The 1112322-nt window shown below is 37.2% G+C and overlaps 3 protein-coding genes and 3 long non-coding RNA genes across 10 annotated transcripts; 3 read left to right on the top strand and 3 right to left on the bottom strand.

Moving 5' to 3' along the window:
• Window positions 1-35209: 35209 nt before the first annotated feature.
• LOC138925488 (uncharacterized) lies at window positions 35210-47619 on the bottom strand. The gene is made up of 2 exons (XR_011441725.1): window positions 47387-47619; window positions 35210-37293 (listed from the first exon to the last, which is right to left on the bottom strand). It is a non-coding gene; the product is annotated as an uncharacterized lncRNA (long non-coding RNA).
• A 118-nt stretch (window positions 47620-47737) lies between these two features.
• FHIP2A (FHF complex subunit HOOK interacting protein 2A) lies at window positions 47738-82531 on the top strand. The gene is made up of 17 exons (XM_023638806.2): window positions 47738-48137; window positions 54888-54966; window positions 58092-58261; window positions 60375-60479; window positions 61190-61312; window positions 66783-67058; window positions 67239-67435; window positions 68519-68633; window positions 69183-69259; window positions 69357-69549; window positions 69751-69920; window positions 70291-70434; window positions 71301-71391; window positions 73999-74142; window positions 78562-78702; window positions 79051-79154; window positions 79246-82531. The coding sequence occupies exons 1-17, from the start codon at window positions 48093-48095 to the stop codon at window positions 79349-79351; spliced, it is 2280 nt and encodes a 759-aa protein (XP_023494574.1). The 5' UTR covers window positions 47738-48092; the 3' UTR covers window positions 79352-82531.
• A 59484-nt stretch (window positions 82532-142015) lies between these two features.
• On the top strand, window positions 142016-177550 carry TRUB1 (TruB pseudouridine synthase family member 1). 2 transcript variants are annotated; one of them, XM_023638805.2, is made up of 9 exons: window positions 142016-142544; window positions 146207-146305; window positions 152112-152167; window positions 159762-159843; window positions 169852-169924; window positions 171739-171878; window positions 173074-173123; window positions 173918-173974; window positions 174717-177550. In XM_023638805.2, exons 1-9 carry the CDS (start codon window positions 142259-142261, stop codon window positions 174741-174743), a joined length of 870 nt encoding a protein of 289 aa, XP_023494573.1. In that variant the 5' UTR covers window positions 142016-142258; the 3' UTR covers window positions 174744-177550. The 2 variants fall into 2 exon arrangements, with proteins under 2 accessions (XP_023494573.1, XP_001495177.1); XM_001495127.6 differs by lacking the exon at window positions 173074-173123.
• A 67222-nt stretch (window positions 177551-244772) lies between these two features.
• Window positions 244773-274820, bottom strand: LOC138923195 (uncharacterized). The gene is made up of 4 exons (XR_011436478.1): window positions 273789-274820; window positions 270603-270663; window positions 250829-250945; window positions 244773-245175 (listed from the first exon to the last, which is right to left on the bottom strand). It is a non-coding gene; the product is annotated as an uncharacterized lncRNA (long non-coding RNA).
• A 166-nt stretch (window positions 274821-274986) lies between these two features.
• On the top strand, window positions 274987-1015089 carry ATRNL1 (attractin like 1). Of its 4 annotated transcripts, none has more exons than XM_070260536.1 (29): window positions 274988-275907; window positions 305789-305872; window positions 307050-307163; window positions 311697-311825; window positions 313465-313673; window positions 333779-333953; window positions 338501-338588; window positions 343408-343663; window positions 378384-378567; window positions 408974-409128; window positions 430886-430970; window positions 432227-432435; window positions 433449-433567; window positions 437201-437333; window positions 441327-441508; window positions 450238-450451; window positions 451262-451450; window positions 459907-460125; window positions 485186-485323; window positions 503011-503104; window positions 526251-526303; window positions 547071-547165; window positions 561220-561298; window positions 562971-563128; window positions 614122-614183; window positions 638446-638524; window positions 801652-801759; window positions 917605-917719; window positions 928841-928959. In XM_070260536.1, the coding sequence occupies exons 1-29, from the start codon at window positions 275615-275617 to the stop codon at window positions 928855-928857; spliced, it is 4035 nt and encodes a 1344-aa protein (XP_070116637.1). In that variant the 5' UTR covers window positions 274988-275614; the 3' UTR covers window positions 928858-928959. The 4 variants fall into 4 exon arrangements, with proteins under 4 accessions (XP_070116658.1, XP_070116637.1, XP_070116647.1 ...); XM_005602549.4 differs by lacking the exon at window positions 928841-928959 and adding an exon at window positions 1010741-1015089 and having other exon boundaries at window positions 274990-275907; XM_070260546.1 differs by lacking the exons at window positions 917605-917719; window positions 928841-928959 and adding an exon at window positions 1010741-1015089.
• On the bottom strand, window positions 604243-618520 carry LOC111773108 (uncharacterized). Its single transcript, XR_002807300.2, has 3 exons — window positions 618441-618520; window positions 617896-618247; window positions 604243-604437 (listed from the first exon to the last, which is right to left on the bottom strand). It is a non-coding gene; the product is annotated as an uncharacterized lncRNA (long non-coding RNA).
• Window positions 1015090-1112322: the final 97233 nt, after the last annotated feature.

The raw sequence follows: 1112322 nt of genomic DNA, 5'->3' as shown, positions 1-1112322 counted from the left end.
GTCAGAAAATAAAGGACAGTCTATTGGTTGAAATTATAAAGGAGAGTTTATATAGACTAAAGGGAAGAAACATATTTCAGTTCGTGTTTGAAAAAAGATGGTCCAATTTGACGCTTGCCAAAAAATTCTTTCAACTTCTAATGGAAGGAAACTTAGTGTATATTATTAGTGTTTTCTTTTCTTTATTGATCTATTAAATGATTGAATATGGATTTTTCCTCCCACCACTTTTCAATTGCTGACTCATGATCACTTCTCATTCTGAACCTTAACTTCTCATGAGTAGCATAAGAGTAATTCTGCTTTCTGCATAAATTCAAATTTTGAAAAAAGGCAGACTGAGCTACTCAATAATTTTTCAGCAAATACGTTTATAATGCCTACCGTGTAATAGGCAATGAGGAAGGTATGGCAAACAAGTTAGATAAGGTTGCTCTCCTCATAACAAGGATATTCTCGTAGAGAAGTCAGACAATATATAAGATGTAGAAGCTAACACTGAGACTTTTCATTAAGTCAGGCCACTACAGGGGGCTAAAATGATCCCAGGTGAGTAGCATGCATCGCTCCAAAGAGAAGCAAAGAAAAATTCTATTTTGATAAAGTCATTACCAATTTAAACCGTCCAGATTCTATGTATCAAAATAAGGTCATAATCAAAGATTACCAAATACATGAGGAAACAAGCCACTCTGAGGGAGAGTTGGCAGAAACAACAAATAGCAGATATACACCATAAGTACATCAGACATTATAATTCCCAGATAACAAATATAAAATAAGAAATATATAAAGTAATAAAAGATACATATCACAAAAATGATCCAGCAAGAGACTATCAAAAATGACCATGTAAATTTCAAAAAGAACCAAATAGTGATCTAAAATATTAACTGCTAAAATTTTTAAAAATTCAAGGGATAGGCAAACCAGAAAATTAGTTGGAACCAAAGAAAGAATTAGTGAAATGGAAGGTAGCTATTTAAAATTACTAAGACTACAGCTCTGAAACATTAGGAGATGGATAATACGAAAGAGAGGTTAAGATACATGGAGGATAGGATGAGAGGGCCTAATGTTTAAATAATGGGCGTCCTAAGAGAGAACAGAAAATGAGGAGGGGAGAGAACATTTGAAGAAATAATAGCTGAGAAATTTTTCACAGAAAGACATAAATTCATAGATAAAGCAAATGCAACATATATCAAGCAGGATAAATAAAAAGAAATCCAGACCTAGACACATTGTATTGAAACGGAAAAACACTAAAGACAAAGAGATCTAAAAAGCAGTCAAAGAGAAAAGATGTAGCTTATGAAGAAATAACAGACTGACAACAGGCTTCTTCAAGGGAATGATGAAAGCCAGAAGACAAATGAATTCTGGTTAGACTGTAACCAATTAAAATTGTGTAAACAGCAAAAGTATCTCTCAAAAATGAGGGCAAAATAGGGGCCAGCCCAGTGGCGCAGCAGTAAAATTCGTACATTTCTCTTGGGCAGCCTGGGCTTCACAAGTTCGGATCCCGGGTGCAGACATGGCACCGCTTGTCAAGCCATACTGTGGTGGGCATCCCACATATAAAGTAGAGGAAGATGGGCATGGATGTTAGCTCAGGGCCAGTCTTCCTCAGCAAAAAGGGGAGGATTGGCAATAGATGTTAGCTCAGGGCTAATCTTGCTCAAAAAAAAAAATTGTAAAAAAAAAAATGAGGGCAAAATAAAGATATTTTAAGATAAACAAATATTGAGTTTACCACTACAGGAATTTCTACGTTATCTGGATATAAATATACATAATATGTAAGTATATTTATACAGGGGACAATGGTCCCTATTAAAAGGTGTGAAATGGAAGAAAGAATAAGGGAAAAATTTTTGTTTACATGTAGACAAATCTAATTAAATATTGACGCATATGAAATGATAAATTAGGAGAAAATTGGTTCTTTGAAAAGATTAATAAAATAGATAACCTTTAGTGAAGTTGATTAAGGAAAAAAGAGAAGACAGAAAGTAACCAAATTAGAAATAGCAAGAGACACTTAATTACAGATAGAGCAGATGTTTAAAAGAGGCTGTGGACTGGAATTCTGCTTCTCGCCATGGTGACATAATAAGAATTGGACTTGCCTTCCCACATCAAACAACTGAAAAACTGAATAAAATACACAAAGCAATTATTTTTAGGGATTGGATATAGGCAACTCGGGACAGTGACTCTTTAAAAAAGAAAATCAAATAAGGTAAGTGCTATGAATGTCCTTGCTTCTGACTGGATATTTCCAGACCACAGGTGGTGGGAGGAAAAAAACAGAGCTCAGAGACAGACATCACAGTCCTGGGAGGCTGAGGTGGCTGGAAGTTGTGGGACAGAGTACCTAGCTGTGAGGTGGAAGAAACGATGTAGAGAAAGAGCTCCAGGAATCTGCACAAGAGTCCTCTTGAGACTTCCCTGAGGACTAGGCTACACATGTATAGGAAGAATATCCACAAGGGTAGGTAAAATGAAGAAAAAGTTGAGAGCTGGATGTTATGTAGGGCTCACACAGGGCTAAGAGACACTTGAGTTCTGGCCAGGCACAGTGGAGATCCATTGGTGATAATCTAACGCGTTCAGCGGAGACCTTATAGGAGTCACACCTTAACAGGAAGGCTAAAATACTGATGGAGTAAAAGGTACACTCCACGCACCCTAGGAAAGTTTACAACAGGCCTTGAAGGGATCAAATTGATCTGTAATTAACTTAATTGCCTGTAGAAGGGATAAAAACAATCTTAAAGGAAGACAACAAAATCCAGCACTCCACCAAATAATGGTTACAATGTTCAGCATCCAGTCAAAATTACTAAACATGTCAAGAAGCAGGAGCATGTAACTCACAACTCAAAGAAAAATCAGCCATTAAAACAGACTTAGGGGAGCCAGCCCTGATGGCCTAGTGGTTAAGGTTTGGTGTTGTCACTGCTTTGGTGCCCTGGTTTGCTTCCCGGTCACAGAACCACACCACCCATCTGTCAGTTGCCATGCTGTAGTGGCAGCTCAGATAGAAGAACAAGAAGGACTTATAACTAGGATATACAGCTATGCACTGGGGCTTTGGGGAGGGAAAAAAAAGGAAGATTGGCAACGGATGTTAGCTCAGGGTGAATCCTTCCCTGCAAAATAAATTAAATTAAATAATTTTTTAAAAAGATAATAAGCGAATACTACAAGAAACTTTTCAGACTTAGAATGACAGAGATAATGGAATAACACACAAGGATGTTAAAATATCTATATTAACTATATTTAAGTATTTAAAGGAAGACATGAAGATAGGAGGAAAGTGAAAAACTGAAGAACAAATGAACCAAATTGAAGTTTTAGAAATGAAAATACAATATCTTGAGCAAACATTTAAGTGGAATAAATAGTATATTAGACTTCAAAAGAAAAGATCAGAGAACATGACATAGTCAATAAAATCTATTCAAAGTGACATACAGAGAAAAAAACATTGAAAAAATCATAAACAGAGTTTCAGTGACTAATGGGACAATAATAGTCTAACATACGTATTTTTGAATCCTAGAAGGAGGAGGAGCAGAAAATGCTCCAAATTTGAGGACAACAATAAAATAAAAATAGGGGCCTGCTTGGAGCTGGTTCAGTGGTGTAGTCAAATTTGTGCCCTCCACATTGGCGGCCTAGGGTTGGCTAGTTTGGCTCCTGGGCACAGACCTATGCACTGCTTATCAAATCATGCTCTGGCAGGCGTCCCACATATAAAATAGAGGAAGTTGGGCACAGATGTTAGCTCAGGGCCAACCTTCCTCAGCAAAAAAAAGAGGAGGATTGATGGCGGATGTTAGCTCAGGGCTAATCTTCCTCAAAATAAATAAATTAATTAATTAATTAATATCAAAATAAAATTTAAAAAATAAAACAAAAATAAATTCCAAAGAACTCAATGATTCCCAAGCAGGAAAAATATACATCCACATACAAAACAAAATACACCCAGACATATTATAAACAAATTGCTGAAAACCAGTGATAAAGAGAAAATCATAAAAGCTGCTAGAGCAAAAAGATGAATTACACACAGAGCAACAAAGATAAGGAGAGAAGTCTTCTTAATAGAAATAAGGAATCAAAACTTCAATGGAAATGCTGTATAAAGTGCTGAAAGAAAAAACTGTCAAACTAGAATTCTATATCCTGCAAAAGTATTCTTCAATAACATTAAAAACTTTTTTCAACAAACAAAAGCTGAGAAAATGTATCATCAGCACACTTGTACTAAAAGAATGTTAAAGAAAGTTCTTCAGGAGAAAAGAAAATGATACCAAACAGAATAAACAGAACCAGACTCAGATATGACCCAGGTTTTGGAACTATCAGACAAGTATGTTAAAATAATTGTAAATCTGGATCTGGTGGAAAAGAAGGACAACCTGTATGAAGGGATGGGGAATTTTAGCAAAAAGATGGATGCAATAAGAAAAGTCAAATGGTGGGGCCAGACCAGTGGTGTAGTGGTTAAGTTCGCATGCTCCACTTTGGTGGCCTGGGGTTCACAGGTTTGGATCCTGGGCATGGACCTACACACCACTCATCAAGCCATGCTGTGGTGGCGTCCCAAATACAAAATAGAGGAAGATTGGCACAGATGTTAGCTCAGGACCAATCTTCCTCAGCAAAAAAAAAAAAAAAAAAAGGAAAAGAAAAGAACAGAAAGGTCAGGGGCTGGCCCAGTGGCTGAGTGGTTAAGTTCCTGTGCTCCGCTTCAGCAGCCCAGGGTTTCACTGGTTCGGATCCTGGGTGTGGACGTGGCACTGCTCATCAGGCCACACTAAGGCAGCGTCCCACATGCCACAACTAGAAGGACCCACAATAGGGGCTGGCCTGGTGGTGCAGTGGTTAAGTTCACACGTTTTGCTTCTTGGCAGCCCAGGGTTCGCCGGTTCGGATCCCGGGTGCGGATATGGCACCACTTGGCAAAAGCCATGCTGTGGTAGGTGTCCCACATATAAAGTAGAGGAAGATGGTCATGGATGTTAGCTCAGGGCCAGTCTTCCTCAGCAAAAAGAGGAGAATTGGCAGTAGTTAGCTCAGGGCTAATCTTATTCAAAAAAAAAAAAAAAGAAGGACCCACAACTAAAAAAATATACAACTATGTACTGGAGGGATTTGGGGAGAAAAAGCAAAAAAAAAAAAAAGAATTGGCAACAGTTGTTAGCTCAGGTGCCAATCTAAAAAAAAAAAAAAAGAAAAGAAAGGTCAAATGGAAATGCTAGATATACCTATATCTGAGATGAGAATTCCTTCAATGAACTCATCAGTAGACTGGACACATCTGAAGAAAGAATTGGCAAATCTGAAGATAAGTAAAACAAGATATGATATAGTCACGTTGAAATATTTTACGTTTAGGATAATGACGTACTGCAGCTATATCCAATGTGGTTGAATCATAGAAACATAATGTTGTTAACACAAGCCAAGCTAGAAAATAGATCATTTAGAGATACATACTTGAATGGTAAATGATTTCTTTAAAGCAAGAGAATTCTTTAAACCACACCACAACTCAAAGATGTAGCAGTCTCTGGTGTGGTCACAGCTGACTGGATGGAGTGAGGCCCTGACCAAGCCTGGGCCAATCCAGTTCTCTCTCTAGACAATTTGGATTGGGATGGAGGACATATATTTGTCATTGTTGGGTCTTTGATCTAGGAAGCGAGTTTCCATGGACTGAATTTTGTCATCCCAAGATTAATGTTAAACTCCTACCCCTCAATGTGATAGTATTTGGAAATGAGACGTTTGGAAGATAATTGGGTTTAGATGCGGTCACAAGGGTGGGATGGTCGTGGTAAGATTAGTGCCCTCATAAGAAGAGACACCAGAGAGCTTGCTCACTCTCTCTCTCCCTCCCCGCCCCCCACCATGTGAGGACACGGCAAAAAGACATCAGCCAGGATGAGAGTTCTCAGCAGAAACCGACCAGGCTGGCAGCTTGATCTTGGACGTCTGATTTCCAAAACAGGGAGAAAATAAATTTCTGTTGTTTGAGGCACTCAGTCTATGATATTTTGTTATGGCAGGCTGAGCTGACTAAGACAGACAACTCTGTGAATACACTAAAAGCCGTTGACCTGTACATTTTCAATGGGTGAATTGTATGGTTTGTGAATAAAGCTGTTTTAAAAAGTGAACAATAAATCATCATAAGCCCTGAGCTCAATTCCAGTCCCAAATTTGCTGGCTGGGAGACCTTAGGCAAGTCATTTGACTTCCGAACTTCATGATTGAGAGCCTAGAACCTTTAAATCCTGGCTCCCTCAGTTGCTCCTCCTGCATCCTTAGGAACAGACCCTATAAACTTCAAGTTTCCTCATCTGAAAAAGCTTCCTCTCTGGAATCTTTTATGGATTAAATGAGATAATGAATATTAAATATAGTACCATAATCTGGCATATGGTAAATAATCACAAAAATCAGCTATTATTTGCTGGGTTCAAACACACATAATAAAAATAATATCCGCCTCACAGATTATTGCGGACTGCAAGTGCGATAATGTACATGAAAGAGCTTTCTAATATAGACCATTGAACAAATGGTAATTGTTTACTTGGCTAATAATGGATAAATTTTGGGGACCCTACTCCTCTATATCCTCATTAGAGTCCTACTTTTCACCTAAGGAGCTTCTGAACTAAAGCATGAAGACACCAACCTAAGTGTCCACCACTCCCATTCTGAAACGTGTGTTCAGTCCATGTCAGCCTCCTGCATGTGCCCACATCTAAGAAATGTAAGCGATCTCACACTTAGCCATTTGGAGGCGGAGCATTGATATCATTTGGAGCACTTGCTATCAGTCAGCTTCTTGGGAATTATGTGCTGAATGGTTTCTATTCTATCCTTTAGTAAATAGTAAATGCTTTATATATTATTATGTGGAGGCCCTAACATCATGAAACTGTTAGTTTGAAGCAGATGCTTAGAGGCTGGTTAGGCAGAATGCCGGAAAAGCTACATAGAAGTTGGCAGTAACTCGGGAAAATGGAGAAAAATTGGACCAAAAAAGGAGAGACAAAGGCAAAACAGAGGAATGAGTAATTGAATCCAGATCCAGGTCAGAATATGAAACTTGAAGGGTCTCTAATTTAGACACGAGGGCCCATGGCAGGTTTGGGTAGAGTAGGGTGGAGATGTTAAATATTTTAGATGTAGGCTTTGTCATGAAAGGAAATCAGTACAAGGGAATCAAGGCAGAAGTAAGAACAAATTCTAGTCCAAACGGGAGTCAGGCAAAAAAGTACTACCTGCCCAAAGGCACCCATCCGCTCCAGGAACCAGTGCCCTGAAAAAAGAAAAGAAAAGAAAGAAACAGGGTATTCAAGCAGCCTGAGAAGAAGGCATCTGGATGTTCAACCGAACACATGAAGGATGGGGAGTGGCTACTGGTTAATTCTAATCATCAAGGATTATTCATCTGCTGCTGGCTGGTGTCTTCTTGTTTCCAGGAGAGAGGTGAAGCGCCCAAACAATACATAACTGGATGCTCGTTCCAAAAACCATACACAGGCCAGGAAGGGCACATTAGCCACAGGAAGTTCTCACCGTTCTGCTTCATTTATGATAAATCTACAGGATTCATGATGAATACTATGGGAGGATTGAAGACACATATTTTACACACATATTGAAGACACACATTTTACAAACTCTCTCAGTCATTATTTAGATATGTTAAATAACACCAAAAGGAACCTACAGCCTGATAATGGCACTGCCGCTTACATTATTGAACTGTTTCCTCTGTCTCCACACTGAGTGTAGGGAATTCTTAACTGACATGAAGAAAAATGACCCTGCTTATAGTTTGTGACTAAACTCCAAATCTGATGTTTATAATGTCCCCAAAAATGGCCCTGATCACTGAAACTCATCATTATATGTTACAAAAATTAAAACAAAACCTTCTAATATAAGTAATATCCCTCATATACAGGGAGAAAGCTCTCGTTAACAGGGTCAAAGCAATGTCAACTTCTGATGAGAAGATTGTGTTGATGTTATGATTTGATTGCAGAGTCAAGCCAGTGGAGTACAAAAGTAAATAGCACCTTAAAGGAGTATAAAGCTCCAGTGTGCATAACCTGGCATAGATAATCTTTATGCCACACAATTGCAAAGCCTAAAATTATATATTATTAATAGGATGTAAGGCCACACAGCTCAGAGTGCTGAAGAGTGTTTCAAAAGACCTAGGAATTGTCCTAAGTATGAGACGGCAGGCAACAAATCCGTAACTGGTGTAGGTAAAATCGTTACTGATACCTTACGTAATTTTTCTTTCAGCAATTTAAAGATGTCATTCCATCATCTTTTTCCATAGTTTCTGTTGAAAAGACCGCAATTAATCTTACTGTTTTTCCTTTGAAGGTAAAATGTCTTTTTTTCCTGTCTATTTTTAAGATTTGTTTTTATCTTTGGTTTCATCAGTTTGGCTATGACATGCCCATGTCATGTGCGATTTTCTTTTATTTTACCCAGCTCGGGGTTCAGTAGTATTTTTTTTTTTTTTTAAAGATTGGCACCTGAGCTAACATCTATTGCCAATCTTCTTCTTTTTTTCTTCTTCTTCTTCTTCTCCCCAAAGCCCCCCAGTACATAGTTGTATATTCTGGTTGTAGGTCCTTCTGGCTGTGTTATGTGGGACACCACCCCAACATGGCTTGATGAGTGGTGCCATGTCCACACCCAGGATCCGAACTGGCAAAACTCTGGGCCACCAAAGCAGAGCACATGAACTTAACCACTCTGCCCTGGGCCAGCCCCAGTAGTCTTTTTTTTTAGATCTTTGGGTTAATGTTTTTGCAAATTTCTTCTGCTCCTATTCTCTATTCTCTCTCTCTCAAGTAATAAACTAAGGTAGAATGTTTTTAGACCATTTATGTTCCACGTCTCTTATGCTCTGTTCTTTTTCTTCTATAATTTTTCCTCTATATATTTCAGTTTGAATAATTTCTGTTGACCTGTCCTCAAATTCACTAACTCTGTCTTTTCTGTGTCCTGTCTATTAAACTCATCCAAAGTGTTTTTAACTTCAGATAGTATAATTTTCATTTCTAGAATATGCATTTAATTCTTTTTATAGACTCTAATTCTCTGTTGGACTTCTTTATCTTGTCATCCATTTTTCCATATTTTCTTTAACTTATTAATGATAGTTATATTTAAAGTCTTTATTGGTTAACTGTAATATATAATTATCTGTGGCTTTGCTTATACTGTCTGTCTTTTTCTCTTGATTTTTGGCCACATTTTCTTGCCTCTTCACGCAGTTTATAATTTTGATTGATGCCATACATCGTATACAAGAATCCAGAGCCTGCAGATGATGTCATCTTCCATCATGTAGGCAGATCACCTCAACCCAAACAGGTATATCTCTTTGTCCCTATTCCTCAGGTGTGGGCTTCCTGGCTTTTGATCGAGAGCCTGCTGGGTCTGTCTCTTTAGCTCTTCAGAGTCAGTTCTGCTGTTTGGGGTTTTGAGTTTAGTTTTTTGCCCTCTGACCCCATGCAGTTTCAACATTTAGCAAATGTCTTGAGGGAGTAACTGGCTATTTATTTGTGGCAGGCCCTCTCCCTAAGTACTAGGAAACTGAGAGATTTCACTTTGCCTTTTAGAAGCTTCTAGCTAAGTCCCCTAGCATCCTGTACCACCCAAGAATGAGCAAATGCTCCTTTGTGTTAGGTTCTATACTAGTTTACAATCTGTCAAGTCAGCCCCACACAACCACCAAAAGCTTCATTTGTTTCTCTTTTCCCTACAGGGTCCCTCTTCCTTGGCCAAGCCTGATTCTTAGTCCTTACCCAGAATTGGCAAACATCCCCAGGGAAGAAAATGGCCAGAGATTATCAACTCACACAGAAAGCGCTCTTCCCTCTCTGGGATTTTCGTTCATATAGTCTTATTGTTTCCACAGCTCTCTGATGTCTTTCAAACTATGAATTTTGTAACATCCCTTTTCCCCTAGATGTTGCAGCAAGAGCATTGGCCTGCCAGGACCTACCATGCTCTACCTAGAAGCAGAAGTCAGAAATTGGCCTGTAATATTTTTTCAAAAGTTATTTGTCAAAATTGAGACCTCGTACATGTTATCCCTTGATCTGTCGGGATAGGCAGATTGTCTTCAGTAATCTTTCCACTACAGTCTTGCTTTCTGTTCCTACTACAACACTGATACTAAATAATTAAGGTCACCTTTGGTTGTTACTATCTTTCCAAACTTGTTAGTCTTTACTTCTTCCAACCATTCTTCCCCTTCCCCCTCCCATTCACCACCCAGACACACACACATTCATAAAAACATACACATACCATATTTCAACAACACTATTTGTAGTTCCTTCAAATAACTCATGATGTTTCCTCTGCCTGGAATGCTTCCTTATTTTCATAGCTAACTCTTCTTCATCTTTCCAGAGTCTTCACCTCTTATTAGACACTTTCTTTGTCCCCACTCATTCCTTTCTTCTCTAATCCCATTCATTGTTCTGTAATCCTGTTAGAGTCCCATGTTGTGTTGAAACGATCTGTTTACCAATTTGATTCTTGCCTCCGCAACACCCCCCATCACACAATATAGGTTAAGAGCAGAAATTTTGCCTCATTGGTCTTTTTGTCTCCAGCACCCAGTACAACGCTTGGTATTAATGTTGGTTGGTCTGTAGTCTTTCCAGCGTGCCATGCTGCATTTTGTTCCAGGATGACTAGATAATAGCAGGACCATTAGAAGCCTCATCTCCGGGGCTGATTGACATTGATTTTTTTAAGGTACATTTCCTGAGGTCTCACTAGAGCCAAAATATGAAGAAAGTAATAATTCTTCCTGGACTAAAGTGGAATCACCAATGATTCATTCTTTCCTCAATCAATAATACTAGCTGACACGGACATGACTCATACTAGTTGCCAAACACTTTACATATATCACTTTGTTTCATCTTTACAGCCACCTTTGAGGTAGATACTATTGATACTCCCACTTTACCGAGGAGGAAACTAAAGCACAGAGAGGTTAAATTAGCGACAAGCTACAACCTGGACATAGGTCATCTGGTTCCAGGGACATGAAATTAACCACTATACTATACTGTACGTCTTCTTGCCTTCCTTGTCCTTTCTTTTAAATGTTTAATTATATAAGTAGTACGTCAATACATGCACATTGTGAAAAAATCAGAAACAAAACAAAAGCCCATTTTAATCCAACTTCCACCCAAGTCCAACTTTCTTCCCCAGAAGCAATCACTGCTATTTGATGGGTATCCCTCTAGACCTTTCTCCTTTGTTTACATATATACATACATTCTGTGTGTGTGTGTACATATACACAGAGAAATATTTTCCCACAGATTGCTGTTTTCATTGAACAATTTGTCTTAAAGATATTTCCATATCAATATACATAGATCTATTCTATTTTTTTAATGTTGCATGGTATGGATATATTCCATAATATGGATGCATTATAGTTCAGTTAACCATTTCTCCTTTGTTGGTCATTTATGTTGTTTCTGATTTCACTGTTACAAACAATGCCGCATTGAATATCCTTGAATGTGTCTCTTGAATATCCGTGAAAGATTATCTGCAAATATATGTCTAGGAAAGACACTTATAAATAAAATTGCTGGGGAGGAAGGTTGTGTTGATTTTTTTTTTTAACACTGACTCACAAGCTGCCCTCCGGTGAGGCTGTGACTTTCATTCTTTGTCATTCACAGATAAAAAGGTTGAAGCTGCTGTGTTTCCAGGAAATCAATTCTGTACATAAGCACTCTCACACTCTAACACATGAGGGAAAGCCAAGGTCTTCCCTCTTCACCACTTCATCTTAAGAGAGAGGAATTTAGATATAAATTGGAGAACAAACAGAGTCCTTAAGAACACACAATGGGATTCCCCCAAAAAGGAGGTGGCAGGCAGAGCGAAGTGAAACCTTCCGTGGGAAAAAATGAAGTGGGTCAAATCTTTCTTTCTCCTCTTGAGTATTTCTTTCCTATATTTTGTGACCTGTAGTAAGGCCAGGCCTAATGAGGGTCTCTTTGCTCCTGACAGGTCACAATGGATAGGGCAGGATTCAGGGTTAGGGAGCATACAGTGAGCAGTGCAGGAAAATTCTGCTCTAATCCATTAAGGAAGATGAGAGCAAGAGACCAGAGAGGGTGGGGACTGAAGATTTAGCTAGACGTAGTATCTGATTGCCTGGAGGGTCCCTTGTCATACAACCCTCATAACTCCAGAAAAGTCCCAGTAGTAATGGCTAATGGTTTTTGTAAGTGGCATCAAAACCACTTTTCATGAGATGCAACCAACAAGTATTTGAATAAAGTTTGGTGCAAGTACTAGTGTTATTTTATATAGGTTATTTATAATGTTATTTATATATCCTATTTATAATGTTGCTTTATATGTTATTTATAATGTTATTTTAAATTTTATGTTACTTGAATGTACTCAGTATAGTAAGCTGATGTTACTCTCTGATACCCTACCCCTGATCCTCTAACTGATCCTCTAACGATAAACAAGCTGCATTTCTAACATAAGATTGAAGTCGCAGAACTCTCTGTTATCGAGCTAAATGACCACATTTATAAGCACATAACTAGAGCATTATTAGCATCACAGCCTAACCTATTAAATTGCCAAAATCCAAATATGTTCTTTCCATATGCGTCTGATTAGGGAAAAACAAAAGGCATTTATGGCCTAATAGTTTTATGGGTGCTTTTCCCTCTTATCCTATTTGGGTTACCAGAAATATTTCAATTCCTACCAGCAATTCTAGCTCTTTGTCTTGTTAGTGCATATTTAGTAATTCAAAGCGTAAATACTAGGGATGTTTTATTTAGACTCCCCATCTATGGAACTAGAAGTGAGAATAGCTTGAGTTTTAATATGGCCACCTTCGAGAAACAGGTCTTTATTTAGGAACTCTGGAAGGCTAAAAATTAAATTAAATTAAATTAAATATAAAAGTAGTTGTCCCCCTCACCTCCCAAAAAGGTGCCATTTATTTAACAAATACTCTGTTCCAGGCCTTATGCTAAGAACTTTTAAATACTTTTCTTCTTTTTTTTTTAAAGATTGGCACCTGAGCTAAGAACTGTTGCCAACCTTCTTCTTTTTTTTTTCTTTTCTGCTTTTTCTCCCCAAATCTCCCCAGTACATAGTTGTGTATTTTTAGTTGTGGATCTTTCTAGTTGTGGCATGTGGGATGCCGCCTCAGCGTGGCCTGATGAGTGGCGCCATGTCCGTGCCCAGGATCCGAACTGGTGAAACCCCGGGCTGCAGAAGCAGAGCGCGCGAACTTAACCACTCGGCCACGGGGCCGGCCCCATGAATTTTTATTTTATTTTATTTTATTTTTTTTTTAAGATTGGCACCTGAGCTAACAACTGTTGCCAATCTTTTTTTTTATTTTCCTGCTTTATCTCCCCCAACACCCCTCGGTACATAGTTGTAAATCCTAGTTGCAGATCCTTCTAGTTGTGGCATGCGGGATGCCGCCTCAACGTGGCCTGATGAGCTGTGCCATGTCCGCACCCAGGATCCGAATCGGTGAAACCCTGGGCCGCCACAGCGGAGCGCGAGAACTTAACCACTGGGCCACGGGGCCGGCCACCAGCCCCATGAACTTTTAAATACTTTTTTCACTATTTATTCCTAGAAGGTAAGTCCTTATTTACAGATTCAGTCAACCAGGAAATAAACAGGGGTCTGAGAGAAAGAGCAATGAAAAGTAGATTTAAATTTATTTGAAAATTAAAGCAACAGAAGGAGCCAACCACAAAAAGAACAAGGAAAAGATCATTTCAGACAGGTGGTCCATCTACAAAAGCTCTATGGGGGGAAAGAAATCTTGTCATGTTCGAGGACTGGAAAGCCAACCACTCTGGGCTGGAGCAGAACAAAAATCAACTTGAATGATCACACTTCAAGTTGAACAGATAAGCAGGGACCAGATCAAAAACAGGAGATTTTATTTTTAAACTAAACGTCAACAAAGACCATTTAAGGATTTTCAATAGAGAAATACTGTGATCTGATGTACATTTTATGAGCACATTTTGCTGCTACATAGAGAAAGATTAGAGCGGAGGAAGAATTGAAGTTTAGAGATTAGTTTGGAAGCTGTTACAGTAATTGAGGTAGGAGATGATGGCAGCTCAAAATGTGATGGTAATAGAAATGGAGAATAAAAATCAGAGGCAGAAGATATTTTGGAGGTAGAATTGACAGGATTTGCTGCTGGATTAGACGTGAGAAAGGACAGGGAGGAACCATGGATGACGTGGAGGTTTTTTGGCTTCAGTAATCAAGCAGTCGGTGGTTGCATTTATTGAAATGGAGACTGTCAGGATGGAGAGGATAAGGAAGGGAAAGATTTGTGGAATTAAATCTGAACTTTGTTTTGGCCATGAGTTTGAGATATCTGTGAGACATCCAGAACAAGTTTAATAAGTGGTTTGATGTTTGATGTTTGAGTTCAGATCTTAGAGGGGAGGTCTGGGCTGCAGACACAAATCTGAAATCAATCAGCATAATGGTAGTATTTAAATACGTGGAAACTAGTAGGGTTATTTTTGAATCTGGTATACAAAAGGAAGAAAAGGAGGCCCAGGACTGACTCCCGAGGAGAGCTAACATGTAGTGGTGGGATAGAAGAGGAGCCAGCAAAGGAGAAGAGGATAGAGGAGCTAAGATGGGAGGAACACAAGGAGAAAGTGGTATTGAGTAAACAAGAACAAAGGGAGTTCTGTGAAGGGAAAAATCGTCACCTATATTCAGCAGTGTGAGAGTAAACGTTTAACAAATGGCTCTGGGGGCAGGGGATGGAGGCTGATTTGTAGCATTTGCTGATTTCCATAATGCAAATATTCTCACCATGGCTAATTTCAAGCTATCAACGTGTCTTCACTGAACTTGGAGTTGCAAAAAGATGCACACAGTTAGTGGTCAAGTACCAGTACTATCGGGCTCCAGGACAACACTGCTGCCGAGAGGGCACGTGAAATGAAAACAGGAAAATAAGCACTGAATTGGACAACATGTCGGTCAATTAGTGACCTTAGTGAGAGTCATTTTTGGACTATGGGGGCAGAAGCCAGATTGAAGTGGGTAGAGGACTGCAGTAAAGGTAAGAAAGGAAAGACAATGCACAACTTTCCTAAAGACATGGCTGGTAGCTTCAGGGACGAGAAGAGTCAAGATAAAACAAGAAAAAAAGCCTTAATGAGATGAAGATGTTTGCCCTAAGATGCATCAAATAAGTATAAATGGCAAGAATAAGATTTGAACCCAGGTTTGTTTGACCCCAAAGCTTATGCCTTATTAACAGTTTCCCAGACCACAGAGAAAAAAATTTTGTAAGCTAGCTAAACATAGAATTATAGGTGATTATTCTTTTTATGCTTTTCTGTATTTTCCAATTTTTTTCATTAAGAGAATAAAAAAGAGAATAAATTGCTTTCATATTCATAAAAATATTTATGAAAATATAATAGAGTTTATATTTGCAGAGTTAACTATTGGGATGCAGCGAAGTATGTGAAAACCATTAGCTAATCAATTTCTACATAAAGAGCAGATGACCAGACAGTGCCACCTAGTGCTAAGTTTACTTCTCAGAGAACTATTTAAACCTTCATTCCATTTTACAGCTTGTAAATCAACACACATTAAAATATCTGTGAACTAAAATACCTAAAGGTGCTACCTTCAAAACTCGTGATCTCATAGCTTCTAATTCTTATGTGGTTTCACGACGTTGGATACGGGAAGGGACTGTGTCCTACATTTTGTGTAGTGCTAAGTACATTGTCACAGCTCAAAATATAATGAATAATGGTAGGAACATGAGAGAGCAAAGTAAATTTTCCGTAAAAAATCTAAGGCTCAGGGCCGACCCAGTGGTGCAGCTGTTAAGTTTGCACATTCTGCTTCGGTGGCCCGGGGTTCAGACATGGCACCACTTGGCAAGCCATGCTGTGGTAGGCGTCCCACATATAAAGTAGAGGAAGATGGGCACGGATATAAGCTCAGGACCAGTCTTCCTCAGCTAAAAAGAGGAGGATTGGCAGCAGATGTTAGCTCAGGGCTAACCTTCCTCAAAAACAACCCCCCCCCCCCAAAAAAAACCTGAAGGCTCTTGCATTAAAATTCAAAAAAAATTATAATTATTCTCCTCTGGAATGAAGTATGTAATAATGAAATAAGCTACTTAGGGACTTCATTGGATTTCATGGGGAAGGTTTTCCTTTGTCTTTGTTAAGAAGACAGACCCCTGTGATAAGAACAAGCATTCTTGGGAGAATGGGGGTGTGGTAGGGGACATGGGTATAGATGCAATAGGTAATTGAGGCTCCTTTTTTATATAAGTCTATATTATATCATTCATGTGTAAATATAATCATAAGGTTATGGCTGTATTTTTGGATTAAAGTATTAAACTATTATAATGATAATAGTTTTGAATGAATACAAAAATCTCATACTAATGGAAATAGTTTTTTAAGAGCATCAATATAATTATTTCTTTCTCTTCTTAATACTTACATTTAACACAATTACATTCAGTTTTTCTTGTAGAAAAAAGATTTATTTCTATTTTAAAAAAGAGACCAAAAAGTACATTATTTACAGGTAATTCGTCTATTGGAAAATCCAAGAATATTTATAGTAACATTACTAGAACTATAGAGTATGGTCTAAAAGAAAAATAAACATTCAAAGATCAGCAGCTATCTTACACATCAGAAGTATTCTGTTAGAAAATATAAGGGAAAAAGATCCTATTTACAGTATAATGAAAAAGTACAAAATTCCCAAAACATCCTTAGAAGTATAAAAGGCATTATAGCCCACTAGAATTGGACCACATGTGGGTTAGAATCTGTTTGATGGTGGGTTGTGGGAAAGATGAGGACTAAATTATATTTAGTTTTGTGCACCTTCAAAATTTATCTTTCTTTTGTGATAACCTTATTTACATAATTTTAAAAATAGCATTATTCATAGATGGACAAATAATACAGTATTAAACTTGGATTTGTCGAGCAGTTCCAGTGAAATTACTTGATCAGACTGCCACCTATAGGTGGCAAGAAAAGCAGAGTGGTGCTAAAATGTGTTTATTACATACCATGAATCAGGCATTGTAGTAAGAAAAAAGTGAGTTGGCCAGATAAAATACACAACCCTCACTTAAATTTGATTTCAGTTAACAACCAATAGTTTTGTAGTATAAGTATGTCCCAATTATTGCATATGACATACTTATACTAAAAATTATTCATTGTCTGAAATTCAAATTGAACTGGGTATCCTATACTTTTATTTGCTAAATCTGGCAACCCTTAAATATGGAGATAATAAGGTTGACCACATTCTGCTTATTAAAACCTTTCAATGGTCTCTCACTGGCCCCGGGGATGGTAGCAGTGTCTTAATATGGCAGATAATATTCATGTCTCTAGCCCCATCGTGCTCCTCCCTGCCTTAGCACCAGCTTCCCGTCGACATCAAAATCTTTCTTTTGCTTAGGCTGTTCACTTGGCCTGGAATATAGAGGTTCCTGGTTTGTCTGTCTTTTAACATTGTTTAGATAATTTTATTTTATAGTCACATCTTACCTCTGGACTTATTAAGTGAATGTCAAAATTATAATAGCAGATTACAATTAAATAATACATTACTTCAAGGAGATAACAACTAGCGAGAATACATAAATTACATAAAAACATTACCTTGGAAAGACCTTAAGTTGTATGTGTGTGTGTGGGAGTGTGTGTGTGTATCTGGCTGTATAATTTGCGGGCTCCATGAAATGTGAAAGTGTGGAACTTCTTGTTCAAAAAATCATTGAGAATTTCAAGATGGTAACAACACAGCATTAACTTAACCGTGGGACTGTTTTAAGAGCAGGTCACATTCTTTTTATACACATTTTTCCCCCCAACTGAATTGATTTAGAATTGAAATTTCTCTAAAGGAAGCTTCTCTTTGTTTAAACTAGAAGTATATGAGTGACTTAAAATTCATGATGTCTTGAGACCTTGCTAAGTGGACCAACTAAACAATCAAGAAGAAAATAAAGCTTGTAAGAATGTGAACTTCGCAGCCAATTCAAGGCCTGGCTTGGTGGCTGCTTGGGGGGCTCATGGTTGGCCTCAGGGATCCAAAAACTTCCTGTAAGTATACTCAAAATTGCGTGTGTGTATGTGTGTGTGTGTGTTTGCATGTGCATTTTTCAGGGGAGAGCTTTCACCTTATTCTCAAAGGGATCAATAACCTAAAAAGGCTTATGGACCAATGTTCTATAAAATTATTTTATTTTGACTTTCTTTTCTGGCCAGTCATGCTCTGCTTAAAGAAGCCTCTGCTAGTAACTGGTTTAAAAACTTTAAATACAAGGAACTGTGCAGATTTTTAAAACTACTTTTATTTCAAAATATAGAAGAGAAAAGAAATATGAAAAGAGAAATATACGGAGTGAACAAGTACATCAGGATCCTAGTCAGAGAAATGAAATCTGAAAGGATCTAGAGTAAACCCTCACATCCTTCCTGCTACCATCAGAAAACTTGAGAGACAGTAAAACTGATTGTTAATTGCAATATTTCTTATGTAGCAATACATAACATTTATTGAACACATATCATGTGTCAGGCACTGTCCCAATAATCATTTACAATTATTAATTCATTCAATTCTCTTAAGAACTCTATAATCCCCCTTGTAGAAATGAGGAATCAGAACAAGAGAGGTTAAGAAACTTGCCCAAGGACATACAGTGAATGATGCAGCCAAGTTTTGAATTGGCCGCAAAGTCAATATTCTTATAAGCTTGATTTTCTTCTTCATTATTTAACAGATCCACTTAACAAGATACCAACACTTCATAGAATTTTCACTTAATAGGTATCAAGATTAAAATAGGAAACTGAAAATTTATCCTTCCAGAAAACTTTTTTCACTTGGCTTCCAGGACACCACTCCTTTGTGGGTCTCCTCCGACCTCCTACAGGCTGCTCCTTCTCGTCTTTTTGTGGGATAATCTTCTCCCTGTTAGGCTTCAAACCCCTTCTTCTCTCCATCTATATACACTCCTTAGGCAAACTAATGCAGTCCCATTAAGTCCATTGACTTAACTGCTGTCCATATGTTGATGATTTTCAAATTTCTATTTCCAGTTTGGAATGCTCCCTTCAACTCCAGACTCATCCATTCAGCTGCCTTCTCAAAATCTACATTTGAGAGTCTAATCAACATCTCAGAGGAAACAGGGCCAAAATGGACTCCTGATTCCCCTCCTTCAAGACTCCCACAGGCTTCCCCATCTCAGCAAATGGCAATCCCATGCTTCTGACACTAACCACGAAAAACCTGGGCAGCATCTTTGTCTCTTCTCCCTCCCTCATACTCCATATCAAATCTGTCGGCAAAAGAGGTCAACTCAACCTTCCAAATACGTCCAGAAGAATATATAGCCCAAATCCATCTACTTCCTTAACCCAATCCACTAAGATTTCTCTCACCTGAATTATGGCGAAAGTGTCTGTGATGGGGATAAGACTCTCAGATCTCCCACTGCAGAAGGATAATCGACTGGTAGCTCCAGCAGCTGCACTCTGAAATCCATCACCATGATCACGATGAGGCCACACTTCCCAAGGACTGCTTCCAGCTAATGACAGCACAGCAGGAACACTGGGGCAGGGCCATTCCTGGGAGATGGGGGACTTCTCTGACCGGTGACTTTGGCTCAAGGACTCTCCATTGGCCTTGCCAAACTTTCACAGAAGTGCTCTGCAGTTTCAGACTCTTCCATTTAACCTTCTCCTACTGCCCTTCCCCTGGGTCAGAACTACACTGCAGTCTGAAGACTTTCAAACCCTATTCTGGCACCCTTTCCATTTTCCCCCACCGGTGTTCCTTTCAATAAATCTCTTACACATCTAATCCCTACTTGGCTTATCAGATGACCCAGACTAACGCAGTCTTCTAATTGGTCTTCCTGCTCCCACAATCATGCTCTTACAATCTCTTCATACAGTAGCCAGAAGTGATCACATTAAAACCAAGCTGATTACCTCGGTCTACAGGCTCTGTGAGATCTGGCCCTTCCTTCCCCACTTATCTTGTCTCCTCTTTGCTAACTCTTCTACAGCCACACAAGTCTCCTGTCTATCTCTTGACACATTAGGTATGGTTTGCTTGCCTTCGCCTTGTCTTTTCCTCTGAAATGCTTTTGCCCCAGACGTATACATATCTTGAACCCTCTCCTCATTCAGCTCTGTCACTTTCTATCCCCTTATCCTGCTTTATTTTTTCTTCATAGCATGTAATCACCATTTGACATATTATGTATCTATTTTGTTTATTTACTTATCGACTCTCTTCCCCCACTACAACCCAAGTGCCATGAAAACAGAGACTTTGTATGTATTATTCACTCCCAGGTCCCCAACACAAACAAAAGTACTCACATAATAAGTACTCACAAAGTAAATACTCACACCATAAGTACTCAATAATTGTTGTTGCATGAATGAATGAATTCTTACTAAAAATCATGTATAGGGTCATAAAAATCAAAGGAATTTACAACCATAAGTTTGATTAGGAACAGCTGAGTTTTCTGAAGAATGAGGACACAACTAGGAAAATTAGTACCATCAGTAATTATGAAATAGTTTATTATCTCAAGCAAGCTCAAGTCACAGATAATTAGGTGGATTATAACCAGGAAAGCTCTAAAATGTCAAGGGAATGAAAACTGTCTTACTGTGACTCTCGAAAGAATGTGATACTAAGGAATAGTTGGCAAATCTATTTTTTCAAGCAAAGTGAGACAAAAAATACAGAAAAACATGCAAGAATATCCTTAATGCTGGAAATACATGATGGCAAATTAACTAACTGACTGTAATGAGGAGTAATTGGAAATATATCTGAATTTTTGTGAGATTTAATGAAATTGGAGCCTTGAACACAGTTGAGATTAAGTTTTTTAAAATCCGTGTTCTAGTGAAACTCAAAACAACCTTTCTACTTTCCCTCCTACTTTTCTAGCTATATACTTAAGGCAGGGAAAAAAAACAAAATTAAAATATTGTATAATTAATCACATTTTTAAAAACTGGGACCCAAGTGATAAGTCTAAAGGTCACACAAAATTTCTCTGACATAACGGTTATATGCATACAAACGTCAGACTCTATGGCATGGAAATAGAAGCCACAAAATGCCTTTTTGGCAATATGCCCTTCTGTGAATGTTACATTTAGAGACAATAGACAGAAATGCGGGCACTAGATCCTGTCGGTGATTCACTGCACAGGAAGGTCAGAATTATTGAAGTATTTAAGTGGTATAACTAATACCGGGTACTCTATATCATTCTTGTCAAGTGGTTAAAAGAAGACAAGTAGAAATTACATTTCTCATTTTAGCACTAAGCTATTATACAAACTTGAATTAATTCTCTCAATCCTTCCAGAAATTGTGGCAAGAAGATATAAGCATGCTTTAGAAATGCTTCCGTATTTACTATGTGGCAAGGACAAAGAAAATATTTACCTTACTGAGTCTTATTCTGCATTCATGAGGAAACCTGGCCCAGTTTTTATTTTATTTTGCTTATTTTGAAGAAGCAGAACTGTGATCCATTAAACGTTTTTAGATGGTTATTAACACCTCCTGGGGGCATGTGTCCCAGTACAAAAGAAGTCCAAGATACACCAGAATATAGTATGACCTAACACGTTGAGCACCAGGAGCCTTATGTTCTCATTTTAAACTGACCACTAACTAGCTTGTGACTTTGGGTAAGTCACCAAAAATTCTCAGTGTTATGTATCTATTGCTTCTTCACAAATTATCCCAAATTTAGTGGCTGAAAACAATAAACACGTATTATCTTCCACTTTCTGTAGGTTAGGGATTCAGGAGTGGCTTAACTGGTTCTGGCTCAGGGATTCTCATGAGATCACGATCAAGACGTCAGCTAGAGCTGCAGGTTCGCCTAGAGCTGGAGGATCTGTTCTAAGCTTACTCACGTGGCTATTGGCGAGAGACTTCAGTTCTTCACCTTGTGGGCTTCTCCAGAGGCTTGCTCATGATAATGGCCACTGGCTTCCCCCAAAGTCAGTGATGCAAGAGCGAGAGCCAACTAGCCAGGAGCTGCAATGTCCTTTACGTCCTAATCTCAGAAGCAACCATCACTTCTGCTGCATTCTACTACTCACATAAACTAACCCTGGTATGCTGTGGGAGGGCACTACACAAGGGCATGAATATCAAAAGGTGGGGATCATTGGGGAACATCTTGGAGGCTGGCTATCACGCTCTCTGACCTCAGTTTCCTCATCTATAGAGTGAGGTCTTTTAACTAGATGATCTTTATGGTTAGTGACCTCTTCTTTCCCCAATGCCTACTGAATGCCACCTCCAGACTTGTTTTTCACTCTTGCATAGAAATCCCTACTCCTTTTACCTTTAAGCCATATGGCTATACCAACGTCCACCTCTCCATATTGTTGTCATTTATAAGCTTTCTGGTCACTGCCCCAACATCACTATGACTTGGCACCTGGCTTATAGTTGTCCTTCTCACTCCAAGTCCTGCCATCATTCTAAGACTTCCATGTCCTCATGGGTGACCCATCCTTCACCATGGCTTTTCAGTTCCTTAACCTCCTCATCTCTAATGCCCTTCTCATCTACTCCATCTCAGAACTCATTCCACAACAACAGCCTGGATTTGTCCTCACCAAAACTTCAGCTTTCTAAACAATCAATTCAATCATCTCATTTGCTGAAACTTCCTATTTTTCCAATTCTCTAATCAACTAGTCCCAAGATGGGTCCCCAGACCTGGTTGGAACTTCCAGGAAACTGTCCCATCTACTTTCTCCGTATCAGATCTCTCTTGTCTTCATTTCCACTTCAAATTAGATTTTAAAGTCCATCACTTGAACCACTCCCTGGATAGATTCCTCACCTCCTTTGTCTCATAGTCTCTCTTTCACATCTGCCTGGAAAAGCCTTAGTTCTGATTGATTTCAACTGACAATTTTGTACCTTGTCTATCACCTGGGTACTGAAAGCTGCTGGAGAAAATCACATAACAGTATAGACTAGATACATGGTCACTACATTCACACTGGCTTCCACAGTTGTTCACCAGTTCCATAGTCAATGTTTCCCTGGTCAGCTCTCTCTCTTTCCAGTCTCCACAGAGGCTGTTTCAAATATTCTCCACTCTCCTCAAAACTCCGAATCCCCCGCACACACACATTCACCTCTCCCATCATCCTCCTTTGCCCGTTTACTTTCCAAAGAAAACAGAATCCACTAGTTGAGGACTCTTTATGTCCTCACCCATTCTTTCCTCCTTTCCTCTTGTTACAATGAAAGAGGAGTTTCACTTCTGACATGACTCCTCCACCTGTGCTTAAAATTTCATTCCCTCTTGCCTTCTCGGAAACTGACATTTTCTAATCTGATGCAATCTCACTTCCTCCTTCCTGTCTTCCCTGAAGTAGACCCTTTCTTATTCTATTCTGTTGACTTTCTCCTTTGTCTAAAACTATGCTGTCTAGTACAGTAGCCATTAGCCACAAGTGGCTACTGAGCACTTGCAATACATAGTCCTAACTGATAAATCCTCACCAGGTTTCAAAGACTTAATATTTTAAAAAAGAATGTAAATTATCTCATTAATCACTCTTTATATTGATTACCTGTTAAATGTATGGCTTTCTGCGGGGTGTTGGGTGGGGCAGGATAGTTAGATTGTCCTCTAATTCCTACATATTCTATCCTGTGATCTGGCATTATGAAGTTATCTGGTCTACTTTATCTGAATGATACAACACATTCTCCTCCATATGTATTCAAGGTAAATTTCTCACACAGTTGAACTCATTATTAAAAATTCTACCTTTGTGAAGTGAAAGAAACTAGTTATCTGCTATTTTAATATTAACTGTGTTCATAAAGTAGGTAATTGCCTAATGACTATTTTTTTATCCAAGGAAGTTAAATGTGACTATTTTCTCCTCTATCTCCTTTATCTAATAATATACTATCATACACTATACTATATAAAGTATGTAGTATCATATATGATGTATAGTATTTTTATGTGAGATTAATAATGCTACTTATGGTATTATTAATAATGTTATTCAGTTTGAACATAGGGCTTTTTTGGACTTTAGCCCAGTGAAACCCATTCTGGACCTCTGACCTCCAGAACTATAAGATAATAAACTTTTGTTGTTTTAAACCACTAAGTTTGTGGTAATTTGTTACAGCAGCAATGGGAAACTAATATACCAGTTTTAGACTCTGAAGTCTTTTGACAGTTGTTACCTATTTGTTAATTTGTACATGATGTCTATTGCTGAATAGAAATAGTTAATTTCGATACAGTAAAATTCCTCAATCTTTCTTTTTATGGTTTGCCTTTTGGGGTCTTATTTAAGAAAATCTTCCCGCTCTATAGTCTCCTACATTTTCTTTGATTATTGAAACTATAGAGGTTTACCTTTCCTGTTTATGTCTTTAAACCATTTGGTATTTGTTTTTATATAAGTTGTGATGGAAAGATTTAGCATAAATTTTTTCCTTATAGCAATACAGAATTTTCCAATAGCAGTCTGCCTTGCTACATTGGTTTATTATAACTGTGATATTATAACTCCATTATAACTGTGCCATTTTATTGCCTTGGCTTTACAGTTGGATTTTTTAAAAATTGAGGTGAAATTCACATTACATAAAATTAACCATTTTAGAGTGAACAGTTCAGTGGAGTTTAGTGCATTCACAGTCTTATGCAACCACTACCTTTATCTAGTTCCATAAATTTACATTTGGTTTTAATAGCTAGTAGAATATATTCAACTCTGCCTCAGTTTTCTCATCATTAAACAAAGACAACAATATAACCTACCTCATACAGTGGTTATTAATATTTTTTAAAACTAGCATATATTAAGTGCTTAGACTAGTGCTTGGCACTAGCCATTACAATATCATTATATCATATTATTGTATTATGGTCAAAAAACACAGTCCAGGATGACATTATTCTCCTTTGCTGGCATCTCTGCCTCTTCCCTGACTCTGTATCTTGGAGTAGCTCTAGGCTCATTTCTTGAACCTCTTCTCTTCCCTATCTACATTCATCCCCTTGGTGATCACACCCAGGCTCATGTATTTCAATTGTCATGTAAGTCCTGACTACTCTCTAATTTATACTTCCAGCCCTGACCTTCCCACTGACCTCTAGAGTGTAAGATCCCATGGCAGTTGGTCTTAATGGAGATAGTACTACCGTATCCTAGCAGGTGTTTTGGAAATTAGTGGAGGACTACGGCATTCAAGGAATACTACTAGACATCCTGCAATATACAGGATATTCCCATAAAAGAAAGAATTCTCTTGTCCTGTAGAACTTTTGAATATCTGGCTGGGTATTTGTGTAGGTGAAAAACCTATTTACCATTAGCTGAGTATTTAATACATAATAAAATTTCTGAGAATGTACTAGTTTGTAAATTAAGGGAAAGTGGTACATTATTTTGTTTGGAACACTACCAACAGTTGCTCATCACATTGGTGAATCACATTATTCTTGACAACATCACTTGTTATTTGCATTACTAGTATAACACACCTGAATAGATTTATAGCTGTCACCTTCATGCTGCTTCCACATATAGATATAAACATCTATTTCATCATGTCCTCTATTGTAACTGAGTCTCTGCATTTATGTGTTAAAACACACATAATCCTATTAAGTTGCGTCCAAATCCACCCTCCTAAACTCCACGTTGTGGTCTGGGTCTAGGTCTTTGCAAACTAGTTTCTGTTTTGCAGGTAACTCTATTCAGTTCTGCCAGCAGGGGGTGCTAGAGGGAGGGTATGAGGCAGAAGAAGGGATGTGGAATTGCCTCTTCCTGTTGTGGGCAGTGCCTGTCATTGCTATCTCAGCAACAGCACTTCCGTCTAGCAGCAAGCAGTTGGCTCCAGTCTTTAGCTTCTTTTGACACTTTCAAAATTAGCCTTAAGGTGCCCCCTGTGTGGTATCAGTATCAGCAGGTCAGCACCTCTTTCTCAAGGGTCTAAGCCCCAGCTCTAAGGGCCCCTCTTCCAAGCCTCTAGTTTTTGAAAACACCAACCTCTTCCCTTTGTTCCTTTGCCAGGTTATTTTCTCTGGGCCTCAATGTTTGCCCCATGTAGCACATTTCTTATATTAAATTCTCTCTGCTGAAATGACTGGTATGGTTTTTGTTTTCCTGACTGCATTCTAACAAATTCAGTACTTAGTGCCAGAGCGGTTCCAGGAAATAGACCCTCAAAGATGGGATTTGGGATTATTTGGAGATGTCCTTAGCTTTGAAAGCAGTGCTGAGCTCTTTGCTAATAGGAAATGGGAATCTAGCTATCTGTGACCATGTGGGCATCATGATTAACTAAAGTATCACCTGTAGTTGATTGTGAAGAAGTGTCTACTGAAACAAGTGGCCTTGAGGACGAAGTGGCTGTCACACTGGACAGCTATGGTAAAAATAAAGAGTATAAGAAGTGTGGGGTCATTGGCTACTTCTGACTAGACTGGAGAGCTTACAGAAAGAAAACAACAAGATCAATGTTTTAAACTTTCATCTCAAGTCATAGACAAAGAACTAGAGAGCATCTATGGTGGCCCCAAGATAACTAACAATTTGTTATAGCTGCACGGTCAAACACACTGAAAATTATACCCCAAATTTAGTTGTCTGGGTAGCAGAATGGTAAGTTGAATTCACAGACTTGCCATGTCTCTTATGTTAAAATTAAGACATTGACGACAAGGAGTGGACCTGAGACTCTGATGGGGACTTCTGATGGAATTGAACAAAGATGAGAATTTTGAACTGCCAAGTCTCTCTGTGCCTCTGTTGACAGCACAAACAGCTTGCTATCCTTTGCTGAGGAGACTAGATTTGCTTAAAGATCCTGTGTAATCTCACCTAGGTAAGTTACCTTGCAAAGAAATACCATCCTTCTCAAGATCCACTGTGACCACCCCTGAATGACTTTAGACTCATAACTAGGGTCAGATCTCAGCATACTCCAAGGAGAGGAGTGTAAAGTTTGATCCAGAAGGACATAGCTTGTGTTCTGAAAGAATTTCCAGATTTTTCTAATACATAGAAAGACAAAAACCTGCAGGGTATGTTGGAGATGGATTTGAAGAGTGTTACTCCAAGGAGGAAAGAACACAGAATTGGATCATGGTAAATGTACTAATATGAATGCCCTTAAAGAGATTCTGGATTTAATGTGTGAACTAGAACAGCTGGACGTGGCTCTGACAGTTTGCTTGGTTGGTTGAATGAACTTTGGACCAAATATTCCATAATGATGACATGTTAGAGTATCCTTTGTACCCAAAGACCAAAGAAGAAAAGAATGAGAAGCCCATTTATGATTTGCAACATACATACCCAACCTCCATTACATCTTTCAGGAAGGCTAAGAGAGCACTTTGTTTACTAGGCCATGAGAAATGCATTAGTGAAGGGAGCATTAGCATCCTTGAAAAGCTCTACGGTGCTGGGATGACAGTGGGAGAAGCTACCATTGAGATGGCTCTCTGATTTCAACGGAAGTGATGGGATCCTGCAGTGACAAAGGCCAAGTAGCGGTACTTAACCACCAGAAAAAGGGTAGGAAAAATTATGTATTGGTGGCAGAAATTACTGCCATGTAACCAGAATGTCTTGATCTGGCAAACTATAAATGATGATGCACCTAGAAATTAAATGGATGGAAAGCCTACTAAAACATCACTTGATGAATATGACAGTAAAAACTCTAAGTCTGGTGGCTAAAAACCTGAATCAACTCACACTAACAGACAGTCTTAGCTTCTTACCAAGTTTCTAGCCTTTGGGAAGTTCAGGGACCCAGGGCCTCTTGACTGATGGGGAAGCCAGGCCCCCTTGAGGAAAGATCCTACAACAATGCCACAAGAATACACTGTAAATATTTCTCCAAGTCTTCCCTCAAAGGGGCCTGTGAACATTTTCTAAGGTGACTGACTGTATACTGGGGAAAGAACAATACCCAGGTCTTGCCTGAGGACCTAAGATTCATAATGCTACAGAATCTTACAGACTTGCCATGTCTGTCAATCAGTCAAAGTGGTGGCTTATGGTCTTATGGTATTCATGGAATAAATGATATTTGGTGCAAAATCATCCATATACCCATCCTGAGGTTATTTCCCCAGTTTCTGAACTTATAATTGGATTAGACATACTTGGCAATAGGTCAAATGGCTGCAGCGGCTCCTGGTTATGTGGAATAAAGGCTGTTACAGTATGAAGGGCCAAGTGGAAGCCCTTGGAAAGTTTTCTTCCTATCGAAACAGTAAATCAAAAGCAATACTGCATCCCTGGGGATAACTGCAGAGATTCCTTCAAAAATCAAAGGTGAGGAAAATAAACGATTGGTGATTACTATTTTATTCCCATTTATTTCACTGGCCTATAAAGAAGGCAAATAGATTTTGGGAAATGACTGAATAATCGTGTAATAATCAGGTGGTAACTCAAACCGCAGCTGCTACTCTACAGTGTTCTCTTTATTCCAGCAAATCAACACAGTTCCAGCCCCCAGCATGCAGCTCTTGCTCTGGCAAGTACTTTCTTCTCTATTATCAATTTGCAAGGGGCACTAGAAGGAATTTGGTTTCACGGGATTTTATTGTAGGGCTATGTCAACTCTCCTGCTCTCAGCTTTAATCTTGTGTGCAGAAATTTTGATCATCTTGACAGTCCACAGATCATCCTGATCATCTGCTGCATTCTGCTGATTTGACCTAATAAGCAGGAAGTAGCACGTACCTTAAATACCTTATTAAGGCACAAGTGAGTCAGAGTGTTGAAGAAAACCCCCATGAATATTCAAAGGCCTCATATCTCAGTTAAATTTCTAGAGATTCAGTGGTCTGGAGCATGTCAGGATATCCCCTCCAAAGTGAAAGACAAGTTATTGTGCCTTGTATTATATACCACTAAAAAGAAGGCACAATGATTTTGGGGCCTCTTTGGATTTGGGGAGATAACATGTACTCCACATTATATGCTACTCCAACCTGTTTTCCCAGTTATCCATAAGGCTATTGGTTCTGAGTGAAGACAGAGAAAATGAAGGCTCTGCAGTAGGTCCAGGATATAATGTAGACTGCTTTGTCCCTTGGGCCTTATGACTCAACATATCCAATGATACTCAAAGTGTTTGTAGCATATTGGGATGCTGTGTGGAGTCTCTGGAAGCCCTAACTAAAGAATCAACAGGGCTTTGGAGCAGTCATGCTATCTTCTACTGATAATTCGTATTTTGAGAAAAACGTCTTGGATTACTACTGGGCCTGAGTATGGGATGTCAAGTGATCATGCAACCTGCTTAATGTTTAGGGCCTTAGAGACCAAAGCGTTTTAGTCAGTTTTGGCTGCTGTAATACAGTACCACAAACTGGGTGGCTTGCAAGCAATGGAAATTTATTTTGCACAGTTCTGGAGGCTGGGAGATCCAAGATGAAGGTGCTAGCGGATTCGTTATCTGGTGAGAGCCTGCTTCCTGATTCATAGACAGCCATCTTCTCACTGGGTCCCCAAGTGGTAGAAGAAGGGGAAGGGAGATCTCTGGGGTCTCTTTTATAAGGGCACTAAACCCAATCATGAGGCTCCACCCTAATGGAGCCTAATCATTTGACCTAATCATTTCCCAAAGGCCTCACTCCCGAATACCATCACATAGGAGGTTAGGTTTCAACATATGAATTTTGAGGGGATACAAACATTTAATCTATAGCAAGCAGGGCGACAATATTGTTGACAAGGAGGCTGGAGAAAACGTCTGTGGCTGGACCTCTTCGAATGGGCACAGAGTGTGAAGAAATGGTGTCCCGTGTGAATGTTCATCAGAGAGGGTCTACTGCTCAGGAGTGTTCAGTAATCAAGTGAACAAGATGAAGCATTGGTGGAGATCTTTCAGCCTCTTTACCTAGCTACCCCAGTGTTTCCTCAGTGGGTCATTTACAAAGTGGCCATGGTGGCAGGAATGGACACTATGCATGGGCTCAATAACGGGTACTTTGTCTCACCAAAGCTTATCTGGCTGCCACCACTGCTGAGCAACTAACTGGTAACAGCAAAAACCAAGGTTGAGGCCTTGATATGAAACCTTGGTAGTAGGTTGATAACACTGAACCCCGGCCATCACGAAGGGAGCATCAACTTGTCCCCATTGATATAGATTCATATTCTGAATACGGATTTGCCTCCCCTATCTGCAATGCTTGTACTGGCACCACCATCTTCAGAATTATAGTATGTCTTATTTTCATCATGCTATGCCATTTAATCTTGCTCTAACCAACGAATGACTTTTATAGCAAAAGAAGCATGGCAATGGGTTCATGCTCATGGAACATACTGGCCTTACCATGTAATCCAATATCCAGAAGCAGTTGGCCTGATAGAATGGTGCAATGGCTTACTGAAGATTCGGTTACAGCACCAGTTTGAATATGACACCCTGTCAAAAGAAAGCTCAGAGACAAAAGCATTTAGGAAAGAAAACTAGTTTGCTGAAAGGGTTTGCAAAGGAGATCTTTAGAGACAACATTAACAAAAAGTACAGGGCCGGCCCCATGGCCGAGTGGTTAAGTTCTCGTGCTCCGCTATGGCGGCCCAGGGTTCTGCTGGTTCGGATCCTGGGCGTGGACATGGCACCGCTCGTCAGGCCATGTTGAGGCGGCGTCCCATGTGTCACAACTAGGAAGACCCACAGCTAAAATATACAACTATGTACTAGGGGGATTTGGGGAGACAAAGCAGAAAGGAAAAAAAAGAAAAAAGAAGATGGCAACAGTTGTTAGCTCAGGTGCCAATCTTTAAGGAAAAAAAAAGAAGATTGACAACAGTTGTTAGCTCAAGGTGCCAATCTTTTTTTAAAGATTTTATTTTATTTTATTTTATTTTTCATTTTTCTCCCCAAAGCCCCCTGGTACATAGTTGTGTATTCTTCGTTGTGGGTTCTTCCAGTTGTGGCATGTGGGATGCTGCCTCAGCGTGGTCTGATGAGCAGTGCCATGTCCGCGCCCAGGATTCGAACTAACGAAACACTGGGCCGCCTGCAGCGGAGCGCGCGAACTTAACCACTCGGCCACGGGGCCAGCCCCTCAAGGTGCCAATCTTTAAAAAAAAAAAAGTACAATAGGTATTTTTTTAACCCTACAAAGTTACCAATGTTACTGAGTTTATAGTTCATTTGTACATGATGAAAAAATAGCAATTTTCTCACATTATCATCACATCCACAAAGACCATGACATTTTTTCTGACATTACCACTGCAAAAGTCAAGGATAAAGTTGGTTGTTTTTGCTAGGAAATGAGAAATTTCTAGAAAAATAATTAAAGTTTCATTTATTGGGGAGACCAGAACATTGTGGAGAGATTTTTGTTTGTTTATCGTAGAGTATAAAGTATTTTTTCCCTATATTGTCTTACCTTCTAACAACCATTCTCTAACAAAAAGAACCAAGGTAGAATATTTGATTCCAAGCCTAAGACAAGGAGAGAACACGATGAGCCGGGAACATCTTGCCCAGAAAGCAAGAAAATGCTCAAAGAACGATGATGACATGTTAAAAAGACACAGAAACCAGCTGGGGAGCTTCCACTGAGCATCAAATAATAATTTTAAAAAAGAAAAGGAAAAAATAATAGTAATGGATTAAATAGGAAATTATGAGTCCATAGTGATACAACTAAATGGAAAGTTTGATGAACAGGATATCTACATCCATGAGAAGAGTAATTCAACAGTGGAGAAGTCTGGCAGACACCACTTTAACCAAGAGATCAGAGTGAACATTGTTGGTAACGGAATAAATTATCGGTTGGTAACGGAATAAATAAAAACGGAATAAATACATGCCCCCTGATGGGATATATGGGAAGAAAACATCACTCTGTGATATTCCTTCCAGGAATGCATACCTGAATCTAATCATGAGGAAATATCAGAAACTCAAATTGAGGGCCATCCTACAAATAAATGGCCTGTAATCTTTAAAAGTGTCAAGTCATGAAAGTCAAGAAAAGACCAAGGAACCGTTATAGACTGAAGGAGTCTAAAGAGCCATGACAATAAATATACCATGTGATTCTGAACTGGATCCTTTTACTATAAAGGATATTACTGAGACAATTGGTAAAATTTGAAATGGAGTCTGTGGATTAGACGATAGTAATGTATTAGTTTCAATGTCCAGACTGCTAATTATTGTATTAGGTTGAATGGTGCCCCCCATACCCCCCACCACCAAATGCGTATGTCCTAATTCCTACCTGTGAATGTGACTGTATTTGGAAAAACGGTCTTTACAGATGTAATTAAGTTAAGGATCTTGAGATGAGATCATCCTGGATTATCTGGATGAGCTCTAAATCCAATGACAAGTGTCCTTAAAAGAGACACACAGAGGAGAAATATACGGACAGAGAAAGAGAAGACAAAAAGAGGAGAAGGCCGTGCAAAGATGGAGGCGGAAATTGGAGCGATGCAGCCACAAACCAAGGAATGCCTGGAGCCACCAGCAGCTGGAAGAGGCAAGGAAGGCTTCTCCCCTGGAGTGTCCGGAGGAGGAGCACAGCTCTGCTGACACCTGGATTTCAGACTTCTGGCCTCCAGACTATGAGAGAGAAAATTTCTGCCATTTTAAGCAATTAAGTTTGTGGTAATTTGTTATGACAGCCCTAGGAAACTAATGCAGTTGTATTGTAGTTATGCTGAAGAATGTTCTCGTTTGTACACACTAAAGTATTTAGGAGTGATTGGCATCACGTCAGCAACCTATTCTCAAATAGTTCAGTTTCTTTGAATTGTACTTGTACCTTTATTATAATTTTGAGATTGTTTCAAAATTTAAAAAATGTTAAAATAAAAAACTTACTAGAGCAGTTGCTAGCAAGATGGTAACTCTTAAGAATACCTCAAGAGATGCCTTGGTGATGGCAAAGATTCTGAAAGATACGGGAATTACAGGGTAAAAATAAGAAAGCGTCATCAAACAAATGTTGGAGTTTGCCTTCAACATGTGCCTACAATTCTGGATGACGCAAAAATTTATTCAAGCTCTCCTGAGAAACCTACTCTTGAGGCAGATACGAGGCTAGCAAGCCAGCATTGCAAAGGCCCATCTCTCCCCCAAGATGTTCTTTACTAGATAATACTTTTGGTAGGCAATTCTCTGTGGCGTTTCAACATATCTTGGACTACCTTTTCAAGGATGTTTGTATAGCATAGTTTCTCTCTCTGGGTCAGAGGGCAGATTTGTTTCCTGACCAGGATAGCAGAGATAGAACCCCTCCCCACCCACCCACCCCGAGACATTACAAGATAGCAAAGTTTCCCCTCCCCAGGAAAGATTGCTAATAATTCAGGATAAGAAAGATAAACTCTCTCTCCAGAGAGAAGGATGGGCAGGTTTTCTAGTTGTCCCCTCATAAGATTGAGGGATTCCTACGCTTAGTGTTTCTCAGCCATGACACAAACTTGTGTGTATGGCATCTACCTGGGCCTGCTCCATATTGCCTTCAGTGGTACTTAGGAGGCAAAGGGAACCGATGTACATATGAGGCTTATGCTCCTGCTGTGAACGGAGTAACAAACTTTGTAAATCCAAGCGTACTTATTTCCTTCTCAGCCAAATCTATGGAAGTATGATAAGCAAACCCATCAGCTTTCCATCACACCTGTCAAGTCAGTTCCTGCAACAATTGAAGTTCAAAATGCTCTGATTAATCTGCAAATACAGGGACCCAAAATATGCTCATCACCACCACATGGCTTCATGACAGAATGCAATGATGAGTGAAACGCTTTTGAAAGAGAAAGCAAGATGTTGATCACTATAATACCATGTAAAAAAATATGGTCTAGCCTTGATGCATCTCAGGGTAATGAAATGGAGCATTCTAGATCTTCTCAAGTTGCATCTTAGAAAACTTAAATGAAAAGGCAAAAATCTATGACACTGGTTTTATAGAGTATGAGTGGAAAAAACAGAAGGACTATAGGGGAAGGAAAAATAACACTTCCCTAGATACCATTTTGTATAGGTCTATATCAGCCAGGATTCATCAGTGATCCAGAACCTTTAAGATCACACACACACACACACACACACACGCACACACACACACAGATTTACTGCAGAGATTTGACCTTATGCAGTAGAAAGAACTATAAAACAGTCTCTGTAATGGGGTCTTCCTATCTGATGCTAGAGCTTGAAGTCTGCAGGGCTGGCAGTTGAGAAGGATGTCAGTTGGTGGAGAGTAGCGAGGACAAGCTGGAACCCATGAGCATGAACTAGAACTTAGGAAGATTGACTGGAATCTGCATCAATCTCGCACTGTCTCCAACTTTAATGATGTGGGTATCCTGCTGGAGAAGCTGGTACCCTGTGCCATAGAGATAAAGGCACATCTGGATGAGGAGTCAGAAGCTGAAGGAAGATCCAGGGGAAGGTGGAGCAGCTTCAGCCTGGCTGCTGCCCCACACTAAGAAGGTGAGCCAGCAGATAAACAACGCTGTGCATGAGCTACAAAAGCACTGGAGACCCTTCCCTAACCTTCCAAGCATAAAAAAATCACGTGGCTGCTGTACTACTTTTGCCTCCAAATCTCACCCTAAAATGTCTCTTGGGGCACCCTCTAACTGAAAACATACAGGGAAGGGAATTATGGGAGATGTAGTTCAGCCTAACCAAATAGATACATTACAAAGCCTTCCCAGTCGATTACCTGTCAACTTGGCACACACACACCTCCTTAAATCACACTTAATTTCCAAATGAAGAAAACAGAAAAGTCAAGCTTCTATCTAACACAGTACAACTATCCCATATCCAACTAAAAACACACTAACCATTTTCCTAAAAGAGGCTATGAAATCTCTTTTTTGTCTTTGGGTGATGTTCATTCTTCTTTGAGCTAATTCATACTCTCCCTTTGATATACTGTAATTTAAATATTGAGATGATAGGGGAATCAGAGAGGGGAGAAAACAAGTTTTTGGTTAATATACCTATAAACATTCACATAAAAATAAAGAAGAATTACTCATAACTGCTTTAGCCCTCATTTCTGGCACTGGTCACATGATCATAACTCGGATATACCACTTTCTACTACTCATTCTTTATTTGCCTTGCCCTCAGCAAGCACCTCAGCTGGCTGTGTTTCCTTTGGTGACCCAAACCTTTATTCCAGAAGAGTCTGGGCCATTAGCAGTACAGCCTGAATTGGGTAATTGTAGTTTTCCATTGACTCTAATCATAGGGCCTGGAAGCATGACTAAGAGGCTCCCCAGGGGATATCCTGAATTCTAGACATACTCCTCTTTACCCTCACTGAGTAGTAGTAACCCAACTTTCCTTCTATAGTCAGGATAAATCACCCCAGCCAGTTCAGAATTCCCCTTCTTTCCTTATTAATTCACTGGCATGAGAAGCCCAAAGTGGTCAGGTTGCAATTTCAACTTCCAGGCCAATAGAATCATTATTGTGTCTCCTTTTTGGAAACATTTCTCTTTTTACAATGAAGACTTTTAAACCAGCAGAGTCTAAAGTTATGCAGATGAAAAGCAAATTTTGCTAGTGAGTGGAGCCACTCCCATTTCTACCCTTAATTCCAGACCCATAAATCACGGCTAAGGGAGAAACAGTACCAAATATTGGTTGCCGAGTTAGAGCATATACTGCATCTTGGAACACATCGCCTCAGCATTGCATGATGCTGCCACCTCGCTGGCTCTGTAACTGAGTTTTAAAAATGCCATACCACTGTTCTATCAGGACAGCTGCTTCAGCATGATGGGAAACATGGGAAGCCCAGGGAATTCCATGAGCATGGAACCACTGCCACATTTCATTTGCTCTGGAATGAGCTCCTTGATTAGAAGCAATGCTGTATGGAATACAATGACAGTAACTGGATTTTTAAGTCCATAAATGGTGGTTTGGGCTGAAGCGTTGAGGGAAGAAAGGCAAATCCATATCTGGAGTAAGTGTCCATTACAGTGAGAACAAAGTGCTGACTGTTCCACGATGAAAGAAGTGCAGTGGAATCAAGCTGCACATGAAGCTGGCTGATGCCCCTAGGGAATGGTTCTATATCAGGTGCACAATGTTGGTTTCTGCTATTCGCAGGTTGGACACTCAGCAGTGGCTTTGCCAATATTGGTCTTGGTGAGTAGAAGTCCATGTTTCTTATCCTGTGTTTAACTTCCCAGCCTTGCTGAGATGGCCACTTTGTTTGTGAGCCTGTTAGGCAATGATAGGAGTGATTGGGGAAGCAGGCTGACTGATGTCCACAAAATGAGTCATCCTACCCAGCTGACCAAAATTCTCCTCTACAGAGGTTGCCCTCTGAAGAGCACTCACATGAGATACAAGTATCTTTTTGTTCTGTTTCCATTCTGAGAGAGTTATTCAGATACTTCTTTCTCAGATCTCCTTATCACCAGTTTCCCAGCCATGTTCTTTCTAAGTTCCTGACCATACAGCCAAACCATTAACCATACCCCAGGAATCAGTATAGACCCATATCACTGGCCATTTCTGAAAGTCAGGCAAAACAAACAACTAGTTGCACTCTTCTAGGTTCAGCCCTTTGGGAGGCTTTCCCTTCTCCACTGTTCTTCAGGGTCCTCTTGGAGTGGGGTTGTAGTGCTATAGCTGCCCACTTTCAGGTGGTACCAGAATATCATGCAAAACTATCTGGAAAGCAAACCAGAATTTTTTTCTTTCTCAGCCAACTGGTCAAAAAGAACTCCTCATGAGGCCATAAGTGGTAATTCGGGGGAAAAAATAATGTTGCAGGAGTAGGGCCATGAGCATCTGGGGCACTTCCTCATGCGTCTTTCTTGTGTCTTCAGGATCTTCTTGAGCCCAGCCTTGTATATACCACTTCCATTTGATAACGGAGAGTTGCTGTACATGCCCAATTTAATGGCTGACTTTATGGGTTATACCACACACCCAGTTCACGAAGCACAGCTCAGGTCTCATGGTAACCTGGTGGTCCATTGTCAAGCATTCAGTCTCTAGTAAGGTCTGGTAGCAAGCAAGAAGCTGCTTAAAAAAGAAAAAAAAAAAAAGCATGGTTAGATATAGAGTTTCACATGGCTTTGCTCCAAAATCCTGAGAGTCTGTCCTGCAATTGATGTATAGCCTGCCAAATGCACCATAGAGCATCCCTATCTGCCTCTGACATTTCAGATACCACTGAATCTTCTGGGTTACATGGCCCAAGTGGCAAAGCAGTTTATACTGCAACCTAGAACTCTTATAAAACCTTCTCTTGTTTTGGGCGCCACTCAAAACTGGAAGCTTTTTGGGTCACTTGGTAAATGGGTCAGAGTAGCATGCAAAAATGAGGTATAGATTGCCTCCAAATTCCAAAGAGGCCTACTAGGTATTGTACCTCTTTCTTAGTGGTAGCAGGGGGCCAGATGTATACAACTTGTCCTTCACCTGGTAGATATATTTTGACATGCCCCAGACCACTGAACCCCTAGAAGTGTTACCAAGGTGGCAAGCCCCTAAATTTTTAGGGGATTTATTTCCCACCTTCTGGCATATATGTATCTCAACAGCATGTATAGACTTGTTACTTCCTGCTCAGCATTCAGCATGTGTCATTAATGTATTAGACCAGCACGATGTCATGTGGAATGGAAGGGTGATCAAAACCTCTATACTAGATCATGGCATAGAGGTGGAGAGGTGATATCTCCCTTAGCTGGGATTGTGAAGGTGTATTGCTGGCCTTGCCTGCTAAAAGCTGACTGTATTTGATGATATTTACAAAAGGTCAGCAAACCATGGCCCAAAGGCCAAATCTGGCCTGACACATGTTTTTGTAAATAAAGTTTTATTGGAACACAGCCATATCCATTCATTTACATATTGTCTGCAGATGCTTTTGCACTGCAATGGCAGAGTTGAGTGGTTGTGACAGAGATATAGACCACAAATCTTAAAATATTCACCATTTGCCCATTTACAGAAGAGTTTGCTGATCCTTGGCATTTACTAACAGGATATAAAGGAAAAGAAGTTTGCCCTCTTAATAGCTGTGAACCAGCTGCAAGAGGATTTGTTGATTTGCTCCAGCCGTGAAAGCACATCTGGAACAACAGGTGCAATTGGAGTCACCACCTGATTAAGTTCACAATAATCCACTATGGTCACCCAAGATATATCTGTCTTCTGCAAGGCTAAATAGGCAAGTCGAATTGAGATGTGGTAGGAACCACCATCCCTACATCTTTTCAATCCTTAATGAGCACTAATCTCGGCAATCCTTCCATAAATACCATATTGCCTTATTATTTTCATAAATAGAGGCAATTCTAGTGGCTTCCACTTAGCCTTTCCTGCCATAACAGCACTCACTCCATGAGTCAGGATCAATGTGGGGATTTAGCCAGTTGCTGAGTATGTCTATTCCAGTTATGCATTACCGAACTTGGCAAATAACCACAGAGTAGAGCCCTGTACCTACTGGGACCACTATGAAAATAACCTGATCCAAAACTGCATCGATCACCTGACTTTGATTTCCTAAGGCCCTATTCTGACTGTTGGACTACAACATTTTGGGTTTCTAAGAATTAGTGTCAGTTCAGAGATAGTATCTAGTAATCCCTAAAAAAGTCTGACCCTTTCTCTTTCCCCAGTACACAGCCACCCTGGAAAATGACTACATGTCCCTTGTATAAGACTATAAAAAAGATTAACAGTAAAATATTTGGCAGTATGGCATGGTCCTTTCTCAAGGGAACCTGGTTTCTCTGTTTTGGTGATTCAAGTCAGACTTCTTTTCACTACACCTAGAGTAAGAGATCAAGTAAGACTTTAGTAGGAATACGCATTTATTTCAATTCTAGGGACACCATAATTAACTAGCCAATGCTAAAGATCTCTGCAGGTTAGGCTATTCTAATTATTGCTCTGACTCTGTCATCCACTATAGTAACTATGTCCACCTTGACTCTGGTAATTAAATGCTGTCACTTGGCCCCTGCCATCCTAGGATCCCATGATCTCCATTTAATTTAGGGATCTCACTTCAATGGTAGCAGTTCCCAACTGCAATTACTAGCCTAAAGAAGAGTCGTCACAGACTCTTCAAGGATGCTGGGCCTCCCGTCATGAGTTTATTTCTCAATGCTTTGGTGAAGACAGTATCCTGTGGAACCCCTTTGGGGACAAAGTGGGATGGTGGGTGAGTGGGTCTCACATGATAAATGCACTAATATTCCAATTTCCTTAACTCTTACTATTTCCTAAATACCTTCCTCCGCAGCATATGAAAGAAGTTCTGGCATTTCTACTTCATTTAAGGGAAATCACGTTTGTGATAATTCGTGAAGCTGTACACATTTGAATTTTCTGTGTTTGTTATACTTCCATTAACATTTTTACATCAAGAAAAGGGGGAGCCTTGGGGCCAGCCTCCGTGGCTGAGTGGTTAAGTTTGTGTGCTCTGCTTTGGCTGCCCAGGGTTTCACCGGTTCGGATCCTGGGCGCGGACATGGCACTGCTCATTGGGTCACACTGAGGCGGCATCCCACATGCCACAACTAGAAGGATCCACAACTAAAAAAATATACAACTATGTACTAGGGGGATTTGGGGAGATAAAAGCAGGAAAAAAAAAGAAAAGGGGGACCCTTGGATTTGATAGCATTGAGAATTCCTGCTCTGCATGTTTGACTCCTGGCCACCTCCCCAGCTGCATATTCAACTCTTTTTTTCTCCTCAATCACGCACCTACTCCAGCCACACTGGCCTGCCAAAGTCTTTCCTACTGTAAGCCGTTTGCACTTGTTCTGTCAGAAATGCTCTTCTTTCTCTTATTTGCATAGCTAACCCTTGGGTCGTTCATATGGCACCCCATCAGAGATGAATTCCTTGGCCACTTTGTTTAAAATAAGACTTCTCCAAATCATCTTCTATCCCCTTATTCTAGCTTATTCTCTTCACAGCACTTATCACAACTTGAACTTTTATTGTATATTTGTTTGTTACGGTCTTTCCCATTAGGACACACCTTTGTGTGTGTGTACGTGTGTGTGTGTGTTTGTATGTGAGATGCTCAATAAATAGTTGGTTAACGAATGAATATTAAATCTTTGGAATTTCCGCAAGCTTTCTTTGTGGCTTGGTATATAACCAAATTTTGTGAATGTTCTATGTATGCTTGAAAATATGATTTCTTTGATGGGTATAAATCTCTACATAACATTTAGCTTGAGTTTATTAATCATGTTATTCAAATATCCTATATCTTTGCTTATTTTTATAGCTTGACTTATCTGTTTAAATTAGGGGAGAATTAACATCTCCACATACAGTAGCTTATTTACCTCTTTCTCTCTGTCAGTTATTGCTTTCTACATTTTGCATCTATACTATGTATTTTGAGGCTATATCAAGTATGTTTATGAACATAAACATTGTCTTCTTGATCTATTATTATTATTATTATTTTAAAGATTGGCCCTGAGCTGATATCTATTGCCAATCTTCTTTTCTTCCCCTTCTTCTCCCCAAAGCCCCCCAGGACATAGTTGTATATTCTAGTTGTAGGTCCTACTAGTTCTGTGTGGGATGCCACCTCAGCATGGCTTGATGAGTGGTGCTAGGTCTGTGCCTAGGATGTGAACTGGGGAAACCCTGGGCCGCCAAAGCAGAGTGCACGAACGTAACCACTCGGCCACAGGGCCGGCCTCTGGATCGATTATTATTTTCCCAATGTGTTACACCTGTCTTTCTCTCTGGCAATGTTTCCCTCTTCAGTTCTATTTTGTCTACTGTAATTGTTGCCCCGGTTTGGCTTTGACTCATATTTCCCTGGTATATCTTTTTCTATTTCTTCATTATAGTCTTTCTCTTCCCTTTTGTTTTAAGTGTGCCTTTTCTAGAAAATATGGTACTAGATATTTTAAAAAATTCAATCTACGCATCTCTGGCTTTTAATTGGTGAGTTTAGCTCATTTAAATTTATTATAATTAACAGAAAGACCTATTTTACATGCTTTTTTATATATATATTTTCTTCTTCCCTACATTCCATTAGGACTGAGCAAAATTGTTTTTGGACTGAAAGTTATACTTTGTATTTTTATTTTTCTGGTAGTTACTCAGAATTAAACATTACGTTTCCAATCTTTCTTTCCCAACCACCAGGTGTGGTTATGTAAGTTCAGGCCAATGAAATGTAACCAGAAGTGTGGAACTTTCAGAAAGGATTTGTTAAAAGGAAGGAGGTAACTCTTTTTCCCCCTTGCTTCCTCCTGCTACTGCCCCAAAAATTGGTAACTGAAGCCCCAGTACCTTTGTGGGATCATGAAGTGATCTAGAGTATTGCAGTGCTGGATGGCATGCAGAAAGTTAAGAGACATTATCATGGAGCCACCATACTAGTCCTGATATCCTACCAGAAAAACTTCTTTTACTCAAAAGAGAAATAAGCTTCTTGACGTCACCATTGTTTGGAACTTTTTGCCATATGCAGCTGGACCTAACGGGCACTGCTCCTTTCCAGGAATTGATTCCTTCATTATAATTTCCTAGCCTGTGAGGTGATGGTGTATTTTCCTTAGTCTATATCCAATTTGTGGCACTTGGCCTTCCCCTCTAGGCTTCTTCCACTCTAACTCCCCGACACAGGGAGTTTCCTCAAAAGTAGAGCCTGGGACAGACTTGACTGTAAGAAATTTACTTGCGATAAGGAAGCAGGGAGAATCAGAAGTGAAGGAGAAGCAGCATAAAAGGGCTACTGAGGTCATCCACTGGGACTTCCTGAGAAGAGTTTGGAACACTTCCTAGAAGTGTTCTGTTCTGTTGCTTCCCGCCAGAAAGACTGGACACTAGAGTATTTCTCCACCAGATTCCATCCCCCACTGGATAAGAGTTGTCCCCATGGGTTCTTACTCCATCATGCTTTTGGAAAGAGCAGGCTCTCCCTCAGAGAATTTTCAGTAGCAGAAATTCTAAAGAGAGTAACATGAGACAGGTGAGAAGCTGTCACCATGAGGTGAGTCTGAACTTGCACAGAACTGCCCATTGACATCAGAAGTAAGCCAAGGGAATGTGACAGTAGACACTAGACGCATTTGCTATACTCACCAAGGAGTTTTCACAGTTTTTATCTAAGGTTCTGAAATCAATCTGTCTCCCTCTCATTTCTGTGGCACCTGTAGGGTTGAGTTCAGGAGATGAAGCCCGTAGCCTATGCTATTTCACCATTTCTTGAACCAGCCTCCCACTTTTGAAACTTGCTTCTCCCGGAACTTCTTCACAATGTGTTTTCCTATCTCTTTGACTGCTCTTTTTCAGTAAGTTTCTCTTCCATATCCCAATCCTTAAATGCAGGGAATCCTCAAATTTGTATCCATTCTGTCTTTTTTCCTTCACTATACCATCTCACTGAACTATCTCATTTATCCCAGTACTCCACTTTACCACCTTTAAGAGATGACCCTCAAGTTTTTATTTCCAGCCCAGATCTCTCTCCTGACTTCATAATCCAAATTGATCACCTCATACTCCATAACCTCACATAGATGTTATCATACAGGTAATCAAACCTATTTTAAAAAACCCATCTCATTATCTTTGTTCATTTCCATGCTCCCTCAGTTAATGGCATCGTCACCTAACTGCGTCCAAGCTGGAAACTCCAGCAACATCTTTGACTTCTTCTTCTTTACTCTTTATATTTAATCACCTGCAAAATTTGCTTGCTCTTACCTCATCTTTCAAGCCTATCATCTCCTTCCTATTCCCACAGGTATTAACCCGTATAACCTCTTGTCTGAACTTTTAAAAAAGCACCCAAAATGATTTCTTGCCTCTAGTTTCTCTCCTTGCCAAACTTTGGTCATATCGGTTACACCAGCATATGGTTTAGTCAAAAAGTTTTACAAGGTTTGTTATGAAAGGCCCTGTCCTTCCTCCAACACTGCCAATTTCCTGCTCCACAGAGGCAACCTCTTTCAACACTTGAGTGAACTCTTTTATTACTTACTTCCCTTTTTTTTTTTGAGGAAGATTGGCCCTGAGCTAACATCCGTGCCCATCCTCCTCTGCTTTATATGTGGGATGCCTACTACAGCATGGTTGGCCAAGCAGTGCCATGTCCGCACCTGGGATCCGAACTGGCGAACCCCGAGCCACCGAAGCGGAACGTGTGCACTCAACTGCTGTGCCACCAGGCCGGCCCCCTTAATGTGTCTTCCTGATGTTTCTGTTTTAAGCAATATCTGATGCTTCCTCACTATACGTAATGATGTAGCTTTCACACACACATACACCCCCACCACACATTCATCCTTTCATCTTCCCAATATAGCAGCAATACCATAATTTTAATTAGACGTGTTTACATTATTATGGTTATGTAAACACTATTTACAGTTGAGCCATGTATATATACTACGATTACTTGTTCCTGCACAATATTTTATTTTCTTGGTGTTAATAATGATCTAGATTTTTTTTCTTTCCTTGGTTTTCTTTGTATTTATCACTAATTCAACATCAAGTTCTCTTCCTGTATCGTCAGTCTGCTCAAACACATAGATATTCCACGTATCTGTTTCATCTTCTTGAAGGTATCTCTTCTGACCTGCTCCAATTCGGACTAGTCAGTTGCTATCCCAGCTTGATGCTGTTGAAAAGTGTAATGCTGTTGTAATTAGGGTTCTTGGCATGAATTTGTTTTCTTTTCTTTTTTCTCTCATTGGAAGATTTGTTGGAGCATTCTTTGAACCCAGTGTTTTGAAATTTCACAATAATGTCTGCAAGAGTGAGTCTTTTTCATTCATTGTGCTGGTATTTAATGGACCCTCTCAGTTTGGGAACTTACATCTTTCAGATTTATAAAATTATACTGAATTAACTGTTCAATTATTTCCACCCTCTATTCTCGCCAATTATTCAGATGTTGGATCTACTGGACTGACCCTCTAAATAAAAAATTTCCCCCCATTTTTCATCCCTATATAATTTTTGATCTAGTCTTTGGGAAAACTTTTCAAGTTTATTTTCTACCCTTTTTATGTTGTTTTTACATTTCTGTTATCATATTCTTGATTTCTAAGAGTCCCTTTTTTGTTCTCTAAATGCTGCTTCTTAAAAATAGCATACCATTCTTATTCTATAGATGCAGTATCTTCTTTAATCTCTCTGAGGATACTAATGATTGTATTTTGTTTTGTCTTCCTGTCTCTCCCTATCTAGTCAATGCAATCAAGTCTGTTTCTTCCAAGTTTCTTTTTCGTCCTGTTTTTTCGTTGGGCCTCTATCTTTAATATTCCAAGCTTTCCTCAAATTGTTGATGACCCCAGGCCGTCTGATCCTACTTAAGAGAGGTGCATTAAAAAACTGATTGAAGCTCTGAGCACGCGGACAGAACTTGTCAACTGGGGACTGCCCTGTGGAGTTGTCTGGGTTCCCTCCACAGGAGGTTAGATCTTTTCTCTTGAACTAATCAGATTCTCCAGGGAGGACCCTTCCTTTCTTCTACCTACAGGGATCAGCCTGATGCCTATACTTGGGGCCTAGAGGAAGATAAGGGTTGGGGACATGTGTCTCAACATGCACAAGGTTTATTTTCACTTTCTCCCCACCTCTGCACCCCAGTATGGAATCCTTGCCCTTTCTGGGAACAAATCTCCAATCTTACACCAGGGTGGGAAAGGGGCAGTCAGTCAATCTTGTGGAGTGGCGATGGGTCTCTCCAATTCTCAACCAACTTCCAATCCATCCTGCTATTTTCGGCCCAACTTTTACCTCTGCTTGCAGAGGTACTTAAAGCTACCCATCCTGAACCATTGAGAAGCTCTGTGAAAGCATTAATATATCACTTTGGTTCTTGGTTTTCTTAATCGTTGCCCTAGGATTCAGCTGTCTTAGGTCAGCCATATCAGTTACTCCTCTACAGCTCTTTCCAATTCTCAAAATTTTGTTGTTATCTCCTCTCTTAATTTATCTGTACTTCTTGTATTTTTTGAGTTTGTACTTTGAAAAATCTCTTAACTGTACTTTTAGTGGCGTTTCGGGAGGGAATGTTGCTAAATTCAATCCATATATTTAACCAGAAGTCTGCCAAATTTTGAAAGTAGGTATTATCTAACTATTTTTTCTTTCTTCAACTCCATCCCAATTGAGTTCCAGTTTTTTTGATTTTGGGGTTTTTTTTTTTTGGTACAGAAGATTGGCCCTGAGCTAACTAAAATCTGTGTCAATCTTCCTCTATTTTGTATGCGGGACACCACCCCAGAATGGCTTGATGAGCATTGTGTAGGTCTGTGCCTGGGATCTGAACCTGCAAACCCCAGGCCGCCAAAGTGGAGTGTGCCAACTTAACCACCACGCCACTGGGCCAGCCCCTTGAGTTTCAGTTTTAATGGATTTTTCCATGTTCTTGCTTTTTAAACTTTATTCAGAAAGGAATTTAACAAATTCATTCATCCTGAAGTGTAAGGAACGATAGAGTTTAATGTATTATCTCTCCCAAGGGTATTTTAATTTTAGCAGGGCCTAAATTTCTTATTTGGCTTAAGCCAAAGGAATAAAGAAATAAAGTTCCAACTGAGGAATTTCAGGCAGCCATACCTCAGTGTTTTGGAGGCCAAGGGAGAACTTTGTTATGCTTTCTTAAATCCCATTTTGTTGAAGTGGGTCCAACTCTGCCCATGCCTAAGGCTGGTGATAATGTTGGTGTCACTACAGGCATTCTAGGATGAGAATAAAAAGGGAGAATATCTGCTCAACTACAATTCTAGTCCAACTTGTATGTCTTGGAACCTAGATATCAAATAGATGAATCATCAACCTAAATATTGATATTAATCTAGAGCAAAACATGTATTTTATTCTGTTTATAGTAAGTATACAAAGACAGGCATCATCAAGTGCAAACGACTCGAAGTAAGCCTGTTTTAAACAGACCTCCTCATACAATTAATGGTTGTACGGTATCATGAAAACACAAAATACCATATCAATGTATGACAATTAGGTCAGGAAAATAATTATAGTTAATAATATGACCAACCCTCTTAAACTGTGTAAATAATAATGATAATAATAAACATCATGTACTCTTGGTTGAAGCTGACACAGTTAACTAGAATTTGGTAAGCAGCACATTTCAATTTTTAGCAGACAACAGAGGATGCCTCCAGCATTCTGGGGGTAGTACACAGAGAATTAAGGTCAGTATCACCTGCTGCTATGCAAGGATAGAGGCAACAAAAACAGGGCAGAAAAGAATACAAAACTAGTTAAAGTTTCTTCCTTAAATCTTGATTCCTGGTCTATTATTTTGTTGACTACTACTATTACTGATAACAATAATAATAACAAATGCCTATGTGTTGCTTACTATGGACTGGGCACAAAGTGCTTTACATATATTTATAAATTCCCACCCAATCTCATGAGGTAGGTGCTATTCTCCCCCATTTTAGAGATGAGAAAACTGAAGCACAAAGAGATTAAACAATTTACCACCGTGAGCGGCAGAGCTGGGATTTCAACCTAGTTTACCCAGCTCTAGAGACTGGCTCTTAACACCGCTTCGCACTGTTGCTATCTTTGCTGCCCTTTTCTGTTCAACTAATTACAAATACATATTTTCACCACTGGTTGTGCAAAACTTACTTCACCTTCATCTTATCAGGAACTTAATGATCCTCTTGATAAAATGCCAATGCTTGTAAAAACAACCACAAAGGTCTCCAGGATATGAACATTTTCATCGTTTGTATCAATCCAACCTAAAATTTACCAGCCGGAATCGTGGAACTGTGTTTCTTCTAGCCCTGAGGAGTACACAGGCGTTTGAGGAAGCCTCCAGGCAAGCGCTTACATTGTATCTCCACGTATCCGTCCTGCGCATTTAGCGGAATCCCTTCGGATTCTTTCCCTCACTAATGTTTTCCGGTATCACCTGATAAGTGAATCGAAAACGCTATGCTGAAGGCCCCACACCTAACACCTAACAAATCGTCAACCGAACCATCTTACCATTTGTCCATTTAGGGCTTCCTGTTCTAACGCTGACTAACTAATAATAATAATGAAATACATTTTAGGGTTGGCAAAGCCATTTCACGAGTATTAGTTGATTTGTTCTATTTCTTACCATTTAAACCGACAGCCCATTTTTGCCTTAGGAACTGTGTGTTTCTTCTTACCAGTCTTCACATCTGCCCTTACAAGACGGATCTCAATATTGTACACACACATGGCCACGTTTCCCTACAAAAGCAGCACGTTACTGCCGCTGGAGAAACCAGGCTGGGAGAATGGCTGGATTTGACAGACGTGCGAACGCCCGGGTCCGAGGCGCGCGGCCGCCGGGGGAGGGCGGCGGCTGCACTCGGCCCGGCTCCCGGCCCGCCTCCCGCCCCGGCCCCGCGGCCTCGCGCGCCCCTCCCGCCCCGCGCCGCCCGCCCGCTCGCTCTGCCCGCCGCAGGGCAGGCCTGGCCGGGCCTCCCCGGGCCGCGGTGGCGCCCCCTGCAGGCGGCGGCGGGCAGAGCGGGCGGAAGGAACCCGAGCCGGGCTGCCACCGTGTCCCAGCCGGAGCCGCCGCCGGAGCGTCGCGGGGCCCCGAGGCCGCGCCGGACGCCCTCCTCGCCGCCCGCCGCGTCCCAGCGCCCGGTCGCGCCGCCCGCGCAGCCCCGAAGCGGCCGGGCCGGGCCTGCCCGCCTCGGCCCTCTGCTCGTCCCCCGCGGCCCGCACCGGCCTTCACTCTGGAGCGGCCCCGGCAGCCGCAGCAGGGGCGGCGGCGGCGGATCGAGGAGCTCTCCAGGTCGTCCCGGGAGAAGCTGCTGCAGTCCCGGGACAGGATGTTCTCCAAGTTCACCTCCATCCTGCAGCACGCCGTGGAGGCGGTAAGGCCGCGCGGGCTGCGGGCGCACGACAGGCCGGGGATGGCGGCGGCCTAGGCTCCCCGTCGGCCCCGGGAGAGCCGGGCGGCCGCGGGCGGAGGGGCGAGGCCCGGGGCGAGCGCTGCGGGGCGCTGCGGGCTCGGCGGGCTCCGCCCTGAGCGGGCCCCCTCCTCTCCTTCCTGCCCCGGGCCGCCGTGGATCCCTGTCCTGCCCAGGAGGGTGGGCGGCGGGGCCCCGGGAGCACCGGCCCTCCGGCGGGGGTCGGGGTCGCCTGACTTCTCTGATGGGGACCGGGGAGTCGGGGAGCGCCTGGCGGGGCCCCAGTGAGCTCCGCGGACTCCCTGACCGTTAACCTCTCCTCTAGGAGAAGGTGTCAGCTTCGAGCAAGACAAAAGAAACGGCCTGACGCGCTCGGGCTGGGGTTTTGTTTTGTGTGGGGAGGGTGGGGTGGGCAGGAAGGTGGGCTGCGGCCGAGGGGCGACTCTGCCAGCCCACCCTGTGTCCTAAGCGTGTTCGCTTTTGCTGTCGCAGGCCTTGCGGCCAGCCTCCGCTGGACCTTTCTGATCGATGTGCAGTGGGAGAGTGGAGGGTCTGATCGAGTCTGGTTTAGCCCGCTTGCAAGCCCAACAGACCATATGCTTCCTTTCTTGTCTTCTCTTCCTGGACGCTCCTCGTTTCCCCTGCAATTGTACTCCCTGGGAGGGTTTAGACACCGGCGTGGAGGCGTTATTCGGATACCCTAACACTGATGCAAGAGGAGTAACTCTAAAGAAAGTGTCTTGCTGCTGTTTTAATACTAAGACTTATAGTTGCTTGACTTTGGTGGTTTTAGTTTATTCTGGGAGAATTGCCCAAATTGAAGCATGCATCCTGTGAAGAAACTGTTACTTGGCTGCTTTTTATAAATGTCATTCGCTGTGTTCAGATTGCGTGATTAGCACATTAAAATCCAGGCAACTTAAAAAAAAAAAGTCAATTACAACACAACAGTTTTTATGGTCAGGTAAAAATAAAGTGGGTTTTTGAAATTCAGTCATGAAGACAAAACTTTAGACCAGTTGTTATTTTAAGTGGTATGTGGGAAATGTTTAAAAATCATTTTAGCTCTAGACAAGTTCTTGGGAAAACGTATGTATCAAATCAGGAAAGAGGGTTTTCATGAATGAAGACCAGAATTTCACGAGGGAGACGACAGTTCTAGACTTTAAGACAACTTTTAATTTTCCTTTCTTGCTCATCCACAATCCACAGCATTTTTATATTTAGAGAATTTAAAATTTATGAAAACAGTGACATTTACATATTATATTATTCTTTCGCTTAAAATACCAAGAATCATTTAATTTTAACATTGAATATAGCTTAATATTGAGATAATTGGGAGTAAAAAATTTACTACATTATTAATATCCTTTACCTATCAGGTTGTTGTTTATAGAAATAAGTACTTAAAAAAAGAAAGATGGCTTTCACACTCTTCCAGTAAAGACTCATTTTTGTCCCAAGGCCTGTGTTTTCTGTCCTCATTATCTTTTTGTAATTGTATATGTTAGCATCTACCAAATTATCCATGTAAATTGTCTGACTATGGCTCCATAATATCCAGGTTCTCTACTTTGCTAAGGTTAGTGAGAAAAAGTTGAGTGGATTATATTCACCTGGTCCTAGTAATGAATGCATTGTATTTAGAAAAGTCATGCTTTTATTTGCTTGGAGTTAATGTTTTCAGCATGATACCTTGCAGTTTACCTTGATAGGAGGTTCCATTTCCTGAGAAATTTTTGGAGTACTACCCTTTTTCTTTTGTTTTAACACTCTCTCTTGGGAACGAAGTCATATGTAATGATAAACAAGCCATCTTTGTGGAATTTGGAGAGTTTTTTCCCCTAGCCCAAGACTGGTTTCCATTTATTTCAGTTCTATTTATTAATTTGCTTGACATTTTCTTCAATAAACTCTTCTTACCATTCCTCATTTCATTTCATTAGCTTTTCTCTGTACACCTTTTAATTTGTATGCCCAATTAGTGTCTTCTGATACAGTATTGCAATTAACGTAATTAGCAGGATTATGCAGAAATGGGAGATAACTCTGTTGTCAGATGCTGACATGACCTTTTTCAGTTGTGTCATTGTATGAGTCTGTGATGTTTTCTCAACCATTTTGGTATTATTACTTTCTGGTTTCTTCATTAATTGGATCAGCCTTCAAATGGTTTTTTAAGGTTGACCAGGTAAACATATTCACTGAAATGAGATTTGCATGTAGAGTTTTCCATATTATTTAATTAATGGTTTCTCCTCACTTCCTGTTAACTAGTTACAAGGAAAAAAATATAACAGATATTTTCAAAGATTAGTATTTGAAAATGTGTTATTAAGCTGATAGGCTGCATTTTGAGTTTAGGAGAGAAATTGATCAAAAATGAAATTTTGTAATTTGTGTAATTCTTCCCTCGGTATAGAAATGATTGGCCAGTAAGGGTTATGCATTGAATCTGTTCTGTTATCCAGTTGCCACATGCCACAAGTCTGAAATCAAGCTCTCTTGTAGTTAGTTCTGAGGTTGGACTGGATCATTTTAGCGCAACGTCAGCAAAGGGCAAATAAAACAGTTTCTGTTTGGTACAATCAATATTTGTTGAGGACCTCTTCTGTGCTAGGTGACCTGCCAGAGGCTGGTTCCTTCTAAATTCCAACCCCTTCCATCTTTTGAGGCCACGTTTATTCCAAGAGGATAGGACAGTGTCAAGGAAGAAAGTTTTATTTATTTTAACTAATTAATTCAATGGAAGTCATCTTTCAGAATTTGAATGTTTTCTTTTCAAATTATAGTTAAGAGTTAATGATGATTGTTGGGACCAGCAATCCTTTTAAAAACCACTCTGCCGTAGGAATTAAAACCTCAAATCAAACATATATAGTATTTTCTTAAGTGTATTCTTGTCCAGCAAGTGATCTCTAACTTCAGTCTTTAGTCATTCGACAGGTGCTTTATGAGCCCACCATGAAAGCGCAGCGCAGTGTGAGGGAAACAAGGTGCACCGGGGTCCTTTTTCACGATGCTTACAGTCTAATTTGGGAGGTAAAAGAGATACACTGGTTAAAGGATAATCAATGCACAAGAGTGTGGCCTAGCCCTAGAGCCATACAGAACAGGGTTTTCCAGTCCTTCCCCATCCCTTCCTTCTACACTGGACAAGTTACTGAATCTTTGTGCATTTCAGTTTCCTCATTGTAAAATAGAAATAAGCATAGCTGTCTCCTAGAATTATTGTGAAAATTAAAATGGGATAATGTACATGAAGTGCTTACTGCAGTGCCTGGCACACAGTAAGTGCTTAATAAATGTTAACTGATATTATTATTATTTGGATGATTGTTCAGCCAGTGAGTTCTGTGGGAGGAAGGGAGCAAGCACTTAGGGCTGGAGTCATTGGAGAAGGCTGTCTGGAGGAAGTGAGACTTGAGCTGGACTTCGGAGAGGCAGAGAAGATAGGAAGGGCATAGGAAAGTTGGGGGGAGCAAGAAGCATTTTAAAAGATGCAGGCGTGGAATCTTCACGATACATGTGAGAGAGTAAGCAGATGTGGCTTTTAGGACACTAGTTCTTGTCTGAATTATCAGTGTAGGTCCTTCTTTGTGGTAGGCATTTTGGAGAAAGAAAGTCTGGGTTTCTAGTTAGAAGCGATGTTTCCTTTCGAAGGCAATTAACAGGCTTTGGGTCTTATTAGGAGTTTGTTTGGGAAAAATAGGAGTTTGTTATGAGAATTTAACAGCATATATTAAGTGTAAACTTTGGAGCACTGTGCCTGGCTCATAAGTAACTGCTCGTTAAATTGCAGCAACTGCTGTGTCATTCATTTATCTGCTCAATAAATATTATCGAATGCTTATTGTATGCCCTCAGTGAGTTGGAAACCTGGGGTTCAGTGATAAGAAAGATGACACAATCTCAGCTCTTGTAGAGTTTACAATCTAGTGGAGGAGACAGATAATTAAACAATTACAAACGTGGGATAAGGGCTAAGAGAGCTAGTGAGCAGACTGATGGAGGGTGCCGCTAGCAGGTGTGGAAACGACTACACCCTAGGCAGGAAGTCTGGCAACGTTTCCCAGAGAAAGCAGTGTCTAAGTTAGGCATTCATGTCAATGTTTAGTTGAGATAGTGATTGCATGAATTTTCAAAGATTTAATCTCTGTATTGTAAAAAGTTAACTCAAATTAGAATTGCCCCTTGCTGATTCACACATCTTTTTTCTTACCCACAGCATAAATGTTTTTATGCAAATGATAAAGCAGGTAATTTCCATATTAGAATCAGTAATGAAAAAAGCAAGTTTACTGGGAAGTTTTTCATAAATAAGGAAATTTATTCATGTTTGAACAAGATTGTTACTAAACTAAGTTATTAGCAATTTAGAACTGTTTCACCATCTAATTAAATAGGTTTCTTATTTAAATCAAACTCCTGGGAGAAAGATATTTACAAGTAAGTAATACCATCCTGCTTTGAATTTGACTGTAGCAGCAAAGGTCCTGACACAAATCCTGTAAGACCTCTGATTTAGTGACTTTCCTTGGAAATAGAGTTAAATCCCATGGGTCAAATAATCTGGAGCAAGGATGCAGTAATTCTTTATATGCCCAGGGGATTCCCTGGGAAAAATTTAACAAATCACAACATTTATACTTAAGAAACTAGGTACATTTCTTGAAATTCCAAATTTCTTTTGGGTTTGTCCCAATTTTTTTTTTTTTTTTTTTTAAGATTTTATTTTTTCCTTTTTCTCCCCAAAGCCCCCCCGGTACATAGTTGTGTATTCTTCGTTGTGGGTTCTTCTAGTTGTGGCATGTGGGACGCTGTCTCAGCGTGGTCTGATGAGCAGTGCCGTGTCCACGCCCAGGATTCGAACCAACGAAACACTGGGCCGCCTGCAGCGGAGCGCGCCAACTTAACCACTCGGCTACCGGGGCAGCCCCTGTCCCAATTGGTTTTTTTCCTTCTTCTTCTCCCCAAAGTCCCCCAGTACATAGTTGTACATTCCAGTTGTGAGTGCCTCTGGTTCTGCTATGTGAGACACTGCCCCAGCACAGCCCGATGAGCGGTGCCATGCTCACGCCCAGGATCTGAACCAGTGAAACCCCGGGCTGAGGAAGCAGAGTGCACAAACCCGACCGCTCGGCCCCGTCCGGCCCCCCAATTGTTAATACATTTAACTATATAAGGCTGGAGTCTGAAAAATCAGGTCCAAAACACAAGAGAAATTTTATGTTTTGAAATAGATTCTAAAAACAAGTTGCTGATTAAAACCGTTTTTTTTTTTTAATTTAAAAATTTCAGGAAGATTATTTTCCCAACTTAACACCTTCATTCTTATTTTTCTTTCTGATTTTTTCCTCGGTTTCCTACAAGTAATTTCTCTCCCCATGTTCTCCTTGAAGCATAGTAATCCCAAAGGTTTTAACTCCTTTGTTAAAGGTCTTAAAGTCTTTTAAAACATTTCATAGCGTTCTATTTGAAAATGAGATGAATGCTTATATTGTCTTAATCCAATATTATTCAGTGGTGCAAATAGGAAGTGTAGCTGGGCTGGCATTAAGAGGTTGATGGTTTCTGAACATTTTTCTGGTCCATTTTTTTCTAACAACATTTCATCTTCTGGATTGAAACACTTAGCATGTCTGTGACCAGCATTTACAATTTGCCCAATAGTTTGGAAATTGTTTTGGCATGGTGTCGAACTTTGAGTTGTCTGCTGGGGTCACCAAGAAATCACAGTGGAACAAGCAGCAGTACCGGATAACATGACCTCTTAGGTCATCTGTTTAGATGAAGTACGTGAAAATGGAAGATTACTCTGCCATATTTTCGGTTCCCAGAATAGAAACCTGTTTGTTCTTGAGTAAGCTGGGTCAACTCTGCACTTTCTGACCAAAATTTATTGCCCATATGAGGACTGGGGGAGTGTTCTCTCTCACTCTTTTTAAGGAAAAGAAAACGTTCTAGAAGGTGCATCCAAGTCTTTCTCTATCCATTTCACACACATTTGAAATACTTGTAGGTTTGCTATGAGATGGTAGAAGGGATGTAATTTTGGTCTTAAAGCTTCTGAAGTAATTTCAAAGCTAAAAGGTAAAACATTTTTGACTTTGTGGAATTTAAAGTGGTAGTGTCTTGTTCATGTGGTTATTTTGCTGAAAAATGCATTGCCTAGTCCAGGCTTAAAAAGGAAAAGATTTACATGTGTATGTCACTGAAAGTAGGGAAAATTTTCATCTGGTGACGGGGTTGACTTTGGTATATCTTTTAGTAGTGGTGATGTGTAACTAATTACACAGCAGTTTTTTACTGTTTTGCATTTCAAAGTCCTAGGTACAAAGATCCCTGGTTATCGATAATTTCATTTCACTGATATTTTAGTAATAGAATATATATCTTTTTTCATTTAACACTGTTACTTTTGAAGCCATATATAGTTCCTAGGTTCAGTGGAGGAAAAAACCTCCTAATACCGTAGTTTAGTAATAATGTTGATAAATGTGTTTTTCCTCTTTCTTAATAAGTCATTTATACTTTCTTGGATTTGAGTCATTTTGTTTCTCTTTGATATCTGACATATAGAATCAAATTCAAGCTCACCCTTATTTTTATGCTGCTTTTGCATCATTATTAGACAAATACAGAGTTAGACTTTACGGGAAATGTTTTAATACCATTTTCATAATTGTTGTGGTCTTTTTGTCTGTGTAGCTCGCACCTTCTCTTCCTTTACAAGAAGATTTTGTTTATCACTGGAAGGCAATTACCCATTATTACATAGAGACTTCAGGTAAGAAACAATGCTAATATTAATTAAACAGAAAATTTGTGAACTACTAAAATATTTCAAATTAATTTTCAAAGTTATTTTATATTTAAATTTATAAACAATTTATTTTACTTTTAATTGCTCTTTTAGATTCATTCAAAAATATATCTGTTGAGGGGCTGGCCCAGTGGCATAGCAGTTAAGTTGACACACTCTGCTTCAGCGGCCTGGGGTTTGCAGGTTTGGATCCCAGGCTCGGACCTAGCATCACTCATCAAGCCACGCTGTGGAGGCATCCCACATAAAGTGGAGGGAGATTAGCATGGGTGTTAGCTCAGGGACAATCTTCCTCAAGCAAAAAGAGGAAGATTGGCAACAGATGTTAGCTCAGGGCCAGTCTTCCTCGGGGAAAAAAAAAATCTGTTGAGTACCTACGATGTGTAGGTGTTTTTCTAGGCACTGGGAGATAGAACAATCAAACAGACAAAATCCCGGTCCTAAACAGAGCTTAGGTATTGATTGGGGGAAGCAAACAATAAATAGACAGCTCCATATAGTGTGTCAGATGGTAAGTGTTAAGGAGAAAATGAAGCAGGCTAACGGGGTTAGAAGTGTGTGCCCTGGGAGTTGGGGGGCACTTGGCTATTTCAGTTTAGAGAAAGCCTCATTGTGCGGGGTGACTTCTGAGCTGAAATCTGAAGGAGGGAAGAAGCAAGCCTGAGGGGTATCTGGGAGAAAAGTCCCAGGGAGAGGACCGATTGTACACACCCTGAGGATGGAGCATGCAGCATGCTTGGCATTGTCTAGGAACTGCAGGGGAGCCAGTGTGGCTGGAGCAAAGTGAAGGAGGAGAAAGGTGGGAGGAGGCATCAGACAGGTGGGGCGGGGGCTGGGGTGGTGGGGGAGATTCACACAGGACCTTGTGAGCCGTTGTAAGGGCTTTGGCCTTTGGGTAAACTAAAGTGGGAAGCCATTAGAGGGTTTGGAGCTGAGGCATAACAATCTGTTTTAAAGAGACCACTTTGGCTTCTGTGAAAAAATTAGATTGAAGGTATGCAGAGGTGAAGGTGGTAGAGCAGTTAGGGGACTATTGCAATGATCTGAGAGAAGGTGGTGGTTTAGACCAGGGTGGAGGTGGTAAGAAGGGATTGTATCCTGGGTATATTTTGAAGGAAGGTCTGTTGATGGATTGGATATTGGATAGGAAAGAATAAGAGGCAAGGATAACTCCAAAGTTTTGGGCTTAGACAGTTGGAAAACTGGAAGGGCCACTTGCTGAGAATGGGGAGACTGCAGGAGGAGCAGGTTTGTAGAGCAGTTTGGACATGTTAAGTTTGAGATGTCCATTAAATATCCAATTGGATACGTCAAGTAGACAGCTGGAAATAGGAATCTGGAATTCAGGGTAGAGGTCTAAACTAGACGTGTGAAATTGAGAGTCATCAGCAGGTAAGTAGGATTTAAAGCCACGAGACTGGATGAAATTATCTAGGAAGTCAGGACAGATGGAAAAGAGGAGGTGTTCAGGAACTGAGCCCTTGGGCGCAAGGCTTAGAGGTTGGGAAGAGGAGAAACATAGCAAAGGAAACTGCTTTTGCCAGTGAGGTGGAAGACAGCCAAGAGAGATGGTGTGCTAGAAGCTAGAAGAGGAGAGAGGGATTAATTGTGTCAAATGATGCTGATGTCAAGTTAATGAAGACTAAGAATGGGTCATTGGATTTAGCCACAAGGAGCTCATTAGCGGTCTTGATAAGAACTGTTTTAGTGGCAAGGAAGAGAGAGAAGACCTGATTGGAGTAAGTTTAAAAGGAAATGGACAGAGAACATGTATAGAATATGTGTATATACTGCTCCTATGAGGAGTGTTAGTGTAGAGGGGAGCTGAGAAATGGAGCAACAGCCAGAGGGAGATGTGGTGTTGAGAGGATTTTTAAATGTTTTTTAGAGTTGGAAGATACTGCAATTTATAATTTGATGGAAATGATCATCAAATACGTAGCATACCAGGATTGTGTTGTACAAACTATAGAAGTACTAAGTAAGTGACAATAGAGACATAAGTAAGAATTGGCATTCCCTAATATGTTTTGTATTGAAACATTCTATAAAACTTCCCTTTTTTGTGTGTGGGTGTGAGGAAGATTGGCCCTGAGCTAACATCTGTTGCCAATCTTCCTCTTTTTTCCTGAGGAAGATTGTCACTGAGCTAACATCTGTGCCAGTCTTCCTCTATTTTATGTGGGACGCTACCACAGCATGGCTTGACGAGTGATACTAGGTCCATGCCCAGGATCCAAACCCATGAACCCCAGGCTGCCGAAGCAGAGCACTTGAACTTAACCACTATACCACCGGGCCAGCCCTAAAACTTTACATTTTATTTAGAGTAATTTAACCCTTGTTCAATAAAGATAGGTTGATAAAACCGTGTCATTTTTGAGTCTTAAATGTGATATGTAAAAAGTATCAATGAATGTTTATTTTCAAATATCAATGATATTTTATAAGAATTCTCCTGAGAAGCAGCCTTTACTTTGGGAGTAGCTATCTGTTAATGAGAGGAGCTGTTGGAAAGTTTTAATAGAGGGTTTTTCTTTGGGTTCCTCATGTTTTCAAGGATGGAGATGAATTAGGGGCGTTGAGTGTCTGGCTTCCCAGCATTACAAAGCAACACAGTTGCGATCAGAAACAGAACCTGTCCTTCCACACACCCTACGTTGTTCAGCTTAATGTTCAAGCCAATCTGTTTCTATAGAAAGAGACTTAAAATTCAGATCTTCTGAACTGGCTAATTGAAAAAATTATTTTAATTATAACTGCATACTTAATTCTGATGTGACATGTATTTTTTCTGATCATGTTCCTATTTCCTGTATAAATAGCTCTTATTTCTGAAATATTATGCATGAATATTAGCTTATAGAATATCTTTCAGAATATTGATTGTTTTTGAATAAGAATATGACAAAAAGCTTCATCTAAATTTTAGCAAAGATAATTATACTTATGTGTATGATCCTCGCTTAACTGTATAGTTCAGATTTTTCTCAATTTGAGTAGGAATAGGGAAATAGAGTATTTTAGGTGCAAATGTGCAGTTTAAAAAGGTTTGAATATTTGTTTGATGAATGTTTTTTATTGTTTAGATGATAAGGCCCCAGTGACAGATACAAACATTCCATCTCATCTGGATCAGATGTTAGATATATTGGTACAAGAAGAAAATGAACGAGAATCTGGAGAGACGGGGCCATGTATGGAATATTTGCTTCATCACAAGATCTTGGAAACGTTATATACCTTAGGGAAAGCTGACGTAAGTTCCTAATCCACATCATGTTCGTGGGCATGTAATACGTGCATTCATGTCTGAGAGATAAAGAAGATCCCAAGTACTAAATTTAATTATAGAGGTACATATTAAGCATGGCAGGATTCAAGTCAGTATTGTGAAAAAAAAGAAAATTGTGTGGCCTATATGAATATGACTTTCTAGAGAGATAGCAAAACTCCCAGATGCTCTAGATGGCAACTGATACTCAGGCTGCTTAGAATGACAGTGTAAACATTTATGAAAATAAGCTCAAGGATGTGCACTCAGAATCAAAGGAAAGGAGAAGGACCCCATGCAAATTGGGTTACAAAAATAGGAATTGTTTTTCATAATCCTGAAAGAGAATGTTACTAGTTGTTCTGACGTTAACTCTGCTGATGAGTGGAGCCGATTCAAATTTTAAGGCCTAATGAATCTTGAGAAAACTTTGCAAAGCTGATATAACGATATAAGTAATATTCTGTACCACAAAACTTTCAAATTACTTATCAAGACAAGTTTCAAATCATGTGATGGTGGGAGGGCAGGGGAGGAACTTTGGGTTCAGGTTCAGAGGCCTGGCTTTGTCGCTAATCTTCTGTGACCTCCAGCAAGTCTTCTTGGTTAATCTTTTTCCTCTTTAAAAATGATGAGGTGATCGCTAAGGGCCTCCCCAACTCTAAAAACCTATGGTCTGTTCTGTGAATTTCTCTAATGTATGTGAAAATCATGCTAAAAAAACCTCAAACTAATAGACATGTTTAAACACCAAATAGAATTATGAATAGTAGTATTAGAGACAGTTTCCTTTTAACTAAGTCTATAACACTCCAACTCATTTTTAAGTTAAGTTTGTTCAATTTATATTTTCTAGGCAACACATCTGTTCCTTAATGTCTTGCAATTCGTTTCCCTCTTCCCTTTTTCTTTTTTTTTTGGTGAGGATGATTGTCCATGAGCTAACATGTGTGCCAGGCTTCCTCTTTTTGTATGTGGGATGCCACCACACCATGACTTGATGAGTGGTGTGTAGGTCTGTGCCCAGGATCCAAACCTGCGAATCCTGGGCTGCTGTAGCAGAGTGCGCAAGCTTAACCACTACACCAGTGGGCCGACCCTCCTCCTCCCTTCTTTTTCCTGTCCTTTGAAGAGAGGGATTGTGCAACAATAAATTGAATAAATATTAATTGATTTTTGAGCAAATGTTAGTAGTTGTATTACTAGTAAATTTATTTTGACGTTGGTGATTGTAAATATTGTTTTATCTGAATAATTCAAGGTATTTGCTCTCTTAAAAAATATTATTGTGCTTAAGATTATAGTTTATACTATTTCCCGATAATGTATCTATGATGATCCTTTGGAAATACTTATTTTGTGACTGTATTTTAAATGTGAAGCAGTATAAGCAGGTTAATTATAGAACATAGAACTTTGTTAATTCATACTCTCTTAATCCACAGCATGAGTAATCATTGGGTTTACCTACTTTTCAGCAAATATTTAAAACAACTGGCCTGTTATAAAAACTTCTTTATGACATATTCATTGCCTATAGTAATCATAATGTAGGTAATTTTACAACTAATTTAAAACAGCATTGTTAGAATAAATCATAGCAGTTTATACATAGGATTCTTTTGTTTACATATATATGTTAGAAGGCTTTATTTACTGCTGCATACCTGTGCTGGAAAGTTATTGATTACCTGTCATTAGTGTAAGTAACAAGATTCTGCCTTTGCTTTGGCCAGGAAGTGAACTGTAATAGTTTCATGTTACCCTCGCATTTAGAATATAAACAGGTTGGTTGATGTTGCCTGAACTAAACTCTCATCTCCACAGCATATTATCACCATGCTGTCTGTAATTACATCAGCCTATGGTCCCATACGCTGTATTACAGTCCCCGGTGTAATTTTATTTCTAGAATACCAGTCATTAATATTTGATTGAGAATTTTATTCTGACAAAATCATTAACTGGCTAAGTGCATTGATTTTTGAGGGGGGAATACATTCACGTATATTGTCTCTCCTGTTTTTCAAGCTTATGAGTAAGTGTGTTCGCATTGTCTGTTCTCTTCTTGTTTGCTTTCCCGTTTTCCTCTGCCCAGTGTCCTCCCGGAATGAAACAGCAGGTGTTGGTATTCTATACCAAACTTCTGGGAAGAATCCGGCAGCCGCTACTTCCACATATTAATGTGCACAGGCCAGTGCAGGTATTTTGTTCCCCTTACATAAAACTGTTTGGTTTGATTTCTTTTAGATAGAAATAATTTTATATGATTTTTCTAAAAGTAAAAATAATAAAGGAAGTTATTCTGAAAATAACATGCAAATTGGCTTTATGCATGATGTATTAAATGCTATTTCGTGTCTTTATATTTATCTTTTAAAATTTTATACATTAATTTTTTTCTTTGGCTTATCTCTGTGACATCTCAAGGAGAGTTTACTATATACCTCATTAATTTTTTTAGGGTAATGTATTCAAAAAACTTATCGCTAGTAAATTTTTGTGTGTGTGTGAGGAAGATTAGTCCTGAGCTAACATCTGTTGCTAACCTTCCTCTTTTTTGGCTTGAGGAAGATTAGTCCTGAGCTAACATCTGTGCCAGGCTTCCTCTATTTTGTATGTGGGTCCCTGTCTCAGCACTATTGATGAGTGGCGTAGCTCCACACCTGGGATCTGAACCCATGAACCTGGGCTACCTAAGCAGCGCGTGCTGAACTTAACCCCTGTGCCTCGGGCCTGGCCCCCTAGTACATTTATTTTGCTGTAGGTGTTTGTAAATATTATTCCCTCCAAAAAATGCAAACTATTTGCATTATTTGAAAATTTTAAATATCCTTAAGGTAAATGGATGGGTATTTACATACTTGTAAAAAGTAACCTAAGTTTAAAAATTTGTCTTAAATTTTTTGACAGAAGTTAATTCGACTGTGTGGTGAAGTCCTTGCAACACCAACAGAAAATGAGGAAATTCAGTTTCTCTGTATCGTGTGTGCAAAGCTGAAGCAAGATCCCTACTTGGTTAATTTTTTTCTGGAGGTATGGTACACTTTTTGTCAACTTTTAAATTATGCTTGTATTGAAATTATTATGGAATTGAATTCTAGTATTATGGATAATATTAGAAGGAATTACATTTTGTGGATATCAGCTTGTTTTACTTCCTAGAATTATTTTCATTAAGATGACTGTTTTAGTTTAACTTGAAATTTGAGAAAAATGATTTTCAAAGAATCTAGTTGAGCCAGGCTTATGGGAACAGTGCAGGACTGGACAGACACCCAGCCACGGCTGGGAATGCGCACAGCGTGCAGGGGGTGTCAGGGACGGAGGAGTCACGGGGCTTCGGGAGCCCCCATGATGTCAGGGAAGCGCGCCCTAGCTTGGGCCCTGGGTGATCAGCTGGGTCAGGACGGTGTGTGCCGATTTGGGCAAGATGTGAAAAGTCAGGAGTCTCCTCTCCAGCCTGGGATAGCTGTTGGGATTGTTCTGCTATTTTGTACTGGCCCTAGTCACCAAATCATATAGTTTACTTAAATCAGTCAATATTTTGGATTTTACTTCCAGTTTTAAATTAGAAAATAATTTTTGTGTCCTTCCTGCTTTCCTTCACTTCCTTTTTTTTTTCAGCAGTGAAGTCATTCAGGAATATATTTGGAAAAATAATTATGTTGTTTTTTTTATTTTAGTTTTTAAAAACATCTTCTTTTTTTCTTTTTAGATTGAGGTATAAGTTACATACAGTACAATTCACTCTGTTTGGTCTGTAGTTCTGTGAGTTTGACAAACATGTACAGTCATATAACCACTACCACATTTAAAATATACAGCAGTTGCATGGCCCTTTGTGGTTGTCCTCTCGCCACCCTCAGCCCCTAGCAATCACTGATCTGTTTCTGTCCCAAGTTTTCTTTTTTCCAGAAAGTCGTATAAGTCTAATCAGCCTTTTAAGTCTGGCTTTGATGACTTAGCCTAATGCATGTGAGGCTCACCCCTGAGCTTGGTTCTTTATGTTGTCAAGCAGTGTTCTGTTGTGTGGACGGACCGCCGTTGTTGATCCGCTCGCCAGGGGACGGACTTGGGAGCTGCTTCCAGTTTTTGGCAATTATGAATTCAGCACAGATTTTTGTGTGAATTTAGGTTTTCATTTCGTTTGGGTAAATACCTAAGAGTGGGATTGCTGTGTCACGTGGTAAGTGTGTATTTGTTTTCATGAGAAACTGCCGCACTGTTTTCCCACGTGGGTTTATCATTTTGTGCCCATCAGCCATGTGTGAGAGTTCCCACTGTTCCATGTCCTTGTCAGAGTGGGTGTGGTCACATTTCTTTTGTTTTCCTTTTAAAAATTTTAGCCATTCTAATAGGTGGGTTTGTTTTCTATTTCACTTTACCGAATAAGTAATTTAGGATCCTATTCTGCATTCTTACTAAAGGCAGGTAAGGAACCAAGCTGCAAAATTGTATGAATTTGAGTTTCTAGGGAGTGTTAGGACGATGAATGCCTTTTTGTGACGTCGGGCATATTTTGAAAGTGTGCTTCAAAGTGACTGGAACAGCCTTATGATTTCAGATTTTTTTTTCTGTGAAAGATTCGCTCTGAGCTAACATCTGTTGCCGACCTTCCTCTCTTTTTTTTCCTTTTCTTTTCTCCTCAGGGCCCCAGTACATAGCTATATATTCTAGTTGTAGGTCCTTCTAGTTCTGCTACGTGAGCTGCTGCCACAGCATGGCTACCAGCAGACAGGTGGGTGGTTCCACACCCAGGAACCAAACCCAGGCTGCCAAAGCAGAGCGCGCCGCTACACCAAAGGGCTGGCCCCAACGGTCCTTTTTGGTTTTTGTTTGTTTGTTTTAAACATTGGCACCTGAGCTAACATCTCTTGCCAGTCTTCTTTTTCTTCTTCTTCTCCCCAAAGCCCTCCAGTACATAGTTGTATATTCTAGTTGTGAGTGCCTCTGGTTGTGCCATGTGGGACGCCCCCTCAGCATAGCCTGATGAGTGGTGCCATGTCTGTGCCCAGGATCCAAACCGGTGAAACTCTGGGCCACTGAAGCAGAGCACGTGAACTTAACCACTTGGCCACGGGTCCGGCCGGAGTTTTTGATGTAACTATGTCATATATCTCAGTTTGGCTAAGTATGAGATTTTTCTCCTCAAAGTTCATTTTTACTAAGGTTTTCTTAGGTAACTTAGTTACTTTAGATGCATGGATTTTTTTCAAAGCTTAAGGTTTAAGGAATTTTTCCCAGAATCTCTGACACTCGTTTCAGAAGTACACAGCCATAGATCAGAAGCAGAGAAAATTTGCAGACTTAAATATGTTGATGGTGAGATGCACTTTATTTATCTGTCTTCCGAGAAACATTTACATTTAGACCTCAATACAAAGAACATCCTTCAGATTTGGTGTCGTATCTGCTATAAGGCAGCATTTTTATAGCATAGACTTCTCCACAGCCTGAGGTGGTAGGTGTTTTCATTTTCTGAACTGATAGGACAATTCATATGGCTTTAATATCAGTTATTACAGTCTCCCTGGCATTAGAGTTGCTTATGTGCATTTTATTTTCTCCTGCTGCTCAATAAACTCCTTGAGGACAAAGACTGTGTATCATTAATCTTTGGGTCCCCACAGCTTCTCTAGTATCTAACACAATGCATAATAACTGCTTAATTAACGCATTGAATAAATGAATCTTTAGAGAAACGCAGCTTTATTACTTGTAGGTAGAGACAGTAACAAAATTACTTTGCAGTTCTCAGGCAGATGTCACCTGAAATCTGATCTCTGTTCATTTATATCAGCCAATATATGTGTCTACTGTGGGTTAAGTGTATGTGGTAGATGTGTTAGAAAACATTGTTTGCCCTAAAGGAATTTCTAGTCTGGTGATGAGGGGAAGACGAACCTTCAGATACTGTAATCCAAAGTCCAGTAAGGTGAGCATCATAAGAAAGATACAAAGTTAATGCGCTTAAGTGTTCGTGGGATAAAGAGATTATATCTGCTCTAGGTCATCAGGAAAGACTTCGTGGAAGAGATTGTCTTTGAAATGGGCCTCGCTAGGTGTTTAGATAAGGATGGGTGCATATAAGTAAAGGAATGAAGGTGTAAAAGTTTGCAGTGTGTTCAGGAAACTATGTAATTAGGATGTGTGGTAAGCAAGGGCCTGGACATATAGACTAGGAATTGGCAAAGGCTTTGAATGGCAAGAAGAGGAATCTGTGCTGACTTGTAGTTGTTGGGGAGCCATTGAAGATTTTTGAGCAGGGATATTACATGATGGTATCTCTACTTTAAGAAGTTAAATTGGTGGCAGTATCTTGTACGGTGAATTCCTTTCAGAGGAGAGAGAAAAGCAGGGACACTAACTAGGAAGCTGATGGGGTAACCCAGACAGGAAGTGAAAAGGACTAGACCTAAGTTGGAATTAGGCCAATATATTCAGGAGACTCTGGAGGTGGACTGCACAGTCCTGTGCAGGATGCAGGAGAAAGGGTGATGAATCCTTGAATTCCTGAACCAACAAGACTGCCGCTAACAGAAAGAAGGAAGCCTGAGGGAGCTTATTTTTGGGGAAGATGGTAATTTTGCTTCTGGATGCTTTGAGTCATCATATCCTGATGGAGATAATTAGCAGGTATTTGGTATTGCAAATGTGCAATTTGGGAGAGGAGTCTGGGTTTAAGAGACTCGAGGGTTATGTCTGTAAATGTGCTGTGGGTACCAATGATGACCCTAAAGAAGAAAGGAAACAGTTTCAATAAGAACAAAAGTGCCAGATGAAGGCAGCAGTTCCTGATCATCTCGGGAGCGTTTTAAAAAATGCAGATTCCTTGGCTCCTCTTCCAGATATTCTCATTCAGAGGGTCTGGGTGGGACCCAGGAATCTGCATTTTTATCAAGCTGCACAGAAGACCATGGTGCCGACAGTCTTGAGTCACATTTTGAGAAACACTGGTTTAAGGAGTGAGTGCTGTTCTAAGGTTGCTCTTCCTTTTCCCGTTCTTATCTGAGAGCCCACTCCCAGTAATGGTTGTTAGTATTTCAGATGGAATAAAATATTTTACATTCATGAAGACTATGATATGTAATTGATTTTATAGGAAATTGAGAAGTTGTTTGGAGTATTCATTTAGGTCCGTAGAGTTGTTTTCTTTTAATATATGTGCTATGAGTTCAATTTCTCAAGAAGATTGGTCTAAACTATACTTTTAACAGTAAGGAAAGTGATCTATAATTACTATAACTTTGGAAGTGGAACCTTGAATTCGTTCAGCATTTAATGCACTTGTGTATGATGGGCAAAGCACTGTAATAGGCCCTTCCAAAGAGCTGGTTTATAATGAATTGTAACTTGTTTGTGTGATTTGATTTTTGCTCATATGTTCAAATGGAAAGCAAGATACTTTTGCATTGAAACCAATAATTTGCTTCAGTTAAGATTCTCTTTGTGTTTGGCTGTGTGTATGGTAGGGGCAGGGGCCAACATTTCAAGCAAATTTTACTTTTATCCTCAAAAACAGTAATAAAAATGTCCTCAGAGGGGCCAGCCCAAAGGCCGAGTGGTTAAATTCATGCACTTCACTTTGGTGGCCCAGGGTGTCTGCGGCCCAGGGTTTCGCCAGTTCAAATCCTGGGTGTGGACATGGCACTGCTCGTTAAGCCATGCTGGGGCGGCATCCCACATGCCACAACTAGAAGGACCCACAACTGAAAATACACAACTTTGTACCTGGGGACTTTGAGGAGAAAAAGGAAAAAAAAAACTTAAAAAAAAAACTGTCCTCAGGGTATTGAGTCTTTTTTATAGAGCAGAAGTACAAGGAAAAAACTTAAAAAAATCATCTTAGAAAACTGATCTTAGAAGGATCAACATTGAGGCTATACATTTTTAGTTTCCCAGTGATGAGAAAACAATTAACTGCAATTGAAACTTCCTGAAGCTTTTTCCCCACTAATATCAGTTGTTTTTCTGTAGTAGTTAAATATCACTAATATTGTTCATTGCTTATGGTCAGTGTAAAACATTTTGTAGATAGTGTGAAGAGTGTCACAAATGCCTATGCAATTTTTAAAAATATCTAGGGGCTGGGCGTGTGGCATACTGGTTAAGTCCAGTATGCTCTGCTTTGGCAGCCCAGGTTTATGGGTTTGGATCCCGGTCACGGACCTATACCACTTGTCAAGCTACGCTGTGGCAGTGATCCACATACTAAATAGAGGAAGATTGGCACATATGTTAGCTCAGGGCTAATCTTCCTCAAGCAAAAAAAGAGGAAGATTGTCAATAGATGTTAGCTCAGAGTGAATCTTCCTCACCAAAAAAAAAAAAGATCTAAAACACAGTTTGTTAAAGTCTGAGTATTTTCCTTTGTCATAACACTTTTATCTCTTGCTACATCAGCTAGACATTGAATGTTAATTATAGAAAGACCCATTAAAATATGACTTCTGTTTTAAAAGGCTTTTGATGTGAATCTTACAAAACGTGTCTTCCTTTTCAGAATAAGTTGAAATCGTTGGCTTCCAAAGGAGCACCAAATGTAATTTCAGAAGACACGTTGAAAGGTCAAGATTCCTTGTCCACAGATACAGGACAGTCCTGTCAGCCAGAGGAACTGTCAGGTGCTGCTGGGATGGAGCAGACAGAGTTAGCAGATGATGATCTGTCCTCCAGCTTGGATAATCTCACTGTCACTTCACTGCCAGAGGCCGCAGTCGTTCGTCCAAACCAGGATTACAACCTAGTGAATTCTTTGTTAAATCTTACTAGAAGTCCTGTGAGTCATCTTTACTTTTTTCCACTAACATGATCACAGTTATATGCGTTTAGAATAGAAAAAAGAAATCTATTTTTATTTTAGTGTATAACATTAAATCCTCTAAAGTTAAAATTTTCCACACAAGCTGACGTGTATCTAATTCCAGAATTGAAGGAGTGTGTGCTTTTTCCACCTCAGGATGGCCGGATAGCTGTGAAAGCCTGTGAGGGCTTGATGTTATTAGTAAGCTTGCCGGAGCCTGCGGCTGCCAAGTGCCTCACACAGAGCACTTGCTTGTGCGAACTGCTGACGGACAGACTTGCCTCCCTGTACAAGGCCCTACCTCAGTCCGTGGATCCCTTAGACATTGAAACCGTGGAAGCTGTTAACTGGGGGTAAGAACCCTCATTTGTGTTTTCCCATAGAAGTGACTTCTTATACCTGTACTTTTTCATCTGTTTCTATTTTGCAATGATAGAAATCTTTAGTTTTGAAGTCATTATATGGGATTACTTTTCAGGGCTTGTTTTAAGTTTATCAATCAGGAATGAATTGCAATGATCCAGCCTGTTACGTAGTTAAGCTACTTTTCCTTTGTCTAATATAGTGATCAACTAAGACATTAATTACATTAAAACCAATAACTTTATCTAATTTTTTTTTAAAACAACAAAAGCCCTGTAAGAAGGAATCTCCTTTTTTATAAATATGTTCTGCAGCCCCTAGGGCAGTCTCATGTTTCATGGCCTGCTTGTATGGAATCTCTATTCCTACCTCATTCTTTTACCCCTCCTACCCATCTTTTAGGGCTTCCTGCTTAATTCTTGTAGGAAAATATGATTATTGCAGAACTTTTATAAATTATTAAAGAGAAAAAAGCAGCATAAATAAGATTATCCGTAATCCCACCACCTTTAAGCAGTTTAATATTTTGACATAATAACCTGGTGTTATTTTTGGATATTTTTAACCCTCCTTTGCTTGTTACTTGTTTCTTTCCATCCTATATTCTGTCCACATCTGTAGGGCAGACCCACTTGTTAACTTTACTACTATGTTGTATTTGAAGGCAGGAAGAGAAGCAGGCCAGTCATTTCTTTTTGCAGTTTCTCCTTTACTTTCCTTTTCTTCCATCCCAGCAGCCGAGAACCTCTGAGTTTTCATTCCTGTTACTTGGACAAATTTCTGGCGGAAGTATGAGGAGCTGTCTAAATGGTTTTTCTCCAGCAGCTCCATTCTGCTTTAGTCTCTCTCTTCCCATTTAATGAGCCAAAAGTATTTACAACTTTTATTTAAGAGGTTTTTTCTTATCTTGGCTTTCTTGTATAAAACTCTCTTCCGATTGTCATCCAGCATTGCCTGTGTAAATACATCACACTGTGTGAGTTCCTTCACAGGCCTTCATTTTTCCATATGTGCTGAATTCTGCTGTTGCTTTTGGATGACTTTGGACTGAGCATTTCTTCCGTGTCCTACAGCTTGGACTCATATAGTCATAAAGAAGATGCTTCAGCATTTCCAGGAAAACGAGCCTTAATTTCATTTCTTTCCTGGTTTGATTATTGTGATCAACTCATAAAGGAAGCACAAAAGGTTTGAATATTTTTGTTGTTTATTGGTAATTAGAAAATGTAAATTCCGTCAAGTGAAATTCGAATCCTTAGTTTATATCCCCAAATATATCTTAATTGTCTTAGGATAGTGGTTAGTAAAATAAATAAAACCAAATAAACAAAGAAACTTGTATACATATGCTTGTTTGTGTTTATGTGTGTATTACAACTTTGGAATAAATCACAGTTCAAGTTCTGCCCTTAGATTTCGTTAAGTGTTATAGTAGAAAGCTACACAAGGTAGCATTGGCCTCCCTCCATTTCTTCTCTTTGGGGAGATGTTAATACTATAAGGTGATTGAGATAATATTTTTGTCCTGTTTGTCTTGTTCTTGGAAATTTAGATAAAATGTAAAAGACCCAATAACTAAGATCTAATCTAGGTTTGTACGCCATCAACAAGATGGTCAATAGGCAAGTTTGCTTTTCCACATTAATTCAGATGGAGAGTACAAACTGATTTATTGATGTTAGAAATTAACCTCTCTTTTCCATTTAAAAAAATAATGATGCTCCCATGATATTCTAGACTGCTGCTGTTGCTCTTGCCAAAGCTGTTCACGAAAGATTTTTTATTGGTGTTATGGAACCTCAGTTAATGCAAACGTGAGTAGCCTCTTTCCTTAAAAAACAAAAACCCCCCCACACAGATTGCTGTGTTCCTGTTATTTTTGCCCACTAATTGCTTGTGTGTTACGCTCAGTTCTGAGTTGGGGATCCTGACGTCGACTGCTCTGCTTCATCGCGTGGTTCGGCAAGTCACCTCTGATGTTTTGCTTCAAGAAATGGTGTTTTTCATCCTTGGAGAACAGAGGGAACCAGAAACTCTGGCAGAAATTAGCAGACACCCTTTAAGGCACAGGTTAATTGAACATTGTGATCACATATCTGATGAGGTAAGCTATATAATGATTTGGAATTGGAGTTAGAGTCTTTGAAATACTGATTTTAATTTACTTGTGATGTTTTGAAAACATCCTCTTTTTTTTTTTTTTTTTTATGTGGCTTTAAAAATTTAAAGCATGACTTACAGGATGGAACAAGAATAATTTCTTTGAAGTTATTTTTCACTTGGCCTGTATCATTTTTGGTTTCAGATAAGCATAATGACATTAAGGATGTTTGAACATCTTTTACAAAAACCCAACGAGCACATTCTTTACAACTTGGTCCTAAGAAATCTTGAAGAAAGAAATTATACAGAATATAAACCTGTGTGCCCAGAAGATAAAGATGTGGTGGAGAATGGACTCATAGCAGGAGCAGTGTAAGTTTCCATCCAGCTCTGTGAGTTTAGCATTTCATATAGAATCCAATTTTCCATCTCCTCTTCTTTCTTTCCCTAATTCATTAAAAAATATCTGTAATAGTTTTGAAGTTTTTTAAAAATAAAATTTAGTTGCCTTGTTATCACCATCCTTTAAATTACAAGTGATGGTATCTATTCATTAAACCTAAAATATATTAGAGTTTGTTGTTAGTAAAAAGTGTTAATTTCTCTATAAAATATAAAAACATTATTCTTTAATTCTTTTATCAGAAGAATTATGTAATGTTTTCTAAGAACATAGAGAATCTTTTGGTTTAGAAAATATAATAAAGTATTGTTTTTTTATACATCGTTAAATTAAACTTAGAGATCTGGAAGAAGATCCATTATTTACTGACATTTCACCAGATAACACTTTGTCAAACCAAGAGTGGCTTGGTTCCTCACCTCCTGCTACTCCAGACCACCCCAAAAATGATGGGAAAACGGAAGTCCATAAAATTGTAAATACGTAAGTGGCTGTATAAATTTGACTTACATCTTTTTTACTTGTTTTTATAACGTATGATAGCTCTGCTTTTAGATTTTTACAGCAATATGTTATGAACCCAGTCTTCCTTTCTTTAAAGATTATGTCGGCTTTTTGTCATGTTTATGTAGCAAGTGACAGCCTAGGGGGCAACAATCCAGCGGAAGAGAAAGGCTTTACTTAATATAGAAATAAACGAGTAATAGTGGTTAAATAAATCTTCAAAGTTCCCTACTTTTTAAAAATACAAATAATTTAAAGTAATTCCCAATTGTAACAATGTTGAGAATTTCCAGTTTGACAGATTGCACTCGTTAGGCATGCAGTCACGTGTGCAAAGCATGGGCTACTACTTTTTGTTAATTTGTGTTTTTATGTTTTTTTAAAAAGGGCCCTTTCTGTGGCTGTTTTCTTCATTTTCTTCCTTTGTAATGCTGTCACTGATGTGCCTGGTTCTGGCAGGCGACTTTGGAGAAAATTGCATGTGGCTCAGATACAAAATCTTAAGTTCAATTACTTAAAAGCCAGTTTCCTGAAATTAACAGATATCATGGCAGTCTGTCCTTGTGCTGCAATGCGCAAAGGAAAAAGTTGTCTTAGGCTTACTTGTACGTTAAGTGGAATGAGTTATTTTCAAATAAAACTTTAAAATAATGAAATAGTATTTAATCAGGGAATTGTAAGACTGATTCAAGGTAAGTACTTAAGAACATACAATTTTATTTTTCAAGTTTCCATTTGCATTAATACTTGGCTAAACTGAAAATATCACTAGATATTTTAATACATGTAAAGATATTGAATTGTGAGAGTATTTATGTTATCAATTATGGCTTTTTTCATTTCAGTTTCCTCTGTCTGGTACCGGATGAGGCAAAATCATCCTACCATGTTGAGGGCACTGGATATGACACCTACCTCCGAGATGCTCATAGGCAGGTAGGTGAAGTAACTAATTTTGTGAAATGAAATCTACTAAGAATGCACACACTCTCCTTGTCTCATTGCCCAGTCGTTTCTCCAGAGGTTTCCCTTTCTACTCAAGACCTGGACTGCACTCTCACTACTTGAACTTTCTACGCATGGCCTCACTGACTGTGTGTCTCTTTCTCAGGATTTCTTTGTGCTCGCTCTTCCTCTCTCCCGCTCTCCCTCTTTCTTCCCTTTCTCTCTGTCCTTGAAATTATATCTCCCCCAAATCCTTTCCCTTACTAATCCAAAAAATTTAATTTTTAAATTAAATTTTAGAGATTTATTAAATCTACATTTAATTAGAATTAAAACTAATTCTAAAATTAAATTAGATTTTTAAATGATTCTACCCACCACCTACCCTTGCTCCCAATCTGCAGGCCCTGTCCTTTGCTCTCCACCACTGTTGGTGCACACACATCCGTCTGCAAGTGCCGCCTCTCCTGTCACACTCACTCCCGCGTCCCCTGCATTCCAGCTTTCTACCTCACTGAAACTGCTTCCTCAAAGGGCTCCTCCTAGTTCCTAAATTAAATGGCCTTCTCTCAGTCTTCTTTCCCCTCGGGAGCATTTTACAGTTTACAAAATTCCAAATTTTAAAATGTTTCAAGTCAGAAAAATATACATTTAATTTCATTTAAAGCCTTTGGATTGAAGTATGCTATTATATATAATTAATTTGCATATGCCTATAGTCAATTCATCATGCTTTAAGCCTGAATTCAAGTCCATGTTACTACCTGAATAACTAGGGTAATGGGTAGCAAGTACTTTCATGTAACAATAAAGGCCGTACCAATCTCTGTAGTACCAATTGGATTTTTAGAGCGTTTTTATTCTTTCTGTAAAGTTTCTTTTCCATTTTCTGGTTACAAATGCAGTTATGATGGTTTCAGAAACATTAGAAAACAGACAAAAAGGATGGAAAAGTTTTAAATTATTACTTTCTAGGTCAGAATTTCAGAAGTGTTAATGTAAAAATGCTTTATTAAATATTGAGATGTGGTTTTATAAAGAAAATTGTCTACTAAAAGCCAAATAGTTTAAAGCTCACTATATATTGAAGTTGGCTTTTTAGTCTTTTAAAATATGTCTTTCTTTTAAAAGTTGAAGTTAGTGCTTCACTGTGAGAGTATGTTTTCTTTTAATTTCAGGTGATTGTCAAACTAGAGAGGTCAAAGTAATTTTGCTTTATTCAATAAGGAGAATCTGAAAAGGGAAAGAATGTGAAAGGAAACTGTGCTCTAAGTTTCTTTTGTTTAAATTCAAGTAAATTACATATAGGGGAAGACTTTTAAAATTTATTTTCATTGTATGAGGTATTCTTGTGCTTATTAAAAATCCATATTGTTGGGGCCGGCCCCATGGCACAGTGGTTAAATTTGGCGCATTCTGCTTCAGTCGCCCAGGTTTGCGGGTTCGGTTTCCGGGTGTGGACTTACACCACTCGTCAGCCACACTGTGACGGCATCCCACATGTAAAGTAGAGGAAGATTGGTACAGATGTTAGCTCAGGACTAACCTTCCTCAGCAAATTAAATTAAATTAAAAATTAATAAAATAAAAAAAATCCATGTTGTTTATCCCATTGATAAACTCTGTGGAGTAAAGGACCAGTTTCTTATTATTTATGGTCTGTTACAGACCAACACTTTTGTAAAGTATGATAAAAATGAATTACTAGAAAAATGAAAAGAAAAAACACAAAATACAAACCCTGATTATTTTATTAGATTCAACAGACATTAAATTTACTCAGTTAAATTACAGTAGAAGTTTCTAAATGCTTACTCTCAGTTTTGTACTCATCTCGTTGCAATGGTAGTGGTTTGCAGACCCCACCTTGAGCAGCAGCGCTTTATGCTATCATAAATGCCTGGTATAAATACATTATAGGAAAGTCAGGCTCACCCTCTCAGATAATGTGCATCTCTTCATCTATTATATGTAACATCTTAGAATAGATTTGAAAATGTGGCTAGGACTGACTTTTTTTTTAGCCCTGAGCTAACATCTGTTGCCAATCTTCCTCTTTTTTCCTGAGGAAGATTAGCCCTGAGCTAATATCTGTGCCAGTCTTCCTCTTATTTTGTATGTGGGATGCTACCACAGCATGGCTGACGAGTTGTGTAGGTCTGCACCTGGGATCCGAATCCCTGAACCCGGGCCACCAAAGTGGAGTGCACTGAACTTAACCACTATGCCACAGGGCCGGCCCCCTTACTTTGGTTTTTAAATATTTTCCAAATCTGAGATGAAAATAAGTAAAGGGTTAAATTCCTCTAAAGGACAGAGCATAAGCACAATAGTTAAGGGGGTACTTTGGTAAAGTTAAAATATGCCTATTCTTCCGCCAACATGTATTGATACTGGGAATTGTAATCCTACCTCTTGCCTCTGGTTAGGGTGTTATCTGAGTCATCTCTTCTCTTCCGTGGCACCTCCCATGGCACAGAAGCAGACGCTCAGCATTTGAATGGATTTTTATATGCCTATTTGAGGAAATCGTTTCTGTTTAATCCCAGTTTGCTTGTGGTCAGTTCCTCTTTAATGATCCAAGTGCTTTTTCCCTAGTTCCGGGACTACTGTGCTATCTGCTTAAGATGGGAGTGGCCTGGGTCTCCAAAAGCATTGGAAAAGTGCAATTTAGAAGCAGCTTTCTTTGAAGGTCATTTTTTGAAAGTTTTGTTTGACAGAATGGGAAGAATTCTTGATCAGGTAATAAGTTTTGAAATATTAGTTTTCATGATATTTTGTTACCATTCACCATGGGTTCATCTCAAGTCTTCATTTAGATCTTCAAGAAAGTAGTTTTATTGTTTTCTTAGTTTTTCCACTAGGTGATTTTTTTCATAAAGCTTAATTGCCAGTAACTGGTGGGTTTCCGATGCATTCATTATGTTGAAAGCCTTTCTTTGGCCTGATGGCTGTTAGAGAATTGTACATTTTGCTTCTCATTATCGGCCATTGTCTTAATATCCTTCACACATTTTGGAGGTGATGAGGGTGCCTTCCTGTTTGGCTGACTTAGAAGGCCCTTTAGTTGTACAGTTACGCAGATACAGACAGAGTCAGCCTTGTAAGGCTCACTTCAGAAGACCTTCAATGTCAATTCACATTGAATCTTGAACACACTGGTCTCATTAAAATTACAGAACACTATTAGATGAGCCCACTTCTTCAGACAAAGAACTTGTGAATGATACTCATTTTCATAAGGGGGGGTGAAATTAAAAAGGTAAATTTATTCCAAGGTGGATAAAAATCACCATCAGCTGGTACGTGGCTACGTATGTCTCGCTGACTGTCAGGAGAAATGAATTTGGGCTGATAGAATCCCTGCCTCCCTCTCTCCTGGACAATAATGATAGAGCTTTGAGATGCCTTATACGTGGGATATACGCTGGAAATAGAACAGCCGGCATAATACTTGCCTCAACATAGAAACTGAGTTAACCAATTCGGAATCAATTTAAAATTGTATATTAAAGTACTTGTTCTTTTTTGACATTTTAGTTCAATATTTATGTGAGCATAGGGAGTTATAAAAGAACTTTACTCTGTGAGCAGACTGTCTTCAATAACCAAAAAGCCAAAAAAATGATAATTTAAGAAGTATTTCACTAAGTTAGACCTCAGTCAGGACTGTTTCTGATAGTAATCAATAAAGAGATTAAATCCTCTTTTTCTTTTAATTTTTTAATAGCATGTGCTGTACTTCTAGTGCTTAGTTGTTTGTTTTCTACTTAACAACCAAAGCATTTAATCCAGCTGGTGTAGGCAGTATGCTGTATACATCGTGGCTGCGTGGACCTCCTGGGTACTGGAGTTCATCCGGCTATTGTTTTTTGTGCTGGTTTGCTAGGCTTAGTCTGGATCTCATTCAGCTAACACACAAAAGACATTAACAATCAGTATTAAGTCGGTTTAGAAATTTTGACCAAAAGCACTAAAAAAGAATCTAAATTTTAAAAGGTAGTTTCTGAATTGAATTGAAAAATCCTCTCTGAATCTTCATCACATGTGATCATTTTTTCCTTTAGTTTGTAGAGCACTGACGTGAAGGAATACCTGGGAGACAGAATATCCTGAAATGCTTAGAATTCTTTCTATTTCACCAGGTAGCGCTTCACAGTGCAGAGCTGGTTCATACACAATATCTCAGTCATTCTTCCTGTAACCCTGAATGACAGGCGAGGCAGATTTCTAGTATTATTTTCTAGATGAAGAGTCCTTAGTTTCAGTTAATGTGACGTACAGCTAGTACGCTGGGGAGCCTGGCCTCAAGCCTTTTGTCTTTAAAACTCTTGATTTTCCAAGCCTTTTTTGGTAAGAACGTTATATAGTCAGATCTCAAAGATAATCATGAGTCCTGAAGTGCTAAGCGGGCTTGGTTTAGTTTCATTTTTCTTTTCTAAATGTTTTTCCTGAGGATGATGTTTGCTTATATTTTCTTAGTGTATACTACTAATAGGGGCAGGGTAGCCAGGCTGGGATTGAACACTTACTATGGATAATTAATAAGGTAGTTAGTATCTGCATATATGATTGAGAAGTTATAACATCAAGTATTATGACTTGTGTTGTCACAATGTTAATTTAAAAAAATTCCTTACAACACATTTAGTGTTGTTTGAAACTGTGGTGATCTTTTAAAAAATAATACTATGTTAAGTCCATAGCAGAATGTAAAGAATACGAGGAAAAACGTAGAGAGACCCAAGTTCATGTCCCTCCCCTGACAGTGACGAGTTTGACCATGGGCAACCAACTGAATCACTTGTCACATTTTCTTATTGTTAAAGTGAAGTTGATGTTACTTGCCCTAACCTCCTACTTAGATGTGCTCATAAGAATTAAATGAAAAAAGCAATCTAAAATACTTCAAAAAATATACACTCTTGTTAAATGCAGGTATTATTAGAAATTTCAGAGACTGTCAAGTTGAGATTTTTAAAAGTTCAACTGAAATCTTATTTTGACTATTTGCGTGTTTGGCCTTTAGTAGAAGGGCTGAGACTGAGTTTGCTAGTGACGTCATTATGCTTTTAAGTCAGAGTTTCTTGTCCTAAATTTCAGATCTTGTATTTAGTGTGAGCTTAGTAGAAAAGGGGCCAAGTCCATTTGACGTGTGAGGAGAGTCTGATTAGCTTTCATTTCAGGTGTATACTGTATAAAGTACAAAATAAAGGGATCAAAATAATAGATACAAACCCTCGCTATTAACAACCCCCAAAAAGGCCAACTTGTTTTAAGGTTATTACCAATATGAAGCAGAGAGCATTTCAGAGTGTAGTGGAACAATTTCTGTCTAGCTGAAATTTATTTTTGTTTTCACAGTGTTAAAAAATAATCTGCTTCAGCCTTGAATTTCTTAAACAACCAAAGACATAAATTCTTGTTGAAATAAAGCTAAAAACCAAAGTAACACCATATAGAGAAAATACAAAGTTTCAGTGGCGCTATATCCTTGTTTAGAGCCAAAGTTTGATTTGTTTGTTTAAGTACCTGTAAACTTGCTTAAATGGTGGAATTGAGTGACCTAAAAATCTGAACTACCTGAAATGAAGTCATATACAGTGGTGTCCTTAAGTATTTTTTAAGTTTCTAAATTTTAAGTGGTGTTTTTAAGTTTTTAAGAATGCATTTTTTACCAAATACATTCTTAAAGATTTTTTAAAATGCTTCCTTTGTGCCTAAAATACAGTTTTATGTGAATTCATTCTTTGTTATGAATTGAGTCTTCATGTTATCAAGTAGGAGAATATGCTCTTCAAACTATCCTTTAAGAGGAAGAGTATCTCCTTTCATTTATCTTGCTTAAGGCTAGATTTTGGATATGACTGACTTAGAGATAGTTTTTCTTCTTTGAGAAAATCTGTGTTCATTAATCTAGTGGTAAGTGAAAAAGACTAAAATTGGACTTGTAACGCAGGATTGAGTTTTTGCTCATGTAAACAATATCTTTGATGTCTTCTGGCACATGCTCAAGCATTTGTTGTCCTCTGAATGCCAAATACCCACTTCTTAATTGGTATTCATTATGATCAAGGCTTTAAAAGCTGCTCAGTGAATGAGAGTGAAACATTCAGATTCCGTGCTTAATACTAACTGGGTCCTGAATCACTTTTCCCTTCCCTGTGCCGTGCCTGTGTTTCTCGCTCGTCCAGGCACTCCGGTTCTTTTCAGCCTTCTCACTGAAGTCGGTTTTGTTTGAGCCATTCACTTTCCTCTGGCTGCTTAGAAGAAAAGTGGAAGGGATGAGAGATTCTGTTGAAAGTTCTAGGCGTAATAATTGCAGCTCTTTGTATAGTATGCCTTTCGCTTTGATTTTGATGTACTCTGTAAAGCACCTCCAAGCTGCTTTCCATGAAGAATAAACATTAAAAATAAAAAACTAGAATCCAAGTAAAATTGTGATGCCACTACAAAAAAATGTATGAGGAACTGTACACGGATGTGCAATTGTTTCAGGAGAGTTAATGCTCCTGCAGTAAATGAGATGATCCCTGTATGAAATTACCATTTTGAATCTTCCCATTCACTTTGAGGCCCCTGGTAGTCATTTCTACCCCCAAGGACTTTCATTCTGTTGACAAGGTTCTGTGATGTGTTTGACTTTATTTTGTTGTAAACATGCTTTTGCTCATTGGCAGTAGTTGAATAATCTAAGAGATGAGGAATATCATTTCTAAGATTAGAGTACTATGTTTAAAAATGATTTTAAAAAATATCTTCTATCTTTGGTCTTATACTGAATGTGTCCTCTGTTGTCTCTAATTAATATTACATATGACACTTTGGTGGTTTTTTTATGACCTCTTGAATGATTTCATTAATTAAAACAAGCTGCATAGAACAGAGACATTCTGATTATGTTATGTATTTATTTTTTTCTGTATGTTTATATGCATGCTTTTTTTTAAGTTTTAGTGCTATGCTATACCATTCACTTTGACTAAGATGGTGAGAGCTAATATAGTTAGAGATATTTTCATTGTAGAAGAGCATATGGAGGGAGGAATAAGATGGTAGATTTTCCTTTCCTGAAAAGACAGATTGAAATGGTAAATTAAGTGTTCAGGCGTGTACATTATAAATAATGTTGAATGTCTTCTTGTTTTTACCTCTCCATAGCCGTATGATGTAAATTTACAGGTAACCTCAGTGTTATCTAGACTTTCTCTCTTCCCTCATCCGCACGTACATGAGTACCTTTTGGATCCTTACGTGAACCTTGCTTCTGGCTGTAGATCTCTCTTCTCTGTCATCGTCAGGGTGAGTTACCAGTTTCGTTATATTCTCTAGAATTGATAAACCTGTCCGACTAACATCTCAATATCATTGTATGCAGTTAGTGTCACATAATGAAAAATATTATATATTTACTGTTTAGAAGTAATTATTGTACTACAGAATGTAGAGAAAAAAGAAAAATTCATCCTTTCAAATGACATATGTAACTTTTATATTTTGAGGAATAGATATGAGTCCTTAGTTGAAGATGGTTATGTGAGTAGTGAAAGGTAACATTATTCCTTAGTGATAGGAAATGGAATATTGTTTTTATCCTGAAAATCCCTGTTGCTGGTTTCAGGATCTGAGTTCCTTTTGTCTCTAATGCAGGTTGTTGGAGACCTTATGGTTCGAATCCAGCGTATTCAGGACTTTACTCCCAAGCTTCTTTTAGTCAGGAAGCGATTACTTGGTTTGGAACCTGAAGGCCCTATGTAAGTCAGTGTTTTGCATATTTTTAATCTAAAAATTTTGCCAAAACTTGATGATCTGCTAATATCTTGAATTGATTTCTTCCCTTGCCAGTATTGACCACATCACATTGCTAGAGGGTGTGATCGTTCTAGAAGAGTTCTGTAAGGAGCTGGCCGCAATTGCATTTGTGAAATACCACGCTTCCTCCACACCGTAAATAGCATCTTTCAAGTAACTAAGGAAACAGAACTATTGTGTACATTTCATCAAAAAAGGCTCAGTTCACCTAGCCAAGAGAAGAGGAAAAGCCTTTTCAAATGAAGCATTGCTGTAAACTGGACAGAACCATCGAGAACCCATTGAGTGGACACTTAGTAAAATGTTGTATAATGTTGTTTTCATTGGCTTTATTATAATGGTTCTAAATATAAAATTGCACGTCCTTGGATCCAGGATACAATCAAAGGAACTTCAGGAAATAAGCATTTCTAATGCGTGTGTGAAAAGCTGCAAAATTTCTGATGTCATGACTTTGATATTTCTGTTATTTTAATACCCTTCTAGGTAGCAAGGCATTTTGACATTCTCTGGGACTCAAATGCTTATATTCTTTTGGATTAATAAGTAGCAAAAAAACCTAATTTTATAACTTTTTAAGAGTAGAATTCTTATTGAACAAAATATGAAAAAAACTGTAAATGAGAAAAAACTATAATTCAGGAACCATCAAATGAGTTGAGATAATAATAGGAGATAAAAATGTGTAGAGCACCATTAACTTTCTTCAGCTTTTCTAAGAACAACAATTTAATATGATAAAGAAATTCTTGATTAATATAATATATATATATTTTTAGAGAAAAGTTCTTTTACTCTTTTGTGCACATAGCCATGTTAGTGATTGATTTTCATGTATGAGTCCCAGTTTATTTAAACTGTGTCATTTTTGCAATATTGAATTTGTGCTCATCATTGGTAGTGCTTGCTAAAATAGTATTTTTTAAGCTAATTAACATGTATTGCGTTGAGAACCTTTTTTTTCTCTCTCTCTCTCTCCCTCTCTGAAAATTGCTTTATAATTTGATTTTCTTACTGAAATGTGTGGTAGTGTCTAGGTGGCAAATTGACTGATAACTCTTAGGCAGCAATCAAAATGCCAATGGCCCCCTTAATGTTTACATTTTGTTTTTCATTTTGTTCAGTCTTTTGTTTTCAGTGATTCTAAAGAGATTTAAAAAACAAACAAATGAACCAGTCTGTCCTGTTTACATGTTAAAGCATTTGGGTAAGTTGGGGATCTGTGCGGTAGGGTATGTGTGCAGGAACGTGTGGAGGTCGTTCCGCGGAGCTGCGCTGTGCACAGCTTGCTTGTACTGGATTTACGAATGGCGTTTGCTAATCCACTTTCTGTTCTTCCTTTCAGTGATGCTTGTCACTCAAATATTGCTTTTAAGCTATCTTCTCTCTCTTTTCTTTTTAGTTGAAATATTAAGCAGCAGCACTTTGCTACTTTCTTCTTCATCTTTTCCTTTACCGTCTTTGGGGGAGCAGATTATCAAACTTTCCAGCTGGAAAGGAGCTGTCACTGCCCCTTCGAAGAAGTCATTCATGTAGCATGTTGGCGTATACACGGCGTGTGGCGGGCGCAGAGAAGCACGTTTTACACCTACTGCTAATTTTGTCGTGTTAGTTTCTCTGATTTATTTTATAGTTAGTTTTTGCTATTTATTAAGGACAAAATATCAAAAGATTATGAATATTCTCGGCTCTAGAATGCTTACCACTGTTAAAACAACAACAAAAAGGCTAAATTTCTAATTTAATGCAAATCCTTTGTTAGATCATTCTAAGAAATTTCTTAAGCAAAACGATGAAAAAGCAAAAATGGGAGATACTTGGTGCATGATTTTCTTTAAGTGATTTTTAATGATGGGAAAGCATTGTTCAGTTTGCTGTATTTATTGCAAGGAACACTGCAACATCTCCATTTTTAGATGTAGTTGTAGTCTACTTTGATGTAGATGTATTTAAAATAAGGCATTAAGAGGTATTAGATATCTCTTAATGTTGTCGTAGTGTTCAATAGATGTAATAGCAATGATGTTACCTCTCAAACCAAATACTATTTTATCCTTGATTTCACAGTGGGACCTTATAGCTAATCCATGAAACCAAGCTCAGAAAAGCTTTAACTCGTATATATTTGTGTGCATATGCTGCTTCTTAAAACATAATTATTTTCCTAAGTTATTGTAATGTCTTTGATTTGTAATCAGCTAAAGCTTAAGGTATGATTTGTTTTCTGCTAGGTTTCTTTCTGTTTGGTGTTTAGTTCAGACCCAGAGCCAGCACAAGTTCTCACAGGGAGCTGGATTTGTTAGCGACACGTTGTACTACGTTACTAGTCTTTTACTGTCTTTCGGAAGCTGAATATTTCTGTTGCTCAGTACTTGCAAAACAGTGGCTAAAATTCACTGTGTTGGGTGAAAAGCACCACGTTAACCACTGATTGCCATAGCAAATTCCGAACTGAATTTTAGCCTTGGCTCACATTGGTATAAATAGGTATGCACATTTTTAAAAAACTTTCTAACAGTCTTTGGGTTTATTTTTAGTAATGAGCCACGTTCTTTACTTGATAGAACTCAGATTTGTCCTTAGCCAGTTATCATTGTAGTACTCACATTATAACTCTGTGATGTTCTCATAATATCTCTCTCTGTGCAATATGGAAGCTATGAGTGGATTCATAGCCGTTTGGTTTAATTGTACATTATTGTATGTGTACATGTGTATATATGTGTGTATATATATATAAGGACCAAAATCCTTAGCTTGCTTACACTGTTGCTAGTGTAAAGATTGTTACACTTAATTTTACAGGGCACAAGTTATAGATTACTTCATAATTCGTGGTAACATGTTTCAATAAATTATTGCATAAATATATAATTACCATTTAATTATGAAGTTCATAGGTATTGACAGAAGTTACAGTGAAGTGCTAAAACCACAAATTATATGGTAATTATATTTTGGGTTGTACAATTAATCAAAATATGCATGTCATTGTGACACGATGTGTTAAAACATGATAGATAATCATATTTCTGAGCCCTGTAAAATAGTATTACTGTACTACCCTGTTTTGCCTCCTGCCTTGTTTACATTAAACAAAGGATATTTGGTAAATTTTGCTATTGAACATTGTGTAGGTTGCTGACAGTGTTACCAAGGTCTGGAATTCTTGGGCCATCTGTGAAGAAGCTCTTCAGATGGCAATTGTGTACCTACTCTCTCTTTGAAGGAGGTTGTGATCCAGTTCAACTTTTTGTGCTAACGATGCATGCAGGACTAAGAGGGATAATCTAAAAATAAATAATGTAATTTAAACAAATGTCTTCTTATATTTTTGTAGAATTCTAATTGGAAACATTATATTCACTGATAAGTTAAAACAATTCCTAACACAAAAGGATATGACAAACAACAACCAATGGGTCACTATAGCATTGATTCCAGCTAGAGAACAAGAAAGAATATATCAGAATATTTGTAGAGAGGGAATGTATAGCTTTAAAAAATCCTCCTGGTGAACCTCATATATATTCTCCACCCCACTCCTTAATAATCACTTCCCTAAAGGAAGTAATGTTTACACAGTTCTTAGAAAAACAATTCATTATAAGTATTATTTCTTAATAACATATGTAAAAGTTTTCTCTTATAACTGACATTTAAAACAATTAGACTCTAGGCTTATTCCATTCACTTGAGTATTTGCTGGTGCTTTAACTGGGAATTGAAAGAAACGTGATACACAGCACAAACAGAAAGAGACAAATCTAGTTGTTAATCCCACCTACCCATGATTCTTTTCAGCCAATGTTATTCAGATAGTTTTAGAAGGAAATAAAGAGGATAACAGGTCGAGAGGATGTAGGGAGGCAAGGTTTAGGCTCTGAAGAGTTGAAATTACCCTCCTTGCCTTGAGCTCCTTCAAAAGAAAATTGTATTTTAGGAATGCGTAATCAGATCCCCAGTCCAAGAACCTGATTCAGACTGCTGTTAATTAAGAATTTTGCAGTGTTTCATCTGGAAAACTAGTTATCTCAAGAGAATTTAAAGAATGAATGTAAAATTGTTAAGGTTGAATTTTGTTAGAGTAACTCTCAAAGCCATACCTCTTTCTCAAAAAAAAGAAAAAAAGCGAAAAAACTGCATGACAGTTTGATGCTGAAGGATCCATGGAAAAAATGGGACAGGCTTTAGTTGGTCCTAAGCCAATTAGGAAAGTTGTTGCCTGTGGGCGTAGCTCATAGGAGGCTGGTTGTTAACTTTGCTTGACTATACCCCACTCTCCGCATCAAGGAGATCCACGTCAGCCTGCTTCATGTACACTCATTACTTTAATGGTTGACTGTTGTGTGCATTGAGGTGCTTTTTGGTAGTATAATAGCATTTCTAAAAATGTATCAGAAATATGACACTTCTATGTCACCTAAAAACAAAACAATAATTTGGTTTATTCAGCAAATATTTATTGAGAACTTTCTATGAATCAGGTTTTATGGTGCTAGGAAAACAAAGCAGCAGCAGCACATTCTGCCCTTGAGAAGTCAGTCTTGGTGAGAGTTCAGTGTGCTCGCACAAATAAATTGCCATACGTCTTAGTGAACGCTGTTAGAGAAACCGTTCCCAGCTGTCGTGAGAGCACAGGGAGAAGGAAGTAGTGTTGCAGATCGGCTAAAGGAAAAGTCTCAAACTCAAGTCTTGAGTGAGTCATGTTCTTACTTGTGAATTTAGGTATGCCAGATATTCTGAGAAGTCGTAACCATAACGTCAACTCAGCAAGAAATGGGAAACTGTTCCGTATCCTATTGTATTTACCATGATTAACTGATTCCTTTCACTTCTTCATTTTGAGATTGGTATAAAGCACCAGGCCAAACATTTGTGCTTTGGGGCCCGTATTTTCTCAGTTGATGGATAGTAATTAACTGTTCTGATTTAAATTATCTTTTTCTAGAACTATAGAGAGAAGGCAAAAAATCAATTGAAATATTAAAACCAAAAGATTTAAGTAGGCTTAAAAAGTGACCTGAACATTTAGGGTAAGATTTGGTTTAGTAAAATATTTGCAGAACGAAACCATTCTCTTTCCTTTAATTCAGTGCTCCCTTGACCACATTCTTTATTCTCGCCTGGGTTTGGGCCATAAGGTGGCTGTATATCCAGTTAAGAGAGAACCAACCGGGGTTGATGGAGACAGGAGAGGTGGATTCAAAGCCACAGGCTGGGTGTGTGTGAGGAGTTGGAATGTGTGAACCCCCTCCACTGATTTCTCATCCCATAGCTCCCATCCATTCCTGAAATTCAAGCCTGAGATCAGGCTAGAATGCAGGTGGACAGGCCAGGGTTCACAGCTGCCAGGGAGCAAGGTGAAAACACCTAACTTTTGTTTCCTTCCTACTCTCAGTCTTCTTGAGGTAGCCTCAAGGAATTTACGTGCTTTGCCAAGGGTGAGTCTGAGGAATTAAAGGAAATTCACTGTGCTTTATAGTTTTATATTACGTTCTTACTCTTCCATCTAGTTAGTCACTATATCAAGGAATCAACAGGGAGTCTCTTTACAAAAATGACATTAAGGTAATAATTCTCTTGACTGAGTAACCAAATTCTGACATGAAAGTAGGACCTGGTAGGACTGTCAGGAATTCCAACACTACCATGGTTACTTTGCACTCATTTGAGGAGGTGAGGGTGAGAAGGAAGACATCCTTTCAGTTTTGTAGCCGTTAGTTTCATAATGGTACCCATGTTGTTGTGTGCATTCATTTGCATGGCTATCGCTCTATTAATTCTTAACAAAATGTTTAATTCCAATGATGGGCTAGAGGCTTCAGGAATAATACTCAGTTTAGAGGATCCAAACAAGCCAAGAAAACATCTTGAGTCTAACAGACCACTCTCTTTCAAAACACATTTTTAGGTTGAGAACGATAACCAGAATTGCAAACTTGAGGAGGTAGATGTGGTTCAGAAAAAAAAAGTAAGTGACATGCCTAGCCTGTGAGACTAGGAGGGAAGACAAAGCAAAAGCGGCTCCAAGACTCTCACAGCCTCAGGGCTGTAATTTATGAGGAAGGAATCATAAAATCGATTTCACTGTAATGCAGAAAGATGAGATGACACACAAATTCACCGAAGTCTGGATAAAGTTATATTTCAAAGCCTTGAAGATGAGATTCATCTATGTAATAACACGAGAAATGTATTCCTCATCCTCTCACAAGTAGAATAGCATGTAGGGTTTTAATTGATTAGACTTCCCAAGAGAACCATGGACTGAAGATTTCTAGAGGCAAACAAGTTAGCCAGTCCTTAAACATTATTCTTCCATGTTTAAAATATGCTTTTCTTCTTAAATCTCTTTATCCTGTTGCCCTTATCAACAATGTAGCAAGTCACAGAGCATTTTATGGTTCTGTAATCTTTGTTGGCTGCTTCAATTATTTGAGTATCCTGTGATATTTATTTCCATTCTGTGGAAACGACTAGAAAATAGATCATCTTTTTCTTAAGTTGCATTGGTGATGGGCTCCAACAGAATGGAAATTGAGAAGAAAATGTCTACTTTTAGGGTATGAATATTACTCCAGTAGTCCATGTACCTTGGACTCCTTGACAATAAACAGGTTCCATTTTATAAAGACCTAAATTTTCCATGAAATGATCCAATGTGATACAGCTTCAAGCAAACCTTTCCCAGAAAATACTGTTGGCAAGAGCACATGTCACTTACTGGAATTCGAGTTCAAAACCACATCCTAAAAATAATAAAAGCTGTAAGTGCAAATGTGCATAACAATCTCTGGGTGCTTTTCTTTAGAATCTGACATTGAAATAAAAATAACTTTGCACGGTTCTTAATGGTTGAAGTTTTTCATGCATAGCATATAATAGAATTGATATTAATTGAGTTCTGAGTATTTCAAAGAAAAAGCTGATGTATATCTTGCCAAGTAGTGTTGCTCACTTATTATCACTTTTATTTCAATAGAAAAAAAAGACTAAGGAAGTGTAATTAATTTGACACAGATAATTCTGGGCTGAGCACTTCAATATCAGCACCATTTTAAGGCTGTTATGACAAGTTCTGTGTCCTCTGTACTTTCTGATACAAAACTATTGTATTTTGGTCCTTCCTCCAGTGAGCTGTGTGATCAATCACTCAGCTAATACCATGAACTCTTTAGAACAGAAATCCTCACTATCAGCCTTTTTTTGTGAGACAGATGTTGGGTAGTTGTAAATGCCGAGTTTTTCTACTGATTCCTGGGTTATTTTTAGAAAGACTTTGCAAGTTTCTCAGACCCTGCATTACATTTTTTATCTGCAAACTGTTAGAAATCCCCACATCACCCTGGAAACTGATCCCTGCCTTTTAGAATGATTTAAAAAAGAAGGTTTACAGGAGTAGTTAAGCTGCCTCATACCTCTATTCATCAGACCACTAACAGCAAGAGATACTCCATTTATACAAAAGTCAGGGCTCTGCTCTCCTGGCAGGACTTTCCAAAATGATCCTGCTTGGAGTGGAAGCAACTTTCTAGCTAGATAAATAAGACACCATAATGGAGTGCTGTGTTCATAAAATGTTGAGGTCAGGTTCAAAATGGATTCTATTGTGCAGGATTATAGTAACATCATCCATGATGATCAGCCAATATTTACTACAACCCTGTCTGGCTATGGCAAAGGGAAGGGGAACTTATCTTCCAGAAGTTTGCTTTGTGAAGTAGAAGAGGTGAGGCAAGTTCTGTGCAGGTGATTAAGCTACTGTCCTTCAGTTCCAAATCCACTCTTCTGTAGTACGATGCTGGGCTAGGATTCCACAAACTAGATTTCTCTTTTACTACCTGGCTTTCTGCTAGGTTTTGTCAATAAGGGGTTTAGAGGGAGAAGGGGAAACAGGAGGAGGGGGAAGGCACTTCTTTCTTTGAGTTTGCTTGCTGTTCCTGGCACACGACCTCAGCAATGATTCGCAGCAGTGGGCTTCCACCTCTGTGTTCTTTAAGCTCTCCCAGAACCAGCCTCATCAGGCCTCCCAGAGGCAGCAGCAGCAGTGGCATGCCAGCACCCCCTCTCAGAGGCCTGGGCCCCAGCTTTCCAGGGCCCTCCCTCTAAGCTTCTAGGTCTGTAACCCAGGCTGGCCCTGTCCCTTTGTTCTCTCAGCCCTAGGGGTAGCTGCTTCCTAGGTTGTTATTTCTGGTGATCTCAATAAATACCCTTCTTCCTCATTCAGCCCTCTGACATTGGTGTAACCAGTTCCTATATTAAATTCCCTCTGCTGAAATCACTATGACTTAGTTCCTATTTTCCTGACAGGATGCATCTCAATGGCAGCATAGGCCACTGTTAAGCCCAGCCTCAGGAGGACAGCCACCACAGAACATTTCAAGGATGCTGGTGCTTCCCTCATTAATATAATTAATATATATAAATGTAACATAACTTCTTAATAACTTAGTGAAGACATTGTCATCTGGACCCTGTCAGGAGATATGGTTGGGGATTCATGCCCCACATAAATCCACATTCCTATCTCCTTCAGTCTTTGGATTTCCTACATGACACCAGGAAGTTCTGGTATCTCAACTCATTGAATATAGGCCACCAATGAGTATACATTTCATTAAATCAACCAAGAAAATCGCCATAGCCCTTCCCAGCTGAGTGAGCTAACATGTTAAATCCAGACTCAGGTAAGTTCACCCAAGTCATTACGATTGTCCTGATTTAATGTTCTCTTAGCTTCCTTTGACTCCATTCCCACAATAAAGTTATTCCCCACCTCCATCCATCCTCTCCTCTTTGGAAGCAGGTCACAACGCGTAGCCCACATTAAGAATTGGGCAGTTACATTCTGTGTTCAAGAAGGTAGACTGTCTACATAAATTTGGAATTCTCCAAGGAAAATTTGTGTCCCCCTCCCCCATTTATTTATTTATTTAATCATTTATATCGATATTGACTCATGGATATTTTATACTTTGGGTTATAATCCGATACTGCTTCATCGATATTGTAGCTCAAATTGTTCCAGCTTTGGCCATAGGGAGCTCTTTTAGTTGGCTCCTGTGTCCCTTTGACATGCCCTCATCAATATGGGGGTTTCCGGTTGTTTGTCTGTCTTCGAGCACTTCCTTGCTTTCTGGCCCTGCAAGATGTTCAGAAGCATCTTGTGTATCTTCTGCCCCAGTCCTCAAATCAGCAGTTTCTTCAGGGAGCATCAGGGCCATTTTAAAAATTGAGTTCCACAGCAATGCATTGACTCGGCATGCTGCTTTGGGTCCAAATAGCCTAAGAAAGACTTGGACTAAATGTTTGGTATTTAGAAAGCCCTTCCACCCTCAGCATTCTTAAGACAGGCTAGAGGACATTGATAGACTAACAGAACTATTCAGAATGGGTGACAGAGTGGGAAGAGCAGTAGAACTTATTCAGAGACGAGTGTCTGTGTTAACAAAGGAAAACCTCCACAGTCACTGATATTATTAGTTTGAACGTGGCCACACAAAAGATTTCAATTTTAGACTTTTTATATTTCCAAAGGAATCATATACTGACAGAATTGGAAGAAGTTATTCAAAACACAGCTCTTCACCGTGTCCCATTATCTGTGGTGCACTATGAATGATTACTTTTTCCAAATCCTGTAATTAGCTTGTAACTAAAACAATTATATTGCATTATATCTTTTGTGTTAAAAATATCACCTTGCTAATCATAAGCATTTACAATCAACTGCAGTTTTTACAACCTGATTTTGGCATTTCTTCATTTTAAAATTACTAGGAGACTCAAAAAGTGGAGATGACCACGGCCGAGGCCCTGGTATATAGATTTTCCTTTCTTCTGACAGAACTGGTTTGCTTAAATATGTACAGATGAGAACACAATTACTGTAAAATAGAAAAACCCATATCAGTTTTGTATACTCCTGTTTGCTCTGTAAAGGGCAGCTTTTATGTATCTTAAGCTGTATCTTGAAAGCTTTCCTGTCTCGGAAGCTCGCCTGCATTAAACATGAGGCACTGATAAGCGCTGTTGCCACGGGCAATGCAGGCAGCTCTTTGCAGCTCAGGATGGTCTCCGCTTTGTGGGAAGGGCGCCGGGCTGGGGAGGGCTCTGGGCCGGGCGCCGGCTGTGTGCGCCGTGGGAAGGAAGACTGGTGTGGATTCTGACTGCAGACCAATCTCATTTTGATGTTTTTCTTCACTTAAACAATTGATTGTTCTCCTTGACATCCTGTGGGGAGTATGTGACACGCTGTGAGGACAAGCCTTGGCTTGGATCTGTGAGCGAAGATAAAACTCTTCTAATGGAGAAGAGAAGAAACAGGAAGAAAGGATGTAGGCCAGGGAAGAAAGGAACATGAAAAGATCCAGAAGAAAGGAAGGAGCTGCAGGAGGATGCAGAGGAGACCCCAGTGCCCCATCCTCCCAGCTGACCAGTGTTCCGCCTCAGTTCCTCCCACCTCCCATGGTTTCTTTACTGTCTGCCTGGTTCCCCAGCCCTGAATCCTCTTCCTCTCTCTACCTTCTGTTTCTCCCTCCCTATACCCTCACCTCACTCCCAGCCTTTTCTTCACCAGCAGCATAGGTTTGGTAACATCCCAGGCTCTGGGACCATGCCTGTCCTCAAGGAGAACAGAAGGTCCCCTAGGAGCCCTGTGGACTCAGCTTGCCGGTCCGTTTATCTCTGGTCCTGCTCTGATATTTGGCACTGGGTCTAGTAACTAAGGATTCGAGTTGTTCTTGTGGCTTGTTCCTGTGATCAGCTCTCCCCATTCCCCCCGACCTGCTACTGCAGTCCAGGCTCTATCACTGCCCAGCTGTGAGGCTTCAGGCACCTCACACCACCTCTCTGAACCTCAGTTTCCTCATATGTAAAATGGGAGTGGTACCATCTCCCTCAGAGGGTTGTTGTAAGGACTCAACGAGGGAATCATGTCATAGGCCCTGGATGAATAGTGGCCCCTCTACTGCTTCTCACAATCCGCTGAGATTCCCAGGCCGATGGCAGCATGACTGGTGAAATGGGCCTTGGCAGAAGCCTTCTGGACCAGCTCCCCAGGTGGTTCTGATGTACAACAAAGTTTTCTTCACAGAGATCAGTCTCTCCCCGCACACCAACCCCAGGACCCAGGAGTATGGCCTGTTGTCCCCGTCCAGCCTGGTCACTTGCTCTCCTCACCTGTCCCTGACTCCTGCTCCATAATGTACCTACCTACCTTGGACTTCTGCCCCCACACAAAGCAAAGAGCTAAACCAAATCTTCTAAAGAGTCTGTTTTCTAAATATTTATACTTTCCTTCCTTCCCATACCCTATAACTATCGACATTTTTGTTTTGCTATAAAGTTAGAGGAATAATTCTAGCTCAGCTCAGCATTCCCAGTGTCCATAAGCAACTCTGCAGCTTTAATCTGCAACTGTTACTCCCGAAAATTAAGAACCAGTCTTTGGAGGCCGGGCCCGTGGCCGAGTGGTTAGGTTTGTGCGCTCTGCTTCAGCGGCCCAGGGTTTCGCCGGTTCAGATCCTGGGCGCGGACATGGCCTCACTAGGCCATGTTGAGGTGGCGTCCCACATGCCACAACTAGAGGGACCCACAACTAAAATATACAACTATGTACTGGGGGCATTTGGGGAGAAAAAGCAGGAAAAAAAAGAACCTGTCTGGAAAGTTTGTCCCAAGTTAATGGTTCCAAGTCGGTTGCTGACATGTCAGGAAGGGGCAAACTAACTCGAGGGAGCTTTCCAAGGGCAGGCCCATGCCCGGCCAGCCATTGGCTGAAAGGGATGCTGGCTGTTATTGGAGGCACTGCCAAGCAAGGTTCAGGGCAGCCTTTGCACCTACGTGTAGGGAAACAGTCAATGAGAATGAAGGGTGAACCCAGGCCTGGCTAAACAATACCAAGTGTTGCCACTGGAGGGCCATGTCTGCAAACAGTCTCTCTCGCCACCAGGAATACAGTGGCCAGGGCACGAGTTCCAGCGTGAGCTTCCCAATTCACCCAATTAGTAGGGCATTTGGAGATCATGAAGCTCCTTCTGAAATTCTGAGAACTATGGATATATTAAGCTTTAAACAACAAAATAACTGAACGTAGAATTTTGAATTCAATCAGATATACTAGGTCCATGGTTCTTAATTCTGGCTGAAGATTTGAACTATCTAACAAGGTGTAAAAGCTATAGCTGTCCAGACCCCACAAAAGACCAAGTAAATTGGAATCTCTGGAAGATGGAGTAGTGGTATTTGCATATTTTTAAAGCTCCCGAGTAATTCTAATGTTCACTCTTTAAGATTCTAGTTGAGACATTGGTAGTAGATATCAAGGAAAAGTTTATAGGAACGAAATTTAATTTTAGAAACTTCTGTCTATTATGTTTTCTCCTGAAAACTGGGCAATTACAATGGATATCTGACTTAAAGGCAGAACTGCTTAGCCCAGCTCGGGAAGGGAGCAGTGCTTGAGAACGTCTGCATGAAGCCATCTTGCCTCTGGAAGTGCATGTTCAATAACACCCCTAGAGAGCTAACGAGCTGTGAAGAGTGATGTGCAAATTTGTTTATCAGATTAAAATAGCTAGGATTCTGAGAAAATTGAGGACAGAGGAGCTTAATTATTTTATTTTATTTTTTTATTGAGGTCACGTTGGTTTACAGTATTATATAAACCAGGTGTACATCATTATATTTCAACTTCTCTATAGACTGCGTCGTGTTCACCACCAAAAGTCTAGTTGCCATCCGTCACTGCACACATGTTCCGCTTTACTCCTTGCACCCTCCGCCTGCCCCCTTCCCCTCTGGTAACCACCAATCTGGCCTCCACATCTGTGTGTTTATCTTCCATACATGAGTGAAGTCACATGGTAATTGTCTTTCTCCATCTGACTTATTTCACTTAGTATGATACTCTCAAGGTCCATTCATGTTGTCACAAATGGCAAGATTTTGTATTTTTTTTGGCTGAGTAGTATTCCATTATATATATGTGTAGCACATCTTCTTTATCCATTCATCCATTGATGGGCACTTAGGTTGCTTCCAAGTCTTAGCTATTGTGAATGATGCTGCAATGAACATAGGGGTACAGAGGTCTTTTTGAATTAGTGTTTTCCTGTTCTAAGAATAAATACTCAGAAGTAGAATAGCTGGATCATATGATATTCCTATTTTTAATTTTTTAAAGAGAAGTGGGAAGAAAATTTACACTGGCTTTTCTTCCCATTATATATGATTTTTCTTGAAAAATCAGAAAGTATTTAAAAATGAAATGAAATCATCCATAAACCCTCTATCACTATTGGCATTTTTATGTATTTCCAGTATTTTTTGCAAATATTTAAAAAATTTTTGAGGTCCACATAATTTTTTTAAATCTTTTTTCACCTTAATCTTAGAATATGAACATTTTTTCAAGCTTTAACAAATTCTTTAGAAGCATTGTGAATGGCTGCCTAGACTCACACCATATGGATACACTTCAAATCACACAACTAAAGTGAAACGCAAGAGCGTCTGTTTTACGCCTGCACCTCACAGTAGACCTTGTTTTTATGCTTCTACCAGAAAATAGCTGCATGCTGTTGTTAGGTTTAAATAGTCTTTTTCCAAGACGCCTGGAGACACAGGCTGGGATCTTTTGGACCCAATTACAAATTCCCAGGAAAGGGACTTATTGATTTGGCTTGGGTTGGGTGTCCTCACCTAGTCCAACCAACTGTGGCTGGGAATAGGGGGAGTGGGGGTGAGATGATACTGTTATGGAAGCTGTTGGGAGCCCACTTCTACAAGCTTGTGGATGGATGCTGGGGTCAGGACAGCTCCTAGGAAAGGGAAGCCTGGGCAGGTGGCAAATGGGAGTCCTCCACAATCCGTCCTTCCTTAACTCTCTCTTGGCTTTTGCATATGAGACACTATGTTAGGAGCTGTGTGGGAATCAAAGGACTGTCCTCAAAGGAACTTAGAATCCAAATAAGGAAATATAACATACATGAAATGAGAAATTAAATAACAGTAACATCTCTGTTTTTTATTGAGCAGATATTACGTGCCAGGTTCTCTACATATATCATTTCACCTACTCTTCAGAATCATGCTACCAGCAAGGTACAAATGTTCCAAATCTACAGGCCGAGAAAGGTAAAGTAACAGTTACTTATTAAAGGTAGACCAGAATTTGAACTCAGGCAGCCACAGCCTTCACTATTTCCACAATGCCAGGTGATCTCAGGTAGCCCATGATTATATAATGACCTGGTCACTGTGTAGGAGCAGACAACTGAAGGACTCTCATAAAATTGGGCATCGTCTTAAAGTGTCTCAAAGAAACCCAGCAAGACCTTTAATCTCCGTTTTATCTCCTTTCCCTGGGCTTGGCTTAGCTGAGCCCCAGAATCAGGTTAGACAAGAGAACTGATCTCATCTACAAAATGCAGCTATATCGGAGCCAGGCTCAAGTACAGTGAGTAAATCCATACGACCCGCTAACCTGCTAACACACACGCGCGCACACACATTCTCTCTCTCTCTCACTCGGGTATTAACATTTTTCTAGAAAGATGATGATACAGGAAACATTGCCTCTGAAATAATACATTTTGTAGTGGCTCCCAAATATTTCTGTGCATACTCCCTACCTCAGAATCGCCAGAGGCACTTGCCTAAAACACAGATACTGGGCCCCCTCACAAGATTTGTTGAGTCTCTGGAGAGGAGCCTCCCCTTCCCCCAATATCAACAGACCGTTGATCACCAGCCTTATAAGGAGCGGTGGGCATGCTGAACCGCGGGGTTTTGGTTTTTCAGAGTAAAGTTTTTCTTTTTTTTAACAGTTTTCTTAAGATGTAGTTCACATACTATACAATCCACTCGTTTAAAGTGTCCAGTTCAATGGCTTTCAGTATATTCTGCTGTGTTTCCATCTCCACAGTCAGTTCTAGAACATTTTTATTATGCCAATAAAGAAACCCCAATTCCCTTAGCCGTCACCCCAATTCCCTACTCCAACTCCTAGCCCTAGGCAACCACAAATCTGCTTTCTGTCTTTATAGATTCGTCTATTCGGGACATTTCGTATAAATGGAATCATACAATATGCGGTTGCAGAGCGAAGTTCGCAAGTTCAAGGCAAGAGCAGATTTGCCACAGGCAGCAGAAGAAAGTCTTCCCCACCTAAGCCGAGGCGACTCCCCTTGAAATAAGCGTGGAATACAGATTTAAAGATCGGCTTGAAGGAGGCCAATGGTCAGTCTTCCCTGGACCCCTGCAGGTCCAGCCCTGGATTACACCAAGCAGTCCCCAAGGGTCCTTTGAGCCTTGAACATCTGAGGGAAAAGCTCCCATCCACTGTTTCTGCGGCCTGTCTGGACAACTGAATCGCCTGAGGGGCTTGGTAAAAACACAGATCCCTGGGCCTCTTCCCTGGCATTCGAACTGGCTTCCATGGGGCCCTGATATTTGCATTTTAAAGAATATCTCTGGTGATTCTATATGTACGTAGACAGACATTCAGGAACTCTTATAAAAGGCTCTGTTGCAGAGACAAGACAAAAGCATCCTTTGCTCATACTTTTTCCTGTCAACCCATCTTCCTTTCTTTGCAGTAGCTGCAACAGGGACTTGCTCCTGTACAAGGCCATCTCAATTATTATGTGGAAATTCCAGTCTTACAGAGACCAGGGGAAACTTTCAAGTATAAAAATAACAGAAATCTCTGGAAACAATTGCAAACTGCTGAGCTGCTGGACATTACTGCCTTGCTGGAGGGTGGCTTGGGGACTTCAAACAGTCACTGTGCCTGAACCACTATGGGCGTTTAGTGAGGTGAACGGGCCTGAAGCTTCTCCTCAGCCGCCCAGCTCCCCTTTCTGGGCCTGAAATTCATTGAGCGGAAATGCTTCCCTTAGCTGCGTCCCTTTTTATGCCTTTGATTTACAGAAGCTTCCCAACAAATACATGTGAGTTGATTACTGAGTCACAAACTCTTGGGGAGCGTTCCAAAAGCCTTCAAGGGTAAGGAAGATGAATTGGAACAATATTTGTGAAACAATCCCAGTTGTTTGTCTACCATTTTTCCAGAGGCTGAGACACTGACTGTATCTGGCTCCTTACCATCACCCTATGAGGTAGACAGGGCTTTTAAAGCTACTTTTGCAGATTAAGAGAGGAGACTCCGAGAGGTTAGGAGATGTGCCCAAGATTACTCAGCTGGCCAGTGGTAGCCTCGTCCTGGGCCTTTGTCCCAGATTACCAAGCCCCTGGGCTTACCATGTTGCCTCCCTGCTATAAATATTTTAGAGAAGGCTGCCAGGATGTAAGAAACTTCAGAGATTTTTGTCCCAGATGTTTAGCCATGGAGACTGGGTTTACAGAGCCGCTAATTCGGTCTGACAGTGCCTCGTCATCTGCAGAGCCTCAGCAGGAAGCAGGAGGATGGCTAGCCCAGTGGTTCTGCCAAAATGCCCATTCTGGGGCCTCTCGGAGCTCTGCTAGACATACGAGCACAAGTATACACGCACACACACAGAGACACAGATACACACAGACACATCACACGTACACAGACAGACAGGCAGACACACGCACATACACACGCACACAGTCCTGGAAAAACCAAACATGACCTAGTGTATTTGCAGGTTTATTTGTAAGCACAGGTGGCCAATCCATTTCCAAGACAGTCAAGACCTAGTCATTAAATCATACTCCTGAGTGTGTGTGTGTAATTTGCTTGTTTATTTGTTTATTATGGCTTTGGTTTAACTAGGCTGCTCACGGTTCTTCCTGTTTGGCCTGACCGTGAGCCGCGAGCTAGGGCTTGCTGACCCGAATCGGCACTGTGTGCTGCTGTGTGCACATGTCCGCTCACCCGTGAAGAGAAGAGAGGCTCAAGGGCTTTTTCCGAGCAGCCTCAGCTGGGCAGCAACTGCTTCCCTCCTGGGAGCCAGAGAAGCTGCAGCAACAACCTCAGGAAGGCACCTCTCAGCAAAGGATGAGCAGATCCCAGCCCCTGGCATTTCTGTTCTTTTCACAGCACAGGAGGTGCTCACATGGTTGGAGGGCCTCCTACGTGCTATGCTCTTTGCTCGTGTTATTTCCTTCTTACTTCATAACAGCCCCAACCAACATGGCACATACGCCATCTTACACATGAGGACACAGGCTCAGAGAGAGGAGACAGACACTAAATAAGTCCCTACTGGTGCAGTGAGAACTACAAAGGACATGCCAGGAGGCGCTGTAGTATTGTTTGGAAGGAAGATTTGTCCAAGTGCCAGAGAACGCCTCCTGAGCAAGTCATATTTAAGCCACATCCAGAAGGATGACTAAGGGTTAGCGAAGGTGTGAGGTGGGGACAGGGCAGGGAAGAGCAGTCTGGGAGCAGGACTAGGGAGTGTGAAAGGCTGGTAACACTGTGGAGCATTGGAGGTGCTTAAAGAAGGCCAGTGTGATGCAGATAGATGACAAAGTATGGAGGAGAGTTGAGAGATTGGAAAGAGGAGCAGGAGCCAGACTGGGGAATACCTTGGAAGCTAAAGATTCTGGATCATTTTGTGATATTAAAGGGTTAAACAGTTTTTGTAGATGATATCTGGACCTTATTTAACATTCTTCCCATGGGGAAATATTCAAAGTTTCACGAGATCAATTTTCCAAGGGACTTTTGGAACTCAACCAATCAACTGATAAGATGTAGAGTGGCTCTACCAATTGTGTTAGTTCCTGTCTTTTCCTGTCTATGAGTCTTATCTTCTTATCTACAATATAATTCCTTGACTTCAAAGATGTCATGCTTTTTAGAAAATCCTCCCCACAGCACACCCCCCCACAGCCCTAATTATTTACTATTAAACAATTTTTGATTATGTCTCTATTTGAGAGTGAAAAAATAAGGCATCTGATGGGTCTGTACTGGATGAAAATAGATGCAATATTCCACCTCAGCTTAACATACTACACGATAGATTTTCCTATACTACAGGTGAAATCATGCTTCCCTCAGGAAGGGTATTATTAGATAGTAAAGAGACTGGTTTCTGTCCTCCACACACAAAGATTCCTGATTACAGTTGCATCCTGTACAGAGTAATATGTCCATTTCACTGTGTAATATGACAAGAATGGATTAATGCCCTGCCCCATCATTACACTTGCAGTGGGGGTTGAATTGGGGTACTTTAGGTTGCAAGTGTCAGATGCTCAACTTGAATTAGCTTAGGAACAAGGCTGACTTATGGAAAGATTCATGGTGGGATGAGGAGGGCCAAGGAGGTGGAATCTGAATAAAGACAGTATCTCCCACATGGTTAGAATGAGCCCTTCTCAGAAGAAAGCAGATATTCTCTGGACAAAAACTTATTGTCAACTATAAGCGTCTACTGTTTAAACCTTGAGGCTTGCTCTATATTCTATCAGAAGAACACAGTGTGGTAGAAAGAGCATGACTTTTTGGGGTCAGGTAAAACTGAGTTTGAACTAATTTGCAATTTACTCATGCCGAGACCTTACCAAATAACTTAAACTCTCTGAACTTGTTTTTCTTCAGCTGAAAAAATGACTATTTAAGGATTTAATGAGAGTGTGTATAAAAGAACATAGCGCAGTGCCAGAGACCTACTAAGTGCTTAATAAATGTTAGCCCCACTCCTCTCTCTCTTCATTAGGGAATGAGGATTAACCCTCTATATTAAATGACCCAATATGTGTAAAGTACTAGGACACTACCTGATGCATAGCAAGAGCTCAATAAATGTGAGCTGCAATTAGCATCATTTGATGATTGTTTCCGTTTCTCTATAAGAATACTCCTAAATGAATCCAGTGGCTTCCCATACTGCCTGTCTTCCTGGGGGAAATGGACATGAAAAGATGTGGACCTTTTTTCTCTATCCTCTTTTCATCTTAATCCTAGGAATTGTTCTTGCTCTGCAGTAGCCGACAGACTTTGGACACTTAGTCAATGTTAATTAATGATGTTGGTGTTGATGTGCCAGCTCTTTGATGCCAAAAATTTTTACGCCAACAAAGCCAAGGTAGAATTAAGCACCTGTGTGGCCATCTTGTCTCGGACGCAATCACTATTTGCTTTGTTCATATTCCCCACGCCATTCATGCCACTTAATTAGTCCAGTTTAGTTGCCTTTACACTGATTGTATTGATGCAACTTCGGAAGCCCCTTCAGGAATTAATCTTTCCTTATTTTTTTTTTCTGTAGCTGTGAATATTGCAAGACTCAGTCTCTCCCTCAGCTAGGGACCGAATAGAATCTGTGGTAAAGAGAGTGCAGAGAAAGCACCAGGTTTTGCTACCGAGGTGCATTAGGTATCTCAGGGTTTTACTTATCCTTATAGTTTACCTGTGTTTATTGGTCATCAAAGAAAACCTTCCTAAGAACATAAAAGAATGACATGGAGATGGTTCCATGAGAGGGGCTTCTCAGGTTGAAGCCCACAATCTTTTTGACGGCAGTGGCATTGTATAAAGCATCTTAGTGCCTTGATCCAATAAAAATAATAACAACAGCAAAACAGGAAGAGCAGCCAATGCTTATTAAGTGCTTCTGGACGCTAGGCATTATTCCAAGCACTTGACATATTATAAATAATTGAATTTTCAGAACAACTCTATAAGACAGTTACTATTATTATCCCCACTTTACAGACTAGGAAACTGAAATGCAAACAGGTTGATCAAGTAACTCGCCGAGGGCCACCGGGTTATTATGTGGTGGTGACGACTCTCCAACATCAGCAGTACACTTTAGAGTCCATGAGAGTAGATGCTCAGTAAATACTTATTGACCAATTATTTTTACTCTTTTTTTTTTTTTAAAGATTTGCACTTGAGCTAACAACTGTTGCCAATCTTTTTTTTTAAAAATTCTTCTCCACAAAGCCCCCCAGTACATAGCTGTATATTCTAGTTGTAGGTCCTTCTGATTGTGCTATGTGGGACGCCACCTCAGCATGGCTTGATGAGCGGTGCCATGTCTGCGCCCAGGATCCGAAACAGCGACACCCTGGGCCGCCAAAGTGGAGCACACAGACTTAACCACTGAGCCACGGGGCCAGCCTCTAGTTTTACTTTTAATTTGTTTTTATCTATAGAGTGTCCTTTAAACTTTTCTCAGACAAAAAGACAAGAAACCTTTATAGAATGTCTTTAGTGGACCAAATATGGCAGTAGGTGTTATCACAGGCTTTCTCTCATTTAGTTTTCGAATAACCCTGGAAAGTAGATGCCATCTATTTTACAGAGGAGTACCACGAGGATCAGAGAAGTAAAGAATTTTCTTAAGATTCTACAGCTAGTAAGGAGGGGAGATGGGATTTGAATCTTCATAAATCTGTCCGACCCAAAGACCATAATTCCATGCATTTCCTATAGCTGCCAGCTTTGCACCACATATGGAAACCATTGAGTCATTTTCCGTAAATTTTCCACAGCACTGTCCTTTTGAGGTATATTTACCAGATTAAATAGATACTTTTATATATGTGCACATTTCCAAAATCACTATGCTATGTGAATTCCATCCAAAAGATCCAGAAGTACCTCCATGCTAGAAAAGCAACTCTTTTTCAAGATGGATCACAATTGTAGCCATAAATAACAATACCAATAATTGCAATGTTTTACATTTTTACATTATAATTGCATTAAATGATTTAATTTAATTGCATTAAATGAAATGCTTGAAACAATACCAATCATACTTATGTGAGGAAACCTCCATAAAAAGCCCCAAAGCACAGAGTTCACAGAGCTTCCAAGTTGGTGAACATATCTATGTACCAGAAGGGTGGTGCACACCAACTCCACAGATACAGAAGCTCCTGCACTCAGGACCCTTCCAGACCTTGCCCTATGTATGTCTTCATCTGGCTCTTCATCTGTATCTTTTTATATAATAAGCCGGTCAGTGTAAGTGTGTGTCTCCCCAAGTTCTGTGAGCCATTCTAGAAAATTGTCAGACACAAGGAGGGAGTCATGGGAACCCCGATTTATTAGCCAATTTGTCAGAAGTACAGGTGACAACCTGGAACTTGGTGATTGTTGTCTGAAGGGGGGCAGTCTTATGGGACTGAGCTCTTAGTCTGTGGGATCTGATATTAACTCCAGAACTGCATTGCACTGTAGGACACCCAGCTGGTGTCACAGAATAACTTTGTGTAGAAACCTACATATTTGGTGTCAGAAGTATTGTGAGTGTGGTAGTAGGGTGCAAGGAAAGGAAAACAGTGTGTTTTCCCTATAGAGGTGTTAAATCTGATGTTCTGAGGAAATGCCCCTAAATCAATGAATTCTTGCTTTTCTAGTCTAAATTGCCATCCTCTTCATCAATCACCCTCCATATTCATTCCCTCTACCAGCACATTTTTCCAGGTCACCACAGGTGAAATCTCTAGCAACTGAACTGCCACTTATGTAATAGACTGCCTGTGCCCCACTTATCAAAGAGGATGATGTTTTCTTTGCCTCCCGGGTGACTGTTTTCTCAGACCACTCTCATTCGCACTTGTGTTAGTCCAGGTCCTCTAAGAAGCATATGCCAAAATAGGATCAGACATGCGAGTATTTATTAAGGGAAACATCTACAAAGGAAAATGAGGAGAGAATCAAGGGAAGCCGAAAGAGCCATCAGGCCACACTGAAGGGCTGACCGCGGTTGAAGGAGAGCAGGAAGGAAAGAGGTTGAGTAAAAGAATCTAAGACTGCAGTGGAGTTCTAAAGAAGTTTGACAAGGTCAATGGAATGCCCTTGAGCCAGAGTTGCCCATCAGAGGAGTCCCATGACTCCCAGGATTGAGCCTGCCTTGCTATTCCTGCCACACTCAGTCTTTGGCTGGAAGCAGCCAGCGCATGGGAAGTATGGCCTTGGCATGAAGACACTGCAGATTGGGCAACCACACTTCCCACAGCCAAAGAGGAGAAAGGCACATTTTCATGTCTGCATACCCACCTATGACATATTATTACCAAAACAAAATTAAAATGGAAACCTCTCTAGTCTTTAGGCATAATGACAAATTTATAGGAAACATAAGAGACAAAGGAACATGTCAAATGACATCACAAGGGCACAATCAGCAAAATTCAAACTGCAAGAAAATCCATAGGACCAATGATTCCATTTTTTGGTTCTAATTATCTTTAGCTGCATAATAAATCATCTCAAAACTTGTTGCCATAAAACTACAATTTATTGTTGTCTCTCATGGTTCTGTAGGTTAACAGCTGTTCGGGCACTTCTCAATTGGGGTCTCTCGTGAGGATGCAGATGGTGGCTGAGGCTGGAACCCTCTCAGCAGGACTGGACATTTAACATAGCTTACTCACATGACTGTCACTTAATGCCAGCTTTGGCCTGAAATCTTAGCTAGGCCTATAGGCTAGAATGCTTACACATGGCTTGTCTATGTGGCTTGGGCTTTTCATAGAATTTTCACGGTGGTCAGTTTCCATGAGACAAGGGAAGGTGTAAGGTTTATCATGATTTCGTTCTGGAAGTCCTAGAATGACATGTGCCACATTCTATTTGTCAAACAAGTCACTGAAGCCAGCCCAGACTCAGTCTCATAATATAAGGAGCAGCATGCACAAATAGGAAGGGAAGAAATTGATGGTAACTGTCTTTGGATACTATCTACCACTTTCTTCTACCCCAAAAATTATAAGAAAACGTGAAACAGAGGTGGAATATATAACTCAAAAAAGACTAAAGACGTATTAATCAGTTGCAATGTTTAGATCTTGTTTGGATCCCAATTAAAACCAAAGAACTTTTAAAACAGCTCGTTTGTGAACATTTCACTTCCTTTACCTGGGGACTCTCTCAGGGAAAAAGAAAAGGAGTCAGGCGATCCAGTCTAATGTCCTTGTCAACATGACAAGCAGACCTCCAGATGAAGAGACCAATGATATACACTAGGCAGAGGGTCTTTATCTATGGAATGTTCTTAATGGCATATCTCTGGTTAAGCATTGCTTATAGCAAATAAACCCAGAACCCATGGATTTATGAGGCTTCCTGGACAATGTCATATAAGCTGAAAATGGAGATGTTTCATACTACAAACACTCCCCGGGGTGATAATCTTTATACTAAACTTTGAGATTCTGTCCTCTTTAGTCTAGAGATTGTGTGTTTATTCCAGAAAGGAAGGACTCAGGGAAGCTGCCCTTGATGTCCTAGATCTTTCCATACTTTGTCTGAGTCTCTTGATTGCCTGTATTCTTGAAATTATTTGTGGAGTTTGATATTGGGTAAAATCTTTGGTTGTGTGAGTCTAACTTGAAAATCCACTGCTTTGTGATTATATACATATTAAACATAGAGATATCTATCTATATTATATATATATGGTTATATATATAATATATATATGACTAGATATTTAATACTATAAGGAATTACTGTAGGGTTTTTTGATTTGATAGTGGTATTGTTATTATTCTTTAAATATATGCATACAGAAATGTTTACAGATAAAACTATTTGATGTCTGGGATCTACTTCAAAATTATCCAAAGTGTGAAAAGGAGAATGGGAGTATAGAAGACATAAGATGGACTATGACAGTCATTGAAACTGGGTAATGAGTTCACAGAGGTTCATTATACTATTCTCTCCAGTGTCATATGCAGAATATAATAAATTTAAATTTTTCTACAATAAAGAGATTTTTAAAACACTAAAAATAAAATTTAAAACAGATAATAAGATACCTGAAATACCACGAGTGACTATGTTTTATATAAAGTATTCTAAAAATCATATATGAAAATATAAGCCTTCCTACAAAAAAAGAGCATAAATTGTGAACAAAAAGTTGATAGACGAAAAAACCAAAATTTTAATAAAAATTTACTTTTCAACCCTCCCTCAGTGAAATACAAATCAGTATAGCAATATACTGTTAATTCTTTCTACTAAATTGGCAAAGAGCAGTAAAAATTATTGAAAGAAAGTGTTTCAGAGGGTGTGGCAAAATGGACATCTGCATGTACTACAGGTGGTAGCCTACATTTTAAAATCTTTCTGGAGACTATTTTTGTAGCATGTTTATCAAAAGTCTTAAAACTGCCCTACTGCTTGATCCAGAAAGTCAACTTCTGTGAATCTATCCTAAGACAATAAACCTAGATATGTGGAAACATTTAAGTACAAATACGTGCAATCAGTCATTGCTTATAGTAATATTTAAAAAAATAAAGTAATACTATTAATTATAATAAAATAAGATAAAAAGGAAAGCAAGAAGATAGGCAGGTAGGAATGAACAAAAAGGAGGAGGATGGGAGACCTGAATATCCAACAATAGAAAAAGTTAAAGAAGTTGTATTACATGCGGATATAAATACCCACAGTATTATGCAGCCATTAAATGAGACTCTATGATGACAAGGAAAGATGTCCATGACAATCAATTAGGTGAAGAAAGCAAAGGGTACTCCCAGCCTTCTTATTTGTGTTTATTTGTATAGATCTACAGAAGCGCAGAAAACGGACTAAAAGGATAAGCACTAAACATTATTGGTGATTATACGATGGGGAGGAGGTGGCTTATGGATGAGTTTCATTTTCTTCTTTTTATGCATCTACATTTCCTAAATGTTCTGTATTACTTTTATAAAATTAAAAAAAAATTCTTTGTTGAATTAACAATCCACTTCTAGAAATCTTTCCGAAGAAAATAACCAGAAGTGTGCTCAGAGATTGGTCAGGATGGTCACTGCAGCATCATTTACAACAGTGGAAATAATCCAATTATCCCACAAAAGAGAAGGATTAAAGAAATTACGGTATTGAGAATACAAACATTTCTCATATTCCTGGGGAAACGCTGAGTGTTCTGTAATCATGCTAACAAGTACCACTATAACACAGTTTTAAAGCCTTTCTATGATCAACGCGACTCCCTTGAGTGAACACACTTTGACAGACCAACCAATAAGTGACAGTTCTTACTCCCAAAGTCAGCCAATGAGGAACGGGTTAGTCCAATAGACATGTTTCTCAATGCCAACCAATCAACAGCAGTCTCACTAGAGTGATCACGTTTCTAGAGTTGATGTCAGCCTACTTATTCCCCTGAAAATTTGCTGCTCCCTGAACTCCAAACTTCCCAAAAACCCTATATAAAATCATCAGTCTGTTCTGCTCGGGAGGTTGTGGCTGAGCAGCGTGTCTCTCCCATACTGTGGCAAGCAGTCAGTTCACCTTTGCTGTACCGTGTTCTGTGTGTGTGTGTCCTTTACCATAGAAAGTAACAAATTCAGCTGTGTATGTGTGTGTGCACGTGCATGTCTGTGTCTGTGTATACACACACTGAGGGAGCGCAGATACACACATATATACAACCATGTTATGGACTATAATGCGTTCATTAAAAATTTTATTTTCAAAGACTGTATAATGACAAGTAAAACTGTTTAAAATATATTAGATGAAAAAGCTGAATACAATATTGTATGATCCTAATCAGAGAGACAGAGAGAGGGAGGGAGAAAGGCAGTGAGAGAGAGACAGACAGACAGAAACTGGAAAGAAAATACACCAAAATGTTAAAAAGTGATTACATCTGGATTGAGAGACTGTGGGTGATTTTATCTTTTTTATTTTTTCTTTTATGTTCCAAAAAAATCTATTATGACCATTTATCATTTTTATAATGAGAGGGGAAGACTGTTTCTAAAAAAAAAACTTTGTGTAGCATTATAGCGCTAAACCTTTTATGTAATTTTAAGTACCACCTGAAAAGTTTAGGACCTCCTTGTGGTCCTTCTTATAGATTCTCTCACTGATGCGGTAGGCCATGATATGAATCCAGAGCCCTACATTCCACAGAGATTTATTGTGCGCCTCTATGCACCACCCACCACATTAGGCACTCAGGTACTAAGAGAGTAGTCCCACTTTAGTGATGTAACACTTCCCTGAAAACCGTGTGGAAAACGACATTTTCATAAATTGCACCAAGTGTCTGAAATTGTGCTTTCCTCTTCAACCATGTTCATCTGCTTATTGCTTATGGGGACCATCGATGCAGAAAGTAAAGACAAGAAGCGAAGTACAGGTGTTTTTGTTAGGCATGACTGTGAATAATGATCTATGAAATGTAAAACAAACAAAAAAATGAGAAAAACTTAGACTGGGTGTTAGAGAGTAGAAAATAAATGTTAATTTCTCCTACTATCTTTTTCTTTGTTTAGCAGAGAGAGAGAGTGCTAGCTGATTCTTTTCTTAATAAAAATTGTGTCAGTGCCCTAATTGCATTTAATTAAGCCATATTTCTAGTGCTGAGAATGTAGAAAGACACACCGGAGCCCGCTGGTCTCCATTTCCTAATTCATGCAAGCAGCTCTTAAACGGGGAAGAAATGATGATTGACTATTGTGAACAAGCACAATAGTTAATCTCGTATGAATAGGCAGTAGGAGGGGAATGTGTTTGTCTTGGGTTTGTTAGAAAGGTTTTCACGATCAAACCCTCAAAGAGGGTTTTCCCCATATTCTGCCTACTGACAATGCATCACTGATAGTTTGACTTAATGAGGTTCTTAGATTTAATAAAATAGAAAAAGGCAGTGAACCATTTCCCAAAACGACTTGAAAGAAATATCTGGCAAAAGTAATTGAGATTCTGAGATTACTGGTACAAAGAACTCTATCAATTTCTTCCACACCAGATGATGCCCACTTTCTCTATGCTTCCTGCTGATTTTAGAGTTTACCCCGGTTGCTGCCTGGGTGGCAGCAACTCCACTTAATAGGGGCCATTCTTCATAAACTATGAGGTGCTAGGAAATTAATCAAAATTTTCAGTGGGTAAGCAGTAAATGGAGAGTCGGTACAGTCCTTAATAACATACCCTACCATTGCAAAATCTGCTGGAGTTTACATAGTGCTGTCATAGACCGTCAACACGTTCCATTCCCATTTTAATTCTGTGAGTTGGGGACCATTAACCTGACATTACAGCAGAGAAGACCAAGGCTCAGAATACTTAAGTGAGTTGCCCAAGGTCCCAGAGTGAGCAAGTGCTAGAATTCAGACCCAGGTCTGGTGCTTGACCCAGTCTATCTGAACTACCACACTTAAAGGAGCAGAAAGGAACATTGAGATCTGAGATCTGAGGACCTGAAATCCTGCACCCCGCCTCTTGTTAGCAGGTGACGTGAGGCACATCAACGAACCTCTCTGAACCATTGTTTTCTCATTTGAAAAACAGGGATAATCATGCCAGTTACCAATTTATTATTTTCTCTCGGCTCCAAATCCACTCTTCATTGCCATGCTTTGTGATACTGCAGCTCCCAGAAGACGAGACTGCCACCTGGCCGTTTAGGTCTCCTTATGCCACTGAGCCAATAAGCAGGTAAAGACATTGCTCTACTGGCTAGAATGATCAATCCCAATCACCAAGGGGAAACTGAGTTGCTGCTTCACAATGGGGGCAAGAAGGACTATGTCTGGAACACAGAGGATTCCTGAGAGTTTCTCTTAATAGTTTCGTGCTCAATAGTAAAGGTTAATAGAAAACTATAGATTCAAATAAACAAAAAGCAGGATGATTGAGGACTCAGATCCTTTGGGAATGAATGTTTGGGTCATTTCGCCAGGTGAAGAACCTTCACCATATGAGGAGCTGCCTGAGGCTAAAGTAACTACTGAATGGGCTCTGGAAGAAGGAAGTCATAGATGATCGACTACGGCCTCATCACAAAAAAAAAGACCTAATAGTTTTGCATGTTTTCTCTTTGCTTGTTATATGTATATATTTATTTGTATATGATAAACATGCTCTCTCTCTCCTTCCCATTATTATTTTATATATCAATTGTTGGAGGCTAACTTCACAATTTAGTCTTTAGGGTAGCAGAATATTCGCTGGGTCTGTGGCTGATCTTGAGAGTTATTAACAAGGCTGGTACTGAATACAATGACCGTTAGACCTGTGAGTCTCCTCTCTTTGAGAAAAGGGTGAACACTTCCTCACTTTAATGAAGGAAAGCTGTCTTGTTAGGAGAAAACATAGAGGTGTTTGTTTTTGTATAGGCATTCAAATGTCTGTAAAAGGGTGCATACGGAAGAGAAGGAACCAAAGGGGTGGACTGTGCCAGTTATCAATGTATTGCTTCTCAGTTCCTTTTGTTGCCCTGCTTTGTGATACTGGAGCTGGGCCCTATAAATATTTCTCCTTTGCCAGCTAGTCCGATGTAAAGCTTTGTCAGTAGAGAGTGCTGTATAGGGACACTGCAGGTGGAAGGGACTTTCTTCCCCCTGGTTCCAGTATCAGTCTTTGCTTCTTGCTCCTAGGGCATGGCTGCCAGTGGCATTCATACAGGACAATCAGGGGCACTCATACTCCTGCAAGTTCTTCTGGCACTCTGGTGAGAGCCCTATGGTTTCTGGCTCACCAGCTTCAGCCCACCAGCTGGCAACCAGCTCTGACCTGGAGCAGCTCAGCTGACTTCTCCACCATCCAGTGGGCCACAGGCACACCCTCCAATGAGGTCTGAATCCCAGCCTACTTTCCAACTTTGCTCTTTTCTTGGATATTAACCTGTAGGTTATTCTTCAGAGTTCTCTTTTATCTCCTCCTAGTTGCTAATTCCCTATTACCAGTTAATAATCCTTTATATTACATTTTTCATGTTTAAATTTCTGCTGGTATTTCTAACTCCTCACTGGACCCTGACTGATACAATAACGATACTGCTTTTGAGTATTTCACAGGGTTATTATGGTGCTCAAATAAGTTAATGTACTTGAAAACATTTTGAAATTTATAGAGTTTGATAAATTATTGCATTATTGTTTTCTCAATGAATCATCCTCTTGAGATACATGCTATTTTTGTCCCCTCATGCAATGATTCTGGGCTTGGTCATAAGATTTGCTTTGGCCAATGGGACACCTTCACATGTGATACAAAAGAAGCTTGATAAGTGTTTGTATAGTGGGGTCTGCCCTTGGCACACTGCCGTGAGACTGCCATGTGAAGATGCATACTCCAGGCTCCCTGAGGATGGACAGCCATATGGAGAGCTCAGCCCAACTCCAACTTGATGTGGCCGTGGAATGCAGATGCATGGGTGAGCCTAAGCAAGACCCACCCACAGAAGACTCCCCCATCAAACCCACAGAATCATGAAAATAAAAGACCATTGATGTTTTAAGACGCTAAGTATAACTGAGATAATGACTGAAAAAAAATATGTTAAAATATTGGTAAAAACTTTTTCTGTGATAAGTGACAGAAACCTACCTCCAGCTTGTGTATGTAAAAGGAGAAATTATTGGTTTGCATAGTGGAAAAGTCTAGGAGTTGATTAGCACAGCTACATCCAGGTGTTCCAATGACATCATCAAGACTTAGCAGTCTGACTTTCTCCATTTATTGACCTACTTTCCTTCATTCTCACGCAAGCTTCTTCCACATGGTGGTAAGATGGATTCCAGTAGCTCTTATATCTTCACAGTTCCAACTTTCAACAATTACCACAAAAATCCTGGGCCTTAGATCACCTGCCCATCCCTGAACCAAACACTGGCCAAGGGCATGAAAAATGCTGATTGGCAAGGCCTGAATCACATGTTACACCCTGGAACTTTGGTTTGGCCAGGCCCACCCAATACACAGGCACTGAGAATGTTGCCCCAAAGAAACTCAAGGGGATATGACTGGGAGAAAGGATTCCATTACAGGTATCAGTGATATTATTATCGATAAAACATTACCTTGTACTTTGGTTCATTAAGGATACATTATTTTGGTCCTCCTTAGTCAGGAATCATTTGAATACCAAGAATATAAATACTCTTAACTTAAGGAAAGAGTGGAGTTTATTGGAAGTATATAGGAGAATCTTGTGGAACCTAAGAGCAGGCAATGTAGCTAGGTCTCATGAAGAACTGGATCTAAGAACTAGAAAGTCATAAAAACTCAAGGCCTCTTCTCACCTTTCTCTTTCCCCCTCTCACAATTACATGGTCTTTCATCTCTGTTTTCCACTGATAATTTTTAACTGTCTCATTTCTATGGGGAACTTATTTCGTGAGACTTCTCTGAGGCTGACTCAACTTCCTGCCACAGGGACAGGCACACTTGCCAGACTAGCCAATCAGAGTATGGCATCTCCTTGGCTACAGTGATTGGATCCAGTTTGGTCATGTGACCCAAGCTAGGTCAATCAGAGTCCTCCCAACCTCTCTACCACAGTTGTCCTGAGTTCTTATTCCTCAGGGGGCCCCTCAGTTAAATAGATGTCTCTTGGAACTCTGTGGCCATCACGGCTGATACATGGAAGAGAGCTTGTTCGAGCCATGAGGAGAGAAAAACAGTGTAATGACATAATCTGAATTCTCAGAGCTACCATTACCTGCAGCCTTGGACCTTTTAATTATTTGAGCCCTGGGCTAGTGCTTCAGGCTTGGGAAACGTCTCAGAGTCTACCTAACTTTGCTCAGCTGCCCTAATGTTGTAATGTTCCTCTTGGGAGCCAAAATTCCCAAAGGGAAGAGAAATTATAAGGAATGATTGCGGAGGAGTTGATTTTATGTCCCCAAAAAATGTGGAAATATTTCTTTAAAGAGACCTTGCTAACTAAAAAGAACTCTAATTTGAAAATCCCTTTTACATTCTGGCTGTATTAGTTTTCTATTGCTGCTATAAACAAACCACAAACTTAGTGGCTTGAAACAACATAAATTTATTGTCCTACAGTTTCGAGGTCAGAAGTCACCAATGGTCAGCAGGGGACATTCCTTCTGGCTCCGGGGGAGAATCTGCTTCTTTGCGTTTTCCAGTTACTAAAAGCCATGGGCATTCCTTGGCTCTTGGCCCCCTTTCAGAAATGTCATCACTGTAACCTCTGCTTTCATCATCATATCTCATTTTTTGACTTTCCTCTTATCAGGACCCTTATGATTACATTGAGCCCACCCAGATAATCCATAATAATCTCCCCATCTCAAACTCCTTAATCAGGTCTGCAAAATCTCTTTGCCGTGTAAGGTAACAAATTCACACGGTTCGGGGATTAGGACTTGGCGAGCTTTAGGGTGGACATCATTGTTTTAGCCCGCCATTGAACCAGTGAGCTCCTTCATTTTTTTTTAAAACCCGTGTTGCCCAAATAATATTATAATAACAGCAATGAAAAATTTGAAGTCACTCATTTAAAAGAAATGCTTTTATAAGCAAAAATATCTCTAACTCAGATGTTTGTTATTCTGCTTTATCCTGGGTGGGGAAGGACACTGGGATTTCAAGCATATTTGCTTCCTCTGTAGAACGGATACTGCTCATACTTTTCTTAAAATATGCTCATTTTAATTTTTACACTACCCTCCGGGCAGCGGGGGAAAGTAAAATAAAGACAGGAACAGAAAAAGATAGACGGATTTGAGCAAGATGCAGAAAAGAAGGTGGACAAAAATTCAGAAGCAGCTTCTTAGCACTGCTTCAGAAAGGGAGAGAAAAAGGAAAAAAGCCAAAACATACCAAAAATATTTGCCATTCTCATAAAATTGAACTTGAGTGAGAGGAAAGTATAAACTCTGACTTGGAGGATGCTGAGGGCCGGGGAAAGCTTTTTTCATTTGACCACATTTCAAAATAATACAAAGCAAGTGAGTATCTCTTAGAGTAAATGGCAAAGGGGATTGATTTTTAAATTACTTTTAAATCATAAAATCCCGTGGTTGTACAGCATTTTGGGTAGTCATCCGGTATACCAGGAACTTTGTTGGAGAAAAAAATCCAGGAAGACGTTTAATGAGAAATGCTAATAAATGCATGTCTCTGTTGTAGTGAACCTGTCTATTCTCCTTAGTAATTGAGTTTTCATCTTAGAAAAGGATTATTTATGAAAGGTGAGCATTTGAAAAGTCTGCCCCGAAAGTCTAGCAAAAAATATGACATTGTATAAGTTTGATAAAACCAGATGTAAAGAGACGGCAGGCTGAGAGTGGACTTCAGGAGTTTCTGCAACTTTGATGACTGGAAGCTTTAAGAAGGACCAATTTATTTCTCTAAGCTGGTTGTGTTCTTCTCAAAAGGGAGAGACTTGAATTAAATGAACATTCTCCATATTTATAGCAGTGTTCTTTCTTCCTTAATGGAAATTCAATCACTTCTGGATGAATTACCTGAAAATCAATTTGCCCAAATGCCAGTTTACAGAAATTCAATTCACCCAATGACAATTTACCAAATGAACAAGTCTCCAAATTGGTCAAACTTACTGATTTATCAAAAAAATTGTTTTGTAAAATTGTTTCAGTATTGTTTCTTACTTTGCCAAAATTAGAGAGCATCCTAAACAAATGAGAAGTAGATTATGCAATTCTGCCATGTATTAAATGCTAGAATGTTTATTTCTAACCAGAAAAAAATGTATACATAGACTCAGTAGGAGTTTGCAGAAAGACTCCGTGTGTAAAAGGAAAATTATTCAACTGAGTGGAAAGAATGCCTGGAAGGGGGTTAGCATAACGTACTGTGTGATTAATACTTCAAACTTGTTACCTTCACCATAAACATGAAATTGTAAAGAAGGAATTTTAAAAAGGTTTAAAAATACTAAAAAGGTTAAATCAAGAAATGAACCATGTGACAAGAATGATCACATCATATAATAAATTCGAGCTATGAAGAGCCAAACTAACAAACATTGATTTGTTCCTCGAAAAAATGGAGAAAGTATCTTAAAAGTGCTAAAATATTAGAAAGACAGAAAATTATACTTCTAAAAAATGACATTAAAAAGAATTAGAAATCAGTATAAACGTAAAAATTCCTAAATGAAACGTTAAGGTGTCAGAGTTGATTTTTTTCCCCTGCTTTTTCTCCCCAAATCCCCCCAGTACATAGTTGTGTATATGTGTGTATATATATATATATATATATACACATATATATATTTTTTAGTTGTGGGTCCTCCTAGTTGTGGCATGTAGGACGCCGCCTCAATGTGGCCTGATGAGCGGTGCCATGTCCGCGCCCAGGATCCAACCCAGCAAAGCCCTGGGCCGCCGAAGAGAAGCATGCAAACGTAACCACGTGGCCACAGGGCCGGCCCCATAGAGTTGATTTTTGATATTAAATATATTCCTAGAAGACTAAACCGCTCTCTAATCCAGAGTGGTTGACTATCTGGCCTTTCTCTAACACACTGCTGTGGAGACACAACAGAGCCAGTCAAATAAAGCTTCACAGGAGACTTCCAAAACTGTCACAACTATCCCATTCAGTTTGAGATGCTGCAAAACTGGGCTGGTAATATTTGCTATGTATTACTCTAAACATTATAAATAATGTTTAAAAACAAGGTTTTGGTTAACGGGTAAACTTATTGAATAGGTCACCTTTCAGTCAGACCACGTGACTCACGTGATTGAAATCCCCCAACGGCTCCTCACTGCCTCAGAAAAATCCAAACTCGGACCCCAGTTTCCCAGGTCTCCCACAGAACAACACCCGCCTACTTCTCTGTTCTCATCTGACATTCACTCAGGCATGCTGGCTCCTTTATGATCTAAAAATTCCACTTCTACTTTTTCTGGCTTCAAGATCTTTGCTCTTGATAGGCCCTCTGCTTGAAAGACCCTTCCTTCATTTCTTATGACTGTCTCCTCATCTTTCAGGTTACAGCAAAAATGTCACCTCCTCATGGAGGCCCTCCATGATCACCCTACATAAAGCTTCCTTCCTCAGTTAATCTCCAATTATCCTATTCATTTCTTTAAAAAAAAAACAACCCTGGACAGCTAATCTTCGACAAAGGAGCAGAGGGCCTACAATGGAGAAAAGAAAGTCTCTTCAACAAATGGTGCTGGGAAAACTGGACAGCCACATGCAAAAGATTGAAAATCGACCATTCTTTTTCACCACACACCAAAATGAACTCAAAATGGATCAAAGACCTAAAGATTAGGCCTGAAACAATAAGTCTTCTGGAAGAGAATATAGGCCGTACACTCTTTGACATCAGTTTCAAAAGAATCTTTTTGGACACTATAACTCCTCAGTTGAGGGAAACAATAGAAAGAATAAACAAATGGGACTTCATCAGACTAAAGAGCTTCTTCAAGGCAAGGGAAAACAGGATTGAAACAAAAAAACAGCTCACTAATTGGGAAAAAATATTTACAAGCCACTTATCCAACAAAGGCTTAATATCCATAATATACAAAGAACTCACACTGCTTAACAACAAAAAAACAAACAACCCGATCAAAAAATGGGCAGAGGACATGAACAGACATTTCTCAAAAGAAGATATGAATATGGCCAATAGACACATGAAAAGATGTTCATCATCGCTAATCATCAGGGAAATGCAAATCAAAACTACACTAAGATATCACCTTACACCCGTTAGATTGGCAAAAACATCCAAAACCAAGAGCGACAAATGTTGGAGAGGTTGTGGAGAAAAAGGAACCCTCATACACTGTTGGTGGGAATGCAAACTGGTACAGCCACTATGGAAAACAGTATGGAGATTTCTCAAAAAGTTAAAAATAGAAATACCCTATGACCCAGCCATCCCATTACTGGGTATCTAGCCTAAGAACCTGAAATCAGAAATCTCAAGAGTCCGTTGCACCCCTATGTTCATCACAGCATTATTTACAATAGCCAAGACGTGGAACCAACCTACATGCCCAGAAACTGATGACTGGATAAAGAAGATGTGGTATATATACACAATGGAATACTACTCAGCCATAAAAAAGGACCAAATTGTTCCATTCGCATCAACATGGATGGACCTTGAGGGTATTATGTTAAGCGAAATAAGCCAGACAGAGAAAGACGAACTCTATATGACCCCACTTATAGTTGGAAGTTAACATATAGACATGGAGAACCGATCAGTGGTTACCAGGGAAAAGGGGGGGGGGGGAGGGCACAAAGGGGGAAGTGGTGTACCCACAACATGACTAACAAAAATGTACAACTGAAATCTCACAAGGTTGTAATCTATCATAACATTAACAACAACAACAACAAAAAACCCTATTACTATTGGAAATTATTGGGTTTGTTTGTGTCTTTGCTTGCTTATTATCCATCTTCCTCACTAGAATGTAAGCTCTGTGAGAATTAAAGGTATACTTTAAACTTAACACTTTTCCTGACACACAGTGGGTATAGTGTAAATATTTGTTGACTAAATAAAAGGATAAATACATTTATATTTGAGAACAGACTGCTTTTCTATTTTAAAAAATAACTTGGGGGCCGGCCTGGTGGCGTAGTGTTTAAGTTTGCATGCTCTGCTTCAGCAGCACGGGGTTCCCCTGGTCAGATCCCAGGTGTAGACCTACGCACCACTTATCGAGCCATGCTGTGGCAGGCGTCCCACATATAAAATAGAGGAAGATTGGCACAGATGTTAGCTCAGGGACAATCTTCCTCAAGCAAAAAGAGGAAGACTAGGGGGGCTGGCCCACTGGGGCAGCGGTTAAGTGTGCACGTTCCACTTTGGCGGCCCAGGTTCTCAGGTTCGGATCCCGGGTGTGGACATGGCACCACTTGGCAAGCCATGCTGTGGTAGGTGTCCCACATATAAAGTAGAGGAAGATGGGCACAGATGTTAGCTCAGGGCCAGTCTTCCTCAGCAAAAAGAGGAGGATTGGCAGCAGTTAGCTCAGGGCTAATCTTCCTCAAAAAACAAAACAAAACAAAAACAAAAAGAGGAAGACTGGGATCGGCCCCATGTCTGAGTAGTTAAGTTCGTGCAGTCTGCTTCAGCGGGCCAGGGTTTCGCCAGTTCGGATCCTGGGCACGGACATGGCGCCACTCATCAAGCCATGCTGGGGTTGCGCCCCAGATGACACAACTAGAAGGACCCACAACTAAAAATACACAACTATGTACCAGGGGGCTTTGGGAGAAAAAGGAAAAATAAAATCTTTAAAAAAAAAAAAGAGAACGAGGAAGACTGGCAAGAGATTTTAGCTCAGGGCCAATCTTCACCAAAAAAAAAAAAAAAAAAATCGCTTGACTGAGTCTTGTAGTACTGTAAAAATAGAACAAAAAAGTTCTTTTGGAATGGACACTTGCAAGACAATGAATGGACCCAATGAATGGAAGATTCCCCTTCCACTTGAGGAACATTTCTCCGCCTAATGGAAGAGTGCTTGACTTCCGAATGCACTGACCACGGGGATTTGGAAGCATCTGTAACAGGCTGTCTATGAAGAACTCATGTAAGAATGACTCGTCTTGTAAGAGCTGTCACTGAAGACAAAGCCGTGAAAGTGTAGGCGCATGGATCAGCATAAATCAGCCAAGGGCCCTCTGGGAAGTGTGTCTGCCTGGATGTATCAAGACCTTCTCTGGGAGGCTTGGATCCAAAGCATACTTTAAAGACAACAATATTAAGCCCTGGAATTGCTTCCGAGGAAGAGATGAAAGGAGTCCCATTACTTCTGCAACCTGAGCGCCCCAGGCAACCTTCCTGACTCTTTTCACTTCCCAGTGAACTCCTGTTATTGAAGAAAAGCTAATTGGAAGTCAGAAGGAGGTTAAAGTTCCCCCAAAGACAGAATTTCAAACAGAAAATTGGGGAAAGTTTTGCAAGCTTGACAATAAGAAGGGTTTTGATAGCTATTAAGGTGACCTCAAGTTCACCTTCAAGCAAAATTTTGAGGAAAACTGGTGTAAGCCTCAATCTATTTTTACTCAATGAACTGAAAGAAAAAGGGAAAGAAGCTAGGCTTTATGTTGTCTGTTCTGGGCAAATCAATAACGAGTCTGCTCTTTTTTGAAGGCTTGTGTGGGATTAATGATCTTCAAATCCCAAGTTCAGAATTCAAAATATATGTGTATGTAATTATTGCAAATCTCATTCAGAAGCACTAGTTTGAAATAAAAGATTCAACGAAAATGCATGTGGAATGCTGACTACAAATTATCATACATATTATCATCATCTATTCAAATATTTATCTTTTCTGGGGACTATATGCCCTCGGGGATTGGTAATGAGATATTGAGCCTCTTGCCATTAATATTCGGTCTCAAATTGAGCCCAGCTTTATGGGGAAAGAAAACATGGTTGTCATCCCCGTTTTCACTGGCTGCTCGTTATAAAGAGGTAGGAGGATACGGTCAGAATTGGCTCTAGGGGAAAACTGCAAAGTGAGGTTGGTTTTCACTCTCTTTTACTGTCATTTGTCTCTCATTTCCTTGGGGTCTTCCTATTATCCCTCCACATTCCTGATGGCTTGTGATGTACCATCCCAACAATGCAGCTCCAGGCCTGGGACCTCGACCTTCCTTCCCTCTGATCCATCCGAATATACTCTCTCTGCTCTTCTGAAAGCAAAGAAACTGAAGAAAAACAAAATCTCTTTAGTGTGGCTGTCACAGTGTCCCTCAAAACCTTGGAAATGAAGTTATCTTTTCGGAGTTAAACCATAAACGAATTCCTAATGGATCAGAGCAGAGATTAGTAAAGACCTTAATGGGACCAAATGGTTCCCAAGGCAGTAAGAATGGACATTAATCAGATTGAAAATAGTAATATGTATCTAAATAATGAGGACAGGGGAGAGTTTGGTCAGCCAAGGAGGTAGAAATCACTTGTCAGAGACACGACTAGCAGTGTGCTGATCACAGATGGGGGCCTTGCTAATTGCCTTCTTATTGTAGTCCCACGTGGATGCCACCAAATGTCCAAATTGTAAAACTCCTGCCTCCCTCATACCTCTAGCTTATTCCATTCTTTCCAAACAAGTGTCTGATAACTTGATTTCCCAGAAAGCTTGCCTACATGGAAAAAATGCAATGACCAGGCTAACAGAAACACTCAGCAAGTCTAATGAATATTTTTCATATTAAATATTATAAGCAGGTTCCCTGAATATATGACAGTGTGGGGTGAGCTACACAGGTGCATCACCTCTGGAACCCCATGAAGTTTCTGAGGCTATTAAGCTAGTATGGAAAAAGTGCCCTAATAGGACCTCTGTGGTCCACTGTGGGTGGCAGGCAGAAAAATTCTAAAGACACATGTCACATGGTCTGTAATTAAAAGAAATGCAAATTGCACACTGTTATGGGTTGAATTGTGTTCCCTAAAAAGATATGTTGAAGACCTAGCCATCCAGTACCTCAAAATATGATCTTATTTGGAGATAGGGTCATTGCAGATGTAATTACTTAAGTTAAAATGAGGTCATATTGGAGTAGGGCTGGCCCTTAATCCAACACGACTAGTGTTATCATAAGAAGAGGCAAATTTGGACACAGAGACACAGAGGGAAGACCAGTATGTAAAGATGCAGGCAAGATTGGAGTGATGCTGTCACAAGCCAATGAACACTTGCGGCTATCAGAAGCTGGAAGAGGCAAAAAAGGATCCTCACTGGCAGGCCCTGGGGCCGAGGGGTCAAGTTCGCATGCTCCACTTCGGCAGCCCAGGGTTTCACTGGTTCAGATCCTGGGTGCGGACATGGTACTGCTTATCAGGCCGCACTGAGGCAGCGTCCCACATAGCACAACCAGAGACACTCATAACTAGAATATCCAACTATGTACTGGGGGGCTTTGGGGAGACGAAGAAGGAAAAAAAAAAAAAGAAGATTGGCAACAGATGTTAGCGCAGGTGCCTATCTTCAAAAAAACGAAGGAAAAAAAAAAGGATCCTCACCTAGAGACTTTGGGGAGAACATGGCCCTGCTGACACCTTGATTTCAGACTTCTGGCCTTCAGAACTGTGAGAGAAGTTTCCTTTGTGTAAAGCCACCCAGCTTGTAGTAACTTGTTATGGCAGCCCTAGGAAATAATACACATGCTATTTTAAGAAGAGAGAGCACCCAATAGCTTCATGAGCCCGTGGTGTATGAAGGAAGCATTCCAGGAGGAAATAGCCTGTCAGACCTAGGGCTGGGTTTGAGGACAAGAAGGACAAGAGGGCTTGAGATGGAGAAGTTGGTGAAGTGCCCTCTTAGAAGTAAAATCTCAAAGCACAGAACTCATCTGGGCTTCCATTGACCATAACCTAATGGAAGAAGGGAACCAGGCATTGGAACTTTAAAAGTTCTTAATGTCTGTTTTCCTTTTGTGATTAGCAGTAAAATCCTTAAGGGCTACAGATGTAGCAAGAAAGAGGAGATGGGCGGGGCTGTGGCCTTGATGAATTAGGTCACTGGAAAGACTATTGCACCCTGTAGGCTGGTTTGAGGGAGAAGAATTCCAAAGGAAAGAGATCATGGATAGGAAGAGAAAACTGGGTGTTGGTAGCACAGTATCCCCCTTGGCCAGCTTCCTTAGAGGGGGATCCTGGAAAACTGCTCAGGAATCGACACTTCATTGGCCTCATAGGCAATCTTTTCCTCACTTCCCAAGTCTTACGCAGGCCTATAAATTATATAACTATTCCCTTCATTTCTCAACCCAGAAATCCAGGCATCATCCTCGATTGTTCCCTTTCCTTCACTCTCTCCTTCCCTGTGTCAGGAAATCCCAGAGAGATCATCTCCAAATACATTTCCATTACTCGTCTTCTGTCCTTTGCTCACCATCTCCACAACCCCACCTTAACCCAATTTTGCACCATCATTTGCCTGGACACCACAACACCCTTCTAATCGGTCTCCTCACTTCCACTCTTCTTCCTCTAATCCATTCTTCACGAAACATTAAACATGATAGTAAAGCAAAAATCTGATTGTATAACTCCCCTGCTTAAAAGCATCCATTTCACTGAGAATAAAACCCCAACTTTTCACCACGGCTTCAAAGTATTTTTCTATTGTATTCCATCTCTCTCTCTACTGTTCTCTTGGTCCTAGCTGCACTGTTCTTCCTTCCGTTTCTCTACCCTGAACTCTTCCCCATCACAAGGCCTTTGCACACATAGTTTCTTTTAGCTGGAATGTTCTACCCACAGCAGCACGGCTACCTACTCCCTATCCTCAGTTTCAGCTTAAATGACTCCTTGGAGAGGACTTCCTTAGTGACCACCCATGTCTATTCATCTTTATCGCAGCACCTCATTTGTTCCTCCAGAGTGGGTGTTATAACTTTCAATTACTTGATGTCTCTCTCTCTCTCTTCTTTGTCTTTCTCAAAAATGTAAGCTTCATAAAATTAGGGACCATGATTGTCTTGTTCACCACTGCAACCCCAGCATCTAGCACAGAATTATAGTAGATGCTCAATAAATATTGTTTGAATGACTAAATATCAGTGTAGCCACAGTCCAACAAGGCCCCAGCACTGGATATTGTGGGGATGGTTAGAACCATTGCTGGGAAGAGGATTTTTAAAAAATGTGCTTGTGATAGTTAATTTCATGTGTCAGCTTGACTGGATCAGGGGCTGCCTAGATATCTGGTTAAATATTATTTCTGGGTGTGTCTGTGAGGGTGTTTTTGGATAAGAACAGCATTTGAATTGATGGCCTGAGTAAAGGAGATGGCCCTCCCCAAGGTAGCTGGTCGTCATCTAATCTGTTGATCTGATACAACAAAAGTCAGAAGAAGGAGGAATTTGTCCCTTTCTTCTGCCTCATTGCTTGAGCTGGGCTTTCTCTTCTCGCCTTCTCCTGCCCTGGGACTGGAATTTACATCATCAGCTCCCCTGGTTCTCGAGCCTTCAGCCTCCGACTGAATGACATCTTTGGCTTTCCTGGGTCTTCAACTTGCAGATGGCAGATTGTGGGACTTCTCAGCCTCCATAATTGCATGAGCCAATTTCTCATAGTAAATTTCCTTTTATATCCTATCGCTTCTGTTTCTCTGGAGGACCCAAGGCTAATACAGTGCATGATGGATAGTTCCACTCAGTATGCTGGTAGCTGTGTTTGCAATCCAAAATGTTGGGAAAAAAATATTATACTTAAATATGTTCACTGTGGCGTTATTTATAACAGCAAAAATGTTAATCTCTTGATTACAAGTGGAGAAAAGGGCATATTTATTAACAGTTACCATACGGAACTTTAGAAACTATCAAAGAAGATATATAGAAGCAAATCTCAATGTGATCTTTATCTGCGATATTAATCTGTCAAATAAAAGGTCATGTTTTGTGGGGTTTTTTTTTTATTTTTTGTATTTGTAGCTTCATCAAATGACAAATTTATCTTTGCTTAATAACAATGTTGTACATCAATCCTTATGAAACCTAAAGAGTGGACGTATCTTTCACAAAAGATACAAGTGGATTCAGAAGTTTTCAGAAGGATATTAGTGGCCCAAAGGCATTGCAATTGCCCTATAAGGGGGAGAACCCAGTGGCTCTTTCTAAGATGGCCTAAAGCAAGGGTTCTCAAAGTGTGGTCCCCAGACCAGCATAAACAGTAAATTCTGAGGCCCCATCTAGACCTACTAAATCAGAAACTCTGGGGAACAGAGGTCAGCGATCTGGGTTTTAACCCTCCATCTAAGTCATGCTGATGCATGTTAAATTTCGAGAACCACTGGTTAAGCAACAGCCCAATTACCAGTTCTGTGTTTACTGAGATCTACCAAAGGAACAAAGTTCTGTTCCTACTCTTCTTGAGCAAAGAAGGAGCCAGTTACCCTGTGGATCCTGGATAAGGAGAACTGCTCCATGCGCTGTTGTCCATGTAGAGCGTGCCCCAAATCCTGCCAGGAGTGGTGAGATTCTTACCCCTTAAACCACTTCTCTGGCCAAGGATCCTCTCCTTTCTTCCCCACTGGGTCTGGGGAGGATGAGTCAGCTTGATCTGTGAATCTGTGTCTCTGGATAAAAGGCCACTTATTTAGAGGGAAAAGCTGCTTTTAGCACCTCCTCTGGAACTAGAAAACTAGTTCTTAATCTAATATGTTCCTCACATTAGTACTTGGGTTAGATTGAACAAATCTAGAGTTCCCCAGAGCTCAAGCAGAGACTCAACACTCTCCGGTTACACTTTGTAACAAAGGAGGGCACAGAGACTCCACCGAAGTCTCTGAGGTTACACAGTTTGTAAGTGACAGAACTCAGACCAGCTGCTTCTAACTCAGTGCTTTCGTGGCTCTAGTCAATTCAGTTCCCCTTCTATTTCCAGACTTACTCAACATCTCAGGGCTTGTGGAAACGTCTATGGAGTAGGGCCTTGGGAGCAGGGCCACTGTGAGTACTCATGAAGTTTTGTACTGACCAAAAAAGCCCTGCTGAGGAGCAATGGGCAGAGCGCACCCTGAGCCAAGCCCCGACACCTGGCCCAGGGCTGCACCTGCCAGAAGGAGAGACCCTTTTACAAATTTGGAGGCCCTGGTGGGGACTCTAAATACAGATGTCTGAGCCACATCTTAGACCAATCAGAACAAAACCTCTGGGAATGGGGACTGCCTTTCACATATATAGTTTTTAAAGCTCATCAGGTGATTTTAATGTGCAGCCAGAGCCGAGAACCACTGTTCGAAATGATTTCCAAGCTTTCTTTACCACACTATAATTTAAGTGTCAAATCTTGACCTTGTCATCAAAGGCAAGAGACACTGGAGATTTACTCAATAATTCAAGTTAATATAATCTAGTCATCTCCACAAAAAAGCATTGGTTGATGAAGTTGAATTCTTATCCAAACTTGTCTAAGCCATCAAGGCAATAGTGTATTTGAAACGATGTTAAAAGCAAAGTGTGTTTTAAGGGTAAAGCTATTTCTATTTCTATATCTAAAGACTGACTACTAAAAACTGAAAAATTAAGTCTGTGGTTGTACAAAGCAATGAGATTTTGGGGTAGGTAGGGATTTTTTCTCCTTCTCCTGGTTTTCCAGCCTTGGCTCATAAATAGGAACTTCCAGGCTCTTGGAAATATTAGATAGAAGCCTCTGCCTTCCTTATTTTCCTGGCTCCTTCTCGTGGTGGGATTTCTAGAAAACTATTGTGTTATTGGCATCTGTCTTTTCTCAACTAGCCTTTCCAAGGATACACACATTCTTCACTTCAGATGACAAGAATAGGGCAAGCCCTACCCTGCAGAGAGCCATCTCTCGATGTTTATCTCCGGAAAGAACAGAAAGTCTGACTTTGTCATAGGTTCAAGCAGCTTATTCTAGTCCAGCTTTACTAGCAATAAATTTCGTATTTTGATCTTCATTTGACTTCAGGGTCTATTTCTGAACCGATCCAGCAAAATGATAGGACTAATTAGCCCCCTCGAACTCTAACAATTTGATCGACATGACCAAAATGACTAGTTTGACTGGCTTGTCCGTTGTGTTTTGACTCAAGCCATGCTGCAAAGTGGTGCTGCAAAGGCTTCGCTGCCTCTCTACTACTTCAGCTTTCTGTCAAACCAATTGGTTTTGGCTAAGAGAAGAGACGGCTGGATTAGGGGAGGCTGGGAGGTATTGGTCATCCTCACTGTACTTCCTTGTTGATGAGCTGAGGCGGATTAATTCAGCAGAATGCTGCTTTTGTTGGGTTTCGTAATGATTCTAGGCTAAACGCATGCACCCAGCCTGAGCTGATTTGTAGCTGTCATGAATTGACATAATTAGTTTGTTGTTGTTGTTGTTCGGCATGGAGTCGTCAGGACTGGTAAAGCGAAGATTATATAGAAGTCTTCATAACCTTTACAGTCTGATTTTCACTATTATTCTTGCTCTCCTGGAAAGAAATAGTTGCTATCATTCTTTAAAAAGGGCTGGGATGCAGACCTTCTAGGTTTATTGACTCGAACAACTAATTTAATCTTTTTTGTACTGAGATGTTTCCAATGGTAAAATAAACTTTTACTGGAAGAGTAATCTTATAATCATTGCTACCTTGGGAATTGGATTACAGTAGCTGCATAGCTAGTAAGTATTAACGCAACTTTGTGCCCAAAATCCATAAGATGAGAATTTTAAAACAATGTGTAATAAACTTAGATGATCTAGGTACAGAAATACATTGAATTAAAAGTATTACCTGGATTCTAGAAACCACAAATTGATATTTAAAATAACGGTTCACTTTTCTTCTGAATAATCTTGTCTGATTATAATGTTTCTAATGGTGTAGGCTCAAGTTCGATTCTTATAATGAAACTCAATTTCTCAGCTTTTGAATTCTGAGGACATCGCTCTGAAGAAAACTGGATGTTTTAAGCCACAATAATTGATTAAAAGAAACTTCTGGGAAGAGACTGTATTGATACAAATTATGTAGTCAAAGATTTAGGTAAATTTATAGGCAAAAGACTCTTTAATGTCCTCAGCCTACATGATTAATAATTTAGAGCCAGATTTAGGGGCACTCCACACAGAAAGAATTACATTATCCAATTTCTGTTATGTTATCCTGAAGTGTAAGCAGCAAACTCGTTAAAAATTAATGAAGTAATCAGACAAATTCTATGACTGTGCGTGAGCTTCTCATTAATGTTTCACTAGACAGCATTAAGAAAGACTAAATAGACTGCACTAGATTTAGAAGTAATAAATGGACTTCAAAAGCAAAGCAACTTAATGACCTTCCAGTAAACATAAAGACTTGAAACAGAAAGGATAAAGGATTTTAGAAACCTATCAGCTGCACATTTTGGCTGCATCTATAATGGAAAATGTGAAATAGATTATGATCAATTACCTGCTTAATTTGATGAATCAAGGGGCTGGGTTTAAATATTACTTTGGAGCCTGAAATTACCGATTGGACATCAATAGGTTAAAGTGCCTACTTCTCCCTTCACTGAGTACTATTTGACTAGAGCGTGGTTTCTCAACAGCAACACTGTTGACATCTTGGCCTGGATAATTCTTTGTTGTAGGGCGCTGTCCTGTGCATCTCAGGGTGTTTATCATCATCCCTGGCCTCCCTCCACTAGATACGAGCAACATCGCCCAGTTGTGACAACCAAAAATGACTCCAGACATTGCCAAATGTCCCCTGACATTTGTACCCTTGTTACACAGAGGCAGAGAACTCCAAGAATACAAATAGCACATTTCCAGTCAGAGTGGGAGGTTCTGCACGGCATTAAATGAAAGGATTAACTTGTAATTATTTGGTCAATTTGGATTTCGCAGACAATTAAACTGGTTAATTCAGATCAAAATTTCTTCTTCTGGATTTGACTTAGGATTGGGATCTACATTAATTCAATTAGTGGACTAACTGCTAGGCATATTTTTTATTTTGACTTTAGGTTGCAGGTTCAGAAATCCCTCAAGTGCAATGATCAGGGCTAAATGCAGATGGAGCCGCACTCATCAGCGTGATTATATTTCTCAGGCCTTGTTGTGCACACACACATACACACACGTACCCCTCCAGGAATTCTTCCCACTGGTTTCTGGTGACCCGGTTCTTCCTCTGGTATCTGCACCACCCCTTCTCTACCCCTACCTCCGCCTAAGCTCGTCTGTTCCAGACTGATTTACCAGAGAGCTTGATAATTAAAAGTATGAGCTTTAGAGCCGGACAAAACTGTTTGCTTCTGACTCTATGATTTATCAATGCCCTCATCATGTGAAAAAGTGGGATCAGTCATGATAACACTTGTTGTTGTGACAACTGTACGAATGGGTTGGGAGGTTAATGCTTCTACCAATAACAGAGACCCAACTACAATGCTAAAATAGGTCAGGGTTAATTTGTCACGTAGAATTCTGATGGAGGCCACCCTGAGCTAGAGTGGATGCTCCAGGAATTGACCAGGAACCAAGGCACTTCCTATATTTCTGCTTTGCAATTTTCAGTGAGTGGTGTCCATCCTCAAAGTTAAAACATGGCTGTTGTATCTCAGGACATGATTTCCTCACTCCTGGCAGTTAGAAGGGAAAGCCAAAAGAGCAAAGGAACTTTTTCAAAAGTGCTTCTTGATGACTTTTTATTTTCATTGGCCACACATCTGAGAAAGGCTAGGCAATGTGGTTTTTAAGACAAGTACAGTTGCCCCCAGTGACATAGCAGTTTTGTTAGTGAGAAAGAACGAATATTGGATAGACACTAGAAGTCTTTGTCACTTTGAGACTGCCCCCCTGCCTCCATTGGATCATAAGAATCCAAGAACTTACTTGACTCTAGGAAAATAAGGAGGGCCCTGATTGGATGATTACTGCCATCTTTCCTGATGCTTCTTCAATGATCAACATGTTCTTCTACCAGGCACCAGTGTTTTCAGTGGGACTCACAGAAATTCATTGGCCAGAGGATGCTCTCTAGGCCACAGTGATAGAGGTTCAGCCTCCATAGAGGCCTCCTTGCTGGCATTCTATCAGATGACTGTGTCACCTCCAGAGTGCTGGGTGGAGTGGATCACACACCTCCTAGAACTTGCCACCATGCCCTTCCACCCTAGTTAGTCTCAAGGAATTTAACTCTCCCATTTGGGTTCATTTGTCTCTCCCTGAATCCCCAGAAATAGCCTGTCCCCAATCCAGGACAATCTAGGTCTAAAACTCCAATGGGCCTAGGTTTTGAGAATTCAGGTCAAATGCTTCTTAGAGCTAAGGAAATTCAAATCTTCAACATACAAGGCTGGCTTGCTTTATTTGGGGCAAAAGAGAAAGGGATACATAAAATAAAGCACACAAGCAATGCTATTGGGGGAAAAAAATAAGGGAAAATTTTACATTGACCAGTTAATGTCTTTAGCAGTTTAAGTGGAATGTCCAACAAAAATGAATTTTCATCTATGTGGGAGAAATGCAAATTATTCGATGATTCTTTGAATTTTAGAATAATGGTGATTTTTTTGCTCCTTTTCCCAATGCCATTGTAATGCTAAAAGTCTAACCCTTAATGAGTACTGACATTATGCATCCAAAGGGAGCTTTCCTTTTATTTTTCCACAACTATAGAAATAGAGATCTGTGTCCATGTGTTAATGTTTAATGATTCATTGTCTGATCTCAGGCTTGTATTTTGCCCTTTTGAAAGAAAATGCTATTTAAGTGATGAGTGAGGTATCATGGAATTTCCTAAGTATGCGCTACTCAGGAGAACAGTGGTAAATCACTGTGTTCTGTAAAACAGAGTAGGTGTGGCAGACACAGACATTTAAATACCCAATAGTCATTCTCCCCACTGCCCTGCCATCTCCTTTCTTCCTTGGTAGCAGAGCCCTGATTTTGGTCAAGTATTTACCTTCCCACATACTCCGCCCCAGGAGGGAATGGCTGATTCATCACCCTAACCCAATTGTTGTAATCCCATTACTCTTGCTAATGATTGGTTTAAGCATGGACACGTGATGCCCAATGAGTCAGCTGGGGGGTTTCTTCCCTGAAGGGACTCAAAGGAGAACTTGCCCATTCCAATGTTTGGATGTTGTAATGCAAAGGCCTTATGCGGCCATCTTTTGACCGGAAAGAAAGATATGGTTGATATATTATGAATGGCATAGCAGAAAGACAGAAGGTACCTAGGCCTTGATGACAACCCTGAGCTTCTGAACCTACTCTGAATCACCCTTGGTTTGTAGGATAAAATTTACTGTTTGAGCTACTTATGGTTAGGTATTTTGTTATTTGCATCCAAAAGTATCTTAACTGTTAAATGACATAAGAGGCTTTATGGTGGAAGAAGAGATTGTTAGCTGTCTGTACAATATCTATTGTCCATTTTTTTCTTGTTAACAGAAGCCTGATTATATTCTTAGTAGCAACTGACCACATTTCCCAGCTTCCCTTGAAGCTAGGGCTCAACTGAGAAGTAAACAGAAATTGATGGGAGTGTCTTCTGGGATTGCTCCCTAAAAGGCACTAACTTAGCCAAGATGCTCTCTCTTTTCCCCTTCCCTCTCTTCCCTCCTTTTTCTTGCCTGGAATATAGATGTAAAGCCTGGTACTCCAACAGCTGTGTTTGACTGTGAATAGATTTAAGGATGGAAGCCACACATAAAAGATGGTAGAGCAGAAAGAAAGAAGGAGCTTCAGTCTCTGGTTGACCATGGAACCACTAGGCTAGCACCAGACTATCTGTCTCTGGATTGTTTTCGTGTTTAAGCCACTATTATTTGGGATTACTAACATATGCAATGAAACCTAATCCTGATGGTTGCAGCTGCTAAATGGCATTAAAAGTGATACTTTGGAGAAGAAATTGAGATAGAAGCAGAAGTCTTCTTTCCTAGAAGACAGATTTTTTCAAATTTAAAAATTGCCGTTGAGTTATTTTGAAAAAGCAAAGAGCTACTCAAATTGTATTTAATAGTTCTATTTTGTAATACAATGATCCTAAAAAATGATTATCTTTTGAAACTGCTTGAGAAGGCAAGGAATAGAAATGATTATAATACTTATTACTATGTTTCTGTGACTGCCCAGAAAGGAGTCCAAAAGTGGATTACCAAATTCATTCAGTCTGCAGATATTTATTAAGCACATAAAACATTAGTGGCCCTGTGTTAGGCAATGTGTGTGGTTTGTGTGTGTTTGAGAGAGAGAGAGAGAAAGAATCAGATATAGACCCCATATTCATAGAACAAAATGAATGTTTACTGGCAGAAAAGAATATTAAAAAGATAAGGCCAATTTTGTAAAAAACAAAAATTAAAAATACAAATAATTGCCTAAAGAATGGAAAGAAATAAGCCAAAATGTTAAAAGTTCTATCTCATGGAGTTATTATTTTCTTTATATTTTTTCATGTTTCCTATAAAGAACATGCAGTTTTTAGTCAGAAAATAAAAACTTTATAAAAAAAATTTTATTGCTAAAAAATGTAATTGTTACAGTCAAGGAATTTGGAGCCAAAGTCCTCCACCCATTGTGTCCTGGGAATTCTCAGCTTTCTGCATTTCTCTTCCATAACTGCTTAAAATTCTTCAGTTGATCATAGTGGCTTTAGTGGAAGATTTTGAACCTATTAAAATGCAGATCCAATGCAAGGTCAGTAATTCTTAATCAGGAATGCACATGGGCTTTTAAAAAATAAAAATTCTTGTTCCCATTCCAAGCGGTTCTGATTCACTAAGTCTGGAATAGAACCAAACCATGTGCCTCTTTACTTCTTGTGTGATTCTGCTGTGCACCGTGAGTTGAGAACCGTTGCTTTAGGTTGTTATCAGTTACGGGAACCTTAGTATAAATGAGGATCTAGGGGGCTGGCCCCATGGCCGAGTGGTTACGTTCGCGCGCTCCGCTGCATGCGGCCCAGTGTTTCGTTGGTTCGAATCCTGGGCGTGGACATGGCACTGCTCATCAAGCCATGCTGAGGCAGCGTCCCACATGCCACAACTAGAAGGACCCACAAGGAAGAATACACAACTATGTACTGGGGGGCTTTGGGGAGAAAAAGGAAAAAAATAAAATCTTAAAAAAAAAATGAGGATCCAAAGAAAAGTTTGACAGGGAATGAGGGGACATACAAGGGCAGTCACACCTAAAATTGAAGGGATGTGAGGCAGTCAGCATTGGAGAGAAGCGCAAAAGCTTACAACTTCACCATTCTCCCAGGGCCTTGCCTCGAGATTACAAAGGACCAAAATGTTTGAAAACATACCCTTTACGGCATCGCAGCTTTCTGGGACAATGGAAGAGCCAGGCCTATGTCTCAGAGAGGGAGAATGCAATGAAGAGAAGGAGAGACATAGTTTGAATCTTCTGGTGAACAACGTGAATTCATCTTGAAAGTGTCTCATTTTTGAAGGCTTAAATCGGGACCGAAAAGTCAGGAAAGGATCACTGCAGACACATCCAGGGGGTGGGACCTGAGTGTCTCCAGATACTGTTAAAAATTTGGGATATGATGCTAAACATAGGACACTGCTTCTTGAGGCGATTTAAGAGACCCAGCTGGGGCTCGTCACAGTTTCAATACAGAGCCAAATTCTGCTCCACGGTTTTCATAAATGGCTCTCACTCTGCATGGTGTGTGTACATGCCAGGATAGGTCCTAATCTCCATCTTTGTTTATCACTGACAGAGGAAGATAACTACAGGAATCATTTTTCTCTCTCGTATCTTGCCAGAACAAAAGATCCATCATCGGCCCTAAATAACCAGTTGTTTATATCGGTGATTTCTTGAAAACTCTACATTGCATTGTGTTACAGTAATTTCTTCCTCAATTCTTAATTAGGGTATTACTACTTGAAAAATGAGCATATTTTTATTGCAAGTAGAATGATAATAAATCTTATCAATTTAAAACAGGAATCAAAGCCCCACTGAGTTCGGAGGAAATCAAAGGACTGTAAAATGTACTTCCTCCATTTTCTCCTGGGCGGTCTGATTCTTCCAACATCAAGCTCTGCCTGCTATCTTGTCAGAATGGGCTGAACTATGCAGATATTCCAGACGAGACGCTACATCGTACATTACTAATTATACACATAGAATTCTGGTGCTTACACATGCTTAATGCATCGAAGGGGGAAAAACCTTACCTTTTTGTTTATCAGCTTTTAGGACTTATCCTTTGGGATTTAGTTTGGAAAGATTTATCCAACTGAAGAATTAATGTTTTAAAAATTATGTTAAGGGAAACTAAAGAACTTCCTAAACTCAACATGATGAAAATAAGAATTCCTTGTAGGAATGGAGGCTTGTTCCTTAGTGCCCTGGTAAGACTACAGATTTTCCTTTACTCATCTCTAGAAATAAAAGAGAATTACTTCAAGAAAAGCGGCCATTATCAATTCTATCCAGAGAAGTAATTACCATATTAAATATTCTCACAGCATACAGCATTGTAGTATTGCTGATAGGTGAATATTTTACGTTAGCCTCAGTAAAAACTAAAATCTCTCTCTTGATGGAAGTACCAAGTTAAGTACTTAAAACAATCATAGAAAAGCTTTTTTTGTAAGTGCAATAGAAGAGCATCATGTTATATCCTTCGAGGGAATATGAAAATGGTGATTCTTTCTTCGGAAGAACACAACGTAGTTTCTCCAATGGCAAGTCTTGTCTACAAAAGAAGAGTGCAGAAAAGGCTGTAGTCTTAAAATGCATCATTGAACACCAATACCCAGTTACAGGTTTTATGACTGTAATCACAAAAGGCTGAAGACCAAGATCATTTCCTATCACAGCTGCGGCCAGTTAACAACCTTTTAGGACCGTGTTCCAAGAACACACACCAAAATAATTGACGTCATCTGCAAAGAGAAATAATACTCTGCAGTCTCCACCAGCAATCCTGAACTGCCGCAGGTTATAAATCACCTCACTTAGCCTACACTGCCACTTCTGCCTGCGAAGCAAGCTCTGCCCTGCTAGACCGACCTTCTGAATAACGCTACCCAACTTCAGTTACACATTAGAAACCACTGACACGGTTTCTTTTCATTTGTTCATAAAAAACTGCTAGGTGTGTCTCTTTTTGAAACTAGGGATAATTTCTAGATCATCAAGATGATCAAGTTATATAAATCTCCCCCCGTTAAATAGATGTGTCCCAAAGTCACTCAACCTCATGCTCTTCATGCCTAGCATAATGCTGGGCACAGGGCTCACTGAGGACCCACTGACTGATAGATTGGTCAATGGCTGCAGTGTGGATTAGCCAGAGAGGGTGTCCAATGCTGAATGCAAGACAGTGACCCTTCTTTGAACCCTCACTGGCAGTTAACCAAGGAATTTATGTCTCATCCCTTCCAATTTCTGCAAGTTATAATGAAGCACTTTCTGAAATTCATTAAGGGGAGAAAAACCTTGATTTACTACCGCTGGCATTGCTTTCTTTATTTGCTTCTTCTCTTCCTTCCTTCTTTGTACTCATCTCCTCTTCCCTTTCCTTTCTATTTACACCCATAAGCATTCATTGACGAGTACTGAGCTAGGAGCCAGGGCACATGCAAAGAAAGACATATGTTTCTCCCCTGCTCAAAGGAGCTCCCCATTTAGTGAGCTACCATTTATAATAATGATAGCTCCATTTATTGTGCATTTACTTCATTCCAGGTACCTTTGATACTTTTTTGGATTTGATCTTCATAACAATCTTGAGAGGAAATCATTTGATCACCCCATTTTACAGACAGGAAGAAAGCTCAGAGTGGTAAATTAACTTGCCAAAGGTCACACAGCTAGTAAATGACATATCTGGAATCCAAACTTGAGTCTGTTTGGATCCCAAACCAATGTTTATTCCACAATAATATTTTGTTCCTAGAAAGGAAAAGCTGAGCTCAGGGTTGGGGAATGTTTACTAGTGTACTAACAAGGGATCTTTCCTATTCTGAGGAAAGATTTCTCTGAAAACATTTGCATCTCAGCTTGATTACAATTCATAAAGGCACACATTTAAAGCACAGAAGGATATAAAGCACAAAAGGCTATGTTTTAGGTCAGTGCTACTTAAAGCCTGATCTACAGACTGGCACCAGTAGGTGAACTATGTGTTATCAGTTGATATTATCAGTATCAAGAGTAACAATTTAGGAACTTTTATAGTAATTTTTTTTGATTTTTTATTGCAGTAATAGTGGTTTAGAGCATTATCTAAATTTCAGGTGTACATTGTTATATATTTCGATTTCTGTTTAGATTACAACTTGTTCACCACCCAGAGACTAACTACAATCCATCACCACACACATGTGCCTAATCACCCTTTTGTTCTCCTCCCTCCCTACTACCCCTCTGGTAACCACTTTTTTAGCAATTTGACAGAGTAATAATAATAATATAACAATAATGTATAATAATAAACAATGTGGCATATTTTGGGATTCTTTTTTTAAAGATTTTATTTTTTTCCTTTTTCTCCCCCAACCCCCCCCAGTACACAGTTGTATATTCTTAGTTGTGGGTTCTTCTAGTTGTGGCATATGGGATGCCGCCTCAGCATGGCTTGATGAGCGGTGCCGTGTCCGTGCCCAGAATCTGAACTGGCAAAACCCCGGGCCGCCACAGTGGAGCACACGAACCTAACCACTTGGCCACAGGGCCCGCCCCTGGGATTTTTTAAATTTAATTTTTCTACTGGTTTATTTTCATTGTATTTTACAAAAGTATCAGTCCACATAGACTGAGCATTTTAAAAACCTGGTATTTCATACACAGTTTGAAAAGCCCTGGTTTAGTTCAATGTGAATATAAATATGTAAAATTTAAACCATGGTAACAAGCTGTCAATATGATTTTCCAGAAACACCACTAGGACGACCAAAATAGATCTTTTCTCTTTCCTGCCCTGATAAACTGCTAACTGCTGACTGGGCCTGTTACTATGGGAGTGGGAGCCGTGGGCCACTGGAGGGAGCACATCGACCCCAGAGCTCCTGAGCACGGGGCCCAGAACTAAAGGAGTTTTCAGGAGGTGCTTGACGAAAGGCAAATGGAACAACTAGGACCAGTGACCCGTGAGGTAAAAGTCTCCTCCAAGTTTTAATTCATATTTCCTGGTGAAAAAAAGAATTAAGTGTGGACATATGGGTGAACCTTCCAGTAATTTTGATCATGGGACCTAGCGACAGACATTGAAGATGCTTTGAAGTGGTGCCATTTACACACTATGTGGGTGGAGAGTTGTGTTCTTTACGCGACCTTGGTGGACTATTTCAAGGATTAATCCAAGGCTGTAGGACAATCTGAGGGCTCTTCTGAGGGGAGAATGTAGACATACCATTTGGTACTTGGAAGCGACATCCTGGACAATTTATGTACCCAGGAATCAGAATTGGCTTATTCATGACTTCTCAGGGAAGTCATGCATTTAAAGAGAAGGTTATTAGAACTGGTGATAAAATGCCACTGCTGGCAGAAAATGGCATTTTATGAAAGCTTTTAAAAGAAATCTTTCCCCGCACCCCGAATGATAATATATTTAAGATTTCAATTGCATGTGTCATTTCCTTATTTTCAGAGCTGTGTCCTGGCCGTGAAAACAGCTTCTGCTTAGAGTGACACCTTAACTGAAGTTGATAGGGTTGATTTTCTGCTGCTTGGTTGGTGACAAGCATGAATCCTTCATGGAAAAATCTGAGGAATCGAGTTGCGTGGCTGGCCCTGCCCCCGGAGACCAGCCGTGAGAGCACAAGACGGCTCTTTTATCTGTGACTAAAGAAGCTAACGGGATGACTCAGAGGCCCAGGGAAAACATGCTCTAGGGATTTCTCCCTTCAGATCCCTAAAATGGGAGGAAGATTAATGGCTGGCAAAGTCACACTGCAGATTATAATTCTCTTCAGGCAGGTTACAAAGGTGAACTGACAAACTCTGAGGTGGGGGAGATGAGCAAGGGGGAGGGCTGGAGAGCTGCTTTCAAAGTCATTTATCAGAAAAGAAAGCATCTCTTCACAAAATGACACCATGTCTAAAAATTCTTGTCTGGCCTCCCAATCTGTCATATGCTGGGGTGTGAACTAACTGTGCCTTCATAGTAATCAGAAAACAGAATTTGTGCACATGAAATATGTAAATATTAGATACATATGTTTAATAAAGCAAGCTGGCTTGTTTTAAACTCTGAAATGAATCAAGGCTGAAATTTCATATATGGATTTGCTCGTTCATTTGATGAATTACACAGACTGGCAGCTTTATGAATACCATAAGTACCCCAGCTTTCTGATAAAATATTGAATATTCATTTTGTAATATAGATAACCAGATCTCAATATTATTCTAAAAACTGTATATATAGTAGAGAGAGCAAATGTTCCCCCTGGAATAGTTACTTATTATCAAAGATAAATTTGTTGGGTGTGATGGGGTTCAGGACATGCTACCCAAAAATACAGCACCTTAGCATATTGAATATCTTAAGCTGAAGGAATTTGAGAAAACGGCAGAAGCAAGAACTTCACTCTGACCTCCCCACCTTGTTCTTCTTCCCTGAAAGCAAGAGATAAACGTCTCTTGTGAAAGTTCCCCACCTGTACCAGGACGAAGGCAGACATTTGTATCAGCGGAGATGGGGAATTTGGGGCTGAGAAATCTGTACGAACACATCTTGTTAAACTCACCCTTATCTTTCTAGTTACTTCTTCACCATTTACTACCCCTAGTCCAACCCTTTGTCTTGTCAATTCTTCACAAATTTATTGTTTCTTTGTCTAAAAGGCATAAAAGCTTTCTGCCCTGGTCACTTCTTCAGATCTTCATTGTCTTGTGAAGGCTCTCATGTATATGTAAAAATTCAATAAAATTTGTAGGCTTTTTTCTAGTTAATCTGTCTTCATCAGTTTAATTTTCAAATTCAGCCAGAAACCCTAAGAGGATGGAGAAAAACTTTTTCTCCTCCTACAGGTGAGATATAAGCTTTAGCAGGATAAGCTAAAATAAGTCAATTCAACCATTGACTGAGGTGTCATGGTCAATTCACAAACCGGATATGAACTTTAGGTTCCCATGTTACAGTTTAAGAAACAGATCAAGGCCCAGCAACACTGAGTATGATCTTAGTTGAACTAAGAGAGAATTGTTTTCTTTCCCTTCAGAAATTCTGTGAAGTAGAAGTAAATTTTATTTCTGGGGAGAATGACCAAGGTATTCATGGTTAACTAGTACTTGTGCAAAGTAGGAGACTAGAATAGAAAAAAAGAAAAAAATAACATTTATTGCAGACGTAAGATGTGGGTGCAGGTCAGAACTTATTCTGAGCTTCCTATTATAAAGTTAATAGAGTAAGAAATGTATAATATATGTAATTCAATGTTAAACAGTAAAAAGTAATTTTAGGATCTCATACTCAAGCTTTGCTTTTTCTGAAACGTTTTTCCATACCTAAGGCAACCACAAGAATCAAGAAATTTTGGCAGCCAAATCATACCTGCATAATCAAGAAACTTATGCAGATATGCTTTGGCTCCAAAAATGAGAACATATTTTTTATTATCTAACTTGGCCAAAACACTCAGATGTGTTTTTAATTGTGCAGTAGATAACAAATCATAGATTAGCAGGAATGTATCCAAACCTTCTCCAGGCCAAAAAAGAGAAATCGATCTTACATTTAAAAACCTGTAAAATATTTAAAGGGAATATCATGATTTTCTAAATTCAATTAAGTGGTAATAGGAAAGGTTGAAGCCTTCAGGAGTTTTGGGATAACAAATGACAGGCGGGTAAAACCTCCTTCCTCTGCTGGCCCTTAGGCATACTCCAGGCTAAATAAGAGGCTTTTCATTCAACCTGGTAATGAGAAACATCCATCACCTCTGTCTCTGAGTCCAGCCTTAAACCCTTCAAGTGGAGGATATTATTAAACGTTTAAAGAAAACCGAAGTCACAGAACTGCCATTTCCCCAGCTTACAATAGCATAGATTAATCAGTGAAGACAATTTGTACGTTATCTTTGGAGTGTGCATATAGAATGGTTTTAAATATTCCAAATCCTCAGAGCCTCTTTAAAGACTGATATTGATAACGTTTTCCCCAAGCTGTTTATAAATGACTTTATTTACAGCAATGGTCAATATCAAAGTTATTTCATATGCCTATCACAGAGCAAGTGCAGAATAAACATTTGTTGTACGAATAAGTGAAGGTTAAATAACATAAAAACAATCAGATCTACTGTGTTACTTTGGCAGCATTAAAGATAACATTCGACCAATCCCAGATAGTCTGTTCTAATTGTGTTAGTAATTTACCTAATATATATCATCAGATCTATTTAGTTTACATTAAACTATAAATATTTATCACATTAATGCCATTTAATAAAAATTTAATATTTATAATTGTATATATTGGTTTAATTTGAGAATTTATTAACTGTCCTTAATGTACCTTGATAGCATTGGGTACATTATAGGGGAATCAATTATTCCTTTGAATAAATATTCTGAGAGCTCAGGAGTAATTACAGGGATCTCTTTATGAAACTAAAAAGCAAAAAATGCCAAATACTCTTATTTTATACATTGTAAAATATCTGTATCATCCCAGATCTTTCTGCATCATGTCCCCTCTTTTCCCTACATCTTTGCGCTTTAAATTTTTCACATTTGTTTAACCTGAATTCCTACATTGGGAGAGGGAGGGCATACCGCTTCTTTTTGCTTATTCCTGTGAAAATGTGCTTTTTTGACAGAGAGGTCATGTGATCCAGCTAATGCGTTGGCAGGTGAACTAGCTGTTACTGCCAAATGAGTCAGATGAGATGAGAACATTAATTTATTTGAATGGATATGAGTTGACAATGCCATAAAGCGGTATTGGTATAGCTTAATGGAACAAACTGTCAGGAAAATGTAGGTCAGGTATGGTGTGATTTGGCAAACATCAGAATGTTTCCATGTTCACAAGTGTCTCCCTTTCCTAATCTGGACTGTTGTCTCTTGGATTCCTCTGCTAAAATGCAAATACCCCTAGAGAAATGAACCTTAAACTATTATCAAGTGTTAATAGTAGATTGAAATTGCTAATATTCAAATGTTTTGACCTATACAAGTGGTAGTTTTATTTGATTCAATATCATACCTTCGTAGGGATAGTTCATCAGATTGCCTGGTTATTGAACTGGAGAGAGAGGACAAGAAATCTTTGAGACAGGGAAAGATTTGGAGGATGATGTAATGCCTAGAGTCAGCCATGTTTTCAGGACCTAATAATACCTCCCTCATTCTAGACATAATAATTCTATTATTGCTTCCAAGGTTACATTAGCTGTTCTGGTGGCTATTTTATATTCATATAAACTTTACGTTGCACTCATGAAAGGCTCAATCGAGACTGAAATCCCGCAATCTTTTTCATTTAGGTTGATTCTAAACCATGTTTTCTATGACTTGCCTTTGAAAATTGTTTTTTTAGCACCTATATTCTAGGATTTAATGTTCATCTTTGTAAAAATTTATTTAAATTGGGCTTAGCTCTCTAGCCTATCCACACCGGTTAGTGGTTACTGAGTACTGGTTAACATTATGGACTTTGGAGTCAGGAAACCTGGATTCTACTAAATCCAACTGCCACTTATTAGCTAGCTTCAACAAGCTGCTTAATCTTTTTGAATCTCAATTTCCTCATCTTTACATGGCAATAATACTTCTCAGGTTGTTAGATAAGTTACATGTGGGTTCGATAAATTATTGTGCTCATTCTGCACATTCCAAAGAAAAGACTAATCCTTGGCTGGCTTCTTGGAGATAACCTCTGAGCCCTTGGCATATCCTGCCTGATAAGAATGTTTTAGTATGCCTCAGGCCTTGGGCTACACTACAGTTAGACAACATAGTTTATGCTAACAAGACGACTTATGGTGAACACCTGTTTTTGTATGCCTGCGGTCCTGGGCCACATGGTATCAGTTTGACTTCTGGGGGCTGGAGACTAAGTAGTTAAAGTCTAGTAAAAGTGTAATAAAGACCCCCAATAAAAACCCTGGATACTAAGGCTCAGGTGAGCTTCCCTGATTGGCAACACTTTACACACATTGTCACATTTCATTGCTGGGAGAACTGAGTACTTTGTCCTTGTAATTCCACTAAGAGGATAACTGGAAGCTTGCACTTGGTTTCTCCTGGTGCCTTCATCCTGTGTATCTTTTCCTTTTGCTTATTTTAATCTGTATCCTTCTGCTGTAATTAACTATAACCACGAGTATTATAGCTTTTCTGAATTCTGAGTCCTGCTAGCGAGTCCAGTCTAAGGTTGGTCTTGGGGACCCTGACACATCCACTTATTCTGTGCTAGCTATATGCCCTTGGTCAAATATCTAACCTCATTTAGTTTCATTTTCCTCATCTATAAATAGGGATAATAATAATATTATAGCTACCATATAGTGAAGTTCTGGTGCCCAGCCTACACTTGATTTTCTCCACATACATAACTTGAGAGTGACTATAGAAATTCCAGGAAAATGTAAAGTGCCAGCACATGGCATATACATATTCAACAAAAGTCAGTTCCTTCAAGTAATCTGTTTCACAAGTTCTCATATCTCCACCCCCCCCCACCCCCCGCCCCCAAGATATAATTTCTGGACTAGGAGATCTAACCTCAATTAGTACAGAGATGTCCTCTTTCAATCTTTTCCCTCCCCATGGACATCATTCTCCCCTTAACAATTGTTTACTCTTCCCATTTGCATCCAAAAATCATTCTTCTTGATGGAGAAGTCAGGCAAAGTAGGAGCTTTGCTTGGGCTTTGTCATCTTATTGGCCTCAAGCAGTAAATCAGTCTCCTTCTTGATCTTCTTTAAAAGTTTATTTTTGTTTTCTTTTAATGTCTCTAGGATATTTTTTTTCTTTCTATTCCCAGATCATTTGGCTTTAGTTTTTCTGGCCTTACTCCTACATGTTTGTGATACTTTCTAGTATCTTTTATTATCTATCCTTCCTTAAAAAAAAAATACTTTGCTTAATTAAAAATTTTATTTTATTGCTACTATTTTTTCCTAATTACAAAAGAAATGTATGGTCAAAATTAAAACATTAAAAATATTTATACCTTAGAAAGTGAAATTTTGTTAGAAGTCCACCTCTAAAGAAACCACAATATATTTTATTTAGATACCTTAGTTCACAGCAGGGTTCTGTACGCAACCAATCACTGGTTTCTTTATTTTTATTTTTCTCGAGGAAGATTAGGCCTGAGCTAACATCTGCTGCCAATCCTCCTCTTTTTGCTAAGGAAGACTGACCCTGAGCTAACATCCGTGCCCATCTTCCTCTACCTTATATGTGGGACACCTACCACAGCATAGCATGCTAAGCGGCGCCATGTCCGCACCCGGGATCCAAACTGGCGAACCTCGGCCACCAAAGCAGAGCATGCCCACTTAACTGCTGTGCCACTGGGCCAGACCCCTGGTTTCTTTAATTATCTTCCACATTAGGATAATTTTCTTTCCTATTAGGATAATTCACAATGGCATAGACAGATTTTTTTGAGAGTTTTCCAGGTTTCTCAAATTTCATACAATGAGACATGCCCATCTTTTCTCTAAACTTTTAAAAAATATGCCTTTCTCAAGTCCATGGTATAGATTTGAGCACCCCCAGCTTTCTCTTCTTTGTTATCAGAACATCTTTCTGTGCTTCAGTTTTAAAATGAAGGACTTGGACTATACGGGCTCTAAGTTCTCATCAAGCACGATTTTCTATGATTCTACCATCTATAGGAAGTTGCATAGACGAGCAACAACTGGAGAATCCTCTGTAAAGAATAGTTTTTGCAGGCATACACGCCTATGGCAAGGATCAGAGAAGTGACCCAGGAATGCAGCCATGGGGGAGCCAGGGACAGATCTGAAATAAAACTGGAAAGTCTTGTTGATTTTTAAGTCTTGTTAATTAACAACCCTTGGAGGCACATGGGTAGTTGAGGGTAGCATAGAAGCTGGTCTAGAAAGTTGGAGTCTTGTTCTATAGCATTAGGTAATCTTATTCTCTCTTTCCCTCAGTCCCATGCTTACAAAATGGAGACAAAAGCATTTGAGGCCACACAAGGTAAGCGACACTTGGAATATACAACTATTATTTTACGTGTTCAGCACTTTTCTGGGAACTGGCAGTAACTCTCCTCTATCTACAGGGTTTCTGCTATGGCTGCCAAGTTTATTCATTCATTTATTCAAGAACTACTTATTGAGTGCTATATCTGACACTATTCCAGGCCCTGGAGGTAACAGCATTGAATAAAACATATAAAAACTCCTCATGGAGCTCACCTTCTGACGGAGGAAATTAAACAAAATAAGTAAATATTTGGTATGTCAGATGAAACGTGCTATGGGGAAAACATCAGGCAGGGACGTGAGTGGGGAAAGTGCTGCGGCTGAGGAATAACGTGAGCAAAGCACTGTATTCTGCAGGTGGCCAGCACCGACTTACTTCATCCAGGATATTTTTGGAATTGGATCAAAACAGGATGGTGTCAACTGAGAATGTGGAATGAGACGTAGAAAAAAAAGCCTGTTAGAAGCAAAAAAGAAGAATGAAGAACACACAAGAGCATAGCATAAAAGGAGGATGTGGGGAGAGAGGGAGAGAAGAGAGAATGAGAGAGGAGAGAGAATGAGGGAGAACGTCCCCGGTTCTACATAATATTTCAGGATACTTCTCATAAATCCTTTCATCCTTCTAAACTGGTATAAATCATTTTCTGTCACACCTAACCAAAGAATCCTAACTCATACATGCATTTAGTAAAATAACCTGTAAATTCAAGGCTCGCCCAATGTGGGAGATGTTGGTTACCTCAGAAAAGCAGAGCTTGGCGCTCCTGATGCCAAGAATACAGATTTGATAGCAGAGTAGAATTCATTTAGCTGTTCCCTGGCATCTGAGAAATAAAATGTGCAAGAAATATCCATTTCTTTGTTTTCTTTAAATCAAATTAACTCTGATTCTGCACTGGGCTTGTGGAAAATTCCAATGGAAGCAGTATTTTTCACCCCTAGTTCTGCCCTTCCTCCACCCCAGAGTCACAACAGAACTAGGGAAGCTTGCTGATGTCTAGACAATTGGGAAAAGGCTCTCTAATCTCCAAGTCATCATTGTTCAAGCCTGCTTTAAACTTTCTCTCAAACTTCCTGGTCCTCTGCTTCTATGTCAAGAAGAGAGCATAGAAATCTTGGTGAGGCTAAAGGATGCTTTGCTCCCTATGGTACAGCCATCCCTTCTGAGTCAGACCACCTTCCTGGAAAAGGGAAAATCTTGGAGTAGGCTCAGATAGCTACTAATCATGCCAGCTGCCTATCCTTCAGTTTCTTTCTTCTTTTTCTCAAAATAATTCTCTTCACTTCTGGCCTCCAACACAGCCACACGCAGAATCTTTTTAGTTAGGTTAGGGTTTTACAATAGGCTACCAGAGTAAGTAACTTCCTTCTAAGAATTTCAGCTTTCCATCCTACAAAAACTCCCCCAGGCAAAGATTTTTTGTTTTTCGCTTTTTTTGTGGTAAAATGTACATAATATAAAACTTCCCATTTTAACCATTTTTAAGTGTACAGTTCTGTGGCATTAGGTACATTCACACTGTTGTGCACCCCAAAGCTTACTGAGAGTCTTGTGATCTGACTGAAATGGGGAAGGGTGAAAATACAGGAAGAGATAAATACTGTGTTTAAAACAGTTGTTCTTTCGTGCGTTTGTTGAGTGAATAGGAGCAAGTTCACATGGGGTCCCGTAACGTGATTTTGAGCAGCAGTGGCATCATTAGGACGACGAGGAGAGAGGGTGGCTGCAAGGAAACTTGGGGAAACGATGAAGACAAACTTTGTTTCACAAAACTCATAATGCCCTTTAATGTATTTGCAGCAGAAGTAAAATGAAGAATTTTTCTCCACTCTGCCTTGTGCTAGGATCAGAAGAATGTTCCTGAATTTTGTTGGGGAGTGAATAACTTCTAAAGAGAAGGTCTCACATCAAAAGTAAAGTTTAATTTTATTAATTGCAATAATGCCTTTTGACATTTAAGCAATATGTTACTGAGGGATGCAATTCACAGAAGAGTTAGTATTAAAAATCTTATAATTATTAAGAATTACATGTGAGCTGTGGGGGTGAAGGGGTGGACAGGGGTACATGAAGGGAATCAAAACAAGCCTAAGTGATTCAGCAATGACTTGACCCAGACGTTTCTTTTGGGAATTTGAAGAACTCGGATCCATTTATTCATTCCCAAATATTTATTTAAGCGCCTAGTATGTATGAGGCATTGGGATACAGCAGCGGCAAATAGGTTCCTCCCTCTAATAGAGCTTACATTCTGATGTATTTTAATTTTGAACCATGAATCCAAGAGTATAGTAAATTGAAAGAAGCAGTGAATCAAGAGAGCCTTGGTTCTTCACAAGCTGCCACAAAAGTCAGCATTTTAAGGTTTCTATTCTTGGATGCTGGGTTCTCTTAGTTCTGGAAGGGGAGCGGGCAGGTGGGATGTGAAAAGACTTCCCGCCGAAATATACACAGACTTGGTGTTCGGATTCGGCAGTTTATGACTGTAACTCCAAATCACACCACACCGAACTAACCCTCTAACAAGCTTTTAGGATTAAAGGAGGAAAACTCCATCAGATCCCTCAGACGGCACAGCCATCTCTGCCTTCACGGGAAGACCATGAACTACAATTCCCACAAGCCCTTGCGACCCCGCCCGGACCTCCGTCGGCATAGCTTTTAAACCCATGTGGGAAAGATGGGGGGGAGGGCATGTCGGACGCGCTCTTTGCTGCGTCATTAGCGTGCGACTCCAGGCTACAAAACAGGTCTGGGCCACAAAAGCATGGCAGCTGCTGAGGCGGCCGTGGTGTCGTCGTCATCTTTAAAAACAGACTCAGCCCCAGTCCCTGAAACTGCAGGAACCGCCGCAGCAACGGCCGCCACTTCGCCAGCGACGGCTGCAGCCGCGGCGGTTGCGGCCGCTGCCAGGACCGGATCGGAAGCCAGGGTCTCCAAGGCCGCTTTGGCTACTAAGCTGCTGTCTCTGAGCGGCGTGTTCGCCGTGCACAAGCCCAAAGGGCCCACCTCAGCCGAGCTGCTGAATCGGCTGAAGGAGAAGCTGCTGGCAGGTACGGCAGCCCGGGTTGGGACCAGGCCGAGGCGGCCGCCGCGAGAGCAGAAGCCGCGGAGAGGGCGCTGGGCTTTTTTGCGCGCTCAGGGTTCAAGAGATGAAGGCAGGGACAGGGATAAGGAGCGCTGAATTGGCTCTGCACAGAAATCCGGAGCATCTCGGGCTTGGACTTGCCCTGACGTGAACTCTGTAGCTTAGTTGGCAGTTGTCGTTCTCAAGGGTGAAAAAAAAAAACACCTCAAAACAGAAAACCCATACATACACAAATAAACCTCTCCCTTCGGGCCTGCAGACCCATTTTCTCTAATCTGATCCCTCAGGGGCCTTTTGTTCGGTTCCCATGGATGAACCCCTCCTGAAGGAAGCAATAGCTCTCTGCCCTCAAAGTTGCATTCTTTAAAATAGGTTGATAGTGGACATATTACTTAATTAACCAAGACTTAACGCAGTGGTTTCCACGTAGTGGGCATAAGAATTACTTCGAGTCCCTTGTACAAATGCAGATTCCTAATCCCTGTCCTCCTAGAGATTGTGATTCTGAGGGTCTGGGGTATTTTTTAGGAAACTGCATTTTTAAACTGTTGCTCCAGGTGATTCTGGTGTAAGTAGTCTATGGACCACATTTTGAGGAACAGTAGATGTAACTTGGGCACTTCTCTAAGAGCATTCTTTTTGTTTGTTTGGTTCTTCATATACACTGGGAGAATATTAGAAGAGTCTGAACGGTCTCTCAGTTCATCAGCCCAGTAGATGATTTCAGACAGTGTCCTCAAACAACCTTAAATTTGTTGGGTGTCTAAGCCAAATCTGTGCTAGCCTGCAGAGGCAGGGAGAGGAAAGATACTGTCCCTTCTCTTAACCGAGCTCATAGCACAGTAATTTCAGCAGACTTGGGTGATAAAACTATTTAGCTAGTTGTTCAAGGCCCTCCAGAGTTTGGCCTTGGCCTGTCTTTCCGTTAAACCAGTATGGGGACTTTCTTCTTAACATTGTTTAGTGTCCCCTGGCAAACTTTACACTTTTTTTTTTCTTAAATGCAAATCAAATTATTCTGATTGGAATGTGTTAATTAAAACTGACACAGATTCAGATGTTTATTGGAAATAGGTACAGTCTTGCAGATGTTTAATTCCGGTGTTATACTCATTCTTTTGTTTCACTTTCCTTATACTTTATCACCTATAAGGATGGGTCCTATGGGCATGTTGAAGGGAAGGAATCAAGGGCCCCTGATGCAAGGGCAAGCTTTGTAGTGTCATCGTAGAGTTTTTTCCTTCATAGAATTGCTGTCGTTCAGCTTGATTTGTTAGCTAAACTATGGCTTTTTTGATCCTCAAGGTAATGATTACCATTCTTTCTCTCAGACAGGTTTCTGATAGGATCAAAGCTGTATCCTGGCCTTCTGGTTAGTCTGCCTCCAAGAACCGAAGTTTCTTATAAAACTTGGTTAAAACTCTCAGGGCTGTTGCTGGGCCATCTTCTGGAAGCCCCTCCCTCAGATGTAGACCTTTTCTTTACTCTCCATTTCTTATGTTGCTTGTGATTGGCCTGTTCTGTTTTTACGTTAGCTAGACCAGGGCTTCTCAAATGCCATTCTGATGGCTGTCAGAATCACCTGGGAAGGTTCTTAAAGATACAAGTTTCGAGGCACCGCATTCTAATGCCAGCCACGTGTGACAACCGCTGATTTAGGCCACAGTCAATGGTCATGGCCTCTATCAACATTCCTTTTATTGATTCATGTCATACTAAAATCCCTGCTCTTTGTTTGGATCTTTCAGGGCCCAAAGCATATCAGAATTTTGTAGCTAGAAAAGCCTTAATAAATATTCATCCGTGAGTGGTTACCAGTGGGGTGAACCAAATTCCAATATAATAGAGTTACCAGTATGTCTTCAGACTTGAAGGAGGTAAATTTGGACACAAAGGAACACAGTAGATTTATGGGCCTTCATACTCCAAAGAGTATCAAGTAGAAAAATACAGAGTTCCCCACAAGGTTTCTGTACATTCATGGATGAGAGATCCATAATGGGTTGCAAGTGAAAGGCAAAGAGTTGGAAGCCTAGGCCTGGGCTTACGGGTGTATGTCAAAGCAGACAGCCATGCTCTTCCAAGTGCGGTGATGTCATAATGAGAGAGTGGCACGAGGACTCTGTAGCAGATGCCATGCTTCTGTCTCAGTAGGGTGGAGATTATGCCGTGAGGCTAAGCAACACAGCACATCCTTTTGGCCATTTAATGTGGCTGCTCCAGTATGGCTTTGCTTCCTCCGTTTCCTTTCTCTGTCCTGTCTTTTCGTGTTCTTTCTCTCTTTTTCTCTCTTCTTGATGCCAGTGGTTATAAGGAAGGTTTGATGGGTTTGGAGGAGTATGGCTGAAGACAGTTGTTCCTGCTCCTCTCCTTTTTCATTTGAAGTTCAATAGCCAATATTCTCTCAATGTATTGTTATATATAATAATAATATCAACTTATAGTGCTTTGTAATTTCCAAAGAACTTTCAGATAACATTATTTCAGTTTATCTTTACAATAGGAATGTGAGATAGGCCAAGCTGGCATCCTCTTTTATTTATTTATTTTTGAGGAAGATCAGCCCTGAGCTAACATGTGTTGCCAATCCTCCTCTTTTTGCTGAGGAAGACTGGCCCTGAGCTAACATCCGTGCTTATCTTCCTCTACTTTATACGTGGGACACCTACCACAGCATGGCATGCCAAGTGGTACCATGTCCGCACCTGGGATCTGAACTGGTGAACCCCAGGCTGCCGAAGCAGAACATGCGCACTTAACTGCTGCACCACCAGGCTGCCCCCAATCCTCTTTTTTTTTAAATCTAAATGCTTCAGAGGTTAAGAGGCAACTTAACTATTACCTACTTCCCACATGACCTTTGTTGAGATTAGCTTCTTTAAGGAATTGAGAGTTTTGCTTCAGAGAAGAGAACAACGGATAAAGATAGTTTGGGAACTTGGCGTCATTAGAAGTAGCCTTGTATGAGGTGTACTCCCAACATAGCAGAGGTGCCAGCAAAGAATGCCAGGAAGTAAAAGAGATTTAGAGGTGAAATTGAGGACTTTTAAAACTAGCTACCTATATAAAAACTAACTTCTTTTTTTTTTTTGCTGAGGAAAATTCACCTGAGCTAACATCTATTGCCAATCTTCCTCCTTTTGTGTGTGAGCTGCTGCCACAGCATGGCCACTGACAGACGAGTGGTTTAGGTCCATGCTCAGAACCAAACCCAGGCCGCCAAAGCGGAGCATGCTGAACTTAACCACTAGGCCACTGGGACTGGCCCCAAACTAACTTCTTTTCATCATTCTCTAACAGCCCACTACTATCAGGAATTTACTAGATTTTTGTGGGTTAGCCTGGATATTTACCCACTTTTTAAAAATGTTTTTTTCCTTAGAAAATGAATTCTAGTTTCTAGACAACTAATTTTGGAATACTATTTCTTTGTGATTTAGGGAATGTCTGTACATTTTAAAATCTGTTCTCTGCTAGTAATGTTGTTATAATCTTAACATGTTAAATTTGTATGATACTTTTTATTTGTTTTGAATACTCCACTCTCTCACCCCCACCCCAGTATTTATGGAGATCCTCCTTCATTTGTCTTGGTAATTATCTTTCTCATCCCAATTATTCTTACAGAAGCTGGAATGCCTTCTTCAGAATGGACCAAGCGGAAAAAGCAGACTTTGAAAATTGGGCACGGAGGGACTTTAGACAGCGCAGCCCGAGGAGTTCTGGGTAAGAGAGATGAATGGAAGTTTAATTTAACTGTCACTTAATATCAGAAAGAAATATTGATTGAGAACAGATAAGATGAACTAAAGCCATGCCGTTTTCAGTCTACTTTGGAATATTTCAGATCTACTGGATTTATAGTGCCATCTTCTAAAGAAGCCCTTAAATGGTACAAGGTATACAAAGCTAGTAGAAATAGCCATTTTTATGTTGTGGATGGGACTTTGAGAAAGGGTTTGTACCTGTGCAGAAAACAGTTAATATAGCAGGCCTGAAATTGCTGTCTTTAGAAAGGTCTGCCTGCAAGGTTTACCCTTGGCTGGCATCTGGGCACTTGGTTTTGGGGAGTGCTCCCACCCTTTTGTATCTGATAAGGATGGTTTGCTGTGGCTCGGCTGTTTGTGTGAACACTGTGGTTTATGCTGGAAACCTGCAGGATTACCAGTCAATCACAGAGTTCTTTGCCATTGGTCCCAGAAGTGGCTTCATGATTCTTACCAGTTCAGCCCTCCTCGAGTTGAAGCCTATTTGTCATAACCGTTCTGTTCTATGGTTTTCCAGGGCACAGCACCATAAATACGAGAAGAGACAGGGTAAGGTCTTCTTATTTATGAATGGACCAATTGTATTCATTTCTGGTGGTGGTTGCTGTTTGGTATGCAGAAAGTACAGGTAGTGACATTCAAGGCAGTGAGTAAATAAATTTATTTTTTAGCCTAAACCTAAGGGATCTTGTTGAAGCTTCCATTTTAGAATTATGAAGGATGGCATTTGGCTGAGATTTGTATAAAGGAAGAAATTGTGTTGGAAATAATTTTCCATTTGGAGGCTTAATTTATATGGGATCACACAGGGACTTTTATGATGATATAGTATCTTCATGTGTCAAATTTATTAATTTTTCTTCTAATGCCTGTGGTTTCTGCTGAGGAATAAAGCATATGTATATATATATGTATTGAGTCACAGGGTAAGGGAGATTTGTGGTCTAAGTTAGCAGTTCTGGAGACTGTTAAGAGAAGTTGATGTTTATTGTTTGGTGAAATAAGGACTGGGCTCTACTTGTCATGAATTTGTGTACTAGCTGCTTTATTTACAGAGAACACACACCCTGGGCAAACCGTAAAAGCTCTCTGAATCTGAGTTTCAGTATCTCTTAAAAAGGGATAACATCTACCATAACTCTGGTTTCTTGAAATATCTTGTGGAATATCTATAATATACAGATATTTACTGTACCTGGTGAAGTGCTTTATAAAGGTCTTTTTTTTTTTTTACAAAACTGGACCTGTGTGAAAAAATACACTTTTACTTTCAACATTTTAGATTTTTTTTGTAATATTAATGGTACAGATTTAAGAATTTAGCTGAAAATTTAATATATAATCTGAAATTCATATTTATAATTCTATTAACCTATGTTAAATATAAATATTATAAATTATTTAAAATATAATTTAAATATTAAATAACTTATGAAAGATACATATATATATATAACCTATATAATTCTGTAAAGAGGGCTTGCAGAATTCTCAGAAATCCTGCAATAGTCAGAATAATAGCCCCCTAAAGATGCCCACATCCTAATCTCCAGAACCTGTGAATGTTAGGTTATGTCACAATGGGGAATTAACGTTGCATAGAGAATTAATGTTGCTAATCAGCTGACTTGAAGATAAAGAGATTATTATCCTGGAATATCCAGGGGGACCCAGTGTAATCACAGGGGTCTTTAAAGGTGGAAGAAGAGGCAGAAGAGAGGAAGCAGAGGTTGGAGTGATATGATTGCTGGCATTGAATAAGGAAGGGGGTAGGTCACGAGCCAGGAAATGTGAGCAGCCTCTAGAAGCTGGAGAAGGCAAGGAAGCTCGAGCTCCCTAAGAAGGCTCTAGAGAAAGATTCTCCCCTAGGACCTCCAGAAAAGAATGCAGGCATGCTGACACCTTGATTTTTAGCCTAGTAAAACCCATCTTAGACTTCTGACCTCCAGAACTATAAGATAATAGGTTGTCTTGTTTTATATCACCAAATTGGTAATTTGTTACAGTAGCAATAGGAAACTAATACACCCATTTATTATAAATCACATAAAATGGAAACTAAGTTTCTATATACCACTTTAAAACTTGCTATTTTTTAACTTTAGAGGTTATAAAATCACAGTGAAAAAATTTAGAAAATACTAAAAACCATAAAGTTGAAAATAAAAATTATCCATTTTCCACCTTCTAGCAATAATCACTGTTAACATTTTTGTTATATTTTCTCCTAGCTTTTTATCCATGCAGATTTTTAAAGTTGAGCTGTTCTATATGTACATTTGTATCCTGTTTTTTCTTTTACTTAACCTTATAACATAAGCTTTTTTCCATGTTAATTAAAAAAGCTATTTGTAAACAGGATTTTTATCTTTCTTTTTAAAACTTTATTGAGGAATAATTGACAAATATAATTGTATATATTTAAAGTGTTGAAATCATATCAAGTATCTTCTCCGACCACAATGGTATGAAACTAGAAATCAATTACAGGAGGAAAGCTGGAAAATAACACAAAATGTGGACATTAACATACTTCTGAACAACCAGTGAGTCAAAGAAGAAATCAAAAGAGAAATCAAAGATAACTTGAGACAAACGAAAATGGAAACACAACCTACCAAAACTTATGGGATGCAGCAAAAGCAGCTCTAACAGGGAAGTCAATATTATTTTTAATGGCAACATAATGTGCTGTCATATGGGTGAAATAGCATTTATTTAACCATTTCCTTTTTTGAGGTCATTGAGGTTGTTATCAGAGTTTTGTTAGTAGGACTGATTTTGTGAGCAGCATCTTTATGAATAAAACTTTTTCTTCATTTTAGATTATTAAGATAGCTTCTTACAGGTGGAAAGATACAGATCTTTTAAGATGATTGCAAGGGTGTTATAGAATTAGATAAATGGCACTAGAAACTTCCAATTGCAAAAAGCTTTGGAATGACATGTGTAATAGCCTTGTCTGTCCTAAAGTGGCTCTCATCATAAATAAAGCCTGTCTTTTTGATTTGAGACTAGAATACTAGGACATTTGAATAGGTTTGGAGATAGTGGGTTTCTTACAGAGAAACATGTGAGCACAGAAAATTTGGAAGATAGAGGAAGGGAGTAGTAATTGTGAGGCAGTGCTTGGGAAACCCTGTTATTCATTCATTCTCCTAATTCTCCACACTTTTTCAAACTGTTGTGTCTTTGTGCATGCTTTTCTTTTCAGGTAAACTGGTTGTCTCTGTCTCATTTAGTTGTGGAAATCCTACTGATCTTTCCAGACTTGGCTGAGATGCTGTCTCCTCCATGTGAAGCCTGCCCACTTGCTCTTTTATATTGCTAATGTAAAACTTCCTCCTAGTCTTTGTTTTTGTTAACTCACTGAGGGCTTAACTATATAATAAGTACTGAATAAAATTTTGAGTGATTGAATAGGAGAACGCTAGGAAAAAATTCTGTCCCGTAAACTGTCCCTTGAATGAAAAGCTGCTTGTTGGCTGGGTCTCAACACTGGTTGGCTTTCCTCCGTACCACTTCTGTCTTAGTCTTCCTAAAATTCTACTTTCACTAGCTACCTAACTTCCACGGGCCTCGGTTTTGGGTAGCTCTAGGATGCCTTCTGGTTTTGAATTCTGTCATTCTGGATCACTGAATTAGCAGAGAAATCATCATCAGTTTGGCATTTCAACCGTGATAAAGTCAAAACATGTCAGCCTGCACTTGAGACACCCTGCACTTTGGTTGAAAAACCCACCGTGCTTATCCTTTATCTGAGAATTTGTGCAGTTCGTTCCTTGTTTAGAACGTGGTTCTCTCTTCTCTGTGTGTTAAATCCTGTACATCCTCTAAGGCCTAACTCAAACTCTGAAGTGCTTGACTGAAGCATTCTCTGGCTCTTTAGCCTTTTAGAAAGCTCCCTCCCCAGACCTCCTACAGCAACTATTCTCTCTGTGTTCATTTTCACACTTAGTCATATACCATGATGTTGTTATTTAGCGTTATTCATTCCTTAATTCAGGCAGCATTTTTTGAGCACTTGCAGTTACCCTTGTCTGTATTTTATTTTCCCCATGAGATTATAAGCTCTTTCAAAGTCAGGAAATGTGCTGTTCCATTGAAAGTGTCTTTTGGGGACTGTGTACCTAGTAGCTGCTCAAGAAATTAATATTGAGAATTTAATATTTAATTATATTTTATTAATTTAAATTATATAAATATATGAATTATTATAAAGTAATATAATTTCATATATAAAGCATATAAATTATTCTATATTTTATTAATTTAATATTTAATTAATATTGAGAAATTAATATTGAGAATTTGTGAGTAGAATAAAATTGCTTTGAATCTTTGTTGTTTTTATACTAAGTTTTTGCCTTGGCAGCAGGAGCTATCATTTGAAAAGTACTCTGCTCAACAGAGGAAACTGAAGGCAGGCAATTTATCTTAGTCCTTGAACCAGTAGGAATCTATCATAGAAACTTAGTGGAGGTTTGGGATAGACTTTTGAGGGAGTTGGGATTTGAGCTGGGTTTTGAAGGATGGGCTTTGAATACTTTACTAAGGAGTTGGTACTGTAGGCATTGGGACCCTATTGAGGGTTGTCGGGGGGCTTTGTAGTGTGCAATATAGATTTTCAGAGATGGTGATGAAATGGTAGGAATTTCACAGCTGTAGAACAGTCAGGTTACAGTGGTTTAGGCCGATTTAGGCTGGTGGCAGTGGGAAGAAAGCCTAGATGAGTAAGGGGGCAGGGAGGATGAAAAGGAAGGGAGTCTGCTGGTAGATAGTCTGGGCTGAATTTTAACTCCATCATATACCAGTTATGAGATGCTAGGCAAAGTTCTTAGTCTCTATATGAGACTAGCCTCCGTTTCCTCATAATTGTGTTACCTTTTGGGGTTGTTAGAAGGATTAATTGAGATAATGAATGGAAAGCATTTAGAGTAGAATTTGATACATGGTAAACTCAGTGAATGATATCTGCTTAAACATTGATGAGAATTCTTCTAGCTTGCCAATTGTTTCTCCTTGTAATTCTGAATTGTGGTGGTTATATTGTGTTCTTTCACAAAATTATATCCAATGATGAGAAATACTTCAATTCTTATGAAAATTTGCTTGCTATTAAGTGAAGAAATGATTAAATCCTCTCATCCTCGCCTGGTGAAATGTGTTGTCATATGAGTAATGTTTAAATTGAGGAGACAGGTGGGCCATCGTTGTACTTTATTTGTGGTCTGTGTGAACATACGTTCTCCAGGCTCTCATTTTACCCCGTATTCTTTTTTCTGTTGGGTTGATTTGTTATGTTTCTTTTTTCTTGATTGTATACTGCTGAGCACTAATCATCTTTAAATGGTTCATTAGCTATGATGATGGCTTTAGCTTTGTTTAATAATGAACTCTGTCAAAAGACTTTATCATACCATGCTTAATTGTACCATGTCTTTTTCACTGATGCCCATATAAAATTTCAGTGAGTCCTTTGAGATTTTTCTAAAACTTTATTATCTAACTGTCTAGGTTGAGGTTTCTATCATGTTTAACGCTTTGAGAAGGGAACAAGTCTCTTCCCCATCTCCTCTTCAGAATTTCTTAGTTGCATGACAAGTTCAACTAATTGGAGTAATAGGAGCCCTCAAATTGTGCTAAATACATGCTCTTTACAACTTTACATGCCATATGCCAGGAAATTACAACCAAAATATATGGATATTTAAGAATTAGTTTTCAGAATAGAAGGTCATAATATTTCTTTCTTTGATTTGTAGTGGTTGGAATTGGAAGGGGAACAAAAATCTTGACCAGTATGTTGTCAGGGTCCAAGGTAAGAATGCTGGAAAATACTGGCATAGTTCTGTCTGTCTTTTTTCTTGAATGTTTTTCTTAATGGCCTATGTGTTGAGTTTTATCAATTAAAAAATAAACTGTAAATTATTTGAGTGTCAATTCCAAGTATTAATCACAATGTCTACAGTCGTGATATCTGTGATTCAGAATATTGAGACTGTAAATTGGAAATTCTTAATTGAAAAACAAATTTGACTTATAGAAGCAAAAACAATGCAGTGCCCATAATTTAAAGACAATATATTTAGTTTTTTTGTATAGTTGTATTTCTTAGATGAAAGGGAACTTATGGATCTTAAATTCTACCTGCAGATTTTTTTTTAAATCTTGAAATTTTTATAGAAACAATAGTGTTTTGTAAACCTTGTACTTTTCAACAAAGATGTGCTTTGTTCAGCAGTTAAAAAATGTTTACTAAAGAAAAGAATGGGGCTTCTTTAAGACGGTAAGTTATGTCGTTCCTCTATTAGAGTAGCCTTGACTAAATCCAAGAGCGTTTTTTGAGGCACTTGCTAGGAGGGGGAGGGGTTGTGCAGAGGCAGGAGAGGCACTTAGCCTGTGGACGGAGTCCTCCTCGAAGCTGCAGGCTGGAAGGAGCCTTGAAACAGAAATCAGGATGTCAAAGTGGTTAACCTCTCTGGGCCTCTCAATTTTTCCTTAGGAAAAATGATTTGACCTCTCTAGGGTCTCTTTCAGCTCTGACAGCGATAATATTATCTGTATTCTAATTAGCCACTGGTTGCTAGTTATAATAGCTGGGGTTAGGGGCCAGTGAAAATGCCTGTGGAAGGAAGGTTAATATGCCGCTAGGTAGAGAAGAATTTCAGCAAGTTCCTGAACTAAACATTTTGTTTTAAAACCCTTGATCTAAGTGGGATATAAATAGTTGGTAGAGTGATTTTGTGTAAATTGTTGCTTAGGGAAAAACAGTGTGGTCAAAGACCATTTTAAAAAATTTCCAGTTCATTGCAGACTGATGACTTTTGTAAATTATAATTAAAATGTTATGGCAACATCAAATTACTACATAAGTTTCTAAACACCTTCATTTTCTGAACTTATCTCGTCCTTGGACCACACTTTGAGTGGCAGTGATCTAAGTAAGGTTTTCTTAAAATAAAAAGCCCTGGAGAGTATATTGCCTTTGACATTTCATTTTAGTTATCAACTGGCATAAAAGTCTGTGTCTTTCATATGGAAAGGATCATAATGCTTTAGATGAATGGAAAAATTTCAACTTGGCATTCTCTGCAATGTTCAAAATATTGGTGTTGAGAAATCACAGAATATAAAAATTGTGTTAGAATTGGAGGAGTGTGACTGTTTTATGGTGAATTTGTATGTTGTGCTTAAATACTGACACACAGAGTTTGGAATCTGTTTCTCATGTAGGTATTTGCCAGTTATTTAATACTTGTTTCTAAATTCCAAAATATAAACAGTGGTTGCTTTGATACAGGATTATGGATGACTTTTATTTTCTTTTTTCACATTATTTGGTATTTTCCAAAATCTTTGTAACAAACAAGTCATTTTCATAATAACAAAAAAGATGTTTTACATTAAGATATTTGTTTGTGTTTTTTTCCCCAAGATAGAATGTGTTGAGTTCATTGGAATATTCATTGTCCACCCCCCCCCACCCCAAACCACAAATACATGCAGCACCCTATATGTTATTGAAAGGTGTTACATGTGAATTCCAGGCGTATTTCCAGAAATGTGATGACTGGAAATGTAAATACATCATTGGCTCTGGTTTAAGCTTTATTTATCACAAGTCATTTTGGTATTCATCTAGGAAAGCTGAATGTTGTACAGTGAAATCACTGATCTTCAGATGGCTGTCACTTAAGTAGAAAATCCTAGGTGCATTTTATTATAGAAATCTAGTTCTTGGGTGCTTCCCATTTCAAAAATAGGCATTATTATCTTCTTAGTTGTTTGTATTTCTTATACTTTTAATTTTAAGTTAAAATTAAAATATATGTATTTGTTGAAAAATTAAATCATCTAAATTTTACCTTTAAGTATGTTGAAGGTTACACATCTCTCAAAAGTAGTTAAAAACTGTTAATTTAAAGATTTTGTTTTTAGCACTGGAAGGAATCTTAGAGATCCTCTTATCCAGTGGCTTTCAAAATTTTTGGCTAAGACCCATAGTAAGAAATTCATTTTACATCATGACCCTATATACACATATGTATAAAAAGCCAAAAATTTTTTCAGTAACTTTAATCCTATGTACAATGTGCTCTTGATATTTTTCCTGCTATTTCATTAAAAAAAATTGGTGCCTGCAGCCTTCTAACTGGGCACAGACCTACTGCTTGATCTAGTATCTAATCTTTTTTCACTTCCTACTTTTACAGATGAATTTTTATTTTCATCACAGTTCTACTAGAAGAATTAGACAGTGGTAGATATTTGATGTTTATGTTACAGCCATATCACAATACACCCTTCCCTCACCATTCAGTCCTAATTGAAGACATTGCTAATTGAACACAGCCTAACAGACTCTTTTCTGCTGAAGTGAGAAACATCCTTAGAATCCTGTTCAACCTAGTGCCACTTCACACAACCCCTATCAATTAATGGGTGGAGTGCTGAGCTTTTTTAGTAAAATCTTCTGGCCATTAGATTATTTTGCTTGCATTTTATGAAGACAAGAGACTCCACAGACCACTCAACTCCTTTCTTGCATTCCTTCTTATTCAGATCAGAGTAAGATTTAAGAAGAGTCCTCCTTGTCTTCATTAGCTTCCTCTCCTGTCTTATAGTAAGCTTTGCTCTGCCAACGATCATATTTCTCTTGAGTCATTTTTGTTCACTGCATTCTCTTTTGGGATTACATGCATAAGGTGTATAAAAAGCATCTAGGTTTTCTGTATAGTGCCTTATATAGAGAAATTGCTCAATGAATGTTATTATTACTATTCCCAAGTATTTCACCTAGCCACAGATCTCTCTCTCCTGAGTTCCAGGCCTGTTGAATCTCTCTAACTACATGTCCCATAGATACCTGACATTTATTTTGTCCAAGCAAGTCTTGCTGGAAATCTTGAATACAGTTAGTTTCGTTCCTCTCTGTGATTTCTGGTGGCCTAGGTAAAACATGGCACTCATCAGGAAGAGGAAGCATGCCAGTTCTTTAAGGGAGAGAGGAACTTGCTCTGGGCATTAAAGTCAGAAGGAAATTTCATACAGTGAGGGATATTGAATGACAGATAGATGGTGGTTCTCAAAAATAGTTTCACAACAGATGTAGAAGTGCATCTACGTCAAATATAACTTAGGTAAAATGATTCTGAGAGAGGTTAGGCTGCTATGTCCCTTTGGCCTACCTTGATCTAAGTATGAAATGTTGATTACCTAGAAGAAGGCCATGGATGCATGGTCCCTCTAGAATCTTCCCTAAATTATACTTTCTTTGAGCTAATCATTCAGCAGAAGCCAGATAGCAGACGTACCTTGAAGTGACAGACTTTGACGAGGTTTTCGAGTATTATCTTTCTCTATTGCTGATTAAAACTGATTACTTATATATGCTTTAGAAACCAGATGAGCAGATGGAAGGGTCAGTGTTCTATTATGAAATCACTGATGCCATATAAAGACTCTAGTTAGCATTTTCTAGATATAAGTCTGCTCCCATTTCTATGTAGAAATAAACCATAGTAGTACCTGCAGGCAAAGCCAGCATTTCCTCAGAAAGCAGCTTTGTATCATCTCCAACAGTTACACAAGTGTTATCGTTGGGGTATACAAACTCTTCCACCCTAAATGTGTTCAAAGGACTGTAATTTCTTACAAGTTTACAAGGAACATTTTTAGGTTAACCAGTCAATGTCGACTCTGAAGTGTGACTTGAATAATGCTCCTGTGAAACTTAGCCAGCTCGCTAAGATTTGAGCATTTCTAATCCATTTTCTCTAGAGGTTAGTCCAGTTTGTACTTTTTCTTTACACTCTATTAATATTCGGACATTTCATAAGTGCTATATTGAAAATTTTGAAGGGCTTACACTTACGAACTGTAAAGAGCTGTTCCTTTTTAATGAAGACATTCAAAGCCACGTGTTTTCAGTTTGGCAGGTTTTTAAAAAAAATGTTCTTCCTCATTGTAAATAATATCCCCTGTGAAACTTTGAATCACAAGCTTTCAAAATCAAACTTCAGCAAAAGTAGTTGCCTAGTTGAGATAGAAATGATTCTGTACACTTTCTGTGATACAGTCCTTTTCCTTTCTCCTGAAGAGTACAGAAGCCGATTTACTTTTAAAATTGTCTCGTATCTGCTGTGGGGTTCAGGGAGCTTGAAGATGAGTAGAGAGTAGAGTAGTATTAATATCAGTGAGAAACTATGAATCCCAGAGAGCACACAGTTCTCTGGAAACTTCTTTAAAAATTCTACGAGACCTCCATTTGTGGTGTTGTAGTGGAATTATGTTGTAATGAATACAGTAATAGAATTCACAACTCCTAGAATGCATCCTGGAGAATAAACAACTCTAAAACCTGTCTCTGTGTAGAATTTAGGCCAGTGAAAAATAGATTAGACCTTATAAGATAAAATGGTAGGTCATGGATATACATCCCATGTTTTTTTCCTTCTGTCCATCATGTCTTGGTGCTGAGGCTTTGTTTCAGCTGGAAGCTGAACTGTCTGGGTGGAGTTTTCTAAGTAGTTTGTGAGTCATTGAACAGAACTGAAAGATAATTATTGCTAGATGCCAAGAAAAAGGAAAGCTAGAAAACAGCTATGATTTAGATCAGCAGTTCACGAAGTGTGACCCAGAGATTCCTGAGGCTTTTTCAAGTGATCTGTTGAAGTCAAAACTATTTTAATAGTTTTGCCTTTTTTACTTGCTGTCGCACAAGTAAATAGCAGAGTTTTTCAGCGGTTACCTGATGAGTAATGATATCGTCGTCCTAATGGCTAATGAAGTGTGCATGTGTATTAGTGTTTAAAATATTTGTTCAGTTTTAATTTCTAATACAGTAAATATTGACAGAGCCCATATTAAAAAATTTTTGCCTCAGGGTTTCTCAATAACCTTCAGGTGTATAGGGGTTCAGAAACCACAGTGTTTGAGAACTGCTTGTTTAGGTATTATTTCCCCTAAAAAGAATGCAACATGTATGACTGCAAAACCTGAATGATTTGAAATTTACCAGATATTATCTGGATGTCCAAACTATGGTGAATTGTGAACAATTGCACACATAGGAACTTTTCTATCAACAACTTTTTATTAAGCTGCTACTGTGTTTCCATTTAGTAAGAAACGCAATAGAATAACAATGCAAAATTCAAGCTAACAGTTTATAATTTGGGAAGATAAGGGTTGGCATATTTCCAGTGTACTTAGAAAACAGTGCACATCGGTAGGTGATCATGTGCCAAGCAGTATGGCATGAGAGCTCAGTAAGATCAACTACTGGGAACAGACGTTATTGTCTATTTTCTCCATGACACTCATTCCCTTCTGCAGGTTGTCTTTATTAATGTCTTAGCCTGTTACACCATAATCTTCTAGAGGCAGGGGACCCTTTAGTATATGTCTTTGTATCTCTCACAAGCACATCGGAGAATACTTTGTATATTCATAGTCCCTGAGAAGCATGATTGAATGAGTGAACATACTAGTGAATGAATGAAGAGATGATGTGGGTTTGATATACGCCTGATTCTTTTTATGTAAGAAACTTGTATTGAGCACTTGCTTTTAGTGATCTGGGAGAGTGGGTGTTTGGGAGTTGGGGTGGATTAACAGGGCAGCTTTGAAAGATGAACGGGGTTTAATCCTTAGAGAAGAGAGGGAGCTCAAGGCCGAGGAAGTGCCATGTGCCAAGGTGTAGGATACTCGGAGTCCAGAGACTAAATGAGCACTGCATGTTTGGAAAGCATGTTAAGGTTCCTGGTTAAAACTTGTTACATAGCAGAATAGCGCTAATACATTCAAGTATTATAGATAATCCAGTATACCTCATTGCATTGTGTTCTTATGCAAGTAAATAGATTATTAAGGCACGAATCAGAGACCGCATTTTGTCGCTTCTTACTGTTCCTTGTGGAAACTCACTGTAACCAGACGAGTCACTCTAACCACTGTTATTGTGGGCCATTCTGTCTCTTTTTTTTTTTAAACAGCTACGATCATAGTTCTGTTTTCTGTTGCTTACCAGGGCCAAGTCCTGCTGTTCTAAACTCTGCTTCTTCTCATGAGGTACTATTGTTACCTGGATTTTAGGATAAGGAAACGAGGGTCCAGCAGGAAAGACTACCTTAGCCTACTTCGCTGACTGTGTGGGGTCTGTGCTCTGGCCGCTGGCCCTGCTGTACTTCTCCCCGTGGTGCGCTGAATCAGGGTTGATGGTTCCAAAATATAGATGCAGGAGTGAGGCGTTTCAGGTGATAAGCCTGAATGTTTAGTTACAAGAAACTAATTTTTGTCAATACTAATGAAATTTTAAAAAAATTAAGTGCATTGGAACATTCCCTTCTATATTGTATTTATAAAAAAAATAATTCTCAGCTATGTAATAGAAGATGAATTCCTCAAAGGGCACTTAGGCTGATATAAAATGTCTGCTTGTTTATGAGAATTTGAAGTTTTAAGATTTTTCTCATTTTTTTCTCTGGTCCCTTCACTAGTTTAAGAAGCTTGTCATTAATCAACTTAACTTTCTGCTTTTTGAGCTTTCTCTTTAAAAACTTGCTCACATAACTACAGATTATCTTCAGTGGGAATTATATTCCTTGCATTTTTCTTGCCGTTTTGTGTAATGCTCCAAATAAAATTTGAATTTGACCAAAAGAGAGGAAGGAGTATAAAGAATGTGTAATGCAGGTCTGCCCTGAGATGAGGAGTAAAACGGCCCTCAGTTGCCTAGGAGTGATTTAATTCTTCACTTGTGAATAATGAGCAGTTCTTAGAAGTGACTTTTTTTCCTTCCAGAGAGCTTAAGAAGTAGCGATTTCTCTTTACTAAGAAAACGCATGTAATAGTTACGTACACTACTTCTGCTATACTAGTTTTGCTCGTTTCCTAAATATTTAGCTTTTGTTTAAATACATGATCAAGTTACTAAGCTTAGTCGTAGTATTTCATATAAGAAGTAATAGATTATTTTAAAGTTCATTTTAATTGTGTCTGTGGTAACATCGTTGAGTCTTGTGATGACTGTATGGGGGTTTACTGTACCATTCTCTCTGCTCTTAGGTATATTTGACAATTTTCCTTGAAAATCAAAACTGCCCAGTGTAAGACTGGTTTTAGAAATTTGTTTGCAATAAGAGTATGTCTGTGAGCCATAATGATCAATACAAGCAGGCTTTTCTTTGTCATGCTGGCTGGGGTGGGAAGTTTGTGAGGGTTCCTCAGCTGACACATGTGCTTCCCACAAATTGGAAATTCACTAACAAAACAATTGCAATCTATTATTTTTGCCTTTACTTTGTACCAAGTTGGTAGTATTAGTAAGAATCTCTGTAAACTTCAAGACGCTCATCACAGTTTTTCTCCACCTTATGGCCTCTTTTTCTCCCTTATTTCTCTTCCTCTAGAGGTATGTTGCCATTGGAGAGCTGGGGAAAGCTACCGACACACTAGATTCTACAGGGAAAGTAACAGAAGAAAAACCATACGGTATGAAGTTCATCTAATGTAGTCCTCTTTTTTAATATTTAGAGAAAGTTTCTGTGAATTTGGAATTTTAAAATAAATCTCCTACCTGATATTACCAGTGATTTTAGTTTTTAGTAGATTTCTTTTGGTTAATAAAATTGGAGATTGTGGTTATCATATTCTTGCTTATTTGGTATGTTTGTTAATAAAAATTTATTATAATATCTTCTTTTCCTATAATCTTTGTGTGTGTGTTTGTATGTGTGAGGAAGGTTGGCCCTGAGCTAACATCTGTGCCAGTCTTCTTCTGTTTTTTGTATGTGGGATGCCGCCACAGCATGGCTTGGTGAGTGATGTGTAGGTCCACACCTGGGATCCGAGCCTGCAAACCCTGGGCCACTGAAGCGGAGTGCATGTACTTAACCACTACACCACCAGGCTGGCCCCAATAATCAGTTTTTTTTAGTGTTCAGAATTCTTCCAAAATAATTCCCTTGCCAAAAAAATGTTTATAGCTAGGATTTAGCACATTTTTTCTAGTAAATGAGAAAGCAGAGACTCTCCTGTTAGATTTTACCTGTCTTGCCATTGTTTGTGTGTTTATTTATTTACTTTACAATTACTTCTTAGCTGTTGAAATAAATGTGCCAGGTTTAGTACTTTAAAACTAATCATGTTCCTGTGCTTTGGAGTATATAAAAAGATGTGACTGAGGGAAAACTACTTCTCTGGAAGTAAAGGAGAACTCACTGGGGCCCACCTTAATTTTTCTACCATTCATTCTTTCACTACTTTAAGAGAGGATGGATAAAAGAAATGGTTTCCTAGCAACTCTCACAGTGCTCATGCTATTTATAATGCAGCTGTTGCAGTTTCGTACAGTCACTTCACCTACATTATTTTGTCATCAATTGTGAATTATTTGTAGGCTTTCTGGGGTTTTTATGCCTGTGTTTAATGTTATGCCTTCTTAATTTAGCTATAGACAGTCCAGCGTCTGGCTTGCCCATGCTTTTGTGTTGAGTGGCCTTAATGTGTATTACATATGGCCCCAGTGCTGAGACCAACCTTTCCTTTGTCCATAGCAGCCTCACTTGTCCTGTTAACATTTATATGTAGCCTAGTATCTTCCTTGATTAATCAAGCAACATAATCAAAAGAAAAAAATCACTGATTTATTTTGAGTCTTCTTAAAAATAGACGTTGAATTATCCTTAAAATTATTATTATTAGGAAATAATAGCAGACCATCACTTAATTGAAACCCAGCCATAATCTTCAACCGGAGGCTTTGAAGATTAAAGAAGTCTAGGGCAATAGGAGGATATCTGAGATTTCCAGAGCAGACTAAAGTATACATCAGTACATGTGTAATTAGAAGAATGGTGAGGAGGTGGAATTGGTGAGACTTGCTGATTGGATGGGATAGTGAGGGAGAGGAAGTTGTCAACTGTGACCTCGGTTTCCGGCTATTAAAACTGGTTACATGATGGTGCGATTCACTGAGTAGGGGATTCTAGATGAAAGTACTTAAACATCCCCTTCCTTCCTGCCCTTAAGCATTTTAGAATTTTAAAAAACTCTACTTTGTATTGTGTAATTTGTAACCTTATTTACTTACCTTAAAGAAAGCTTAATTTGTTCAAGTCAACTCATTATAATGTTGAAATAAGTCATGGAGAAACTAAGTAACTTTCTTCAGGCCCTGGAAAGGAGAGCTCCCTACAGTTTATTCAACAGCATTTGTAGTCCCAGAAAATGAGAGCTCAGAGAATTTTACTAATTGACATGATTTTTCTATGTGATTTTGGTGAATCAGCAAGTGTTTATCATCTGTTTAAGCTGCTACAGCAGGTACTAAGGGGGAGATAAATTAAGTATAAGACCTAGCCTGTGTCTTAAAGGAACTTCTGTCTAATGGAGAACTAGAACCTATGTTTTCAAACCTCTGAGACCTAATACTGAGACCTATAACCAGTATTTGGTAATGCCTTCTTTACTATCCTGAAATATAATTCAGAGGTACTCTCCTCTACCTACTCTCCATCAATCAAATTACATTTTTTTTTTTTTGATGAAGATTAGCCCTGAGCTAACTGCTGCCAATCCTCCTCTTTTTGCTGAGGAAGACTGGCCCTGAGCTAACATTCATGCCCATCTTCCTCTACTTTATATGTGGGACGCCTACCACAGCATGGCTTTTGCCAAGCGGTGCCATGTCCGCACTGGGGATCTGAACTGGTGAACCCCGGGCCACCGAGAAGCAGAACATGTGAACTTAACCACTGTGCCACTGGGCCGGCCCCCAAATTAAAATTTTGAAAAAATTGACATAATACAGTTAATGGAATATAGAGAAGAAATAAAAGTAATTTATAATAAAATAGACACATCAATATGTAAATGCATACATATTACTACACAAAAGTCTTAATGAAGTAGTCAAATATGTATACGTAACGGATACTTACGCATAAATCACTGCAAGTGCCACAAGTCAGATGCAGACTGACATAGCTGTGTTGTATTGATGACTCAGTACTAGAAAATTCAGTATATGTAAAACTGTACAAAATATGCTTTGTGTTTAAATGGAAAATGGAGTTAAGTTTTAGCCTCAGGTAATTATAAACAGACTTTTCAACCCACAAGAATATCTGGCAGACATGGAAACATCATGTAGTATGTAGGACAGTTCTTCATTGTGCCACACAATCCTGCACGTCACAGGACAGCAGGCATCCCTGGTCCTCACCTATTCAGTGCTGCTGATGTCACCACCCCACCCAATCATTATAACAATCAAAAATGCACCTCTTGGGCCAGCCCTGATGGCCTAGTAGTTAAAGTTCAGCACATTCCACTTCGGTGGCCCTCGTTCAATTCCCAGGTGTGGAACCACACCACCTGTCTGTCAGTAGCTGTGCTGTGGTGGCAGCTCACACAGAAGAACTAGAAGGACTTAGAACTAGAATATGCAACTATGTACTGGGGCTTTGGGGAGGGGGGAAAAAAAGGAAGGAAGATTGGCAACAGATGTTAGCTCAGCATGAATCTTGTGCAGCAAAAAAAAAAAAAAAAATGCAGTTCTTAATTGACCTGTTGAGAACAACTGACGTTTGGACAAAGTAAATTAGGCAGTAGGCAATAAATGACAAATGAATGCTCTTAAGTCATTTTGTCCTATCTAGACAAATTCTATTTTTAGCCATTGTTTTGGATAGCTCAGAAGAATAAAAAGATGAGTCTCTAGCTCAGTAGACTCAAAGTTCAAACCATATTAATAGGGACTCTATCCTATTCTCTGTCCTAACACCTTCTGTTATTCCTAAATAGCCTTTTTCACCATTTATAAATATATATTTGCTTTTCCTTAATCTCTAAGCTATGGGGCTGAGACCGTGTCTCTTGGTTCTTGGGGTCTAGAACAATGTGTGGCATATAGAATAAAACATTTAGTTTATGAATAAATAAGGCAGATGATAGAGGCATTCACAAAGAAGATGACTGCAGGTAAGTCACAGGAAGGCAAAGCATCTTACCTTCTGCTGCTCTTTTCTCATCCACAGCTCGGTATTCAGTCCCAGGTGCAGTTGCTGGTGTCTCTGAGGACACTTGGCACTTGGCTTCATCGTGCTCATCTGTTCTCAGTGAGCATAGGACACAAGGGCTGTGGCTTCCCAGGTTGTCTTGGATGTGGGCCAAGCTTCTGGGAAGGCCTAACTGCTCCTGTGATGGGAGCAGTTTTTCTATCCCTCCTGTGACGTTTTTACTGGGAGGCAAGAAATGTAAAAGGAAGGTGGTATCTCATGCTAATCCTCTGTTCTAAACACCACCACCCCTTAATCCCAGAATAGGATGTTACCAAGGTCTTCCCAAATGGAAGTAGCTAATGTTTATCTAATGGGAGCGGCTCCTCCTGTGTTGTGGTTTGGCTGCCCACACTTCCTGGAGGAAGCTGAAAAGCTGAATGGGGTCTCAAGTTGTGATTTAAACAAATAGGGCACACACTATAGTAGGGCTGGTGTGTAGCTGAGTATCAATCATCTTACGGTGCCTTTTGTTTGTATTAAACTTTTTAATTATAAAGCGTTACACAAATAAAAGTGAACAAAATAAAAATTTACAGCTTAATGAACTATCACAACAAACATCCATGCAGCTACCAGTTGAGTCAAGAAAAGTTCCAAAACCCGCTTCATGCCCTGTCCCACTTGCCACACCATCTCTCTTTTCCAAAGATAACTACTATCCTAACTTCTAATAGTATAGTGATAATTATACAAGTGTAATACAGTTTTGCCTATTTTGGACTTCTTTATTGCTGTGTAGTGTGCCACTATATATATAGTGTATATATAATGTGGAGAGATGTATGTGTAGATATGTGTGATAATGTGTTTGTGTATACGTATGTACACGCACACTCTTTCTGTCAACAGACATTTGGGTTGACTCCAGTTTGGGGCTGTATAAATAAAGCTGCTATGTGTATTTTATACCTATCTTTCTTGGTAGACATGTACAATAATTTCTTTTGGATATACCCAAGTGGAATTGCTGGGTCATAGGGTAAGTGTATATTTTATCGTACTGGAAATTGACAAACAGTTTTTAAAGTGGTTGTATAACTTTGCATTGACACCAGCAATATGTGATTTCCACCTGTTCCACATCCTTGGTAACACGTGGTACGAACAGTGTTTTTAATTTTGGCTATTCTGGTCAGTGTGTAGTAGTATTTCATTGTGGTTTTAATTTGATTACTAATGAGATTCAGCACTTTATCATATGTTTTTTGGCTCCTTAGCTATGGTCTTTGTGTGTTGTCTAGGTCTCTTGCTCATTTTTTTTTTGTTTTGTTTTCCCTTTCCCTATGGAGTCTCCCCTTTTTTTGTGTGTGAGGAAGATTGGCCCTGAGCTAACATCTGTTGCCAGCCTTCCTCTTTTTGCTTGAGAAAGATTGTTACTGAGCTAACATCTCTATTGATCTTCCTCTGTTTTATGTGTGATGCCGCCACAGCGTGGCTTGATGAGCGGTACTAAGCCCACGCCTGGGATCCGAACCTGCGAACCCTGGGCCGCTGAAGCGGAGCGCACAAACAACTACTGCGCCACTGGGCCAGCCCCTCACTTTTTCTTTTTTAATTGATTTTGTGTGAGTTCTTTATGTACTCTGGATGTGTGCTCTTCTTTTGAGTATAGATGTTACAGATATTTTCTCCCTCTCTGTCTCTTAATTGTGTCTTTTGGAAAACAGAAGTTCTGAGTTTTTATTTAGTTTATCAAGTCTTTTCCTTTATGGTTAGTTATTTTGGTATCCTATTTAAGAAAACTTTTCCTACTCCAAAAGCATGACGATATTTTCTTGTATTCTGGAAGCTTTATTTCTTTGCCGTTCACATTATATCTGCACTCCATTGTTTCATTTCTCCATGTATATCTGGTTGGCCCAGCACATTTCCCCACTGTATTGCCTCCGTGGTTGCAGATCAGGCGCCATATAGGCACGAGTTTGTTTGGAATCCATTTTGTTTCGTTGGTCTGTTTGTCTGTCCTTGTGCTAACACCAAACTGTGTTAATTATCATAGTTTTAGAATAAGTCTTGATAGCTGAAAGAGCAAGCATTTCTACCTTATCTACAAGCAAGTAAATCTACCTTATAGATTTTTTCTATAGGTTTTTTATAGCTTTCTTATCAAAGTAAGGAAGTTTTCTTCTATTCCTAATTTGCTGGGTTTTTTGTTGTTTCCTTTTTGGAGAAAGATTAGCCCTGGGCTAAAATCTGTGCCCATCTTCCTCTACTTAAATGTGGGACACCTGCCACAGCATGGCTTGATAAGCGGCACATAGATCCATGCCTGGGATTCAGACCAGCGACACCCGGGCCGCCAAAGTGGAGCGCGTGAACTTAACCTCTATGCAACCGGGCTGGCCCCTGCTGTTTTGTTTTGTTTTTTTTTAAATCATGAGCAGACATTGAATTTTATCAAAATATTTTTTTCTGTGTCTATTGATTTTGCTCCTCGTTCAAATATTAAACTAAATTTACGTTTCGGGAAAAGCCCAACTTCATTGTGATGTGTTATCCTTTGCATAAATTGTTGGGTTTAGTTTGCAAATATTTAGTTTAGGATTTTTGCATCATTGTCTATGAGTGAGAATACCCTGTATTTTTCCTTTCTCTTAGTGTTCTTGATTGGTTTTGATATCAAGGCTATACTGACCTCATAAAATGGGTTGGGGAGTATTCTCCTTTTTTTCTATTCTCTGAATTTGTGTCATTGGCATTATTTCTTTTTCTAATGTTTGGTAGCATTTACTGGTAGACATCTAGTTCTGGAGTTTTCTTTGTTAGGAAGCTCTTTAATCATGGATTGGATTTCTTTGCTACCTATCAACCTTAATATTTTTTATTTCTTGTGTCATTCTAGATAATTTTCTCCTAGGCATTTGTCCATTTTATCTAAAATTCCAAACTTATTGGTGTAAAGTTGTTCATAATATTCCTTTAAGACCTTTCTTTTTACTTTGAAATAATACCAAACTTAGAGAAAAGTTGCAAAAATTGAACCATATTTCTGTAGTTTTCAGTGTACAGATCTTTCACTTCTTTTGTATCGAAATCCCTAGGTACGTCATATTTTTTGATGCTATTATAAATTGGATTTTTAAAATTTTCATTTGATAGTTGATTACTAGTATATAGAAATGAAGTTTATTTTTTTTATTGGTTGTATGTCTTTCAAGCTTGCTAAGCTCACTTATTAATTCTAGTTGCTTTCGTATAGATTTCTCGTTAGGATGAGTCTAGCGTAGACTTTCTTCCAGGTCTGTATTAGCCCTACTCCTAGAGCATGGCTTTTCTGTGGTCCTATCAAATGCCCGGGTATTCAGAAAAGTTTCTGCCTTCTGGATGGCTAGAATTCAGACATCTTCCAGCCTTGTAGGAGCTTTGGTAGTTCTTTGGTTAATTTGGTGTAGATGCACTGTATGTATGAGCAGCTTGGAATTTAGCCACGTCTCAAGTGGACCCCTATAGACATCTTTCTCTCTCAAATTCTGGCTGCTGCCACTTCCCCCAGTTCTAATCTGTTCAGTGAGATCACGGTGCCTAATTTGGGATTCCCCTCCCTGCACCACAGTGCAGAAATCACCCCCCAGCCAAAGCAAAGTGATTGAGGGCCTTGCCCTGTTTCTTGCCCTTCTCTCAGGGATTACAGTCCTTTCAAAAACGAAGTTTATTAATTTTTTCCAATTAAATATATGGTGGAAGGGCTTTTCCAGTAATAGTTACTCTGTCGTGGTCGAATATTGTTTTTAAGTCCATGATCTTTTTTAACTCCATAGTTCTGTTAAGTACCAACTATCATGTGATAAGTTCACTGGAAGAGCCAGTAAATTTTTAGCAAATGATTTGTAACGTGATCTTGTATATACTAATTTTATGAGAATGACTTTAAAAAATTAATTTCAAATGAATACTGTCACATTGATGATTTGTTAATTTACTAAACAAAGAATAATTACCCAAGTCCTACGGCACTTGTATCATACCCATCTTTTACCAAATGTACTTCTTTTGGCTAGTTATTGGATATACTTGCTTTAGAGATTTTATTCTCCATTTCTTTTTAAATCCTTTGGAGATAGAGTCTTTATTTTTGTATCATAGGGACAATTATTATTATTTGGATTGGACTAATATCATGTTTTAGATGTAGCCAGCATCCTTCACTACATACTCATGTGGTGAATATAATAAATACTATATTCATTTTTATTGTAAAATAACTTGCTGCATAGGCTTTCTGTCTGGTGATTCAAACATTAGATGAATGATTGGCCTAGGTGACTTTTTTCTTTTTGCTGAGAAAGATTAGCCCTGAGCTAACATCTGTTGCCAATCTGCCTCTCTCTTTTTTTTTTCTTGAGGAAGATTAGCCCTGAGCTAACATCTGTGCCAATCTTCCTCCACTTTATATATGGGTCACTGCCACAGCATGGCTGAAGAGAGGTAGGTCCATGCCTAGGATCTGAACCCATGAACCCAGGCTGCTGAAGCAGAGCACACTGAACTTGACCACTGTGCCACAGGGCCTGCCCTGGCCTAGACGACTTTTAAATGCCCTTTTGACTTTGAGATTCTGTTATTCCTCAGCAAATTAAATTCAGCAAGAATGTCTTGAGTGCCGTCGTAATTGTGTGCATTAAATAAGAAGAAAAGCTATCTTTGCTGTTAAGGAGCTTAGAATTTCATTGGTGAGATAATGCCTGCGTATATATAGTAAGTAACAGTTCAAAATTGTGTGTGATTAATTGCAGAATGAACAGCACAACCACAAATGCCTGAGACTTTAAGTCAAAAAGAGAGAGAGTGGCAGAAGTAGAATAAGAAAGAGCACATCTCTGTCTTTGTAAGGGAATATCAGTAAAAGAGAAGCAGGACAAAGGAGTACACACAGGCAGGAATGTCAGTAAGAGACCAGCCAGCAGAAGTCGAAAGCTGTTTGGTCTTATTTGAAAAACGTGTTGCTAAGTTATGAGCTATTGCAATTTTATCAACAATGGCATTTCTCTCAGCGATCACCAGGGTGGTGGTAGCATCGGCTGTCTAGATGTGGAAGTTTTGCATAAATAAAGTACCACCAGTAATTATGTTTAATGTCGCAGTAGAGGAAAAACTTTTCATGGAAAAATCCTCATGCGTATCATGAGCTACATCTGTTTGAAAAACTGTATGAACAGAGGAGCCATCTGAGATCTGCCTTTTTGGAGCTGCTAGGTGTTGAAGTAATTCTTCTGAGTTCTGTAGCTCTTCTCTGAGTCTAGTAGATTCTGGTCTTTGTGGTTAGCTTGTGAGGATCAAGGTCACACTGAGGTTAAGACTGTCTTCTGTGTTGATAGGGAAATCTGGATACAGTATTCCATGCTGTCGTTTAGTCTTTTTTGTGGTGTTAGAGTAGTAATTCAAAGCATATTAATTAGTTTTTGTTTAATATTATTCAAATAAAACCAAATGTAACATGTATATACCAGAATAAAAAGTTTAAATTTCCTACGAAGTGAAAGAGCACTGTAATTTCTTTCCACTGACTGTGACCCAAATAAGTTATAGAATATTTGTGTAATTTAGTTTATTATTGAATATGCAATATGTATAAAGAGTCATCTGTAAGTATGAAAATCCCAAATACTGCATTTCAGTGTGTTGCGGTTTACAGTTGTTAAATTTATAACTGTACTTTAATATCACGTCACTTTGTTTGAAAGAATATCAAACAAAAGCTGAAAACATGGCTAAGTGACAGGTATTGAAAGCTGTATTTACCTTTGCTATGTGTATGCTCTTTTTGCACTGGCTTATTTTTGAGGCAAAAGTCAGACTCCTGACTGAGGATGTTCACTTAAAAGAACAGAGAAATTCCAGAGCAGTGAGGCAGGGAGGGAGACAGAGCAATACGACTTTACTTGGGGGCGAAGTTGCATGTGAGTATGGAAAATTTATACCATACTACAGAGCAGTTTTGAAATCTATCAGGTAAAATTTGAAATGTGGTTAATACTTGATAATCTTCAACCATATCAAGTTATTTACAATATTTAATGCCGGGAGAAACTTAGAAAAGAACTTATAGGTATTTTTCTACTTACTTTCTGATCACCTCATTTTTGACCCCTGCAGGACTATTTCTTATAGCTGATGCAACCTTTTTCTCAGGTCTTCTAAAGGCCATAGTAAGCGCCAATTAAATGCATACGAGATGATTGGATCGTTTTTATTAGAGGAAAAATGGAAGCAAACGAGATTTAGTCTTAATATTAGGCAATATAAGACTTTTTCCCACTTTTATCTCATTAATGTATGTTTTATTCATCTCAACAAGGTAGAGTTGGCCTACAAAACACACTATAGTATATGCTTTCTTGGAAAAATTTTTAAATGAATTTTCAGAGCTTTTGGTGCTGTGAAAATAGCACTTGTACTTTTGTGGTTGTTTTAGTTTTGCTTTTTTCATTTTTGGCAGATAAAATAACACAAGAAGATATTGAAGGCATTCTACAGAAATTTACTGGGAATATAATGCAAGTACCTCCCCTGTAAGTTCAATTATTGAATTTGAATAAATGTTTAATTCATTTTTCAATGAGTAACATCACTTTAATGAAAAAAAAGGGCTTGCTTTTATATATGGTAAGGCACATTTTAAATCTGATACAGCAGATGATCTGGTAAAGGTGAGCCTGATGTAGACAGAATGAAGAGCTCTGATACCCTCTAAGAGCTGGCAGGATGTGGTCTCTGTCCCTGGATTTTGCCGCAGCCTGACGTCTATGCTATCCCAGTGTTTATCAGTTTTTCTGATTCCATCTACAGACATCAGGGCAGTTCTGGAGTGCAGAGATGTCACTTTTACCAGAATTGGTGTGAAGGGACCCCCGCAGTCTGGTATGGGTGTCAGAGCTGTGACTCAGAGTCCAACTAGTACTTCCTTTCAGGTGTTGGGACCATTCCTTTGGGGCCCAGAATCTTATGCTTTACAGTTTTCTGCAACAAATGACAAGATGAAAGTTATAACTTATTAAAAGTATAACGATAGTGACTTACCACTTAATCATATTTTTTGTGCACATTACCATTTTAAGCCAATCACTTTTTTTTTTTTTTTTTTTTAAGATTTTATTTTTTCCTTTTTCTCCCCAAAGCCCCCCGGTACATAGTTGTGTATTCTTCGTTGTGGGTTCTTCTAGTTGTGGCATGTGGGACGCTGCCTCAGCGTGGTCTGATGAGCAGTGCCATGTCCGCGCCCAGGATTCGAACTAACGAAACACTGGGCCGCCTGCAGCGGAGCACGCGAACTTAACCACTCGGCCACGGGGCCAGCCCCCACTTTTTTTTTTTAAAGAGAGTTTATTTATTATTATTTTGAGTGTGTGTGTGAGAGGAAGATTAGCCCTGAGCTAACATCGGTGTCAGTCATCCTCTACTTTGTATGTGGGATGCCTTCACAGTGTGGCTGATGAGTGGAGTAGGTCCGCACACGGGATCCGAACCTGGGAACCCCGGCCGCTGAAGCAGAGCACGTGGAACTTTAATGGCTCCGCCATGGGCTGGCCTCCTCGATTCTTTTTTTTTTAAATGGCTGAATGGCCATGAGGTGTATCAGGATAAGTTACTGACAATTCTTTTAGAATTTGGTATTTATTTTGTGTTTAAAAATCTCAGTTTTTTTCAAGAACACTGAAATATCCACAGGGAAATCTTTCTTCATAATTTTGCCTCAGATGTAAAGATTTAAAAGTTTTAGCAGGATATAAGTAAACATTATTTTGGATCATTATTGTTGAGATAAATTTTTTGATATTCATAAAAAATAGAAAACATATTTACATTTATTTATAAGAACCATTTTAGAATTTTCTTCTCTGTCATTGTTCCAAGGATTTTGTGATCTAATAAAATTTTATCACACAAAGCTAAGATCTGTTAAATAGATTATTTGTTTACTAGAAACATTTTGGTAACTTTTATATGAAAAATAAATATTATTGTAATGGAAATTGTTTCAAGGAAATACAGCTGAGATCATTGCGACCAGAGGCCTTGTGCCCTTAACCCGGAACAAGGACTGGTGAAGACATGAGTAGACCATCTCTAGGAAAATGGTTAAAGAATAACATTGATGACATTGCTCATTGGATGCCAGATTGAGCTATATTAGCCTCAAAGATGTTTAGGAACTCTCTCCCTCACACCATTGTAGAGTAGATTAGAAGGATTTTCAATTTAAAGGGCCCCTTGTCATCCTTTCTTTCCATGCTATAATCTGGAATTATTCTCTCTCATTCTCTCTCAATCTGTCTTAATTCTTCCTCCCTCTTTCTCTCCTCCTCTCCCTGTCTTATCTTGCAAGCTATTCTGCGTTAAAGAAGGATGGCCAGAGACTGTCGACTTTGATGAAGAGAGGGGCAGCAGTGGAAGCAAAACCTGCCCGGCCGGTGACGGTGTACAGTCTCTCCCTGCGAAAGTTCCAGCCGCCGTTTTTCACATTGGGTAAGGTGCAGAGGTTTGAGGTCATTTGTATTTGCGTGTACCTTTATTTTGTATTTAGCTACTTTTGTGTAATTTTAATGGATCCCTAGGATATTGGAGATTTTTAAAAATTTAAATTTAAAGAGGGTTAGGATTTAATAACTTTTTGATAGCATTTAATGAGAATACCTATAGCTACATGGAGGCTCAGAAATGCCTTTCTAAATGGGCTAAATTTTTCATATATTGTATTATATTATCTTACTATAAAGTTAGAATAACATACTTTAGATCTCCACGGAGAAGAGTAGGTAAGGAATATGTGTTTTCAGAATTTTGTATTTTCTATTTGATTATCCATGGATATTTGCTCCCCATTTTGGCTAGTACCTAGTAGTTTACATTTAGTTTTAAAATTCACTTTAATTTGTCTATTTAAAACAAAGCATTTTTAGTTTTTGGACAAGAAATTCCAAGAGTGGAGTGATTCCTCCCCTCCCTTCTTTGTTGTCTACAAGTTACTGCTGAAGATCATGAAAACGTGGAAATAATGGATAAGGTAGAAATGTATTATTGGACATGGGGTAAATTTTAATTCAGGTTATCAATTCAAATTTATCTATAATCCAGGTTTGAAATAAATTTAAAAAACAAAAAGTTTGTTTCTATTGTTTGTACATTTTTTGATCACCTAATTGCAGACAGCAGTGGCTGAAGCCTCGGGCATGTGAGAGCTGTGAGGAATCAGAAGCTGTAGTTCTAACCTCTTGGGCTCCCTTAAATTGACCCTGCTGCTGAATTCACAGTGTATACCAAATAGGATTCCTTTTAGAAATAATTTCCCAAAACCTTTTTTCCTGAACTGTATTGCTTTGGCATATTATTTAATGTGTATTAAGTTCCTGTAGAATGTGGGTTTTATACAACTGAAAAAAGAAGTCACTCCTTTTCTTTAGTTTCCTCATTCTAAAATGTTTGACAAATAATGAGAAAAACACACTAAAAAATATTTTGCTCCACTCCATGAAAAGGCAGCAGCTGGGTTGGCACAGTAGATATTATCTGTGAAAGTAAGAAAAACTCAAATTTTTCTGATTGCGTATTTTGTTCACTGGAGATTGTAATAGGCCAAGAGTTGTTTTTTCACCAAAGTCAAATATAGTGCAAGAATGTTAGCACACCTGCATTTGGTCCTAGTGCTCGTTTTTTATCTCAGCAGTGACCTCCAACCTGGAGCTGAAGGAAAAAAAAGAATTAAATCCCCAGGTAGTTTTGATTAATTCCCTCAAATGGCTTTATTGTATGATAAGACTAGAAATAGCTGGAATGTAGTCCTTTTGTGTGGAAATGTAGTGCTTTTCAGGATGTCTGTGGATGAATAAAAATGATCCAGAGCCTTGCTGTTAACCAATAAACTTGTATTTTACTGTGATAGAAGATGTTTAGATAAGCATTCAGTTCTGGGACGTTGTGTAGTTTTAGTTATTTTATAATTTCTTCAGGAATATTTCTAAGAGAACATTTAAATATGCTGAGCTCTCCATGTAGTATATCACTCTAAATATAATTCCTGTCCCTGAAAAGGGTTTTTTTTGTTTGTTTGTTAGACTTTTTGAATGTACAAATCTGAAAATATTTTTAAAATCTATAGCCCATGATAGCAAAGCTGAGATGTCTAACCATTTAAAACCTATTAAATGAACAAGGCAAACAAATCTGAGAATATTTTTAAAAATCTACAGCTCATGATAGCAAACCTGAGATTTCTAACTATTTAAAACCTATTATGTGAACAAGGCTGAAGTATTAAAGTGGTAGGACTTGCCAGTTAATGTAAAATGTGTTCCTGAGTTTCTGCTGTTTGCTTTCTCCACACTCTGACTTTTCAATCTCACAAACACATATGCTACTGGATGAATAATTTATGCTTTAGTGCATAAATATTTTATCACTTGATTGTTTGCATAGTGCATTTTTACATTTGTTTAGGGGCATCATTTCTGTGTAAAGTGGATTTCATAGGAGGTTAGCAATTTACCATGTCACTGTTAACATTCCAGATGTTGAATGTGGAGGAGGTTTTTATATCAGAAGCTTGGTCAGTGACATTGGCAAAGGTAAGCATAAAGATGAATTATGAATTATCATTTAGAGAGTAATATTCCTTTTTGATGGGAAGAGGGAATTTTCTGTTTTTCATATCTCTGAGTACTGGCCTTAGGAATTGTATTCTTGCTGCCTTCAGCCTTAGAAGCATTGTAGGTTTATGGCATATAATTATCAGCATCAGCAGCTGCAGTGAAATGCTTGTAATGGCAGAAAAGAGAAAGAGAGGAACACGAGATGAAGATGGGAATAATGAATGTAAGGACCAACATTTTTTCAAGTACAAAATATTTTAACTCAAATTAGGGATAAGTAAAAAAGATTTATCCTTCTAAAAGTTATTTTCGTGATACAAGTCAGTTTTTTAAAAACTGGAAAGCCATAGTGTCACAAACAGCCGGAAAGCTGCAGTCTGGCTCCGCCATTTGCTGGCAGTGGACGGGTCATATTACCTCATCTGCAAAGAGAGAGTAATAGTTACCTCTTGGGGTTGCTTTATGAGTTAAATAAGAAAATGTGTGCAAGTTCCTTGTAGACTTTAAAGCAGTTTATAAGGTGAGTTATTAAATATTATTTTACTACCTACTCATTTCTTAATCTCAAGGCTCTTGGTTGTGATTTTGGATTATTACAATTTTACGTAGGGGTGTTTTTGAGAGGTTTGAATTGAGTTCTGTCATTTGGAAAACTGCAGACTGTGAAATACTGAATCATTTATCTTGTGGATCTTCTTTTCACCTTTTGTTGCTGTAGAACTCTCTTCCTGTGCCAATGTATTAGAGCTGACCCGGACCAAACAGGGGCCGTTTACGCTAGAAGAGCATGCCCTTCCTGAAGACAAATGGACAATTGATGACATCGCACAGTCTCTTGAGCATTGCTCATCTCTTCTCCCAGCAGAGCTGGCACTTAAAAAATCAAAACCTGAGGAGTCTAGCGAACAAGTTTTGAGCTGTGAATTTATAACTCTAAATGAGACAAAGGGAGAAGATGATGTAATTAAGACATTTTAAGATTGGCTGGGGATTGTCATCGTCTCCTGGTTGACATTTGAATCCTGTGTGCGGAATGACAAGCTATATGCAAAAGATGAACTATTCCCTTTTTTTGTGCATGAAGAAAAATGTCCTTCATTTACAGTTTCTATAGTGTACGATTTATCTGCTACGCATTATAAATAGCCTTGCAGTTATTCAGTTCTTTCTTGTACTGTGGGATATTCTTTTAGGATGTCATTGTGTTAGATTGGATTCAGGAAAATCAACTTTCTGATTTTAATCTCGCTTCAAAGTCTTTTCCTGTGAAAAAGTTGACCACGTTTTCTAATCAAAGAAAAAAAAATGATGTACATGTTTCTTTGATGTCACAAAAGTGAATGTAAATTAGTGTTTCTTTGATTTCATTTTAGCTTCTTGGTGGCTTTGTTGTACTAAATTTTTTAACTATGTTTGAAAAGACCATTATTTAACTCTTACATTTTGGAGAATTTATGATTATTAGAACATTTCTTTGATAAGACTGCACTTACTTGGTAATAGTTGTATTTGTTTAGATCTTGGAAACTAATAAAGTTTTATAGTAAATGTGGGGAAATGAACCAAATTATTGCTGCTACCACTAACAGGATGTAAATAGAAGACTCTATGTTAATTAAATTCCCTCTCTTCTACCGTTAGTGCAGAGGACAGCTCCTATGGCTCATATTTTGGCCGCTGTGAGATCTTTCCCCTTGTAATTTCATCAACACGATTGACCACTCTGTACCAAGTTACTAAATATCCTGATTTCTAAAAATCAAACTAAAGAATGTGTCTTCACTTAAAAATTTCTTTTCTATATTCTTTAGTATTTATTTATGCCTCTTTATAGGGCATTAATCCCCATGACATTGTTTTTTTAGTTTGCTCTTGCAAGTGGTATTTATAGACGTTGAGATAGATGCCCTGCATTTCCAGTTAATCTCTTCTGCTCTAAATATTTAAATACAGTTATTCTCAAACGTTTTCATTCAAATAGCCTGCTGAAAGTTCCCTATCCCTCTTTACTGTAATTTTGAAAACATAGTCACATTACAAAATAGTTAATTTCATATGTAGTAAGTGCTTCATATGTTTGTTATGGGAAAGCGATCTATTATGCAACCAGTCTGTAGAAATGTTCAAGTCCTTCTTCATTTATTCAAATAAATATAGTGTCAGAGGAAGAATCATTAAAAATTTCATAAAATAGGAGTTTTTAGATTTTTATTGGTTGCCTTTTTTTTAAAGATGGTTTTCTGCTTGTAATCTCAACTGTTTTATTTATTTATTTTTTGCTTTTTCTCCCCAAATCCCCCCAGTACATAGTTGTGTCTTTTAGTTTTGGGTCCTTCTAGTTGTGGCATGTGGGACGCCGCTTCAGCATGGCCTGATGAGTGGTGCTGTGTCTGCGCCCAGGATCCGAACCAGCGAAACCGTGGGCTGCTGAAGCCAAGGCCACAAACTTAACCACTAAGCCACAGGGTCGGCCCCCCAAAAATTTTAAATGTGGAAACTAAAGTGGTCTTATTTGTGGTTAACCTAATATAAACTCAATATAAAAAGCTATATACTTCCAGTAGAGCATCTTCAGCATGTTGGCAACATGTTTTAAATGAAAATATTAAAACTATTTCTTAGTATGACACAGAAAATTATAAGGAAAAGAGCTTGATACCATGATGCACTAAATAAAAACCAAACACACAAAGTTGTAAATTGAAAGTTTACATTTTATATATTCATATCTAGTGCCCTGCAGTTTGTGTCAACCAGGGGTGGCAGTGGCTGCCTCTGTCTGTTGTAATGGCACAGGGTACGGTATGTCTTTGTTCACTGCCAGGTAAGGTCCAAATAGAGTAATGTTTACACTTTAGAAAACAACTGGGGCATTTCTGCTCTCTTTCTCAACTTAAAAGTTGACATGTATAGTTTACTAATGGAGAAGAGTAAAGATTATTTGGAAAGACAAGTGACTTTAAAATGGTAACAAATCTTTCTCTTTTATATTGAAAACATTGAAGAAAATTTTGCCAAGTGGAAAAACTTCCCATAATCCTCACTATCCTGATGCAGGGACTTCAAAACTTTAATTTTCTATTACTATTTTCCCTTCTTTGTTCACATAATTGCAGTCTTAAGACACCTATAGTTTTTAATTGACTTTTTAAAATTTCATATTATCTGGCTTGTTTGTATTTAGTTTTGATAATCATTTTAATCTTATCACTTCATATTCAGTTTATTTAAACAATTTCTCTATTGATGAATACTTATTTTCAGTTTTATTAGGATAAATTCCTAGGAGTGGGATTATTAAGTGAAATAATATGAACAATTTTATGGTTCTTAATATGTTTGCCTTACTGCTTTCCCAAAGAGTTGTAACATTTTAAAGTGTCACCATTTGAGTATATCAGTCACTAGAAGTTTACAGCTTTGGGTGGGGGTTTTATATGTTGTTGTTGCTAATTTAGTTAAGTATATGAGTTCAAAATTGCTCTAATTTGCTTTTGTGTGACTTTTCCATATACTTTGTTCATTTATATAAATAAATGTCTTAATGGTTTATACATTTGTATGAGTTATGTATGCAGTAAATACTTGGTAGAAGTATTTTTATGGCCTTTTTAATTTTAATTTAATTTTTGATTTTTCCTAACTAAATTTGCTAACTAATTTTAATAATTCTTCCCCTTTTATAGTTGTCAGATTTATGAGTCTGAATAATTTTTTTTTAACTTTACAATATTATTCTTAACTCTCATAAGCAGCTGAAACTGATCAAGATGCTCTGAAAAGTTCGACTCATCCATAAAACAGAGTAGTTTTTTCCTGAGAGTCTAGTATTTAAGTGCCAACTGTTTTTTTTATTTTAATCAAAATATCTTAAAAATGTCTGTGCCTTATGTATTTCTAGGCCTAAAGCTTCGTAACATAATAGAGTTGTTTTACTTGTAAGAAAAACATGTATTAGAAATTCCTGAAAATGTTTCAACCTGGAACATGCCAAATTACTTCATTTTGACACTTTAACTTTTTATATTTCTGAAAAATATTAACTTCAAAGTCAGCAAAAGTGGTCATCGAATTATTTTATTTATGATTTTAAAATCCATGAGCGTTAAAATAATACAAATTTGCCCTCTGCTAATTCAAATTTATAAAATTTGAATAAGGGCTAAACTCACATTTTCCTATACTGAGTAGATCTTTTCTTCTTAAATACTTGAGTTATTATAAGCTACTGATCCATTATCAGAAATAATTCATTGTAGGAGAAAAGAGTGCTTTATATCAGGTCTTCAGTACATTTTATACCTCTTGGACCAGTTTGAAATTTGTGTCAGATTTACAATGGGCATTTAGAGGTTCAATTAGATGGTGAATTGTTCTGTTTCAAAGGAAGAAAGTAATTTATCTTATTTCATGGTGTATATAATAGAAAAAATGTAATTCAAAAGCACTCTAAAATGTTGAAACATTTAAATGGAGGAACATAATAGATAAAAACTTTATGGATTGAAATGAGTATAATAGCCTTGTAGTTAAATCTAAACAGAAGGCTTATCTTGAAACTATTTCTTTAAGGTATGTGTGGGCAGTTCTAGTTTGGCCTAGTCATTCATTAAATATCATTTGTTAAACACTTAGTACATCGCTCTTCAATCAGTAATGCTTCCTATTTTCGACTTGAGTTAAATTCTCTCTATGAACAGGAATATTTCAGATTGCTGTTATAAACGGTGATATCAGTAGGAAAGTTGAAGTCGGAAATTAATATTTTGCTCTTATCCATAACCCTTAAAATATAGCATGTTAAGGTTGTCTCTAGTAATCTATTATTAATTTTTTTATCTAGGCAAATCACTTAATATTTTGGGCCTGAGTTTTCTTATTTTTAAAACAAAAGGAATGGCCTAGTCTGTCTCTAAGAACTTTTCCAGCATTAAAATAGCAGGCTTCTAAGTGTAGGTAATTTGTATTTATTATGTTCAGAAATTCATTCTTTATGAACCCGAATTTTCATGTTGTTCATCAGTTCCAGAAAATTCTTACCATTTATCTCGTTGAATATTGCCTATCTTTCATCTAGTAGTCCTATTAGAGTTATGTCTTACCTTCTCATTTTATTCTATGTGTCTAATTACTCTTTCATATTTTCCATCTCTTTGTCCCTCTGTGCTGCATCTGGGGAAATTTTCTTTGAATCTCTTTTCCAGATAATGAATTCCTTCTGCTATTTTAATTTACTGTTTCACTACCTATATATTTATTTCATTGATTATTGTGTTTTTACAAAATTTCTAGAACATCAACTCTTTTTTCGAAATCCCACTTTTTTTGTGTGTTGTCTTATTCTTTAATCAGATTTTAGTTTGTACATAGAATATATACATGTTTATAGATATAACTTTTACTGATATTTAATATCTATACAGGAAATTACACGTATCATCAATGTATAGCCTGATGAATTTTCACAAAGCAAACACATGTATAACCAGCAGCCAAATCAGGAAAATACTAGCCTGCCAGAAGCCCTCCAGAAGTTCTCTCCAGCCACTAGCCACCCACCCCCAACCCCACCACCAAGGCTAACCACTTCTAACATTATACATTATTAATTTTGTCTGCTTTTGTGCTTTATATAAATAGACGCATACAGTATATACTCTCTTACTTTTGCTCAAAATTTCATTTGTGAGATTCTTCCATATTGTTGCCCATGGTTGTAGGCTATTCAATCTCATTATTGTTTAGTATTCTATTGTGTGAATACCACCATTTATCCATTCTACTGAATGATGGGCACTTTATTACCTTCAAATTTTGAGTATTTTTTAGTATTCCATTATAGCTTACTCATTATACCTCGCTATTGGCTTGTTAGTTATACCTCTTTTAAAAATGTTCTTAGTGTTTGCTGTAGGATTTATGATATATGTGCCTAATTTATCACAGATTGCCTTCATTGTACCACCTCATGTATAATGAAAAACCTTACAATAGTATATTTCCATTTCTTATTCCCTATCTTTTGTTCAGTTTTCAAACATTTTACTTTTACATGTGTTATAAACCCTCTAATATATTGGGTGTTTTTTTGTTGCTCTTTGTTTTTACTTTATTGCTTTAGACCAGAGGTCAGCAAACTATTTCTGTAAAAGGCTAGATAGTAAATATTTTTGGCTTTGCAGACCACATGGTTTCTCTTGCAACTACTCACTTCTGCTGTTGTCACATGAAAGCAGCATAGACAGCACACAGAAATGAATGGATGTGTTTATGTTCCAATAAAACTGTACTTGCCCTCATGCTGGAGCTTGCTGACCCCTGCTTTAGTCTGTCAGTTATCTTCTAAAGAGATTAAAAATCACAAAAAATATCTTTTATTTTTATCTATATCCTGGTGGTCTTCATTTTTTATGTAGATCCAAATTTCTATCTGGTATCATACTCCTTCTGCCTGAATAACTTCCTTTAATGTTTCTTGTAGCACAGGTCTGAGAGCAATGAATTCTCTCAGCTTTTGTCTGAAAAGTGTTTATTTCACCTTCATTTCTGAAAGCTATTTTTGTTGGGTATATAAGTCTGAGTTGGTTAACTTTTTTCATTCAGCACTTGAATGATGTCATTCAGTTATCTTCTGGGTTGCATAGTTTCTCTAGCTGACTTCAAAGTTATCTTTAGTTTTCAGCAGTTTGATGTATCTAAATGTGCTTTTCTTTGTATTTATCCTTTTGGGGGCCTCTGAATTTCTTGCACTTTCAGTTTGTTTCATCAATTTTGGAAAATTCCCAGCCATTATCTTTTCAAATATTCTACTCCATGCTCTCTCTTTTCTCCTGTTGGGACTCAAATTATTGTGATGTTCAACCATTTGATATTGGCTCACAGCTCTTGGATGCTCTGCTCTTTTTTGTGTGTGTGTGTAAATTTCAGTTTGGTTAATTTCTATTGACCTATCTTCAAGTTCATTTATTCTTTCCTCAGCCATGTCCAGTGTGCTGAGACAGCTGTAAAGAAACTCTTAATCTCCAATATCATGTTTTTTAATTCTAGCATTTTCATTTAATTATTTTTTCTGGTTTCCATCTTTCTACTGAAACTCCCTATCTGTTCGTGCATGTTGTCTACCTTTTCCACTAGGCCCATTAACATATTAAAGTTATTTTAAAGTCTTTGATAGTTCTAACATCTGGGTCATATCTGAGTCTAGTTCTGTTGATTACTTTGTCACATACAGTCTTTTTTTGTACTTGTGTGTGTGTTTCATATTTCTTGACTGAATGCTAAATATGGTGTGTAAAATAGACTGAGATAAATAGTATTTGCATCCAGACATGGGCACACATCTCCTGTGCAGCCATTAGTGGGGGGAATTGGGGCAGTCTAGTCAGTAGTTGAAACAGGTTTGAGTTTGTTGTTGTTATGTTTCCCATCAGTGTGCCAGACTTCAAATCGCTGTGGGTGTAGGCTGCTGCTTACTTTGTGCTTAGTGGGGGCATGGATTGCAGACGGATTTTTCTCAGTGTTTCCATGCTCAGATTCAGCGAGACCTTGACACCTACGCCACAGAAGGAATCTAAGCCATGCTTTTTCAACTCTCTCAGCAGTAAGCTGTTGTTGCATGTTACTCACTGAGGTTCAAGAGGGCTGTTTCTTGGTTCTCTCACTCCAGCCTCAGTCTCAGGCAGGCGCTGTGCTCCTGGACTTCAGGGTGGAGTTTCTCAGCAGTTTGGCTCCTTCCCCAGTGGTAGCAGATCTCTGCTTTGTATCAGTGCAGCATCCTAGGCCAAGTTGATTCTCTATCCCTCCTCCAGTGGCAGGCAGCTTTTGCTTCTATCCTTCCACCAAAGGCAGTGGATCTTTGCTTGAGTTTCTTCTCCCCCACAGTAGCTTATGGCTTCTGCTTCATGTAAGAGAAGCTTCCATGTAGCAGGTGGGTTTCATGCCTTTGTGTCATCCACAGGGTCCCTCTCAGGTCTCCTGCCCTGCCCCCAATCTTTCTCGTGAGCACCTCGTGGAGACCTACGGAAAAGAACTAGGAAGTGACTTCCTTTGTGTCTGGGGCTCCTAGAATTTCTAAACTGACACTCTTGGCCTTTATGAATTCATTACAATTTCAGTTGTTTTTATCTTATCCGCTTTTATAATGACTGCCTCTTCCTTCCGTACTGTGCCAAAAGTGAAACAAGTCATGTTTCCTCTCTCTCCTCAGAGGAGCTTGTCACTCATTTGAGTTCATTTTACCTCGCAACCTCAGCTCTTTAATGGGCTCAAAAAGTTATCCAGCTTTCTCTTGCTGTTAGGATGGTACTGACATTCTCTTGAAGCTTTCTACGTCCTAAGTGGAATCAGAACCTTAAAGAATGCTTTCATATTTTTTCCAGCATTTATAGTTGCAAGTGTTTTCAGGTTATTTTCTCCACTGTTTTTGCTGGAAATGGAACTTTACACATCTGAAGAGTAGTTAAACTTAACTGACTTGCAACACCATAACATTGTAATTAGTCTTATAACCTTCAAAAATAATCTGTCGATCCATTGACTAATGGCAAAGCATTTAATAAATTAGCATTCATGTGTTCAGGGAGCTTCAAAATTATTTGACTTTTAATTCTTCTATTAGAAGTGAGAAAATTAGGGCATAGAAAAGAAAAGTAACTTTCCCTGACTCCACATTAATACATTAGTAAGAACAGGTCTCAGAGGCCAGATATCTTAAGTCATTAATAATCTTTTGGCTCATAGAATTGGCTATATAATCTAAAGATGATGACTAGGTGATTTTATTCCATACAATTTAAATATGTCAACTGTCAAATATTCACAAGTGCCTTTGCGTGGGGAAACAATGTATAGTACACAAAAGAAGTCTTGAAGACATAGTCCAGGCTTGTAAGAAATTTCCCTTACTTCAGATGGGAACTCAAGAAATGTACATATAAAAAGATAAGTAATGGTACAAGACAATACATAAGAATCAGTGAGTGGTATAACCAAAAAGTGCTTGTCATGTTTCAGGGAGCAGTAATTAATTTCTGCAAACATCTGTTGAGCTCCTACTGAGAACAGAGGAGGGAGAACACAAGATGTCCAGTGATTAGGATGGGGGCATTGAGGAAGAGGGCCTTGAGCAATAGATAATGTTCAAAGAGTTAAGAGAGGAGAGTAGTTCAGGAGGGGAGAACAGTTCCAGCAACAATGGCAGTGTACAAGACGTAGTCGGTCAGGAAAGAGGAGGATGGCCTGGATGGAGAAGACTGTTTTGTGTTAGCATGTGTTTGGAAAGGCAGATTGGAGTTACATCGTTTGGAGCCTTGAAAGCCAGAATTGGGTAAAGCTTTAGAGGAGGGCCTGGTTTAACATGAAAGCTTTATTTTATTTATTTATTTATTTAAAGATTTAATTTTTTCCTTTTTCTCCCAAAAGCCCCCCAGTACATAGTTGTATATTCTTCGTTGTGGATCCTTCTAGTTGTGGCATGTGGGATGCTGCCTCAGCGTGGTTTGATGAGCAGTGCCATGTCAGTGCCCAGGATTCGAACCAACGAAACACTGGGCCACCTGCAGTGGAGCGCATGAACTTAACCACTCGGCCACGGGGCCAGCCCCGGAAGCTTTATTTTAAGGAGATTAATCTGGCAGTGATGTGTGGCAAGAATTGAAGAGATAGAAACAGGAGGCAGAGAGCACAGTTAGAACTGAGTCTGGTGCAGTATTAGGATCGAGGTAATAAAAAACTCCAAACTAGAGTATTACCAGATAATGGATGTTTGGATGGACAGTTTAAATGAAAATTGATGGTATTTGGTGATTTATTAGATAGTTGAGGGCCAGGGAATTGGAGGAAAAAGTGATTAGCAATTGTCATCAAATAATTTTTCTTGAAGGGTATGAATCTGAATTTTTGTAGAAGAGTAGCATTTTCTTGGGTGTTGGTTAGCTGGGGAGTTGCCTATGGTAACGATGACCACCGTGCTTGTTTCTCTTTTAACAGCCATGAGTTCCTCCTTGATGGAAGAGTGAGCCTCCCGGGAAGAACCGTGCCTTTTCACTTCTCTCCAAAGTGTCACATAGAGTGGGTTTGCTGAATTTAATCTATCGTTAGGGATTCCCAATTATTATTTGAAATATGAAATCATGCCCGTGGTCGAGAGCATGGGCTCTGGAGCTCTAGGTTTTCCAAGCACTACTGCTTATCAGCAGCTATTAACCTTAGGCAAGTTAATTAAGTTTTCTGAGCCCTATTTTCCTCATTTTGTAAAGTGGGGATATTAATAGTGTCTACTTCATAAAATTGTGAAGTCTAAATTAGGTCATTCAGGTAAAGTGTTTAGCATTATTCTTAGAATTCAGTAAATAGTAAACACAAGCAAATGTTATATACCTGATTTATATGTAAGAGAAGGATAAATCTGAAAATCTCACGGTTTAAGGATTCAAAGTTTACATTCCAAAGATGCTTTATAAGATATTGTTTTGGTAGGAAAAATTGAGTTGAAACAAAGAATTTCCTAAGAGCAAAGATTATTAAACAGTGCCATAGGCTATTGATGCAAGTAGAAAAAGTCTTTAGAGAATGTAGTTGTTCACCTTTTGTATATTGTGTGCTAAGTAGATATATATATCCACACACACACACATGCCATTAAAGTTAGTAAACCCATTTCATTTACATCATTTCATCTGAGCCTCCCGCAAGCCTGTGAAGTGGCAAGGATCAATCTTTATTTGTTATTTCGGTGAAGAAGCTGAAGTGGTGCTGAGTACTAGGGGACTCGCCAAGGCTTCCATAGCCAGAGTGGCCGAGCTGGGTCTCTGTCCTCTTCTGATTCCAAAATGCTGTTTACAGTACATCTGGAGAAAAGTGATCTGAAGCACAGATGTTTAGTGGGAGGAATGAAACACATGCTGTAGTGCCAAAAAATAACTGGGAATAAAAGCAGAAAACAAGACATTTGTTTCTGTTACAATATGACAGAAAATAAGGCTCTTGTGGTTTGGGATTGAGCATTCAGAGAAGAAGTGGGGAGCCATTTAATTTGGGTGAGAGGACTCCTGGAACACTGCATCTGGTTCTGGGCTGCTCATTACTGGGCTTATGGAAACCAGCTGGACGAGGTTCAAAGAAAAGCTCCAAAATGATTAAGGGCCTGATGGCACTGATTAATAAGGAAAGATTAAAAGAATTAAATATGTATAGCTCAGCTAAGCAAAGACTGAGGAAAAACAAGCTAAATGTGTACAAATATCTGAAATGTCTAAACATTAAAAAGGGAGATTAATTAGTTAGCATGATACACGGGGGTATAATATGCTGTAATAGGATGACAATTTAAGCTGAGCACAAGGAAAAATTTCCTGATCATCTATTAAGTCTGTGGCATAGCCTTTCCCTAGAGAAACAATAGAGATCTCAAGCCTTGTGACTCCCAAACTTTCCTGGGAATTAGGTATTAGATGATGTTAGAGAATTATTATTAATTTGGTTAGGTGTGATAATGGCATTGTGGTTATATAAGAAAATGTCATTTTTGGAGTTGCTCTGAAATAAAGGTAGATCAACATGATGTGAGAGATTTGCTTAAAAATACACAGCAAGGAAAGTAGGGAGGAAGGATGGAAGGGAGGGAAAGAAAGCGAAAAAAGAGAGAGAAGGAAGGAAGAGAGGGAGGAAGAAAAAGAATGAAAGAAAAGGGGAGATGAAGCAAGTGGAGCAAAATGTTGATAACATTGAATCTGAAGGAAGATAATATTGAGTTCCTTTTATTCTTCTCTTTACTTTTATATATAAATAAATAAAATAATTATATATATAAATTAAGTAAAAAAGTTAAATAACATTTTCTTGAACAAAATGCAGTAGCGCCTTAATCCCTGGCCTCCCTGGGTAGTAAAGCCTTCCTGCCATCAGGCAGACTTCTGGTTGACCAGGGCTGCCAATGGGAGGGATAAATGCCTCCCTTCACCATCTTACTTTGGCGATGCAGAATGGCCTAGGCTGAAGGACTCTTTAAAACTGTAGATAGAAATCCAAGAAAATCCTGAGAATTGTAGGCCTCTAATGGTAGCTTCAGGACATAGAATTTCTAAGGGGAAAGAGCAGAGAGAGCAGCGTTGTTGGCCCATGAACAGCTGACCTCTCCTTTTCTCCTGTCCCTTGTTCATGGTAAAATACTGGCCACTGAGCTGAGATCCACGTGCCCTCACAATGACCCAAACCTTTTCTCTTGAATGAAGAAACACTTTCCCCTTATTTGTTGAGTTTGAAAAGCAAAAAGAGGGGTAATTCAATAAAGTAAAGTGAAAAATTTCAAAACCCAGCCAACACCTATGAGGCTGAAGTTAAAAAAAAAGATTTTTAGGCACCATCTTCTCTCCTTTAGCCTCACCTCACCTTCCTGCGAGTGAATGTTTAGCGCAGGAGGATTAGGGAGCATTTGGAATGTATGCCCTAACTGTGATCTTTTGTTGGTTAGAGGAATAAATATTTTATCTGAATTTCACTGATGGCAATCAAGCATGAACACAGACCCAGTATTTGAGGACCTGTCATGTCTGAATTTCTCCAGAGTGCACAACTAGGCCAGCAAATGGCAGTTGGAGTGAGGCTGATTCCAGCTCAGTGTAAGGATGGGCCTTGTAACCATTGGAGCTGTCTGGAAATGAAGCAGAGGCTGAATGGTGGTCAAGCTTGGTTGAGTCTATCAGAAACAGACATCCTTTCTCCAGCCTCAGACTCACTGTCTTAGCTCAGGCCCTTATCGTCTCTTACTTAGGCTCTTGCAGTAGCCATAATTAGGCTTCCTTGCCTCTAGTTTTTCCTTCTGCCGTCATCCTCCACCTTGCCTCCAGAGTGGCTGTTCTGAAACACAGCTGGTCCTGTCATTCCTCTGTTTAAATTCTTAGCACTTCCAAAATAAAGCATGACAAGGACCATATCTTATTTTTGACTATATCCCCGGTGGTTCGCACCTTGCCTAGCATATAGACATTCTCCAATCAAGATTTGATTGAATCCATGCAACCTCAATGCTTCCCACTCTTCCAGCTGCCTCTCTGTGCCTTTGTACTTACATAACCTCTGCCCAGAGGAGCTTTTTTCCCTTGTCCACCCAGCAGTTTTTCAAGACTCAAAGTTTGTAGTAATGAAGTCTTTTTTGACAGCCCAGTCAGAATTAATCCATCATCTCAGTTGCCATGGCACCTCATATATACATTCATTATCATACTTAGCACCTCATTTTAATCATACACTTACTTTTCCTCCCCATCAGACTATGGGCTCTTTGAGAGCAAATACCATGTTTTCACCTTCATTTCTTCAGTGCCTTGCACATTCTAGGCACTCAGTATAATCAGATAAACCTTGGCAGCCGTGATGTTCCTACTATGAGAAGACTATCTTTCCATAGCTCAACAAAGTTTAAGTGAGTGAATAAAGTAAGATGGTCTTCATCCAACACATTTTTGCTGACTGTGTACTTTCCATCTGGGCAGCTTTCCTGTGCATGGTTCAAGGAGAGCGTAGAACACAGACCAGAGATGTAACTGATCTTTAAGTTAACCTTTGGCCTGTCGCTGGTCCTTGAACAGGGAAACATTTCCCCCTGTTCCTATGCTTTGGGGACGGGAAGATGAGTAATGCAGTGATACATGCTGGAAATATTTATTCCCCTACCCTAAGCTGCCTCTCAACTTTAAGAAGCTATGAAAGAAACAAGATAATACATAACTTATTCTAATTTGTGGTAGCGTTGTTTATTTGTTTCCTTTTTAAGGAAGAGGTGGAATTGGATCGTTTGTTTGGTTTCTCATTCAATAAGAAGCATCTTAATATAACTAGTCTGGACATCTGTCCCATTTTCAAAAATTACAAGTTTCGATCATTGCTAAATTGTACAGATCCCAATCTGTCTGCTCTGCATACATTTGCATTTATAAAAGCAGACGCAGACTAAAAGTCTTTCTAATGCAATCCCCTAAATGTGTGAAGTATTAGATTGCTTTCCCCCATTGGTTTATGCATTGCTAAGGGCTTAAAAGGATCATTGATTTGAATTATTTAATGTGTACGGCAGGTTGAGTTTCCTTTTTTTTTTTTAAAGAACCTTTGGGGACATTGCTTTAGTTTTTTTTTTTTTAATGTTAAATCTCATTTTTCTTTGAAAATAAGAAGTTAAAGCTATATTCACATAAGCTCTCAAAGTGCCAGATTTTCATTGTGTTTTTAAACCATCTAGGAAATGTTTGATTCTAATGAAACGTTACTGCTGAAAATTGGCATGAAATTGCTGGGCTGGAAATATAGTTATAACCACATATTATTCTAATGTATTATTTTTTAGTTTTTGGAGCTGATGCAGATGAAATAAAAGAGAGAGAGAGAGAGCCTAATTATAATAAAAAGCCATCCTGGATTTTTGTTGTTGTTGAAATTTAAGCCTGTTTGGACTCAAATTCAGTAAGCACAGTCCTGGACTTTAAATGTTGTACATTTTTGCTGTGTAATTTAAATCTTAGCTCCTATTGTTTTTTGATGGTTTACTCTTTCCCTGTGGAAAGGCAGTTGTGCTGTGTCGGCACAATTTGTGATGGTAACATCTGGGTGAATGGATTTATTTTAGTTTGTGTTGTGTCCAGAAAGCTTGCCAAAAATGGAGCCTTGTTTGTGATGTCTAGCGTGGCTTCCTATAACAAAGCAGTCTTATTTAATCCATTTGCCAGGACACTGCATAAATAAAAAATGGAAGTCCCATCCACATAAAGCAATCATGTGACGTAAAAAGTTTAGGTGGGGAATTAATAGGGTGGCTATATAGTTCATGATCTAAACGCTGACACTTTTGAGAGTGAAAGGGGAGGGCTAAAATAATTAAGACATTAATTCATCTACAACAGGTATAAACTGGGAGCATCCAGGACACCAGATGCCATTGTCACCCTAACTAGGAAGCTTGCCACTACCATTAAAGGTCTTCTCTTCCATGGTGTACAGCAAATTCTTCTGGGAATTCTGGGAAGTCATTGATGTAGCTCTGTGTCAAGGAGCGATATGGTAGGAATTCTAATATATCAGACAGTACAACACTTCCCTGGCTTTGTAGCAGGTAAAATCATGTTAAGACAGAAGACAAAGCAACCGGGACTTGACAAAAGGGCAGACATTGTCTAATAATAAACCTGCAATAACTGATGGTAAATTTATGTTATTGGCTAAACATCTTTCTTAACAAATCAGGTAAATTTAGCATGTGGGAAGGCACAGAAATTGATAGCCTACAGGAAAGCTGTGGCTTTGATTCCAGAGTCAGAAATATAGCCAAGTATGTCAGCAAATGAAATGTTTTCATTGTTATATGCCACGAGATGCAGCTACTGTCCTATTTTCACTTACAGTAATTCCTTCTGAAGTAATATACCTTAAGAATAGCTGCAGCTTCTCAAATCCATAAGAGGAGTATATGCTGCTTGCCACACTTTCCTTTTTCCTGAAGGTCTCTTTGAGGTCTTTCAAGAATGCAATTCAATTCAGCAAATATTAGGGCACCGAGTGAGTGTTGGGTGCCCCTAAGATACAAAGAGATGAGTGAGCCCCTGCCCTCAGGGCACTTTTCTATAACACAAGAAAATAAAATGAATAAATAATAGTACTATACTACATAGGTAGGTGCCATTAAAAAGGTATATACGTTAAAGCTTGGTAGTATGTATTAAGGCTATTTACATCATTGGTCTATAATTTTCTGCATGTTGAAAATATCTTAAAATTTATAAAAATGTTCAGGGGCCAGCCTGGCGGCTCAGCAGTTAAGTTCGCACATTCCACTTCGGCAGCCCAGGGTTGGCTGGTTCAGATCCCAGGTGCAGACCTAGGCACCACTTCTCAGCCCATGCTGTGGCAGGCGTCACATATATAAAGTAGAGGAAGATGGGCACAAATACTAGCTCAGGGCCAGTCTTTCTCAGCAAAAAGAGGAGGCTTGACAGCAGATGTTAGCTCAGGGCTAATCTTCCTCAAAAAAAAGAAAACAATTTAAAGAAAAATGTTAAAAGGGATCTGTATCTGTATCTACATAGTACCATGAGAGTTTAGAGAACTGGAAAATTACACCTAGTTGTAAGGATCTGTGATGGCTTTATCTACCCTTTTCTGCAACATTCCATTCACATTAACTGTAACTTGGCTTCCCTAAAAACTCTCTCATGAAAAGAGTTTTCTTTCTTCCACACCTACTCAGTGGTAGGCAGCAAAACACACATTTTTGGGGTCCTCAGAACATTCCCTGTTGTTTGCCCTTGACAGTTTTTTTTCCTGAGGAAGATTCACCCTTAGCTAACATCTATGCCAATCTTCCTCTATTTTTCAGTATGTAGGCTGCCAGCACAGCATGGCCACTAAGATAGCAGTATAGGTCTGCACCCTGGAACCAAACCCGGGCCACTGAAGGGGAGTGCACTGAACTTAACCACTAGGCCACAGGGGCTGGCCCTCCTTAAGTCTTTCATGGGAGGTTTACTCTGTCTTTCTCTCTTAACCTTGCCTGTCTCATGGACATTGAGTTTTGACTCCAAGCCTGCCTTCCTCCTCAGCCCATCCCTTGCCAAGAAAATCTGGTGTGTGCTCACTGCTCATCTTCACACTGCACAACTCCAATCCAAGCCACACACAGCTCTTGATTAGATTTCTGCAGTGGGTACTTTCTCTCCTGCATGAGTCTGTTCTCTGCACAATTGGCAATTGAGACTAGGGGGAGAAGCAGGTGTGGAATTCCAGGGGCAATTAATAGTCTGTTGTGCATATGCTGGTTTGAGAAGTGCTAGATATTCAAGAGTTGGCGGTTAGATAAGTCTCAAAAGAGAGATGGGAGCTGAAGTGCTGAGATTCTTCAGTGTATGGCAGGTGTTTAGAACCATGGGACAGGATGAGATCATCATCCTAGGGAAAGTGTAGATGGAGAAGCTAAATGGCTTCTGAGTCCTTAGTCATTCCAAATCAGGCTGACATAGTAGGAGGAAAGCCCAGGGAGAATAGAATCCTGAGAATCAAGGGACAAACTATTTCAAGAAGGAGGGACTGCTCAGTGCTACTGAGGGAAATAGTAAGACCAGAACAGAGAGGTGATCATTGGACCTGGAGAACTTGAGTTTGTTGATAATCTTGAAAAAAGTAGGTTCAGAAACTGCTTGAAATTATTTTCAAGATTGGTTGGGTGTGTACATTATCCCAGGCCAAAGGATCAGAAAAACAATATATACTTATTGAGCAGTTCCTGCATGCCAGGCACGATATGACCCCCATTTAAGTCTCACAGTAACCATCTAAGGTAAGTACTGTAATCCCTGTCTTACAGATGATGACATTGAAGCACAGATAAATTAAGTAGTTTCCCATTGGCCTTAAATTACACATTAGACCAGATGGACTTCATAGGTATATATAGAACATTCTATCTAAAAACTGCAGAATACACATTGTTTTCAAATGCACATAGAACATTCCCAAGGAGTGATCACATATTAGGCAACAAAACAAGTCTCAATAAACTTAAGAAGATTGAAATAATACCAAGAATCTTTTCTGATGACAAATGTATGAAACTAGAATAAACTCCAGAAAGAAAATCAGAGAAGCCATAAAAAAGTGGAGATTAAACAAAATGCTACTGAACAATGATTAGGTCAATGAAGAAATCAAAGGAGAAATAAAAAAGTACCTGGACACTAATGAAAATGAAAATATAACATGCCAAAATCTATGGGATACAGCAAAAGTGATTCTAAGAGGGAAGTTTATAGCAATTCAGGCCTACCTCAACAAACAAGAAAAATCCCAAATAAATAATCTAACAGAGCACCTAAAGGAATTGGAAAAAGAAGAACAAACAAAGCCCCAAATCAGCAGAAGGAACGAAATAATAAAAATCAGAGCAGAAATAAACAAAATGGGGACTGAAAAAAACAATAGAAAAAAATCAATGAAACCAAGAGCTGGTTCTTTGAAATGGTAAACAAAATTGACAAACTTTTAGCTAGACTCACCAAGAAAAAACAAGAGAAGCCTCAATAAATAAAATCAGAAATGAAAGAGGAGAAATTACCACAGGTACCTCAGAAATACAAAAGGTTATAAGAGAGTACTATGAAAAGCTATACACCAACAAATTGGATACTCTAGAAGAAAAGGATAAATTCTTAGAATCACACAACCTTCCAAAACTGAATCAAGAAGTAGAGGATTTGAATAGACCAATCACCAGTAAGGAGATGGAAATAGCAATCAAAAACCTCCCAAAAAATAAAAGTCCAGGATAGACAGCTTCCTTGGTGAATTCTACCAAACATTCAAAGAAGACTTAATACCTATCCTTCTCAAACTCTTCCAAAAAATTGAAGAGGAGGGGAGGCTTCCTAACTCATTCTACCAAGCCAATATTATCCTGATACCAAAACCAGACAAGGACAACACAAAAAAAGAAAATTACAGGCCAATATCACTGACGAACATCAATACAAAAATTCTCAACAAAATACTAGCAAATCAAATACAACAATATGTTAAAAAGATCATACATCATGATAAGTGAGATTTATTCCAGGGATGCAATGATAGCTCAACATCTGCAAATCAATCACTATGATACACCACATTAACAAAATGAAGAATAAAAATCACATGATCATCTCAATAGATGCAGAGAAAGCATTTGACAAGACACAACATCCATTTATGATAAAAGCTCTAAATAAAATGGGTATAGAAGGAAAATACCTCAACAAAATAAAGGCCGAATATGACAAACCCACAGCTAATATCATTCTCAATGGAGAAAAACTGAAAACTATCCCTCTAAGAACAGGAACCATGCAAGGATGCCCACTTTCACTCTAATTTAACACAGTACTGGAAGTCCTAGCCAGAGCAATCAGGCAAGAAAAAGAAATAAAAGAGATCCAAATTGAAAAAGAAGAAGTGAAACTGTTATTATTTGCAGACAACATGACTTTATATATAGAAAACCCTAAAGAATCCACTAAAAAACTTTTAGAAATAATAAGCAAATACAGTTAAGTCACAGGATACAAAATCAACATACAAAAATCAGTTGCATTTCTATACATTAACAATGGAGTAGCAGAAAGAGAAATTAAGAATACTATCCCATTTGAAATTGCAACAAAAAGAATAACATACCTAGGAATAAACTTAAGCGAAGAGGTGAAAGATCTGTACACTGAAAACTATAAAACGTTGTTGAAAGAAATCAAAGAAGACACAAGGAAATGGGAAGATGTTCTGTGCTCTTGGATTGGAAGAATTAACGTAACATAAATGTCCATACTTCTAAAGCAAATAGATTCAATGTAATCCCTATCAAAATTCCAACAACATTTTTCACAGAAATAGAACAAAGAATCCTAAAATTTATGTGGAACAACAAAAGACCCTGAATAGCCAAAGGATTCCTGAGGAAAAAGAACAAATTTGGAGGTGTCACACTCCCTGATTTCAAAATATACTACAAAGCTATAGTAACCAAAACAGCATGGCACTGGCACAAAAACAGACACACAGATCAATGGAACAGAATCGAGAGGGCAGAAATAAACCTACACATTTATGGACAGCAAATATTTGATGAGGGAGCCAAGAGCATACAATGGAGAAAAGAAAGTCTCTTCAATAAACGGCGTCGGGAAAACTGGACAGCCATGTGCAAAAGAATGAAAGTAGATCATTATCTTACACCATACACAAAAATCAACTCAAAACGGATTAAAGACTTGAATGTAAGAACTGAAACCATGAAACTTCTAGAAGAAAATGTAGGCAGTACACTCTTTGATATTAGTCTTAGCAGCATTTTTTCACATACCACGTCTGACCCAGCAAGGGAAAAAATAGGAAGAGAAAAAATGGGACTACATCAAACTAAAATGCTTCTGCATAGCAAAGGAAACCATCAACAAAACGAAAAGACAACCTAACAATTGGGAGAAGATGTTTGCAAACCACATATCAGATAAGGGGTTAATGTCCAAAATATACAAAGAACTCATACATCTCAACAACAAAAAACCAACAACCCAATTAAAAAATGGGCAAAATATCTGAACAGAGATTTCTCTGGAGAAAATATATGGATGACCAACAGGCACATGAAAAGATGTTCAACATCATTAACTATCGGGGAAGTGAAAATCAAAACTACAATGAGATATCATCTCACTCCATTCAGAATACCTATAATTAACAATACAGGAAACAATAAGTGTTGGAGAGGATGTGGAGAGAACGGAACTCTCATACACTGCTGGTGGGAGTGTGATCTGGTGCAGCCACTATGGAAAACATATGGAGTTTCCTCAGAAAATTAAGAATAGATCTACCATATGATCCAGCTATTCCACTGCTGGGTACTATCCAAAGAACTTGAAAACACAAGTGCATGAAGATACATGCACCCCTATGTTCATCGCAGCATTATTCACAATAGCCAAGACTTGGAAGCAACCTAGGTACCCAGGAAGGGACGAATGGATAAAGAAGATGTGGTATTTATACACAATGGAATACTATTCAGCCATAAGAAATGATGAAATCGGGCCATTTGTGACAATATGGAACTTGAGGGTATTATGCTAAATGAAATAAGTCAGAGGGAGAAAGTAAAATATTGTGTGATCTCACTCATAAGTAGAAGATTAAAACAATGACAAACAAACACATAGCAACAGAGAGTGGATTAGTGGTTACCAGAGGGGAAGGCGGAAGGGAGGAGGGTGAAAGAGGTGATTAGGCACATGTGTGTGGTGATGGATTGTAATTAGTCTTTGGGTGGTGAACATGATGTAATCTACACAGAAGTTGAAATATATTACAATGTACACCTGAAAATTATATAATATTATAATCCAATGTTACTGCCACAAAAAACAAATTAAATAGTTTCCCTAAGGTTACACCAGCTGATTAGTGCAGAACTAGGATTTGAACCCAGGCAATCTGACCTCGGAACCCAAGTTCTTAATTACTAGACTGATGCTCACAGAAGACTGTGACATGTGACAAAAAAAAAGAGAGAGAGACCCCTCTAGATTAGAGAATTAGGAGTTGTTTACACAGAAGTAAAAATTAAAACTAATATTGGGTGAGGTCAGTGGGGGGAGAAAAGGTATGCATGTGGAAGAGAGACCCACCAGCAGAGGAGATGGTGAGCTGATCGCTGGCTGGGGATTAAATCCTTAAAAATACCTACAGATAGAGCCAGGTTTCTTAGACTCTCTGAAAAACTCGCCTTCCCTTTGATGAGTATGAGAACTTCTTGTCATTCCTCAATGTTATTTATAATCCAAATCATATTAAATATTGTGACTGAAATCAAAGCAATGGGAGGGACACAATGCCACTTTGTTTTCAAACTCTGCGCTCACTCTCAGATTCTCATATGTGTCTATACACAGACTAACAACACACACACATGAGTGTTGCTGATGTGGCAAGTGGGCAGAGAAAGTTGAACAGAATGAGCCGTGAACGAGAGGGTTAATCAGAGATAGAGAAGAATGGGGACAGGACTTCATCGTGAAACCAGGAGGCGAGATGTCTTGACCAAGAAGAGAGTGGCCAGAACTGCTGGACAGAGCAGGGCAGGGTTCCTTTGAGGGCTGCGAGGGCCTGGGTTACCTTAATAATACTGCCTATGCAGCAGTGTTAGCAAGTGAGTATTGTTACAAGCAGAAAATTTGGCGAGGGAACATATTTTCAGTCCTATAGTGGACGATAGAATAACAACAAACCTAAACTCCAAAATCCATATTCTCGCTTTCCTGAGAGAAGTGATTGGAATTGCGGGTAACCTTGACGGAGGAAGGAAGGAAGCTCCACTGAGGCTGGGCTCGTTTTCAGCTGTCAGCGGAAAAACACAATTCCGCACCAGTCTCCACCAAACCTCTCAGGCTTGGCTAGTAGTTGTTTTCCAACTTGTTTCTGTTACCTTTGAATTCCAAACATTTTTCCATCCGTTCTTTTCCGCTGTGCCAGCACTGACCAAGCTAAGTGGGAGAGTTTGCGCTATCAAGACGCCACAATTACTCACTGTGTCACTGTACGTGCAGATGGGGAATGTACACAGCTCCTGCAGCCCGTGCACCAGAGAGTGCTTTTGAAGGGATGTGAGAAGAGCCACGTTAAGTTGATCTTGCCTTAAAGTAATGGACAAAAAGAGGCAGCTGACCCTCCGCTAGTACCGGATAGTAACGATATAATAAATCACTTTTTTTCTGTGTCAGTTTCCTACCTTGCCCTAATTTCATAGATGAAATCACATGTGTAGAGCCGACTTTGCAATTTAGCTCTGAAGTCCGGAACAGCTACACAGGAGAGCACCGTGCCTTTTTATATACTTATTCCCTGATGTGTTAAATCACCCAGAAAGCTGGAGGAAAATGCTCCCCTGCCTGAGCAGGTGCAAGAAAGTTGCCGTCTGAAGGATATTCCAACATTTTACAGTTGAAAGGATGTGGAGGGTCTAGGAGTATTAATAATAACTATTATTATCTTTTTATTTTTAACCTCAGATGCAGGGAGTTAAGTTAATTATACTCTTCACTTCGTGGGGCACATTTTCACTGTCATATCTTGCAGTCCCTGCTCTTGTTTCAGGTATCTATTTCCCATTCCTGTTCTCTCACTGACCGCTCCCCTTACCCCCATATGTAATTGTTCCAATATATTGGGTGTGTATTTACTTATTTTTATGTGTTCTTACAAATTGTGTAAACTGTGTTACCAGTCTACATATTGGTATTGTTATATGTATCTTTCTTTTTTTTCACTCAACTGGGTTTTTAAGATTTACCCTTGTTGCTGTGTGTACATCTAGTCTATTGATTCGAATTGCTGTAGAATTCTCCATGATTCTTATCTCTTCATTGGGTGCTGAATATATGCCAAGTTCAGTATTCAGCACTTTAAGTGCACGGTCTCGTTTGATCTTAGCAACAACCCAGAAGCAGGTACCGTAATTTTGGCAGAAGTCCCAAACTGAGTGGAACAAGTCAGAATTCTGATAGGGGAGTCAACAGAATGATGTACTGACGTGCCGAGAACCAAGTAGGATTTGTTCAGCATACTCAGGGGCTGCTGCTCCAGCAGCTGCTTCCTGCTTCATTTCTTGCAGATCTCTACTGCTGATTTTAGCTCAACTGACTTTCTTTCTTCCCTCTGGCAGTCATTTTTCCTTTGGGGCAAAAAACGAATGACTCTTTGGAATCACCTAGTACCCAAAGACAAAGGGGCTACAAGAAGGGATTGGGCATCCATGTCCATTCTCTCGGAAGAATGATTTTTTTGGAAGCCAACGGTGGCCTTAGTGCCTCTTGAATATTGTGTGCTCAGCCCAGGCCCAACTTTTGTGGTTCCAATAGGAAATTAGAGAAACTCTGAGCTTGAGAGCGAGATCCACATCTTCAGTGGCCCAACCAACTGGGTAAAGGGATAATTGCCAGTCATCTCAGTTGCCACCTTTTCTCAGGTGGGATGGAGAGATGCAGGATGTGTCACTGAGCATTGCCTAACTAAAGCTGCGCAAGAGGCTGGTAGCTCTGACTGTGGATCCTAAACATGCAAAAATTGATGGCCTCTTTATGCAGAATGCGAACCCTTGAATGGATATAGCTAAAGCATTGGCCTTTATGTCTCTATTCCTACATGAATCTGGTAGAATACATCTACTCTTTAAAAATTTTCTTTGTCAATAATTACACTTATAACACCATATCCAGTGTAGCTACCAAATCATACTCCATCAAAATGCTTCAAAACCCAATATAGGGAGATTTTTAGCCATGTGTGACAAGAGAGAGCTTACTTCAGTGTTGAAATTCTTCAGAGAAGCATCTGATTATGTTTTCTCAGATCTTATTTTTTTTTTCTCAAGCTTTCACTTCTATCTTACCATTCATTTTGGAAGTAGTGCCTTTAAGTAAGATTTTTCAACAATCGAGAATCTTTGGAATCTTCTCTAGTTCCTTTCTTATTCCTGCAAAAAATATGTTCGGTATAAGCTGATATTGTTTCTTTCAAATTATTCATTTCTCTAACTCAGGATTTAAAGCATATGTCTAATTTTTATTGACTAGTCTTTACTTCTTGTCATCAAGCTTCTGGTCTCTTACTACCTTGTAGGTCTAATGGCTATTCTGATAAAGAGCTTCTAACAGATTCTTTTTCCAATATGTCTTATCTTTTGACTGCATTCCAGTAACAAAGTTCTGTTTTGATCCTTCATAATATTCTACAGAGCCCACTGACCACTTCTTTCTGGCTGAAAGCAATGCCTAAGTATAGTACAATAAGATAATGTGTACCCAATATGGACATAGCAAAAATTAGAAGGAAAGGGGCTCCTCTTTCTAAGGGGTCTGGTGGGACCTAGGCTCCAAAAGGTCCTGAGGTGAAATGACATAGTATAGTCTGTGCCCATGAAGCACGGAGGAGTGATGGAAGAGACATGCCTGATGATGCTTGATCCACACTGTGGTGGAGGAGCCCCTGGCTGTAGGAACTCAGAGCTGCCCGGTCCAGCCCAGGGGTCAGGGAAGGCTTTCTGTAGGGAGCACCCTCTGAGCCGCCATTGATGGGGAAACTCGAGGTCACCTCTTCGGGCTCCCTAGGGCTGCTTTTTCCACATCCATTAATTGGCATTGGAATTTAACCACCTTCAGGGACCCACAGTCTGTCAGATCCTCTTCTCTGCAAAGCAGTCACATCAACATTGAACCAGGATCCTTGGAAAGGGCTGTCACTATCTCCTATTCAGAAACTGGTTCACTGGAAGGACCCATGGGCTACTCAGTCCATCCTGACAGTTTTCATAAGAAGCCTTCCGACTCCAGGGGCCCGTGGACTTTTCTGTCGTTGCCAGGTCTCCTTTTCTCTTTCTCTTTCTTAGAATCAGAGTTTGGAGTGCACACGTGCTAGCAACTCATCCTCTTCTTGCAAGGCAAGACACAGGGGCCCTTCCTGTCAGGAAGAAGAGAGCAGAGGGAAAGTTCATCTTCTTCCTGTGGCAGATAGACTCTCTGACAGCCTGGACGGATTTGACACCCGTCTTGGCAATCAGCCCAACAGGGAAGCCATAAACACCTTCCTCCCTTCCTTCCTTCATTCCTTCCTTTCTACCTTCCTTCCTCCTATTTTTCCTTCTTTCCTTCTTTCTGGGCTCTGTATCTTCAGAGCCCATTCTGATTATGCTGTGATGTCTGCCTCTCCCTCTTCTCTGTTGGAAATGGAAAGACATGGAAGCCACTTACCTTTTACTGAAGGAAGTAAAGGAACTAAAAATGGATAGTAAAAATGAAAGCGTAAATTAGGTAGTATACTAACAGCATCAAAAAGGTACCTAATCCGGTTAAAAACTGACGGAGAAAAAAGAGGGAAGAGAAAAACAAAACAATAACCAAAACGACCTATTATTAGAAAAACAACATCAAAGAAAATAGAAGTTATTTATACTCATGTATATTTGCATGGAATCAAATTTATAGTGTGATCTTATCTGATCTTTTCTGAGTAAACAGAGCTGTGAGTAGAATTAAAAGGAGATTCAAAAAAATGTAAAACCATGGCAGGTGCTGTGCCTGCCTGGAATGGTTGCCCATCTCCTCCAAACTATGAAGAGTTTAAGGCTCAACTTTAATATGATCAAGATACTGTGAAAACAGAATGAGAGAAAAAGCAAGCAGGCAGTTCATTGGCAGAGCACTCAGGATTTCTTACTACTCACTTTCCAAAATCACAACTGTCTTAGATGAAAAAGAAAAAAGTCGCTCTGAAAAAGAGAAGCTTGGTGCTATAAGAGGTTTAAAATGTACTCCTGGACCATCTCCACCCTCCTGAATTCTTCCCAGCGCTGTACAGTAAAAAATCCCAATCCCAAGAAATGCTAAATCGAATTTCTGTAATGAAAGATACAAAATATGAAAATGTATTATGAAGCAACAGTAACTAAATCTGAACTGGTACAGGAATAAACCAACAGATCCAGGAGGCAGACATCAAGTTCAGGAATAGACTCAAATGCGTAAAGTAATTTAATATAAAATAAAGGTAACATGGTGAACCTGGGGGGAAATTGATTACGCAATAATTGGTATTGGGATAATTGACTAGTTACTGGGAATGAAAGAAGCTTATTCCTGACCTCATGTCTTAGACTAGATAAATTGGAGATGGATAAAAGATTTCTGTGTATGCTAAATACATTGAAAAAATTACTTTTAAAGAATGTCTGCTGGAACAAGCCATGCCACTAGTCAAATAAAGATGCAGAACTGTAAAATAGACCCAGTTTTTCAAGGAATTTTTATTTTAAAAATGATTTTATTTTTAATAAATTCTGCCTTGACTCCCTGAAGGAGCGTTAATATGGAAGTTGGCTTGTCAAATGATGAACTTAATTTTCCCACTCAATGTAGAAACCTCTCACATTTAAAAACTAAGTGGACTAATCCTTCTGCCCTGTGAAAACTAAACCCACACCTGAAGCATCAGAAGATTAGTAGTTCTTTGCAGAGGGTCATAGTTAAAATTGAGCTGATTCTGATGTATGTTAACACCAAGCAAAATTAGCAGAGTGAGACTACTTGGAGACTTTTAGGATTAAATTTGTTTATTGAACAAACAGATGCAGTTTATCTTGGGAATTTTTAGCATATCAAAATGATCGTGGCTTACCCTAGTGAAAGAATACATTTTGTTTATGTTAACTATTTTCTTCAACAGACTGGTTTTACTTGCTTAAAAAGATATAGAAACACACAAATTTAAAAATTATATTAAAATTCAGTCCTAAATGTCAGGGTACAGAACTACATCCTAACACCAGCCATGCACATAGCGTTTGTATTTTTGTGTTTCAAAAATTACTAATAAGAGGGCTGGCCTGGTGGCACAGAAGTTAGGTTTGTGCACTCTGCTTAGACGGCCCCGGGTTCACTGGTTTGGATCCTGGATGCAGACCTACGCACAGCCTATCGAGTCATGTTGTGACAGGCACCCCATGGATAAAGTAGAGGAAGAGGGGCATGGATGTTGGCTCAGGACCAATCTTCCTCAGCAAAAAGAGGAGGATTGGTGGCAGTTGTTAGCTCAGGACTAATCTTCCTCAAAAAAAAATTGCTAATAAGAATTTGGTAATGATTTCTTGGCTATGACCCCCAAAACACAGCCAACAAAAGAAAAAAGAAGACAAATTGGACTTCATGAAAATTTTAAAAATTTGTGCAATCAAAAGACATCAACGTAATAAAAAGTCAATCCACAGAATGGGAGAAAATATTTGCAAATCGTATATCTAACAAGGGATTCATATCCAGAATATATAGAGAATTCCTAAAACTCAACAACAAAAAAATAATTCAAAAATGGGCAAAGGACTTGAATAGAGACTTCTTCAAAAAAATATGCAAATGACCAATAAGCACACGAAAAGACACTCAACATCACTAAGCATTAGAGAAACGAAAATCAAAACTACAATGAGCCACCATCTCATACCCATCAGGAGACATGCTAGAAAACACACACACACCAGAAAATAACAAGTGTAGGTGAGGATATGGAGACAGTGGATCCCTTGTGCACTATTCATGTAAATATAAAATGGTACAGCTGCTGTGGAAAATGGTATGGTGGTTCCTCAAAAAATTAGAAATAGAGCTACCACAAGATGCAGCAATTCTTCGTGTAGGTATATACTCATAAGAATTGAAAACAGAGTCTTGAAGAGATATCTGCATACCCATGTCCTTGGCAGCATTATTCTCAATAGCTAAAACGTGGAAGCAGTCCAAGCATCCATCCACAGAGGAACAGATAAGCAGAATCTGGTTATACATACAGTGGAATATTATTTAGCCTTAAAAAGTAAAGAAATTCTGACATATGCTACCACATGGGTGAATCTTGAAGACTTAATGGTAAGTGAAAAAAGCCGGGCACAAAAGACAAATACTGTATTATTCTACTTATTTGAGGAACTTAGAGTCATCAAAAATCTTAATAGAATCATACTCAATGGACAAAAGCTGAAAGCCATCCCTCTGAGGACAGGAACAAGACAAGGGTGCCCACTTTCACCACTCCTATTCAACATAGTTCTGGAGGTGCTGGCCAGAGCAATTCGGCAGGAAAAAGAAATAAAAGGAATCCAAATAGGTAACGAAGAAGTAAAACTCTCGTTGTTTGCAGACGACATGATCTTATACATAGAAAACCCCAAAGAATCCACAGAAAAACTATTAGAAATAATCAACAACTACAGCAAAGTAGCAGGGTATAAAATTAACGTGCATAAATCAGTAGCATTTCTATACACTAACAATAAACTAACAGAAAAAGAACCCAAGCACTCTATCCCATTCACAATCGCAACGAAAAGAATAAAATACCTTGGGATAAACTTAACCAAGGAAGTGAAGGATCTATACAATGAAAACTACAAGACTCTCTTGAAAGAAATAGGCGATGACATAAAGAGATGGAAAGACATCCCTTGCACATGGATTGGAAGAATAAACATAGTTAAAATGTCCATACTACCTAAAGCAATATACAGATTCAATGCTATCCCAATCAGAATCCCAAGAACATTCTTCACAGAAATTGAACAAACAATCCTAAAATTCATATGGGGCAACAAAAGACCGCGAATTGCTAAAGCAATCCTGAGCAAGAAAAACAAAGCCGGCGGAATCACAATCCCCGATTTCAAAACATACTACAAAGCTACAGTGATCAAAACAGCATGGTACTGGTACAAAAACAGGTCCACAGATCAATGGAACAGAATTGAAAGCCCAGAGATAAAACCACACATCTATGGACAGCTAATCTTCGACAAAGGAGCAGAGGGCCTACAATGGAGAAAAGAAAGTCTCTTCAACAAATGGTGCTGGGAAAACTGGACAGCCACATGCAAAAGATTGAAAATTGACCATTCTTTTTCACCACACACCAAAATAAACTCAAAATGGATCAAAGACCTAAAGATTAGGCCTGAGACAATAAGTCTTTTGGAAGAGAATATAGGCAGTACACTCTTTGACATCAGTTTCAAAAGAATCTTTTCGGACACTGTAACTCCTCAGTTGAGGGAAACAATAGAAAGAATAAACAAATGGGACTTCATCAGACTAAAGAGCTTCTTCAAGGCAAGGGAAAACAGGATTGAAACAAAAAAACAGCTCACTAATTGGGAAAAAATATTTACAAGCCACTTATCCGACAAAGGGTTAATCTCCATAATATACAAAGAACTCACACTACTTAACAACAAAAAAACAAACAACCCGATCAAAAAATGGGCAGAGGACATGAACAGACATTTCTCAAAAGAAGATATGAATATGGCCAATAGACACATGAAAAGATGTTCATCATCGCTAATCATCAGGGAAATGCAAATCAAAACTACACTAAGATATCACCTTACCCCCGTTAGATTGGCAAAAACATCCAAAACCAAGAACGACAAATGTTGGAGAGGTTGTGGAGAAAGAGGAACCCTCATACACTGTTGGTGGGAATGCAAACTGGTACAGCCACTATGGAAAACAGTATGGAGATTTCTCAAAAAGTTAAAAATAGAAATACCCTATGACCCAGCCATCCCATTACTGGGTATCTATCCTAAGAACCTGATATCAGATATCTCAAGAGTCCGTTGCACCCCTATGTTCATTGCAGCATTATTTACAATAGCCAAGACGTGGAACCAGCCTACATGCCCAGAAACTAATGATTGGATAAAGAAGATGTGGTATATATACACAATGGAACACTACTCAGCCATAAAAAAAGACGAAATTGGCCCATTCACAACAATGTGGATGGACCTCGAGGGTATTATGTTAAGCGAAATAAGTCAGTCAGAGAAAGACGAACTCTATATGACTCCACTCATAGGTGGAAATTAGTATATTGAGAAGGAGATCTGATTGGTGGTTACCAGGGAAAAGGGGGGGTGGGGGGAGGGTACGGAGGGGGAAGTGGTGTACCCACAACATGACTAACAAAAATGTACAACTGAAATCTCACAAGGTTGTAATCTATCATAACGTTAATAAAAAAAAAAAAAAAAAAAATCTTAATAGAGACAGAAAGTGGAACGGTGGTCTCCAGGGGCTGAGGGGAGGGGAGAATGGGGAATTGCTGTTTCATGGGTACAGAGTTTCAGTTTTACAAGATGAAGGGTTATAGAGATGGATTGCACACCACTATCGGTGCATTTAATACCACTGAACTGTACACTTAGAAATGGTTCAGATAGGGCCGGCCCTGTGGCTGAGTGGTTAAGTTCGTGCGCTCTGCTTCAGTGGCCCAGGGTTTTGCCGGTTCAAATCCTGGGAGCGGACATGGCACCCCTCATCAGGCCATGCTGAACGGCATCTCACATGCCACAACTAGAAGGACTCACAGCTAAAAAATACACAACTATGTACTGGGGGGCTTTGGGAGAAAAAGGAAAAATAAAATCTTAAAAAAACATGGTTCAGATAGTAAATTTTATGTTATGTGTATTTTACCACAATAAAAAAATTGGAAAAAAATTACTATAAGAAAAATATCAATAGTTCCACAATCAACCATCAATTACCTGAGGGAAGATTAACATGGTTAAAGACTCAAAATAGCATAACAAAATATATCCAAAAGGGCAGAATAAAGAGTAGTAAATTAGGACATTGGGGCACAGGCAAAATGAGGGCTGGGAAATGAATAAAACAAAAGATAAGACAAATACACAAAATACAACACATTAATAGCTGACATTTGCTGAGCTCTTACAATGTACCTGTTCTGAGGTAACTCATTTAATCCTCACAGCATCCCTCTGAGGTGTCACCATTATCATCCCTATTTTGCAGATGAGGAACAGACCCACAGAGGCTGAGCAAATGGCCCAGTTTCATAGCTAACATGTGGTGGAGGCAGGATTTGAACCTGTGCATTGACTCCAGAGCCCGTGTTCTCAGTCACTGCGCTAAGTGAATATGTGTGCTGTCAACATTGGCAGAAGTGTGCCCCAAATCTGACTCTGTGTCTTCCAGTGGCCAAAACATCAAGTACAATCGGACCTCACTTTAATGAAAAAAGGAAAAGCCCAAGGCAGAGAAATACAGTGTCATGATGAACATACTCTCCTAGTGTGTGTTTGTATATGGTAAAACCTCACTCGTTTTCCAGGCGGCCCATGCATTTGTGCTCAAATGTCTTACAGAATAAAAACGGCTAGAGTTAAGGTATAGTTTCTATACCTGAGGTTAGGACTGAGTTTTGTTTTGTTTTTTTCCCCAGCAGACTTTATTTTTTAGAACAGTTTCAGATTGACTGAAAAACTGAGAAGACAGTACAGAATTTCCATACACCCCAGACCCAATGTCTGCAATTATTAACACCTTACATTAGTATGGTATCCTTGTTACAATTAATGAACCAATACTGATACATTATTATTAACTGAAGCCCATCCTTTATTCAGGTTTCCTTAGTTTTTACCTAATGTCCTTTTTCCGTTCCAGGAACCCATCCAAGATACCACAGTACGTTTGGGTTTCATGCCTCTTTAGGCTCCTCTTAGCTAGGACTGAGTTTTAACCTGGTTTATGCAGAGTCTGAGGACATTAGCCTAGTTTCCGTGCAGCATTACAGCTTAATATTTTCAAGCGCTTAGACAAACAGCCTAATGTTATGATGGCTCATAACAGTGTTTGCAGGTAGTAAACATCTCTGTTTTCTGTTGCAGCTGAAAGAACTGATGCTCAGCCTCCTGCCAGATGACTAATTAGGTAGGCTCGAGCGTTTTTCCAGGGAAAGCATATTTCACGGGATTTCTTAAGCTGCAGACTCATATGCAATAATCGTCCAATTACAAGACTTATGTTCACATTTCAGCCACTCCGTTTTCACTGACTATATCTCCAACTTTGAAAAGTAAAGCTTTAATCACTCGGAAAATTTAATGTGACTGTAATTTTTTTTCACCATTGGTTTCCCCTCCATCAACTTTTTCGCCTTTGTCTATTTGTCTATAAACATGCTCAGGGTTCTCCCAGACTTTAAAAATTAAAGGAAAAAGTTTTTTGCAATCTATTACTGGATTGGATTATTGGAATGGATTCCATTATTCCATTCATTGCTGGAATTCTTGAAAGCCTGGCCTATATCGTTTTCCTACTTCTTCCCCAGGCTTTTATTCCTTAATCCAGGATAATCAATCCTCCTTCCTCACTGCTTGAATCTTCTCTCTGCGGGTGACTGATAAGTCCCAAGGACAGTGACCTTTTCTCGGTTCTTCTTACGCTCTTGGAGCATTTGACTGTGTTGGTCATTCCCTTCTTTAAAGTGTTTTTTATGGCATGAAATGATTGTGGTGTTCTTTTCTGTCTCCAACCATGCCATTATCTTTTTAGCTTCCCTTCCTCCTCCCATCCCCTCAAGGTCCTTGTTTCCCAGAATCAGCCTCATTTCTTTGACTTCTCTAAGCCGTCTCTTCCACACACTTGTATTTATTACATTATTACATCTATGTCAATAACTCTGATCTTTCTCTTAAGCCTCAGTCTCCCACTTCTAAATGTCCTTAGACATTTTCAGTTGAATATCTCTCTAACATATTTAACCTACTAAAAATCTAGCATAATCTTTCCCACCAAACCGGTTCCTCTTAAGCTTTTCCTGTTTCCTTTTAGTGCTACCACACTTCTCCCAAGTGCCCAGACTTGAAACCTTGAATTTTTTCACAACTGTCTCTTGTCTCCCATAATCAATCAGCAAATGTTGTCAATTATTCCTTGACAATATCTTTCTGTATTTCCTTCCCTGCTATTATAATTCATTCATTCATTCAGCAAATATTTATTGAGTGCTTACTATATGCCAAGTATTCTGCTAACACTTTTTAAATTTTGTTTTCCTCTCTGTCCCCTGCCAGTTTCAATAGTGCTGCAGGTATATATTCAGAATATTCTATTCTAATTTTGTCATGTCCATGCTTAGAAACATTTAGCGGCTGCTCTTTGCCTACTGCAAAACATGGAGTACTCTATAGAGTGCTAGGGATTCAGTGGAGCTCCTTAAAGGCACCAAAGGATGCGAGTGTAACGGGAGGAAGCACTTCAGCCAGAGCAGCTCTATTCCCATTTTACAATAATTTTTATTAAAAAGCTAAAAAGTTTTTCTTTGAAAACTGTTCTTTTAGTCTTAGCCTGACACTCAATGCCCTTTTCAATCAAACCCTAAATGAGTTTCCAGCCTAATATGCCACTAACCAACTACAGACAACTCATTTTTAACCAAACTAGGCTACTAGTTATCACCAGTGGAAATCAAGTACACCACCCCTCCCAGCCTTTGCTCGCGTCATTACCTTTTCCTGGAACATCCTGCACTCGTCTTCCCGTGGCAAATTCTATACCTAATTTCTGAAAGCTAGCTCAAATTTCAAGAAAAGCTTTTCTTCTGAAAGTCTATGAACTTTGTTTCACGAATCTTTTTGGCACTTTTATTACAATACTTACTTGATTTAGTTATTTGTATTCCTGCCTTATATGACCTTATATGCCCCCAAGGAGTTTTGCATAGACTTGATATCCATCAAGCAATGGAGAGACATTTGTTGAATGGACAAATCTGTTTTCCTACGGTCTTGTCATGAAGGGGTCTGTATGAGATCCTGTGAAGAAGAAAAAAGACAAAATCACAGTCTTTTGTGTGTATTCATGTAAAAGAGAACAAGAGAAATAAAAAGAAGAACCATGAAAAGGAGGGGCAAATAAGACTAATATGCAGAAAAGCAAACTTTCTTACTCATTCGATAGCATCCAAGAAGGTAAAAGGGTGTGTAATAATCCTCCACTTTGTATTTAGTTCACTCTTTTTGCACTTTAATTTTGATGAATTCACATTAACTCAGTAAATCTTCCAGTATCCCTGGACACAAGAAGGGATGCTATGTCCATCACACAGATGGGACACATCAGTGACCTCAACAAGGGCACATGGCACAGACATAGCGCACAAACTGCCAGGTGCTGGTTAGAGCATTCCAATTCCCAGCTTGTGACTCTTCATCTTTTGTCACTCTCCCTAAAGTTGTGATCTTTTCTTGTGTGTAGGAAAATCATGTTTGTTTCCCACTATCCTTAGGATCATAATAGCCCTTTAAAGTCCCCTTTATACTTTCAATAACATCAACAGTCATTGTTCTTTGAGCACTGACTGAGTATATATCATTATGTACACACACAGCTCCCACTTTAACACAGAAAATCCACAGCGCTAGTATTCTCAGCAGATCCCACCAAGGACCCAGCTGAAGCAGGTGGTGTGAATAGCTAAGCACTAACTGCCATGTCAATCTTGAGTACTCCGGGGATGCAAATGATTCCTTTAATCACTTTTTGCTGGCTTGTCTAGTGTGCTCTGGAGGAGTGGCTATTGCATCCGTATTATATCCATATAATGTTGGACTGTGATCATTACTTGGCTTTTTCCAAGCAGAACTTACAGTTGATGACAAGCTGTTGCTGAGAAGTGAATATTTTTCTGAATTTAGTTCTGCATGGAAACAGCTGACCAATTTTCGCTGCTGTAATGTGGCTTTTTTGCTCTTGGCTGACTTTGAGTAATAGTTTCACTTCTGCAGAAAGGAAATTTTATTTGAAGTTCATTCACAGATTTGGTTCAACAAACTGGACTGGAGGTCTCAGAAAATCTCTTTGAAGCCTCCAATAATAGAGTTTCTCATCTGTTATTGCTGGAACACTTCGTGCTTCACAGCCAAGCGTGTGGAGAGTTTTGTTGTTCACTGTGTTCTATGTTTGCCGTTATGACCTGCTTTTTCAACTTGGGATACAAGTAGAATAAACTCTCTCTTATTTTTCTAATAAATTGCTTGAATTCCCACTTTACCTCATCAGCAGGAAGTCCAATATTTTCTGGAGAACTTCTTTTTCTCAATCCAGGAACTTACTTGATCTATAAGGTATTTTCAGTCTCATTTCTAAACATCCCTTGCCAGGCCAGGTTCCTGCTCAGGCTCTAGCAGTGCCCCATGTTTAAGTTATAAAGTACAGCAGGAATGATATCAAAATATTTCAAAGTTGGTATGGCATGGCCATTGAATAATCAGCCAGAAACAACTGGTAGAGCTGCAGAGAGTATCCACTGGTTATCAGACTTGAGTAACAGTCCTTTTTAGTTCCCATACCCCACGGTCAGCCTTTTCCCCCGAAAGAACCCCCACTGTGCCGAACTGGCTGAATCTAGAGGAGCTTCCAGCCTGGCCCACAGGCTGCCCCAGGACTAGCCCCCCTGCAGAGCTGTGGGCGAGCTGGGTCACCAGCCTTGACACCCTTTTCTTCAAGTTATTTTATTTCAGGGAGTTTTAAAATTTTATCAACTACAGGGATTATTTAGAATCTTGAGGAGCAGAGGAGGAGTTCCTTTCCTTCCAGAAGGCCCCTGTGTTAGCCTCCTAGGCTGCCATAACAAAGCACTACAAACTGGATGGCTTAAAGCAACTGACATTTATTCTCTCACAGTTCTGGAGGCTAGAAGTCCAAAATCAAGGTGTTGGCAGGGCTGTGCTCCCTCTGAAATCTTTGGAGGAGAGTCCTTCCTTGCTTCGTCCTAGCTTCTGGTGGTTTGCTGGCAATCTTTGGCCTTCCTTGGCTGGCAGCACTTCAATCTCTGCTTCCATCATCTCACAATATTCTCCCCTCGTGTGTCTGTGTCTCTGCGTCTCTCCTCCACTCTTATAAAGACACCACTTATGTTGTATTAAGGGCCCGCTCTACTCCAGTATGACTTCGTTTTAACTAATTACATCTGCAATAATCCTATTTCCAAATAAGTTTACGTCCTGAGGTACTGCGAGTCAAGACTTCAACACATCTTTCGGGGGGACACAATTAAACCCGTAACACCCCTGTACTCTTTTACAGATAAGTACACCTCCCCTTCCCAAAGTTCTTGATAGGTGAAATTGACTCTTGTATCAAGAGGCAAAATACCACGTTATGTAACCTTAACCTAGAATAAGAGGTTCCTACTTGACTGCATTTTTGTAAGCCATAGAACCACCTGGGAAACTCAGTATCAAGGTGAAGATCTTCTCCAAGGAGTCTTTCTGTTACTGCCTGTGCAAAGAATTTCTCTTGGGAGAAAACAAAGTAAACTTTACCCCACTGTATATCATATTAGACTACTCTGACCAAAGAAATTAGTTACATAAAGGAGAGGACTTTGCACTCCCATATCAAATAAGAGCTTTTCTGTCCTGATAGAATCTAGGAAAATTGTCAGAACTCTTGTTTTTAATTAAGAAAATTAACATTCAGAGAAGAGAAGTGGCTATCACTCAAATAATAAGTGACAGAACTCTGATTAAGAATCTTCCCATCTTCATAGCTCTGACAACAATACCAAGCTGAATTCCATCCATCTTTCAAAACTTGGCTGAGGACCTTCAACTCTGAAGACAGTATTTTTTGCCTTCCGTTGATGGACCATTGATCCAAGAAAGTGAGGTTAGAATGAGATCATAAAAGGCTTGAATGAGAGTCAGAGGAGCTTAGATCTTATTTAGCAGGGAATGAAGACTTTCTTAAAAAGAAAAATGACACAATCAGGACTGAACTTTTGGAAGATTAATCTGTAAAGTATATCCGTGTGTGACAGAGGGGACTCAGGGACCAATTAGGAAATCACTAGGAAAGTCCAGGAGAGAGGAAATGCAGAACGAGGCAAGGACATTGGCGGAAATCAAAGAGGGTTCTAAGATTTGAGCCTTTAGAAGATAGTACTTCTTTAAAAAAGGGAATACAAAAGGGTCTGATCTGGTGATTTCAACACCAGAGACAGAGCATGATGCCCTGGTTAGGTGTTCTAAAGGTGATGTCCCAGTGAAAAGATATGCCTTTTAAAATGAGCAGATGGAGATTCTAAGTTTGGTCTTTCTTTAGAATACAAATCCAGTAGCACGTGTCCTAATGGCACATACACCCTTGTTGATGTGCTGGTACCTCTTCATTCACTGAATAGCAGTTCACCAAGTGCCATATACCTGTTTTAGGAACTGGGGATACAAAAATGACTGATACCATCCCAGTTCTCAAAGTTGAGTAAACAATCTCATGACCTAAGGGCTGACAGAGATAAACAGAGGGAGCTATGGAGATGGATAGAAGGTGCTGGTGGAAACCAGAGAGGCTTCCGGGGAGGTGACCCTGAAGAGCATTGTAAAGGAGGATTCAGAGCTGTGTCAGAGGAAAACTGGATGAGGGTTTTCCATACTAAGGTCATAGCAAGAATAAAAGTAGAGAGGGAGAAGGTATGGATACCTGGGAAATGCAAGTGGGCCAATAAAGTTTCAGCACAGAGGATAGGGAGTAAGGGAAGGCCAAAGATAGAGACTGTGGACCACAATGAGAACAAAAAACTGCTCACTCCTCAGTCAGAGTGAGGAAGTGGGAGACAGGGAAGGAGGTGAGGGGATCAAAAACAGAATTTCCATCTTAGAGAGCATAGTTACGATTCACGCTTGTAGGAAGCATCAAAGACCATTCTCCTTCAGCCACCTCCATTTAAAGATAAATAAATAAAGCCGGGAAAGCTTAAATGGTTTTCTCAAGATCACACAGATAAGCTAAGACTAAAGCTCCCAGGCCAATGTTCTTCCTATTGAGTTGTCCTGTCCCCTAAGAGAGGAAAACTAAGACTCAGAAAGGGAGAGTGATGAGCTCAAGTCACCCAGCCCATGAGCAGCAATGTCAAGGCTTTGGATTCTTAGGCTGGTGCTCTTTCCTCCACTCCATAGATCACCACTATAGGCTGAATGTGTCCCCCAAAATTCATATATTGAAACCTGATCCCCAATGTAATGGCATTAGGAGATGGGGCCTTTGGGAGGTAATAATGTCATGAGGGCAGAACCCTCGAGAATGGATTAGTGCCCTTATAAAAGGGGCCTCAGAGAGCTCCCTCATCCCTTTTTTGATGTGAGGACACAGCAAGAAGACAGTCATCTATGAATCAGGAAGCAAGCTCTTATCAGACACAGAATCTGCAGGCAACTTCATCTTAGACTTCTTAGCCTCCAGAACTGTGAGAAATAAATTTCTGTTGTTTGTAGGCCAGCTAGACTACGGTATTCTGTTATAGCAGCATGAACAGACTAACACAATCATGGAGGTGAAGCAGCTCTGAGAAATCACGAGAACAAAGCCTGTGATGTGACTGACAGGAGGCCAAGATAGAGGTGGTGAAAAATGAAGAGCATGACAAACTATGAGCCCAGGGTGTGGAGAAAAAAAGATTAAGGGGATGTTGGAAGTCCTCCAGAATAGCAACAGAGAAAAAAGACCATGAGCCAGGGTCTAGAACCATCCAGGAAGATGAGACCTTTCTAGAGGTTCTAGAGGTAGAAGATAATGGGGATCGGGTGGAAAGTGCAGACAATGAGGACTACCCAATAGCGGTCGTTATTGCAAAACAGAGGTGGGAGGAGAGCCTGGAAGGAGTAGTCGAGAGCCAGGTCCCCTAAGGTCTCCTGGTCTCCCAAGGAAGTTTTGACAAAGTGGTCGTAGAGAGGGTTAGAGATCGCAGTGAGGGAAAAGTGGAATTCCTCAGGACACAGAGTGGGAGATGGGAATTTCTAACCAGGGTAGTGTAGCGAAAGATGCTGCTGAGCCAAAAAGGAAGGAGAACGTGTTGAGGGAGGCAGAATTCCAGGAGCCACTGGATTCCTGTGCTTATGGTCAGTGTGACACGATTAAGCACTTACTACGGGCCAGGCGCTGGGCTAAGTGCCTAAGATGCTTGTCTGTTAACCCTCACCAGAGCCCTCTGAGGCAGATACAGTTATCCTCATTTTACAGATGAGGAAACGGAGGCACAGAGAGGTAAGTAACTTAACCAATGTCACATAGCTCACAAGTGGTAAAGCCAGGATTGAACTCAGTCTGACTCCAGAGTGCATGATTAACTACTCTCCTTTGCCTTCTCTACAAAAGGGGTCAGCACAAGCACTGAGGCAATAGCAACCATCTGCCCCAAAGTTATGTTAAGTTTCTGTAAAACTCGTTCTCTTCGGACTTGAAAAAGATCACGTGGGTTTGCATCCCATCTCTGCCATTAGTAGCTTAGTGATTTAGGACAGAGTACTCAACCTTACTGAGCCGACCTTTGCATTTTATAGAGATGCTGTCATAAAAGTAATAATCAAGGTACCAATTTTGGAATCCAGAGTGTTCCTATTAAAACATAAATCACATCCTGTCCTTGCTCTACTCAAAACCATCCAGTAGCTTCTCAACTCAGAGTAAAAAACTGGTCCTTACCATGGCCTGTCTGGTCTTTGACCTCACCAGTTGCTCTTGGCTCCCTCCCTTACTCCGTCCAGTCACACTTGGGTCTCATGCTGTTCCTTGAATACACCGGGCATGCTCTCTTTGCCTGGGACACTTCCCCCGAGATGTCTCGGTTCCTTCTCTCCCTCCATCAGTTCACTGATCAAATGTTTCAGTGAAGTCCTCTCTCCCATATGTAAAATTGTACTCTCTCTTGCCACTTCTCACTGCTCCAGTTATCTATTGCTGTGTAACAAATCTCCCCCAAAACTTACTAGGTTAGGACACCAATAAACATTTTATTTCTCATGGTCTCTGAGAGTCAGGAATTCTGGAAGGGCCCAGTGGGAGGTTCTGGCTTCTGGATCTCTCATGGGGTTGTAGTCAGGTGGTGGCTGGAACTGGAACAATGCAGGGTTCAAGTACCTGGGGCTGGCTGCATCTCTCTCTCTTCACACAGTCTCAGGGTCCCTCCATGTGGCCTGTTTGAACTACCTCATAGCATGGTGGCCTCAGGGCAGTGGGCTGTTTATATGGTGACTGAGGCTTTATGGGTGAGCATTCTAGTAAGTAAAGTGGGAGCTGCATTGTCTTGTATGATCTAGCTTTGGGAATTCACATAGCATCACTGCCACGTATTCTATTGGTTGAAAAGTCACAAAATCCCATCCAATTTCAAGGGGAGGAGACAAAGAACATATCTCTTAAATGGAGAAGGGTCAAAGCCGCATCGTAACGAGCGCCGGTGGGATGGGCGACATTGTTGCTGCCGTGTATGAACAATTCCACCTGCCACACTCCTTTACATCCTCCTTGCCTCACATGCTGTTTAACTGACTTATTTATTTTCTACGTTGTCTGTCTTCCTACAATAAAATGTCAGCCTGTTTTGTTCACCGCTGCATTCCCAGAGCCTAGAACAGAGCCAGGCACATAATATTCAATAAATACTTGTTGAGGGCCAGCCCCATGGCCCAGTGGTTAAGGCTGCGCGCTCCACTTGGGTGGCCCAGGGTTCCACTGGTTCAGATCCTGGGCACAGACATGGCACCGGTCATTAGGCCATGCTGAGGCGGCATCCCACATGCCACAACCAGAGACACTCACAACTAGAAAATACCACTACGTACTGGAGGGCTTTGGGAAAAGAAGAAGAAGAAAAAAGAAAAAAAGGAAGAAGATCGGCAACAGATGTTAGCTCAGGTACCAATCTTTAAAAATAAATAATAAATAAATAAATAAATACTTGTTGAATGAATAAATTATGGCTTTTAATCTTAACTATAGATCTCTGAGTTAGATATTAATATAACCATTTTACAGATGAGGAACGTGAGGCTCAGGAAGGCTTGGTAAGTTATGCCAAATGGAAGAGCTGGAATTCAAATGCATGTCTTGCTTTTTTTGCTATTCCTGGCTGCTCCTCACCCAGCTGCACCTCTTTGGGCTCCCCTCCACGCTCTACCACCACCCCTGCAGAGAGACGCAACTGCCACAATCTACTAGCGGACCAAAATTCAATTTTCCCCCAGTTGGTTGCCCTCAAGCTGAGAGCAAAGCAATTGTACTTTAAATCCCCTTATAACAGATATTTCAGTGTGTATTCAGGGTAACCAGCACATTCTGCGATCAGCTCTCATTTCTGATTTGCTTAGAAAAGGCAATTAAATGAAAGGTTAGGCAGCTTTTTAAAACGGTCAACTCAAACTTTTGGCTAATTTTTGCCTTGCTCCCTTTATAGGCATTTTACCGATATTTATCCCTATTTCCCTTAGGGAGCCCTCAGATCTGTGATATTTGAAATAATAAATCCTCTCACTTGGCCCTTTAAAAGCCTCTCTGTTGGCCCTTTAAAAGGTTTGTGGTAAAACTGCACCATTAACATTCACAGTTCCTCATTTATGGGGCCGATGGCACTTATTTCCATATTCCTCACTGTTTCTCCAAAGAGGATTTCACATAATAGTGTTTGAAGACTAGAGACTTCAAAGCAAATTCTTTACCATTTTTATCCTGAAAATATTCAATATTTGTATAGTTAAAGTGAAGTCTTTCTAGAGAAAATGACAACTCAAATAATCTTAAACGTACCTCCAAGAAAAAGGCTGTCAAAGTGACATTTAGTGGTACAGTCACGTTCTCTAAGGCCTTCACTTCTCCTCCTCGTTTCTTGTAATCTTTGAAGGTTATGTCATGGCTGACTTCAAATCACTTTTTAAATTGTTATGGGCTCCTTGACATGTGAGTTCTGAGGATGAGGGCTCTAACTTCCCTTTGCTCCAGATTTTATCTCTTGTGTTGTTATCAGGCATTTAAAACAAAAGCCAAAAACAAAATAATCTTCTTGACCCTGGTTTTCCCACTAGCTACCATCCTCTTTTTCTCGTTTCTTTTGCACTAATGGTCTTTAACCAATCTTGGTACCCTCTGTCTTTATTTTCTCAACTCCCAAATTATATGGCAAAGATTTGCCAATGACCTCCAATCTCTTTGGAAAATCTAAGGGAATTTTTCCAACTTCTCTTTTTAATTAATTGCCCCCCATCTGTCTCCCCAGTTTTGACGTCACACTTCCCACTTTGTATCCTGCTCGCTGTTCAAGCATCCCCTAATCTAGGAGGTCGTCAGAGTAGCTGGACAGTTAGTATCATATCTCATGCATCCTTGTACATGGGGCTTGCTAAGACATCAATGGGGAAGAGGAGGAAGCTGGAAGTAGGTCAGGCCAGGGCTAGGGAAATTGGTCCATCTACAGGTGGGGGGCACCTTGCAGCTTATCACTTGGTGTTCAAAAGGGCTTGGAAAACTTGTGCTGGACCTGGGCCAATACTAGTTGCTGAGGTCCAATCCAGTGTTCAGTGGGGATTTCCAGGCAATGCCTATATTCATTCAGTGAGAATTTACCAAGTGTCAATTCTGTGTTAGGCATTGTGCTAGGCACAGGGGATACTAGGATGAGCCAACAGAGTAGTTTGTCGTAAGTTGCTCACTAGTGGAGTAGAGAGATGGAAAAGTGAACAGCTAAGTGCAAAAAAATATATAGAAAAGCACAGTTCAGCAATGGTGTTCATATCAATGGCCATGGAGATAAATATCATTGACTTTTTTTAATCAATTGATCTTTCAAGGGTTTGATATGAAACTCATTAGGTGTTCTATTGGAGAAACATGATATTAATTGCTTTTCACAATTAAACACATGAATAAGTAAATAAAATGCATTGGTATTTTTATAAACAGCTGTTAAGAACTACTAGAAAACTTGGGAACTCTTAAAACCTTGTCACGCTATTTCCTCTAACACCTTTTATTTTATTTTGCACATTTCTTTACCCACACAAACCCCACTGTTTTCTTCATTGCTTAGTCTGCTTAAACCTCACATCCTTCTATCATCTTTTAATCATTTACTCACATCCATTAATTCTTCCATCCAGAATGAAACATAAATGGCAGAATGTCTGACCAGGGAGAGTAGATTTTTGACAGGCAGTGTTCAGAAGTAGAAGGAAATAGCCAAGACAGATATGGTGAACAAAAAAAGCTAATAATTTTGCAGTATAACAACTTCTAGCCATATGTTTAAAAAAAAAAGTAAGACTTCAAGAGAGAGGTCTGAAAAGGAAGAAATAAAAACTGCAATAGACAATTTAGAAAATAACAAAACAGTGAATTTTCAAATTTATGGGATGTAGTCAAAGCTGTGCTTATTGTCAAATCCATAATCTTAAATGCTTTTTATTATTTAAAGCATAGATTTTAGGATTAGTTAGACCTGGATTCAAATTCCAATGCTGTCACTTGCTAGATGACCTTAATTGACTTTTCCTCCTTCAGCCTCTGTATCTCCATATGTAAAATGGAACACTGATGGCTTGCAAGGAGGAATAAACTTACAAAAAGTGTTGAGAATAGCGTCTGGTATGGAATAGGTACTCGACAAATAGTAGCTGCTATGGAAGATTTATTTAAGAGTGACAATTTTGTATTACAACTATTTAACACATTTTTAAAAACTAATACACAAATATTCTTAATGATTCAAAAACTTTGAAATGCTCTAAATGTGTCATTCCTGTATTCATCTAAGAAACCCATCTTTGTTCATTTATTTTGACTTGATAGAGTGCTTCTGGCAGTTTTTAGTTAAGCCCTCGCAGATTTTATATCACTGGTTGTGTGGTAAACAAATTATTTGCTTAAATAATATTCTTTCTTCCTTCCTGGGGATTTCTTCCATAGAAACAGTTCATGCACAGCAATATTAAGCATCAAATCACCTGATTGGCAACAGTTTCAGATGTTTAAAAAGGATTTTAATTTGAGAAGAGGTTCATTTGGGTTATTTAGATTCTAAGAACTGAAACTGCTTTGTTCTGTTTTTCCGGCTTCTGGGAGAGGAGGAGATACGAATTCAATTAGCACCTTGGTGTTTTCTTTATCCTTCATTTCAATACGGGAGATGCTTCCTATGCACAGTGGTGTCAGGTTACATCAAAAGAGGGGGAAACAGTTTCTTCAAATTTAATTTTCTACCAAAAAGGAAGGGCACCCATTTTCTTCCGCTCTAATTAGTATGAGAGCTAGTGCATGACTTTGAGAGCAGGCGGATGCTTTGAAGGCGGTGTAAGGCAGGTCTTCATTAATCTCCAGGCAGGATTTTTACTTCTCTATGTCTAGGCTGAAGGTAACGAACGGCTCAGAAGATGAGCATCACAGAGCACTAATCAACCTAAGCCAGCCTTTATAAGGAACGAGTCAAGATGACGAGAAAATAGCATTCCACAACCTCCCACTTCCTTCTCCATGAGAAATACAAAGTTGATTATTTTAACTGGAATTTAGAAATTAAAAAAAAATATTTTAAAGCGAGTAACAAGCTTAATCATAAAGACATGTATTGTGAAGGTGCTGGGGTTAATCTAACCTACAACCCCTCTTCTGGAGGAAACCAGCATGGAATCATGTAGAGTGTTCACTCTACCACCAAATGTTTGGTTTTCTGATCAGGAAACAGAGGCCCACAGTGGTAACTATGGATTAAACGACTTGTTGGTGCTCTGGTCCTTTTATTAGGCACCGAAATCTTGATCTAATACACAATACAGCTGTCCAATAAGAGGTTCCCTAACCTACTGCTCCTTTTTACTTTTTCCTTCTCCCCAAAGCACCCCAGTACATAGTTGTATATTCCAGTTGTGGGTCCTTCTGGCTCTGCTATGTGAGACACCGCCTCAGCGTGGCTTGATGAGTGTTGCCACGTCTGCGCCCAGGATCTGAACCTGCAAAACCCTGGGCTGCCAAAGGGGAGCATGTGAACATAACCACTTGGCCAGGGGGCCAGCCCCTAACCTACTGGTTCTGACTCATGTTCCTCAAAGGGCCTGGGTCCTATACACACATCTGGAGGGGACTTTGCCTCCATTGCTGAGAGAGCAGAGCCTAAAATGTTGTGAGTGACATTCTACTCTCATGTCCTAGCAGCACGAGTGTGCCTGAGCTTCTGCAAGGCCACCTAGGGTCTGTGTCGTTCAGATGTTTAATCCATCTAATTCGGAGAGCTCTTCATTCTAGTTAACTGAGCACCTACTTCCCGTAAGGCGCTATGGAGGTTCAGAGATGAATAAAATACTGAGATTTCACCATATCCCATAAACCATCACTTTGGGAAATTTTTAAAATATGGATAAGCTCCAGGGCTTCCTCTAGGCTAGAAGTCACAAACTCAAATGCCTGCGGAGGCCTAGCTGACAACATAAATGAGAGATTCGGGCTGGATGTAAAACAGTTACGGGTTGGGGGTGGCAGGGCTGTTTCCAGCTGGAGAGTGCACGCCTGTTTTAAAGGGGCAGCTGCTACTCAGTTCCAGCCAGTTGTGTTCCCACGTAGAATGCAGGCTCAGCACAGCCAACAGTGAAGCTTTCTCAGGAAAAGCCAGCAATCTCAATTTTTGTGTAAAATCTCTCAAATTTCCAAAAGGACTGTATAGGCCAAATCTACCCAGCTTAGTTTGCAGTTTCTCCCTTAGCCACGTGCCACACAGTCAGAGAGCAGCGTGTGATGCCCTTCGTAATAATTCTTTTTCATTTCTCTCCATACCTTCCTCCTTCCTGCCTCCCTTCAACCTTTCTTCTCTCCCCAGAGGCCCCTCTGGCCCCAGGTCCAGGTTCAGTGAACATTCTGAAGGGGAATACTGAGTGTCAGTTGCGGGTACAGGATAAACAACCTCAAAATACATTACTTTTGTGGTAAGCACCTCACTGCAGATTTTTAATTTTAAAAAGGGCAATATTTATGATTTGCTTCTTTCGGGGAAGAGCTATATCAGGTTTGATAAACACTTCAAGGCTGAGAAACGTTGAGAGAGTCGTGTGGTGATGCACAGTAAAGAATTCCATTTTGAAGTGAGTGAAAAAAGCATTCAATGCCACGTGAAAGTCACTGCCTGAAGGATTACTTTAGTATTAAAACTGGGTTAAAAAATTTGAACGTGACCAATGGACCAGCCGTTAAAAGACCTGCATATGACCTTTCTCTCTCTCTCTCTCTCTCTCTATCAAAAAGATAATGTGAATAACAGAACCACAAATACAGGCAGACAGTAGTCTATCATATTTAAAACACTGCTATTGTACAGGCATCAGGAGCTGAGGTTTAAGAATATCAACTGTGGGGAGCACATTAGGAGTGAGAGATGGGTAACCACGGGAATGAATGGGATCGGAAGAAGAGAATGTTGGAATTGCCCATAAGTAGAGACTTAAAAAGTAGAATCAGCAGACTATTAAAGCCATGGGATTGAAGAGCAGTATTACATGTATTGTCTTAAGAGCTGATCTGGGGGTATAGAATAGGAAGGGAAATGAAATAAATAGGAGACAATAGAAAAGTCAGGTGTGAAGGGATTAAGGGTTATGATATAGATATACGTAAACATATGCAATGTTATACTGGAAAATGGTTAACAACTAGCTCCTCTAGGAGTGGGGGGAAGCTTTGATTGGTCGCATTTGCTTATTTTCATGGTGTAAATACTCCTACCATGACTGGTTTCACACTATTAATGTGAAGTCACTGAAAGCAGAGTCGGGAAGAGATGTGCACAACTGGTCCCCAGCAAGGTGGAAGGTCAAAGAAAACTCAAGATCTTGAGGTGCCTCAGGTCTCAGGGATGATGATATCTAAAGAGCAGCAGAAGTAGAGTGACTGCAAAGGTTATGAAGGAAACAGAGATTAGAAAGGACCCCTAAATCTACAGGGTGAACATGAAGGAAGGGGTGGAGGATAGAGTTTATGATCCAGATCTGGAAGCCAGAGAAAGAAGTGTGACATTGTGCTCAAGGTCAGTGGATGTCAGAGTGAGATGTCGTGTGATATTGTGGGCCATCATTCATTGCCTGTTACTGAGCATCTTCTCTGGGCATGATGCTGTGTGGATTCTAAAGATGTCTAAGACAACGTTCCTGTCCATTTAGGATGGAGAGAAGGCCTATATACCCAGGTGATATAGAGTGTCATGTGATTGGTGCTGATAAGGTATGCCATAGATTAAAAGATGAAGCTCTTAATATTAATGATAGGTGTAACTTATTTGAACCCTTAAAATGTGCCTAGCATTCTGTTAAGTACTTTATCTGCATTCCATTTAATCTTCAGAACAACCCATTTTATAGGTGAGGAAATTGAGCCAGAAAGTTTAAATACCTTATCCAAGGTCATACATCTGGCAAGTGGCAGAGTCAAGTCTGGAACACAGGCCTTCCTAATGCCAAAAACCTTGTCCCCTAATCACTGTGTGTACTGCCCCCCAGCCCCCAAAGATGGTACCCTGATGGAGGTGAAGGATAGATTGGGAGTTTCTTCTTGAAAAATTATTCAGCGGGCTTATTCCTAAAGAGTCAATTCATGTTAAGAAATAATTTCCCTTGTGCTCTCATGTGACATGTATTTTTAGGATCTGCTGTTAACAAGTATATTTTTGTGTGATTGAGTGGGAGAGTGGGAAAAGTTTCGCAGAGCTGTTTAAACCACAATGCAAAGGGCACAGCTGAGACTAGAAAATCTCTGCCATCTAAGGTCTCACAAAAACCACAAAGAGACGCGTTCTCAGTTTATTATTCTACATACATCCCCAGATGAATGACTAGTTAAAGGTATTGTTAAAGCATTTTAAATGACCCACTTCCAGCAGTGAACAAAATCACTTACCGTGCCAAGCCAACTGGCGTTTCAGAGATTATAAAACCACGAAGTGAGGAAAACGTTAAAACTGCTAAAGCAAAAATGATACACAATAATGGAGAAGGATAAAATTTGAGCTTTGTTGTCTGCCTAGGCAGATGGCTGACCACTGGGTGGGCCTCAGTGTAATGTCCAGGGTAATTGGCTGCTGGGGTTTTTCTGGCAAGGAAGATTCAGTCTTCAGCTTGGTACACAAGATCCTGGCTCATTCTCTCCGAGGCCCTGCTCCCTGCCTCCTCCCCAGGACTAGATCTGATAGCTGATCCAAGCAGGCAATTTAAAACAGAAAGATCCCTTTACCTTAAAAAGCTTTTTTGGAAATAACGACGTGAAAAGTAATTAAGGACCGGATTTCCTACCCGTCATTCTCTTCTGCATGTACAATTATCTGCAGATATAAAATTGCCTGCTTTGATAATTATACCCTCCAAATGAGGGGCAAGTGGCTAATTATGCCCACATGTGGCCGATTGCACTCTCCATTAGCCAATAATGTGCACAATTATTTGTGCACATAAATAATTGTACTCACGGAAAATAGCAGCCCTCCTCTCAAATTCTCCTGCTCGGAGTGGCTTATGGCGTAATTGTCACGCTGGAAATGTACTTGGTGAAGAGTGAAAGAGTATCAGAGACAAGGAAACACATAAGTGACCAGAGCGCGCAGATGTGCACTGAAGCAAGTGGTATTAGGAGTCAAAGAGCAGGAAGGACCACAGGATGGAACAGGGGCCAGCCTGTGAGTTAGGAAGCCTGCTTCTGAGGTTGGCTGAGCAGCTCACGTGTGGTGACCTTGGGTAAATCATTAACCTTCCTTCAGTTCTACTGGTTCTGCATACGCAATGAGGATGATAATAACACCCAGTTCCCAGCACTATTGGAGGATGGATCAGACAATTCGAAAGGATTTGCAATCTACTTTGGGTAAAAGCACTACGTAAATATGAGGCATTATCATGTGGATCAGCCCATGTCTGATTGTCAAGGAAAGGTAATAATCCTCCATAGCAAGCAGGCTCCCTGGTTCGGAAGGAGGGAGGTTTGATAAGGACAGAAAGCTTGCTCCTGGGCACTGATGAGATAGCAGAAAAGGACATGTGCTTATACAGAATTCATTCATTCATTCAACAACACCTATTGAACTCTTACATTGTCCTGGGCATTCGGAAACATTATGAAAGGCTTGGCCTCACCTTAGCAGGCCAGTGGACGTTGGCCCAGGTCAGTCTCTTACCCCAACCTGCTCTGATTAGTAAATGAGGGGAACTTTCATCTCATGTCTAGGAAATCTGGCGTGGATTTTCACAGCTTAATTGATGGGTGAATTCAGTGCCAGTGAATCTTGTCCAGCATGGTTACTTCTGTTAACCTGAGATCTGTGGTTTTAATGCCAATGCTAACAAGTGGTATATGTCACAGTGTCAGGGGAAGGCCAAAAGCCAAGATTGCAGCTTTGCCACTTGCTTGTCCCCCATGTCTTCTCTCACACCCAATACAAGGAGGCATTCTATCTCACAGGGGTAAGGAAAGGATTCACAGAGGCAGGAATGCTAAGTTAGTCTTGAAAGAAGAGGTGTTTGCCAGATGAATGAGGCACCAGGGATGTGGCCACATGACAGGAAGCCAAGATGTGAAATAGCCTGGTCTGTGGCTAAGACTGTGGACCCTGAAACAGATACTGCCTGGGTTTGAATCCTGGCTGTGTGACATTAGGTAAGTTCTTAACCTCTCTGTGCTTTTGTTCACTCATCTATCAAATGGGCATTACATTATACCTGCATCATAAAGTTGGTATAATGGCAAAATTAGTAAATGTATACATAAAAGTATTTAGAATGATGACTAACACAGAGTAAGCACTGTCTAATTGCCATTATTTTTATGACTTGACTAAAAATTGACCAAAAAGTTCATTCAAGAAAAGCAATGCCAGTGGTTCTCAAACTTTAGTGTATCTAAAGGTCACATGGATAACTTATCAAAGAAAGCAAGTCCCTGTGTCCCATGCTCAGAGATTCTCCTTCACTAGGTTGGGCAGGAGCCCAGGAGTCTTCACTGTAAACCAGCACCCCTCCACCCCACCCCATGAGGTTCTGACACAGGCGACCTGAGGACCAAACTTGGAGAAACAGAATCACATAGAGGTGGCTCCGACTGCATCCCATTTCTTTCTTACCTGTTACATCTAACACGAGAGAAGAAGAGTCCAAGATTCCTTTTGTCAAAGTCCATCTTCTGGGATTTCTGCTCGTTTCGTTGGGCCTCTCTGTGACAGGCAGTGAGAGCCCTGAGTGGCAGGAACAGCAATCCCCTCCACAGCAGGGCTGTGCCTGCACTGCCACCATCAGATGTGGGTCTTGTTGGGCACACTTCACAGCTTCCTTCTCTAACTCTTCTCTATTTTGGGGAGATAACGATTTTTTTTTAACATTACTGTTTTTATTATGCGATGAATCCCATTTCTCCAATTCTGTAAATAAGGAAACAAAATCATAAACAGCTGCACTTAGGGGAACAAGATAACAGAGCTCAATGCTCCCAGCTTCACGAGATTCACAGCAGTGAAAATGGAGGTGGATGGCGGCCGCGGTGCAAAAGTATTGATCTGTTTCTGGATGCTGTACATTTTCCGAAAAGAATTGGTTCTGCCTGCCGTGCTTCAACGCTTAAGGTAAGTTCTTCAAAATGCTAGTTTTTTTTAGGCTGGTTCCTTAAATAGGAACATTTTAATGGTAGCAAAAATAAAAACTGCTTCTGGGTGAAAAAGGGAGCCAGTGCACAATGGTTATCACACACCTTTCTCCTTATATGATGAGGGAGGGGTGGCCTTGTGTATTTCATAACATTTCCCAGGGTCAAAATGCGGAAGCAATTGCTGAAAAGATACCATGCACAGTGAACGCTTTCAGAAGTATTTTGTTGGCACAAAAAGAAATATTGATCAATTATAATAAAAATTGTCTTGCTTAAATACTACCGAAAAAAGAAATTGCTACATCTTGAATCTTCATGAAGACGAGTTCCCGTAAACACCCACTAACACCAGAATGTGAATTCTACTTTGTAGTTTATTCACTTTCATAAACTCTCAGGAATAGCAAGATAATAAAGGTCATCTACTCCCTATCTAAGGCCTGAATCCCCTACAGTGCATCCCTAAGAACGGCCTCTAGCCTCCACTGGGGGCAGGTTTAGCAGCCAGCTGGGGACGTGTCTGTCCTCTGCCCTGTTGAAGTCAACATTTTTATCCATGGTTTTCTGGATAAGAACATTGGAGATGTGCTTATCTGAAAAGAGCTCCTCAGGCTGGCGGGAGGGACTGAATCTAACAAGATGATATGTGATGAGGATAATTGTGACGTCAACCTCTAGACCCAAAGAATCTAGCACCCTACTTTGAGAACAGTGGAGATGAGCTTTGCTTGATGGGAACTCCTCTGCCCGCCAAAGCAGGCCATTCCATTTGGACGGCTCCAACTGTCAGAAAGTTCTTCTCCATATGGCACTCGTGCACCTTCAATCCATTCTTGCCATGGTCTTGAGGGCTTGCAGGCCCTGGCTCCCCTACCACTCCTCTGGGGCCCAGTATGTGTTACCTTCGTGTCTTACCCGCCTCCTCCTGTTACCGCATGCCAGCCATGCTGGGGCCTTTTCTCTGGTCCTTAATAAGCCAAGCCCTTTCCTGTCTCCAAGTCCTTACACTCACTATCCCACCTCTTGGCAAAGCTGCCTTCTTTTCTTCCTTCAGGACTCAGCTCAGAAATCTTCTCCTCACCCTGCCTCGACGCCTCTCCTAGGTGCTCTTGCTCTCTTGACCTTGTTCATTTCCTTCATGGCACTCACCATAATATCCATATTTATTTCAATTTTTAAATTATATTGCATAGTTATTTGTTCACCATCTATTTCTCCATGTCTTCCTTGTTCACTGTGTGCCTTCATAAACCAGTCCTTTAAACTCAGTTAATATTTATCAGATATGTTCCTCCAGATAATTGTATATAGTTTTTGGTTCATTCTGAGTTGATGAATTTATTTTAATTGTGTGATAGTATGAAGGGAGCAGGAGTATTTGCTCATTCTTCTGACCTATTGATATATCTAAATGAATCAAAATGGACGTTTGGGGGCCTAATGTGTGTGATGACTTGGTAGTCTTATATTCCTAAATATCCAGCTCTCCTGGCCCACTCCCCAGCTTGGGCCTGTCAGGCCACTGGTCTTGTTCAGCCTGTGTGGTCTCTGAAGCTGTGGCTCTCCATGGTTGGCAATGTGGATCAGGACTCACTCAGTCACCTTTAATGCCTGCTGCACAGTAGCCAGTTCAATACCAATGTGGTCAGCCAGCCAGAGCCATCAGGAGCCGAGGAGGAGGCAGCCGCTGCTATGAACCCTTTTCATAAAGATGGCCAAATAGCCACCAGACAGTGTCAAGGACTTTTGATTTAGGTTTGCACAGAGCAATCCCTGGGGCCGTTTGCTGTGCTGCATCATCCTTATTGGAAAATGTTCTCAACGAAACTGCCCAACAGGCTGAGGAAATGAAATGCTCACAGAAGGAAAAAACACGGAAATTCTGACTTTTCATAACATGGTATTTAGATGTGGAACTAGATTGTGAAAGGATGCTTAAATTCACTATATTCATTGCAGGGAACACTCATATATTCCCTCCCTCCTCCTCCTTCCTGCCTGTCTTTGTCTCTCTGTCACACACACACACACACACACACACACACACTCATCGCCCACAGCAATAGAGTTGCTTCTTTACCTCTTGGAAAGAAACCTCCTTCTGATGAAAACCGTGCTGACTAACCTTGCTCTTAATCGTGGGGACAATGTTTTATGCCTTCATCTTTGCACAGCTGCAAGGCCTGGTGGAAGCAGTGCTCTAAATGAAATAAAACGGAGAGCTTCCTGCCAAGGGTTGGCAGATCTGCAGGGTTCCCTCCCCTCCCCCCACACTCACAGCGTCTGGAGCAGAGAGGGAGGTTGGGCGATGGGCCCCCGTGGGCAGGGTCTCTTGAAGGGAAGTGGAGTGAAGAAATATATGTGGAGGTCAGGCTGGCAGTGCTGACTGTGACATAAAGGATTCACCCTTCTAGTAACTTCTTTATCCTTTTGGTAACTGCTCTGAAATAATTTGGCAAAAATTCATAAGGACCTACTATAGATACTAGAGGAAATTCCTAAGTCCGAGGCATTTCTTCCTGCATGGACATATGAGAATGTACCTTGTATGTTGGCCTGTATTCTTGCTCTGACAAGGGTGAAGGGAAGGGTTGCAGGTCATGGCTGTACTCCCAGAATTATATTGGAAGTAACATCTCCCAAGTGTTCACCATGTGCCAAGGGCTGGGCTAAGTGCTTTACTGTATAATCACATCTAGCTCTCACAGTCATCAGAAGGGAGTAGGCACGGAGCAAAACACAATAGGACATGTGGAACAGCTACCTTCTTTGGGCTCCCGCAAACACAGTGAGGTGTGTTCTCTTCTCCAAATCCCACATATCGCTTCTCTCTCTGAGGTATTCGTTGTAAAAATGGAGACTTACAAGGTAATAATGTAACAGGGTACTAGTCAAGACAGTGATTAAGAGTGGAGCTCATTGAAGGCTGACTAAAAACTCTAGTTTCTCCACTATCCCAGAGTGAACATCGCCTGGTTCAAGGAAAAGCTAGGTAAGTGTTTACTCTTTGTTAGATAAATGTGGGATGAAGAGGCCTCAAGAAAAGTCTTAAGAGATCTTTGTGTTTTCTGGGACTCAAAATACTGCCTCATCCTTTGGGTGAAGGGTGGCCAGGTAAATGTTGTCCAGGTAAAGGGGGCCTGTTACATCTGGTTCTATGAGGTGGCAGACCCTGAAACAAGACCTACACTTGGAGCTCCTATGCTCCTGACTCTGTGCGTGAACTGTGAGAGTTAATCATAAACAGCTGGGTCGTTCTGAACAAGTGCAGCCCATCCTCCCGACAGAGAGGGTCTCCTCCCATAGAGAACCATTGCATTTGTGCATTTGCTAGGCTAGAAAAGGCATGCTCAGACTAGGAAGAAAGCATCATGAAAGGGACTGTGACATCTCGTAGGTGGGGGCTCAAATAGTCTCTATTTCCTTTGGTGTTGGAAGAAGAATGACCCATCTTTGTGCTCCACAACTCCCAAAAGCTTACGAGGAATACATTGCACTGTCTGGGATGGTGGTAGTGGGGAGAAGAAGGGTGAGTGCCGCTTCAGGCAGTCATTCAAGAAGCAGGGCTGACAGCAAACTTGCGTTTTCTTTTCTGCTGGGAAAGATTTGCCCTGAGTTAACATCTGTTGCCAATCTTCCTCTTTTTTGTTTTTCCTTCCCAAAACCCCCAGTGCATAGTTGCACATTCTAGTTGTAGGTCCTAACAGTTCTTCTACGTGACCCACCTCCACAGCATGGCAACTGACAGACAAGTGGTGTGGCTGGGAACTGAACTCAGGCTGCAGAAATGGTGGGAGCACTGAACTTTAACCACTAGGCCATCAGGGCTGGCTCCAAACTTGCCACTTTTAACATTTGGTTTCCAACGTTACTCTGGTCATCGAAGCCTCTACTACAGCCCATGTGAAAGAGAAGATGGCTTGGAGGAGCACATGTGGGAATTTTTATGGGCCAGACTTGAAATGCACATACACCGTTTTTGATCATACCTAGCTGGAAGGGAGGCTGAGAAATGTAGTCCAGGGAAGACAGATTTTGTGGACAGCTAGTAGTCTCTACCACCAGAAACACGTGGGATCTCAAGAAATTAACTGGAAAAATATAGTGAAATATAGTGATAGCTAACATTTATTCAAAACTTACTATCTACCAGGCAATGCTTCAAGTGTTTTCATGGATTAACTCATTTAATTCTTACAAGAGCTCTATGAGGTCGTGCTGTTATTATCCCCATTTTAGAGATAAGGAAATTGAAGTACAGAGAGGTTAAGTAGAGAAGTGGCTATATTTGCACCCTCAGTTTTTAAGTAGTTCCTATAAGTATCACCTGGAATCTGGTGTGAGAGATGCTCTAACAAGGTGTGAACAAGGTATTGAGGGACACTGAGATGAGTTGGGCAGTTGGAAATAGAAGGATGAATGGGCTGGGCTTAAAGTTTGACAGAGAAGCTGATGATTGACAGCTTTTGAGGGGCCTTGAAGGGCGAGAGGGACTCCACCAGAGAAACTGGTGGGCAGGGGAGGTGGGGAGCAGAGCAAGCAAGGAGGCAGAGGAAACCAGACCACGTCAGAGAGAATGGAGATACCACAGCATGTTTAGGGTGTTAAAGGATAATTTTTTAAAAGGTAAAATCATGACCTTATACAAATATAAAGTGAATATATGTCAAAGATTTTATTTAACTTATTAATTAATGAGGGAACCAGTAAGATGTTATAACTGGTTCAGAGGAGAATTCAAAGAGCTATGCATTTATAGGCAATGAGGAATGCTGAAATAAATTTACGAATGGATGCAAAACTGGTTATCCATGGAGCAAAAATCAGTTACATTCCACCTGACGCGATTCAGTTGCCTTTCTCTGGACAGGAATTGTTGCATCATTATCAATTTTTTGCAACTATCAGAGTTGCAAAATAGTTCAAAATCAATGAATGGCAAAGATAACCCAGAAGAGTATGCTAGACAAAACATCTAGAATTTTTTTTTCTCGTTTCAAAGTCTTCCACAGTTTCAATTGTATCAGTGACTCTGTGTGGCAGGAGGTGAGACTGGAAAAATGGTTGGGGCCAAGTTTTAAGGAGGAATAAAAGCCATACAAAGGTATATGGGCACTATCCTACAGGCCAGAGTCTCAAATTATTAATAGAGTGTATAAGAAACACCTGTAGAGTTTGTTATACAATCAAATTCCCAGGCTCAACTCCAAAAGGATCGGATACAGTAGGTTTTGGGGAAGCCTGGGAGCCTGCAATTGGACAAAGCAACCCAGGTGATCCTGATGCACTCTGAGAAACACTTGTGGAACTAATAGAGAGCCATTACAGGTTTTCAAGCAGGGTGGAAACCTGAGGGCGTCTATGTTGGAGCAGAGAAAACTTGATTACAAGTGGGAGAGGCTGGATGGTTTTAAAAGACTGCGAAACAGGGGCTGGCTGGTGGCTGAGTGATTAAGGCCGTGTGCCCTGCTTCGTCGGCCCAGGGCTCCCGGTTCGATCCTGGGTGCAGAGCTACACACAGCTCATCAAGCCATGCTGAGGCAGCATCCCACGTAGAGGAACCAGAAGAACCTATGACTAGGATATACAACTACGTAATAATAATAATAGCAACCACAGTTAACATTTGAGCCCTTAGGATGGGCCAGGGAATGCACAAGGGCGTTAGATATGATAGGAACCTGCATTAGTTCAGTGTCAATGGGATGAAAGGAGTGGCCAGAATGGAGAGAGATTTCACCAAAGCCTAAGAACTCAGCCTCTTCCCAAATTCAGACTCAATGCTGCACCTGTGGATGTGCTTCCATGTTCTTTCTGGGCCTCCAGGGCCTGGCCCAGGCTCCTAATAAATGGGGAGACCTCTGAGCAATGTAAAGCCTGGGCTTTGGAACTCCTGGATGTTACTTAGGATTTTTTTTTTTTTACTCAGGCTTTCTAATAACAGTGGAGATCTGAACCATAAAAGAGTCTGAGTTCTTCAACTCATAAAGCCACTCTTCATTTGGAAGTGGTAAAGCACCTGCAATACACTGAGCATCCCTATTTGCAGTCGTCCGTGAAATGAACATCCTGGGGAAACACGGGAAGTTGGTGCACCACCCTTGAGCAGGGCAAAATGAACACTCACCCGGAATATTTGGTACTGTAAAGGGATGGCAGAGGGAAGAATAGTGGGGGCAGGGCAAAAACTTTAAATAGATTTCTCCCAATCATATTTTGCAATTGAAGATAATTAAATTATAATTTTAATTGAATAAGCACTCATGGGGCCCTTATTACTTGAAAATGAATTGCCTCCTGACTGTTCGTGTGCAAATACAATACATTAAGCTTAAGCTATTTTAATACAACATCAATTTTCAGAAGCTATAGTAGGTTCTCCCAGGTCAGATTTGATAAGCCATAAAGAACTAACGCCAGCTCATATTTTTCCACGGTAATGGGAAATAAAGAGAAGTGAATAATTCCAACCAGTAGTTTAATTTTAGCCAATGGTTTGACTCTCTTCTCCTGTCGTTTTACCTAAGCCATTACCAAGTAAGTACGCTGGTTGGCTTGAGCCTCACTGTTGTGGTTAGCGTTTCTCTGACCCTCGTGTGCAGAGGCTTTTCATCTGTTAAATTAAAGAGTGGTTGTGTAATTGGGGCTATCCTGAGCTAGGATTCCCAAGGCCTAGCTTCTGACTCTCTCTTTTCTATTAAGTCTGTGAATGACCTTCAGCAAGACACCTAAGGGCTGCATGGAACTGCAGGCTTGTCATCTCCACGATGGAGTTGATGGTGCCGTCTCTATCTTGAGCCCACACTGAGAAATAGATTACATGACTGTGGTTATTTGAGAGCCTCACGGAAAGACGTCTTATAAATATTATAATTAATGTTATCGTTAAGTATTGCTTCAGCGCAGATCTTCCAGCTATAAATATCAGCTGAGTAAGAAGTCAGTTTTCCCTGAAGCAAAAATGAAATGTAAAAATGCAAGTTTGGGAAGCTTATTTTGCCATATCTGATTCCAGAGGTTCTGCCACACATACATCATTTTTTTCCTATATGGACTATTGACAACAAAATTTAACTTAAATTTTTTATTTCTGGGAATGTCCAGATCCTTAATAATAAACTCCACTGAGAGGTTTCTAAAATGTTTTCATCAATGATTTTCATGACAGTTAAATTTTGCGTATAATATCAGTCTTTACAAAAGCTCAGAACCACATTATATTGATTGATTAAAAGAAAATATATATTAATTATTATTAATGAGAACATTAATTTATTATATGTGAAAAATCATTTACAAATACATACACAAGATCATCTGTGTCTGGTTAGAGGTTGGAACAAGCTATTGGAATGTATTGCAGAGGACAGAGTACAGAACTAGGAGTCAGGACACCTGGGCTCCCAGGAATTAATAGGCTGCATGGTACAGCTCAGGGCTGTTCAAAGAGTGGTACCCAGACCAGCATCATGAGTATCCCCAGCGAGCTTGTTAGAAATACAAACTCCTGGGTCTGATCCTAAATCCACTGAATCAGAATCTCTAGCTGTGGGGCCCTGAAACCTATATTTTAGAAGGCTCCCGTGTGATTCTGATGTGCATTAGAGTTTGAGAAGTACTGTGTAGTTGATCCTGACTTAGACATACTTACCAGGGATATGATCTTGAATAAGTTACAAAACCTCAGTGAGTTCAGTTTCCTCATATGTATTTAAAATAGACCCAATAATATTTATTTCATAGGATTGCTTTGAGGACTAGATATCAATGTCTGCTCTATGGTTGACATTCAATAAATGATAGTTCCCTTGTTTCTTTTCTCTGCCACATACTAGCTGGTTAACTGTGAGCAAGTAATTTAGCTGTTCTCAGTTTCTTCATAAGTAAAATGAGGGAAACATGTATTATACTCAGTTCATGAGGTGGTTATAAAAATCAGTTGAAATTTTGTGCGTGACAGCTCTTTGTTTACTATAAAAGGATTAGATACATCTAAGGAATTACTGAGACCAGGTTGATGATTTTTAAGCTCAAGTGGGTAGAAAGATTGACCCTGTTCTATGTCCACACAGAAACTCTAAAGAATATGCACATTTGAAACACAGGTGTCATCTGGGGAAGGTGATCTGGTCACCTAAACTAACCCATAAGGATTGGTCCTCCAGGGGTGTGCTGAAGCCAGCTTGTACCAGCTCATGGGGGCCAATTGTTAAATTTTCAGGAATTTTGTAAAATGATTGTGAAAAAGTTATTATTTAAAATTAGATTATATATACTTGCAATAATATTAAATAAAATAAGTTAAAATAAAAACAAGGGTAATAATTACTCTACACACTCTTCCCTTCACAATTATTTTATTATCTATGCCTTGAGATTATTTACATTTATTGTATACATATGGTGACAATACTTTATAATGATCTCTCCCCAATTCCACATAGAGTGACATTGAGCTTGTAGCTTGAAATTGGCCATGGGAGAAGTATGAGCATTTGCACCATGGAGATTGGCTAATGCTACAAATCCAGGATTTTTTTTCCAGTACGCTTTTTGTTAAAAATTTACCAACACACCAGTGGTCTTACCTTTGTTAATTTACCACAGTTCAGATTCTGACTCCAGCTTTAGGAACTCAGCTTTGTTACCAGGTTGAGAATAGACCCATTTTTCTGGGAAGGAGTCTTATTACCCAAGCTCACAGACTTATATATATACAATCAGAATACCAATTTATTAATTTACAGCAAGGAGAGTTGCCATAAGACATACCCCAAGGGAAGACAAGAGAAATTAATCATACATTTTGAATGTTTCATGACATTAGGCCAAGATGACACAGAAAATCCATCTCCACAACTGGAACACGAGCTGCCTTAAGGAAGGGACAGGCTGAGTGCTTGGGCAGGGCCACGGTCTTCCTTGGACCCTCGATGGGCACTGTCTGTCTTGCCCAGGGACCCTCCTTTCTTGGCATGATTACAGCCGGCCCTGCCTTTCTACCCTACTGATAAACTTGTCCTTTGTTAACACATGGGATGCCTCCGATCAGGTTGAGTCAACACCTGGCAGCTATTCTTCATCTTCAAAGCATTATTTGTCAAAAAGAAGTTCATGGACCAAACGCATGAGGATCATTTGGAAGTATCTTTAAAATGCAGATGCTGGGGCCTTCCCAGATCTGCTAAATCAGAATCTCTGCTGGTGGGGCCCAGGAATCTATATTTTCAAAAAGCTGGTAGGTGATTTCTATATAGACTACAGTGTGAGGACCAGTGCTTGAAGGTTTTCTTGTGCATCTCCACCCAGTATGTAAAAATACTAACTTCTGAATTTACCTCCCAAGGCACTTGTATTTTTAAGTTCCTGGAGGCACCACATCACAGTCCCCTGTACCACTCACACCACGTTAGTCACGACAGAGATTGCACTAGAGAGTAGGGATATATTTGTACTACTTTACCCTTATTTAGGAAAACAAAGTTCTCACCTTGACTTCGAGCCAGTAAGCACCTTGTCAGTTGTTTTTGTGAAAGGACCACCCATAATTATTACCCCTGGTAACAGAAGGAGAGGCACAGGAATGGAATTTGCTTTATGTGAAATCTCAGTGTACACAAGTTGAGGTGCATGGGTTTTGCTATCTTCTCTAAGAAGCAAAAGGAACAAAGTTGGCATATCATGAGAGAGAGAACCATTCTACTTCAGTGGTTCTTACCTAGGGGTGAATTTGACTCCAGGGAACAGTGGCAATGTTTGTCACATTTTTGGTTGTCACAACTGGGGATGAGAGTGGGTGAGGGGCTACTGGCATCTGGTGGATTGAGACCAGGGATGCTGTTATACATCCTACGAAGCACAGGGCAGTTCCCCATAACAAAGAAGTATCTGGCCCAAAATTTCCATAGTGCCAACGTTGAGAAACCCTGTTCCGACTTCCTTTTCACTTTTACATTGTAGTCAATTGTTGTCCTTTCAGCATTAGGATTCATCCAACAGTCTCTTGCCCCAGCAGGTTCTGGAGAATTTTTAAAGGGCTGAATCATATTAATCTCAAGAAAAGAATAAATTCACATGATAGGATGGGTCATTTTACTTAACGATGTTTTGCCTTTCCCATAGCAGGAGCTCAATAAATATTTTTTTAATTAAATGGATGAATAGATTAAAACATTACTTTCACATGTGTTTTAATAAATAACAGGAAGATGGCTTCATACATATATAACTTGCTCTTGTATTTGTCTTGAGTGGATCACAAATTGCGGGCTACATGTTTTTTCCTTCTGAATGGATCCAGGAATAATGCTCTTTAAAAAAGAAAGCAAACTGGCTATTATTTGCTGAGAGTGTAATGCTAATAAAAGCCAGCCCTGACTCCAACCCCCCAGATCTATTTAAAGAATTCAAAGAATGTCAGAAAAGCATGTGGCCTCAAGGTTAATGTGTAAGATTTACAGAAACTTGAAAAATCACTATGACTAAAAAGAAAGTATGAGCTCTCTGCATGCTTTTAAATTAGAACGACAGCCCAAACCAGTTAGTTATAAAAACAGCTAAATTAACAGATTTTTAATATTTGCCTCCTGCCCCACCTAACATTTTAATCAATAATCCTTAAAGAGAAATAATGAAGGGGAAGCATTGAACCAAATTTCCTTTACTGTACACACCCAGAAAAAATACTGAGTTTTCTATCAGCAAATTGGGGACTTCCACAGTCAGAAAGAAACGGGAAGAGAGAGAGAGATGGAAGCCCAGTCTGGATTTAGTTATGGAAAATGACAACAGTAGTGAGTGATTAGGGGCCCTAGAAAAAGCAGCTAAAAACAAGTACCAGGTAGAGGATTCTCATCATTGTCATAACATAAAATCATGGACCCTTAGCATTTTAGAAATGATATGATTAGAAATTTAAAAACCCAATTTGTTTCGTTTTCAGCTGGAAAAACAGATGGCCAGAGAGGCTCAAGATCTTTTTCAAGACAACAGAGGACAGACCACCCTACAATGCAAACTACTCAGCATAACATACAAGGTCTTTGATCTCCCCAGTCAGAATTAACTAGTGTTTTCCAGGGTCTCATTTCTGCCTCTGTTTAGCACATTTGCCAGTCTGACTAGTTTGGGAGATATTTAAATATCTATCCCTTCTATTGTACCATAATCTCTTCATTCATCTTTATTCTCTAATGCCTTGAAATCAGTAAATGTTGGTTAAACCAAACTGAATTGAGCCCAGGTCTCCTGATCGTAGTCTGGTGCACTAAGAAGTAGGATCACATGTGATTTGTCCTTAAATTTTTTTTTTTTCTCACATGATTTTTCCCCATCATAGATGTTCTGCAAATATTATTAAAATCTGATATAATGCTATGTCTGGACTCTTGTGATTAGTTTTTTTAATGTATCATGGTATCTCTACACATCAAATTCTTTTCAATTTTAAAATATAACTGGATAAGGATTGGTGATGTGTAAGACCCCAAAATATATTTCTGTTAATTTTTATTTTCCTTTTGTTTGTTCTTTTCAAATAACTTTTTTCTTATCATAATATTAATTTCTGTTCATCGTAGAAATCTTAGTAAATAGTAGATAAATAAAGGAATTAAATAAAAATTACCCATAATTGTACCATACCTTCCAATTTTTTTTTTTGTTACACCCTAAGTAAATGCTAAGAACACAGTGTAACATTGAAGGTTAAAGTTTGGAGAAGCGTAAGGGACTTAAGAAATTATCTAAGCTAGACATTTTCTCGATGGGGTAATTTTACTGATGACATACTGAGCGGATAAGTAACTCACACAGCTTTCACACAGCTGGTAACAGGCTTGGGAGGGTATTGGAACCCAGAATTCTAGTCTCCAGGAATAGTCAAGGGGGAAGTTCTAAAAATCTAACAATATCCCTCTAGATGGACATTTATTCTGTTACTACAATAAGCCACGTGGTAGGTCTCAAGGGGAATTTCATTCTTCTAATATGTCTCTACTGTATTTAGAATCTGATAATGCCACTATTAGAATTCATCTCTTCAAGAATAAAAGGAACCGAAGAACTAAAGGGAGGATTGGAACAATCCATTAATTATATCTGTTAAGCTTCAGTTACAGCTAATAAGGAATATCACATGACCACAGTGTGTGCTTGTTCTGAACAATAAAGAACATGAGGAAAGATAAGATTCAGGACTGAAACGTCCTTCAGCACTATGTAGGCAGTGGTGATGAAAGTCATTTCAAGAAAAATTGATTGAGGTATTTTAGTAAACAAAAGAACTCACTGCTTACCCATCAAGAAGTGTATTGTTAATACAGTGCTGTTCAGACTACTGGAGGAAAATGTTTCTTCATGCTTCTCTCTTTAGCCTAATTCTTATCCTGTCACTTTTCAGGCAAAAAAAAATAAAAAAATAAAAAATAAAATAAAATAGAATAAAATGATAGCCCTATTTTATTTGCTTCAAAAAAAACCAGGCTTTTGCCCTGTGCTTGGAAGAGTTTACTCTTGGCCTTGATGTGAGTATGAAAGGAAGACCATGCAATTGATTAGACGATCTCTGGGGAGGCAGTAGAGAGAGAGTTAAGAAGATGAACAGGAATGAAAACAACGTTATTCAATAAAAGTAAATAATTTCTGCAGCTAATATGTTCTCAACATGTTTTCCTTGATACTGACATGCTTAAAAGATAATAGCAGAACCATAAGTAGCTTGTAGACACTGTAGATATTTTTCTTTTGCATTATTGAATTTATAATCACTCACATTTGTATTCTCTTTGGGTTATACTGAAGATCTGTAACTTTTATTTTAAAAAATCTGGAGCATCCAATACCTGACATGAATCTGCAGTCTCTGAAGTCTTAGGACTGAACTAGAACATTCTTGTGAACATTGATATCAGATATTAAAACGGAAGTTTTGTCTAAGACTGAACACAATAAAAATACCAGATTCCAAGAAGAATGCCAGACCACCACACAGGATTTTTTTTAAAGTGTGTGAAGGGTGGGGAGAGGTGGGGGAAAATCAGTTTTACAACCCTTAAGTAGTTCACCCTTGATAACAGCATTTAAGGGTGGAGGTTGGAAATCAAGAAGCCAGCGTGTTTGGAGGGAGATGTTGGTTTACTATGAATGAAGCCCACTCTTCCCCCCACGTAGATAGGACAGGGCAGGCCTGCCCTTGTCTTCAAGCATGATTCGAAAGGGTCCTCAACATGACCTCTTCAAGAGCTTAATAGGAGAAAATTGTTGCTTGGGGGATATGATGCTCTGGTTTCTGACTCTCAGATAAAGGGGGAGAGACAGGTTTGCTGGCTGCTCTGTTGGCTTCCACTAGAGGGTCTGTGAGTGCTGCCGTAGGTCTTGTCTGAGACGTGTCCTTGGAGGAACCAACACACAGCAGCAGAGAGAACCCTGAGGTCCCTTCGATGCTGAAGGAGGAGTAAGCAACCATTGGGGACCTGGATTCCTTCACCCTATGGAGACAATGACATGGAAAAGATCCCCAGGGATGGGGAGTGGAGGTGTCTCTAACAATTATGACTCCCCGCCCCATATACACACAAAAACCAGTCAGCTTCAGATATATGCCAAGCCTTAGAAAACTCAGATACTAAATCACCACCGGGATACTTGGCAAGTAAGAACTTTCCTGCTCCCCTTCTCTTTTCTTCCTCCTTACCCTCTAGCCCTAACAAGGTCAGCAAGAAGAGGGAGAGGAGGAGAAACCCTGGGTGGGAAAAAGACCAGAAGCTTTCCCTCCTTCCTCAACCCAGGATTCTCCCTTGCACAAGCCCGAGCTGGGGGTGGGGAAGAAGTTTTCCTTTTAAAATGGAAAACTTACTGTTACTATTTAATTTAAAAGCATTTTACATTTTGACTATATTGGGACTGGATATTTTAATTATTAAACCAAGGCCATGTTTTGAAGCTTGAAGTGATAATAAATTCTTTTTATTACCTAAGAGCATCCAGAAAAGTCAGGGGCTTGCCTGAGTGTTCATTCAGGGGCAGGCCAAGACTGAGGTCTTAGAGCAGACTTAATGGACGGTGAGAGCCTTTATAAACTTGATTAAGGTAGTGGTCACATACACAGACTTGTGGACCATGGCTCGTGCCAAGGGGAGAATAAAAAGGTTGTCTTATATTCTTCTCATTTCTTTTTAGAGAAGAAAGCTCAGCTAGCGTAGAAGTCCAATTCAAAACCCAACGCGTATATTTGCATATTTAAGTCTAAGACATATCATGTAAACCCAGAATTATGGCATTTGTTATTTCAAAGGACAAGCTGGGATTTTTTCCTTCTAACTTAACAAATTAATTTTCCTTGCAAACTTTTGGTTTGGATTTTAAGATTTTAAGCTTTCATCATGAAAAGATGACAGCATTGAAGATTAAAGTGTGTGGTTGGTTCTTCTCAAGATGTTTTCAGCTCTGCAAAGGATTCTGTCCATATTTCGGCTTTCTTCCTCTCTCGTAAGCTTTATTTCTTGATAGTCTCTTTACATTCTATAAGATTTTCTTAAAAGAAAAAATTCTTCTGTGGTTGAAGGACATGTCAAAGAACAGAGGATACAGTTTTAAATTAAAGGAAGTTTCATGATATGACTTCAGAAGCTCATTTGACTTATGGCTCATCCTTTCCTCATCGAAGTATTAAATAGGTCTGTACTATAAGATTGGCAGTATTTCTGTAAAATACAGGTTTTTTTCTCCTGCTCTAAAGAATGTGTATTTCAAAATGTTAATATCGGCAGTCAGAAAACAGTATATATACATATATATGTATATATTTTTTTACTTCTTTTGAAGATCCTCAAAAGCCTATAGCTAATCATGAATATTTTTTCTCCATAGATTGTTTTTTCCCTCCTAGAAACTTTGAAGTTTCTTTGCATGACACCACAACCAATGTCTTTCTTTTTCTGCTATTATGTAGAGATGAAAGAGGGGTGCCATATCCCCAACCAGGCATATGAAATTCTGAAGCCCACTATCTTTTACTTTGTTTTGCAAAGGGCCCCTTCTCTCAGGGAAAGGTAATTTGTTATTCACAGTTTCCTTGTCCTCATATTATCAAGGGAAAAATTGTAGAAATTTTAAAGAAAGCTCTAGGCGATGTTTTCATCCCTGAATCTTTGGGGAGTTATAAAAACAAACAGATTACTGAACCTACGAGAGAAACAACCGTGAAGTCATTACATTTAAGTGTAAGCAAAATTTCCTCTCGGATCATTAAGTTATAGAAGAATAGAAAGATTGCATTTTGAGATGCAGATAAAGCTAGGTAACTTGTAAGTCAAACAAGTAAAATTTTACAATTCAGGTATATCGACAGCAGTTGAGTTTAATAGACTTCTCACATTTCAAATTTAAAGCTTCCTTTGCTGGGCTAATAGAAATACTGCTGTAATAGACATTTAAGAAGAAAATAAATAGAATGAATCAACAATTTAAAAACTGTAATGTGTATTTTATTCATTCTCTTTATTCACATAAAATGTTTAAATCATCACAAAAGGTTTGAAAGAAGGAAGGGGCAGAAAATCACCCACTTTCCCTCTCCCTAACTATCTCCTTCAAATCTATGTCTTTTCTTAGGCCAAGGGCCCTACTTAGTGGTCAGCCCACACCCTACAGGAGGGAAATCTGGGCAATCAGGTCAAAGCCATTGACCCTCCCACTTCGTCTCCTCCAATTTGTTCTCAGCCCTTGACTTTTGGCTTTGTTTTGGTTCAACTCCTAGGACCTGATTTGGCTCAACAGATTGGATGGTTAATGCTCCTCCTTTGCTCTCATTGGTCTGGTCCTCTGGTTCTGCCCTCTTATGGTGACTGGAGACCACTGCTTCAGAACCAGCTCTAAGCCCTAGACCTGTCTCTGGGTTTTGTCCACGAGGCAGGTGCTCCTATCGGGTGGGCCACATCAGACAGAAACACAGCCGTTCACATGATCTTGGTAAATTTCCTTCCAATCTTTTTCCAGTATCTTTTTTCCTTCATAGTTGTAATGCTACACCCACACACATAATTGAATATGCTGTCTTTTTCTTTAAAATTACATTATAAACAGTTTATATTGTCTCTATAATTGTCATTTTTAAGATAACAAAATACTCTCCAAACGACATATAAATTTATTTGGTCATTCTGCCACAGTAGTGGACATCTGTTGTTCTTCCTGCTCATCATCTCTCTTTCTTTTCCAGGGAAATGTTGCTCCCTCTTTGCATGTGATCTGGATGAGACTGTTGATCACAATGCTTTCACTCCCCATTTTGCCTCACCAAGAGGTGAACAGATGACTGAAGCCAGGCTAATTAGATTCCATCTCTAGATAGTCTTGAGCATGTATCACTCCACCCAAAGCTTGGTTGATGAGCAGAAGGTGACCAATGCTGGGTCACTCTAATACCAGCATCCCAAAGAAAGACTGTCTATGAGGCCATTATACTGAGATTCCTGGAGTTATCCTGGTTCCCATCCTTCTTGATGCCACTGATTTGAGGAACCACCCAATCTTTCCAATATTCTCTTTTGCTGAAGACAGAGTAGCTTTCTGTTCTTTGCAACCAAGGAACTCTAAATGATAGGTTTGTTGCCAGGCATTTTGGTTATTTTTACTATTTTGAATACTTCTGTGATAAACATCTTTGTGTGCATGCTCTTGTGTTTGTATAATGGCTTTTTATATATTTTAAGTAATTTCCCAGTGGTGGAATTACTTAGTCAAAAGATACAAATATTTTTCTTATTCTTAATCTAAATTGCTCAAAAGTTTTTTAAGAGGGTTATACCAATTTACACCTTATATGTTACAGAAAATGCTATTAAAAAACACTACAAAAATTTGCCTCTCTGTTCAGAAGGACCTTGTAATAGATAATAGGTTGAAAGTACTTGATACAGAAACATAGAGTGCTTTCAGTTTGACTTTTAAATAATTTCATTGGATTGTTTATGAGATCTTATAGAGTTATGGCCAAACAGGCATTTATAGGTTGATCTGTATCAAACCTAGATTAGTAAACAGATTATTTATTCAACTGACTTAAATCTGTAATAAAAAGCTGACACTGAATATTTAATATACACTTTGCAAGTGGCTTTGCAGTATTCCATGAAATTCTCAAAATGACCTTATCTTTTAGGTAAGGAAAGGAAAACTTAGAGCACTTAATCAACTTTCCCAAAGGCTGTCCTGGGGCAGACCCAAATCTGTGTGGCTCTTAACCCAACGTTATAAAACTGCATCCTAACCATCTGTTCCTATAGAACTTGGGGTCAGAAAGCCAAGTTTGACTCCTGACTCCACACTTATTAATTGGATAACCTTGGGGAATTCACTCAACTTCTTCGAATCTCAGTTTTCTAATCTCTAAAACTAAAATAATAATTCTTACTCTGCCCACCTCATAGGACTTTGTGAAACAAATAGAGATAATGTGGCAAAGTGCTATACAAGTGTAAAGTATTGGCATGATTACTTGGAGTAGTAAACACCAAGGATAAATATCTTGGACCTCAGTAAGAGGTCATAAGGAATATTGGGGTCTTGGGATCTTGGGATACTGACTTCTTTCTTTCTGCCTTGAGTTCTAAAGCAGTTGAGATATGTATACAAGTCCAATAGATGAGGAAGAAATATCTTCTGGATTGGGGAGGTGATTTAAGTGTGTGGCCACAATAGGCTTCCTAATACTTCATGACGGAGTAAGGAGACAGACTTACCCACCCATTACTGGCAAAGCTGGACACATCATGTCTCCCTCATATGGCCACCTCTCACTGCTTGGCAGCGGAGGAGAAAGTCAGCTGAAGACAGGCTACTCCAAAAAGCAGAGCATGACGGGCCCTGAGCCAGAGCTGGTCAGGTCCTCCTTCCTAAGTAAACACTTAACATCATTCATTCTAGACAAAGCCAGTGAGGTGTTGTGGAGAAAGAGGGAGCAAGAGTTCCTCCCAAGCTTTATCCTCCCGGGAATCTTTATGGGAATATGGAAATACGATATTTGGGAGAATAAGTGAAGAATAACCATGTCTATTAGTAATAGGAAGACGGACCATGGGTAATCTTTCCTCAACTCTTTCTGCCTCCCACTTGGCTGAGCTGAAGGGAGCCATCTGTGGCTGTTGCATATGATTTGTCGACTTTGTAATTCCACACCTACTCCTTAACTTCCCACCATGTGGCTATAAGACTCCCTTCAAATTGTCCGTTTAAAAAATAAAATGTGTTTCTTCTCCTATAAGATACAGCTCATTGTCGGAACGATGGCACTGTTTGCTTTCTGATGTAACCCTTTCACAGCGTTTGGGCTGCTTGCTCTCTCTGTCTTTCTGTGGGGTCCCCTCCAGGTCCAAGTGTGTGCCAGCCTCATCCGGGTAGCAGAAGCCCCGTGGAAGGGCATTAGGAGACAGGAGCTAATTGGAATTTTGTGATTAGCTGTCATGGATGCCTGGTCCTGTCCATAGTGCTCAATAAAGCCGCAAGGCCAAGCGTCCCCTTCTGCATACTGATTGCTGAGTCAGATTTCTTGGTGTAGAAGTGCTTTCCAGGCAGTCAGTTTGAGAATGTTAGTCTTGGTTCCTAAGTGGTTAAAATCCCTAGCTGGCCTTTACTCTGAGTCTGGAGAATTTTTAGTTTTGGCTGAGACTCTGCTATGGTGTTTTTGCTCTTAATATACACAAAACTTTTTCCAGTCTCTTAGATCCCTGAGTCGGTTATATCTGATCAACTGTCTCTTTCCAGGCTCTAAGAGTGATAAGTGCATATTCTACCAGGTTTAGAGGACAGGAGAACTTCTAAATGTCTTTCGCCTTGCCCCTTTTTCCGTCTTACTGCCTCCCTGCTAGTCCAGGCCCTTATGCTCTATCTACATCATTACGATGACCACTAAGCAGGTCTTCTGGGGCTACCCCGGTTCCTGTCCACCCAGAGGTCTGTCATCAACTCTTTCTTCAGTCCTGCAAGGTGCCATTTCAATATATTCCTATTTTGGCTTGAGTTAGCCAGAGTCTCCTTGCAACCAAGGAACTAATAAAACACCAGCTTGCAGTGATCTATGTAGCTTCCAAACTTATGCAGCATTTCCTGTCCAATCCCTGTACTGATCTTGAGTATTTGCTTCCTTTTATTGGGCAATCGTCTGTTGGTGTGCATGTCTTTTCTCTCCAAATAGAATGTGGTCTTCTCAAGAGTGTTGGATCATGTCTATCCATCTGTGGATGTCATACAGCACCTAGCAGTGACCTTCACAAAGGAAGTGCACAACAGGTATTTATAGATTGATGTCTCTATTTTCTCCTTTTTTATCACCAGCTACTCCCCAGTCATATCAAATGTCTCCATGGGGGTACCAGAGAAAGCACTTAGCTTTACCTGCAGCTGTTGGTCTACCCCTACAGCAGTTAAAGGAGGACCCAGAGAGGCAAATTTAAATCCTGCCCTGGCATCCGGCCTCAGCCTTCTGAGCCCCATAGCAAACAGCAGAGCGTGGGGGCTGATCGTCTCCTCTCCCGCTCACCCTGTGCACCCATTTTATGGGGCTATGTCCCTAGAGTGAAGGGGTCAGATGTAGAGACAATCATTTTATGTAATCACAGCAGCATAAATACTGAGTATTCTGGTTTATGTTTATGATTAGCATATCTTTCTTTGTATGAGAGAAAAAGAACAAGATTATCATGTGTATTATAGAGAATTCTTTGATTGCAAGTGACACTCACTCTAAAACCAACTGAATCAAAAGGAAAACATATTGACTCACGTAACCTTTTCAAAGAGAGGTGGATGGGGCCTCAGGACAAGGGAATGGGATACTAGGATTAATCCAGTGTGGGTTGCCTGCCTGCTGCTGAGGTAGTAGTGGTGATAGTGGAGTGTTTCTAGAGGAAGAGGTGTGCGTCAAGGGGGAAAGGCTGAGCAGACAAGCACAAGGGCTACTATACCACGTTAAAATGATTTTCTTTGATGTTTTCCTAAATTTTGCAAATGCTTCTAACAAAGTAGCACAGGGGAAAAGAACACAGGAACTATCCTAGTGGCTGCTAAGCTTACCTCATGAGCTTAGCGCTCGCCTTGACCCTCACTGCCTGGGCCTGAGGCTATAGGTGCTCTGTGAAAAGCTGGGCTCCTCATATGGTTTCCCCCTTCCCTGTTGCTTCACACCAGCCTTCTCTCTCCTTCCCTGACCCCTGGGACTAACATCTTGTTTGCATGGACTGCTTAGCTTTGCTTCTGTTTTCATCCCAGAGGACAATGTCTTCAGATTATCCTAAACAAAATAAACTGTGGCCACTGGGCCAGTCTCCCCCTCCCCCAACTGGGCCATGCTCCCAGTGCCCTTCACTGTGGCTTTGGTCAAGCTCTCCTGGAAAAGGGAAGGCCTCGTCCACAATAGACATTATAGAAACTGATTGTTTTTGACATGTTGTAAACTTTATTCACACTCTGGAACTAAAGCATTCCCCTACTGAAACCAACACCAGCCGAGCTGCCTCTGGAATGTAGGGAGCATTAAATGTGGAGGTTCTAGCGAGTTGTGTTTTGGCCATTTAACATTCTCCAAAAGGTCTGCTTAGGGGACAGCACTGAAATTAACCTCACTAAGTCCCTCATGTCCATGGAGTTGGTTTCATGCAATGCAGCCTCAGAAGTGGAGCCAATCTGTTTTGTGTGTCCAGCCTTCTCTCCTTCAGAAGTCAGCCACGTTTGCTGCTGACTCTTAGCGACTGAAAGGCAGTGCCTGAATCCTCAAACCATTACTGGAGTAGTAAGTACTCCTGATAGTCTCAGGAAGCCTCATTGCTGCAGCTCCAAAGCCTGGGATGGATTGTGAGAGAGAAATGAGAAAGCTGAGCTCTTCAGATAAACCTTGCCTTTTACAAGGCCCGTAATTTTACTGCATAATTATTTTGAATCCACTGATAATTTGTACAATTTTCCAGTAAGTCATTCACACACAATTCCCTCTCATGCAACACTTGGCTTTGCTAATACTTATATGTGAATGAGAGCTGTGCTTCTCAAGCGTAAATGTTTTATATGTGTTATAGCTCTTGGCTTACATACAAAGGGTATTGAGTACTATGATATTGAGATCTTTTCTCTACATATGTAAAGAATTCACTGGATTGGCTGAAATAGACTGATCTCTCAGTTTCTGTGCTCACTTGTAACAAAGAAGTCATTAGCTAAGGGACAAAAAATACAATCCATGCAATTAAAAGAACAGACTGACTTTGCCCAGTATAACAATAAGACAAAAGAAACTGCCTGAAAGACGGTATTTCTTTAATCAGGTCATTGAGAGTCTATTAAAAAATATTTTTTTCTTTATGATGAAAAGTATCTTGACTCAAGTGGGGAGTGATGACCTCTTTGGCCTTCCGTACCTGTGCAGGATGATGGCTTTGCTCTAAAATCTCACCTGGTACAGGTACTGAGATAAGGGCCCCAGGCTTGCTCTTAAAAGCACTCTGGATTGTGTTTTAGTCTTTCAGTAATCCGAAAGGAATAAATAAATCCCTCTGTGAGAACATCTCTTCTATCCTTGGGGAAGTCATTCTGAGGGTTCTATCTAGTAGTTACCTTTTCCAATTCATTAAATGCTATCCCAAGGCCCTAACGCTGCTAATTTTTCTCTCATTTGTGATCAGTTTAAGCACAGGGAATTAAAAATTCAACTTCTTGCCCTCCAGGATCTGTTCAGCCTTATCACAGAGATCTTCTAGGGAAGGAACTTAGATTTTTGAAGAATCTGTATCTTCCTCACCTTTACTCAAACCCATTCAAGTGTTAATTCTGCCCAGAGACTCTGGGAGACGGGCAAGAAGAAAGTGCCCTCCGCCGCCCTCATCCCCTCCTACCCCCACCCCTGCAATTCTCTGTGCAGGAAAAAAGTCATTTGTGGCAAGGTTTAACTTACAAAGGCATATTAATGCCCGACGACAGTGAGGAGCTTCTGTAGGTTATTCCTTTTAAGAAAAAATACACACACGCACACACACACACATTACTATAAAACAACTGTGGTGGCAGTTTACATACTGAACCAGCTATTTCCAAAGAATGGTTTATCTAACATCCTCTTTAGACAGTGAATGCAAAAGACTTAGGTTGGAAAAGTGCATTAGCTTTTGATTAAAGATTGGATGAGGGCCAGTTAAATTTTTAAATGTGAATGAGCTTGCTGACTCAGGCTCCTTAGCAGCATAATGGACAGACAGTCCTCAAAGCTTTCATTAAAAGGGTTTCTGGTAACTGATGTCTGGAGAAATGAGTTGAAATATAATTCACCGAACTACTCAGCTTTCATCTCAAACAGAATATGTAATGTCAAAGAATTCAACTGGTCTTGAAATTTTCAGATAAAATTAAATTTAAAGGAGGTAGAGCTTAAATATTTTGAAGAAAGGAAACCTCCGGTAGCTTTGTGACTATATCATTTTATCCTTTTGAATCCTGTATTTAATTCTGTTTATTGCTTTTTAAGTGCAGCCGGAGTCATTGATCCGCTGATAATGAAGTCTGGAATGGTTTGTGGGAGGTTCCCAGGATGTATCAGAGACTGATGTGATTTGAATTTTATCTTCAATTTTTGGTCCTCTCTGAACACCGCCTTCTCATTTTTGTCTTTTTTTTCTCAGTGGTAGGAACAAACTGTGTCTTTGCAGAAACCTCCCCAGGAAGTCTGGCTACAAAAAGCCCACTGAAACTACCAAGACCTTGGAGGCAGTTTCATAAATCAGAACCAATAACTCTCAACCTGTAGGCTGTAGCCAGAGATGTGTCCGCTCTGCTCTTGGAATAACCCTAGAGGTGAAGGTGCTGTTTCTTCTGTTTCTTGTGAAAGAATGTAAATGACATATTTTAGCTTCCTTTCCTAGTCCAGTAATATCTTGTTAAATTTATGAGATTGTGGCAGCCCCTCTGGAAGGGGCAGCTACAATGGCTATTTTAGAAAATGTGTGAGATCTTTGCAGTCAATTCTCAGTGCAAGGCTTCTTGTATAATTTGTCTTCCCAGTTAGGTTGGGAGCTCCTTAAGGCAGCAACTCCATCTTTCACTCCTCGCTGATCTCCCCAGCCCTTGCATGCCACAGGATTCCAAAAATCAGTTACCAACCCATTGTAATTCTTTTTCTGAAATGTATAGTGGACACCTTTTAGTGTGTCTGCCCAGTTCCTAAACACCACTGTCCTTCCTTGAAATCAGCCCTAGGGGCTCTATGTGTGTTGTATGACTCTTTCAGATGCGATAGCTGATTGGAACAGTGATGGACAATTGCCACAAGCTGAGCCAATCAAATTCGCTCTCGATCTCTCTCTGGAATTTCAAACTGAGATTCAGAAACAGCCATTTAGTCTCTGTATGTGGCTAGAACTGTAATATAAGAACTAAAAGCTATAGGGATGCAATATTCTACCAAGCCGAGACAGAAGCAGAGGAAGCCAGCCTGCACAGAGTGAATGAAGCAGCAGAGAGAAGCAGACACGAATTCAGAAAAGCCTGATTGCTTTCTGGTTAGATTCCAGTCAGTTCAGAGGCCCAAATGCATTCCTGTCTGGGAGCATGATGATCCTCTTTAGTAACTATGTAATAAATCTTTTCCCAGCCCCTTTGCATGTTAGTTTAAGTTCTTTTGCTCTTGAAAACAAGAGTTCTAAACGATATAAAATGTCTGTTATAAGGAAAGTGGAATGGTGGCTGTCAGGGTCTGTGGGGAGGGGGAAATGGGAGTTGTTTAATGGGCAAGATGAAAAAGTTCTGGAGATTGGTTGCACAACAATGTGAATGTGCTTAACTCTACTAAACAGTGTGCTCAAAAATTAAGAAGGTAAATTTTATGTCTATTTTACCACAATTTTTAAAAAACTGTTTTTAAAATGTCTATTATAGTCAGCTTCCTTTTTTCACTCACTGCCACAGCTCTATTCAGGTTCCATTGCCCCAGATATGGACAACTCTAGTCACCAAACTGGTCTCCCCTCTTGTGCCACTGGGAGTTGGTCCCTAGCAATCTCCCCTGCATGCATGGAACAGTTCATATTCCTAAAACAGCACTCAAACTGTGCCCTTCTCCAACACATAAACCTTCACAGCTACCCACTGAATTCAGGATGAAGTTCCACTCCCCAGCCTGGTATACAGGACCTAAAAGAGCCTTTCCAACCTTCTGATCTACCAATTCCCAAAAGGAAGCAAATCCTAGCCAGGTTATTCTTCCTCATCCAGAAAAGTCCTTACTCATGCTTTCCCCACGTTGGATACCTTCCTTCTGCTCATCACACCTCATCTCTCTTTCAAAGTTCTGACCACTCTAGTTTACCAGAGACATTTATTACTTGAGTCATACTTCTTAGCATTGAAATAGTTTCCTATGCATCTATCTTGTTGGTTGCTAGTTTATAAATTGCTTGACGACAGGAACTGAATCTTGTGTTCTTTGATTCTTCCTAAATTGCCTACCAGGATACTGTATTCTTTTTTTTTTTTGGTGAGAAAGATTGTCCCTGAGCTAACATCTGTGCCAATCTCCCTCTATTTTTTCATACGTGGGATGCCACCTCAGCATGGGTTGATGAGCGGCATGTAGGCCTGAGCCTAAGACTCGAACCCACGAACCCTGGCCCACCAAAGTGGAGCGTGCCAACTTAACCACTATGCCACTGGGCTGGGCCAAGCATACTCTATTCTTGGTAGGCTCTTACCAATGCCTGTTGAATGAAATCAAAAACAAATAAGGACTACTTTACCAGCTTGGCTTCCTGGACAAACACTTGCAGAGAAGTAGCAGAAATATGTACTGAACACTTAGTATTTGCCAGATATCATGCCAAGTGTTTTACATGGATTATATACCTCACTATCATCCAAACAACCCTGTTAAATAGGTATGATTATTATCCTCATCTTGTAGATGAGGTAATGCAGGCACCTACTGTTAAATAACTTGCCCAAGGGCCGGCCCAGTGGCACAGTGGCTAAGTGTGCACGTTCTGCTTCGGCTGCCCCGGGGTTCGCCAGTTCGGATCCCTGAGGCAGACATGGCACCGCTTGGCAAGCCATGCTGTGGTAGGTGTCCCGCATATAAAGTAGAGGAAGATGGGCACAGATGTTAGCTCGGGGCCAGTCTTCCTCAGTAAAGAGGAGGATCAGCAGCAGATGTTAGCTCAGGGCTAATCTTCCTCAAAAAAATAAGTAAATAAAAAACTTGCCCAAGATCCTGTCTACAGTAAGAGGCAGAGTCATGATTCTGAGCTAAATCTGTTGTTCCTAAACCTCTGCTCCTTCTACTATGTCACCAGACATTCGCTACTCTATGTTATTGCTAGTTTTCTTGCCTGCTTTTCCTGTGAATTATAACCTCTCCAAGGGCGGGAATCTCGTCTTAACATGTGGTAGAGGCTCAGTAAATATCTATTAAAGAAAGGCAAGGCAGGCTGCCTTTCTGTCTCAGGACAGAAAAGGGGAAGGAAGAAAGAGAAGGTGGGAGGGAGGGAGGAATAGGGGAGAAAAAGTTTGGGATAGAGCTTGTTCTCTTCCTAAGCTTGGCAAGGTTCAGTCTTGCAAGGGGTTTGGCTAGAAAACACTTGCTCATCTTTCAGAACCACATTCCCAATGCCATTGATCCCCTTCCTCTAGGGAGTTATTCAACCACGTGTTACTGTGTGGACGAAAGTCAATGATGAATATCCTCTTGCCCCAGTCTCTTTTGGCTGTGGTTCCTTGGCTTCCAGCCTGCTCCTTGCTCAGTTTGAGCAGATAGTACATGACCTTCCTTTCTGTCTGGCAAAAGCTGAACTCTGGCCTCTCTTAGCTATCAAGTGTCCAAATAAAAAGAAAAATATGGGGCTCCCTGCCCTGCCCTTCTCACCCTGTACCCCTGACTGGTTATGCATGGGGAGCTATTCAATATGGTTAGTGACATGGGTTTAAGGGTAGGTAGGCCGATAACCCCCAGCTACAGTTCCTAAAATTATACTGTTGGAGATTATTTCTCTGGGTGAAGAGCCTCCTTCCTCCCTCCCGCACATCTCAGTTTCCTTACATATAAAATAGAGATGTTAGGGGTGTTTTAAGTATTAAATAAGTTAATGCATGTGTGTGCTTAGCATAATACCTGCCACTCAATAAATAGTAACTATTGTTGTTGCTATTAGTAGTTTAAGATGCATGATATCCTGGGAAAAGTAGGACATTAAGCCAGGAATAGTCATGAACTACCTCAAGGGGATTAGTTTACTAGCGTTTTCATGCTATTTCCCAACAGGATGGTTCATTGAGATGAAGAATGTGTAGAGATGAATTACTGTAGACGTGGAGTCTGGAAATGAGGAGTGCTGTGTATGCAGGTGCAGTGTGAGGAGATGGGAGGGAAGTGGGGCAAGGCACAGTAGTGTTTAGAGAGATTCTTTGGTTTGCAAGTGACTGAAAGCTAATTCAGACCAGTTTAAGACATAAGAGAACTTACCAGAAGGGTACTGGTTAACTGCAGGGACCAGGAAGTAGGGTCTCTTCTCTCACTCCCCATTGTCCTGAATTCTGCAAGGCTTTATTCTCTCTTTCTGCAAACAGGCTTTCTCTCCATCTGGTGATGATAACCAGCAATATCTCTTAAGTCTCATCTTTGCAGCTCTGTGACCTGAAATGCAAGTCTTCTCTTCTAGCTTCAGATTTTAAAAAGAATCCCAGGGCAGAACATTTATTGGCTAGGGCTGGGCTACATGTCCAAACCTGGCCTTTGAGTCAGGGAATTCAGAACTAGGAAAGGTAGCTCCAACAAGACTCACAAGAATGGAGCAAAGTAGGAACAACTCAGACAGAAAACAGCACATCTCCACTGGCTTTATAGTATGTCGGCCTTAGCAGGACTGCAGGAAAGCAGACACCAGAGCCTAGATGGCCTGGACATTTTCCTGAGGCAGATGAAAACCCACATTCTTCCAGCTAAAATTTTTCCATTCTCTTTATAAGGGGTTTCCATGGAGAGGCTAGCTTCGTGGGAGAGAGTAGGAAGAAAACAACTCATGCTGTTTCTCATTGGGGCACATCCTTACTGCTACTTTCGTCTAGTCCTTCCCACGGCTCACACCGTATTCCTTACTCTTATTGCTTCTGGGCTTTTCTTTTTTCTTTGCATGCTGCTCATATTCCCTTCTCTAAAAGCTACTCTATTAAGAGGGAGATTAGCCAAGTGGGCTGGTTTGATGATGTGCTGATTTAACTCATAATCATATACCTGGAAAAGAAAATGTCAGACACACTTTAATAGCTCAGGATGTAAAACATGGAGTACAAAGCAAACTACAGGCTTTCTCATCACCCACAGACAAATGGAACTGCAATTCTATTGGAACAGCCAAGGAAAGAACCTAGTGAAGAATGGTATTTAACACCAATTGTGGCAGTGTCCAATTTTGTCTGGGAAGACCATGACAGTGGAGGATGGAAAAGATGACATCAAAAATTCAGAACAGCGTCTATATATTTAGAGCTCGAGTTAAATAATGAGAGAAAACAAATGAAGTACAATTCTCTTGGCTCTCTGATTAGGCCTAGCATGAACTGTGTTTGAAATGGTGTCATTCATTTGGAGACGTTGGACACTGTCCTTCCTTCCCTATTGGGCAAGGATCTGACTGAGACGGAGAGAAATGATCATGATTTACAGTTTACAAAGTACTTTCAAATACAATATACTGTTTTAATCTGCCCAACTTGTTTGAGGAGCAGTCATGTTATTCCCATTTCACAGAGGGGGAACTTGGGCCATAGCCCAGGAACTTGGCTGGTGAGTTTGAAAAGCTGAGTCAGTGCTTCTGAATTTTAGTGCACAGAGGCACCTAGTGAGCTTCTAAAAAGTGTGTTCCTGTTCTCCACTTCCAGAGTGTCTGATTGAGTCAGTTTGGGGAAGGGCTCAGGAAATTGCATCCTAGGCGATTTTGAAGCATGCGGTCCACTGAGTATACTTATGCAACATCATCACAGGCACCAGCTCAGGTGGCTGTGTGAGAAACAAGCACACAAAGCAAGTGACCAGGTTATTTAACCTTTCTGAGGCTCGGTTTCCTCATCTGAAAAGTGGATAATGATAATAAAAAATAGCTAGGTGCCATGCCAAGTGAGTAACATACGTTATGTCAAGTAATTCTAAGAGACTGGCGCTATTGTTGTCCCCGTGTTATAGGACTCAATCCCAGATCATTTCTACTCATTCCTTCTTTGCATAATTGCCAGGACGACTAGAAGTAATGGCAAGCAGCACATATTTTTGATGTTGAATGAATGACAGCAGCCGTTATACCTAACTGCTAAGAGTGACAATACTGACAATACAGCCACCGCTAAAATGCAGGGGTTGAACTAGATAATCTCAGAGGTCCCTTCCAGCTCTACCGTTCTGTGATTTCAGCATATCAAGTATTCTCTCTTTGGAGGGGTTCCTCGAAAGAATGCGGCAGTAACTTAACTCAATTATATGAGTGACCGAATTCTTCCTTTAAACAGAAATTCATTATTTTTTTTAAGAGTGAGCCTGTAGACAAAGACTAGACAGATACAGAGAAAAATGACAAGAACTATTGTGCTTTGATAGTATAGTTGTGGATGATTTTTTTTTAATTTAAAAAGTTTCCTCTTACATACGTTAATATGGTTTCTATACCAAATAAAAATTTGGAAGAAAAGCAGAATATCCGATTTGTCTTGTACTACCAACTTACAGTATATTTCTTAAATGTATTCCTATCACAATCAGCAACTGAAAGTCCTCTATAAAGAAGAGAAATATCAACCAAAGAAAGATACCAGAGCTAAAACACTTCAGAGGTGATGGCTCTAAACCTGGTTTATATGCTCCTTAGTCTTGGCTTATCTTAAAATATTAGAAGCAAAATATGATCCAATCTGTGTCTCTTGCACAGTGTATGTTTAAACAGCAAGTTCTCAGAACAATCTGTGCCATCATTGAAACCCTTCATTCAGTTCTAGGGCATTAAACTTAATCCTCTGTTCCTGCCCCATATCGTTAAACAGTGCTTTCAACTTCGTTGCCAAGTCAACTACTGAGCCCTAATGCTATACTTTTTATGCTGGACACAAAGCATAAGCATTTACAGTTCCGAACCTGGGTTTTCTTTGCTTCAGAAATAAGAGGTGTTGGGGCTGGCCCTGCGGCTGAGTGGTTAAGCTTGTGCACTCTGCTTTGGCAGCCTGGGGTTCGCCAGTTTGGATTCTGGGCACGGACCTACACACTGCTCATCATGCTGTGGTGGCATCCCATATAGAAGAACTAGAATGACTTACAACTAGGATATACAACTATGTACTGGGGCTTTGGGGAGAAAAAAAAAAGAGGAAGATTGGCAACAGATGTTAGCTCAGGGCCAATCTTCCTCACCAAAAAAAAAAAAAGCATACCTTCAAAAAACAAAATCAGGTGTTGATGAAAGAGGAAATCCCTTAGATCTTGTAAACCTTACCTGTAAGTATAAGAAATAGTAATAATCTGTGAGTATTTCATTTAAGGTACTCTTCAGAGAAGCTGCAGTAAAGATGCTATCTGTATTTTCATTTGCTCCCTAATTATCCTTTAGTTTTAATAGATGAACTTGTAAATTCATGCTTTGGGCTCAGAGAACATGGTCACTGTAGCAATGAGAACAGTCCGCGTCTCAAAATCCTGGATGACATTGGTGTTTACTAGACAGCGTGGATTTGAAGATGAGTCAGCAGAGTAGAGTGGGTAACAGCTTAGCCCCTGGACCAGTCTGGATTCAAATCCTGGCCCTGCCACTACTCTCTGTGTGACCTTGGGCAAGTTAAACTAACCTTTCTGGGCCTCCGATTCCTCATCTTTAAAATAGGGATAGTAATAACGCCTACCTCCTACAGTGATTGTGAATATTCAATGAGCTGAGGTTTGTAGAAGAATATTAATGAGTTGGTTTTGTTAGAACAGTGCCTGGTACATATTAAGCACTAAGTGTTTGTTAAATAAATGAATGTTAGAAAGAGCAGACTAGCCATTCTCCATACAGCAGTGACTGAAACAGGAAAAAAATGCCTACCTTCATAAAGCTTACATTCTAAAGAAAGAAAATAAACAAAAATAAATTGTACGGTGAATATGTAAAGTGAAAATGAAGTGGAGAAGCGTGGGGTGAGGCAGATTACAGTTATTGATGGGGTGGTCACTGAAGTCTTCATTGAAAAGTTGACATTTGAGCAAAGTCTTCAGGTGAATGTGGAAGTGAACCGTGTGGGTGTCTGGGGTAAGGACATCCCAGACTGGGGGGTACTGGGAGAGCAACCCCTCACGACCCTGAGAAGGGAGCATGCCTGGCATGGTCAGGGAACAGCCAGGAAGCCAGTGCAATTGGAACAGAAGCCAAGGGGGAGAGCGGCACGAGCTAAGGTGATAGTGTGAAGGCCCGGATCATGTGGGGTCTTGGTGACCACTGTAAGGGCTCCAGTTTTTATTCTGAGCAACATGGAGAGCCACAAAAGGTGTTTGAGCAGAGGAGTGACATAATCACTGTGTTCAGAGCACACTGCAGGACAGCCAGCTCGAAGCTATTACAATAACCCACGTGAGAGAGGATGGTGGTTTAGGCTCAGATGATAGCGGTAAAGGAGGCAAGGGGTGGATTACGGATATGTCTGGCTGATTCACTCGTATACCTCCCATACCTAAGCACAGTGCTTGGCACATAGCAGGGACTCAATAAATGTTTGCTGAGTGAATGAATAAATGAAGGTGAATTTACTCACCTCTAAAATGGAGGTTGGGGGAGGAAGATATTAATAGGCTCTACCTCTGAGTGTTATCGGAGGGATTAAATGAGATAATTCCCATAAAGTGCTTAGCACAGCAGCTGGAACATAAGATAATGCTAAGATGTTATCTATGAAATGCGTAAATATAAAGGATTTTGGGAAGAGTTTGCCTTTGGAGAGATGGAGGTAGGTAGACTTTCATCTTTCACTCTATCACTAAAAATAAAGGAAAGAAAAAAGCATGGGAATTATGAGTCCTTTTAACTTCCTTTTTGCTTTTCACTACTTTTTGAAATTTTTCTATAATGAACGTGTGGAGTCAAGACAGAAATGAAAGGATAAGATCACTCAGAATTTCAGGTTTTTCAAGGCATCAGAAATGTAAGACTTTTTTCAGCTTCTTGCACATGGCCCATTTCTCTGACTCTTTGAATGTGGGTATTATGCTTATCACCCTCCTCCCCCTCTCTTTTTAGTTAAGAGTAAAGTGAGCTTTTGAAGTTCTTACAAAGCATGAACAACAACCTAGTTCATCCTCACGGTTTAGAGCCTCTTATTCCTTCAAAAGAACAAACACATCTATTTAGTGGTTAAGAGTCCTTTGAGCTGAAACCATTCATCACAGTAACTACACTCCATCTGTCTGAGGTATAAGTTATTACTAAAGAATGGGGATCCTGTTTGAATTTACAAACTGAATATCCAAAGAAGGGTTCTGATGCTTTTTTTTTTTTTGGTGAGGAAGATTGGCCCTGAGCTAACATCTGTTGCCAGTCTTCCTCTTTTTGCTTGACGAAGATTGTCCCTGAGCTGACATCTGTGCTAATCTTCCTCTACTTTGTACGTGGGACACTGCCACAGCATGACTTGATCAGTGGTATATATGTCCCCACCCAGGATCTGAACCTGTGAACCCCAGGCTGCAAAAGCACAGCATGAGGACTTCACCACTATGCCACCAGGCTGACCCCCTGATGCTTTTTAAATGGGGGCACCAAAAGGTAAATGTAAGATGCTTGGTTGGAGGCAAAGGAGAAGGCAGAGGTCACCAGGAGACTTGATTGCCAAGCCTAACCGTAGGGCCACGTCAAGTAATAATTAAGCTAGAATGAGCCCTAAGATGGCAGCACTTTAGCCCGGGATGACTAGCATGGCTCTTCCTGAGCAAAACTGAGAGGTCAGCCCACCTCGCTTTCTCTTACTCTCCTGGTCTTCAGCACTTCCCTCCTATTGGCCTTTCCGGTACTAGTGTGTTTATTCCTGGGTTTGCTCCCAGCTGACTTTCAGCTGTCCTTGCTAAGATCCAGCAGTCAGCAGTTCTCAACCCTGGCTATACATTAGGAAACTCCTGGGAAACTTCAAAAAATATGGGTGCTTGGGCCCTATCCAAGACCTGTTTATTTAGAATCTCTTCCTGGTGGATACTGGGTATGGCTTTTCTTTTTTTTTCTTAAGCCTTTCAGGTGATTCTAATGTGCAGCCAGAGTTGAGAACCAGACTGATAATTAAAGCTCAAGGAGTGACCTTTCCCAGGGAGAGTTTACTTTTCTTGGGGATCTGGAAGACCAGAAAACTGTTAACACCCAAACAAGTACACTAACAATGTTAACAATAATAGTAATAATGTTAATGAGATTGATAGCTAACATTCGTTGAGTTTTAAATGTGTTAGCTAATTTAATTCTTAACAAACTCTATGAGATAGTTACTATTATTAATATAACCATTTTACAGATGAGGAATACAAGGCACCAAAAATTTACGTAATTTGCCAAGCGAGTGAGTGCTCAAGCTGAGATTCAAACACAGGCAGTCGAGCGTCAGAGCCTGGCTCTTCACTATCGCTCTCTACTGCCCACCTGCGATGCTGAAATCATAGAGGGTGGTGATGGTTTTGCAAACATGCTTGCTGGCATTTTCTCTCCTCCTGGTTAGGCTGAGTCATTCACACTCCAGTGGCCTACACCTTAAAAGCAGGATATGGCTAATATATGCAACTTCTCTGATATGATTTGAACTAACCAGGAGGCTCCATCCTCTGTTTTTAAAGCACTGTAAATTATTAACCAGTATTCTGTGATTCCTTTTGGAATTTAATTCATGGAATGAATCCATGGCATAACTTAGTATCATAAGTTTTCTATATATTGCTCATCAATCAGTATGTGATGTAAGACAAAGCATTAAGAGTTTTCCTCTAAAACACGGTCTTCCTGTTTGTGACAAATTATTCTTGGCAATGTATTTAGCCTGTTGGGTTATTGAAACAGATGGGAAATGTTTCTTCCAAAATTTTAGAACTGAAATGATTCTTATCCTGTCTTGCGATAAATGTCAATTAAAATAGTTTTCCCTTCACAGGAAAAATTAAGAAAAAATAGTTTAAGAAAATATCAACCCGGATCGCCAGAGGAAATTTGTTTCTACAGTCAAACAAGTAAAACAAATCAAATCCCTTAGAATTAGGAACAGACTATCTTCTGAAGTCAAGTTCACGTCTGGAGATTTTTATGAAATTTATTGGATAAATTCTGGATATTTCTATTTTTAGCATAACAAAAAGATTCTTATTGTTTGCTGAATTTGATCTAAAACGTTATTTAGCCAAATCCTGACACAGCTCCTACATGGCGGGAAAATGTTCTCTGTGTTGACCAAGAAGCAAAGATTTTTAGATATTGACGCCAAAGTGGACCATCAGTCAGCTGGACAGTCTTAAAAATTCTTTCTAAATTATGTCTAATGCCCATCCCTACAGGTTTGACCAACATGCAAAGAGCTGACAGTAAGTAGCAAAACTAAAGAATCTCTGACAAACACACTGTGTTTATTAATGCTCTTCAAATACATAAACTTAAATTGCATTTAAAGAATGCTATCTGTGCTAGGCATTTTTGTCAAAGATGATTTTAGCTAACATATCAGAAGATAGAAATCTAAATAGAATGTATTTCAAAGGACCCTGGAATGACTGAATATTCACCTATGTAAAATTCAAAGTTCAAATAATTGCAATGTTCTTTCTAATCACAAGATATCTTTTGGTCATATAGGAGTTTCCATGCTAAATTTTGATTTTTTAAAAATTCATGAATATAAGTCAACACAAAATCTATTTCACAAGTAAATTGCTTTTTTAAAAAAAATTTTTAGAGAAAAGGCAAGGAACCATCTCCATCCAGCTCTTTAAAACCTAAGATTAATATATTTGACATTTTAGCCAACATTGAAAACATTCACATCTTTTCACAATAAAAGAAAAACTTTTCTTCATTATTTCTTATTTTGGCATATTAGCAGTGTTTTTTTTTTTTTTTGTCTTTTAAAACAAGAAAAGTTAGACAAAGACTGTCTTAAATTATTATTATTGTTATTAATTCACGAATAGTAAAGATGAGACAAGGAGCACCTTGGAAGACTATGAACTTATCAAGAGTGGTTAGATTTATCATAGGGAGGCATAGGTGGAAAGGAACACTCACAATGCTGCCTGGGATGTACATTTAAATCTAAGCTCAAGAGCAAATATGTCAGTTGTCTTTGACAGAAAAATCTTTGCCACAGATCCTAGGTAGTTACATTGATGGAATCTACCTTAGGTGTTGGAATTTTGGGGTTTCAGGTTGGGAGGTAGGGTCTCGGCAAGTTCAACTATACATGACATTGGAAGTGAATTTGAAATACAAATATCCTGTAAGTTAATTGGACATTGCAGTTATCCCATCCATCAAATCACCACATCTTGAGATAAGCTGGTTAGGTTAGTTAGGTCTCGTCTCAGCATGGCAGCATGGGTGGCATTTAGGGTCACCTAAATGTGGGAGCCCAGCAACCATTGTTGGCAGACTGCTTTTCAAATCAACTTAAGTAACTTTCTTAGGCTGACAGACTGAAGCTTCTCAAGTACTTTCTACCTGGCATCTGGGGCAGGACTGAGTCTATGGGCAGGGAGATTCAGACCAAAAGCTTGAGGCCTGGGGGCTACCTAGCTGATGAGTATATTCCATGATTGAGGGCTATTGGAATGGCTCCACATACAGGACATGTTAATAAATCACATCAAAATATTTTGCTTTCTCCTTTTCTGGTAACCCATTGTGGATGAAAACTGAGTGACTAGAGAACAACAGATAATTGAACCAGGTCTGAGGATGGCCCGGGTAGCCCTGCAGCAATGCTGGGCACCATGGTGAGGACCTCAGGGTATCCTTCCTGCACAGAATTAGGACAGTTCAGTGCTTGGTGAGACAATCTCAGAAGGCAGCAAGAAATCCGTCAGAGGAGGCAGCATGGTAAGCACGCTGGAAGTAGCTGGCAGGAGCTGCGGCAGCTACTCTCTCTCTGCTCCCAGCCAATGTCCACACCATCATGGCTCTCAATGGAAGACTCTCCTAAAAGGGTGCCTCAGAGCCTTCCTTATACCCTTCTCCGTTGATTCTTGCACCTCTTTTTTCTAGATCTGGTCACATTCGTAAGCATAAGTAACTAGAGATACTTATCAGACAGTTGGCAGACCTGCATATATTCATTTCCCTACTTTTCCTGTAATTTCTTCACCTGTGCCTGTCACTCTTCTCTTTCCCTGTTGTCTCTGGTGTCTGACCCTGGAGGCAAGTTGGGAATAGGGCTGGTCTAACAATGAAGAACTAAAGGAATAGCAAGTCTTCTATTTGTTAACAAGGCTTGCCTTTTATTTCTGGGTCAGCGTCTGTGTAATAGTAATTGTTAGAATGTTAAAGGAAAAGAATGCATGTGCATTAAGTGCCTACTGATAGGAGTTAATACTAGTTTGATGGTATTATGGCCTGGGATCCAGGAATGCCAAAATCCTACCTCAACCTACAGCCATCCCTCCTATTAAGGTTCTCTATGTGGGATAGACATACGTCCAAGGACTAATGGAAAGGAGGAAATCAAAGTACCACCTTATTATTATCTTCGTTTGTGCCCCAAACTTCAATGCAGAACCTGCTGGTAAAATGAACTGGCTTACTGGGCTCGGAGACAAGGTGGGACGGGAGGTAGAGAGGGAAATCTCTCTTTTCTCCCTAAGCCCAGATCTAAATCTGACAGCCACTTCATGGCAACTGAGATGCAAAATGACGAGAGAATGCAAGCACACTTGATCAAAGAGGAGAGAGAGACGATGACTTCTCTCTCCTTCCTTCTCGTGGGGAAATGGACCCTCCTGTTATTGCTCTAGCTACTTGATTAGAGAAAGCAGAAAGAGGAATGACTGCCACATCCATGTATGCAAGTTTTTACTCCAGTGATCCTGAACACTAGTATAAGTACCCAATCTCTGATCTAGAATCTGACCAGTCAGGTTACATTTCCTGATCTGTTTTTTATATAATTTTATTTATTTATTTATTTATTTATTGCCGAGGAAGAGTTGCCCTGAGCTAACATCTGTTGCCAATCTTCCTCTATTTTTTGTATGTAAGCTGCTGTCACAGCATGGCTACTAATAGACAAGTGGTGTATGTCCACACCTGGGAACCGAACCTGGGCTGCCAAAGCCGAGTGCACCGAACTTAACCACTAGGCCACTGGGGCTGGCCCTACATTTCCTGATTTTTTTTTTTTTTTTAAGATTTTATTTTTTCCTTTTTCTCCCCAAAGTCCCCCGGTACATAGTTGTATATTCTTTGTTGTGGGTCCTTCCAGTTGTGGCATGCGGGACGCCACCTCAGCGTGGCTTGATGAGCAGTGCCATGTCTGCGCCCAGGATTCGAACCAACGAAATACTGGGCCGCCTGCAGCGGAGTGCGCGAACTTAACCACTCGGCCACGGGGCCAGTCCCTACATTTCCTGATTTTTAAAAGGGAGTTAGGAGATATGTCAAATGCCCAGAAGTCTACACTTAACTGTGTTCAAATTTGATATGTATCATTTTATGTAATCTTTGTGTTCAAAGATTAATTAAAGATTAAAGATTACATTTTATGTAATCTTAACTGTGTTCAAATTTGATATGTATCATTTTATGTAATCTTTGTGTTCAAAGATTAATTAAAGATTAAAGATTACATTTTATGTAATCTTAACTGTGTTCAAATTTGATATGTATCATTTTATGTAATCTCTTCTCTAGCTATCTATCTTCATTCTTGGGTGATCTCATCCAGTGTCTTCATTTAAAAAACTTTAAATATAAATACTACATCTATATATTATACCATATACTCTATTATATATATATATATAAATAATATTGTATATATTATACCATATACTCTCTCTTTATATGTACTATATATGTTGTATAATAGATATATACTATATATACTGACAATTCTCAAATTTTTATTTTTATCTCTGATCATTCTCCTAAACTCCAACCTCTAATATCCAACTGCCCACTGAGTATCTCCACTTGGATTTCTAATAGGCATCTCGAACTTGTCACGTCCAGAGTGAAGTTCTAATTTTCTCTCCCAGAAGTGTTTCTTTCACACTTTTCTTCATCTCAGTAAGTGGAAATTCCATCCTTCCAGTTGCTCAGGCCAAAAACCTTGGAGTTATGCTTGACTCCTCTCTTTCTCATACCCCACACCCAATCTGTCGGCCCATTCTGAAGCCTCCAACTTTAAAATATATCCAGAATTTGACCACTTCTCTCTGCCTCTACAGTTACTACTTTGGTCCAAAGCACCATCATCTTTTACCTGGATTATTGTAATAGCCTCCTCATTGATCTTCCTTCTTCCACCCTCGCTCCCCCTACAGTAAAATCTTAATGAAGCAGCCAGAATGGCTGCCTAAAGATCTGTAAAATTCTAAGCCAAATCATGTTAGAGGTTTATTAAAACCTTCCAAAGGCTTCTCATGTAAGTAAAAGTCCTTACTTTGGTCTATAAGACCCTAAGTTATCTATTCCCATGCTCCACCTTTCTCATCTCATCTCCTGCCATGTTATCCCTCAACTCAATCTGCTCCAGGCACTCTAGACTTCTCAAACATGCCACACACATTCCTGCCTCAGAGTCTCGGCACTTGCTGTTTTTCCATCTGGGACTCTCTTCTTCCAACTGCCTGCTTCGCTCACTCCTGCTCAACTGTCACTTTATTAGTGAGCACTTCCCTGACTAGTCTATTTAAAATCACAATTCCCTCTTGCTCCTGCCCTCCCCATTGCCCTTTCTTTTTTTTTGTTTTGTTTTTTGAGGAAGATGAGCTCTGAGCTAACTGCTGCCAATCCTCCTCTTTTTGCTGAGGAAGACTGGCACTGAGCTAACATCCGTGCCCCTCTTCCTCTACTTTATATGTGGGACGCTTACCACAGCATGGCTTGCCAAGTGATGCCATGTCCGCACCCAGGATCCGAACCGGCGAACCCCAAGCCGCCGAAGCGGAAGGAGCACACTTAACTACTGCACCACTGGGCCGGCTGCCCCATTGTACTTTTGTGATTTCTTTTTCTTTAGCACTCTATGTATCTTACTGTTTATTATCTCCTCTCATTAGAGCAGGGGAGTAAGAGCGAAGAAAACTGAAGTTCAGAATCATCAGCGTAATCAAGTTTACACAGGTAGGGGAATCCAGGTCTTCTAACCCCAAATCTTTCCAATATACCATGCTATTGGCTATAAGGACTGGTGCTGTTCTTGAGCAAAATATGCTCTATGAGGTTTAAACATTAATGTATGTAGTAATCTACAAAGCATACCAGCAGAGTACTTTTCCTAGGAAAGAGTACATTTTCTGCTTCTTAATGTTCACATTTCCCCCTTTATTATTGGGGTATGACATACATACAGTGTAGTGCTCAAATCTTATATGTAGGTCAATGAGTTTTTACATTTTATACTTCTGTGTAATGACCACTTGGATCAAGTTACAGAACATTTCCAGCACTCCAGAATTCCCTTTCAGGAGCTATCCCCACTCTGAGGTTACCACGATTTTGATATCTATCATCATACATTCGTTTTGCCCGTTCTTTAACTTTATTTAAAAGGAATAATATAGTATGTAGTCTACTGTGCCTGGCTCCTTTTGCTCATGTGATATTTGTGAGACTCATCCATGGTGTTGCATATATCTGTAGTTCATTTTTTTTTTTATTGCTTTACAATGTTCCATAGCATGAATATGCCATGATTAATAAATGTGTGTATGTATGTATGTATACTTTTAACCTGCTATTGTGCCACCTTACACTGTCAACAGCAATGCATGAAAATTCCAGTTGCTCCATGTCCTTGGAAACGTTTGATGTTAGTCTTTTTAATTTTTATCTATTTTGATCATTGTGTTGTGGTTTTAATTTGCATTTCCTTGATCACTACTGATATTAAGCACCTTTTCATTTGCTTATTGGCCATTTGGATACTCTCATTTATGAAGTATCTATTCAAGTTTTTGCCCATTTTTAAATTGGATTGTTTATGTTTCCAACGCTCACTTCTTAGTTTAATATATCCATTAATAATCTGGAGGAGAGAATGTATATTAATGTATAGATTATAGAATCATTCCTTTACTCATTTAGTTTGCAGGTATTTATCAAGTGACAACTATATTCCAGCACTGTAACAAGGCAGGCTTTGCCTCCTATAGATGCTCACTGTCTAGAGAGGGGGACTATGTAGCAATGTGAAATGATGTAGATATCATCATAGAGGTACATGCAATACATTATGAGAGTTCAGAGGGGAAGCACAAGGCAAAGACAGGTGACATAATTTAGAAAAAGTTACTTGTAATGAAATGTGACTTGAGCTAAAAAATAGATCAGAGTGAGCACTATGGTTAGGCTCTTGGGGTTTCTAGGATCAGAGACTCACTCAAGCCAGCTAAAGTAATGGAGTTATTGTATAAATACCTACTCAAGATAGAATCTCATGGAAACCCATTAATGGGAGCCATGGAGACTGGAACTCAATGGCCATTTTGAATCCAAGGCGGCTCTAGAATCCTCAGCAGCAGGGGTTCACGGCTCATCGCTCTGCTGCTTAGTCAGCAGCATGACTCAACATCTCTCCATGTGTCCGCTTCTCTCTGTCTAATTACCAGTAAAGAGAAATCTCTTCATTTTCTACTCTATCATTTCTCTATGTTATAGCTGCTACTCATCTATAATTTTTTCCTCCTCATCATTTTGACCTTCTCATAACTTGTTACACCTTTTTTGCCCCTTCTGTACCCAACGGTCTCTCTCTCTCTTTCCGCACAAATTTTCAACTTCAGTTCCTACTATCCATTGCTTTGTTCTTTTTGTATTTCCTAATTCAAATTCTCAACAGTGAGAATTTGATTGCCCCAGCTCATCCCTGTTTGGTTAGAGCTTTTACGCCAAATCACCTTGTAAAACTGCAGGTGAGCCTAAGGATTGGCTGCCTCCAGGTTGGCGCTTGCCTTTGCGCTAATTATCCCTAGCTCAGGAGAGCAGAATCATGTGTCCAAAACATGGCTGCCTAAGTAGGCTTTACCAGTGGAGGAGATGGAAAGGACAGTTTTCCTCAGAGGAAGTTACGGGCTTCCCTCTCATCATAATTATCTGGCGCAGATGGTAAGGACTAGTGGATTATTCAAAACCCACAATCATGGAAATCTAGAAGCACCTAGACATTTTACATAACCAAGTAGATGAACACACCACAGATGGAAATTTACCTTGAGAGTCTATGATTCTAATGCATCTCAGAAAGAAATAATTTAAATAATATGCTTCTGGGCACTGAATTAGTTCTAACTCCCTTGGAAAAGCACGTAGGCATCATTACAAATCGTTCAAGGAATACATTTTAAAGAGCAGTGGTAATCAAATAAGTAAATAAGAAGCTATCCTGGTGAAAAGGGTTGTAGACAATATTGTGATAAATTTCTGTTCATTTTTATAAAGTGCACATCCTAATTTTGAATGGCCTGTTCCACTTTATCTTCTTCATCTCAAAAATGACTGAGCTAGATAAGAAATAATTTAGACAACATCAGCTGAAATAATTACAGCGGTGTAGCAAGATAGAACCCAGAGGTGAATGACTAGGACTTTTTAGTTGGGGGAAAAAAAGTAGAAATCTGATAAGAGCTATGAAATAATAAATGTTAAGGAAAAGGATAATTGGACACATTTCTATTTTCTAATAATTAAGGACTAAGGCATTTGATACAATAAAAAAGAAAAATTTTAAACTAATAAAAATCTTTTTTTAACTTAGTGAACTTTAGAAATTTAATCATGGGATAGTTTAGCATGATTCAGAAAGATTAGGAATTCATATGAATGAGGACAGCATTTGCAGTAACAGAGTTAAAATAAAAATAATGAGCACGAGCAAGTCCTGAGGCTTTAGGGCATACACTGATCATAAGCCAGAGGAACTGTTCCCACCTGATATAATATTGTCAACCCGCCGGGACTGTTGGGCATCTACAAGCCTTCTGAGCATGTGCTGAGGGGTTGGTACTGGCTTCTTCCGTGGTTTTCCTTGAGTTATTGTGCCCTCAAAGGCATATACCAACACAGTATTGCTGCTTTGCTGTTCATTTGTACATATTTTTGGTGTCTGGCTAGCTCAGAATGCCCATATTTTTTCCCTTTTAATGAGGTTGATTTTTTCTTATTTTGAGTGATCATTTCCAGTTTCACCCTTTCCAATCTTTCTCTAATAAGTATTTCATTTTGACTAGTCTGCATGTTTGAAAGAAGATAGGTTGAGCCAAGAATCTGTCGGTAATGATGTTATTATTTATGCAGAGGCAACTTGGGGTAATCCTAGAGAGTGACATTTCCTTAAGCATCCTCCTAGCCATTAAAAATAGTTAAGACTGTTGCTGATGATTCCTGCAAGACTTGAGTTTGGGGAAGGTATTTCCCAGTGCAGACCTAACCTTGCATTCTAATTTTACTCTTAAATACACTCGTTGTGTAGTCAGAGATGCTAAAATCCTACTGCTAGTCCAATATCCTTGTGGAAGTAGGTAGCTACCCACCGTGATTGACTTGAGGTACGTGTCAAATCTTTCATCCAGGAGCCACTCTGTCTAAAATCCTACCATTAGTATTTAATTCCTTTCTGTTTGTTCCCTCTTTTGGTCTTCTTTTACAAAATATAAACATTCTCTTCATATAGAGAATATTATATCTCTCCAACATATTATTCTAAAATCACTAGAGGGTGTTAATGACTTTTCAGATTCATTTTCCTTCTAACAGGCCAGGTAGTAGTCAAAGAATGTTCACATTATGTATGTGCTGTGTGTGTTCTGGGGGGGAGGCAGGGAGGCATTGTCGGGGTGGCAATGAGGTGATACATGTTTATACTTTTCCTGTATTCCTTACCGAAACTATCTTGGGAACAGGTACAAAGTCACTCATAGTACGATGTTCAAGACCGGTAAAAACTAAACACCATTAGCCCTTTGTAGGCATTTGCAATAGAGCAAGTGCCCAAAAACCCTTATGCTAAAGGACAAAAATCACCAAGCTGGAGTTCCAAGTTTTCGCTAGAGTGTGGGGGTAGCGTGTTTTGTTCTCTGGGGCCTTCCAAACGTCTCTGCAGTCACCCACACATGTGATCACTTAGCTCATCTAGGCTTAAGGCAATGAACTGTGAAGTTGCTGCAATGAGGGATCAAGATGCAGACGAATTATTGGGCTTGCTCTATAGCTCCCTACTGTTACATGGCTCTCTGGGTCCTAGGGCAGTGTTCTCTAGGAAGGAACAGAAGCAGGCACAGTCAAATACGGCTTCACAGTTTTTTTTTTTTAAACTTTGACATTTGACCTCATTTGGAATTTTTTTTCTGGGAAAGATTTGTTCTGAGCTAACATCAATTGCCAATCTTCTTTTCTCTCTTTTTTGTTCTCCCTAAAGCCTCAGTACATAGTTGTATATTCTAGTTGTAAGTCCTTCTAGTTCTTCTATGTGAGCCGCCACCACAGCATGGCTAAGGACAGACCAGCGGTGTGGATCCATGCCCAGGAACTGAACCTGATCTGCCAAAGTGGAGCGTGCCAAACTTTAACCACTAGATCATCAGGATGGGCTCTCATTTGGAATTTTGATTCTTCCGATAACATTCAGGGAAGGCCAATATTTTTCACTGTTTTACAAATGAAGGAGTGGAGAGTGAGTGAGTCACATACTGTTTAGTTGTAGAGATTGGCTCTCCTGGCTCTTTGTTCAGTTCTTGGCACTATCTTGTGCTACCTCCATAAACCAGAGGACTGTGTCCAGTGATGAAGAAATGGCCATAAGGTGGTTTAGATAATTTAATAAAATAAAACTCTTGCCATGCATCCTGGTTGTGGATATTACATTTTCTCTGTTTACTGTAGAACAAATTTTCCTAGGAAGATACATACCATCTTCATGTGCAGAAAGACTTTCAGACTACACTCTAATGAAAAAATGGAAAACTTGGGCTCTTGTTTAAAATCAGCAATGTTCATGTTGACTTTTTTCCATTTAATTTAAAATTTCACATCAGCTTTGCAAAGGGATATGGGTGAGGGACTTACAATAAGAAGAATCATAAGGCTGGTTTTAATTTACTTGTGTACATTTTCAGAATTACTGTGCCTGGAGTCTTCCAAGACTGATGTTTTTAATAAGGAGAATGTCATGTTATCGGGATTTGTGGGGCCTGGCTATCATTTGTGAGATATTTTTCTTTTTTTAAATGTGTGCTGTTTGGTGGTTCTTCTTTGTCTCTGAGCTCTGTTCAAGGAAACCTCGCTGGATCCTGATGGCTTAATCTCTCCTGATCAGAGGTTCCATAATTCCCCTTCATGCTCTTTTCCTTGTAAACATAAACACATTTTCCTGTGTCAGGACCCCAAGCAGCTTTCTAAAAGCTAGTAGGTTACTCTTCTTATGACTTGTTTATTTTGCTTGGGAGCTTTTGTTTTCTAAGTACTTCCTGTTTTTCTTACTGTGACTCACTTTTTCTTTAAACACAGGGAACATGAAACAAACCTTAACTAAAGGTTTACAGATGTTCTACCTGGTTTATATATATTGATTGTAGCAGTTTTTGGATTTTCTCACAACTAAAATAATCTTTTTTGTTACTCAAAATCACAAGTACCTCCCTGTGTTCAATGACACCATTCTTCAGTGTGTGACCATTCTTAAAGTTGGTTTATTTGGATGTAAGATGATATAGCATAGTGCAATGATTACTAATAAGAGTCATCTTGAGAAAATAGAATTATCTATTGGGGAAAAATTATGACTTCTGAAAATAAGAGCGTGATATTTCCTTTTTTGTTACCTGATTCAAATTGAGCAAATGATCTCCTGGGTATGGGAATGGAGAAAAGATCCCTGACCTTTTCATCTTCCTCATGCCTTCATTCCTTTTAACGTTATCCCAATGAGAAGAGGATAGAGAAGCCTACCAGATGTCTTGCAATGGCTTGGAGAGCTCCAAATTTAGGCACCCTTTCTTGACACATTTTGTCCAGTCACTGGGCTGTGCCCTTTCTTCTGTTGTTTTCTTCTCTTTTTCTCATATCTTTCTCCCTTTTAGTAAATCAAATTCTTACGTCTCCATCATCTTCATTTTCAAGAGGAATTTTGCTGCTGACTTGGCTTGTCTAATTACCTTTTTTTTTTTCTTTCTTTCTTTCCTTTTTTTTTTTTTTTAAATATGCCTATTTCCTTTCTGGCTTTTCTCTCCATACATAGGCAGGAGCTTTAGTCAGCCAGTTAACTGATATTAATTGATAATCTGTGTGTTGCAGACTCTGAGCTGGGCTTTCAATGCACACCTTTAACTCTGCTAGTGAATTTCATTCAGTTCCTAGTTTTGGGTTCAACGTCTGTTCTTTGTTTGGTTTTGCTTTGCCTCTGCTGTCATTAATTTGTGTGACGTTGGGCAAGTCACATAACTTTATTGAGTCTTGGGAGGCCTTTCTGGAGCTAGGCATGGATGATGGATTAACCTGAAAATTTCTTCTATTAGCCTGAACTATAAGATATAGGACAAATAAAACTGGACTGTATTTCAGAAGAACTAGGGTTTTAGACTTAGCTCTGCCACTATGTGAGTCTGGATAAGACTCTTCACTTTTCTGGGTCCCAGCATCTCATCTGAAAAATGGACTAGATCTATCTTTAAAATAATGTGGCTTTCTTATAGCTCTGCCTGTTTCTTTGCGGTTTTTTTGTGTTTTGTATCAACCCAAATCTCTTTCAATAATCCCTTCCCTCACGCAGAATTAGAATTAATTCTCTTCCTAAGAGTGATTTTTGATGAACATTAAACATCAAAGCTTGTACAGTGCTTTACCATTTACTGGGTGCTTTCATATATTTTTCTATTTGCATCCTCATCTCAGCTCTGAAACGGACATTGACACATAGTTTGATTATTCCCATCTTATAGGTGGGAAAACTGAGGCACAGAGGTTAACAGATCATTCAAGGGTGACCAGCATATAGATGGCAGAATTAAAAATCAACCCCAAGTTTCTATGAGTCTTAGGCCCCATGCCATCCTGTTCATTTTCTTATGAACCCATATATTTGTTTATTTTTTTGTTTTTTTTTAAAGTAATTTGTAGTTTTCAAAGAGTACTAAAAGCCTTATAATAAAATGCTGCATCTCCTGCTCCTTTCCCTATCCCCTAAGAGAAAGCAGCTTTCAACTCTTTTCTTCAGTGTAGTATCCAGTATTTCTGGATTTATCAGTTTTGCACATGTAATTGCTTATTAAGAAATTAAGGCTTTAGCACTACCATCTCCCATGTCTTTAATATAGACATATTATAAATTTTTGGTTCAATTAATAGTATTTACATTATTATGACTATATAAATATTGTTTACTGCTGAACCATCTTGTTCAGGTTTTCTTTTTTTTTCTGGTCAATGCTTGTTTCCTTTTCTTCATTTACTTAGGTCTCTGTGTGCTTTTCCCATTTTCCACCCAAATCCTCCAAGATCTGTCACATATTATTATTACTATTATTATCATATTTATTATTATTATTTTTTGCTGAGGAAGATTTGCCCTGAGCTAACATTTGCTGCCAATTTTCCTCTTTTAATATGTGGGCCGCCACCATAGCACGGCCACTGACAGGTGAGTGATGTAGGTCTGTGCCCAGGAACTGAACTGGGTGCCGAAGCAGAGTGTGCCAAACTTAACCACTAGGCCATGGGGGCTGGCCCTGTCACATATTAATAGTTTTTCCAACAGCTCAAATTTTATCCATTAGGGTCCTAGATGCCTCTCTCCTCAGCCCTCTGTTCCAGGTTGGACTGGCTCCTCCGTGGGTCTGGGGCACAGCTGTCTGTCATCCTAGGATAATCCCCTCCCAGTTCTCTCATGTCCAGTCTCTTCTCTCTTTACTCCATTATCCAGGAGTTTCCTAAAGAAGGGTAGCCTAAGAGATAAATTTTATAAATGGTTGTGTGTCTGAAAATGTCTTTAACCTCATACTTGAGGATATCGTTGCAATTGCCTTTTTTTTCCCCCTCTCCCTTTGTGAGTCTTTTTTAACTCACTGTTTTAGGTTGTAGTGGGTCTTTCATCTGGGAGCTCAGTTCAGTGCTGGGACCTTCTCCTCTGTTGAAGAAATTGATACAAACAAATTTTGTCTGCTTCTACATTGGAATTGTGCACCAATGTACTATCACAATAAATGGACTCATACGATAAATGCTTAATTTATAATCATTAATGAATCTTCTAATTTTCTTAGTTTTTCCCTCCTTCATAAGAGGTGAATAGAAATGAAATACACTCCCCAAAATAGCTAAAGGTCCTGATAGAAGGCTAATTGTGGAGAAAACAAATACACTTTTCATTCTAACTTCTAGGAGATTTCCTAGACTTTATTTTCCAAACTTTTTATTGCCATTTTAATTATGGCTTTCCTATTTTTTTTTTGTTGTTCTCTGAGTGTCCTTTTCTGTTTTTTAAGAGTATCCAGCTCTTGTTTCATGGTTGCAAGATCTTCCATTATTATTTGACTGTGTTTCCTCTAATTTCCTTTGCTCTGTTTGCTTTGGTTTCTATCTTTTATGTCTAATGAAACTTTACTGCCTATATTTAAGAGAATCATGAAAAAAAATGATTTGGTAAATGACTAGCACTGTAGGGTACTCTAGAGGCTGGGTTGCCATTAGGTTGGGAGAGCCCAAATGACAGCATCTTTTCTGTTGGACTATTCAATTTCTGCAGATAAGTATCCTTCAGTTTTCTGCCTGGGGTTTATTCAGTTGGCTCTAAGGGTTCTTGGAACAGGTAAGAAAAGGGAACAGAGAAATCTCACCATTCAATAAAGTTTGGAGCAGAGGTAGATGTACATACCTAGTCCACTATTTTTAAAAGGAAGTCCTAGCCCATATTTTTATTGAATTACATTTCACAAAAGAAAAATTTCTGCAGTTAACTACCATCAACTTTCTTTTTTGGAATAAGTCTGAATATTTGGGATGAAAAGTTTAAGGATGCTCATTTTATTTCCCAGTTAAAAAAAAGTCTTAGCCCAGCATAGTGAATTCAGAATCTTTGGACTTATTTCTTTGGATTTACTTATAACAATATGTTAGAAATGTGTTAAGTAGAAAAATTGGCAGGATCAGAGTGTATGTGTGTGTTTGCAAGTGTGATAGCCAGAGAAAGCGATAGAAGAAAAGAATGAATCCAAGAGAAAGCAGCGTTAGATTTTGGTGGTGGTGGGGAGGGTGATGGTGTTTCCAATCATAGCCATGTAAACATTCTTAATACCACCAGTAATTTTTTAATGATTATCTACAGTTGATTTTTTCTTTACTGCCTAATCTTACAGACCATTCATGCTCTATCAGTGTCTTAAAAATACCGCCCCAATTGCGCTAAGAGTCCCTATGAATGACGCTTAGCTCTTGGGGCCCGCCTATCTACAACTCTCATTATCTTGGCTGCTTTCAGAACCCTCATATGAGCCAAATGGTGAACAATAACCAGAGTAGAGACTATTCTTTAGTTAAGCAACTGAGAAGGGGCTGCTTGGTTCATTAGTCCAAACAGGATCTTCTACTTTTTGAGTACCAATTAAGAGACCAGTAGATCTATCATTTATCTTCTTCTTTAAAAAAAAAAAAATCATTTGAATTTCCTTCAAACACTTTGGCGATGTGAACTCTTACATTTTTGCCCATGATATTATAGTACTATTGATAAGTGGTATGAATGGAAATGAAATACACTCCCCAAAATGTCTAAAAGTCCTGAAAGGCTAATTGTGGAGAAAAGAAATATACTTTTCTAATCTTTCCCCTTGGAGAAATTTTAACAGATAATTCCAATCTTAACAGTTTCATCCTACTTCAGTAAAACTGACGTTTCTCCCACCACCTCTTTGGAGTAAATTTCTACCTTTCTGCTGGATTTATGACTGCTATTACCAATACTATGAATTATTGTAGTGTCACATAGCAATGCTAGGATGCTGACTCTACTTCTTTGAAAAAAAAAGAGATAACCTCATGTCGGAGTTTTAAAATTTCTTGATCATAAAAGATACTGAAACATTAGTCAAGATTCTGGGCAAGCTTTATCACTCACTTTTTGTGCAACCGTTGTAAATCATTTAAGTTCTTTGTGTCTGTATTTGTAAAATACGCAATCCTCACCTGGATAAGTAATTCTCAGTCTAGTGAGCCTAACAGAAGATAAGCTTATCCAGGGGTAGAAATCATGTTTTATTCATCTTTGTTTTCTCTTGCTTAAATTCACAATAGTTACTTAGTAAATGTTGACTAAAAGAGTTTGAAAGAAAAATAGGACACAGGGCAGGTGGAAATCCTGTGAGAGCCTTATGAGAATAATTTTATATTAATTTAATACATTCAGCTTGATTCTAAAAACAACTTTGAGAGGAGGCCTGTGGGGCTGCATGTTCTTCAGCATAACGTGAAGTTCTGAGCTGATTGTAGTGGTTAGAAGATTAAAAGACATATATTTTTAATGGGCGAACTCTTTTTTCAAATACAGGCTATAGTCAGTATGTGGCTGAAGACCGATCTCTCTTGTTCAAGTGGCTCCTGTGTACCCTTTGAATTACCTTTGCACTCAGTGACAGTTTTAAGAGCTTGGCCACTTTCCACATGTCTGAAAGCAACTCTACGTTACATGTGAGAAAGATGTGGCTGACTTTAAACTTTGGCTGGCATGAGGAGAGGAGTGGAGAAGGCAGCAGAGATTGTTCCTGTACGGCTAACACTAGGAAGAGTTCTTTTGGATTTTATAGTCATGGAAATTAAAAGGTATGATCCAGAACCATATTCTCCTTTTAATTGTTTTTTGCAGAATGTTCTCCTCTCCTCCTTCCCCCATCCCATGTGGTCTCTAGAGGTCATTCTGACAGAAAGGATGTGAAAGGAAGAAGGGGCTGTCCTACTTTTTGCGTTTGAGAATTTGAGTACATTTCCGGTACTAATATTATGGGGAAATTGTGATTTGTTTTGTTATATAAATGAAAATCATGGTTTTCCTTTTTCTTTTTTACTTTCAAAGCAGCCACCTCTTTCTGGACATTTGTTTTCCTCCTTAAGTCACTGCTGAGGTATTTGCAAACCAAGCCAACACTTACATTTTATTCACCAAAGTAGAACAAAGCATCTGCTAATAGAAACAGCCTGGTAAATAGTGGGAAAAGCACGGAAGTCAGAGGACTTGTGTTTAAAGCTTGGTTTATTACTTACCCTAATCTGCCATTGACAAATCTTTCAACCTTTCTGAGTCACTCTATTCTCATCTGCAAAATGGGGTTAATGGAGGATTTCATCTGCAAAGTGGAGATAACACAGATTAAACGAGATGACATGGGTACATTATGCCCAAAATAAACATGAGTTGAATCTTAACAATAATATTATGACTGTGTGGTTACGACGAAAACTTTTTCTCTTTTTGCTGTCATAAATGCCTTTGGTAGCTTTCAAATTCATACTGCCCGGTCTTCTTTGGTGGGGATCCAGTAACACTGCTGTAACTCAAGTATACATGGATGCAATTTGTGTTCAGCTTCCTTTCTCAAGTGTTCAAACAGCCTGTTTGGAGAAGGCACAGAAGTACAAAGCAGAAATTTCAGCATATGGCATCAAATCTTGACAAGTCATCCAAAGGAGGAAAGATTGACGCCGAGGAAGGAAAACGGCTCTTTTCTGGGAATCACTTCTGCTCTTATAAAAAAAAGCCCCGATACCGCAATATTTTTCAAGGCAGAATATTGTCCCGGATGGAGGAAGCAACCCTGAGAAGCAGAAAAGGAGATACCTGGGGTTCCGAGTCGGAAAGGGGTGGGCTCAGAAGCTCACAGCTCTTTGTTGGGGGTGGGGGAGTTATCCTTTCGGTGGAAGAAATGGCTCCCCAACGGAGAGGTCGCTCCGCGGAAACGGCTGCACGACCCTCGCAGTCCCTGACCCCCGCCCCTCCCAGTTCTTGCGGACCCCACACCGTGGTCGGCCTGCGGTGCCTTTAAGACTTTTAGCCTGCTGCACATGCTCAGCTCTTTGTGTGTTGTTGGAGTTTTTCTCTTTTAAGAAAAAACGAAGAAATAGGCAGGAGGATGGGGCAGAGGAAGGGGGAAGAGCTGGGGAAAAGGCGCTGCACTTTTGCAGCGGTAGACTGACGGACGGGAAGGGCTTCTTTTCTGCTGAAGCTGCGAAGCGGGTCCCGATCTGATCTTTCGTTTGGGGGGCTCAGGAGGCGCGTGCTGCGAGCGGGGCCGGACTACCCGGCGCGCCGAGGAGAAGGGCACCGCGGGCACGCGGGCCACACCTGGGGGGCCGGTCTCCCCTCTGCGCGCCGGCCGGGCGGGGTAGGCGCGCGCGGGGGAGTCCCGGGTCCCTGTCAGGGCGGGGAGAGTCCACGGCGCGGGGCCGGGGGTGGGGAGCGTGGGCACGCGCGAGCGGGGGAGGCGGCCCGGCGCCCCGCAGGCTCCAGCAGCCGCCCTGGCGGCGGGTTAGCGGCGCGGGAGAGAAAATGGCTGCTGGGGGGCCGCCGGGCGCCGGCAGGGCGCTGCGAGGCTGACCCCCGCTCCCAGAATCCCCCCTCCCGCGTTGGGCGCGCCCACCTCGGGGCTCCCGCGGGCCCCCGCCCTCCCGGGCGCGCGGGGCTGGGAGCAGAGGCAGTTGGCGCGAGCCGCGGGCTAGGCGGGGCCGCGCGCAGGGTCCCCTCCCCCTGCCCCCCGCAGGTCCCCTCCGGAGCGCCCCGCGCAGCCTGCGCCGCCCGCTCCCCGCCTCCGGCCGGGCCCCGGACACCACGGCGGTGGGCTCGGCCCACTGAGGACAAGGTCAGGAGACAGAGAGACGATGCCCCAGTGCGGCTGGAGGGAGCTGAGAGGAGGCGACAGCGGTTGGGATCTGTCCCTCCTGACCGGGGAGCGGGACTGGGGCAGGCGCCGGTGAGGAGGAGGAGGAGAGGCGGCGGCGGCGGCGCGGTTTTCTCCGGCCGGCTTTGCCCTCAGGAGCATCCCTGTGCGCGCCCGCGAGCTCAGCACCCTCCCCGGGCAGGGGCGCCGGGGACGATGGAGCCGGGGGCCCGGGCCCGCACTGGCCCCCCGCAGCCGGCGGCCCCGGGACCGTGGAGGGCTCGACCGGCGGGCGGCGGCGGCGGGGGCGCCTCCTCCTGGCTGCTGGACGGGAACAGCTGGCTGCTGTGCTATGGCTTCCTCTACCTGGCGCTCTACGCGCAGGTGTCCCAGTCCAAGCCGTGCGAGAGGACCAGCTCCTGCTTCTCGGGCCGCTGTGTCAACTCCACCTGCCTCTGCGACCCGGGCTGGGTGGGGGACCAGTGCCAGCACTGCCAGGGCAGGTTCAAGTAAGTGCCTTCGCCGGATCCCGAACCTCAGCCCTGCCCCCCCGCGCGGCCTCGGGTCCCCGGGCCCGGAGCGACCCGCAGCGCGTGGCTGGAGCGGTGGGAGCGGTCCCACGGGGCCCCCTCCAGCGCCGGCGCCTCGGGGACTCCCGGCCCCGCGCGGAGCACTGACCGCCGTGGTCGCTAAGCCTTTCCTGATGGTCCAGATGTCCGCGGCGACTTCTAGTCCCCTGCTCATCAACATTTCCACACTCACTCACGGTGCCAAACCCCATTTTGTTAGGACACTGATTTTTAATCAAAAATGATGCAAGTAACTCATGAAATACTTGCGCATTGTGAAAAATTCAAACAATACAGGAGCGTAAAGGTTAAAAGTTATGGTCTACCAGGATCTCCCTTTTCCTTATCCTACTTTTCTCTCTAGAGGTAACCACTGCTAACGTTTTCAGTTTCTTTAGCAATAACAGTGATCGTAAGTAGAGTTTATGATGGGCTTACTATGTGCCAAACACTGTTATAAGCGCCTTACGTGGATTATCTCATTTGTTCCTCACAGCAACTCTATGAGTTACTAGAATTATTTTAATGAATTTACAGAGAGAAATGGAGGCAGTGAATTTAAGTAATTTGCCCAAGATTACACAGGAGTAAGGGCCGAGTCGTGATTCCAAGTCAGCCAGCTTAACTCTAGAATGTTTACTTTTAGCCAGTAACCTTGTTGACTTTGCTAGGACAGTCTTGAATGGAGAAAAACTAGCGTGACTTTGGGTTAGATGAAAGGATGAAATACCCGGACTTTTGAATGTGGTGAAGATAACGGATTTTTCTAACTGGTTATTTTACGATCAGCTGTTGTGTGGGAGCATCACTTCGGTTTTTCTGAAGCTCAAGGCCTTAAGGAGTTTGCTTTCCAGCAGTCAAGATACTTTCCCCCTATTGGTTGATTTTTTTGCGTTCCTGTCAGATATGAAAAGAAATGGGCGAATGTGGGGGAGCAGCAAATAAGATGGTTGAGGCGTTTACAGTAGCCATCTGACAACTGGCAGGTCATAGTCATTAAGTCAGTCACGTTCTTAGTCTACTAGATACTTAGTATGAAGTTTGCTGGCAGGTTTGTGACTTTGAAATTACACTATGTAGATTACTAATATTGATTGTCAGAGTGATAGCAAGATCTTGAGTGAAATGTCTCTTGGGCTCTAAGGCAAAGGTAGGTTAAGGTTCACCTTAAAATGTATTATAGGAAAAATTCCTGGGAGTTTTAAACACAGCATATTTTGCTTTTTTTTTTTTCTTAACTGTCGCTGGCTAAAACAATACCCCTTAAAATTCATTGTAAAAATGTATTCTTTGAAATGGCACTTTTTAATTTTAGGGAGTTCCTACTATTTAAAATAATTTGCAGCAGGTTTTTGGAAGTGAAATCCCAAAATGAAGTTTTCTGAAATTTATTTGTAGCAATAGGGGGAAGTGTTTTCTATCTTCATATTTTCTCAAATTAGTATAGCACTGTAGTTTTTAACATAGGTTTTTTTTTTTTTTTAAATTTGGGAGAGGTGCTAATTAAAAGTTTTAGAAAGTGTTTCAAGATGAGGAAATGTATGTTATTGAATTGTGCTTGTTAGTAGCCCTTTTTACTTACATATTCTTAAACTTTTGCTATCACAATAGCATCCAGGCTCTTGACCAAGCAAGAGTGAATTTTGAACATAGAAACTGGCAATCAACAATGAAAAAAGCCACATCTATCCTTTACATCTTTTTATACACAAATAGGAAAGATTGCCTGATTTGTATGTATGTTAGGGATATTGACCTTTGGGTGGGTGGATTTACCCCATTTGTCTAAAGAGAACAAAAATTGCTGCAGTCCTGAAAGCTCCTCTCTGCATTATTATAGTAGTGGAACTTGTTAATCAGCTAGATCAGCAGTCTGTGACCTCACTAGCAGATGTTGTTCCAGTTAGTAGGAATGATCAAAGATCAGGTTAAAACTGGCTTAAATAACAGAGAGATGGTGTTCATAAACATAAGACATCAGTGAGTAAAAGAGGAATTGCTTTTTTAATATAGATATAGTTAAGTAACAATAAACCCTGAACTAATCATTGAATATTCATCATTGCCTTGGAAGCTGTTATTTCCTATGATTCATTGTACTCTATTGGTAAGTACTTTTTCGTTTCTCTGGGGAATACAAGCTATTAATTAGAGTAAGTATAACAAGTATAACTGGTACCACTCTGTTTGGTTATGTATACTCTTAGGGGTAAAGAAAAGGTGGTATTTAATGTTAAAGGGAAGAATTAATTTAGAAGGCGTTCTTTAAAGTACATGCTAAGCTAAGAAAGGTTTGTTTGTGGATGGCAGTTTGTTTTATCCAGCATTTGGGGTAATAACACAGTGGAAAAGACTTTAACTGGAAATTCTCACTTCATTAATTGTCTTGAAAATCTTTTACTAAACTGAAGGATGGCAACCTAACAACAGACATAAAAAATGATCAATCTTGGTAAGCAGGTGTCAAAATTAATTGGCTGGATCCATGGTAACTTAGCTTTTTTTCTACTATGGGGATTTCAGTAGGGAATAAGAGTATTCTTCAAATGCTTCTTTAGAATGGAAGATTGATGGTAGGGGGAGAAATGCAGAAGCAAATATAGTATCAAAAGTGGTACTTGGATCCTCTTGGCGTTGATTCCAGTCTTCTGTTTCCATTTGAACACTCAGAATTAGAAGCCATTCCTCTCATAGGTAAAACAAAATGAACGCTGATCTTCAGCTAAAGCTAGACTGAAAGACTTAGGACTGAGAATCAGAAAGGAGAGTGCCAATTTGAAATACAGTAATTAAGGATATGATGTATGCTAATCTGAATTATATTTACTTGAGTAGCTTAGTATAACATTAGGCTAGAAAACGTTTTGCTATATAAACTCTATTTGAATGAATGACATTCTCTTTTAGAAGCTAGTTCTTTAGAATTGTTTTTGTAGAGTAGTTGAGATTTATGTTTGTGTAAATTTATATTTTGTGTTCAAACAGACATTTTCTTGCTAATGTGACTTAGGAATCTATGACTTCTAATTTCTCTTAGGTAAACAAAATAACCTAAATTAATGCTCTGAGATTGGAAAATATCTCATCATATTGTGAATAGTTTGTAAATATAAATTTATTATTAAAACACATTTATGAAAATATTTTCCTCAAATCATCTGTTAAATCTTATATGTTCAAGGGTATAGATTTTTTTTAACCTTTTAGGGTAGTTAAATATGAGTACTGAATTTTACAAGTGTATAATGGAAGTATTCTATTTCTAGTGACAGGAAAATGAAGATATCAGGAATGAGGTTGCTATTGTAAACAAAAAGGCGCAGAGTTAAATGTATAAATATTTTTCCTAAGCTACTATTAAAAAAAAAGTTTGTGTCTGCATATGCACACCCACACACATATATATATATTTGGAATTCTTCTTATTAGTAGTGGGGAAACTATCAGTAACTATAAAGTTAAATTGAATGTTCTCTGTCCCCAGGTCTTCTTTATTTCAAACTAATTTATATCCATATTTTCTTTCTTTTTACATTATTAAACTGAATACTCATACAGTAGAAATTTAAAATAATTTAAATTGAGCGTTACTAAGATCCTAAATTGATAAAGTAAGTTGCGTGTAGTGGCATGGTTTCAAGACCATGTGTCTGTGTAATTGGGATCCTTTAGCACAGGAGACTCAGCCCGTCTTTTTGTTTGCACTGGTCTTTTAAAGTTCCTTAAAAGTGTCACATTCCTTTTGGCCTCAGTGCTGTTACTTCTCTCTGAACCCTCTTTCCTGTCTGGTCTTTGCCTGGCTGATTATCAAACATCCTTCAAATCTTAGCTTATCCGAGTATCTAAAGGAGACTTTTCTGACTCCTCACACTGCGTTACTCTTTATTATGTACTCTTAGAGCACTATATTTCCTTTTTAATGCTTTCAAAATGAATTATTTAATTACAGTTGTAATTTTCCCTTTAAAGTATTTTTAAGAGCTTTATTGAGGTATAATTGACATGCAATAAACTGTACACTTTAAAAAGTTTGACATATGTATACACCTCTGAAACTATCACTGCAATCAAGATCATAATAATATCCATCACACCCAAAAGTTCCCTGTGCCCTTTTGTAATCCCCACCCCCTTCCTGCTGCCTCTCCTTGTCCCCAGGCAACTACTAAGCTGCTTTCTGTCACTATAGATTTGTTGGCATTTTCTAGAATTTCCTAAGTGGAATCATACATTGTGCACTCCTTTTTGTGTGGCTTCTTTCACACAGCATATTTAGTTTGAGATTCATTAATGGTGTATCAGGAGTTTAATTCCTGAGTAGTGTTGTAATGTATGGATCTCCCACAATTTACCATTCACCTAGTGATGGACGTTTGGGTTGTTTCCACTTTTCGGCTATTCTGTAAAGCTACTATGAACTTTTATGTAGATGTCTCTGTATGAACATATGCTTTCATTTCCCTGGGGTAAATACCTAAGAGTGAAATGGCTGGATCATATGGTGGATATATGTTTAATTTTTTAACAAAATGACACACTGTTTTCCAAAGTAGTTGAATAATTTACATTCCCACCAGCAGTGTATGAATGTTCTGGTTAATTCATATCCTCACCAACACTTATTATGGTCAGTCTTTTAAATTTTAGTGGTTCTACTAGGTATATAATGGTATCTCAGTGTGATTTTAATTTGCATTTCCCTAATGACTAATGATGTTGAGCATCTTGTCATGTGAGGTGTCTGTTCAAATCTTTTGCACATTTTTTAAATTGTTTTTTTTTCTTTCTTACTGATCTTTATGAGTTCTTTACATATTCTGGATACTGGTTCCTTATCAGATATATCCTTTGCAAATATTTTCTCCCAGGCTGGACCTTGTCTTTTCATTCTTTTAACAGGGTTTTCAAAGAACAGAAGTTTTAAATTTGATGAATTCCAGTTTATCATTTTTTCTTTTATGGATTGTACTTTTGGTGTTTTATCTAAGAAAACCTTGCCTAAATCAAAAATTTTCTTTAATTTTTTTTCTTTCTAGAAGTTTTGTAGTTTTAGATTTTACGTTTAGGTTTATAGTCTATTTTGAGTTGATTTCTGCATATAGTGAGAGGTATGGATCTCAATTCATTTTTTTGTGTCTAGTTATTCAGTTGTTTCAGGACAATTTGTTGAAAAGACTATCCTTTTGCTGCTAAAGGGGTTTTGCACCTTTGTTGAAACCATTTGTTCATATATTTGTGTGTCTTGTTTCTGGACTCTACTCTGTTCCATTGATCTCTTAGTCTATTTGTTTGTCAAGACAACAATGTCTTGATTATTGTAGCTTTATAAGTCTTGAATTCAGGAAGTGTAAGTCCTTCAATTTAGTTCTTTTTCAGTTCTTTTTGTTTTCTTTATTTGGTGAAGAAGATTGGTCCTGAGCTAACATCTGTTGCCAATCTTCCTCTTTTTGCTTGAGGAAGATTGGCCCTGAGTTAACATCTGTTGCCAATCTTCCTCTTTTTGCTTGAGGAAGATTGTCCCTGAGCTAACATCTGTGCCAGTCTTCCTCTATTTTGTATGTAGGATGCTGCCAGAGCATGGCTTTAGTGAGCAGTGTGTAGGTCTGTGCCTGGGATCTGAACCCATGAACCCCAGGCTGCTGAAGTGGAGAGTGTGAACTTAACCACTGCACCGCCGGGTCAGCACCTTTTTCAATTATTTTGACTACTCTAGGTCCTTTACATTTTCATATGAATTTCAGAATCACTTTGTCAATTTCTACACAAAAGTCTGCTGGGATTTTATTTGGGATTGTGTAGAATCTATAGATGAATTTGGGGGGACAGTTGACACCTTATCAATATTGAGTTTTCTGACCCATGAACGTGGTCTCTCTCCCCATTTATTTAGGTCTTCTTTAGTCTCTCAGCAATATTTTAGAATTTTCAGTGAACACTTATTACAATTCTTTTGTCAGATTTTTCCGTAAGTAATATATTTTGATGCTGTTGTAAATGATGTATATTATTTTTTAGTTTCCATTTCTTTTCTTTGTTTTTTATTTTTAATTTTTTAATTTTTTTTTTCCAAGGAAGATTAGCCCTGAGCTAACATCTGCCAATCCTCCTCTTTTTGGTGAGGAAGACTGGCCCTGAGCTAACATCTCTGCCCATCCTCCTCTGCTTTATATGTGGGACGCCTACCACAGCATGGCTTGCCACATGGTGCCATGTCCACACCTGGGATCCAAACCGGTGAACCCTGGGCTGCTGAAGCTGAACATGCGCACTTAACCACTGTGCCACCAGGCCAGCCCCTAGTTTCCATTTCTAATTGTTGCTATTATATGGAAATACAACTAATGTTTGTATTTTGATTTTGTATCCTTCAATCTTGCTGAGCTCTCTTATTAGTTGTAGTAGACTTTTGAAGATTCCTTATGATTTTCTATATATATTGTCTGCAAATAAAGATAGCTTTACTTGGAGCTGGCCCTGTGGCATAGTGGTTAGGTTTGGCATACTCCACTTTGGCAGCCCAGGTTCACAGGTTTAGATCCTGGGTGTGGACCTACCTCACTCATCAGCCATACTGTGGTAGTGACCCACATATAAAGTGAAGGAAGATTGGCATTGATCTTGGCTCAGGGCTGATCTTCCTCAAGCAAAAAAAAAATGATTGTCAGCAGGTGTTAGCTCAGGACTAATCTTCCTCAGAAAAAAAAGAAAAAAGAAAAAAGACACTTTTACTCCTTTCTTTGCAATCTGGATGTCTTCTGTTCTTTTTCTTGCCTTATTTCACTGGCTAGAACCCCCATTGCAGTGATGTATACAGTTGGTGAAAGTGGTCAACCACGTCTTGTTCCTAATTAAGGGGAAAAGATTCAGTCTTTAACCATTGAAGTATGATGTTATCCGTCAGTTTTCTGTAAGTCGCTTTTATCACATTGAGGAAGTTCCTTTCCATTCCTAGTTTGCTGAGAATTTTTATTAGAAATGGATATTGGATTGTGTTAAATACTTTTTCTGCATTTGTTGAGATGATCATATTATTTTTCTTTTTAAGTTTGTTAGTATGATGAATTGCATTGCTTAAGGTTTGAGTGTTAAGCCAACCTTACATTCCTGAGATGCACTGCGTCTGAAATGACCTACTTTCCTTTTTGAGTATTGTTTGGATTTGACTTTTTAAATTTTATTTAGAGTTTTTGTATATATGTTCATGAAGGCTATTGGTCTGTACTTTTCTTGTAATATCATTGTCCGATTTTAGAGTCAGGGTAATGCTGGCCTCATAGAATGAGCTGGGACCTTCCTGGTTAGTTTGCTGGAAGGATTATAGAATTGACATTATTTCTTCCATATGTGTTTGGTAGAATTCACCAGTCAAACTCTTGAGGCCTGGAGTTTTCTTTAACTCCAAATTCCATTGATTTAATATAAATCCAATTTATTTTATATATATATATATATATATAAAACTACAAGTTCAGTTTATTTAATATGTATATGTAAGGTTGTATGACTAGAAGCCTTTAAAATTTATTGGTCAGAATATTGTCTATCTTGGTCAATGGTCCTTGCACATGTGGAAAGAATGTACGTTATGCTGTTGATGGGTAGAGTGTTGTATGAATTTCAGTTGGGTCAAGTTGGTTGATAGTTTTGTTCAAGTTTTCTAATACCCTTCCAATTTTCTGTCTGCTTCTATCAGTTATCGAGAGAGAGGTATCAAAGTCTTCAATTATAATTTTGTATTTGTCTCTTTCTCTCTGCAGTCTTATCTGTTTTTGCTTCAGGTATTATGAAGCTCTGTTATTAGGTGCATAAATTTTGTATTATATCCTGTTGATAAATTGATCCTTTTTTCATTATGAAATGACCATTTGTTGAACAGACTGTCCTTTTTTCATTGATGTCCTTGCACCTTTGTTGAAAATCAGTTGGATATCTCTATCTCTGTAACTGTTTCTTGACTGTTCTGTTGATTCATGTGTCTTATCCTTTTGGGAATCTCTCTCTTTTTTCACTACTATATCTTTATAGTAAGCCTTAAAATTAGATAGTGAGATTCCTCCAACTCTATTTTTATTTTTGAAGATTCACTTGGTTATTCTAGTTTATTTGCTTTACACATAAATTTTAGAATCAGTTTGTCACTTAAAAAAAATCCTGCTGGGATTTTGAGATTGTGTTGACTCAAGAAATCGTTTTGGGAAGAGTTGACTTTTAAACAATACTGAATTCTCCAGTCCATCAACATGATGTATTTCTTCATTTATTTAGGTTTTCATTGATTTCTTGCACCAGTGTTTTGTAGTTATCAGTTACAGGCCCTGCATATATTTTGTTGGATTTATAACTAAATAGTTTATGTTCCTTGATGCATTGTAATTGATAGTGTTTCTTTTAATTTCAGTTTCCACTTGTTCATTTTCATTAAATGGAAATACACTTGATTCTTGTATATTGACCTTGGATCCTGCAATGTTGCTAAACCCACTTAGTTTCAGTAGCTTTTTTTGTAGATTCCTTGGGATTTTCTACATAGACCATCATGTTGTCTGTGGGTAGAGACAGCTCTTCCTTTCTAGTAATACGCCCTTTGTTTTCCTTCTTGCTCTATTGTACCGGTTGGGACCTTCAGCTTGGTGTTGAATAAGAGAATAAGAGTGGATATTCTTGCCTCGTTCCCAATCTTAGGTGGAAAACATTCAGTCTTTAAACATTAATTATCATGTTAGCTGCAGTCTTTTTTGTAAATGCCCTTTATTAGGTTAGGAAAGTTCCCTACTATTCCTAATTTTGAGAGTTTATCTTGTATGTATGTTGAATTTTATCATGTTTTTCTGTATGTGTTGAGACAGTCATTTGGTTTTTCTTCTTTAGTTTGTTGATATTGGTGAGATAAATTGATTGATTTTTCAAAATGTTTAATCAGCCTTACATTCCTTGGATAAAGTCCACTTGGTCACAAGATATTATACTTTTTATCTATTGCTGGATTTGATTTGCTGATATTTTGTTGAAGATTTTTGTTTCTGTGTTCATGAGAGATATTGCTCTGTAATTTTATTTTCTTGTAATGTCTTTGGTTTTCTTATCATGGTACTGCTAACCTTATAAAATGAGTTAGGAAGTGCTTCCTCTTCTGTTTTCTGGAAGGTTTTATGTAGAATTGGTATTACTTTTTTCTTAAATGTTTGGTAAAATTTATCAGTGATGACATCTGGGCCTGGAATTTTCTTTGTGATAAGACTTGCAACTATTAATTCAATATCTTTAATAGATACAGGGATATTGGTTTTATGTATTTCTTTTTGAGTGAGTTAGTAGATTGTATCTTACAGAGAATTGGTCCATTTCATCTAAGTTTTCAAATTTATAGGCATAAAGTTGTTCGTAATATTCTCTTATTATCCTTTTAAAGTCTGTGGGGTCTTTAGTGATATTTCTTCTTCCATTTCTGATATTGGTAGTTTGTGTTTTTTTCCTATTTTCTTGCTTAGTCTGACTACACATTTCTTAATGTCAGTGATCTTTTCAGAGAATATGTGTTTGACTTAATTTAGTTAGCTAGTTTTTCTTCTGTTGTTGTGGTTTTCAATTTCATTGATTCCTGCTTTCTTTGATTTTAATTTGCTTTTCTTATTCTAGTTTCTTAAGATGAAAAGCTTGGATCATTAATTTGAAATATTTCTAAGAAAAAGTTTTAATGCTATATGTGTTCTTCTAAGCACCGCTTTAGCTGCATCTCACATATTTTGATATGTAGTACTTTCATCTTTATTCAGTTCAATATACTTTTTAATTTTCCTTGAGACATTCTCTGGCTTATGTAGAGCTGTTTTGTTTAATTTTCAAATATTTGGAGATTTACCAGAGATTTTTCTGTTATTTGTTTCTAGTTAAATTCCATTATTTTCAAAGAACGTGCCTTGTTTGATTCCAATTCTTATAAATTCGTTAAGGCTTGTTTTTTGGACAAAATGTGTATTGTGGTGAGTATTACATTTGCAGGTGAAAGAATGTTCATTCTGCTGTTAGAGTGTTGTAGAATGTCAAGTAGGTCAAGTTGGTTGTTGGTATTGTTCGGATCTTCGGTATCTTACTGATACTCTGTCTACTTGTTCTGTTGATTACTGAGAGATGAGTATTGAAGTCTCCAGATGTAATTATAGATTTATCTGTCTCCTTTTGCTTCTATCAGTTTTGCTTCTTGTATTTTGAAGCTTTTTAGTAGGTGCATATACAATTAGAATTGTTATATCTTTTTGGTGGACTGACTCATTCTTCATAATATAATTTTCTCCCTCTTTTTTTTTGTTAATTGTTTTTGCTTTGAAGTCTACTTTGATATTAATAGCCATTCTAGCTTTTTTTTTTGATTATTGTTTGCATGATGTATCTTTTTTGACTTGGAAAGAATAGGTTGCGTGTGTTTATATATATATATATTTAATCCAGTCTAATAATCTCTGTCTTTTTATTAGTCTGTTGAAACTATTTATGTGTGATATATTTGGATATTTTTTAGCATTCCATTTTAATTTTCTATTGGCTCTTTGGATATATGTCTTTATATTATTTTTTAATGGTTATGCCAGTGTGCTAGTAATTGCAATATGCATAGCTAACTATTTGTAGTCTATTTAGAGTTAATAATATATTACTTTGGTAAAATTAAGGAGTTGGGAACCATATAGGTCTATTTAGCCTTCTCTACTGACGTTTGCTATAATTGTCATGTGTATCGCATCTACATGCATGGCAAACCCCATCAGATAAAGTTATAAATTTTGCTTTCAGCAGTCATACATATTTTAAAGAACCTAAGAGGGGAAAATAGTCTTTTATATTTTCTCAGCTATCTGCTCTTTCTTTTGCCCTTTGTTCATCTCTCAAGATATAAATTGGTTCCTAGGGTTATTTCCCTTTAGTCTGAATCACTTTCTTTTGCATTTCTTTTTGAGCATTACTACTGCTGATATATTTTCATAGTTTCCTTTGGTCTGAGAATATTTTGCCTTCTTTACTGAAGGATATTTTTCCAAGTATAGAATTTTGGGTTGACAATTCTTTTCTTTCAGCATTTTAAAGATGTTGTTTGACTTTCTTCTGGCCTCCATGGTTTCTGATGGGAAATCTGCTGTCATTTGAATTGTTTTCCTCCTATATATAATGTCATTTTTCTCTAGCTGCTTTCAAGATTTTTCTGCATCTTTTGTTTTCAGCAGTTCCGATTATGATGTATCTGGATGTAGCTTTTTTGAATTTACCCTCGTTAGGGTTTGCTGAGCTCCTGCAGTTTCTTTCACCAAATATGGGATTATTTTTTAACCATTATTTTTTCAAATATGTTTTTCTGCACCAATCTTTTTCTCATCTCCTTCTGGGATTTCAGTGACATTAATGTTGGGCTTTTGGTTTAGCACCACAGGTCCTTGAGGGTCTGTTCTTTTTTTGTTTTCCTTTCTTCAGATCGTATAATTTCTATTGAACTATCATCAACTTCACTGACAATTGTGTCTGTCATCTCCTTTCTACTTTTGAACCCATCCAGTCATTTTTTAATTTAAGATGTGTTTTTCAGTCCTAACATTTTTGTTTTGTTCCTTTTTTATGCTTTGTGTTTTTCTGTTCAGAACATCTCTCTTTTCATTTCATCTAAGTGTCTTTACCTCATGGAATCTAGTTATAACAGTTAACATCTTTATCTCATGATTACAATTTCTGAATCTTCTCAGGACCGACATCCATTGATTATCTTTTCTGTTGAGCATTGTTTACATTTTTCTAGTTCTTTGTATGTTGAGTGATTTTGGGTTTATTCTGGACATTGTGAAGGTTCCATTGTGTAGGTTCTGGGTTCTGTTATCCTTTGGAGAATGTTGATTTATTTATCTATCTATCTATTTTTATTTAGTAGGCAACTAAGCAGTTAGGTTCAAGTAGCGAATTCTCTATCTTGCTTTCTGAGGGCAGTGGTTCTAATCTCAGTTCCATTTTCAAAGCCTTTGGATCTAAAGGCACACATGCCACTCAGGGATTAGTCTGAGACGTCTGGGGTGTTGTAAATTTTAACTCAGTTCTCAAAGCGGTTAACCTGCTTTTGGGTTGGTCCCATACATGAGCAGCTCACATCGAGCTTGAGTCTTGTGTGGGTTCATACATAGAATTAGGGTATTTCCATCTTCAGTTCTCTCTTCTTTGGGATTCCCGCCATACTCTTTGGCTTGCAGGGGTACCTTTTGCCAGTTATTCTTGCTGGAAAGACAGAGTTCATCTGTATATGCATGTACTGCTACCATTCTCTCAAGGTTTACCATGCTTCCCATCTCTGTGGCCACTATTTTAGTAAAGTCCTAAAGTTTTTCTTTCTTGGATTGTTGCAGTGGCCCTTTCATTGATCTTTTTGCTTCTATTTTTTGCCTTGCTAATTTATCCTTTATTGCCACCAGAGTTTGCATTATAGGACACAGATTTGGTCATATTTCTCCATTGCCTAAGAGCTGGAGTATTTCAGGCAGTGATCTCAAGGTTTCTGATGAGAAATCTTGTCATTCAACTTATTGTTCTCCTCTAGGTAATGTGCTATTTCCTCTGGCTTTCTGTCTATTTTTTTCTCTTTTGTTTTCAGAATTTGATTGTAATGTGTCTGGGTGTAGAATTCTTTGAGTTTATCTCGTGTGTTATTTGCTCAGCTTCTTGCTGTGTTAGTGTATATCTTTTAAAATTTGCAAAGTTTTCTCTTATCGTTTCTTCAACTCCACAATCCTTATTCTCTCCTTCTGTGACTCCAGTGAGACAAATGCTAGACCTTTTGTTCTTGACTTTTAGGTCACTAAGGCTCTGTTCATTTCCCTCAGTCTGTTTTCTCTCTCTTCATATTGGATGATTTTTATTTCTCTATCTCTATGTTCACTGATTCTTTCCTCTCTCATCTCCATTCTATTGGGCCCATCTTGTGAGTTTCTATTAAAAATTTCATTTATTATATTTGCAGTTTCATTCTTCTTTATTTCTTCTCCTTCTTTGCTGAAACTTTTGTTTTTATATTTGTTTCAGAAGTGTCTGCAGCTGCTGGTTGGGCCATTTGATAGCTGCGTTAAGATTCTTGACGGATAATTCCAGCATCTTTGTCATGGTGCTTATCGGTTCTCAAATGAATTGAGATTTTCTTGTTTCTTGGTACGGCAAGTAATTTTGGCTTGTATATTGGATATTTTGAGTGTTGTGTATGAGATTCTGTTTCCTATTTAAATATTCTGTTATAGGAGGCAGTCAACTGACTTGTTTAGGTTCAGCATACATGACTTTCACTTTTTTTAATAATAGATTTATTGAGTTAGAGTTTACATACTGTAATATTCGCCTGTTTAAAGTGTACGATTCAGTGGTCTTTAGTAGATTTAGAGAGTGGTGCAACCATCAGCACTACCTAATTTTAGAACTTTTCATCACCCCACAAAGAAACCCTGTACCCATTAGCAGGCACTCCCCATTTCCCTTACCCACCAACTCTGCTAATCTAGGGAACCACTAATTTATTTTCTCTATGAATTTCCTGTTATGGATATTTCATATATATAGAATCATACACTGTCTGGTCTTTTGTCGCTGACTTCTTTCACTTAGTATGTTTTCAAGTTTCATTCATGTTGTAGCATGTATCAGTACTTGATTCCTTTTTATTGCCAAGTAATATTCCACATTTTGTTAATTCAGTCATCAGTTGTTGGACATTTGAGTTGTTTTCACCTTTTGACTATTATGAATAATGTTGCTATGGATTTTTGTGTACAAGTTTTTTTGTGGACGTAGGCTTTCATTTCTCATGGGTATATACCTAGGAGCGAGCTGGCTCACTGCTGTGCTGAGATTTGAAGACCAGGTTAGCTTCCAAAGCCTTGGCTGTACTATTCTGCTCTTTCCTGCTTGTCTGATACCTGGAGACCATTTGGAAACCCAGGTGGTGTTCCATACCATAGTTCAGTTCTACAAGTTTTTGCTGTTGGCCCTGATCAGTTTCACATGTGGGCTGCTGGAGAGCGTGCCCAGGACTTCATATACAGATTTAAAGGATCCTGTTTTCACCTTCCTCATCTTTGTAATCTCTTTCCATTCTCTAGTTGGGAGGATGAGGGGTGCTGACTCTGCTGTCATTTGCTTAGTGCCCGGCAGAGATGGTCCACCCCACAGTCTCTGTGGCTGCTGCACCCCCAGTGATGAAGGACAGAGGTGCTGCCTCTTTGCTGACATTTGCTTAGTGCAAGATGGGAATGATGGAAGGGACTCACCCCCTCAAATTCCCCCAGTAGGGAGGGGGAGCTACTTATTATTTTTATAGGTAAAATATGAGCATTTAAAAAATAAAAGCATTGTGTAAATTAGAAACTTTCAAGTTGATTCTCTGTGTCTCTTAAAAAAATATTAAATTTAAGAGCATTTTCCATGTTATGATGTATTAAGTTTAATGCCAGGCTTCATTTATATTGACAGTATAATTATGCTAATAGTGAAATTTTTTCTAGAAAATAGAATTTATTATTCTGTTTCATCTAAGAGTAATAGTAATAACATTAAAACTAAATTATGAGTTAACTTAAATTTTGAAACTTATGAGTTTAGAGGAGAAGTGGTTTAATGTGGTGGAAAAAGCTTTTACATATATTACCTTTTTATTGTTGATGAAAATCATGTGAGGATACTGTTATTCTCATTTTCAGTGGGAATAGAGAATGAAAGACGTGAAGCAATTATTCATGCAGTCTGATAGCCACTAGGTGACAGATGAGTTGCCAAATCACGGCTGTTTGGCTCTTTTTCCATATCAAGGCATCTTTTACTCTTCAATAAGAAGTTTCTCTGTAGTTATAAACTCGTAATATTGGGGATTTCCAAATAGCAGAGGTTACTGAAGATAATGAGTTTTGGTAGCAAACTGAGAGGGATTTGCCATCTCTTTCGGCCAGCCTGCCGTGAACTTTACATGGATGTGCTGCTTTACTGACACTTGATAAGCTTCATCTCATTACAGTAAAAAAAATCTTATGAAATGAATACTATTGTTACAACGATTTTACACACAAGGAAACTGAGGCTTAGAGAGGTTGAGTAACATACTCATTAAGTGGGCAAGCTGATTCTTGTAGCTTTTCTAAAGTTCTGCCTGTTTCTTTCAGTTTCTCAGTCATGTCTTTTTCGTTCTTCACTGAAAAGAGAATGTTGTTCTCCAGAGTTCTTACTTGTTCTTTACAAAATTAACATGAGTGGGTGCATTTTACAGTACACAAAGTCAGCAAACGAAAAGTCTAAGCTTATCAAACAATTCTCTATGATGTAGCAATATTTTATTTATTTCCAAGCTTGTTGATTATTTGAATGTGTATTATAACCAGAGTTTTTAAAGTCAGGTTCCTGGATGGGCTGTGAGTGGTTGGTGAATCCTCAGATTTGTATACAAATATTATTTATATGAATTTTTCTAGGCAGGGGGTATAACTTTTACGAGATTCTCAAAAGTGATCTCAGATCTCAAAATCCTAGGAATCACTGTGTTATATGAGACAAACTCAAATAATGGTCACTGTGTATGTACGATTAAAAAAATATTTTTTTCAACACATGCAGTGATCTCAAAAATAGTTTCTTAATTTATTTTTCAAAAAAGCTTAGGAAGGGGGCCTGCCCCGTGGCATAGTGGTTAAGTTTGGTGCACTCCACTTTGGTGGCCTGGGCTCATGGATTTGGATCCTTGGCATGGACCTCCTCCACTCATCAGCCATGCTGTGGTGGTAACTCACATATCAAATGGAGGAAGATTGGCATGGATGTTAGCTGAGGGCTAATCTTCCTCAAGAAACAAAAGAGGAAGATTGGCAACAGAAGTTAGCTCAGGGTAAATCTTCCTTAGCAAAAAAAAACAAAAACAAAAACAAAAATCTTAGAGGGGCCGGCCTCGTGGCCAAGTGGTTAAGTTCACGCACTCTGCTGCAGGCGGCCCAGTGTTTCGTCAGTTCGAATCCTGGGCGCGGACATGGCACCGCTCATCGAGCCACGCTGAGGTGGCGTTCCACGTGCCACAACTAGAAGGACCCACAACGAAGAATATGCAACTATGTACTGGGGGGCTTTGGGGAGAAAAAGGAAAAAAAAAAAACCTTAGAAAGATTATATCATGAGGATAAAAATGTTTCTCTATTATCGATTGCTCAAATAATCTGAATATCTCTATATTATATGTAGATACATACAGACACAATGTATATTCGTATATATTTCTATCCATATATACACCCGACGAATTTTGATAGATATGTATCAGAGTGATGTGAGTGCTCCATCATCCTCTCTCTATGGCATGCATCATCACTTTATATGCTCTACATTTATTTGTTCTTTGTAGATTGTCTTCCTTCTTTCTAGAACTATGTTGTCCATTATGGCAGTCACTAGCCACATGTGGCTATTAAAATTAGTTAAAATTAAAATTTAAAAGTTCACTTCTGTCTGGCACTAGCCACATTTCAAGTGCTCAATAGCCACATGTGCCTAGTGGCTACCATATTTGACAGTAAATATACAGAACATTTCTATCATTGCAGGAAGTTTCGTTGGACAGCATTGTTCTAGAATGTAAGGTCTAGGGTGGCAGAGACTTTTTTTTACTTTGTTCTTTTCACTTTTTATTTTAATAGTTTTATTGAGATATAATTTGCATACCATAAATTTCACCAGTTTAAAGTATGCAGTACAATGGTTTTTAAAATATGGTTACAGAGTTGTGCAGCCATAACCATAATTTTAGAACATTTCATCATTCCGTAAAATATCCCTTGTACCCAAGAGTAGTCACTCTCCATTCTCTTCCCTGCTCCCCAGCAATAGGTAACTACTAATCTACTTTCTAGATTATTCCCCATGCTAAGGCATTCAGTAAGTATTTTTGAATCAGTGAATGACTGTATGTATTTTTTCTGTAGTCCACTTAGGAGAAAGTCAAATTATATAAATATATTTATATCTGTGACTTTAAAAAGTAATTTCTGGGGTATCTTACATAGTCAGTATAAAATCAAACTAATCTTTTACTTTAGATATATGAAAATTAGTTTTTGTAGTGATTTTTCTGGGGTATTTAATCATCCTGAGTTATCAAAGCACACTATATTTCCCAAAAATGTGTAGTATAGGAACTGTAGTAGGCAAAATTTTAAGTTGGCCCTAAGGACCTTTGCCCACTGGTGTTACTCTGGTGATTATGTTATGTTATATGGCAAAAGGGAGATTATCTGAGTAGGCTTAATCTAATCACATGGGCTCTTTAAAAATAGAGTTTTCTCAGGTTGCTAGTAGAAGAGGAAGCCAAAGATTGGAGGGACGGGAGGATTTGACATACCATTGCTAGTTTTAAGTTGGGGGGGGGCATGTGGAGAGGAATGGAGAGTGACCCCTAGTCACTCTGGGAGCTGACAACAACTCCTGGCCAACAACTCTCAAGGAAATGGGGATGTCAGTCCTCCAAGCTTGAGGAGCTGAATTCTGTCAACAAGCTGAATGACTTTGGAAGTGGATTCTTTTCAAAAGCCTCCAGAGAAGAGTGTAGCTCAGCTAACTCATCCACTTGAGTCTACAGGGACTCCTGACCCATAGAACTGTGAAATAATAAATGGATGTTGTTTGAAGTTTCTAAGTTTGTGGTAATTTGTTAACATAGCAATTAAAAAAAAATTCAGGAACATGTTTAACAAAAAAATCATTGAAAGAAGTTATTCTGGTTGAGTTTCAATTAATCATATTATTCAGTTAACCAGAAAATTAAATTAAATTAAATTAATTCCTTAAAGAATGGTGGTTAATTGAGTTTTATTATTTTTAACAACAATGATAATGCAGGACTATTTATAAGTTTAGTTTCTTATGAAGCTTTGTGTACCTCTCTTTTCTTTCTTTGGTCTGTCACAAATGATAGAAATTAACACTCTGCATGGTTGGCTTAAGTTTACTAATTACTATTTGGATCCTTGAAAGGAATACGTGCTTGCATTTTAGTTTTCTGATCTATTTGGCCTTATTTGACCCACAGTATACTATTCCATATTCTGAAGCAGTACTTGAGCCAAAAAGTGAATAGGAAACATACGGTATGGACAGCTTAAGGTTTTGAAATGCTTAGTAGATGTGATGTCAGTTTATCCAGAAGGGGAAGAGATTGTCCTTATCATTAGATAGTAGGTGAATCTGAAAAGAATGATAACCATATGGAAGAGACTGTATAACTAAAAAATGTTTGGGTTGTATAATTATCTCAGTGACTTAAGGCAATGTTGAGGAAACAAATACATTAATAAGCTGAAATTCTCATATTTGGGAATATCGTTGTTAGAATTTCAGACTTCATTATCAGTTGAGAAATAGGCCTAGAAGTCAGATAGATAATGGCTAAAATATTAGCTTTATCAGTATTGATATGGAGAAATAACTTTCATGTGTGGCCGTAATGGGCTATCTAATACTTCACTTCAAAATTACATTTACCTGCAGGCAGAGTTAGGCAACTGCTGGTCCATATTTCCGGGCAGGGCCCTTATTGCATGGAAGAAGGTAGGCAGAATGCATCCCGTCTGCCTAGAATTAGCTGAGCCTTGCGTGCCTGGTTTTTTCTCCTTAACTTACCAATCAGAAGCCCCTCTTTCTCCACTGGGGAAGAAGGAGGGAGTGAGATGTGAGGAGAGAGGCCAGGAGCGTCACTCTAATTAAAATTCCTCCCCATGGAAACATGAGGAGTGGACAATATATTCTCTCTCGCCATCAGTAAAAAAAGAAATGAGTACAACCGAATCAAATCTCTTCAAAATGAAATATCTTGCCTGGTAACTTAATTTCTTCCTTCTGTCTCTGCAGCTTCCTTGCTTGGAGTGGAAGTCAGTTGACATTAGCTATATTTAACATGGCCAGAAATCTTGAAGTAAATGCCTAGTTATAATATTTGGACCACAGATGCTGAAATATTTGAATGAAAGTCTTCTGAGTATGCAGAATAGCTGTTGTCAATTCCAATATAATTTATCCACAGATAAGTATTGACAGACAATAGCTGAAAAGTTAAAATACTGAAAGCTTTTCTGTGTTAGTCTTAGTAATGTTCATCCTGAAGGCACTGTTCTGTCCTGGCAACAATTTGAAGCCTGGTTGAAGATAAGATTGGGAAAGATTTGAATGGGAATACAGTTATTTTGAAGGATCATAGACAAAGGCTCTCTTTATTTGCTGGAGGAGAAACGATGACGGACTTACCAGTGGCATTCTACCAGAAGTCAATTGTTTTCTACTCCAAATCATGGGGAAAGTGTGGGATAAATAGCGCCTTCCTTTGATATCAGACTCAAGAGCAGACTAATGAGCACATACTGTTTGTTATCACTGGGGCCGATCTGTAGAGAGATTGTAGTTAGTGTGGGCTGATGGCCAGTTCAACTAGGATAGCCAGCTTGGTGAGTGTACTTTATGGGAGAAAAATATTGACTAATAAAGTCAGTTCCTCTGTCGCTAGGGTATGATTTTTACAAATCAGTGATCTCCAAAGTGGGATGGTATCCAAGATGACTTACTGGAGTGTAGGAAGAAAATATTAGGACTTCTGTTAGTAGTATTTTTTTTAATTTTGATTTTTAAATTTATACTTTATAGTGCACAAAATTTTAGTTTAAATAGTACGTGTTTATTTACATGTAAATATGTATATAAATTTGAGTTATATAATAAAAATTTTTACTGATAAAAGAGCATGATAATTAAGGTTTGGAGACTAATACTCTAGTAGATGAGGTCACAAAGACTTTTATTAGGGCTCAGGTGGACAGAGAATGCAGACTTGGGAGTGAGGGATGCAGGGTGCACTGTGAAGGAAACAAGAAGAAATGCAAGCTCAACACAGTGTAATACAAAAATGTGTCAATGTGCAGAGAGGAAAAAAATTAATAACAATGAATATTATGTAGAGGTCCTCTTCATTAATTTTTTTAAAAAAGAAATCAATAAACTGTTAAATAATAGTTTAATTAAACACACTGTTTTTAAAAAAGATTTCCACATGAGGGTGGTTTACAAAGATGACCCTGCATAAAGACTATCCTTGAGTGGATCCGACTATTCCATGTAGAGTAGTTATGCTGGCACTGAAACCATCTTCGTTGATAAACAGGATTTATTGTTTCAGAGACTTTGGAATATTAAAACTATTGAATTTTCTTATTTTTATAATGTCTCAATCAAGTTTCATATTCATAGCTGGGATAGAGAAGAGCAATTCAATTGGTCTTATTTTAGTTCTGTTTAATGTCTGTGCTGGATTTCTTGCATTTAGTAGTGGCCACTCCTGTGTTATGAACAGCCCAGTGTGCTTGTTTGCTCAGGGACTCTGGGTTGGGCAGTTTCAGCCAGATGAGACATTTGAAGGCATATGGGCACGTGGCAGGCATCTAGATAGGAACTGGCAAACTTTTTCTGTAAAGGGCCAGATAGTAGATATTTTAGTCTTTGCAGGCCAGATGGTCTCTGTTGTCACTACTCAACTCTGTTCTTGTAGCATGTTAGCAATCTTAGACGTACGTAAACAAGTGGATGTAGCTGTGTTCCAATAAAACGTCATTTACACAAACTGGCAACATGCCATTAGTTTATAGAGTCCTGATCTAGATTAACATGTCAATATGGTTCTCAATTTAAGAACAGGAATGCCACAAAATTTAAAAATTAAGTTAATGTTTGAAACTTAGAAGGCATTGTTGAAACAACATTAGAAATAGTAGTTATGTAAGAAGCCTGTTTTACCTTTCAACTAGCTGAACTGTATGCTTCCTAGTTTCTGGAGATCTCTACCGAGTTGGGATGTAAGGGTATTAGGAGTAAGAAGTGAAGAAATAGATTGAAAACTAGGTATTTATGAAGTGTAAGACTTCTCAATTTTAGAAGAAGAACCATTTCAGATTGTGAAGATGCCCGAAGGGTGTAATGGGAGTGTTTTGCTCAAGTGGCATGGAGATGAAGGTTCTTGAAGTTGAAGAAGAGATCAGGAAACTACAAAGGGAAAACTACTCTTTCCTTATTGTGGAAGTGGCAGGGGCTTTTCCTCTTTACTCCTGTCTCTTGGTGGTAAAGAAGGATTTTCAATCCCTTTTATGTTGGTTGGTGTCAGACTCCCCACGTTTCCAGTGGAGAGGAAATGGCACAGAGGAAACCTCTTTGCAGTAGGTGGAGGCCAAGGTAGGCTTTTGGTAGGGGCTTTAGTGCTAGAGATGGGGATGAAAGTAGAGAAGGAATTCAGGGGCTATGGTGAGTAGAGTTTTCTTTTAAGTCTATGTAATTGTGCCCCTGAAGTCAAAGAGGATGGCACAAAGTGGGGGGTTTCCATGTACCCATATTGTGTAGCCTAGCAGGAAAAGCATAATAGTTCCTTCACATCACCTCCTTTAGGTGGGAGATAAGGGCTATAGTCGTTGCTCCTAGAGTATATGTTTCTTTGGAGGAGGGAAGATAGCTTTTTTTTTTTTTTTTAAGATTTAAAAAAAAATTTTTTTTCCTTTTTCTCCCCAAACCTCCCCGGTAGATAGTTGTGTAGTTCCAGTTGTGGGTCCTTCTAGTTGTGGCATGTGAGATGCTGCCTCAGCATGGCCTGACAAGCAGTGCCATGTCCACACCCAGGATTCGAATTGGTGAAACCCTGGCCTGCAGAAGCTGAGTGCGAGAACTTAACCACTCTGCCATGGGGCCGGCCTCAGGGAAGATACATTTTAAACTAAGGGACAGGAGTTGGGATAGGACAGAACTGGATCAGTTGGAGGAGTAGGGTTGTAGAGAAACAGAGGGATTTGGGGAAGAGAAACCCCCAGTGGCAGTAGAGAGAAGAGGTGGTTTCCTCATCTGCAATTTGGGAGGTTTATTCTCAGCTAGGAAGATGGATTATATTGTAGCTATTTGCAAAGCAGGGATGCTTCTTCGTAAATTGAATATCCAGTTTTATTTCCTTTTAAAAAGGGCTATATATTTCTTGATTTTGTATTAAGGTGCTTTTTGAATATGCTATGTTTCTATTCTTGCTTTATGGAAGAAATTGAAATAGAAGTGGCTGTATAGGGTTATGGAAAAAATTAGGGTTTTCTTTAAAATTAAGGCTCTAAACTGTTATCACATAGGCTTGATTTATGTGTGATAGTTTGTATCAAGTTCAGCCCTGACTTTGGAGGTTTTTACACTTTAAAGTGTACCAATATTCTGATTTTGTTACAATTATGGATTAGAAACTAGGGAGAAGGATTTCTTAATGGACCCTACTAATCTAAGCCTGGCTTAGATTCCTCAGTAGGATAGGATAAAAGGAAACTGTTATACAGGATTTCCACTTTTATTACTTTGCTTTTTGAGAGAATGGAAATAGTATATGATTTTGAGATTGTGGTAAAATTTCTAAAACTTTATTGGTATTCTCTATTTGTTGAGACATTATTTTCCTAGTTTCCATTAGCTCTTTGTCCGTGGCTTCCTTTAACTCTTCAGCATATTTAAAACAGTTGATTTAAAGTCTTTGTCTAGCAAGTCCAATGTCTGTGTTTCCATAGGGACAGTTTCTGTTAATTTCTCCTGTGAATGGGCAGTACTTTCTTGTTTCTTTGCATGCTTTGTAATTTTTTTTGGAGACTGGTCATTTAACTATTATAATGTGATAACTCTAGAACTCAGATCCTTCCCGCTCTTCAGGGTTCATTTTTGTTGCTTCTGTGGGTTGTAGTTGTGTGTTTGTGACTTTTCTGAATTATTTTTGTGATGATTGTATTCTTTGTCTCTAAAGTCTCTGTTCCTTTAGCTTCTGGTCAGCTAGTGTTTTGACATAGGTTTCCTTGAATGCCTGGAGCCGAGTGAAAATGAAGGACTCTCCCAGTCGTGGCAGATTGGCTCTATTAGGGCACCACTTGAGTGCTTGGTCAGGCTGTGTATGACTCTGCCTTAGCCTTCACTTCCTTCTTGCTCAGAGTCTAAAAACTAGCCAGAAGTGAAAGTGTAGAGTCTTCTCAAGTCTTTTCTGAGCACGTGGTCTGCCCTGGCTTCCCATGCTCCCATGTTCCCATGTATACATGTGGCTCCCCAAATTCCACTGTATAGGCCCACACACTCGATAGCTTTTCACTACCCTAATTTTTCAGAGTCTCTCTCCCCAGTTTTCAAGGAATGCCTTCTATATAGCAGCTTTTTTGTCCTGAAAGTGTTTCATGTTAGGCATGGGATGATTTTCATACTGAATGAGCAAATGATTTTGTGAATTAAATGCAAAAATATTAGGTAAATTTAAGTTGCTCAAGGTATTAGTGCAATTAAATTTATGGGTTCCCTCCTTGAACCAATCTGGATAACTGTTAAATGCATCTTCTCTATTCTTATAGCCACTCTCATGTGAATTACCCTGTATGGTCTCATCTCTAGACATTCCCCATTGATCCCCTGAGTGACTTGCCATTCCCCAAACTTATCAGGCTATTTCATGAGCCTCTAAGTCTTCAGACATCTCTCTCCCAGGAATACTGTTATATGTTATTCTTTTTATATACTGCTAGATTAAATTCGATAATATTTTGTTTAGGACTTTTGTATGAGGTATAGTTGTAATTTTCATTTCTTCTTATGTTGGTTTTTTCAAGTTCTGCTTTTTAAAGAATTTTTCCTTTTCATCTAAAATGTCAAATTCATTGATTGGAAGTTTCTTAATGTCTTATTCTTTTTATAGTGTTAGTAATGATGTCCCTCTTTTCTCCCTGCCCCAGTACATAGTTGTATTTTTTTTTTTTTTGAGGAAGATTAGCCCTGAGCTAACTACTGCCAGTCCTCCTCTTTTTCACTGAGAAAGCCTGGCCCTGAGCTAACATCCATGCCCATCTTCCCCTGCTTTACATGTGGGATGCCTACCACAGCATGGCATGCCAACCGGTGCCGTGTCCGCACCCAGGATCTGAACCCGTCAACCCCGGGCCGCCGAGAAGCGGAAAGTGCGAACTTCACTGCTGCGCCACCAGGCCGGCCCCGATTGTATATATGTTTTTTAGTTGTGGGTCCTTCTAGTTGTGGCATGTGGGACGCTACCTCAGCCTGGCCTGATGAGTGGTGCCCTGTCTGTGCCCAGGATCCGAACTGGTAAAACTCTGGGTTCCTGCAGCGGAGCATGCGAACTTAACCACTTGGCCATGGGGCTGGCCCCCTTCTTTTCCTTTTTGATAATGATAATTAATATATATTTTTTCTTGATCAGTTCTGTTAGGGGGTTACTAATTTTATCATTCTTCATAAAACCAACTTTTAGTTGTGTTAATTTTCTTTATTGTGTGACTGTTTTCTATTTCAGAGATTTCTGTTCTTTGTTATTCTCTTATACTTTCTTTTGGTTTAATTCACTGTTGTTTTTCTAGTTTCTTAAGCTGTAACGTTGGATAATTGATTTTCAGCTTTCTACTAGACACATTTAGAGCTATAAATTTCTCTCTGAACAATGGTTTAGCTATTATGTATATTATGTATACATAATGTTATGGTATATTATGGTTTTAGTATTATTTGATTAAAAATATTTTCTAATTGTTCTTGTGACTTAGAAGCCTGTTGCTTAATTTCCAAACATTTGGTAATTTTAATTTATGTTTTTTGTGTGGTCACTGTATATGATAGGGCTTCCACTAATTGCATGGCTTTTGGATGCATGATTACTGTAGCCAGTTGTCATTGATTGCGTGAATTGATTTAATTCAGTTCTGGTGTTACTTGTTGCTATGGCTTAAGAACAAGTAGCCGTTTAAAGTGGGTGGAAATTTTCTCGCTGTCAACCCTGGCTTCTAAAAGCCTTTTGAGGCTGAAAGGATTAAAAAAATCTGGGGGTTCAAGGTTCTCAAGTGCATCTACCCAGATGGCACCGTCCTGGGTATCAGGGTTTCACCTCCTTTTAGGGGCACCATCTTTAGCACTGAGGTCTTGTCAGGGCTAAACTTTTTCTGTAGTTCTGCTCCTCTCACAGTCTGGTCCTGGGCCCATTTATCATCCTGATCTACCCTCTGGCTTTAGGAGTAGAGAGTCTCTTTAAATGTTACAGAGTCTCCTGGCTCTTGCGCTATATCTAAAATTGGCGGTTGGTGAACCGAGTCTTATAGGATGTTGGGGAAAGCTCTTCATGGGGAGGTGTCTCACTAGAGGCACTCTGCTGCAGTTTTCTTCCTTCAGCATATCACAGGCTTTTAACAGCAAGCAACTAATTCCACACTCTCTATAATAAGTATTATAATATAATACTTCTCAAATGCTAGAGATATTGCATATGCCTATTGCATTAGTGCATCACCTTCCACTGGTATCCCAGCTCAGTTCACCTCGAGTGAAAGTCTTAGTCATCGTGCTGCTGTAGCATGCTATGGGTTATGACCACTCTGTCTACTGCCCTTAGCGTGGCTCTTGTTGCCATCTGGCCAGTGAGTGGTCCAACCCCAGAATCCCATCCTGAAGTTCTGCTTCCTGATGCTAACTGTTAGTTTGGTCACCCTCTCTTCTACCACCCTGAAGCAGATCCTGAGACAAGAATTGAGCACATGTAGTGTATTGGGGAGGTACAGGGACACTGACAGAAGTGATAGAGAGAAGAGAAGGAGCCAATAGGAGGTATGTTATCAAGTCAGCCACCACAATGGGTGAATGGAGATTAATCACACAGAGAAGTGCTGGGGAAGAAAATGTGCTTCATTATTATCCCAGCAAAGAGGTAAGGAAGCTTGGGGTATTTACATGTTTTAAACCAAATCATTCATTCGCTAAGGGCTGCCCCTGGGTGGATGTTGATTCACAGGCACTTTCAGCCCATCGTACGTGCAGGAACAGTGGGTTCCAGCAACCAGAGGAGAGCCATTCAACAAAGATGCACTTGCTGGCCTGAGGAAATCAGGCTGGAGTGTATGGAAGCGGTAAGGGGGTCTGAGAGCATATGGGTCTAGCACCGAGGCTGTTGGCTACTACGTAAGACATGTCTATTTTCAGCTATGCAAGATAATACCAAATTATTTGCTAAAGTTGTTGTACTGATTTATTCCTATAAGAATTCTTTTTCTCCACATCCTTGCCAATATTTGGTATTGTCAGTCTTTTTAATTTTAGCCATTCTGTTAGGTGCATATTGGGTATATTATTCTGATTTTATTTTGCATATCCTTGATTATTATTGATTGGTTTGCATCCAATCAGGAAAGAGAATCACATAGTAATTTTAATAGGAAAAGTTTAACGTCGGAATTATTGACCGTAACAGGGATTGAAGTAATGAGAAATTGCCTAGTAAGAAGTAAAGAGAATGCAGGAGAATATAGCAATAGTAGCTATAAGGAGCAGCCACTACTATCCTTATGGCTGAGACAGAGCACTTAAGTAAAGAGCGCCTGCCTCCTGGCCTGAGATCCAGACCTTGTTGGGAGGCCGTGCCTGTGGCTTACTGAAAGGCAGAAAAGGTGCTGTAATGCCGCAAAGCGGAACTTGCTTGACATCTGCCCTTGGAACTTGCTGTGATTACCTCATAGGATGCTGGGGAAAGGGATTCGTGGGACAGCGTCTCACTGGAGGCACTCTGCTGCAAAATTCCCTGAGGGGAAGTGCTGGAGGAAGCTGTTGGTGGCTGGGTGCTGCTGGCCATCATGTACTGTAGGAGCCTAGTGCTGGAGAAGCCGACAAGCTGCAGGAGCTTGTTGAGTGAGTACTTTGGAACTCGGAGGCAAAACTCTTTTCTCCTGCAGTTGCTCCAGTGCACTCTACCGACAAAGACAAAGCGAGCCAGCTTAGCATGATGCCATGTGGCAAAGAAAAAAATATTTAAAGGGCCCAGATCCATTTTCACAGAGTAGGCAAACAGTGGGAATTTTGAGGTGGGAGGCCATGGATAACTGGGCATAGTCTACCCTTTGTTATTCAGCTTCTGTATGCTTCCTTCTGAACACGTGTGAACTCCCCAACCAGCAAACAACACTGTATTTCTACCTAAGAAGATACACTTCTTCCAAGTGAGGAAGTCTCACCCTTTGTCCAAAATGAGGAAACACACAGTTCCAAGAGTCATTGTATCTGTCATTGGTTATATTAATTATTCTTTATATTCAGTCACAGTCATACCGGATATTCCATTATCTAAAGTCCGAATTGTAAAGTTAGCTTACAACAACTTGTATATATAATAAAAATGTGAAGGACAGAGAAGATGTACATATAACAACAAGTAGAAATTATGCAAAGCTATTATGATCCCTGTTGTTACAGTTTGTTACAAGACCATAATTGGTATTCGTGGTTTCGTTTTTCTACTCCCTGTTCTGTATTTCCCCTGCCCTCAGCTAGAATCTCAGCTCATTGGAGTCAAATTCTTAATTTTGATTATGGTAGTCTTCAGTATTAGAATTTCCCATTATTTTTTTCAAATACGCTCTGTTACTTTTTACAGTTTTAAATTGACTGCCAAAATTTTAAATCTTGTCTTTTTGAACTTAGGAAATTATATTCCTTTTATAGGACACATCTGATAATCTCCATAATTGGAGCATCTTCAGGTTTCCCCATTGTCTGTTGGCTCTTATTTTGTTGTCGTGTATCTTCAGATGCCTAATTATCTTGATCATGCTAGACATTTTATTTGAGAAATTATTGGTAGAAATAACTTGAGGCCTGGGATAATGTTATCTTTCTTTAGAGGTTATTTTTGTATCATCTGTCAGGAGCTTTGGCATACCAGTATTTCTAGTATCACCTTGGCCGGTTGTAAGTCCTAGGGTTTTCTGCCACTCAGACTACTCGTAGCTAGACTGCAGTCCACGTAAGGGCTGGTTTACTTCTGGTACATCCTGACGGTAATAGCAAGTCACTGGGTCCCAAATCAAAGCCTCGTGTTGTTTATTTGAGCCTCTGCCTTTTGTGGGCCATTGCCTCCAACTTTTGTCGCCCACCCCTGAGGCTGCCAAAAGCATTCTCAGCCTTTTTGCTTTTGGCCTGTCTTCTAAATAGACAAATTTCTCCGGAGCAAAAGTAGCTCTGAATGCCTGGCTCCTCTTAAAGAATTTGCAACTTCTGGATCTCGGTTTGGTAGATCTTACCATTTTATTACTTATAAGGCTTTTAAGATTTTAAAATTATTCTTTAGCTTTTTGAGTTGTCTTCAGTGGAGGTTTGTCTGAATTACTTCATCCGGTGTGATTGGAAATGAAAAATCAGGACAAGTTGTTTAACTTGTTATTTTAACTGTGCTTCAGTTTTCTAATCTGTAATGTGGGGTTAAGAATTACTTACTATCTCATAGGTTTTTTGAGATTTTTAAATGAGATAACACATTATGCGCTTACAGTAGTGCCTGACACATAGAAAACGCTCAGTTTATTAAATTACGTTAATTTGAGAACATTGGAATTTGTCTGTTGCTCTTTAGAAACTTTTCCAAGCATGAATTAGCCCCTTTATTTCCCAAAGTAATTTGTAGGGATTATGAAAGACTTACAAATAACTTTCATGCTGACTGCCCTTTCTGTCAACACTGATTTAGGTAATTGAAACTTTTTTCCTTAATGTTTTGAAGACTCTAAAGTATAAGGAAGATTTAATTTTGTTGAAAACTAGATAATGACCCTGATATCTGTGTGTATATGTATGTATATATACCTGTATATGTATGTGTGTATATATACACAAGTGTATGGATATGTGAATATATAAAGACTGATAAGCCCTGATCTGTGTGTGTGTATGTATATATAAATATATAAAGGCTAGATGGGAAGATATTTTAATTATTTAAATATTTTAATTATTTAAAATATGATCTCTTGTTGATAAAATAATTGGGCTAAAGGAGAACAAAATGAAGTAGCATTGGGTTCTTGTTTTAAATATTTTTAAATTCTGAAAATCTGAAGTTTTTCCTAAATATCTTTTTTTGTGTGTGAGGAAGATTGGCCCTGAGCTAACATCTGTTGCCGATCTTCCTCTTTTTGCTTGAGGAAGATTGTTGCTGAGCTAACATCTGTGCCAGTCTTCTTCTGTTTTATATGGGATGTCACCACAGTGTGACTTGAGCCGTGCTAGGTCCATGCCCAGGATCTGAACCTGTGAACCCTGGGCTGCTGAAGTGGAGCACGCAAACTTAACCACTACGCCACTGAGCCAGCCCCTCTTTTTCTTTGTTATGTTTAAAATAGAAGATAATTATAAAACCTTTGATTTACCCTATCTTTAAAATTGATTGAGTTCTTGGACTAGGAATAAAGTAGACAGAGAAAATGATAATAAAAACAGGTAGCTGAACTCAGTAGTGTCTGGTAACAGCTGCCTTAGCAATTCTGGTGCGTGAAAAACAAATACAGTTAACAGTGTAACTCCCCAAAGTGCTATGTACCTATACTCTTGCGCTGTTCCATAGATCTGCATCTTTCAAAGTGCATTCGATCTTCCTTCTTTTGCCTTCATGTAATTTTTGTGCAGAGGAAATGTAACTTAATCTGTTTTAAGCATCAACAGTGAACCCATCAGTGCAATGTTCAGTCTTTCAGTGTGTTTTTCCACTATGTGAAATGAAACCGTTATAATATTTCAAGATTTAAAGATCCCAAAGAAGGTTCTTTTGAGATGTATAGAGAGAGATGGCAATTTGAAAGTTTTCCTAAGTTGCAAATAAATTCTCCCTTGTGGAAATTGCTACATCCTATTCCTTTCGTTTAATATCTTAAATTTTCTTATGCTACTATATGTCTTAAAGTTTCTTTAAGGTAATTATTTTCATGATTCTGTTTTCTAGGTTAACAGAACCTTCTGGATATTTAACTGATGGTCCAATTAACTATAAGTATAAAACTAAATGTACATGGCTAATTGAAGGCTAGTAAGTATACAATTTGGGTTAAATTATTTTATTCTGAAATGATAAAGAAGGTGTTATATCAGTGTTAAAGCACTAAAATATAACAACTTCGTAGTTATATAGATTATTCAATTGCTTATTATTGGAAAACATTATTCACGATATGTTTTTATTTGCAGCTTATAGATATCAGCTTTAATATAAATTACAGCAGCCGTTCACTGTGGTAATAGTTTAATTTTTAGATATATTTTATTTTTGAGTTATGTTACTATGGCATTAAATCAAGTAGGCATTTTTGGCTTGTTTTGAACATCTTGTTATGGAATTTGAAGACTCCGTAGAATGTATAAAAATATTTCATGCTGAATTATGCCATTGGTTCGTACTATTCAGCATTTTAGTTCTAAGGGTGTTAAAAAAAAGAACATTTTGTAGAAGAGAGTTAATTATTGGTTTAGAGGTATTTTTCGATAATTGGGGCTTAAGACTGAATTTGTCTATTTAAACATATTATGAATGGATCATAAATGAATTGATATGAATTTGTTTGAGCCATTTTATGATTTTTAAAGAGTGTATTTGGAAAGGATTTTTTTTTTTTTGGTTATTTTAAAAGCTTTTTAGTACTTAAAAGTTATTAATTCCCTGTGCACTTATGGTCTCATTTTGTTCATTTCTTAATAGTATATCATATTGAGAGATTTCAGTTAAAATTTGAAGACCTTATTAGTGTCTCTAGTTAAGGATTCTATAGAAATAAGAATAGTTGCTCCATCAGTGTTGAATTTTAAAGATCAATTTTACTCAAGTACCATTTGCTTATAATAAAATGCACCCATATTTAACATTATGGGTTCAGTTAACTGTTAATTAACATTAACAGTTCAATAAGGTTTCAATAATGTATACAATCTGTGTAACCTCCACCTTAGTCAAGACATAGAACATTTCGTATTGACTAAATTTTTAGAAAATGATAATACAAACATATGGCCTGTTAATAGATTTTGAAGTTTCATGTCATTTTTACAAATTAGATATGACTACTTAATCAGTCTTTTCCACTGGTGACTTAAGGATTTATAGCAAAATTATCTGTAAATAGGTTTTTAATAAAAATGCTATGTCTAAAATTTCTTCAGACTGTGCCTTGTGTATTAGATATTAATTTTAAAATATTTTAATTTTTTTTCAGTCCCAATGCAGTGTTAAGATTAAGATTCAATCATTTTGCTACAGAATGTAGCTGGGATCATATGTATGTTTATGATGGAGATTCAATATATGCACCTTTAATAGCTGTGCTTAGGTAAGTAGTTGTGTTTACTTGATGAACTTATAGTCACTTGTAGAAAAGTGACTATAATTTATTAATTTTAAATATATACTGATCTGTACTTCAATATAAATTTAGCATAGATATTGATGGTTAAATTTCAATGATGGTGCCAATACTATGTTGTATACTCTGACTGTCAACTTATGTGGATATATAATAATGTAAATATTGATGCAGCAAAGATAAAGAAGTACTGTATCAGAAACGTAGATTTCTTAATAAATATCCTTTATTCTTACTGTATATAGTTTATTATTTTAAAGTGATTTGAATATGTTTTCAGAACTATTTGGATATATTAGTGTGAGTTCTACGTAGCAAAGAAATAAATAGATATATATTTTTTATAGTTGTGTTTTTAGTTTAGAGAAATAAAATTTTAAATTCTGTAAAAAAAAGTTTAGGTTATGCTATATGTGATGGTTTAATAAAGAAGGTATTTCTATCAGTTCCTAAAATTAGGGAATTTTGGTTACTTCAGATATTTTATTGTTAGTAGTCAGGTAGTCGGACAATTTTAAAATCACAGCATTTTCAGTATCAACTTGAAAATTTTTCTATGTACATACAAATTATTATAAAATATTTTATGAATAGAAGAGAATATATTAGACATAGAAAAAGTCATGAACATATAGTGTAGATTTTGTGTACAATTTAACTAACATAATTGTTGACCAGAGTTATTCATTACATTATTTCTTTCTTTTGTTATTTGCATAGCATCTCTTCTATGTTCTGTCATTGTTAAAAATTTAAATATAGGTAAAAGCTTATTATTGCCTTCAAAATCTTTTATTTCATTTTTTCTTTTTACTATTTATGTCACAAATATTCTGTTTAACAGGCGTGTGAACTATTATTTTTTTGGACAGACATGTGAGGACTTGTATTTCTGAATGACTATTTCAAAGTGATTCCTTGGGAGCTTAGACACTTATTCTGCAATATTGCTATTGCTCAAGATCGTTTTAGGACTTAATTTTTGAGTTGTTTGACAATTATCTAAAAGGTAGCCACGAGTAGCCCCTTCATCTAAGGACAGTGGACAGAACATGGAGAAGAGCCTTCTGAATAATTATGTTGTAAGATAATTCGTTGCAACAATTAGATAAGGTCCTGGGTTCATACGTTTATTTTTAGCAGTTTAGGTATCACTCTGCTATCATTCCTCTATTTTTATGACACTATTGACTGGCCGTTGTTTAGATGTGTGCCTTTTCTTTTGTGTTTCTACAGTTATAATGACTTTGCATTAATTAACGGTGATCCATTAACACTCTTACCAACCCTTTCTTGATGCTAAAGGAAACTTTTCTAAGATAATTAGCAGGATGGGATTTAGTATATGACTGTGAAGTTGGAAGCAGTGACTTTTCATTAGCAAGTGTTCCTGTTAGGTATCCTGAGGGAGATGGAAAACTCATGTTTATTGAATATCCACTTGATGCTAAGCGCTGTACTAGGCAGTTTAAATGTCATTTAATTCTCACAAGGATCTTGTGGAAGAAATACTATCCCCATTTTACAGTTGAGAAAATTGAGACTCAGAGAAATTGTTTTACTTCTTTTTTTTTTCCTGCTATTTCTCCCCAAATCCCCCCAATACATAGTTATGTGTATTTTAGTTCTAGGTCCTTCTAGTTGTGGCATGTGGGACGCCACCTCACCGTGGCCTGACCAGCAGTGCCATGTCCGCGCCCAGGATTTGAACCAGCGAAACCCTGGGCCGCTGAAGCAGCGCGCACAAACTTAACCGTTTGGCCATGGGGCCGGCCCCTGTTTTACTTCTAATAGACGGTAGAGCCAGGATTAGAACTTGACAGTCTCTTGATTTAAAAGCCTATACTGTTTGCACTTAATCTTGCTAAGAATTCAGAATTTAAATGTTTGAATTATTCCAGTTGTATAATTCAGCAAACATTTGATAACCTACTTAATTCCAGAGACTATCATAAGCCTGGAAGATGCAGTAAGGAATAAGATATAGGCTATTGCAATGACTTCAGACACCAACTACCTGGAGCTGGGCCAAACTTCAGAGGTTAACTCCACAGTCCTCCACAAGACTGCCCTCATGTCAGATCAGCTACAAGTTTAGGGATCCTCAGGCCACCAACACTTTTGACCAGCTGGCTACAAATTCAGGGGTGCCCACTACCCCCTCAGGTTCAGTAATTTGCTAGAATGACTCACAGAACTCAGGAAGGACTGTACTTCTGATTATAGTTTTATTATAAAGGATAAACATCAGGACCAGCCAAATGAAGAGACGTTTAGGGTGAGGTCTGGGAGGATCACAAAAAGGCTTCTGTGTCCTCAGGGCCTGTTACCCTCCCAGCACATCCATGTGTATCACCATCCAGGAAGCTCACCTGAACTACAGATGTCCAGAGTTTTTATTGGGGTTTTGTTGTGTAGGCATGATTAATTGAATCATTGGCCACAAGGTCAAACTCAATTTCTACCCCTCTCCTCTCTCTGCAAGTCAGGTTGATTTCTTGTGGTTAAAGCCCCAACCCTCTAAGCACACGGTTGGTCTTTCTGGTATGGTCAGCTTCCATCCTGAGTCATCTCAATAGCTTCAACTATCTGGGGACCTGCCATGAGTCACCTTATTAGCATAAACTATCAGAGCTAGGAAGTGATAGAGTCAGAATATGAGCCCAGTTTTTATAATCCCTTAAACACTGTAGTATGCTTTTTTGTATACCACACTAAAGAAACTGGACTTTATTCTGTAGGCAAGACTTTGTAGAATATGGAGAACTGATTGGAATGGAGAAGTGTTTTTTTAAAAAATTTTATTGTGTACTGGACAATCATGTGCTGGACATCACGTTTGTAAAATCATATGTAGTAATAATTTGAGGCTTAGAAACATACTGTATTCCTACAGAGAGGGCCTGGGTACACTAGTAGTCTACAGTCAACTGAATCCTAATTCAGATGATTCACACCCATGCCATAGTGCAGTCCCCTGGAGGGGCAGTCTTTTACTAGTTCACTTTTACTCCTAGTCTTTGGGGTCCCAGGTGAAAATGACAGCCTTGGGTTCCACTTTTTGTTTTCCTAACTCTGTAGGCAACTCAGTTTCTTAGCCCTTCAAACCTCAGCCCCAGCTTTGAAATCAGCAAATTCCCGTAAGAAGAAATGGCCCCAATGCCTGGGCTCACCGTCTTCTTAGTTCTCCAGTACCTTCAAGCTGATTTTTTTGTTTTTATACAATTTGTCGTATTGACTGGTTGACTTCAGTGGGGGGGTTGGTTGGTCCAGATTGCTTGGTGTGTTATGCAAGAAATGGAAGCCCTCTTTCATTTATTGCTTTTAAAACACTTTTAAACAACCAACCAAGCAAACAAACATATTCTTTTTATCTGTTTCAGAGACATTAACTATATCTATTATAAAGACTGGGAATATTGGTTTTAGCAATGTACTCATTTTGGTGTAATCTCACTACAGTGAAAAATAAATATGTATAACTAAGACTGGTATTACAGAATTTGAATTCTATGTAAATTATACAATTGAATATGTAGTCTCCTTTTAAAATCTTTTGTTCCTTCACAAACATAAGCTAGTGGATGTAGTAATAATTATTAAAGCATCAAGAGTTGATTACTTTTTAATTTGTTGGCTTTTCAGAATGTATTTGCAAAATAAATTATTTGGCTATGATATTTCATTTTGTTCTGTCAAATATGATTTGAATGAGGGAGTTCAGTTCCTGGTGGTGCCTAAACGTAAGTTTAACAGTGTCTAAAGGAACTGACTATTTGAGTAATGTAATTTATTGTTAACAGCTTCTTTTCTTTCTCATATTGTGTATTTTCACCGACTTAGGATAGTATGGTATAAGTAAGTGAAGATACGTAATTTTTCCCCATGAATGAGTAGGCTTAAGTGAGTAATATTGTCTTTTGGAGTAGTTATATATTAATAAAATTTGTTTAAGTATGCCTAATTTTAAAGAAATATAAAAGTATGTATTTGTAGATGACCTAAACCATCTAGATTAGTGTATTGCAAGTGTACGGGTTCAACTAGAATGTCACTATAGTTCCTTCCTGGTGTGGAGTGTTCCTTGTAGCTTCATCAGAATTTGCAATCAGTGGAAAAAAGTAAAGCTATAAGGTCGCTTGTTGGATTATCAAGGTGGCTTTAAGTGAAGGTTTATATGTGAGTTAAATAAAAGACCATCCTGTAGCATTATAACAGGGTGGACAGCAGGAGGAAGGGAGAAATGGGACATTGCAGTCCAGATGGTGGGAAGCAGGAGGAGTGTGTTGGCGCGAGAGCAGATGTTAGCCTGTTGCCAGCGGTCGTGGAGCTAATTGGGTGAGAAGTGGCTAGGAACTTGATTTAGATTTATTCTCCTCCTAGTTGCCTGTTCTAATATAGATACTTAGTGATTCTTATGGATATTTTTGGGTAAGTTTTATGTGACGAACAGTCGTATGTATGTTGATATACACAGTGTCCAATTCTGCTCTCTTGCAGTGGTTTGATAGTCCCTGAAATAAGGGGAAATGAGACTGTGCCTGAAGTTGTTACAACATCTGGCTATGCACTGTTACATTTTTTTAGTGATGCTGCATATAATCTAACTGGTTTCAACATTTTTTATTCGTAAGTGTTTTTTTATATTTCATATTGTAATGATTCTTATAATTTGACTTAAAAGAGTTTCTTGTTTGTTTTTATAAATGTCTTATATACAAGGAGCAGGCTAGTGTGTTAAATTTCAAAATAGACAGGATCTTTTCCTAAGTGACATAAAGTCTTAATAATATGCCTCTAACTACTGTCTAAGCTTTTATTAGGATAATTTCTAAGTCTCAAGACTTTATGGTAGCAAGTTAAGTTTGGTTGAAAATTAATTACAGAATTTAAAATTGTTGGTAAACGATTTAGTAAACAAATACAAACTAGTGTCACTTTACTGGTAGCAGCAGGCGTGTGGGATTGCAGGGGGCTCTCCTCTGCCTTTCTGTGCTCCAAGATATTTTACTCCTGATCTGAAGAGAGGGGTAAGAGAGCTACGTTTCCGTGGTCCTTCTGTATTCCAGGGACTGGACTGCGTGGTACTGGATGCTTTCTGTACATTACGTTGTTTAATTATCTTTACAACAATTCTGTCAAGTGGGTAGTTTTCCCATGAGGAAATTGAGGCTTAGGAGAGAAGGTAAGTGGCTATACCACTGTCTCCTCTAAAATTAGAAAAATAATATTTATGGAGAATCTATTATGCACCTGTTGCTTTGTATCAATTTTTATATCTGCGAGTCCAAGGGTGAAGTGAAGTAGCCAGAAGTGCTTTCACAGGAATGGCACAGAGGAACTTGATATATATTTTTTTCCTCTTTCTTCAGAAATTTAGAAAGTGGTAACCAGAGAATTTTTCACCAGGAATAAAATATTCTAAATACCCTTGAATTAGCAATTTATTGTAAGATTTATTTATTTCAAGTATGTACACAAGGGAGAATAAATATGTAGTAGAATATAATCTGTTAAAGGGCTGTAAAATAAAATTTGGTGAACATATTTTTTCTTCTGTAACAGTGTATAGGTGATGGTATGCTATTTAAATATTATATAACTAAGTTATAATCTTGACTTCTCATGTTGTTTCAGCATGAATTTAATTTTTTTCTGTAAAATATATATTCAGAGCATTTGAATACTTAAGTCTTTACAAAACCTTGTGCTCGGAACTGTAGACATCCTGCAGATGTTGAGTGTGTAGTCCTTGGCAGTTTGGAGTCTTGGTAGCAAAGTAAACTCATTGAATGAACTAAGGCCAATAGCAAATAAATATAACTGAATTGCATTAGGAGCAAAAGGTTACAGAGTAAAGAATTGAAGTCACATTGTGAAATTGTGTTAAATGAAGCACATAAGACTCAACATAAAAATTACACAGTTTAGGGGCCGGCCCCATGGCCTAGTGGTTAAGTTTGTGCTCTCTGCTTCAGCGGCCCAGGGTTTCACGGGTTCGGGTCCTGGGCACAGACATGGCACTGCTCATCAGGCCATGCTGAGGCGGTGTCCCACATAGCAAAGCCAGAAGGATCTACAACTAGAATATACAACTATGTACTGGGGGGCTTTGGGGAGAAGAAGAAGGGAAAAAAAAGATTGGCAACAGATGTTAGCTCAGGTGCCAATCTTAAAAAAAAAAAAATTACACAGTTTACGAAATAGCAACCAAAAAATTCTTTTTTAGTTATCTTGAATTTGAATATGTATGAATTATATTTTACAGAATCAATTCTTGTCCTAACAATTGCTCTGGTCATGGAAAGTGTACAACTAGTATCTCTGTTCCAAGTCAAGTATATTGTGAATGTGATAAATACTGGAAGGGTGAAGCTTGTGATATTCCTTACTGTAAAGCCAATTGTGGCAGTCCGGATCATGGTTACTGTGACCTAACAGGAGAAAAACTCTGTGTCTGCAATGACAGTTGGCAAGGTAAGCATGTGTGGCTTTTGACACATTGATTCGTATATCTAGTAGATTAATACAGTTTCTCCACTTATTGTTTTGCTATAGTTTGCACACCCAAATACCATATATTTATTTTTAGCATGTTCAGATTAATAATCAACTTCTTAATAGTTTGTTTCTTCACAAGTAGAATTTGTAAAGGTTTTGTCTACATGCTGTTTTGAGAATCAAGTGAAATTGTATATGAAGCTCTTTGTTAATTGTAGGTAGATGATCATTATGGTCTTCTGTAATTTTTTGTTGACTCCCCAAAGATTTAATGACGTGACTGAATCTAGCACGTTGTATATTTAGCATTCAAATTTGGTTTATAATGGATAACATAAATAGTATTTTGTAAAAATAGATGCTTATCTTGTAAGATACTGCATGCAGTATATTAAGCTTATTCCTTAGGAAAGACTGACCTCTTGTGGCTATTTTTAAAAGTACATAGAATATTTTAAAAAATATTTAAAGCAAGCTAAAATATTTCAGCTGCTTATTGCAAAAGTGAGATTCCTGTGGAAGAATTCTAAAAACTTCTATGAATATCTGTCATTAAAGATCGATTTTAGACCACATTGGAGAATTTTATCTTACTTAAGTATTCGGGTGTAAAATCCTAAATTTTGTCATTGTGGAATTAAATGAAGATAGATCTAGTTATCCATATACTTACCCATCCAGAGCTTACTTTGTGCTAATTATATTTACATGTTAAGGGCTTACTTTGTGCCAACATATTAATCCTGTTGATAGAGGGAACTTGACTCAAGAAATACGTGATCTAAAGTTACAGAATTGTGTGTATATACAGTGTAGTAATAGTACCAACAGCACCTATCAGACCATCTAAGTAGAAAGCAAAGAGAATTTGCTCCTCGTGTGGTTGTATTTATCATGCTTGAGAAGCCTTTTAAAGAAAACGATACTGAGTATGCTGGGTACTTATTTAGAGGAATTATTTTAGATTTTGTATAAATTATGCCCATCTTAAACCCATGTTATCTCATTAAAATGAGTTAGTTACTCCAGCCACAAAAAATACCAGTGATTTCTTATTGAATTAATTTGCTCACCAGTTATGATAATGACAGATACAAATTTCTCAATGTTCTTTAACTATAGGGGCATGTATTTTGTTAAGTGCATATTTTAATAATTCATGAACTTTTTTCCTCTAAAAAGAGCCTTGAGATATCATTTTTTTTCATTTCAGTCTTGAAACTAAAGTAATGTCTTTTTCTAGGGAGAGACAGGTACACCAAGAATATATTTAAATTAAAGCATGAGAAATAGAAGTTTAGCTTATACAAACAGTGTTTTTCTCTCTTTTATTCTTATTGAGGTGACATTGGTTTATAACATTATATAAATTTCGGGTATACATCATTTATTTCGACTTCTGTATACACTACATTGTGTTCGCTGCCAAAAGTCTGGTTCCTATCTGTCACCAAACAGCTGTCCTCCTCTACCCTTTTAGCCCTTTCCCCATACCCTTTCCCCTCTAGTAACCACTGATCTGTTCTCTGTATCTATGTGTTTGTTGTTGTTTTTTCTGTCTTGCACATATGAGTGAAGTCATAGATATTTATCTTTCTCTGTCTGACTTATTTTGCTTAATGTCATACCCTCAAGGTCCATCAATGTTGTTGTAAATGGCATGATTTTGTCTTTTTTATGGCTGAGTAGTATTCCATTGTATATGTATGCATACATATATATATATGTATATACTTATATATACCCACACACCCACCCACCCACACCAATCTTCCTTATCCATTCATCTGTTGATAGGCATTTGAGTTACTTTCATGTCTTAGCTACTATGAATAATGCTGTGATGAACATAGGGATGTATAAATCCCTTTGAATTATTGATTTCATGTTCTTTGGATAAATACTCAGCAGTGGAATAGCTGGATCATATGGTAGATCTATTCTTAATTTCCTGAGGAATCTCCATACTGTTTTCCATAGTGGCTGCACCAGTTTGTATTCCCACCAGCAGTGTATGAGGGTTCCGTTTTATCCACATCCTCTCCAACACTTATTTCTTGTCTTGTTAATTTTAGCCATTCTGCCTGGTGTGAGGTAACATCTCATTGTAGTTTTCATTTGCATTCCCCTAATAATTGGGATGTTGAACATCTTTTCATGTGCCTGTTAGCCATCTGTATGTCTTCTTTGGAAAAATGTCTGTTCATATCCTCTGCCTGTTTTGATCACGTTGTTCATTTTTTTGTTGTATGAGTTCTTTATATATTTTGGAAATTAACCCCTTGTTAGATTGTGATTGCAAATATTTTCTCCCAGTTGATGGGTTGTCTTTTCATTTTGCTAATGGTTTCCTTTGCTGTGCAGAAGATTTTTAATCTGAGGTAGTCCCATTTGTTTATTTTTTCTTATGTTTCCCTTGCCTGAGTAGACATGGTATTCAAAAAGATACTTCTAAGACCAGTGTCAAAGAGTGTACAGCCTGTGTTTTCTTCTGAGAGTTTTATTGTTTCAAGTCTTACATTCAAGTCTGTAATCCATTTTGAGTTAATTTTTGTATGGGGTGTAAGATAATGCTTTACTTTCATTGTTTTACCTGTGGCTGTCCAGTTTTCCTAATACCACTTATTGAAGAGACTTTCCTTTCTCTGTTTTATGTTCTTGGAGTTCTTGGCTCCTCTGTCAAAGATCAGCTGTCCGTTGATGTCTGGTTTTGTTTCTGGGGTTTCCCTTCTGTTGCATTGATCTGTAGGTCTGTTTTTCTGCAAGTACCATGCTGTTTTGCTTGCTATAGCTTTATTGTATAATTTGAATTCAGGGAGTATGATACCTCCAACTTTGTTTTTTTCCTCAGGATTGTTATGACTATTTGAGGTCTTTTGTTGTTCCAGATAAATTTTAGGATTCTTTGTCCTATTTCTGTGAAGAATATCACTTGGATTCTGAGTGGGATTGCATTGAATCTGTAGGTTGCTTTAGGTAATATGGACATTTTAACTATGTTTATTCCCAAGTATTTTCTTCTTTTTTTTTGTTTGTAAATGTGATTGTTTTCTTGATTTTTCCTATTGTGAGTTCATTGTTAGTGTACAGAAATGCAACTGATTTTTCCATGTTGATTTTGTATCTTGTAACTTTATTGTATTCATTTACTATTCCTAATAGTTTTTTGGTGGGTACTTTGGGATTTTCTTTATATAAAATCACATCATCCGCAAATAGTGATGATTTTGCTTCTTCCTTTCCAATTTGGATTCCTTTTATTTCTTTTTCTTGCTTAATTCTTCTGGCTGAGACTTCTAATACTGTGTTAAGTAATAGTGGCAAAGGTGGGAATCCTTGTCTTGTTCCTGTTCTTAGAAGAATAGCTTTCAGTGTTTCACTGTTGAGTATAATGTTAGCTGTGGGTTTGTCATTCATGGCCTTTATTGTGTTGAGGTACTTTACTTCTATACCCATTTTATTGAGAATTTTTGTCATAAATGAATGCTGAATCTTGTCAAATGCTTTCTCTGCATCTATTGAGATGATCATATGGTTTTTATCCTTCATTTCGTTAATGTAGTGTATCCTGTTGATTGATTTGTCCATGTTGTAGCATCCTTGCATCCCTGGAATAAATCCCACTTGATCGTGGTGTGTGATCCTTTTAATGTATTGTTGTTTCCGGTTTGCTAATATTTTGTTGAGGATTTTTGCATCTTTGTTCATCAGCAATATTGGCCTTTAATTTTCTTTTTTTTGTGTTGTTCTTGTCTGGTTTTGGTATCAGGGTAATGTTGACCTTGTAAAATGAATTAGGCAGTATCCCCTCCTCTTGAATTTTTGGGAAGAGTTTTCCCAGGATAGGTATTAAATCTTCTTTCAGTGTTTACTAGAATTCACCAAAGAAACTGTCTGTTCCTGGACTTTTGTTTTTGGGGAGGTTTTAGTGATCAGTCTATTCAGATGCTCTATTTCTTCTTGATTCAATTTTTGAAGGTTGTTTGACTCTAAGAGTTTATCCCTTTCTTCTAGGTTATCCAATTTGTTGGTGTATAGCTTTTTATGGTATTTTCTTATAATCCTTTGTATTTCTATGGTATTCATTGTAATTTCTCCTCTTTCATTTTTGGTTTTATTTATTTGAGCTGCCTTTCCTTTTTTGTTAGTGGGTCTCACTAAAAGTTTGTCAATTTGGTTTATCTTTTCAATGAACCAGCTCTTAGTTTTATTGATCTTTTCTTTTGTCTTTTAAAGTATTTCCACTCTGGTTTTTATTATTTCCTTCCTTCAGCTGACTTTGGGCTTCAGTTGTTGTTCTTTTTCTAGTTCCTTCAAGTGTAGTATTAGATTGTTTATTTGAGATATTTCTTGTTTCTTGAGGTAGGCCTGTATTGCTATAAACTGCCCTCTTAGTACTGCCTTAGCTGCATCTCAGAGATTTTGGTATGTTGTGTTTTCATTTTCATTTGTCTCCAGGTATTTTTTTATTTCTTCTTTGATCCAGTAGTTGTTCAGTAGCATGTTATTTAATCTCCACGTATTTTTTACTTTTTCACCTTTCTTCTTGCAGTTGATTTCTAGTTTCATATTGTCATGGTCAGAAGTGATGCTTGATATGATTTCAGTCTTCTTAAATGTATTGAGACTTGCTTTGTTTCTCAGTATTGAGGTCTATCCTTGAGAATGTTTCATGTGCATTTGAGAAGAATGTGTATTCTGCTGTTTTTGGGTGGAATGTTCTATATAAATCTGTTCAGTCCATCCATATAATGTTTCATTTAAGGCTGATGTTTGCTTGTTGACTTTCTGCCTGGATGATCTATCTATTGATGTAAGTGGGGTATAGTCATAGCTCACTTTTTTCTGCTTTGCAGATATGTGTTTTTTACAAGACCTTTAACCAGCAAAAAGATCATGACTTTCTGAAGGCTCAGTGGATGGTTAGCATTTTTTAGCAATGAAGGATTTTTTAATTAAGGTATATACATGGTTTTTTAAAGATATAATTCTATTGCACACTTAATATACTACAGTATAGTGTAAACACTGGGAAACCAAAAAATTTGTGTGACTTGCTTTATTGCGATATTTGCATTGTTGTGGTGGTCTGTAACTGAACCTGCAATATCTCCGAGGTATGCCTGTATTAAAGTCCTCTGCTGTTATTGCATTGATGTCAGTCTCTCCCTTTAGGTCTGTTGATAATTGCTTTATATATTTTGGTGCTCCTATCTTAGGTACATATATATTAATAAATGTTATATCTTCTTTATAGGTTGTTCCCTTTATCGTTATATAATATCCATCTTTGTCTCTTGTTACTTTTTTGGGCTTCAAGTCTTTTTTCTGATAGAAGTAGAGCTACACCCACTTTCTTTTCGTTGCCATTTGCTGGGAGTTTCATCTTCCATTCTTTCAGTTTGAGCCTATGTTTATCTTGAGAGCTGAGATGGGTTTCCTGGAGGTGGTATACTGTTGGGTCTTGTTTTTTAATCCATTCAGCCACTCTGTCTTTTGATTGGTGGATTTAGTGCGTTTACATTTAGGGTGATTATTGATATATGAGGACTTAATGCTACCATTTTATGTTTTGTTTTCTGGTTTCTCTCTATTTCCTTTGTTACTTTTTCCTTTTGGTTTTGTCTACCATTTCACTTTGATGGTTTTCTGTGTTGTTTTTCTGTTTCCTCTTTTTTTATGTTTTGTGTCTCTGCTCTGAATTTTTGTTTTGTGGTTACTATGAGGTTTGTATAAAAGGTCTTGTAGATAAGCTAGTCCTTTTTCTGCTGGTAGCATCTTATCTTCATTTTGCTATGCAAGTTCTGTCTGTTTCCTCTTCCCCTTCAATGTTTTTGTTGTCGCAAATTATCTCTTTTTATATTGTGAGTTTGTTACCAAATTGAAGTGATTGTAGTTATTTTTAAGCTTCCTTTCCTCTAACCTTTGTGTTATAATCAAGTGTTTATTAACTAACCCGTTCTGATATAGAGTTGCAATTTTCTGATTCTATTCATCACCTTGTTCAAAGTTTTGCTTAACTTTGCCTTTTTGTTTCAGGTAGGAGAGCTCTTTTCAACATTTCTTGTAAGACAGGTCTAGGGGCAATAAACTCCCTCAAATTTTGTTTCTCTGGGAAAGCCTTTATTTCTCCTTCATTTCCGAAGGATAACTTTGCTGGATAGAGTATTCTTGGCTGACAGTTTTTATGTTTCAGTGTTTTGAATATATCATTCCACTCTCTACTGACTTGTAGAGTTTCTGTTCAGACATCTGCTGATAGCCTAAAGGGGGTTCCCATGTAAGCTATTGGGTTTCTTGCCCCCCCCGGCTGCCTTTAATATTCTTGCTTTGTCACTGATTTTTGAGTTTTATTATCATGTATCTTGGAAAATATCTTTTTGTGTTGAGATAATTGGGTGTTGTATTAGCTTCATGGATTTGTATATCCAGTTCCATCCCAAGTTTGTGAAGTTCTTATCTATTATTTCTTTAAACAAGCTGTCTTCTTCCTTCTCTCTCCTCCTGCTGAGATACCTTATCCTTATGTTGCCCTTTCTAACAGAATCTGATAATTCTCATAGAATTTCTACATTTAAAAAAAAATCTTAATTCTCTCTCTTCTTCTACCTACATCATTTCTAGCTTTTTATTCTTTGAGCTCACTAATTCTCTCTTCCATATGGTCTGCTCTATTTCCAGTGCTTTCTGATGCATTCTTCAACTCCTTTATTGGGTTCCTCAGCTCTAGTGTTTCTGTTTAGTTCTTTTTTAGAGTTTTAGTCTCTTTAGTAAAGTGCTTCTTCTGTTCATTGATTTTATTCTTAAGCTCAGTGAACTGCCTGTCTGAGTTTTCTTGTAGCTCATTCAGAGTTTTTTATGACAGGTATTTTGAATTCTTTATCAGATGACACTCTTCCATGACTTTATGTTTGGTTTCTGGAGAAGTGTTTTCTTTTTGTGATCCCATGTTACCATGGCTTTTTGTGGTACTTGCTGAGTTATTCCTCTCCTGGTGCATTTGGGTAGTGAACACTTTTCTTTGTTGATTTTGATTCTAACTAATCTACTGGTTGAAGATTAGAGACCATTCTTTTGTTTCTCAGGAGGTGGCAGTAAAGCACTGGTTTTTGGTATCTCTTACCTGAGCTGACTCTGGCTATGTTTGAGGATTGGCACATTCCAACCTCTACTGCCTCCATTAGGGGTGTTGCTGGTACTCTTGTGATAGCTGCCTGCACCTCTGGGGGGCACTGATGCCTTGCTGTTGCCAGTGTTGCTGCGGTTGCTGGCTTTGCCGTTGAGGGTACAGGGATGGCTGATAACCTCCACCTCATCCAGGATCACCTGGGTCAGAAGCTCCACTGCTGTGGCAGGGGGAAGGGAAGTGGGGGGAGAGAGCTGGGTTCGGGGGCTCCTCCTCTGCAGTTGCCCGTTTCCTGGTGGCCCCAGGTACTGCTGAGGTTGGGAGGTAGGAATCATCTGTGTGCTGCTGCTGCTATCAGCCTCTGAGCCATGGTTGGGGGCTGAGATTGCAGGATTCCATCTCTGCTGCTGCTCCGCACCCCATGGTTGCAGATGCCACTGTAGATGGGAAGCTGGAATTGTGGATACACCTCTGCTGCTGCCTACCACGTTCTCTGGGGCCAGGGGCAGCTGGCTCAGCCACTGTGGCTGGGGGGCCAGGATCCTAGGCACTGCCTCTGATACTCCCCCAGTTGGCTTTCTCTGTGTGCTCCTATCCATCCGTCTTTGTATGTACTGATGTGTAGATCTCTCTGGCATCCTGGTGAGTTGGGCAATGTAGCCTTTGTTGGATTATGGATGTTTTATTTGTAGATTGAAGGGGAGAGACAAAAGGATCCTCTCACGCTGCCATGATGATCCCAGGTCTTTATAGTGTTTTTCAAACTAGTCTTCAACCCCTGTTAATCTCCATCTTATTTCAACACTCTTGAAAGCAAAAGAGGAATACATTTGTATAATCTTCTCTATGAACATCTCTGTCCTTTTTTTGTTCTACACTTCCTTTTATTAGTCCTTCTTTGGAATGGCTTATTTTCTGGTGGTTTTGTAAAATAGATCTGGTTCAAAATATCTTTTGTTTTTCTGGCTTTTGTTTATTGGCCTTTAACATTTTATTATTCTCCTCAGTGCCTCAAATCATGAAAAATCTTGACTCTTATATTTCTGTAAGCTAACGGAAATAAGGAAGCGAATACTGGGTATGTTCACTTTTAAAGCAAAGTGATAATGTGAATAATTATATATATACATCTTTTTTATGAATTATAAAATATACAGAAGTCAGACATTTTTGTATCATTATTAATTATTAATAATTAAAGAATTGATCTCTGAATTGATGTGAGTGTTTTGAGGGTGGAGTGCTTAGTGAAAGAGAGATTGTGCTTCTTTCAAGACAGAGGATGTGCAGGTTGGTTCCTTTGAGCTTCAAACCTGATCCCTGATTCTGTATTTAAGGAAGCATAGCTTGAGTAGGTGGGATTATGACCAAAATCATTAGGGGAAAAAAGATTTTTTATTTCAGATATATAGAATGGGAATCATTGAGGGAAAAAGAGAGAGAGGTATTTGTTTCTAGGACATCTGGGGAATGATCAAAGAACTAGCGATATTTGAAAATGAGAGCTGAGGAGGCAATCTTTATGAGAATCAAAATCTGGCACTTTTTTGTATTGTGTTGTTTGGAACTGCATTCTTTGGGTTAAAAAACAGATTGTTGCTACCTCCATTATATTTTATCCTTTATGTTGGTTAAACTTATTCAATTGGGTTCTGTGCTAGTATACAAATAAAAAAGTAAGGGTTGCTCACTAGAAACTGAGATTTTATTAAGAGAACACAGAAGAAAAGCCTGCTTTTTGTTAAGTCTTAGATTCCCTTCCTAACATTTCTCTAGTGCTTGTCCCACCTGGTCTTCATGTCTCCTGTTTTCTAAGTTCAGTTTTTCTATGTGGCACATCCTAAGACTTCTGCTTAGCCATCACTGTAGTTTTCCCCACTTAACTTTTTCATCTGAGTCTTTCTTCCTTAACTGTCTGCTTTCATCTTTTTACCATTGAGGCATTTTTCCAAATTACATAGGAGTATATTTTAAGGATAGATGGCACCATTAAAGTCAACTGTCTCTCTTTTCCTGTAGAAAGCACTTAGAAAACACAAAAGCTGAAATAGTAAAGAATATAGAAAATGCTAAGAGCACCATTTTGAAAAATGCACAAGTTTGTTGTATAATGTTTAATTTTGTAATAATGTATAGTTAAAGAAAATGATATATACGTATTAATTAGATTACTTAATGGATGGGAACCTATGTGGACTCATCTGCTTCTGTGACACTTTTCACTTAATAAAATTTGTTTGTCTGAATAAGTCACAAGAGGAAAAAAGGCAACTTTGAAAAGCGTTTTTCTTTTGAGATGGCTTCTCTCCAAACATTGGGCTCAATGAGGTATTTTTAAACATCAAAATCAAGATATAACGATTGGATTTATGTTCATTCATAAAGAATATATTAGAACATTAATTTTCAAAGCAGACTAAAGCACATGGGGTGATGTCCCCCCCATCAACTCCCTAATCAGAGTGGCTTCATGTTTCTCTCTTTTATATAACTTAAAAAAAATCTGAATCACTGGAAGTTTTTGATTGTAAGCAATGGAAACAGTTCTGGCTTACTTGAGCAGAAAAGGCAGTTATTGGAAAGTATGGCAGAGACCAGTATCTCTCAGCATTCGTTCTTCCCTCCTTTTTAGTAATAGAATCCACTGAGTTTTTAGCACAGCACGTGGCTTTCCAGCTACGTGCCACGTTTCTTGGTCTTCCTTGCAGCTAGTATGGCTATTGTACTAGGTTTAGGTCAGTAGGATGTGAGTGGAAGTGCTGTGTGGAAATTTTACATCATTGAGATCTTTCCCAATGGTTGCTAAATGGCAGTGCCTCTAGTAACCACTAGCACTTGCCCATTTGCCTTGAGAATGTTTCATGAGAGAGAAATTAACTTTTAACTTATTTAAGCAACTTATTTTTCGTTCTCTTACCCTGCACCCTAACAAATACAAAAGGACATTGAGCACAGCTCACAAAAGAGATGGAAAGGCTGGAAAAACCTTGCTTGGGAAGGGGCAGGTAGAACAGAAGGCTAGGTGAGTGGGTTCGCGGCAGAGAGGAAGCCACAGGGAAGTTTGATGAGGATATTCCTGTCACTGCCACTGGACCCTGGGTACTACCACTAGCATCCTTACTGTGGATACTGCATGCTGCAGGCATGGATAGGAAGAATTCTAAATTGTTCCCACATCTGTGTATCACTTGTGAAGTTTCAAAGTCCTGCTTAGTAGCATCTGCTTGGCTAAACCTAGGTCTTACTCATACCTTGGCTGCCTTGAGATATAGACAATTTAACTTTAATGATTTGTAGAGTAGGAAAGGACCCAGTTTCTGAACAAAACACACAATGAGAGATTTTTCCAAACAGAGGAAGGAGATTCAAGTAATTAGAATCTTCCAAACAAATAAAAAAATCCACATAAAATATTTTTAAGTATAGATTGTTGTCATAATTGACAAGGAATGGGCTCAGTAGTTCTCTCGTGTCTACTCAGAAATACTTTGCAATGTGGCATAGATGGTAGGAGTTAGGTTAAAAAGATAAACCAGCAGGCTTTAGCATATGATGTTTTTCTTAATCAATTACAACAAAACATTTTTTTCTTATTCTATAAAGATGAAAACAGGTTAACATCTTTTATAAACAAGACCATTACTTAACCATTTAAAAATTGTCCCTGTTCTTTTCCTATTCTAGAATATCTTGCTCAGTTTTATTGTTCAGTCCTTTTAAATGTCATCAGTATTTTCTTTATGTTTTCAGTATTCCTTTTCAATCCACTTCAGGCACAGTTCTCGTATAAGGTTTAGAGTTGGTTGTTTTAAGCCTTTAAATTATCGATTAAAAGACAATATCTAAACGTATAAGTCATGTAATTTGATAGTTTTGTTTAGTGCCTCTGAATCTTTATTAAAAGTCACACTTTATTTGGACTTATTTCAGTTTCTTGCATGTTCTTCCTTACTGTTTCAAGGCCTGTCTTATTTCTGAACTTCCTCCTAGAATACCCTCACCCCATTAACATTATAAGGCCAGGTCAGATCCCACTGTTCTTGGATCCTTTGTCTTGTATTTGTTTCAGTCCTTTGGTGTTACATTTTAGCATTTGCCATTGGGTGGCAGTGTTGACTACCAGAACTTACAGTTAAACTCCATGACGTTATTCAAGTTGTAAAAACTTGCTAATTTTGTTTGTTTCAGAAAAATATAAAATCTTTTTACTCAAACTCATGAATATTTTATTCTAAAGTATTTTTTTTTCTGGGTTAGTCATATAACATATTAAGACATAGTTAGTTACTTTAGGATAACATAGAAGTACATGTGAGAGAACAGTTTGCCTTGAAGAAATTCGCAGGATAGCTTACATTTTCCTTTAGAAATTTAATAATGATGAACATGGTCTCTCTGCTTTATTTAACTTTGTGGAGAGATAAGTGACAGGTAATGTATTAGATTGAATTGTTCTCTTTTAGTTTATTCTCCCCACCTAACAAAAACAGCAGATCCAACTTTTTGCAAGACCAATCACATTGTTTTTATTCCTAACCTACTTGAAAGTTGACTGTTTAAAAATAAAAGTAGCATTGAGAATGTATGTATAACAAGCCTTATTCACTAATCATTCATTTATTTTTGTAACAAAATTTTTTGAGTGCTCGACAGTCTTCTAGGTTCTTTAGATACGTTGTGGAACAAAGATGACCAAAATCTCTTTGGAGCTTACATTCAAGCTAGGAAAGACAGACCATAAATAATAAACTTATGTATAAGTATGGTGTATTAGAAAGGGGTAGTGCAATGGAAAAATACAGTAGAGCTGAGAAAGAAGGATAGATAGATCTGGGGATGAGAGTTAGAATTTAAAATAGAATGGTCAGGTTAGGCCTTATTGAGAAGGTGACGTTTGAACAAAGACTTGAGCAAGTGAGGGAGTTAGCCATATAGATACTTAGGAGAAGAACATTCCAGGTAGAGGGAACAGTCAGTGCAAAAGCTCTAAGGTAGGAACATGTCTGGTGTGTTTGAGGACCAGCAAAAAGACCAGTGTGCCTGGAATTGAATTACTGAGGGGGACATTAGCCAGATGTGAGCTCAGAGAAGTTAGCAAGGGTGATCGTTAGGAATATGGGGTTAAGGGGTTGTTGGAGTAATGCAGGTATGTGAAGAATGGAGCTAGATCAGCTAAGCCTTAGCATTGTAGGCCATCGTAAGGATTTTGACTTTTCCCCTAACTGAAATGGGGAGCCATCGAAGAATTTTGAGCAGAAGATTGACATAATTGGACTTAGTTTTTAAAAGTTTCCTATTGACTTCTATATTGAGGATAGACTATGGAAGCAGAGTACCAATTAAGAGGCTACTGCTATAATTATAATCTAGATGAGAGATGGTAGTAGTGTAGGGGATAAGAATTGCTTGAATACTAAATATAATTTTAAAGCAGAGTTAATAGTATTCGCTGATGCATTGGATATGGGGATGAGAGAAAGAGAAGAGTCAAAGATGAGTTTAAGATTTTTGACCTTAGAGTAAGATGCAGTTGTCATCAACTGATATGAGGAAGATTTTAGGAGGAAGATCAGTTTGATTTTGGTATGTTAAGTTTGAGATGTCTTTTTAGACGTCTTAGAGGAGATGTTGAAGAGGCAGTTGGAGTTTAATGGAGAGAGGTCTGTACTGTATCTATAAATTTGGGGGTGATTGGCTTGAAAGTATTAAGTTGGAAACTCCTGATGATACTTAAAGCCATGAGATCAGATGAGATCACCAGGGAGGTGAGCGTAGAGAGAATAGAACAAAGGACTGAGCTGTGGGTCACAATACAGTTCACAGAATATTCTGTGCTAGACAGATAGGTTCCTTCCTTATAGAAGCTTACCTAATGTTGAAATATTTACAACCACTTATTTTGTGCCTTTGATTTAGATAAGTAGGATAAACAAATCCTGATCTCAATCCTAGTTAACTCCATATTTGTCGTTTTCAACTAATCGCAACCAAAATCTGTAAAGCTTTGTTGTAAGTCTTCCACAACTCAAAAGTAGTCTGTTAGAAACCGCTGATCTTTGCTAACAGAAGGGCAGTTTCTTTTCATACTGTAATAGCATCATTGACCTAAGCTTTGAGAGCCAAGTATTCTTGGAACAGATGTAGTATTTTGATTACCACTCACACACTTCATTGTTCTATAAAATTAAAATATTGTCAAATTAGCTGTGGAGATTTAAAATAAACTTAAATTGACACCTGGCCTTTGGAGATTGGTTTTATGGGCCTAGAAAATGTTTAGAATACTTTGGATACTGAAATAAAATCAAGTTTTTTCTAATGATGTTAGAAGATAAGACTCTTGTGTTGATGTTATCTTGTTTTGCCTTTTATTGGAGAACTTCAGATTCAGCACACATATTAAATCATAAGACTATTTCTGGAATGGTTACAGTAAGTTACATATACCTCTCTTAAAATCTCCTTTCTCAGTGTAGTTTCCCTTTCCTATTAGCTATCCAATTGCTTTTTTGGAAAATTGCCTTTCACTTATTGAGAGTAATCTGGATGGGAGGGTAAGTCCAGATACTTGTATGTTATAAGCTTGATTTTTCAGCCTCTTTTTAAAATTCTCTGAATTTCCCAGTATTTTTTCAATAAATTCGCATTTTTTCCTTAAGTTAGCCAAAATTAGTTTCTGTGGCTTACAACCAAAGAAATTCAACTGATATACTACCCTAGAGATACTGTTAGAGGGTATATATGTGTATATATATATTTTTTCTTTTCTGTTATTAGATTTAAAATATCAAAAGTGATAACTGTAGTATAGAGTTATTTATAGAAATGCAGCTTAACAACCTGCATTTGCTATAGTTCACAGTTAGCAGTATTTATTTAATGTTTTCTTCTTCTTTTTTTTTTTTTTTTTTGAGGAAGATTAGCCCTAAGCTAACTGCTGCCAATCCTCCTCTTTTTGCTGAGGAAGACTGGCCCTGAGCTAACATCCATGCCCATCTTCCTCTACTTTATATGTGGGACGCCTACCACAACATGGCTTTGCCAAGTGGTGCCATGTCCGCACCCGGGATCCAAACCGGTGAACCCTGGGCTGCCAAAGCAGAATGTGTGTTCTTAACCGCTGTGCCACCGGGCCGGCTCCCTATTTAATGTTTTCAATTGAGAATTACAAAAAGAAAATAAATAAAATTTGGCCCTTTCAATATGTACCACCTTAGTAGTAAAATCAATATTTTTTTTATGATGGCATAGATTAAATATGAATTAAAGGTATGAGCCAAAACTGTATCAAAAAGAAGTCTCAAATTCTGAAGCAAGATTAATTTTTTTCCCTGAAAAATCCCTTATTTGACTAAATCACTTTTTGGTTTCTTTTCCGGCTTTAAATGATATAGAGAAACTCCACTCAGACTAATTCTTGTTTTTAGAAATCAAAGCCTGCTGTTAAAATACTAATCAGTAGAAGGAACAACTCATCTGCCTTGTTGTTAGGGGAGGTGAAATTTTACTGCTGGATTTTCCATTCTCTGTCTTTGCACATAGCAACTGTAGTTTTTCTAGTAACATCAGAAGTTAGTATATAAATCTGTTCATAAATTTGAGGGACCTTTGGGGGATTGCTGTTTTGCTCACCTGAAGACTTTAAATCTTTATCCTTCTTTATCGAAGCAAAGTTATTTTATAAATTTAATTTGTGTAAAAGCAAATAACACTTTTTGTACTGATTTCCATTATAAAATCAGAGATAGATTCCTTTAGAAATACTTTTCCAATGCAAAGTAATTAGGAAACTTTGAAAAGGAAGAAGGAATGTAATTCAGTAGTCTAGAATTGCTTTGGAAAGACTTTCAAAACTTTGTAGTACTTTCTTTATTCTAGATTTTGTTCTTTGCCATTATTTCTCAATTCGATTTACCTGTGTTTATAGGAATTTTTTACTTGAAATTTTACTTTTTTCTCTTGGCATGTATATTTATAATATCCAATAACACTAGACCTCATTAACCTGTTTTGCTTGCAGACTTAATTATACTTAGTTCCCTCCTGTGCATATAAAATGAAGGGGTTGACTTAATAACAACACTAAGGTTGCTATTATGAAGCTTTTATTGTAGTATTAAATATTAAGTACAATCTCATTTTATTTTCATAGAATCTTATATTATTCTAGGTTTAATCTCCATGGTTAAACTGAAGCTTAGAGAAGTTCAGTAACTTGTCCAAGATGTCACAGCTAATAAATAGGAAAGATAGATTCGACTTTATAGCTCATGCTCATAATCTTTTATAGTTCTAAGGTTATTTTCATTTATTCATTCATTCATTCATTCATTTATTCATTCATTCAGTAAGTGTGTATGCTGAGGCCAATCCTCTAGGCTTTGTTAAGGATTTTTCATTTTAAGTCTGATGGGACATCATTGAAAGATTTTGAGTAGAGGAATCCTAAGAGTGGATTTGCATTTTTAGTCATTCTGGTTACACTGTGAGGAGTTGAATATGATGGGAAGAGAGCAATAGAAATAAGGAGTCCAGTTTGGAGACTAGTGCAATAGTCCAGGTAAGAGTGAATGGTGGCTTGGACTAGGATAGTAGTTGTAAAGGAAGGGTTAGGAAAGTAGTTGGAATCTGGTAGGGGTGATAGAATTTAAAACTGTTTATAATTGTAAGGTACAGACAGACAGCAAACAGTCAAAATGGTTTCTGGCCTTAGGACTGGAGCAGGATCCTGGATGAGCCATACTGTGCCAGACATTACTCCTTTAGTTGTTGATTGTGGAGGGGTCTGGATTATCTCAGAGGAGGAGCTAGGGGAGCTGGGAAGGGAAGCGGGTAGGGTACTTGACTACTTGAGGCAGCATCTACTTACCGGTGATCATTGAAACATTTCCATACGTTAGTAATTGGGAAGGCTGTCTCTCTGCATACCCACTTAATGTCAGTCCAGATCTTGTTGGTGGGTTGGCTGTGGGGTGTAGGGGAGAGAAAGCTCAAGAATAGCACCATGGTTTTTGCCCTGAGCAGGGGTGAATGGAAAGTGCTATTTCCTGAGATGATCATGAGATGGTGAATGAGCAAAATTCGGGGCAAGAAATTAAGATTTTAGTTTTGGATATGTTAAGTTTGAGATGATTGCTAGACATCCAAGTGGAAATGTCACATAGGTAGTTTGACTCTGAGCCTGGAATTCAAAAGAGATTGTGGGGCCAGAGATGTGAATTTGGGAGGGATCAGAGTATAGTTCTAATCTGTATCATTAAAGAACAGCCTTTTCCCCTCAAAAATCTCTTGGCAGCCTGTCACTAATGCCTAAAATTATAGCATTAGAAATTCATTTATGCTCTTTGGATTATTAAACTACACATAACCTGTGGAAAAGGTAGCATATTAAGTTTTTATGAAAACCCACTGTAATGTGAATTAGTTTATTAGATCCTTTTCAAGACTTCCGAGATCTGCTTACCTTGAGGAGAGTCCCATATCGAGAGAAGTTATGCAGAAATGTTACATGAGGGGCCAGATTATGAAGTGATAGAAGATTTTTCATGGACGTATTTTTATAAAAAGGGAGTCTTAGATGGCCATAAATGTAGATATCAATATTAGATTTTTAATAGATGAAGCCTTTGTGTGTGTAAGGTATTCTTTATAGTTATTTGTGTTTTAAATTAATATTGATAGATTTACATTTTTAGTCATTTTAGTTATAGAATCTAGAAAGCTACAAATTGACATCTAATTTTCATTAAATTTTTAAGTCGTATTCGTAGATCTTTCATTCTATTTATAAACTTACTAATTTAGAGTAAGATAAAGACCATCTGTAGAGTTTGGCTATATACCATTCCTTCTAATAATTACTAGAAGTTACATAAAGTATGGTAGTAAAAAAGATAGGAAGAATTTTGACTGCTATTTTCTTTTGTGTAGAAATTAGGTATTTTAGATTACAGAGTAAAATTGAAAATCTCTGGACCCTGGTTTTCTGTATTAAACATAGTATTTAGTTCAAATAAATTAATTAAGTTAATAAATTTAGTAATTAGTACTATCTTCCTATAACCGCTCTAACAAATTACTACCAACTTGGTGTCTTAGAACAGCACACATTTATTAATCCCTTACCATTCTGCAGGTTAGAAGTCGGAAGCTGGTTTCCCTGGGCTGAAATGAAGGTGGTGGCAGGGCCACGCTCCCTCTAGAGGCTTTAGGAAAAAATCCGTGTCCTTGACTTTTCTGCCTCCTAGAGCTGCAGTTCCTACATTCCTTAGCCTCTTTTCCCATCCTCCATCTTCAAAGCTTGCAGCACAGCAGCTTGCTTCAGTAGTCATAGTGCTTTCTTCCTCTGTAGTCAGATCTCCCTCTCTTGTAAGGACACTTGTGATTACATGTAGAGCCCACTTGCATAATCCAGGGTAAACTACCCAGCTCAGGATCCTTAATTTAATCATATCCACAAAGTCTCTTTTGCCAGGTAAGGTAACATTCATAGGTTCCAGTGATTAGGACCTGGATATCTTTGGGGGCAATTATTCAGCCTACCACAAACTTGCTCTAAAATATTTTGTGTTAGTGCAGTAGAAACATATTACTGATTTAAATATATTCCTGACTTTTTGAAGAGTTTTACATGCCATTATTCCTTATCAAACGCTTTGCCAAGTAATACCCAGATATTATTTGACTGCTTTCAACTCTGTGCCTTTAGGTGGTAGACTGTTTTTAACTTTTTATTTAGAAAGAATTTCAAATTTATACAAAAGTTGCAAGAATAAGAATAGTGCAAAGAATATCTGAATGCCCTTTACAGATTCACCTATTGTTAACATTTTACCCTATTTGCTTTATTATTCCTGACTTAAATGATTTAAAATAAATCTTGTCAACTTAAAAAGCAAATTCACCTGTTTTGCCCTCAAAATGAGTTTATTCAGGAATAACCAGCAGAACTGCAGTTCAGGATGTGCGTGCTGTGGCAAACCACAGGCAAATCCGGAAAACAAAGCAGGGGAGCTGTTTTTATAGAGAAACGGAGGGAGTAGGAAGGGGCTGTTCTAAAGGAAGGTACATGGGGGGAAAGGAACAGTTCAGGGTGACAGTGGCTTCTGATTGGCTGAGCTGTAGCACTTCTCATTGGCTGGGCTGTTGCTGAGTAGGGAGAGAAGTCTTCCTTCAGTGGTAAAGTAGTTTTACTTCCTGTGGAAGATCCAAGCGTAGGTCTCTTCCTGTTTGTAATTGATGATATGTGATAGGGTATGGGAGTTCCCTCTACAGGCTTTCCCAACTCTAGTTTAGTTAAGATTCTTTTATTAATTTCCACAGTCTACATTTTCTCTTTAAGAAAACAAGATACAGGGGCTGTGTCCATGGCCGAGTGGTTACATTCACCAGCTCCTCTTCTGCAGCCCAGAGTTTCTCTGGGTCAGATCCAGGCCATGCTGAGGTGGTGTCCCACATGGCACAGCCAGGGGAACTCACAACTAGAATATACAACTATGTACCAGGGGGCTTTGGGGAGAAGAAGAAGAAGGAAAAAAAAAGAAGATTGGCAACAGATGTTAGCTCAGGTGCCATTCTTTAAAAAAAAAAGAAAGCAAGATACAAAATTCATACCAGTAGATATATTATTTATATGTAATGTCTATATGATCTCATTTCTCTTCAGTTAAATTAGAGGTTGGCAAACTTTTCTGTAAAAGGCCATGTAAGTAAATTTTTTGGCTTTGCAGATCATATGATTTCTGTTGCAGCTATTCAGCTCTGCTGTTACAGTGCAAAAGCAGCCGTACACAATATTTAAATGAATGAGCATGCTGTGTTCTAATAAAACTTTATTTACAAAAACTGGTAGTGGGCTAGATTTTGCTCATGGGTTGTTTACCTACCTGAGTTAAATGAGTTCTAAGTGATTTAGAATTGTAGTTAAAATTAGTTTTTTTTAAAATCAGCATGTTCCTTTGATTTCTTTGATTACCAAGGAATAGTTCACAGTCTTTTCACTCAGAAATAGTGAAGTTTTCTATATCTGATTCAAAAGATGGTGTCATTATCAAGGAGATAATCTAGAGTGCTGCCTAATTGTTTGCGCATATTTTAGTGTCATTAGAATTAAAATAATTTATGAGTCCTTAAGTTTGATGAAAATGTATTTCCTTTAGGAGCATTCCTCCCATTACTTAAATTTGAGAACCAATGATCTAGGATGGTCTCCTACAGTTTACAGATGAGATAACCAAGACTCAGGAGTAACATCATGAATATAGATAAGAAAAGGCAATGTTTTCAACTTAGAGTATTTAAGTTGTCTTACACTAATTAATAATTTTTGTTTTACTATGCAGAATAATTTTTTATGTTTAAGGATTATAAACCTCCCTGCTGATGCCAATTTTGGTTGTTCTTAATGATCCTAAGAAAAAATGTAATTTTTGTTTTTATATTTATTTAATAGTTTGCAATTTACAAATGTTGTCATTTCCGCTGTCTTAAAAAATTAAATATTCATAATAACCCTTAAGGGATAGATTGTTATTTCTATTTTATAGATAAAGGCTTGATGATTGGAGAGGTAAACAGACTTGCCCAAGGTCACACTTCTAGTAAGTGACAGAACTTGGATTTGAGTACATTGTTTTCCATTCTAACATTCTAGTAGCATACTAAAGTAAATCTGAAATTTTATGTTATTTAAATGATTCTTTTAGATTGTTATATTTATTTGAATGTATCCAAGTCTGATTGAGTGTATACTTTTTTTTCCCCTGTAGGAATTACATTTGCTGTTAGAATTTTCCCTATAAGCTATATTTCAGACCATTTATTATGCCCATTAATTACATGTGTTAATATGATGAGCATTGAATTCTTAAGTTCTCTTAATCTGCATATTCTTTTTCTATAATCTAAGGTCTTTGTTTAATGCATTGTGTTGTTTGATTTTTTTTTTTTTAAATAGGTCCTGATTGTTCTTTGAATGTTCCTTCTACTGAATCTTACTGGATTCTGCCAAATGTTAAACCCTTCAGTCCTTCTGTAGGTCGGGCTTCCCATAAAGCAGTTTTACATGGGAAATTTATGTGGGTGATTGGTGGATATTCTTTTAACTACAGTTCTTTTCAAATGGTCCTGAAGTAAGTATTTTTTGGTTTTTTAAAATTTTCAAAATCTACTTTTTTAAGCTGCATTTTTTTGGTAATAAGGCTATCCTTAGTGTCTTATTGCTGTCCAAATTTATTAATGATTATTTTTATGATAGTACCTATTTGCTACGTGGGACTTATTTGAGAATATATGAACTCAATATATCTGTAGTTAATTATTTGTCATTGTGCATATAGCTTTGTTTTGTGTAGGAATTTCATTACCGTTCTAGAGTGCTTTTAATGTATTCTGAGTGAGAAAATATTAATTTCAAATAAGTGCAGGCCATGCCTGTATTGGTCACTGTGAATCTTGCTACCTCTTACTTTTTCAATTTGAAGTGTAATTGCTTATATAAAAATACTCTCAATTTGTTCTGTAAGTTTTCATTTACCTGAACTTTTACTTTGTATTTACTTTACAAGCTTTTGTTAGAAAATGCCAGTATTATAAAATAGATAGCATCTACTGTTGGCTCAATGGAGATTGTCCTCTGCATGATTGGAGGATAAGGGAAATCACCTATATGGCAGCTTTATCTGATTTTTTTTCCATCAGGGTGGTAGTACTTTATGAACCATTCAATAACAGAATAAAGGAGGAAATAAGAATAATTTATCAATGTTGTTTACAGGGATAATATTAATAATATGTAGTAACTGGTACAACTTGGGCATCGACCAATCAGAACTGACTGGACAATATACCATAATGGTGTGTACCAAATAGGATTGCTAGATTTAGCAGGCACATGTACAGGACACTCAGTTAAACTTGAATTTCAGATAAACAGTGAATAATTTTTTAATATAAATAGGCCCCTTGCAATATATATATATATATATATATATATATATATATATATATTTTGGTTTTGTCCTAAATATTGCATGGATCATATTTAAACTAAAAAATTATTTGTTGTTTACCTGAAATTCAAATTTAACTGAGCATCCTGTATTTTATCTGGCAATCCTGGCCGCTGAAAATCCCTTGTTATTCTTGGGGATTTAAAAAATTCTACTGTGTATAAGAAGAGATGACTAGAATTAAAGTATAAGATAAAATAAATTCTGGAGAGAGGGATGAAGAGTTTTAGGTAAATATTTAGGTGAACAGTTAGAATTCTATAACAATATATCTAGGATAAGATACAGCAGAAAGAATTGAAAGAGAGTTGATGGGGTTAAAATGATTTAAGATTTGAAAAGAACTTGAAGAAATAATGAGATTTAAATGTGTAAACAGAAATTAACTATGATTAATGAAAATGAAAAGCCTGTGAAAATAGAGTAGAGCTTTGGATTAAGTTGTGATATTTGCAAAGTAGAGACAAAGAGTATAATTGTCAAGGAAACATGGAAATCTTAAAAATTTGTGCTCTAAGTTCAATAGCATATTTAAAATTAAGTGATGAATATTACTTGATATTCTCCTAAACTTAGATATTTTCCATTGAACCAGATAGTTTAACTTTTGTTTTGTCTAAAACCTGTTTCTTTTGGTTGCAGTATTTATTTATTTAGTTTTGTTATAAACTATGAGGTAGCAGATTAGAAGTAACTTTGTTGCTGTTTTCACAGGTTAGAGAATATTTTTTTGTTATTCTAAATGTAGTTCAATTGTAGGTAAGGATATTTAAATAGCATTTAGAAGTGATAGTGTCAGTCATAAGTTGATTTATCTTCTATAGTAGAATTTAATTGAGGTGTAGATGTTACATTATTAAGACAGAATTATTCAGTAAATAAAAGTTCTGTATTAGTGTCTATTAAATTAGAGAATATTTCACAGAACATATATACATTGACATTAGTGAATATTAACATGTATGCATGGGCAGAGTGAACTGTTTTGAACACTTACTGTGTGCTTGATACTTGGGATATATTGGTGGACATAATAAATGTCCCTGTCTTTGTGGAGTTAGTGAGGAAAGACAAGGCAATTGGAAAAAGCCTTGGTTACCACAGTAAATAAGAAGATTACAAGTAAATTACATATATTCATCTATATGCATATTTAAAGATAGATAGATAGCAAGATAGATAGCAGGGATAAGCAAATCAGGAGTGCCAAAGAGAAGGGAGTTGGCCTTATAATTGTAGTGGTCAAGGTAGGCCTCGCGGGAAAGGTGAAAACTGAGCAAATGCTTGAAGGAGGTTAAGCATTGGCAGTGCAGTTAATCTGGAGGCAGAGAAAACAGCCAGACAAAAGCCTTAAGGTAGAAGCTACTACTTGGAAAGTTCAAGAAGCAGCAGGAGGCCCGTGTGACTTGCATGGAATAGATGAGAGGGAAGCATGAAATTAGAGGGATAATGGGGGAGGGAGACAAATCATGGAAGGTGTTGTAGATCTTTTGGGAGTCATTGGAGCGTTTGAGCATGCTTTGACTTACATTTTAAAAGAGTCACTAGGCCTACACTGTGGAAAATATACTGGGACTCGGAGGACGAGTAGAAACAGGGACTGAGGTAGGGTGAGATTATCACGGGAATGGGTTCTAGATAGAGAGGAGGACCAAGAACTGAGATGAGGCACCATGTCACTAGGAGATTGGGGAGAAGGGGAGAAACCAGCAAAGGAGACTGAAAAGGAATGACCAGTGAGAAAGGAAAACCAAAAGAGTGTGGTGTCTTTGAGGGCAAGGGAAGAGAGTATATGAGGAGCAAGGATTGATTAACAGTGTCAAATGCTAATGATTAACCAGGTCAAGGAAAATGAGGACTGAAAAGTGGCCATGGATTTAGCATGAGGAAGTTGTTCTTAACAAAAGCACTTTTGCTGGAGCATTGTTGTTAAAAGCCTGACTGGATTTAGTTTAAGAGAGAATGGAAAGGTGCAGGGAAGGGCAATAAAGAAATGGGACAGTAACAAAATGGGGCGGTAGCTTGAAGGGGAAGTAGTGAGGTCAGGAGAAATTTTTTTTTTAAATAAATGGAGAAAAAAACACCATGTTTGTATGCTGAAGACCCTTATCTAGTAAGACCAAAAAAATGGTGATAAGGAAATACATGAGAGCGCTGCTGGAGTGTTGTGAGATCTAGTGCACAAGGAGAACAGTAGTTTATTTATAGCAGGAGTCAGCAAACGGCAGAGTAGGGGCCCAGGGCCCAGGAACTAAAAAGGGTTTTTGCATTTTTAATGGGCTGTAAAAAAGAAAGAAAAATGTGTAAGACCAAGGTGGTCCACAAAGCCTAAAAGATTTACTGTCTGGCTCTTTACAGAAACAGTTTGCTGAGCTCTAATTTATGGTAACTTGGTGGAAAGCAGTGTGTTGGGTGCGGATGCTGGTAGGTAGGTAGATGTGGCGGTGCAGACCTGGGGAATCTGTGTCCTGGTTGATTATATTTTCTCAGTTGTATCATACACGTGTATCCTGTAACTCCAAGGTACGAAATAAGTTAAACATAAAACTGAAAACAGTTTTTGGTAGCCCTTTTGTTTTTTTTTGTGAAGGGAGCTTCCTTGCCTTTCCTGATGAGTTGGAGAAAGAAAGAGAAAAGAGGAAATAATTGATAGAGAGCTTCTTAAACAAGGTTCTAGTCAGTTCTTGGCTGGTGCTTCCTTTTGTATGTTTTGGCAAATTGAGATTTGAGTGCAGAGTGTGATAATGACAGCTGAACGGGAATGCTGTTAGATAAGCCTTTGAGATCCATAATTTGGAACTTCTGTTTTCATATGTGTATTTTTAGATTACTAGAACAAATATTAATTTTCTTTTTGTATCCTGTAATCCAATAGTACCTTGTTTTTACCGAAGCTTCTCTTACTAGATTCATTTTGCACAATCTCAAAAAAGTGATTAGTAAACAAGCTATGTATGCACATGTGAAATACATAAATTCTTGGTTGACTTATATAATGCTAAGCTAAGTGTGTGTAACAGAATAAAAATGAATACATAAAGCAAATGGCTATGGTAAAAATGGAGAGAATTTTCATCTATTTCCAAAAGAAAAAGCTTGCTTTTTAAAACAATTTAAAAATGCAGAACAACTCACTATTGTTTGGGCTAATCAATGGGTTGAAATTCTTAAAGGCAATTGAAAAAATTAATTCCAGTGATAAATAGCCTAGTCAAGTTAATGTATGTTGTACATTCAGGTGATTGAATCCTAATTTAGAGTAGGTATGAGTCTTTATGAAACATTTTTAATATAGTACGTGAAATTATGAGTTTATTCTAGGTGTTGTTTGTTTCGTTTTTTAAAGATTTTGTTTTTCCTTTTTCTCCCCAAAGCACCCCTGTACATAGTTGTGTACTTTTAGTTGTGGGTCCTTCTAGTTGTGGCATGTGGGATGCCACCTCAGCATGGCTTGATGAGCAGTGCCCTATCTGCGCCCAGGATCTGAACCGGTGAAACCCTGGGCCGCCAAAGCAGAGCTAGCGAACTTAACCATTCGGCTACGGGGCGGGCCCCTAATTGTTTTTAAATTTAATGAATAGTTGAATACAAGTGAAGAAAGCATATGCAAATTAAGAAACTGAAAATGAATCTTAGTTTATGAAGTTATTTTCTTTTCTTGCTTTTAGTTATAATTTAGAAAGCAGTATATGGAATGTAGGAACTCTGTCAAGGGGACCTCTCCAGAGATATGGACACTCTCTTGCTTTGTATGAGGTATGAATCCTGCTTTTTAAATTTTAATCATTTTCTTTTTTAGTTTACCTTAGAGAAAAAAGTACTAAATCTCAGATTTATTTCAAACACTAATAGGAACAAAAGATTATTTGGGTCACAATAACTTGAGATATCACAGACTCATGTCCTATTTTAGTAAAAAAATGCATTTTAGTACAATCCTCCATTGAACATGAGAAGAAATGAAGATTGAGTTTTTGTCCTTAGCTTTATACCTGGTCATCAGGTCAATTACTTTCTTTTAAATTGTGGTAAATATACATGACATAGAATTTACCATTTTAAACATTTTTAAGTGTAGAGTTCAGTAACATTAAGTATATTCAGTTGTTACGCAATCATTACTACCTTATCTCCGGACCTTTTTTCATCTTGCAAAACTGAAGTTCTATACTCGTTAAACAATAACTCCCCATTCCTCGCTTCAGCTGACCCTGGCAACTACCACTCTACCTTCTGTCTCTGTGAGTTTGTCTACTCTAGGTACCTCATATAAGTGGAATCATACAGTATTTGTCCTTTAACGAGTAGCTTATTTCAGTTAGCATAATGTCCCCAGGTTCGTCCATGTTGTAGCATATGTCAGAATTTCCTTCCTTTTTAAGCCTGAATAATATTCCGTTGTGTGTATATACCACATTTTCTTTATCCAGTCATCCACCGATAGACACTTGGGTTGCTTTCACCGTTTTGGCTATGGTGAATAATGCTGCTATGAACATGCATGTGCAAATACCTGTTCAAGTCCTTGCTTTCAATTCTTTTGGGTAGATTGCCAGAAGTAGATTATATGGTAATTCTATTTTTAATTTTTTGAGGAATTGCCATATTATTTTCCATGGTAGCTGTACCATTTTGCCTTCACACCAACAGTATACAAGGGTACCAGATCCTCCACATCCTTGTCAACACTTGTTATTTTCTGGTTTATTGATAATAGCCATCCTATAGGTGTGAAGCAGTATCTTATTGTGGTTTTGATTTGTGTTTCCTTAATGATTAGTGACGTTGAACATCTTTTCAAGTGCTTGTTGACTATTTTTATGCCTTCTCTGGAGGAACGTATATTCAAGTCCTTTGCCCATTTTTCAGTCAAGTCTTTTGTTTTTTTGTTGTTGAGTTGTAGGAATTCTTTATATATTCTGGATGTTAACCCCAAATCAGATAGATGATTTGCAAATGTTTTCTCCCATCTGTGGGCTGTTTTTTCACTCTGTTGATAGTGTCCTTTGATGTGCGAAAGTTTTTAATTTTGTCATCGTCCAATTTATCTATTATTTCTTTTGTCACCTGTGATTTTGGTTTCATATCCAAGAAATTATTGCCAAATCCAGTGTCATAGAGACTTTGCCTATGTTTTCTTTTAAGAGTTTTAAAGTTTTAGTTCTTATGTTTAGGTCTAGTCCATTTTGAGTTAATTTTTGTTTATGGTGAAAGGTAAGGGTCCACTTTTGTTCTTTTACATGTGGATATTCAGTTTCCCCAGCACCATTTGTTAAAAAGTCTGTCTTTTCCCCATTGAGTGGTCTCGGGACCCTTGTTGAAAATCCTTTGACCACATGTGTGAGAGTTTATTTCTTGGCTCTTTATTCCCTTGTTCTGTGTTGGTGTTTAGGCCAGTGCCATACTGTTTGTATTACTGTGGTTGTGTAGAAAGTTTTGAAACGAGGAAGTGTGAGACCTCCACCTTTGGTCTTGTTTTTCAAGTTTGTTTTCCTATTCAGGGTACATTAAGAATCCATATGAATTTTAGGATGGATTTTTCTCTTTCTGCAAAATTGGGATTTTGATAGGGATTGCATTGTAATCAGTTATTTTTATGTACTTGTGGGATTTATGATTTAGCATGATTAAAATGATAGGTTACTTAACTGGTTTTTATTTTGAATCAAAAAAGATTGTGGTCTGTGACTAGACCCCTCAAATCAAAATTTATATATTTTGTGTGCTTAAGAAAATTTGGAAGATACAGGAGTAATATAAAGAATAAACTATCGCTCTTCTTTTTTCTATGCATATGCATGTTTTAAAAATAAAATAAAAATCTCTAGGTATATATAATATATATACGTTTGTTTTATTTTAGTTTTTTTAATTTCATTTTTTTGTAACTTTATTGAGATATAATTGACATGCTATACAGTTCACTCATTTAAAGTGTACAATTGAATGGTTTTTAATATATTCAGAGTTGTGCGACCATCTCTTGCAGATTTGTGCAAAATTGCAGAGTTGTGTAATCAATTTTAGAACATTTTCATCATTTCCCAAAGAAACCCTGTACCCTTTAGCTATCACCCCAAACCTCATCATCCTCCCAGCCTCAAGCAATCATGAATCTTCTTCCTGTTTCTATAGATTTATGTTTTCTGGACATTTCAGTTAAATGAAATTGTATACTTTGTGGCTTCTGACTGGCATGCTGTGGCATGTATCAACTTCATTTTTACGGCTAAATAATACTCTGTGGTATGGATAATACTATATTTTGTTTGTCCATTCATTAGTTGATGGACATTTGAGTTGTTTCCACCTTTTGGCTATTATGAATAATGCTGCTGTGAACATTCATGTATAAGTTTTTGTGGCATACGCTTTCATTTTTCTTGGGTGTATACATAGGATTAGAATTGCTAGGTCTAACAGTAACTCTATATTTAACTTTTTTGAGGAACTTCTAGACTGTTTTCCAAAGTAGTTGTACCATTTTACATTCCCACCAGCCATATATGGTTTCCAGTTTCTACACATCCTTTCCAACACTCATTAGTATCTTTTTGATTATAGCCATCTTAGTGGATGTGAAGTGGTATCTTGTGTTTTGATTTGCATTTTCCTGTTGACTAATGATGTTGAGTATCTTTTCATGTGCTTATTGACTGTGTATTTTCTTTGGAGAAATGTCTATTTGAGTCCTTTGCCCATTTTGAAATTATTTGTTTTTTTATTATTGAGATATAAGAGTTCATTATGTATTCAAGATACAAATCCCTTGTCAGATGTATGACTTGCAAATATTTTCTTCCATTTTGTGAACTTTCACTTTCTTGATGGTGTCTTTTGAAGCACAAATTTTTTAAATTTGATTAAATCCAATTTATCTTTATTTTCTTTTGTTGCTGTGATTTTGGTGTTATATCTAAGAATCCATTGAAAATCCAAAGTCATGGATTTAGCCCATGTTTTCTTTTAAGAGTTTCATAGTTTTTGTTTTTATATTTAGATCTTTGATTCATTTTGAGTTAAGTTTTGTATGTGGTGTGCAGTAAGGATTCAAGTTCATTCTTTTGGATGTGGCTATCCAGTTTTCTCAGCATCATATGTTGAAGAGACTATCTTTCCCTATAGAATGGTCTTGGCACTCTTGCCGGATATCAGTTGGCCGTGGATGTATGGATTTATTTCTGGACTCTTAGTTCTCTTGATTTATATATCTGTCTTTATGCCGTAGCACAGCTTGTTGATTACTTTTGCTTTATAGTAAGTTTTGAAATCGAGATGTGTGAGTTCTCCAATTTTATACTTCTTCTTCAAAATTGTTTGGATATTCTGGTCCCTTGCAATTCCATGTGGATTTTGGAATCAACTTGTCAATTTCTACAAAGAAGCCATCTGGGATTCTCATTGAGATTGCTTTGAATCTGTAGATTAATTTGGAGAGTATTGCCATCTTAACAATATTAAATCTTCTGACCCATAAACGTGGGATGTCTTTCCATTCATTTAGATCTTTTAAAATTTCTTTCAACAGTGTTTTGTATTCAGAGTATAAGTTTGGAATTTCTTTTGTTAAATTTATCCCTAAGTATTTTACTGTTTTTGATGCTTTTGTAAGTTGAATTGTTTACTTAGTTTCATTTTTGGATTGTTTGTTGCAAGTGTATAGAAATATAATAGACTTTTTGTACAGTGATCTTATATTCTGCAGTGTTGCTGAACTCATTTTATTAGCTCTACTTGTTTTTTTTCTTTTCTTGGATTTCTTAGGCAGGTCTGTATAAAATTCGTATCATCTACAAATAGAAATATTTTACTTCTTTTCCGATCTGGATGCCTTTATTTAGTTTTTGCCTATTTTCTCTGGCTAAAACCTTGAGTACAGTGTTGAAGTGGCAAAAGCAGGCGTCTTTGTCTTGATCCTGACCTTAGTGGGAAAGATCTAGTCTTTCACCATTAAGTATAACATTAGCTGTGTGTTTTTCTTAGATGCTCTTTATTAGGTTGAAGAAATTCCTTTCTATTCCTACGTTGTTGAAATAGTAATGATTTATATCATTCATGTGTCATTTGTTTCAATCATATGTGATTGAAATCATTTGTATAATTTATAAGTGCTATAAAATATCTGCCCAGAGGCATGAGAAATGGTAATAAAAATGTACTCCACATAACACACAAATGTCGTCTGCCTTTTTGGTGAACAGTTCTTGATGAAAACAGTGAATGACTGGGAATAGCACAAAACAGTATACCTAGATGGTAAAATTTAAATATAACAACTGGGGACTCAACTACTAGGATAAAAAAAGTATAGTTAATTGACTGTATGAATGTTTTAAATAAAATATTTTAAAGTAACTTTTTGAAAGCATGGATTTTTTCCCCCTCTTCTTGTAAGTAAAAACATTAATTATCATTACTCTTGTGTTCCCATTTGACTTTTTACAAATAGGACTATGTATTAGGTGTGTTGTGAGCAATTACTAAAATTTAATGTTTAAGTTAGCCTTATTTTTAATTACTTTATATTGCTAAGAAATAACTATTTTGTTTATTAATATATGTTTTTAATTTACAGGAAAACATCTATATGTATGGAGGCAGAATTGAAACAAATGATGGCAATGTCACAGATGAATTATGGATTTTTAACATACATAGTCAGTCATGGAGTACAAAATCTCCTACTGTGCTTGGACATGGTCAGCAGTATGCTGTGGAGGGACATTCAGCACATATTATGGAGTTGGATAGTAGAGACGTTGTCATGATCATAATATTTGGATATTCTGCAATATATGGTTATACAAGCAGCATTCAGGAATACCATATCTGTGAGTTACTTTGAAAATGTAACTTTATACTCTTTTCTTTCTTGGTTGAGAATATTTTTATGTTTAATAAAATCTTCATATAAATTTAGTCAAATGTGGAATTATTTGACATCAAAATTATAAACCAAGAATTAATACTTTTTAATATAAGCTTTTTGATTTTGTTAGATTTTGTCCTTTAATATTTAAGTTTATCTTCTTAGCCAAATGTGGCGAAATATTGCATACTAGTCACATTTTTCAAAGAATTGAGAATGTTTTTAAATTCCAATAGATGGTGCTGTTTCTTTGGATTTTACTTCTGAACCAACAGCTAAAACTAACCCAATCTCTTTACTATGCATTCCATGACTACAGGATTTTTCATTTTCCAGAGTTCTGTTCCTAATCTTATTGCAACATCTCTGTGTATGTACTACTCTTTTAAAGTAAGCTTCCCAAGGATAGTCTGTTGACTTCTATAAGAGATTATTATCTGTGTGTGAAGGTGACCGGGGCAATCTACACGTGACTTTCTGTACTGTAGTCTTAAATCCTCTTCTTTGTTTTCTGGTAGTTCATTTTTTAAAAATTATTTATGACATTTTCAAACAGTTGTAAGCTTTTTTTTTTTTTTTTAAATTTGCTACAAACATATATAACCTGTGGTTGCTATTTAGATTCAGGAACATACTCCGTTTCTGGCTCTGGCCAAATTATGAACTCAAGTGTTTGTCTCTTTTGTGTATAGACAACTATGTACAACTGTTTGGAGTCCTTGTGCAGTCTTAGTGAGGAGACTCACTCACAGATCACCCTTAGCAGCAACAAGAGAGTGCTTGTGTGCTCGGAGGAAGACTGGCCCTCTGAATGCTCCACTGTGTCCCCTGCAGTCCTTTCAAGTGATTGGTTTCTTTTCCATGTCCCAGTACAGCTGGGCTGAAAGTGGGATATGGATCCTCCTTGCTTCTTATTGCCATTTCCACTCTGTTTTCCTTCCTTCCTCCTTTAAATCACTCAGCTTTGAATCTTATGTCATCATACCAAACCACTTATTGCTTCTCCTTCTTGGACTCTTCTCTTTCTCCTCACATCGCTGTGTTTTATTCTTTGAAGAATATAGCTTCTGGCTCACTGTCACTATTTCCCACATACATTAACCAGATGTTTTGATGATTTCAGTATCTACTTAGAAAACACTTCTTCAAATACCTGACCTCTCATTTCTTGATCTCTCTTCCAAACATCTTATTTTCCATCCTACTTGAGTCACTCTCTCCCATTGTCATATTCTTCACCTTATGTGCCTGCAATGAATCACTAATTTTCAGTTCAAGTATCTTACTCTTCAAGTGCCACTGATTTTTCCAGCTTACTTCTTCTAGTACCCAAACTCTGATAATGCTTCAGACTTACCAGAGCCTTTAGTCCATTGAGCCTCCTGTCAGTTTTTCATTCTTTCTCACTCTCTTGTCCATACTTCTAACCTTATCCAGCTTTAAGTTCATAATCACCAATCTCTCTTCCAGCTCTCCAAGATGACTGTTTCATATATTCTCCTCTCTTCAAACTCCCAACACTTCCTTCTCCATCGTTACTCTCAGCTGATGAGCTTACTTCTTATTTTACTGAGAAAATAGAAGTAATCTAAGGAGAACTTCTGCTGATGGGAACATTTTGGAGTGCACTGGTTAATAAGCAAGGCTCCATTGAATAAGCCTGCTTACGTACATTATTGTCATAACAAACTCATGACAGTTTGGAGCAAATGTAGCTGAGTCATTCTGGTTTTTCAGAGGGGCCTAAGAGTTGTTTGAACAAGAGATAAAAATGTTTTATATAGAAAGGTTGTTTTGTTTTTTGATTTCGTGATTAATTTTTGTTTTTATTATAGTGTTCAGGGAGTGTTGTAGGTATTCTTTCTATGTTTTGTAATTTATTGAGATTTTCTTTGCAGCCCAATCTTTATAAATTATCTATAGGCACTTGAAAAGGAGACAGATCCTATAATATCAAGATATGGTGTTTGATATATATATATATCAAATCTACTTTATTGATTATACTGTTTAGGTCTTTTGTTCCTTATTATTTCTTGTACTTTATCATGCTTTGAAAATTAATTAAAGTCTAAAAATATTAGTTTATTTTTGCCTATTTCTCCTTGTGTATTCTGGAATTTATGCTTTATGGGAGTTGCTATTATGGATATTCGTAACTGTTATATCTTTATTGTGAATTATATCTTTTAATGCTATAAAGTGCTTTGCTTGTTTAATGTTTTTTGACTTGATTTCTGCCTTGTCTGATATTAATATTATGGCTCTTGGTGTTTTTTTGGGGTGGAGGTCAATATTTTCCTGGTATAATTTTGTCCATCTCTTTATTGTTAATCTTTCAGAATCACTTTGTTTTAAATTTATCTCTCGTACACAAGAGAAGTTAGACTTTGCTTTCTGATCCCATCTAGATTTTGTATGTTTTCTGTATGTGTTTTACAGTTTTTAAAGTCACTCTGTTGTCTTTTCTTTTTGTTTTTAATCATAGCTCTTCTTATGTTCAGGGAGATGAGGCCCAATTTTTTGTAGGAATTGAGTGTGGTGGTTATCGAGACCTGCCTCCATTAGGCTTCTTGCATACTCCTTGTTTCTCGTCCTCCTTTCTGCATTCATGTAGTTTCTCTGTCTGGCTCTCTTGGTTTCACTTTTTGCATATTCTTGCCTGATTTGGAGTTTGTGGCTTTTTTTAATTCCCAGTTTCTCCAGAAATTTAGTTTTCTTTTTCTTCCACTTCCCCCCCACGTTTTCCATATTGTTTTCTATGGGAAGATTCAGAATTAAACTGTCACCATGCTTGTACTTGAAACATAGGTTTTGACTTTTTGAAGTTTTAAAATGAATGCTTAACTAAGTCTAAAGTTAACTAGTACTTACGCTCTTTGATCAACCTCCAGTTTACAGGCTACTGTTTTCTGCTGCTTTAATTCATCTTGTTTTGTTTCAAACACATTTGAAATTATTATCAGTATTTTATGCTGGGGTTCCACAATCTTTTCCATAAAGGGCCGGATAGTAAATATTTTAGGCTTTGTGGGCCGTATGCTATCTCTCACAACTCACCAACTCTGCTGTTGTGGCGTGAAAGTGCCACAGACAATACATAAACAAATGAGTATAGCTTTGCTCCAGATTTAGCTGTGGGGTCTTAGCCTGTCTACCCTTGCTCTAGAGAGAGAGTGCGCGTGCTTCTGAGGGCCTGGGAACCCTGGTTCAAATTAAATTAAAATTTTGGCGTGTGGTTTTTTTGGACCTTTTATGTAGGATGAATTCATGCCCCAAAGTCGCATGATGTCTAGTCTGTGACCAAAAGTTCGCAGAGGAGACTTTTTTTTCCTCCATGTAGAACCAAGGCTGAAATAGACATTTTCCTTTTGCCTTTGCAGAGTGGAGTAAACAAAAACTCACCTTTTCATTGAGGGTATAACCCCCAGGGATCCTTATTTTGTACAGAAGCTCCCTGATCCAATACCTACATGGGCTTGCCTTCAGTATTGGCCATTAAAACCAAATCTGTGGGACAGCTGATTGGTTCATGCCCTCCCTACCCCACCTCCTCACTGAATATAGTTGTGTGGTTCACAGAATGTATTTTACTCTTTTCATGTTTCCCTTTCTTGAAGGATGGTCTCATTCAGCCATGAGACATGGTGGTGGTGATGTTTTCCAGGGATGGCTAGGAAGGCACAACAGACTTTTTCTAATCTTCTATGAGTGGTAAATGTTGATACAGGTTGTTAACGGATAAATTCATTGGCTGGTAGATTGTTGCTTTCATTTGGAATAATTTGATTACAGAATGTCAATTGTAGTTTTGGTAAATTTTTGACTATTTCTGTAGAGTTTCTTTTGGCTTATTCTATAACCAAAATACTATTTATAAATAAATTTATCAACAGGGTATTTTTCTTTTTTTAAAGATTGGCACCTGAGCTAACGTCTGTTGCCAATCTTCTTCTTTTTTTTTTCTTCTTCTTCTTTGCCCCAAAGTCCCCCAGTACATAGTTGTATATTCGAGTTGTGAGTGCCTCTGGTTGTGCTATGTGGGATGCCGCCTCAGCATGGCCTGATGAGCAGTGCCATGTCTGCGCCCAGGATCCGAACTGGTGAAACCCTGGGCCGCCAAAGCGGAGCGTGGGAACTTAACCACTCAGCCACGGGGCCGGCCCCTCAACAGGGTATTTTTGGTTTGATTTTTGTCTTATTAATTGCATTACTTGTCAGGTGCACTTATGAATGTAGTATAAGATGGAAACAGGAAGAATACATGGTTTATGAGTTTTGTAAGAATAATAGCTGAATTATGACTAGTTATTAAATTCTGTGAATTATTTAAGTATGAAGTAAAGCATCAATTTTTATGCAAAATTATCTTAATAATAAAATTAACTTATTACTTTATTTACTCCTAATGCATTTTGAATTTGCTGCTTTTATTGTATGTGATGTCAAAAAATGATCTGTAAGTACTTTCACTTTGAAAAGTACTTACAAAGAAAAGAACATAAAACAATGGGTAAATATAGTTTAAAGATGTTATCAGAATAATTAAGTTCTATATACATAGACAAAGGGCTACTTTAGAGAATGGTACCATATTAAATAGGGCTGCTTTGAATGTAAGTAATGGCATAATTTATCATCTTAGTTATAAGTGAGTGCTTATTTCTATGGAGAGAGTTAAAAAACTTTTTTTCCTCATCTTAGTGAGAATTACTGTACTGTAATGTCACTTTAGGCACCTTTTTCCTGACTGATTTTAATGGCATTGACTACTTAGATGCAGATTGGATTTGCTTTGAGCATCCTTACATGTTTAAAGCTTCTAGAAAGCCAAGAAAAAAAAGTTTTTTTATTAAAGAAGGAACTATCCTCTTTAAGCAGCATTGTGGTGTGGGTAACTGAACAGAAAACTAAAATTGTTGCATAGTAATTCATGAAAACAGGGTATTTAACTAGATAAAAATTTACTTTGAAATATTCTCTAAGGGTATTGATCTCATCATTATGTAGAAATTCTAAAAGGAGACCAAAAACTCCCAGTTAACATACTCCAAATGACCACTTACTCAACTTTTAATAATAATGTGAATAATTGTGAAGTATTTCTGGTTTTGTGCTTAGTATTATGAATCTTCTTTGAGATTTTTGTAATAATATGACTTAGAACAAAGGAACCATCTGATTAACTTATCTTTAATTCTCTTAGTGTGAGCATTAGACATTAATGTTTTAAAAAATTCTAAGATACTAGAAAGTATTTTTTAACTGTTGAGACTGTAGTTAAAAGTCTGTTGATTGTCATTGCTCTTTTATGAGGTTTAGAGTACCTGTTGAGCTAAGGAGTACCTCCAAACGTTGGGCTGACTCGTACCTTATAGGAGTACATTTTTGGTTCCAGACATAGGGAGTAATGCATGTTTGCAAATGTTGCATTGGGTATTTTTCCTTACCTTTACAGAACTTATTTTTAGGAGGGTGATACAGACAGTAATAGGCATGCATACTGTGTGATGTGTAAGAAGATAGTAGGTTTTTATAAAAATAGAGCAAGGTAAGGAGATTGGGAATACTGAGGGTGAAGTGGTTACAAAATAGGAAGGCCAGAGTGTAAGCCTCAGTGAGAAGATGAATTCTGAGCAAAGAATTGAAGGAGGTGGAGTTTGCTATTTGGATATCTGGGGCAAAGAGTGTTCCCTGTGAGAACACTGAAGTGAGAACAGCTAGCGGAAAGGCAAGAATGTGCAGAACATGTTCAAGGAACGTAAGGAGTCTGGAGAAGAGATATGGGAGAATAAAAGTTAACAGATAAGGTTAGAGAAGTACTAAGGAGCAAGATCATTGGGTTTTTGCATAGCCTTTGCTTTTCACTCAGTGAAACGGAGAGACCTTGCAAGATTTTGAACAGAGCAATGATGTGATTTTGTGTTGAGAATAAACTCTTAGGAGGAAAGAACAGAAGCAAGGAGGCCAGTTAGGAAGTTGTTACAGTAGTCTGTGCATTGATTGTGGCTTAGGCCAGGGTGCTAGTATTGGAAATGATGAGAATCAGTCTTTTTGTTTTATATGGGTTTTTTTGTTGTTCTCTTTTTTTTGGTGAGGAAGGTTGTCCCTGAGCCAACATCTGTGCCCATCTTCCTCTATTTTGCATTTGGGATGCTGCCACAGCATGACTTGATGAGTGGCGTGTAGGTCTGTGCCTGGGATCCAAACCTGAGAACCCCAGGCCGCTGAAGTAGAGGGTGTAAACCCAACCACTGCACCACTGGGCTGGCCCTGTATGTTTTAAAAGTAGAACAAATAGTATTTGCTGAAGGTTTGGATGTAGAGTCTGAGATAAAAGAGAGGAATCAAGGATGATTTCAAGATTTTTGGCCTGAGCAATGGGAAAGATGAAGTTGCTATCAACTGACACGTAGAAGACTTTGAAGCAGGTTTGAGGTGCAGGGAGTTTGAAGGTCAGAAATTCAGTTTGGACATGTTATGTATGAGCTATCCATTAAACATTGAAGTGAAAATGTCCAGGAGGCTGTTGGATAGATGGGTGTGTAGTTCTAGAGAGATTTCTGGGCTGGAGATGTAAATTTGGGAGTTCTTGGGATATAGATGGGATTTACAGTCATGAGACTGGATCAGATCATTAAGGAAATGGGTATAGATAAAAAGAAGAAAAGGATTGAGCCCTAGGGTGTTCCAATTAAGAGGTGGGGAGAAGAAGAAAATAAGCAAGTGAGAGTGCTGTGAACCAGAAGGTAAGTGAAGAAAGATTATCGAACAGAAGAGTAATCAACTGTGCCAAATGCTGTTCTGCTGTTGGGTCAAGTGAAATGATTACTTAGGATTGACTATTGAATTTGGTACCACGCAGGTTATTGGTGATTTGACAAGAATAGTTTTTGTGTAGTGGTAGGGTAAAAGCCGAACTGGATTGGATTTAAGGAGGAGTCAGAGGAGTGGAACTGGAAACGATGGGCAGAGTCAACTTTTTCAAGGAAATTTGCCTGGAAAGGGGAGCAGAGAACTTAGCAACAGCTGGCAGGAAATAGAAGATCTTTTTACGCTTGGATTTTCACAGAAGCAGACTATGGGACAAGGATTCAAGTGAAAGAATTTTATTTGGGAAAGTACAGGTAACACTATTAGGGGAGTTGAGAAGTAATGCAGGCCTGAGAAGACAGCCATAAAAAGTCCATTTATAAAGCCAACTACCACAGAGGTGATGGATCTTAATTACCCAGTCTTTGTGAATTGATACATAACCTGAAATTTCCTTCTTTAATTATTAAACTTCTAGTCAGTTGATGAGTTCTGTGGGCTATGTCTCCAAAATCAATCCATTGTTTAGCTGAAGATGTATTTCATTCAGTGTGGCTTGGATTTGTATGAAAATGTGTGTAGATGTATAACAGCAGAATACTTAAAAGCAGAGTTATATGGAGCACATACAAATAGATTTGGCAGGGAAATTTTTCATGAGGGCACCCTAGAGTACAACTACTAAAAGTGATGTATGGTTATCAAATGCTGAGGAGTGACACACAGTAACCAACAAACTTCATGCACAAAATTATTGGAAAAATCAGGAAAATGCATAATGAAGGGATCGCTTTGCAGTAAAGGCTCCATAAACTTTTGTTTAAGTGACAAAGTGGAGGTGGCCTTTGTAATTATATATCACGAAAAGACTCTTATTATTCCATAGCTATATTTACTACCTTTTTTATTTTCTGGAAGTGGCTTAATTTTCCTCTAAATTCCTGTATCTCCGTTTATAAATAAATATGACATATATACTGCTTTTTATAGGTATTCTTTTTGTATTTATATTCCTTTTCTAAGAAGTTAATTTTAGAGCAGGAATCCTGCTGCATACCTCTTTGTGTGTGTACTTTCTAGTCAAGTGTCATGTATTAAATGCTTGATAAATATTTGTGGATGAATGAATAGGGTTTTCAGCAATATTCCTTAAAAGTAAATCTACGTATTTCCTGAATGTTGTTTAAAGTATATTAGCCAAATTATTTAAATTGTATACTGTACATATTTTTCTCTTTCTGTTGGTGACTCATAGGCACTGTGCTTGATATTCTCCATTTGTCTCTCTAGATCTGCCCTTCACCATTTTCATCTTGCTCCCATGCCCTCCAGCTTTTAGTTGGGGTTAGCCAGTGGGAGGCACTAACAGTAGATCAGAAGGCGTTGATGGGTGAGGTTGAGACAGTTTATTCTTCTCACTCCCTGCTGAGTCATCTTGGGTTAGTTGGGTTGCCCTACTGAAGGCCGACCTGTTAGGTTTCCTCCCAACAGCTAGTCTCTATGAGTTCTGGAAACCACTCCCTCCTCTTGTTTTTTTCAGGCCAAAGGGTAGTAAAGGCTTCCTGCTGTGATAGTCCCGGGATATTGCTGGGGCCATATTTTTGTAAATAGTCTTTTTCTTAATTACTCATATTGAGCATATCATCTGTTTCTTCTTAGGACCCAGGCTGATTGCAGCTACTATTGGTTCTTTAGAGATTCAAATATAACTTTTTACCTAAATGGTCCTTCATATGTACTTAGGTATTAGGATCCTGGAGGTTGGGAGAAAGATGTTTTGTGAGAGGACTTCATACTTTATTAGTGGAGGAAAATGTCAGCAGAAATACAATCCTTTTGGAATAGCATGGTAGTAGGTCCTTCAGTCCATTTCTACTACTATTATTCTTGAACTATTTTTAATTTTAATACTATGTGGTGATCTGTAGCATTTTATTTTCTCTTAATGTTAAAGATTGATATATTTGCTTTACATTTTTCCAGAGTATTAGCTACTTTAGTTTTTTTATGAGGCACTTGTTTGCCTGTTTGTTACTTTCTGTTTATTAAAAATGATAACCATTCGTTGAATATTCTTTTAAGTTTTCTCTCTATATTTACTCTAACTCAACTTTATTTGATTATTATGTCATCAGTATGGTAGTAATGATGTCTTACTAACAAAACCACCTCCAAAAGTGTATCTGATGAGAGGATATTTATTTAAAAAAAGTAACTGTTTGTGGTATTCCTTTAAGTTTTCTCTTTATATAGTCATGTTCATTACAAAAATTTATTGGATTTCAAAAAAGTTTTCTGCCTCTCCACTCTTCTGAAATCCAGAATTTCTTATCATGTATTTGTTTTAAAAAATAGCTTTAGCACATGCACATTTATGCTTATATGGCATATTGTTTTACTTGTTTTTACATTTTATAAAAAGGAAATAATGCAGTTTTCTAAGGCTTTCTTTTATTTCATTCACCACTATATTACCAAGGTTCATCCATGTTGTTATGTATTACTGCAGTTAACTTCTTTGCATTACTGTATTTTATTGTATGACTGAACCACAATTTGCTTATTCATTCTTCTCTTTATGAGCTTTTGGGTTGGGTACCTGATAAAATTCACCCACGGCAACAGTTTTGAGACATCTTGATGAAAATATTGTATCTTAAAAGATGAAGAAAATAATCCTCAGGCTCTTCAGGCAGAAAGATGAAATATCCTACAAGCCCAAGAGATTAGATTAGTATCAGATTTCTCAAAAGAAACATACAAATCAAGGCAACCATGGAGCAAATTTTTCAAGAAACTCAAGGAAAGCAAGTATAGGCTAAGGGTTTTATATCTTGCCAAACTGTCCTTCAAGTGTCAAGAGTGTAGAAAAAACAGTTTGAACACGATAAAACTCAGGTAATTCTGTATATATATGCCCTTACCTAAGAAATCTATTGGAGTAGAAATGTGCAGACTTTTTTTGTAAATGTCTAGATAGTAAATGATTTAGGCTTTGTAAACCATATAGTCTCTGTTGTCACTACTCACTTCCGCCATTGAAACTGTACATAATCAGCCAAATAAAATACATAAATGAATGAATTTGGCTGTGTTCCAATAAAACTCGATTTATAAAAACAGTTGTTGGGCTGGATTTGGCCTGCGGGCTGCAATTTGCCAACTCTTCTCCTAGAGAATAAGCTTCATCTAATGAAGAGATCAGTGGGGACACTTAAGGTAAAGGAGTGATGGAGAACATTTCATGTGTTTAATTTTAGAGCTAAGACTAAAGGGTGGGGATGTTGGTAGACGACTAGTATGCAAATGTTAATGTGTTCTGTCCAAATAGAAAAAGTGCAACTAAGAATGGGAGGAGAAGGGAGAGAGAAAAGGGAAAGCAGAAAAAGAACATGGACTGGTGCATAGGTAATGGGTAAGAAGCAAAAGATGTCATTTAACTCTTGGTGTACCATCAGGGTCTGTTGGATTCAATTTTAATGTTTTTGGTTTCCTTTCTCAGCAGGCCCAACTATCTGTGGAGACTGTTACTTCATAAGTTTCACTGTTTCTCAGAAGTCTTCCAAAGAACAGAGAGAGATTTACTTATTTAAAAAATATAGGATAAGGGGGCTGGCCCCGTGGCCAAGTGGTAGGGTTTGAATGCTCTGCTTCGGCGGCCCAGGGTTTGGCGCTTCAAATCCTGGTTGTGGACGTGGCACCGCTCATCAGGCCATGCTGGGGTGGCATCCCACGTGCCACAGCTGGAGGGACTCACAAGTAGAAAATATACAACTATGTCCGGGGGGCTTTGGGAGAAAAAGGGAAAAAGAAAAAAAAAAAATTCTTTTTCTTTTTGAATGAAGATTGGCACCCGAGTTAATGTCTGTTGCCAGTCTTTTTTTTTTTTTTTTAAATTCTTCTCCCCCAAACTCCCCAGTACATAGTTGTATATTGTCCTTCTGGTTGTGCCATGTGGGATGCTGCCTCAGCAGGGCCTGACCAGTGGTGCCATGTCCATGCCCAGGATCCAAACCAGTGAAACCCTGGGCCGCCAAGGCGGAGGACGTGAACTTAACTACTCAGCCATGGGGCCAGCCCCTGAATAAAATGTTCTGTCTTTAATTACCAGATGGATCTGTCGGACCCTTTTACAAATCTAAGATACACTGTGGGATCTTAGTGTTCCTATTTTTCCTATGTTTTGAAACATTTTATTATTTCATCATACTAGGAATTAATTCATTGTTCATCAGTTTTTCTCAACTATGCTAAAAAATTAAATTAACAAGAAAACAACTTGCTTAGAAGGATAGTGCCACAGTGAAATATGTTGTCACCTTTCAGTTTTCTTATTGCAGTACCCAAAGTATTGTATCACATTTAAATAAGGCATAAAGGAAGACTGGAGGCACCATTGTTGTAGGTTGCTTTTAGCTTTTATTGAACACAGTTGGGAATTTAGAATTTTTCATTTTCTGCCTATAATGGTAAAGATAAGAAATTGAGAGAGGGAGATCTTTCACAATTATTAGAAGAATTAGAAGATGAATGCAGAGTCAGCAGCATTCAAATTCTAATGTTGATAGTGGAATTGATCATTTAAGGTAAAGCTCAGACTATGAATCTTCAGATGACAATATGCTGAATACTTTTTTCAAACTCAAGAATTGATGAATGAACGATATATTTTTATCTTTTAGTATGTTTATGCCCCAGCATTTGTTTGATACAAAGAGGTTTTTTGTATTTAAATTCTTATTGAAATTTGCAAAAAGTAGTTTTTGACTATCCCTTTATTCATCTATAAATTATTTATAACATGACTTGGTAGCATAAAACAACTAAAAGGAGCCATTGAACCCAGATAGTAAGTGTTGATTGCTATTGTTCGTAGTATGCTTAGGTTTAAAGCTGACAGACCAGATAGCAAAAGTTACAAGTAGAAAAGAAGGGAATTAAGGGCACTATGAAAGGTATAAACACAAAGGAAAGCACTAGAACAAAAGTATAAACTTTTCTAAATACCAAAAGAGAGAAAACATCAGATAGAAAAAACTCAGGAAAAATATCATATACACACAGTAATTATAACAGAAAATAATATGACAGAGTTGAGACTCAATGTAATATTATCAATAAGTGTGAATACAATTAACTTGCCTGTGTAAAGAAAATATTTTCAAATTGGTGCATAAAGTGAACCCAACTGTATGCTGCGCATAGAAGACACATCTGAAACATGTTGATTCAGAAAGGCTAAAAATGAAAGGATAAAGAAAAATTTCCTAGGAAAATGGATGCAATGAGACAGCAGATGTTATGATCTTGATACCAGAGAAGGTAGAATTCAGGCCACCACAACATTGTATGAGACAAGAACACCTTGTAATACTAAAAACCACAGTTCACCATAAAGATATTTATTATAGAAGAATATTTATGCACCAAATAACCCAACAACCACCTATATAAAACAGAAGCTACAGATGATACAAAGAGAAATGGATAGCCTCACTGTCGGTACAAAACAGGTCAAGAATTACTCTCAGTACACGACAGAACAAAAAATAAGAAAAGATTTAAAAAATCTAAACAAACTGGATGTGAAGAATATATATTGAACAACACAGCGTGATTATAGACAATGTTACTTCTCAAGTGCATATGGAAAACTCACAAAAAGTGAGTTGATCATATATTAGGGTGTAAAGAAAATAGTAATTTCCCAAAAGTGGAAATATTAAAATTAAATAAAATATTTCTGTTGAATGAAAGGGGAAATACAAACTTAAAATTAGAAAACTGCTAAAAAATAATGACAGTAAAAATAATGCATATAAGAATCTGGGAGATAACATTTAAAGCACTTATCAGAGAAATATTTATAGCATTAGAATTATATTAATATGAATGAAAATAAATAACCACATTCTCAACTCAAAAGCAAGAAAAACAACAAACTGAACAAACAAAAGAAGCTGCCAGGAAGGAAATAATAAAAATGAAAGCTGAAATTAGTGTACATCTATGCAAATAAATTTGAAAATTTAGAAGAAATCAATAGTTTATTAGAGAATAGCAGTTTCCCGAAATTGAACCCAGTAGAGATAGAAAGTTTTAGATATTAATTTCCATAAGAAAAAATAGAGAAAGCACCAGGCCTAGATGGTATTTCAGGGTAAGTTTAGAAAATCCTTAATAACAAGATAGTCCTGATGCTCATAAATTGTTTTAGAGAATAAAAAAGGAAGGAAAATTTACAAATTTGTTTTAGAAAGCAAGTATAACATTGCCACTTAAACTTGATACAATGAGCATAGACATTGAAAATTTAGACCCGTATGATTAAAAATGAATTAAAATACTTCCTCTTAAACATCACCACAGAAATCCTAAATAAAATGAACAGACTCCAACACACAGTAAGGAAACGAAATACCATGACCAAGTGGGATATATAACTAGGAATCCAAGGATGGTTCAATACTAAAAAATATTATAAAATTCACTATTTAGGTGGTCTAGGGAGAAAAATAATGTGATTATCTCCAATTGATTGTAAAAAAGCCCATTCATAATAAAAACTCTTGAGGAAATAGGAATGGATGGCCACTGTTTGAACACAATAAATATGTGTACTTCAATCCCAAAGCAAGCATGTTATATGGGGAAACAGGCATTTCTATTAAGATCAAGATCAAAACAAGGATGCCCACTATCTACTGCTCTTTAACCTTTTCTTTTGAAGAAATTAGGGGAAACAATTAGAAGAATAAGAATTGGATAAGGAGAAATTAAACTATTTGCAGATGGTATAGCAGAATGCCTGGAAAACCTTACACGATCAATAATATGACTAACTGAAACAAAAAAGACTTCAGCTAGGTAACAGCTTATAAAATTAACATGCAAAAATCAATACCCTTTATGTACATGATAGTTGGCAGTTAGAAGACATAAAGGAAGACAAAAACATTTAGAATGGTTATAGTGAAGTTAAATCACTTAGGTATAAATCTAACAAGAAATCCTCAGATTTATATAAAGAAAACTATAAGTCATTCCTGAAGCTCACAAACAGACTTAATGAAATGGAAGACATCTCTTGTTCTTGGTTAGGACATCTGAAAATCACAAAAATGTGATTTCTCCCTAAGTTAATTTAAAAATTAATGCAATTCCAATAAAAATAAGATCAGCTTTTTAAAAAAGAAATGGAGCCAAGTTGGTACTAAAATTATATGGAAAAATACACACGTAAGAATAGCTAGGAAAAGACTGAAAGGGAAGAGCTCTGAAGGGACCTTGTCCTATCAGATATTAAGACACACTGCGAAGTCTCCGTAATTAGAACAGTGTGGCAGTGTGGTAACGGGGCGTAAATGCCCAGAAGGATAATGTTATAGAATAAAAGTCCAGAAATAGAGTCAACTGTATAAGGAAATCTGGTATGGATTCTGTTTCAGAAATTTGGACAGACTGCAGTGTGGGTGGCTTGTCTCTGCTCTGTGATATCTGGGACCTCATCTGGGTATACCTAGTCACACCTGGGGGTGACTTGAATGGCTGGGTGCTAGAATCATCTGTAGGCTTTCACTCATATATTGTGTCTCGGTTGCGATGACTGAAGGCTAAGCTCAGCCGGGACTGTTTTTGGGTAACTTACACATGGTCTGCATGTAGTTTGGACTGCTCACAGCATGCTAGCTGAGTTTTAAAAGGGAATATCGTAAGAGGAAACATCAGAAGACTAAGCATTCCAAAAAAACCAGACAGAGGATGCATAGCCTTTATGACCTAGCCTTAGAAGTCACTTAGCAGCGTGTCTGTACTATTGATTGAAGTCAGAAGCCCACCCAGATTCAAAGGGAGGTTCGTACACTCCACCTCTCAGTGGTAGGAATTTGTAAGAATATAGGCTACATTTTAAAATTGCCTGAGTACCTAACAAAAATACATATCAATTCCATTTTAAGGAATTTATACTGCAAATACATCTCCAGAAATATAAAAATTCATTTTTTTGTAGGCACAGGGTTATTCATTGTAGCATTTTTTGGAAACTACTTCAATGCTAAGTCTAGGAGAGTGGTGAATAAACTCTGGTACATTCACGTTAGTGGTCATGCACTTATGGAAGAGAATGAAGAACCCTGAAATCGTATGGAGTGAAATATGGCATATATTAAATGACTAAGTAAAGTGGAAAAGCGTATGTATAATGTATGACTTTTTGTGTAAGAAAGTAAGGGAAATCAGAAAATACACGTATGCCTGATTATAAGAGTAAAAATGATCACTGGAAGGATAAACCAGAGGACAGTGATGGTGGTTACTTACAAGGGGCAGTGGAGAAGGATGTGGAAAGGAAAGAAAATGAAAATATATTTCCCTGAGTTTGCATGTTTTTAATAGTTTGGACTTTTAGAAGCATATTGTGTTTAGAAACATATTGATTGTCTACATATAAAAAATTAAATCAACAAGGAAGGGAAGAGAAGTAGACTCTAGAACAATGCAAACTGAGACAAATGAATCCAACCATATTTCAAATGAATAACACAATCGTGCTGAAAGGGAGAGAAAAGAACTAATCCAAGTGACTTTTTAACACAGTACTTGACTGTTTGCCCTCAATCTAGATGGGGATGTGGGGAAGAACTGGAAGCAAATCTTTTAGGTTTGTTTTTTGAATGTTTTGGTGGAGCAATTCTGAAATTATTTTAGGTGTTTTGTTAGATTGAAAAAATGAGTAAATATGTTGATGTTGGGAGCTAAAGTTCTCAATGTGGAAGATATGAGGTGCAGATTTGAAATGGGGAAGGCAAGGAAGAGTCCTTCCTGGATGGGTTGGAATTGGAGATATCACTGTGAGCTTTGATTGGGTAGGTAGGTAGGTAGATAGACAGACAGTTGTAGATTCTTCTGGAAAGGCCTAAGCTAAGACACTGCAGTAGTAGTGAGCACACTGATCACTCAGATTCCCGTCTGTAGTTGCCAATGTCATTCCCATGAAAAGGAAGCAGGGTTCCTTGGAGAAATGGCTATTCAAGGGCTGTGGCAGGGAAAGTGAAGATGGGCCTGGTACATCTTGTTTTATTAAATAAGGAAGTGCTCAAGAAAATGATGGGTCGTGTCAAAAGAACATAAGAGTCAGCTTGAAGGGGCTCCCATTGGTAAAATCTGGGACAATTTGAGCATCAAAATAATTTAGGAAAGTAATAAGTTATAAACCATTGAAAAAATAGGAATCCTTAAGCTTACACAGATAATGGACAGGCTGACAGACATAAATAGATGAGAAGGAAGCCTCTTTCTTACATAGAATGCTGACAGGCATTACTGGAGTTGAAAAATCGTCATTTTGCAACAATCAGTAAAAATTGGTTTGGAAAAGAATCAACAATGGATGCTAAATCTGCGAGGATGGGCACAAACTTTTGGTGAGATGTGCATGATATTTGGCTATCTTTCCCATAGATTGTTTATAGGGTGCAGGGGAAAAATAGTGACTATGTAGTGGAGAAATCTGTCAGTACCTTGTCTGGGTGATCAAAATTAACATCACAAACCATGGGAAATTGGACATTGTGTGCCTCTGGATATGGTACCTGCTGAAAGAAACATTACTTAGGGTTCTGCAAAATTTTTTCTGTAAAAATTTATATAGTAAATATTTTAGTCTTTTTAGATCATACAGTCTCTGTTTGATCTACTCAATTCTGCCAAGGAAATTTGAAAGCAAGCTGTAGATAATATGTAAATAAATGAAAATGCGTGTGTGCCAGTAAATCTTTATTTACAAAAATGAGCAGCCGACTAGATTTGACCCATGGAACGTAGATTGCCAGCCCCTGGCTTATAGTATTCTCACTGGGAATGGATACCTGAATCTGATCATAAAGCAATATCATCCAAACTTCAGATTAGGAACATTTTATTTAAAAGGAGGGAGAGCTTTATTCTTCAAAAACATGAGTGTCATGAGAGACAAAGGCTGAAAAGTTGTTCAAGATTAAAGAAGGCTATGACAGCTGAATGTGGTTAAGTGATCCCGGACTGGATTCTATACTGGACAAAAAAATGCTATGAAGGACATTATTGGCTCAATTCACAAATTGAAATATATGTGTGTATTAAAGCATTGGGTGAATACTAAATTTCTTGATGTTGATAACTATAATACAGTTATGTAAAAAGAAAGTCCTTGTACTTAAAATATGCACCAAAATAATTAGGGGTAATAGGAATGATTTGTACAATTATTGTAGGGGTATGTGCATGTGTGTACTTGAGAGAGAGAGAGAACTAACCATAAAACAAATGGGAGAAAATGTTAACAACTAGTGAATCTGAGTAATGGGTATATGGGACTCCTTTGAGTATTATTCCAGCTTGTTTGTACCTTTGAAATTATTTCCAAATAAAGTGCTAAAAATAGATTAGGGGAAATGGTCTTTTTTTTTCATATTTGCTTATACTGCATATGATATGTATTTGAACTGAAGATTATAAGAATTCCTGTGAACTTGCTCTGGCAATAAAGGAAACGTCTGTTTGTCCTCTTGCTATACTTAGAATTATGGCTTTTAGGGAATCTATAAATCTCAGAGGGGAATTAGGTGGATGGTTTTACTAACTTGGACCATAAAGCTCTCTGGGTTAGTCCTGAGGGAAATTTATTTTACTTTAGGTTAACAATACCTCATAAACTTTCTAAGAACCTCAATGTGAGTCTCAAGGTTAGTATAATATTAGTGTTTTGCTTTGGTATTTTTCATGCCTTTAGAATTTGGGAGGTGTTGTTGGGAAGCCATTATTAATGTCATTTTATGTTAACTTTTTTCCTTTTGATTTAACAACCATTAGATATGACTTTTTTAGGAAGGTAATTTTTTTTCCTCTATAAGTGTAGTGACACCATGTGGCTTTCTCTTCTCTTCAGCTCTTAACATCACTTGTTTTTCAAAATTCTCTGGTGAATTTCAAGTGTAAATTGGACATTGCTTTTCAGCAAACTGGCATCTAAAAATATAGAACTATAGAACAGATACATTATTAGGTGGTGAGAGTTGGGAATTTTCAATAGTGAAATCTCTGTTTTAAAAAGAATCCAATAATAAGAATCATAAAATGCAAACTTTTATTGTGCTTAAATTAGCAGTGGCATTTCCTCTCGAGTTTCCTTTATGAAGAACTTTTCAAGACTAATTAGGTAAAGTGAAACAATTTTAGTGTAATTAGTAAAACATCATTTTAATAACTTGCTAGGTCTGCGTGACAAAGGCTGCTGTTGATTGTAAACGTTTTTATATTTATTCATGTTTCAGAAAATATCACAGTAAAAGACTTTAGTTTTGATAAGTAAAATTATTAAACCATATGTTTTAAAAAAAGTGTGTAAGCTGTATAAGTATTATAAATATACTTGAAAATATGCATTGGTTATGTTAAAAAGTTTTGGTAGATGTGCATTCAGGATTCAGAAAATTCTGGTCTTTCTGTCCTGCTTAACATTTTTTCATTGATGGGGAACTAGTCCTTTAAAAGGCAGGCATTTTATTATTTTATATGTTTAAAAATTTTTATTTATATTTAGAAAAAATATGTACTTCTTGTAATTTGTACTTGGTGACTATATAGAACTGTACAATGCAATTTAGTCATTCTTCTACATAGTGGCCCTGCAGATATTTTGAGATATCTTATTTTCCACTTATCTTCTATTCTTTAGACAAGCATCCCTAGTTCCTTCAGTCTTTATATAACAAGTTTTCCATTCATATCTTCTTGATAATGCCTTATATTACACAGATGTTAATGATTTAAGGAATATTTTCTAATAACAATAACAGCAGCAGCTAAGATTTACTGAGGTCTTACTCTGTGCTAGGTGGTGTCATAAGGACTTTACACGTATTAACTCATTTAGTTCTTCATGTGAACGTGCGTATTTATGCTCCTTTTACCGCATTTTATAGATAAGGGAACTGAGGCACAGATGGCTCACACAGCTGGCCAATGATCACCCAGCTAGTGAATGACAAAATCAGGATTGTATAAATATAAGATGCACATTGTCTTAGTTGACCCTTTGTCATCTTTAGCAACCTCTCCGGACAAACTATACTTTGTAATGACACATTCAAACTTAACAGAGCTTAACAGAGTGTGGTATGTTACCTAATGTGAGACCGTTACTTTCCCTTGTTTTGAACATATTTTATTAATATTTTTAATGGAACCTAGATTTATATTTATATTTATATTTTATACTAATATTATTATGTTGACTTATAGTTAACTTTAGTTGTCTTTAGACAACAAAACTTCTTACTTAGTTCGTTGGTTTTTTTATAGAGGTGTTGTGAAGCAAGGTACACTTCATCCTGTACTTGTCTACTTAACGTTGGAATCTCAGGGAAGGACTTGACATTTATTGTTAAAGTAGCTTCAGCCCATCGTTGCTTTTGATTCATAATTTTGGTATCTAAAGGTTTAGTTAGCTCCTCCTTTTATTGGGTCAGTAGCCATTTAGTAAGTACAGCTTCTTTGCCTTCATCCTAGGAATTGACAAAAAATGTTGAAGGGCAAACTATTGACAATAAAATAAAAAGGGATGGAGGGTGTAAAGATTAAAAGAGATTTAATAGACATATTGGACAACTACAATCTGTGCCTCTCATTTAGATCCTGATTCCAACAAACTTTTGAAAAAAAAGCTTATAAGATAATTAGAAATTTGAACACTGGATACTTCCCGATATTAAATAATTATTGTTAACTTTTTTTTTTTTTTTTTTAGAGAATCACAAAGCAGACCTTTAGGATTTTGGAGTAGATAACTTTTCAAGTAACAGTTTCTGCTTTGTTAGCCCTCCTGCCTGTTATATGAGTATAATTCTTTTTTGTGTTGTCTGGAAGACTTTCAGTTTTTACTACTTTTCCCAAAAATGTTTGATAGAAGTTAGTGAAGCCACCTGGGTCTGGAGTTTTCTTTGTGACAAGGTTTTAAAATTACAAGTTCAATTTATTTGGTAGTTATAAGGCTACTCAAGTTTTTTCTCTTCTTGTCAGATTTGGTAATTTGATTTTTTTTCCAGAATTTGTCTGTTTTATCTAAATTTTCAAATGAATTGACCTAAAGTTTTTCATAATATACTTTTAGTGAAGTTTAGAATATTTTATAACCATATCCCCTTTTATATTGGCTGCTTGGGGCTTACTTTTTTTCTTGATCAGATTCTCCAGAAGATTATAAATCTTAATACTTTTCAAGGTACCAACTTTGGGGTTATTGTTTTTTTCTATATTCGTTTTTCTGTTTTATTCTTATTTTTATTACGACTTCCTTTTAATTTATTTTGATTTATTATGGTTTTCCCCCTCTTTATATTGATTCATCATTTTCAGGTTTTCTACATTTACTTTTAAAAAATATCTGTATTTAAAGCTGTAATGTCAACAATGTAAGCATAGCTCTAGTTGTATCCTACATGATTTGGTGTGTAGTATTTTAATTGTTATTTAGTTCAAAATATTTTTAAAATTCCATACTAATTTATTCTTCGACTCATGGGTTATTTAGAAGTGTCGTTTAAAATGTTCAAACCTCGAGTTTTCTAGTTATTCCTTTTTTGTTATTGATATCTAGGTTCTTGTATTACAGTCAGAGAACCTATTCTATAGCCTTCCCCCTTCAAAATTATTATGAAAGTTTTCAAAAATACATAAAAGTTGAAAGAATTTTGCAATGAATTCTCATAGACCCACTACTTATATTCTGCAATTAACCTTTTGCTTTTTCACATACCAGTGTTATATATCCATCTCTCTACCCATCTGTCAATCTGTTTTTTTGGGCATTTTGAAGAAAGTTGCAGACATCAGTATGCTTGACCTCTAAACACGATGGCATGCCTATTATTAACTAGAGTTCTATACTCACTTTTTTTTTTTTTAACATTGGCACCTGAGCTAACAGCTGTTGCCAATCTTTTTTTTTTTTTTCTGCTTTATCTCCCCAAATCCCCCCTGGTACATAGTTGTATATCTTAGTTGCAGGTTCTTCTAGTTGTGGCATGTGGGATGCTGTCTCAACGTGGCCTGACGAGCGGTGCCATGTCCGCGCCCAGAATCTGAACCACCAAAACCCTGGGCTGCTACAGAGGAGCGCTTGAACTTAATCCCTCAGCCATGGGGCTGGCCCCTATACTCACGTTTTTAATGTAAAAGTTACATACACTGAAATGCACAAATCTTAAGTGTACCATTCAATGAGTTTTGACAAAATATACATCTGTAGTCTAAACTCATATCAAGATATAGAACATTTACCATTAACTGAGACAGTTCCTTTATGACCCTTCCAAGTTGATACCTGTCGTGCTTCTGGATTTGTTTTCGTCATCTAATAGTTTTTCTTATTCTAGAATTTCACATAAATAGAATCATACGTTATGCACCCTTTTTAAAAATAAGGCTTCTTTCACTCACCATGATTTTTCTGAGATTCACACATGTTGTGTGTATTAGTAGTTTGTTCCTCTTTTGTTGTTGAGTACGATTCCAATGTATGAAGATACTGCAGATTGTTTATCCGTTCTCCTATTGATGAATACCTGGGCTCTTTCCAGTTTGGGACTGTTATGACTAAAACTGCTATGAATATTCTTGTATAAGTCAACTTATAGACATGTTTTTATTTCTCATGTCTAAATATCTAAGAATAGCTGGGCCAGAAGGAAGATCTAGCTTTAACTTTTTAAGAAAGTGCCAGACTTTTTTTCCAAAATGGCATAATAACATTTGTTTATTGAGTTTAGTTAATTATTTGTGTTGTTTAAATCTTTTAGATTCTTACTGATATTTTGACTGCTTCTTCTGCCAGTTACTGGAAAGGATACATTAAATTTTCCATAATGATGTTGATTTTGTAAATTTTTCCTTATGATTCTATCAGTTTTTGGTTTATATATTCTGAAGCTTTGTTACTCTTCTAGAATATTGATCTTTTAATATTCATATATAGTGAACTTTAGTAACGTTTTTGCTGCTTTTCTCATAAAGGCTATTGTGGTCATCCCACAGAGTGGGCTGCTCCACACAAAATTTGGTTTGGATGTTGAGACTGATGGTGCACACACAGACCAAGAAAGTATGAAAAGCTTCTTATTCACAGAATGAGGCTTTCTGAGGAGAGCAAGGCAGGCTCCCAAGCAGGTCTGAAAATGGCTTGAGAGTGCAGGAAAAGGAGATTGGCTTGGCTTTTAGTATGGTTCGAGTGTGGGCGTGGAGTAAGGGAAGCATGCATGCAGGCTGGATCTTACTTGGCGTAAAATTCCTGTTGGCACTATAGGGGGGAGTGATACAAATAATTGATGCTTTATTAGTAGTGATCCCAAGATATCTTTGTCAGTTTATATTACAAATCACTAAATTAAATAAAAATCATTTCTCCTTATTGTGCATTTTCAGTGATCAATCATTCAGATGAATAATGATATTGTCTTGGAATAGTGTGTTAGCAAGGGAAGTGGTGAGAAATAGTTGGATTCTGGATTTGTTTTGAAAGTGGAGACAACAGGAATTGCTGACAAATCATGTGAAATGTGAGGGAAAAGAGTCAAGGATGTCTCTAAGATGTTTGATCAACTAGAAGAATGGAGATGCCATATACTAGGTTGAGGAAGCCTGAGAGAAGCAGATTTACTTGTTACCAGCACGTATGTTTGTGTCTGTGTAAAAACACCAATTTTAAGAGTACAGCTTGATGATCTTTAACAAGTGGATCCAGCTGTGTAAGTACCACCTTAATCAAGATATAGAACGTTTACATTACTGCAAAAACTTTGCTTATGCCCCTTTGCAAGCAATCTCTTGTGATCCTCTAGCCCTACGGAACCACTGATCTGTTTTCTGTCATATTTCAAATTTCATATAAAGGAATCATACACTATGTGGTCTCTCTGTGTGGCTTCTATCACTTAGCATAATAATTTTGAGATTCATTTTTGCCTATATTAGTAGTTTGCTTCTTTTTATTCTTGAGTGGTATTCCATTGTATCAATAAAACAATTTGTTTATGCATTCACCAGTTAGTGGACATTTGGGTCCAGTTTTTAGGTCTTTTGAATAAAGCTGTTATGATTATTTGTTGGCATACGTTTTCTGTTGTGTAGGTATTGAAGAGTGGGATTATTGGGTTATTTGCTAATTATATGTTTAACTATATAAGAAACTTCCATACTATTTACCAAAGTGGTACTACTATTTGCAACCCACCAGCAGTGTCTGAGAATTCCGATTATTTCACATCCTCACCAACACTTGATATTGTTAGTCTTTTAATTTTAGTTATTCTACTGGGAATGTAGTGATACCTTATTATGGTTTTTATTTGAATTTCCCTGATGACTAATGATACTGAATACCTTTGTATTTCAGTATTTGCCATTTGTATAGTTTTGGTGATGTATGTTCATACTTTTTGTTAATTTTGAAAATTGGATCATTGACTTACGGAGTTATAAGTTCGTTATATATTCTGGATATAAGTTCTTTATTTGGTATATGTTTTGCAAATAATTTCTCCCAGTTGTGGGGCACCTTTTCATCTCTTCACAGTGTCTTCTAAAAAGCAGAGGGTTTTAGTTTTGATGAAATACAATTTCTCAATTTTTCATGATGTGTGGTTTTTGTTTCTACTAAGAGATCTTTGTCAAGCTCAAGGTCACAAAGGTTTCTCTTTTATGTGTTCTACTAGGTGTTGTATACTTTGGGCTCTTATGCTCAGATCTGTCATCCATTTGAGTTAATTTTCATATATGGTGTGAAGTAAGGGCTGAGTTTTTTTGCGTGTGTAAAGAAGATTGGCAACAGTGCCAATCTTCCTCTTTGTGCGTGAGGAAGATTGTTCCTGAGCTAACATCCCTGCCACTCTTTCTCTATTTTGTATGTGGGATGCCACCACAGCATGGCCTGATGAGCTGTGTGTAGGTCCACACCCGGGATCCCAACCTGTGAACTCTGGGCCACTGAAGCAGAGTGTGCAAACTTAACCACTATACCACTGGGCTGGCCCCAAGGGCTGAGATTTTTTAAAAAAAATAAACATCCACTTGTTCCAGCAACATTTGTTGAAAAGATTTTCCTTTCCTCATTGAATTTCTTTAGTACATGTGTTGAAAAGTCACTTGACCATCTACGTATGAATCAATCTTTGGACTCAATTCTGGTCAATTGATGTATCTTATGCTTACTCCAATGCCACTCTCTGTTGATTACTGTAGCTTTATAAATCAGGCAGTGTAAGTCCTCCATCATTTTTTCTATTTTAAAAAATTTTTGGACTATTCTTGGTTCTTCACATTGCCAATATAAAATTTAGAATCAGCTTGCCAATTTCTTTAAAAATAAAAAGCCTCTAGGGATTTTAATTGGGGTTGTATTACATATGTAGAGAGGAAAGTTGAATCCTTAACAATATTGACTCTTCTAACTCATGGACATGGTGTATTTTAGCTTTTCTTTTTAAAGATTGGCACCTGAGCTAACACCTGTTGCCAATCTTCTTCTTTTTTTCCTTCTTCTTCTCCCCAAAGCCCCCCAGTGCATAGTTGTACATTCTAATTGTAGGTCCTTCTGGCTGTGCTATGTGGGATGTCACCTCAGCATGGCTTGATGAGCAGCACCATGTCTGTGCCCAGGATCTGAACCTGCGAAACCTTGGGCTGCTGAAGTGGAGCATGTGAACTTAACCACTCGGGTAGGGGGCTGGCCCCTCAGCATTTATTTAGGTCTTCAACTTTTTCAGCAGTGTTTTGTAGTTTTCAGTGTACTGATATTATGTATAGTTTGCTAAATTTATTCCTAAGTGTTTCGTATTTCTTATGTAATTGTAAATGGCCTTTTGTGGGTATTTCTGTAGTGTAGTGGTTATCGCATTTGCTGGGAAACAGCATTTTAAAATTTCAATTTACAATCATTGATTGCTAATATATAGAAAAACAATTGATTTTTAATATTGAACTGGTATCCTGCAACTTTGCTAAACACACTTACTAATCCTTGTAGCTTTTTGGTAGATTCCTTCTTATTTTCTATGTGCTATGCTCATGCTAATAAATGTTCTTCCTTTTCAATCTGTATAACTTTTACTTACTTTCTTTGTATTATTGCATTGGTAGGATCTCTGGTATAATACCGAGTAGAAGTAGTGAGAGCAGACTTTCCTGCCTTTTTTTCTTACTTTAGGAGAGAAGTCTCCAATCTTTTAATTAATTACTGCATTAGTGGTATGGTTTTTAGATGCCTTTTATTAAGTTGAGGATATTCACTTTTATTCCTTGTTTGCTGAGATTTTTTTTCTTGAATGATGTTAAATTTCATCAAATAGTTTTTCTGCATCTATTGATATCATTTGTTCTTTTAGCTGTTTTTGGTTTCTTAATATGGTGACTGACATTGATTTTCAGATGTTAAACCACTATAACATTCTTAGATAAACCTTATTTGGTCATGATGTAGTATCCTTTTAATATATTGGTGGAATTGATTTGCTAAAATGTTATTAAAATTTTTATGTTTATGGTCAAAAGAAATATTGGACTATAGTTTTCTTTTCTTGTAATGTCTTTGTTTGGTTTTGCAATCTGGGTAATGGTAAAATGATTTGGGGAGAGTTTCATCCTATTCTATTTTCTGTAAGAGTTTGTGTAGAATTAGTATTATTCCTTTTTAAAATGTTTGGTAGAGTTTCACCAGTGAAACTGTCTGGTCCAGGAGCTTTCTTTGCAGGAAAGATTTTTGACTGTTGCATTTATTTTCTTTAATAAATGTTAGGGATATTCAAATTATGCATTTGTTTTTGAATGAGCTTTGGTAGTTTGTGTTTTTAAGGAATTTGTCCATATCATTTAAGACATTAAATTTATTGGCATAAAGTTGTTCATTATATTCCCTTATTATTCTTTTTAATGTTTGTAATATCTGTTGTATCTCCTCTTATCTGATGAGTTATTTGTGTCCTCTCTCTTTTTCTTGTCAGTCTGACTAGAGATTAATGGGCTAATTAATTTTATTGATCTTTTCAAATAACCAGTTTTTGTTCCCTGTTTTCTGTTTTATTGATTAATGCTTTATTTGTTAAATTTCTTTCCTTCTTTGGGTTTTATTTGTTCTTGTTTTACTAATTTCTGAATATGGAAGAATAGATCATTGAATTGAGATTGAGACCTTTATCTTCTTTGTTTTTTAAAGTTTTTGTTTTCCCCTCCAGAGCCCCAGTACATAGTTGCATATTCTAGTTGTTAGTCCTTCTAGTTCTTCTATGTGAGCCGCGGCCACAACATGGCTACTGACAGACAATTGGTGTGGTTCTGCGACTGGGAACTGAACTCAGGCCACCAAAGCCATGAGTGCGCCAAACTTTAACCACTAGGCCATCAGGACTGGCTCATCTTTTCTTCTTCTTATTTTTTTTTTAAAAATAATTTTTTTAAATTATTAATTTCCTTCTAAGCCAATAGTTCTCAAACTTTGGTATGCATGGGAATCACCTGGAGGGTTGTTAAAATAGATTGCTGTGCACTAATCCCTGATTTTTTTTTTTTTAAAGATTTTATTTTTCCCTTTTTCTCCCCAAAGCCCCCCGGTGCATAGTTGTATATTCTTCGTTGTGGGTCCTTCCAGTTGTGGCATGTGGGACGCTGCCTCAGCGTGGTTTGATGAGCAGTGCCATGTCACTGCCCAGGACCCGAACCAACGAAATACTGGGCCGCCTGCAGTGGAGCGCACGAACTTAATGACTCGGCCATGGGGCCAGCCCCTCTAATCCCTGATTTTTTAATTCATTATGTCAGGATTGGTGCCAGGGAATTTTCATTTTTAAAAAGTTTCCAGGTAATGCCAAGTGCTGCTGTCAGGGAACTACCCTTGCGAATGGCTGATTTAAGCACTGTTTTAGCTGTATCCCACACAAGTTTGAAATGTTGTATTTTTGTTTCCATTTAGTTCTAGGTATTTTCTAATTTTCTTTGTGACTTTGTCTTTGGCTCCTGAGTTGTTTAGTAGTATTTAGTTTAATCCAAATATGTGACGATTTTAAAAAATATCTTTCTTGTCATTATTTCTTATTTAATTCTATTATTGTCGGCGACTATTTTTTTTTGATTAAAAAATTTTGTGTCTTATTTTCTGACCCAGAATATGGTCTGTCTTGATGAATGTGAAATGTGAATTTGAAAAGGATGTATATTCTGCTGTAGTTGGTTGGGGTGTTCTATAAAGGCCAATTATGTTATGGCTGATGGAGTTATTCAAATCTTCTGTATCCTTGCTGATATTCTGTTTAATATTTTCCTTAGTTACCAAAAGACTAGTATAGAAAGCTCCAGTTATGATTGTGGATTTATCTATTTAATTTTTCAGTTCTATCAATTTTTGCTTCATACATTTAGATGTTCTGTTATTAGATATTTCCATGATTAGAATTGTTAGGTCCCCATAAATTGTCCTCCTTCCCTCCAGGTTTCCTTCTATTATTGTTTCCCTTTTGTCTGAAGAGCTTCTTTTAGCATTTCTTTTAGAGCAGGTCTGCTGGCTATGGATTATGTTAGTTTTTCTACATCTGAGAATTTCTTTATTTCACATTCATCCCTGACGAATGTTTTTGCTAGGTGTAGAATTCTGAATTATAGTTATTTTCAGCACTTTAAAAAGTGTTGGGACACTTCCTTCTGGCTTCCATGGTTTCTTAGGATAACATAACAGTATTTGAACTGTTGTTCCCCTGTAGCTAATTTTTTGTTTTTCTCTACCTGCTTCTGAGTTGTTTTATTCATCTTGAGTTTTCCGAAATTTTATTGTGATGTGCTTGGGTGTGAATTTTTGGGAATTTATCCTGTGTGTGGTTTGCTCACCTTCTTGAATCTGTAGACTATTCATTTATTAATTATGCATTTCAAAAAAATTCTTGTAGAGCTTACTCTAGTGTTTACAATACGCATCTTTAGCTAATCAGTTTCTACCTTTCAATAATGTTCTACCACATTGCATGCAGTGTCAGAACCTCAGAATAGTGTACCTGCATTTCTTTCTTTTTCCTTTGCAACTAATATCATATCTCATATGTTATAAACACCATAATAAATTGTTATAGTTTTTTGTTTTCAACAGTAAGTCATCATTTTATTGAGAGAAAATGAGAAATGATGCGTTATATATTTACCCACATATCAATAATTTCCTGTACTCTTCATTCATCTATGTAAGTCCAGCTTCTATCTGGTGTCAACTATCATTTTCATTCAGCTCAAAGAACTTTCTTTGTCATCTCTTGTAGGGCAAGTCTGGAATAATACATTCTCTCTGCTTTATTTTTGGTCTGAAGAAAGTTTTGTTTCTCTTTCACTTTTGGAAAATATTTTGCTTGGTGTAGAATTCTACTTCAATAGTTATTTTTTTGTTTTGGGTGTAAAATTCTAGGTTGACAGATTTTTCCCTTCCCAGGAGTTTAAAAATGTGACTTCATTGTCTTCTGACTTGCATGGTTTCTGATGAGAAGTCAGCTGTCATTCTAATTTTTGTTCTTCTGCTTGTTTGTCTTTATCACTTCATATTCTTCATTAGCATGGGTTTCCTTATTTCTTTATTTTTTTTTCTTCTTCTTTTCCGTTGATGTTGCTTGAGTGGATTTATAGAGTTTGTTAAATTTGAGAAACTATTTCTTCAAACATTGGTTCTGTCTACCCTACCACTGCCACATTTCTGGAACTCTTATCACACTAGATGACATTGCTTGATATTTTAATACAGATTCCTGCTACTCTACTCATTGTTTCTCAGGTATTTTTCGTTTGTTTGTGTGCTTCATTTTGGATGGTTTCTCTTTCCAAATCTTAGATTCACTGTTCTTTTCTCCTGTAGTGTCTAATCTTGTGTTAATTCTATTCAATGTGTTTTTCATTTCCAGGAGTTCTGTTTGAGTCTTTTTTATCTTCCATTTTTCTCTTATCATGTTCATATTTTCTGTAACATTATCGAAGATATTTAAAATATCTTTTTAATGCATTCTTTTCTTCTAATTCTATCTTCTGTGTTATTTCTTGATCTCTTTCTATTGATTGATTTTTCTTCTTCTTATAGGTCATATTTTCTTTGCCCTCTATTCTTGTTAATTTTTAAGCGCATTTTGAATATTGTGTATTTTTGCTTTGTTGGATGCTGGATTTTGTTCTATCCCTTTAAAGAGTGTTGGATTTTATACTGACATGCAGTCAAGTTACCTTGTACCAGTTTAAGCATTTTGGGTGATTGCTCCTGAGATTTGTTAGAGTGGATCCAGAGCAACTTTTAGTTTATGGCTAATTTGTTCCCGTACTACAGCCCTTTTCAGGATTTGACCTAATGCCTCCTGGAGTATGAGGTCTTTCTTCTATGGCTGCTTGGAGCACAAACTATTCCTAACCCTGTGTGATATGCAAGAGTTATTCAGCCTATTAGTTTTTTGGTGGTTCTTTCCATGACCTCAAATAGCTTTCTTTTATGCACATGCAGATCGATACTCAGCTAAAGACTTGAGGGAAACTTTCTGCAGATCTCTTGAGCTTTCTCTGTGTGCAGTTACCTCATCTCTGATATTATTTCCTACAAATTCTAGCTGGTTTGGTTTTCTCAAACTCAGATTTTTCTTTTCTTAAGCCAGTTAGGTCACCATAATCTGTTTGCAGTCTCTACTGTTTTGTTCAGTGGCCAGGCATTGCCCCAGCAGTATGCTCTGGCAATCAGAGGGCTCATCTTGTTTCCTTTTTCTTTAGAATCACAGTCCTGTGCTGACATTGGATCACAGTCCTATGCTGCTTGCTATCCACTATCATTTTTCATATTTTTTTCTGGCTTTTAAGTTGTTTATGGCAGGTAATTAAATGCTCTAAATTAGTCCATCATGGCCTAATAAAGAACTCTTGTTATATTTGAGTCATTTTTCCTTTTGACTTTTACAGTATTATCCTGAGTTTTTTTATATTCATGTATCTGTTTTCATCACTATCTTTTCTCTTTAATGAACTACTTTTGAATCAGTGATTCACTTTTTATAAATTGGGAATATGATAGAGCAATTTGTCAAATTAAAAACAATATTCATGCATATACAAATAATAACATATAAATGATAAGAAAATACTTTTTCCAAGATGGCCAATATTTTGTTACCTTGAATTTTTACAGAGGCAACCCGATTCCTTGTAGTATGTGCACATTTCCAAATGCAAAAATAATATAATGAGAAGGTAAATAATAGTTAATTTTACATTTCAAGTTTATCACCTGTATGTGAGCAAAATTATTTTCTTGATTTTTTATCTCAAACTACCATATCACCTTTGGGTTCCTTGATTGAATTGCTAGTGACCAAACCTTGAGAAATACTGCTGTAGTATTTAAGAGTGCACACTTTGGTATTACAACTGTGTCACATCTCTTACGCTTTTAATTTTTTTAATGTTTGACAAGTAGTTGAATCAAGTTTCGTATTTCATGATGAACTGCCCATTACTAGTAAGGTAAATATATGTATTTTTTAATTAAACTTTTAATTTTGAAAGTCAAATTAAGATTTGCATACACTTGTGAGAAATAACAGAGTGGTCCTGTGTACCTTTATGCAGTTTTCCTCAGTGGTAACATCTTGTAAAAATACAGTTCAATATCACAACCTTGATGTTGACATTGACACAATCCATTAATCTTATTCAGATTTCTCCAGATTCATTTGTACCCATTTGTGTATGCATGTGTGTGTATGTGTGCCTGCATGTATGTATGTAGTTTTGTGCAGTTTTGTCACATATTGTTTTGTGTATCTACCACCACAGTCAAGATACAGAATAGTTCTATCACAAGGATCCTTCTCTTTGCTCTTTTAAACCACACCCACCTTCCTTCTTCCCTCACTCCTCTCTCATCTCTAGCCCTCGACAATCACTGATCTATTCTCCATTTCTATAATTTTGTCATTTCAAAAATGTTATATAAATGAGCCATTTACATTTAAGGAATTTTGATATGTTAGTGCCTGAGACTGCTATTTTATTATTGTTTTCTGTTTGTTTCCTGTTTCTTGTGCTTCTGTTTCTCTTTACTTGCTTCTTCTGGATTCCTTGAACAGTTTTTAGAATTCCGTCTTGATTTATTTATAATTTTCTTGAGTGTATCTCTTTGTATAGTTTTCTTAGAGGTTGCTCTGGTTCTTACTGTCTATTAGTATCAACATTTTACCACTTCAAATCAAGTGTGGAAACCTTTCTTTCGTTTACATCCCCTCACATTCCCCACTTTTAAATATCATTGTCTTGAGTATTAAATGATTAGAATTTTTGTTTCCTTCATCAAATATGATTTATAATCCTCACAGAGGGCAAGGATAGTCTATTCTACATAGTCATATTTCTTCTCTATTTGTTGTTCTTTGCTCATGCTCCAAAACTCCTTCTTTTACCATTTAATTTCTGTTTGAAGAATTTCCTTTAGCCATTCTTTAAGGAGAGGGCCACTAAATTCAAAGCCTTGTTTCTTTTTCATCTGAGAGTCTTTGTTCCCCCTTAATTCCTGAAGGATAGTTTTGCCAGAAGTAGAATTCACACCTGACAGTTCTTTTTCCCAGCATTTGAAAAATGTTGTGCTACTTCCTTCAGACCTTTATAGTTCCAGAGGAGAAATCCACTGTTATTCAAATTCACATTCCCCTGTGGGTAATGTATCATTTCTCTCCGGCTGTTTTCAAGATCTTTTTTCTTTGTCTTTAGTTTTTAGAAGTTTACTTATGATGTGTCTTGGCATGAATTTCTCTGAATTTATTCTATTTGGACTTCTCTCAGCTTTTTGAATCTGTATGTTTATGTCTTATTTAAAATTTGGATGTTTTCAGCCGTCATTTCTCTAAATACTCTTTCAGTCCCATTCTCTTTTTCCTCTTATTCTGGGACTCCAATGATATAAATGTTGGATCAATATTAATTGTCCCAAGACTCTGTTGACTTTTTTTCAGCCCGTTTTCTCTGTTGTTCAGATTGGGTAAATTTTATTGATCTGTCCTCAAGTTTACTATTCTGTCCTTGATCAGCTCCACTCTACTATTGAGCCTGTCCATTCAGTTTTTATTTGTTACTGTATTTTTCTGGGTTTGTTTTTTTTCAAATTTCTTTCTTTTTTTTTTTTTTTGGTGAGATTTGTTTCAAGGGAACATGTAATTGCTTTTTGGATATTTTTATCATGGCTACTTTAAAATTTTTGTCAGATAATTTCAACATCTCAGTGTTAGTGTCACTTGATTGTCTTTTCTCACTAAAGTTGTGATTTTACTGGTTCTCCATATGACAAGTAATTTTTTATTGTATCCTGGATATTTTGGCTCTTATATCAGGAGTCTTTGCATCCTATTTAATCTTCTATTTTAGTAGGCAGTCACTCTGTTTAGGTTTAGCATTCAGGTCTTGTGGTGAGATCTCCCTTTCCAGTCTCAGGCCTGGTGGGGAAGAGTTCCTCTTCCCCTCTCTGCTTGTTGTAAGCAGTGTTTGGTGGATCCCTCTTGCTGGTGCTGCTAGGATCATTTAAGGTTGTCCAAGGGACTCTTGTTCAATTTGAGGGAGGAATAAGCCTACCTGAGTTGCGTTTCATTGCTAGGTTGGAGGTTGAGAAATGCTGGACCTAAGTAGCCCTCTTCTGTTGGGTGGAGGATCATGAGACACCCATCCTCTGGTCCTGGAGTCCCTAACCAGTCTGTCTTTCTCTTTACACCTTTCAGATTTCTCCTTTGGTTGTCTTTTACACTATTTCCAGGGTCTGTTATTGTATTTAGTGGTGAGGAGAGGGAGAAATTAGTCTACATCATCTTGTCCCTCTTATTAACTTGTAAACTTTTGATGGGTTACTTAATTTTTCTAACTCTCAGTTTCCTCAGCTGTAAAGAAGGGATGGCAATAGTAACCTTTCAAAGGGTTATTACTAAATGAAATAATGAGGTACTTCCTGAGACATAGTATATGCTCTGTTAGATAATGATGCTACTTCTGATCGCAAGGTTGTTTCTTGCATTGTTTTTAAGAACAAATTGAAACCCAAATGATTCACAATGTAGAGTGATTTAAGTAAGTTATGTACCATCAGTACAATTGAATTTAGCTGTTAAAAAATGACAAATGGGACATGGAATGTGCCCCAAATATTTTGTTAAGTGAAAAAATAGTAAAATAGTGTGATTTTTTTGTACAAGTATTTATAGGTATGTATGTACATGTAGATCATTTACATGTGTTTTGTATACGTGTAATGAAATATTCAGAACTATAGTTTGAACATAACAAATTGTGCAAAATACCTCTGGATAGTGGGCTGAGGTAATGTTTACTTTTACGTTATACACCTCTTCATTACTACAACATTTTTTGGTAAGAAACATTTTATCTTTCTTTATTAAGAGAATGAATAAAAACATGAAAAACATTCAGTTTGGCTATATATGTGTAGTTTTCATAGGTGGTTAAAAATATTAATCAAATTATTTCTGATAAGTTATTAACTTCATTCTTTGGAAATTACCTCTAAAATGTAACGTCCATTAGTTACAAGAATTCTCTGAAATTTCTTCACACATATTTAGTTTTCTCAATGTAAAATTGGCTTTAATGACTCCTTTATGATACTTCTATATTTTATGACCATTGAGGTATCACTTTCTTCACTTTAGAATTGTGTAAATGTGAAGAATTTTTAAGCATCAGCTTTATTTTCTATTACTTGACTTGAGTATTTTCAATGAGCTCTCTAGGATGCCAGAGTTTAGGTGACGAATTAGAAGGAAGATGGAGGTGTGGTCTGGGTGGATATTTAAAGACTAATGACAGATTTCTATATAGTTGCTCTTTATAATCTAAATTTTCTAAGGCCAAGGATCTATGTTTTTTATCTGCATATTCTTAAAAGCATGCCTTGCATGTGATTGGTGCTTGTATTCGTAAATTTGTAGTAGGAAATAAGAGTTCCTTCTAGATAGATCAAGCAGAATAGGATTTAATACAGGAAGTTAACTACAAAAGTGCTAGAGACACTGAAATGAGGGCATCACTCAGAAATCTGGAGGCTGCTACAGACCCAGGCTGGAGCCTATGACCACATTTGCCATTGAGTTACTTACTGTAGGGGCCACTGCTATCACTGAGCAGGAGCCACCCTGCTGCTACCTACTGTAGCCACCTGCCTGTTCCTGCTGCTAGAGATGAAGCACAGTGTCTTTCTTCCTTTTGCCTTCTAATTTCTTACCAGTACACCCTTTGATGGAAACTAACGGTAACACAACTGCCAAGGGAGTCTTGGAAATTTAGTTTTTAGGTTTTCACCAGCAATACAAAGTATTCTCTGTGGGACTCATAACTGAGAGATAAAAGATCAGCACCGTTCTAAAAATTGTTAGGGGCAGGGATCACATCTTTTTTAACCTTTGTAGTATCAGTGACTGACTCAGAGCCTGTCACATAGTAGGCTCTCATAAGTTATTTGTTAAAACTTTTTTTCAGGGTTATTTACAAATACAGAAATGTATGTGAGAATCAAATTTTCCTTTTTCTCTTGTACATACAAATATTTGGCATTTTCAGTGTTTAATTTATTAATCTAAAGAAAGACCTGTCTTACTCAACGTTAACCCTAGCACCGGACATAGTAACTAGCACATATTTAATAATTGTTTCTTGATTAAATGAATATTAGGTATACTTTACTCATAAAAATGTGGTGTTAGAATTACCTTGTTGGTAGTTTGGTGATTTATTAGTTATATTTTTTAATACTACTTGAGGTCCGTTCATGGTTTATCTTCTTTTTCTTACAGCATCAAACACTTGGCTTGTTCCAGAAACTAAAGGAGCTATTGTTCAAGGTGGATATGGCCACACCAGTGTGTATGATGAAATAACAAAGTCCATTTATGTTCATGGAGGCTATAAAGCATTACCAGGCAATAAATATGGATTGGTAGATGATCTTTATAAATACGAAGTTAACACTAAGACTTGGTGAGTAGATTGGGCAGAAGTATGATGAGAAAATTTGTCACTATTATGTTCTATATTTGTGGTATTTATTAAATATTTTCAGTGAGACATTCTTGGCCTTTTCACATCTTTGTTTCAACTGATGATATTCTATTATGTAGCAAAGGCACAAAACAATACATTTTCTATGTAGCCATCATTACTGTAAATGATCGACTTTAAAATCGTTTCTGATCCTGTAGATATACTTAACTCTCTATGCATTACTTATAAATGCTGATATCATGTTTAATTCAGATGAGCAATTTTGCTTACCAATAAACCAGAATTTGAGCTTTGATATTCTATGTCCTGGGATTTGTTTTTCTATACTCACATTTTGTTGTCATTTGTTAATTTTAAAAGCCTTTCTTCAGTTTCATCATCCAGTCTCTTGTGAAATGCAAAGCTTGTGGCATTTAGGTAGATTTTTCTTTTTGTTGTTATAGACAATGCTACATTGTACATCTTGTACTGGTCTTCTCATGCACATATCCAAGAGTTTTTCTAGGGTATGTACTTAAAAGTGAAGTTGCTGTGTCTGAGCATATTCACATCCTCAGCCTTACTGTGTGTTGTCTAATTGCTCTTCAAGTCACTACAGTAATATATACTTCCACCAGCAAGGATTGAGTCCCTGTTTCTTCATATTCCCACTGGCACTTGGTAATTTGAGGATATTTTCCTTTTGCCAACACAATGGATGTGAATGGTATCGTATTGATATTTTAATGTGCATACCCTGAGTACTATTGTGAATAAGCATCTTTTTATGTGTTCACTTGTGGCTTGTGTTTCCTGTTTAGTGAATTACCTATTCATAACCATAATGTTCTCTTTATGTTTGAAATATTATTCATTTGTTGATTTTTCTAGGTATATGAGTTTGAAAATAGAATTTTTGTTGTCTTCATTTCCCTTTGTAAAAGGTGGGATGTGACTCCTTTGTTATTTTGAGATGCTACACATTCTTTTAAACTTTTAGCGTGAAATTACTTTATGTGTGTAAGGGAAATACAGTTTTCCACTAAATTGTGTTTTGTTTTGCCCTCTTCACTTTCCATCATATATTCTAATTTTTACTTTATTTGAAAAAGAATGATGGAGTTAAAAAAATAAAACTTTTCCTTTGTATGATTTTGTTAATTTTCATTATTTTTTTAGTCTAATAAAATGCAGTATTATTCTTTATAGTTTTATAAATATCAAAATCAATAAATTATTTTTTAATTTTATATAATTTATACATTGCATTATGTTTCCTATTTTAATCTTTTTTATCCTTTTCTCTTTGACTTTTTGATAGCAGGAGGAATTGTGGTGTAGTGATTAAGGCACTATCATTCTGCTTAACTTATTTTTGCCTATATTACAGATGTTGTATCACACCAAAAGGGAAAAGATAACTGCTTTTTCATGAAAGAAGCAGCGTAGTTTCCAGTAGTAATAATAATGGGTATAGTAATGGTCAGGGAGGTATCTTAACAGAAGTGAATGGATAGGAGAGGCATGGGTATTATTCGAATAAAGTCAAAATGAGAGGATTGTTGCTCATCACTTGAATGGAATTTGCTCAGATTTTACATGCTTCCCTGCCTGAAAACTTTCCACAGTGAACTTTTGCATAGGAAAAGGTAATTATCACTGTTGGCAATTTTAGTATATGCACAAATAACATTTGATACTTGTTCCTTAGGAGAATTTAGTGAAATAATTGGTAAATTATTTTGAGCACCTCATTAGGTCTATGTTTTTATATATATATGTTTATATATATATGTGTTTTATATATATATAATGCTTTAATATTTTACTACATCCTATATTTTTTCAAAAGATCAGTAAAATTATCAGCACTAAAATGGTATTTTCCTATCCTTAAAATGTGTAGCATTCTTAAAGTTTTGATGCTTTTTGTTAGTTAAGTTTTCAAATTTGCTGTTGTATATAGATTATAGTTTAAATCAGGTTTATTTGTCAAATGTGATGTAATTTTAAAATGTCACTATTTTGTGTCCATTGTGCAGATAAATTTTAAATTTTTACCACCTCAGAACTGGCTTAACTTTTTAGTAGATAGGCTAGTTTGTTGAGATATTAGTAAATGTGTGTTTGGAGGAATTTTCAGTCGTGAAATGGATTATTTTGGACTACTATTTCCATTGAGAAAAGTTAGAAATTACATCTTTTTAAGACATCAGAGCCCTATCAAGGTAGTGAGAATTTGTGGTCAAGAACTAGGAGAGGTAGAATGTCAAGGGAGATAAGATTGACCTTTTGTGCAACTTTTGTCCTTGAGACAATTATAAATCCTGAAAACTGACTATGAAACAGAGCAGAGCTTTTGTCAATCAGTATGGAGGACCAAAATTGGATTTCATGTGTGCCAGGGAAGACAGGCCTTGGTACATGCTTAAGGATTAAGTCTGGCCCCTAAAGTTCTAAACCTATTAGTAAGGATAAGCCCACCTTTGTATCATCACAGTCTTTAATTCAATTATGGTTATCTGCCCATACCCTAACTAGCCAGCAGAGCAAAAGTAAATGCTCTCTTGAGGAAGATAATATCATATAGAGTCTCAAATTATTTCTTCAGTCTATCTTATGCAGTATCTGATACAAAATAAAAAACAGTAAGGCTTAGAAAAAGACAAGATAGTTAAAAAAACACCTCTTAGAAGCATATTTACAGCTTAATGGTGTTTTTACACAAAAACTTTAAGATAATTAGGATTTTATGACAAAGAAATTAAAATACAAAGTAGAAAATATTAGCAGACAACTGGAAACTCTTACTAAAGAATCAAATGGAAATTATAGAAATGAGAAATATGTTAAATAAATTAAGAATTCCTCAGATGGGTTTAACAGCAGGTTAGACACAGCTGAGGAGGGAATTAATGAAAGAGAAGATAGGTCAGAAGGAAATAGCCCCACTGAAGTAAAGAAAGACAAAGAATGAAAAATAAAAGAGAGAAAGAAATGAGAGACATGTGGAAATGGTGTAACATTCATGTAACTGGACTCCAGAAGAAGAGTGAGAAAATAATATAGAGCACTATTTGCAGTCTTAATGACTGAACACTTTCAAAAATGATGAAAGACATCCAAGCCACAAGTTGAAGAAGTTCTACGAGCACCAAGGGGGATAAGTACAAAGAAACTTACATTTATAAATATCACAGTAGAACTGATGAAATGAAAGCCCAAACAGAAGAGAAAAACTTTAAAGCAGCCAGAGGGAACAAAGGCATATTCTTTTTAAAGGACCAACATTAAAATTGACAGCTGATTTCCTAATTGAAAAAATGGAATCTAGATGATGTGGTGTCTTCAATGACTGAAAAAAAATAATCATCAGCTTAAAATTCTGCGTCCAGTGAAATATCCTCCAAAAATGAAAGCAGGGGCCCACTTGGTGGCACAGCGGTTAAGTTTGTGTGCTCCACTTTGGTGGTCTGGGGCTCACTGGTTCAGATCAGGCGTGTGGACCTGTACACTGCTTATCAAACCATGCTGTGGCTGGCGTCCCACATATGAAATAGAGGAAGATGGGCACAGATGTTAGCTCAGGGCCAATCTTCCTCAGCAAAAAGAGGAGGATTGGTGGTGGATGTTAGCTCAGGGCTAATCTTCTTTGGAAAAAAAAAAGAGAAAGAAAGCATAACAACATTTTCAGAAAAACAAGAATTGAGAGAATTTGACAATAGCAGACCTGCAATAAAGGTAATACTAAATAAATAAACGAAATGCTACTGAAGTAGAAGAAAAATGATCCCAGATACTGGAAGGAATAGAGAAATAAAAGAGGCAAATCTAAGTGATTACTTAGTATATAAAACTATAATAATAATAGAGGCTTAAATATATGCAAAATTTAAACACATGATAATAACAGACATAAGTCAGGAAAGAGGGTAAGTGGTGTTCAAAAGTACTAAGGTCCTCATATTATGTGGGAATTGATAAAAGAACTAATATGAAACAAATAAGAATTTAAGTCAGTCATCTACCTAGAAGACATAAGAGTTCTGAATTTATATGTACCTTATAACACTATATTAAGTAAAGCAAAAATTGACAGAATAAAAGGGGTCAAATCATAGGATATTTTTAACCCAGTTGTCTTGGTAACTGATTGTACAAGGGGACCAAAAAAAGCAGTAAAGATATAAAAGATTTGAAAACCACAATTAATAATTTTGTCTTTTTTGATATTTGAGAGCAAATTATCTTATGACTGCCAAATATACCTTGTTTTCAAGTACATATGGAACATTTTCCAAAATTTACCATATGCTGGGTTTTAATGCAAATCTCAACAAATTTAAAAGGATTGAAATCACACAAAGTAATTGACCACAGTGAAATGAACTTAAAAGTGACCACAAAAACTCTAAGATGTCTGGAATTAATAAACTCCTTAAAACTAATTGGTTAAAGAAATTATGCTGAATTTTGAAAATATTTTGTATTGAGTGATAACACATCAAAATGTGTATGATGCTGCCAAGAGGGACATCTAATGCATTTTATTAGAAAAAGAAAAGATAAGTAAATAAAGACAGGAAAAAAGAAGAGTATAAGATAACACAAATTAATGAAATAGAAAACAAATATATAACGGAGATGACTCATATGGCCACCAAAAATCCACAGAGTTGGGTATTTGTAAAGAGTAATAGATAAATACCCACCTAGCTTAGAAACAAAGATTATACTCAAATAACCCATATCAAGAATGAAACAAAAGACATCACTACAAATCCTATAGACATTAAAGATAATAAGAGTATATGATAAGCAACTGTATGATAGTAAATTTAAAAAAATCAAATAACCATGTCAAATTTCTAGAAAAGTAAAACTTACCAGAATTGACACATGAAGAGGTAGAAAATTGGAATAGTCTTGTATCAAAGAAATAGAATCTGTGTTTGAAATCCTCTTTCCTTAAAAAACAAACATGCAGGAGCTAGCCCAGTGGTGTAGTGGTTAATTTTGGTGCTCTGCTTAAGTGGCCCAGGGTTTGCAGATTTGGATCTTGGGTGTGGACCTACACACCTCTCATCAAGCCATGCTGTGGTGGCATCCAACATACAAAATAGAGGAAGATGGGCACAGATGTTAGCTCAGCAACAATCTTCCTCAAGCAAAAAGAAGAAGATTGGCAACAGATGTTAACTCAGGGCCAATCTTCCTCACCAAAAAACCCCAAAAAACAAAAACCATGCAAAAATGACAAAACAAATCCCCAAACCCTTTCGGCCTAGATCACTTTACTAGTGAATTTACCTAAACATTTAAGAAGTAAATATTTAAGAAATAAATAATGCCAATCCTTCACAAACTTTCAGAGGGCGGAAATAATTATCTTGAGATTTATGAGGCTAGCATAACTGATACAAAAATATGAAAAAGATATTACAGATAAGGAATTTATAGTATAATTATTGTAATTATTTAAAAAATCGAGTGAATCCAGCCATTTATGAAAAGTCTAATACAACGTATGGGTTCATTCTAAGAATATCAGATACATTAAAAATTCCTAAAATCAGGGTAATGAACACATTAAGAGAATAAATAAGTAAAGCCACATAATCTTCTCAAAAGCTGCAGAGAAAAGTTTAGATAAAATTTAACGTATATTCATGCTATAAACTCTGGTAAAGTAAGAATAGAAGCAAACTGTTCATATGGTAAAAGGATTCAAACAAACAGAAAAACTTGATTGCAAACATTATAGTGTAATTTAGAAAAATTTTCATTTAAGATTAAGAATGAGATAAGAAAGCCCACTGTCACCATTTCCATTTCACATTGTTTTGGAATTTCTATCCGGTACAATAAAGCAATTAAAATAAAATAAAATAAAAAAGCTAAATGAATAATAGATTTCTAGAAATAAGGTCAATATAAAAAAAACAAAAATAGTAATTCTATATGCCAGGAACAGTTGGAAAATGATGATTTAAAAGCAAAGAATTTATGTTACCATCAGAATATCAATAACCTAAGGAATAAATACAGTGACATATAGGCAGGATCTTTACACAGAAAACTGTAAAACCTTATTGTGAGAAACTGAAGACCTAAATAAGTGGAGGATACATTATGATAATTGATTGAAAAACTCAATGTTGTAGAGATGTCTGTTTTGCCCAGATTGATCTATAAATTTAATGTAATCCCAAACAAAATTGCAGCAAGTATTTTTCTTTTAGAAATGGACATGACTATTCTAAAATTTATATGAAAATGCAAAGGACAAATCATAGCTAAAACAAACTTTTAGAAGAATAAACTGGAGAACTTCTCTACCAGATCTAATGACTTATGAAACCACTGTAATCGTATTGTAAAGATAGGGAAGTAGACCAATGCAGCAAATAGGAATTTCACGATAGACCTGTATACTTATGAACTCTTAATTTATGACAATGTTGTCATTACAGAGCCATTTTTTCAATAAATTATTCTGGGCCATTTGGATATACCATTGAAAAAAATGAAATTTGGGCCCTACTTTACACCATACACAAAAATTTGTTTCAAATCAATTGTTGAGCTACATATAGAAGGTAAAATAATAAATATTGTCAAAGATAATGAAGGCAAATATCTCTATATCCATTGGTAATGAAAGACTTTTTAGTTAGGATTTAAATAGTACTCTTAGTAGAGGGAAAATGATAAACTGAACTATATGTATGTATAAAAATATCAGGAAGAAGGTGAAAAGGCAGGCTGTGGTGGGGGAGATATTTGCAACGTATAAACCCAATGAAAGACTCTATTCCTGAAAATATAGAGAAGTACTACAAATCATAAGAAAATGTCACATAACTCAAGAGAAAATGAGCAAGAGACTTGTCCAGGTACCGCACAAAAAAAGGATATCAAATGACCAAAATAGATACTTTAAAAGGTGCCCAACCTTATTAGTCACCAGGTCAGTTTAAATTAAGACAATATTGAGGTACCAGTACACATCCACTTAAGTGGTTAAGATTTACAAGACTGCTAATATCAAGTGTGTACAAAGCGGTAGAAGCACTCTGAAAAAGCTTTTGACAGTTTTTGCTAAATTTGAATACACTCAGACACATGTATGTAATATATGTATCCTATGAGATAGTTATTCTAGTTATATAACCAACAAATGCATGTTTGTATGCACTACAGTCACGTAGAAGAGTATTCATGATAGCATTATTTGTAACAGTCAATCATTGGAAATGAATGAAATATCTATTGAAACAGTTCAATAGATAAATTAATTGTATATTCATATAATGGAATGTTACACAATAATCGAAATGAAAGAATTGTCGCTGCATGAATCCATGCAATTGTATCTCACCAAAGTAATATAGACCCAAATAAGCCAGACACAAAAGAATATAGAGTATATGATTCCATTCATATAAAGTTTAGCACCAGAAAAAACTAATCTGTGGTCTTAGAAGTTATGAGAGGGATTACCTTAGGCCAGGAAGAGTTGAGTAGTGATCGGGATGGGCAACAGGGAAGCTTCTGGAGTGGTTACACGTGTTCATTTTGTGATGACTCATTAAACTACAGGCTTTAGATTTGTCTACTTTTGGGATGTATGTTATACTTCATAAAAGTTTATTTAAAAATAGAAATCTGTGTTTGATTTGACTTCTCAGGTTTAATATTATGTGCTAGTAGTTTATGATAATTTGGATACTAAAAGAGGGTCAATTTTTAATGTATAGTTACCAAAATATGGGTTTTTTCTGCCATTGTTAGAAAGGGATTGAGACATAAACGTTCAGATACAACCAAAGCCATTGCTACTACCCCAATACTCAGGACTAGTTGAGTCTGCTTTCTTTACATTTAAAGAGTAAGAGAAAACAAACATCGTGTATTTATAAAAATCCCCATTTCTCAAAAATGATTCCTTTGATGTTGTTAGGATGTTTTATTAATGGGTATTATCCCTTGCTAAAGGACTTTAACTTTGCTGTAATGGTTTTGAGTACCAGGGCCATTGTGGTCTTGATTTCTTAGCCTTGATAAATGAGGTGTCTCGTAACATTCTTTGCACATACATGTGTGCAGAGCTAACCATAGGAGGCTACGCCTTCACTGTTCTTCTGTGTCGAGGCTTTTCTCTCGTACTAGAGACCTCAGATTTTCTTGACCTGTTGTTGAGGTTCTTCTCTCTATTGTTGTGTTCCTTTAACCTGTGCAGAAGCACAGTAAGTTTCAGCACATAAGGAACATATTAAACATTATCATTTACAACTTACAGTTGTAATTATCAATTTGGTAATTTTTTTTCCAAGTGAGAGAAAAAGATTTCAAGTATGCTTATAGAAATATTGCAAAGATAAGTAGTCAGTCTAATAATTCTTCTGTGCTACTATATTATTTCTATACTTAAAAAAAGTCTTTAAAATGTTTTCATAATTATGCTACATTTGGTTACATGAAATTATTCTAGCTTCTTAAATTTGATATAATGGGAGTTATTTTTACATTAAAATATTCAAAGCTATTTTAATAAATTATTGTTTTTGTGATTTCTCTAAAAATTGAGCTGTCAGACGTTTTAGAAAGTGATACAATTTTATAAATATGTTATTAGTTAACTTACATTTTAGTAAACACTGATGAACACGCTATCATGGTGTTCATCCTTGCTTATTTCTCTGCATAATGAATGTCTGAAATCTTTTCAACAAAAATATTGACTCCATATCAAGCACTGTGTTGAAAATAATCCTAAGAAGTTCTCAATAAGGGAGACACATAGTTTAAATTTTTATGGTACATGTGTATGTGGGAAATAATAGAAACACACACATATAATAAAGAAGTAGTACAATAGAGAGATTTATTAAAATGAACATAAAGTATTTATATAGGCTAAAAAATTGTCTTTATAAACATCACAGTATGTTATGAGATTTGAAATTTTGGAATGTCTGGTTCAAACTGCATATTGATAATTTAAAGAAATACTTATCTCTATAGCTTTATCTTTTAAGGTAATTTTGAGATACGTAGTACTTATTTTCTCCCTAGTTCTCTTTTATAAACTGGGAAATATTGCATATGGACAAAAGACTGTATGAAAGCATGCATACATAGTTTCAGAACAATAATAAAGTAATCACCTTATCTACCTGAACCGAGAAAGAGGATGTTACAGTACTCCCAGAAGCCCTTGTGTGTCCCTGCATTATGGCACTCCCTTTATTAACCCCCAGAGAGGTAACCATTATTCTTAATATTGTGTTAATTATTTCTTTGCTTTTTATTATAGGATGTTTACCCTCCTATATGTGTTTGCAAGCAAACAATTTATTTAGTTTGTCCGTTTTTGAAAGTTGTGTGTATTGTTTAGCATTGTATGCTTTCCTTAGAGACCTTTGTTTTTAAATCAAAACTTTATGTTTTGGAGATATATTTTATGGGGTAAGCAGACAATGAAAATGGAAATAAGTGAAATGTGTTTTAAATGGTAATAAGTGCAATAGAGGAAAAAGAAAGCGTGGAAAGAGGATAGGGAGTTTTACGTTGTTGCCTTTGAATACGGTGGTCAGAGAAGACATCACTGAAAACAAATTTGAGTAAAGACCTGAAAGAGGTTAGAGAGTGAGCCATGCCAGTATTTGAGGGACAGGTGTTCTGGAAAACTAGTGCAGAAGTCTTGAGATGGGAATATGCTTGTCATTGGGAATAGCAAGGGGGCCAGCGTAGTTGGAGTAGAGTGTCTTAGAGTGGGTTGGGTGAAGTAGTGGAAAATGACCTTAGAGTGGTAATTGGAAACCCTGTTATCTAGAGTCATAGGGATTGTTATAAGAATTTTGACTTTTATTCTGATATGGGAAGCCATTGGAGGGTTTTGAACAGAGATGTGAGATGCTCTGATTTAGGTTTTTACAGGATCACTTTGGCTGCTGTGTTGTGATTATGATGCAAGAGGAGAAGCAAGAGGACCATTTAGGAGGCTATTGTAATAATCTAAGAAACACATGATGGCATTTGAGACCAAAGAGGCAATGTGCAGGTGATGAGAATTGGTTAGATTCTGAATATATTTTCAAGGTACAGCCAACAGAGGTTTGATAGACGAAGGGATTGGAAATAGAGTGGAAGAGAGAGAGGAGTGAAAGATGAATCAGGCTTTTGGCCTTGAAGACCTGAAAAGCATGGAGTTGGCATTACTTGCGATGATGAATTTTGTGGGAGGAATAGGTTTTGTGTGGAGGAAGATTAGAAGCTCAATTTTAGATATATTTAATTTGAGGTACATATTACATATCCTAGTGGATATGTTAAATAAGTGGCTGGATATAGGAGTTTGGGGATCTGGACACTGATTTTCTGGTCAGAGAGATAAAAATGACAACTAGAAAAGGAGACTGAGAATGAGAAGTTAACGAGTTAGCAGGAAAACCAGGAAAGTGTGATGTTCTAGAAGCCAAGAGAGTGTTTCAAAGGAGAGAGAAGAAAGTTTGTCAGAAGCTGCTGATAGATAAAATAATATGAAAATTGAGAAATGATCATGGGATCTGGCAAACTGGAATTTTTTGCTGACCTTGACAGGAGAGGTTCCAGTGGGGTGGTAGAATGAATTCTGATTGGCATGGATTGTCATCAGGGTGGGAGAAGAGGAATTGGAGAAAAGTACTGGCAAATTTTCTGAGGAGTTTGTTCTAAGGGAAGGAGAGAAATAGAGTTAACAAGGGGTAAGGGAGGTGAGGACAAGAGAGGTGTTTTGTTTCTTTTTTTAAGTTTGGAGAAGTAGTTATGTTTACTGGTTGATGAGAAAGATTAAGAAGATGTAAAAAAAAAATGATGCAAGAAAGGGAAGAATTTGCTAGAGGGATGTCCTTAACAAAATGAGTAGCCGTGGGATCTAGTGAGCAAATAGAGAGGATAGCATTTCCTAGAGCAGTATAGATATTTTATTCATAGGAATAGGAGAAAAGGCAGGTTATGTGAGCAAAGATGCAGGTAAATGTGTTGACATGGTGAGAGCTTGTGAAAATTTTAATTCTTTTTTTATTTTTAGTGAAATGTGGAGTGACGTTATCATTTGGGAATGAGAATGGGGGTATTTATTGGAAATTTGAGGTTTGAGGAGAGAAGATAAAGTATGAAATGGTCTTTTAGGAGGGAGGACGAGTGAGTGGTGAGGGAAGCATGGTAGGATTGCTGGCAGAATTGTTGTCCAGTGGAGAGATGCTTAATGGGTGAATGTAGATCTTTTTTATATTTTCTCTTCTACTGTGGAAGGATATTTGGAATGCACCAATTTTTGCTCTTATTAGCAATTATATTATAAATGTTCTTACCTGGTCTTCCATTGTTTCATATACAAGTTTCTCTAAGCTATTTACTTAATATTATAAATGCTTGGTCATTTATAATAATTAAAAGGGAGTGTCATGCTCAATTTTACCCAACTATAATGTCATTTTACTAATTTATACTCCCACCAGCGGTGAATGGGAGTTCCCATTCCTCTAGAAACTCTCTAAAACGTGGTGTTAATTTTTTAAAATAGTTTTTGCCAATTTAATAGGTATGAAATGGTGTCCCATTTTGGTTTTAATGTACATTTCCCTGATTGCTAACGAGGTGGAATATCTTTTCGTGCTTATTGTCCACATTTCTCTCTTCTTGGAAATTCTGCTCAATTCTTCTGCCTGTTTTGTTATTTTTGTACCCTTCTTTTTGATATTAATCCTTCGTTAGTTTCATATTTTGCAAACATTTTCTCTCCTAGATTGTGGATTTTCATTCTGCTCTTTGTATGATGTTGTTTTGAACAGAACTTCTTACTTTTAATGTAGAAGTGAGCAATATTTTCTTTTATGGATTGTACTTTGTGTCTTGCTTAAATAATTCTTTCCTATCTCTGTGTTTTCTGCGTTTCCCTCCAAATTTTTATAGTTTTACCTTTCACGTTTAGTTTTTAATCCATCTGGGTAGGGTTCCATTTTTTTAAATGTGGAAATCAGTAGTCCCAAAACCATTTAATGAAAGTCCGTTCCTTTCATAGTCTGCAATACTAACAACTTTTTGTTAGAATTATTCCTAGGTGATTGATATGTCATATACTTTTCTAAATGAACTCTATTGGTTTTCCAAGGACGACGTAACAAATTACCACAAATTTGATGGCTTAAAAATGACAGAAATTTATCCTCTCATAATTCAGCAGGGTAGAAGTCCTAACGAAATCAAGGTGTTTTCAGGGTGGTGCTCCCTCCAGGCTCTAGGGAAGAATCCTTTCTTGCCTTTTCCAGCATCCAGCAGCTCCTGGCGATTGAGCATTCTTTTGTTGTAACTGCATTCATCACTCCAATCTCAGGCTCTTTCTTCATATGATCTTCTTCCTGTGTGTTTGTATGTGTCTTCAAATGGTCTTCTTATAAGGACACAAGTCATTGGATTTAGGGCCCACCCTAATCTGGTAAAACCTCATTTTAGCTTAGCTAATTATGTCTGCAAAGACCCTGTTTCCAAATAAGGTCGCATTCTGTGGTTTGAGGTGTATATGAATTTTGGGTGATGCTATTCAATTAGTACATTATCTTTTATTCTTTTCTTTATGGGTTGATATATGGAAATGCAATTGATTTTTAAGTTCCTTTTATGTCTAATGGCTTCCTGTATTTTAGTAATTTATGTGTAGATGTTTTTCAGTTTTTTACAGTAGATACTCAGATTATCTGCAAATAATGGCAGTTTTGTTTCTTCCTTCCTGGATCTTACAATTTTCATTTTTCTTACGTTATCATTTCAGCAACAACCTCCAGTTCAATGTTGAATAGAAGTGGTGATAACAGGCATCTATTTTTATTCCTGAGCTTTAAAGAAATGCTTTCAGTGTTTCTCCCGTAAGAACGATGTTCACTGTGGGTTTTGTAGATATTGTTATTAAGAAAGTTTCCTCTTTTCCTAGTTTGGTAAGGGTTTATATTTTGAATGGATGTGGGATTTTATCAAAGGCATTTTGGGGGGATGATTATCTGATTTTTCTACTAAATAACTTAATGTGGAAAATTATATTTATTTTATTATTAACACAATTTGTGTTGTCAAACTGAGTCAAAATGTATTACTTATGTTTTGGTTTCCTAATATTTTGGTAAGCATTTTTGCATTGATGTTAATATGTGAGATTTGCTCATGGTTTTCTTGAATATTCATGTTAGCTCTTTGGTATTAAGGTTATATTGAGCTCATAAAATGAGGTGGGAGTATTCTTTTTTATACTCTAGAACAGTATGTATAAGATTGGAACTATCTTTTCCTGAATATTTTATGCTAATAACCTTTAAGTCAAGCTGTTAGAAAACAATTTTTCTTTGTATGTATACTTTTAACTGCTACATGCAGTGTATGTAATGGTTATAAAAATATTCAAATGTTTTACTTATTCTTAAGTTTTGATAAGACATATTCTCAGGAATTTATCCATGAAATCAGTCTTCAGTTAAATTGTTATGAAGATATTCATAATGTTCTCTTAGAATCTTTAATATCGGCAGCATCTGTAGTTATGTTCACTTTTAATTGTTTTTTGAGCACTATCTATCTCTCTATCTAATATCTCTTTTTTTCTGAACTGAGAGTGAATTGCCAACATGACGTCCCCTTAACCATAAATATTTTTAAATGTATTTACTAAAAAACAAGGACATTCTCTTACCTAACCACAAAACAGATATAAATTTAGGAAATAACATTGATAGAATTTTATAAACTAGTCTATAGACCTTATTTAATTTTTACCAATTGTTCAAATATCTTTTATTTAAAAAGCAGAACTATTTTATTGTTTCATTTGGTTTCTCAATAAATTTTGCATCTATGTTCACATGTGAAATTGCCCTGTGGTTTTCCCTTATTAGACTTATTAGACTTCCCTTATTAGACTCAAGGTTTGATATTTTTTTTCCTTGCTAGATTTGGGTATCTTTTTCTGATCCAGGATTATATCCAGGATCATGCACACATTCAGTTGTCATGTTTTTTTGGTCTCTTTTAATCTGGAACGGTCTCAGTCTTTCTTTTAAAGAATGCAACAATTTGGGTTTGTCTGATGTTTCCTCATGATTAGACTAAGGTTTCTTGGTTTTAGTAGAATACCAAAATGTTGTGGCCTTCTTCTATGGCTATTTTTTTTTGAAAAAACCACTTTTATTGAGATAAAATTCATATAACATAAAATTCTCCATTTTAACTATTTTAAAGTGTACAATTCAGTGTTGTTTAGTATGTTTATAATGTTATGCAATCATCATCACTAATTCCAGAATATTTCCATCACCTCAGAAAGAAATCCCATACCTTGCTATACTCCCTCCCTTCATCATGTGGAAATCACTAATCTACTTTCTGTCTCTATAAATTTGCTTATTTGTGATATTTCATATAAATGGAATATACAATGTGTGGTCTTTTGTGTCTGGCTTCTTTCGCTAAGTATAATGTTTCCAGGCTTCATCCATGTTGCAGTATCTTTCAGTCCTTCATTCTTTTTTATGGATGAATAATATTCCATTGTATGAATATACCACATACTGTTTATCCACTCATCAGTTGATGGGCATTCGGGTTGTTTGCACTCGGCTATTATGAAAAATGAGGCTGCTATGAACATTCATGTAGAGGTTAACTTTTATGTCTTGGTTAAAGTGGTTCCAGGTTTCTCCACTGTTAAGATACAAGTTTTCCTTTTTTAATTAATAAACACCATGTGGGGAGGTACTTTTAGACTGTAAGTATTCTGTTTCTCGTTAAACTTTCACCCTGTAGTTTCAGCATCTGTTGATCATTCTTGGAGGAACAGTTATTACTACAATGGTTTCCAAATGGTGATATTCTAATTTTATTATGTCTTCTAAATCACCCTGATTTTGATGTTCGCTTATACCAGTATGAAGCGATGGGTGTTTATTGTATTCAGTGTTTTATCATCAGTTACCATTCTTCTTCACGTTGGTGCTCAAAGTGTCCCAGATTTGGTCAGTTTGAGCTGCTTTCACTCAGACTCCTGTGTTCTCTACAAATGTCCACATCATTCTTTGTGCTTTCCTCCACTGTCTGGCACATGTGCCAAAAAAATTCTATTCATATTTTGTACTTTCCCTGCTGGAATAAGTCATTTTCTCAAGGAACCCAGATTCCTTTTAGTGGAGAATGGTATTTATCAACCAAGATTAGGGCACTAAGTATGTGTGTATATTGCTTTTTTGATGTGTTTACAGGCCCTCTCAGAAGTTAGGGCCAGAAAATATCTACACACACACGTCTATATGTATTTCTAGAAATAGATATATGTCTCTACCTCTCTGTATCTGCCTGTGTGCCTGCCTCAACCCTGTCTAGGTAAACTGCATAATGATGCAGTACAACATCACAGGATTTATTCTAGCCTTCCTCTCTCCAAATTTGTAAATCCCTTCTGACAGGGAGAAACCTGGATCCCATTTTACACTTCATATATTTTTTGAAAATATCTGCATACTAGGTACTAGGGGCTGGGTTTGTTTATTTCAGTAAAGATACTATATATGGAAAAGCAACTGCAATTTTTATCACCACCATTTTGTTTTCTTGTTGTTGTTTGTTTAATTAATTGACTTTATTTTTTAAGAAGAGTTTTAGGTTTACAGAAAAATGAGTAAAAAAGCACGGAGTTCCCAAGTATCCCCATAGCTACCCCACTCCAAGTCCCGCTATTATTAACATCTTGCATTAGCATGGTACATTTTTTATAATTAATGAGTCAATACTGATACATTATTACTAACTAAAGTCCATAGTTTATGTTAGGATTCACTTTTGTGTTGTAGGTTCAATGGGTTTTCACATATGTATAATGACATGTTCCGCCATTACTGTATCATAAGAATAGTTTCACTGCCCCCAAAAATCTCTTGTGCTTACCTATTCATCCCCCTGTGCCGAACCCCTAGCAAGGTCTGATATTTTTAGTCTCCACTGTGCCTTTTCCAAGATGTCGTGTAGTTGGAATTGCACAGTATGCATCCTTTTTTAGATGCTTCTTTCACTTAGCGATATGCATTTAAGATTAAGCCATGTCTTTTCATGGCTTAATAGCCCATTCTTTTATCGCTGAATAATATTCCATTATATGGATGCACCACAGTTTGTTTACCCACTCACCTACTAAAGATCGTCTTGGTTATTTCTAAGTTTTGACAATTTTGAATAAAGCTGCTGTAAACATGCATGTGCAGGTTTTTGTGTGGACATAAGCTTTCAGTTCTTTTGGGTAAATACCAATGAGTGCAATTGCTGGGTTGTGTAGTAATAGTATGTTTAGTTTTATGATAGTGTGATAGTTTTGTAAGAGTGGAATTTTTCATTTCCACCAGCAATGAGTGAGAGTTCCTGTTGCTCTACATCCTTGATAGTATTTTGAATGTTAGCCATTCTAATACGTGTGTAGTGGTATCTCATTGTTATTTTATTTTTTATTTATTTTATTTTATTTTTTTGAGGCGGATTAGCCCTGAGCTAACTACTGCCAGTCCTCCTCTTTTTGCTGAGGAAGCCTGGCCCTGAGCTAACGTTTGTGCCCATTTTCCTCTACTTTATATGTGGGATGCCTACCACAGCATGGCGTGCCAAGCGGTGCCATGTCCGCACCTGGGATCGGAACCAGCGAACCCCGGGCCAGCGAGAAGCGGAACGTGTGAACTTAACCGCTGTGCCACCGGGCCAGCCCCTCATTGTTATTTTAATTTGTAATTCCCTAATGACACATGGTGTTGAGCATCTTTTCATATGGGTTATTTTTGCCATCAGTATGTCTTCTTTGGAAAGGTATCTGTTCAGACTTCTTTGCCAATTTTTTAATCAGGTTGTTTGTTTTCTCCTTGTTGAGTTTTGAGGGTTCTTTGTATATTTTGGATACCAGTCCCTTTTAAGATATTTGTTTCAAATATTTTCTCCAAGTCTATGGCTTATTGTTTCATTCTGTGAATAATGTCTTTCACAGAGCAGAAGTTTTAAATTTTAATAAAATCCAACTTATTAATTTTTTTCTTCTATGAATTGTGCTTTTGGTACTATATTTAAAAAATCATCAACAAACTAAAGGTCACCTAGATATTCTCCTATGTTATCTTCTAGGAGTTTTATAGTTATACATTTTACATTTAGGTCTATGGTCTATTTTGAGTTAATTTTTTTTTTTTTTAAAGATTTTATTTTTTCCTTTTTATCCCCAAAGCCCCCCGGTACATAGTTGTGTATTCTTCGTTGTGGGTTCTTCTAGTTGTGGCATGTGGGACGCTGCCTCAGCGTGGTCTGATGAGCAGTGCCATGTCCGCGCCCAGGATTCGAACTAACGAAACACTGGGCCGCCTGCAGCGGAGCGCGCGAACGTAACCACTCGGCCATGGGGCCAGCCCCTATTTTGAGTTAATTTTTAAAAGGTATAAAGTCTGTCTAGATTTTGTGGGTTTTTTTGTGTATGTGGATGTCCAGTTGTTCCAGCAGCATTTATTGAAAAGACAGTTTTTTCTCTGTTGAGTTATTTCGGCTCTTTTGTAAAGATCAGGTGACTATATTTGTGTAGGTCTATTTCTGCACCATGTATTCTGATCCATTGATCTATTTGTCTGTTCTTTCACCAGTACCACACTGTCTTGATTATTATAGTAAGTCTTAAAGTCAAGTAGTGTCAGTCCTCTGACTTTGTTCTCCTTCAATATTGTGTTGGCTTTTCTGAGTCTTTTGCTTTTCTATATAAATCTTAGAATTATTTTGTTGATATCAACAAAATATATTGCTGGAATTTTGATTGGAATTGCATTGAATATATAGTTTAAGCTGGGAAGAACTGACATCTTGACAACATTGAGTCTTCTCATCCATGTATATAGACTATCCATTTATTTAGTTCTTTGATTTCTTTCATCAGATAGGTCTTACACATATTTTGTTAGATTTATACCTATTTTGGGGTTTTTTTTGGTGCTAATATAGTGTTATGTCTTTCATTTTGAATATTAATTATTCATTGCTGGTATATAAGCAAGCGATTGACTTTTGTATATTAACCTTGTATCCTGCAACCTTGCTAGAATCACTTATTAGTTCCAGGGTTTTTTGTGGTTGTTGGTTGATTGGATTTTCTACATATATGGTCGTGTCATCTATGAACAGTTTTATTTATTCCTTCTCATTCTGTGTATCTTTTATTTCCCTTTCTTATCTTGTTGCATTAGCTAGCACTTCCAGTACAATGTTGATAGGAGTGATGAGAGAGTATGTCTTGCCTTGTTCCTTTTCTTAGAAGGAAAGCATCTAGTTTATCACCATTAAGTATTTTTTTTTTTTTGGGTAGGTGTACTTTATGAAGCTGAGGAAGTTCCCCTCTATTCCTAGTTTGCTGAGAGTTTTTTTAATCATGAATGGATGTTGGATTTTGTCAAATGATTTTTCTGCATCTGTTGATATGATCATATGCTTTTTCTTCTTTAACCTAGATGCAATGGTTTACATCACTTGACTTTCACATGTTTAATCACCCTTGCATACCTGGATAAATCCTATCTGCCTAATGATTAGATTTAAATTTTCGGCTTAAATTTCTCTCTAGTTGCTGAATATTTTCTCCTTGATCCATGTTATTCCTCTGCTGTTCACTAGATAGTGTGTATTTTGTAAAGAGAGATTAGAGACCTGCAGATTTTAAAGAGAATATGAGCTAAATTTTTGTTTAAAAATGTTCAACTTGGAAGTCATCTATATTTAACATAGTGGAATAATTTTGAACCCTGAAGTTTCTTTTGCAACCAGAAAGGCTTAGGAGAGAATGGGAAGTTAAATTGCTAGATGAAGCCATCTATAGTGATTTATTACAAAAGCCCAATGTTCTTTCTTTTATTACAGCCTTCCTGAGATATTATTCTTATACCACAGAATGCACCCATTTAAACTGTACAAGTCAATGGATTTTGGTGTATTCACAGAGTTGTCCAACCATCACCACAATTTTAGAACCATTTCATCGTCCCCAAAGGAAACCTCATACTTAGTAGTAGTTATTCTCCATTTTACCTCAAACACACAGCCCTAGGCAAGCACTATTCTATTTTCTGTCTCTGTAGATTTGTCTTTTGGACTTTTCACATAAAGAGAATCATATAATATGTGGTATTTTTTTTATGACTGACTTCTTTAAGCATAAGTAAAAGCATGATTTCAAGGTTTATCCATGTTGTATCAGTACTTAATTCCTTTTTGTTGTCAAAAAATATTCTGCTGTATGGATATACCACATTGTATTTGTCCATTCATTTGTATTTATCCAGCCATTTGGGTTGTTTCTACTTTTTAGCTATTATTAATAATGCTTCTATGAACATTTGTGTGCAAGTTTTTGTGTGGAGATACGTTTTCATTTCTCTTGGGTGTATATTTAGGAGTGGATTTGTGAGCTCATATAGTGACCCTATGTTTAAACTTTTGAGGAACTGCCAGACTGGTTTCCAAAGGGCTGTGCCATTTTATATTCCCACCAGCAGTGTTTGAGGATTCCAGTTTCTCCACATCCTTGCCAACACTTGTTACTGTCCATTGTTTTGATTATAAACACCCTAGTGGGTATGAAGTGGTATCTTGTTATAGATTTGATTTGTATTTCTGTAATGGCTATTCATATTCAGCATCTTTCCCTGTGCTTATTGGCCATTTATATAGTTCCTTTAAAGAAATATCTATTCAGATTCTTTGCCTGTTATTTAATTTTATTTTTGTCTGTTATTGAGTTATGTGTTCTGTCTATATTCTGGATACAAGTCCTTTATCAGATATATGATTTGCAGATATTTTCTCCAGTTCTTTGTGTTGTTTTTTACTTTATTGACAGTGTCCTTTGAAACTCAAAAATTTTTACTTTTGATGAAATCCAATTTATGTATTATATATTTTGTTCCTCATGCTTTTGATGTCATATCTAAGAATTCATTGCCTAACCCAAGACCAGGAATATTTTCTTCTATGTTTTCTTCTAAAAGTTTTATACTTAATAGCTCTTAAATCTAGTCCTTTTATCCATTTTGAGTTAGTTTTTGTGTATATTGTGAGGGAGGGGTTCAATTTCTTTCTTTTGCATGTAAACATCCAGTTGTCCTAGGACCACTTGTTGAAGAGAGTATTTTTTCCTTTCTTCGAATTGGCTATTCTGGTCCCTTGAATTTCTACATAAATTTTAGGATCAGTTTGTCAATTTAAAAAAAAAAAAAAAAAGAAAAAAGAAAACTCCAGCTGAGATTTTATAGGGAGTTAGTTGAATCTGTAGATCAATTTGGAGAGTATGGTCATTTTAACAATATTTAGTATTCCAATCCGTTAAAATGGGGTATTCTTCCATTTTCTTAGGCCATCTTTAATTTCTTTCCTCAATATTTTTCTAGTTTTCACAGTATAAGTTTTATACTTGTTTGGTTAAATTTATTCCTAAATATTTTACCCTTTTTTATACTGTTATAAATTGAATTCTTTTATTATTTTTATTTTAGGATTTTTTGTTGTTAGTGTGTAGAAATACAATGGATTTTTGTATATTGTTCTTTTACCCTCCAAACTTGCTAAACTCATTTATTAGTTCTAATAGGTTTTTGCAAGTTCATTAGAATTTCTATATAGAAGATCATGCCATCTGCAAATAACAAGAGTTTTACTTCTTCCTTTTCAATCTGAATACCTTTTATTTCATTTTCTTTCCTATTTCCCTGCTTCTGACCTCTAGTTGAATACAAGTAGCAAGAACAGACATCCTTGTCTTGATCCGAATTGTAGGGGAAAGCATTTTGTTTTTCACCATTGATTATGATGTTGGCTGTGGTTTTTCTGTAGATGTCCTTTGTATTAGTTTTCTATGGCTTCCATAACAAATTCCACAAACTGTGTAACTTAAAACAATGGAGATGTATTCTTTCACAGATCTGGAGGCAAGAAATCCAAAACCAAGGTGTAGGCAGGGCCGTGCCCCTCCAGAGGTGCTAGGAGAAATTCCTTTCTTTGCTTCTTCCAGCTTTTGGTGGCCATCAGTATTCCTGGCCTTGTGGCTGAATCACTCCAGTCTCTGCCTCCACAGTTACACTACCTGTTTCTCTTCTCTGGGTGTCTCTTATAAGGACACTTGTCATTGGATTTAGGCCACTGAATAATTCAGGATGGTCTCCTCATCTCAAGATCCTTTATTCAACCACATCTGCAAAGACACTTTTTCCAAATAAGGTAGCATTCACAGGTTTTGGGGATGAGGACATGGGTGTATTTTTGGGGGGTGGGGCACCATTCAGTCTTTATCAGTTGAGGAAGTTTCCTCTTATCTCTTTTTTGTTGAGTGTTTTTATCGTGATGGGGGTGTTGGTTTTTGTCAAAAGTTTTTTCTACATCTATTGAGATGATCATTGTTTTTTTCCTTTATTCTGTTAATATGGTGTATTACACTGATTGATTTTCAGATGTTAAACCAACCAAGCATTCCTGGGATAAATTCTGCTTGATCATGGTGTATAATCCTTTTTATATATTGCTGATTTTGGTTTGCTAGTATTTTGTTGATGTTTGTGTCTATATTCATAAAAGTAGTTTTCTTGTGATAGCCTTGTCTGGTTTAGGTATCAGAGTTATGTTGTCTTCATAGAATGAGTTGAGTCGAGTCCCATCCTATTCTGTATTTTTGAAGAGTTTGTGAAGAATTCATATTAAGCTTCTTTAAATATTTTGTAGAATTTACCAGTGAAGCCATCTGACTCTCACTTTTCTTTGTGGAAAGTTTTAAAATTCCTAATTCAATCAATTTATTTGTTACAGGTCTATTCAGATTTTCTTGCGTCAGTTTTGGTAATTTGTATCTTTCTAGGATTTTGCCCATTTCATACTGTTGTTTGTATATTTCATAAAGGCTTACAGTTGTGTAGTATTGCATTATAATGCTTTATTCCTGTAAAATTGGTGGTTATGTTCCTTCTTTCATTTCTGATTTTTATAATTTGAACCTTCTCTCTTTTTTTCTTGTTCATTGTATTTAAGAATTTGTTAACTTTTTGATCTTTTCAAAGAAAGAACTTTTGGCTTTATTGACTTTCTCTATTGCTTTTCTATTCTATATTATATCATTTTCTGTTCTAATCTTTATTTCCTTCATTATTCCTGCTGTAGGCTTTGTTTGCTCTTTTTTCCAGAGTCTTAGGGTGGAAGTTTAAGTTATTGAGTTTCCATCTTTCTACTCTTTAAATACATATGTCTACAACTATAAATTTCCCTCTAAATTACTGCTTTTAGTGTATTCCATTTGTTTTGATATGTCTTGTCTTCATTTTCACTCATCTCAAAGTATTTTCTAATACATGTGTGATTTTTTTCTTTGACCCATTGGTTATTTTAAAGTGTGGTTTCATTTTCAGATATTTGTGATTTTCACAAATAGCTATTATTGATTGCTAATTGCATGTCATTGTGGTCAGAGAGTATCCTTTGTATGATTTCAATCCTTTCAAATTTATTGAGGCTTGTTTTATGACGTAGCATATGGTCTGTCTTAGAGAATGTTCCATGTTCACTTGATAAGAATGTGTATTTTGATATTGTTGGCTATAGTGTTCTATGTATGTCTGTTAGGTTTAGTTGGTTTATGATATTATTTAGGTCTTCTGTTTCCTTGTTTGTCACATAGTTGTTCTATCCATTTTTGAAAGGAGGTATTAAAGTTTGCTAATGTTATTATTGATTTATCTAATTCTCTCTTTAATTCTGTCAGTTTTTACTTCATTTTTGTAGGGGGTTCTGTTGTAAAGTTGTATATGTTTAAAATTGCTATGTCTTCCTGATGGACTGACACTTTTATCAATATAAAATATTGTTATTGAATTCCAGGAACATTTTTGTTTTAATGTCTATTTTGTTTGATATTTTTACAGCCACTCCAACTTCTCATGTTTATTGTCTGCCATGATATCTTTTTTCTATTAATATATTTCTACCTTTCAAGCTAAAGAGTGTCTCCTGTAAAAAGCGTATAGTTGATACCTATTTTTTTATCCTGTCTCACAGTCTTTGCCTTTTATTTGTGTATTTAATACCTTTAATGTTATTTTGATGTGAGTTTATGTCTGTCGTTTTACTCTTTTTTAAATCTCTCGTCTTTTTGTTACTCTATTCCTTTTTATTCCTTTTTTTGCATTAAGTAAATATTTTCTAGTATAATATTTTAACTCCTTTAATTTTTTTAAAGTATGGTTTTTTGACTTACTTTCTTAGTGTTGGTTCTAGGGCTTATTATATATCTTAACTTATCAGTATATACCTCAGGTTTATACTAACTTGATTCCAGTGAAGTATAGAAACATTACTTTTACATAGCTCTATTCTCTCTTCCATCTTTTCTTTGTGGTATTATAATTATATATATGACATCCATATATGATGCAAACTCAACAATATATTGTTATACTTATTACTTTATATAAATTTTATATCTTTTAAAGAGATGGAGAGCAAATATATATTTGTTATGTTAATCTTGTTACTGAATATTTTTGTTTACATTTTTTCATTTGTTCCTGTTTATTTGAGTTACTCTTTGGCATTGTTTCCTTCCTTCAACAAAGCTTTGCTTCGATCCATCCCTTTGTGCTGTTATTCTCAAATATATTGCATTTTTATATGTTATAGGCCCAACAATGCAATTATATATGAATTGTTTTATAAAAATTGCTTTTCACACTGATTAGGAAAAGAAAGGAGAACAAATATGTATTCATACTTTGTTTTATAATTACATAATTGCCTTTGATAGCACCCTGGACTGGAATAACTTATCTAAGACTGAACAACTTCCTTTGGTGTCTCATACGACAAATCTACCAACAAACTTATTAGTTTTTATTCAACTGGTAATGACTTTATTTTCATTTTTGAAGAATAGTCTTATGAATGTAAGATTCTTCATTGACATTTGTTCTAGCTTTCTTCAGGTATAATTGACAAACAAAAATTATATATATTTAAGGTGTATAATGTGAGGTTTTGAGATACATATGTACTGTGAAATGATTACTATAGTCAAGCTAATTAGCGTAGTCAACATCTTACATAGTTACCTTTTTTGTGGTGTGTATGGTGAAAACAGTTAAGATGTACTGTCTTAGCAAATTCCAAGTGTACAATCCAGTGTTATTAACTATAGTAACCATGCTGCACATTAGATCTCCATAACTTATTTATCCTGCGTAACTAAAACTTGTATACTTTGACCTACATTTCTTCATTTCCCCATCCCCCAGCCCCTGGCAACCACTATTCTACTCTCTGCATTTATGAGTTTGACTTTTTTAGATTCTACATATGAATGATGTTATACAGTATTTGTGTTTCTGTGTCTGGCTTATTTCAGTTAGCATAATGTCCTCTGTACCTGTTGTCACAAATGGCAGGATTTCCTGCTTTTTTAAGGTGGGATAATAATATATATATATTATTTTCTCTATATATTTGTATATTAAATATATAAATTTATGTATTTTATGTATATACATATATATACACATATATATACATTTATATATATAAAATGTTTTCTTTATCCATTCATCTGTGGAGGGACACTTAGGTTGTTTCCATATCTCAGCTACTGTGAATAATGCTGCAGTGAATATGGGAGTGCAGATATACCTTTGAAATACTGATTTCATTTCCTTTGGATATATACCTAGAAGTGGGATTGCTGGATCGTGTGATAGTCCTTGGTAGTTCAATGTTTAATTTTTTGAGGAACTTCCATACTGTTTTCAAATTGCCTATACCATTTACATTCTCACCAACAGTGTACAAGGATCTCTTTTTTCCACATCCTCACCAACACTTATCTATTTTAAATTTTATTTATTCATGTATTTATTTATTATTTTTTGAATTGAGATATTATTGACATATAACATTGTCTTAGTTTTAGGTGTATAACATAATGATTTGATGTGTGTGTGTGTGTGTGTGTGTGTGTGTGTATATATATATAAATATATAGTGAAATTTTTACCATAATAAGTTTAGTTAACATCTGTCACCACACAGTTACAAATTATTTTTTCTTGTGGTAAGAACTTTTAAGGTCTACTCTGTTAGCTACTTTTAAATATGCAGTGTAGTATTGTTAACTATAATCACTGTGCTGTACTTTATATCCCCAGGCCTTATTTATCTTATAACTGGAAGTTTGTACCTTTTGGCCACCTTCACCCATTTTGCCCACCTCCCATTACCCACCTTCAGTAAACACAAATCTGTTCTCCATATCTCTGAGTTTATTTTTAGATTCTACATATAAGTGAGATCATACAGTATTTGCCTTTCTCTGTATGACTTATTTTACTTAGTGTAATATTCTCAAGGTCTGTCCATTTTGTTGCAAATGGCAGGATTTCTTTCCTTTTTTATGGCTGAATAAATTCCCCTGTATATATGTATACACACACACACACACACACACACACACACACACCACGTCTTCTTTATCTGTTCATCCATCGATGGACACTTAGGTTCTTTCCATGTCTTGGCTATTGTAAATAATGCTGCAATGAACATGGGGTGCAGATATCTTTTTGAGATAGTTGTTTCATTTCCTTCAGGTAAATACCTAGAAGTAAAATTGCTGGATCATTTGGTAGTTCTACTGTTAATTTTTTGAGGAGCCTCCATACTGTTTTTCCCAGTTATGTTCGTTACATTCCCATCAACAGTGCCAAGAGTTTCCTTTTCTCTAGTCCTCACTAATATTTGTTATTTCTTGTCTTTTTGATAATAGCCATTCTAAGTGGTGTGAAGTGATATCTCATTGTGGTTTTGATTTGCATTTCCCTGATAATTAGGCATGTTGAGCACTTTTTCATGTACCTGTTAGCCATCTTTATCTTCTTTGGAAAAATGTCTATTCAGATCCTCTACCCATTTTTTAATGGGGTTGTTCTTTTTTTATATTGAGTTTTATGAGTTTTTATATCTTTTGAATGTTATATTTTTGTCCATCCCACTAAGCCAGGCCCAGTGCTGGGAGCCTCCCATTTATTTTCCCTAGAACAGTGCCAGAGTCGTTCAAGGCTATGCAGCTTCTACCAGTGCAACACAGTTGAGCCAGCTATCTGTGTGTGCTCGTGCATGATCTGCAGAAGCTCAAGTGTGCTGTCTGCAGGGGTCTGTGTGGGGTGCTGGCTACATGGGGGAGGGATTTATGGATTGCTGGGGGCATGCATGTGCTAGTTGGGGTGATTCTGCAGCTGATGCATCCTCTGCAGTTCCTGGGTGAGCCTCTTGGTGGAGTTATGAGGTGGTTAGTGAAAACCTTGGCCCTTTATTCAGTTTTGTGCCCCGGTTGCTTTGACCCCTCTTTTTCCTCCTCTGCGAATCCCCTTATTGTTCTCTATGGAGTGGGAAAGAGGTGGTCTTCTTGGGTGTCATCTCGCTTGGCTATGAAAGCCAGGCACTCACTATGTTCTCACTTTCCTCCATAAGAGAAATTACAGGTTGAAGGGGTCCCTCTTGGCAATGAGCTGTGTTGCCTTGGGGGAGGGGTGATGTGATAAAGTGAAACTGTTCTTCTTACCCTCTTCAACCCTTTTGTTCTCTGAATTTTTGTTCCAAGTGGTGCTAGGACTTCTCTGCTGGGCTTCTGGGCTCCCACAAAGGTACTCTGGTCTCTGGATAGTTGATAAAATCAGTGTTTCTGTGGGAGAATGAGGACAGGAAACTGTTATTCTGCCATCTTGTTGACATCACTCTCTGTATTCCGACATTTTCTTTCATTCAGTACTTTGCATGTGTTATTCCACTGCCTCGTGGCCTTTATTGTTAATAATGAGAAGTCAGCTATTTGTCTTATTGGGATCCCCTTGTATGCAAAGAACGATCTTTTTCTTGCTTCTTTCAAGATTTTCTCTTTCTCTTTGGCTTCAACACTTTTACTTATGTCTGAGTGTGGATCTTTTTGTGTTTTTTCCTACTTGGAGTTCATTGAGCTTCTTGGATGTATATATTAATGTTTTTCATCAAATTTTGGAAGTTGTCAGCCATTATTTTTTGAAAAATTTTTACCTCTTTCTCCTCTGCACTCTTATTCCCAGTAAATGTATCTTGTTGCTGTTAATGGTGTTCTGTATTTCTCATGGGCTCTGTTCATTTTGCTCTCTGCTCTTCAGATTGCAGGATCTCTATTGATATATCTTCTAGTTCACTGATTATTTCTTCTGCCTGCTGAGATTTACTGCTGAGCTTCTCTAGTAAATTTTAAAACTTAAGTGTTACACTTTTCAACACCAGATTTTCCATTTTTAATGTAATTTCTCTTTCTTTGTTGATATTTTATATTTTATAAAATGTCATATTTTCCTTTAAACCTTGTTTTCTTTAAGTTTTGGACATATTTATAATAGCTACTTTGAAGTCTTTTTTACCTCATCTGACATTCAGGTCCTCTCAAAGGCAGTTCTGTTGCCTCCTTTTTTTCATGTATGGGTCACACTTTCCTATGTCATAATTTCCCCTGAAAACTGGACATTTTAGACAATATATTGTAGCAACTCTGAATCCTGGTTTTCCCTCCCTCTCTGGGACTGTTGATGTGTTATTTGTTCCGTGACTTGGCTGAACTCTTTTAGTGGTCTCTTTCCTCCTCCAAGTAGATCCTCTTATGTTGCTCCTCAGAAGGTGCAGCCTGGGGATGCACACAGTCACCCTGGGGTGACAGTAGTTTTAGCAGGGCTGTCTTTGACTTTTTCCGCTGAGCTTTCTGTTAAGCTGTCTGCCTCTGTTTTTATCACATCCACCTGGTAGCCTTCACTAAGTGCTGTCTGATTGCTCTATTATTTTCAACAATGCTCTGGGGCATAAATTGCTCCACAGTGTATTTGAATTCGATTTCAGCCCTTTTTGAAGGGTAATCCTTGAGACCAGTCTTTGAGGTTCTGACCCCAGTAGGGCTCTTCTTAGCTGTCTTTTCCCCAGGTTCTCTCTGGTGAACTTGTATCTGGTCTTTGTTTCAGCTTATTGTTCTCTTGGAGCTCCTAGCTATCTCTTAATTACAACCCAAATCTACATTGTTTCTGAGAGTGCCCTTAAGCCTTGAAGTTTCCTACCCTGTTCCAGATGAAGTCAGTTCCCTTGAGAGAGCTTTGGAACTCTGCTTTTCTTAACCTGCCTCTTGCTGTGGGAGAAATCCTCTGTGCCACTGCTTAGGAGTTGTAGGTGGGCTTAGTAACCTGTTCCTCTTGGAGTGACACCACTGTATTAATATGAGGGCACTGGATGGGGATGGTAGGCTTTGCTCTTCTCAGCTCACTTGATTTGGGATATAACCTCTGCCCCATGAGTGAAATGGGGTGAAGACTTTTTAGTCCTGTGTTAGCCTGCCATGCCTTGTGTGTAGCTTCCACCTTGTGAATGGGGGCTAGGTAGAGGATGAGTACTCAGACCTCTTATGCTTTCTCCTTGAATAGAGCTTCTGCCTCCCAGAGGTGGGAGGCGTGAGAAGTGTTGGCAGTCTGCGTCTCCTGCTTAGCTATCAGTAGCCTGGACTCGGAGCTGAGGGATGGAGGAGCTCTTTGTTCTTGGCTTTACACTTCTGGGGTTGAATGTCTGTCTTGCTGAACTGGTTGTGTGTCTGTGTGTGTCTGTGTAGAAGGATGGGAACAGATATTGGGTCAAATATCATGAACTGTTGCTCTTCTTGCTGAAATTTAGTAGATGTTATTGAGTAAATATTTATTTATTTCTTGTTGCTCTTAGTAAAATTTTCTGAGGCCTTACATGGTTGTTTTTTATAATTTTGACCAATTATAGTTCTTTCTCTGGGGAGAGTGTTTGTAGAACTCCTCATATTGCCATTCTGAAAGTCAGGTCCATATTCTTAAACCATTAATTGCTCTTATAATACATGATTTTTTTTTTGAGGAAGGTTAGCCCTGAGGTAACATCTGTCGTGAGTCCTCCTTTCTTTGCTGAGGAAGACTGGCCCTGAGCTAACATCCATGCCCATCTTCCTTTACTTTATATGTGGGGTGCCTGCCACAGCTTGGCTTGACAAGCGGTGCCATGTCTGCACCTGGTATCTGAACCGGCCAACCCTGGGCCACTGAAGCAGAATGCATAAACTTAACCACTTTGCCACCAGACCGGCCCCTGTAATACGTGATTTTTGAGATACTATATATATCTTACCAACTATACTGTACATACTAACTATGTTTGCATCCTGATATTTTTATTTGTACCAGGGATTTATTTAGAGTATTATAAAGCATTGATTCATATTGTCATGCACCTTTATTATGTATCAGTTCTTTCAAGTGAAATATAATTGTGAGCATATATTTATATTACTGTCTCTCAGAGTTCACTTTATTTAGTTAAAAGAACACTTATATTAATTTTAATGTTTCTCAAAAATGCATTGTGATTTTCAGTTATACACAACAATATGGAGACATAGTTGGCCCTCCGTATCCATGGATTCCACAGCCATGGATTCAACCATGTTCTATGTTTACAGTCTGTGGTTGGTTGAATCTATGAATGCAGAACCTGTGGATATGGAGGGCCAACTAAGGGGTTTGAGTATCTGCAGATTTTGGTGTCTGTGGAGGTCCTGGAACCAATCCCCCCTCAGATACCAAGGGACAGCTGTATCTCAAGAATAATCTTGAGCAAAAGAATGTACACACAAATGAATACAAACTATATGATTCTGTTTTGTAAAGTACAAAGACAACAATACAAATCTTTGTTGTTAGAATAGTGGTAATACTCTTTTTAAAAAAACTCAGTGTTGGTTAATTAGTTGTATTCATCCTGTGAAAATTCATTGAATTCTATACTTATGATATGTACACTTTTATGGTTGTTATATTATACTTAAATAAAAATTTAAGAGCTGTATCATGGGACCCATATGAGTTATGTAGTTTTAACTGAATATGGTTCAGAGTAAATTTCTTGCATTTTACTTTTTATTTACTTTGGTACATCGGTCCTCTAGTTTTAAGGAAACTTGTTTCCTACTTTTATAAATGAAATAAAAATTCAAGATATAAATTAGTGTAAAATCATTAACAGTTATGTTTCATGTTGTGTTTCCTCAAAACATTTTAAGATACTGTGAATCTCAAAATGTTTTTTTAAAAATATTGAAGTTTAGGGGCCATTTATGAGTTGTTAAAAAAAATAAAGCATGTTATTTTCACAACTCCAAGGAAAATTCTGTGTGCAAATTAGACCCTTTATATAATATATATAAAATCAGGGAGGTCTTTTTATCCTTTGTAATACATTTTTAAATTTTATCCTGTAGGACTATTTTGAAAGAAAGTGGGTTTGCCAGATACCTTCATTCAGCTGTTCTTATCAATGGAGCTATGCTTATTTTTGGAGGAAATACCCATAATGACACTTCCTTGAGTAACGGTGCAAAATGTTTTTCTGCCGATTTCCTGGCATATGACATAGGTATGTATCTGTTAGGATTGTACAAAGTAGGAAATATCAGAAATTTTTCATGTAGAGATTCTCAAATACATTACTTGACAGCATGTATATATGTCATTTTAGAGATAAATTCAGTGACAGATTATGAGTGGAATTCTCTTTAATTTCAGCACAGTAGTAGCGTAGGGCCAGGAGAACAGAAATACTGGGGTGACTTAGTGGTGGAGATGGGGGAATTAACAAGTCTAGGTTTGATGTCCTTTTTGAAGGCTTTTATGCATTGTATCCCTGTGTGAGCACTCTATCAGTCCATTGTGTTTGACTGTTATCATACTAGTTTTGATAATCGGTAGATACGGAGCACTATCAAATTATGTAAATTACAAATAGTAGGAATGTAAGCATTTTAGAGTTAGTGAATATGAGCAAAGTTGCGTTTAAATTAAACATACCAGATATACTTACTGAAGCTCATAGAACTAGAGAAAGGAATATAGAGACAGTAGAGCTAAAGAAATAAGATGTTGGGACAAAATGGAATCCAGAACATACCTAGGAATGGAGGTAACTGAAAAAAGAATCTTTTCCAGAGAACCAGAAATACAGTGCATCTATACAATTCATTTAATTTTAATTATGCTATCTATAGTCTTATCAATTTCTAAATAATAAATGAATGTATTTATTGAAATACTTAGTTTAGCTACCCAGTAGATCATTGTAGTGAAAACTTTTTTTCTCTGTATTTCATGATATAGATAAAAACTAGCTGATAATTAAAATATATGTAGCAGTACTTATGAGCACCTTTTACTGTTGGTATAAAGTAATATACCAATTTTAAGTTATTAAGAAGCATTTTGATAAATAAAAATAAAAAAGACCAAAGAATAACACATTTAATAGATGTAAGAATTATACTTTTGCTCTTAAATATCATAAAAGTACATAATCTACTTCAGAACATTATTTCAAGTGGTAGCATATAAAGAAGATTATGCCTATTAATAAGCAGTTTGATCTTTGTACTATTGTAAGTTTGTTTGGAAAGAAATTCGTAGTAATGAAGTTAAGCATGCTTTTTAACACTAAGCTATGACTATCTGTGATTATCATTAAAAAAGATCCACTGTCTTTAGAATTTTTGGATTCTAAATAGTTAAGTTTTTACCTTTTTGAATTAATAATTTGAAGTGATGATTCATAATGAAAATGGGATTGTCTCGGCTTCTAGAAGGCTTATAAATCAATGCCTGAGATCCTGAAAAATGGTTTAAATGAAGTACTTAATCTAGGCTAGTTTATTGTGATCCGTCATTGCCAGGCTGGGCCTGTCAACATGTTGTTTGGCTATGGCAATGAGACAGTAAGCTTATTTCTCTGGAGGCAAATGAAAGTTTTGTTTGTTTTCCTTCTAAGAATAAAAATCCTAGGAAAAGAGTAGAATTTTTATTGCTATTGTTAAAAATCCATACAGTGAGATTTTGAACTTTTGCAAAAGATTCTTCAAGGAGTTTCCACCCAATGTCTATACTTTAATGAAGAAATTAATGTTGAGATATTTTGTAGCTGACATATTGGAAATTTATTTTTATTTCTTCTGTATTGTTCAAGATTATCGTATTTTAGGTTTTATGTATCAAAAAAAGTTTACTGAGGTGAAAAAAATCTTAGAGGTGTTAGTTTCCCAGAGAAAGAGAAAGAGTTCAGATTATCATTATTCTAATTACTATTACTTGTTAAGTGTCTTCCAAGAGGTAGGTACTGTGCTAAGGGCTTTATACACAGTGCCTATAATCTCTCTAATAGCTTTGTAACAAGATGTTACTAAACCCATTTCCAGAGTACTAAGCAGAGCCAGAGTAAAAGGAACTGGCCCAAAGCCGTGCAGGGAGTACTGATAGGTCTAGGTTTTGTAACTCCTAAAATTTCTGGTAATCTTTCCACTTGACTACACCATGCTGTTTGGTTGGGTTCATTGTATATTCTTAATTTTGGCAATAAATTACCAGACACCTTATGTTTAGTAATGTCTCTTAATGCTGTGGAAAGATGGAAGCGAGTATCAGTTTCATTTTTCAAGGAAATTGTTCAGATTGGAGGAAGAATAACATTTTAAACAGTTTTACATTTTAACATACGGGTTTTTTTTTTTGCCCTGTGCTAACACTAACAACAAAAACATATAAAGCAACCATATAATTCAACAAAGGATAAAAGTGTTTTGTTTTATAACATTTGAGTATTTCTATGCAGTTCCCAATTAAGTCCCCCTGCCTAAAATATGTATTTATTCTCCTGAGTTTGTAGCATCAAATGTTGGAATATTTTCTTTGGAAAAGTATTTCTCCTATTTCAGAAAATGTCTTCCAAAATAATTGTTTTCCTTATGGAGTATATTTTTGTGGAAATAAAATACAACCATTGCATAATGACCAACTGGAAAATAGATGTGTTTTGGGGAACAAAGGTCATGTTGCTAATTGTTCTCTTTAGTACAGTACACTAGGACTTTTATGACACATTTAACTGGAATGCAGCTGAAGACTTAGCTGATTGCCTTGTGTTATGTGATGTTTAAACAAATAGGAATATTTGTGCCAGTACTAATTTTTCATTGCTCTAAAATGTACTATTTCCACCTTATTGGCATAGTAAATTTTGTATAGTGAATATCATTAATCTTTGAGGATATAACCTTGCCTTCACAGTTCTCATTATATTATACATGATAGATGTAGAAGGCATATGATAGTGATTTTCAAACACGGCTGTACCTTGGCGTCTCCTTGGAAGGTTGTAGGGAAAAAACCAAACCTGATTAATCGGATTCTCTTAGATTGGGCACTGGCATCTATATTTTTAAAAAGTGACTCAAGTGCAACTGATAATAGTGCCAGTGCTGGTGAATGAGAAAGGATTGACTGTAACATATAGAATGATATATTACTTAATATGCTAGTTTGTAAACCTAGCTTGAAATCAGATTTTAAATCTGAAAACTTTGTTAACATTTTTGTTATTGTTAGTGGTATTCTTATTGCTTTCAGAAAGCCACCATGACACCTTATTCAAGATTAACATGATCTTTCTGGTAAAGGTAATCTTCTAGTACTTAATGAGGCTAAAGAAGCAATGGAAAAACGTCTCACTGAGTTGATCTCATGTTATTAGGTGTATTTGTACTTTGAAACTATGTGGCTGTGGAAAGTAAACATTATCATAAAAATTAGTTTTGTAGGATCAGTGGGAAAAAAGGAGTCAGATTGTCTGTTTTTTACATCCCTGAAGTGTTACCAGGTGGTTTTTACTGGGGATTACAACATTTACAAGTGAGACATTTTTATGAATTGAAACATACCTTAAAATTGAAGTGAGTTTTGAGACAATAATTTAGAACAATCAAATGAATAGCTATTACACAATTTTAAGTAGGCCCAACATATAATTATGATGCTTTTAGTTATAAATGGTAGTCATTATTCTTCAATAAGAAAATTTACCTAAGAGTTAAGAGAATGTATAGAATTTGGAAACAGTGTGAAAGACAACTCAGATACATTGGTCATATTTTTTCTTCAACAAGAGAGTATAAACATGAAATGTAATTTCCTGAGTTAGATTATTTCAGAATAGGTTAGGGAGTAGGATTTATATCAGAAATATATCTTGTAGAAAGCAGAATGGCCGAAACTTCAAATCAGATCAAAATAATAATAAAGTTTTTAAAATAAATTTTCCTGAACATGAGAGTTTTATTTATTACCTTAATTTCTCAATAGGTGATTATTTAAAAACAAACTCAGTAAACAAAGCTGAGAAGTAATTCCGTATTTGAAGAAGTAATATTATTTTAATTGGTAATGTAGAATAATGTGTATGGTTAACCATTTTAAAACACAATGGAGTGGTAGTTCAATATACCTTTAAAAATCACTTAACTAGTTTATGAAGCGCAGCATATGTGTTTTTGTACAACCTTGTAGAGTGATATATATGTGTATGTATATAATGGATACAATTTTGTAAGGCACATAATTTCATAAAGGCATTTTCAAATTAAAACAAGTGATTATTTAAATTTTTTGGAACACTTGAGCAAGATTAGAAAAATTCCAACTTGCTTGTTCTTCATGTTTATAATTATTTTTATTTTCTGGAAGTTACTTTACTAGTTCCTCTCTTTGCTAATCAGTATCTCTCTATGCACTTCCTTAAACTCTTAGGCTCTTCTGTGATGAAAGCAGCACCCTTGCCTGGCTACCGAGAGAACCTGGTGTTTCTTTGTTCGTCAGAAAAACTCTTAAAATCATTCACACGTTTTTTTCGATGAATTTAGCCAGCTGTTGACTGTTTTAAGCTTTAGTGTATCCTTTGCTCAAAATGTTCTTTTTCTTTCTATAATATACTATTATATAGAAGAAATAGTACTTTCTTCTTTTTTATAAAAGAGGCCAATAAGTAAAGGAAAAAGTGATCTTTCATTTTGAGAAAAGGGAGAAGTAACAATTGTCAAATGCTTCCTATAGTGCTTGGCACTTTACTCGTGCTTTATAACATAATTCTCATAATAGTTGTGTAGGATTTATTATCATATTCATTTATAGAGGAAGAAACTGTGCTTTAGCATGGCTAAATTCAAAGTCACGTGGGTCATAAGATGATGTTTTCAGAATTTGAAACCAAGTCTAAGTTCAGATTTCTTTTGATTCTACCACTACACTATAATACTGATTTTTTCCTGATTTAACAGGATTTAAAGTTAATCTGATTTTTAAGGTATATTTGAATTTTTTTGGTGTCTCTCCCCTCTGACAAATTAATCAGAAAATAGTGACCTCGAGGTAGAAAATTAGAGAGGAAGAAAAGAATAATGAACAATGAATCTGTCTCTCTCTTAACAAGCATTTTAAAAGATTGTTTTGAATGCAAAAATTGCTAAATAAAGATTCTTGAAATAAAATATATACTGAAAGAAAAGTTTTAAATATCTTAACAAAACTCCTGGGTAAGGAGGCAAGGGAGAGCAGTCATGAATACAGAATTTAAAATTTAAAATAAAATATTAGCGAATAGAATTCAGCATTGTTTCAAAAGTATAATCAACTACGACCAAGTAGGATTTATTCTAGACATTCAAGTATGATTCATTATCAGGGAATCTATAAGGATAATTTTTTATATCCAGACTATTTACTGAAGCAAACAGGAAATAGCATTGTGTGTTAAAACACTATAAAATGAGGGTCAAATAGTGGTGCCCACTTTTCCTGGCAGAGAGTAAGAAACTAAATAAATATTTATTGAATGAAAGCCAGAGGACAAAATCCGGAGATGCTGTGGGCACGCATAAGATAACCTAGGAAAAGGGTGCACCTTTTAGAATAGTAATAAAAGTTTTGACCTAGTGGAGGAAAAAACCCATTGAAGCATCATCATTTAAGGGGCAAGTGGAAAAGATTTTTGGCAACATCTAGAAATTTTGTGTTCTATTACAAAAGGATCCAAATGGTTAATAGAAGTTTTTCTTTATAGCCATCTAGTTTTGAGTTCTATACATACAACCTGTGTGTTCTTTTTACTGTATTGCTAGTATGCAATAAAGACTGACGTATGAACTGGCACTTCGAGTGGAATTTTAAAAGAATTTTAAAAATGTGTCCTTCAAGTATTACTGATGTATATTTTCATGAAAAAATATGAGTATCTGTAGAAAAATTAGCCAATGAATGTACATTTTCCACCTATACCATTTTATGCATAATATACAATAGACCGGTGTCTAAATTTCAGCATAAGTTCTTAATGTTATTATGTGGCCCCACATAGGTAAATAATTCTGACAGCACAGTTTTCTAATTGCTGAAATTTGGGTTTGAGAGAATAGTAACTCTGATTTTTTGATCTTACGTTTACTGAGAGGACGGTTTGTAAATTAATATTTAGTACTTGTAGCACAGGTTTAAAAAAAATCTGTATTCCAGAGAGCAAATTTTACTTTGGTCTGTATTCCTGTGTGACTTTTCTGTTCCTATGGAATGATGTTTCCATCAATTTTCATGATGTCAATAACTGTGTAGCTTTTGCTTTAATTCATCTAGCCTTGAACTGTTTATGAAGCAATAATGACCTGAGTGCTCCGGAAATAGATTTTCTTTTTGTCAAGAAATATAACTATAGATTGCAGTCATATTAATAATGTAAGAGACTTTATAATGTAAGAGTGGGAATAGACTACATGTAAACAAATTATATTAATTTAATATTGAGCTTTAAGGCATTTGATAACTTCTACATCTCGCAGGAAAACCAGTCTATATTTTATAGAGTCCTAATCAAGAATGTGAAAACTCAGCAACAGAATTTATCTATCCCTACCTTCTGTTTAGTAGTTATTGAAAAAGCTGGAAGCCTATTTGTGACAACTGCTCCTGTCTTTTTCTCTTCCCATTCTGCTGAAAAATCCTGGCAGGTGGGCAAGTATTAGCAAGCAGGAAATAACTCTGTCTGTAGCTTCAAAAGTTGTTTACCTCAATTAGCTTTTCATAAGCTTGCAAGTTAAATTTTATTCTTCCTAAACAATTTTATGAGTGAAAACAATTTGCCAGTTATTTTAAGAAAGTGCAGAGGAAAATTCACATTTATTGTCTTGTATCAGTCAGTACAGGTTACACCATGGCAACAAACAACAGTTGGGTTCTCTGGAAAGCAAACTGAGACAGTTTAGTGTTCAAGGTGCTTCTTAGGTCCTTGAGATGAACACCTGTGAAAGGGAGAGGGGAGAAGCAGGATTGGGCAGAGGGAAAAGTCAAGCAGACTTAGCCTCAGCCAGCCCAGGGGAACTCTGGAGTTAAAATGCCCATCAGAGTTGTCGCTTATTAGGATGAAACGGCTAGGCCTTGATCAGTCATTGTGTGAAGCTCACTTCCAGGAGGGTAGGACCTTAGCTGAGGAAGCTCTCTGTAGCTGAAGCAATCTCTGTAGGGGCTGGCACCTGAATGATGTCCAGTAATAGCAACATTAGCAGCAGGGGCAACAAGTCCTTCCCTGAAGGTATATTTAGCCAGCCCATTTCCATGTTTATTGCAACTCATTCTTTGAGCAACTCAGTCCACTTCTTTAAATACATTTGTCAAAAGCTTCTCTAGAATTCCAGTGGGGCTTTCTTCCTGAGGGAAACCTTAGATTATTGCTCTGGCTCCTGCAGCTGTTCTCAGGGCTGCATCTGATATTCATCATGTCCTTCCTCCATTATTCTTTCTAAATATCTCTTACTGTCAGCTGGAACTTCTTCTGGTCTCTGTGTCTTACCTGGTGGCGTGACCCAGATCCTCACCCTTAGGTATCTGAGCCCCTGATCATGATGAACCTCCTAGTCTGGGTTACTGTACTTGCCCCTTTACCATCACACTTGGTAAGGGGCTACCAAGATATACCTAGGTGGATAATTCGTGTACCAAACATATTCCCCTGTCCTCATTTTGTAACAGCAATCCTACGTCCCTTTGATGATCAGGGCCAATTACCCCTGCCAAGATGGTGACTTCTTTTTGTCTGCTTGCTGGTTCCTTGACACAAGGAGCCTGAAGCGTCCAAGTTGCAACTATAGCTTATAGTTCCATGGGACAATGCTACATCCCCTGCCAGAGTATTTCCCCTTTGGGGAATAGGACCTCTAATCCTGCAGATCCCAGAATTGCGGGATGAGAGCATGAGTACCCCAATTGTGTTACTGAAAGTGAGGCTACCAGAAGTGACTTTCACTCCTTGGTCTCTGCACCTATATATTCTTACTACTGGGGACACAGCACCGTTTAAAGGTCTTTAATTCCAATGTATGTCTTGCATCCTGTGCTTCAACTGTGTCTATGCAAAGCTCTGTTAGGTTGTGTGGTATGGGATCTGGTGAATCCCATGGTCATGGGCCCATTCCTCTTCCTCCTTTGCTGTAAAGTGTGTCTCTTGATTACGTAGGATCCCATGCAGGGTTGAGCAAACACTTTGTAATTTCAAAGATAATCATGCTGGTTAAGACCCCGTGCGTAGAAAAAGCAAACTCATATTCAGAATATGTATCTATTCTTGTCTTAATGAAATCATTGGCCCATCCAGGGTAGAAAGTAGTCAACTTGACACCAAGTATCTAGTTGGTTTTCTTGGAGAATGGCCTTATCAAGTGATCAGAATTGATATCTTGCCATCAGGCTGGACTTTTGGCAGTAACAATAGCTAGATCAGCTCTGTTCAGAAGGAACCCATGCTATTACACTCCTGGACAGCCTCCATCTCTCTATCACGGCACTTTGTTCATGTGCTCATTGTGGAGCACTGAGGTGTCCTATGATAGGGACTGACTGATGTTAGCTGTCTCAGTGTTTTATTTACTTGTTGTTTAATGTCTCTTCCATGTTGAATGCTCTCTGATGGCCTTTAACTTGTGTCACAAAGATCTTCAATTTCATGGTCATCCAAGTATCTCCATCCACATGTCTCTGCCCCACTGTCTTCTTGTTTCTGATCTTCCACTGTTTCTTCTAGGCTCCTAACCAGCTAGCTAGGCCTTTAACTACTGCTCTTGGCCGTTTCTCCTTCCACACAATGTGGATGAGGCATACTGCCCAAAAACCTGTCCAGTTGGGATGCTTTTTCCTTTTCCACTGTTCTTCAAGGCCTCTCTTGAGTCAGGCTGTCTTATAAGTTATGTCCATTTTTGACTTGTGCCCACATATCAAGCTGACATATTTGTATTTTCCTCCTCTTGTTATCTGAGTGTAGAGGATTCCCCATATGGCCATCAGCTGTAAGATGAGGCATAGGTACTGGTGCAACAGTGGTAGATGACATGGGGTCTGAGCTGCCTGCTCATGCACATTCCTTGTGAACTATGGTCTTGTTCATGCTTGATCTTGGGTACCACTTTCATTTTATGTTCCTATAATTATTCATGACAGAACCAGCTCATGATACAAAACTCTGAACACTTGGTCACTTGATAACTCATGTTAGGCACTCCATCTCTACCAGGGCCCCATAGCATGTTAGGAATAGAGGTGTAAAATTTTCCACTGCAGATGACATGGCCTTTGACATGTGTGTGGGGTCTGCGTTAGGATTCTTTCACTGGAGATTTCTGTATCTTCCACATGAATATGTATTCCATACTTTTCCCAACACTGACACCACCAATAACTATATTGTCTACTGGTTCATATGGCCCTAACTGCATGGCTGCTTGCAGTGTAGCCGGGAACAACAGCAGAGGTATTTCCTGCCCAGGCATGCACTCACAGCTGGCAGCCTTTGATGTCTTCTGAGTATATAGGCTGGAGCAGTATTCCCAGGAGTGAAATATGCTGCCTTCAGAACCCAAAGAGACCTACCAGATGGTTTACTTTCTTCTTTGTAGTGGGAATTGCAAGATATGATAATTGATCTATCAATTCAGATGATCTGTCTCAGAATGCTCTTGACCACTGGACCCCTAGGTATTTTACTAATATGGAAGGTCTCCGAATCTTTGTAGGTTTTATCTTCCACCCTTTGAAGCATATATGTCTTAAAAAGGCTTCCATTGCATTAGCCATTCTTGTTCATCTGGCACAATTAAAGTGATGTCATTAAGATAATGGAACAATGTAATGTTCTGCAAGATGTCCAATTGGACCAAATATGTTCTATGTTGTGATAAAAAGAGGGAGAGTTAATATAATCCTGAGACAAAATTGTGAATGTATACTATTTTCTATGCCATACGAATGCAAACTAGGTTTGATTCTCTTTTCTGATAGGGTTGGCAAAGAATGTATCTGCCAAAAATGGCCATGTTAATCTGCTCTAACAAAGATACGCATCTTGTCTGGTGCCTGCAATTTGGACTACTACTTCCTAGTAGTCTATTGTCATCCTCCGGGTTTGTTTAGTTTGCAGGGGCCAGACTGATGATTTAAATGGAGATTTCATAGGGTCCATTATCCTTGAATTCTTTAGATTTTTTAGGGTAATTCTAATTCCTGCCACCCACTCCCCCTGGAATGTAACATTATTTTAAAATTTATTATATTATCCAGGGAGAAACAGTTCTAAAGGCTTCTACTTGATCTTTTCCACTGTGATAGCCAAGGACCCAGTGTGAGAGTTGTGCCATTTGTCAAGAATGTGTATTCCAATTATACATCCAGGGCATGACCAGTGCAGGGGTCTGCAGACCCAGTCACTCATTTTGGCCAGGATCTTGGCCAGGATGCCAATTATTTCCTCATTGCCATATATCCCTACTATAAAGAGAGGCCATGAGAACACTTTATATCTACGAGTATCAGTCTCAACTCAGACTTTGTGTCTAACAGTACTTGAAATGTTTGTGTTACCTTTTTCCCGAGGCTAGAGTTATTCAATGAAATGACTCTGAGTGCTTTTGAGGAAGAACTAGGGGAATTATTACCGTGTACCCCCGCTGTGGTATTGCAGAGTCCTTCTTCCTGAACCCCAGAATTTTAAATATATTAGCCCTGGATTTCAAAAATGGCTCAAGTCCAGAGATTGAGCAATAGATTGAGAGTTTTTATTCCACCATCTTCCATCAGCCTCCTCATCATCTGTCCCTGATTGCTTCTGATGATATACATTAGGCAGTACCCTGGTTGGCTACTTATCTGTTTTGCTTCTGGGGATGCTGTGTTCTGTTAAACATCTCTGTAATTCTCAATAGGTCAGTCTTCTTGATTGACATGCTGACCTTGCTGCTTGTCACAGTAGTAGCCCTCTACTTGGATTGGATTCTGATGGTTAAGTGTCACCGGTTGGTGTCTATTGTCCTATTGTCTCCATCACTGAGCTCAGTTCTGTTAGAGTTTCTCCTGCCGTCAGCTTTGGCCTGTGGAGGAGAACCACCGCATTCTTAGTGATGCTAGTATCCCTCTTACCATCACATTCTTCACGACTTTGGTAAATAGCATACCCTCTGGACCTTTCCATAGATAGAGTGACCTGGTGGATTTTCTGGCGTTACATGGTATATCCACTCCAGAATGCCCACATACCTAGACTTTTAATCTATGTCTTTACTCTTTGCTATGACAGTTCTGGCATTTGACCTTTCTTAGCATGAGCTGTATTTTTCCATGTTTCCAAGAGTCATCTTTTTTTTTCCATCTTTTTTGAGGTATAATTGACAAATAAAACTGTAAGATATTTAAAGTTCACATTGTGATAATTTGATATAAGTATACGTTGTGAAAAGATTCTTCCTTTGCAGTTAATCAATGCAACCATCACCTCACATATTTATCCTTTTTTTTGGGAGAGTGAGAACATTTAAGTTCTATTCTCTTAGAAAATTTCAATTATATAATATAGTTTTTATCAGCTATAGTCATGTTGTACATTAGATCCTCAGATCTTATTTATTTTATAGCTGAAAGTTTGTACCCTTTAACCGACCTTTCCCTACTACCTCCACCCCTCAACCCCTTGCAACCACTTTTCTACTCTCTGTTTCTTTGAGTTTGACTTGTTTTTAGATTCCACACATAAGTGATACCATGTACTATTTGTCTTTCTCTGTCTGACGTTTCACTTAGCATAATGCCCTCAAGGTCCATCCATGTTGTGGCAAACAGCAGGAGTTCCTTCTTTCTCATGGCTGAATAATATTCCATTTGGTGTGTGTATGTATATATATACACACACACCACATCTTCTTTATACATTTATTAATTGATGGACACTTAGATTGTTTCCATATCTTGGCTATTGTGACTAATGCTGCAGTGATCATGGGAGTGCAGGTATCTCTTTAATATCCTGTTTTCATTTTCTTTGTATATATAGCCAGAAGTGGGATTGCTGAATAGTATTGTACTTTTATTTTTAATTTTTTGAGGAATTTCCATAGTGTTTTCCACAGTGGCTGCACCAATTTACATTCCCACCGACAGCGCACAAGTATTCCCTTTCTCCACATTGTTACTGACATTTGGTATTGCTTATCTGTTTGATGATAGCCATTCTGGCAGATGTGAGGTAATATCTCACTGTGGTTTTGATTTGCATTTCCCTGATGATTAGTGATGTTGAACACCTTTTCGTGTGCCCGTTGGCCATTTGCATATCTTCCTTGGAAAAATGTCTGTTCACTTCCTCTGCCCGTTTTTTAATTGGCTTGTTTGTTTTTTGCTCTTGAGTTATGTGAGTTCTTTATGTATTTTGGATATTAACTCCTTATCAGGTATATGATTTGCAAATGTTTTCTCCTGTTTCGTACGTTACCTTTTCATTTTGTTGGTGGTTTCCTTTGGTGTACATAGGAGTTGTCGTAATAGTGAGTTCGTACCATCTCCTGGGTGCTTGTCAGGGCATAAATCCTGCATTTTATGAGAGTGCTTTCAAATCAGTAAACTTTCCCTAATCCAGTATAAAGTTCTGGCTGCTTTGATCAAGCTCCCCTCGTGTACTCCACTAACTTCTACCAATACGTACTGTCCACATCTTATAGATTCTTTGGGATATAGTTTCTTTCTTTCCATAACAGTCCAGGCATGTACCTGGCTGAGTTATGCTGAGCCAAATTATAAGCCCAGTGGCCAGTAGGGAAGGTGTGAGCAGATTCTGAGCTGGAGCACAGGTCTTCCTGGTGAGAAGTCTCTGCATTGTGTTCAAGCAGAGCCAAGTACTATCGTTTATTAGGAAAGGGTGGACCACTTCTGCAGTCTCAGATGATTCAGGAAAATTTGGGAATTCAAAATTTTGGGAAATTTTCACGGGCATCAACTCAAATATCCCCATCCCACGTGTCAGGGTCTTATTCTTTTCCTATCAGGGCCTTGACTTTGGAATAACAGACCTTGTTTAATTTGTAGACCGTCTATGTTTGGCAGCCTCTATATATGGTACTAAGGAGGCCCTTAGCTTTATCAGCTTTTCATTATCTTTTTCTAGGGCTCAGTGGGACTAAGCAGTAGATATGCAATTCCAATATATTAGTAATTACTATTTTCACCATACTTTTCAAACATCCAATACTTCATTCTGCTAGAATATCCCTTCATTGGCATACCTTCCTAACTTACCATTGGTTTAAGTATTAATAATTGATGGCCACCTTGTGCCACGGGCTTTCTGTGCTCCACCTACTGACAATGACAGGTTCTTCATTGCTAGCCTGGCAGTGTGTGATTCAGTTCCCAAACTTCATCTTATTTCCTGCTTTCTTGTACCACTCCTGGCACCAAATGCCATAGTTTGGGTTCTCTGAGAAGCAGACTCTGAGATAGAGTTTAGTATTCATGATGTTAATTGGGAGTGCCCTTAAGATCAATGCCTTTGGAAGAGGTGGGAGGAGGAAGCAGGATTGGACAAAGGGAAAAATTGAGTAACGATGCTGGGCAGATAACTTTAGTCAATCCCACAAGGATCTCTGGAGGTAAAATTGTTGGTCAGAGTTGTTCTATGTTGGGCTGAAAGGACAGGGCCTTTAAAACCCCATATTCTCAGCCCTTGCATGTGGGTCATCCTTGGAAAGATGTGGCCTTGAATGAAGTGGCCCTCTGATACTGAGACAATTCTTGGATTAGCTTGCAGCCGATGACTATTCACTGACAGTACTCCCAGCAACACAGACAATTCCTTCCCTGAATGATAATCTGGGCAGCACATATCCATGTCTGCCACAGATCTCAAAACTTCAGAGGATTAAGACCAATGAAAGTTTATTTTTCACTCATGATACATGTCTAGTGTTGGTTGGGAGAGCAAATTGTCGCACTGCCATCACTTAGGGATCCAAACTGAAATTGCACTCTTTCATTTTTTATTAAATGGTTCCATCCAGAAATACAAGTGTCACTTTTGCTTGTACTTCATTGGCTAAAGCAAGTCATATTGTCACATCCAACTTCTAGGGAGTGTGGGAGTAAAATTTTACCATGGGCCTAAAGGAAGAGAACTGGAATGTTTGTTTAACAGCACCAATGTCTGTCACAAATATTGTATATAATTCTTTTAAAATTTTTAGTATAAGTGCAGATGATGTCTTGGAGACAGTAATGAAGCCTTCACTTCCTACCAGCTCATATATTAAAAGGCAAAGAACTTCTGGAAGTAGAATTGCATTGTATTATTATTTGTCTGAATTAATTGCTCTCATATATAATTAAATTTTTATTACTTTACTGTAATGTTTTTCTTCTGCAGGAACTTGTATGCTTTTAAAAAATAAATAATATTGTTATTTTTTAATTTTCATGAAGTTAATATCAGAAAGGATATTTTGATGGTGTAGTAAGGCAGTATAGTGTAGTAGTTAGGAAGATCTGGTTTTGAATACTGACTTTGCCATTTAACTTGAAGTTACTTAACCTCTAAAGATTCTGTTTCTTTATCTATAACATGGTGTCAGAAATATTTACTTCTCAGAGTTGTTTTGAGAATTAAGTATTACATAGCGCTGATAAGCAATTAGCATATTATTTTGTTAGGTAAAAGATCATGACCACTTATTTTAGGAAATTTTACCCATTTAAAAAGACTGTAAAGGTTTTATGAATTCTCAGTTAATTTTATAAAATATTATTATAGTAATTTTTTAAATGTTTAACTATTAGCAGCAATTACGTGCTTTTTGTTTTTTGGGCTCCCATGGCACTCTTTATATATCTCTCTTAATACTTATCACATCCTATTGTTATTCCTGAAGGGAAAGAACTCAGTCTTATGCAACTTTATATCCATAATGTCACTGGATCTTCATAACATCTAAGTCGATTTACTTACATAGTGTTGATCATTTTTCCTAGGTCTTCCCTAAATCCATTAACCTAAATTTTATATATTTTCCTCCTATTCGTAGTTAAGAACAGTTGAATTCTCAGTCTTTTTTTCTTTAGATTGAAACACTCAAGTTAATCTTTTATTCTTGGTTTTATTTTTCAAGATATGGTTTATGAAACATATATGGCTTGGAGAAGATAACTCCTTGATCTTTAGCGTGGTTACTAAACTGAGATGTTCAGTTTTGAAATGTGCAAGCAAATACTACCTTAATAGGGAGAAACTCACTAAAATGAACAAAATCAGGAAGCCAGATGCTTTTGAGTTTTGAGCCTTGCTCATTTATATTAGCTGTGTGATTTGATCAGTAGATATGTGGTCTGATGGGTTAAATCTCACTATTTCGCAGTATTGAACAAGCTCCCAGTACTCGGAGTTGAGGTGGTGTTGTTTATCTCTCATGGTATCTCTCATTTTATTGGTGTTATTAAGTACTTCTGAAAACGGGTGCTTGTGGGCCTGAAAACAGGAAGTTTGATTAGGAACCTCTACAATTAGCTGTTAATCCCCTTCCTCAACTTGTGCAGATGAGTATCTGCCCCTTCTACTCTGCTGGAAGACAAAGGCTTACTCTCTGTAGATGTTGACCCAGTACCTTATACTTAAGGTTACTAGAACTTGGCCGAGGGTGTAAATACGATTTTGGAAAGAGTGGGATTAAGTGAAAGTGTGCATACTTAAGAGTGAAACCTCCGTCTCCTTTCTTCCACTTAGGTTCCAAATACTGTTAGCCAGGTTTATAGCTTATAGGCAGGAGACTGGAGGATTTAACTCAAAGAATCTGGCAAGAGAAATGATGTACAAAACTGACACTTGGAGGTCTCCAACTGAAACGGTCCCACCTAATCAGAATCCCAACACTGCTGTATGCTATATATGAAAGTCGTTAAGAGAGTAGATTGAAGAGTTCTCATCAGAAGGAAAAAATATTTTTTTCTTTTTCCTTTTCTTTTGCTGTCTATGTGAGATGATGGATGTTAATTTATTGTGGTAATCATTTCCCCATATATGTAAGTCAAATCGTTATGCTGTACACCTTAAATTTATACAGTGCTGCACGTCAGTTATTTCTCAATAAAACTGGGTGGGCAAGGGAAAGTTAAAAGAAAAAAGAATTCTAACAGTCAAGATGTCTTACCCAAGCACAAAACTTCCAGTCAGTTTTGTTGTGCCTCACTCTTAAATTTGAAAGGACAGCTAGTTATTTAGATATTTGCAAAAAGCTGCTAAATTTGACCAAAATCTCAAACAAGGCGGAAAAATTAAGAAGTTAAAGGAAATTGGGGTAATGCTGGGAGGAGATCATGACTTCAATCTTTTTGGACAGAAGATGTTACATTCATGAAACAAAAATGTAAGTTTTAAAAATAGATCAGAAAACAAAAAAAGAGGTCTTTGAAATTAAAATTAAGGTAACAAATTAATAGATGATGTGAAGATAAAGTCAAGAATATGTTCCAAAAGTATTATGAACAATGGACAGATATAAAGTAGGGTAAAATATAAGGTATTTAGATGATTATTACAGAAAATTCAATGTTTGAGTAATAGGAGTTGCAGAAATAACAGAACATTTTAGATGAGGAGGAAATTATCAAATGAATAATTCAAGAAAAATATCCGGATTTGAAGTACAGGACGTTTCAGAATGAAAGATCCCACTGAGCCCCAGAAAAATGAATACAAAATGCTCACAGCAAAACCTATCATGAAAAGTGAAATAGAAAGAAGACTGTAAAAGCTTCTGTAGAGAGAAAAGAAATAGTACAAATAAGTGCTGAGACTCAACAGCAGAGGGCCTTGCAAAAGCGATACTAGAAGCCAGAAGACAGTGGAGCAATACCTTCATCATCTGAAAATGCTTTCCGAGTTAGAATTCTAAACCCAATCAAATAATCACGTAAGTATTACAGTGCAATAAAGTCACTTTTAGAATTGCAAGGTCTCAAAAATTTACTTACAATGTACACTTTCTCTGGAAGCTGTAGAATTATGTCTCCTACTGATAGATGAGATTAAATAAATAAATAAAAACAGGTAGAAATTAAAATCCAAGAAATAGAGTACATACCAGAAGAGAGATGTGAAGAGATCCTTAGGATGATGCAGCAGGCCTGGAGCGCAACGAATTTAGGTTGGAGAAGATAGATGGCGTTTTAGGAGGAATATCTTCAAGAAGTAAATGAACCTGCTAGATAATCTGATCTATTAGAAAATACTGGGAAGAGACGTATACCTCTGGTCAAGAGTTGGGGATGAATTAGCAGTAGATATGTAGACACCTAACCTTAGCAACAAATATGATTTTCAGGGAAAATAACAAGCTGTTCAAAAGTAAAAATGTAATCATAGCATGCTATATGGCTTATCTGCAAGTAATATCATATAATAAATACTGAATATTGATCTAAACAAAATTATAATTTAAATACATGAGGAAGATGGAGGGAGGGGAAGTATTTGTGTATGTGTCTGAATAAGAGTTAAAATCTTCATCTTCTAAAGAAGGAAGTTAGAGATGTTATCTGAAACTAAGAACTAAGTCTGCCATTTAGAATAAGGAGGTAAATAGGAAAACAAACTCTTGTCTAGTTTTTTATTTAGAATTGAAAGTGCTTACCTGTGTGATGCTGGAATAAGCATTGGGAAGATAGGGAGCAGGGGACTTTTTTGTGATGAACCTTCTGGGATTATTTGACTTTTAAACTTAGCACATATTTCTTCAGTTAAAAACAAGCAAAATAAGAACAAACCACAGCAGTACAAAAATTAAATGAGGCACAATTAGTGGATCAGGGACAAATTTTCAAAAAATGGTTCTGGTAAAATTGGTGTATGGAAATACACTGAGAAATATCTTGGAAATATGGGAGAAATTAAATTAGACCCCTGCAACAATGCGAAAATAAGTTCCAAATGGATTGAAGGTCAAAATAGTAAAAGCCAAATTATATCCTTTAGAAGAAAATTAGAGATTGTCTTTAAGAATAAAAAGAACAAATCATAAGGAAAACAATAAATTTGACCAAGTTAATGTACAAACTTTTTGTTAAAATACTTCATAAACTAAGTGAAAAGACAAACCATGGCATAGGAGAAGATATGGTAGTGCATATCACCAACAACGTTTAATAAAGAATAAAGAATTCTTCAAATTATTAAGAAAAAAACATAGAAAAGTGGGCGAAAGACTTGAACAGTAATTTTACAGAAGAGTAAAAACAAACAACTTATAAACACGAAAAGATGCTTGATTTCACCATTAACTGAAAAAAATGCAAAATAAAACAACTTATCAGATTGATAAAAATTAAGAAGTCTGGTAGAGCTACGTGTTGAAGAGAATGTGAAATGAGAAGAACCATTAGGCACTGCTGGTGTGAGTTTAAGTCAGTGCAACTACTTTGGGGAGCAAATTGGCAAAATCTATTGAAGTTGTGCCTTTCTTTAAACCTAGTAATTTTCCTCTTAGAAATCTGACTGGAGAAAGTCTCAAAATGTGCACAAGAAAATGTGTAGAAAAATGAAAATACCAACATGACTTGTGGTAGGAAAAATCTGAAAAAAGGCTAAATGACCTTTAACAGTTTAATGGATAAATGTGTTTTGGTGTAGTCATAAAATGGAATGCTATGCATGGTTAAAATGAACATATAGCACCACATATATGCATAAATCTAAACGGATTGTTGGGTAGACTTTGCTACAAAGAATACATACAAATGGCCAATAAGGACAGCAAAGATGCTCAATATCACTAATCATTAGGGAAATATAAATCAAAACCACAGTGAGATACCACTTCACATCCATTAGGATGGCTAGAAAATAACAAGTGTTGGTAAGGACGTGGAGACATTGAAACCCTTATGCACTGCTGGTTGGAATGTAAAATGGTACAGCCATTATGGAAAAGAGTATGGAGGGTTCTCACAAAGATAAACAGAATTACCGTATGATTCAGCACTTCTACTTTGGGCATATACCCAAAAGAATTGAAATCAGGGACAGGAACAGATATTTATATACCCATGTTCATAGCAGCATTATTCACAATAGCCCAAATGGGAAGCAACTCAAGTTTCCATTGATAGATGAATGGATAAACAAAATGTGGTATATACATACAATGGAATATTACTCAAGCTTAAAAAGGAAGGAAAATGCTGACATATACTATAACATGGATGAACCTTAAAGACATGATAAGGGAAATAAGCCAATCACAAAAGGACTTGTACTATGGGATTCCATTCATATGAGGTAATTAGAGTAGTTAAATTTATAGACAGAAAAGTAGAAGGATGGTTACCAGTGTTGAGAGAGAGAAATGGGAAATTATTGTTTAACGGGTCCAGAGTTTCTGTTTTGCACGATGAAGAAAGCTCTGGAGATACATGGTGGTGATGGCTGCACAACGTTGTGAAGGTACTCAATGCCACTGAACTGCACACTTAAAAATGGTTAAAATGGTGAAAAAAACAAACTTTTACAACCTACAAAAAAGTAAAGAAACATTAATAAGTAAATATAGAATAGTAGTTGCATCAAAAGAAGGTAGATATAAAGAAACTTGAACTGGGGAGGGAGTGAGCACACAGGGAACCTCAATCGTATCAGTAATATTTTCTTTTTTTAAAAAATCTATAGTAAGCATGGTGAGATACTGGGTTTGGCAGATCTGGGTAGTGGTACATAGGTGTTTGTAATGCTTTTCTTTAGACTATTCTGTGTGCTGAAGAAATTTCATGTTTTTACCAAAAGAGAGTGGCTTATAGAGTTAAAAGAAATCTTCAAAAAGCCTAAGTTTTAGTTAATGCTGGTCTTTATTCTCTCAGCTCTTTTTCATAACTCACTTCTGAGATGTTTCTTCTGAATATTTTCTCTGGTTCTCATCTGGACAGTCTTCTTTCCTTCTCTCCTTCTGCCTGGTGTGTGGTGGATGCTGGGCCACATTACATATTAGTCGTAGGTAGGCTCAGATTGTTGTGTCACTTTGTTTTCTGGACTCCACATGTCCCCAAATGACTTTGAAGATTCTTCTTTGGAGATTTTTATAATAAACTGATTTCTGGAAGTCCTGCTTTCTAGAAGTCCTACTCTTTCATCTGACTCTTTCCTGTTTCATTTCTCTGAAGCATATTCAGGTTTCTGATTCTGTTGTTGGAGTACTATAATCAACACAATTTATCAATCAGTGGCCATGTGATGTGTGTGTGTATGTGTGTGTGTTGTGGTTGGGTGGAACGATTGAAATCTATCTGCCCTTACTCATTAGCTATCTCTAACATTTCCCTCTCTTTCTTTTTCAAAGCCTGTGCCCTATACAGGTCATCTCTTCTCTCCAAATGAGAATATGTAATCTTTCAGAAACCTATCAGTATGCTTTTATAATCTCAAACATTCATCAATGTAACTTATAGAAAGACAAAGGCAATCAAATGGGCTTTAAGCAAATTGTTTAACCTCTCCTAGGTCTAATTTTTCATTTCTAACGTATGGTAATGCTATTTAATCAGCTTCACTGGATTCTTATAAAGACCATTTAAGTTGTAGATGAAAATACTTTAGAAGTTTTATAGTACTACACACATATAATGCACATTTCTTAAATGAACTCTAACATAAAATTGGCAGACTATTAATCCTATGCATAGGCCTCTGTGGTAGTACTTCACAAAATGTGATCTTCAGAGCGTTGGCTCTTGGAAATGTTAGTAAGTGTTATGTGAAAAGTGCTTCTGTGGATAAAAACATCGGGAAAACACTGCGTTAAGTAAAATTAGCCTTCTACACCTTTGTACTCTGTTTTTGAGAGTATTTAATAGGCAAATGTACTTTGTGAACTAAAGAGAGAGATTATATGAACTAAGGAATACCCTTTTGGGGGGTGGCATTTTGTTCCTTGGAATACGCTCTGGGAAATACAACTCAAGATGTATTTTATTGCTTTCAGTCTTCTGGTTTCATTTTCTAAGCCATAATTTTGGCTTTTGTAATTCCTTTCATCTTCATTAGCAGTAAATTGAATTAAAAACAAATTTATTATTTTTCACTGGTATTATAGAAATAATTACTTAAATAGGAAAGCAAGTGATTCACTAAAACTTTAACTTTTACAAGTAACTGTATTTTATTTTTTTTGTTCCAAAAGGGCTTCTAAGCTACCTAAAAATAAAATTAATTTGCTTTTAAAAGCTTGTTACATGTATGTGATTTTTTAGAAGACTTGCCTTTGGATATGACATGTCTAAGAAGATGCAATCTAAAACACTCTCCTGAGACTGTCCCTAGTTACTGGATACTGAATCATTTGACATTCCAAAATCTATGGCAGTATATCTGTCAATTTTGAGGCTATGTTGAAGTGATATACAGTTTTCTCTAACCATTCTTCTTTCCATCGTCTTTATATAGCTCATGAATTATTTAGGTTATTTATTCATTTGTTTGGTCTAATTTTTTGAAACAAATTATTCTCCTTTACATGAAATGAAAACTGTTCTTTTGAAATATCAGATCATTAAAGTGATTTAAATATTTTATTTTAATGTTTCTGTTTTAGGCATTCTTTCACTGGATGTTATATATCCCATTTAATTTTGTATGCATGTATGTAAAATTTGACTTAGTGATTTAACTTTCTAATAGGTTTGCCCAACATTTCATGTATTTTGCTATATGAACCTTGATTTACTTAATAAAGATATGTCGTTAAAATTATTCTCCAATATAAAGTACACCTAATTTCTTTCCTTTCATTTCCTTTATTCTCATATACTTAAATATGTTTCTGCAGAAGTTATTTTTATTTCAAGAATAATGCTAGTTGAGTAACGATACTAAATAAAAGGCTTCCTAATTTTAAGTATTGTATCTTTAATTTGGCCAATGATTGTTTTATCATATTTATCTTATTTCACTTTTTGCTTTGCTGTTTTCTGTATTCTAGCTTGTGATGAATGGAAAATATTACCAAAACCAAATCTTCATAGAGATGTCAACAGATTTGGACACTCTGCAGTTGTCATTAATGGGTAATAGGAATACATTTATCAGTCATATTATCCACATATTCTGTTATTCTTTTAAAAATTGTTTGTACTTAATGGCATTGGATTTTATGCATCCCTACTCTAATGTGGAATACGTTTTGGTTCCTTAACCAAAACCTTCATTTTTTGTTTAAATATATTTAAGGGATTGGGGGATAATCAGAGGAAAGGTACTGAGAGAAAACTTCAGATACTTTTAAAAAGTCATCCTGCCTTCTTTCCCTTTTCCAGAGATTAGATAATGAGTGAGTTCCTGAAGAAAGATCAAACTGAAATGATAGAAAGGCTAGGCTCATGTTTCTATCAAGGAGAAAGGAAAGTGGGAAGAATTAGATTCTCATTTTAGTTCTGTCATTAACTAAAATGCGTGATTTCTGACAATTCTCTCAACCTCTCTGGACTTTCCTAAACTTATGTCTGTTGGGAACTTGGAGTGGATGGTCATTAAGTTGCCTTCCTCCTTTGAGTTAGTGTGGCTTTTCTATTTCTATAGTAAAAATTTGGTAATGTGGACTCAAATGACAATAAACAATATGCTAGCTCATTAATTAGCTTAAAATTTGTAATTCATAATGACATTTTATAAGTTCATTCTAATACCACCTTATTCCAATTATGTAAAAATTCTCTAATATGATACTAAAAGCAGGTAGAAGTTAACCACAAAGAAACTGTAACTGACATCATTTGGCTTTCAGAATAGTGATAAATGAAATCCAGAGTGTAAATGTAAAACCTCTAGGCTACTCTGTTGAACAATTGTGTTTGGTTGGTTTTTATTTTACTCTTTTTACGAAGTAAAAGATATTATTGAAGTGTTTTCTGATTGTTTCCACTTATTATATTAATCATATTTTTAGAAATAAAAATTATGCTGTTTTTGAGAGCATATCAAACTTCTTTGGCACTAGTAGAATTAATTCAGTAATTATCTGGGCTTTTCTTTCCAAATTGAAAACTTTAAAATCTTTTTGATTATTTAACTCTTGGTCTTTTTATTTTATAAAAGGATAGTAAAACACTATAAGAAGAAGTCTGTATCTGTAATCTAAATTCTATGTCTATATTCAAAAATTGTGATCCTAGACAGCAATTCTAAAGTATATATTACTAAAAAAATTGTTTTCTACTTTGATAAAATAATGTAAAATATATATTTAAATTTATTTTTAAAACTAATTTGTCTGAGACTTTTTCTTCATATTGTTCCTTTAAGCTTCTTGTTTTGTTTCTAATAGGTCCATGTATATATTTGGAGGATTTTCTAGTGTGCTCCTTAATGATATCCTTGTATACAAGCCTCCAAACTGCAAAGCTTTCAGAGATGAAGAACTTTGTAAAAATGCTGGTCCAGGGATAAAATGTATTTGGAATAAAAATCACTGTGAATCTTGGGAATCTGGGAATATTAATAATATTCTTAGAGCAAAGTGCCCTCCTAAAACAGGTGAAGTTGTTTTTCTTTTTCATCTCTCTGGCACAGGACTTCTCTCCTTGGCTAGAAGTAGAAATACATTTTGCTTATAAGAATTACCTTAGTAGCTTTCAGAAGTTAAAGATTCGTAATCCTTTAACATGGGAATTCTGTGTTTGAACTGAGTAGTGATTAAGAATTTAATATCTTTATTAGCTGTTTTTAGTTTTCTTTTTTGAATTTTGTCTGTAATATTATGTAACAATATTTTATATGTAGCATGGTCATATATAAAGATGAATTATTTTCTGATATAAGTAAAAAATGCTGTCAAATACATTCTTTCTAAGAAATACTGTGTGTGCTTCAAAGAAATAAAATGAAGTAATTTATCCTACATTTGGTAGTTTTTTTTCCTTCCTGAATTATTGCCAAGCCAGATCATAAAGTTAAGAATTTTTCTATAATTTTGATGACTAATGTTCTAGTTTAATATTTCTAATAAAATATTGAATAAATCTAATATAAAAAATTGTGAGTAAATATGAATGAATGATTTGGATAAAAATTTATCAGTTTTTTAAAATGGGTGGGGCTTTTATTCATTTTCAATGCTATAACTAATAAATGTATTTTCAAGCTTTGCTAATCCATAATAACTCAGATGTCTCCAAATATCTTTATGAACAATGATAAACAATGAGTATTTGTTATGATGTTTTCAATTAGATGTATAGTAATACATTTGCTTAGTAAAAAACCTAGAAGTGTTTTACCCCCTCTATAATTTGAAAATTTAAAATTGCTGTAGGATTCTAGTAGACTGAATACGTGAGATGAGGGTAGGAGGCATCCAAAAACCTGTTAAACTACAATTACACTACAAAGTTGACTTCACATTGAAGAACATATTTTAGTACCTAAGGTCATATTTTTGGTTTAAAAATGTCTTAGTGATTCTGAGACAGTTTTAAAAATGTGCGAATTAAGAAGTGTGACATTTTCCTTTTCTTCTCAATGTGTTCTATCTCCCAATTGTATTACAGCTACTTCCGATGACAGATGTTACAGATATGCAGATTGTGCCAGCTGTACTGCCAATACAAATGGGTGCCAATGGTGTGATGACAAGAAATGCATTTCAGCAAACAGTAACTGCAGTATGGTTAGTATTCATGGGTAAATGATGATGTCGTTAACCTTGCTGCTAGTATAATCATTAGCTTACCATGTAATAGCACTGTAGAAAATAGCACTTTACACATCAAGATGTTTAGAAAATATGTAGGGAATCACTCCATTCTTGGTACATTATAAATTGAGTCTGTAGTTTGTGGCTCAAATTTGTCAGTCTAGATTCCATTTTGAATCCAGTGATTTTTACTTCTTTTCATGACTGAAACTGGGAAAATTCTTTCAAAATTGATTTTAAAATTAGACTGTAACTATAAACATTGTTTTCTGTGCTGATGGAAATAGGATTATACAGGTCAGTATTGAAATCATTTCTGTGGGATTCTGTCAGACATGCATTAATGGTTATGTGGTCTACTGTTTTGTTTACATAGTTTGGGTGTAAGTTCAACCGTAATGATTGACACTTGTAGTTTTCCTTTTATCTGTCCTTAGATCAGCGGTTCTCAACTGGAGGCAGTTTTGTGCCCAAAGGGACATTTGGTGATGTGTAGACATTTTTGGTTGTCCCAGCAATGGGGCTGCTACTCCCACCTAGGACGTAGAGGTGGGGGGTGCTGCTAAATATCCTACAATGCTTGAGCAGCCTACTGTGAAAAATAGTTATCAGGTTCAAATGTCAATGATGATGATGTTGAGAAACTCTGCTTTAGGTAGACTATTGAAAAAAATTATAAAATTAATATTTATGGTACATGAAATAGATTAAGAACAGCAAAAATTAACCTTCTAAGTGGCTAGTATCAAAATGTCCCATGTGTTTTAGATGTCAAAAATTGAAAAAATAATTTTAAAAAGTATTGAAAACTATATGTGTCAGGATGAAAGATTCTTTTATTGGCTATAGCTTAAATAACCAAATAGTGTTCACTTAGATTTTCAACTGAATATAATATACATTATTTTTCTTTTTCTGAATTTTTATTAATCAACAAAAGTATCCACTTATTGTTTAAGATACCAGACAGAGGTAAAAGGTAAAGAAAAGGGAGTTTGAAAAGTAATTAAAAAAGTTTTATTGTATCATCTAAAAATTTTCTCCGGTAGCCAATCATATTTAAGAATATTTGTTTTATGATTCTGTTCTAAAATATTCAAACCTTAAAATGGAGGAAAATTTTCAGTGTATTTGCTCATCAGATTGAATCCTTTAGCTTTCATACATATTATGTTGGTTTATATCTTACAGTGATATAAGTTGCTTTAATAACAATATATACTTCAATTTTATTTGTTTTAATGTTAGTATGACATGATTCAGCTTTGAAAATTTGAATTACTTTTTTATATTTGCATTAGTATTCATCTAATGGGAGTTATTTTAATGAGTACTGTGGAAATAGGAGTTAAGTAAAATAAAGCATGGGAATAAAGGACTGAAATAGAGAATGTTATTAGATAAAAATTGCAAGCAGATTTTATTTAAAGCTTTGTTGGATAACTCTAAGTTAATTTGTGTTTAGACATTTACACTAAGTGAAAATACACATATCTCAAGAGTTGTGTTATGTAAATTGCTGTCAAGTATTCATTTTATAAAATGGCCTTTTGCTTTATTTTATTTTTGATAACGATGTGTTAACAAGGAAAACACTGGGTGAGATAGGATAAGTGAGCAGATGATACTCACTTGTAATTTAGACTTTGATGTAATGTGTCTTTTAGACAGTTTTATCACACTGTCTGGTGATTAAGCTAAACCAAATGCTAATGGATACAGAAAGGTCTATGAGATTTTAGTGCAAATGATGTCTGTTGATATTCTATTTCATTATTTAGTCATATTTACTGCAAGTTACATATTTTGTGCTCTAATAGCTCAAAAAATCTGCTTACTTCTCACAGATTTTCATTTGAAATTTGCATCTAAATATATGAGTGAAGATCAGTAGAGTACTGTTTACTCTTCATAGTCTGTTTACTAACATACATCTGGTTGTTTAGGCCAAAAAATACCACCATGTTTCAGAATAGCAGTCAGCTTTCTTCCGTCATTGATCAGGTGGTCCTGTGTGTGACTGAAATACAATTTCCTCTGTTGTACTGGTTCAAAATCAATAAGTGACTGTACTGTTCTTCATGGGGAGCAGAGTTATTTGGGTGGTGGCTCTAATGATACCATTGTTGTTCTAAAGACTGGCACTGAGTTGCTATTCTTTCTCTGATTCTAACATGTCGTTTAGCCATTCTCTTGTCATTTTTATAGGTTATTCTATTTATCAGATGATTCAAGTAAACATTTCTTTTCAGTTAGCTGACAAATGTTTGGAACTGTACTCTAAAGATCGTATAGAATAATACTAAGATTTATATGCTATATGAAAACAAAGTGAATCAGAAAAAATAACAGGAAGTTTATATGTCTCTAATGAAATTGTGGTGTTTGAAGAAGAGTCATAAAATAATTTGAGATTTAAAAAAATGTATCTTATGTGGTTTTTTAGAATGAATAAAGGTAAACATTAGTATCTTTGTACTTTTTATCTGTCATTGTATATGTAATTTGCTCTAAAGAAATTAACATCTCTTTGGAATGGAGGTGACTGCAATGTAGTTTATGTAGGAAAGTATAGTAGTTTATAAATAAATATTTGGTGGGTGACTTTTAAAGTATCCAAGATGACAGAAATTACTTCAGCCATTTTCATATGTGTGATAGTTGTAACTAAGTTTTATTGACTGAGAAGAAATATGTAGCTCCCTTACGTGAGACAGCCTGAGGTAAGCATTTATACCTCTAGAGAAAAAAAGATTGAAGTGGGGCTCAGGCTCCAACATTAAGTCCATTATGGTTTTTTCTCAAAGAAGAGTTGAGCCCAAAATTTTAGTATCTAATTTTTATGAGGTAGATTTTATCTTAGATATTGATAATATCATGTGAGATATCTGAAGCTTGCTGTATGGAGGCAACTACCACCAAAGTTCCTATGTTACCTGTTTTTTCTTTTTTGACCTTTAACCTTTAAACTCTGAGTGCTGGACTCAGTTGAAATATGATTATACTGTGTAGTAGGATTGATCAAAATGTACCTTCTGCAGGTTCTTTGCAGCCTACATAAAGGAAATGTGACAAATACATATGTGAGAAACATGAATTAACCAAAACCATTATTTAGTATCCATGGAAGTAAAATTAGTTTGAATTGTTGAGAAAATAATTTATCTTTTTAGATTGTATTGGATTTTGATAAAGCATCTCTTTAATTTTTTTATGTATCATTCTACTTCATCCTGGGGGTTTGCATGATAGTTTTGTTAGGACTAGAATTCTTTCATGTGATCATTAAGACAAATGACTTAGCGTATTGGCTTTATTTATTGATTGAAAGCCTGTTATTAGATTCGATAGAAAAGATTTTTATTAGATAGTTTCTGTTTCAAATTTCATAATCTGTGCATTTTTTCAGTAAGTACACATTCTAATTCCAAGAACTGTAATTTAACTAGAGAAATGAATAAGAGACATTCTGTCTCAGTAAAACTTGATTTGGGGTTAGAAATCTGTATTTTAAAATTCACCAGGTCATTGATATATACACTGAAATTTAAGAATTGTTGCTATACAAAGGTGAAAAAGAACATGCTTTATCTTTTAACTTTCTAGTCTGTGAAAAACTACACCAAATGTCATGTAAGAAATGAGCAGATCTGTAACAAACTTACCAGCTGTAAAAGCTGTTCACTAAACTTGAATTGCCAGTGGGATCAGCGACAGCAAGAATGCCAGGCTTTACCAGGTAAAGATTTCAATTTGGTAAATGAATTTTACAGTCCACAGATGAATACCATTATAGTAAAGAGTGTTTAGTAAGAACATTTCATTTTCTAAAATTAAATCAATAGCAAATAATCAATAATATTCAAGTAATAACAGCATTGCTTTTACAAGAAAAGTTTGTATGTTTGCTTCCAATTCTTTTAAGATGTTCATACTGTTGGTTTGATCAGAATCCATTTCACTTTTAAAAAATTATATCTTAAAGACATAGAAAATAATAAGCATTCACACTAATATCCAGATTTAACAAATGTTAATATTTTGATGTATTTGATTTGTTTTTAAAGTACCCTTTATTTTTTAAATTCCAGGAACTGTTTTTACTGACTGACGGCTTTTTTATTATAAATTGTAACATTTATAATAAATATTACATTATTTAGTGAGAATCTAAGTTGTGCCAACCAGAGCAAAGCTCATTTTAGAAAGCAATTTTAGTTTAGTTTTTACAGTTAACACTCTTCTTAGTAGACCCTAAGTACTCCTCCTTTTAAATATAAAGGAGAAAATCAGAAAATTAAAAGGTAATGTGGAGATTAACCAGTTCCATCTTCTTGTTATACAGATGATCTGAGAAGTGCACTCGTTAAATGACTTGCTCAAAGTTGCATGGCTTATAAATGGCAAACGAAACTATTATCTGGACGTTTTACCTCTGTTCAATTTTTTGCCTCTCTCTATCCCATGGCTTTTTGTTTGTTTTTGAATTTTTCCTTAGAAAAATTTCTGAACCTATGTAACTCTAAAAAGTATTGGAAAATTCCTTCAGAGGATTTATGTCTTTCTTACAAGTTCGTGTAATAAAATAAAAATTAGATTGCCTTTAAAAGTCCTATTGAGGTATTTTATTCAAACTTTCAATTTTGTTTGTATACTGACCTTTACAGCTTTTATTTCTTTATTTATTTTTTTGGTAAGTAAGATTCACCCTGAGCTAACACCTGTTGCCAGTCTTCCTCATTTGCTTGAGGAAGATTGTCTCTGAGCTAACATCTGTGCCCATCTTCCTCTGTTTTGTATGTGGGACACTGCCACAGCATGGCTTGATGGGTGGTGTCTGGGTCTGTGCTGAGGATCTGAACTCATGAACCCTGGGCCGCTGAAGTGGAGTGCATGAACTTGTGCCACCGGGCCGGCCACCTTTTAAAGCTTTTAAGCAGTGATAACTGCATGTGTGTTCACCTCGAGAAAGTTAGAGAATATTAGAGCAGTAGGCAGGATTTGAGAAGCAATAGTGAGATGACATTCAACTTGAAAGTAATATTGATTTCTACGTGTTAAATTCTAAAATCAACATACAGGTCTGTAAAAATACTTACAAAATCTCTTTAAAAAGACAGAGAAAATCCTGGACCAAAATAAGATTTGACTGAAGGAATGAATGTATTTAAAGAAAATTTGCCTCAATAAGAAGGGAATTTGGTTGCCAGTGGAAGTTTGGAAAAATGATAGTGAAGTTAGATTTGGTAGTTCCCATCCACTCACTGCCCAGGAAAAAGTTTGGTGTAAGGGCTCCACTTCTCCTGGGTGTCATTTTGGAGAATAATAAACATAGCACAATAAGTACAATAAAATATTATGTTATACACTAACCTTCCTTGTTCTGTGTTCTTATTTACTAAACAACCAACTGGGTAGATATAGTTTGTTTTCCATTCAGCTTGTCTCAAGAAAGTGATTGCTCTGAATGGAGGGCCCAGTCTATAGAGCAATTGCACTTTTCCATAAAAATTTATGAATTGCATTTTTTATTGCTGTCATATAAATTGGACAATTTGAGTTTATCTCACTAAACTTATTTAAAAAGTTAACTGTTATGCTTTTAACTCTAAAGCTGAGTATTGATCCTCAAGACTACAAAAGCCTAAAACAATCAAAACGTTTGATTCAGTGGTGTAATTTCGTGTAGTCTCAAAGGCCCCTGCATTTGTTTTCATTTGCGTGATTAGTCAACCAGGTATTTTTAATCTCATTTAAAAAAAAAGAAAAAAAAGGAGGCAGGCAGGAATAGTCTAAATCTTCCTTGATTCAGTAAGGTAAGAAAAAGCCAAAATTTAACAAAACTTTTGCACTGCTTCCTTAAAGGGATTTGGACTTTGGATTCCAGAAGACAAGGAATATTGCTATATGTGTAGCTAGAAAATGAAAACAAAGGTGTTTTAAACAATCTTTTTAAATGATAATTACAGTTTATTGAGGGATTACTATGTCCCAGGCACTATTCATGGTACCCGATTTAGTAGCATGGAAGTTATTAAAGAACAGCAGTCCCCTATTCCTGGACCCTGTCAGAGGGTCCATGAGGTCAGAAGTAATAATACTAAGATATTATTTGCTTTTTAAATTCTCATTCTCATGGGTTTTAATTTAATTCTCATGGGTTTACTATGGAGTTTTCCAAAGGCTACATGATATGTGATTCCAATAGATTGAATGTAGAAGCAGGTATGAGAATACAGTTGTCTCGTATTAAACCAACATTAGATTTGCAAAAATGTAAAACAGTGCCACTCTTTTCACTATTTTGTTTTTTGTTTTGGAGACTATAATTTTAAAAAATAACATGTGCTATTTATTTTAAGTTGTAATGTTTCTCCCCACATGTTATTATGAAAGTTTTCAAAGTATAGAAAAATGGAAAGAATTGTAGAGAGGGCACCCAATACCCACACCCTAGATTCTGCAGTGAACATTTTGCTCTGCTTTCTCCCTGAAATTTCTGTCTATGCATCCCTCTGTTCATTCATCAATCGGTCTTAATGTTTTGATGCCAGGGGCCCAATTTGAATTGTTAGTTCCTCTCTCTCAGAGAGAGAATTTGACAGTACATCTCCTTCTGGCCAGTATATAGCATAAAGGGATAAGACATCCCAGAAGCTGAAAGAGTGTGTTTGTAATGAATTTTTACATTATAATTTTAAATGAATAAGTAAATATATTTTAAAGGATCAGTTTTAATTTTTAATATGGTCAAAAGCAATAGATATAAAATGCATTAAAAAGATCTGTGGGGCCTTCAGTAATTTTTATGAGATAAAGGAGTCTTAAGACCAAAATGTTTGAGAATTTCTGCTTTAGAATAATTCTGTAAAGTTTGCACTAATGCATCTAAGGCCGAAAGGACAAGGTTCCCTGATATATTTAATGTGATGTAGAAACTAAATGTAGTCAAATTTTATGCATCAGTTTGTTAATGAAACACTGCTTTGTTAATTAGTGCACACTAGAGCATGATTTTATAATGTATTTATAAATCTGTGTTTTAGAAAATAGGTGCTGTTTTAAATTTAATTTGGATTCTTAGGATAAACCAATATTGCTGAATAGTGTATTTACACTTTAGAAAGAACTGCACAACTGTGTAAAAGTAAGCATTAGGAAGCAGAGCTTATGGCTTCTTTACTAAACATAAATGAAATGAGACTTCTCTCCCCACTTATAATTAAAGAATCAAAGAACCAACTTATATCAAAATAGTACACCTGGGCTATGGAAATTAGATTTGGAGGATAATTAGCTACACTTGTAGAAATAGCTTTGAAATTGTTTTTGTTATATGCTGGTTATTTTTCTATTAAAGTGATCTTTTATTATGTAAATTGGACCTAGGGATGTAAATATAGTAATAATTTTACTTGTTTTGATACCATATGCCAACACACTAGATTTATACAAAAAACCTATCAAACAGTCAACACATTTTAACCTATGTTATAGAGCCATAGCTTATCCTGTGTCTAAGAATTAAAGAAAAAATTAGGCTCTTCTGTTCTCATTCTCCACCAAACTATTAGACAAATTTTGTGTAGCACATTATATTGATATATTTAAATGTTTTATTGTTAAAAATTGTTTAAACGGATGTAGAAGTTATATCCAGAATTCTGAAATAATTAAAAAATACACACGCTTTTTGATAATCTAAAATAAGGTATAATTTTTTTTTGACTAGCTCATCTTTGTGGAGAAGGATGGAATCATATTGGGGATGCTTGTCTTAGAATCAATTCCAGTAGAGAAAGCTATGACAATGCAAAACTTTATTGCTATAATCTTAGTGGAAATCTTGCTTCATTAACAACCTCAAAAGAAGTAGAATTTGTTCTGGATGAAATACAGAAGTATACGCAACAGGTAACAACTCTATTTGTTTATATTTTGGAAATATGTTGATAATCCTATAATTTTTGGCAATGATTCATTCTTTTTGTTTTTTAATACATTATTTTCACTAAATCTTGAAAGTAAAAGTGGAACTGACATCAAAAGTGAACTGTCAGAGGACTCATTCTGTATGTGTTTTTGGCAATAAGGTTTTTTAAATTGCTCATTTTATGTTTTGCACAATAAGCCACTGCATTTTCTTACCAAGAAGTCATTTCATATAAGTAAAAACACTTAAATGCATGTGCATATAATTTAAGAATTTGTTTGAAATGTAATTACTTTGTAACTTAAGACATCCCTTATAATTAAAAAAGAAGACCAACACGTTGGCTGTATTTGCATGTGTGTGTATGTGTGTGTGTGTAATGTGAGTGGGGTTTTTGAATTATGCTATTTTTCTAGGTATAGATTTCCTTGAAATAATATAATAAAGGTTAGCAGGACTAAAACCTATTTCTAAAGTATGTGGAAGATGTTGGAAGATATAGCAGTTGGAAACAGTTTCAATTTTCTAGAGAGTTGTTTTATGGAAAATATTTCCATAGGAAATTGAATATCTCTTTGAAAATTGTATCAAAATATTTTCTAATAAATTTCTAAAGGAATTTACAATATTTCTTTTCCTTTTTTAAAAATAGTTCACCTGAACATAGTTTATTTAAAAAATTCAACACCATATTTTTTATATTGCCCAGCATTACTCACAGTTGTGACTTCAAAAATCTACAGAATTTATTTTCTATTCCTGGGATGGTAAAATGTAGTCAACTCTGAAGAATAGATTGTACAAGACATTTGGAAATAATTTACTAAATCTGGTTTTGAATACCTTATTTAGTTCATATACTTACTTGAAATATACTATAATGTAAACTACCATAGCATCATAGCATATTTTTTTGTATTTTGTTTCAAAAATAATATTAGAACTCAATGTAGATCACGTAAGTGATAAGGCTAAACAATGATAAATGCCGTCAATCTGAGGTTTGTACTAGATTTGACCTAGTGTTTAAGATATACACACACAAATATGCACAGACACCCTTTGGTAAATAATGCACAAAGTGGCACAATTTCCATGCAAATAATGGAGATGTGTCTACAATTCAGCTATTACCTTGAAAACTATATCAGCCAAACCTCAATGACTTTATTTGTCAGTTTTGGCTTTTATTTGGACAGGTAGTCTGTTGATACTCCAAAACTCCACTTTATATAGTGTGGTGGAGGTGATTTTGACTTGAAAACTTTTTAGAGCTAATATCACCAATTCTTGCTGTAGAAACACTTAAGTAGTGTTTTCTTGATGTAGCTGATTTTTAAGAAGCTTTGAGGACAGTGTATCAAAATGATGGACAGCAAATCTGGAGATACTGCTCATCTCTACAACTTAATAGCAAGTTAACCTCCCCAGCTCTCCATTCCTCATCTGTAATCAGGATAATAATCATAGCTATGTTGCATGTTTATTGTGAACCATAAATGGGATATTGCTTGTAAAGAATATAGATAAATTTTATTTTTGAGTGTTTACTGTAATTATCATTATAATTGTTTGGGTTTGAAGGGTGGTTGTTTTTGTATCTCTGTTTCTACTATTGCTGTTACTACTATTTCCAGGAGTCATTATTTAGAGGATGAATTCTTAGGTAACCAAATGAATTTATTTGATGCATAGTTAATATCATTATTGATTTTGGAAAAATATTTGCCCCAGACTGGTGTTTTAATTTTTCTGTGGTGAATAACAAGCCTTTCTCCCCCCACCCCTGAAAGTTGTACTAGGACCTTTTATCTCTTAAGATGATTCCTGATTTGCGATAAAGAATATGAACATATGTTACTGATTTTGTTTTTTGCTAATAATGGGGGACTGTGCATCTGATTTTTAAAAAGTGACATAAAATATATAAATGTTAAAAAATTAGAGGGACTTTAAGCACATTCTTTTTTGAAATTTTTGTCGAGACATTCAGTTCACTATTACTGCCTACCTAATATTTATGGTAGTGTTAGCATGTATATTTCTCAGGAGTATCAATAACAGATAATTTAACTTCTAGTGCCGCTTTCTAACTGTGGAGGCAAAGCCCTCCCTCCTCATTAATAAAATGGATAAATTAATTATATCCCTGGTTTTTATAAATATTCAAAATTTTCAAGTGGATATCCCAATATGATACTTGCTGGCTGTCAAACAGATTTATATGCCTGATATTAATAGATAGGGTAAACAAAAACTATGGTAATTAAATTATTATGAAAAATTGAGCTGTAAAACCATTTTTGTGTGATCTGTAGCTGTTTTTCTGTGAAAGATGGGCTGGTATTCCTTCATTTAGTACACTCTTATTGAGCACCTTTGGTGTACTTGGCAATCTACTGCTTGCTGAGAGTAGAGATCAGAAGACAAGCACTGTTCTCAAAGAGAGCAAGACAAACACAATTATACTGAAGTATGATAACTACAATAATAGATGCATGCAAGGCGATATCTAACCAGTAGTAGATATCTAACCAGTAATGATGACTTAAGGAGTTTGCTAGAGAAATACCCAGCTCCCTTTTGCAGGACTTTGAGTTGGCCAGTACAAAAAGATACTTGTAAGGAGGCCATGGGAGCACCTATGTTTTTTCTCTTAATTTGTCTTGTTTGAGAGCTACCAGCTTTGTGACTGGAGGATAAGATGTATGTGGTGTCACGTAGAGATCTCTTGATTTTTTCAATATTTTAGAAAAATGTGAGAAGGTCTATTTGTAAAGTTTTATTTTTAATCATGTGGAGCGTACAATGTAACTTAAGATCTGTTTATATTCTTCTGCTACCAGGAACTCCATTTTTTAGATTACAAACTTGAGGGACAGTTACCAAAGAACATTTGAAAATAAATTTTACTGAATATGTATCACATATAAAGAGCTTATTTTTGGTAGGTCCACATTCTTTGAATTTTTGAAAGTACTAGTATTTGGCGTTAGAGCTCCATTGCTTTTTTCCTTTTTAAAAATATATTATTTTTAGCTCTTAGACTATAACCTTGAAATGTGTTATTTTAGAAGTTGCATATTTCAAGATTTTCTTGTGTTACTTGCTCTTTTTTTCTTCTTTATTATTATAAATCATAAAGATTGGAGTAACAATTATTTTGGATGTGTGATGAACTTCGATTTGGTAGTTTGTGGACTAGCGTGCCACGTAAATTAAGAATGTTTTGTTTCATTAGAAGCTGAGCTTTATCAAAATTTCAAAGGTGGAAACTTCTGCAAGGCGACATTCCATTAAGCCTATCTTTATAGAAAATGAATTATATCCTAAGTCATTGCAGCTGTATAAATTTAAGATAACTCTTCCTCAGCAAATAAAGAGCAACAAATTCGTGCCCTTTAAAGAGATATCCTGGGTCAAATAATCATTTGCTTATTGGAAATGGCTAAGGAAATCTTTCAATGATTTATGGTGTGATGTGGTAAATTTTCATAATACGATCATTTGTCTTTCATTTTCAGCTGCCTGTCCAGTTCATTTACTGGGTAATTGTTACTTTAAATGTTTTATCAACTGCTTCATTTTTCTGTTCCTCTACTCTTCCTCTAAGATTCTTATCATGATGAACTAGGAAGTAATATTTCATTTTAAATGACTTGTCTTTACTATAGATAGTGTTTGGAAATATAGGCAGAGTTGTTGTAATGTGAAGCACACTCATTAATCTGAAATATCTATGTTGGATTGACTCCTGCTGTCATTATCAAGAACTGTAAAAATGTTATAGCTTTTCTGTTATCAAAATATCTTTCAGAATAATGTACGAAATATATGATGATCACAAGGTGAAGCAGCATGTGTATTTTTATAATTAGAAACATTGTTTATTAAATACTATTTCTATCTCAGGAGTTGGATAATGGAAAATAATCATCTCTGTTCTCATGAACTTTGTTCAGCAAAACTTACCTACTATGTATACAGTACTCTACTAGGTGATCATAGTGAGCATCGTCAGATATTTTAATTTTATCTAAGAAATATTTGAGTGTTTATTATGTAAAATTTGTTATATTTCTATACTTTACACATTTATAGCTTTATAGTTATAAGCTCTCCAGGACCATTTGTACAAATATTTAGAATAAATGCTGAAAAAAAAAATATATATATGTTATTTTTAAAGATTCAGAATCAGATGGAGAGACATATTTTTCTCTATGCTGACAGTCCACAATGTAAAAAGGATGATGTGGAGTCTTGAAACCTCCTCACATTATAATAAAATAGCATTAACTTAGTAACTTAGAAAATAAATATATTATCATGTATATTAAGGTAGAAGTGTTTAGGAATAATGTCAGCAAGATGACAGAATGGAAGTTTCCAGTGCTTGTCCCTTCATAGAAACACTGATTTGAACAACCATCCATATACCGAAGTACCTTCACAGGAGCTAAGGAATCCAGGTAAGAGATTACAGCATCTGGGAGCACAGAAATAAGAAAAGGCTCATTGAAGAGGATAGAAAGACAATTTCACATTACCTGTATCATCCCGCCCCCAAGCCTGTGCAGGGCAGTGAAGCGTGGTGAGAGAGACCCTCTGCAAAGAGGAAGAAGAGTGAAGTGAGCACCCAACTTTGCTGAGGACCCCAGCTCCAGGCCTCTTCTAATGACCCCTGGTGCCTGGCTGGTTCTTGCAGACCCAGACACCAGGCACACTTCAATGCCAGACTGGCTTCATGGCCTCAGGCTCCAGGCTGGCACTTGTGGACCCAGCCTCCAGGCCAGCCTGCCTGTGGCCATAGGCTCCAGCAGACCTAGGGTCCAGGCTTTCCCCAATAGACCACAGCACTGGGCTGATCCCTGCAGACCCAGGATAAGGCCCATTGTACAGACTCAGGCTTTAGGCCCTGCCCTGAGGACCCAACCTTCAGGACCACCCCTATAGTCCCAGGTACTAGGCCCACCCCCAGGGACTCAGCCTCCAGGCCATCCTCTGCCAGCTGAGGATCAGGCTTATCCTCATGGATCTAGGCACCAGGCCTGCCCCACTGAAGCCTGGCATCAGGCTAACCCCTGCAGACTCAGGACCAGGCCCATACCCATGAGCCCAGGTGCCAGGCTCTCCCAAAGCACCAGGCTGACCCCCATGGACTTAGGCCTAAGACCCATCCAGTGTCAGGCTAGCCCTCCCATGTTTCCTTCAGACTGGCCCCCACAGATCCAGGCTCCATACAGGCCTCTGTGGACCCAGGCTGCAGATCTGCCATCATAGACTCAGTAACCAGGCCTACCCCAGTGACTCTTTGTGCCAGGCCAGCCCCATGGACCCAGGATCCAGGCCTATACCTACAGACTTAGATTCCAGGTCCACCCCCATGGACCCTGGCACCTGGCCTGCTCATGAGGACCAAAGCTCCAGACCCACTCCAGTGCACCTAGGCTGCAGGCTTGCCTCTGTGGGCCCAGGATCTAGGCTTGTTCATCCACTGACCTAGCCACCAGGCCAGCCCACCCAAGCACTCCAGCAGTAAGCCTGTCCTTGGACTCTAGCAGACAGTCCACCAGAATCTCTGGATGGGCTGACTGGTGAAGAGCTTTTCTTACTGAAGCCAGTTTATAAAGACTGGAAGAAGTGATTACTTCCTCAAATGCACAGACACCTATGTGAAGCCATAGGGATCACAAAACATTGGGGAAACATTATACTACCAAAGGAACAAAACAAAGCACCAGTAACCAACCTTAAGGAAACAGAGATCTACAAACTGCCTGACAAAGAATTCAAAATAACCATCTAAAAGAGGCTTAGAGTTACAAGGAACACAGATAGATGGGTGAATGATATTAGGAAAACAATACATGAACAAAATGAGAAGTTCAACAAAATGATAGAAACCATAAAAAAGAAACAGAAATTATGGAGCTGAAGAACACAATGACTTAACTGAAAAATTTCATACAGAGCTTCAACAGCAGACTCTATCAAGCAGAAAAAAGAATTAGCAAGCTCAAAGGCAAGTCATTTGAAATTACCCAGAGAGAGGGGAAAAAAAAAAGAATGAAAAAGAGTGAAGAAAGCCTATGGGACTTAGAATAGACCATCAAGTGAATCCGTATACACATTATAAGAGTCCCAGAACAGCAGAGAAGGAGAAGGGGGCAGAAAGCTTATTTAAAGAAATAATGATAAGAAACTCCCCAAATCTGAAGAGGGAAATGAACATCCAGACTCATGAAACTCATGGAATCTCAACTGATTAAACTTACAGAGATCTTCACCAAGACACATTATAACAGAGCCCAGAAATAAATCCATGCATCTGTGATCAATTAATCATCAACAGATGTGCCAAGAACATACAATGGGGAAAGGACAGTCTCTTCAGTAAATGATGCTGGGAAAACTGGATATCCTCATGCAGAAGAGTGAAAATGGACCCTTATCTCACACCGTAGGCGAAAATCTCAAATGGATTAAAGACTTAAACATAAGACCCGAAACTCTAAAACTACTAGAAGAAGACATGGGGAAAAAGCTTTTTGACATTGGTCAGGACAATGCTGTTTTGAATATGACCCCAAAAGCACAGGTAACAAGAACAAAGATAGACAAATAGGATTGCATCAAACTAATAAGCTTCTACACGGCAAAGGAAACAATCAGCAGAGTAAAGAGACAACCTATGAAGAGGGAGAAAATGTTTGTAAACCATACTTCTAATATGGAATTAATGTCCAGAATATATAAGAAACTCAAACAACTCAATAGAAAAAATAACCCAGTTAAAAAATGGGCAAAGGACATGAATAGACGTTTTTCCAACGAAGACATACAAACGGCCAAAAGGTATATGATAAAAAACTCAATATCACTAAATGTCAGGGAAATACAAATCAAAACCAAATTGATATACCTGACACTTGTCAGAATGGCTATTATCAAAAAGACAAGAGATGAGTGTTGTTAAAGATGTGGAGAAAAAGGAACCCTTGTATACTGTTGATGGGAATGTAAATTGGTATAATCAATTTGGAAAACAGTATGGAAGTTCCTCAAAAAATTAAAACTAGAACTACCATATGATTCAGCAATCCCATACCTGGCCGTATATCCTAAGGAAATGTAAACAGTTTCTCAAAGAAATATCTGTGTTCTTATGCACATTGCAGAATTACTCATAATAGCCAAGGTATGGAAACAACCTAATTGTCCATCAATGGATGAATGGAAAGAGAAAATGAAAAGTGATGTATAATGGAATATTACTCCACCTGAAAAAGTCAGGAAATCCTGCCATTTGTAACATGGGTGAACCGGGAGGACATGCTAAGTGAAATAAGCCAGACACAGAAAGACAAATACTGTATCATCTCACTTGTATGTGGAATCTAAAAAAGTCGAACTCATAAAAGTAGATAGTATAATGGCGGTTGCCAGGGCCTGGGGGGTGAGTGATGGAAATGTGGAGATGCAGGTCAAAGGTACAAAGTTTCAGTTATGCAGGATAAATAAGTTCTGGAGATCTAATGTACAGCATGGTTACTGTTGTTAATAATATTCTATTATATACTTGAAATTTATTGAGACTAGATCTTAAATGTTCTCACCACAAAAAAAGGTAACTATATGAGGTGATGGGTATATTAGTTAGCTTGATTGTGGTAATCATTTCACGATGTATAGGTATACCAAAACATTGCATTGTTCACCTTGAATATACACAATTTTTGTCAATTGTACCTCAAGAAAGCTAGAAAAAAATCAGAGAATAAAATCTGAAAAAAATTTGCATAACTCTAAAGCAGAAACAAGAAAAGAAAAAGGTAGAGGTGTTCATAATCTAATAGAATTTTGTAGAGAGAGTAACTTGGACTAAGAGTATCTCTCTTATTTTTTGAGTATCATAAGAATAACATTTTAAAATTGAGTAATCATTAAAATAAGGTATATAAGTATAAAATATATTTTATTTTCAAGTTATTTTGGAAATATTCGTGCACTAAGAATATTCAGTTTTGTGGCATTCATCAACCTCTGCTGGTTAAATTTTAGGCACAAGAGTCAGAGATTTTATCAGCTTTTTTGGTCTCTTTAATAATGAAAGTAGATGACATAATTTTGTCTAAAATTGCATGGAAGTCCTAATATGCTAGTAGAAGTCTGAACTAGGAGAGAGGCGGTTATTCTTCTTAGTCCTTTTGTAAACCTGTTACAAAGTCTTCACTCAGCCTCTATATACTGCTAGTTGATTTCATTTTCTGTTTTCTCACAGTGCATGTGCAGGAATTTAGCTGTAGGTTCTTACCCCCATAACTGATCACACTGGGAGCAGTAGTAGCAGTAACAGCAGCAGCAGCAGTATGTTAAGTGTTTAAGGGTCTTACATCATAAGGTAGGTATTTATATGAGACATTTATGTCTCCATTTTATAGAAGAGGAAACTGAGGTTCGCAGGGCTCAATACTGACTCCAATCATGTAGCTAAACACAAAATCTATGTTTAAAAAATAGTGCTCTATTCTACATCATTCTCTAAAATGTGCTGGAATTGTTAATTATCTTTGGTACTAGACATCATTTACAAAGGCAGTTCTATATATTTTCAAATGTAATTTTTAATGATATGAACTATTTGCTAAGGGATATGACGGTATTTTTACATCTAACTTTTTTAATGCTCCTTTTCCACTGTTTACAGAAAGTATCACCTTGGGTAGGCTTGCGCAAGATCAACATCTCCTACTGGGGATGGGAAGACATGTCTCCTTTTACAAACACAACACTACAGTGGCTTCCGGGTGAACCAAACGACTCTGGGTTCTGTGCGTATCTAGAAAGGGCTGCAGTGGCAGGCTTAAAAGCTAATCCTTGTACATCCATGGCTGATGGCCTTGTCTGTGAAAAACCTGTAGGTAAGTAGTCCAGTAAACTTATATTTTTAAAAAATATTATATTTCAACCCCTCTTTCCATCGCTCCCTCCAGAATAGTCCATGGGACTGAAGTAACTTGCACCATCTCACTATGATACTGTACAAATATCTTTTGCAGTTTCTGCTTTTATGCATTTTGGGTATATAGTCAGAAGTGGAATTGCTATATCATATGGTAATTCTATGTTTAATTTTTTGAGAAATTGCCGTACTTTTGCCATAGAAGCTGCACCATTTTATAACTTACAAGGGTTTCAATTTCTCCAAATGCTTGCCAGCATTTTTTAAAAATGATAGTCACCCTTAAAAGGTGCGATAAATATTATGTTTTATGTAAATATCTTATAGTAAATTTTTTCTTTTTATTGTTTATATCAGAGACATGTTCACTGACAGGACATTTGCTTTGATAAGGTGTGGGATGTTTATGGAAAAGATTGTAGTTAGGAAAGTAAATAATGATAGTGTATCTAGTATCAAGCCAGTAAGTAGATAGAAAAATTAGGTTATGTATTTCATTTCTGTTTATAATTTTTAAATGATACAACTTTATGTACTTTATAAGGGATTTAAAATTCCCAAGGAATTATAATTTTCAAATTTGATAATAAATTTAAAAAATATTGACGTTATCTTCATTTTCATTTACCTTATTTAATTTTGCTATAATTTTTATCCCACCCTTGGCTTAATTGAAACATTCCCTCAACAGCAAAACAAATGAAACTCATATACTTCTGTTAAAGTACAGTTAACAAATAAAATAATTATATTTGTTGATTTATTCTAGTTAGTCCAAATCAAAATGCAAGGCCATGCAAAAAGCCGTGTTCTCTAAGGACGTCGTGTTCCAACTGTACAAGCAACGGCATGGAGTGTATGTGGTGCAGCAGCACGAAACGCTGTGTTGACTCTAATGCTTATATCATCTCTTTTCCGTATGGACAGTGTCTGGAGTGGCAAACTGCCACCTGCTCTCGTAAGTGTTTATCTAGAGTGACTTTTCATTTAACGGCAACACAAATCTCTTTTCTGTGATGGAAAGAGGAATTAAACATTTGAGGAAGTTTTTAAGAAATGAGAAAAAATATTGTCGTAGCTAGTTTTAAAACTTATTAATGCTATAAGCCCTTGATTTATCTTGTACCCTCATTTTGAATTCTAAGTATCATACCCTACATATTAACATTTTGCCACATCTGTGCTCGCCCCAACTCTGAGTGTATGTTGCAAACAGCATAACACTTCTTGAAAGTGCTCACTTCAAGGATCACAGATTGCTCTCTTGTGCTTCTTTAGTGTCCTTTAATCTAGCACAGTTCTCATGTCTTCTTTATCTTACATGACTATAATTTTAAAGAATATACACCACTTGTTTTGAAGGTTCCCCAATTTGGATTTGTGTGATTATTTCCTCATAGTTAGATTGAAGTTAAGCATTTTTTCGCAAGGATATGTTTCAGTGGTGGTATTTCTGCTACAAATACAGGAAACACAATCTCAGCATCACATGCAGAGTCCTATCAGCAGGGCAGTTCTGGACTTGCAGTGGGTTGTGCTTCAGGAGAAGATCCTGCCCCTTGCTGGTTTCATGTTTTATAAGGACTGTATGATAAGGATGCCCCTGACGGAGTCTGTGATACAGGGTGCTGTGTGGTTATGAGAGTGGCCTTTCTTGCAAAGACAAATTGCTTCAGGATGCCACTGCCAGGGGAGTTGCATACTACTACTGATAGCACGTGGTGTCCTTGTAGGAATTTGAGACCACGTGCAGCTCCTTTTTCTTGGGAGAATGTAGAAGCTACTGGTCTCACCTAGCTCCTTGTTAGCAGAAAACGTGGTTTATTTTTCCGCAGTCCACCCTCTGATGCTGAGGCTCATCAAAAAGGTGCCTTTCCATCAGGGATATGAATTAATTGGTCTGTTCAGATTTGTAATAAGGTAGAAGGGATTATTTACTTCCACTGCCACACTACCTGCCTCTGAATGTTGAATGCATTCATTCATGTCCCACTAATTGGAGTCTCTTCCTCCTGTGATTGATTCAGTCCTTCTGTCCTTTTTAGGGGAATAATATGCTCTTCAGGGGCCCAGGAGTCACCATTCCACAACCACAGTTAGCTGCAGAATCACCTTAGATAAAGTTGGAGTCCACATTGATTTCCATTCAGAAATCCTTTCTTTGAACAAAGCAAAACATCCATTCACTTGCTAAATCCAAATAAACATAGATAAAGTGAGAGGTACATCTTGTTCCTTTTTAGTTCCCCCACTTCCCAGTTCCTGAAAAAGCTCACGAGGACAGAAGGACCAGGAATCCTTGTTTTGTTTCTCTCCTAATACTTTTACCTATAATAAGGTTTCCAGGGTTTCCAGTGAGTGAATCCAATTAACATGTGCCAGGCCAAAGGAACTGTAGCTACAGTGTGGTCAAAGGAAATAAAATATCAGCCACTTGAGGTCCATTGATGAATCTCGGGCACGTGTCGTAGTTGAACGGTATTCAATGGGATAGGGAATAGTTTCAGTCTTTACAAAGGAATCCTGCCCAGAGGATCTTCTCATCCCAATTCTAGTTCCTTTCTCCTAACAATTGCTCTAAATTAGACACTATTATCTCTTCTCTTATCCCACCCATCTTTGCAACCCTTGTAGATCCATTCCAGGTTTTGTATTAGTCCACTGGTTTCCCTCTGTTCCTCTCCCTCCTGGAAGCAGCTACTTGCAGGTTTCCTAGGAGTGTGGGTCATAAAGCAGCTTGTTCTTGTAACTTTCTTAAGTACCTTCTGGACATTCTTATTAGCTCATTGGCTTCCTTGCATTCCTTCCATACGAGGAGCCACTGGCAACATGACTGTGATGAAATACAGATAACTATCCCAACAGCAACATGCATCGTCTGTCCATCCACTCCTCTTTCCATCCTTCTTCTGAGCTCTCTTGTTTTTCCTCTAAGAGGTAGGCTGTTACAGTTAGCAATCAGCAGCTTCATAATTCTGAGATCCCTTTTGGTGATGAATCTACTGTTTAAGGCTTGCTTCTGGGATCCAGTGGCCCTCAGACCACATCGTCACTCAGTTATTAGCCCTTCTTTCTCGGAGGAGTGACTTTCTCATTTAGAGGTAGCCAGCTGCTTAAGAAAATGCAGGTGGAGACTCACTGGTTTTTCCAGATTTCCATCACTCCAAAGGGGTATGCCCCCATATCTCTAGGCACCACCCAAATCCATATTTGCTCCATATTGGGCATCGCTGTTGCATGAAGAGCTGAGACAAGACGGTAAGTGCCATAGTGCAGGCCAGAACTTCCAGGCTGAGGCTGTTGTGTACAGTTGTTCCCCCAGGCTTCTGGCATCAAGTGGAGAGGTGTTCCTGAGATGGCACTGCTGGATATATTATGGGTTTAGTTCCCTGTTGCTATCCGTTTTTAGGAACTGTGATAAGGAATGGGGAGGTACGTGATCAAGTGTGTGGTACTGGGTTGTTGTCAACATAAAATGGTCTTACTAGCACCTAAAATACCTTATAACTGGGAGCCAGCTGCCTGGAGGAGAGCAATCCCGGTGCTGGAGGTTTGTAGGGGACTGAGACAGTACTTAGCCTCTCCTGCCTGCAGAGTCGTGTTTGTCTCTCCACAAACGTTAATGTTCAGTGAAAGAAGCCAGACACAAATGATTACATACTCTGACTCCGTTTCAGATAAGTTCAAAAGTAGACAAAACTACACTATATTGTTTAAGAATGAATAATTAGGTGATAAAACTATAGAGTAAGGCAAAAAGTTATTATAAACGTCAGTGGATACTGCTGGTAAAAGATTAGGGGCGCTGATTGGGAAAATGGTACAAGGGAGGCAATGTTGCCCTTCTAGACTGGGTACAGGAACAGAGTATTTATTTACAATAATTTGTTAATCTCACATTTTTCTTTGTGTACTTCTCTGTAGGTGTGTTATATTTCACAATAAAAAAAGCCAAAAGGTAGGGGAAAAGGAGCTTGGAAAATTTCCAAGCTCTTATACTCGTAAGAACTTTAAAAATTATTTAGAGTTATGTCTAAGTTGTCTTCTCTGCTCACAAATCTTTCTTGTATTCCATTCCTTCTTTTATTCATCTTTTGGAGAATAGACTTTAGTACTTCTTTGCAAATAAATTTGTCGCTAGTAAACTTTTTCAGTCTTTGCCTGTCTTAAAGTGTATTTTTCATGTTCACTTGAATGATAAAATGGCTAGAATGTGGCGTTCTAAGTAATTCTTTCCTCAGAACTTGTAGCAATCGGTGTTGTGGATGAGAATTCTCATGCCAATTTAATTTTCATTCCTTTGTGGGACATCTTTCTTTTCCCCTTTCTTTGAGAGCTTTTAAAATTTTTCTATCTGTGGATTTAAAAATTTTGCAGTTTGTTTCAATTCAGTTTTCTAGTAATTGATGTGGATTTTTCAGTCTGAATCTTTTCAATCTGAGGAGTAGTTTCTTTTTTTATCTGCTAAAAATGTTCCTACATGTCTTAGATTATTTGTTTTCTTCTATTTACTCTTTTTGGAAATCTTAAAATAGTTGTTTGGATTTCTAGATGTATCTCTTAAATTCACTTGTACTTTCCATCTTTTTGTTTTCTAAGATTCAGATATTTATCCTTTGTTATGGTTTTTTATTTTTATTTGCTTAAAATTCACAAGTTGAAGGAAAGTATATTTTAATATAAACTTTGCCTAACGATTTTTAAGAAAGCTTTGTTAATAACTGGAATTATTAATAATTGATATATTTTAAGTAGTTAGATACTCTGTGAAAATGAATTCCAAGGGGATTATTTAAAGCAATAATAGAAGATTTAGTTCTTAATATATAAAAGTTAAAAAAATGCAATTAAATTAATATAGTGAAAATGGAATAATAAAAAACGTGAGAATATAGTATACATCTCACAAATCTACATTTCTTTCAGTATTTTACAGATTATGTACATACTCAACTTAAGCATTTTTTTTCTTAGCAGTTAGGGAAGGTAATCTTTTTTTTTTAATTAATTGAACTTTAATTTTTAGAGCCATAGGTTCACAGCAACATTGAAAGGAAGGTACAGAGATTTCTCATATATCCTCTGCTCCCACACACGCACATCCCCCACTATCAACATCTCTCACTGAGTGGTGCATTTGTTATAATTTATGAACCTACTCTGGTACATCATTATTGCCCAAAGTCCATAGTTTACGTTAGAGTTTCCTCTTGGTGTGGTCCATTCTGTGGGGTTAGACAGGTGTATAATGGCCTACATCTATCATCATGGATACAAAGTACTTTCATTGCCCTAGAAATCCTTTGTGTTCTGCCTATTTTTCCCTCCCTTACTCCTTAACTCCTGTCAATCACTAATCTTTTTACTGATTCCGTAGTTTTGCCTTTTCCAGAGTGTCATATAGTTGGGATCATACAGTATGTAACCTTTTCAGATTGACTTCTTCACTTAGTAATATGTATTTGTTTCCTCCATGTCCTTTCATGGCTTGATAGCTTGTTTATTTGTCAAGCTGAATAATATTCCATTGTCTGGATGTACCTCAGTTTGTCTACTCACCTACTAAAGGACATCTTCATTGCTTCCAAGTTTTGGCAGTTATGAATAAAGCTGCTATAAATATCCATGTGTAGGTTTTTGTGTGAACATAAATTTTCAGTTCATTTAGATAAATACCAAGGAGTGTGTTTGCTGGATCATATGTTAAAAGTATGTTTACATTTGTAAGAAACCATCAAACTGTCTTTCAAAGTGGCTGTATTTTGTATTTCCACCAGCAGTGAATGAGAGTCCCTGTTGCTTCACAATCCACATACTCGCCAGGAGTTGTTGTTGTCAGTGTTCTGGACTTTGGCTGTTCTAATAGGTGCATAGTAGTATCTCACTGTTGTTTTTTTTTCAGTTGCGTATCAATGACATATGATATGGAGTATCTTTTCATACTTGCCATCTAGATTTTCTTATATGTTTTCTTATAGGTGTTTTATAGTTTTGATTACATTGACTGTCTGTTCCTGCATGCTGTCAAATTTATCCATTAGAGCCCTTAGCGTATTAACCATAGTTGTTTTAAATTCCTGGTCTAACACTTCCAACATTCTGCCATATCTGGTCTGATGCTTGCTCTGCCTCTTCAGTTGTGTTTTTTACCTTTTGGTATGCCTTGTAACTTTTTCTTGGTAGCCAGATATGATGTATGGGTTAAAGAAACTGCTGTGAATAGGCCTTTACTGATGTAGAGGTGGGGTGAGGGGAGAGGGCAAGTATTCTACAGCTCTGTGACTAGGTTTCAGTCTTCTGGTGGCTCTGTACCCTGTACTGTGAACTTCACCACTGCTTCTCAGTCTTTGTCCTCTCTTAGGTGGTACGGGATGGCTGGAGGGAGCTGGAGTTGTGTATTTCTCTTCCCCCATGTGGAAGGGGAGAGAGGGCTGGAGTTGGGTATTTCCCTTTAATGAGGTCAGTTAGGCTCTGATAAACCACCAGCAGTTTAGGCTCTCTTAAATAGTTTTTCCAGGTCTTGTTAAGAAGAAAAGAATGCTCTGGCATATTTCAAAATAGTTCCTTTTCCCCTCTCCCGCTGGAGCACAAGGTAGTTTGTCTTTGATATTCACTGTGAGGACCTGGCAGAGCTCCTGGAGATAAAACTCACAAAAGTGTGGGGGTTCCCTGTGACTGGCTCCCCCCAGAGATTTTTGACTCTCAAGAGTTGTCCACACTGAGCCTCCAGCAATTTGGCAGTTACAGTCAGGTTTTCTTACCCTAGCACTGTTTCCCACAGAGGTTTCTGCTTTGGTAAATTGTGATTTTTCTGTATCCTCCTGTCTGTCTCTCCAATTTTCGGGGCTGTGGTTTGCCTTGTGACCTCAGTTCTCTGATCGATCTAAGAAGAATTGTTGATTTTTCAGTTTGTGATGCTTTTTACTTTTTTTGAGGCTGGTGTGGTGACTTCCAAGCTCCTTGTGTGCCGGACTGGAAACTGGAAGTCTCCAGTAATCACTTGATGACATAATTTCTTACAGATTGATATTTCAAATTCTTACACACTTCAAAAACCATATTGAATATTTTATAATATTTCAAAAAGCCAAAAATAAATAAAATCAAATAGAAATGATTGCTCTAGTTACTTATAGTTCATACATAGTCTCTATACTATCAATAACTTAGGAAAAATAGTACACCCTACAAAAGTCTTTTCTGTATTACTGTTTTCTGTAAGAAAAAGAAACATCATTAGAGTCTGTCAGTTTTTGAGCCACCATTAAATACCAATGAATGAATTTTCTGTTAATCTTTCAGCAATGCATGTTGCTCTCCTTTCTTGAGCAAAAACAAAAACATTCCCGTATGTACTAGTTTCATATCTAAAATAAAATCTGAGAATAGAATGTTGCTCTTAACATGACATTTTGTAACTTGTTATTAAAGCCTGAAATCGAATAGATAAACAAAACTAAAAGATTAATAGTTTGTCGTTTAGTCAATGCAAGAATCCCCAGATTCTTTCGTTTAAGATTTCCCCAGCTGTTTGAAAAGCATTAACAGGAATGTTGTCTTTGAGAATAGTTTAGATTTAACTTGTATGTACTGCTCTTTCAAGACATTTTATTGGTTATCTTTCCTTAAAAGATAGTCCTAAAATAAAATATACTTTCCTAGGAGATATCTATAGGCCGTAAATATAAAATTAGATTTATTCTGGGTGAGACATAGTAAAGATTTACTTCAATTCATCAGATGATAGTAAATAATTGGAATTTCAAGATAACTTACCTAATTTGATATTTTCCATTATTTCCCATTGATTTCATAGCAACCCAATCTATTTTTGAATGTAATTAAAATAGCCTAGTCAACAATACTGTGGGCTAGCTACTATAATACATATAAGAAAAATATTTCAAAGCAAGAAAGCTAAAGAAGGGTATGGTAATATGTGAAATGTTCAGTTATTGAGGGTAAATGATGAGTCATTTAACACTGTACTTCTGAAAAAACATAAATTTCAAAAGGAAGTATGTTCTTGTCAATCAATTGTTTATCTTCAGGGTTAACATTCTCTTGTCTTCAATGACTCAAAGAATATTCTTCCTTTTAAAATTTGCTATTGAGGAAATATAGGAGATGGTACTTATTTTCTACCTTCTTATATCCAGTCTCTGAAATGCTCAGCATGCAAAAAATTCATAACAATAAATCATATTGTAATTGCTGGATACTTTAATCCATGTTCTGTTATCTCCTCGCAGCCTCACAGTCCACTATATTGAGTTCCTGATGTTCACTGAGAAGCTTGTGTACTTGTTTGCAGCAATATGAAAAACATTTTTATTTCCAGTAATATTAAAGTATTGAATGGCAATTAAGTCATTACCACCACAACAATGAAATTGAGTCTGTCAGAAATCTACCACTTTTTCCTCCTTTTAAGGTTTTTCTAGCATGTGACTAGAAAACATCATTCATGGAGTCTTATACCTATGTTGATATCTTCTGTCGACAAACAATTCCCAAGACGAAGCGTGCCTTTTCTAGAAAGACATCAGCAAAAGTAATTAAAGAAAGTCTCAGTCCAATATAGGATACTCTGATTGTGAATTAAAAATTGAAAACATCACATAGCAACTATTGTGAATGCGATAGCAGACTATAATCTATTCATCCTTGGAAAAGGCATCACAGTGTTCATAGGCTTTGTTGAGACTCATAGGTTATACATCAGTTAAACAAAAAAGACTGAGCTTCAGTGAGTGAGTCTGGGAATGTTACTCTGCAGCCCTGAAAGTCAGAGCCTGTGCTGCTGGTTGCCTGGCTGAGGCAGAGTATCCAGTCCCCGTGTTCCCATTCAGTTTGGCTTTTTGGGTGAGATTGAGTTTATTTGTCACATGATAGCCAAATGCTAGTATCTTCCACCCTTGGGAAGAGCGCCATCAATGAGAGGCAGTCCAAATGGGGCTCAGCCATCTCAACGAATGGGCATCACTTCATTGGACGTTCAAGGCAGATGCAGAGGTTTTCCTTGAAGGCCCTCACTAGGCACCACAAGAACAGCTCACACGGCTCTACATCACAGACTGTGGTAAATGTGGTCTGTAGGCCCCTGGATCAGCTCCCAAAAGGTCCTAATACTGGCAGAGTTCTCAGGAGTCTTTAAGTGTTCACTTCATTTTTGTCCACGTCATGGTTACCACACCTTTTCTCACCCTCAAGTCAGTCCCTTTATCTCCTCTTTGTTCATCCTGTATGTTTTATTTGCCTTAAGTAATTGCTATTTCTTAGGTAATATTAAGAAATGTTTATATTGACAACCTTTTACTGTATTTTTTCAGATCATATTAATTTTTTCCATTAGCTTACAATTCTGTTTGAATATAAAGTCATATAACATATTTGTTAATGTTCCACATGCAGCTCAAAATTGTTCTGGATTGAGAACCTGTGGACAATGTTTGGAACAGCCTGGATGTGGCTGGTGCAATGATCCTAGCAATACAGGAAGGGGACACTGCATTGAAGGATCTTCACGGGGACCAATGAAGCTTGTTGGAATGCACAGTAATGAGATGCTTCTTGACACCAGTCTTTGTCCTAAAGAAAAGAACTATGAGTGGTCCTTTATCCAGTGTCCAGGTAATAAAAATGTGATGAAAACAATTTCAGTGTCTGCTTGAGGAAACTAAAAATGATTTTTCATTTTTTATAATAAAGATAAAGAAAAAAATAATGAAAAATGAGATTCAAATTTCAAAGATAAAAAAATATTCTTTCCTAAATCCATCTCCGTTGTGTAGTTGGTATTCTGTTTGGAATCATTAAATAGGCTAAGCCAGATGCGTGGCATATAGTTATTAGAATTGTTTTCCGGTGAATTGTTAAGAGGAAAAAATATTGGCTTTATGCCAATTCTCTACCTCGTAGTATATTGTTCATAGTATTATTATATCTTAGAATTCAAAGGCAGCTCAGAAGATCTAGTCAAACTTCATGCTAAGTATGGGAATGTTCTCTATAATATCTGTGATGGAGTCAGCTGGCCTCATTTTGAAAGCTGCCATTGGTATTCACTACCATTCAATTTTAAAGGTCAGTAAAATTTTCAGGGTTTTTTCATAGGAAGTCTGTTCTTATGCTGAATAAAATCAACCTTCTTGAAAAATTAATTTATTTAATATACTTTTATTGAGTGCCTACTATGTGCCAAGGAGTGTTTTAGATGCTACCGACACACAATTAACAAATTAGACTGAAATCACTGCATTCATGGAGCCTGTATTGTAAATAAAATTAATAAGATCAATTGTACACACACATGCATATTTGAAGTTAGATGGTGATAAGTGCTGTTAGATAAATAAAGCAAGCAAGAGGGTAAGGCTCACAATTTAAAATAGGGTGGTGAGAGAAGATCTTACTCAGAAGTAACACTAAACACCTCAAGTAGATGAGGGAGTTAGTCATGGGGATATCTGGGGAAAGAGTGTTCTAGAAGAGGTAACTGCTTCACACAAGGACTTGGGTGAGATGAACCTATTTATTTGGGAGGTGAACCTAGGAAGCACAAGTGAGGGAACGGAAAGTTTCAAAGGGAGACAAGCCAATAATATATGCCTTATTAAGCTGGCTACTACCCTGGGAAATTTGGACTCAGACCACTAGGGATCTAAGAAGAACCATGTAGAATGCTCCTCAGAGTTAATCCACTGAGGGACTGGGAGGGTGGGGCATTTATCCACTAACTCTCATCCCCCATTGGTGGAGTGATGCCTCTGAGGGTATTGTACTTCTGAGCTATGCCAGCATGTCTGATTAATAGCTTTCCCTGGCACCAGTGAAAATTCTGAGGCAGAAAAGTAGAGAGAGAATGCAGAACTTGCTTTCGGGGTGTGAGACACTGACAGTGTGCTGCAGTGAAACCAGATGGACTGAGGAGATATGGCACAGGGTGCAACAGGACCTGCTACGTAAACTTTGAAATATATGAAAAGCAAAAAAGGAGCACACTACTGATTCACATAACATGGCTGAATCTTAAATACATTTTGCTTACTGAAAGAAGCCAGACCCAAAGGCTACATGTTGTACTGTTTCATTTATAAAACAATCTGGAACAGGAATACCTATGGGGATGGAAAACAGATCAGTTATTTACCAGGAGTAGTAAAAGGTATGGACTGACCTCAAGAGGCCTCACAATGGAATTTTTTGGGTTATGGAACTGTTCTGTACGATGCTATAGTAATTCATACATGACTATGCATTTGTCAAAACCCATGTTGTATACCACAAAGGATGAACTTTTCTGAATGCAAATTAAAAAAGTCAAGCAGGATGTCGTGGGATCCCAGGATGGAATGCAAAACTGTGACAAGTAAATTTAACTGTAGTATGTGTGCCATAACTTCATTAAAAAAAAAAAAAGCTAACTTAAGTAGCTTTGGAAAACAGTGTTTGACTAGATACTGTAAAGCTAAAGAAAAAAATGCAGTATATAAATATTGGGTTCTGGTTAGTAAATTTTTTTCTCACATGGTGTGGGTTAACAATTTTTACAAAATTTTATATGTTTACTAGGTTTGGGCAAATAAGTAAATAAATTGTGTTTAATGTGAGCCAGGTTTCCCACTGTCAGAGAAAGAGGTTAAAAATAAGCAAGGAGTGAAGACAGCAAAGAACCCTGTGGTATTGAATTAGAGTCTGAGATAGCATGAATTCATGTTTATTTTAATATATATATATATACACAGAAGTAAATATAGTTATGTGTGTACACATAGGTTAGTATATATACATATATCTCCTAGCTCTGTTTGCTGAGGGGGCCTAGAAGCCATGACACCCCAATAGCAATGAGCACATCCAGTGCCCACATCTTAGTTTCTAAATATTGTTTTCCAGTGAAAGGAACCAGGGCACCTTGGGGAAATGGCTCATTCCAGGGCTGGAGCAGGAAGAATACAAGATGAACCTGGAGTGTTGGTTAGTGCCAGAAAGTCAGAAAGTGCCCCAAAAAAGAACAACAACAAAAAGGGGCTGAGATCATGTGAAAGGGACATAGAGCCAACCTGGAAGTGTTCTCAATGGATCAAATCTGGGCAAAAAATGAATAATGACTGCATTGGATTGTAACCCAAAGAACAGAATATATGTCCATGATTCTGTACTGGTTTAAATGACCAAATAAATATTAAATGGGTGAGAATGGACAAATATTTCTTACAGAAAAATTCCAAGTAATAAATATAGAAAGAATGAAGGCAATAAAAAAATCACTATTAGAACCCCACAGTAATAATTGCTGTAATAACCCACTTAAGAATGTTGAAATTAGTGGGTGAAATTTTAAGGAGATGCAGGATATTTGCGTAGCTTCAATGTGTCTCCCTCAAAAATATTTATTAATTGCTGTGGTGGTTTTAACATATGTCCACAAATTCTTGGACACTTCTTCAACTAGGAGGTGGAGCTTAATTTCTCTCCCCTTGTGTGTGAGTTGAATGTAGTGACTGACTTCTAATGAATAGAGTATGGAAGTGGAAAAATTATAACTTTACAGTGGAGAAAGCAAGTAGACATCATCTTAACCAAGGGATCTAGGTTAACTACACCAATAATAAGTCATGTTAATATCGTGTATCTCCTGACATGATGTGGTAAGAAGGGCATTTCACTTCTGTGATATTCTTCCCCCAAATCTATAACCCAGTCTAGCCATGACCAAACATCAGACAAATCCAAATTGAGGGACATTCTTCAAAATACTTGACCAGTGCTCTTTAAAACAATCAAAGTTTTGCGAGAGAAGGAAAGACTGAGAAACTGTCACTGATTATAAGAAGCTAAGGACATGATAACTAAATGCAATGTGGTATCCTGGATTGAATAGTGGAACAGGAAAAGGACAATTTGTGGCTAAACGGGTGAAATCCAAATAAAATCTGTATGAGTTAATAGTATTGTGCCAATGTTAATTTCTTAACTTTGATAAATATGCCCATGATTACATAAGATATTAACATATGGGGAATCTGGATGAGGGTACACAGGAATGCTCTGTACTTTTTTTGCAATTCTTCTATAAATCTAAAATTATTTCAAAACAAAAATTTTTTAAAGACATGGCAGTTTAGAAAAATAGACAAAAGAAACTTCTAGAAGTGAAAAATGTAGTCACTGAAACTAGAAATTTAATGGATGCATTAAATAGCAGATTAGACATGGTAGAGGAGATCATTACCAAACTAGGAGATAAATATGAAGAAATAATTTGAAGTACAGGAGGAAAGAGATACAGATAAAATGATGCAAAATATCAAAAAGAGGTTAAAGACTGTAAGGATAGAATGAGAAGTTCCAAATATACCTAATAGGAGTTTCAGAAGAAGAAAATAGAAAAAAGAGAGAGGAAATAATTAAAAATATTGTCATGCAATGGGGATATTGACATACATACAACTAGTGCCATCTTTTCAAAATATAAAATAGAAAACCCTATTTTGTTAAGTGTATGTATCTTGTTATTTGGGTTTAAATAGGGAAACTCTTATGAGAAGTAGAAGAGTGCATATGATTTCCCAAGCTCACAATATGTGAAGAAAGTTGTGTTTAGACCACCATTTTGGAAGAGAAGGATACAGATCCCACAATGCTCTACAATTTTTTAGGAATGAGGCAGGAAATATCTATGGGACATGAGGGATCAGTGTTTCCTAGTCAAGAAACTGACATTTTTAATTAACGATGCCCTCTGGAATTCTGTGATTGATTTCCTACCAGTTTTCCATTGAGCATTCAGAAAGCAAGAGGAAAAAAGGATAAATAATTTTTTATGACTGCAGCTATCAACTATGATAGATCTATAGTGGTTAAGACAGTGTGGAATTGGTATATGAATGGACAGATACACCAGTGAAAGACATAGAAACAGATCGATGTATGTAAGATAACCTGATTTATGACAAAGATAGCACTGCCACTGCAATGGGAAAAAGGATGGCCTTTTCGGTGACTGATGCTGGGTGACTTTGATATCTGAAAAATTGTATCTCGAGCCCTACCTCATATTATGCAAAGTATTAATCCCAGATATATCGTGGATCTAAATGTGAAGGCTAAAAAAGCACAGTTTCTGGTTGTCAGTGACTTCTTAAACAGGACACAAAAGATTAACCATACAAGAAAATATGGTAAATTGTATTCTATTAAGATTAAGAAATTCTATTCATGACAAAAGAAACATTTAGAAAGCGAACAAAGCAAGCTATAGCATCAGAAAAGATATTTACAATACAAATATCTAGTAAAAATCTCATTTGAAATTGAGATTTATTACAAATCAATAATAAAAAGACAACACAAATGAAAATGGGCAAGAGAGTTGAACAGGTACATCACAAAAGAGAATATTCAAAAGGCCAATATGTATCTGAAAAGGTGCATAACTTTTTCAGTCATGGGGGAAATTGCAAATTAAAACCACAAAATGATGCCACTAATTACCTACCAGAGTTATTTAAAAATAAAAAAGATAATTTTAAGTGTTAGCAAGGGTGTCCAGCAAGTGGAAATCTCATATACTGCTTCTTGAGAGCCTAAATGATATAGACACTTTGGAAGACAGTCTAGAAATATCTATTAAAGCTGAACAAACGCATACCCTATGACTCAGGGATTCTGTGTCTAGGCCAGTGGCTGATAGACTACATTCTCCTGTGAAATTTAGCCTGTGGCTTGTTTGTATATGGCCCATGAACAAGAGGGATTTTACGTTTTTAAAGGGTTGAAAACAAGAAAGAGGAAGAGGAGGAGGGAAGGAATGGAGAGAAAAGGAAGAAAGAAAGGAAGCAAAGGAAAGGAAGAAAAGAGGGACACAAGGGTAGAATTTTTGACCGAGCCTGTGTGCGCCCTCAATGTCTAGAATATTTACTGTTTGGTCCTTTCAGAAAACATTTGCTGACTCCTGGTTTAGGCCCAATAGACCCAATAGAAAGCATTGCTATGTTCACTTGGAAGATATATAAAAGAATGTCCAGAGCAGCACTATTTTAATAGCTCCAACCTGGAAATCATCCAAATGTTCATCAACAGATGAATAAAGAAACTCATAGTCCACACAATCGGATACATAATGTGAGAATGATTAAACTACATCTACATGCAACAGTGTGAATGGTTTTCACCAATATAATGTTGAGAGGAAGAAGCCAGACACAAGGGAAGACATGCTCTATGTTTCAATTTACTCTGTGTTAAAAACAGGCAAGACTATTTTGTGGTATTAAAGATCGTGGTAGTGGTTACTTTTGGAGGACAGGGCCTAGTGACTTAGGGTGCAGGTCACAAAGGAATTATTTTATTTCTGAGTTTTCTTGGATTGGAGTTTTAAATATTAATTTTTCTCCATTTCTGACCTTCTTTATTTCTTTCTAAATCACCTTTTCACTTTCTTGGTTGCTGTTGTGCCTTCCTTTAATGCCTCGTTAAATTGTCAGGGGAGTCTGTTCTCTCTTGGGCATCTTATAATTCAGTGTCCTTTTCTGAGGCTTTTTTGTTTTTCCTCTCTCTCCTTAGTGTGGTCAGCTCTCCTTTCATTTCTTCCTTTTTTCTGTCCGTTTCTATTCTTGATATTTGAATTTCTGACTTAAGGTGGTTTTTTAAACTCCTCAAATGCTGGTTTGACTATGTTTATTCTGTTTGGAGAGCTGTCTTACAGTCTCCCACTTCACGGTTGTATTTTTCAGGGGAATTTTCAACAGTTAAGGTATGTTGGATCTGGTTTTCTGATTTTTTAATAAGAACTCTGTATAGGTTCTTTTTTTTTTTTATTTTTGTGGCAGTGGCATAGTTTATAGGATACCTAGTTTTATGGAGCTCTCTTTTTTTAGAATAGCGAAGTTTTGGTGGTCAAGGTAAGGATACTGGGTCCTCTGAATTTGTGGCTTTCTTTTTTTGTTGCAAGAATTTAGTTTTCCCACTTTATTTCTTTATCCTTTAACCATTTGGTTGCCAAAGCCACCTCTCTTTTACTTTGTGCTTTTTTTTCCTCCACAAAGCTATACTCAAGACTGCTACTTCGAATTGTGCCTGTGTTTAAGGCCTTTTCTTATATATGGTGCTCTGATCTACAATGACACTGATTTTGTATTTTCATAGTTAGGATAGACTTACTCTTTCTAGAGTAGGTTTTATATCAACTTTAGACTTGTTGCTAGCCCCCTCTTCTTTCTTCTCCTGGTTTATGTTAGTGAGGACTTGTTCATCACAAAATCTTGCAGTGGGATGGAAGCATATGAAGTTGCTTCCATGGGTTTTTTGTTTTTCTGTTGTTGATTATGATGATGGCATAGTTTGGGGTAATTTCCTTTTTTCTGTCTTTTTCTTTTCTGGAGGACGTATCGGGAGATGTAGACCTAGGCAGCCGTCACTGTCTTCAGTTAGCAAGTTTTATCTTGTTTCTTCATGCTATTATAAATGGAATTTCAAAGATGTTAATTTTCTAGTTATTTGCTATTTTATAGAAATTCAGTTTAATACATTGCTCTTGCACTACGTGACCTTGGTGACTTCATTTTTTCCATTCTAGTACTTTCCTTATAGATTCCTTAGGATTTTCTTCAAGTTGCCTAACAGTAAACACAGTGTTGTTTTTTTTTTTCCTTTCCAAATCATGCATTTTTTTTTTCTTTCCTTATTGCACTGGCTAGAAGCTACAGTACAATATGGGATGGAGCTAGTGACAGTGAACCTTAGTCTTAGTTGGAAAGTATTTAGCCTTTCACCTTTAAGTGTGATGTTCACTGTTGATTTTTCATAAATGTCTTTATCAGCATGGCAAATTTCCCTTCTGTTCCTGGTTATTTGAGGTTTTTTTGTAAAAATCATGAATAGATGTGTAATTTTTCCAAAGGCATACATCTATTGAGATGATCATATAATTATTTTTTATTTTAGTTGTTAATATGCTTGTTATATTGATTGATTTTCAAATGCCAAACCAATCTTGCATTCCTGGAATAAACTTCATTTGCTCTTGGTGTGTTATCCTTTTACTGTATTGCTGGATTCAATTTGTTTAAATTTTGCTAAGTATTTTTGCATTTAAATTGATGACGATGTTTGTCTGTATTTTTCTTTTCTTAATGTCTTGTTTTTTCCAATCTCAAGAGTTGAGAAATATTTCCTCCCAGGGAATTTATCTGTTTCATCTAAGATGTTATTGACAGACATGTGTTCATATTATTTGTTATTATCCTTTTACTCTCAGTAGGATCTTTAGTGATAGCCTCTTTAATTCTAAATATTGATAATTTGTGTTTTTTCTCTTGACCAGTCTAGCTATAGGTTTGTTAGTTTTCATTGATCTTATAAATAGCTTTTCTTTATATTGATTTTTCTCTATTGTCCATTTCATATTTTATTAATTTCTCCTCTTTAATTTTTCCTTCTTTTTGCTTACTTATAGTTTAATTTGCTCTTCTTCTAGTTATGTAAGGTGGAAACTTAGCTAATTGAGATGATAAATTTTTTTCTAATGTCAGCATTTAGTGTTATAAATTTTCCTCTAAGAACTCCTTTTGATTAGTATTTTTATGATGTCTATTTCCATGTTTTTACTTTAAGCTATCTATATTTAAAGTATGTTTCTTATGGATAATACATTATTAGGTGTTTCTGTTTAATTCACTTGATAGTGTCTACCATTAAATTAGAGCATTTGGGCCTTTAAACTAAACGTATCTACCGATATGGTTTGGCTTAAATTTCCATCTGGTTATTTGTTTTATAGTTTTCCCATCTGTTCTTTCTTCCTGTTTACTTCTTTTTCTGCCTTCCTTTAAATTAATTGAACATGTTCCATGGTTAATTTTATTTTATTTATTGATTTATTCAGTATGTTAGCTTCTTTTTTTGTTTGCTCTAGGTTTTTTACGTTCATCTTTAACTTGTCACAGTTGACATTTATGTGATAATATACTCAACATATCGTGTAAGAACCTTATTACTTTTAAATATGTTATGAACCATACAGTACACTTCTATTACTTTTGCTTTAAATGGCAAGTTATCTTTTAAATATATTTTTAAAATAAAAGAGAAACTTTATCTTCAAGCAAAAGTAGAGTAACAGTGAGTAGGATGGCCGATTGTCCTGAGTACCCAGGACTGAGGGGTTTCCTGGGATGTGGGACTTTCAGTACATAAACCAGGATAGTCCTAGGCAAACTGGGGTAGTTGGTTTCTCTAACAGTGCCTCAGTTTAACTGCCCCCAACCTGAAACAATTAAGAAATGGGACAAAATAGACGAAGAACAGTTCTCAAGACGTTGGATATCAGACAAGGAAGGCCAGTGATCCCTCAGAGATGGGAGCCCAATGAGGTGAGCCCTACCACTGTCCCAGGTTTATGGCTGAAGACACTTTGCGTGAGGCAGTGCAGTCAGGGAACACAGGTAGAGTTTGGTGGTTGCTCTGAGTTGAGGAGGTGGAACTGGGACTCTGAGGAGGTCTAGGCAGCTAGATTTCCTGGGAAGATTACCAAAGAAGGGAGACCTGCACAGAGAGAGAACTGCGGAGAACTGCAGAGGGGTGCCCCATGAGTATTCAGCTAGAAAATAAGTGCATCATTGTATAAAACTCCTTGAGTCTGCAGAAAGAACTATTTGAAAGGAATAAAAGGAACAGACACCAAATAATTCACAGGGCTGGGAATTGTCTGCTTTGAACAGCTAGAGTGGAAAACCTCATTAATCATTGGGCATTGGGTAGAGTACTCAGAAGGAATTTGCTTTACTTTTGTGGCAAAATTTGTACTAGACTAAATGCTGCACTGATCCTGTGTAACATGGCCAGAAGGATCAAACTGTTTTCAATTAACTTAGCTACATTCCAGAACAAAGCTAAAGAATATTTATAGGAATACAAAAATATTCAGCACCCAAAATGTAATATTTACAATTCACAGTGTCTGTCATCTAATAAAAAATTAGTGTGTATGCAAAGAAGTAGGAAAATATGGTCCATAATGAAAAAGAAAAACCAACCTAGAAATGAAATAGATGTTACAAGTAGACAAGGATATTGAAATATTATAAATATATTCCCTATATTTCAAAAACTAAATTAACTATTGAACATGTTAAGTAGAGTCACAGAAAACATAAAAAAGATTCAAGTAGAGTTTATAGAGATGAGAAATATGAGATGAAAAATGAATGGGATTAATATCAGATTAGATATTGTAAAAGTAAAGAGTATACTCAGAGACAAGCAATAGGAAGTAGCCACATCAAGCACAGAAAGAAAAATAACTGAAACAAAATGAGCAGAGCATCAACAAATTGTGGGGCACGTGGCCTAATATTTTCGCAACTAGATAGTCTGAAGGAGGAGAGAGAAAGGACATAGAAAAATCGGAAGAAATAATGGCCAAAATTTTTCCAAATTTGAGAAAAACTATAAATCCATAGAGGCAAGAATGTTAATGAACCTTGAACACAAGAAACATGAGGGAATATACACCAATGCACATAATAATCAAATTGCTTAAAACCAATGATAAAAAGATAAAAACAGCCAGAGAAAAAAAACTCAGTATGTACAGAGGAACAACGATAAGTCTGAGATCAGATTTCTCATCAGAAAAAATAAAAGTCAGAAAGCAGTGGAGCAACATCTTTAAAAAAGCAAAAGGAAAAAAGTTAACTAAGAATTCTTTACTTAGTGATAATACCTTTCAAAAGCAAAGGTAAAATAAAGAGCCTTTTAGACCTAGAAAAACGATAAGAATTTATTACTAGTGGACCTGTTGTCCAAGAAATGTTAAATCAGGTTCTTCAAGCAGAAGAAAAATGGTTCTGGATATAAACCTGATCTACACAGAGGAATCAAGGACAAAGGAAATGGTAGCAATATAGGCTAAGACTTTTTCTTAATATTTCCATATCTAAAAAAGGCAATCAACCGTTTTAGGTAAAAATGACAACAATGTGTTATGGGGTTTAATTCTTATGTAGAAGTAAACTGTGTGACAGTAATAGCTCAAAGGCCAAGGGAAGAGAAATGAAAGTATACTGTTGTGAGATTTGTCTACATTGTGTGAAGTGGTATATCACTTGAAGTTAGACTGCGATAATTTGTAGATGTATATTCTAAAGCCTGAAATAACTACTAAAATAACACAGAGCCTTAGCCAATAAGCCAAGAAAGTAGATGAAATGAAATAATAATTAATCCAAAAGAAGGCATAACATGGGAAAAAGAGCAATATGGAACAGATGGGACAAATAGTTAAGTAATAGCAAAATGATAGATTTAAGATTTAATCTCAGTTATTTCAATAATCATGGTAATGTAAAAGATCTAATCACCCCAATATAAAGACTGAGATTTTCATATTAGCTAAAAAAGCCAGACCCAACTATAGGCTGCCTATAAGAAACCCGCTTAAAATATAAAAACACACATATTTTAAAAGTAAAAGAATGGAAATAGATATACTAAGCTAACACAAGACAAGAGAAAGCTGAATTGGCTACATTAATATCAGACAAATAGATTTCAGAGCAAAAAATATCACCTGGAATAAAGGGAGTTATTTCATAAAGATAAGTGGGTAAGTTCATCAAGAGGACATAACATTCCTAAACATTTTCACCTAATCACAGACTTTCAAAATAGGTGAAGGTTTAGTGGTGTATGACAAGGATCCTCTTAATTTCCATAGATTTTTAGGTTACTGCTTTCTACTTTGATTTGTGTAGCTGCCACCATACTAGTTTGTTTTTCTCTCACTGGTTTATTTTGGAGAGTGTATTAGTTTTCTATTACAGCATAACAAATTACCACCCACTTAGAGGCTTGAACAGTACCGATTTATAGGTCACAGTTCTGTATTTCAGATGTTGGGGCATGGCCTGGCTGCTTCTCTGCTCCAGGTCTCAAAGGCTGCTATCAAGGTGTCAGTGAGGCTGAGTTTGGAAGCTCTGGAGAAGAAAATGCTTCCAAGCTCATTCCGGTTGTCGGTGGAGTTTAGTTCCTTACAGTTGTAGGACTGAGGTGTCTGTTTCCTAGTTGACTCTTAGCTAGTGACCACTTCAGCTCCTAAAGAACGCTCACATTGTCTCCCACATGCCCTCCTCCATCTCTAAAACTAGCAATGTAGAATCTTGAAAACTCACATGGGATCTCTCATACTTTGACTCTCTTTCTTTAAGTAGAGACCGGTTCCTTTTAAGGGATCATCTGATTGGGTCCATCCAGGATGATCTCCATTTCTTAAGGTCAACTGTGCCATGTAACATAACCTAATCATCAGAGTGACTATCCCATCATATGTACAGGTCCCTACCATGTTCAAGAAGAGGCCATTAGTGTTTGATCAGACAATTGAGTACTGTACCCTGGCTTCATTGACACATAAGACTAACCATTGCTCCTTACAGTTTACTCATTTAAAATGTATAATTCAGTGGGTTTTACTATATTCACAGTTATGCAATCATCACCACAATCAACTTAAAAACATTTTTATCATCCCCTAAATAAATGTTATACTTATTAGTCACTGCCTGTTAAATCCCCATCTACCCTTGTCAGCCCTAGGCAACCACGAATCTTTATATCTCTATGGATTTGCCTATTCTGGACATTTTATATAAATTAAATCATACAATTTTAGTCTTTTGTGACTGGCTTCTTTTGCATTGCATAATGTTTTCAAGGTTTATCCACGTTGTAGCATGTAGCAATACTTCATTTCTTTTATTATCAAATAATGTTCCATTGTATGGATAAACCACATTTTGTTTATCCAGTTATCACTTGATGGACATTTGGGTGTTTCCAGTTTGGGGCTCTTTGAATAATGCTGCTATGAACATTCATGTACAAGTTTATGTGGGCACAAATTTTCATTACTTTGGGAATGGAATATCTGGATCAAATGGGAGCTACATTTAACCTCTTGAGGGACTGCCAGACTGTTTCAAAACTGCTGAATTATTTTACATTCTCACCAGCAGTGCACAAAGTTTCCAATTACTCTACATCCTTGACGACACCGATTATTTTACGTCGTTTTGGTTATAGTCACCCTGTGGATGTAGTGGCTTCTCATTGTGGTTTTTATTTGCAATTCCTTGGTGGCTAAAGATGTTGAGCATCTTTTCATGTGCTTATTGGCCATTTGTGTTTCTTCTTTGGAGAAATGTCTCTCAGATTCTTTGCCCGTGTTTAATTGGAATTTTTGTCTTTTTATTATTGAACTTTAAGAGTTCTATATATTTTTTGAATATGTCCCCTATCACAGATTGATTTGCAAATATTTATTCCATTCTTTGAGTCATCTCTTCACTTTCTTGATGATGTCCTTTAAAAAATGAAAGTTTTAAATTCTGATGATGTCCTATCTATTTTTTCTATTGTTTCTTGTGCTTTTGGTGCCATACCTGTCAAACCATGTATAATAAGAGATCCCAAAGATTTATGCCTGTATTTTCTTCTAAGAATTTAATAGTTTTCAGCTCTTGCATTTAGGTCTTTGATCCATTTTGAATTAATTTTTTTGTGTGGTATGAGATTAGGGATTTCAACTTAAATCTTTTGCATGTGGCTCTCCAGGTGTCCCAGCACCATTTGTTAAAAAGACTACTCTTTCCCCATTGAATTTATTTTTCATTTTGCATATTTTATTTTTAATCTTTAGAAATTGGATTTTAGTCATTTTTATATTTCCCACTTCTCGCTTTCTTATGTTCATGTTTTACTTTGTGTTCTTGAGCATATGGAGCATACTTTTAATAGCTTTAAACCCTTCTCCGATCATTCCATCTTGTGTGCCATTTCTTTGTCTGTTTCTACTGATACTTTTTTTTTTTTACTGATTATGGATCAGATTTTCCAGATTGGTTATTTTTGATGGTGTTCTACATGGTAAATTTTTGTAGTTTATTATTCAATTTTGTTCTGTTTCTTTCAATGTGTTGGATTTCATTCTGGCATCCAATTATGTTAGGTGGGATCTATATGATTATTTCAAAAATTGTTTGTAAAAGTTTGTTAGGGCCTGTAGATGGCAGCCCTAAGTCCAGTGCTAATTATTTATGCTACGAAGACAGTGCCTTTCTGTGGTCTCTGTACAGTGTTCTTTGTATTATGAGGTCTCTCCACTCTGACTAGTGGAAATGCAAACTATTCCCAGTCCTATGCGAGCTCCTGGTAGTCTTTGACTCACAGTTTTCTGGTGGTACTTTCTCCAGCTTCGTGGAGTTTCACACCGTGTGTTCAGTTTTATTATTCAGCCAAAGATTCAAGGAGGCTCCTCTGAAAATTGCTGCGTGGAGCTCTCTCTTCTCTAGTATTTTGCCCCACAATTTCTAGCCACCCTGACCTCCCTGAACTTTGATCTTTGTTTCCTCAACTAAATGAGATCTCTGACCTTTGTTTGGGTTTGCCTTCCTGGGCTGCATTCTCAAATCTGCCTCCAGGTATCAAGCCAGGGCAGTCATAGCCTCAGTTTGTTTGTTTCCATTTCCTCAGAGATGCCATCCTGAGCTGCCTATGATATTTGAAAGTAGTTGTTTCATATATTTTGTTTTGTTTTCTTGTTGTTTACACCTGGAGGTCAATTCTTAGAGTGGTTAATCTTTCATGAGCAGAAGTGGAAGTCTTCTATCCATGTGTTTTTATTTACAAAGAATCTTTTGTAAACAACATATAGGTCTTGCTTTATTTGTTTTTTAAAATCTAGTCTGACAATCTCTGCCTTTTAGCATAGTTTCGTCAATTTAGATTTAATATAATATTGGTTTTAATGAGTTTAAGCCCTGCCATCATGGTATTTGTCTTTGAAATTTCTTTTATTTTTTCCTCTGTTGTTTGTTCCTCCTTTTGCCTTTTTTGGATTAATTGGGTGTTTTTAAAGTCCATTTTTATCACTTTTATTGGATTTTTAGCTATACCTTTTTTGTGTTTTTTTTAGTGACTGCTGTAGTGATTGTAATAGTCATCTTTATCTTATCACAGTCTACCTTGAATCAATATTATACTACTTCGTATATAAGGTAAGAATATTACAATAGTGTAATTCTGTTTGCTTCTTTCTTGTCCTTTGTGTAATTATTGCCATGTATTTTACTTTTATATATGTTATTAACCACACAATACATTATTATTTTTGCTTTAAACAGATGCTTTTCTTATAAAGAAATCATGATAAGAAAAAAATCTTTTTCTTTACCCATGTAGTGACCATTTCTTGTGATCTTCATTTTTTTCTCTATACATCTGAATTTTCTTCTGCTATGATATTTCTTTAGCTTAATGAACTTTATTTAACATTTTAAAATACAGTGTTTCTCAATTGTGGCTATAAATTATCTTAGCTTTCGTATATATGAAAAAAATTTTTACTGTGTGATTTTGTGTCTTTATATTTAAAGGCTATTTTTACTGCAAATAGCATTCTAAGTTGACCTATACTTTTTAAAGTAATTTGAAGATGTAATTTCCTTTTCTTCTGGCTTCCACTGTTTCTCTTAAGAATTCCATCAGTTTTATTTCTTCTCCTATGAAAGTAACATGTCTTTTTTTCTCCCTTTGACTTTTTAAAGTAGAATTTTTTTTTTGTTTTTGGATGTAATTTTAATATGATGTAGCTAAGCATCAGTTTCATTTTTTATTGTGATTGTGAATTGTATGGTTTATTTACTCTGTAGCTTGATATTTCTCATCATTTTTGTAAAGTTTTCTGCCATTATCTCTTCAAATATCACATCTGTGCCATTGTGTCACTCTGTCCTCTATTGCTAGGAGTTTGCTTCACTTATGTTAGGCTTTTTCACTATGTCTCTAGTTTTTCTTGCTGTCTTCTCTGTATTTTATATCCTTGCATCTCCTTTGATCTATATTTCAATTAAGTAATTCTTTCTTTAGATATTTCCAATTTTTTCTTAAACCCATGTTTCAATTATTTGTTACTATTTAATATAGTACCCCAAGCTCACTGTATTACAGTAGTTTTATTCATAATTCTGCAGCATTTGCATCAGATTCTTACTGAATTCTGCTAGGTGGTTCTTCTGGCAGTCCCTCCTGGTTTTACTCATATGGCTACCTGGCAGCTTGATTGGTTTTGGATGGTCTCAGAATGTTTCACTCACATGTCTGATGGCTTGAGCTGGCTTGTTGGTCTAGGGGTCCCCAGCTACAAATGACTTGTCTCTGCTGTACTTGGCCTATCATCCTCCGCTAGTATGGTCTGGGCTTCTATACATGGTGTTCTTAGAATAGAATTCCAAGAAGGAGAGAGCCTAGTATTTATCCTTCTTGACACCTAAGCGCAGAATTTCTACATCATCACTTCTATATTGTTCTGAGAAAGTCTTATGCCAGTCCATGTTCAAAGAGTGGGGAGAATCCTACTTTTTTGATGAGAGCAAGGATAAAGTAACATTATGAAGGTTGTATATACAGAGACGGGAAGAATTTGTGTCAGTTATTTTTCAGCTGATTTAGTTCTAATTATTTTATTTGTTTGTTTATTGACATAATTGATATGCCATAAAATCCACCATTCTAAAGTATACAATTCAATGGTTTTTGGTATAATCAGTAGGTGTGCAACTATCACCATCATATAGTTTCAGAACATTTTAATTACCCGCAAACAAAACCCCCCATCCTTTAACAGTCACTTCCTATTCTTCTTTCCCCCCAGCACCTGAAAATCACTAATCCACTTTATTTCTCTATGGATTTGTCTATTCTGGACATTTCATTTAAAGGCAGTCATACAATACGTGGCCTTTTGTGTCTGGCTTCTTTCACTTAGCATGATGTTTTAAAGTTCATCCATATTGTAGCATATATCAATCTTTTACTTCTTTTTATGGCTGAATAATATTCAGTTGCATACCACATGTTTATACATTCATCAGTTGATAGATTTTTGGTTTGTTTCCACACTTGTTGTTATGAATAGTGCTGCTGTGAACATTTTTATTTGTTTTTGTATGGACATGTTTTAATTTCTTTTTGGTATATACCTAGGAATGGAATTTTTAGTCGTATGATAAATCTATATTTAAGCTTTTGAGGAATTGCCAGACTGTTGTCCAGAGCTACTGCACTATTTTACATTAGCACCAGCAATGTATGAGGGTTCTAGTTACTCTATCCTCACCAACCTTGGTTATTGTCTGTCATTATTATCCTGTGGATGTGAAGTGGTAGCTCGTGGTTTTGATTTGCATTTCCCTTATGGCTAATGATGCTCTTTTCATATGCTTATTAGCCATTCATGTGTCTTCTTTGGAAGATATCTACTCAAGTCCTTTGCCTATTAATTTTTTTTTTAATTATAGAACTTTAAGAATTGTTTATGTATTCTGGGTAATAGACCCTTATCAGAGATGTGATTCTCAAATATTTTCTCCTATTCTGTGGGTTGTCTTTTCACTTTCTTGATGGTATCTTTTGAGGCACAAAAGATTGTTATTTTGATGATGTCCAATATATCTAATTTTTCTGTTGATTGCTTATGCTTTTGGTGTCAGATCTAAGAAACTGTTGTCTAATTCAAAGTAATGAAGATTTACATTCATATTTTCTTCTAACTTTTTAAATAATGTTAGCTCATACATTGAGGTCTTTGATCCATTTGGAGTTAATTTTTATATATAGCGTGAGGTATGGGTCCAAATTCTGTCTTTTGCCTGTGGATTTCAAGTTATCCCAGCACCATTTATTGAACAGACTATTCTCTCCCCCTTTAATGGTCTTGGCACCCTTGTTGAAAATCAGGTGACCATAAATGTATGGGATTATTTCTGGACCTAATTCAATTCCATTGATCTGTATGTCTTTCCTTATGCCACTACCACACTGGTTTGATTATTGTGACTTTGTGGTAGGTTTTGAAATTGGAAAGTGTCAATCTTCCAACTTTTTCCTTTTTTTTCAAGATTGTTTTGGCTAGTCTGGGTTCTTTGTAACTCCTTATGAATTTTAGAATCTGCTTGTCTATTCCTATAAAAAAGTCTGTTGGAATCTGATAGATATTGCATTGAATTTGTAGACCAGTGGGATGAATTGCTATCTTAATATTAAGTCTTTCAATCTGTGAATATAGGATGTCTTTCCATTAATTTCTTTCAGCAACGTTTTATAGTTTTCAAAATACAAGTCTTGCATTGCTTTGGTTAAATGTATTCCTAAGTACTTTATTCTTTCTGGTACTATTGTCAGTGGAATTATTTTCTTAATTTCATTTTCGGATTTCATTTTAAGTGTATACAAATACAATAAGACTGATTTCTTTATAGTTGATCTTTTATTGTACAATGTTGCTGAACTCGTTTATTAGCTCAAATAATTTTTTGTGGCTCTCTTAGAGTTTTTTATATGTAAGATCATGTCGTCTGCAAATAGAGTTAGTTTTACATATTCTTTTAAAATCTAGATGCCTTTCAATTTTTTTTCTTGCCCAGTTGCCATGGCTAGAATATCCAGTACAATGTTGAATAGAAGTGACAAGAGAGAGATTTTTGTCTGGTTCCTGATCTTGAAGGATTTCAGTCTTTCACTGTTAAATACTGTGTTAGCTGTGAGGTTTTCATACATGTTCTTTTTCAAGTTGAGATAAATCTCTTCTGTTTCTAGTTTGTTGAGTATGTCCCATCTATTGAGATGGTCATGTGGTTTTTTTCCCCCTCTTTCTCTATTAGTATGGTGTATTGCTTGATTGATTTTCATATGGTTAAACAATCTTGCCTTCCTGGGATAAATTCCACTTAGTCATGGTGTATAATCCTTTTTATATACTAATGGATTCAGTTTGCTGATAGTTTTTTGAGGATTTTTGCACCTGTAATCATAAGGGATATTGGTCTGTCATCTTCTTTTCTTGTGATAACTTTGTCTGGTTCTTGTATTAGATTAGTACCGATCTCACAGAATGAGTTAGGAAGTCTTCTTTTTGCTTCCCTGTTTGGAAAGTGTTTGTGAACTTGGTGTTAATTCTTCTTTAACCATTTGGTAGAATTCATGAGTTAAGCCAGCTGATCTTGGGCTATCCTTTGCTGGTACTTTATTACTAATTCAATCTGTTTATTGTTATAGCCTCTTGATGTTTTCTATTTTTTCTTGAGTCAGTTTTGGTAGTTAGTATCTTTCTAGGAATCTATCCCTTTTATCTAAGCTATCTAATTTGTTGGCATACAATTGTTCATAATATTTCCTTATTATCTTTTTTACCTACTCTTTGTCGGTAGTATGCCTCATCTTTCATTCCTGATTTTAATAATTTGTGTCTTCTGTCTTTTATTCCCTAGTCAGTCTAGCTAGTTTTGTCAATTTTGTTGATCATTACAAAGAACAAACTTTTGGCTTTAGTGATTTTCTTTATTGTTTCCTACTCTGTATTTTATTTATTTTCACTTTAAGCTTTACTATTTCCTTTCTTTCGCTTGCTTTGAGTTTAGTTTGCTATTTATTTTTTAAGTTTCTTAGAGTGCAAAGTTAGGTTGATTTGAGACCCTTTTTCTTTTTTAATGTAGGCTTTTACAGCTATAAATTTCTTTCTGAGCAGTGTTTCTGCAGCATCCTGTAAGTTTTGGTATGTTATTTTTCTGTTTTAATTCACCTGAAAGTAATTTTTAATTTCTCTATGATTTGTTCTTTGATATATTGCTTATTTAGGTATGTGATGCTTAATTTCCATATATTTATCTCAAATTTTTTCTGTTATTGATTTCTAATTTTATTTCATTGTGTTCAGAGAGCATACTTTATATGACTTGAGTTCTTTTAAATTTATTAAGGCTTGTTTTATGACCTAGTATATAGTGTATCCTGTAGAATGTTTCATGTGCACTTGAGAAGAATGCATATTTTGCTGGTGTTGTGTGGATTCTTCTGTTTATGTCTGTTTGGTCCAAGTGGTTTTTAATGTTGTCCAAGTCTTCTGTTCCCTTGCTGGTTGTCTGTCTAGTTGTTCTGTTTATTATTGAAAGTGAGGTACTGAAGTCTCCAACTATTATTGTTGAATCATGTATTTCTATTTTAATTTCTGTCAGTGTTTGCTTCATGTATTTTGAGGATCTGTTGTTACGTGCATGTATGTTTGTAATTTTTATGTCTTTTTATTATAAAATGTCCCTCTTTATCAGTAGTAATATTTTTTAAAGTCTATTTATCTTATATTTGTGTAACCATTCCAACTTTCTTATGGTTGCTGTTTGTATGATATGTGTTTTCCATCCATTCACTTTCAATCTATTTGTATCTTTAGGTGTGTCTCCTGTAGATAGTACATACTTGGATCTTTGCTTTTTACATAGTCTATTAATGTCTGCATTTTGATTGAACTATTTAATCCATTCACATGTAATGTTATTATTGATATAATCGGACCTATGTGTATTTTACTTTTTTCCCCTATATGTCTTATATTGCTTTTTGTTCCTCTGCCTTTCATTTATTTATTTTTCTCTAGTAAGTGAATATTTTCAAATGTGATATTTTAATTTATTTAGTAATTTTCACTATATTTTTGAGTTATTTCCTTAGTGTTTGCTCCAGAGTTTACTATATGCATCTTAACTTATTAAAATATGTCCCAAATTTATACTAACTTAATTCTAGTGAGATAAAATAATGTTACTTATATGGGTCTATTCTCTTTCTTCCCTTTTTGTGATATTGTTATAGATATTACGTCTGTATATGTTGCAAACCCAACAATACATTTTTAATACTTCATATAACTTTGTCTTTTAAAGAATCTGAGAGAAGAAAGGAGAGCAAAGATATATTTATAGCTTTTTTTATATTTACCATTTCTGGTTTTCTTCATTTGTTCCTGTGAATCCAAATTGCCATCTGGGAATACCACATAATATCCTTAGCCCAGTATAAATTTTCCCACCCACTTCCTTTATGCTGTTGTTGGGAAATATATTAGATTTGTATGTGTTATAGGCCCAACAATTTGATGATAGGTATCTTTTTAAATATAAGTTTTAATAAGTCAGTTAACAGCAGAAAGGAGATGAAATATGTATTTTTACTCTCTTAAATAGTGATGTAATTACTGTTACCAATGCTCTTTGTTTTATTGTGTAGAGTTGAATTACTGTCTGGGGTCATGTCCTTTCCCCCTGAAGAACTTCCTTTAGTATTTCTTGTTAGGTGAATCTGCTAGCAATGAATTCTGTCAATTTTTTTTTTTTTTTTTTTGGTTTGTGCAAATCGTTATTTCACTTTAATTTTTGAAAAGTGGCTTTGCTGGATAGAAAATTTTTGGTTGGCGGTTTTTCTTTGAGAGCTTTAACTATATTATCCCTGTTACTGGCCTCCATTGTTCCTGATTAAAAGTCAGTTGTTAATCTTATTTGGCTTCTTTGTAAGTGAGGAGTCATATTTTCTCTATTTTTAAGATTTTTCTCTTTGTCTTTCATCATTTTTATTATAGTGTGTCTGTTTGTTGATCTCTTCATGTTTATTGTACTTAGAGTGTGTTAAGATTCTTGAACGTGTAGGTTAACATTTTTATCAAATTTGAGACGTTTTCAGGAATCATTTCTTCAAAGAAATTTTAGCCTCCTTTCTCTCTCTCCTATCCTTCTAATATGCCCATTATACATATATTGGTGCAATTAATGTTGGCCCACATTTATCTGTGGCTCTGTTCATTTTTCTTATTTCGTTTTTCCTCTCTACTTCAGCTTGTATAATCTCTATTGCTCTATCTTCAAGTTTGCTCCTTCATTCTCTGCCAGTTCACATCTGCTGTTGAGTCTCTCTAGCGTATTTTTCATTTCAGTTATTGTACTATTCTATTCCATAATTTTCATTAGTTCTTTTTTTTATAATTTCTGTGTGTTTACTGATATTCTCCATTTGATTAGACATTGACTAGACATACCTACCTTTCCTTCTTTAAGCATGGTTTTATTATTTTTTTGTCTTTATTTGAAATATTTTTATTGTCCTTTTATTCCCATTCTTGTGGTGTCAATTTTATTTTTATTATCCCTCTCTTTCTCCTGACTCTCCTTTATGATGCTTTGTAATTTTTCATTTTGAGGTTTAATTCAGTAAATATTTTTTCATATATGTCAGAAGTTTGCAAACCAAGGCCTGAAGGCCAAACCTGATCCACTGCTTTTTTTGTTAATAAAGTTTTATTGGAGTATAGTTATGCTCAATTTTCTGTGTATTGTGTATGGTTGCTTTTGCACTACAACAGCAGAGGTGAGTAGTTGTGACAAAGATTGTATTGTCTGCAAAGCCTAAAATATGTACCATCTGGCCCTTTACAGAAATATAAAGTTTTCCCATCTCAGTTCTGTGGTATTTTTGTGTGACCTGAGTTCTAGAAGTATTTCAAGGGGTCATTTACAGCTGCTTTTGCAGCATGTATGAGGCTTAACTTCATTACAGAACAGGTTTTACATTAATGTTTGATATTGAGGTTTCTCCACCATGTGGACAATGTGGATTTCAACCCAACACATATGCCTGGGATAGGCTTTATGTTCTCATAAGTGACTTTTTTCTTTCGTACACATGGTCTAGTGTATTTAAGGTTCTTCTCTGCTTCTTTGGGCTTGTGATGTGTTTTAGTACCTTTTTCACAGAAAGGGGCTGCAACTGAAGGCTTCTAGCATTATAAAAATGGTTCAGCTTAGCTCCCTTTCTTGAGGATACCCAAGATTGTATCTCCCGGCCCTGCTGGGTTTTGAAACTCGTGCCTCCTAGCTCTTGCTTGTCTAGCTCATGTATAGTAAAATTCTGCCAAGCTCGAACTTCTCCTCAAGATTCTTGTTTTGAATCCCTGCTTTATGTCTACCATCTGATAATTGCCTTTTGTTTTAAGGTAGGCTATGTGTTGAAAATGTTTTGCGTAGATTTTAGCCTTGATTTTTTTGTGTATATAGTTTTTAATTTTATTGAGAATGTCAGGAAGGTATTTTTAAATGTTTTACATCTGTTTTTGAGAGCACGTATTTTTCAAAACTATGTACTATATTTGCATATCAAATGCTGAGTTTTTCATTATGTTTTATTTTCATTTTTTTATTGTTTGTGTATCCATAGATGAAGAGCCATCTGGTCTGGTTTAAAAATTTAGACAAAACAGTATGGATGGCTTCCCTTTAGTTTTATTCATGTTCCACAGCTAGGTTGTTATTAGGACCTTTAAAGTACCAATGTATCCTGGAAGAATTATTAGATGCAAGCTTATATTACCTGTTGCTCTAACACCCTGATGGTAGTGAGAAGTAAAATATAATGATAGGATTACTAGTGTATCCTTTTCTTGTTTGTGTTTGATACAGCCATTAGGCCTGGGTCCCACTGTCTATAACATGCTTCCTCCTTTGCAATACCATACTAGTTACAAGCTATGACTATAGCTTGTTGGAAATTTTTTGCTAGAAATTTTGCCTGCAGTTGGGTCTAAATTCAACTAGCTTTCTGCATGGTATATTCACTACATGAAACATCAGACTTTCCTGTATTACACTTCCAGCAGCTGTATGGAGGCATGCCAGTGATATGCTTCTTGATTGCCCTATGGCCCACAACTGCCTTCAGAACTTTCTCATTTTCAGGAAGGGACATTTGAGTGACATTATGCCAGGGGTCCTCTTTTAATTTCCAGAAGTATAGTACTTTATTACTTTCTAGTTTGATTTGTGTAGTTGTTACCATTCCCAAATTCCTGTTGTTGCTGGCAAGTTTTCTTATTATTTAAATGGTGATCTGAAGGGACGATGTTAGATGTGATTGCTAAATTTAGCCATTTTATGTAGAAATTAAAACATCTGTTTTTCTGATGAAAAAAATGTAACCAGGAGTTTCATGAAATATTTATAGTAAACTATTTCTTACTTTGACTTTTTCAGGTAATGTGTTACATGTGGGCACTCAATAAATTTTGTTTTTACCTGAGTGAATTAATTAGTGTTGTCATATAATAAATTTTCTATGAAATAACAACTTAAACTTTTAAGCAAAATGTTAAAAAGTTAAAGTAGTTAACTTTATTATTTCTTATTATAGAAGTGATATGAATTTATTGTAGAAAATTTATGATGCAGAAAAATCTTAATAAATGAAGATAACCATCATTAACTTTTCCAAAGGCACATTTATACATTTAAAAACAGAATTATGATCATCTTAAACATAATGTTTTGTATCTTTATTTCACTTAATTTATCATGAACATTTTCCCTTGTTATTAAATTTTCTTCTAGTTGTTTCATAATATAATATAAAATTTGAAAACTATGTTATAGTTTTCCTCAATTTCATAAAGAGATGATGAAGATTATTTAGCATTTTCCCATGATGACTCCATGTCATTTCTATAATGTATTACAAGAGAGTTATACCTTTGAAAATTTCTGTAAGATATAAGTATTTTGTTCTTGCTCTTTTTGTGTATTTCTTTGCCCTTTGGTGTTAACTCTTGTTGATGAAGTTATGCTAGTCTCTTGGGATTTCTCTCTCACTTTCAAATTTTCTACAAACAAGAGGTACAGTATTTAATGTCTGGTCTTTTGATTCATGCTTCCTGATAGTGCATTTGTTTCTGTCATTGATTACCTGTGTGACTTTGGGTAGTTGCTTAACCCAGACTTCCTCATCTTAGAAGTGGTCCAAAAAAATAGCACCTTCCACATAGAACTGTTGTGAGGATTAAATGATATAATTCATGTATACCACCTGGTAAACTATATGGCAATAAGTGGTATTTGCACTATTTTTAAACGTATGCAATATGTACACTGACCAATCGGAACAGATGCCAGCCACAAACAATTGGAATCGATTGAACACTGGCTTTCCTGGCTACAGTGAGAGATAGCTCAATTAAATGCTATCTTAGCTGTAATAATGATGAAAATGATTGTGAGGGTGATAGTGATGATGTTTGGGCAAGCAGTTATCAAACTACGTCAATATTATGCCTCAAATAGTAACTAAAGGTACAAGTTTTTATATGACAGTTTTATCTCTCAGCTGAAATTTTTGGATTCTGTTATAATATTAATATCAAACATATTAAATCTTATTTTATGAAGACATAAAAAATCTCATGCTTTAAATCTGATTCTGTTTATTTCACATTCAAATCGAATTTCAGTCAAGCCTTGAAGCTTTTCTTAGCCAAAGAAGATAAACATTGACACATATTAATTTAAAAGTGCTATTTTTGTTAATGTATTTTCTAGAAGTAAGGACATGGTGCTACACAATTTTCTGTATTTATTGTTCTGATGTTATTATGTGTAAATATAATTAAGATGCATTTTAACATTTTTTAATCAAAGCTATATTATTCAGTCTTGTATTTATGTAAGTTAATAGACATACTATTCACACGAATCGTTAATGAATACGTTAAACGTGTTTCCCCCTTAGCTATAACTTTTATATTTCGGTTTATCTCTAGTCCCTGCATTTTATAGAGCATAAGGCAAAATTTCAACACCGAATTTATTGTAGATATTGTCCTGCATTAATATTTTGAGCCACATGTATTATACATTAAAAAAACTTGGAAAATGTCTTTTGGGCTTTGCTGCCATTCAGATTTTTAAAATAAATTCTTTGTTTTGATAGCTATTTTACTTGGTATTGTTAAGTAGTTATTTGTAATATTTTTTACTATTTTCTTTAGCTTGCCAATGTAATGGACATAGCACTTGCATCAATAATAATGTGTGTGAACAGTGTAAAAATCTCACCACGGGAAAGCAGTGTCAAGACTGCATGCCAGGTTATTATGGAGATCCAACCAATGGAGGACAATGCACAGGTAAGTATTTTTGCTTTTATTTTAGTATATTTTTAATACAATACAGAAAGAAAATTGAGAAAGATACACCTCTTGTGGAAAATATATTTTATTAAAGAAATTTTTTCCATTGTCTCAATATTTTTAGAAGGTAATATATATTTATTAGGGAATATGTGAACTATAAAAATTCTGTGATATACTTGCTTTAAAAATTTTACTTTTTCTTATTTCTAAACAAGTACCTGTTTATTATAGGAAATTTATCAAATGCAGATAACTTAAAAATTACCTACAATCTCACTATTCAAAAATAATCACTGCTGATTGTTTTTTTTAATGATAGTAAGTTATCATTTTGACTTTAGAAATAAGAAATAATTAAAGGTTTTGTGTATGCCTTGCATCAGGTAAATTTTTTTTGGACAAGGTAGGTGGGAGTATAGCATTATATTTAAGAGAAAGGGTTTAGAATCAATCCTGGGCTGAAATCCTAACTCTGCCACTATTTACATGTATGGCCTTGGCTAATTAGTGTAATGAACCTCTCAGAACTTCATTTTTCTCAATGTAAGAAAGAGGTGAAAATACTTCATTGGATTGTTGTAAAGATCATATGAGTTTCCATGTCATGGAGGCACATGTAGTAGGAAGTGAAGCACATTAAAAGAACCTACATAGGGGCCAGCCCCGTGGCCAAGTGGTTAAATTTCTGTGCATTCCACTTCAGCAGCCTGGGTTTGTGGGTTCAAATCCTGCCTGTGGACCTACTCCACTCGTCAGCCATGCTCTGGAGGCATCCCACATACGAAAAATAGAGGGAGATTGGCACAGATGTTGGCTTAGGGCTAATCTTCCTCAAGCAAAAAAAGAGGAAGATTGGCAATGGATGTTAGCTCAGGGCAAATCTTCCTTACCAAAATAAAGAGAAAAAAGCATATATAAGTGCTAGCTATTACCATCACATTTTTCGTTCACTAAACCCTACTTTTCTCCATCATTCTTTCTGTGCTGCTGTTTCCTTTTCCTACTTTTTAAAGAATTTTTGGTCTTTCTTTTAAAATTTTCCTTTTAAATTGTAATTTTATAGTAATCTTTCTTTATCTCTAGGTTAGTCCTTGTCCCTTAAATTTTTTTTTTATTTCCTTTAATTCCAAATTTAGTCTTTCACTTTATCTTTAAAATACTTTTGTACATAAAAAAATGGATTTATATACTTTATTGAAACGCTTTAAGGCAACTTGTTCACTCTAACCTTTTTGGGGGGACAAAACAATATAGCGTACTATGGTTAGAAATTCCAGCTCTGTATTCACGCAAAACGTTGGAAATCTGCCTTGCCATGTACTAGTTGATTTGTGAGTTTCTTTTTTTTTTTATTGAGTTATTGATAGGTTACAATCTTATGAAATTTCAATTGTACATTAAAGTTTGTCAGTCATGTTGTAGGTGCACCACTTCACCTTTTGTGCCCACCCCCCACCCCACCTTTCCCCTGGTATCCACTAAACTGTTCTTGGTCCATAGTTTTAAATTCCTCATATGAGTGGAGTCATACACAGATTATCTTTCTCTCGCTGGCTTATTTCACTTAACATAATTCTCTCAAGGTCCATCCATGTTATTGCAAATGGAATGATTTTGTTCTGTTTTACAGCTGAGTAGTATTCCATTGTATATATGTACCACATCTTCTTTATCCATTCGTCTGTTGATGGGCACTTAGGTTGCTTCCACGTCTTGACTATTGTAAACAGTGCTGCAATAAACATTGGGGTGCACAGGACTTTTGGGATTGCTGACTTCAGGCTCTTTGGATAAATACCCAGTAGTGGGATGGCTGGATCGTATGGTAGTTCTATTTTTAGTTTTTTGAGGAATCTCCATACTGTTTTCCATAGTGGCTGCACCAGTTTGCATTTCCACCAGCAGCGTATGAGGGTTCCTTTTTCTCCGCAACCTCTCCAACATTTGTTACTATTAGTTTTAGATATTTTTGTCATTCTAACGGGTGTAAGGTGATATCTTAGTGTAGTTTTGATTTGCATTTCCCTGATGATGAGCGATGATGAGCATCTTTTCATGTGCCTATTGGCCATCAGTATATCTTCTTTGGAGAAATGTCTGTTCATGTCTCCAGGCCATTTTTTGATTGGGTTGTTTGATGTTTTGTGGTTGAGTTGCGAGAGTTCTTTATATATTAAGGATATTAAGCCTTTGTCAGATATATGACTTGCAAATATTTTTTCCCAGTTAGTGGGTTGTTTTTTTGTTTCAATCCTGTTTTCATTTGCCTTGAAGAAGCTCTTTAATCTGATGAGGTCCCATTTGTTTATTCTTTCTATTGTTTCCCTTCTCTGAGAAGGCATGGTGTCCGAAAAGATCCTTTTAATACTGATGTCAAAGAGTGTACTGCCTACGTTTTCTTCCAGGAGCCTTATGGTTTCAGGTCTCACCTTTAGGTCTTTAATCCATTTTGAGTTTATTTTGGTGAATGGTGAAAAAGAATGGTCAATTTTCATTCTTTTACATGTGGCTTTCCAGTTTTCCCAGCACCATTTGTTGAAAAGACTTTCTTTTCTCCATTGTATGCCCTCAGCTCCTTTGTCAAAGATAAGCTGTCCATAGATGTGTGGTTTTATTTCTGGGCTTTCAATTCTGTTCCATTGATCTGTGCACCTGTTTTTGTACCGGTGCCATGCTGTTTTGATTACTGTAGCATTGTAGTATGTTTTGAAGTCAGGGATTGTGATGCCTCCCGTTTTGTTCTTTTTTCTCAGGATTGCTTTAGCAATTCGGGGTCTTTTGTTGCCCCATATGAATTTTAGGATTCTTTGTTCTAATTCTGTAAAGAATGTCATTGGGATTCTGATTGGGATGGTGTTGAATTTGTAGATTGCTTTAGGTAGAATGGACATTTTAATTATGTTTATTCTTCCAATCCATGTACATGGAATGTCTTTCCATCTCCTTATGTCGTCATCCAGTTCTCTCAGAAAGGCCTTGTAATTTTCATTATATAGGTCCTTCACTTCCTTAGTTAAATTTACCCCAAGGTATTTTATTCTTTTTGTTGCGATTGTGAATGGTATTGTATTCTTGAGTTCTTTTTCTGTTGGTTCATTACTGGAGTGTAGAAATGCTACTGATCCATGCAAATTGATTTTATACCCTGCAACTTTGCTGTAGTTGTTGATTACTTCTAACAGTTTTCCAATGGATTCTTTGGGGTTTTCTATATATAAGATCATGTCGTCTGCAAACAGCGAGAGTTTCACTTCTTCCCTCCCTATTTGGATTCCTTTTATTCCTTTTTCTTGCCTGATTGCTCTGGCCAGGACCTCCAGTACTATGTTAAATAAGAGTGGTGATAGAGGGCATCCTTGTCTCGTTCCTGTTTTCAGGGGGATGGGGTTCAGTTTTTGCCCATTGAGTATGATGTTGGCTATGGGTTTGTCGTATATGGCCTCTATTATGTTGAGGTAGTTTCCTTCTATGCCCATTTTATTCAGAGTTTTTATCATAAATGGCTGTTGGATCTTGTCAAATGCCTTCTCTGCATCTATTGAGATGATCACATGGTTTTTATTCCTCAGTTTGTTGATGTGGTGTATCACGTTGATTGATCTGCGGATGTTGAACCATCCCTGTGTCCCTGGTATGAATCCCACCTGATCCTGATGTATGATTCTTTTGATGAATTGCTGAATTCTGGTTGCCAAAATTTTGTTTAGAATTTTTGCATCTATGTTCATCAGTGATATTGGCCTGTAGTTCTCTTTTTTCGTGGTGTCCTTGTCAGGTTTTGGTATCAGCGTGATGTTGGCCTCATAGAATGTGTTAGGAAGTGTTCCATCTTCCCTAATTTTTTGGAATAGCTTGAAAAGGATGGGTATTAAATCCTCTCTGAAAGTTTGGTAGAATTCCCCAGGAAAGCCATCTGGTCCTGGGGTTTTATTCTTTGGGATGTTTTTGATTGCTGTTTCAATCTCTTTCCTTGTGATTGGTCTGTTCAAATTGTCTGCCTCTTCTTGAGTGAGCTTTGGGAGACTGTAGGAGTCCAGGAATTTATCCATTTCCTCTAGGTTATCCATTCTGTTGGCATATAGTTTTTTGTAGTATTCTCTTATAATCTGTTGTATTTCTGCAGAGTCTGTTGTTATTTCTCCTCGCTCATTTCTGATTTTGTTTATTTGAGCTTTCTCCCTTTTTTTCTTTGTAAGTCTGGCTAGGGGTTTGTCAATTTTATTTATCTTCTCAAAAAACCAGCTCTTTGTCTCATTGATCCTTTCTACTGCCTTTTTCATTTCAATAGTATTTATTTCTGCTCTGATTTTTATTATTTCTCTCCCTCTGCTGACTTTGTGCTTCATCTGTTCTTTTTTCTCTAGTTCAGTTAGGTGTGCTTTAAGGTTGCTTATTTGGGATTTTTCTTGTTTGTTAAGATGTGCCTGTATTGCGATGAATTTTCCTCTTAATACAGCTTTTGCTGTATCCCATATGAGTTGGTATGGCATGCTATCATTTTCATGTGTTTCCAGGTATTTTTTTATTTCTTCTTTAATTTCTTCAATGATCCATTGCTTGTTCAGTAGTGTGTTGTTTAGTCTCCACATCTTTGTGCCTTTCTCAGCTTTTTTCTTGTAATTAATTTCTAGCCTTATAGCACTATGATCTGAGAAGATGCTTGTTATTATTTCAATTTTTTTAAATTTGTAGAGGCTTGCCTTGTTTCCCAACATAGGGTCTATCCTAGAGAATGTTCCATGTGCACTTGAGAAGAATGTGTATTCAGCTCCTTCAGGGTGGAGTGATCTATATATGTCTATTAAGTCCAATTGTTTTAGTTTTTCATTCAGCTCCACTATTTCCTTGTTGATTTTCTGTCTGGATGATCTGTCCATTGATGTGAGTGGGGTGTTGAGGTCCCCTACTATTATTGTGTTGTTTTTAACATCTTCCTTTAGGTCTGTTAATAGTTGCTTTATGAATCTTGGTGTTCCTGTGTTGGGTGCATAGATATTTATAAGCGTTATTTCTTCTTGATGAAGTGTCCCTTTGATCATTATATATTGTCTCTCTGTGTCTCTCTTTACCTGTCTTATTTTGAAATCCACTTGGTCTGATATGAGAATTGCAACACCTGCCTTTTTTTCCTTGCTATTTGCTTGAAGTATTGTCCTCCACCCCTTCACCCTGAGTCTGTGTTTGTCCTTGGGGCTGAGGTGTGTTTCCTGGAGGCAGCAAATTGTTGGATCTTCTTCTTTAATCCATTTTGCCACTCTGTGTCTTTTTATTGGAGAGTTCAATCCGTCCACATTGAGAGTGATTATTGATGCATGTGGACTTAATGCTGTCAATCTGTCGCTCATTATCTTGTTTTCCTGTGTTTCTTTTCCTGTGTGCTGTAGACTACCCATTTAATACTGCAATTTCTTATGCTGGGTTTCTTAGATTTTTCCTTATCTATGATTTGTGACTCTGTTCTGTACTTTATTTTAGTGTCTACCTTGAAGTTTGTATTTAGAATCTCGTGTATAATATAGACTATCCTCTGGTGGTCTCTTACTTACTCGACCAATACTGATTTAGACCCTTTGCTCTTCCCCTCCTAAATAATTATATTCATTTTTTATTCCAACTCGTCTTATTATATAGACTATTCTCTGGTGGTCTCTTACTTACTCGACCAATACTGATTTAGACCCTTTGCTCTTCCCCTCCTAAATAATTATATTCATTTTTTATTCCAACTCGTCTTATTAATTTGTAGTTAGAGTGCTAAGATCATCCTTGTTTTGGTAGTTTACTTATTTTTACCCTAATGCTATAGTTGAATATTTGCTATCCTGTTCTGGTTCTATCCATCGGTCTCCCTAGTATGTGGATTGTGTCCCCTTTTTCCCTTTTTTCTTTTTTCAAGTATGAGAGCCTTCTTGAGGAGTTCTTGTAATGGAGGGCTTTTAGTTACAAATTCCCTTAACTTTTGTTTGTCTGGAAAAGATTTAATTTCTCCCTCATATCTGAAGGAAATTCTTGCTGGATAGAGTATTCTTGGCTGAAGGTTTTTATCCTTTAAAGCTTTGAATATATCACTCCATTCTCTCCTAGCTTGTAGGGTTTCTGTAGAGAAATCCGCTGACAGTCTGATAGGGGCTCCTTTATAGGTTATTCTCTTTTTTTTCCTTACTTCCCTGAGTATTCTCTCCTTATCATCCTATTTGCCAACTTTACTATTATGTGCCTTGCGGTGGGTCTTTTTACATTGACAAATCTAGGAGATCTAAAACCCTCCTCGACACACATTTCTCCGTTGATCCCTAGATTTGGGAAGTTCTCTTCAATAATTTTGTTAGGCACACTTTGTGCTCCATTTTCCTTTTCCATATTCTCGGGAATTCCTATGATCCTTATGTTCTTACTCCTCATTGAATCCATTATCTCTCGGAGATTTTCCTCATTTTTTTAAATTCTTAGTTCTCTTTCTTCCTCTATCTGGCGCCATTCAGCCTGTCTGTCCTCGATTATGCTCATTTGCTCCTCTATATTGTCTACACGGGCATTCAGGGAATCCGTATTCTGTTTTATCTGGTCCATTGTGTTTTTCATCTCAAGTAATTCTGTTTGATTCTTCTTTATGATTTCAATCTCTTTTGTGAAGTAACTCCAGAACTTGGCTTGTTTCTCTATCTTTCTCTCTACCTCATTGAGTTTTTTGATTATAGCTGCTCTGAATTCATTATCACTTAGTTTACCTAATTCCAAGTCCTCAGGACTTAATTCTGTGTTTTTATTGTTTTCCTTCTGGTCTGGGGCTTTTATAAATTGCTGGATGGTAGAGGAGCGGTTTTTTCTCATGGTGGTAGAATTCAGTTGCAGTTACATCCTGTCGCCAGTAGATGGGGGTCGAGAGCGGCGTGTTAGCTCTCTGCCTTCGGGGCAAGATGGCTGCGCCCACTGGCTTTGTTAGGGGGGAGGGGCTGTTACTCACACGCGATGGTCTGGGTTCAGATCAGTTCTCTTCTCTGGTCTCCCAAGGCCCTTGATTTATAGGGTCCCCGCGGACAGAAGCTTCCCCCCCACCCCCCACCCCGTCAGCGGGTCTCCACTGAATCAGCGGCAGGAGTCCTGGATGATCCCCCGGTCGCGCGGCCCCTCCCCCCCTCCTTCCCCACCCGCGCCGCAGCGATCGCAGACTCTATGGGAGGGAGCGATGTTCTCTCCTACTGTTCCAGCACCTCCGAGGGTGTAAGCAAGGTTATGATCTCCGCCTTCTTGGTATTGTAGGTCTGTAACAAGCTGGCATTATGTTTATTCTCTGAAATTCAGTTCTTCCAATCTTTTGTTGTATTTTGGAGGGGACAGAATCCCGGGTCAGCTCACCCCGCCATTTTGCTCCGCCCACTCTTTTTTTCTTAAATTTTTTATCTACTTTTTCTAAATGGAGATTGCCTAGATAGCACCCACAGAAAAGCTTCAGTTGTCAGCTATGAAAAGATGACGAATCTTTAAAGAGCGAGTTGGGCCTGGCCTAGTGTAAATCAAAATTTTAACAGTACCTACATATTAAAACCACCTAGGAAGCTTTAAAAAAAATATGGATGTCTGGGCCATTCCCTAAAATAATTAAATCAATATCTTGCTTGACATTGTAAGGTGATTCTTGGGCATTGATTCTTTTCAAAGGCTTCCCAAAGGACACTAATATGCACTGAGGGATGAGAAACATGGAGAGTGATGGGCTCAGCCTTTCAGTTGACAAAATTGCTCAGGCAATAGCAGGTTTGGTGCTAAGTGAAGAGAAGTGAATGGAAGTTTTGTGATATGAAGTGCTCTGACCTGTCTGAAGCTCTAATATAGATGAATTGGCTGACATTCACATTTTCTGTGTTTGAGGCCCTGTGTTCATAGTTTTATATTCATTATCTCATCCCAACTTCACAACAACTGTGTGGGAGGTATCATTTCTAGCCCCATTTTACATCCAGACCTAAATACACAAAGAAGTAAAATACCCAAGATCACACGCTGGTAAGAGGAAGAAGATGTCTGATTCTTAGGCCTTGCTCTTAACTCCTAATGCAGAAATTATTTTAGTATGGACAGAGGAGACCCAGTAGCCCTTAGCCCAAGCCATAGCTTAGTGCTGTGTACAGTGTGTAATAGGAGTTGCAGTAGATATGGGCACAGTGGAATCCACAAACTTTAGACTTACGTCTATTGGACTCATAGTATTTTGTTATTCTATGTTTTTCAAGTAAAAACATAAAGGCTTTGGAGCCATCTTGTTTTCCAAAGCTTTTTACTACTGAAATCTCAAGAATTTCATTGGACAAAAAGTATATTTCAGATAGATTATTTATATATCTTAATGTATTATTTCCACAACTTTAAGAAAAAAATAAAACGCTGGGATATTTTTTCACATTACAGTTTATATGTCTCTGCGGCCTTTTATGTATTTAATGTGTAGCTGTATATGTTTTGTTTTACTTTAATGACAGTGATTTCATGTATACTTTCCAACTTATTTTAATGCCTATATAATAGTGCATCAGATTTTTGTGAAGTAATTTACTTAATATATTTCTGTTATTTATGTAACACTTCTGACCCTAACCCCAATTTTAGAGCATTATTTTTTTAAATTAAGGTCAAATCCACATAACATAAAATTAACTATTTTAGGTGTGTAATATGGTGGCATTTGGTACATTCTTAATATTGTGCAATCGTCACCTCTGTGGAGTTCCACAACATTTTTGTCACTCCAAAAGAAAACTCCATACTTACTAAGCAGTCATCTCTGTCCCTGGCAACCACTAATATGCTTTCTGTCTCTATACGTTTACTTATGCTGGATATTTCATATAAATGAAGTCATACAATGTAAGATGACCTCTTGTGACTGTTTTCTTTTGCTTAGCATAATGTTTTAGATGTTCATTCTTATTGTTGCTTGTATCCGTACTTCATTCCTTTTTTATGGCTGAATATTATTCCATTGTATGGATATACCACAATTTTTTAATCCATTTATTCACTAATGAACATTTGGATTTTTTCCCACTGTTTAGCTATTATGAATAGTGTTGATAAGAACATTACTGTGCAAGTTTTTGCTTGAATACTGGTTTTCAGTTCTTTTGTGTATAAACTAGGAGAGGAATTGCTGATTCATCTGGTTATTCTATGTTTAACTTTTTGAGGAACTGCCAAATTGTTCAAATTGTTTTCCATAGTGACTGCACCATTTTATATTCCCACCAGAAATGTAGAGAACCCCAATTTTCCACATCCTTGCCAACACTTGTTATTTTCCAATTTAAAAAAAATTTGGCCATCCTACGGGGTGTGAAGTGATATCTCATTGTGGTTTTGATTTGCATTTCTCTAATGACAAGTGATATTAACTCTCTTTTCATGTAGTTGTTGGTAATTGTATATTTTCTTTGGAGAAATCTATTCAAGTTCTTTGCCCATTTTTTAATTGTTTTTTTTTTATTGTTGAATTCTAAGAGTTCTTTATGTATTCTTGATACAAGGCTCTTATCAGATATATGATTTGCAAATATTTTCTTCCATTTTATAGTTCATCTTTTCACTTTCTTGATATAGCCTTTGAAGCACCAAAGTTTTCCATTTTGATGAAGTCCAGTTTATTTATTTTTTCTTTTGTTGCTTATGCTTTTGGTGCATATGTAAGAATCCATTGCCAAATGCAATGTCATGAAGATAACCAAAGTATTATTTTAATTTTTTGCCAACGTAGGCAAAAGTAACATTTGAATAATTATATTAGCTACAACATGTTTTAAATTAGAATGGTAAGTTTTATCATTCCAACAGGCATAATGCTTTTAGAAATATGTTCCCCGTTGGGAATGATGGTATTCTGCTAGGTTTAAGACTAGTTTAGATATTCCATGTTAACTTTTGTTACTGGCATTACACATCTGGCAAGCTGAGGCACAATCCTATGGAAAACTAAAGAGAATGAAAGATAAAAGCCTGTCTTATTCACTATTACACATTCTCTGGTAATTTATGAAGCTTTAAACAATTCCTTACGGTTTCCTTGTTTTCTAAAGTTGGCAAAATAATGTTTTGTTGTCTATGACTTCTCAATGGTGATGTGAGATATAAAGTCTTTTTTATTTCTTAGAGCCGCATTAGTTATCTAACTAAATAAGCATGTCACATCTGGCAAATTATTTCTAATACAGCCGTGGCTAAAATCAATTTATAAAAAATGAGAAGTATAAATTTACTATGATTTCTTTACTTTTAGTTCATCTTATTGAGAAAACTGGATTTTTTATTAGTAGATAAATTTATTAAAATTCAAAGTCCATGATGATATTCAGGGAAAGAAGGAAATAGATTTATATTTCGATGGTGAGGCTTTAAATGTACTGCAGATTTAGGTATTATTTTTTAAATTCAATCTACTAAAGCCAATATAACATTGTTGTCAATATTATGTAAACATATTTGTAGATTTTCCTGAGATTGTTTTTAGACTATGGCCTATTTGTGGCTACTCTGTTATTATAATTAACTATTAAAAGTGTTTTATTATTAAAATTGTTTTATTTCTTATTAATGTTCAGGAAGATTTTGTGATACAAACTTACTCTGGCGTTGCCATCTCTCTATCTATCTGTCTATCTGTCTATCTATCTATCTGTCTATCTATCTATCTATCTATCTATCTATCTATCTCTGTCTGTCTGTCTGTCTATCTTTGTATCTATGGAAGACTGTAACATTGGTAAGAGCTTGGACTTTGGAGTCATACCGCTTGAGTCTATGTGCTGGCAGTGCCACTGTCACCTTGGGTAATTGTTTAACCTCTTAGTGTCTGTTTTCTCACCTGCAAAATGCAGCTAATTAAATTTATTTTGAGGTTTAAATAACATAATTCACATATGAAATAATGTTTGTTTCTGGCAAATGTTAACTCTATAATGCTAGTTATTGTTGCAAGTGTTATTATTAATATTATTACTATTTATAACATCAATAGGCTTAAGTATATTCATAAAAATGTATAATCCAGACTTTTGGAACAATGTTATTTTTGTCATATTATTTCCAATCTGACATAAATTTTAGTAAAAGAAAATAAGTGAAACTTTCATTGAATAGAGGAATAGCTCAATACACTACACCAACTTAACACTCAATACACCACACTGCTTTGCAATGAAGGATTATCCTTGAATTCCACAAACAGTTATTGAGTACTTACTATATGCAAGGTACTGTATTAAGACTTAAATTTATATACATTGTGTGGGTGTTATGATAGCGTTATGAAGAAGCTGAATGATAGGGTCAGGGACAAAGAACTTAATTCTGATGGAAGGATCTGGGTAGGCTCTTGAGAGTCGAGGGCCATATATAACCTTCAGTTTTATGTGGTTGTGTGGTGTGCATGTTTTTCATTATAACTTATTTTAAATGTGAGACAACTAAGGTATAATGTTAGTAATCTCAAAAATATTTTAATATCTTTATATGCATTTGTTGTACTTAATTATTTGTAAAAAGATGTGCTGTAAGAAAAAACCTCTGAAAATCATGAAATATACAGACATTTGAAAAACTGCAGTCTTATATGACCAATAATTTTCTTCATCTAGGTCTTACTCTTTTTGTTAAGTTTTTTGCAAGATGTTTAAAGGGTTTGGTTGATACTATGAATAAGTTCTTTTCCTTTAACATTGTATTCATAATTGGTTTTAGTTAAGTCTACTTTTATATTTATTAATTTATGTATTTTAGTTCATTTTGTTGTTCTTTTTCTAGGTTTTTGAATAGTATACCTCTCTGATTTTTTTCTTTCTCTATTTTTTACTTTTAATAGTGATAAACAAACTCATTATTTTCCAGTTTGGGGAAAAAAATAGTTCTTTCAACATAGTGGCAGTTTTAGTTTTACTTTCATTTCTTATCAGCAAAACTTATGTTTTTCTTTCTGGCATATTATGAATATCTGTCCGTAGTAGACTTTTGCAGAAGAGTTTAATACTTTAATAAACACACTGGGCTATGACACCAAATATTCTCTGAAACTAGAGGGTAGTAAAAAGAAAGATGAAGTAACTCTTCTTTCTATCTACCAAGATGGGAGACTTTTTCATTTTAGACCCTTCTCACATATTGGAGATTGTTCACAGACGCTGAAAGTTTATAACCAAATGAACTTGAGCATTTCTTAAAATAAATATAAGAAGTTTAATTCTCTCAAACTGGGAGCATTGACCTGAATAATCTAAAAATGTAGATAAATGAAAATAACTTGACATGGAAATCTTATTTCTGTTAGTTCTTTTGACACAACAAAGTTTTCTGAGTACGCATTATCATCCTGTGTGGCCGAGAAAAGCCTGAGATTTTAAATATTCCAAAGAGAGGCCATTTAATGAATAATTATGTAATTGTATGTAGATATTTAGTGTATGATATAGCCATGAAGTTACACTTTGATCAAAGATTCTCTTCAGAATGACATTTTCTAGCACCTTTATTAACTCTCTCCCTTCCTCAAGATATCCCGCCCTGTTTCCTATTTGCACAAAGTTCTAATTTCCACCTATCCTAAATTAAATTAAACTTTTACTTCAACTTTTGATATTTGGTTAGTGTTTTTTTGGGCTCCCAGGCCTGATGCTATAGAATATTTCCACCTCTGGTTTACAAGTTTTTGACAATGAAGTATGTCATTTGCATGCTTTCTTTTCATTAATAAGTTCACTAATATGTCTCTTATGGAATTTTAAAAACTATTTAGTGGTTTTAGATCCACAGGGATAATACTTGTCTATTTGGGGGCAGATAGAGACCGTTATTTTATCTAAGTGTTCAATATTTCTCTTTAATTTCATCTGATGGGATGCTTAGCTCCCTTCTCATGTATTGCTTGAGGTTTTATGTTAGAAGGATCTGACAACTAGAATATACAACTATGTACTGGGTCTTTGGGAACTAAAAAAAAGAGGAAGATTAGCAACAGATGTTAGCTCAGGGCCAATCTTCCTCACTAAAAGGCATACTTTAAAAAAAAATTAAAAAAAAGAAGGATCTGCTACTATTTGGTTGTTCAAAAGTGACGTAAGATATTATAATTCAACAGTAGAAATGGCTCTTACACTAACCTACAAAGGCGAGGAATTCCTATTTGCTTCAAATAACAGGCCTAGGATGAAAACTAAGAGGTAAATTTAAATTGGAGCATACTTGTATTCTAAAACATATAAAACATTTATTTAATATACTATAGAAAATTGGAGGTTAACCTAAGAAACTCTAAGCATGTACTTGGTTTTATTCTGATATTTATAGATTTTTTTAAAAACCAAAATCAAGCTAAATGCCAATTTGGGCACACACTTTTCATTGCTCAAAGAGTGCACAAAAACTAATAAGTGATGGTGGAGAAGTTAATTATATATTAGAAATGCCTAGAGCAGGTGAAAGAAAGCATCAGCATAAATATTCTCTGTAAATATTTCATAAACATATTAAAATCCTCCTTAATATATTATTTAAGAAGAAATGCCTTTCTCTCAAAGGTCCATTCTGTGTACCACAGGACATGAATGCAAATATTTGCTTTTCTCTTAATCACATATAATTTTAACTATACCTTTTATCTTGCTTTTTCTTTTATAAGCCAATCTTCTGATTTTATAATAACCATAAACTACATGTTTAGGCTTTAAAGGAAGTATATAAACATTTAATTGTATATGTAGTGAATAGTACAGACTCCTTTATTAAGCGATTTTAACTTATTTTTTGACTTCCTGTTAAACATTTCTGTACAGGGCCACTGCTATACAAATTAATTAGTTCAAAAACTGAATTCAGTCACTTTATTATTTAAAAAATATTCTTACTTCACCCTCATCTTAATGATAATGCCATCCTTTTAGGCCCAGTTTCAATGGTACCTTTGATTCCTTCTTTTTCCTTAACCCTTACATTCTGTAAGGCTCTGTACTGCCTCTGACATCTATCCCTCTTTTGTATTCCATCGCTCTTATTTAGTTTAGGCCCCCATGACTCCTCTTCTCTTCTGCTGCTGCTGGATGTTACAGGTTCTTCTGAAATCTGGGTTGAATTAGTAAATGAATACTCCCCATATACAATCTCTCCATATGTAATCCACTCTTACATTTCCTTTATAGGAGGAGAAACAAAGACACAATTTTCTTCCTAAAAACTTTCAATGATTTTATCACCACTTCTCAACTCTTTCATTGTCTCCAAAGTGTCTGAAACAAATTGAAAACTCTTTAACAAGACTTTCAAGTCCTCTTATGCTCTGACCCCAGATAATTTTTCTGGTTGCATATCTGGCCATATTTCATGTATTCTGCCACCTCTTTATTTCTCTTTTTCTGTGTGTCTACATTTTAGTTAATGACACTAATGTTGTCCTTGTCAGCCAAGCTCCAAGCATTGCATTAAAAAATATATAATTAATATTTAATGGTAGTTTATTTATGCCAGAAACATTGCTAAGAACTTTGCCTAAAGTTTTTCATTTTACCCTAAGCATTTTATAAAGTATACAAAATAGAAAATGATTATTCACAGTGCCTTACATCCAATAGCATTCGATAAATACTGGATCAAGGACTGAATAATTGAGTTTCACTGTCCTTTTTTTATTAGAGAAAAAATCATTTCTTAATTTCCTGCTTAATCTTTATTTAGGCACGTACAGGGGCTCAATATCCTAAGAAAACAAAATAATCTCTGTAAGTCAAATGGCCTATTTTAAATTATGAGAACTATCATTTTTCCAGTAGAAAAAAAATCACGCTCTCTTAACAACAGATTAATGCATGGCAATAGTTGTAATTCAGGACTTTTTGTGAGAAAAATCAGATTGCTAAGATATTATTGATGTCAGCATTTCACGTTTATTTATATCAAAAAGAAACAGCTGTATTCTGTTTCCCCTTTTCATAAACCACACATTGATGAAAATTTGGGCTTAGAGCTGTAAATAAAAATGTAAGTTTGAAGAATAGAATTATAAGTCATGTGGCTATTTGAACGTTTGTCTTTACCAGAATTCTTACTATATTTGAAATCTAGTGTATAGCATATCTACTAAATATCAAATATGGTTATGCTGGAAGTATACAAAGGAAATTAAGTGGACAGGATTTCTTAACCTCCAGAAGCTATATGACAGATAGCAATGATGCAGCAATGAAAGGACCTAGGACCTTTGAAACAAGTACTGCCAATGGCTACTTTTTTGTTTGATATTATGAAAGTATATTCTTTGTATGCAACTTGTTTGAATAGTCCTTATGGCATCTTTTTTTCTATCCCTATTGTTTAGTTTTGGTTATAAGTTGATATTGCAACTTTATATTATAGGGGAACAGAAATATCATGTGACCATATAATGTCCCTCTAGTCTATGTCTAGGCTGTAAAATCATCAGCATATAAAATTTTCCAAACAAAAGGCCACTGTATGATGATTTCATAGGTGCTTATTCAGCATAAAAAGATAACCTCAAATGCTGACAACAACAGAATACTTTCAACACTGTCATGAAGTATAAATTTTAAACACTTGAATTTAAATTACATTTGTGTTATTTTAGCCTGAAGTTCAGCACCACAAGGGAATTCTCTCAAAATGAGCTTACATTAAAGGGTATTTTAACACAATTTTTTCTGTCTCAGAAATTATTAAAGCTGCTATACAATGATAATTCTTTTAAGAAACTCTGCAAGCATAACTACGTTCCATTTCTGCCACAAAGGATACATAGAAGGTTTATCCAAGTTTTTAAATATTAATGTGCATCATTTGTTTTTTAGTGTTCTGAATACAAGACAGTGTTAATATGAAACTCTGCAAGTTAATATTAAAAGATTTCATGGTATGTTCATTCACTATTTATGAAGTTACATGTTATCAATATATCTTCATGTCCCTTTATTGCTTGATGAGTTGTTTTTATTCCTTGCATTTCTGCACCTCATTATTAATTTCTATAATTCTCATATCTTGTTTCCATAGTCAATTCTACAAACTTAAAGGAAAATTACGCCACTTTATTTATTTTTATTTTTATTTTTTTGAGGAAGATTAGCCCTGAGCTAACATCCATGCCCATCTTCCTCCACTTTATATGTGGGATGCCTACCACAGCATGGCTTGCCAAGCAGTGCCATGTCCGCACTCGGGATCCGAACCAGTGAACCCTGGGCTGCCGAAGTGGAAGGTGCACACTTAACCACTGCACCACCAGACAAGCCCCACGAATTTATTTAAATAGTCTTAATGAAGAAAAATTTGCACTTTTGTGTAGAAATCTCTTCTAGCAAAAAAACAAAACAAAACGACAAAACAGTTCTTAAAAATCTACCCCGTACCAAGCTTATTTTATATGTGTGTTTAGGGGTGTGAGTATTTACTTTATATTATCTGTTGTTTCAAAACAAATAATCATAAACAATTAGCAAGAAGTTTAGTGTTCTAGAATATTTTGTATTTTGATCAAAACCAGTGACTCAGTTTATTTTTATATGTGTGTGAATCAGCGAAAGACCACGTTATTTCATTTTTATCATTAGAATGGTTTAACCAGCTGGTGGTGTGCAGTTCTCATTAAAGGTTTTTGAAAGGGCTAGTGACGTAATCAACGTTGTCTCTTTAGAATATGTCTCAAGATTGGAGAATGAGTTGTAGCCCAGAAATACTGAAGGTGGGAAGGTCAGAGATGTGACTGTGTTGGTGTCAGTAAGAGAACATGAGTGATAGTACTTGAATGATGGCTATCTCAATGAAAAGGAGGGGTCAGATTCAAGAGAGATTGTGCACGTAGAAACTAGAGCCTAACAATTGGTTGGATATTGGGTGCAATAAAGTGTGAGGTTTGTGTCCTAAATAGTTATAATGCTGCTCTTTAACAAAGAAATGTAAAATAAGAAAATGAGATGAATTCATATGAACCAAATCTACTGTGTGTAACTGTTATACCATGGAATGTTTCAGTGGGTATTCTGGGATGCTAAAACAGAATGATTTCAGAAGCTTAAAAGGATGATTTTTGAGGAAATAGACATGCTTTTTTACACAGTATATAACTATATTTATATTATTGTTGGCAGTGGTAATAGAGGTAGAAGTAATACCTGCATTTAGTAAGTGCTTGATATATGTTAGATGTTTTAAAATACATTATCTCATTTAAGTCTCACATCAATCCTGGGAGCTAAATATTATCATTTTCCTTTTGCTGATGAAGAAACTAAGTCTAGAGAGGTTAAGCAAATTGCCCAAGGTCATATAGCTAGTGATTGTAGATGTACATTTTGAAGCTAAGCTGTTTGACTCCAGAGTTCTTGTGCTCTTTGAAACTCATTTCATTAAGTAGATGAACCAAATTAGAAATGGAAAGAAGCCCAAAGAAGAATGCGATGAATACTTGGATCCATACTCGACTTTGGGATACCCCAAAGACTTTAAAGAGTTTCACAAGATTTTTAAATAAGCGAATTTACTTTCCTTTAATTAAAAATAACTTATATGGTTACCCTAGTTTTTGGATGACAAGTGAAAGATACATGACATAGAAATAAGATAGCAATAAAATCTCCCCTGAAATGTGATGCATGTGTTTGTGATGGAGAATATTCAATCATTATTGTTTTGACTTACAGCTTGTACATGCAGTGGCCATGCAAATATCTGTCATATGCACACAGGAAAATGTTTCTGCACAACTAAAGGAATAAAGGGTGATCAATGCCAATTGTAAGTAAAAATGATTTTTTAGAACTTTTGTGAACTGAATTTGTGCTGTGGAACTAATTGTTATAGGTTTTCCTTTTTCTATGATGAGGAAGATTGGCTCTGAGCTAACATCTCTTGCCAGTCTTCCTCCATTTTGTATGTGGGATGCAGCTCCGGCATGGCCTGATGAGCAGTGCGTAAGTCTGCGCGCAGGATGCCAGCCCGTGAACCACTATAACACGAGGCTGGCCCCTAGGTTTTCCTTTTTAAGTTTAGTGTTGTGCTAGTTAAGAAACCAATATTATTTTAAGCTATGTTTACTTGTGTTTTATCAATTCTCATCAAAAATTAAGTCTTTTAAAATGCCAATTTTGTGGAGGCTTTAAAAGAGAGCTCATAGAACATGTTTGTCTTTTGTATCTCTCTAAAAAGGAAATGTTCTTATTTTTTCTGGAAAACACATCTTATTTATCAAGTCTGCATTATTATCTTTATAATTTTCCTCATTGGATTTAATAACTCAAATCCAGTGTTTCTATGCCTTTCTTTCCTTTGAATCTTTCATTATTAATTCTGATAACTGTAGTTGTTTAAGCCTTCCAAGTGGTTTCTTATACTGTTCCTCTTCTTTCTCTCTATTATTTCTGTAGACATGAGCCCACTCTTGCTGTTACTCTGCTTTGAGTAGTTTTATGAATGGTTTTTGTCTTTTTAAGATTTAGTTGTTATTTGCAAGATTTATTCTCCCCACCCCCAAAAAATTAACTTTAAAAAGAAGTTGTTTTGTGTTATTTATGTTTTTTCTTTTTTCTTATTCATATTACTTAAATTGTTTTTATAGTTTTGAATTGTGTATATGCAAACATTTATATTAGATATAAAGGGACTATATTTGACACAAACCATAAATTCCAACTATAGTAATTATATAATTATAAAAAATTAATAAAGGATTCTCTAAAACTGTAAATATGTAAAAATTTATGTCCAAAGAAATCTGTTAACCATGGAAAATGATCTTTTTGTTTCTATTTAGAATAAATACATTATTTGCTATAGAATTATCCTGAACATTTCAGTTTAGATGATCATGACTAACTAGCCACTGAAGGATTACATGTTTTCAGGTTCAGAGAAGATGAGCAGAACCAGTTTTTATTCCTTCTCCATAGTCTCTAAACTTAAAAATGAGATCAAAGTGTAAGATCTCAGGGAAATTAAGGAAGGCTTTTTGGGTCTCAGTACCAATGGGGTTAAATCAGAGTCCTGTGCTCTAAGACAGAAGGATGCCTCCAATATTTTGCAACACCAAATACTGGTTGTCATCAGCAGGGCCAGCTTCGTGGGCGTGTTGCCTGTGTGTTTGCACAGGGCCTCATGCTTAGAAGGGCTTTGTTCTTGCTTTATATGCCCTGCTGTTGCCATCTGGAGATTCTTAATAAAGTTTTAACAAGAGCCCTACCTTTTCATTTTACACTGCTCCTTGCTTCCCTCTCACCGCCCCCCCCCCCGACAAATTATGTAGCAGGTCATGACCATAAGCAACAAATATTTTATTTTTGTTTTGAGATTTCATCATGATTATAATCATGATGACAATTTTAATTTATACCACGTTTTTGCATAAATGATATGATATAATCATCTGTAATAGTTATCTCTTATGTGGTGTAGTATTTTAGTAATGTATTTATGTTTCCAGATAAGAGAGAGCAGTATCTTTATTCATTAAACTCATGGGCTTATAAGCTTAGCTATATAAAATTACATGGTTTGGCATATGTATGAAATATTAAAAAATAAATTGTATCATTCCGAATGATGAAAGTTCATTTTACCCTAATTCTATTTATGAATTTTTATAAACAGGGTTAAAATTGGAAATACTAATTTGTAAGAATATTTTGTAGATAAAGTAACGTTTGTTACCTTTTTTATTTAGCTTTTGAGTGTGGGGCAATGAAAGATAGGGTCATCATTCTTAAAGCAATTATTTCCTACAGTGTGCTTAAACTGGAAAAAATGGTCTTGTTAGGAAGCCAAGCTAGTTGTTCAAATCAGTAAACAATTATTAAATGAGTGTTTGGTACTAGTAATGAAGATGAATAACACATGGTTTTCCTTAAAATATCTTTCATGGTAGGAGTGGAGACACTAGCCAAAATAAAATGTACTAATTTCCTTTCTTTTTTTTTAAAGGTTGACACCTGAGTTAACATCTGTTGCCAATCTTCTTCTTTTTCTTCTTCTTCTTCTTCTTCTCCCCAAAGCCCCCCAGTACATAGTTGTATATTCTAGTTGTGAGTGCCTCTTGTTGTGCTATGTGGGATGCCGCCTCAGCATGGCCTGATGAGCGGTGTCAAGTCTGCGCCCAGGATCCAAACTGGAGAAACCCTGGGCCACCGCAGCAGAGCGCACCAACTTATCACTCGGCCATGGGGCCAGTCCCAGTATACTAATTTCTTACATTAGTGATTTGAGATGCTTATCAACCCTTCTCTCTTTCCAGGATAATTTCTGTTTGGCTTTAATTGTGTAGTCAGACATGACGTCTTCTCATATATTTTTCATAACCTTCCCAAACTGAAATTGGTTCTCTTCCTATTTGCTAATTTTTCCTTGTATTATCTGTGTACTTGCCCATGTCCTTTACTAGAGTGAACTTCTTTGGGAACCATTGCATCAGTACCACAATATAAGTGTTCAATAAATTTATTTAATGGAATGGAATGAAGAAAGTATTGAAGGAGTACTGAAAAGGAGGTGATTAATTATTTTGGAGGGATAAGGAAAGTTTGAACAGAGGATATTTGAGCTGGAACGTGAAGGAGGAATTAAAATTTTCTGGGTAGAGAATGTAGTAAACAGAAGGGGAAAACACATCAATGTAGCAAAGAAGTAAAGATGAACATGGTGTTACCATTTCCAGTTGTAAGGATGCAAGCCCAGCTGGGCTAGGGCGGTGGGGTATCATGCCAAGAGCCTGAAGAAATGACCTACAGACTGCGAATGAGACATACAGGTTTATTGGGACTTACTTACAGGGAGAGTGTCCAGTGGCAGCCGGCTGGACATACATTTGTGCACCACTATTGCCCCCTGGGAGAAGCTTCCTTAAATAGGCAGAGGAACAAAGGCTGCATGCTTGCCAAGGGGGAACATCTCTGTATGGCCTGCATTCCAAGGACCAGAGGCCCTTCCATCCCCAGACCTTGAGGGTCTTAGTGCCACTTATCCCATGAGAAAGCAGCTGGGTCGGCCAAGCCCAGTATTGCTATCGTTGTGAGTGTTGGTGCGTAGCCCAGATAAGAAGCCTCAAGGACACATGGCCATTAAAGGGGCATGCTGGCTAATGCCCCTACACCTGTTTTTGCTCAAGGATGTAGAGAGCTGGAAAGAGCATCACTCCCATCTTTACAATGAGAGAAATAAAAGCTGGGAAAACTGCACATTCATGAGTTTTCTTGAAAGCATTGGAGAACTGAGATTACAGGGTAACCAAATGGCCAAAAATCTAAAGAGAAACGAGAGCTTTTAGGGAGAGATAAGACATGAACACTGGCTTGCCTAGAGTCAAACCAACTGGAAACTTAAAAGAAAGTTCAGCTGAGGTGGTTGATACATTGGTGCTCAAGTGCACACTGTCAAGAGAGTATGAAGCTCCTGGGGGCCACAGGAATTGGTGGAGTCTACACTCTTTTTAAAGTTTTCTTTGCATGAACACCACCAGTTGCTCATGGAAAAAATTGGAGAAAATCGTTTATTTTATTTTATTTTTGCTGAGAAAGATTCACCCTGAGGTCACATCCATGCCAGTCTTCCTCTATTTTGTATGTGGGTTGCTGTCACAGCATGGCTGAGAAGTGGCACCCCGGATCGAACCTGCAAACCCAGGCCACCAACGTGGAGCAGGCTGAACTTTACTATGCCACTGGGCTGGCCCATGGAGAAAATTTTTAGAATGTGTTTTCTGTGGTATAAGCTGGAGGATTGGAATGGCAGATAGCGTGGTCAGGGCTTCAATAATAGGGTCAGAATATTCATTTAAAGGGGCACCAAATTATTTATCTTGCCAGAGTAATGAAAGTTTTCATTTTGGCCCTGACCTAAAACACAGTTGGAACTGAAAAATGGTAACTTAAAAAATGAATTTAATGTAAATATGAGCTACAATATAAGTATGTCAAGAGTGAAGTGATACTCTTTATGAAAATTGTTTACTTTTGAGGAGAAACATGCAGACTTTAAAGAAAACAAAAAATTATTTTTGTAAAATTTCTCAACTTTACAATGTGAAAGTAATACATATTTGCATTCTGTAAAATAGAATATTTCTCACTCAGTGAAATTCATTTTCAATGTAATAGTGTAAAGAAGGTCAGTGGTATTTAATTTTTCTTCCTTCAGCCTTCTCACAACCCTTGTGATAGAATCTGATGTTCCTCAGTGGGAAATAAAGTGGAAATTGGATGAAAAAATAGGTGAAACAAGTTTTGACAAAATGGTGTGGCAGATACTTATGATGCCTCTTGCCAACTCCCTTGGCTCTCATGGTTTCACCAAAGCTATAATGGACAGTTTCCTGTACTTTCCAGTATTTCACATAAAGCATGAGAATCTTTGTTCCTCTTTTAGTTCCCAAGCTACTCATTTCTGCCCAGGTGCAACCAAGAAGTGTAAAACATTAATGCCCATATGGGTAATCCTCAGCCACTGAGGAGTGGGAGTTTGTCCTTCATTTCCCACTTTGTCACCAATGCTTCATGAGATAACTGCCCATGGCAAATACCCACATCCGAGTCCTTATCTCAGCATTTCCTGTTGAGATAATTCCACTAAGGCAGTTGCTACTGGAAGTGGCTCTAACTAACAGACCCTCAACATGGGATTTTATAGTTGGATGACTTATAAGATGGCAGTAAGCACCACAGTGCTAATAGTAAGTGGGGTAGTGATTATCCTGGTGTGTAATAATTATTGAGACTGTTAACTGTTGGATAGGATAAAGTATAGGTTGATAGAAGTGCTAATTTATGCAGCAACTTTAGCACTTGAAAGTTATGGGGGGATGACAATTATGATTGTGGACTTGGCTGGCTTTTGTTACCTCATGGAGTCTTAAAGAAGGAGGCTTCCGTCGACTCAGGGCATGCTGTGAACATCATAAGGCCTTCATGACAGCATTTAAGGGCCCTCATCTTCTATAACCAGAGAGCAGAGCATGCTGAAAATTATGCTCAGGACTTAATCCTAAGGTCTGATGACTGCCAATGAAACTGAAGGCTCAGCCGTCACAGTTCACCCATGCCAGAGTCACTGCCTGATGAGAAGGGGTGGGACTTTGAGGCCTGCAATGGGGCCACTTATGAGTATGACCTCAGAACCCTGAGTCCTAGATCCCCTTGAACACTCCTGGCTGGAAGAAGTAGTCGTATGTCATTTGCTAGAGTGGAGTAGCTTCCCCTTCCTTGGAGGCAATGCAGAGATATTGTCTGAGAGTTATGCTTCATAAAAAGATGTTTTTCCTCCTCCAGAGCATCCCCTTCCCTTATTGTCTCCAGATCAATAAGAGTGTCAAGTCTCAGCATAGCATGAGTGGGAAGACACAGCCTCTGGTATAGGAAGAGATAGCTTATTCCCTGAAAAAGTTGCAGGGCCTGGCAGTAGGCAGAGGCAGGAATCGGGAGTGCATGTGCAAGAGTGGACTTTGAGGGTGTTGGACCAGGGGGTAGGAAATATAAGACTTGAGAAGGGAGCGTTTATTGATATGGCATAACTCTCTGGTGATTGAGGATTTCATAACTTAGAGTATACCTGGAGTTGCTGATGGCTCTTTTAAGTGCGGGCATGGCAATTGACTCTAGTAAGTGAGCTGGAGAGATGCTGCAACTGTTTTGGGGAAGTTTTGAGCTTTGGGGTCAGAAAGCTCAGAAAGTTGGATGTATTAGAATGCATTGTTACAAAATATCAGAGAGCCCATTAACTGAGTATATTTTCTTGGAGGTCTTCCAGAACATTTCCTTCACTAAGACAATAAGGAGTACAATAGTATCAGGAGCTGTGGAGTCTGTGAAACTCAGTGGTGGCTATTTACTGTAGGTCATGGTGGAAAGTAGAAAATGTTGCCAGTCAACTGGACTCCCTAGTGTCAATGGATGTGTCAGGATTCCAGAATAGTAGAGGCCAGGTGGTGACATTTAACTCTTAAATGTAGATATAATTACCTTAATAGTCAGCAACACCAGATGGCCAACAGAGAGTGTTGGTTGACTGGGATTTGTGGTAATGCCTAAGCGAGTTCTGAGGGATGAGCTAAATTGGCAGCCAATTAGATTATTGTTTGACTTATATAACCAGAAAAATATCATGAGCCAATAAGCAGAAGGTTGATGTCAGCTGCCCCAATGTAAAATTGTAATCCTTCACTTTTTTTTATGGTTCTTATCTGAATCTCTGGTTCCCAGAGCCCATCAATTAAAGTAGAGATTGGGTTCCTTTGAAAAACCATCCACGCCATCTCATCAATATTCACAATAAATATTCCTCCACTCTTTCTCCAGTGGGACCTCAAGCCGTATAGTAGATAATTGGTCACTGGAAAAGGGAACACACAATACTTTTGAAGGGTTTTTGGATGAGGTTTTTGAACTGATATTGATCATCAAAATAACATTAATTTATTCATTTAGAATCTGTTCAATATTGTTACTATGTATTTTAAGGAGTTATATTAATATTTTAGAAAACGACGAAATTTTATCTTAACATTTACTGCATGAGAGGAAAGACCCATCAAAAACAAACAGAAGACATATTTCTGGATTGGCTCTAGATTAGACCTGGTCTAATCTACTTCTAACTACCAGAAAATATCTAAATTCCAGCAGAAGTCAATAAAGTGTTCTTATATCTTGTACACAGTAAATGTGAAGCTCAGAGTATTTTGGTTGGACAAAGGAAAACTTTAATTTATGAGGTCAGTGGTTCTCAATGGAAATAGAATAGCACCCTCTAGAACTTTATGGAATTGCATAATTAATTATTTTAAAAATTAGGGAGTGCTGTTGGCATTCAGAGACGAGGAGTCATAGCTCCTTCGTTATAATGGGAACTTATGGAGACCAGGTAATAAATGGAATTTTGGTCCAAATCCATTTAATTGAGTACATCAGGTCTACAAACTCACTCTGTAGTCATTTTCTCTGTCTCTAGTGTATAGTTGGAATGGATATATGTAGCAGCTGGTAGACCCCTCATATTGACTTTCTGACTTGTGGAAAAAGAGCCATTAAGGTGCAGAAGGCCAAGTGGAAGAAGTCCCTGCAACTCCTTCCATTCACCCAGGACCCAGTCAAGATGGTAAATCAGAAATTAGAGATCTCATGCCCAAATTACATGCTGTTGAAATAGAGAAAATGAGGAAGTATTATATTCTCAAATATGAGCTGGATGCTATTTGTAAATGTAGTGCCAAAATAGTTCCCCGAGTTAAAATGTGGATAGGATTATGATGAAATGTCACAGAAAATAATTTTCTGTCTTGAAACTCCACCGCACATCGAGGCATACATTCAGTTTCTGGTACAAAAAGACCTTGGAAACTATATCATTTTTAGACATTAGGAAATAGAGGATAGGTTGGAAAAAGATATAGTAATACAAGAGCCAGTAAAGTTGTATTGTTGGCTTCTTGGAACATTGTCAGAGTCCCCTGTTGAAAAACAATTGGCAACCCTGAAATAATTTTAATATGTGATTTCCATCACATAGATTTTATATTATAGTGCTACAAATTTTAAAAAAATATGTAGGATAGGAATAATATAATTTTAATCACTTCATTAATGAAATCCAGTGCTATTTGTAAGTTGATAAACTAATGATAATAGTCAATTCTTAGTCTCTTAAAAGGAGTCTCAAATATTCTCTAGACACATGGCATACTCAAAGATGTATGTTGTATATACCATAAACAGCATAGCTGTTGGTGATAAGGTTTTCTAAAATGATGAACACATCCTTGTTAAATTCTGAGCAAAATTATGTATGGTTCATTTTCAACTTCACGGTAGTTGCATTACTAGAAAATTCAGTGTATGTTATAAACATGCAAAACTACTCTGTGTTTATATATAAAATGGAGTTAGGTTCTAGGCTCAAATAATTATGAACAAAAACTTGCTCATTTGCCATGTTATTCAAAACTTGTGTGGGATTTGGATCAATTATTTGTTTTGTAGGGTTGCCTTGTGCGTTCAGGATGTCTATCATCCTTGACCTCCCTTTCAGCCCCTTATTAAGTTTTATTAGAACTCCGTAGTTACAGAGATAACTAATTGTTACCTACACATTTATCCCCATTGAGAACCACTGACCTAATCAATTAGTGTTTTCCTTTTTCTAGCTAAAACACTTTTATTCTTTTATTTTTTATAGAAGTAACATTAGTATATAATGGTATATAAATTTCAGGTGTACATCATTATATTTCAACTTCTCTGTAGACTACATCATGTTCATCACCAAAATTCTAGTTGCCATCTAGACTTTTGTTGTTTCACTCCTTGCACGTGAGATCTTAGAGCAATTTACTGACTTCTGGAGAAAATGATAAGTATTGATGGTATTGTTAAATATTATATTGGTAGGTAAATCAAAATTGATGGGTTGTGGGCCTGGCCTGGTGAAATAGCAGTTAAGTTCGTGTCCTCTGCTTTGGTGGCCTGGGGTTTGCTGGTTTGCATCCTGGGCACAGACCTATGCACTGGTCATCAAGCCATGCTGTGGCAGGCATCCCACATATAAAATAGAGGAAGATGGGCACAGATGTTAGCTCAGGGCCAGTCTTCCTCAGCAAAACGAGGAAGATTGGTGGTGGATGTTAGCTCAGGGTTAATCTTCCTCACCAAAACAATGAATAACTAAAAATAAAAATTGATGGGTTGATCCAGAGTCATGTTTTACTTTTTATGCACAGTAAATTGAACATAAAATTTCTCAATGGCATTTGGAGTTATAAGTATAATTATCTGAGATATTTGGCACTATTACCAAGCAGGATCTTTAAGTTTAGTAAATTAATTCATAATTGAATCTCCTTTTCTCTTCCTTATACCTATCCTCTTTACTAATCACTACTTATTCATAGCTACTTATGTTAGGTTTAAGACACTGGTTCTCAAAATTAGTGTGAAGAAGAATCTTCTGGAATATGGTGACAAGCTCTAGGATGGGGAAGAAAGTTTTGCTTTACTCCAGGCATTGGAGGTGACTGTGAAATAGTGGTCCTTGATGCACTTTGAGAAATATTGCTATGGGAGGATCTTCTTCCTGAGCATCTTTTCCTCCCTAGTTTACCTTTGGGCCAGCAATATTTAAGATTATTATTCATTTTTCTCTATTATGTTATATGTAGTCTTTTCCTTTTTTGGTGTGGGGTAGGTAGAGGATGACGCCAATGCCTTTTCCATTTTGGAAGATCAAACTTGAGCCTTCTTTTATAGACTAGTTTCTGGCACATAATAGGGGTTTATAAAACAAATATAAATGAATGTTTCTTAAGACTTCTTTTTCCCAATTACTTGTGTCTTTTTTTTTTTTTTAAGTCTTCTATATTGGGAATGGGGAAAAATAGTACCTCTCTCATCTCTGTGCCTTAATCTACATTAAGTTGTTATACAAAGAGTATAGAGGAATTGTTGGTACAACCTGCCTTTTTACACTGTGTCTAATTTGCATATAGATCTTCAGCTTTATAAACACAATTTCATAAGCAGCTTGTGAATATAATCTTCAAACACTAACACTAAATACTGTTAGGATTTTTCTGGGTCATTTTTGCCCACTGCAGTTGCAACTGCAGATAGGGCTGATGAGCCATGTAGCCAAGATATCTAAGAAATGTGGTACTTGAAGAACTCCTATGCTTGCTTTATTCTGAAAACATTTATTCAATGAGAAGCCATAAAGCAGTACCAAAAACCATAAATCTCAAACTATCAGTTCAGAAAGCATGTTACTAATCCAGTTTAAACTGGCCCAACCTGAAACCAGATTTGGCAGTGTCCAACCCCTCCTCTCCAACAGGGTGGTTTTCTGGTAAGAAGTCTAACTTCAGCAAAAAACTTCCCATGTCAAGTAAATACTTGAGTTCTTTTAAAGTATGTCCTCCTGAATTTAAAATTCTTCAATTTTTAGGAATGGACTTCTGAAAATAAGTATTAGCTCTGCCATCAGTATTTCTAAGCCAACACATCATCCCCCAGAACTGTACTAGATTGAATTTCATTTAGTTGTCAATTGTGAAAACTTTCTGAACACAACTAGCCTATGTTTCCCAGTTTCTATTAGAGTTAGGTTGGAGGTCATGTAATTGTGTTCTGACCAATAGGCGTGAGTAATGTCTGCCACGCCAGCCCTGGCCCCTCAAGAGCTCCTGCGCCTCACATCCTCCCTTTCCTCATTCAGTTCAATGGGGAGGCAGATGAGGACCTAAAAGATTGCAGAGCTCGGGAACAGCCCAGGTCCTGGAAGCCGACACGGAACAAGACCTCTTCCTCAACTCTGCCCCTCTGTACTGGGCTGTGCTTTAGACTACAGTAAAACTTTTATTGTGTAAAATTACTGAGATTTGAAGGTTGTTTGTTGCAGAAGTTAGCATACCCTTCCATGAGTAATTGCTATTCCCTTGGCACCTTGCTTGATATCTTTAACTATCGCACTTTCATTTGAATAACCGTAAGTGACCTATTCATTAACTGTGACATCTGGGGTTAGGTTAGTGAGCTGTTTGTGGGGTGTTTAGGGTCAATATGTTGTTTGGTCCCCATTAGTCTGTTAAAACCTTTGCAGACTTTTCCATCTCTTTTTTCAGAGTGATTCTCATTGAAAGCTGTCTCTTAGGAGCGTAGTCCTTGATCTTCAGTTTGATTATTGCATTGACTTCAGGCATAACAAAGTTAGGTGGTTTTAACTCTAGATGGTCAGAATAGGTCTCTATACATATAGAATTGTTGAGACTGGACTGTTAGTATAAAAGAAGGGCACTTTAAGGAACAGAGTATCCAGTTAAGGCGTAGGATACACTAATTATAAGTTGGAAACAATTACAAAAAGAAACAGATTTATATGCTAAAGAAAGAGTATACACTTTAAGCTTTCAATTTCTTTTGGTCAGTCTTATATTTATTATTAAAAGTTAACTTGAAATATCAGAGGATGAAATAAATACTCCTAGTATGTTCCAATTTAACCTTCTCTGAGGAAATAAATTACAGTAAATTTCAACATTTTAATGTAGAAAATATTTCTGGTACATGTGTAGATGTTTTATCAAAATATGGACGCGCTTCAAATGCCTTATAAGATGAGCTGCTGCAATCCAGTACTGTTTCAGTTTGGTTCGTGTCTGGGGCCTCAGTGCAGTGGCTATATTGTATAGTTCAGCGCTCTTACTTCTAGGGAAAAAAGATAGATGACTGAAAATATTTCAGTGTAATCTCTTTCTCAAATAATTTTCTTTTTTATCTTGCCTTGACATTTGCAGGTGCAAATATAATATCCTCTATTTTATTAACGTTTTTCCTCTTCTTCATTTGCTGTCGTCGTTTTATCATCGTCATCATAGTTGACATATATTGAACCCTACTAAATGCATGTCTCTGGGCTAAGCTCGTGTATTTAATTCTTATAACAATTCTGTAAAGTAGGTAGCATTATTATACCCATTTGAGTGTAAAGGAAATTGAAACTTAGAAAGTTAATTTGTCCAAGGTCACAATCTAATTAGCGTTGGAGTAGGACTTTCACCCAGGTTTCTTTCACTAAGAAGCCGGTGCTCTTTACCTGTTGTATACCCATCATTTCTTTATTAGTGATAATTGGCAAATGGGGACTGAGGCACTATTTCCAGATTGAAAAAAATATTTCATTTCCCTTGTTGAAAATTTGTCAGAAAATGTGTGAATAGTATTTGTAATTATATATTATTCTACCCTTTAATTTCCAAATTCTGATGGAAAATATTGAGTAATTAATTAATTAAAATTAAATAGTCTTTGTATAGCAAAAATTCTTAATACTGTTTTTTTTCTAGGGGAAGATTTACATAATGTAGAGCTTTATTTTATTCCTCAGAGACTTGTGCTCTAACTATGTAAGTTTCAGATTAATCACTATTCAGTTTGATTTTTTTAATGTGAAATATTTTCTAAATTATCAGTAATTTCAATTTTTATTGTATTTTGATCCAGTAATTATTTTTAGATTTTTTTATTAATTTCAAAGACAGTGAATTATTTTTTTAAAATCTTTTCATTGACTTGTTTTATAAATCTGGATTTTTAAAAATAGACTTTATTGTGCAGAGCAGTTTTAGGTTCACAGCAATGTTAAACAGAAAGTACAGAAATTTCCCGTATGCCCCTTACCCCTGTACATAATTCACTTCCCCAGTTATCAATACCTCTCACCAGAGTGGTACACTTGTTACAATATGTGAACCGACATTGATGCATCATTATCACCCAAACTCCAGGGTTTACATTAGGGTTCACTTTTGGTGTTGTACATTCTATGGGTTTTGATGACATGTATCTACCATTATAATGTCATACAGAGTGGTTTCACTGCCCTAAAAATCCTCCATGCTTCTCCTGTTCATCCCTCCCTCTTTTCTGACTCCTGGCAACCATCGATCTTTTTCCTGTCTCCCTAGTTTTACCTTTTCCAGATATGTCACATAGTTGGAATCATACGGTATGTAGACTTCTACATACTGGCTTCTTTCACTGAGTAATATGCATTTAAGTTTCCTCTGCGTCTATGCATGGCTTCATAGCTCTTCTTTTTAGTGCTAAATAATATTCCACTGTCTGGATGTACCACAGTTTATTTATGCACTTAGCTACTGAAGGACATCTTGATTGCTTCCAAATTTGGGCACTTATGAATACAGCTGCTATAAACATCCTTGTGCATGTTTTTGTGTGGAGATAAGTTTTCAGCTCCTTTGGGTCAATATGAAGGAGCATGATTGCTGGATCATATGTTAATAGTATATTTAGTTTTGTAAGAAACTGCCAAAATGTCTTCGAAAGTGGCTGTACTATTTTGCATTTCCACTAGCAATGAGAGTTCCTGGCGATCCACTTCCACATACTTGGTAGCATTAGGTGTTGTCAGTGTTCTGGATTTTGGCCATACTAATAGGTGTGTAGTAGTATCTCATTGTTGTTTTAATTTGAATTTCCCTGATGATATATGATATGCAGCATCTTTTCATATGGTTATTTGCAATCTGTATATCTTCTTTGGTGAGGTGTCTGTTAAGATCTTTGGCCCATTTTTAAATTGGGTTATTTGTTTTCTTACTTTTGAGTTTGAACAGTTCTTTGTATATTTTGGATAACAGTCCTTTGTCAGAGATACCTTTTGCAAATATTTTCTTCTGGTCTGTGGCTATATTCTTTTCTGTCAAGTGTCTTTCATTCAACATAATGTTTGGATATTCATCCAAGTTGTTGTATCCATTTAGCCATAATTTGATCCTTTTCACTGCTGTAGGATATTTCATTGTACGATTATACCACACTTCATTTACTCATTCTCCTATTTGATAATCCTAGTTTTGTTATTTTTTTTTTTTTACCATTACAACTAATGTGCTTATGAGTAGTCTCATCTATGCCTCCTGGTTAAGTGCATATATTTCTGATGGTTATGTATTGAGTATCCATATTTTCAATTTTAGAAGATTAATTCTTTTGTAAAATTGTTATATCAAATTATACTCTTTCCAGGGTGGTATGAATTTTCTTAACGCTCTACACTCTTGAAAATACTTGGTGTTATAAGACATTTTAATTTTAAGGATTCTGATTGATGTGTAATTGATATGTTGCAATTTGAATTTGCATTTTCTTAAGAGCTAAAGAGATTCTTCAGTTCTTGAAGGTTTACTATGTTTAATCTTTAAGAGGTTTCATATGTTGAATTATCAATTGAATTTCCTTTTTTATAAAATAGTGCTCTTTCAAGTTTCTTGTGATTTTTCTTACTGAATTCTTTTTCTTAATCATCTGTAATAATGTTTTATACATTCCAGAGGCATGTCCTTTGTTGGTGATGTGTGTGGTAAATACCACTTTGCGATTTGGATTTTCATACTGTTTTGTATGTCTTTGATAAAGAGAAGTTTTAAATTTTCATATAATCCAATATGTCAGTCTTTTCCATATGGTTAGTCCTTTTTAGGGGTTCTGTTTAAAACTTCCATGTCTTCCTCATTATTAGGTAATATCACCAAGGTGGCCTGTTTGTCCTAGATTTTTCCTTGTGAGAAGGTTTTAATTATTTCTTTAAAATAAGATATAAACAATTCAATTTCTTGAAAAGATATAAACTTTATATTTTTAATTTCTTCTTATGTCTGTTTTATTCTTTGGCTTTTAAAAAATTTTCCTTTTTGTTTTACCAGTTTTACTGTGATGTGCTTAGTTAATTTTTTTTTTTTCATTTATCGTGTTGGAGGGTTTCGTGTTGGAAAGTTCAGCCAGTACTCTTCAAATATTTCTTCTTCTCCATTCCCTCTGTCTTCTGATTTTGAATCCCAGTAACACCATATCTTTTATGTCTCTTTCATGTTTTTCCACTCTCTCCTGACCAATTTTTCAGTTCACTTTTCTCTTTTCCACTGTGTCTAGTTTGGTGTTAATTTCATTCATTCAGTCCTTAATTTGGGTTATTGCATTTTCATTTTGTTGTTTTTATAGTTTCCAGTTTTTTCAGACTAAATTCTTAATCTTATCTATTATAGTTTCTAATTTTGTAGTTTCCAATTTTAGGCAAATTTTTAATCTTGTCTTTTATCTCCTCCCATATAATAAAGATAATTATTTTAAAACCTGTGTCTTTTCCCAGTTAATATCTGAATTCCTGTGGCTCTAATTCCATCATCCTTTGTTTCTGCTAGTTCTTGTTTTCCTATCTGTTTCCATAGCTGGTTATTTTTTATTTTGTGCTGGATACCATATTTGCAAAATCTGTTTGTAGATAGATTGAGACCTTGGATGAAATCTTTTTCCAAAGAAAATTTGATTCTGCTATGTGTCTGAGGGCAGAGGCACCTTAGTCATTTTCGGGGATAAGGATGGTTCAAAGTCCATCTGCAGCCTCTGGAATGCCTTTCCATGCCCTTCCTCCTACGATTACCCTTTGGGACTTAGCTCACCAACCTTTGGGGAGCCTAGACTCCAATCCTTTTTTCTATTAAATACTGTTTGCATCCATGATCAGGGACAAAGGGATCCCCCAAATGATTCAACATCCTGGGATTCTGTCCTTCTCTGCATCCTGGCTTGGTAATTTTTCGCTTTTTTGCTCTCCAATGCTTTTAAGCATTAAAAATGAAATCTACCTTTTTTAGGTGTCTTCAACTTACCTAGTTAGTTCCACTTACCATTATTGGTCTCTGAAATCCATAAATAGCCTTATAATTTTAAAATCTGTACCTTCTGTACTATTTGAGGATTTACCATACCTTCATGTCTGAATTTTCATTGTTTTTTATGATAAACTGTCTTAGAAGTATGGTATCAATATTGATACTATGCTACTCCTTAATATCATGTTTTTGTTCATGTTACATGATGTGATTTTTATGGGTTTCTTTAGAAGAAAAACAAAGCAAAAGCAAATGTGTTTTATCTTGTATATAATTTTCATAATTTCTCATAAAAACACAAATTTATTTGTCAGATTCTCAGCCGTTTTAAATATCTGTCTTGATATTTTAAAATTGTAGCCATTAGATGTCCCACTCCCTTTTTGGTTTTTGAGTAGTAAAATTATATCTCATAATAAGATATATATGTATGTATTTTTAAATATTTAAATCAATAGGGACAAATTAAATGCTATGTGTTAACAGTTATAAATGTGGAATTATTTTATATATATGTATTTTTAAGTGATATTTATAATGTAATGTGATACATATAATTGGTAACCATTATTTAGGTGACATGCAAAGACAATATTTATCCGTTCAAAATCCCTAATAAATATTTCACCCTAAATCTGTTTCTAAAGATGTCTGGCTGTTTGCTTAGTTTACTTAGTGGGAATAGAGGATGATTATCTCTTTGCTTAGACACAGAAATACTTTGAAGTTATGTTTTTAATTAAGCCATACAGAAGACTTCTGAAGGCTTTTAATGTTTGTATTTAATCTTTACACAGAAGGGTTCTGAATTTTAAAAATATTACTTGGCTTACATATCAGAAATATTAATATAATATGTGTAGTGTAATATTAATGTAATTTATATAGTGCAATATTAATTTGTTTAAAGAATTATTATTTATATCTACACTTATGATTTAACTTTTCAAGTTATTTATTATGTGAATTAGATTAGTATGTGTTTGTATCTCAAATAAATATATTGAAATATTTTACAATAAAAAATTTTATGTATAGCAAAAATATCATGGTGGACAGACCCTAAACGGACTACCAATGATCTCTGCCTTCTGTTATTCACACTATTGTGTATCCCCTTTCCTTGAGTGTGGGCAGGACCTGTGATTTACTTTTAAACCAGAAAATATGGCAAAAGTGATGGGATATCACTTCCATAATTATGTTGCAGTATATGGTAAAGGGGATGGTATGTTACTTCCATGAGTATGCTTTAAGTCTGTGTCTTGCTATAAGACTTGCTCCATAGACTTTCTCCTTTGCTGACTTTGAAGAAGTACATGGAGCTGAAGGCATCCTCTAGGAGCTGAGGGCATCCTCCAGGAGCTGAGGGCAGCCTCCAGCCAATAGTAACAAACCAAAGCCCTCAGTTCTATAGCCACAAGAAAAGAAATTCTACCAACAATGTGAGGGAGCTTAGAAGCGGGTACATCACCAGTCAAGCCTCTGATGAGAACCCAATCCCAACTAACCTTTTGGTTGCAGCTGTGCAGTGCACCCCAGCTCCAGTCAACACCTTGATTGCGTCTCTCTGAGTCTCTGAATCAGAGAACCCAACTATGCCATGCTCAGATTCCTGACCCACAAAAACTGAGATAATAAATGTGTTGATTAAAGTCACAAGTTTGTGGTAATTTGTTGCTTAACAATGGATAACTACTGCAAGTATAGCAAATTGCTCTTTTGTTTTATTCACTGAATTATATGTTTGTGTACTAAATATTTATATAATACACACATTACGTGCTTTTAGAGTTTTCAAACTGTGAAGGGAATCTCTAGTTTTTGCTAAAGAAAATATATTTTTTTGGAATGGGTAAAATAATTTCAGCAATGCAAATTAAGACTTTTCTAAAAACACAGACTATTTAGAAATAAATTTTACTTTTGTATTACTAAACACAGTGGTCTATTACAGAATAAACATGATTTAAACATTTTTTATTAATCTGATTCTTTTACTTTCACATATGCAAAATTGCCTTAAGAAAGAATTTACATTTTTCTTTGTTTGTAGTACTGCTCTCTCCTTTTGTTGAAAATAGTTGTTTGTGGGGTCTTCTATTCTGATTTTTTAACTTGCATTTATTTATGAGGTCTACAATGAAATTGATAGATTATGATAACCTTGATTCCAAATCACATTATTATATAGATTACATGAAAATGTATAATGGTCATGCCAAAAATTTCAATATATCAGCTGATTATATTTACAATAGGTTAGCATAAATGGTTTTACCAATTGATTTTGGCATGCAGAAATGAGTTGGGAAGATCTTGGTTTGCACAGCACAGCACTGGGTATAAGTGAAACATTTATACATACATTTATGCATTTATATATGTATGTATTTATATATTTATTTGAGATTTCATTCATTTCATTCCTTATAATGAAGATATTTTCCCATGAGTGGTGACTCTACTTAGATGTAATGACATTGGAATGCATTTACTAGACCATAAGGTCTTGGATTTTGATTAGAGATATAAGTGACCTGAATTCTTTCTTTTTCTTCTTTTTTGGTCTTTTTTGAGTGAATTAGACATAAAACAAATTAATCTGGTAGGACATGACATATTTATGAGAAGAAAAAAAATTGATTATTCTTACCTGACCTCAGTCTTTACGACTCAATCTTTACTTTACCATACTTCCTCTACATTACCAGTCAATCCTCAGAATTCTACATAAGCAAGAGCTTTCCCTTCTCCACTATTTATTTATCTATTTATTATTGGTGTGAACTTGTGAATTCCTATTTTCCCCTATGGTTTATAATTCATTGCTATACTTAATCATTTGGCACTCAAGTTGTCCCAGATTTGGCCAGTGAAAGCTGCTTAAAGCTGGTTCTTGTATTTTTGTGACGTGCATCTATCATTTTGGGAACACTTCCTTACTTTCTGATATAAGAAGATATTCTAGGGGCTGGCCCCGTGGCTGAGTGGTTAAGTTCGCGCACTCGGCTGCAGGCGGCCCAGTGTTTCGTTAATTCGAATCCTGGGCGCGGACATGGCACTGCTCATCAAACCACGCTGAGGCAGCGTCCCACATGCCACAACTAGAAGAACGCACAACGAAGATACACAACTATGTACCGGGGGGCTTTGGGGAGAAAAAGGAAAAAATAAAATCTTAAAAAAAAAAAAAAAAAAAAAAGAAGATATTCTAGGCTCATCTTATGCCTCTCCTGCCTTAAAGCTGGAATCAGCCTTTTGTTTTGTAGAGCTCTGGTAATGGAGAGTCATATTAGAGAACAATATCTTGGTGCTAGGTATGCTTTTTGCTACTAAAGTGTCTTTACCTAGTGGTCATTCAGTGAACAGAGCTAGGGAATAATAATTTATTTATAGATACAAATAAATACACCTAAGTACGTATATATGGAATGCATACATATACATGTGTACATATGCATGCATATGCACATTCCTGTGCATATTTTAGAAAGTATGACTTCGTACCCAAACTGCTAATTCCAGTCCATCCCCCCAAGGTTCTTTTGGGCCTTCTCCTGTTCAGTATTTGTATGTCTCTTCTTCCTCAGTGAAAACACTAGTTCCCAATGACTAACACATTCCTTATTTGATCAATTCTATAATGCATTTAAAATACTTTCAGAGTTGCTTTGTCTATATCACTTCAATAAGCAAACCTACTAAAATGATTTCAAAGTTTGATTCCAATTTTCCCTTCTCTACCTCACCCTGTTCAAGATTGAGAGTATATAGTCAAATACTGTGTTCGTAAATTACTTGGAGTGTTCCCTCCCTCAGTCTCTCCTTCTCTCCCTTCCTGCTGTCCTTCCCTCTTCTTCCCTTCCTCCCCACCTCCCTCCTCCTACTCTCCTTCCTCTGTTCTTTTCTTTCCCTTCAGGATGGCTACATAGTATTCGTTTGAAATCCATTGTGTTCATTTCTTTCAGTTTGCTTTCTGTTTTAGGCTTGATTCCCTTTCGCATTCTTATGGGTTTAATATAAGTTTTTTGGAATATGTTGAACATTAACATTCTTTCAAAGGATAAAAGTATTAAAAAATATACTCAGAGAGGGGCTGGCCCCGTGGCCGAGTGGTTAAGTTCTCTCGCTCCGCTGCAGGCGACCCAGTGTTTCGTTGGTTCGAATCCTGGGTGCGGACATGGCACTGCTCGCCAAACCACGCTGAGTCAGCGTCCCACATGCCACGACTAGAAGGACCCACAACGAAGAATATACAACTATGTAACGGGGGAATTTGGGGAGAAAAAGGAAAAAAATAAAATCTTTTTTTAAAAAAAGAAACGTCTTTATAAAAAAATATATACTCAGAGAGATTAATCCCATTTCCTCCTTTCTCCTCTAGTAGGTAGCCAACTTCATTGTTTTCTACTTTATCCTCCTGCGTTTCTTTGTGTAAAGGTAAAACCATTCAAAAGGTTTTATGCATCATACATACATATATGATGTATCATGTATATATCTTTATACACACACATACATATACATTCATTGTTTTCCTTCTTACACAAAAGCTGACATATGTAGATGCATATCTATATCAAGTCATAAGATCTTCATTATCTTTTTGTTTGGTTTTGTTTACAGATGCATTGTACAACATTGTGTGTATATACCATGGTTTATTTAACAAATCTCCTATGCATGGACATTTAGATATTTTCCAGTATTTTGTAATTACAAATGATCCTGCTGTGAATAAACTTGTGCACATGTACTTTCATATTGTTGGAGGTTTATCTCTAGAGTAAATTCCTCTAAGTGGGATTGCTGGGTATAGAAATAAATGCATATGTAGTTAGGTTAGATATTACTCAATTCTCCTACTTAGGGATTTTCTCATTTTGTATTCCCACCAGCAATGGATGGGAGGGCCTGTTTTCCCACAGGCTCATAAGCAGAGTATATCGCTATGCTTTTGAAATTTTGACAGTCTTTTTGGGGAGAAATGGTATCTTGCTATAGTTTTAACTTATATTTCCTTTATTATGAGTGAAGTTGAACATTTTTTCCTATATTAAGAGCCATTGTTTAATCATGTTTTTGTGAATTGTCTAATCATGTCTTTTGCCAGTTTTTCTACAGAATTATTAGTCCCCCTTATTTTTAAAGAGTTCTTTACAGATTAGACATTTTAGCCCTTTTTATGTGAGATATGTTGCAAATATTTTCTGCCAATTTGTTATATGTCTTTTTTTGTGTGTGTGAGGAAGATTGGCCCTGAGCTAACATCTGTTGCCAATCTTCCTCTTTTTGCTTGAGGAAGATTGTTGCTGAGCTAACGTCTATGCTGATCTTTCTCTATTTTGTGTGGGATGCTGCCACAGCGTGGCTTGACCAGTGGTGCTAGGTCCATGCCTGGGATCCAAACCTGTGAACCCTGGGCTGCTGAAGCGAAGTGCATGAACTTAACTACTATGCCACTGGGCTGGCCTCTGTCATATGTCTTTTGACTTTACTAATGGCATTTTCTTCTACCATGCAAATATTTTTTTCATGTAGTCATATTGCTTAGTCTTTTTAAAATTGCATTTGGAATTTTATTCATGGTTAGGAAGACTTTCATTATATCTGTTATTGTGCAATTTGCTCATCTTTTCTTCTAATCTTCTAAAAAATCTAAACTTCTAAAAAAAGTTTTACATTTTACACTTAAATCCCTCATCTTTTTGGAGTTTTTTTGTGTGTGTTGTGTGAGGATTGGATCTGATATCATATTTTTCCAGATGGCTATTCAGTTGTCTCAATACCATTTGTGGAAAAGACTATTTTTACCTCATTTAAAAATACTATTTTTATCATATACTAGATTTTTAGTATGTGATAGTTGAGCCTATTTCTGGAATTTCTATTCTGTACCTTTGCTCCTTCTATTGATATGTAATACCACACTATGGTAATTATATACACTTTGAGTGTATTTTAATATCTTTAAGATTTAGCTCCCCTCAAAGTTCTTCCTTTTCATTGTTTTTCTAGCTATTCTTGTATGTTTACTTCTGCATGTGAACATTAAGATCAACTTTTTAGCACCTTTTAAGTTCACTGGAATCTTTGTTGGATCAAATTAGGTGTTATCTTTGAAATGAACTACCTCCTGATGATGTCGAGATGTCCTAATGAAAAATAAGGAATGTCTCTCTGTTTATTTATATCTACTTTTGTGTTTTTCAGGTTGAATTTTATGTTTCCTTTGGAACTATTTCTTTCCTTAGTTGTTTGTAGGCACTGGTGATTCTTTAAATACTACCTGAAATTAAACTACCAAAAATTGATATTTTAACTCAACTCATAATTGTACATTTTGAAAATACTTCTAATAATTTAATATTATCTTAATAATTATTTATTAATGAAAAGCACTTTCAACAATATGTTTCTAATTGCTTTTTTTGAGTTTGAAAATTTAAAAGGGAACGTAATTCTTATATTGGATACCTTCAAGAACTCTGTACAGAATTTCAGTTTAGTTCTTAAAAAGATAGTGTTAATTCCTTATTTCTGTTAAAATTCTGAGTTTGAGTAATGGAAGCTAGCAAAAGTTACTTCCTAAACAATAGACATATAATTCCATCCTTCTGAGAAAGTTTGTGGTTTGGTGAAAATAAAATTTTAACCATTCCTTTGTAAAAATTATATTATATTGAAGGTAAACATGTTACAATAATTTCTAGTCCCATATATTATTATGTGACTTCCATAAACTAAACATTATTAAGAAAAATGCAAACTTTGTAATTTTCATATTGGAAAATAAGTTTGTAAGCAGAGCTCTTACAGTCAACATATAAGGTGAATTAAAAAGTACTTGAGATCCCTTGTCATTTGTCAGTTAGTCATTTTAGATTGCTGTGGAACTTTGAAAGCCATCTGTTTAGGCAAGTAAGATATGCAGGGAATATTATGCATAACAATGCAGGGTATATTACGTTGAATATTTTTCGATTCTAAAAAATACAAAAATAGTGAGATACTTGCAGCAAGTCGTTTGTTTTTTGCAACAGTAGAAGGAATTAAAATGGTATCGTAAATCAGTGCTTTCATATATATGTATACACTTGGTACAAAGTGATGGGATTCAAGGAGGTGAACCTAAAGAAAGGAGAAATAGTATAGGAATAGTATAGATTCTGAAGTGCTTAACCCAGCAATGCTGAGTGTGATCTTTTTCTAAAGCTAGAAAACTGCTATATGTATCATACATTTTAAAAGTAGCATTTGGAGAAGTCACGGAAAACCTAACCCCCAAATTTCCTTTGTTTAACGAAGAAGAAAGTTGGTGGTATAAAGGGCTATTATATTTCTACTTTTAATTTTGTAGTTAGTGTATAAAAACATTTACTCTTCAACTCATTTTTTTTGCATTGATACAAGAACTAGCAATCACATGGCAGAAAAATGCATTCAGAAAATGTAACCTGATCATTTAGCTTATTATTCTCAACTGTTTGGCCCTTTATTAATTGCAATATATATGTATTAAAATTATTCCTCTGTTCTAATTAACTCTACTAAAATAAAGACACTTTAAGAAGAGCTTACTTTTGAAAGTTTGTTTTAAAGTTTAATGGTATAGTGTTTAAGATGTTTTAATGTAGAGTTTAATTATTTTTTTGCTTGAAGAAAAGCATGAGGCTTTTGATTTTGTTGTTTAATAGTAAATGAGTTTTTGTATTTCTACAGATGTGACTCTGAAAATCGCTATGTTGGTAATCCACTTAGAGGAACATGTTATTGTAAGTATTTGTATTTTCTCATTTTAAATAATTGGTTTGTATTATTAGTTTTAGGTGATTTTGTGGATAATAAAATTCATCTTGAATAAGTGATGTTGTTAATATATTACGATTTTTATTTCTCAAATCTTATAACTCCATATACATTGCCAAGAAAGATGATAACTTTCTGGTACATTCTCATAATTGTATTTGGTGCATTTTTTTCTGCTCTGAAGAGTGAAATAGTAATACATTTTATTCTGAACATTGAACAAAATATAGAATTTGAGTAAAAGATGGATTTTGATGTAATTTTTTTCTTTACGAATAAATTTTGAACAAATAGAATTTTGTAATAGATTTTTGCAGGGAGCAATTTTGATCATTACTAAAAAGCTGTAGTGATTTTGTACTGAAAGGTACTTTCATTGGGTAATTATCAGATGGTAGATGTATGTTTAACTTTTTGAGAAACAACAAACTATTTCCAAATGGTGGTCCCATTTTACATTTCACCAGCAGTGTATGAGAGTTTCAATTCTTCCAAATCTCTCAACATTTTGTATGGTTAGTCTTTTTAATTTTAGCCATTCTAATAGATGTGTAATGGTATCTAATTCTCACTTATTTGCATTTCCCTAATGACTAATGATGTTAGGCATTTTTTTCATGGGTTTATTTGCCATATGTATATTTTATTTGATAAGTTTAAATCCATTGTCCACTTTTTAAAAAATTGGATTGTTCATATTATTGAGTTTTCAGGGTCCTTTATATATTCCAGATACAAGTCTTTTATCTTATGTATGATTTGAAAATATTTTTTCCTTGTTTGTGGCTTGTCTTTTCACTCTATTAGAATATTTTTTTGAAGAGCAGTTTTTAATTTAGATGAAGTTCAACTTATCAGTTTGTTCTTTTGAGAAATCTTACCCTAACCTAAGCACACAAAGATTTTTTCCCCTGTGTTTTCTTCTGGAAGTTTCATATTTTTAGATTTTCACTTAAGTATATAGTCCATTTTGAGGTAATATTTGTATATATTTCAAGGAACGGGTCAAAATTTTTGTCTCCATGTGAATATCAAAATGCTATAGAATAATATGTTTAAAGACTATCTTTTAAGCATGAGTTGCTTTTACCCCTTTGTCAAAAATCAATTGTCCATATATGTGTATCAGACTCTATAGACTATTTCTGAGCTCTTTATTCTGTCCCATTAATTTATTTGTTTATTTTTATGCCAACATAGCACTGTTATAGTTATGGTAGCTTTTAATAAGTCTTGAAATCATGCAGTATTTATTCTCCAATTTTGTTCTTTCTTTTCAAACTCGTTTTGGCTATTCCATTTCCTTTGTGTTTCCACGTGAATTTTAGGGTCTGCTTGTGACAAAAACATATGTGAGGATTTAGATTGAGATTGTGTTTAGTCTCTAGATCAATTTGGGGGAGAATTGATATCTTAACTATAGTAAGTCTTCTGACCCATGAACATAGTGTTCATAGTGTATCTCTTTTATTACATAGTATTATCGCTTTTATTTCCTCAACTTTTCTTCAGTCTATTCTCAAGAATATTTGTTTTTTTTCACTGTGCAGATGTTTCACAGTTTTTGTTAGATTTACCCCTACAATATTTTATATTTTTGATGCTTTTTGTAAATAGTCTTTTTTTAGTGTTTCATTTCTTATTATGTCTGGTATGTGTAACTACTATTGATTTTTATATTGATTTTGTATTCTTCAGCTTTGCCAAACTCACTTATTAGTTTTAGTACCTTTTTTGTAGATCCCATCATATTTTTACAGAGATAATGTATTCTGCAAATAATGGCATTTGACTTTTTCCTTTCCTCTCTGGATGCCTTTTCTTTCTTATTCTTGCCTTATTGCATTGACTACTACCTCTGGTATTGTATGAAAAGATGTGGTGAACGTGCAAATATTCTTGTCTCATTCCTGATCTTAGAGGGAAAGCATTCATTCTTTCACCATTAGATATGATGTAGTTTTTCCTAGATGCTTTTCCCAAGTTGAGGAAGTTTTCCCTTTTATTCCTACTTTGCTGAGCATTTTTGTCAGGAATGAACGGTTATGTCATATGTTTTTTTCGGCATCAATTAAGATGATCATAAGATGTTGCTATTTTACTTTGTTAATATAGCAACTTTAGTTTTTAAATTTAATAAATGGTATAACATTGTCTGGATATGCCACTTTTTTTTTTTGTCCATTCACCAGTTGATGAACACTGGCATTGTTTCTAGGCATTGGGTATTATGAAAAATGTTGATATGAACATTCAGATTGTCTTTGTGTAGACATATATTTTCATTTTCCTTGGGTAGATTCCTAAGAGTAGAATTGCCAGGTCATATGATAAGCTTATGTTTAACTTTTTAAGAAACTGCCAAATCACTTCACAGCATGGCTGTACCATATTACAGTCCCACAAGCAGCTTATAAATGTTTCAGCTTTTCCACATCCTCATCAACACTTTATGGTGTCTGTCTTTTTGATTGTAGTCATTCTAGAGTATGTGTAGTAGTATCTTGTGGTTTTAATTTGCGTTTCTCTTATGAGTAATAGTGTTGAGTTCAATTTCATGTGTCCATGTCTTAAACTTTTTTTGTTACATGTGTAAAATACTATTTCCTAATACTTTTGTTGCTATTTTAAATGTCTTTAAAAATTGCACTTTCTTTTTACGTTTGATATGTAAAAATAAAATTCATTTTAGTACACTGATCTGATATTCATCAACTTCAATGAACTCTGTTATTAATTCTAATGGTTTATAGGTTTGTTTGATTTTTAAACAGAGTTAATTATATTACATGCAATTAAGGACAGTTTTTATTTCTCCCTTTCCAATTTTTTATCCCCTTGTTGGTATGGTTGGGGTCTCTGTTTTTCAATGCTGAGTCAAAATAATGGTAGTAGGCATCACCATCAGGTAGAGAGTTTGCTATATTTTATGGAATATCCCCTGTATGAAGTTAGGAAAATTCCCATCTATGTTAGTGTGCTACAAGATTTTATCATGAATGACTTTTTTCTTTACCTTGTTAAATGTGAAGTTGCATTAATAGGTTTTCTAATGTAAAATATCTTTTTATTCTAGAGTAAACCGAACATAATCATGGTATATTATTATTTGGGATGCTGTTAAATATTGTTTATATTTTATTTAGTATCATTTTCAGTATAAATGAATACAGCCTATATTTTTCCATTATATTTTCTAATTAAATGGCCTTTCACTATAATTGTTAGTTTTTCTTTTCTATCTTCATATTATGTAATTTTGATAATAGCTTTTAAAAATGAATTTGAGAAGATTGTTTTCTTCTTTTAAAACAGGAATAGTTAAAAAATATTATTGCGTGAACTTCAAAGATTAGCTAAATTCAACCAAAATCTCTGGGTCTGGTGCTTTTTTAATGGTAGCTTTTTTATTCATCTTTTTTTTGGCCATATTATAGCATGAACTTTTGGGTTTATTGATCCTTTGTACTGATTTGGTTTTCTAGTTCTTCAATATTAGGTTTTGTGTTTAGTAATTTACTTCTCTTATATACTTTTTAATTGTTCTTCTTGTTTTGCCTACATTTGGTATAAGTTTTCTTATTAATGTTATTTTCTACATAGCTTATCTTTTTATACATATGTAAGAATTTTCTTAATTTCCAATTAAGTAAATCTTTTTTAAACTATCTTTTAATTATTTTTGTAATTTTATTGAGAATGTGGCATAAAATCCCAAATCTTATTAAGGCGTTTTTGTCAACTATGGGACACTTGACAGTGTTTGGAGACATTTTTGTTTATCTCAACTGGGCATGGACATGGGTCCTATGGACATCTTGTGGATAGAGGCCAGGGATGCTGCTACACCTCCTACAATGCGCAAGACAGCCTTTTTAGAACACAGAATTATCTGGCCCAAAATGTCAATAATGCTGAAATTGAGAAACCTTGATTTAGAGGTCTAATCAGATTCAGATTTGATTTTGGAGGAAACGCTATTTCGTAGGCGGTTATGTGTCTTTCATCTGGCAGAAGAACATAATGCCTGCCAGTCTCTCTTTGCATTCTTAGCAGACACTGATGGTCAATGATTGTAGCTGGTTAGGGGCTGCAAAACTGTGATATTCCACTTCTTTATTTCTTGATTGGAAAATTTCTGTAAAAATAAATTTCCACTCATCAGATATTTGATTACTCATTGCTACAGTTCATATAGGAAAGGCATGATAAATGCTATGGTCTTTTTTTATTTACCTGTTTTCAAAGTAAAGAATTGTCTGCTCATTATTTCTCAAAGGTGACAGCTAGGTTTTTTGTTTTTGTATCATAAACTTATGGCCTTACACGTATTTAATATGTTTCAACTTGTTTTCTTTTCTTTTCTTTTTTTTTTTTTTTAAGATTTGACTTTTTCCTTTTTCTCCCCAAAGCCCTCCGGTACATAGTTGTATATTCTTCGTTGTGGGTCCTTCTAGTTGTGGCATGTGGGATGCTGCTTCAGTGTGGTTTGGTGAGCAATGCCATGTCCGCACCCAGGATTCGAATGAACGAAACACTGGGCTGTCTGCAGCGGAGCGCGGGAACTTAACCACTCAGCCACGGGGCCAGCCCCCTCAACTTGTTTTCAGTTGCTATTCTTACTGATGCTCAAGTTGTCTATGTCTTTTAAATTATTTTTATTCTCTATCTTTTCCACATTCATTTTGTTTTTCTTCTTTCAAACATCCTGGATTTAATGGGGATATATTTTTGTCTGATTTTTTAAAATTAGAAATTCCCCTTTGATTGTTTTTGAATCTTTAGCTTTTATTGTGTTCCAAAAGAGTACCTAGTTATAATTACGGACCATATAAATTATATTCCATTTTTTAGAAATAAGAAGTATACTAACACAACCAGAGGACCTACAACTAAAATATACAATTATGTACTGCGGGCTTTGGGAAGAAGATGAAGAAGAAAGATTGGCAACAGATGTTAGCTCAGGTGCCAACCTTAAAAAAAAAAGTATACTAATATTGAAGTTTTTCTGTTTAAGATAATTTTTCTTCTAGATCAGTACTGTCCAAAAAAGTAAAAGGAAACAGGTGAAATTAATTTCATAATCTATTTTATTTAACTCAACATACCTAAAATATGTCATTTTAACATGTAACAGTACAAAAATCATCAATGATACAATTTTTTTCTGTTTTTTTCAAGCTAAGTGTTTGAAATACAGTTTGTATTCTATATTTATAGTAATCTCAATTTAAATCAGTCACGTTTCAATTACTCAGTAGCCGCATATGAATACTGGCTATCATATTGGGCAGCTCATCTCTAGATTATTCGGGACTCTCACTCTCTTTTAAAAATGTTAAAGCAATAGTCATAAAGCACTAGATGGCAGTCTTGTCTTTTGTTATGAGACCTTTAAAGCTTAATAACATTTGAAAGACATGGTGTTAAAAAAAAGAAAAGGTCAGTAGTTCTTGTAATAGGGTTAACGGTTTTTTTTAAATATTCAGTGAAATTTAAAATTCAGGTCCACACTGAACTTAAAGCAATTGAGTGCAATGTGGTGTTAACTTAATTGAAAGTAATACACTAGCAGTTGTATCCTATAGACAGACTTAGTAGTTTTTCAAACTTCAGTTTAAAACCAAAAACTGATTATACTAGAAAGCTGTCATGCTTCACATGGAAAAAGAAAAAGAAAGTTTTTTGCAATGATATCTAATTTGATTGACCCTTGTAAATGTTGAATTACTCAGTTTATCTGTGCAAATATAAAAAGTAGTGGTCACAAAGTAGTGTAGTTTCTTTTTTCTTAAATGCTTTCTTTTAAATTATGGTAACAATTATAACAAAGAAAACCTTAAACACAAAATGAAAGACTGGACTATGACAATGTTAGATAGATGATATCTTTCAGTGAGTGGAATCCGAGAAAAGAAAGTCACTTTCTGCAGTTGTCTACTTTCTGCTCTTATAACATGAATTCTTTAAGTACCTGTAATGTCCAAACTGCTAATTATTGTGTTTTAGTATATTTCCAAGTACTCTAACGTATTTTGGCTTATTTCACCTTTTCCTCTTTGAAAAATTACTGTTTTATTTTGTATTTCTCCTATTGCTATTTAGAGTTCAGGGTGCAATTTTGTGATAATAATACACTGCCTCATTTAAGAGCAAGGTATTTAATTACTACTTTTGCATTCAGTGCTCACCTCTACCACTCATCACATCTTGCCTTAGTTTATGTTACTAAAAGAATGAAATATTTATCCATTCATCTCACTGTAAACCGTTTAATTGTTACTGATTTATTTAATTAATGTTTGTCTTAGACTGAAAGACTTTATTTATAAGCATATTACTTATTGGATTTCATTTTTTCTTTGATAAATGAGAGATAATATTTCTAATAAATGTTAGTATAGCTGTAAAAAACACAAATATCAGTCTCAATTTAATTATTTAAAATGAGATACCATACAAAACAATGAAAGCAATTAAAAGTTGAATTAACCTATATTTAGGGTAATTATTTGTTTTGTTATAAAATGGAATAAAAGAATTTTCCTGTTTTAAACTAAATGTATTGTATTTTGTTAGCTCATGTTTTATATGACTTTTTAACCATTGAATATAAATAGCTCTTTAAATAGAATCTGGCTGGTCCATCTGCAGATAGAGCAGAAGTGCTCTTGGTGAACACAGAGAATCTGAATTCTTTTATTTTACAGATTGAAGACATGGTGGATTGAGGATTATCTGACAAGACAGAAATGAGCCACATGGTTGGCGTTTTAACTTTATTCTTTGATTCATCAATGATTTTATTAAATTTACTGAAGCTTATTTCCCAGTATATGTTTTATATGTTTATTTCAGAATTATTTAATATTTTAGCATTTTCCAAAATGAAAGACAATATAGCACAGTTATGAGAAAGTTAAAAATAGGTGAGAAAAAAATTGCTATTGAGTTAATCTAAAAGAGAGATGAGAAATTTGACTATATATTTTATAATAAAAATGTTATGCTATTCTGGTTTTATATATAACAGACTCACTGTGAAAATAATTAAGTAAATCAAAAAAGTTTAAGGAAGAAAATAAAAATGTCTGAAAACCTCCCACCGGGGCTCCCAATTGAATTTGTCCAAGTTGTGTCCTCTGCCAAGGTGCCCAGCTGCAAGGAAGAGTGGGGGCTGGTATCTTGTGGTTACTTTTCTCACTGAGCCATGGAACCTAGTGGGGGCTGTATCTGCCTTGGGCAAGGGTTAATAGTTCTTTATTTGCATAAAGATTCTAAATGGGCTGATGAAGGCACTCTGTGCCTTTCTAAATAAATCACGTCCTGAGAACAATTTTACATAGAAGAGGTTATAACATACTTAATATTCTTATTGTGAACAATTTTTTTCAGAGATATATAGCTCATTATTTAGCATCATTTATTAAATAAAATGTAGTTTTTGTCCAAAGTAGAAAGCAACCACTTGACTTTAAAATAATGATAATACTGGGGGCTGGCGCCGTGGTCGAGTGGTTAAGTTCCCGCGCTCTGCTGCAGGCAGCCCAGTGTTTCGTTGGTTCGAATCCTGGGCGTGGACATGGCACTGCTCATCAAACCACGCTGAGGCGGTGTCCCGCATGCCACAACTAAAAGGACCCACAACGAAGAATATACAACTATGTACCGGGGGCTTTGGGGAGAAAAAGAAAAATAAATAAATAAATAAAAATTAAAAAAATTAAAAAAATTATGATAATACTAGTTAGCTTGTTTTTTTTTAATCTTTTTTTTTTTATTGAGTTATTGGTAGGTTACAATCTTGTGAAATTTCAGTTGTACATTAATGTTTGTCAGACATGTTTTGGGTGCGCCACTTCACCCTTTGTGCCCACCCCCCACCCCACCTTTCCCCTGGTATCCACTAAACTGTTCTTGGTCCATAGTTTTAAATTCCTCATATGAGTGGAGTCATACACAGATTATCTTTCTCTTGCTGGCTTATTTCACGTAACATAATTCTCTCAAGGTCCATCCATGTTATTGCAAATGGAATGATTTTGTTCTGTTTTGCAGCTGAGTAGTATTCCATTGTGTATATGTACCACATCTTCTTTATCCATTCGTCTGTTGATGGGCCCTTAGGTTGCTTCCACGTCTTGGTTATTGTAAACAGTGCTGCAATAAACATTGGGGTGCACAGGACTTTTGGGATTGCTGACTTCAGGCTCTTTGGATAAATACCCAGTAGTGGGATGGCTGGATCGTATGGTAGTTCTATTTTTAGTTTTTTGAGGAATCTCCATACTGTTTTCCATAGTGGCTGCACCAGTTTGCATTCCCACCAGCAGTGTATGAGGGTTCCTTTTTCTCCGCAACCTCTCCAACATTTGTTGCTATTAGTTTTAGATATTTTTGTCATTCTAATGGGTGTAAGGTGATATCTTAGCTTTTATTGAGCACTGACTGTGCCAGGCTATTCTAAGCTTTTTATATTTATTAGCTTATTTAATCGTCAAATGAGAAGGGTATGTTTATTATCCCCCTTTTTTATTTTAGGGAATGGAGGCAGAGAAAGTTTAATTAATCTGTGTAAGATCACGCGCACAGCTAGGAAGTGGCAAAGTCGGTTTCAATCCAGGTGGTCTCTGTCTACAGCCCGCACTCTTGACCACAGGGGTTAAAACTAGAGCAAGATAAACTAGCAGTATGTTTAACCTGAGTTGTTTTAACGTGAATAAAATAAAAACAACATATTGAAGGAAATAAAGAGAGGATCTAAATAATAAAAATTTATACTGTTTTCTCAAATGAGGTCTTCATGTGAAAATATCATACTTACCAATTGATATATAAATTTTATGCAATTCTAATTAGAATTTCATTCATTTCAGTCTTTTGAAGGGTATGCATTAGAATAAATTGTCTTAAAGTTAATTTTAAATAATATACTTTTATAATATTTACTAAAATCATGAAAAAGAAGAATGGTGAGAAATTCCCACTTGATGGATATCCAGACATACTGTAACTCTGACTGTACTGGTTCCCATTCTGGTTTAGGAATCAAAGAATAAAATAGAATCCAGGATTAGATTCCTAAACATTTGGGCATTTACATGGTGATTTTTATTTTTATAAAAATCCTTAATGATTTAATCTGCTTTTGTGAAATATCCCAAACTTTACCTTAGATCGTGGCTTTTGCATTTACTGTTTTTCTGCCCAAATATTCCATCTCTAGCTAATATTGCACTCCTACCTAAAATGAACTCCCTTGGCTATCACAATAATCTTCTCCCCCATCCTAACACTTACACAGTTTAAAATTCTCACTTGTTTATTTGTTTACTTGCATGTGGATTTTCTTTACTCAGTAGAATGGAAGTCTGTGAACCCAGGACATCCTGTTGTTGGAACCCACACTTAGAAGAGTGTGTGACCCTTTGACAGGCTTTCGGTAAATATATAATGGCAGTACACATATAAATTATCAATAAATAAAGGAATATACTGTATTGTGGCTGTGTGGGCAAGTATTTTTATTGATGGGGTGTTTGAACAAAAATGTTTGAAGATTATGTTCTGAGTTATCAAGTAAAAGTTGCTTTACATTTATTTTTAAATTTATTTACGTAAAGCAGTACAATTCATCATTGAAAAACCTTAAGCATCAGTCATTCCTTTAAATAAAAATGAGTTTCAAGCTTTGTTTTTGTATTTAGCCTATGGAACGTTTCTTCAAATAAAATCTAAGCAGATTCCCTTATGTCATTGCAAAATAATGGAAAGTTTAGCTACTTGGAGATACTATGAAGCAATGGAAGTTGGCTTCTGAAGAGGTGTGTCTTATTATGTGAAAATCTTAAATTAGAATCATTGATGTATAGGCATTGGTGATCATCATCCGTCCTCTTTTAGTCATTGATGAAAAAAGTCAGATCCATTGCATTTAAGTGTATATGTAGGCCACACAATCAGTCATTTTCACAGTGTGGATAATATCAAAGGTTCTGTGCTTTTTCTTTGATATTGTATCTAGCAAATGTTTGACTTGCAAAATTCCCACATCAAATTTTCCTCTGGAATTATTCTAAATGTTCCAAGCTCAAGAAATTCTTAATTAATAATTGTCAGCATGGATAGTACTATTCAGCAAGCAAGGAAAAACTAATATTTATCGAATATTTATTATGTGCAAAACATTTTAATATTAATTTTTTCATTTAATACTCATAAAGTTGACATTTTTTCTCCATAATTTACTTACTGAAGAGTTACACTGTTAGAAATGAGAGAGAGTGTCAGTTATTGGAATTGACTCACTTTTCTTCATTCATTCAATATATATTTATTGAACAACTACTTCGTTGGACTCTGGGGATATTATGGTGAACAAAACGGGTTCTGCTCCATTGAAGCTTAAAAACTAGTACAAAAAATAGATATTAAACCTGTTATAAAATTACCTAGATATGATTGCCATAAGAACTTTGAATGAGAATTATAAGTGCTTTGGGAAATTATTACAAGAGAGCCTTACCTAATTAGTGGGAGAGAGAACAGGAGTGGGTGAAGCAGGAGAACGATGGAGCGCTGATGTGAAAGATGTCTTGGTAGTGGAGTGGTAGAGGTGGCAGTATGCACAAAGGTCTGTGGTCAGAAGGAGCGTGGCATGTGAGATACCAACACTGAAATACATAGAACTAGATGAAGAGAGGCAAGAGATGGGGTATGTGAGATCTGCAGGATCTAAATCATGCAGGAGAGTAAAATTTTAATTGTAAAATAATCGGTCTGCATGCTGAGGTTAATTAACCTGCATAACATAACCCAGGTGCTAGATGGTGATTACAAACAAGATCTCCTTAAATACTGTGGATAATGCTAAAATAAAAGTGAAGTACAATATTAACCGGTAAAAAAGCAAATCATTATGCCTCAGTTCCTTTCTCAACTATTCAAATTAAAAATTTCTAAATCATATGGTATTTCTATTTTTAATTTAGAGAAATCTCCGTAGTGTTTTCCACAGTGGCCGCACCAGTTTGCAGTCCCACAAGCAGTGTATGAGGGTTCTCTTTTCTCCACATCCTCTCCAACACTTATTTCACATTAAAAAAATTGGAATTTTGAAACATATATTTTAGGATACGGCAAATAATACATTAGTGTTATTAGGAACTAATTTTCACTTCAAAGGGTATATGAATAAAAGGATTTTAAAAAATTCTGAAAACAATTCAAAATTTATGTAATAGTTATTCTGGTTCTCAAAGGAGCTGCAATTTGTCTGAAGAGTGCCGTTGATATAGCATGCACAAATCAAAATTAATTCCATTTATGGTCCATGCTTGCCTTCCTGGATCTCAGATATATAGATATTTCCACTACACACTTTGGTGAGTTTTATCACTGGTTAACTATTTTCTCAAAAAAATACTTTATTTCATGTAGCTTTTTTTAAAAGAGTAAAACAAATATTCGCTATTTGCTCTTCATCACCTCAAATATATAATGCCCATAGAAACTTTCTTCATAGTTCAATTTCTCTTTCAAAATGTCTTTTTCTATTTATAAATTTTTAGTCATCACTTTCCAATTAATCATTAGTTTGGTGGAATATCTGACCTCTTTAAACATTTTGTACGTGTTAAAAATCTTTTGATATTTTACTTGCTTAAATTCCTTTTATCATGCTGTGTTTTACTCATGGGCTTAATTTTGTATATAATTGGCTATTAGTTCTTTGTAGTAAATGGCAGGCACTGTTTGTGCTCTGTGACTGCTAGTCCACTACTGACTGAACTACCTAAAAAATCTACTGGTGCACTTTGGAAGTTCACCCTTGGTTTACTCTCATCACAGAAGACTAGGAAGAGAGACGAATTATCTTACATGTTTTTATACCTAAGAAGTAAGTGAATTAGGAATGAGATATGCCAATTTTGGAAAGATATATAACCATATAAATCTTTACTTAACATGTAAGTGTAAATCATGTGAAAAACAGGTTAAAGATCAAGAATCAAAGGAAAAAGTTCTCTGAACATTCCCTTTAAAAAGTTTCCCCTTTTTTGACCTAATTATGGAAGTAATGCATATTCATTCCCGAAAAGAGATAGACAAAAAGGCAAATTAAAATCCGCAGTAATTCCTCTTCTCAGAGACAATTGTTGCTAACATTGTGTTGGATATTTTCCCAGTGTTTTATCTATGTACTGACACTGTGGTAGGCTGAAGAATGCCCGTTCCCCCAAAAGATGTCCACATCCTGGTCCCTGAAACTTTTGATGTATTACCTTAAATGGAAAAGGGGAATTTACAGATATGATTAAGTTCAGGATCTTGAGATAGGGAGATCATCCTGGTGGACCCAATGTCATCACCAGTGTTTTTATGAAAGGAGGATAGAGGGAGATTTGACTACAGTAGTGGGAGATGTGGTGATGGAAGCAAGATGTTGGAGAGATAGGAAGAAGGGACCATCAGCCCAGGGGTGAGAAGTCTTTAGAAGCTGGAAAAGGCAAGGAAATGGATTCTCTTTGAATGCCCCCAGAATGGACCATCCCTAACACCTTGGTTTTACATTGTAAAACTAATTTGGACTTCAGACTTCCAGAACTGTAAGAGAATAAATTCATGTTGTTTTAAACCGCTGAGTTTGTGGTAATCTGTTACAGCAGCAGTAAGAAACTAATATGCACTTTTTGTGTATTTGTATCTTCTCCAAACATGACGTCACAAGGGAAATATTTCTGTTCTTTAAAATGTAAAATTACTCTTCTTTAATTTATCCTTAATATCTTTATGTGTGTCATTATCTGTTCTCTTCTATCAGCGTACAATGGTTTTAAGATAATTTTATTTTTTTCCATATTGGCAGTTTTTAAAATTAAATTAAAATTTATCTTATTTTGTTTTATTTTTAACATGAAAACTACCCTCTTAACAAAATTTTAAATGTACAATACAGAATTGGTAACTATAGAAACAATGTTGGACAGCAGATCGCTAGAACTTATTATCTTGTGTAACTGAGACTTCATATCTGTTGGTTAGCAACTCCCTTCTCCCCCTCCTCTCAGCACCCAGCAGCCACCATGCTTTTCTCTGATTCTATGAGTTTTACTATTTTAGATACCTCGTATAAGTAGAATCATCCAGTATTTGTCCTTCTGTATTGTCCTTCTCTTTGTTTCACTTAGCTCCAGCAATACCATTTCTGGAAATTCATTTAAAAGAATTGAAATAAGGATCTGGAAGAGATAATAGCATGCCAGTGTTCACTGTAGCATTGTTCAAAATACCCAAGATTGTGGAAACAGCTTAAATGTCCACTGATGGATGAATGGAAATCATGCAGCATACGCCATGGGTGAAACTTGAGGACATATAGGCAGCTTTTTAAAAAGTTCTTTCAACATTTTCAATGTGAAATAATTTCAGACTTAACAAAAAATTTACAATTTTTTTTTATGACCTTGACCCTTGAAAAGTGTTGGACAGTTATTTTATAGCATATCCCTCAATTTGGATTTGTCTAGTGTTTCTTCATGATTATATTCAGGTTAGGCATTTTTAGTAAGGATACCACAGAAGTGATGTGTGTCTCTCAGTGTATCCTGTTGAGAAGCATATGATATCAATTTGTCCCATTACTGGTGCTGTTATCTTCAATCACTTGTTAATATGTGGTGTCTACCAGTTTCTACAATGTGAAGTTACTGTTTATTTTTGTATTTAGTGAGTATATTATGGGGAAATTATTTGAGATAATGCCTATATCCTATTTTTCATCATATTATTACCCACTGTCTTTATCATACATTGATTGTTCTTACCAGAATTATTATTAATGTACTTGCCAAGTGGTGATTTTCTATTTCATAATTTCTTCTACATTTATTAACTATAAGGAAGAGCTGTCCCTTCTCCATCATTTATTTGTTTATTCAATTATTTGCTTACATGAGTAAGCACCCATGGATATATTTTTTATTTTATGGCTTATAATAAATTGCTATCATTATTTATTTTATAGCTGAAATTGCTCTAGATTTGGCTATGGTAACCCCCTTAAATTGGCTTCTGTGTCTTTTTGGTGTGACTCCATAATTTGCTGAGTACTTTCTTATTTTCTGGCACTGCAAGATATTTTAGACTCATCTTGTACTTTTCCTGACCTTGCCCTGGAATCAACCTTTTCCCCAAGAACCTGTGGTTCCTTATGTTGGAGAAGGTACTTAGAAATAAAAATCTGGGAGCTAAGGATGCTCATTGGTTTTGGAGTGTTTTTTCTTTTTTTTTTAAAGTTATTATTATTTTTTAAATTAAATCACCAAGTATATTCTTGTTCTCTTTTTGGAACTCTACTATTTTGCTTTAACTCAAACTTCTTGTATCCTGAAAACTGGCTGTCCTCTAAGGGAAGAATTGACTGTTTTTTCTTTTCCAATGTTGATACCTTAGAATCTAGACATGGGGATACTATCTGCCTTGCTCCCTTTGACACTGACAAATAATTGCTTTTCTTTACCCGTTCAAAAATTTCATCTCCTTTGAAGCAATATTTCACTGAAATCCTGTGCACTCCATTTAATATTTTCTCCATTTAATACTTTTTCACCTGCCTCATCATCTTTCTCTTATCTCTCTTGACATCATTCTTAATTTCAATTTCCACATGTACTTTAATTATGCATTAATTATCTTGTATCTCACTTCTGAAAAGACTTATAGGACTCAAACACTCTGTACTCTCCAGGCAGCTTTATTATAAGCCAAGGGTATGCATTGAAAGGAGTTTGGAGATCTCAGATATTAGGGCTAATGATGTAGTTACAGTAATTAAGGCAGTGTGGGTTTTTTTGGTGGAGAGGCGTAATCACCAATGTAATAAAATAGATCCACATAAGAGCTGTAGGTGTTCATATTTTTATATCTGGCCACATACTGAAATCATTTATTATTTTAGTAGCTTTTTAGTTGTTTTATCTTTTTTGGTAAACAATCTTATTTTAAACATTAAAAGATAGCTGTTTTCTCTTATTTTAACTTTGAATCTGTCATCATCTATTCACCGTCAGACCTTTTTGCTGTGCGATTTTCATATTTGTGTTTGTCTCTTAGTTGTAGTATGTATATGAATAATTTTTTTCATGATGAGTATGTAGGTCATGTACTTTAGGACATTTGCTTACCAGAAATTACCATTATGTTGTTTTTGTATGTAGACAGTATGGCTGAGCATACATATTCAAAAATAGTACTCCAGTCTCCTGTCTTTTGACGTATATTGTTACTTAAGAACACTTGACATCTTGCCTAATCTTTCTTTGTAAATAACTCATTTGTATGTGTGAATGTGTGTGTGTGTGTGTGTGTGCATGTGTGGATATGCCCACTTGGATGTGCCTGCATGTCTATAATATTTTTTTAATAGCAGCTGTATTGAGCTATAATTCATATACCAAAAGTCTCACCCTTTTAGAGTGTGCAATTCAATGATTTTTGTTATATTCACAAGGTTGTGCTACTATCACCACTATCTAATTTCGACCATTTTCATATTAGCAGTCACTCCTCATTCTCCCTTTCCCCAGCCCCTGGCAACCTTCTTCCTGTCTTATGGATTCGTCTACTCTGACATAGCAAATAAATCATGTCATGGAATATATGATCTTTTGTGACTGGCTTCTTTTATTTTTGATAATGTTTTCAAGGTTCATCGGTTCATCCATGTTATAGCAGGTATCGGTACTTCATTCCTCTTTATGACCAAATAATATTCCATTGTATGGATATATCATGTTTTATTTACTATTCACCAGTTAATGGACATTTGGGTTGTTTTTACTTTGGGGTTATTATGAATGATGCTAAATTCTTTTTTTCTTTTATATGGGCCATTTCCTCTCAATATTTAGGTTTTAGTCTTCAACAGATTTTTTTCCATCACATGTTTAACATATATGTTCTTCTTTTCAATTTGTTATGTTGTCTGCTTTAACAGTATTACTCATGCATATATTGAAAATTTCTGTGTCTGTTATTCTTCTTGAGTAATTTTCATCTCTGTTCTATTCTGGGAGGCTTTTTCAGGTATGACCCATATAGCACTGATTCAGTCTTATGTTGTTTTAATTATTTTATTTTCTAATTCTGTTTACTTTTGTCATTGTATCATTACTTTTTTGTTTCTGTTTTGTTTTTTACAGTTTTAACTCATTTACTTCTCTTTTTATTGTAGTCTTCAGTGTTATCTCATCTTTCATCTTTAATTTTGTGAGGTTTTTTAGATTTTCTTTTTCCTTTGATGCACATAGATATTTTAAATACTAAAAATACTAAACATAGATACTTTAAATGACTAAACACTTTACTCATATAAATAATTATATATGTTTACTCTATTGTTGACAAAATTATATTTCTTTTTCCTCTTCTCACTGTGCAAGTCTAACTTAACAAAAGATGTCAAGTTTTTCTTTTTTCTTTAAGATTGGCACCTGAGCTGACATCTGTTGCCAGTCTTATTTTATTTCTTCTTTTTCTTCTCTCCAAAGACACCCAGTACATAGTTGTATATTGTAGGTCCTTCTTGTTCTGCTATGTGGGACGCCGCCTCAGTGTGGCATGATGAGTGGTGCCATGTCGGCACCCAGGATCCGAACTGGTGAAAGCCTGGGCTGCCAAAGGAGAGCATGCAAACTTAACCACTCGGCCTCGAGGCTGGCCCCTCAAATTTTTCTTTCTCTTTGTTTTCTTGATTTTTTTTCATCTATGTAATTAGAATATGGAGCCAGAAGTATGAAGAGGCTCATATTCATCTTCAGATCTACCAAGTTCATTCAAAAAGTGAGAGAGGTGTAAAGAAGAGTGGCTCTTCTTTATAGCCACTTTACCTATATTTATAGGCTTAATTTTTAGATGCAATTGGGAAATTAATTGCCAACTTCTAATTTCCTGGAATTACCAGAGATAGTTTGCTGATTGTTTGCCAAAATATTTAAGAACTAGCTATATCATTTATGATTGTTTCAACCTTTAGGGCTCAGTCTATGAAATCAGAGGATTGATGTGTATGGTGTTTATGGTTTCTTCAAGCTTTCAAATATATCTCTTTGGCTTTTTTTTTTCTATTCACAAAGTTTTCACATAATTATTTCTAGGCATTAATATGCATGCAGAATACAACTTATTTTTTAATTATGAAAATTTAAAATATGCTGGAAAGTATAATATGTATACTTTCACATATATAGTATACATACTTTTATAGTCTATGTAATATAATTTAAAAATTGTGTACCTATGACTGAGTTTTAATAAAGCTTGGCACTTTGCTGTATTTCCTGCAGCAACTCAGGCTCCCCCTCTGCTTGCCTGAGTGCAGAATGGAGATGGTTTACAGGGCTCCATCCTGCAGTCTCAGCAGCAGGATTTTCTTAGGGCTTTTTTTTTGGTGTAAGTTTTCTTGGCACTTCCAGATTTCAGCTGCTCTAGCACCCAGGTGGTGATATATAGGAAGCAAAAACAAACAAAAGCCCCGCAAACCCGTGGAACTCACCACTGGGTCATCCCTCGAGTTCTGAGGTGTCGCCTTTTACCAACCCAAGGATGTTGTTCTAAAACTTCTCCTCTCTCTCCTGTCTCATCAACTTTTCCTTTTCTACTAAATTTTCATTTATGCCAATCAGTATAAAAACATGCTGTTTCTCCCAATTTAAAAGGATGCTCTCTCACCTCTCTTGATCATCACACTCAGTCCTCTTGCTGCTTGTCATTTCTCTGTATTTATCAGTAACGTGATAAATTATTTGAGTTGATTCATAGTCAAACATGATGTCCTTTTTTATACCATAATAAAATGGCTCATTAATGCAGTACAAAAACTTATTTTCAAATTATGTATGTTTGCACCAACTTGAGACATATTTTAAATTTTAATGTTTTGTGTCCTGTACCCTACTTAGCTGTGAAGTTCAGAGTAAATTTCGGCATTAAGGTACATGTTTTAAGTGCCGGGTAATTATTCATTCACAACCTCCCCTAAAAACACACAAACATCATATTTAAAATTTGGGGGAGAAATATATCATCTCCTGATTAAGTGGAAAATTGTGCACTTGGCTTCTGAAAGACTTTAATTCTATGCGGCTTTTTAAAAAGGAAACGTTCAGGTAGAAGTCTAAGCTTTCTTCAATTTGTAATAATTCACACTCACTGAGTGGTACTCTTATTAGTCACTTGAATTGAGTAATACTCCTGTTAATTTTGTTCCAGGATTCATGCTTATTTTTTTAGCACAACTGACTTTAGGATTGATCATTACCATACACAACATACATTGTGCTGATCGTGTACTTCCAATTCTAATAAACAAGAATGAAGAAATCAAGCTTGAATGCCTGGCCAAGAATCTGGTGGGACATGATTTTGGCAGAGGGCTGGAGTCCATACAGGCTGAAGCTTGTCCGCAGGCCTGGGGTGCTGCACCCTCTGCCCAGAGCTGCTCATGTGTCCCAATCACCCAGTCCTTACCTCCTAAAGGCCATCTACTCTTGGCTTCTTAATGCTTAGTTTCAAGCTAGAAAAAATAAAGATAATTATGCAAATTCTTGAAAATAGCTTTGAAGTATTTCGTTTTCCTCAGTGTTATTTGTCCTTCATTCTGAATGTTACCTTTCCTCAGCATTGCAGCCCTACTTCTGAAGCCCTGTCAGCTGCTGTTGACCATGGCGATCACTACTCTCTTTTTTAAACATTATATTTCCTTGGCTCCCATGACAGTAAATTCTGGTTTTATTCCTATCTCACAGAGTGCCCTCTCAGTCTCCTTTGTTGGCTTTTCCTGAGGATCTGTTTATTTAACTTTGGTGTGCCTCAGGGCTCATCTCTGGGACCTCTTCTCTATCTACAGCTGGTGATTTCCAGCTTCACGGCTTTAAATCCCATCTAAAATGCTGATAATTTCCAAATTGTTATCTACTAGACATGCTCCTGAGCTCAGCTCAACATATCACTTGGATATTCAATAAGTAGCTCAAACTTAACATCTTTAAAACTAAGCTTCCAATTATTCCTCCAACTCCCAACAAATAAAACCTATTCTTCTTACCCATCTCAGTTAATGCTGACATTTAGCTTGGTCTCGGGTCAAAAAAAACCTTTTTCTTTCTTTCTTTCAAATGCTACATCTTTTTATTCAGCTCATCCTGTTTGTTGTACCTTCCAAACACCTTTCATGTGTCTGACCCCTTCTCATGACCTCCACTGCTATTACCCATGCCACCCTCACCACTTGCCTGCATTCTTGCCACAAGCTCTTTACAAGAATCACAGTTAAGGCTTGTCCTTTCTTTGAGGCTTTTGTACTTGTTTCCTCTGCCTGGATTACATTTTCTCTAGTAAACTCCATGGTTTATTCTCTTACTATTGTTTATCTGTAAATGTTCCTTCTCGAAATTGCAAGCATACTCCTACCCCAACAGCAACTTCTGTCCTCTTCACTGGTTACTGTTCTCCAAAACACTTTCTGTCATCTGTTATATTATAGACTTGAATTATTTGTTAATTTCCACTGTCCATCCAAAAGAATATAAGTTGCATGAGGACAGAAAGTTTTATCTTTTATTGTTGTATCTCCAGTGCCTAGAACAACACTGGCCCATTGAGTTTGCCTCTGCATTTTTTGACAGTCAGGTGAAAATCGGAAATATGGCCCATTGAGTAATTCTCATTATCATGTGTAAGGATGCCTATAAATTCTTAGAAAGAGTAAATGTTGCCTTACACTAAATTATACAGGAAATATATAGGGTGGATCTTATGAACTATATATTAAGCAACATAAAGAATAATTCCTTGATAATTTTAACAATAAATCCAATGATATTATTCCTGTTTTTATTTTAATAGTGTTTAGTGGCTGAGGGCATAACATGAAAGATATGTATCCAAAAAATAGAAGTCATTTCTATTTAAAATAATTTGATCTATTTTTTATAAGGGTGGCAGTTTAACATTATGAGTATTACTTCACTCGTGTATAACCTGTGAAGTTTCTCATGACCTACCACGTTCAAATGTTTCACCTCGGTTTCAGCATTATACATGGACAAAATTAAAAGTTGTTTACCCCTAAAGTCTTTTTATCAATTGTTCACGAAATTACTTCTTTAGAATGCTGTGTATGGCAGAGTCATTTTAAAATTGCCAGAAGTAAAAATTACCACAATAATAAAGGACCAAGTAAATGCATTATAACATCTGATGAAATATTATTTAGCTATTAAAATTTACGTTTGCGAAGAGTTTTGATCTTATGAAAGTAGGATACCAAAATGTCTGCCTGTGTATCCTTCTATCTACAAAATTTTAGCTGGCATAAAATGCACCAAAATGTTACCTTTATTTTTCTCTAGTTGTAAGATTATGGATGACTTTTATTTAATTTTTTTACTTTTCTGTAGTTTCAAGAATGTCTACAGCCTTTGTAGAATTTTTATAATGACAACAGAAGTAATGAATGTAATTTTTAAAGAATTAGGACTTCTTCCATAACTATAGTTTGTTTTTTGTTGCTTAATGACAAAGGTTTATATTTTGACAGTCTTGGACAGGCCACTAATAATTAATCATAATCATTTTCAATAGTGACATGCAACATGTTTTCACCTAACTTTTGTTTATTAAACAGTTTTTAAAAGTACATATCAGGATTGTGTTTTTTTTCCCCTACAGACAGCCTTTTGATTGACTACCAGTTTACCTTCAGCTTGTTACAGGAAGACGATCGTCACCATACTGCCATAAACTTCATAGCAAATCCTGAACAGGTGAGGATCATTCGACTTTAATAATACATTAATAGCAAGGGATGCAACTTTGTCATCATCTTTCCTTGTAATTTTGTCTCTTCTCATAATTATCACACTGTAGGGGTTTTGTAAAAAGACTAATCCTGTAAATTTTTCTTTTCATAAAACTTACATATCGTTGTGATTCAGACAATTTGTGAGTTTGATATTTCAGGTTTTACAAACAGTCCCATATTTTTAATTGTACGTTACTTTTATTATTTTTTCAGTGTTATGATGGTGTACCTATACTTATGCTCTCAAATTATGGGTAGTCTTATTTGAAAATAAAACCCATAAATTCAAAACACACTAATATTAAGTATATTTTCTTTTTCTTATATACCATTATGTAGTAATAGGTTTTGATTGTCTTTTTTCTAAATCCACTGGTTTATCTGAGTTATAGAAATCCTGGCTTTTTAAAAATTATTTTTATTGAGATATAATTGACCTATTACATTGTATAAGTTTAAAGTATGCAATGTGCTGATTTGATACATTTGTATATTGCAATATGATTGCCACTGTAACATTAGCTAACACCTCTATCAGAGCAGATATTATCATTTCTTTTTTGTGATGGGAATAGTTAAAATCTACTATCTTAGCAACTATGAAGTTGATAATACACTATTGTTGTCTATAATTACTATGCTGTGCTTTAGATCTCTAAGACTTACCTACTGGTTGCAATTTTGTACCCTTACACAACATCTCCCCAGTTACCCCCACTCCCAGCCCCTGGTAAACACCATTCTACTCTCTGTTTTTTTGAGTTTGGCTCTTTTAGATTCCACGTATAAATAATATCGTGTAGTATTTGTCTTTCTCTATCTGACTTAGCTCACTTAGCATAATGGAATGCTAGCTTCTTTATGCAACTTAGTGCATCACTGACATAATTTTACAAGTTTATGAAGTTTAAATGTATGGAAGATTAATTGTGAGTTTTAATACCAAACCATCAGTTCAGGAAACGGCTCTAAGTTTGTTTAGAAATAATACACATATGCTGCTATCCATCGGAGACTTTATAAAGTTAAAAAGTCCAGGAAATGCAAATGTCAACCATAGAGTTTACTTGGATGGAATTTTACTTTCTTTCGCAACTGAAAATAACTCTTTCAAAATGAAAATGTTATGTGAAATATTTGAATTATTCTTTTTTGTTTATTGTTGATAGAATACTAACATGAGATCTACTCTCTTGAATTTTTAGGAGTACTATTGATACTATGTTTTAGAGCAATCTCTAGAAATTGCTCCTCTTGCATAACTGAGACTTTATATCCGTTGAACAACAGCTCAAAATTTCCCCTTCCTTCCAGCCCTTGGCAGCCATTCTACTCTCTGCTTATGTGAGTTTGATGATTTTAGATACGTCGTATAAACAGAATCATGCAGTATTCGTCCTTTGTGACTGGCTTGTTTCACTTAGCACAATGTCCTCCAGGTCATCTACATTGTTGCCTGTGTGAGGATTTCCTCCTTTTTTAAGGCTAAATAATATTCCATCATATGTGTACCATGTTTCCTTTTTTTAAATTAAGATATGCTTGACATATTACATTATAATAGTTTCAGCTATACAATACAATAATTTGATATTTGTATGTATTGTGAAGCAGTCGCCACAATATGTCTAGTTAACTTCCATCACCATACAAAGTTACAAAGGCTTTTTTTCTTGTGATGAGATCTTTAAGATTTACTCTCATAGCAGCTTTCAAATATGCAGTGTGGTGTTATTAACTATAATCACCATGCTGTAAGTTACATCCTCATGACTTATTTATTTTATAGCTGGAAGTTCGTACTTTTTAACCCCCTTCACCCATTTTGCCTACCCACCCAGCACCTCTGGAAGGCACTGGTATCCATGTTCTCAAAGTTTATTTGTTTGTTTTAGATTCCACGTATAAGTGAGACCATACGGTATTTGTCTTTCTCTTTTGCACTTAGTTCACTTAGCATAATGCCCTCAAGGTCCATCCATGTTGTTGCAAATGGCAAGCTTTTTTCTTTTTTATGGTTGAGTACTATTCCATTGTATCTATATATTACAATTTCTTTATCTATTCATCCATTGATGAACACTGAGGTTACTTTCATATCTTGGCTATTGTAAAGAATGCTGCAATGAACATGGGGGTGTATCTATCTTTCCAAGTTAGTGTTTTTGTTTTCTTCAGATGAATAGCCAGCAGTGGAATCCTGGATCATACGGTAGTTCTATTTTTATCTTTTTGAGGACCGGCTGTACTGTTTTCCCAGTGGCTGTGCTAATTTACATTCCCACCAACAGGGCACAAGGGTTCCCTTTTTTCCAAAACTTGTTATTTCTCGTCTTTTTGATAGTAGCCATTCTAACAGATGTGAGGTGATATCTCATTGTGGTTTTGATTTGCGTTTCCTTGGTGATAGTCATGTTGAGCACCTTTTGTTGTACTTGTTGGACATCTGTATGTCATCACTGGAAAAATTTTTGTACAGATTCTCTGCCCATTTTTTTGTTTCGTTTTGTTTGTTTGTTTGTTTTAGGAAGATTAGCCCTGAGCTCACATCTGCCACCAATCCTCCGCTTTTTGCTGAGAGAGACTGGCCCTGAGCTAATATCCATGCCCATCTTCCTCTACTTTATGTATGGGATGCCTGCCACAGTATGGCTTGCCAAGTGGTGCCATATCCGCACCCGGGATCTGAACCGGCCAACCCTGGGCTGCTGAAGTGGAATGTGCGAACTTAACCACTGTGCCACCAGGGAGGCCCCTTTGCCCTTTTTTTTTGAGGAAGATTAGCCCTGAGCTAACTACTGCCAATCCTCCTCTTTTTGGTGAGGAAGACTGGCCCTGAGCTAACATCTATACCCATCTTCCTCTACTTTATATGTGGGACTCCTGCCACAGCATGGCTTGCTGAGCGGTGCCATATCCGCATCCGGGATCTGAACGCGCAAACCCCGGGCTGCCGAAGCAGAAAGTGGGAACTTAACCATTGCACCACCGGGCTGGCCCCTTGCCCATATTTTAATTGGGTTTTTTTTTCTTTTTTCGCTATTCAGCTGTATGCATTCTTGATATATTTTGGATATTAATCCCTTATCAGATATATGATTTGCAAATAGTTCCTCCCATTCAGTAGGTTGATTTTCATTTTATTGATGGTTTCCTTTCCTGTGCAGAAGCTTTTTAGTTTGATATAGTCGCACTTGTTTATTTTTGCTTTTGTTGCCTTTGCTTTTGGTATCAAATCCAAAAAATCATGTCTAAGACCTACGTCAAGGAGCTTACACATTTTCTTAATCTGTTCATCCACTGATGGATATTTAGGTTGTTTTCTTATTTTGGTTATTGTGAATAATGCTGCAATGAACATGGGACTGTAGCTGCCTCTTCAAGATCCTGATTTTAATTCTTTTGGATATATACTCAAAAGTGGGACTACTTGGTAACATGGTAGTTCTATTTTTAACCTTTTGAGGAACTTCTATACTGTTTTCCGTAATGGCTGCACCATTTTACATTCCCATTAATAATGTACAAGGGTTTCAATTTCTCCATCTGCTCTCCAACGCTTGTTATCTATTGTTTTTTTGATAATAGCCATCGTAACAGATGTGTGGTGATATCTCATCGTGGTTTTAATTTGCATTTTCATGATTATTAGCAGTCTTGAGCATCTTTTCATGTACCTGTTGGCCATTTGTATGTCTTCTTTGGAAAAATGCCTATTTAAGTCCTGTTCCCTTTTTTAAATTGGGTTATTTAGTTTTGTTTTGTTTTATTTCTTTTCTATTGAGTCATCGGGGTTCCTTATATATTTTAGATATTAACTCATCAGATGTAAGGTTTGTGAATATTTCCTCCAATTCTATAGATTGCCTTTTGATTTTGTTGGTTGTTTCCTTTGCTGTGCAGAAGCTTTTTAGTTTGATATAGTCCCAGTTGCCTATATTTGCTTCTGTTGCCTATGCTTTTAGTGTCATATCCAAGAAATCCTTGCCAACACAAATATCATGAAGCTATTTCCCTATATTTTCTTCCAGGAGTTTTATACTTTCAAGTTTAATATTTAAGTCTTTAATCGACTTTAAGTTGTTTTTTGTGTATGGTGTAAGATAAGTTCTATAGACTGAATGTTTGTGTCCCCCCCAAATTCATGTGTTAAATCCTAAAGCTCAAGGTGATGTATTTAGAGGTGAGGGCCTTTGGGAGATGATTAGGTCATGAGGGTGGAGCCCTCATAAGTGGGATTCGTGCCCTCATAAAAGAGAACCCAGAGAGTTCCCTCACTCCCTTGCACTATGAGAAGACAGAGCTGAGAGGCTTGTCTTTGAACCAGGAAGTCGGCCTCATCAGACCCCAAATTTTCCGGCACCTTTATCTTGGAATTCTCAGCCTCAAGATGTGTGAAAAATAAATTTCTGTTGTTTATAAGCCACCCAGTCTATGGTATTTTTGTTATAGCTCCCCTAATAGACTAAAACAATAAGGGTCCAGTTTCATTCTTTTCATGTGGATATCCAGTTTTCCCAGCATCATTTGTTGAAAAGACTATTTCCCTGTTTTGTATTCTTGGCACCCTCTTCAAAGACTAGTTGACCATGTATGTGTGGGTTTATCTCTGGGCTCTCCATTTATTATGTTGGTCTATATATCTGTCTTTATGTCAGTGCCATATGTTTTCATTACTGTAGCTTTGTAATATATTTTGAAATCAGGAAGTATGATGCCTCCAGGTTTGTTCTTTCTCAAGACTGTTTTGGCTTTTTGGGGTCTTTTGTGATTCCATATGAATTTTAAGATAGTTTTTTAAAAATTTCTGTAAAAAATCTCACTGGTGTTTTGATGGGATACCATTGAATTTGTAGCTTGCTTTGGGTAATATGGACATTTAAACAATAGTAAGTTTTCCAATCTGTAAACACAAGATGTCTTTCCATTATTTGTGTCTTCTTTAATTTCTTTCATCGATGCTTTGTAATTTTCAGTGTACAAATATTTCACCTCATTGGTTAAGTTTATTCCTAAGTCATTTATTCTTTTTGATGGTATTATAAATGAAATTGTTTTCTCAATTTCCTTTTTGCATAGTTCATTGTTAATGTATAGAAACAAAACTGATTTTTACATGTCGATTTTATATGCTGAAATTTTACTGAATTTGTTTATTAGTTCTAACAATTTTTTTTTCGGTGGAGTCTTTAGGTTTTTCTACATATAAAATTATGTCATCTGCAAATAGAGTTTATTTTACATCTTTTTTCGTGATTTGGATTCCTTTTGTTTCCTTCTCTTGCTAATTGCTTTGGCTGCGACTTCCAATACTTTGTTTAATAGAAGTGCTAAGAGTTGTCATCCTTGTCTTGTTCCTGGTCACAAAGGCAAAGCTTTCAATTTTTCTACATTGGGTGTGATTGTTCACTGTGGGCTTGTCATATACGACTCTTATTGTGTTAACGTACATTCCTCTGTGCCTAATTTGTTGAGAGTTTTTGTCATGAAAGGTGATGAATTTTATCAAATACTTTTCCTGCATCTCTTGAGATGATTATGATTTTTGTCCTTCATTCTGTTAATGTGATATATCACATTAATTGATTTGTGTATGTTGAACCATTCTTTCATCTCAGGAATAAATCCCACTTTATCATGGTGAATGGTCCTTTTAATGTTCTGTTGAATTCAGTTTGCTGTATTTTGTTGAGGATTTTTGCATCTATGTTCACAGGGTTATGGACCTATAGTTTCCTTTCCTTGAAGTGTCTTTGTCTGGATTTGGTATCAGAGTATTACTGGCCTCATAAAATGAGTTTGGAAGGATTCCCTCCTCTTCAGTTTTTTGGAAGGAAAGATTGCATTAATTCTTTAAACATTCTTCACTGGTAGAATTCACCAATGAAGTCATCTGTCCCTGAGCTTTTCTTTGTTTGGGAAGTTTTTGATTACTGAACTTCTACACACGTTATTGATCTGTTCATATTTTCTGTTTCTTCATGATTCAGTCTTGGTAGGTTGTATGTTTCTAGGAATTTATCAGTGTCTTGTAGGTTATCTAGTTTGTTGGCATATAATTGTTCATAGTACTCTCTTATGATTCTTTCTCTTTCTGTGTCAACCATTGTAAAGTCTCCACTTTCATTTCTGATTTGAGTCTTCTCTCTTTTCTTCTTATTTAGTCTTTCTAAAGGTTTTGTCAATTTTGTTTACTTTTCAAAAATCAACTCTTAGTTTGTTGATTTTTTTATATTGTTTTTCTACTCTCTTTTTCATTTACCTCTGCACTAATGTTAATATTTACTTCTTTCTGCTAACTTTGGACATAGTTTGTTCTTCTTTTTAGTTCATTGAGGTGTAAAGTGAGGTTGTTTACTTGAGATCCCTCTTCATTTTTAATGTAGGCATTTGTCACTATAAAGTCTCTCTGAACTGCTTTTGCTGAATCCCATAAGTTTTGGTATGTTGTTTTTTCATTTTAATTTGTCTCAATATATTTTCTGATTTTCCTTGTGATTTCCTTTTTGACCCATTAGTTTAGGAGTTTGTTATTTAATTTCCACATATTTGTAGACTTTCTAATTTTCCTCCTGCTATTGATTTCTCATTTCATTCCATTGTGGTCAAAAAAGATAATTGATATGTTTTCAATCCTCTTAAATTTGTTAAGACTTGTTTTATGACCTAATGTGATATATTCTGGAGACTGTTCCATGTACAAATGAACAGAATGTGTATTCTGCTGGTCTTAGGTGAAATGTTGTGTATATATCTATGTCCATTTGTTTTGTAGTATTGTTCACATTCTCTTTTTCCTTATAGATTTCCTTTTTGAATGTTCTATTCATTGTTGAAAGTAGGGTATTGAAGTTTCTTACTATTTTCTATTCTTGTCTGTTTTTCCCTTCAGTTGTGTCAGTCTTTGTTTTATATATTTAGGTGCTTTCATAGTGGATGCATATATATTTATAATTGTTATATCTTCTTTATGAATTGATCCTTTTATCACTATATAATGTTCTTATTTGTCTCATGTTAAAGTTTTAGACTTAAAGTTTATTTTGTCTCAGATGAGTGTAGCTACCCCTTCTCTCTTTTGTTTACCATTTGCATAGAACATCTTTTTTCCACCCCTTTGCTTTTAGTCTATGTGTGTCCTTAAATCTAAAGTGACTCTCTTTTAGACAGCATGTTGTTGGGTATTCTTTTTTAATCCAATCATCTACTCTGTGTCTTTTGATTGGGAGTTTAATCCATTTATGTTTAAAGTAATTATTGATTGGGAAGGACTTACTATTGCCATTTTGTTAACTGTTGTTGTTTGTCTTATTGTTTCTTTGTTTCCTTTTCCTCTCTTGCTGTCTTCCTTTGTGTTTCATTGATTTTTTGTAGTGATATACTTTGATTTCTTGCTTCTTTTCTTTTATATATCTTCTATATGTATTTTCTTTGTGGTTATCATGAGGCTTACACACAACATCTTATAGTTATAGCAGTCTATTTTAAGCTGATAACAACTTAAATTCAATCACATACAAAAATTGTATACTTCTACCTCACCCCCGCCCCCATATTGTTATTGATGTCACAAAAATTTAACATTTCTTGTGAGGCAGGTCTAGTTGTGATGAACTCCCTCAGCTTCTGTTTTTCTGGGAAAGTGTCCATCTCTCCATTTTGTTAGGACAGTCTTACTAGATATAGTATTCTTGGTTGGCAGATTTTTTCTTTCAAAACTTTGAATATGTCATTCCAGCCTTTTCTGGCCTGCAAAATTTCTGCTGAGAAATCCACTCACAGCCTTATGGAGCTCCCTTGTATGTGACAAGTCACTTTTCTCTTGCTGCTTTCAAAATTCTCTGTCTTTGACTTTTAGCAATTTGATTATAGTGTGTCTTGGTATGGATGTCTTTGTATTCATTATCTTTTTGATCCTTTTAGCTTCATGAATCTAGATGTCACTTCCTCTCCTCAGACTTGGGACATTTTTCACCATTGTTTCCTTAAATAAGATTTCTGCCCCTCTCTCCCTTCTCCTTCTGTGACTGCATAATGCATATATTAGTTTTCTTTATGATGTCCCGTAAGTCCATCAGGCTTTCAGTCTTTGCCATTTTTTTTTTTTTTTTTTGCTCCTCTGACTGGATAACTTCAAATTATTTGCCTTTGAGTTGCTGATCTTTTTCTTCTGCTTGATCAAGTCTGTTGTTCAAGCTCTATATTGAATTTTTCAGTGGAGTTATTGTATTTTTCTGCTGCAGAATTTCTGTTTGGCTTTTTTTTATGGTTCTATCTCTGTTGGTATTTTCTTTTTGTTCCTATCATTTTCTTGGTTTCATTTAGTTTTGTTTCTGTGGTCTTGTATTACTTCCTTTTAGCTCCTTTAATACAATTATTTTGAATTTTTTGCCAGGCAATTCTAGAGCTCCATTTCTTTCTCTGTCTCTCTTTTTTTTTTTCTGTGAGGGAGATTGGCCCTGAGCTAACATCTGTTGCCAATATTTCTCTTTTTGCTTGAGGAAGATTGCTGCTGAGCTAACATCTTTGCTAATCTTCCTGTATTTTGTGTGAGATGCTGCCATGGCGTGGCTTGATGAGCAGTCCTAGGTCTGCACCCAGGATGCCAACCTGCACACCCTGGGCCACTGATGCAAACTTAACCACTATGCCACCGAGCTGACTCCATAGAGCTTCATTTCTTTAGTGTTAGTTAATGGAGATTTATTTGTTCCTTTGGCTGTGTCATATTTCCCTGTAGCTTTGCATTGGTGTCTGTGCATTTGAAAAAAACAGCTACTGCTCTCATTCTTTATGGATTGGCTTCAACATGAAAAGACCTTCACCAATCAGCCCAGCTAGAGAGACTGGGAGCATCTCAAGTCTTTTCTACAGATCATTATGTTCCACTCTTCCTTCCTCCTGGGGGAGAAGTCTCAGGGTTTTACGCTTTCTTTCAATCTCACAGAGCTATGCTGGCCACAGTAAACTCCCCACCCCTTTTTCCTAGGGTAGTGCACTGAAAGGCCAGGATGTTAGAGGCACATTCCTGTCCTCTCCCTCCTCAGGGAGGAGAGGTTGTGTGCCTTTTCTCAATCTCACAGAGCCATGCTGGCTGTAGTGAGCTGCCCACTCTTTTCCCTTTGGACAGTGCACAAAAAATCCAGGATGTTGAATGCATGTTTCGCTCCTCTCCCTCCCTCCAGGAGGAGAAATCTCAGGGTTGTACACCTTCTTCCAATCTCTCTGAGTCGTGCCGGCTGCAGTAAGCCACCCACTTGTTTTTTGTTCTTAGCTGCTGTCAGATGTCCACACTATGCTTGATCTCTCAGTGGTTTGAATGAGGCAAGACAGAAACAGGTCCTTTGGGCAGTGACATGAAAGGCCAAAGATGTTGGATGTATGTTACACTCTCTCTTTCTCCTGAGGGAGAAGTCGTAGGACAAGGTGATCTCTCTGATGCTGAGCTGTGCTGGCCTGGAGAGGGGGCTGATGTGGGTAAAGTGAAATTGCTCTTCCTACTCATTATAGCGTGGCTATTCTTGGCTTTGTATTCATCTTTGGTACTGAAACTTCTTAACTAGATTTTGGTTCTCTTATAAAGGTATTTTTGTCCTTATATTCTTGTTAAATCAGTGTTCTTGTGGGGGATGAGGGCTGGAACTTCCTGTTTTGCCATCTTGCTGATGTCACTCTCTCTCTATTACTGTATTCTCATTGTATATTAATCCATCTTATTAAATTCGTATCATATTTTAATAGTTTTTGACTTAGGTGAAACCTCAAAATATCTCCAGATATTTGCCAGCTTCTTTCCTCTATAAAGTATTTTATTGGACTTGCCAACGAATAATATAATTTCCTAAATTTTTCTTTTCCAATAAAATAGGATCTCCCCTCCTAAATAGAACAGTTCTTTTTATGTTACTCCTTATTCTTTAGATTTTAAGGAATGCCTGTATTCTTAGGAATACAATTAAATTTTTAACTTCTAAATAAAGATTTTTAAAGACATTTCTTTCAAGTATAATCCTTTCTTCACTGATGTTGTGTGTTTTTGTAAAGACATATTAATAATATGTCAGAAATTACATTTACCAGTGAGATAAGAAGGTTTTTATAAGTGCTTATAATCACCATTGACTTCTGTTTTATTGTAATAAAATATGCGTAAAATAAAATTTATTATTTTAACCATTTTTAACTGCACAATTTGGTGGCATTAAGTGCGTTTTCAATGTTGTGCAACCATCACCACTATATATCACCAAAATTTTTTATCATTCCAAACAGAATCTGTATCCATTAAGCAATAACTCCCCATTCCTCCACTCACTGCCCTCCCAGCCCCTGGTAACCTTTATTCTACTTTCTGTCTCTATGAGTTTGTGTATGTTAGATACTTCATATGTGTAATCACACAATATTTGTCCTTTTGTATCTGGCTTATTTCACTTAGTCCAGTGTTTCCAAGTTCTTCTATCTTGTAGCATGCATCAGAATTTCATTGTTTACCATTGGTTTCGAATATTTAGTAGTAATTCAAAATTGTGGATTTCTTTGAGGATATAAGAAATTTAATATAAGTGAGATATCTGACTCAAAATGTGGATGTGAATACTATTCCTTCCCAGTATTATCTACAGTGTCATACACATGGGTCCAGTTTAGCCATAATTCTAGTTTGCTTCTCTCTTGACTATTCTCTCCTTCTTCAATTTCCAGAAGTCCTTGAGTGCTTCCAAATGTGACAGCTTTCAGTTTTACTTTCTATTATCTTGTCCAATTGAAGCCAAGAGCCCAAGCGCGTGTTCTTTGAAACTGAAGGATGCTAAACTATCATGAGAGATGCCACTAAGAATGCTTATAACATCATTGTATATAATGTACTATTATATAAATGTAATTTATAATTAAAGAGATATTCAACTTGGAACAATTTCTGAAATTAATATGGATTATTGGTCAGCACTTCCTACTTATCCTATAAAAAAAACCGAAAAATAGGTACCTTAATTATTTATGCATTTCCTATATTTTGACAATAGATTGAATTCTAATCCACTATACATCACTTCTAGCCAGTGCTTTCATGTGAACAATTTCTGGAGTAGTTTCCTGTTTAACATGATCTCGCCGAACTTATCCACATCTAACCAACAATGTTCTAAATGACTAATTTTGTCATTTACTGTGGTAATCACAGTGTCACTTCTTTCAGTCTAGCATTGTTTCCTTGGCCTTAAGTGCATTTTATAGGGCTTTAGTGATAGTACCATATATTTCAGTAATGCCTGAACTTGGAATTGATAGAAGATGAACTAAAAATTCACGAAGAATTTTATAGTTTTCTGTATCAGTTGGAAATTTTGTTTGACCTTTTTAGAAATGATAGCAGTTATTCTCATATTTCTCCCACCCAAACTAAGGTACACACAATTATGAAGATGTGACTTCAAGGTAAAAATAATGATTTAAGCTTTCTTAGGGGTACATTGTTTCTACCATGTTTTTCATAAAAAAGCAACTATTTTTGAATCACTTCATTAATAATAAAAAATCAACCCCTTCTCAGATGTTGGTAAGCATGCCTTCTTTCTGAGTCCCCTGGTGAAGAGGAAGATGAAGAAGGAGAAAAAAAAAGACACCCTGTGTCATCAGACCTAATAATGTCAGCAACACTGCCGTTATCAGTACTATGGCCTGACACCATGATAAGTTTTTTGAGAAATTATCTTATTTAATGTTCACAAGAAATTCTTTAGGGAGGTCATCATATCCCCATTTTAGAGATAAGGAAACTGATTTTTGAGAAAAAAGTAGCTTTTGCTAAATCAATCAGCACTTCTATCAAAGAAGTAAGACTTGAACCCAAGATCATCTGACCCAACAATGCATACTCTTCATTAACTCATTTTATTGCCTCATGAATATGATTTAATGAATATGAAGCATCAATTGGTTTTCAGATCTGGTTAGTTCATTATGATGGCATAAATCAGTATTTGTTACCAGAGATGTTTCTTCTTTTCTTAACTGGGTTTTCCATAATGCAACATTATATATGTGTTGAAATAGATGTTGTTTACCACACCTGAACAACATAATCTATTGAACAGACCTATCTGCTTGCTGACATAAAAGCATTTTGCATTTGTTACTAGAGTCATTAGTAGTGGCATTTTCTTGAATCAGTGTCAACTGTTTTCACTCATATCTTAGAAGAAGTAGGAAGGTCTCAAGAAGTTTGACAGTTTCGTGGTGCATGTTGCGGAAGGTGTCTTAACAGCTTATCAATAAAACTCAAGAAGTTAACTTCCTCCTTATATTCATGGGCACTTATGAGTATGACTGATGGATAATGCAGGATCCTTATGAACTACTGTATATATTTAACTCCCAGGCTTTATTTTTCTTTGATTACTTCAAATTCTCAGATGATATCTCTGCGATATTAATGAGCACTATACTCTGAAAAATCCATATGACAATCATTCAACCTTATAACACATTTTATTTTGCATCCTCTTCCAAGAGGACTATTCTTGAATCTATATTTGCTTCCTGGAAACTGTGAAGAGAATGTCTTCAGATGGTTGTGGAGCATTGTTAGTAGTTCTTCATAGAGGCTCAGCTGTCTTCTGTCTATGGCAGTCATTAAGAGTAGATGTTATTTGGAAGTAAAAAAAAATGGATCTTAGTGTATCACTTAAATGGGATAACTATCACACATCATCCAGCAACGTTTGCTTTTTTTTTCTTTTACTTTGGTGAGGAAGATTCAACCTGAGCTGACATCTGTTGCTAATCTTTCTCTTTTTGCTTGAGGAAAATTTGCCCTGAGCTAACATCTATACCAGTCTTCTTCTATTTTGTATGTGGGTCACTACCACAGTATGGCCACCAACAAGCGTTGCAGGTCAATATCCAGGAACCAAACCTGGCCACCGAAGCAAAGCACACTGCACTTAACCAGTAGGCCGCAGGGATGGCCCCTAGCAACCTTTGCTTTTTATGGTGCTCCTTCTTTCTACTCTTACTCGTCAGCAAAGGGACATGTCCTTCAGTCAATTTCCTCCTAAAATTGTTATATCAGATAGGGGGAGCTTAATTGCTTACAGATTTATTTTCTCTAAGAGCTACTCAGATATTGAAGATATATTTCCTGTGGCTTACCTTTTTTATCTTATTTAGAAAAAAAGAGTAGTACTAAAAAATTATTTTTTATTCTTTTAGTAGCCAGGTCTCACCTAACAATACAGCTTTCTCTACAATTCCTTGCATTTTTAAAATACAACACAATACACTCAATACCCGAAGCTAAACTTATTCAATATGACTGTTATTCTTGGCCTTTCCGCAGGATTAAATAGTCATAATCATACAAGAGATAAGGATCTCTTGGAGTAAGAGAATAGCAAATAACATTTAAAGAAATTTCTTAGGCATTTGTTCCCTTGAAATTAGATGAAAAGGGTTTTACTAATGAATGGCAAGAAACAGGTTGACATAAAATTCTTTAGTGTTTCTCTGTATGGATGTTTAAATGACATGATGGTTTCTTTTTCCCCAAGTGGGTTCGTTATTTTTACTTGAAAGTTTTAGTTACATATTTCAAGTATTTTTCTCACTAGAAAATGGGTGCATAATACAATATGCACCTAACAAGAAGTCTTTTAACAAAACAATCTTATATTGCTGTAAAATTACTTTGGACTAACCCAAACCTGTATCATTTAAATATTAAGTACAGGTAAGCAAAGAGAATCAAAATGCAAATATTGAATTACAGCAGCCCTGGTTTACACATGGAAGGCCAAATTATAGTGGAGAAGATACATGAGAACTTTAAATCTATCTGTGAGTTTACCACCTATATTTTTTAATCAAAAAAAAATGTAATTGGCATCTACACTTAGTTGAATATTGACATAATGTATAGAGTTTGAGAAATATAGCCTGGACATAATTAAATCATTGAACTTATCTATCTAGTATAATTTGATTTTTTAATCTTAACATTTTATTTCTTTGTAGTCCAACAAAAATTTGGATATTTCAATTAATGCATCAAACAACTTTAATCTCAACATTACGTGGTCAGTTGGTTCAACAGGTAAGAGAATTTTGTTGTCATGTGTCTTTCACATCTGTTACTATATAGAAGGTGTTCTCACATGACCTTTTACTGTTAATTTAAATAATTGAAATAAAAATATTATATACCATAATTATTGTGCTGTTTCAGGTAAAAATAGTAAGTAGCATTATTAAGGAAGCTTCGTTTGTGCTGAGAGAGGGTTAAAAAAAAAACTACACTTAAGATATCTTCCATAATAAGATTTATAAATTGAAATTGTTGACTTTAAAAAAAATCTGAGAAGTACAAGTCCTTATGTTGGATTATTAAAATTATGCTCACTTTTTTTCTATTTACATCTTAGGAAATTCTGTTGATTTCTGTTTTCTATTTCAAAGATATACTGTTGCATAAAAGTGCTAGAAACTTGTTTTTGAGAAAGTATATGGATTCTTAGAAATCCGTATTTGACTTCTGCAAATTAAGTCATTATGCTATTTTAATATGTCGAATCATGGAAAAAGAATTCAGGAGTACAAGGTCTTTGCAATTCCAGAACTTATATTACATGTGTAAAAACTGAGAAGTTCAGGTAAATATATAGGCCTTTTATTACAATAGTGCCAAACATATAGTAAAATCTTGGCACTGTGAGTTTTGTTAATTAAGAATTCATGATAACTTGTACTGTTAATTTGAAATTTACTTCTGCACAATAAGCTGACTCCACAAAAAATTTCAAATTTGTCAACAACAAGAATATATAAAACCTCTATAATCAATTTAGAACAGTGATTTTAGTATGCAAGAAATCACTTGTAACTTGCAGGTTGCTAGAACCAAATCTCAAAACTTTGGATTCATCAGATTGGGAGATGGAGTTAGGAAATATGCATTTTTTAAAAGCATCCAAGGTAATTTTGGAATAGATGATCAGTTAGAAATTAACTCAGTTGCTCAGTGTACTAATTGTATTATTTTTATAGTTTGTTAAGGTAAAGGACTCAGTAAGATTGTTGAAATTACTTTCTATTTAGTTAATTTCAGTGAATATTTATTGAGTACCCAATATATATTTAACTAATTGAGCATTTAGCTCATATTTTAAATTACAGCCTCATCCCAATGTATTCAAAGTACTGATGGTTCAGTTTGTAGTAAGACAAATAAGTAGATTTTTTTCCATTTTTTAATGGGGTTGAAACTTATGAAATATGTTCTGAGTTGTTTTGAAAGGCTCTGTGAAGTAGTAAGTAGAAAGAACTCAGTTTCTGGAGCCATATGTACCTGAGTTCCAAAATTCCAAAGAGGAATTTGCTGTTGACTAGCTATAAAGTTGAGGCAAGTGCTTTAATCTTTCTGAGGCTCAGGTTTCAATTTGAAAAAATAGAGATGGAATACCTCTGGGGTAAAATTGTTTTAGAAAAGAATATTAAAGTCTCTAAGTCAGTGCCTAGTGCATAGCACTTAATCAGTGGTTTCATTCTTAAAAATAATTTTAATACTAAATCTATTTCCATTATATTTATGACAAATCTTATTTTCTTTCTTCTTTGTCGTTCTAAATGGTAACCATGAGTTTATCTTTATATTTATGTTCTCACAGTACAGTTATAAAAATTAAGTTAGTATAATATATATTTTAAGTTCATAAAGATCCCTATTTCCTAATATAAGTTATTTAAATTTATTATTATTTACATTTTAGCTGGAACAATATCTGGAGAGGAGACTCCTATAGTTTCCAAGACTAACATAAAGGAATATAGAGATAGTTTTTCCTATGAAAAATTTAACTTCAGAAGCAATCCTAACATTACATTCTATGTGTACGTCAGCAACTTTTCCTGGCCTATTAAAATACAGGTAAGTGTTAATAGTATTGAATCTAATGCCCATTGAGTATTTTATTTAAAAAAAAATGTTGTTTTTGTTCAAAGAGATGATATAGATAGATTTCTATGTTTTGAACAGTATGAAAACTTGTATTGACCCTTGATAAAAAGGGCGCATCAATGTCTGTGATGATGAATGTCTCCATAAAAAACCTTCATACAAATAACATTGAATCAACCAAAGAATATTCTAATTTTTTGATAAAATTGTATTCTTAAAAAATATATCAGGGGGCCGGCCCAGTGGTGCAGCAGTTAAGTTCTCTCATTCCACTTTGGTGGCCCAGGGTCCGCTGGTTTGGATCCCAGGTGCGGACATGGCACTGCTCATCAAGCCATGCTGTGGCAGACATCCCACATATAAAGCAGAGGAAGATGGGCATGGATGTTAGGTCAGGGCCAGTCTTCCTCAGCGAAAAGAGGAGGATTGGCAGCAGATGTTAGCTCAGGGCTGTTCTTCCTCAAAAAAAAAAAGCATCAAAACTTGAAATAATTAGGTTGTTTCAGTTTTGTGATTAATTATATACTTTAATTGAGGGTTAAGTAGATACTCTTTTCTTTTTCTTACAATGCCACTTGTAATTATTTGCTGTGTTTAGTAATCTCATTTTTGCTTTATTATATACTGAACATAATTTAAACTTTCATTAAAAATTTAGGATTAGCAGTACTTAACAGTTGGTTCTTTAAGACTCACTACCTCTCACCACTCATTTCTTTATGCTATGTATATGGTGTAGGTTTCGTTTTTAGTGTGTTTAGTGATAGCCTGCTAAAGGCCTCAGATTTATTGCTAGGAAACGTTTAGAATGCTCTTTCTATCTTGAAACAGTCAGCGTTTGGGTTCTTAATTTATGCTTTTATAAAAGCCTATATGCTGTAATGTTGGGAGTTGTTCATTTATTCATTCTTTTGACTGATAGTTTGATCCGACTGAATTCAAATTATTGAATAGCTCATATGTGCCAAGCCTCGTGCTAGGCTATTATGTTTTAAAATCTTCTAAAAATTTACAGATAATTCCTCCTCTTTTATATTAGTAGATGACAGCTTATGATCTGTGACTAGAAATGTTGGCATGTTTTATTTATATTAATTTGTATGTGATTTGTGGGAGGACTGAGTAATTTTTAAAAATCATATGTTTACTGGAAAAATTCTTCTTGTTTACAAGGTTGATTTAACATCTAAATTAAGGAAATTACTTAACTATTCAAGAAATATTAGTACAAATTACTGCTCAGTAAATGGCAATGGAAATTAATTTGATAAATTTATTTATTCATTGTTAATGGTTGATTTAGATCCTAATACAGTCAGAAAATGCTGGAAATCTTTCCATATAGTTTTTAAGAATTTACACACTGGGGATGCCGAATGTATCACCTTTTTTTGTAAGATTTATACAGAAATATTAATCAGATTTCACTTGGTCAAATTATGATTGAAGGTGACAAAAGGGCTCATCTATAGAGCTTATTAAGTGGTAATTAAAATTGATATAATTGTTAGATTTTTAATTGTTTCATGCCCTTTATTTCTTGGTTATCCAATTGTATTTTATTTTTAAGCAAATTACATAGTTACTTTAGAATGTTCATGAATATTTAATGGTTAGAAATTAACTTTCTAAATTGGACTTTCTTTTGAGAACATACTAGTAATATATTCTGGAAGCTAAACCAGAATTTGTGGAATAAAGTTGCAATATTCCACTCTCCCAAAATATTAAAATGTGAAAAATAACTGTGGTGGTCAAGATAGGTAGAGCCTAAATTCTACTCTTTGATTAAGATCATTACATTAGTCCTGAGGAATATGTTATATTAAGGCATATGAGTATGTGTCTTTTTTTGTAGGACTATAATAAACTTTAAATTATTAAATAAAATAGTAAAATTAATTGAGATTTCTTTGCTAATAGAATTGAATTATGTTGATTCATTTTTGCATGTTTAACCAAGCTTGCCCTTTGGGGGTGAGCTCCACGTGGTCATTTTGTAGTATTCCTTTTATATATTGTTGGATTTGATTTGTCACAATTTTGTTAAGAATTTTTATACTTACGTTTATGGGGGATGTTAGTCTGTAGTCTTCTATTCTTATAACCTTGTTTGACTTTATATCATGGTACTGCTGGCCTTATCAAATGAATTGGGAAATATTCCTTCCTTTGTAATTTTTTGCAAGAATTTGTGGAGAATTGATGTTATTTCTCTCTTAAATCTGTGGTAGAATTCAACATTGAATGTATGTGGACCTGGGAGTTTTTGTGTGTGTGGGAGTGTTTTAACTACAAATTTATTTTCTTTAATAGATTTAGAACTTTTCTGGTTACTTCTTTCTTCTGGAGTGAACTAGATCAGTCTGTGTCAGTTGTCTCTTCCATTTCATCTAATTTATAGAATTTATTGACAAAAGATTGTTAATAATATTCACATGCTATCCAGTGATGTTCTCTCTCTCATTCCTGATATTGGTAATTTGTTTCTCCTCTCTTTTTTTCTTTTCTTGATTAGTCTGGCTAGAGAGTTATCAATTTCATTGATTTTTCTTAAAGAAACAGATGGTTTCACTTCTTTTCTCTACTTTCTCAATTTCATTAATTTCATCTCTAATTATTCTCTTTCCTTTGCTTACTTTGACATAAGTTTACTATTCCCCTTCTTGTTTCTTGAGGTCAATACTTTCTAATTTTCTTTTTGACTTCCTGCTTGATTAATGGAGTATTTAGAGGTGGGACATTTCATTTCTAACTATTTGGAGAATTTTTAGAAATGTCTCTGTCACTTAGCTCTAATTTAATTCTAGTGTAAAACATGGAACATATTTTGAATGATTGAATTCTTTTAAATTTCTTGAAACTTATTTTATAGCCCAGGTGTTTGGCTAAATAATGACTCTGCCAAGGTGACCACATCCTGTCCTAATTGATGGTACCTGTGGCTATTATATTACATGGAAAAAGAGGATTTTGAAGTTGTGATTAAGTTTAGGACCTTAAAATGATTATCCTGCATTACTGCGGTGGACTCAGCCTAATTACATGAGTCCTTGAAATAACCTTTCCTGGCTGAGGTCAGGGTCCGAGGGAGATGTGCTTACAGAAGAATGGTCAGAGAGAAGGAGGGGGCCACCAGCCAAGGTCTCTACAGGCTGGAAAAGTCAAGGAAGCAGATTCTCCTCTAGAGCCTCTAAAAAAAGCACACTGCCCAGCCAACACCTTGATTTTAGTTCAGTGAAATCTGTCAGACTTCTAACATACAGATCAGTAAGATGGTAAATGTGTATTGTTTTAAGCCACTAAGTGGTTGCCAGAGCAATAGAAAGTGAATAAACCTAGTGTCTTAGTCCGTTTGGGCTACTATAATAAAATACCACTGACCAGGTAGCTTATAAAGAACAGAAATTTATTGCTGACACTTCTAGAGCCTGGGAAGTCCAAGATCAGGGCACCAGCATGGCCAGGTTTTGGTGCTGGCCTGCTTCCTGGTTCACAAGCAGGTGCCGTCTTGCTGTGTCTTCACGTGGTAGAAAAGAATAGAGAGCTCTGTGGGACCTCTTTTATAGGAGCGTTAATCCCATTCATGAGGGATTCATCTTTAAGACCTAATTATCTTCCAAAGGCCCTGCTTACTAATACCATCACCTTTAGGAGTTAGAATTTTAACATATGAATTTGAGGGTGACATAAACATTCAGACCATAGCACCCAGTATGTGATCAATTTTGCTAAGTGCTGGACAGTTGCAAAAAAGATGCATTCTGCTGTTGTTGGGTGGAGTCTTCTCAATTATCAATTAGGTCGAGTTGGTTGATAGCTTTCTCAGGTCTTCTAATGTCCTCGTTGATGTTCTGTCAGTTTGAGAAATGAGTGTTGAAATCTCTGACTGTATTGGGGATTAGTTTATTTGTTCTTGTAGTTTTATCAATGTTTACTTCACGTATTTTGAAGCTCTCTTATTTAGATGCATAAATATTTAGAGTTTTTATGTCTTGTGCTTTGTTAGTGAGGAGCAGAGCTGCGTTTAGTCTAGGGTGAATCTTTCCACTCCTGAGGCCCTGCCTTCGGGGCATTCTATTCTATGACACACCAATGATAAGGTTTTCTACTCAGGCTGGTGGGATCACGAGCTATTCCCAACTCTATGTGAGTTTTGAGGATTTTTCTCTCTGCCCCTTTCAAATGATTCTTTCCTCAGCCTTGGATAATTTCTTCACCTGTAGGTAGTATTCAACTGCACTCAAGGGGGCCCTTAGCAAGTCTCTGGAGCACTCTGGGCAGTTCTCTCTTCTCCAGTACACTGTCCCGTAAACTCTAGCCACCTTGGCTTCTTCACATTCCCAGTTTCATCTCCTCAACTCAGGCAAGTTTCTGAGATACATCTGTGTTCACTCTCCTTTTGATGCAGCCTCAAAACCATGATACTCTGTGGCATTTAAAAGCACGCCTCATTTTTCCTACATTCAGGGGTCACTGCCCTGCATTGCTTGATATCCAAGGTCTAAAAACCAGTGTTTCGTATATTTTTGTCTGTCTTACTAGTTGTTTTGGCAAGAGGATAAATCTAGTCCCTGTTACTTCATTTTGGGAGGAAGTAGAAATCCTACATATAATTTTGAGTCTAGGTAGTAAATAAAATAAATATGGTAGCCATAAGTTCGTTCAGTAAATGAGAGGACTGTTACTAAATATGTAGGTTTATGTTTTTACTTGTAAATTGTTTTATTTAGTTTCTTAGATTTAAGCTTCCAAGTACTTTTTGGATAAATGGTAGGTTGTAGACATACATCTATTTTAGATTTCATAAGCACATAATATTGCAGATTCCAGCAAGTTGTAGATATGAGAAAGTTTACAAGCCATAGATGAAATTATTCATAAATATTTACAAATCACACTCTATGGAAGCATTTGCTTTGAAAAGTGACTGAAATAAAAAAGTACAAAAAACCTAATTCCTATTGGAAAGTATTCATGAGACCATGGATACCAAGAATCCTCTGTCCAAAAATAAATTATTACTGTTTTCTTTTCACAAAATTTTATCAGTGATGTTTCTAATATGCAAAAATAAAAATTTCTGATAAAAATTGACATTTAACTTTTATGATCATTTTTACTTAATGTATTTTAATATTTGCTTTAGTCGAGTTGCTACACAAGGAGAGAACTTTGTGAGTATAGCTGAAAGAAAGTGCTTTCAGGTTACTTAGCCTTTCTGCTTATAATTTAATTCTTTTTCTTCTTATATGTTCTAGCATAAAAGAGATATAAAAGTTTAATATTTAGTTTTGTTGTTTACATAACAAAATATTTTTGTATTATTTCCTTTTTGTAAGCCAGATATTTCACATAGGTTTTTCTTGAATCTATATCAATAGTATTTTCATACTTTTATGTGGTAGTAAATTTTTTCCATCACAATTCTTTTGAGCACTTTTAGTTGTAATGATTCCATATATATTTGAACAGATTGAACAGATCAATTTAAAATGTATTATGTGAATAAGGAGAAGTTTTTACTGATATGTAAGAAAGTAGAAAAGTATGTCATTTGGCTTGATCCAAGTAGGGTCTAATCCTGTTATTAGTGGAATGAAACTTGCTAGCATGATAATAGAACTTTGTAAATTTCTACAAATAATGAAAAAATAAAAAGGCGTAGTAATGATCATTATTTACCCAGTAACGTCTGTATTTCATCAGTCAGAGGCTAATATAAAGTTAGGCTTCTTCCAGAAATGGCAGATATTGAACATTTATATAATTTTTTGGCTACATTTTTCAAGCAGATATTTATTAAATTTCAGTCACATACAGGGCACTTTGCTATGGGGATAAAATAGTACACAAAGTAGTCTCTGCCCTCATGTAGCTCATAAAATATATTAGTCTGCATTTTTTCAGTTGTAGATAAAGAAATCCAAGTTTAAATTAGCTTCAAAGTAAAACAAGAGACACTCCAGACAGAAAACAGCGCGTTCCTCTGGGAGGAAATGTCTTTAGAAACTTCAAGCACTCAATATCCCTTCTCTGACCATCTTACCTAAAACTATATCCCTTGATGTTCTTTCTACTGTACTATAGAAGTAGTTATTGAATTGACAACGTGATCATTCCTTCTCTGTCTCTAGCTTCTGTTTCACAATGTATGTTGGCCACATTATCTTCTATTTTAGTTGGGTTTATAACATTGTAATTTAGTCTTCTCAGAGAGAAAAGGGAAAAGACTGTTTTTTAGACACTTTATACAGAGTCTCAGGGACATGTTTTGGTTTGTTTAGGTCATAAAATGTTATCTGAGCCATTCATCATGGATGTGAATGGTACTTATGAGTTGGAGGCTCTACATTATTTATTCGCTTCTATGTCTGTTAACAGAGGTGATACTAAAGCAGGAAAGCTTCTTGGAGAGAGTTATATTGAAGCTAGATTTTGGAGGATGAGTAGGAGTTCAGCGAAAGGACATAATGCATGAGGTGGAATTCTAGACAAGATGGATTGGTTTTCAAGGTTATGTTTAAAGAATTTTCATCAGGGAGCAAAGTTTGCTTCCTCTGCTATCACAACCAGCTGTTAGTCTGCACTAATTTGCCACTGATCACTCTCTTGTGTTCAACAGTACCCCGGGGAATTAATTGCTCCACAGTTCTGAGCCAATTGAATTTAGGCAGGGATAGTTTTGGAGCCAGTTGTTGATATTTTTACCAACCCCAGAGGATTGATATTATCTCTTTTTCTATGGTTCTTACTGATGAACTAGCTGGACTATGTTTTAACATGTTGTTCTTAAATAAGAGAAGCTGAAAAAGAACAAAAAACTCTCAGCAAGTTAGGAATAGAGGGGAATTTTCTTAACTTGATAAAGAGAACATTTTAAAAGTATATTTCTATATACTGACAATGAACATGTGGAAATTGAAATTAAAAACACAATATTACTTATAATTGCTCCAAAGAAAATTAAATACTCAAGTATACATTTAACAAAACATGTACAGGATCTGCCTGCTGAAAATTACAGAATGGTGATGAAAGATATCAAAGGAGACCTAAACAAATGAGGAGAGATACTGTATTCATGGATTGGAAGACTCATCATCATAACTGCACCAGTTCTTCCCAAATTGATCTAAAGGTGTAATGCAATTCCTATCAAAATCCTAGGAAGATATTCCGTACATACAGGCAAACTTATTCTGAAATTTATATGGAAAAGTACAGGCCGTAGAATATCTAATATAAAACTGACAAAGAAAAATAAAGTAGAAGGAATTGCTCTTTCTATATTGTCTTACTATATGGCAATAGTAATCAAGACAGTATAGGATTAGTGGAAGAATAAACACATAGTTCAATGGAACAGAATAGAGAACCCAGAAGAGACCCACAAAAATATGCTCTACTGAGTTTTTGCCAAGAAGCAAAAGTATCTCAATGGGAAGTCTAGTCTTTTTGACAGATGGTAGTGGAGAAATTAGACACACATAGGCAGAAAATGGACCTGAGCCTAAGCCTCACACCTTGTACAAAAATCAACTCTAAATGGATCATAGACTAACATATAAACTTAAAACTATAAAAATTCTAGAAAAACAGAAGAAAATCTTCAGGACGTAAGACTGGGCTAAGAGTTCTTGGAGTTGACACCAAAAACCTGATTCATGAAAGGAAAAATTGATCAATTGGAGTTCATCAATATTGAAAACTAGCCCTATAAGGGCCCATGTCAAAAGGATAAAAATACAAGCTCTAGACTGGGAGACAATATTTACAAATCCAATTTCCACAAAAAGACTAGTGTGTGGAGTATTTGAAGCACTCCCAATACTCAGCATTAAAGAAACCAAACATGCCAATTAGAAAATGGGCAAAGACAGGAACCGATGATATAAAAATGCTGAATAAGCGCATTAAAAGAGGTTCAGCATCCTTAGCTATCATGGAAATGCAAATTAAAGCCACAACAAAATATCACTGTACACTTACCAGAATGGCTAAAATAAAAAATTGTGACAGTGCCATGTGTAGTCAAGAATATGGAGAAAGTGGATCACTCATACATTGCTTATGGCAATATAAAATGATAGAGCTACTCGGGAAAATAATCAGCTTTTTATAAAACTAGACATGCAGTTACCATAATACAGCCATTGCACTTCTGGACGTTTATCCCAGAGAAATGAAAACTTTGGTTTACACACTTTTACACAAATGTTCATAGCAACTTTATTTTCAATAGCCAAAAACTGTAGTCATCTCATATGTCTTTCAGCATCAGAATAAACTGCTGTACATCTATACCATGGAATACTACTTAGCAATAAAAAGGAACAAACTATCGATTCATATAACACTTTGGGTGAATCTCTCAAAAATTATGCTGAGTGAGAAAGAACCAGTCTTAGTAGGTTACATACTGTATGATACCATTTAGTTGACATTTTTAAGTGAAAAAAATTTAGAAATGGAGGGCAAATTAATGGATGACTGGGGTTAGGCACCATGGTGAGTGAGATGGAGCAGGGATGGAAGGGGATAGAGGTGGATTTTAAAGGGCAGTACTAGGGATCCTTGTGGTGTTGGAATTGTTCAGCATCTTGACTCACGTGCTGAATATATGAACCTACATATGAGATAAAATTGTATGGAACTTAATACACACATAGGTATTAAGTACAAGTAAAAATGGGGTAATCTGATTAAGATCAGTGTTAATCTTTTGATTGGAGTATTATACAACAGTTTTGCAAAATATTACTTTTTGGGGGAAACTGGGAAAAGTGTAGAAGAGCTTTCTCTGTATAATTTCTTACAACAGCATGTGAATTTACAATTATGTCAATAAAATTTTCAACTAAAAACTATACTACATAAAATGATCAAAACCAATATCTGTAATTTGTCAAGGAGCTGACATTCCAAAGAGGGCAAACTGAGACAAACGTAAACATCAATCAGGGTTCCAGTTCTACTTTTCTACTAATAAGAGTTAATGATATTTTACACCACAGTTTGCTATGTCTTTTTCCCCTATGTATATGGGCTGAGCATAATTCCATAGCCAGAGAAAAGTCTCAGTCAAAGATGGAGTGACCTGGCCGAAGAAGATCCTGTCATCCACTGGATCTGAAGGAAGAAGGGCAATGCACAAATACCATCTGCTGCTCATGGTGCTAGAAAGATGCACATTGGATTGCAAAGTGTGCCAAGGGGAAGAGACACTGGCAAATTCTCTAAGCTTTCAGTTGTGTCCCCTTAAAGGCTATGTCCTGTGAGTAAGGTCACACCAGGTAGCCTCAAATTACTTCATTTCCTGGTTCAATCAAGGTGATCAGTCCTTCTTTAATTACCTGTCTGAAAAATAGGACAATCTTTCTGGAAGAATATAACATCATCCACTGCATCTGCCATTTTTATATACAGTATCAAGTAAAGTATTAAAAATTACCAATCATTAGGAGAGACTAGACTAAAAGACCAAAATGCAAGAGAACGAAAATATAAAACTACTGAAAAAGTTCCCAAAGGTAAACAAGAATTTATCAGTTTTTCAATTTATCAGTTTAAAATATTTCTTTGTTTTTGGAGGTGATGGATATGTTTATTACCTTGATGGTGGCGATGGAATCACAGGTGTACGAATTTGTTCAAACTCATTAAATTATATACATTAAGTGTGCAGTTTTTAAAAATAGACCATTACACCCAAATAAGGCCGAATAAGAAACAGAAATCTGTTTCATCCCCAAAGAACTTGAGATCCCTGATGTTATATGTTTGCTAAATAAACTCAATCCTTTTGGGAGGGAGTGAGGAAGTTGTTTCATGTTAATGTCCAAGATAAACATTAATAGCAACTGGAAGTCATACTTCTCTAAAAATATTTCTGTGATTAATATCTTCAAGAAAAAAGATGAAAACGTGAATTTTATTAAAGAAATATAGTCTTTAATAAGAATCAAATGGAAAAATAGATTAAAAATAAAATCAGTGAAATTAGATCTCAATATGTGGGTTTCTCAGTAGATTAGACCAGGGGAAGAGAGAAATAATGAATTGGAACATACTTGTGGTAGATTGCAGTATTGTCCAAAATTCTTCACCTTTTCTGGTAGCAACATCTTTTTTAGTCCATGTCGTTTTTACAATTTTTTGCATTAAAATCGTAGAGTACATTTTCCTATCGTTGGCTTAAAGCTTAGACAGTTGTCTTGGTTTTGTTAATTAATGAGGCAGTAGTGAGGGTATGTGAGTTTTGAGCCTAGAAGTTAAGAGGACTTGCATGTTTCCACTTGCCCTCCTGCCATTTCCATGAGAATTTCATGCTCAGACTAGCCTACTTGTCCCAAGACTAACAGGTGACTTCTCAATAGAAACCGTTAGGCAGGAGAAAATGAATGACAACTTAATATGCTGAAGGAAAAAATCTGCCGACTATGAACAACAAAACATTTTCCAAATCAAGGTCAAATAAAGACATTGTCAGTTAAACAAAACCTGAAGGATTTTACTGACAGTATTTTGGAGCCAAAAGAAATACTACAAAGAGGATGTTAGGCGAAAGGAAAATGATCTCAGATATAAACATTGAAATGTGAGAGTAAATGAAGAATAAAAGAATAGGTAAACTTATAGAGCTAAAGTAGTGTAAGGTGCAGAAGTATCAGTGAAATGGTAAAAGTAATAAATCTTAAGAGTCTCATTGTTATGATTTCTAGGATAAATCTAAAGAAGAATAAAAGAATGAACTAAGAAGTTGATTGAGGAGTTAAATTGACTAATAAAAGTATTCATGAGCTCACAAGAAGGTGTGAAAAGAGAAGAAAGGTGCATAACAAAAGTGGCTCAAATAAAAATTGAATAGTAAGATAGTAATATAAACCCAACTATATTGATAATTACATTAAATTTAAATGGACTAAATACACAAGTAAAAGCCTAAAACTGTCATACAGGATTGAAAGACACTTGATGCTTAAAAGAGACACACTTTAAATATAACAATTCAAAATGATTGAAAATAAAAGTATACCAAAAGTATTCTATACAAACCTAGCTAAAAGAAAACTCTATTAATCAGACAAAGTAAACTTGAAAGCGAGATGTATTACTAGAGCTAAAGAGGGGTACTTCACAATGCTAGAGGTAGTAGATCCACTGGGAAGATGTCACAGTCCTGAATCTATACGTGCCCGAAATGTAGCTTCGAAACGTATGAAGCTAATGAAACAGCTTTCTGTTCCTCAATCCAATGGAATAATAATTAATTACAGTAGTCTTCCTTAGCCATGGAGGATAGGTTTCAAGACTGCCAGTGGATGCCTGAAACCATGGATAGTACCAAACCTTATATACACTTGTTTTTTTCCCTATACATACATACCTATGATAATGTTTAATTTATAAATTTGGCACAGTAAGAGATTAGTAACAGTAACAACACTAATAAAATAGTACAATTATAACGATATATGGTAATGAAAGTTACCATGAATCTTAGCAACCTCAGCGTACGATTCTTTTCCTTTCCTTATTAAGTCGAGAACTTTCATCTTTTCACTTAAAGGAAGCACTTTATGGCTTCTCTTGGGCATATCCGACTTGCCAGCATCACTACTCTTGCACTTTGGGGCCATTATTAAGTAAAATAAAGGTCACTTGCACACAAGCACTGCAATACCTTGACAATTGATCAGATAACTGAGACAGCTACTAAGTGACTGATGGGCGGATAGCACATATAGCGTGGATACCCTCGACAAAGGAATGATCCACGTTCCAGCAGGCATGCAATTTCATTACTCAGAGCGGCACACAATTTAAAACTTACGAATTGCTTACTTCTGCAGTTTTCCGTTTAATATTTTCAGACCAAAGTTGACCACAGGTAACTGAAACCTTGGAAAGTGAACCACAGGTAAGGAGGGACCACTGTACCTAGGGCTACATGAATTGATGAGAAAATTCAAAATGTGGTCATTTGTATGATAATATTGTGGTATTATTTTTAAGATTTGGTTATCTAATAGATATATGATGAAGGCCTTTCTCTTTCTTCTTGATCTATGCTTTCGCTAACTAAACAAAGCATACTCTAAATGATATCTTGTCATTGATCCTACAGAATTCAGGAATACGTGTCTTTTTTAAAGAATAAAAATCTCTTTACTTTTTATATCAGTATGATTTTTTGCATAGTTCTAATAAGCATATGTCTTCATTTTTACCAGAATATAATTGGACAAATAGGTTGTCCAATCAACCTTCCCTTGGATGTTAAATTTGGGAATCACTTTCATCTTTTCAGGAATGACAAGCCCACCATTAAGGAAACAGTGTTGTATTCATAGGTGAAATCGTTCCCTAAACAGATACTTGTCTCGTAACTGTTCTATGGCTTATCAGTCCCCAGTCTTACATGTAGTAGTCAAGGTCATTTCCTGGGTCTTTAGCAGATTTGGGGGACTTCGAAGAAAGAGTAGTTCACTCATGTGTTAGATGCTCAAGACAGAATTGATGGAGATGAATTTCTTGGGTTTGGGTTCCTAGCTTTAGAATAGAAAAGCAAGTAAGATCAGTTAAAAAATCTTTGGGAAAATAGAAGCTACTGAATATCCAGTCCTAGATACCTTAAGAAATCTCAAGACAGAAATTAATTTTCTTGACTTAGTAATGGCTTAATACAAAATGGCTTTAGATTTACTGATGAGCTGGCAAGGCAATTGTATATATGTCAGTTAACAAGTCTTGCTGCACCCATGTAAATGAATTAGGTGAAAACATCATGAAATCAGGTTTCGAGGGAGCCCAGGAATACTTTGGGGGATTACTTATGATTTGAAGGGAAATGGTTAAGGAGGAAAGTTGACCAAAACTTGGAATTAGGCAAAAGCGATTACTGTCTAACTTAGCATTATGCTAGGGGTTGTACAGCAATTCCCCAAATTTATCTGATTCTCTAAGAATGGGTACCTTTGATTGATTTGCTATTTTCTGTTGTTTGGAATAATTTATAATTTTCTAATTATAAATATTTAACCTGTAAAAAAAACTGATAAAGATGCAAGTGACTTTTGTTCTATAGCAGTGCAAAAGATTCTAGTCTAACAGTAGTGCAAATGAATCTTGTCCAACAGAAATACAAATGATTAGAATTTAGTTGAACATATAGCCCAAAAGACTACAGTTTTATTGATATAGAGGTATTATAAATTTTGTATTTAAATTATCAATGTTATTCAAGTGTTCTTTCTTCTAGCCACTATAATGCTTTCTTCTATGCGATTTTCCCTTAGTATGAATATTTCTGTCTCTCAGATTCCACTTTCTGCATTTCTTTTTGAACCATCCTTAAGCCCTTGCTAATTCTCTCATTAACGACTTAGAGAAGTCTGTGAAGTCTATAGCATTTGTCTATGTGTGTATATGTGTTGTATACGTGAGTATGTGTGTGTACGTGGAGACAAATTTACAGATGTCATTGCAGAGACGTTAACCCACTTTTAACTCTTATTCGCTTAAAGAATAAGGAGGAATAAAATATTTTAGGATAAGTAAGATAAAAGAAGATCTATACAGCACAATAAACATAATTGTGTGCGTGTGTATATATGTACGTGTGTATATATACGTGAGACAGAGAATATGGCACCCAACAAAAGCAGAATTGACGTATTTCTGAAGTACATATGGAACTTTTAATAGAAACTATTAATACACTATTCGACTGGTCCTTGAAAGCATTCCTGTTTCAGGTAAGAGGTAAGATGGAGTAAACACTGTCAACCTTTCTCTCTCGCTGAGCGCAACCAAATAAGTCTGGATAGAATGCTTAATATAACTATTTGAGTTCTCTGAAAAGTAATTATCAGTAGGCAGATTGGAGAAAAATACTAGTATTCAAAGTACCACTGAACTGGTAAAGGGGTTATTATTTTTTCCCCTGGAATTTTTCTGGTCTGAACTCAAGACAGCCCCAGACCCAGAAGTGAGCACTGTAGTGCAGAAAGAGTGAGATGCAGAGGAAAGCCTCTACTTCTGGCCTAAAGAACAGAAAAAGGAGCTCCTAAAGTTCAGGGAGAGTAAGGGATAGGCACCATTTTTTCCCCCCTCTCTTTTTCTCTGCTCTCTTGGGCCTAGGTAATCAAGCAGTCAAGTGATGGGGTGGTAGTGGCTGCAAAAACCTCTGGGAATGGGAACCCATAGAAGTCCCAGCTCTTGAGGTCAGGAGACCTTCCTTTCTCGTTGGTAGAGGCACAACTCCAAGAGGGCGGGCCTGGACCCCACTGCTGGTTTTTGTTTTACTTGCTGTCTTTTGTTTTCCTGCCATTGTTGCCCAATTGCAGAAGTGGGCAGTTTATGGCCAGAGGACTAAAAAAGAGATTTCCAGGGAATTAAAAAGTGTGAGGACAGAGCAGAAAGGCAAGAATTCAGATGTGTGGCCCCATAATGTTGTTTCTTAACTTTTTGGTTCACCCTTGACCTGTTCATGCATGGAACTGATCCTAATTAGGATGTTAAAGACTTTGAGAACTGAGTTCATGGATAGATGTCTGCCCAGGTCTCACACTTGACCACTAGGTAGCACACATGTGGGATAGAGCCACACAGCGCTGCGAAGACTTTGAAAACTGAACTGATATTGGGCCACAGCCCACAAAGGTGTTTATGAACTTGAGACTGGAACACAACCTAGTCAAGTGCCTGCTGAAAGAAAAATATTAATATTCACCAGAGGTTTTCAACAGGACTTAGAGAGCCTCCTAAAATAAATGTTCAGAATATCCAGGATACAATCTAAAATTACCCAGAATTCTCGATTCAGCAAAAATATGCTTTAAGAATGAAGGTAAATAAAGACAGATGAAGGATTTAGGACTGTATAAGTGGTGCAAGGATAGACAAACTGGCCAACTGAACAGAGTAGAAAGTCAAGAAACACACCACACAAATACAGCACCTTATATAGGACAAAGGTACAATAATAAATTATAAAATCCAGATCAGTTATAGATCTAAACACTAAACAAGAAAGTTGCTAGAATAAAATAGGAAAATATCTTCCTGAGCTTAGAATTGTAAATATTTCTTAAACAGAACAGAAAAATAGCTATCCATAAAATAAATGCTTGATAAGTTAAATTCCATTAAAATGAAAACTTTTGTTTATCAAAAGACACTGATTGTAGTGAAAAGCAAATCACAATGTTGGAGGAAATGTTTGCTGTACTTTGTCTAACAAAGAGCTATTCTCCGAATATTTAAAGAACTCCTACAAATCAAGATGAAATAATGAGACAACCCCATTTAAAAATTGGCAAAATAACTTGAAAAGTCCCTTCACAAAGGAATGCCTCCAGATTACCAATGGGCATCTGAGAAAGGAATCAACCTCATTATTCATCATGGAGCAGCAAATTAAATCCATGTTGAGACAATACTATATACCATCACAATGGCTAAAGTTAAAAGGACTGAAAATTCCAAGTGCTTACAAAGGTGAGAAACTGGGAATTCTCATATGCTTACTGCTGCTGAGGGTCCAAATGGGTACAACTGTTTGGCAGTATCTAATAAAACTGAGCATAAGCATATGATATGACCACACAGGCCCATTCTTATGTATATGTCCTCTTCAACATAAATACACACACATGTGCACTACAAGGCTTACAGAGAGTGGTCATAGCAGCTCCATTCATGAAAACCCTAAATTGGACACATGATTTAAAGTAAAGTGTTCTGATTTTTTCAATTTTCTTTTTATATCTTAACTATATCTAACATTGTTTTTTTTTTTTTTTTTTGCTGAGGAAGATTGTCCCTGAGCTAACATCTGTGCCAGTCTTCCTCTATTTTATATGTGGGACGCTGCCACAGCATGGCTTGATGAGTGGTGTGTAGGTCTGTGCTTGGGATCCAAACCTGCGAACCCTGGGCTGCCGAAGCATAGCACATGAACCTAACAATTATGCCGTCAAGCCAGCCCCCTGAACTCTGCTTTTTAATATCATATATCAGAGATTATTTTAACTTCTGAATCATATTTTTGTTTTATTATATCAATTGTTTATTCCACATTTTGTCTAATAAGTTGTACTCTACATTTAGATTTTTTTAAAATTGGAAATCAAATATTTTAGTTTTCCTTACCTATTTTTTTCATATTTTTCAAATTGGAATAATTATTTTGGACAATCTATATACAGCTATGGATTTCTGAATTTGAAACTGTACTAGAGTGTGAATAGAGTTAAGTTAATCATGAATATTTACAGAGCATGCCTATTTCTGATTCATTCTTCCAAACATGAAGAAGCTACAGAAAGAGAAAAAATATTTTTATTTTATTCACTAGAGATTAAGTAAAGATGAGGAACCTTAAAATTCTTTTTACTGTCCACTTAATTGATTGTGGTTGGATCATCCAAACAAATGAAGATACTAAGTTCTTTTCCTGGTATTCATAATTTTTATTAGAAATAAAATATAATGTCTGTATTTATTTTTAAGGATTTTAGAAGACTATGGGTTCATTGATCTTATTATCCTTCTAATAGGATGCCTACATTCGTTTTAGAATAGGAAAATTAAGCACATGAGTCCTAAAAGCAAAATTCTGTCATTGTCATGTAGCCCTTCCGTATATGAAATGGAAGGAGCAAAGTAGATAAAAATGCAAATGAACTTTCTAATTAAAAGAAAATTTCCATGTTAACAGCATCTACCAAGGTGTCCCTGATTGTAACACATAAATCTTTGAAGCATCTACTAAGTAAAATCAAGTGTTATCTGAATACAAAATAATTATGGACAATTCTCAGTACATTTTTACAATGTAAGTTCAAATTTGGGGACAGCAAGCAAGAATTTCTAAAATAGCCCTTTTTGAATAACTGTAAAATAAACAGTTCCTCAATACCTTACTATTCAAAGTCTGGTCCAGGGACTAACCCATAATAGTAGTGGCATAACCTGGGACCTCATCAGAAAGGCAGAATTTCAGGCTTTTCAGTAGGTCTAGGACCTACTGAATCAGAATCTTCGTTTTACCAAGATCACCCGGGTGATTCAGATGCACACAAAAGTTTGAGAACCACCATCTAATAGAAAAACAACAACAAGAGAACGCTCCTTTGCCTTAGTCCAGGAGCTGTTTGCAGTGTTTCCAGTCATCTCTGGGAAGATTTTGAATTGTTTGGAATTTGAGAATTGGCTTAAAGTATGTTTCACAGCATAGTTTAGTGAAGTGTTTAGTGTTGTTTTTCCACCTACTTCTAGATTAGTAAAGCTATGATGTTTTTAACGTCTTTTAAGTTTTAATGAGTTTTAGAGATCTCTTGAAACCAGTTAATATATAATGAATAGGGGCCAGCCCAGGCGCGTAGTGGTTAAGTTCGCACGCTCTGCTTCGGTAGCCCAGGGTTCGCAGATTCGGATCCCAGGCGCAGCCTTATGCACCCCTTATCAAGCCATGCTGTGGCAGGCATCCCACACATAAAGTAGAGGAAGATGGGCACAGACGTTAGCTCAGGGCCAGTCTTCCTCAGCAAAAAGAGGAGGCTTGGCGGTGGATATTAGCTCAGCGCTAATCTTCCTCAACAACAACAAAATATATGTATAATTAATAATCCTTGCTTTATTAAACTACTATTTTAACCCTGCACTTTGCATAACTGTACATTAAACAAAAACTTTCTTTTTTCCACTCCATACATATATAGATAACCAAAAACAAAGGATAATTTTAAGCAGAGATTGATGGAGTCTTTGTCATTCATAGGTGCACAGCCTCCTTTATATGTACACATTTATAGTGAAAGAGCAGAAAATAGGATATAAGTGGGATTAGAAACCAATTCTAAAATTCCAGAAAGCTTTCACCTTTTTCACTTGCTCTAACAATAAGCTGCTACCATTTGTATGTATTCTGTCATGTATTCTGAAACTCAAGACAGCTGGTTTTAGCAAAACACCTTTAAACTATACCTGTCAGTTTGTCAGTAATCATGTGCTTGTTCCTATGCCCGATGGATACTTGTTAATCCTTATGCTATTCAGTTCTCTGTGGCATTTCTCACTGATTTCTTTCTCCATCTTGTACTACTTTTTCTTTGATTTCTGTTAAATCTGTCTGTCCCACATTTGTGACCTCGGTTCAGTTATTCACTTATCTGAGCTTCAGTTACCTCATCTGTAAAATGAGGATAGTAGGGCTTACATTATATTCTCGTGATGATTAGGTGACATAATTATGTAAAATAGAACCATACCTATTATATAGGAAATATTGCAGTAAGCAGTAGATGGTCATCGTCTTTTTTTCCCTCATCATCACCATTATAATCATTGGTATGTAAGAGGGTTTTTGATCTTCTCATTGTATACTTCACCTGTTTAAATCCTTCTGTGATTTTCCATAACATTTAAGATAAATTTTTTCTCCTATATTTTATTTTTCTGTATTAGGTGATTACTTAACAACAAAAAGTAGTACAAAAAAGTTATACCAGCTTATATAACACTCAAACGTAAAATATTTAGTTTAATTTAAGGACTTTTTTTTTCATTTTTTCGAGGTTGTATTGGTTTATAATATTGTGTAATTTCAGGTGTACATTATTATGTCAGTTTCTGTATAGACTGCATCATGCTCACTGTGAATAGTCTAGTTTTTATCTGTCACCATACATATGTGCCCCTTTACCCCTTTTGCCCACTTCCCCACCCCCTCCCCCTTTGGTAACCACTAATCTGTTCTCTTTATCCATGTATTTGTTTATCTTCCACATATAGTGAAATCGTACTGTGTCTTTCTCTGTCTGGCTTATTTCACTTCACATAATAGCCTCAAGGTCCATCTATGTTGTTGCGAATGGGACGATTTTGTCTTTTTTATGGCTGAGTAGTATTCATTGTATATATACATACCACATTTTCTTTGTCCATTCATCATTTGATGGGCACTTGGGTTGCTTCTACATCTTGGCTATTGTGAATAATGCTGCAATGAACATAGTGGTGTGTAGATCTCTTTGTATTGTTGATTCTGTCTTCTTTGGATAAATACCCAGTAGTGGGATAGCTGGATCATATGGTAGTTCTATTTTTAATTTTTTGAGAAATCTCTCTACCATTTTCTGTAGTGACTGCACCAGTGTGCATTCCCACCAGCCGTGTATGAGGGTTCCCTTTTCTCCACATCCTCTCAAACACTTATTATTTCTTGTCTTCTTAATTATAGTCATTCTGATGGGTATGAGGTGATATCTCATTGTAGTTTTCATTTGGATTTCCCTAATAGTCACATTGAACATCTTGTCATGAGCCTTTCGGCCATCTGTATGTCTTCTTTGGAAAAATGTTCGTATCCTCTGCCCATTTTTTGATCAGGTTGTTAGTCTTTTTGTTGTTGAGTTGTATAAGTTCTTCATTTATTTTGGAAATTAACCCTTGTCAGATATATGATTTGTATGTATTTTCTCCCAGTTTGTGTGTTGTCCTTTCATTTTGTTCATGATTTCCTTTGCCTAGCAGAAGCTTTTTAGTCTTATGTAATCCCATTTGTTTATTTGTTGTTGTTGTTTCCCTTGCCTGTGTAGACATGGTATTTTAAAAGATGCTGCTAAGATGGATGTCAAAGAGGGTTCTGCCTATATTTTCTTCTAGGAGTTTTATGATTTCAGGTTTTACATTCAAGTCTTTAATTCGTTTTGAGTTAATTTTTGTGTATGGTATAAGACCAGACATCCATTTATGATAAAAGTTCTCAATAAAATGGGTATAGAAGGAAAGTACCGCAACATAATAAAGATTATATATGACAGACCACAGCCAACATCATACTTAATGGTGAAAAACTGGAGCCATCTCTCTGAGAACAGCAACAGGACAAGGATGCTCACACTCACCTCTCCTATTCAACATAGTACTGGAGGTTTTGACCAGAGCAATAAGGCAAAAAAAAGAAATAAAAGGTCTTCAAATTGGAAAGGAAGAAGTAAAACTCGTGTAGTTTGCAGATGACATGCTTCCTTATACAGAAAACCCTAAAGAATCCACCAGAAAGCTATTAGAAATAATCAACATCTATAGCAAAGTTGCAGGGTACAAAATCAACTTACAAAAATCAGTTGCATGTCTATACAGTAATAATGAACTAGCAGAAAGAGAAGTCAAGAATATAATCCCACTTATAATCATAACAAAGAGGAAAAAATATCTAGAAATACATTCAACCAAGGAGGTGAAAGACGTATACACTGAAAACTGTAAGACATTACTGAAAGAAATCAAAGAAGACATAAAGAAATGGAAAGATATTCCATGCTCATGGATTGGAAGAATAAACCTAGTTAAAATGTCCATATTATCTAAAGCAATTTACAGATTCAATGCATTCCCAATCAGAATCCCAGTGACATTCTTCATGGAAATAGAACACAATGAATCCTAAAATTTGTATGGAATGAGAAAAGACTCCAAATAGCCAAAGCAATCCTGAGAAAAAAGAACAAAGTTGGAGGCATCACAATCCCTGACTTCAAAATGTACTACGAAGCTATAGTAATCAAAACAGCATTGTATTGGCACAAAAACAGACACGCAAATCAATGGAACAGAATGAAAACCCAGAAACAAAACCACACAGCTGTGAACAGCTAAAGGAGCTGAGAACATACATTGGAGAAAGGAAAGTCTCTTTGATAAATGGTTTTGGGAAAACTGGACAGCCACATGCAAAAGAATGAAAGTAGACCATTATCGACACCATACACAAAAATTAACTCAAAATGAATTAAAAACTAGTTTAGTTTAAACAATTTTGTTTAATTCATTTTTTTTAGCTTCTTAAGGTGAGAGTTTACATCATTGACTTTAGAACTTTCTTCTTTTCTTATAAGTGCCTCTAAAGCTAGAAATTACCCTCAGTGCACTGCCTTAGCTGCATTCCACAAATTTTGATGTGTTTTATTTTCATTTACATTGACCCCAAAATACTTTCTCATTTCTCTTTTGATTTATTCTTTGACTCATAAGTCATTCAGAAGTGTCTTATTTAATTCTCAAATACTTGGGGATTTTCTAGGTGTCTTCCTTTTATTAATTTCTCATTGAATTTTCTCTCTGGTCAGAGAAAAACTCTGTATGATTTTAATCCTTTTAAATTTTTTGTTTTTTGTTTATTTCGTCCAGCGTGTGATTTCTTTTGCTGAAAATCCATATCTGCATTTTGCTGTTGTTCTTGTTCTTCAAAATGTTGATTGGATACTTGGTTGATAGTGTTGTTCAATGTTCTACGTCCTTATTGAGTTTCTATTTTTTCTGTCAATTACTGAGAATTTTTAAATTTCCAACTATGTTTGGTGATTTGTTTGTTTCTTGTTTCAATACTTCAGATCTTCTTGTTCTTTGAAGTTGGGCTATTGTGTACTATACCTCGACATTGACCAATATTCCCTTTTATTTTTATGACATATCCTCTTTGTCTTTATTATCTCTACTTCTTGCCATACCAAACTACTTGCAATTCCCCAAACATCTATTTTCTCTTGTTTCTTTGTCCCTGTTGGGCATTTTTACATTCTGCCTTTTTTCTTTCAAATGACCTTTCCTGCCTTGCCCTTGCTAACTCTTGCTTAGCCTTTGTCTCAGTGCAAATATAACCTCTCCTCATACCTAACTGCTTCAAGTTACTCTTCTCTTAGAACTGGTACATTCTGCAGCCAATCATACTTTGTTGTGATTACTGTTTAACTTATTTTTCTCCTGTTAGCCTTAAAACTCTGTTACTGTAGAAAGTATCTTTTATTTCTATATCCTCAGAACTTAGTTGATATAATTCAATGAATAGTTTTTAAATTAAGAGATGAATAATGTATGTTTCCTGAGGGAGAAATGTACAGATAGTATATGCTTTCTTATTATACTCTTTTGGAAAATGTTAACATGTAATGTAGGTAGTTTATTAGCACAATAAAGGATTTTCCCTTCATATTTATAAATAGTCACATGGGCTTCTTGTAAAACAAAACAGATTTTTTCCTTCTCCAAAAATGAAATTTTTTTTTATTTTTATTTTTTAAAGATTTTATTTTTTCCTTTTTCTCCCCAAAGCCCCCCGGTACATAGTTGTGTATTCTTCGTTGTGGCTTCCTCTAGTTGTGTCATGTGGGACGCTGCCTCAGCGTGGTCTGACGAGCAGTGCCCTGTCCGCGCCCAGGATTCGAACCGACGAAACACTGGGCCGCCTGCAGCGGAGCGCGCGAACTTAACCACTCGGCCACGGGGCCAGCCCCCAAAAATGAAATTTTATAGTAAAGAGTTTTATTAGTTAAGATTGTTTATAAGGAACAGAAACTATCTTTGACTAACAAGCAGATGGAAAATGTATTATTAGTATAACATGCTGCTGCTAATAACCTGAGACGGAAGAATAAATAATCAGGCTTGCAATAGGCAGAAAGCTGTCAGTTCGAGCAGTTTTCAGTTACATGAATTGCTTTACATTTTCACGTGGGCATGACTGCTGGTCTGAATGAAGTCTCATGGTTTTTTCAATCCATCCTGTATTACTCATTCAAGGTCTAGAAATCTTGGGTGAATGAATCACATTGGCAAATTTGGGTTACGTGTCTATCCCACTATTTTTCCAGAAGGATGGGAGAAAAATATCTCCCCCTGAAAGGGTTTTTTGGGTTCTGTGCTGGAAGATATGGAACTTGGATGCACTACCCCAATAAGAAAACAAATATTTGAAGAAATTACTTCATTAATTCCTGGTTGGGATGGGAGATGTTTACTGTTGACCAAAAAAAAAAAAAAAAAAAAAAAAATTACATTAGCCTTGGTAACCTTGATAAAAGTCAGTCAGTATCCAGAGAGTGAGAATATCTTTCTGACATTGATGTTTGCTTACATTAGGAAAATATTACAGATTTGGCTGAGGAAATAATGCAGCTGTTATTAAAGTGAGAAAGGAGGCTTCACCTCTTATGTTTTGAAAACATACAATCGATTAACCTGGTGAATGGTAAATTATATATACTATTTTTCATCAATGCCAGTCTTATGTGAATGTTCTTATCTGGGTCTCTGTGTGACAGGTATTTGCTTTCTCAGTGGCAGTAAAATAGGTAGTAAGAACACAGATCCTAAATCATACTGTGCAAATTCCCCATTTTCAAGTATTATGATTGGGAGAATGTTTTTTTTTAAGTCTCAGTCCTCCAATTTCTTCATCTGTAAAACTGGAGATGATAGTAGTGCCTACCCTTATTAGTTTCTCTTGCCAAGTAACAATTTACCACAGTTATCAGCTTAAAACAATACCCACTTATTTCACAGTTTCAGTGGGAAAGAAATCTCGCCATAGTTAGCTGAGTCCTCTGCTCAGGGTTTTACCAGGCTGCAGTTACAGTATCAGGCTCTCATCTGTGGCACAAGGACTTCTAAGCTCACTGGTTGTTGGCAGAATTCACTTCCTTGCAGTTGTGGCACTGAGGTCCCCTTTTTCTTGCTGCTGTCAGTCAAGGACTGTTCTCAGTCCCTAGGAGCTGGCTGCCATTGCCTGCCACCTGACCCTCCCCACATCATGGCACTGTGCTTCTCCAAAGCCAGCTGCAGAACCTCTTCTGGTTAAAAATCTCTTTCTTCAGTCTACTAAAGTGGAGTCTGATCTAATGTAACAATCATGGGAGCACCTATTCCATCACCTTTGCCGTATAATGTAATCTAATCAAGGCAGTGACTTCTCCACCATTTTTGCAGATTTAGGGGAAGGTGTATACAGAGTGTGTACAGCAGGGAATGGGGATCGGGGAGGCTCTTAGAATTCTGTCTACCACACTATCTTAGGACGGTTTCGCATTAAAAAGATAATACATGTCAAACAAAATGTATAGTAAGCGCTTAGTTAGTGTTAGCTATAATTAATATTATTTAAATGCAAAATTCTTTATTGTCACTAAAGTAGTCATCTGAAACTGAAATGGACGTCAGATGTGAAGAAGTTTTAAAGTAATTTCTAGCTGAATTATAGACTAAATATATATTTTATTAATAGGATATCAACTCAGATTTAAATATTGAAATTAATTCCATACCATTCTGATTCTTATTACTTATTATGTGATATACTCTTTCTCTTTGAAACTTTCTCTTTTTTCTCCCTTAAGAATTTTTTGTTTTCTATTGGATATTCTTTAATATTAGTCTGATGTTTCTAGGTGTGAAATTTTTAGTCATTCTTCCTTTTTTTTATTCAAGAAAATGTATATATATTATATCTTTAAATACTTCTTCCAGTCCATTTTTCTTTGCCATTCTGAGATTCCTATTATTTATCTGATCACATTTCTGTTTCTATCTTCCATATCTTGCTTTTTCTCTTAAATTTTCTATTTCTTTTGTCTCTCCTCCTCCCTCCTCAATCTGGTCTTCCATTACGCGAATCTGTTCTATTTATAAATCCATCCATTCTACTTTGTACTTCATCTTTTTTATTTTGAAATGTTTTCTGATTCTCCTTTCATTGCTCGTATTTTCTGTTAATATTTTTAATATACTTATGTGGATATTTTTAAATTCTTTTCAGATTATCTATTTCTTCTTGATTCAGCTTTGGGAGGTTGTAAGAGTTTCGGAATTTATCTGTTTCTTCTAGATTGTCCATTTTGTTGGCATATAGCTTTTTGTAGTATTCTCTTTATAATCCTTTGTATTTCTGTGGTATCTGTTGTATTTCCCTCTCTTTCATTTCTAATTTTATTTATCTGAGCTTTCTCTCTTTTTTTCTTTGTAAGTCTGGGTAGAGACTTGTCAGTTTTGTTTAGCTTCTCAAAAAACCAGTTCTTTGTTTCATTGATCCTCTCTACTGCCTTTTTTGTTTCAATTGCATCTATTTGGACTCTGATTTTTATTATTTCTCTCCTTCTGCTGACTTTGAGCTTCATTTGTTCTTTTTCTAATTCAGTTAGGTGTAGTTTGAGATTGTTTATTTGGGATTTTTCTTGTTTGTTAAGATGAGCCTGTATTGCGATGGATTTCCCTCTTAATACCTCTTTTGCTGCATCCCATATGAGTTGGTATGGAATGTTTTCATTTTCATTTGTCTCCAGATATTTTTTGATTTCTCCTTTAATTTCTTCAGTGATCCATTGATTGTTCACTAGCATGTTGTTTAGTCTCCACATCTTTGTCCCTTTCTCAGCTTTTTTCTTGTAATTAATTACTAGCTTCATAGCATTGTGATTGGAAAAGATACTTGTTGTTATTTCACTCTTCTTAAATTTATTGAGGATTGCCTTGTTTCCCAACATATGGTCTATCCTTGAGAATATTCCATGTGAACTTGAGAAGAATGTGTATTCTGCTGTTTTTAGGTTGATTGTTCTATATATATCGATTAAGTCCAAATGTTCTAGCTTTTCATTTAATTCCACAGTTTTCTTGTTAACTTTCTGTCTGGATGATCTGTCCATTGATGCGAGTGCAGTGTTGAGGTCCCCTACTATTATTGTGTTGTTATTAATATCTCCTTTTAGGGCTGTTAATAGTTGCTTTATGTCCTTTAATGCTACTGTGTTGGGTGCATATATTTATGTGTTATGTCTTCTTTGTGGAGTGTCCCTTTGATCGTTGCATACTGCCCCTCTTTGTCTCTCTTTACCTGTCTTACCTTAAAGTCTACTTTGTCTGCTATAAATATTGCAACACCTGCTTTCTTTTGTTCGCCATTAGCTTGGAGTATCATCTTCCATCACTTCACTCTGAGCCTGTGTTTGTCGTTGGAACTGAGATGTGTTTCCCGGAAGCAGCATATTGTTGGGTCTTGTTCTTTAATCCATCTGGCCACTCTGTGTCTTTTTATTGGAGAATACAATCTATTTACATTTAGGGTGATTATCGATATATGAGGGCTTAATGCTGCCATTTTATCACTTGTTTCCTGGTTCTCCTGCATTTCCTTTGTTTCTTGTCCCATGTATTTCAGTCTACCAATTGAGTTATCTAGGTTTTTATGTTGAATTTCTCAGTTTTCTCCGTCTTTATTATTTGTGTCTCTGTTCTGCTTTTTTGTTTAGTGGTTACCATGAGGTTTGTATGCAAAATCTCGTAGATAAGATAGTTCATTTTCTGATGGCCTCTTATTTCTTTAGACTAAACTGATTCAGTCCCCTGCCTCTTCCCCTCCTATGTTGTTTTTGTCATGTCTTTTTCCATCCCATGCTGTGAATTTGTGGTTAAAAATGACAATATTTTCTTTGTTTGTGGTGTTTCTCTTCCCTTTATCTTTAATATTATACTTGGATATTTGCTAACCTGTTCTGATGTACAGCTACAATTTTCTGATTTTGTCTACCTATTTATCTCCTTACTCTGGGCTTTGTAACCCCTTTCTCCCTTTTTTTTTTTTTTTCAAGTATAAGGGCCTTGAGGATTTCTTGTTTGTGTGTGTGTGGGCGGTTCTCATGGCTGCGAACTCCGTTAGATTTTGTTTATCCAGAAGAGTTTTTATTTCTCCATCATATCTGAAGGATATTTTCACTGGAAAGAATATTCTTGGCTAAAAATTTTTGTCCTTCAAAGATTTGAATATGTCATTCCAGTCTCTCCTAGCCTGTAAGGTTTCTGCAAAGAAATCCACTGAAAGCCTGATAGGGGTTCCTTTGTAGGTTATTTTCTTCTGCCTTGCTACCCTTAGTATTTTTTCTTTGTCATTAACGTTTGCCACTTTCACTGCTATATGCCTTGCAGTAGGTCTTTTTACATTGACATGTTTAGGAGATCTGATAGTCTCCTTCACGTGGATTTCCATCTTCTTCCCCAGGTTTGTGAAGTTCTTTGCTTTTATTTCTTTGAACAAAATTTATGCTCCATTCTCCTTCTCATTTCCCTCCGAAATACCTATAATTCTTATGTCGCATTTCCTAATTGAGTCAGCTATTTCTTGGAGACTTTCTTCCTTTCTTTTTAGTCTTAGTTGTCTCTCCTTCTCTATCTGGAGTATTTCAATATGTCTGTCCTCAATTAATGCTGAGTCGATTCTTGATGATATCCACTTGAGTGTTCAGGGAATCCATATTTTGTTTTATCTCTTCCATTGTGTCTTTCATCTCCAATATTTCCGATTGGTTCTTCTTTATAGTTTCAATCTCTCCTGTGAAGTAGCTCCTGAACTCATTGAATTGTTTCTCTACATTCTCACTTCACTTGTTGACTGTTTTGATGATAGCTCTTTTTAATTCTCCATCATTTAGATTATATATTTCTGTGTCTTTAGGATTGATTCCTGGACACTTGTCATTTTCCTTCTGATCTGGAGATTTAATATAATTTTTAATACTGCGAAAGGGCGTGGCTCTGTTCTTGTGCAGTGTGGTATTATTTGGTCGCAGTTACCACCTCTCGCCACTGGATGGGGTTCAAGAGCTGTGTATTCTGAGTGCCTGCATCCCACCAGGATTCCAGGCTCTGGAGCCAGTGCTGGGTGGGTGGGTGGTGGGGCACTTTCTTCTGCATGCACTCAAGGTTTTCTCACTCTGCCTTCACTATCTGCTCTCCTGGCGTCTTGGCTTGATGAAGTCACTCCCATGATAGATAGTCACCTCAGTGGGGCTTCCTCCTAGGCTGCGAGGAACCTCAGGGATCTTTGATGTTCCCCTGAAGGGACACCCCACTTCCTTCCCTCTCAGAGGTGCGTGGAATCCCCAGATCACAATCTTTTGCAGAGGGAGCAAAGCTTTCTCTCCCCATTCCACCTCCCCTGAAGGGGGCTCCAGCCTCTCCACCTTCCAGCATATGGCTGCATAGGTCTCTCAGATGTCTTTTGTGTTATGTGGATGTCCTTTGTTGGAATATGAATGTCTTTTTCATTGTCTTGTGGAGAGCAGAGTTCACCAGAGAGCTCACTCTGCCATGATACTGACGTCACCTGATAATTTGAAATTCTTGAGCAAATTCTCAGCTCTAGGGATATTGGCTACTCTGAAAAGTACTGCCTATGTGGGAAAGCCACATCCCAGTCTGTGTTGGCCACAATGACTCAGGTGTTAGAAGGGATGTTGAAAGTCAGTCTTTAAGATGGAAATCTCCAAGGCACAAGAAAACTGTTATTTCCAAATTTATACCTCAACCCAAGCCTCTTTTATAAACATTAGACTTGCCTATTCAGTTACGTTCTTGATATGCCCACTTAAATGTATAATAGGCATTTCAAAACCTATTATGTCCAAAAATATAGTCCATGATCTTTTCTCAAAAACTTGCTTTATTCCATTGTATTATAAGCATATTGAAGACATTCAGTGCAGGTTTCCACATATTAACAGGGCTGTTGACAAACTCGGATACTTCCAGAAAAGATAAACTGTGGATGGGAACTGTATCATGAAGAAGGTTTAATGAGTTGGAACTTTTATAGGGAATAGAATTCTACCTATTTCTATGGAACTCTAGAAAGTGGAATTAAAATCACTCAGTAGGTGTTATAGAGAAATGTAGTGCAATTTAAAGCAAAGTTTCTAATGAAGAGAGTTGCCCAAAGAATGGTTTGGTAGGCTTAATAGTGAGCATTCTACTTCCAAAATTGAGTATAGGCTTTATTAGAATCTAAATATTGTAGAGAAGATACATGTGGCTTTCTGACTATCTCTAGTACTTCATGAATCTTTAATTTTATAATCACACTATAAGATATTACATTTTAAATAGATGAAAACATTTTTATACCATTAGTTATTAGAATGCTTGTAATAATTGATATGTGTTTGATTTATGAAAAGTTTCTCCTTAGAGATTTTGTAGCTACTGTCACTTGCATAGTTTGTTTTAGATAGGCAGTAGATTTTCTGGAAAGGTCAGAACTGATGAAATACATATAGTTTAGATGCAATTTGAGTATGTAAAAGTAAACCATTTCAAGTTCTTTTGGCAACTAGGGTATTGAATATTATAAATATATATATCAAAGCGTATGATATATTATACATATAATATGTCTACATAAAACATATATTATAATTTAGTGTATCTATGTACATCTATCTATCTAGTATCTTTAGACTTGGAGTAAAAGCAACAATAAATGGAAAAATATTTAAACTGATTTTATTGTATAGTAAAAATCTTGACTGAAATAGTATTAGTGTATGTATTACATTTTCATTAAAATAGTTTCTCTTTTTAGTAATGTGTATTTTATTACAAATTGTTTTATCAAATATGTTTTTGTTTCTTACCTATCTCCTGTCCCTTTCCTCAATAATTCCATTAAATTTTAAAATTTTCCTTTTTACTAATTCTTTTATTATTCTATAAAACATTTTAATATGAATTACGTGACAAACAAGCAGTCCTTGTGGTATAAAGACTGTATGTGGGTAAAGATTGTGATAATTGCTGAGGTAAAAGGCAAATTATGGCTTCTTATTCTAAAAGCATTATTGCTGCCAAAATCCACTGGTTCTATGATGTTTTTTAATGTTTATGAAGATGTTTGAGGAATAAAAATCTTTTTGGAGGATTTTATTTTACTTATTTTTATTAGTATTATACCCAATTTTTGTCTTTTACTTCCTGTTGCTGAGTTATATGTATTATAAAAGCTTAATTCTTCTAGCATCATGAATCTTATACTTACTAATGGAAGTGTAGAAATCAAGAAAATGATCATTTTTTTCTGTCAGATACATAATACACCTACCAGAATAGGAAATTTTAAGTAGGTGACTATTTGTATAGATAATTAGACTTTAATTTGGCCGTTGAGAGCCTCTGCCATTTTAATATATTATTTGATCAATTTATGCATTTAAGAAAGCTATTTCAATTGAATGTAAATCATTCTAATTTTAAACAGATTTTCTTCATTGTCTTTGATAGAGCATTTTATTTTTTAGATTGCCAACCACTTTAGCAGTTACCCTTAAAAATTCTAATTTTGGCTGTGAGACGCATTGCAGTGTTATATGATAAATATGCCAATAATCTAGTAATTAAACAGAAAAATATATTTTTATTTCTTTTGAAATGGTAGGGATCATGCTACTGAGTTGATTTGCATCAGTTTCTAAGTGAGATTTTATTTTGGTAACACTTTTTCTTTATGACTTATAATGCCATGCAACTGAATCTTGACAATAGAAAAAAATTGCTACTATAACTGCAATGCGAATAACTTGAAAAACAGAAATAATGCAGTGAGCTTAAGGACTTTGTATTCTCTTACAATAGTGCTGCTCATCACCACTTATACATCACCGTTTAAATTAAATTAAATTAGATTGAATTTAAATTACCTGTTTCTGAGTAAATGGGATTTGGTAATTCACCATTAAGTCAATCTGCAAACTGATGTCATAATTTAGATTTTTTTTTTTATGAGAATGATGCTAGGAATCATTCTTCAATTTGCAAATCTAATTCCCATAGTTGACTAGGTGATATCCTCTTACTAATAGTGGTTAAGTTATACAGAACAAAACAGAGAAAGAATAGCATCTGAATGCTGATGTCTGTAAATTTTTATTAGAAGTGTGTTAGTATTTTGAACATGGAAGATGAGTCATTTCAACGTGAAATAAGCTGGTAAGCTACTGGATAAGTAGGTATTAAAGAGGAAGTTTTATCTTATGCATATGCTTTGAAAACTGAGGGTTATAATAAACATGTACTGATAAAGATGTCCTTGTGTAATTTTTTCCCAATTTATCCAAAAGGGCACATTATTATTATTATTACTTGTTGTTACCTTCAAAATTGTTATAAGCTTGAGGAGTTTATCATATATATTTTCAAATGTACCTTTTTTTACGCCTCAATTTTTTTGTTGCTAAACCTAAGTAGGCATAAGTTCAAGAAGTAGTATTGGAAACTGTTAATCAGTTTTATCAGTTACTTAACTAACATATTAATTGTACTAATCAGAAAATATAAATGTGAGGAATGTATAAAATAATACTTAAGAAGCATATTCTTACAGAGAGAAATGGGAAGTTTTATGACAACTACAAAATAAGATTGGTTGTGATAAGTACAAATGTTCTAGAGATTCAAAGGAGGAAGATATATCAAGTTTACACTGTTATTTCAGAGTTGAATAGTAAAAACAGAGACCATATTGCTCACAAAGCTGAAAGTATTTACTATCTGACCCTTTACAGAAGAAGGTTGCTGATTCCTTATTTAAAATATTACTACTAATGCTATCCTTTATATGCAATGAAATTGTTTGAATTGGATAAGATGGCTTAGGTGTAAAATACAGTTTTCTCAGAAAAATTTCTGAGAGAAAATAATTGGAATACATATATCTGAGAAAAGACAATTCCAGATATATAAAAAATAACTCTTACCAGTCAATAATAAGACTAGCATCCCAATTTTTAAAACATGGCAAAAGAACAAGATGACAGAATAGGGGGCTCCTGACTTCCCTTCTTCCTTGGTTGCATGAAATGTACAGCTGTACATGGGTCAGTTCTCTCTGAGAGAAATCCAGAAAGCAATTGACTTCTACACACCAGCCAACTGAGAAAATGTCTACACCAAATGGGTGGGAAAAGCTGAGACACCTTTGCAACACAAACCCAACCCCCAGCACAGAGCCTTACAATTGGGAGGATCCCCAACTCCCAACCTCTCACTGAAGAACAAAGCATTTGGACCAAACATCTAGTGCCCCAAATTTTATGGCTGCTGTCCAAGGGACTGGCTCCCAAATCACCTATCTTGGGGAGCCAATCTGGCTCAATATTCACCACTTCCCTGAGATCTCAGAAAACAAAGAGGTGGTTTTTAAAAGGGTAACTGGATACTTTTCTGGCTACCCTGCAGAGATCCTTCTCTGGCTACCTGACTGGCTTCTAGGCACAGCTGCAGAGGGAGCAGGCAAAAATGCCCAGTTCCAAGTTTCTTTCTGGAAGGAGTTTGGCTGAATACTTTCCCAACTGCTGCCTGAGGGTCAAGCTTCTAATCACCCTGCATCTGAGAGCGGACTGGGCTCCTTTTGGAGCCTGAACCAGCTTGTGGGCACTTTCCCTGCCTTCTCCCAACTCACTTCAACAGTAAAACCAAGTCTCCAGCAAGGCTCCCAATTTATCCCTGGAAGGGGTTTGACCGAATTCTTTCCCAGCTGCTGCCTGAAAGTTTGGCTTCTAATTAGCCTACATTTAGGAGTTGATGGGGTTCACAATAACTAGTCTTCCAAGAGCCCAAATAGGCTTGTGGGAACTTCCTGTAGCTTCTTCTCCCAGCTAGTCCAAGCAATAAAACCAAGTCTCCAGCTTCTCTCTGAAAGGAGTTTGTGTACACATCTAGCACCCCAACTTCACCAAATACTACCACCCAAAAGACTGGCTCCTAAATCACCTAGTTCTGGAAGGTGATGGGGCTGAGCATTTATAACTCATCCAAGACCACAGAGAATGAAATGGTGGTTTTTCATGAGCACACAAGCACTCTTAGCAGCTGTCCCCCTGACTCAGCCCAGAGGTAGGCAAAAACACTCAGCTCTCAATTTCTCCCCCACAGGCGCTAGACTGCATACCTTTCCCAGCTTCTGCCCAAAGGTTGGGCTTCTAATTATCTTGTATCTGGGAAGTGACAGCACAGAAAATTAGTAGTCCTTTGGGAACCTAGATAGGTGTGTAGGCATTTCTCCTGGCTTTAGGACACTGATGGGACTTGGCACACCATAATCTCCTGGGAGTTGCTAAGAACAAAGACAGTGGTTTGGACAAGCACAAAGGTTTGAGAGGCACTCAGAATCGTGGGCTGGGCTGATTGGTGAGGTTTATCTCATACACGAAGCTGGTCTGTCAAGACTGGGAGAAGTGACTGTTTTATCTAACACATAGAAACCAACACAGAGAGTGAAGGAAAAGGAAAAAACAGAATATATATTCCAAATAAAAGGACAAGATAAATTTCTAGAAACTGATCCTAATGAAATGGAGATAGGTGATTTACCCAACAGAGAATTCAAAATTATTGTTGTAAAGACCCTCACCAAGGTCAGGAGAGTAATGCAAGAACAAACTGAGAATTTTAACAGAGAAAAGAAAATATAAAAAAGTACCAAACAAATCATAGAGCTGAAGAATATAATAATTGAACAGAAAATTTTAATAGGTTCCACAGCAGACTAGATCAAGTGGAAGAAAGGCTGAGTGAACTTGATGACAGGTGATTGGAAATAATCTAATCAGAGGAGGGAAAAAGAATGAAAAAGAGTAAAGATAGCTTAAGGTACTTATGGAAAGCTGTCAAGCAGAGCAATATATGCATTATGGAAGTCCCAGAAGGAGAAGAGAGAGAGAAAGTGGCAGGAAACTTATACAAAGAAATAATGGCTGAAAACTTCCCAAACCTGGGAGGGAAAAGTAGACATCCAGATTTAGGAAGCCCACATAACACTAAATAAGATGAAACCAAAGAGATATACACCAAGGCAAATTATAATCAAATTGTCAACACTTAAGACAAAGAGAGCATCTTGAGAGCAACAAGAGACAAGTGACTTGTTATATACAAGGGAACTTCCATAAGACTATCAGCAGAATTTTCAGAAGAAAGCTTTCAGGACAGAAGGGAGTGAAATGATACATTCAAAGTACTGAAAGAAAAAAAACACTGTTGACTAAAAATATTTTACCTGCCAAAACTGTCCTTCAGAAATGGGGAGATAAATATATTCTCAAATGAACAAAAGCTGAAGGAGTTCATCACCACTAGACTGACCCTACAAGAAAAGCTAAAGAAAGTTCTTTAGGCTGAAATAAAAGGACGTTAATTAGTAACATGAAAACTTATGAAAGTATAAAACTTACTAGTAAAGGTAAATATATAATCAAATTCGGAATACTCTAATATTGTAATGGTGGTATGTAAATCACATATAACTCTAATATAAAGGTTAAACTACAAAACTGTCAAAATAATTACAGCTACAATAATTTGTTAATGAATACACAATACAAAAGATGTGAACTGTGACATTAGAAACATAAAATATGGGAGGGAGAGTAAAAGTGGAGAGCTTTTGTATAAATTAAGTCATAAGATATTTGATGTAAGCTTTAAGGAAAGTAGAAAGCAAAATCCTATAGTGGGTACAGAAACATAAAGAGAAAGGAATCAAGGCAGAAAAATCATCAAATTGCAGAGGAAGAGAGCAAGAGAGGAAGAAACGAACAAAGGATCTACTAAGCACCCAGAAAGCAATTAACAAAATGGTAATAGTAAGCCCTTACCTATCATTAGTTACTTTAAATATAAATGGACTAAATTCTCCAATCAAAAGAAACAAAGTGTCTGAATTGATAAAAAAGCAAGATCCAACTATATGCTCCCTGCAATGGACTCATTTCAGCTTTGATGACACACACAGGCTGAAAGTGAAGGGATGGAAAAATATATTCCATGTAAATGGATATTGAAAGAAAGTTGGGATAGCTATACTTAGATAAAGTACACATTAGGCAAAAAATGGTAACAAGAAACAAAAAGGTCATTATATAATGATAAAGGGGTCAATCAAACAAGATGATAGAGCATTTGTAAATATATGTGCACCCAACATCAGAACACCTAAACATATAAAGCAAACATTAATTCATCTCAAGAGAGAAATAGACAACAATGCAGTAATAGTAGGGGATACTGCACCTTCAAAAATTGACATATCATCCAGACATTAAATCAATATGAAACATTGAACTTGACTGGCACTTTAGACTAAATGGACCTAACAGACATGTACAGAACATTCCATCCAATGGTAGCAGAATATACATTCTTTTCAAGAATAGACACATTAACTGACAAAACAAGTCTTAACAAATTTAAGAGGAAAAGCTATCTTGTCCTGAATTTTTCTTTCTCAGGGGATTTATGATTACTGATTCAATCTCCTTATTTGTTATTAGCCTCTTCAGATTTTCTACTAATTCTTTATTCAGTCTTGGTGGTTGTACGTTTCTAGGAATTTATCAATTTCTTTTAGGTAATCCACTTTCCTGGCATGAAATTGTTCATAGCAGTCTCTTATGATCCTTTATTATTCTTTGGTAACAGTTGTAATGTATCCTCTTTTATTTATGATTTTATTTATTTGAGAATTCCCTCTTTTTATCTTAGTCTAGCTAAAGGTTGTCAATTTTGTTTATCTTCTCAAAAACCAACTCACAGTTCTGTTGAATTTTTCTATTACTTTTCTGGTCTTTATTTCATTTATTTTTGCTTTGATCTTTATTTCCTTCCTGCTCCTAACATTTGGGTTTTCTATTTTCTTTTTCTAGTTCCTTGAGATGTAAAGTGAGGTTGTTCATTTGAGATCCTTTTTTTCTTAACGTAAGAATTTATTGCTAGAAACTTCCCTCTTAGAAAATGTTTTTGCGGCATCTCGTAAGTTTTAGTATGTTATGTTTCCATTCTCATTTGTCTCAAGACTTTTGTTACTTCTCTTTTAAGTTTTTCTTTGTCATATTGCTTGTTCAGGGGTGTGTTGTTTATTTCCCACATTGTTGTGAATTTTCCAATTTTCTTCCATTATTTATTTCTCGTTTCATACCATTGTGTTCTGAAAAGATGCTTAATATGAGTTCAGCAATGGTGAATTCTACCAAATGTTTAAAGAATGAATGCCAATCTCTCAAACTCCTCCAACAATTTGAAAAGGAGGGAACACTCCAGAATCATTTTACAAGGTCAGAATTACCCTTATCCTAAAGCCAGCTAAGGACACTGTATGAAAAGAAAATTACAGACCAACATCCTTGATGAACATAGATGCAAAATTCTTCAAAAAATACTAGTGAACTGAACTCAGCAGCACATTGAAAGGATCATATACCATGATCAAGTGGGATTTATCCCTGGGATGCAAGATGATTCAACACATGCAAATCAATAAATGTGATATACCACAGTAACAGAATTAAGGATAAAAGTCATATGATCACCTCAATAGTTGCAGGAAAGGAATTTGACAAAATTTAACATCCTTTCATGATGAAAATTCTCAAGAAATTAGGTATAGAAGGAATGTACCTCAACATAATAAAGGCCATATATGATAAGCCCACAGCTAACATATTCAATGGTGAAAAGCTGAGAGCTTTTCCTCTAATATCACAAAGAAGATAAGGATGCCCACTTTTGCCACATCTATTCAACATAGTACTTGAAGTCATAACCAGAGCAAGTAGGCAAGAAAAAGATATAAAAGGTATTCAAGTTTGAAAGGAAAAAGTAAAATGATCTCTGTTAGCATAAGATATGATCTTATATATAGAAATTCCTAAAAATTCCACACACGAAAATGTTAGAACTAAGAAATGAATTAAGTGTAGTTGCAGAATACAAAATCAAGATACACAAATCAGTTGAAGTTCTATACACTATCAACGAACTATCAAAAGGAACTATGAAAAAAAGAAATTAAGAAAAAAATCCCATTCACAATAGTATAAAAAAGAATAAAACAATTACGAATAAATTTAAACAAGTAGGTAAAAGATCTGTAAACTGAAAATTATTAAACATTGATGAAAGAAATTGAAGAAGACAGAAAGAAGTGGAAAGATATCCTGTGTTTATGGAACGGAAGAATTAATATTATTAAAATGTCCATACTACCCAAAGCAATCGACAGATTTAATGCCATCCCTTTCAAAAATCCCAATGGCATTTTTCACAGAAATACAGAAAACAATGCTAAAATTCATATGGATTCACAAAGATCCTGAATAGGTAAAGCAACTTGATCAACAGGAGCAAAGCTGTAAACGTTAAACTTCCTGACTTCAAGCTATATTACAAAGCTACAGTAACCAAAACAGTATGGTATTGGCATAATAACAGACAAATAGATCAATGGAAAAGAATAGAGAGCCCAGAAATAAACCTACACATATATGATGAACTAATTTTCAACAAAGGCACCAAGAATATACAATAGGGAAAGGATAGTCTCTTCAACAAATGGTGCTGGGCAAACTGGATATCCACATGCAAAAGAATGAAATTGGACCCCTATCATACGCCACTCACAAAAATTAACTCAAAATGAATTAAACACTTAAATGTAAGAACTGAAACCATAAAAGTCCTAGAAGAAAATGTAGAGGGAAAGCTCCTTGACAGTTGGTCTTAGCAATGATTTTTTGGATCTGACACTCAAAGCACAGGCAAAAAACCCAAAAATAAACAAGTGGGACAGCATCAAACTAAAAAGTTTCTATACAACAAAGGAAACAATCAACAAAATGAAAATTTACCCCATGGAATGGGAGAAAATGTTTGCAAACCATATATCTGATTTAGAGTTAATGCCCAAATATATAGAGAACTCTTACCAATCAATAGCAAAAATCAAATAACCTGATTGAAATAATGGGCCAAGGACTTGAATAGGCACTTTTTCCAAAGAAGACATACAAATGGCCAACAGGTATATGAAAGGATGCTCAATGTCACTAATCATCAGAGAAATTAAAATCAAAATTATGATGACATATCACCTCACACTTCTTAGGGTAAATATTATCAAAAGTCAAAATGTAACAAGTCTTGGCAAGGATGCAGAGAAAAGAAAACTCTTGTGCACTGTTCTTGGGAATGTAAATTGATACTGCCATTATGGAAAACAGTATGGAGGTCCCTCAAAAAATTAAAAATAGAACTACCATTTGATCCAATAATCCCACTTCTGGGTATGTATCCAAAAGAGATAAAATCAATATCTCTATGAAATATCTGCACTCCCATGTTCATGGTAACATTATTCATAATAGCCCAAAATGGAAACAACCTAAATGTTCATCAATGGATAAATGGATAAGGATAAGGTGGTGTATATATGTGTGTGTGTATAATGAAATAGTATTCAGTCATAAGAAAGAAGGAAATCCTTCCTTTGGCCACAACATGGATGAATCTTGAGGACATTTTTGCTAAGTGAATTAAGCCAGGCACAGAAAGACAAATATTGCATGATTTCACTTATATGTGGAGTATATGTGGACTATGGAATATATACATAGGAATATATATATATATAATAGTAATAGAGAGTAGAATAGTGGTTGCCTAAAGCTGGGCTGTGGGGTGAAAAGAGAGATAAAATAATAATATCAATAAAGAATGTAGAATTGTGCTTGCCAGGGGCTGGGGAGAGTAATTCTTGGCGGGGGTTGAGGGGAGGGTTATTGTTTAATGGGTACAGAGTTTTAGTTTTTCAAGATGAAAGAGTCCTGGAGATGGATGGTGGTGTTGGTTGCACAGCAATATGAGTATATATAATACTACTGAACTGCACAGTTAATATAGTAAGTTTTATGTTACGTGTATTTTACCACAATAAAACTAATAAAAAATAAAGGAATATAACATTAGCCAATAAGCATGTGAAAGATGCTCAACATCGCTAGCCATCAGGGAAATGTAAATTAAAACCATTATGAGATACCACAACATACCTGCTATAATGGCTAATGTTTAAAGAATGAAAATGCCAAGTACCATGGAGGATTTGGAGTAACTGGAACTTTCATAAATTATTAGTGACAATGTAAAATGGTACAGCAACTTTGAACACAATGTTACTTATTTTGTGAAGTTTATCCCACATTTACCATATGAACAGCAAGCTGGCTTCTAACGAGAAATGAAAACAGGTCACATGAAAAGTCTTAATCACAAATATTTATAACACCATTACTCATGAAAACCCCAAACTGGAAAGAACCCATAAATATATTAATTGGTGGATGGATAAACAAATTTTGATGTATCCATGCCGTAGAATACTACTAAGCAATAGTGAGAAATGAAATATTTATACAAGCATTGACATAGAAAAATATTAAAAACACTGTGCTAAATGGAAGAAATCAAACAGGAAAAATTACAGAAAAATGAAAACTACGGTGATATAAAGTAGATACAAATTTAGGGTCTGGAGAGGGGTTGAACTGCAGAGACGAAAGACGTTTTAGGTTGATGAAACTGTTCCATATCTTGATTGTGGTTGGAATTATATTAACTGTAAAAATTACCCAACTCCATCAAGATATGCACTTAAAATGAGGGAATTGTAAATTGCAATGTAAAGTATACCTCAGTAAAGGTATTATTGACCTATAATTTATGAGTGTATTGCAAATGTTATGATCTTTCCAGGTATGAAGTATTTGAGTATTTATGTTACCACGATATATAAAGCATGGTAAAATATTTCAAGAGAGAAAAATCTCTTATTATTTAAATTGCAGTCTTCTCAGATTTTCCATATCATATATGTGCTTGAAATCCAAAATTAAAATGGTATAAGTGAAAGTTATACTACAAGTTAAATAATCCTCTCAACTCAATAACTTTTAAAAAATACTTAATACTCATTTAATGAATCAATAGTACAAAACTGTACATTCATGTTTTATCATAAACTCTAAAGAGCCAATTTCAAAATTAGATGCATGATTTATTTTATTCAAGTCATTTCCTGGGAGATTAAGTGCAAGAATATTGTGAACAACATAAATCAATATTAAATCTATAAAGACATTAAAGTCCTAAAAATAAAACCCATTAAAACCAAAATAAAACTTAAAGTATCTATAAATTATTCATAGTGAATCAAGATAAAAATAATATAATACATAATTTTAGATTTTGTGTATATGTGAATATGTATGTAGAGTATATATCAGAGATGAGTCAGTATGTCTATATTCCCTTAAGCTCATCTTTAAGTATGGCTCTCATGTTCCTATTAGCATACTTAAATTATACCCATTAAAAATCGTCGTTTGGCATAGTCGACTTAATAATCTCTTTTTGTTTCTTCCCACTTTCCCATACATCCTTTTAAACCAAACCTTTAACTCCTTCTACTTAAAACTTTTAGTGCAAATCAAAGCACCCCAGTCCAAGAGAGGCGTTAACCTATGTATGGTAAGAGTTAACATTAGTTTAGATTCCTATTTTCTTCTAATTTATCATGGATGCTCTCTATTCAGCATATTTTCTCGCTCTGGCAAGAACTCTGACAAAGGAATAGGGTGGGAAAGTTGGAGAACTTCCTGGTTTACTGGTTTGAAGTGTGAGATCCTAGAATGGATTCTTTTTCTAATGTAAAAAACATTGGAATTCTTCACAGATAATTCCAGGTATGCTAGAGCTAACTTTCAGTGTGTATGTGCGCAGCAATTGAGAGGATTTAGCTGTTATTGAACTTATCCCATAAAGAAGGGCAATATCATTATCCTTGAAAATTTTTCAATGGAGAAACTGGCATCAAAAGAAATTGATTACTCAGAACTTCCCAATCAGAGGCGGTGTTCTACTCATGCAGTACCAAAATTCCATTCAGATTATGTACATTATTATGTTATGTTATACTATGTAGACTATTTATGTCAATCTGTAATCATTATAGCCAGAGTAAACATACTAACAGTGTAATTGAAAAGAAAAATCAACACAAACATGAAAGTATCCACGAGTAAATGAAAAGTCATCAAAAAGAAGTTCCTCAGAGAGCAAACTGCTTCATAACTGTGCTGTTCAATTGATAGCAAATTGGAAAGAACGCGTAAATATATTAATTGGTGGATGGATAAACAAATTATGATATATCCATGCCTTAGAATACTACTAAGCAATAGTGAGAAATGAAATATTTATACAAGCATTATACTGGCATATATACAAGCATATACTGGCATAGAGCAGTGCTCACCACCATCTGATTTTATTCCATACACTGGGTTCAACTTGAATTATATTTCCCAATGATTTAAGAAAATACTACTCTTAAACATTATATAATATTAAAATATTCTGCATGGTAGTCTTGACATAGTTAATTTTTTATCTCCTTTGCCCATATTTTTTCCTGCCTAATGCCCTCTGGGGTGAAGGGGCTGCTAAAGACCAGAGTTGAGAAGATTTCCAAAACTTACAAATAAACTCCTGTAATTATGTTATCTGACATCACGTAATTTTCAACTACATCAAATAACTATATGTTTTTATAATTTTTTATTTAAAAAATCATGATCCCTCAACTTGGGTTTTAAAATTTTGTCATGTTTTATTATAACGAAACTTACGTTCTATGATGCCATTGTTCCTGATGTAGTTTAATAATGGAAACCTATCCATCTAGGGGCAAAAACATGAGAGGCATTGTGGGGACTTACTAAACCATCTCTGTAAGCTCTTCCTCCTGGAAAGGCGCCTCACTCACTGCCTTCTGCTGCATTCGTCTAGGTTTAGTGGAAAGAAGAGAATAGTGAATTAACTTTCAAAGTATCCAAAAGTAGACAGATACAGAAAATAGTTTTTCTTTGAAATTTTGTAATTATAGTTGTTTCCTTAACAGCTGTTAATGTATTTTTGAATGGAAATGATTTTGTTACTTATTTAATAGGAATACTTATATATGAAAAAATGACATTTGAATAATACAATATGCTTTACTATGGCTGTTGGCGACACCTGCTACTTTGAGGTTTTAGACATGAATCTGATTTCCAGAGTTTTAGAGGTAGGACTGAATGAAGTAGGTTTAGTGAATATCACTCTATAAAGGGAAGCTCCCTTTTGACTGCTTAACAAATTACAGAGGAAAAGCTAGGCTGTGAAAAAAAAAAAAAGACAATTTCTAAAAAACAGTGTTACAAGCATAAATTGTATAGTCTTCTATATTAGTCATTATTCTTGCTGTTATACATCTTTGATATGTGAATTAAGACCTGGAGCTCTTCAAGAAACCTCATAAATATGCTAATACTATAATTAAGAACAGATAGCATTACAAATGCAAATTTTCATCTTGTAATTTTAAAAGTCCTGTTTCGTTTTTTAACTTTTATAACAATACTGTTTTTGAAAAACTAATATCCTTTAATTTCAAGAAAATGTGCTCTCTGGACATGTAGATATAAAGTTCTCCGTATTTTAACTGACATAATCTTGATGTAAAAGTAATTCTTGTTTTCTTGTACAGCTTGACCTTTAGTAAAATTAAACTGTTTTATGACTTTCTGTTTAGAACGTTAAGATATACATCTATAGATGCTACTGCAGTTTATTCACTAAACACATACAAGTAAAAATGCTAGGTTCTTTGCTAGTTGCTAGGAATGTAGCACCAAACGTCGTAATGCCTGACTTCAAGTATATTGAAGTCAAGTGGACAGAAAAGACAGGTGAGCCGGTTCTCACCGTGCACTGTGGCTAACTGGAATTAGGAAAGTGGAATTAGGAAAGAACGAGAGTCAGGATGTATTGATTTCCATGGTAGTTCCACTGCTTATTGCCTAGGTAACCTGTAAACATTTATTTCCTCATCTATAAAATGAATTTAATGACAATACCTATTTTATGGGATTATTCTAAGGATTAAATAAATTAGTGTATGAAAAGCAGTTAGCACAGTGCCTGGGCAATAGTAAGCACTTTATAAATGTTAGCTCTTTTTAGGAGTATTGTGGTAGAAATACGTGATAGAGACAACAGGAGTACAATTGAGGGCCACTAAGACGACAGGATCCAGAACTGCCAGTGAATGAATCATTTCGACAGGAGCCACCCAAGAAGAAGGTGTTAGGAGGAGGAAATGGTTTGTGCCAAACGAGATACAGAGCTTGAGAATGTTTGGCAAAATTGGAAACTGCTAATACTGCGGTGTCGATTCTGTGTGTAGAAAGAGAGGCAATGGCCAAAGTTTGAAGATCATTATGTGCTATGTCAAGGAAGTCAGGCTCCAAGCTAGAAAGTGATAGAAAAACACTGAGGAAATTTAAGCATGGGAATGAAGGATTGTGAAGAGGGGAATTACAGAAACCTCTTTCAGTTTTAAAAAGAGCGTTTTGTCAGCTGGGTGAAGGGTGACCACAGGGTTATGAAATTGAAGGCAGGGAGCCCAGTTAAGTTTTTGCATTAAACTAGGGGGAAAGTTATAAATGCCTTCATGAAGGCATTTACTTCCTCTAAAAGGAATTAAACTATTAAATTTGTATAGACAATATTCGAGGATTTATAATCAGAGTAATTTATGTAATATTTATGCAGAATTGGCTGGTATGTTTATTCCTCATGTTTTTATCCAGAAGTAGTTTTTATTCTATCTTTTAAAAATCACTCATTTTCTGCTTGACCATACTTTTTGAAATATTGCTTTATCAAGAACGGTACACATTATTATATCAATAAGCAGGGTGTTCATTATCTGTTGGAAGTTTTCTTCTTATCTGGAATAAATTATCATAGTTGATCTTATCCAATAATAGCTAATTTAAGCCCCAGTTTGCTTTTATTTCTTTTAAAAATGAATAAATACAAACCTAATGAGATCTTGAATTGCTTGCCTGAAACATAGCTTAGTTGTTGCTGAGGCATGACTGGTTGAGTAACTTCCAGTATGCAGCTACGCTTTTATGCCAGGATTTTGAAGGACTATAATCCAGATGGTAGTTTGAAGAACCTCGCCTTGGCTTTCAGTTTGTCAGATAAACTTGATAATTTTAGCAATCCCTTTATATTTTCATTTTTATTTATCTCAAGTATTATATCAGAGTTTATTTATGGCAAGCTGACATTTTGCACAAACACACCAATTTGTCCTTCATAATAAGAACATTTTTTTGTCCCTTACTACAAATTCTGACATTTTGTGGAAAATATCAAGCTATTAATCTAATCTATTCAAATACACTGAATGCAACTTTTTTCATTGAATCATAAAATTCACAATATTGATCATTATTATTAATTAATGAAAAATGTAGCATATCTTAAATTCAGGTTTTAGATTTTGGACATGTTTTCACTATGAATTTGCATTTAAGCTCAAATGGACAAAATATATTATCATCACTGTTACTATAGTTTCACATAAGTCAGTTTTTAGCATGTCACTGTGAGTTATTTGGAGGGCTCTATAAAAACATAGGGAAAATGAGAATATTATGAAAATTTACTATTAATTGGTCTCTTCATTTTGATTAATTTTCTTTGAATAATCATTGGATAACTTGAATAAAATTATTACAGAAAAGAGAATTCCATGGGTGCATTCATGCTGGCTGAAGTTTTAAAACTAATTTTAAGTGCAACTTGAGTAAACTTTTGATGCTTTTCATGGGAATGACCACAGAACCAAAGTGAAACATATTATCTGTAAAGGGCCATGTTCTAGCCTTTTCAGCCAGTGGAATTCTTTCTAATTAGACAGTTGTAGATTTTAGGGTCAGAAATGTTCCACATCCTCTGGAGACACACTCACAGGGAAACTACAAATTTAGGGTGTTTGTGTTATTATTGATTTGTCTTACTGTCTCAGTGTTTTCTAAATAAAACTGGCTAAATAATCACTCTTTGAAGGCAATCTCATTTATTTTTTCATAGGTTAAAAAAATATTTCAGGTAATGCCACCTATTTTAAACCAGAAGATTGTGGTCTGATTTAATTCACCTTCTGCAAGAAATTCCTAGAAGTCAACATAGTTTAAAATGTCTGTGCTAGGTACTGGAACAGTGCCATGAACAATATGAACAAGGCCACTCTTCTCAAGGAGCTTACATTTTAGTGGGGAAAGGCATTTGAACTAATAATCAACCAAAAAGTAAGATGATTTCAGACTGAAGTATAAAAGAAATAGGTTCATGCAAGAGTCTAGAGTAAAGGAAAGGCAGATACTGTAGATAAGAGTCTAGAGAAGTGTGATATTTGAGGTGACAGCTAGATGATAAGGAGCCGGCTACGTGAAGACCAATTGCCCAACATTACACGGAATGGTTCTCCCTTTGTCTGTACTTACTCCTTTCTCTATGAGTCATCCAGTTTCATGGACTTGCTAGATGCTGTTCTAGGTAGAGAAAAACTGAGAACAGCCAGATACGTATGAACCTAATGTTATGCTTCATTTCTTTCTGCTACTCCTATCTTTTACCCCTGGCTATTCTCAGCAGTTCTGCCAATTTTTAGATACCAAGGAGTGATTTCTTGTCCCACATATGCTAATAATAGAAAATAGGATACTTTTTGTGTTTCTTTTCCCCCTTATCACTTATCAAGTTTTAACACACTATATAACTTATTATTGTTACTACAGTTTTTGTCTGCCCCCACACCACTAAGAATTTTGTAATTTTTTTTCACTGATGTATCCAAGAACCTGAGATGGTACCCAGAATGTAGTAGATGTTCAGTGAAATATCAGATGAATAAATGGCACCCCATAAGAGGGAATCTTGAGATGGAATCTGCTGGAGTTAGTGTCTGCTTGGTCTTGATCACCAATGCTACCAAATCATCCTTGGATTTGCCTTCCATTTCCGGAATCAGTTCAATCCTTTTAAGCCTGGGCCTGACAATGGACCGTCTGATACAGTATTTTCCACAGACTATGTCCCGTGAAACTTCCTATAGAAAGTTGCAGGGGAGAAACATTTTGAACGATTTGTTTAACATGCTGTAGTGCTGACTCTCCTTTTGAACAGCCAACATTGAATGCTGTTCAACCTAAGGCTCTCACCCCAGCATGGTATACTAATACGTACAGAGACTGCTTGTGCCATGTCTGCATTTACTCTTGAGCACAATTATGTTAATGGATTACTCTGGGGTGTCCCTTGCTTCTGTTTTTAAGGCAGTTTGTATATCAGATGCAATTTTGGACAGAGACACCCCCCCCCCACCCCCATCAATTGTATCCTACCATTATACTCATTGTGAAACAGAGGAGAGTGTTACCTGTAATGAAAGTTGGTCAAGGTCTTTAATCAGTACTTTACTTCATGTTCAAGCATTACATTGCAACTTAATTTGTGATAAACTGTAGTTGTTGTTTTCGACAATTCAGAAAATAGTGTTAATTTGGGGAGGTCTAGGCGTCCAATCACCCCTTAGCAGTGGTAGCTCAGCTTATCCTCTAAATACCAGTTGGAATCAAAATATCATTCATGATATCTCTTGTGAAAGCTTTTTTTTTTTTTTTCCCCGCTGAGGAATACTAACCCTGAGCCAACATCTATTGTCAATCTTCCTCTTTTTTTGCTTGAGGAAGACTAGCCCTGAGCTACATCTATGCCAGTCTTCTTCCACTTTATATGTGGGTTGCTGCCACAGCATGGCTGACAGGTGCTGTAAATCTGTGTCCTGGATCTGAAGCCATCACTGTGGGCCACTGAAGTGGAGTGTGCTAAACGTAACCACTACACCACGGAGCTGCCCCTTGTGAAAACGTTTTTCTTTTCTTTTTCTTTATCAATAGGTACAGATAGTGTAATTAAAATTTTAGAATGTTTCAGTTCTTTAGTTCATGATTATAACTTGGAGATCCTTCCCTTCCCCACTTTATTTATTCAAATATTCTTTGGGAAAATGTAGGAAATTATAGATATTTTCATGTATATCTATATTTTGCTTATTTGCCTCAAAACATGATTTTTGTTCCAAGGTACTTAGTTATATGGACCCAGAAAGGACAAGCACACCATAGTAAAATTCTGCAGTACCAGCTTGAATCATGTGCTTTGCCAGTCCCAATTTATTTTAACACTTTTGGTTATTCTCACTATTTATGCATCAGTTATCTTGAATGCAAAACCCTTTATGGGTTAAGGAATGACAGATATTTGAGAATGATAATAATGAATTACATTCACAGTACAGAAAGAAATCAATGGCAGACCCCATATTTGAATATATTTATTTAATGATGAATATGATTTTTTCCCCTAAAAATGTGCCACTTGCTTTTGAAGATTTCCTGGTTCTGTTCTGCTCCTCTGTGGGACCTTCTTCCCTTTGTTTCTGTTTTCCCTGCTTTCCTCAGTTTTGATTTTACTTCCAACAGTTTCTCCTCAATATGGGGCCTATCTTGGATTAGAGGTTTGACTGATTGTTTTTAAAAATTCACGTGGCCCAAGCTGTTCTTGCCCTGTTTAGAACTTCCCAAGGACTCCTTTGACTTATAAGCTCTTGGACTAGGCAACGCCACTTCCATTTTCACCTTCTTTATTCAAATTGGGCTGCCTGGTTCCAGTGAGTACCATTTGGAGTTTGGGATTTTCTTGTTTATTCCCTCTTCTTATTCCCACACAGACACTGGTACCATGTATATCTTGTGTTAGGCTTATCCATACCTGTTTGTGTTTTGGCATTCAAGGGGAAAATCTGTCACTTTGTTGAAATTGTTTTCCTGGTGGTTTTTTGATTTTGCGATTTAGTTGCTATATTTTTATATATACTTTTTATGGAAACTCAGGGATTTTAAAAACTATGCTATCACTGCCACTGCCACCTAGAACTCTGTCTCGTGGATTATATTTCTTAATTTCCAAGTAGTTAAGCTTGTTTTGGTCATAATTGAAGTTATAGTTTTAATTTTGGTTTTAATCTGATAATTCAATGCATAAAGTCACTACCATAACAATTTTTAAGTAGTTTCTCTGCACAGTGAAAATTGTCTACTTTTCTAAATGCTCTGTAGATTTAAGAAAACAATTTTTTTTCTATACGTTCTTGATTATTTCTGCTCTGTTTTTTAACAGATCTTTATGAAAGTTTAGTCTGTAGTTGCTGTCTCTACTTCCTTGCATTACATGTTCTCTTTATGTTACTCTGTTTAGATTAACATTCCTACAACTTCATTGAGAGTGCATTTGTTTGTTACCCACAAAGTTGATGCTGTCAAATCTAATAATCATATTTTCGTCTTCATCTTACTCAACCAACAAAACCAACCACTATTTTCTTGCACCATTTCTTTTCCTTGACATCCGTGACACAACACTCTCCTGGTGTTCTCCTACCTTGTTGACCACTGTTTTTTTTACTCTAATACTGAGGTGGCCTTGAACTTCCTCTTAGAAGATTTAAATGAGTCATATCTAATCCTTCACCGAGTCTTCTCACCTCTCTAAATTATGTGCCCATCTACTTATTTTTGTCTCCATGGCTACTACAGTGTGCAAGCCACTATCACCTCATAACTAGAAAAATCCAGTATTCTTCTCTCTTATCTCCCTGCTTTTCCCTTATCATCTCTTCCCCGCCCAACAGTCAGAAGGATTTTTTTCTTGAGAGTGGGATCATGTCACTCCATAGCTCAAAATCTTTCATGAGTTCCAATAACATGTTCCTTATAATATTTTCCAAACTCTTTATCATGGCCAAAGATCAAGTGACTTAACCCCTGCTTGTCACTCTGAACTTATCAACTACTGTGTTTCTAGGTCACAATACTCCAGCTCTTGTGACTTCCCTTTAGTTTCTCAAACATGTCTAACCCAAGCATACTATTCCCTAAGCCTGGAAACCTCTTTTGACAGATCTTTGTGTGGTTTTCCCCTTCTATTTACTTGAATATCAGCTCATATATCATGTCTTCAGTGAAGCCATCCCTAACTACCCGATCTAAATTGGTCACATATCCTTCTACTTTATCACATCACCTTGTTTTTTTCTTCAAAATGCTTACCACTGTCAAAAATTAAGATATCCACTTATGAGTTTACCTGGTTATTTTCTATCTCCTGCTATTGGAATGCAAACTCCAAGAGGCCAGGGAACTTTGTCCTATTTACAAGGGTGTCACCAGCACCTAGAACAGAGCTGGCTTACCCAGTGTTTCTTTGAATATTTCTTTATGATTTAAATGACTGAGTAAATTAATTTTTGTCTACATGATCAGATTCTGAAAGATATATATATATATATATATTAAAAATTTCTTCCATAATTACGTTATTATCAAATTCTCCTAGTATGTCCAGACATTGTGTTTTTACTTATTTTGCCTGTGTTTTGGTACATATAGGTTTATTACTGTTATGTATTCTTTGTGCCTTATACATTTTATTTGATCAGGTTTTGACTTTGAATTCCACTTTGCTTTAATATTGTCGTTCATGCCTTTTTTATTGTTGTTTTTAAGTGCCTATTATTTTTTTTATAATCCTTTATATTTTGTATATAAATGTGTCACTGCTCTGGATGTGTTTCCTGTAAAAAAACCATAAAGCTGAATTATGCTTTTTAATATACCGTGGAAATCTCTGTCTTTCAATGAGGATTCAGTCTGTTCACATTTAGTGCAATTGCTTATACTTTATCTTATTCTTTTATTTTTATGGCATGTGTTATTTATTTTATTTATTTCCTCCTTTCTCTTTTCCATGAATTTGCTCATTTATTCAAGCCTTTATTGAAGCTCCTTTTCCCCCTTTTTATTTAGATATTTTCCAACACTAAGGTTAGCTTCCTATTCCAATTTATCTTAATCGAACCAATTTTATTTATTATAATTTCAAGATAACTATCCTTTCAAAGATTATCCAGCACTTCTCAATTGCTCTTTCCAGAATTCTCTTCTCATGGATTTAAGTTACTGTTGATAATATTGTTTGATAAGCTTTGTTTCTAACACACTCTTATGGACAGTCACCTGGGGAGAAAATTTATTTTTATCTTTTTCAGTTTAAAAGATGTTTTATCTTAAAGTTTTTAAGACAGTTTCACCTATAACCAGTCTCCTCCATAATTATCTTTCCTCAGTCTCTGTATAGGTGCTTTGTAATTCTTCAAATGCTTAGAAGCTTTTTGGAAATGAATGTTACTATATTTAGGCTTTCGTGTGTATGCCAAAAGTTTAACCATCTTCTCCATTGACTGTAATTCTTTATTTTATATAAGACATACTTGTATTTCTTGTTTTAAATTTAAATTCCTTAGTATTAATTCTTTGCACTGAAAGCTGAGACATTTGTGAAGCTCATCTTTGTTTTCCTTCATGAATGAATTATGTCCTCCTCTGCCTTTTGTTCAATGTCTGAAAACAGTTATTTCATATATTTTATATAATTTTCTAGTTGTTTAAGGCAGAAGAGAAATCTCATCCCTGTTAGTCCATTTTTACTGGAAGTAGAAATTCTATTACATGTCTTTGAAATATTTTCATAAAAGATTATTAAAGGAAAAAAATTTCAATATCTTAATTATTTAGTTTCAGCTATCTGGGAAAATTAAATTATGGTGATCATATCCTTTATACATAATGTAAAGCTATAATAATATTCTTTTTATACCTATTATATGCTAGATATGCAAGAATTTTATTTCTATTAATTCAGTTAGTCTTTCCTCTAGCACTATAAAGTAGGTGCTATTATTATTACTATTCACAGATGGGACAACTGAGGCACAAATAGGTTAAACAGTTTTCCAAAATGTATATATCTAGTAAGTGAAAAACTGGATTTCAAAATCAGATATTCTCTATTCAGATGCTGCATTATTGACTGTTACACTATATAATACTTCCTCAAGAAAAGTGTTAAAGTATAATCTGTATGATGTTAACAGAAAGGTGAAAACTTGAGCTTATTGGATAGTTTCACCTCTCAAAATTTATTTCTTATTAACATGAAGTTGTAAAATGAGGTGACATTTTATTTTTTGAGGGTGTCTAACAAAATATTTGTATGCATGCATGCAGCTTCCCTAGACAAGAAATATAGGAAAGAACAAATCCTCTAAGTTTTCTTAATAGCATTGACATTTATTTTTTGGCCTACAATCAATTATCAATTGTATTAATAGAAAATGTGATTATTATTAGACGAAAGAAACTCATTTGCATGTTTTAGGCCCGTTTAATATGTTACAGGCTTTGACATGAAACTCTTAGCATATATTCTTGAAGTAATTTTATCATAATTTTCAACGTTATAGTCCTGCAAAGGTCATCATCAGTAGTTGAATATATTAGGTGTTCTAGATGAAGTTTTAATTTCAGCATATATGACTTATAATATGGTGATCCAAATGTCTTGATGAGTTAAAAATATTGCATTTACAAATACCATGAAACATCACCACAGGTATTAGAGAAGAATACAGACTCAGTAAGTTTCAAACTTTCTTTATTTTGATTTTTCAGATTGCATTCTCACAACACAATACAATCATGGATCTTGTGCAGTTTTTTGTCACCTTCTTCAGGTAATTTGCTTTTACTGAATTTGAATTTGTTAAACCTGTATTCTGATATATGTTCTGTCAATCCGTTAGGTAATTTATTAATTTTTTGACCTCAAAATATCATATAATGTGTCTTGAATAGTTTTATATGCTTAAATATATACCACAGAGCCGAGGAAACATATTTACAATATACTTTTGCAAGATTATTTTGCTGGTGTACTATTTAATAGCTAATGGATTCAGTGGAAAGAGGATGGTAACTTTGTCTTCCCCTGTCACATAAGTAATTAAAGCCTGCTTTAATTAATGAAATTAACAGTACCTTCACCATATTGATTAGGTGCATCTTTAGAATTATATCAATTTGATTATTTCTTAGGAAATTATCGTATGTTTTTAGCAATGTGCTAAAATCTGTAGGGGATAAGAAAAAGTATGTATTTTCTGTCCTCAAAGAGCTGATAATCTGGAAGTACTAAATATGACTTCAAATAAAGCATCATTCCCTAGGATATGGGTTATTTGAGATATTAGCAGTAGTTTCATAAAAAAGGTTCCATAATTAAACAACTGGGGAAAATGCTGTGTATACTAAAGTTAAACAGGGCTCTTTTGGTTTGTTTTTAACTGATATTACTTACAGTTTTTAATATGCTCATTTGCAATGTATTTTTCTAAAAGAGAGAATGCATTTCTCAAAATGTAAGAACTCTTTTCAGGGGACATCTATTTTCATTTCCATGGGGTGTAAATAAATGAAGACTGGGTTAGGAGAAGAAGCTGAGTTTCAATGATAGAATATCTGTATTATGGCATTTTAGATCATCTGGACTGGAAGAAATGTTATTTTTGTTAAGCTGATTAAGATGTGTACAGTTCATGCTGGTCCACTGGGTGCCTTTGTGCAAATTAGACAAATATGTCTACTCCTTTTGGCAAACCATAGTCTCCCATCAGGGCACATAACTTTACAAACAGTGCAGTATGAATTTTGACCTCCGCTTACCAAGTTGACTGGGCTGCTTTGTACAGTAAAGAACCTGTACAACTCAATCCTTGATGCAGGTGGTGAGACAGTCACTTTCCTAAACGCCAAAGTAACCGTTATTGGTTATGTTGTCCAGATACCCATACAGTACTTGAATTTCTAATGACTTCTCCACAGGGGTCAGCAAACATTTTCTGTAATGGGCCAGATAGTAAATATTTCAGGATTTGTGGGCTACAGGGTCTCTGTTCCTTCTACGCAGCTCTGCTGCTGCAGTGCTAAAGCAGCCACTGCCAATATTCAAACAAACGAGTGGCTGTGTTCCAATAAACCTTCATTGTGAAAACAGCTGGTGGGCTGAATTCTACCTGTGGACATAATTTGCCCAACCCCTGATCTAGCTTATGCCTCTGAATGCTTTTAGTGACAGGAAACGCACCATCCCCTGAGATAGCATTTTCTATCTTCAGATAACTAATTGTTCTGTATAATTGAGACGAAATCTGTCTCCTTGTAAATCTCTCTTCTAATTCGTCCATATGGGCCCATACAAAGCAAGTCTAATCTTTCATCTCCATTTATGGCCCTTCAGTTTTTTAAGCTCTTTTCTCAAAGTTATACATTCCCTGTTCATTTATTCACTTCTGTTGTCAAACCTTTGCCATGTTGGTCACTTTCCTCTGAAAACAATCATGTTTGTTTACGTCTGGTAAAAAGTTGTAATTTCCGGAATGTAAATGCTATAAACATCTTTATCACCAACATGTATGCAGTGTTATTCATACTTTAAATCTGGCCCTTAAAAAATGAAGTTTTAGCAAACATCTTAAATATATTTAATATTTTATGACTTTGTACTTCTGAATATTAATAGATTTTAAAGCTATTAATTAGTTTACAATATGTTTTTGGAAAGTATTAGAAGTTACAGTCAAGTGAGCATTATTTAATGCATCAAAATAAAATGTTTCTGATGCAGAATAGTGTGGGTGGAAATACACTGAAAAGTTCAGCTCTGTAAAAATTCACAAAGCTGAATATATATGTAAATTATTTAAATTTTTAGGGTTTTATTTGAAGCTTTTGAATTCATGTGCATACTTAAATTCAATAGTTCTTTTATTAAGTAAAAGAAGGCTAGTGTTAATATGTACCATGTCTTAGAGATGATCCTTTTTATTATGTTGTCATCATAACAAAGTGAAATAAAATATTCTAATCACTGTGTGAGATAAAATATATTTGATGGTTTTTTTGTCATTTAAATTTTTTTCAGTAGTGAAATATAAATTAGATAGTTTTAAAATTGTCTCATTGTTAAGAAAAAACATAGACAGAGTATTTTGAATTTCATTTTTCTTCAATAAGGCCACTGCTAAATTTTAAAAGAGATTTTTAAACAGGTCAGCATTTGTGGACATCCTTGAATCAGGCCATTATTACTGTATTGCTGTTTCTAACAGAGTTATTGAAGAAGCGGAGATAAGTGTAGCAGCTTTTCAGTTTAGGTACCATTCAATGGAGGCCAGTTCATGAACTGGCAGTTTTTTACCTCTATAATGGGCAAAGTTCTGGGAGTAATCAAAATTCGGCAAGTACTGGGGAGATAATTTTTAGATATAGCCTGGCTCTGATCTTAGCTTTCTGTGCTGTCTTAAGTAGGTCACCTAGCAACTCTAAATTTCAGTCATTTCCTACATAGATTTGAAGGATTTTATTGTTGTTGTTAGAGTCTGTGGTGTAATATAATAATTAGAAAACTGAAAGGAATTATTTAAAAAATAAGCACTTTTTTTTCTGGTGTGTAAAATGGAAAAGTAAGTCTGAGTGAATCTGAAAAGTCTGAATTACTTATTTTAATTGAAGTTAAGCCATCCTGGTAAGTTAAGTGGTGATATGGTAGGGACCACTACCCCTGCACCTTTTGGATTTTTAGAGGTGGTACTAATTTTCACTATCCCACTGGGATGACGTAATGTCTTTGACTTACCATCTTGACCAGCTAAAGGATAGTTTATGATAGATCTAGCCCTCCGGGACAGGGACATGATGTAGAGGTTACTCCAACTACCGTGCACATAAATTCTAATTATACACTCGAGAACTAGGGAAATTTTCACTGGGTGGATATGTATACATAGTTGGCCTGCTATGAGCCAGAATTTGTTACCTGGACCCTGAGAACACCTCAACTCTAATGAGTGGCCATGATGACATTTTAGTCCTTGGGTTGGCTGTGTCATCTCTAACCCTGAGTCTAATAGTAATCAAAATATCTACTTATTCCTTTGCATTGTGTATATACCCATGTATATACCTGTGTATATACCCAGATATACACAGGTCCCTTTGTATAGAGGTTGTACAAAGGTCCCTTTGGGGATCATTTTGTACACTTTTCAAGAGGTTTCAAGATGTCCTTTCTTTTATGGACCCAACCACCTGTTCCATCAATGGGTTCTGGATTTATTTTCTTTTAGGACAACCACCCTCAGACTTCTGTTCCTCCATTCTTACTTAAAGTAAAAATAATGTTAAATAGCTGTTGTTGGCTGCCCACCCATTCTGCCCGTCACGATACCCTGCATTATTAATCATACCCGCAGTTTTTTGTGGACCAACCCCCTTGGCTGCTCCTCCAGTCTTCTTGATCATTATGGTAAATATGGCCCTGGATTCTGTCAGTTCAGCACTGATACCTGGCCTCTTTTACTCTGAGTCCCCATCACTTAACAAACCTACCCCTGTAACTGCCTCTCCTGTTGTCGGCTCTGGTCTGCAAAAGAAAGCCATCGCTGAACTTCTTAAGAGAAACTGGTGACCCTCTCATCAGCTTCCTTATATCCTTGGTGAATATTGTGTCCCATGGAATGTAGTCTTCTAGTAGTTCTTCTGGCCTTACATAATACATCCATTCCAGCACATTCCCTTCTGTTGTCTTTTTTATTCCTTTGTCTTCCATCTGCTAGGGCAACTCAGGCATTTCCATTTCACTTTGCAGTGGTCATTGCTTTTTCTAGCTTGTGAGAGTCACTCCAGCAGCATTTGCCCCATGCCCTGGAGTCCTCAGTAGGGTATTACGTGTCTTGTGGTCCTGAAAATATGCAACAAAATTCATGAATTCTTGCTTATCCAGTCTTACCTCCCATCCCCCTTGATCCAATACTGCCAAAAATCCAATTCCCGTCATTCTCCCCTGGCTCCTGCCAGTACACACTAGCTAATCCTTGAGCTTTTTCAAGTATGTATTCTCTTCCCTCTCTTATCAGGCCAAATCCCCATCTTACCTCCTAATTACCCAGACCACAAGTCCTCAGAGAAGTAGACACCAAGATGGGATTAGACATGCAATAAATGTATTAGGGGATTATGCTGTCATTTAATTCTGGTATCACTTTGGCAACCAGGAAGGAGGTGGGAGCAGCTTTTAGGGGAGCATCTGTTATTCTGTTACTAGGGAAGGGAGCTGTAGACCCAACATCCTCAAAAGCGTCCATCTCCATATTTCAATCTAGATACTCCTATTCCATATTTCAAGGGCTCAGGTGTTCTCAACCATGGCCCCTGTCTTTGCATAGGAGAACTGCTTTGGCTGCGCATTCTATCATCTCTGGAGCTCTGCAGCTCTAGCAGTTAGATCATCAGCCTGCTGTTCATCCATATTGGCCCTTCCACTGTCACAGATAAGAGTCTCATTTAAAGCTATAAAAGAGACCCTCTAGCTCTTCTATTTAGCCAGTAATGTTGTTAATAACTTTCAGTTTCTCATTATCCCTCTCCAGGTACTAATACAACATAGCAGTAATCAGCCAACGCCACTCCTTTTTGAAGGTGTTTTCACCAGTCACCACTGGTGAAATCTTTAGCAATTCAAGCCTTCTTGCAGGGACTATCTGTACGCCACCTACTAACATGGATGCTGTCGTTTTAGCCTGCCACGTAGTGAGTGAGCCAGATCCAAATCCCCATTTTACCTCCTCATTACCCAGACCACAAGTCTTCAGAGAAGTAGACACCAAGATGGGATTAGACACGCAATAAATGTATTAGGAGAAACTTCCATGAGGGAAAGAGCAGGGGAGACGGTGAGAGATCTTTAGACTCCAGTGCTGATATGACCTTTGTGAAGTAGATCAGGAAGAAAGGGATGTTGAGTGAAAGAGTGTGAGATTGTGATGCAGTTCTGAGAAAGTGTGACAAGATCAATGGTGAATCGTCAAGCCAAATCACCCATCAAAGGAGTTCTGCATCTCCCAGGCTCAAGTTTGCCTTGTTATCACTGCCATGCTCAATCACTGACTGAGAAGCACTTATGGGAAGTGTGGCCTCAGTGTGAACACAGGGATGGATTTCAGAGTGCAGTAGCTGGGGCCATTGATTAAGTGTGCTCTTAGTAGTCAGAGATCAGAGAAGCACATTTTAATGATTGACACAATAGATTTGTCTGTTGCTTAAAGCTTTGGTAGAACTGATGTATAAAACCACATGAATTTGGAAAGGTTTTTAGATTTGTTATTGTATGGTTTGATTTTTTGTGGGTAGATTTTTCAATTTATGATTAAATTTCATTAATAATTTTGTCTTCTCAGGTTTTCTATTTGTCTTGACATAGTTGGCAATTTTCTTTAGGAAATTGCCCACTTTATCTTATTTTTAAAATTTGTTGGCATATATTTTCTAATATTAATATTTAAAAATTTTTCGTATGTTAGAGTTATGCCTCTCTTTTCATTGTGAATTTTGCATATTTTCCCATTTCATTTTTTTCTTGGTAAGCTATGCAAGAACTTTGATAGTGTTGGGAGTCCTTTCAAAAACCAGATTGTATGGCTTCTTCCCATTGTTTTCTAATTCATTATTTTCTGCTCTTAGTTCTTCTATTTTTTTTAGTTACATTATTAATTTTCCAACTTTTTGATTTTAGGTGAAATTAAGCTTATTAATTTCTAGTTGTATGGCTCTAATATATGCATTTAGGGCTACTTATTTTTTTGATATTCTACTTCAGCTGCATTCCATGGACTCTAATATGTAGTATTTTTGTTGCCTGCAGTTCAAAATATTTTCTAATCTCTTTTATGATTTCCATGTGAATTATTTAGAAGTGTATTTTTCAATTTACAAATGTGTGGAATTTTTTCAATGTGTCTTTTTTATTGATTTCTCTTCAGTCAATAAAAGATCATTGTGATACTTTGGCATTTGTTGAATTTTTTCCTGTTGTCAAATATATGATCAATATTGTAAATGTCCCACCTGTTTGATACGAATGGGTTTTCTCTGATCCTTGGATTCAAGATTTTATAGATACCCGTAAGATAAAACTTATTTTTTCTTATATGCTCCTTTTGAATTTTCGTGTTCCATCTACCTATTATTAACTGATCTTTATTAATGTGTCACTCTGTTATTTGCGCATTTGTCAACTTTACCTTAATTTTTTTCCTCTTTAGTATTATGTTTTTAGATAGAAACAAACAAGTTAGAATTATTTCTTTAATGAACTGTTGCTTCTTTTCCTTCAGCTTTTTTCACTGTGGTAAAATACCCATAGCATAAAATTTGCCATCCTAACCATTGTTAAGTGAACAGTTCAGTGGTATTAAGTACATTCATATTATTGTACAACCACCAGTATCCATTACTAGAACTCTTTTAATCTTCCCAAACTGAAACTCCATACTCATTAAACAATAACTCCCCATCTCTCTTCCCCCAGCCTCTGACAACCACCATTCTGTTTCCTGTCTTTATGATTTTTACTACTCTAAGTACCTCATATTAGTGGTATCATATAGTATTTGTCCTTTTCTGACTGACTTATTTCATTTAGCATGATGTTCTCAAGGTTCATCCATGTGGTAACATACGCAGAATTTCTTCCTTTTTAAGGCTGAAGAATATTCCATTGTGTGAATATACCACATTTTCTTTATCCATTCATCTGTTGATGGACATTTGAGATGCTTCTGTTTTTGGCTATCGTGAATAATGGTGCTATGAACATGAGTGTACAAATATGTATTCAAGACACTGCTTTCAGTTCTTTTGGGTATATACCCAGAAGTAGAATTGCTGGTGTCTGGCCACATGCCCAGCTTCATGAACAGTGGGGGATAGCTTGTGGAGAGACCACAGAAAACACCCAGAGGTGGTGTATGAGACATAAGGGTTTATTGGGTCTTTCTTATGGGGAATGTCCAGTGATGGCCAGCTGGATGGAGTTACTGCTACTGCGAGCAGAGAGGGGGTTGCTTATATAGGCAGGGGAACAAAGGCTACAGGCTTGCCAAGAGAGACTGTCCTTGCATGGCCAGCATTCTAAGTTTCAGTAGCTCATGTGGAAGGGCTCTGTGTTCCCTCAAGATGTGATGTTCTTTGAGAGAAACAGTTGCCCCAGACCAGATGGTTGGCATGCTGCCCAGAAGAGGGCAAGAAGGACACATGGTTGTTATAGGGCACTTAGGTTATTGCCAGACAATCGTGACCCTATAGCTGGGTCATATAGTAATTCCATTTTTAATTTTTTGAAGAACCTTCATACTGTTTCCATTGTGGCTGTACTATTTTACATTCTCACAGTGTATAAGGGTCTCAATTTTTTCGTATACTCACCAACACTTGTAATTTTCTGTCTTTTGATAGTAGCCATCCTAATTAGTGCAAGGTGATATCTCACTGTGGTTTTGATTGCATTTCCCTAATGATTAGTGATGTTGAGCACCTTCTCATTTGCTTATTTGCCATTCATATTTCTTCTTTGTAGAAATGGCTGTTCAAGTCCTTTCCTCATTTTCGAATTATATTGTTTGGTTTTTTTGTTGTTGAGTTGCAGGAGCTCTCTATATATTGTGGATATTAATTTATAATAATTAATCAGATATACCATTTTCAATTATTTTCTCCCACTCACTAGGTTGCTTTTCACTCTATTCATAAAGTGTCCTTTGATGAATACAAGTTTTTTATTTTCATGAAGTCCAATTTGTCTATTTTTTCTTTCATTGCCTGTACCTTTGGTGTCCTGTCAAAGAAATCATTGCCAAATCCAATGTCTTGAAGCTTTTGCCTTATATTTTCTTGTGAGAGTTTTATACTTTTAGCTCCTATGTTTAGGTTGTTGATCCATTTTGAGTTAATTTTTGTGTGTGGTATTAGGTAAGGGTTCAACTTCATTCTTTTGCATTTGGATATCCAGTTTTCCCAGCATCATTTGTTGAAAAGACTATCCTTTTCCCATTGAATGGGCTTGACATGCTTGTCAAAAATCATTTGATCCCAGGGGCTGGCCCCGTGGCCGAGTGGTTAAGTTCCCACGCTCCGCTGCAGGCGGCCCAGTGTTTCGTTAGTTCGGATCCTGGGCGCGGACATGGCACTGCTCATCAGACCACGCTGAGGCAGCGTCCCACATGCCACAGCTAGAAGAACCCACAACGAAGAATACACAACTATGTACCGGGGGGCTTTGGGGAGAAAAAGGAAAAAATAAAATCTTTAAAAAAAAAAAAAATCATTTGATCATATATCTGAAGGTTTATTTCTGGGCTTTTTATTCCGTTGGTCTGTATGTCTGTCTTTATGCCAGTACCACACTGTTTTGATTATCATAGCTTTGTAGTAAGATTTGAAATTAGGAAGTGTGAGTCCTCCAACTTTGTTCTTTTTCAAGAATTTTTGAGCTATTTGGAATCCCTTGAGGTTCCATATGAATTTTAGGATGAATTTTTCTATTTCTGAAAAAAAATCATTGGGATTTTTGATAGGGGTTGCAATGTATTTGTAGGTTGCTTTGGGTGGTATTGACAGCTCAATGGCCTCAAGTCTCCCAATCCATGAACATGGGATGTCTTTCCATTTATTTCTTTTCTTTAATTTCTTTCAGCAATGTTTTGTAGTTTATGTTGTACAAGTCTTTCACTTCCTTGGTTAAGTTAATTCCCAAGTATTTTATACTTTTTGATGCTATTGTAAATCAAATTGTTTACTTAATTCCTTTTCAGATTGTTTATTGTTAGTGCATAGAAATGCAACTGATTTTTCATGTGTGGGCTTTATATTCTGATACTTTGATGGGTTTGTTAGTTCTAACTTTTTTTGTGTGTGGAATTCTTAGGGTTTTCTACATGTAAGGTCATATCATCTGCAAACAATTATGATTTTACTTCTTCCTTTCCAATTTTGATGCCTTTTATTTCTTTTTCTTGCCTAATTACTCTCTCTAAGACTTCCACTACTAAGTAGTAGAAGTGGTGAAAGCAGGCGTCTTGCCTTGTTCCTGATTTTAGAGGAAAAGCTTTTAGTCTTTCACCATTGAGTGTGATGTTCACTCTGGGTTTTTCATATATAGATTTTATTTTGTAAGATAGTTTCCTTTTATCCCTAGTTTGTTGAGTGTTTTTATCATGCAAGTGTATTGAATTTTGTCAAATGCTTTTTCTGCATTAATTGAGATGATCATTTGTGGCTTTTTTCCCCTTTCTTTTTATTAATGTGGTACATTGATCAATTTTCATATGTTGGGCCATCCTTGCATTCTAGGAGTAAATCCCACTTGGTCATGGTGTATAATTCTTTCAGTAATAATAATAATAATTTCCTTTTTTGTGTCACTGTTCACAAAGGGTATCGGTTAGTAGTTTTCTCTTCTTGTAGTGTCTTTGTCTGGCTTTGGTATCATGGTAATGTCGGCCTCATGGAATGAGTTAGGAATTGCTCCCCCCTCCTCAATTTCTGGAAAAGTTTAAAGAGGATTGGCTTAGTTCTTCTTCAAATGTTTGGCTAGAACTCACCAGTAAAGCTGTCAGGTCCAGAGTTTTTCTTTGTCAGGAGATTTTTGATTATTGATTCAATCTCCTTACTAGTTACAGGTCTATTCAGTTTTTCTGTTTCTTCATGATTGAGTGTTGGTAGGTTTTGTGTTTCTAGGAACTTTTCCATCTCATCTAGGTTATACGGTTCTTTGGTGTACAGTTGATTATAGTAGACTCTTATAAGTCTTTTTATTGTTGTAGAATCAGTAGTAATATCTCCACTTTCATTTCTATTTTTAGTAAATTGAGTCAGAGTTCTCTCTCTTTCTCTTTCTTGGCCAATCTAGCTAAAAGTTCATCAATTTTGTTGATCTGTTTGAAGAACCAACTTTTGGTTTTGTTGTTTCTCTCTATCATTATACTATTTTCTATTTCATTTCTCTGCTTTAATCTTTATTATTTCTTTCCTTGTGATAGCTTTGGGTTTAGTTCTTCTTTGTCTAGTTCCTTGAGATTAAAGTTAGGGTTTTGATTTGAAACCTTTCTTGTTTTTGAATGTAAGCTTTTATAGCTATAAATTTCCTCCTTAACACTGTTTCCACTACATACCATAAGTTTTGTTATGTTGTGTTTTCTTTTTCATTTGTCTCTAAGTACTTTCTAATTTCACTTGTGATTTCTTCTTTGAGCCTTTGGTTGTTTAATTTCCACAAATTTGTGAATTTGTGAAGTTTTCCTGTTGTTATTGATTTCTGACTTTCTCCTGTTGTGGTTGAAGAAGATACTGTTTGTGAGATATATCTTTTCAAATATAATGAGATTTAATTTATGACCTAAAATATGATCTATCTTGGACAATGTCTCATGTGCACTCAGAAGAATATGTATCTTGTTGTTGTTGGGTAGAGTGTTCTATTTATGTCTGTTGGATGTAGTTGGTTTATTGTGTTATTCAAATCTTCCATTTCGTTACTGGTTTTTCTATCCATTATTAAGAGTGAAGTTGAATTTTGTTTTACTCATTTTGAATTCTCTTTCTCCCTTTGGTACTTTTTGTCTTAATGTATATTTTGTTTTGTGTAAACATAGTTATAGTATCATTTTGTTAGAATTTCCCTGGTACATCTTTTTTCATTCCTTTACTTTTAACATTTTTTGTCTTATTATATTGTAAATGTGTTTCTTGTACACCACAAATATCTGGATATTGTTTATTTTATTTAAAAAATCTGAGACTTTTAAGTGACAGGTTTAGTGAATTTACATTTATTGTGATTATTGATGTATTTTAATTTTTTCTCCATCTTGCTTTCACTTTTGAAAATGCTTTCTCAAGTCATCTTCCCCCTGCCCCCGTTTTCTATTAAATTGTATGTGCTTTTAATATTCTTTAATTTTTTTTCCTTTCAGCAATTTAGGAATTGTACATTTTATATTTGTTTTTTAATGACTACTCTTAAGTTTTAATGTGCATATTTTTCTGCACCAACACTAATGTTAATCAGTATCTTTTTTTCTCCTGAATCATATAGGAACATTGGAAAATTTGAGAATTTCAGTTTTATATACCTTTGTCTAATTAACTCATTTTCAAACAGCTTTGCTGAACTATAATTCACACACAGTACAATTCACCTGCTTAAAGTGCACAATTCAATGGCTCTGCAACTATCATTGCAATCAATTTTAGAACATTTTCATCACCCTAAAAAGAAACCATGTACCATTAGCAGTCACTTCCCATTCCTCTTCCACACCCCCAGTTCCTAGACATTCACTAATCTACTTCTTATCTTTAGATTTGCCTATTCTGGACATTTCATATAAATGGAATCATATGATATGTGTTCTTTTGCAACTGGCTTCTTTCACTTAGCACAATGTTTACAAGATTTATCCGTGATATAGTGTGTATTAGTACTTCATTTCTTTCTATTGCTGAATAACATTCCATTGTAGGTATAATACATTTTATTTTTCCCTTCATTAGTTGATGGGCATTTGGGTTTTTTGCTCCCTTTTTGGCTCTTGTAAATTATACCACTGTGAACATTTGTGTACAAGTTTTTGTGTGGAGATATTTTTTTATTTATCTTGAGTATATACCTAGGAGTGGCATTGCTGGGTCACGTGGTAACTCTAGATTTAACATTGTGCAAAGTAGCAAACTATTTTCCAAAGGAGATGTATGAGGGTTCCGATTTCTCAGTATTCTCACTAACGCTTGTTATTATATATCTTTTTTATTATAGCTATCTTAGTGGGTGTAAAGTGGCAAGAAAGATGATAATTTGGAGAATCCAAAAAGGAAAGGTTTAGGTAGAGGAATCTAAAGAATATAAAAACAAAAGGAAAAGTAGGAGTTAAGCAATTGAAAACCAGAACAATCAAAGATGACCCTATAAAAGTGAACATGAGAGTGAGAAGAATAATGCAAAGTTAGCAGAGTGATCAAGATTTTGGGGAAATGAAACTTATTCATGTTGTACATGCAGATATTTCAAAAGAAGAAAAGAAGAGATGTAGCTCCCTACAGGGAGAGAGGTGAACCTAAATCATTAGAAACAAAATGCATACATCAAAGTGGCATAACCCAGAAGGAGTATTTGGTATAAGGATTTTTTTAAAAAAATGGTACAAGGACAAAGAACACTGAGAATAGTGAAAAATAAACAGAAGTCCTTCTTTTCAAGCTTATGATAATGGATATGTTAATGGAAGTTATGCCTGAAGGTACTGAAAATATGGATTTAGCTAAGTAGAAACCATAAATTACATCTTATTATATTGGAGATTTACTCAGGAATTTTCTCCATGACTTTGCTATAGAAGAAAACAGATATTTAAGTCCCAACTGCTCTTTTAAGCCAAAATATCAAATGTAGCTCGAGTAAAATGGTTATTGTGCAAAGTTTATTGTAATTTAGTTAAACCAATGCTGCACAGCTAATTTTCCGTGCTGGAATTCGGAACGCTAGAGGCTGGAATATAGTTCTCTAAGAGTGATATCAGTAACTCATTTTCACCAAAATATTGCTTAACGCCTCAAAATTAACATGTCCTAAATTAAACTTGCTGTCTTGGCAAACAGCCTCTCTTTTGCACTATTCTAGCTCAGTTATGGGCACCACTATTTACCTAACTTTAATACCTGGGGATCAACTAAATACACTTCTTTTTCCTTAACCCCATACATAAACCCTGATTCTTCCTTCTATCTATTATATTCAAAATAGTCAAAGTGATTTTTTTAGCTTAAATTAAATTATGTGACTCTACTGTTTAAAAGCTTCCTGTCACATTTATAATATAATTCAAACTATGACTTTCAAGTTCCTGTATAACCAGGCTTAATTATCTGCCTCATCTCATAATATTCTCAGCGAACTTACCATGTAACAGTCACTTTTCTCTGGAGGCTTTTGGTTTATTTCTTATCTGGTTTTGTTTTTACTCCTTTATGAAGTCCTTTTAAATTTATGTGCAGTAAAATTCCATTTTTGGAGGTATCCTCATGAATTCTAACACATGCATATTTTCTTGTAGTCATCAGCTCTACCAGGATACAGAACAATTCCAAAATCTCAAAGATACCTTCATAGGGCTTCCTTTGCTGTCAGACTTTCTCCCCACCCATAAACCTGGTAACCGCTGTTTCCTGTGCCTACAATTTGATCTTTTCCAGAATGTCATATATGTGGAATCATACAGTATGTAACCTCTTGAGACTGGCTTCTTTCCCTTAGCATACTGCATTTGAGATTTATCCAAGTTGGTTTTTGGTGTCAATAGTCTATTGTATTTTATTGTTAAGTAGTATTCCATTATATGGACATCACAGTTTGTTTAATCTATGCACCATTGAGAGATATGGATCATTACACTTTTTGATAATTATAAATAATGCTGCCACGAATAACATACATATGTACAAATTGTGCAACATAGAGACTTACAAGTTTTCTGCAAACATAAATTTTCATTTCTTTAGGATAAATACCTGGAAGTGGGATTGCTGGATCATATGGTAGATGTATGTTTATCTTTATAATAACTGCTGCTGTTTTTCAGAGTAAATCTATCATTTTGCATTGCCACAAGCAAAGCTTGAGGGTTTCAGTTGTTCCGCATCCTCAGTGCTTGGTCTTGTCAGTATTTTTTATTTTAGTCATTCTAATAGGTTATGTGCTGGTATCTTATCATGACTTTGATTTACATTTCCCTAATGACTAATGATATTGATTATCTTTTCATGTATTTATTAACCATACTTTCATCTTCTTTGGTGAAGTGTCTGAATTTTTTTGCCGGTTTTTATTGGCTTCTTTGTTTTTTTTATTGTTGAGTGTTAGATGTTCTTTATGTATTCTAGATATAAATCTTCTGCCAAATAGGTGATTGAAATAAGTATCTCCTAGTTTTTGGTTTGTCTTTTCATTCTTTTAACACTGCCTTCAACAGAGAAAAAGGTTTTAATTTTGATAAAATCCAATGTATTTTTTTTTTCTTTTATAGGTTATGCTTTTGGTTTCATGTCTGTGGACTCTTTGCCTAACTCAAGGTCACAGATTTCCTTCCAAGAGTTTTATAGTTTTACATTGTACATGTAGGTTTATGATCCTTTTCAATCATTTTTTTGTTTATGATTGAGAGGTAGGTCAAGGTTCATTATTTTGCATATCGATGTCTAGTTGTTACGCCATGATTTGTTGAAAAGACTCGTCTTTCTCCTTTGAAATGCTTTTGCAACTCTGTCGAAAATCAATTCACCTTAGGGCTTCCAATTCTAGGTAACACTGCATGAGCTATGGAACTCTTTTTATCTTCCACTGCTCTTAAATGTAAAACCTGGATAAAATGCATGGGCAGCTTTTTGATAATTCTGAAAAGTAGGTATCAGCAGGCAGATCAAGGAAGAACACTAGAACTCACAGTGTCACTGAACTGTTTGGAAATTTACTAGTTTTTCCCTCTAGTATCCCCTGACCTGAAACTCAATGCAGTTTGAAACCTGAAAGCAACTGTTGTGGTCTAGACAGGAAACATCTGGAAAAATTCTCTGGTTCTGACTTGTTGTGTGGAAAAGGAAATTCTTTAAAGCTCAGAGAGAGTAAGGGAGAGCCCACCCCCATTTTTTCTCCCTTTCCTTAATTCATTCACCCCCAATCCCAGGCAGTCCCACAGCAGGAGCATTGGCTGCAGCAAAGATGGCTACAAATGGGAAGCTGCAAAAACCCCATCTACAAGGGAGGGCACTCTTCCTTTGTGTAGGGTGGAGCTGACAAGAGGGCCACAACAAATGCCCTTGCTTTCCCCTCTTCTCTGTCCTCCCAGCAACGAACGTGGCACAATGCGGGAAGTGGGCAGTTCCTGGCTAGAGGATAGAAAAGTGGAGACCAGGGAACCAAAAAGAACTGGGAAATAGCAGAGAGAGAAAAGCCCTCTCACAGAGTTGTTGATGAACTTCTGAGATCACCCTTTAGTTGCACGTGTGAGGATCTGATCCTAAAGAGCGTAGCAAAGAACTAGAGAACTGAGCTAATGGTTAGAACTCTGCCCAGGCCCCAGACGGAATCTGCAGGACAGACTCAGATAGCACCGAAAAAGCTTTGGGTACATTGTAACTACAGCCTACACATGGCTAAAACAAAATATCTCTATAGAGATAGGATCTAAACAAGACCTCAGTCCCTCTGTGAAGCTGATATGATGCAGGAGAGCCCTGGAGTGAAGGGAACAGTAGGGCTCTGATAGAAGTGGGCCATTCTTAAGTTTCATTAGCAAGTCAAGGACTGTCTGTCAATGTTTGTGGCTTTAAGAAAAACTTTATCAGATGCTGGATCTATTAACTATATGGGGGGAAAGGTAGCTTTTGACTCCTACCTCATACTGTCCTAGAACTGCCGCAGCCATTTTCCTTCCTAAGAGGGAAACAAGCCAGAGAATAAAACTGATGCACAGCAGGGTGTGTAGTCCAGAGAATCAGAGGGGAATGTAGCCAGGGCCCTGATCAGACCAAACCAGGAAGTTATTCTTCCTTTTGACCTTCGGGAGTGTCTTAGTCTGCTTGGGTTGCCGTAACATTATACCACAGACTGAGTGGCTTTAATAACAGAAATTTCAAATCTCACAGTTCTAGAGGCTGGAAAGTCGAAGATCTGCATGCCAGCGTGGTTGGTTTCTGGTGAGAGCTGTCTTCTTGGCTTGCGGATGGTTGCCTTCGTGCTGTGTGTCCACATGGCCTTTCCTCAGTACACAAGCACAGAGAGAGGGCATAAGCTCTCTGTGTCTGGTTTTTTGTTTTTGTTTTTTTTTTTTTTGCCCTTGGTGAGGAACTTTCGCACTGAACTAACATCTGTTGGCAATCTTCTTTTTTTGCTTGAGGAAGATTAGCCCTGAGCTAACATCTGTGCCAGTCTTCCTCCATTTTGTATGTGGGATGCCTCCGTAGCATGGCTGATGAGTGGAGTAGGTCCATGCCTGGAATCTGAACCTGTGACACTGGGCCCCCGAAGCATAACTTTAACCACTTGGCCACTGGCCTGGCCCTCTGTGTCTGTTTTTATAAGGACACTAATTCTATTGCCTTAGGGCTTCACCCTATGACCTCATTTAACCTTAATTACATCTAGAAGTCCCTATCTCTGAGTACGAGCACATTGGGAAGTAGGGCTTCAACATAGGAATGTTAGAGGGCCTCAGTTCATCTATAGCATTCTGCCTCTGGTACCCCCAAATCATGTCCTTGTTGCATGAAAACTACATTTCATTCCATCCTGACAATCCCAAAAGTCTTAGTTCGTTCCAGCATGAACTCCAAAGTCTGAAGTCTTATCTAAATATCATCTAAATCAGATATGGGTGAGACTCAGGGTAAGATTCATCCTGAGGCAAAATTCCTCTCTAGCTGTGAAGCTGTGAAACCAGGCAAGATATGTGATTCCAAAATACCATGGTGGGACAGACATAGGACAGACATTCCCATTTCAAAAGGGAGAAATCTGAAAGAAGAAACAAATGGTGAGTTCCAAGCAAGTCTAAAACCTAGCAAGGCAAATTTTATCATATCTTAAAGACTTAAGAATAATCTTCTTTGGTTCAGTGCTCTACCTCCAGGTTTTCTGGGGTGGCAGCATCACCCCCACAGTGCTACGGAGTAGCCCTGCCCTTTTAGCTTGGTGAACAGGCCCCAACCCTACAGCAATGTGCCGCAGCCTTGCCACTCAAGGCACTGGATGGTGGTATCCTGGTCCCCTAAAACTAAAGAGGCCCCACCCTTTGAAACCAAGGAGGAACCAGCCTTACCCCTGTGGCCTGTGGTGGGAATGGGAGCCCTGATGATCTCTGCATCGCCTTCAGGGTCATTCTTCCCTTTTCTTAAAGGATAAAGCAGTTTTTCAACTGAATAGCCCTATCTTCCCAGCCTGTAGACTCCAAGAAACCTGACAGCCTCCCTTCATTCCCTCTTGCTTTCTCTGTCCCCTTTAGTTCAAGGTCACAGTGTCCCTGCTGGTGTAATCCCATCTCTGTTCCTCATTTCTGCTGAGATGGCTGATTAAGTCCTTGAGTCACACTCATCATCTCTTTATCAAATGGTCATTCCATCACACCCTCAGTGTTCTCTTAAAAGGCTTTCTCATGTTTTACAATATGGATAGGCTGAGAACTTTCCAAATCTCCAAATTCTGGTTCCGTTTTGCTTATCAATTCCTTCTTCAATTTGTCTTTCTCCTTTTGCATTTAGCTATAAGCAGTAAGGAGGATCAAAGTTTCATCTTTAATACTTTGCTTAGAAATCTCCTCTGCTAAATATCTCAATTTTATTGCTTGCAAGTTCTACCTTGCACAAAACACTAGAATACAATTCAGCCAAGTTCATTACGATTTTATAATAAGGATGACCTTTCCTCCAGTTTTCAATGACCTGTTGCTCATTTCTGAGACTTGACCAGAATGGCCTTTAATGTCTGTATGTATACCAACATTCTGTTCATGATTATTTATGTATTTTCTAGAAAGATGGAGGCTTTCTCTTCAGCTTTCTTTGTTTCGTTTTGAGCTCTCACCAGAATTGGCTTTAACATCTATGTTTCTACCAACAGTCCCTTCACAGCAGTTAAAGCCTTTTCTAGCGTACATCTCAAAATTCCTCCAGCCTCTGCCCATTACCCAGTTCCAAAGCTGCTTCTAGAATCGTAGGTATTTGTTACAGCAGCACCCACTTCTTGGTACCAAAATCTGTCTTAGTCTGTTCATGCTGTCATAACAAAATACTACAGATTTCTGGCTTAGTAACAAATTTATTATTACACCGTTCTGGAGGCTGGGAAGTCCAAGATTAGGGTGCTAGCATGGTTGTTTTCTGATGTGGGCTCTCTTCTTGGCTTGTAGATGACCACTTTCTTGCTGTGTGCTCAGATGGCCTTTCCTCAGTGTGCATACATGGGAAGAGAGGAAGAGAGAAGCTCATTTATGACCTCATTTAACCCAATTGCCTTCTAAATGTCCTATCTCCAAATGTAGTCACATTGGGTGTTAGAACATCAACATGGAGGGGGGACACAATTCAGTTCATAACAGGTTGTGTAAAATCCATTTAGTCCCAATATTGTTTATACCATTTGCCTTAGGGTTCTATTATTTGTGTTTGAAGTTATCTTAACTGACAGTGCATCCTAAGGCATATTAGCAGACATTTGGTCTTGTCCAAAAAGTCAGTAAGACATTTGGTCCACACCAACAGGTCTTCGTCATATTTGGTCCTGTCCAAAGTGTCCATAGAGATATTTGGTCCACATCAGAAGGTCCTTGATATTTATTTACAAGACCATTTGGTTCTGTCCAAAATGTCCATGAGACATTTGGTCTACTCCAAAAGGTCATTGACACTTAGTTATATTTGGTCCTGTCCAAAATATCCATGGAGACATTGGGTCCATGCCAAAGGTCCTTGATATTTGGTCTTGTTCAAAACCATTTGGCATGAACCAAATATGCATATGGATGTTTTGGACAGGACCAAATGTCAAGGACTTTTTGTCGTGGACTAAATGTCTTACGGATGTTTTAGTTAGGACCAAATGTCCTACAAGGATAAGGTATAGTTACCTCTTGCTTAACAGCCCTTAAAAAAAATTTGTACCAATTTATACTATGAAATATTGCTTTCCCACTTTCACCCACTAAGCTTTGTCAATGTTTCATCTTTGCCAGTCTGATAATTGAAACAAATAAATTTTTTTAATATACAGCTTTACTGCATTCTAAGTAATTTATTTTGTTAACATTTTAGTTGGTAAGAAAAAAATCCTTCAAGTGTTAGGAAGGTATTTTTAAAACCTTTGAGAGATATTTTCTGATATATCAGTTATTAGAAGGTAAATTACTTTTAAAAATAATATGTTTCTATATTTCAGCACAGTTCCCTACTTTGTAATATTTTTCAGTGAAATAAAAGATTAATATGCCTAAATCACCTTTTAAATATGTATTTAAGACTTGAATTTTATGATCAATTAACCTCAAATTGCAATAAAATAGTGACAATATTATCTCTTTTTGCATTTGGCCAACTAGATTACCACCAGAGAGTATTTCTTTGTCACCAGAAACCTGCAATATAACCTGGTACCATACTGTTACTTTTATTGAGTTCTTTTTAGTTTTCCCTAAATGAGAATACCTAATAAGTTCTGTGTTTTTTCACACTAAGAATCCTTTCCATAATGACCATTTTGTGAAGGTTAAAATCAAATTATTGAAATATCTCTCCCTGAGTTCCTTTTTTTATCCCTGTAGCTCACGTACTTGCTTTTGTATATTTCTTTTCTGTTTTCCCCTTTTGCTGTTGGGAGGATTTCACTGAAGGGTGTTGAACTTTCAGATCTCTGGCACTATTATACAGTAGATTTTTTAAACAAAACTATAGCCCAATTATTCTCCCCACCCCCAAATATCTATACCAAAAAGCAAAACAAACTATTGTGTAACCTAAGGGAAAGAAGAAGATCTAAAAGAAAGCAGTGAAACCGTTTTTTCTGTGACAGACTTGCTACGATGCCAGATTAGAGGATGCTAATGTTTACATTGCTCATAAGACCTTTGACTTAAGAAATATATTAGGGAAAGCTAACTGGAACAGATAAACCCAGAAATTGCAATCACTTTATATAATAAAAGTTTATTTCTCACTTATTTAAAGTCCACTGGGCAGAAGGAAACCAGCGAAAGGGACAGGATGGTGTGTAGGACGCTGCTCCACCAAGGATTCAGACTGATGGAAATTTTGTCATTCTTCAGGCTCCCAGGATTGTCAGTGGAGACTGGGATTTTTTGATAGTCACAAAAGGATGAGTGTAACTTTTCAACTATGCTGGAGAAACTTGTCAAGCGTTTTTGTTTGTTTGCTTTATAATGAACCAAGTGTTCTTAATAAACTAGTTTTTGTTTAATGTAGATTTTTTAACTGTAATTTTTATTTGCAGTGTGATTTATTAGAAATCAAAAACATTTGTAAAGTATTACTTTGATGTAAGGATAGTAATGCCAAATAAGACATTCAATGTCAGAAAAAAATTATAAGATGTTTAAATCAATTAAAGATCCAGTTCCATTCATTTAGCAAATGTTTAATGACAACTGCTATATGCCAGGAACTGAGATATTTTTTCCTGGGTTTTTAATATTTGTTGCAGATTATTAGAAGAATATTTTCTTGAACTATTTATTGATCTTATCGGTTTTTTTACGTCATAATGATCTCTCTCTATTTTTACTACTAACCTAATTGAATTAACATAGAAAGCATTTGCTGCAAACCCTTCAAGTATGTATTGCCTCTTCTAAAGAAGGTGAAATTATGAAAACCGAAAATTTTTACATAGGCTTTTTGCCTCATTATAAAAGTGGCTCTCTTCTCTTGAGTCACGAAAGTTAGATCAGAATGAATTGAAGTTCCTCATGGAGAAACTTAGCAAGTCTTCACCATCTTAAACTGAATCTCTGTCATGTAACTATTTTGGGGGAAGATATTTTGAATTACAGATTAGAAAACAAAAATACATTTTGGGGGGCCAACCTGGAGGCATAGTAGTTAAGTTCATGCACTCTGCGTTGGCGGCCTGGGGTTTGCAGGTTTGGATCCCGGGCATGGACCTACACACCACTCGTCAAGCCATGATGTGGTGGTATCCCACATACAAAATAGAGAAAGATTGGCATAGATGTTAGCTCAGTGACAATCTTCCTCACACATGCACACAGACACAAAGTACATTTCGGTATTTAAGTTGAATTTAATTATTAAATGTAAATGAATTTTCTTATATGTACTATTGTCTGCTAGTCCACACATCCTGAAAGAAACAGTTGACAACATTTGGTGTCTGAATTTAAGGGATGATAAAATTGAATGTATTTTTACATTTTAGCTAGAAATTAATGGTGAAACAAAAAAGTTGGAGAAAGGGGAGAACTTGCCATTTATGACTTTTGTAACTCAGGCAATTTACTTAAACTATCCATGACTCAGCTGTCTCATCTTTTAAATGAGTACATAACAGTATATGTGATGTTTCATGTGTGATTGTGGTAATTAAAGAAATAATGCGTGTAAAACACATAACATAGTGCTTGGTACATATTATTCAATAGATGTTAGTTGATTTTATTATTATGAATGTTATTCATGAGTTCAGTTTGGGTATGGTAGATTTGAGGTGATATTTATATCTCTTATATTAAAATTTCTAAAGGTGTAGTGGTAGGGCTGCAATTCAGATAAATGGATCCTTGGACCATATCTAAAGTATTAATTCTCGGTACCACATTTAACAGTTACAGTGTTAGCCTGGATATAACAAGGGAAGTGTAGCCACTATGGTAATAATTCAGACTAGAACAGGGTTTCAAAGCACGGTTGGTGTGTTGGGATGGGAAAATTTCTGGGGGGAGAGGAGCTGGCTGTGTTTTGTGGGATATTTACCAGCATCTCACTAGATGTCCAAATGGTGACAATCAAAAATGTCTCCAGATACTGCCACACATTCCCTGGAGGGGAAAACTCTCCTGATGGAGAACCACTGGACTAGAGAGAGTCAAGTAGGCTTCTTCAAATACGTAAAGAAGTTTTAGCACATAGAAGAAAGAATTGGCTGATTCAGTGTAACCCAGAAGACAGAGCAGTACTGATTGATAAAAGTTAGAAGGACAGCTTAATAGGAGAACATTTTCATAGTTTGAGCTAGCTAAAAATAGAATGTACTGACTTGTGAGTCACTAGCTTCTCAGCTATGATGATTATTTATTTAGAGGCTGGATCACTATCAGAGTTGTGCGGGGAATTTCTTTCCTGGGAGGGAGTCTGAACTAAATAATGTCTTAGATCCCTATAATGATAAGATGCTCTCATTTTGGCAGTATAATGATGTAGATTTGGAAATCATTCCAATTGAGGTCATAGTTGAAGCCATGAGAATAATTAACTCTTTCTCTCTGAGAGCAAGAGAAAATGACAGCATGGTATTGTGAACTGAGTTTTAAGAAATGCCCGTAATTTAAAAGAGGGAATCTGGAACCAAACCTACCTTCATTGACCCTGTAGTGTGTCAGGAGGGATGGAAATAAACCAAGAAAATAGAGTCTTCAGAAGGAATTTCAAAGAATGGATGGTTGGTATCGTCAGTTGAGAAGTGAAAGTCAGTTGATAGAGAAAAGACCAGTTTATTTAATTTTTAGAAAGTCATAGTGAGGAAAGTATCGTTTAAAATGTTGAATATTATATAAACATTAATCATTATTAATGTTAACATTTTTATTAGTATACAAACGAGTTGCCAGATTACAAGGAGTTAGCTATGACTACATTATGAGGAAATTGACATGCAGGTGGCTACTTTGACTACTTGCTCAATAAACTAGAGGACGCTACAGTGTCTCTAAAATAGGGTTATGGCTTTTATTTTTTAGGAGATATGGAACTTAAGCACTTTTGAAAATTTAAATTAAGATTAAATAGAAAAAGTTTATAAATATTAGAGGGAAAGATAATTATGTACAAAACAAAAAGTCACCTCAGTGGTTGGAAAGGTTAGTGTCATGGGATTTTTTTCTTGTTTTTAAATCTCCCATCTTTGATACTGAAGAACCGATTAGAGAATGGATATGGAAATGCAGCTGTGTGAGGTGGTGTGCAAGCTCAGAGACCTCAACAGATGGGGAGGAAAGAGTTGGAGGCTTATGTAGCTGGATTTGAATTTTGCCTCTATCACTTACTCCCTGTGTGACTATAAGCAATTTACTTTGAACTCTCTTAGCATTGGATTCTTCTTTTCTAAAATAAAGATAATATATCCTATCTGCAAGTGTTCTTATAGAACCAAATCCAATCATCAATGTAAAGTATCTAGCGCAGTATCTGGAATGTGTTCAGCACTCATTGGATAGGTGCTAGAATTGTCATCGTCATTGATATCATCATTGGAGGTTATTCTAAGATCTCTTCAAGGCAAGGAGAAAAAATATATTGAGGACTTGACAAGAGTAGAAAGTATCAAAATTTGCACTGTGTATGAGTGAATCAATTGATGAATACAAAAATTATCCATTAAGGATGAAGAGCAGGTGTTTTGTCGTGGCTAGTGACCAGTGAATTTGTAGTGGCCCAGGTCTGCTCATTCCTGGTCTTTTTATAGCATAATCTTTGACCACAGAGCAAAAGACGAGAAAACAAACAGTGATACATGGTTGGAACTGATTAATCAGATTCACATAAATCTGTTATTTTGAGATTTGTGAGTCTCAAATTACTGCTAACAAAGTGTCCTGCATTATCATAGCTTATTGCATATTGTACCTAATATGTATAGACCAGATGTATAAACATTGTAATGGAATTATTTCATAATTTAAACATTAGCATATACCAGGGTTTCTCAACTTCAGCACTGCTAACATTTTGGGCTGGATAATTCTTTGTCGTTGCAGGCAGTCCTGTGCTTTGCCAGCAACATCCTGGACTCTACTCACTAGACGCAAATTGCAACTCTCTCCCAGTTGTGATAATCAAATATGTCTCCAAAACATTGCCACGTGTCCCCTGGGGGTGGCAAAATCACCTTCTGTTGAGAACCACTGGAATATTCTCATATCTAAAATAGTTGCTAATAAAGATAAAATGAATGAACATGGTGATATTTAAATTTATAAAATTGCCAGATTTTATTACTCAATGGCAATTCTAAATAGATTTCTGTTGCTTCATAAAACCAACAGAATTATAAATTTACATTCCTTCTGACAGAAAAGATCTTCAAGATAGACTATAACGTATAGCAAGGAATATAAAAAATTATTTTCTATCTATATACTTTGATTTTACCTGTGAACACTTTAAACACTGCTAATTTATCTTTTTTTTGCTTGAATTATTTACCAAGGCAAAGTGATTACTTCTATATATTTTTAAATCCTCTATGTATTCTTTGTTATTTCATTACCTGTTTCAAATGTTTTAAGCAAAACTTATTTGTGTTTTATTTTCCAGTTGTTTTCTATCCTTATTACTGGTAGCTGCTGTGGTGTGGAAGATCAAACAAACATGCTGGGCTTCTCGACGGAGAGAGGTATCAGTAATATTATTTAATCTTCTGTTTAAGGATTTGAGCAAACATATGGATCTCCAGTGCTTAATCAACATGCTTCTTTCAAATACAGATTTTCAAATCAATTTTGTTTATTAAGACTGAACAAATCAATCCAGTATTTTTTAAACTTTAGAGCAAATTTTACCACTGTCTTTTAAGTCAGTATCTGTAGAAGCATTGGTTCACTGCAAACAGAGTTTTTTTATTAGTGTTAGAATTTATAGTGAATACAAATATTAATTCTGTTGATTAAATATTCTGCAGTCTCTTTAATTTAGGTAATTAGTTACACTATAAAAACATAATTTATTTTTATAACTGTTTCCGCGGCAATTTGAAAAAGAAAATTCTGAGTGATAAACATTTATTTTTGGTTTTTGTCCCCTAGAATTTTTTTGTTTTGGTAATCAAATATTTTCCATTTCATGATTATCTGATAATCCAAGTATGTTTGAAGTGCACCTCAATTTGATCCATTTCTGTAGTGGAATTAATTATGTTTGTTCCTTATAACTCTAATACTACAATTGATAAAAACAGTAATACTTTTACAGGACAACAACTAGCAATATAAATATATTAAATAGTTTCTTAACTTTGTATATATTAATTAATTGAAAGGAACAAACAAATATAATCATCTGAGGAGCATAAGCGTGCAGTAGATTTATTGTTCTATACCTCATATAATGAAAAAGCAAGTTTCTGTTTTTATTAGTATTGTATTATTATATTCTATTAGTATGCTAGTATTATTATTAATATTCTATTTGCTATTGCATTTCCAAGTATATTTTTATGTGTATAATTTGTGCAACAATATAAAGCAGCAGCGTAGTTGCTTACTTTCTTTATTCCACATACAAAAAGATTATATTTAAAGATACTTGAAAACAATCCAGAGTATTTGAAGCTATAGAATTAGTGAATGGCTTGAGTTCTTCTTAATTATTCTATTTTCTAACATTTATTAAAGATCAGTGCCTACCTATAATATATTTGCACACTTGACACCCCTTCCCCACAAATAAATTATTCATCCCAATCCTCTCCGCCTCTTTGATTTTCTGTATGAGGCCAGTGCAACATCAATGAGAATTTACTTGGTGTGACCCTATGATAAAAAGTAATCTGATTGAAAAGGAGCTTATGAAATATAAATATATGAATATTTGGCAAGAAGTGGAATTCTGTGTGAAGATAAACAGTCTTCCCCATATGTTAGACAATCTGTTAAGGTTAAATAGATCCAGGAAGAGAAAACAATCTGTAGGCGGGCAGTGTGAAGGCCTTCCACAATGGAATTGGGCAAGTGACAATTTATGTCTCTATCATTAGAAAAGAAGTCAGGATCAATCAGCGATCCTGGGTTCCCACTTCATTATGACTAGCAATGTTTAAATATCTGATTTCTAAGGTTTATAAAATGCAACAGTATAAATAAGCATTGTAAAAAAATCAATGCACGCTCTGTCATTAACTGGCTTCTGAATATGGGTAAGTGGTCTAATTGAACTTCCTTTCCTCTAAAAGAGAGATTACAAGCTGATATTACTTTAATTTAAAAAATACAAATATGAATCTATCTTTTAATTGGAAATCAATATCTTTCAAAATATGTGTTGCTCATGGAGAGAACAAGGGAGAAATAGGAGGAGAGAAATAGGTTAGGGACCACTGGGCCCATTCTAACCTGTGCTTCTAAATGTGGCTGTGTCCTCCTGACAGTCCCTCAGTATAATGCCCTTCTTTCCAAAACTCTTCTAGGCAGTGAGTCTTTGTTAAAGAACATAATACTAATGTTTGCATTTAATTTTCTATGTCTACCAAAATAGAAAATCTGTCTTGTTGAGAAGTCATGTTACAATATCATATCTTAAAAAATATTGTGAGAAATTTTCTCAAATTTAATTTTATAAAATCCTTTAAATATAAAATTCTAAATGTCTTAGAAACCATTCATATGTTGATGCCCAGAGTAAAGATGGCATTATTTTGATGACTACCAGAGATCTATTACTAGATAATTTTTATGTTAAAAGATTGTCGTTTTGGTCTTTGAGACTCAAAGACTTTTAACTACACTAGTTGTAGCTTATGTGATAATCCTATTTATAGACTTCATGTGAATGGAGGTAAAAAGGTGTTTTTATCTGATTCTCTGTTTAGTTTTAACTATTAAATTAACTCCAATATTCCCAAAAGGAAAAGATCACTGTATTTTTTCTTTCTGTGGATATGTTACTTTCTCCAAAATGTTGACATCAATTATTGTAAAGCTAAGAGGACCTAAAATGATAATTTATCTGTAACAGTAAATGAAAATTATTTAGAAGATTCATCCTTGTTAGTATTTCTGTAATTTTGTTACAGGAATTGTACTACTTGCTTTTCTAAATATAAGGACTGTTTTAAAATGAAAATACTCTTTGGACATTTTTTAATATATTGTGTTAATTCAACCAGGGATATTATTATTATTATTATTTTTAACTGTTTGAAGCTTTGGTTTCTCATAAACACACACATGCTTTTTTGTGGTATAATTTTAATATCAGAAGGCGACTATTAATGTTATGCCTTTTGAATAACACCTCTGAGAATTCAGAGGATCTTAAGAACACAAAAATGAAACTACAAAGGACTTCAATTTTAATATTACTTCTTCATATAGACTCTCCAAACTCATTTCTATGATAACCCTACAAGGAATATGAAAGTTCTTTTTAGGGGATGAGGGCTGTGCTAATTAATGGAAACAGTAAATGGATATTGATCAGTGGAAATATTATAATACACTAGAAGGATGAGCTGGTTTGTATAGCTTGTGCTTATTATAGAGGCATTGAAAACATTTAGTTTCAATGGCACATTCAATTTTAGATAGTCACTACATTACAAAACATTTGTTAGGAGCAAGTGTATGTTAAAACAAGTCTCTTAACATATTGTCATGCTTAGGAATCTCCATTTTTAAACTAAAATTTGAGTTTTTAATAGATATCTTAACTTTCCTGCACATTTCATAATCACTCAGCATGAAACCTGGATTTGAATTTAGTGTTATTAACCTGAAGTTTTAATTAAAAATAAACTAAAATCCATAGGTAGGATTCTAGTAGCTCTGAGTAACAAATTACTTTTCTAGAGGCAAATGCATTAATTCTTTCCTTCCTAACTGGTTTGTGGGCACGAAAACAGAGAAGAAGTAATAATATCATTGTTTTACTTTACTAAGGACATGTCATAGGTAAATAATTAATGATAAAATATTCTCTGAGATGCTAAATTTGTGGTAAATGGGTTATCTAAATATTATTAATGCAACACAGCGATGTTTTACAAAATGAGTTACTCTACTGCCTTAGACACTGCACTTATTTAGCGAGAGGGGAATGTGCACAGAGTGAGGACAGTAATGAGAAAATGTTATTTTGGGAGAGAAATTAAAATTTAATTGGATATTGTATGCAGCTTCTTGTAGAATTTCTTAGTACTTTAAAAATCTGTGCTTTATATAATATTTAAGCATTTTATCTAGATAAAGCTTGCTATAACACATTTTCTTTTGTCAAAAAAGCAAGAAGTTTTTAAACAATTATTAAATAATGCACTCAAATAAATATCTAACTTTGCAGTTGATGGGCTCAGTGTTAACTTATTTTTGCTTTTAATTTTCTCTTATTGTATTGCAAAATAAAATGATTACCGTTGCTTTAATTTTTTTTACTTTAGCCTATAAGACTAGAAATTACAGATGTTCAGCATGATTGTTTATATTATCATAGCTTTAAAAAATAGCATAAGTCTACTTAGAAATAACTTGAATGGAGAAGTCAAATATGTATAGGAGCATGAGATTTGAAAGTTAACTGACTCTTGCCTTGTAAACCTGTTGCCAGAGATCTTATTGTAGATGCAGTGCTTCCACTTTGCTAATTCAACAAAGATGTGTGAACTTTTACAGTATTCCAAACAGATTGATAAATGCTGCAGACATAAAGAAAAAGACATGGACCCAAGTTTTAGGGAATTCACAGCTTTAAAACATTTTCAATGAGATAAACACACACACACACACACACACACACACACACGTATACAGTTCTCAAAGGAACACCTCAGTTTACTTTGCTGTGGTGTCACCCATAGGGGGAGATATAGTATATTAAAAAGTTTCCTGGAAGTGGAATTAGTAATGGAAATAAATATGAACTGTTGTATAACTACAGAGAATTAATTTCTAAAAGAAAAGATAGCTTTTAACGTTGTTTTTACTGTATATATACACACACACACACACACACAATATGGAAAACTTGCCTAAATCATAATTTTTTATTTATTAAATGTCATTATCTTTAATTTAGATTCAGTTATTTACCTAGGTTAAGAAATGGCCAGGAATATTGATTTCCTCTCAATAAATTTTAATCTGGTTAACCATAGAATTTTGTATATCTGACACACACACACACAAATATCTGTATGTATATGTCTTCAATGTTTATGTGTATGTATGTGTTGTTATACAAAAAAAAAATCCATTGTTTATCTAAAGTTCAAATTTAACTAGGTGTCCTATGTTTTTATTTGCTTAATCTGGCAGCCCTATTTCCAACACAAATGCTCACCCTGGAGCTGAGTGGTGGATGCAACCCCATAAAATCCACATGGACCGAGAGAGAGAGAAAGGACTAATACTCCAATGTAAAATGTTGATTTGTGTTCAGAACAAAGGAGAGTTATACTGGGCAAGCAAAAATAAAACATGTTTACTCCAGGTATTATCTATCAAAATTAAAAGACAAATTTTTTGACTCAACAATTAGATTTCCAGGAATATATCCTAAAGGTGTATGCCTGACTACTTTTTCAAAATATGTTCATACAAAGATATTTATGGAGGGGTTTGTGTATACCAAAACAACTTCACATCGTTCAAAAAGGATTCTTGAAATAATTCCATTTTCTTGTAATTGGATATTATGTGACTGAAAACTAAGAACAAGATAGACAGATATGTGTAAAATGAAAAATTTTTTCCTTCATTCAACAAATGTTTATTGAACAGCTACTATTGTTCAAGCACATTTTCAGATGAATACAACAGTGAAAAGACTAAACAAAAATCTCAGCCATCAAAAGGCTACAGATATTAAAGACATCTTATTAACTGGGGAATGCTTGATATAGTTTTATGTTTTTATTTGTGTAAATCGCACGCCCACAAACACACACACATGCATTATATACATGGAAATTTTAAGGGAATTGTCAAGATTATCTCTGGGTTATGGGAGTAGTTTTTGATAAGGAAGGATGATTGTGTTATTTCGTAATTATAACACAAACAAATAACTGAATTTCAGGAAAGTAGAGGAAACATGATCTAACATTTTGGACTTAGACATTTTACAAAAATATTATTTAATCCTCACACTAGAAGATATATATTATTTCCTTTTTAACTATATAAGGAATTTGAGGAGAACTGAGTGCAGTGCTCAAAGATTATAACTTTTGTAAATAGAAGAGCTATAGTTTTCAATTTAAGTCTGTCAGATTCCAAAATGCAAGCTCTTTGAACCATACAGAGAATTTGTACAATAGTCTGAGTTTGAACAGATGTGGTTCACTAGTGACCACTTATTGTAAAACCTGTGAATTTCTTATAAGGGAAATACGCTGCATTGAATCTAATATTAGGACACATCAATCATTATTTGATGTATCACGTAGAAAGAAAAAACAGTGCCAATTAAACTATGGCACAGCGTTCTCTTACCACTAAAAATACATATTTTTATACTTATTAAAAGGGCTCTTATAGAATTACTTAGATATGGACTTTATTATATATCATTCACATGTATTCATTGAAAGGAAAGTAGAAGCAAAATAAATTAAGATATTACTAAAACCTGTTCACATTCATAGTCCAATTTTTCATAACTCACTTTTTGACTCAGGTAAAAATGTTTTGTTTGTTTCACATAGTATCACTGACTAGAATAATCAAGTCTGTGCAGGTAATGACAACTGTATCATAACTGCCATCTGGCCAGCAGTGGTTGTACAGTTTCATTGACTGTAAGACAGATCAGATTTCAGAGATATTAAAATGTGTCTTAGAATCAATAAAATATGATAGGGCCTTCTTTATAAGGTTTTTAGTACTAAATGAGTTAATGAATGCTAAGTGCTCACCCCACTGCCTTTTACTTACCAGACTTCAACAACTGTTAGCTGTTGTTGCTGTTGATATGTAGTATAAAGAATGATTAGCATTATATTATATGTTAATATTAGTAACAGCAACTCCTGTATATCTTGGATTCTTTTCCCCCCTACTCATATCCACTCTAACACAGTGGTTCTCAATCCAGTAGGCCCTTTAGAATCACCTGTGGATCTTAAAAAATATATTTGCACATCTCTGAGTGCCACTCCACTGGTCCACACCCCCCCCCCCCCCAGAGCTATAAATAATTTCTTTGAGGCTCAGCTTGATGTGTGTATTTTTAAAGCCCACAATTGATTCTAGTATGCACCATTGACATTGAAACTCTGCTTTGGCTTCTACTCTTAGAGAGGTGGAAAGCCATTGAAGAGTTTTCAACAGAGGAGTTAAGTGATTTGATTTAAAAGGATCTGATTTTAAACTGATAATTCTGCTGCTGTGTTGAGAATAGACTATAGATGGACAACTGTGGACACAGGGAGACTACTAAGGAGGTTACTAGCATACTGTGGAGAGACGGTGATGGCTCGGATTAAGAGGTGGCAGTGGATAAGGCAAGAAGTGATCAGATTATGGGTATATTTTGAAGATAATAACAGCATTAGAAGGACAGGGAGGTGAAAAAATTAAACCAAACGTGACTTCAAAAGCATGTAAACCAAGCGTGACTTCAAGATTTTTGCCTGAGCAACTGTAAAGATAAAGTTGCCATCAACTGAACTGACTGTAAGTAAAACTGGCTTTGGGATAGGAGTTCAATTTTTACATGTTAACTTTGAGATATCTGCTAGACATCTAATTAGAGAAGTAAAGGAAGCATGAGTTGACTCTGACATGAGGAAACAGATCTGAGCAGGAGAGCTAAATTTGGGAGTCTCAGAATATAGATGGCATCCAAAGCCACGGGACTGGATGATATCATCAAGAAAGAAGAATTAAGCCCTGAGGCATTCAAATTTAACGTTATGGACTGAATGTTTGTATCCTCTCCCAAATTCTAATTTGATTCCATAACCCCCAATGTGATAGTATTTGGAAGTAAGGCCTTTGGGAGGTATTTAGGTTTATATAAGGTTGGTGCCATCACAATGGGAGTAATGCCCTTATAAGAAGAGGAAGAGTCGCAAGAACACTTTCTCTCTGCTGGTACACAAAGAAGAGGTCATGTGAACACATAGCAAGATGGTGGCCATCTGAAATCTAGGGAGATGGCCCTCTCCAAGACCGAATCTGCCAGCACCTTGATCTTGGATTTCCCAGCCTCCCGAACTGTCAAAAATAAATGTTTATTGTTTAAGCCATCTAGTCTATGGTATTGTTATCGTAGCCTGAGCTGACTAAGACACTTAATGAAGTCAGAGAGAAGACAATCAGCAAAGAATACTGTGAAGCTGGAGAAAAGCTAAGTGAATGTGGGCTCCTAGAAGCTGAGGAAACACTATATAAAAGAGGATAGAGTTATCAGCTGTCTCAAAACCTACTGATGGGTAAAATAAAATTATAACTAAAAATTAATCATTGTATTTAACCACTTGGAAGTAATTGGCGTCCCTGACAAGAGCAATTTTAGTGGACTGATAGCTGCAAAACCTCGATTAAAGTGTGATTAAGAGAGAATTGGAGGAGATGACTTCCAGAATGGAAGCAAGAGGAGAGCCACGGTCCTACAACCATAACTGAAAAACAACCAGAACTGGTGAAAATTATTTTAAAAACAATTAGACATCCATTTTAAATCTCTGGAATCTGTCCTAAGTGCATGCAGCAAACAAAGAAACATTTGTTCAAGAAAATCTACTAAATCTCAGTTAAAAAAAAGCAAATCTGTAGCATTTGAGCCATGACTTGCTGTCTTCCCGTCTCCTCTCAGCTCAGCATGACCAGCATTTCTCATCCCCCACCTCACACCCACCCAGTTCTGTATTGCAGATGTTCTTTTCTAGGTGAAGCAGCTGGCTGAGGCTCTCTTCCTTCACCAAGCCTCCTTTTGTAGGACTGGAGCTCTTCCCCAGGGACAGAATGCTGAGAATACCAGGGCCCCAATTGCCCTCATCACACCTTGCTCAAAGGGTGGAGATTTCCTACCAGGAGAGACAATCTGAAAACACAGGAGGCTACCACACCTCTCTAGAACCCTCCTCATGAAATAGGTGAGTTATTTGAGAGAGATATGGGCCACTGTTCTCACCACCAGCTCTGGAGCACTGGTCCAGGTGGAGAGGCAGGCTGTAAGAACACAGAGCTCCAAGCTCTTTCTAAGTGAACGGACTTTATTTGGAACAAATTGTAGAGAAGTTCAACACTAATGGTTCTGAAAAAAATGGAGATTGTGTGGGTAAGCAATATAGAGGATATTGAAAGCTCCATAAGAGTAACAAGTTAAACCAAAAATCAGTTACAAGTTTACCAGAAAGATCCAGGGATAGAGAAAGTTAAGAAAATCCCTCCTGGGTTGTGAACAATCAAACTCTGGTCTCAGATAGTATCCTACAGTGGGTTCCAAATTAATTGGATCAAATTAGGTAGCAATTTAAGCCCCAGGGCACTATCAAAAACAGTAGAGTAATCGCTCATCAACTTGTGGAGGCTAACAGCTGGGTGTGATACCAAAGGACACTGACAGCTTAACAGAAAGATCTGGGAAAGAAACCATCAGAGAAACCCCTAATAAAACCACTGTCATCCCAGGTGACTGTGCACATGCCCAAAGCTGCACTCTCTGAGGAGCAACATCACAGGCTGCACTGCAGAGAAAATAGACTTCACTAAAGTAACCCAACAAAGTCACGAAACAAATAAGCTTGTAAAAACAACAAGCCTGTGTGGGAGAGGGAAAGGCATCACTATCCAGAGTTGTTACGGTCTATTACCTAAAATGTCAATGTTTTTCAACAAAAAATTATGAGACATGCAAATAAAGCGAGAATTGTGGCCCATACACAGGACAAACAGAAGGTAACAAGAACCTGCTTGTGAGAGTGTCCAGCTGTCAGATTTAACTGACAAAGACTTCAGAGCAGCCATTGTAAATATATCCAAAGAACTAAGGAAACTGTCATTAAAGAAGCACAGGAAATCTCATCAAATATAGAATACTAATAAAGAGATAGAAATTATAAAAAAAGAGAACCTAACAGAAAATGAGGAATTGAAAAGTACAAATCACAATGAAAAATTTACAAGAGAAGATCAAGAGTAGATTTGAACTGGCAGAAGAAAGAATTCATGAACTTGAAGATAGACCAGTAGAGATTATGAAACATGAAGAACAGAGAGAAAAAAGAATGAAGAAAAATAAACAGAGCTTCAGAGAAATATGGAACACCAGTAAATGCAACAATGTATGCATAATAGGAGTACCAAAAGGAAAGGAGAAAGGGAGAAGTAGGAAAACTATTTGAAGAAACTTTTAAAAATACTTTGAGGTGAATGGAAATGAAAATGCAATATATCAAAGTAAGATTAGAGAAGAAATTATTGACATAAAGAACAGAAAAACAACAGAGAAAATCAATGAAAACAAAAGTCTGTTCTTTGAAAAGATAAAAAATAATTGACAAAATAGCTAGACTGACCAAGAATAAAAGCGAGAAGACTCAAATTTCTAAAATCAGAAATGAAAGAGGGGATATTATTCTGACCTTCCAGAAATAAAAAAGTTTCTGGGAGTGCACTATGCACATCTAGATGCCAAAAAATTGGATAATTTAGATTAAATGGAAAATTCCTGGAAAAGCACAATCTGCCAAAACTGATTCAGGAAGAAATATAAAATCTGAATAGACTTATGGCAAGCAGAAATATTGTATTAGTGATTTTGAAAATTTCCCACTAGATGCATCAACATCTTGTCTTCAGCAAGCACAACTAGTGCCCAGATCTTGCTTTCTAATACAATTTTCAGTAAAAGGAACCAGGGTTCTATGGAGAATTGCCTAATTTTAGGCTGAGAGCAGGAAATACACAAGCTGAGTTTGGAGTTTTGTGTAGTGCTAAAGTGAAAGGAAGTGCTCAAACACACACACACACACACACGCACACGCACACGCACACACAGCACAATGATGGGAATATGTCAACGGGACACAGGACCTACCACAGACAGCTCCCAATGATCAAAGCTGGAACAATTTGAGCAGTGAAATAAACAAAGTAGTACTGGATTATAACCCAAAGTATAAAATGACTATCAAATGAACCCACACTGATATAAACAAATGATTGAATAAGTAGATAAATGGAGGAGAATTGATCTTCTCCCATGCAGAAGAATTCCAAATAGTTTATATAGATACTCCACCCTTAAGGAAGTAGAGCATAACTCCACACTTCTTAAGTGTGGGCTAAACTTGGTGACTTCTTTGCAAAGAATACAGTATAGAATGGGGTAAAAAGAGTAAAAAATGAGTCACTTTACAGTGGAGAGGTCTGGCAAATACTTGCTTAGCCAAGTGATCAAGGTCAACATCAACGAAGATTAGTCATGGTGAAAATAGGATGTACTTTTGATATGATGTGATGAGAATGGGACTTTATCTCTGGTCTTCCTCCCAAAAACCCATAACCCTGATCCAATCATGAGAAAAACATCAGACCAGTCCTAGCTGAAGAACATTCTGAAAAATACTTGATCAGTACTCCTCAAAACTGTCAAGCCTTAGGAGACATGGCGACTAAATTTAATGGGATGTTGTAGAAAGGATCCTGGAACTTAAAAAGGATACTAGTTAAATACTAAGGAAATCTGAATAAAGTACAGACTTTAGTTAATGATAATGTATCAATATTGGTTCATTAATTTTAACAAATACACCATACTAATGCAAGATGGTAACTAATAGGGAAACTGGGTTTGAGATATACAGAAACTCTCTGAAAAATCTATAAATCTATAAATCTAAAATATTATAAAATAAAGTTAGTTTTACAAATTTTTCACAAAAGTCTAAGCTAGATGGCTTAACTGGTGAATCCCAGCAAACATTTAAAGAAGAATGAATACCAATCCTTCAAAAACTCTTCCAAAAAATAGAAAAGGAAGGAACACTTCCCAACTCATTCTATGAGGCCAATTTATCCTGATACCAAATATAGACTAAGACATCACAAGAAAAATACAGACCAATATCCCGTATGAATACAGACAGAAAAGTCCTCAGCAACATACTAGCAAACCAAAACTAACAACATACCAAAAGATTATGCAGCAAGTGGGGTTTATCCCGTGAATGCAAGATTGGCTCAGCATATGAAAATCAGTCCATATAATACACTATATCAATAGAATAAAGGACATTAACCACATGAGAATCTCAACAGATGGTAGAAAATCATTTGACAAAATCCAACACCTTTTCATTATAAAACCCCTCACCATCTAGGAATGAAAGGGAACTTCCTCACCCTGATGAAGGGCATCTATGAAAAACCCATAGCTAGCATCATACTTAAAGAATTATTTCCCCCTAAGATCAGAAACAAATCATGGATGTCCATTCTTTCCATTTCTATTCAACACTGTACTAAATGTTCCAGCCAGGGCAGTTTGGCAAGGAATTGAGGTAGAAGCCATCTGGTTTGGACAGAAAGAAGTAAAACTATCTCTATTTGCAGATGATGTGTTTTCTATATAAAAGTCCTCAGGAAACCACTAAAGAATTATTAAAACTAATAAATGAGTTCGGCAAGGTTGCAGGATATAAGATCAATATACAATAATTAGTTATGTTTCTATATGCTAGCAATGAAAAAAATGAAAATAAAATTAAGAAAACATTTTGATTTAAAATAACATCAATAAGAATAAAATACTTAGGGAGAATTTTAACAAAAGAAAAACTTATACTTTTGTATAACTTATACTCTGAATACTACAAAACGTGTTGAAAGAAATTAAAGAAGACCTAAATAAATGGAAAGATATTTCTAGTTGATAGATTGGAAGACTTTATATTGTTAAGATGATCTTTCTTCCCAAACTTATCTGCAGATTCAGTGTGATCCCTATCTAAACGCCAGCTGGCTTCTTTGTAGAAATTGACAAATGGATCCTAAAATTCACATGAAAATTCAAAGAATCCTGAATAGCCAAAGCAATCTTGAAAGAACAGAACAAAGACGGAAGACTCACACTTCCTGAATTCACCTTACTACAAAGCTACAGTAATCAATTTGGTGTGCTACTGGCATCAGGATAGACGTATAGATCAATAGAGTAGAATTGAGAGTCTAGAAATAAAGCCTTACATGTAAAGTCAATTGATTTTCTACAAGGGTGCTAAGACAATTAAATAGGGAAAAGCTTAGTCTTTTCAACAGATGATGCTGGGCAACTGGATAGACACATGCAAAACAATGAAGTCGGACCCATACTTCACACCATCCACAAAAATTGTCAATAGGGATCAATATACCTACATGTAAAAGCTAAAACTATAAAATACTCAGAAGAAATCACAGAAATAAATTTTCCTGACCTTGCAAAGTCTTTTTAGATATGACACCAAAAGCATAAGTAACAAAAGGAAAAAAATGAATTGCAATTCATCAAAATTAAAAACGTGCTTCAAAGAACACCATCAAGAAAGTGAAAAGACAATCTAAAGAGTGAGAGAAAATGTTTACAAATCATATATCTAATAGGATACTTGTATCTAAATATATAAAGATCTCTTGCAACTCAATAATAAAAAGAAAAGTTATTCAATTAAAAATAGACAAAGGATTATGAATGGGCATTTCTCCATATAAGATATATACATGGCCAATAAATACATGAAAACATACTCAGCAACATTAGCCATCAGGGAAATAAAAATAAAAGCCACAATGAGATACCACTTCATACCCACTAGGATGTTTATGTGGTGGTCTAGTGGTTAAGCTTCAGTGCTCTCACTGCCGTGGTCCGGGTTCATTTCCCAGTCAGGAAACCATGCCTCCCATCTGTGGGTTGTCATACTGTGGTGGCTGCCTGTTGCTGTGATGCTGAAAGCTATGCCACTAGTATTTCAAACATCAGGGTCATCCATGGTAGACAGGTTTCAGTGGAGCTCCCAGACTAAGACTAGGAAGAAGGACCTGGCCGCCTATTTCCTGAAAAATTTGCCATGAAACTCTATGAATAGCAGTGGAGCATTGTGTGATATAATGCTGGAAGATGAGAGGATGGTGCAAAAAGACTGGGCAGTGTTCCTCTCTGCTGTACAGGGGCACTAGGATTTGGAATCTACTCAACAGCGCTAACAACAAAGGATCATTATGATCAATAGTGATATATGTTAGTCACTGATAATCGTCACCACTTATCATGAATAAATAATGTATCACCAATAATAAATGATAAAAAAATGAAGTGAGGATGTGGAGAAATTGAATTCCTCATACATTGTTATTGAGTATATAAAATGGTGCAGCCACCTCATAATACAGTCTAGCAATTCCTCAAAAAGTTAAGTTTCCTTATGACCCAGCAATTCCACTCCCAGGTATACACTGAAGAGAAATGAAAACCGAGGTCCACGCAAAAATTTGTACACAAGTGTTCACAGCAGGTTGTTCAGAAAAGCCCCAAAATGGAAATATCTGAAATGTCCATCAACAGATGAATGTATAAATAAAATGCAGTATGTTTATAAATGGAATATTATCCTGTATTTAAAAGGAGTGAAGCACTGATGCATGCTATAACAAGGGATGAAGCTTGGCAACATTAGGCAAATCTATAGAGACAGAAAGTAAGTTCATGGTTGTCTTGGGCTGTGAGTGGCTGGTGGGTAGGAGGAGTGGGGGACCAGACGGCGAGGGATTGCTAATAGGCACAGAGTTTCTTTTGGGGGTGATGAAAATGTTCTAAAATTAGATTGTGGTGATTATTGCACAGCTCTGTGAATATACTAAATACCATTTAATTTACGCTTTAAATGGATGAATTGTATTGTATTTTGATATCTCAATATAACTGTTAAAAAAAGGAAAGAAAAAGAAAGAGAATAGGAGAAGGAGAGAACTGAAAGCACCAAGCATAGATAACCAAGAGGATCTTTGCTTCAACAGCACCTTTGTTCCTGTAAAGTATATGTACTCTATTTTCTTGCCTTTTCTGTGGAGGAAAGCATTATTTTCAATGCTTCAGTCTAAAACGAATCCTCCCACTTGTGCACTAGATAAATAGTTACTAAATCATATAGGTAAGGCAAACATATAGTTGATTGAACTTAAAACAAAAAATCACGCATTGTAACTGTTTATTTAGTTTTGGTGTTGTGTAATGTAAATAGAGTCTTGCTTAATATAGTACAGCAAAACAAGGAAATTATGTCTTCTCCTTGAAGTCTGACGTATCCGCTTTTCATTTACAATCGTTTATGTGGTCAATATAAAAAAGAAAACAGAAGTTTAAAAGGGAAAGCCATTTTCATTTTATTAAATCTACTAGATGACTGGGACTAGTATGTTCTCTATCTTACATCTAAATACCTGGTTAGTAAAAGAAGAATTTTCTTTATCTGACTTTGCAATGCTTTTGCTAAAATATCTTTGTCAAAGCAATGGTGTATGATCTTGTGGGGAATGATAGAAATAGAATTTATCTGAATTATATTAACAGTGTAGGATTTGATGCATTAAAAGTTGAGTGTGTAGATGATAAAGTTACCAGCATTCCATATTAACATCATTCATATTTTGTAAATTGTTGTTTAAAATACGGAATTGTCCCCATTTAAAGAATGTGCCATAATTTTCACATCTGTGTTTGAGCATCGCCCTTTCTACCACCATGCTCCCACCCACACACACTGTACTTTTTTTTTGCTATCTATATACTGTTAACGCTTGGGCATTTATATACACATTTAATTGTAACACAGAATTGAGCATTATAGATGATTTTATGAGCTAAAATTTCTTCTCTTTGTGAGCTTTTAAAATATATTCTGCTGGTTCTAATTGAAAGGAAAAGCTGCTTCCAGCAAAATGATTTTATTATGACTTGAATGTAGTTATTATAATGCATTCCTTATTAATGTCCAAAAATTAGTTTACTCATCTAACACTATATAGCTATATTAATTATTCATATCAGAAGAACATGAAAGCAGGTAATACACTGAAACATCCAGATATTGTGCACCTGTGTCAATAGTTAGTGGTTCACTATTACAGGATTCTCAACCAAAGAGGACATTTCAAAATTGTATAATTTGAAAAGGCCTACTCTGGTTGATTTTGATGTCCCCTTTAGAGAAGCAATTCTTTCTTTTTCATCCCCAAGAGTCACAGCTGTACTCAAAATAATGCTAAGTTAGCATTAATATATACTGTCATTATCTAGAAATAACTTGATATTCTTGCTACACAGTATATTGTTTTTATTTATTTTTAAATTCTTTTGATGTCAGCATAATTATTGTCTAATTTTGTTTATTGTCACTCACTGAAATGATTCATATACTTTAATTTTGATGTTTAGGTAAACTACTGTTAGAATACATTGAATGAACGTGGTGTTAGATTCATGAATGAACCTAATATTGAAAATGTTAGCTAGTTTTTATATTAATTATTTTGAGCCTGAAATCCAGTTACATTATAATCAGTACTTTGAACAAGGGCAGATAATCAAAGCCTGATTCTTTATTCTCGTAGCCCATTCAAACTCATTTCGTGTGGCCAATTTGTTCCTGTTCCTTGAGTAGCTAAGGACAGGAATGATTTTTTTCCCTCCCTTTTTTTCTAGACACATATTTTCCATTTCTTTGGTAGTTTTGTATCACAAAATTGTATTCTAGTAGTGGAAGAAATTTTTGGAAGTCATTCTCCCTGCTGGAGGTAAGCATTGGCAGATTGCTATCAAATCAAGCATCATTTTTGTTCCTTTTACTTATTTGCATTTTGTTTTATATCTATTCTTAATAGGTGATGTATCTGTTTCAAAATTCAAAATTTGCACCCCTGTTCTCTAGCTACACAATTCTCTACTCTCCAGAGCCAATCAATGTTTTCAGGTGGGTTTTTCTGGGTATACATTCTTTGAAAGTTATTTACGTACACAAGTAAATGTGAACATACGTTCCTTTTCCACATTACTTACTTGAATGGTAATATACTATATATGCTCAGTTTGGCATATTTTAGCATTTAACTTTAAAATTCTAATAAATTCTTGTAATTCTAAATTATTATTCTCTTAAAAGTAATATTTCAGATCTGTTAATGAGGAGTGAAAAATGTCTAAACTAGCATTTTCAGGATCATCATATTTTGACCATTTTTAACTTTTTTCTCATTACTAATTATTTCTACCGTGGAGTCATGCACTTATAATATTCTTTCAAAGGGATTTTTTTGTAAGAATTCCAGGATACAAGTCTAGCTATGTAATTCTGAGAAATAATTCTTTTTTTTTTTCAAGATTGGCACCTGAGCTAATGTCTGTTGCCAATCTTCTTTATTTTTTTTTTTCCTTCTTCTTCCCCTCAAAGCCCCCAGTACATAGTTGTATTTTCTAGTTGTCGGTCCTTCTAGTTGTGCTATGTGAGATGCCACCTCAACATGGCTCGATGAGCAGGGCCATGCCAGCACCCTGGATCCCAACCAGTGAAACTCTGGGCCATTGCAGCAGAGTGCACGAACTTAACCACTCAGCTATGGGGCGGCCCCTGAGAAATAATTCTTAAAACCATCTTCCAGTGGAATAACTCTCAAAAACTCGTGGCTCTTACTCAAGTTTATAATAGTCATATAAGGAAAATTTCTAAGGATTTCAGTACAAAATGTAAGGCATAGCAAACTGAATTATAATTGTAGAGAGTTAAATTAAAATATTGGCAAACTGTTGTTGTAAATTCTTTGAAATATGAATAAATGGAAATAATAATAAAATTTAGCATCTGCTGCTTTTTCCTTCATTTAAATTTAAAAAAATAATTGTATATAAACAACTGATTTTTATGTTGGTGTAGAAAGACTGTAATTGTATAGTCATTATATCATGCAACTATAAATCTGTACCATATCATTGTGTCAAAGAATGGTACCGACTGGGGCTGGCCCCGTGGCCAAGTGGTTGGGTTCGCGCACTCCGCTGCTGGTGGCCCAGTGTTTCCTTGGTTCGAATCCTGGGCACGGACATGGCACTGCTCATCAAGCCACGCTGAGGCAGCATCCCACATGCCACAACTAGGAGGACCCACAGCGAAGAGTATACAACTATGTACTGGGGGGCTGTGGGGAGAAAAAGGAAAAAAAATAAAATCCTTAAAAAAAAAATAAAGAATGGTACCGACTTATGGCACTTAAGTCCTTCCACCTAGTGCATTTAGAGCAATTGTGTTAACTTATCTTGGCCCTAATTCCTTGCTTTGGAAATTGAAATCCTTACAATGATTTTAAAACACAAACTCTCCAACTGCTAATAATTTAAAGTAGCACAATAACCTCCAAATTTAAAATCTACATGTGGTCATATTTTCAAATAAAATATGTGAGATTATAATTAAAATCCAGAAGTCATCATTTATATTGGGAATTTCCCTTTTGTCTACTTTATTTTTAATTATTGCTCTCTATCAATATTTTTGCTAGTGTAAGAGTATATTTTTCTTAAAAATGCCTAGTTATTACTGTAAAATAACATTCATTTCAATAAAATACAGGTTAGCAAGATCCTATTTAGTCTATGTCTTTTAAAGTGCCCCATTAAAAATGTTAACTTTTTATTTCTTCTTAATATACCCTAAAGTACTGACTTTGTGGACGCCAGTGAGGTTTGTAATTGGAACATTATCTTTGACTTTCAAAATCTGTACATAACTTTTTAAACAATTCTATATAAGGCACTTCATTTTCTAATCAAAATGAGAGGAATACACTATTCTTAGAAGCTGGTTTTGTATTACATCATTGAATATAAAACATCTCAAATGGATGTGGACAATTTATTATTATTTTCAGAATAGTTATTTGCCTAACAGATGAGCTAACATGAATTAAGCAGTAAATCAGTTTTGCTTCCTTTAGATAATTAGTAATTTACATATAACCTTTGGCTATTCTTTTATCTTGAAGTATTAATATAAGTTGCATAAAATTGTTTTCTATATAGAAATGCTTTGAAATGCAAAATCTAATTAAAATGCATTATTATTTGAGGACAGTTGTGCTGCTAAATGATACTATTGAGAGTATGATGAATATTTGAGGAGTCTGGAATGTGTAAGGAAGCTGAATTATAGCCTCTATGGACTACTGTAGGTTATTTTATCAATCAGTTGAAGCAAGTGAAACTGCCAAAGTATTTAGAGTATTGCAGTTTTTTTCAACATACAACATATTTAGAAATAATGCTGTTACGATATTATGCTACCTAGCCTATTTCATGTCATGGTACACATTAAAAGGATAAGTCTGTAAGATGCATTAAGATAAGTAGATAAGGCTGATTGTGAATTCAGGGATCCTGCCCAGGGGCTCTGACACAGGCTTCTGGAGGCTGCCCAAGAAGTGAGGGCATCAACACATTTATAACTGATTAATAACCAAGTAATTGCACGCTAGTTGGTGACCCATATCCCAGGTACTAGCAGCTGAAATCCAGTTTTGGAGAAAACATGGTAAATGTGTACCTGTCTGTCAGCGAGGTCATGCAAAAAATATTTGTCAAGAGCATCTGATTTGCATAACACACATTGTTTAGCAGCTACCCAATACTGGGTAAACTACTCTGTTGCATTGTGTCCCAGAACCTTGAAAAGTTTATAGGTTTTTAAAGATTGAATGTAGAATCTTGTGGTGGCTGGAAATTTATGTGGCTAGATGATTATTGTCCAGAATATTAATGTCTTGGATCATAGTTTAGTAATCTTAATATTTTACAAATTAGAGTTAATACTGTTTTAGACTGCTATCCCTTTTCTTCTTTAATATGTGTGGTAAAACAGACTTCTGTGTTCTAATTATTTGTTGAGATGTATTGGAATAATTTTCTTCCTGATAAAAACAGCTCATTTGTTTCAGAGATTAATTCAAAATTAAGGTTTGCCTAATTAAATTTGTTTTCCATTTAATTTTGATATATCTATTTTATCAAGAAAAATACATTAATTAAGAGTATATATCAGATGAATCCATGAGGGATAACATGCATGCCAACACGCTATTAAAAGATCAAGAATTGTTGAAATGCATTTCACTTTGATGTCTCTGTAGATGGTTTAGTCTATTTTTAATTCAAAAATATAATCATATACTGATCAAATCCTATGTTAAGGTGTAATTTTAGATCAATGCAGCAACATTTTTTTTCCTTATTTTGTTAAGACTTACTCATTTTTCACCTCTCCTAATTAGCAAATTACCCGCTCATTAGAGAACAACTAGGAGGTATTTTAATAACAGTAAGTTTAATTAGGGTGGTGAAAACCAGATAAATTCTCTAGAAAGTGCTTGCAAGGAGAATAATGCATAATAAGTAACAATCACAATGTCTGTGATTCCTTTTTGTTTAACCTTTATAAATCCTTTTTAATCTTGATGAGTAAAATATTTGGTGGCAGCTTGAGTGCTATCCTTTATCCAGTTGTTACTCTACTTAATATGCCTCATTATTGTGCTTAGAATTACTTTTTATTTTTCTTAAGATAAGTGTTTGTTGAATTTCAAATGAAGGTGACTTTGATGCTGAAAGCTGGCAGTTAACGATAACAGTGGAATAACTTTTTATGAGTGTGGGTACATAGAATCACGTCTGGAGGAGGTTATTGTCATACATAGTAAGTGGCCGGCACATTTTGTGCAGGCTATTAAATCTTGGTGATACGTGTTATTTCAGCTAGAGGAAAAAGGATATTATGGTAAGTCCTTTCTCGATATTGAAGTTCACAAGAAATGGAACAAATTCTAATTGGTTTCATCTTTTTTTATGCCAAAAATTTAATATTGAAAGTGAACATAATAATCTGAGTACAGGAGGATTAAACAAAATAAAGCAAATCCGTGGAAGATAGGATATCCAATTACTAAAGTCATGTTCTAGCTTTCTGTTGAATTAAAGATTTTAAATTTCAGCAACATCACTTTAGTAGCAATATTTTCAGTTAGCGTTGTCCATAAAGACATATTGATCAAGCCTACAGGGACTGGATGTTACCCTAAATTTCTTTGCTAGAATTTAGATCCTAAATATAAAGCTCTCAGCAAGTTCTCAATGTTTGGCCAAAACTCACATCTTATCTTAGGAAGAATATGATGTCTTGAGTAAAAAGCAAATGTAGACTCTTTTGAACAATATTTTTAAAATTGATTCTGCAGTATATATTTTATTTTAATTAAATTTAATTTTTTAGGTAAGTATTACATTGACATAGTTCAAAATGAGAACAAAATAAAAATTTATAAATTGAGAAGTTTCACCTCAAACTATAACCTTGTCCCCCCTTTTCCCCCTGCTTCCACAGAGCACTGTTTCTTATGTGTCCTTCCAGTTTTTTAATGCAAAATCAACAAATGCAAATATGTGATCTTAGTTGCCTCATTTCTACACAAAAATAATATATTTCCGTATTTCCTCAAACCCAAGACATTATACGATGTAATGCACAACATTTTTATGTTATCACCAAGAAAGAAAAAATGCTGGCAATTAAATTGTGACATCTCATTGATTATAAAGTACATCACAATGTCAGAAATAACAAAATATGAAGAAATTCACATCTTAGAATGAAGAAATATGGTATGTATCCTGTATTATACATCACTTTTGTCATTTAACAATATAAACAGACCTTCTTTATTCCTTTTTTCCCACAGGTACATAGTATTTCATAATATGATTGTACCCTAGTTTAGTTAGCCTCTATAATGGACACTTGCCTCTTTTTTTCAGTCTTTGAAACTTTTTATATAGGTCATTTTTTTGTGTGTTGCAGGTATAACTACAGGAAAAATTCCAAAGAGATTGCTGGGTTAATGGTAATCACATTTGTAATTTTTATAGCTTTTACCAGAAAGCATAGTTTTACCACTGTATTTTCCCATTTTCCCACCAACTGCATGAAGAATATGTTGTCAAACTCTGGACTTTTGCCAATCAATAAGTGAGAACTCGTACTTCAGAGTGGTTCTAATTTGCACTTCCCGAATAAGAGTAAGGTCAAGAGTATTTTCCTATGTATAAGGGCTATTTGTGTTTCTTTTTCTACAAACTATTCAAGTTATTTGCCTACTTTTCTATTAGATTGTTGATTTTTTATTCTTTATTTCTAGAAATTCTTTATATGTACTTAGGGAGATTAGCCTTTTCTCTCTGGTGTGAGTTGTAAATATTTTCCCATCTTTCCATTGATTATTCACCTACATTTTTTTGAAAAATGAAGATGACATTTATGTTTAATGTCAAATCACTCAAACTTCTCTTTTATGGCTTCTGAAATTTGAGTTATAGTTAGAAAGACTGCTTACTCCAAGATTATAAAGGCACTTCCAGTGTTTTCATCTAGAAACGTTATGGCTTCATGTTTACATTTTGGGCAGACTCTTACTTTGGCGACCCCCACAATGACCCCTATATCCAGATACTCACAGCCAGTGTCCTCTCTTCCTATCCTGACTCTAGACTGGAGCTCTGACTGCTTTGACTAAGCAAATGTGGTTGGAGTGATGCTTTGCCAGTTTGAGGCCTAGTGCTTAACAATGTGGCAGTTCTTTTTTTCCCGTCTTGGAAGCTTACTAATGAAAGCCTCCCACCATATATTAAGGCAGCCCCAGTTGAGAGGAGGCCCATACCAGGGGGAACCCATACCACCAGACAGTGTACTCAACTGAGCTCCCAGTTGGGCCTCCAGATGAGACAGGGTATCGAGATGTGCTGGACCTTCCAGGTCAGGTGAGTTCTCACTTGCTCCTCCAGTGGCTAGCAGCTGTCCCAAGACACAAACCAACACCAAGTGGGACAGAATTGTGAGAGAGAACGCATTGTTGCTTTAAGTCACTGAATTGTTTCACACCACCTCAAAACGTACTGGCTTAAAATAATAAAAATCATTTGTTTGCTCACAATTTGGGCAGGGCTCAGCAGGGATAGCACACCTCTCTCCCACAAGGCATCAGCTGGGGCAGCTCCACTGACGCTGGAGAGTCTCTTGAAAGGACTAAATTACAATCTGACCATTGGCTAAGGGCTCAGCTGGGGCTATTGGTTAAGGGCCTCAGTTTTCCTCCATGGGGGCCCATCCATGTGGCTGCTAGTTTTTCTATTGGCAGGGTAACTAGTTTTGAGAGGGAAGAAGTGGCAGCTTAATTCCTCTTAAAGGCTACGCCTATAATTTTCACAATATCACCTCCACTGTATTGTATGAACAAAGCAGTCAAAGGAGCAGCTCAGATTCAAAGAAAAGGGATAGAGAAATATTGTTCTACCACTCAATGGAAGAAATGATGAAGTTTTGAATATCTTTTATTCACCACACATCTAAATATTTGATCCAATTTTATCTTTTCCAGATGGCTATTAGGTTATTCCATCACTATTTATTAATAAATTCTTTTATCTTAATATTTTGAGATGCTCTCATGACCACATTCTAAATTCCCTATTTTCTGTGCTTTCTGTTTGCATCCATTGGTCTATCTGTGCACCACTACCACATTGTTATAAACATTAAGGCCTTATAATGTATTTCCTCTATGTTAGACTAGCTACCTCTCATTCTTTTTTATTCATAATTTTATTGTGTATTCTTATGTAATTATTTTCACAAATGGATTTTATTGTCAGTTTGTCATATTCGAGAAAAAAGACTATTGGTATACTTATTTAGATTGAATTAAAATTATAAATTAATTTAGGTTGAATTGTTCCCTTTATGATTTTGAGTCTTCCTATTCAAGAACATAGTATGTCTCACTGTCTGCTTTTTTGTCCTTAAGGATTGTTTTAAAACTTTCTTCAGATAGATTTTGCCCATTTTTCTTTTAAGTTTATAAACACAGACACACACACAGATGTGCACACATATAAAGGTTATTGATTATATTTATTAATTTAACATGTGGCATTTTGTACTGAATTCTCTTATTCGTAATAGTTTTTCAGTTCATGCTTATGGGTTTTCCAGGTGTGCAATCACATCAGCTGAAAATAGGTTTCTCTCTTCCTTTCTAATATTTATACCTCAGATTTATTTCTTTTGTCTACTTATACTGGCTAATATCTGCATTACAATGTTAGTAGTGGTGGTGGTGATGGTAGACATCCTTGTCTCGTTCCTGACTGGTAGAAACGTTGCCAATGATTTCCCACTAAGTATGATGCTTTGGGACTTTTGGGCTGATTGATTAATCTATTTATTCCTGAAATTATATTAAATTATATTTCTATTTTATTGAGTGTTTATATTAAGAATTTGTATCAAATATCTTTTTAAAGGTATTTTTGGAAATAGGACATTTTCTTCTTAAATCAAGTGATATGTTATATCGTAAGAACATATTTTCTAATATTTAACCATCGTAACAATCTAGTGATAAATCCTCATGATCATGATATTACTCTTTTCAGGTGTTTCTGGATTCTGTTTGCTTGTTTAATTTAGAGTTTTTCATCAATGAGTGATACTGGTCTGTAGTTTTCTTTTTATGTGTGTAATCTTTTTTAACCTTTAGCATTAATGTTATATTCAATTCACAAATAAGATTTGGAAATATTCCTGCTTGTCCTCTGCTCTGGAATAGTCTCAATATCATTGGAATCTTTGTTATTTAAGGGTTTGGTAGAATGCCTCTGTGAAAATGTCTGGACTCCTGCTTTTTGGAGGGCTAACTGACAGTGCCTTTACCACTTCTATGGAAATTGTTGCTGTAGACTTTCTGTCGGCGAAAATTATCTATTTTATCCAGATTATTAAAATTATTTTCATAATATGCTGAGGAATATAAACTCACAAAGAGTTTGTTGATTTACCAAAATGAAATCAAGTTAGAGCTAAATAATGGGAGTACAAATGGCAATTTCTCTATATTTGGAAATTAAGGAATCCATTCTAAATAACCCATGGGTCCTAGATAACATTATAATAGAAATTAAAGAATATTTTGGATTGAATGATAAATAAAATACTACATATGAAAATTTTGAGACATGCAGCTAAAGCAATGCTTACTAAGAAATCAATAGTTTTAAATGCTCACATCCAAAAAGATAAAAGGCTGATAATCAGTAAAATAAGTATCCATATCAACAGCTAGGAAAAGAACAAAATTAGTCAAATAAAATGGACTGAGTAAAATAATAAAGATAAAAGCATTAATAATAATAAAATTAATAATAATAAAAGAATTAATGAAATAAAAAATAAAATACAATAAAGAGATCAATGAATCCCTAAGTTGATTCTTGGAAAAAATTAATCAAATAGATAAACCTCAAGGAAGATTAATCAAGGAGTCCTTAGGGGCTTTACACATGCTGTTCTCTCCACCAGAAATGCTGACCATACTCAGGTTTCTTCTCCTTTCATCTGCCAACACCTATTCATCTTTCAGATCATATTGCAAATGTCGCTTCCTTGCTTACCCTTCTGGATGATTTTAGATCCCTCTGTTGAATGCAATCATTCAGTAAATTTGGGTTTCATTTTAAGATAAGAAGCTGTTAGATTTTATGCGGAATTACATGATATGATTTATATTTTTGAAAGATTTCCCTGGAGTCCCCAAAGTGATCTATAGGTTCACCACAGTCCATATTAGAATCCCAGGTGACTTTTTAAGGAAATTGGGAAACTAATCCTAAAATTCGCAAGAAAATACAAAGGACCCAAAATAGCCTTGAGAAAGAACAAAGTTTGAATATATATGCTTCCTGATTTCAAAACTTACTACAACGCTACGATAATCAAGAGCATTTGGCACCGGCATAATGATAGACCTGCAAATTAATGGAATAAGATTGAGAGTCAAGAAATAAACTCTTACATTTATGATCAATTGGTTTTTGACAAAAGTGTCAAGACAATTCAATTGTAGAAAATGTCTTTTCAACAAATTGTGCTGGGACAACTGGATATCCGGATGCAAAAGGATGAATTTTGATCCCTACATCACACCATACGAAAAAATTTAACTTGGAATGGATAACAGACATAAATGTAAGAGCTAAAACTATAAAACTCTTTGATGAAAACATTGGAATAAATCTTAATTACCTTGGGTTAGGCAGTGATTTTTCAGATATATCACCAAAATCACAAGTGATAAAAGAAAAAGTAGTAAATTGGACTGTATCAAAATGAAACACTTTAGCACTTCCAAAGACACTATCAAGAAAGTGAATAGGAAACCCACAGAATGGGAGAAAATATTTGCAAATCACATATCTGATAAAGGTCTAGTGTCCAGAATATGTAAAGAACCTTTACGACTCAGTAATAAGACAAATAACCCAATTTAAAAATGGGCTAAGGATTTGACTGAACATTTCTCTAAAGAATATTTATGAATGGCCAATGAGCACATTAAAAGATGCTTGACATCAATGCTGTTAGGGAAATGTAAGTCAAAACCATAATAAGAATGAGGGCTGGGAACCCATTGCTAAATGAGTACAGAATTGCTCTCTGGGGTGATAAGAAATATGAAAATAGTGATGCTTGTTGCACAACATTGTGAATGTAACTGATGCCATTTACTTGTATGCTTAAAAATAGTTAAGATGGCAAATTTTGGTACATATATTTTAACACAATGAAAAAATAGTAAACATATACATACACAATGAGATACCATTTCACACACACTAGGCTGGCTACAATAAAAAAGATAGACAATGGTAAGTGTTGAAAAGGATGTGGATAAGTTGGAGCCCTCATACACTGTTGATGAGAATTTAAAGTATGCAGCTATTTTGGAAAACATTTTGTCAGTTTCTCAAAATATTAAACAGAGAGTTACCACATGACCCAGCAATTCCGCTCCTAGGTATCTGCTCCAGGGAAATGGAAAATTTGTCTTCACAAAGACATGTATGTGAATGTTCATAGCAGCATTATTCATTATAGCCAAAAAAGTGGAAAGAATCCAATTATCCATCTACTGGTTAGGGAATAAACAAGATGTAAATGAATGAAGCGAGACACAAAATACCACATATTGTATGATTACGTTTACGTGAAATACGCAGAAAAGGGAAATATAGAGAGAGACTACCTAGGGCTAGACGTGGAAATGAAGAGTGACTGCAAGTGGGCAAGAGGTTGCTTTTTGGGATGATGGACATGTTCTAATATTACATTGTGTGATGATGGTTACACAAGTCTCTAATTATACTAAAATTCATTGAGTTATATATTATGGTGAATTTTATGGTATGTATATTATATTCCAGTAAAATTGTTAAAAAAAAAATCAGATAGCTCTGGCTACTATGTAGAGAATGAATTATAGGAACACAAGAGTAGGAGTAGGGAGACCAATATGGAGGCCAGGGTAGTAGTCCATGTAAGAGATAATGGTGCTTTGGACTAAGTAGATGGGAGTGGAGATGGGGAGACACGAGGTAAACTTAGGATTTGTTTTAGAGATGGAGTATATAGTACTTGCTGACAGACTGGATGTCATGGGTGAGGGAGAGAAAAAGACTAGGTCTCACCATATGACCTGTGGTTTTGTCTTCAACAGCTGGGTGTATGGTGGCACCAGAACCTGAAATGATAAGAACTAGGAGAGAAAAAATGTAGGGAGGGGAGTTAGCAAGCAAAACCACTATTTGATCTTGTTAAGTTTGAGATGTCTAATAGGTATTCAAGGGGAAAGGTCATATAGGCAATTGGGCATAAAGTCAGTTGGATGTACGAGTCTTGGTTTTCAGAGAGACGTCTGGGCAGAATATATGAATTTGCAAATTATTGCCATGATAATGAAATTTAAGACCTAGGGCTGGATGAATGTTGAATGTTGTTTGCCAGATCACAGTGTCTTTGGGAGCTCGCAGCTGAGTGAGCAAGTACACTCAAACTGTATACACAAAGAAGTGGGTATACATAAACTGCTACATTTCACCACCAGGTGGAGGACAGGTGGTTAGAATAGGCCTCACCAAATAGGTACCGTTTGAATTATCGAGAATGATTAAGCATCTGCTCAATGGAGAAATTGGTTAGGATGTTAATGTCAATACACGTAGAGGAAATACCATTGAAAAATACTGGAAGATGTAAAAGTACCAGTTGTTTTCAAAATACTGAATAATCCAATGTGAATGTGTGAGCTGAAAGATGAAGCAAAAAGAGACTTCTGTGTCTGATTATAGGGGGAGTTATGACAGGCAGGAAAAAAATTGGAAATGGAGAATTGGAGAAATCACTTACAGCATTATGTTCTTTGGGAAGTAGTTATCTCAATTTTTCCTTACAAAATCATGACACCATTTCTTCTACTTTTGATAAAAATCAAACTACCTAAAGCAAAACATCCATATATACATCAAGCAGGAGTATACCATGCATTTTCATTTTTCAGGAAAAATGCCTATAGTTGCCATTATTATTTCATTGAAGCAAGTTCTTTCAAATTTACTTTGGCTTGTTTTATGAACTTATATCAAAAGAAGTAACTGGTATATATTAACTATCAAGAGTATTTTTTTGTTTTTTGTTCTGGCACCTGAGCTAACAACTGTTGCCAATCTTTTTTTGTTTTTATTTTTCTCCACAAATCCCCCCAGTACATAGTTGTATATTTTACTTGTGGGTCCTTCTGGTTGTGGCATGCGGGACACCGCCTCAGCGTGGCCCAATGAGCGGTGCCATGTCCGCACCCAGCATCCGAACTGGTGAAACCCTGGGCCGATGAAGCGGAGTGTGCGAACTTAACCACTCGGCCATGGGGTCAGCCCCTGTGGAGAGGATTTTAATAGCAAACCTACCTTCTCAATCTTTTATTTTTTCTGCAACCCATGCTGAACATTTCCTAGCTGAAATTCCTTGCTAAATGGGCTATATCAATTTCTTCTATTTCAATCACATTTAACTTCTGTGTTCCTTGGACATCAGATCTTTCTTAATTGATTTCTGTATACAGATTTCCAGTAGCCCCAGCAATGCCGTTGCAGGCATCAAAGCCAGTTAGATTTTGCTCAACCCTATTCTTGACAATTTTTCTACTCATAGTAGGGTGCTAGGACAAAACTTTCTCTCTCCTCCTTGCTTATTCATTTCAGACACAGCCTAATTTCTTTGTAAACACTTAGAAGCATCTCTTAATTAAATAAAATTGCTAAGTAAGCAGATGTAAATCATTTAGAAATGGTTGTAATTTGTGGAAACTTGTTAAGAATATTTCAAAATGATATATAGCACTTTAGGTCTGACTCTTAATTTTAAAGAATATTATTCAGTGTAATTCATAGATACTTAAAGAGAGAATTGTAGTAAATATTGCTGCTTTTTTCTTAAACCTGTTAAACTCATTGTTCTAATGGAAAGTTTTTCAATATTCTTAATCTCAAGATTTATCAATTATTTTAGATAATTTTATTTAAATTAGAATTATTTTCAGACATTGGATTTTGTAAAGTGATTTAGGTAGAGCATATAACACAGATTCATCTTTTTCCACTTAACGTTGAATTTTAGAAAATGTATGTTGTTAATGGGCCATCCACTTTCAAGTCATTTTGTTTACTAGGCAAGAACTGAGACCTGAGCAATTATGTGTGTAGTAAACCTTTATAGCAGAATGCATCGCATTAGAGAATGTTCGTGTTCATTTGCAGTGAAGCAGAGTATAGTGTCAGAATTTTGCCCTAACTAGGATTAAGTTGAGAAGCAAACTCTGTGTACATTGTTGCATTTATTATTATCTGAGTGTCTGAAAGTTTAATGTTGTTGACATCCGGAGTGTTTTTCGACCTATTTTATAATGTGTTTTACTCTTTTTTCGTTGTTGATCACACAGCCATTTTCCATTCTTGCTAGTGTTTTCCAAGTGTTAGAAACCTTATTTCTTTCTGCATGTTAATGACATCTACTTGCCACAACTATGTTTTTGCAAACGTCCTAGATGTAGAATTCAGGTAGACTTAAAACACCTGTAAGTGATTTCATTACATTTGTAGCACTTTCCAGGTAGAGCAATTTTGCAGATGATTAGGCCATTAATATCAAGTGCTAAAGAAGTTATGACTGTCATTCTAGCTGATAGTAAATCGAACAGTAATGGTCGTGAGAAATGACAAGCAAAATAAGAAATATAAGGAAAAGTGTGTATCTCTATGAGTTGTGTTGGTGGATACTGGGAAAAAGGAATGTTTAGGTAAAATTAAGCCATGACTATAACCTAATATATTAAAATATCTTCAAAGATTATTAGCATGCTTGTGATCTATAAAGCATAAGCTAAATTCTGCAAATAATCTCCAGGAATTGTATGCAATGGTTATTAGTTATATGAAGCTGTAGGAAAATTTAAGTGATTATTTAAAGTCAATTACTCTTTGAGCAATAATCTTGAGCAAAAAGTCCTTGTCACCTTTCAAAAGGGCTACCTAGAGCAATTTTGGGATTATCATATTTATTCAGTCTTTTATTATTTTATCCTTGTTTGTCATTGGATTCTCATTTGCTTAATGAAGAAAACACATTGAATTGTCATAGGAACTATATTTCAATATCTGGCCCTTTGACAGTAATTGTGTAAGAGCTCCAGACCTCACACAGCTGGTCTTAAATTCTCATTGTATGACGATTACTTTCAAATGCTTTCAAAAAAAGACCAAAAGAAATTTCGTTCTGTATTATTTGAGTGTTTAGGATAAGATATTTTCTGGGCCTAGATCATCTATACGTGCTTGTGGCTATTTTTTTGGCAATAATTTTTGACAAAGATTTAACAGCTGTCATCAATTTGGGTTTTAACTTTGAACGACATTGTTTTGAATTAAATTTGTTTATGTAACACATAATTTTTTTCCAAACTCTTTTGAATAAAAAATGTCAGAGTGGATATTGATGAGAGATGAAGCTGTTACCCTTCCAACAGAAAGGTCAGGAGTCCATGGTCTGTAATAGTCTTATCAGACAACTCCATTTGGCAATAGGCCATCTCCTTTGCTGCTGTTTATCATTTTCTGTGTGAAACTAAATTATAGCTGACACAGCTTTGTGTTGGTTATCTGTAAAAAAGAGCTTCAATATAGCAGCTTACTCCAGCAATGTAAAATTCACAATATAGCATATACTGTAGCAAAATAAATGAATTCATTGTTGTGCTAGTTAAATTGAATGTATAGACTCTACCAGCTTTAGGAATAAATCTGAATTGTAAAGAGTCTGATTGTTAAATGACTACAGTCATTTACTGCCATAAGCCACAATAATTGAAAAGGTCTAAGTGCTTCTTTTAGACTGAAATGCAGAGACTAATTTTACATGAATGCATATCCTAACAAGATTAGCAGGCTTATTCTGGCATATGAATTGTACTTTTGTTCATCATGTTGAACAGGCTTGTATCTTCAGTGTCACCCTGTTTTTATCATCATCTTAAGCTCTTTGCTTTAGTACTTTTCTTTCTTAGTGTGTATTAACCTTTAGTTGCCTAATTATTGTTTCCTTTGGTAGCTAATTAATATTTTTTTGCTTGTGCTTTCCGTTATTTGTGTCGTAAATCTATTACTTGTCCAATAAGTGAGTGTATATAAGAAGAAAATATACTCCTCCCACAGAGTGGAGAAGGGGGAAGAAGAACATTTGTGAACAATAATAAAGTCTACTGCAGTTCATTTTCTCGCGCATAGGAACTTCCCTTCCTTCTTTATATAAAATATTCTCACTACCCAGTTCACTCAGAGAAACTCAGAAGTCACATCTGATTGTTTAATAACCTTTAATAACACAATGTAAGTTGTCTAGTCCCCTGTCCCTTCACATTCAACATTCAGTGGTGAAATAGGACGGGATAAACATAATAAACACTTGCATTGGAAAGGGAAGAATAGAAGGCGTACAGCAGTCCCTGAATATAACATTTCTGAGCTCCTATTGGTCACATGTTTTACTGTCCCCTCCCTGTGAGTGGGAAATCTTTGCTTAGGCTTTCTGGGGCAACTCCCTAGTCTGTTGTTTAAGAGTCTTGGCTTTGCCCTCTGGGAAATCCTTCTGTTTCCATTATCTGCTTGGTCATATCTGAAGAGGACATTGCAGAATCTAGCTTCTTTGGAGTCTAAGTGTTGACTCCGAAACTATGAAGCGTTTGATATGTTACTATACTTGCATAGATATACATATATACACACACATACACGTGTGTGTATATATGCCATATATATATGCACACACTCATCTATTAACAAAATCTTGAGAACTCTCGCTCAGAGACAGACTGCTCACATAGCAGCTTGTATCACTTCCCTATGCCTCATTTTCCCACAGGGTGACACAGTGAGAACCAGATATATTCTGAACATGCAATGGGGTTTGTACCACAGGAGAAACTATGAATCTTGAAGCTTTTATAGGGCAGCTGGTACATGTGCCCCTCCCCTCTGGATGTAGAGAGAGGGACCTTTGCCCTGGAGGGTAAACAAGTATCTCTAGGGGAGATATCCCTAAATCTTCTTGGAGGTCTCCAACTTTAACTTCCAACTTGCTATTTAATCATCCTTTAACCCTTATCAGTAATTTTTTCAGAAATCCTTGTTTATGCAAAAACATTCACAGAGCATTGCCTCCTGACATTGAAAAGTTTTCTCAGCCTGTCTCCTACCTGGAAGGCTGGGGGTCCAAAGATGGTCCTTTTTTAATAACTACTTTCTTTAAGTGTAATTCATACACTATGCAATTCACCTATTTAACCTGTACAGTTCAGTGGCTTTTATATATTCACAAAATTGTACAACTGTCACCACAATTTTATAACATTTTTATCACCTCAAAAAGAAAACCCTTATCCATTAGCAGTCTCTCCCCATTTTCTCCCACTCCCTTCTCCCACCAAGCCCTAGGCAATCACTTGTGTTTTCTGTCTCTATGGATTTACCTATTCTGAAGATTTCATATACATGAAATCATACAACATGTGACAGGTGTCTTTCACTTAGCATGGTGTTTTCAGCGTTCACTCATGTTGTAGCATGTATCAGTACTTCATCCCTGTTTATTGTTGAATAATATTAAATGTAGTCTTTTTATTTCTCTAGTAATTATAGTCTCTTGTCATCTAGGATGGTGGCACTTTTGACAGCACAAAGCCCTCAAAAACATAGTTTTTATTGTTGTCACTATTTATTTGATTGCAGTCGGCTACATGTACTTACTCACAATTCTTTACAGGAAATGCCAGTGTCTCTCTCTCTCCCCCCCTACCTAATTACAGGTACTTTGAGTTATCAGCCTTCTTTGGTATCATATTTTTGATTTATCTTCCCTAAGACATTTTGTCCAACTGAATGGATTTACTGGGGACCAACTTAATCCAACCACAGACTTTAAGAAAAGGCATGCCAAGTCACTGAATTTCTGACCTCTTTGTTTTCTCTTTCATCTCTTCCTGAAAACAAGACAGTTTTTTTCTGAGCTCACTTCTTTATTGTATTAGCTTATTGTTTTTAGCACTAATAATTAGTTCTCTTTACTGATACTGTCCTTTGAGAACTGATTGTCCACAACCCCATGTTGATTATACATTAAACACTTTGCTATACATTAAAAAGTTGTAGATTTACCAACTGTTTTGACACCGCATAACAAAGGTTGCCTTTTTCCAGCCTCCACTAATACTGACCTCTTAGCCTTGAAGCCAATGCTACATATTTTAGTTTAGTGTAACAGCACCCAAACTCTAGATATTGTTTGTTTTGGTAATCAACTTTCTTTGTAGTAATAACCCCCAAATCATAGTAGCTAACAAAGCTACTCATGTTCTATACCGGCTGGGGCAGTTAGCTGTGGCCCTGCTCCAGACAGCAGATTAACCATGAGTCTAGTCCATATTTTTCTCATTGTAAGACTTTGAATGCAGGAGCAACCTCCTATCTGAGAGGACATGCTGTTCTTATGGCAGAGGGCGGTAGTAACAAAGACGTCAAGTCAAACCATGCAATTGCATTTACAGCTCTGTCAGGACATGGCGTATATCATGTCTTCACACATTTCATTGACCAAAGCAAAATAACATGATCAAGCCCAAAATCAATAGGATGGGCTCTCAGAACACATGAGGGGAGGAGTGGGTGGCAAGAGGAGTATTTGTGATCAGTAATTCTATCTGCTATAGAAAGAAAGAAAGCATGATCCTTTTTCCTTAGTATCCATGAGCAACTCACAGTTGCTGAATTATTTTTGAGCATTATTATCAATTATTTTTCTTTTCTGTCAGGGAATCAAAGACTTATTTTAAATGTAGGCTGATATATTGATAATGAAACACTGAAAATGACTGAGTTATTGGGAATCTGAAAAATCAATATTCTTGAAATTTGTTTAGCTTCTGAATCAAACACAGTATGATTTTGTTTTATAGTTTATCTGAGACCCATTAAGAAACATTAGTTCATTTGCTATTTCACAATATTATAAATATTTGAATGTGTGCCAGCCTGTAGATTTTGTTGAGCAAAGAATTTGGTTTGAGGACACATACTTGATCTGAATTTCATTTTTATTCCAGAGAGCTTCTCAGGAAACCTAGTGACTCTAAACCTTTGATTTTAACAGATTGCTAAGGGGTCTGCTTTAGTATACATTTGTATGCATTAAGCTAGTAAGTCATGTATCAGTGTTAGAATTTTAAAAGTTTTTCATTTTTATTGAAAATTAATATAGTATTAAAGTAAAATTTGAAAATAACACAAAACAAATCATCATAATCCCATCACTTTATCACAAATGTCAACTTACATCTATACCTAATATGTTAGGATCATTGTATATGTGGAAATATATATTGGTTTTTTTTATTCAATGTGGTATCATAAACATTTCCAACACATTTCTATTTTTTTTTTTAAAGATTTTATTTTTTCCTTTTTCTCCCCAAAGCCCCCGGGTACGTAGTTGTATATTCTTCATTGTGGGTCCTTCTAGTTGTGGCATGTGGGACGCTGCCTCAGCCTGGTTTGACGAGCAGTGCCATGTCCGTGCCCAGGATTCGAACCGATGAAACACTGGGCCGCCTGCAGTGGAGCACGCGAACTTAACCACTCAGCCACGGGGCCAGCCCCCACATTTCTATTTTAATGATAGAGTTTTAACAATTATGTCTAAAGTTTACATTGAAACAAAATTAGTGTTGGTACTGCCTTGTAATCATTCTGATTGTTGTTAAATGGGTAATTTTGTCCTACAAAACAAAAATTTTGCTCATACACATTATCATTATCTTGTTTTACAGTGAAGATTTAATTGATTATCTTATCTTCTCTCCAGGTATTATGTGATTATTTTGTTCAAAAAATATACTTTATTTAATCTATTTCAATGACCCAAGAGAGATGGGTTTTCATACTTTGCTACAAAATGAACTATAAAGCATATCATTTGGTGAGAAAGATTCCAGATATGTTTGTTTTTGATCTATTTATATGAGCTGTAACACCATTCATATATTCTTTTATTGGTTCAGAAGGAATAAAACTATACTTTCATATGATTATGAGTGATTTATAATTCTTCTTGGAAGGAGGAAACTCTTAACCCATCCTTGATATGTAAAAGCAATAAATGCCCCAAGATTCTGAATACTATTATTTATATATAATATCATACATAAATTATATATCATAAATGAAATATTGCCTAATATTTTGTATTCCCCCTTAAATATTACATATTATATACTTGATTTGTTTTTATTATATACATTTTAAGGTAAATTTTAACTGATTTTCAAATCTTTTCTTTTTTTCTCTGGGGAAATTTCACCTCTGCTTCAATGAACTTACTTAAGGACTCTGAAAATTTGAATTAGATGAAGAGTCTTAGGTAGTGTGAATCTGGGTGGGTCTTAATATGCATTCCCTTACCAGGAACTTAGGATAAGAAAGTAATTCTACAGTAATCCTATTTCTGAAATCTATTGTGCAATCCCATAAGTCCCCAAAGAGGTCACCAGGCGATTTATGACTCTAAATCAAAGCAGAGTTGTTAGAAGTTGTATGTCATTCTTCTTGACCCATCTTCCATTTTCAAGTCTCTAGTTATGGATGCTTAGTAATTTTTTGTTGATTTTTTAAAAGACATTTTCTTTATTAGGTAAACTTTCTATTGAGGTATAATTTATATACTGAACAGTAAACAAATCAAAAGTATCTAGCTTGGTACATTTTCATAGAGTGAACATTCGTGCATAACCACCATCCATATATATTTATATAAAGAAATAAAGTACTATAGAAGTTCCACTCACCCTGCTGCCAGTCACAATCCTCTTTAAAATAATGAATATTTTGGCATTTTAATTAAAATCATCTATTGTTACTCTGGGTGTTTGACAAATTGTTTTTTTTCTTTTCCTCCTTTTTTTCTTTCTTTTTTCTTTTAACTTTAAAAGGAGTCAAATATGAGACACTGATATAATCAATGTAATAGCATCCATTTCCAAATGGAAGATATCAAGCATAAATGAAATATATTTTTACTTTGTCTGAATATAGATCTCTATCTTATCTAGTAAATATTGCTATTAAAAGTTGCTGTACTAGCTTTCATTTAGTACTTTACTCATTTTTAGGTTTAAATTATTATTTGACTAATAAGTTAAGAAAATTGTTAAGAATGTAATTTTTATGCAAAAACAATAAACAGGGTTTTTCCATTTCTTTGAACACATGTTACATTACACTCCCATTCATTTTATTGAGCAGAAAGAGCTGTTTATTATTTTTTCCTTTAAGATTCACTGTCACAATAACATTTGATCCATTTGACTCTTTTTAGACATGAAAATAGCAAGATGGCCATTGTTCAGTTTTTTGTATGTATGACTCAACATTTTATGAATTGATTTATTCTTCACTTGAAATGTTTCAATTTGCTCTCAGTTTGAAAGGTTAGAGTTAATTATAATGAAGCACTGGGTATTGATAATTAGAATTTTAAATCAAAATGTCAGTATATTTATTGTGAAGCTACTTGAATGGGCTGAGAATTTCACTAATATATCAGAGAACCACTTATCATAAATACTCCAATACAATTCTAAAGACAACACTGTCTCTAAGTTATCCTTCAATTTTTTTCTCTCTGTGATGTTGTAAGCAGAAAACAGATATGAGTTATAATAAGTGTTATTAGTGACAGTGATAATGGTTTATATTTGTATTGTGTAAATATATGTCCACATACTATTTTCAACTCATGGTAAACACAATGACATTCATAGATAAGTAAAAGGAGTAACAGAGGAAAAGGAAGGTCTTCATGCTTTTTTCTTAGTAATTTCACCTAACATTAGAGAGAAAATTGGCTAATATAAAAGAATAGAAGCTGTAGTCATGTTCAGTGAGTGTGCAGACATATTTTACTTAAATTCAAGATCTTTTCACAGGCTGGTTTGGTTGGAATTGGGTAAATGATAGAGCGAGGACAGTACTGGAGACCTGTGAGTGTCAGATGAATTGACATTTAACATGATAGGCAATAAGAAATAAGATTGTATGTGAAAAATTACTTTGCCAAGCTTTAAGGTAGTATGAAATTATAAGTTATTATTAATCCATTTATTTTTAAGAATGTTAGTTTAAGAATATTATTATTTTGAATATATACATCTCAGAGATCAATCTGTCTTTGTCAAAAGGATGACAGGATTGGTATCCTGAAATCAAGTTAAATTTATTGTTACACATGGAACTGATTTATAACATTTCATTTGTTTATTATTTATCTAGTTAATTGACAATAAATCTGAACAACAAAACCAAACTGAAAAAATAGATCCCTCACTGCAATATTAATTTCTTTTGGTATTAATAGCTCATGTTTAAACCAAATATTTCAACTCAAATCAATTTAATTTAGCTTAAATAGTCTAGGAAAATATTTTGATTATGTTTACCCCAAAGGATGGATCATTAAATTATTTTAAAAGTTAGATCATATTTTTTCTTCTGCATTTGCTGAAAAATTTTTCCTGAATGGAAAAGATGGAATTAATTCTTGTTTTCATTGTTTTACCAAACTGAGTTGAGTTTCTCAATTAAGCTAGTAAGTCACATAAGTTCTAAAACACAAATATTATTCAAATGTAAATTTCAAAACTAGTTAAAATAGTAATATATCCATAATTATAAAAAATTCTGGAGTTTTTGCATGGTTGAAAAATAAGGTGATGTGAGTGAAACGTACAGTAATATCTATATATCCACTTCTTCTGTAACAAAATTTTAGAAAAAGATATGTTAGCTTTACTAAATAATTACCCACTATGTGAACTAGAATAGTAATTATAGTTTAATTGAGCTTAAAAACTTATTATAAATTATTAGAAAATATTTTGAAAACGTGATCTGAAACACTTTGTCTTTCCAACTCTTTAAACAAAAATGTTTTCAACAACATTATTGTCCAATTTTTGTAGCAGAGAGAAATGTATTCACATAACTGAACTTGCAACCTGGTGGTGGATACATTACATTAAGCCTGCCAACACTATTTATTGGCCAATAGAGGGTTTAAAAACCTAAGAAACTTCACATAAAATTTCAGGTTTCCAGTTTTTATTAAAAAATTATGAGACATTGGGGCCGGCCCCGTGGCCGAGAGGTTAAGTTCGCACGCTCCGCTGCAGGTGGCCCAGTGTTTCGTTGGTTCGAATCCTGGGCGCGGACATGGCACTGCTCATCAAACCACGCTGAGGCAGCGTCCCACATGCCACAACTAGAAGGACCCACAACGAAGAGTATACAACTATGTACCAGGGGGCTTTGGGGAGAAAAAGGAAAAAAATAAAATCTTAAAAAAAAATTATAAGACATAGGAACAATAGACTTAATCCAAAATGACAAACTATGGGTGAATAGTGCCCATTCCACTTAAACAGGCTGTGCAGTATTCCAGTTCACTCCTGGTCTCACCACTTTCTATTGTTTTACACACGGAGTTTGCATAACTCATTTATGTAACCTGCTTGTAGACATTTGTCTTAACCACCTCTGTGTTTATCAGTCTTAACACTGATATTTACTAACTGTCTTACCTTATTTCCTCATCTGTAAAGTAGAATAACAATTTCTTTCATTTTTGTTCTACTTCTCAGCAATAGGGAATGCCCCACTCTATTAGGGGTTGGAGTTCAAATATTCATGCGCTGAGAGCAGAAGTTAACATACTGGATGTATGTGTCAAGGAATAGTCAGGCTAAAGATAACGTTACCTAACTGTTGCATGGGACAAGAGAAAGAAAGAAAAGGGGAGGAAGCAGGCTGAGAACAATACCAGGCAAGCAACAGTATCATCACATTGACTGCAATACACCTCCATTCCATACAGCAACTCTCAAACTTTTTGATCTCAAGATCATTTTATATGCTTAAAAACTATTGAAAGCCCTCGGAGAGGTTTTATTTATGTGGGATATAGCTATAGATGTTTTCTATTTTAGAAATTAAAATCGATAAAATTTTAAATTTAATTTGAAAATATATTTTAAAAACAATAGTGAAAAATCCATACCTGGTGTGATAAATAACATATTCTTTAAGAAAAAAATAACTATATATTTTTTAAAGTCAATGAGAACAGTGGCATTGTTTCACTTTTTACAAGTCTCTTTAATATATGGCACAATAGAAGATAGATGGATTCTCAGACCTGTTTCTCACATTGAATCTGTTGTGATATGTTGGTTGGGTTGAAGTATGTGAAGATAATCTGACCTCACACAGATACCTAGCTGGAAAAGAGAGGAGAATTTTTAAAGTCATTTCAGATAATTGTGGATATTTTTCTTTCATACTTCATGAAAAACTGACAAGTGATAATTTCTTGAATTTAGTTTCAATATGCAATCTGAAAATATAGCAATGAAATTTTTGTACACATGCATAATTTTCTAGCATCATGCAGTGGTCACTTGGAGAATATTGATTCACTGAGTTATGCAGGTCTTCTAAATATTGAACCATTTCATTTTGTAATATAAAAAAAATCACCGCTAATTTAATAAAAATAGTCTTTAAGTATTGGAAAGCTGTCAAGCTCACAGGGAATGCTAGAATTTTCCCCCAATTATAATTTTTGCTTAAATCTCCTATTTGATTATTGCCAACATATACAGTCAGTTATTTTCCTTGAAGCGATAGGCAGGCTTCATTCATTTTTGAGAGAATGTCTGCAAAATTCCCAGTCTGAATAATTTGTCTGTCAGTCATTCTTTCAAGTAAAAATGGTGCTGTATCCAGCTGTGAGCCCCCACATGATTGCTTTGTCATACTGTGAGACAGTCCACAGGGCTGTGTGGTCCACAGAGAGCAGCTCAGGCTTGAACCCAGTGGTGAGGCCCAGCCCATCAAGCAGAAAGGCTGATGCAACCTAGCTGAGCAGACAGCAGTGGAGCTGTGAGCCTGGGCGAACGAGCTCCTGGCTGCCTCAAATGCCCATGGCACTACTGTGGCCCCGAAGTGGGGATCATGACTTGGTGGGACTGTGTAAGCAGGCAGCAGCAGCCCTGAGTCCCCACAAAATTGCTCTTTGGTCCAGTGGGAGAGTCCACAGTGCCACCATGGTCCCAGGGAGTAACACTGGCTCGGACCTAGTGGGGAAGCCCTGCCAACCAAGAACAACAGCTGGTATGACCTACGAGCAGACCCAGGAGCAGATGGCGGAATATCTGTGGCCCAGGTGAACAAATTCCTGGCTGCTTCAAATGCCCATAGTACTGCTGCACCCAAAGGGGAGACTACTTCTTGGCAGGACTGTGGGAACAGGTGGAAGCATCCCTAAGCCCCCGTGTGATCACTCTCTTGTCCAATGAGAGAGTCCACAGTCTCACTGTGGTCCCAGGCAGTGCCTCTGGCTCAGACCCAGTGGAGAGGTCCTGCCCACTAGGACAAACACTGGTGCAACCTAGGAGCAGATGGCAGTGGGGCTGCAAGTCTGGGTGAATGAGCTCCCAGCTGCCTTGAGTGCCCATAGTACCACTGCAGTCCTGCAGCAGGAAGCGCATCTCGGTGGCACTGTGGGAGCAGGTGGCAGCAGCTGCGAGCCCCCACGTGATTGCTCTCCCATTTGGTGGGAGACCCCACACAGCTGCTGAGATCCCGAGGAGTGGCTCAGGCTTGAACAGGCACAGCTGATGGGGATCTTGGTGGCTTCAGAATACACAGCTTCTGCTGCTGCCTCCCCCCACCCCCATGGCAGCAGGTGGAACTTCTGACCAGATACTATCACTATGTGATGGCACAAATCCACTCCATCAAATGCTATGAAGAAATATATTAATACTCCAGACTGGAAGGAAAAAGACAAACGCCCAGAAATCAGTCCTGAAGGTGCTGAAATCTACAATCTAAATGACAGAGAATTCAAAACAACCATCATAAAAAAGCTCAACAAGTTGCAAGAGAATTCAGAAAGACAGTTCAATGACATCATGAACAAAATTAATGAACAGAGAGAATTCTTCACAAAAGAGATTGCAACTATCAAGAAAAACCAATCAGAAATGTTGGAGATGAAAAACACAATGGATGAGATAAAGGAAAATCTGGAGTCCTTAAATAACAGAGCTGATGTTATGGAGGATAGAATTAGCAATCTAGAGGACAGGAATACAGAAATGCTTCAGATGGAGGAGGAGAGAGAACTAAGACTAAAAAGAAATTAAGAAATTCTCCAAGAAGTATGCAACTCAAGTAGGAAGTGCAACATAAGGATCATAGGTATTCAAGAGGGAGAAGGGAGGGAGAAAGGAGCAGAGAGCTTGTTCAAAGAAATAACAGCTGAGAACTTCCAAAACCTGGAAGAGGAGCTGGAATTAAATGTAAATGAAGCAAATAGAACTCCTAATAACATCAGTGTAAAAAGACCTTCTCCAAGGCATATATTAGTAAAGCTGGCAAAAGTCAATGACAAGGAAAACTTCTTAAGGGCAGCAAGGCAGAAGAAAATAACTTCAAAGGAACCTCTATCAGGCTTTCAGTGGATTTCTCAGCAGAAACCTTATAGGCTAGGAGAGAGTGGACTGATATATTCAAAATTCAGAGAGACAAAAGCTTTCTTTATATATATTCATATATACAATATATTTTATATATACATATATTTTCTATATATTTTTATATGTATATAATACTATATCCAGGGTGAAAATATCCTTCAGATATGATAGAGAAGTAAAAACTTTCCCAGATAAAGAAAAGCTGAGGGAGTTCATTGCTGCAAGACACCCCTCCCCCCCACTGTACAAGATTTGATCAAGAAGGTCCTCATAACTGGAAGAAAATATTTACGAAACATTGAGCAACGAGATAAATAGGCAGACAAAATCAGAAAATTGCAACTCTGTATCAGAACTGATTAGCAAACAATTATAACTTAAAGATAAAGGGAAGGAAAACATCAAAAATAAATATAATCACTTTATTTTTAACCACAAATTCACATCACGTAATGGAAAAAGTTGTGAAAACAACAACTTAGAAGGGGAAGAGAAAAGGAAGGAAACCTACTTAGACTAAGGGAATAGGAGGATATCAGAGAATGGACTGTCTCATCTATGAGATCTTTTATACAAACCTCCTGGTAACCACTAAAGAAAAAGATCAGAATAGAGGCATAAATGATAAATAAAGATAAAACTGAGAAATCCATTATAGAGAGCCACCAAACTGAATTGGCAATCTGAAATACATGGGACAAGAAACAAGGGGAATACAAAACAACTGGAAAACAAGCAATAAAATGGCAGCATTAAGCCATAATATACCAATAATCACTCTAAATGTAAATGGATTGTATTCCCCAACCAAAAGACACAGAGTGGCTAGATGGATTAATACACAAGACCCAACGATTTTACTGCCTCCAGGAAACACGTCTCAGCTCTAAAGACAAACACAGGCTTAGAGTGAAGGGATGGAAGAGGATACTCCAAGCTAATGGCGAACAAAAGAAAGCAGGGCTTGCCATACTTATATCAGACAAAGGCGCCTTCAAGAGAAAAAAGACAATGAGAGACAAAGAGGGGCAGTATATAATGATAAAAAGGACGCTCCACCAAGAGGACATAACACATAAATATATATACACCTAACACAGAGCACCAAAGTACATAAAACAACTATTAAGTGACCTAAGAGGAGACATTAACAGCAACACAATAATAGTAGAGGATCTTAACATTCCACGGTCATCAATGGATAGCTCAACCAGACAGAAAATTAACAAGGAAATAGTGGAACTAACTGAAAAACTAGACCAGATGGACATATATAGAACACTCCATCCCAAATCAGCAGAATACACATTCTTCTCAAGTTCACATGGAACATTCTCAAAGATAGACCATATGTTGGGACACAAGGCAAGTCACAATAAATTTAAGAAGATTGAAATCATTATCAAGCATCTTTTCCAACCATAATGCTATGAAACTAGAAATCAACTACCAGAAAAAAGCTGGGAAGGTGACAAACATGTGGAGACTAAACAGTGAGCTACTGGACAACCAATGGATCACTGAAGAAATTAAAGGAGAAATCAAAAAATATCTGGAGATGAATGAAAATGAAAATAAACCATACCAACTCATTTGGCATGCAGGAAAAGCGGTCCTAAGAGGGAAATTCATAGCAATAGAGGCCCACCTTAAGAAACAAGAGAAATCTCAAGTAAACAATCTTAAACTACACCTAACAGGACTAGAAAATGAAGAAAAAACAAAGCCCTAAGTCAACCAAAGGACGGAAATAATAAAAATTAGAGCAGAAATAATTGAAATTAAAATGAAAAAATAGTAGTAAGGATCACTGAAACTAAGGGCTGGTTCTTTGAGAAGATAAACATAATAGACAAACTCTTAGGCATACTGACTGAGAAAAAAAGAGAGAAGTCTCAAATAAATCAAATTAGAAATGAAAGAGGAGAAATTACAATAGATACCACAGGAACACAAAGGTTTATAAGAGAATGCTATGAAAAACTATATGCCAACAAATTGGACAACCTAAAAGAAATGGATAAATTCTTAGACTCTTACAACCTCCCAAAACTGAACCAAGAAGAAATGGAGAATCTGAATAGACCAATAACAAGTAAAAACATTGAAACAGTAATCAAAAATCTCCCCAAAAGTGGAAGTCCAGGACCAGATGGCTTCTCTGGAGAATTCTACTAAACATTCAAAAAAGATTTAGTACCTAGCCTCCTCAGACTATTCCAAAAAATTGAAGGAGATGGAATACTTCCTAACACATTTTATGTGGCCAAAATCACCATGATCCCAAACTCAGATAGAGACAACACAAAGAAGGAAAATTACAGGTCAATATCAGTGATGAACATACATGCAAAAATCCTCAGGAAAATATTAGCAAACTGAATACAGCAATACATCAAAAGGATCATACATCGTGATCAACTGGGCTTTATACCAGGGACACAGGGATGGTTCAACATCTGCAAATCAATCACTGTGATACACCACATGAACAAAATGAGGAATAAAAAGCACCTGATCATCTCACTAGATGCTGAGTAAGCATTTGACAAGATCTGACATCCATTTATGATAGAAACTCTCAATAAAATGGATATAGAAGGAGAGTAGCTCAACATGATAAAGGCCATATACAACAAACTCACAGCTAACATCATTCACAACAGGGAAAAACTGAAAGCCATCCCTCTGAGAATGGGAACAAGACAAGGGTGCCCACTCTCACCATTCTTATTCAACAGAGTACTCGAGGTTTTGGCCAGAGCAATTAGGCAAGAAAAATAAATAAAGAATATCCAACTTTACAAGGAGGAAGTGAAACTCTCACTGTTTGCAGATGATATGATTTTATGTATAGAAAACCCTAAAGAATCTATCAGAAAACTAATCGAAATAATCAACAACTACAGCAAAGTTGCAGGGTACAAAATCAACTTACGAGGGGCTGGCCCCGTGGCCGAGTGGTTAAGTTCGCGCGCTCCGCTGCAGGCGGCCCAGTGTTTCGTTAGTTCGAATCCTGGGCGCGGACATGGCACTACTCATCAGACCACGCTGAGGCAGCGTCCCACATGCCACAACTGGAAGAACCCACAACGAAGAATACACAACTATGTACCGGGGGGCTTTGGGGAGAAAAAGGAAAAAATAAAAAAAATCTTTAAAAAAAAAAATCAACTTACAAAATCATTGCATTTCTATACTCTAATAACGAACTAACAGAAAGAGAACTCAAGAATACAATCCCATTTACAATTGTAACAAAAAGAATGAAATATCTAGGAATAAATTTAACCAAGGAGGTGAAAGACCTATACAATGAAAACTGCAAGACATTATTGAAAGAAATCAATCATGACATAAAGAAATGGAAAGATATTCCATGCACAAGGATTGGAAGAATAAACACAGTTAAAATGTCCATACTACCTAAAGCAATATACAGATTCAATGCAATCCCAATCAGAATCCCAATGGTATTCTTCATGGAAGTAGAACAAAGAATGCTAAAATTCGTGGGGCAACAAAAGATCCCAAATAGCTAAAGCAATCCTGAGAAAAAAGAACAAAGCTGGAGGCATCACAATCCCTGACTTTAGACTATACTACAATGCTATAGCAATCAAAACAGCGTGGTACTTGTACAAAAACAGATACACAGATCAAGGGAACATAATTGAAAGCCCAGAACTAAAACCACACATATATGGACAGCTAATTTTTGGCAAAGGAGCTAAGAACATACAGTGGAGAAAGGAAAGTCTCTTCAATAAAATAGTGTTGGGAAAACTGGATAGCCACATGCAAAAGAATGACCATAGACCATTATCTTTCACTATAAACAAAAATTAACTCAAAATGGATTAAAGACTTGAAGGTAAGACATGAAATCATAAAACTCCTAGAAGAAAGTATAGGCAATACACTCTATGACATTGGTCTTAGAAGGATATTTTCAAATACCATGTCTACTTGGACAAAGGAAACAAAAGAAAAAATAAACAAATAGGACTTAATTAGACTAAAGAACTTCTGCAAGGAAAAGGAAACCATGAACAAAACAAAAAGACAACCCACCAACTGGGAGAAAATATTTGCAAATCATATATCCAACAAGGGGTTAATGTCCAAAATATATAAAGAACTCATACAACTCAACAACAGAAAAACAAACAACTGGTTCAAAAAGTGGGCAGAGGATATTAACAGACATTTTTCCGAAGAAGATATACAGATGGCCAACAGGCACATGAAAACATGTTTGGTGTCACTAATCATCAGGGAAATGCAAATCAAAAGTACAATGGGATATCACGTTACACCTGTTAGAATGCCTGAAATTGCCAACACGAAAAAACAACAAGTGTTGGAGAAAATGTTGAGAAAAGGGAACCCTCATACACTGCTGATGGGAATGCAAACTGGTGCAGCCACTTTGGAAAATACTATGGAGATTTCTCAAAAAATTAAAAATCAAAGTAACATATGAGTCAGTACTCCACTACTGGGTGTTTATGCAAAGCACTTGAAATCAGCAATTCAGAGAGACTGATGCACCCCTATGTTCACTGCAGCATTATTCATAATAGCCAAGTTGTGGAAGGAACCCAAGTGCCCATTGACTGATGATTGGATAAAGAAGATGTAGATATATACAATGGAATACTACTCAGCCATAAAAAAAGAGAAAATCCTCCCATTTGCAGCAACGTGGATGGAACTTGAGGATATTATGTTAAATGAGATAAGCCAGACGGAGAAAGACAAGTGCCATATGATTTTACTCACATGTGGAAGATAAACAATTACATTGACAAAGAGAACAGGTTAGTGGTTACTAGAGAGGAAGAGGATTGGGTGGTGGGCATAAGGGGTAAAGGGGCACATATATGTGGTGACTGACAAATAATAATGTACAGCTGAAATTTCACAATGTTATAACCTGTTATGACATCAATTAAAAAAATAGTGCTCCGTGAAAAAGGCAGCTAGATCAGCCTGCAACTCAATTGCATAAGTGGATATCTGGGAGACCCTTCATTATGCAGCAGAAAAGCTATATGCGTACTTCTCATTTCCTGGACTCAAGAGTCAAGATTTAATAAAACATAATTTTTACTGATTCATCAAGGAAATTTTTAAGTAAGCCAGTTTTTTCATTGTTGTTGTTCTGCAAGTGCTTGGCAGTGAAGAATTCAATGACTACTAGTAGTTTGCTGTCACTGCTTTGATTTATGCTAAGGTCCCAGCAGTTTTACCCACCGTTGCTTTTGTACCCATCGATGCAAATGTCAATGTGGTTCAAAAGGCAAACGGCATCTTAGAATTACTGTTAGGAAAATTTTGAGTTAGCAAACACTTCAGAATGATTCTCTAGAACTTCCTGTCGTCTGTAGTCCACACTATGAGAACTGCTGCTCTATAAGCAATTTGCTAATTTTTAAAAATGAATTTTACGGAAATATAATTTATATACAATTAAGTATGCCATTTTCACTGTACAGTTTAATGAGTTATGAGAAAAGCATGCATCCGTTTAGCCAGTACCCCAATCAAGATAAGGAATATTTCCGTAACCTCAAAAGAGTCCCCCTGTACCCCTTTGCAGTCACTCCCCACGCTCATCTCCACCCCGGACCACCACCAATTGTGCTTTGCAGCACTATAGATTTTCTTTTTCTTTCCTAGAGTTTCGTACAAATAGAATCATACAGTGTGTAGTTTTTCCTGTCTGGCTTCCTTCATTCAGCATAACATCCTTGAAACAGATCAATGTTTTTGTGTATAATCCCAGTTCGTTCCTTTCTGTTGCTGAGTTATATTCCAAAGCTGTTATGAATATTTGTTTATAAGTTTTTTTGTGGACATTTGTTTATATTTCTCTTGGATAAATAGCTAGGAGTAGAATTTCTGGATATTACTCTAAATGTGCATTTAACTTTATTAGAAAATACCAAACTCACTTCCAAAAGCGTTGTACAGTTTCACATTCCACCTGCAATGTATGAGAATTCCCATTGTTCTACATCCTTGTAACATGTAGTATTGTCAGTCTTTTTAATTTTACCCATTCTAGTGATTTTATGGTAGTTTTAATTTTCATTTTGTTGGCTAATTATGTTGAACATCTCGTGTTTACTTCCCATTTGTATATCTTCTTTTAAGTGTGTCTTCAATTCTCATTTAAAATTTTTTTAATATTATTATTATAGATCTTACAATTTCTTAATATATTGTAGGTTATAAGTCTTTGTCAGGTTTATGCAATGCAAATATTTCCTCCAAGACTATAAGCTTGCTTTTTTATTTTCTTAGTGTCTTTCAAAATATATACATTTTAATTTTGATGAATTTTGTAAAATTTTTCTTTTATGGTTTGTGCTTTTTGTGTACTATTTAAGAAAGCTTTGTCAATCTGCAAGTTGCAAAAAAATGTTTCTCCCATTCTTTTTCTAGTTTATGGTTTTAGCTTTTATGTTTGAGTCTATGATCATTTCAAATGATTTTCAGAGTATGATGGAAGGTACACATTGAGGTTCATTTTTTTTCTCTATGGATGTTGATAAGTTTCAGAACCTTTGTTGAAAATACTACCCTTTCCCCACTGATTTCCCTCCTCTTTGCTCTCTTTCTGCTTTCACAGCATTCTACAATTTTGGTATGTTATATTATCACTTTTGTTTGTTTCAAAATATGTTCTAATTACCCTTGTAATTTCTTCTTTGACCCAAGAGTTATTTAAAAATGTGCTGTTTAATTTCCAAACATTTAGTGTTGTTTGCCAGATGTATTTCTGGTTTTGGTTACTAATTTAATTCTTCATTTTTCAGACCACGTACTTTGTGTGATTTCAGTGCTTATGGGGACTAGGTTTATAGCTCAGAATATAATCTATATTGATAAATATGTGCTAGAAATAAATCCAGTTGTATTAATGTCAATTAGATTAGATAGTGTTTCTGTGTGGTTTCAAGTCTCCTATATTCTTACTTATTTTCTGTTCTACTTATTCTGTCGTTAGACAGAGAAAAGTGTTGAATATCCAGCTATAATTGTGAATTTGTCTGTTTCTCCTTTGAGTTTTGTCAGTTTTGCTTCCTGCATTTGAAGCTCTGTTATTAGGTGTATACGGTTTTAGGATTGATATAGCTTCTTTATGCATTGACGTCTTATTATTGTGAAATACTCCTTTTCATCCCCAGTAATAGCGCATGTTCTGGAGTGTATTTTTTTTCTTATATTACTATTAACCACTCTAGCATTCTTATGCTTAATGTTTGCATGATATATCATTTTTCCTTTTCTGTTTTAATGTTTCTTTAATTTAACAGTGAGTTCTTATAGACAGTGTCTAGTTGTTTTTCTTTTTTATCCAACCCAATAATCTCTTTCTTCATTTTTAATTGCAGTATGTAGACTACATATCTTAATGTAATTATCAATATTGTTGTGTTTCCCACATCAAAATTTTTTTCCTGTCTTTTTTTTTTTTTTTTTCTTCTTTTCCCTCCTTCTTTTGGATTAATGAGTACTTTTTGGATTTATTTTCTCTCCATGATTGTTTTATTGGCTCTACTTTTCTTTTTTATGGTGGCTCTAGCTTTTACAATATGCATTTTGAACTTACACAATCTACCCTAAAATTATATTATACATCTTCACGTATAAATGTAGGAACCTTACAACAATTTATTTCTGCTTTCCCTCTCCCATCTCTTGTGCTATTGTGTCATACATTTCACTCATACATATTTTATAAACATCGTAATATATAGACATCAATTACTTCTGAAAGAAATTTTTAAATGAGAACAAAACTTTTACTTTTGTCTAAATCTTTATCATACCCAGCACTCTCCATCCCTTTGTCTGGATCCAAGTTTCCAGCCAGTGTCATTTTCCTTGCTCTTGAATAACATCCTTTAACATGTCCTGTGGTACAGATCTGCTGGCAACAAATTCTTTTCCACTCTATCTGGAAAAAGAAGTCTTTATTTTGCCTTCACTTCGCAAAGGTATTTTCACTGGGTACAGAATTTTACGTTGACCTCTTTCAGTTCATTAAACATGCCTTTCCTTTGTCCTTTTTGCATAGTTTTTGATAAAAAAGAGAATTATTCAACCGTCTGTTGTTTCACTGTTCATCTTCACATAATGTCATTTTCTTTGGATGTCATTTTTGGGTCTTTTTTTATTCATTGATTTATTTTTCCTTCATTATGGTCAGTTTCCTGCTTCTTGACATGTCTAGTAAATTTTTATTGGATTTAAGACGTATATTTTAAACTGCCGAGTGTCTGGATTTTGTTGTTCCTTTAATAAGTGTTGAGCTTGGTTTCGGTAGGCACTTAAGTTGCTTGTGCTTTGGTCTAATCCTTTTGTGGCTTGTTTTGAGCTTTGTTAGGGCAGTCTAGACTAGCCTTTTCTCTAGGATTTAGGCTACTACTAAGGTATGGGCTTTCTGTGTTCTCTACTGAGTACCCTGAATGACCAACAGAGACTCTACATCCTGGCTGGTTGGAGCTCAAATGTCTTCCAGCCGTTTGTGGGCTCAGAAAACTGTGCAACACATCATTCTTTGGTCATTCTTTGCCCGGCCTGTCCTTTTTAGCATTCAGTAGAAATTTAAAGAGATATTCGGAGCTCTTTTTCTGCATATATCCCTCCTCTCCATTCTGAAGAGGATAGAGTCCTACAGCTGGAAGCTACCTCAGCCTCCCTGAACTTAGATATTTTATTCCTTAAGTCAGTTCTCATTTACGATACCCTTTCTCCCCCAACAAGCTGTAATACGCTGCCAGACAGAAAACCAGGGCAATTGTTAGCTTGCTTCATTTTTTTCTCTTTTCTCAGGAATCACAGTGCTATTCTGCTATTGTCCAATATCTAGAATCAATTCTTTCCTATATTCTATCCACTCTTCTAGTTGTTTCTGGCGTGAGGATAAATATGATCTCTGTTCCTCAGTCGTGGCCAGATGTGGATATCTTAATTTGCTTTTTAGCTTTTTAAATTTTTATATTTTCAAGTTTATTTCTAAAATGGATACTTGAAATATATATTATCAAAGATATGTCTCCTAAATTGTCAGCTCTGTGTAGGAAGATTCTAAGTAAAGAAGAATTGTAACATTTCGTACTATTTTAAAATGTTAACATTTTTACAGGAAATAATTTGGAGGACGTGTTAGGGGATGGCTAAGTATGCATGACAACTATTCACCAAATAGGATATGTATATTTAGTGTCATTTTTATACAACTTTATAATTATACATAACTTAAATGTTTACTTACTACAGTTATTATCTCTTTATAATGCCTTGGCTCACAGAGTTTTTTCTAGGTCCAATGTTGCTATCATATTTTGTTCACCAGGAAAAATGGTTCTGATCCCTGGATATAGAACAGAATTGTTGATTTCCTTCTCCATTTGATGACAGTAATTTGCGTTACTTACTTACAGATAATGTGCTAGATCTTGATGATGGATTAGGCTTACCTGTTGAGGAATGTGCAGACATAACCACTAATAATGGGAATGCTCTGTAGCTACAGTTAGCATATACATAGAGAGAGACAGAGAAAGAGAGAAGGAGGTGGGGAGTATTTTACTCATACACCTTTACATAGGTGAAATACGTTTATTCTCATCTTTATGTTTCAAACATCTTTTAAGGTAGAGCAGTGAATACTTAAGTAGACATGTGTTTTGCAGTATATATACACAGAAATCCACAGGCAAAATATCAGTGGATGTCATTCATCAAAATATTCAATCTTTGTATATTATGCTATTTCCAATTTTTTTTTTTTTTTGAGAAAGGTTAACCCTGAGCTAATATCTGCTACCAATACTCCTCTTTTTTTTTGCTGAGGAAGGCTGGCCCTGAGCTAACATCTGTGCCCGTCTTCCTCTACTTTATATGTGGGATGCCTACCAAAGCATGGCTTGCCAAGCAGTGCCATGTCCTCACCCAGGGTCCAAACTGGTGAACTCTGGGCCGCTGAAGCAGAACATGCGCACTTAACTGCTGTGCCACTGGGCCGACCCCATATTTCCAAATTATTTTTATCTTAATTTCTGTAGACTGAGTTACTATATAACTTAGTTTTTCTAAATAAAAATTTGAGTGTCATGAACTTTACTATGCTAGTGAGAAATTTACATACATAATGGTTTGAACAAAAAAGAGGGAGGGAGAAAAAGAGGAAAACTGAGGATATTTTTAATCTGAGTTTATTATATCCCCATATTTTAAAAGTCCAAGATTCATTCCCTGACATTGACTGTGCTGGAATAAATTGAAATGTATTAGAGATGATTTGGATTGTCATTTTTAAAATGTATGATAGTGTGTTTTTCAGAAATTCTTTTCATACAGACCCTTTAATTGAGAGGCAAAAGTTCAGATAAGGCTTTCTATATTTGATTCTAGGAATGTACATTTTCAGCATGGTACTCATAGAATTAATGCACAGCTGCCAAAACTGTTAATGGGTACTGCATGCTTAATTTAGTGCTACACTGAAAATCTGAAAATACACCCCTTCCTGCTCAATATATTCAATCAAAAAAATTCATTAAGAAATATTCTTATCTACTTTTCATTTTCAAGGTACAACAAGAGAATGTTGTATTCCTTTAAAATGAATGTTTAAATAGCAAATTTCAGAAATAAAATATTAACTTCTTGAAGTGCTTTTTGGGAAAATTTAATTTGTGAAAAAGAAAACTCTCGGAATATGGTTGTAGCATTTTTTTTCCTTTTAGCTTTTTTTTCTGTGCTTGCAATTGTTATGCAAATATTATTGCTATTGCAAAAGACCTTTGTCATGAATTGCTTTGTAATGGAGCAAGGTTATTGAACTCTATTTTTTAAATAGGTATGTCTATGACAGTATTATACGTAAGACCTGAAGATAAATCGCTGGTGGTAAAAGATTAAACAAAGGCACCACCCTTTTTTTTTCCCCTAAAATGGCAGAATTAAAGATGTTTATCCAAGTGCTTTAAATCAATTTATTTTTATATTTTCTAGCCATGCCTGTGGTAGTAAATATGAAACAATGATTGTACTAAGCTTTCTTCTTTAGCTGTCACTAAGATGGTGTCATAATGTTTAGAGATGTGCTCTGTAGCTGTCAGCACTTGTTACAGTTCACTGATGCATGGTAAAGTGGGAGGGACATTGTCTTCCTGCACTGCTGAGTGCATTAATGCAGTGATGATATTTCCCAATGGCTTCTTACTCAAGGTCAAAATAATGGGATTCATCTGCATTTTTCAACAATTTGTTTATTAATCAATATATTTTCTATCTTAGCCTGTTTCCTTAAGTTTGTTAAGTACTTTCTAAATTTTGAGGCAAATATGTATTGCAATTTAAAAAAGAACTTGTCACTTTTAACCTTTAACTGTATTTTAAATAGTCAACTATGATTTATCTTTTAAAATAAGTAAAACAGCATTATTGTTTTTTCTTTTTGTTGCTACCTATGAAGATATGACTTGAGGTAGAACTCTAGATTTCTCTAGTCTAGTTAATTTCTCCTCTTGTTTATGATTTCAATGAATATGAAAATTATTTTATAAATTAATAATTGTTATATGATAACCAATCATTCACTCAATTTATTCAGTAATCATCTCATTCATATAGTGCTTTAAACTTTACAACTTTTTTTCACAGGTGATATTTATTTTTATCCTGATAACCATCCTATGTGGTAGATACTTCAGAAAATATTACCCCCATTTTGTGGATGAGGAAATTGAGCTCAGGGATGTTAGTGCCCAAAGTTCACACAGCTTGATCTGAAAGCAAGGCTTTTTGATTCCAATTTCAGTATCTTTTTTTCTATTCCATTCTTATTTGTTCATAGTAATTGAGAATCTGAAGATTGCATAGTCATGGTATAAATATTACAGTGTGTTTTTATAGAATAACAAAGTTACCCCTACTGCAATTTAATATTCATGGCTTCTGGATTAGTCTTTCTGAATCACCCCTCTAAGTAATGTCACTTCATTACTCACAAAACTTCAGTGGCTCATTTCCAACCCCATTCCTCTTCACATATCCATATAACCATTTTCCAAGAGAGTATTTACTCAGATAAGAGATGCCATGGTTTGCAGGTTTTCATTTAGTGTAGTAAATCCTCAAGATCAGTAGAAGTAGTACCAAGAGGTAATTTGAAAAACAAATCTGAACTGTGAAGTTCTGTGTCAGAATTTTGATTCTGAAAGCTCCCTGTAGGTCAGATAACAAGGATCCTGAACACTATGTACTTATGTAGATACTTTTGGAAAAAAGTAGTTTATAACCATATCTTGTAGCAGCTCAAATATGTACAATGGATTCACAGTTAATACTAAAAGCATACATTCATATCTTAAGCCATTTAAATTATGACGTATGCATAGTAACTAGATTTTTTATTATTAATTGAAAGTCGATAAAGTAAAATGCATAATATATCAATAGTATATACTACTGTCACTACACAGAAGAATTTCTATCATTGGAAGTTTGAAGTTATTTTGCTATCGTGAAAACCTAAAGATCTTAAAAAGATTAGATTCAGCAAGAGTGCCCACAAATTAAAGCTATACGCTTTAGTTATTCTCAGCTGTCAATTTCAAAAGACTATGATTTGACCTTTTTATTGGAGGTAATGAATTCCTCAATTTTTTAAAATCTCAGTGGACAAAATTGAAAAAATTGCTTCAAGATTTTGTCTTATTTACTGTGTAAAAATGGTCATAGTTTACTGGATATTTTTTTAAATTTGTAATTGTTTGGATAACATGAATTTACTGATTGTGTAAAAGTGTTTAGAAGTGCGTATAAGCATACTATTAACATAGAATACCTTATAGCTAACAGATATCTTTAAATATAGAAGTTAAGTTGGACTGTTTATTTTAATGTTATTAAAATGGAATAACACTAACTCATATGAGTTGTTCGGTGTAAGTTCTCAATTTTTTAAAAAAAGTTAGATAATTTTACTAAGGCTATCAAGGCTTCACTCTACCAAAATTATATAGCTTTTCCACAAGCATCACTGCTTCTTTAGTTTCCCTGAACCTTGTTGACAAGATGTGGAGCACACTGAGTCCCTGTCAGTGGACTAGCCAGGATGTGTGCAGTAGACTGTGCTGGTGCAGAACGCAGTGAAATCCAAAGAATGAACCTCTTCTCTGACCTGCCAGAAGTTGCATCCACAGGGAACCTTACCCTAACTTCTGAGTTTAGCTAGCACAGGCTATAATTATAAATTGAGTGTTTAATTTAGCGTTTTTAAAAAATGGCTGATTAAATATTTGTGTTGTGAATAACTTTTCCATAATCATCATTAAAATTGCATCAATCCTTTAAGAGGTCTCATTTTAAAAGAGAGAAGATTATTTTTCTGTGTTTAGAAATATACACAAATGTATTTTGTTACACCTACCCAGCATACAAGAATGACTGTTTTGCCTACTTTCCCCTGTTCGTCTTTGGCATAGTGCCTGAAAACAGGGAAATGAGCAGTGTAGGGTAGAGTTGGGGGGAGGCAGGGGAGTGAATCTCAAATTTAGGCACCATCAATATAAGGCAGAATTGAGTAACTCTGATAGTTAAACATTTGGTTACACTGAGCAGAGGTGGAAGGTGAAAAATCTGGGGTCTGTGGTGCCCTCAGTAGAGGTGTGGGGAGGATAGATTCTTCTCAAGAGATCCATGGTCCCCTCTGTGTTCTGGGACAATAGGGCATATATATGCTGATCTTGTGAGATGTTAGGAGTCTAATCAGGTGGACATAAGACAATTGACAAAAGTAAAAACTTATTACCTTTTATTATGCTGCATTCTATGCTAAATGCTTTCTAAGAAAACCTATTTCATTTTTTCTTCACAACTTGTGAGATAGATAAAATTGTTATCCTCATTTTATAAATCAAGCTTGTAGAGGTTGTGTAACTACTTAACATGACACAGCCAGGAACCATGGTGTCATTATTCCAGACACTGTGCTCTTAACTGCTGCTTTCTGGTACACTATGTAGCCTTTCCATACTTGCAATAAAACCAAATTTGAGTAACAAATAGAATAAATTTAATAAACAAATGAAAGCAATTGAATTCTATGAAAAATTGTTTCATAGTATGGAATCTATGACTATAAAAGACTTCCATTTTTCTCTTGGTAGCTTTATTTCTATAGAAAAGATAAGCCAAAGCCTCATCAAGAATTTTTTATTTTTTTCTGAGGACTCCTCAAAGTGATAGTTGTAATTGCTTAAAATTTTATTTTTATAGGTAATTAAATTTCATTATGATTAACCTTCAATAGAGAGAATTAGAATAGCATGGCTGCTTAGAGCCAGTTTGTCTGAGTCAAATCTCAGTTGTATTGTTAAAATTCTTTGTTCTTCAGTTTCCTCGTCTGTGAATTAAGGAAAATAATAGTACCTATATTATGAAGTTGTTGTGAACAATAAGTAAATTGCCACAAGTAAAGTTCTTAGAACAGTGCTTGCCTTGTCTCTGCACTTAATGTTATTTAATTAGCAATTATTGTTAAAGAGAATTGCATGTCAAAATTATGGAATCCAAAGTCAATTCTATTTTTAACACAGTTCAACTAAATAACATCAATTTTGACTATATACTTAAGCAGCATTCAAAATGACAGAATGAAGACTATTTTTATTGTAACATTTTGAGTTAATGAAGATTACCATGGAAAGAAAATGACAAATATAATCATTTACTTTTGTTTTACAATTTCAAATATGTAGATGATATATTGCACAAATTTAGAGTTTCAAATATAAATCCTCTCCAAACAACATGGTAGTCTTCAAAGGACCTTTATACTGTATATTTCATGCTACAATCAAATAGTGAAAGAAGAGCTTAATAGGGTGGAACTGATTAGATTGGACACTTGTATACCTCCGTGGATATTGTTTAATTGTCCATGAGACTGAGTTGTTAAATAAGCAGATTAATATAAGTAACATAAAGAAGGAAAATAATAAGAACATTGTAAAAATAATTTAATTTCTGATGTACATTTCTTAATTATAGGTAGCATTTTTGGTCTTGTAAAATATGTACATTCCATTTGGAGAGAAATTTTTATTTTATTTATATCAGGTCGTTTAGATTCTATTTCATATATCGTTTGTCGAATATTATCAAAATAAAGCATTTAAAATTAAGCAGAGGTAGACATATCAGAAAGTATAAATTGATAGAATGGCTGCTGTTTATCCTTTTAGGATGATTTAATTCCATAGGTTTAGCTTATGTCTTAATTAAGTTAAGTAAACTCGTGAACATTTCAGTTTCCTGTCTTTCAGGCATTTATATTCTAATGTAAATATTTATGTAATGAAGGAAGAAGTAACATTTATAATATCCCTTTTTTATTGATTTCAAAAAGCACAATTTTAAATAGCTAAATAGTATGATATATTTAATTAAATGCCATCAGTTATCATCTAATGCATATAGACATAAAGAGTTTTTAATTAATATTAATTTTATTAATATTATTCTAATCATATTTTGTAATTTAGGATAACGTTTTATTCAAAAGATCAGGGCCAGTAATATAGGGACTTCAGTTGACAGGACAGGTTAACCCGACCAACCTTTCTGCTGGATTTTAAAATACTGGATAAAATTTTTTAAAATCTCTTAAAATTATCAAGGAGCTAAGTTGACAAGATAGACAGTAATTATAAGGCAAGAAACTAGGGGAAAGGAGAATTGAGAAGTAAGAAGAGCACTGAGGAAGTTTTGCCCTGCCGGAATATGTCCATCAAGACAAACTTGACGTTTAGTTTGTTGACCTCAGAGTGTAAGGGAGAACAAGGAAAAGCCAAGCCCTCCTCAGCACTGGGAATCCAATAGAAAATGCCCACCATACTGAGGTGCAACCTCAAAGGGATGCGCATTCAGGGTAAGGGTAAGTTGGAAGTCAGTCCGCAACACTCCCACAATTTTGTAGCCACAAGCTGTCTCTTAATTACTTGCATGATCCAAAAATATTTTGAATCATGACTTTAGTTGAAGGTAGATTCTGGCAGAAGAAGAAGAAAATCTTCTGTGGAGGAACACACCTTCACCCAGGCTTCAAAGAATCTCCCAACATATTGGCTTTTTTTAAGGAAAATAGGTAGTACACAGTCAAAAATGATCAAGCACACAGGAAATAGTGCCATGAGCCAGAACCAGAAGAAATGACAGATTAGTAAAACGGACCTGAAGATTTAAAATATTGGAATGACTGTGTACATGTTACAAAACAGCATGCTTACTGTGTTGCAAAATTTTTTTTAAAGTTTTAAAAAATCTGGAAATAACAGAAAACTATAAAAAGTAATCCAGCAGATTTGAAATATATCCAAATAGAACTTTTAGAATTGAAAATTAAGTTAATTTAAAACTTAATGCTCTATACCCAGTGAAAGTATCTTTCTAGAATGGAGGCAAAATAGACATGTTTAAAGACAGAGAGTTTGACACCAAGAGATTATTCAGTGCTTGGAATTCTAAAATCTGTATACTTCAGGGGAAAGGGAAGTGATATAAGAGAGAGTATGATATGCATGAAAAAATGTAATATGTGGAAACATCTGAACAATTACTATTTAAAACATACATTTACCCTATGATCCAGCAATCTTACTTCTGTGTGTACCCTAGAGAAATGAAACTTATATTTATACAAAAACCTGTTCAGGGGTGTTTACAGGTGCTCTGTTTGTTCTCTCCAAAAACTGGAAAACCACACGAATGTCTATCAACAAATAAATGGGTAAACAAACTGTGGTACATCTAAACAGTGGAATACAACTCAGGGGGAGAAAAAAGAATGAGCTATTGATACATACAACAACAAAGGCACTTATTATGACTAAAGGAAAAAAGCCCACCTCAAAAGATTATGTATTATATAATCCATTTATATGGAATTCTGTAAAAGTAAAAATTACGGAAATAGAGAACAGAACAACGTTTACTGGGGGAAGTCAGGGGAGATGGCAACTACAAAGGGGCAGCACAGGGAGTTTTCCTGGGAGACAGAATGTTCTGTATTCTGAGTGTGTTCAGACTCTCTAGACATGTGTTGTACATGTGTTAAAATTCATAGAATCGGCACGTGTTAAAACTCATAGAAATGTAAAATGAAAAAATGAAAGTCAATTTTAATATAAGTAAATTTAACATTAATTAGTAAAAATATCTAAAATTAAAAAAAACATTTTTAAAAGTATAGCTAAAATACTGGACAACAATAATGTATATGTCAGGAGAGAGGTTGAGCCAGGTGAAAGAATTCTAAGGCCTTGCAAAGTTCAGAAGGTGGGTAAAGAAATCCCTTTACATTAGGCTTCTTGAGTATACATGTTGAAATATCTAGATTAACCAGTAAAAAATAAACTTTGTCTTCTTCTAAACCAGTAAAGAAAACCAAATGGAATTGGAGAGAAAAGGGGGAGGAATTCATTAATTCATAAGAGACAAAATAGGAGAAAGAAAGAAACAGAAAATAAAAGTAAATCCAAGTATAATACTAAATATGATAAATGTAAATAGTCCAAACTCACTAGGTAACACACAAGGATTATCAGACTCGATAATAGAACAAAATTTGCCCCTTAATTGTTTACAACATCCTCAAAACATAGAGATAGCACTGTTGGAAATAAAAGGATGGAAAATGTTAAGCCAGCTATGGGGATTCATTTGCCTCTTCAGATGCATCCTTAATCTTTCTCTCTCCACCAACCACTTCTCACCTCAGCTCTGTGCCCTGGGTAGTGATTGATCTAGTCTATGGATTACATCAACCAGGGTTCCTTGCCTTCAGTCTTCTGATGAGTTCAACCAAAGAGAGACACCAGCAGGAGTTTATAGGGTTAGAGGAGAGAAAGGTAAGAGTATTTATTTTCCCAGCTTCCTTCCTAAGGAATGATAGAATGGCAGTAGCTGTGTTCCTCTACCAAAAGTTACCATTCCTATAAGTGGGCCTTCTACAGCTACAAGTATCTCTGGATTCTGGTAACTTCTCCCTCCCCTTGCAGCTTCAGTTGATAGCCCTTGTATTCCTCATCCGAGGTTAAGATTCTCTTCATCTTTCCCACTCTCGGTTAAACAATTCTTTCCAATAAACTTAACCACTACTTAACTGAGTATGCAACCTGTTTCTTGGCACAACCCTTACTATATACCAAGCAAGTTCTAAGCAAAAGAAAACTCATGTAATTGTATTAATATCATATAAAATAGAGTTTACAATAGAAAGCGTTTCAATTGATAAAGATAGAAAACCTCTACTACTAATGGGTAATCTTTATCAGAAGGGTATAATATATCTAAATTTATAGTAATTTATTATATAAACTTGTTATCATTTATAATGGCTAATAGCATCGCCTCAGTGTATTAAAAAATGACAAAACTAGAATCTACCATCAGTGAGAAATTTTGACATAATTTCCTCAGCAACTGATAGATCAAATAGATAAAAATCATTAAGGAAAGAGAATATTCTAACAATACAGTGAATCACCTTAATTTAGTTGAGATGTGTGGAGCCTTGATCCAAAAAAAAGAAAAAAAGAAAGGAACATTGTTTTTTAAGTACACCTCAATACATAAACATTAACGATATGAGACAGAAAAGTCTCAGAATGTTTTAAAGAATCAATTTCGTACAGACCACATTCTGTTACTCTAATGCAAAAAAGTTGGAAATTAACATTAAAAATCTAACTTGAAAATCCCAGGAATTAGAAGAATTTTAAAAAGCAAACACTACTTGGTGGGACAAAGAAGAAATTGAGGTAGAAATTTAGACAATGCATGAAGTTGAATGATACTGAAAATATTACTTATCAAAACTTGTGAGATACAGTAAAAGCAGCACTTAAGGAAAAATCTATAGGCTTAAATGTTCATATAAAAAAAAGCCAAAGTGAAAAGATTAATGAGCTGAATATCTAATGCAAGAAATTTAAGAAAAACAACAAAATAAAAATAGAGGGAAGAAAACAATAAAGTTAGTAACAAAAATTAAAGAAAAAAGTTCTGTAAACAGTATAAACAAATCCTATAGTCAATTTTTAAAAGACTAATAGATGAGAGAGATTAGCAAGATTGTTAGAAGAAAGAAAAGGTACAAATAATCAATAATAGGTTCCAAAAGGTTAGATAACCCCCATCACTTACTAATGGGATATATATGCCTACTGGACACTGCAGAACTTCTCAAACCTTGGAATCAGCTTGTGATATGCAAATTTCCTATTCTATGTTGATTTTCGTGTGGTTCTTTGCTTTTTATCATAGCAACTGCTGAAAATTCAGCCTCATAAAAATATGACGTCATCAACAGGAATGTAGCACAATCTAACGTTGAAGTTGGGATCTACTTCAAGCAATCATCTGTGCAATGTGTCTGTAACTAAAAATCAACTATATATACATTTAATGTTTGATCAAAGTTTTGCGTATTGGATTTATATTCTAACAATCATTAGTTACCCTACTATTTGTGGTATTTTCCAATTTGTGCTACCAAAATTGAGGCTGCGAGGATAATTGCTATGTCCTTGAATTTCCAAGACTCCATTCCTGCTTCTGAGAACAATTTAATCAAGGATAACCTTGATCTCAGGATATGGATGCTAACGGAGAGAAGGATGACCCTGTATGCTTGTGTTTTCTACTTCAATGAACAACCACTCCTCTCTCCAGAGGAAACTTCACTGCCCCTAAATCAAGCCCCTCAAGCAGCCCCAACTTGCCCCTCTGTTTCTGTAAACATTATCCTTGACTGTGCACCCTTACTTAACTGATCCCCACATCTTCTCTCTCACCTCGTGAATTTGCCCCAGCCTGCCTTTCGAGAAAATAGCTTATTAATAATTCCTACTATGTGCTATATCTCTATGCCATCTGAGATTGGTACTGAAACAAGATACCCAACAGTATTAAACCCTTCTTAAATAGACTGGATATATATCATCATCATTTACACAGACTCAGACACACACACACACAGATGTTTTATTAAGAATATATTAGTAATAATTAAAGAAAATTTAAACATGATGACCTATAAATAACCTATATGTTGTGGGATGAATTTTTTTCCTGTGTCAGTTATTGTTTCTGGAGGGAATAAAAAGGATTAGAAATGATTATACTTTATAAGTTGCTCGGTAGCCAAAGCAGCATAGGTTCATTTGAAACATCAGCTGTCCTGGTAATTATCATACTTAGAGTTAACAGTAATTTGGCTCAAATAATTTATTTTTGGTCCCTATATTGCTTAAGCATCTGTCCATGAATTAGTCTTTGCAATGTTTCAATATGTTCTGGTTCGTGTTTGGCATATTTGGTTCTGTTATAATAATGAGATAAAACCATAGATTTTCTAAGTAGTCCTTGGATAATATTAATATATTCCCTTAGACAGGCAGTAAATTAAATTATTTTAAGCTGTTCTTAACAAATCTACTTTTCATCTTATTCATATTTGATACTAGCAATGAACTTCAAAATCAGTTTCTCAGAGTACACAAACTAAACTAGGTCCAATTTGAAATAAAAATAAGTGAAATGTCACAGAGGAAATACTTTATTTCTGATTTATAGATAGATATAAAAATGCATTTTTCCCTAACTCAATTTATGAACTTATTTGGGGCTTATATGTGAACAAGAGGGAATTCATCCCCTAGCACCTGTATAAGAGTCCTGTCCTCATATAGAAATCATCAATAAATACAGTATACTCATGAGTAGCCGCTTTTTTCTTTCTTTCTTTTTTTTTTTTTGAGGGAGATTAGCCCTGAGCTAACATCTGCCACCAATCCTCCTCTTTTTTGCTAAGGAAGATTGGCCCTGAGCTAACATCCATGCCCATCTTCCTCTACTTTATATGTGGGACACCTGCTGCAGCATGGCTTGATGAATGGTGCTAGGTCCACACCCGGGGCCTGAGCCGGCAAACCCTGGGACAGCAAAGCAGAGTGCTGGAACTTAACCACTGTGCCACCAAGCTGGCTGCATGATTAGCCACTCTTGAAAATCCTTGGCACATATATATTTCCATATTTTGATGTTTAACAAGTTTCTTGCCTCCATATAACCTCCATAGTTCATGCTTTGATGACAGAAATATAATTAGGCAGATAAATGAGGCAATTAAAAAATATTTTTAATGAAATAAAATTAACCATTTTAAAGTAAACAATTCAGTGTCTTTTAGAGCATTCACAATGATGTACAACCACCAACTCTATCTAGTTCCAAAACTTTTTCATCACCACAAAATAAAACTCTATACCTTTAAGCAGTTGCTCCCCAATCTCCTCCTCACCCCCATCAGATGCCTGGCGACCACCAACTTGAGTTGTCTCTATGCATTTACCTGTTATGAATATTTCATGTAAATAGAATCACACTTGTGACCTTTGTCTCTAGCTTCTTTCACTTAGCAGTGTTTTCAAGATTCATTTATATCATGTATCAGTACTTCCTGCATGTGTATACCACAATTTGTGTATCCACTGATGGACATTTGAACTGTTTCTGCCTTTTGGCTATCATGAATAGTGCTACTATGAACGTGAGTGTACGTATATTTGTTGGAGTACCAGTTTTCAGTTCTTTTGGGTGTATTCCTAGGAGTGAAATTTCTGGTTAATATGGTTATTTTATGTTGAACTATTTGAGGAACCACCAAAATGTTTTCCACAGTCCAAAATGATATTTTATATTCCTGCCAGCAATGTATAAAGGTTCCAATTTCTCCATTTTCTTCAACATTTGTTATTTTCCATTTTTTAAATTATAGGTATCCTAGTGAGTGTGAAGTGGTAACTCATTGTGGTTTGGGTTTGCATCCCTAATGACTAAAAATTTTGAGCATGTTTTCATGTGCTTTTTGCCATTTGCATATATTCTTTGGAGAAATGTCTATTCAAGTTCTTTGTCCATTTATTAATTGGGTTGTTTGTCTTTTTGTTGTTGTAGTATATTTTGGACTAGATCCTTTTCAGACATGCTTTGCAAATATTTTCTCCCATTCTGTAGGTTGTTTTTTTACTTTCTTGAAAATCTTTTTTGATGTACAAAAGTTTTAAATTTTGATTAAGTCTACTTTATGTGTTTTTTCTTTTGTTGCTTTTGGTGTCATATCTAAGAATTCATTGCTAAATCCAAGGTCATGAAGATTTACCTCTATGTTTTCTTCTAAGAGTTTTAGGATCTTAGCTCTATATTTAGATCCACTTCGAGTTAATTTTGTATATGGTATGAGGTAGGAGTCTGACTTTGTTTTTGTTTTTTGATATGAAGTTTTCCCAGTGCCATTTCTTGAAGACAGTATTTTTCCCCATTGAATGATCAAGGCCCCCTTTGTCTTGGCCCCCAAATCAATTGACCATAGATATATGAGTTTATCTCTGGACTCTCCTTTCTCTTCTATTGGTTTATATGTTTATTGTTACAAATATTTAAAGGCTAAATAAAATAGGGATTTTGAATTATTCACACTTTAAAAAAATAGTTGATCTATAGTTTTTACAGTCACAGTTATGTTGATACTGGGTTGTAGGCACTGTGCTAGGCAGAAGGAACATAAAGTTGAATGACACTATCCTTCCTCTCAAGAAAGAGCTTAATGTTTAGTGTGGGGCCAACATAAGTCAATCAACAACTTAAGTTCAGTCTAAGTGCTAATATTGAGATGGGCACAAGATGCTATGGGAGGGTAGTGGACAGAGTAAGTATTCACCAATGTCCATTCAACTCGAGGTGATTAATCTAAGCCAATTATCGAACCTTGTGCCCTTTGCCATGGAGTTTCTTTGTTTTTCAAGGATGGGTATGCCTAAATCACCTTAAGCCAGGAGATGCCCAGGAGAGGTTACTGAGGGGTTCTGGAAATGAAGTTTTATCATTCTTAAGTATCAGCAGTCTTCCATGAAGCCATACTGGAGACGCAGAGCAGAGAGTCAAAACTGAAGTAGGTGCTTGATGGTATCCTTGACCCACTGGCTCAACCAACCCTGAAGACTGACCTACCTTTATGTGACCTCATAAATTTCCTTACTATTTATGGCAGTCTGAACATGGAATTATGTCTCTTGAATATGAAACATCCTGATTATCTGGAGCATAGTGCCAGAGGTATCTCTAAATATGACTAAGGATAAGATTCAGCTTCCCGGAGATGGTGATATTTGAATTGAATGTTAAAGAACAAGTAGCAGTTAGTTATGCAAAGAAGGAAAATGGTAGTGCAAGAAGGAGCCTGAAATGGGAATTACACCGCTGCTAACAAAGATTTTACAATGTAATTGGGATAATAGAATACAGATATAAAATGGCAATGCATACTCTCACCTGTATTATGTCTGTTAGTTTTCACATTAACCCTGTTAGGAAGGTAAGTGAATGTAAGGGAACACACAGGAGAAACACTCAGAAATGCCAGATCTCAACAGTAACACGATTAAATAAACAAATAATTGTTGAGATCAGATGTGTTGATACCACATCTAAGTAATAACTTACCTGAAGAGTTTTCAAAGCATCAAGAGATCATGGTATGTTGTAGCTAATGTCTGCCTCTAGTAATATAGTAGATCTGTGACATACAGTACTGTTACTAACTCTAAGATGGTGACACCTTCCGATATGATCAAGATTGCATTTTGAGAGGAGGAGAACACCTAGAGACCATTTTCAGAACTGAAGAGTGGGTAGTCATATCCTGACAAAATGGCAGTCTAGTCTACTTAGCAAGAGAGGAATGCCTCCAACTATGGCAGAAACTCAGTTTCTTCAGATGATAGTGCTTACCCTACTGTGTTTTCATTGTGATATAATTTCCCAAATAGCATAGGGTCAGTGAAAGAATCTCCTGTTCAGGCTGACAAAACTGCTGATTTTGTCTGACAGTTTTCCTCAATATAAATTAGTGAATTTTAATTTAATTTAATTTTTTAAGTTTTCTTTTTGAGTCTTGATTCTGATAAACCAGTGTTGTTTATTGGGTAAGACTGCACATTCTGGAGTCAGACTGCTTAACTGCTGCTTAAGTTCTCTGCCTCAGTTTCCCCATCTGTAATGAGGGATAATAATTATAGAATCTTTCTTATTTAGTTATTGTGAGAATTAAATAAATTATCCATATTAAGTTGGTTAGAAGAGTACTTGGCATAAAGTTAGTAGTCCAAAAATGTTGTTTTAATGACTATTTTATTAGTATTAAATTCTTTTGGGATGGATTTTTTCTAAAACATTGATAAAAATGATGTCTCTGCATACTGTGCTTGAGTAAGTCAGGTAGTCATCTGATGGAAGAAATGTACTCCTAGAGCAAAAGTGATTTTCCCAATGTCGTGGAGCAAGTAGCTGTTAGGCTTGGAGCCTGAATCCTAGTTGTCTGACTCCATAACCCTGTGGTCATTTCATTGTGTAATGAAAATATGAGATTTTCTAGCCCTCTTCTGCTTCTCTCGTTCACATATTAATAGAATTTATATAAGCAAGGAAAGTTTGATACTCCCTAAAGAGGTTCTTCTGGTTAAAAGCAACATATTTCCTGCCAAATCATACCCCATGCTGTGTGGATGCTTCTCATTCTAGATCAAGTTCTGCCAAAAGATGATGCTGGAAGATCTGGAAAACATAGCACTCATGTAATGGTGTGTGCTTATCCCTTAAACGTTAGTTTCCTCGAGAATAATTTTTAATTCCTCTTGTTAACATCAGCATCATGAATCATATAATTCTTTAATACAACTGTGGTAAACATATCTTCATTTCTCAAAGCAGACGCATATAATTGATATTATTTAGGGTATAGGAGGAGTGCTACAAGGGAGACTCAAAAACAAGCCAACTTATTAGGAATGTAGTTGTCTACCATAGCATCCCAGGGCTCCTGAGTGGTTCAGGGCAGGCAGGCAACTCTGTTCCACACGCTCATTCAGGAGCTAAGTTTCATGCTCTCTCATTCTCTGCGGTGCTCTAGGGTGTTGTCCTCATTTACATGCTGAAGTTGGCTGTCGAGCACCACATCCTTATATTCCAGCCCATGTGACCATGAGAACTGAGAAATCAGAACTTTTTCGAATTCATTTTTAAAGAATATGTATCAGAAGTTGTACCCATCACGCAGTTCACATTCCACACTTCAAAATTTAAATACTAGCTATAAAGGATTCTGGAAAATACAGGTTTTAATTATGCAGTGCTGTACCTGTCTAAAATTCAGGGTATTCTGTTACTAAAAGGAGGAAGGGAGAATTAGTTCTGGAGACAATTAGCAGTGTTATATAAAAAATCCACAGAGGTAAGTGATTTCCAGGGAATAGGTGAAGGCAAGGAGACCACATAGGCAAGAAACCCAGTTAAGCTGGATGTGAAGTAATAAATAATATTACCCGGCTTGCAAGGTCAGAAGGGAATAGGATTGTGTGAATCCAATAAATATTGCAGCGAAAGAAGCATGTCTTTATGACTAGGATAAAGAAAGAGTAAAAAAAATCAATGTTTGATTATTTTGCTATGATCTTCAGTGAATAAGCAAGTTGACTGTAAATAAGGACTTCTTATCTATTATATTCACAGTATAAATAGGGATCAGAAAGAGGATGTTTCTTTCTTTAAATAGAATTTTAGAGTTTTTTAAGAATCCATCTGGCATAAGACATCAACCGTCTTTTTCTTTCTTATTTCACTCAAATATGTAGCTGATTTTATTTATCTTAGCAAGCTACCTAATTTTACATGTTGTGATTATTTTTTGATATCCCTTAAGAATTCTCAGAAACCATTAATATAAAGTGAATATGCATCTGGTGATGGAATATGCTCCATTATTTATTTGTTATTTATCATAGTAGAAAATCCTAATAGGTAGAGAATGGTAAGATTATCACACACACACAATTTTTTGATAAGCCACAGTACATGAATAATATAAAAACCAACTTTTAAAATCCAGACTCAATATTATAATACAAACCCTAGGCTCTAAAGCTAAAATTTTGAGAGACAGTCTTCTTGTCCATTATTCATTGCAAAAATGCACATATCTCTGATGGGAAAACCACTTCTATCATGAAATACAGGAGATGTGTGTGTCTTAGTTTTGTCTATGCTAATTTAAGTATTTTTATCACTGTAAGTTTGTAGGTTTGTTTGTTTAGGGACTAATCCTGGACAGTTTCTTTCTGTATGTTTGAATTTGGTCGGTAGAATCACACTATAAGGCAACAAGCTTATTCTTTTCTTCTATAAGAATTTAGAGTCATTTCAAAGGCATGAGTTGAAATGTTTTGGTAGCAGACTATAGATCCATGGGTTCTGATTCAAAAATAAGTCTGGTCAGTAATACTAACAAATGATTACTTGCATTTTTTTCTAGTTCTTTCCAAGATAAATAGAATGAATAATAGTTTATTAGCATTCGTACCCTGAACCATCATATTTGGGTGTTGTAGATACTACAAGCATGATCTAATTCTTTTTCTCATTAACACTTTTAGCAACAAGTCCTTTATACTCTGAAATAATCAAACAGAGATCCTGAAGTACTTTGACACTAATGATGCCTTAGAAAGTGAGCCTTTTCGTGTTTTCCTTGGTTGCATGAGACAAGGTCTATATTTGGTATTAGCTGTAGGGAAGGTTTTTTTATTATAAAATAAATTTACCTTTATCATCTATAGTATTTTTTATTACCTTCAAATTTGTCATAATTACTACATTAAAGAGAAGAGGAGAACAAAGCAAGAGTTATATATTGATAATGAAATTTTAATATCAAGATCTGAAAATAAAATTAGTATCTCTGAAAAGTCAGCCAAACTTATCTGATAAAACATCTTAAATCATTTCAACTTTTAATATATACAACACACCATTATTATTATGCATTCTTATTATCTTTGCCAAATCATCCTTACTATTTTCTAAGTCACTACAGTGAAACAGATTTTCCATTTCATGCTATGCAGTAGCAATTCATTAGTGTCTATAACGGCACTTGAATTCAATCAACCATATAAGGCACTGACCTATTTCCAGGATAGTTCAAAGAATGGTGATACATATATTTGGATTTTGATAGTCTTAGATTCTGGTAAAAGGTAACATATTTTATGGCTGATAAAATTCATACTGGAACATTGAGTTTAATTGACCACCAGACAGTAAGCAAATAAGATGTCAAAAATCTGTATAATTTATTAGTCCATTAAGCCTAAGGTAGTTATATCCTACATAAGCCAAAGGATTTGAGTAAAATTGTATTTTAGATAACTACCATCATCCTGTACTGTTTGAATAAAATTTAGAAAAATGCTTAATCTAAAATATTTTAAACAATTTATTTGATTTCCTTACTACATAAAAGTAAATGTTTTGCTCAAGGATTTAAAAAGTAGATGCAACTGATCAATTTTAGAAAGATTATGCATCTAAATGTGAAAAAAATATTATTTATTAAAGCATCTTTTCATGAGCTTAGAGTAGGCAAAGATTTCTTAAATAGGATGTTAAGATCATTAACCGTAAAAGAAAAAAACTAATGAATATTAAGGTTAATAACTTCTCTTCATCAAAATACATGATTAAGACAGTGAAAAACTAAGATACAGAGTGAGAGTAAATATTTTCAATGCATAAATTTGGCAAATGACTCATTCAGAATATGTGAAGAACTTTTTACAAATTGATAAAAAAGACAGACCTGTATAAAAAGGGGTAAAAATTTGAATAGACATTTTGTAAGAGAGGATATCCCAAAACCTATAAGCATATATAAAATTTTCGGTTTCATTAGTTATTAGAGAAATGCACAATAAAATTACGAGATAACACTGCACATCTACCAAATGGCTAAAATGAAAAAGATAGACAATACCAAGAGTTATCAAGGATGTGTAGCAATTGAAATTCTTATTCAGTGCTCTAAGGAGTGTAAATTGGTATAAGCCCTTTGGATAACTGTTTGGCAGTATCTGTTAAAGCTGAACATATGCATACCTTATGACTGATAAATTCTACTCCTAGCTATATACCCAATAGGAATGCATAGATCAGTTCACTAAAAACAAATACAAGAATGCTCATAATGGCATTATTAGTAATAGACAAAACCAAGTAAATCACAACTTATGTAAGAAAAGATAATCAACAGATGTCAAACATAGATGAATTAGATGTTGGAATTATCAAACAATGATTTTAAAGCAGCCATCATAAAATCTTCTACAATAAATTCCCTTTAAGAAACAAAAACGTAGGAAATCTCAGCAAAAAAAAGTTATAAAAAATCAATGTAGAAAAACCAATTGTATTTCTATACACTAGGAATAGACAATCTGTAAATGAAATTGAAAAATAATTCCATTTACAGTAGCATAAAACAAGAATAAAATACTTGGGAACAAATTTAACAAAATAATTGCAAGACTTGTGCATTGAAAACTACAAAATATAGTTGAAAGAAATTAAAGAAGAGCTAAATAAATAGAAAGATATCTCATGTTCATGAATTGGAAGACTTAAGATTGTTAGGATGGTAATAGTCCCCTTTTGGTCTACAGATTCCACACAATCCCTATCAAAATCCTAGCTGCCATCCTTGCAAATATTAAAAAACTGGCCCTAAAATTCATATGGAAACGCAAGGGACCCACAATTGCAAAAACACTCTTGAAAAAGAACAAAGATAGAGGATTCACACTTTCTGATTTCAAAATTTATTGTAAACCTATAACAACCAGGACAATGTGTACTGGCATAAAGATAGAAATATAGATCAATGGAATAGAATTGAGAGTCCAGAGTAAACCTTTCCATTTGTGGTTAATTGGTTTTTGCCAAGGATGCCAAGACAATCGAATGGAAGAAAGAATAGTCTTTTCAACAAATGGTGCCAGGATAACTCAATATCCACTTGCAAAATTATGAAGTTGAACCCCCTACCTCACACTATATGCAAAACTTAATCATACACCTAAGTGTAAGAGCTAAAACTATAAAATTTTTAGAGGAAAACATTGGAGTAAATATTCATGACCTCGGTTTAGGTAGTGGTTTCATAGATAGGACACTGAAATCACAGCAACAGAGCAAAAGAATACATAAATTCAACCTCATCAAATAAACAACTTTTGTGCTTCAAGAGACACCATGAAGAAAGTGAAAAGATAACCCACAGAATGGGAGAAAATATTTGCAAATCAGAAATCTGATAAGGGACTTGTATACAAAATATAGAGAATTTTTATAACTCAATAGTAAAAAAAGAAATGTAACTCAATTTAAAAACAGGCAAATGATTTGAATAGATATTTCTCCAAAGAAGATATATAAGTGGCTAATAAGCACATGAAAAGATGGTTAACATCAGTAGTAATTAGGAAAATGCAAATCAAAACCACAAGACATCACTTCATACCCACAAGGATAGCTGTAATCGAAAAGAAGACAATAAGTGTTGGTGAGTATGTGGAGACATTGAACCTTCAAAAATTGCTGATGGGAATGTAAAATGGTGAAGGCTTTTTGAAAAATAGTTTGGGTATACCTCAAAAAGCCAAACATAAAACTACCATGTGACCAAGCAGTTTCACTTCTATCTATATGCCCAAGAGAACTTTAAAAATATTCCACAGAAAACTCAAACATGAATGTTCACAGCAACATTATTTGCAATAGCCAAACAGTGGAAACAGTCCAAATTTCTATTAACTGATGAATAAATAAGTAAATTTTGGTATATCCATACAGTGGAATATTATTTGGTAATAAAAAGGAATGAAGTATTAATACATGCTATAACATAGATGAGCCTTGAAAACATTATGCTAAGTGAAAGAAACCAGACACAAAAGGCCACATACTGTATGATTCCATTTATATGAAATCTCCAAATAGGCAAATCCATAGAGACAGAAAATAATGATTTCCAGAGACTAGGGGAAGTAAAAAATGGGTAGTGACAGCTAATCTTTTGGTGTGATGAAAACATTCTGAAAATAGATAGTGTTGATAGTTGCACAACTCTGTGAATAAATTAAAAACCACTGATCTGGACACTTTAAGCGGATGATTTTTTTTTTTTGATATGTCACATATACCAGTAAAATTGTTATTTAGGAAAAAAATTAACAAATGGAACTTATAAAACCAAAAAATTCAGTAACAGAAATTTTTAAAAAATCCTTGCTGGATGGCCTCCATAGTAGAGTGGAGAGGACAGAGATTAGACACACTGAACTTGAACAGAACAATAGAATTCCCTCAACAGAGAAACTGGACTCAAAAGTCACAAATAGAACATCAGGGACCTGGGAATACCACCATCAATGTACAAGATTTAATTGACATATAGGAATACTCTACCAAACAACAACAGAATACACATTTTTATCAAGTGTCCATGGAACATTCACTAAGATAGAAATTATTCTGGGCCATGAAAATAGCTCAACAAATTTAAAAGAAATCGTACGGAATATGTATTCTAACCATAATGAAGTCAAACTAGATATCAATAATAGATAGCAAGAAAATTTCTAAACATGTTGAAATTAAACAACAAACATAAATAATCCATAGGTCAAAGAGGGTCTCAACAAAATTTTTTTAAAATTATGTGGAACAAAATGTAAAAAAGAATCACAACATATCAAAGTATTTGGGATGTAGCTGAAGCAATGCCGAGAAGAAAATTTATAGCACTAAATGCTTAATTTAGAAAGGTCTCAAATCAGTAATCTAAGTTCCTACCTAAAGAAACAAGAAAAAAGATGAAAAATAAACCCAAATCAAGCAGAAAGAATTAAATAGTAATGGATAGACCCTGCAACAAATGGTGCTGGAAGAGTCGGATATCAATATGGGAAGAAAAAAAAAAACTTCGACTCATATTTCACATTCATGTGCAAAAATTAACTCATAATTGATTACAAACATAAAACCTAAAATCAGAAAATATCTAACAGAAGACTTATGAGAAAAATCTAGGTTAGACAAAGAATTTTTTTAATTACGATCCCAAAATCATGATCCATGAAAGAAAGAATTGATGAATTGGACTTAGTAAATGAAAATGAAAACAAACCATAGACTGGGAGAAAATGTTTGCAAAGCATATAGCTGATGAAGAACTTTCATCTAAAATATAAAGAATTCTCAGAATGCAAGAAAATAAATACTGCAGGGTTTTTTTTGAATTTTTTTATTGTTATTTTTTTTATTGAGTTATTGATAGGTTACAATCTTGTGAAATTTCAATTGTACATTAATGTTTGTCAGCCATGTTGTAGGTGCACCACTTCACCCTTTGTGCCCACCCCCCACCCCACCTTTCCCCTGGTATCCACTAAACTGTTCTTGGTCCATAGTTTAAATTCCTCATATGAGTGGAGTCATACAAAGATTATCTTTCTCTCGCTGGCTTATTTCACTTAACATAATTCTCATACAAAGATTATCTTTCTCTCGCTGGCTTATTTCACTTAACATAATTCTCTCAAGGTCCATCCATGTTATTGCAAATGGAATGATTTTGTTCTGTTTTGCAGCTGAGTAGTATTCCATTGTATATATGTACCACATCTTCTTTATCCATTCGTCTGTTGATGGGCACTTAGGTTGCTTCCACGTCTTGGCTATTGTAAACAGTGCTGCAATAAACATTGGGGTGCACAGGACTTTTGGGATTGCTGACTTCAGGCTCTTTGGATAAATACCCAGTAGTGGGAAGGCTGGATCGTATGGTAGTTCTATTTTTAGTTTTTTGAGGAATCTCCATACTGTTTTCCATAGTGGCTGCACCAGGTTGCATTCCCACCAGCAGTGTATGAGGGTTCCTTTTTCTCCGCAACCTCTCCAACATTTGTTATTATTAGTTTTAGATATTTTTGTCATTCTAACGGGTGTAAGGTGATATCTTGGTGTAGTTTTGATTTCCATTTCCCTGATGATGAGCGATGATGAGCATCTTTTCATGTGCCTATTGGCCATCAGTATATCTTCTTTGGAGAAATGTCTGTTCATGTCTCCAGGCCATTTTTTGATTGGGTTGTTTGATGTTTTGTGGTTGAGTTGCGAGAGTTCTTTATATATTAAGGATATTAAGCCTTTGTCAGATATATGACTTGCAAATATTTTTTCCCAGTTAGTGGGTTGTTTTTTTGTTTCAATCCTGTTTTCATTTGCCTTGAAGAAGCTCTTTAATCTGATGAAGTCCCATTTGTTTATTCTTTCTATTGTTTCCCTTCTCTGAGAAGGCATGGTGTCCGAAAAGATCCTTTTAATACTGATGTCAAAGAGTGTACTGCCTACGTTTTCTTCCAGGAGCCTTATGGTTTCAGGTCTCACCTTTAGGTCTTTAATCCATTTTGAGTTTATTTTGGTGAATGGTGAAAAAGAATGGTCAATTTTCATTCTTTTACATGTGGCTTTCCAGTTTTCCCAGCACCATTTGTTGAAAAGACTTTCTTTTCTCCATTGTATGCCCTCAGCTCCTTTGTCAAAGATAAGCTGTCCATAGATGTGTGGTTTTATTTCTGGGCTTTCAATTCTGTTCCATTGATCTGTGCACCTGTTTTTGTACCGGTGCCATGCTGTTTTGATTACTGTAGCTTTGTAGTATGTTTTGAAGTCAGGGATTGTGATGCCTCCCGTTTTGTTCTTTTTTCTCAGGATTGCTTTAGCAATTCGGGGTCTTTTGTTGCCCCATATGAATTTTAGGATTCTTTGTTCTAATTCTGTAAAGAATGTCATTGGGATTCTGATTGGGATGGCATTGAATTTGTAGATTGCTTTAGGTAGAATGGACATTTTAACTATGTTTATTCTTCCAATCCATGTACATGGAATGTCTTTCCATCTCCTTATGTCGTCATCCAGTTCTCTCAGAAAGGCCTTGTAATTTTCATTATATGGGTCCTTCACTTCCTTAGTTAAATTTACCCGAAGGTATTTTATTCTTTTTGTTGCGATTGTGAATGGTATTGTATTCTTGAGTTCTTTTTCTGTTGGTTCATTACTGGAGTATAGAAATGCTACTGATTTATGCAAATTGATTTTATACGCTGCAACTTTGCTGTAGTTGTTGATTACTTCTAACAGTTTTCCAATGGATTCTTTGGGGTTTTCTATATATAAGATCATGTCGTCTGCAAACAGTGAGAGTTTCGCTTCTTCCCTCCCTATTTGGATTCCTTTTATTCCTTTTTCTTGCCTGATTGCTCTGGCCAGGACCTCCAGTACTATGTTAAATAAGAGTGGTGTTGGAGGGCATCCTTGTCTCGTTCCTGTTTTCAGGGGGATGGGGTTCAGTTTTTGCCCATTGAGTATGATGTTGGCTATGGGTTTGTCGTATATGGCCTCTATTATGTTGAGGTAGTTTCCTTCTATGCCCATTTTGTTCAGAGTTTTTATCATAAATGGCTATTGGATCTTGTCAAATGCCTTCTCTGCATCTATTGAGATGATCATGTGGTTTTTATTCCACAGTTTGTTGATGTGGTGTATCACGTTGATTGATTTGCAGATGTTGAACCATCCCTGTGTCCCTGGTATGAATCCCACCTGATCCTGATGTATGATTCTTTTGATGAATTGCTGAATTCTGGTTGCCAAAATTTTATTTAGAATTTTTGCATCTATGTTCATCAGTGATATTGGCCTGTAGTTCTCTTTTTTCGTGGTGTCCTTGTCAGGTTTTGGTATCAGCATGATGTTGGCCTCATAGAATGTGTTAGGAAGTGTTCCATCTTCCCTAGTTTTTTGGAATAGCTTGAAAAGGATGGGTATTAAATCCTCTCTGAAAGTTTGGTAGAATTCCCCAGGAAAGCCATCTGGTCCTGGGGTTTTATTCTTTGGGATGTTTTTGATTGCTGTTTCAATCTCTTTCCTTGTGATTGTTCTGTTCAAATTGTCTGCCTCTTCTTGAGTGAGCTTTGGGAGACTGTAGGAGTCCAAGAATTTATCCATTTCCTCTAGGTTATCCATTCTGTTGGCATATAGTTTTTTGTAGTATTCTCTTATAATCTGTTGTATTTCTGCGGAGTCTGTTGTTATTTCTCCTCGCTCATTTCTGATTTTGTTTATTTGAGCTTTCTCCCTTTTTTTCTTTGTAAGTCTGGCTAGTGGTTTGTCAATTTTATTTATCTTCTCAAAAAACCAGCTCTTTGTCTCATTGATCCTTTCTACTGCCTTTTTCGTTTCAATAGTATTTATTTCTGCTCTGATTTTTATTATTTCTCTCCTGCTGACTTTGGGCTTCATTTGTTCTTTTTTCTCTAGTTCAGTTAGGCGTGCTTTAAGGTTGCTTATTTGGGATTTTTCTTGTTTGTTAAGAAGTGCCTGTATTGCGATGAATTTTCTTCTTAATACAGCTTTTGCTGTATCCCATATGAGTTGGTATGGCATGCTATCATTTTCATTTGTTTCCAGGTATTTTTTTATTTCTTCTTTAATTTCTTCAATGATCCATTGCTTGTTCAGTAGTGTGTTGTTTAGTCTCCACATCTTTGTGCCTTTCTCAGCTTTTTTCTTGTAATTAATTTCTAGCCTTATAGCACTATGATCTGAGAAGATGCTTGTTATTATTTCAATTTTTTTAAATTTGTAGAGGCTTGCCTTGTTTCCCAACATAGGGTCTATCCTAGAGAATGTTCCATGTGCACTTGAGAAGAATGTGTATTCAGCTCCTTCAGGGTGGAGTGATCTATATATGTCTATTAAGTCCAATTGTTTTAGTTTTTCATTCAGCTCCGCTATTTCCTTGTTGATTTTCTGTCTGGATGATCTGTCCATTGATGTGAGTGGGGTGTTGAGGTCCCCTACTATTATTGTGTTGTTTTTAACATCTTCCTTTAGGTCTGTTAATAGTTGCTTTATGAATCTTGGTGCTCCTGTGTTGGGTGCATAGCTATTTATAAGCGTTATTTCTTCTTGATGAAGTGTCCCTTTGATCATTATATATTGTCTCTCTGTGTCTCTCTTTACCTGTCTTATTTTGAAATCCACTTGGTCTGATATGAGAATTGCAACACCTGCCTTTTTTTCCTTGCTATTTGCTTGAAGTATTGTCCTCCACCCCTTCACCCTGAGTCTGTGTTTGTCCTTGGGGCTGAGGTGTGTTTCCTGGAGGCAACAAATTGTTGGATCTTGTTCTTTAATCCATTTTGCCACTCTGTGTCTTTTTATTGGAGAGTTCAATCCATTCACATTGAGAGTGATTATTGATGCATGTGGACTTAATGCTGTCAATCTGTCGCTCATTATCTTGTTTTCCTGTGTTTCTTTTCCTGTGTCCTTTAGACTATCCATTTATTACTGCAATTTCTTATGCTGGGTTTCTTAGATTTTTCCTTATCTATGATTTGTGACTCTGTTCTGTATTTTATTTTAGTGTCTACCTTGAAGTTTGTATTTAGAATCTCGTGTATAATATAGTCTATTCTCTGGTGGTCTCTTACTTACTCGACCAATACTGATTTAGACCCTTTGCTCTTCCCCTCCTAAATAATTATTTTCATTTTTTATTCCAACTCGTCTTATTAATTTGTAGTTAGAGTGCTAAGATCGTCCTTGTTTTGGTAGTTTCCTTATTTTTACCCTAATGCTATAGTTGAATATTTGCTATCCTGTTCTGGTTCTATCCATCGGTCTCCCTAGTCTGTGGCTTGTGTCCCCTTTCTCCCTTTTTTCTTTTTTCAAGTATGAGAGCCTTCTTGAGGATTTCTTGTAATGGAGGGCTTTTAGTTACAAATTCCCTTAACTTTTGTTTGTCTGGAAAAGATTTAATTTCTCCCTCATATCTGAAGGAAATTCTTGCTGGATAGAGTATTCTTGGCTGAAGGTTTTTATCCTTTAAAGCTTTGAATATATCACTCCATTCTCTCCTAGCTTGTAGGGTTTCTGTAGAGAAATCCGCTGACAGTTTGATAGGGGCTCCTTTATAGGTTATTCTCTTTTTTTTCCTTACTTCCCTGAGTATTCTCTCCTTATCATTCCTATTTGCCAACTTTACTATTATGTGCCTTGTGGTGGGTCTTTTTACACTGACAAATCTAGGAGATCTAAAACCCTCCTCGACACACATTTCTCCGTTGATCTCTAGATTTGGGAAGTTCTCTTCAATAATTTCGTTAAGCACACTTTCTGCTCCATTTTCCTTTACCATATTCTCGGGAATTCCTATGATCCTTATGTTCTTACTCCTCATTGAATCCATTATCTCTCGGAGATTTTCCTCATTTTTTTAAATTCTTAGTTCTCTTTCTTCCTCTATCTGGTGCCATTCAGCCTGTCTGTCCTCGATTATGCTGATTTGCTCCTCTATATTGTCTACATGGGCATTCAGGGAATCCATATTCTGTTTTATCTGGTCCATTGTGTTTTTCATCTCAAATAATTCTGATTCTTCTTTATGATTTCAATCTCTTTTGTGAAGTAACTCCAGAACTCGGCTTGTTTCTCTATCTTTCTCTCTACCTCATTGAGTTTTTTGATTATAGCTGCTCTGAATTCATTATCACTTAGTTTACCTAATTCCAAGTCCTCAGGATTTAATTCTGTGTTTTTATTGTTTTCCTTCTGGTCTGGGGCTTTTATAAATTGCTGGATGGTAGAGGAGCGGTTTTTTCTCATGGTGGTAGAATTCAGTTGCAGTTACAGCCTGTCGCCACTAGATGGGGGTCGAGAGCGGCGTGTTAGCTCTCCGCCTTCGCGGCAAGATGGCTGCGCCCACTGGCTTTGTTGGGGGGAGGGGCTGTTACTCACACGCGCCGGTCTGGGTTCAGATCAGTTCTGTTCTCTGGTCTCCCAAGGCCCTTGATTGATGGGTTCCCCGCGGACGGAAGCTTTCCCCCCGTCAGCGGGTCTCCACTGAATCAGCGGCAGGAGTCCTGGATGATCCCCCGGTCACGGGGCCCCTCCCCCGCTCCTTCCCGACCCACGCCGCAGCCATGCAGACTCTAGGGGAGGGAGCGATGTTCTCTCCTACCGTTCCAGCACCTCCGAGGGTGTAAACAAGGTTATGATCTCCGCCTTCTTGGTATTGTAGGTCTCTAACGAGCTGGCATTATGTTTATTCTCTGAAATTCAGTTCTTCCAATCTTTTGTTGTATTTTGGAGGGGAGAGAATCCCGGGTCAGCTCACCCTGCCATTTTGCTCCGCCCACCCTCCTGCAGTTTTTAAAGTAGTCAAAAGATTTGAACATGCAATTCAACAATGAAGGTATATGGATGCCCAATAAACACATGAAAAGATATTCAATATCATAAGTCTTTGGAAATGCAAATTACAACAACAATATGATACTACTGCTGCTACTAGTACACACACACACTAAAAAACAAAAAGAAAACCTGACAATACCAGAGAAGGATGCAAAACAACCAGAACTCTATACACTGCTGTTGGGAATGCAAAGTCATATGATCACTTTGGAAAAACAGTTAGGCAGTTTTTTATACACTTAAACATATACATACCATATGACATAATCCCATTCCTTTGCATTTACTCAGAAGAAACAGGAACTTATGTGCACACGAAAGCTATATATGAACATTCATAGTGCCTTCACTCATAAACACCAAAACCTGAAAACAATCCACATGTTTCTCAGCTGGTGAATGCATAAACAAAGTGTGATACATCCACATAATGGAATAATGCCTAACATTAAGATAAAACAAAACTACTGTTACAACAGCACGGGTGAATCTCAAATGCGTTAGGCTAAATGAAAGAAGTGAAACTCAAAAAAGTCAGATGGAACTTATTTGATTCCATTTATATGAAATCTGGAAAACACAAAATTATAGCGAAATAATAGGTCAATGAGAGGACTAGCTAAAAAAAAGGACCATGAGAGAATATTTTGATGTGACAGACTATTCCATTTCTTGATTATGGTGATTGTTATATAGTTGTATGCATTTATCAAAACTCAAAAAACTGTAATTGAAAAGATGAATTTTACTGTATATGGATTATACCTCAAAAAACCCAACCCCAAAATTTTAAAAAATAACACAAATGAAACTTGACCCAATGCCTTGTTTAATAAAAATACATAAATATATAAAAATACATAAATACATGAATAAATACAATGCTTGCTCCTCTTTCCAACTACATATCTGTGTGCATCTAGCTTTGCTTCATATATTCAACCACAACAATAAAACACATTGAAAACAGAAGCATATTTGAGAATCAGTCATCCTCTTTTAAGCTAGACATTAAAGAGATTTGCCAGCATGAAACAATGCCGCTGTTCTCACAAATTTTTAGTTTTGTTAAATATAGTTTTTTCAGAAAAATGCATTATTGTTGCTATTCTAAATAAACTAATATTTTTTTTCAAATGCTCAATGTTTATTTCTAATATGGTAAGTTTTGATGGCAATAATACACAAAAATAAAAGCTGTTTGGGATCCTAAGTATCTTTTAAGAGGGAAAAGGGGTGCGAAACCAAAAAGTTTGAGAACTATTGCTTGAAAGAGTGAAAGACCAGCAACTTAGAAGCAATCTGGTGTCCTGACTGACCACGGGAGCAGAGCTGCTCAGCAATCTGAACTAATCACACTGATTGTTTTGTGATACGGGAATAAACTCCTTTGTTCTTTAGTCAATCTACTGTTGGATCTCTTTGTTACAGCAGCCAACCTTACCTTAACTAATATAACAACCATGAGCCACCCACTCTACTAAGCACTGCTACATTCTCACATGTAATTCCCACAGCAATATTGTGTGTAAATGTTTTAAACTCATTTTTACACATGAAGGAAAATGAGTCTCAAAGAGATGAAATCACTTGCTCAAGATCACACAGCTAAAAAGTTCCATATTCAGGTCGTATTCCAAAACCTATATACTTGCATCGTATGGTGTACAGACCTGGAGTTACACTTGAATTCATATCCTTGCTTAACCACTTACTGGTTTTAAGATATGATAGCTATTAAATGGAAGCTTGGATAGTACCTATTTTACAGTGCTGTGAGAACTGAAAAAATGAATGAATGCAAAATTTGCTCCAAGGTAAATACTAAATAAATGTTGACTATTATGATGTCTCAGTGCCTCTCTTCATTTGTACCTAGTAGGGGTTTCATGGTAATTAGAAAACTATATGTAAGCTACTTAGACGCAACATATCTGGCATGTGGTTAGCAAACAAGTGGTAGCTGTAATTATTATTCCTGCATTTGTTGTGCATGGTTATTTGAGGAAAGCTTCTTTGTTCTAGCAGGCTCATTAACATCATTTTAAGTGCTCTGCATTTCATCTAAAATGTCTGGTGAAACAGTCACAGCTCTGAACTAGTTATTTGCAAGACAGAATCGAGTATCATCACTTCTGACATTATTTCTCAGTTGAGTTTAGAGAATATAGAGCTATCAAGATTTAGGCTCATCACTCCAGCCTAATAGACAGGCTGAATAGTTTATTCTTCTAAGGGACTCTGAAGCACTCTTAATAAGATTTTCATTGCTTACTGTGTTTTTCCATGTTCAACAACAGGAGGATATATATCCAGCTTGTGCAGTCCATTCATACTCACATGAAATTTTATAGCATAAATGAGAAACTGTATAAGATACTTCTCTATTTAAACCCGTAACTTGCTCATAATAGAAAAAAATGTATTAATTTAATTACACTGTCCCTCTTGAAGAAAGTCATCAAAAAAGTAATACAGTGAAACTTTTCATTCCATCCTTGTTCCTCCTGTACACGGTTTGCACCCCTAATGGGTTTCCACTATTATTAGTTTCCTATTCATTTTTTTCCTCTTTTTCTGCACATACAAGCACCACAGGATTTGCTAAGAATTTTGACATTTAACCAAATTGGGTTCTTGCCACAAACATTAAGATGAAAACATCTGCAGCATACCACGTGGATCCGTAGTATACCTGCTGGGCGACTTGACAACAGCGGACATCAGAAACGTACTCTGAATGTTTATCTAGTGGTTTTATTTCTTCTATTTGTCTCTGGCAGTGATTCAGGACGGAGTTAGTCTGGAGTTGTTATTGAACTGTTCTGGAAGTCCCCCTCATTTCCTGTCACCCCAACCCAGCTGTGTTTGAAGTAGAAAGCTGAAGGGTGAAGATGGTGAAGATAAGCACAGATATGTTTTAGTCCTTGGCATCTCAAGGCAAAACTGGTATACTTGAAACCAGATCTCTGCCTTCAGATCCCATATTCTTTTGTCTATACCATTCTCCAGCCCATTCTATCCTCTTTTGTATGTTTTCTCAAACTTTTAAAACTTGCTTTATATATATATGCACTTAGGCCAAGAGAAGAGCAGAAGTTATGGAAGATTTATATAAATGGGATAATCTTTATTGAAAAGGCCTTAAAGTAATACTGATTTTAAGAAATAGGTATGATTTTATTCTAATGTTCCTTTAAAACTATACATTGATATTTATAATGATGGCTGCTGTAGCATGAAAATTAGTGTCCGTCAGGTCTGCTTTGGACCATTTATTAGTTAGATAGTGTAGTCATGCTGATTTTAGTATCCAGAGAAATTTATTTCTCTCTCATGGACCAGTTTAAGGTAGATGTCCTTACCAGTAAGCTGTGGGCCTCCATCTGGGAGTCAAGTTCCTTTTCCCTTCCTTCTGTGGCTCCCTCATTCCCTAGGTCTTCCAGTGAGTAGAATGGTAAATATACAGTGGAGAAGGCACGTCTGCTTCTTAAAAACCATGGTCTAGAAGTGATACGCATCCACATCTGCTGCATTTCATTAGCATGAAACAGTAGTAAACTACCTTAAAAGAGTAGTTTTATCCATTGATGGATAGCTCGTCATCTCTGGCATGGACTCTGATCAGGTAGTTTATTACTTTAGGTATTGTCTCATTACGTGGCTCTGTAATTTAGTGCATTAGCAGGATTTGTGAAATTTTGTTTTAATTCAGTGAAGTGGCAAGATAGCAACCACCACACTTTGTGTAGAACATTTATGTGTAAGTTCTCATAGTCAGTGCAAAGAGTATTTCTAGAGTGAGGATCAGGTCTTGTTTGTCTCTAGTCTCTCCAGGTGTGTGACCTTCGGAAGATCATTTAATCTCTCTGAGCCTGTGTTTCCTCATCCATAAATTGAGGAGGCGTTCTGATCTCCAAAGGTCCTTTCAATGTTAAAATTCTATGATATTTGAGTTAGGTAAATTTTAAAAGTTTGTAGTGTCCTTTTGGTATCACTTATTTATTTGTCATTTTAATTTAAATTAAATATAATGCCATTACCATTTTAAGTCAATAGTTCTCACTGAAAAGGTAAAAATTTGGTATTTGTATTTATTCATGCCTAGTTAAATTTAACAGCAACATGAAATAAATGATTACCTGTTTGGATATAATTTCATAATAAGGCCTCTGAAGGTCGTTTGAAATACTGCACTAATTAATGTTTTATTTCCAGCCTTCCTTAATTATTCTAGCCAGATGGTCCTTTATTTATGTTATTGCTAGAGGTTTCCAGCTGAGGTTGTTTGATTGTTGAAGAAAAATATGTGATGGCATCATAAGATAACTGTAATTGAATTGTTAGGTATGTTAGAGCATTTGAGCCTTCTGTCCCTGTTCTAGCCACATCTGGGAAATAAGTTTGTTAACAAAGCACTTTGACACCTCATCTGATGCTTGCAAGAGATTCTGAACAGTGTAGACGGAATTCAAATGGGAAAATGACTTTGTATTTTATTGTAAAAGGAGGCACTTTGCAAATATCTCTCTGTGAAAAATTAATTTTGTAAATGATAAAAAACTTTAAAATAAGTACACTTTTAAGGACATGATCTGTTTTCCAGTGTCCTAGTAACTTCAGGAATAAGCTGTTCCATTAAGGTCAAGTTCAAAATTTGTGCAGATTAACCACCATTTAGGAAGCAGTTAAATGGAATTTTTATGGCATAGAACTTCAAAAGTCTAAATGAATTATCAGCTGAATAGATAGTCCAATAAAAGAAACAGACTGAAAGTGGAAGATAAAAGTGATAAAGTGACAGTAAATTAGAGAATAGAACTGAAAGCTCCATTGTTATGAATAACAACAATAGACCTCCTGAATTATCTACTTTTCTGTAGAAAGGATCTCTTCTCCTTCATTCACTTGTGAGTTTCAGAATTACTAAATAAATTAATAGCATTTGAGCTGGAAGCTTCTATCAGCCAAGTTAGGTAGGAAGCCTTATTAACATGGCTATTGGCAACTTAACACTGGACAATTTTCTTTCAAGTGAACGTGATTTCATTATTATAGTACTTAAGCTGTGCACATGCAGAATAAATCAGTTCAACGACCTTCTTCCCAATATGTTCAAAGGCTTTGAAACCTTAGTGTATGCAGAGCTGATGCAACTGACATTACTGTCCAAGCATCTTGGCAGTTCAGTCTTTATGCTCTTTGTTCATGTCATGGAGGCTTTGTCTTGTCTTTGCTTATCATGATTTATATGTAAATAAAATTTTATTGGTCAGAGATTGTTTTCTTTAAATCAAGTTACTGTTTGACTATAATATAGTTAATGGATATTTATTATTAATTATTAAAGAAGTATCAAATCTGTGAGATTATTCAATACTTAATGAAATAGGCAAAGCAAAACAAATAGGTAACTTCCAATAGAAGGTACATGTGTGCACACATACGTATATTTGCTTGAATAGTAAAATTGGTCAGGTGGATTTTAAAAGATTTTTAAAGAAACCGAAGAGGAAAGTAGAAAGTAAAAGGATTGAATTGTTGTTTTTTCTTCTTTTTTAAAATTTTTTCTAACATTTTGCTTTCTTTTGCCTATTAAAATTAAATGGCATACTTAAGTCAGCCATCTTGAGAGCACAAAATGCTGCTTCGTAAGGAAAAGAGCTTAATAGAATGTTGTTTCGGTGTTTTTCCTTTTTAACTTGTCCCTATTTCTGCCTTTTGGTTAGTTGATTATTCCCCCCTGAATAGCTTCTCTCTTCAGTTTGGACCATTTGGACCAATTGCTGAAGTAAATCCTCTAATTTGTAATCCTGAGCATGTTTTAATCTGACTTTGTAGAACACGTGCTATCTGCAGATATCTATATGTGCTTCGATAAGTGTGCTTAGTTCTAGGCAGAATGAGAGTCAATGTGAGTGTTCCCTTGGCTTGCCATGGAAAAACGCTTAACCACAAGCCCTCACTTCAGCTATTGGCCACCATCCGGTTTATAAGGGCAAGATCAATGTTCCCAAAGTCAGCATGAAAGAAAAGAAAAGGTATGTTTGAAAAGATGACCAAGGCATTCATGTAACTCATATAGATTATGAGGAGTTAGAGATGAGGACTTTCACATAAGCATCTTGCTAGGAATTATTAAATGTGCTTCTATTGGGATTCATAAGAAGGTGAAATGGTACCTTTGACCAATTGCCGTAATTGTTTACTTTGAAGTTGACTTTTCTAGTTCTCTTGTCATTTACCAATGGTCAGTTATTGCTGAATTTATCTCCCTTCTAGATGGCAACAGGTTATAAATACTGGATAATGAACTTAAATTTGGCCACCCAAGTAAAATTAGCATGAAATATATGCTAGAATGAACTCTTCAGTTATCTACCATTGTGATCATGAAGACAACTATGGTTTTATTGTTTAAAGGATTTATAAAATAGGTTATAGGATTTTATATTTTCTATACACTCAGGGACCATCTTGTTAAAAAATTTGTTATAGATTTTAATACATTTATGCTACAAAGTAGAATCCTAAATAATTGTTAGTAAAGAATTATTCTTCGCAATTTTAGCCTTTTATATGATTTTGAACATTTTCGTAGCTTTAAAGGTAGCATTTCTCCATTCACAATACCTGCCAGAAACCTTTGTTTGTTCGTTTGTTTTACCTTCAACTAATATAGACCAAGGAGAGTTGGAGCTTTTTCTATTTTGTATTTTTTTCATTATATATTTGAGATGGTAAAATAATTCATTGTTTTTCAATTACTAGAAAATAATTCACTGAATGTAATATGAGCTCAAAGCCAGATGCCTAGAAAATTCTTGCACTGACTAGTAATCGTAGATCCTGGTGCACATTTTGTCTCTAATACATCAATAACATACTCTTTCTATCGATTTGTGAAATATACCTGGGCTGTGTAAATGAATGCAGACAGATGGCTTGCAGAATGGAGGAAATATTTAGGAGAATCAGAATAATGGAAACGTGTATATAACCATTACTTTTAATTGATAATAAAAATGTCATTGATTTTTTAAAGGGCAAAACTTTAAAGAAGCCATATATTCAGGGTCTCGTATATTCTCAGAGCATCAGAATGAGAGCATATATCTTCATATATCTTATTTTTAACAGACCTAGAGCACATGAAGATTAAAGATTTGTTTGTAATGGTTACATTGTTATATTATAACTGACTATGGCATTGTGTATTATTAAGCCTAAAAACCGTTAGATAAGAAATGTTTGCTATTTGTCTAAATTTTTTGATGAAGATTGACTTTTTTTTGAGTTTGTCTTATTTTCTAAATCATTATTGGTCATTTATTATAGATGAATTATTAGAAGTTTACAGTGCATGCAGATTTCCCTTCACTTTAGTGAAAAGAAAGTGTTATTACCAATTTACACATTGTAGTTATATAGTTTCTACTTAAAAACTGAAGCAGAAGCTTTTGTATTAGTACTTTTTAAAAATAGTTTATACTTGTCACTGAATAAAATAATTATAACACTAAAACTGTAACACTAAATCAGTAAGTAATCTAATAAATGCAAGCAACTGAAAAAACACATTTGGCTCATAAATAAAACTCTTCAGATTTATGATATTAAATTTAAAAGCCTTCACGTCCTTTCATTTTTGAGCTCTGATATGTGACTGTTCAAAAATGTTATACTGGCTTTTTACAAATATGCTTTTAATATGTGGCTATGCATGTGTAATTATTCATCTGGAATTATCGTGTTCATTTATTTTATCCATTAGTGCCTCCTCGTGGCTTTCAGTATGAAATCCATACTCACCAGCATCAAATGAAACACAAGTGATGTGATCATAGTTCTCTCTCCCAGGCCTCTCTCTCAATATGTCTTTCTGCCCAGGATTCTCCCCCAATTCTCCCAAAGCCGCACTGGCTTTACCATGAATCCACCATGGTTTTTCTTTTCCAGATCTGTTCGCAACCTTTGCCCCTCTGTTCAGAATGTTTGCTCACTCCTCCATTACTCAAAACTGGCCTCCATTCTCAAACAACAGTAACAACAATATCCTTCTAATGCACCTCCAGCTGTCAGGTCGTCATTGTCCTCTGGAGGGTCCCCCCATGCACATCAACCCTCAGTCTGAGCTAAGTCTTTCCCTTATGTCCTTCTACAGCAGCCTGCACTTACATCTACCGTGGGACTTGTCACACTATTACAGAATTGCCTGTTGACTCATCTCTCTCCCCAACGTTCTAAGTGCCTTGTCTGCAAAGATGATGTCTCCTTAAATCTTTATATCTCCAAAACAATACAGTGCAATGGCCTGGCACATAGCAAGCACTCAATAAATGTTTGTTTCATTAGTATTTATCAAACAAAATCATTCATAAAGTCCACCTACAAATGCAATCTTAGACGTGCCTATGATCACATCTTTTTATATGCATCATTTCTGGGTTTAGATAATATATCCTGAATACTAATATTAAATATGGTCATCTCTGGTTTTTCTTGTGAGACAAGGAAATAGCCCACCACATTTGTCTCTGAAATTGTGTTTATCCTCAGAACTAAATGCAATATATGCAGTATGAAACATTGTATTCATTATTGACATTTTGTCAAAATAGGGAATGGTTTCCAGTTATTTGCACATGGGGGAGATTGGCATTACTGTTGTAGACAGAATAAAAATCTGTGGATTTCAAATAAGGCTGTTTCTCACCCTATCGTTCTCCTTTTCTCCTTGACTGGTTTAAAATATTACCTGGAAAATAGTTGTTAAATGTTTATAGCTGCATTTTTCATTTTTTGAGTGAAATTTTTAATTCCTTGAAGTAAGAGACTGTGTTTTATGTAGCTCTTAGCATGGTGCTTTACATGTAGTTGGTGTTCGTGTTTAGCTGAGGATAAGAATTACTGACAGGAAATAGAATAGTTCATTATTGCTTCAAACAAGCTGTAGTGGATTTGAGGTGACTAGAAATTCTTTGGCATTATTCAAAGCGAAAGGTAGCATTATCTTCCCTCTGCTTGAATTGGGGTGGGATCTGTGATGGCTTTGTCCAGTTGTCCACTGTGGAAATGATACTGTGCTAGTTTCCAGACCCAGGCCCTAAGAGATTGCTGCTTCTGCTTCTTGTCTCTTAGAATACTTGCTCTTAGAATATCTTCTCAGGATAAGCCAGCTACCATGTAAGGAAGTCTGTCTTCCCTGAGACCACCATGCTGTGAAAAGCTCAAGGCCTGTGGATAGAAGGAAGGGAAAGGAGAAGAAAGAGAGATGGAGGGAGGGAGGGAGAGACACCAAGAAGTATCAAGAAACCAGGATGTGACTGAAAGTGCCATCTTGGGCATGGATTTTCCAGTTCCAGCCCCCCTAGCTGACAAAACATGAATCAGAGATGAACTGCCTATCCAAGTTCTTCCAAAATTCCTCACTCACAAAATTGTGAATTAAGTATTGGTATAGCTGGTTAAGCTACAATAGATAACCAGACAAAGGGTGATACGTTTATATCAGACATGGAAGCTTAATGTAGTTTAGTCTCTATTTCATGAATAATAAGCATATAAATATATTATTATCAAGGCAATTATTTTATTTTATTGAAAGCTGTTAAGGGATGTTGAAAATGTCTTTGTTATATGACTTAAAGAAGAGTAGGTCATGAATTATATCTTTATCTTCCTTGGCAACCATCACATGTTGCCAAAAGTTTCTTTTTATATTTCTTATTAATTAATAAATTATTCAAATTATGCTTTTTATCTTTAAATATTGGCATGAAAAAAAGTTTAAGGGGCTCCAAAGTATAAAGTTTTAGGGGATAAATTGGAATCCAAGATGACTGATTTACCCTATGATCACTATCTTTTCTGAATTTTGTCAATGTTTTCTTTGATTTGCATGTTATTATTTTGAGGCTTAATTTTACACTTTTTGGGCAAGCCCAACCCACTTTGGTAGCAGCAAAATAAGGGAGAGCAAGTAAGGCAACAAACTGCTGCAAATTGCTGGTAATCCAAATCACCTTCGATTCTTTCCATATGTTAATATTTAAAACTTAAAATGATGAGGCAATGTGAATTAATGAAAACTCAGTTTATTTATTTACATGACAGTGGTCATGTCAGGTAGAAGGAAAAAGAACACTGACCCATTAGGCTTAATACATTTTCTTTCATTTATAACTTAAGTTGTTCGCCTTGTGATTTTATTCTTTTTCTACTGCAAAAATTCCTCCCCAAATTTCTCCTTAGACTATCCATTAAGTGGGAAAATAAGCCTGACCATATGCACTGCTGCTGCTAAATACTCTTTTATTTTCACATGGGTTTCCTCATTATGCTTTTATTAGCATAAGTCAGGGACTCCGTGACCAGGAGAACTGGGAATAGCACGTTTACTGTTTGATATTAGCCGGGCCTTCTGCTGTTGTTGATCTCCAACAGTGTCATTGGCTCATGTCACTCTTGTCCTTCCAAGAATTTTAACCAGTGATTCTCAACTCCATGCCATTATAACAAATATTTTGTGGTTTCCCCTTTATTAGCATAGAATGAAACTTATTACCAATATAACATATAATCACATAATTTTAAAAAGCGGTACAATGCCTTAATGTCAAAAAGACATAAAAGGAATTTATGAAAAATCAATATACATTTTACTATCCAAATGTTTGTATATGTCTATGGTAGAAGACATAATGAAGTAGTCAGATGCTTTCATCTGTTCCCCACAGATGTGACGGGCACAGATGTGGACAGACAGAGCTTGTTGTATTGGTGACTCATCCATGGAGCAGCATTGCAGTATAGTTACGTCATTTTCTGAAAAAGTGAAGGACTCACAGTAAAGTTAGGAACAAAGCAAAGAACAGTCTTCTCTTAAAATACCTGGTAGTTGCATTCCTGAAAAAATAAATTTTTTGTGCAAAACATACTTACTGTCTATATAAAAATGTAGTTAGGTGTTGGGCGTAGATAATTATGAACAGATGAATGCTTGGTAAGAGATTTGAATGTCATACAGGAATCAGGACAGTTTGTGGCACGGGAAGTGTCTTTCCTGTGTTTTGAAGGACATTTAGAATCTCTGGCTTCTGTCCGTTAAATGCCAACCCAGTCACTTCTCCCATTCATTGTAACAATTCTCACACAGACACGCACTTGACAGATTTCCGTAATATGCCTATGGATGGCCCTTCCACCAGTTAAGAACTTCTGCTTTAAACATTCTTCCTTTTCTTTTTCATCTTCTTTGTTTATAGCCCAGCATCTTGCTCAAAGTACATGCTTTGTAAATTCTCTGGGTTAACACATATAATTTCTGCTCACTAAACATAGCACAAAATGTCATCAAACTTATATATAATGACATGATTATAACTTTCCTTTTATGACATCTCTTATGAAATAAAGTCTATGTACATAAATCTTAACATACAAATTTCATACCCCTAATACTACACCTTTTAACCAATATTACTCATTGTATTTTATACTTCTCAATTTATACTCTTAGTGTATATATACTCATTTATATTATAACTCCTTTAGGGCAAGAGCAAATTTTATGGGAGAGATGAGGATTGGTAATATGGTTTTAGAGTCCTCAATATAAGGTGATCATTGAAGTGAAGGAGATTATGATGGAGCAGGAGCAGCAGGGACGCACATCAGAAGAACATCATTGTGCCACATGCCAATAAAAGGACATTTTAAGAATGCTTTGAGAATGTAAAGTAAGGACTGAGAGGGCTTAGAAAAAGAAACGAACAAGTTGACAAACGTTGACTAAGGCAGTTTCAGTGGAGAGGTGGGGATGGAAGGCAGATTAGAGAAGTAAGATGTGAGAAAAAGAGAGTGAGTACAGACAACTCTTTCAAGTATTTTTTCTCTACAAGGGAGAACATACAGCTGAAGTTTAGGGGGATATGGTGGTGGCTCAGGGACATAGATGGCCTGTACGTATGTACATATGTAAGGACACATTAAGTATGTATGCATGTATGTACGTTAATGGAGATATCTAAAGGAGGTTTAAATGCTGAGGTTAGACAGGTAATAGGGAATGGATTAAAGGTTCAGGAAAAGGAGAATAATCAATAGATTTAGATGCATGGGAAGGTAAGAGAGGAACAATATTGTTATTATCAATTTATATTGTTCTTTCCTATTAGTCTGAGCCCTGAAAAGGCAGATGATATACATTTCTTTGTATCCTCAACACGTAAAGCATTACCTAGGGGATACTAGGATCTTCTATATTTTATTTGAAGGAAAGAAGGAACAGTAGCCTGCTATGAGTTAATTTACCTCAGGCTTCCCAGATCCTGGGCCAATATTTTCATTATATCCTATGTTCAAAAATTGTCAAACATATGTTCTTTATATATTTTATCTATAGAGACATTTTTAAATTATCCCTCTTGGACATTAAATAATAGTTTTAATAATTTTGAATTAGTATTGTGTATAATTTCAGTGCCCTTCTAATATGCACTAAATGAAAAAAAAGTGATAAATGTAAGAAATGAGTTAAACCAATATGGTTAAATTTAATAAAATGCAAATTGAAGAACCTACATTATTTGTACGGTAATATCAGTAAGATATGTGACAAAGACTTCCTCAATATATCGGTTCCGGTAGTAAGATGATTATGTGCAGACAGCTTTGTCTTGGCCCTGCAGCTCACCTGCTCTTTTTTATTCATTGATCCTATTTCAAGAGACTTGAGTCTGTTTACATTAGATTAGATTGTATACGAGACACATAGCTTTTTGTCATACAAGAATTTCAAATTTAATAAACGATCAGAAGTAATCTAGATTCTGTGTTAATAAATCATGGTACAGTCCATGGAGCTTGGCTATGATGACTCAAAGTGAAATTTCATCTAATTATATTGGTGGTAGTGGGATGTTATTTCGGTGAGAGTGTGATGTGTACTCTCTGATCAGTCACATGCAGCCTATTGTCATTCTTTCTGAAGTGTATTGAATAATCACATATTCTTAAAAATACTTTATATTTTGAGGATTTTTGGTAAAATATTTATTTGGGAATACCATCTGATTTATGAATTTAGTTGTTATCCCTCATAATAGAATTTCAAAACATCAAATAAGTTATTTTTTAAATGATAGAAGATAAATTCCAACTATCTGATCATTTCAAGGGCAGAATTAACAACTTGACGGTAAATTGATTGTCTTATATCATAAAAAATGATGCTCTAAATAAGATAAAAATAATTTTAATGAAAATCTTATTTATTTAAAGGAAAAAGAAAACAGTTCACATATTGTCGACATTAGCTGATGAAAATTAGATTAGTTTGTGTTAACTTTTAAAGTAAATCATGTTAAAATTAGATTAGTTTGTGTTAACTTTTAAAGTAAATCATGTTAAAATGGAAAGTGTTAAGTGAAGAAATATATACTGGTATCCCTTCTGAGGAATGATTCAAATTTTTATTATAGTATAAATTAAAACAGCATAATTTTTTAAACTAGTTGTCTCTTTGTTGTATTGTTGGTATATGTCAGGGCCTGTACCAAGAGCTTTGCATAGATTATCTCATTTAATCTACACAACAACCCTATGAACTATTATTATTCCCATTTTACCAATGAGTAACCTGAGGTTCAGTTAGTTTAGATGACTTGATATGGTCATAAGCTAGTAACTAGGCAAAACGAGGATTCAGATCTGGGTTAGTCTGGTTGAAAGACAATGCTCTTGAGCACTATGGTATGCTGTCTCTCTCTCTCCCTATTTATATATATATATATAAATAATATATATATTTTATATATATATAAAATAATCTTGGCAATTTGTAACATTTTACTTATACTTTAAAGATAATATTTATACATGCATAATGTAATTGGCTATATTTGTTTATATTTTTTAATGCATTAGAAGAATATTTATATAGTAGCTGTTATTATGCCTAGAACAGCACTAGGCATTATGGGTTTCAAAATGTATAACAAGCTGTCTACTCTCAAGGAATATTCAATCTAGCTAGAAAAAGATGGAATACATGAATAAAATAATTAGTGAATTGTATAGTCCAAATTGTATGCAATATATTATCGTATAATAGTATAATACCAAAGAAAAGATGTCTGTTAGAGACAGTAAATCCTAGAGGAGTTTAAAAGAAGAGTTCAATGGCATATGCCGTTTTGGAGGAGATGAGAACTGAGCATTAATGGATGTAAAATATATGAGTTGATTTGGATACACAAAATGGGCTTGCTGAGATCTGAATGCTTTAGGATTAAGGTCCCTCTAAAACTGAATAAGACCATGCATTTTCTGGTTCTGAAGGTCCTTTTAGCACTGTTGTTCCTTATATTACTCTAATGTAGCCAAGGCAGTTTATTTGGAATCGTGGCACCTGCCTTGGCTAATTGACAAATCTCTGCTTGGTCAGTTCCATTTCCGCACAACTCTTGCCTCACCTGAGTTTTTTTCTGGAAGATGTGCTCCACCATACTTCCATCTAAAGGCAGCCTTCTTACCTGTAGCATCCTTCCATGGTTTCTGTCCTCATTAAGCTTGTCTTCCTGATCCTTTTACGAATGTTCCCCACTGAACGGATGACTAAGTACTTGCCAGCTTCTGTGGCTAACTGCTCCAGCACTTGCTGACTCCCTGTGCTAATCTGTAAGCCTCACAGTCAGTCACAGGCTGTGGTCTCCATGGCAGAGTCTGATATCCTGAACTTGTGTTTTAGTAGCAGGAACAACTTCATTATGACAAAAGCATGGCAAAGAAACGTGGTGAATCATTTTGCCATTTTAAATCCCAAATGTCATTTTTCTTGCTGTGCTATTAGATATGAACAATTATAATTTATGAAGATAATATGTAGGTTTTTGATAATTTCTATTCTAATTTTCTATGAGTAATACATATATGGAAAGAAAATATTTTTGTTCAAGATAGTGAGTCATTATTTTGCTTAACTTTCTATGTCCTGTCACCATGTATAAATAAGAATACAGCTTTGAAACAATTTAGTGTTTCACAGTAAAAAAAAAAATCCAGACACAAAATAGTTGTACATTTTTCGAGTGAGTCTGTTTTTATCTTCAAGGATTATAATCATTTTCCAGTATATGAAAATTATCATATGAATAATTTGACATAAAATTTTGTTCTCTTCACATTTCAAGGTTTATTTTTAGATGTAAAAAAGAATCAGATTTTTTTTCTCTCTTCCAATGCTAGAATTAAAATCCAAACCACTTGTAGGTATTTTATCTTCCTGCTTACTTTTTTATTTACCCCACTATAATTGTATCCGGTGGTGCAGTCTACGGGATCAAGGTCACCTTGTTCTGTGTCAAGCTACTCCACTTCATAATTGTTTCTGTATTTAAAAAATCTGTTTTTAGATATTAAATTCCATTTTATTTAACTTTAAAGCTACAGATAAATTGGTTCAGCTTAGGAACACTATCCCAGAAATGTTTTGTGCACTTGGTCATTTGTCTACTGAATCCAAAGATCGGAGGGGAAAATACTAACGACATCTCAGTAATACAGAGAATGCAGCTATAGAAGAAGCAATATGTTTGTTGTGGTGGCCAGCATTAAAATAAAAGTTATCAAGAAGCTAAAGACTGCTGATGTGGGGTTGGGAACAGGAGTTGGGGAGAGGAGTTGAGGCATTATTTGTATTAGAAATATATTACAGAGCCATGGATTAATAAAACTGTGAAGATACTTACAGATCTTTTAGTAAAAACTCTTCATCTTCAGAGAGGAAACTGAGGCACAGAGACCTACCCAAGAGCACACAGCCAGTTAACAATTAACCAAGACTAGAACTCCCTTTCATTACTCTGCATCAGTACTCTTTGGGCCTTTAAAAAAAAATACAAACACACTTTTGTGTATATGCACCAACATTTGGGGAAAAAATATACAAGAGATTCATAACATTGTTACCTTTGGAGAAAAAGATGAGTTAATTCTATACTTTATTTTTTAAAACTTTAAATATATGAAATATGTGTTTATAATTTTAAGTGAACAAATAAAACTTTAGTACATACAACTAGGATTTTTACATTCAACATTTTCATTTCTCACTTTAAGATTTGAATTGGGAATACTGAGTCAAATTCTATTGCGCTATTTGGCTATTCTCTGAGTGTTACTTTTTGAAGAACTAATAATGAAACACTGTTGGTTTACAAGCAGTTATTTACCTCCTGATACATTGCCAAGGTGAAATTAGCAATATTTTTGTGAATAATGATTGTCTATACTTTGTGTATTATATGTAATATCTTGCCTTGCAGAATGGTTCTTAATAGGGAGTGGGGGTGTGATTTTGATCCTCTTTTAGAGGATGTTTGGTAAGGTTGGGTTGTAGTTTTGGTTATCATAACTTGATGCTACTGGCATCTAGTGGATAGAGGCCAGAGATGGTGTTAAACATCCTGTAATGAGCAGGACAGTGGCCCCCTGCTATAAACCAAATGTTTGTGTCCCCCCAAAATTCTCATGTTGAAACCTAATGCCCAATGTGATGGTATTGGGAGATGGGGCCTTTGAGAAGTATTTAGGCAATGAAGATGGAGCTCTTATAAAAGAGATCCCAGAGAACTAGCTTGCCCCTTTCTTCCACGATGTGAGGTTAAGGGAAAAGATACGCATCTAGGAAGCAGGCCCTCACCGGACTTCCAATCTGCCGGTGCCTTGATCTTGGACTTCTCAGCCTCCAGAACTATGAGAAATAAATGTTTGTTGTTTGTAAGTCACTCAGTTTATGATATTTTGTTATCGCAGCCTGAGAAGACTAAGATAGCCCCCACAGAAACAAAGTATTGTCTGGCCCAAAATGTCAATAGCGCCGAGGTTGAAAAGCCTAGCTTTACTAGTATTAACTGCTTGATTGTGCAGTGGTAAGGTAGAAATCAGGAAATGTGTAACACAGTGCAAGGCATACTAAAAGCAGTCATGTAGATTTTGAGTTAAAAAAGCACTGATTGCCACAAACACCATATCTCTTTTTAGTAACCTTAGAGTTTTTAGACTGACAAAATAATAATACCTCCTTTTATTTTAAAAGTAGAAAATGCAAGCTGAAATGATAAGCTTGTCAACTTTATATCACAGAAAAAGTAATAATATTAATTTTTAATAAACTTTTTATTTTACAATAATTTTAGATTTATGAAAAGTTACAAAGATAGTACAGAGTTGCCATATGCCCCTCACCTAGTTCCCCTCTTTGTTAATATCATCTGTCACCATGTTACCTTTGTCAAAACTAAAGAAACTAACATTGGCACATTACCATTAACTAAACTCCAGAATTTATTTGGATTTCCCTGGTTTTTCCATTAATGTCCTCTTTCTGTTCTAGGGTCCAATCCAAGGTACCACATTGTTCATGTCTGCTCAGCCTCCTCTTATCTGTGACCGTTTTCAGTCCTTCTATGCTTTTCATGACGATGACCGTCTCGAGAAGTACTGGCCAAGTATCCAGTAGAATGTTCCTTAATCTATGTTTGTCTGATGTGTTTTCTCGTAATTAGACTGGGATTGTGAGTTTTGGAAAGAATTCCACAGAAGTGAAGTGCCCTTCTCATCACATCATACAAGGGAGTACATCATATTAGCAGGTTATGTATCAGGGGTACATCAGATTGCTGATACTGTTAAACTTCATCATTTGGTTAAGGTATTATTTTCTAGGATTCTCCATTTTAAAGTTACTCTTTTTCTATTTCTCTACTCTATTCTTTAGAAACAAGTCACTAAGTGTAGATATGGTGAGGGGTGGGAGGAAGGAGAAGGAAATAAGGCAGAAATTAAGCCCACCTCCTAGAGAGGAAACTATTCACATATACTTTTTTTATTATACTTTATTTTTTTATTGAGGTAACATTGGTTTATAACATTATGTAAATTTCAAGGGTACATCATTATATTTCAGTTTCTCTGTAGACTATATCATGTTCACCACCCAAAGACTAATTATCTGTCAATAGACACATGTGCCCTTTTCCTCCATTCGCCCTTCTCCCTCACCCTTCCTCTCTGGTAACTGCCAATCTGATCTCTATATTTATGTGTTTGTTTGTTTATTGTTGTTGTTTTTGTCTTCCACTTATGAGTGAAATTATACAGTATTTGACTTTCTCCATCTGATTTATTTTGCTTAGCATATACCCTGAAGGTCCATACATGTTGTTGCAAATAACAAGATTTCATCTTTTTTTACAGCTGAGTAGTATTCCATTGTATATATATAACACATCTTCTTTATCCGTTCATCCCTTGATGGGCATTTAGATTGTTTCCAAGTCTTGGCTATTGTGAATAATGCTGCAGTGAACATAGTGGTGCAAACATCTTTTTGAATTAGTGTTTTTGTTTTTTTGAATACCATGTCTCAACAGGCAAGGGAAGCAAAAGAAAAAATGAATAAATAGGACCACATCAAACTTCTGCACAGCAAAGGAAACCATTAACAAAATGAAAAGCAATTGGGAGAAGATATTTGCAAATCATATATATGATAAAGGGTTAATGTCCCAAATATATAAAGAACTCATACAACTCAACAACAAAAACCAAACAACCCAATTAAAAAAATGGGCAAAGAATCTGAACATTTTTACAAAGAAAATATACAGATGGCCAACAGGCACATTAAAAGATGTTCAACATCCCTAATTATTAGGGAAATGCAAATCAAAACTACATATCATCTCACATCTGTCAGAATGGTTATAACAAAGAAGACAAAAAATAACAAATGTTGAAGAGGATGTGGAGAAAAGGGAACCCTCATACACTGCTGGTGGGAATGTAAACTGGCGCAGCCTCTATGGAAAACAGTATGGAGATTCTTCAAAAAATTAAGAATAGAACTACCATATGATCCAGCTATTCCACTTCTGGGTATCTACATATATTCTTTAGATTTATTCTGTAAGGAAAATTTGTCTCTTTTCCTTAATTTGTTTATTTATTCAATCATTAATTTATATCATTATGGACTCATATTTTATATTGAGTTATAATCGAATACTATGTTATTTATTTTGTTTCTCAAATTGTTCCAGCTTTGGGAGCTCTTTCAAGTTGTCTCCAGTGTCCCTTTGGTATAACCCCATCCTTTTGTTTTTTAAATACTTCCTTACTTTCTGGCACTACAAAATGCTCCAGGCTCATTTTGTATTTTCTCTGCCTCAGCCCAGGAATGAATCATTTCTCCAAATGTTTCTTTAATTGAGAATGATAATTAGAAACCAAGATCTGGGTTCTAGGTGTGTTCTTTGCTACTGGGTGTCACTGCTTCTGACCCTTTCAGCAGACAGAGATAGGAAATAAATGTATGTATACTAAGCCATGAATACATACTTATCTACAGTTGTTTCTATATCTGTCCACTGTGTATGCGTATGTGTGTGTGTTAAGTTAAACATGAGTTCATACTGGTATCTCTGACTCTATCCAGTACCATGGGGTTCATCTAACTTTCCTTTCTTGTTTATCTGTGACTTCCCTTTCTTACACTGACAAACCCGGCTCCCACCCTCCATCATTCATGTACTTAATTGTTCATCTCCTGTGTACATATGCAGCAGTTTCAGAATGAAACAAATTTGCCAACTAGCTTACTGGGGTTTTGTAGTCTTTTCTTTCTTTGTCTTTACCCTTTCAATTTCCAGCCAAAGCATTGTTTTCCAAAGTTACTTAAGTTCCTTTATTTGTAATTGCATACATGAAAGTTCACTCTTTCTGGTGTAAAGTTTATAGGTTTTGACCACATAAGACCACATAGTTTCATGTATCCACCACCCCAGTAAATGCATGGAATGGTTCTTTCACCCTAAGAGTTCCCTTGAATGGCTTCTTAGTAGTCAGCCACTTTCCAACCTCTCAACCCCTGACAACAAATAATCTGTTTTCCATCCCTATATTTTTATCTTTTCGTGAATGTCATATGAATGGCATCATACAATATGTAGCCTTTGGGTCTGTATTCTTAAACTTCGTTTAAGTTTCATTCATGGTGTTGTGTAAATAAATTGCTCGTTTTTTTAATCACTGAATAATATTCCATTGTATGGATGTACCACAGTTTCTTATCCGACCTCCTGTTGAATCACATTTGGGAGCTTCTGGTTTTTAGTGATTATGGATAAAGCAGCTATAAACATTTGTGTACCAGTTCTGTGTGAATGTATGTTTTCAAATCACTTAGTAAATCTCTGAGAGTATGATTGTTGGGCCACATAGTATATATACCATTTTTTTAAGGTGTAATGAAATTTTTATATTCATTTTTCTTTACCCTTCATGCTTTTTGATTTTTAAACAGTGTTCTGTCATCAAATCAGTTAGTTGAAAATTGGACTGCATCAATGGAGACAGCCAGTTTTGATAATTCAAACTAAAAAAACCTTTTCTCAAGGGATATATTCTCCCTAGTTTATTTAATTTGAATTGTTTCTTTTTCTCCCACCAGCTTTATTGAGGTATAATTAAGAAAATTGTATATATTTAAAGTGCACAATGTGGTGACTTGATTTATACATATATTGTGAAATGATTATCAAAATCAAGTTAATTACACATCTATCACTTCACATAGTTACCTTATTTTTTGTGGTGAGAACACTTAAGATCTATTCTCTTAGCAAATTTCAAGTATACAGTACCGTATTATTAACTATAGTCACAATGCTGTATATTAGATACTCAGAACTTATTCATCTTGTTACTAAACGTTTGTACTCTTTGACTAACGTCTCCCCATTTCCCCCACTTCCAAGCCCCTGTCAACTATCATTTTACTCTCTGCTTCTGTGAGTTTGACTTTTTTTTTAGATTCTGCATACAAGAGAGATCATACCATATTTGTCTTTCTCAACTTATTTAACTTAGCATAGTGCCCTCTGGCTACATCCATATTGTGGCAAATGGCGGGATTTCCTTCTTTTTTATGACTGAATAATCTTTATGGTTTCTATGTATAAGATCATGTAATCTGCACACAGAGACAATTTTACTTCTTTCTTTCTGATTTGGATGCCTTTTATTTATTTTTCTTGCCTAATTGCTCTGGCCAGGACATCCAGTACTTTATTGAATGGAAGTGGCAAAAGTGGGTACCCTTATCTTGTTCCCGATCTTAAAGGAAAAGCTTTCATCTTTTCACTGCTGAGTATGATGTTAGCTATGGGCCTCTCATATATGGCCCTTATTATGTTAACGTACAGTCCTTCTAACCTAATTTTTTGAGAGTTTTTATCATGAAAGGATGTTGAATTTTGGCACATGCTTTTTCTGCATTTATTGAGGTATTTATGATTGTTATCCTTCATTCTGTTAATGTGGTATATCATGTTAATTGATTTACATATGTTGAACCATCCTTGTCTCCCAGAGATGCACTTGTATCAAGTATATCAGATACACTTGATCATGGTGTATGATCCTTTTAACATGCTATTGAATTTTAATACTTTTGCTTTTAATCTTTATACTAGAGTTAAGTGATTTTCACATTGCCATTAGAGTATTAGTTTTTTCATTATGACTAAATACTTACTTTACCAGTAAATTGTATACTGTCACAGATTTTTCATGTTACTAAGTAGCATTTCTGGTAAGGCAGATGTAGTGGTCATCAACTCTCTCAGCTTTTGTTTATCTGGGAAAGTCTTTATCTCCTATTCATTTATGAAGGACAGCTTCGCTGGGAAAAGTGTTCTTGGATGGCAGATTGTTTCCTTTCAGCACTTAGACTATATTATCCCACTCACTCCTGGCCTGCCAAGTTTCTGCTGAAAAATCTGCTGGTTGCCTTATGGGGGTTCTCTTGTATGTGATGTGTTTCTTTTCTCTTTCTGCTTTCAAATTTCTTTCTTGATCTGTGATTATTGACAGTCTTATTGTAGTGTCTCAGTGACATCCTCTTTGTGTTGAATCTCTTTGGGGACCTATGAGTCTCGTGTAGCTGAATTACCAAGTCTCTCCCCAGATTTGGGAAGTTTTCAGCAATTATATCTTTAATTAAGCTTTCTTCCCCTTTCTCACTCTCTTCTCCTTCTGAAACTCATGTAATGTATAAATTATGTTGCTTGATGGTGTCCCATGCTTCCCATAGGCTTTCTTCATTCTTTTTCTTTTTCCTTTTTTCTCTTCTGACTGGATAATTTCAAATTATCTCTCTTCAAGTTCATAGCTTCTTTCTTCTGCTTGATCAAGTCTGATGTTGATGCTCTCTATTGCATTTTTTATTTCATTCGTTGTATTCTTCAGCTCCAGAATTTCTATTTGGTTCTTTTTTATGATTTCTATCTGTTTATTGAACTTCTCTTCTCATTCATGTATTGTTTTCCTCATATTGTTAAGTTTGTTTATCTGTGTTCTCTTACAGCTTGCTGAACTTCCTTAAAATAATTATTTTGAATTCTTTGTCAGGCAATTTGTCTATCTCCATTTCTTTGGGGTTGGTTCTGGAAAATTATTGTTCTTTTGGTGGTGGCATGTTTCCTTGATTTTCCGTCTTCCTTAAAGTCTTTTGTTGCTTTCTTCACATTTGAAGTAGGAGTCACCTACTCTAGTCCTTAAGTGACCAGCTCAGGAGAGAAATACTTTCATCAGTCAGTCCAGCTGGGGATTCTGATGCCTTCTTAGACCTTTCCTATGGATATGCCCACTCCACACTTCTTGTTCCTACTTGGGGGTGGGGCAGCATAGAATTCTTAAGATTATATGTTTTCTCTTGATCCTGCAAAGCCAGGTCAGGTGCAGAGAACCTCCTCTTTGCTTTGCCTAGTGTGGCACCCTGAAATGCTCAAATGTGTGTTTTCTCCCAGTTCTGCAGAGTTAGGCCAGCTTTGCATGTGCTCACTATCCATCCGCAAAGGTGTTTACTTGCTGCCCGTGGTACACACACAATGGCTTGCCATGGGATGGTGTGTGGGTGAGGTACATAGAGAGCTGGGGGTGCCTATGGGCCATTTGGGAGGGGCTACAGATGAAGTATCCCCAGTGGATCACGGGCAGGTTTCCTGTTGGAGTCTGTGAAACTTTTAGTAGGATCTACATCCCTTTGATGAGAGAGCCCTGGCTGCTGTGCTCCCAGCCTCTTTCAGCCCCTTGGTTGTACAGATCACCTCAGTATTTTGGGTAGAGTGAAAAAGAAGGCGACCTCTTGAGCAGCATCCTGCACAACTGGGAAAGCCAGGCACTCACCTGCTATGCTCTCACTTTCCTCTGTGGGAGAAATCACAGGCCAATGGGGTCTCTCTTGGCACTGAGCTATGTCCCTTGCTGTTTTTACCCTCTTCAATGAGTCTGTTCTCAAATTTTTTGCTCCAGTGGTATGTTAGAACTTCTGTACTGTACTCCTGGACTTCCACAATGATTGTCAATGAAAGATTGTCAAAATTGATGTTTTATGGGGGAGGGTAATGGTAGAGAACACCTATTCTACCACCTTGATGATCACTCTGCTATATATATCTTTATAAGAAACTGCCAAACTGTCTTCCAAAGTGGCTGCACCATTACGCATTCCCAGTAGATGAAAGTTCCTATTGCTTCACACACTTGCCTGCATTTCTTATTGTCAGTTTTTGGATTTTAGCTATTCTAGTAAGTGTAGAGTGGTATCTCATTGTGTTTTACATTTGTATTTTCCTATTGATTGTCTTTTCATGTTTTTATTAGCCATCTATATGTCTTCTCTGATGAAGTGTGTGTTTAAATATTTTCCCATTTTTAAATTGGATTTCAGAATTTTAAGAGTTTAAGAGTTATTGTTGGGTTTTAAGAGTTCTTTATATATTCTCAAGTTCTGTGTCAGGTATGTGATTTGCAAATAGTTTCTGTGACTTCTCATTTCGTTCTGTTAACAGTGTCTTCCTCAGAGCAAAAGTTTTTAATTTTGATAAACACCAACTTAACAACCTTTTTTTCATGGATAATACTTTTGGTGTTGTATGTAAAAACTCATTGCCAAACACTCAAGGTCATAAAGATTTTTTTCCTATACTTTCTTCTAGAAATTTTATATTTTTATCTTTTACCCTTAGGTCTATAATCCATTTTGAGTTAAATTTTGTGTAAAACCCCGGACCCATCATCGCAGAGAGTTCTGTTGGACAGCACTTATCTAGACTGACCATCTACCTTCCTCAGAAGACTTGTCTCTAGAGTTTTTAACTATTTTCAATATTCACACCCACTTTCAAAGGGTAAAAGATTTACCAACACTAAAGATATTCAAAGAATTTTACTATAGGCTCTGAAGGGAAATTCGATGTTCAAAACTATCGTGAGCAGTGTCTCAAGTACATGCAGTTTAGGCACTATAGATGAACACTTTGCACAGTAAAGCTTTTACTTGAATGTGTACATTTTGGTAGATGTGCTGGATATATTCTTTATGCCCCTCCAGATCCACTCTTTACCCCTTTCTACCCTACTCTCTGCCCCAGGAGCTGACCTGTAGGTTCTATGCCAACGGACTCCTTTGCCAAGTTTCCTCCCGTATGGTTGACTGATCTCATAGATTGGGTAAGAGATCAGGGCATTTATGTCCAGTTCTCTCCTTGCAAGCTCCCATAGGCTGGCTGTACTCCACAACCCAGACTGTATAGTTACTTACTGTTATATAACAAGCAATCACAAACTTTAGTGGCTTAAAACAACAATTTATTCTTCTTCAGGTTTTTTTCTCGATTCTCTATGGAAAGTTCCTCTTTTCCATGTTGTGTTGGCTGGGATCACTTACATGATTGCATTCAGCTAGGAGGTCAGCTGGGGCTAGAACATGTCTGGCACCTCAGCTGGAATGGCTAGAACAGCTGGGAGTGTGTTGGTCCTAGGTTATCTGTGTTGAATAGAATTCATTCCCTTCACTATTTTCAATAATGGTTGTTTCTATTCTGACTTATTTAATTGATTTCTGTTTGGACATTTGAGATTTAAACCAGATGATCACATAGTCAGTCTGTCTTTAAAGATCCAGGAGTTTCAAAACTAAATTTCAACGTTTTCCTCAGACATACTGATTTTTTGGTATTAAAATTATTTTAGAGTTTATAGAACTACCTTCCTATTCAAAATGAGAGAGAATTAGCCCCTTCTGCATTGACATAAAAATGAATTTCAAAATGCTTATTTATAAATATTTGATGACATATCATATTCCTTTAAAATTAGTTTTTGATTCTGATTAAAGAAAAACAAGTCTTTAGCAACCTTAATTAAAGGGAATCACTATCCTGAGACTTAAGGAAACATTTGTACTAAACTGTTTAACAGTATTTATGTCATTTCATTGAAAGTCTGAATTTTTGTTTCTTTTCATATTGCTGCTAGAATGTAATAGTTGTCTGAAGAATATATGACGTTTATAAATGGGGATGTAGCAGATACACACTAGAATTTGAGTGTATCTAGACATAGAAATACCAGACTCCTTTAGTGGGATCACGTCACTATGGTATTTCATTGTAGCTATGAGAAATTTGTATGACTTATCAGTAAGGTAAATGCTAACTTTGCAACATGTATCACTTTTGTAACTGACATTCGATGTTCAGGTTCATTGTGTTCCTGACATATTCCCATCATTTCCTTTCATGAGAGAATCTCTGCCTTGTGAACTACTAGTGACTTTTTTATTGACATAATACAAGTGCAAGAGCTTTCTAGCAAAGCATTACTTTATAACAATAGACCAAAGACATTCTGCCAAGCAGTAAATCATCTATATAGTCACTGGAGCACAAAAATATTTTACTGATGTACCAGGTTAAATTGATATTCTAGTAGGGAGATTTTGATTAAATGCACTTTCTTCTGAAGCTTTGGTAAAATTTCAGGTATTTAATTCCTATATATAATTATGTTTCTGAACTTCATATATACATTGTTATGTTTTTCAAGTGGATTCCCAGCTGAATATAAAAACTGAGAACAAGAAGAGGTGTTATTACTTTGAGGTGTTTTTAACAGTTCTCCAATTTCGTGACTTGGCATTTCCTTTTTCTTTCATTTAGAAATGTGTTATACTCCTGAAATTTTCATATTTGATATATGCAAAAAATAAAATAATTTGAGAGAGATTATACTAGCATAGTGGTTAAGAGCTCAGGCTCTTACACCAGATGGCCTGGGTTTTTAATTTCATCTATGCCCCGTACCTGTTTTTAATTTTGTGAATATTACTTACTTTCTCCATATCTCAGTTTCTTCATCTTTAAAAATAGGAATAATATCCATTTAAATGGGAGCAATATCTCATAGAGTTGCTATGAGGATTAAGAGTTAATATATCTAAAGTACTTAAAATTGTGAATGTCATATAGTAAATTCTGTGTGTTTCCTATCATTACTGCTACTGAAAGAAAATGAAAATACATTTGCTCCTATCACTGACCATACTTAGTTCCAATCATTGTTGTTGATTTATTTTATTTCAACTTTCCTACAGGGGAAAAGAATGCAATGGATTCCTTTGCCATTATTTGATATTATTATTTTTTTGTGTTTATATATGAAATATCCCATAATGTTTAACAATATGTTAGCTATTTGGTATTTAATATTCATTTGTGTGAGTAATGTCTCCATTCCCAGAGACTTTAACACCATCCTAACTAGAGAAAGCAAATTATTGTCTTTCTACTAAGCAAGTAGTCTCCTTAAAATCATCCCATTTTGTGGATGCCATATACATTTTATTCTTTAAGCATATAATGATTGAGATTTTTCTGTTTCTCACCTTGATTAGAGATAAGACTTTGTTTTGATGAGAAAAAGAGATATTTCTTTAAGAGGGAGAGTGAGAGAGAGCCATTGTGTTTCTTTTTTTTGCCCCCAGTTTTATTGAGAAATAATTGACATACATCACTGTATAAGTTTAAGGTGATTTGATGATTTGATTTCCATATATTGCAAAATGATTACCACAACAGGTAATCTTACATAGACCTATCATCTATACAGATTCGTCATCTTATATAGATAGAATAAAAAGAAAAGAAAAGAAAAAAAATTGTCCTTGTGATGAAAACTCTTAAGATGTACTCTAACAACTTTCCTATATATCATACAGCAATGTTGACTGTAGTCATCGTGTTGTACTTTACATCCCTACTACTTATTTATCTTAAAACTGGAAGTTTGTACCTTTTGACCATCTTCCTCCAATTCTCCCTCCTCTCACCAACCTGCCCCCCTTCAATAATCACAAATATGATCTCTTTTTCTGAGTTTGGTGGGGCTTTTTCTTTCTTTCTTTTTTTGAGATTCCACCTATGAGATCATACAGTATTTGTCTTTCTCTGTCTGACTTATTTCACTTAGCACAGTACTTTCAAGGTCCATCCATATTTTCACAAATGGTAAAAGTTTCTCATTTTTTATGGCTGAAATAATATTCCACTGTATGTGTATGTATTTACCACAACTTCCCCATGTGTTTCTTGGGTGAGGCAATGAGATATGGTAAAGTGAGCAGTGAAGTAGAAGGCCCCTGGCTCTACCATGTACTTGCTGTATGATCCTGAGTTGATCTTTTACCTTTGTAGCTTACAGTTTCTTTGTTAGCTAACTGATTATTGCAAAAATCAAATATGAGAATTAGTGCAAAAATGCTTTGGATACTGAAAATATGATACAAATAAGAAGCAATCTCACTGTTAATTTTGATTAGAAGCAACTCTGCCTTTACCCTGCTGAAGAGGTTAAGGATTAAACTGGTTTTTAGTTTGCACTGTGTAGAAGTGAGTGAGGTGAGGATACTACAGAACATGCTGATGTTCTTGCTCAGGGAAAGGGACAATGATGATTTTCAGCCAATTCTTAAAGAGGGACAGCAACTCTCAGAATTGTGTGATGGTTGAAGCACAGACTGCATTTGACAGAAGTGATAGTTTCTTAATCCCTGATCCAATCTAAAGGGCAGATCAATGGTGTCCAGAAGATGATTTAGAAGCCTTATTTTGTTTGAAATCTTTCAAGATATTTCCTATCAAATGTTTTCCTAAAGATTATTAATAAATGACAAAATTAACATTTCAATTGCTTCTCCTTTTCAAATCATTACTTATCATGGTGGAGATGCTAATGGAATCCAAATGGAAGGAAATGATAGCCAAAAGGAAAGCAAAAATAATGGATACAATAGATGCTCATAATATAAAACAAATACCAAATAGCTGAGTGCTGTATAAGAAAAAGAAAAAATATTTACATTATTTTAACAAATGTTTATTGTGGTACATATTTTGATAGAGTTACAAAGATGATCCTTGTTCTCAAGATTCTTCTAGTCTAGTTGAGGAAAGATTTGTATCAAGGAAAGTATCTATACTTCTCCTTCCCAAACTACCTAAAAGAGATCCACTGTTTTCCTAATTGGAGTGTTGGGTAAAGACCAATCTGAGAGCATGGGTAATTGACTGTTGAGAGGGGAGAACACAGACAGACAGACCACTGACTCAACAGGAAGACAGAGAGCAACTGAGGCAGCTTCCAAAGGGAGTGGTACTTTGGGGCAAGAGGTTTAAAGAAGATTGTTTATGAAGATTATTTGTATGTAATGTAATCCTCTCTTCTTATCCCAAAGAAACCATCACTGAAATTTTATATTTCACTTAAAGGCTTTTGAGTTGCATTTGTGGGTTCTTGAAGTTATTTTTGGGTTTGATGTTATGCTGAGATTGGCCGTAAGGTGAGAGAATAAGATGACTCAATAAGTTTCACATATAGATTTTAAAAAAACCCACAGAGACAATGCCACTAGATTTTAACGCAATATTCACTTTAAATACAATTCATAGGTGGTAAATATTATTGGTCATAATCTCTAAACAAGTCAGTAATTAAGAGATCTAAAAACACCATAATCATATGTAATATATCATGCTCTTGATAATAAATCTACTACCACAACAAGGAATTATTCTAGGTGTTTTTATATCATCCAATCCTAGCAATAACTTGAAACATGGTAAATGTTGATACCCTCATGTTAAAGATGAGGAAAAGGAGGTGTAGTGGTTATGTGATGTGCGCTCAATCACACAGCTAGAAAGGTGCAGAGCTGGAGTTTTCCTTCAGGTTGACTCCAAAAGCCTACTCTCTTTCCAGCTTATGATGTTGCTTTGGAAAGAACATAACTTATTTTAGGAATTACTTATAGAAGCGTCTCACAGTAATTCTCTATTAGTAATCTTATATATTAAATCTTAAATTATAGCATTTTAGAAAATGGTGTATCAAAAAGTAGAACATATTTGGACTGATACAAAGAAAATGATTGAGGATAAAAATAACCCAAATCAACAGTGTTAATTTAAGCAAATTTAAACTGAACATTAAGAAGCTAAGAATATAAGCTGCTTAGATTTTCAAAGCAATAACCTTTCCTATTGCAAATAACATTCATTTTACGTAATACACTGATTACTAAAAAAAAGAAAAGACTAGTCGTTTGTTATTAATGTCTCCAACTTACTGAATTAGTTATATTGGCCAAGTTTTGTATTTATTAAGTTATTTTTTGATCTAGTATTCCTATCTCATTTGAGGGAAAAAAGAAACTAAATCCCTTTCTGAATCTTGATACATGTTAAAGTTTTGTGTTCATGCTAAATTAAGTAATGGTATTTGTTCAGTTTATGATGCTGTCGTATTTATTTCCTCCACTCCCACCACATCTTGTATCAACAGCTTGGTTCATTTACAAATCCTGCCACTTCTCACTTTATTTTACTCCCATTTCCAATCCAGTTAATATTTTATTGTACTGATTTTGAAGAAATTATGAATATGGTCTCCTTATTCACTGAGAGGTGGCCCAGAAGTTTGTGTTAATTGCTTCCTAGTGTCGAGTGAAGCATATCATGGGGCATTCTGATGGAGACGCCCGGCAGGTGTTTGGGATGGTGTAAGTGAAGTCAGAGTCAGGATGCTTATTTGAGACCGTCGTTTCACCCTTTAATGGTGTAATGCCCACCTTTAAAGAAAATGAAGAACTCTCATCCACTTTATGGTTTACTTAGATTTATTTTTTATTCTCTTACTTCTATGAATATAAATATTAAATTAGATATAATAAATTTCTGCCCTTATAAAGCTATGAAACCAAAATTAAAATATCTTTAAAATTTTGAAAAAATGGAAATCCCAATATTCAAAAATTCTGATGGATTAGACCTTCCATGCTCCTCATTTCCCTATCACAGTATATTTCTTGGGATTTGAATGTAGTGCTACCTCTTCCAAGAAGCTTTCCCAAATATAAGAAGTTTTCCCTCTCCCCTTAAACTCTATGAAAACCACACATTTTTTTCTTATTGTACTCATCCCATAATATTTTATGGGTATATCATTACCCTATTCAATCATATGTTCCTTGAGAACAAGAACTATATCTCATTTATTGCTCTATACCATTATACCATAATGCCTTGAACATAGTTACTTATTCCTCATTATAGAAATAATGCGTGTCCATTTTTGAAAATTTAGACAATAAAACTGTTTAAAAAGGAAATCTTAATCATCCATTGCTCCAGAGACAGCCATTACTAAAATTGTAGTGCGTATCTTTCCATTCCTTTATTCTAATAGTCACAAAAATGAATTAATCAAAGTTATTTTTAAGGGTAAGTGTTTAAGGATATGTATGTATATATGTATTGTTTTATTCATTTGACCAATGTTTTTGGTGATCCTGCTTTGTACTAGGGTGGTTTTTTTTAGAGAATATTAGGATCATGCTATCTGTATGATTTAGTATCTTGCTATTTTTACTTATCATTATATCATGAGTATTTCCCCATATAATTAACTATTCTTCAAAATATATGTTTTATGACTATATACAATTACAGATGAATCTTAAGTTCTCTGTTTTAATGACTATATGATTATGGATGTACCATAACCTCATTCTATTTTTATATACATTTGTTTTGTGGAGATTAGTATCTTGCACATATATATTTGTTGAATGAATAACAATGAATTGTATTGTAAGGCTGTGTGTCTGTGTAAGGATGTATATGTATGTTTGCGTTGTTTTTATCATTTAGTCAGTACTTGTGGAGATATGATTATATGCCAGCCATTGAGTAATGTCTGTAAAAACAGAGTTAAATATAATTTCTGCACTAATGGAGCTCAGATCTTTTACAGAGAAAAACAAATAAGGCAACAATTATAGTACTGTTAACAATGAGCCCAGGATAGGTCCAATTCACTGATGAAAACTTACAATAGGGAGGTTTCCAATTTCCTTCCTAACTTGCATAAGCACTGAACACTAGGCACTTAAGACTGAGACACTTAAAGCTAAGGGATGCAAAACCCACAAAAGGAAATAGATATCTCATGCCTTTCTTTTTCTCTCCTCCCAACTTAGATCTCAGCTTTTTGTTCTAGAGATAGAAAACATTTTAGGATGATGCTTTATAGGCCTGTGGAATGAGCTCTTTCTGAACTAATTTCAGATGCCTTATTCCCTACTTCCACCTCCACTTTCATCTCCATTTCAAATGCCCTTGACTTTAATTTCTCTTACGGTGACCTAGGGATTAATTTTTGTTCTTTTCTCATGCATATTTACCATTATGTGATCACATCTATTTTATCATTTTAACTACTAAAAAGTAAACATAATGGGGCCAGCCCCATGGCCAAGTGGTTAACTTTGCATGCTCTACTTCAGTGGCCCGAGGTTTTGACAGTTTGGATCCTGGGTGTGGACCTAGCACCGCTCATCTAGCCATGCTGAGGTGACGTCCCACATGGCAGGACTAGAAAGATGACAACTAGAATATACAACTGTGTACTGGGGGCTTTGGGGAGAAGAAGAGAAAAAAAAGATTGGCAACCAATGTTAGCTCGGGGCTAATCTTTAAAAAAGTAAATAAATAAAAATAAACATAAGACACAACTTTTTAAGCAATAAAGAGCAAAACAGATGAAACTTTCCTTCAAATCATTTAAAACCCACTACAAACATAGAATGTTACATGTAGTAAGCACCATGACTCACTCATTCACTCTACCACATATTTTCTGAGGTATATTTTTTTACCAAGCTTTGAGCTAGGTCCTAGAAATACAGCAGTGAATAAGAGACAAATTTCCTGCTCTCATAGAAGTTATATTCTAGTGGATGATAGCAGTATATGCAAGTTGCCAAGTGTTCGTTTGTAACTTAGTTTTATGAATTTTCCTTAGGTAATATTTATGGATGGAGTTATATTTATAAGAACATCTTTAAATAATTTATATTAGATAAAAAAATTATAGTGCTAATGATTCAGTAGAATCTAACAACTTCTGGAAAAATGTATGCTAACTTTCAAGTTGAAATGCTTATGACAAATTTTCTTTTAAGAGGTTGAGAATCAATTTTTCAATTTTTTACTTATTTTACTTTTTTATATTTATTATTTTATTGCAGTAACATTGGATTATAACATTATATAGCTTTCAGATATACATCATAATATATTTTGAATTCTGTGTAGATTACATCATGTTCACCACCTGAACTAATTATAGTCCCTCCCCTCACATGTGAGCCTAATCCCCCCTTTTGCCCTCCCTCCTCCTCCCTTCCCCATGGTAACCACCAATCCAATCTCCATTGTTATGTGTTTCTTTGTCATTGTTTTTATCTTCTACTTGTGAGTGAGATCATACGGTGTTTGACTTTGTCTCTCTGACTTATTTCACTTAGCATAATACCCTCAAGGTCCATCCGTGTTGTCACAAAAGGCCAGATTTCATCATTTCTTAGGGCTGAGTGGTATTCTATTGTGTATATATACCACATATTCTTTATCCATTTGTCCCTTGATGGTCAACTTCATTCTTTTGCATGTGGCTGTGCAGTTTTCCCAACACCATTTATTGAATAGACTCTCCTTTCTCCATCGTATGCTCTTGGTTCCCTTGTCGAATATTAGCTGTCCATAAATGTGTGGGTTTATTTCTGGACTCTCAATTCTGTTCCATTGATCTGTGTATCTGTTTTTGTGCCAGTACCATGCTGTTTTGGTTACTATAGCTTTGTAGTATATTTTGAAATCAGGGAGTGTGATACTTCCAGTTTTGTTCCTTATTCTCAGGATTCCTTTGGCTATTCGGGGTCTTTTGTTGTTCCATATAAATTTTAGGATTGTTTGTTCTATTTCTGTGAAAAATGTTGTTGAAACTTTGATAGGGGTTGCATTGAATCTGTAGATTGCTTTAGCAAGTATGGACATTTTAACTATGTTAATTCTTCTAATCCAAGAGCACAGAATATCTTTCCATTTCTTTGTGTTTTCTTCAATTTATTTCAACAATGTTTTATAGTTTTTGGTGTACAGATCTTTCACCTCTTTGGTTAAGTTTATTACTAAGTATGTTACTCTTTTTGTTGCAATTCTAAATGGGATTGTATTCTTAATTTCTCTTTCTGCTACTTCGTTGTTAGTGTATAGAAATGCAACCAATTTTTGTATGTTGAGTTTGTATCCTGCTGCTTGACTATATTCATTTATTGTTTCTAAGAGTTTTTTAGTGAATTCTTTAGGGTTTTCTAGATATAACATCATGTCATCTGCAAAGAGTGACAGATTCACTTCTTCTTTTCCAATATAGATCCCTTTTACTTCTTTTTCTTGCCTGATTTCTATGGCTAAGACTTCCAATACTATGTTAAATAAGAGTGGTGAAAGTGGACATCCTTGTCTGGTTCCTGTTCTTAGAGGGATAGCTTTCAGTTTTTCCCTGTTGAGAATGATATTTGCTGTGGGTTTGTCATATATGGCCTTTATTATGTTGAGGTGTTTTCCTTCTATACCCATTTTATTTAGAGTTTTTATCATAAATGGATGTTGTATCTTGTCAAGTGCTTTCTCTGCATCTATTGAGATGATAATGTGATTTTTATTCTTCATTTTGTTAATGTGGTGTATCACTGTGATGGATTTGAGGATGTTGAACCATCCCTGCATCCCTGGAATGAAACCCACTTGATCATGGTGTATGATCTTTTTAATGTGTTGTTGTATTCGATTTGCTAGTATTTTGTTGAGGATTTTTGCATTGATGTTCATCAGTGATATTGGCCTGTAATTTTCTTTTTTTGTGTTGTCCTTGTCTGGTTTTGGTATCAGGATAATGTTGGCTTCATAGAATGAGTTAGGAAGCCTTCCCTCCTCTTCAATTTATTGAAAGATTTTGAGAAGGATAGGTACTGAGTCTTCTTTGAATGTTGGGTAGAATTCACTAGGGAAGCCATCTGGTCCTGGACTTTTATTTTTTGGGAGGTTTTTGATTGCTGTTTCAATCTCCTTACTGGTGATTGGTCTATTCAAATTCTCTACTTCTTGTTGGTCCAGTTTTGGAAGGTTGTATGTTTCTAAGAATTTATCCATTTCTTCTATTTTATCCAATTTGTTGGCATATAGCTTTTCATAGTATTCTCTTATTATCCTTTTTATTTCTGAGGTGTCCATTGTAACCTCTCCTCTTTCATTTCTGATTTTATTTATTTGAGCCTTCTCTCTTTTTTTCTTGGTAAGTCTAGCTGAGGGTTCGTTGATTTTGTTTATCTTTTCAAAGAACCAGCTCTTAGTTTCATTAATTTTTTTCTATTTTTTTTTTAGTCTGTATTTCATTTATTTCTGCTCTGATTTTTATTATTTCCTTCCTTCTGCTGATTTTGGACTTTGTTCTTCTTTTCCCAGTACCTTTCGATGCACTGTTGTATTGTTTATTTGGGATTTTTCTTCTTTGTTGAGGTAGGCTTGAATTGCTATAAACTTCTCTCTTAGAACTGCTTTTGCTGTATCCCATAGATTTTGGCATGTTGTATTTTCATTTTCATTTGTCTCCAGGAATTTTTTGATTTCTTCATTGGCCCAATCATTGTTCAGTACCATTTTGTGTAATGTCCACGTTTTTGTGTCTTTTACGGTTTTCTTCCTGCAGTTGATTTCTAGTTTCATACCTTTGTTGTCAGAAAAGATGCATGGTATTATTTCAGTGTTGTTAAATTTATTGAGACTTGTTTTGTGGCCCATTATGTGATCAATCCTAGAGAATATTCATGTGCATTTGAAAAGAATGTGTATTCTGTGGTTTTTGGATGGAATGTTCTGTATATATCCACTCAGTCCATCTGGTCAAATGTGTCGTTTAAGGCCAGTGTTTCCTTATGGATCTTCTGTTTGGATGATCTATCCATTGGTGTAAGTGGAGTGTACTATTATTGTGTTACTGTGTATTTCTCCTTTTATGTCTGTTAATAATTGCTTTATATATTTAGGTGCTCATATGTTGGGTGCATAGATATTTACAAGTGTTATATCCTCTTGCTGGATTGTTCCCTTTATCATTATGCAGTGCCCTTCTTTCTCTCTTGTTACAGTTTTTGTTTTAAAGTCTATTTTGTCTGATATAAGTATTGCTACACCTGCTTTCTTTTCTTTGCCATTTGCATGGAATATCTTTTTCCATCCTTTCACTTTCAGTTCGTGAGTGTCTTTAGGTCTGAAGTGTGTCTCTTGTATGCAGCATATATATAGGTCTTGTTTTTTATCCAGTTGGCCACCCTGTGCCTTTTGACTGGAGCATTTAGTCCATTGACATTTAAAGTAGCTATTGATAAATATGTCTTTATTGCCTTTTGTTACTTTTTTTTCTGGGTGTTTTAGTAGTTATTCTCTGTTCCTTTCTTTTTCTCTTGCTGTCTTCCCTTGTGCTTTGATGGCTTTCTGTAGTAATATGTTTGATTTCTTTTGTCTTACTTATTCAATTACTTAGTATAGGTTTCTGATATGTGATTACCATGAGGATCCTATATAATATTCTATGTATATAACAGTCTATATTGAGTTGATAGACTCTTTGGCTTGACCTCTGTCTAAAAGCTCTACTTTTTTACTCCCCTCCTCCCACATTTTATGTTTTTGAAATCATATCTAATCTCTTGTTTAGTGTGTGTCAATCCATTACCCTCTTATCAATGAAATAGGTAATTTTAGTACTTTTATCTTTTAACCTTCATATTATCTTCACAGGTGGTTGATCTGCTACCTTTACTATATTTTTACCTTTACCAGTGATTTTATTTCCTGGTGTTTTGGGGGGCTTTTTTTGATTTTTTTATCCCTATTTGTGGTCATCACTTTCCCACTTAAATAAGTCCCTTCAGCATTTCTTGTAGAACTGGTTTCTTGGTGATAAACTCCTTTAATTTTTGCTTGTCTGGGAAGCTCTTTATCTCTCCTTTCATTCTGAATGACAACCTTGTTTGATAGAGTATTCTTGGCTGTAGGTTTTTTCCTCTTGGCACTTTAAATTTCTCATGCCATTCTCTTCTTGCCTGTAAGGTCTCAGCTGAGAAGTCTGCCGATAGCCTTATGGCCTTTCCTTTGTGTGTCACTTGTTGCCTTTCTCTTGCTGCTTTTTGGATTCTCTATTTATCTTTAATTTTGGACATTTAAATTATAATGTGTCTTGGTGTGGGCCTCTTTGGGCTTATCTTGTTTGGAGCTCTCTGTGCTTCCTGTACTTGAATGTCTTTTTACTTCCTTAGGTTAGGAAAATTTTCAGCTATTATTTCTTCAGATAGATTCTCTGCCCCTTTGTCTCTCTATTCTCCTTCTGGGACACCTATAATACAAATGTTAGTATGCTTGATATTGTCCCACAATTCCCTTAGACTGTTCTCATTCTGTCTAATTCTTTTTTCTTTTTTCTGTTCAGCTGTGGTGATTTCCTCTAGTCTTTCATCTAGCTCAATGATCTGTTCTTCTGAATCCTCTACTCTGCTATTGAGTCCCTCTAGTGAATTTTTCATTTCCAGTATTGTATTCTTCTTTTCTGATTTTTTTTTATATTTTCCAGTTCTTTGTTGATGAGCTCACTGTGTTCATCCACTCTTCTCCCAATATCTGTGAGCATCCTTATGAGTTTTTGTTTGAACTCTTTATCGAGTAGGTTGCTTATTTCTGTTTCATTTAGTCCTTTTTCTGGGGTTTTGTCCTGTTCCCTTACTTGAAGTATATTCCTTTGTCTCCTCATTGTGCCCCTTTCTCTGTGCTTATATCTATGTATGAGGTGAGTCAGCTATGTCTCCTGATCTTGGAGAAGTAGGCTTATGTAGGAGATGCCTTTTGAGGCCCAGCAGTGTGCTTCCCTCTTGTCACCAGTCCAAATGATGCAGGAACAACCCCTTTGTGGGCCACTTGTGTACTTCTTCTGTGGCAGGGTTCCTCTTAATGCAGGTATCCAAGGAGTCTAGTCTTTCCTTCCCTGGCCAGCTGTTTGTAAATCCGGTTTGGGGAGCCTCAGTACTGTGGGCTACAAGGTCTAACAGCACACTCCTGTTGCAGTTTTCCTGTTAATTGGGTAGGTACCCAGTGTAGCTGGTTGCTAGGCTCAGGGGCTTACAGTTGCTATAGGCCTTGGGCCTACAAAGCTGTTGTCAGTTCTCTTAGGAGTGCACTTCAGTGGGGCTGACCCTATGCAAGGGAGCACTCAATTGTTTCAGGTTTTGCAAGGTGGAGCTGATCCTTTTTATGGCTATTTGTGAAGCACAGTTCTTCTGCCGCTGATAAGACTCACCCCCCACAGAACCACACACACTGTCAATACAGTCAACACAGTCCTGGGCTGTGCACTCTTCCCAACCCCCTGGACTGTCCCCTGATGCCCCACTTCAGAGGCCCCCCCCCCTCCATCAGTGCCCCCCACAGTTCACCTGGTCCTCACACAGGACCTGCCCCACAGATGTGGATGCACACGCCTGCCTGTAGAGAATCAAGGTTCCCAGTCAATGCAGGTGGACAAGTAGCCTGAGAGCTTGCTGTTGTGTGGGGCTGATCCCTAGGGTGGGCTGCCTGCCCTGGCTGAACTGGATTAAATCTGTGTTCTAGTGGGTGTGGCAGAACCCTGGACTGTGGTGTCTGCCGGGGTCTGTGTCAGCACACCTGGACTAGGTTACAACAATGGCCACCACCAATGTCTCAGTCTACAGAGAGCTCTCTCCTCTCAGCGAGATGCACCCAGAGTACACTAAGTGAGTATCTTTTCACCACAGGACTGTCAGCTTTCTCTCTGGTGATTTTAGGTTGCTGAAATGGGTGAGTTTGTGTGTGGGCCCTTTAAGACCTGGGTGTTTTTGGCTGTAGTGTGATAGTTTTTCTGGGGGTATCCCCACTGCAGTTAATAACCATCAAAGCCAGATAGTAAGACCCTCGTCTCAGTTGTGCTGAATCTGAAGGATGCTTATAGCAGTATCGGCCCCTGCTCAGGACCTGACTCCTCCAGGGAGGGCTGCATACCTTAGGGCGGCTCCCACCTGGCCAGCTGAGGAACTCTGCTGCTCCTGAAGGTGGCTATTTTTCTCTTCAGAAGGAATCTCTGCCTCTTCCGCTTTAGTCAGGAATGTCCCTGGTTGTGGGGGTTCTTTTTATCCAGTTTTCAGTTTTCTATCCAGGGTAATTTTTCCAAAAATAGTTGTAATCTGGTTGTGTTCGTGGGAGAAGATGAGTTCAGAGTCTGATTATGCCGCCATCTTGACCAAAAGTGCATATGACACTTATTTCCTTATCGAATGAATAGTGGGAGCTGGAACACTGTTAGCACTGTGAGCATTTTGGGAATCCCAGAAGCAGAAGCAGTCACAGTGATAATTGGCATGCAAAGGTTGCTGGACTGTAATACCAGACAGGGATGGGAGTCTCAGTGGCAGCAGCATTTTCTAGGAAACAGTGATAGAGGTGATAGAATTGTAGGAGAGTCCATTCATATGTACCGGTGATTTTTAAGTCAAATATAGTAAAGATCAAGAACAACATGCAATCAAATACTAAGATAAAAGTAAACCAAATAAACATAACCAATATCAACATCTGTGACAGACTTTGTTTCCCACTGATGGCCACAATATCTCGTGTCCCACATGCTCTTTTGCAATGTGACTTTGCTACTCCCCTATGAACAGGTGGAATCTTTTTTTTTTTTTTTTGGAAAATTGGCCCTGAACTAACATCTGTTGCCAGTCTTCCTCTTTTTTTCCCTCCTGAAAGCCCGCCAGTACATAGCTGAATATCCTAGTTGTAGGTTCTTCTAGCTCCTCTATGTGGGACACTGCCTCAGCATGGCCTAATGAGCAGTGCTAGGTCCACGCCCAGGATCCAAACTGGCAAATCCCAGGCCACCAAAGCAGAGTGCATGAACCTAACCACTCAGCCATGGGACTGGCCCCAACAGGTGGAATCTTATTCTTCTCCCCTTGAATGTGGACTGCCCTTAGCAACTGACTTATAACCACTAGACTACAATGGAAGTGATGTATGTGCCTTCCAAGGCTGGGTCACAAAAAGCCTTGCATCTTCTTCCTTGGTGTCCTGTTCTCTTGGAACACTTGCTTCCTGGATAATTCCCCTCAGGATGCTTCCTTTTGGGAGCTGCCACACTATTAGGAGTCCAGGCCACATGAAGAGGTCTCATGCAGTCACTCTGGTTGACGTACTCAACTAGGCCCAGCCTCCAAGTCATCCCAATTCAGGTCCCAGACCTGTAAGTGAAGTTTCATATGTGCAAAGAAGAAAGCAAAGAGATACTTGGTGACCAAAATGATGCATTTTGGCAGAGACAGTAATGCTCACCAAATATTCCATGTATTCTTCCAAATTTCTTAGGCTCCTTACAGTTAATTCGGGCCAAGTGATTAATCTTGAAGAATAGGCTGTGAGCAGCAGTGATAAATGTCAATTCCTTGCCATAGCAGAGAAGATCTGATATGAATAAACAGTGACATATCAGTTGATATTTAGATAACCTAGATCTCTATGTCGTTATGTGGAGTAGAAAAGCCTAGACTATTCTTGAGTAATATACTTTCTTCATCCTTCATTATTCCATTTTACTTAGTCACTCATTCATTACACTTATTGAACTCCTACTTTGTACCAGTTAGGTGCTGGAAATACAAAGATGAGTAAGATGTAGTCCCAATTCTTAAGGAGCTCAGAGTCTTATGGTGAACTTTTTGCAAATAATTAATTATTTACTTGCCACTTATAGATTTTCTCTAGGAAAGATCTTTGAAAGTCTAAATTATTCAGCCTAGAATGCAAGACCTTTCAAATATGACTTTAACTTATCGTACTTGTATTATTTTCTGTAATACATTCCAACCACACCAGAAATCTCATTTTCCTAAAAAATTGCCTATATTTCTATACTGTTGTGATTTTACATATGCTGTTAAATGCCTAAAATGACCTAAATTATCTCTGTTCATCAAAATTCAACTCATTCTTTATAATCCAATTTAAATACAACCTCTTCATGAAATATTTCCTGACATCCTACCAAATATGATACATTTCTCTGCTAAAACCTCAATGAAAATTTCTGCTCATTTCTTTGTACTCCCTCCCTCTAAACTATAAGTTCCTTGAGAACAAGGGCTACTTATTTATTTCTATACCCTACATACCATGTAGATTGAAATAGTCCACACAGTAAGCACTCGACAGATATTTATTGAATTGAATTGAGTTGAACGCTGTGGCTTGAATTGCACCTGCATCATTTGTTCATGAATACATCATGGATTTCAAAAGTATAGAAGAAAATTTGATATAACATGAATATACAAAAATGGTATTCCAGTTACTGTCCCTTGACATTATTATCATAAAATGAAAGCTACTGTATCAAAAGTGTTATTCAGATTAGGAGGGGGGAAAACCCTGAAATGTGAACATGCTTTAATGTAAACACAACAGTCTTATATAACATCCATGAATCTAAACTTGCTGTATAAAGTTGATCATTCATTTAATGATTTAATATTAATGAATGATTTTAAATCAAAAAATTTCACCTCTGAGTACAGATTTTTGTAGAGTGAAGAGAAAGATTCACTTAACTACATAGATGATCTACTCTGACTTCAAAATCCAATAAAACTTGGAAATTAAACTATATTAACATTTGGCGTGAACCAAAGACAATGCAATGTTCATTAGTTTCAGATTGAAAATCTCATTTTCTGTCCTGGGTCATATTATTTATTTGCCTAAGCCAAACAGACTCTTTAGGCGCTTCCGTCTTGCCTTATGTTCTTGTTCCCCTGGAAATACGTAGTAATGAAGGTCCTTTTAACAGATGTTCCTCTAGACATATTAACTTCGGAGGTTCATTGTTCATTTTATTCCCCACAGCTATTTTTATTACAGCAAATAAGAGTGGGCAAATGCGAAAGGTCAAAGGACGTCTACTCTAGTATCTACTGTGGTTATGTACCTGGCTCGATTTCGTTAATAATGATGTAATAGCTACCTTTTATTGAGTGCTCACTATGTGCCTGTCAGTCTTATAAGTGCTTTACATATACTATTGAATTTAATTCTCATAATAACCTTATAAGGTAGGTTATTATTACCCCACCTTATAGATGAAGAAAATCTGGCACAGAAAGGTTAAATAACTTGCTCAAGGTCAAAAAGCTAGTAAGCTAATAAACAGTGAGTCAAGATTCCAGGACCCCAGGCTATCTATCTCCAGCCAGCACTCTTGGCAATGCTCTAAGCAAGTAAGGAAGTTCGAAAACCTGAATAGTTGTTCCTAAATAACTTGGGGGAAACTTTTACAAATCAGTCTTTCTGGAAAGAAAATCTAATAGCCATTTCAGTGATTATTAACCAATGACAAAAAGTTAACAGTGCATTTAATTATAGTTTCCTAAGATAATTCTTAACTTAGATGAAATTTACTCTAGCATGTGAAATCACCCACAGTGACGATAAGGAAAGGATTTGTGATGTACTATTGTTACAAAAACTAAAGAAGGCAAGTTTTCCAAGTAATCATGGCTGTAAGAAAAAATTGTTTCAAAGATATTATACATTTTGTTAGGGATAGAACACACGTTAACTTACTAAAGAACATAGTCAAAAATATTTCTGAGGAAGTGTATATTTATCGAGCAGTAGCTTGTCTTAATAGCTTCTGCAAAGTTCAGTAGAATTATTTACTCAGTTAACTAAGTAATCCTAATTCCCCTGCAGCTTCGCTTTGCAGATGAGAGGAGGATTATTATATAGATTAGTTATATATGACCTGGAGTGAGTGACTGAGATCTCTGTCTCTATCCCTATATTTATGTCTATCTATATACAGTAAGAATGAAGATGAGAACACAACTCTGAACGTTCCAACTTATAATGTGCCAGTTTATATCATGTCAAATATATTTTTAAAAAGAAAGGTGTTATAATATGTCAATGTAGGTTCACCCGTTGTAATAAATGTACTGCTCTGGTGGGAGATGTTGATAATGGGTGAGGCGATGCATGTTTGGGGAGAGAGAGTATGTGGGAAATCTCTGTACCATCCCCTCAACTTTTGTGAACCTAAAACTGCTCTAAAAAAATAAAATAAAATAAAAATAGGGGCCAGCCTGGTAGTGCAGCGGTTAAGTTCGCATGTTCCACTTCAGCGCCCTGCAGTTTGCCAGTTTGGATCCCAGGTGTGGGCCTACTCACTGCTTGTCAAGCCATGCTGTGGCAGACATCCCACATATAAAAAGAAAGTAGAGGAAGATGGGCACAGATGTTAGCTCAGGGCCAGTCTTCCTCAGCAAAAACAAAAGAGGAGAATCGGCAGCAGATGTTAGCTCAGGATTAATCTTCCTAAAAAATAAATAAATAAATAAATAAATAAAGATGGAGAAAAGGCAAACGTAAATAAAGGAGAAAGGAGCATGGAGCGGGGAAGGAATTAAGATCAAGGAAAACAGTGGGGAACTAGGGGAAAGAAAAAGGCTAAATAAGCAGAGTGGGATGTCAAATTACTAATAGCAGCTGCTGAATGTGAATGGAGGTACCCCACGAGGAATGTCCATGTCAGATATGTGTAAATACTGTATTCATTTCCAAGTTCCTGTTTTTTCTGTCATATCTATGACCAGTGTTTCAGTTAAAAAAAATGGAAACACAAGATAAATGCACTGTTACAGCTCCTGTTGCATACCTTTTCTACAATACTTATTCCACTGCTGTAATTACTTGTTTTTGTATCTCTCTGCCTTATTAGTATATATAAGCCTCCATGTGAATTGATTGTTCTCTATCTTCATTTTTCTCAGTACCCAGCATAGTGTCTTACATATGGTAGGCATTTGGTTAATTAACTGTTGAATAAATGCATACATGCATAAATGAATAACAGAAAATAAATCAATAAAGGGTCATTGATATGCATAATTAGTCTCATGGCATAAATGCTATGAATTTAAGTATAGGAGATTTGAGGGATTTCAAGGCTGGTCAGGGAAAAAGATATAACCGCAAGGTGGCAGCAACACACATGAACTTTACTTGGGTAATACTTTGATAAGTTTGCATGCAGGGGAAGTCCCTCACAGCGGGAGACTGTCTGGAAGCTACCATGAGGCAGCCACTATCCAGAAAGGGAGGATGACAAGGAAACTCCCTGAGGAGAAGGGGAGAAGAGAGTTTACACGTCTAGGTGATGTTGCTCCTCAGCACCTGGGGAAGTCTCTGGGTCAGAGAGCTCCAAAGGGCATCGGTGGCTCGGGGGTCTCTATAGCCTGGGGCTTATTGATAGCCTGCAGTTGGCAGATGTGGAGCACATTTTCATGGGGTGTGCAAAGGAGGCAAGCTCTAACTGACTACAAATCTGTTTAATTGGGCTATACTTAAAACAGTTGGATGTGTAAAATTTTGAGTTTGGTACTGGTGGGCTTTTGAGCTAATGGGTCTCAGCCTTCGGTGAAGCAATAAACAGCCTAGGGACCAATATACAGCGACAATCTTTGTTTCATTTGTATAACAGTAAGTAAACATGATGTAAAAGCTAATAATTCAAGAAAGAAGAGAAATCTATTGGCTTTTACCAAGAGTTATTTCATGTAGTTAAATTTTTCAGGCACATCAAGCTAAAAGGTTATATCACACTAAGAAACAGGTTTGCACTGGACACATGCTCAAATTAAGGATCATTTCTATGTTTTGAGGTTTTTTTGTTTGTTTTTGAGGAAGATTACCCCTGAGCTAATTACTGCCAGTCCTCCTCTTTTTGCTGAGGAAGCCTGGCCCTGACCTAACATCCATGCCCATCTTCCTCTGCTTTATACGTGGGATGCCTACCACAGCATGGCTTGCCAAGTGCCATGTCTGCACCCGGGATCGGAACTGGCGAACCCTGGGCCGCCGAGAAGAGGAATGTGCACACTTAACCGCTGCGCCACTGGGCCAGCCCCATATGATTTGAGTTTTAGTAAAAGCACAATTGAACAATAAATACCAGTCTCTATAGATTAAGAAATAAGCTATGAATCTTTTTATAAAAATTAATTATAAAGTAAACTTTAATTTTTATTAAAACAAGAAAAGAATATTATGTAGAGAAGTTCAAATTAATTAAACCCCCTGAAGAAAAATGAATCATAGTTAAACTTACTTTTATTACCACTTTACTTATTAGAAAAACTCAGTCTGGCTTCTCTTTTTGGAGATAGATAGTTTTTAAAAGTTTAATAGCATTTGAGCACCTATAATGTAATATGTATTTGAGTTAACATTGTCTTGTATTATCTGTCTCCTCTCAAAAGGAACTTATATCTTAAATCAAATGCTGTGAATGCATGTATGTTATAGGTCGCAGATATTGCTAAGGGTGACATATGTTATAGATCCCAGCAAGAGGAACAACCCAGAAGTCCTATCCAATCATTACATCTCGCTCAAGTCTAGGTACCTGGTGATATGAGGTAGTCTCCACATTGGGTCTGGACTTGGCCTTTTCGGTCCTGAGACCTATGAACTCAAAAGATAATGTGTCTGCCTACTCCATAATCGATAGATAATGGTAGGAGAGGGACAGGATAAGGAGAGTAAACACTGCCATTCAAAAGTGGGAGGAATGGCAGGCATGCAGCCGGTACTTGTCTGTAAGCATTTTGAAAACTCACTGTGCAGTGATTATGGGGTGGAGGAATTGGAATCGTCTTGGAAGAGGTCCCTCCCTTATTGTTCTTCAGAGTCCGTAGATGCTCTCTCAGGACAGTACTTCCTTTCTGTTATTTTCCTTGGCTGTGTCTGAAGTAGATGTTGTGAAGTATGCCTTACTTGGAGGCTGTGAAACTTTTCCCTCTCACTTCCTGCTTAAAGGAAGTTGGTACCCTAAGTGTAATTTAAAATCTGGAACAATAACATGATTTTTTTATTGCAGGTTGGTGGTTCCTTTGGCAGTACAGCCAAAGAAACCTCATGGGGTTTCTTCTCTGTTTGATTACAGTGAGTTCCATGTACCGGTAACCTTGCCCACAGCCCTTTTAGAGACGTAATTCTCAGATCTTCGGTACCGCTTTGCTTTCTCTCCCCATACTTCACTCTCTGACTTAATGGTGGCTGCACTGAGGCTATCTGACTTCTGTGGAAAGGCTGAGCTTTCAATCTGGTCTTTGCTCTGAGTTATTTTATCCAATTGAAATATTGTAGGATACATCACCTCTTATCTGATATTTGCCCTGAGGCCTCATAATCACCTCAAAAATTTTAAAAATGGGCGTAAGGCTATACCTTTAATGTGGTCTTTGACCCCAGATAGAATTGTAACAGGCCTTTGTCACTCAGCCTTTCTCAGCTGCATTTCTTACTGATTGCGGTCTGTAGCAGTTAGCTTTTCCAGTATTGCAAGGCCTCAAATTTTTGGACTCTCCTGATTCCATTTTATGTCTTTTTTCAAACTTACTTATTCTTTCCTAATTAAAGGTTTTTCCCGAATACCTTGCCAAACGCAAGTCAACACACTTTACTAATGCTCTGTTTTCCAATCTCTTCCCTCAAACTTAAACTCACTAGGTACGTGAGCTGTTTCCCAAGTTATCAAAAACAATGTATAACCAAATATTTTTCCACTGTATAATGTGGATTGCTATCTATTCAACTTCCAATATCAATTTTCTCATAACTCGACTACTAAATCAGTGCCTCATAGTTTAGGTTTTTGTTACAGCAGTGCCCTACTTTGGATTAGTCAAGATAGGCTTTGTTGTGCTGTGACAATAAGTTAACCTTGAAATCTCAAGCTTTGTGCAGCAAAAGTTTATGTCTCACCCCTATAACGTGTCCAAAGACAATTAGCAGGGGCCTCTCTTCCATACAGTCACTCAGAGACCTAGGCTAATAGGAGATTAACATCTACATTCTCACTGGTCAGCCAAGGCAGATGTAGAGAATACTTGGAGAGTTCTCATCTCTGCTTTGGGTCGGAAGTAACAGATGTCAATTCTACTCACAGCTTATTAGGCAGTTAGTCCTATGGCCTTGCCTAATTACAAGAAGCCTAGGAAATAGAAAATCATATGAAATCTTTGGTGAGCATTGCAGTGTCTCCTACAGAGAAAAACTATTAAAGTATATACAGTTATGGGGAAAAATGGATAAATTAGAGGATTCATGTATTTGCCAAATTTGTAGTTTCAGAGCTATTAGGAATCAGTCTCTTTAGCCTTGGAAGATGATTTTTCAGATAAATAAAACTAATTCTCTTTCAGTACATTAATTTTATACTCATTAAATTCTTTAAGGAATGATAAGGACAAAAATTATAAAGTAAGTTCAAGAAAGAGATGTATTTAAAACAGTAGCTCTGTATATAGCAAGTAGATTGTAGGAAACAATTGGCGTATGAAGAAAATCCTTGAGTTTTGAAAACGTAATAATGGGAATACCCGTACTGTCTGACATGCGGACCCTTGGGGTGTGTGTGGGACTGAATGCTGGACTAGAGAGACCATCTTCTGACCTAGTATAGCAGTGTTTTGTGTTTCAGGAGAAAAGATTTGCACTTATGGTATATCTAGGTGTGAAGTCAAATGTGGTTCTGCTTTCATTGCAGTCTGTGAATGACGTGCCTTTGTAAACTCAAAATTTACATTACATACCTCTTTCCAGACATGTAATGAGATTCTGCAAGTACTAGGGAAAGTATTACAATGAATCCACCTTTCTTACATACAAAATTGAAGTATTCAGTATATAGCTTTGAATGTGAATTAATAGAATTATTAAAGAAAATGGATTTGTTTGGCTCTTTATGCCATTTGTCAGTTATAGGCTAGGATCTTGAAAGTTAATAGATTAAAATTAATACAAAATAAATATTGGACAGACTAAATAACTAGAATAATAATGTTATTCATGAAGTATCATGCTAAGGATCTTTACATGCATTATCTCATTTGTTTCTCACAATGATCCTGTGAGGTAGTAAACTGATGGCAACAAGTTTCAGCGACTGACCCAAGGTCACACAAGTAGCAGGCCTGGTATTCAAACCAAGCAGTCTGACTCCAGAAGCGACATTCTTAATGCTGCTGTTTACCACCTCCTTCTGCATGGTAGAAAGTTGTGTTTGTATTGGGTCACTGAATTAAACCGTCTGAGAGTTGGTGTTGGTAGACTGCAACTCAACAGTTACCGTGGCACAGTCAGCTAAGGGGAATGTTTCAAGTTGCACAGACGTTTTTCCCTCTCTTTCCCTACCTCCTCGTCATCTGTTCCCATATGTTTACCTAGGTGAATGTATCTTTAAAAAATACCTTCGTGTCATTTTGATACACCTTCCCAACCACCACCTCCTTTGAAGACCACTGCTCTAGTTTGTATTGGTAACTAGTTTTTGCTGTGTAAGCAGAAAGATGACATGAAAGAAATGTAGGTGTTTCTGATCTCAGGCGGGATTACCATAAGTTGGTCCTGAAATGTAATGCAGTGGTTAAGGGCGAAGGATTCATGATCACACGAGGTGTGAACTTGGTGTGCGGCCTTTCATTGCTGTAATGATGTTTTTTAGGCTAAGACTTTATGTCTAACGCTGGTTCTTACTCCAGCTGTGAAAATAAAGATCTCTTGGGGTTTGCTTTTTGTTCTCTTTGATAGCTAGATGGATAAATTAAATATGGGGCTTATGTCCTAGCTCCACAGCTTAATCACTGTGTGAACTTAGGCAAGTTACTTTATCATTCCGTACTTTTGTTTCCTAATCTAAGTAGCAAAATAAGAATATATACTTCATATGTTGTTGTGAGAATCAAGTGAGTGACTACATGTAAACTGCTGAGAAGTGTGCCTATCACGTAGTGAGCACTCAGTACGTAATAATAGAGATGATGGTAAAGATTATTATTATGTGAGAGGAGCTAGCTAATTCACTACCTTCATGTTCTTGCACCTCCACTAGTGGAAATCTCCCACCAACAGAACAAAACCGTTGGCAGCTGATAGCTCCAAGCCACTTTAGACTTCTAAGTCACACTGTTTCTTAAAAGAACTTATAGAATAGCGACTACATCTTTAACCATCACGACAGAGGCATTATTAGAAAAGAGATTAAAAGCGCAGAATCTGGAATGAGATTACTTGGATTTGAATCATGACTCTGTCTTTTACTAGGCTCGCAACCTTTCTTAAGTTTCTTATCCCCTTTGGAGACACAGTTTCCTCTTCTTTAAAATGGGGCGAGAGGACAGCCATAGTCCTTTTCTCATAGGGTCATTAGGTACGTATTAAGTGTTTGCAAAATAAACGAACAAAATTGTAAACATATTTTACCAACACATATATTATTCCATATTAAAGTATCTTTTCTGTTATATCATGGATTTCTAGACCAACAATGGTGCAAATATTAAACTTCAGATTTGACTCTGCACCAGAAGACAAAGCAAAAAGAAAGACGCTGTCATTTATATAATTATTATTACGCTAAAGAAAGAAGCTTACACTAGTGTTGAATTTATTGTCACTTAACATCTCAGGGACTTAATTTCATTATCTGTAAGGAGATTATCATTTCTAATCTATACCTACAGTTTTTGTGAAGATCTTTTGACATAATGAATATAAATGTGCTTTCTATATTGAAAGGAGCCATACAAGGAAGCAAGGTGTGTGGGAGAAGAACAGGACTAGCCTTTTTTTTTGTTGGGGAAAATTCGCACTGAATCAACATCTGCTGCCAATCTTCCTCTCGTTGTATGTGAGCTGCTGTCACAGCATGGCCACTGACAGACAAGTGGTGTAGGTCCATGCCAGGGAACCAAACCCAGGCCACTAAGGCAGAGTGTGCCAAACTTGACTTTTAAGCCACCAGGGCTGGCCCAGGACTAGCCATTTTCTCGTGCCTAATATATTGGACACCTTTTGATGTCTTCACCCACTTAACTTGATAACAATCCCACAAACTAGATCATTTACCAGTAAAATTACTTGAGTAAGATCATGTAATGTATATGTTGTACTGTTGGAAATTTCAACTCACATTTACCTCCAAAACCTAAAGAGTGCAAATAATTGAAATTGAGATTAATCATAGAGAATTGTACAACCTAGTAACCAAATTGCTAAGTTGAAATTTGTATAGACATCAGTATTCTGAAAAGATTTACTATAAATTCTGTAAACATTGAGAAGGCACATAAACGTAGACATAGAATTTAAATAAGCTCTGCCCAAGAAAATTTTCATTGACCACTCTGTGTCTTAGCCCAATTAGATTCTAGATAGTAATCTAGATATTTGATGTGCATAGTTTTGTCTAATAATGTGTCATAAGCTCTTCTAGGAATAATATCAGTATACTGTTCACAAAAATTGTTTCCGTATTCAGATATTATTGTTAATCCATGTTAATTATCACACACTAGTTTAATTGAAAGGAAAGTTTTTTTAGAAACCTGGTAATTTCTGTAAAATTTGTATATTTTTATTGGCTAAAGGTTTTTAATTTAAACTTCTTACTAGTTGGCAATATATTGTATCCTTAGTATATTTCACTTAATATTTATGTACTTAATAAGATATTTCTAAGAAAATAATTTATCTTGAGCCCTCCAAAATCGCTGCTTTTTAAGGATGTGTTACAACTTGAATATGAAGCATAGCAGGGAACATTTTTCTGTTTTTCTAATGACCCTCTGTGAGGATTTTGTGTTGTCTGTGTATGTGTATAACATTATTGCAAGTAAATGTTTTTTAAAAAATTTAGTTCCCGTTTTGATTTTCTCCAAAGCAATTCTATAGCTCTAAGGTTTTTTGCATTTTTTTTTTTAATCTCCAAGGGTCGGGATATTTACATGAAGAAATAGTATTACTGGGGCTTCATTCAAATAGAGTTGAATGTTGTTCATAATAAAGTATAATTTCAATTAAAATATGAACTTCTGAATAAAACTTCCCTGAGAAAAATTCACTATGTACTATATCAGTTACCTTGGTTAATTATCTAACCTCCTTGAATCTTAGTTTCTTCATCTATAAAAATGGGAATGACAGTATGTTCATTACAGAGTTATTGGGTAAATTAGATACTATATGTATAAGTAGTTAGCATGTAATGGTACTTAAGAGATGTTATTCTTCTTTCTCATTTTCTCCTTGTAATTTAATTGATTTGTCGTCACTATTGCAGAATACACTGTATTCTACAATTATGTTTCTTTTACAATAATTTTCAACACATGAAACATGGGTGGCTATCAACAGAACTAACTGCTTGGAGTACGTGAGTGGTTTCCAGTCATGAATCTGTGGATGGGAACCGGTCCATGACTATATTTTCACTTCACAACTAGAAAAATAAGGTTAATAAAAGAAAGTTTTTCATTAACCTAAAGTAATTCCAATGAAATATTATGTTCTTTCTAATTGTGTTATAATTATGATATCTTTTATGAAATTATAGTAAAGGTAGTGATGTTTGGGGGTTTTGAAAAATATCTTTTCACGGCAAAATAAAGAAATTTGAGCTCCCCTGTCAGTGACCCAAATTTCATTTAAAATTTATTTTAAATATCGACTCTACCAATTACTAACTATGTGACCTAGGGCAAATTATTTAATCTCTCTATGTATCATTTTCTCATCTGTACAATGGGAATACTAATAGTAAGTACCTCATGGACTTTTACTAAAATAAAATTGGATAATACATCAAGACTCTTAAAACAGTTCTGGAACGTAATAAGCATTCCATAAATAGCCAAAATTACTATCATCATGATTGGTCTGTGAATCCGAAATGCTGGAACCATCCATTTAGCTAATCCATCTTATGCCAAAATCAGTTTTAAACTAAAGAAAGCTTTTATTTACAGATGATATAATTCCTTAAAGTCAGAATAGTCTTTGTAGACATATGAGATTGTTACTGGGTATGAAAGTATTTTACAAAATATCCCTTTTTTCTGCAATAAATTGAATATTGTCATTGAACACCGTCCATATATTATTTGGTGATTTTTAAAGGCCTTTCTTTATATTTATATTAGATTAGGCTTTTGGTGCTTTTGTTAAGCCTGAGAAAACAATTTATGGTTATATTATATTTTTCATTTCATTATCAAAATTTCCCTTCATTAGTTTTTCAACATTTCCTAAAGCAAAGCTTTTCTGTATGCCAAATGCACAATGATGAAGGCCTACATAGTTTTATTGCAAAGAAAAATGAATGATTGCTAAATATGAGGTATAATTTTTTTTTGTCATTGAGTTACCTTATATAGTTTATTTCTACAAGTTTGGCAAAATTAGAGTGGTGTTTATTATTGTCTCTTTCTGCTGTTCTTGTAAGGCATAACAAGGAGAGAAAAAATAATTAGATAACTTTTTTTAAAAAAGCTTAGCATTTCCTTTAATTTGAATAGCATTCGTTCTGTTTTCTCAGGAGGAAGTGCTGTTGTGTTAATTTTGAATTAGTAATGCCGTTGACACACTGAGAAAAAAACCTACAACCCTCACATGTGCAAATGGTTGAAGACAAAGCATTGCCTTTTCAGGAAGAAAACAGTGCAGTACTCCAAATGGTTCCTTTATAGCAGAAAGCATTGCTCCCTTACAGACTGATTCTTAGAGCATTCTAGTCTGATCTGATCTTGATATATGTCTGTTTAGAAACCTCAGTCACGCTTTTCCTAAACTCCTCCCTTTTCCTCATAGGAGAATAGGAGCGTTTCGCAGGAGCTGCCATTAGCCATTATTAATATGCATTTTTGCAGCAATAATAAAATTCCATTCCTAGAACGTAAGGTCTGAATAGCAGAGACTTTGCCTTATTTATCTTTCATCTCTAGTACCTGGTCTGATGATTGCTTGACACATTGGTAGATGCTCAAAGAGCATTTATAAAATGAATAGATTTCAAGCCAGCTGACCAAACCAGCACATATCAAATATGTGTTTAATTTTATGGTTACTTTCAAGCAACTCATTTAATTCAAGTTTCACACTCATAGGCTTCATATCCAAATCGTCTTCTTCCATTTTTCCCTGGACCTGTTACAGAATTGATAGAAACTCTGAGTACTACATTTGGAACACAGTTGGCCAAGCACCTTACTGAGTGATGAATATAAAATTCTGAACTTCATCAGTGAAGCACTTTTGATTCATAATGCTCTGACACTCTTCCCTAGAGTGGCATAAAATAATATAATTTAAATTCCTAATTCCTGAACGATTAAAGAAAACACTATATATTCCCCTCAACTACAGTAAGGCAAAGTTTCAACTATTGACAGGTAGCGGAACTCTTGTTAATGATGAGAGATGTTGATAGGTGTTTGATGGGACCTCATTGCTTTGAGGATCTCATTGCATCCAAACTGTTCTTCAAGTACTAGACTCTTGAAGCAGGAGTTCAAGAATGATTGTCAGTCAGCAAGACAGTGCAGGAGCTTGCAGAATAAATTGCCATATGGCACTGGCAATGTACAGAGTTGCAGTGAAGAGCCATGAATCCTAAGCACGGATATGTACTAGATATGTTACAGGTGAAGGCCCCTCTGTTACCTTTAGGAGCCAGTGGGCCCTAGAAGGCTTTACTTAACAATGGATGTTTGATTGTTAAAGCACTTTTTAAAAATAGCCCCACTAGAAATTCATAGAATGGATTTTTGTAACCTACTGAGATGCAACATAAATAATATGTAGACGATAGTTATAAAACCAAATACTAGTTTTAGAAAAGGTTAATATTTTAGAAAATAAAGTTTTGTCTCATTGTTCAGTGTATTCCTAATGCTTAGGCCTTTATCAATTGACCTTAGTTATGATCTGTGAGTATGGCAGAGTCTTTGTTGTTCCATAGCCTCTTTAAATGCAATGTACCTCTTTATATATAGACATTATTGCTTCCAAGTTGCCATATTCTTAAAAAGGCACTTAGCAAAACGATTGAAATTTGATACATTTATATGCTGAGGGGGGCAATTTCTGTGGAAAATTCTCTATAAATTAGTTGGATTTTTTAAAAAAATATGTAATAGAATAAAAAGGAAAGGTTTTATTCAAATAAGGGTATATCACCAACCTTTGCTTTTATATTATATAGCAATACTTTTGTTACTATTTAAATAGCAGAGAGGTAAGTACTTATTTCAAAATGTTTTTTACACCTATTTCTTTTTTAATATCCTATTATGGGCAGAAGTGAAATTGGACTTAAATTCAGGTTATTACCAATACTCTAGTAGCTATAAATGCATCACTATTTTATGTGAACAAACATTGGCTAAGATTTAGCAAAGCTATTGGACCAGAAAAATCTATTTATCCAGTGGCTAGTTTACGTTTTTTCAATAGAACATTGATTTTCACACTTTTTGTTAATTTTATTACCCTTTGAACCAAATTACTTACAAGACTAAATGTAAAATAAATACAAGAAAAATTGCTATATTTGATGGAGAGATGGGCAGGAGGGGCCAGAGTCTTGCCACCTTTTATCCTCCTATTTCCCCAGCCCCATGTCTCTACCACCAAAGTACATTTTAAAAAAGGATACTTGAATGGTAAATGTATCATGTAAATTAAATGATTGTCAATATTTCTGATAAACCAATTATAAATCCTAATCAAAGCCTAGTCATAATACTGGTTTTTGACCTAATCTCTTTATTTGCCATTTTCCTTTCCTAGATGTCACTTTCCTATTTCTAACTTCTACCCCATCACCACAACTTTCATAGTCTACACAGACACACACACATGCAGACACACGCAGACACACGTACATCCCACTCATGACCACTGCCAGCTTCTTAAACACATCCTATGGTAGCCAAAGGTCAGATCAAAAGTAAAACTTTAAAGTAGATGAAGAAGATGTTCTTCCCATCACTACTCTTTCCTCTCTCAGTAATCTCTCCTAACTAAATTTGGCCATTACCTCTTTTCTGGGTAGAACCTATATGGTCAACTTTCTCAACTCTTGGCTCTCTTTCCAAGTCAATCTATCCTAGGCTGGAGTTCATTCTCTCAAAGCCCTGTTAAACGAGATGGATCCATTAAACAGATGGCTAATATATTAATAACATGTAATGAATTCATTTAGGTTCTTTCTCATCGTATTTAATGTCCCAATAGTTGTATTCAGTTGCATAATACAAAGAAGTTTTATGGAACCTTATTAATAGGACTGGTTAAATATTTTTATGAATATCATATAGTTGAGTGACCACTTAATAATGATAATATCTTAGAGTTGTATAGTGCTTATCATCTAAGTTCTTGAAATACATTAGCTCAGTGTTTCCCAAAATATGAGAAGTAAATTACCACCGATGTGGAATGTGATTTTATGTGGTGGTCAAGGCAATTTTAGGTGATGTATAAACACCTGGCATTAAATAGGGCTGAATTATTTGTTCGTTTGTAAGTTTTTTTTTTGTCTTCTGAAATTCCAAGGAGACACCCTCATTTTGGTGCAAGTTTTATTTTGAAATAAATTTGCCTAGTAAAAAGATGGGTATATTTAAATTAAAAGAATAGGTAAATAATAGCACAAGTGGTATTAGGGAATGACAAAATTTACAAAGGCCATGCTGGAATCATTTAAATTTGGGAAACTGCATTAGCTCATTTGCTCTTCATAAAAAACTCTCGGGTGAGTGGTGTAGCTATTCTGTCTCCATTTTTCAGCTAGAGAAACCAAGGCTGAAAGGTTTAGTGATTTGTCATGTCTACACACTAACAAACCTGAACCCTCTCTTCTGACAGTGTCAAGTGCTATTTATTCTATATCAGGGTATAAAACCAGACTTGTCCTATGGTTGGTTATGTTTGTAAATATGTGCATAATTATAGTAGTAAATTACTGATAGGCATATACATATGTGAATTCAGAAAAAATGAAATGTTTAATATATGAAGTATGTTTTTAATAGGTATAATTAATTATAGATAGACTTTGGGTGTTCTTGTATTGGGAAACTAATTTGGATAAGTTCTTAGAAAGGAAATATTAGACAGGTATCTTGCTTAAAGTAAAATGCAGTTATTACTGTTATGTGGAGAAGCCTGACTTTTGAATTTATATATAAAATGAATTGTCAAAGAAATTGATACTGTTATATCCATTCTGTATGCACCTAACACCATTTCTGACATTCTTTTAAATTGTTGATAGTAAATAAATGATATTTTGGGGAGTAATAAAACTTATTTAAACATGATTTGATTTTCAACACAACTAATAACGTTGTGAGTGGAACACAAAGATATTATAAAAGAGGCTGCCTTTGGAAAAGAATTTCCCCAGATGGGAATAAGGCATTTGTTATGACTAGATTAAATAATAGATTCGCTTTTCCTTGCTTTATTTTGGGACGGTAAAGTCTTATTGAAATTCAGTTTCAAGTGATTGAGTACATTCTGCTTTTCCAGTTATTTACAAATGTTACAAAATGTCGCACACACACACACATACAAACACTACAGTTCTCTATCCATTTATATGACACCTTGGAGATAAAAGAGATTGTAAAACATGGTTTAGGTTTAGTTAATATTTCCTGAATAACAAAAGGGTACTGACTTTGATGAAATAAAAGTTATGCTTTCATAACTTGCTTTGGGAAAGATCAACTAACTGACAAATTAAAAAAGAAAAAGAAAGGAAAAATCCCAAACCTTCTCTTAGTTTAGAAAAGGAGAGTTGTCAGCAGATGACATCTTCCAAATTTGACTTTAGCAGTGCTATTCTGAAGGAGAATTTTCTATGATTGTCAGGCCTAAACCCAAGGGGCCATTAACAAAATGAAGAATTTAAACTGCCCCTGAAACTCAATACTGTGATAGTATAACTTATTTCTGTGACAGTTTCATTTTGAAAGGTGTGAAGTATTTATAAATAATATTTAAACATTCTTTTTTCGAAAGATAGAAAGTGAAATTGGTAAAAGGCAAGTGAGTATTTGAAGCTCCCAGTACTCAGTCCAGGCTCTCAGTATTTTAAACCTAGTAATGTCATCCTGTATATATATATACACACACAGACACACAGTGGAATATTATTTAGTGTGATGTCAACTATGTCAGGTGATGCATAAGTTAATTCGTTTGTGGTAATAATTTTGCAGTGTGTACATATATCAAAGCATCATGTTGTACTGCTTAAATATATACAATTTTTATTTGTCAATCACACTTCAATAAAGCTGGAAAAAGAAAAGAAAATCCAAAACCAACAAAAATATAACAAAAACCACAAAGGGTAAAAATGATCTGTGTTTTAATCTACATTATGTATAGAGCATACATTCATGGTGTTGATAACCCTATATATATTAGAACTATATCATAATCTTTTACAATATAAACAAATATAATATTGACATTAAGTTAAAAATGAAAAGCATTGGTATATTTCTGTGTAGCTAGTGAGAAAAATCATAAAATAATAAGAAATTAGTTGAGTAAATATTTCCAGCCATCCAGTAGTAACAGAATAAATAATAAGTAGTTGAAGAATGAATGTCACAACACATTTTTTCAAAATTAATAAAAGGCAGGAAGTGTGTTATTCCCCTTTTAGCTTCAGTACCTAGCACGGTACCAAGTATATAATAAGATGTTCAACTACTGTTTGCTAAATCAATATACTATATTTAAATATACAAAGGCTTATCATCTTATATTCTTTCTAGGATTGTACCTATCTTTTCCTTGAATGTTCTTGTTTTCTACTAAGGAAAGTATAATGGTATGTCTTACTATATTCTAAATAGAATATATTCATATTCTATTTGTTTGGCTCTGGGAGTCGTCAGTTAACGTGGTCATGTCTTCCCCAGGTATCTACCTTTATTATTCAACTTCAAAGCCAAAACCTCCATGACAAATCAGCACAACCTGCCTTGGCTGTTGTTTACATTACGTATTGTTTACCTGATTCAAGTTGACTAAACTGACCTCACTCATGAATGTTTGTAAACTATTGTTTCTGTTATATGACAAATATGTGTCTCTGAAGGAATAGAATGATGCACAACATAAAGAACTGGTTCTATTCTGCTGTATTAACAGAATATTACAGTTGGAATTTTTACTTTATAATCCAAGCATACCATGTATTTTTAATTAATGAAAAATTTTAATGTGTTAGATATAAAATTTCATTATAACCAAATTTTATGAATGTAAATATTATGAGATATATCGTATTATGTGCCCTTTTGAAACTTCCTTTGAGTTAGAGACTTTTACTTTAATGACATCTTAATGGTACCAAAACAAAGCATTTTTTATAACTAAGAAGACGGAGCCTCCCTTTGACTGTGTCATTGCTACTATGCTGTACTTGGCTGTCCTTTTTGTTGTAAATTAAAATAGATGAAGGCTGTCAAGCCAAGTCAATGATGGAGGCTAATTTAATGTGATATAATTGATGAACTCTAAATTGTCCCGCTTTTCCTTTTTGAAACACACTGAGTAGAGCTTAAAATTCCAGACAGAGTATTTTGATTTATGCTTTTTGTCACATTGATATTGAACAACTCATTGTAGTGATAGAGAAACAGGAATTAACTCTTTATGGATACTTCCATAGTTTCTGTATATTTGGCTATACTACAGTCATAGAAATTGTCCCAGCTTAAATATACTCCCAGAGTAGCCATTTGGAAAACAGAGAAAAAGAAAAGAAATGTTACCTGAAAGAGGGGGGAAAGGGGGATACAGAGGTAACCAACTTACCTAATGCAATTAGTTAAATGCTATGAAAATAAACTATTTTAAAAGGGGAAAAAAATCAAGGAAAAAAGTCCAAGTAAAGTACTGGACTTGTGTCACCATGATTTTTGTCAATTTAGGTGAGTCTGAATATTCTTGAGCCAAATACATGCCAGAATTTACAAGAGGAGAGATCATACAGGCATCACAGCATGATGAACCTTCCTAGCATATGGCACGCTGATAGCGTTTGGTAGAATTTGAAAGATGCTGTAGTTGTTACTAGTATCCAGAAGCAATGTAAGAAGGCATAAAAAGAGCAGCTATTCAGAAATTACCCTTACTAGCAATATTCTGTTCAGTGCTTTGTCCATTAGAGTATGTCAAAAAGACCATCAACAATGCACGTCCACAGAATTGTGCTTTCTGCTCACATGATCTGTGTAGAATAGCTAACAGAGGAACAAGGAAAAGATCAAGACTTCTTACAACAATATTCTCACATTTTCACTATTTGGCAGAAGTGTTAGGGGCATCACTAAGGCTGCTAATCATTACATTTGGCAGCTCATAGACTTTGAATTGAGGTATTGCGACTCTTCTTTAATCAGATGATCAATCAGTAGCATTCTCCTCAATAGAGGAGGCATACTCAAAAAGTGATGTTATAGGAATAAAATTTTAACCAAAAACATTGCAGAGCCGCCCAGTGTGAATAGAACTGCAAATCCAAACCATAGTCTTATTTGCACGGTATCTGCTCTTTTTGGTGGTTGTTTCCTTGTTTGTTTTAATGAGGATTATAATGGTACTACAAGAGGAGTCCTTTACAGTAAGGACCCTCCAGTGCTATTGATGGGCTGAGAAGTGCATCTCATAAGCAGTAGTCAGCTACAATCTCCTGAAATTTTAGTTTCCTGTTTGTGAAAAATTATTATCAGGAGAAGCAAGCCAAGGCCTTCCTATTAAACTTCTAAGTTATCAGATGTACAAGAACAGTTCTGGGCCAAGAATATTAAAGGGCCAATAAAATTAAAATGAATTATGGAGTAAAGTAAATCCTTAAGAAATGGTGGGGCCGGCCCGGTGGTACAGCGGTTAAGTGCACACGTCCCGCTTCTCGGTGGCTCGGGGTTCACTGGTCCGGATCCCAGGTGTGGACATGGCACCACTTGGCACGCCATGCTGTGGTAGGCGTCCCACATATAAAGTAGTGGACGATGGGCATGGATGTTAGCTCAGGGCCAGGCTTCCTCAGCAAAAAGAGTAGGACTGGCAGTAGTTAGCTGAGGGCTAATCTTCCTCAAAAAAAAAAAAAAGAAAGAAAGAAATGGAAAGCTGTTGCCAAACTAAGTTCAAAAATATGGTGCATGAGTTCAAGAAAGTAGATACATTTTTTAAAAAGTGTTGCTAATACCAGGTCAGGATAATATCAAGAAGAATTGGAAGCAGTGTGATGGAGTCACACAGTCTGTTAAAGGTGAGAGACAAAAATCAGGAGCAGAGTATGGCAGCTCATCTGAACACTCCTCCTGTTTGAAGCTCTCTCTTCCTTTAACATCTATAACTTCATGCAGTTTGGTCCTTTAACCACCTCCACGATTATTGCTTTTCGTCGTTTGTCCACTGCCCAACTTCTGAATATTGGTGCTTATCATATTTATAAAAGAAAATTATGTTCATCATAGTAAATACAGAAAATTCATCATCAGTCATGATTTAAAAAATAATCTTAGCACACTAGGAATACAAAGGAATTTCCTTTAACAGAAAAAAAGTATCTGTACAAGTCTAACGTACTCAAATGTGGTACTCAGTGGAGAAATGTACAAAGCGCATCTTTTGAATCCTGAATGGGAAGGATGCCCTCTGTCCCCACCTCTATTTAAAACTGTACTAGTGCCTCTGGCCAGTGCAGTTAGTCAAGAGAAGAATTAAAAAGTGTACAGATCACATACCGATAAATGTCTTTCATTATTCACAGATTATGTAATTGCACAAAAATATAAATGAATCTGTGGAAGAATTATTAGAAATATTAAAAAGTTAGCAAGTAACTAGAAATAAACTAAATACACACAAGAAAATTTCGTATTTTATATACACAAACAACACATGGTAGATTTTATTTATTTTTTACTTCTTCTTCTTCTTCTCCCCAAAGCCCCCCAGTACATAGCTGTATATTCTAGCTGCGACTGCCTTTTCTGGTTGTAGTATGTGGTACGCCACCTCAGCCTGGCCTGATGAGCAGTGCCATGTCCACACACAGGATCCAAACCGGTGAAATCCTGGGCTGCCGAAGCGGAGCATGCGAACTTAACCATTCAGCCACAGGGCCAGCCCCAGTAAATTTTATTTTAAGAAATATTACTTATAATAACAACAAAAATATAAGCTGTTTAGGCACAATTTTAACAGATATGCAAAATTTGTATGTAGAAAATTATAAAGTTATAAAATTATAAAGTTTTATAAATCTTTACTGAGAAACATTAATGAAGATCCAACTAAATAGAGAGAAATATCTTCATGAACAAGAAGATTCAGTGTAGTAAAGTTACCAGTTCTACTCAAATTGATCTATAGATTTAATGAAATTCCCATTGCAACAGGTTTTTATAGAACATGAAAGATAATTTTAAAATTTACATAGAAGAGCAAAGTATCAAGAATATCCAAGACACTCTTGACAAAGAAGAATAAGATTAGATGACTTGCCTTTCAAGATGCCCAGACTTATTATAAAGCTAAAGTAATTGAGAAAGCATCATATTTTTGCACAGGAATAGTGAATTAGATCAAGAGAACAGAATACGGAGGCCAGCAAAAAGCCCACACTTATCTGGAAACTTGATATATGTCAGTACAAATCATTGGGGATAAAATAAACAAATTATGGCCTCACACAGTAACATGAATAAATGTTAGAAACGTAAGCTTAAGTGAAAACACCAAGTTGAAGACAACTCTTTACAACTAGAGAACATATGTATAAACATCAAAAAGAGCCACAACTATTAACACTAGTAGTTACCTTTGAAGTGAGGAAGCAGGGGAATGAAATAGGAAAGGAGCACAGAGGAAGGAGTGGGAAGTTTTAGTAACGTTCCAATTCCTGAATTGGGTGATTGGTTCATGAGTGTTCATTATTTTATGCTTTTAACCTAGCGGATATATGTAACATACACATTAACTTACAGATAAACATAGATGTATATATATTATATATAAAAAACATATCATCTCTTTTATATATCAAAACATATTTTAAAATAAACTGATATTAAATAAGGAAAGGAAATCAGGATACTCCAGAAAAAGATGAAAATGTTTGGGGGGAATTGCCTTTCCAGATATCAAAATTTAATATGGTGCTTACTAAAGGGTAGATCGCTTATGGAATTGGATAGAAAGTCCAGAAATAGACTCCACATGAATATATGGAAATATATGGGAATTTGATCTATTGCTTGATTTGCATGTCAGAAGGAAAAGGGTAGAATATTTAATAAATGATGGTGGGACAATTAATTATCCATATGGAAGAAATGAAATAGGATTCCAACTTGCTTATGCACAAAAGTTAATCTCAGATGGATTAAAGGTAATCAAATTTCATTTAAAGTGAAAAGCGGAAATTCATAATTTGAAAAAATTACAGGACAATATTTAGCAAAGTGTAAGATATACATTACATACTCCTGGGTGAATAGCCTAAAGAAACTTGCGCGTGTGCACTAGGAGATAGGTGCAAAAATTTTCTTGGCAATATTATTTGTGATAGCAAAAAAGTGGAACTAACACAGATGTCTATTTATAAATTCTGCTGTATTTATGTAGTGGAACTTTATGAGATTGACAAAAGAGTTACACAGATAGGGAACAACAGGAATAAATCTCAGAATCATTAGTGTGCAGAAAGAGCAAATTGTAGGATATATACAACACGTAAAGAATGACAACATCCATATCTAAGCCATATATTGTTTAGCAATACACACAGATATGGAAAACTATTTAAAATACAGAAAACAATTAACACAATATTCAGGATATAGGTATCATCTGGAAGGAGAGAGATACAATCTGGGAAGGAACATAGGAGCTTCAAAGATATTGATCATTCTCTCTTAAGCAACAGTAAGTACATGGATGATCATTATATAACTGTATTGGTTTCCTAGGGCTGCTGCAACAAAGTACCACAGATTTGTGGCTTAAAAAGAGAAATTTATTATCTCACAATGCTAGAAGCTATAAGTGCAAGATCAAGAAATTGGCAGGGTTGGTTCCCTCTAAGGCCGTGAGGGAAAATCTGTTTCATGCCTCGTTCCTGCCTTCTGGTCTTTTGCTGTCAATCTTTGCCTTTCCTTGGCTTGTGGATGCATCAGCCTGATCTCTGCCTTCATCTTCACATGCATTCTCCCTTTGTCTCTTCACATTACATTCTTTTTATAAGGACACCAGTCATATTGGAATAGGGAGCCCACTCTACTCCAATATGATCTCATTGTAACTAATTACGTCTGCAACAATCCTATTTCCAAATGAGATCGCATTCTGAGGTACTGGGGGTTAAGACTTCAACATATCTTTTGGTCAGGGGGCACAATTCAACCTATAACAATAATTATTCTTCAAATTGTATGTATGAGTTTTGTGTACTATTCTCAAGATACATTTCATAATTTAATTTTTAAGAAAAAAAATAGCCAGGATAAATTTTAAAGCAAATATAACTTTTGGACAATAAAACTTTCAGGTCTTGCACTAAAAATTTTAAATTAAAAGATGAAAGCTAATATACCTCGGTTCCCCATCTCCTACAGAACGCTTTTTGTGACACAGGCCGTGAGGCCTTGCCTACCTGTCTAGCTTCATTTCCACTACATTCTCTTATGGTCTAAGGTAAGCAAAATATTGAGTGTTCCATGGTATTTTATAACTCTTTGCCTTTACATTTCCTATTCTAGTCTTTCTGCTTATTGTATTTTCATCTTTCTTCTCTCTCTCTTTCCCTTCCTTCCTTCTCCTCTTACCCCTCCTGTCTTGGTCTTTCTTCTTCTCCTAATTAACTCCCTCTTCTAGATTCGTGTGGAAGCCTTCCTAGCCCACCGTCCACTCACTCCCTGTATGACTTAAATGACCTGTCTCTGCTGCCATAGCTGGTGCGGATTTCTCTTTCACGGCATATTTAAATTACACGTTCTGAGGCAGAGAGTCCTGTCTTTCCATTCTCAGTGCCTAGCATAGTCCCTGGAAACTGGTCTGTACTCAGTAAATGTTTATTGAACTAAACCAATGATGTTCAATATCTGCAGTTTATGTTTTCCTTGTACCTGATTATGACCTTGACAATCAGACTTCCTGTTTCCCTGAATTCTGAGAACTAAAAAACTAAGTCTGCATACTTCTATTCTTCAAGCATAAGTACACGTTAGAGTGATTCCAATACTAATAGATATTCTTAGCATTGTATGTAGACATTTTCTTCTTCACTTCCCAGAAAACAGGATTGGTTAAAATCATAGAGGAATTGGTAAAAATAATAAAGGGAAGGAATAGGCTGCATATTACTTCTCAGACCAGTGATACCTTTTCATTTTGTTGAACTTACTAAATTTTGTCTCAAGCTTAATTTTACTTTAAATCTATCCTCCACCACAGGCTAGGTGCTTGCTTTGGTTAGTGTTTAACATTCCAAAATATATCACACTGCATTAGTTAGTGAAATATGCATGTACTTTAGCATTTCTGCCATGCTTTAAGGAAGAGACCAAAAACATTTGTAGAGTAAAATGCATTCACCATTCTTGTGCCTTCTGTTTGATTTCTTTCTGAATTTTGATGACTTTTCCCAGGCTTCAAAAAAATTAGTTTGAGTAATAATGCCTTGTTTGTTGACAGATCTGGTCATATGTAGCATCAATCACTAGAGTGAGTTAATTTTCTTACAGCACTTAGATCACTCCAGCCTCAGGCCTTCGTCCACTTAGCTATTGTGTTAGTTTCCTATGGCTACTGTAACAAATTACCACAACTCACTTAAAACAACACATTTATCCCCCTGATAGTTCTGGAGATCAAAAGTACAAAATCAGTTTTACTGGGCTGAAATCAAGGTGTCAGGGCTCATCCCCTCCAGAGATTCTAGAAGAGAATCCATTTTCTTGCCTTTCCATCTTCTAAAGCCACACTCCTTGCATTCCTTGGCTCCTGGCCCCTTTCTCCATCTTCAAAGCCTGTAGTGTCATATCTTGCCTGAGTAGTATTCAAATCTTCTATGCCTTCTGTAGTCAAATCTTCCTCTGCCTCCCTTATATAAAGACATAGTTACATTTACGGGCCATCAAGATAATCTCCCCATCTCAGAATCCTTAATTTAATCAAGTCTGTAAAATCCCTTTTGCCATGTAAAGTAATTTTCACAGCTTCCAGGGGTTAGGACCTGGAGAACTTTGGGGGCCATTATTCAATATACCGAAGCTGTTATCTGACCAAATCACACAATAAACTGTTCTCTGCCATGGCTTTAATTTTACCCATGAATTTATTTAGTACCCATATTGTCTTCGCATGTTTAGACCCAGGTCAAAATTCTGACATAGAACCATATTAAGTGAAGACATATGATTTGTATCACACTGACCACCAGATGGCAAACTTTGTTACTGTATTCTTAATCCTAATCTAAACTAATTTTACAGCCTAAGTAGTTAAATAAAACAATTTAAAGTTATAGCGTCATTCAACTTTTATCATACTAGATCGTTTCTGATGAGAATAACTACACACAATCAGATTTTTGTTATTATCCTCTGGGCTGCTTTAATGACCTCTAAAACAGATAACTACTTCGTCTGGCTCTAACATCAACAGTCAAGCGTGATCCATTTAACAAAAGATTGTTCCAGTGCTGTGTTCAATTATTTTTCCAGAAACTGCTTGTAAGTTTCCTAAATCTTAATGAGTATATATAAATAATTAAAGTTAAAATAAATAATTTATTTTAATTGTAATTGACTATTATTTATCTTAATTATAATTATTTACATACAAGATTTCTTCTAGAACTTGTTTCATTAATATTTTTATCTCAGGCAAGTACTAATACTTGCTACTTTTATCCTGTAATATGTAACATAAATAACAGGCACAGATATGCTGGCTTTCTAAAATGCTACAAGTTATTACTTTATTACTCTATTGTTCTTGTTTTCAAGATTACATGTTCTTATGGTAACAATTGAAACAATTCAGGGGCCTCAAAATAGTAGAAAATATTCTTCTTCTTTCTCTGTCATAGAAACTTCTTGGGAAAAGTTCGGAAAAATATAAATTTAAATGAATTCAGATTCATGTTCTAAAGAGAAAACTTTCTTGTATTTCCTCCCAGGTATAAAGATATAGGTATAGATATAGATATAGATGATATACAGATATGTAATTGAGGTCATTCTTTACAATGATCTTTTTTCTGTTGCCCTTCATGCAAAACATCAGATTAATTGTATTGGCCTCCTCCATTCCATCACTTCATCCCCCAACCCAACGTAAGCATCATTCCAAATCTTATTTTTATCATATATATATGATTTTGTATATGTATGTGTATATATTATCCTGATTTTTCATCTAAAGTTATTTTCCAATGTCATTAAAGATTCCTTTAAAACAATTTTAGTTATCATATGCTGTTTTATCTTTTTGATATTACAGTTTGTTTAACCAAATTGTCTCAATTTTTCTGTATTATCAACTATTCTTTGGCAGGAATTTATAAATCTTGCTTGTATCTCCAATTATTTCATTAATATTGAGTCATAAAGTGGAATTAGTGAGTCAAAGGATGTGTGCACTTTTTTTTTTTTAACTTTTCCTTTTTCTCCCCAAAGCCACCCGGTACATAGTTGTGTATTTTTTCAGTTGTGGGTCCTTCTAGTTGTGGCATGTGGGATGCCGCCTCAGTGTGGCCTATGAGTGGTGCCATTTCGGTGCCCAGGATTCAAACCAGCAAAATGGTGGGCCGCCGCAGCGGAGTGCGCAAACTTAACCACTCGGCCACAGGGCCAGCCCCGATATGTGCACTTTTGATTTTCTTCCTATCTATTAGTAAAGAGCTTTCCAAAAGAGCCAAATCATTGCATTCTCTTAATACAATTACTGAAGTTCTTCATTAATCTAATTTTGCTAATTTAAAATATTTCTTGATGTTTTCTTGTTACTAGTTTAGTTTATGAGTCTCTTTCCTTTTAAATTATTTAAATTACATATATGATAAAATTGATATAAAAATCATCATTATCCAGCCTACTGCACTAATAGTGGGAAAGGAAATAAACATTTGAGAGATAAATATAATTTCTAAAGATGGCAGAAATTACAGGATGAAACTGAGAATACGCTTTATCTATTAGCCTAGGGTTCTCTAGCTTCTTATTTTGAGTAGATCAGGGTTGCCAGGACTCCAATAGAGAGACAATGAGAATAAAAGTAGATCTCTTAACTAGAGTTGTTTTATGCCGTTCAGCAAGTCTCATATGTGATTTGTGACTTACTGTTCCCTGAGAAAATTGGAGCCTGACCATAAAAGGTTCTTTCATGGACACAAGTGTGATATTCCTAAAGGGAACTGTTGTTGTAATAAAAAGTTATATCAATAGATAATAACAAAAAATACCTTTGAAAATTCATAAACTCTTGCTGCCTTTTTAAAAAATTTTTCTGGTGAGGAAGATTGTCAGTGAGCTAACATCTGTGCCAGCCTTCCTCTATTTTGTATGTGAGACGCCACCACAGCATGATTTGATGAGTGGTGCATAGGTCCACACCCAGGATCTGAACCTGCGAACCCTGGGCCCCCAAAGCAAAGTGCGTGAACTTAACCACTACACCACCAGGCCAGCCCTTCTTGCTTCCTTTTTAATACTATTCATTTGAAAGGGTTAAGAGATCCTTTTGTGGAAAGAGGGCATTATTTCCAATGACGTTATACTTGGTCTTCCTTTCCTTTTGTTTGCACTAAAGAAAATCTTGCCAGCTCTGATAGATTATTCTCTGAAGGTATGTTTGCATCATATCCAATTAAGTGTTTTAAGTCAGCAGTATATGGTAAATTATCATAAGTGTTATTGTAAATTCAAGCTGAAGTGTTAGCAAGAGAGTTGCTAAAGGGTAACATTTACACTCTTATTGGCTCAGTGTATTTGCTAATGTCTGTGGTATATATTACTTAGACTGATGAGCTTACAGTAGCTTCTAACTTGAATTAAAATATGGCTTTGGTCTCTTTTTCTTTTTTGAGATCAATACAATATTTAAATTAGAGTAACATTTTTTAGTTGGTCATCTCACTTTTTTTGAAGCAAGTAGGCAATGATTTGGGAAAATAAATTATAATTGTTTACTTAAGATTCTCGGAAAGGAAACACATATGTGTTTTGTTGAAAACCAGGGTATTCAATGGATTGAGTAATAATTTATGCTATATTCTTTTCTTTTATCACTGATGGAGAGAAGAGCTGGTTGAAAAGTAGCAGAGATAAATTAAATTTTCAGTTCTATTTTAATAATATTTATAAAAATTAACTTTCCAGTAATCTATATATTTCTTTGCTTTTGACCTCATTGGCCTTCAAATTGTCAATGGATATAAGGTGATTTCTTAATTAACAGAGCCTAAAACATCCAATACAATGGTAGAAGTCTTTGGTATTTTTTGGCATGTCACACGTTCGGATACCACGCGTGTCCAACTACTATGTATTGCAATGTTTGATGAGCAAAGCTTATGTCAAAGAAATGATTGATGCAAATGTAGTTATGTTTTTCAAATCCTGGTATCTTAAACTTATTCCACTGTGTTTGAAGGGTAAACACGTTTCCTGTGGTTACTGTAACGAAAAAGGAATAGAAAAGGAAGGGTGGAAAAAGATTTCTGGGATTCAGAGATGAGATAGTTTGAGAGATTTCAAGAGAAAGAAGGCAGGAAAGAAAAACAATGTATAGTGTTTGACAAAGAGAAGGAATAATATACAGGAATTTGTAGTATGAAAAAGAAAGATAAAGGGCTCGACTTATTCTCATAAAACAGAATTATGAAATAAAAGAATTATTCTGACCCAAATTATTATTTAATTATCATAATATGGTCCATTCAAATCCTACACGTCCTTTAAGTGTCAGTGTCAGCTTTGTATCAGAGTCTTTTTTTTTTTTTGGTGAGGAAGATTGGCCCTGAGCTAACATCTGTTGCCGACTTTCCTCTTTTAGCTTGAGGAAGATTGTCACTGAGCTAACATCCGTAGCAATCTTCCTCTATTTTATGTGGGATGCTGCCACAGCATGGCTTGACAAGTGGTGTTGGGTTCATGCCTGGGATCAGAACCTGCAAACCCTGGGCTGCCGAGTTAGAGCATACGAACTTAACCACTAAGCCACCAGGCTGGACCCTCACAGAGCCTTCTTAAGACCTTTAGTGCCTGTCCTGTCCATGGAGATATTGTCTTTTTCTGAGATCATAGCATTTGTTTATGCCACTCACTTGACAACTGATCACACATTGGCATTTCTGATTTATTTTGTCATTAAAATCTTCCACTGTGAGTTAACATTTTATGCTTTAAATCTCAATTTTCTAAGTGGAATATAAATGTGGAAGACAAGCACTCTGTCCTATTTCTTGCTAGTCTCCACAGCTTTAGCAAAGCATCTTGCATTGTGGAGGACTCCCAATTTCCTAATGATTGACTGAGAATAATATATAGCATTTTTCACCAAAGGAATTCACTCACCCTATATTAAGAGAAAAAGATAAAATAGCCTTGAAAGCATTCAGAGACTTGGGTGAAATTTAGAAGCTTTGAAACGTAGTTCATCAGTAAGTTATTTATTTTGGTCATTTGATAGTTCTGAGATGGAAGATTGGTGCTTGTGAGCCAAGATAGTGTTGATATAAGGGGTGTAATAAATGGAAAAGGGGTACATGAATCAGATTATTTACATTTTAGAGATGGTGATTCAAATGAGTACTGCACTTGAATTAATTCCAAAATATATCCCTTGAGCTGAAAGTGTGTGCAGTCATAATTGCATGACCTGTGATAAATTGTCTTTGTCCCAAGACAGATTACAAAACTGGCACTGAGCCAAGACAGAGTAATTGTGGGGGATGAAAGCCGTCTGGACATCTGCTAGGAGGCACATTCTGCTGAAAGCTGACGATATGGCCAATTGTTGACTTGCTTTGCTGACAGCTTCAGCTCTCAGAAGGTGGAGAGAATAGTGAAACAAACTACCAAGCAGGTGGAGGTGTGGAGGTCCTGAGAGAGGGAAAATTGACCATGTCCTTTTAGAGTATATGAAAGCAAGGAAAAGGAATTCAGAGTGTTTACAGAAAAGCTGTGTTTGCTCAAATGGCAAGAGGTGCTGAAATAAAGTATCGTGGTAAATCATTCATTTATTTATTCATTCATTTGTTGAGTAAAAGCAATGGTGTTAGAAAGTGTAAAGCTACAAGTGAGTTAATACTTCAAAACTGAACTGTTTTTCCTTTTTGTTAGGATAACTTGGCCAATACAGCAATTACATGCTGCAGATATGATGTATCTTGACTTTAGCAAGGGATTTAACAATATCTGATGTTCTTTTGAAGTACATAGAAAAATGGACACTAGGTAAAAGGATAGTTATTGTTGGTGGTTTCTGAGGGGGGCCCAGTACTTAGCACTCTCTTCTCTTCCTTGATTCTAAACAAATTTGAACTAAGCAATTACATGACTTTGGGTATATACGCCTAATGAGTTTGCCAATTCTGAACACTAGAATTAGGCAGATTTAGTAACCTGCCATGGCAAATGCTAGACTAGGACATGCCTTCCCCTTTGAGGACCTTCCCAGATAAAAAGTTATAAGATGAAGGATCAGAGTAGAATTCACATTATCTGTAGGCAGATTAACTTCTAAGAGAAAGAGAGGAAGACCTGTGTTGAACACACCCCAATTCATCAATAGAATAAGTCACTGCACCTCCTATGGTCAACTGTGGGAGTGGTTATACACCCTGGGGGAGTAGATGAGCAATTTGTCAAGACAGCTCTGTTCCTACCTTCAGGAGGAAGCGTGCCAATTCCAGTCACTGCTTCTTGGGTATTCTACTGGTACCCATGGTGGTCAGTTTTGATGTTACAATTAGGAAACTGAAATGGGTTGGAAAAGTACATATATCAAATCAACCTCAAAGACACTCTGTACCTAATGCTGGAAATTTATCCCCAATCTATTCCTCATCTCAAATTATGTCTATTTATATTGCCACATTAAATAACTCATTAAATACTAAAATGCATAGACATACATCAATAATAAAATTTCAAAAACATAGAAAAGTCTTGAATTGAATAGAGTCTCCTGACTTTGTCAAATTTCCAGTGAAAAATCATTAAAATTTATAATATTATATATTTTTTCAAGTTAAAATCATAAGTAAAGGCCAAAATAAAATTATTTTCCCTTTGTGAGTTAAAAATTCTTCAAATAAATTCCATAAACTATCTTTCAGTATTTCTTCTTCTGTTTGTCTCAGCCAGAAGGCAGAGATGAGATTTTCTATTTCTCATCAGAATGCATGAAAGTTCCTTCAGAGTCGACATAGTTGTATTAGTTCCATGTCAAGCCTGTCATAGGCCTTATTTTCAAAGAGTACAAATCATTGCTGATACACAGGACATTTTCACAGCACTGGTCCCACAATCACCAAATTTACAACATAGGTCAATCCTTAGCCTGTACAGGAGCTATCTCAGGCAAAATTCTGTTGCCTAAACCTAGGTCTCAGTGTAGACAAACACTGTAGCAGAGACTCAGTGGTATCTGAAGTAAAAGAGCCTAGACAGGTTGTCAAAATACATGACCGATGAATTTAAGTCCAAGTGGGAGAAATCTCTAAGCAAAAGCTTAATATCAGTCTTATGCATACTTACCTTTGAGAGAGACAATGCTGCCTTCTTGCAAAGTTTAGGAGTTTGTAATGGTATCAGCCACAAGCACATCTTATTCAGATGATTTTTCCCCCAAACTGTGTATTCAAACCCTCTTTGTTTCCATTCACCTCAATACTAAAGGGAGAGTGACTGTATTTGGCAGGTAGGGCACCCGTGCCAAGCAGGCATACACAGGCATTCCCTCTTATTTCACTGTGGCTGTCGGCAGTGCATAGCTTTATGACATTGCTTCCAAGGAAAAATTTGTCTCTCATGTGTTATTAGCCAATTCAGAGACAACCTGAGACCACATGGTGGAGAGTGACCTTGAGCCTGTATTCAAACAATGTGATTCTAAGGCTCCTCCACAGGTTCCTCCTCAGTCCTAAATTAGCTCTTTAATTTAACAAACATTTATTGAGCATCCGCCATGTACCAGATACTTTCTAGGTGCTGAGATTTTTAACAGATAAAAATCCATTGTACTCTTAATGGGAAGACAGACCATAAGCAAACTACATAGCATGGCAGACAGTGGAGAATGCTGTGGAGACAACACAGCAGAGAAGAGGGGTAGTGGCAGTGTGTGTGTGTGTGTGTGTGTGCGTGTGTGATGGTGATTGACATTTTAAACGAGGTGGCTAGGAAAGAAGTACAGAATGGAATTTTAGGCAAAGTAATTAGTGCTGGCTGCCTAGGCCTATCACTCAACATTTAAAGCTCACTCAGGTGCTATAATATATATATTGAACTTAAATTCTTTGTAGTTTAATAACAGCAAATTATTGTTCTGCCCGACAATTTCTAAGAACTTTTTTTTCCATAAAATTAAACCGCTGCCTCACCTTATCTGCTTAGGCAAAGTGGCACCTCTGTAGTAAGTTGCACCTGAAGACCTTGGCCTTAGCTGAAGCTCGATGATGTGCATTTTTGTCTGTTAGGTTGCACCATTACTTTTTCTGTCCTTAAGGAAGTGGAGTGACAATTAAATTGTAAATTTAGTTGAAATAAACAGCATCATTAATGAAAATGATATTATGTCCTTTATCTTCACTTTTTATTTTTCAAGTTGTTCAGAATCCCAAGTGGACGAGAAGGGGCTACTTATTGGAAACCTTATGAGAGACCCCAACAGTTCAATAGACTCTTTATTGATTGGTAGATAAGTGTTTATTTCTAGAGAGAGCATTCTAATAAGGTTATAAAGCATTCATTTCTTTTCCCTGATCCATTTAAAATTTTCATCAACCAGGAAACAAATGCCTTGATTACAAAATTTAGAGATTTATGGGCAAATTGGTAGAAGAGACATATATCATATTAGAATAAAGGGAATTTATAGATTGTGTTAAGTATAGAGACTATATTTGTTGAGGGTTAAAATATATTTTGCATAGGGAAAATAATTATATAGTTAGACATGTTTTGTTAGTAGGAATATACCATAAGCCAGTAAGTTCAGGAAAACATGTACCAGTCAATAGGTGAAGCAGACAAGAAGAAGTAGTAAGGTTCTTGGGAGTATTCTTGGACCATGAGATTGAGTGAGCCACGGAAGCTGTTTAGTCATCATTGGTGAGGGCCTGGCTAAGACTGAAGTATGCAAGGACCTCTCTCAGTTGCCCCAAGTTTGGGACCTACTCCCCATACAATATGTGTACAAAGTACAAAAATTAGAATTCAACAACATATGATCCAGAAAGCTGTACTTCATGGAAAGGTCTAGGGAGGATACATTTTGGGTAAATTTTTACAGTGGACAAAGGATGATTTCACAAGGTTTGAAAATAAAAGACAGTGTTCCTAGTCTGCCAGCTGGGGAACTTCTTAGGCATCACAGATCTGTTTTCTCCAAGAGTGGATATGTAGATATCGCCTGTGATATCAACAGTTCTATCTTTTGACATCACTATATGGAGGAAACCCTGAAATATAAAAAGAAAAGTCATTCTCTTGGTGGCTTTTATGATTTGCCTTGGATTATTAGCAAGTAAAGCAACTCGCTGTCTTGATTGTTCTATGTGCCATCAAATGGTGTTGACCTGCTCAAGGGAATGGAATAGGGCTCAACACAAATGACAGTATGGGGAGAGGTAACTGTTAGTTGTGTTATTTGGAAGTTCAAAGGATTAAAGAGAATTCTGCAGTCAAGGAAAAATAGGTTAAAAGAAATAACAGCAGTAAATCATGAAAAATTAAACAAAAACCATGTGGAGTTCTGAATTTAGATTATAAAATTCACTTGTAGAAGTGTTAAGTAAGGGATGCTTCTTTTGATCAAAGTTCACGTGAGAAAGAGCTGGAATTGTTGATTGGGTCCTAACAATGGAGTGGGTTCTAAAAATAAAACAAACAAAAAACTGTTTTTTAAAAAAAGAAAAAAATGGCTGTTAGTTTAGAATACATTAAAAAAAAAACGATTGTACCATATTCTACTTTAGTCAGATCACATCTAGAATATTGTGTTCATTATGCATTTTAAGAGGGACATTGAAAAACTAAACGCTGAAAACCATGTTACACAAGAAACAGTTTTGTCCTACTTATGATACTATGAGTAAGCTCCTTGAGGACAAGACTATGTTTCATATCTCTTCAATGCCAGTGCTTGGCCTTCTTTGCAGAACATTGGAGTATTACTTATATGTTTTTTGCATAAATAATGAATTAAAAATGTAGGATATTGGAATTGTTTAATTTGAAGATGTGAGAAAAATTTCAAACATATGATATATATTTAAAGAAATTTTAGTAAATGAGATTAGAAGCATTCTACTTAACTTTAAAGGTATAAAAAGATCCCGGGACTGTAAGTTTTTGTTCAGTATAGTGGACTTGCAAACAGTGTTGTAAATTTTTGGGGAAAAATACTGCCTTGATAAAAAAAATGGTTCTTTTGCTAAATATATTTGAGGGTGCTAGATGACCATCTGTCAGAAAAGTCATAGCACTTTTGACCCTGCTTTCATGGGAAAATTGGACTAGGTAACTTGTAGGATTCCTTCCAACTCTGAGAATGAGTTATTCCAGTGAGTCTGTTATGACCATTGATTTTCTTACATTCTGATTTTTGTGGTTTAACACACAATTCCAAGTACGTAAGAAAGCCAATTTATATCAGCCATGAGTAATCTATGCTACATCAAACTTCCCTTCACATTTAAAAAATTCAAATGATTGAAATTAGATTTTTAAAATATTTATGTCATATCTCTTTTCATGAAATATTGAGAACAAATAACTGCATATTAATCTGTCACACTGATTAGTCAATGAACATCATAGATATCTTCTAATAGATATTTTAAAAATTGTAATGAGCAGATGTCTTATTTCACAAAGAAACATCTCAGAAAAGAATCATTTTTAGAGTTTCTTAATATTGAACTGAAAATGACACCATTAGCTAATAGCAAAATAATCACATTTTCCTTAAAGGAAAAAAATATTTTTAAAATATTGATTAAGAGGAAAGTGCCAGAGTTTGAGTCATTTATGTCTCCAGATCTAAGTACCTCTTGAAGAATTTCAAAATTATTGTCACAAACTACTTAAATGTTCAACATGAACTCCTTATACACTAAATGAAAAAACTAACTGGATTATGTTACATTTAGAATTTCTGAACCTAGAAGCTAGCATATTGTGGTTCAGAATTGAATCTTGAGCTTTGTATTGATTCCCAGAATCAGGGAGGAAAAAAAATCTTTCCTTAGTAAATTAATTCTTAAGGGGGGGAGAAAGCTACTGAAGGATTGATCTGAGCTTTATTGTAACGAGAGCCTCCAGTCATAAATTACTGGCACACAAGCAGAGTCGATGTGTCATTTCTATTGTAATCAGCTACTTTTATATTTCCACTCGTCAAGGTTGACTTGATCATATTGTGCACCTCTTGGATGTCAAAGACATTCATTTGCTCTTCTTGAGAGCAGCACAAGTATCTCTCTTAGAACTTAGACCTCTGACTTGGGGAGGTAATATATTCCACAATATGACTGTGAGGGTATTCTTTGTGGGAAGAATTTTTTTTCAAATGCAAGTTTCAAAATTTGAAATTATCCAGCTTCCCATTTTTGCTCTTTGAGGAATAATATGTATTAAACATCCATTCTGGGGATCTACCTTTAAATGACCTTTTCAGTACTCATCCTTTTACTCCTTTTGATTTGCTCAGATAAATTACAACCACCTGGCCTTTTGTATTAAAGAAGGTTACATACAAAATTGACCTTTTGATACTTATTGGGAGAACTAGGTTCATTGTATTTGAGATTAACTGCCGTTGCTGTTTTCTGGGTTATGTCTTAAATAACTTTATTTGAGGATTTTAAAGCCTGTTTCTTTTGTCTCTTCCTTCCAAGCTACTTCAAACAGCATACGAACAGACTCTCCCAGTAATACAAAGAGAAATTATGTTTTAAAAAATAATAAATCTGATTTATTTGGATCCTGTGGTGCCTGTGGATTTCCATATGTCATTTCACTTTTTCTTAACCTTGAGAAAGCCAAAATTATCCTTTGACCCTTCTGCTTGCTACCTTGCTTAATAAGCCTCAGCCTTCTTTCTGTTACCTGAACACTTTAAGCTCAGACTTGCCTCAGGAACTTTGCGCTTGCTTTTCCATCTGCCTGAAATTTTCTTTTATGGGTTGCTTTGTTTGATTTACCTAATACTCTACTTGTTCCCCTACTTTTTCTAGCTCCTTTGTAGTTAGGGTGGGCGTGTGACTATTTATGGAAAGTGATGTATGTCACTTCCGGTCTGAGGCGTTGAAAAGTCCGTACAGGATTCACTAGTCTCTTTTCTGCCCTTCCACTTAAGGAATCTTTGGGTTGAGGTGGCAGACCCTAAAGATTAAAGCAATCTGTACTGCTGAGTTACTAGATAGGGATTTACTTGGACCTGAAGGAGATTTTGTGTGAGCAAAAAATACACTTCTCTGTTTTAAACTACTGAGTTTTGGGGGGGTGCATGCCTATTTTGACTGAGTATTCAACGTTCCGGATTAAACAATTTCTCAGGAGACCTTCTGTAACCACTCTACCTAAAGCGCTTTCTCCCTCCACTGTCTCTCTTTCTCCCAACCATTATATGTTTTCTGTAGTGATTTTTTCTGTGATATTTTTATTTGTTTATATAAGTATATGTTCAGCAAACAAGAAGTCTATATGCTGTAAGTTGTGATTTTTTAAATGCCTGGAGTAATCTCTAAAATTGGCAATAAGCATTTAATTTTTTGACTTTTTGTTTTAATGTCAAGAAGTACAAATAAAACAAAACAAAATACTACCTTGTAAAGCTCCATTGTATTTCCTATTGCTCACAAAAAAGGATGGTCTTATATCAAGCAATAGCTGAGTTTTTGACTTCCGGATGAATCCATGCTGCATGATTTCTTTATTCCGGAAGTGAGATCATCTTTGGCAAAGTCTAAATCAGTGATGCCATCTATGTCAACAAAGAAAGGATTAAGAATCCAAATTTTAATTTCAAAATTGCCTGACGTAACCTTCAAAAAATTCTGCAATATCTTTACATATCTTCAGGTTTTTGCACACTAAAAAATAGATTAGGCTTTGTTGCTTTCAAATCCAGGCAACATAAATACTTCCTCCAATATCAGAATGTTCCCCTAGTTGTCTGCCTCCAGTGTTCTGGCCCAGAAGAGTCCCTGATATATTTTTTAATAGCATAGAAAAGCTTGCTGAATGGAATCAAATGAGTCACCTTATATATCTATTCCTAGAAGTGTCTGGCACACAGTAGGAACTCAGTGAAAAGTTTTTCAATAAATGGATGATCACAGCCAAATTTATTCACCAAGTAAATCAAGATACAAAAGTATCAACTTATCAATTGTTCTAAGAATAGGCTTTCATTTAAAAAGAAGGAGAGAGAAAGAAATAAAAGAAAATTCTGCCCAGCATTTTAGACTAAACTCTTCAAGATTTAGCTTCTGGAATGCCAAGTAAAGAACTTCAGACTCTGCTTCCATTCCTTAATGAAATTTATTGACAAGGCAGTAAGACTTTACTAAGAATTATTTTCCCTTTGCTAATGCATGCTGTATAGTCAACTTCTTTTCTCATTAGCGACCTAAATAAGATATGTTGCCAAGTATTAAATAAAAACAAATATACACAGGTATATCATCTGCATAATCAAAGTGTTTCATGGAAAATCAACTGTTTACTATTATTAACATGCAACTGATTTTCTTTTGAAAAAGTGTTCAGAAGATGGCATTCTTCATTAACACAGTCAACAGACACACAGTTGAAAACTAGGAACTGGCTATGCTGGGACATGTTAGTATTTCATTTAGTCTAAAGAGAAATGATGAAGCTACCAATTCTATCCTAATTTACTTCAAAATATTAAAAGAAATGTTAGCAAATATTAGCAGTTTCCGGAGTAGATAATTTGATAATAATTTTGTTTTACTTTTCTTTATTTGCTCCACACCACAAACCAGCTTCATCTTTCCAAACAAAATGGCGTTACCAATGTCTATCCAATGATATGAAGCTTAAATTATTTGATAAGCAACCTTGTGGGGTGCTTCAAGATACAGCTTTTAGATTAGGCAAAGTTAAAATTTTACTAAAGTTCTTCCCTTTCAAATTAAACCTACTTTCCATGAAGACTTATAGTGATTGATATATGTGGACAGTTGTAGGTGATCCTTCATTTTCTTGGCTTGAAACTTCAATAGGGAAGATTTGCGCCATGGAACAAATATGATTTTGGCTCCCACAATGTTTAATTTAGAATGTATAACCATGACACGTAAAGATAAGGAAGCTCTGTCATACTTTCTTTTCTTTCACGTCGCCTACATTAACCTAAACAAAGACAGCCCATACTTAAAATGCCCATACTTATAAAAGCAAAATATATTTTATTTGATTCCTGTCAGTAGAAAGCTTTCAAGATCTTATTATGTGCAAATGATGGTGATACTATCTGGCCAAATAGTTTGTGCCACCCTGCTCTTACTAATATTAACAATTTTTAGAGTTCTGGGGGAGTTATTTTACATGGAAGTTTTGATCTAAAATCAGTATGTAAGGCTAATACCTTACAGAGACAAAAATCAGTCAATATACCACATAGGTGATGTTGCACATACAACCTCATGAATACGAAAGTTTGAAAACCACTGAGCTAGATGAATGGAAGAAAGAAAAGGAAACTTTAGAAATGTATTTTGAACTTTGAATCTGTTCTGCCTTTAAGATAATTTTCAAGTTCTTACATAGCAAATAAGGATGTATAGGAAATTCTAAATTAGTCTTGCTTGCTTTCAGAATTTACTCCATTCTGTTTTATTTTTAAGCATTAATATATGCTCATACATTTGTTTGTTGAAAGAATTTAAGAAAATAGTGGAGTTACATTTTGGTTCTAGATGGCAGCAGTTGCCTTCTAAAGGCAGCATTAAGTTAAATGATTGAATCCACTGAAATTGTAAAAAAAAAAAAACTTTTGAAAAAAGTATCATCTATTAGTGCCAGGTTGGTAGGTTTTCTAGTGCTCATCTATTTACTCTTTAGAGGTCTTTGGTCTACAGGTTGAAGAATTCTGGCCTAAAACATCTGTGAGGTCCCTTCTGGGTCTAAAACTATGAGGACTATGTCTTGGTCATATCAGTTATATGCTCAGTGTTATCCAAATGACAACAAAGACCCTTATTTGTGGGAATTATTTAATCCTTATCTTGGCCTTTTATGTATGAGTATTCATTTTAATTTGTTTGAGTTATAATGTATTTACTTTGAATTATGACGTATAATTTTTATGCATATTTACACATGCACTTTCACACATACACTGACCTGCACGTGTAATGTTTATGTATATATATAAACTGATATGCTCTATTAGCATTTTAGAGGAAATATTGAACTTTACCTTTTGGAAGATTTAAAAACATTCTCCATTCTTCTTCTCTTCTTCCTCTATCCAGTGGCAGGCTTGATGATGGTGAAGGTAGGTTTTGTTTTTGGCACATTACTGCTCAAACAACAGCCCTGCATACTTGAGCAGCCTATCTGGAATATCTGCTATGGCCATTTGACAACTGAGGATATTTTGCTTTCAAATAGTGAAGAAAAACTGAATAAATTTAGGGTTTTGTGGAATTTTCTGATTGATGAAATCCCTTCTGGGTAGTCACTGGAGTTTATTTTGCAAGTTAGTAGAAAAATTGCAAAAATACCAAGTGGCAAAAAATTTCAAAAATTATCAGAAGTCCGTATTTTCAGTAAACTCAGTGACTACCTGGCAGAAAGCTACAAGAAATTTTTTTTTTTATGTAAACAACACTATTTTAAGAATAACATAGTCCCAGTAGGTCAAATATTGTAGAGGCCTAGAAAAGAGTAATTGAAGTAACCTGAACAAAGATGTGCCAAACCACTCCCATAGGTACTAACATCACTGTCCATGGAAACCAGCCGCAGACTGGAAGACTCCCGAGATCCTGAATAAGGGTTGAGGCTTGTGCCTTGCAGATTTAGTTATAAAAAATGGTAGAATTTCATGCTTTCCTAATTCAATGATACAAAATGATATTGCCCCTTCTCTTTATTTCCCTCACACCTTCCTAACACTGAAAGAACAAAATTGATTGTTTGCTTATATTACTCTATGTTAAATGTGTGTGTGCTAATGACAGAAATACTTTTTCATGAAATGTTGCTTAATCTCTAATTCAAACACTTCGTTCATTTTAGTATGTAAGCTCAAGAGGAATGACTAAATCATTTTGATTCCTCCTTTTATTCCTTTCCAAAATCTTAAGGTGGTAATTGCTATTAAAAATATGAATGCATTATGATAACTTTATGGCAGTTTTTTCATAATCTTTGCAGTATTGCAATAAGGTAGATGAAAAGCAATATGAAACAATGGTGATTTGTTGGGTCTCCAAAATTGCTCCATTCGAAAAAAATAAATATCCACTTTGCAGGATAAGATAAATTCTAGAATATCAGAGGAAAAATACTGTTAAAGGCTTACTCATAATTAAAGTTAGTTTTATCATAACTTGCCTTCACTCACATTCAGATGCTATAGATTTTTATACTTTAAGTCACTCATTCATCAAGTACTGTTCACAACAAAGTGCTGTGGGGAATAAAAAACAAATAAAAATAGACTTTTGCCTTAAAAAAGATTTCAGAAAAGCATGAAGATATAAAGAGATAATGCCATAGTAATATAATAGATAATTCATAGATGAGATGATCACTTCAAATTTGGTGTGGAGTAGAAGGACATTTGGAGGTCGGGGAGAAGGTTGGATAGAGGCTAGACACAGGAGGAAGACAACTGGTGATCCTTAGTTACTGTTTTGTTTTGTATGTGTGTTGTTAAGGATTCTTATCCTAAAATCTACTAGAGAGTTGTAGCCCTTGGGGTGGTTGGCAAGGTGGCTGGCATGAACTTTGGAGAATGATACAATATTTGAAGAAGTATTGAGAGGAAGAATTATCATATCTACATTTGATAGAATCAATGACTATTCCTGGTTGCCACATTAAACTTGGATTGTCATATTATTTTTAATTTCATGGTTTGTTTTGTGAGAGACTTTGAATAATAAAAGTTATTACAGACAACAAACATGATAGTAAGAACATCTCTTTAATTTTTAAATTTTCTCCACAACAATGTTTGCGGCAGCATGATTATAATCTATGGTATTATCATCAATTTGTTCTTTTGGCTTTATCTTTCTGCTGAATAATTGGCAATAGCAGATTAGTTATAAAACAGATCATCTGTTATATGGCTTCTTATCCATGTACAAAATGTTAAACTTCATCTTATATAAAAATCACGACAAAATAAATAAATTAATTCTCAAAAGTTCTTAAGGAAATGCTCTCTATTTCCTGCTAATTTTTAGGTTGAGTTTTTATCATTCTTAGTCACAAACGGCAGAAAGCATTTCCAAATATAAATTCATTTTACCACAATCATGACATTTTCCAACCGTCTCATAAATTTGCAACATTTGTTAAAAGGGAGACTAGTGGAGCAGAATGTGTCACTAATGCTGAAGAAAATGGGCCTGTGATAATTAGTGTACCACCTTCCAAGACAAAATTAGTGCTTGAAATTTAACGTGATAATTGTGTACCCATGGACAGTTCCTGAGTGCTCCCAATGCACCAGCGCCTGTGCTGAGTGGTCCAAGCGCATGGTCTCGTTCGTCTCAACCTTATGATATTGTTGTTATTCCCATTTTATACAGAGAAAGAATAAGCCTTAGAAGAGTCTGTATAATTTGAATATGGTCCACTAGGTAATTGGTGGAGAAGCTGGGATTCAAAACATGTCCTCTGATGTATAGTTGTAGGTGCGGGTGCTATTAACAGCCCGACTTTAGAGATGAGAAGAATTGAGGCTAGAGAGGTCTAAATAATTTGGTTAAGCTCAGAGGGCTAATAAGTGGAAAAACTGATATTTGAACACAGGCCCTCTAACTCCAGAGTTTAGGTATGTTGCTTGTCAGTATTTATACTAAATTTTGACAGAATGTAAGGTGTAAGAATGTTGTTTATACCTCGTTTGTCTTGACATAGAAGAGACAAAATTTGGGAAGTAGTGCATATAGATGTTAACCGGCAAGAGGGAGGGTAATTATTAAAGATTGGCTGAGAGCCAGAAGTTAGTAGCAAAGAGAATCTCACTTTATTCCATTTTATTATTTTAGGGCCATCACATCAAAGCAAGAGCGTTTCAGGAGAAAGTGATTTACCCCTCCTAAGGCTCACAGACAGAACATTTGCGCTAGTTTCCCAAAGTCGGTAACTCAGTATGTCAGCCAGAGTCCTCAAACCAGTCCTATGCTAAGTGGCCTGGAGCAAGTTCATTTGGCCTATTTCCTATTTATATCCTTCACTGTACACTGTCTTGTGCCCTAATTATTTTTATTTTACCGTGTCTTGTCTGATAAACTATAGTGTTACAGTCCTGGAAAAGAACAATGTTTTTCTTCTTTGCAGAGAATACTGTAGTAAGCATTCAATTCTTGAAAAGTGATGGAAATTCAAGGCTCAGAAGACAAACTGGAACTTTTTAAAATATTTTTGTGTTCTACTAATAAATTTTTTTAAATAAGAAAACGTGTCAGACAGTCACTGATTTTTCTTTATTATGAGTGTTGAGAGTCACAATAATACATTCTATTCCAGAGAAATCTATTCTTTGTCAAAGACAGTGAATTTGAAATATTTCTACATTAACATTATAATTTTGGTATTGAGTATTCATTAATTATATTTTGTAGACCTTTTACTTTTAAGTGTAGAGAAAAGGTAAGATGAGGAAACAGAAGCTGTTCATTTTGCTAAAAATCATTTGATTATATGAGATGCCATTTGTAAGCTGAGGAGAATAAGTACAAATGCAGAAACTTTTTAATACAAATGTTAGAAAGTTATGTTCAAACCCAAGGTAGAATTTACAGTTTTCTCAAAGCTATTTGTACATTACTATAGGAAAGGTAGTTTGTGTGTGTGTGTTGTTGTATGTGTATGTTTTTACAAGAGACAAAGAGTGTGGTTCCTTCTACATTTAGTATCCCTTGGCATTTGAAATAACATTATATTTGCATTTTGCATAGACGAAATACAGATCAATTGCCCACTCCTATGGAGAGAGGCACAAACTAGATTCTGTTTGCCAGCAGCTGTATTTTTAATAACATAATTTTGAGTTTATATTAAAGCTAATAATTTGGTGGTTTAGATCGCACTTACTTTTTACTTTAAATAGGTTTTTTAGTATGTCTTCCTTACTTTTTTTTTAAAAGATTTTATTTTTTTCCTTTTTCTCCCCAAAGCCCCCCGGTACATAGTTGTATATTCTTTGTTGTGGGTCCTTCTAGTTGTGGCAAGTGGGACGCTGCCGCAGCGTGGTTTGATGAGCAGTGCCATGTCCGCGCCCAGGATTCGAACCAACGAAACACTGGGCCGCCTGCAGCGGAGCGCGCGGACTCAACCACTCGGCCACCGGGCCAGCCCCAGTCTTCCTTACTTTTAAAAATATATATTTTAAGAACTTAAACTAATACTCAGTAATAGTATTATTATTTCTATCCCATATTGGCATGTGGATGTTCTCTTTTTAATAATAACAAAGCAAGGCCTTAAATTATATTATAGATGCTTATTTCATGAACACTGTCACTGCTGTGTCACAAATATTAAAACGAAAATATTAAATAAACTGCCATCAGGTGTTGGCTTGGGTTCCTTCATCATCTGAAAGGGGATTTTACGAATGATGCCTCACGGTGCTACATACATTTACATTCAAAGACCAGTTGTTAACGTTTTAAGTTAAGGCCAGTGAATCTTTAAAACTCTCTGTGAATAATGAAGCCATTCATTGTGTTCAAGGATTTTGCCTTTCTTCAATGATATGATTTTCTTCTCATTTGAGAGTATTTAATTGCATCGCTCATCCACTTTTAATATTTAATAATAATTTTATTAGCTGTATAGAATGAGAAGGGCAAGATTTGCAATATCTAGTGCTGGTCATCAATCTTTTCTTATCATGACTTAATGAATATTATAATTACAGGAGAGGCAGAAATATAAACTCGATTGGTAGTTGGTTGGGACTTGCTAGTTTATTGGTTTTAGCTTGGAAAAAGCCCAGAAGAGGCACAAGGAGAAAGAAAAAAATAACTGGAGGTGCCCTGGCACAAAATTTTTGCAATCTACCAGTCATTCCTCATTTTAAATAATGAACACATATCCTTTGAATGAAGTTATATACACTGCCAATAACAATTCCTGCTGGGTCCATAGCGATGGACAGGGGATCTTGATGACTTACAGACTTAATCTTGGCAGGTATATGTTCCTTTAATCTCTATTAATGCATTTTGACAACTTTTCATTATCTTTTCTTAAACATTTTTACTGTTATTGGCTTTCAGCTAAGACAAAAGCATGAGTTATTTTGAATGGAAAAACTTGGCGTAGCCATCATCGGAATAGCACTTTTTACTTAAGTAGCACCTCTCACCTGAAGTTATTAAAGTGCTTTTGAGTACATTTCATCAGGCTTGTGGGATGGAGGTCAGGGAAAAATTCTTTGTAGGCACCATAACGTTTAAAGCCTCTATGGAAATATAACCCAGGCCATGGGGTGAAAACAATTTTCATTTTTAGTGATTTAGATATGGATGTGTGTATTAGATGATTCCTAAAATGTGAGTGCCATTTGTTCAAAATGGAACCCGATATTGTTGAATTTAATGTGTTTTTAAACCTATTCTAAAACAAATTGTTTTTAACCCCCTCCAGCAACTGCTTCGAGAACGACAGCAGATGGCCAGCCGTCCCTTTGCTTCTGTTGATGTAGCACTGGAAGTAGGAGCCGAACAAACAGACTTTCTGCGAGGGCCGTTAGAGGTAGGAACAGTGGTGCTGAAAGGGGCCCACTGTGATTTGCATATTCATATTGCTTCTCTAATCTGCATCTGCTCGCAAAGCCAGAGAGTCTGATTATCTAGAGTTGACAATGTAGAGTCAGATACATATGTTATGCCACTTTTAAGGCACATAGTTTTAGTAGTATGACATGAGCTGTAACAAAAGTCACTGGAGAGTCTATTAGCCTAGGCAAGAGTGACAGACTGCTCACCTGGCAGCCTTTCCCTGGCAGATAGGAGCTGAAGGAATTTAAAATGTAGGTATGCTGGAAGAAACAAAGCACCTATATTTAGTCCTTGGATTGCCCAGTGTCCCTTAGTTAACAGTTCACATCTTTATTAACAAAGTTGACTATAAAAGATGGCAGGAGAAGAGTTGCATTTAAAAATTTTCTTTTTATTGAGGTAACATTGATTTGTAACATTGTATAAATTTCAGGTGTACGCCATTATATTTTGCCTTCTGTATAGCCTACGTTGTTGTGTTCCCCACCAAAAATCTAGTTGCCATCCATCACCTTACACATGTGCCCCTTTACCCCTTTCTCCCTCATAACCACCAATCTGTTCTCTGTATCTATGTATTTGTTTGTTTACCTTCCAGATTTTACTTACATAGTTTCATTTTTGAATGTTGAGAAGTGTAGAATATAGTGAATATTTTTATATGTGGTTAATTGTTGTATTAGTATATTCTTTCATTGCAAATGTAGAAATAGAGTATGGTGAAACAGAAATCATTATGTGCAAGTAAATGTGATGTTAGAATCCTGAAATAATGCATGGAATGATTTTGAAAATGATAACCCCCAAAGAGAAAAAATTCACAGATTATGATTGAGGACTAATGAAGCATTTTGAGGCATAGTAATTTAGTTGTATGTTTATTATTTTTGATTTATATATTGTAAGATTATATATAAGTAGGAAGATTAAGAAAGACTGTAGAGTTGAAATAGTTTACTCTTTAACATGCCCTGATATGACTAATTTCATGTTGCTATTTTCAGATTTTGCTTTTCCTCAAGAAAAGCAAGAAATATATAAATAGACTCCTTCAAAAACCTAGGTACAAATATAATTGATTCTATCAATAGGATTTTTGATTATTTTGGAAAAAGTGAAACTAAATCAGACCTCATGGATACTATACAAAGGATGAGTTTTGTTTTGGTTTTTTTTGAGGAAGATTAGCCCTGAGCTAACATCCACCACCAATCCTCCTCTTTTCTGAGGAGGAAGACAGGCCCTGAGCTAACATCCGTGCCCATCTTCCTCTACTTGATACATGAAATGCCTACCACAGCATGGCTTGACAAGCAGTGTGTAGGTCCACACCGTGGATCTGAACAGGCGAACCCGGCTGCCGAAGCAGAACGTGCAAACTTAACCACTGCGCCACCAGGCCAGCCCCCAAGGGGTCAGTTGTCAAAGGATGTTTCCCTATGAACTTTCTTAGCTTTTGTTCTTGATTTTTTACTCCTCTAGATCACAGGTTGCCAGGGACACTTAGAACATTGGGAAGCTTATGTGTATATCTTCCATTACTTGGGGAAAAATTAGAAGAGAGAATAATTAAATGAAAGTTACAGTAAGTGCTCTAATTTCATTTTGGCTCCTGGTTTCAAATAACTTTAGGACAAAACCTTTAACAAATGGAAAACCTAGACCATTTGAATCCAACTTCTTTTTTCTCCTCATCTGTCTGAAACATTCTCACACTCTGCTAAAACTCAAGTAAGAAGAGAAAAATGAATATAAACAAGACATACATAGGCCAAGAAGGAAAAAGACAAAGAACTAGAAAACTAAAACTTAAGGAGCAGATGTAATTAACATATATGTGTCGCCACAGTTTGTTGCCGCTTAATACTGTTCAAGAATGTCCTGTTAGGTGTATTTATGTTCATAATCATTCTATTTCTTCGTTTTACTTTTTCCAAATTTTTCCTTCTTTATCACTGTGATGTTTTTTAACCTTAAATTTTGTTTTGTAGAGTTTAAAATTTTCCACCTCTACTTTCTTTTAGTTCCTATTTGCCTGGTATTCTTTCTTTTATTTTTATTAGTGCGTGTATGTGAGGAAGATTGGCCCTGGACTAACATCTGCTGCCAATCATCCTCTTTTTGCTGAGGAAGATTGTCACTGAGCTAACATCCATGCCCGTCTTCCTCTATTTTGTGTGGGAGGCTGCCTTAGTGTGGCTTCACAAGCGGTGCTCATCCACACTCGGGATCCAAACCTGCGAACCCCAGGTACCCAAAGCAGACTGCGGCCCCTCTTTTATTTTTTTATTTACAACTTCTCTGAATCCTTTTGTTTTACACATGTCCCTTGTAGAAAAGACTGTTAGCTTTTCATTTTTCCACTCACTCTGTGAGTCTGTCTTTTGATTGGTAAGTTTAACCTGCTTCCCTTGGCAATAATTACTGTTCTACCAAGGCTTATATTAGCTGCTCCATTGTGTGTGTGCTCTTGCTGTTGTTACTAGCCTCGCTTCTTTTAGATTCTATTGCCCAGCTGCTTCTGGATAAATTGATTTTCTTCTGCTAAACTGAATGTTGCATTTTCTGTTTCTATGTTTCTAATAGTTACCTTACTTATCAAGATTCATAGTGATGGTTATTTTCTCCTGTCAATGTCTAAAGCTTATTAATACATATTCCTGCTCTGCCTATCTCAAGCCAAATTAATACCTTAGTATGCTCTCAACTCCCTCTGTTCCTCCCACCCTCCGTTAATAGTGCCTGGAATTTTTTATCCAGATATTATGGATGTACTTTTTTCTTTATTATGGCATATTTAAATAACAATGAACTTTCGTTACTCCCCTTTACTTTTTGTATCTAATTGCTTGCTCATGCATTTCTTTGATTTTTCACTAGCATAAATCCTCTAAGATATCTTTCAAAGGGAAATTTCATGGGTCATACTCTGTGAGATCTTAAATGCCTACCAATGCCTTTATTTTGTCCTCACATGTAAATAACAGTTTAATTAGATATAAAATTCAGTTTCAAACTTCTCTTCTTCAAAAATTTAAAAATAATTGCTCCAGTGTCTTAAGTCTGATACCAGTTTGATTCTTTGTCCTTTTTAAATGATCTCCATCTTCTTCTTGGAATCTTTCAGAATAGTCTCTCATTTCTCAGTCTTATTAAATTTCTTTCTGATATGTATATATCCTCTGATTTGGCAGTCTATGAACACTTCAAATCTGCAGCCCTATAACTGTGTAATTCGGGATAATCTTTGGTTACTGTTTCTTTAAATATGTCTTACTCTGTTCTCTCTCCTTCTGGAATTCCTATTAGATACTCTTGACACTTCTTTTATCATCTATATTTCTTAACGTTTCTCTCATTATTTCCACTTTCTATCTCTTCCTGATGCCTCTGGGAACATTCCCCTACCTGGCATTCCAGTACACTGATTTTTTCTGAGAGTGTATCCTTTCTGCTATTTAACCTGTTCATTAACTTCATTTCAACAGTTATGTATTTTGTTGTTAATACCTGCAACTGGTTTTTCTTCATAACTGCTGGTGGATACTTCATATTTCTAATACCCTCCCTTATTTTTCTGAAACCATTTATTATATTTAATTTAAATACTGTTCCATGTCTTCCATGATATTTTACTTGCTTTGGTATAGTTTCTTTTTTTGTTTCTTTCATGGTGCTTACACTCTTGAGAAGTCTCCTTTATTTTTTTCTATGTACACATATTTTATTGTAGTTACCAATATCTACTTAGGAAGAAAGATAAAATTCTTGCCTATAGATTGTGCTCTTACAGGTAATTTAGTGGTGGGAGGTGAGGAAGCTGCCCATAGTATATAATCTTGCCTCACACACTTCAGCTCATTTGCCAGAGGTGTCCCTTTTGCACAGAGAACTTTCTAGTACCTCCTTCCCAAGATTCTTATCAGATGGTAGCCTCCCTCTGATGTAAATGCCAGGTCAGCAGTTAGGTAGGCAGAAGTGATTGCTTAGGGGTTGTCTGGCTGCAGGATTCCTCACCCCTCCCTAGTTCTAGAGCTGCTCTATCAATAGTGTGCAGCCTTGGGCTGCCACTGGGCTAGTTGTACTGCTTTCCTGCCCCCAGCAAGCAGGGTAGGCATCAGTCCATCCAGGACAATGTGGACTCTGGCCCTCTGCTAGTGCAGGCCCCTCTACTCCTTACAAGAGCCCTAACCACTTCCCATCTTTCTAAGTGTTTCCTCAAGATTTTGTATGAATTGCTGAGTATGTTCTGAGAGTCGTCTCAGAGTTATCTCTATGTTTGAAGTCAGGGAACAGAAAAAGTGACTCATTCTGGGTTGTCATTTGTTTGGCTGCTGGACTCTATGTACAAGTTCTTTGTATTCCATAAAGCATTATGTTAATGTTGGTATTCTTATTATTTTTCTCACTTTTCTTATTCCTCAGTTATATGAATGACTGGTGTGCCTCTACTTCTTTTGTACCACTTGTGTTCAGAAACTTAAATTCAAAATGTCAAAGAAGAAAACTATTTATCTGAATACTCTCCTTTAGAAAGCCCTTTTTATCTGGGAATCAATTTCTACTTATTAACGTACAATATTGTTGGGTATTTTTGGAAAGAGCTTTATTAAAATGTAGTTAAAATGTAATTCATATACCATACAATTCACCTACTTAAATTGTACAATTTGATGGTCTTCAGTACATGCAGAGTTGTGTAACCATCACCAAAATCAATTTTAGAACATTCTCATCATCCCAAAAGAAACCCCATGCCCTTTAGTGGTCTCTCCCCCTCTTTTTCCCCCAACCCTCTCTCTCAGCCCTAGGCAAGCGCTAATCTACTTTTTGTCATTATAGATTCATGTATTCTATATTTTAATTCCATTTCATATAAATAGGATCATACAATATGTGGTTTTTGTGACTGGCTTCTTTCACTTACCATAATGTTTTCAAGGTTCATCCATGTTGTGGCATGTGTCAGTCCTTCATTTCTTTTTATTGCCAATATTATTCTATTGTATGGATATAGCACTTTTTGTTTATACATTCATCAGTTGATGGACATCTGGGTTGTTTCTACTCTATGGATATTCTGAAAAATGTTACTATGAATATTCACAAGTTTCTGTGTGGGCACATGTTTTCATTTCTTTTGGGTGTGTAACTAAGAATGGAATTGTTGGGTCATACGGTAATTTTTCATTACTCTTTGAAGGGACTTTCTTTTCCCATTGAAGGATCTTGGGACCTTGTTGAAAATCAATTGGCCATAAATATGAGGATTTATTTCCTGATTCTCAATACTTTCCATTGGTCTATAGGTCTATCATATGACAGTACCACACTATCTTGATTACTGTAGTTTTGTAGTAAGTTTTAGACTTGGAAAATGTGAGTTCTCTGATCTTTATGAAGATTGTTTTGGCTCTTCTGGATCCCTTGAATTTCCACATGAATTTTAGGATAAGTTTGTCAATTTCTGCAAAGAAATTATTTAGAATTAATTAGAAAGTATTTGTGTTGAATCTGTAGATCAATTTGGGGGAATATATAGTATTTTAACATTCACTTTAATAAGGTGGTAGTTTTGTTAATCGAGTACCTTCATGCTGCATCCTCAAAATTCTAAATTCAGCATCAGAATTCTTTCATCTTGGTACATAATTGTGATTTCTGATATTTAAAATTCCATATAGCCGTATATTTTCAGTGATCTCAAGTAAATCAACACCTCAGACATTTTTTAAAATTCAAGTTGAAAATATTATTGTTCGGTGGATTCTTTTAGACCTTTGTTTACTTCTTCCTATAAAAATTAAATATCAAGAGTAAATTTCAGCAACTAACTATGAATTTCTTCCTTTGACATACTTTAGAAAATAACAGAGGTAGAAGCAGGATGTTTAAAATTATATTTTATTTTCTCCTTTGCTAATCATTTTGTAGTAGTAATTCTAGAAAGTAGAGGTTATCTATCTGATACATATACATATATATGTGAGATTTATTTTCCTTTGTTAGAGTATACTGGTGGCTGGTCCAGCTCTCTTTTATATATATATATATAAAATATTATGATGTGCTTTATTGATTTGCTTACACAATGTATTTTTGAAGCCTAGGTCTATTCTGAAATCACGTTAAGGATTTTATTTAAACCTAGAAATCAAAGTAATTTTAAAGTTCCTCTGCTGGATTTTTAAAAAATTCAGTGTTTAAATTCAACACAAAGCCATGGGTTAGCTGGCTACTACTGTTCTGTAAATATTCACTGAGTATTCATAATGTGGTAAGTTAAGGAATGAATTTCTTTTAAATTAAATTTGACTCTTATGTGCCACTCTGAGTTCCACTTCTGTACAGTCATGGGGAGAATATAAGGTGCCATATGAAATGAATTACCTTTGAAACATCTATAGGTAATTGTCTACTACTGTACACCAAAGTGTCCTATTCTATGAAGTAGATGTGTTTCTTAAAATTTTTATGTGTAAGTTAATTATATTTTTTAATGAATGAGGAGTATTGAATTTTTCTAGGACCTTTCTGTAAAGCTGTAGGTGTAAAATACTTATTGAGTGAAAAATATATATATAGCATGAATAATTACCCCTAAATTATCTATTAGCAAGTCTGAATCATTGTATTTTCCTATACTTTAGTGACAAAAGCATTATTAAAATTTAATAAATGCACTTAGAAGGTGAATTTACATACAAACAATTTTTGGTTGATTTTAAGCTTATCTTAAAAGAGGGTTATTTTTTTGCAGTGATGTGCAGCACATAGTATATATGTGTCATTTTTCTTCCATCAAGCAGTAACATGATAATTTATGGTCATTGTTCAACAGCTCTTTATAGAATGTTTCCTATGTGTCAGGCACTGTTGTAAGAGCTTGAGAAACATCAGGGAACACAACAAAGAACCCTGTCCTTGTGGAGTTTCTATTCTGGCAGGAGAAAGTAAGTTATTTAATATGTTAGAGGGTGGTTAAATGCAGCAGAAAAAGAAGAAATAAAGCAGGATGAGGGTTTTGGGAGTGCTTTGTGGATGTCGGGGAGAGTGTGCCATGTTGAATAGGGTGGTTGTCAGGGTGACCTCGTTGAGAAGGTGGAGATTTGAGCAAGTCTTGAAAGAGGGAAAGGAGTAAACCAGGCAGCAGATTCCCAGTGAAAAAGTGTCCCAGGCTAGGGAGTAGCTAGGGCAGAGGCCTAAGGAGGGGCATGCCTGGCAAGTTCATGCAACAGCAAGCATGGGGTGTGGGAGTAGGAAGATGATATAGGACCTTGTAGACCATTTCAAAGATTTTGACATCCGATTCTGAGTGAAGACGAGAGCCAATTGCAAGGATATTTGGGGGTTTTTTGAGGAAGATTAGCCCTGAGCTACCATCTGCCACCAATCCTCCTCTTTTTGCTGAGGAAGACTGGCCCTGAGCTAACATCCATATCCATCTCCCTCTGCTTTATATGTGGGACGCCTGCCACAGCATGGCTTGCCAAGCCATGCATAGGTTTGCGCCTGAGATCCACACCATTGAACCCCAGGCCACTGAAGCAGAACGTGCAAACTTAACCGCCATGCCACTGGGCTTGGCCCCGATTGCAAGGTTTTGAGCGAAGACAATACAATCTGACTGTTTTAAAAGGGATTGCTCTGCCTTTTAGTTTGAGAATAGTTTGAAGGGAGATATATTCATATGGTTCCTTGAGAAGCAGACACAGACAAGGAATTTCTTCATTTGGGGCTGAAGAATATGCTGGTAAGGAAGTGGAGCCATGAGAAAGGAAATGAAAGCCAGCCAGTACCACTACAGACAACTAAAGCTTAATCCACTTGGGGAAACTGTGGGAGTCAGGATAAAACACATGTCAGCCATGGAAGCCATGGAAGCCAGGGGCAACAGAGCTGAGTATTTTTCCTTGACTCCCTTCAGTTACTGGGTGAGGGCCTCTTCCTAGGAGGCAAGAGAAAGCCTGCAGGCAAAGAAATGCAAACTTTGGCATTGGAAGTCAGCTGGGAAACTGACCTGGTAACTGAGGGGTGGTGGAAATCAACCTACAGTTTCTGCCACTAGGAGCAAGGATAGAAGCAGAAAGACTTGTTAGGAGGCTACTGGAGGAGTCCAGGCAAGAAAGGTTGGTGGCAAGACCAGGGTGATAGCAGTACAAGTGATCAGAAGTGTTTGGATTCTGGACTATGTTTTTAAGGTTATTTTGAGTATAATGTTCTCAGTTTGAAAGTCTTTCCAGTGATTTTATGATTGTAGGGTCCAAACAGAAAGCTAGGAAATTATTTTCTCTCTTTAACTGGCACTATAATAGCTCTAGAACTTCTGATGCTATTGTGTTTATTCATTGAGATGCATAATAGTCGCATTCTCTGCTAGTATGTCTTCTCAAACAACAAAATGCATACTGTTCCTAAGTAACTGAGAGAAACCATAGGAAACTGAGACAAAAGCACCCAGTGCCCCTTAAGTGACTTAGGTTGGCTAGCCTTGTTAGATCTGGTGTCACACTAGAAGTATTGCATACAGTTTGATCACAAACAATTTATAGCCCTTTGGGTTGAAATGATGATGATGCTAAACATGTACATTCCCTATTTGTGGTTTTCTGGGGGGAGTAGTGGTGGGAAGGCAGGCGTGAGGGAGTTGGCAGTTTTATAAACTTGTATGAGTCTTTAGTGTCATTGGCAATTTTTTCTGGGATATTATTCTTTGTTTCTACTTTTGTTTCTGATTATTTTTTAGCCAACTAGTCTTACCCTGCTACTGAATACTGCTAATACTGAAAAATTGGAAAGCACTTTAATGGCCAACAATAAAGGGTTTGTCAGTTAATTTATTATATGTTACGCAAAGGTGTATACATTGTGATCTAATTTTTTTTTCCTAAAGATTGACACCTGAGCTAACAACTATTGTCAATCTTTTTTATTTTTAATTCTTCTCCCCAAAGTCCCCCAGTACATAGTTGTATGTGCTAGTTGTGAGTGCCTCTGGTTGTGCATATGTGGGATGCTGCCTCAGCATGGCCTGATGAGCAGTGCCATATCCGTGCCTAGGATCCGAACCAGTGAAACCCTGGGCCGCTGAAGTGGAGCTCACAAACTTAACCACTTGGCCATAGGGCTGGCCCCCCAAAGAAGAAAATATGTCATCTAATTTTTGATAAACATAGAAAAGGATCTGGTCTAAAAAGTTTTTAAAAATAGTTGTATCTAGGTGGGTTGTATATATGGGTTATTCTTTTTGCATATCTTTAGTGGCATGCACTGCTTTTTTTTAAACAAGGAAAAAATAACTAACAATAAAGTGAAAGTATAAAATGTGGGTTATTTTTTCCCAATTTTTAGACACTTACATTGACTCTGCATATGTTAGGGGTTTGAAATTTTGCCAGTTATTCAAAATGAATGTTTCTAATCATTATTTCTGTTTTAGGAAACAAAAACTCTTATGCATGTTTTACATATTCTGGACTGCTCTGTTACCTTTTAACCCACCATAATTAATTTATCCACATTTCAATTTTTGAAAATGTAGATGACCATTGGGGTATATTCTGCAAGATTAGTACTTAGGTGGTCATTAAGCATGTACTACAGAGAGCTTTCCAGACAGTAGAAATGAGGATTTATATGCCAAGGTAAGCATCTTGATCTTCCTAGGTCATGGAAACAATTGAAACGTTTAAATTGAGTTTTAGGAAACTGTTTTTCAGAATTTATATACGTACACTATCTCCATCTCATTTGAGCCTTAGGTCAATCTTATAAATAGGCAAAGCAGATTTTTTTTCCTATTTGCTATTGAGGAAACTGAGGCTCTGCAAGAGCAAGACCTTTGTTCAAGATCACAAATTCAGCCACTAGTAGAGCAAGAACCAGGGCTGAAGCTCAGATTAGCTCAAGAATTTCTCTCTCACATTATGCTTTAAACATACTGATTTTAGTTCAAATTGAGAATATATCTTAGGCCGTAATGTATCTGTAGAATATTTTTCCTGGTAAAGCTATTTGTAAGTATAGAGTTACATGTAATAGTCCTTGATTCCAGGTGCTCAAATAGTCATGAATAATTGAGGCAGTTCACCTGAGTGCGTTATGTAAGAAACCTCTCACCCAAGGTCACAGGCACACGGTTCCAGTCTAAGCCGGACACAGGGAGCAGCTCTCATGCTAAGAGCATTGCTGGCTTTGCTCCCAGAGAAGCATGAGCCCAGTTCTCTGCTCTTGGGCGCAGCCAGTGGCCCCCTGGCATTTCATTCCTGGCCTGCCATCTTCATGGACAGTAGTTCCAGTGTTTGGCCTGAGCAGCTTATTTACTTTTCCCTGGGATTCTTATTTTTCAGAGTGGTATAGATGTCTTATGATATTTGATATTTTAATTACTTTATCAAAATTTACCATTAATATTCTGACTATATAAATAATAAATCCTCATTGTAGTAAAAAGAAATGCAGAAATAATCCAAATAAAAAATTAAAATCTTTCATAATCTCCTCACCCATAAATCTTCACTACCAGAACTTTTATTTCCTTCCAGTAACATTTTCCTTTTCTGTAGACGTATTTTTACAAAATTGAAAGTATATTTTATATGTGATTTTACATTCTGTTTTTATTGCTGTTTGATTTTTAAATGCCATATTAATTATTTTGTAGTATAATTTATTTGCCTGTTTTATTTTTGATTAGCATGCTTCTCATTTCACACTATTATAGATAAGGCTGTAATTAATTTTTGTACTCTTGATCCTAACCTATAAAAGAAAAATTGCTGGATCAAAAATTATGACCTTTTATAGATCTTGAGATATATTGCTTATTTACTTTCCAGATATGTCCCTATTCATACTATCTTTAGCAAAGCTGAGAATTCCTATTTTCCTGCATCCTTGTCAAAAATTATTTTTAAGGCATTTTTAAAACAATTTTGTTAATTTGATACATAAATGTTATCTTCTCTTAATCAGATGTTTTATTACTTGTGAAATTGAATACTTCATATTGTCTTTAACCATTTGCATTTGTCCTAGTTCATTTTATTGATCATTATTCCTTTGTCTTCTTCTATTTCTTTTTTAAAGATTTTATTTTTTTCCTTTTTCTCCCCAAAGCCCCCCAGTACATAGTTGTATATTCTTCGTTGTGGGTTCTTCTAGTTGTGGCATGTGGGACGCTGCCTCAGCGTGGTTTGATGAGCAGTGCCATGTCCACGCCCAGGATTCGAACCAATGAAACACTGGGCCGCCTGCAGCCGATCGTGTGAACTTAACCACTCGGCCACGGGGCCAGCCCCGTCTTCTTCTATTTTAATGGCATTTATTGATAGTAATTCTATTACAAGAAATTCTTTATTAGTTACACAAAATTTGAAAATGATAGAATAGCTTATTCAATATCTTTCTTCATCTTTCTATTGGAACACTCTACTTCTTATTTATGAATCAAACATATTAAACATTCATAAAATATCAGTTACAGATTTTTTCCCTCCAAATATTGCTATTAAAATTTTGTATTTTCTCTGTTAATCAGACTGTCTTAGTAATATTTTCAGACATTACCCTTGTTTTCTGTTTATCCTGAATTTTCTATTATTTTCCCTCTTTGCTGGCCTTCTTTTGAATTGAAGATTTTTTTAAAAGTCAACATTCCCTTTTTTTTGCAACTGATTTTCCTGTGATACACTCTATTCCTCCTCTTTTAGTGATTACTCTTAAAATTTTGACAGGCATACTTTAAGTCTGAAATTAATGAACATTTCTGTCTCTTTCCAAAAAGTAGAAGAACTTAAAAACTACTTAAATCTTGTTTCCAATTACGTGTCATAGTTATCTTTTCTGTAGTTCTGTGAGCTTTCTCACCCCTGAATTAAACATCATTTTGTTGTTGTTGTTTTAAATGATCAATGTGTTTAAATTTACTTACATATTCAGTATTTTCTTTGCTCACTGTTCTTTGCAGTCAGAGCTTCCTTCTGAAATGTTTCCACCTTCCTATTATTTATCTTTAGAAGTTCCTTTCATGCATGTCTGTTGATAATAAACCCTCTTAGTCAGCTTGCTGCTTACTGCTTCCCTCTTCAGTTTCTCTCAATGCCTTGGAGAAACATTTTTAAAATACGCTTTCTCGAGCATCTAGTTATTTTGCAGTGGGAGGGCCATATTCAAACATTTTGTTTATGTGAAAATTGCCCTGGCTTTTGGCTTCCATTGTTGCAACTGAAAAATCTTCTGACAGTATAATTGTCATTCCTTTGTAGCTTATCTGTCTTTTCTTTCCAATGGCTCTTAAAATCTCTTTGTCTTTGGTGTTCTACAGTTTTACCATGATTTCCCTAAACATGAATTTATTTGTATTTGTCCTGCTTGACATATTTTGTGTTTCTTATGTCTAAAGATTCAAGTAGTAGGTTCCTTCTAAAAATTCTCAGTTATTATCCTTTTGAATTTTCCTCTCCTCCATTTTCTCTATTCTCCTAAGATTCTGATTAGATGCATGTTGAACCTTCTCACCCTATCTTCAAAATCTCTTAACCTCTCAGTTGTGTCTCCCATCTCCTTCTCTCTCCGTATTTCTTCTGGTTTATTTCTTCAGAGCCTTGTTCCAATTCACTAATTTTTTGTTCAGTAGTGTATAATATGCTTTCTACCCTATCCATTGGATATCTTCCAACACATAGTTTTTTCATTTTTGAAGTTCTATTTGGTTCTTTTCCAAATCTGCTTAGCAGTTTTTTTGAAAGTCTCTTCTTCCTTGTGTGTTTGGTGATTTTGTGAGCTCTTATTTGTTTGATCTTATGTGCCATTTTCTAATGGCCTGAATAAAGAATGCTTTCCTCTAAAGAGGATTGCTTCTGCCAGAAATCAGGGGCCTCATTCTTTAACCCGTTCTTCCAGGGTCTCTGGCATAATGTGAGGATCTGAAACTCAGCTTTCTTACTTTTCTTATCTCCTGTCTTCAGGGCAGCTCTGCTTTCATCTTTGCTTGCTGTTCTCTGCTCTCCTTTCCAATTTCAGCTGGTTGCCCTGGAACATTCCCTTACAGCTTGCAATCTCAGCATTGCATTAAAAATATTAAGAGTTTGGTTATTTTGTAGTGGGAGGACCCTACTTAAAGCATAGTTTTTCTTCTATAGCAGCTCTGTTTTACTAGGCACAGGTTCTTTGTTTGGGTTGCTGTTCTTCCTCGTATTGCCTTGTTATTTTCATTGTCCCTACTTTGAGACTCCAGCTTTGGCAACCTCTGAGAGGGTGGGAGACAACTGCTGGGGGAGAGGTCTCTCTACTTGTTACTGGACTGGTGGTATAGAAATAGTAAAGCCACCAATTCCCCATTGACCTTCTTGTGCTCTGTAAGGCTCAGGAACAGGGAGGACTCAGGCCAGTGATTATGCTTTTTTTTAGCTCTTGGGGGCCAGAGAGTCCAAGGACACTCTTTTAGGGACTATATTAATCTTCCTCTGGGTGTTTATAGATATCTCTAGACCAAGCTCCTGTAAAATCCTTACCCTGGGCTTTGATGCTGGTTTCTAGGCACATTCCCAGTTCAAAGAGGGCAGCGTTAGGCATGAGTTCCCTCAGCCAGAACTTCTACAAGACCCAAGGCCTATGGCACATAGTTATCCATGGGCCCAGGAGCCAGAGAAGGTGAACTTCCTTCTCTCTACTGTGAAAGAAACTGTGTTAAGGTCACATCTTCTCATATTCCTCATAATAAATGCTTTAAAAGATAAAGACTTTCTTATTTTAGGAAAATTATTTAGAACAAATAGATTTTTATAGGCACATATTTGATTCTTGAAGTAAAGAAGAATCTAGATTCCCAGTTGCATTTTAGAATTTTCTTCATCTTTCTCTTAAAATTATGAAATATCTTTCTTCACCAAGACCATTTAGCAGACAACATTTTAAAAATTTTTCTTAGAAATATAAGATTTGGAATTAGTACAGATTTATCATGAATTTCATGATTGAATAGAGCATGAATTAAGAGTTAAAGATGATTCTTCAGAATTAACATGATGTGAACAGAACCTGTTGAAGTGTTATGAGTATAACGTGTTACTTAAATTATCGGAATCTACATGGTCCTAAATTAATATAATCAGAAGTCATAAAATGTTTAAGCATGAGAAAAGTGATCTGTTTATATCTTTAAATAACTTTATAAATGCTCTCGATTAACTGTACTTATAAGTAAAACACTGCTGGCATCTTTCATTCAGAATTCAGTAAGTTCAAAGCTAAAGTATATATTTGTAATTTTTATGCACTTTCAAAATTAAAGTTTTATAAATGGAAGTTTTCCTTGAGCTATTAAAACTTTATATTGTCTTCTCTTAAATCATTTAAATGGATATAAACTATGATGGAGAAGAATATAAAGATGAAAATAAACAACAACAATGAAAAGATAACCCGGTTTCACCTTACGGTGACTGATATGATAAACAGAAACATTTGCAAATACAAAAGGCTTGTAACCCTGATCACCTGTATTCATATTGGGTGTCATTCAGCACAACAATACACTACTTAAGGAACAGTCATATCACATTTGGAGCAATGCTAGCATGAGCTAGTTTTCATACAGCAGTCTTGCAAGTAAGAAGTGGCTATGTAAAGTAGGGCTATAATATCACTTATTGGAAAGTCGTAAATACAGTTTAACAATTCTTGGGGTCAGTGTTCCAAAAAAGACTGAATTTCCAACTCCACCGCCCATCCTTCACCTACACTCAGATAAAACAAATAATATATTGGACTCATCAAAAAAAATTTGTGCTCAACAGAATGGGCAGATTATGTCTGCTGCAACTGAAAACACACAGATTGTATTTCACAATTGGTGAAACACAGTAGGGTATTTTTGAGCACTATCAAACACTTTTAACACTCATCCCTTGTATATATGCTAAAAATGTTAATGTTTAATATAGTGATATAAAACTAATATTAATATCTTAATACTTTTTACTCAGTAACAACAATGAAAAGCTAGTTATAATATTTTTGGCTTTTTTTTCTAACTTTTTGGATTGTCTTGAAGCATTTGTTGTGTGTCTGGTAGTGTGCAATAGTTAGTTTCTGATTATTGTTTAAATATTTTATTAGGCCATAGTTTCCTATGGCAGTTTCTATCACGCTAAATTTATGTTTCTGTTTAATATATTTTTTGCTTACATTTCACGTAAAGTCAGTTACTGATTTAACTTATATTTCCCCTTTTTTTCCGTTACATACTTAGTAGATCATCTGATCAGGTTTATATCCTCAATGGAATAACTGTAAGAATTCTATAAAATGATGTTAAATCAAATAAAAATCTTATAAAGTAAAATCCCAGATATTAGAAATGTAGTGCTAGATATTTTATATGTAGAATCTAAGAAACCAATAATCTTATGCTTTAGCTAAGTAAACATTTTCGTATGTTCTTATACTATGCTTTCTTAGAAAATAAAATAGCAACTAGGTCAAAATTTAGGGTGTTAAATCTGAAAATTTACCACAAGTCTTAATATACATTTTCCTTTTAATCAAGGGTCATAGTTCTATACTTTTCATACTAGACACCTTTGTTCATATTTACACCTTATAATTTTATTCATATTTACTGTAACATCTTTTAATTTTTGGTTCATGAAGAAAGGCTCTTGATTAACCCTTAATGTCATATAAAAATAAGGCAGACTAAGTATCATAGAGGTAAAGTTTGTGTGCAATTTTTCATGGAGAAGGAGTCGTTGTTTCTTAAGGCCTTTCTCATCCCCAGTACATCTTAGGAACAAGAGCAAAAATAACCCAATTTCATTTTTCCATATTTCATAATGGAAAGCCTGTCTCAGAAAGAAACTCTATATACTGTGAAAACTTGGTTTAACAAATATTTTCCAAACTGTATGTGCAAATCAGTACAGGAGATGGATATGAAAAAGACGTTGTCTCTACCTTCTGGAAACTTACAGACTAATAGGAGAGATAAGACATATAAAATATCTCTAATAAAAAATATAATGTGATTAATGCCAAAAGGACAATAAACACAAAGAAGAGGGAAAAAAAAGAATTTGAAATTCAAGATATTGCTGAATGTTTCAAGAAACACTATAGTGGAAGATCTTGGCCTTTAAAGATAAATAAAATGTCAATAGGTAGAGGTGGGAGTAGAGTTGAAATGGAGGAAAAGTAGAGATATGCCAAGTCGAGGGAGCAAAATGAGCAAAATACAGAGACAGAAAAGAGTGTTGTATGTGTGTGAAACTGTAAGAACTGAAGGAGGAAGGAATTATGGGGATCAAGGTAAAAGATGTAGGAGTTTATTATGGAAGTAGATTTTTAAAATTTTTTTGGTGAGGAAGATTATCCCTGAGCTAACATCTGTGCCAGTCTTCTATTTTGTAGATGGGACACTGCCACAGTGTGGCTTGATGAGTGATTTGCAGGTCTGCACCTGGGATCCAAACTGCAAACCCCAGGCCACCAATGTGGAGTGTGCAAACTTAATCACTATGGCACTGGGCTGGCCCCTGCAAGCCAATTTTAACAAGATGCCAAGGATCGTGCAGAAGATTTTTAAGCAGAAGAATTTTATGATTGATTTTAGAAAAATTATATTGGCAGCATTTTGTAACATCAATTGTTTTGAAGAATAAATTGAGATGGAGAAACAAGTTGGCAAGTTAGGCCCTGAACCAGTGACTGTCAAAATGTAAAGGAGTAAACGATTGAAAACTATGAAGAGGTAGAACTTACAGAACTAAATAACTCACTGAATATGGAGATCGAGTCTGCGGTGAAGACTGGGAGGGATCAGAGAGCTGGGAGTTCTTCATACGTACTTGAAGTCATGGAAATGAGAAGAGAAAAGAGAATCACAGACAGAATCTAGGAAAGTTGCTACAATTAAAATGTTGGAGGCATATTGAAGGAAAGAAAGTATCAAATGACAGTCTGAGAAAGAAGCAAATTGAGACGGTTTAAGACGTTAGAATTAAGGAAAGGAGATATGACAAAAACAAGGAAGCGGCAAAAGATGTCATCCATTTCCTAAGAAATCAATGAAGATGAGAACGAAGGAGAGGAGATGGAATTTGGTAATAGTACAGTCACTAGTGACTTTTAAGGAAGGAGTTTCTATTACATGGCAGAAACTAGACATTAAGGGCTGGGTGGAAGATGAGAAGGTGGATGCAGCAAGGGTAGACTGCCATTTTGAAATTGATAATGTTGAAAGGAAGGAAGGAAATGAGAAGGTAGTTTAAGAAATTGGCAGGTTCAAGAGGACATTCCACTGGGAGAAGATATATTGAGGGAAAAAAATGAACATTAGGGGGCTGGCCGGGTGGCGCAGCAGTTGAGTTCGCACGTTTCAATTCGGCAGCCTGGGGTTCGCTGGTTCAGATCCTGGGGGTAGATATGGCACGGCTTGTCAGGCCATGCTGTGGCAGGCATCCCGCATATAAAGTAGAGGAAGATGGGCACAGATGTTGGCTCAGGGCCAGCCTTCCTCAACAAAAAGAGGAGAATTGGTGGCAGATGTTAGCTCAGGGCTAATCTTCCTCAAAAAGAAAAAAGAAAGAAAGAAAAGAAAAAATGAACATTAGGTGAAAGCAGAGAGAGGATCAAGGAAACAAGTATAAGGATTAATTTCAAAAAGATCAGAAAGGATGAGAAAATGATGAGTAAAGATTAAAGGGAATTTTGAGCAGTTCCATATGATAGGAGTTTACCTTTGATGATCTTATTTTTTATGGTAATGTTAGAAGTAAGGTCACCTGCAGAGAGTGAGCTGAGGGTGTAAGGTTGAAGCTTAAGAATAACAGAAGAGATGTAGCACACTTGTTGGAAAGGCCATGATAGTTGGTTAAGAAAGAAAATTGGGGCTTGTCCAAGATTTCTCCTTCTGTTCTCTTCTCCATTTTGTACCAGTTGGTGAGCCCTGTCGGTTCTACAATCTAAATATATCTTAAATGCATCACTTCATTCCCACTACTACTCCTCTGATGTCAAGCATTCAAGATCTTTGTTCCGGCCTTTTATATTACCCTCCTTACTGGTCTCCCTGCCTCTACCTACCTCCCTCTTCCAGGCTTTTTCCACATGGCTACCAAAGTAATCTTTCCAAGGTACAAATCTGCTCATATCACCCTGCTCAAAATTCCCCCATGACTTCTCATCTCTTATAGTAAAAATTCAAACTCCTCTTCTCTGATAATGTGCCATGTCCTACAGGGATCCAGTCCCTTCCTTCCTATCCAGTCATTTCTTCCCATGTCACCCCAAGAACCTGATCCCCACCCAACATCCCTGCCTCTATCTTTGTTTCTGTTGTTCCCTTGTCCTGGAAGAACTTGCCTGTCTGGTAGAATTCAACTAATTCTTCTAGCCTGCAAAAGAAAAAAAAAAAAAAAAAAAGAATGCATGAATGAAAACCATTGTCTTAAGGTGATAAAGAGAATTTCTGAGCAGTAATGAAAACCCGAAGGAATTTAGCGTGAATTGTAATGACCTTAAAGTGAAAAGTCAGAAGTGAGGAAAGCAGATAGTGGGGTTTACTCAGGGGTAGATCTTAGCAAGGCGAATAAGAATACAGAATCAAGTTAACAAGAGATTCTGCGACACCAATATGAGAAGCTCTTTTAAATTTGCTGGGTGTCAGTGAGAGAATATTGATGGTGAAGGCAAAGGTCTGTGGCTGACAAAATGGGTAGCTCAAGAGATAGAGAGTTGAGATTAATTAATTAGTTAATTCATTATTTACTTACAAATCTAACATTTACTGTGTACGTCCTATTTGTCAAACACGGAGAATATAGAAATTAATACAGGAGCACAGTGTGTACTCTTGTGAATAACAATTTAATTAGAAGTGAGGGGGAAATTTGGTGTTCAAGATCTTAAAGAGATTTGAGTAATAAAGTAATTATGAGTGCCCGATTTTGCCTTATTGATTGATTATTCTCAATTAGGTAGAGCCGTGTCCTAATCACTCAGTTTTGCAACTTCCTTATTTTACTTTAATGCATTTAAACACACACACAATGTCCCAGACTTAAAACAACCAAACAAACAAAAACCAACTTTGTTTAGAAAAGATGGTGATTTTGACTGAACAAGCAAAATTGTTTGGTAGCCATATTGGAAAATGTTGTTCAACCAGTATGTTGTACACACTCTCAAGTATTATTTATCCTAGGGAAAAAGTAAGTATAAATGATTATGTACTCTGTGTGAGTAAATATGAGCAAATATTGAGTATTATTAAACCTACATACTTTTGTTTAAAAGGTTTTATTTTTTAGAGCAGTTTTAGATGCACAGCAAAATTAAGAGGAAGGTGCAGAGATTTCCCATATGCATGGGCCATGTCCCCACACATACCCTACCTAAGTTTTTTGCTGATAACTTCTCATTAGAATATTCATTCTTTCAAAATTATATGGATTTTTGAAGCATGTATTGTATATGTGGCCCTTAAATCTCTCTTTGAAATGATACATTATGACCGCTGTGTGCATATTTTTGGAAATTTTTAGAAAGTACATTCTCAAAATAGAATAATTTTGTCTTATGTAAATTGAATTTCAAGCAGTTTCGTATAACATCTTATTAACAGTACATTAAATTTTGATGACCCCATCCATTTGGCCAAAAAAATTAAAAATAAAGTATGCAATGCACTATCCTAGTCACTGCAGACAACGCAAAGATGTTTATGATACAGTCAGTCTTTCCAGTGTCAGAATCTGCTGTGGAGAATGACATTCATTTCCTCACCTCTGTAGACATGCCCTCTCCTGCTGCTGTTGCTGCTCCTTCTTTCCTTCTCTCAGACTAGTTCCATTACTCCGCTCTCACTCATTATAGTAACTGATGCGTGTGATGATAAACCTGCAACAACAGAAGATCCCAGAATACTTTGATTCATCAAAGAAAGTTTAATTTTGGTATAATTAGTAATAAAGATATTTTATCATAGTTAGATTAATATATGATTACTCTTTCCATCACAATATTTGATTAAGTACCTCCAGTGTCCCACCATATTGAATGATGTATAAGTCCATGCATACATAAATGCACATCCACAGATTTTACCGAATACTAAGAGGAAATGTGATTGACATATTGTTTAATTGTTTTCCTATGTATTCTTGAATTATCAAGGAAATATAGTTGTGATAACATCAGTTATTAATTTTTAAGTACTGTTAGTTTCTTCTTATCATTAGAACATTTCAAACATTCTGATTACAGAAACTCTGGAAAATACAGAAAGGTATATTATAAAAATAAAAAGCCTCTTACACACTCCATTAGTTCTAACAAATGTCTACAGTCTTGTAGTGACCACCTCGATCTAGACAGAGAATGTGTTCCTCACCGAGGAAAATTCCCTTCTGCTCCTCTACAGTCAATCCCATCCCTCTACCCTAAACCCCTGGCAACCACTGATCTGATCTATGTCCGTATAGTTTTGCCTTTTCCAGAAAGTCATATAAATGGAACCATACACTATGTAGCCTTTGATATCCAGCTTCTTTCACTTGGTGTAATGCTTTCAAGGTCCATCCATGTCATTAAAGGTATCAATAGTTTGTTCTATTGCTGACTAGCATTTCGTTGTATGGGTGCACCACAATTTATTTATCCAGTCACCAGGTCGTGGACATTTGGATTATTTTCAGTCTGGAGCTATTGTGAATAAAACTGCCATTAACATTTGTATACAGGTCTTTCTATGGAAATATGTTTTAATTTCTCTTGGCTAAATACCTGTAAGTAAGATTACTGGGTCATATAGTAAAAGTATGTTTAATTTAACAATTTTCCAAAGTAGCTGTTCCATTTTGTGTTCCCATCAGTATCGTGTGAAAGTCCTAATTTCTTTGCATCTTCACCAGCGCTAGGTATTGTTGATTTTTGTATTTTGTTCTGTCATTCTTATAAGTGGGTAGCGGTATATCATTGCTGTATTTGGTTTTAAGGAGACCTAAATTTCTTTTCAATTTAGGTGGAGCCTGTCTACCCATTTATAGGTATGCATATCTTCAAATCTTAATTTTTCCATAGGCATATATGCATAGACATTAACTGAGGGATATTGTAAAATAAACGGCCAGGAGCAGGGTATATCTAATGTGTGCCTATAAAACAAGAATCCAGAAAGCTTTGGAAAAATATCTTCATAAAATAGTTGTATTTTTCCAGCTTCCTATGAGGCCCTCTTTAGTGAAATAACTCATTAAATAAGAAATAAAATATTAATATCAAATATTAATTTTTAAGTTTTATAATAAAAAAATTTAAGCATACAGAGAAATAGAGGAATAAATCACGTCGCCCAGCCTTAGCAACTGATGACTCATAGCCAATCTTGTTTCATCTCTATCCTCTCTGCCTCTCAGCCCACCAGTGATTATTTTGAAACAGATCCCAGGCATCAAAGATTAAATTTTAATTGAACCTCAGAGTTCTTGATTTATCGTATTAGTATTGAAAATAACCAATTTAAAATGTTTAAATTTTAAAAATCAATTTATAGTATTTATCTCTAAGGTTTTATTTGTCTTTTGACCTATTTCTGTGTGAAGTGTCAAGTATTTGCTAGGTATATTATGCCAGGCATTTATTCAATAAGCAACAGGACATCATCACACCTGAATGGGAATAACAACTCATTAAGTGAGATTGTTTTATTTTATTAGCATATTGTGTATATAGTTTCTTTAGTAGCATTGCATAGACATTAAATTATAAGAACTGCAGGTTTTGCTTAATGGAAAGTGCTACTTAAGGTAGCAATGTAGGTCATTTGATCCATTTTTTTATTTACTATGTTGTATATTTTAAATTACACATTGACTATAATCCTAGGAGTACTTTCTTAATTCTTATTATAATACTGATCTAATTTTTCTCTCTGGGAAGCTCAACTGAAGTGCATAACCAGTTTTAATTAAGAATAAGAAATGAAAAAGAAAAAGAAACTGCACATCGTTAGGAATTCTGATTTTTGCACTCTAACAAAAAAGACCCTAAGCAACATGAGGTTAGTCAGGTGTGAGAAGTGATAAGCAACCATGTAAGGAGCCGCCTATGACAAACTGCAGTAGTTGGAGAAGTTACCTTAACATATTTCAGTCCAAGTATGAGTATCTATAGTTTATTATACTCCAGACAGTATCGATTATCAAAGATGTGGGGCCAAATTAATGTTGTACTCTTCACAAGACATTCCATAGCTAGCAATAACATTGAGATAATGCCATTAAACTAAGGATTTCAATTATAAGGCAGATGAGACTGTGAAAGACTTGACAGCCTTAATGAGCAGTAGGAGTTAGTATTAACTTTGATAAGGAACATAGTTATCATAGACAGAAAGGAAACACAATACAGCCCGCAGCTCTTCCTGTTGTGTCATGTCACCCTCTATTGATGACAGCTTAGAGTTCCAATTCATTTCTATTCCTTCTCCCAGACTGGCGCTAGGATGATGTTCCTGTGAATCTTTCCATTGCAGCTACAACACCTTCAATTTCTGTAGGGCATCATTCTTACAAATAGCTGAAAGCATTTTATCTTATTTGCTCTTATTACGTATTTGTTAAGAAAGAAAGGGAATCAAGAAGTTGGTCCCTTCTTGCAGGTGGGAAAACTGGATCAGTAACTCAGTGGTAATATTGGAATTAGATTCAAATTACGTGAAAGATCACCAACGGCTTATTAAGGGGACTGATTTTAACCAAGGGATAAGTAATGGATATGACCGAAGTTCAGTATCAGTCCTTGTGTTGTATTAGACATGCCCTTGTTTTTTACTTTACAGTGGCAGGGAGAGAAGGAACTAGTGAATATCACGGATGGAGATGGTAAGATCAGAGGAGAATAAGGCTGCCATTGATAACTATCTATTCTTTGTAGCCCCTGAGCATGAAGCCACTCCTGCAGTGGCTGTCCCTGCTAGCTTTGTTAGTCAAGCTTGTGAGTCGTGTACAATGCAGTGTTATTGTTCTCTTGACGTAGTTTAACCCGGAAATCTACCCCAGGGCAGCTGGCAATGTTGGAGCACACTCTTACCTATCCTGAAGCGTCAAAGCTGTTTGATATAGTTAAGAAAGGCTAAGAGGCCCTCCTGCTCCTCTGATCTGTAATCCATTTGGTTAGTGTTAGTGATCAGCTGCATCATTTTTGCCTCTCTCTTGTAAATTGGGAGGGATTGTAGTATCCTTTTGTTCACTTTGGATTTTTCCATTTTATGTGCAAATAGAAAATTTTCTTTACCTAAAGAATAAACCTGTATGATAAGTTTGGCTATTTTTAAAGGTCTGGAACGGTTTCCTGCTTCTGGAAAAGCCTAAATGCTATTTTGGTTTTAATTTACCCTATATATCACTATTTATTCCCCACTTGTATAATTAATATAAACATTTTCCTCAATTTCTTCATAAATACCTTTCTCATAAAGAATTTCCATTCATATTGCTTGCTCTAGAGCATGACCAATTTTCATAGTCTTTACTACAATATGCTGTATAATACCCATAATGTTTGTGCTGTCTGCTCTCATATTTACTTAATCTATCATCAAAGGGAGCATGGCTGATGCCTTTAAGTGAACCAATCGATTATACAGCATTATGTTTAGCTTCCACAAGCAGAAATTTCGTTTTCTCCCTTAGGAACCTTAATTCTGGAAATGAACGTTCCGTCTAGATTCAGAATGTTCATTTATTAAATGCAAATGTATTTTAGCTTACCTAATACATCTTTCAATGATAGATCTATAGAGTAACAATAAAATGTATAAGGCAATTTAATAGCATCAATGATGATTTTAAATATAATCACAATAAAACTGATTTAAATTACAAATACTTGTGATATTACAAATATGTAATATGTAAAATTACAAATATTACAGTAAATCTTTCAAAATGAATCACAGAGCTCAAATGTAAAATTTATGTTCTTGAATTAATCAGTCAGTTAATATATTGTCTAACCAACTAAAATACAATAGCATATTAGTGGAGCGACTTTGCTAAACAAATCTTGTACTTTTAAAATGTAAGAACATAGTGGATTTTAACCATATTGTTACAATAATTTCATATATATTTTTTATAAAATCTATTTTATTTTCTTTCCTCTTTTATTACTAGAAACAATGAAACAAGAATTCCAAAATAAGGAAAACTCACTGTTTTCCTCTTGTTCATTCTTTTTTGCCCTGTTAATTGTACCTAGATATACAGCACTGTCATTTCCTGGGCTTCTTTTATGTAGGGCCTTGTGATAGTATTTGAGCATATAGATCTATATATAAATTTTAAAAATTAGCCTTCACAATATTTTAGTTAAAAAAGTGAAGTATAAAAATAGTAAAAGACCTATAAACAACAAAAATGTTGGAAAAAAACCTTACTTTTTTTATTATCAATATCACCTTCAGACACGTAATTAATATTATCACCCTCATATTGTTTAAAAGTGGTCTTTTGAAAATGTTATTTCAGCTCTCCTGCATTCCTTTTGGTGGGGAATAATTGGTTCATCTCATTATTAATCAAGTTTAGACCTTGGTAACATGTACATCTCTTGGATGAATATTATTTTAGAATTGAAAGAGAAATAAAAAGGAATGAAATCAAAGCCAAGGATGTAGTCACTTTACCTCTAATGTAAAGAACATTAAATTTGAAGTAAGAAGGCTTAATTCCAGTTCAGTTCTATTTTTTACTTACGTGACCTTAAGAGAGTAACTAAAGCATTTCCAGACTTCAAGTTCCTCATTTATAGAGGAAGGAAATACCTCTATGCCTAGCACTCGAAGTTCTTATTGGATCAAATAAGGTTTTCTACTTTTAGATGACAAACTCAACGTTGCTATCTAAACATAAAGCATCCTAGCAGAGATTTACTGTCCAACATTTTCATTTATACATTTTTAATAATGATTTATTGATTATCTTCAATGTGCAAGGAACATTGCCAGACACTAGGGAAATAAAAGTGGATAATGTAAAACCCAACCCCCTCAAATTCTGGTAGGGAAAACATATGAACATGTAATAAAATACTTTAATTTCAGTCATTGAATTTGATTTGTTGGTTGAATGTTTGCCAAGTACAGGTTATTATTATATTAATGGGATATTATAAAAGTTTAAAAGAAAGATCTAAAATGAAACAGAATTAAAAATCTAGATATAGATCAAATTATGTGTGGAAATGTAATTTATGAAAAATTGGCATACGAATCGTGGGGAAAAGACGGACTCCTCAGTAAGTGGCATCGGGATAACTGAAGATCTATATAGAAAAAAAGAAAACAGAATCTGATCCAAATATAATAAAATCAAATTCTAAAATGATCCAAAATTTAAATGTATAACCATTATGTTACTGGAAAAAAACAAAGGTGAATTACTCTATAAACTTAGAGTGGCCAGACTTTCCTAACTTTGACTCAAAATCCAGAATCAATAATGGTAAAGATTAACAAGGTTAACCATATAAAATTTTTAAAAAACTTTCCATGGCCAAAAACTTCAAGAAGTAAAATGGAAAAATGTGGAAAATATTTGCAATATATCATAGACAAAGGTTTGAGATCCCTAACAAATAAAGAGCTTTTAAAATTAAAGGGAAACAAAAAGACCAACAACTCTAAAAATGGGCAAGAGATATGAACAGACAGTTCACAGGGAAAGAAATGCAAAGGACATAGGACATAGGAAAATATGTCCAAATTCACTCATAATAAATAAATGCTAATTAAAATTTTCTGAGATTACTATTGCTTATCAGTAAGATTGTTAAAAAACCAAAAGATTGACTGTTACCTCCTTGTGGTAGGGTGAATAATGGCCCTCAAAGATGTCTACTTCCTAATTCCCAGAACTTTGCATGGCAAAAGGTACTTTGCATATATGATTAAATTAAGGATTATGAGATATGGAGATTATCCCAGATTATCTGGATAGGTTTAATGTAATCACAAAGGTGCTTATCAGTGAAAGAGGAGGCAGGAGAGTCAGGCAGAGGAGATGTGATGATGGAAGCAGAGGTCAGGGTGATGTGATTGCTAGCTTTGAAGATAGAAGGGAGCCACACTCCAAGGAATGCTGGCAGCCTCTAGAAAATGTAGAAGACAAGGAAACAGATTCTCCCCTAGAGCCTCTGGAAGGAAAACAGTCCTGCCGACACCTTTATTTTAATCCAGTGAGACCTATTTTTGACTTTTGATTTCCAGAACTGTTAAGATAATAAATTTGTATTATTTTAATCTACTCAATTTGTGGTAATTTGTTACCACAGCACTAGATAACTAATTCAATACCTTAAGAGGGAGGTTGTGGGAAAACAGGAACTTTCATGTCTTATTGGGAATGCAAATTGTACAACTGTTGTAGAGGAGAATTTTACTATATTTAAATATACACTTACCATTAGATCCCACAAACCTGTCCCTACCACTGTCAAAAATACGAAAAGATATGCAGAAGGTTATTTCAGCACTATTTGTAATAGCAAAAAGACTGGTAACAATCCAAATGTCCATCAATAGTGGACTGATTGAATGAAGTGTGGTAAAATGTTGTACTATGCAGTTACTAAAATATTTTTATAATTTTCTTTGGAATGATATCAGGTAATATTGTTAAGTGAAAGTAGCAAGGTGGAAAAAAGTGGGTGTAATATGCTACTATTTAGCTAAGAGGGGGAGAATGTAAGTATATATAAATGCAACCATATTTTCTTTTTAAAAATGAAGAGATAAATTAAAAAGGTTTTTTTGTGTATGTTTTGTTGTTGGTGGTGTTTTTTTAGTGATTATTCATAGAGCTGAAAAGGGCCTAACATGAAGAGAGCAAAGGATGGATGGCAGATCTCTTTAAATGTTCTTTATTTTGTAGGCTGACCCTGAAACCATATAAATGTGTTACAATTATAAAGCAAAACTAAATAAAAATAGGAAAAGGAGCAATCTCCAGAAAATCAACCTCTGAATTAACAAATTAACCTAACTTGGAATTGAGTCAGTGGCAAAGCCACACGGAGAGGACCTATTTCAAGGGATCTTAATACACAGTATTTGATTGTATATCCCTAATGGGATATACCATTAGACAAAAAAACTACAAAGAAATCTATTTTTATTAATTTTATTATCATATATGATATATACTTTTATATTTAAATTATACTATACCATAAAAGTAATTATCAAATCATTAGGTATCAAGATTTTCAATGTAAGATAAAAGAGATGCAAAAACTCAAAGAAGTTAAGTAAAACGACTTAAATTTGAATTGGCAATATCACTATGAATTCATGGTATATTTTGCCTCTTTAAAAAAATTCTGAGTATGGAGGGCATGCTGATATTCTACACAGATACTCTTTTATTGAAGACTTGTTGCCCTAGCTTCTGGGAGTGCTGTTGGCTGTCTTTAGCTGTCAGTCCTTTCAGGGATTGCAATAACAGCAGAGAGCTGCCTTGTTGAAGGTCATGACCCTTCCCAGGGCAACTAATATGTAAGGATTGATCTTTGAGGGAATATAAAGGCCTAGCCCTCTTGGCTCAATATGCTTATTGCGAGATCATTCTAGCTCCAGATCTCCTCGTGGGCCTGAATCACAGCTTAACCCTTCCCTCTGTTTAATCAGGCTTCCTTCCTCTTCTTTCCACATTTTTCTTAGTGCATAGGAACTTCTGCTTGCTCATTCCGTCTCTCAGGAAGTCTGCTTCTTTGGGAATCCAATTTATGACACTGAGCTCTGTTGCCCAAAACTTCCTAGAAGAACGACCAACCCAGTAGCAATAAATACCTCTAGTGTCCAGAATGAGATCTCTAAATACCATTTCCCAGCAAGGGTCCATAGAGAAAGGTCTGATTCCAGGTCTGGGACAGGCAAAAGACAAAGAAGCTATTAAAGTCTTTTGTGGTCACATCAGAGAACTCAGAAGCCAATTTGAAGTTCTCGTTGTTCAAAGATAGTATAATTTTAACAATGAACAAAACTACTGTTAATAAAGATGATAGCTGCTATTATTTGAAACAGATCAGAAATGTTAAAATTTATGAATTTATAATAATAAAAATTGTCATGTTTGGAGAATGCTAGCAAGTAATTATTTTGAAGATTGATAAAGGTAAATAATCAAGCATTTAGCCTATTTTTCCTACAAAAACTGTATATAAAAGTCTGAGTAAACTAGGAATAGAGGCGTACTTCCTCAACTTGATAAAGAATATCTACAAAAAACCTACGCCTAACATCATGTTTAATGGTGAGAAACTTGAGGCTTTCCCACTAAGATCAGGTACAAGGCAAGGATGTCCCCTTCCCACCACTTCTTTTCAACATTGTACTGAAAGTTCTAGCTAGTGCAATAAGACAAGAAAAGGAAATAAAAGAAATACAGATTGGGAAGGAAGAAATAAAACTGCTTTGTTTGCAGATGACATGATTGTCTATGTAGAAAATCCAAAAGAACTGACCAAAACCCTCCTGGAACTAATAAGCAATTATAGCAAGGTTGCAGGATACAAGGTTAATATACAAAAGTCAACTGCTTTCCTATATACAAGCAATGAACAAGTGGAATTTGAAATTAAAAATACAATACTATGTATACTAGTACTCCTCAAAATGAAACACTTAGTATAAATCTAACAAAATATGTATAAGATCCACATGAGGAAAACTACAAAACTCTGCTGAAAAAAATGAAAAAGAACCAAATAAATGGACAGGTATTCCATGTTTATGCATAGGAAAACTCAAGACGCCAGTTCTTCCCAACTTGACCAATAGAGTCAGTGCAGTCCCGACCAAAATCCCAGCAAGTTATTTTGTGCACATCTACAAACTGATTCTAAAGTTTATATGGAGAGGCAAAAGACCCAGAATAGGCAACACAATATTGAAGAACATAGTTGGAGGCCTGCACTACCCAACTTCAAGACTTACTGTAAACCTACAGTAATCAAAACAGTGTGATATTGGAGAAAGAATAGACAAATAGATCAGTGGAACTGAATAGAGAGCCCGGCCATAGACCCACATAAATAAAGTCAATTGATCTATGATAAAGCAACAAAGGAAATACAATGGAGCAAAGACAGTCTTTTCAACAAATGGTCCTGGAACAACTGGACATCAAATACAAAAACATGAATCTAGACACAGACCTTATACCCTTCACAAAAATTGACTCAGAATGGCTCATAGACCTAAATGTAAAATGCAAAACTATAAAACTCCTAGAAGATAACATAGAAGAACACCTGCATGATCTGGGCTAGGGCGATGACTTTTCATACGAAACCAAAGGCACAGTCCATGAAAGAAATAATTGATAAGCTGGACTTCATTAAATTAAACAGATGTAATCTGCACTATCCAAAATGTGGTAAAATCTAAGTAGCCAACATTTTTATTTTTTACCACAAATAAATTAAAAAGAAAATAACAAAGAAGAAGGGAAGCTATAAATTAAAGCACTCTAAGAGTCATCAACCATAAGCAATGTTTGGATTATGATTTTCTGGCTCAAAAAATAAACTGTAAAAAAGATTAGAGACAAATGGGGAAATTTGAATACTGAGTGGATAGTTAAGGATATTAAGTATTGATTTTTGTTTTTTTTATGCTGGGAAAATGGTAGTATGATTATGTGTTTTACACTAGGCTTTATATTAAACATATTGAAATATATAGAATTTTCTTAAAAATAATCTGGTAAAGGGGCTGGCCCCATGGCTGAGTGGTTAAAGTTCTGGGTGCTCTGCTTCAGCAGCCTCGGTTCACAGGTTCAGATCCTGGGTGCAGACCTACTCCACTCATCAGCCATGTTATGGAGGTATTCCATATACAAAATAGAAGAAGAGGGGCATAGATATTAGCTCAGGGTGAATCTTCCTCACCAGATAAATAAAGAAATAAAGAATCCAGTAGGAAGGGAAGAACTTGAAGGATATAGATGAAACAGCTTTGGCCTTGAGTTGATAATTGTTGATGCCAGATCATGGATACATGGAGGTTGTTATACTGTTTTCTTCACTTTTCTATATACTAGGAAAATAGTCTTACGTGATAAAGTTAAAACTAACTAACAAAATGAAATCATAAAGAATACAATGAAATACTGAGAGATTATGGAATTACTATACATAAAAATTGGGACACAGGTAAAGCACTGTATGGAGGAAAATAGATAACTTTAAACATTCTATACTTTAAAGATTAAAAATTTAGAGATAACAGCAGAAATTAATAATTTTAAAAGGGAAAAATTATGGAAATAATATATAAATCCAAGAGCCATTCTTTGGAAATAAATATGTAAACTTTTAGTCACCTAATTAAGAAGAAAAGAAAAGATAGAGTAAGGCACAATTACATAAAATATATGAAATGATCAGGGAAACATAAGCACAGAATTAAGGGAAGTTACAAGAATCATTAAGTGATGAACTGTGGCTCAAATTTATGCACATAAGTTCAAGGGCCTGGATGATACGAATATTTTCTAGGACAATATAAATTATCAAAAGTGGCCCTAAAAAGATAGAAAATTGGGACATAGAAATTAAAATATATTAAAAAAATAGGGAATGTTATCAGAAAGTAAGAAGAAACACTAGAGGAAGAGGAGGAGAGGGAGGGGGTAGAACAGAAAGAAGAAAAGAAGGAGGAGGGAAGTGGAGGGGAGGAAGGGGTGTGGTTTCATAGGGGAATTTGACTAAGCTTCAGGGAACAAGTAACGTCAATGCTATCTAAACTGTTGTAGAGTATAGGAAGAGAAATACATCCAAAAGAGGGGTGTTCTGGGATTTCAGAGAAAGGAGAGAATATTTCCACGTAGGAGACTAGGAAAAACTTTGTATTCCTTTAGTCAGTTATGTATTCTACAAATATTGAGCATTTACTATGGGTCAACTCTGTCGTAGGCACTGGGGTTCAGCAATTATTAAAACAGTCAGAACTCCTGCCCTGACATAGCTTACATTCTAGTGGGGAGAAGGGCGAGAGACAATAAATACAAAATGAAAACTGAAACTTAACCATTCATTTAGTATTGGGGAGACCTTGTTGACCATGACAACAGCAGACACATTCCTATCACCAAGACACTCAGTCTGCAGAGATGGAGGCAAACATTTATGTAACCAAGTGGTATGTAGTGTGATATAGCCTACCTTCTTTTTAAGAAGCCTCATAGAGTTTGCATTATATTAGGCACTTAAGAAACAGTGAGTACTCAATGAATGTTTATTTTTTCCATAAACAGACAAAAAGCATATTTATACAAATTAATGTTAGCAGTTATTTTGTACTCAGTCATACTGTCCAGCCTCTGAATTATTCCTGTAAGTAGAGGTTACTGAAGATAAACTTAAATATTATTTGACGTATCAGTAGATAAGAGAACATTTACCAAGATGATTCATAAATTCCAACTTGTCTAGTTATTAAAGAGCACATCTACGTCTTGTAGCCTTAAAATAATTTCACTCATAGATCTTATGACCTTAAAAATAATTTTAATCATAAATTTTGTGTATGATAACATTTAATTATGTAAGTGAAGTGTGTGAATAATTATTCAATCATGTGTACCATTTAGTCTTGTAATTCAAGATTTTCCTGTCAACAGAAAAAAATTCAATTTGTTTTTCTCCTCTGGAGATTCTTTAACTACATTAGTAGTGTTACTTGTTAATGACAACAAAAGAGAAAAGTAAAGATATTGAGCTAAAATACAATTACTGAAGACTAGAATAAAATTAGCAATGCTTTTTAAAATGAATTTGCTTTCAATTATCCCAATATAAGTACATACAGTTGAAAAACAATAATACATATATAAGCAAGCTGTATTATTTATTAATCTGTAAAAAATGCGTGATGCATAAAAGAATTCCTGAACTCCTCCCCGTAACTCCATAACCCGCCATGCTACAGGTGCATGGCCTATATTTTGGAAGTCTTTACTGGGAACGGAACTATCTTTTGAACAAAATATGTGGTGGTCATCCTTTTCATTTGGTTTGCTTCAGCAATAAAATTCCGTAGAAGCAAAATATTTCCAATACCTTGATAAATTGAGCTGTCAAGAGAAAAAACCATTCTCTGTGAGTTTGGTCAAGGGCTAAGGACAAACCTGGGAGACTCCCGCCTTCCACTTAATGGTGATCATACTAGGTGAGGTGGTTTACCACTGGCTCCATTTCTTCATCTAAAAGATAGGGATAGTAATCCCTGCCCTCATGATGTTGTGAACATGAAATGAGATTCACAGATGGTAGTTGTTGAAGTTATGAATGACATATTATTGTCAATAATAAAAAATTTTCAGGTACACTTAATTAACTATAAACATTTTTATATTTCAATTCTTATAGGTTTAGCATAAATATGTTAAAAATAAATTGGTTAATTTTCCTACCTTATTAAGTAGAATACATGTAACGGAATAAATTTTTTTGCAAGAATCTTCTATTATAATAATATCTATAACAAAATATTTGTATTACAGTTGTAAAGTGCTCTATTTAGTCTTCACAGGAGCCCAATGAGATAAGTATTTACACTATCTGCATCTCAGAGATGAATAAAATGAGCTCAAGGACAACATTTTGAAAATCAGCCCTCATTATACTGTACTGTTTAGGCAGATGCAGAAGTTCTGTGTGGTTAGACTGAATGTGCCCTGTCTTGAGGAAATTGGCATTTTAAGATAAATTTCTGTTTTGATTTATCTTTATTTTTAAACCAGGGTTTCTCAGTTTGGCAGTATTGACATACTGGTCTGGCGATCCTTTGTTGTGGGGGCTGCTCTGGGAATTGTAGGATGTTTAGCAGCAACCCTGGCTTCTCCTCACTAGAAGCCAGTAGCACCCCTGCTCCAGTGTAGCAACCAAAAGTGTCTTCAGACATTGTCTAATGTCCCCTTGGAGGTAACCAGGGGACACTTGTGAGAACAAACGAGCGAGAGCGAGTGAGAACCGCTGCTATAAGCTTTGGCACAGCCGAGTTTTAATTAGTTAGGTTCTGATTAATATGTTCGGTTTTATACTAAAAAGTGAAGATGATGATTTTTAAGGTATTTTATGATATAGTCACTAAATATTTTAGTAAATAGGATTTTCTAATTATGAACATATGAACTCGTTCTGATAAAAAGTACAGAAATAAAAATGTGAATTATACTCAATAAAGGGAAATATGTATATATAAAATTATTTCCATACACCTCATTAAATATGATTTATTCAATTAATGCTTCCCACAAAACACTGCTCATTACCCTACTCTCCTTACAAAAAAAGACTAAATTTGTCCTAATATTTGTGTTTTGGGTTTTCAATGGTTTTGTTTTTGATTTTACAAATACTAATTAAATTTTAGGAGAAAAGAAGTTCATTTTTATTTTTGCTCTAGTACATACAGTATTATTCCGTAAACTTTTTTCAGGATTACATGATATTTTCCTCCTTCTAAAAAACAGCATATGAACGAAAAATACATTTATTTTTTCATATTTTTCATTGATATTGAATTATTAATTAAAATAGTTCATAACTAATTTTAAATACTCCTAAATAATATATCTAGAAGATTTTAAGGTATTGAATAAAACAACTTGTAGTTTAATTATATTGGTTATTATGGCATATCATTTCCTATTATCCTATTATCCTTGATTGAAAGAAAGGTAAATATAAATGTTGGTTTATCATTAGTGCAATTAAGCTATTAATTTTAAACCTTTGTTTTTAAACAAAACAAGTATTTAATATATATACCATCACAGTCTCTTATTAGCTATGAGTAAAGGAAATACATTTATATATACTGGACAACAAATAACAAAACCAGACAGAACATAGTGGCTGAAAGTTTTGTTCTACTTGTCTGAAAGGTTATCAAGTAGTAACTAATGCCAGCAGAGCATGAAAGTGACCAGTAATTCAAGAATAAATTGGACAAGGTATAGTTTGTTGTGTTTTTAACTACAGAAGGCTGGTCAATAGCTGTACTCAATTTGCCGTTGTTTCCTCATGGAAAGCTCCGTTTGTTAGCTTTCGGATAGGCTCAGTCAATGGATTCTTTTTTTTCTAAGAGAAATGATCCATGGGAGGTCCCCCCCAAGGAGTAAAGTCATGGGAAAACACAGGCAGCCTTTCATGCTGTACAGCATGACTAGGGAAGTAAGACTCTGACCTATTTCAGGTAGAGTTTCAAAGATTGTGCTGTTGGAGCTCTTTTTAAAAAAATCAATTCACATTATCAAAAGAAAGCTGAAAATGATAGCAAAAGGCTGTTTTTATTAGAAAACCTTTTCTTCTATTGCAATAATACGTCATTTGAAGTACTTTAAATTGGCTTCAAATAATGTTAAAACACATATTAAAGAAGACAGTAATTAGACTTTGTAAGTTTGCCTGTTTGTAGGGACCCTTTGTGATCTCCTAGTAGAACAATTTGAGAGGTTGGGAAGACACACAGCCTTGGGTAAGATCAGCAAAAGCATGCATTCATTAATAGTATGTGACCTGATTTCAAAAAAAGGATGCAGCACCTAGTGATTCAGATACATGTGTTGATGAGACACAAAAACCATAAATAACTTTCCCTGTTAAATATTGCTGACGATAAAATTCTCCATTTGGGCAAATAATACTGAAGGGAAATGTGCTTATAGAAAGCATTAGGATTTTTTTTCGTCATTATTGTATTCTTTACTATTTCCAAAAAGAATAGAGGTGACTCACAATGAAAGGGACAGACAAAATAAGAGCACAGTTTTTGTTGTTGTTATTGGTGGTGATGATGGGTTGTTCTTTTTTTTTCAAAGTAAAGAGTGGCATATTAGAATAAACTTTGGAGTCAAACAGGCTTGGATATAAATCCTAGCTTTTTCTCTTATGTTTGTCTTGGTGGGTTAATTTAGTTCTCTGAACTTTGTTTCCTTAAAGAAAAGCAGGCACAATAATGACAGATGACCTAAGGATTCTTGCTAGGATTAAATGAGCTAAAATGGGTAGAATACCTAGCATAATACTTGATCAGTGATGTTTGGTCGATGACAGACTGCACATATGATGGTAGTCCCGTAAGATTAGTACCATATAGCCTAGATGTGTAGAGGCTATATTATCTAGGTGTGTGTAAGTACACTTTATGATGTTCACACGACGGGAAAATTGCCTGAGGATGCATTTCTCAGAACGTTGTTAAATGACACATGACTATATGTGTATACATATACATAAGTATGTGTATTTTTTGAACCTTCTATAGCATGGAGATACTTTTAGAAAAAATATTGAATTGTTTTAATAGCTATTAAATGCCTCTCATATAGTATTCATATTTAAAATTCAAAAGATACAAAAGGTGCTATGGTGAAAATGCAAAAAATCCATTCTCCCACCTTGATCTCCTAGCTACCTCTTCATCTTCCTAGAGATAACTACCATTATCAGGGTTTTTGTGTTTCTATACAGAGATATTTTATACAGGTAGCGTTCTCATCTTTGTAGATGTAATATTATTCACCTTGATAGACAATTATATATTAGCACTTATGGAACTACCATTTTAATGGCTGCATTGTGTTCCATAGCACCATAACTTATTTAACTAGTCCTCTACTGATGTACAATTAGACTCTTTCCAATCTTTAGTTTTTTCAATGTTGCAATGAATATTCTTGTTCAAGAATATTCAAGTTTAGTTCAAGATTACTTCTCCTTACTAAGCTTCCTATTCCCCCCTCTCTCTAAAGCTATTATTGTCATCTGATGTAATTGTGTATTTCCCCTATTTGGTTCATTGTCAATCCCTACTCCCACCCTGCGCTAGCATGTTAGCTCCAAAAAAGCAGGTATTTTTCTTTGGTTTGTTCCTGCTGTAATCCTAGCTCCTAGAATAAATACTCAATGAATATTTGTTGCATGAATGAGTTTTGTCCATGTATAACTATATTGAGGAAAAAATAGGGGTAGATGACTCGTTCAAGAGGAATGTGCATTTGTAATAATGTTGCCAAATAGATCTTTATAGGGCAGGATATCTCAAGTGAGGGCTGTTGACATTTCGTGCCTGATAAGTCTTTGTTGTGGAGGGCTGTACGTTGCACACTGTTTAGCAGCATCCCTGGCCTCTAACCACTAGATACTACTAACATCCCCCAGTTGTGACAACCAACATCGTCTCCAGACATTGTAAATGTCCCACGTTAAGAAGCAGTGCTATAGATGTTACACTACCTTAGACTCCCACCAACAATTAGGACATGACCGTTTCCTTCAGCTTTGCCAACACCCAAGTTTTAGCAAGCATCTCGCTCTTGGAAATGTGACGGGGAAAACTAATATCTCATAGTTTTAATTCACGGGTGAAGTCACATTTTTTTTTTTAAGGTTGGCACCTGGGCTAACAACTGTTGCCAATCTCTTTTTTTTTCTTCTGCTTTATCTCCCCAAACCCCCCCGTACATAGTTGTATATCTTAGCTGCAGGTCCTTCTAGTTGTGGGATGTGGGACGCCGCCTCAACGTGGCCTGACCAGCAGCGCCTTGTCCGCGCCCAGGATCTGAACCCTGGGCGGCCGCAGCGGAACGCGCAAACTTAACCACTTAGCCACGGAGCCGGCCCCTGAAGTCACATTTTAATAAAACTTTTGTATAATGAATTCCTGGCATCTTACACTGTAGCAGTGAAGGTAAGTTTGGTTTTCTGTTGTAGAGGGAAAGGGATGGAATGAATATATGAAACACAGAATCATCTGGAAAAAAATGCTATTTCTCTTTATTTTTCTTTGTTAAAATATCTAAGTTTTACAAATTCTTTCTTATCTTCAGACTATTATACTTTCGTGGACTATCTTCTCTAGAGTTATATAAATTGGTCTTAATTAATGAACAAAATTTGGAGTCAGAAGACTTGGATTTGAGAGCAGGTTTTCCTAATTACTAGTTGTGTTACCTTGAGGAAGTCACATCAACTCTGAGCTGCAATTTACTCATATGAAAATTATGGATAATAACATTTGCCCTCTCTACATCACTGAGTTATTGTAAGAATTATTTTTTTTGGATTGTGAAGCCTTTTACAATTGCAAGGGCTTAGGATAATTATTATGAAGGTTTACAACCTACTGCTTTATCTTATGACTCATAGTCCCGAGAGTTTCTCTCTTCTCACTGCTTCAGTAATCCCTTTGAACTGTTCTCACTCATTTGTTTATTAAACATGGGCATTTTGTATCCTTACTAGACCTCTGCTCAACTCTGTAGCCTTAAATCATTACCGTACAATTTTCCTCATAACTGAGCAAGTTTCATATAGGCTTATCATTCAGTCATTCATTCAGTGCACATTAAATAAACACCATTATTTCCCTGAAACTGGCTTTCCTTTCCAGCAGTTTCATTTTTGTCAATACAATCATTAATCTAGTCTTAAGGGTAGAACTTTCTAGTCATCTACCTTGCTTGTGCTCCCTGTCTTATTGATCCTGCATGCCATGAGCAGCCTTGTTATGATGGAGTACCGCCTTTTTAAGTTCCCTTCCTCTGATTATAAGCTTATGAGAATCCCCTGTTGGCTACCATATCAAATCCAATTTGTTTTTTACTGTCACTCCTTACCAATCCAATCTCCTAACTATTTTTCCTTTCTTTGCACCAGGCTCACTCCTGCCCTATGCTTTTGTTCTTAGTGTTCTCTGCCCTAGAATTTTCTTCATCTGTTCTTTCAACTGTCAACCAGCACCATTTCAAGACCTATATCATTCCCAATATTCCGTGTTCTCCTTTTCTCGATATTTCAGCTTACTCTGATCTCTTTATCACTTAACTCTTCCTCTTCTTGGCCAGTTTCATTAAGTGCATCATTGCGGATCTCAATCTTGGTTGCACATCAGAATCACCTTAAGACGGTTTTGTTTGTTATCTTGATACACAATCCTGGGACCACCCTTGGAGAATCTAATTCTGAGTGGAGCTTAGTCATTATAGTTTTGATACTGAGTGGCTTGAACATTCTCATGGACACTTTAAGTATTTCATTTTTTTTTCCTAATCAAGGATTCACAAGTACCTTAGTGGTAAGAATGCTAAAGATACATGGTCAGTAATTGATCATTTGACCGACAGTTTGAGTATCAAAATATTTCTTATTCATTTTCTGCAAAGTCTATGATTTGCATCCTACATCTTCCAACTTCTGGTTCCATAACTGTATAAATTCCCTATTCTCTTTTAGCCTCACACATCTCTGCATGTAAAATGAGAATAATAACATCTATGTTTCTAAGTGTTGTAAGAAGTAGAGCCAATATATATAAATCATCTATCACAGTTAAATAGTTGATAGGGCCACTTTTATTAGTATTAATATGATATATCCTCTCTGCTCTTCTGGAGATGCTAGGAACCACTTTTTGTTTCTTGCTTTAGAGCTTGCTATTTTATGACTTGATAGATTTGCTTATCTACATTACTGTTGGAATTAAGAATAACAGGATATCAAGGCCCTATGAAATCACAGTGCAATTTTTATGTCTTTTAAATCTAATTACATTTTTTTATTTCAAAGAGCAAATGAGTGTCCCCTTTTGTAACCATCCACCCATTGACTGTTCCCTTGATTATAAGAGAATATGCACCATTATAGTTTTTTCTTGTCAGCAGCAACTCTAAGCCATGAACATTGTAAATTTATGCATCCTATTCATTTCACCTGACCTTAGCAAGTGGCTATTTCTTCTTCCTAATTTTAAAAGGAGATTTTTATTTGTTAATTTAGCTTACTTTTATTTTACAGTTTATAATTATTCCTTTAATTTTTAAATTAAGGGAATAATAATATTATTCTAGTAAGTTTAGACTCATAATATTTATTGTGTTCTTGTGAGAATTAGCAAGAAAACAAAGTATTTTGTTTTCCACAGAATAAAGTTGTTACATAAATTACCTTTATTAAGCTCTATGCCTTAAATGAGTTATTTTTCATCTTTTTCTTTTTTTAGTAATGAAAAAAATTGAAATTGCATTTTTTAAAGTAAAGAAGGTAGACGTATGAAAAAGCAAGAATTAGTTGATGACTAGTTTCCATTAAATTAGATAAAAACAATAACAAAGGAATTAACCAAAGTGGTACATTGTCAACCATAAGACAGGAGAAAATGTCCAGAGCAATTAAATAAAGGAAATCGCTTCTTCAACCTGGACGTTTATACTAGTTTTTCAGTTTGAAAGTTGTAAAAGTAATATATGGAGACCATCCCCTCTTGCACTAGAACTAAAAACTGTGCAGGTTTCTGTGGAATGCCTATTATCCTGCAAGTTATTCCCATAAGTTAGTCACACCTAAAAAAACAGCATTGCTAAATAGCACACAGTTTCAGTTCCCAAAATATTTGAAGCTGAAATTTATCCAGATGTCAACAATATTGAGGGCTTAGGATTAAAATGAAAGTGCTTGGAAAATTTTGTGAATTACCCTTCTTACAGTAGATTTATGGGGTCAGACAGATGTATTTTGATTCTCATCTCATCTGTTAATGAATATATTGATATTGGCTTCATCAAATTGTTGGAAGGATTAACTACCCAGAATGGGGCCTGACTCATAGTACTCAGTACATTGCAGTAATGGAACATGCTGTTTTGAGAAGAAGGTGTGGGGAGAGGAGTAATCCTAACTGCAGTCTTATTAAGAGGCTTTATTTTTCTACCTGTGTTTTAGAATGGGCTTCAAAGTGGGATTTCTCAGGAGGGAAAAAAAAAAAGAAAGAGCTGGGGCCAGCCTGTGGCCAAGTCGTTAAGTCTGCACTCCGCTTTGGTGGCCCGGGGTTCACCAGTTTGATTCTGGGCGCAGACCTACACACTGCTCTTCAAGCCATGCTGTGCAGCATCCCACATAGAAGAACTGGAATGACTTACAACTAGGATACACAACTATGTACTGGGGCTTAGGGGATAAAAACAGATGTTAGCTCAGCGCCAATCTTCCTCACACACACACACAAAAAGCATAAAAAAAAGGAAAGAGCTCTGGTTAAATCAATCTCGGATATCTCTGACTTTGGAGTTAGTCACATCTGGTTTTATATTCCAAATCTATCACGTGATGTTGACTGATTTGAGCCAAATGACTTAATTTCTCTGAACTCAGTTTCCTCGTCAATAAAATGAAAATACATAACAGCAGCCTCACAGAGTGGTCCTGCAGATTTCATGAGCTCATACATATAAAGGACTTTCCAGTACCTAGTACCTATTATAAGTGCTTATTAAGTGGCTGTGATTACTTTTATTCTTACCACTAAACATAGTGTCTCCGGTTGTAAATTTCTTTGCGTGCATGTCTTTGAACAAAACGAAAAAGTCAAACAACCTTTGCCCCAGAAGTAGATTGCCCCTTTGAAGCTAATGAAGCTTAAGCCTAAAGGTCCCTCATTTACACAGGCCCCTTCCAAGGACTGTACTTAATACTTAAGGACTGTACCTTAATATGAAGGTAATTAGTGCTATATTCTTAATTTTATGATCTTTTTCTTAAAGAGGGCCTCTAAAACTCCAAAGGTTTCAGGCTCCACAAAACCTGGATCCAGGTATACTACCCTGAAGGTTTTGTTGTCGTTTTTTAACTGTAAAATTTAAGGAAAGTCTTTATAAGGAAGTCCAAAAATTTATGCCATCTAATGAACACATTGATAGCAATATTTATATTAAATTACTATTTTATACTCAAATCCCATAAATTCTGTATTTTGCATTCAACTTCAAAATAATGCTCAAGTAAAAATGGTGTATTAAGCCATGAAAATTAGAGGTAACTTGAGTATGACAGTAAAACTCAAAAGGAATGTAATCAATGATACAGAATTGTCTAATTTTTTAAACTTAACATATTTTCTGTTTTTCATAAAGAAAGGAAAACAGTTTAACAGATCAGTGAGAAAGCTGACTGATTAAACTTATTCAAATTAAATGTCAGTCTTCTTCAAGTTAGAGTGTGTCGAAAGCATATTGAGCCATAGACCTTCCTGCAAATTGTAAATTAAATGTCTATTACTCACATGTGCAATAATTGAAGCTGAGAAAATTACATACTTGAAATCAATAAAACAAACTCTGGTATTATAAAAAAATAAGCTGTATTCCGCAGAAGATATATTTGTACTTGAAATGGTTAGCTTCCTAACTTGGAGAAAAAATTCTTTCAGGTTTCTCTGGTCACATCAATTAGTGGGTTATTTGAATAAAGCCTTAATCAAAACACTGAAAATGCCTTGTAATTTACATTGTTCATCTTGATCTTTAAAAGAATTTATTGATGGATTTTCTTAACATACCTACATGCTCAGTAGGTGTGAAATATGAAAAATATCATGTAAAGCAGTTCAGAAAAATACTGTTGATTAAATAAGTCAGGTGTTTTAAAAATGTATGCCCCACCTTTAAAAAGTGTATGTCTACTTCAAGGTAAATAAAATGTATTAAAAATGTTTCACCTAAAAACTTCAAAATTTCAGTCTTATTGAACAGATGATATTAACTTTTTAGGAAGCCAGATCTTCTAGAAATTGAAGCACACAGTAACAGAAGAGATCTACTACTATTTGCAAATATGTTACCCTAACATTGTGAGAAGAAACATCATTCCCATTTTACGGAGAAAGAAATATAAGAATGACTTGTATTAAATAACTTTTCCAGGTTACTGACGCAGCCAGGACAAGGATTCGTAGGCTTCTTGCCTTGGGTCTGTCTCAATCTCGTCAGGTCACGTCATCTCTCAGCATTTTTAGAAAATGCCCTTTTTATTATGTTTTCGGCAGATTGTGAGTCTAATACACCAGCGTTACTCTTTTCCGTGCTTTCCTTCCTTGAGAATACTTTCAGGAGAGAAATCAGGTATAGTTTTCTGTCTCTTCTACATAGTTAAAAGCATAAAAGATCATAGATGAAGTAAATCGGTTTAGAAGCTCAACGACTTGATTGGGATGCTCAATTTTACTATCATAGCCTAATCTGAAATGTTATCTGAAGTGCTGACTCCTTCACGATTCTTTTCTACACTACAAAAATTGTTCATAACAAGAACAATTTTTGGGAAAAAATAAGATGAGGTGTTTCAGACAGCTTGATGGGGCTGCCACTGTACTGGATAACCATTGTTTAGAGGAGTCTTGGATTACCTGAAGGCTGCTGTAGGCTGAACATATTGAACAGTGTCTTAAGTTGCACTTTAAAAGTCAGGATGGACAGTCCTCATAAGAAATGAAAGCTCCTTTGACCATTACGTGTTTGTGACTAGAGGTGAAGTGCCATACTAACAGAACAAAGTTTGCAATTTGCGGAATTGGATTCCAAGGTGAAAAAGAAGGTTAACAATTTTTGTAATATTCTTTCGTTAGAACAGAAATTGTAAAATTACGGAATACAATATTCACAGTCATTTTTATATTGTGCCTGGGGCTTATAAGTAGGACTTAGAGAAAATATCATATTGTTCAATATTTTGGCAACTAATTACAAGAGTTTCTCTAACCAAGTCTAACTGAATTGCTCTCTTACAAAAATTTAAACTTTAATAAGTATCTAACTCATTGACATGGTCCATTTGAAGAAGCAATTTATTAGTCTAATGGTTAACACCTGTTAGATGAAGCTGAGACATGCAAAGATTTGAATTGAAAGCAAATGCAGTAAATTCTGGTGCTTTTCTTCTGGTTTTATGAAAGATTGATATGCATACATATATATAATCTCCTTTACCCTGAACAATTTTAGTACATTTCCCCTATGAGCTAAAAGCCATAAGTATCCCCATAGATTTTTTTTTTTGCAAGTGAAATTGCTTTTCATTTGGCAAAAACTAAACCTGTGATTCATAGCAGCTTAGAGCACTCAAGGCCAAGAGTACATCTTGCTGGCTTTGACTGACATTTTTGCAGGCTAAATCAGACCTGCATGATTCAGCTGCATTGAGATTCATTATGCTCTGAGAGGGGAGACTCGAGGTGGCGTAAAAGAGCATCAAGAGACGTTGCCTTGGATACTGTGGCCAGTGACTCAGGTAAAAATCAGCCACAGCTACAGCCAACAGGCAATTTCAATTGGTATTTGACTGGGGAGGCAGCATTTACCATTGTCTTTGTAGGAAGAGCTAGCAAAGAACATGAGGGAAGAGTTAGCGGAGAAAACTTGTGCGGAAGCAGGAAAAGAGGGACTTTCCCTTGCTGTGAGATGGGAAGTCAAGGTAGGGAGCAAGAGCAGGGTAAATGGCTCTTTTTAATAGTTCTCAGCTCAGGTCTTAAAAGTAAATCAAGTGCCTATTTTGTACAAAAGGAAACGTGGAGGAAAAGTCCATCACCAAAAACATTTACCCTAAACGTCCACCATTAGCAATTCATTCCTTTGAGATTTCTTGATCAGGTTTGTTCATAGTTTCCCTTAAAATTCATATGCCCAGAAGGAGTCAAAATTTTCCTACATCAGGTACTTTCCTATCCAGCCCTAGTACAAGGAGAAGCCGAGAAGATTGCTTTGGGAGGATAGGACATCAGAAGAGTGGGGTGTTTAAAAAAGGTTACTATATGGTGTAACCTAGCCAACACCCCACTTTTGCCTAATATTTGGTTTATGCTCTCTCACTATTGATATATGACCCAGCTATAATGGATTTTATTCAGGACCAACTACATAATCCATGGGGCAAAATGAAAATATAGAGCGCCATGTTCAAAAATTATTAAGAATTTCAAGATGGAGAATTTCAAGAATTTCAGCAGAGCATTTAAGCCAGCGTGGGCCCTTCCGAGCACGGGGCTCTGTGCAGCTGCACAGGGCACAGGCCCATGAAGTCAGCCCTCATTGTATTCATTATAATAGTAGAAATGGTGAACCCCACGCTTGATTAATGAAAGTGTTTCATTAAAAATATCTAAATATTTTGACTTGTGAACACTAATACCAAAAATGATCCCAATTCTTTTTAAGTTAGTGTGGGGCTTTAGAAATCACTAAATTTAACTCTTTTTTTTTTTTCTATCTGATTGATATACCTTATCTACCTATCTGTTTTTCCTAAGTTGCCTGACCTTCTGTGGGAATGTGTAGGATTCATGAATTCCCACTTTATTTCAGGTTTGGACCCCATGCCCTTACCCTTAAACCTGAGGTACAAAAGCCTAGTCCCCACTCACCATTCCTAACTCATGAGCCATCCAGGTGCAAAATGCCAAGAATTGCTCCCATCGCCTCCCCAAACGAGCACTCAGCCTAGAACAACCAGCCATTTTTCCAACCCCAGCTTTGAGATTAGGATACGTAAGGATGATCACTGGCTATGCCAAATCCTAGAAGTAGATTTTAATGAAAGCTAGGGGCAATTTAAGTTAAGGTTCTCTAAGATAACCAGGTAATAGAGAAATTAAGCCTACAAGAGTCCTGGTTACCTAAACTGTAGAAAGCACCTCTGGATAGAGTAGGTTTCACAGTTCTATTCAAATTGAGTAAAATGCCATGTAAGCCAATATTCATTGCCCTTCTAGCATGTGTTTTCACTTTAGTCCAACAGTAGGATGCTTTTTGTTTCCTCTATTAAATTCTCTCTCTTCATCTTTTGTTCACACATCACTATAATTAATATTACATTGATCCCACCACTGGCGGAATGCCCCAGGATTTTTTTTCTTATTTTATTTTTCAAGATCAGGTATCATTGATAACTTCTGACTTTCTAATCTTTTACTCAATTGTGTTTGGAGTAAATGAGGTCATTCTTTTGATTAAGGCTATCTTTTCTTTCTCCCAGCCCCATCCCACAGGCATCAACAAAAGTTAAATGAAATAATGGCATTTTTATGATGTTGACTAATGGTCACACGACATTAGCTGAGAAATGAATAGCATTGAGGTTTTGAATCATCAGCTGTTCTTTTTTTTTTTTTTTTTGAGGAAGATCAGCCCTGAGCTAACTACTGCCAATCTTCCTCTTTTTGCTGAGGAAGACTGGCCCTGAGCTAACATCCATAACCATCTTCCTCTACTTTATATGTGGGACGCCTACTGCAGCATGGTGTGCCAAGCGGTGCTGTGTCCGCACCCGGGATCTGAACCGGCGAACCCCGGGCTGCCAAGAAGCAGAATGTGCGAACTTAACCAGTGTCCGATCGGGCCGGCCCTCAGCTGTTCGTTTTTAATGTTACACTTTAGAAAATAATGATAAATCCAGCTTTTGATCAGAGTTGACCATTAAAAACTCTTTTGTTAAATAATATATATTAACTACATTATGTCTAGTGCAATTCTACATACATACTTCTAAAATATTTACCTCCAAATTTTCCCTTCTAAAACATACAACCATAGCTAGTCAACGTACTAGCAAGTGAATTTGAATAGTTTGCTTAAAAATGGTGAATCATTTTTGCAATACTTAGCTGGATTTTTTTAAAATAGTATTATTATTTGATTTTTTTAAAAGGAAACACCTAAATAAAATGGTACTCTTTTTAAATTCAATATATTGTATGCTAAGAGTTTCATTATCAATAGATTACTTTGACTTCAGGAAACAGTATTAACAGCATTTTGTCTTCAATCAAAAAGTGTTTACCCACCAAGTATCATTTTATAGTATTGGATTATTCTTCTGAACTGGACTTTTTAAAGATTTTTATAGCCTTCTAGTTATAATCCAATATAACAAAATAAACACAGAACCAAGGCTCTATAACAAAATATGAAAAGTTATAATGTTTGAACTTAAAAAGACAAATGTAGTATATGGTCTTCAAAATATATATGAAATCTGGAGGAATAGGTACAATAATTTGTTTAAGGCAAAGTGTGTAGGAGGCAGGAGAAAGTGAATCTACAGAAAAGTCAAATACTCTTTTATTGAAAGAACTTCAGCATGCTAGAGATATCATTTAAGCAGTATTATAGGTTCTATGCTTTCTTGATGGCATAGCCAATTAGTCTGTGATCTAGTCAGTTATGAGACTTAATCGTGAATGCAAGATAACACATCTTTAAAATAGATGAGATAGTTTGAGAGTATGTAGTATGTTATCTAGAAGGTAAGTTCAGTACCAAAATCAGTCTGTAAGACCTTACTCCAAAGTAGAGCTTTCCCTCCAATTATGTAAGGCATATGTTAATCTTGACATGGAGTATCTGTAGCTCCATGTTATATATCACTACACAACTGCCATTTGGCCTCCCTGGAAGAATTTGAGCTGGTAAAGGGTAAAGAAGCTTTCATAATAATGTACAGTGGCCAAATAATCTTATCTTTTTGGTAGATTAACCATGACTTCAAATTGACACTTCTTTTGTCAAGAGGTGAGGTTTAGCTTTCCTCTCTTGAATCTGAGTAGGCTCTGTGACGGTTGGACCAATGGAATATAGTGGAAGTGAGGCTTTCCAGTTTCAGGGTTCATGCTTTAAGAAGCTGGAAGCTTCTACATCCTATGTCTTGGAATATTCACTCTGAAAATCAAGCTGCCATGCTGTAAGATAGCTTATACATCCCAGTGTTTGGAGAGAACCATGTGGACAAGAACTAAGGCCCCTGATGACAGTCCATGCTGAGCTGACAGCTGAATGCCAGCACTACCGTGCTAGGCATGTGAGTGAGTCATCTTGGAAGAGATCCTCAGCAATAAGCCACATCATCCAAGTTCTGCCCAAATTAAAAATTCAATTGCATTAGGGAATTCTGGGATTGGTTGCTGCATTTGCAATAGTAGTTAACATCATAAGAATTCATGGGGTATAAGGAGCCAAGATATGAAAGAAGAGAGGATTTGAGGAGACAGAGTACATCCTCAGCTTTCATCTTTTGTTTATTCATTTCCCCCAATATCACTTTAGATTGGGAAACATGATAATATCCCTTTTTACAAAGGCAGGATAAATGTGACATCTTTGGCCCTTAGAATGGTTGGTGATGGTAAACCTGTGCACATGCATATGCACTAAATTTTCAAAACAGGTCTTGCCCCACATCAAGGACAGTGCTAAACTCATAATTATGGAGTGTACTAATGGATAGTGATGATTATTAGAGTATTGTGCTGTTCTAGTTAGAGCAACTTCTCTACACTCAGGTTTCTTTCTTCCAGTTACATTTTCCTAAAGATATAAAACACCATTTTTATCATGACCTTTAATCAATTTCTTAATCCAAACCTCCCAGAGGGCTCAGCAGAACCTACTAGTAAAGTTCAATCCTTAGACTGGCATTTAAATGCCTCTGAAATCAAGCGCTATTCACACTATTCAACCTATCTCCCTCTGTGATTCCAGGCCGAACCTGTGTTCTTCACCACATTAAACCTGAATATGCCTCTGTGCTGTGATCTTGCTAATGTCTCAGCCTTGAAGTTTTTTTTATTCTACTTAAAATCCTACTTATCCCTACAAACCAAGTTCAAATTTTCGTAAAGCCGTTCTTAATCATCATAGGTGGTATTTCTTTTTCCATCTCCCATACTTCTATGTACCGCTATAGAACATATGGACTTCTTTATTCTTCATTTCTTTCTATCCACATCTCACCTCTCTCAATAGACCTTAATATTCTGAAAGGCTGGTCACAAGTGTTGCATTTCACTGTAATCCTTCCTGGAGCCTAGCAGTGCATTGAACAGAGTAGTTCAATTTGTCATTGATTAAATATTCACCCTTCATGAAGGTACTAGAATAGATGCTGTTTACATTACAGATGAGAAAGGATGGCATTGCTCCTTTTCTTTACCATGAAGCAGAAATTACTCTTTGTAGGACTCTAGTCCTTTTCATTTCACGACTACTTTGCCAGAAAGGTTCAGTGAAACTTCTCAGGCACCTACCAGAAAACACAAAAACAAAAATAAAAAAGGATTATAACTGTACAATAAAAACAACTCTATAGGAATTTTACAGAAATTAAGTAGATTTGAAAGAGTTCTGTGTTTTTCCTGTTGAGTTCAGAGCACTTTTAGTATGGAAAGAAAATTTACTCTACAGTGTAAAGGTCACTTCCTACAAACTGGAAATTTTGTTAGGAACAAAATGTAAACATTTCCAAACAGCTTAGCTATCCTCTGGATTTTATTCAAATGAGATTTGACCTGCAAGTCACCAAGTTGGTTGTATTTTTATTACTTGTAACCGGGGTATATCTCTAAAGTTTCTCCTCTCCAGAGGAAGCCTGTTGCTGTCCTCAGTCAGGGGTTCTCAGATTTTGGTGTGCACTGGAATCATCAGGGAAATGCTTGCTAAAACGAAGATTCTCAGGCCAAGTCCCCTCCGACATTTTAACTTAGCTGATCTCAGTATGGTCTTGAATTTTCCTTTTAATAACCATCCCCATTGAGTCCGCTGAATCTCTAACCACTGTTAAATTCTCTAATCACTGAGAAATAATACTCTAAATGATAACTTTTGTTTTCTGTAACCTTTTTCTCATGATTTTATTTTTCTTTTTTCTCCCCAAAGCCCCCCTGGTACATAGTTGTATTCTTTTAGTTGTGCGTCCTTCAGGTTGTGGCATGTGGGATGCCACCTCAGCATGGCCTGATGAGCGGTGCCATGTCCACGCCCAGGATCCGAATTGGCGAAACCCCGGGCCGCCAAAGCCGAGCACAAGAACCTAACCACTCGGCCACGGGGCCAGCCCTCTGTTTTCTGTGACTTTTGTTGAAATGGCAAGAGTATAAAAGTGAAAGTTTGGGGAGAATGGACAAGACTCAGGATGTTCCAATCTGAGCTACTCTGTCACTACTGATGGAATTGTCCTCTGTGGCCCATCTTATGGAAAAAGTAATTAAGGATTTGCCCATTGTAGCCCTTAAGTGAGCATAACAATTGGAAAATGCTCCATCCCAGCAAGCATTAGAGGTAGAGCAAGAACCCGGAAGCAGGTCACTTACCTGGGAATCAGGATGAATAAACTAACATCATCACTTTAGAAAAATACCAGTGTCTCACAGCTACCTCCACAATTACCTTCACAATTAGATAGACACTACCAAAAACCTAGGTCCTGGTAGGAATCAGCACTGAGGAGGAACTTATGAATATGTAGGTGACTTTTTATGTCTCAGCATCATCACAAAACTCTAAGACAACTCTCAGGAGACCACAGGATGTCCATAGAGCTTAAATATGACTTCGCTAGCAAATATCACCAAGCACATAAGTTATCACAGTAGTGGGTACAAGGGGTAATATGAATACGTGCATAATTGTCAGAGAGAGAGGGAAATTTTAGAACACATGAATTGTTTTATTATTTGGACTGTTGTATTGTAACTGTCACAGGATACATTATGACATCACTGACTTTTTTCTTTATCTATAGGTGTATCAAAGAAACTAGACAAAGACATCATAAAAGGGCTATCATTTTCAGACTGGGCCTACTAGCTTAAAATGGGCATAGACAGTAGAATGCTTGCCTCATTTAAAGAAATATGAGAACCAGCACTTGCACATCGTATTCCATATAACATATATATTTTGAAAGATATGGTAGGGAAAGTGTGAAGATTTGAATCGCCACACCAAGAAAAATGTTTCTACAGAATTTTTGAAAGCCTGTGTGCTCAAGAAAAGTGTGACCTGATCAAATTAAAATTCTCCTCAGGAAAGCGTCAATATTGATTAGTAATACATGTTGAAAGTTTTAGCATTGAAGTGTATTGATGTCAGCAACTTATTTTGAAATGTCTCAAAAAATGGATTATAAATGGACAAATGGATAGATCTGTGATAAAGCTATGATAAAGCAAATACAGCAAAACATTAAGAATTATAAAACTGAGGTGACAGGTTTATGGTGGTTACTATACAATTATTCCAACTTTTCTGCATGCTTGAACATTTTCATAATGAAATGTGGTTGGGAAAAGCATTTATCAGTTAAAAAGGGGAATAATCCTTTTTCTGGTTGGGAAGTCAGTTAGCCTATAGACGTGAACACAGGGTTTATAGTCAGAAAGACCAAGACTGAATCCCTGTTTTTCCACACAGTGTCGGTGTGACCCTAGGGAAGTTAATTTGATACCTAAGCTCTCATTTTATGATCTATAAAAGGAGTGTAATAATACCTACCATATAGTGTAGATGTAAGAATTAAATATATGTGAAGTGTCTAATACCTAGTAAACATTCAAAAAGTGCCAGTTACTGTTTTTCAATTGTTACTAGTTTTATGTCTACTAGTAACTGAACAAAATAAAATTATGTATACGTCTTAATTTCCTTTAAAAAATCTTTCTAAATTTAAAAGAAATTAATTTCAGTATAGGCATTGTGACTTTAATTATCGTATCAAGAAATGTAAAGTTCTTGCTCAGCACATAATATATTTCCATAATCTCTAAATTCAGCAATAATTCTGTAGCATTAAGGAAAATCAACTGATATAAATTCCGTAGTATTTGATACATTTTAATATTAGTTTTATCAAATTTAAATTTAACTTTAGTTTACTAATGAGAAAGGAGATATCTGGTATAAAATTCTAGCTAACATACTGTTTTCAACAAAACAATTCGTTCAATAAAAAATAGCCCTGTGTTAGATGCAAGGGGAGAGAAACTGGAGCTTGGTACAACGCCGTGACCCACAAAGACTTTCAGTGTGGTTACAAAGAAACATGCAGCCCTTGGGAAAAAAGAACAATGCATGAGTTAAAAATATAAGACATGTAACAAAGAAGTATATGATTAAGAACTGAATGAATAATATAGATAATATGTGCTGAGAGTTCAGAAGGGGAAAAAAATCATTATGGCCTTGAAGTAAAAGTTTTGGGGATTCTACGCCTATTTAAGCCCTTTGGAACATGAAAGAAATGTATTGAGAACATGTGGTTTTGATGGAGGTCAAAAAGCAATTGAATAGATGGTAATGTTCAGGGCAGGCCTTTCCTTGGGAATTATGAACAGAAGGGAAAAATGAGAACAGAATATTTAACAACAATTACAAGATTAGTAGCTGAATATTATACCCTTTCTTCCTTTCAAGAGGTATTTATTTAGTGTCTAGTTCACATAAAGAATTGGGGTAGGTGGTGAGGGCTAATATGAATGAGTTTTGGCCCTAACTTCAAGGAGTTTACAAGTGACAGTAACTAGAGCTATCTATTAAATACCAAGTGTATATGCCTGGCTAGTTGAAGTTTATAGTCTATTAGAAGAGCTAAAAAAACCCCTGTAATACACAAAGTATAAAATGGCAAATGCCATAAAAGAAACCAGACAAAATGCTAGGTGAATTCAGAGAAGAGAGTTTGCTGGCAGTTGACATATAAGAGAGGTATTCGTGCAGGAGGTAACCCTGAGTTGGTCTTCGAAGAGGAATGAGTAGAATGTGGACAGAGCTGCAGTGAAGCAGTAAGGAAGAGAATAGGAATGAAGCATGGCACAGAAGTAAAGCACATACGTGAAAAAGAGTATGGGGTTCTTTCTCGAGACTGAATGGAGAGAAGGGTGGTTGAAAGGGAGATCAAGTCAGACCACCAAGGTCTTGAATACCAAGCTAAGTGTTTTGAACTTTATTCTGTTGGCAATAGGAAGCCATTAAAGGATTATGAGCTGAGGAATGAAATGTTCAGAAGTTTTTTGTTGTTTGTTTTTAATCTGGTAGCTCATGTAGGATGAATTGGAGGAAGAAAAGTCTAGGAGTAAAATGACTATAAGGCGATGAGAGCCTGAACCAGGGAAATAGAAAGAGCTATTTCAGGAGATAAAAGGACATAATCTTGCAACTACTTCAATGTCAAAAGCATGGGGCCAGCAGAGTGTACCAAAGAGGGGTATGGTGGGAGATTGACATTGTTACAATTGCCGATAAATGGTGATAATAAAAAGCCAAGCAGTTTTTAGTCAGTTTTATTGTTGTTCTTAAATTCTCTACAGACAATGCCCCCTTCATGGCCTGCATCCAGGGCAGATTGCTCCCACTGCCTCCGACCTTTGTATGCCACTGCATGGGAGTGGAAGCACTTGAAGTAGTTCAGTTTTAAATATGAGTTTCTGGTGGGATGGCCAAGCGATAATACAGTAGTTGCTCTTTATCCACAGGGGATGCATTCCAGGGCCCCCAGTGGATGCCTGAAACCACTGATAGCAGTCAACTCTATATATACTATGTTTTTCCTATACATACATACCTATGATAAAGTTTAGTTTATAAGTGAGGTAGAGTAAGAGATTAACAATAGTAACTTTTCTTTGGCATATCCAAATTGCCAGCATCACTGCTCTTGTGCTTTGAGGCCATTATTAAAATAAGGGTTGCTTGAACACAATCACTGTGATACCAGGAAAATCGATCTGATAACAGAGATGGCTATTAAGTGACTAGTAGACAGGTGGCATATGCAGTGTAGATATGCTGGACAAAGGGATGATTCACGTCTAGGGCAGGATGGAATGGTATGGTGCAAGAATTATCATGCTGCTCAATTTAAAACTTATGAATTGTTTATTTCTGGAATTTTCCATTTAATATTTTCAGTCTGTAGTTGACCACAGGTAGCTGAAACTGCAGAAAGTGAAACCATGGATAAGGGGGGAACTACTGTATCTAATATTGGAAATGTGAGAGTGGATGTAGCTCAGCTGAGAAATTAGGGTAGAGATCTAGACTGGAGAGTCATCTGCCTAGAGGTGGTAGCTAAGGCTAGTGGAATGCCTCTGGCTTTGAGGGCTGTGATATTTGCAATTGAGTATCTATAAGATCACCCACATATCTGGCACTAAAGCATATGAATCTCGAGCCAAATAATACTCAAATATGTACAATCAGTGGCACCTGCCAGAAATGTCCATCTTGAATTGCCTTCCTTTCAGCTCCTGCCAGTATTAGAGTCAAGAACATTGATACTTGAAAGCTAAATATAAGAAGGATTTTAAATGGATTCTTTTTATTTTTTTCTAAATTCTATGAATGCAACTTAATTAACTAACTACATTTATACCTAAATTTATTTTATTTTATTTATACCTAAACAAGTTTAAATATCAGACAATAGCTTAGATTGACTACGTTAGAACTTAACTTCCTAAAGAAATACTCTTGATTTATAGGGTAACATTCTGCCGTTTCATTGCTCCAGGGTTTGTACAAGACATAAAGAAAATGTCAAAGTCTGCAAAACCAGCGTTAAATACCTTCTGTGTTATAACACATAATATGTCCCTTTTATAAATAGTTCCTGGAAATGGTTATCTTTTCCCAGGAATTGTTATGCTTCCTTTTGTCTGGCAGTGAAGATGCCTTTTGATCTCAGCTGCTGGGAATTTCAGAACTATATTTAATGATCAAGTGCATTAATCTTCTTACCCTAAACTTTCGTAAAACCATCTCCCTACGTCATCTACATGGGTGTGTTCTTCTCTTTTAGGCTTTATTCTTGATTGCCTTGGTATACCTGTGAGTTTTATTGTTAGCTGCTTCAAATATTTTAGGGACTAGGTCAGGCTATAAATTACACATAATGATAATAAGTATTTGAAAGTCTGATGTTAGACAATATTTTTTTCAAAAGTTTGGGTGAGGAAGTAGCCAAAAAGGAAGAACCTGAAAGAATAGCACAGTATATTGAAACAAGTACCATCCCGATAATCTGAATAAGAACAACAACTGCCATTTATTACACATATGATGCTGGGTACTTGACATAATTATATTTAGTAACCACAATATCACATATTATAGGAGAGAAAATTAAGGCTCAGAGAGGCAGTGACTTTTTCTGGTGGTGAAGCTGGAGACTAAACAAAGATCTCACTAACTCCCAGAGCATGTGTTTTGTCCACCCATCAATGCTCTCTATATATATCCAAACTGTTTTTTTGTCTCTCGCTAGCTATTTTCTCTGGTCCTGTAAGGGACATTTCAAGTCTAATCATCTATGATTTTAGGATGAAATTGAGATAGCAGACAACCAACATAGTATGAAATTTAAAAATTTTACTATTGACAATAACATCAAAATCATTAAATACCTAGGAATAAATATAACACAAGAAGTGTGTAAGGCCTCTACAATGAAAATTGAAAACATTATTGAGAGCACTAATGATGTCATAGTCAATGGAGCAATATACCATGTTAAAGAATCAGAAGACTCAATATTATAATAATGTCACTTCTCCCCAAACTGAAAGTAGAGTCAATGTAATCCCAATTAAAATCTGAGAGATATTTTTTGTGAAAATTGACAAACTGATTTTAAGATATTTTTGGAAATTGAAAGGTGAAGAATATCCAAAGAAGAAAATTGTATGCTACTTGATATCAAGACCTATTATAAAGCTGTATTAATTAAGACAATTTGGAATTGGTGCAAGGAAAGCCAAAGAGATCAATGGACAGTGTACTATGATATAGGACAAAGGTGACATTGTATTGTAGTAGAAAAAAGAATGATCTTTTCAATAAATCATGATGGGTAAGTTGGATATCCATATAGGAAAACACAGTTGGTGGGACTCCCATCTCACACCATACACAAAAATCAAATTCAGCTGCATTGCAGATCTAAAGCATGAAAAATAAAGCAATAAAAGTTTTAAAGGAAAATATCTTCATGACCTGGGAATATTTAATGATTTCTTAAACGTGACATGATAGTGGTAGCCATAATGGAAAATTCAATATATTAAACTATATTAAGAACCATTTTCATCAAAAGCTATCATTAAGAGCTTGCAAATATAACCCATGCAGTGAGACAAGGTATTTACTACATAAATATCTAACAAAGGACTCATGCCTCATATATAAAGAACTTTCAAATTAGTAAGAAAAGATATAGTCAACTCAATAGACAAAAGAGCAAAACACTTGAGCAGGCACTTCATTAAAGGATGTCCAAATGGCCAGTAAACACATGTAAAGGTGCTCAACTTCATTATTCATCAGGAAAATGTAAATTAAAACCGTAATTCAACACCATTACATAGCCACAAGAATGGCTAAAATTAAAGAGAGGCATCACCAAATCTTGGCAAGCATATGAAATCCTGTAACTTTGCTCTTGGGAGTGTAAATTGGTACAACCATTTTGAAAAACTGTTGGGCCATATATTTTAAGCTAAACATATACGTACCATATGACCCAACAGTTCCCCTCCTAGATACAAGCCCAAAAGAAATGAGTACAAGTGTTCATCAAAAAGTATGTACAAGATTGTTCATGGCAGCACTATTCACGATAGCCAAATGTCAATCAAGATTAGAATGGATAATTTGGGCTCCTTTGTCATAAATTAATGAGCATATATGTATGGATTTATTTCTGGCCTCTCTATTCCATTCCATTGATCTATGTGTCTGTTTTTATGCCGATACCATACTGTTTTGATTATTATAGCTTTGTAATATAGTTTGGAATCAGGAAGTATGATGCCTCAAGCTTTTCCTTTCTCAAGATTGCTTTGGCTATTCAGGTCTCCTGTGGTTCCATGCAAATTTTAGGGTTATTCTTTCTATTTCTGTGAAAAATATCATTAGAATTTTGATAGAGATTGCATTACCTCTATAGATTGCTTTGGGTAATGTGGACATTTTAATGATATTAATTCTTTCAATCCATGAGCATGTAATATCTTTCCTTTTATTTGTGTCCTCTTCAATTTCTTTCATCAACATGTTATAGTTTTTAGTATACAGATCTTTACCCTCCTTCTTTAAAGTTATTGCTAAGTATTTTATTCTTTTTGATGCAATAGCAAATGGATTGTTAAAGGATAGTCTCTTAAATAAATGGTGTTGGGAAAACTGGACAGCCACATGCAAAAGAATGAAACTGGACTCCATCTTATACCATACGCAAAATCAAGTCAAAATGAATTAAAGACTTGACGATAAGACCTGAAACCATAAAATTCCTAGAAGAAAACACAGGCAGTAAACTCCTTGACATCAGTCTTGGCAATGGTATTTTGGATTTGACACCAAAAGCAAAGGCAACAAAAGCAAAAATAAACAAATGTTGCTACCTCAAACTGAAAAGCTTCTGCACAGCAAAGGAAACCGTCAAGAAAATGCAAAGGCAACCTAGGAAATGGGAGAAAATATTTGCAGATCATATATCTGATAAGGAGTTAATATCCAAAGTATATAAAAAACTCACATAACTCAACATCAAAACAAATAAACAACAAAATCTAATTAAAAAATGAGCAGAGGAACTGAATAGACAGTTTTCCAAAGAAGACATACAAATGGCCAACAGGTACATGAAAAGATGCTCAGCATCATTAATCATCAGGGAAATGCAAATGAAAATAACAATGAGATATCATCTTACACCTGTTAGAATAGCTGTCATCAAAAAGACAAGTGATAACGAATGTTGGCAAGGATGTGGCGGAAAGGAAACCCTCATGCACTGTTAGCAGGAATGAAAATTGGTGCAGCCACTATAGAAAACAGTGTGGAGGTTCCACAAAAAATTAAAATAGAACTACCATATGATCCAGCAATCCCACTTCTGGGTGTTTATCCAAAGGAAACAAAAAGACTAACTCAAAAAGATACATCCACTTCTGTGTTCACTGCAGCATTGCTCACAATAGCGAAGATATAGAAACAACCTAGGTGTCCTTCAATGGATGAATGCATAAAGAAGATGTGGTATATATATATATATATAATATATATATATATACCATATACAGATATATGTGTATATATACGTCTATGTATACACAATGGAATATTATTGAGCCGTGAGAAAGAAGGAACTCCTGCTATTTGCAACATGGATGGACCTTGAGGGCATTATGCAAAGTGAAGTAAGTCAGACAAAGAAAGACAAATACTGCATAGTATTATTTATATGTGGACTCTAAAATAAATAAATAAAAAGTCAAACTCTTAGAAATAGAGAGTAGAAAAATGGTTGCCAGGCTTGGGGAGTGAGGGAAAGAGGGAGAGGTTGGTAAAAGGGTTCTTTCAACTACACAATGAACAAGATCTGAGGATCTAATGTGAAACTTGGTGATTATAGTTGATAACATTGTATTGTATAATGGAGATTTGCTAAGAGGATAGAACTTAAGTGTTCTCACCAAAAGAAAAAAAAAGATTAGAATAGATAAATTGTAGTATATTCACAAAATGGAGTACCAGAGTGAACAAGTCACAATTGGATGCAACCATATGGATGAATCTCACAAATGTAATGTTGAGCCAAAGAAGCCAGACACTAAAAGTGTATCTCACTTATGCCAAGTTCTGTAACAGGTAAAACTAATCTATCCTAGCATAAGTCAGCATAATGGTTACCCTTGTGGAGGTAGAAGGAAATGACCGGAAGAGGGAATAAGGCAAGATTCTGAGATGCTGGAAATGGTTTGTTTTGATTTGTTCTTAATGTGGGTGATTATTACATGGGTCTGTTCACTTCATGAAAATCAATCAAGCTATATGTTTAAGATTTTTTGTAGTTTCCTATATGTATGTTACGTTTCAGTAACAACTCCTCCCTCTCAAAAAAAAGTAATGGTCTTTCTCCACTGGTTCAAATCTAGGTTGGGTGGTTATGGTCAGCTAGTAGCAACTCGTTTTATCCACAACGTTTTTTATTCTGTTGCCATTCTCCCCTAAATGACAATTCCTGTGTGTCCATGAATATATTTAGAGAATTTGGGATCTTTGTGCCAAATGATGATCCATGAACCCACAAAAGGGTGAAAGAAAGCTAGTCTCTCTTTGATTTTGAAAATGGAAGGGCTGCAAGTGTCTGGGTTTAAGTGCCTTCATGCTAATTATACATATATATACAAAGTAGTATGTAAAGAAGCTGTATGCCACAGACCCTGGATGTACTGTCTCAACTTCATGGTTTGTTTAACTAAGCTCCACAGAGATTTATAGCAGGCACATCAAAGGATGTTTTAAAGTACCCATATTAAATTTGGATCAAAGGAATAAACAGAGGAAAATTATCACTCCTTTAGGTTCAATTAACATTATTTTACCTCTAATATTCACTGTTGTTCCAGTTCAAAGAGTAATGGTGAAAAGAAGAAATGGTGATATAATCACAGTTTGCCATTTTGTTAACCCTTGAAGTCACCTTCTCACAGCATCTGATTCCATTCACCTGCTTATTAGGTAACTGGTTCCATTCACCTGGCTATAGAAGACCAACTGTAAAGTAACTATGCTTATCCTATAGCATGCCCCTTCAGTGCTGGAAAAGAACAAACGGCTGTGAAGTTGAAACTGAGAGTCTGTCATAGTCCTGATTCCATTGGTTGCCATATTAGGCATTTTAGGAAAATCAACTTACCTCTCTGACCTTCATATTTTCAATCTATAAGTTAATAATAACCCTTGGCAAGGAAATCTCTTGAATGGTGACTTTTAATATAAGAGCAGTCATAAAAACGTAAGATTATAACTACATAAAAGGGTTTCCAGGATGCTACTATTGGGGCAAAGCTTTTTGTGACACATTATTTTTAAAATACACAGGATAGTGATGATAAGTTCTGGAGAGTGTTGGCATGCTAATTGATGAAATGTATTGTTGGAGGCAGTTTTATTAATCAGTACACATGACTTGTCCTCTTATAACAAAAGTCTCTAAATCTTAGCTACTACATTTGAGGATATGAAAAGTGCTTGGTGATCTGTTCGGTATCATTCAGTATAGATACATATTTCTCCTAAAAGTGAACAATAATATAATTAATTGTGCAGACTAGAGTCTAACTGCTCTGTAGAGATGATGGCGAACCGTTAGCCTGTGTCAATAACTCATGAACAGAATGGAAAATTAGGGGCTCTGGGTTCCCATTGCCTCTACAATACTAAATGTGCACACATGTGTGCACGCATGCACACACAAACATGAAGACATGTAATAAAAAGATAAATGCTTTTAAAGTTCTAAATTAAACTGTTAAATATCATAGGGGTGTGGGGCTCAGTTGTGATATAATAAAAATAATTCAGATTTAGAGATAGAGATATAGGTTCAAGTTCCTTACACTTACTAGCTAAATAACCATGAACTTATTTAACCTCCATTCACCAGAGCAGGCTCATTTTGAAAAATAGGACAATAATTCCTCTTTGTTCTGACTATTAAGTATGATAATAAATGTTAAAATATGTATAAATTGCAAAGTACCTGCAAATGTAAGATATTATTAAGATAATCTTTGGGTTTTAGCATTCAAATACAATTTTATTTAGGCTCATAGAGCAGTTACTCTTTACCTAATTCTTGTAATTGAATTACTTACAGGTGGTAAACAGGAATTCCCTAGCTCAGATGGTAGTGAGAGAGAGGTATAAAGTGATTTAGAGTCAGCACTGTGTTGAAGACCTAGCTTTGTCACTTATTTGCTTTGTGGGCTAAAGCAAGAGGTTAACTTTTCTGAACCTTAGTTTCCTTTTCTGTAAAATTGAAATAATGTCAAAATTCACTTTATGCAATGTTATGAAACTCAGAGGAGACTATCTGTATAATCACTACACACAATGCCTATTAGATATTGTGATTGTAGATTTTTATTTGTGTCAAGCATAGTACTAGATGGTGGGGATACAAATAGGGAAAGACTTGGGTCCTGCCTTCAAATCCATAGACCACTATGGGGGAAATAACATATAAAGAGATAATGTCAAACAGAATGAGAAGTCCTGTGATAGAAGTAAGCCCAATGGACTTGAAAGCAGTGGAATCACAGAAGACTTCTTACAGGAAACGGTCCTAAACTCAGAGTTGACTCATGGTCCTAAACTCGTGAATAAGATATATGTCACTTGCAAGAATGGTTCTGTGTTGGTTTCCTGGGGCTACCGTAACAAATTCTTACCACAAACTGGGTGACTTAAAACAAGAGAAATTTATTCTCTCCAGTTCTGGAAGCCAGAAGAATTGGCTCTTTCTAGAGGCTCTGAAAGAGAAGCCATTTAATTCCTCTCCTGGCTTCTGGTGGTTGCCAGGAATCCTCGTTGTTCCTTGAGTTGTAGCTGGATCACTCTAATCTCCGCGTTAGGCCTCACATGACCTTCCTCCCTGTGTCTTTTCACCTGGCCTTCTAACAAAGATACCCGTCACTGGATTTAAGAAGGCCCACCCTAATCCAGTATGACTTGTCTTAACTAATTATATCTGCAAAGACCCTCTTTCCAAGTAAGGTAACATTCTGAGGTTTTGGGGAGATATGAATTTGAGGGGGACACTAGTCAACCCAGTAAGCTGCCCTCTCCTTCCCCAAAATTCATGTCATCCCATGTGCAAAATACATTCACCCCATCTCAACATCTCCAAAGGTCTTAACCCGTTTCAGCATTAATTCTAAATCCAAATTTTCATCTAAATATCAACTCGAAAAGTTCCAAATCTCATCATCCAACTAAGGCATAGGTGAGACTCTGGGTATGATCCATTCTAGGGCAAAATTGCTCTCCAACTGTGGATCTATGAAACTAGAAAATAAGTTATCTAATTCAAAATACAATGGTGGGACAGGCATAGGATAGGTATTTCCATTCTGAAAAGGAGAAAATGGACGGAATAAGCGGATCATTGGTCCAGACAAGTTTGAAACCCAGCAGAGCAAGTTCTGTTAGATTTATAACAAGCATTGCCTTTCCTCTAGTTTCCAATAATTTGTTCCTTATTTTCATCCAAGACTTCACCAGAAGCACCTTTAACATTCATATTTCTAGCATCATTCGTTAATAATAGATGTTATTCTCTAGGATGATAGAACTTTCTCTGCAGCTCTCCTCACATCTTTCTGAGCTCTCACCAGAATCACCTTTAATCTCCATATTTCTACCAAGAGTCTTTTCAAGGAAATCTGTGTTTTTTTCTATCATGTGCCTCAAAATTCTTCCAGCTTCTACCCATTACCCAATACCAAAGTCATTTGTAGATTTTTAGTTGTATGTTATAGTAGCACCTCATCTCCTGGTACCAAAGTTTGTATCAGTTTCCAAGGGCTGCCATAACAAATTACTGTAGACTGGGTGGTTTAAAACAAAAGAAATTTATTCTCTCACACGTCGGGAGGCCAGAAGTCTGAAATCAAGGTGTTGCAGGGCCATTCGCCCTCTGAAGGCTCTAGAAAAGAATCCTTCCTTACCTCTCTCCTAGCTTCTGGTGGCTTCTGGCAATCTTCAGCATTTCTTGATTTGCAGCTGCATCAGTCCCGTCTCTGCCTTCATCATCACATGAACTGCTTCCCTGTGCGTCTTCATATGGCCTTCTTAGAAGGACACCAGACATTGGATTTAGAGCCCATCCTAATCCAATGTGGCCTCATCATAATTACATCTGCACAGACCCTCTTCCAAATAAGGTCACTTTCTGAGGTTCTAGGTGGACATGAATTTTGGAGGGACACTATTCAACTAAATACAGGTTCCTATAGATCCCTGATTCTCCTTCATGCTCTCCTTTGGTTGACAATACTAAAGTGCTATGGTGACAGTTTATTCATTTGACCTACTATCTGCATTCTAATCCCCTGTTTCTTTTCAGACTGTGTTTCTTACATGTTAAACCTTTAAACTGACAGATAGACTGATGGCAGTATCTTGAGAAATCTAAACATTATGTTTATCTGGAGATGGGAATTTTGCCAAAGTGAGGTCAGAAACAGTAAAATATAGTTTTTAGTTCATTGGATTAATTGGTCTGTCTGCTACCAACTGTGGTTAAATAATCATCTTTGTTTTTGCTCATAGTTAATTACTTGCTCAAGTTGAAAATATCAAGGGTTCTTTAACTGATTCTGTGAATTGATATTTAATACATGGTCTGCCATGGTTACCCAGCCTGGGATTTGTTACTTTAGCATATCAATCAATGGCAAAGTCAATGTGCAAGCTGCTGGTGATTTTGAAAGTGTCTTTGTATTCAATAGTCTTGTACCTTGTTTGTAATTGAAGGTCATTCTTTAAGAAAAGAATGATATCTAAGACTGTAAATTCATTGTACTTTCTAAGCTCTTGAGAGTAGAGATTTGCAACATCAATATATAGCTGAGCTTTACCCATTCAGGCTACTAAGACTGATGCTCACAGCTTCAATTATTTTCACATGATGCAGCTAATTCCAAGAATATTATTCTTTACTTGCTTGGATCTTAGAAAATATATATCTACCTTATCATTTGAAACCTATGAAACAATACAATTTTTTGTTTTAGGGAAGCCTCTTCTCTCACAATACACTTGTTAGATTGTCCTAGTCTTATCTTCATAGCAATCCATGTACTAGGGATATTATATTTAGAAATTCCACCTCATACTAGTTATAAGCTGGAGTGTTGTTTCTTGAAGTTCTTGATGAAAACAAGCTCCAAGCACCTATTTCATTTAGTTATTGTTGTAGGCTAAAACGCCTCCCCCCCAAAAAAATATCCCCATCCTAATCCTCGGTACTTGTGAATGTTAGCTTGTTTGGGAAAAGGACCTTTCACATGTGATTAGGTTAAGGCTCTAGAGCTGGGAGAGTAGCCTGGGTTGTCCAGGTGGACCCTAAATGTAATCACCAGCGTCCTTATAAGAGAGAGAGGGAGATTTGACAACAGAAGAGGAAAAGGTCATGTGACCGTACAGGCAGAGATTGGAGTAATGCAGACACAAACCAAGGATAGCCAGAAGCTGGAAGAGGCAAGGAGCATATTCTCCCCTAAAGCCTCTAGAAGGAATGCAGCTCTGCCAACACCTTGATTCCAGCCCAGTGAAAGTGATTTTGAACTTCTGGCTGCCAGAACTGTGAGAGAATAAGTTTCTGTTGTTTCAAGCCATCAAATTTGGGTAATTTGCTACAGCAGCCTCAGGAAACTAATACAGGTATGTAACATTTTCCCTCGGAAGATGTGAGTACACTGTACCCTACCAAAACCATAATAACTTACTGGATTTATATATAACAATGTTTCTCAGTAGTTCTATGGAGTAAGCACATCCTCTGAGTTGATACTAAGTTTTTGAATGACATCTCTCCATTTTGACCTTAGGTGTAATACCTAATCTCGCTATCAAAATTAACTGAATTTCCCTACAGAATCGTTTCTTAAACTGGGAGACCATCTCAGTGATGTCTTTTAAAAAGAGGCACATCTTTCTCTACCTGAATAGTATATTTCAGATTTCCTCCTTCTATAAACATTCCTATTCTTCTATGAAGCCTCAAGTTCTGTTCAGTTTTCATTTGACATTATAAATTATAAATTAAACCAAAGCTTCCTTCCTTTATGGGTGCAAAATTGGTGGTACAACTAATTGTTCTCTCAAATGGCTAATTATATTTCTAGTCGCCTACTTTAAGGTCTAATTAGCCAATTGCGTATGCTTATATGGGGGCAAGGAGATAATTGGCATTCTAAAGCAGGTAATTAGAAAAGCAATTAGAAGTACCCACAACTAATTACAAGAATGAAAATTGTACCCACCAAAATGGTACCAGTGTCTACTGGGCAGAAAACCAGTCTCTGGAAAGTGATAGGAAACAACGCATCTGGCAATATTATAATGAGAGGCAGTAAAACAAACCACGAACTAGACCTACCTGGATCTGTGAGCAACCTCTGAGGGGCTGTCAGAGCCTCTCTACCTCTGGCAAAGGGCTGCCATTGGGGCAGTGTCCCTATTGCCAAAAATAACCTGCCAAAAAACTTGCACCTGAACTTATATCCACACCCAGAGCACTATAATCTTCAAAGTTCTTTCATTTCTGGAACTAACACTGTGAAATCCATTCTGTAGTAGTGATTTTTGATGATGCTATGTTATCAGCATCCATTTTTCACATGTTGTAAAATAAAGGATCCTACGAGGAACATCATTTTGTTTTTGGTTGCTTTTCAACTATCCCCGACCAGCTTTTCAAGCAACAGAACTTTAGTCAAACGTTCTGGGGACTTCACCTCTAGCAGAAGCCTTCTTGTGGTTAGCAGGTTTTGTTGTTGAAATCCCTGCAGGTTTTATGCCCGATTAAGCTTCTGATTGTGCTCTTTGTTCTTTGTTACCCAGTCGTCATACCTAGTGATTCCACGTAAATGAGAAAGGGTAGAAATAGGGAAATTTGCTTTATCTGACAGCAAGTCAAACAATTTAGCTCTCAAGTAGCAAGGAAATAAAACTTGTTGAGAAAGTTCATAGTCTAAATACCTGAAAATATTAAAGCTGCTGTCAAGAAAAATGAAAAAGCCTGAATCACCGCCTCTCCTGACATATTTCAAAATGGGTGTACACAGCACAAATTACAGTGTGCTTTATGGTGCTGGTGATAACAGCACTTGAGAGCTCCTCCCACAGCACCAAGTATGACTGCTAAAAGGGTTCCGCTGTGTGGGCTGTGCATACAGAGCTGGCTGGAGGAGCTAAGGAGGGCAAGGTCAAAGTTTCCAAAAATGAGACAAATATGCCAGAAGAATTAACTGGGAAAAATATCTTTGTTGTTTTTTCCTGTTTTTATATTTCTTTGCCCTACCCTTAATTTTCCCATCATTCCTCTTGCTCACTCTTAGTCACTTACTTTAGTCAGGACCTCCTGCCTTCTAAGCCAGGGCAAAATGTCTAGGACTCGGGAAAAATTTACCTTGAAGTAAAAGTCAAAACAAATGCAAATCTGCTATTACGGTTGAGCAGTTTAAATGCCACAGCACAATTGAGGATTAAAATCTGGAAAAGTGTGTCCAAAATAAATACACAGCCAAGAGATTATTTTTTAAATTAGCAATGATTGAAGGATAATACAGAAGATGGATTAAAGGCATTAATCTTACAACAGATAAAGAATAAGCAAAACTTGTTTAAAATATAGTATAAAAGTCCTGTTAGCCAGAGAAATTTTTATTCTATTAAACATTTTCTTTACTTTCGTTTTTCCAAAACACATTTCATTTGTGTGTTCATGTTTCTTTATGTGTTTGTGGGACCATAGAATAGAATATGTGGTCTGAGATGGCATCTCCCCAGAGCAGGACAGTTTGACAAGTGATCACCCCGCCTCTACCTCACAGTGAACCCAGAGACTCCCAAAGTAGCCTTGTCAGTTTCCAAAAAAAAAAAAAAAGCCCCTCTTACTGTTGAGAGGAGCTTCCTTACTTTGAACTGACTCCCTCATTGTAACTTCCACCCACTGGTTTTATTTCTGTTCCCAAAAGCTGCCCGGGGAAGGATCTGACCCTGATACAATGGCAACCTTTCAGATATCAAAAGGCCCATGTTCTAGACCTTTCCCTGATCCCCAGTGCCTTTGCAGGTCTTCCTCTTACTGCTGGATTTCAGCTGTGTGTTCTTGAACAGTGGCGAAACGATAGCTCCATTAAACTTATATTCAACCAGAGGTGCATTATTTCAAATTGGGGTGAGGGTGGAAAGAGGGAGGAACAAGAAAATACTGTGCCTCATTTAACTAGAAAAACTCATCACTTGACTTTTAAGAAAAAAATTTAACTGAATATATTGGTGTCAGACCTAGCCTGTTTATGTCTTTATAAATTCCTTGCTTAATATTTCATTTACTTTTCTAGCTATTATTCTCTTTCTCCTATCACAACTTTATTTTAGTAAGCTTAAGGTAGAAAACAAATTAAAGGCCCCTATTTTCTTTTTGGTTATGAAATTATGAAATGGCAGTCTTTTTAATAAACACAACCACATGAATATAATAAAACTAATTTTCTAAAATTCAAATACAAACTCATATATGTGTATGTTATATTTCCTGAGTTAATAAGGCTCCGATTTTCTTTACTCTCAGTTTCTCACTTCACATATATTTCGTGCTTCCTATAGAAATTTCGTTAGTATTAAAGAAAGCAGTGTTAGGGGGTCTTGAACCGGACAGATTTTCTCCTTCTCCACCATCTCCCACCTGAATGCAGTTTCTATGTGATTTACTTGAAGCAACCAGAGGAACCAAAGGCATCAATGAAAGCTAAGAGTCTATCAGGTGACTCCTAGTGACCATGGTAATTTTAAGGAAAGTATATTATGACATGTTCTTGTCTCAGTGCCTTATAACTTCCTCTTACCTCTTCCTGGCAATCTCCCCCCACCCCCAGGTCCTCATAGCTTACTCCCTCACCTGCTTCAAGTCTTTGCTTAAATCTCACCTTTTCTGTGTGGCCTTGCCTGTTTCGATTGTATCTCCCTCTTCCCATGCCTATATGCTCCTAGTCACCTCCCTTCCCTGCCTTGTTTTTATACAAGGCCTTGACACGCATTATCACCTTACATGTGCTTTTTCCTCATTTTATTTGTGAAATAGGTCATTCAGACAGGACAGTGTATAAAACATGGATGTAGAGTTTAGAGCAAACACCTCAGTAATTACCACCCAGGTTAAGAAAAAGCTCACGGGGCGACCCAGGGGTGTAGTGATTAAGTTCACATGCTCCACTTCTGTGGCCAGGAGTTTGCAGATTCAGATCCTAGGTGTGGACCTACACACAGCTCATAAAGCCATGCTGTGGCAGCGTCCCACATATAAAATAGAGGAAGACTGGCACAGATGTTAGCTCAGGGACAATCTTCCTCACCATAAGAAAGCAGCTCCCATGTGTTCTTCTCAGAGATAACCACTATCCTGACTTTTTAGATGGTCATTCCCTTATATTTCTTTATTATCTTATGATCTATGCATGCATACACTAATAATAGTTTTGCTTACTTATTTATTACAGTCAAAACAGTAGACCAGGGTACCTAGCACTCTTTGTACAAAGAGTCTAGACCTATTCTAAAGCACCCAAAACCCATTCTTAGCCCAACCAGCTTGCCTCTCCCTTCACCATCTACCTCAGTTACATCTGTTTAACCCCAACCTCTCAACTCCTCCCAACTTTTATTCCCTATTTTGCCACTTATTTCAACCTCTCATTCTTACTCTATGTTGATTTTCAGATTCTTTCCCACTTCCCTTAACAGGACAGTCTTCACTTTTGACTTAGGTCAGAGTCAACTGACCAAGGTAATCTATTTTACTGAAAATAATTCACTCCTCAGAATCCAAAGTAACTATTAGGCAAATGACAGGTAATTTCTTTTATTCCTGAATCAAACTTCAGTGGTTATAGAATTGCTGATGTTAGTTACCCGTTCTAGTAGCAGGAAAGCTCAGGCTTGTCTTGACAACCAAATTCTCTTTGTTCTCTGGTCCAATCCTTAGAGTGACTTTGTTTTGCTTAAGGGTATCACATGTACAAGCCACAATTTCCATTTTGATTTGTTCCAAAGATTCTAGCAAGCATACAGCTTCACAGATGATCTCATTTTGTTTTGATAATGTGCCCAATCATTTCATATACAATCAAAATCTGTAATCAAAGGTTATGCAAATGAAACTTTATCATCATTGGGACCTCTGCCTGTTTTCAAGTGTCCTTCATCCTCATCCAGTTGAAGTTAGCTGTCATTCTCTTCTCCAGAGTTTTCAGTTGAACAATGTCCACCTTTCTTTTGTGCACTACAGAGTCCAGAGAACGGCGCTCATTTTCTTCTTACATTGTTAGAATTAGATGTATCATTCATCTATAATCTGAGTTCTACAATAGCAGCAATCACTGTGTCACTGGCCCCTGAAATGAATCCTTAGATTCAGCAATCACTACACTATCAACATGTATTAGGTGTAGCATCTAAGTCTTCTATTGAGAATATTGCCGTTTTATCTATCCAAAGCAGAATGCAGTAAGTGTAACAGTATATATCTAAATTAACTTCCCTTGTAGCCTGTTATCAGTGTTCTGCCTTCTTTCTACATTGGCTGCATTTTACTAGAAGCACAAGTTGTGGAGGAATAGATTATCCGTACATCATCTAGGAGCTCCTTTGGTGAAGGAGAAATATTAAAAGTTTTATAAGAAAAAAATATACTTCTTTTTGTTTAGTTTTAGTTTTTTTGTTTATTAGCTTCAGTATTTCTGCATTTCTTCCTTCATTCAAAGAACAGATTTTTAAGTGATGGTTGTGACTATTATACCCTCTGCTTAATAAATTGAAGTGTAAATAGGCTAAAACACACACACACACACACACAACTCTAGTTCAAAAAATATAATTAAAGTATCTATTTTCAGTTTGAGAAATTTACCTGACACCAAAATCATTCTTTCTAGAGATAGTACCTCTTTTCTGCATCCAATTACTCCAGTTGTTTGAGAGACTTATTACTGCCAAACGTGTAAATATAGGTAGTATTTGGAAGACTACAATCATATAAATGATTGTATCCATATAGGTACTAAAATTTTAAGGAGATACTTTAAAGAGGAGGTTTAAATGTTTTTTCATCATTAGCACAGAAGAATAATTTGACCGTTTTCTAGTGTTCTGCATTGAATTGCTCATGCAAAGAAGGTCTTCATGACAGTCTTCAGTGAAAATAAAATATAGTTTATGAAAAAAGTATTTGTATGGTTATGCATAATTTGTGCTCCTACTACTTTTTTGTCATAAGGTTATGTTTGAAGAAATATCTTCTTTTGTATGTTTGTTTCCAGCTCAATCGTGTAGTAAAGTTATTCTGCATTTGAAGAATTTTATTTGGTCTATCATCATAGAAATTGATGGCAGGTTGCCACTGTGGCAAAGGTTGTAAGTTCAAGTATGCTGATTATTATTATCTATGTTAAAGTGGCCTCAACACTTTGCAGAACATATTGATATAATAGTAGGTCATCGTCCGTATTCTATTAGACCACAATAAAGATAATACGACTACCGTAGATTTTATAAAATAACTTTCAAGAAGCTGAAAGCTTCATTTATTTTAGTACAAAATGCTTGAAGACCACTTTTTTTTTAATGAAAATATAGGAAGTAGCAGAGGGGAAACAACCATAAAGATGCCAGTCACAGCTATAATTTCAATCAGTTGGCAGTTCATTCATTCTTCAAATATTTATTGACTATCTACTACTTGCCAGTAGAAAATGAAATGTTTTAAAAATAAAATTACTAAGGATGGAAATGAGGAATGACTGCTAATGAGTATGGAATTTTGGGGAAAGGTGATAAAAATATTCTAAAATTAGATTGTAATGATTGTTGCACAAATTCGTGACTATATTAAAACCCACTGAACTATACACATGCACCTTTAATGGGTGGATGTTATGTTATGTGAATTATATCTTAATAAACCTATTTAGAAAAAAGCTTTATTGATGGAAGATAAAAAATCATAATGAGATTGATTATATTAGCTTCTGGCCAGTGTTGACTAACTAGACAAGTAAGCATCAAACAGTTCATGAGACAGTCCTGAAGAAGGTGGACCATGTGGATTTGGCGTTAGTGTTCCCTCTACACTGGATGAGCAAGAGAGCTAGGGCCTTGCAACACATTGTGCTTTTTTTTTTTAATTAAACAATCACAAATTTGCAGAATGTTTACATGCCAAAAGATCTTTTTTTCCTAGTACCATTTGAGACTAAGTTGCCACCTGAAACTCACAATACTTAGTGCATATTTCCTCAAAATAACATTCTCCTGAATAACTACAATATAGCCATCAAAATGGAGAAATTGACATTAATATATTACTGCCATCTAAACCTTAGACCCCCTTCAAATTTCACCAATTGTCTCAATCATTTATAGCAAAAGAATCCAGTTGAGAACCGTGCATTGCATTTAGTTTTCCTCAGTCTGGAATCGTTTTTCAGCATTTCCTTGACTTTTATGAGCTTCACACTTGTGAAGAATTATTTTATAATGTGTTTTAGAATGTCCCTCAATTTGGATATTCCCATGTTTCCTCATGATTACGTTCAGGTGATGTCATCTTTAGCAGCAATATTACAGAAGTGATCCTATGATCTTCTCATTGCATCCTATCGAGATGTGCACAATTTCAATTTGTCCCATTACTGATGATGTTCATTTTAATCAATTGATTAAGGGTGTGTCTGCTGGGCTTCTTCAATACAATGTTAATTTTTAAAATAATTAATAAGTATTTTATGGAAATTACTTTGAAACTACATAAATTTCACATTTCCCATCAGACTGTAAATTTATTATTATTTATGTAAAAGTTTCCTATTTTATTCACTGAATAGTAATCTGTTACTGTTATTATTTTGATGCTCAAATTGTCTGAGATCTAGGCATTGAGAATCTCTGTAAGATAGATTCTGTGTCCTTTTCTTAAATCTTCATATTCTCTGAGTACGTCCTTGCTTTCTGGCACAAGATATTCCAGTCTCAACTTGTACTTTCCCTGCCCCAGTCATTTCTCCAAGAAGTCCTCGTCCTTTTAGTGGAGAATGGTATGTAGCAGTAAGGATCTGGCATTAGGCATCCTGTTGTTATTGAGGTGTTGCTGCTCCCAGGCCTCTCAGTGGACAGAACTAGAAAATATATATATATATATGTGTGTGTGTGTGTATACATTTACATGTATATTAATTTCTCTATATATTGAAAACCATAAGTTTATACTGATAGCTATAATTCCACTCTGGTAGCACAGGGTTCATTTCTCTCTCCATATTTATAACTCCTTTCTCTAACCAGGTAATGAACCTGGTCACATAATATAAGTAACTGGTCTCCCATCTCCGCTGTCATCCCCTCCCCAGTGCAGACTCCTTTCTCCTCCCAATCAGTCTCCAGCACCGCATGCTTGGCTGGTCCCTGCCCCACATGTATGCCCTCCTCAACCCTGCTAAAGCTGTCAATACTACATGCCAGAAGACCACTCCTACATCTAGATGCCTCCTTACTCTGCCTATGCCTCAGGACTCCAAATCTCAAACCCCTATGTGGACTTGCGCCCCCACCATGGACACGCTTCTTGCTCCATTCAGGCTCTGAATCCCCACATTTGACCATACATTCCCCACCCTGCTGGGGCTCCAACAGCCCTTGCTAGGCTGCCTCTTTGTTGAGATGCCTTCATCAGTCTGCTTGGACAGCTCTGCACCAGGCCACAGTCACACCTGGATGCCCTCCTCGCCCACTCAGGTTCTGGCTCCACATCTGGCCTCCTTCACAACGCCTCCTCACCCCAATGGGGCTCTTACACCCTGTTCTGGCACCCTGTGACTTCCCTTTTTCCCTTGGTATGGATACCTCCCTTGCTGAGCCAAACCTAATGGCTGTAGGACTGAATTATCAGAAATGAAAGTGAAGAGAAGCAAAAGGGAAGGGTAAGGGGAAACCTTGCATTTTATTTTCACTTGACATGTCTTTCTCACCTGAAGTCCGTGGGGGAAGGGACCATGTTTTTTACATCTTTTAATTCTCAGCTCTTAAAAAAGTATGTGACACATAGAGGTAGGAACTCAATAAATGCTTGTTAAATTAACCTCATTCAAGTTGAAAGCTGAGAACTAGCATAATTCCAGGCTTTAGCTATTGTCAATGATCTTGGTAGAATCATCTGAGCATTATTACAAAGAGGAAGCTGAATCTTAAGTAGTGTGCCAGTTGTCCTCCAAAGAGGCTATTTCAGGAAGAATGCAACAAAATGAACTCATTTTTTCACAGTGCCTGAACCTTCTATATATAGTTTGCTGATAATGTGAACCAAATCTATTGGTTTATTTTAAAACCATAAATTTAATAACAGCAATGTTAGATTCACAGATTTATTCTTATTTAGCATCTAAAAATCATAAGTGATCAGAATTATGCCTTACTTCCTCCATTTTCATAATACAGATAAGTGGGTTAACATCTATGTATGCTCAATCTTATAGCTAATCCAAGAAACATAATACATTGAAAGAAAAATAAAATAAATGATGTTTGGGATGAAGCATTACATAGAGATAACAAAAACTGAGGATTTATTCTGAAATATGAGGCCTCGACTTTTAGTTCCTGTTATTGGCAGGAACAAGCTTTTATTTGTTTGTATCAATCCTGGGAAATTTATTCATTCTTTCAAAATGTAATTATTGAACAACTCAGGGCCAGCTACATAATTTGCAAGGACCCTTGTTCAAAAACTTTGAAAAAGATACCGTTAAAAGCACTAAAATACAACACTTTTCCTTTCTTCTGTGGTCTCTCTCTTGACTTTTATGGTGTTTATATGCTATTTAATTGTATGCTTCCTCATGCACTGGAATACTCAACAGGCAAGCGTGGATCTTTACAGGCACCAGGAGGTGCAGCTGGGGTAGGAGGGGACAGGAGGCTGCAGATACGTGTGGCCACTGTGTGCATGATTTCTCCTCCTGCCGGTCACTGGACTGACACTGGGGATATGAGAACGGATAAAACAGACAGGAAGTCTCTGCATACGTAACTTACATTCCAGCAGAAGACATAACAAAAAGTGTGTGTGTGTGTGTGTATGTGTAGTAACTGTTGGATGGTGATAAGCCCTGTGACAGTAAACAAACGAAACAGGAAAGTGGGGTTTGGAATCCTCAGTGTAGGGGTGGAGGTGGGTTGCAATTTAGAAAAGAGAAGTTCGGAAAGCCCTCACCAAGAAGGTGACAGTCAAGCAAAGACCTGCACGTGAGGGAGCCAGCCGTGTGGGTACCTTCCTCTACATGACTAATCTTGTTTCTGGAATCCCATCCATCTTCTCCTTTCCCAGTTTAGTTATCCCAGCTGAGATTCCTGCCATCTCTCACCTTTACAAGAAGCTTCTAACTCCCGGCTTCAGATCTCTCTGCCTGCCCACCCCACCCCCCACCACCGCCATATTGCTGTCCATCTTTCTTACACAGCTGATTGTGTCCTCGCACTCTGAAACCCAGTTGTGAGGTTTTCACACGTCATACCAAAATATGGAAGAGTAGCACCAGAACCTGACTCTGCCAGCACCCTGATCTCAAACTACCCAGCCTGCAGAACTGTGAGAAATAAGTGCCTGTTGTTGAAGCCACCTAATCTATGGTATTTTGTTATAGTAGCTGAGGTAACTAAGACAATGACTTTTTATTCTCTTTGAATAGGTGAGTGCAAGGCCTTTGGTCAAGCAGACTTGACTCAGAGGCAGGTTCACATCCCCATTTTCCAGCTCCTCATCAAGGTGGCAGACTTTTTGTCTTTCTGTTCATTGTCTGTGCCTGAACCCAGTGTTTGCCCATCTATTTAGTCCTAGTCTGGTCCTTATCTCTGGTAAGGGTGAGTCCTCCCTCTCTTTAACACTCTTTATTTTCTATCAGTTAGAAGCTCAGACATCTGCTAATGGTGGGCTAGTTAACCCACTGTCTTGTCTGACTTTAAATGATTGCCTCTTTTGACCTTGAGGAAATATGAGTCCTCCAGGAACTACAATCTTTATGGCCGCTTGGAAAACGTTAAGGTGGGATAGGGTACTTTGCCATGGAGGAAACAAATAAGGAGAGAAAGATAATAAAGATCAGTAAGAGGAAGAGAGAAATAAAATTTTTGTGCAGAAGGTTCTGAAATTTCAGTAAATTATTATGCTTCCAGTTGTGTTTAATAAACCATTCTGTGCTTTATTTGCAATAAGGGTGTTGGAAAATTATTATCTTTGAAATGCAAATTATGTGGTTAACCACTGTTCACTTTCTAAACTCCTTAATTATTTAACTTGTGGATGGGGGATATTGTTTATGGACTGTGTTAGTTAAGAACCAAAATGATTTACACCCACACTGCCTAGCGTCTACGTTAACATGATTTTACTTTTCAGTTTTCTTCATTAATGTGGCTTTGCTGTTCTACTGTCTTCATCAACACGATTTTACTATTCCAAGAAACTCTAACCCAGGAAGATAAAAATTGCAAATAACTTTCTTGTTCCTTTCAGGGACTTTTTGAAAATCCATTTAAAGGAATATTAAACTATTCAACTTTCGATAGATAACATCAGATGACTGCTTAATCTCCAAGATTCATTTTGAAACTTTCACCTTGTGTGTCCACTGGGCCTAAATTATTATATTGTAATCCTTCGCCAATCCCAGTCCATCCCTGCCCTAGTGAGAGACCTGCCTTAAACCAGAATTTCCACCCTCAACTCCCCCCCGCCCTAAACTTCTTAAATACCCCACCTTTGCTCTCTCTCTTCTGAGATACAACGTACTCAAACTGTGTCTCCCTCATGGTGGTAAGCAAGAAACTCAGTTTTGTCTTATCAACAGACTTTAAAAAGCCTATTTTGTTGGTATTTTGAGGGAGCCACCATTCAACATGGAAGTGATTAAAGCCATTTCCTTTCAGGCTTATGAAATTAAACTAAAGGTCTAATTCTGCCCAGGAAAGAGCAGCCTCTCATCTTTATCCTCTGGAATCTGTAAGCTTATCATACTTTTCCTTGTAAAGAAAGTCTACTCACTGTCAAAAGCTTATAATAGTAATCACAGAAATGGAAAAATGAATTAATCATTTTTGTCAGAGAAAGCTTAGTGGAAAAAAATTACAAAATCATTATAAATATAATCTATTTGAAGTTATATTTTCAGATTACATTATTTTCTCTCTGACATTGACACCTGAAATTCACTTTAAAATATGTTGATGAACAATTCTCATTCTCCAGAAGTACATTTTAAAAACAGCAATACTTCATAATAACAGTATAAAATGAAAATAATTGACTGTCTTTGCCTATGAGACTTGGCTTTTAATCTAAATAGATATGAAACATAATGACATTCATCTATATGAGACATTTGTAGACTTAAGAGAAATTAAGTCACAAGCTTATAAGACTAGTTCATAATTCAGCAAATCAGAAAATTGGTGAAACTTTTCCAGAACGCTATTCAAGGACTCCTTACTCCTTTGCAATTTCGTTAACTGTTTTAAATGTCCTTTTAGGAAGGATTCATCTCTCATTGAATGTTTGGCAAAGAGTATATAAAATTAGAATTTATAAGAGCTTACACCATTTATGTCATTTTTTATTTAGCGATTTTAGAAGTCTTGTTGCAAAATTACTTCTGATTTTAGTTTTCTTTTCATTTTCTAAAATGCTGCTGCTATCAGGACATAAAAGCCATAAGGCCAGTAGTAGAAATGCTGTCATGTAACCATTAAGGCCTCACTAAAAGGCAAAAGGTTGCAGCTAAAAGTATTTTTAACGACTCAAAATTGTTTGGAGTGCTTTCTAGAAGTAAAAGGATGCTGATTTATTTACCTAGTATACTTACCTAAATTAATTTGGCAGGACTACTTTGGTCCTAATCCTCTTACAATGAAATTTATATGTTAATATTTTTAAATGGTGCATCGTTTTTTTCCTGAAGGATATAACATATTGCAATGACACGAATCTACCAACAGTCATTAAATATAGAAGAAAATTAACCCATTGCTGAAAGGATGCAAGGACTACATTTTTACATAGACTACATTTATGTGACATTATGTGACTTTGCAGATAAAACATCACTATGTAAACTGTTAATGAGAACAAATAGAATCCCCCTAATGTATACTTCCCACTAGAAACATGGAAGGGGCTTTCCTCTGGCATGATTTTTTGTCATAGTGATTTTTGCATTCTAAACGAATGGGCTTTTTGTATACCTTTGTGGTTAAGAACATTCTTTAATACAGATTGGATCCTAATGAGATTCTCAGTATAGACCATTTTTCCCCTTTTATGGAAATCGTAACCCTAATTACTAACATATAAATAGACTCTTCTAAAAGCAAAATCAGAACAGTATACTTTGTGTTCACATTCACTTATTCCGGTTTTAGATATTGTGGTTTTCTCCAGTTATGGAAATCTCCTTGGTACTTAGTGTCATGGCCTTGCCGGTAAACATAAATATCATGAGATGTGTATGAACTATTAAATACGTTTTCTGATAATTAATAAGTGATGTACATTTTAAATGAATGTGTTAGGTTCATATAGCTGACATTTAATTCATTTTTACTATGTGCCAGGTACTGTGGTGAGCATGTGCTATGGACTGAAAGTTTGGCGTGCTCCCCCCACCCCAAATTCACATGTTGACACTCTAATCCCCAATGTGATGATATTTAAAGATGGGACCTTTGGGAGGTAATTAAGTCATGAGGGTGGAGCCTCTGTGAATGAGATTAGCATCCTTAAAAGAAGAGACAGGAGAGAGATGATCTCTCTCTCCACCCTGTGAAGACAGAATGAGAAACTGGCTGATTGCAAACCAGGAAGAGGCTCCTCAGCAAGAACCTGACCATGCTGGCACCTTGAACTTGGACCTCCAGCCTCCAGAACTATCTATTGTTTAAGCCGTCCAGTCTATGGTATTCTGTTGTAGTAGCCTGAAATTACTAAGATGGAGTGTCACATAATTATCTTCTTAAATTCTCACAGGAACCATTGTTATCATTACTTTAGAAAGGAACAAACTAAGCTTAGAGAAGTTAAATATCTTGTCCAAGACACACAGCAACTCAAAGGTGTCCAGGACTTGAATCAGGTGTGTTGTCTACTACTTCCTAAATAGGGCTTTTTGCTACCTTTATACACTGGCTTTCAGACTTACTTGTCTTGATTGTCCATTTAACTAACACTTCCCCAGGACATACTGAATACTTGAATCCGGCATAACACAAACAAAGGCACAAGAACCTTAAAATGAAAACCATGATTTTTGAGTGAGTTGTGATACTATATAGTGGAGGTAGGTTTCCTGCATCTTACACATTCCCCAAGTGGAAAACATATTAAAATTATGGGGGAGTCAACTTGAAAGTATTATTCAATACGAAAATTACTTATTTTCTACAACTCCTTGGGAGCATATCTCCATTTATTTTTTAAAAAGTTAGTCTAATGATAGGTTAGTTTGTAAGTTAGTCTAATGAAGTATAGGTTAAATCTAAAGAATAATTTACAAACTGTGTGTATGTGTTATATGTGTGTATTTGGTGGGTGAAGATGGAGCTCAGTGCAGTGTGCCTCCTAGGAAAATACATAAAAATCTAGGAGGTATTTTTCAAGGGAAAATTCCCAAGCTCCCTGCTAATGGTAGAGAAAGTTGCTCCTTTGTTACTCAGCCCAATATTTCGTGTGGCGTTATCTACAATCTTATCAGTCCTTCCTGTTCCCTTCACTGTAGGAAGCTCTGCCAGTCCCAGAAGAGGACATTCTCAGATTGTTCTTGGGTGCTTCACTCTCCTGTGAAAGCAAATTGTGTGGATTTCAAGACATGCATTTTTTTTTTTTTTTAACGATGTCGTGATTCTTTCTTCTCTTTACATCTTGGAGTTATGTACTTTCACAGGTCCATTCTCTCTCTGCTCACCATTTATGATTCTGAAAGGTAATCTTCATAAATACGTAACACCATGGTTAGGTAATTTGGAACTTCCTTCCATTCACCTTTTAGCTATTCTAAATCAAACATTTTCTGCTCACTATTTCCATCTATTTCACTCCACTGCAACATCACTGACTTCTTTCTGTTCTGCTAGGAGTGTGGTGAGAAAGTATCACGGAGTTTAGTTCTGTGTGATATGACAGAACCAAGAAGCAACTTTAACTTGACAGAATCTTGGTTTCTTCAGCTGCATGGGCGGGTAGTGATTAATAGACACATAGGCAGCCTCTGTGGCTTAAAGACATACTTGGCATGTTTATCAGTTAGGGAGTTAGAACTAGATTCTAAAAGTCATCCCAATAACCTTATATCATGTGAGAAAACTCTACAATGGAATGGATTTTCGCATTCAGAAATTATGTGCATTTTCCCAGCATGGCATCCACTTACCTAACACTTTATGCCACATAAAACGATAAATTATCCAGTGTGATCTAAAACCATCAGAAACGTTTAAAAGTTTTATGGTACAGTATTTTAAAGTTTACTAACCATTATATAAAATTAATAAGATAGTTTATACAGTTTCTTGCTTTATTGATTGTGGGTAATAACCTGTAGGTGGGAATATAGTAGAATGATGTGGCTAACCGCCTTTAAAAGAAACTTAGTCAAACTCGAGTAATTTATTTCGGTGTTTCTCGGATCCCTTTCTCTTCTGAAGTCTTAGAGAGGAACGGTCAGATATTGAGTTGCTTTATTCACTAAAAGTTTTATGGAGAATTTCTTTAAGGGAAAGTGCGGGTTTTAATGCATAAATTTTTTAGGCAGACTATTGAAGTTGAAATTTCATTTCAAGAGGCAGTCAGCTTTGTTTAACTCTATATTTTTAGTATCCAAAGTTACTGAACCAGACTTTGCTTTAATTAATAACTATAGGATGTGAGGCAGTTCCAGTGCTGCTTTTTCTATTAACTTGCAATTTCCTGTAGGAAATTAATAAAATGAAAAAGAGGGGTGGCCAGCAAGAATAAATATATGCTACAGTTGCAAGTCACTTAAATTCGTCAGAATAAATTAAACTGCACAGTTGTTGTTTTTTTAACTCTATGAAGTTTCTCAATTCTTAAGGCAAATTTGACAAAGAAATGGGGCGATCCAAAAGTGGTCTACTTGGATGTAAAAGACGTTATTTAATTAATTGATTGAGATATAAAAGTTTGCTAGGCAATGTAGCTTAATGGTTAAGAAAATAGATTCTAGAAACAGACTGAGTTTAGATTCTGTGTCTGCCATTTACTAGCAGTGGGAATTTGGGCAATTTACTTAACCTTCTATAATTCTGTGTGTTTAGAATGGGGGCCATCCCAGGTAGCGCAGCAGTTAAGTTCGCACATTCCGCTTCTGCGGCCCAAGGTTCGCCGGTTCGGAACCCAGGTGCGGACATGGCACCGCTTGACACACTGTGCTGTAGTAGGCATCCCGCATATAAAGTAGAGGAAGATGGGCACGAATGTTAGCTCAGGGCCAGTCTTCCTCAGCAAAAAGAGGAGGATTGGCAGCAGTTAGCTCAGGGCTAATCTTCCTCAAAAATAAATAAATAAATAAAATAAAATGGGGACCATAATAACACCTATCTCAGAGGGTTAATGTGAGGATTAAATGAGTTACTATGTACAGTACCTGGTACATAGGAAGTTCTACATTTGACTGCACTTAGCATTTGTTTTTCTTCAATATTAAATTTTTTAAGCCATCTTTTCATTTAGCTATCTTTTCCTACAACCACTGGAGCCAAATCTTTAGAGGAGAAATTTAAGTTTTTAAAATAGTCCCAAATTTTACTTGGTTTTTCTGGGTCTTTCACCATTAATTTGTCTGTTTTTTAAGTGATTCACCTGGGAATCCAAAGGGTACCCGTAGTTGTGTATACACACTTCTAAGTTGGTATTATGGGTACTGAATTCCAAGTATCTGATAGTTTCTCGAGTAAAAGGATTCCTCCTTCCAAGATTCCAGAAATTCTTGAAAAAATATTTGGAAGAATATTGCCAATTGCCCAGGATATACAAAGACACACAGCAGCTGGGACCTTTGATTACCAACGTTTAGAGCTGCAGCTCAGGCACACCTGACTTTTCAGAGTGTGGCTGCCTTTCCATGATTATGCTTATGCTCATTCTATGCTCAATCAATGTGTATTGCCATTTAAATAAAGACATAATAAAATGTAGGATTAAGGCCCATGCTGCTTGGACTGTATTGTTTATCTAGTTAATAGCGTTAACAAATTTTAGTTTTGGTTTCATTTGAACTGCACTTAAGTGCCTAGTCAGTGACACACCTCAGATAGCTTCTTATTCTTATGTGTTTATGGGCTCATCTGAGCGTGTCTTGTTACTAGGATTCCCTTATAAAAGTTGCTTTTAATTTCCCAAGTTAATTAGAGGGTCTCCTACATGTACAGGCTCCATAGTTTTGAGAGATTTTTTCTGGGAGGGGAGAGGTTGGAGGAATAGTACCTTTTGTCATTTCATCTTATATGATTTATCTTTGCTATATGAATTATTAAGGTGTGACTTTTTATTAAGTAACAGTAATGAATGACTGAAACAAATGTTAGTAAAATGACTAAAATATATACACTAACATATTCGTCTGCTCTTTTTTTTTTTCTTCCTAGCACTGGTTTAAATGGACTATACTTGAGAAAGACATTATTTGGAGAATGTTGCTAATTTGTTATTTTTATATTGAAAAATGAAATTTGCAAAATTTTCAAAGTGATGTCATTTCAGCATAGCACACTTAAACCAGTGCTAGGAAGAAAATTTTCCTTTTTACTGTAAGCAAATAGAATTCTTTAGTACAAACATTCCATAATTTATCTTTTCATGAGTTTATGAACTTTTGTCTTGTTTCTGGTTTGAAGCTATTGTGAATAAAGCTGCTATGAACATTTGTGCACAGATCATTTTTGTGGACACAAGTTTTAGTTTCTCTTGGTTAAATACCTAGGAGTGGTACTGTATTGGTAGATTGTATGATAAATATATGTTTTACTTTATGAGAAACTACCAAACTGTTTTCAAAGGAGCTATACTGATACACGTTCCCACCAGAAATCTACGACAGTTCCAATTGCTCCATATGTCAACACTTGGTATCGTCAGACTTTTTATTTTAGCCATTCTAGTGGGTAACTTATTGTGGTTTGATTTTGCATTTCCCTAATGACTACTGATGTTGAGCATCTTTTCATTTGCTTATTGGCCATTGGTATAACTTCTCTGGTGAAGTGTCTGTTCAAATTGTTTGCCCAATTTTGATTGGGTTGAGTGTCTTGCTATTAAGTTGCAAGAATTGTAAAATTTTTAAAAATACATTTTGGATACAAATATTTTATCATATGTGTGTTTTGTGAATATTTCATCTCAATCTGTGGCTTGCCTTTTCCTTTTCTTAAGGGTATCTTTTGAAGAGTGGATGCTTTTAACTTGGATGATGTTCAATTTATTTACTTTTTTACGTGGATCATACTTTTGAAGTCAAATTTAAGAAATCTTTGCCTAACTCAAGGTCATAAAGATTTTCTTGTGTCTCCTTTGTAAAAGTTTTATGCTTTAGCTCTTACATTGAGGTCTATAGTACACTTTGAGGTTTTGTTTTGTTAAGTTTTGTTTTATTTTTCGCTTAATATAGTATGAGGTAAGAGCTTAAGTTCTTTTTTTTCATATGAATACCTAAAGCGTTCCAGCACTTTTCTTGCCCTGTTATATTAACTCAGCAGCTTTGTTGCAAATCAATTGACTATATATGTGTAGTTCTATTTATTGACTCTATTCTGTTCTATTGATATATATATGTCTATCCTTGTGCAAATCCCAAAATATCTTGATTATTGTGACTTTTTTAATAAGTCTTAAAGTAGTGTGATTCCTAAAATTTGTACTTCTCTTTCAAATTTGTTTTGGCTATTCTAGGTCTTTTGCTTTTTTGTATAAATTTTAGAATCAACTTTTCAATTTCTCAAAAAAAAAAAAAAAACCCAGCTGGGATTGTGATTGAACTGGGTTGAATCTATCGATCAATATGAGGAGAACTGACATCTTAACAGTCTTGTGTCTTCTACTCTATGAACATAGTAATATCTCTCAATTTATTTAGTTTTTTTTAACTTCCTTCAGGATTGTTTTGTAGTGAAAGATTTTAAGTTTGTACTTTATTTTTGATGCTATTGTAAATAGTACATTTTTCATTTCAGTTTCCAATTTTTGTGACCATTGAATACTAAAATACAATTAATTTTTGTATATTGACCTTTTATTTTGTGATCTTGCTAAACTTAAAGTTACTAATTTTAATAAATTTTTGGTAAATTCCTTAGTATTTTCTATGTAGAAAATCATGTTATCTGCACATAAACAGTTTTACATCTTTCTTTCCTGTCTATATCCCTATTCTTTCTTTTACTTGCCTTATTGCATTGGCTAGAACTTCTAATACACAATTGAATTTGAATGTTGCCAGCCAACATCTTTGCTTTATTTCAGATCTTAGGAAGAAAACATTGTCTTTCACCACTGAGTATGAAGTTAAATTTAGATTTTTCTAAAATGTTCTTTATCAGGTTTAGAAAATTCCCTTCTATTCTTAGTTTGCTGAGAATTTTTTTCTAGATTAGATGCAGTCTTTTGAGAATGTTTTTCTACAGTTTTTAGATAATCTCATGGTTTCACTGTTTTATGTTATTGATCTGATAAATTAAGTTGGTTGATTTTTCCAATGTCAAACTGACATCACCTTTTTGAGATTAACCTCACTTAGTTATGAAATATTTTATATATGGCTCAATTTGCTCTTTTTTAAAGATTTTTTGCCTCTGTGTTTATTAGTTATTTGGGTCTGTAATTTTGATTATTTGTCATGTCTTTGTCCAACTTTGGTATCTGAGTAATGCTGGCTTCATAAAATGGGTGGGGACATGTTCTCTCCTCATCTCTATTCTGGAAGAGTTTCTATAGAATTAGTATTATATCATCCTCAGATGTTTGCTAGAAATTTCCAAGTAGAGCCATCTGGTCTCTGGTGGTTTTTGTTCCTTTTTTTCAGTTGTTGTTGTGAGGTAGTTTTAACTAGTTATTTAATAGATTAGATTGCTTTAATAGATATAGATAGGGATGTTCAGGTTACATAGTTCTTGAGTGAGTTTTGGTAGATTGTGTTTTTCCAGGAATTCATCATTTTATCTAAGTTTTCAAATTGACATTCCTTTATTATCTTTTTAACATTCCCTTACTATTTTTTTAGTGTCTGCAGAGTCTATAGTGATCTCTTCTCTTTCATTCCTAATGTATGTCTTCTCTTTTTCTTTATCAGTCTTGCTAGGTATATCAGATTTATTGATATTTTCCAAGAAACAGCTTTTGGTTTTATGGATTTTTTTCTTTTTCTTTTTTCTGTTTTTTATGTCACTGATATTTGTATGTTTATTATTTCTTTCTATCTGTTTGGGTTTAATTTACTAATTATTTCCCAGTATCTGAAGAGAGAAGCTTGGATCATTGATATGAGAACTTTCTTCTTTCTTAGTATAAGCATTTGAAAGTATGAATTTTCCCATAAAGACTCATTTAGCTACATTTCACAAATTTTGAGATGTTGTGTTTTCATTTTCATTCAATTCAAAACATTTTCTAATTTTCCTTGTGAATGCCTCTTTGATTCTTAAGTTTTTTAGAGGTATGTCGTTTAATATCCAAATATTTTGAGATTTTCCAAGTGTCTTTCTGTGATTTATTTCTAGTTTAATACTGTTGTGGTCAGAGAATATTTTTGTATGATTTCCATCCTTTTAAATTTGTTGAGGTATTTTTTATGGCTTAGAATATGATCTATCTTAGTGAATGATTCATGCACACTTGAATAGAATATATATTCTACTCTTGTGTGGAGTTCTAGAATTGTAAATTAGGTCAATTTCATTGATAATATTATTCAAGTCTTCTACATCCTTAGTTTTACATTCTTACTAATCTATCCTTAGTTCTGTGTTCTTACTGAGAGAGAAGTGTTAAAATATCCAACTATAATTGTGGTCTTGTTTATTTCTCCTTTAAATTCTATTAGTTTTTGCTTCATGTATTAAGCTCTGTTATTAAGCATGTACACATTTAGATTGTTATGTCATCTTGATGAATTGACTTCTTCATCATTATATATTGTCCTTCCCTTTTCCTGGTATTATTTTTTGGTCTGAGATTTACTCTTTCTGCTATTGATATAGCCACTCTAACTTTCTTTTAATTAGTGTTTGTATGAAATATCTTTTTTAGTCCTTTTACTTTTAACCTATCTATGTGTTTATATTTAAAATGGATTTCTTGTAGACAGCTATAATTAGGTCTTGCTTTTTTATCCAATATGACAAGTATACCTTTTAATTCATATATTTAGACTCTTTATATTTAATATAGTTATTAATATGGTTAGGTTAAAATCTCTTATCTTATTCTTTGTTTACAAGGTCTTTGTTTGTGCCCTGCCCTACTTCTAGATTCTCATACATATTTCACATTTCTTTTCTCCTACTCTACATGTAGACATTATGAGCTTATTCTAATTCCTTCAATGGGCCACATTTTCACAGCCTCCTGACATTTCCACAAGCTATTCTCTCTGCCTAGTTCACTCAGCCCTCTTTCCCTGTTTCTCAACCTTACTTAACTAATTGTTGCTTATCCTTCAGATCACAGTAAACATTCTATTTCTCTAAGAATCGTTTCTTCTATTTGAAGTCTAGGGTAAGTGCCTTTCCCTACCTTTGCTTCCCCTCTCCTAGAGTTTGTCGTATTAGCATTGATTGTTTAAGTTTTGTATAGAAGGAGTATGCTAGAGAGTGAAGGAGAATGTCTTCCTCTTCAAAAGGAGAACCCCCTAGCCAGACTGCCACTCAGCCACACTCTTGGAATCTCCTTTTAGACTGCCTCCATAGAGTCCTTTTGCCCATGCTGCCTGTGATCATCTCAGTTAAACTAATGAGAGAGTTCCCTGACATCTCTGCAGGAATGTCTTTTCCTTACATGTAGTCTGTTTAACTATGATGTAGTTAGGCGTTTTTGTTTCATTTCTTTTTAGAGAGTGAGGCCCAGAGGAGGGTTCTCTTTCAGGTAATTTCTGTTTTTATCAAACTAAAAAGGCATATGTACATATCTGGAAAATTGAAGCTGAGTAGTTGAAAATTCAGTGCTGGTTTTTTTTTTTTTCAGTAATAGTGGTCTGAATTGTATCGTTGGCATAGTACCAAAATCTGATTTTATGCTATTGCAATAGGATAGCTGCTGGTTGTGCTTGGTATCCTTATGAAACAACATTCTTTTTGTATTAGATTATCACAACATTTAAATAACCTTTCCTAAATTGATTTGTTAAATTTCTACAACAAAATTCATCACCATTAATAAATCAAGATAGCAGCAGTTGTAAAATGGTAGTAAATGATAGATGTCTAAAGAACAATTAGTAGTTTTAAAAAAATCCTTACAAGACAAATTACGGTAATAGGTATTGACGAGAAATGTGGTTTACCTATTTATAGAAAACATAATTATAGCAGACATTTTCAAGTATATTTTTTCTTACCCCCTTAATTAACTATAATCGGACATTCTTAGAACATCTTGTACCTACAAAAAATGTTCTTTGACAACCAAGTGCAATCTGAAAAGGAAGATCTTACAAGATAAGAGTTACTTATTTTTTTATTTGGCCTGTAACGGTGAATTTCATTTTTGTTATCTTTGTGGTAGGAAGCTACAGTTATGTTTTGTTTTATGGAAAGAGGAGGAAATTATATCCTATTAAAAGAAAACTGAATAAAAGAGATCAAAACCCAGCTCACTCCCTCTCCCAGAACATCACATAAATGTAAGCTCAAGTAGCTGAATGATCTAATTCAGCCTTCTAAATATTCCTATACCTTATTTTAGGGAGCAAATATGAAAGTATAATTAGTGAGTCAGTTAATTCTTTTTAAAATTCTACCTGAGTCATCAAAATGTCAGTCATAGTAGGGAAAATATTATGATATTGATTTGGTCAGCAATGATAACTTACTTTCCCTAAAACATATCTTTTTAATTAAAAGAAATTTATTTCCAAAGAGATTTTCCAGAACTGATCATTGGCCAAAGACAAAAATGTTGTAATGTTTCCTTTTTTTCATAAAAAAAGATTATATGTTCATTTTAATCATTTTAATTATTTTAATCTACCCAATAGTTCTTATTAAAATCAAAATATAGAGTTTAATTTTTGAAAATAAGTTCCTAATTCGCAGGAAGCATCCCAGGTATATAGATATATGTGATAGTAAGCTATCAGCCATGTTGAGATCCGGGGGTTAAAAAGAGCAATGGGCTGACTGGACTAGGCTGCCGAAACATTCTCTTCCTCAGTTGATTGTGTTTGGTTTTGTTTAACATGCCCTTGAAGTTCCTACAGAACCTTAGCCCTCAGGACTCAGGAAGGGCTTTAGCGGAGAGGGTAAGGCAGAAGGAAGAGGAGGAGGCAGCTGTGGGGTGGCTGTGGACAAAAGCGCTCTCACTTCACAGTTCCTGTCTTTCTGTCCAGCTTAGTCACAAATCACACAGGAAGTAGTCATGAGACCTGGGTGTGAGCTCCAGCTCTTATACCCACCAGGTGTCAAATCTGAGGCGAGTTATCAAGCTGCTGTGGGCCTAAATTTCTTTATCTATTAAAAAGATGATAGTAATATCTACCTCACAGAATCATTGCTCCATCTAAATTCCATAAATATGTGGAAAAATAACTTTTTCAAACACAAAGCATGGTACGTATTTTAATTACAGCTCACATACATAATCAGGTTAAAAGAAAATCTGAGGAGCACATTTCCAAAATTACATAATCATCTGTAATTCTGGTATAAATAGGTGGTAGCCATTAAACAAACCAACAAAGACAGTAAAATATCAGTCCAATGGTAGCGTGAAGTCCATAGTCCATTTCTGCACTTCTTTGAGGCTTATCCTGTTCTCACTTCAAATTGAATATAATACTCACAAGCTGAGACAGGGGGCAGAGACCTTCCTCCTAAATTGTGAAGACTTGGCAGTGTAGAAAAATACAGTTTTATTATTTGGGAAAGTAATAAAATTACTCTGTTCATTGTTCAAATTTTATTTTAAGTACCTAAAAATGAAGTTGCTATTGAATTATACCACCACAGATCCAGACACTCATTGGTATATATATATGTACAGTAATTTATATATATAATATTATACATATTATTTTATATTATAATATCTTATATATAATATATTCATATATAATATAAATGTAATATAAAATATATTATAATATATTATAGTAACTTATATATAACATTATATATATTATTTATATAGTTTATATATTTATATGTGCTATAGTAAAAATATACAATACCCTGAATTTTTTTCTTTATTGTACGCTCTTCAGTGCTTTTCTTAAATCCCAGATTATGCGAAGCTTGGCAGATGTCCGAAAAGACCTACTAACCCAGCTGCAAAGTAGCCTACCATCTTTAGGTCAATGTTAGTGGACTATCTGTAAGTGGGGGCTGACTTCAAAACAGAGATTTTTTTTCTTTAACCTATCTTTTCAAGGAGAGAAAAGATCCTTATCGGGCAAGATTAAACAACACAAAAATTTGTGTATATATAATGTGGGCCAAATATAAGTGAATGTAGTAGGAGAAGCCTCTAGACCCACATATAGTTCAGAAAGACTAGAAAATGAGAAAGTGGTAGAACCCTGAACAGGTGTTGTACATTTTATCTTTTCACTGATTTCCTGCCTTGTAATTCTTTTAAAAATCATATTTCAATGTCAAATTGCTTGGTAAGAGTAGAATAAATAGGAAGCCAAGCTGCTTCCATGAACTTCAGTACTGTCCCACGTAAGCATGCAATGTGGGCCTAATTATGGTCTCTGGAAACACTCTCTAGAAACGGGTTCAGTGAACTACAGTCTTGGGACTAACCAAGACAACTTTAAGCAAAAAGAAACCCTTCTTCAATGTGACAGCAGAAAATAAGAAACATTCATGTTATCACTAAAATTCAGTGAGCGCAAATTTTAATCACTTCACATCTAGCTCTGCCTTCCAAATTGCTCAGGTTCTTCGTGTCTGTGGTCACACAACCTGATCTGCCAAGGCAGTTTCTCACACTCTGCCACTTTGTTCCGCGAGGGAAAGCTGGCTACATTGTTTCATGTTCTTTTAGCTGTTGCCCCACACGAGTGACACTAAACAGTGGGAAAGCCAGTCGAACAGTGGCTTAAGAATCAGATGTATTATAAGTCATTCATACATTCATTCAACAAATAATGAGCACCTACTGTGTGCTAGACTCTGTAAGAGTGAGAATTTTTATTTGTAATAAAATACATGTAAGTTTTTACATGTAAGAATTTTTATTTAGAATTTTAAAAAGTCAAATAGAAGCTGAGTATAATGGTGGTTACTGCAGGGTAGGGAGGTGGGGAAAATGGAGAGATGATGGTCAAATGTACAATGTTTCAATTATGTAGGATGAACAAGTCTAGAGATCTAATGTATGGCATGATGACTATAGTTAATAATACTGTATGGAACACTGGAAATTTGCTGAGAGAGTAGATTTCAGGTGCTCTCATCACACACGCAAAAATTATTACTATGTGTGGAGATGACAATTAGCTGAACTGTAGTAATCATTTCACTATGTATATGGATATCAAATCATCATATTGTGTACCATAAACATATACAGTCTTTATTTTTAAAAATTAAATTAAAAAAATATTTCAAGTTCAGATATTTCTGGCTTTTGTGCCTGTTCCCTTTTGTCTATAGCATATGCACTCACTGTGGGGAGTAGAGGGAAGAAAATGAGTAACTCTGATCCATAATACACCTCTCAACTCTTTTATTGACAATTAGAATCACATCTAGAGTTGTGTGTGGGTTATAGCAGGTATTTTCCAAATCTTATTTTCCTGTTACATCAAACTGAAACTCTTTCTTTACCTTACTTTTCCTTTTACCTTACTTTTCCTTTTCCTACTGCACTGCTAGATAATTCGCAAGGAAATTGATTCTCTAAACATAAATCTTAGGCTAGAATGGAAATAAAGAGCTCATAGGGGCTGGCCCTGTGCCATAGTGGTTAAGTTTGCCTGTTCTGCTTTGGCGGCCCCGGGTTCATAGGTTTGGATCCTGGGCTCAGACCTAGAACAGCTCATCAAGCCATGCTGTGGTGGCATCCCACATAAAATAGAGGAAGATTGGCACAGATGTTAGCTCAGCAAGAATCTTCCTCACACACACACACAAAAGAGCTCATAGTCCATTTTTAGGTACTATGCATCATCCTACTGTCCCTTCAGAATCCCCATACCTCCATCTACATGTTTACTTGTACAAATTGGCCCTAGAGCCAATGGAACACAGAGGTTCTCTAAGAACTTCTTCTTTAAAGCCAAGAATTTAAGCTCTGCCTCCTAGTCTAATTTAAATAACCAAGAATATAAAGTTTTTCTTTGACTCTTTGAATTGGGGAGCAAATATGGTTATCCTGGACTACTATTGTTCTTAAAGTGTCAGAAAAAAATCTTGAAATTATTTATGAGGTAATAATCATGATTTATTTATTATTATTTTTTTCTGGGAAAGATTCTCTCTAACATCGGTTGTCAATCTTCCTCTCTCACTTTTTATTCCCTCCCCAAAGCCCCAGTATGTAGCTGTATATTCTAGTTGTAAGTCCTTCTAGTTCTTCTGTGTGAGCCATCACCCTAGCATGGCTACTGACAGATGAGTGGTGTCCTTCTGCACCCGGGAACCAAGCCTCGGCTGATGAAGCAGAGTGCGCCAAACTTTAACCACTAGACCATCAGGCTTGGCTGTGGTATGCGTGATTTAGATTACTAGTGTGGATTTCATGAGACTAAATTATCTGAGGGCTTCAAGCACCTGAAAGGCCATCATTTGTTTATTTTACCGATATTTATTGAAAACACTAAGTATAAAATATGGGGCTCAGGCAAAAGTGAATGAGACACAGCCTTTGACCTCAAAGTCACTTACAATCTAATAAAGATGGACATGTACATGTATGATAGGATATGGAAGAAGAGTGAGCCACATGTGTGTACCCAGTGATAAGTAGTTAAGAATGATTGTTTTGAGGCAGACCTTATTAGTCTCAGTTTTCCTGCTTCTACTTTTTCTGTTTAACTAGGAAAATAAAACCACCTCTTATACAAGAAAAAAGGGAGAAGAAAAAGAAAAGCTGTCAAGATGTTTCATGAGCTGAATTAGCACTTAGCGTTAAATGTCTAAGCTAAATGGCCCATGAAAAGTGTTTTTTGGTTTGGTTTTGCTTTTTAATGGAGAAATATTTAGCCCTGTGACATAGGCTACTCCTTAAAATACAAAATTTTAGTATATGGCTTTGATTTTATTTTTTATTATTTTCTGTCTTAATGTACAGTCACGCAAACTTGAAGTTATCTTGGCACCAACAGAAAATTCCAGATGTCATTAGCCAGTGTTTTATCATCAGGGAGAGACCGTTTGACAACAAAATTCCAAAATAAAACTTTTCCTCCATTACCTAGTACCCATTCCCACTCCCTCCTCTTTTAGCTGCTCCATTAGTCTGTGCAAATTGCCTTTCGTTTTATTGCTTTCCAGGTCTTCTAAGTGCTTGTTTGGAAATAAATTTTCTTAAGTCCAAGCTAAAGTCCAGGATTTATTTGATTCTTTTTTTTTTTTTGATAATCGGCCAGTCATTTACTTAATAGTTTCACTTTCTGTGAATAAAAACCAGAGACATGGAGCTGCTGAAGCCTTATGGAATAGATGTCCATTTATTCCATGCAGCCACACTGTAAGCAAGTGTTGGCCGCTGTGTTCCTAAATGAGTTTCAGGTTAAGCAACAATTGGAGCTTATTTGCTTCAGGATTTTAAAATGATTATTCAGGATTTTTAAATGATTTGGCAGTTATATTTATTGATGAATGCTGTGTTTAAAAAAATTTTTAATACTTTTATTATAACTATTTTATTGTGTATTATATTTTCACATCAGTCTAGTAATCAGCAAATATTTAATGTAATGTGATTCCATTTTAGTTAAAGAAACTATTGTCAAAAAAGAGATTATTGTCTAGAAACTATGTGTTTGCTATGCCCTCCCTAAGAGTTCTTTACATTTTCTAATATTGTAAAAGCCAGTGATAGTATGTTCCTTTCCTTGCAGCCACTTAAGTTGTTCTTTCCTCTGCTACCGGGAATCTCCTAATCAGCAAACCCAGCAGATGCTTTCCAGTCCTTGTCGTACTTCACTTGGCTGTAGCATGTCATACTGCTGGTTATTCCTCTGTTAAGTCATTCAGAAATATATGTTAAGTACCGTCCTCATCCCAGATTCCATGCTCGTCATTGAGAAGACAAGCTGAACAAGATAGCCATGGTCATTGCCCACACAGCACTTAACTGTCCAGTGAAGAATGCAAAGAAAACAGGTGATTGCAAAAAACAAAACTCTCTTCCCTTTAATTTCATGACTTCATTCAATCCAGGTTTTATCTACCTTCTCAGTTCTCTCCATCACAACATAATTGGCTGGATGCTCTTCCTTTATGTTAAATATTGCTGTTTCTTAGGCCTCCTTCCCAGCCCCTCTTTTTACTATACCTGTTCCCTGTGGATGATCTCATATATTCATCAGACTTCAACCACCTTCTGTATGCCTGTGATGCTAGTTCTCTCCATCTGCAAACCCATTAGCCAACAGCTTGCTAGATATCTCCACCCAAGTGTCCATGGGGCGCTTCAAATTCAGCATTGAACTCATTAGCTTTAATATCTATTCTTTGGACCCTTTCGTCCTCTCTACTTATGCTCTTTTTCTTAGTTAATAGCATCACTATCTACCTAGAATATTTTACTACTATTTTCTATGAGGACAGAGAACTTTACTGACCAGGTCTGTGTCTCTAATTCTGAATACATTTAGGCACTCAAAATATGTGTTGGGTAAATTAAGAGGTTTTCTTGTCTCTTCTCTCTCTCACACCAATAATAAAGTTTGTTGAAGTGATTCTTTAGTTCTGAAAATTATACCACCAAAATCTCTCTAGAATTCATCCCTCTGTCATTATCTTCACAACATTGTACCTAGTTCCAGCCCTTTCTTTTATAGTTTTAAGATGCCGTTTTTGTCTCTGTATCTCTGTCTCTCTCGATAGCACCCCACACCCATGTGCTTTATATGCCAAATTAAATTAATTTTATAAAATCCATAGTACAGCTGCAGTTTCCTGAGATATGCAGAGGTAATCATGCTCTTTCACCTGAAGTCACTGGCCCTTGCTTCCAAACACTAAACTAACCACTAACCGTTTCCTCTTGTCATGAGCAGCTCTCTTTCTGTCCCTCCTCCTCTTTCATTTGTAAAGCAGAATTCTATTTCCAGGAAACACATTTTTAAAAATCCTAACATCTAGTTGAAGTGCAGAATAGGACGAGGTCGGGGAGGAAGCAATGAGGTTGTTTTACTAGGAGGTGAAATCAGAAGATGCTCTAACACTACGCTATTACCACAGCCCTAAATCGCATGTGGAAATGGCCTCCAGAATACAGCCCAATTTGAGGCTGCTCTCTTGTTATGATTTATGTAAATTCATTTTTAAGACCTGGGTAAGTTACCGCTCTTCCTCTGATCCTCACTCTGAAAATCACTGTGGTTTTAACATTGGCAAAAATTCCATAAATTATCGGAACATGAGATTCATTTTCCTCTTCATCATTTCATCTGTCACACATAAGTAAATGTCATCTTTACACCCATAACATTCACTCTAGTGCTGATAAGTAAGTTTTTGTTACAATAGAATATATTGATTGACTCCTTCAGCTGTGTGCCTCTCCACCTTTCCATGGTGTTTATGGCAGGGAGCCCCGTTACCTGAGTGCCCCAGAACTGTAATGTTTCCTTCGTCAGGATCCAGAAAGAAGATAGAGCCATCTTTTGGGAAAATCACTAATTTTCTGCAATACAAGTCAAGGCCTTGGATTTTCATGAGTTAATGACTGACCTCTGAAAGTTTGGTCTCTTCCTGATGAAGTCAGGTAGTCCTGAACCATATCACATCCAGTTACTGCAGTCTGTCAGAGGCAAAGGGTTTTGGTTCCAGTGTTTTCTCTCTCCAGTCCATTCTTCACAGTCTCTAGAGCTCTTCCCCAGATCCTCATCTGGAAAGCAGTCCAGAGTTGTGGTAAAGAGTGTGCACTCTACAGTTAGACTGTCCTGGTTCTATCACGTAATAGTTTTATCACCTCTGTCTCACCTCTCTGTGCCCCAATTTCCTCATTTTTTAAGGGGAGGATAAAAGAACCTACCTCATGGGTAGTCATAAAGATTATATGTGTCTGTATGTGTAATGTGCTTAGAAAAGTATCTAGCATGTAGTAAACTTTCTGTACAAGTTTGGCATTATTACTGTGCTATACCCAGGCTTAAAATCTTCTTTACCCCGCATCTTCCCAACCCTGCACCCAACCATGGCTTCCCATTACCTAAAAGATTCTTAAAGTTTTAAATCCTTGGGCTACAAATGGTTTAGAAGTCCCTTTCAGATCTATCCATACTCTGCCTTTCCAGCCATATCTCCCACCTTTTTCTTATTTATGACCTCTGTGTTTTAACCATGTCAAGCTGCATACCAGGCTCTCTCAGGACATCACACATAGTAAAAAATACTAGGCCTTTAAGACCCAGCTCTCAGGCCAATTACTCTCTTCTCTGGGAAGGTCCCTGCCCTAGCAGCTTGCCCTTGAACAGATAGGCAAGCTGTGTAGCCTAGTCCCTATTCTGTTGCATCATGACCTTTTATTTTCTTAGGTGTCTTTCCCACTGTAACTACTCCACCTGGTGAGCTCGGTGCTCAGCATCTAGAACACAAATCATAACAGAAATTAGTATATATGGACGTGAGATTTTAACTTTTATTGATTTAGCCTTGGGTCATTAATTGTTATACATCTTGAAGCCTTTTGCAAGGTTGGATTAATATGAAATATACACATCTGTTAAAATCTTCTTGGAGAGCTGTTTCTGGGGAAACCATAGATGGTCGTTGCCATCCACGATTGCAGCACCAATGCATTTCCAGAAGAGGATCAACCAATATAGTGTCCCATTTTTTTCAGATCTGTTTGTCTCTGAATTTCTCTCAAGTTGCTGGACACTAGCATCCGCTATTCAGGTATCATATATCATGGAGGTATACTTTCTCAAAGTGAACACACCACAGGCAGATTCATTTATGACACAGGATGGGGGTGAGCATCATGGCCACCCCTCTCTTGTCAGAGCTCCAGAAAACAGTGCCGTTGCCTTAGAGGGACCCCCAAATTCTGAAGCTCTGATGGCATGACTTCGTCTTATTGCTTTATTAAAGATGTAACAACTAAACCCGTGATTGAAGAGCCAAAGGCCTGCAGCTCAGGCTCCAGTTGTATAGCTTACACTTCTGCAAGCTCTTTCAGGATAGAGAAGTTAGAACGTTGGCCTGTGCTCTGGGATTTCACAGTTTAAAATATGCTTTATTCATGCCTACAATTAATGTGTTATCTAAGCATACCAGTTTACCAGTTTGCTGAACATACCAGTTTGGCAAAAAATGCCGGCAGACCTCGAGCTGTCTCAGATTGTCTTTCCCATGTTTTGTTGCATCAGTCTGAAGCCTTATGAGGTCAGAGGCAGGCTATCGGTTGATGTCAATGTTGATGATTATCCAAAGGAATGACCACATCATGAACATATTGCACAATGTGGTGTGGGTTTCACTTTTCCTATGGACAAAAGAATTCTGACAACATCCTAACAGCTGTACCAAACTGCTGCCGAGGATAAATATTAAATCAGAGAAGTGATGAGAGCACCCTCTCAACAGAATGGCTTCCATATGCCACATGTTGGCATAGGTGAGGGATGACATAAGAGTGAAGACAGTTGTCAAATACTGACACAAGGGAACTACCTACCCTGGGTTCAGTGAACATGCAGGTGGTCAAACACGGAACCCAGACTAGCCTTAAGCAGCGGTCACAATGAAATCATGGCTAAAGAATGCTCCCATGGGGCTGCGTCTGAAGGCAACACCACCAGAGCTTGCTCAGATCCTTGCTCAGCACCCAGGAGAAGTGGACCACGGAGAACTGCAGCAGCCCAAATGGAGTGGAGGGCAGAGCCAGTAACGAAGGTTCTAACACAGGCAGAATGGAATGAATGCTTCAGGAAACACCAAGCCTGGCACGAGGCTCAGAACAGCAGACTGTGTGCAGCTGTCAAGGCTGTGTGGAAAGGCACTGTGGAAAATGGAAATCAAGGAAATAAAGCGGAGATTCTTCATGGCCTGTCAATTATTTTACTCTAAAGGACATTTCAATTGCAATGAAAGGTTCGAATAGACGGGTCGCTACAGTCACAATGTTTGCCTCTCACTCTGATGTATAGCACGGTGGCAGCTGTCTACCTGTTTATGTTGTTGTTTTCTAATTTCTCAGGGTTTTACTAATGTTTTACATTTCCGTATTCCTTGGGCGAGCTGAAATGATAGTCATTATATTTACTTCCCTAAAGTTTTTTACTGTTTCACCAGTCTGTTTGTGGGGGAGTTATTTGCTAATGTAACCTTCAAAAAGTCTATTAAATGGCTTCGAAGTGCAAGTAGTGAAATGTGTATGCATTTATCAGCCTATATAGGACACATCTAAGCGTTTCTGAGTAAATTTAAAAGAGTGCTACTAAATTCCTCTTTTTAAAAATGTGATGTCACATTATTAGCTTTCTCCACATTCCTAATGTTATTAGAAACTTCAAGATGTATATATGTTGACAGCATTTTTAGGGAGAGGACCTTGGGTTAAAGATAAAGAGTCCTAACTTCTGCACAGGGACTTTATTTTATTATCATCTTTTTCTTCAGTCTTCCTACCTGTAGACTTTCCCTCCGTAAATATCACATGAGGACCAGAGGCTAAAACAGAAAAAAATCAACACTAGATGGCCCTAGAAGATATACGCCGCATGGTTCAGCCTCTTGTCAGATTACCCTGGGAATATTCCTTAGCATTTACCACCGCACAGTGATGCCATCTCAGCCCACTTTTGTGGACTTTACATGACTAATGCTCCATAATTACATGATAAGAATTCATCTTGGTCTATGCTGTGTGAAACACTAAATATAGGGACTGACCCTATTCTACAGCAACTGGAAGAAGAGTTAGCTACTATTACTTAATCAGTAGATCTGCAACAAGATAATCCTTCATTGCTGCACAATTCTCCTGCCCTAATAATGACTAAAGCCTGCAGCTCTAACTGCATGTGTGCAGTGCCTGGTGCATTGTAGGTTCTCAGTGAATATTCGGTGTGTGGATGTACAAATGAACAAACAAAAGATTTTTCAGCAAAACCTAATTCATTTGGCCAAATGACCTAAGATTACGTAGAGATAGAGTTAAAACCAGAATAAATTCTTGTTTGCTCCTTATGTTGTTGAAAGTGGTTGAAGTAAGATTTGAGGCATCTCTTCATTAAGAATTCAGCAAGACCAACCTTCTCATTATATGGAGCAGCACACTGAGTAATAAGAAATCTGGCATGGCTACAGTATCTTGCACAGAGGCTATGCTCAATAAACATTTATTGAATGACTGTCTTGTTACCAAGACTTTGCGGCAATAAGCTTTAGAGGTTTTAGTCTGACCATCTGCTTGAGTGGGATGAGTTGTGATGATGATAGTTCAAATTAGGTTTGTGTTCACGAATTCCTAAAATTCAAGTGAGAGAGACGCAGACCCTCTGTCAGAAAATATTGCAGTACCTGGATATCTATTGCTTTTCAAATAAAAGGCACAGAGGTGGGACTATTTTACACTGATGGTTTCAGATGGAACCAGGAGCATTTGGAAACATATTGAAGAAGCTTCCACAATTGAATTTTTCCCCTTGGGGAACCTCGACCAAAGCTTCCTGGTCATTTCCCATGGAAAACTAGATGCCTTTGGCCTGTCGTGCGAAGATGGCTTTTTGATAGCCCTTCTGATGTCAGCTAATTTCTGTCCATCAGTCCTCACTGCTTGAGTGACTTTTCTCTAATTCTTTTGAAAATATGCAGATGGAAAACAGTAAAACACAGTTCAGGATTTGCCTTCTTAAATCATGGCTGTGAGCTAACTTAACACTCAGCCACACACGCTATCCTATCTATTGCTCCCTTCCCCCAACCCCTCATTCCTTCGCAGATTTCCTACCTGCATATTTTCTGGAAAAAAGTCAAGAAAGCCATTTGCTTGAATAAATACCCCTTATTCCCCTTGTTCACCATTTCACACCCAGATTGGTTTGTCAATGTTGACTTGTTTCCATTTTCTTGCTGTGATTCCACAGCCTAGAAGGTTCTCCCTAAGTGCCATTACTAACTGTTTACTACTGGGAGAGAAAGAGAGCATGAAAGACAAAGGATGCTGATGTGTGGTTCTCTCCCTTCCTAGCACCTCTTGCCCTCCTTCCTTTTATGTGTCTCCTTCAACCTCTCAATCTTACATCTTTCATGTTTACAACAGTGTACAGAATTGTTACAGGAGAGAAAACTTGAGATCTAGAAATTTTTTTCAACAGATTGTATTTGTCACTGTTCTGTAATAAATAGGAATAAGCGTCTTATAGATGAGTGCAAATTGTGGGCATGATAGAGTCCAGAGCCCATGTGATCTCATAAGAAAATTCCTCCAGTGGAAAGGACATTGGGGTGAGGTTAAGTCAGTATGAAAAGCAAACTAGTTGGGAAGGTGAGCATCTGTACAATGGAAAGCCCAGGAGTTGGTGCCTACCTGTTCATATCTTGCACCTGTTAACATAATATAGCATGTTTGTGTCCTCAAGTCTCTTAACATTCAGAGCCCTGATCTTCTCATTTGTAAGCTTTGGATAGTAAATACTCCTCTAAGCACCCCACAGAGTAGCTGTAAGGGTCAAGTGAGATTTTTAAGATTGGCCCTGAGCTGACATCTGTTGCCAATGGTTTTTTTTTCCTTCTTCTTCTCCCCAAATTCCATGTATATTCTAGTTGTGAGTGCCTCTGATTGTGCCATGTGGGACGCCGCCTCAGCATGGCTTGATGAGCAGTGCTAGGTCCGCGCCCAGGATCCAAACCAGCAAAACCCTGGGTCAACGAAATGGAGTGCGTGAACTTAACCACTACACCACGGGGCTGGCCCTGAGACTTTTTTTTAAGTGAAATTTTAAAGGCAACTGTTAGGTGCTAAAAAAAAAAAAAAAAAAAATCAGCAGAGATTGTTATCACTGAAGGAGACACTTTAAAATTACTATAGCTACCTACTATTAACTGAAGGCATTCAGCAACTTTACAGCCAACACCAAGAAAAACAATATGATTAAATTCTCGGACAAATAGTAATTTCGTCTTATTCAAATAGTCTTCTTCTGAGGTGATCTCAGAAAATATAGAGCTATTTACAGAGATTAATAAGTCATAACTTCCCTTTTATGAGGTAAATAGAGGGAAAAAAGCTAAAGTCATGGAAAATTTGAGGGCTTGAGGTTGCTAGAATTGGAGAAATTAGTTGATATTTCTGTTTTTAAAAATATTTAGGTTCTGTGGAAAGGGGACGTGGTCCTTTTTAAAATAAAACTGTAGTCTGGGTCAGAGAGCTGTCTGGGAGCCAGGGTAAAATGGAGAAGAACATAGGATTTTCTCACAATTGGCTGGTGCTGGTGGTGTTTGCCTGTGAGCCTCATCTTGCTCAGGAGCTACGTACGTTACGTCCTGCCTCCAGCACACCAGATGGGAAGACTGGCTCCTATTGCCAAGAACGAGGGTACAGTGCTGAAGGAGGGGTAGAAGACCTCTGTTTGGGGGTTCCTTCTACATTTCCTCATAACTTGACATTCTTTTTGCTCTTGTCTCATCCCTTCTTAGAAATCTCTGGGTTCTGAGCCTTGGGCTTTGAACAGCCACGTGTCCAGCTGTCTGCTGTGGAATCTCATAGCTTCTAGGTGCTCGTATGGAGAGAGGGAAAGAGCCAGGCATTAGAATAATGACAGATATGGGTTCTAGTCCTGACTCTTCCACTCACCTTGTATAGGCAAAGGAAACATTAGCTACTCAAAAAATGGTTATTCTTATTATGTATATCACTTCTAAACTCATAGTGACTTTATCCATTCTCCAGCTCTCTTTACTTATGCTGTCCTTGCTGGCTTCAAACCCACGCCTTCTTGATGCTTCGTCTCTGCCTCTCATCTGACCACTGACCCCTGGCTGCCCCTGCCCCAGCTCTGACAGTGACATGAATTATAGTTTCAGTGTACAAAGATGTATAGTTGAGAGATGCAGTTAAGTAGCAAGGTAATTCCCTTCTAAATGGAAAATGACCATCACAAGTATTTTCATGACGCAATATTTCATCTTAGTGAGTTTTTGAAAAAAATTCTTTCAAGACGTGTAAGAAAGGAAAGAAAAGGAAATTGAAATAGCAAACTAAGAATTTATTGCGTTCAATTATAATAAGTAGGCAAGTTAAAGATATCTCTAACAAGGAGAAAAAAAGGCTAAAAAATAATACAGCTGCCGTTTATTGAATGCTTACTCTGGGTCACACAATATACCAAGTGCTTTACCTAAGTTATCTAGTTTACTCCTTATAAAATCCCTAGGAGTTATTGCCACTATTGTTATCCCCTTTTTCCAGAAGAAAAGACTTGGCCTAGAACTGCTAGTCTCAGTGCCTAAAGTCACATGGTCTGTAACTGGTAGAGCAGGATTCACATTCAGTGTTGCTCTTCACAGTACAGTATGCTGAATCTGGAACCTGCCTGCAAGAGCTTCTCAAAGTCTATGTCACACCAGAGCTGCATAGTACCCCCTGGGCTGCTCCATCATAAATGAGAGGATTTAGTCTAAGTTCTAAGAGTAAGTTATTCTTATAGTAAACAAGTATAGTAAGTTGAACAGACCATTAAAGAATGACAAAACTAAGTAACAATAGCTAACATTTATTGGATATTTGCCATATGCCAGGCAGTATCCTAAATGCTTTTAAAGTATCAACTTGTTTTGTTGTCACAACAGCTGTTGAAGTAGACATTATAATTATTGCCACTTTATAGGTGAGGAAACTGAGCACAGAGAGTTAAGAAATTGGCCAAGTTCACACAGTGAAGTGATGGAGTTAAGAATTGTAGCATTGTAACAAAGGCCATACTTATCACCTTTATCCTGTACCAACTGCCTACATAATTATACTCCTGTATTTTAATTTCTTTGAATTCTAATATAAAATGTATTGTCTTTTTTTTTTTTTAAAGATTTTATTTTTTTCCTTTTTCTCCCCAAAGCCCCCCGGTACATAGTTGTATATTCTTCGTTGTGGGTCCTTCTAGTTGTGGCATGTGGGATGCTGCCTCAGCGTGGTTTGATGAGCAGTGCCATGTCCGTGCCCAGGATTCGAACCAACGAAACACTGGGCCGCATGCAGCGGAGCGCGCGAACTTAACCACTTGGCCATGGGGCCAGCCCCAAAATGTATTGTCTTTTAAGCCTGTGGTGGAAAGGTCTGCCTCAGAAGCAGCGGTGACCTGCCCTTCACCACTGGTATTTGATATCTGGATGATTCTTGGTAAGGGATGCTGGAGAGTGAATATTTCTTATCGAATGATTCTCCATGACTGTGCCCTGCCCATCCACTGGAGCACATCCCTTGTACAGCATAATGGACTTGCCTGTAACTGACCATTTTCCCTCTAAAGTTAAGTCAATTGCTGCCACTATGCTCTCAGGAGCCAGCCATCTGTCACATCTCTCCATCCCATATCCTCGGTCCCCTTCAAGAACTTGTCACCACAGTAGGCCTGTGGAGTCTGAGGTTGTATACTCAAACTTACCTCACTGCCATCCATTAGAAACTACTCAAAATTCCTTAGTCTTTTTATTGTGTTTTAGATTACATATTTTAAACTTTCTGGTCCCTTGAGCCATGTTATTTTAGATCCTCTAGTGTTGAGATTATACCTATATTTTTTCTGAACTTTTGGAAGCCCACTTTCCTAAGTACTAGTATGCTTGTCTGAATCCTTAACGCTCAGTGGCTCTCCTTTTGTGACCAAATTGCCTACTTCCCTTGCCCCTCAAACTCTTCCACCTTGCTTTCAGGAATTCAGTGTCATTAAGCAAACCCCTATATTTTCAGCCTTTCAACCAATTGGAATGTTCTCTTTACTTTTTGCTCTTGTTGAAACCTGGCTCTTCCCTGAGAACCTGCTTCCCCTACAGTTCTCTCAAATGGTGGTTCCTGTAGCCCCTATAGCATTAGACCTGGAAGTGGGTTGTCCTTTGAAGCTATTCCATCACTGCCTCCAGATACTTGATTTCATGTATCCTATTCTCTGACTCCTACCCTCTGCATTTCTGGCTCGCTTACTCTATTAACGTCTACTTCACAAATTCTTTGCTCTTCACTGGGACCTCAAATCCATAGACCCTACCACGTTTTCAGTGGTGATCGCCTCCCTCCTTACCTCTACTTGCCTTTCCTCTTATACACCTTGACCCACTTTGCCTCTCTCTTTTGCTCCTCTCTCCTCTCGTGCTTACTCTAGCCTTTGTTAAACCCAACTTGCCCAATTCTGTCTACTCCAGATCTGCACCCAAGCAGCAAAATGAGGTTGCAAAAGCAAAAATAAAAACCCCCATTTTTTAACTTTATGACCACAACTTTGACAAGTCCTACATTCCCAGAGTCAGTTCACTGGTCTTCTTGCTGGTGCTTGAATGCACGTTCCCAGTTCTTCCTGAATACCTTTGCTTCTAATGCTGCTTCTCCTTAGCCTCTAGATCTTCGCGTGGTTTCACTTCCTCACTTTATTCAGGTCATGCTTAAATTTCTCCTCCTCTAAGGCCTTCCCTGGTCGCCCTCTCTAATGTAGCACTCCTCATCAATCTTGGGCCCCCTTAACATGCTCTAGTATACTGCTTATCATTTATTCTTCTTTGATATCATGTTACATATTTATTTTTTAATTACCCTTTTCTTTTCTATGAAGGGAAAGGTCCTATCTATCTTGTTCACTGCTCTATGATGCCTAGAACAGTCCTACTCAAAGAATGTGCTTAAAAAGTATCTGTAGGATGAATGAATTACTTTTGTCCAGTATTGTAAATCCTAAAAGAGCATGTCACCCTCTTGAAAGTTCTTAATTGCATTCCTGTTCATTTCTCTGCTGGTCAGAACCAGACCAGAATATTGGCTTCTTTATTCTTTTAGCTTGAGAAATGAAGCTGTCAACTAGTTAAGTTAGGTAATATGATCAGTTTCCACTTGCTTTGAACAGAATGACATTGCCAGCAGACATGTAGCTGGTGTTAGGTTTGGAAACTGTGTTAGGAAAGCATTGTCCTTGCTTTTCCCTTAATTGAACGTCTACGTTGTAGTACCACAGTTTCATTACCTCATACCTCATCCTAGTACCGTCTCTCAGTAGGTACTGAATTCTACCCTGGTGTGTATTTTCTTGCCTTACTATGATAGGAGCCAATCTTTATCAAGATATTGATGGAAACATTCTCTCAAAGAGTCTAGTTTTTTAACAGTAGTTTTTAGAACTAAAGGTGGCTTAAACCTGTTCTGGGTTCAAAAAAATCTTGTAATCTTGCTAATACTTGGAGCATATACTAGTATTTACCACAGTGTCTAGTAACTGCTTTTTGGTTCAACTATTCACTGTGCCCAAGGGAGTTCTCAACAAGTAGTAAGTGCTTAGTCAATAACAGTTGCCATTATTATTACTATTAGAGAAAAGCCACATGAATTTGTAGTTTACCAAAAGAGAATGTGACTTAGCAGGCAGTTCTCAACAAGTAGTAAGTGCTTAGTCAATAACAGTTGCCATTATTATTACTATTAGAGAAAAGCCACATGAATTTGTAGTTTACCAAAAGAGAATGTGACTTAGCAGGCAAACAGAAGAAGTTGGTATCTTCTATGTCATTCGTTCTGATGCCTTATAAAACCTCAGTGATGTTAATTATCTCATCTTCCACTGTGCCTGCATGCAAAATAAAGATGATGTCTTTCCCTGGAGGCTTCATGACTTAACAAAAAGTACGATACATTGAGTCATTTGAGAAATAAGTGTGAAGGGTTAGCAATGCTCACTCAGTTCTTTAGACTATTGGCCTAGCCATGGATTTAGCAGTGAGATCATAATTTTTTCCCCTTTTTAAAGAGAAAAATAACCATCAGAGTTGCTGGCCAAGATAGGAAAATTAAAGAGGAAAGTCATGGTCCTGAAGAGCAAGCATTCTTATGGGAAGATTAGCGTTGGCAATAATACAGCAGCTTCACAAAACCCTGTGAGAAACAAAAGTGAGCATGACCAGTAACCTTATCCAGACCGTAACATCGTGTACATAGGTCTGGCCAAAGTCACTTTCCTGGCTAACAAGGACGTTTTTCATTAGAATTATGAATACTGTAGTGGGGCTGGGATATGCTGCCCAGATCCCCCTTCAGAACCCTCTTATTTTAATAACTCACAGCTCAGTCCCTCCCCAGGAATTGCCCTCTGTTGAAAGAAGTTGCCTCACCCAACATTATGCCACTTCCCTGGGGATAGCCCACATCCATTGGGAACCTACATCCATTGGTAGGTTCCAAGGCTCAGCCCCTTGCCACAATTTGATACAACTCTAAAAGACCATCCCACTCAGGCAGAGGCCTTTGTTGCAAGTGCATCACAGATTAACTTCTCCCTCTGCCCATCTCTGCTTCTGTCACCCGGCACAGATGTTGTTCCTGAGGGTACATCCCTATAAACTTCCTGCACACAAATCTTGGAGTCTCAGAATCTGTTTCCTAGGAACTAACCTGGCATACAACATATACAGTGTCTACATTCTAAGGAGCAGTTATTGTGACTATTTCCAATTTTATGAATGTCATCAATTTTATGATGATCACAAAATTCCCATGACTAAGAGAATTTTCCCATTGACGTTTGCCATGCTATGTGATTTGTGGCTTATTTCTCAAATGAGGGTAACTGGAACGACCCCCAAACAGGGGAAATACCCCAAGAGACTGGCATTAGTCGCAGTTTCGGTATTGTACTTCATGATCATTTCCAAAACAACAGAAAAACATGGCCACCAGTCAGTGTTCTCTGGCCATTCTGTTAGAGGTCAGATTGTGACTAGGGAGCCTATATTCATTTCCTACCACTGCCATAAGAAATTACCACAAAACTGGTGGCTTAAAACAACTAAAATTTATCTTCTCACAGTTCTGGAGCCCAGGAGTCTGAGATGTAGGTTTTGGCAGGATTATTTCCTTCAGGAGGCCCTGAGGGAGAATTTGTGCATGCCTCTTCATGGCTTGCAGTGGTGGCCGACAAACTTTGGCATTTGTTGGCCTGAGTTGCATCACTCCGATCTCTGCCTCTGTCCCCACATGGAGTTTGCTTCTGTGTGTCACCTCTGTATGGCCTCTTCTCTTTTTATAACAACACCAGGCCCGCCCTAATCCAGTTTGACCTCCTCTTAACTAATTATATCTGCAAAGGCCCTATTTTCAAATAAGGTCATATTCTGAGGTTCTGGGTGGGCATGAACTTTTGGAGGATATTCTTCAACCCACTACAGAGGCCATGTGAGGAAGCAAATAAGATTTGTGGCCCTGTTGGTACCTTTATTTGTGCTATGAATCTTTTAATTAACTGGCTGTCCTTTTTAAAGAAAACACAGTGAGCCAGATGTGTGCAGTGGGCTACACCCAGTGACAGAAGGCTCCTCGAAAGCTTAATCAATTAGATAATTAGTAGGACCAAGAGGGAGTTGGTAAAGCAGCAGGAGTAAAGCCAGAGGAAGGATCATTGCACAGACTCTGACCGTTAATTTTTAGTCCTACTGAAAAAGGAGCTTGGGGCAGGGGGGAGGGAAGGAACAGATTTGGAGAGATATTTTATTTGCTTTTACATACTTCATTTCCTAAAGCAAGCTCTGATGAGGTAGTTGAGTTCACACAATCAAATCATTTGCAGAAAAGGCCAAGAAGAATGCTATGTGACTATATTTAGTGTGGTCACATAAGGAGTCCACACATCTCAGGTCATAGATGGGGCAGCAAGCCTGTCCTGTGGGTTCCAGGATGACTGTGTGAGGACCCCATGGTTCTGCTAAAAGCATTCTCTGCCTACTGTCTACTTTCCTCACCTTTTTTTTCCCCTCTCAGCCTTCTTGATTATAAAATTAAGGAAATTTTAATCCAGCAAATAGCAGTGAAAGAGCTAGTGAGCAAAGAGGCTTCCTAGGCCACACAGAGACACATAAAAGCACACTTAGGAACCGTTTCTATGCATGTCCATCCATAAGATAGTTTTCTCTTTGCTGTATAAGCAGAAAGGTTTCAGTAGAATATTTATCTTTTTTAATGGTTTTTGCCCCTGAGTTTTCTACCACTTTCTACCACTAGCGATCAATTATCTTCTCTAAAGTTGGAGCTTGGTTCCATCTTTAATGCACAGACATTATAATAGTGGTCCCATACTTTGGAACCAAGTCTAAGAGAATGAAAGTGCCCAGGAGGGAAAGATCAGAAAAGATCTGGACATATAAACCTCCCTTACTGCCCTACCATAGGTCACCAAAACAAAAGGAAAGGAAGCTATTAAGGTGGAACCAGATAAAATGGCTGATATTCAATTGGCTTTGACCAAGAAAAATGACTTTTGCCAGTAATTTGACCTAACATAAAAATTTTAACACCTACTTTTTGCCAGGCAGTATGCTAAATGCCTTATTCATATATTACCCTTTATAATGCTCAGAGTAACCTTGCAAGATTGGTCTTCTGAACTATTTTCCATATGAAGACGCTGAGGCATAGAGAAGTTAAATAATTTGCTCAAAATCCTGTAAGATTTGAACCCAAGTCTACTTCATGTGCAGTAAAGTCATTTGGACCTGATGAAGTATTTCTAGACTTTATAATAAGATAACTCCCCAACACTATTGTCAAAGTTCTTGAAATTAAAAAGACTACTCTGCCCACAATCTTCAAGGGACTTAGGAGGATTGTTACGAGCTGTCAGGAAGATGTCTGTGGAACATGGGATTGGTGATGTAGAAATTAGTCAGTGCATTGAATGATGCTGACAGGTCACAGCACACTGATTGCAATGGGGAAAAAGATGTTGGGGAGGATGAGAAAACCCCTTGAGATGAAGGTCACTTCAGTTTTTGCATTGCTGATAGATTTTACAGAAAAGCTACCATATTACCCACTGGCAGCTATGCAATCTTGAAGTTGCCTTTATATAAGGAGACAAATAAGCCAAAAGCAAGCTGGCACTGGTGGTTTCTTAGAAAAAAAGAAAGAACGAAATAAAGAAATCCCTAGTTATAGCTATAATGTACATATTCATACTTACATTAGCAATTCCATTGATCTTCAGTGTATTGTGAAAATTGGTATTCATAGTGGTGATCATGGAATAGCAAGACACTATTAATTTATGTTTAGTATATTATAATCTGGTTGAGAAGCAGAGAAATGGATATGTAAGAGATTTTACATTTACTAAAAAAAAAAAATACCCTAAAATAGCTAAGTCTTAGTCCTTATAGAGTTAATGTTCAGCTTTCTGGGAAAACTCTGTCATCCAGAATGACGCATGCTCTATGAGATCCAGGTAGGTTTTACTGTATCATAATTATATTCATGTTTTTGTAACAAGTCAAATAAGCTCTTTCATTCAGAGTTTTGTCCATGCTTTTGTTACTTATAATAGGCTGTGATGAGGATAATAATCATAGTAGAAAGTCATTTATTATGCTGGATCTATTAGCATTTGATTCCTCATTAAGAATATTGCCGTATCTGCACTTTTATTCTTTCTGCTGACAGTTAGTTTTCACAGTGCTTCTTGATTTCGTTTTATGATTGAAGTTTCAGAAATAAATGTTTTAATTTAATGTTCACTCAGTACAACAGATTTGACCAATAGTTTAATAAAAGAGCATTGTGAACTCCTGATACAGAAAGGTTTGCTGGTGTCCATTCGGGATGATTTTGCACCATGTCTTGGTGAAGGTTGCATGGAAGTCCACTGTGTGCTACACTTGTCAGGTTCCCTCTGAGCATCTAAGCATGACTTCCTAAGTGAGTAGTGATAATCCCAGTCTTGGCCAGGAAGAGTGCAAAGGGGCTGATGAGGGACCTGTTTCATCAAGGGCCCCAGTCTTCCTCTCTGGGCTCTTCCCATCCCTGTCTAGCAAGCACTTCCTAGGATCTCTCCCCAATGAACTTCTGGCAATTTCCCAAACAAGCTATGTGCCTTTACATCTCTGCAGTCACGATTTTCCTTCTGCCAGAAATCTCCATCCTTCCTCCTTCTTCTCGTGAACTCCTAGCCATCCTCTGCAAAATAAAGTCCTTTCCCAGGAGAACTATTAGTACCCTCTCCCCTTGCTCCACTCAGCAGGAGGCCCAGCACAGTTACTTTTCAATTGAATTGACCTATCAGCTGCATGGCTCAGGTCACGTTTTGCATTAATTACATCATGTGACATGGGACCGACAAACCTAGGGGCTAATACCGAGATCTTAATTTTCTAATTTCCTGTTGGTTTATACCTATCTGCTATAGACTGAGCTTCTGTTTATAACTTTTTGCCACAAAATTTAGAGATTTACCTTGCGCACAATTTGGAAAAGAAACAACAAATACCCATTTATCCTGAAATATTTATTGAACACCACAGCCTTAGGTGTCAGGGCAAGTCTACTCTATGTAGCACATAATGCTCACGGTCAGATCAGACGCCTTGATAAAAGCAGGGAACAAAAATGTGAAAAATAGACAGGTACTCACTGGCAGTGTTGATGTGACATGTGTGGGAAGTTTGGCTTGAGATCAGATTTTCCCTACCCTATAAACCATTAATAAAAGACTCTCCTGGAGGCTGAATTTCTTAATTAATTCATTTCAAACCATTAACAGAGATTTTTAAAGTATAGTCCCTCCCTCAAATAACTTACTTTTGAGTTTAGCATATTTTTCAGATGGAACAGAAAACAATTCTAAAGTAAAGTGGGAACTAGGCAGGCTGGCATAATGATGATAGCTGACTTTTACCAAATACTGCATGACCTATCTATCTATCTATCTATCTATCTATCTATCATCTCTATCTATCTATCTAGAGGTGATAGATAGATAGATATCTCCTCTAATCCTCATAACAACACTATGAGGAAGGTATTGTAAGCTTCATTTTACAGATGAGAAACTTGAGGCACAGAGAGGTTAAGTGGTTTGACCAAGGTCTCACTTAGATGGATGAGAGAGCAGGGCCTTGAACTCAGGCAGTGATTGCTAAAGGTTGTTCTCTTAACCACTACATTAGACTTCCTCTTAATGGCTACAACAGGAAAAATGATTTCCTCCTAATTATTGAGATAAAGTAGAGCGAGGAGGTCCTGGAGTGGCCTAGGATGACCTGGGATGACCTGGGATAGTGAGTTTTGACCCAGATCTTGCAGAAATGGTAGATGTTGGCAACTAGTCCGGGCGGATGGGAGGTCCTGAACAAAAGCACAGGACTAAGCGTAAGCAAGACGGGAAGTCAGTTGATTTGGCAGGCACACTTGTCTCCCACACTTAGCAGTACTTCTCAAGATCAGAAGGGATGGTCCCAATTTTGAAATTAATATACGAAGTATAGTAGTTAGGTTGTATTTTGCACTGGAGAAAAGTACAGGTTGTTAAAATCTCATTATGGCAATTATTTAGTAGATAATCTATTTTAAATTTTTGAAAAATACTATCAGGAATCAACTTTTAAAGATAATCTGTTCAAAGTCACCTCCTATTAGCATTCATATTTATTGACCAACTCAGGGTAAAGCATGATTATACAATATCTCAAAAAGAGATAATATCCTCTTTTTCTGGGACCTAAATACCTGTGAAAAGATAGGTGGTAAAACTACAGCTGTCACAATCCAGCCTGTTCATTCCCCAAGTCAGTAGCACACAATTGAAATAAAAACAAAACTCAGTTAAACCAGTTATTATACTGTAAATATAAACCTCAAATAGGTGTGTATATGAATGTGTGTGTGTGTGTAGTGAGGGATTTTGAACAGAAATTGAACATGGAGGCATTTCAACAAAGGAAAAAATATTTGGTACCATATGAAAATTAAGTTTACAATCGGACTGTGGAAGCTCAGGGGCAGCATACAGATTGTGTGAATATTATATTTTATTCCTTTACCTATTCCCACATGTAATACTTTATTCTCTTTGAATTTGCCTCTAATGTAATTTAACCCTGGTTTTGAGAGTGTCCATCAGCTTAATTTCTCTTATTAACGTGAATTCTTCTCCTAGCGAATAAAGCTAGCTAATGTGTTTTTTCCCTTTATCGTTTCATGCAAAGCAAATAGTAATTAAGGAAAGAATATGATTTTTATTTTCATTTTTTCCCAAGTCTAAGCAATGAAATCAGAGAATCTGTTTTCGAGATCTGGAATCTTGGTATTTGTTGATCCTATGGAATCAACACACTTGATTAGCTGTGAGCCAAGCCATCAGGCTGACTTAATTTGATGCTCAATAAATTAATTCTATTTTACTAATATGACTAAAAACTAAATTTCATATCAACATAAACACTCATTAAACTGCAAATACCAAGTTGTGCAAGCTGCTTAAAAAAGACTTGTTTTTATTTATAGATGGATTCTGATAAGAATAGCATTAAAAGTGTTTTAATAGGGAAATGTTAGAGTGATTAATGTGTAGTTGTTTGCATTTTTAATATTTCACTCATATATCAGATTAGTATTTGTGCATACTGTCAGACTTTATTCTGTCCTTGTCAAAACACTTATTACTGCTGACAGGTATAACATATCCACATTAATCCTTAATTCCTTGATTCAATTTTCTAATTGCCTTTTTGGCATGCAATGGTAGCCATTTAGTCTTATGTGATGTATTCATCATATGGTATAATAAATGTGCTTTAAAAATTAAATGTGTCATTTAAAGAACAGGAAAAAAAATTACTAAGGATTGGAAATTTCAAATTTCACTGTACTTAGACAAAGTATTAGATATTGGTATGTCACACGTTCTGGAGGTTGTTCATAAATCATAGTCCCAGAATGTTAAAGGGACCCTAAAAATCATCCAGCCTACTTGTCCATTTTCCAGTTGGGGAAATTGACTCAGTAACATAACAGATCAAACCACCAGGCAGTCGCAGAGCTGGTCCTCGAACTCGAGTTCTGAACCCTGGTCAGAAATGGGGCAGGTGTAGGCATATAATTTTTATAACTGACATTTTAATTTGGTTCCTATTATTAATAGCCAAGCTGAGAGAATGAGGGACTCCTTGGCTTCTTAAGCTATATTTTTTAGCAGTGTCATATAGTGGTTAAGAACCGAGATACTAGAATCAGACAGATCTGAGTTCCAATCCTGGATCTGCTCCTCCCTGTCTGTGTTAGCTTCGGAATATTATCTGATTTCTGTGAATTTCAATTTCTTCATCTGCATAAAATATAAAATAACACAATAATGCCTGTAAAATGCTTAGCACAGCAAATTGGTACCTAGTAAGTATTCAATAAATGTTAGCTAATATTATTTTCAGTTTTATTCTCCTTTTAATACCATAATTTGGAAAGGAACTATCTCACCATGTAACGATTTCATTTATTCTTTCATTCACTCCTTCACTTACCATAAGCAGAATGCACTCCAGTAGCTATAGGTCAGGCAAAGAAGAATACAACATGATATCTGCCTTGGAGGAGAAGGAATCTAATAGGACATACAGCATGTACATCAGTGCTTATAGTAAAACATTGGGAGGTAGCACAGGCCTGTTGTGCTTAGGCATTTCAAAGAGTGGAAGTGAATACAGAGACAATAGAGATGAATAAGAAACTGGACCTGCCCTCAAGGAGCTGGTTTCACTGCGAAGATAGGACATTTACCCAAGTGTCATTCAAGGTAGAAAATAAAGAGGACCATAAAAGGTACAATAAAGAACTAAAGAGGGAAAGACTAAATACTTCTGCCCAGGGAGGCCTTCATGGATGAGTTGGCTTTGAGGTGTGTATAATTTTAGGAAAGTAAGAGAGCCCTGTAGGAAGGATCTCCTAGACAGTAGGAATATTATGAGAGAGGAAGGCACAGATTCCAGACACCCTGGGCACAGTTGTTGGACAATGAGCACTTACATTGACTAAAACGTGGAGCTTGTGCAGATTAAAGGATGAAGTTTGATGAGTGGGTGGACACAGAGCCTGGCAACCCTGAAATGCCATTTTGGACTCCATTTTACAGAGATTGCAAAGTGACAGCCCTCAGACCATTTTGTTTCATAGATATGTTCTTTTGGCAGCAAAAATTTTGAGATTTAATGTCTTTAAAGAAATCTCCTACATCTCAGTTCTTTGTAGTGCCCACCACTTTTTACTGTCTCATTCTAGAAGTTAAGACAGTCCTCTTACCTATTATAGGCAGTGCGCCTTGCAGTTAGGCATACAAGCCCAGAAATTAGACTACCTTGTCCGAAATCCTGGTTTTGTCACCTATTAGGCCTGTAACCTTAGTTACGTTACTTAAACTTTTTGAGCTTTAGTTTCATCATTTGTAAAATGAGAATAGTGCCTACCTCATGGGGTAGGATTAAACCCATGTAAGCATGTAGCGTAGCACAAGGCATACTGTAAGCACTTAAATGTTAGCTTTTATTAAATTACCCTCCTGGGCCTTGAAGGAGTTTAAGTTTGCAAGCCCTCCCTTGAAACTGCTGAAAGTTTTTGAGAAGGGAAATAACATCTTTTTAATCTTTTGAGTACTACCCTATTGGACCAAACTCTGCTAAATTGCAACGACTAGTCCAAGGACATCAGATAATTCTGTTAAATCATCAGCTGCTGGGGTTAGGGTTTCCAGTGATAGATGTTAGTGGGATTTCTAGAAGTCAGTCACTCCCTCATTCACTCATTTTCTGAGAAGGCCAGTGGAGGGGGGAACAAGTAAGTAGCCAGCTTTGTCCATTGATATCTTTCAAACATCCAGCAATTCTAGTAGCAGCAGTTTGCCAGGATAGATCTTAGGTTTGAATGGTTGGCTCACTTTCAGAACATGTCATTATGAACTTTAAGAACTGTAATCTTGAAAATCCTTATGATTCCAGAAGCTTCTCTGGTAACTTGATTGTCTTTTAATAGCTAAAAAATGGAAAGAGTTTAACATAGAATTGCTACTCCCAAAAACAAGAACTTGAAAATATGAGTACAGTGGTTTCAGAAACACTTGGAGTGAACAAAACAAGTCTTTTGTAAAAGTGTTGTATGCTTAGTAAACAAGAACTGCTAATTACGTAACTGTCGGTGATGTTTTCTGGCACGGTCTAAAACCAGCTTCTTGCGGTACAACAAATATGAAAATGCCTGGAAGTAAATCACAGTTGCTAAGTGCTGTGGGCAAACAAACCTGTGCCTTATCTCATTCAAAGGCAGCCATGGAAAATGCATGATAAATTGCACAGTTCAGTGAGCATGTTATGTCATTGTGAAATGACTGATTCATGGTTATGTATTTATCACTAAACAACTGACAAACCTGAAGGTATCAGAAATATTATCCATGGGCTTTTGCTATTTTCTGTTGCAAAAATTCAAATGCTATAAAGTATTTTTTTCTTTTGTATTTAAAAATCTGTATTGAAAGTGAGATTTGCCACAAATTCTTTGAAATAATTTTTCAAATTATGTGAGTTCCTGCCAGAAGTGTCAAAGAGCCTGTGCTAGTCACTAATATTTTAAACATAATGAATAATTCATATTTTTGCTAATATCCTTTTATGAAAATTGTATAGCTAAAAATAGACAAAGTTGTAAGCCAATTTGATTTTAAAGTAGAATTATAATTTCCTTTCATATAGCTTATCAATATAAAGAAATTTATGAATATTTTCTGTACAATAGCAGTAGAATTAAGAGTGAGAGCATTATTGTAAGGAAGATTTTACAGAAGTGGCTTTTATGCAAGCATAATTCCTTTTCCATGGTCAAGATATTTTACTGCTGTCTTTGTTGCTGAGTCTCATAAGTTTAAAGTATTGAATAATTAAGCCATTTTCCACCTGAAGTTTACAGTTAGTTTTTGCTAATTTCTCTCTCAGTTGGTGCTTTTGGCATCAGCACTTGATGTTTAAAACCCTTTCTTGTAGTGTTAAATACAGCAGAAAGGTAACCTAACAACGCAATCAACAGATGTATTCTCAAATTGCTTCTTGTTTTTCTAGATCCTCTAAACCAAGAACCACTGTTTCGCAGCCATTGTGGTTTTTTGTTTCGTTTTGCTGTAATCATAAAATTCTTGTCTTCTAATTTTTGTAATCAAGTATTTTCACATGACTTTGGATATTTTGAATAGTGCCAGTTATTGCATCAAAAGCTTAAAAACAAAACAACAAAGAAAACCTTGCCTGATGGTAAAAATGATAAATTATTTCTAGGCATACTAAAAGGGGTTTGGGTTTTTCCAATGTATTACCATCATTTAAACCTGAATTCATTTTATTTTCTCCTAGTATATTTTAACCAATTGACCTTTACATATACTTTGCATTTATTAAATTAGAATAAACTTCAGTAGCCTGGAAATATGGTTCAAAACATTCATAGTATTTTTCTTTTAGCCTCGAAATATGACAAGCCTATTCTCTAAATATTTACATCATTAGAGATTATCTATGTACTTATGCTGATTCTGACTTAACGTTTTCAAAAATATTTCTGTTAAATTAAATGTAAGCTTTAAAGTATAAACCATAGATCATGCAACTTGATACAAGTATTGCAACATGGCTTACAGCATTTTCATGGAAGATTTTTATGCCCTTTATTTCTACCACCATGGCCACTTTCACCTTTATATGGAAAACTCCCAAAATATATCTGTATGAAGATAATTTTAAAACATGAGATTTATGTTGCTATAAAGGAGAAATCCTTTATAACCACATAAAACCGTTGTCACCAGAAATTTCAGTCTAAGTTTTACATGAAAGGGAACATATTTTATCTTTAATGCCTCGTTAAACTTTCTGGAAACGGCAGTATTCTAAACTATTCTAGGTGAATGACTACACATGTCTGTATTCCTTCTGAAAAGTTCAAATATCATCAGTGAAAAAAAGCTAAACAAATCATTTGTTCTAATAATTAAAGCTGTGGTATTTTTTCTTCTATTTAATTTTGCCTTTATGCATAGATAATTGCTTTGATATGTGGACTATGTCTCACCTGTAGTTTTTTGAGCAAAATAGCCTAAACCACCATTCCCAGGCTAAAATGATACCCACACTGTTTCAAAGGTGACTTTGTATTTAAAGCCAAATTCCTTGTGTGTGTTTATGTCCACACTTGTGTGCACAGATTATGTGTTCACATGTGTGATTGCACATGTGTTTCTGGTTGCATGTGTGTAGGTGCATGTTTGTTTGTACATGCACACATATGATAAACTGCATCGTATGGTTAAGAACATGGACTCAGGAGGCAGCCTGCCAGATTATAAATCCCAGCCCTGCTACTTCCTAGTGATGTGAATTTGAGCAAGTTTTTTTTTTTTTTTAAAGTGGTGGTACTATTTTATTTATTTATTTTTAATTTTTATTTTTTTTGGATGTACCCCATATTTCGAATTCTGTATACATTACATCATGTTCACCACCCAAACTATTTTATTTATTTATTTTTTTAATTTTTATTTTTTTTGGATGTACCTCATATTTCGAATTCTGTGTACATTACATCACGTTCACCACCCGAACACTAATTATAGTGCATCCCCTCACATGTGACCCTAATCACCCCTTTTGCCCTCCCCCCTCTCCCCTTCCCCAATGGTAACCACCAGTCCAAGTTTTTTCAACTTCTTGCTTCGGTGTTCTCATCCTACAGGGTTGTAAGATTTAAAAGTTTCTGTATTTAAAGTATTTTGAACACCTAATCCATAGTAAGTACTTAATAAAATACTAGCTATTACTGTTATAATCATTATCTTATATTCATTTACTCTATTTTATTCCTAGTCAAATTATTTATACAAATGCATTGGTGGGTGATTATTACATATCTATTTAATGAAGTTTAAAGATATGCCAACAGGAAATTTTGGATTGTGATAATTTAATTAGATAAATTGTGTTATATACTACATCATTGGTGACAGTAAACAATTGCAAAAAAGCAAAAAAAGTTGCATAATTTGTGGCTTACAGACTGTACATTAAGTATAGTGAAATGCATTCATTTATTCAAATGTAGGCCTATTGCACATCACACTGTGCCAGGATATAGTGCAAAAATGACACATGGTACCACATGATCCAGCAATCATTCTCCTTGATATTTACCCAAAGGAGCTGAGAACTTATGTCCACAGAAAAACTGGCACAAGGATGATAGTAGCAGCTTTATTCATAATTTCCAAAACTTGGAATCAACCAAAATGTCCTTCCATAGGTGAATGGATAAATAGACAGGTATATCCAGACAATGGAGTATTATTCAGCCCTACAAAGAAATGAGCTATCAAACCATTGAAAGACATGGAACAACCTTAAATGTATATTTTTAAGTGGAAGAAGTCAATCTGAAAAGGCTAAATACTATATGATTCCAACTATATGACGTTCTGAAAAAGACAAAACTGTGGAGAAAGTAAAAAGTTCGGTGGTTTCCAGGTGTTGAGGGTGGAGGGAGGGATGAACAGGCACAGCACAGAGGATTTTTAGGGCAGTGAAACTACTCTGTATGGTAGTATAATGGTGGATACATGTCATACATTTGTCCAAACCCATAGAATGTACAACTCCAAGACTGAACCCTAATGTAAACTATGGACTCTGGGTGATTATGAAGTGTCAATGTAGGTTCATATATTGTAACAAATGTACCCCTTTGGTGGGGAAGTTGATAATGGGGGAGGCTATACATGCATGGGGGCAGTGGGTATATGGAAAATCTCTATACCCTCCTCTTAATTTTGCTGTGAACCTAAAACTTCTCTTAAAAATACAGTCTATTAAAGAAAAAACAAGCTAAAAATAGAACAAAGCAAAGAGTACTGTTCAAAAATTGCAAAAAATATGTACCAACATAAAATACTCCAAGAAAACGGTCTTCTAAATGTTAATGACCATCACTACAAAAAAAACTACGTTACTGTAATAAAATATTCAGTTGAACTATTAAAAAAACCCAAAACATCCTGTGTCCCCAACCACTAGGAATGTATAGGTTGACTGAAGCAGAGATAGGAAAAAGTAAAATAGCTGGGTCACATCAATTGTGAAGATTGAAAATAGGTTTTCTTTTTCAGGGGGCGCCCAAACCTATAGCCATTGAACCGTGTGCTGGGAACAGAGCTGCTGTTCTGACTGTGTTTCTTTGTCTACCGCGAGGATCATCAGGTGCCCCTCCCCCTGGGCAGTCAGGTAAGCAGAATGAGGAGCCATCAGCAGTTAAGCAAAACATGTAGACTGAACAGAAGAAATAAACAATACTATCAAATAGCATAGTAATGATATTTATATGGTTCCAATTTAGAGCACAGTAAAATTTTATTAGAATACAAACTTTTACCCAAATATCTCGATTTGTGCATTGCTATAAATTCAAATTTGCCAGTGTTTCTCTTAAAAAAACATGTTGAGTCTGTGTGTGTGTTTGTACATTATATACACGTATGTATGTTCACACACACACCCCAATTTGATGTTGTAATTAAGGTGAGAAATCTCACTAGCAGGGCAGACAAGTTCTCCACCCTTTAAGGGCAGCCTCTTTTCTCCCAGTACGTGTGTCAAATAGGATGCCAAATTATAAATATGATTAGACGTTTGCTTTGTAAATATAGAACTAAATTAGGGAACTTACTTGCATGTTTGGACTGTTTAGAGGCATCAGAGGATGATAGCTTGATGTAACCATCTCACTATGATTAGGATATGGTCTTGCTGTCACCACCAGACAGGCGGAGCTCATGGGCCAGGGAATCCTCTCCTTTAGATGGGCATAGCCAGCCTTTCCTCTGATTGTCTTCTCCCTACATGAAAAGCATATTTTGAATTTTGGGGTAGCTAAATATATCCTCTTAGTGATCCTCTCATTGCCGTGATGTTGTCCACATTGTAAACATGCTCGATGTTAAGTATAACTTGTCATTAAATCACAAATCATGCTTATTCTCTCTTTTTACACATCCTATTTAATCTGCTTATAATTTCTAATTTTTCTGTCTCCTGACTGTTTTCTCTAAACAACTTTTAGTGAAATGGATGCTTTTTGAGGGTAAGGGTGATTTCAAATCTATCTTTTTCTTCAATTCCGCTTAAGCATAAAACACAGTGCCAGAGATCTAGCAGGTTTTCAATAACAGTAATCGATGATGAACTCTCCTCTCTGCTTATTTTATCTTTTCTTGACTCCCTAGTTAGCTGTGACCTTGCTCCTCACTTTCTTGATTTGTGTCCAACCAGACACGAAAGTGGAAGCTACACTACTTTATCTCTTATAAACTTAAGACAGTCATGTAACAGAATTTTTCCCATATGGGGACAGAGGGTTTCCATCACCTTTAGACTTGTCATTTATGATACCTAATGATATCTTGTTGCAGGAATTTCTACCCAAAGTTCTTTTGAACGTGTTTATTCAAAGAAATAAACGCTCTCTTCACCTTCTCATACACTGAGTGAATGCCTCCCTCTTCTCCTTTCAGAACCACCAAGGTAAATAGGATGCAGTAAGGAGAATAGTTTGGCACTGGTCAGATAAGATGGGTAATTATGGGTACTGTGCCCAGCTAATGGAAGTATTGTTTTAAGGCTGGGATGATTTCCAAAACAAACACTTCACTAATGAAAACAAGCCTATGTGATATACACCAAGGTTCTTCTAGATCCTTGACAAGATGACATACTGAGAGGCAGAGTGAAGGCAACTGCCAATACTCTGTCCCTTTAACCTTTGAAATCTTTTTGGCTGATTTGAAGGAGCCAAGTAGCAGTGTGGACCATTACTTCAGCTGTGTCACTATGGATGCATTATGATTACTAATGATCATGCTATCATGGATGTGCATAGTGCCTTACTCTTTACAAAGTGTTTTCCTATTTTTCACATTTGATCCTCATGACAAGCCTGTGTGATAGGTATTATAAAACTCATTTTATAAATAAGGGAAGTGAAGCATAGAAATCTCTGTATTTCTACACTCAAGGAATAATTGGGAAAATACTAGAGTACAGAGCAAAACAACAAAAAATACTTATTGCTAACATTCCAGGTAATTTTTCCTGATGATCTACAACAGAGAGCTTAATTCTGTATAATTTGCAGCCCATGTCTTCACAAAGCCAAACATTTGGAGGAGTAATGAAAATGTCTACAGGGTTGATACAGGAAGACAAAACCTTGAGTTAACTTACCATACTTTTTATAGTGCCTGTAGATTGAACTATGTTGAATATCTGTGTGTATAATTCAGGATGAGCTGCTTCTTTATTTTAAAAAAAACTAATAAATTTTTTCCAGCTATCTTTCTAGGAGTAGGAAGACTCTTTGATTCTACTCCTTCAAAATACAGTATTATCTGCTGTCTGCATTCTAGTTTGAAATGCACCAAAATCATACGATATTGATGAATGGATAGGAGGATGGGGAGATGGACAGATATGTCATAAAGCAAGTAAAGCAAATGCCAATGGAAGAATCTACGTAGCAGGAATGCTGGTGTTCATTATAAAATTCTTTTCACTTTGCTATAGGTTTGAAATTTTTTTACAGTACGACCTGGGAAACAATAAAATAAAAACTCTTGGGCCGGCCCCATGGCCGAGTGGTTAAGTTCGCACACTCCACTTTGGTGGCCCAGGGTTTCCTGGTTCGGATTCTGGGCACGGACATGGCACCGCTCGTCAGGCCATGCTGAGGCAGTGTCTCACATGCCACAACTAGAAGGATCTACAACAAAAATATACCACTATGTAGTGGGGGAATTTGTGGGAAAAAAGCAGGAAAAAAAAACTTTTGACTTCACTGGGAAAAAAAGTCAGTGTCTATAGAAAGAAATTTTCTAATGTTGACATTTAGACTTTCCCTAAACAAAGCAAATGCTGACACCAACATACAAACTAAATGACTCCTTTTTTTCACTCTTCATCAAGACATTTGGTGTGTACACAACCAATTAAAACTTAACATAGTATCATCCAATATTTGAGAGGAAATGCATTCCAATGATTATTTGGAAACCATATTGGCTCTTGGGAGGGAAATGTTGACTTTGGTTGTCTCATTGCTAGTGTTTAGCTTATCTCATATCTTTGCAGGAAGTCCATCTCTGTGCCTGTGCTTATCACAGCACCCTACACATAGAAAGCAGTTCATAAATTATTTTGATGATGACGATGATGTTAAGAGACCTGGGAAATGTGGTAACCTTAGGCAACCACTTCATCTATGAGCCTCAGTGAAATACAGTAAAATGAGCAATTGGACTAGAGTTCATTCACTATTTCCCACATTGCTCTCCTAGGAGCCCTGTTTTCTAAAGAGCCTCCTCCACTACTGATGCAGGGTTAGAGGTTTGGGGAGTTGAAAAGGAGGTAGAGGAGGAGCTTCATGGACAGACACCTGACCCCATCTCCACTGTGTGAAGGACAGGGTGCCAGGAATCTTCTCTTGGCTCTTAGGCTATTTATGACTCTAAATGTTAGCATATCTTTTCAGTGATTAATTAGCATTAATTATTAGATTAAAAGTCCTCTTGCAGTACTTTGCATAATCTCAAAATTTTTTATCAGGCCCTTTTTTGAAATGTAGCTTCCTAAATGTCGAGGGATGCTTTTCATAATGTACCCTTCATTGCATGAATAAAAGCATTTAAGATATGGATGAGTTTGGGGATATGGAGAAGGTAGAAATGGCGGTTTTCTCTTAGAAACTGAATTTCAGCACTAACAAATAAGTGGTTCAGAAACATCTAGGTACAATTTTGGCCATCTCTTTTCTATAGCAGCTAGTGATTTTCTTTTTTTCAATTTAAAATAATGTCATTGTCTTTGGACTTTATTCTCTTTCCACCAGCAAGTATTTCAGCAATACTTTGCAAATAATAATTAGATATGGCCCTTTTAGTGTCTGTCTAAAATGTGTAAAGTCCTTTTGTGGCTTTCATCTTAACAGAGGTCAGAAGAAAGACAGATTCATCCTTCAGACTGCCCCATGCACTAATCTTTGTGTGTGTGTGTAATGTAATGAATTTAGATGTTTGTGAGCAATTCTCCCTCTAGGTGGCTTAGAAGAGTAAAAGAAAATACATTAAATAGGCTTTGCGGCTTTCCTGGAGCTGGACTAATTAGGTTCCCTGCTCCCCAACCCTGTAACCTGCTGCTTCGTTCTTGTGTTTTCTGTGAGCAACCACTGCCAACCATGCCAGACTCGCTTGGGTTAATGTGGGCTTTCTGCCATCGGCATATGTACACTGTACAGCCACTTTCTCTGCTGACCTCAAAGTGGTTGAAAGACTGACATCCCCATGAAAACAGGGCACGTCAAGTAACCTCTGCATGACACTAAACAACCAAGCATGTCTCCAATCACCTTGGACAGCAAGGTCCCCAAACGTTTTAGAGTCACATTAAGATGAAATGTGGGCAAAGTAAATAGAGGTCGTCAAAAGCATAAATTGAAAATGATAATGATTGCTGTCACTTTTGATGGAGGATTATGGATTTCATAGTTTATGGATTCTTACTAATAAGAAGCAGATTAACTTTTCTCACTGGATTAAAAATCCCAGTGGCCCAAATGTCCACTGCCAAAACCGAGCTCTGTGCTTCAACTAAAAGTAGACTTTTGCCCTGATCTTGCCTCATGTTTGATTGACTCTAACATTACCAAAAAGAATACTGCTGGAAAGTCTAAGGTTTTGACATTTTTTTCTTTAGGCTTAGAAGTTTTGACAGAATGACCTGGTTATTTTGAAAAATCTAGAAATAATGTGTAATGTTCAAAATGATCTTCTACTCACAGTGTCACGGATGCCTTTCCTCTTTGTAATGATGACAGGAGAGCTTTGGTTTAAATGAAAAGACATGGGAGAAACAGAACTAGTAATTCTGAGCATTGTATCAGGTGCCTTATGTACATTCATTGGCTGAACTCTCCTAATAACTCTATGAACTAGCTGTTATTATTCCACTTTTGTAGATTAAAAAAGCTCGAGAGAGATTAAATGCCTTGTCCAGGGCCAGTACAGCTGGTGAGCGAACAAACCAGAATCAAACCCAGAGCCATCTGGATCCTCAGCCCGTGAAACTCGTCCTCAACACTGTGCTTCTCTGGATAAAGATAGAGTGGTACTCCAGATAGCCCTTATCCCAAAAAGGCTTTATATCCAAAGTCAAAGAGGAAGGATCTGGAGGGTTCTGCTAAGCATTGGGCTTAAGGAGGCAAGGATACATTTATCTTTCCTAGTTTTTAACTCCAGAAATTTGGTAAAATGCAAATATGTACATGCCATGACACATCTGTCAATGAAGCTATGACTCAGTGTGTAATGGCAACAAGGGGCATGCAATTATAGGAAAAGAACTTAAGCTTATATGTGTGAGCCATGGACTTGAAGTCCCAAGTCCTGAGATCTAGATCCAGGTCTTCCAGCAACGAGCTGTGTGACCATGGGCAAGTCTTTTAGTCTCTGGGTCCTGTTTTCTCATATACAAAATGATGGGATTGGGTTAGATTCCTGGGATGCGTTTCACTCCAACCGTGTCATGCAGTTCTGCTACAAATTATACTCAGTCATACCAGTTTGGGGTAGGAAGAGCAAATAACTCGCTTGTAAGTGGTACCATAACTTATCTTTCCAGCTGCTCAGGGCCAGCTAAGAAACTATATTTCTATATATTGCTTGTTAGTGACTAAAAATAATTAGCACCACTCATTAAATTTTAAAAAATTGTAATAATTTTATTAATAAAAGCTAATTCCCAATCTTCTCAGCATATTTGAAAGATTCAGATCGTTCCTAATGCCCACATTTTAGAGGTGAACAAAAGACATCTGTCTCATAGCACCAGTGGGAGGTCGAGATCCTCCGCGATCTCAGAGGTGGAGCACATGTCAGGTCTGCTGCATCGCAGTGCCTTACTCTTGCTTCTGAAGCCAGTTTTTTAAACCTATTGTAAAATTTTCAGAAGCCTCTGGAGTTTCCTGTCCCTTAAGAATCTGTTTTCCTTCCATAACTCTGACACTATACCTTCACACCTGTAGGAACACACGTGTTGATCTAATCTTAGCACTCTTGTTAGAGGTGGCTGGAATGAGAAATAAAACTACTGAATTGTATCAGAATGTCATTATAAAAATCTAGCATGTTATTTAACTTTTAATCTCAAATCCAATTATTGTTTAAATCCAGCATATGTATATTCAAAAGAAGAAAGAAAAACTGGGCACTTCATGGCAAAATAAACTACAAAATTAAGAGAGAGCCCAGGAAACAACAGAGATAAGAACAAACGTCTGAGATTATTGTTAATAAATATGACTCTGTGTCAAAAAAAATTTACCTGGTATTAAAAAGACCCTAAAATCAATAGTACAAAATGACTTTATCTTCTATCCAAAATACAGTTATTGTGAATCTTCATTTGTTATGTTTATTCATTCAAGAACTATTTAAAAGTGTCTGCTATACTGCCAGGCACTGGATATATATTAGCAAACAAAACAGAAAGGGTTTCTGCCCTCATAGATGTTACAGCCTATATGGAGATAGACATGAAACAAGTAGTCATGCAAGTAAACCCATAATTACAGATTATATTGAATGCTATGAACAACGAGTAGATAGTGCTATGAGAGAGGTAAAATAAAACTGACATTATGATCGCTAAGCTTAATATCATTCTGTGGTAGTAACAAAGTGATAAACACAGTCATTAAAATGCCCTCCCTTCAGTTCTCACTTGTCATCATGTCTCTTTAGTGTTTGACTGTTGAATATTCCCCACCTTGCCTCCTCAATTTCTGGAAACATTCCCCTTCTTTGGTGTTCTGTGCCTTGATCTATCTCAAGTACCTACTTAGACTTTGCTTAGAGATAATGGATGTAAAGCACTTCCCTCTGTTCATTGTCTCCATCTGCCCTCTAAATACAGGTAGGCATTCCCGGAGGATTGATGGTTTGATCTTTAGCCAACTTCTCATCCTTCTCCACTCTCTCCCTTTAGAATCGTGCCCTTTCCGCTCACTTAGGGGGGCATCTCAGCTACCTCTTAGCTCTGTGGGTCTTCATCCAACACCTCTCACCTGTTGAACGATAGCATCTCAACCTGGATTTGCTACTGTTTAGGTAGACAGTCATTCTTCCTTCCCTCCCTCCCCTGCTGCCATGCCTGCTCCCAGACCAGCTCTTCTCTCCTGACTTTACTGCTTCTGTAATGCCCATTTCAGGGTGGGCGTTACAAGTTTGAAACCCTGGAGTTAGCTTTCCTTGTTCTCCCCTTCTCCCCTTTTACATCCAAGTAATCATGAAGCTCTTTATATTTTACCCCTGTAGCAGAGCAGACATCTTCTTTTTGCCATTCTTACTCCCTCCATTTTTTATTCAGGTGGCTGCTTCTCACCTGGACTTCTGCCAAAGGAAGCACAATTCTAATCATATCACTCCCTTCCTCATAAACTTTAGCTGATTCTCATTGCCTGTTGAAGTGAATCCAGACGTATACTCTAGGGTGTAAGGTGCTCCTTGACCTCTCTTCATCCTCTTTCAGGTTCAGCACCCACAGAATCCGTGCCTACCTGCATAACACCACTAGCTAGCTGGGGATCTATGGGCAATTATTTTAACCTCTTGGACCCTCAGTTTCTCCTCTCTAAAATAAGGAAGATGACTAGATAGAATGTCTTTATGATTGCTCCCAGGTTATTATTCCACATGTATGTTTCTTCCCATGATTCCACGAGTCTACACGTGTTGTCTGTCACATTCACTATTGTTCTTTATACCTGGAATGCCTTCTTCCTCTTAGCTGCCTGTTTTCAAAGTCCAGTTCAAATGCGCCTTCCTCTTCTGGGAAGCCTTTCCAGTTTCCGCCATACAAATGTGACCTCATTCCCCCTGAAATCCCATAGGATTTTCTGTTTCACTTCTATACTGCCTTCTAACGTATATCAAAGTCACTGTGTACTTTGCATTACTTTCTTCCCATATAGTAAGCTCTTTGAGGGCAGTGGCTGTGTCCCATTTTATCTTTGAATCTTCAGCTGCTAAGAAGTTCCTGGTACTTTGTAATTGCTTGGTAAATATTTATTGATGAATAAAATTAATTATCCTTAAATGATAGAACTTCTTCACCAAAAAATATTTGGAAAATATGTAGGTATATTCTACATAAACGTAAACTTTACCTGGCAAAATTTCACTTTGGGCCCATAGTTTTCAGGCCTGATGGACTGGATTTTATATTTTTATGATTCATGTAGGTTTCAGGCCAAATGTCCCGGGGACTAAAATCAAGCCCAACACTGTACCTTTTGTGAAAAACATCTATTAAAACTTAGTTGCTTAGATTTAAGGTTCAAGGAAAATCAAAATATTAATAAAAGATGCCACAAAACAATAAAGCAATTTGTATTTCCACTATAGCATGTACTAAACCTATCATAAAGTTATTCTACTTTTGTGATTTGAACTTTGATTTGTTTTTGAATAATTTTTACAACACCATATTATTTAAGTTTGAAAGAGCACAAGTTGGTTCTACCTTTTATGACCAGAATATAACTTTGAATCTTATGGAATAAATGTCCACTTGTGAGCTATATTCAGGGTGGTTAACCTCACAAAATATAACTGGCAAGTAAAAAGTATGAATTGCTGTTGTAGTTGTTATTATTAACACATGCCATTGGTGGTGAATCTCTTCTATGCTCATTACTATTCTTTGAATTATTATCACCATATAAGGTATATATTATCACTTTTCTTTCACAGCTGAGAAAAATGAACTCATGGAAGTTGAGTAACTTGCCTGTAGCCACATAGTAAATAAGCGATGGAGCCAGAATTTAAAACAAGAAAATCTCACAGTATAGCGCTCTTTAGTTTTTTTCTGGGGCTGAGGGGAATTTATTTGGTTGTGGTCAAAAACCATTAGGTATGTGCTTTTTGGGGCAGCACAAGCTTTTTCTTTTACGACTTGGTATCACTGTGAAGTGACATGGCCATGGACCTCCCATTTGAGTTTTTAAAATTTATCTTTGTGCCATTGTTAATTGATAGAAATTGATTAATGTGTAAAGGAAACAAAGAAGAAAATAAGGACAAGAAACTTGAAGAAATAGCAAACGTGGCTAATTAAACACGCTGCAGAGATGAGTGAAATAGCCCAAAAGCAAACTCAAATACTTTCAAGATAGAACAATTAGAAACAGACTCACATAAAGTGTTAGAACTTATGAACACGAAAAATGAGCTCACCAACACTGAAAACATGGCCAACATGTTTGGTTTTTCTTCTCCCCACCTGCCACCCCTTTCAGTTATTTCTAGAATTGACTGGTAAATAATGTGGTCAAAGAGAAAAATAAGAAAAAATAAGCAACTCAACAAATCAACTTACAAAGCCAAAGGGGAGAATCAAGATTTGTTTAGAATAAGCAAGCTGCCTTTGAGGCAACGAGACAAGAATTTTGTGGGTATGAATAAAAAGTGAAGGCTAAACCAGCCCCTCAGTGTTTCTTATGATAGCTGGCACAATGGTCTATATAAAACTGCTGATTAGCAAGACATTTTACTTTTAATTGGTCGTGAATTAAATAGTCCTACTTTACATGGGTTTAGGAGAATTTAACAGAAGTCTATGTCCTGCATTTAACAAAAGTGGATGGATAATTCTGCGTGTCAGAGAATTTTAGAAATTTTGGAGCTTTAGAAATTGACTTAGAAATCATCTAATTCTACCCACATTTTGCAAAAGAGATGCCTGGAAAGCTAGAGATGGGGACGGACCTGTCCAGGGTCAATGCGGTTGTAGCTGAACAGGGACCAGAACCAAGGTCTCCGGTTCTCTCCTGCAGGGAAGGACTTTACCCCTCCCTCATGTTTATTATGCCGTGTTGCAAAACCTAACCAGAAAAATAAAAATACTAATCCACTCCTTACCAGAGGGCAGAACCTTCTGCCACCAGGATCCAGAAATGGCAAACAGAAGCGAACTCCCTAGATCCAAAAAGGAAAATTAAGCAGCTTGAGAAAATATCTCTTTACTAGCAAACTGATAAAATGCTAAGAAAATGTGGGTCAACGGCCCTGGGAATTCCTTCTTTTCGCATAAACATTTTTCTGGGGACTACTTCAAAGGGTCAATGGTCCCTTCTTGCTAAGGGAGTGGGAGTATATTGAAGTTTTGATAAAAATTCTCTTATACTGATAGCTGATGTAATCTCAAATCCTACCATTGACTGTAAAGTGGTGCCACAGTATCTAACAAAAGCATGTTTGAGCTTGAATATGCCTTCATTCTTAATGAGAGGGCCAGTGGAGGAACAAGCCCCAGCAGCAGTAGTATTGTAAGCCTAAAAACAATAAACGTTGATTATAATTACATTAACTTTTTAAGGCCAGAATGATCTTTCTCTAAGGGCTTTTAGGGAAAGAGTTAATGGCCCTCTGAAAAGTGAGTAACTTACTTCTTTTTATCCACCTTATTATTTGCAGAGGAGCATAACCTATGTAAGTGGCACCGACATCCCTAACTGATGGGCAGCAAGTTCAGAGCCATCAAACAGATAAAGCATTGGCAAAACTTAAGAGAGAGCTCATGCTCTCCCTTAAGAGTTGAGAGACTAAATTCGTCCATAGGACTCCAAGGCGATAGTTTGAGGAGTCCTATATGGTCCCTGGGATCATCATTTAGAAGCCTTGGAGGAATAAATGGATTCTTGCCCCATGAACCTGCTGTCTGACATAATTTGAACTGAACCTTGAAGGCCTTAAAAGTCTGGATGCAGTGGCCATACATTCGGTTCCATTTATCCAACAAGCCAGGCAAGGATCATCAAATCAATAACATGACTGTGCCATCTGCTTTCCCCTTGCTCACCATCATAATGAAAAATGACTCCTTAAGTGTTCTGTGAGGCAATTAGCTCTGAATGTAGAGCTGTAATGGGGAGAGGCCAAGTCACATTTGTATTCAAAACTTTACTGGTAAAATGGAAGGGAAACTCTTGTTCATATTAATAGATAGATAAAATGGATAAATGGGGTAATTTGGTATTACTCTGTTTATACACAATATTATATGACTGAAGAAAAAAAGAGATGGGAAGGGCACTGAAGTGACATCTGGCTTATCCAACTGCTTGCAGCCACAGCTGGTGACCTTGTCCAGAATCATCTCGGACAGACAGTTTCTAAAGACTTTCCCAAAAGCCATGCCCATAACTTCTGGGACTAATTCATTCTATTTATTTAACAGTCTTCACTGCAATTTGATGCCATTCTTTTGTTCTCTTTTTTCTTGTTCTTGTCTTTCCAGAAATAGAGAACAGCTGATTGTGGTCCTTATAATAATCCATCACGTGATAGAAGTCAGTTTTGAAATCACCTCCCAGCCTGCAGTTCAGTTTCCATGCATCCTCCCCGCCCCTCCATCGTGCCTTGTAGAGCCTATGTCTTCCAGCATGGGTCCCTTCATGACTCTCAGAACGCTCTTCAACCTTCTGAAATATCATTGGCTCAAGAACCATGAAATAGAAAGGGATCCTAGAGGTAGTTCTGTCCCTTTGGTTTGACAGACAGGGAAACTGAAGTTCACCTGAAGAGACTTCCTCAGAATCCACCGTTTATTAGGTGGTGGGTCCAGTGCTAGAACCCAGGGGTCTCTCTCTGGCTTTGCAGTAACTATTTGTTATTCAGTGTCGCACCTCTCTTAAAACCAGTTGTCCTGCCCTGCTGATTACTTTCCTACTTCCAGGTCAGTCGGACTCCTCTGAGCCTTGCTAACCTATTCTGCCATTCTGCATTTTGTACCCACTGTGGGTTTTTTGCACAAAAAAGGAAACAGTTAATTTCAGTTTCTCTGATGTTTCAAGGTCTTTTTTTTTTGGAGGAAGATTAGCCCCGAGCTCACTGCTGCCAGTCCTCCTCTTTTTGCAGAGGACGACTGGCCCTGAGCTAACATCCATGCCCATCTTCCTCTACTTTATACATGGGACACCTCCCACAGCATGGCGTGCCAAGCGGTGCCATGTCCGCACCTGCGAACCCCAGGCTGCCGAAGCGGAACATGCGCACTTAACCCCCGCGCCACTGGGCCAGCCTTCAAGGTCATTTTTGAAGTTTAATCCTATCCTTCTAAACACCATTCTCATACTCTGTGACCCATTTGTGTTATCTGCAAATATGATAATTTTAGGGAGATATTAAATGCCTCACACTGCTGGATTCCAAAATGACTTGTAAAATACCACTTGTTAGGGATACACCATACCTCTGTCCCTTTGCACATACTAGTCCCTCTGCCTAGACTATCCTTTAATACACACCAACACCCACACCTCCCCTTTTCCACTGAAAGAATTTCTAATTCAAGGATCACCTTCTCTGTGAAACTTGTCCCCATTTCTATTCATTCTTGTTCCACTACTTTGTTTTTTTACTTACTATTGTAGAATTTTTATTACGCTGTCTCTATTCTACCCGGACAAGCTAAGAGGAGGGATTTCCCCCTTATTTATCATTATATCTCCAGGGGCTAAGTGGTGTCTAGAGCATAATAGAAACTGAATATATTCCTTACTTATTTTCCTCCTTTCTCTTACTCACCTGTCCTTATTGGCGCTAACTTCCCAGAGTCCAACTCTTGAGCTAGCTGCAAATTCATACTTTTGACTGTATTTTTTCCATGTATTTGTTATATGTACCTTACTATAAGTTATTTCTAGATCTCTCTCAGGTTTTAAAAATGAAAAAAACCTCCTTAATCTCTGGCCTATGATTTGGCTTATGAAATATAATTGAAACTTTACTGAGGGTAAAACAACTGATTTCCTCCCCACTGAATAGGGCTATTGTTTCAGCCCCGTCCTGGAGACCTGTTTGTCCCAAGTCACGTTAGTGGTTTTGCAATGTGGTTTTTTTCTACATTTAACGGGTTTCTTTGGGTCTTTTGTTATTTTTTTCCATATATGACAATCTTCCTTTGATGGTTTGGTCATTCATAAGATCATTGGTTGATCATTTCTGAGACCATCCTTTTTTCCATTTCTTAAAAATGAATGTTTCAAAGCCTATTCTTTATTCTCGGGGCCTTAAGCAGGATCAGAGTCCCCCCCTCCCCCCACACTCTTCTTGACGGCCTAGGTGTGAGTCACGAGACGTTGCTTCTGCTGCTTGGACCATTCATTTACAGCCTCTTCTGATTCTTGCTTGGCTACAAAATGCATTCTTTGTTGCTGGTTTTTAGATCACAGTTGTTCGTTAAGACTGAGATTTTTCAAACACCTTGAGTCTCTCTGTGTTAAGCGTTATTTGTTATTAGTTTTTCTCTTGCATGTAAAGACAAGTCAATGTTTTTAAACTTATCTTATGCGTAGTGCATTACAGATTATCTATTGCCCTGTATATCTCCAGTGGGTCACTTTAGTCCTTGCATTAATGCTTTTCACTTTCCCCAACACTTCAGACTCCTCGTCTTTTCCTAGGCTTCTTAGGTGACTTAAAGTCTTATTAGGACACTCCTAAGTTTTGTTTTAGCTCTTTGTGCAGCTCTTGCGTGTCCATCTGAGCTTCCCCTCCACTTCCTTTTTCCATCTGCATTAAAAGTATTTCTAAGAAATGCAAATTAAAACAATACTGAGATACCATTTCTCACCTATCATGTTGGTGAAAATTAAAAAATATGACAACACATTGCTGGTGAGAATGCAAACTGGTACAGCCCTGCCGCAGGGGGAATTTGGCAATACCTAACAAAACTTGAACTCTTGTGACCCGCAGTCCCACTTCTAGGAATGCACCCTCAAATATGCCTCCAGCAATGTGAAAATACATATGCGTCAGTTATTGCTTTCAGCATTGTTTGTAATCACATAATATTGGAAACAACCTAAATGACAACACATAGGGAAGGAGTAAAATAAATTATGATACGTCCACAAATGGAGTACAGTGCATCTGTTAAAATGAATGAGGAGATCTCGGTGAACTGATATGAACTTATTGTCAGGATATATTATTAAGTGAGAAACATAAAGTGCAAAAGAATATCCAGAGTATGCTATCCCTCATGTAGGAAATAGGGAAATTTAAGAAATTATAGAGATATCTACTTAATTTTGCAAAAACTTACAAGAAAAGTACAGCAAAATCAAATGAGATTGGTGATCTACAGGAGTGAAGTGGGAATGGAGTATATAAATGAGAGAATAAGAGAGAGTAGTGGGGATGAAGAGGGAGTGATGCTTCTTTGAGAAGCCTTTTGTATGCCTCTGACTCTTAGGAACATTGTAATGATTTCACATATGCAATAAATAAACAAAATCAGGAAGTGGGGAACCCAAATGGAATACAAACCATAAAAAATGAACCTAAGGTATTACAAATGAATAAGTAACTTTACTGAGGGAATAGGGAAGAGAATAGCAACCTAAGTAACTTTGGAAAATAGTATTTGACTGTACACTGTAAAGCTAAAGGCAAAATATACGAAACACTGTCCTATAGTTAGTACCTTTGTTTCTTCTGGAAACAGGGGCATGGGTTAGCAATTCTGACACTACTTTCAGTCTATGCTAGGATTGAACAAAGAAGTAAATACATTTTGGATAATGAAAGCTGAGTTTCTCACTGTCCAGGAAATAAAGATACATAGGAAGAAAGTGAGAAGGGTAGAATGAATCCTGTGGTATTGGGGTGGAATTAGAGGGATCAGGATGAACTCATTCACATCCAGGTAGATACATATAGAAATACAGATGTGTGTGTGTGGCTTAGTATACATATGTATGTTTCTTAGTTGTGTCCACTGAGGAGGCCTGGAAGCAATGATATCTTGGTAGCAACAAACACACTTAGCACCTATATCTTGGTTTCTTGACACCATTCTCCAAAAAAGGCACCAGGGCTTTTTGGGAAAATAGTTGACTCTAAGGCTAGGAAGGGAATATGCAAGTTGAGTCTAGGACATCTTATGGTTCCAGAGAGTAAGTGTTCAAAAAATTATGAAGACGTGTTGAAAAGACACAGGAGCTCACCTGAAGAAAAATCCGATTGCCACAGCTGGAACAACTTGAAGAAAATAAATAACTAACTATTGGATTATAACTCACAAAATAAATTAAATATCCATGAGTTCATATTAACATAGATATATAGTTGAAAAAATAAATGGGGGAGAAGGGGCAGCTCTTCTTTACAGCAGAATTTTAGTTAGTGAATATATAAAGGATAAGGGAAATAGAAAATCACCATCAGACCAATACCACAGTAGTAATTATTGCAGGCAAGAACCATTGATGGAATCCGGAATTAATGGGAGAAAATACAGTGTAAACAGCGCATTTGCATGGCTTCAAAGTATCTTCCCACAAGACATTTACTAATTACAGAGGGGAAATTACAGAGGGGAAAAAAATTAAAGAAAAATGTAGCAGACATGACCTTATCCAAACGATCAAGGTTAATATCACCAGTAATAAAACATTTAGAAATTGTATACCCCCTGATATGTTGTACTTAAAAGAACAAAACATCACTTCTGTGGTACTCTTGTTAAGTGCATAATATCAGTGTAATCATGACAAAAGATCAGACAAATCCAAATTGAGGAACAGTCTACAAGACAAACTGACCAGAACTCTTCAAAAGTGTGAAGCTCATGGAAGACAAAGACTGAGAAATTAACACTGATTAGTGACTAATGACTAATGACATCTACATGCAGTGAGATCCTGAATTAAATCTTGGACCAGAAATAAAACATAAGTGGAAAAACTGGCAAAATTCAAATAAGGTCTGTAGATTACTCAGTAGTATTATATCAAGGTTCACTTTCCAGTTTTGATAATTATACCATGATTATGTAAAATGTGAAGGGCAAATGAGAACTCTGTACTCCTTTTAACTTTTCTGTAAGTCTCAAATTATTTCAAAGCAAAAAGTTAATAAAAAGTATTTCTCAGGCCTCTTCTGCAAATGGGTCATATTCCAAAAGTTAATTTATAGATTACAGACTATATCTTTTCATAGAAATTATATTTGCCTGGTTATATGGTTCCTGGGCCAGCCCTCAAAAGCTTACTTAAACTAGAATTTTTGTATATATGTGTGTTTCTGTTTATTTATTAATTATCTTCAGTGTATTCTAGAATATAAACAATATACTCTGGCTGTGTTCCTTAGGATTTGAACCAGGCAGACAATGCATTAAGAAGAGATAATACGTACTGAGGGTTCCTATGCATGTGAGTTCACACACACGCACACACACACATACATACATACACACCTTTGAACATTGAGGACACAGATTTCTCTAGTTCTAAATCTGAAAATGGTTCTTGTGCAGGATCTAGCAAAGTAGGGACTGGTGGGAGAAGGGGTGAACAGCATGCTGAAAGCTCTAGGAGAAAAGAGACAAGAGGTGGTCAGAATGATCATTTTCATGGTTGCTCCCTGGCTTCTCTTGTACTTCTTGGAAGAATGATTAATCATCATCAGGATTATTGCTGCTTCTCACCCTAGGAGATGCTGCACAGAGTTGCCCAGATAGGAAGCAGCTTAGTCACAAAGCTGCTCTTGTAATTTGGAGTATGTGTCCTTGTGACTTTCAGTTTGGGGCTCAAATTTTGAAGTCACTGTTTTCTCTGTCCGTGATCTCTCCCAAGGAGCAACCACATGAGCTTTCTGTGCCTCAGTTTCAGCTGCTCAAGAGAATGGCTGTCACAGTCTTTGAAGCTCTTCCCCAGAATTCCCAAAGTGAATCTTGTAGATACCACATAGTTTATCTTAAGCCAGGCCATCTCAAACATGCCTCCAAATTGGGGGAAATCCGTCTAGCCATTATTATGTGATATGTTAACATATAAATAAAAACAAATTTTATAACTTATAGCCAAATAACAACATTAGGTATCACCACAATTTACTGAGCACCTCCCATGGACAGCCACTATCCCAAGTGCTTTATATATATAAAAAAACCATTTAATTTTCTTAATACAACCCATGGGGGAAATTATTCCTGTTTTACAGCTAATGAAACCAAGCTTCGGAAAGATTATTTACTTGCCAAAAATGTTTTACTTGCCAAAGATTTTAGAGCAAGCAACTTGTGGAGCTGATTTTAAAGCCAGATCTATATGACCCATATGCTGAGCTGCCCTATTGTGGAAGTTTCTGAGGCCCCATCTGCCAGGCCCCTCACTTACGTATAAGAGATGTTAAAAATGAGCAAATCTGATGGATGCCTCTATTCTATCCTCTGGAATTTTTCCCTTGATTCTTGAAGTACGTGTTCATCTTTCTGTTGTCCATTAGGACACCTTACTCTTAAAATATTAACTTTTAAGTTGTTTGCGGATTTTTTCTCTAATTCTGCCTTCCGTTTTTAAATCTGATGGATAAATCAGAAAAGTGTAGGATTTCTATTGCAACATGAGGAGCGATGTTAATAAAAGCTTAAAACAAGATAACACACATTTACTGAATTATTTGTACTTACAATGTGTTACCATATTTTTCGTTAAGATTTTGAAAATATTGTAAATAATTAAGCATTCAAGACCATGATGGGACTAAGAAGCTCTTTCTATTAAAAATATCCTTAAATTATGTTGACATAGACATGTTGTACTGAACAATTATAGGTGCTGGGGCTCCTAATGCAAATGTCATTTCTGTTATGGATTTTTCTCAATTTAGAAAATATATTCAGCAGGCTATGTAAATGTCCAAAATGAGCAAAGACACACACACCCCCACCCCCAAATAAACCTGCCATTTATTGGGTATTTACTACGAGTAAGTTGCTATAATACTTGTTTTCTTATTTTTTAAATTCAATTTTGTAATAATCCTATAAATTAGATATTACTATTTGTATTTTACAAGTTAGGAAAATTGAGGTTCAAAAACTTGCCAGTAGTTTACAGAGCTAATAACTGACAGCATCAGGATTTCAACCTAGATTTTTCCTGACTGTTCAGTTTATGCCTTTAATTCCTATGCTCTAATATCTCCCTGGCAGGAAAGAATTAAATACAGCATAGAAAACTAAGGAAAAAGGCACTTACATGAAGTATGTTAAGCTCACATTTAATTTGATCTATTTTATGCTATGAAAAAATAAAAAGAGCAAAATGAAAGAAGGGATTTTAAAGAGTGATTCAGAGATCAAACATTATTTTGTCTTTTGTCCCAGAGCACTTCAGATTCAACCCAAGGCTTTACCACTGCTCATGCGCATCCCTCTCTGTCTTGTAATTGGTAAATTTACATCATGTGTATCACCAGCAGCTTAAGAAAGGCGCAGATGTCAGTTTTAAGAAATCTTGGGAATTTCAGGCTTGCTCGGACTAATTGGTCCAATCAATAAAATGCTAATGAAAAAATAAACCCAAACCTTTACCATAGTAGCTCTGAATTCTGACCACAAAGATTGATGTAACTGCCTTTCTGAAATCCTTATATTTTGACACAATAAATAAATGTAATTTTCCTTTAAAAAAATAAGAACATATTTATCTTTTAAAAAAATTAATAGTGTTAAACTGGTAATGTAAGGATTACCAGAAATTCTAAATGCAAATGTTAGCTGTTTTATAAAATTAAATTCTACTGTTGCATTTTCTTAGAACAATAGAATTCCACTGTTGTCACTTGTTGGTTTTAATGTCATCTTGATAACACATCTAGGAATTTCAAGCAACTAACTGCTTAAGCATTAGCATCTCTCCAATGTTGTATAATCAGAGGAAGCTTCCATTTATTTACACCATCTTTACTAGCAAAAGAATGGTAAGAGACAAGGTCACAGCCCGCTTACTGGAAGCAGCAGCCTGGCAGCCTGCTTAGGGTTCCTGGTATGCTTTTTTCTCCCTGAACTGTCCCTCTTCCCTCTCTTCCAATTTCAGTGTCATTAGCATAACAGGCTCAGACAACTAGAGTTCATCTTGTTCAGCCTCCTGTCTTGTGCAGCTTCCATCTCATATTTTTAAACATACCCACAGACTAAGACCATACAGATTCTCATGGGCATAATTTCCAGATCTTGATTTCCTTTTAGTATTTGGAATGTGGCCACCGCTTGACTTATTTTTATGCAAACGTACCAGAGCTTATACATTGAATTGGTCGCTGCCCCTTCAAGGCTGTTCCCTTGGAAGGTTAAATATACTTGTTCGAGTGTTAGGAATCTTAGTATTTTAGAAATGGAGAGGACTATGGGACTGAAATGCACTCCAGCTCCTTCCCTTCCTGCTCATTCAGGTTCTTCCCAAACTTCATACACAGTGTCTATTATCACCATCTTCACTTACTCCCCAGCCCACTGTAATCTGACTTCACAGCCACCTCTCTATTAAATCTCTCCTGCTGAGGTCACCAGTGACCTCCATGTCTCTTAATGGGGACAATTTAGTGAACTCCCATTTCCCTAACCCACTCATTACACTAAAAGTTATTTAGCTGTCTGCCTCCCTAACTAGACTGTGAGTCCCTGCAAGCAAGGACCATCTTTCTTTGTCACAGTGTCCTCTCTTTTCAGCATGGTGCCCCACACAACAGGCCCTCAATACTTAGCTGAATGAATGAAGGAATGAGTACATTAATAAATTTGGTCCCTCTGATTTTACATATATGAAAACAAAAGGCCTAAAGATGGCGTACAGTGTCCCCAAGGTCATACAGCTGGTTATTGACAGAACCAGCAGATGACTTGAGATCTTCTAACTTCCAGGCCAATTAGTTTCATGCCATACTGACATTGCTAAAATAAGTTTTGGCTTCCTCTTTAGAACCGCTTTCAAAGCCCGTAGTATATTCTCTTGAATACACATGGTGGCAAATCTTTACTCTCTTGATTGGTGGCTTTGATGTTTGGAATCATCCAAATGTTACCAGGAGCCTCTGTGATCTGGCCTCAAGCCTCCTTTCTCCATTACTACCACCTGCAGAGCCTTCACTCCGCAGAAACAGAATACTCACTGTTTCTCATACATAGCCTGATATTCCCAACTCCAGGTCTTTGCTTAAAATGTTCCCTCTGCCAGGAATGTCCTTCTTCTTTCCCTCCCCAAAGGCCCAAATCCTACTGGTCTTGGTTCATATTCTTTCCAAAACAAGAATTTGACCTGTAAAGACAGAGGGAAGAAGGAAATGAGCATTGATTGACCTAGGGTTTTCACATATCTTATATCATTTTATCTCACTAAATGGGAGCCAGAGGTGTACGGGAACTCGGTATTCAGTAAAAAGAAAAGAGGAAGAGCCAGTGAGTGTCACAACCTATAATGCAATACAAAAATCTGTGAAGGTGTGTGTAAAGCATATTCCAGTTTTAGATATTCTAAATAAAAATATAAAAAATAAAAGGACATTCTAGTTTTAGCCTAAAGGATTTACGGCCTCATTATGGGAATATTATCAGAGTCAGGCTTCAGAGTCATTTGCTTAAAAATGTACATTGAGATGATTTGACTCTATTTATATTTGTAGTAGCCAGGAATCCCTGACTTCTGTGGGAAAGAGCTACATGAGGGTGGTAATCAGGTGGTTTGTATATGTGTGTACACCACCCCCCCCCCCCCATAGGTTTAGAGGACTGGGGAGAGGGAGGAGCGTGCAGGGGAGTTGGAATATTTCTTCTGGATGAGGAGGCCGCGTTTCTCTTCTACTGCCTACTTCCACCCCCCTCCCCCCGCCACCCCGACCACCACCACCACCACCACAAACATCTGCCACTTCTCCCTGTAGCTCGCGGGTATTTATGTTTTATTGGTTGGTTTTCTGATTATGAAATTAATGTCTTTTCATTTTAGAAAATTTGGAAAAGAGAAACCAAAATCTTACAACTCAGAGATAACCAACAAAAGACAAACTTCCTCTCAGGACTTTAGATATATTTAGATTTCTATCTTTTTACATAAGTGGCATCATTTTTTTTATGAAGTTCTGTATTCTGCTTTTTCACTGAATGTTATATAATGAGTATTTCTCCGTGTCATTAAAAATTCTTCAGAAACATAATTTTAATGACTGTATAATATTGCATTTTATGGATGTATCATAAACTTCCTAATTATTCTCCTCTTCTTGGCTATTTATGTTGTTCCCAGGCTGCTGCTGCTGCTGCTTCTTTTTTTTTTTTTTTTTTTGGTGTTGTAAATAATGCTGTGATAAAAGGTTCTCATGTAAAACTTTTGTCCACATCTGTGATTACTTCCTTAGGATACAATGCTAGTTCTGAAACTGGTAGGTATGAACCTTTCTTTAGGTTTTCCATACGTATTGTTAAGCTGCTTTTCAGGAAAATTTTACCAATTTATATTCAGCCAACTGAGGCATTTTGAATGTCATGAAAATGACTGTAGTAAATTATGGCCACATCCCCTCCCTAATGAGTATGCCCGTGGGACATAGGGAGACAGTCAGATTCCACAATCAAGAGATTAATTGCAATTGACTAGTGACAGGCCCTTGCATTCAGCAAACCAGAAGCCTCTGCAGGGCCTAGTGGAGGAAGAGTACAGTAGAAGTCATCTGAAATTAAGACAAAGCCACCCAATTGCATATGAAGAAGCTGGTAGTAAAATTTATCAATACCTATCTAGTACACTTGGTAGTATGTTCTTTATTATTTATACCTCACCTGCATCCTAAAAGCTTTTGAAATGAGAACTGGTCATCTGGGACTGTTCCTGATGGAGTCTTGCCTGAGCTCCCCAACCTGCAGGACTGAGGAACCAGATTCCAAAGCAGAGATTATCATCCCCATGCTCAGTGGGTCCTAACTGATCCATCTTTACTTGATTACTGATAATTTCATGACTATCTTTATACATCAATCAAGCTTTTATGAAAGGCAGTAAAACATTAAAATGGTTAAGAGCCCAGACTCTGAAGCCAGACTGCTTGAAGTTTAACTTCTAGCTCTACCATGTAATAGCTGTGTGATCTTGGGCAGGTTACTCAATATATCTGTGCCTTAGTTTTCTCATCTATAAATTAAGGATAATAATAGTCCATTCCTTTAGAATTGCTGTGAAGAGTAAATGGGTTAATACATGTAAAGTTCTAGGAACTTAGTACTCAGGGCTGTACTGTTTAAGAGTCTCCTGTTTTTATTATTTCAAGTTGTTAAGAATTAACTTCAATAGACAAACTAATGTAGATAATAAAAATATTTTAAAGCAATTGCTTGAACTATGGATAAAAAGGAAAACTTTTTTTGAACTAGGTTCCCGAGAATATTCTGGTTCTGTCTTTGAAAAGTTTCTTATGACAGCTATAAACTTAGTAAACTTTTGCATCTCAGAAATACTTGAAAGTGGTATCTTATACTAGAGACAAAGATCATTAGCATTGCCATCCTGTCTGATACTTTTCCCTCTCATATGAAAGAACTGATATACTTTATCATCAGACATTAAAACAGTCTAGCCCTCTATTCTGTCTAAGGCAAGGAATTTCATAAATTAACACTTAAAAACCAGAGAACTTTCCCATAATCTCACAACCCAGATATAACAATGACAAAGAAACAAAAGACATATTTCCTTTCAGAAAATTGTTTTAACCATACCCTTTCTCCTGGGTTCGTCTGGACAAATCTCACTGAGGTTATCAGTGTGTGTTTAGAATTTGACAGTTCCAGCCCTGGAAAGCCTTGGTCAGATTCTTCATATGTGTATTGGACTTCTAACAATGAATCGTTTGAAATCCAATTCCACTCAATGATCTTGGTGAATAAGTGAGCTAAATGAAAAAGCATCCAAGTAAAGGAACTGTTCAAAGAGTCAGGAACTGCTTGACCAGCAGAAATTGGGCCATGGGCTTGAGAATCTATAAACACTGGACCATCATGGATAATTGAAAGTCATAATCTTCCAAAGAGATTTAATTGAATATTTGTAAATCTGTATGAAAATAAACTGAGTCAACTAAATAAGAATAAACACAGCTAAGCTAAACAGTATAAATCTTTTAAAAAAGAACCCTAATTAAAAAGATATATTGCACTTCCTGGATTTTGCCATTCTGATTGTTTTCAATATTATGCCACTGGGAAAATACAACTGTTTTTAATCAAATAATTTAAACTCTCATGCTGGGGCTTAAGGGTGGGTTCTCCCATTTTTCTCTTGCTACTTGTTTTGGGGATAAAGCAGTGAAAATTATTCAGACACCAATCAGATTTATCATCCTGTGCCTTTTGATGACATCCATCTGTTTATCTAAGAAGCCATTAAAGACTTATTGAGTTACAGCACTATGGAGAAAATTGGGTTATCATCTACGGTTAAATCCAATTCTTGCATCTGCCATCTTTTCAGCTTATGTGGTATATTCTGAAATTACCCTGACTTGCAGACCTGCACTACAAGAATACATTTGCTTCATAGCCTTTTTATGTCATTTCTAGAGAATTTTTAATGCATGAGCAATTTGTGGTTCAGGAAAATGTTGACAGAAAGATGTCAGTGCTTTCTCTTGTTAAAAGTTCAAAAGCCTAATAGGGCCTGTGCAAGCTTAAAAGTCTTATTCAAAATTGGGTACTGTTCAATTCCAAGGTTTCTGTTTAGACGAGCCTCTTAAAAGAAAATTTGACTCTAGGTCATAAAGGTAGAATTGTGTTAATCAGAAGATAATGATAAATTAATATCAAGTCAAAATTCAAATGGACAAAAAAAAGTGGGAGCTCATCACAAATGGTGTTAGATAAATACCAGCAGGTAAACTGATAAGACACAAAGGACCCAATCTTCCTAGGGAATGACTAGGTAGGAGTTCAGTGCTTATCTCACAAGTCAAGCAGCTTAAGCACTACTAAAAGTCATGTTTTCTGAGCTGGCTGAAGAGGCAGTGGACTGTGTGGAGAAAACTAATTGAAATAAAGTGAATATTTGCAGTTTCCTGGAGATACTGTTATATCCTGACTGTAGGAGCTCCAGAGAAAGAGCAACTGTAAATCAGGCAGATGCTTCACTTTGCCAATTTTTCTAGCATTTGTCAGAGAAATAATGAAGAATCTATGAGTAAAACATTTCCTTGATTTGTTTATGTAAATCAGGCTGGAATTCTGGGAAGCCTAGATTCTGGGCATCTTCAAGGATTACAGCATAGCTGCTCTTCCTTAAAATCTAGCTGTACACACTATTTATTGGCCATTTAAGGAGATCCTTCCGATCGTATTTCATGGCGTCCTTCATTATTTTCCTTGTTGTAAGATAAGTACCCTGAAATGGGAGACAATAACTATAAACAGCTGAGCATAATCAATTGAGACCTACATGCCGGATATGACTCGTTTCGGAAAGATATTCCTTTGTCTGTCTACCTGTTTTCTTGTCTGTGACCTTCATACAGCTCTGTCTGTGCTGTCATCAGAGAAGCTGTTTCTGTAAGTCACTGGTGATGCCACGATGAGGGAAAGCTATTGCCAAGCCACCAGGAACCAGGACCTAGACCCCAGAGTAGCAAATATGAGGCAGAAGAGTCTCCTGGGAGTATTTCCTGTAAATTCATCCAAAAGGTGAATTTGAGTAGGACTGAAAAAGCTCTTGTTCAGAGTGAGAAGTTGTGTTCTTTAGGATTTTAAGAGCTATGTCCTTTCTCTCTTCACCACCCTAGTCCACCCATAATATACCTCCCCTAACTTGCTCAGGTCTGAAATTCTGTGCCGTAAGGTAGTTCCTAGTTAGTGAAAAGGAGGAATGAGGGCCCTTTGGGCGAGAAGGAGAAAACACGTTGTTGTTCCAAAGCTTTTGTCTGGGATCCACTCTATTGATTGTCTTCTAGGTAAACATTTGACTTTCAGTCAAAGTGGCAGAGGAAAATATACTGGCCACTTTTCATTCACTCATTCAAAGATCAGTGTCAAAATACCTACAGGCTATTGCACAATGTTTTATTTAATAACTTAATTAATTTAGTGTTCAGGTAGGAAAAATGATATTGAGAATTCTTTAAGAAGGTTTTCAGTAATTCCACTGATTGATCAGTTAAGAATGTTAACCCAGATACAAATAACTGCTGGAATGGCTAAAAGCAGGGTTTTAAAGATGTAGTGTAGAATTGTAGGGCAATGTAGGTTTGCTGGGGGCAATAGGTCTGGGAGAACGAAAACAAGACAGCACAATAATGCCCAGAGGTTGTACCACCCCTCTTCTCTCTTTCATCTTTCCCTTCCCCTTGTCTCTTAGACAGCTCTCCGTGCTTCTCAATGGGGAGGCAGATGTGGTTGCTGTCTCTCTGACAGCCTGCTGGAGAAGGTCTTTTCTGCCTGACAGTGACATTACCCCCAACATCTTGGCTTTACCCTATGGCTTCCTTAGAATGCAGAGTCCAAGACCAGAGGTGCCTTAGACTTGCTGGGCTGAGTTCTTCCAGCTTGAAGTTTTCCCTGCTTGCCGTACCTCCAACTGAAGTTTCCATTCTCACCCTGACCAGTACTAATTGAAGCAGGTAGTATCACCTACTGATCCTCAGGTCTCTGCCTTATTTTAGGTTGCTCTCCAGTACTGACTTGGGCAATGATGATATTATTTACCTTTACAGGTGTTTCTTGAGAGTTCATTTCTCAAGTACGGGGCACTGGTGAAGAAAGAAATGAATGTTAATTATGCACAAACTTTAGGAATAGAAAAGAAAATTTAGATAATTACTTTTCTGAAGGAGACTATAATCTCTTTAGGCAGACGATAAATTAATTTGTGTAACTTCCATCTCTGCAAAAGATAAAAATGAGAGAGAAAAAACACTCGCTAAATGTTATGGGCTGAATTGTGTTCCCCCAAATTCATATGTTGCAGCCTTAACCCCTAACGTGACTGCATTTGAAGAAAGGGCCTTTAAAGAGGTAATTAAGGTTAAATGAGGTCATAGGCTTGGGCCCTAATTCTATAGGAATGGTATCCTTATAAGAAAAGGAAGAGACACCTGGGGTGTATGCATATAGGGAAAAGGTCATGTGAGGACACAGACAGAAGGTAGTCAAGGGCAAGTCAAGGAGAGAGGCCTCAGGAGAAGCCAAATCTGTTGACACTTTGATCTTGGACTTCCAGTCTCCAGAACTGTGTTCTATTGTTTAAGTCACTCAGTCTGTGATATTTTGTTATGGAAGCCCTAGCAGACTAATACACTAAAAGTTAAATGGAGTCAGCAGAAATTGAGATTTTTCAAGTGCTGGGCAGGACTTGGGCAGACAATATTGAAGGAGAAGGTCAATCTAAGCAGAGGGACTCATGAGCAAAGAAGAGTCAGAATCAGAGTGGTTTGGAAGTGGGGAGTTGCTAAGGCAGATAGAAGATGGCAGGAAGGCCCTCACTCCCAAGTTACTGCATTTGATTTTTATCTGGTAGGAATTGGGAAACCGTTATGAGTTGTTGAGCAAGGACTACCCTGAAAATGCAGAGTTTTAAGAAAATTAACTTTGCTGCAGTATACAAACTCAATTATAAAAGATTAAGACTAGAAGTAAAAGACCAGTTAGAAAAATATTACAGTAATGCAAGCAGGTAAGGGTCCAGATAGTGGTAGAATGGGAGAGTATCTGATGAATTTGAAAGTTATTGCAAAGTAAGAATTGATAGGGCTTGCTGACAAAATTGAATTAAATTGACTAATAAATCATTTATTCTTTTGTTCATCTCAGCCTTATGCATCTCTACCGGTGAACTCATTAAAGATTTTGTTATGTTTTTGCTATTGCAAAATTCTTAATATAAGTTGATTTGAGAGCGCTTTTCCAGTTGAATAAAGTTAGCGAGCTGTTGGAATTACCCTAAAGATTTTAGTAAGCAAGCCATCGTTAAAAATTAGGTAATCTGCATAAATAAAACATTCAGACAATTGAAACTTACTGTCATTACCCAGTTTGGGGATGGAGAGGGACTCACCAGAGATAGCACTTCAGCAGGGTGAAGTTATCCTGAGGGACAAATGGAGGGATAAGTTCAGGGTCAGTTTTTCTAAGAAGAGTCAGGAAAGGGACCCCGAAAGAAAGCCCTCTAAATCTAGATATCAGTCCCTGAGACAAAATGGAACATGGAATGAGGGTAAAGATCCAAGGATCTAAGTAGATCGTACACACTAACACACTAATGTGTATTGAGCATCTATTAGGTTAGGCTCTGCATAGATTGTTTGTTTCATTTATAACCACTGAGCCCTTACTAGGTGTTAGCTCAAGGTGAACAAAACAGGCAGAGTCCCTGCCCTTATGGGGCTTACTGTCTGGTGTGGGAGACAGGCATCAGACAGATAATCATACAAACACATACCTAATTACAAATCGTGATAATTGCAGTGAAGGAAAACACAGACTGTTATAAGAGAGTATAACAAGGGTTCCCCGTTTAGATCTGACAGTCAGAGATGGCCTCCCTGAGTAAATGACATTGCAATGGAAAATTTGAAGGATGACAAGGGATTAGCCAGGCAAAGACTGGAAGAAAGAGATTTCAGGGCAGAAGTCAGGCCAGTGATTTGCAGGGGGCCAGAGGGCTCACTGTTGGCATTCCCAAGCTGAAGCAGCATGGGCTGAGATCTAGTCATAAAGAGACTTGAGTTCATTTGCAGAGAACTTAATCCCTAAGTCCAGGGTCTGGATAAAACCAACCATTAAAGACTCGGGGTTCGGCTTAAGACTGCGTTCAGTCACAGGGACGTTGAAAGGCAAAGCAGGAAACCAAACACTGAGAATCTTGGATACAAAGTGAAAATGGGACAGATGTAAGTCTAAGTTGATGAACCACTACCTGTGAAGTCCTCATATTTCCCAGCCCAGAACCTATAGGCACAAGCTAAATGGAAAAGGCAGTGTGGTTTAATGGTCAGAACGTCAGATTTGTAGTCAGATGCACATGGACCACTTTCTAGGTTTTTTTATCCTTGGAAGACATGTAGCCTTTCTCAGCTTCAGGTTTTTATTCTGTAAAATGAGGACAATACTACATATCTCTGAAGAACAGCAAAATGTCTAAACAAGCTGATGTCTGTAACATGCCTAATTCAGTGCCTGACAGACAATATATGTTCTTTCCTCACATGTCACCAATTTTTCTGCTATTCTATTTGGTCCATATTTATTTGAATAATAGCATGAAAATATCTACAAACCTAGTAAAATGCATGAACTTTATAACCAAGGTTTTCTTTGCTGCTCAGAAGCTTGTTTGAGTCTTTTCCACTTTTTTTCTCAATTTATAACTGTGTTTCATGATTTTGAGGATCTCTGAAATGAAATTTCCAGGTTAAGGGAGGGCAAAGGGATTAGTATGTAAATTTACTCACTTAGACATAGAATTCAGTGTGTGCTCAATTAAGGTTTGAGGAATGAATGATTACTGTATAATTACAGAGATTTGACAGTGATAAGCATCATTAATTAATTGCTAAGATAGTATATATTAAAAAACAATTTTAAAGCATTTTTTAGTAATTTGTGTTTTTAAGTGGTTAGTAAACTGAATTCTAACCTCTTGCTCTCTGAATATTCTCTTAGCTAGAAGCCTACCATGTTTTAATTAGAGAACTGTTCTGACAGTTCCAGGAAAGGAAACACTTTTTTCAGTTTAAAACATTTATAGCATTCAGCTAAACAATTTATCTAGAATGATTTTCCCTTTAAAAGGAATAGGAGATAATTAGAAGCACAGTACAGTAAATTTTCTGACTTATGGATCCAAGCCAAGAACCATACAACTTTTGTGCTTTATAAGCAATTGCAAACTAAAATGAGTAACTGGTATATTGTAATAGAGCTACTTTGAGCTGCTATTATCATAGAATATCTTTCCGGCTTTCTTAGAAGCAGGAGAACAGAATTGAGAAGAAGGCATCTATCTGATTGAAGCAAGAATGCTACTTGCATTGTACTTCACTTTAGGCAGAATAGTGGTCATTTTATTTGCTATTAATGTGAATAGAGAGATCATTCCTTTTCAGAATACAGCCTGCAAGAAAGATCTGTAGGCAATACAGATGGCTGGAAATGAAGCTGCCTGTATAGACATACATATCCCTGAGGCTGGTCCTAGGATTCTGGAAATCATTGGGGGAAGACCATAGATTTGCTCAAATCAAGAATGTCCATCAGGAGTTACTGAAACCTCCCCTTAGCTCTTCCTCCAGAATATGGTAGAGCAGGTAGGCCCAGTCCAGATAGTCCCTATTCGTATTTACTCTTGGGTCAGGAATAGATTAGTGACAACTGGTCAGTAAGGCACACTGGTATTCAGATATTTCCCCTATGATAATACCTGGACGAGATTATTTTATTTGGACTTTAGGAACAAAAGCATTGCTTAAGAATATTTAAATCCTGGTAAATATAAACAGCAAACAAAATTTAACACAATTAACTTTAAATATTTCAGCCAACCACATCCTATAAAAATGCTGTGTTGGTTTAACCTCTTTAGGGACTTGGCAATATTTTTCCCTCCACAAGTAGATTTCAGTATTTTATTCATTTGTTCAAAAATATTTACTGGGTGCCGGTAAAATCCTAAGCACTGTGCTAGGCGCTGGGTAGACAGCACTAAGTGAAATCAACTCTGACCCGCACCCTTGTGGACACTCATAGTCTAGTGCACGAGACAGAGGAATCAAATGGGGTCATACAGCATCCTTTCTGCAAATGAAATCTTCGGAGGAATCCCAGCAGATACAAGTGGAACAGGTCTGGTAGAAATGGAACAGGCAAGAAAGCTGCCATCCCCTTCTCTTCACGGCTCTCTTGACAAACCTCTTTAGGTTCTCTGTGGACGTAGTTTGAAAACCTCTCTACGTGTGGCCTGATGAGGGACACATGGTGGAACCTTTGCTCTGCAGGACACCATCCTGGTTAACTGTATGTCAGATCTTGCTGGCCAGCCTCGCCACAGTGGCCACACACCAAGGACACAGAACTTCATTCCAACCATCCTAATGCTCCACTATCTGCACCTTGCAATGAGAGACACAATTTCTTTATCACTCCAGTTTTGGGCAGGGAGAATGCCACTAGGAAGACTCTACTCCCAGGAAATAGATAACTCTAAGAAACTATAATTATGAGAAAGAAATGGATATGGATAACTTATAAGAAATCTCAGTGCACCTACACACATATTTGCACATACATACACATACTTTAGCTACTTTAAATCCCATACACACACACACGTGCACACACACTCATGTTAGCCAAATGCTTTGAACCTGCCAAAGGGGTCTAAACTTGCAGAGTATCAGATAGATAGACCAGTGTGTCTCCAGTCGGGATAGATCTGGGGCAGGGGGCACATACCTTATAAGCAGTTTTCTTTTGCTCTTTCCATGTCCAAGAGGAAGCTGGAGATGTGCTCCATGTTTTACTGAGAGTGAGAACGCCCACTTACCATTATATTATGACCCTAAAGTTTCAAGGTTCTCCCCTCTCTGATGCGTAGTGAATGTGTTGTATTAATACCCATTCTATTTAACACTAGTGCCCCTGAAACTGCGTATACATGAGTAGTACATGTAGCTTCTGGGTTCAGCGGCACCATGGCCTGTACTTTTAGAAAAATATGCCTCCTAACTCCTCAAATATTAATTGTTTGATTGAAGGACTGGAAGATTCCAGTGGTAGGAATGAGGAAAGATGAAAATGTGGAGCTGTAGGTGTAAAAACAGTGTAAGAAAGAGAAACATTATAATGGCTATCACATATGTTACATCTTCTATGCCAGATACCATTAAAAAGGGGCGTATGCATGCAGTCACATATTCACTTAACCCTTACAGCAGCCACATGTGATAAATATACTTCTTATTGAAATTTTATGCATAGAGAAGCCAAGGTAAAGCAGCTTGCCCAAGATCACACAGCTAATAGGTGACAGAGTCAGGATTTGAACCTAGAGAGTCCAGTTGTCAAGTCGAGGCTTTCAGCACAAGGCTATGCAGCCACTGTGCCAGGAGAGCCCTGCGCAGGATGTGTAGGTAGCGGGCAGATCTCTTTAGAAGCCAAAGGTGGGTATGAACCCAGTGAAGCTGTATAATAGGATAAAGGGAATTGTGAAGAGAGAAATTAGGAACTTTGAAAGGAATAGAGGGCAAGGTCACCTGGGGATGACCCTGACGATGATGATTCAAGCTGAAAATAAACATAATAGTCACTTAGCTACTTTAAATCCTTTTTTCGAAATAAGTAATGGATAAATTTTAAATAAATAATCATCATCATGAGTTTCTTTGAAAAGTATACTAGAGATTTTGGCAAAACTGTGATCCAAGTGGCTGCAAGGAAAACATTTTCAAACTGAAACTGAGGTTGCACTCATGGCCCCCAGTGAATCAGGGAGCCAAGAAGAGTCTGTGGGTGATGGGTGAGAACCAGTTGACAGGAGAATATGGAGAAGCCTGCGGTCACAATGGAGCAAGAAAGCTGAGTTCAGGAGCCAGGAAAATTTTCAGAAACTGAAAGTCAAAATTCACCAGATGGTAAAAGCTAACATAGCAAAGATGATGCCAAAAAGCATCTGGAAATAAGGCAAAGCCTACCTCAGACAGGAAGCATCTTATATGCTGGGCCAATAACCAAAATTATTTCAGGATAAAGTCATCTTGCTGAAGCCCTCAAGTAGAGTGCTTGACCTAGCCGGGCAGATGCAGTCAGCCCAGAACGTGGATCTGTAGCTCAGACTGAAAAGCTCACTTTTTGAAGGACCCGGGGACCTGTGACACTGGGATCAACCTGTGCCTGGCCATGGAAAACAGTGGACTCAGGAGAAAAGGCAATCCCATGCTGTGGCTAGAGGAAACTGTGATAATTAGAAAGGGAGTAGAACTCAAAGGACCTAGAAGAATGTGATTAATGTTGTAAAACAGCCAGTCCAGCTATGTCCCTGTCGTTCACCTGGTCGGTATTAAATTTTCGTCCTGGCTCTTCTGTGCACTTTAGTGTAGTGAAGCCCTAAGTATTTCCTGTGTACATAGTGAAGGAAGGTGAAAGGACTCCTTAGAAGAGAAAGAGGGGAAGCAGGGAGTCACAAGCTAAAGGTTTTTTTCTCCCTTGAGACATGGAAAAGAACAAGCTTTGGATGAGTAGTTGTGAGGCCCCTTCCCACGTTGATATTCTCTGGGTCTCTGAATCTCCTGATCCCCCTGGAATGAAAATTACTCAGAGATGCGGGGCTCCCTGCCCATGTGTTTGTGGAGTTGCACTGGTACTTGTATCCTCAGAGCCTGACCTGTCTTTGCAGGCCCTGCAGGCTCCCTCTCCCCAGGGCTGTCAGTTTTGTGCTTAGGGCAGTGCCGGGCTGATGTGGTGTTGGTGCTTTCCCATCTCTGAGCAGTCCCCCTGGGGGATAGGCCACCTCCCCTGCTCCCCTCTCAGTTACAGATGGGAGTACTGTATTGCCAGGGCCACCGTAGCTCATTTATTGCCTCTGAGCAAGTGCAGTTCCACTCCAGAGTTCATGCATCCTGGACAGTGGTGAGCTTGCGCAGTCATTTGCAGCACCCCTGAGGACTGCTCCGTTTCTGCCTGGATGGTAATGCCCAGGCACTCAGACACACCTAGGCCATAACTTAACTCAACAGCTTTCTCCCAAAAATTTCTTTTCCTGTGTTCTCTCTTACTTGCCTGACCAAAATATTAAAGTCATTTTTGACTCCTCCCTCAACTTCTGCATGTAGTCAAACACTAGATCCCACCTCTGATTTTGCAAAGCCTATTTCTGTTCAAAAAGCCACATACTGTATATTTCTTTCACTCGTTATAGGTTATCTTTCTCATCCATTATGTCTATTTTATAAATGTGGAAACTGATGCTTAGATTATTGAAGTATTTTGATCCCAAATGAGTGCTACCACCCAGGTCTGTGTGATTCCAAATCCCACACACTTTATCACCTGCATTGCTCTGTGCTCCTCAGTCGGCTTCCCTACCTCCCTCTCCCCTCCACCAGCCCATCTTCCACACTGGGGCTAGAGGTAACTTACTGAAACACACTCAGCCCATTCTCTTACTTAAAGCTCTTTGAGGGATAGCCATTGCTGACAAGGAAAAATTCACCCCTCAGCATGGCAGCCCCACGTATTTTCCCAGCCTCATTTTCTAGCACATGGGCCTCCTCTCTAACACCACGAGACTGAGACCAGCACAGCCAGGTCCTGGGTACAAATGGTACTTGAGAGGTGCTGCATGCTCAGCACTCAGCATTCACAAACAGATGCTGTCTCTGAGGAAGAGGTTTGGAGTGTGGGGAAGCTGAGCCAGAAAAGGCTTTGAATGAAAACTGAGCACTGAGCAAATAAACACAGACATTGTAATGCCTGCAGGAAGCCCAGACAAGTTGGATGTGTGGGGAGTATGGAGAGAAAACTAGCAGTCAGGTTCTCCCTGCCCAGGGCTGCTAGGGAAATTTTTACTGAACTGCCCAAATAAGTGGCCTTAAAAGCACCGTCAGGCCTGCCCCCGCATCCTGCTTTCTAGCTGTACTGAACTATTCACGGTTTTCACAGGCGCCCTGTATTCTCATACTTCCGTTACTTCACCCATGATCTCCCTTCAGTCTGTAAGGCATTGCATCACCTGGAAAAATCCTGTCACTCTCCAGGTCACACATCATTGTCACCTCCTCTGTGAAGCCTTCCAGACTCCTTCTTGGCAGTGTTAAAACTGTTCTCTGTGGTTTTGTAACAAAGGGGTAGAGAGGAAGTTTTGGGGAGGAAGGAGTCTGCGTGGAAGAGTGAGACGCAGCGTGGGGAATGGAATGGTGTCTATTCCCCACTGGCTCCTGGGTGTTTGCTCATCAAACTGCTATAGCATTAACCACTTCGTGTGTTGGCTGGTTTTATAATTAGCCAGATGTCTACAAATACCTCAACTCTTGCCAGATAGTGAGCTTTTATTGCTCTGTGCCTCCCAACAGGCTGCTAGTTATTGCTGGAAGCCCCCAAAGGAGTGAACCACAGTTGCCACATGACTTCAGCTCTGTTTGAATCCTCTGGCTCCAGCTGTCCTTTGTCCACAGAGCCTTTAGGTGCCTCCCACTGCCATGGCTGATCAGGTGAACAGATGCCAGTAGCTGTCCGAGGCTGCAGCCTCTTCATAATCCCAAGCTCCTATTCTCAAAAGCACCCGACCTGGGCCCAGCTTTGCACAGGATGGTGGGAGTGCACCCTCTGGCTCCTGGACACCTCTCCTTGTACCTGTCCAAACCTGCAAGCACCTCTTTACCCTTCCTGCGTAGGGGACTCACATCCAGCCCACAAGTTCCAGTTCCCCAGAGTGCTTCTCACCCTGTCTCAGACTCATTCCTCAACAAAGCCGTCTTTTCTTCTGTTAGGAAAACAAAGCCCTCATGCATATCATCAAGTGAGTTTCAGCTGTTAGGAGTCAGCAGGCAATTATATCTTTAGGTGTAAACCCAACAGAAATGGGTATATATATATGTACCAAAAGACTTGAACAGAGGTGTTCATAGCAGCATAATTATAACAGCTAAAAGCTAGAAACAAGCCAAACAGCCAACAGTAGAATGGATAAATAAAGTGTAGTATATTCATACACAGGAATAGTATACAGCAATGGATTAAATAAACTATTGCTACATGCAACAATGCAAGTGAATTTCACTCAAGTAAGGTTGAACAAAAGAAGCCAGCAACAAAAGAGTATATAGTGTGTGATTCCACTTATATAAAGGTTTTTTTTAATGATAGTCAGTGGTGAAAGGAGTCAGTTTAGTAGTTCCCTTGGGGGAGAGAGAGCAAAGGGAGTCATCTAGGGTTTTGGTATCGAGAGAACTGTGACTTTTGGGGACGAATGTTCTTACCGTTTCTGCTGGGGTGAGGATCCCTGACCTGTGCAAAAATGGCCCACACCCTTCAGGCACAGTCTTTTTGTACTCTCCATCTCAGCCTGTGGTGGAGTATTTGAGGTGGACTTGGAGAATGACATTTTCAGTAGCATGGTGTCCTCTCTGCTCATAGGAAGGCACCTGATGGTTGATTCTGTAAATAAAATTCCAGGGAAAACAGCATGTATTTAAATATGGGCTCTGGTAGCAGCAGTACTAGAGCTGAGGAAAAGCGGAACCAGCTGTCATTAACAGGCAAAAGAAAATAGCAGTTTCCATCTGGACCTTACCTTTCCATGGCTATTTTAGCCATCATCCTTCCAAAATGGATTTGAAATTGTATTTTACCTCATTTCTCTTTATATCTGGTGCAACATTTCTTTTGGTAATCCATGCTTGTGAAGCACTTATAAACAGAACCCTGGCCTATTTTCAAGGATGGGAGATATGACACACCAATTAACTAGAGAAAGGTTTGAATTTAGAATGGTTTTATTTCACCGTGCAGAATGTTTCGGCCGGTTCTCAATGGAGCCGGCTACTGCAAATTCCATGATCGGAATCACATTACTCCCGTAGTGCATCCCCTGGCTGTCAGGAGATTCTCAGCAAACAACAACAACAACAAAAGGCATTAAGCCGCCTCTTCCTAATTATGTCTCTCCCTAAATATCTAATTATCATTGAGAACAAATTGCATGTTACAGAGATAATATTATGGGGAATCGTTAATCTGTTGGGCTTCTGCTTTTGAATTCCTATGTTGGTGCTGCAGCTGCTAGAGCAAAAAATTTTGCCACCTGGACACTTCATTATGATTTCATATTTAAATGCAAAAACTGCTGAAGAGAGGTTCTATTTGATGGACTTGGATTCTTCAGGCATGTTGTACTTAGATATGTGTCACATGCATAGCTTTTCCAGATTTCCCAGGTAGCTGGGAATATTGAATGAGCATTTAGAGGGACAGAATTACAAGGGACCAATGGGAATATAGTAATACCAATAAGGTGACAGTGGAATTAACTTCTCTAATTCTTTCTTTTATCAGTGCACAAAGGCCTGCAGCTTTTCATGACGTTCATCAGTAACTACATGGGATTTCCTTAATAAATGCTGATCCAAAAAGTACACATTCCCAAAGATTACCTGATAATTGCACCTACTGTAATATGCTTAACGCTAATTAACATTCCATCTTCACTTTAGAGAATAGAAATTACCAGGTACTTATCCTATAATTACATCTTGTGCATTTGCTATTGTAATCCATGGCATTAACTATATAATTAAATGATGAACAGTGACTGTATAAGTAGATAGTACTCATGTAAAATTTGTGCCTTATCCAAAAAAATAAAATAAACAGACTCAAAGAATCACATCTTGTTGTAAATTCCATTGTTCTCAGGGAGATTGCATAGCATGTCAAGAATTAATAGCAATACCGTTAGCTCCTTGGAGGTGAGAAGAGGGTAATACTGCCCCACTGTCAGGAAGATGTCCCTTGTGGTTCATCTCACCACTAAGGATGAGTTGCATTAAGTAGTTCTCACTGCTTTTTCCCCAGAAATACATCAAGTAATAAGTACTTAGAAGTTGACTTACTAAAACGACCTGTCTCTAAGCTGTTACGTCCAGCAGTTTTGCATCAGATGCTTTGTGTGAGAATTCTTTTAAAAAAGTGTTTTCATCTGATTATGATGCAAATATATGTTCATGGAAGAAAGTTTGTAAAATATTGAAAAACACAAAGAAAATATAAATCTCTTATAATACCATATTAGTGTTAACTTTTTGTTGTATATGCTTCCAGTCTTTTTTCTAGATGAATTTCTCGATAGATAGATAGATAGATAGATAGATAGACAGACAGACATAGGTAGGTAGGTAGGTAGAGATAGATAGATAGATAGACATAGGTAGGTAGGTAGGTAGATAGATAGATAGATAGATAGACAGACATAGGTAGGTAGGTAGATAGATAGATAGAGATATATACATAGATAGATATCTATCTATACAGAACTACATATATATATATATATATATAACATTGCAACCTGCTTTTTTAAAGCAGCGTATTAACATTCTAATGAAGTATTATTTGTCATCATATTTCCCATGATCTCATAATATTCTGTAATATTGGTAGTCCTTAAATTATTTAACTGTTTTTAATGGACGTTTAGGTTATTTCCAGTTTTCACCATTAATCATTATTATTTTACTCTTCATTGTACAAGGGTTCTCTAAGAGAATTTTAAAATGTGTTTTTATGAAAACATGTTCTAGATTATCAATTCTCAATAATTACCTTGTGACAATTTCAGAGACTGAGTTTGCGTTTGTATTCACAGTGTCCTGGAGCCATGGTGTGTCACCTTCTTTGTTGTGGACTGATAAGAAAGGACAGAAGTTGACTTAATAAGAAAATGATGCTATACTTGGTTTCGCTAAGTGAAGTCAAAGACTTCATAGCATGCAAGACAAATGGAAGTTCAAATAGAGAAAAGCGGTGGCAGGATTGAATCATTACATCGCGGTAGCTTAGATACATCAAACTCAAAAAAGCTCTTAGATGTTCATACCATATTCACATAGCAAGCAGTAATCAAGTTTCAAATAAATAGCATTCGTCGCCCTAAATTAATGCTGTAGATTTGAGTTTTCTTTGTAAATATCGTATTTAATTTGTAGATTTGTTTTATCTTTGTTTGGGTTGTGTAGTCATATAAGAACTATAATCATAAAGAGTTACTATGTAATTTCTGATTTTCACACATTTAAGCAACATAGTAAAAATAATTTGTTAACATTGGGGGGTCTATAAGAAGTTTTCTTTTAAAGTGGATCCATACATTTTCTCAATTTGGGTTGCACTGTTCTCATAGCTACTTCTTTATGCACATCCTTAGAATAAATTATTTCCTTAGGGAAATTTCCTAGACATAAAATTACCGTCAAGTGTTGTAAACATTCTAAGGCTTTTGATGTTTTTGTCAAAGTTGAGTACAGATTCTTCAAGTTACTTTTTATCCCTTTAGTTTTGCCTTTGTTTTTAATATTTTCCACAGTGGTTTGATTTTCAGTTTGCCAAATATTTATTGAGTGCTTACCATGCACAGGCATCATGCTTACCACCAGGCCTTCAAAGATGGAAGGACTCAGTCTCTGCCCCAGAAGAGCCCACCCACTAGCAGAGAGGTGATGGTATAAGACAGCAGTTCTCAAATATCTGTGTTCACTTTTAAAAATGGTTGAGGACCCCAAAAAGCTTTTGTTATTGTGGGTTCTATCTATTGATATTTACTATATTAGAAAATAGATAAATTCTCTAAATGCCATAATTCTTATTTTCACGTTAAAACTTATATTTTATCATTGGCCACACATACTGTCAATTGTTTTCCTTGAAGTGACAAGCTTACTTTGCTCATCTTTAAGAAAATGTCTGCCATATAGCCAAGTCTAAATAACCATCATTTGTCAGTCACTCATTTAAGAAAAAAATGTTGTCTCATTTAAAAAATGTAGCTAGTTCAGCTGGCCATTCAGACAATCACTTAAGTGCTTTCCTTGAGACAACCATCATACTTCAGTCTGCAGCAGAAATGCTTTCTGTGTACTTCCCATTTCATCATATGGAATATTAAAAAGACATACACAACAGTCAAGATTTAATGGATTAAAACATTCTTATGTGAAATTGGTATTATTTTTTACTGCAAGTACATAGCGGATGAAGAATGCCTGACTGCTATTACAATTTGGTGCCACAGCCTTGATTCATGCTAAAGCTCCAACAATCTTACCCGACATATTGCTTGCACCATCAGTACAAATACCCACACAATGAAAAAGGCAAATAATGTCTTAGTATTATTTTGGTAAATAATGTCTTAGTATTGTGAAAGGAGTTTTGACCTCATGACCCCCCTGAAAGGGCCTTCAGGACCTGGAGGTCTGCAGACCATTCTCTGAGAACCACTGCTATGGGGTGTGATGATTGTGTGTTGGATGGATGCGCAGCGTGCTATGACAGCATAAGGGAAGGAGTGCCTCAGTCTGCAGGGAAGGACACACAGCTAAGCAATGATTAAGCTGAATCTCAAAGAATATAAAATTTGCCTAAGGATATATCAATAAAAACAAGAAGTCCAGAACCCCACGTTTGCCTCCCACTGCTGCTTCATCTCCCTCACCTCTTCACATCGAGCTCCTCTGAGGAATTTTCTCTGTGCACTGCCTCCGTCTCCTCACCATTGACTCATTCATCAGTCTGCTGCAACCAACCCTCTGGCTCCATTATACACGAGAATGGTCTTGCTCGCTCTTTCTTAAAATGCTCTCCTGCCTTGACTTCACTTGTATAATATTCTCCTGGTTTTCCTCCTATCTTTCTATCTATCCCTTTTCTGCTTTCTTTTCAGGCTTATATGCCTCTATTGATCCATTCAAAGTCAGTGTTACTTAAGGCTCAATTCTAGATGCTCATCTTTTATCACTCTGTACTCTCTCTAAGCACTCCCATACACACTCAAGGCTTTAATTATAGTTGCTCATAAATTTTAGCTCCAACTGGCTTGTCCTGCAAACCCTTGCTCCTCAGTGTGGTCTGTAGATAAGCACCATTGGCACCACCTGTGAACATGTTAAAACTGCGGTCATGGACCCCACCTCAAACCTACTGAATCAGAACCTGTGTTTTAACAAGATTCCCCAGGTGATTTGTAGACACATTCGAGTTTGAGATGCGCTGTTCTAAGAACCAGACTTAGAGGTAGAACTGCTTCCCTGGCATTTCCTCTTGGCTCTCTCAAGGAACCTCAAGTTCAACATATTCAATAGAACTTAGACTTTTTTTCACCACATCTAGTTGTTTTTCCAGTTTACCTTAACTCACTGAGTTAGGTAGCCATCCACTCTGTCATGCAAATGGGAAACCTTCTTCCATTTTATCCCCCACATCTAATTGGTCTCCAAATTCACGATCTCTCCCATCCCTCCTATTCTCTGCATCTTCTCCACTGCCACCATCCTTCTCTAAGCTACCATTGTCTATCACCTGGATATTTTGCAGTGTCTTCCCACTGGTTCCCTTGCTTCATTTCTTACCCCCTCCAGTTTATTTTGCACAAGAAATTGTGGAAAAAAGTAATCTTTTGTATATACATATTAGATCTTTTCACCATCTTGCTTAAAACATCCCAATGATCTTCTGTTGCCCTTATGGTAAAGACAAACGTCTGTAATATGATCCTGAGATCTGCCCCCTGCCTGCCTCTCCAGACCTGTCCCATGTCATGTTCTCTAAAGTATCAGTCCCCTCACACCTTGCTGTCTCACCACCACTGCAATTTATCTAGTGTATTCTTGTTCTTAAATCTTAGCTCAATCATTTCTTCCTCAGGGAACCTTCTGTGGCCTCCCTAATTAGATCCATCCCTCTTATTCTATGATCTCATATTTCACCACTTATTCCCCTGCAATTTGTCACAGTTGTAACTCAACATTCATTTTTTTGTGATTTTTTGATTAATATCTGACACCCCCATGAGAGCAAGCTCCATTAGGACAGAGACCACGCCATGTTTTTCCACTGTTGTAAGCTAGCTCAGGCCTGGTTATTGTTATTGCCTACAGTAATAGGCAATGTCCTACAGGCTTTTACTCTCTGCCTTTGTTCATGGGTGGTTCTGTGTGGAATTCCTTTCTTTCTCCCCTATTGTCAGATAGCTAAATAATACGTGTCTCTCAAGATGGAGCTAAAATGACATCTCCTATGTGTAGTCTTCCCAGCAGAAGTCCTCTTCAGATCCTCTTGTATGGTACTTATTATTTTCTACAATTACTATGAATTTTTGTCTCTCTCTGTATTAATTGGTGTAAGTAACCACTAGTTGCTAAAAAGATAAACAAAAGTTTAATTTTCATTAACACCCAGTCAGTGGGCCGACTGAAGCAGTCCTCCAGCCAGTGACTCAGGGATTAGGTTCCCTTCATGCTATCATGCTGTTTTCCTAGCATGTGGCTTTCAGGGGTGTCACAGGGCATGGAGATGCCTCACAGCCTCTTAAATGTCCTAGCCCAGAAATGGCATGTCCCTTCTGTTAGAACTAGTAATCTGACTTCTCCTAAATGGCTGGAACAAAGGAGTATAGTCTCCCCAGTGCCTAGGAACATGCATAGAACCAGATATGACTGGAAACTAATAATCTCTCCCAAGTCATAAACTCCAGAAAGAGGACAAGACCTAAGTCTGAGTCACCTTTACAGGACACTGAAGTATTTGAGCTTTCACATGTTTGGCAATTAATGCAAATTTCTGGTTCAATGAGTAAGTGAAGATTTCAGAAGAAAAAAACAGAGAGGGAGATAAAAATGGAGAGAAACAGAAAAGCAGATACAGAACAAAACTAGCAGACAACATTTCTTTCATAACCCATTGCTACTTGTTTTCAGTACTGACACACATTTGGACAATGCTCCATAACCTGGTCAACAGCCTGAGCCTTCCCCTCCCTCCAAAAAAGAGTCAATTTTTGTTATAATATTTTAGCTTCCTATACTGTGATGATATCTAAATGAGAATTTTCAGAGTAATGTGTATGTGCTGGTGTTTAAAGATGTTTTAAACATACCGCCATAGAGTAATTCTTTCAATGATGCTGTGGTACAGTCATTCATTCTTATCTCTGAGCTTATGTGTCCTGTTCTAGACCACACAGCTCACAGTTAGCTGCCTCGTGATGTGGGCTCAGATCCGTCTGACTCCATAACCTGTGTACTTAACCACAATGCCACACTGCAGAGTTTATGAAACATCTGAATATTTATCAGCCCTGAGAATGAGTACATATAAGTAGTGTAATTAATCTACCCATTTTAATCCCCATGACTTGACTTGGATAATAGCCTCTGAGGGATCACTTGTAGACTGTAGGCAAATACCAAGGAATGTAAGTATCTGTATTTAATTGTTACATCTTCTTCTTCTTTGTTTTTGGCGAGGAAGATTGGCCCTGAGCTAACATCTGTTACCAATCTTCCTCTTATTTTTTTCTCCCTAAAGCCTCAGTACATAGTTGTATATCCTAGTTGTAAGTCATTCTAGTTCTTCTATCTGGGACGCCACCACAGCATGGCTTGATGAGCAGTGTGTAGGTCCGCACCAAGGACCTGAATCAGCAAACTGCCGGCCACCTAAGCAGAGTGGGAAACTTAACCACTATGCCACTGGGCCAGCCCTTAAGTTACATACTCTACAGCCGTGGTGATATTCTCACAATTGGTCAGTGTTGTTTTGGATAATGTGTTTCTGGTGTGTGTGGGAGAGGGGGGTTTCAAGCTGAGAGGATGGCCACAGAATGCCTTGTCCTTTTCTTCTTCGATATATACTCTCATCTATGTTTGCATACATACGACTAGCCTTTGGCTTTAAGCACAGCTTTATGTACAGTCAAAATACTAAATTGTGACCGTGTTTATCACTGGAAGCCAGAGAAGCCCTCATGAGCCCTTTTATCGTTGTCTCTGCACCCACATCGTTGTGGGTGGTGGCCGTGAAAGCACACAAAGAAGGGTGGCAGCCTGTGCGATGTCAAGAATGTGGAACGTATTAAGCACAGACTGAGAAGTTGAGGGGTTCCATTTTCACCAGCTCTAATACGGTTAATTTTTAATGCTATTTACTGAACACAAAGACATTTGATCGAGCATTTAGTAGTATGAATCTTTCTCTACCACTCTCATTCATCACCTGTTTTCATCGTGTCTTTGTTAAAATTTGCAGTGATAGTGCTGTATAAAGGGCCTTTATGTCGCTCACAGTACCTATAAAATAAGACTTTTTTTCTCAGATCGTCTTTTGAAAATCGCTGTCTTTTTTGTTATTTCACATTCTTTTTTTCCAAGTGTGCGAAGTTTACCTGCTATGGGAAAAGATTATTTGAAGGAATGTACACTTTCTATTTCCTTTAATAGCTTGTGTTATGATATGTTTGATAGTTCATGAAGGACACTGTCAGGTTTGGAGGAGGAGCCAATAAACTGCAGGTACTAAGAAATATAGCCCCATAATGATGCCTACTCCCATGCACAGATATTTTATCAGCGTAATGGTGCCTTTTAGTATCTGACACTTTTGGTTTACAGGTTTGCTCAGTGTCCTCTTTGCCTCTGTGCCAAATTCGTGTTGAGCGAAGTTGCTGATGAGAATGATATTCAGTTTGCATGTTAGAGCTATGGCTGTCAAGTTGGAGGTGGTCAGTCTGGTTTATCTCAAACGGTACCTTTTACTGCTGATGCAGACTGGGGACTCATGAAATGCCAAAGAAATTCTTGTTTGGCTTTAAAGGTGCAGACCAAGGTGTGTGGGCTTGTGAGGGCACCTCCAGCCCACAGCATTAGTGGGCAATTTCTTTTGTAAAATGTGTTCTATCTTTCCTAGGTAAAAGTAAAAAGCAAATCATATGTTCATCTTATTTTAAACATATGCTTTTAATGATAAATGAAAGCTTGTAATCTGTGAAATAGCATCCATTATTATTTTAAAAACATGAGTGCCCAAGGAAGAAAATTGAGAGCTAGGACATTTATGGAAGCAGAAATTCAGGTCAGGAAGCAGAGAGTGTAAGGCATATTGTTCTGGAAGTCCAGGGGAAGTGAGAAGCCCAACTGCTGTCTCTAAACTGCTGAAGTCTGTGAACTTCATCCAGGAACAGATGTGGGACTGGGCTTGTTGGCTTTCTCATTCTCTTTTGAATGCAGAGTTTGGCAAATACGTGAGGGGATTCTTAATTATTTTCATGCAAAAACTTCATGTGGACAGTATATTGAATTAAACTGTACATAGAATTACGCCATGTTTGCAGGACTCAGTTTCAAGGTGAATTATCATGGGCCTTCTATCCATTGCTCCTCTGTGCTTGGGTGGATCTTCGTCAAATATTTATTCCTCAATTTCTTCTGTTTCAAAATGCATTTTCAGCAAATACTATAAGATCACTTAGTTCCCTGTTGTAAAGAATTTGACTCCTCAAAATGGATAGGAACTTTCAAATATTACAAGAAATTATAGCTTTAGTTTTCTTTTGTTTTGGCATTAAATTATCTGGCCGAGATTCATTTAACTTGGTCAGGTAAGCTAGTAAAAGTTTGTTTTTCCTTAATAAAATTGATATTGTTTTGTTTCATTGATTAATTTTACATATTCTGAATATTCTGCAGTTTAAAAGGACATTATTAATTCTGCTCATCAGTTCATTACAAATGTGTGGTGCAGATGCTCACACATTTGATTATTGAATGATAGATGCAGGATAAGAAAGAAAAAAAAAACGCTCCATCCTTGAATGGATGAGAGTAAAATCTTGGGAACTAAGACTCGTGAAAGTGAATAGGGATAAGTATCGAGTGAGTCTGCTGAAACCTCTTTAAATAGTTTTTGGGCTTTTTCTCCTATATTTACCCAATTTATTCTAGAATCAAGGCACATGAGGCTTTTTTTTTCTCTTAAAGGATATTTCTGAAATTTCAAGACATTGCAAAGCTGATTTTCATTAAAGGAAAATTTGATGGCTTTTGTTTAATAAACCTACTAGATAGGGACCAGCCTGCTGGTGCAGCAGTTAAGTTCACACATTCTGCTTCAGCAGCCCAGGGTTTGCTGGTTCGGATCCCAGGTGTGGATCTATGCATTGTTCGTCAAGCCATGCTGTGGCAGGCGTCCCACATATAAAGTAGAGGAAGATGGGCACGGATGTTAGCTCAGGGCCAGTCTTCCTCAGCAAAAATAAAAGGGGAGGATTGGCAGCAGATGTTAGCTCAGGGCTAATCTTCCTCAAAAAATAAATAAGTAAATAAATAAATAAGAAACCTACTAGACAATACGAATGCACCCAGTTACTATTTCCTGTTGAAGGAGTATGGCAAAATTTTGTGTAAGAGATCATTTACCCAATGAGGGGGAATTTACAGTTTCCAAAGTGACATGTAAAAATTATTTAATTTCTCCTTGGAATTCATAATCTGGTAATACATTTTCTGTCCTATTTAGCCACCAGTAATTTCAATATATAGAGTAAATCTTAAAAACGTTTTTGTGACACAGAGCAATTCAAAGTGATACTGCTTTTCTTGTTGTCTTATAAAAACAGTGGATTCCAGGCTAGCAGTGTTTCATGCTGATAATATGTACCTTGTCAGACTATGAACTCTTTGAAAGTAAGAATAGCAAGTGTATCATTTAAACTATACTGTATGTTTATTTGGGGAGGAAGCAGATGGAGATTACAGAGGACCCAAAGCCCCCTCGAGCCACTCATATTAAGTTGTAGCACTGCATATTGCACAACAGATTTGAATTCTGATGGAAATCTTTCACGATCGGAGAGTATTTAGATGGAGGAAATTCAAACAACTGGGAAAAGAAGAGGGATTGAGTTGTTTCACAAGGCTATTTATGCCCATGTTTGTAATTGTAACATTATATTTGTACTGTATTATAATTAAATAATCTAATTATTCTGTAAAGTGATAAAATGTAAACTCAAAAAAATCGTTTCTATTAATATTAATACTTTAGAAACACTTAAGCAAGACAAGTTGCTTTAAAAAATTGCTGTTAAATTACATATGGACATGTAGGTCATGGAAACATAGGGAGGAAATAATTTCAAGAAGGAGCGTATGCTCAGTTGTGTCAAATGCCCCAAGAATAGGAGGAGAGTAGAGAATATGAAAACACCACGGATTTGTCGATTTAGGAGCCAGTGCTGACTGCAGGTTAGAGTTTCATTATATGGGTGAGAACAAAGCTGAACTTGAAGATGTTAAGCGTGAGATGGAGGGAGATGGGTGTAGGACGTGGTGACCGTGACTGTGTGGATCATTCAGCAGGCAGGTGAAGTGGTGAGAAAGGAGACGATACAGAGAAGATGAACTCCAGCTGGGACGGACTTTAGTAAAGAGTATGGTGCGAAATAAAAGAGCGAGGTTTTCGATTTGCAAACTGTGTAACTTTTAGCAATATGTTTAACTTTGTAAGCATCTCTCTGTCCCTTCTATAAAATTGAAATAATGATACCTAATTCAAAAGGTCATTTCATGGATAAAATTAAACATAGATTATATAGCAGAATTTTCTTTTCTTCCTTATTTTCACCTTTCTTTTAGGAAAGGTGAGTCTTGTCCAGTTGGAAGACTTTGTGTTCTGCTGAGCATGTTGATGGATTAGCATAAGCACTCTGGGAGCAGACCTGGGGAGAGCTGAATTGCCCTGCATCTGCAGCACAGGGGGCTGGCCGCTCCCAGAGGAGACTCAGGCAGCAGTTGCTGAGCAGCAGGGATGGCAGGGGAGTGGAAAGCCAGCCAATGGGACAGATAGCTGGCATAGTATGAAATGTGATTCCTTCCCTAGGAACCAACCCCCAAAATAACTTTTGCATGTCTGCTGAACTCACGAATCCTTGGTATGGATATTTTAAGGTATGAACAAAATAGGAACCTCAGTTTCTTGCCCGGGTCAACATGACAAAGGAAAGTTTCTTAAGGGAGCCAGAATTCAAGGAAATTCAAAAGACCACTATAACTCCATCTTCAAGAACAAACAAAAATCTTCAGAAGGACTTTATACTTCCACAGGATGAGGAAAGAGACAAGAGGAATATAGGGGAATTTCAGCAAGACTTCAGGGGGCAGGGAAGCCCTGAGCTGACTCCTAGTACCTAGAACATAACTGATATGGAATCAGTGATGCTCATTAGCATAGCCTTTGAGTGAAGATGCACCAGAGGGGATTGTTGACGGGCCACCACCCACAAAGTGGTTGGAGGAATGGGACTGAGATGGTGGTTAGATTTCTCTGCTTTATAGGCCGTGAAATTAAGGACTACAACAGAACTTTGGCATCGTGTTGCTTTTCCTTAATTTTGCTATTGTTTAGGAAGTCACATTGAGCTTTGTTCAGGAACTTGCTGGCCTTGTCACTATTTATCCAGTAAGCAATACTTGAGTCTCACCTCCACAAAAAGCTAAGAGCTTTGAAATTGGCTGCAGACAGGTGCCGTGTATGTAAGGCAGTAGCACCTAAGGGAATTTTATTCCTTCTCTAAAATTACAAAGACATTTATGAGGCCGCTGCAAAATGCTGGAGTTTAATATAAATGTTCTGGCAATCCCCAAAAAATCCCAAGGAAAGTTAGTTTTTGGAGTAGCTAACAAGATATTGACCATTGTTGCATTGTTATAATGGTCAAGAATTTGTTCTTACGCAAGAAATCTTTATCCTATTTGTTTAAGTTAATAGCATAATCATGTGGGATCTGTGATGCTACCACATAACACTCCTGGGCAGTGAGCATGGCCATAGCGTTTGTTTTGAAATCCAACACAAATATCTACCTCCTTCTGTTTACACCAAGGCAACCATAGTGACTTGCTTCTGGCGGACTGCAATAACATGTGGGGCCTGTGTAGAAACACTTGGAGTCTACAAAATGAGCTTTTAGTTTATCCCCTGGTAGTTAATTAGTATACCTCTAGGTCAATTAGATGGCTCCTAATCGCTCAGTAACTGTGGTTTCACTCACAAGCTGTGTGTGATAATTCTAGTTTACTTGTTTTCTTAAGTAAAACTCAAATTGCTGTGTGCGTGAGATCCAGAATAATGATCAAAACTGAAGTATGCCAAAGTGGGCTATGTAATTAAAACAATTTCATCAAAAGGCTTCTTATTTTAAATTGCTATTATACTGTTAATGTTCTCTTGGTTCCTCCAAAGATCGTTTCTAAAAAATAAAATAAAAGGAGCATTTTTACCTTCATAACTTAAGCACAAATGGTCAGAGATTTGCAGGATCTGAAACTAAACAAGAGGTACGAAGTCCAAGGTAGTTGTGTGTACTGAAGGAACAGCACCGCTCCGGTCCACTGAGGGTACAGCAGACTCTCCTGGAGGTAGTTGTCTGTCGTAATTCAGTATTCCCGAGTGCAGTACAGTCCCAGCTGCCGAAAGGTTACTCCTCCGGCAGCGTGTTGCAGACAGCCTGTGCTCATCCTGCTGTTCTAACATGAATACATTATTTTCAGCTCTGGGACACTCCAGCAAGAGCTTATGATCACTTCCTCCCACTTCTTGCCTATGATTCCTCAATCTGAAAAATGCCCAGTAAAACATCTTCTGTTTGCCTCTGCCGCTGCCCCTTACTCCCACCTCCCCCAGCCTCCTGCCGCCCAGGAAAGCCGTCACCCCTGCTTTGTGCATTCAGCAAACACTTAGTGAATATCTACTATGTATCAGACAACGCTAAATACCAGGCAGACAAAAGCTGAATAAGTCCCAGAGCCTGTGCTCAAAGATGTCAATGTCCTATGAAGGAGATACACATTTAGACAAGTAATTACAATAAAGTATAATAAGAACTCTTAATTGAGATGCCCACAAAGTGCCATGGGCAAAAAAAAAGAGAGAACACCTATTTGTATCCAAAGGTGATGTGCCGAAGAGGAATCATGGAGGCCCTCACAAAGGAGCTGGTGCTTGAAATGGGTCTGGAAAGATGCAAGGAATTTGTCAGGTGGATCAAATAGGGAGCAGAGATATTTATATTACCAGACAGGAAAGAGCATGAGTGAAGGCAGAAAGGATGGCTTTGTTTGCTAATTTGATCAACCTGATGGGTAAGGATGTCATAAATCGAGAAAGGGACTATAAAAGGAGAAAATGGAATGCATGTAGGCAGCCCAGTTAGCTTTCTCTATATTATTGTCACCATCACTATCATCATGATCATCATCATGAAACCGTATTTCCCTAACGCATTCCCCTAAAACAATCATCAGATTGTTGAAAAACCCATATTGCCCATTCGATATAGATCCAGTGGTATGTTGTCTTCCTAAGGTATGACATGTACTCTTTGATTATTGTTCTGCCTGTATTGTACCTTTAAATTATAAAGTAACTTATGACCCACAAGTTGGAAAGCTTAGATTGACCAATAATCACAAAATAACTTTAGTAAGCTGTTTTAAATACACACTCTAAAAGGTGCTAGATCCACATGGTTTTATAGGCAAATTATTTTAAACCTTCAAAAAATAATTCCAACACTAATTAGACTGTTTCAGAGCGTAGAGAAATGTCAGTTTTTTTCTGATGCAAGTATAACCATAATGAAAAACCTAACAAAGAAAGCACAGTAGAAGAAGCCCTTGACAAAATGGTTATACCATTTATTTAAAAAGGTATAAAATATCTAGTAAAAGCCTGGAAAAATAATAATGAAAAGAATAATGGAAAAAGAATAATTATTGTAGATATTAAAACATAAAGCTATAGAAATTAAAACAATGTGGGGCTTAGACTAAAAACACAAATCCATAAAATAAACAATACAGAAATATGCAGAAGTGTATGTGGTAATTTAGTGCAGTAATAAGGAATATCAAATAAGTGGAGGAAGGATGATTTTTCAGTAACAGTATTAACACAGGTTGGCTAGATACTATTCAAAAAAATATGAATTCTTACAGCACTTTACATTAAAATAAGGGACGGATGGATAAAATAGTGTACTGTGAAAAGACACTTAAATATATTAAACCAAAATATGAGTAATTATTTTGTGAAAAGACACTTAAATATATTAAACCAAAATATGAGTAATTATTTTTACAAACTCTTAATTGGAAAGACACACAAAGAAAAAAACTAAAGGCTGTGACTGCAGTAATACCACATAAATTCTATAACCAAAGCCACAATGAAAGGCTAAAACCCACTGGCAACTATTTACAAACTATTTACATTTATAACAGCGTTAATATTCCTAAAATAAAGAGTCCTGATTAATTAATTTTTAAAAATAAATGTGCCAATAGGAAACTAGGCAAAGGAAGTGAACAAGCCATTGACATACATACATACCAAAGAGAGAAATAGGAATGGCATATAAGAATATGAAAATATTTTCAACTCTGCTAATAAAGAAATGCAAGTTGTAACTATAATAAATTATCATTTATGACCTATTGGGATAAGCAAAGAAAAAAATAGCTTCGTAATGTCCAGTGTCGGCAGTCTGAGGAAAGGGGCATGCTCATGCATTGTTGGAGGTATAGTTTGGCAATATTTATCAAAATGTGGAGTGTATTTCATCCATCTGTCTTAGAAATTAAAAATATTTGAAGAATTCAAAGGTGGATTCAAGGCTATTGATTTCAGTGTTTTATGTTATATTGAAAAATTAGAAATATCCTAAATGTTAATCAGAAGGAGATGCAGTTTATCTAGGCAGATATAAAAAGCTTAAATGCCTAGGTACATTACGACGATAGTTAAATGAGGGGAGTGGTTCAGATGTGAGACAATAGGGAGTGATGGGGACTATAGTGAGCTGGAGAGCATTTACTTTCTCAAGGGGACAGCCACTCTCAGCTCCAGCTATTTGTTGCCACAAGGCAATACTGAGTCAGGCTGCCAGATTTTCCAATTTTTCTGGAAGAGAGCTGGAATTTGGATTTGAAACCCAAATATAAAAGAAAAGGCCTTGTGGGTCATAGATACATGTGCCAAATTTGACTTAGAAAACACCAATTTGCACCATCTGATTTATACAATGAAATACTATATAACCATCATTGTGGTAGATTGTTACATTTTCCCCACATTTGCTTTCCCCTCTGTGAAATAAGACTATATATCCCATCGTCTGCTGGGTGCCTGGCAGTGCCTACTGTGGGAGTAGTGTACTGCCCCTCCCTATTAGTGTCAGCCTCAACCATGTGTCTCTCTTCAACCAAACAAATGTGAATGCAGGTGACACACCATGTCCAAGAAGCTTTAAGAGCCGCTACATGTCTCCACCCCACCGTTCCCTCTGCCTCTGTCTTAAATAATGGTTTCCTGAATCCAGGAACAAGACAACACGTGAAGCAGAGCCATAGGAGATGACCCCCAACCCAGACATGCCATGTACACAAGAAATAAGTATTTGTAGTTATAAATCACTGACTGTTGGGATTGTTATTATAGCAAAGCTGACTAATTAAAAAAAACTATTAAAAAGATGACAATTTTCATTGGCATGGAAAGATCTCTATAATGTGTTGTTGAGTGAAAAAAAGCAATCAGCAAAACAGAATGTGTAATATGAAACTCTTTATGTAAAAATGTGTATTTTAATATACCTCCATATAGGTATATGTATTAAAGAAAAGTCTGGAAGATATGCAAAAATTGTTGATGGTGATTGTCTTTAGATGTGGAACTTAGGACAACTTTTGCTTTTGTTTTTGTATTTTCCTGTATTTTTGATTTTCTGTAACAAATCATCTTTGTAAAAAAAAAAATATTTTTCCGTGATTGATGGTTGAAAGCAGCTCAAGAGCCACATAGAGCATTATAAAATAATCTCATTAGAAGAATTTTTGCCCTGAAAAAAGTAAACATCTGTCTTCTCATAAAGACTTGATTGTAGAGCCAAGACTAGCCAGGGCACTTCCAAAGAAAATCAAAGTGCATAGATTTGCTTATCAGGATTTCAAGAATTATTATAAGCTATACTAATTAAGACAATGTGGTATTGGCACAATACAGGTATATGAACCAATAAAAAAAAAGTTGACAGTCTACACATATCCAGAAAGCTGATTCATGACAAAGTTGGCATTGTAGACAAGTGGGAAAGAAATAGACTTTCCAACAAATGGTGTTGGAAAACTGGCTGTTCATATTTAAAAAAAAATAAATTGAACCCCTACCTCACATCATAATTCAAAATTAATGCCATATGGCTTAAAAAATTTAATATGAAAGGTCATATAAAACATTTAGAAGACAGTCTACAAAATATTTTAATGACTTTAGAAGTAGGGAAGGAATTCCTTAATATAAAGCTCAAACCATGAAGAAAAAGTTGATTAATTCAGCTGTGTTAGACAACTTCTGTTTGTCAAAAGACTTCATTAAAAAAATTTTTTTAAACTAGAAAACAGGGGGTATTGAAAAAATCTGTAACTAACAAATAATATTTAGTAATTTTTGAACACTCACTATGTGCTAGATACTATACTCAACACTTTATGTATATTAATGCATTTCATTTTCACAACTGCCCCGTGAGACAAGTAGTATTGTCATCCCCATTTTATAGACAGCACTGAGACAGAGAGGTTAGGAAACTTGTTGAAGTCCACACAGTAAGTGGTAGAGCTTGGATTTGAAGCCAGGCAGACTGACTCCAAAGTCTATTCTTTTAACCACTCCAACACTGCACTATACTGCCTCAGCTATATTAAATAAAGGATGAAATCCAAAATATGTAAAGAACACCTGCAAATCAATAACAAAAAGACTAACAACACAATGAAAAAAGAGCAAAAGATTTAACAGTGACTTCACAGAAGAGGAAATATGAATGACCAATAAACAAATGAATAGTGCTCAATTTCACTAGCAAGCAATGAAATGCAAATTAGAGCTACAAAGAGCTACAGTTGCACATCCACCTGATTGGCAAGGGTGAAAAAGTTTGCCGGTATAAAATAACGGCAGGATATGGACTCCTCTCCACTGCTGGAGGGACCGTGAATTGATAAATATATTAAAGTTGTCTTCATAAGAGTTAATTAACTGATATTTTGGTCTATCTAAAGTTTTTGTGAAAAAAAAAACCTATCTCTTTTTAGGCCACATTTTTCTTTATTTAACACAACAGTTTAACATGGACACATGAAATAGTCCCATTAAAAATAGAAGCAAATATGTTTCAATTTATAAAATATGCATATGGAGTTTATTAAATGGCTTGTAAAATATAAAATTAGTCTTTAAAAATTGATGGAAAAATTGAGCCTCCTTCAAGTCTATTTTAATTAAAAAGATGGTACATATTTGAGTGAAAAAATTATTTAACTTATTCTGAAGAGTCTATTTAAGAAGGATTTTTATACCAACTTGAAGGGGTTGACAAACCAAATGGTAACTGTTAACTGATTGCAGGTTTCAGGCTGTGTTTTTTTCATCATTTGATCTGGTGCCCTTTGCCTCATTTCTCACTGTTCCTTGTATGATATTTATCTTAAAATATTGAGTCGGTGAGGGAAGTGTCAGAAGATTACAGCTCAGTTCATTTCAAACCACCGCGTATCTTTACACTGACCTGCAAAACAGTCTTAGTGATGTTATTGTAAAAAGGCCACAGAGGAAAAGAATTTAAAAAGAAGAACAAAAAACCTTACTGTTTTAGAAAGGCTCCTAACATCCTGCTAAGAATCCTCATGCTTTGAACTCTCATTTTTGACTAGGTAGTAGTGAGAAAGAGACAGAACCTCCCCCCGCCCGCAACCCCTCCATCCTGTCCTGGGAATTCAGTCCTGGAGGTGGCTGCTGTCCAGTTTGTTGGAGATATTGATCTATGAAGAATCCCAACGCTATCAGCAGCTTATGGGGCCCCAAGTATCATAACAGAGTAAATTATGTTTTCTTTTCCACATCTGCACGCTGAGATTGTTTTGGAGATCTTTCAACTTAACTCATTATAATCAAGTTGTACCAGCCTTTGTTTTAATAAGATTCTAATCTCGAGGTCTATCCTTCGCATCAATGACTTTACACTGTTAATTGCTTTCTTGTCCTCCATTAAATTGCGGTTGCAATTGCTTCATCTTAACAGGCGCCGTGTGCTTTGTATTCTGCCCCATGCTCTGCAGACACACTTAGTAACATCATCTTCCTAAGGAACAAAATTACCTATTATCCTTTTAATCTTGATGTACTTTTTTATGCATTTGGTTCCTAGCTCGTGTCCAACGAGGAAGCTACATATTATCTTCTTTAAAAAAAATGTTTTTTTAAAAGCAGCATAGTATGGATGGCCAGAATTTATTTCTAGATAGAACTCACATAGTGCGTTCCTTTATTGTTTTATAGGACCAATTAAAAAGACAAAGGGGTCTATTTCTCCCCTTGATACAGAAGAGTGACTTCCATTAACATTAATGGAAGGGAAACACGTGCATGGAGATGAGTGGAGCCATCATATTAGAAAGTGAAAAAAAAAAAAGCAGAATCTGGAATGAACCTCTCCCTGTTTTTCACTAAAGAAGCTACACAAAAAGCAAACAGCTCAATTCACAAATGTGTTTTCCCCCCACGCTTTCTGCTTGTTTGTATATTAAAGAAAATCAGTGAATAATTTTGAGGCAGTTCCTTCCTTCACAAATCAATCGGATGTGAATTTGTTATTTTAACACAAATGACACAACCTACAGAAGGAATTCAGTAGCGAAAAGCAGCCGGGGGATTTGACAGCTTTTTGCTGAAGTGGAGTCCTGCGGGACCTGCTTTTGGAGGCAGAGGTGAACGTAGAAATTGGTTACCTGGAGAACTCTGTACACAGAAGCTTAATTTTCAAGGGAGACAGGCTGTCCATGTCAAGCTTTTCTTTTGACACATCTTGCCTGAAATCTATCAAAATCTAGAAACTGCTTCTGACTTTCCACTGTAGCCTCTGAATCTGCGATCCTCTTGGCCCTCTTGAGTACCTTAGAAAGTTTGAAATTTTAGACTCACATAATCTGACACAAATTAGGGAAGACTCCTTTTTATCATTTCATTTTTTGCTTAATTGCTTGGGAGTTAAATGATTTAAAGTGTGGCTAGCTCCCCGTGGTACCGCCTTGTCTTAAAAAAACTGACACGTTCATTTTGCATCCGGTGGATGTTGAGTTCAAATTAGATTTTAACCTTTGAAAAATGTGCTTCAAAGAGACAAGCCATCTTCTGAGTAACAGCTCTCTCCTTGCTATCTTTCAGTCTGTCCTCCATTTCCTTGGCCTGCACTTTCATTTACTATAAAAACCAGGCCCGGTACTATCAATTTCTGCCTCCAGTCTCTCCCTTCCCATGACTGTTGAGCACTATCACTGGAATGTTGTTACTCTTCATACTGACCTGGAAAATGCTTCTGAGACAGTCTCTACTTTAATTGCTTCCTTTCTTAAATGTGACAAATTCTCTGCTTGAGAGCATTACCTTCGACTGTCTTTAGAGGTAAAAGAGAGTCAACAACTTAAGCCAGGATTCCTTTTTTAGCTGAAACTGTGACTGTATCCCTGTCCTCTGTTTATCACCTTTAATATCCTCTCTTTTGTCTTGGGATCCAATTCAATCTTGATCTGCTTTGGTCAGAATTCCCTAAGTATCATCTTTCTCTTCTTCTCATAGCAAAACCACGTTTCTTCCACACTTGGCATTGTGATTTGTGTAATGTATCCAGTGGAACCTGGGGTAGGGGGAAGTGAAGATGGCAAGAAGGAGGTTCCACAAGCATTTCATTTTAACTTTACATTTTAAAAATGCTTTCATCCCCCCCTAACATTCCTCAGTGTCTTAGTTCAGGTCCTCTGAGAAGCTGACACCAAGATGAGATTAGATGTGCAAGCGCTTTCTTGGGGGAAATGCCTGTGAAGGATACAGGGAGGAAGCAGGAATAAGTAAGGAGAGTGTCAGACCAGGATGTATGTCCGACACCTGTGAAAGGAGAGGGGGAAGGAAGAATGATTGGGTAGGCCTGGTGCAATTCTAAGAAAGTTTTGGACAGACCCACGGGAAAGTCCTGCAGCCAGTCACCTGCTGGAGAAGTCTTACATCAGGCAGGAGTGGGGCTGCACTGGTACTCCCACCATGCTCAGCATCAGCTGGGGGTGACCCCAGAGAAACCTGGCATCAGTGAACATGCTCCTGGACCCAGACGGGTGGCAGTCGGGGCTGCCAGGCAACTGCAGGAGATCTTACTGGCACTTTTTAGGCCACCACACCCAGTTATTTGTTTTCCTACTTGTAGTGTGGCTATTGCCCTCAGGGGAAGAAATCAGCAATCTATCTGGCAGTTCTGTTCCTGGTGGCCATTCTCCCGGTGCCAGCTATGGCTCCTTTGGGAATCACTCTGGGATCACTGATGGGCAGTGTAGATGTTTTTTCCCTCCAAAAGCTCTGGAATTGATGAAAACCATACATCAATTAAATTAGCTCCAAGGCTATGCTGTAGCCAAGGCTGAAAATCCATTTCCTGTTCCCCGTTCCAAATTATGTGCAGATACGTTTCCGATAGTGCACATAACAGGTTGTAGAGCTCAAACACCATTAACATACTTTGATAATAGCCTGCCAACAAGAAGATGCCCTCAGTTTGAATATAAAGCCTCTACCATTTTCAAATTGCTGAAGAGAAATTTAAGTCCAAATATTTCAGTACTTTTACAGATTAAAGTCTAAAGAAAGTAAAGTCTACAATCAGGTTCTCTTGCCCTAGTGAATTAAATTTTTTAAAAACATCCAAATTTCATTCTCTCCAATTCCTTATATTGCTCAGTGCCAACTAGTGGGTTTCTTGATACCTAGGGGGAGTTAGGGTTTCTTAGGAGCTTCATCCTGGACTGTCCATCACTGGGATGGATATAGCTCCTTCAGTGCTTCCTACATTACAGCCTAATTTTGAAAGAATCCAAAATGCTCATAGGAACCTCAAGATTATTATAGGAACCTCAAGATTATTACAACCCTGGCCTCACACTTACCCAAACCAGAAAAGGAGCTGGTCTCCAGCCCCTTAAGTAATTATCCCAGTACCTGGGGTTACCAGAACTGGAGCAGGGATCCAGTGGTAAGTGAGTGAAGGAAGGTAGATGGAGAAAATCTTGCTTTTGGTTTTCCAAGGATGCCAGTCAGTCTATGCTTAATGCCCAGAATCCATGACCTGGGAGGATAAATTCGACTGGGAAGAATCTCTCCATGAGAGGTTAATTAGACGCTATACATTTATATCTATGGGGGAAAATCCATCTATGTAAATGTTGCACTCCAGTAAATGTTCTTGACCCAGTACTTCTCCTTGCAAAGCACTTATCTTGAGGCCAAAAACTATGTCTGTCATGTGCACCATGGAATCCCTGGCATCCCGTGCCCAACATAGAGAAGGGGCTTGCTAAATAATTGTTGTAATAAAATAGAATTTAATAGATTTTAATTCCTACTCATGTTTCTTAAGCTTCTGTATCACCTTACTTGAAGAATAGCCTGCCTTACAAGGTGACCTGTTAAAAACCTGTTACAATTTACAACTGTGTGAGGCTGGATTTTCTAAATACTATGCAACAAAAAGAAAAACAGAAATAAATCAGGCTCCGAGACAGTATGATTGTTACTATCTTCCACAATCTCTGATTCAAATTTTTATGTTCATCTCTATAGCCACATTATTTTCGTTGATTGACTTTATATGACAAATGAATGTTTACGGTTTTAATTATAACTGTTAAAAAGTTATAAACATAACATATTTATACTAATAAAATAATGCATTTACCAATATATGCATCTTTTGAAGCTAGACTTCTGCTAGTGAAGCTTGAAAACCACTGGTTCAGTAACAGTAAACTTGGCCTCGAGCCTGAGAGTTTTATCTGAATTCAAATTCTTCTCTACCTGAACATATGTGAGACTCAGGTAACTCTTTTGTAAAATGGGAGTGATTATACGTGTCTCAAAGTTTGTTGTGAGATTGAGAGAGTTAAATAAGAAACATCTTAAAAGCCCCTGGCACAGAGCAGGCTCTCTGTCTGCCTTTATACAGAGCAATCACAGCGAACCACAAAGGATGGCAAGCAAAATAGGCTCTTAATAGATGTTTTGGTCAGTTTTATTTTCAATATGTTGAGATATTTTATTTTAAACAATTTCAACTATAGCTGGGTACTGCAGTCTCATTATTGAAGGTAAGTACCTTCCTCTAAGTTTTATATTACTCTGTTTATACCTCTGTCCCAGCACGTGGCTCCCACTAGACTTTCAGTGCCTTGAGGACAGGGATATGTCCTAGCCTTCGTCTTCACGATGGGGGCCATATAGTTAAACTCAGTAAGTTCTGAATAAATTCTTTAAAAAAATCAGGAAACACATATGTAAACTTAGTATGTACCAGTCTCTGTTGTAAGTGCTTTGTAAATATTAACCCACCTTATCCTCATAATCTTCTGAGGTGGCTACTAGTATTACCCCCATTTCACAGATGGGGAATATGAGGCAGAGAGAGCTTAGGTGACCTAGCGAAAGTCATACAGCTAAGTAAGTGGTAGAGCCAGAATTGGAGCTCAACGTTGCCTGGCGTCAAAGTCCTTTCTCTTGATCCTGGCACTATGCTGCCACCCTTAATGAAAATGATGATCATATCCCCCAAAAGAGAGTTGCAGTAGCAAGTGATTGAATTGGTAATGATTCAGTGCTAGAACATGTATTATGGTTTTCATAGTAACCTGAACTCCTGCTTCTTGGCATGTGTATATTATAAAAGACGCATTCATGTCGTTGATCTCAGTCAGCTGTAGGCGTGGTGTTGATATACAGACCATCTCATCCATCAGCACTACAAGCAGAGTGCCTGGACCTATGAAAATGTTTAAGAACTGAAACAAAATTTTACTCTAAAATAAGTAAACTACGAAATTCAAATTAAAAAATATTTATAAAATTTAATACAATGCCAACTTTATTAGTTATTAAATTTGGTATTCGTAAACATATCACCACACTTGCAAACAATCTGTAGTTTTAATTTGGTCACATCATTAGAATGCCTAAGTAAGCAGGATCATCCCTGAATAATCATAACCGATCATATGTTATATAAGATACTTATAGTAAATATTTTTAAATAAAAATTATAAAAAACTTTTTCAAATATTTTACAATAAAAAACCATATTTCATGTTAGTGTATTCTACTGTGTTTGATGTGGCATATAGAGGGGTCTATGAAGGTCCTAAAGTAGCCTTGTTATGCCTCACTTCATTTCAGTCCTTGACAAACAACCAAACAAGCTGCCTGCGTCTCTGTACACAAGTAGCCAGGCCAAGTGAGGCAAAGAAGAAAGTAAAAACTCTCTTATTTATGAATTTCATAAGTAATCAATTTTTAAAATTTAATAGAAATTTTTTCTGAACATTTCTATGCAAATATCTAACTTATTCCTCCTTCTCCATTTTCTGAGAAATATTTCCTATAAGCAGCAGCAGAGAACAGCATTATAAGGAGGGGGGAAAAGAGTTTGAGAAGGGCAGAGCTGGGAATGACTGATGAGCTCTCCCTCTTCAGATTATAACCTCCTGGAAGACGATGCCACATTTGGGCCCAGAAAACTCAGATTCTATGAATACATAAAGTCAGAGCCCTTAGCCTATTTGCATTATTTTGAATATCCCATGACTCCCTCTCAGCAGCCAGTACAGTTCTGAGCATGTCGGAGGCCCTTCAGCTTCCTAATGCTGCTATAACAACTTCCCACAAACTGGGTGGCTTACAACAACGCAAATTTATCATCTTATAGTTGTGGAGATCAGAAGTCTGAAGTGAGTCTGAAGAGTTGCATTCCTCCCGGAGGCTGTAGGGGGAGAATCTATTTCCCTGCCTTTTCTAGCTTCTAGAGGCTGCTGACATTCCTCAGTTTATGACCTTCTGCCTCTATCTTCAAAGCCGGCAATGTCTCGTGGAGTCTTTCTCATGTTATGTCACTCTGACCAGCTCTTCTGCCTCCCTCTTCCGCTCTTAAGGACCCTTGTGATTATGTTGGGCCCACCCTTTGTAAAGTCCCTTTTGCCTTGTAAAATAGATTCCAGGGGTTAGGACTTGGGCATGGGCATCTTTGGGTTGGTAGCAGGGGGGAGGGACATTCTTCCACCTACCATGGAGGCACCTGGCAAACTCGAGGTGAATAGATTCCTTGGGACAGCTAAGTGACTACTGACTACAGCGCTGTAGTGATCCTCAGAGGCACGTCCAGTTCGTCTTCTGTTCTCCGGCCACAATTTCCCTAATGCACCTTACATCCTGCCTCTGAAGTTGCTGCTGCCTCTCTTCCTACTCATTACTTTTCCTTTAAACCTAATGATAGAGAAGTTTTATGATTCACTATCTTCCTTTTATTCTCTTGGTAGTAATACCCTGTGAGATAGACCCTTGGTGGGAGGAAGGGAGCAGTGTGCGCAGACACATGTGTGAGATGTCTGGGTATCCATACTGATATTTTTATTTCCCATCTTTATCTCTGGGTTTTCACTACTTTTTATTCAGAATTTTTTTTTTTTTTTTAGAAAATTGCCACCTGCAAGGAATCCTTTCAAGACTTTGAGTGAATTAGTAATGTGCATGGCTAATAGTGAATTTGTTCTCTCTCTCCCCTGTGCTGGTCCCCACTGGTCTTCTTCCTCGTTCCCTGTCAGTTGAAGATGTCAAAGGCAGCAGTGGAGTAAACTGCCAGGTCAGTTCTGCCACTTAGCTGTGATTTCCTTAGCAAATCCCTTAATCTTGCCGTGCCTCAGTTTCCTTATACATGACATGTGAATAGCAGCAGCATTTCCGCTTCATGCTGTACTCAGGAACCGGTGTTTCATCTTCGCCTTTTGTCAGAATACATCTGATTCCTAAAACAGCTGTCAAGGCTACTGCAGACAAAGACCTCCAAGCTAAAGGCCAAACTCCTCCTCAGTGTAGAGGCTCTTCAAAATCTGATCCCGCCCTAATCTGCCAGCTGCATCTTCCATTGCTTCCGCTGCACACAGCCCTCTGACAAAACCCATCTGCTTGCCCCGCCCCAAACACGCCAAAGAGAGGAGATGACAAAAAGCTCTCTCTCTCTCTCTCTGTTTGTTTGTTTTTCACTTTGATAAATAGGAAAGAGGGGGAGGGGAGAGCAAGTGTCAACCATTGTTAGAGGGATTTTCTAAAATATTACGATGATTATCTTGCCTTGGAAAAGGAGAAGAAATATAGCGAATGTGTTTAAATTCAGATAAAATATATGTTTCAGTTTAGAACATATAGCTAGTCAGAGGTAATTCTGTAGTGGTCAGTGATACCTGACCAGAAAGATGTTTTAAGCATTATTAAACCTTGTCTTCCCTAAATGAAGAAGATAGAAGAGCCAAGAATAACGGGGTTCCTACTTCGCTCAATGGGTATTAGGAGTAGTCACCTTCTACTTGGGATGTTGTAACCTGATTTGGGGAGGGATGAGGATGGAGACTATGAGAAGTGCCACTTCTGGGCGGGGCTTGGTGCTCCTGAAGGGTACCTCTTTTATTCGCTTGATGCCTTAGCACCAGTTACCTGGTGAAAAGCAACCAAAGACAACTCAAGAAGGACCACTGACAGCACATCCTTCCCAAGTCACTTTCTATGGAGGAAGAGTGCCTAAAGCACAAAAATGTTCTGCAGAGGGATCAGGGCTATGAGGACAGACAGAAGAGGTTGTTGTTACTACATTCTCAGCTTCAATCTTTGTCCTTGTACCCTTTACATGGACCTCTTTTACTTTTTAAGAGCTGTGTTAAGGGTGCTCAATTTGATTGTTCTGGGTGGATGAATTTTTGACAGGTTGTTTTCCCCAACACCCATCTCTGCCTCTCAGAGAAGCCATCCAGGACCCATGCCATGCCCTTTCACACCTTGAGACCTCTGTACGTGCTGTTCCAGTAACTGAACCACTCTTTTACCCTCCCTGCTCGCACACCAGGCAATTCCTGCCCACTGTCAGTACTCAGCATCATATCTGTGAAGCTCTTCCTAATGACCAGCACACCCCAACACACACAGCAAGGAAAAGTCATTAATTAATATTGTATGCTAACCTTTAATGTAGTATACAGGATGTATGTGTGTATGTATAACAGAATTTTCCTGCAGACTTTTCATCAAAACATTTTGTTCAGCCAGCTCTGCTGGCCACCATAGAAATAAAGTTAAATGACTATAATGCCCGTGTTTTAGGGACATTTAAATGTATACCAGGGGCAGGGGGCCAAAGGGGATGGAACAATGAAAAGAAACCAGAGTAATCATCTGAGAAAAATCATAGCTTCTTATTTTGCTTGGCAATGAAATTTTCCTTTAAGATGCTAAATAACTACAGCAAAACTTCTATGAAAATGCATGACACATATTTCATTTTTGCTTTATAGTTCACAAGTTTTCATATTCCTTATCTCATTGGATCTTGGCAACAACCCTGTGCAATACCCATTTTACAGACGATGACACTGAGGTCCAAAAAGGGCAATTGACTTGTCTAAAGTAACAGAGCCAGTGGATGACAGTCAGGAGAGGAAGGTGTGGTCGTCCATCTGCCCATTCTCCAGCAAGCCTTTAGCAGACAGCTGATATGTGCTGGGCACTAATAACAGCACAAGGGAGTGCAGACAAATGAGCTATGGTTTCTCCCATCAAGGAGCTGCTGCCTTGCTTTTCCATGTACCATCCTGTGTTTCTCCTCCTTATGCCTGATTTGAGCTGCCTATTATTTCCATAACTTGTTCCATGCTCAGTTGGAAAGTTTGAAGACTGGAAAGTCATAATTTGTGATTCATTTCCTATGTCTGCATACCTTAATACAGCTCCGTATGGTGTGCTTCCTTTATGTACTGTTTTTCTTACCACCACACCATGTGCTAACATAGGACTATTAAATGATTTAATTTCATGCTCCTAACTTAAACAGCTTCCCATCCACTGGGTTGACAGGAAGAACTTGGTTGGAAGAAATACAGGAGACAGTGGCACCCTAGTTCTAGAGGTCTTCATTGATAATGACAACATCAAACGGCAGCTAAAGCAAGGGAAGGAATCTAGGGAATTATTATCAACAAAGATGATAAAACATTGATTGTTTTATTATAAGGGAAGCTCATATAAAGAAGGAAAACCTAACATATCAATACAAAAAGAGACAAAACACACAAAGAAGCAATTGATAAATAGACTCATGACTAAAAAGTATGAAAAGCCTATAATCTAACCATAGTCAATAAAATATATAAAACAATAATCCTCACCTGTCAAATTAGTGAAAAATTAAACATATATTACAAATATATATGCTGAAACAGGCATATTTTAAACACTTCTGGTAGTGGTACAATGTAGGTCTTTCTGGAAATAAATTGGGACTATGTATCAAAGAGCTTCAAAGTAATTCAGATTCTTGCATTTAGTGATTTCAGTTTTAGAAATCTAACTGAAGGAAACAATCAGAAATTTGGTCAAATAATCAAAAACAGAGATGGTCAACCCAAATTGGAAACTTACATAAACAACAGTAAGAAAAATATACATAAATTATCATATAGTTTTGTGTTATATCATAATAATGCAAAGAATATTTAATGACATGGAGAAATGTCAAGTTGTCGAATATAAAAATTCGTTCAGCTAAAATGTTACAAGAGTGTAATAGCTCTTCATATGGAGGGATTGGTGAAAAATAGAGCTTCCCCACAACTGGGAGAGTGTATGAGCCAGGGAGCCATCCCTGGGTTGGGGAGGCCTTGGCTGCTGCCACTTACTAACTGTGTGGCCTCAGCAAATCGCTAGACTGCCCCGAGTTTCCAGTTCTTCCCAGTGCCCCCCTGCTACTACCTCACCAGGAGAACTATGAGATAATGTGTACTAAAACTGCCTTGTAGTGAGGAGGCTGGCTGCTCTTTGCACAGAATGCAGGCACTAGAGAGAGAAAATTATTAGTGGGTTGGATAATAAACTATGAAAGTACTTTATAAATTAAATTTCGGTATATATATAAGATAATATTTTAACTGATTCCTAATTTTCATTCCTTTCCACATGTAGAACATACATCTCCCCAGCTGTCATCAGTATCTTAAACATAATCCCAATTGCCTATTTATGCAAAGCCCTCCCCAAACAGTCCTGAGTCCTTTGATCACTCCCACCAACACCAGCTCCCAAGGATGGCTCCAGCAACAAATGGTAGGCTTTCTTATTCCCACTGCCCCTAACTCCTAGAGGGCTTTCAGCTTCCAGTTACAGAACAATGCTTGTGCCCTCCCCAGCACTCTCAACGTGGTCTGGTTATGGAGGGTAGAAGGAGCGTCCAGAGCCCAGGACAATGTTAGCCAGTGCAGAAAGCATAGATGACATTACAGATCATAGAGGAAAACCTTTATGGATGTCCAGACTCTCATGGATACCCCCAAACTGTGGACCCCTACTCTGATGTAGGTTTTGAGTATAAGTACAAATCGGGGATGTGGTTAACATTTGAAAACACTTCATGGAGAGATTGGGAGGGACAGTGTGTCAGGGGAAACAGAAAACACTGGAGAAGGATGTGCATGGAGAGGAAGAAATGTGGTATGGTCCATAAAACATGTGGAAGTGATGGAATCCTGAGTTAGCATGACCAAAGAGCAGGCATTCGGGGGTCAGAAATAGGCCACAAATGAGTCAAAGAGGATAGAAATATGTTTGTGTCACACATGTACCCAACTCGAGGGGTCATGCTGTCTGCAAGCAAGCTAGTGAGGGCCATGGCCTTTGCACTCTGTGTCATGGATTTCTGCTGGACAGCCAGTCCCCGGCCTTTTTCTTCTTGTTACTTTATGTCCCTTCAGCTTATCTGTACACCTGCTTGGTACTTCTCTACGCTGGTGACCATGTAATCATCGTCCTTTCTTACTGTTGACTGGTTGAGACACTTTCCATTTTATAAATGTTTCCTTTCCTTATTTTTCAAATGCTAAGCAGTGAGATAAAGGAGAAGTATGGGCTTTGAAGACAGAAGCATATTCAAACCTCTGGTCTGCCACTTCCTAGTTCTGTGTCCTTGGGAAAGTCATTTAGTTTCTCTAAGCCTCCATTTCTATATACGTAACAAATTTTTATAATACTACATCCCACCCCATCGTTGTGAGAATTCATTGAAAAACCTATATATTTGTAGAGTAACTAGCATATAGTAGGCAGTTAGTAAATATCTTCTTTCCCTTCAGTGGAGAAACGTTTAAATGCAAATATTGCGTTTTATACACCTGCAATGTTTAAAGGCAAATATTGTTCTTGTGGTTTTATGAATACCTAATCAAATATGCTTGTAAGTGTTTTGATGATTAAAAATATTTGACAATTACAAGCAGGTCAAGTGCTAAGGATATAACGATATATCAAAGTTCTTGCCAGCTGGAGCTTTCATTCTAGTTGGGAAAGACAGCAGATAATTAGGTTATATAGAAATGATGCATGGACAAATATTTTTATAGAAAAATAAGATATTCATATGTGTTTAGTTTGCATGACTTTGAAATGGAGATTTTTGCCAATTGATGGACTGATGATCTTAGCTGGTGATAGGGCATGTGAATGAAATCCCAGACTCCAAGGTATCAGGTCCTAAAGAGATTAAGAGTGAGAAGGTAGATTTTGAGCCAAGAGGGATCACGTGTTGATGTCTAAGAAAATGCATTCTATAAATTGTGACACCTCTGAAAACGAAGTCAGCTGGCTTTCCTAGGCCAGCAAATTGCTGGTGACCCTAGAGAATTGTGTGAGGCCACAATTTAATTGCACAAGCTTTAAGAGATCTGCAGTCCTTTATCCTATTAATTCAACCTGCAACTTTGTTCTCGTCCTTTTGAATATGCAATTCTCATTGCTTTCAACAGGAGTTACAGACACAGAGAAAAGGAAGAATTGGGCCAATTATCTGTTCAAAGCGGAGCATCATTTAAAGTACAGTTTTAAAGTGTGTGCAGGCGCATTAGTGAGTCAGCTCCTTCTCACTCGTTTGCCCAGAAGGCTTTCCAGTTTGAATGGACCATTTTAAAGGGCCGTCTCCTTCCCTAAAGTCTCAGCGTCATACTCATGCACCAGTAATTTGACGGTGACTGCTGGCAGGCAATGACCTCACATTTTATTCTCGATTTTACTGCTGAATTGTTTCAGATTTAAGCTATAGCCTAATCATAATTACCAACCCCAAATAACATTGTAATTTCCTAGAATGCCTATTGGGCTCTAACGGGTGTCCCACACAGAGAGTTAAGTCGACATAACCTCAGCCTTCAGAGACCTTTTGTTTGAAATAGTCTTGGTCCATGCGTGCTGTACCAACAGAGGGCAAAGAGGAAAATGGCTGTAAATATAACATTTAAAGCAATTGAGTTTGGACAGACGGGGAGCATGGCATTGCGATTTCAGCCCTCCCTCACTTTATGGACTGCGTGTACAGCATTTGACTGCCTGGTAAATTTCTGTAAAGCACATCTTTTTTCTACTTATTTCCATTCTATAGTTCTATGTACATTAGAATTTGTGAAGGTCTTATTTGAAAATGTCTATGATGACGTGGCCTGCCAGATACACCAGCAGCCAGTTACTCTCTGTCTCTGCAGGACTTCTCGATGCTGGACCAGTTGCAGCCCTGGGAGCTCAGGATCTTTTTTTGCTGGAAGCTCTTTTTCTGACCCAGAGAAAGTTATTTCTTCCACACTTTGAGATCCCCTAACTTCATGCTCCAACACCCCTCCTTTTCCTTTTGTTTGGATATTTATTAGTAGGACCAGGCTCAGGATTGGTCTCTTCAGGAATTTTCTCTAGATAGTGCATAAAAATTGAGTTCAAAGTTTTCACTTTTGCAATACAAATGAAGAGGGCTGCCATTTACAGCCATGCAGGCTGTGCAGTCCTCCCCATACACGGCGACACTGCACATGCTGGCATCTTGCAGTGTGGTAAAGGGAATATTGTAGGAGCTTTGGGGTGAGTTCTGATTCTGTCTTCAAGTTTAGTAACTCAACTTGAGACTTTGGGCAATCTCTGGGATTCTAAGTTTCTTCCTCTATAAGATGGGGCCACAATGTCTACCTTTCCAGAGTGCGTGTGTGAACTAGACAGGATAAAGTATGCAAAAAGCCTGCTCAGTAAGTAGTGGTTTTATTTTCTATTTGTTTTGGTTTGTTTTCAATGAGAAGAGTTATTTAAACATATGATAGACTTTCTGTGGAATAGAAAGTCCTTATGTGATTAATATTTTAAAGGAAAAACTCTTTAAGGAACAAAGACCCTGTGAAATAGCTCACCAAATAGTTATAACCATATTTTGTTCATAATAATGCTTGAGTGAAAATTTTTGGCCGGGCTTGATTACTAATATTTCAGGTCAGCTCAGCGCTTACTTACCTGGTATTCTCCGTGTATACAAGTAGTGACAAAATACGTGGGGCCAACAGAAATCACTGCTGTTATAATTACTACAAACAAGAGTATTCTTTGGTTGATTGGCTTTCCTTATATGCAATCCTATTTCTAATAATTGTTAAAATAGTAAATAATAGGTCCCAGAAATAAATACTACTATCATTTTTAAAATGTTTCTTGCCTTTCTATAAAATAAAGAATCTGAGATTTGAGTGATGTGTGTCCTAGTGTACAGCAGTCTATTTTCTAGTGTCTTCTCGTTGCCTTCTGAGTAGTTATATAGATCAACAAGTAGTGCTAGCTACATTCCTTGTTAGGAAATTGTCAGGGGGGCTGGCCTGGTGGCGCAGCAGTTAAATTCACGCGTTCTGCTTTGGCAGCCCAGGGTTTGCTGGTTCAGATCCTGGGTGGGAACATGGCACTGCTCAGCAAGCCATGCTGTGGTAGGCATCCCACATATAAAGTAGAGGAAGATGGGCACAGATGTTAGCTCAGGGCTAGTCTTCCTCAGCAAAAAGAGGAGGATTGGCAGCAGATGTTTGCTCAGGGCTAATCTTCCTTAAAAAAAAAGAGAAAGAAAGAAATTGTCAGGAAAAGTCTACATAATTTTAAGGCAATTATTTCAGTAAATTTTAGAAAATGGATTTTAAAAATTAACCAATGAATATTTCTATAGCAGTGTAGCAGGGTTAGAGATTTGAAGATCCTCTTCCATCTTAGCTGATAAAACAACAATAAGCAATAAAACCACTAGAAGTGGAATTGTGTAGTACACACTTCCGGTGCTAAAGTTCAGAAGGAGAAAAATTTTAGTGAAGTCTAGGTGCTAAAGTTCAGAAGGAGAAAAATTTTAGTGAAGTCTATGGTAATCAGAAGAGCTCGCTGCAGAAGTTAGGTCTTAGCTGGGTCTTGAGGGGCAGAGGAACAGAATTTGGATGGGCAGAGGAAATGTGTTCCTTAATGATCATATACCTCTGATCTGCGTGGCAATCGGTGAATTCTTTTACATTATGAGTGTATAAAATGTTTCCAGATAATTAGCAAACCTAAGAACTTTACTGTGAATGGCAAAAATGTTTGACCCTTATTCGGCAGCAAAGCTTCGCAGAGATGACCCTATGGGAAGAGGAAACACTCCTGCCAAGGCCCAGCTTTCCAGTTGGCATCCAGCATTGCCCTGAGTTTTTACATGCAGATCTTCAAAAGATAAGGGGTCAACAGATTGTGTTTATGCAAATGAGATGTGCCAGTTCTACTTGGGAGCACAAGTAAATGGCAAACAAGGGAACCTGAAAGTTAGCTAAATTGAAAACTGGCTCAATGCTAAATAGAACCTGCTTGATAAGAAGGGATGGGTTCACTCAGCCCGCAGGAAGTGCACAGAATGGAGAATGTTTTCTAATACAGCTCTACTCATTATGGTCTCAGCTCAAAGTTCTCCAGTGATACGTGCAGAAGGCATATTGGAAGCTTTCCACATGTCTAATTATTTCCTGCTAATTCTGTCATCAAACAGTGCAGACATTTAGGAATCACAGTGAATTTGATCTCTTTTTCTTCAGACAAAATGATAATGAAGGTTTTAGAGTTCTGTGCGATAGATGATATATGTCAATATCTGGGTATAGATATATAGATGATTTATAAAATGAAATATATAGTTGCCTTAAGAGTCTGCTCACCTGCCTGTTTTCCCCCAGTATCCTCTTCTCATCTCACTCCGATCCCATCCCTCCTAACTCATCTTAAAACCTGGACCCATTGATAGCATTCTTCTCACACTATTTTCCATCACTCCATACCCGTGTTATATTAGATTTGTGGGAACCCTATTAATTCTCTAGGTCTTTCATATTCCCAACAGTGACAGTTTGTCCCTGGTTTTGATGACTGTGGTAGTTTTAAAATATGTCAGCAAATTCTTTGATGCTCCTCCCTTCAAAAGGTGGGGCCAAATTCTCCTCCCCATGAATGTGCGCCAGACTTAGTGACTCACCCCTAACAAAGAGAATAAAACAGAAGTTACAGTGTGCAACTTTCAAGGCTGGGTTGTAAGAGGCACTTCAGTTTCTCCTCACTCTCTCTCTTGGGTCACTTGCGCTGGGAAAAGCCAGATGCCGGTACATGAGGACACTCACTATGGAGAGGCCCATGTGGGGAGGAACTGAGGCCTCTGGTCAGCAGCCAGCAGGGAACTAAGGCCTCCTACTGCCATGTGAGTGAGCTTCAAAGTGGATCCTCAGTCCCAATCCAGCCTCCAGAGGCCTGTAGCCATGGCCAACATCTTAGTTGCAACCTCATGAAAGACCTTGAGCCAGAACCACTCACCTAAGCTGCTCCCAAATTTTGACTCACAGAAGCTGCGATATTAATAAATGCTTGTTAATTTAGACATCGAAGTTTGGGTGTAATTTGTTATGTTATTGATCCCTAGTGTAATGACCTAACAGAGTGATGTGCTATGCTGAAGTAGAAAAGCCACATAAACAATTAGGTGAGAATTCCTCACTTTTTGATAGGCTTTGAAAAAGGAGAATAAGCCTCGATCCAGCACTGCTATTTTTCACATCTTGACTAAAAGAACACATTTGCAACAGTGACTCTCACTGGCGGCAATACTGCCCCCTCAAGCTTTTTCAGAAATTTGGGGGACATGCTGGGTTTTCAAAATGATTGGGGCCACCATAAAGGCATTTAGTAGGCAGGGCACAGGGATCCTAGCTGCGCTGTGGAACCTGGAAAGTACCACACAATAAAGAATCGTCCTGTCTCCCTCACCAGTTCAGGGTGCCCTGCTGGACGTTCATGAAGGTAGAAACAAAGACTGTCCAAAACTGTCTGAACTTAGAACTTCTGTTTTACATTGAACTCAATTTTTTATGATTTTAATATAGACTGAATTTTCAAGAAATAGAACAACTGTGTAAATTAATAGAAGAGTATACTTTTTTTTTTTTTTTTGCTTAGAACCTTTCTAGAGGTTTTCAACACCACCCCAGTGGCCATAGTGCTCCACGTCTATTGTGTCACCAATAAGACACTCGTGTCGGCCTGCAATTACGCCTGAAGGATTCTTGGTTGTTCTACAAATAGGTGAAAGTATCTGACTACTTCTGATACAGCCATATGCAAGCATTACATGTGGAAATACACACTAGTCTATTTTAAGTTACTTTCCATTTATTTCTCTTGCATTTTACAGTTAGAGCACTCTATTGCTTTAGTGAAAATTATTTGTGTAAATATTTGATATGTTCTGTGAATTTCTTTGCAGTTAATAAGGAGCACCACAAAATATGTTTTAAAGGAAGGCGTTGGGTCTCATAGTGTTGAGAACAATTGCTGTCGGTCGTTGCAGATGTGTTGAGAGGCAGTGTGACAGAGGAGAGTGACAGAGAGGCCTGGATTCAAATTCTGGTTCTACCTTTTGCTGTAAAAAGTTACTGACTTTTTATCTCTTTCAGGGTTAAGTTGTCTCATCTGTAAAATGAGGTAGTAACAACTACCTTGCAGATTCTTGAAAGGGTTAGAGTTAATGTATTAAAATGTTCAGGATAGTGCCTGGCCCATCGTGGGTGTGTAATTATGATATACGTCAGGGTAAGAAAGAGTACATGTTTCAATCCATTCTGTAACAGCCAAATCTGTGGGCTTATTCCTCCCAGGTGTGCTACGTAGGATGCCAGCTTGATTCTAAAACCTAACAGTCATGCTTAAAAATAACAAGAGAAACCCAATGAGATATAAGGTATCATTTAGCTTAAGAGTAAAGAGAGCTTCAGTTAGTGGTGAGCTTGAAAGTAGCATGTTAAAATTATTAGCAAGCTAAGGGATCTCCAGTTTTTTCAATATGGAATAGCATTTTCAGCTGTATTTCTGATGCAGAGTATAAGTGTCACCCAAGCCATGCAATAGATAATACAAAAGCTGTAATAAAGACAGTGAATTTGGGATCTACACTTCTCCCATAGTCACCATAGATCCCATGGTCCACATCCTTCCTCTCCGTGAGAAGACAGTATTTGGCTGTAAATGTTGAGAGTTGGTGTGTTCTGGTGCATGCGTCTTCTGATGTCTCCTCTGGGCTCATGAGTGGGCAGAACCTCGTGTGGACTCTTGCACACATGTGGGGTTGTACTAAAATGTGCTCTGACCTCACCACAGGCACCATTGCTGCTACTCATGGAACTCAGGCCAGCAAAAGACAAAGTTATCACAAGCACCTCCAAAGAAATGGCAAAAGCTGGATTGTGAGCAAGAGGGAGTAATATTAAGACTGTAATTCCAAGAAACTCAACTATTCCCTGTTGGGGATACTTAATCTGATTGTTTATCTGCGTTACAGACACCCAGAGTCTGAGAGGGACAGAAGAACCCAACTAGCCAGATCTGGCATGAGACTTATTTGCTAGAAACCCCTAAGGGGAACTCTTAGAAGGGGCAGAGCAGCCCCAAAGTGCATGGAATGGATTTAAGCTTTCCCATAAAGTGACCTCACATTATTAACCAAAATCTGGATTCAATTCCATTGTGCTTTTTTAAAAAATCACCTTCATGACCTTAGATGGAAACATTAATAAAAGAGGGAGCTCTTCCAGTCAGTATACATAAAAAGAAGTCATATAAACCCACCATTTTATAGATATTGGTACTAAAATTGAAAAAAAAAGTTCTAAGAGAAATGAAGATGTTAAGAATTATCAAAATGTCAGTCCTTTTTTCTGTAACTGATGTGTACATATAGAAGATATTTAAATATAAATTATCTGTGAACCAAAATGAGACGTTAATAATACAGTGACAGAAATGGTTATTGAAACCATCTGAAATTTCCTCTAAGTTCCACAGTATCAAATGAGGATATGACAGTCTAAGTTGCTCACAGAATAAGACAGCATTAGAGAAATTTTAGTAGACATTTTTGTAGTTTCACAAAAGGAGATCCCTGAAGACTAAAAGATGGTTTAGATAATGCAAGTATTTAATCAAGAATGTTAAATACCAGCCATCATACGACCTGCTTTTTAAAGTAAAGAAAGGCAGGAACTAGAGAGAGTGGTTTAAAAAGAGGCACAGGAAGAGTCAATGACAAAAGGAAGAGAATAAAATAATTACACAGAGTCTAAAGGAGATGGGGAGACTGTAGCTATGCAGTGTTTCATTGTCTCAAAAGCTTGTGTATGAACTAGTATGTATTAAAAGATAAAAAAGAAAATGAGAAATGCGCAACCTTTTTTTAAAAGGATGAGGTGAGAGGCTCAAGTTACGTCTTTCAACCTTATGGTTCCTACATTCTTTCATACCTCCTACCTCCATGTTTCCAGTGCTCACTGCACTGCAGTTTGAGAATGCACGCCCCATTTACCTTCTGCAGCTGCTCCTTATTGTTAGGGTTGCTTCTTAAGGGGGTTTCTCAGGTGTGGAGAGCATCCAGTAGCAGGTGCCACATGAGTGTACCTAGTATGAGTACCAGAAGAAACATAACCTGAATAACTTCACTTCATACAGTAGCTGATTTTCTAAAAAGTTGTATCAGTATAAAATACTGGTGAATCCTCTCACTTTGAAATGGAATCATCCTAAATTTAATAACTCTACATTTTCAAATATTGTAAAATAAAAACATTAACTGAATATTGTGGATAATTTAGGGTTAACTAAAAGTTCCTGTGTTTCAAAGCTATCAGTGAAAATGTTTCTTTCTTTTATTCCTGTGCTAAACCATAGTTCTTTGATATTATCATCATTTTTTTATTGAAGTGTAGTTGACATACAATATTATACTAGTTTTAGGTGTATGGCATAGTGATTTGACATTTATTTACATTACAAAATCATCACACTGGTAAGACTAGTAACCATCTGTCATCATACAAAGTTATTACAGTATTTTTTTTTTTAAAGATTGGCACCTGAAGTAACATCTGTTGCCAATCTTCTTTTTTCCTCCTCCTTCTTCCCAAAGCCCCCCAGTACATAGCTGTATGTTCTAGTTGTGCCTCTGTGTGTGCTGTGTGGGACACCGCCTCAGCATGGCCTGATGAGTGGTGCTAGGTCCATCTGCGCCCAGCGTCCCAGCTGTGACACCCCAGCCACCAAAGTGGAGCTCATGAATTTAACCACTCAGCCATAGACCGGCCCCCCTCCAGTTATTACAGTATTTTGTTAACTATGTCCTATGCTGTACATTACATGCCCATGACTTTTTATTTTATGACTGGTGAAAATGTTTCTTAAACACAAGTTGGCTTCCCTGCCTCGGTGATTTTGATTCGGCTAGAGTAATAGGGAGAAGGTTCGCTCAGCTGATTGAGGCTACTGCCCGCCTAATTACCCAGGGCTGTGGGTCGAGATGGTACTGGACCAGGGTCCGAAACTCCCCTGAACCCAGCCCCACATGCTCACAAAATATCTTGGCACTAAGATTTACTTGAAGTGAAAAAATTCTGTGGATACACATAGGCAGTTTGGTATTGCCTGAGTTTGGGAAAATATTTTTATTTCAATCCTTGTCTTTTAGACAAACAATCCATTGTGTCAGTTGGGATTTGTATGTTTTACTAAAGAAAACAGAATGAAGAGTGGTTTGTCTATGATCGTTTAGCTAAAATTTAATATCATTAACATTTGCTGCAGATAAATAGTCCAACAAAATTAAGTATACTTTAAAATGAAATAACATGACTTTTACATATATAAATAAGTAACCAGAATAATATTCTTTTCTCAAAAGTCGGTAAGGATTATCTCTAGCAAAAAATATCCCATCAGTACTGACTTTTTCATGCTGACGTGTTGTAGTGGAAGAACAAATTTCAAAATTTTAAAACTAATAAGAAATTGAGAAGTAAGGCAAGTTCTTTCAAATAAAGAATAGCATAGAGAGAGAAGAGTCGAGGATTTAGAGAAGAAATTAAATTTATTTCTACAGAAACAAAGACCGAATGGAATAAAAAGAATTTAGAATTTTTAGCACAAGGAAGATACAACCCCTGCATGGTAAGAGGGCATTTGGGTTATTTTCTTTCTATTCTTGAAATAGTATTGTGTTTCTTTTCCCCACAGTAAAGAGAGAGTATGAATCATTTCCATGATTCAGCATAATGTGTGAATCACAAAAAGCTTTTTGATTTTTTGTTAAGATCATTTTGTAGGCACTTACAGTGTTTTCTTGTCCAAAGCCTTTCCTTAAGGATTGAAATGTTTCTAATGCTGGTGAAGTGGCTCTAATGAAGTGGTCCCATGATTTAAATTATTATATCAACAACTTCATGTAACCCAGTTAGATGCACACACACATACACACATACACACACATCTATAATAGGTATGCAGTGAATCAAAACTTAGAATTCCATTTCAAAGTGATTAATAAAATTTGAACACTTGCTGAGAATATTGTGATTACTGTTGCTTTTTTTTTTTTTTTTGAGGAAGATTAGCCCTGAGCTAACATCTGCCACCAATCCTCCTCTTTTTTGCTGAGGACCCTGAGCTAACGTCCATGCCCATTTTCCTCTACTTTGTATGTGGGAACTCCTGCCATAGCGCAGCTTGACAAGCAGTGCGTAGGTCTGCACCTGGGATCCAGACCAGTCAACCCCAGGTCAGTGAAGCAGAACATGCAAGCCTAACTACTGAGCCACATGGCCAGCCCCTACTGTTGCTTTTAATAACTTCTTTTGTACTTTGTTAATAATACAAAATTTAGATAATAGGAACAATAGAAGACAACGTAGGAATTCCCTGTGTGGTCTGAGCAGGGAAGGCCTTTTCAAGCAGCACATGAGAGTCATATGACATAAGAGTCACAAAGATGATCTGTCACTTGAACTACATATATGTATAAAAGCAAAAGTTAATGCTAAGAGAAAAAAGTAAAACAAAGCAGAGCCAGCTTTAATGGCCTAGCAGTTAATGTTTGGCGTGCTCTGCTTCAGCAGCCCAGGCTCAATTCCCAGGCGTGGAACCACACCACTCATCTGTCAGGAGCCATGCTGTGGCAGCGGCTCACATGGAAGAACTAGAAGGACTTACAACTAGAATGTACAACTGTACTGGAGCTTCGGGGAGAAAAAAAAGGAGATGGGCAACAGATATTAGCTCAGAGCAAATCTTCCCATTCAGAAAAAAAAAAAAGGGAGGTTAAGAAAAAGAGATTAGAAAAACCCCCAAAACAAAATAAAAATACAAAATACCAAAATTAGAGAAATATTTGCAATACAATATGTTGCTGTTAAATGGTTCTTTATCCAAACCTTTTCATAGTGATACAAATTTGTAAATGTATTTCACAATATTTCATTGACTTGTCAAAAGAATCAGTACACGCTGTAGGTCTTGGGAACACTTTTAGTGCTGGTTTCATGCTATTTTTTAAAAACCTAAATTCTGCAATAAGTGTTTCATGTTATGATTCATCATCATCTCTGAGCCCAAGTTATACTCTCAAAACCTTAGGGACAAGAAATAGCATGGTTCAGAAGGAACCAAAGTCATTTAAAAGCCAAATAGTCAGTCCTTGAATAATTCTAACTTTTGTGGTGGTTTCCAGTGGAGAAAATGAAAATAATCCCTCTTCACTGCTCTGCTGCTTGGACAGTTTGGGAGACTGAATTGTTCTTTCCCCATTTGTTAAACCAGGGGCTTTCTCAGATTCCTTCCAGCTCTAAAATTCTCTGGCTCTATGAATATCCCCATTATTATCATTACATCTCATTTTGCTTAAAGAATGTTAAATCAGTAGTCTCTTCTCTTACAGCTATCTATGTGAGAAAGAGTAAAGAAAACTGAATTCGGTTTCTTCATGATTAATGCATTTGTCAAATTCTTTCCAAGTAGCAAATTAATTTATTGTGTTTTTTCATAAATGCAAATTAAAGCTGTGCAAACTATTGTGGTAAAACTTAGCAGTCTTTATTCATAAATTAAAACTAACTGATTTAATGTTAATGAAAGGAACTATATTCAAATACAAATTTTAATAACTTGGGTGGAAAGAAAATCTTAGACTTCGTAAGCTTTTTCTTACATAAAATTCATGTAACTTGAACAGAAAGTCATTAAAATGTAATTTTTCATAGTGAAGCCTGTATTAATTACCTTGTATGAAACTCTGAAAAGTTCCGTAATAAATGTCTGATCCTATGTGTCCCTGAGAAGGAGAACTGTCTAATGATTAGTTAATTATCTCAAACCAAGGGTCCCAGGTTCAGTTTTTGATGATCACTGTCTTACCTTTTTTCCTTGTTTGAATATTCTCATCAAAACCAGAAGTAAAACAATTTTTGTTTTTTTTTTTAAATAGGAGAGTATTTTGCGTCTGTTCATATTGCTAATACAGAAAGTGCTGGTGTACATTTAATAGAATATTCTGTAACTTGTTGGTTCTTTGGACTGAATCGAATACTCCATGCATATCTGTATGTGTGTATGTCTGTGGAAAGAATAGAATAAGATTTTAAGAATGACGTTAGAAATGTGTCCTATAAGCTTGATTCTCTCATACTTTCAAGATTGTCTAAATTCACTTCAATAGGATTGTAAGAAATAAAGGCGTTTCGAAACTCACTGAATCCTTGTGTTCTCCTTTGACCTAGCTATCCCACAATCCTCATTTTGTAGAATACTAAATCCGAAGACCATGAGAGAATCAAAATTGATATTTTCTTTTGCATTCATAACTGCATTTGTGCTTGGTTTTCACTCAGGTCAACAAAGAGAAATTTCAACTTTTTATTGACTAAATAAACATAAACTGTAGGGGCTAATTTATGCTCACATTTTTAAAAGAGGAAAAACTTGTAGTTGCTAAGTTTGATACACACACTTCATACTGGGATTTAGAAACTTTTGTATAATAGTAAAAGTACCTGCTCTTTTAATATTAAAGTTTGCAACATTCACTAAATTCAAAAGGTAGTGCCAGATTAGATTTAATGTTCACTTAATTCTAGGGCTAATAATTTAAATTGAGAAAGAAAAATCTAAACGTAAATCTTTGACACATTCTACCTTATTTTTATGTCATACTAAAAGTCATGAAAATCGATAAAGCAATGAAATTGAAACTGAAATACGTCCAAAATCTTTTGGGCTCATCATCTAAGAGCCAGAGAAGTGCCAAGTCTGAAAGAGCCCATGTTTGAGTAGGTCAGAAGGTCCAATTAGTTTATCCTGCCTCCAATAGTCGTCACTGTTAGATTTTATTTTAGGAGAAAGTGAGCTCATGGAGGAGCACCATAGGCGTTCTGTGATGAACATATGTAATAATTTTCACCCACTTTTTAGTTTATCTTGACTGCCTTAACATCTTCTTTCAAAATGTCAGCAGTGATTAGAGTACATTATGGGATAATTAATATGAACTTTTATCTCAAAGCTAATTTTGAGTAACGCTAGAACCAAACACATGTTAGTATGTTAAGGATGGAGAGTTGAACAGATTGCTTTTGTATATAAAAAGATGTATTTTGTTTTTTTCGATTCACCTTTCTTTTCAAATGTCAATCCAATGTAAATGTTTGAGGAAGGTTAAATAACCTGTGAGAGAAGCACCTTTTGAAGTTTGGTGGTATAGTTGCTAAGATCCTTTCATAGGCTGTGGTATACATTCTTGCATATTAAAATATTGGTCATTTTAGGAAGTTTAGGAAATATTTCCTCATGTACTTGGACTCAGGGGATGTGGCTATGATTGATTAGATTTGACCAATTCACACTGCTTTAATGCCAGTGCTCCATCTTTTAAAATTATGTTCATGTGGCATCCTGTGCCCTATTTCCTTCTTCAAAACAAGCCTTTGCCCAAATTAGTTAAAATTACTAAATAATCTGTTTCATCCTGCAGTAATTCTAGAGATTTATTAGACTTTTCTCTTCCCTCTAAGTTGCTTCTCCCATGTTTAGTTACACGTCTAAATAAAGGCCATGCTCAGAATTGGAGTGTAACAACTCTTAATGTGGATCATGAACTTCAGAACATGATTTAGTCATCCCATGAAGGGCACCATAGCTGGTACTGATCTGAACAGTTCAGCCTCACAACCAGGCAATTCAGCCACCTACAATTCAATTGTTGCTTTTATTTGAATTAAAGTTAAGTTTTGGATATAATTGGTTTAGCTATTGATTCAACTGGATCAGTTCTGGACGTACAAGTAGTTTTGTACAAGCACAGCCATATTTAGTCTCAGGCAGCTCACCCAACATTTTTTAAAGATAGCATTGTTTATAATCTTTTCAAAGAGTGCTCTAAACATGCAACTAAGAGTAATGCTGATAGATGGTACACATCTAGTCATGAGCATTAGGCTCTGCTTTTTTGTACACTGACTTTCCATCCTTGCAGATTATTCTAGAAATAATGGGTAGCCCTTTGGCATTGTGATTCATTGACTAAAGATTAGTATTTTTACCTCTCAGTTCTCTTCTCTCAATTAGTACTTGACTAAAGAAATAAAAACAACTAGTTGACTATTTTCAACCCTAGAAAGTGAAATGGGAACAAAATATAATTAAGTAAAGCCGGTAGTTATTCATAGAGGACTTGCTTTTGTTCTGATTTTCATCATCCCAGTTTGTCAAAATGCTTTTAAAAAGGTAGTCTTTTACCAAAAAAGTGCAGGAGACTCAACATACTTGGTCAGTTATAAATAAACCATTAATAGTTTGTCCTTTAAAGATCCCCTTTAACATTGTTTTAGAGAAATTCATAAATACCTTTGCAGATAAAAATTATAGTCTACGTTTCTCCAACTTTAATAAGTGAGAGTTTGGAATTAGAGAATATGAAGCAAAGTCTGATGAAATATATATACTTGTTAAAACATGGTAGTACCATCCTTCTGCTATACTTCTCCACTCTCTTAGATTTAATGCCCCTAAAATATAAGGATTTTTTCTTTACTTAAAAAAAAAAAAGCAAAACACTTTTTCTCTAATTACGAGAACTCATCGACCATTGGGCTGAAAGTCAGCAGCAGCTGGGTGGTGAACTGGCCCCTTGCCCAGACCTCAGAGCAAGACTAATTTGAAAACCCTTTGCAGAATGCAGCCCAGAGCCTACTGCTCAGAAGATCCTGCTCTAATCAACCATTGATCATAAGAGATTTCCTTTATTGACTTGAAAGCAAGTTTTTTCATCTTCCTGCCAGCTAAGGCACTTACTGAAAGTAGGTAGATAACATCCAAAGTGAATATTCCTAATAAAGAGGGCAGAGTCCTCCATGTCTCCCCACAAAGTGACATCCTGATTCTCTCTCCAGTGGACCTTCTGTAATGACATGCTAATAAGAATTTCTATCTCCTTCCATTTCCTAAACCATTTCCTTGCCACTGTGAGGAAGCCATAGTTAGCAAAATGTCCCGTTTACAAGTACACTTGGCAAATCCCTGAGGAAACTGTAGTCAGGTATTGTGGAACCAATGTACAAAAATTCTTTGTGTCTGGAGATATCTTGGAGTGAATGCAAGGCAATATTTATCCCCCTGGAGATAACATGAGAAAGTTCCAGATCACTCTGAAGTCTGCTCCCTCTATGATTTACCTGCCTGTAGAGTTTGAAAGGTTCCCACTAGTGCTGGCTCTTTGTGACACTTCTCAATTTACAGTAGCTCAGAGGCCACTTTGATTGCTCCCAAAGGCAAAGTGGGGCAAAATGATACTTTTTTCACTAAGAAGGGTCAGCATTTATGGGACATGCTCAGTCAGATTCTCAAAATTGCTTCAGAGAATGAAGGTTGCTTTAATACTACCCTCTGTTAGATTAAAGGAGGGCATTTAAACAAACTACTTCCCAAAAGTCCCTGTTTTGAATTACTGGAGAGAATGTGTACTATCTGGGGTCCTGGATCACTTAGCAAACATCAGAGGAATGGTTTGAAGTCTGTTTTGAGAAATACACTGTCCAACTATACGGCCTTTTCTTTCAGCAAAGGAGATTTCTCAAGGATCAATTTGGCTACAGATGCAGCTGTTTTTGTTAAAATGCCTTTGGTCATTAAGTTATCTGTAATAACTTTTGGTAAGATCTAAGCAATTTATAACAATATTAATGGGAAAACCATGATCTGTGTAGCATTATTCTCTTCCATTTTATCTAAATGGCTAGAAGTAAGGATTTGAATAATTTATCTAGTTTTTTTCTCCTATTTTTGCTATGATCTGAGAGTTTTATATAGAAGGCATAAATGTGCTTTACCATTTGTTTGTTAAAATATTTTGACTTTTCTTGGAATTTTAAAAGAATATTGACTGCTATGAACTTAGGGGAGCAGAAACATTACCTTGGACAATACTAAAATTCATTTTTTTAGTTGATGGCTTGTCTTTTAGTATTCAATGTGGTATAGCTGTGCTGTGTGATATTATAAGCTTTACATCTGTCTCCTATACTGTCATGTACTCTCATATTAACGCTATGGAAAGCAATGCTTCACATCACTACCCAACATTGTTTAACCTTGATTTAAAATTGTAATCTAGTTTCTTATAAATAGGTATCTAAACTTAAACAAAAAGTGATTTGTGTTTTTGTATTGGCTCTAACTTTGCATGAATCTCAAGAGAGATTAGAAATGACTTTTTCCTTTTGGGAAGTGATTCATTCAGGAACTGAGGGAAGCTTATGGTAGGACTTCCAAAGTTGATTTAAAATAGTAAAAGTCACTCCAAAGATGTTCAGGCAGAGCCGAATTGCTAAGGCTTTGATGCCAAGTGAGTGTGGCAGCTGTTGCAGTTTTTCATCAATATTGTACACACAGCCACAGATATTAAGAGCTATTTAGAGACAATGTTGACCGAGATACTGAGATGTTCACTGGTGTAGCTCTCACTCTCTGGGCACAAGTAGGTCCAGTCCTTAGGAAGGGGCATGAACACTCTTGGAGGACAGGGGCACCGTGTGGGAAAATCTCCCTTGGGTCACCTTCTTGGATAATAGATTAACTAGAGCCACATTGGTGCTATGCTGTTCCCTCCCCTGCCCTGCACTATTCCCACCCTCCACTCAGTAACTTCTCTGTAACTAAGTACAAGGATTAGAGGAATGTAAGAAGGTCTATGTTTCCAAATACCTTTAAAGTAAAGTAACACTGAGACTTCTAATCAGAATTCAAATCCTTAGCAGCACACAGCTCCATGATACATCATTTAATGCTCATTCAAATAATATTTATTGACCACCTATCTTAGACTAAGCATTGGGATATAAAAGCAAATGAAAGCATAGTCCTTGCTTTTAAGGTGCTCCTGGTCATGATGGGTAGGCAGAGTTATAAGGACAAAGTTGTATTATAATGTAAAGAATTAGAAAACTAAACTTTAAAAACTATGTTTTAGGTTGTTCAGAGATTGCTAGACATAGATGAAGTCCCAGCCTGATCTTTGACACTGCCCAGTCTTTTTACTTCTCTAATATGAGATTTACAGTCAGTTTCTTGACCAGTGTTATTAGCATCATAGAAACCATACCTAACAGTAAGTACAAACCATACCTAGTATTACCAGTGTGGTTCTCACTCTGGTCGAAGAGTGTCCAGTCCTTCGTAAGTCCTTAACTAGTAAGACCAAATGCATATTTCTTGCAAAGAAGTTCTTGAACCCAGCCAGCCCCCTGACTTCACAGGGATGCTCATGGCAGCCCATACCGCTGCTACATGAGAGCACACATGAGAGAGGAGGCCAGCCATGATATCTGGGTCCTTGCCGCTGGCCTGCTGTAGAAAGGCAGCTGCAGTCATAAATTTGTAGAGCCAGAAGTGACCTTAGCAGCCACCTACTTCAACTTCCTTCCAAGAGAAATCTCTCAGGGGACATTCTGAATTTCAAATCAAGAAAAGCTTGGAAGCCACAAACTCAGCTGGCTTGCAGTTGTCATGGAATTTTTGAGCTATTTGTTGCAAACAGAAAGAAGATCCACAGGTTATAACTAGCCACTAACTAGTCTTCTTATAGAGTCTGGGTACAATCTCAGTCCTGGCTTTCTCCTACCTCTCTGGGTGTTTCTGCCTTCTCATGGGCTACTCCCCTTCATTACCAGTCCTCTTTGTCTTCCCTCCTTACTCTATTCTTTCTACCAGGGTAGCCTCATCCATTCCAGTGGCAGAGACCGCTGGCTCTCCGCCCAAGATTTGCACACCCCTCCCCTAGTGGAGAATTGTTTTCTCAAAGTAGTACTTGCTAATGGCATTGGAACAGTGTTATGAGCTTTTCTGGCCCAAGGGGGTTTAAAAGGGGGTGTACCTTTTCTACCCTTTCATCTCCCACCTGCTACCTAGATGTCAATGCTCAAGGCAGTCATGGAAATCTTGGATTAAATATGGCAGAAGCATTGTCAGTCTGGGTCCCTAAGTAACTACACAGAACAGATGCTGCTCTCCCTCCTCCTCCCCCCGCACATATCCCAACACCAATCATGAACACCCACCTTAGACTTTATTTAGTGAGAAATAAACTCCTATTTTGTTAAGCCACTGAGATTTGAGTATTTAACTATTGCAACAGCTAGCATTACCCACCTATACAATTACAAAGTCTTCAGATTCCATCCATGCACATAACCCCCAACTCTATATCTCTGGGCTAGACTAAATTATTCCTGAGCTTCACAGCTGCATGTCCAACTAGACGTTTCCACTAAGATGTCCCACAGGTCATCAAACTCAGTATGTCTAGAACCAAACAAATGATCCACCACATTCCCACACACCTTGACTCTTCCTGTTCCTCCTTCATATCCTGGTAAATAGCATTCGGATGCACTCAGCCACTGTGCTAGAAAGCGGGGAACTGTTCTAGACTCCTCCCTATTTTTCATCTCACATATTAATCTCTCCTGAATATCTGTCCTGTTCATCCCTTTTCTCTCTCCTTGTTGCTGCTTTCTTATCTGGTTTTAATAATAGTAGCCTCACCTCCCACTCCAGTCTGTCCTCCATGCTACCATTAGAGGGGTCTCTTTGAAATAAAAATCTGATTACACCTCTCCACTCCTTAAAATCATTCCGTGGCTCTTTTTTTTAAAAAAATGAGTGCTTTTAACATATTTATTTGGAAAGCTAAATAATAATGCTGATTATTTTTTCTACCACTAAATAAGTATGGTACTATGACTTTCATCATTTACCCTTTATATTCTTTGCTTTTTTTAATTGATGTCATAATAGTTTATGACGTTATGAAATTTCAGTTGTACATTATTGTCAGTCACCATATATACTTGCCCCTTTACCCCTTATGCCCACCCCCAAATCCCCTTCCCCCTGGTAACCACTAATCTGTTCTTTTTGTCCATGTGTTTATCCTCCACATATGATTGAAATCATACAGTGTTTATCTTTCTCTGTCTGGCTTATTTCATTTAATATAATATCCTCAAGTTCCATCCATGTTGTTGCAAATGGGATGATTTTGTCTTTTTTATGGCTGAGTAGTATTCCATTGTGTATATATATACATACACACACCACATCTTCTTTATCCAATCATCAGTCCATGGGCACTTGGGTTTCTTCCATGTCTTGGCTATTGTGAATAATGCTACAGTGAACACAGGGGTGCATAAGTCTCTTTGAATTGTTGATGTCATGTTCTTTGGATAAATACCCAATAGTGGGATGGCTGGATCGTATGGTAGTTCTATTTTTAATTTTTTGAGGAATCCCCTTACTGTTCTCCATAGTGGCTGCACCAGTTTGCATTCCCACCAGCAGTGTATGAGGGTTCCCTTTTCTCCACATCCTCTCCAACATTTGTTACTTTTTGTCTTGGTAATTATAGCCATTCTAACAGGTGTAAGGTGCTATCTCATTGTAGTTTTGATTTGCATCTCCCTGATGATTAGTGATGTTGCACATCTTTTCGTGTTCCTGTTGGCCTCCATGGCTCTTTCTGGCTTGCAGATTAAAAATTAACTTCCTAGTTTGGCCCCTAAGGCCATTTTATGGTCCCCCTTCTACCTACCTCTCTTTCTTCTCTCTCATCATTCCCCGTTTGCATCTGTATTCCACCCACAACAAATGTCCTGAAGTTTCCCCAAAACCCTTTCTCTCCATCCTGTTGAATCTGTAGTTCCCTCTACCCAAAACATACCACACCCCTCATGCCTATGTTCCTCTGGCTAGTTCCTGCTAATCTTTCAAGCCTCAGCTCAGAGATTATCTCCACTGGGAATCTTTGACCTCCATACCCATCTTGGAGATCTAACCTCCATCTTTCTTTCTTTCATGCCTTGTGCCTACTTCATAAGATTGGTCTCTGTGCAGTTGTTAGCAAATCTAGGAGCTCTCACCTTGTTGCCCTAGTTTGATGCTATTTGGTAATAACTCTTTGAGAACAACCAACTTTAATCATGCTGCTTGCAACATGCCCTCAATACATGTTTATCAATACAATCTATATTGTCATTCACTGCCATCAGCATAAATGGATAAAATAATGCCTATAAAGTGCTGAGGGCAATACCTGGTATGTAACAAGCATTCAATCAATGTTAACAGAATAGCTCTGTTTTATATTATTTTTTATTACAAGCAGCATTAATTAATGCCTTTGACCATAACTGACTTCACACCCCTGCCAATTTTTGTTTTTCTTTTACTTTTCATTCAAAATCATGTGTTAGTCATTTGTACCAGAGCAGCAGTTTCTGTCTAATGGCTGGAAAGTGGGCAGAGTGTGAGTTAAGGGATCCGGAGTCCTGGATTCAGGTCCCACCACTACCACCAGCTGTGTGAGCCTGAACCAGTCATTTAAACACCCTGTGCCTCGTTTGGCCATTTGCAAAGCAAGGATGAAAGTAGCTTCCTGACCCATTTCAACCGAATGATCTTGAGGAACAACCTAGATAATGAATGTAAAAGCATTTTTTAACTCTAAAAAGTGGATAAAAGTTAATTATTCCTAGTATTTCCAATAATGCAATCAATATTAATATAATCAATGCTTTCTCTGTTGAATATTGTCATTCTTTTATTTTGCCATTATCACTTTCAATTATTTTCACATTTCCTAATGAGTGAGCAACACACATAAGTCATCTATACCTTCATGGGCAAGTTCTCAATTTTGTTATCCAAGGCATCAAAATAATTCTGGCTTGAGGACTGAACACAGTGTTACCTCACTGATAATGTTGCTCTAAATTGATGCAGTTTGTGAATCTTTGAGTCTGTCTATCAAATTTTGTCCCTTATTCCACATGGTAGGCATACTGGTTTTTGAATGATTGAGTGCTACTAAAGGCCAGAGGCAAAATCTTGAGTGCCCAATATTTTGTCTACTGCTTCCTATTTGATCAAACTTCTCACTTGTTGATAATGATGATGACTGACATTTTTGAACTCTTATGTGCTAGACACCTTTCTAAGCCCATTACATTTAATCCACACAATAACTTGATCAAAAGAATACATGAGCTTGATCCACTGTAACGTAAGCTCCATGAGGTACAGAGTCTTTTATGTCTTATCTGTCTTATTCACTGCTACGTCTTTAGGGACCAGAGCAGTGCCTGACATATAGTAGGCACTCACTCAAGAAATAATAGTTTAATGAAGTGTTTGCTCTTCAAACAAATTTTTGATCCTTACAACTTTGGAGTTTTCTGGACATTTGTAATTTGATTGTGATTTCTTATTATTAGTAATGATAACTGTTTTATTATTGAAATTAACTAAATTTGTATAATACTTTACAATTTATAAAATACTTTCACATGTAATTTTGTTTAATTTAAAGCAAGCAATGACATTTTGCTACTAGAAATGCTAAAATACAATGTCTCTACCTAATGGAAAATAAAATACTGTGATTATTACAAAACTGCCATAGTTCAGTTTCTTCAGTAAACAGTAAGTACTTCAATTAAATTAAGAATCATTAAGGCTTAAAATAAGGGATCATCATATATCTGTTTTTTTTTAATGGAAGGAAGAAGATACCAGAAAATATTTCCCCAGCTGGCTTAGAAAGGGGGAATTGTCAATTGGAAATTTACTTAACAGCATGGAAAAGTAGTTACAAGACTGATTCTTGTAATATTTGTGGCTCTAAAAAAAAAAAATCACAAAATATTTTAAATTAACCAATAAAGTTTCCTGGTATGTAATTAAAATTAGAACTGATAAGATCTGAAAGAAGCTTTATTTGTTAAGAACCGTGAGGATTTACATTATAGTTGAGACAGGAACGGCCATGATTTACTCAACACTGTAGGCAGTGTCATAGAAAGTGGCGTCTGTGTTGCTAGAGTAGGATTACATTTTATAGAACTTGTACATTGTGTCTTTAAATAAGATTTTAAAATATTATGACATGTTAAAGGCCAAACAAAATTTTATAACGAGAATACAATTATAAATTGTATTTAAATATTGAGATCTGTAATTGTCATTGGTTTCTCGTAGGTGAAGGGAAACATTTCTTTAAACTCTCAGACAAATACGACTAGTCCATTTGTCATTCCAGTGTCTTCGGCGCTTGAAGTATTTCAATTTTTGTTCAACAATGTAACCTTTGGAGTTTTGCCTAATAATGACTTCAGTTGTGCTGGCCTTCCAACAGATAAATTAAAATGGAAATGCATATTTTCTAATTATGCATCCAGCCTTAGTTGCATATTAGCTAGGATGGCCACATTGAATGTTAAATTAAGTCTGCACAATAGCTACAGTCTGTGTCACATCAAAGTTTCCCAAAGTCACTTTCTTAATCATGTGAAGGATAGCCAAGACTCTGATAAGTAGTATGTAGCTATATACAATCAGAGGGAAAACATTTAAACATCCCAGCATGGTATTTCCATTTAAATCTGATTACAGTGAAATAAAACTGTAGCCATTAAAGGTTTAGAAGAACTACAAATACACGCCGTAAAAGAAGACAGATAGTAAATGAGGTAGTAAAACATTTCAGCAGGGCAAACAGTTTACAGCTCTCATTCAAGTCTTCCTGAAGCCGACTGCGCAATTCACTACAGAGCCGGCACGTTCCCGGAGCTCCACTTGAACCTGCAATTAACCTTTCACGCCTAATGAAGCTGTTTTCCTGGAAAATTAAAATATATAGTGGTGCCTGCTTTTACACAGACTTGGGAGGAGAGCATTCCAAAATGAATGACTTTTCTGAGGCTTTGTTCAAATGTAAAATGGAAGTGCAATGTTTGTGTATAAAGTGAGAGCGTTCTTTCCAAGGCAATTTTGTTTGAAGTGCAGTATTTTATCACTGTACTTATTAATTGTTCGGAATAATGGTAACAAAAAGAAACCACACACATCAGTAATTTTATGAGTAGATTGTTACTGCTGGAGTCTACTAATACCATTTCACTTCCATTAGGAAAAACTAGAGTTTTACTCAAGATAACTAAATTCCTGATGTTTCTCCTTGGTGGTTTTCATTGCAAATTTAGTGATTTAAAAAGATACGTTTGCCATTTAAATATTTCGCTGTTAGGCATTTACATTGCTTTCTCTTTAGAGCATGTCTGCACATGTTTATTGAGAAACAAAGTTCTTAAATTTTAGGAAGAAAATACTGGGGTTTTTTTGAAGTTCTGGGTAAAGATCTGATTTTGGTGCATCTTCGACTTATTTACTAAGTATCTTTGGTAGCTCTTGGCATCCAAATTAGTGACAGCTAAATTGTGCCCATCTTCTGAAGGATGTCTGCATGTTCTCAAAGGAGCCTGCTTCCCTCACAGCTCGCCCTGCCCTGGGTGATGCCAAGCAGCGGCTGGTGCCGTTCCACATTAGCAAGCGCCAGTTTGAAACGCCAAGAGGCCATGGAAAATGGAATAGGAAACTGAAGATGATTCTTTCTTATGAGGTTTATAACTCATATTTAAATAATCTAAATGTCATAATGTCTGGTATTTAAGAACTAAAAGTGCAAAAAGGTAAGGCTTATAATAAATGTTTAAGCCCCAGCATTTTGATTGAACCTACCGGCATATTTTGATGTAAATTCTGCTAGCCTGCAGCGTCTGTGCATCATCTTGACATGGTAAATGAAATTCCTTTAGACCACCAGTCTAAAATAATGAATTGTTCCCCTAGTTAATTGTATTGCTTTGATAACGAGGAACTATGCTAGGCCGAGAGAACACAATAAGTGGATTTCATCAGATGATTTGTGTGACGTTTTGAAAAATGATCTTCTGGAGTGACTTAATTTTCATGGAACTCTAACGGCACGCAGCATGCGCCACTGTGCAGCATCCTACTGGGAGGAAGCACTTCCTCCTATGGCATGGGGAGTGTGGGGTCATCACTAGAAAACTTCTCACCAGGAAAAAGTTCTCAGGGAAATCTAAACCAGGAGAAAGCATTTGCCTCAAAGGGCAATACGGAGAACTTATTTATAAGGTGCTTTTATTTTGTTCGTAATTTTTTTTTTAATCCAGGAAAGATCTCAAGCTACTTTTATTTCCTCATCGCCAGTGTGAAAATAAACCAAGACCAACCAAATAACAAGCACAGGCTATTTATTTCAAATCTTGCTATAGCAAGGGTGTCATCCACCATCTCTTGCCTGTGTTTTGGCGGAGACTAAAAGACAGGCAAGTATGTGGGAACAGTTTATAGTGGAGAAAGAGAAGGCTTCACATGCACCCTGATTGGAAGCCGTTGGCCTGGGGAAGTTGGAGGCAGGTAAACTAGAAGTGGGGCGTCCTATGTGATTGTCAGGGGTGCCTGTTTGCTTTTCTCTGATTGGTCCTAAGTTGGAAGCAGGGACAAAAATTAGGGAAGCTGCCAGTTACTAATCAAGTCCTGGCTATTTGGGGCCCAGTGGTAGAAGGGTAATTGTTTGACTCCTTGGATTGTCACTGGAGATAGCAGTCTGACTTCCCACGTAACAGGCTGACTTCCCTGGGCTGGTTGTTATAGATTAGGAGTTGGTTTCCTGGGCAGATTGGTGCCACTTGTGGGCCAGAGTTCTGTTTTTATATATGGTCTGCCCATTTTCTATTTGTATATTCCATCTCTTACCAGCATATAAATGTCACGTTTGCAGGGCGGTGGAGGTAATGTCTTTTTTAAAGAGCTACTATCTTGACTTTTATTTTTGTCAATTAAGGAAATTAGATTCCCTACCATAAAGTATGTTGAAGGGCAATAATAGAAATTACTTTAATTTCTCTCTTTTTTAAAAAAATGAGTCATCTACGCACAATACAATTCAGGAAGACAGGGACCTTGTCTTTCTTGTTTACTCGTGTCCAGGGCCTTTTGTAGTTTCTGCTTGCTGTTTCTTTTTAAAGTTCTCCATATATAAAGATATGAAGAAATGCAAACATAGCAATAAAGACTTACACTCAAAATTTGACACTTAAGGTACACACACACACAGTTATTATGATTATTGTGCTGTTCATAATTAAATTTACAGGATTTATACGTAACTAAATTACAGAATAACTCATGGTGTGCCACAGCTGTGGCCCAGTAAAGGACTCAAGCTTAACCCTGAAAAAAACGTCGTAAGATAAGACCTGGGCAAGTGGCCCTCTGAGCATCCTCTGTGAGTATACATGGTGGACACTCAAATATCACTGCCTGGGGAAGTGCAAGCTTTCCTACACACCTATTGCCATTTGAATCTGAAAATGGAGTTGATTGTTTCATTTTCACAGGAAAGAACAAAAAGCTGTCAAATTAAAAATAAGCATGATTTGCAATTTTATTTGTAAATTAAGGACTGAAATATGGTTTATGATTTATTATTTTCAACTGAATGTGTTTCCAAGCTTACGAATCATTAGTAAACCCAGGATATGTTGTGAGAGAAACTACCATAATTAGGCTTTCAACTTCATAGACCCCAAAATACAAAGATCCAGTGATGGTTTCAGAATAGCATAGAATTTCCTATTTTGGCAACTCAAACTGTTTCCTTCTCTCCTGGTGCTGTGTCTTCTGTAAGGAAAACAACATTTGCAGCCACTTGTAAATGGAGAAGTATTGTTTTTCAGAGCTCCTTTGGACTAGGTCATGAATAACATGATTTCATATTTGGATGCTGTGATCATTGAAATTAGTGTAAGTGGTCTCTGCCCACACTAAAGGAGACGTATAGTATTTGTCATATTTGGCTCTCTCTGGATAAAATGGTGCCAGGAATGAAATAAAAGATTGTAAATTATGACAGAAGTATGCCAGGAGATCTAGAGAAACTTAGTCTGCCTGAATTGAAACTTAGTTAGCCAGACCATGGGGTCTGTGAGTTTTTTTTTTTTTTAAGTAATGTGCTTCAGTTCTATCCCTTAAAGAAATAACAAAATAATCATCTCCTACAGCAGAATAAGTGGTTAAAACACTCATGTTGGACACTTTAGAAGTTCATACATGCTCTTCAAAGGTCAAGAAAGCAGCTATTATTTAAACTTTGAACCTTTGAACTTGCATTATCTCTAGGAAATTCAGGATAATTACTTAATATCTTGAAAGAGTATGTTTTTTCACAGCAACCCTTAAAAGGTAAATATGTAAGATTATCAGCCTAGCCGGGGATTACTGTAATTTTTTTAATCCCTTCCCTCTCTAACACCAGTAATTTCTCCTTCTTCATAAATACCTTCTCTTCTGTTTTCACATGTACTTTAAACTCCTTTTTCCTATAAAAAATATATGTACTCAGATAATCATATGCATCCACATACATTTCGTCTGACCCCGCTGCTTCCCCTGTATTCCAGCTTACTTATCTCTTTCCATTGCCAAAAGTCTTGGCTTTTGGGACTTAATGACTGGGAACTTGGACTTTGGGATTTGACTGGGGCTCAATGTCTGTGGGCTACGCTTCTTCTCACCCCATTCCCTGCTTAATTTTCAAGCCTCCAGCCTCAGTTAGGTATGGAAATGACTCAAAGATCATCAAAATCTTCTTTGAGGAGATCTAATGGCTTCTGCAGCAAGCCTCACCCGCTGGCCCATTTGGTACTTTTGCAGACTCCTTGAACTCTCCCTTGACTTCCACAACACCGCACTAGCCTAGCTGGCCTTCCTCTTTTAGTGTCCATTTCCTTTCTTTGGCCTCTCCTTCTGTTCATAAATCTCTAGAGTTCTGTTCTTGCCAGATCATGTCTGAGGCCAACCTAGAATAAATTGGCACAGAGGAATAAAATAATTCAATGGTACCTTACATAGGATAAGGTCCACCAGTGAGGCTTCCCTCTGAGAGCAGCACCTTGAGAAGACGTCTGTGAGGGCTCAGGGATTGGTTCAGCTCAATTCGGAGTCAAGTCTCCAAGACCTTGTAAAATGGAAAATAACACAAAGTCCTTTGGTGACCTCTTCAAACAAGCAGTCTGGTCTCTCAGTTTAGTATGATGATCTGGCATATTTTGTTTTACTCAAGAATTTTATGGGACACAACAGAAGCTAAAATGGCTTATGTGTAGCTATGAAAAACCAGGATATCTGGTTGAGGCATTGCTCGTACAAATTTAGGAAAGTCTTTACTATCCCTGAACATCTTAGCAAATATTTTTGTCAATCAATGCACAAAACAATATTCTTTTAATTACCTGTGATAGCTAGAGACCTACTTTTGTGTTGATATTCTGCTGATAATGCTCAAAGTCCTTTTCTTGTATTTAGGACATTTATCAGCTAAATGTCTATCGGCTGTCTTTCTTCCATATTTGTTTGTGTGTAGTATAACTCTATTGCTGGTGTGCTTTCTTACTTCTTAAAAACAGTTTGTGAGAATGAAAAAACAGGCCACAGACTGGGAGAAAATATTCGCAAAACACATATCTGATAAAGGACTGGTGTGTAAAATGTAAAAGGAATCACTTAAAACTCAACAATAAGAGAATAAACAGCTCAGTTAAAAATGGGCAAAAGATCTGAATAGATACCACACCAAAGAAAATATACATATGACAAAGAAGCATATGAAAAGATGCTCAACATCATATTTATTAGGGAATTGAAAATTGAAACTACCATGAGAAATATCTAAACACCTATTGGAATGGCTAAAATCCGAAACACTGACCACGCCAGGTGCTGGTGAAGATGTGGAGCACAGGAACTCTCATTCGTTGCTGGTGGGAATGCAAATGGCACAGCCACTTTGGAAGGCAGTTTGTCAGTTTCTTACAAAGCTAAAATGTAGGCTTACCATGTGATCCAACCATTGCACTCCTAGTTATTTGTGAGTTGAAAACGTATGTCCACACAAAAACTTGCATGTGGATGTTTATGGCAGCTTTATTCAAAATTGCTGAAAGTTGGAAGCAATCAAGACGTCCTTCAGTAGGGGAATGGATAAACAAACTGTGGTACATCCAGACAATTGAATATTATTCAGCTAAAAAGAAATGAGCCATCAAGCCCAAAAAAGATGTGGTGGAACTTAAAGGCATATTGCTAAGTGAAATAAGACAGTCTGAAAAAGCTACATATTATATGATTCCAACTATGTGACATTCTGAAAAAGGCAAAACTATAGAGTTATTAAAAAAAGATCAGTGATTATCAGAGGCTCAAGGGAAGAGGAGAGAGAAATTGATAAAGCACACAAGATTTTTAGGGCAGTGAAATTACTTTGCATGATACTATAATGGTGAATATATGACATTACACATTTGTCAAAACCCATAGAACTGTACAACACAAAGAGTGAATCCTAATGTAAACTAGGGACTTTAATTGATAATCAGGTATCAATATTGGTTCAATTTTTCTGTAAACCTATAACTGCTCTAATTTTTTAAAAAAATCTTAAGCGGCTGGCCCAGTGACATAGTGGTTAAGTTCACACCGTCTGCTTCAGCAGCCCAGGGGGTTGCAGGTTTGGATCCTGGAGGCAGACCTACACACCACTCATGAAGCCATGTTGTGGTGGTGTCCTACATACAAAATAGAGGAAGATTGGCACAGATGTTAGCTCAGGGTCAATCCCCCACACCAAAAAAAATTTTTTTAAAAACCCAGCTGAATACACTAACTTTTGTTCCATATCCAAAAAAACAATAGTAACACTGAAAATTCCTTGTACACCCAGAGCAAACTTGTGTTCAGACATAGAAACTAAAGTGTGGGGTCATATCCACAATTGATTGTGATGTTTTGTCACACACTGAACTTGATTGTCCGAAGTCAGAGTCAATTAACTTTGGTGGATCCTTGTTCTTCTTCATCGTGAAGTTCGTATGTCCCAGTTAAGAAACTTCTTAAGTGAAGGGTAAACTACTCGATAACTTCCAATAACAGCTGAATGTTTGATACAGAATGAAAACAATGAAAATAGGGTGCAAAGCCACCACTGTCACCATCTCGGAAATGTCCAACCAAACATTTAAACGCCTTTCTTCTTTCTTCCAGGCCTTGCAATCGCCAGTGCCCTAATAGATATTTCACAGCAGAAGCCTTCAGATAGTAAAGACAAGACTTCAGGAGTCCGAAATCGAAAACATCATCTCTCAACACGTCAAGGAACTTGTGTTTGAGAAACAGAAACTGCTCCTGGATGCTCTGTAATGCCTGACTTTGTAAATGGCTTCCATCATGGCTGGTCTGTGGCCTCAGTTTTTACGGAGGTGAATCTCTGTATGCTCCCAGGGCCCAAGTACAGTTCCCTCCAAGTGGGCAATGACCTAAGTGGCCAAAGAATGTTCCTGACTTTTATAAAAGTAACAATATTGATGGTCACAGGTGATAAAGTCAGCTTTTACGACTATCTTAGGCTTATCATAGATGATGTTAAATTACTCTGGAAAAAGATGTATATTGTTTCTTAATGCAGATGAAAAATGTGCATTCATATAAACCAAACTGTTTATATCCCAAGACTTTAAAGAAAGACGTTTTATAATGCCTGAATGAGAATTGTACAGTTTTTGCGTCATAAGCAAACAAATCACTTGTATATGAACAGGAAATGAACAAATTGCAAAGGCTTTAAATGCTATTTTATCTCACTGTAAATGTAAAAGCAAGATTTTTATTTAGTAGGATGTAGGTAATATATTTAAATATTTCACATGAACATATCATGTCCAAACTCAGTTTCTGAATGTGACTACTTTTCACCTAACTCGAATGCAGACCAAAATGAGTCCATTTGGATGGATGGTGTGTGCACCTTCACAGGAGGTTTATTAGAATTCTGAGTGAAGAGGACGTTCCTGTCGCTCATGCCAACTGCCTAACTCATTATCAGAGCTGATAGAGCATGGAAAAGCCTGTCCAGCAATCAATTTTCCCCCTCCTTCCAAAACAGCATCCAATACCACAAACCTGAAGAGAGCTGAAATAGTTATTTTACAGTGTGCAAGCTTCTCCTCTAATATGGTAATTTTTTAATTGCCTAGGAATCATTGGATCAGACCTAAATGAGCCATCTGCATTTTTATAAGAACGGATCATCTTCTTTTGGCCTTCCTCTCGTAGCTGCTAGATTTTATCTACCTTTTACAAGTGTTATGAAACGTATTGTAGAGGGACACCTCCCAAGTTATAATATGACCTGGGTTCCTTCCTGGCAACTATTTCTCTTAGAATACAAGCAGAGGAGAGCATTTGCTGGCAACCATCTACACTTTTCTTATTTCTAACATGAACACCTTGGTGTCATGAGAGAAAATCTCCAGTTTAAAAAATAAAATAAGTTCATTGTTGCCCGCCTTCAGCGTATCCTTAGTGACTCAAAAATCTGAATTGTGGCAGAAAGGAAAAATGATATAAAACAGCTTTCACATTGGAACATAGAATCACTGGTGTCCTAATTCTGACAACAGTTCACTAGAACTCAGTAGCATTAACAGATCTTGTTTGGAATTGCAGTTTCTTAACTTCAGGGTGACTACAGGATATGTGTAGAGAGCAGTGACAATGATATCCAAAGCTGCTTTATACAATATAATTTTGTTCAATATGAAAGTCATTTAAATATAATTGTTGTTTAGTACTATATATGTACTTTTCATATTCTTTGGATTTCTGGAAGGTAATGACACTTTACGGTTTACAGCTAATGCATAGTTACTTGCATGCTATGGTTGTGCAGTAGCGGAATACGACCCTATTGTGATATTAAATGTTTATTTCATAATACCATTTATACATAGTCAGCTTAATTTGATGAGGATTAAATGTAATATAGAACAGGAATGATCATACAGTATGTAGTTGCATCATATATAAGATTGGTAGGTTGCATCTAACCATGACTATGTCATTGTTTTGATAATTAGGCATTTATGAATTATAGAGTATATTCCTTATGTTGGCATGATAATTTTTCTGTTTTCCATGCATTAAAAATAAGACTAAATCATAGAGTAATTTTATCTATAGCCTGTGGGGTTTGGGGGTGGGGAGTGGAGTTAACTGTTTTTACCTAAGAGATATTTTATCTCTCAAAAAAAAGTGAGCAAAGTTTGTAAATGTTTCCTAAAATCAATCAAGTAATTTTATTAGCTTCATTTTGGACCCTTTAAATGTTGATTTTTCTCCAGGAAAAATAAATTGACAAAACTGGTGATTACAAAAATAGAATCAATTAAAAATACAATTGCCCAATTTGTTTAATTCTCTAACAGTTGTCATGAGACAGCATATATGACAAAAACACACTGAGCTGTACGTAAAATCTATTTCAGCTGTATTTTTAGAGAGGCTAAGGAAACAGTATTCCTGTGAAAGAATTAAGTTTTATCCACCTCAAATCCCATCAGGTTCTTAAAATTTGAAATTTGGAATTTTAGAGAATTATTAGACATAATGCAATGTTAAGTTAAGGTCATACTATACCTTTTTTGGCCAAATATTGCTAACTACATTACTAATTATGCAATATCTTCTCAACTTATCAAAGCTTTTTATTGGTAATAAAATTCTTCCCCCTCAGGTGAAGCAGATTGGAAAGACCTTAGGGGCAATCATTTTGAACCTGAGTCATGTTCCCCCACACCCCAAACACTTTGAATTTGGATACTTCCTTTTTTTTTCAATCAAACCACAAGCTTATGCAGATACTTTTCAAAAAGTTAGGAATTAAATGACTGATTCTCTCGAAAACTTATCTTAATGGAATTCTGTACATTTCAGTTTAGAATGACTGAAAAATTCTTTAGATTTACGATTTCTTATTCTTCCACGTGTGAAACGTTTTGGTTAAATAGAATGGAGTTTTTAAAATTAACCTTAGGTACACTGTTTGGACAACTAGCGAATTCTTGTTGAAAGAGATGCACATGCTTACAGATCAATTTAATAAATTTTAAGAAGATTCAGATTTTCATAATTGCTTTTAAATGAGAATTTATTTTACTGGTACACATAGAAAGAAAATGTATGCCATATACTATTGTGTTATGTTCAATAGGAAAACTTCAAATAGGACATATTTCAATGTGTAATATGATACTTGCTGTCCTTCCCAATAGCTCACTTTCTTTGGGTTCCAGTAAGACAGAAGTGACTGTGTGGGTTGTGGCCCTGCTGCAGGGTTATTCACAATGCAGACCGGGCCTGAGGACAGACGTTGGAACCAGCTTTGAGCTGTGTGGTGCTGGGCACGTCTTAACCTTGAAGCTTCAGACTTTCCATCTGTGCAGGGAGGTAGTGGTGCCCACCTTGTTGTGAGCCTGGAAGATGATAAACAAAGCTCCCACAGCAGGCCCTCAAGGCCGTGTAGCTGATATTAGTAATCATGGGGCTACCAGGCCATTTTTTCCCTACCAACTGTTTTATGAATACATCTATTAATTTTTCATCCATCTTTCACCATAGATAAAAAGCAAAGTAGGTTTTTGCAAATGAAGATTTCATGAAAATCTTGAGTAAGTTCCTATGTTTCTAGAATATAGAGATTTCTAAAAAACTACTTTGATATTTGGGTCAATAGAGGCTTTAACTCTTTCCAAATATATACAGTTTTAGTAGAGTATTTTTAAAATACTGCTAGATGACATTTAGACAGGAACATCAGTTGCCACTTTGATGTTCAAGTCAGGCAAGAAGAGATCAATCCTTACATTTGGTTGTCATACATGGTATGTATTTTTTTCACTGACCATAAAACTATGATTCAAATCATTTTGGGTTTTGTATAAAAGGTTTTAAAAACTTAAAACCAATCAAATAAACTAATTCTACCCACATTCACTTAAAAAAACAATCAACTTCCAACACCCATTTGCCATTTTATTAGGATGAGTTTAGAACTCACTTGATCGTGAGAACTACCCGGGTTAGTGTAGATTCCTACCTTTGCCTCTAGAGATTAAGATTCAGAAAGATTGGATTGGGCCCTGGAGATTAATATACTTAATAAACATCTCAGTGATTCTTAGGATTAGGCAAATTAGGGAAACTCTACACTGGACCAAAGAGCTGCCTTTGTCTACAGTTAGAAGAATTTCTTTAAATAACGAAGTTCTCACTCTAATTCAGATGCTTTAAATAATTTTCCAAGGAATGCAAGCCATCTGGTTGGTGTTACAGCAGTGTTTTCATTATATGTACATTTAACATTTTAGTTTTATCAAATTTTTTTAATTAAGAATTAAACCGTATCAGTATATATGTGTACAGGTGTGCATGCCAATGTGAAAACAGATTGTATAAAAGTTCAAACCTGCTTTAAAAAGCCAACATTTTATCATATAGTGTGCTATTAATCAGGAATTTAATTGCTGAAATAAAAACATCGGATCTTCCAACCCCCACTGGCGAATGCAGCTTTCTTATTTTTATTTTACCCTTCCAAGATCATACTTTGGAAAAGTACTCAACACCTGAAAAAGCCATTCTTCAATCTGAGACTTGGTTATCAAATTTGTGTTATTGAATTCCACATTCAAAATAGATTTTTTCTCTTTCCCTCTTCTCCCGATATTTGTTGGCCTCTTCTAGACATTCTCTCTGAATGGAGTGCTGAACACTTGGAATGCTCCTGAGAATGGAAGCAAAACACACAAGAGCCTGAATGGCCAGGATTCCAGTGATAACTGAGGTCTCTGCCCCTAACCGTGTGTTTCATGTTACATAAATTGTCCTTACTTACAATAAAGTCCTCTTTCTGAGACGGGTGCAGCCATGGCATAGCTAAGGAGTTTTCTGGAAAAGTTTGCTCATTCTAAACCCAAGCTTTAGTCCCCATGTTGGCACCTGCCTCCCAGCCTTATGTCAGTGCCACTCCTCTGCTGGGCCGTAGTTCACAGTTCCTGAGAAAGAGCAGGCAAGGAGGATCCAAATGCTGCTCTTCTCTCCAGCCCCCCAGAAGGACCAAGCATCTGTGACCCTTCTTGGGCTCAGGGCCTCAGTCAAGCCCTCTGCTTCCTAACCCAAGGCTTAAAGCTGAGGTTGGCCCTGCCTGTGCTCTAGGGGATGGAACAGTGGTCTTCTCCTCCTAGGCAGCCCTCCATCATACCAGGAGGTGAGGCTGGGATCAAGAGGCCCACTTAACCCTGAGAAACATACCCAGCCGGGCTGGCATCTCCCAGAAGCTTTAGAAAACAGAGAAAAGCTTTGGGAGGGTCCTGGATAAAGATGTACCTGAAGCAGGTAGAACTTAGAGGTGAATCCTGGAAGCCCTTTCTCTTACAACAAAAAGCAGCAGCTTCTTTGAACATCTGAGGCTTGCATGCACTCCTCTTCAGCTTTTTGATGGTGGAATGGTGGCTATCAGGAGATGTGAAGGTTTTAGCTCAAAACTGATTTTTCTCTGCCCTGAAGAAGTTTCCTCACAGAAGTCACCTGTGAGTGGCCAAAGTGAGGGACAGGCGTTCTTTCAGCTCTACCCTACAGCCCTTTGTGATAAACACACAACTCCCTCTCCAAATTCTAATAGGCTTTCTTCCTTGCTTAGCATTATGGTACCTGGCACAGGCCGTGGAAGCCAAGAGTTCATTGAGCTTTACTTTCTCCAGCCCTGCTAATGAAAACAGCAAGTATTATTATTTTGCTTTCCGAATATGAGGATGAGCTTTTGTAAACTGCACCCCCCCGACCCCCATTTCTGACCTATCTGCCTCCCAGGCCTCCCACTCTTTGTTGAGGAAATAATTCTGCCCCATTCAAGGACTGGCTGTGAAGGAGTCCTAATTGAACAGGAGATCAAACCCCTCAAAGACCACTGCGGAAACACAAGATTCTAATCTCCATCAAAAGGTTTGACCAATTTTATTTTTGGCAGAAGTGAAATTTTCACTTAGGCAAGATACCTGTTTAAGCATGAATTTCTTTTTTTTTTTTTTTAGATTGGCACTGAGGCTAACAACTGTTGCCAATCTTCTTTTTTTTTCTGCCTTTTCTCCCTAAATCCCCCCTATACATAGTTGTGTATTTTAGTTTTGGGTCCTTCCGGTTGTGGCATGTGGGACGCTGCCTCAGCATGGCTTGATGAGCGGTGCCATGTCTGCGCCCAGGATCTGAACCAGTGAAACCCTGGGCCGCCAAAGCAGAGAGCACGAACTTAACCACTCAGCCACAAGGCCGGGCCCCATACGCATAAATTTCTTTAAACAGGCTGTTTGCGTGGTCAGATAGGAAATCCTGCTCTAGAATATTCACCTAGGAAAATAGCACTAGCGAGCAAATTCTTGTAACAGTTCTTCGTGCTTCCATAGCCCCTGTTACCAAAAGATATCTTAAATTTTGTGCTTTCCAGTGATGTATAAGTTACCTTAGAATAGGTCTTGTGTGGGGACACACAAGTTTTAATGTGAACTCAAGCGCCAACTCTTTTTAATGCCTTGGGACAATTGTTTAAACTATTTCCAAATAAACTGGGATAAAAATGCTCACCTACCTCATCTAAGTGTTGTGATGGGTTTTTGTTGTTTTTGAAATGGGAAGTAGAGTAGAGTTGAATGGGAAATAGAGTTAAATGTTTTTTACTTTTACTATGAAAAGGTTCAAGGTTAAATTCAGTGAACCATGAGCAACAATTTTTCCATTGAATTTTTTTGATAACGTTGAAGGACATGTATGTGCCAAAGTTCCCAAATAATTAAATTGCAATAAAACCTAACGATATATGTTATCTGGTGACCCAGTGTTGTGCTTTTCAGGATTTTTACAATGTCTGTTACATATTTCAAATGTTACTTTCTTCAACTTTGCAGCAAATGCTAACAGATTGTTAAATTTTCTTTCCCATCATTACACATCTCTCCTGACCCTTCATTAACTAGTCTGCTCGTTTCTGCCAGCACCTGACTAGCACTCTCAGACCTTTATCAATGCTTTAAAAATAAATAAATGACATAAAATCGGTCTTGCACATCTTCGTTCCCTTGTGACGATGCACGTTGGCAGTTGTAATCTTTTCCTTTAGATCAGCTTGTTTGAAATACGATGGCACTTAAAAAGGAAGGCCGGCTGGAAGGACACCAATAAAAACAACAGCTCAGCCTAAAACAATTTGATTTCAACCCAAAATGAATTACCTTGCAACACAAATAGATAATGGCAAACCGGATATTCTACTTATCAAGACTACTCCCTGCCGAGAGTCAGAACTCCAGGTTCCTTTGAAGCTCACTGCCCCGTGAGGATGAAAGAATATGGGCTTTCCAAACATTTATGTGCAGATGAACTAGCTGGAAGAGGAAACAAACTCTGAGCATCCAATGTTCACTTCTTGCTGATTTCTGAAGTGACGGCTCCAATTCGGCCTTCCAAGGCAAAAATTCAGCGTTGGCTGTTAAAAGGAACGACCTTTCTGTAAGGGGAAACTACCAAATAGCATTATTTTGTTTCTCAGGTGGCAGTGTCTATGATGAGCTTTACAAACTAGAAGTTTATAAGGATGTATAAGGATGTCTTGTTTGTGTTTTTATACGTAATATGCAATGTTTTAGCGACACGGTTTTCCTTTTCTAAACAGTATCCAGAATATGGTTATGAGGCAGATTTTTTATTAGTAAGTCTTATTTTCGTAATATATATGAACCACTTGGGTTTTGTGCTTTAGTGAATTGAGAATTATTTTGTCCTAAAGTGGAATTTCCAAAGAAAGCACATACCTTCATGGGAACCCCTTGGGAAAAAAAAACAATTCTCTAGTGTTTCAAAATATTATAACTATGCTTATATTCTACCATACTGCATTAAAACAGTTAATGGTAGCCTTCTCCTTTTTTCCTTTTTCTTGGTGCAAATTGCTTTGTGTAGACTTTCTTGATTAGTCTTGATAATTGCCCTTATAAAGTAGTCTCTAAGGGATTATTTACAATATTTGCAAAGATTATGGCAATATCAAGTTTATCATCTTGGTGGAATGTAAGACAAAGAATAATGATTAATAACTTCAACATAGTTTGAAATCTGCTATGACTATTGGTATAAAGTTTTATTCCACTTGTAAAATAAGTCGCCCATGTCACTAAAATTTAATGCAAATTTCCAAACTTGGGTCTTAACCACATTAATGTCAATCTGAAGTGGCAGCATTTGTTTGGGTGTTTTGTGCTTTATGTTATATGAACTAGTCTATAAACTATGCAGTGAACCAAAAATATCCAGGGAAATAGAGGTGGCTGAATCAGTTCTTGTCAGTTTTTTGAAAGTCTGTTGAGGATGCATGATCTAGTGGTTGAAGTGAAGACCTGGGAAAACTGGGATAAAACCAAGATTCTATCCAGAGCGGACTGACTCTGCCTCACCATGCTTTATTTACCCCATGTAGAAAAATGAGACCACAGCTGCTTCCTTCCAGGGTGCTTGTGAGAAAACACTTAGGAAGTTTTCAGAACCTCAGATCCAGTCCCATACCACTGTTGTTATCGGAAGGCTGTCCATAAGGCACTGTGTACAAGCCTGTGGTAATATTCTTTACATTGTCAGAACACCTGTAACAATTTGATTTCCTAATGATATTCCCATGGGTTATCATTCATTGTTTTCTAGATTTTGAAGGTAGAGGGATGCATCGTATCTCACTGACCTACAGCAGCTGTCAGAATTATTATACGCGAATATAAAAGAATGAATGACTAAGGAACCGTATCATGATTTGAATTTCCATTTGTAGCTAGATTTTGTGAAGTTTAACACTTTCGTACTTTCTGCTCCACTGTTAAATGATAAAGTTACTCATCTGTACATAAGCGTCTGAAATTTTATCAGGTAATTGCATAAATGAAGTATTTTACACAAAGCATTAAAATTTGTATGAGAAAGAACAGCTCACATTATTTCTCAATCACTATTGGCATATGTAAAACAGTTTTAAAGCTCTCAACAAAATGGTAAACGAAAAGATTTTCCTCTCTTCCTGTTAGTCATTATCTTGATATTTTTCTTTTAGATAAACAATCTACAGTGTGTTTACTGAAGCTTGCATTGATATTCCCCAATAGTGTTTGCAACTTGAGTTTTATTCCAGCAGCTACACGAAATGAGTCCACAGTGCAGAGCAGGCAGGCCCCTCTGGAACCTGAGATTATTTGTTCTCTCACTGTTCTAAAGGTAATTAAGGAGCATTGCATGTTTCTCAATTAATGATTTCTCATTCAACAGGGGATCTTTGATGCTAATGTGTTTTAATCAGGGCAGAGGCTGCTCAAAAACTCTAAACAATTCAGTGAAGAGGAACTAGGAATTTTTAATCAAGTGGAAGAGATTTAAATGCTATGAGGGACATATCCATCATGCATTTTCAATTCCTGTTCATTTAACTATGTTCTTTTGAGTTGTATAAACCAATGTGAGAATTATTAAATAGAGCATATTGTATTACATAATATGATTTTCCTTATCTATTTGTGTGTATATGTAATAGACTTCTCCCATTTAAAACATATTTATGTATAACCTTTGTTTCTCTTTCTATATAAAATTTATTTATACATGCATCTAATACCCTTGTTTATTATATGCACTTGTAAATGTAGACCATGTATATGTAAGAGTATATTTACATATATGTAGCAAAAGAATAATGAAAGATATGTCATAAATGACCATGATGTTTAAAACACTTTTTTTGACCCCTTGGACAAGTGCCCTGAGTGACTGTTCATAATTTGAGCTGCTAAATCAAATTGCGTTATGTACACGTACCTACAAGCTATGCAGCAGTTGCACCTTGAAGAGGCATTACAGTGTGATTAGACCTTAGTTTGTCTAAAAAGTGACTTCACCAGCTGACTATGTCTCATGAAAGTGCATACTCAAAGTGGTGAAATTAGAATCCTGCCTTTCTTTTCTAATGATCAGGTTCTGCTCATCTCATTCTGACGTCTTCAAATCAAGTCTCCTTTGCAGGAATGTCAATCATGTGAAAATGAGGTTTGTTTTTTTTTCCTCCCTCTAACTGAATATCGAAAAATCTCAAGGAATGCTTGAGAGGCCTAACTAGTTAAATACTTATTGGTTCACTGTATTGAAATAAGTGGGGAAGCAAACTTTTTTTTTAATCAGTAGTTCTCAAACTGTAGAGTACATCGGAATCACCTGGAGGGCTTGTTAAAGTGGATTTCTGGGGCCACTCCTAGAGTTTCTGATTCAAAACGTCTGGGATGGGGCGCGAGAATTTCATTTCTGACAAGTTCTCAGGTGATGTTGAGGCTGAGGCTGGTGACCCCCCTTTGAGAACTCCCGTTAGAAACAAATAAATCAGAAGGAGGTGGCCATGGTTTGAATGCAGCACTGAGAAATGACTCTGGGTTCCTCATATATTCCAGTATATTTTTCACAGGTTCTCTGCCAGATAGTAGGTGGGCCTCGTGTGTTTCTGAAATAGTCTCCTGGTGAATTTCTGGAGCAGTTGGGCAGAGGCCATGTGGTGGACTTGGGCAAAGGAATGACATTAGTGCCTGTATTTTAATTCATGGAGATTCCATGGAGGGTTTCCTGGGATTACACACATTTGAAAACAAGCTTTTGGATGGAAATAACAATCTAGTACACCTGTGCTAATGGGCAATGCCGGAAGCCAAACTGGCTTGTAAAAAACAAGACCAGGATGATGTTTCCCAGACCCGCTGATAACAAGAATGATCTGGGGCTCTGTCAGGAGTCTATGTTTTTAATAGGGTCTCCAATTAACTCAACAGACAAGTTTGGAGAACTCTACTTAGGGACCCAATTCTTTTTCCTTAGAACAATTCATACTGGTGCTAAAATTGCCAATATAGAGCTTCGGAGGGAAGTCCATTCATAAAGACTCTGTTTGGGGCAAGTGCCCATCCACTACCCAAGCTGACCTCACTGGCTCAGCTTTCCCTGACATGCAGCAAAATTACATTGCTGGGCCATGAATTGGCCCAGCGTGTCTCTCCGCTATATAACTATCGCACATAGTGTGATGAGTTCAATTATGATTTGCTTAGATTCTGTCATCACTGTGGGTTTTTCTGACTCCCATGTCATATGGCAGTATGGGGGTTGGGAGGACTAGGTTCTCATATATAGATATGAATGGTTATTTAATTGTATTTACATTTGCCCTTAGAATTAATCAGTGGGGATGGAGTCAAATGCTTAAAGATGATCTCGTTTTGAAATATATCTTCTGAAAGTTCAAATAGTAGCACCACTATGTGCCAGGCACTGTGCAAGTTATTTAGTCCTCCTACCACCAATAAGAGAGGAATATTTTACAGGTGAGAAAACTGAGGCTTAGAGCATTAACCTGCCTAAGCTCAAGTGGCAGATATGGGACATAATCTGCTACATTATGCTGCTTCCCCTAAGCCCACTGGTGGTTAATTAACACAGAAGCTTCAGACAATGGCAGGAAACTCCAACCATCCTTCCCTTACCATACTTTCTAATGACAGAAACATTTTTAATCAAAGGGATATTTTCCCTTTGCTCATGGGCGATCTAATCTTTTGGTGTCGTCATGGTTCTTCCGTGTAAAGAAAATGAGCTCTAAGTCTACCCAGCTCCAGACAGTCTCAGACTTTCAGATGTCCGTGACCCGCTGTGCCCATGAATCAGCCCAGTTAATCACACAATCATCGTGCATGTTCATGGGCTGGCTTCAGACCTAATCATGTTGTATCATTGGGTCACAAAAGTGCTAGTGATCTAATCGAAAGTGACTTCACAATTACAAATTACCTCTTGATGTGATCATATCATCAGCATTCCATGTTGCTGGGATTTACAAATCTCTGGACTGTAGTTGGAATGTTTGTCAAAGCCCAGTACAAAAAGTGACCAGAAAGGTGGTCAGGGCCCTTACAGCGACTCGCCTGTCCATTGTTGCTACTTAATCTGGATAGCGTTAAGCACACCGCCCTCTTCAGCTCCCTCCACAGACCTTTAGTGAGCAATCCTCTTCGGATTCTGTCTTGCACCGTCACTTACCCAGCTCTTCCCCGGATTCTAAGCTCTCAGAGACTCGATCACAGGTTATAGTGGGTTCTCCAGATTTGTGTTAAGTCAAATCACATTACAAGTTGCTATGAGAGTTATTAAAATTCTTTCCTAGCACTCTAGTGTTGCTGTCATAAATACTATCTAAGCTTGAAAGTCATTTCTTTACACAGATGCCAGAGTAACGGGAACTGGCACGCAGAACTTTTCAGTTAAAGCGTCTTCGTGGGACCAGTCAGGTTACTCCTTTTTCTCTCAGTCTCGGTTTCTCATCGGTCTAGTGAAGGCCTGTCTCAGGACATACTGGCTAGTTCTCTCTGAATTCTCACCAGGTGACCGTGTTACTGTGCTTCCCTGGGTTAATGTGCCTTAGATTTTTATGAAATCAGCTTCAAGAGGCTGTGTTAACACCCATCAGGATAGTTCAGCTTCACAAGAAATATGTGTCCTTGAAACAGCACACAAATCTTCACCGGAGTGGCATTTACAAGGTCAAGGTTTTCTTCTACAATTTTGGACTGCTTTAGTTATGCTTTGGATTGGCATCATTCAATACCCATTAAAAGAAATGGGTATTGCAGCCTTCTCACACATTTTCTTTATCTTTTCTAACAGATCCTTTGAACTGTACATACTTCAAATATTCTTTATCCACTACCATCAAAATACTAAATTCTTATTTTATTTCTCAGTGAAGCTTCATTTCTACCCAAAGGACAGTGTATTGTGACTTCGTTGTTTCAGCTGTGTGTCAAACCTTCATTGCCTCTAAAGGGACTCTGAAATACGTTCTTTCTACTCAAAAGATAAAATGAGATGTAGGGAGTTTATAAATTATTTGGGCATCAAAAGATACTATATAAAGAACTGCTAGTTAACAGAGACAGGGATGTTAATGTCCTTTAGTCTCCTAAAAAGATTGTTGGAAATATTTTTCTGGCAGCCAGCTTTCAGAAGAAATATCACAGTTATTTTATGGTTACATTGAAGAGCAACAATCATTTGCCATTTGGGGCCAAAATAAGTGGTAATAGTCTATCAAGCATGGCCCTGATGGTTTAGAAGCATGCAAATACTAGGTAACTAGTTGGTGTTTTTATATGGAACATGCAGATGTGTGACCTAGATACATCTCAAAAAATTAATTTAACGGCACTGCCCTGGGTCTGGCTAATACTCTAACAAGTTTTTTTTTTTTCTTTAATGATGAGCATAAGCCTTGAGGGCATCGTGTTTGATAGGAATGACAGCTCTGCAAGATGCAGGCTCCTCTAAGAGTGAGTGTGCTGAGTCAGAAAATAGAAGGACAGCGCCGGATAGGAGGGGAGTTGTCAGACAAATTAGTAACCTTCTAGATTAGAAATTATGTAGCTAATCAGCGCTACAGGCATACTTTACCCATATCCCAGAGGAGGTGCTGACTGACTTAAGATTTATTTCTTAAAAGAAGAGTCAGTATGGAACCTAGAATCTGCACTATGAAATGTCACAGGTCTTTCTCCTTCAATTGCCTGACATATGTTGAATTCCGTATCATCAGAATAAAGGCATTTCTATTTTCTTCTTCTTTCTTTCTTTTTTCTGTCCATCATCCTCAAGAAGATCCATCATGTTCCTGAAACCACACAGGACATTGAAATCTTTGTCTTTCAGATATGCTTGGAAATAAAATCACAGATGTTTGTGTATTTCTAAGATACTGCATAATTAAGTTTGATATCGATGAGGGAATTCAAACAGACAATTCAGCAAGAAAAATAGGTATTTATGTCTATTTGCCTGGGATTTTCTTTAAAGTAGCTTAAGTTACACTCAGGATTAATTAATCCTGTGGCTGATTGCTGTGCTGCGTAGAGCTGAGGGAGCATGCATCTGATTTGGAAAGTGTGTGCATGAATGTGGTGTCCCCAGACTGAAATGAGCGTACCAAAAAGGACGTGCATGCAATCTCTAAAAGGAGGGCTTTTAGATATTTTAGATAAAAGGAGAAGTGAGACTTAAATGGTTTAGCAGTTCCATGTCAGCTTCAGAATCCTAATTATTACAGGTAGGATTTACCTAACCCAGGTATCGTTATACTTAAAGAGAATTTTGAGTGACTTATAAAGATTTTGAGTGATTTATGAAGATGATTAAAGGATTCATGAGACTGTTGCAAACTCAGGAATGACAACTATAGGCACACTTACCATAGCGGAACTCAGCATAAAGATGCACCAATGATAAGGCGCCACGTAGTAGGGTTCCGATAGCCATTGAAAGTTGCCCCTCACTGTGAAGAACTGGTGCACCCTTAGTCTCCTCCTGGTGGCTGTGTTTGGACTCCAGTTCTCTGTGCCTTGTCTCTGTTCTGTTGGCTCCTTCTGAGGATCCTATGTTTGTTTTTTATCAGTTAGATGTATCCAGCTACAAATAATAGACAACCTAGCAGGGGATTAAACCATAAAGAATTTATATTTCCCTTAACTAGAAAATCAGGCAGTAAGAACACGGGGGTCTTGATGGCTCAAAGATGTTTCCCTCCTCCCCATCCTCAGTGGATCAGCTTGGTCACAAGATAGCTGCCACAACTCAGGGCCTCGCCTCCTTGCATGGCATGGTACAAAGCCGGAATGGAGAGAAAGGGCAATATTGCTTTCTCTTTAGAACTCTCTTGTCTTTCATCAGGAAGAAAAATCTTCCTTAGAAGCCCACCCTGCCCTTCAGCACATCCTTTCTTAGCTTTCGTTGGCTGAGACTGAGTCACAGGCTTACCCTGGACAATCCCTGGCAAGGGGCAGTGTGAGTGCTGTGATTGGCTTAGACCCTCTCCACTCAAGGTTTAATCAAAGGAAAAGTACATCCACATCACCTGGGAGCCTGTTAGAATTGGGGGGGGTCTCGGACCCATCCCAGATCTACTGTATCTGAATCTGCATTTAATAAGAGCCCCCCTGGTGATCAGGTGGACACGAAATTGTGAGAAGCTCCAGCTTTCAACCAATGATGATTCATCCCCTGGGGCTGAGCATGTTACAACTTGGGAAAATTAGGATTATGCCAGCAAAAAAACTGGGAATGGCTTTTGAGTAGGCAACCATCAGCATCTGCCACAATCTTCTAATCCCTCTTCACTCATACTGGAATTATCACTTGTTTTGGTGCCTATTACTTTCTCTTCAAAAGGCTCTTCAAAAAGCTGTCTCCTTATGTTATGTGTTAACCCAGGAATGGTTTTGGTCTACTTGAGTGGCCCCTGCAGCTCTCTCCCTCATCTGCTGGCACTTGGATCATGTCAATATTCTCCCCGAGTGCTGAGGCGAAGGGCGCATGTGCCATCCACTCCCTTTGGCAGGTAGGATCACTTCTGAGTAAGGTCCAAGCTGAAATTGCTCCCCAGTTTGTGGCAGGCTGAATAATGGCCCCCAAAGATATCAATGTCTTAATCTCTGAAACCTGTACATGTTACCTCATATGGTAAAGGACACTTTGCAGATGTGATTAAGATAAGTATTTGGAGATAAGTAGATTGTCCTGAATTATCTCTTTAGGCCCTAAATGTAATCACAATCATCCTTATAAGAGGAAAGCAGAGGGAGGTTTGACTTCAGAAGAATAAAAGACAATGTGACAACAGAAGTAAAGATTGGAGGACGAGGCTACAAGCTAAGGAATGCCATTAGCCACTGGGACTGGAAGAGGCAAGGAATGGATTCTCTCCTGGATCCTCCGGAAGAAGCCAGCACTGCCAAAGACTTGATTTGAACCCCGTAGGACTCATTCCAGACTTCTGGTCTCCACAGATATAAAAAAATAAGTGTCTGTTGTTTCAAATCACTAGGTTTGTGGTAATTTGTTCCAGCAGCCACAGGAAGCTGATACACCCATCTTACAGTCCCTGACATTCTCTGTGCCACAACTGTTAATCCAGCAATGTTACAAGATTAATTTTTGTAAGACATTCAAATATTGTTAAAATAAGATCCTGGTTGGGTTAGGATAAGAAATTAGGTACTAGAGTCCTAGAGAGGCAATCACCTGCCCATGATAGTTGCAGGTCCTTGGTCATCATCGTCATCTCGCCCCCAGCAGCAGAAAGGGCATGTGGGTGAGAGGAGGGGGGGGGGGGCAAGCCTGAGCTTACCACCCCCGCCCCCAACACACACACAGAGCTTGGCTTGACTCCAGCAGCTCATAAAGTAAAAAAAAAAAGATATGCAATTAGAAAACCAACTTCACATATGCTTTCCAGATTCCATTCTATAGTGATCTGGGTAAATTGCACTTTTCTCCACCAAAACCACTTGACAGGACAATAAAGACTGACAAAGGTCAAAAGCAGAGGCTCTAAGAAGACTAAACATGCCACTGAGATGCATAAAGGGTGGTCATTAGCAGCCGTGGAGAGACATGAGATGGATCTGGAAAAGACTCAAGGGGGACGGGAAGGTCTCACGCAAGCAGGGACTGCAGCCCAGTGGGCAGAGGCCAGAGTTCAGGCTGCAAGGGAGGCTGTAATTCTGCAGACGGCGGGGCCTGACCTCCAGCAGGGAGGAGCTGCTCCTGGCGTTGGCACGTTTGTGCTGAGGGAGGCTTTTAAAGAAGCTCTTTGGACAGTGTTCAGCTCAGGCCATTTGGATGGAGATGGATGAGGGTTTGAAGTGAGGCAGACTAATGTGAAGAATCATTGTTTTCACTGCTGGGAAGGAGGGGGAAGAAGCTGTCACAATCTTGCAAGCACAGCTTCTTCTCAGAAATGAGCTCTCAGCCCCGCAGTCTGCTCCTGAACTCCACATACTGCTAAATGGTGCTAATAACACGTGGTCCACCCTCAGTGCTGGTGGGGAATCACGGCACTCCGGAGCCATCTTCTCTCCTCCGGTTCTGCTGGGCACAGTCTGACCCCCTAGTCCAGGCTCCTTTGTTTGGAGAGGGCCAGCTCACCTCTCAGTGCTCGGCTCCCTCCCGGCTGTTGCTGGGCCTTGTGGCACAAACTTTAACCAGCGGAGAGGGCTGATATGTGAAGTTTATTGGATGTGTTTCTGTTTTGGTTTTGGGTTTCCATCGGGGGCGGGGGAGTTTGGACATTGTCCTTGAAATTCCTTTGTTTACATCATCTTGGTGGTGTACCTTGCCAAACAAAATAGGTTGTCAAGAAAAGCAGACCTTAGCTCCTTATCCCGAGAGAAAAAAGGACCAAGTGAAATACAAAAAGAAGTAAAATACATTAATATTCAGTCTGGATCTTGAGATTCCAATGGCCCATGGCCTAGCACTCAATAGCTTTGCAGAATATTTAGTCAAAAGGCCGCTGCCCTCACCCATCCTCAGCCATCCTCAGCCATGGAGAGAGGCCATGACAGACACCTACATGGAAGACAGGGAGAATCTACAGAAGAGAGAGTTGGAAAAAGTTGAAGCCCTTGTCCCTCTCTTTAGACCAAAGCCAAAGATTGTGCAAGAGCTCATGTGCACACATGTGCATGTTAGGAGTTGTAAGGTCTTGGCTATTGGCAGCAGCCTATGGATCGTGCATATCTAAGGCCAGCGGAGGACCAGCTGCCTCAGCAGATACCAAGGGGGATAGATGCTGACGGCCAGAGCAAAACAGGTGGTGGTCATCACCAGAGATGCCACCTTGGACAGAAGGTAGTGGGGGACAGGCAGCATCTTCCCCATTGATATGGAGGCACATCCCCTCCTTCCCGTCACCCTGCCCAGAAGAGTGTAGACGTGGCTTGAGGGACTGCAATGACTAGAGACCCTAAGAGAAATCTTTAAGTAGCCAAATTTCCTTAACTTGCCTAAAATTCTGCCGCAGTTGGGATGGAAGCTTGAGAGAAACATGGGTTGAATTAGTGGGGTATAGTTACCCTTTTTACATACCTGCGTATGTGGCTTATGAGGTATTATACCCAATATGCCAAGTTCATCCTGCCTACTGTGAACTACAAATGTATCTTAAGCTCTAGATTTCAGCTCACAGTTTGGGAGAATTTGGTTGGATGTTTCATTCGCTTTTACTTACTCCTCTATCCTTTGCAGCAGAGGTAAGCTGAACAGATGAGGCTTCCTCTGAATGGTCTCATTCACCCCTTGAACTCATTGAATGTGATTCGTACGTGACTAAAAATATTCATGATACAAATAAATAGCCATCCAAAGGGGACTAACACTTATTAAGTACTTGTTATGATTCCATTGTTCCAGGAATGCGATGAATAGTGTCTTACTGCACTCAATTCCCACCAGTCACCTGTTATGTGGCTGCTATTATTCTCCACATACAGAGGAGGAAACAGAGCTTTGGTGGCCCATCCAACAGTGCATGACTCTAACTGAACTGCCTTCACAAATAAACTCAGAAGTGCACTGAATAGAAGATCCATAGGAGATCGAGCAGTCAGAGGGTTGGAAACGCTGGCTTTGAACAAATTCAACTCTTGACCATCATTTTCCCTCTGCCTCAGTTTTCTCATCTGAAAACACAGCCATAAAAGTGATGTGGCAAGAGTGGAGAGCTTATGATGAAAGGATGTGCACGTAACAGGCCGTGGAGGGAGCAGGGACCACAGCAGTCAGTCCCGGACCGCTGTTCTCTCTGGAACAGAGAATAAAGTCCAAGTGGCTTCTTCCCTGGGATTGGTGGCATCTTTGGCATTGCCAGGTGGCATAGAAGTCTGGAGCACTGTGCTCACCCTGCTGATGTGCCTGAACTGCCTCCCTGAGCTGTGCCCTTTAGAGCATGGAGAGACAGCATAGCACAGAGGCCAAACACACAGGACCTGGAGCCAGGTTGCCTGGGTCCACATCCTGGGTTTGTCCTGAGCAAGTCATTTGACCTCTCTGTGACTCAGTTTCTTCATCTGCAAAGCAGAGATAATAGCAGTATCTACTTCAAGGCATTGTGGAGATAAGCAAATGAATAATACACATAAGGTATTTAGGACAGTGCCTGGCACATGGTTAGTGCTGTGAAGACCTTGGCTGTTATTATTAAGTGGTCTTGGGACCAGCTGATGAGATTCACCAGCTCCGAAGCTGGGAAGGCTTCCCCAGGGAGCTGATTCAGAGGCTAGCTCACAAGCTAGTTTCCTTGTTACGCCATAATGTCTGGTAATGTAAGAAGGTCTCTTTTAATAAAGTGGGACCTCTAACGCTTCCTTGTTTTACATCTTTGGAAATTGGGAATGGCAAGACCTCCTTTGCTCTGACAGAGCCCATGAGATAATTGCTCAACAGGCTTCAGAGAACCAAGGCATTTTTCTGGGCAGTCAATCCTACTTCCAGGCTGAGAGAACAAAGCCTGGTAAATGGTACCATCTAGTTGATCAGGGACCGGCAGGCAGCCAGGCAGTGGAGTGTCCACTGCCCACAAGATACTGAGTTCCCACTCTCCCTCCTGACACCTCTGTGTGAGGAATCATTGGCCTGACTTCTATAAACAAGGAAATGGAAACCCCAGAGGAGTTAAGTCACTCCCAAAGTGGAGTAGGATTCATACCCAGGTCTGCTTGATAGCAAAGCCTCAGGTCTTTCCCCAACTCCACCGTGTTTATCCTTTGTTGTTTAATCTTTTTTTGTCCTATTCAGCTATACTGCCCTCAGCCACTCTATGCTTCACTGCCACCTCCTCCCTTGGCATTTTTCCTCCTCCTTTGCTTAGGACAATCCCTCGGCTCCTGTTAACCAGGCTCTCGTCTTCCCACTCCTCAGAGAGCTGCTTCAGAAAAAGCTAATAAAGTCACTCACAAGAGAGTGTGCAGGTAGGTAAAATATTAGACCCCTAGGGACATTTGATATGCCACAGCCTAGGGGACTGCCTCTCCAGAGGCTGGGGTTCAGTCTGTTAGATGGCGGTTGAGGAAATAATTCGAAGTGAGGCATAATCAGTAAATAGCCGGTTGCAGGACACTGAACAGTCTGATGAAATGGATGTTACGTGGAAAATCATAAGTCCACAGGTGGTCAAAGAATAAGACGCCCAGCAGAATCTAGTACCACCACAGCTTCTGACACAGAACCAGAAGCCCAAGAGGCATCATTTGCAAGTGAAAGAGACAGGCATGCCTGCCACCTCCCCTACTCACTTCAGTAATGAGATGAAGAGGGGTCAGGCTCTAGAGAAATATTTTGGTGCTGAAAGGCCTTCCATCATCTCCTCAAATGACCTTCCCCTCAGTCTGGTGGCCATCATTTGCGCACACACACACTAGCCCCAGGGTGGTCCTTAGGATGCTAGCAGCTAGCTCTGTGATCACAGATCATTTACTTCTGCTGAGTAAGTAGCTGTGTGATTAGGGATCAGTTACCTCTCCTCTTATGTTCTCCTCTGCAAGATGAGAGTCTTGGGGACAGCCAAGATCATCCCCAGTTCCCATGCGCTACGATCCTCTCTTTATAGTAAAGTGGATTCATCCCCAATGTCTTTGTTCGGGCTGTTATAATAAAATACCATAAACTGAGTGGCTTATAAATGACAGAAATTTATTTCTCATGGTTCTGGAGGCTGGTAAGTCCAGACATGGCACCAGTAGATTCAGTGTCTGGTAAGAGCCTGTCTCCTAGACAGCCATCTTTTTACTCTGTCCTCACATGGCAGAAAGGACCAGCTAACTCTTTGGAGTCTGTTTTATAAGGACACTAATCTGGATCACGAGGGCTCCACCCTCATGACCAATCCCCTCCCAAAGGCCCCACCTCTTAATACCGTAACCTTCTGGGTTAGGATTTCAGCATATGAGTGTTGGAGGGACACAAACATTCAGACCATAGCACCCAGCAAGGAGAAAATTGTGACTTCAGCCTTGAATCAATGCAATCAGTCCAAAGCATTCATTAGAGCCAGGGCTGCTTAGGAGAAATAGTGCGCTCCATTTCTACTTCCTGTCTATTGATTCCCCAACCCTGGGACATCCTATGCAGGAGAACTAACATTTACTGAATACCTCGTATGCACCAGAGCCTTTTCACACCCCCATCACAGTCTCTGGAAAAGCCATGACGATCGTGCCTGCACCGCAGGAGAATGTCAGGAGAGCTCCTGGGGTTGCTTTCACCTGGGGGTGCCCCATGTGCACCCTATGAGCTCAGGCTCTTTCCTCCTTGATTCCACACCCGCTCCTCCTGCCTTCCCTGCCCTGTCTGCTGAAATGCTGTTGGTCTTTTGAAGCTCCCTCGAAAGCCCCCATGACCATCCTCATGACCTATGCTTTGGTTTTTGGGTCTGTGTGCCTGTATGATTTGATTTGAACTTGTACTACACTATTAGCTATGTACACATCCATTTTCCCCAAAGCCCATGGAGGCGTTCACAGAACTCAGCTGAAGCCATGTTCCTCATCACAGAGAGCAGGGGGTCATGGTTAAGGGCAACCCAGAGGGCTGATCCAAACCCCTATTCTGCCATTTCCTGGCCACGTGACATGGGGCAAGTCCTTTAACCTTCCAACGCTCTTTGTAAAATTAGGATATAAAATTAGGAGGTAGTAGTCTCTCCAGTGGTTTTTGTGATGATGTTATGAGATTATGCCAGTTACACAAAAGCCTTCATAACAGTTATCATCCATCAGCATCTTTCACCAAGGCACTCACTTAGCCTGGGATCAAGTGCCCAACACAGTGCCTGGCACATAGTGGGTGCTCCAATATTGATTTGAGTGAATGAAAGAGTGAGCTGGAGTACCGAAAATAAGAGCCCTGGGGGACCAAGATCAAAGTATATTCAGAGAAACACACATTTTCCACTTTCTTTAGTCCCAATCTGACTCTAACTTGGTTTGAGGAATTCCTACAACCCAGTTTTGATGTCACACAAATGGCTAGTTAGCTTCATGCCATACTGGATTCAAAGCCGGTTCCATATATCCATTAATTCCTTCATCCATTCATGAATGGCATGTTCACTGAGTTTCTACTATGCACCAAGTCCTTTTCTTGGCAGTAAGGATATAGTAATAAAGAGAATAGACAAAAATTCCTCCACTCACAGAGCTTACATTCTAGTAGAAGGAGACAGACAATAAATATAAGTAATTAAATAATATAGCATAATGGTAAGTGATTGGGGGCTATAGAGAAAAACAAAGAAGATGGGGTAGGAAGGGCTGGTGGTCCAAAAGGGACTCTATGAGAAGGTAGCATTTAAGCAAAAATTGAAGGAAGTAAGGAAGCAAGGCTTGCCTAAATCTGGAAGAAGAATGTCCAGGAGGAGGGCCAGCTAGTGCAAAGGCCCTGAGGTGAGGGTATGCCTAGCTTGCTGGAGGCCAGTGCATATGGAGCCCAGTGAGTCAGGAGAGCAAGTAAGAGGGGCCATATCAGGCAGAGCTGAGTGGGCCCCAGTGACACTTTGACTTTGACTCTGAGTGAGATGGAACCTTTAGAAGATTTTGAATGTAGCGGTGATTCAATATGACTTGCTCTCTAGTGGATCAGTGATATTTGGAATAAAGATACCAAGAAATTGGTCTCACTGTACTCTCAATCAAATCTTACAAAAGTTGGCCTCATAAACTGCCATGGAAAATATTGTGTAGAGTAAAAATACCAAAAATATACAATGAAAAGAATTGTGTAGAAATTCTATGGTTAGTACCAATTTTGTTTTATGATCCTGATCTGCTCTAATTTTAAAAGTACTTATTTCAGGGGCAGCCCTGTGGCCCAGTGGTTAAGTTCGCGCACTCAGCTTCGGCAGCCAGGGGTTCACCAGTTGGGATCCCGGGGTTGGACCTACACACTGCTCATCAAGCCATGCTGTGGTGGCATCCCACATAGAAGAACTAGAATGACCTACAACTAGGGTATACAACTATATTCTGGGGCTTTGGGGAGAAAAAAGAAAGAGAGGAAGATCGGCAACAGATGTTAGCTCAGGGCCGATCTTCCTCACCAAAAAAAAAAAGAAAGAAAGAAAAAGTACTTATTTCATAGACACAGATTCAAAGAACTCAAAATTTGCACCAAATATTTTATGCCCATTTCATATGAGCAGATACAGAAGTTTTCGTTTTCTTCATTATTGTCTATTTTTAAATCTTCCTTTATGCAATTATCTCAAAAGTTTTATACTTTATTGAAGTATAACATATCTATAAAAGCACAGAAGTCATAAGGGTACAGCTCCATGAAATTTCTCAAAGCGAGCATGCTTCTTTAACCAGAACAGGATGGAAAACCGCATTCAGGTGTCCTCAGAGTCTGCCTGGTGGCTTCTTCCTATTGGTACTCTGCCCCCATCAAGGGTAATTTCTTCCTTGACTCCCACCTCTGTAGACTAATCTGGCCAATTTTTAAGCTTCCTGAGTGGACAATGACATATGTTTTCTCTCGTGTCTGGTTGCTTCTGCTCAACGTTATATTTGTGAGATTCATCTGTGTTGTGGGAGTGGTTGCAGACGGTCCGTTCTCCCCACTGTGTCATCGTGTGGATGGACTAGAATGTATTTCTCCATTCTGTTGTTAGCAGGCTCTTTGGGGCTGTTCCAAATAGTGCTGCTGTGAACATTCTCATATACGTCCTCTGGGGAACATATGCACACATTTTGAAGTGACATCATAAGGTACACTGTCAGCTTCAGTTCTGAAGCATGTTTTAAGAGAACCACTCCGGTTTGCTGTGTTAAGAATAGACTCAAAGATGGCAAGGGGCTATGGTGGGTATAAAGAAACCAGCGAGAATGTTTACGGGACAATCTGAGAGATATGAGTGTTGCTTGGAACAGAATGGAAGCAGTCTGGGTGGTGAAAGGTGGTTGGCGTCCAGATGTGTTATGAAGGACCCTCGCTAGAGAGCTCTGGTCATGCTGGTGGTCAGTAACCCAGCACTGGCTTATCACTTCAGGACAGGTGCCACATTAGGAGGGCGCAGAAAAACATTTCACGGCATTGTCTTGACGGCCCTCTGGGCTTTAAGGCCCTGTGAGAGGCCTACTCCTTGACCTGGTAGCCACAATAACTACTACCACCACTGTCTGGGCCAGATAGGAAATCTCAGAAAGCTCTGGATGCCCAGTGGTAGAAGGTAAAGCAAGATTAGAGAGTACCTTTTTAAATGGTTTTCTTCCAAGAAAGCCTGCTCCTCACGGGGAAGCAACTGCCATTAAAAGTTACAAAGATTCGTTTATAAGATTTTCTCTTCATGTCTCAAAGGAATGGACTTCAACTTTGTCATGTGTAGCTCATTTTCCGGAAGTTTTTTAAGTGACCAAATCTTCACTATTGTCTCAAATGCCTGGCCCCTCACAAGGCTCCTGTGATGTTCCTCCAGTGCCTTTCCTCCTCCACGCAAACATTTCACTTTACTTTTTCTGTGGTTGAGTCTCCAATCCCCTCTTCACATTCCTCACAAGAATTCATGTCTGCAGGAGTCCAACACGAAAAATGCGGAATAATCTCTCGCGCGCTCCCCGCCTCCACCCCACTTCCAGACACTTGGGTCCATTTCTCTCCACTTCTGAGTTTTATGAGAAAGCCTCCCCACTCTTTGCAGACCATCATTTTCACATAACTTTCCGGGTCCTTCTGAATTTATGGAGAGCTTAGACAGCACTTGATTTTGTTATTCTACCCCAACAACTTCTGTCTTTTTTATGTCAACAGAGCTCTTTTTAACCCATACAAAGTTTCTCTCTCACATAATACAAGACCTCTTTTTCTTCCAAGTAAACAGGGTTACACACACCTCCTTAACTCAATCAATAAACAAATAGATTATCAAGTATCCTTCAAATAAATAGTCTCTACCACTTGACTGCCAATGCAAGTGACACCTTTGAACTAAATCTAATAAAGACGGGAATAACGGATCGCTGTGTGTTTTTTTTCTTTCTTGAGATAAGATGAAACTTGAGCCTTCAGACAACCCTGTCATTGATTTTTAGTCTTTTATCCTCCATGAAAGAAGGCCCCTTGTTCCAGCTTGAGCAAAATAGCAAACAGCATTGGCTTCTGTTTAAAGCCCTGTGTGCTCTCTCTTTCTCCCATCCCTTGGATTAATGGGTTGCATGGTCCATGGTGGTGCCAGATGGGGAAAGAAAGGCCTCTGAACTGCCCTCATCCACTGGACCTCTTATAACCTGTTAGAACACAATGGGCTTAGGGACAGTAAGTTGGTAATAATGCTCATGGTTTCTGCTGAGAACAGGCTTAAAGGAAAAGGCTGTTGAAGAGCAGTGAAGTGTGGCATCCAACTGACTTAAACAATGGATTTGGCACCTTTATAAGATGTGCCAAAAGATGAGGAAGTATTCAATTATTAAAGTCCAATGACAGGAACATCTGACAAATTAGCTCACAGCACACCCAGTGCAAGAGGAGCGTCAGGGGTCATCCCGCAAGTGGACTCTTTATCCAAGTCTGCCTCTGATAAACAGTCCCTTCTCCTAAGATCTTCCTAGCATTCTGGCTCCTTTTGGGACCCCTTGCAAAGAAGCACCTAATTATTCCACTTGACCCTTGAATGCCTCTGAATTGGCCAGCCAGGCAGCCTGCCTTCTCTGTCCCCTTCCCCCAGCATCTCCGTAAATCAGATGATTGTTGGGTACCTGCTAAAAAACCAGGACTGTACTCAAGGTTGTAGAGGAGGAAACCACATCTCCAAGCTTTTTATGATTTGATGGGGGCAATCACGGTCTACAGTGTAATGGGCTAAAGTGCTGTGAGAAAATCATCAGAGTGAACATTTGAGTTCGTCTACCCCCCAGACACAGCTCTGAGTGATTTACATGTATTACGTCATTCAATGCCCACAACAGCCTGGATGTGGAAGGTACTGCTGGTACACCCATTTTATAGATGTGGAAAATGAGGTGTCAAAACTTAAGGAATTGTTCAAACCTGCAGACTTGTCTTTAGGAGTCCAGGGCTGGAACTGTCACCAGTACAAAGCCAGAGGGAGCTGATGGGTGTCTGAGGGAACCCTGGTACCTTTCCAGCTGACTTTCCCAGACATGTGGAGATAGAGCCAGATCTGAAGGAGAAGCAGGGTTAAATCTAGCTGGGGAGGAGGAAAGTCTTTTCAAACAAAAGGAGCAACATGGCACATGGGCACAACGCTGGTCTGGGATTTGGCTGATCTGATGCCTATGACCCCATGGGGATCATGAGAGGGAGAGTGGAGGGGGCTGCAGGTGAGGCCAGAATGAAGTGCTCATGCACGCTGGTGTATGCCATTGTCACAGCACAACTTCTAATAGTGCCTTCTTTGCTCAGAAGTGTCCCGGTTTGGATGATAAATTTCATGGTCATTTTGGACCAGAAAGAGAGGCTGGGAGGGGCTTCTTGCTAAAAAATAAGGCATTCATCCCAGAAGTTCTGGGGAACAGCCAGGGTTTATAAGGAAGGCTCTGACAGCAGGTGTAAGCTTGGGAAAAGTTATCCTGGTAGCATGGGGGAGGGGCTGGAGAAGAAAAGAATGAGGGACCCATCAGGAGGTCATGGCTCGGGTCTGGGATAGGGGTCTGAGCCCAGGCAATGGTGTGAGAATGACAGGAAGTGGACACACTCCAGACTAGAGGTGCCCAGGAGGTTAACTCACACGAGTCTGGAGCTTTCCAATGGAAGCATGGGGTGGGGGTGGGGGGTTCTATTGTGGGTGGGGATGCTCTTCACAGAGAGGGCACACAGGAAAGACTTGCTTTTCAAACTCTTGAGCTTGAGGTGCCAAGGAACTTCCTACAGGCAGAAGGAAATGTGGGACGGCCAGTGGGAAAGAGCAGGACTTGGAAGGGAGATTCAGGAGTGGTCCCCAGAGAGACGGACATTTGAAGTGGAAGGAATGCATGAAACGATGGAGGGAGAGAGGAGCAGAAACAGAGGCCAGGGCCAGGGCCCTGGAAAAAGCCATCGGAGAGGTGTGAGGTGACAAGAGTAGCAGTAAGGACACAGACACATGGTATAGGTGGAGAGTGGTCTGTGGGCCAAGGGCTGGGCGCCAAAGGCTATGCCTTGGGAGAGCAATGGCATGAGGTGGAGGTGGAGACCTGGGGACAGCAGGGTGGAAGCTTCCTCAAGAGCTTTAAGAGGACTGAGGCTGGTGAAGCCAGAGCCTGGAATCTGGAGGCAAGATCCCTGGGAGTAAGAGGTCACCAGGGATCTCCACCCCACCCTGCTCCACCCCACCTGCACCAGTGGTCTCCCAGCCTCCCTGCCTCTGCTCTGGCTGTGTCTGTCTGATGCCTGGCCTGCCCTCCACCTGTCTCACTAGTTAACTCACCCCAGACCTTTCTTCTGTCATGTTTTCATAACCCACAGAGAACCAATCAGCAAATCCTGTCTCTATCACCCCAGGTGCCCCAAATTGGACCACCCCTCCTGCCCACCACCATCACCCATCACCACCTAACAGGCCCCCTGCTCCACTGTTGTGTACTGTGCTCTCTTCTCCACACCACATCCAGGGCGACCCTTTTAAGGTGTAAGTGGCATCATGTCACTCTCTGGTTCAAAACCCTTTGATGCTCACCAGCCAACTTAAAATCTAAAGTGCTTGCTGAGGTCTAAAGCTGCAGCTCTGATGTCCCCCCTCTCACTCCCCAGCCAACTGTTCCTGAAACCCTCCCCACAGCGTCCCCCTCAGGCCAATGCCCTATGGCCCTCAGCCTGGAACAGTCTCCCAGAGAGATTCACGCGCCCCACTTCCCTCATTTGGTCTCTGCTCAGGTGTCACTTCCTGCGCCTTCCCTGACCGCACATCAAAAAGGCACCCCTGCATCTCTCTCTCTCTCCCCTTATTCTGCTTTATTTTTCTTCATAGCAGTTATAACTTCCCATTATATTTTTTCCATTTTTCTGATATAATCTACATATAGTAAAATTCACTCCTTTTAATGTACTTCTCTGTGTGTTGATAGAAACATACAATGGCGTAACTACCACCACAGTCAAGATGTAGAACCGTTCCATCACCTCCCAAAATTCACCCATGCCCCCTCGGAGTCAACTGCTCCTCATCTCTTCCTTAGCAACCACTGATCTGTTTTCTGTCCTTATAGTTTTGCCTTTTCCATAACATCATATAAATGGACTCATATAGCATGTGGCATTTTGAATCTGTCTTCTTTCACTTAGCTAGTGCATTTGGCATTCATTCGTGATGTTGGATGTAGTCCACACCTTTTTATTGCTGCGTAGCATTCCATTGTGTGGGTAGGCCACAGTTTGTTTATCCATTCACTATGGAGGATATTTGGGTTGTTTTTAGTTTTGGGTGAATATGATTGATCACAACTGCTATAATCACTCGTGGTCAAGATTTTGTGTACACATAAGTTCTCATTTTTAGGGGGTAAATATCTAGGAGTGGGATTACTGAGTCATATGCTAAGTGCATTTTTAACTTTATATGAATCTCACAAACCCTTTTCCAGAGTGGTCATACCATTTTATATTTCCACCAGCAATACATGAGAGTTAGATTTGCTCCACGTCCTCTCCAGCACTTGGTGTTGTCAGTTATCTTGGTTTGTTTTGGGTTTTTGACTAGCCATTCTAACGGATGTATAGTGGTCTCTCATCATGGTCCCATCACTACATATTGATTGTGAGAGACAATGTACAAACAGACAATGGCCAGACGATAAATGACAATAGAACTCTGACCCACCACCTCAGCAGCAGCCACTCCAGAGTCGTCCAAACTTGGTCAGTGAGTGACAGTTCCCCCTAATTTTTGTTCCCGTTTCCAAATCAAGACCCACCTGAGAAAGCCAAATATGCTCCCCTAAGCAACCATACAGGACACCCTGCTTCTAGTCAGCCTGCCTCCAGCTTCCCCAGGCCAACAGCCTCCAGGGAGAGCACATATGAAGCCTCCCCATTTGTCCCGCCACAGCTCTCCCACTTCCCTGACACCTTTGAGTCTCTGCCAAATGCAAGTGACAGTGGCTGAGTCCCTGTTCTAGCAATTTCTGAATACATACCTTCTACTTGTTCTCCTTTAGTTCGTCTTGGTTTATTTTCCAAGTTTATGTATTCACTGTCTTTTCCATCAGGACAGGGTCTGGGGCCCTTCTGGATCCCCAGTGCCTGGAATAGCGCCAGGGGTGCTAATAGATGATCTGAAAATTGTTATTGACCGACTATGGGAAACTCCAGCCCTCGGTTTGAGCCCTTGGCTCACCTCTTTTTGGCTAGGGCAGAAACTGCAGCCAGGTAGTTGCCCGGCAGCAGGGCCTGGGGGTTTGGCAGGTCCCCCAGCCACTACTGGGGAAGTGGGCCAGGCTCTGCTCCCTCTCCAGACCAACCCTTCACCCTTGTCTCCTGATTGTCCATCTGAGCAGCCTGTGGCCCACAGGGAAAGGCTCAGAGGATGTGGCCTGGCTCAGGGGGTGCGGGGTGAAGGCCTTTCAGTTCTCTCTAAAGATCGTGTCTGCTGTGAAAGAAGGTGGAGCCCAGGGAAAGAAAGCCTATGGGAGCCTCTTTCAGAGGCAGCTAGAATCTTCTCTGCTTTTGGAAACTGCCTCCTGAGTCGGAAGTCCTGTTAGACTAAATAGCATGCTGTTCCAAATTGGGCCAATTCTGGAAGCTCTTCGGGCTATGCCGTCTCCCTGGGAAAAGGGATTTACAAACTCTTAGTCTGAAGCAGCCCTGAGTGCGTCTCAGCTCAAGCGCTTTCAAAAGCCCCTCTGGAAGTCAGCTTTCAGAAACTGGACCAGCAGTAGCAAAAAAGCAGATGCCCTAGACCTCAGCGAGGTGGGGCTCAGCCGTGGTCTTTGTGGAATCCAAGCCTCAGGAAGTCTGATGGGGGACAGGCATTAGTCCTGCAGGGGGACCCCAAAGCCCGGGAGGTACCCACACTAAATAGAACAATAAAAAGAAACAACAAGATACAACTTTCAATGTCTGCATCTCTATATGTGGGTTTTTTTGTGTGTCACTTTGGTGCCAGATTTATTTTCTTAAAAATGTCTTATTGTTGCTTAATTAGCAGTTGTTTAGAACGCCTCCGTTTCAGCCCAGATTAAGTATTTAATGATCTGCAAACCAAGACTTTATGATGCTACCTAACAGGGCTCTGATCCTTTTGTAATGTGATCCGTTTCACCCTTTATCTGTTCAGAAAGCAGCTGCTGGGTGCTGTTGTTAAGAGTGAGTTAAACAGGTGCCACAGGGAGAGAGAGAGGGGACTTCCCCCCACCCTGAGACTTGTTTCCATAAGATAACTCAGCTGAAGGAGACCCGAGCCTTTGGGGGATGTCCATGGGATGGACTGTGGATCTGGGCTCTCAACTTCCTAGCGTGGGGGAGGCAGCAAATCTTCACATTTACTCCCATCGGCAGCCACAATGGACTCAGGATTCGGGATCCAAGCTTTGGCAGCACTGAACAAACAAAAGCATTTGTTCTTCTTACTTCACACACCAGCGCCGCTATTCCAGACACACAAAGACAGGTTGAAATTGCAAAAGAATTGGGCAGGGTAACCATGTTTGAAGCAACCACACTTATTGCCAAACGCTTTGGTTTGTGTTTAGGAGAGAGAGTTTTGTACAGAGTTTGTTTCATTTCTATTTGGTTAGTTTGCTATTTAATTAAACATTTTTATTTGGCAGCTCTATACATAGGACACACTCTAGATTTATTTCCTGGGGGGAAATAAAGACAGTTAAGTTATTTACAACGAATGAATGGATGGACAGATGGACAATGAATTCCTGGAATGCACGGGTGTTGGACCAAGGACCTTTGCATTTTCTTTTTTCATTTGCCCAGCAAAGACTTCTTGTTAAGCATCTTCACAAACCAGAAAACAGGGGTTCGCTCAGGATTACTGACTGGCAAAAATGGAGTTTGCTCCCACCTGAGAGGGCTCTTGGGGACACTGATCTCTTAGACTTGGGTTGAGCCAGCAACTTCTTTATGGGCCTCAGTGCAGTCAGTCCTCCCCTCGTCCTGCCGCACTGGGGGGAGGGGGCCCTGCATAGCTGGGCTGCTGAGCTACACATAGCTGCGCTCCAGCAGGGAGGGGGAGAGGCGCATGCAGATAAAGGGGTCCCACACCGTCTTTCCCCTCTCTGACTTTCCCCCCTGGAGATTCCTAAATGATATTCGGATCCCTGACACATTCCATCTCCTGCATTGGTAATGACTGGCCTCCCGGGCCCTTGTCTGCTTCTCCGCTGCGTTTTCCTGATCCAGCACTTTTTCCTCGGTGCATTATTTTCCTCCGGATTTTCAAATTCCCCGTGGACAATAATCAGACAGCGCACTCCGCACACTTGGCAAGTTTTGAGTTTTAATAAAAAATCATGTTTATTCCCGTGAAGACTTTTTTTCTTTCCTCATGAATTCTCCTAACAAATGCAGTTTTACTCAACTCAGGCTTTTTCTCGAGTTTGGTTTCTTAAAGCTGACTCTGTCCTCAGCTTCTTTCTGCTCTCATGAGCCTGGAGCCAGCTCTGTGGCTCCGGCTTTGACTGTCCCCCATCCTGGAGAAGACTTACATTGTACCTCTTCTCGTTTTCAGATCTAGTGTGTCCAAAGCAATTTAGAACATCAACATTAAATGGAAAAAAGAAAGAAGAAATGCCCCCTGCCTGCATGAGGGCTGCCCTAGCTTAGGCTCTGAGTAGAAGGCACTCAAATGTCATGAGCAATAAAACAATGCCGCCTGTGTCGCAGTCAACAGCTGCGGGTGCAATAGGCCATCTGAAGTGTCTATAGCCCACAATTCTGTCCCAGGGTTATCTTGGCAGGGGCCATTCCCTGTTGCTACAACATGCTGAGAAGATGAAATTTACAAAGGACCACTGGCTCCTTCAACCCAGCCTTTCTCCTGTCCAAGTGACGGCAAAGAGCTGAATGAGGTTTCTTGCTGCTCTCCCTCTGCGTCAGTGAGGTAGTGGAAAAAGTGGCTATTAAGAGGTAGCAAGAAGCAGTAAAGACCTTGGAACCTGCGGCTGAGGATTCATGAGGTATGAGAACAGTGACACAGGTGGGAGGCTGTGGATGCCACTTCAAGAAGGGCTCATAATCCCATTGCCTTTAGAGTGAGCTGGAGCAAGAAATCGAAATCAGAAACACTTTGGAATGGGAGGCATTGGGTTAGACTGGTGAAGAGCCCAGGTAGCTTTGGAGTCAGACCCTAGTTCAAATTCCAGTTCTGCTCTCACTAGCCTGTGACCACAGGAATGTTTCTTAACCTCTGTGAGCCTCAGTTTCCACCTACGAGGGAGACAGTGCCTACCGCTCAGGTTCCTTCTGAGGATTCCATGAAACAACACATGTTGGCGGTTAGCACAGAGACTAGTGAATAGCAGCTTTCTGCATGCACTGGCTGCTATTATTTTTTATTAATGCTATTCTTTTCAATGCAAGATGGTCCTAGGTTACTCTGTGACAGCAGAGATGGCATTCAAGAGCCCCTACTCTGGGCTGAGACAACGATATATCCTTGGACAAGTTATTGAGCTCTCTAGGCCTCAATTTGCTCGTCTAAAATGTGGATGCCCATAATGCTTACATCACAGGACCACAGCAAAGATAAAATGAGGGGATGCTGTGAGTGCTTGCGTGGCACCAACATACAGCAAAGGGTTCCTAAATGTTAGTTCTCAGGGTGGCTCTTTAATTAGCTCTACGAGGTCCAAGTCACCAGGCAGTCTTAGAATTGTAAAGGCGAGTGGATATGAATGCTCAGGATACCCTGAGCACACACACTGGGCAGGGAAGGGACCCTTTTTCTTTGAGTTGGGGAGGGGAAACTTTCAAGAGGGACCAAATAGCTACCCCAACTCGCACCCTCCCAGGTTTCGAAGGACCATTGTGTGCACTGGTTGGCCCCAGAGTTGGGACAGGTGCAGAAATCATAGGACATGGGTGTATGTTTGAACTGAATGTGAGAAAGAACTTTTTAAAATTAAATTTTATTTTGGGGGGAAGGTAATATATTCACATCATTCAAAAATCAAAAGGAAAACTCTTGTCCACACGAAAACCTGCAGATGCATGTTTATAGCAGCACTATTCATAATTGCCAAATTTGGAAGCAACCAAGATGTGCTTCAGAAGGTGAGTGGATACATAAACTATAAACTGTGGTACATCCAGACAATGGACTAGTATTCAACGCTGAAAAGAAATGAGCTATCAGGCCATGAAAAGACATAGAGGAGCCTTAAATGTATATTACTAAGCAAAAGAAGCCAGTCTGAATAGGCTGCACACTGTATGATTCAACTATATGACATTCTAGAAAAGGTAAAACTATGGAGACAGGAAAAAGATCAATGGTTGCCAGGGGTTAGAGGTGGGGAGGGATGAATAGAGGTCAGTGAAACTACTCTGTGTGATACTATAATGATGGATACATGTCATTGTACATTTGTCCAAACCCACAGAATACACAATATCAAAAGAGAACCCTACTGGAAACTATGGACTTTGGGTGATAATGATGTGTCAATGTAAACTTTTCAATTGTACCGTTCTAGTAGGGGACGTTGATAGGAGGGGAGGCCAAGTGTGTGGGGACAGGGGACATGTGGGAAATCTCTATACTTCCTCTCTATTTTGCTGTGAACCTAAAACTGTTCTAACAAATAGAGGCTTTTTAAAAAAATCAAAAGGATACAAAGAGGGATACACAGACACATTTTGATCACACACATTCTTATCTAACGCACCTCATCTGCCACACCCACATTCACTTTTATTAATTTATCGAGAATTCTTAGTGTTTTCTTAATGCAAACACAATCAAATACAAAGATGTATTATTTTCCTCCTTTTTAACAGAAAATGTAGCATACTTTATACACCATTTCATATGTTGTATTATTTGTTTTTTCTTCTTAAAATGTATCCTGGAGACGTCTTCACATCTGTACAGCTTCTTGACTCTTTGTGAGCATGTGGTAGATCCACTGTGTGAATGTGTCGTGATTCATTTATTCTCTCTTGATGTACTCTTTAGCTGTTTCCAGTTTTTTAGGACTACAAACAACGCTTCTTTGACCAACCTTGACTGTATTCATTTGAGTTCGTATATATGTGGTGGTATGGGAAGGATACAGATGCCGAAGAGGAACTGCTGAATCATAAGTTAAATAAATTTGCAATTTTGATAGATGTTGCCAGATTGCCCTGCACAGAGTTGGCGCCATTTTGTACTCTCATCAAAAATGTCCAAGAATGCCCATTTTGCCTCAGGTTCCCCAACTGTTAAGAGGGTTTTGGATTTTTGCTGGCCTCTCAGGTAAGACATGATATCCCTAGCATGATTTTAATTTCTCTTTCTTTTATGCACGTGACTGAGCATCTTCTCACCGGTATATAGGTCATTTTTATTTCTTTTCCTATCAACTGTCTGGTCATGTATTTTGTCCATTTTCCAGTTGAGTGGTTGTTCTCCTTTTTCTTGATTTCCAGAAGTTGTTTTTTGTATTAAGAAGATTATCCCTTTCTAATCAGAGTGGGAGGGAAGAGAGAGCTTCTCATCAGCAGAGATGTTGGCAAGCATGTGGAGAGGCCTAGCGGCTGGATGGGCAGTTGTCGTCAGTAACAACAACACTGTTATTACCACTGCCCACGTGTCAAGGCCCAGCTCAGATGCCAGCTCTGCCAGGAAGCTTTCCCAGATCTGCCTAGTTGGAATTATCCCTGTCTATGGCCAGAGCCCACCTCCATGGGCTTCATAATTTGCTTTGTGTTGGTGACTGGCCAGAAAGTGTAGGTGAAAGAGCATTGGTGGGATAGCTGGGAGCTATGACATCTACATCTCAGCAGTGCTGCAGGAGTTTACCTTGGTCATATTCCTTCCCCAATCTGGGCTTCATTGTGAACATCTGGACCATGGAAGCACTAGATAGACTGTTGTTTGGCAGAATCACCTGGGGAGCTTTTTAGCACCGCACCTCCCTGGTCCTGACCTCAGATTGGATAGGCTCTGAGGGAGGGGCAGCCTGTGTGTTTTGATGTGCATCCCTCGGTTGAGACCAATTGGTGATGAGTGTCAGGATGCCTCGCCATCCAGATGCTCAGTCAGTGCGTGTCTCCTGCCTGAGACTGTAAACTCCTGGGAGCTTGTTTCTCCCCAGAGGTGGGCATGTTCTTTATCAACCCTTACTAGGCACTCAGGAAACATCTGTGGAATCAAATAGATGAAGTTATCTTCTTCTTAAGTCTCATTTTCTTATTTCTGCTGCTTAGGAAAATACATTGGTGGGAACGAACAATTTTGTAACCTCTAAACTGTGTAGATTTGATCCATTTATAACACAAAGTTAATCTAGCCCAAGTTAATCACCCTGAAGCTATTAGCCATTTGGAATCTCTCTCTGATGGGACAAGAAGTCATGCATTTACAACATGTGGCTTTTATGAATAATTGTTTCCTCTTCCATGCCGAGCTTGTGTTTTCTTGATGTAAAATCCATGATTTTTTCCCACCTGATCAGAGGCTACTGTTCACACTTCGTGACTTTTCGGCCTTGCTTATATAACCCTGGCTAGTTTGACCTTTCATCTCAGCTTTCCTACTTATGCCCCTGAACGTGGTAGAACAAGCCGGCGTGTGTCTCCAGCAAGTAGCCTCCACGGGGGCCTGGACTGTGGGGTCACTGACTGAATTTTCTAGCACTTCCACATTTTAAATGCTCCTAAACAAACAGCCAGCCCCACTGGTCATTAGGGAAGCTGTGGAGGCTGAGCGGGTGCCTCAGCCCAATTACTGGGGCACATCCGCCAGGCTTTCTGCTGTGGTCGGGGCCCACGGCACATCAAGTGTAAGCAGTGCTCTGGCAGCCTAAGAATTTGTTTTAGGCTTAATTGGCCCGAGGCTGGGACATGGACCTCAGCTTTGTCCCCTAAAGCGATGCATGTGGCATTTCAGTCAGAGAGGAGATGAGCTGCTTCAGCAAGGTCCTCTACAGGAGCCATAAAGCCCCTGGGGCGGTGTTTACTACATCAAAGGCTCGCGGCCAGAGTCCACCCATCCACCATGCACCTCACCCCAGGCTTGCTGGAGAGTGTGGCAGGCAGCGTACCTGAAATGACAAAAAGCACATTTCATTTTAATTCTCAGCTCCAACCAAATGCTTTCCCATGATGTTTTTCTCCCATAAATCAGCCTCAGGAATAAAGCATGAGTATACGAACATTTCTTACCAGTCAGCCTTTCCTTTACTGCTTTGTAGTAAAATAAATGACAGTGTTTTCCCCACCCTACTGCCTCGTTAGTGGGTGTCAAAAGCACTAGAGGGAAATCAGAGGACGGGCTGTGGCCCTGGCTCTGCCCAGGGGTACCATGCGACCTTGGTGTTGATATTTAACCTCTTCCAGCCTCAGTTTACCCATGGGAAAAATAGAATGCGAATAATACTACCTAGCCTGTCTATCTCACTGGTAATTATAAAAATTGAGTGAAAGCAATCTCTGAGAAGTGCAAAATCATCCAAATGCATTAATTTGTTATTAACTTTTTTATTAATTAATTAAATGTTATTAATTTCACTACTTGACCTGGGTGGTTCTTTCTCCTTTCATCTTGTGTGGTAGACTATTTTTCATCCACCACAGAAAGTTTCTTCAGAGCCAGTGTCTCTGGCAACAGACATGCAGCTCAGCTTCCTCATCTGTCACCATTTGTCACATTTCCTAAAGAAGATCTCTGTAGATCATACGCCAATTTGTTGGGGGCAGCTATCCATCAAGGTGGAACCTGGATCATTCATCTTTAAATCTGGCAGCTGCCACCGACACAAAGCAGATGCTGCCCTGAAGGGGTAAGAAATGACAGGAACAGCTCCTCCAAGAGGGAGCCGCAGCACCTCATGACTCGTGATGTGTGTGTTCAGGGGAGAAATTCCAAAGAGAGGAGGTGTGTTTGAGATTATGGGCCAAAATAACCCCAATCATGTTCCATGAATGTCTCACCCAAGTCTAACACCCAAGAAGGAAGGAATGGTCTCAGGAGGCTCTGGTCCCATTTTCAGATCTCTTAAATGTTGACATTGTATTACTATTCAGTTCACAGAAGTTATGGAAAGCTCAGGTGAGGCTTTTGTGACCATTCAAACTTTGAGGGATTAGTTATCATTTGTGCAGTGAAGGTTTGAGCATGCGCTCCACTCCAGGAGAACAATGGTGAGTAAGCCAGAGAGAGCCTTTGTTCCAAGGATCCAACTCTCCAGGGGGAGCACCGGATGACAGATAACAGGCAATCACTGCATAATGTGATACAGAGATGTACAGGGGGCTTTAGGAGCATCTGGAGGAGGCAATTAATCGGGATGTGGAGGTTCAGGGAAGCTGAAGAAGTGTTAACCAGGGCTGGGTGTGAAGGCTGTAGAGGTGGAAAGTGTTCAAGGAAAAGGAAGAGCAGGTGTAGAGCCCAAAGTGAAGGCAATGTGCACTAGAGCAGTGCTTCCCAAAGTGTGGTCCTGGACCAGCCCCATGAGCATCACCTGGGAACTTGATAGAAGTGCAGGTTCTTAGGCTCCACTGCAGGCCTGCAGAATCAGATACTCTGTGGGTAGGGCCCACAAGGCTGTTTCAACAAGCCCTCAGGTGATCCTGATGCACACTCTAGTCTGAGAACCACCATGTGAGAGGAACTGGAAAGCGTTTAGCCCAGAGTTGAGCCTGACTGAACATGGGCACCAAAGGTGAAGGGGTGCACCTATAAGACTGACAAATAATAATGTGCAACTGAAACTTCACAATGTTGTAAACTATCATAACCTCAATACAAATAAAAAAATATTTGAAATGGTAAGTTTATGTTATGTATATTTATCAGAATTTTTTAAAAACTGAAGCAAGGAAACTATTGGAGGTGATGGGTATGTTCATTTCTTTATGGTGATGGTTTCATGGGTGTGTACAAATGTCTAAACATCAAATTGTGTACTTTAAACATGTACACTTTATACGTCAATTATATGCAATAAAGCTATTTAGAAAATTTAATTAAAAGAATAACCAATGTAAAGATGCAGATTCTTGTAAAGTCCTTGGGTATTTTTTTAAATGTTTAAAAACAATTATCTCAAAGTTCATCTGGAAGAGTAAACAAACGGGTACCGCCCTTCCTACCTTGCTACCGCCTTGAATTCATGACATTACCTTTCCTACAAGGAGAAGCGCAGCACAGCGTTTCATCAAGGAGCACATTATTTGCTTGTTCATTCTGTCTTTTTCTCTTACATTTGAGATCCCACCGTAGGCCAAGCACCTTTCCTGTTAGCTGATGGAGCTCCAGAGAGGAAGAGCACCCAGTTAGGGGCATCTGGCTTCAGGCTAGAGGGAGAATTGGAAAACCATCATCCAAGGCACACATGGGAAATTGGGGGAGAACCCCTTCTAGGCCATGTAGGACTGTTGGTGGTGACATTTCAGTTCAATCTTGAGAAACGTATAGAAGTGGAAGGACAAGAAGTGAGGGAGGAGCTTTTTAGAGACATGGACCAAAGCATGGAGGTGGGACAACACAGAGCAGTTTGTAGAGAGGCTCTCTGTTGTTTTCCTGGGGCTGCCATGACAGAGTACCATAAACTGTTAGCCCAGAATACTAGCCTCACAGGAAGGAAGGAAGCCGATACAGAAGGAATTACAGAACCCTTACAGAAGGAATAGTGATGACATCAACCAAATGAAATGACTGACAGAAGGAGCAGCCAGTTGTTTTAGGGGCTATAGGCTCAGAACTAATTTGATCGTAAAAATTGAATCCTAGCATAAGTCCTGTGGAACAATCCAGTGGATAAAGTTTCAGAATGGTTAGGAGACAACAGTTCTCCTGAATGCCAGCCCACGCCTTTGCCCGTGGCACCACTCTGGGATTCTATGAGCAGCTGGAAACAGGGAACCAGGGCTTAGGAGAGACATTGAGACTGAAAACGTAGGTTTGGGAATCGATTCTGTAACACAGATAACTTGGTTCACCAGGCTGGGACTCAGCTTCTGCTGAGAGGAGAAAGGAGACTGCTTCTTCCTAAGGTTTCTCTTCCCCTCAAATTTTGTTGGCTTGGATTGGGCTGTAAGCCTGTTCCTGAGCCAGTCAATAGCAAAAGGAATTGAGTCAGCATGACTGTCTTGGACCAAGCATCTGGAGGCGGGATGATGGAATAAATATCTGGAAGTCAACCAATGCTCCCAGCCTGTGTAAGTACTAATGGAGCTTGTGGGTCACCAAGAGAAGGCATAGACTTCCCCACTCTGATGTAAACAGAAGATTTTTGTGTATCCAGTTTGCGGAAGAACATCCTACAGAAGCAGGAATAGAAGAGGCTCCAGATAAAAGCTAAGCAGGAATTGCCAAAGAGACAGGAGGACAACAAGCGTCCGAGACATCAGGCCCATCGGGGCTGAGAAGTTTTAAGGAGGCGAACACTTTCTCTAAAGACTCTATTTTAACCTTCATCCAAAAGGCAATTTGCTTGTGTTGGCCTCAGGTAATGAACATCCATGTTTTCAAAAGCCCTCTTCTCCTTCCGGTCCCCCGACACCCGCCCCCCACGTATGCCCCATCTGTGCTGCTTTAACAGATTCCACAAGCCAAGAGATTCTACTCAGCACACTGTCAAGAGTAGCACCCACGGGCAAGGCAACAAATGTCCAGGTGACCAATGGCTGTGTTCCAGAGCAGGACTATGTGTATGTGTGCTCCCTGTTGCAGATGTCATTCTCCCGCAGAAAAGTAGAGAGCAGAAATTTCCAATGGGAAAGTTAATGGCCAAGGGCATGCTATTCCTGCCCATGGAGGCTGCCAGAGCTCAAAAAGTTCACAGATGGAGCCCACTTAAGGAAAATGGCACCTCCTAAAAACCACTATGGCATCTATGATAATTGCCAATTTGGGGGTAGAGAGGCTGTTAGATAACAGAAGGGACCCGTGGTCGCCTGACTCAGAATGAAAGCTGCTCCCCATCCTGCTCCACTCAGCTGCAGCCACATGACGAGGAGGAAAGTGCTCCCTGGAGCAGGCATTCAGCATAAAGTCCTCGGGCCTGATGCGCCCTGTCCACTGCTCACTGACCCTGATGGACCAGTTCCAGCACACAGGTTCATTTGTTTGCTCTCTCAGCTGTCTTGCTTTAGAAACCTGAGGGAGTTCACGATGGGAAAATGAACTTGGTGCATGCACTTCTAATAGGTGTGGTGTCTGCTGCCTGCAGATACACAAACTGCATTGTTGCTAGCTGGGGTTTTCACCCAATGAGACAGAGATTAATTATAGGAGGCAAGCAGAGAATCCCATTCACGAATTTGGGACCATGCAGTGGCGAAGACAGAGACAAATTAGGAGTGCCTGCACCCATGGTGCCTGTCAGAGGAGAACTCCGACAGATGGGCTTTCAATGCATGTACTTCAGAGGATTGTTTCTTCCTCCATTGCAGGAAAAGCTTCCTAAGGAAGGTTTCCAGATACAGAACAATAACGTACGCCATCTGCATTGCAAAATCAACGCAGATGATGGCTTAGGGATTGAAAGAGAAGTTTGAATAACTATCTCATGGAAGTCACTTTTAATCATTGCTCTTGGAGGCTGGCTCATCAGTCAAAGCAACAACTGTTACTGACATGCAGCTTTCATACATTTGATACTAAAGTGTAGCCAAGAGACCCCAATCCCTTTGAATTCTCTTCAGCCCATTAAGCTACTCCCAGTGAGTGGGAACTGGTGACCTTGAAAAAAGAAAATGATGAGGTTAATAAAAGAGCTGCGCTGACCCCGTCAAAGGGGGGATGTTGGGACAGTGGTGTGGCAGTGTCATTCTGAGAGAAGTTTCCTCCCTGATGGATGGGTGTGCATCAACAAAGTCCGACCCCTCTGCAAGGTATGTGTCTCTGAAAATTGCTGAGAACCTGGAGTCTGAGTTCCTGTTCTCTCCAACTCCCCCAGCACGATGATGGAGGGGCCGAAGGGCTGAGCACATCCCCTGCTCCCGCTGCTGGACTTGGGCTTAGCTCCAATGGGCCATACAAGCCAGGTTCAGCCCTCCGGTCCTTGGGAAGACAGATCCAGCTGTCATCTGGGGAAGAAGGATCCTATAGAATGAGAAGCTGGGTGAGGAATAGAGCAGGAGTCGGTAGGGGCTGAGTGGGAAAGGAGAAAGCAGCTAGGTTTCAATATACCTTCTCCCTATTAAATCTTAAATTCTGCATCTGGTTTGTCACTGTTGCCCCAGCACTCAGAACAGAGACTGGCCCATAGTAGGTTGTTGGATGAATGTTCTTGCATCTCTCCCCAAAGTCTTTCTGTACAGCAGTGGTTCTGAAACCTCAGTGCTCACTTGTGAACCATACTGCCACTCCACTGGATTGGAATCTGAGGGTAAGGTTGGGACGGGACTAAAATCTGCATTTTCACAAGATCCAAGCTTCACAGGCTGGTCTGCATTGTACAGGATCTTAAGAGGGGCTTTGCTTCTGAAATTCAAATGTAATGAGACACTTGGGAGCTGGGACCTTCACAGAGTCCTGCAAAGCATAGCATCTTGTTCTTGGTTTTGATCTGTCTCATCCGTAAGCCAGTCAGTCATTATTTACTCATCAAAACAGACAGTCAGAAGGAAGGAGGGCATTAGGCTGTCTCTCTGTCTTGCACTGTGAATAAGCTCTTGTATATTCACTTTTTGACTGCAATTGAAATTAATCAAAGACAGAACGTCCTGTTTGATTATAGAAGTCTCCCTTAAATGCGAGCCCTTGCGTGAAACATTGCCTCCAAGTAGTGCTGTGCTTGGGCCAGCTCACACCGGCCGGTGGTGTGCATCTCTTCCCAACTCCCTGTTCAGTGAAGTCACATTGGTAGCTTGAAATTAACCATGGAGGAAGTATTTACACCACAGAAATTGGCAACAAATCATGGCTTTTGTTAATCATCTACCAGGACACCAGGGACTCTGGTCTGGCCAGCCACATTTGTTCTGAAGGTGCAGAACCTTACTTTTGAAATCAAGGGAGTGTGAAAAAAGGAAAGCTATTAGAACGAAGCTACACCATCACTGGAACCAGGGCTAAAAGCACAACCAGATGGTCCCTACAGGATGCTAAGCTGCGAAGGCCAATGTGACCTTCTGTGCTATACTGTGGACCCCCCTGAGCACCCCCTCCCCACAACTTTATGCCTACAATGGTCCCCTCGTCTGACCCCACCCACACTAACTTTCTTGTTTATCCTGTCAGTCAGCAACACCAGCCAACAAGCATTTCCTGAACACTTACACGCCTATCCTTGTGCCTGGCACTGAGGGGCATGCACAGGTGTTAGAGGTTCTGCCTGTAAAGAAATTAGGGTGGAGGGCAGGAGAAAATAAAGCTAAAACCTGTGAACAAATTCTTGAACAGTGAAATGTAAAACTGGCAGCAACCTGAAGTTCAAGACTACAGAAATCAGGGTACGCTGGGGTCTTCTGAATTAGGTCCATGCTCCTCTGTGACCTGCAGATAGCCGTGCCTCCCTCCTAATGCAGCAACCTCTCTGCATTCGAATACCCACTCACACCTGTTTCCCCTACGGCCACTCCTGGATGCTCCACAGGACTCAGCTGTGGTCTGCTGTCTTTATAGCCACACTGTCCACGGCAGTTTCCAGCAGATGCCTGACACCCAGCAAGTGATGGCAGATGGAAGGTGAGTGGGTGGATTTGAACCTGAAGAATGAGAAGGACTCAAAAGTCAGGGGATAGTTAAGATTCTTGGCGGGGGAGCAGCATAAACAGAACACCTGAAAAAGTCTTAACCAAGGGCCCTAAGAAGTCAACCCAACTGAAGCTGGAAGTGCCCAGCAGGGGAGCAAAGGGAATGAGGTTCAAGGGGAAGGTGAAATGCAGGTGAGCTTGGACCCAGCTGAGTAGGTCAGAGATTTTCTAATCATGTTCTTCCAAAGCGCCCCAGGGCACTGAGAAGCGCTCCAGGAGCTCTGTAAGTAATTTAAATTTAATTTTCCAAATTACATATTTTAAACAGTAATACAATTACATGAGCACACTCGAATTTGGTTTACAGTAAATTTTAACACGTTGTCGACCTCCACTGGGTTAACTTGTGCTGCCCGATCAATTCTCTGAATAAAACTCTGGCCATAGCTGTTTAATTGAAGACTGTTCTGAGATGGCAATATGTGCTATTAAGCTGTGAATGGTATCGGTTTTACTGCTATGGATCAAGATTTCCTCCATTTTATGCAACTTAAATCAAATACAGAAATAAATTACATGCTGAAGCCAATATGATTGCCATTTTCTTCCATAAACCAAGATTTCAAATTTTTATGTTCATCAAAACAGCCTCATTATTCTCATTGACTGACTTCATTGTATTCACAAATGTTTAATCATTTAAACTTATGAAATAAATTTATATTAATGCTGCAGAGTATCTAAGCAGAAAAGTAGACCCTAGTATTTTTGAAATCTGTTTCAGCTGAAGGTAAAAAGCAACCAAGAAAACCCAACCTGCCCTTTAAAAACCGAAACTGATCATCTTATAAGAAGTGATGATGTCAAAACTCCTTTTAGGGAATTTGATTTGTTTGTTTTGGAAAACACCCAACTAGGGCCTTTAATTATGGAAAATGTGAAAGCAAGACCCTCTTCTGAAATAGAGAGATTTGAGATGTAATCAACAGGTTAACGCTTTGAGCGAGGGGAGGGAAGTTAGCCGGGATTGGGGGACAGAAGCAAAGACACTTCTAGGTATGTGCTATGGGTGGAATTGTGTCTCCCCACAAAAGATACGTTGGATTCCTAACCTACAGTAATTCAGAATGTGACATAATTTGGAGATAGAGTCTTTACAGAGGTAATCAATTTGAGTTTATTGTGGGGGGCCTAACTCAATACGACTCATGGCCTTATGAAAAAGGGAAACTATGGATACGGAGACAGACATGCACACAGGGAGAATGCCGTGTGAAGACTGTTGTGTCTCCACAAGCCAAGGAACTGCCAGAAGCTAAGAGAGAGGCGTAGACGGATGCTTCTCTAGAGCCTTCCGAGTGAGCAGAGCTTTGCAACGTCTTGGTCTCAGACTTCCAGCTTCCAGAACTGCGAGAGAAGAAATTTCTGTTGTTTAAGCCACCGGGTTTGTGGTACTTGTTACAGCAACCCTAGGAAGCTAATACAGTAGGCTTGGGCTTTTGGAGGAGACGATGGAGGGTGTCACGGAATCTGTTGTTCACCACCCGCCTGTTAGAAGTTGAGCCCCTGTGGCTAAAAGGAGAGAACGTTCCAAGGGACTTAGCACAAGGCTAGTGTCTCAAGACCCAATTCCATCGTAAACTGGGATTCAACAGGCAGCTATCCTTAAAAGGAATTCTGATATTAAAAAGAATTCTTGTGGTAGACCACAGGGAATTTTGAGCTTTGGGGTGGCAAAACAAGAGAGATATTTTAGGAAATTCATTTGTTGGTGTTATATGATGACATTTAACAGCTCCAGGCCCCCCAGGACATGGAGAGGCATTCCAGGCAGCTCAAGTCACCCAACCCGGGCCAGGGTGGTCGTGCCTGCGGCCATGCAGGCACTGTACAACATCGCCTAGAAAAGTGATTGGATTCCAAGTGGGAGCTCTCGGGAGCCCCAGGTTATCATCCAGGGTCAAGTCTGCACCTCTTTCTGAGTTCTTGAGGCCACTGCACACTCGCCATGAGGGGACAGGAGGTGGTGACCGGACAGGGCTTCTGCTCAGAGCTAGTTGTGGTTTTTTTCCATTCCAGCTTCTCTCAAGCTGTTGACCTTGTCCAAATGAAGACTTCCTGCTCTGAGTACCCTGTTCCTGACTTAGTCTCTTCCTTTTAATCTACAAATTGAGGGAAGGCACAAGGAGGGCAGAGTAGGTCAGGCTGGAAATCTAGTCTGAAGAGCTAGTTGCTCTGATGGCCTTCTAAAGACCCCTTCCCAAGGATCCAGGTCCCCCTGAGCATCTGCAATGGTTACCTTAACCTAGGTTCAGAGAACCACCTTTTAACAACTTCACCCACCCTCAGATATGAGGTTACCTGACTTCTAATCAGGGCTGCTGGCTGGCAGATTGTCATTTGATACAATGTGCCATCACTGCACTGGTCACATAGCCTGGACATTATAGGAGTGTCCTGACTTTAGGTTGTTCTTACTCTTTTCAATAAAGCTTATTATACGTATAATTCATTGTGGTTTCAGGTTCATACTTTGTAGAGCATTGTGTGAAAATTTACAAACATCCTTTGTCATATCTCATGTCCCAAATCTGGCTCAATAAAAAAAAATATCTGGTCTGTGCTAGACTCATGGCCAGAGCAATGGACATCAGAGCCAAAAGACACAGGAATTAGAAAGGTCATCACAATATCTGCTCCATTGTCAGACAGTTTTTTTGAAGCTCAAATAAACCCTTCGCAATTTCTAAAGTGCTATGCACATGTAAGGATTTGCTGTTTGGCAGGCATGCCTTTAGCAAGCAGAATGTAAATGGTCTGCATGCCCTTTAATGCATTGAGTTTAACTTGGTTGCTTTCCTTGATTTGAGCATTTGGCTCCTTCACATTTACCTCGTCTTTATAGTTGGTTGCTGGCAAGGCATCGTTGTTTGCTTAGAACTTGTCTAAATTTAAAAGCACATTGACCCCCAAAGAAGGAAGGTGGTGCTTAAGCTGCCAGGTATGGAGTAGGATGGATGCCTGCCTGGTGGCCAACCAGGGCTGTTCAGAGTAGCAGACCAAGGGACAGGACTGGAGGCTCTCCCTGACCCCAAACATCTCCCCCACAGGCCTGCACTAGGGCCTGAATTCCCACTCACATGGTGAGCTTTTGGGTTAGTTAATTGGCTGTCACATTTGTGGAGAGGGCTCACCCTACTGAGGGCAATTATATTTTCTTATTTCTATGGTAGCTGCTAATGTCTTTGGTCCTTCACTCTACCCTGCAAATGGCATGACCTAGCATGGAGCTGGGACAGGTGAGTCTTGGTGAGAGGAGAGAGGATGGCAAGGGGCCCCCAACACAAGCAGCTTTTCCTAGCATGGCATTGCCCCTCTCCCCAAACCTCAGGGAGCCCTGCAGCCCTGCCTGATCCTGCCTTCTACTGACTACCACCCTCAGCTTTGGGCCAAGCACCTAACTAAATGCTGATTGTTTCATGTGTAAAGAACATTGGCCTTGGGCTCTCTTTCCTCTCTTAAATTAGTCCCTTCCTCTATCCAGCTTTATTTTTTCAACTTTTATAGAAATACCTATGGTTCTTTAACTCCTATCATCTGCTAATCTGAAAGTTTCTTGCGGGCAAGGATGGCGGATTTTCCTGGCGTGGGTATATTTCATCCTGTAAGACCTAGCTGGGGGCACAGCACATTAGGAGTGCTATGTAAGTCCTGCCTGGTTGACTTGTGGGTAGGAGGGCTTTACCTTGTCTCAGTGCAGCTAGAATCACAAAAGAAGAAAATCCTGACTCCCTTGGCCACATTTCCCTGAGCAGACCTGTTAACGACAGTCACAGTGACCAGCATTTATTGAATGCTCTCTGTGCATCTGAACTCGTGTTGACTTATCTCCTTTAACTCCCAGAGCCGCACTGTCCTGCACGTAAGGCTGTTGAGCACTCGAAATGTAGCTAGTCTGAACTGAGATGGGCTGCAAGTATAAAATGTGAGCTGGGTTTAAAAGAGTTAATGTGATAAAAAGAAAATAAAATATCTCATTAAAATTAATAATGTTTTATATTGATTGTATGATTATATTGATTATATGTTGAAAAGCTACTATTTCAGATCTACTAGGTTAAATAAAATGTAATTAAAATTAATTCCACCTGTTTTCTTTCTGCTCACTTTTTTAAGTTGCTAGTAGAACATTCTGAATCACATACATGGCTTGCCTTTGCGGATCTCAGTATACTTATGTTGGACAGCACTACTGCAGAGCTGTAATCACAGGTGCTATTATTTTCATTTTACAGGTGAGCAGTTGGGCTCAGAGAGGTTAATAAATGCCTCAAGGTCACATGGGCAGTAATTGAAGGAGCTGGGATTTGACCCCAGGTCTATCTGCCTCTAAACACTATACATGTGACCATTTTGTTTTACTGTCTCTTAAATTTATGACTCACTAAGTGTATTTTGATTCTAAACAAGAGATTAAAGGCCACCCACGGGCTAATGGAGGAGGGGGTGTTTATGTGTTTCACACGAGCATCATGTATGATGAAAGTCTCATTACTCCTTGGACCAGCCTAAGCTGAGAGCCCTTGGAGTTCAAAGTCAACCACTGGAGACCAACCTGCATACTCTCCGCTGTCCAGCCCACCGTACACAACTTGGCTGGCTTGTTCAGTGTCTTCTTCTAGGAGCATAGAATACAGTCCGCTTTCTATTCAAGTTTGTTGATTGATGAAGGAGTAAGCAGAGGGAATTTTGCTATAATATATTCTCAAGGTCAGACAGAGGTCAGAATGACAACCGTCTTGGTCAGACAGAACAACCAGGGCCAGGGACACACTCAGACTTGTGAATCTCATCAAGACCTTCCAGCCTGTCACTCTGATCTATCAGTCTTTAATAAAAGGCATTTCCCTCTGCCTGACAGCCAGAAGAGCAATATTATATATCTGTGGTTTGGGATCTGACGGGAAATTAGTAATTTACTCAGGGAGGGTGGGCAGTGGGGAAGGGGAGAGAGAACCGAAGCGCCACCTGGAATTCATGAGCATTTTCTAGACATGTTTTCGAGAACACTTTTATTTCAAGAAAAGGCAAGAACAAAGCAGCCTTTGAAGACAGAGCTTTTATTTCTCGTCTCAAAAAATATCCAAACGCGGTGGGGTTGTACAAGTGTCACAAAAGAAATTAGGTTTCTCTATTTCTCGGCAAGAACAAATGTTTATAAGTGTGTCATTTGCTCGGTCTCATGGTAAGGAACATAAATAAACGATTTGGCTTTGCTTTCCACCCAGAGCAAAAGTGAGTGAAAACTGTGAGCGTGTGTGTTTGGGGGGCTGGAACCTCTGCGCTGGAAGTAACTTACAAGGGAAGATAAGAAACACAAAAAAAGCCCTCCCTTTCTCCTTTTGTCTGCCTGGCTAAAAACCCAATTAAAACTTTCCTGCCCATTTGTGGGGCAGCTGACAACAGGTTCCATGTCACTGAACTTTGGCTGCTGTCCTGCTCCCTGGAAAACAATGTGAGACTTCTCAACTGGCCTTGGTGTTAATCAGGGCCACCGGGGGATGGAGCTGTACAGATTGCTGGGGGCTCTGATCCAGCGTGTTCATTCATTTATCTTGCTTTTCCCCGACACGTTTGCTGTCAGCAGCAAAGCTAAATAGTGAGGCATTCAGAGGTGGTTAACTTCTGCTGAAGCTGAGAAAATAGCTTTCGGAGCCCCTTATCACCAAATCAATCTATCTGGTAAACCCCTGAAACTCAAATAATATGTTTTTGCAAATTCTCTTCTGGAGTTTGACGGCCCTGAGAAGTTATTTTTTTCAATTTAGTTTAATTTGTCTCTCTCTCTCTCTTTTTTTCTTATTTTTGCAAATTGAGTTTTTATTTCCCCTGTTCATTATTCAAAACTCCTTTGGAGGCAAATTTCTTGAGAACCTCATGTGGATTTTTCTGGTTTTTAACCCAAAGCTGCCGTGCCCCTGGTCCCCCTCCCGTCCTGTGGGCTGAGAGGGAAACAGCTAAGAATAGCGTCCTTGGAGGCTGCCCCTCAAGGACATTGCTGATGATCTCCCTGCCCTGGGGACCTGTCACCTGGGCAATCTGTGCCTTTGAGCTCCCATGGGAAGGGGGTGGCCTAAGTCAGAGCTGTCCAGTGGAAAAATAATGTGAGCCACATATGAAATTAGAAATTTTTTATTAGCTACGTGAAAAAAAGTAAAAAAATAAGTAAGCGAAATTCTTTTTAATAACGTATTTTATTTAACTCAAGATATTCAAAATATTATTTCAACGTGGAATAAATATAAACAAATTATTAATGAGATAGATTACATTCTTCTTTTAGTAACATGGCTGCAAAATCCAGTGTATTTGACACTCACAGAACATCTCAATTCAGCCTAACCACATTTAAAGTGCTTACCAGCCACATGCAGCCGGTGGCTACCAGATTGGGTGGTGCAGGTCTAAGCAAACAGACCCAGCTCTTTCGGTGCCTACTGGCTGTTTGGGAACAGGCATGTGATGGTTTAAGGAGGATTGTGCTGAGTCTCCATGGGAAGCAGGAACCAGGTCCCTGTACTGAATTACTAGGAAGAAACGAATAGGGTGATAGGGGTTGGGGACTGGAGTTACCAAGAAAGGTTCCCAGAAGAGTCAGGACACAGAAGATTCCATGATGCAACCAAAGACAGAGGAACTTACAAGCTGGGCTGGAAGCATCAGCATCTCCAGAGGCAGAGAAACTGAGGCAGAATGTTTCTCTTCTCTTCCCTCCCCCACATCTCCTACCCTGAGTCAATTTCCCAGGGATGCATGGCCAGGGGACAGCCTCTCCATTCAAGGTGATGCTAAGGACCTGGCAAGCAGGGCAACGGCCCTCAGAGACACTGCCTGCATGCAGCACAGTATAGCAGGACAAGTGGAGGCTTCCTTACCAGCGGTCCTGGCTTTGCCACTTAGCATTTGTGGGCTTTAGGCAAATGGTTTAACCTCTCTGAGGCAGTTTGCCTCATCTGGAAGATGAGAGCAACAATAGCACCTCCCTCATGGGGTAGTTGACAGGATTAAATGGAATCCTTAGCACAGGGCCTGGCACCCCAACATAGTAGTTCTTCTGTGTTACTCAGAACTGTAAAAAGGGGTCAAACACAGGTTTCTGTTACATGCAGTGTTAGCAGGTACCACATGTGTCTGGTTGTGGGTCAAGGGTTTTCAAGACCTGAATGATAGGAGAGAAGGAGGAGGCCGGGTTACAGGTGATTCTGTTGCTTCCTGTTTGTATGGGAAGCTCCACGGGGTACATTCAGTGAGCCATGGCTTTCTTTCTTTCAGACCCACACATTTTATACCCATACCACGTTTCTGATCACTCCAGTTCTGATCCGGCAGTCACTGTGTCAAACTGCCCTCTTCCAAAATTGATAGCCAAGCTAGAGGAAGTGTACTTCTTGTGTTTCCTCTTTTGGGAAAGGAAAAGGGGTGTTGGGAATGATCAGTCTGGTATAATCAGTGTGCATGGGTATGTGTGTGTTTATGTCTCTAAGATAGGAGCCCACCCTGAGGGGTTGTGCTATTTTTCACAATATTTACATCTCTTCTGTATTTCTTTGAATTAGTTTTGCATTGATTGCAAGCTTGACCTGGCCTCCATGTCTCCATCTGCAACAACACCTACTTGCAGCCCCTGGGCGGGAGGTGGATTGGGGCAGGTCTCCTCTCCTTCTAGATGCTCCTTTCTATGACTTGGCCCCTGTCCCAGGACAGTGGCTCAGCGTCTATGAGGCCAGGGCCCACGTCTCCAGAGTTGCAGGCCACAAAGGCCCTTACCTCTCCATTGCCAAGTCCCTGTAATCTTCATTGTCATCATCATCATCTCTACCACTTATTAAGCTTTTACTATGCGCCATATAGTTACATGAACTTTCTCTAATCCTCAGAATAGTCGAACAAGGTGCGGATGGTTATGCCCTTTATCGAAGTCTCTCACTACAGGACCAACCCATTATCCTCTGCTTCTAAGACTGTGAGTTACACTTATCCCAAGAGACATAAACTTTGTTAAGACACAGTTCTGTAAGGGAATTGACTACTTCCATGCTTTTATCTGCTCTGGGCACTATAATTTTGACTGCAAAGTCAGGCAGGGTCTGCTCAGTTCAGATACTTATCTGTAACGGCACATCGAAATGTTCTTTCAGGGGGCCTTTATAAAGACAGCCAACAAATTAGTTGAGAACAGCTGAAATCACAGTGTAGAGAGAAAACTATATACACTTTACCATAGTCGACTAGGATATTTACCACAACTAATATTCTTAATGTTTCTCCTCTTCCGCCTCCTCATCTTTTTCCATCTCTTTATAATAATAATAATAATTGTTGTTGTTATTGGTATTTAGTGATATTCTGATTAATTTCAAGTTCTTTTTCAATAAAGAACTAATAAATCTTTCAATAAAAATGGCTAAAAAGAAAAGAGACTTCATGGTCAAAGAATGATACAGCTTTTCAGGTATTGTCCAAGTTCTCGGGTTCTCTGTGTGCACCATCTGTCCCTTTGTTTTCCCACCTGGTACTCAGATTTTACTTCATTGTACTAAGCATCCATCTCGCAGTCTCTGCTTTTGAAACTGCTCAAATTTAAGCACAGACTTATTAATTCCATTGCACAAGAGACTGTGTTTTCTTCCAAAACGCCCCACCAAAATGCCACCACCTGCTTTTCTCATCACTCCGAGCACAGCTTCTCACTCTCTTGGCTTGATGCATAAATATACCTGAGTCCTCTTGGGTTGCATTTTTCTTTACATACTGCCCAATGCCATGATTGGTGGGCATGTTGAACAACTTTTGGGGTTTAAACTGGAAAGGAAATCTTTCATTGGACAAAAATATGAAGACTGTGTGTGACACTATTCAACATTTTTCCTTCTAGATATAGAAGCTCAGGGGGGTCGTCTCATCTTAACATCTCATGCTCATTTGCACATCACAGTGGTCAGTATGAATGGAAGTGTGAGCATATGGTCTCACTGCTGTCATCTGTTCACTTTGCAGCTGTACTGTAACCACACTCTGATTATGGGTAACGCATTGGAAGACTTGGAGGTGGAGGAAAGGGAATGGCACAAAGTGTTCTTGGTCAAGAGCTCACAATCTTGAGAAGTGCACTAGACAAATACAGAGGACACCATTTCTTCAAGAGCAGAGTTTCATTGAGCACTAGAGTGAGCACTCTAGGTGAAGTCTCCTGGGACCTGAGCAAGGGGGAAAGCACTGTTGACTGGCCCGTGGAACTTCTGGGAGAGAATGGGATAAGGATTGGACCTGGAGCGGTGGGTAGGCTTTCGTAAGTAAAGGAAGGGAAGTCAGAGGAAAAGAATAAGCAAAGAATGAAAATCTTCAGTGACATAACCCATTCAAAAGGGAAGAGCCTGGCTGAAAAAGAGGGTTCATGCTGGGGACAAGCTGGAAAAAAGGTTGGAAGGAAAGACTAGTGTCCATCAGATTGTCCAGGACTGTGCTGTCCACTAGAGTAGTCAGTAGCCACACATAGCTCTTTACATTTGTCTAAATTATTTAAAATTTAGTAAATTAAAAATTCATTTCCTCAGTTGCACTAGTCGCATTGCTGGTGCTCAATGGTCACATATGACTAGTGGCTACTGTATTGGACAGCGCAGTTATAGAACATTTTCATCACTGTGGAAAGTTCTAATGGACATCCTAGGATGTTAATGCCAAGCTGAGGAATACGGACTTTTTCATGAGGGCATTGGAGAACCATTTATGTTATTTAAGCAGGTTACATGAGGGTAAAATAACTTAATTTTTGTAAATGAACGTGTGTTGAAGATATTATTTAACTCAGTAATTAATGAAGAAGCAAGTAAGATGTTACAACTAGTTCAGTAATTGAAAGCTTTTTAATTGAAGTGAAATTCACATAACATAAAATTAACCACTTTAAAGTGAGTAGTTAGGGCTGGCCAAGTGGCTGAGTGGTTAAATTTGCACCTTCTGCTTTGATGGCCTGGGGTTCGTTGGTTTGGATCCTGGCTTAGACCTCCACATCGCTCATCAGGCCGTGCTGTGGTGGCATCCCATGTAGAAGAACCAGAATGACTTACAACTAGGATATACAGCTATGTGCTGGGGCTTTGGAGTGAAAAAAAAAAGAGGGGTGAGGAAGATTGGCTACAGATGTTTAGCCCAGAGCAATCTTCCTCACCAAAAGGCAAGGAAAAAAATATCCCACAGGTTTGAAGCGAGTACCTTAATTTCCAGTTGTGGTTGAGACAGTTTTTAAAGTATTAATCTGATGGCTCTTTGAGGACGTACTGGTGGAGCAAGAGACAGGAGACAGGGAGGCCAGTTGAGGTCTTGGCAGGGCACTAGGTCTGGGGGGCTGAGGATTGTCCCAGGGAAGCAGGAGTGTGTGAGGAAGAAGCAGCAACTTTTATAGGCAGAGCCAGTCAGACTCACAGACTGGAGAGAAGAATAAGTGAGAACTGACAATCAAAAACTCCTGAAAAATAGAGAAGTTGCTGGCTTGGAGGAGCAGATAAATTCAGATAGGCTCTTACTCTGAATCGGTGAGGAGCCATCCAAGGAATGGCCTCCCCAAAACTTTGGGGTACAGTTGGAGAGGGAACAACATGTGGGGCTGGCACGTCACTGGTTGAGTGGGAGAAAGGTGTATGGGTGTGTTGACATAGAGAAGGGCAGAAAGGCAAAGGCTGAGCACTGAGGAACATCCATGGTAAGGGATGTCCTGCAGAAGAAAAGGCGCAAGCGGAGAAGTAGGAGCAGGGAGGAGGGCTCAGTTCATTCAGCAAATATTTATTGCACACCTGCTGTATGCAAGGCCTTGGGCTTGTGCTGAGGATATGGTGGGGATGATGATGCTCAAAACCTAAACAGCTCCCAGACTCATGGTGCATATGGCCCAGGGAGAGAGGAGAGAATTGCAGAAACAGGAGGTGGTCATTACCAAATGTTGCCAAGAAGTCAGCTAAGAAAGGAGCCCTGAGTAAAGCTTTGGGTTTGACAAGAAGGCAGCAGATGCCAGCGGCCTGGAGAGACAGCAATCTCGGGAGATGGAGAGAGCAGAAGCCAGATTGCAGAAGACGGAGGAGTGCTTGGCAAGCGAGGAAGTGGAGACAGCGGTCATCATCACCACTTCAGGAGGCTTCTCAGAAAGAGGACGAAGAGAAAACCAGCCTCTAGAGGACTCAGCAGGCTGAGCAGAGGCTCTGCAGGGGGACTGAGCTCTTCTGAGGGCAGACAGGAAGAAGCCGGTGAGGAGCAAGCTGGGGCAACTACTGAAGGGGGGAGCTAAGTGTGGGGGTGAAGTTCCTCAGGAGCTGAGAAAGCATGAAATCTAGTGTGCAAATTAAAAAATCTAATTTTTTAAATTAACTCTTTTTGAATGAAAAAGCTATGCATGCTTGTGGTAAAAATTCAGAGATTGAAAAGATGTCTCTCTCACTCTTTCCAGAGGCAACTGGATGCCAGTTCCTTGTGTATCTTTCCAGAAATGTAGGATGTATATGCAACTATGTGTGTGTCTGGGTATGTGGATACAATCTCAGTCACCCCCCCCATCCCCATTTTTTTAATACAATTGGGAGCACGCACTGTTGTCTTGCTTTTTGTCATTTTACAAATAAGGTTTGAAGACCATTTTCTATCAGTTCGTAGAGAGCCATCTAATTATTTTTAATGCCTACTTTTTCTTAAATAAGCTATAATTTTTGCACCAGCCTCAAATTCATAGGCACTTAGGTTGTTTCTGGTCTTCCAATGTTACACACAACATTGTAGGGAACATCTTAAACTAGTATTTGTTTCCTTTTTTTGTTATGATAAAACATATATAACATAAAATTGACAATTTTAACCATTTTTAAGTGTACAGTTGTGTCATTAAGTACATTCGCATTGTTGTGCCAGCACCATTACCATCCATCTCCAGAACTTTTTTATCTAGTAAAATTAAAACTCTGTAACTATCAAACAATAATTCTCCTTTCCCCACCCTGGCCCCCACTGCCCCTCGCCTTCTCCCCCAGCCCCTGGTAACCACCAGTCTATTTTCTCTCTCTATGAATTTCAGTACTCCAGGTACCTAATATGAGTGGAATCATACAGTATTTGTCTTTTCATGACTGGCTTATTTCACTTAGCATAATGTCCTTAGGTCTCATCCATGTTGAGCATGTGTCACAATTTCCCTCCTTTTTAAGGCTGAATAATATTCCGTTGTATGTATGTACCACATTTTGCTTATCTGTTCATCTATTGGTGAACATTGGTGTTGTTTCCACCTTTTGGCTATTATGAACATCGGTGTGCAAACATCTGTTTGAGTCCTTGCTCTCCATTCTTTTGGGTGTATATCTAGACGTGGAATTGCTGAATCATACAGTAATTCTATGTCTAGTTTTTTGAGGAACTGCCGTACTATTTTCCACAGTGACTGTATCATTTTATGTTCCCACCAGCAATGCACAAGGGTTCCAATTTCCCCACATCCTTGCCCACACTTGTTATTTTCTGGATTTTCATTTTATTTATCTATTTATTTTTTAATAATAGGCATTCTGATGGAAGTGAAGTGGTATCTTATTGTGATTTTTTTTTTTTGAAGATTTTATTTTTTCCTTTTTCTCCCCAAAGCCCCCCGGTACATAGTTGTATATTCTTTGTTGTGGGTCCTTCTAGTTGTGGCATGTGGGACGCTGCCTCAGCGTGGTTTGATGAGCAGTGTCATGTCCGCGCCCAGGATTCGAACCAACGAAACACTGGGCCGCCTGCAGCGGAGCGCGCGAACTTAACCACTCGGCCACGGGGCCAGCACCTATCTTATTGTGATTTTTATTTGATTTTCCTAATGATTGGTGATGTGGAACATCTTTTCATGTGCTAATCAGCCATCTGTATATCTGCTTTGAATAAGTGTCTATTCAAATCCTTTGCCCATTTTTTAAATTAGTTTGTTTGTATACTAATATTTTTGTACATATTTATAAGTTAAATTCCTATCTGTAGAGTTGCCAGGTTAAAGGGTAGGCACTTTTGAATTTTCATACACGTTTTCAAGTTACCCTCCAAAGAGGTGATATGGATTGAATGTGATGGTAGAATGTGTGCATTCTCTGGAATTTTATATGAGTAGAATCAGACATTACGTACTCTTAATTTTCTGTCTTCTTTTGCTCAACGTAACTATTTTGAGATTCGTCTATGTTGTTGTGAGTATCAATGCTTTTTTCCTTTTTATGAATGGAAGTATTCCGTTGTATTTGTATGCCACAATTTGGTGGACATTTGGTACATTTCCAGTTTGGGGCTATTACAAATAAAGCTCCTATAAACATTCATTTATAGGTCTTTATGTAAACACATGCTTCCATTTCTCTTGCCTAAATACCTAGGAGTGGAATGACTGGGTTGTATGGTAGCTATGGACTTAAATTTTAAAGAAACTGTCAAACTATTCTGCAAAGTGGCTGTACTATTTAACATTCCCAAGAGCAGCACGTGAGAGCTCTACTTGCTCCACATCCTGGTCAAGACTCGCTTTCATCAGACTTTGTAATCTGATGAAATCAGATTAATCCTTCTTCTTGGTGTATAGTGGTATGTCAATATGGTTTTAATTTGTGTTTCCCTAATAACTAATGTTGTTGAGTATCTTTCCACGAGCTTATTTGTCATCTGCATATATTCTCTGATGAAGCAGCTTGTTTTTATTCTTATTATTCAGTTGTAAGAGTTCTTTATATAATCTATCTATAAGTCCCTTTTAAGATATATGTTTTATAAATATTTTATCCCATGCTGTGGCTTGCATTTTTGTTTCCATAATACCGTCTTTTAAGGATAGTTTAGATTTGATGAAGCCTAATTTGTTGATTTTGTTTCTTTTGTAGTTTATGATTTTTGTGTCCTCCTTAAGAAATCTTTGTAAAATCAAAGGTGGCTTAGATTTATTCCTATCTTTTTTCTAAAAATTTTATGGTTTTAATATTTACATTTAGGTCCATGATACATTTTGAGTTAATTTTGTGCATATTATAAGGTAAGGTTTGGGGTACTTTTTTTTCAATTCAGTTATTCTTTTTGGCTTTATATTCAGTTATTTATTTATTGGCTATCCAGTTATTCTAGCACCATTTGTTTGAAAGATCACACTTTCTCTATCGAATTGCCTCAGCACCTTTGCCAGAATCAGAAAGACCCAAGTGGGTCTATTTTTGGACTCTACCCTGTTACATTGATCTATGTGTCTGTCTTACACCAATACCATACTTTTGTAATCACTGTAATTTTATAATAAGTCCTGGAATCATCTAGTGGGAGCCCTCCAACTTCATTCTTCTTGTTCAAATTTGTTTGGGATTTTCCAGGTCCTTTGCATTTCCATGTAAATTTTGAAATCAGCTTGTCAATTTTGGACAAAAAAAGGCTGCTGAGATTTTGATTGGGATTGTATTAAACCTATGGATAAGTTTGAGAATTGACAGGTTGCCTTTCTAAGCTTATTTCTTTAATTTCAAAAGTAGAACAGTTATGAAACCAGAAAATGTGAGATGAAGCGCTGACTTAGCTTCTCATCTTCGTTTTTGAAAGATATGTTTGCCAGCTATAGAATTCTAGGTTGAGAGCCTAACCACCCCCACTCCTCTAAGAAAAACAAAAAGCAAAAAACTTAACCATGTCAATCACTATCTTCTGGCTATTATTTCTGACAAGAAATTTTCTGTCACTCTTATGTATATTCTCTGTAATAATATCTTATCTTTCCTCTGACTGGTTGTAGAATTTTTCTTTTTATAGCTTATTTTAAACAACCTGATTATGATACATCTTGGTGTACTTTATATATATATATATAGTTATATATTTTTTTTTGTGCTTGATGCTTGTTGAGATTCTTGAAACTGTGGATTTATAGTTTTCATCAAATTTGGAAAAAAATTGGCTATTATTTTTTCAAATATTTTGTCTGCCTCCTCTTCTTCACCCAGAGGACTTGATATTGTCCCACAGATGATTGTTTTTTCTTTTGTTTTGTTCTGCTGTTAGTCTTTTTTTCCCCTCTGGGCTTTATTTTGAGTATTTTCTATTGCTCTGTCTTCAGGTTCACGAATCATTTCTTCTGCATTGTCTTGTCTGCTGTTAATAGTATCCACTGTATTTTCCATCTCATTGTAATTTTCATCTCTAGAAGCTTTGTTTGAGTGTTTTTAAATATCTTCCATGTCTCTCCCTGTAACAGAATGTAGTTATAACTGTTTTAATGTCCTTACGTACTGTTTCTATCATCTATGTCATTTCTAGGTCTATTTCTAGCATTGATTTTTCTCCTCTTTATGGGTTGCTTCTTCCTGGTTCTTTACATGCCTGGCAATTTTTGATTAGATGCCAACTATTGTGAATTTTACATTGTTTGGTGCTGGATATTTTGTACTCTTTCCACAGCATCCTGGCCCTAACCTTCTATGGCACCCATCATAATTACAATTGTTTGTTTCATGGTCATGGCTATCTCTACTGCTGAGCTGGGGGCTCCAAGGGAGCAGGAACCGAGTATGCCACATTCTTGCTGATTCCCCAGCAACTAGCAGTGTCTGGTACATTGCAGGTACTCAGCAAGTATTTGTCAAATGGATAAATAAATGAATGAATCAATGAATGGATGAAAAAACACTTGGATGCCCTTGTGTTTCAGTTATTCTTTGTTGTATAACAAATTATCCCAAAATTTAGCAGTTTATAATAACTATTTTATTATATCTCATGGTTCTGTGGGTTGACTGGGTTCAACTTTGAAGTTCTTTTGCTGGTCTTACTTGGGCCTCTCAGGTGGCTGCAGTAAAATGAGGCTGGAGTTGTCTGGAGGTCGACTGGGATGCTGGGACAGCCGGGCCTCTCTCCCTCTCCATGTAGTCTCAGGGTCTTTTTATCTGCACAGTCTCTCCATGTGTTCTCTCCAGCAGGGTAACCAAACTTTGTGCTTGGGGCTCAGCCTCCCCTAAACATACACGTTCCAGGAGGAGGGAATCTGATGCTGCCAGTATTCCTAAAGGCTAGGGCCAGAAATGGCTCAGCGTCACATCCACAGCCTTCTGTTAGTTAAGTAGTAACAGGACCAGCCCCAATTCAGGGGAGGGAACTTGAACTCCACCTTTCAATGCAGCACCTTAAATGCACCTACTCTAGGAAGAGCTCTTGATGTCAAATGTTCTCTTTCTCGGAAGACATGTCTGACTTAGATTTAGCTACAACCTCAGTGGGAAGGCCAGGAGGGCCTCTGGTCTCAGATCTTTCTCTTCTGGGACCCTTACCTGTTGGAAGACTGTCCCTAGGAATAGCCTCAGATCTAGACATAGAGTTCTAGGTCAACATACCAAATTAGTGCCGATGTTACCCGTATTTTAAATGGAGTGCAGGTTTGCTACAAACCCTGGACAGTGATTAGTTTGCACACTACAGCTCATTTTTTTTCCATGCCACCACTTGTAGAACTCAAAATACTTGGAACCAATTTCCTTTTTGCTTCTTTGATCTTGCATTTGGCTTGTGAACTTGCCTTGAATGTGAAATAGTTCTCATTTATGCCAAAAATGTCCTTCTTTTCCTTGACTAGTATTGTTTCTTAAATCCTAACATGATTTGGATAGTTGGCCAGCAAATTGAAGAAAAAGGGAAGGGGGATAAATATTGGTCTTCTAGGATTGGAGGGCTCTTGGAAGAAGTCCTTTTCTAGTTCTCTGCAAAATCTTAATTCAGAGAAAAATGAAACCCCAATGAAACCCTCAGTAACTTTTCCTCTAACACTGTAATCACCAAGAGGGCAAGGAAAAAGCCATGAAGTTCTGTTTTGATAGCACCTCCTACCACAGGCATTTAAGAACTTGAGACACACTTGTCAGAACTGATGTTAAACAGAGGCTTGACAACCTCCAGGAGTTTTGATTCTTTGGTTTCATTTCCTCATCGGCCGCCCCTGAGGATCGCAGTTCCCTCTGACCCAGATGTTATGATGATCCTGACCCATTGCCTTTCTCTCTGAGGTCACTGGAAGTTCAACTGAACTGACTAGAAAAGTACACATTTCCAAGTTTTACGTTCCACTGCAGACATTCTTATGAAGAGCTGGACTTTTCAAGCAGTATTTCTCTACCTGGAACTTCTGACTCCATACATCTGCAATGGAAATGCATGTTTATTTCCCTTAGAAGAGGGGAAAAAGCTGCTTGCTCACATGCACAGATTTACACACCATCAGTCACGCCCTCTTCCCTGGAGATTATCTGATGAATAAATTAGCCTTCTATAAATATCTGTTGCAAGCACTCTATACCATTCAGAGCCATTATAATTCATCAAAGCAAATATATAAATGGGACGACTGCATCAAGGAAGAAAGAATTAGGACATAAGGATATACCCATATTTGGGGGCAGATCCTTGGCTTTAATTTGGTACTCTCAGTATTTGTCCTTCACAGTGTCCTTGGAAAACACAGCAGCCCTATACCTGGCCACCTTCCCATTTTCTTGACTTTTTTGCTTGGGATACAACACATTGCGTCTGATGTCTGATATTTCCTGCTAGATAATGCTCTGGGCTATTTTTTAAACTGAGCACTTTAGCCGATAAGAGTCATATTTTTCCCATCTGTATTTCCAACATAGTGCCAGAGGTTCTGGGCAATAGATATGTTTTTGAGTAAATAGAATACTAAATCGAGGCAGTGGATCATAAGTTTAAGGCAATGAAGCTCTCTCTTCACCATCCAATAAAAAAGGTCACTAGACAATGAGAAAGAAATGGAATAGTGGGAGATAGAAAGTTTTAATAATGCAGTCATCAGAAAGGTCAGTCAAGCTTTTCTTCCTCTTCCTGGACCTGAGAAGATAAAGTTCTCTTCAGAACACAGGAAACATGCCCACTTCCATCCCAAACGATGTGTGGTTCTGGGGGATCGATCACAGCAGTCCCTGCCCTAATCTCCTGAAAATTCATCAAACTTGTCTCTCCTGGGTTTGGCATTTGAGTCATTGCCCTGAGGAGGTACAGGGAGGCACTCATTTATTGGCCTTTTGTGCACTTTAAAAAAAATAAGAGCCACTTAATCTTTCCCAGGCAGGCCGAGCTTTCTGTCACCTGTGAGACCTTTATTCTAGGTGACCTCTTGCTGTTGGTAGAGGCAGGAGCAGAACAGGGTGAGAGAAGAGCGCGTACGTTTAGTGATTGCTTAGGTGAAAGGGTGTATAGAAATTAGAAGCCAGAACAACTTCTCACTTCGCTTCCGTCCAAGCCCACACCAAAGCCTTTGGCATGACGTGCATTTAGACTGCCAGGAAGAGCAGCAGGGGCCAATAGGTTAGCAGGGGGTGGAAGGATAAAGCTGAGAGCTGGTGTTCTGTATTCTCTACCATGCTCTCTTTGAGATGCCATTACCACCCAACCTCACCAGCTTGAAATTCTGAATCCTGGCCTTGTTTTCTCAGAAGTTGACAAAAGGGGTAGTTAATTTTTTTTTAATTTTTAGTAAATTCAGCAACAGTGCCAAGTAATGTTGATTGTGAATTACCTCTTGCAGTGCAGATGCTGCTGTTAGAGTTCTGTTGATCACATAAACAAATCACCTTTTCCTATAGTAGTTCCTAGCTCAACGGTGGCTCGATTCCTTGTGTTGTTTATGCCCTCAGTTTTAGAAGCAATAGGCTATAACACAGTGTCTTGGGAAGTTAGCTTCTGTCTTGGGTTTAACTGGCATATGTGACTCTGCTAAATTTTTTCAAACTTTTTTTTCCTCTCTCTCCTACTGCTTCTAAGCTTTATGTGATGTTTTATTTAATATGGCATGCAAGATATTGGTCTTCAGTCCAAATTGCAATTTCACATCAAAACCGATTCTCCTGACAGTTGAAAGTGGATGGTCCATTTCTGAAGTTTACATGCTGCACCGGTTCTTGAGGGAAAAATGGAACAACTCACCTACGCTGAGACTTTGTCCACAATAAAAAAAGATTTTTCCCCCAACCAATGTGATGTAATTTACTAGTCTCCTTCAAGTGCTTTTGTGCAATAAGGGATCGTGTTAAAATACTGCAGACATTTCCCAAGAAACAGATCCATCAGCACTTTAAATCTACATTGGCATGCCTCTCTAACATTTGCAAGAGTCTGGGGTTACTGAAGCAATTATCTATGAATTTTTGAGTTTCTCCTTCACAAGATCTGGGTAGTGCCTGACCTCCCATCTCCTTATGGGAAGTGCAGCTTGATCACAAGCTTTTATAGACCAGTCTTGTTAATGACACTTGGGACAAAGTCACTGAAAGAAAAATTTTAAACTCAAGTGCTGGATATCTTTTTAGCTCTAGCAGCCTATACATGTATTCCAAAATGGTTGACTATGAAAAATAAAATTACAATGTATACAGTATATTAATAATTGTTTTTAAGGTTAAAATGAACAGAAATGCCCTCATTCTCTATGAAATGCTGTAGAGTGGCATTCAACTCTCTTTAAATTATGACCTCAATTAGCCTTCCTGTTTTATCTCCCACTGCTTCCCTGTTTGTTGATTAATTTATTCAGTGTGTGTAACCAATTCGCACTGAGTATCTCCTACGTGCCAGGCACTGTGCTGTGTGCTAAATAAACCCGCCTTCCTCTTCTCTACTTATTGGAATCCTGCCATCCTTCAAGGTCAAGGAACACTCCCACTGCTTTACCTTTGCAGATGCTCCCAGGTCGTAGGGATCTCTCCTGACCCCTCCGCATTCCCTTATAGCTCATTTTGTGTTTATTCTCTCTTGTTCCGCAAGTAACTCTCCCAGATTTCTGTGTCCTGAGTCGCTGATGGGCTTGTTTCCTCCTTGAAGCCTGGGATTGCTACTCTGTGTTTCTCCCTAGGCCCTACAGCTCACGGTGTGTGCTCAGCATGTTTGAGAGACCGAGTGGTCACAAAATCCCACTGTCCTGCCTCCTTCCCTGATGTTCCTCCAAGCACATTGCTGCTCAGAAGCTTGGTACTCACTGTTACCACTGTCTGGAATACTCTGCTCTTGGTTATCTGCATGACTTCCTCCCTCACTTCCTTCAGGTCTCTGCTCAGTGTCACCTCATCAGAGAGGCCTTCCCAGACGACTTTGTATGAAATAACACTACCCCCCACTCGGCTTCATCCTTCTTTATCCCTAACCACTGAATGTATTATTTGCTTATTGGTCTGTCTGCCACCCCTCACTAGAATGTAAGTTCCTTGGCTTAATGGAGTTTCTTCTTTTGTTCTCTGCTATATCTTGAGTGTCCAGAACAGGGACTGGTTCATGAGAGGGGCTCATATATTTGTGCAGTTAATGAATGGAAAAGCGCGCTTTTCAGGACAGCTCTGCCCTCGGTGGGGTCCCTCCTGAAGGATTTGTACAGCACGCTGGCAATTGTCAGCACCACCCTCAGGGACTCAACCTCCGTTGGATTTGCACTAGCCAGGATCGACAGCATGACCTCTGGGGTTTACCACCCTGCCAGCGTACCAGGCCTGGTCTACCCATGCGGCTCCCAGCATGGGAATAAGAGAATGCAGCAACATTGTTAGCACAGTGCCTGGCACACAGGAAATGCTCAGCCAATGTTAGTTATTACTGAAGTGGACAGGATGGCTCTGGTGAGCTCTCATCATGTGTTAGCCACTAGAAAGGCAGTATAAACAACGAGGTTAGTGTGGACTCGGCAAGTGTTCTTAGTTCAGGAATTTTTGAGAATGTGGATGTTAGCAGCTGTTACTGTCCTGAAACTCCACTCTGAATGAGAGTGGGCTTTCAACGACAGGTCTACGGGATGTGAGTTAGCTGCTCTAATAAGAAGCATCATGGCCATAAACTTGGCTGTGCCCTTCACTCAGGCCCATCGTTCTGATTGCCCCCAAACCCGGGTTCCAAGTGAGGGTTCTGGGTTTACCATTGGTTGATGCTGGTCTGACACAGATAATGGAAGAGAAGAAAGAAGAAAATAGGAGAGAATTCCAATGTCAAAAGTTAGATGAATTTTGAGCTCATTGGTTTTGGGGACTTCTCTCCTAGGCTGTTTTAACTACACAGACAGTTTGACTTATTCTTTTTTAAGTGTTCCTTTCATGGCTTCGTTCATACCAGGGGAAGGAGATAAGAGCTTCTAGTGTTTCATTGTGATGGCTGTCTGTCTTGTTCCCATGGTAAGTGCAAGTGTGTTTCCTGCAACCTGACTTTACAGGGTTTATTGTAACCTGAAAACACGCACAGGCCTTCTAGTCTAGCAGCTTCCCCAGTGTGTGTCAGAAACTTGGCTCCAACCAGCATTGGCGCCAAAGCAGAACTAACTCGGAGCCCGCCTACCTGCCCATCTCCAATAGCGTGTGTCTCTTCACACAGTGCATATTTTTCTCATTACTGAAGTTAAGCATTTGCTTAATTCTCATAAGTCTACAAAGGAATTGGAGTTCTTTTTCTATTGCCTATCATTAGGATGCCTAAAGGTAATTTTCCTTCAGTGATCACGAATATTCTTCAAAGACTAATTTGACCTTGAGAAGAAGAGTTGTTTTCATAGGCAATTTGACGGCAGATTTGAAAAATCACCTCTGTGTATCTTAACAGACGCTCTCTTTGAGAAAAGCCAAGAAAGCTGAGAAATGATGTGTATACTCTCTTCAATCATGTTTTCTCAAAAGGCATATCTGAACTTGAAGTGACGGAAGCTAGGGGAGAATATCAAGTTAAAAAGAAAACAAAAAGAAAGCCTAAACGTGTTTCATTTCCCTGATCAAGTTGAGATATAGTGGTCAGACTTTTTTTTTCCTGATTTTTTCTCCCCAAATCCCCCCAGTACATAGTTGTATATTTTAGTTGTGGGTCCTTCTAGTTATGGCATGTGGGATGCTGCCTCAACATGGCCTAATGAGTGATGCCATGTCCATGCCCAGGATCTGAACCCTGGGCCACCGAAGCTGAGCGCGCAGACTTAACCACTCGGCCACAGGGCCGGCCCAGACTTTTTTCTATTATGCTACCACCCAACATTAAATTTCTCACTTGCTGGAAATTTAAGTAAAAAGAAAGAAAACAATTACCATTCAGTTTCTTGCAAGCATCTCATTTTTTATTGACAGCACCTTTACTCTTTTCTTGAAAATGGCTGATCAGCTAGGCCCACAGCCTTCAGGAGAAGGCCAGACAATTGGTGGAAGAGATGATGCTTTAGCAACCTCCCTGCTCCTGGCTCAGGCTGTCCGGACTTGGGCCTGATTGTGAATTTCCACATTTTGGAGCACCTGATGACGGGAGCGCACTGAATGATAGAAAATTGATCAGCACAACATTTGTAACATTTAAGAGGGCAGGCTCTGGCCCTGGGTTCAAACCCAGGTTCTTCCGTGTACTAGTTGTTAGTTCTGTGTTTTGGTTTCTGCATCTTTAGAGTGGGAATCATGATCCCTCCCCCAGGAGTGGTGAGGGCTGGGATGAGATAATTAGGGTCAAGGACTTAGAACAGGGCCTGTCCCTGTACAGTTCAGACATTGTTGTTGCTGCTGCAGGTCCCAGCGTTTCTGTACTAGATTGAGTCTCTGGATCTCGGAGAGCAAGACCCCTGGAAGCAAGGCTTGGGAGATTTTTAAGGGATAGAATTCAAAGACACACCTTGTTTGACTTCTGTTTTTCTGTTTCTAAGCCAAAATTGACATGTTGACAACCCTGGGAATGCTAACTGGTGGTGTTTTTAAGCCCACTAGAGATCACTGATGTATATGAATTCAATCTGAGTGTTGGACAAATGCAGTCTATATACCCTCCCCTTGTGCCAGCCCCCTCTCCAGATGAAAGAAGTCAGGACTTCTGTCCTGTCTCCGTGGGCAAAGTTTCACAGCAGGGGTTTCCAAACCCCAGTCATTTTCAAACCAGCTTTCTGCCTCCTGCCATGTCTAAGTAATAACTATACTGTAATTTATGTACTGTTATTCTTCATATTTACCTAAATACACTGACTTTCATTATTTACCCTCATTCTAAATAACCCTGCCTCTGAAATTACATTTGGATGTGATAATTGTATTTTTAACAGTATGCAAGAAAGTAACAACATAGTAATTAAAATGAAATCCTTGCCTGTCTCATCTAAAATGACCTCTTGTCCACCACGTTTGAACCACAGATCACCCTTTGGGAGGACACAGCCCTAAGAGTCTGGTGGGAGAGTGAGTTTCTAAGGAAGGAATATTCTATTTGAGGCAGAACCATGAGCAGAGGCCCCTGCAAAACTGTGGCCCTGGGTCCGTTGGTTTTGCTCTCCTGTCAGCCCAGAGCTGAGGACTCCAGAAGGACAGACTCAGAGGAGCCGTTTTCTGTCAGTGACAAGAGAGTGTGTCTCAGACAGCTGTCACTGAACAATTAATCTTCAAAATGAGATCTCAATTACCAAACATGTGTTCTCATGAACAGGACCCAATTCTCATCATCCAGAGCTGCTATTAGACACAAATAATATATATTTTTTCCATTCATAATTATCTTCTCTTAATGCAGTCTCGATGATTATGATGTATGCTGTAACTGTTGACTCCTCGCTGTTGGAATTGTTAACATATTGTGAAAATATGCGCAAAATCATTCTTTCCAAGCTGACTTTTGCTGTTAAAATTAGAAAGACCAATATGAGTTTGAACAGCGTGAATAGGAAGAAGTAGATGATCAATTCTTGTGCTTGGAAATGCAATTGCCTCTCCGGAGCCAGGATTTCTTGCTTTTGCATCTTATATCTTCTTGAGCTTATTATAATAAAAACAATAAAGTAAAGTGAAAGAGGGTGGAGGCTGAGAGGGAATAATGGAATATTTTAGTATAAAATGATTTTGATTTTAATATTTTTTATTTGTATTAACAGATAGACTTAGCTATTAGAAACTTGACACAAATAAAATGCATTTGGTTTTTTGAGGAGTTTTGAAGTGAATTTTTTGTTCTAATGTCTCTTAATTTGCTCTTCATCCAGAAAAGAGAAAAAGTATTGAAAATTAAAAGGAAAATCCAGACAACATATTTTTTAAAAATTTGTCACTAAAATTAAACAGATATCTATTCAACTGACAAAGACCAATCCCATTTGTTCAGCTCTGAAACTTGGCAATGTTGTCTCCCAAGAGACCAATGAATCCTTTGATTTTTAATAACAATTAGGATTTTTGTTTCAACAATTGTAACTGGATGAAACATACTTCCTTGCTCCATTAAAGAAAATAACCACTTTCCATTCTTTCTCTCATTCCCTTTGAGCATCTCAATGGTTTCCTGCCCAGGATTGGTTTTCTTTCTGCCACTGTTCCATGGGCATTTTGTTCCATGAAACCATTAAGGGAAACAAGTCAGTCATTCGTGGAAGCTGCAATTAAGCGTGTTTCCAGCTCTTCATTCAGGAAACATTCTGTGACCCATAAGGCCCAGAACTGAAGTCCAAAAGCCACTCCTCACCGCCACCCTATCAGCAAGCCAACATGTGTCATTTTTCCATGACCCTAAGAAGATCTTTCCTTATTCTGGGTTATTAACAATGCCATCTTCCCTGCAGGGACTCCAGCATTTGTAGAAGAGCACACCTCGTCCTGAGAGTCTAGTGGGTTTGACATCCAGAAACCGGAAGCCAGGCTTGGTGAACCCCCAAAACTTGTTTTGAAATGTCAACACTTTTCTAATTTTGAATCATAAGCAGAGATTTGTTGCAGATCAGCAGAGAGCTGTCTTTCCCTCCTGCCTCAAAGGGGTATTTTAAAACCCGAGTATTTTACTCATGCCCAGCACTAATGAGACCTAGAGGATGATGGGAAGAAAGGAAGTTCCCATAAGCACGTATTATGAAAAATTAATGTCATCCCGAAGTAGACCACCCGGACAGAAAACATGTCTCCTATACTAAGTGAGGGGTAGAGGAGACACTTCTAATTAAAATTTCAGTACTTCATCCAGATTTGTGTGTCAAAGCATTGACTAAGTTTGTGTGCGTGTGATGTTTGGTTTCACTATGGATATTTTGAAAAGATAGCATGAGGTTTTGCTTAACACCAGAATAGCCACTGATATCTGTTAACACAGAATCTGGGTGCAGGGCCTGGAGCTTTTAGTAGGAAAGGAGCTACTAAAATCCCAGCTACGACGTTCTCTTTGGATGACTTTAAATTGTATATAAGAGTTTCTTATTTAAAATTGCACAGAGCGTCTTAAGGAAACATACTTTCAAAGTCAGAATAACCTGATTATAAACATTTGTAAAATTGCACAGAATGTTTTAAGGAAATATACCTTCAAAGTTATAATGACCTGGGTATAAACTGTGTTTCATCAGAAATCTCTGGAGTTTCGGACTTTGGGAGTTAGAGAAATGAAGGTCTGGAACGTTCTTGAGAGAGCCCTGGTCAGGTTTGCCCTGAGGTTCATGTGTAAGTCATCTTTGCTTAAGCACTTCCCTTGGCGGGGTATTGATCAGAAGCTGCATATATGGTTTTATTTGATGTCTTGACCGTTCCAATGGATTAAATGTATTTCAAATAGATAAGCTAGAAGAGGGGGTTTTAAATATGCAGAACAACAGAGCAGGAAGTCCATATGGCATGGAATAAAGACACACACACTTCTGAAAACTTAAAAGGCTGTCATCTGCTAAGCCTGCCCGTAATAGCCACTCTCAAAGATAATTGCCACCCATGTGTCTTTGATGAAAAGTGCATCACGCTGCCCAGGAAATTGGCTTAGACTGCAACAAGAAAGATTTAGATTAGCTGAGGCAGAACTTCCTGCCTGAGCAACCCTGGGTTATGAGAGTGAGGGGCTAGAAGTGAACTCTGAGATGGACCTGTATGTCCTCAGACTTCCATCCCTTCTCCTTCTCTTTGGGCCCTGAACTTCTCCCTGAGCTGTCAAGTAGACAGGTTGTTACTATCTCCAGCATAACTGGACATATGGGAAAATGAATTTTAAGGAGCTTAGCTTATTTTCTCACTTCCCATTTGTGCAACTGTGATAACTTTTGATGGAATCAATCTACAAATGATGACTGAGACCTACGCCATGGTGCTGGGCACTATTCCGGGCATGGGGTGGCTGCCGTCAACAGCTTATCATCTGGCCAAGGAGGCAAGCCGTGGGCACCTAGCAACCTCAACCACAGGTAAAGCTGCAGGAAAGTGAGAAAGAGGACAGGGCAGGCAATGAGGAACATCCAGGAAAAGGTTTCATCCTTAGAGCAAGACACTTCAAGGATGGGTAGCCAGGGGACTGAGGAGAGGCTAGGGACATGGGTCAGTGGATGAATAGCCAGAATTCATGAATTCTTGAAATTCAGAATTCATGAAGTCGTGAAGCTTGAATTCATGAAACCCCCAATCCATGCCTTCAGGACTGGGGACCATGGACAGGAAAAGTCAAAGAGGTAAGCAGCCCAGGTATGAGAGCTTACATCCTGAGCATGGTTGCATCCTACATGCAACTGGCATGCAGACCCAGGGTGGCTGGGATTACCAGGGAAACCAGTGATTAGTATTCCATTTGTAGATAAAAGCTTTTGATTCTTAAGTGTTTTCTTCAATCTCTTGAAATGTGAAGGTCAAGAACATCCTGGCCACCCATGGGTTTGCCACTTCTGTTCACAGTTAATGTGCTGTTAAGCCTATTGTGGGATCCCTTAAACATATGGGCAGACAGACCAAATGCTGGTGACTTTTACTGATGTCTCAGAGTGCACATCTATGGTGTCACTTCTGACTCTAGAGCATGTTCATCCTAGGAGCACTGCAATCTGCTCTGGCAGCTCACAGAGGCTTGAAAGGGGAAGCTGGGGGCAGGAGGGAGCAACAAGCACCTGAATTTGCAGGTCTGGAGCAGTCACAGTGGCCTCTCTTGAGCCACACAAGTTTTTCATGCTGAACGTTCCTTGGTGCCCACCCATGTCTTCCAGGGTCAGGGGTGCCCAGGCAACCATAGGATCTGTCCCCACCCCACCCCACTGCCTTTCAGAGCCCTGCATGTCCAGGCAGGGAATGCAGATGGAGCCTGGGCAGCCTCTGGAAGCCAGGCATCAGGATTCAGGGCCCCACCTCTCCTTCAGTCTGTGTGCCAGGCCTGGTACCCTTTGAGCAGTGATGGCAAATGCCCTTGAGCTGCTTTATTTGCACTCCTGCTTCAAAGACCTGAGTATTAGAGAGAGTTATAAACACTCCTTTTTGTGGATTCTGGGTTATTTTGCCTATTTGGGGTAATAATTACCATTATGCTTTGTGGTCCTTTTTAATAAAAATGACATTCCCCTTATCTTTAAAGGTTGAAATCTCAGCCTAATGTATGACCCATACTATCCGTGGAGAGTTATAAAAATTAGATTATATAACCTCACATTTCCCGCTAATGAACATGGTGATGCTTCGGCCCAATGAGAGGGAGACAAGAGATGGGGATTTATGCTTTAATAATGCTGCTTAGATTGGTGTGTGTGGCTGTGGGCAGCGGGCTGCCGATGGCGCAGCAGGCGCTATGGCTTTCCTGGCCAGCAGGGCAATATTTTTTATGGCAGTAAATCTCTCTTGGGTGAGAGCTTCTTACACTGACCCAGGGTATGGCTCTGGCAATGGCTTGGTGTATGAAATTGCTCTGAAAATAAGACTATTCTTATCATCTAGAAAAATGCTCCTTGGTACTGCCATTCTTTGGGTCTTAATGTGTAGATGCTGTTATAGGCACTCACTAATACCAGGCATGATGCTGGTTACCATCATGCAATTTTTCCATTTATCCTGCATCATCTCTCTATGAGGTAGGTACTATGAGTTTTCCTGTTTTACACTGTGACCTTTCTGAGGGCAGGGACCACGTCTTCATTTCAGTATCCCCAGTGCCTAGGGCAGTTTTTAGTAGGTGGTTAGTCCATGTGGCTGAATGATGAAGCAGAGACCTGTGATGGTTAATTTTGTATGTCAACTTGGCTAGGCCATAGTGCTCAGATATTTGGTCAAACATTATTCTAGATGTTATTGTGAAAGTGTTTTTTGGATGAGATTAACAATTATATCAGTGGAATTTGAGTAAAGCAGATTACCCTCCATAATGTGGATGGGCCTCATCCAATCAGTTGAAGGCATTAATAGGAAAAGACTGATCTCCCCAAACAAAAGGAATTCTGCCAGCACACTGCCTTTGGCCTGGTTCCACGACTCTTCCCTGAGCCTCCAGCTTGCTGGCTTACCCTGCAGATGTTGGACTTGCCAAGCTTCTGCTATCATAAGAGTCAGTTCTTTAAAATAAACCTCTATATAGATAGATAGATAGAGATATCTGTCGATATCTATAGATATAAATAGCTAGCTAGCTAGTTATATCTCTATTGCTGTCTCTTTCTCTCTATCTCCTGCAAAGTTGTGTTTCTCTGGAGAACCCTAACCAACACAAGGCCCAATAGATTTTCAAACATGAACGACACGAGAAGTGCCTAGGGAGTTTTAAAAATACTGATTTCCTCGGCCCCTTAACCATATACTTTGATTAAATTGGTGGAGGTATACAGAGGAAATCAATATTTTTTAAAAGCTCTCCAGGTAGCCATCAAGAAATTCAAATCAAAACCACAATGAGATACTTTATACCCACTAGGATGGCTATAATCAAAAAGACAGACAATAATAAGTGTTGCCAAAGATGTGGAGAAATTGAACTCCTCATCCATTGCTGATGGGAGTGTAAAAATGTGCATCTACTTTGGAAAACAGCCTAAAAGTTCCTAAAATGTTAAATATAGAATTACCACATGAACTGGCAATTCCAATCTTAGATGTAAACCCAAGAGAAACACACACATTCTCATAAAAACATGTACACAATGTTCATAGCAGTGCTACATGCAATTACCAAAAAGTGGAAACAACCAAAATGCCCATCCACTGATGAATGGATAAATAAAATGTGGTATATCCACACAATGGACTATTATTTGGCAATTAAAAGGAATGAAGTAGTGAAACATGCTATAACATGTACAACCTTTGAAGTGCAAGAAGCCAGACACAGAGGACACACATTGTATGATTCCATTTATGTGAAATGTCCAGAAAAGGAAAATCTACAGAGACAGAAAGTAGATTAGTGGTTGCCTCAGGCTGCAGAGAGATTGGGGAGAAATGGGGAGTGACTGCTAATGGATATGGGGTTTCTTTTTGGAGTGATGAAAATGTTCTAAAATTAATTTCAGTGATGGTTACACAACATTGTGATTATACCAACTGCCACTGAATTTCACTTTAAATGGGTGAGTTGTATAGTATGTGAATTATGTCTCAATAAAGCTGTTAAAAAAAAAGTTCATCAGGTAATTCTCCTGTGGCCTAGATTTGAGAACACTTGCTTCTTAAACTGTGTCCACAGAGTGGTAGCACTGGCCTCCCCTGGAGCCTGTTAGAAATACAAATTCTCAGATCCCACCCCAGACCTGCTGGATCAGAGTCTGCATTTTAAGAAGAGCGCCAGGGGCTTCCTGTGCATATTTGGGTTGGATAAGCAGCTACTATAATAAACCTTCCCAGGTGTCTGGAGTCACCCATCGCCTCTGTCCACCCTCAGAGCCCCATCCTGGAGTTTCCTGGATGTTGTGGGAAGCTTCTCCAAGAGAAAGGAAGTCGCTGGACCAGTTTCCCTGGAGTAAAATTTGCAGGAAATGTCTATGTTGTACTTGGACAACTTTCATTTATAAAAAGTGATGACCTGGGGCTGGCCCCGTGGCCGAGTGGTTAAGTTTGCGTGCTCCGCCTCTCCAGCCCAGGGTTTCACCGTTTCAGATCCTGGGCACAGACAAGGCACTGCTCATCAGGCCATGCTGAGGAGGGATCCCATATAGCGAAGTCAGAAGGACCTGCAACTAGAATATACAACTATCTACTAGGGGGCTTTGGGAAGAAGAAGAAAAAAAAGAAGAAGATTGGCAATAGATGTTAGCTCAGGTGCCAATCTTTAAAAAGTAAATGTGATAATCCTCCTGCCAGTTTTCAAGTCTTGAGAGGATGAACAAGGGAAGACCCCTTAGGAAGGCTCCATCTACCCTCTCTGCTCCGAGAGTCAAGGGAGCTCATGCTTGGACTTAGAGCGTGGCCCTTCTCTGAGGGTAAGGAGCTCCTGTTAAGGCAGCTGCTTTGTAAATGATGCATTCATTCAGGTCAGTCCTTCGGGAGCAGGAACTACACCTGATGCATCCCAGATGCCCGGTGAGTGAGTGTTCGAATGCTGAAGATGACAGCCACACTTATGGAGGGTGGACTTCCTCTATGCTGGTCCCTGTGCTGAGCACTTCCCCTCTGTTGTCCCACTTACTCCTCACTTCAGCCCCAGGAGGTAGAGGAAGTGCCACCTTCAAATCCACATGGCAGATGAGGAAAACAGAACCTCAGAAGTAGCTTGTCTATGTCACTCAGCTGATATCTGGCTGGGCAAGAATTCAAATCCAGTCTGTCTGACTCCAGTGGATGAGTGGATATCAGGTTAATTTGGGTGATTTGGGTTTCTTGTTGTCTGAAAGTTGGGCAGCTTTATGATGGAGGGAAGCCCCATGGGGCTGGCTGTCCATAGGGCATTCCCAAGAGCTGGGAAGCTGAGGCTGGTTCCCAGGGAAGGTTGGCTAACCCCAGTCTGCATACCCCTAATCTCAGCAGCCACTCACTGGGGACAATGAGGAACATGGTTTGTCTTTCCACCTTCTCATCAGGACCATATCTGTTCACCACTGCTTCCCATAACTCCTAACTGACCCAGCCCACCACCTGCATTAGATCATAAACACATTGCATGTTCAATTCCATTACGATTCTTCTTTGTAATCCTTTTTGTTGGAATGGAGGCCAATGCAACAGATGGCACTTCAGAAGAGCACCTGCAAAGTGCAAACCTCTTTCTTGATCCTGCTGATTATTACTAGCACATTTCCATTCCACTAATTGCAGGAAAAGTGCCCCCGAATGAGTGACTAGTGGTGTCTTTGGCGCTCTGCAGCCTCCACTTAGCGAAGACATTCCACAGCCCCTCTGCCCAGGGTTTTGATCTGAACTGAGTCTGCGGCCAGAGGGTTGAGTCTGAGCTGGCTGCCCCTGGTACATCTGGAAAACCCACCCACCAACCTCTGGGCACCCCAATCACCCTGCTCTGGGCACACCATCCACCCCACTCTGGATACCACATCCAAATCTTCCCCTGGTTCCTTGCCCTAAATATTCTGTTTCCTGAAGATTACAAACCAAGACAAGAGCTGGTTTTGTGCATCTTGGAGAGGCTCTCAGATGCTTGAAATCCATCCAGGTAGAAGAAATGTGGCCCCAGACCCTGGAATTTTCCCTCCTGGGGCTCTTCCCTGCACCTCAGTAGTACCAAGAGACCAGCAGGGTCTGGGTCACCAGCCTTCTCCAAGGCCTCAACCCCTGCCTGTTCTGCTGGCCTTCAGTCCCACTGCTGCATGTACCCACTTCCCAGCCTTGCTCCTCACCAATAAGATCAAATAGCTGTTGCTGTGGTATAAACCACTCCATAGTTGGTGGTTAAAAACAACCACCATTTATATGGGTCACAATTCTAGGGGCTGGTGATTTGGGCTGGTCTGAACTGGATGGTTCTTCTGCTCTTGCCTGGGCTCAGGCATGCACTGAGCTGCTGGGCCAGCTGGCTCCTTGCCAGTCTAGGACGGCCTCAGCTGGGACAACCTGGCTCTTCTGCTCACGTGATCTCTAATCCGCCATCATGCCAGCCCAGCTTGTTCACGTGGCAGTGGCAGGGTTCCAGAAGAGTGTGGTTGTGCTCAAGGCCTCTTGAAACCTGGGCTCACAACTGACCCCACTTGCGGATCACTCCCACTGTGCTCTGCTGGGCAAAGGATGTGACAAGCCTGGTCCCGATTCTTGAGTGGAAAAATAGATGTCATTTCTTGAGGGAGGAGATTCCAAGTCACTTTACAAAAGGCATAGGTACAAGGAGGCATGGAAATTTGTGGCCATTTCTGCAAACAATCTACCCCACCAAACTCCATCCCTATGCTAGGACTGCCCTCAGCCTTCAAAGCTCAGAACTGATACAGCCCTTATGAACTCTGCCTGCCCCTAAAAGACAGAATTTTATTCTCATCCTCTGGCTCAACTCACCTCAAGATGCCACTAACTGTGCTCTGGCCCCCCTTTGCCCACATTCAACCTGGCCCTCTTGGAGTGAGAGGGCCCTTGAGTGGGAAAAAGCAGGAAACCCGAATGGGTGCAATTTAATATGTTAATCTTTATGACTATCTCTAAGGGTTTTTGTTTTTTAGACCCCTGGAGAGGAATTTAAAAACACCATCTGGAATAGTAAAATTTCAGACATAGTGTAGAAGCCAAAAGCACGGACTCTAGATTCAGTGTGTCTGGGTTTACAGAACATGTTTACCACTTCTTAGCTGTGGGCAAGTTACTTCACCTTTCTGAGCCTCAGTTTCCTCACATTTAGATGGGGGATAAGAATAGTATCTAGCTCCTAGGTTATTTTGAGGACTGCATGAGTTATCACTTGTAAATTGCTCAGGACAGTTTGGGGTATATAGCACATGCTCAAATGGGAACTATGGCTGAAGAATCAGGCAGGGAGTTATTGGGAAAGGGGAGCAGTTTCCCCAGGAATCCTCAAATCTAACCCTGCACTGAACTTGTAGTTATTTCAATTGTCCACGATGAGAGATTCACCAGTGAAGACGGGTACCTGCCCAATGGGACCTCCTTTTCAGGAAGATCAGATGCCTTCTGAAATGTGCCCTATGTGGCCAGCCCCTCCAATCCATCCCTCAAGCTGGTGCGCTGAGATCACGGAAGGAAACTTCTGGGCTCTCCAGTTGGTCATCGGCTGGTGGCCCATCCCTGTGGACTGTGTGGTTCTGCTCTGGCTCAGCCACCACGTACCTCATGTACCCCCAAGCCAAGTACACAAGGATCCCAGATGGAGGTTAAACAGGTTCTTTCCTTAAGTCCCTGAAAGTAGTGCAGATTCTGAAGACCAGGAATTGCAGGTTGGGACTTCATTTAGCTCACCACTGGGCTCAGCCCACTCAGCTCCAGCTGCACTGGCCATCCTTCTGTTTCTTGAACATACCAAGGCCCAGCTTTGGGTTTTGGCACAAGTTGTTCTCCCTGCCTGGGATGTTCTACCTCCAGAACTTCTTGTCATTCAAGTCATGGCTTAAATGTCACCTCCTCAGTCGAGTCATACAAGTTAAAGTAGCTCTCTAATTTCTCTATCACTGAAGCCTATTTGAAGATTCTACATAACACTTATCACAATCTTATTTCTCTTTTTTTTGTTTATTCATTTATCTATCTGAGTGTGTTCCTGCCCACCCTCCCACCCCACTGGAATGTCAGTTCCAACATGGCAGGGACCTTGTCTTGCTCATCACCGTATTTCCAGTGTCAAGAACTTGATTAGGTACTCAATAAACATCTTTTGGGTGGGTAGATAGTTAGACAGATGGATGGATTGATGGATTGGTGGATGAGTGAGTGGGTAGATGGATGGATGGATGAGTGGGTGGGTAGATGAACGGATGAACGCATGGGTGGATGGATGGATAATCCGGAGTGGTTTTTAGCAGGGCAGTGATAGGCTCTTGTTTTTGAAACCAGATACAGGATGAGGGGGTGCAGTTTTTCTTATTTAAAAGATCACTCTGACTGCAATGCTGTGATCAGTTTTATGTCCAAATAACATGGCTTGTCCCTAAGAATTTGTTTGACTTCAAAGTCCACATGGCCTATTCCACAAGAGTAACGTATAATCCTCTTATTTCTAAAATATGCAAAATATAATAACCATGGGTTCATCTGTTAGAATCACTGTTGTCACCTTCCTGGCTGGGCTTTCATTATAATGGGTCTGCACATGGACAGAAAAAGGCTTTTCTAGAGCCATCACCTAAATTCCTCCTGGGCAACAAGGAGAGAATGGGAGGTTCAGCTCATCTCATCTCAAAATATCTGAGATACAAGGGGGAAGTCGATCATTGTATTACTAATATTGCTGCCTCCCATAAAAGAAATTTCTATGGAAAAGAGTAGGACAATTGTTGCAGGGGAGCTCTCTACATTACTATTAACCAGACCCCTCTATTGTCTACCATCTTAGCATTTAAAGGATGGATTGGAAGGCCTTGTCTTCCTCCCATTTTAATCCTTGCTGTAGATGGACCAGAGCATATCAAGAGATTAAGAAACATGGAGGGATCCACCAAGCAACTTCATACTCGATGGTCACCCTGTTCCTAGCACAGAACCATCTGTAACTATCTCTGGTGTTTGGGAAGTTTATTTTGTCATCAGTTATGGATCAATGGCTTGTGGATGACCTAAACTGGTTCTCTCTGCTATGTTTCCCAGAAAACCTGCCTCCCTTCATCTTGTATCTGCTTTCACAAGGGCTTGAAAGCAGCCTGAATAACAACAAAGAAACAAACAAAATACTTCAAACGTGCCAAGCTTTTGTTATAACAAATGAAGTAAAAATCAGAAGTGACTATTAGGAACTCATTAAAATTTAAAGGTTATCAAATATTTCTCATTCTTTCAAAGAACTTAGTGAAATTAACCACCTTGGGAAGGCTGAGTTTGGCAGTCAGATCTGGTCATGAGAGAGCTTTCTGCGGTGTAGTTAACGGATGCGAACCTATTGCCAGGTTGTATTGACCCAGATCTTGAATGATACATGGGAGGCTTGCTCACAACTTCACAAACCCTAGTCCAGGTATTGCTTTAGAATTGGTGAGAGCCAAGTAATGTTGCCTTTATTTTGTAATTGGTCAAAAAGCTAGAGTTCTATAAATGCCCAGTTAAGATTTCTAGTCCCTAGATCTCATCAAGAACTGTGGCCTCCAGTCCTTTCTAAATTACCTTTTCCACTTATTGTTTCTCTCATTTTTTAGCAAAAGAAAATATTTTTCTTCGATTATTTATTATGAAATATTTCATACTTTCACAAGAGGATGTAAATGTATATTTCCAGTTTCAAGAATAATAATGAAAACTACGTGGGTGCTACCACCCAGGTTAAGTAAGTTACCTGTGCCTTAGTGTGTTTCTCTCTGCATCCCTCTCCCTCCCGACCCCAGAAGTAACCTCTATCTGATGTTTGTATTAACCATTCTTTTTACTTTTATCACTTCTGTTTATTTTGAGCCTTTTTATCAATGGGATCAATGGAATCATGGTGTGTATATTATTCTGGGACTTGCTTCTTTCAGTTAGAATGGATTTAGAAATTCGTCTATGTTGATGCATGGAGTTATAGCTCTTTCATTTTCACCACTGTATAGTCTTCAATTATTTGGCTATACTACAACTTATTTATTCATTCCACTGTTAAAGGGCATTTGGGTTATTCTCAGCTTTTATGGCTTCGTTTGCTATTGTGAACCACACTATTATGAATATTCTTTTACATGTCTTCTGATAGAGATGTGCACAAGTTTCTCTAAGGCAGCACTGTCCAATAGAAATATAATCTAGTCACAAATGAAAGCCACATGTGTAATTTTAAATTTTCTAGTAGCTGCATTAAAAAAGTAAAAAGATGAAATTGATTTTAATATTTCATTTAACTCAGTATATCCAGAGTATTATTTCAATATGTAGCTGATACAAAAATTATTATTATTTTTTTTAAGATTGGCACCTAGGCTAACAACTGTTGCCAATCTTCCTTTTTTTTTTTTTCCCTGCTTTATTTCCCAAGCCCCCTCCCCCTGGTACATAGTTGTGTATCTTGGTTGCAGGTCCTTCTAGTTGTGGGATGTGGGTAGCCGCCTCAACGTGGCCTGAGGAGTGGTGCCATGTCCGCGTCCAGGATCCGAACCCTGGGCCTCTGCAGCAGGGCACGCGAACTTAACCACTCGGCCATGGAGCCAGCCCCTGATACAAAAATTATTAATGAGATGTTTTACATTATCTTTCCCTCATACTTTGTGTTTGAAATTGATGAGTAATTTACACCAACAGAGCTTCTCAATTCAGACTAACCACACTTCAATGGCTCATCTCCCACATTCGTGTCTAGTGGCTACTGAATGGGACACTACCGCCTTAGGACATATACATAAAAGCAGATCCAATTATTTGCTGTCTACAGGAGACACATTTTAGATTCAAAGATACAAACACATTGAACATTAAGGGAAAAGATATATCATGTAATCAGCAACCACAAGAAAGCTGGGGTTGCTGTAATAATATGAGACAGTAGATTTTAAAAAACAAAGCGTTTTAGTGATAAAGAGGAACTTTTATAATGTAGAACGATTAATCTATCAGGACGATATAGTTTGATTCTACTAGACAATGCCAAACTATTTTCCAAAATAGTTACATTCCCTTCGCTGATATATGCGTGTGCTCACGAGGGACTACCTCCTTGCCAAGGCTTGGTATTGTCAGACTTTCACATATTTGCCTATCTGGTGGATTGTACTGGTATTTCCCTGGGGTTTTAATGTAAATATCCCTGACTACTGATGAAGTTAACCATCTTCTCACATGCTTATGGGCTACAGCTTTAGATTTTTTCCCCATGTTTTTCTATTGGATTCCTATTTTTTTTACTTATCTATTTGTAGGAATCCTTTTTTATTTTATTTTATTTATTTATTTTTTTGAGGAAGATTATCCCTGAGCTAACATCCACTGCCAATCCTTCTCTTTTTGCTGAGGAATCCTGGCCCAGAGCTAACATCCGTGCCCATCGTCCTCTGCTTTATATGTGGGACGCCTACCACAGCATGGCTTGCCAAGCAGTGCCATGTCCGCACCCGGGATCTGAACCGGCGAACCCCAGGCCACCGAAGCGGAACGTCCGCCCATAACTGCTGTGCCGCTGGGCCGGCCCCTGTAGGAATCCTTTTTATACTCTGTGTACTATTTCTGTCAGTTATATTTGATGTAAATATCTTCTATTCTGTGACTTTTTACTCTCTGAATGGAGTCTCTTTATTTTTTTTAGAAAAAACTTACTTTGATTTTTAACAGTTTTATGGAGATACAAAAAATACCATACAATTCACCCAAAGTGTACAATTCAATGATTTTTAGAATATTCACAAAGTTATGCAAACATCTTCACAACCATTTGTAGAACATTTTCATCACTCCAAAAAGAAACTTGGTACCCACAAGCAGTCACTCCCCATCTCCTCAAAGATCATTCTTAACTACTACACTTAAAACACACATTATCTAGGGGCTGGCCCAGTGGCACAGCAGTTAAGTTAGCACTCTGCTTTGGCTATCTACTTTGGTGGTTCACTGGTTTGGATCCCGCGTGCGGACATCGTACCACTTGTCAAGCCACGCTGTGGCAGGTGTCCCAGATATAAAGTAGAGGAAGATGGGCACGGATGTTAGCTCAGGGCCAATGTTCCTCAGCAAACAAAGAAGAGGATTGGCAGTGGATGTTAGCGCAGGGCTAATCTTCCTAAAAAAAAAAAAAAAGAAAGAAAGAAAATTAACTGGAAAATTGCTTATTAATCACTCAGAGTGGCTGGGTCCCAGGATGAACAAGGGGAGTGATTGGAGACTATTTTGGCTAGGTCAGCAAGGGTCAGATGTGAAAAGACTTGAATGACTTGCAAATTTGGATTTTATCCTAAAAGCATTGAGGAGCCACTAAAACAATTTGAACAGAGACGTAACTCCATAATATTTCATTAATTTTCACTCTAATATTTACTATTTCTTTCTCCTTTTTGCTATAGGTTTGTCTCTTCTATTTCCAGCGTCGTAAGGTAGAAAAATAGGTTATTGATTTGAGGCCTATCTCCTTTTTTTCATATAAGCATTTACAGCTATAAAATTCCTCTAAGCACTGGTTTTCCTGCATCTCATAATTTTTGGTTTGTTGTATTTCCATTTTTATTCATCTCAAAGTATTTTCTAATTTCTCTTGTGATTTCTTCTTTGACCCATCGGTTATTTAGTATTGTGTTGTTTGATTTCCACATACTTAAACGAATTTCCCAAATTTATTTCTGCTACTGATTTCTAATTTTATTCCATGTAGTAAGGAAACATACTTTGTGTGATTTCAATCCTTTTAAATTAACTGAGCTTTGTTTGCATCTGAGCATATGATCTTTGCTAGAGAATGTTCCATGTGTACTTGAGAAGAATGCGTGGATGTCCATTACATCTAGTTGGCGTATAGTGTTCTTCAAGTCTTCCATTTCCTTGTTGATCTACTGCCTGGTTGTTCCATCCACTATTAGAAATGGGATATTGAAGTTTCCAACTCTTATTATTGAATTGTCTATTTCTCTCTTCATTTCTGTCAGTTTTTGCTTCATCTCTGTTGGGGCTCTATGGCTAAGTGCATATATATTTACAATTATTATACCTTCCTGATGGATTGAACTTTTTATATTATACAATGTTTCTCTTTAGCACTAGTAACATTTTTTGTTTCCAAGTCTACTTTGTCTGGTATTAGCATAACAATCTCAGCTTTCTTGTGATTGCTGTATTCGTGAAATCTCTTTTCCTTTTCCTTTCAATCTTTACGTCTTTGAATCTAAAATGTATCTTCTGTAGACAGCAAATAGCTGGATCTTGTTTCTATTTTTAATCCAATCCAACAACCTCTGCCTTTTGATTAGATTGTTTAGTCTATTTTCACTTAATGATATTATTCACATAGTTGGATATATGTCTTCCATTTAAATTTTTATTTTCCGTATATCTCATGTCTTTTTTATTCCTCTGTTCCTCCTTTACTGCTTTCTTTTGCATTAAGTGATATTTTCTAGTGTAACATTTTAAGTCCTTTAAGGATGTTTTACTATATTTTAAAATTATTTTATTAGTGGTCGCTCTTGCTCTTACAATATACATATTATCATAGCCTATATCAGATTTATACTAATTTAATTCCAATGAGATATAGAATTGTTGCTCCTATATAGCTCTATTCCTTTTTCTGCTTTCTGTATTATTATTGCTATGCATATTATATCCATATATGTTACAAACCCAACAATATATTGCTATAATTGCTACTTCATATAATTTTATATGTTTTTAAAAGATGAGAGAAGAACGGAGAAGAATTTATAGTTTATTGTGTTAACCTTATTTATCGTTTCTGGTTCTCTTCATTTGTTCCTGTGGATTTGACTAACCAGTGTTATTTTCTTATTTCAAAGCAGCTGTTCCCACCACCTTCTTTGAGCTGTTATCGTCAAATAGTTTACATTTCTACATGTTGTAGCCCCAACAATACAATTATATGTGTTGTTTTATACAACTGAATTTTAAGCTAAGAGAAGATAGGAGAAAATATATGCAATTATACTGTCTTTCATCATTACATGCATAACTACCTGTACTGGCTCTCTTTATTCTTTTGTGTGCATTTGAATTATCATCTGAGTCGCTTGCATTCTGCCTGAAGAACTGATTTATGCATTTCCTGTAAGGCGGTTCTGCTAGCAACAAATTTTCTCAGTTTTTGTTTATCTGCAAATGCCCTTTTATGCTTTCAGTTTTGCAAGATAATTTTCCTTAGACATAAGATCCTTGGTTGACAGTTTTTTAATTTCAGTCCTTTGAATATGTCATGCCACAGACCTCTGAACTCTGTTGTTTCTGTTGAGAAGTCAGCTGTTAATCTTACTGGGATTCAGTTGTATATGATGAGTCCTTTTTCTCTTGCTGCTTTCAAGATTTTTTTTTGTCTTTTAACATTTTGTTATGATGTGTCTGTTTGTGGATATCTGCATTTATCGTGCTTGAAATATTTAAGCTTCCTGGATGTGTAGATTAGTGTTTTTCATCAAATTTGGCATTTTTTTAGCCATTAATCATTTGAATATTTTTCTGCTTCTTTCTCTCTTGCTCTTTCTGCTACTCTCATTATGTGTATGTTGGTAAACTTAATAGAGGCCCAATTTCTCTGAGCCTCTGTTCATTTTTCTTCATTTCTTTCTTCTCTCTCTTCTGAAGATTGCATAATTTCTATTGATCTATCTTCGAGTTTGCTGATTCTTTCTTTTTACAGTTCAAATCTACTGTCAAGCCCTTCTAATGAATTTCTAAATTTGGATGTCGTATTTTCAACTCCAGATTTTCCATCTGGTTCTTTGTTTTTTTATAAATCTCTATTTCTTTATTGATATTCTCTATTTGAAGTGATATTCTCATCTTTCTTTAAGTAGGGTTTCTTTTAGATCTGTGAACTTATTTATAATGGCTACTTTGAAGTCTTTTTCTGTTATTTACAACATCTGTTCACTCACGGGCAGTTTCTATTGCCTAATTTTTTTCCCCTTAGTGTATAGGTCATTCTTTCCTGTATCTTTGCATGTCTCATGAATTTTATTAGAAAGTAGACGTTTTGGATAATATATTGTAGCCACTTGGTTATTAGTCCCTCCCTGGGACTTATGATAGTTATTTGCGTCTTTATTTGTTTAGTGATTGGCTGTATTATTTTAGTAAGTCTAACTGTCCCTTACTCCCCTGCCCTATAGGGTAAAGCCTTTGATGTTGCTTGTCAGAGGCACAGCCTTGAGTAAACTCACAATCACTCAGGGATCACAGTGGTTTTCACAGGGTTCTCTTTGACTATCTGTCTCCCTCCCTGACCATACTCTGCTGTTAAACTCCACTAATTCCCGTCTTGTTGTGCTATTTTTTTCAACATTGCCCTGGGGACATAAACTGACCTACAGACAAATCCAATAAAATCTAAACTCTTCTGAAGAGATGATTTCCAGTGTCAGTGCTCCTCCCAGATGTCTCTTCCCCTCGTTCTCTCCAGTCAACTAGCCAGTCTATAGTTTAGCCTGTATCTTCAACAAATCTATCAAAGTCCTCCCAACTGCCTTTTATTACAACCTCCACTGTTTTTGAGAGTGCCATTAGACTTGAGCTTCTCCATGCTCCATTGCAAACGAAGTCAGTTACTTTGGGAAGAGATTCTCCTTCCAGGCAAAGTATCTGAACTATAGCTGTGGAGCTGGGTGTGAGGTGAGGACAAAGGTGTGATTCTCTCTGAGTGATAACCCTACTTTTAGGAGCTGAGCACTTGGTGGGGGTGAGGGGGAGGCAGCAGACTCAGAACTTTTTAATTTGCCCCTCTTGCATGGAACCACCACCTTGGGAGCCAGGACAAATGTGATTAGGGCCTGATGTTCTTAGTGGTGACTTGACCAAGACAGAAATTTCATCCCTTGAGTGGGGACTGGGTGGAAGGAGGAAGCCCCCACCTTTTAGTTGCACTAGTTATTGATTTCCAACTTAATTACATTATGGAGAGAACATGCTTTGTATGATAATAGTTACGTGAAATTTTTTGAGATTGTCTTAAGGCCAGAATGATCACGTAATTCAATGTGCAAACAGGGACAATTTTGTCTAGCATAAATGCTAAATTGGATAGATGTTAAGACAAGAGGTATAACTGGTACTGTCCTAGAAACCAGAATCTATGTTACGTTATTTATGGCTGAGTACGTGATAGAACTTTTAAGTGTTTCATGCGTATTTGAAAAGAATAAGTACTATGCATTTGTCTGCTGCAGTGTTCTAAACATGTCCTTTAGACCAGACTTATTGATTATGATCAAATATTCTTTATTCTTGCTGAATTTTTGCCTGTTTAATCTCTCAGTTGCTGAAAGATATGTGTCAAAATATTCCAAATGATTATAAATATGTCTATTTATCCTTATAGTCTGTCAATATTTGTATCACATTTTGAGGATATGATACATACAAATTTAAAATCAGTATGCATTTCTGTGTGTTTTGCTTTTATCATTTTAAATCTCTAGTAATGCTTTTTTTTCAAAATCTATTTTATCTGTCACTAATAGGACTACACTAGCTTTCTGCTCGTAGAAATTTGGTGAGAATTTAACCCTCAAGGCATTATTTTATTACTATTATTATTTTGGACAGTCAACATTTCAATGTAAACACATTCTTTCCTCTCTTCCTTCTTTAATCATAGACTTTCCAAGTGGAGAACAGAAAAGAGAATAGTATCGTGAAGACTAATATACTCTGGCTTTTTAAATATTTACTTTTTCTCTTTGGTGTATTAAAGTTTAATGTGTGTGCATTTCTTCTTATATATTTTTTGGGGAAATTTATTGAAATTGATTGCTTTTACCTCTTCCAATACTGCTTTTCCTCCATTCCGTCTCTACTCTAATTCTGGAACTGAATGGACACCCAGATTTCTCAACTTCAGCACTATTGTCACAATTCTTTGTTCATTGTAGGATGTTTAGCAGCAGCCCTGGCCTCTAGCCATTAGATGCCAGTAGCACATACCCCTACCCTCTGCCAGTTGTGACAATCTAGATTGTCTCCTGGAGGAAAAACTGCTCCTGGTTGAGAACCACTGGTTTAGACATATATTAAACCTCTTTTTTTTACCTCTTTTCCCTAATTCTTAATGTCTCCTTCATATATTCTAAATCTTTGTCATTTCTGGACTGTAATTTGGATAATTTCTTCACTACTTTTCTCTTCAGCTATAGCTTCATAGTCATTTTTCATAGTTTCTTTATCTCTGCTCATATTCAAAATTGCATATATATTTCTATAAGCATAATCAATTTATGTTCTGTCTCTGATAATTTCAATATCTGAAGTCCTTGTTACTGATTTTCATTTTTGCCAATTCTTACTTTTGTTCCCTCATTTGCTTGTATGCTCAGCAAATGAGTTGCTCATTTTCCTTAGAACTTTATATGTGAGAATTCTTTATTGTGGAATAATGGGGGCTTTCCCTAGAGAGGATTTAATTCAGCTTCTGCTGGAGACCTGGAATCACTACTAATCTAGGAACACTTAAATTGTTGGTTTGAGGATTTTCAGACTCCAGATCCTAAGAATGCTTGCTGCAAACCTGAGCGAGGGCGAGCTTATGGGTATCAGTTCTCAGAGATTCTTTGTTCCAAGGTTCAAGAGAGGTAGCATTTCCAGTAGTGCCTTTGGTGGTAAGGAGGTAGTGGAGTTATTTCTCATTCACCCTTACACCGAAAGTTCAGCGCATGGGATTTTGGTTTTATTAGTTAGAGACTGCTATTCAACTCCTTTTCTCCCCGGTGGACCCTGCCCTTTGTCTCTGGTGCCCTGTGAAGCTGTGAAAATCTAAACTCAATATATACCTGGTTCTGCAAATGCCTCCAGGGTGAAAGCTGTTCCGTTTTCTGCTTACCTCTTGGGTTCATACCTTCACTTCATTTTTTACCTTTCAGTTCCTTATTTTCTTGTCAGCTCATCAATGACTTCAGAAGGTGTTTACAATGTTTTGCCAGCATTTTTAGCTATTTTCAGAGGGGAAATTGGTCATGGTACCTAGTTTATTATTTTGCTGGCAACGGATATCAAGTTACCTTTTTTTCTTTCCCTAGTTACAGACCAGTTAGTAGATTGGGCATGCCAATTAAAACCATACCTGTTTTATCTGCAATACACAGCTAGCCTGAATTTCCTAGGTCAGTGTTTAACAGGAGTTGCAGAGGGAGAAATGATTCAGGAACACTATTAGATTTCTGTTTTCCCATACTTTTCCTTTGCTGTTGGTTCTTTGGCTGGAACCAATTATAGGCCAACATGTAGTCCCCAGTTATTGAGGCTTGCCCAGAACATGCACTGAGATACCACTGAGCAGATCGCTGTCTCAGCCCAAATGGTTGCTGGGCTGATCAGTTAATAATTTCCAGCATCAAGGAACACTTTCTGGCATCCACATCTTTTTCACTTGTTCTTCAGTGGTTGGATGCCACTTTTAAATGAGCTTGGAGTGTGCCCGCTGCAATGAAGAACAGGGAGATAGTTTGCTGTTACTGGTTGGGAATGGCCAGTAACAATAATGATCGTAATGAGCATGAAGGTGAAGACAGTGGTGTTTACTCTGTACTATTCATCATACTTGGGACTTACCTGGATTAATCAATTCAGATGATCTCACCTAATTAGTCTCATGAACAACTGGCCCTGCTATTTAATTATTGCCAGAATCAAAACTGATTAAGAACTGCTATATGGCTAATAAACCACCTCAGCAACTCACCTCATTCACTCAGCTTAGCATTAATTTTGGCATCTAGTTCATGTAGGTGGAACCATCAGCGTTGCACCCCATGGATCTTTCAATGGTGCAATTTTATGGACGAGGTAGGTGTTTAGTTTTCCTACTGCAAAAACATTCTAAGGTAAAATTATTATGGTTACACAGTGTGATGTGAAACTTTAGGCATTGATCCCTATTTGTCTGTAATAGATGTTTTGGGATGTGCTGTAAGGAAATTCTTGGCTGTCTACAAGTATGTCTTTGGTCACCTCTGGGTAGAGATGGCGTGGCCTCCTCTTCTACATTCAGGATTTGATATGCAGCTCATCCATTCTGCTATACGAGTGATTTTTACATTTTTTGTAAAACAATCTCAACCCTACCGAAAAGTTTGGTAAGCACACTACAAATACCTTTTTTTTGTCCTGAAGTGCTTGAGCGCAAGTTGCTGACATGATACCTCATCGCCCCTGGATACTCTTTTGTATATTTCCTACACATAAAGACATTCTTTCACGTTAGTACAATACAACCAACCAAATCAGGAGTTAGCGTCGCTACATTGCTACCATCTGATCCTCAGACGTGATTCAAATTTTGTGAATCATCCCAATGTCTTTTATAACAAAAAGATTCTGTTCAGCATCACATGTTGCATTTTGCTGTCTTGTCTTTTAGAGTATTATTCCTAAACTTTTATGATCATGACACTTCTGAAAATTGCAGGACAGATATTTTGTAGAACGTGTCGGAATTCGGGTTTGTCTGAAGTTTCCTCATGATTAGATTTAGGCTATGCATCTTTGGCAGGAATGTCACAGAAATGACCCTGAGTTATTCCTATTCTTCCTACCAGGTGGCAAGCCATGTTGATTTGTCCCACTTCTGATAATGTTTACTTAATTACTAAGGAGGTATCTGTCTAGCTTCTCCACTCTCATGTTACTTCCCCACCCTTTGTAATTGATAAGTATTTCATGGGGAGTTTCTTTGAAACTATGTAAACACCCTATTCCTCATCAAACTTTCAATTTATTCATTTAGTTGTATCAACATTGGCCCGTGGTTTCCCATTTTATTCTGATTGATATATTTTCATATTCAAATTTTTTCAGATGTGGCAGTGATCGCCCCTTCATCCGACATGTCCCCATCATTCTTTGACTATCTCCTTACTTTCTGACACAACAGGATATCCCCAGCTCATCTTGTCCTCAGTCCTAGAATCAGTTCTTTCTCCAAGGAGGCCTGGTTTCTTTTAGTGGAGAATGGTACTGAGAAACCAAGATCTGGCCAGTAAGTGTTTTCATGCTATTGGGGTGTTGCTGTTCCTAGGCCTTCTCATAAACAGAGCAAGGGATTATACGTATGTATACATACACATATATTTACATCTATGTTTATTTCAATATGGATTTGTTGAAAATCATGAGCTTACACTCATACTTCCAATTTCAATCCAATACCACATAGCTCATTCTAATTTTCTCCCCTTCCCTATTTGTAACTCTAGTAGTGAGAAACTTGACTCTTATAATCCTTAATGTACCAACTTATTTGACCAGTAATTTATAGGATCCTGTCACTACTGCTCACCACACACCACTGTATAACCTCCCTCCTTACCCCACCCATGCCTCAGCACGCTTGCCGTGGCATCTTGCCACATGAAAGTCCTCCAATGGGGCTGCCCTACTCATGTTGCTTAGGGTCTGACACCCAATGAGAATTGCTCTCCTCACTCTTCTTGGGCTATGCTTTCCCATGCCACTCCTCACTGCCCACCCCACATCTCCTTGCACAGATGCCTTCTTCACCTCTCCTGAGCACTGTGTCCCCACGCTAGGCCACCTCTGCACATGAAACCATCCTCACTCTTTCAGGTGCTGATACCTGTGCCAGGTGACCTTTATCCCCCCTTGGAAATCAAACACCATGCACAAAGCTGCTCCCCAGCGTGGACATCCTCCTTACTCTTGTTGGTCTCTGACATACTGCTCACGTCCTAGATCACTGTGACTCCCCCCACCCTACTGGTGTGGTCACCTACCTTGCTCAGTCCCATCTAATGTCTTTTGGGCTATATTGTTGGAGAAGGGGAAGGACAATTTAAAAACTTTTATAGTTACAAATTCATTTTTTAAAGTGAAATCTTACATGGACCTTCACCATATAAAAGAGGTTCACATGGTATTTTTATACATTTATGTAATCACTTTAACTTAAGTGTATAACATGTTTTTTATAAAGTTAATAAATGAAAACAATGAGATTGTTAAAAAAATTTTTAAACTTTATTTTGAGATACTTTTAGTTTTGCAGAAGAGTTGCAAAGATAATATAAAGAGAAATATACCTCGCATCCAGTTCCCCTAATGTTAACATTTTATATAATTGTGGTAAATTTTTCAAAACTTTGAAACTAATTTTCGTATAATACAGTTAACTAAACTGCAGACTTGATTGAGATTTCTCCAGATTTTCCACCATTGTCCTTTTTCCGTTTCAGGATTCAGGGTACCACACTGTATTTAGTCATCGTGTGTTCTTAGTCAATGAGGTTGTTCTTATGAGTCCAAAGCTGAAATTAGTAGTTCTGGGGGAGACTTGAAGACATCTACCTTCCCACCTAATTTGCACCTATACTAGATTTTGTTCCTGTGAGTTTAACAGTGGCTCGATTCACACAGATAAGTGAGTACAATTGGAAATATTTGTTTCTTTAACGGCTTATCTGGCTTCCTCAGAACACTTTTCAATTAAACCAGCATGACAAGGGCTTCATGATCGGGACTACAGAAGAACACACCAACTCAGCAGCACGAATCACCAAATCAGGAGTTTCCCAAATCTTAAAATTTGTTAAACAACACATTTGCATGTAGGTGATTTGGTTACGTATTTACGATATTTAAAATATATTAAAAATAAAATTTAAAATAAACATTTGCAGAACTCTTGAGGCACCCCTTCAGAACCATGGGGTCTGGCCATCACTGCTCATAGTACCCTAAAATCTGGACTAATTCGGACATTAGTGAGTAAGTGTCCTGGACCCAATTGCGAGGCCCATTACAATTGCCTTTCCTGAACAGTGTGTTGGGGTGATGCCTTTGGTCTGTATATAAGAGAAACCCCCTTGAGAGGCACAGCTCACTTACTGCAGGGATGTTGTTGAGGACATTGATCTTTAGTGCATCACAAAGGGTCATCTTTATGAGGCACTCTGGAACAAATGCTTGCCCATGGTAGTTTCAAGAATAGCTATGCTTCTTCTAAGAAGCTGGTTTCTTCTGATCTCCAGAGTGCTATCAGTAGGTGTAAATGTAATTAGTGTCCCTTTCTATACTGTTGTCAACTGCAACCAGTTTACAACCCAGCTGAGAGAGGAAAGAGCTTGGATGGCATGTGTGCTGGGTCCCAACCCTTGTTTCCTGTTGCTTCTTCTTTCTAACCTATTTCAAATTTTTATCTAAATTGTATATAAGCTGCCAATGTTCTTCTTGGAACCAAGCAAGCATTAAATAAAAGAGGAAGGAAGACTATAGATGGATAGTTAGGAGGGGAAGGTATCTCAAAGAGAATTCAGCAACTCCTGACTGTGTGTGCCAGGCTGTGGTGGCATACCTAGGGCCTTGCTTTAAAGAATTGTCCAGTGATTCACTTTGGTAGCCAAGCCCTGCCCTCCTTGGGTGTCCTTATTACAGCTGATAAGTTACACATTTTTTAAAACAGAGTTTGATGTCCTTTTAATTGTATAAACTAATTGTTCAATGTTGAACATTTAAAATGTATATAAAAGTTGAGAGAAATCATCCACAGTCCTGCCACCTAGAAGAACCACTGTTAATGTTGTGCCACTCTTGGAGACTTCTGGGGCTGACGAACCCAAGAGAGGCTGCAGGGTTGAAAGCTGTGCGTAGCCTTGTTGTTCTGAGAGATGTGGATCACCTGGGCCTTGCTGGTGTACCGGGGCTCCAAAGAGCAGAAGGTTATGATCTGCCCAGGCTGTGCTGTGTCCACCAGGCCCTCTGCCTCCGCCCCAGCCTGCTCTGCCTGTCTGCTGCCTTCCCCCACTCCCCTCCTTCAGATGCCACAGACAGGACTTTCTGTAAAGGGTGTGCCCTGAAAAGCAGCCCTATGGTGAAGTGGGTGGGATAGGGTAGTCCCTGCAGTTAGACTGTGTTGAGATCCTAGCTCTGCCACTTGCTGGTTGTGTGACTACAAAATAAAATGGTCTCTCGAGGCCAGTCTGTAAAATGGGGATAAGTGCACCTACACAGAGGAAATGCCTCTAGAAGCACTTAGCAGAGTTTTTAGTGCACAGTTAGCCCTCAAAAAAGTTAGCTTTTAACTCTTGTTTTCATCATTTAAAGTGAAGACAGTGGCCATTCTAGTACAGTCCTAGGTGGCAAATTCTTAGTCAGCTGAACCAAGCTTTTCTGTGACCTCAGCCAGAGAGGGGTAGTCCTCACATCACAGGCAGGCTCACCCTGGAATTTGGGCAACGAGCCATCTTGGCTCCTCTCTCTTTGGAAGTATGATTCCCTGGAGCTATTTGCAGATTACCTCATTATTTTTGTTTCCACATTGGCACTGCCATGTCTTTAAGTGACTTGTCAGTTTTGCTTCCTGTGTGGGTAAAGATTGAGGAAAACTTAATGAAGTAAAGGCCAGGTGACACCAGCCTTGCCAACAATAAAGGAGATGACCCTATTTGTAAGGAACACAGGCAGCAGCATTTGCCAGCTGGGGTTTGGTTTTCACACTGTTCTTGGCAAACCTGGATGAGAAATCAGATGGGCATCTGAGGGGCAGGGACCCTGTCACCCTGGTTGTGAGGTCTGAGACTTGCTAGTGAAGAGCTTGACAAAAAATTCTTGAAAGACTCCTGGCTTCACATTGACATATGTGATGGTTAAGGGGAAAGAAATCTTTGCTAGGCAAGCGATCCAGTATCATAAGGTATTTGATGGTAAGAGGAAATGCTTTGCCCTCTTTCTGCCAGATTTTGTCTCCCTTCCCTGGACTTCTGTTCTCTGGACACTCTCCATCTATTCTTGTGTTTAGACAGCCATCCTGTCCTTGCAGGAGGGGTGACCCCCAGCTAGGGCAGGCTTGGAGAAGTGCCTGAATGGCCCAGCTGTGTTGTAAATTAGTGTAACTGGCAGGTCCCATCTGTCCAGTTTCTATTGTGTAACTGATGCTGCTCTATCTTTTGTTGGTAAATTCTTAAGATGGCCTGAGTCTTATCCGTGTCATCACGGGCAGAGAGGAAAGAACATAAGCTTTGGAATCTCATTTCCCAACATGCTCACTCAGAAGTGAGATGCTCTTATTAGTCTTATCTGTAAAGTGGGAGAAATAATTGTGTCTTCCTCCTGGGCTGCCCTGAAGAGTAAATGAGACAACACTTAAAGCGCTTTCTCAGTGCCTGGCACATGGTGGGCATTGCATGAGGGTAGCTGAGATGCTGATGGCAGTACTTGAACTCAATGAGCCTTTTCTACCGAGTGGGCAGGGCAACCGTCCCTGGCACTGGGGTCCTTTTCAGCCTCTCTGGGGAATTGGTTGGCTGCATTGTCTTCTAGAGGAATCACTGGCCACAGGTGATTCCAAAATAAATATCAAGTCTCCCACCTTCTAACTCCAAACTTGCCTCCTGACTTCCTGATGGACTTTCCCACCAACACTCTTTGCCAGCAGGTTAAATGCACTGGGCTCAACATCCAACGCAATCTCACCCTCCACCTTCACCTCCGCCTGGTCCCATTTCTGGAAGATCTCTGAGCCTACACTTCTACCCTCTGCCCCTTTCCTTGTTTGTCCCAAGCCAGTGGTTTTCAAACATTTTGTTATATGACAGCATTCCCCAGTAGCCGATATACCAATGAGAATGGGGAGTGTGGAGTAAAAAGGCAACAGGATGAGGAGGCCTACCCAACCCCTTCCCTCAGCACTGCCTCTGGGATGCACCCCAAATCCTCCAGGGCTCTGAGGAGCAGTTTGAAAGCCACTGCCCTGGACAACTGAAACTGTCTCCCAAAGAGCTTGCCTGGCTCTGTCCCCAACCTCTACTGCATGCCGCTTTCACTGGAGAAATCTTTGTCACCCCCTGGCTGTGTTCATCCCCTGCCTAAGGTGTTCAGTCACTGCCTACTGCCTGCCTAATAGACCCCACTTCTCCGCTTGGCATTGCTGGTGTGCGACCTTGGGCAAGTTACTTAATCTCTTTGTAACTCAGTTTCCACATCTGTAAAATGGGGTTGTGGTGAGGTCAAATCCAATTGTGCATATAAAATGCTCAGCTCTGTGCCTGGCACATTATAAGCAAGTGTTCAGGAAATCTTAAACGATGATATATTTGTTATTTGTATACATAGCATACCTTTCTTATTCAATTCATAAACCTAATCTAGAAAAATCTACAATCTAGTGCTTAGTATGGGGCCTGATATGTATTTCCTCAGTGAGAATTTTGACTCCTATATAGTCTTGCAGAATTGTGGCTTAGGGCTTCTAGATCATTATTGCTCAAAGTGTGGGCCAAAGTCCACCTGTATCAGAATAATCCTGAGTGTATGCAGGCGTCTAGACAGGTTATTTCAGACCTACTGAATCAACATTTCTGGAAGCAAGGCCCAGGAATCTGGACTTCAAGGTAATCTTCTAGGGATTCTCCCAGGCCCTGCAGAGAAGCCCTGATGTGAGCATCTAATCCCTGCCTCCGGGTCTATCCTAGGCTCAGCTCGCAGGACCTCTCTCAGCTTTGAGACGCTGATTCTTCGGCCCCATTCCCGTCAATCTATCTGCATCAACATTTAATTTCAAAGCCTTCCTCCTGCCCCATGCTGCCATACAATCAGCCCCAGGCCAGAAATATTGACTTCGACCCAAAATTCTCACAAAGTTATTTCTCCTCTGGCTTCAGTCAGGATGTCATTTTGAGGGGATGGCGTATTTTTTTGAGCGCCCAGCTCCCACTGCTTAACAGTTCACTAGTAACAACAAAAGGCTCTTCATGTTTGATCCATTTACCTTCCTAGTGAAAGCTTATTTTGCTTCCACGGAGGCAACTAATTAATTAGTTAATGTTCTTTTGTATTTTTACCAACATTAGGCCAAATTTACGCGGTGGAACAAGCCATCCATACAGTATATGTCATAATTACTGTTTTGCAATTTCACACCGGCAAAAATTTATTAAAACTTCACGACTCATTAATAGTAAAGTGATCATAATCGCTTAATAGAAAAGGAAACTGTGCTAATGATGGTGCCTTTGATTAACGTATTTGACCTTAAGTCATGAAGTCAAGTGAAATTAATATCATTCAGTGTTGAACATAAGGTTTTTTACAGTGCACATCGCTTCAATCATCATAAAAGGCAAATAAACTAGTTTTGAGTTTGACTAGATTTGAAAGCCTTTTAACTCTTCACAACAAATTAAGGCAACGTTAATGAACTCCTATACAATGACAATTAAGCGACAGGACGTGAGTAGATGCAGAAAATGGCCCTGTTCTATCAAGTGCTGCAGCAATGTCATCCAGTTGGCTGGGTCATATGCAGACACATCACTAGGGTAGAAGTCTGTCTCAAAAGAATTTAGCATATGGTCGGAAGGGACTCGACAGTTGTCTGAAGACTTCACCCTCTCCTAACCCGATAAACGGATGGGGGTCTATGAGGCATTGTAACCAGAAGAATCTTAATCTCACTTATAACAACCACTAGTCCTTTGGATGTCAGAGACTCTGTTGTGTGTCCCAGACACAGATCTGATGGAATGGCCTCTCTCGTGTGAAGGAGGCTCGCTCCAGCCCCTGTGAAGTCTGCATTCTTCAGGGCCTGGGCAGAGGGAAGAAAGAAAAGTACATAAACTCCCACGAGGGCAGGGATTATATTTCTTGTTTCCCAAAGATAGTGTCCATCACATGGCTAGCCTCCAGTGAACATGTTAAGGGGGGAAGGAAGGAGTCTGGGGGAAACTCAGTTCATCTATTCTGTCAAGAACAAGTCAATGGGCACTTAGATCCTCACTACGGGCCTGGCATGGGTCCTAGTGTCACCTTGAGTTTTTGCTGTCACTGTTACCATTAGCTTTTGTTATCATCCTCTTTATGGCAGCAGCCGTTGCCAATGTAGGAACCTCACAGAACCTACTGCTTACCCCATTTGACAACTGGGGAAACTGAGGCCCAGAGAAGTCAAGTAACTATCTCCAGAGTCTGTATTCCTCACCACCCACTGGGGATACACAGAGGAGTCTGTCCTCTCTCTTAGGGAGTGCTTAGAGCCTTGCTGGGGAGGGGAGTCTCATGCATACAGAACTAAGTGACGACACAAGGTCACACAGAGCACAGGAGCAAGTTAGGTGGGCTGTGAGAGCTGCAGGCACCCAAAAGAGGGATAATTCGTTGTAGATTGGAGTGACTTGGTAAACTTCCCAAAGGGGAGCTGCAGAGTGGGTACGTGGGGCAGCAGGTGCACGTGGTTGGGGGATGAATAGAAGGCAGTGAGTAGGTCTGCCTACTTGGGTGCAAGGAGAAAGTAGGAGAGAAAGTTCAGAGGTAGCATGAAGTCAGAACCTGGTGACAGTGGAGTTTAGGAAAATCAGTCTGGAGAGGGGATGGCTGGAGGCTGAACACAGGTAAGAGTCCGTGGGAGAGGCAGTAGAGACAGAGAGAAGAATGGACACAGGGAAGGCAAACTCTGTTGGCTAAGGGGATACTGGCAGGGAAAGAGCGAAGGAGTCACTGTGAATGCTAGAGTTTGAGGCTGGTGATGGGGTGGAGGCAGGGCATGGTGGTGGTGGTGGTGGTGGTGGTCATAGGCATCCCAAACTTAACAGGAGAATTTTGGATCTCTTCCTCTTCACCACCCCCCACACCTGCTGCTCCCTCACATGTCCCTCGTCTGCAAAGGAGCCACCGTTCACCTGACTGCTTAAGCCCAACCTGGGAGTATCCTTGTTCACCTTTCACCTCCAAGAACTGAGTCCCAACAGTTCTACCTCCCAATCCTTCTGCTCCTCTTGCCGGCAATGTGAGCACCCCACACCATGGACCAGCCCTAATTGTTCTCTCTGCCTCTTTGCTGGGCACGTAGGTGTAGGGTGCCCATCTGCCTGCACTGCTGTGACCTCTCCCGGGGCACTGGGTCCCTACCACCTCTCCAGCCTCCCCCGTCCCTCTCCCCAGTCCCTTTGCACCAGCCACACTGGACGGATTTTTCTTTCTTCAACGCATCGCATCCATTCCCACCTTTGGACCTTGACAAAGCTGCTCCCCTGCCTGGAGTGCTCTTTCCTCACTTCTGGTGCCTTCTTAGCATTTAGGCTTTACATCTGAGGATACCTCCTCAGAGAGATGTCCTCTGGTCACTCAGATTAAAGCTGCTTCCCAGTCCCTTTTATCATCGCACCCTATTTATTTCACAGTAATCATCCTCTTACATTTATTTACTGCTTTGCTGTGTGCCCACACTGTGAGCACCTTACCTGTCTTAGCTCACATAACCCTCAGAATCACCCAGTGATGTAGGTGCCATTTTCATCCTTATTTTGAGGATAACCAATCTGAGAGCACTGGTCATTGTCACATTTTATTTGTTACCATCATACATGCTCCTCCCATCACTGCGTAAGCTCAACGAGAAGAAATGCCTATGCTCTTTCATCCTCCGGTATATCCCCCCGCCCCCATTCCTGGAAGGATGCTTGGCACAGAGAGGCATTGAGATATGTTAGGAAAGTGGGGGTGGGGGGAGGTTGAGAGACGATGACATCTGCTATGGGCAGGCTGGTTTGAAGAGATGGCTGGTTCTTCCCAGAGAGGGTGGAAATACTGGAAGCTGAGTCAGGGCACACGGGAAGGCAGCCCCTGAGTCATCTGCCCAGGTGGCAACTGAAGCTGGGGATGAACGAGCTCTCCAAAGAGGGCAGGACAGCAATAAAAGAGCAGAAGACTAGAGATTGCACCTTCCCGGGCAGTGGAGCTGTGTGAAGATACACAGGCAAAGTATGGAGTCGGAGCTCATGAAAATGGCACCAACGAAATGACTGCCTAAAGGATGGTTCTGTTTCACTGACGGTAAATCCCAAATTAAGAAAAAAAATCCAAACACATACATTGGTTTTTCACATTCCAAGAGGATTACTAATTTAAAACCTCAGGTTTTCTTAAAGATCTCATCCCCCCGAGGCTTTGAAAAACGCTGTGATGTTCAGGCAGCCTCTTCCGGAGCCAGGCAGGTGCAGGATAACACTGAAGTTACATTGCAGACACTCCAGTCAGGCTGCCTCGGTTTGAAGCCTGGGGTCCCCTCTGACCGTGGGACTTTGCCAAGTTACCTAACCTCTGAGTCTATTTCCTCATCGGCAAGATTGAGACAGCAGTGCTTGCTCATAGGGCTGCTGTGAAGATCCCAATTGATGGTGAGTGTTACTTAGAAGAATAAGCACTCAGTGAACGAAGGACCAGGGAAACACAGATCTTCTTCCGGAAATGTGAAAAGGCAAGGAGCAAGCAGGGACCAAACTAGAAATGGACTAGATGGTGGGGGACTGTGGGCAGATCTGGAGGTCCCAGCTGGTGTCTGAGCAATTTGGGCTTCGCTGGCTCTGTTCGAGTTATGCGGGGGAGGTGAAGCTGAATGTGGGGGCTCCCTGCAGGGCAGGGCGAGGGCAGCTCATCCAGCACCTAGAGGTAACCAGGTCTGCACTGGCAACGCCCTCGTGGCCCCTGCCCCGACACCTGGCTTTGCAACCTTGAGGCATTTTAGTATCCACTGAAGAAGCCACCGCCCCATGCCTCTGCTCCATTCTTTGGTCCACCACGGCTGAGGCTTATGAGCAAGTGAACAGCACACAGCAAGATTGCCTGGCAACCTGGCGCTGAGTATCTGAAGTTGGCTGTCCCTAAATTATAGAAGGGGTCATTCAAAGAACACTTAATACTCTGTAAAAATTGCCTTGAAAAATTCAGTGGAATAGAAAAATAGAGTATATGGATGTGCTTGGCAGAAGCTGATAGTCAATTAAAATAGTTTGCAATTCCTGTGTGAGTGGAAAGATGCCGGAAGGAAGAGAGGAAGCTGAAGGAGAAGGTCACACTGCGGAGGGGCTCAAATAAGACCCGTGGGGCTGCAGGGGCTCCTCTGCCACTGACCAGATAAAGGCCTTTGCGGCCTCTCTTTCCGCATGCATAAAACGGGGGTGAGCTAGGAGCTCCACACCCACCTGTGGGAGGATCAACGGAGAACGCGTGTGAGGGGCTCTGCGAACTGGGAAGACTTCCAAGTAAAGGAGACATTATCTGAATACCCTACGGATGCTCCAGAAACGGAAATGTTTTGGAAGAATGAAGGCAGGTGAGCTTTGTATCAGAGTGTGGTTGCTTTCTTATTCTGATAGTGGATACTCACGGACCACAGATGGTGTCAGGGATTCATCTTCAACTGACTGAAGGGGAAGCAAACCTCATGCGAGACGGGCAGTGCAGGAACGACCTTTTTCTTCCAGCCTGCCGTACATTTTCTTCTCAGTTAGGGTAATACTTTCTGAAGATCTTTTCCTGGAGCTGGAACGAAATCCTTGCAAATCAACCCACTTTCCATCACTGATCTTGGTCTGCTCAGTTTAAAAGCGGATGCCCCCGTCCCGAGGTAAGACGAAGGCGACTCCTTCAACAGTTTGACAGAAGTCCTGAGATGAAGACTGCCGAAGCCATATGTTCTCTCTTCCCCTCACGTTTTCCAGGTGGGGGCAGAAGTGGGAGAGGTCAGAATTTAGGGTGAGCCAGGTACTAGAGACTAAATTTTCCTGAGCCAGCCACCCTGCCAGGGGTCTGGTTCCCGCCTTCCACCATCTCCCCAGTGGCAGGAGCTCCCACTGTCTGCTGTCACCCTTCTAAAGACATCAGAGGCCTGGGAGTGACAGCTGGGGGATCTGAGGGGGGTGCCTAGGCTCCCTTGAAGTCGGAGCTGGGCCAACAACTTCCAAAGTTGTACAATAGCAGGCCGGGTACGTTTTTCTGGCACAATCTATGGGTAAATTAGATCTTTAAAACACTTAGGCAGGCTTTTGTCACTTGGTGTTAACTGTGTACGTTGCAACCACTTTAATTGGTTTCATGTCTAGAATGAGGGACTGAAATGGAAGTGTGACTCTCAGGGGAGCAGTCCTGGCACTCAGATGGCTTGTCATATTTCTTTTTTCATCTGCTGTTCCTTTCCTTAAGGCGAAGGAGGTAATCTAATTATCTTTTGAAGATAAGCTCATGCAGCAATATGTCAGTTTGGGCTTCTCTTTATAGCATGGCCCCAAGCTTGGGTGGAAGGAACTGAAGTGGAGATGTGGGGTGTCCCTGTCAGAAGCCAGGAGACTTTTCCCCCACAAGGCTTGAGGGCAGAGAACAGTTTAAATGGGCACTGGCATAGGAAACAGAATTCTAGTCCTGCTCTGCCTCCCTTGGTTGTGTGACTTTGCATCAGTCACTTGCCCTCTCTGAGCCTCAGTCTCTTCAGTTGCAAAATCAGACTAATTCTATTTTGGAGTTGCTATGAGGACCGAATGAGATCATGTGCATGAAGCCCACCCATGCTGGTGCTGGGGGGTGCATGGTGAGCACCCAATAACCGAAGGCCCTTATTATCAGGCCGTTATTATCATGAACCATCTGTGGGCACTGTCCACAGGGCAAGGCTCATTCTTGACATTCTTGTCACCAAAAGAGCTGACCCAGCCTCCCATTGGGCTGGGTGGGCCCTGTGTAGAGATGACTCACCCAGTGTTGCCAACCACAAGTGAGGAATTAGTTACGAACCCCCCTAAGCACACAGCGTATGAAGTGCCTGTCATGCGCCTCTTCCTCAAATTGCAGCAATTGATCTGGAAAGAGGTTCTGTGGGGTAGTTGCTCACCGCCTCTCGGACTCTGCAGGGCGTTGCTGGACGCAGTAGGAGACTCTAGACCTGGGGGTGCTCTGAGCCAGGGCTGCCTGCAGCTGCCACTTTTCCCCAAAGAGCAGGGACCAAAACCTGAGCTGGTCCCAGCAGTTACACAGCTCATCCCTCCTTGACTTCTTATTTTTTAAAAAACAGTTAGTAAAAATAATACACAGACAAGGTAAAAACTGTAAATTTAGGTAATATCTATTTATCCATCCATCCATCATCTATCTCTCACTTATCTCTCATCTATCTATTTATCTGTCTATTTATGTTTCTAAAATGTGTACAAGTAGGACCATTTTCATTGTCCTGTACCTTGCTTTTTCACTTAATATTCCATAGACCATTTTCCATTTCAGTGGATGTACATCGCCTTTTTTTTAATAGTTGCATAATATTTCCTCATCTAGATGCCTCCTGAGTTCTTTCACCAGTTCGCTGCTGATGGACATTCAGGTTGTGTCAGGTATTCTGCTATTACAAATTATTCTGCGATGAAAATCCTCGTGCATGGATCTTGGCACGCTGTGTAAGCATGCAGGGTAAGTTCCTTGCAGTAGAATTGTTGGCTCAAAGGGGATGTGGATTTTAAATTATAATACATATTGTCAAACAGTTTTCTATCAATAGGGACAATTTGTATGCTCACCCAAGGTACTCTCAGGCCAAACGCTCATGTTATCTTTTAAATATGGTGAATTTGTCGTCTCCCAGCTGGGTGGGAGAAGTCTTCCTGAGGATAAACCTGTCAGTGCAGCCAGCACTGCCAGTTTATGTGACGTTTATGGCTACACTTGCTCGTATCTTTCACATCACTGTGTTTTCGTTTATGCTTTATTTATATCACCAAACACAAGCAGTCTTGTATCTTGTTTCTGTCACAGTTTTTATTCACTTTCTTGACATTTCTCTCAGGGTTTTATTAGTCATTTCTTGTTCCAGCTCCTAAAATTCCTATCACCTGCATCCCGGGGATTTGGTCGTGTTCATAAGATGATTAGAATTCTAATGGACTGCGGGAGGGAAGGCGAGGTCCCCAGAGCACCACTTCCTCCCCCTCTCTGGTGACTCAGGGGATGTCGGAGCCCTGCCCTTTCCCAGGGGCCAGCCCCTCTGGGGGTGCTGACATGAGGAGGTTCACGTCCCTGTGATTGACATGGAGATTTCTGCTCAGGCTGCCCTGAGCAATCCCGACTAGGTGAGCTGCCGGCATCGGGGGTTTTGTGGTATCTCTAAAAGATACCTAAAAGGCCCAGATCCAAATGCTCACCAACTTTGTATCCACACCGTGGAGTCTGCCGGAAATCATGCTAAACTTGGTGATTTGAAAGCAGCCCAGAAAGCAGGGGAGTAGGAAAATCCAGTAGATGGAAAAATCACAAAGAAGAAAAATGTGTCCTGCAGAATCCCAAGTGAAGCACAGGCTTCTGTCCTAGAAGCAGCAAGGTCTTCTTGCTGTGTAGTGGACCACAAATTGCAGAATGAAGCAAACAACAGCAGTCGAATTAATTATTATGTTTTCGGTTTAAATATTTTGCCTTAAAAAGTTCTAGTGGTGATAAGGTGCCAGAGACGATAAGTTCCCCAGAGAAGTAGGGGAGTCATCATATTTGGAGCAACCACGATCGTGATGCTAACGCCGAGGGATAAAATCTGGCCTCATGCGACATGGAGTGATTCTTCTCTGCCAGGCACTGAGCTAGATGCTGGAAATAAGGAAAATGGCCCACTGTCTTTCTTTTTTATCAAAATACTTACTACTTGTAAGATTATACAAATACTTCAATATATATATGATAGTAAGCAGAGAACCCACCAACCCTATCCTCTCACATAAAACCACATATTGAAAAAATAAAATAAGTCTCAGGGGTGACCCTACACTAGAACCTGGTTCTTTTTGGTACCCATATGTGAGCTATGTCTTGCAGGAGGATGGAGGTTGCTACTGACAT

Source organism: Equus caballus, chromosome 1 (genome assembly GCF_041296265.1).
Source record: "Equus caballus isolate H_3958 breed thoroughbred chromosome 1, TB-T2T, whole genome shotgun sequence".
Classification (NCBI taxonomy): domain Eukaryota; kingdom Metazoa; phylum Chordata; class Mammalia; order Perissodactyla; family Equidae; genus Equus; species Equus caballus.
This window is presented reverse-complemented; position numbering and strand designations above follow the sequence as displayed.

Bases quoted from the DNA above. Each gene is read 5' to 3' on its own strand.
- TRUB1 (XM_001495127.6), top strand. From the start codon at position 142,259: ATGGCAGCTGCTGAGGCGGCCGTGGTGTCGTCGTCATCTTTAAAAACA. The intron at 152,168-159,761 runs GTAAGAATGCTG...CTCTTCCTCTAG, and splicing joins GTATGTTGTCAGGGTCCAAG to AGGTATGTTGCCATTGGAGA. The intron at 171,879-173,917 runs GTAAGGTGCAGA...TTAACATTCCAG, and splicing joins GCCGCCGTTTTTCACATTGG to ATGTTGAATGTGGAGGAGGT.
- ATRNL1 (XM_005602549.4), top strand. From the start codon at position 275,615: ATGGAGCCGGGGGCCCGGGCCCGCACTGGCCCCCCGCAGCCGGCGGCC. The intron at 307,164-311,696 runs GTAAGTAGTTGT...GCTCTCTTGCAG, and splicing joins CCTTTAATAGCTGTGCTTAG to TGGTTTGATAGTCCCTGAAA. The intron at 526,304-547,070 runs GTAAGTATTTGT...TTTCCCCTACAG, and splicing joins ACTTAGAGGAACATGTTATT to ACAGCCTTTTGATTGACTAC.
- FHIP2A (XM_023638806.2), top strand. From the start codon at position 48,093: ATGTTCTCCAAGTTCACCTCCATCCTGCAGCACGCCGTGGAGGCG. The intron at 69,550-69,750 runs GTAAGCTATATA...TTTTGGTTTCAG, and splicing joins GTGATCACATATCTGATGAG to ATAAGCATAATGACATTAAG. The intron at 79,155-79,245 runs GTAAGTCAGTGT...TTCCCTTGCCAG, and splicing joins TTGGAACCTGAAGGCCCTAT to TATTGACCACATCACATTGC.